This window comes from Acinonyx jubatus, chromosome X, assembly GCF_027475565.1.
Source record: "Acinonyx jubatus isolate Ajub_Pintada_27869175 chromosome X, VMU_Ajub_asm_v1.0, whole genome shotgun sequence".
Classification (NCBI taxonomy): Eukaryota; Metazoa; Chordata; class Mammalia; order Carnivora; family Felidae; genus Acinonyx; species Acinonyx jubatus.
The window spans coordinates 105,869,293-106,985,310 of record NC_069389.1 but is presented as its reverse complement, the minus strand read 5'-3'; the positions used below and the strand labels follow the sequence as shown (position 1 = coordinate 106,985,310).

Below are 1,116,018 nucleotides of genomic sequence, written 5' to 3'. Positions count from 1 at the left end.
TCTAACCAGCTGGCAGGCTCACCGTTGCACCCCACTCTTCCCCCCACCTCACCAAAAAAGAATAAAGGCAAGTTGAATATTTTAAAATCTTAAGAGTTCAGAGTATGAGGTAGAATAAAAGCTTTGTTAGTAGACCTGACTTTTCCAGAGTCTCCGTTAATAGCATGTGACTTTGTGTTTTACAAAGTCACTTGGAAGTTCTTTTTCTTTCCCAGTACTTCATCACTCTTGTACCTTAAGAAAAAAAACATTTTAACGACTCTTAGATGTACATTTCATTTCAGAAAAGAGTCTGTAATCAGCACCTATTATTTGATAAAAGGCAAAGGACAGAGAATTGATGTGCACATTAAAACTTTGCTCCCTCGGTGTTAGAAACCTAACAGTTCACATGAAGTAGAATTTGCCACCTGTGATTCTAGAACCAGCATAAAAATAGATGTAGGTGATGCCACACAAAATCCGGCTTGGCCTTCTGCGTCTGCAGAATGTGTCCACTTGCAGAGCTGAAGGGTGCAGTACGTTCATAACCGGATCTGCTACAGGAGGCCTGCGTGTGCTTTCTCACCCTCAAGCAAATGCCAAACTACCCAGTACAACTTTCCTGCCTTTTTCGAAACCAGGAAAAAAAAGCACTGGGAACATTTTTTCCAACTCAGCACTTCGTGGGGGGGGGGGGGGGGTGGGCGGGAAACGTAGCTCTGCATTCTGGGATACACTTTATTGTACAAGCTCAGTTTCCACTTTTAACCTCCTCCGGTTACTTTCTTCTGGAAGTCCTTACAGATGTGAAAACTCTCTGGGAGATAACATACAGTAACCTAGGAATTCCAGGCCATCCGTCAGGCAAATCCCTATAATACTTAAGTTATGTAGTTTAGCTTTTCATTAGGTAATTAATACCTTGACAGGGTTTAAAAACCAAAACCTACATAAAGGTATACAGGGGAAGTTTCCCTTCCGTTCCTGCATCCAATCTGTCCAGTTACCCCACACTCTAAACTTACTAGTTGGTTTATAAATATATCTCCCAAAGTTTCGTGATGTGCAAGCAAGTATGAATAGAGGTTTTCCCCTCCTTGTTGTTTTTTCTTTTTTACATGGAAGGTAGCATATAGTGTCCTAATTTTTTTTTAATTAATTACCTTTGAGAAGAGGGATCCCTAAAGATACAGATTCCTATTCTAAAGGCATGGCTTCTCAGTGGTACCCCATTTGGGATTTTGACTATCTTGGCCCAGATGGATCTACGTGATTTTTTTTTTTTTTCAAGAAACAAGTGTCGAATTGAACGAGGAACAGTCATGATAGTGCTACAATCCTGGAGTGCATCATTAGGATGCTGTCTGTTCACGTTAAGTTCATTCCTGGTAGTTTGTTAACATATCGTCACCAGTGAAGAAGGTACTGACTGGCCAAAGCAATTGGGAAGATCCTCTTAGAACACCGCACATGAACACCACTGTTAATGTGTGAGAATGGTTCAAAGGAAATGTACCCTGGGAATGATTCCTACTCTATTAGAATACGTTTTAAAATTCTTTTTATTTATTTTTTAAGTTTATTTTTGAGAGAGCAGGTGTGGGGCAGAGGGAGAGGGAGAGACAGAATCTCAGGCAGGCTCACGCACCGCCAGCGCAGAGCCCGATGTGGGGCTCGAACCCACGAACCGTGAGATCATGACCTGAGCTGAAACCAAGAGTCCGGACACTTCACCAGCTGAGCCACCCAGGGGCCCCTAGGATTCCGTGCTCTTAAAAGTTTCCTCAAGCCCAGAGGCCTCGAAGCAGCGGCCGCCGTCATGCAAAGATGAAGAGGAGAGCGTTCCGGAAACGCGTACCTGGGTTTTCCCAGTCAGCCTTAAGTTGTCTGTCCGATTGCCAAGGAGTCATTCGAATACGCAAACGACGGTCAGGGTTCAGTCTTCGTGTAAAGTTGCACTTTTATCCATCAGCGTTTGGAGAGACTCGAGCATTGGTCCGTAGACTCTACAGGACTCCGTTTCGCAGCACGAGTGTCCACACGTGGCAGTAAGTGCACATCTCGCTCTCCTTGGGACGCTTCTTAAACATCGGCGAGGCATCCTGAAAAAAAAAGCACCGGATTGTTGGAAAGAACAGGCCGCCGCGCCTCAGGCATACCCGGCGAGCGCTGATGAAAGGCGACCGGTAGGCTCAAGGCCAAGATGCTTTTCTGAAGGGTTTTACGCTTTTGTTCTCCGGTGGCTGGGGAAGTTTTGCAGCACCTGCCTTGTCACTCCGTGGACCGTGTTTCTCCCGCGGCACAGCTGGAAATCCTGTGCGCGCGCACAGACACGTACGAACTGCCGCGCACGTTTGTGTGTTTTCGAACCCTTCGTCCCAGGCCGACCTTACCCCCGTCGCTTATGGGCTGCCTTCCCCTGCTGTCGGCGGCGGTGTGTGCTTGGGGAGCACGGGCTAACTTTAATGATAGCCTAAGGGGAACATCATTAGGAAGGTAAGTCTCCGGCCAAGAAAAAAATACACGTGTGCACATATAAAATGCATTCCAGATAGAATTGCTTAGGTTTACCACAGCCCGGGACTTGCTTTTCTGCGCCGACATTGATAACCTAGAACTGACTGTAGCCCACTGTTCTCGGTGACTCACCACGCTGGGCACTTGGTGCCGGGTTAGCCACAAAGAAGGAACTCCGGTCGGTGAGTCATTTTCTGAACCCTGGCATCAGGATCTGAACCCGTTCACTGTACGTGCCTTTATAGGTCTTGAGTGCCCCCGCCCTCACCTCGCTTGTAAAATGCAATGAAAAGCTCGTTTCGGTGCGGAATAATTTGCAACCAGCTCCGGCCGCAGCAGCCGAAAGTTATTTGAACGTATTTACTGTGAAAAGAAAGTTCCTGGCTGCTTGGGCGCCCGTAAACATCCCGACTGAGCAGGGAGCCAGGACAAACCTGTGCGCGGGGCACGAAGGCCAAGGCGCAGCCATGGTCCCACAAGCAGAAGTCGCTCCATTTTGCACCTGCGTGTAAGGACTCGGGTTACTTTTCCAAGGGTGACGTACAGGAAGAGATGCAAGAACCAGGTTTGGAACAGAGGTTAGTTGGCCACCAGAGCCTGGTGTTTTGTTTCTGTTTTTGTTTCTGTTTTTTCCCCAAATGCTAGTTTTCCCTCCGTGACTCCTTTCTCTTTACTTTGTTGTGTCAGTCATCAGGAAGGGGCACGTTTGTCACGCTTGCCGCTATTAGAACCGTACTGGCCATGACCTTTAACCTGACCTTCCGCAGGGCCAGTACGGTATTTTTCTCTTCTTTTCTTTTCTTTTCTTTTCTTTTCTTTTCTTTTCTTTTCTTTTCTTTCCTTTTCTGTTCTTTTCTGTTCTTTTCCTTTCCTTTCCTTTCCTTTCCTTTCCTTTCCTTTTCTTTTCTTTTCTTTTCTTTTCTTTTCTTTTCTTTTCCTCTTCTCTTCTCTTCTCTTCTTTCTCTTTCCTTTCCTTTCTCTTCTTTTCTTTTCTTTTCTTTTTTTTTCTTTTCCCTTCTTTTCAGAAACAAATGTTGATAAAAAAGGTTTTGTAACCTCACGTGGTGGCTCCTTGCTCAGTGAACTTCGAAGCAGGAAGAGCTCAGTTGATAATGCATAGGGACTGTGTGGCCTTTGTGCTGGTTTTGGAAGAACAGGCATTAAGTGATTCTGTCCGCCCTCTCCAGGACAGCCTCCTGTGACCCTGTGTGGAAGGGCTTTGGGGTGGCCCTGGCAGCGGCATCGTTGGAAAGGGTAAACTTGCTGAACATTTACATGAACACAGTCTGTTAAGAAAAACACCATGGTTTACATACGGAAAATTCATAACCTGCCTAATCATCTAGACTTTGCAAGGAGGTAAATACATCTTGGGATAAATAGAACCCTGTGACTATAATCTGGGCATCTTCAAGAACCCTCAACAGGATTTCACCTTAAACATTAGACATGGGTCAGATGTTGGACACAAAGAACCAAGTTCATAGGCACTGCCGTGGAAGAGGAGTGTAGTACCAGGTTTTTTTCTCCTGGACTGGTCTTCGTGCACATTAGAAAAGACCACATCCTAAGACAAAACGTGTGCTTGAGGGGACAGGAGAGTTTGACTTGCCATTTCCTACCCAGAGAGGGAACCTGGGAGCTTTTGTTGACTGTTCCTCTGAACACATGCCCATCAGGTGGTATATACTGAAAACAATTGGGAAGGTCCTGCTCTACCGGTACTCAGACTCGTGTTTGACCCCAACCTTGATCCAAGGTCCAGAGAGAAACCTGTGAGACCAGCAGGGGCTGTGGACTCTACCTCCAAATGAAAGAAAGGCAAGGGATGCCTCACTGGTCTGACCATGTAACACACACCTGGGGAATCAAGTAGTGACTCAGAAATTGGTTACACCATGGATGCTGTAGGCTGATGGTGACCAGCTGATGTGAACAAAATCCCTGGACTCCAGGGGCGGGTGAGGGCGGTGTGGTAAGGGAGGCATCCTCTGAGGTAGCCATCAGACATTGGTATTACTCTTCAACCTGCCCCTTGGGCCATTGGCCCACACACAATCAGGGCTGGATGGGCCCTTATGTGCCCCGCGTTGCCTAATTTGTCTACTCAGCTCCCTTTTGGAGAACTAGTTTACGTCCGAAAAATTTGCAGGTCCCTGTCATATTGAAACACACTCCAAAGAAGTACCTGAAGAGGCCAGCCCTTGGTTAGCAGAGATTGCTAATGACAGTCATTTTGGCTCTGGGTGTGTGGGTTTCCAGAACCACATGGGATTTGAGGAAGTCATATAATTTATTTATTTATTTTGAAATTTATAATTATTAAGAAAATATTAATGTTTATTTTTGAGAGAGAGAGAGGGAAAGAGAGAGAGTGAGAGGAAGACACACAATCTGAAACAGGCTCCAGGCTCTGAGCTGTCGTCAGCACAGAGCCTGATGCAGGGCTTGAACTCACAAACTGCGAGATCATGACCTGAGCCGAAGTCGGCCGCTTAACCGACTGAGCCACCCAGGCGCCCCTAAAAAAATTTTTTTAGTTTGAATTCCAGTATGGGTAACATACAGTGTTATGTTAGTTTCAGGTGTACAAATAGTAATTCAACAATTCTATTCATTACTCACTGCTCGTCATGATAAGTGTTCTCTTGGCAGTATTATGATTTACGACATGGCTGGCCTTGGTCTCTGCATGGGAAGATGAAGGAGAGTATAAAGGGGAGACCCATTCTCAACCCATAGTTCCACTGGGGAGACAGAGGTCACTCGGGAAACATGCCAGTGAATTACAGAAGTTCTTAGCTGCCCTGCTGATCGAGCGAGAGCAGCACACCACAGTGGCAGGGGTGGCTTCCTGGGAGGGGCAGGGTTCTAGCTGGACTTAAAAAGAAGGACAGGGAATTCTGTGAACTACTTGTGGGCAGGACCGATCCTCCGTTCTTAGTACTCTTCGGGTGCCACGGGTTGCCTCCCAGTAAGATGCTGGCAGCTGTGAAATTGAAGGAGTAAGGGCTGACAGGTGGCACTAACTGGCCTGAGGACAGGTGTGGGACAGATGTGGGTCATCAAGGGGTGGAAAAGCAATGTGTCTAAAGAATGGAGGTGAAGGGGCTCCTGGTTAGCTCAGTCGGTAGAGTATATGATTCTTGATCTCAGGGTCATGGGTTCAAACCCCACATCGGGTATAGAGATTACTTCAATAAATAAAATTCTAAAAACATAATAATGAATGGAGGTGAATATTTGTTAGTACAGGACTAGAGAAGAATGGGATCAGAGCATGAAACCCTCAAAAGCTAGGCAAGGCAATTTAAAATTCAAATGGGCATGATCTGATGGAAATTCTTGCACAGGCCTTGACATGCTGACCCGGGTGTATACATATGAACTAAGAAGCATGTGGCACGGATCCTACAGGGTTATCCTTGGGCTTGGCCGTGCCGAGCACTCTACTGTGCATCTGGAAGGGGCTCAGCGCCTCTCACACCTCCTATGCCCTAGCGTCCCCCAGACCATCTTGATTGGGAGCTTTCTGGTAAAGACAATCCAGTTCCACACGAGGGGCACTTTTTGGATGTCCAGGCTAACAGTGTACTCAGATACATTAGAAGCGGTCCTCGAAGCCTCCCACACTGTCACATCCTTGGGTTGTGGCCAGCCATGTGGGTGTGTCTTCTCCGTTTCTTCAAGCGTTGCTTCCAGCCCACCCGCACAGCCCTACCCCTGCAGACATCCCAGTGTTGCCAGGCATCTTAGGCCACTCTGTTCTGCTCTGGCCTCTTGGTTCTGGAGAGGAACGTGGGGAAGGATCCCCGGAGTCTGGTTCCCCAGATGCCATCCTGCAGGGACTTGGGATTTTAGGGGAGATGGGAAACTTCAAGCATTAGGCAGCCAGCCTGCAGGATAAATGGCCAAATAAATATCAGGTTAAGGAGGGAGTCCTCTGAAGAGGGGGTGAAAGGGGCGGGACCATCCTAGGCAGCTTATGTGACCTTACCCCTTGGGTGACCTAGATCACAGTCTGAAAACTACAACACAGCTGCTTCACTTCTTTCTGGGCTTTCCTCTTAAATGAGGTATCTCTGTGCCCTGTGTGTGGCACAGGGTGGTTATGAGGAAATGCTGGGAAGACGCACACACTGGGACTTTGGGAGCCGGAAAACACAATGGAGTTCCAAGGTAAGAAGTGGCCTTCTAGGGGACCAGGGCCCCAGGAGCTGCCCCATCACGAGGCCTTGCCCAGGGCAGGGGCAGTCTGACAAGGCCTTGCACGCCGGGCTCCGTGACCACTTGGATGACCGAATTCCTGAGGCCTGGCCGCTGAGCTCACCTCCGGCAGCGGGCACAGGTTGCAGCCTGGGCAGGAAGGAGCCCCAGCTGCGGAACTCTGAGATGGATCCTGGCCCCTTCCGCGCTCTCGGCGCCCACTCTGTAGGCCACACACTGCACACATGTAGAATGGAGTGGGCCTGTACACCTGCCGTGCCGTTGCCAAGTGGTAGCAGGAAGGCCGCATTTGGATCAAAGTATGGCTGGGGTTTTATAGAAGATGAGCAGATGGGAGTGCGAAGCCTGCTTCTTCCCAACAAGAGAAGATTCTAAGTGTCTAATAATGACATATTCTGATTTAAAGGTTGAAAACAAGAGAAACGCCCAGTGGTCCCTTTACCTTACCCATTCGCCGTCCTCCACACCCTGAAAACACACCTCTTTTCTCCTCTCCACTGGTGAAGCCAGGGGAGAGAAACTCCACGCACTGAGCCTCCCTCCTAGGAGGCAGGCAGGAGGACGCTCAGGTGAGCGCCCCTCGATCCCCCTGATTGTGCCTCCCCCCCCCCACCACACGCCACCACCCCCCTGCCCCCAATTTCCTGCCAGACTCTGAGTTGCCATCGCATTTGTGAATTAAAGCTCTTCTCTCCTGGTCACATAGCAAAGCTCCAGAGCGGACAGGGAGAAGGGAGAAACCCATGCAGAAGTGGCTCCCAGTAGCCAAGTCCCATCTGTCCCCTCCCGAAGGATCCGATGTGGTCTTGGAAGGGCGGGGAGTGAGTGGCGTCGGGCTGGCACCAACAAAAAGCCCTGCCGAGCCTCTTAGGCCTTTTTCGTGTTTCCTTTTATCCTGACCCTGGGGTCCTCAGTGTTCTGCAGCGTCAAGGCTGCAGGGAAAAGTGAACAAAGGAATGAGCAATAGCCGATATCCACGGCTCTCCAGCACGACAGCTTGCTGAGTAGAAGTCACGTTCTGGAGTCATTTGAAGGCGTCCTCGTTGCTTCAAGGTGGGCAGACCTGAAAGTCAATTTACCCAGTTCAGAGAGAGAACATTGCACAACTGGAACGTCTTCGCTAGATATGACCTTAGGAATTTGCTGAATTTAGTATGGAGCAATATATGTCATCCGATCATTTATGTGGCCCGCAGGGGTCCTTCTTCCTATTCCAGAAACGTCGACAGAGTACGTACTATATGCCGGGCACCGTTCCAGGCACCGGGGATACCATAGCGAAGCAAAATAGACATGGTGACCATTCTGGTAGAGCTCGCCACTAGAGAGGGAGACAGACGATCAAATAGTCACGGCAAAGGAAGTATAACTGCAGAGTGAAATGGGACCCTTGGAGTGTGATATAATCACATCAGAGCCCTAGGAAATGCCTATACCCCCGTGAGCAGTCATGGCAGTGGCCGAGGTCGAGGGCGGTGGTTCTCCAACGCGAGTGTGCGTCAGTATCTCCCGGAGCGATCGATCCGCTACAAATAGCCAGGCCCCATCCCCAGAACTTCTAATTCAGCAGATCTGGGATGGGGCCCAACAGCTTGCATTTCTGCAACTTTTCCAGGTGACGCTGCTGGTCCGGAGACTACGCCTCGAGAATTATTGACCCAGGCAAAGCAGTTTTAAGCCTGGCCTTTGATACGGGCACACAGCCCTGTGGGGCAGAGGCAACTCCAAAGCAATAGAAGACAAGCATCAGGTCAACTGTCTGAGACTGCAGTCGTCTTGCCACAGTGACGGGTTAGGCTTTAATATTCCCAAACGGAGCCCATCCACCACACCTCAGGCCCCAGAAAAGGCCAGGCAAGTGTGGAGAGAGTGAGGCGGACCCACAAGAGGTCTAATTTCATAAGGGATTAAGGAGTTAGCTGAGCATGATAACACCACAAGGGAAGCCTGAGTAAGGAGTGGGGATCACTCTAGAGAACTAGTAGGGGGAGAGGATGATTCTGAGTACTTCCCTTGTCCGTCTTTCATGCAGCCTCCTGGCCCAGAGCACACGGATTAAAAGAGTGGTTTCGACACATCCCTGCAACATGCTGAGAAGCCAAGATCCCATCAAAGACAGTGGTATTAGTTAAGACGGTCTGGGTTACAAGGAAGGATAAATCTAACTCAGAAGGATTTAAACAATAAGGGGTTCATCATCTCCTCTGACAAGAATCTACCACATAAGGAAAGCTGCAAGGATGGTTATTTCTCAATGTGGTTATCAAGGATCCGGGTTCTTTCCATCTTTCAATTTGCCAACCGTGGCATGTTGGATACCTTCTCTCATAGAGCTGAAAAAATGGCTGTAGCAGTTATAGTACTAATACATCCTCAACACCAATTTCTGTTGGTAGCAATGAGACACTGTTTCCCTCAAGTCTCTCGAGGAGCCAAGAACCTTTCCTCGAAGGTACCCTGTTCCGGCAAACCTTCCCTCCCCCCTTGTTGTCCAGATTGGCTCACGTGTCCGAAGCTGTTGAGTATAAAGTCTAACCAAGATTCGTGCCCTGGGCTGAGGCTAGTCCTGTTTGAAAGACCTGGCTTCAGGGAGGAGGATAGGCACTGAGCAAATTAGGGGCTGATTCACAAGCAAGAAGGGAGGAATGGTTATTGGGTAGGCAGATAACTGGGTTGGCTACACCTGCGTACTACTAGAGGGAAACACGAGTAGGAGTATAGGGCACCCTCGCTGCAGCCGGGATGGAGAAGTGGAGCATTACATCATCAGTGCCTTAGCCATCAGCAGCTCTGGCGGGGATAGGAAACTTCATTGAGATTCAGGGATTCCGGAATGTACGCAGAGCTACATAGAGATCAATTTATCACCTTCTAGACATACACCAGCTCAACCCAATTCCCACAGTCCCTTAAAGGTCAGCCAGGTCAATCTTGAATCCTTGATGATCGATTGCCCTCTACAATAGTCCTGCCATGTGGTTGCCCGAGCACTGCTTGGACACGTCCAGTGACAGGGATCTCACTACCTCCGGTAGTGTTCTATCTCCGGGCATCTCTAAATGTTAGGGAAGGTTTTCTGCCAACTCCAAAGTGTACGCACGTGGACTGTTTGCTCAGTGATTAGGTGGCAGAGCCTTTGAAGTTGCTGTCAGTGTTTCCACTGGAAATGGAAGTTTTCAGACGTTTCTAACTAAAATTTCCTTGCAGATTCGTACATGTTGCCAAGAGATACTTCAGAAAATAAACAACCAAATAACTCCGGGAAAATTTTGGCTTGTCTGCGTTCAGATCTTTAGATATTTTTCATAATTCAAACCCATTTTTGGTTTGAATGGTTTAAATTTTAACAAGAGATTAGACCATGGCATAACCTAATAACTAACATTTTGGGGGGAAATGTTTTAAGGAAATGCCTTGCAGTGCTAGCCTTAAACGCAGTTGTTGTATGTAGGACCCACGTGGCTCCTTCCCCATTTCGACTGGAGAGGCCTAGCTGAGCTCCTGGTTGTCCTCACGGGAGGAGGGGGTGATTTCCCTTGGTGTCACCTCGCGACGAGAGTAGGATGGTGTATTTGGTGTGATCACACGAATCCAGATGAATGCGGAATAACAACAGCTTCCACCTTGGCCAAGACAGAGGAGGGGCTTGGTAGCATTCACTGCAGAGTTTCAGCAGGTGGGGGATTAGAGGCAGTGTCCAAGGGAGCGCCAAGGGACCATCTGTGCCCCAGTGACTCTATTCTTCTCTGACTACATGGATCACCCCTGCCTGACCAGACCAGAGGGAGTTGCCTGGGTTCACCAGCGTCCTGCATTCTCGTCGGTTGTCTTCAAATGTCAGTATGATGCTATGGAAATATTTTTTTTTCCATTTCCAGCAGGGAAGAGTCCCCTTCAGTATGCCTGCATGGTCAGAAGTGCAGAAAGTTTTTATTTCAAGGATGATTCCATCTATACTGCTACCCCCGCTTTTCCCCACCCTCCTGATTCATGTTCCCTTTTCCCACCACCAACTCTGAAGCCACTATCCTCAAAGCAGCCTCTCCCCTCCTCCTTCTCCTCCCTTCTTTGGGCCCGCCCGCCCCCCTCCCAATCCAGACATGGCTTTGGGTTTGGTTTTGGTTTTGTTAAAATACAGTTAATGCAGATTCATGCTTCTTTAGTAGTGGCCGAGAGCTTGACATAGCCTGTGGAACCAACCTTGAGAAAACTGCTCCCACGCCCCAATAGTTACCCTTGACCTTTCTTCTTTAACAAGTGTGCCCTCATTTCTCCAACGGTGCCTGTGTAGGCTGATTCCTCAAAAGGTTAGCCGGTGCTCCTACAACCCACTAGAGAATGCCTTCCCAGCCTGCAGAACGCTTGGAGTTCCCGCCACTTTGGGGCATATCTCCTGCCACTGATGAGGGATATGTTTTTTTTAATAGCCGGAAGTTAGTAAAGGCCACATCCGGAGCATTGGCCTGAGGGTTCCGTCACCAACCAGATCCGTTTGCATGTAAGACAAGTGCCAAGAAAGCCAAGTTCTCATGAGGTTCGCTCAGCCTCAAGGTCAATAATTTTGCTCAGAAACGAGATGTGGTTATGAAAGAAGGAGAGGGATTTTCTCACATGGCTCAGAAACAGCTCGGAAGTCAGGTCCCGTGAACGGTGCTTCAAGTCATGTGAGTGTGACAATATGGCTGGAGCTAGTGGACAGCCTTCCAAGGAACCTCCGCACTTGGAAGGAGCCAGCACTCCCTGGAAGGGCAAGTTCTGCTCTTTTGTTAAAAGTCACGGACACACAGTGACTGATTCGAGGATGCATCAGGAAGTCCAAACAGCATGGTGGTAAGCCTCATCATGAGCTCTTATCCAGCTTCCTTAAACCCTGGGCTCTGTCCGCTTGTCCTCCATGATGCACTTCTGTGGCAGTCACTGCTGGCTTGGTCAGACCAATCAGAGATGCCATCTGTGAGATCTCTCACCGACAGATTCTGAAACGCTAGGAAAAAATGTGAGGGAAGCAAGCTTTGTCCCGGGTGCCCTCAGCCTCTCAGATATCAGCCTTTTCCTACCACCCACTCCCCAAACCCCAGAGGCTCTGATGGCCTGCTTTCCCTCCCGGAGCCTCTGCATTTTGACTGGGAGCAAAGTGTTCAGCTGAAGCAACGACATCGTCATTTAGGGATTTGAGGCAAGGGCGGACAGGAAGGTCAGGGCTCGGGAGGTTCCTTCCAAGTTTCCCAAATCACTCGTTAGCTCTGAAGAACCCCAGCCGCTGGACTGTTTCACATCCTCAAGAGATCGTACCGCCAAGAAGGTCTCCAGAATCTTGTCACGACTGGCCAAAAGGAAGATGGTTTCCATTTAGTCTATACTTTCAGCGGTTTCCCGGTGGGAAGGCGCGGCTCGTCCCGTTCACTGCTTTAATAACCGGCCGGACCCTGTCTGGTGACGTGGCCAGACTTGTCGGGTGGCTATGTGCAGGGAGCACTCAGGGTTGAGGGCACCATGAGTGGATGCCGGCCAGACCACCATGGCCTAGGCAAGCTGATTATACAGGCGGATCCCTGCTCTGGGGACGGCTGGGCTTGGTGGAGAATTGGAGGCTGGTGTCGCATTCGACCTAATTTGAGGCCTAAGTAAAAATGTGTGTTTGGTAATGGAGACACTCATATTGAAAACAGGTGGTGCTTGGGCTTTTGCCTACGCTCTAAAATGGTTTGTCTGAGGTCCATATGCTTTTCTGGTTCCAAAGTCTCAGGCTCCTCTGGGTTTGGATTTCCACTAAGGACAAGGCCTACTTGAGCCTCTGTTCTGAAGGGGGCTCCTTGAAAGTCGCCAAGGATGTGGAACTGTGGTTGAGCGGAGGCACTTGCCTAATGGTGAAGAGCAGGAAGAGAAATGAGGGGAAAGAAAGGAGGGCTGCCTGTATGGGCAGCAAAAAGCTGAAGTTCTGTCCTCTTGGTCGATACATGTGCCCTGAGATTGCTGGGGGCAAATTGGTAAAGCACCTGCGAGAGTTGAGCCCCAACTCTATGCCAGGTGCCATGTGGGCATATGAGAGAGATAAGGCCGGGCTTACCTGCTAATGGGAGACATCAGACGTCCAAAATATGATACCAGTAGAAGGTAACGCAACCACCAGCCAAGCAGTACTGACTAGGGCTTTTTAGACTATTCTCCAGAAGGTTGCTCCAGTGCAATGAGATGTTTTGTAAGCAGAACCGATTCATTTGTGCATTCCTTGATACATTGATTCATTCATTCCATCAACTCTTCTTCCGTGGAGAACGATGTCAATCAGATAAAACAGTATTGTTGTTGTTTTTTTAACTGAGGGCTGGTTATGATTTATTTTAACATGTTTATTTATGTTGAGAGAGAGTGAGAAGGGGAGGGGCAGAGAGACAGGGAGAGAGAGAGTCCCAAGCAGGCTCCACACTGTCAGCATGAGGGCTGGCAATTATTTAAATAACGCATTCCTTTCTTTGCAAACCATAGTCTCATCTTTACCCAGTAGTGTGTCCACTTTCAAGTGCAGTCAAGAATAAGAAAGTGATCTGTCCAAGTGCTGCTACCCATAACGTTTATTTCATTTGTATGCCCAATAAGCCACAATACCCTTTGCTAGCCAAGGTGACCTAATAATTTTTTAATATTTGATCATTTCTTAAAAAGAGAAAAAAACCACTCATCATTGTGTATGGGTTACAACTGGCCAATGGAGGGTAGGTAAGTCTTGGGTGTTTGGAACACGATATCTAAAGTTTCTACCTACTGTAAATTTCGGTGATTTAAAGACAACTCAATGGATTACACTGAGTTCTACATAGTTGGGAGAGAGAAGCCAGGGGCTCAAGAGTAGCCCTTAAGTGTTGACATAACTTTTGATTGTGGCTTATTTCAAACGGCTTTGAATACGATGAAGAAAATGAATTTACCATGAGACTTTCCAGTGTGTCGGGCCACAAATAGCTATCTGTTGGGAGGAATGGGATTACTGGGAAAATTACTTGCGAGATTTTACATTGTTCTGGCGTCAGATGCTTCCTGCAATGCACTGAATACAGAATCACCGCCATGTACAAATCCTCACGAATTTGCAGGTGGGCACTGCAATGAGCTAGGCAATTCTCAGAACTCAGGTCCCACTGTGTAGTGCCGAACTTTGTTTCCTGTAAAAATCGGGACCCACTTGGTGTGGCTTTCTGGTTCCCATCAACACGCCCTGCAGCCTTTCTGCCTCTCCGCAGTCTGTGGCTCTGAGCCTGAAGCTGGGTAGCTGTGTAGCCTGAGGGGAGCTGAGATTGGAGGCCGGTTAGTTTATGACCATTTGGGGGTCTTAAACACTCCTGTAACTGAATGGGTCTGGTTAACTTTGTTGCTGAGCTAGTTGGGTAATTGCCTCAAATTCCATTTTGTTCTGGAGGACTGTACTTGATTTTCTCACTTGAATCCGATAAAGGTGCGTGCCTCAGTGTCTCCCCGGGGGACCATTCTTCGGCCATGTTCTCTGACACCTGGTAAACAACTGAAGAGTCCTGTTCCTGATCAGGGACTGAGGAGGAGGGGATTTTGATCACTGTTGTGAATTTTTCGAGACTTTACTGTGAAGCCTGCCCAAACTGGTTTCTGGAGGACACCTCCTTATTAAGGGAGGACCGAAGCTCTGAAGGTAGCCATGCTGTATGTGAGCAGAGGGAGGAAAAATGGGTGAGAGGTGCTTCATATAACTTTTGGGAAGATTTCTCTCTGCACATATGTGTGTGTAAAACTACACATTGCGGGGGCGCCTGGGTGGCTCAGTCGGTCAAGCGTCCGACTTCTGCTCAGGTCACGATCTCGCGGTCTGTGGGTTCCAGCCCCACGTCAGGCTCTGCGCTGACCGCTCAGAGCCTGGAGCCTGCTTCGGCTTCTGTGTCTCCTTCTATCTCTGCCCCTCCCCAGCTCACATTCTGTTTCTCTCTCAAGAATAAAAAAGCATTAAAAAATTAAAAAAAAAATACACATTGTGGGGGCATCTGGGTGGCTCAGTTGGTTGAGTGTCTGGTTTTCTATTTCGGCTCAGGTCAGGATCTCATGGTTTGTAAGTTCGAGCTCTGCTGACAGCAGGGAGCCTGCTTGGGATTTTCTCCCGCCCTCTCTCTCTCTCTCTGCCCCTCCCCTGCTTTCACTCTCTCAAAACCTAAAAAAAAAAAAAAAAAAAAATACACATTGTGGATCAGCCTTGTCTAGCATGAATTCACCAAAGTCACCTAAGAAATGAACTAAATAGAGACCATTTGAGACCTTTTCTGGTTTCTTTATGCTTTGTTGAAATCCCCATATCATTCGCCACTCATTTCCGGACCCAGGAGAAATTCGTCATATGTGTAAAAACAAAGAGTAAAGAGAAAAGGTAGACTAAAATCAGGTACAGGCATAGTACATGGATTTCCATTTCGTTTTCCTGAGACTCTGAAAAGGGAAATAAAGTTTTGCATCTACCAAGTTTATTAGGTTTTCTGATTTCGGAACAAGATAAACTGGGTTTTTCCTTCCCAACTGTAAGCTAGAATTTAACTTGAGGCCAACCTCATCTTCCTGGACTTAGTATTTTCTGGGCAGAGTATTTTAAAGCACAACTTTCCTTGTAACTGATCAGTATCTACAAAAATGTTGGAACAAACGCCTTCTTCATTCCGTGGCAAATAAGGTGCTGATAAGATACAGGAATAAAAATATAACCACCTGCTCAATAAGGAGTTCCAGAGGGAAGATACAGAGGAGGAGACTATGTGTGTTTCTGCATCCTCAACCCAAGGGCTTTCCCAGTCCAAATGACCTAAGTTACAAAAAGAAAGTTGGCGAGTCCCATCCAGTATATTCGTAAACTTTGTTGCTTTCCTCACAAGAGGTTGCAAGCAAACAGTGGGCAATTCTCCTTGGCCTGGGTGGGCATTGTTCATGTATTCGTAAAGTAAAGTGAAGGAAGTAAAGTGAAGGCGCTGCTTGAATGTTCTTTGAAGAGGGCCGAGTCAGCCAAAGCTTCGAGGAGATTTATCAAAGTCATCAAAGTCGCTTCTAAAACAAAGGAGGGGGGACGTAATTTCTAAATTGTATAAACCTAAGGCACTTGGGCTGGAATTGAGGCCGTTCCAGAGAAGCCAGCATTTTGCATTCAGGTGCCCTTTGTCCTCCTTCTCCTACCTTCTCGGTAATAGATTTGGCAATGACAGGACTGACCTAAAGAATCTCCTGAGAGCAGTGCCTTGTGATTGGACAAATAATTATAGTTAAGAATGTTAAGATTTGTGCCCACATTGTATTTGGTTACACCGACTTCCTTCAGACCGAAAGGCACAACGGTGCGTACAGCTTTAACATGAAATGATCCCTACGCAGAATTTCATTTTCCCAGGCTCTTTGAATGAAACGGATACCTGTCCGCTTTTGTTTTCTCCCAGGGCTTACCTGGAGGGAGAACAGAGGCTCTATAGAAGTGTGTGCTCTTTCTTTGGAGGAGAGATCGAGCAGATAAGAGCGAGGGATCTGCAACCAGCAGGGACTGCACCTCAGAGCAGGAATGTGAGTAGGGTCAATTAATTCTTCCAGCTCTTGATATCCCAATGTCTCAGGTTAAGGGTTTGGGGTAGGAGTTTGCGCGTATGTACGCGTAGAGAATTGGGCAAGTCTCAGCTTGGAGTCACGAACAAATTTGATCAAGAGACTCTTTTTGTTTGCATCTTTCCTTGACAAAGTATGTTCACCAACACAGGGCTGGGATTCTGGAGTATCCACTCTTCCCTCCAGCCTGACACGGCCATCAATCAACTCCCAGGTCGATAAACGTTATCAGCCAGCCCACACTTCACCATTTTACCGATGAGACTATCGTGGAAGACAACACACAGAAGATCCACAGAACTTAGAATATACAAGTTAGGGGCACCTGGCTGGCTCAGTCTGTGGAACGTGGGACTCTTGATCTCAGGGTCAAGAGTTCAAGCCCCATGTTGGGCATACAGCTTACTTTAAAAATGTATGCAAGTTAAAAAGGGGTACCTATTGGACCAGAAAATCTGGAGAGGGGACTTCACTGTTTTGTAAGGGAGGAAGGAGTTATAGTCAGTTTCAGAAACCCGCTATCTGTTTATACTATATACTATGGTTTATACCGTAAACTATTCTAGGTTGTTGTTTGTATTTTTTACATATATTTGTTGCAAAACATAATCCATGCCATAGGTTCAGTCATGCTCCATCCTCCCCATTTTCTTCGTGACGTCCTGTATTTAAAACCTCCTCCAGGTCAACATTGTCACAGAAACAGCCCCGCTGGCCTGGCGTGGCCCTTTCTGCTCCTTCCCATCATCAAACATCGCTCCTTTGCCTGGAGCTGCTCCGAGGTTTCCTCTTTAACCTTTTCAAGCCCGATCGTGTGTGGGCTCCACATTCTTTTCTAAATATGCAAAAGCCACCTGTTTGATAACGTGGTTCAGAATCTTGCTGGGGCTCAGTGTCAGGTTCACCGCCTTGCAGTTTCTGGAATCCACCCATATGTGCGTCTATATTTAGTTGCCACCATCAACATTTTCCATCTCTTACATGTTTAGCCAACTTTTGTGTGGGCTGTTGCTTTGACCTTGCAGTGAGGCTCTAAGCATGCATGGGGCCCAAAATAAATAATTAAAAGATCACCTGTTCACGGCAGTCAGCAACCTCTCCAACCTATTTCATGTCAGCTATGGTGTTGGGACCCAAGCAGGGCATACTAGAGAGAGAAACAGCTCCTCCCCCAAATGTCCAATGGGCAGCCGGTAAGCCAGTGGCTTTTGGGTGGCTTGAGGGTCCTATACCTGCACTTTAGGTCCTTGGCCCCCAGCAGAACTGCTCCCCTACAGATGCACAGAAGCACCCTATTCTCAATAGGTGGGGTACAGGCTGCGGGGATGGGGACTGTCACAGATGCCAGGGCCGGAGCATTCTAGAAAAGCCCGACACTTTAGCTGCTTGAGTGGGACAGATCGGTGACAGGGGTTATTCCTGGGAGATCCAGAAGGGGAAGGAAATGACACTGTATAGATTCCTCTTGTTTAATAATTTCTTCCATAGCATCTGCTTAAAATGAATATCAAGGGCACATTAGCAGGGAGAGAGGATGTTCCAAAAGGTGAGGCGTTAGGGGCAGGGGAGCATGGTGAGAAGGACCTGAGGATAACCCCATGGCCATGGAATTCCTGGATTATTTAGTGAGCTCTGTGTATGGACGGCCCTAGACTGTGAACTGCACCAGGGCAGAGCCCACGTCTCTCACTCGCGATTGTAGTCCCAGGGTCTAGAACAACGCCTGGCACACAGGAGGAGACCAAAAGGGAGACCATGCCGAGAAATAGGATGTTGCTTAAAGAACAAAACAAGAACAAGACAATAAACTCATTGATCCCTTGTGAAGATGGTAGGCAACTAACTCATTTCAAAAGTGGTAAGTGAAGAGAAAGAATCAAGCCTTTATCTTCCCTCCCTGCATAAACCCTACCCCAGAGGGGAACCAAATTTTCATGAGGGGAAGATTCATTTTTATAGAAAGCATTGCAGCTAATAAAGGCAGAGAGAGTTGACAGGGTTGGGATGTCAACAGTTTGCATCCACTAATCCATCAGCGGGTCTTAGGCATTGATTGCCAATTGCATGATAGCCTCATAGGAAGAGTGACAAGCAGACAATGTGTGCTTCCTGGTGACCCGCACAACACTGTCTATGAAGTAGCTCGGCTCAAATAATCACACCTGAACCTGATCAAGCTTCTAATTCCAACTTGCTATTGACAGGAAATCTAGGAGCAAAGGAGTATCTGGCAGTTGGTAAAATCCAACCTGGGAAAGCAGACCAGACACACACAAGAGGGAAGAGGGGAGAGAGAGGAAACGGGGACCTTACGGATTTTCAGTCTTAAGAAACGTACTGACTAATTACAATTAATGAATTTGAGTTTGATCCCGATTGGAACAGGTACATTCTTTTAATATATATTTTTTAAGATTTTTTGAGAGGCAGAGAGACAGAGTGTGAGCAGGGGAAGGGCACAGAGCGAGGGAGACACAGAATCCAAAGCAGGCTCCAGGCTCTGAACTGTCAGCACAGAGCCCAATGGGGGGCTCAAACTCACAAACCACCGGATCATAACCTGAGCTGAAATCGGATGCTTAACTGACTGAGCCACCCAGGCGCCCCTACGTTATTTTAAAATGTAAAAAAAAAAAAAAAAAAAAAAAAGATAAATATTTGTTGACAAATGAATGGTGGGAAGGTGAAGGGGGAGACCGGTAGCTTGACAAGCAGGCCTGTGCTCAGGGACAGGCCCGAGCCACAGGGAAGCTGCCCTAATTTTAGTTTCCACCTGCTGGTGGAACCAGGACTCCAAATACTCTGCCAGGCTTGATTGGAATTAGTATCTGCTCCATTTCAATGCTGCAAAAAAACAAAACAAAACAAAACAAACAAACAAAAAAACCAATAGATGGGAAGCTTCGAGTGAGAGCAGAGACCACATCTACCTTATTTGCTGCTGTCTTCCAGTGCCTAGAAAAAACACGAGGCGCATAGTAAGTGACCTAAAAGGTTTGCTGAGCCAGAACTGGATTCCCGCCCCGCCCATGCCACTAATTTGCTGTGAGATAGGCAAATTATTGCTCTTTCTGTGAGCTTCATTTCTTCACAGAAGCCATGAAGGGGCCGGTCCTGTAGCTGGCAGAAACTCTTTCCAGTTCACCTAGGCTTGTGATTAGAGAGGAGGCACTCCATTTTCAAGAAATCTGACCAAGCTTACGCACAGATCGATCCACGGCAATTATTCAAGTGACAACGAACACTGTGATGCTTCCTGTCTTACACCATTAAACGTCCTGCTTGACTGCAGAAGAAAGACAAGTGCCTTTGTCCAATTATTGTGCACTGATGGGACTTGGGTCTTCTTGTCAATTTCAAGTTTGCTTTCTGTTAACAGGAAAGGGACCACACTGACCCAGAGGCATTTCAGTTTGTTTCCCCCCAGGGAGCCAGCTGAGCGAATGTGGAACTCCTACCTGCTGGGGCACCGTAAGCTGGCAGGAGCTCATTAAACCACGGGGCGAACCTTTAGAGTTTCCAGAACTGCTCAACAGCTGAGTGAGTTTGTTCTGACTCATGGAGCATGCTTACAGGGGTTTCCTTATCGGAGCTTCAAGGTAGGTCCGACTCTGTACCCAGAAGCAGCTCTCTGGGTCTCAGATCAGAGGCATTCCCAAGGAAAAGGGAGGATCACAAAGCCCTGTGACGTAGACAGGGCAAGCAGTCCTGGTTTTCCCCTTTCTGGAAACAACGGCAAGCCTCCCACCCTGCTCCCCAGCCAGGCACCAGCTCCCAGCTCCTGTTTGTTCGTGGGCTGGGAATGGGATGAGGCACAGGGATTTCTCAGTAGACCCCTTGAGGGAACAAGGACCTGTTGGTGATGGTGGTTTAGCTGCGCCCCACCTAGAGGCTTATTTCAAGGCCAGTCATCAGGTCACCCAGAAAAAATATATATTTATAACTTCCAAGGGTTCTGTTCGAGAATGCGTTGTGGGATGGATCCCCCTACACCAAGTGTTACAGAGGCTGCAGATGACGAGTGGCCCAGAACCGGGCACCGTTGGCATCTTTGAGAGTCAAGGGCAGTCAGAATCGATAGTCTAAAAGGGAAGGTTAAAATGGAAAAAAGGCGTCAACACGAAGCGTCCAGGGTCACTGGAAAGCTCATACAGGGTTAGGAGAGAGAAAATGAGGAATTTGCCCAGCAAGTGATCAGTCCTGACTCACCCCACCGATTGGGGTGCACCTTTCAGAAGGGTTACCTTCCAGTTTGGTGAGGGAACGTCACATGATGGTCTGAATCGCGCTGGTTCCTAATTGATTTCTTACTTCGTCTGCTTATTTGTCATTTGGTTTCGACCCCATCCGCGTCCCCCAGAGGATGGGAGGCGGCTTTCTTCCCTAGTTAATTTTCAAAGCAGAACCAGTTTGAAAGACCTTTTCACACTGCTGGCAGCAGCAGGAGCTGGGCCCCCTTTCTGGTTACTGAACTATTCAACATGACGAGTATTTGTGGGGCACCTGTGTGCATAGCTCTGGGGGGCTACAAAAGATAGAGAAAGGCCGCCTCTGTCCTTTCTACTTGGCCCAATCTACGCCCGGGGGCCTCGGGAACTTTAAGGGGTGGGGAGCAAAGGTGAGAACCTGAGAACAAAAGGGGACATGTGGCAATTAGGAACTCAGGAGTTTCCTATAGAAACTGAAAGACGGAGGGGCCCTTTTAGAGCTCACCACCTGTGTTTCCCAAACTGAGGTCGGTGGACCCCCAGGACTCAAACACAGTGTGCTGGCGTGCGGTGGGGCTTGAAAGGCGAAACTTTATGTCTTCTTACTGAAAGATATTGATTGGTGAGTGGAGGCAGGGAGAGAACTCTTTTTCTTTCTTTTAGACCTGTCGTTTTTATATTAAAACACGCACATATCCATCTTAAAACAGAAAAGAGGAGATTTCAAAGACACCCCCTGCTTTTAGCAGACTGCTTCGTATTATGCTCAGAGCCTGCCTCCCCCACCCGCATTCAGTGGTACTTGTATGAGCTTTTGGTGATATTTCAATGGGAAAATTTAAGAAGCTCCAAGACGATTGTGCAACCCAGCGCCGTCCAGTAGAAATACAATGCGTGCCAGATGCACAATTTAAATTTTCTAGTAGCCGCCGCGGCAAAAAGAAAAAAAACAACAACAGGGGAACTTAGTTTCAGTGGTATATGTGCTTTAACCTGCTATAACCAACATATTATCATTTCAACACGTAATCAGTATTTTTGGACTTATTAATGAGAGAGCTCCCGCTCTTTTTTTTTTTTCATACTAAGTGTCTGAAAGCCGGTGGGTATGTTACACTTACCGTACAGCTCACTCCAGACCAGCCACATTTCCGGTGCTCCACGACCCGACTGGACAGTGCTGGCCTCACCTGTTCATTTTCCAAAGGAGGAAATAAGGCCAGGCCCTGAGGTTACAGTATCCGGGCTGCCTTCCTGAACTTTCCCTACAAAACTTGGAATTCTTCTCCCAGCCCTTCTCTCTTCCTTGACGGTGTGACGGTTCCCAGGCAGACCGAGAGACACACATGCGTGCCACACAATCGTGTTTGCTCGTATGCTCTGCCTTCTGCTTTCCGCACTCCCTGCTCTGAGATCAATGGGTTCGCGCATGAAACCCACTCCCCTACCCCAACTCACTCCACACACGCTCGTGCGTTTTAAAAGGGGCCTTCCGGAAGTCAGACCCTTATCCCAACCCTCGACCGTGGGAACTCTTCCACACGAGGACTGCAGTGTGGCCTTTAAGGGTGGAGTTGTTAAGCGCTCTTACGCTAGCAGGCACGTCATTGTTAAATGAGAAAGTAGAGTGAATGTAAGGAAGAAAAGGAAACTCACCCACAATCCCTCTCCCCAAACATAATCACAGCTCATAGCATTTCCTTCCTGCAGGAGGCCTTTTGATGGACCTCATCCACTTACACGGAGGCCCGGCGGTGACCGGTGACCGGGACCGTGGTGGCAGTCACGCGCCCTCGTGCATTTCCCACAGCACGGGCTGCTGGCAAGGGCTTCCTAAGGAAGTGTAACCCTCCCGGCCCCTTCCCACAGGGCTCCCCTCCTTCAAATCATGAACTAAGATTGAGACTCTCCCCCTCGGCTTCCTCGCAGGCTCCAGTGCTGGCTGAGGCCGCCCGGTCCTCGGCAGGCCGGGAGCCCCTCTCGCGGGGGCAGCTGTGCACATTCGAGCCCAAGCTGCTGAAGCAGGAAGCGCTGTGGCGGGGGCTTGCATTGTCCGCCTCCTCCAGGCAGGGGCGGCCTGTGGAGGTTCCTTGACCTCAGTGGCCCCGGGCTGACCCCCTGCCAGAGGAGAGGAGCCCGACTGCCAAGAATGCAGTGGCATCCCGCTGAGGCTGGAGCCGTGGCCGAGAAAATGTGCGGAATGCCATTTGTTAAGACACACTGGCCTTTGCACAGAAAAGCTCTTTGGGCTCCAACAAAGGTGGGATGCATTGTTCCAGGACTAAGGGTCTGATCCAAGTTCACTTCGGCCTGTCTCAAAAGGAGGACGCCTGCTCATTAAACACAGAGCAAAGTAGCTGCAGCGATGAGTTGAACTTGACAAAGTTCCCACCCGGTCTCAATGTTGAGCCTGATGTCACATCTCATGTTAAAAAATAACAGCGAAAACCCTCGGGCTGTTCACAAAAGGGGTATTCTTCTACGAATCAGTCCCCTGTAATATACAGTGTCAGGAAAAGATTTAGAAATTACTATAATGTACAGAAGTTTTATTTCTGTTGAGATATTATTAATTTTCATCACCTTGAGGCATTCCCGTTTTGGTGGCGGGGGAGGGTGGGTGCCGGGGAGAGGCACCTGGTGGAATCAAATCATAACTAGGACTGAAAATGCGTGACATTTGCTTAACGCTTTCCAGCGTTTCTGAACATTTTTCAATAAAATGGCTTTTCCGTACATTTAAATAAGGTGTAATCCTGGAAATGAGCAGAGTGGTATGGGCTGTCATTTTGGTGACATGGGAAACTGAGGCCACTAGGAGGTGAAGGGGACAGGCCCGTGCTGACAAGGCTTAGGGAGGAAAGATACTGTTAATGGCACACTCATCACCATCACCCTGCCAGTAAAAGCTGGCCCACATGGTGCCTCCTTCCCGCCAGAGAGCGTTCTAAGGGCTTTGAACGACTTTTCTCATCGGACTAACCACAGTCCTACAAGGGAAGGTGTCAATACCCTTCCCATTTTATAAATGAGGAAGAGGCAGCACAGGGATGTTGGGTACTTTGCCTGAAGTCACATAGTGAATATGTGTCAGGACGTGGATTGGAACCCCTGGCCCTCTGCAACTCCTAATTTTGGTTCCTATCACCTTTTCTCCTCAGCAGAATGGAAAGAGCGTCTGAGAGCTATGCAGACTGTTCCCCTGCAATGCTCTCACTGTGCTGTTTGACCCCAATACGTATTCCTTCTTTCAGCGTTTATTGAGTGACTACTATCTGTGTGGCTGTGTGTGTGTGTGTGTGTGTAGGGGAGGTGGTGGTGGTGGTGAGAAGGGAAAGAGAAGAGATCTTCAAGAAATGTACTTATTTTCTGGGGCACCTGGGCGGCTCAGTCGGTTGAGCCTCTGATTTTGACTCAAGCCATGAGCTCATGGTGCATGAATTCGAGCTCACTGCTGTCAGCACGGAGCCCGCTTCAGATCCTCTGTCCTCCTCTCTCTCTGCCCTCCCCAGATCCTGCTCTCTCTCTCTCTCTTTCTCTCTCAGTCCAAAATAAGTAAAACAAACCCCCCACTGCATCCTGAAAAAAAACAGAAATGTACTTATTTCCTTATTATAAGTATATTCATTTTTTGCTACTGTCCTCACTGTGTTGATGCTCTAGGGTGATAGACAAAATGCATGAACACCTAATGAGATGGAATGAAGAAGGGCTCCAGGGAGTTACTGGTAACCTACTGGGGGAGCCAGTGCCTCAGCTCGATGCACGAAGGGAAGGAGGGAAGAAGCCCTCCCCTCCCCGGAATCAGCCTAAGCAACAAGGTGGTGGGCGCAGGACCACACAGAACAAGACAAGGGCGCAGGAGGAAGCTCCATGTGTGGAAGCTCGAAACAGTGAAAGGTGAGTCCAGAAAGGCAAGTTAGGGCCAGAGGTTTGAGGGCAATGCCGAGGAATTGAACTTTTATCCTGTAGGTGATAAGGAACCATTGAATGAGTTTGTGGAAGAGGATAGGAGAGACAGGGCTGCATTCTTTCCGGAAGCTTCACCAGAGAATCTGTTTCCTTCCCTTTTCCAGCTTCTAGAGGCTGCCCACAGGTCTTCTTAGTAAACGGTCCTTCCCTCCACCTTCAAAGCCGCAGGCACAGCACTTTCAAATCTCTCTCTGACCTCTGCTTCCAAGGCCATATCTGCTTCTCTGACTCTGACCCTGACCCTCCTGCCTCCCTCTTTTTTTTCAGAATTTTCCTTTCTTCCCCCCAAGGTTTATCCACTTATTTTGAGAGAGATTGAGAGAGACAGAGAGGGAGAGAAAGAATCCCAAGCAGGCTCTGTGCAGCCGGATGTGGGACTCGAACTCACAAACCGGGAGATCATGACTTGAGCTGAAATCAAGAGTCAGATGCTTAACCAACTGAGCCATCAGCCGCCACCCTCCCCCGCCTACCACTTATTGGGACCTGGTGATGACATCAGATCCACCATGATAATCTGGGATAATCCCCCAACTCAAGAACCTTAATTTAATCACTTCTGAAGAGGCCCTTTTGCCATAGAAGATAAGAGATTCTGGGGACTAGGATGTGGGCATCTTTGGGGGGCATTGCTTACCCGCCATGCCTAGGCTCCCTGAAAACACATATTTCTCAAGTAACCAACAGAAGAATGGGTGCCCATTGGCTGTAATTATTTAGGTTTTCTCTCTGGCACTTGGTGAAACTCTGCTGGAGACATCATATGGGACAATAGTGGTACTCTCCATGACTGTCCCCTGCCACTTATGGACGTTTCTGACAGTGAGACATGTTGTCACTGACCTCAGAAATAAGCCACGTGGGGCACTTGACTGGGCTACTGCTGAGATCTGAATTAGGAATTTGAGAATTAAGGGAACCTCAAAAGAGCTTAGTTCAAAGACATTAACTGAGGTACTATTGTTTTTCTCTTCTTTCTTCCTTTCTTTCTTCCTTTCTTTCTTTCTTTCTTTCTTCTTGGCCAGGGACTTTGCCAACTGCTAGAGATACAACCATGAATAAGACCTGACCCCATTCTCAAGATGCTCCCAATCCAACGCGGAAGGCCGATAAACAACACAACACCATGTGACAAGTGTGCCCATGGCTGCCAAGCCTCCAGAAACTTGAAGCCTCCACGAAGCCCTTGGGGAGGTCTGGATGGGCTAAGCTGACCGGATGGAAGGAGGAACTAATAAAGAACTAATGCACATTGAGAGCTTTAAGATTAACCTAAGCACTTTGTATATGTGAGCTCACTTACTCCTCACAACGATCATTATGCGCATTTTACAGATGTGGCACAGAGAACTTAAGTGACTTGTCCAAGGCCACAAGGTCGCAGAGCTGCGACCCAGGCCGACTGGCTTCAAGGACCGTGTTTTTAACAACAATGTTGTATGCTTCCTGAATGAAGATGTTCTGCTTGGGTTGGCTCCCGGGGGTCTGGAACGACTGGGGTAGATCTCCAGACTAAAGTAGAGCTACCGTGACTTCAGAGTCTCTGACAACTTTGCTCTTGGAAACAACCTTGCGCTGTTGTTCCTTTGCCAGCCCCAGAGACGTGGGAGACAGCCAGGAGCGCACGGGGTGCCTGTGAGCAATCGTCGTTATGACCGGCCCCCCGGCGATGCTGGCCTTGGACCCCAGCTATTCCCATCTGTGACACTAGCCCCTGAGGGGCTCTGGGAGTGCAATATGGTTTTCTTGTTCCACCTAAAGAAAACAGAACAAGAAAGGCAAATGTAATGCCGAAAAGAAAAATTCCTTGGCCATACCCCCGAAAGCACTTTCAGTATTCCGTGTGAATGTTTCTCCTCTCCTTAGCGAGGGTAACAAAGAGTTGACTAGATAAATATCTTGACGGGACGCTGGACTCTTGAATTTAAACCCCGTCCGTTTGGCTTTGAGACAGGGGTTGGTTTAAAGCTCCTTTTGCTCTAGCTATGAATGAATGGTTGGTGGAGCACATTAATGGTGTATACCCAAACGCCTGGGCGAATTAAAGAGAACAAAAGTCTCAACACCACCCCCTCCCCGGCACGGCTGATGTATACTTGACATAAAAAAATAACATGCTGGTTAAAAATCATTCTTCATCATTCAGCGGCCCCTCCAAGGACTTGTATGTAATCGTTTTGTTAGGCTGAACCTGATGACTGTTTGAAAATAACCTTGGAACAAGCTCTTGGGGTCTGGCCCAGCCCACCTCTGCTTTAGATCACTTTGTGTACGTATAATAAGCCTTAGGGCTTTAGCATTCCTTGACATTTAGTTCAGTTATCTCATCAACTATCTTCAGAGGGGTCTTTCAAAGACTTCTTCCCGCCTCCTATTTCGTGGCTTTATTTGAGCTCAGTGCATTTGAATATATTGTTTCGAATATATTGCAGCTGAGCCTGTAGAAAGACAGTAGAAGGTTTTGAACATGAGCCAAAGTTGGATGACTGAACCACCCAGGTGCCCCAAAGCCTTGGCTTGTATTGACATACCATATCTTATGAGTTTCCAGGGTACATCATAGTGATTTGATATTTTTATACATTACAAAATGATCCCCACGATAAGTCTAGTTACCACCCGTCACCATACAAAGTAGTGACAATATTTCTGACTGTATTGTCTATGCTGTACTTTTCATCCCTGTGCCTCATTCATTTTATAACTGGAAATCTGGACCTCTTAATTCCCTTCATCTATGTTACCCTCCCCACCCCCAGTAACCACCAGTTTGTTCTCTGTATCTGTGAGTCTGTTTCTGTTTCCTTTTCCTTTTAAAATTTTTTGATGATTTTATTTTTGAGAGAAAGACAGGGCATGAGCAGGGGAGGGGCAGAGAGAGAGGGAAACACAGAATCCGAAACAGGCTCCAGGCTCCGAGCTGTCAGCACGGAGCCTGACGTGGGGCTCGAACTCACAAACCGCGAGATCATGACCTGAGCCAAAGTCGGACGTTTAACCAACTGAGCCACCCAGGCGCCCGTGTTTCGTTTTGTTTTTAAGATTCCACATATAAGTGAAACCACATTTTGTCTTTCTCTGCCTGACATATTTCACTTAGCATAATACCTTCCAGGTCCATCCATGTTGCTGCAAATGGCAAGACTTCATTATTTTTATGGCGAGTAATATTTCATTGTGCATATATACCACATCTTCTTTATCCATTCATCTGTCGATGGGCACTTAGCTTTTAACAAATATTTTAATTATATAATACCTGAAAACATTTTCATTATAACAAAAATAGAGATAAAACGGTATTTCTTCTTCATTCCCGCATTCCTTTTTCCCTCCATATCCATCCAAATCCTTCTGTTTTGTTTTAAATTTAAATTTTATTTTTAATTGTGGTTATAAGGACATGACATAAAATTTACCATCTTAATCACTTTAAGTACAATTGATTTGAACAATACAGGGGTTAGGAGCACTGACCTTCCGTGCAGTCAAAAATCTGCATATAATTTTTGAATCTCCCAAAACTTTACTAATTGCCTACTGTTCACTGGAAGCCTTACAGATAGCATAAGCAGTCGATTAACACATATTTCGTATGCTGTGTATATTATATACTGTATGACAATAAAGTAAGCTAGAGAAAAGAAAATGTTAAGAAAATCATAAGGAAGAGAAAACTACATTTACAGTACTGTACCATATTTATGGGAAAATACTCACATACAAGCAGACCTTTAGAGTTCAAACTTGGGTTTATCGTTTACAGTTCAAACCTGTGATGTTCAAGGGTCAACTGTATATAGTTCAGTAAGTATATTTACATTGTTGCACAGCGGATCCCTAGAACATGTTGTTCTTGCAAAACTGAAACTCTATGCCCATCAAGCACTATCTCCCACCTCTCCCACCCTTGGCAACCACCTTTCTACTTTCTGTCTCTGACTTTCACCACTCTATGTATCTCATAAATCTGGTCATACAATATTTACCCTTTTGTGATTGGCTTAGTTCACTTAGCATAATGACTTCAAGGTAATCCCTGTTGTAGCACGCGTGAAAATTTCATTCCTTTTTAAAATTGAATAATATTCCATTATATGGATATACCACATTGGCTTATCCGTTCATCCATCAGTGGACTTCTGAGTTGTTTCCATTTCTTGGCAATTGTGAATAATGCAGCAATGAACACGGGTGTACAAATATCTCTTTGAAATCCTGCATATAAATTCTTTTGTGTATCTACCCAGAAGTGGGGTTATTGGATCCTATGATAATTCTATTTTTAATTTTTTGAGGAACTGTGTACTGTTTTCCATAGCAGCTGCACCATTTTGCATTCCCACCGACAACGCACGGTTCTGATTTCTCTGCATCCTTGCCAACACTTGTTTTCTGGTTTTTTTTGATAGTGCCCATCCTAATGAGTGTGAGGTGATGTCTCATTGCAGTTTTGATTTGTGTTTCTTGATGATTACTGATGTTGAGCATCTTTTCATATGCTTGTTGGCTATTTCCGTATCTTCTTTAGAGAATTGTGTGTTGAAGTCCTTTGCTTATTTTTAATTTGCTTATTTTGTTGTTGAGTTGTATCAGAAATATGATTTGCAAATATTTTCTCCCACGGCATAGGCTGTTTTTCATTCTGTTGATTATTTCCTTGGATGCACAAAAGTTTTTAAATTTGGTGTCCCATTTATCTATTTTTGCTTTTGTTGCCTGTGCTTTTGGCATCATATCCAAACAATCACTACCCAATCCAATGTGCTGAACCATTTCCTCTACTCTATGCTTTCTTCTGGGCTTTTAGAGTTTTCGTTCTTTAAAATTTTTTTTAACGTTTATTCATTTTTGAGAAACAGAGACAGAGACAGATCACAAGCGGGAGGGGGCAGAGAGAGAGGGAGACACAGAATCCAAAGTAGCTCCAAGCTCCGAGCCGTCAGCACAGAGCCCGACGTGGGGCTCGAACTCACGAACCACGAGATCATGACCTGAGCTGAAACCGGAAGCTCAACTGACTGAGCCACCCAGGCACCCCCGTTCTTTATTTTTTCAAGACTATTTTGGTTATTTGAGGTCCCTTGAGATTCATATGAATTTTACCTTTTTTTTTTTTCTATTTCTATAAAAAATGCCATTGGCATTTTGGTAAGGATTGTACTGGATCTGTAGATCCCTTTGGGTAGTGTGGACATTTTAACATTGTGTCTTCCAATCCATATACATAGGATGTCATCCATTTATTTGTAGTAAATAAATCCATTTTCTTTGATTTCTTCTAGAATTCTTTTTTTTTTTTTTTTAGTTTTTAGTGTACAAGTCTCTTGCCTCTTTGATTAAGTTTATTCCTAAGTATTTTATTCTTTTTGATGCAAATGAGATTGTCTTCTTAATTTCATTTTCAGATTGGTCATGTTTAGTTTATCGAAATGCAATTGACTTTTATGTGTTAAGTTTGTTTCTTGCAACTTTGCAGAAATTGCTTATTAGTTTTAACAATTATTTAACGTGGAATCTTTAGGACTTTTTTTAACATATAAGATCATGTGATTTGTGAACAGATGATTTTACCTCTTTCTAATTTGGAGGCCTTTTATTTCTTTTTCTTGCCTAATTGCTCTAGCTAAGACTTCCAGTACTATGTTGAACAGAAGTGGAAAGAGTAGGCATCTTTGCCTTTAACCATATCTTAGAGGAAAAGTGTTCAGTCTTTCACTGCTGAATATGATGTTAGCTATAGCCTTTATTATACTGAGGTCATTTCCTTCTGTTCCTAGATTATTGATTGTTTTTATCATGAAAGGGTGTTGAATTTTGTCAAATGCTTTTTCTGCTTCAACTCAGATGATCTTGCAGATTTTTGGTCCTTCATTCTGTGAATGTGGTGTATTATGTCGATTGTTTTTCATATGCTGAACTATTCTTGCATTCTAGGTATCAACTCGGTCTGGCCATAGTGTATAATCTTTTTCATGTGCTGTTGAATTCAGTTTGCTAGTATTTTGTTGAGGAATTTTGCATCAAAATTCTTCAGGGATATTGGTTTGCAGGGTTTTTGTAGTGTCTTTGTCTGACTTTAGTATCAGGGTAATGCTGACCTCATAGAATGAGTTTACAAGTGTTCCCTCCTCTGTACCCAGATCTTCTTCATGCACTTACAGAGGTGTATACATGTACAGAAATCTATAGTTTTATTTAGAATTTTTTCTTTTTAAAAAATATTTACTTATTTATTTTGAGAGGAAAAGAGTGTGGGAGGGGCAAAGAGAGAGAGAAAGAGAATCCCAAGCAGGCTCTGCACTGTCAGCATAGAGCCTGATGCGGGGCTGGACCCCATGAACTGCAAGACCATGACCTGAGCCGAGACCAAGAGCCAGACACCAAACTGACTGAGCCACAGAGGCACCCTTAGAATGTTGTCTTAAGAATGAGAGTCAACATGACAGAGAAGTAGGGGGACCCGAAGTTCCCTCATCCCTCAAACACAGTAGTATGGAGGCCAGAAGTCTTGGAATTCCAGGAATCTGGGCTACAGAGTAACAGAAACATCTTCGGGGGCCTACGGGGACAACGTGGTGGGCCATGGGGATACTTCAGTGAACAAATCAAAGCACACCTGGTGGAAAGTCCAAACCACCACTATGAGTAGGGAGATAAAGCAACCAGAGTCACAACAGAGAGCATGAAACACACTCGGAAAACATCCCCTGAAGGGCCAGGCCCTGGACAGTGTATGACCCCTTTTTAATATAGTAGTGCTCATAGGTGCAGGACTCATAACAAGCCGTTAAAACACATAAGGGTCAGCAAACTAGCCAATATGATAAAATGGAAGCATTCTCCTCAAAAGAAATTCCAGGAAGAAATGACAGTGAGAATTGCTCAAAACAGATATAAACAATATAACTGAGAATAATAGTCAAACGATTAATTGCTGGGCTTGAAAAAAGCATAGAAGACAGGAGAGAATCTCTTGTTGCAGAGATCAAGGAACTAAGAAATAGTCATGATGAATTAAGAAATGTTGTAAAAGAGGTGAAAAATAAACTAGATGCAGTGACAGCAAGGATGGAGGAGACAGAGGGGAGAATAAGTGAAATAGACAGGATAAAGCCAAGAAAAAGAGAGGTAAGAAAATACTAGACCATGAGGGGAGAATTAGAGAACTAAGTGCTTCAATGAAACGGAATAATATCTGTATCATAGGAATTCTGGAAGAAGAAGAGAGAAAGGAAGGTTTACTTGAACAAATTATAGCTGAGAACTTCCCTAATCTGGGGAAGGAAACGGACATCCAAATCCAGGAGGCACAGAGAACTCCCTTCAGATTTAATAAGAATATATCTTCTCCATGGTATATCACAGTGAAACCGGCAAAATACAAAGGTAAAGAGAGAATTCTGAAAGCAGCTAGGGACCCATGGGCCTTAACCTACAAGGGTAGACACACAAGGGTAGTGGCAGACTTATCCACTGAAACTTGGCAGGCCAGAAGGAAGTGGCAGGAAATATTCAATGTGCTGAATAGGAAAAATATGCAGCCAAGAATCTTTTATCCAGCAAGGCTGTCATTTAGGATGGAAGGAGACATAAAGGCTTTCCCAGACAAACAAAAGCTGAAGCAGTACATGACCACTAAACCCACCCGGCAAGAGATCCTAAGGGGGACTCTGTGAATGGAATGCTGCAAAGACTACAAAGGACCAGAGACATCACCACAAACATGAAACCCACAGATAACACAATGACACTAAATCCATATCTTTCAATAATCACTCTGAATGTAAATGGACTAAAACGCACCAATCAAAAGACATAGGGTATCAAAATGGATAAAATTAAAAAAAAAACAAGATCCATCTATATGCTATCTACTAGAGACTCATTTTAGACCTGAGGACACCTTCAGATTGGAAGTGAGGGGATGGAGAACCATCTATCATGGTACTGGAAGTCAAAAGAAAGCTGGAGTAGCCATACTTATATCAGACAAACTAGACTTTAAATTAAAGGCTGTGACAAGAGATGAAGAAGGGCATTATATTATAATTACAGGGTGTATCCATCAAGAAGAGCTAACAATTATAGATACTTATGCTCCCAACTTGCAAGCACACAAATACAAAGATCAATTAATTTCAAACATAAGCAATCTTATTGATAAGAATACTGTAATTGCAGGGGACTTTAATACTCCACTTACAACAATGGACAGATAAATCATCTAGGCAGAAAATCAGTAAAGAAACAATGACCTTGAATGATACACTGGCCCAGATGGACTTGACAGACATATTCAGAACTTCTTATCCAAAAGCAGCAGAATACACATTCTTTTCAAGTTCACGTGGAACATTCTCCAAGATAGATCACATACTGGGTCACAAAACAGCCCTCAATAAATATAAATGAATTGGGATCATTCCATGCATATTTTCTGATCACAACGTTATGAAACTTGAAATCAACCACAAGAAAAAGTTTGGAAAGCCTCCAAATACATTGATGCTAAAGAATATCCTACTGAAGAATGACTGGGTGAACCAGAAAGTTAAAGAAGAAATTAAAAAATATATGGAATCAAATGATAATGAAAACATGACAGTCCAAACCCTTTGGGGTACAGCAAAGGCAGTCATAAGAGGAAAATACATTGCAATACAGGCCTATCATCTTAAGAAACAAGAAAAATCCCAAATACAAAATCTAACAGCACACCTAAAGGAACTAGAAGCAGAACAGCAAAAAAATAATAATAATAATAAAATAAAAAAAACACAACAAAACACAAAAAACCCAAAAAACAAAACAAAACAAAAAACAAAGCCAGCAGAATAAGAGAAATAATAAAGATAAGAGGAGAAATAAACAATACAGAATCCAAAAAAAAAAAAAAACAGTACAACAGATCAATGAATCTAAAAGCTGGTTTTTTGAAAGAAAAAACAAAATTGATAACCCCCTAGCTAGACTTTTCAAAAAGAAAAGAGAGAGAGGACCCAAATAGATAAAATCACAAGTGAAAGAGGAAAGATCACAGCCAACACCACAGATATACAAAGAATTAGCAGAGAATATTATGAAAAATTGTATGCCAACAAATTGGACAACCTGGAGGAAATGGACAAATTCCTAGACACTCACACACTATCAAAACTCAAACGGGAAGAAATAGAAAATTTGAACAGACCTATAACCAGTGAAGAAATTGAATCAGTCATCAGAAACCTCCCAACAATAAAGAGTCTTGGGCCAGATGGCTTCCCAAGGGAATTCTACCAGACATTTAAAGCAGAGTTAATACTTGGGGCGCCTGGGTGGCTCAGTCGGTTAAGCGTCCGACTTTGGCTCAGGTCATGATCTCACGGTCTGTGATTTCGAGCCCGTGTCGGGCTCTGTGCTGACAGCTCAGAGCCTGGAGCCTGCTTCAGATTCTGTGTCTCCCTCTCTCTCTGACTCTCCCCCATTTATGCTCTGTCTCTCTCTGTCTCAAAAATAAATAAAACATTAAAAAAATTTTTTTTAAAAAGCAGAGTTAATACCTATCCCTCTCAACCTGTTCCAAAAAATACAAATGAAAGGAAAGCTTCTGGATTCATTTTATGAAGCCAGCATTACCTTGATTCCCAAACCAGACAGAGACCCCACTAAATAGGAGAATTACAGGCCAATATCCTTGATGAACATGGATGCAAAAATTCTCAACAAGATACTAGCAAATCAAATTCAACAGTATATGAAAAGAATTATTCACAATCAAGTGGGTGCCTTTCCTGGGCTGCAGGGCTGGTTCAATGCTTGCAAATCAATCACATTAATAGAAGAAAGGCTAAGAACAATATGATCCTGTCAATAGATGCAGAAAAAACATTTGACAAAATGCAGCATCCTTTCTGAATAAAAACCCTCAAGAAAGTCAGGATAGAAGGAACATACCTCAGCATCATAAAAGCCATATATGAAAAGCCCACAGCTAATATCATCTTCAGTGGGGGAAAGCTGAGAGCTTTCCCCCTGAGATCAGAAATATGGCAAAGATGCCCACTCTCACTACTGTTGTTTACCATGGTGTTGGAAGTCATAGCCTCAGCAATCAGACAACAAAATGAAATAAAAGGCATCCAAATTGCTAAGGAAGAAGTCAAACTTTCACTTTTCGCAGATGACATGATTCTCTACATGGAAAACCTGAAGACTCCACCAAAAACCTGTTAGAAGTGATACATGAATTCAGCAACTCACAGGATACAAAATCAATGTACACAAATCAGTTGCATTTCTATACATCAATAATGAAGCAACAGAAAGAGAAATCAAGATCTTGATCCCATTTACAATTGCACCAAGTACCATAAAATACCTAGCAATAAACCTAACCAAAGATGTAAAAGATCTGTATGCTGAAAACTATAGAAAACTTATGAAGGAAATCGCAGAAGACACAAATAAATGGAAAAACATTCCATGCTCATTGATTGGAAAAACAAATATTGTTAAAATGTCATTATTACCCAAAGCAATCTACACATTCAATGCAATCCCAATCAAAATTGCACTGACATTCTTCTGAAAGCTAGAACATACAATCCTAAACTTTGTATGGAACCACAAAAGACCCTGAATAGCCAAAGTTATGTTAAAAAAAAAAGGCAGGAGGCATCACAATCCTGGACTTTAGCCTCTACTACAAAGCTGTTATCATCAAGACAGTATGGTACTGGCACAAGAACAGACACAAAGACCAATGGAATAGAATAGAGAACCCAGAATTGGACCTACAAATGTATGGCCAACTAATCTTTGACAAAGCAGGAAAGAGTATCCAATGGAATAAAGACAGTCTCTTTAGCAAATGGCACTGGGAGAACTGGACAGCAACATGCAGAAGAATGAAAGTGGACCACTTTCTTACACCATACACAAAAATAAACTCAAAATGGATGAAAGACCTAAATGTGACACAGGAAACCATCAAAACTCCAGAGGAGAACACGGGCAACAACCTCTTTGAGCTCAGCCACAGCAATTTCATGCTCAACATGTCTCTGAAGCAAGGGAAATAAAAGCAAAAATGAACTATTGGGACCTCATCAAGATAAAAAGCTTCTGCATTGCAAAGGAAACAATCAACAAAACTAAAAGGTAACTGACAGAATGGGAAAAGATACTTGCAAATGACCTATCAGATAAAGGGTTAGTATCCAAAATCTATAAAGAACTTACCAAACTGAACACCCAAAAAACAAATAATCCAGTGAAGAAATGGGCAGAAGACATGAATAGGCACTTTTCCAAAGAAGACATCCAGATGGCCAACAGACATATGAAAAGATGCTCAATGTCACTCATCATCAGGGAAATACAAATCAAAACCACATTGAGATACCATCTCACACGGGTCAGAGTGGCTAAAATTAACAACTCAGAAAACAACAGATGTTGGTAAGGATATGGAGAAATGGGAACCCTCTTGCACTGTTGGGGGGAATGCAAACTGGTGCAGCCACTCTGGAAAACAGTGTGGAGGGTCCTCAAAAAGTTAAAAATAGAACTACCCTATGACCCAGCAATAGTGCTACTAGGAATTTATCCAAAGGATAGAGGAGTGCTGATTCATAGGGGCACATGTACCCCAATGTTTATAGCACCACTTTCAACAATAGCCAAATTACAGAAAGACCCCAAATGTCCATCGACTGATGAATGGATAAAGAAGATGTGGCTTATATATACAATGGAATACTACTTGGCAATGAGAAAGAATGAAATCCTGGCATTTGAAACAACGTGGATGGAACTGGAGGGTTTTATGCTAAGTGAAATAAGTCTGTCAGAGAAAGACAGATATCATATGTTTTCACTCATATGTGGAACTTGAGCAACTTAACAGAAGACCATGGGGGAAGGGAAGGGGAAAAAATAGTTTCAAGTGGAGAGGGAGACAAACCATAAGAGACTCTTAAATACAGAGAACAAACTTAGAGTTGATGGGGGTGTGGGGGAGGGGGAGGAAATGGACGATGGGCATTGAGGAGGGCACTTGTGGGGATGAGCACTGGGTGTTGTATGGAAGCGATGAATCACGGGAATCTACCCCCAAAACCAAGAGCACACTGTACACACTGTATATTAGCTAACTTGACAATAAATTATATATTAGAAAAAGAATGTTTTCTTAAAATTTAAATGATATCATACCAGGCAGATTTATTTATTTCGTTTTGTTTTATTTTGTTTTGTTTTGTTTTGTTTTTCATGAGACGGTCTGGCTCGGAGAGCTTTTCATGGTGGTGCATATTGAGTCCTCCCCATTCTTTCAAGTGGCTACATGGCCTTCAATTGGTATTTAGTTGTCTCCTACATCTCAGGCACTGTGCCAACCAGTAGGTATCAGTGGGGGAAACATAGGTGCTCGGATATACCTGTGAACAAGACGAGCAATACCTCTGCTCTCAAAGAGCCTACAGTGTAGTTGCAAGAGAAAGACAGCAACCCACTTTGTAAGTTAATTTCTTATTATGGTAAATGCTATGATTGAAAAGAAAAGGGTCATGTGATGACAGGCCTGGATGTTGAAGGGTTCTTGAGTTGGTCAGGGAAGGCTTCAAGGAGCCATCCCTGTGACATGTAAATGTTTGCTGAATGAATGAATGAATGAATGAATACATAAAGAAAATACTGACAGAATGAATAAATAGCAGTGAGTTGGTTTGTATTGTAGGAACATATGTTTATCATTCCATAATGTATATAGCCCTGTGTAGCTTATAGCTCTCTATAGAGGGTTAACAGTCTGCCAAGGATAGGTCATGGGATGGCTAAGACCAGATCTCCCAAGGTTAGATGCTGTTCTAACTCAAGAAGGAGCTATATGAGTCAATTTTGGAGACCAAGATTTTTGCTACCGGGTAATTTTCAGCTTTGAAGTTCACAAGCAGATGGCCTTCTCCTAAGGGGAAGGTTTAAGAGATTTGGTTCCACCAGCTTAGTGTAGATAAAGTCACCTGCACCCCACCACCTGCCAGAGACAATTATAGGATGTGTACCTGCAGGGAAGGTTAAACTTGAGAAAAAGGGATGAGTTGAAGAGTACAGGAAAAAATGAGGAGTAGCTGGGTGGCATCAGACCTTCCCAGAACAGGGCCACCACTGGAGATCATGGTGTCAGCTCCCTCTTTTTATCCAAGGCTGACAAAGAGTGAGAAAGCCCCTATTAAGCCTCCATTTCCTCCCTCACTAAGAGGGACACAGATAGGAGCAGCTCTGGCAGGAAGCAGGAAAGCTACGGGAGCCATGGAGACAGCTGATGGCAGAGCCAGAGACACCATTCTTAGCGACACTGTCGCCATTTTGGCTCTGTGTAGACAGAAGTGGCTGTGGACTGAGTGGTCAGCCCAGAGAATATCCTGGGGTTTTACCCCTAGGAGTGTGCCACTAGCAACTTTTGGCCAGAGATGAAACCTCTCACTTGCTGAGGTCTTGTGGAACAGGGCCCGTGGGGATTTGGCTGGGTTTTCACGAATCACTAACATGATGGGGAGTTCTGATGTTTCTCTTTGGATCCCAAATGGAAGATATATATTTTCTCTGAAAGCTCATTGCATGACTGTGGCCTGTTAAACATATTCCCCCATAATCAGGCATGGATTCAAACCATACTTGAAGTACGGTGTCACTCAAAAGCCTGGAATAGGGGCGCCTGGCTGGCTGAGTCAGTGGAGCACCTGACTCTTGATGTCAGAGTCATGAGTTTGAGCCTCACGTTGGGGTAAGGCTTACTTAAAAACAAACCAAAACAAAACCATGATATGGGAGCTGGGAGTCCTGGCTCTCAGCCTGTGACGTTTCATATACCTCCCAACCTCGCTGGACGGCAGCTTCCTCACCGATAACATGATGACGCTGGGCTAGATGATTTGAACTGCTCTTTTCAGCTTGAGATTCCATGATCAGATGACTTTGGAAAACATACATAGTCCCCCGGGGCCCGTGGTAATTTCATGAAAACCAGAGGTCGAATAGGTCCAAGCCTCTTGGGTTTGGAGGAGGAAATGTAGTACATTATTTACAACATTTGCTAGATCCTGGAGTAGTTGGCTTGGTCAAATATACGGCGAAAAAGGAAATTAGAAACCCAAGATTAAACACGAAGGGACAAGAAGAAAAGATCAAAGACTTGGTGCTTTATTCCCCAGTTGCAAAGTGCAGCTGTTGGGGACTTGCCCCCAACGCTCTGCCCCGCCTTACCCCCACTCCCCTCCAGCGGGAGACAGTACTTGGGCGCCATTGTTAATACAGGCCATAGAGCCGGGGCCCTATTCAATGGCATTTCTCTACCCTTTAGGAACTGTGCTAGCAGTCAGTTGGATGCGGGGGCCAAGAGAGCCTCTCATCTTATTGCCCCCTTTCCTTTGTTTCTGGCTCTGGAGAACCAGGCGTCGTTCCAGGCAGAACCCCACAGGATAGGTCAGTGACGCTGGTGGCAAACGTTTGGGACAGCTCACGTTTTTCCAGTTCGGGACTAGCTTGCTCCCAATGGTGTGAAAATCTACTTTCAAGGAAGTTTTCCCCAATGTTTGGTAGTCATAAGTGATGGCTGTGGAGTTGGATCTCGTTCTCTGCACTCCAGATGAATCCCTGGTAACATTAAATTAAACTGTGTTGTTAACGCAACGGAGGAGAGAAATTAAAGGGGCCTAAGTCTCTCACCCCGGCCAAAGAAGTTAAGTGCAGGGAGGGGAAGTTTGGGAAGCTGGTTTTTAATCTTTGCAGCAATTACTGGTTTTTTTTAATGTTTACTTTTTATTTTTAATTTTGTTTACATTTATTTATTTTTGAGAGACAGAGTGCAAATAGGGGAGGGGCAGAGAGAGAGGGAGACACAGAATCCGAAGCAGGCTCCGGGCTCCGAGCTGCCGGCACAGAGCCCGACGCCGGGCTCCAACTCATAAACTGTGACATCATGACCTGAGCCAGAGTTGGAGGCTTAACTGACTGAGACCCCCCAGGCATCCTTTAATGTTTAGTTTTGAGAGAGAGAGAGAGACAGCGTGTAAGTGGGGGAGAGACCGAGAGACGGAGACACAGAATCCAAAGCAGGCTCCAGGGTCCGAGCTGTCTGCACAGAGTCCTATACGGGGCTGGAACTCACGAACTGTGAGATCATGATCTGAGTGGAAGTCAGACGCTTAACCAACTGAGCCACCCTGGTGCCCCTCTTTGCAGTAATTATTTATTTATTTATTTATTTATTTATTTATTTATTTATTGTGGTAATTAAAAACTTTTTCTGTTGGAGAGAGAGAGAGAGAGAGAGCAAGCCAGGAGAGGGGCAGAGGGAGAGACAGAATCTTAAGCAGGCTCTATGTTTGGCATGGACCCCGATGTGGGGCTCGATTCCAGGACCCTGGGATCATGACCTGAATGGAAATCAAGAGTCAGACGCTGAACTGACTGAGCCACCCAGGCACTCCACAGTATTTTTTTTAAAAAGAATAACAGTTTGGAATATTCTGCTTTTTATTTTGATGTCACTTAGTCTAGAGTAGGCAGCCAATGGTGGGGGCCCTCAGGGGGACCTGCATTCCAAACAGGCCACGGAGTCTCCACTGTGAAATGGAGGAGGGGGTGCCAAAAACCCTGGGGTGCGGAGCTGCAAACCTTGTGCCTGCCGAAGTGGGAGGCCCGGACCCCAAGCCCCCCACCGACAGCACTGTGGCTGAAAAGACTGGGTCCTGCCACAGCCACCTGCACTCACCAGAGTAAGCTTTCTTTAGGGGAGGGCTTGCAGTCTGAGGCACGGTGGCCACAGGAAAGGTGAGGCCAAGGGGAGGGATGTGGGTCCAGGCATACCTTGGATATAACGCGAGTTCAGTTCCAGACCATCACAATAAAGTGAGTCGAATGAATTTTTCAGTTTCCCAAGTGCATAGAAAAATTATGCTTACACCATTCTGTAGTCTATTAAAGTATGCGAATAGCATTATATCTAAAATAACAATGTACACACCTTGATTTAAAAATAATCTGTTGCTAAGCAATGCTAACCGTCATCTGAGCTTCTGGCGGGTCATAATCTTTTTGCTGGTGGAGGGTCTTGCCTCAAGGTGGAGGGCTGCTGACTGATCGGGGTGGTGGTTGCTGAAGGTTGGGGTATCTGGCAGTTTCTCAGAATAAGACTTCAAAATTGGAGTCCACTCTCTCAAACCCTGCTGCTGTCTTATCAACTAAGTTTATATAATATTTTAAATCCTTTGTTGTCATTTCAACAATCGTCACAGCATCGCCACCGGTAGTTTCCAGCTCAAGAAACCACTTTCTTTGTTCATCCATCAGAAGCAACTTCTCATCTGTTCAAGTTTTATCTGGAATCGGTGCAATTCAGTCCCATCTTCCGGTTCCATTTCTAATTCTGGTTCCCTTGCCGTTTCGACCACATCTGTAGTGACTTCCTCCACTGAAGTTTTGAAGCCCTCAAAGTGATCCATGAGGGTTGGAATCTGTTTCTTCCAAACTTTTAATGTTGATATTTTGACCTCTTCCCATGAATCACGAATGTTCTTAATGGCATCTAGAATGGCGAATCCTTTCCAGAAGGTTTTCCATTTACTTTGCCCACATCCATCAGAGGAATCACTATCTATGGCAACTATAGCTTTCCAAAATGTTTTTTTTTTTTTTTGTTAGAGAGAGAGAGAGAGAGTGCGCACACACACAAGCAGGGGAGAGGGGCAGAGAGAGAGGGAGAGAGAATCTCAAGCAAGCTCCACACTCAGCGCAGAGTCTAATGTGGGGCTTGATCCCATAACCCTGGGATCATGATCTGAGCCAAAATCAAGAGTTGGATGCTCAACCGATTGAGCTACACAGGTGTCCCCAAAATGTATTTCTTAAATAAGACTTAAGAGTTGAAGTTACTCCTTGACCCATGGGCTGCAGAGTGGATATTGTGTTAGCAAGCAGGAAAACAATATGAATCTCACTGTCTATCTCCATCGGAGCTCTTGGGTGACCAGGTACATTGTCAGTGAGCAGTAACATTTTGAAAGAAATTGAGTAGTAATAGTTCTCAACAGTGGGCTTAAAATGTTCGGTAAACCATGCTGCTTATAAACAGATGTGATGTTATCCAGGCTTTGTTGTTCCGTTTATAGAGCACAGACAGAGTAGATTTAGCATAACTCTTAAGGGCCCTAGGATGTTTGAAATGGTAAATGAGCATCGGCTTCAACTGAAAGTCATCCGCTGTATGAGCCCCTAACAAGAGAACCAGCCCGTCCTTGGAAGCTTTGAAGCCAAGCATTGACTTCTCCCGTGTAGCTATAAAAGTCCTAGATGGCATCTTCTCCCCAAATAAGGCTACTTTGTCTACATAGACAATCTGTTGGCCAGCGTAGCCTCCTTCATTCATGACTGTAGCTAGATCTTTTGGATAACTTGCTGCTTTACCTTACACGTCTATGTTAGGGAAATGGCTACTTTCCTTAAATGTCATGAACCAACCCCTGCCAGCTTCCAACTTTTCTTCTACAGCTTCCTCACCTCTCTCAGCTCTCAAGGAGTTGAAGGCAGTTTGGACTTTGTCCTGGATTAGGCTGTGGCTTAAGGGAATGTGGTGGCTGGTGTGATCTTCAACCCAGACCACTAAAACCTTCTCCATATCACCAATCGGGCTGTTTGGCTTTCTTATCATTCGTGGGTTTACTGAAGCAACACTTTAAATTTCCTTCGAGAACTTTTCCTTTGCATTCACTCTCTGGCTGTCTGGTACAAGAGGTCTATCTTTAGGCCTGTCGCAGCCTTGGCCTTCTCTTCCTCACTGAGTTTAGTCATTTCCGGCTTTTGATTTAAAGTGTGAGACACGTGACTCTCCCTTTCACTTGAACACTTAGAGGCCATTGTAGGGTTATTAATTGGCTTACTGTCAATATCCTCGTGTCAGGGAACAGGGAGGCCCGAGGAGAGGGAGAGAGACCGGGAGAGAGACCGGTGAATGGCTGCTCATTGGAGCAGTGAGAACACATACAACATTTGTCAATAAAGGTTGCCATCTTATATGGGCATGGTTCATGGCACCCCAAAATAATCACCATAGTAACATCAAAGGTCACCGATTACCGATGGCCGTTACAAATATAACAACAATAATGAAAACGTTTGAAATACTGCAAGAATTACCGAAATGTGACACAGAAACACGAAGTGAGCGGATGCTGTTGGAAAAATGGCATCTATAGACTTGCTCGACGCTGGGGCACCACCCAACCTTCAGTGTGTAAAAAACACAGTTCTGTGAAGGCCAATGAAGTGAAGTGCAATAGAACGAGGTATGCCTGTAGTCTCAAGAAGCAGCTGAGGGGGTCAAGGGCCTGGGCCCACCCCACCCCAGAGTAATGAAAGAGTGGCGACTGGAACCCGCATGGATCAGAAAGGTGTGTGGGGAGGTACGCGAATGATACGACAGCAGGGGAGAAAGGGCAAGAAAAAGATTCACAAGGAGAGAAAGAGAGACACAGGTGGTGGGGATGTGGCTCCAAGAAATGAAAATATTTAAAGTAAAAGCAGACTCGTTTATCTTCTTCCTCAGATTGGGCTGGGGAGATTTGATGGGGGTGTGGCTTGAAGGCCTGGCTGCACTGGCCTCCTTCCCCATCTTGCCTGGGCCCATCCTGCCCCTGAGGCTTTAGTCAGAGAGTGTCTCTCATTTCTGACCTATTGCTCTGGTGGCCTGTGTGTCCTTCCTCTGCCCCCCGCCCCTCCACTTCTGGTGCCTCCTGCCATTCATCCTTTTCTCCTCTCTCTTTGGCTTTCCCCAAAACTTTGCGAGCACCTCTTCCCCTTGAGCTGGCCTAAAACCTCCCATTTTTAGCACCTCCAGCAAAACTGAAGATTAGGCAGCGACCAAGGGCTCCAAGTTACGGTGACAAACTTCCAATTAAGGACACTGAATATGTTGTGTGGTCAACAGGAATGTTGGTTTTTCTCTGCAGAACCGACAAGCAATCCAGAGCCTGTGGAGTTCGCCAAACGTAGCTCTCACTTCCTGGTGATATCCTCCGGGGACTTGCATGGAGACACTTCTGACCATTGGCTCCCTGTCTCACTGGATTTTAAGAAGGATGGATGCTTCTTAATGCTTCTTAAGAAGGATGGATTTTAAGAAGGTCGTGCTAATGGTATTTTGTGTGCTGCGGTAAGATTTGTAGACTGCCCAAGCCGGCCAACACAGGGGGAAAAACCCCCAGACCAAATTAAGATCCGCCTCATGTTTACTAGCCCAGAGCGAATGTGCTTTACAGACTCCAAATGTGTCAATCAAAGTCGCCAAGTCTTTATGCCTCCAGCCGACTTCCCAAGCCCTGACCCCATCAGCAACCCGTGGCCCGTCGGGCCCCTGCGGGAAGTGACAATTAGGAGTAAGTTTGCCAAAGGATGGTAGGAACAGTACGGTACTTTATGAGACTTCAGCCCTAAAGAGATGGTGAGCGTATATCCGAGCAAACCCCTCCAAGAAAAAATCAGGACCCGCAACGTGACCAGGCTGAGTGTGCTTACGTGAACGGCAAGGGGAAATATTTTAAATCGGGGCTGTTGTATAAAATACAGGACATGTGTTTGCCAGAATTATGACAACCACTACTTTCTGTAAACCCAGAGAAGGGCCTCTGCAGAATCGCCAGGGCCCCTTCGGAAACCTGGTCTTATTCCTATAGTTCTGTGTCCCGCCCCCACACCCCTCCAGTCGTCACTCAGCTGTTGGTAGCATTTAGAAGGCCTTGGTAATCATTGAAGGCAAATGATAGAACACAGATTTTGAAAAGGACTGCTTTGCTGTTGCCAACATCATGGGCATTGTTTGTTAGCGTTTATTGGTTTTGGACGGGGAAAGGAAGAAGGAGGAGGAATTTGATCAAGCCCTTCCAGCTAGAACTCTGTGAGCCGCAAGACCTGGATTCTGCTGGGCCAGCATCTGCCAGATCTAAAGCAGGCCCTTTGTTTCTTGGCCTTTCTCTGCCCACTGTTTCCTGGTGCTCGTTTTCTCTGCACATACAGAGGCAAACAGAGAGATTCTGAATGGTTTTGGGGCCCCTCCTGGGTTTCTTGCCATGCAGCTTAGATACTTCAAAAGAAAAAAAAAATCAAGAGCAAAGCTGAAGTTCCAGAGAAGTTATTGTTTGACACTGTATTGTGGACAAGGGTTTTCTGGTACAACAGTGGGTTGGGCATAGGCTGAAGGTCTAGAGAGTCTCTTCCCACTGTGACCATCCTAGGATTCTTTGATGTCAGTGTCTCCTACAGAAGAAAAAAAACAACAAACCAATGTTTTCTTTAGGGAGAAGAAAGTAGTCATTTTATTAATGTTGAACTGTGAAGTTATGAAGATTATTGGAAACTCTTCATCCAGTTGGGATGTCACACATAGCACGTCTATGGACGTATGTGTAACTGAGCTGCAACATGCAAGTGAAATCTTGCACAGGACTGGGGGTACTTCCTAAGAATCTGGTATTTCTTCAGATAAACACTAGGTGGCATGGAGAACTTGATAAATAGAAAACACTAATATCACAAATTGGAAAACAGAGGCTGAGCCTCTCCTTCAGTCTGCAGCAATCGTAAAAATCTCCCTGTCGAAGTTCAACAGAAAAAAAAAAAAAAACCATCAGCAAGAGGGTGGCTGCTGCTTACTGACACATTCCCAAGGAGAACTGGGCTGAAGGAATTTGTTCCCCAAATCTCCTCGTATAATCTTTTCTTGAGTATCGTTTTATAAACATGATGATAAATTCAAAAATTTAATTGTTACCATGACCAGATTCCTTAATAGAAAACAGTCTATTTCTGTCAATGTGGACGTGTTTTTCATTTGAGCAACCCGGACAGACTTTTCTCCTCCCTCTTTTCCTTTATGAAATCAGCCAAGGGAGCAGGGGGTGGGGAGCAGGGGGTGGGGGTGGGGTGGGGGTGGGGGGACAAAGCAGACTCTGATCACTCTCCTCCACACATCCCTTTGGATGAAAAGGCAGAATTTTCCCGGCCATTTTGACATTCCCGCCATGTTCATTTCCTTGTGCTCAGGGCTGAAAGGGGCGTCTCTTCCCCACAATGCCGAGTGCGAACACATGGGGCAGGTGTCCTAACTATATAGTTCAACAGCTGTATCACTCCCGACTACCATCTCCTCTCCTTTGCTTAGCAAATCCCGTAGGGAAAAGCAAAGCTCCATCACACCGAGACATGCTTCTAGCCTGCTGGCACTTGAAAGTCCTAAAACACACACTGTTCACAGCCGTGTAGCCACGCCACGGGCTCGCCCTTGCCAGCCAGACGGCAGCTGGAGTCAGAGGACCTGGGGTGGACAACCAAGACTGTCAGGTCTGGTCTTCATAGAGACAGCAGTTAGGTGCCCGCCAGTGGGAGTCTGTGGCTCAGCTCCACCCTCGACCAGCTCTGTGACCTCTCGCATGCTCACTGAACCTCTGAGTCCCCATCTGTGCAACGGGAATTATAAAAGGGTCGTATGGAGAAGATCAGATGTGAAGGCACTTTGTAGGCCGGGCCATACCACAGTATCATTTTTCCAAGCAGCAGAGGGAGCATCCAGATGGCACGTCTCATGTCTTCTGAGTCTGAGCAGAAGCAGCAAAGCCTGATGGTCCAATGATGCGGCCTGATTCCAGTAGCGTGAACCAAAACGACCGTCCTACGTTTAGAAGGTGTCTCCCTAAATTTCTGCATTTTGGAAGTCTCTCCCTCTTGTTCTCTCATAAAGGAAATTCTGCACGCAAAATCCCTTTTCAACCCGCTAATTTTTTTTCATTTTATTTATTTTAGAGAGGGAGAATGTGAATGGGGGAGGATAGGCAGAGGGAGAGAGAGAATGCTAAGCAGGCTTCACGCTCAGTGCAGGAGCCCGACGCCGGGCTTGATCCCACGACCCCGGGATCATGACCTGAGCTGAAATCAAGAATTAGGTGCTCCACCGACTGAGCTACCCAGGCGCCCCCCCAGCCCACTTTAAAGTGCAGATTTGTATCTGTCCACTTTTTGTTAAATACATCTTGTTAATTTCTACATAAGTGAACTAAACACACACACACACACACACACACATGCAGAATTTAACAGGCATTTCAAACTGAAGGAATATTTTCCTTCTTGAGGGTTTTTGGGACATTGTATTAAAAAGCATTATAATCTGGGCATCTGTGGGTGGCTCAGTCGATTAAGCGTCCTTCTTCAGCTCAGGTCATGATCTTGCGGTTCGTGAGTTCGAGTCCCGTGTCACGCTCTGCGCTCAGAGCCTGGAGCCTGCTTCGGATTCTGTGTCTCCCTCTCTCTGCCCCTCCCCTGTTCCCCTCTGTCTGTCTGTCTCTCTCAAAAATAAATAAGCATTAAAAAATTTCTTTACAAAAGCATTATAATCTGGTTGTATTTTGTATGCAACTTTGGACATGTCTGTTTTTCATGTTTCCTCTCTCCCTGGGAATGAAGAGTCGGCTAACACTTTCAGCAAGGATTATACCCACTTCATTAGTGTACTGCCCTCCTCAGAAGGAATGGCCTTGTTTAAAAAAAATTTTTTAATGTTTATTTATTTCTGAGACAGAGAGAGACAGAGCATGAGTAGGGGAGGGGCAGAGAGAGAGAGGGAGACCCAGAATCGGAAGCAGGCTCCAGGCCCTGAGCTGTCAGCACAGAGCCGGACGCGGGGCTCGAACTCACGGACCGTGAGATCGTGACCTGAGCCAAAGTCGGACGCTCAACCGACTGAGCCACCCAGGTGCCCCAAGGGATGGCCTTGTTTAAGAAATTAAACAGGTAAATCTTTTTCTATAAAAACTACCACCTCCTAAAGGATCAGGTTTGCAAACGCAAGAGTACGTTTTGTCACCTATCGATGGATCCAACCACCCCTCTGCCATCCACTAATTCATCTTATGAATTTGCTCAAAATGAGTTGAATTTGCTCAAAATGGTAGCCATCCGTGGGGACTCTTGCTTAGCCTTCACTCTTTTCCTACTTAAAAAGAAACATTGACATTCACACAAAGACTTCATTTCCCGCGATGACCTTGCTCTGCATACGGACAAATCCAGGGCCCTCGTGCAGGCCCGGTCACAGGATGAAGCGAGCCTGTGCGGATGGACGGTCAGCCATGGCCCCGTGAGCGCGAGGTCTGACTGTCCCAACTCTGTGCTGTGTCTGTGGCTCGGACTAAATGAAGAGCCTTCCAGGGCTCTAGTGGCTGAGATTACCACCTAGGTAACCCCGTGAGTGACTGGGTGCCAGCGTGTGCGGAATGTTCCTGGCTCCCCCGCCACTCCATTCTCCTTGCAGCCAGATTCATCCTCAGTTTCAACATCATTTCTCCGGGGTTGCCATGGCCACCCACAGCTTGCACGCCCCAAACGTCAGGCTTGTGTTATTTCCACTGGCCTACAAGGACAGCTGACATCCTACCTATCCTGGGTTTTTGCCTTTCATTCTCTACGTTTATACTGTGATCTGGGTTTTTAGTGTCCCTTCTTTATCTTACCCACAGAAAATGTATTATGCCCCCTCTATCTGTTCAGAGCTACCCTTCCCCAAAGCACTCTAAAAAGATTCTCAAAAGCTCTAAAGGTACTTCTCATCTTCATAAAAATTTTCTTTGTCACATTGTAATAGATCTCAGATAGGAGAGCAGGACTGAGGATTAACTAAAGACATTTATACTAAGATGTGAGTGGCTGATAGACTCTTATCTTCCCACAGATTAATTGCATCTTAAAGGAGAGGTACTTATCCAGCTCAAAGGGATCTTGAAGTGGTCGTGTATGTGGGATGTCGTGATGCGGCTCCTTCCAGTGACCCTTGCCTACTTCCAGACCTGTGCTCCCTCAGTTCCTCTCACCCCTGTGTGCACAAAACAAGAATGTGTTATGTCTGACTGTCTTCAGAGGATTTGCCAATCCTTGCTCTAGAGCGTCAGCACAAAAGGCATACTTCTCCCTTTGATTTGGGTTTGCTTCCTGGGCCACTGCCTTCAGTAAATAACATCTTAAAGTATCTTAGGTGGTTTCTGGAAAGTTTAGGAGTTTTCTAAACATGGAACAAATGCACAGAACATCTGGATGATAGGCTCTTGGCGATGCTTCAAGGGTCCCACTGTCACTGACAGATGGGGCCCATCTGCCAGGATGGGCATTTGGAAGCTCCTAAAGTTAAAATGTCTCTCTGTTAATGGCTTATCTCAAAGCAAATTTTGGGGGTATAGATCCCAATGTAGTGCTCAAACTTCCTGTGCAAATTTCCAAATCTTCACAGTACACCAAATGCTTGCTTTTCTTTTAAAAAATGTTATTTCTGTATTAGAAAGTTTTATTCAGGTTTCATCACCAACAGAACCACAACATACCCCACAAAACCAAAATAATTACAATAATCTCTTGCACTTGTTATAATATATGATTTTCAAAGTACTTCTATGTATATTATTTGATACTCAGAGCAGTGTTGCTGGATATGCAGAGCAGATATACAGATATCTACTTTGTGGATGAGAAAATGGAGGCCCCTAGAATTGAAATGACTTGTTCAGGGTAGGGGCACTTGGGTGGCTCAGTCGGTTGAGCGTCCGACTTCAGCTCAGGTCATGGTCTCACAGTTCATGGGTCCCGGCCCCGCATAGGGCTCACCGCTGTCAGTGGGGAGCCCACTTTGGATCCTCTGTCTCCCCCTCTCTCTACTTCTCCCCCACTCACGCTGTCTCTCAAAAATAAACATTGAAAAAAGAGAGAAATGACTTGCTCAGGGTCACATAGCTACTGAGTATCAGAATTCAATTTCAGATCTTCTAACTCCTGTATTATAGGACCACACTAATTGATTTGATAAGGAAAGCCAAGTCTGAGAGTATTGCTCATATAAAACAAAGATTTCAGTCGGAGGCAGTTGGTATATGGTCTCTAAGATTGAGCTTGGAAGGTGGCGTGTCCAGTCTTCTTCAAGAACTGGGCTTAATAATTATTTGAACTCGGTAGAATACTTTAGCTAAGAATTACTACAGAAAGAGTATGTTGAGCTGCAGGGCCAGCGTGTTATATGAGGCCTGGGTGGAATCTTTGTGCTGTCCACTCCTACAAAACAGGATTAATCACATTCCAGCAGATGACTCATTACCACACATCTTAAGACAGCGTGGATTAACAGCGATCCAAGCCACTTGGCCAGAGTAATCCTCAACTTGGGACACCTTGCGAACCTCTCAGACCGATCACTCTATGCTCCTTAGCAGGCCTGAGTGCTCCCAGGTCCACATTCTTTCTATCTTCTCTACAAATAAGTGCCAACTCTGATCAGCGACAGAAGTCGGATGCTGAGAAGAAACTGGGGAAGTGCCAATTTCCAGAGTCTTCTCTGAAGACTCTATTGCATCCTGTTTTCCCAAGAGCTTCTCACTGACGTTCAAGCCAAACATTATAGATTGGGGGCCTATTGCAACACTGTGTTTGCTGTGATTTCAAAGAGAACTTTAAAACCAAACCCAATCTCTTGTTGATGACCTTTGAACCATTCTCTACTGTTGGGTAATGGAAGTGGAACAAATACAAGTATTATTGTTTATCTGTAGGCTGGATCTACTTGTCATCAAAATAATTGGTTGAAAAGTAAAAAGCATAACTAAAGCAGTTTTGTGTGTGTGTGGTGTGTGTGTGTGTGTGTGTGTGTGTGTGTGTGTGTGAACTAGCCAAAAATGCACTGAAGCAGTCTGTACTTACACACAGAATTGGGAAACTGGTTTGTATCCAAAGATGCGGCCCAGTTTTACATGCCTCGTCCATCAAATAGGATAGTTAAAAGGAAGTCACTTTTCAGGGGTGGGTCGGACACAAATGATAGATGAAACTGGAGGAAGACTTCCTTTTAAAGAAATGGAATTATCAGAGATAATCAAAAGAAGAGATTTAGGTATCATGCTCAACCCTGAAACCCAACTCCGGCCACTCTGCATCAGGATCTGTCTTTGATGCTGAAAGTCTTACATGATCAGAGCCGATCTGTGTCTCAGCATTTAGTGGTGGCCACCAAGTCAACCTGTGATCCAAATCATTCAGATACCGTGCAAGAAACCAGTCATGGAAAGCTTAATTCTTTTTTCATCCAAAAATTTCTCAACCTCATTTGGACAGAAATGGAAAATGACATTTCAAACTTTAATCCCTTAATATGTAGTCTGGTTCTTTCCAAAGGTTGCAAGGTTTCCAAGTTCTGGAATTCATAACTAACTAACCATATGGAAACAGAATGTTCTACATATCTTGGCTTCCCGAATATTGTCAGAGAATGAGTGACGCTCGTTGACACGGTGCAGGATCGTGCACGCAGGCAGTCATACGGGCAGCCTCACTCCTTGCCGGAGCTAACTCTTTCCTCCCTTAAGACTGGTGTCCTTACTAGGCCAAGTCCATTGAATGTTAAATTTCTATCACCAAACCTTTGCCCTTGTTGCTCCCCACCTCCCCACCCGATGATGCCTTCCTTGCTTGTCTTTCAAGATCCAACTCAGATTCCAGCTTCCTATGAAACTTTCCTTGTCTACTCCAGACAATAGGGATCTCTCCAATGCCCGTTAGCTCATGGGATTCATTACATCACACAAGTTGAGACTCTTTCTTGGTCTCGCCGTCCCCACCCACCCTGCTCCAGCCCATTTCTAATTACATCACAACCGCCACAGCTCAATTCCCAAACTAGTCTGTCAGAGAACAAGAGTGGGCTGGAAAGCCAGATGGTCGTATCTTCAATTTGGGGCCCGTCTGCTTTCTAGAATAGTTTAAAGGCCTCTGAGAGCTTCCCTCAGTTTCTTCACCTCACAGGAACAATGGTATCTCTTTCAAAGGGTAGTGAGAGAACATTTGCAATGTGCCAACAGTGCAAAGCCTGGCATATAATAAGCAGGTAATCGATGGTGGATATGTATGTACTTCTCCCCAGTATCTACTCCATGTGGGTCACTCACTTGACTAATGGATCGTGCCTTGATTATTGGACACATTTTTAATGCAGTGTTCCCGAGAAAGGGACAATAAAATAATAATTCTAGGGTTATGAGACTGGGTAAGGTCATAAGAAGTCATCTTACTATGATGTATTTATTGATATGGAAATATGTTCACTATCGTAAGTCAAAAAGGCAGTTTCTTAAATAGGATGTTTAGGGTCTGTATGGATGTGTGTGTGTGTGTGTGTGTGTGTCTGTAGTTGTTTTAATTAAGAAGTATGCACCAAAATGTTAAGAGTGGTTATGTCTGACTGGTAGGATTATAAACAATTTAAATTTTCATTTTGCTTATCTACAGTAATGTTGCTATTATGAATATATACTAAAAAGGCATAATTATTTTAAAACCTCATACATGGATGTCTTTACAGTATGAATGTAGATCAGGGTGGTTGGTGGGAAAAACGCAAAAATGAAAAAAATTTGGGATCACGGGACACGAAATTTGTTCTTCTGTTACTGCTTCGCTACCTTTACCATAGAGTTTTTAGTTTCTAGAACTCATGTTCTAAACGATTCCCAGGCTTTTGTGCTGGTCATTCATTTCTGGTCAATTAATGATTAGGTTGTTCTTGCCAGGCAGTGTTCTGAGAAGGGAATCTTTTTCAGCTTCTAGAATTACTTAAATATACAGAAGGTTGCCCTTCTGTAAGGCTAGATGCACAGTACCCTCCAAGGCTGCAAGTGCCCTTAGGATACAGACCGTCCTTTTTCTCCATCGTCTGCTCTCCCGGCAAATTTCCTGTACTAGACAGTGCCTCATCGTGTGGGTCAGCTCGGGACAGGCATGTGGGGACTTTAACTAAAATCCCCTGTGGTCATACAACCTGGATTTGTAACAGAGGTAGAGAAGTAAGTGAGGCCAAGACCAGGAAACACAGGGTAGGGTTGGAGGAGTCTTATTTCTTTCTCCACTGGCTTTAGGAAGAGCTGAGCATATGCTTACAGCCATCACCTGGATTTGACATTCATAATTGCTTTCCAACTGATAACAAGGAAGAGGCCATTTAAGAGGGCTGCAGAGAATTGAGGCTCCCCTCTCCAAGAGCTTGCGCACAGACTCACTTGCCCTGGGACCCAGCACAGAAGCTGCGGTTTGAAAGCACCTAGACCACAAGTGGAGGCAATTCATTTATTATTTGTCCTTTTTTTAAAAAATGTTTATTTTTGAGAGAGAGACAGAGTGTGAGTAGGGGAGGAGCAGAGAGAGAGGGAGACACGGAATCTGAAGCAGGCTCCAGGCTCTGAGCTGTCAGCACAGAGCCCGATGCAGGGCTTGAACCCAGGAACCGCGAGATCATGACCCGAGCTGAAGTCCGATGCCCACTGACTGAGCCACCCAGGTGCCTCTATTTTTCCTTTTTTATGTTTATGGATTTATTGAGAGAGAGAAAGAGAGAGAGAGAGAGAGAGCTCATATGTGCATGCATGAGGGAGCAGGGAGGGGCAGAGAGAGGGAGAGAAAGAGAATCCAAAAACAGGCTCTGCACTGTCAGCGCAGAGCCCAATGCGGGGCTTGATCTCATGAAATGTGAGATCATGACCTGAACCGAAATCAAGAGTTGGACATTTAACCGACTGAGTCACCCAGGTGCCCACATTTGTTATTCTTAAGCATCTGTAGGAAGGGGAAGAGCCTGTTGGGACTCTTTCCAAGAAGGAGACACTAGCAGGTGCAATTTTTTGCATTCTCTCTCTACCCTGCTAGTGCCAGTGGGTGTGCTATCCGCCCCCCCCCCCCCGTGTAAATCATATATCCAACAAGGGGTTGCTATGCGAAATATCTAAAGAATTCATACAACTCAACACCAAACAATTTAATTAAAAAATGGGCAGAGGATCGAAATAGACATTTTCCCAAAGAAGACATCTAGAAGGCCAACAGACACATGAAAAGATGCTCAACATCACTCATCATCAGGGAAAGGCAAATCGAAACAACAGTGAGATATCACCTCACACCTGTCGGATGGCTAGTATCAAAAAGAGAAGAAAGAAGTGTGAGGATGTAGAGAAAAGGGAATCCTCATATACTCATACACTTTTTGTGCGAATGTAAATTGCCACAGCTACTGTGGAAAACAGAATGGAGGTTCCTTAAACAATTTAAAATTAATCTAGCAATTCCGCTTCTGGGTATTGATCCAAAGAAAACAAAATCACTAATTCAAAAAGATATCTGCACCCCTATGTTCATTGCAGTCATATTTGTAATAGTCAAGATATGGAAACAACCTAAATGTCCATAGATGGATGAGTGGATAAAGAAGATGTGATACACACACACACACACACACACACACACACACACACTCAGTGGAATACTACTCAGCTATAAAAAATGAAATATTGCCATTTGTAACAACATGGATGGTCCTGGAGAGTATTATGCTAAGTGAAGTAAGTCAGACAGAGAAAGACAAATACCATATGATTTTACTTATATCCGGAATCTAAACAATAAAGCAAGTGAACCGACAAAACAAAACTCACAGATACAGGGAACAGATTGGTGGTTGCCAGATGGGAGGTGGGTTAGGGGGTGGGTAATATACGTGAGGGGGATCAAGAGGTATGAACTTCCAGTTATAAAATAAGAAGTCATGGGGATGAGATGTACAACATGAGAAATTTAGTCAATAATATTGTATTGGAAATTCAGAAGTTGCTAACAAAGTAAATCTTAGAAGTTCTCATTGTAAGAAAAAATAATGTTGTAAACGTGCATGGTGACAGATGGTGAAATCATTGCACTGTATACCTTAAAGTGACAGAATGTTGTGTTGCAATTCTATTTTAGTAAAAAAGGAAAACAAAAATACCATGAAGTATTTATTGAGTGCTTACTATGTGTAAGACACTTATCTATATAATGGAGCTAACGAGTGAACAAACTTCCTTCCCTCATGGACTTTACATACTCAAACCTGATGATGTTTTTCCAATTCCGATCAAAGAAGAAAATTAGGGGCACCTGGGTGGCTCAGTCGGTTAAGTGACTGACTCTTGATTTTGGCTTAAGTCATGATCTCATGGTCGTGAGATCAAGCCCTGCAGTAGGGCTCTGTGCTGACAGTGGGGAGCCTGCTTGGGATTCTTTCTCTCTCTCTCTCTCTCTCTCTCTCACACACACACACACCCATGCTCTTTCTCTCTCTCAAAATAATTTTTTTAAAAAGAAGATAAGGCAGATGAACTCTGGATCAAGAACCAACTGACTACGCTCCACGTTCCTTAGCGGAGTGGCAGATCTCTGTGGCCCTTATCTTCTTGTTTCATTCAGGTTGTGTTCCTGCCACGAAATCAACATTTTCATTATGAACACTTGCTTTCATCTACTGTGCATAATCACTTCAGAAAATAACTCCAGAGGCCAAGATTTCAGCTTTTGGAATAAGGGTGAGCCCTGGAGGTAGAGATAGACAAACTTTCTGACTTCCCTGCCAGGTAGATGAACCTGTAAGCCATCTTATTTACAGGTATACTGCAGGAGTACAATTTTTCTAATAACAGTAAAGCCGGGTGCCACAGAAGAAGATATATTGCCTACTAAGGAAGAAATATCTGATAGAAAATTTAAGTGACTATGTTACAACATGATTCTTACACAACGTTCTGATTATATTTATACATTAGTTTTTAAAGACCACTAAAGAGTGTGGTAGTTTTGGTGGTGATTCAACTAAGATGTCCATATTTAACCAAGGTCATTCACAGTCTGGCTTGGAAAATGACGTATCAAAAGGTACAGGTTCATGTATTGATCAGTTTTCTTCGGTGAGGGTGTGTGTGTGTGTGTGTGTGTGTGCGTGTGCGCACGTGTGCGTGTCCGTGTATGGGTGGGGGAAAGAGAGAGATCAGAGGATATGGAGAGTCATCTTGTTCAGAGAACTTGGCCTGAAGCTTATAACAATGTCTTAACGAATCTCTTGGCATTGGAATCCAAGCATCGATTTTTATTAAACTTTGGAGGTTTTACAATTCTCACTGAGCTGAGGTCAGAGCTGGCGGACTGCGGCCCAGCTTCATGCCCTAATAACCACAGCCTCTTAGTATATGGTCTTAATAGCTAGTGGAACCTCCTCCTCTTCTTCCCCACCGTGACTGTCATTGCTTCAGAAATGCCCCAAAATGGCACTAAATCATGTGCAAACACACCAGATGGATTGCTAATCTCTTTTCAAGGCTTCCTTAATGGTGCATTCATAGCCCCTTGGAGCAAACTCAATTTCTCTCTGTGCACTCTATTTCCACTTTTACAATTCTGGAAGAAATCATTTTGGCAAACGCATTTGGTGACTTGGATGAAAGGTAATTTATACAATTGCTTACCTACTATGACAACAAGCAGCAACTCGAGTCACAGGAGGATGGATGGCTATTCATCAGTCACAGCTAAGACACATAAATGGGCCTGGAGCCTTTTGTAAAGCTTGAAGCCGTGAACTTGAGCTACTTCAGGCAAATCTTCTTTCTTTGGAGGGGGGCAGGGAATAGGAAAAAAAGTCAGCTCTTTGGATCTTCACCCTTACAAGGATCCCCAGATCTTAAGGGAGCCTGAAATGAGCCCAGCAGAGGGGACGGAGCTTGGATGGTACCAACGACAAATGCCACGGCCCTAAGTGGGGGGCACTGCCATGCTCCAGAGGGAGCCTGTGCCACGCCCAACAGAATTCCGGCTCTACGCATGGATGTTGCTCTGCACGTCAGGCCCAGTAGAGAGCTGGACATTTAAGAAACATATTTATATTTGCAATTAATCATACTTAACGTATTTTAAAGTAGCTAATTATATATGTTAAGTGTCATTAATGTTATATATTAAATATGATTTCTATAATGTGTATATATAAATAATACGTGCACATAAATATTTCAATACACACATACAACCTTGAGTAGAGTAGCTGTTTTCTAGGGGCACGGCGTGGGTTTGTTCTAAGCCAATGGTTCACAACTATGGCTGTACAGCCGGGAAGCTTTTGAAACTCCTGAATGTCCAGGCCTACCCCAGACCAACTGAATTACAGTTGCTGGGTGAGACCCAGGAGCTAGTATTTTTCTGAGCTCCCTAGGCGATTCTGATACGTATCTCAGGCTGAGAACCACTGCTTTAACCAGTTAAGGCTGACAAAGGCACTGGGTCACTAACTTTGATGCATACTGCAATCACCTGGGAAATTGTTAAAATGCAGATTCAGTAGGTTTGGCTTTGGGGCCTGAGATTCTGCATCCTTAAAAAGTTCCCGGGGACACCTGGGTGACTGAGTCGGTTGTGCAACAGACTTTGCCTCAGGCCATGACCTCATGGTTGGTGAGTTCGAGCCCCACATCAGGCTCCCGGATCTCAGTGCAGAGCCTGCTTTGGATCCTCTCTCCCCCTCTTTCTTTTCTCATCCCCCAGTCGCGCGGGTGTTCTCTCTCTCAAAAATAAATAAACATTAAAAAAAAAAAAAGATTCCCTAGGTGATTCACACGCTGGTGATCCATGGACCACATGTTGGGAACCCTGGCTAAAGAATTCCACCCTGGGGGCTCCTGGCTGGCTTACTCAGAAGAGTATGCAACTCTTGATCTCAGGGTCCTGAGTTCGAGCCCCACGTTGTGTGTAGAGTTTACTTAGGAAACACACACACACACACACACACACACACACACACAAGAATTCCATCCTGGAGTTTGCATGTTTCCCATGCTCTTTTAATTGTTTAATTTCATAATAGTCCTCTCCTCTCATACATCTCCCTCTTCTACCAGTGCCTATGTGGGAGATTATTGTATATGGGGATAATCAGGCTGGTAAATTCAGACACTTCACCTTGTCATCTCCAGAAGAACTGAGATAATAGATCGAAGGGGGGCTGAGTGACAGAGTGGAAGGTGGAGGTGGATAGAACACAAACTGGGGAAGAGGGTTGGCTTTAGTCTAGTAGGTGCTGGAAAGGGAACCCAGATTTGGAGTTAAGAAGTCAGTCTCTTAGAAAGCCCGAGTACGAAATGTGAAAGTTAATAAAGGGAAACCTTATTTAGAATAGATTTGGGAAGCCCTGAAGGGAAGCTCTCCTATAGGAACTTTCCGTCACAGCTTACTTCACATTCCTGGACAGGAAGAAGTTCCCTTTACTTCTCTGGCAGGAGAAAGGAAGATTTTCTCCTAGCTCAGCAAGAGCCGAACCAATGAGAGGCAACTCACTCAGCCAATGAGAAACCATCATCATCCTGAACTCTTGCTTTTCTCCCATAGACTTTCACTCAAAGCAGCCCCTCCCAACTTTCTTTCTTCTCTATGAAGCAATGTTCCTCTCCTTTGTTCTCTGGACTTGCCTATGGTTGCCATAGCTTGCATGTCCCAGATTGCAATCCCTCTCTTCACCCAATAAACTCCTTTTGCTGGTAAAATAACTGGCTCTTTTATTTCGAAGGTTAACAGAGGATCCGCCTACAGCACACCCCTTAAATGGTAGGATAGACCGAGGATTCCTAAATAAGCCTCCTGAGCTGTATCCAGGTCTGTCCCAAGCACCTCTTTCCCGTACAGCCCCTACAGCATTGCTTTCTTGCCCCACCTTATGTTTTGCTGGCCTCCAGGAGAAAAATCTGAGTGTTGCTGCCACTGAGTTACTATAAGGTAAGGGCAAAGGGATGGAGTGGAGTGTGGCCACGAGAAAGAGATCCCAAGGGGATCTCCTAGTTGCCTGTGCTCAGTTAGATAGGTGTTAGGATTTAGAGGATTAATGCCGGTGGTCGGTCAGCAACCACCTAGTTCAGGTGTTGGGGCTCGACATGAACAGTAGCCCAGAAAAAGCTGGTACAAATGAAGATTTCTGAAATGATAAAGAGGGTTTTTCCATATCAGAGCCCCTTTTGGACAACACACAACAATATGATGGACTTGGGATGTACTTTCTCATATCATGTCCCATCATCACTGATATGTAGTTAAAACATTAGTTGTTACCCCTGAGGATAGAAGACGCGTTGAATTAAAGGGGAATCATATTACTAAACAGGATATTACAAGGAGGGCTGAGAGGGCACACGTGAGTGGCGGGAGCGAGAGGTTAGTATGTGCTGTGTGTGGGTTTGGTGGGTCATTAGGTGTTATCACGTAGATAAAAGGCTCACTAGTCAGGTGAACACAGAGGCTTGAATTAAGGCTACAGCAAATTCGAGGATAGTCAGTAGGATGACAGTAATGAAGGTAATCAGGGCTATGGTGGGGCTGATGTTTATCAAGGCCGAGGATGCTCCTCTGATTAAGTGAATGAGTAGGTGGCCGTTCCGCGTACTTTACTGCTCCTTCCACACACTCAGCTCATTTGGAATTGGAGTGTATAGCCTCTCATGTCAGGCTAATACGCAAATTGTTACATGGGAAAGAGCATGGATTCTGCCATTAAACTAGGGTTCTCAATCCCACCTCTGCCACTTAAGGACAGTGTGCCCTCCCCTCATCCCCCATTCTATAGTTATGCTTCTACTGGTCACCCTGCTGGGGGTGGGGGTGCATGCAATTAGGGAAGGCTTCAGAGAGCATATGTCTGGGCCTTGATGGATGGGACAGGATTTCCACAGGCAGAGATGGAAGGAAAGAATTTTCTAGAAGGAGGCAATGATATGCAAAAAACTGGCAAGGGTAGTCCTATATTGTTTGAAGCTGCTGCTGGGATCCAACCTGTTGGCTACTGTGTTACTCTGCTTATCAAGTTTGTTCTCCACTTGTAGTTTGCATTTGGTTTCCTCCGACCAATCAGGAGACAGGAATGGGTTACTTTGCTGTTTACCTTGAACTTTCCAGAATTTCTGCAAACTCAACACAAATGCAGACTTCCAAGTACAAGCCTTGTGGTCTTCCCACCAGGTCCAGCCCAGTGCTCCCTGATGCCCGAGCCCCCAACACTCTCCTGCACCGCGGCTCTGCTGTTTTCCCGTATTCCCTACCAGAGCAACGAGAGAGAACCTATTGCCTGTGGGAGTAGGAAGGGGAGGCTTCATGCAGGAGGTGCATTTGAGCTGGGCCCTGAGGGGTGGGCATTGGACGGAAAGGACATTCCAGGAAGAGGCAACCACACAAAAAGTGTGATTAGTCTCCTACAAATAGTCTCCTAAACTGTGGACATTGGCGCTAGAGGGCTAAGAATTCAAAGTCCAGTCTGGCCGTTTCCTAGTTATTCTTGGGTTTTTTGTTTGTTTGTTTTTTGGGGTTTTGCTTTGTTTTGGTTTGGATTTTTGAGATAGAGACAGAGAAAGCGCAGGTGCGTGAGCAGGGGAGGGGCACAGGTTAAGGGGGAGATAGAATGCTAAGCTGAGCGCGGAGCCTGACACAGGTTTTGATCCCATGACTGTGAGGTCATGACCTGAGCCGAAATCAAGAGTCAAATGCTTATCTAACTGAGCCACCCAAGTGCTCCCTCCTGGTTCTTTTTATGATCCCATGCTTCAGGCCTCTCTCCCCCTGCACCCAAATGCTCTCCTAATGGGCGATGCACAGTTACGTAGTTGCCCATTCTGTGTATCTGGTCTTCAGTGGCTGCACAACCTCCTTCCCCCATTCTGCTTAGAGTGCATGGATATGAAAAGTACTCCCTTATAGGGTTGTTGTAGGGATTCAATAAAATGCCATGTCTAAAATTCTTTGCATCAGGCTTAGGACAAAGTCTTAACATATTAACTCACTGTATTATAGCTTCTGCTATTGAATTTTTACAATAGAAGATGAATAAAAGTTGGCATTACTCTGTGAATAAGAATTACAAAAAGAATTTTGAATCCTTTAAATGCACTTAGAGAGCAGTTTTGAGGACTCCAAGGGTCCACACTTCTTATAACTAAGTTCTCACTCCATTCATCCATTCTACAAATATTTACTGAGCACCTATAGCATGCCAGGGATCATGCTAATTGCTGGAAGCATGGCAAACAAGACAAAGTGCCACCCTCTGCCCACATGGAGCTTACCTTCTAAGAGAGAGAGAGAAAGCCCATAAACAAATGGATAAATGTACAATTAAGTCAAGTGGCAGCAAGAGCTAAGGCAAAACTCAAGCAGAGTGGGTGACTTTTCGGTGAAGGGCGTTGAGTGGTCAGGGAAGGACTGTCACCAAGAAGTCCATCTGAGCAGAGACCTGAAAGCACGAGAGGATGAGTCACAGGGATATTAAATGAAAGGGCTTTCTGGAAAGAGGGAAGAACAAGTTCAAAGCCCCTGAGGTTTCATGTGTCTGAGGAACAGCAAGGAGGCCTATTAGTTGGATAAACGCAGTGTTTGCTTAAAGGGACACACAACTGTCAATATCTTTATGTTTATTTCAAAGTCCTGAATACTAGAAGTCTTAGAGAGAGCCAATTGTGAAGCCTGATGACTCTTGTGGATTCTCTAGTCCCTGGTACGCTGCTCCTTTCCTGTGCCATGGACCTTTGGGTGACACCTGCCTTTGCGTGTATGCAGTTGGCCTAGAGTACCCAGGGAAGTGAGGGAAGACTTACTTTGGTTCTCACTAGAAGGCTAAGGACCCAAATTAATGTATTGGGTTTTTATGGGTCAATGCCTCATCCTTTTATTCATTCCTCCACTCAACGAGCATTTACGACTTACTTTCTTTAGGTATAACTATGCTAATTTCTGTGAAAGACACAAATAATTCTAAGACAATAAGTCCATCAATCTTGAAGCCTTTTTGGAAACATTTGCAATAAATTATAATATTTTAGAACTATGAAATCCCAGTCTTTAAGGGCTAAATGGGGTGAGAAGCCATACATACGTGAACAGCTAATGAAATAGTGATTAGCAATAATATCAGCCCTAGGCAATTGTAGCAGAAACAGCGCAATGCAGCAAATGATGATAAATCTTAGATACGTTGTTCAGATAATGAAGACTATAACAGTTCGTCCAGAGAGGCTTCCTGGAAGTAGAAGGTCGGGCCTTGAAGTACATGTAAAGGTAGAGAGGGAGGGAGAAGGAACAAGGGTACAAAATGGCAACCCTTTGAGATGATCACTCCTGAGAAAAATGGATGCTAAATCAGTCATGCTAGCCAGCCCCGCCCTCTCTGTCATTATGACCCATGGTCTCGAGCTGTCATAACCTTTCTAACACTTCCATCCTTTAAAATCTTAAGGGTTTATGCACCCCATGTAATATGTGAACTCTAACCTGCAAGATAATAGTATCCCCAGTTTCCCAAGAACCCAGGCCTAAGGTAACAATTGACCTCAATCCTAATTTGCTTCCAGTTTCTATAAATGACTCCAAATTGCCATAAGAAGATGGATGGCCTTTTCCAGCTTGAATAGGCTTTGAATGCAGAGGTGACTAAGGCATCTTTTTCACGTTTGAGCAGAAAAATATCTAGAAAGACCCAGAAATACCTAGGCCAAATGGTTTTGGGTGGCTTGATGAAGTTGTTTCTCTTGCAGGCCTCCAAGCTGAGTGGGTACAGTGGCTGTGTCTGGTTAGCTCAGCTTTGGCCACTTTTCCGCAAAGAACACTGCATTCCAGTCTGTTGGACTAGGCTGGATCTTTGCTTTTAATTACAACAGCATACTGAGAATGGACAGGAGTCTTACTTTTGTTCTTATGTTAACTCATACCATTCCTTTAGTTTCCATCCTAGTTCTTTTCCCTAGAAGATACTTTTGGAAATCCAAGTTCTCAAGATGGCGCCCAGGATAATGAAGTCCAAAGAGTGGCGGGTGTGTGTGTGTGTGTGTGTACCTCATCTGTATTAGTACTGTTAGTATTTGTGCGCATTGGATTTTAGCTACCCAAGCTGGACAAGGAAGCCAGAATCTATCAATGACTACTGAAGATAGAAGTCATAAAGCCTGGTGGTGGAGAGTTTGGTCATATTAATAACATATTAATATAATAGATGCCATTTATTGAATTCCTTACATGGCACCAGGCTATCTGCTAATCTGATCTTTCCAGAAACTCTGGAAAGCAGGTACCCTTTGTATCCCCTTTTTGTAGATGGGAAAACTGAAGGTCAGGGAGGCTACGTGACTTCCCATGTCTTTTTTTTTTTTTTTTTAAACCAAGATGTCTCTTTTTTTAGTGTTTATTTATTTTTGAGAGAGACAGCGCGAGTGGGGGAAGGGCAGAGAATGAGGCGGAAAGAGGATCTGAAGCGGGCTCCTCGGTGACAGCACAGAGCCTGATGAGGAACTTGTGAACCGGGAGATCATGACCCGAGCCAAAGTTGGATGCTCAACTGACTGAGCCACCCGGACACCCCTAAGTTGTTTTTTAAAACTTTATTTATTTATTTATTTATTTACTACTTAGTTACTTCTTTACTTATTTTAGTAATCTTTACACCCAACGTGGAGCTCGAACTCATGACCCCAAGATCAAGAGTTGCATCCTCTTCCAAGTGAGCCAGCCAGGGGCCCCATTGCCCAAGTTCTTATAGCTAACTTCTAGCTAAAGTTCTAATAAGCAGCAGTCCTTCTGGTGGCTGGTCAGACTGGGCGGGTCTGAGTCTTAGCTTGATCTTTCTAATTTATGTAACAGCTTTTCCCCCTTTTCTGTAAAATTGTGTGCTGCAGCCCCTGCCTCATAAAGTGTCTACGAAGATGGAATTAGAGAAGGTTTGAAGGTTTGACAAACCTCCTGGGGCCTGGCATATATAGTAAGTGCATTAGTAAAAGGTAGCTGCTCTTAGTAACAACCTGATCCCCAGGTCTGGGGACCATCGTGCTGTGACTGTCCGTGCTAGACCGTATGCGGGTTTCACCGAGCGGCCAGAGTGCACATCTGTTTGTATCTCCTTCATCTGATCGAGCAGTGCGCACGCTCCAGTGCAAACACTGGAGCGTGTGCCAATTCTATTAGCTTGGGTAAATTGGGCAGGGAGCTCTTGGCAATCGAAGGCATTCATGTAATATTCCTATTGGAATTTGTTGTGCGTTTGCAAATTGGTCCTATGGGAACGTGGTTTCTTCAGAAATCCAGCGGTTGATACAAAGGACACTGGGCTCTTCAGTGCATTGGGTGATTCAGATCGCAGGGGAGACTGTGTCCCTTGCAATGAGACATAACTGTCTTTCTGCGTAACAAGTTTGGTTACTTTGATGGGCGGCTCCTGGCTGCCCGTAGCATTAAGGCCTATGTCTCACTCCGTCAGGAAAAACCTGTTATGTGGCATATGGCACGTGGCTCCAGATCCACACGCATCAATGGGGAGCTAATGCAAAATCGAGTACGTGGAAAACTGAACAAAGACTCACAGTCACACGTTTTCCTCCGGCATGGAGATTGCACGTGATGAAAATCACGGGAGTGACGCGTCACGCTGCGCAAAGCGGAGCGAACCCTTAAAACCCGCCATGCTGGCCTCCTCCTCCTCCTCCTCACTTTCTCCTCTTCACCAGTCTTTCCTTTATGTTAGGTACATCTTTCTGAGACACTTTATGTACCAAGTCACTCTTCTCTTCAAGAGCTTTCAGTGGCTCCCTATTGCCTCCGGCACCAAGTGCAAAGACCTCAGCCTGTCTCTTTTCCACAACTGCACTCCCCGCTTCACCAACTCATTCAGTGTCTTTTTTTTTCATCCTGTACATATTTATCGTGCACCTCCTGTGTCCCCGGCACTGGGCTAGGTACTGGGGACATGTCTGTGAACCAGATGCCCTCACAGACCTGCTGCTGCTTTAATCAAACTCTTCTGGTTCTCACCCTTCACCCCGTACCTGCGCCTTCTGCTGGTGCGTCTGCACACACTGTTGGTCTTCTATGGAAATGGCTTCCCTTCTCCTTTCTGTGGGTGTATGCTTTTCACCATGTCTAAAACCTCTATTAAAATGTAAGCCTCCCCCACAGGCCCCACACCTAGAAGTAGCAAGCAGGAGCCCAGGAGGGCCTGCCTTGCGCAGAAGGCTGGAAGATCTGTAGTCAGAAACCATCTGTCTAAAGCCTTTGTATGCAAGTAAAGGAAAAAAAAAAAACAACTCCCAAAGACTTTACATGTGCTAATTCATTTCATTAAGGCTCATTAAGTAGGGACGGGAAATGCAGTTCCAGGCTAGAACAATCCCTGAAGGTGACAGACAGAGAATACAGTAGAGCTTTTGTTATCATGGATTTTGTACGTGTCTTGGGGTGGCGATGAGACTATGCAGGTCGCATTGATTAACCCAAACTTTAGCCATCCTTGGTATGCCATATTAGTGACACGGATTGCTCTGGAGCAAGCGGCTAGGACTTACTAATGCAATCACAGCTAGACTCAGTGATAGAAATGTAAATCTGAAATGAAAATAGCACAGCCCGTGATAGTCATTCAGCTAATTATGTACTGAGTCGCTACTAGAAGTTGGCCAAGCCTGCCCCTGACATATGTGGGGCCCAGGACAAATGTACAAAGGGAGTCCTGCCTACCTTATGTCTAAAGACTTACAACTTACAGATTAGGCTAACACTGTTTAATGGAAAGTGTTCGGTCTTCCGACCTCCAGCAAATAAATATAGCGTAACTTCATAGCGATCTGGAAGCTCAGGTTCAAGTTTAAAATCCTTGGATTCAGTAGCATTCCATGCTGAACATGACAGCGCACATGGGTCAGTGGTCTGGCCCCCAGTCCCCAGCCTGACCTGCTGACCTCCTTCTCTTCCTTCTCATCTCTGGCCCTCCCCGTGCAAGGTTTTGGCACATTGGTGTTGTGTTCCACCCTTACAAGGATGGGCCGGGAAAAGAGGCCTGCACAGGCCCTAAAAGCAGGCGCAAGGCCATCTAGGCAGGAAATTCCTGGGCCCTGGGTATCTATGGTATGGACTAGAAAGAAGGGCATGAACTCTCATTGGGCATGTTCCTTTGGTCCAGAGGATTCCTGCTTCTGGGAGGAGCGCAGCCAAAGGAGGGCCGTGTACCGGGGATAAGATGATTCAAATGTGCTCCCTCTCCTCCAGAAACTTACAACTCGATGAAACAGACGTACAGGTAGGTAACCCGCTCTAATGTCGTGGGATTATAAATGCTCTCCTGGCTGAAGCCCAGAACACAGACAAGGATACAGTGAGAGATGATGGATCTGAGGAATGGCAGGTAGAGGAAGAGCCAGAGAGTGAGATTTCAAATGCCATGCCTTTTATTCCTTTTCTTTTTTTAATGTTTGACTTTGTGTTCATCGAGGTACAATTAACATGCAGTCAAGTGCTCAAATTTCATTTTACAGCTCCATGAATTGTTACAATTCCGGCGAATCACAGGCCCTCACCAGTCTACATCCCCTGCCCAAAGGTAACCACCCTTCTGACCTCTGTGGCAGTAAATTAGTTCTGCCTCTTTTTGAAGCTCATAAATGCAATCATACAATATGTATCTTTGTCTGGTTTCTTCCAATCCACACTATGTCTATGAAATCCATTCATGCTGTGTCGTGTAGCTGTCGTTTTTTTTTCCTTTTCACTGTTGTGTAGCATTTTATGTTCTTAAAATATGACATTTTATTTATCCGTTTTGCCTTTGGTAGACATTTGGGTTGTTTCCAATTTGGGACTGTTATGAATAGCGCTGCTATGAGCTTTTCCTATTCATGTATTTTGGTGAACATTTATATCATTCTTTAAATTTCTTTTATTTTGAAATAATTTTAGACTTAAAAGACAGACTGTAATTTCCTCCAAGCACTTAAGGCTCTTTAATTTCTTTTTTGTTTTCTCTTATAGAGATGTAAGCAAAATATATACTCAGCCAGTGATCTGTATTTATTCTTTGAATCACAAGATACGGACATGCCTTAGATTTGCATTTATATCTAGTGCCTTTTAAAATCTGGGGTTCTTAATTTCCAACTGCTTTTCTGTTTTTCAGAAAAAACTGTAGCTCCTTACATTTCTAATCAAATTTTCTTATTGAAATTCCTTTCGTTCCTCCTGGGTTCTCAAAGCCAGTCTGTTTCTGCCCCTTTGAAATGTAGGAGAAAGTACCTGATTTTTCCCAAGCCTGCTTCTGCTCAGCCAGGGCCATCAGAGGCATTCTGGATTCGGGTCTTCACGAGTCTCTTTCCAAGTGAGCGAATGGTAAGTCTGACAGTGTGGCTACAAAACCCACAACTCGTGGTTGGTAAAGGGCTGTGTTTGTAAACATCCATTGCCAGCTGATCAAAGAACACACACATGCACTCAGACACACAGACACACACCCGTACATGGATGGGTAGATACTAAGACTGAACCTGAACTTTTGAGGCCTCCAATGCAGGCACGTGATCGCTTCAGGTAACTCTAATGCAAAAATGGACAATTCACAGAATTCAATTAATATCAAGCCAATTAATGGCAAGTTCCTCCTGTCCATATGTTTTATGTATTTCCCACACTCGCCCTTCCCACCCCAACCCTATGGTGTAATACTCAGTGTGCACAATGAGTGTTTCCTCCATTTCGCAGAAGACAGTGGAATTCACAGTGAATGCTTTGGCCTAGTGATGCTCCTCATAGTTGCATGTCCCCAGAACACAGGATATTTTCTTCTTCTTCGGAATCATAGGACTATCTCACTGAAAACCTACTCATTTCTGGCCTGGTTTTTAACTGCCACCCAACGCAACAGGTGCTGGAAAATCTGTAGACCCCTACTACAGACTTCTTGCTTGATGGAAGCAAAATATCTAGGCAAAGGAGAAGACAGAACAGACTATCCATCCTCTGGAAATGCTTGCTGCCCCATTATTCTAAGATTCTGTCATTGCTTGCCAATCCAACAGCATCACCAGCTTTTTGTACATTTTATCCGTATGTTTCTGAGGCATGTATGTTTAAATTACTAAAAGGCAGATTTAGAAAAGCAACTCATTGTCAAAGATCCCTTAGGATCCATCTTATTTAACTACGAACCAGATGTCTCATTTTCCCAGTAGGAAATAGACTTTGAACTTGGAAAGTTCACATTCTGTTTTCTACTCATCTCAACGCAGTGAGAGGATTTGCAAATTGGTCAAGCGAGCCTCTTGTATCCCAAAGCAGTGGAGCGTGTTTGCATTGTGTGGGCTATCACCGGAGTCGGGCTCTGAGTCAGGAAACCTACGTTCTGCTTCAAATTCCCCTACACGTTCAGGATGACCTCTGGGAAGTCACAACTTTTGGGGGCCTTTGTTCCACCGTCAGGTAGAGAATCACGCCTTGACTACAACGTTGGATGATAGAAAAGAGACGTGCAAGATGTTTTCGGGCTGCTGAGGGAAAGATAACCACGTAACCCCAAAAAGGCATGCTATCACAGTAAACAGATTTTTTAAAAATATTTATTTACTTACTTAAGTAATCTCTACACACAAAGTGGGGCTCAAACTCACCACCCTAAGATCAAGAGTTGCAGCTTTACCAACTGAGCCAGCCAGGTACCCCTAGATTTTTTTTTATTTTTTCTAAAGTGAGCCTACTTAAATCTGATTGTGTCACATGCATTCATAGAGATTCCTATGGTGTTAGAAGGAAACCATAGGAGAAACCTTTAGAGAAACCATCTATCCCAATCGTCCATCTGGTCAATAAACTTTTCAGTAGCATTGTAACAGACTCTGCTTGAATGCTACCTGCCCAGAGAGTTGACTATGGCCTGAGCAGCCCTTTTCTTTGTTGAACCACTTTTGCCATTAGCATGGTCTTTTTATTTTATTTTTTTTAGTTTTTATTTATTTATTTTTGAGAGAAATAGAGAAAAAGCGTGTCTGCATGTGCAGGAGGGGTGGAGAGAGAGAGAAAGAGAGAGGGAGAGAGAGAGAGAGAGAGAGAGAGAGAGAGAGAGAGAGAATTCCATGTAGGCTCCATGCTGTCAGTGCAGAGCCCAATGCAGGGCTTGATCTCATGAACTGTGAAATCAAGACCTGAGCCAAAATCAAGAGTTGAACACAAAACCGACTAAGCCACCCAGGTGCCCCTAGCACTTTCTTCTTTTTAATGTTTATTTATTTATTTTGAGAGACAGAGAGAGAGAGAGAGAGAGAGAGAGAGCAAGCAGGGAAAGGGCAGAGAGAGAGAGAGAGGGAGAGAGAGAATCCCAAGCAGGCTCTACACTGTGAGTACAGAGCCCAGTGTGGGGCTCAAACTCACGGACCATGAGATGATGACCTGAGCTGTAATTAAGAGCCAGATGCTTACCAACTGAGCCACCCAGGCGCCCCTAGCACTATCTTTCTTAAATTAATCTGGGAGCCATGTCTGTGAGACTTCTGTCTGCTGATTCTTTCCTCTGGACCCACTAAGCTCAAGTTTGTGCTTCCTTCCACAGGATGGCTCTTCAGATATTGGATATCATCCTGTCTCTCCTTCTGCAGAAAAAAGTTATTTTCCTTAACATCAAATTCACCCCCATCCCAGAAACTTGCTGAGACGATAATGATGATAAGGCTCAGGGACCCTGGGCATACTGCTGGATATTCCCCAAGGGGAGCTCAGAAATCTCATTCAGACAATGCCGCATATACAGTCCTGAGCCAAGGGGACCAGAGAGTAAGACTCCCAGAAGACCCTGCTTCAGCTATTTCTCCTGTACCCTGAAGGGCCAAGAGGGTTTTATTTTGACAATCCTCTTTGAATCCTGTGGATTCCTGGGAGGTCTTGAAGTTCTTCTGAGGAGAAATTGTTAATAGAATAGGAGGCATTGAACAAAAGAGATGTGAAAGTGATAAGCAAGTGATGGCCAATCTCTTTCATACAAATGAAGGGGTGGATATTTGTGGAGCACCTGCAAGGCTCAACATTTTGTAAATGAGGACACCAAGGCATGGGGAGATTCAGTGACTTTTCTCAAGTCACAGAGCAAGAACTTGGCATCCGTCTGCTTGTAAGACCCCCATCTGTTCCACTAGGCCAAGCTGCCTCCCTTTTTATGGGGGAGGTCAGGAAATATCTTTTCTTAATTCAGTCCTTCTTCCTGTAGGTGATCTGAGGTGGCTTTGTTCTGTAGAAGGACTGGATGCACTTGCATTTTCCTGAGCCCTGAGACAGACTCCTGGATCTTTCCAGTCACCTGCACCTGTATCACCCACCTCAATAATGGCTCTCCATTGAGATAGGAGGTGTGAGCAAGGGCTGGAAAGCTTTATTTATATCCTAATCAAAACAAACTCATAGGGACCAGAATCTCTTGGGACAGTGTGAGTATCGACCAAAACCTTGCACTCAGAAAGGCCCAGCACTAGTTTGAATGCTCTGCTTATCACCACTTTACAATTCTTGAAAGTTTTTTGAGTAAGGGACTCCACATTTTTATTTTGCATAAACCCCACAAATTATGTGACCGGTCCTGATAAGGCCACTCCTCCACTGATACCTGGGCAAGAAGGGCCTCTGTCCTCTGCCTTAGACTTTAAAAGCCGCCATCTATCCAGTGGTGCACAGATAAATGTTTAATAAATGTCTGTGCTGGGGGGTGGGGGGGTGCAGTGGGCAAGAGAAAGGCTTGGTTTGCAGTGTTTGGTGAGGTGTAACGAGTTCCACCACAGTTGATGTCACCAAACCCACATTTGGGAAGAGATGTCCCCAACGGGTTTCCCCAAGTGGGTACAAGCCAGTTCCAGGATGCTGCCGTGACATATCTCAAACGCCAAATGAATGAGTGAGTGAATGAATGAGTGAATGAATATAAGAACACATGGATGTTTCTGTAACCTCAGTATCCATGATTCTAAACAACTATTCTTATGAATTACTCTATTCATATTCCAGGGAAACTCTTCTTCATTTCTTGCTCTATTTCCTGATCCAACAACAATAGCAACAACAAAACATGTCTGGATATCATGAAGACTTCTGGGTTGTATAGCTGTCCAGATATGGCTGCTACTTCGGAGTCCAGAAGGGATTTGAGTGCTAAGGTTAAAGAAAAAGGCGAATTGGGGCACCTGGGTGGCTCAGTCAGTTAAGCGTCTGACCCTTGATTTTGACTCAGGTCATGATCTCACCATTCATGAGTCTGAGCCCCACATCAGGCTCTGTGCTGACAGTGTGGAGCCTGCTTGGGATTCTCTCTCTCTTCCCCCCTTTCTCTCTCTCTGCCCCTGCTTTGCTCACACCGTCTCTCTCAAAAGAAATAAACTTAAAAAAATACAAATAAATTTCTAAAATCCTCATTATCTGATAGCATAAACACAATAGATTCTTGCCTAAAAAATTGCTTCCTTGGGTTCACCTTGTGGTTCTGAAGGGATTCACACATTAGCATTGAATTCACAACACTTGCACTTGGTGGCTGAGAGGCATTTTGCAATATTAAATAATTCACATCACTCTTAAATTTGTGAACATGTAGGTCTAGGTGCAACGTGTATAGGATGATTCCAATGGACATTATTAAACTATTTTTTAAATTTTTTAAATGTTCATTTATTTTTGAGAGAGAAAGAGAGAGAGTGCAAGCAGGGGAGGGACAGAGAGAGGGGGAGACATGGAATCCGAAGCAGGCTCTAGGCTCCAGGCTGTCAACACAGAGCCTGACGTGAGGCTTGAACCCACAAACTGTGGGATCATGACCTGAGCTGAAGCTGGACGCCCAACTGACTGAGCCGCCCAGGCACTCTGATTCCAATGGACATTAAATACTAGAGTTGCAGATACTTTTATTTTTATAAACATACGTAGTAAGATTGAATCAAATGACAGCTCTAGTAAGATAATTTAATTATGATTTAACTATTATTAATTATTATTTAATTTAATTAAAAATTCAATATTATTTACCATTTATACTTTGCCTTTTTAAAAATGTTGAATACTTGAGAAAAATCCTTATTTTGAAAACATGAAAATATTTTAAAGAATTTTTACCTGCATTTTACTTTTTGATTAAAATGTGTTTAGATTTTAAATAAACATTTGAAAAGGTGGGGGGGGGCACCTGGAAGGCTCAGTCAGTTAAGCGTCATAATCTCGCGGTTCATGGGTTCAAGCCCCACGTCGGCCTGTCCGTTGTCAGCGCAAAGCCCGGTTTGAAGCAAGCCTGAGCAAGGAGAACCTGCAGGGCCCGGTTATTAGCGCGCTTGGTGGGTGGGGACAGCCGCGTGTAGAGGTGGGAGGTAGGCTCATGATACTGAGCCTCCGCGACTACTAGGCTTTGTCTCCTGTCTCTAGTTTTCTCTCTCATTGGCAATGTGCGCAGCCTCCGGAGTGAGATGTAGATCGTGGCCTTAGTCTATTGATTGTCCGACAGCCCGACAAATAAATGATGTTGTATGTTATTGACTCCTTTTCTTCATCTCCACGCCATCTCTCCAGGAAGTCTTAGGACAGGTATTTGGACAGAGAGAGGAAAACTGGATTCCTCCGTGGCAAGTTTGACCAGAAGATGAAGAGAAAATCCTTGCAGGAGCCCTGATCCGGCTTTTCCTTGTGGAACAATGGTTGGGAAGAAATGATAGGTGGGCCAACGGGAGCAAACATATCTGCTTCCCGTCAGTCCCTGTTGGGTGGCTGGAGGCTCCTGGCTCACAATCAGGGCGTATCTACCCAGCAACCATCTGCTGCCTAGAAGCAAGCTGAGTGTGTTTGGTTATTTTCAAAGTAGTAGGAGAGAACAGTGATGGAGCCTACGTGGATTCATGGTGAGGTGGGAAGAAACTGGGTCAGAGCCTAGGCGGGGAGACCTTGGCTCATTGACAGGAGAAGTATGGCAGTGGGGGGGCAGCACAAGGAGCTGTGGGCACAGTCTCTCCAAGAAACATCTTCCCAACCATAGGTTGGCCCGTCTGCAGTTAAAACCTCGAGAGGACACTAGAGGAACCCATGTGAAAGGGAGGTGCGTTTTTCACATGCCATGACAGCCCTCGGCTGGTTTCTCTCGATGTTAGAACCTGCCCAAACCTCTGAGTTGGACCCGGACTGCAGTCACCTGTGGAGCGTTTTTAAAGGCTTTGTTATTTTTAAAGGCATTGTCATTTTTAAATAACAATGATTATGAAATCAGAATCTCTGGAGTTGGATCCCTGGGCACGGATCTTTTGAAAGGCTGTGTAGGCGATTCTCATGTGCAGCCAGGGTGGGGAACCTCCGCTTTAGATTGTGTCTGCAGACCCCTGTGACTCAAATTTCTACTTTTTTTTTTTTTTGGTGGTAAAATACATTTGACATAAAAGTCACTGTTTAAACGATTTTATTTTTTAAGTTTTTTACAAAGAGTTCTCTTAATTCTCTTTTTTTTAGGTCTACTCATTTATTTTGAGACAGAGACAGAGAGCGTGTGCACACAAGCGAGGAGAGGGACAGGAGAGAGTAGAGAGAGAATCCCAAGCCGGCTCCACACTGTCAGCATGAGCCCTGATGCAGGGCTCAAACCCACTAACCATGAGATCATGACCCGAGCCAAAATCAAGAGTCGGATGTTTAACCGACCGAGCCACCCAGGCGCCTCTAAACCATTAATTTTTTTTTAACGTTTATTTATTTATTTTGAGAGAGAGAGAGAGAGAGAGGAGAAAGCTCAAGCAGGGAAGGGGCAGAGAGAGAGGGGGAGAGAGAATACCAAGCAGGCCTGTGCACTGTCAGCACAGAGCCCCATGTGGGGATCGAACTTACAGACTGTGAGGTCATGACCTGAGCCAAAGTCAAGAATCAGATACTTAACCAACTGAGCCACCCAGGCACCCCTAAACCATTTTAAAATACGATTCAGTGACACAGAGTACATTTATGATGTTTGAAGCCATCACCTCTTTCTAGTTCTAGAACTTTTCCATTACCTCAGAAGGGGACTGGACACCCATTAGAAGTTACTCCCCATTCACCCTCCCCCCCCCAGTCTTTGGCCACCACCATTCTACCTTCTGTCTTTATCAAATTTGCCTGTGCTAGATATTTCATATACGTGGAATGATATTGTGTCTATCCTTTTGTATCTGGCTGATTTCACTCAGCATAATGTTTTCAGGGTTCATCCGCACTGTAGCACATATCAGTGCTATATGGATGGGTATTCCACTGTATGGATAGATCACATTTTGTGAATCCATTCATCTATTGATGGACACGTGGGTTGCTTCTGCCTATTGGCTATTGGGAATAATTGCTGTGAACACGGGTGTACAAGTATCTGTTCAGGTCTCTGCTTTCAATTCTCTTGAATTGAAATTCAAATTGCTGGCTCACATAGCAACTCTACGTTAAACCTTTTGAAGAACCACCATTTTACATTCTCACCAATAACGTAGGAGGGGTCTAAGAGATGGCTTCTGTTAGTCCTAGGAGGAGGGAAGACACTACCAAGGTCACCTGTGCATAGGGAAGCCGCTGGATGGTACTCATTTTTGAGCCGGTTCCCTTCCTGTCCTGTCTTTATCCTTTTTTAAAATCATGCTGAAAAATAAATCCTATCCTCTTTTTAAACTAAGTTAAAAAAAAATTTTTTTTAAAGAAAAAAGAGGCACCTGGGTGGCTCAGTCGGTTAAGCGTCATACTTCGGCTCAGGTCATGATCTCACGGCTTGTGAGTTCAAGTCCTGCTTTGGGCTCTGTGCTGACAGCTCAGAGCCTGGAGCCTATTCAGATTCTGTGTCTCCCTCTCACTCTACCCCTCCTCCCCCCCCCCCAAAATAAATACACATTAAAAGAAAATGCTAAACCAGGTCTTACCATGGCAGTCCCACTTTGGAAGTCTTTCAATCCCTAAAAACACTTTGAGGAAACTCATGGCACTGAGAAGGCTGCCTGGCACCTCCTGGGATCATGTCACACAACTCCACTTGCCCTGCTTGCTAGGCTTGGACTCAAGGAAAGGGCGGGCGCTGCCCTAGTGTTCAGCCTTCTTGCCCGGCTTCCCTTTGGCACTGGCACCTTGAGCGTCTGCATGAGCCGTCTCCTAAGGCCTGGAGCAAAGCCTTCGCAGCCAAGAGCAGCCAGGCAGCACAGACACCTCCTCCTGCCTTCTGGCCTCCGAATATGCTTTGCATTAAAATACCCATTTTGGCTTTGCCTTTGAGTCAGTTCTCAGGGGAGCAATAAAAGATGAGCCATTAACATATGGCCCACGGAAATGTGGAGGATGGAGAAATGACTACAATTCATTCAATATAGGCCTCTTCGGCCCTTTTCCCACATGCCAGCATTGCCTGCAGTGATATGCGTCTTAATCCCTTCCCTCGCTTGGGCTCAGTTTCCCTATCTGCTAAATAACCAAGGAATCTCCAAGGAGCACTTCCAACTCAACGTATTCCATTATTAACATTCAGACAGAGCCTGGCTCTAACAAACACTGAGTATCCGCCCTGTGCGGTACAATGGTAGGCAATACGTCGGAAGAGATTTTCTTTCCCGGGTGGAATGGTATGAAATCAATGTCTTTTATAACGATACCAGTCTCAACCCCTCCAAAATAGAGCTCCACTCTTGGATATGTTGCAGGATAAGATTTTGTTTGCAGAATTTTAGTGTGACCTTTTCGGAAGCAGAACTTTGTGTTGGGGGGTGGGGTGGTGGAGTGGTAAATGGGGGTGGGAAATGCTGGATGGTGATTAACCAGATAATGAACCCGGTCTGCTTTTAATCAGCCCCTTCCTGTTCTCCCAGACCTCTAAACTTTTAATATTAATGGAAACAGATTTGAATTCTGGAAAGAGCTATTCTGGAAAATAATTGGATATTTACTAGGTGAAAAGTGAAATTGTGCAGGCATTTCATAGGGTTTGGTATTTGACAGGTGCCATTTTTCTTTCCAATGTCTTGCATACCTCTGTTTTATAAACCAATATGGATAGTGGCATAAAAAGATTACAGGTTTACATGGTGGTGAGGCCTGCGAATATGTTCAAGGGGTTGGGAGTTGGTGGGCAGGGAGAGAGAACTTCAACTGGGGACAAAGCTGAAAGGCTTGAATTAGTAGAGAAGAATTATTTGTAGGCAAATAGTGATGGGTTTTTAAAAGAAATAGAGCTGTGTTCATAGGTGGGGATTGCACCCAGAAAGAGAGAGAGAGAGAGAGAGAGAGAGAGAGATGCTGCTTATGGAACTTACCTGTGGAAGTCTGACTCCATCTAGGAAAGTCAGGACTCCCTTGGTTTCAAAAAGGACTTTGTAGTTAGTTGAGGAAAGAAGGCACTGGAAGAGAAGGGGGGGGGAGCTTTTACTGAAGCCAAGCACAGACCTCTCTAGGGCTTTAGGCAAACAGAACAAACCATAGGCAGATCTGCTAGGAAGAAGAAAAGGTGGGCTGCCCCAGTGGGTTGACTCAGCCCCCTTGGGTTTTTTGCCTTGAGGGCTTCTCACTTCAGTTGTTACTGCTGTGAGCATCTCAACCCCCACGAGGTCCTCCTTGAACGGTCTGGCCCTAGTGTGGACAGAACACTTTTTAAAAGAATTCCTCTGGATGTAGTTGAAACAGGCAGAGATGTTCACAAATTGTTTTTCTCTACATGAAGGAGATAACCCAAAGGGATACTTTACAAAGAGTACAAGCAGGTTTCTTGCATAGATATTTTCCTGACACTGCCATAATTTACTTGTAGTGCCAGACAGCTGGGACTTTACCAGAATCGTAGCAGCTTTTTGGCCCTTCCAGCTCCCTGTTAGTCTCCACAGGGTGGTCGCCATCTTGTTTCCCACAGGGAGAAGATGAGCATCTGGTATTCTTTTCCTTTCTGGTCCAAAAGTTAGAGGAACTCGTTTTCACAGCACTATTTTTTCTCTCTCAAATTAGTGGTTCTGGTTTTCAAGCTGAACGATGCTCCTCATTTTCTATCAATTGGCAGGATGAGATGTGTCTTTCATCTGTGAGTACAATGTTGATCACAGGTGAGGCTGGGCAGCAGGAGAGTCTGGGGGGCTCAGCATACATTGAGTCGCTGCTTGGAGAACAACGGAGACTCACGCCCACTGATGAAGTAATGTATTTAGGTTTTAAGGGAGGTAGAATTATTTTGCAGGACTTTATTCATGTCCTTTAGGGAGGACACCCTAGGAGCTTTAGGGGAGTATCCCAATCATATAAAAGGTTTTCTTCTGTGAAGGAGTCTGGGATGACCATATGTGCCATTCGGTCCTTTCAAATGTTTGTAGGTGGTTACTTGGAGCAAAAGATGAAATGTTTTAGCTTCTGCAAATTCATGGAAAATATGGTGTGCTTTCAGCTTATCCTAGAAACTAGGTCATTTAAACCATGTTCTTACGGGTGTGGAAACTGAGGCCGATAGAAGGGAAAGAATTTGTCAAAGTCACTCAGTAAATCACCAACAGAGCCAGGAGTAGCCTCCCGGCTGCTTGAGCACCAGGGCAGTGCACTGTCAACTAATGAACTTTGGGGAACCAAATTAAGCTACCCAGCTCGCACAGAGATCAAACCCAGGACCCAGGACACCCAAATATTGCTTTCTACGCTCTACTTCTAAAGGACCCCTATTGGTACAGGAATCCTGAGCGGGAAAAGATGTCTTCATCCCCACTTATTTCAGCCTCATCACCTACTCTACCCTGCTTATAGCCCAAAGCCAGTCCCTGGTGTAAAATTTCTGTTCTTTTCTCCTCCAGTTATTGCTTCCACTCCTCTAAACTTATACCAGACACTGTGTTCATTCTGTAAAATTCACAGAAGGTACGCCTGGAGTGAATTGGGTTGGGAAAGAAAAGGACAGGAGAGAGAGGGAGAGGATGGGTTTCTTTGAATCCATGGGCCAAGCTCAACCTAACCAAATGCAACACCTCGGGCTATATTTTCTGGGGAGTGCTCATCTTCAATACACCATCCAGAGAGACCCGATGTCGACCAGATACCCTCCAAGGACCACCTCCCATAGCCTGCAACTATCTTGCTCTGCAAAAACACAGCTGACGAGGGGTGCCCGGTGGCTCAGTCAGTTGAGCGTCTGACTTTGGCTCAGGTCATGAACTCACTGATCGTGAGTTTGAGCCCTGCGTCGGGCTCTGTGCATACAGCTCGGAGCCTGAGGCCTGCTTTGGTCTCCTTCTCTCTCTGTTGCTCCCTTGCTTTCTCTCCCTCAAAAACAAATACAGATTAAAAAAATTAAAAAAAAAAACCACAGCTAAAGAAACCACCGCCTATTTCGTAGTTGGAATAATAACACAGTTTATCTGTGTGCCAATGATTCACTTTGTGGAACATCTATCGCAATTTTTATTTTTATTGAGGTGAAATTCACATAGCATAAAATTAGCCGTTTTAAGGGAACAATTCAGTGGCATTTGGTGCATTTGTGATGTTGCATAGCCACCACCTTTATCCAGTTACAAAACATTTTCATCACCCCAAAAGGAAATCCTATACCCATTAAGCAGTAACTACTCCTTCCCCTCTTTCCCAGTTACTGGAAACCACCAATATTCCTTCTTTCTCTATTGATTTACCCATCCTGGATATATCATATAAATTGAATCATACAATATGCAATCTTTGGTGTCTGGCTTCTTTCACTCAGCATAATGTCTCCAAAGTGCATCCAAGTGGTCGCATGAATCAATACTCTCATTCCTTTTCGTGGCCAAATAATATTTCATCATCTGGGTATTCCACAATGTGTTTATTCAGTCACTCGTTGCTGGGCCTTTGGGCTATTTCCACCTCTTCGCTCTGGTAAGTAGTGCTGCTTATGCATATGTGTGTACTTGTATTTGTTTGAGCAGCTGTTTTCAATTCTTTGGGGTATATATCTAGGAGTGGAATTGCTAGATCGTGTGGTAATTCTAGATTTAACTTTTTGAGGCACTGTATGGCAAAATTTTTTTCTCTCCAAGATTTTATTTATTTATTTATTTATTTATAAAGTTTATTTATTTATTTTGAGAGCAAGCAAGAGAGAGAGACAACATGCAAGTGAGGGTGAGCAAGGCGCAGAGAGAGAGAGGAAGAGAGAGAGAGAGAGAGAGAGAGAGAGAGAATCCTAGACAGGCTCCACACCATCAGTGCAGAGCCCGATGTGGGGCTTGAACTCAAGAGCCATGAGATCACGACCTGAGCTGAAATCAAGAGTTGGACACTTAAACAACTGAGCCACCCAGGCACCCTCCCAAGATTTTAAATTCACATTAGTTAACACGTAGTGTAGTATTGGTTTCCGGAGTATAATTCAGTGATTCATTACTTACGTGTAATACGCAGTGCTCATCCCAACAAGTGCCCTCCTTAATGCCCGTCATCCATTTAGCCCATCCCCCCACCCACCTCCCTTCCAGCAACCCTCACTTTGTTCTCTATACTTAAGAGTCTCTTATGGTTTTCCTCCCTCTCTGTTTTTATCTTATTTTATTTTCCTACCCTTCCTCTGTGTTCACCTGTTTTGTTTCTTAAATTCCACATATGAGTGAAATCATATGGTATTTGTCTTTCTCTGCCTGACTTATTTTGTTTAGCATAATACGCTCTAGTTCCAGCCACATCGTTGCAATTGGCAAGATTTCATCCTTTTTGATGGCTGAGTAATATTCCATTGTGTCTGTAAGTATATGTATATAGATATGTATATACATACATATCTATATACATATCTATATACATATATATAACTCACATATTCTTTATCCATTCATCAGTCAATGGACATTTGGGCTCTTTTTAATATCATTCTGACTTCTCCTGACCTCTTCTCAAGCTCCTCGTCCATATTTTCTCACTGCATGGTTGGTAAATGCTCAGGGGATATTAGCTGACTTTTAAAATTAGTCTGTTTAGTCCAAAATTAGTCAAATATAACTTTTCAAATAAGTTTTACTGAAAATTCATCATTAAATGCTTTCAAAACTAGACAGGAAATTCTTTTTGGATTATACACCAGCATTACTTACTAGAACTTTTTGCACTGTCCAGTATGGTAGCCATTAGGCACATGTAACTACTGAGCATTTGAAATATAGCTAGTGAGGCTGAAGAAATTAATTTTAAATTTCATTTTATTCTTGTTATCTTTTTATTAAAAATAAAATTTAAATAGCCACACGTGGCTAGCGGTTACTGTAATTCTAAACAGCATCCCCAATCGTTTTCAGCAGAATAAAAGCTGAAAACTATTATTCCCAAATAGCGTATATTTTTCACATCAGTGAAACATAATGGATGTGTTTGGACGTGATGAAAAATAAGTTTACTTTTCTTTGTAAATATCAAGCATAGATACTCGAAGCTGGTAAAGGTAGTGCAAAAAATAGTATTTTTAAACAGTGCTGGCGGTGGTATATTTTTTAATGAGCATTCATTTGTGCCTGCGTTCATGTATTCATATTATTCAATGAAGGTTTTAGTTGAATGCTTGTTATATGCCAGGCACTGTGCTATGTGCTGAGGACACAGAGAGGACCAAGACATGACCCTGCCCCTCAAAAGTGCACAGTCAAGTAGTCAGGTGACTACAAAATAGCAGTAAGATGTGATGATAATGGTTTTCATTTTGTAAGCACTATGTCACTGCTAAGGGCTTTATATACATTATTTCATTTCACCCTTGCAATAGCCCTGTCAGTTAGGTGCAATTATCCCTACTTTACAGACTAGGGGGCTGTAGCTTAGGGAAGTTAAATAAGTTGACTAATGTTGCACGGTGAATGCTGTGACTGAGGTCTAGAAAAGGTACACTTCTTGCACAAATGAGGGAGTAATTCACTAAGTGTAGACTACAGGTAGGAGTTGAAGGAGGGAAACTGAGCTGGACTTTGAAGGAGGAGCAAGAGATATGCCCAACAATGATCCACTTGTTTCTATAGCTTTGACGTTTTTTCACATACTTGACCCAGCAACTCCACTTCAGGGAATTTATCTCAAGGAAAGATCCAAAAGTGAGGAGAAAAATCCCTACATGCACGAGGGTGTTCATTTGTCTATTATTTAGAATACTGGACAATTGGAAACAACCTGCAGGTTTAACAACAGGGGGATGGTTAAATCAATTATGGTCCCACTACTCTATAGAATATTAATGCAACCAATGGAAAAACTTTAAATGATGATTAAAAAGAAAAAAGACTAAGCAGCAATACCCAAAACATTTATTGTATGATGTCAAGTGATAAAAGCAAAGTACCACATTGTATGTTCGCTGCAAATGCAATTATGGAGAACATGATTACATACAGACGGGGTTACAAGGGACCCATGCACACACAAAAAGAGGGGCATCCAGGCTGTGGCATCAGGGGTAAGAGTTTATTTCTTGTTTCCAATTTTTGTTTAGTATTATTTTATCTCTTACTAGAAAATAAGTGGAAATTGTAAAAGAGACATCTAGCCTTTTCCCCTGGCTTTAATATGACTTTTACTTGTTCCAAATAGCCATTTTCACTGGAAAATGTGAGATTCCTTTTAAAATGGAGCGAATATGGAAAATATTGTGTGGTCCATTTTGTCTTAGCCAACTCAGAATTGGCCTCTGGGTAACGAAAGTAAGTTGAGAACTGTTTTCTTTGCACATGTTTCAGTGGTCTCGATTTCATTGTGATGTGCCACAGAAATCACATTGCTGTCAAATATTGGCTGGTGTTTATGAGGCTGTGGATTTGGAACAAGAGAACTCAGGAGTGACAGTCATTCCATTTTCAAAGTGTCTTTCTCCTGGGGCCAAAGTCAGATTCTGAGTGTATTTCTTTTTAATTTATGTGATGACATTAATATAAATCCAAGTCTTAATGTTGATGATGGGCTGCTGTTGACAGGCAAACGTGGAAGACAGAAGGAGGTGTTTATTTTTCTGAGGTTGTTGGGATGATGTAACTACAAATACAGCCTCAATAATGCTGTCTCCTTGGTGCAATATGGGGTAAGGCTTTGGTGGCACAATCCCGTTTACTGTGGGACTCTCTCAAGCCTGAGATAAGCAACATAGGGTTTATTTCTCACCAACAAAAAAGGTCAGCTATTAGACGCGGCGTGACCAGAGGGCAAGGGTCACACAGACCAAGCCTCAAATCCTGGCACCTTAGGCAAGTTACTTTACCTTTCTATGCCTCAGTCTTCTCATCTGTAAAAAGGGAACAATAATAGATCTCACCTAATAGGTTTGTTTTCAGTATTAACTGACGCAATACATAGTGCTTAGTCTAGTATCTGACAGTAATAGCTTAACAAATGGTAAGTGCTGGGGTGCCTGGCTGGCTCAGTCAGTGGAGCATGTGACTTTTGATCTCAGGATTGTGAGCTTGAGCGCCACATTGTGCGTAGAGATTACTTAAAAATAAAATCTGTAAGGGGCACCTGGGTGGCTCAGTCAGTTGGGCATCTGACTTCGGCTCAGGTCATGATCTCACAGTTTGTGGGTTTGAGCCCCATGCTGACGGCTCAGAGCCTGGAGCCTGCTTAGGATTCTGCGTCTCCCCCTCTCTCTGCCCCTCCCCTGCTCGCGCTCTGTCTCTCAGAAATCAATAAACATCAATCAATCAATCAATCAATAAAATCTTTTTAAAAATGGTAATTGCTATTATTAGCATGTATAAGATACCGTGCTAAGTAATAGGTTTTTTGCTTGCCTTTTTCTCTATTACATTATACATTACTTGAGTACAGGAGCTATATGTGACTTGTTCACCATTGTAGCCCCAGTCCCTAGCACATGGTTTGGGACACAGCAGTTGCTTAAGAAATATTTGTGGGTATTCTGTGTTCTTTTATGAGATGGGTAGTTGGCTGTAGCCACAAGAGGAGGCAGGAGAGAGGCTCAGGAAAACAAAATTTACTATACTTACAGGTGCTAGAGATAACAGACATATTCCTCCCAAAGGGCCACAAGGGAGACACCAGGTGGTCAGGAGGCAGAAGACAGGAGCAGGGGGAAGGTGTAGGCCATGGCCTTTATTGGGGGTTCTGCAGGAAAGACAAGGTGGGGCAGGGTGAAAAGTTACAGGTCATTTGAATGATGTCTGTGGGCTTTGGGCTATAGGGGTGGGGTCATAGTTGTCTGGCACCTGGCCCTGGGATGAGTAAGACAGAAAAATATTGTCTCCTGGGGTGTAGGGGCCTGACAGAGGAGATGTGGCTTTGGATTGATCAGTTTGCATACAGAAGGCATGCTCCTGGCTAGGTCCTTTGCTATTTCTAAGAACTGGCTACTCTAGGAGGGGGCAGTCTCTCTCCAGCCAGAAACGTTTTCTAAAATGTCAAAACATTGTAATATACAGAAAATTAAAAATATTTTAATTAATTTGTATTAAAAAAATTTTTTTTCATGTTCATTCACTTTTGAGAGACAGAGAGAGACAGAGCACGAGCAGGGGAGGGGCAGTGAGAGGGAGACACAGAATCGGAAGCAGGCTCCAGGCTCTGAGCCATCACCACAGAGCCTGACGTGGGGCTCGAACCCACAAACTGTGAGATCATGACCGGAGCTGAAGTTGGATGCCCAACTGACTGAGCCACCCAGGCACCCCCAAAATATTTTTATTTTTAACAGTGGAATGACTTTGATGACTGTGCAGTGCTTTTTGCAAATACCAGGAAGCATGAGATGCCCCTCAGGGGATTACAGGCATTGTGATTGGGGGCCGGAATGGGGCAGGCAGATGTTCTTAGGCATCTGGGGCTTTGAGGAAATAGGCACTCAGTTTCGAACCAGAAAAACAGGCCTTTTTTTTTTTTCTTTCTTTCTTTTTTTTTTTTTAAGTAAGCTCTAGACCCAGCGTGGGTCTCGAACTCAGGACCCTAAAATCAAGAGCCCCATCCATGCTCTACCAACTGAGCCAGCTGGGTGCCCCTGGAAAACTGTGCCTTGAGTACCAGTTCTGCTTACTAGCTATGTGATCTTTGGTATGTCAGTTAATCTTTCTTAGCCTCTCCTTCCTCAACCCTAAAATGGGAAGAAGAAGAATTTAAAACCTCACAAAGTGTTAGGAATTTATGTGTTTTGCAAACTGAGAAACAGTAAATATAACTAAAGGGGTGTTATTGTTATTATTCTAGGCATATATATTTTTTATTTTAGAGAGGGATGGGGGGGAGGGGCAGAGGGAGAAAGTGAGAGAATCTTAAGCAGGCTCCAAGCTCAGCAGGCTCGGGGCTTGATCCCATGACCCTGGGATCATAACCTGAACGAAAATCAAGAGTCAGATACTGAACCGACTGAGCCACCCAGGAGCCCCAAGAGGTGTTACCATTTTAAATAATAGCAATGCTATGCTGGAAATGGTAAGTTTCAGATAGGTGGACCTGATTCTCTATAAGGGCTATAGCAGCTCTGAAAAGAAAAAGACCGCAAACTGTTACTTAGATTACCATTATTATATTGGTTTGTCATTTAAAAAATTATGTTCATTATTTAGGGATAGAGGATAAGGCCTAAGAAAGACTTGCGCTTCATCACATCTAATCTTTGCTTAAATTGTTTCTAAGATTGAGACAACTGATTGGGAACTCTCAAGACTGACACATTTTCCTTCTGCTGCAGTAATGAAAGATATCAAAGCCAATTTGGAAGTGTAGTAGTGAAATGAAAGTTTCGAGTGTTCCTTATTATTTGCACTTTCAAGTCTCTCCCCCTGTCCTCATCCTCCCAAAAGACTCTTCAAATTATTTTAGCCCATGAGCTGTGGTAGAAATACCAAACTGATTTATCTGGAGAATGGGAAGGAAAAGTGGATGCATAGATAGGCACAGAGGGGTTCTAATTTTGATTTGATTACTGGGCAAAGGAAAAGTATATAAACACATACACACACACACACACACAGAGAGAGAGAGAGAGAGAGAGAGAGAGAGAGAGAGAGAGAAGAAACTATATATTGTCACGGAGCAAGAATTCCTGTCCCCTCAAAGGTCCTTCTAGCTGGACTAAGAAACCAATTGACATGAGACAGATTAACAACAAAATCAAATTTAAGAGGCAGACGTATGGGGAATCCACACAGTCATGGAAATTCCAAAGACAGGCAAAATGAGGTATACGTGTGATCCTGAACTAACGAGAAGGGGCAGGGGTCTGGGACTTCAGAGGGAAGCAATGCACCTCACAGGCCCATAAGAAGAGCAGATGTTGGTAATTAGATGTTTGCCTGCCATACAGATGGGTCACTCAGATAAAATGTACCTCTGTTAAGAACACTTATTCTGGCAAAGATCCTCAATTTAGATTCTTCTGTGTGCTTAAGGGAGGGCAAAAGTTTCTCTGGGCCGGCAGGCTCTCGATTTGCCTTTAGCTCAAAATAATCTGTAGAGACCTCTTTTAGGCAACAGGCTTGAGCAATGGAAACCTAAGGTAGAATGGCCCACAGTGGCCAAGGGGCTGAGTACAGACAGGCTCCTTAGCCGAGCAACCTCAAAACATCCATTGGCTCTAGCTGACCAATGGGCTACCCACAACCAGGCATAGGTACCAAAAAAGGAAATTCCGTATGTTCTCACACTCAGTCACTCCCCCCACTTAACAATACCCCCACCCCCCACCCCTGCCTCCGGGCAGACAGATTCTCCTCTGCTGTCCCGCCTGCTGCTCCCTTGCAGTGTATTCAATAAGCTTCTATCTCCTTTGTTCTGCCTTAGGTGAATTCTTTTGCTGCTGGCCTCCACCTGATCGATCTGGTCGCCCCACATAATCCACAAGGCACAGTGGTGCATTCAGGGGAGGGGTCTGCCCCGAACCCCTACAATATCTGTGTATCTATCTGGCATATTCTTCCTTAAATAAATGCTTCACATCTTTAAACCCACTTGGTGATCTCCATTGCTGTTGGAATCACTCACCAGGTTGGTGCTTTGTGTTTGGTCCAAGAAGAGTGGATCTAATGATTCCACAGTACCTGGTACCATGGGATTTTAAGCTGTTGCAGAAACCATTTTTCTGCTATGTTCAGAAAAGAAAAAAAATACAATGGCGACATGCAGATCAATTTCTGCTTTGAGCATAACAACATAAACTGCTTCATCCTATGGGGCAGGAAAAATCATTTTCCCTCTACTTTTCTAGGTTGTTGGCTGAGACCCCCCTGTAATAAAAGACAGATTGACAGGAGAAAAAAGTTTTAATAATATATATATGTCCTGTACACATGGGAGAGACCCAGGAAATTGGAGTAATTCTCTGAAATGGCTAAAGCCATCACCTTAAAATATATCTCCAGCTAAAGACAAAAGAAGATGCTGGGGTGGGAAGTCAGCTATGGGAGGTGACCGCGAAAAGTACAGAAAACAAGGGTAAGGTTGTTACACAGATTGAAGTTCATGACTTCTCCATCGACGACAGTTTCTAGAGATTTAGGGTCGTCTTCCTCTTCCTGGTACAGCCAGAAGGACACCCTTCCAGACGGAGATTTCCGTTATAAATGTAAATGTATCTTATAGAAGGGTAACTTCTATTTGGTTTTCAGAGCCTGTTGTTCCTTAAAAATAATCAGCTCAAAATAATGCTTACACTAAAGGGACATAAATTGGGGTGGCAAATTCTGTCCCCTTCAACTTGATTACTTTTAATTTTCCTCCCTCCTTTGATTAATTGGGCTGGGTGGCTGTGGTGCTGTAGTAAGACAAACATAGACGTTGGGGTGAGATAGTTTGGGGGTTGAATCCCAGCTCTGCTCCTTATTAGCTGCAGGATGTTGAGGAAGGACCTGAGTGTCCTCTGAGCCCTAGTTTTCATCTGAAAAATAAGAGAAGACTTTGTGAGGATTTAATGTGACACTGTACGTAAAGCAACCGGCACATAGTAGATGTTCCAGAAATAATGGGTGAGGAAAGTAAAATTATTTTGGTTGTCTCTTCAAAAGAAAAAAATCACTGGAAAGACAGGTAGTCTCTCGGACTCATTTATGTTAATCAACAAACACATCTATACTACAGGAAGGACAAGTAACTTCCTTGGTCTGACTCGGGTCTGTATGGCAGTCACTTTTCCTCCACGTTAAAAGCTAACTTAGATTTTTTGGTGGAAATACATTAAGTTCTTAAATAATTTAAGAAAACATTTTGGTCTCCCCGTCTTCTGCCCAGGTTGCCGCTTCGAACCATTGTAAACAACATCAGCAGATTAATTGTCCTGAAACACCAAGCTGAGAGTAGCATTTCTCTACTCACTGGAGTCCAGTGGCTCCCCACTGCTTACCAAGTTCACAACTTCCCAGCCTGGCAGTCAAGGCTATGTCTGGGACCTTTAGAGTTGTATCCTGCACTGCTCTTTCCTAAAGGATTGCTAGATGGCTAACAGCCAAAGTGAACCTTGTGTTATTTCCTAGAAGCACTCTCCTGGAAAAAACAGAGAGGGAAAAAACTGAGAGGGAAAAAATAGAAGCAGATAGAGTTTGATACGTGCTGCCCCAGAATTTGCCACTTTGGCATGTGGATTAAGGTCAAGCAGACTCAAGAAGAGCTTTTACACTCCCCCCTTATAGGTAGGAAGCCTGTACCAAGAAGAGAGCTACTATCAAAGATAACCTTTCTTTTTTTTTTTACATTAAGGAAGAGTTCTCTGCTTGGCATGGCAAACATTTGTTTACGAGACATTTGCTGTTCCATCTTCCTGTGAATTATCTTCCTTCCCTTTGAAATCCCAGGTCCCTGCTCCCTTCTCCTTAGCTCAAGGTGGTGCATAAACCATTGCATAACTGCTGGGGAGACTCTCGCGTCTTTGTGGGGTTCCTGTGTGTACATAATTAAATTGTTTTCCTTTAATCTGTTTTACGGCAATTTAATTGTTGAGCCAGCCAAAGAACCTAGAAAGAAAAAAGAGGAATGTTTCCTCCCCTACAAAGAAGAAAATGGAGAATTACTATGGGGATTTCAGTACGTGTGCATGTAGGTATGTGTGTGTTTGTGTGTCTGTGCATAGGGATCATCCAGCCAACTGTTCTCATGCTTTAAGAAGAGTTTGAAGGGAGCAATATTTTTATACCACTCCAAAATATGCCTCTTGGTATATTGACTGTTTTCAGCTGGTTGTTTTTAAGAAACAGACACAGTTGAAGTTCAGAAAACACGGCCGAAGTTACCCTTTTGTATGGGACATTTATTTACATTTATAAGGGAAATCTCTATTTGTACGAGTGTCTCCCTGGCTGTACCAGGAAGAGGGGGATGGCTCTAAATCTCTAGAAACTCTTATCCTCGGAGGAAAGTGACTTAATTCTGCATAACAGCCTTTGTCTACTGTACCTTTCCCAGTTGCCTCCCAAAGCTGACTCCCAACCCCAACACCTTCTTTTGGCTTTAGCTGAAGGTGTTAGTTCAGGTAATGGCTTCAGCCATTTTGGAGACTTACTCAGATCTCCTGGGTCTCTGCCTTGTACCCAGGCGACATACACGTTATTAAGCTTTTGTTTTTCTCCTGTCAACCTGTCTCGTACCAATTTAATTCTTACACCAGCCAAAGATTCTGGAAGGGCAGAAGGGAAAACTTTTCTGCCCCTACGACTTCTGCTTTGAAGAGCAGCTGGAAAGAGCCACTTCTGTAGTCTATGCCGCTGCCAGAGGAACTACCCTTATCCCTTCAAACTGTTCAGTTTCTCTTGCCTCCACCCTTTGGCTCTCATTCCCTCTTCCACCTAGGGTGTTCCAATTACTCCCGTGCACCCATCTCCATCTCCACCTGTGAAAAATCCCACCCAGCTGGCAGAGCCAGGTTCAAGTTCACCTCCACTTCCGGTTCCTTCCCTCTCTTCTGAGCTCCTTCTGTACTGTGCGTGCGGTGTCAGTCTCCCGTCGTGAACTCCAGTGGTTCGTGCGCTTCCCCGATAGCAGGGCTACTAGGCAGTTGTTCGGGTTGTGCCCCGAATAAAGGTGCCTGGCTGAGAGCACAAATGGGGGCTGAAGCCAGGCACCTTTTCTAATTTACACAAAGACACCTTATAGAGCAGTTCTGCCTGATATATAGACGACTTCGCCCGCACAAGCCGGGGAGGGGCAGGCAGAGGGGGGAGGGGCAGATGGAAGGAGAGAGTGAGAATCCCAAGCAGGTTCTGCGATGTCAGCGCAGAGCCCGCACGGGGCTTGGATGTCAGGAACCGTGAGATCATCATGACCTAAATCAAAAGTCAGATGCTTAACTGACTGAGCCACCTAAGCGCTCTGATAGACAGCTTCTTGAGGACAGGGACAAGGTCATAAGAATCTTTGTGCTGCCCCCAGCACTTTGACCAGTGTTCCCTGGAGGCCTCCTTGTGGGCATTGAACTAGACTCCCCACTCCTCAACCCCCACCCACCTCCGCACCCCCGGCCCTAAGTGGTTAATTTTTTTTTTTTAATTAAAAAAAATTTTTTAACGTTTATTTATTTTTGAGACAGAGAGAGACAGAGCATGAACAGGGAAGGGTCAGAGAGAGAGGGAGACACAGAATCTGAAACAGGCTCCAGGCTCTGAGCTGTCAGCACAGAGCCCGACGCGGGGCTCGAACTCACGGACTGCGAGATCATGACCGGAGCCGAAGTTGGCCGCTTAACCCACTGAGCCACCCAGGCGCCCCCCTAAGTGGTTAATTTTATGTGTCAGCTTGACTGGGCTAAGGGATGCCCCCAGAGAGCTAGTAAAACTTTATTTCTGGGTGTGTCTGTCAGGGTGTTTCTGGAAGAGATTAGCAATTGAATCAGTAGACTGAGTAGAAGATCTGCCCTGAATAATGTGGCCAGTTACTACCTACTCCACTGAGGGCCCCAGTGGAACAAAAAGGCAGATGAAGAGCAAAGTCTTTCTCTCTCACTTCTTGAGCTGGGACATCTATCCTCTCTTGCCCTCGTGCATTGGAACCCCTGGTAGGGACTCGGACTGAATTACACCACCAGATTTCCTGCTTTGAGAGGTTCCACGTGGCCCCTCCAGAATCACAGCAGCTAATCCCTATCGCCAATCTCCTCTTAAATGTCTGTATGTGTACTATTGGTTCTGTTTCTCTGGAGAAGTCTAGTATACTTTCTCACCCACCATATCCAATTAATCACCCTGTCCTGTTGATTCCACCTCATAAATAACCTCTCAAAGCTACCCATCTCTGTATTTCCTTCGCTGCCCCCTCTAAGGTACTGTTATCTTGGGACACCTGGCTGGCTCAGTCAGTACAGCATGCAATTCTTGATCTTGAGGTCGTGAGTTGGAACCCTGCGTGGGGCATGAAGCTTACCTAAAAAACAAAAGGTATTGTCATCTTGCTTCGAATTCCATAGAAATTCAATTTCAAAAGGTTTTGCAGCCTCCTGTCTTGCTCCCTTCTTGTGCATGCTCCTCACAGCTGCCATGGAATCTAAAATAGAAGATTAGTCATGTTACACACCCCATTGCCAGGCCTTCGTGATCTGTCTCTATTCCAGCTTTGTCTCGCTCCCCAACCACACCTTCCCTACCCCAGGTTGCCTAATCTTTCCATTCCTCAAAGACTTTATAATCTCTGTTTTATCCATACTTTTCTTTCTGCCTAAAGTTCTTCCTGCCAGCTCCTGTCCTTAACCGAATAACTCCTATTCATTTTTTGGGTCCCAGCTTGGACATCCCATTCTCCAGTGTCCTAAACCAACCCCAAGTCCAGGCTAAATGCTTCTTCTAGACGCTCACACAGATACACACCCCGCATTTCCCTTATTATACTTTATGACAATTGTGCATTTATGTCTCTGTCTCCTCCACTAGACTGGGAGATCTCGGGGGGCAGAAAGCCTGCCAGCCTCATTTACGGTTATTTCCCTGCCCTATCTCTTCCCCCAGTGCTTGATATAGTAAGAGCCCAGTAGTTGTTTGTTGAGTGAATATTCGAGCTGCAGAGATTCATTAGTTCTCGTCTGAGGAGAGCTTTTATACACACGAATTCAGATGGTACCAGTGGTAAATTTAACTATATAATGAAAAAACATTTCAAAAACTTGGCTGCCTTTCATCAGCAGTGAGTGTAATGGTATATACTTAGTGGCACAAATTCAGATGTACAGATCAGAATGAAGACTGTTTGTTGCAGGTGGGGAAAAACCAAACCAAAACAAAACACCCTACATTGTTTGAACTTAGAGCATCTAGGAAACCCACCCCCAGCCCCGAATTTAAGCCTTCCTTTAACTGTTATTTGCTCAGTGGCTATGGTTTCCTTGATTTGGTGGTGGCTGTTTTTCCCCCGTGGTTTAAAATACCTGCGGCCCAAGTAACATTTATGAAAACTCCCAACCACGTGTGATCTCTCCATAATCTGAACTTTTCCATAAACTCCTTACATGGTTCTCATCATGATACCTAGTGTTGCAATTATGAAGTTACACAAATTACTGCCCTCCTACTTTGTCAGCTCCTTGAGGGCAGGGACTGTTTACTTTCATTTTTGTAGCCCAAGCTCCTAGCAAATGCTTGACTCATAGTAGTGTCTAGGGCATAGTTGTTGAATAAATGGATGCAATAGTCACAAGGATCCATCTTGAGAGCAAAAAATCATCTGAAGCTCAGGCTTAGGCCAGAACTAAACAACATCTCATGCAATATGCAGGATGCAGTGTCTAGTCTGCTGTTCCCCGTTCCCACCAGTAGCCATTCCTTTCTAGATGTTTTGCAGAGCCCATATTTATTTAATTGGAACTTAACTGCATCAAAAGAAACGAACGTAGATAAATTGGACTTCATCGAAATTAAAAACCTGTGTGCTTCAGGGGCGCCTGGGTGGCTCAGTCAGTCAGTTAAGCGTCCAACTTCTGTTCAGGTCATGATCTCACGGCTAGGCTCGTGAGTTCGAGCCTGGCGTCTGTCTCTGTGCTGACAGCTCAGAGCCTGGAGCCTGCTTCAGATTCTGTCTCTGTCTCTCTCTGCCCCTCCCCCCACCGCCCTCTCTCTCAAAAATAAACATTAAAAAAAACTTGTATGCTGCAAAGGACACCATCAAGGAAGTGAGATAACAACTCACAGAATGGGAGAAAATATTGTTAAGTCCCTTTAAGGATTGAACATCGAAAGTATATAAAGAACTCTTATAATGCAAAAATAAAAAGACAACCCACCCAATTGATACATGAGCAAAGGATCTGAATAGACATTTTTCCCAATGAAGACCCGCATATAACCAACAGGCACTTGGGAAGATGCTCAACACCATTAACCATTAGGGAAATGCAACTCAAAACCACAATGAGACACCACTTCATACCTACTAGGATGACAACAACAACAACAACAATAAATGTTGGCAAAAATGTGGAGAAATTGGACCCCCCCTACATTGCTGGTGGGAATGTAAAATGGTGCAGCCATTTTGAAAAATAGGCTATGAGTTCCCCAAACAATTAAACAGAGATCATGTGACTCAACAATTCTATCCCTAGGTATGTACCCAAGACAAGTGAAAACATTAACACAAAAACTCATAGGTGGATGCTCATAAAGACATTATTTAAAATAGCTATAAAGTGGAAATGATCCATAAAATATAAGGAACTCATGTAACTGAATAGCGAAACACCAAATAACCCAATTAAAAAATGGCCAAGGACCTGAACAGACATTTCTCAAAAGGAGATATACATATGGCTCACAGGTATGTGAAAGGGTGCTCAACATCACTAATCATCAGGGAAACACAAATCAAAACCAGAATGAGGTATCACTTCATACCCATTAGAATTACTAGGATCAGAAAGACAAAAGATAACAGGTGTTGGTGATGATGTGGAGAAAAAGAGACTCTTGTGCACTGTTCTGGGAATGTAAATTCACATAGCCATTACAGAAAATATTGCGGAGTTTCCTCAAAAAATTAAAAACAGAACTACCTTATGATCCAGCAATCCCACCTCTGGGAATATTTCTAAAGGAAATGAAATCAGTATCTCAAAGAGTTATCCATACTCCCGTGTTCAGCAGCACTAGTCACAACAGCCAAGATATGGAAGCAATCTAAATATCCATTAACAGATGAATGGATAAAGAAAAATATATATATACAGTGGAATATTATTCAGTCTTATACAAGGAAAATCTTGTCATTTGTGACAATATGGACGAACCTGGAGGACATTATGCTAAGTGAAATAATCCAGATGCAGAAAAACAAATACTGGGTGATCTTACTTATATGTGAAATCTAAAAATATCAAATTCATAGAAACAAAGAGTACAAAGAGTACCAGGGTGTGGGGGGGGGGGAAGAAATTGGAGAGGTGTTGGTTAAGGGGTGCAAAGTTTCAGTTATGCAAAATGAATGTGTTCTGGAGATCTAATGTACAACAATGTGACTATAGATAAGAATAATGTACTGTGTATTTGCAAATTGCTAAGGGGGTACATCTTAAGTGTTCGCACCACACACAAAAAAGTAATAACTATGAGATGGGATGGGTGTGTTATTTAGTTCCATTATAATGAATAGTTCACAGTGTATTTATGTGAGATACATTGCACATCTTAAATATATACAATGTTTAATTGCTAACTATAACAATTAAATTGAGAAAAATGTAAAGATATATATACAAATTAAACGACAAAAAAAGTGGAAACAACCAATTGTCCATCAACTGGTAAATGGATAAACAAAATGTGGTATAGCCTCATAATGGAATATTATTAAACCATGAAAAGAAATGAAGTATTAATACCTGTTACAGCCTGGAAGAACCTTGCAAACATTATGGTAAGGTAAAGAAGCATGTCAAAAAAGATCAATGTAGGCTGGCCCGAGTGCAGTGGTGTCTACAATTCATTGACCAGTCAGTTACAGATTTCTTTGTTCTTTCTCCACTCTACTGCTTCACTTCACTAGACTTAAAAAAAAAAATCACGTGGGGCACCTGGGTGGCTCAGTAGGTTGAGTGACTGACCCTTGATTTTGGCTCAGGCTGTGATCTCACGGGTTGTGGGATCACAGTCCCGGGATCACAGTCGTGGGATCAGACCTGCCTCTGGCTCTGCACTGGCTGTGAAGCCTACTTGGGATTCTGTCTCTCTCCCTCTCCCTCTACCCTCCCTTGCTCACACTATCCCTCTTTCAAGAATGAAATAAAATCTTTTTTAATTTAATTTATTTTTTTAGTTTACATCCAAGTTAGTTAGCATCTAGTGCAACAATGATTTCAGGAGTAGATTCCTTCGTGCCCCTCACCCATTTAGCCCACCCCCCCTCCCACCACCCCTCCAGTAACCCTCAGTTTGTTCTCATACTTATGAGTCTCTTCTGTTTTGTCCCTCTCCTTGTTTTTATATTATTTTTGCTTCCCTTCCCTTCATCTGTTTGGTGTCTTAAAGTCCTCATATGAATGAAGTCATATGATATTTTTCTTTCTCTGACTAGTTTCGCTTAGCATAATACCCTCTAGTTCCATCCACGAAGTTGCAAATGGCAAGATTTCATTCTTTTTGATTGCCAAGTAATAGTCCATTGTATATATAAACCACATCTTCTTTATCCATTCATTCATCGATGGACATTTGGGCTTTTTCCATGCTTTGGCTATTGTTGATAGTGCTGCTATAAACATGGGGGTGCATGTGTTCCTTCGAAACAGCACACCTGTATCCCTTGGATAAATGCCTAGTGGTGGGATGGCTGGGTCATAGGGTAGTTCTATTTTTAATTTTTTGAGAAACCTCCATACTGTTTTCCAGAGTGGCTGCACCAGTTTGCATTCCCACCAGCAGCGCAAAAGAGATCCTCTTTCCCCGCACCTTCGCCAACATCTGTTGTTGCCTGAGTTGTTAATGTTAGCCATTCTTACAGGTGTGAGGTGATATCTCATTGTGGTTTTGATTTGTATTTCCCTGATGATGAGTGATGTGGAGCATTTTTTCATGTGTCGGTTGGCCATCTGGATGTCTTCTTGGGAGAAGTGTCTATTTATGTCTTTTGCCCATTTCTTCACTGGATTATTTGTTTTTTGGGTATTGAGTTTGATAAGTTCTTTATGGATTTTGGATACTAACCCTTTATCTGATTTGTCGTTTGCAAATCTTCTCCCATTCTGTCGGTTACCTTTTAGTTTTGCCGATTGTTTCCTTCACTGTGCAGAAGCCTTTTATTTTGATGAGGTTTCAACAGTTCATTTTTGCTTTTATTTCCCTTGCCTCTGGAGACGTGTTGAATAAGAAGTTGCTGCGGCCAAGGTCAAAGAGGTTTTTGCCTGCTTTCTCCTTGAGGATTTTGATGGCTTCCTGTCTTACGTTTAGGTCTCTCATCCATTTTGAGTTTATTTCTGTGTATGGTGTGAGAAAGTGGTCCAGGTTCATTTTTCTGCATGCTGCTGTCCAGTTTTCCCAGCACCACTTGCTGAAGACACTGTCTCTATTCCATTGGATATTCTTTCCTGCTTTGTCAAAGATGAGTTGGCCATACGTTTGTGGGTCCACTTCTGGGTTCTCTATTCTGTTCCATTGATCTGAGTGTCTGTTCTTGTGCCAGTAGCACACTGTCTTGATGATTACAGTTTTGTAGTATAGCTTGAAGTCCGGGGTTGTGATGTCTCCTGCTTTGGTTTTCTTTTTTCAAGATCGCTTTGGCCATTCGGGGTCTTTTGTGGTTCCATACAAATTTTAGGATTGTTTGTTCTAGCTCTGTGAAGAATGCTGGTGTTATTTTGATAAGGATTGCATTGAACATGTAGATTGCTTTGGGTAGTATTGACATTTTAACAATATTTGCTCTTCTTAACCAGGAGCATAGAATATTTTTCCATTTTTCTGTGTCTTCTTCAATTTCTTTCATAAGCTTTCTATGGTTTTCAGCATATAGATTTTTCACCTCTTTGGTTAGATTTATTCCTAGGTGTTTTATGATTTTTGGTGCAATTGTAAATGGGATCGACTCTTTGATTTCTTTTTCTGTTGCTTCACTATTGGTGTATAAGAATGCAACCGATTTCTGTGCATTGATTTTATATCCTGCAGCTTTGCTGAATTCATGGATCAGTCCTAGCAGTTTTTGGTGGAATCTTTTGGGTTTTCCATATAGAGTATCATGTCATTTGTGAAGAGTGAAAATTTGACCTCCTCCTGGCCAATTTGGATGCCTTTTACTTCTTTGTGTTGTCTGATTGCTGAGGCTAAGACTTCCAATACTATGTTGAATAACAGTGGCGAGAGTGGACATCCCTGTCTTATTCCTGACCTTAGGGGGAAAGCTCTCAGTTTTTCCCCATTGAGGATGAGATTAGCGTTGGATCTTTCACATATGGCTTTTATGATCTTGAGGTATGATCCTTCTATCCCTACTTTCTTGAGGCTTTTTATCAAGAAAGGATGCTGTATTTTGTCAAATGCTTTATCTGCATCTATTGAGAGGATCGTGTGGTTCTTGTCCTTTCTTTTATTGATGTGATGAATCACACTGATTGTTTTGTGGATACTGAACCAGCCCTGCATCCCAGGTATAATCCCACTTGGTCATGGTGAATAATTGTTTTAATGTATTGTTGGATCCGGTTGGCTAATATCTTGTTGAGGATTATTGTGTCCATTTTCATCAGGGAAATTGGTCTATAGTTCTCCTTTTCCGTGGGGTCTTTGTCTCATTTTGGAATCAAGGTAATGCTGGCTTCATAGAAAGACTTTGGAAGTTTTCCTTCTGTTTCTAGTTTTTGGAACAGCTTCAAGAGAATAGGTGTTAACTCTTCCTTAAATCTTTGGTAGAATTCCTGTTGAAAGCCATCTGGCCAAAAATAAGAAATCTTAAAAAAAGATCATATAATGTATTATTCCATTTATATGAAATATCCAGAATAGGCAAATCTACAAATGCAGAAAGCAGATTAGAAGTTGAGGACTCACTGCCTAATGGGGATGGTTTCTTTCTTTCTTTCTTTTGTTCTTTCTTTCTCTTTCTTTCTTTCTTTCTTTCTTTCTTTCTTTCTTTCTTTCAGAGACAGGAGAGAGAAAGCATGCATGTGAGCGAGGGAGGGGCAGAGAGAGAAGGAGAGAGAGAGAAGCCCAAGCAGGCTCTGCTCTGTTATCACAGAGCCCCGATGTGGAGCTTGAACCCGCAAACTATGAGATCACGACCTGAGCTGAAACCAAGAGTTGGACGCTTAACGACTGAGCCACCCAGGCACCCCAAGGGTTTTTTTCTAGGGGGATGAAGTTCTAAAATTAGATGGTAGTTGTGGTTTTACAACCTTGTGAGTGAACTAAAAGCCACTGAATTGTAGACTTTAAAAGGGTAAACTTTACAGTATGTGAATTATTCCTCAATAAAGCTGTTATTTTAAAAAGGAAACCAATATAAATGTCTTACCACCCCAATTCACTTCCAGTCCTTGTAAGTATTACACATATATTTATTTGTATATTTATAATCAGTGAGTGCCCAGCAGCATGTGCCATGCTTTTTCACTTAACATCATCTCATATATATATTCCCATGTGTTGTATTAACTTAGTTTATATGTTTGTCAATTTTATTTTTAAAAAAAAATTTTTTCAACGTTTTTTACTTATTTTTGGGACAGAGAGAGACAGAGCATGAACGGGGGAGGGGCAGAGAGAGAGGGAGACACAGAATCGGAAACAGGCTCCAGGCTCTGAGCCATCAGCCCAGAGCCCGACGCGGGGCTCGAACTCACGGACCACGAGATCGTGACCTGGCTGAAGTCGGACGCTTAACCAACTGCGCCACCCAGGCGCCCCCATGTTTGTCAATTTTAAAATAAAATTTTATCAAAGTGTAGCAAATATAATACATAGAAAAATGTACATTATGTAAGTACAGCTTGGTGAATGTTTCCAGAGTCACCCATCTACTTGTCATTTTGCATAGCAAAAATTCTGTTCATCATGGTGCTGTGTTACACTTCGCTTAGCTATTTCCCTATTTGGGGGGATCTTTTGAGTTGTTTTCACCTCTTCAAAATTATAAATAACAATCATCATCTTTATACATATTACTGCCCAATATATATAGAATAACCCTAGTTATTTCTTTTTAAAAAGTGTTTATTTATTTTGAGAGAGATCATGCAGGCAAATGCAAGGAGGGAAGAGGCAGAGAGAGAGTGAGAGAAAGAATCCCAAGCAGCTCTACTCTGTCAGAGCAGAGCCGGATGTGGGGCTTGATCCCATAAAGAGATCATGGCCTGAGCCAAAATCAAGAGTTGGATGCTTAACCAACTCAACCACCCAGGTGCCCCAAGCCAAGTTATTTTTATAAAGTATATTCTCCAGAGCAAGATTAATAGATCAAAACTATGTCAAATACTGGTAGACTGCTTTTTCTGAAAATCCAAATTAATTTCTAGTTCCACTAGCTATGTGTAACTCTACCCAGCTCACCATAGCTTCACAAACATTAGGTTTTATCATTTTAATCTTTACTACTCTAGTTATAAGGTGCACAATAGCACTTCACATCTGTTTTTATTTCTACTCTGTCATTGCTAGGGTGACTGTTCATGTATCTATGGGGTAAAGTAGTTCTCATGTGTGAGCTACCCATCTCCTTTGGCCACTTATCTAGTAGTATCTGGGTGTCGATTTCATATTTTTTTCTTAATTCTGAATGTATTTTAATAGTATAATCTTACTGATGATGTTTTCATATTTGTGTTTCAGTCTTGGGGCTCTCAAATTTTTTATTTAAATTGAAGTATCATTGACTATGTTCTATTTTATGTCGTTGCAAAAATATCTATTAAAATGTGATGATAGCCTCTGTTTATCTGATAAGTCATTTTCCCTCTTTTGCAGCTGGGTAAAAAAAACGCATTTGCTTCTTAATTTTATTATATTTAAGTCTTTGAATCACCTCAGATTTATTTTACTCTCTGATTCAAGCTATAGATCTAAGTTACTTTTATCGATACTGAAATCCATTAATTAAGTAGTGATTACTTTTTCTATTATTCTTTCTGGTTTGCCATATGTTGAGTTAATAATCAATTATATTCCTGAATATTGATATTTCCTTGAACATTTAAAATCCAAGTATACGTGTTGATAATTTGTTTTAAAATCGTAAAGAATGAGTGTACAATAATTACGCTCTTTCAGAAGAATTCTTCGAACAACTTGTCAAAGTCTATAAAACTTCTCTCAGTGGCTTTCATTTGGATGGCGTTAAATTTATATGCAAATATAGCTATCTTTACAATATTTGGTCCCTCAAGTATTATTTCTTCTTGGTAAATAGCATAATTTATTCATGTCTTCCTTTACTTCTCCCATTGGTATTTCACCATTTTCTTTCAATATATCTTTTTTTTTCCCTCTCAAATCAAGCAAACGACTAAGTATTTAATATGTTGCTGTCATTGTGAATCTCCTTTTTTCATTATATTGTCTAGCTTGGTGCCATTCTTATTAGGAATGCAGCTGACTTTTGTCATTTATCTTATATTATACTACTTTGCTGAATGTATGTATTTAATTTTTAATGAATTTTGTGTTGATGCCTGGGACTTCTTGATATAATCCTGTCATTTGAGAGGAGTGATATTTTTATTTCTTACTTCCACATACTTATGACTCATTTCATTTTCTTCTTCAATCTTATTTTATTACAAAGTTAATTAAGACTGATGAGAGAGACATCCTTGTCATATTTATGTTTTTTAATAGAGCATCTTCAGTGCCTCTGGCTCTTGGTTTTAGGTGTGTATAATGATCCTGTTAAGAAAGCTAATCTTTTGTATGTCAACTACACTTCAATAAAAAAAAAACAACATTATTTAAGGGAATCTTCAATTCTCTTTTCATACCAAGCATCATCTGTAGAATAAATAATTTACTTCAGGATAAAAAAAAGAAAAGAAAAATTTCCATTTCTTTTCATTTTGTTTAACCAAAGAAAGTTTGGAATTTTGAGAAATGTCTCCTCACCATCTTTTGAATATCAAACCTCTGCTCAAGCAGCCCCAGAGAGGCCTTCCTTCATAACCTTATCTAATGTGCCCACTCACCTCTGGCCACACTCTATCATGTCACCCTGTCTTATTTTCATCAGAGCACTTGTCACCATATGAAACTCTTCTGGTTAGTTTTTGCCTCACTGGTTTCCCTCTCCCACGAGAATAGAGGCTCCACGAGAGTTGGGCTTGTTGCCTGTCCCCTTCGCTGTCATATCTCCAGCGCCTAGAAGAGTGCCTCATACAGACCAGGCAGTTGATACATATTTTTCAAAGGCACAAGTGGATATAATGTTATACGTTATCCATTAATGTAATATTTTATGTTAAAAGTGCTTTTTAAATTTTATGTTGAACGCTTTATTTATTTATTTCGAAAGAGACAGAGAGAGAGAGCAGGGGAGGGACAGAGAGAGAAGGAGAGACAGAGTCCCCAGCAGGCTCCGTGTTGTCAGCACAGAGCCCAATTTGGGGCTCAAACTCACGAACTGTGAGATCGCAACCTGAGCCAAAATCAGGAGTGGGATGTTTAACCAACTGAGCCACCCAGGCCTCCCTAAAAGTACTTCTAAGGTTATAAAATGTTTGTACCTAGCTCACAGCAGTTTTGTGTTGTTGTTTTGTGTGTGTGTGTGTGTGTGTGTGCGCGTGTTATGGTATTGTTTAGAATTTTAGGATCCATGTTCACAAAATTCACCTGTAGTTTTTCTTGATATTGTTGTTTTTGAGTATTTAAGTGAAAACCATATTTGTCTCATAAAACAAGTTTGATAGTATACCTTTTCCTGTTATTTTTGCTCTTTAATTTACTGATTGTTTAATAGAAGAATTGTTTCTTGGAAAAATTCTCCAGTGAATCAATCAGATACAGGTGCCTGGTTTTACATTATTTTATTTTATTTTTATTTATTTTTAAATTTCAACTTTACTGAAGGATAATGACTATATTATTTGAATATTCCTTGTTCTGTCATTTCCTCTATGAATATTCTATTCATGCTAATTTTCCTGTGTCATAGTTGGTATTGTATATATTGTGTAGGTCCTCATTCATAGCTGCTCAGTTATTACTTTCATTAGCATGTAGCTGAGAATGATAATAACTCACCCAGTTCAATCATTAGCTCATTCAACAAATACTTTTGAATCATTGCCCTAGGTTCTGGTGGCACAAATTGAGCAAGATACAATTGGACCAGAGTTCAATTGTAGAATGTGCTAGTTACTCTCTGTGGCCCCCTTAATCCCACCCCAGTCCATTCTCTGCCCTGCTCTATGCCCCGGGAGTCTGACCTCTACAGACTCAACCACCAAGGCTCTCCTCCCCTCTGGCTTCAGGTAGGATTCCGTCTTTGGGAGGTATGGGAATTTGACATGCTTATTCCCCTGGCTTCCTGCCTTCTAGGCTGTATTTTGGTGGCGGCTTCATTCTTCCATCTATTGCCAACAGCTCTTGTCAGGCAACCCCACCGTTATAGCTCCAGTTCTTGCCATGGACCCTGTTAACCTTAAAAAAATAAAATGGCCTCTTCTTTTGCCAGGAAAAGATAGGTTCATTTGGGAATAACACAGAAGTGCAACCTGGAACAAGCAAGCTATGGCAAAGGCAAGTCTAGAGAACAAAGTACAGGAAGGATCTTTTATAGAGGAAGGGGGGCAGTTGGGAGGGAGGTTGTAAACAAGAAATCCATTGGAGTAAACTGGGAGGTCTAAGCTTCTCATTGGCTGAGCTGTGACTGTCTCTCATTGGCTAGCTGTTGCCGGGGAGGAGGAAGCCTTCCTTCTGCTGGGATGGTAAAGTAGTATCCATGTGCAAGGTCCTTCCCTTCCTGTTGGGTCTGCAGTTGACTATGAGCGGTAGGGAGGCAGCGCTGCCCCTGCCAACCTCTTGACACCATTTTAGTGAGGTTCCCCCTTTTTAATTTTCACATCCCCTAGCATCATTCCTGCTGCTTGCCCCTTAGGGCAAGGGTGGTATGACTTGTTGCTATTGCTAGCCCTAGAGGGCTTCAGCATCCCTTGTTAGTTCCCTTAACTTTGTGGCATTATTGCAAATAGTTCCTTTATTAATCTCCAGTAAAATCTTTTGGAGCACGCCATCTGTTTCCTGCTGGGAGCCTGGCTAATACAAGGAGACAGACAAATAACTGTATAATTAAAGTATAGTGCGATACATGTTTTGATAGAGATATACACGGGATGCTATAGAAACAGAGAAGGAGGAGCATGTAACTTCAAGTGTTTTGGATTTCTCTCCTATTTGTTGTTAAATTGCTTTTCTCATCACTGATTTATTATGTTGTGTTATTTTCTTTCTTGTAAATCATTTGGCCAAAAATTCTGCTAATTTTTCAAAGAAACTGCTATTAGCTTGTTTACCAGATATTTCTTTTTTATCTTTCCCATTTAGCTTATTTTTTATTTGGCTTTTCTAGTTTATATTTTGGGTGGTTGCTTTATTCCCTTTTAAAGGACTTCAGTCCATCATGTTTCTCTCACCCTATCTTACATATTAATACAGTCATTTATAGTGGCGAGTTCTCCTTTAAGTACTAAATTGGCAGCATTCCATATATTATGAAAATCTTTATTTATATTTTCATTTAAAAACATTCTGTCATTTTGTATTGCATTTCCTCCTTGACTTGGAAAGTAACCTAAGAGAGTCCTAAAAATTCTACATGGCTGTTTATTATTTAGTTCCACTCTTGCAGTATATTTTTAATGTTATTTCATTGTAGCCTGAGAATGTGCTAAATGTGCTATGTAGAATTTTGTTTTATATTTCCAAAAGGAACTCTTGCATTTTCTGTATATGACTGTTTTCGTGACATTTCTGTACTAACTAAAAAGAAAGTGTTTTCTATTGCTTGATCACGAAGGGATCTCCATGTGCTAGTGCTGTCCAGCCCTGTGAGGCTCCTTCAAAAAGTTATACTAGCCCCTGCTTCCCTCACCAGGTTCCACCATTTAAGGGAGCTCCCTGGAACATACCTTCCTTTAAAAAAAAAAAATAGAGAGAGACCGGGAAAAGAACTAATCTAACTCAAACTTGAAACCTTGTCCTGTTTTTGGTTTTGGGTTTTTTGTTTGTTTTGTTTTGTTTTTTGGTGGCGAAGCGGGTTGGGGGGGGTTGCTTTTTTGTTTGTTTTTACTCTCCTAGCCACTGACTTTGTGAGTCCTCTTCTTTTGTGCCTTCATTGATTCCTAGGAATTTATGAATGAAGGCTTCTTTCTTCCCTCTGACAACTTTAGCTGCTCTTATGAGTCTACTTGAACTTTAGGCCACATTAGGTAATGTGTCTCCTAGTTGCATCTGGCCTTCAGCCTTGCAATGGTCTTGTGGACAAGTGCCACCTTATTTTCTATGTTTCGCTTTGTTTGTTCTTTGCCTGTCTGTGACAGATGTGGCCAGCTGGTCCATCAAAAACAATCCTGTTCCCTCTTGCATAGTGTGGAATTGTTCCTGGGAGGTGGCTGTAAAACCAGGGATGAAATTTCCCAGCCACCATTGCATGTAGGCATGGTCATATTCTCTCCAATGGAATGTGAGCTGATATGGACTGTGTCACTTCTAGGCTGGGGCCTCTGAGAGGTGGTGGGGTTTTTTCCACTCTCTCTTTCCTCTTCTGATGGCTGCGCGCAGAGGTCTCTGGGATTCTATGACAATGGTAGAAACACAGAATGGAAGCAATTTGGTTTCTGAATTATTACAGGCAAGAAAGCTGCCCACCAACCAGGAACATCCACATACTACTCTTAAGTCAGTGGGAAACTTCTAATGTGTTAGGTCACTGAAATGTTGGGGTTTATTTTCATTACGGGAACCACCATCACCTTAATATACTGTGAACCATCCTATCTCAAATATTAAGATCTCTAATTAAATTTAATTAGACTCTTCTGATACTTTTGTCAGTTTTATTTTTCAATATATGTTGTTGCTTTGTACCTTGGGACATAAAAATTTGGATATTAGGTTTTGTTAAATTTTTCAAATTTAAATTTTGTTTTCTAAAGTAATCTCTACACCTAACCGGAGGCTCAAACTCATGACCCGACATCAAGAGTCATATGCTGTACTGACTGAGCCGGCCAGGTGCCCCAGGTTTTATTAACTTTTTATCGTGGTTTTCTTATTTAATCTCCTATTCTTTTGCTGTGATATCTATATTGTCTTAAATGATTAGAAATCACAGTTTTACTGGCATTTTTATCAACTATAAGAGATCTCAAAGCAGCTCTTAACTTTGAATCAGTTCATGTATTTTTATTTAAAATCTATTTCTTGGGGCACCTGGCTTGCTCAGGCAGTAGAACACGTGACTCCATCTCAGGGTCCTGAGTTCAAGCCCCAAGTTGGGCCTGGAGCCTACTTAAAAACAAACAAACAAACACATAAATAAATAAATAAATAAATACACCTCTTGCAGGAGATAAGATGTATTTTTTACCTCATTTTGTCACTCTCCTTTTTTTTTTTTTTTAAAGTAAGCTCTGTGCCCAATGTGGAACTTGAACCCACGATCCCAAGATGAGGAGTTGCACACTCCACTGACTGAGCCAGCCAGGCACCTTTATCACTCTCCTTTTTAGAAAAGAATTCAACCCATATATATTGTTCCTATTATGAATACTCTGCAAGAGGGATGCACTAAGTGCGTGACCTTGGCCACGTCCTCTATTCTCTCTCAACCTCAATTTTCTCATCTATTAAATAGGAAACATATATTACAGGATTGCTTTGAGAATTCAATGAAATCAAAATCGGAAACGACCCTGTTGGACTGTGTTGACAACTTGCTTAATTTCTCCTAGAACCTAAAAAATATTCCTTTCCAAAAAAAACATCAATTTGGTTGGATCCTTGTTGATGATAGTTCCGACTCATGTAGTTTTGTATGGATTTTTCCCTCATGATTTTTTTCTTCTCCAGAACATGCGGGGCAAGATTTTCAGGTATCCTTTAATTTTTTTTAAATTTTCTTTGGACAGCTCGATAAGGCCCTTCATCTCAAAGTGGAAATAGTTGATATTGTAGATAGCAAGATTAGAACCAAGATCTTCTGACTCTTAAATCCAGAGCTCTTTCCTGGGCATTAGGATTGCTGGTAGAAGACGAGTCAATAACTTCTCCTCATCTCTCACTACCACCACTATTAAAACAAGGCCGCAAAATCAGTGACCCTTTACATAACTCAAAAAAAATCATGAAAGGTGTGGTAAGTGGTTTAGTGCTATTGAAGTTTGATTGAAATCCGGGATTTTTCCCCCTTCAATTAACTTGGTAATCCCTAGATGTAATAGCTTTTTGGATGATTAAGAGATTTGGAAACAATGATGCAACCTAAGTTATATGAGAGACAACCTTTTAATGCTGCTGCTTCGTTATATAATTGTCCTAAGCCTGAATGCTGGTGGCAGCAAACAATGCTTTGTTGTTCTCAGAAACTTTGAGAGAGTAACTCTGGCATAACATCTTTCACTTCCCAGAGAAAATATAGCTTTCAGTGAGGAATCCAATTGTGGGTTAGGAGGAACGTTTTCTGGGGACAGAGAATGAGTATCCAGTGTTGTGGTTTTGCAGTGAGATCCATAATTGTGTGTTCCCAAAGGAAGAGGTTCAAGAAGGGCATCTCAGAGGGAAATTTCAGCCCTTTTCTGTGGCTCAGGCATGACCATGGGAGCTGAAAAGCAGATGTATGAAAGGCTAGAGCCGGGCCTGGGTGTCCCGGGAGGTAGTCACTTGCACGGTATGCTCTGAGAGGCAGCAGAAAACTCTCCCCCTCACTACATACTGTCCCCTCTCCACTGATGCCAGAAACTTCGTCTGAGCATCCTTGGGTTAAGCATTGGCATCTTTAAGGAGGACATTTGTTACGATGAGCACCTGGTGATGTCTGGAAGTGTTGAATTACTATATTGTACACCTGAAACTAATATAAGACTGTACGTTAATTATACTGGAGTTGAAATCAGAAAATAAAGTAAGAAAAAAGAAAGACAATTCAAATACAAATTGCCCTGGTACCGCTACCCATTAAGCTACTGGCTCTGCCCTACGAATGAGTTTCTCAGACCTGTTTCCTTTTCTTTCTTTTCAGAAGCAAGCTTTGGTTGCTTTGGGAGGAAGGGTGGGTTGGGAATGCAGAGAAAGAAAGCTTTTACCTGCCTGATTCACATTTTCCCCCAGCCATTTTGGACCTGGTCCCCTTGGCATTGTTAGAATGCCCTTCCACACGTCACTTGCTCCACAAAAGCTACAGTTTCTGGAGACTTGGGTCCCAGCAGGAGCCCCGGAAGCCTTTGTAAGAGTTACTCTTTGTGGTAGTGTTGGTTCAAGACCCCCAGCGGGCCTTGTGTCCAGAAATGTGCGCCATGGTGCTGGCAGAGGTCGGTGGGAAGGGGCTGTCTAGCTGGGCGCCGGGCAGTGGAGCTGCCCCTTCACAGGCCAGACCTGCCTTTCCAGCCCCTCTGCTGCTTATGCACAGAGGGAGCCCCTCGCTCTTGGGAAAAAGGGTTCCCCTTGAAGGAGCTGGCTGATGAGGAGGGGAATGTGCCAGGAAATGGAAGACAAATGTTCAAATTCCAAAGGGGAAGGGTGGAGTTCACAAGGAAACCACTGACTTATGTATATTATTTCATGTATAGAAGAAAAAACTGTTACCTGACTCGCAGCTGGTGGAGGAAAGAAAGGAAATGGGGATACTGTTAGGGGGAGGGACGCTTTTCTGTCCTAGCTCCTGAGAAACATAGGCAGCTGGCCTGTGTGGCTTCCCTCCTGGTTTCTAAGGCTCAGACCTTCTTGGGCCATTAGGCTGCCAGGAAGGGCCTGAGGCCAAATCATGAAGAACATAGAGCTGAGCTTTGCTATTCTCTTCACCTCTGCCTTCAGTTCCCATCCAAGACCCTTTCCCTTCTTTCCTGTCCCTTCTCCTTTTAGCATTATGAGTTGAATGCTTCTGAGGTGTCTCTAGTACCTTAGGAAAGAAACCTAAGGCCTCATTCAAAATTTAGGGGTTAAAGGGCACTTGGCTGGCTCTGTCAGTAGAGCATGCGACTCTTGATCTTAGGGTCATGAGTTCAAGCCCTACATTGGGTGTGGAGCCGACTTAAAAAAACCCAAAACCAAAATTTATGGGTGACATTTTCAAGTGGCATCTTTTTCAGGGGAATTGGCTTTTTTCAGAGGACAGGGGAATCAGAAGAGATTGCCTCATCACTAGGCCTGACTCTCAGGGAGGAATTTCACGACAAGGTGGGGATGGTCTCAGCATCCCTGGAAGGGTGGGGCCTGGTCTTGAGAAGCCCAAGGAACAGTCCGAGAATGGCCATTCCGGGAAGAGGGAACTCTGAGCCCATGACTGTGTTTCCTGGGCTTTCTCCTACCCCCCAGAATGCACCTCTCTAGATTCTGGCAACAACATCCCGCCTTTCTTTCTGTCTGCTCTGCTCAGTATACACAATGATACTTTGGGCTGAGGCTGTGTTTGAATGAAATCCAAATAGTCTGCCCTGCCTTCGATCAGAATTCAGACAAGCAGGAAAACCCTCAAAGCCTCACCTGTTTGTGGTTAATCTGCACCAATCAGAGCCTGACACTCTACATGCAGTTACAGAGAATTAAGAGCATCCAAACGGAGGGGAGAATCTCCTAATCTCCCTTTCCCAGGCCCAGAACCAGAGAGAGCTGAGTGGAGAAGCTGGCTTTTAATGGACTCCGGGAGGCTGCTAAACAAATGTCAAGTTCAACATTAATGTGTTTAGAAAAGTCACCCAAGATCATTCTTTTTAAATCTACTTTGTAAACTCCCAGCTAGCAGGCCTCCCAGGATCATTTGTCAATTTGTTGGGTCTTGGAGATGAAGACTGTCCCTCAGAGACCCCAGGCAGCTGGAAACACCCTCCTATTGATAAGAAAAGAAGAAGAAGAAGAAGAAGAAGAAGCAGCAGCATTGTGAGAAGAGAATCTTCAAGCAAGAACTAAATGTATTCAAAGACAAATTAAAATTAGGACTCAGCCTGAAAAACCATATGGCTTGAAAATACCATTCCAGCTTCCATCAGGGAGTTTTCCATCCCCTCCGCCAGCCCCTTAAGTGCATCCCCATGGAACCAAACAGGGGTTCCCAGGCCTCGTCTTCAGGCAATCGTGTGAATCAGTTGCCTTCTTGTTTGGTGAAGAGAGCGAGCCATTATTTACAGCTGACTCTCAGGAGCCTCTGGGAGATGCAAAATAATTGTAGTTCCCAGCAATGTGATTAAACTGTGTGTAAGAGACGCCCTGCAGCAAGAACAGAACAGAAAAGTGAGGAAGTACTTTATTCCAATGGGTGTTTAACTTGGAAGAGCTCACATATGACTTTCCAGCCAAACAAAGGAAGAAATTTGAAGGGCATCTTTAAAATACATTGTTAAAGCTTGTTGGGGCAATTATCTTGCTTGGATTTAGGGAATCACTTTGGATTGGTGTCCCCAGAGCTGGCCAGAGCCAGGGGAAGCCTGAGCCCTGTGAATTATTGGCCTGGCTTGCAAAACTAGGGAGGAGCCTAGTTTTAGAGTGGGCCCTTCTAGACTTTTCCAAACACACAGCGGCTCCAGGAAGGTAGTCTCCGCCCAGGCCTTTGCAGCCAAGAGAAAACCTGGGGCCCCTCACAGTGAGAAATGGGGAGAGGGGAGAAAGGCATGAGAAAAACAAGGGGCTAAACATTCCAAAAAAGCATGAGAAGGGCCTCCAGAGAATTTCTGCTTTTCCCTAAATCTGCTACTTGAATTTTAAGTGTATGTGTATTTTTTTTCCTTCCATAATTTCTTCATTAAAAATGCAGGGGCAAATCCCATCAGCTAGAAAGCACACCTGCATCAGGGTGGGGGAAAGCACATTTCCTTCCATGTTAACATTTGTCTTTTATTTGGGCAAATCAGGAAAAGGAATTGCTCTCAGACCAACTGACTCTGTGGAGGAAAGAAAACCACTGGGGCAGAAAAAGAAAGTGTGTTTGTCTGGCAGACAGAAAACTGAGCTTCTGGACTCAGCCTTCCCCTCTTTTGGGTTGCATCACCTTGCGCCCTCTGGGGCCTTCATTTTCTCATCTTGAAAATGGAGAGATTAACCCTCTTTAAATCTTCCTTCTAGTCTTCTTTTATTCCCAGCATGCAGTAGGTTTACCTGCCAAGTAAGCTCTTTGAGAAGACACCAAGAAGTTGAACCGATTTGCATTCTGGGCCAGCCAGTGACTTAAATTAGTCTAGCTTGATTGTCTTCTTAAGAAATCCCCTAGCAAGTAGTAGTATACTTAGTCATTTTATGAACACTAATGATTTTTATTAGACTACTATTCTACGTGAATTGTAAGTGCATCTCTCAGTATAATTTGGTGCCAGCAGATTTCAAACACATAGAGCTGGTACAGGTACAGGGTGTGTCTGGAGTATGTGCTTTAGAATTAGGCAGACCTGAGTCTGAATCTAGGGCTCTCTGTGCCTCTTACTGGATGAGTGGCCTTTGAACTGATCTCCTTAAGCATAACTCCTCATTTGCCCAAAGGGTTGTGGTAAAATTCTCCTACAGTTAGAGCAAACACAAATGAGGCACTAGCACAGGGCCTGAGACATGGTACTCAAGCAATATGGGCACCGTTGGTATTTTGCCTGGCTAATATTGAGCAACCACCTTTGTTTGCCATGGTGAGTGGTTAGAAGGTTCTTTCAGTGTTCAGCTTGCTGCCAGGTTCTCTGCCTCACTTCTGGTCTTCCCCTGGCCCTGTCTATCCTTCTCCCCACCTTGTTTTCGTCTTTCTTCCTCTCCTCCCTGACCTGTTTCCCCCCCTGCCCTTGTTCTCTCCCCACCTCCCTTCTCCTCTGCACCCTCTCTTACAAGCAGCCTTTGTACTGCTCTTGGCTGCTTTCCTGGTTCAGTACAACTCAGGATGTGACCTTAACGTTGCTAACAATAGCAGTTCCCTCCCACAGCCCACACTGCGAGCTGTAAACATAACAACTCATTTAATCCTTACAGTCCTGAGAGGTACATGAGTATCCCCATTTTGCAGATGAAGGCATAGAACACAGAGAGATTAAGTGACCTGCTCAAGGTCAGATAACCACTGAGTGATGGAAATGGGATTCAGTCCCAGAGAGTTTGGCTCCAGGACCTGGGTCCAGAGCTGTGCTGTTAGTCACGACAGGATGCTGCTTCCATGAGGCAAAGAGACGTGAGACACGTGTGTCTCCACAGATGGCCAAACAACGAACAAGGAACTTACTGATAGTTGAATACAGTTTGAACGTGCATGCTTTCAGAGGCTACCACGCACTAGGAGTTGAACCTTTGCAGCTCTAGGTCTTTGTGGAAGGAAGGGAGGGGGCAAGGTAGAGTTGTAGAGTATGGTGAGGCATGGGTAATAGTCCCAATGAGAATGAAAATAGCCCTGAAGTCCAAACCTTCCCCAAGCCACATCCCTGAGCAGGCCCTAAGAGCTCATTCACAGGCACCAGGAAGCTGAGGTTTCTATTTCCCAGGCCTTGTGGGTGTGTCCTTGGCTGTCACACCTTGAATGGACCTTGCCCTTCCTGTTGCTGCTGCAGTGGCAAAGGGTTCTTTCCCTACCAGCATTAACAGCTTGTACCACTCAGTCAATTTCCCCATCTGTAAAATGGGAATTTCCTTACCTACCTTGTAGGGTAGAGTAACTGTGGGAACTTCAGGCAGGGTGTACAAGACCCCCTTGATACTATTCAAGGTTCAGAGTAGGTGCTCTTAATAGGGCTTCCAAAATGATAGCATGTACTTTTTGGTAGTTTTTAGTGGCCCACTGTATACTATACATGATATTGCCCTTACTCCCAATCCCTTGTGGAAATTCTGGCATCTGGGGAGAACTCCTTGCCCATCTGGAGCATACTCTTCCCCACCTTCATCAGCCCCTGGGCCTAGGAATAGTAACTTTTGACCTTTCTCTTTGGGAGCTTAGTCCAAGTGTGTGCTCCCTCCTCCCATGGCAAAGTGTGCGGCCTTATGTAAGTCATTTCTGTTTAATGGGCTTCCTATATTAGATAAGAGGGTTGGACTTAGTTCATGGCTCATAATTCAGGGTCCCTGGATGCTATGGGGGGTGGACCCCTGTTCATCTGATATCTGTGCTGAAACAGCACACATGTTTTCTTGGAAAGTTACGTGCATCTTTAAACATGTTAGTTGTTACAGCTCTGGTTAGTTCTTTAAATTGGTTCAAATTTCATCAGTTCTGTTTAATGAGTTATTTCTTAGTGTAAGAGTCCCTAATTTATCTGCTGATGGAACTTACCTTATTCATTCTCCAAATTCATTAACCTCCAAAAATGGAGCTGGGAATTGGAATTAGAAGGCGAGATTGATACTTCTTTGACAGTAATGTGTTAACCCTTTGGTCATCGGACAGAGCCAGGCAATGAGGAATTCAGGTTGTCTGATGAAAGATTGGGGTTCCTCTTTTTACAGTGAAATGGATCCAGAGGAAAAGTTTCCTCACATAGGAGTGGGGTCTGGGATTTCAGGAACCTCACTCTCCAATGTGCCTCAGTCCTTTCTAAGCCCAGATATTCAATCCTGTATAGACTAGAATCCTGTAGGTAGAATAGCGACTGGCCAACTGTGGCACACAGGTCAAATCTGGCCCACTGCCCTTGTCTGTACACTGTTTTGCAAGCTAAGAATGATCTTTACCTTTCTAAATGGTTGGAAAATCAAAAGAATCCTATTTTGTGGCACGTGACAATTGTGTGCGATTACCATTTCCATATCCACAGCTGAAGTGTTATTGGAACACAGCCTTGCTCCTTCCTTTATGTGTTGTCTCTGGCTACTCTTGCACTGAAACAGTGGAGTCAATTCGTCGTGAAAGGGTCTGCAAACCTACTAGCTGGCCTATTCCAGAAAGAGTTTATCGGCCCCTGAGCTAGATCAGCGGCTCTACTGTCACAGACTTAGGAAGAAGTTTATGAAGACCCAAAGTCCTGGTCACCTCTGTCCTACCAGAACAAGCCTAGAGGGGGACTAGCAACCCCTCCCTCCCAACCCATCCAACCTCACTCTACCTTACCCCTACTCTACCACAGATCCAAACCTCGACCAGGGACAAGGCACCAAGCACTAAGCTTCTAACTCTTTCATATCCCTGGGTGGCCAGTTGTTTTGAAATGTCCTGGTTTGGGACCCATAGGCAGATGGGAGGAGCCTTTGATCTATGGAGCTCACCTCTGCCTTTGTTCCCAGAGGCAGAAGAACCAAGGGGCCACACTGCTCCAAGCATAACTTTCTGAACGCATTTGGGTCAGGCACCCTCAAAGAACATCCCTGAGTCATTCTGGAAGCTTCCCAATGGCCAATGGACTTCCAGATGGAGGTGGTCAATTTGCTGACCTCTTTCCTTTCCAAAGCAGATGACTAAATCCCCAGCCATCCCTCCATCCATGGACAGGTAAAAAACCCTCATCCTTCCATAAACAAAATTAAATTTTATATTTCAGAAATAAACATTGAGGTTTGACAAAAAGGCAGCAAAACTGCTTCCAAGAGTCAAAAAAGCCACGTTACTGCAAAGAGTGATGACAACTTCCTCCGAAGGCTGGAATTTGAGAGAACAGCAGGCAATGGCGGCTTAGGCCCCAGCACCTGTACATCCCGCAGCTCCCCTCTTGTCTTCTCCTTTCCCCCTGGACTGGTTTTATCCTGTCTCCACTTCTGCCTCTGTCCCTTTCTCCTCTTCTCCTTTCTCTTCCTTACCTCTCAATCTGTCCTCTCCCATCATCCCCTGCTTCCCACCTCCCTCTTTCCTGGCCTCCTCCCCCCTCACATGTCCATAACAGAAAATGGAAGAGAGACTTGTACTCATTTGTAAATAGTATTCATGGTTTCGATTCTTCATTTTATTTTACTTTTTTATTCCCTATGCTATACTTTTCACTTCCATGACTTATAAACTCTTAATTTTGTTTATTTATATATTTTTTAATGTTGATTTAATTTTGAGAGAGAGCTCAAGTGGAGGAGGGGCAGAGAGAGAGGGAGGCAGAGGATCTGAGGCGGGCTCCAGGCTCTGAGCTGTCAGCACAGAGCCTGACATGGGGCTCAAAGTCATGAACTGTGAGATCATAACCTGAGCCAAAGTCGGACGCTCAACTGACTGAGTCACCCAGGCACCCCTAAACTCTTAATTCTAAAAGCAGTTGAGGGGCACCTGGGTGGCCCAGTTGGTTAAACATCTGGCTTCGGCCCAGGTCATGATCTCGTGGTTCACAAGTTCGAGCCCTGTGTCAGGCTCTGTGCTGACAGCTCAGAGCCTGGAGCCTGCTTCAGATTCTGTGTCCCCCTCTCTCTCTCTGCCCCTCCCCACATCATCTTCTGTCTCTTTCTGTCTCAAAACTAAATTTAAAAAAAACATTAAAAAAATAAATGTCGTTGAATGAAACGTCTTCTGTTTCTCAGACTAAACAAAAATGCTTTTTGGGCATCGGCGTGCCTTGCTAACAGTGCTAACAAGCTACTTTTAACTGAGCACTTACTAAGTGCTGAGCATCATGTTAGGCACTTGAGACCTTATTAACTCATTGAATCCTCACAAGATGAAGGAGTTACTGTTATTATCATTCTCATTTCAAAGGCGAGGAAATGGAGACACAGATATTAAATGTCTTGCCCGAGACCCTTCAGCCTGTATCTGGCAGAGAGGTTGAAACGTAGGCAATCCGTTCCCAAGTTCACATCCTTAACCATGAAATGTAACTAATCACTTTCTGCTGTTAGATGGCCCTCACTTGAGAGAAGGCACAAAGGCTCCTGGTGTATTACTCAGGCTCCCCTGCAGGATTTCATGTGTTGGGTATGCACCTCTCCTGTGGATATTATGGCCTACTTTTATTTTCCCGGAAGTATTGAGATGAAAGGGAAGGTCTGGAATCTTCCTACTGTCTCCTCTAACTAAAAGGTGCCAATTTTTTTCTTATATTCAGCCTTTCTGTGCCCCACACTAACCTCAAGTAGAAGAAGCCTCTCTTTTCTTTACATTTAACATTTTCTATTTCACAGGGAATGAAAAAGTAGGGTCATCGTTCTCCCTTGCTCCACACTATTATTCCATGGCCATTGCTCACCAACCATGTTGGTTTTGAAGCCTGATGGTGATGATGATGATAAAGAGAATACCTGGAGAGGACAAACGTTAGCCCAAAGGAATGGATTTTTTCTCTTTTCTTTTTGTGAGAGAGAGAGTGCACAAGCAGGGGAGGGTCTGAGAGAAGGGGAGACAGAATCCCAAGCAGGCTTCAAGCACAGAGCCCAACTCAGGGCTTTAATTCACGAACCGCAGAATCACGACCTGAGCCGAGATCAAGAGTGGGATGCTTAACCGACTGAGCCACCCAGACACCCCAGAAATGGATTTCTTATGGTGGAAACACATTATGTCTCCACAGAATAGGTAGGAAATACTCTTCTTGGAAATAATAATACTGTTACTATTTACTGAGCACTTATGTTGTGCCAGAATCTGTTCTAAAATCTTTACATGTATTACCTTATTAAGATACTTACGACAACTTTGTGAGAGAGACACAGATGAAGATCGGCCCAGAGAAGTCAGGGGACTCGGTTAAAGTCACACAGCTGGTACGAGGTTGTACCCTGGTTGAAATCCAGACCTGACTTAAAAATATTTTAATGTTTATTTATTTTTGAGAGGTGGGGGGAGGGGCAGAGAAGGAGACACAGAGTCTGAAGCAGGCTTTGGGCTCTGAGCTGTCAGCGTGGAGCCCGATGTGGAGCCCGAAGATCATCACCTGAGCTGAAATCGGACGCTCAACCGACTGAGCCACCCAGGCATCCCTAGGTCTGACTTTAAAACTTGTTCTTAGAAAGCAAACTGCTATATTGACGACCTTCCAATGAGACCATGTAGTTGGCACTGACTCCACCCCAACCCTCCAGGCTTCAGTGACCACTGCTTACTTAAGTTTCTGCACGCACAAACTCTTGGCCCCTCAGGCAGACCTCTTTTCTCCCTTCCCTGTTGTGAAGTTCTACCCAGCAATCTTTATTTTGGTTTGAATGAATAAAGTAATTTTTTTCCCCAATTACAAAAATATAAGTAGGAGGAGGAAAATCCAGAAAAGTAAAGAGACATGGGGAATCCTATCACCCGGCACAAGAATTGTTATCAGTGGGCAAAAGAGCACTGAGTTGAAGCCTGGGCTCTAAAGTCAGACTGAATGTGTTTGGACCCCCAGGTCTACCTTTATGAGCTCTGTTAGCCTTTCCGAACCTTCTCAGTGCATTCTGACCCCAATTTCTGATGCATGGAGGCAAGGGTTTTCCCCCACGCTACTCAATTCACCGACACCGGCTGAGCGTCCTACACCTCACCTGAATTCTGACATGATTGACCCAGCAATACCGTCAGATTCCACAGGTTAAGGGCTCAGTCCTACAGGCCTGCCGTCCAGCCCCCCACTTCAGAAGGAAATCGCAAGCCCAGGTTGTCACCGGTGCTTCTGATCAATCAGCTATAAACTGGAGGTTCCAAAGGCCCCCTCCTCGGGTTCCGTTAATCTGCTAGAGTGGCTCACAGAACTCAGAAAACACATTTTCTTGACTAGAGTCACAGTTTATCATGAAGGGATATGACTCAGGAACAGCTAGAAGGAAGAGAGGCGTAGAGCAGGGTGTGGGGAAAGGGACCAGAGCTTCCATGCCCTCCCTGAGTGCCAATCTCCCTGAATCTCCGTGTGTTCACCAACCCAGAAGCTCTCTGAACCCCATCTTTCTGGGGTTTTATGGCAGCCTCATTACATAGGCATCACTGATTAACTCAATGGCCATTGGTGATTGATTCGGCCTCCAGTCCCTTCTCTCCTTGGAAACCAGGAAGTGAAAATGGGGTTGGTTCCGCTGGCAACCGGCCCCATACTCAGGGGTGGTCTTAGAGTCAACTCATTAACGTGAAAAAGGACACCTTTATCCCTTTCATCACCTCAGAAATTCCAGTGGTTTCAGGAGCTCTATGCTAGAAACTGGGCAGAGGACGACCAAATATCTATTCCTTCTTATAAATCACAGTATCACATCTTCGTTTTCCCCATCGGTAAAATGGGGAATCACATAATGTCAGTGTGAGGATCCAATGAGAAGGTTTAAAATGCATATCTCTGCACCTGGCATACAATCGGCACTCAATAAGTGTTCGTTTGGTCAGTTTCTTTCTTTCCAGTCTGTTTTCCGAAACAAATTCTAAATAATTATAATAATAACATATATGCAATTTCTTCTACTGTGTTTCTTCACTGAACCCAAGTGTCCATGGTGCTACTTAGTCCTCACGGTCATCATTTTTTATAACGTTTATTTATTTTGGAGAGAGAGAAAGAGCACGAGCAGGGGAAGGGCAGAGAGAGAGGGAGACACAGAATCCGAAGCAGGCTCCAGGCTCCGAGCTGTCAGCACACAGCCCGACACGGGGCTTGAACTCACAAACGGTGCGATCATGACCTGAGCCGAAGTCGGTCACTCAACTGACTGAGCCACCCAGGCGCCCCATCATGGAATTTTATGATGAACATCTGTGTGTGAGTGTGTGTGTGTGTGTGTGTCTGTGTGTGTGTGTGTGTGTGTGTGTGTCTGTGATTAGCCATGTTTTCATAAGGTACTGATAGATTCTTTACACTGTGATTTCTTTTACTTCCATTTTGGTGGTGTTTTTTCAATTAGACACCTTAAGAACATTTTATTTATTAATTTTTTAAAGTTTTATTTAAGTAATCTCTACACGTGGGGCTTGAACTCACGACCCCGAGATTGAGTTCATTAGTCGCATGGCCTTCCAACTGAGCAGCCAAGCACCCCAGGAACATTTTAAAATAACCAGAATGAAAAGTGTCTCTTAAGGGGCTCCTGGGTGACTTATTCTGTTAAGCATCTGCCTGCGGCCCAGGTCATGATCTCGCAGTCCGTGGGTTCGAGCCCTGCATCGGGCTCTGTGCTGGCAGCTCAGAGCCTAGAGCCTGCTTCAGATTCTGTGTCTCCCTCACTCTCTGCCCCTCCCCCACTCACGCTCTCTCAAAAATAAATAAAATGATTAAAAATTTTTTAAATAAATAAATAAATAAATAAATAAATAAATAAAGTAACCATAATGAAAATCACTCACTTGGTATCTGTGGGGTTTTCAGGTGGGGCCGGGGGCTGAAACCTTCCTTTGTGCAATTTGTTTTGGGGCCTGCGGCCCCTGGTTTCCCAGCCATGTGCTCAGCCTAGAAGGCACCCATTGGATAAGGAAGCGGGAAAGAGATCTTCTGTCACTGGTTCAACACTGTGTTTTAAGCTTCCCCACATGGAAATCATTTGCCTGAAATGAAGGCAAGAGACCCTGGATGGAATTATCTTGCTCTCATCATTGGTTCCCATGTTTGGGAGAAACTTTAATTTTCCGGATCTCGTGGAACAGGCTCCTGATTGACTTAGAAGACGTCTCACTGAATGCTTCTGAAGTGAAAGAACAAGAGGCTAGAATATCACTTTTTATTTTTTTTTAATTTAAAAAAAAAACTTTTTTTAACGTTTATTTATTTTTGAGACAGAGAGAGACAGAGCATGAACGGGGGAGGGGCAGAGAGAGAGGGAGACACAGAATCTGAAGCAGACTCCAGGCTCTGAGCTGTCAGCACAGAGCCCGATGAGGGGCTCGAACTCACGGACCGCGAGATCATGACCTGAGCCGAAGTCGGACGCTTAACCGATCAAACCACCCAGGCGCCCCTAGAATATCACTTTTTAGACTCTACTCTTTCTTCGCCCTTTAGAGTTATTTCCCCTCCAGCCCCACAGCTATTGCCTTGGCCTCAAGGCTGGGCTAGGATGAGGCCAGTGAGGTGCTTGCATCTGCTAGAAAATTTAAGGGGATGCCAAACTCACATTTTTTTAAGATTTATTTTTTAAGTAATCTCTACACCCAACATGGCGTTCGAACCTACAACCCCAAAACGCAGAGTCGCACGCTCCACTGACTGAGCCAGCCAGGTGCCCCAAACCCTCACGTTTTAATGCAGTATTTTAAATATCCAAACTAATGCAAAACAATCTAGAATAAACAAAATATCAATAAATTTAAGGACAGATTCTGACAGTGCTGTTCCAAGCCAAGTGGGAGCCTCAGGCAAAAGAAAAAAAAATGTGTGTCCCCTATATACATGGTTTTATGTGTTTTTAAATATGTTTTTCCCCAGAAGTAGATTTTGAAAAGATCATTGATGTGTTTGTTTTAAATCCAGAAGGTTAAATTAAAGTTAATTCAGGGACGCCTGGCTGGCCTACTCAGTAGAGCATGTGCCTCTTGATCTCGGCGTCGCAAGTTAGAGCCTCATGTTGGGCACAGAGATTACTTCAAAAGAATAAATAATAGATCAATAGATAAATAAAGTAAAATCCAAAAAAGTAAAACTATAATAAATCCTGTTTGGGGTACAAATAAAATATTAAAGCCTAAAATAATGTTGTGAGCTTGGATTTACCTACCTCTAAATTTTTCAGTGTTTTTTTTTTTTCCAACTACTTTAGTTTCCATTTAGTGAGATGATTTTTCTGTTTCCCTTGTCTTGACAAATTCATCCCAGCAAAGCAGCAAGCATTTATTCATTACTGTCTGTCCAGCGCTGGGCTGGATCATGGGGCTGATGGAAGTACAAATAAGGTGGATGGGCAGATCATGACCTGAGTCAAGATCAAGAGTAGGAAGCTTAACCCAGTGAGCCACCCAGGCATCCCCTCCCTGAGCACTTATTTTTCCTCATTTTGCTGACTCGTCAGAAGTGGGTGTGCTGGATATTCTTTGCATGCCCCTTCAAATCCATTCTCCCCCCTTCTCTCTCCTGCTCTGTTACCGGGACGCAGATCTTAATGGACTGCTCGGTGGGTTCCTATGCCCCTGGCTTCTGGTTGGATTGGGCCCATTGGAGGCATTAGGAAGAGACTAGAAATCAGGAGGGTGGGTTGGTGTATTTTCTTACCTGGCTTCCTCCTTGTTTCATGGCTGCAGGCTGACCGCATCCCTCTCCCCACGGCCAGCCACAGCTTCCTTTGGGCACCGCTGACTCGTTCCCCCAGCCTGGGGTGGCAAGGACACCCGGCTAATGCTAGCACTGGGGTGCTTCCTCATCCTTAGTTTGTTTCCCTAGCTCTGCTCATATGTTCGTAAATAGCCCGTTCTCCGTATTTACCTGTTTTGAAGGTGCCGTCTCTTTTCTGCCGGCACTTGGCACATAGTAAGTGCTCATTAAACATTCACCCGTATACTACACCGCCTAGATGAACGCTTTGATGGTGTGATGTCTCCTGCTGGAAGTCTCCATCCTTTGCAAAGATTTGCCTCAGGGCCCCGCGCTAGCCTCTGTGTCAGCAAAACAGAACAAAGGATTCTCAATTTGAAGTCAGCAGCTGTGCCAGGGTAAATGTCAGGATTGGCTTCCCTGACAGCTTGGCTCTCTGATGCCAGCCAGATAATTCTTCCAGGCAATTTCGCCTGCCATTGTTCCCTTGGACTTGGTCCATCACTTTGTCACCTGGTTCAGAGGCTTCAATGAGCAGCGTATCAACATTCTTTACAAGTGGCCGTGTTTCCGTTTCCTTTTTTGTTTCTGTCTTTGGATTAGTGCAGGTCAACCCCTCACTGAACTCACAGTCTATAAAATAAAGACCTTGGCTGAGGCCCTCTCCCTCCCTCGCATTCACTGACCCTGTGATTGTGGCAACACTGGGATCTCAAGTGTGGCACCGTGGGGCACTTCATTGGGGACCTCCCTGGACGGACTTGTATGCTGCGTTGATCAGTCAGAGGAGAGGAGAGGAGTTTTATTTTGAAGAACAGTGTTGCATAAAGCCATAATACATAGCCTTGGCAGAGACTTTACATTGGCCTCCCTTTTCCCCCTAAGGCTGCCAGAAGTCCCAATTCTGTCCCCGCCCTCATTGTGGGTGTCATCACTGACCACCGTTCGGAGACTGGTCCCTCTGATTGATCCTGTAAGTTTACGAAGCTACGAACACTGCTCCGAGATGATGCACATCAATTCCTGTGGTGATTTTATAGTTACATATGAGGCATTGTGCTGAACACCTGCTGCACATCGATGCTGAGTGGCCCCTTGTTTATGATCGGTGTGTCTGTTTTAGTCGCTTCTTGTTAAAGCAGAGCACGGCACCCGCGGCATATTAGGAAACGTGGGAAGAATATGACGGTACAGGTGATCCAAGCCACACGCGAGGGGAAGGGTATGCAAATTTGACACGAACTAACGTACATCTCTCTGAAATTCTCCAAAATGCTTAGAGAACCTGGCGAGTCCTGCCCCTGGAGAAACCGCACAAATCTTACTGCTACACCAACTTACACAAACAGGCTAGAGTTCCATGTGGTGCTGTCACTAATGTGGAATTAGGGGAGGCTACAGCTGCAAGCCAGGCTAGGGAACTGCATTTCCTCTCCTTCCCCCCTTCTGACTAAGGCGCAAAGGTGGGGAGAACAGTAGCAAAAACAGTTGAGCAAGTGCTGCGTGGCTTCCACGCAAGCAAGGCCACATGACTGACCGAGGTGTCTGCAGAGAGGCCAGATGCGTGGCGGCGGTGTGAGTAGCGACCCCGCAGCCTCCTAGCCCCTGCCCCTGCCCCAGCCCGGGGAGGGAGTCTGGGTAGGCTGCCTTCCCATCGTTGTTGCTTGTGCTGCAGCATCTGGCCCTCCAGGTTGCTCCGGAGTCCTGGATCTCTGGTAGGGCCTCCGTTTCCCTCTCCAGAGAAAAAGTCAAGGCCTTGGGATTGGGCCTGACGCTTCGGTAACAATTACAATTCCTCCTTGGGTCTATTTGAAAAAATTGGTATCTGCCACACGCGATTGGAAGGACGGGCATATGAAAAGTAAACAGTATCCCCTCATTCTAGGGGAGGGAGTCGTGTTCAAACAGAATGCACACGGCTTGAAAGCATCCAGCTAATCTACAGGATCGTTAACATTCCGCTCCAGGCCATCGCTGTGTCAGTATCGTGTTTCTAGGCAAGTTCCTCTGTTTGCCGTGTCACTGTGTCATCCTTCTACTGTTTGCTCCCTTTCTGGAGTTGATCGACTTGGATTTCAATCTGTGGCTCACTACTGCACAGGTTTGGAACCATGGCATTATTGTTTTTTGGTTTTTTTTTTTACCCCTTTCATTATTTTTATTGTGAGCTTAAACAGCTCTACTAAAAGACAAATAAAAAGACTCAGAACCTAAGGCACATTTAGTTCTATTTGTGTCACTCCAGGCTCACTTATGATCGTGGCTGATGCACAGACTGGGTTCCTGCAGCTCCGTAATCAATGTGTATACACTGTTTCACTTGACGTTATTGTGCATACATATCTCCGTACATCAACAGAGTCCACAGGCTTGTCATCTTTAATGACCGTAGAGAATTCCACCACGGAACCTCAGCACTTTAGAAGGCATCGGATTTGCATCTTTTTCTATTTGTGGGTGGCACTTCACAACGTGCTAGCTGTAAAGAGAGCTTTGCTTAACTCTGGCCACAAATCAATAACAAGACACAATATGAATTAAGTCACACTGGAAATAAAACTCAGCAAGTTGAATTTAATTAGTATATATTGTTACAGGGTAGCCCAGTCTCTCCTGGGTTAGGCACTGATGTTTCCAGGTTCCAGTTATTATTTACTCAGCCGAGTATAGAAGATGTGATTTGAAACAAATCTGAGCTCTTTTGAACTGTGGTTCTAAGTGAGCTTGACGTTCATTTATCTTTGAGACGCCCACATTCTGCTGGGTGCCTCTGCTTCGATCCTTTTCGTTTATACCACAGGGAACTGGATCTATGTCGTATTACTCTCCAAGCATTCATGTCATTCTAATTTCCTGGCCCTTGTGGCCTGACCAAGCTTCACTGACCTCAAGTGCCGTGAGATGGACGTGTTACAAGCTGGCAAACTACCACCGCGTTTTATTTATTCATGCTGCCGCTGGTTAGTCTAAAGCTTATCAGGCATATTCTGCTACTGGCATCACGGTACTCTTTAAGAGGGAGCGCTTTTCATTTTTGGTATCTATTTGTTTTGTGTCCCTTGCCAGTTGGAATGGGTACCGGGTTCATTTCCCTCCCAGTAAGGTGTAAGTAGATACTCTCTTGCTGAGGGTAGACTAGTCCCCTGGATATGATCACTTAAGGCTATTCAGTGCCTTTTGACTTATCTACCTGTTTCAGCCAAATTCAACCTTGGGATAGTACACTTCATATCTGTCACGGATTCCAGTGCGGCACGAACATCTCTACCATCTTGAAATAGCCAGGGGAAAGACTATCATTTGCATGGCAGGTCAAGTGAATGGGAGAAGCCACTGGTGGGTTTGTTCAAAAGAAACTGCTCAGTGGCCAGGGACTACATGATGTCCACAGCGATTGAGCATTTCACTTCGGAGCAGTGGAAGTCACTGAGCCCCCTGTGCTGAGGGTGGCTCCAAAGATGCTCGGTCCCACGGTCATCCAAAGCAACTTTTTTTTTTTTTAAGTAAGCTCTGTGCCTAATGTGGGGCTTGAACTCATGACTCCAAGATCAAGAGTCACATTCTCCACCGACTGAGCCACCCAGGCACCCTGAAGCAACTTTTTTTTTTAAACACTTAGTACCTACAGGGATCCAGGAGACCTGATGAGTAGGGTCTGGTGTCCAGTTCCAGGGTGAAAGTCCCAACAGACTGTTAGCAGGACAGATAATTTTATGTACAGGCTTCACCAAGTTTTCCAGGTTTGTATGTGATGGCCTTTTTTTTTTTTAAGATTTTATTTTTAAGTAACCTCTATACTCAACATGGGGCTCAAACTCACAACCCCAAGATCAAGAGTCCCAGGTTCTACCTACTGAGCCAGCCAGGCGCCCCATGATGGCCTTTTATAACAACTGGTTCACACTTACAAGTTCCCTAGCTAAAGTTAGAAATGCATTCTATGGGCAGACTACAGAATTAAGTGAAGTAGCTTAATGTGAAAACCAAGCCATGACTTTGGCCTCCTTTTAAACTATGGTCTAAGCAGCTGAACTTACCAGTTACTGCTTATAAGCCATCCCTGATACTGGAGAAACAATCCATGCACGCTTCTGACTGATAACAGGATGTAATAAACTAATACAGCGGGTGGCCCAGGAACTTGGTCTTTGCAAGTCTGAAGAGGCAGTAACGAATGTGGTATATAGTCCTTTGCATTTTTAGGAAGCTCAGTTTAGCATGCATAGGAACCTTGCACTAACAAGGTTTCACCTTTTATTTGCTTACTGATTCATGAGTTCATTTATTCAATGATTCATTCATTCATTCATTCATTCATTTACCAAATATTTATTAAGCACCTCATGTGTGCCAAGCATTGCACTAGACCTAGAGGCTACAGAGATAAATAAGGCAGTTTCTTTGTTGTTGTTTTTTTAAGGAATTCATTGACAATTTTTTTTAATTTAAGGTTATTTATTTATTGAGAGAGAGAGAGATTGAGAGAGGGCATGAGCAGAGTAGGGGCAGAGAGAGAGAGGGAGAGGGAGAATCCCAAGCAGGCTCTGCACTGTCAGCCCAGAGCCCAATGCGGCGCTTGAACCCACGAGCCGTGATATCATGACCTGAGCCGAAATCAAGAGTCAAATGCTCAACTGACTGAGCCACTCAGGTGCCCCAATAAGGCAGTTTCCATTCTGGAGAGTCACACATGTAAATCACTACTACTACTACTGATTACATTAGAATTGTATTATTATTATTATTGTTTTTATTGGATTACAGTGTGATGAATGCTAAACCAAGGCATATACACGTACTATAGGATCACAGATAAAATAACTGATCTTGGAACAGTAGGTGGTAAGGAAGGATGCCACAGATTCGGTGTTGAAGACTGTACAGGAGTTCACTAAACAAAGAATGGCAAGGATTCATTGGGTTACTAAGATCAGATCATTTTTCATGTCAATGCAACCAGAGAGGAAAATTGTTCTTATACAAAGAAAATAGGTTCGTATTTTTCCTAACTTCATTTGTATCCATGTTCATTTACTCCTTCATTCATTCAATATATTTAATTTTTTTCCAGTTTTATTGAGATATAATTGACTATAACATGGTATTAGTTTAAGGTGTACAACATAATAATTTGATACATGTATATATGTATACATTTGATATATTGGATATATTGCAAAATGATTACCACAATAAGTATAGTTACCATCCATCACCTTATATAGTTACCAATTTTTCCCTTACGACAAGAACTTTTAAGATCTACTCTCTTAGCAACTTTCAAATATATAATACGGTTTTGTTAACTACAGTCATCATGTTGTATGTTACATCTCTAGAACTTATTTATTTTATAGTTGGAAGTCTGTACTTATTGACCATCTACATCTAATTCTTCCACTCCCCACCCCCGGCCTTTGGCAATCAATCTGATCTTTGTTTCTACAAGTTTTTTTTTTTTTTTTCAGATTTCACATTTAAGTGAAATCATACAGTATTTGTCTTTCTCTGACTTATTTTACTTAGCATAATGCCCTCAAGTCTATGTTATCACAAATGGAAGAATTCCTTCATTTCCATGGCTGAATAGTATTCCATTATGTGTGTGTGTGTGTATACATGCATGCTACATTTTCTTTATCCATTCATCCAGTGATGCTCACTTAGGTTGTTTCCACGTCTTGGCTATTGTGAATGGTACTGCAATGAACGTGGGGCACTCATTCAATATTTATTGAGTAGGTAGTATGTGCTATGCCCTATTCTAGGCACTGAGGATACTCTAACAAACCGGACAAAAATTCCTGCCTTCCTAGGTCTTACCTTTTATTAGGTAAGGAGACAGCCAATGGAGAAATGAGCAAAAAATTATATATGAAGAAGAACATAAATAATAATACTTATTATTAAGTATTAAGTTCTCTGGAGAAAATGTAGGAAAGGGATATGGGGGTGGGGCACTCATGCCTGAATAAGGTGGTAAGGGAAGGCCTTGCTGAGAAGGTAACATTTGAGGAAAGAGGCAAGTCATGAGGCTACGAGGGAAGAATGTTCCAGGTAGGCCAGTCAGTGTGACTGGAGCAGACTGGGAGGGGTGGTAGCAGGAAATGAGAGCAGAGAGGTAACAGGAGGTCAGGGCGCGTAGAACCTTGTAAAATCTGGTAACATATCTGGCTTTTACGCTGAGACAAGAAGCCATTGGAAGCAATAAAATTATGGATGCTGGTTGTAAATCTGGCTCTCAGATTTTTAGGAAACTCCTGCAATAAAACAAGGATTAATATTTTCCAATGTAAACAATAAAGTGTATTTCCTTTTTTTTTTTTGCAATGAGTTAAAAACTTACTTACTTTAAAAAACTCTAAATGAGGTTAAAAAATAAAGAAGTTTTCTTTAAATTCATGATTTTAGAATATTTCAAGCTGTAATTCAGTGTTTCTCTTGATTATGTCTCCTGATTCTAATGCTCTGTCTGCCTCCTTCACCCCACATTTAGAAAATACCAAGATTACAGATGGGCTGATAGAGTGGGAGACATGACATGGAAACATTCCTCCAAGGAAAGGGCACAGAGGACACAAGTGGAATGACTTCAGAGGGAATGGGTACTTGGGGCCTTTGATGGAGAAAACGTTTGCAGAAGAATCCTTGAAGCCCCTTCTGAACTTCTGGAAAAATACCCATGACGAAACTTTGAAATACATAGGTCAATGAGTTGGACAGTGACAAGATCCTATCCTTGAAGACTGTTACTGTTCAACAGTGAATACCACTATCATGGATTTCCGCATGCTTTTTCTTTAAACAAACAAACAAACAAACAAAATAAAATGCAGTTCAAACATTCACATTTGACCCTCTCTAAAGACACTAGAGAATTTCCAGAACAGGCAGCTCCCTTCTGGGTATTTCTCCAAGCGGCCACTGAGTGGCAGTCCAGGGAAAATTATTATAAAGTGCAACACATACATATTTATTAAATGGAAATGAACATGATACTGAGGGTGGAAATGTTTTCTGCCCCTGGACTTTTCAGCTCTCTGAGTCCTGCCATGGACCCACTGGAGACAAAAGCAGGGTCATTTGTCGGTGGCCTGCCATTAGTGAAGGCCACACATCTTTCATGGCTCCTCTGGTGATGGTGTGAGGGTATTGTAAGCAGGTATGTGTTTACGTATATACGTGTAGGTCATGAACATTAATCTGCCAGTGCTGTTCAAATGGCACCTAGAGATTTCCTCGTTTAGCTGCAGAATGTGCTCTTTCAATAGAACTAAACCCATTTGGGAATGCAGCCCTATTCAGCAATTTGCTAGGGTGGTAGTGGGGGAGAGAAGAAAGAAACAGTGCTGCCAGCATTAATAGTTAAGAGGAAAATAGCAGGGGCTGGGAGATGGCGGGGAAGGGGCCAAAATGGAAGTTATTGAAATGTCCTGTTGCTTACTTCTAGAAGTCAAAGCTACTTCTTGTTCCATTAGCTGGTCCCTGGGAGCCTATTAAAAGTTCTATGTCTTAGTGCTTTATCTCTGAATGTCACTTAAATGCAAGCATTACCAGAGGTTCGATCCTTGGCTCTTTGCATTTCTTCTACAATCTTTCTCTGGGAGCTCTTGCTCACTGTTATAAGGAAGACTCATTTCCAGCCCTAGTCGACCACTAGAAGATATCTCAACCAAATGCCCCACAAACGCCTCAACTACTACCAGCTCTGTTACAGGTGGATTTGTGTCCTCCCCAAATTCGTATGTTGAAGTCCTAAGTCCCAGTATCCCATAATGTGACTATATTTGGAGATAGGGTCTTTACACAGGTAATTGGGTAACTTGAGGTCATTAGGGTGGGCCCTAATCCAACATGGCTGGTGTCCTTATAGGAAAAAGAGATTAGGACATGCACAGAGGAAAAACCATGAGAAGACATAGAGAGAAGGTGGCCATTGACAGGCCAAGGAGAGAGGCCTCAGAAGAAACCAACTCTGGTGACATCTCTATCTCAGACTTCCAGTTTCCAGAACTGTGAGGAAATTAGTTTTTGTTGTTTAAACTCCCCAGTCTGTGGTACTTTATTATGTACCCCCAGCAAACAAATACAAGCCCCAAACACAACTCAATTTCCCTATTTCTTAGTTGATGACACTGCTATTTTTACTTGGCCCAGAAGAGTCATCTTAGTATCCTCCCTCTTTTTTTCCTCTCCCTCCAAATCCCTTGCTATCCCCATATAATGGAGCCCAAAGCTCTATTTATTCAGTCACTGAAATGTCTCCTGAATCCATCTTCTCTGTTCAGATCTCCCTTCTATTGTCTTAATTCAACCCATATCATCTTCTATGTGAATTGTGCAGTGGCCTCTTAAGGTATATTTTGGCTTCTCATCTCTCCCCTCATCCATATACCCTTCACTCGATCATCATTTGGCACTTTAGATGGGAGAAACAATAGCACGATTGTCTACTGATGGCAATAATGCAGTGGAGAAGGAGAGATGATGAGTCAGGTAGTAGAATTTCTGGTGTACTGACATGGCATAGGGGAAATGGGAAGGGATCTAGTGTACCAGTATGCTGGCACACAGGAGCAGGCTTCCATAAGAACACAGACTGCTCATCTACAGTAACAGAAGAGAAAGTAGGAACCACGGTACAGGTATAGGCAATGTTGCAGATTTGGTGGTGGTAGCGTAGAGGTTCTCTTCTGACTACTGTTATTTTCTCAGTGGAGGGGGAAGCGTGATCGTCAATCAATCACCTGGCAGTGAAAACAGTAAGGATGAATAGTAGGTTTGAGAACAGAGAAGTTATGAAATCATCATTGAGGTATGTGGGAGAGAACTGCCCTGGGGAAAGATAGCCCGATGCTAGGCAGCACTGGGGTTTTGTGGTCTTGGAGGTAAAGTGGGAGCAATCAGCAGAAGTTGGTGCTTTTCTCCAGCTATAAAGGGCCACACAGATGCAGGGCCAGTGCTATTGGAAAGTTATATTGGATCAGGTTGGGGTTCTGCCAGGTGAGAATAAAAGAGGAAAACGGAGGCAAGAAAGTTGAAGATGTATAGAAGAGCATGACTATAATGATGGACTGCAGAATTGAATGCCAGGAAGGAAGTAAAGATTTGAGGGGCTGAGGATCAGTGAAAAGATGGTAAGATCATCAGACTTAAGCGCACTGTGTAGTTGATGGAGTTAGGGTTCTAACACAAGGGAGCTGGCTGGTTAGGAGGTGGTTTCCAGAGTGGGAGGCTTGAAAGTGAGTTTGGGGTGGGGGCAGTAGTGGCAGTGAGATTATGGGGTGAGAGGCCAAGGCAGCATGGAGACAAGATCATTAATGGAGAGGAGTTCAAGGAGCAAGAGGCCAGAGTGTAGGATGGATCATCTCTGTGTATATTAAAACCACTAAGAATGATGGGTAGCGTAGAGTTTTAGAGAGGCTGTGATCCCAGAGCTAAAACTTAAACCAGAAATTTCTAGTTTGGGCCCTTTGGAAAAGATGAGACTCAACCAATACGAAGCAAAACCATCTATAATTTCCGACAAGGTTGTTTTCGATATCTGTTACGTCCCTCATCTTCACATCACCTCTTGACTAAAGCTGAGACCTATTGGCTTTATTGCTCTGATACACAAAGCCTTGGCTAACGTGTCTCTAATTCTCAAAGCAACTACCTTCGCCAGAACAGGGTTTTTTTTTCTTCTAAAATTTCCCAAAGCATCAATCTAACTTACTAAAATCATTTAAATATTTTCAAATGTAATGTGCCTTGCGCATTCACAGACCGAGCATCCAAGATCTCTATCTCAAAGGGAAATCCAAGATGTCCCCACCACGTAAAATAAATGCCCTGAAAAGGAAGACAGCTGCTAGCGTCGGCAATGAAAGTGAGCAGGAATGAAGGGAATCTAAGAAGGCAATGATTCTTTTGCAGAACACAGTTGGTGAGGGAAATTGCATATCACAGTGATATTTTAGAATTTCAAGGACCTCCTGTACTGTTGTACAGAAGAAAGACAAGTCTGCATCTTCTTTCTCAAATACTTCCACTTTGGAATAGACAAAACATGCCCTCATGGGTATACCACCCCACCAACACCCCTACACACTGTACATTTTGCAAATAAAGTAAAATAACAAGCATTTGCCCCGTGTGAGAAACATTAAAACCACAACCAGTTGGCTCTTTCCCTATGTGCAATAGTAGGTTTCCTTCTTATGAGATTAGGATAAAACCAGTGATCTTGGTGTCTCATCAAGCTTGTTAAAATAGGATTCTACCTGTAAAGGCAAATCTCACAAAGGCCAGAGAAAGATTTACATCAAGTGGACGAGGACTTTAATTATCAGCTGTGCACGTTTTCAGCTCCTAAAGCCTTCTATGAAACCCCAGGCTGCTTGCCCCAGGTAACTACTCTATTATTGAAGTGAGTTGGAGAGGACTCCTCTGGGAGAAATTATAATTGGAAGTGTCATTTATCCTAAACTTCTATCCTAAAAGACAAGATCCTGGGCACAAAGCCAAGAACCCCATATATTTAGAATATTTTTAAAACCCTTGAACAAGGAAGCATGCTTCAGTGCAAGTTTAATGTTCAGGGTTCTCTGGAGACAACATTTTAAAAAGGAGGGCAAATAATAGACACTTAAGTTGATTTTAATGACATCTTTGTGGAAGTCCCGAAGGTCCTTTCCAGCCCTGAGATCCTGTGATTCTAGGTCTTATGAAACAATTTTAAAGGACTCACTGAAGGGATAACTACAAATGACCCACCTTGGGGGGATTTTTAATGATCAGTTGATCTGCATTGCACAAAGTGCAAGACCACATCTTGAGCTGCGTTGGTATCCGCCACAGGGTCTATGAGGAACTTAGACCAATAGAATTGTATCCATGAAATTTCCTTGTTGACAGATTAATTAAGAATAATGAAGTTGGAGAGGGTATTGCATTATTTTTTGTGAGAGGTCATAATGATGAATTATAGAGTCATAGATCTTCAGAGCTTGATGAGACCACTGAGATCATGTAATTCGGTGCTTTCAATTTTTACAGCCATGGAAACTTTTCTTGAAACAGAATGTTAGTTTGTTTGCAGTAGGGATGGGGAACCTGGAGACCTACGCCACTGCAAAACACAGTTAAAAAAATACTGATCGAGTCCAACACCCTCATTCAAGAGATTAGGTCACCAAGGCTATGGAGGGAAAGATAGTGGACAAGCATAGTAAATCAGTGCTGCAGTCCTTGACTCTCCTTTGACTCGTGGTTTTTCCTGGGTTATATCATAAATACTTTCATTCTTTAAAAAAACACATTTATTTCCTTTTTAAAAAGTTTTTGATTTTTTGAGAGAGAGTGCATGAGCAGGGAGGGGCAGAGAGAGAGGGGGACAGAGGATGTGAAGGAGGCTCCACGCTGACAGCAGAGAGCTCCATGTGGGGCTCGAACACATGAACCACGAGATCATGACCTGATCCGAATTTGGACACTTAATTGACTGAGTGACCCAGGTGCCCCAATACTTTGGTTCTTAATAATCAGGTCCTATACCTGTGGTTATTTGATCATCATACTCCTAACTGAACCGAAATATTTCCATTCAACTCAATTCAACTCAACTTTGTTTCATTTCGCAAAGAGAAAAAATAAATCTGAATTTCATGGAATATCTGGCCTGGGATTTAGATTTATTTTTGTAGGTTAAGTAGGCTCCATGCCCAATGTGGAACTCAGACTCACAACCCTGAGATCAAGAGTTGCATACTCTACTGACTGAGTCCGCCAGGCGCCCCTGGAATTCATAACTTAAAAAAAATGTTTATTTATTTTTGAGAGAGAGAGAGAGAAAGTACAAGGAGGGGAGGGGCAGAGAGAGTGGAGGGACAGAGGATCCAGAGTGGGTTCTGCACTGACAGCAGCAAGCCCAATGCGGGGCTCGAACTCTCAAACAAGATCATGACCTGAGCCGAAGTCAGACACTCAACTGACTGAGCCACCCAGGCACCTTTGGAATCCAGATTTTTAAGGCCCTCTCCAAACCATGTGAAATCTAAATCCAATACTGAAGGATGATGTCAGGAAGCAGTATTAATAGGTTCACCATTCCTTTTTCTGAAGTTCATAATTACTGAAATTAAAGGAAGAGAGGTTTCAATGTGTATGTAATTAAAAGCAATTAGGACAAAAAAGACTGAGGTTTGTGAGGGCAAGGATATTGCCTATTAGATCACTACCATACTCTCAGCACTTAGTATAATGCCTGACAGATAGTGTGATGGTTAATTGTATGTGTCAACTTGACTGGGCTAAGGGGTGCCCACATAACTGGTAGAATGATATTTTTGGATGTGTCTGTGAGGCTACCGCTGGAAGAGATTAGTATTTAAGTCAGTAGACTAAGTAAAGATTACCCTCACCAATGTGGGTGGGCGTCATCCAATCCACTGAGGGCCTGAATAGAATAAAAAGGCTGAGGAAGGGTGAATTCACTCTCTTTATTTGAGCAGAAACATCCATCTTCTCCTGCCCTCAAGCATCAACACTCCTGATTCTCAGGCTTTTGAACTCAGGCTGAGACTTAGACCATTGGTCCCCCAATTCTCAAGCCTTTGGACTTGGACTAAACTACACCAATGGCTTTCCTGGTTCTCCACATGCAGACACCAGATCAGGGCACTTCTCAGCCTCTATAACCACATGAGTCAATTCCTAAAATAAGTATCTATCTATCTATCTTCTATTGGTTTCTGTTTCTCTGAAGAACCCTGAATTAATACAAATAGTAAGTGGTCAATGGATATTTATTGAATGAGTGATGACAAATGGTCCTTACCTTGATGAATTCTGAAAAAGGCAGGGACCATTTGTTCTCCAAGATTATATAGACACTGATTGTGTGCCTGGCCCTTTGCTAAGTGCTGGCTTGATTAGAAGAGGTAGAGCTCCAGATGCAAAAAACATGATTATGATCTTCAAGGAACTTACCATAGGAATTGAAATAAATTTTACAAACCACTAGCATGCACCCAAGAAACAAGTACACACTGTGTAGTATAGAATTTGGCCTTGAGCGACTTCAGCAAAATGATGGAATGGGAAGCTCCAAGGTCTTGTTCCCTGTGGAAACCCCCAAACCAAAAAATCTGGCTAGATAATCTTATAGTAGCTGTGGGAAACAGTCAAAGGTCTACAGCAACCAAGTAAATGCTCAATCAAGAAAAATCTACATTCAAAGCAGTAGGAAAACTTCTGGCAGTCCCCTCCCTGGTGCAGCATGGTTTTGTGGGGGAGAAAATGGCATCCCCGTTCCCAATTCCTTCCCCAGAACCCGAAGAAGCAGAGCAGACTTTGTTTGCAACATTCAAACCTGTCTGGGGGATACCTGATGGACTAGTCTCTGCTTCACTCAACTCAGATCTCAGGTGAGGAGAAGCAGTGGGTGGGGCTTAGGAAAGCTGCAGGGAGACTAAGACCCTTTGACAAGATATTATGGGTGCAGACATACAATAGACCAGCTAAGGATCCAGAAAGAACCTGGGGTGAGACTATTTAAGAAATTAACACATTTAAAAAAGCAGCACTAGGGGCGTCAATTGAGTGTCTGACTTCAGCTCAGGTCATGATCTTACAGTTCATGAGTTCAAGACCCACATAGTGCTTGCTGCTGTCAGCACAGAGCCTGCTTTGGATCCTCTATCCACCCCCCCCCACCCCTTCCCTGCTCCTTTCTCACCCCCCCCTTCTCTCAAAAAGAAATAAAACATTAAAAAAGCATCTGTATATACAGAAGAATAAAAAAAAAAAACGGACACAAGCCCACATAAGATGCATGCTTAGAAAAGATTTGAGAAGGGACGCCTGGGTAGCTCAGTCAGTTAAGTGTCTGACTTTGGCTCAGGTCATGATCTCATGGTTTGAGCCCTGCATCAGGCTCTGAGCTGACAGCTCAGAGCCTGGAGCCTGCTTTGGATTCTGTGTCCCCCACTCTGCTCCTTCCCGACCTGTGCTCTGTCTCTGTCTCTCTGTTTCTCTGTCAAAAATAATAAACACAGAAAAAAAAAACTAAAAAAAAAGAAGAAAAGAAAAGACCTGAGAAGACCTTAAGCTTTCTCCTTGAGCTGATCCCAAGGCTCAGGGCACACCCAGCTAAATAGCAAAAGACTTCAGCACAGAGCCAATGTGCAAAGACTGGGAGGTGGCTGTTTCCCCAAATGCCCAATTAAAAAAAAAATCATAAAGGATACAAAAAACAAACAAACAAGAAAATGCCATCCATTCAAGGGAAGAAAATAAAGTGGCAGAAACTGGCACTGAAAAAACAGTCCTCAGACTTAATAGAAAGAAGTCAAATCAACTGACTTAAACATGGTCAAAGGGCTAGAAGAAAATATGGACAAAAAACTAAAGTAAATCAGGAAAATGATATATGAACAACAGAATAGCAACAAAGAGAAATTATTAAAAAGAGCCAAACAAATTCTGGAGCTGAAAATGAATGCATAGTTCAACATAATAAAATCCATATATGAAAAACACACAGCTAACATCATAGTCGATGGTCAAAGACTGAAAGCTTTTCCTCAAAGATCAGGAACAAGACAAGAATATTCCCTTTTGCCACTTCTTTCGATGTAGTATCAGAAGTTCTAACTGGTAGAATTAGACAAGAAAAATAAATAAAAGGCATCTAAATTGTAAAGGAACCTGGAAGTGGAACCAGTGGAACCTGGTTACAGATGACATGATCTTATATGTAGACCTTAAAGATACCACAAAATCTCTTAGAACCAATAAATGAATTCAGCAAAGCTGCAGGATACAGAAAAACAGTTGCATTTATATACAATGAACAATCTGAAAAGGAAATTAAGAAAACAATTCCATTTACAATAGCATTGAAAAGAATAAAATAGGAATAAACGTAACCAAAGAGGAAAAACACTTCTACACTGAAAACTAAAAAATATTACTGAAAAAATTATAGAAGACACAAGTAAATGGGAAGACATCCTATTCACGGGTTGGAAGGCTTAATGCTTTCAAAAGGTTCATACAACCTAAAATAATGTACAGATTCAATACAGTCTCTGTCAAAATCCCAACAACATATTTTGCAGGAACAGAAAAAAATCCATCCTAAAATTCATATGGAATCTCAAAGAACCCTGAGTAGCCAAAAAAAAAAAAAAAAAAATCTTGAAAAAAAAAAAAGAATGAATTTGGAGGACTCACTTTCTAAATTGAAAACTTACTATACAACTATGGTAATGAAAATGGTGTGGTGCTGGCATAACGACAAGCATATAGATCAATGGAATTGAATAGACAGCCCAGGACAGTTGGCTGGCTCAGTTGGTAGACCATGCGACTATTGATCTTGAGTCATGAGTTTGAGCCCCACATCGGTGGTGTAGAGATTACTAAAACAAACAACACCCAGGAATAAGCCCTTTGGATAAGCCATTGGATATATGATCAAATTTTGTTTGACAACAATGCCAAGACCTTTCAATGGGTAAGATTGTGTTTTCAACAAATAGTGCTAAAAAACCCTGAAAACTGACACACAAATGAATGAAGTTGGACCCCTATCTTACACCATACACAAAAATTAACTCAAAATGGAGCACAGACCTATACTTAAGAGCTATTAGTTCTTGTCTGCAAATGCGTTCAGGCCTCTCAAGAGTATTGCCCCTTCCCCTAGAATGGCTTAAGCAGAGTCTGCAAGACCATGTGACATGGTGGGCATATAATATAGGCCAGCAACTCACAAATGCCAAATCAAAGAGTTAAATATCTGGCTGTACCAGCATCACCTGAAGAACTTTCAAAACCTCTAGACATATAAGCTTCAGTACAAGAGAATCTGATTCAGGTTTGGGGTAGAAATTAGCAGCCTGGGCTTGAAAGTTCTTCAGGTGATTCTGAGGCAAAGCCACATTTGGGAATTACTGGGTGGGGGATTTGAGCATCATATAGGGGTTGAACTGTAGTCTAACAACCCAAAGTGTGTTCTATACAGCAACAGCATTGGCGTCACCTGGAAGCTTTTAAGTAACCCAGAATCTCAGGCCTTATTCTTATCTGCTGAAACAGAATCTGAATTTTAAAAAGATTACCAGATGATTCAATGCACGTTAAAGTTCAAGAAGCAGTGCATGACATGATCTTTGAGTTCTCTTCTGACGCTGAGAAACTAAGATCCCATGATCTCTTGTTGATGCATCTGGTAACTGTGTTACTCAGAGATAATTAACTAGAAACTGTCGATGTTGCTGGAAAAAGGTTTCCTAAGGCTATGGTTCAACTTTCAGACATAGGTACCAAATGAAGACTTTTCAGGGAAATGAGGAGAACCCTGCTCCCTCTAAGGAATGCTAGGCTTGCTATAACTGACCATTTAAGACTTAGAGCCCTACTCCAGGGATGGGGACAATCGCAACCACCTACAACAGAGGTTCTCAAACTTGACCCTGCATCAAAATCACCTGGAGGGCCTCTTAGACTACAGATGGCTGGGCCCCACTTGCAGTTTCCAATTTAGTATGTCTTGGAAAGGGTCCCCAAATTTGCATTTCTAACACTTTTTCCAGTTAATGCTGGTACTGCTGGTCTGGGGACCACACTTCCAGAACCACCTGCCCCGGGTAAAAATCTTCTAGAGAACTTTGGTTGGGTAACCTCCTGAGGGTTGAGAAAGGTCTGGCTGCAATTGAACTCTCTTGCCAGGAAATTTGCTGATGTTTCAGCCATAGTATTTAGCCTGGCCTTGCTTTACTACAATGGGCTAGGCAGGCCAGCTTGTTAGTGGTTGTGTTCCAGGGATGTGAAAGGCTTGATGCGTTGGCCTGGGATTTGCTGAGGTCTGTTCAACAAATGGGACCTGCTCTGGCTTTCTGTTGTGGTTTTTAAGTATACAGTGTTCCCAAAGGGAGTTATTAAATTGAATCCCTGATGATCACAGGTGAACGTGCCCTCTATAACATATTACCTTGCTGAAAGCCACATGGTCAAATGCCCCTCTTTTTTTAAGTCTGTAGTTTTGGATTTCCCTGGTTTTCTCTTACTATAGTTGTCTGAATTCTGAGAAATAAACTTATCTTTGGGAGGAAAAGATAACCCTTTTTGCAGAAACAAGCCCATCTCTGAGAGCATCTCTCTATAATGAGATTTTAAAGTTTTGAATTGTCTTGAGCACGTCCCCTTCCCAACGTGTTACTGAAGTGAGTCTTTTATCTGAGTTCTTTTCTGCCTTACTGCACTAGAAGCTTATGGTGATGCCACTCTGCTCCAGTTCATTCTAATCAAGCCCTTCAGTGTGAAACTGGGCAAACAACTTTGCCAGGTGGTCTTTGAAAGGGCCAGGTTTATAAATGATTGGTGTGTGTTCTTACAGACAAACTTGATCATCCGGTGAGTCTAAAAGCACAGAGTGTTTTGAGGTTTGGAGAAGGGTAAGTGAAGGTTTACTCTAGTAAGGATTCTGTTTTCATTAAAGGGTTTAGTGATTATCTTTTGCTGCGTAACTAAGTGACAAAACATTTTAGCTCAAAATTCCCTGGACTGGCCATTTGGGCAGAACTCGGTGCTTCACCTGGTCTTGGCTGGATTTTGTCTTTAGAACTGTGCTCACCTATTGGGTCAGCTGCAGGCTGCTTGCTTTAAGATGGCTTACCTCTGTTGGAATGTCATTTCTGTTCTATGGTCTCTCGTCCTCTAGCAATTTCATCTGGAATGGTCACATGGCAACTGGGTAGGTTCCAAGAGAAAGAGAAGGTGTGCAGTATCCCTTGAGGCCTGGGCTCTGAACTGACACACTCTCATTTCTGCCGTATTCTATTGGCCAAAGCAAGGCACAAGTGCAGCCTGGATTCAAGGGGTAGAAAAACAGATTCTACCTCTTGGTGGGATGAGCTAAAGTCACATTGCAAAGGGTCTTGGCAGAGGGAGAAAAGAAAGATTGTGGCCATCTTTGCAACCAACTGCAAAGAGTCACCCCCAGGCCCGAGAGCATGCTGGTCTCTTTTTCTGGAACTCTCCTTTCTTCACCCTTCCCATGTTTGGGCCTTCTCATCTTTCAGTTATCAGCTTAATTATCATCTTTTCTGAGAGGTTTTCCTACCAGCCTGTCCTGTTATTCTCTATTTAAAATTCCTGCTTTTCTTCTTTCAAGTACTTATCTCACTTTGTAATTGTATTATTGGGGTTTATCAATTTCTCTCAATTGCATCAATAGAACAACAATTTTATAAGGTCAGGGAATAAGTTTGTCTTTTTTACCATTGTATGAATAGTATTTAGCCTAGTGCCTGACACACAGTAGGCCCTCCGTGACTATATGTCTAATGAATGAATTGAATGAAAGAAGGAAGTGATATAATCTATCTAATTGAGGAAGAGAATTGAGCATTTCAGAAGAGGGTAGAAGGACTGGTTGGGCATCATGACAAACTGAGCATAGAAAGGAATCAAAGAAGATCAAAAAAAGGTCCCAGTGGGCACTCACCACCTGGATGATGTCCTTAAAGGGGTCCTGATAAGGTGCTCTCTCCCCAAGATGGTCTGTCATACCTGAGGTTAAAGCATCTTGGGGCTTAGAAAAGATATTGAAACCTAAGATGACTTATTTCCAAACAAGAATCAGGGCCTGTGGTCTGCCAAGGGATCATTTTTCTTTTTAAAATTTTTTAAATTTTTTAAATTTAAACCCAAGTTAGTTAACATATAGTGTAATAATGATTTCAGGAATAAAATTTAGTGATTCATCATTTACATATAACACCCAGTGCTCATCCCAACAAGTGCCCTCCTTAATGCCCATTGGCAATTTTCCCCGCTCCCTCACCCCCCACTCCCTTCAACCCTCAGTTTGTTCTTTGTATTTAAGAGTCTTATGGTTTGTCTCCCTCTCTGTTTTATCCTATTTTTGCTTCCCTTCCCTATGTTCATCTGTTTTGTATCTTAGATTCCATATATGAGTGAAATCACATGATATTTGTCTTTCTCTGACTGACTTATTTTGCTTAGCATAATACACTCTAGTTCCATCCATGTTGTTGCAAATGGCCAGATTTCATTGTTTTTGATCTCCGAGTAATATTCCATTTTATATGTATATAAATATATATATAAATATATATATATGTACATATATATATAAATATATGTACATATGTATATATAAATATATATGTACATATATATAATATATATACATATATATAAATATAAATACATATATAAATATATGTATATATATATACCTTCTTTATTCATTCATCAGTAGATGGACATTTGGGCTCTTTCCATACTTTGGCTATCGTTGATTGTGCTACTATAAACATTGGGGTGCATGTGCCCCTTCGAATCAGCACTCCAGTATTAAGGGATCATTTTTCTAACTCATGATTGTGTTAAAATAAGAGAACTAGACATACAATAGAAATAGAAATTTTTTATATGTTTAACACATCATTATCACCAGAGGAATAAAATGATGAGAAATGAGAACTTTGAGGGGAAAGGGAGCATATATAGTTGCTATGCTTCAAGGCCACCTGGAACCTGGAATTTCAGCTCAGAGTATCAGTCCTTTAAGTCTTGAGGCTTTTGGCATTCAAGCCACTGCAAATTACAATTTTCTTGAGGACCAGTCCTGTTTTCAGTCCTACTTTGCTAGACTCTTGGGGAATGGTTGTTACCTAAGCTGAGTTTCCATTTCAGGGATTTTGACAATATTTTCACTGATGTTTGGTTATCACAGTTGGGTCAATGCTACTAGCATATATCAGGGTATAGGCCAGAGGTACTGCCAGACATCCTACAATGCATAGGACAGCACCCACAACAAGAATTAGCCAGCCTCTTCACTGCAGCATTATTTACAATAGCCAAGACATGGAAATAACCTAAATGACCACTGACATATAGACAAAGAAGACATGGTATATATATGCAATGGAATATTACTCAGCCATAAGAAAGAAGGAAATCTTGCCATTTGTAGAAACATGGATCAACCTTGAGGGCATTATGCTAAGTGAAATAAATCAAACAGAGAAAGACAAATGCTATGTGATCTTATTTATATGTGGAATCTAAAAAAAAAAAATAATAATAATCATAGACCCAGAGATCAGATTTGCGATTGCCAGAGGTAGGTATGGGGAGTCATAAGGGGGTGGGGGAACTTGAGTGAAAGTGGTCAAAAGGTACAGACTTTGAGGTATAAGATTAATAAGTTAGGGGTGGTTGGCTGGCTCGGTTGGTGGATTGTGTGACTCTTGATCTCAGGTTTGTGGGTTTGGGTCTCATGTTGGGTGTAGAGATTACTTAAAAATAAAATCTTTACATAATAAGATTAATAAGTTCTTGGGGATGCAATGTATGGCATGTTGGCTAATACCATATTGTATTAATAATACTATATTGTATGTTTAAAAGTTGCTAAGAGAGTAGATCATAAAAGTTCTCATCACAAGGAAAAAATTGCAACTGTGTGAAACAATGGATTTTTTTAAGTTTATTTATTTTGAGAGAGAGAGAGACAGCATGAGAGCAAGTGGGGGAGGGGCAGAGAAAGAGGGAGAGAGAATCCCAAGCAGGCTCCCAGAGCCCAGTGTAGGGCTTGGCACAGGTCTCAATGCAAGGCTTGATCCCACAACTGGAGACGGCAACCTGAGCCAATATCAAGAGTCGGACGCCTAATTGACTGAGCCACCCAGGTGCCCCAAGATGATGGATATTAACCAAACTTACTGTGGTGATTATTTCATAATATGTATTAGATCAAGTCATTGTGTTGCCCACCTTAAACTTATACAATATTGTATGTTAATAAAACTGGAAAAACCTTCTGTACAGCAAAGGAAACAATCAACAAAACTAAAAGGCAACCTACTGAATTGGAGAAGATATTTGCAGACGATATTTGCAGATGACATATCTGATAAAAGGTTAGTATCAAAAATATATAAAGAAGTGATACAACTCAATACCAAAAAAACAAATAACTCAAATAAAAAATGGGCAGAAGACACGAACAGACATTTTTCCAAAGAAGACATTCAGATGGTCAACAGGCACAAGAAAAGATGCTCAATATCACTCATCATCAGGGAAATGCAAATCAAAACTACAAAATAGTATGGAATTTCTCAAAAAATTAAAAGTATATGATCTAGCAATCACACTATTGGGTGTTGGCCCCAAAAATACAAAAACACTAATTCAAAGGGTGACATGCACCCCTATGTTTATTGTAAACATTATTTACAATAGCCAAATTGTGGAAGCCATACAATGTGGAAGCCAGACAATGTTTATTGTAAACATTATTTACAATAGCCAAATTGTGGAAGCAGCCCAAGTGTCCATCGATCGATAAACGGATAAAGAAGGTGTGGTATAGGGTTGCCTGGCTGGCTCAGTCAGTAGAGCATGCAACTCTTAATCACGGGGTCATGAGTTCAAGTCCCATTTGGGTCTAGAGCTTACTTAAAATTTTTTTTAATTTAAAGAGAAGAAGTAAGATATATATAATGGCATACTATTCAGTCATAAAAAATAATGAAATCTTAACATTTGCAATGACATGGATGAAGCTAGAAAGTATTATGCTAAGCAAATTAAGTCAGAGAAAGACAAATACCAATATGGTTTCACTCATACGTGGAATTTAAGAAACAAAGCAAATGAGCATGGGGAAAAAACAGAGAGAGGCAAACCAAGAAACAGACTTTTAACTCTAGGGAAAACACTGATGGTTACCAGAGGGGAGGTGAGTCGGGAGATGGATGAAATAGCTGATGAGGATTAAGGAGTGCACTTGTTGTGGTGAGCACTGGGTGAAGTATGGAGGGGTTGAATGACTATATTGTACACCTGAAACTAACTCTGTATGTTAACTATATACTGTAATTAAAATAAAAAACTTAATAAAATATTATAAAATAAATAAAAATAAAAATATACATATAACAAAAAAAACCCTAGAAAACAAAACAACAACAAAATAATCAGCCAGCCCCAGATGTCAATGGCGCCAACGTTGAGAAACCCCTGCTGTCAAGGAAAAGGCCTGGAGTGAGGTGCATTAGTGGGTGTGAAGAAGGGTATCTGATACTTGTTGCCACATGGATGAACCTTGAAGACATCCTGCTAAATGAAATAAACCAGTCTCAAAAGGTCAAAAACTGTAAGACTCCACTTATATGAGATACCTAGAGTAGTCAAATCCATAGAGACAGAAATTATATGGAATTATAGTTGCCAAAAGTTGGGGGCATGGGAAATGAGTTATTGTTTGTTGAACACAGAGTTCCAGTTTGGAAGGATAAAAAAAAATGTTCTTGAGAAGGAAGGTGGTGATAGTTGCAATGTGAATATGGTCAACGCCACTGAATTGTATACTTAAAAGCGTTTTTAAAAACTGTATCTGAATAGACATTTCTCCAAGGAAGACATACAAGTGACCAACATGGGGCGCCTGGGTGGCTCAGTCGGTTAAGCGTCCGACTTTGGCTCAGGTCATGACCTCAAGGTTCCTGGGTTCGAGCCCCACGTCGGGCTCTGTGCTGACAGCTTAGAACCTGGAGGCTGCTTCAGATTCTGCGTCTCCCTCTCTCTCTGCCCCTCCCCTGTCTCTCTGTCTCTTAAAAATAAATAACAAACACAAAAAAACCGACTATACAAATGACCAACAAATCACATGAAAAGACACTCCACATGATTAATCATTATGGAAATGCAAATCCAAGCCACAAGGAGATACCACTTCACACCCAGCAGGATGGTTAACATCAGAAACAGACAAAAACAAATGTCGACATGGATGTGGAGAAAGTAGAACCCTTCTACTTTGCTCCTGGGATTGTATAATTCTGCAGCCCCTTTAGAAAGTAGTCTGGCAGCTCCTCAAAAATGAAACATGTAGCTACCATATGACCTGGCAGCCCCTGCCCTCAGTATATGCACAAGAGAACTGCAAAGATAAACACACAGCTTGTACACAAAGGTTTTACAACAGCATTACACCTAATAGCCAAAAGGAAAAAAAAAAAATAGAAGCTATCTAAATGCCCATCAGCTGATAAATGGATCATCAAAATGTGGTACATGTACACTGTGGATTATTATTTGGCCATAAAAAGGAAGAGTACTGATCCATCTACAATATGGATGAACCTTGAAAACATTATGTTAAGTAAAAGAAGCCAGTCAGAAAAGACTGCATATTATATGATTCCGTTTATATGTAATTTCCAGCGCAGGCAAATATTAGAGTTACAAAGTAACCTAGTGCTTGCCAGTTCCTGGGTGGAAAGGGAGATGGGGAATGACTGCTTACAGGTAAAAGGCTTGTTTTGAGGCTGACGGAAATGTCTTAAAATTAAATAGTGATGATTGTTTCACAATTTGGCAATATGCTAAAAAACACAGTAGACTTTAAATGGGTGAATTCTATGGCATGTCCACTAGGTCTCAATAAAGCTGTTATAAATCAGTGACAGGCAATATTGTTAAAAAAAAAAAACTAGAAAAAAAGTACAATTCAGTATCCAGAGTTAATAACGTTACATTCCCACTTTCTGTGGGAAGCAATGTCACATAGACTGCAGCACTGTTACAGAAAGTTCACCGCTGAGAGTTTGGGTCCAAACTCTAGCATAGATTATGGAATGGGGAAAACAAAAGTGGACAGATTTACCTCGAAATTTTTTTAAAGTTCAGGTAACAGCGACAAAAAGTTCAATGTCAGAAGTGCAAGTGAACAGCTGATTTGCACAATCTTATTTCAAAGAGCCAATGATTGTGCGTGTGTACATGTAATAGATATGTGTAAAGGATATGTATACACTTTGCATCTAGTTGCAGTAAGCATAGTAAAGCAAAATGTAATTGCCAGCACAGATGAAAGGAAATCATCTTTTGTCCAAATACCCATAGAAAGCACGTCTTCCAAATACAAAATCACGTGTGTGTCAGCTTATCCCAGTGTGGGCTGGACCAGGTTTCAAGATGGCCAGAACAAGATGTAAATGAAGGTCAGCCTTGCAAGGTCGGATCCTATATTCAGTTAGCATTTTGATATTTTGTTCACTATGTTCTTTTGCGTCAATATTGTTATTTCAGCAATATTGCATCCAAAGAGCACTTATCTTGACTCCTGGGGTTTTGTCGTCCCCTCGAATTCTGTGCCCGAGGGGCGTGCCTCACTCACCCCAGTCTCATCTCCACTCTGTTTCAATCTTTTGTGTTATCAAGCGTTGGCCTCCTCTGGCTCGATGCCAGCATATCTTTAGCTTTGGTTCCGCTCCTTTTATCTTCTAGAGAAGTTACCCAACAAGGGAAAGTGGTGACAAGAGCTCTGTTGTTCTGCTGCCCTGGGCCACATGAGGAGGACGGGGGCCAGTGGTTAGATGGTGTCTGTGTCCAGAGCTCATGGATGCGGCAGGTTGTGCCATAATCGTGAATCGTGGAGATGGGTCTAAGACCAGTCGAGTCGTTTTTGTTTTCCTACCATTCAAGTAACCGTGAATTGTCTGCCTCAGAGAGCCAGAGGTCTTCCTAGAGATCGTCTCCAGCCCCTCATTTGACAGTCAAGGAAACCAAAGTGCAGAACGGAGTGGGCACTTAGTTTATAACACCGAGTGGGAACAACCACCTAGGTCTCACCTATACTGCGCTGCCTCTGCTCTGTTGAACAGCTTTCTAAAACCTTTCAGGCACCTTCTAATAAAAACGAGAAAGGGGGAGAAACAATCGCTGAAGTTACATTTGAGTGTTTGAGCAGCAGTAGCTCAAGTTGGCTGAAGTTGGATGAAGTAGCCAACATCCGCTAGTCTCAGAATGAACCAGGCCAGGGCCTTCTCCTGACTCCGGCTGGTATCAGCTGTGCATCCTCGGAAGACTTTATTTGACCTCTGAGCTTCTGTTTGTGCATTAAAAATTCTGGTTTAACGTTTATTCATTTTTGAGAGACACAGACAGAGCGCCAGCAGGGGAGGGGCAGAGGGAGAGAGGGAGACACAGAATCCGAAGCGGCCTCCGGGCTCCGAGCCGTCAGCACAGGGCCCGACGCGGGGCTCGAACTCACGAACCGTGAGATTATGACCTGAACCGAAGTTGGACGCTCAACCGACTGAGCCACTCAGGCGCCCCTCTGCATTTTTTAATGAGGTAATAACAGGACTTACCTCATGGAGTAGTTGCGAGGATGGAATACGTTAGCACACACATTGTGCCACACGTGAGACAAAGCCATGATGATGTGGCTACAGCCCTCTGCCGGCCAGGGGGGCTATTTGGAGGACCTGGGTGGTGGCAGGGCACCCAGTAGTCTACGAAGGCAACTTGTCGATCCCCCTCAAAGCTCCCTGGCACGTCGAAACTGCCGACCCCAGGCTCTTCCTTCTCAAAGATGCCCACCTTGTTCATGGCCGGCACCACCACTGTAATTACAGCCCTTCACGGCCTGTTTTTGTAGAAAGAATCAAAACGTTTCTCTGTCAGATTTCTCTCTCACTGTCCCTTTCCTCGTGTCCTTACCCAAACGCCCCCCATATCCCACTGCCACCCCACCCCCACCAATATATACTTCTCTGTGTCCTAGACACTCTCAGTGCCAGGCTTCTCCCTGTGGAAAGAATTAGGGAAATGATTTTCACTCTTGAACCTTACATTTCACCCTTCTCCCTTTACCTCCAATAGTAAGGCTTCAGACATTGACAATCAGTTTCCCTCTCTGTCTCTTTCTCTCTCTCTCTCTCTTTTCTCTTTCTATGTATGTCTTATTCTTTCATGAAAGAAGCAGGAGTAGCAGAAGCCAACTATTTGAAATGCCCAAACCTGCCCTTCCTTCCTTCCCTTTTTTTTTTTAATGTTTATTTATTTTGAGGGGGGTGACCGGCAGAGAGAGAGGGAGAGACAGAGAATCCCAGGCAGGCTCCACACTATCAGCACAGAGCCCGATGCGGGGCTCAAACCCATGAACCGTGAGATCCTGACCTGAGCCGAAATCAAGAGGCAGATGCTTGACTGACCGAGCCACCCAGGTGCCACGTAAACCTGCCCTTTGTAAGTATCCTCACATAAAGGAAAAACCAAAACACTATATGGGGAAACACCCTTTTAAAGAACTTTTAAGATTCCCTGGGTGGGAATTCTCAAAGCAAGATTTCTAGACAGGAAAATCCCACAGCCATAGTAGAGAATTACCAGGTGGAAAAGGAGAGAAAACCAGAGTGGCCTTTGTCACCGCTGTCTGGGGTTATTGGAAACAAACAGCAAAGCTGCTGGAAACACTTAGTGACATCTATACTCATGAAACAAATAACTTGATAATATGGAGCACGCTTGCCCTTCAAATTTTTCATAGCACTCATTATTTCAATTTAGCAGGGGATCATGTCACTTGGTTCCCAGGAGGCCTTAATGAGATTCATTGTACCTAAGCAATACCTGTGCTGGGGAAGGAATAGAAACAGAATAGAAGCAAGATGCTAATTTTCCTGCTATCATTTATTCATAGAAACCAGGTAAGGGTCATGACTGTGACAGATGTCAAAGAAAAGAGGGACAATGGGGCATTGCACATCTGTCCCCAGACAGGACCAGCATCCCTTTTCCCGGCTTCCAAGGGTCTTTGGAGAATTGGATGGTTTTCTTCTCAAAAACTCTCCAAATTGGAGGCTGTTTCTCTCTACTCCTCTCTGTCTGTCTTCCCCTGCCACTGTCCCCTCCTTCCTTTTCTCCCTCCTTCTCTTCCCCTCCGGCCGACATTGTTGCCTGGGCCTGGATTTCCAGTGTGTATTTACCTTGCAGGCAGCCAGGCGATACTATCCACACCTACTTACTCTCCTTACCTTTGGGAGAGGGGAGTGAGTTGTGGCAGAAGTGTTCAGACAAGTTTTCTTTGCGGTTTATCGCTACTGCCCATGTGGCTCCAGTAGCCTGCTGGAAGCAATGAGTCCTCAGGCTGTGACACCCTGCAAAACAGCAGAGGGCTGGCTTCAGAGAGCCATTCGCCGTTCTCTGTGGGCTTTGGAAACGTGCAGAGAAAATACCAACACACAAGGCCAAATCCATGCCTGGGAATATTAAAGGGTCTGAAGTAGCAGCAGCTGCAGCAGAAGCAGCAGCAACATAGCTAGAGTACAAATTCTGTCGGGAATTCGTCTCTGCCATCAACAGGAGAGAAATACTGTAAACTACTTTTCTGGCTGGCAAGGAGTTTAGAAATGTATATTAGAATATACCAGGGGCGCCTGGGTGGCTCAGTCAGTTGGCCGTCCTGACTTTGGCTCAGGTCATGATCTCGTGGTTCGTGAGTTCGAGCCCCGCGTCTGGCTCTGTGCTGACAGCTCAGAGCCTGGAGCCTGCTTCAGATTCTGTGTCTCCCTCTCTCTCTCTCTGCCCCTCCCCCCCCCCCCCCCCCGCACTCTCTCTGTCTCTCATAAACGTTAAAAGAATATGCCAGTGGTTTTAAAAGCAGATTTTGATTTCTTCTTGTTCTCCGTAGCATACGGAACAATGCCAAAATGAGAACTTTTGTCCCCAGAAGCCCCCTTTAATGGGCTTTTATTAAAACGTCTTGTTTTATGTGGTTTCTTTAATTCCCAGGGTCTGTGCTTACGGAAAACGGATCAAAAGCACTAACGGTTGTGTAAATACCAGGTGACCTCCTCCTTGGGATTTTGTGTGTCCTTGGTTTGCTGACTGAGTGCTCCCCTGCTAGCAATTGTTAACAAAGAAACTTTTTGGAGAACCCCGGCAAGCTCACTGTGACTACATTTATCCCTGACCACCTGCACACTTTCTTCCAGTGCTTGTTTTCATCTCATAGAGCTACACGGTGACTGCCATGGGCACATCAAATGGTATAGCCACCATTAAAAACAACGTGAAGACTCCTTAAAAACATTAAAAATAGAATTTCTGTATGATCCAGCAATCCCTTTTCTGAGTATATATCGAATAGAATTGAAAGCAGGGTCTCAGAGACATTTGCACACCCATGTTCATTGTAGCACTATTCACAAGAGCCAAGAGGTGAAGCAACAACCCAAGTGTATTATTCAGCTTTTAAAAAAGGGAAATCCAGGGTCCCTGGGTGGCTCAGTCGGTTGAGCGTCCGACTTTGGCTCAGGACATGATCTCACGGCTCAAGGGTTCGAGACCTGCCTCAGGCTCTGGTGCTGACAGCTCAAGAGCCTGCAGTCTGCTTTGGATTCCGTGTCTCCCTGTCTCGCTCTCTGCCCCTCCTTATTTGTGCTCTCTGTTTCTCTCAAAGATAAATAAAGAAACGTTAAAAAAAGAGAGAAATCCTATTACGTGGGATAATGCTGCATGATTCCTTTTACAGGAGGTATCTAAAGTAGTCAAACTCATAGAGAATGGTGGTTTCCAGAGACCGAGGGGAAGGGGAAACAGGGAGATGTTAAATGGGTATTGAGTTTCAGTTGGAAGATGAAAAATTCCGGAGATCTGTTGCACAACAGTGTGAATATACTTAACATTACTCAGCTGAATACTTGAAATGGTTAAGATGGTAAATTCTATGCCATATGGTTTTTACTACAATTAAATTTTACAAAGTGCTAAAAATAAATAAAAACAAAGCTGTACTCTAAAGCTTATGTTTTTGTATGAGCCTTAGAGTTAGTTTTGTTTTAAAGACTCCTCCAGTGTGCTCTCATTGTGTTGGTAAGAACGTCAGGAGATGGGCTTCTTCCAATGTACTAATTGTGTTGATGGGGGTAGCTCCTTAAAGTATATGCACTCTGTCCAGCTCTGTGTCTGGGTCAGGAGTGGCCTGGCAGACAGCTCCCCCGCCTGCCTTCTGAAGACCTGGCTTTCAGAAAATTCAGGAAAGTGGGGCATCTGGGTGGCTCAGTCGGTTAAGCGTCCGACTTCGGCTCAGGTCACGATCTCGCGGTCTGTGAGTTCGAGCCCCGTGTCGGGCTCTGTGCTGACAGCTCAGAGCCCGGGGCCTGTTTCAGATTCTGTCTCCCTCTCTCTCTGCCCCTCCCCCGTTCATGCTCTGTCTGTCTCTCTCTGTCTCAAAAATAAATAAACGTTAAAAAAAAATTAAAAAAAAAAAGAAAGAAAATTCAGGAAAAAGGCGTGCATGGAAATTCCCCCAAATATGGCCAAAGTGTTCTGATTTCCAGCAGTGGCATATGACACCACGAATAGCCTTTCCCCCTTCTCTCCTCGTGTGCACTTAAAGCGTCTCTCCACACCGCTCTCTTCTCCTTAATGTGTTTTGCTCTGGAGGAGGGAATGGAGGTTCCTTCTATTTCTGTTTTTCAATTATTTGCCTGAAAGAGGCGTAGGTCCACATCTAGGGGAAAATGTGGTAAATAATGTTGAATACGAGTCGAGTCTTTGTGTTTTTTCTCATCATGATATTGGTTCTTTTAAATTTACTTATTTTTGAGAGAGACAGGGAGTGTGAGCAAGGGAGGGGCAGAGAGAGAGGGAGAATCTCAAACAGGCTCCGTGCTGTCATGGGGTTTCGAGTCACGAAACTGTGAGATCATGACCTGAGCCAAAATCAAGAGTCTGAAGCTCAACTGACTGAGCCACCCAGGCTTTAAAATGATTTAAAATACTACTCCTTTCCTCCAGTGGATCTTGAACCCCAACCTGGGAATCCAGCAATCACTTCTGTCTCTCCTTTTCTTCAATTTACCCCCTTTTGCCTTTAATTTTTTCCCCCATGTTTACTTATTTACTTTTGAGAGAGATAGAGCACGAGCAGGCAAGGGGCAGACAGAGAGGAAGAGAGAGAGAATCCCAAGCAAGCTCCGCACTGGCAGCACAGAGCCCGACACAGGGCTTGAACCCACGAACCGTGAGATCATGGCCTGAGCCGAAACCAAGAGTCAGACGCTTAACCGACTGAGCCCCCAGGTGCCCCTGATGCCTTTTTTAAAATTTGTTTTTCCCTTTCCTTTTTTGCTCCCCATATGATTTTTTCCTCCATTTTTGTGGTGTCGTTTTTGTTGTCGTTTGGTTTGTCTCATTTCATTCTCTTTCCTTTTTGTCTTGATTCTCTCTCCTTTTCCCTCCTTTCTCTCTCCTTCTGTCGTTTCCATGGCCCTCTTGTTGCCCTCTCCAGTTCTCTTCTCTCCTTCCCCTTTTCCCCTCTGTTCCTGCCTTCTCCCACTGTACCCACTGGAGGGAGATGGGTTGCCCAGGTATTGTGCTTCCTTCTTAGTGGCAGCAGGTACCCCCCCCCCCCAAACTGTCCTTTACTTTGGAGGGGATACTCTGGCATGCCACAAACCACTGGGCATATAAAAAATTAATTGAAGTGGTATGTTCTCTGAATCTTCCTTGTGTTTTTCTCTTGCCCTCTGGATTCCCCTGTGTTTTACCAGGGCCTTTAATGTGCTTGCTACTTCTTGCTTATCTGGTCCAATTAACATGATGTCATCACTAGAGCAGACTGGTGTGATGTTCTGAGGAATGTTCAGATCTCTTTGGACTATAATGAGACCGAGGGCTGGAAAGTTAATAGAGCCTGGGGGCAAGATCATAAACACATTTTATTGTCTTGTTAGTTCCATGTGAAAGGGAACTGTCTCTGGTAATCTTTCCTGATAGGATGGAAAAGAGCTCCCTTTCCAGATCTCAGAGCCCACATATCATGAACCTGAGGCTGTGTTAACTTACTCTACAAAAGATACCATATCTGGCACAGCGGCTACAATTAAGACTACTACTTGGTTGAGTTTGCAGCCTACTGGCACTCTTTAGGGTCTGCCTGGGTTTTGTAGTGTCGAGTCTGGTGAATTACATGGGGACATGATGGCAACAACTACCCCTACATCATTTGGGTGTCTAAGGGTGGCAGTGATCTCTGCCATTCACCCAGAGAATTGTAATTTACCATGCTTCTGGCGGGGAGGGGGCACTTCAGTAATGCATGTTGTCTTACAAGACAGAGCCCTTTCTATTGTCTGTAAGCCAGGGTTGGGGGGCATGAGCTTTTCACAGGGAGAAGTGGGGGTACTTCTGCAGGCCTAGAAGGGTCAGAGGACTCTGGAGAGTCAAGATGTTTTGAGTGCATCAACTCACATTCACCAGCCCAAGTCTTAGGGTCCCTTCCTAATCAGGATCCCAACATCTCCATACCAGACCTCCTGGGGATGAAGATTCAACCTTCCCTGGAGATCTGCTAGTCTTATCATTTAAGTCTTGGAACACTTAGCTGCTTTTTGCACTGGAAGGAGCAAAACACAAAGTCTTCGGCCCCTTAATGTGAGTTAATTTAGTTACAGCATTCCTCTTCCTAGTAGCGTGATTCTGAAGAACGTGGAAACGCTGAATTTAAGATCGATGGAAGTGGATACTCAAAGTAGAGGTGAAGATAAAGAAAGAGGAGGCAATAGAGAAGATGGTGGACAGAAAGTACACGAGAAAAGCTTGGCAAACTTGGCAACTTTTTGTTCTGTTGCGGTGTTAGACTCTATCAGCGCTGTGTGCTAATGAGCTGGGCTGTCACAAAGCTCTAGCCTTGATGGGTGAAGAAACACCAATCTGCAGCCCTGTCAGGGGCCCTGTGGGAGATGAGGTTTTGTTTACTGAGCAATCTGGTGGCAAGGAGATTCATACCCTCTGTACTAGGATTCTTGGCCTGAAGACCTGAGTGAGTTGTAAGTACAGCACGTTGTCCCTGACTCGAATGCCATCATAATGAGTCATTTACCTTGGGTTGCGTTTGTTTGTATTTTCGTAAATGAATAATCACCCTACAACTCTGAAGAGAGCAATGTGAGTACTCTTGTGGACAAATGAGTGTCTTCATATGCTTTCTTGAAATTGCACAGCAGAAGGAAAATAGCCAAGATGATAAGGTTCTCACTGGATTACAGAGAGGGCTGGGAGACCACCATGTGTTTTAATACCAAATGATCGAGTGGCCCTACTGCCTGTCCCCTGATGGGGGGTATGTACAGGTAGCAGAAAGGATATGTTTGTGCCTTGGTTAGTTGTCACCATTCCAATCAAGAATATAACATACCTACTTAGCCATTTATGATGCCCATCCTACCAGCTCAACGGTTTCTCAGCCTTCCCCTGGACCACTATAACAGTCTCCGAATTGCTTTTCCTGTCATTGCTCTCATACCCTTTGAATCTTTTCTCACAGTAGCCCCAGATAAATGTTGCTATAGCACAAACTTGCTGACATCACTCCCATCCCTAAATCCCGATTGTCTACAGGATAAAGTTCCTTGATCTGTCTTACCAGGACGTCCGTGTTTTGACCTCTACCCACAGCTCACATTTGTATTGAGCACGTACTATGTGCTAGTAGCATACTAACTGCTTTATGAGCAGCATTTTGTTTTAACTTCATAACAAGCCTAAGAAGTGAATATGAGTATCACTGCTGTTTTGCAGATGATGAAACTAAGCCATAGAATCCTTAATCTCCTTGCCCGACGTCACAACACTAGGAAGTAACAGAGTTGAAATTTGAACCCAGATCTCCCCAATCCCAAAGCCTATTGTCATGACCCCCCCAAATCTATCCTTCTTGTCTCCAGCTTCATTTCAGGCTGTGTCCACCCTCGTTTCACCAACTTCCTTGTTCTTGCCCATACCCTATGCTTCATTTCTTTATTCACACTGTCATATGAGATTTTTGTCTTCCCACTTGACTGTGACATTTTTGCAATCAGAAACCATTGTTTTATTCATCTTTAAATCTATACTGGTTATCTATTGCCACATAACAGCATTAGCACAAACACAGCAGCTTAAAGGAACACACACACGTTACCTTACACTTCCTGTGAGCCAGGAGTCTGGCCACAGCTTAGCTTGGTCCTCTGCTTAACGTCTCACAAGACTGTAATCATGTTGTTAGCTGGGACTTCTGTTTTACCTGAGGTTTTACTGAGAAAGGATTTACCTCTAAGCTCATGTGGTTGTTGACAGGATTCAGTTCCTTGTAGGCTGCCAGACTGAAGGCCTCAGTTTGTTGTTGGTTGTCAGCCAGAGGTGACCCTCGGCTCCTTCTCCATAGGGCAGCTAACAACACCACAGCTTTCTTCTTCAAAACCAGCAAGGGAGAGCACCTCTTTTAAAAACATGGGCATTATGGGGCGCCTGGGTGGCTTGGTCGGTTAAGCGTCCGACTTCGGCTCAGGTCATGATCTCGCAGTCTGTGAGTTCGAGCCCCGCTTCGGGCTCTGTGCTGACAGCTCAGAGCCTGGAGCCTGTTTCAGATTCTGTGTCTCCCTCTCTCTCTGCCCCTCCCCTGTTCATGCTCTGTCTCTCTCTGTCTCAAAAATAAATAAATGTTAAAAAAATAATAAAAAAAATTAAAAAACAAAAACATGGGCATTAATAGCTCATATAATGTAATCCTGGGTACATAATCACACACATTGTGTCACCTTTGCTGTATTCTATTGGTTAGAAGTAGTCACAGGTCCTGGCAACACTTGAGAGGAGGAGATCACACAATGGTGTGAACACCAGGAAGGGGGGTAATAGGGAGCACAATATCTCACCATCTAGATTTCGGGCTACCATATTGCACAACTCCCCCGAGTTGTACACTAGGAAAACACTTTACTAATTGCTCGGTTTATTATTTGCTGGCTGAAGGGACAAATAAATGAGAGCTAGACCAGTTTAGTAACAAAATCAATTGAGGTAGAGCATTATAGAAAGAGTTTTAACATGGGAATCCAGAGTTTCATTTGCCTGGGTCTCAGGTTCTGTATCTGTAAAATGAGGGCATGAGCCAGCTGATCTCTAAGGTCCTTTTCATCTTTACAAGTCTGAAATTCTAGATCATCCTATTTTTTCCACCTTTATCATCCCAAATTTCTTCATGACATAGTAATAGCGAATGCCTGCATAGTATTTACTTGTGCCAGATATGGTTCTAAATGATTTATACGTTTTAGATTCTCACAACAACATTATGGGGTGGGTCCTGTTATTTTCTCCATTATATGGATGAGGCAGCTGTTAACCTTAGAAGTAAAATGTACAGTTATTTCACCAGCAAAAATGGGTGTGTTTGGGAATAGCAGAGAATTGCAATTTGGGACAAGCAAGTTATTGCAAAAGCACAGGTAAGACTGGAGAACAAAGTACAGAGGAAGGCTTCTTTATAGAGGAAAGGTGGGAGGTGGGAGGGCTGTTGTAAGCAAGAAGTCCATTCGAGTAAACTGGAAGCTGGAAGTATAAACTGGCTTTTCATCAGCTGAGTTGTGATCGTCTCTCATTGGCTGGACTGTTGCCAGGGAAGGAGGAAAATCTTTCTTCTAGCTGTGGTAGCAAAGCAGTAGCTAAGTGGTAAGACTTGCGGGGTACCTCTCTTCCTGTTGGGTCTGCAATTGATGACAAGTGGTAGGGTGTGAGAGTACCCCCTTCTGGTCTCCAGACTTTATTTTAATGTTTATTTTTGAGAGAGAGAGAGACAGAGACAGAGACAGAGACAGAAAGAGAGAGAGAGAGAGAGAGAGCACGCGAGTGAGTGAGCAAGGGAGGGACAGAGAGGGAGACACAGAATCCGAAGCAGGCTCCAGGCTCTGAGCTGTCAGCACTGAGCCCGTTGCGGGGCTTGAACTCACAAACCGTGAGATCATGACCTGAGCCGAGGTCAGGCGCTTAACTGAGTGCGCCGCCCAGGCGCCCCTCCAGACTCCATTTTTAAATGGGGTTTCCTTCTGTCAATTTTCACACAGTACTGTGTTTCTAAAAGACACAGGCAGATGAGGGAGTGAGGAAGAGGAAGCATTTTCAAGGCATGGCAGGTCGTATTTAGAATTTCCTTTTCTCTCAAGGTTCCCATTTGAGGTTTAAGCAATAAAGGAGGGAAAGGGAGAGACCAGACAATAATTGCAGCTCTTTCTCAAACCCGCCATCTCCCCAGAGCATGAAAGGCACATTGGCAGAACCAAAGCTCCGCATAGCCAGCAAGGAGCATTGGGAGAGAGAATACTGAAAAGTTGTAACAGGGAATTAGAAGACTCAACATGGAATCCCTCCTCCTTCCCTGCCCCAGGCAGTGACAGGCAGGCACCCGTCTCCCTTAGGTCCTTTCTTTATCCGCCTTGGCTGAACAATGCCCCTTCCATGTTTGGAATTCCCAAGTAGAAAGACAAGTAGGTAGGGGTCATGCTGGTGTGGATGGTGGGAGGGAGTTGGGTGAAAAAGGCAGTGGAGCTGAACATAGCCAAGAGTGACAGTTTCTTATTCATTAAATTATCAACTCCCTGACAGAACAGACCGAGTCGAAGTAAATCCTTATTAGGCCTGAGCTGGACTGGCTTAGTCCTGCCACTTTGCTCTATAAGTCATTCCTTTATTTCTCTACCAGGTATAATCCTATATCAAAGAGCAAGGTATATTCTGATTTTTTGTTGCTTTCCTGTGAAGTGGTGGTTTCTGGTGCAGGGAAAGATACAGGGCTAAATCATGCATTGTGATCTCTCAACCCCTTTCCATCTGAATTGAATGGAAAGTCAGAATCATGGCAAGCTGCCTACTTTGTTCCACACTTGGAGACTACATTTTAGCTTTTATGGAACAGAGTCAACAATTTAATGGGGAGAAGTAAAAATTTATGTCCTTAATGATCACCTTGGAGAGAATGAAAACTCTGTCAACCTCCTTGACCCAGCCTGCAGACACAAAAAGGGACGTGTAGGCTGACAGTGCTTTCAGACCACACTCTGGGGTGTGGTGTGGGGGAGCAGAAAGTGGGCTCTGGGGCCCCATTTCCACTGAGTTAGCGATGGCGCCTGGGCACATTTTTCCTCGGAGTCCATGTAACTTGGTGCAGTGTCTACAAGCATGCCATCTGCATTTTCTTTTCACATCAAAATAACTTGCAAAGGTTTAAAATAAAGTGCAATGGGGCGCCTGGGTGGCTCAGTCGGTTAAGCGTGCGACTTCAGCCAGGTCACGATCTCACGGTCCGTGAGTTCCAGCCCCGCGTCGGGCTCTGGGCTGATGGCTCCGAGCCTGCAGCCTGCTTCCGATTCTGTGTCTCCCTCTCTCTCTGCCCCTCCCCCGTTCATGCTCTGTCTCTCTCTGTCCCAAAAATAAATAAACGTTGAAAAAAAAAATTAAAATAAAGTGCAATGGAAAGTCCTTCTTTTCAGATGAATCATTAGAAGATTTTAATGATAGACAATTCAGAAATTCCAACCTAGCAGGGTGGTTAAGTAACATAACGTTTAGGAATGTGGACTGCCAAGCTAGACTATCTGGGTTCAAGTCTGGATGCTCACATTCACTGGCTGTGTGACCATGGGCAAGTTACTCAACCTCTCTGTGCCTCAGTTTTCTCATCTGTACTGCAAAGGTAATTATAATGTCTATACCCATGGGATTGTTATGAGGATTGAGTGAGTTAATATTTGTAAAGTGTTTAGAATAGTACCTGCATAGTAAGCATTATGTAAGTATAAAATGAATAAACTAATAATTATCTATTCACTGCCTGCTAGGTCTTATGATGTAGATTTTTCTCTTTTGTTTTACTTGACTACACTGAAACATAAGCATCGTTATTCTTCATTTATTGATATGGAAATTGAGCCTCAGACAGGTTACGGGACTTCACACAGGTCGTATGTTTCAGACCAAGGTTCAAAATCACATGTGCCTCCTTAAAAAGTGAAGGCTCCTATCACACACGGATAACTTTCACTTTGTAGCTCCATGAGGTTTTGCTGCCCACCTTCTTGAAAGATGTGGACCTTGAACGAACTTCTGATACCAGCTTTTCTAGCTCCTCTGGAGCAGTGGCCACAGGGGCCTCTGGCTGCCACATAGCTAAGTATGGGTTTTCTCTGGTTTTGTTACTTCTCATTTTAGGAGCACACTTCTGGAAAGCTCTGAGTTCTCAGAGTAGGCACACATGAATGAATTGACTGTATCTTCTTTCATTCCCTAAAAGAATTTGGATAGTTGTGTCTGGCCTGACTTCTCAGAGAAACCACGCTGTCCTCCTCAATCAGGTTACATTTCATTACCAGCTCATTATAGCTTTTCCGAATTTTGCCCGTCGGCTTTGCGTTCCGCAACCTATATAATCCCAGCTGCTATTCCTCCCTTTCCTTGTAGACCTCTGAATCCATACTTCCCTTCCATATCTTAGCAACTAAGACCCCTACTCTAGGCCTCGCACTTCAGGGAACCCCCTCCCTGACCACCCTCAGGTGCCATCTCTCCTAATGGGATAAGGGTTCTGCGGGGCCACTCTTTGCATAGCAAGAGTATAGTGGACATAGGGATTTTGGAGTCGGACATACCTGAACTTTAAGCCCCTGTCCACTGACTGAATAGCTGTGATCATTGGGCACGTTCACCTAATCTTTCTGGACCTATATTTCTCCAACTGAGGAATGAAGACAATAAGACAGACCTCGGAGTGTTGTGAAAATTAAAGAAGCTAATGAATGGAAAATATTCAGAATGGTACCTGGTACTGAGACACTTCAGAAAACTTGAACTCCTTTTTGCATAATAACCTTCCAGAATCATAGACTATGCATTGTGACAAACATCACTCCAATTTCTCTCTTGATTTCCTTAAAATCTTCAGATGGCTATTGCCTGGTCCCGTTCCCCTTGACTGAACTACACTGGCATAGTTCATAAATTAAGATCAGAACGTCCTGTGTATTTAGCACAGTCTAGTCTGGTACATCTATGTGATCTGATTCAAAATCCAATATGTGAGGAAAACGAGAAGGAAAGCAGCAAAGGGGGGAAAATGATACATTTCTTGACTGTGGTAGAATATGTTTCCAAAGCTGGCTGTAACATCATTTCCCATCCCACGTGCCCATTTGCACTGTGGTCTTACCATTCCTCCTCTTTTTTTTTTTTTTAAAGTTTATTTATTTTTGAGAGAGAGACACACACACACACAGACAGGGAGAGAGGGAGAGAGAGAGAGAGAGAGACAGAATGTGAGCAGGGGAGGGGCAGAGAGAGAGAGGGAGACACAGAATCCAAAGCAGTCTCCAGGCTTCGAAGTGTCAGCAAGCAGCCCAAGGCAGGACTTGAACCCATGAACTGTGAGATCATGACCTGAGCTGAAGTTGGACGCTTAAGTGACTGAGCCACCCAGGTGCCCCACCGTTCCTCCTCTTAACAGACAAATTTGGACAAGCCCCGTGACCTGTTTTGACCAACAGAATGTGGCAAGAGTAACAACTGAAACTTAAGAGATCTTTAGCTTCTGCCTTCTTTTAGCTTCTGGATTCTTCTTGTTGGAACCCAGCCATCATATTGTGAGATAGCCCAAGAAGGCTCACAGGGAGGCTCGCACAGAGGAACATCAAGGTCCCCAACCGACAGCTGCAGCTGAGCTCTTAGCTGGGATCCAGCACCAATTGTCAGCTTTGTGAATAAGGCCATTTTGGACCTTCCAGCCATCCCAGAGACCCAGCAAACACCCCCCAGGAAGTAGCAGAACCATCCAAACCATCCACATAAGAAATAATAAATTGATGTTGTTTTAAGCCATGAAATTTGTTGTTTGTTATACAGCAATAAGTAACTGAGGCTAGAACATTTTGTAATGATGGTGTATACTATTTACCTGAAAGCATCTTTCAGTGATTAAAAACACAGGGAGAAGGAAACATATCATATTACCTTGTAACAGATTTGAGAAGAGAGCCTCCTAGAAAAATTAATGGCACTTCTGTATTAGGAGTGCATAGACCTGTTCTTCACATCTATAGAAATGATTTTTTTTTTACTATTTTACTGTAATGTTTTAAACAGATATGCATAGTGGTCAGTGTGAAGGACATATATCTGGTTCCTAATTGTGTTTCAAATTGTCAACCATCAAGAAAAAAGCCTGCTGCTGATATGAAGTGGCAATGATTGAGTTCCCATGTGACATTCATCTAGAGGCACAGAGACCTGCTGGGGGACAAGGTATGTTTTTTTCAATGACTTTGGATGCCATGATTTATTTTCTTTATTTTTGCATCACAATGTTATTTCCTGTTTATGTATCGCCTTCAACTGGTGCCAGGCATTGCCTGCTAATGCCAGAAAGGTTCTTCTTCTCTCAGGGCTCAACTACTTTTTTAGTGCGAAAATCCTGAAACTTTAATATACTGCAGTAAGACCAAATATGTCTTGCTTCCACCATTATGGAGCCATTAATGGCTCCACCATTATGGGAGTCCTCAGTCCAAGGTCTTATTGTCTTGAATCTACAATTGTGCAAATGCAAGCCAGTATCTTGAACAATTAAGGTAAAGATGTTCCACAGTATGTTGAAGCTGAGATCATCATTTGGCACTGAACTCCGTGATGACCTAGGTAAGGGGGCTTCTCCTTAGCTATAGCATCTAGCCACCTAAACCTCTAATTCTGCATCCAGCAACTAAGATGCACAAAAGGAAATGGAAATAGTATGTTGTAGATCTACCCTAAATAAGAACCTTCTCTTGGAAAACACAATCCTAATCATGCCTTATTGTTCAGTTCATTATATTTGTATTGGGAAGGTACCTGATCAGAGGTAGCCAGAGTTTTCAATTGCTGTTAATAAATTCTGAATAAGAGTAAATTTGTTTTCAAGGCAAAGGAGCAAATGCTCACTTGATTCAATGTTGCAAATAAATAGAGTATTATACTGGAAAGTAAAGGATTCACAGTGAAAAGGCATTTAAATACTGACCGTGCTTGGTACAAGCCCTAGGCTGGACTGTTTCTTCACTTTGGCTTGTCTCTCTGGGCTACTTCTTTCTCTCTAAAGGACATTTTCCCCAAATGACAGTTTTCAAAGTGTAGATAAAGCAGGTTTGTGATGCAGGCCGTTGCATCCCAATTTCATTTAAACTACAATCCATTATTTTCTTCCTACACTTATTCAAGAACTCATTGTTCATTTTTTTTCCACCACTGTGTGATTAGAACAATTTGTATGTGTCTCTTGTACATTGGCCAGATAATGAAATAATCATTTGTGCATCTACGTGGTATTTTATACTTATTGTTCAGTCTAATTCACTCTATAAAGCCATTTTATCATTCTCTAACAAGGATGGGAATCTCTGAGGCATCTGGTCAATGGGGACAGTTCATTTATTCATTCAACAAATACTTATTGGGTAGCTATTATGTGCTAGGCACCCTCTTCTTAGCACTGGAAAAACAGACCAGAATCCTTGTCTTCATGGAACTCACATGCTAAAGAGGAGAGGCAGGCAATAAACAAATAAAGAAGTAAAGTACATGGTGTGTAGGAGGGTAAAATGTGCTATATAAAGATAAATGAAAAAGGAGGAAAGGCGTGTGGCCAGAGATGTGTGTAAGTTTCAACAGGGTTGTTGAGGAATGCCTAATAATAAGATGGCATTTGAACAAAGACCTGAAGGATGTGAGGGAGCCAGTAAGCTTTGTGGCTACCCGGAAAGGAGCTTTCCTGGGAGGGAGAATAACAAATGTAAAGGCCCTCAAGCAGGAATATGCTTGGGTGTGTTTGAGGACGTCCTCTGCCTGTAATGGAGTGAGAGAGGGGAAGAATAGGAGGCAAGTTACAAAGATAATGGGCAAGGGTGCAGGCCTTTGTTTTTTAGATGAGTGAGGGAAAACCCTTAGATGATGAAAGCCTTAGGGGTGATAGAATCTGACAATTTAGCTGTTTGCCTGTTGAGAATTGACTACAAGGTGGTAAAATCAGTAGCAGGGAGACTAATAAAGAAGTGACTGCAATAATCTAGGGACCAGTTGATGGTGTTTTGGACCAAGGTGGTGGCAGTGGGTGAGGTGAGAAGGGATGGCATTCTGCATGTATTTTGTACATAGGAACCACACGGTTTGCCAACAAATTGGGTGGAGGGCGTGAGAGAAAGAGCATTCGGGGATGACTCCAAAGTTTTGGTCTGAGCAACTGTAAGTATTGGGTGTACTAAGATGGGCAGACTGGTGAAGGAGTCAGTTTTGGTAAAAAGAGGAGGAGGTTCTTTTGGGACATATCAAGTATGAGGCACCTATCAGACTTTCAAGAAGAGATGTCTAGTAGGCGGTTGGGTATCTCTGACGCAGAGAGATCTGGCCTGGGGAGATCTATTATGGAGTCGTCATTGCACAGATGGCTTTTAAACTATGAAAACAGATGAGATCACTACAGGGGTAAAAGGTGGATGGAAAGACACAAGGTCTGAGCCCTGTGCCCTCCAAGCAAGAGAATCGGGAGCCAGCAAGGAGTCCTAAAAAGTATAGCTAGTTGCAGCTGTTTGGATGTTAACACTTATGAATGGACAAAAGTATTTATGACTAGAATCTCTTGGTACATCTAACTGATGCTCTAGCAAAGACCCTCTAACATAAGGGAAATGAAAGAAAGGAGGCGACTGATTCTTTGTATTGAATGCCTCAACTCAAAGGAAGCTTAGAAATGATCTAGTTCAACTCTTTAAATGTGTACATGGGAAAACTGAGGTCAAAGTCATAGGGCTGACAGGTGCACAGCTGGAACGCAAACCAAAGGCTCATGGCATCCTTGCACACACTCTTCAGTACATAGCTAGTCCTCTCCCCCCGCCCCCCAGAGCGAATGGGTGGGAATGTTCAAATAGATGCAAACTTGGGGGAAGCAACATATAAAAATTTCCTCTCAGTGTCAAGAGCTGAGGTAAATAAAAGAATGGTGACATCAGAGAGGAAGATTACCTGTTGGTGCTTCCGTTTCCTCTTTATAACAGAGGATTATAAAAGAGATTTCTAGTCAATTAATTAAAAAGACAAAAGTTTTGCTTTCCAGATACCACATATCAGTATGTAAAGGCCGGCTTAGTTCTTACTTAAAAAAAGGTCAGAGTCTGAATCTCAATGCTCTAGTCAGCTATGATTTCCCTCAGAAGCTTTGTAATCACTAATTCATTGAGATCTTATGATGTTAAGACGTTTCAAGGTCACAAGATGAGATGTCAGTGTCTGCTGAGAAATTGCCCACGAATGACAATCTCAATTTATACTTGTTCTTTTTTGAATTTAATTTTTGTTTTCTTTTTTCCTTCCTTCTTTCTTTTTGTTTGGTGTGAAAAATAAGATATGGATTTCATCCCTTTATTCAGCCAAATGGCTAGCCTGTCGTCCCAGGACATCTGTTTAATCAACCAGCTTCCTTCCTCACATTTCAAACTATCTAACAGTACATTTTGTTCAATGTACATTTGGGCCTACTTGGAGAATTTTTATCATGTTCCATTAATTTGTTAGTATATTCTTGGTAAGTAACACATAGTTTTTATTGCTATATTCTTTTTTTCCCAGAACTAATCACATTTAATAAGATGAATGTAAGATAAATATAGCTGTTGAGAATGCTCAAGTATTTCAGCATGCAAAACCTAAGATAATTTCTTCCGTACCTCATCTTTTAAAAAATGGGTACTAAACACAGTAGTTCTCATTATATGTGGTAGTTACATTCTCCAAGGTCACCATAAACACTGAATTGGTGAATACTGGAATCCTTGCTTCTTTTTTTTTTTTCTGCCCTCTTGAATTTCGCACTTTGCTTATTTGCACAGCTATTTGTAATGTCTTTTTTAAAATTTAGGGGCGCCTGGGTGGTTCAGTCGGTTGGGCGTCCGACTTTGGCTCAGGTCATGATCTCACAGTTCGTGAGTTCGAGCCCCACGTCGGGCTCTGTGCTGACAGCTCAGAGCCTGGAGCCTGCTTCAGATTCTGTGTCTCCCTCTCTCTCTGCTCCTCTTCTGCACTCTCTCTCTCTCTCAAAAGTAAATAAACATTAAAAAATATTTAAAAAATAATAAATCAAATTTCAAGTTAGCATACAGTGTAGTATTGCTATATTCTTCTGATGCCTTTTAGTATCCAAAGGTGCTAGGACACTCTCATTTCTTTTTTCAAAATTGTTCTGGCAGTTTCCTCATGCTTATTTTCCAGGTAAATTTTGGAATAATATATTCAGGTTCCAAAGTGAAATATTATGTTAATATTTGTTGAGATTACATTGAATATTCTGATTAATATAATTGATTTTGTAAAACCATTTATATCTTCTCATAAAGAATAAAGTATGCCTTTTCACTTATTAGAATCCTCTTTTATGAATATCGGTAGAGTTTTACAATTTTGTTTCATTCATAAGGTCTTGTCCATATCTTGTTATTTCTAGGAAATTAATTTTTATTATTACTTTTACAAATGAGATATGTTTTTCCATTTAACTTATATTAATCACTACGTGGCAATAAGAAAGAATGAAATATAGCCTTTTGTAGCAACGTGGATGGAACTGGAGAGTGTGATGCTAAGTGAAATAAGTCATACAGAGAAAGACAGATAGCATATGTTTTCACTCTTATGTGGATCCTGAGAAACTTAACAGAAGACCATGGGGGATGCGAAGAAAAAAAAGAGAGGTTAGAGAGGGAGAGAGCCAAAGCATAAGAGAGTCTTAAAAACTGAGAACAAAACTGAGGGTTGATGGGGGGTGGGAGGGAGGGGAGGGTGGGTGATGGGTATTGAGGAGGGCACCTTTTGGGATGAGCACTGGGTGTTGTATGGAAACCAATGTGACAATAAATTTCATATTAAAAATAAATAAATAAAATAAATAAACATATTAATGTAGTATGAGTGTTATTGAATGTTTATTAACAATTCTAACCAATTACTTTATAAATTATCTTCTAACTTAAGTCACTTCTCTGAGATTTAATGGTATATAGCTATTTTCTGTGTTGATAATAAGTTTTCTTCTTTTCTCTTTTATATATCTTATTTTCTTCTCTCCTCTAAATGCTCATACTTCCAGAACAACATGAAATAATAGTCAACACACTGTTTGCCTTGTTCTTGATTTCAGTGGAAATCTATTGTTTCAAAATTTGAAATGTTCTGTTTGACAGGGGGTTAAGAAAGTATCCACCTCTTGGGTCACCTGGGTGGCTCAGTCAGTTAGGTCATGATCTCGCGGTTCGTGGGAGCCCTGCGTGGGGCTCTGTGCTGACAGCTCAGAGCCTGGAGCCTGCTTTGGATTCTGTGTCTCCCTCTCTCTCTGCCTCTCCCCCACTTTCTCTGTCTCTCTCTCACTCTCTGTCTCTCTTAAAAAATAAACATGAAAAAAAGAAAGTATTAATCTCTTTCATATTTTAAATATTCATGTTTTATTTTCAAAGAAATCAGTATAGATAAACTTATTCATTCACCTGTTTATTGAAATAACCACATGCTGAATCTTTATTCTTTTGATTTATTAAGATATCAAACATTAATATAATATAAATTAACATAATATAATACAAACTAGCCAATACAATACAAATATTAATATAAATATTAATTTAATATTGAATATTGAATAGTGTTTTACTTCCTAGGGAAAATTCCACTTGGTTACATTTTGTCAATGTATTAATTCATGTGAAGACAGATTCTATTTGCTAAAGATTTAGGGTTTTTAAATCAATGTTCAGAGATCGGCTCTATCTTCAGTTTTCTATTTTGTCCTTATTGTTTGGTTTGGGGAACAATATTGTCTTTTTCCAGTCACCTCCCCCACCTTCACTCAACACACACAAACACACATACACTTTTTTTTGAGTAGCTACTTAGTGGATAGTCTAACTAACCCCCCCCCCCCCCGCCAAACAACTACCTTTCCCTTTTTATCACTATAAAAATATTTGCTTCATCAACAAACAAATAGGAAAATTTATTTTTGCCCACTTGAGAAGCTCTGCGATGGATTGCTGGGGATCTTCACGTATGAGAAATTGGTGTTCTTTTTTTTCCTCTTTATTGTTGACCCCCTTCACCCACTTCTCCCATGCCCCACCCAATGTACACTTGTTGTTTTGACAGTTGTTGAGGGAGATGGTTCAGGCCTTCGGCCTCCCAAGAAAATGGAACTTCTCTTGACAAGTCCAAGCTGGCGTCTTCTGGAACACACAGTGAAGTAAGCGGGGTGGAGCTCCCCCTGCTCACCTCCTCCTCCAGAGTAGCACATGGTTTTAAATTGGGAAGAGAGCTTCGATGTTCAGAAATAGAGACAGCATAGATGGGTCCCAGTGTTCAGGTCTAGAAATGAACTGAGCTAAGAAAGGCAAACATATGTGGCCTGGGGGTTCCATATGATTCTTGCTTTCTTTCCACATAGTGCTGACCTAGCCATGAGTAGTCCTGAACAATTCTGAAACAGACGTTTTGAAGTCACCGAATTTTCTCTTTTGGAGATATCAGATGGAGCTGGCCATGGCCTCTTTAGCCCTATCTCCCAGAGAAAGGGATGCGTTAGCCCGAATTCCCTGGGGAGTTATTGCTGTGAACTCCTTGTCAGAACTAGGTCAGAGCTGAGTCTCTGCTGACCAGTGGTCATCTGTCAACTGTAACAGACACTGGAATAGGCCAGGTGAGGACAGCAAAGGGCTGATCACGGACCATGATTTGTGCCCAGTGTCAAATAATTAACCCAGAAGGCTGATGCAGAGAAGCGCATGCTTGATCAAGTGTATTTATTAGGAAGGCCGAGGTTGCAAAGATTAGATGAGAGTGAGAGGGAACAGAGGGTGTTCCAGAGAAAAAGAAATTCGGGGGTACACGCTGGTAGAAGGAAACTATAAGTGCATGGGAACCAAATTAAGACCAGGAAAGGAGGGAAGGAACTTTCTGGCACCTGTTTTGAGCCAGATGCTTTATCTGTAATTATAACTATCATTTAGTTAAGAATGGATACAGGGGCACCTGGGTGGCTCAGTCAGTTAAGCTTCGGACTTCGGCTCAGGTCATGATCTCACCGTTTGTGAATTCGAGCCCTGTGTTGGGCTCTGTGCTGACAGCTCAGAGCCTGGAGCCTGCTTCAGATTCTGTGTCTCCCTCTCTTTGTTCCTTCCCCACTCGTGCTCTGTCTCTGTCTCTCAAAAATAAATAAACATTAAAAAATTTTTTAAAAAGAATGGATACAATTTTCAACTAGTCACTATGTGTTAGGTACTATGTTAGGTTGTTAAGTGTTTATATGCATGTATATGAATATATGTACACATATACATACGCACATGTTATATATGTAAATATATTTTTATATATAGTATTGAAGCCATGATATCAATACCTGGATAAGAGTAGATAGAGAAGAGTCGCAAGGCTTGAGCCCTGGACAATACATTGTTTAGAAGTGAGAGAGAGAATGAGCAAGAAGCCCAAAAAAGCAATAGCCACTTGCTGAAGTGTAAAAAAAAAATTATATATGTATATATATATATATATATATAAAATGATATAATCCATATTATATTACATATAATATATAATGCTTCATTATATGTAATGTAATTTATAATTTAGCATTATACATAACATTTAATTTAACAGCTGAGGAAACTGAAATTCAGAGGCCATTTGCCCATGTTCATGGTATATAGTTCAGCTGACCCACCAACTCATAACTTACTGATACAAAACCAACGCTCTTTCTCCAATATTATACTGTCTCTTATGATGGATATAATGAACAGATGCAACAAAATGCAGTGAGGTGAGTATTAATAAATTTGCATTTACCAATGAAGAAACCAGAAGACCTCATTGGTAATATAGAAGTAATGATATCCAAATCATTGGGCTTTTGTGTAGATTAAGTTATTTTATTTGATAGACACTTATTGTGTTCTTTTTGTGTGTGTGTGTCCCAGGGACTGTACAGATTAGAGGTATAGACACAGTTAAAAAGGACACTTATATTCTTTTTAAAATCACTGAAGACACAGACTGCTCTGAATGTGTCTCTTCCCTTCTGCCTTCAAAGAGTTAATCAACCCAAAGACACTAAGCTGGTTAGCAATAGGCTATGGCTCGAAACCCTGTCGAGATAGTACAAGAGGACATAGGTCAAGGCCACTAGGTTGACAGCAAAAATTAATGAATGTTCAGAAAGCACAGAATTGGTGAAGCATGGCCACTGAGATACCTGCTTCTGGGTTGAGCCAGAACTTGCAGAGCAACTCTTACCTGCCTTCTATTAAAAGACAAGAACAAATAGGGATCTCTCATCTTGAGATCACTAAGCTTATTCTCAGGAAAATAATGGAAAGTGTGTGTGTGTGTGTGTGTGTGTGTGTGTGTGTGTGTGTGTGTGTATTATATTTATTCACTTATTAGGGCAAACTTCACAAAACATAAAATTTACCAATTCAGCTCTGCCATTTTACATTCCCACCAGCAATGTATGAGGTTTCTAATTTCTCCACAACCTCATTGAACACTAGTTTTCATGTCTTTTTAAATTTTTTTTAAATTTTTATTTAAATCCAAGTTACTTAACATAAAGTATAATGATGGTTTCAGGAGTAGAATTCAGTGACTCATCACTTACATACAATACCCAGTGCTCATCCCAACAAGTGCCCTCCTCAGTGCCCATCAGCCATTTAGCCCATCCCCCTCACCCATCTCCCCTCCAGCAATCCTCAGTTTGTTCTCTGTTATTTAAGAGTTTCTTTTGGTTTGCCTCCCTCTCTGTTTTTATCTTAGTTTTGCTTTCCTTCCCCTATGTTCATCTGTTTTGTTTCTTAAATTCCATATATGAGTGAAATCATATGATACTTATCTTTCTCTGACTGAATTATTTCACTTAGCATAATAGACTCTAGTTCCATCCACATTGTTGCAAATGGCAAGATTTCATTCTTTTTGATTACCAAGTAATATTCCATTATATATATTATATAATATATATAATATATCATAATATAATATATGTTATGTTATGTATATTAATATGTTATATATAATATATACACCTTTTTGATTCTAGGCATCCTAGTGAGTATGAAATGGCACCTCATTGTGGTTTTGATTTACATCCTCCTAATGACTAATGGTGTTGAGCATCTGTTTATGTGCTTTTTGGCCATTTGTATATATCCTTTGAGGAAATGTCTCCCTTGCCCATTTTTATTTGGTTATTTCTCTTTTTATCATTGAGTTGCAAGAGTTGTTCATATATTCTGGATCAATTTGTTTATCAAAAATATGATATGCAATGTCATGTTATATGATTTGCAAATGCTTTCTCCCACTCTCTGGGATATCTTTCCATTTTCTTGATAGTGTCTTTTGAGACAGAAAAGTTTTTAATTTTGATAAAGTCCAGTTTATCTGGTTCGTAGGCTTGTGCTTCAGGTTTCGTAACTCAGAAACCATTGTTAATCCAAGGTCACAAAGATTTACACCTATGTTTTCTTCTAAGAATTTTATCATTTTAGCTCTTACTTTCAGGTCATTGATCTATATTGATTTAATTTTTGTATATGATGTGAAATAAGAGTACAAATTTATTACTTTGAATGTGGGTATGCAGTTATTCCAGTATCATTTGTTGAAGAGACTACTCTTTCATCCTCGAATGGTCTTGGCTCTTTTACCAAAAATCAATTGACCATGGTTATACGGATTTATTTATGTACTCTCCATTCCATTCCATTACTCTATATGTCTATATTTATGTCAGTACCACATAGTCTAGGTTACTGTAGATTTTCATTAAGTTTTGAAATCAAGAAGTGTCAGTCCTCTAACTTTGCTGTTCTTTTTGAAGAATATATTGACTGTTTTGGGTACCTTGCATTTGCATGGATATTTTGGAATCAGCTTGTCAATTTGTGAGGGAAAAAATAGCTTGGGAATTTGATAATAACTGGGAATTTGATAGTGATGGCATTGAATCTGTAGATCAATTTGGGGATTAAAAATATTAAGTTTTCCAATCCATGAACATGGAATGTTTCCATTTATTTAGACCATCTTTAATTTCCTTCAAAAATATATTACAGGGGCACCTGGCTGGCTCAGTCAGTAGAGCATATGACTTTTGACCTTAAGGTCATGAGTTTGAGCCCCATGTTGGGTATAGAGATTACTTCAAAAATGTATTACAGTTTTCACTATACAAGTATCTCACTTTTTGTTAAATTTGTTCCTAGGTATTTTATTCTTTTTTTAAATTTCTTAATGTTTATTTTTGAGAGAGAGAGACAGACAGACAGACAGAGTGAGGATGGGGCAGAGAGAGAGAGAGAGAGAGAGAGGGAGACACAGAATCCGAAGCAGGTTCCAGGCTCTGAGCTGTCAGCAGCGCAGAGCCCAATGCGGGGCTTGAACTCATGAACCAAAAGATCATGACCCGAGCTGAAGTCAGACACTTAACTGACTGAGCCACCCAGGCGTCCCAGTATTTTATTCTTTTTAAATGCTACTTTCAATGGAATTTTCGTCTTTCATTTTTAGATTATTTTTTTGCTAGCTTATAGAAATGCAGTTGATTTTTGTATCCTACAGACTTTTAAATTCATTTCTTGTAATAATTTTTTTCTTTTTCCTTTTTATTTTTAGAAGAACTCCTTATATTTTTTCTTTTTAAACATGCTTATTTATGAGAGACAAAGAGAGAGCGAGGGGGGGCGGGGGAGGGGGGCAGAAGCTCTGAAGCGGGCTCAGTGCTGACAGCAGAAAGCCTATTGCAGGGCTTGAACTCACACACCGTGAGATCATGACCTAAGCCGAAGCTGGACGGTTAAGCAACTGAGCCACCCAGGCGCCCCTAGCCAGGTCATTTTAAAATCTGTTTTGCCCATATTTGCCTTTTTATTGCAATGTTTAATCCACTTACAAATAACTTAATTATTTGTGAGTTAGGGTATATATTTTTCATTTTGTATTTACTTTCTATATGCCTTTCTGCCTTTTTGTTTTTCTATTCCTCCATTGTGTTTTCTTTTGTATGAAATAGACATCTTCTAGTATACATCATTTAAATCTTTTTCACTTCTTTGACCACATATTTTTTTAGGTACTTTCTTAGTGGTTGCCCTGGAGATTACAATTAACCTCTTAGCTTATAACAATATAGTTCTGATTAATACCAACTAAATTTCAGTAACATACAATGGGGAGTGATTGCTTAATAGGTACCGAGTTTTTGTATGTGATGATAAAAAAAAAAAGTTTGGAACTCAATAGTGGTGATGGTTGCACAACATTATGAATGTACTTAATGCCACTGAATTGTATGCTTTTAAATGGCTAAAGTGTTAAATTTAAGTTATGCTTCCTCCACTACAACAAAGAAGAACAAAAAACGGAGGAGAAATTAAGACATTCCCAGATAAACAAAAACAAAGAATTTGTTGCTAGCAAACCTGCTCTACAAGAAATACAAAGGCAGTTCTTTGTGCTAAAATTAAAAGATATCAGGCAATAACTTGAATTCACATGAGAAATAAAAGCATCAGTAAAGAGATCAAAGAAAGTATACATGTACTCTTTTTGTTAGTAGCTTTATTTTTTTTCCTATCTGATTTAGAAGCATAAACCAATAATTAAGAGTATGTGCTAATGACTACAATGTAGATGAACTTCAAAAACAGTAAGCTAAGTCAAAGGAGCCAGACATAAAAGGTCACATGTTGTGTGATCTCATTTATACAAAATGTCTAGAACAGGCAAATCCATGCACACAGAAAGCAGATTGGTGGTTGCCAGGGGCTGGGGGGAGGGGAAATGGGGAGCCACTGCTTAACAGGTACTGGCTTTCCTTGGGGCTGATGAAGATGTTTTGGAACTACGCAGAAATGGGGGTTGCGCAACATTGTGAGCGTACTAAATGCCACTGAACTGTTCACTTTAAAATGTCAATTTTATGTTACGTGAATCCCACTTCAATAACAACAAAAAAGCAGCTCCCCTACTGATACGGATTCTGGCAATTTAGGAACCACACTTTGGTCAACCACTTTTCATCACGTAATTTGGGCCTCCAAGGGATGAGGATTTCACTTTTTCTAGGTTTTCTTCACTTGGAGGCCTCTGAAGACTCAGGTAGAAAGAACCAAAATTGCAAAGCATACCATCCCCTTCATACCCCCTAACCACAGGCGTGCACTTGCCTGGTTTCCTTGTCTCACTCGCTCCACCTTGCCAGTGTCCTCTCTTGGTAGTATTTTCCTGTTCAGCCTGAAATATGGTTACCATGTAGGTTGATTTCCTAGTTTTGACTAATCCCAGTAGCTGTTGCCTATTACTTTCTTCATCAAGTTTACTTTCAACTTGTCTTTTTCATTTAAACTGCTCTGTCCAATCAGGAGACAGCTATGGGTTGCTTTATTGTTTACCTTGAACTCTCCAGAATTTCTACAACCACAACACAAGTGCAGACTTCCAAGTACAAGCCTTGGGGCTGGTCCAGTGCTGACTGATTCCAGAGCCCCCCAAATTCCCCTGCACCCTGGCTCTGCAGTTTTCCCATATTCCCCACCCCACAAGAGCAGAAGAGAGCCTATTGCCTGTGGGAGTAGGATCAGGAAGGCTTCATGCAGGAGGCTGCATCTGAGCTGGCCCTGAGGGGTGGGCATTGGGGGGAAAGGACATTCCAGGAAGAGGCAACCGCACAAAAGGTGTGATTAGTCTCGTACAAGAGGCCTAAACTATGGACATTGGCGCTAGAGGGCTAGGAATTCAAAGTCTAGTCTGGCTATTTCCTAGTTCTTTTCACGATCCCATTCCTCAGGCCTCTCTCGCTCCTACACGCATCCTCCCTGTTCTGTGAATGCTCTCCTAACCACCCATGCACAGTTACGGAGTTGCCTATTCTGTGTATCTGCTGTTCAATGACTCGACAACTCCCCACTTAATACCCCTGATGCGTATGTGCATTTGTGAGCTGGGCAGCTGTTTGGGCTCACTTTTTTTTTTTTTAATTTTTTTTTTCAACGTTTATTTTATTTTTGGGACAGAGAGAGACAGAGCATGAACGGGGGAGGGGCAGAGAGAGAAGGAGACACAGAATCGGAAACAGGCTCCAGGCTCTGAGCCATCAGCCCAGAGCCTGACGCGGGGCTCGAACTCACGGACCGCGAGATCGTGACCTGGCTGAAGTCGGACGCTTAACCGACTGCGCCACCCAGGCGCCCCTGGGCTCACTTTTTACTCCACATAGATCCCTGGTATCACCCCTATGTCTCTTTCCCAATTTTAGTAAACGTGATAATCAAGTGAGCACTCCCAAATATACTTGCTGTAGCGGTTGAATTCCCTGCCACGGCCAATCAAGTATCTGGTTCGAGTTCGATCCCAAGACCAAAGATGGTGGAGAGAACTTTCCAGAAGGAAGCAGTGACACGAAAATCTGAAAAAAAAAAAAATGGTTGAGGCATTGTTTGAATTCACACTGGGACCAATCAGGGAGTCTGGTTTGAATTTGAAGTGGCTACTTCATTCCGTACTTGGAATTCTCGCAACCCTGACTCAAACACAGACAAAGCCAAGCGAGAATCCTTCCCACCAATAAGGAGCTGACATCTGGAACATAGAGGTTTTCCACAGAACGAGAAGAGTGAGTGGATAGCACCCCCACACTAACCAATCAGGACCTTTGGGGGCGGAGCCATAGGCTGGCTATAAAAGGGGCCCAACGGGTTGCTACGGTGCCCATTTTGCTTCGGGTCGTGTGCGGCGTCTGGCGTTGGTCCTTCCCCTCAGGGGCGAGGGAACGTGGCGGCTGGTCCCACACAGAATCGGAAGAACGTAAGATTGATTTAATTCTGAATTGTCACGCTAGTGGCCTATTTGTAGTACACCTTTTATAGGTGGGGGTATGAAATGTGGTACTATGTTTTGCTAATCAAGAATTTATTTTAATAGTCTAGCGGGCTTTATGCCTGTGACAGGGTGGGTCCCGTAGGTGAATTTGGGCACAGTATTGTGCCCTGTGATGTTTTTACCCGTTTAAATACTGGTCTTGGTCCCCTCTTCTATGTGGCGTCAAGGTTCTCTATGGTGTTTGAAACTTAAAAATGAGGAGATGGCGCTGCCGCCTGAGCAGGCGCGGGACAGCTTCGTAAGTCGCTGCCTGGGAGCTGGTTTTGCCTCCTGTTTTGCATTTTGGGATGCTTATTGCCTGTGTGAATTTGTTTGATTCGTGGCCCTAGTCCCTTTGTCTCGGTGATTTTCCGCCTGACGAGAAATTTCACACGCTGAGGGATCGTGCGTGGGATTAGGGCAGTTGGGGGGGGGCGGCTTCCTTCCAGGGTCATTTGGCGGCGGGGGGGGGGGGGTTCCACCCCTTAAATATCGTTCGTGTGGTGAAATTTCGGAATCGCTCGTGTCGTACGCTAACTTAATTTAAAAAGAAACAAAGTCCCGCGGTGTCGTCGACTTGAACGTGAGCAAATTGACGACCCGATTCACCTCAGGACTTGTGCTTTGACGGCCTTAATGGCCTTAAACGCCAAGAGCCTTCAGGAACCTTAACGCCGGTTTGCATTTTGCTATCGTGATACTGAACCGAGAGCGGGCCCGGCCCTTCTCCCGTACCTCGCTGTCCAAGTTTGGTCTTGTTTGCGCCGGCTGTTTTCCAAACGCTGTGGGTGCTCGTGAGCCTCCGGTCAGCCCATACTGGGTGTCCTTCCACGTTTAATTTTGGAGAACAGTTGCTCGTTCAGCCTCGTTGCGTTCTGTTAAATTTCGGTATCGGGGGCTCCGCGGGTCTCTTATGGGAAGTGGGGGAATTAAGGGTCAGATCAAGTGCCTTTTAGTTGGTAATATACTTGCGGATTTGGTATAGATTTATTTGGTTTGGATCCTGGTTTTGTTCTCACTTCATGAATTCTTAAAAAAATATATATATATAAATATATGTATAACTATATATAAATATATATATTAAATATATATAAAATAAAAAATATATAAAACATATACATTAAATATATAATAAAAAATATATAAATCTATATATATATTTATATATATATATATATTTTTTTTTTTTTTGGTGTCGATTTGCAGGTGCCAGAATTTAACCCTCTGGCTCAGTTCTGTAAGTTTCACGACAGTGAATGCAGTGGAGGGTCTTGTCCGGGCGGTCATTTAACACAGTTTGGCACTTGGTTTTACAGAGAAATTGTAGGTCTAGTATCATTTTATTACATTAAAAGCAGCTCTTGGTCTTTTTCGTAAGCTTTGTGTAAAAGAGTTGGGTGTTATCTTTAATTCGTAAAGAGTTTTCTAAGGGAAGGAAGGTATTGTGGTATTTTCGGTGTGAAAATGCACACCACTTTCACAATCTGCGTGGCCGAGAGTGTATTTTAGGACAACGGATGCCCCAGAGTGCCGGTCACTGGCCAACACGAAATGCTGTTTGCGATTTTGTTTTCTGTAAAAATTGGATGTTTAATAGCACGTTATTGAATTCATTTCTGCTAGTCTTTTGCATGCATTTCCCTTGACAAATGTGAGATATTTCAGTGTATAAATTTGGAAAGGAACGTCGAGACTGCTGTGTTTCTGGAAGTGAACAGCCATTGGAAATCATGTTGCATAGTTCTGAATCTTACTTTACAGTAGAATTGTGTATTTAACATAATGGGAATGTACAATTTTACCCCTCGCTCCTCTTTCCCGAGTGTTTTTCCACAGAAAAGCCAGATTTCTATGGTCTCCAGTTACGAACAAACAACATTGTTTAGTAGCGAGTTAGCACCGAAACTGGCGGGAATACAAGGCTCCGCCTCCTGCTGGCGCGTGCTAGCTCCGCCTCTAGCCCACGCGTGCCTAACTCTGCAGTAAGCTGGGTTAAACCTTTAAATGGCAAGTGCAGGCTTTTGAAATGGACAGAGATGGCTTATTTATATCCATGCTTCTATTTTGTGAAATGTAATGTGTATTAACTAAATGAAAGGAAAACTCTGGTCTCTCTCAAAGATCTGAGAACCCTAACCGCCAAGAGGAACCTGATTCTTGCCTGAGGTAAAGTGGTGCTGGTTGAATTTGTCTGGTTCATCCTTAATTTTGACTTGAATTGTGCATATTGTTTACTATGTAAATGACTTATTGATACCTTTATTGGTGGAACGTTGTTATTCTCCAAATATTATCTTCCTGGACTATATTGAGAAACCAGAAAGATCGATTGTTGGTAGGATTGAAGGCTGCCTCGCTTTTGTTGCTATGAGGAACCAAGGTTTGGGGAATGGGGACATTAACTAGCTTCACAAATACTACTGTTTAAAGCAGAGCCCTAACCCTTGAACAATTTCCAACTGTGGGATTTAGGTCCAGGTGTGGAGTTTGAAGGCATTTTATTGTATCCACCTTTCTCAAGAGAATCCCAGAGGGAGAGGGGACATTTTCTAAAGACCACATCCACAAAAGCCAATATTAGTAACTGTCAGATTTCTTCCATTGTTACTTGCTGTGCTCAGTGTCAGACGGTAACACTGCTGCTTAATGGTTGAAATTATTCATGAAATTACTCTAAATGATACTAGCTTAATTCTGATGTCCATGATTTTCTAAGTTACTGCATTACCAACTACTGACACTAATACACCACGAAGTGCTGTTGTGTAACCTGGTGAACAGCCCTGCCAAGGGTTTTATTACCCAAGGCATTGAATAGAATAAACGGATTCATTTGAGACCCACCCCTAAAGGAATTAAAGGATGCTGTCTGTCAGTCTAACATTTCATAATGCCCCCGTGATGTTTGATTAAAGCAGAGTAACTGGATCATTTTGAAGGGACAATCGAAAATCTGAAGCAGTAGTCTTATCTTGTAACCACAGGATGAGTGTAGGTGCTGTTTTACATTGTCTTTCATTCTTTATGATTGGGTATCCTAACCTCACCAACGGTTTTCAGAAGTTCCTCTGGATAAGTGAAAGAGTATAGGTGTCCCAGCCACCCACCCGAGTTTCCAAGTTAAGTAACTCTCTGCTCACAGGCAGATCTCCTTGCAGATTCATCACCTCCTTCAGGACCTGTGATAGAAAAGTCCAGTATTGATCAGTCTGTGGGCCTGTAATGTGAAGAAAGTGGAAATAGAACCCATAGTCAGAACCAGCCAGATGAATAAGTGCATCTCTGTGTAGCATGAGCTGAGGGGTATTGGGCAGAGAGTGGCCCCCCTCTGCTGTCCTCGTGTCATCATTAAAGATGGTGTTGAAATGTTATCCCCAGGTCTTTAAAAGGTAGGCATGGTGGCAGGGTCACTCCTGGGCACTGCCGCCTAACTCCACGGTAGAGACCACGACCCTTTATTAGGCAGGACCATCTTTTCTCCCACACATATTTGTGTTCTTCTCTACACTGTGGTTGCTACTGTTAGAGTTTGGCATAATTAGACTGTTGTGATTTTAAAGAAACTTCACTTTGACTTTTTAACACCAGAGTTTTAATCTTTCTTTTTATTCTTTTTTCAGATCCAATAACACACCAGAACGAAGGAACGAACTAGATTGTAGAAAACAAACTTCGGAAGTCAAAGCCAAGTGGGGTGCTTAGCTTTGTTTCAACAGGTATGAGAACATGGATCTGAATATAATTTTAAAGCCAACCTCTGTCTATGAGAAAGAGGGAAAGATGAGACCTATGGACCAAGTCGGGGGCAGGGAATGGTAGTCGGCCAGCCAACCCTCCCTGTGAGGTTTATTTGGTACGGATCCTGAAGGCATAGGCCAGCAATTAAAGTAATAGAGGTCAATTCTCGTCTAAATCTTTACTCTTCGATACACTGTTGGCCATTTTATTGGTTTGCAGACGTTGATGGAACCACATGCCCCACATGGCGTGTTTCATACACAGTAAGCCTGTTGTCTCTGAGTCTGAGAGACACTCTGCTCATTGTCACTCTGAGGCAATAGTCTGTCAGCTCAGCTGACTTCTAACATATTATTTCAACACGTTGTGTCACTGTTAAAATTTTTTCAATGAATTCAGGTACTGGAAGCTGTGGACGGATGAGGTTTGAGATTTGCATGCTAAGGCTCCCTGACCCCTGTCTTTCCTGTCACATTACACAAAGATGTGCAGTGGGATGAATGGACTTGGGTGAACTGATCATGACAAAAAGTGCTAATGTTGATTGGGTTACATTTAATGCTCCTGTATAATCCTCTGTTTTGTTCCTGTCCAGGTCACAGTTTCTATCAATATAGTGGCCAAACCACAAGGCTTGATTGGTAAGTGTTCCCCTTATTTGGTGCTGTTTCCCCGAGATTGTTACCCACTGTGCTTCTTCAAAACATGTAGAAGTTCTGTGTCTGAACTTGATTTCACTTTTGCTAACTGTCAATTTTCTGGCAAGGTATGCAGTAAGTGGGTCAGGATTTTTTTCTGGTGAGCGATGAGATTTCATATTCATTTGGGGTTGAAACTTCCAGAACGCGGGAACACCAAACCTCAGAGTGGGGACATCTTCTGACCACAGTTTACACTTTAAGAGGTGTTGCTCACTTTGGCATATGTTTTGGAATGTGACCTTCCCCTGCAGTCCTGGAACAGTAAGTCTTAGGAATGGTACTTATTCCTACCATCTGTAGAGTAAATGCCTGCATTATGCAGCTCTGAGGCTTGGTGCTTTCTAGCTTGCCTATTGGGGTCAGTCAGACCTCAGTTCAAACCTGCCTCCATCAGTAACTATTAGTCCTAGCTAACTCTTTGAGCCTCAGTTTCCTTATCTGCAAAACAGCAGTCATACTTTGCCATCAGGGATGTTGTGAGAATTAAGTGTGACACTTTTTGTAATGCACCAACCACACAGGAGGTACTCAGTGAATTAGTCCCCCATTTCCTAAATGTATGTATCTGAACAGGACATTGTACTGCTTGAGGTAGCCCCCTTTCTGCCCCCTTCCTTTAATTATCGTCTTTGCTTTCTCAGCCACAGCGCATTCTTCATAGGTTACACTGGCTTGTCTCTGGAAATTATACCTCTGTGATCTTGCTTTGAAGCAAGAGGTGGCCCAGGGACCTGAGATTTTCCTTGTGCTGAGCCGGGTTCTTTTCTGGCCAATTTGAACACCTTACACTGAGGCTGACCTGGCTCAGCACCCGGAATGACATCCTAGAATTTGTCGAGCTGTGCAGGCCGGAGGGTACCTGTTAACTGAAAGTCCTAGAAAGTTCTCCTCTCATTCCTCCCCCATAACAAGTGTCTCCTGGGCTGCGATTAGTTCATTTAAGATTAGGTGAAAATCTTGACAGTGTGAAGGATGGGACAAAATGCTCAATATAAATATGCACTATCCTAAGATGATCTCAAAGAGACTGTTAACTTTTAGTCTCAAAAGATATCTCTGGTTCCGCTACTTTTATATTAGCACAAGTTATATTTTGGTAAGATTATGGAACCTAGAGTTCACCCATTCAAGATAAAAATCCACATTTCTGGGGCACCTGGGTGGCTCAGTCAGTTAAGCATCCAAATTTGGCTCAGATCACAATCTTATGGCCCGTGAGTTCGAGCCCCACTTTGGGCTCGCTGCTATCAGCTCAGAGCACACTTTGGATCCTCTGTCCCTATCACCCCTCTCCCACTCACGCTCTCTTTCTCAAATGTGAATAAACGTTTTTTTAATCCACATTTCTTTTTGATTGGAAACTAAAGTGTCTAGCTGTTGCATAGCTCGTTGACATTTCAAAGCCTTTTGATTTATCCCTGTAATTGATGAAATTTCTTTAAAGCCCTGGACCCTGGGGTCATTATTATTTCCCATTAAGTGAAAAACTAAGGCCTGAAGTATTTAGAAAAAGCTTTACCCAAAACCACTTAGTGGCGCAGCACCAACTAAGTTCCCTCACTAAGCAACATGATGGTGACCTTAGCTTACATGGTTGTCCAAAAAAGGTATGAAACTTTATTATAACTCTGCTACCTCATCCCCATTCCATACACATTTGTACCCACTGCAGATTTCAGTCATCTTGAGTCTTTTCATTGGGGGCGGGGAGGTGTGGAGAAGGCCTAAATGAATGGTTTAGTGGGTAATTTCACTAAGCTTTGGCATTTAAAAAGTGGTTACAAGGCAGAGAAATCCAAAAAGGTTAATGTCCATTTGGATGGATTATCCCCAGAATTCAGGAACCTAGGAGAAGTGAAAGGGACTCTATTCAAAACTTAAGGTGGAGCCTGGCTTCTTGAATCCTAACAAGTTCAGTCTTTTGCCCTTCTACTCATCTGGGGCCTACTTGTGAATGGTTGCTAATTATTTTGAATTTTAATGGGCTATAAATTCTTGGTTTGATTTTTCTGCCTCAAACTCATGCTTAGGTTAAACGTGTTTTCATACTTATATGTATATTGGAGACAGATTGGAAATTTAATGGCAAGTCTATGTGGATTATGGGTCTTTTATGTAGGAAAAATCAATTTTCTTAGCACTTCATGAAAAAGCACCATGTACACAAAGGTTAATATACTCACATTTTATTTCCTTTAAAAATAACTTCAAATTGTAATTATAATGCAGAGAAGGTCTAAAGACTACAAAAAGTGGTATGCTAGTAAATGTTTAACAACTGGCTCTCTAAAAGAAGAGAAGACACTGATATATAGCACTTTCCAATTTCGGAGGTGAAAAATATCCCATCATGGCCAATTTTAAGCTACAAATATGACATCACAGAATGCAGATTTAGGAAGAACTGTACACTCTCCACTCCTATGAGGCAGATCTTACACAGAACTGAAAGAATTTAAAAATCACTGATGATCCAATTACGTAGAGTTACAAGCACTGCCAACATTTTGGTGTTTGTGCCAACCAGTCTTTCTGTGAAAATACCCATACTGGTTATGATGGAGAGTCTTGTCATTGGATTTTGGTAAGAAATCTGTGTTTTCTCATTCAGATATTTGACTCCCATTTTGTTTCCAAATATTATGTACACACTTAGGAAGCGTGTGTACATGATTCAGTGAATTTTTTTTATTCTAGTTTTTGTTAAGCCTAATGTTCCACAAAGCATTGTACAGTGTGACATTTAAAAAGTTGTATGATTGCTGCAGGTGTATTGCTCCTCTACTTCAATAACAGCATATGTAGGGATGGTGAGAAGACCATGATCCTCATAGGGAGAGTTGTAGTTCATTTGCATGGCTTGATGCGGACTGATTATAGGTCCGGCCCATGGGACTATAAACACAAGTGAGCAAGAGGCTTTCTCTGTGTTGTTGATATTTACATTCTCAGTGGCTAGAATTGGTTCTAGGAACAAACTGCCTCCTAGTTAAGGACCTTAGGTCTTAGGGGAAGTGTCAAGAGGGACAGGAGGCATTGCTACATGTCTATGTGTAGGTACACAATTTAAGCAATCCTGTCCAAGGTCCAGAAGGAGCTGATGAGGTTACCACACTGTAGCTGGACCAAGCAGAATCTCCAGGTCAGTCTGGTAGAATACAGTAAAAGGACTCTGGATAATCATGGGTGCCTCGGGAGAGCCTCGTGACTGCTAGATCCCCAAAGAGCAGACCTGTGAGCTTCTGCCAGAGTCCAGAGTAGAGGTTCTGCCCTTCTTGCTCGCATCTTTGTTTAGCTGATGATGCAGTGATTAATGTCTGGGGAAGGACGTCACTAGAGGCAAGAGAGGCCAGCTGGAAGTGTGGTGGGAAGAGAACGAAGAAAAAAAAAGGATTGTCCATGGTGTACAAAGAGGCATGTGCAGCCTGCTGCTCAGAGAGTAATTTCTCTAAATTTGATCTCAACAGATCTAGTTTCATGGTTTCCACCTGGGCTGATAAGTGCTTATATCTCTGTCCGGATCCTTGTGGAAGTGAGAATATATAGGAGTCACAGAAGAGGAGCATATTTAATAATATATTGTTTTGATTCACAAAACAAACAAAATGGCTGCAGGCGAAGATTTTCACAGCTGGCGTAAGTGTTAATTAGAACCAGTTAGAAGCCTTGGCTGTGAGAGGGCTTGTTTAATTTAAATATCTATGCAGAGAACTGGTTATCAGTGAAAGGCATGGCTGGCACCCAGCCATCAGGAAACCCCCAAACCTATCTGTTTCCTTGGACTTTTGACCAAAACAAAGTCACCCTCCCCCCTCCCCCCCCCACACTGAGTACTTCAACCAGTGAAAATTTTCATTCTTTTATTAAGCAAAAACACTCTCCAGTTGCCTAGTGTCAGCCTTTCTAATTTTTGGCTATTCTATAAATATGCCCTCCACTTGCACATGTAGTTAGGTTGAAATGTCAAGGGACCACAGGGGGATGTTTATGAAATTCCATAAAAAAATGTTTTCACAAAACTGAGGTTTATTGGTATTCCAGAGGAGCTAGTAATGACTTCTTTTCCATTTGAGTCTGCTCCTTGCCTTCTCCCCTTCACCTTGAACTTTTGCTTGAGTCTAGGAATCAATTTTGCCTAATTTCCAAATGCTGCTTGTCAGTGTTTTGCCTGGATTCATTATATATATACCCAGAGTGGAAGGTAACTTGGTGCATCTTAATAACATAAAGACTACCCTTCTCCTGAAAAGCATCTCTTCTCTTCCTGCTATTTTGTTCTGTCATTTCTTGGCAGAATTGAGAGATATAATGTTTCATTAAAATGAGGGGTTCTCTTAACAGTACGTTGACTCTTCTATCTCATTTCATGATAAATTCTGCTCCTCACATGCAGGAATTTGCAGGAATTCATATTTTTCATGGTGTTCTCATGAATCAGAAAGGACTGTTCCTTGGTCACTGTCCAACTGTGGGGCCGACATGCATTCCTTACAGTGTCTCTGTGCAGGGCTCTTCCAAGTAGAGTTTAGCTAGCTACTCACTAAGTGCACAGACCAGTCAGGAAATAGAAGTTTGTGTTTTGTTTTTATTTCTATCAAACTTATACAAGTATGACATCTTGTAGGATAAAATAACTCCATGAGGTTTACTCACAAAATCAGTAAGTAGTTCCCCCAACCTACCACCATTCCATTTCCTGTTCACCGTGTTTATCCCAAAGCAGCACCATGTGATCGTGCAATGGTAGAAATAACTGGTGCTAACAACTGCTCAGAAAAACATAAGAGCTCTAAAAAAAATTGAAGATGGGGTGCAGTGGTCACTTTGTGGATGTCTTTGTGCTTGTCTATCTAAAGGGGGGAGAATTACAGAGGATAAATCCTCAGAAGGGGGACCAGGAGAGGGGATTAGCAAATAGGAAATGGTCTCTCACCTTCCAGGAGCCTACAGCATGGGCATCTGGGAAGGCTAGGAACAACAGCACCGGATAGAGCTGCTCCCGAGGACGAGGACAAAGCAGCAAGTTAGAAGGACAAGGGCTTTTGGTGTGAAAGGTATCACGGGAATTGTGTGTTCAGGGGAGTGTCTACTGCTCCCTTCCCCCCCCCCCCCCATGCTTTAATATCTCCTCACTGGACAAGCACCCAAAGGGATATCACAGAACTGGGAGTTACATTACCATGGCCCAAGATGTAGCTAGCAAGTATGGAAGGAGATAGACACGTACCCTGAGGGAAAACCACCACGGTCTGCAAACACCACTTATCCCTATAGGTTTCCATTTCAGAATATGGACATTCAAAAGAAATGCATAGCACTGTTGTCACCTGATGTTTTAAAACACTTCCATGTGTCTTCCCACCTTTTGCCTTGTGGCTTGCTTCAATTGATAATGAGTGATACCCGAAGATGATTTTTATTGGGCAAAGATAATTTGTAAGAGACACTTTAAATTTTAGTATCCTTGAAGGTGCTGAGTTTGAGAGGCATCAGTTGCTTTACATGCTTCATTTAAATACATAGTGCATCTATGGTCCCTTTTTTAAATATGTGGGCAATTAGCTGGTGGCTCCATGCTCTTAATATTATCCCCTTTCTTGGTCTGTCATTAAAGTGACAGAAAGACTGATTGCCCTTGATACATGAGGTAAGGATGGTAAGTAGTGTTCATCATCTCTTTATCATCTAGAGTCTGAGACTGATTCCTTTTAGTCCTGAAAATCTATTGTATTCACCAAAATGCTGACTGATATTTGGGCTCCGCTGTAGGTATTCTAAATACTAATTTCTTGGTGGTAGTTTCTCAACCTGGAAAAATGATAGCTGAAAGTCTTAGGTATATAAATATACTTCAGGAGTGCACTGAAGGCTGGAAGAAAACCGGCCACACGAGGCAGTGTGGAAAGGAGTGAGGGGAAAGTGTGTGAGCTGGGAAGTACTCAGCAATTCACCATCAGCCCACTTGTCAGGAGACCATTATCTAAGAACCTTTCAATTTTCAGAATTAGTTTATATATTTGATTCATTTCTTTCCAAGCACCTTAAGCTCATTGGAAAATGAGTAGTTTGGAATTGGATTGTCTACTCAAATCTGCAGTAATGTGGGAAGAGTATCTAAGAATTACAGAGATTTAAGGGTCCTCAAGACAGTGCTCCAAATATGTGTAAGGAAGAAGCAGATACCAAGGCACATTTTGAGTACAGGAGAGAGTACTGCCCTTTGGCAAAGCTGAGAAATCGGTGAAATTTATTTACCATTTTCCCTGTGAATTCTGTACTTCTAAGTTGCTGTAGGCTTCGTGGTCTCTGCCTCTTGGGGATTTTTCTTGGGCCTGTGAAAAATGGCTCTGGGATGAAAAATGGCTCTGGGGATAGGTGGCCTCTCAACTTCTCATTTGTTTAGAGAGTTGGGTTATCTGGGACAGGCTTTTGCACATGAGCCACTTTTTGAGGGTGAGGTTGCTCCAATGTGTTTTCCTTCAGCCTTTCTATATTGCACATCTTTCCTGCTGTACTTTAAAGTGCAGTTGTGGTTGCTGCCTGCAGCAGTTCATTCCTCACTTGGGGTCCCGCGTTGTGATTTTCAGGAGGGTTCAGCTAAATTTCTAAGTTTAACTCCTTACATTGGTCCATTTCTTTTTCTTTCTTATTTTGGGCAATTCTGTGTGCTGGGTTTCAGTGCCTCTTTTTTTTTTCCCTCCGACTCTCCTTGTTTTTTGGCTCAGACCTTTGTTTTCTTAACACATTCTCACTGTAATGACACTTCTGAAACTGATGTGTTTTGTGTCTGTCAAAAAGCATCCATCCTTCAACTAAATCCTGTCTCTTTTCCATGAACGCCATCAGGCTATCTGAAATGCACTCCAAGGTTTGGTTTTCTCAGTCCTTGTCTTGCTTGGCTATACTCTATCATGTTTCATCTTTGGTGTGCCTTTCCTAATTCCATAAATTTCTCTGCCATGTGCCTTTAGGGAAACTTGCAGTTCCTATATGCCAACTCACTTACAGTAACTGTCACTGGAAAATCATGCAGTAAGTCTGTTAGTATTTTATATTGATATTGCTGGATTTTTCTTCTAATCCATCCAGATTTTTTTTGTCTTGATCTTTAAGAGATAGTTTCCTAATTGCTATTATTACACACTTTGTGCTGCTTAATCATTTTCTGTCTCTTGGGTCCACTCTGACTACTGAGTTCTTGTCTTTCATCAGTTCTCAGGTTCTTGGATCCTGGTCACTCATGTGATCTCTTACAACTTAAACATCTTTCCTAATATAGAATACACTCTTGAAGAGAATGTAGACCTGGATGTATGTCCTTTTCTCATTTTGTTTGTCCTTCCTGGTCTTCAAGATCTAATATTCCCCTGTCTGCACAAGCTGACTTCTAAGATCTCGTACTTAATACTAAGATCTCTTACATTGAACTTACTCTGGTGTTTTAATTCTACTGCTCATGTTCTTTGATTTGGCAGATTAGTTAACTTCTCTGAACTTAAATTTCCCTAAGTAAGTATAAGATGCAGATGATAAGATTTGCCCCAGCTTCTTAAAGGGGTTGTTAATGAGGGCAGAAGTTAAAAGCATTCTTGAAAGTTGGGTCCCCAGAAATACCACCAAGATAATTTGTTGCTAAGGCAAAGCTGAGTCTGTCCTTACTCTGGTAAGGAAGAGCGCTACCTTGGTAGAGCCTTAGTAGCATGTCAAGGGGGAAAGGCAAAAGGGATAATTGTGAAGTTTGGGAATCTGAATGAAGGTGGCTGTTTGAGTATGAAAACTTGGGTAGGATTGGTTAAGTATCATGATATAATAGTGTAGGATTGGTGGGCCCAACAAGGGGAAGCTTTTGAGACAAGGGCTTTGGTTTTAATCCTATCTGCTTGAAAACCTGTTTGCTGTTCATCTGAATTTTTTTCTGGGAGCTTCTGGAATAAGCAACAGAGTTATTTGCTATGTTTTTCTTCATGAGCGAGAGTTACCTGGAATAGTAAAGTCATGTTGATGAATACAGAATAGTGAAACGATGTTTGATAAGACAGAGTAAAAAAAATCATGTTAATGTAGGCAGTTCAATGTGAGGGGGTAGATGCTTTTAGTTCTCAGTATACAAAAGCACTTTTTAAATGATAAGTACTACATAAATGATGGTGGTGGTATTGATAAAGTGAGTTTAACTTGCTTTTGATTCTTACACTTTTTAACCTAAATGCAATATTTTTTCTTTTTAAACTTGGTAGGAAAGGGAATCTTTATTCAAAATACTAAGCTTCTGAAATGCCATTTAGTTCTACTTCCATGCCTGTCCCCAGCCTCACTTGAAAAAGTCAAGTGTGTAACCACTATATGATTTTCATCTACTCTTCTAGAAAACAACCAATTATGAATGATAATGAAGGGCAAATTTAGGAGGTTTTAATTCAGGTTAATCCTTCAAAACTAGATAAAATTATTGAAGGGAGATATACGCCAGCATGCTGGGTGAAACAAAAACTCTCCTGGCAAACTCAAGGCAGCCTTCTGCCTTCTTTATCTGAAAGCGAAATCTATCGTGGTAGGTCTTTTCTTTCTAGCTTCCATTATGGCCTTAACACTGGCTCACGAGTTAACTCCAGTTACATGGTATACATAAACTTTTTTAAAAACTCATTGGCCATAAACTGGAGAATAGGTTGCTTTACACATATACTGATATAGGTACAATATCATAAAAAGATTATGTTAACATTGGACCAAAAGGTAAAATTTGGAGGGCTCCTGGGTGGCTCAGTTGGTTAAGTGTTTGACTTTGGTTCAGGTCATGATCTTATGGTTCGTGAGTTTGAGCCCCGCATCTGCCTCTCTGCACAGAGCCTGCTTCAGATCCTCTGTCTCCCTCTCTCTCTGCCCCTCCCCTGTTCGCACACATGCTCCCCCGCCCTCTCTCTCAAAAATAGATAAACATTTAAAAAAAGTTAGAATTTGGTTCTCCCAAGATAGTTACTACAGAGTTTATTATCTTTAGGCTACATAAACATCAAATCAGTATTATTGGATTAATCTTTTAATTGTGTGATTTCTTACTAATAGTTCTGACAGGGACAGGTCTGACATTGTAGAAAATAAATGGACATAGAGGAAAGAGCTTTGTCCTTTGGCATATATTATAGCTTCTTAGTAACCTAGAGCTTGTATATTAGTTTATTAACTTTGACAAGTGCTTGAGTGCTTGGAGTGGAGGGGGAAATGGCTACAGGAAGCTGTTCCCAGTGTTTAGTATTGATTATTGTTCCAAATGGATGCCTGTCTATAGTAAATCTCTGTCTCTATCAATCTATCTATCTGGAGAGGGATGGATAAGAAATTATTTCAAACTCTAGTGGCTTAAAACAAAATGTTATTTAAAGTTTCTGTGGGTGAGCAGTATAGGTAAGGTTTATCTGGATGGATCTGGGTCAGGGTCTTTCACAAAGCTGTTATCAAGTTGTTGGCTAGAACTGTTTTGTCTCCAAGGCTCAACTGGAGGAAGATCCGTTTTCAGGATTACTCATGTTGTTGTTGGCTGGCTTCAGATCCTCAAAATCTGCTGGCTGGAGATGTCAATTTCTTGCCACTTGGGTCTATCCATAGGGCAGCTCACAAAATGGCAGCTGGTTTTCCTCAGAGTGAGTGACAGCCAAAGAACATGCCAAAGATGGAAGCCACGGTCTTTTGGTAACCCAGTGTCAGAAGTGGCATCCCATTACTTCTGCTGTGTCCTCCTTGCTAAAAGCTAGTCGCTAAGTGACCACTCTCAAGCGGAGGGGATTACACAAGGTTGTGAATACCAGGCAGTGAGGATCCTTGAGGGCCATCTTTGAAACTGCTTACTACGAAGCCTGACTTAGTCCTGCAGTTACTTCAAAAACCCAGTAGTCATGAATACTGTCTTCATTATGAAACCTTGTGAACTTGAGGAGGTAGCCTTTGTATGAGACTGTCACCATTGTGTAAGAAGGAAATGAGTAGAATTATAAATTCACCCTATTTTCCTGCTAGAAGGACTACAAGTATCATCTTGTTTAATACTCTCTTGTATATAGAGCACCAAAACACTGATTTTTGGAGGTTGTATGAACCAAATAAACTGCATTTAATAATATAGTAACACAAATAGTGTTAATTTGGTTCCTCAATGCATGGAAATTTTTGGCATTGGAAAAATTTTAAGCTAGTTTACTACTTTATTGTATATAAAAGGATAGAACTCAGGAACAGCCAGGTGGAAGCAATGCATAGGCCAAGGGTATACGGAAGGGTTAAAGAGTTTCCATGTTCTCTGAGTGCCCCACTCTCCTTGAATCTCCACCTAGAAGTTACTAATTAGGGCTTCTGATAGCCTATGTTAATCCCCTGAGTTGATAAATTCCTGCCTTTCTGCCTTTCTGCCTTTCTGTGTGGCTATATTTATGTTCTTGCACATGTTTATCTGAAACTCTCAGACCTGGGCAATGTAAATAGTCCTTGACTTAGTCTACCTTGGTTCTGATTTCACAGATAATTCAATAGATTAACACAACTCAAAAGAAAGGAATAATGTAAGTAAAGGTACTCAAATAGTCTTGATTGCCTATTATGATTTTTAAAAAAATTCCCTTCCACTATGGGATTTTCTCATTTTTCTCTCTCCTGTAGGTGTGAGGTGGTGGATAGAACAACTGTGCTTGAAAGGTAGCAACTGTTCATTGCAGGGCTGTTTTGTGCTGGTGAACTGTGACAACCTTTTGATATAATTTCTTTTCTGATTCCTACCCTTTCCCGTGACTCTGGGCCTCTTTTTTTTTGTTTCATACACAAGACAAATGCTTTATTGTCTCATGGTTTTTGCTCTTGCTATTTCGTCTGAGTGGAATGCTGGTCTTAGCCATCCTGGTCTGCTGATCCCTGAGTCTCTCTAGTATCACTGCAGTGTGTAATTTGACCATTGGACTACCAGTGTGGACTATTATGAAATAGGAGAACTGGAAGGGTCCTCAGAGGCTTCATAGTAATTTTCCTATTTCATTTGGGAGATAAAAACAGTGAAGAAAATAGATTTGCTGAAGGTTCAAAGAATACATCACATAGTTGAAATAAACTCAGGACCAAGCTAGACGTTGAAGGGGATATAAAAACTCATGGCAATAGAAATGATCCTTTGCCTAGTTAGAGAGGCAAAACTAAATTAAATTCACTTAATCCATGTCGTAATTGAGGGGAAAGAAACATTGCACTTTAGATAAAGAAGTGTTAGAAAATATTTTTTTAAAACTTTTTTTGTTTATTTGTTTGTTTTATTTTGAGAGAGAGAGGAGAGAGAGAATCCCAAGCAGATTCCACACCATCAGCATGGAGCCTGACATGGAGCTTGAACCCATGAACCATGAGATCATGACCTGAGCTGAAGTCAAGAGTCAGACACTCAACCAACTGAGCCACCCAGGCACCCCGAGAAGTCTTAGAAAATCTTAATGGTGGGATGCAACTTGTTTTAGCTTTTCAATGATAGAACAAAAGTAAGAATCCACAGAGGAGAGGGAAAGAGTAGTCAAAAGAAGAGAAGAAATGTGTGAAGTAAGGGGATAAAAGTAGGAGGGCACAGGTAGACCTTTGATCTTTAAAGCTGAATTGCTAATTGAAATCTGCTTCTGCCACCAGACTTACCTTTTCCCAGCGTTGGTGTTACTTGGCCCTGAGTACACAGGCTTTATTGGATTATTACATCTGTGACACTACAGCTGTTAGTCACACTCAGCTATAGGACCTGACAATATAATGATGTTCTGTTTTTATTTCTGTTCTGATAGTGTCCCAGAAGTACTGAAATTATGACCAGAAAATTAATTTCTTTGCATTTGGACAAGTAAAAGAAGAGGGAATAGTTCTGTATTCAGCCTATAAATCTCCAGAGTTTTTTAGAAACAACTCTTTGTGTTAAGAGTTCGGGCTGAATTTTGCATTAAACTTTGCACTCTTCCCCGGAGGAATTGGTCAGAAAGATGCCTGATCAGAGCACTTTAATGTTGCTCAAGTCTATCAAACAGATGCTTGTGCATATATGCACACATAGTTGTAACATTGATTATTTTGCAAGGTCAGAAATGGAAAGGCTGTGGAGCCCCTGGCCATCTCGGTCAGTGGAGCATGCAATCTTGATCTCAGGGTTGTGAGTTTGAGCCCTGCATTGGGTGTAGAGATTACTTTAAAAAATCTTCAAGAAAAAAGAAATGGAAAGGGTGTTCTATGCCACATATTAGTTACTTTCTTGAGTACGAAATCAGCTACTTTAAACAAGCTTCTTTCTCAAAGGAGATTTTCTCAGCGAGGTGTGTGTGTGTGTGTGTGTGTGTGTGTGTGTGTGCATGATCAATCCCTCAACAGAATGTTCAATCAACTTTTCCAGTGCACTCTAGAAATGAAAAAGGTACAGGGTGCCTAAAAGTTAAGGAGGTGTATTCATGTAAAGAAGAGGCATTGCATCCAATACTGGAAAGTGAACACACAGGACCATTTATGTTCTTATTCATATTGAACTCCTCCTAAGATCAGTTAGGGATCTTAGGGTCTACTCAATACTCTTCCCTAATGTTTAGTCCTTATTCTCACACTGTCAGGGACAGGTGGGCCCGTGGAGCTTACTCTCTACCGTATAAGTGAAGAAATGGCAACTTAGCCAGACAGTGACAACACAGATTGTAACTGAACTGACACTGCAGTCCTATCCCATGTTTTGTGTTATTTCCTTTTTCCTGTGTGCCTTATCTCTCTGAAGACCTCAAAACTCATGTTTCCAAGGAGTTTATAGTTAAAGGCAGTAGATTATCCTCTTTTCCACATGGAGGGATGGAATCGTAGTGAACTTAAATGATTTATCTGCAGTCACAAGAACAGAGAGAGGACAAGAATCTGTGTCACTATGCTGTGGCCACACCCTTGTTTGATAACTGCATCCGTATTTAGGAAGAAATGTCATGTAATTAGGTGGTTAGTTTTTTATTGTTTAGACCAACTGGTATGTAGTGCATGTGACATTCAGCCAGTAGGAAGGCTTTGCCATCCTTCCAGAATCCAAAGTTTTATAGCGATTCCTTATATGCCTGTGTCTACAGTTAGATTAGGCTTAGGTTTGAGGTATTAAGGATGGAAAGGGCATAGTGATGTAGTGTATATAGTTGAATCCCATAGGAATTTAGCCTTCCAGGAGTTCCTTAGCATGTAATAAGCATCCTTTATAATTTACATGCTTCTAATTCCTTCATAAGCATGTAATTAGAAGGTAGAAAGTAGTAAATGCTATGATTGAGGTCTGGATCTGGATCTAATGCTTTAAATCAGCACTCAAAATTGTTACTAGAAGGCATAGACACAAGGGAGTATCTTTCTTAGGCACATGTATTCTGTGAAGTTGGGGAAATCACTGGGCAAGATAGGAAACAAATAAATAGAACCATTAGATGCCCTGGGAGAAAAGTGTATTATTTATTTTTTTTAGATCCCACAAAACAAGATGGGACGGCCATCATTCTTTCCTTCATTAACTTGCAAACAAGTATTGAATTCTATTATATTAATAAACTGGGGACATTTAATAATTCACTATTTAGAGTATGTATTCAAATGAGCAATGATAGTGAAGTACAACGCCAGTGTTAACTCTGTGGCTGGACTACCAGTTTGCTATTTAGAAACCGTTTCCCATCTCAGCTTTCCCACTAAAACCTACAATTAGTTTGAATGTTGTTGTACACTGATTACCATACTGCTTACAGTAAAATACCACCCTCCGTTAACTGCACTTTCTTTGACAGTCTTTGCATTTGAATTACTCAGCCTGGTTTCAAAAGAATCCTATGCAAATCAACAATATAAGTGCTCGTAGTACATTTTTCAGAAAACTATATTCTGAATCATTTCATAAGATGGTGTGAAAATAGTCGCGACCAAGTTCGCTGTTTGTCATTCGGACTGATTTTCTAGTTCAAGCCAATCTGTGTTCACAGGCTGTCAAGAATGGTGTGAAACGGTCTTCTGAAGAGGGTGGGAGGTTAGCCCAGATGACCTATAAGGTCGCTCCCAGCTTATGAGTATATTATTCGGTGAAAGGCTAAATTGGTGGTAGATTGGATAGAAGCCGTCTGCAAATGACACTTAAAGGGTCTTGGATTTTTCTTAGAGCCAGTAAGGACCAAAATTCTTCTTGCCAAAGAGGAAAGCTTACATTCCTGTTTATGGTAGTCATTATTCATTTGTCACACGATTTGAAATAATAGAGTATTATGTTCAACTTCATGATGCTGTTGCTTTAAATTGTAATAAGTTTTTCTTCATGTGCCATTTACACAATGCACTGTCATACCTAACCCTTGTGATATGGAAGGACAGAAGTAGACAAGGACTTCACAGAGGTTCTATATATGTGAAAGTATGTGTTTGTAATGGCTGTGTATGGGGGTACAATTTGCCACCCCAAAATGTGTCTCTTTGGCATGTGGATTATTTTAGGCTGATTATTTTTAAGAAACAGAAGGCTCAAGAAGAACCTTTGCCTTTCCCCTTAACTGCATAAAAGAATTTAGTTAAAGGACCTGCTCCAGGAAGAGAGCTATCACCCTAGATAACTACAGTATAATATGAACTAGCCGTGTAGACAGAGGAGAACTTAGCAAAGTCTGTTTGTTAACATTCCTCTCTGAGTCCCATGGTTTTGGGATGGCCCAGAAAACATTTGTTTACCATTTACTCTTTTTCATCTTCTTGTGAATTATCCTTCCCTTCAAGACCCCTGTGCTCTTTTTTTTAATCTTTTTAAATGTTTATTTATTCTTGAGAGAGACAGAGACAGAGTGTGAGCAGGGGAGGGGCAGAGAGAGCGGGAGACACAGAATCCAAAGCAGGATCCAGGCTCTGAGCTGTCAGCACAGAGCCAGATGTGAGGCTCTAACCCACAAACTGTGAGATCATGACCTGAGATGAAGTCGGATGCCCAACCGACTGAGCCACCCAGGCACCCCTCCTGTGCTCTTTTTCTTAGCTCTGGATGGCATATAAGCCTCAGTTTCCTGACTGCCTACCTATGCGCTTCATATTCTTATGGAGACCTGTAGGTGTGTAATTAAATATGATTTTTTCCTCTTAATCTGTTTCATGTCAATTAATTCTTAGGTCAGCCAAAAGAATCTTAAAAGGTACTGAGAAATGTTTCCTCCTCTTTAGCTGCATGGCAAGTTAAAGGAGCTGTGATAGTGTGCTTGTTTGTGGAGAATGCTAATCCCCATCCAGTGTCTGAGAACCTGTGTGCATGCACATAGACAGCAGGGTGACCACGTGGTAGCCCATACCATCTGTAAGGCCAAGAATTCTATTTGTAGGAATGCCTTTTATTTCTTCAAAATAGTGGTTCTTAATTTTTTTGGTCACTGATCAGTTTGATAACCTGTTGATATCTTATATCATCTCTTCAAAGAAATAGGCTTTTGCACATGTCCACAGACTTTTATAATTTTTTTAGGGGTTCAAGGACTACCTCAGGAGTCCAACATATTACCCAGACTAAGAATTTCTGTTATTTTTATCTAAGCAATTATTTCCTTATTTGATTATAAGATATCCGGTTGCCTACCATGTACTCTGGGCCTTGCTGGATGCAAGAACGTATCTGGTATCAAGTCCCTCCTGACCAGCCACGTGACCTTTGGACCATCCCTTTATCTCCCCAGGTCCAAGTTTTTTATTAAATAAAACTAGAACGTTCTAAGGGGTGATTCCTGAAGCCCCTTGTAGTGCCTTATTTACTCAGCCTTGCTCTACGCACATAAGGCAATGTGCAGTCCAGGCATCCAACAAAGTAGGCCAGTGACCAGAACCAGGCAAAAGCAAAAAACAAAGGTAACAAAGGCTCCTGTTAGGCCGTTTGAAGTCCAGACAGTTAGGTAAGGAAATTGTCTCACTTATATGAGGGACAACAGCACCATCTGTGTCTGCATATGTGGCGTTTGATATTTGAATAAATAATTCTCATGTCATTAATCTTTTTCGGCAACTGCATGGTTGTTTTATTGTTGGGTTGCTTTTAAACTTTTTTTTAAATTGAATCCTTTTCAGCTAAGTATTTAATGGGCAAGGTTACTGCTTTGGACTTGGAGGAGGTTGGGGAGATGATACCTCATGTGAGGAAGCAATGAGTGGTTTCACACAAACCTTTTCAAGTAAATTATACTTAAAATGTTTATGTTATTACAGACCATACTGAAAAACCTTTCAAAAGCTCTTAGTAAACTTGTCTCTAGGCTGCTTGTGTCTGTATTTATTCAGCCTTCAAATATTCATTTGAAGCCTTCAAATATTCATGTTGGGATGGGTGTTTGTTTTAGTTTTTATCCAATATGATTTAATTTTACATTCAAGGTTTGTATAACTGAGGCTTCAAGCATGTATCAGGATGTCCAAATAGGTTCATTAATTCTGGGAGATTTTTTCCAAACAAGTCGAAATTCATCAACATGGAAAAATGACATAGTCAACTTATTAAATTGAAAATATCTTTATACTCACCCTGGAGCTTCAGTTTGTCAGCCAATAATCATCAAATGACACCCAAACACTCATAATTTTCTGAGAAGAGAAAATTAGCTGGTTTTAATATGTCTGGAAGATAAATCAGACTATCCACATTGTACCATTCATAAGAGAAATTTGTATAACTCACATTAAACACATAAAATCAAGTGGAAAATTAGAGTAATTAAATGTTATAAGGGGAAGAATTTTATTAGAAGAGCAACAGACACTCTTGACACACTGAGTGCTGCCAACCCCATGTCCTAAAGACCTTTGAGAAAGGCCAGCAGGTGTGATGAGTAAGATTCCTGGAGTCCTTAGGCATAAAGAGGGACAGCCCACGGTGTCCAGGTTCATAACAAGTAGGTGGCTAGGCATAGCATACTGGAGAAGAGGACAGCTACCAGAAAAGTTGACCTTACTCCTTTTTATTTGAATTAAAAACAGTTTGGGGAGTAAAATATAGAAATGCTTTCAGACATAGGGATGGGTTTGTGATGTAGATCTAGAGCCTTCAGTCCCATGTTTCTCTACCTGCCCTCCCTGTTTTTAGTTGTTTTTAGTCTGTTTTTAGTTGTTCTATTTCCCTATCTACATACACTATACTTAATAGCCATTATTTAGAATTCAATCTTAGGAAATTGTCTCCTGTCTTCTGTTCTAATAGCTCAGTTGTCCTACCCTCATCTTCTTTCTTGTCTTGTTCCCTGGAATTTACAAGACTATTCATTTCTCTACTAGTTACCTCTGCAACTTTGGCCACTGTACTTCAGTGTCCATCTTTTGTTGCTTCAGGACTCCAGAGTTGACTGGGACATTTATTTTGCACTTCTGTCCCTCCTTTCATTCCCCTCCCTTTTACATTCTGCATTTTGTCAGACATACTTTTGTTTTCCACTGTCAAGGTTGTTGAAAGCACTCTTTTGTATAATAACTTTATTTTGTTGGAGTAAATTATTAAGTAAGCTCCCAAGAAAGGTATGCATAAGGCAGAGTTTCTGAACTGTTAATTACTTGAAAATCTTTTGATTGATACTTGGTATACAATTCTAGGCTCAAAAGCATGGGCCCAGAATTGGTTATTTTCCATTTCTTCCACCTGTTTGGATCTTCCATTAGGTTGATATTGGGTCTTCTGGACCAATCTTCTGTGGCATTTATATTTCTTTTTATATCTGTCTCTTTGACTTTTTGCTGTATGTTCTGGGAATGCATTCTCAATATTGTGAAAATCATGATTCATTGGACACCCTTTGTGAGGCCACAGTAGACCTTGTACTGCTCATTCCCTTGGTCTTTCCTGGGTCCTGTTCTTACTTATGTATGTATGTATATATGTACGTATGTACGTATGTATGTATTTTTAGTTAAGTAGGCTCCACACCCAATGCGGGGCTTGAACTCATGACCCTGACATCAAGAACCGCATACTCTACTCACTGAGCCAGCCAGGTACCCCTTGTGTCCTTTTCTTGATGGACCCTGTTAAGCTTCTTACTTATAATGGTGACTGCAACTCTGGTGATAGTAGACATAGATGTCATTATTTTTAATCTTCAGAAGTGTTCTCTAATAAGTAAAAAAAACAATCTTCCTTTCCTTCCTGTCATCCCCCTTAATTTCTCATGGAAATTTACACTCTCCTTCCTTTGGAATGTCATTATGCAACATAAGTCATCAATTAAAAACTTCCCTATTTAACAAAACATCAAGAAGGTTGCCTTTCACAATGCCATACCTTTTACTTTTGAATCTGGGTAAACAAAAATAGTATAAGGTCATGCATTAAATGAGCCATTTAAAAACTTCTCAAGTAACAAGTGAAGGAAGGAAGGAGGTTACTTGTGTAGGAGTCTCCATCTCCAGAAAAATGTAAATTTAAAAATCTATAGTAAGTACTACATTCACATGAGTTGCTAATTAGTTCATTCTTGATTGTCAGAATACCCTCAAAATACCGCCTTGATATTCCAAATAGTTTTGCTTTAATATATATGTCAACAAGTCACTTAATTTAAGCTCTGAACTTAACTTTACTCCTTGAAATATATAGCATTACTTATGTCACAGAAATTCTTGATGATAATTTTCCTACAATAATATGTTTTGTGTTAAGTGGAAACTTTCCAGATGATGGGCTCATCCAGCCTCCCACTTGCTGCAAGATTGTTGGCCCACTTAGCCCTACCGGTTCCAACTGCCTGGTAATTAACCAAATTTTTCCGCTTTCAAGCAGAGGGTCCATATTGTCAGTGGGTACAGGCAGTTCGTAAATGAAGAAAGGTTTATCTTTTTTCTTTTTTTAACCCTTAAAGTATCTTGAGATGCCAAAGCAAGACTGTGAGATTAAAGGTGAGGCTTTTGATCTTAGAATTTGGAGCTAGAGGGCACTGTTTCTTTGAAGAAGTGTTTCCGTTATCTTCTTTTCCATTCATTGTTCATTTAAACTGCTTTTATTAGGGCAAAAGTTTCACATGCCATTCCTCACTTCACAACCTGTGAAAGCATACACAGATTGTAATTTTGGAAGTGACGAATGGGGTTGTGTCTTTCATACTTACGAGTGACTGAAGGAAATAAGACCCTCAACACACATTACTTGTTCATTCTGTCTCATTGGAGCATTCATGAAAGACTCTTAAAGAATGTGCCTCTGTATATCTGGATTTAAGAAGCAGAGAAGGCATTCCAGAACAATATCTTAAGAACTGAACAACCGTCAACTCCAATTAGTTCACAGATTCATTCTATAGTTTCCTTTTAACACATGTCAAAGTTAATAAGAGAGCAAACTTTTTGTTGTACTTCATATTTAGAAAACCTCCATAATTGTGTATTTTTACTGTTTTGAAGCTGGATGTTAAACCATCCTAGCAATGGTAAGATAAACTTTCTTGTATATGGTTGGACATGGTTTGTCTTTAAGATTACCCCAGTAAATTTATTAGTGTGTTTTCCATGAATTGATGCAACTTTACAAAAAATCACTAATTTTTACTCTAACCACAAGGGCAGTGTGATAAGCAGTCAAAGCAACTATAAGAAGATTCTTATAATCCATGAAGAAAAAAGTAAATTATTAGATCGTTAGCATTAGGAAAACAACATTTAAGTACAATCTTCATGTTATAGTGAATAATTTTTTTTTTTAATTTTTGACTGATTTTAAGGCAAGACCAATATCTGGACTCCTGTCATATTTTTGTGCTTTTATGCTAATCTGCTGAACAGACTGCATTTCAACACAGAGCAGAACAATAGAATGTTAGGCATTATTAGGGCTTCTGTGGGTCATACTGTCTCTTGCCACAGCAGCAGAGTGATTCAAGCTCTTAGAGAAATGCTTGCATAAAACCTCAAACCTCTCATGCACTAAATCTCCATTTCACTGCAAGATTGAATTCCATTTTGATTGATACCCCTTTCTGTCGTTACAACAGTCAACATCTCGGAACTGGGAAATGCTGGGTCACAAGGAAGGAATTGGCCATGGCCTGTTGTCATTCTTGTGTGTTCTTACACTAATCAGCTCAACAGGATGCATTTTCACAGAGCAGAATGGTGGAGTTTTAGGAATTATTAGGACTTGTGTACTTCTAAAGGCCTCTTTCTTGTATCTCCTGTCTTGTATCATCATTCTTTACTTTTTCACGATCTCTTGGAGATTGTCATCAGTGCTTATAAGGAAGAGGAGGAGTGGGGGTCAAGCAAGCAAATGTGCCATGTGCTTCTGTTGAGAGAAGTCCTTAGCTAGGTCCTGGACTCTTTTGTGGAGCAATCTTGGCTCTTGCGGCTTGATGGCACTCAAACGAGTGGCAGTTCCAGGTCCTTGCTTTAATGGGAGAGAAGTTACAGGAACTAACTTAGTGGACTGTTTCTGTACTGCAACCTTCCTGGTTGCAGAACGTCCAAATCTGTTTGGATGCTTGGAATGTAATTTTTTTTCATTGTCACCTTTGTCCCCAGATCTTGGTTCTGTGAATAGTGGCACCCAAAACATTAACAATTGGTATTTGTTGAGTACTTACTATGGTCCAGCCAAAGTGTACATAGCATTAAATTCAGACAGCTCTCTGGGAGAAGAGAAGTGATTCTCACTGCATAAATGTGAGATAAAGATAGTGAGTCTTAAAGCAGTTTAGTTCTTGATTACCAGTGGAGCTTGGATTAAAGCCAGAGCACTTTGGATTCTGGAGCAGATGCTCTTTTTTAATTTTTTTTATTTTTTCTTTGAATTCTAGTTAGTTAACATACAGTGTCATATTAGCTTCAGGTGTACAATTTAGTGATTCAACACTTACATACTAGAGCAGATGCCCTTAACTCTTAGATGTGTTATGGTATCTCCTGCCACAGTGCAATGCTTGAGAGAGACTCAACTTGTAGAAGTCTGAGGAGTTTCTGAAGTTTTTAGTCTCATATTGCTAGTTGGCCTACTCCACAAGGAATATTAAAAGAAAGTCTTCAGGGAGAATGAAAATGATTTCAGTAGAAAATCAGATCTACGTTAAAAGGGAAGAGTATTGGAGCAGGAATAAATGAAGATAAAATCTTTTAACTTAAATATTATTAATTAATAAGTAACTGTTCTGATAATAGTAATGGAATAATGGGTGATTATAGAATTTGGATAAATGAGCTATTGACAGCAATACTGTAAAGGATGAGAGTTTGGAATTAGGAATATCTGTTATAAAGTGTCAGCACTACCCGTGAAGAAGTATGGTGTCATTAGAAGATGAAATTAGATTTTTTAAGTGTTTATTTTATTTTTGAGAAAGAGAAACAAAGCGCGAACAGGGGAGAAACAAAGGGAGGAAGACACAGAATCCAAAGCAGGATCCAGGCTCTGAACTGACAGCTCAGAGCCTGACACAAGGCTCGAACTCACAAAGCACGAGATCATGACCTGAGCCGAAGTCAGATGCTTAACCAACTGAGCCACCCAGGTGCCCTGAAGATGAAATTAGATTGTGAATATATATTGTAAACTCTGGGGGAATCAGTAAATTTGCTTTTAAATTATTGTTGATATGCTAAAAGAAGAGATTAAATGGAATTGTATAAAATGCTCAGTTAAAATCAGAGAAGGCACAAAGAGAGGGGAAGGAAAAAATAAGAGCAGGGGATAAAAATCATTACTAACATAGTAGATTTTAATCCACTTATATCAGTAACTGCTTTAAGTGTAAATGGTGTAAATACGTCAATTAAAAAGCAGATCTTTGGAATGGATGGAAAAGTAAGACCCAACTATATGTTGTCTATGAAAAACCCACTTTAAATATAAATATTCAGGTAGTTCCTAAGTAAAGGGATGGAGAAAGATGCTATTACTAAATAAAAACAAGCTGGAGTAGCTGTGTTATTTTCAGACAAAGTAGACTTAAGAACAAGGAAAATTACCAGGGATAAAAGGGAATCTTATATAATGATAAAAAGGAGTCAGTTCTCCAAGAAGACATAACAATCCTTAACGTGCTTGCACCTAACAACAGTTTGTCAAAATATGTAAGGCAAAGCTGATAGAACTTCAGGGAGAAATAGACAAATCCACTATTAGAGTTGGCGGCTTCAATGCCCGTCTTCCATTAATTGATAGATCAAGCAGGCAGAAAATCAGTAAAGGTATAGTTGACCTGAAAAATACCATCAGTCAATTTGATCTAATTGACATTTATAGATTAAACAACAGCAGAGTACATATTCTTAAAACTCACATAGAACATTCGCCAACATAGTTCATGTTCTGGACCATGAAAAACACCACCTAAACAAATTTAAAAGAATAGAAATCATAAAGTATGTGCTTGGACCACAGTAAGATTAAACTAAAAATCAGTAACAGAAAAATAGCTAGAAAAGCCCCAAATATTTCAAAATGAATCAACATGTTTCTAAATAACACATAGATCAAAGAAGTCTCAGAAGAAATTTAAAAAAATATCTGGAGCTAAACAAAAAAGGAAATACAGTTTATCAAAATTTGTGGGGATGCAGCAAAAGCAGTGCTTGAAGGAAAATTTAGAGCATTCGATGCATATATTAGAAAGATTTAAAGGCAATTAATTCAAGCTTAACCTTAGGAAACTAGAAAAAGAACAATTTGAGCCTCAAGCAAACATAAGAAAAGAAATAAACAGTAAAAATTAGAGGAGAAATAAGCGAAATTAAAAACAGGAAAATAATAGAAAAGATCAAGGAAACTCTTTGAAAAGAACAATAAAATTGATAAATCTCTAGCCAGGGTAATGAAAGTAAAAAAAGAGAAGACACAGGGGCGTCTGGCTGGCTCAGTCAGTGGAACAGGCGACTCTTGATCTTGGGCTTATGAGTTCAAGTCCCACGTTGGGCTTAGAGCTTACTTTTATAAAAGAGAGAGAAAACACAAATCACTGATTTCTGAAATGAAAGAAGAGTATCACTACTGATCCAATGACATTAAATCTAAAACTTTCTAAAATAAAGTCTATTCAAAATACAAATTAAAAATGAATAACGATTGGGAGTTTGCTGAAGGCTGTGGGTTCCTGTGCAGTTGATCAACTTACAAAAGTCCTGGGAGTTTAGGAGTCAGTTTCCAGTCTGCTGTGGCTGCAGTGGATAGTAGGACAAAGATGCCAGAGTGTGGCTTAGCCAAGCTTGTGGCTGCATTTGGGGGCCACATTTAACTGTCACTTACTCATCTCAGGAACACTGTTGATTTAATATGGGTGTTCACCTCAATTGAGGCAAAATTTTTCAAGGTTGAGACTGAATTGCTTTTTATTTTCTCTTAAGGCAATATAATAATGATTATTTATTATTAATAATAATAAATATTATTTATTAGTATTATTATTAGTGGTCAGTAAAAGGCAACAAGATTGAATATAACGATGACAGTCATATTAGCAGCTAATAATAACAGTGCATATCTACTGTTTTTAAGCTGCCTAAGCCAGGGTCCTGTCAGCACATCCCAAGTGCAAAAAAGAAAATCACTTATGAATGGCTTTTTACATTTACCTTACGAATGGTTCACCTGAGGCAAACCTTATGATTATATGCAATTTCAAATGCTGCCGTTCCTGTCCCAAATCTCTGCCTCTGAGTCACTGGGTTGCTAGTCTAGCTCCTAACAAAGAGAAATTCCTTAATTGGCTCTTCTAGGAACCTCTAACTCTTGTTTTCGGAAAATAAATTCATAGGGGTCAGAAAGTAGTAAAGGGGAGGGATGTGAAGAGGTTCAGGCAGGAGGGGGGAAAAGGCCCAAATCAACTGTCACCACACCTTCCCTATTGGCAGCAAGGGATTGTGACAGAGAAGAGGTAGAAAATAGGAGTGCTCAGATATTTGGGAAGGAGAGCTCATGTGTCCACATTTTGATGGCCCCTCAATGCTATTGCCAAGATTCATTCTAGGTACAATGTTTTCAAAGATTGCTACCAAATGCTGCTAAGTACTTACTCATTACTGTTGTGAATGGACAATGTCTTTGATAGATATCTGCAGGATGCTGATTATACCTCCCTTTTGCTTAATTAGATGCTGTAGATTATTCCCATGTGGAGAGAACAGGTCTCCTTGGAAAAAAACAATCATACTTACAGACCCAAAGAGCGTTATCTCTGGTGTGGACTGAATTGTGTCTCCCCCAAATCCATGTTGAAGCCCTAACCCCCAATATGACCATTTGGAGATAGAGCTTTTTAGGAGGTAACTAAGTTTAAATGAAGTCATAAGGGTAATAATCAGATAGAATTGATGGCCTTTTAAGAAGAGGGAGGCAGAGAGAGAGCTTTTTCCATGTGCATATACCAAGGAAAGGCCATATGAGAACATGGCGGGAAGGCAGCCATCTGCAAGCCAGGAAGATTGCTCTCTCTAGAAGCCAAGCTCTGCTTCTAGATCTGTGAGGAAAGAAATTTTGGCTTTTTAATGTATCCAGTTGATGGTATTTGCTATGGCAGCTCTGGCTGACTAAGACATCCTCTATCCTTCTCCTGATGGAGGATCAGTGGGGCAATAGCCAGAGTATTGCCTACATGTAAAGCACGGATAAAGAAATCTCTGTGTGGAAGTTTGCTGTTTACAGTTGTTTAAAAGGCAATTTGGCTTGTGTCTTTGTGTTTTAATAGCAGAAAGTCATTTCATGTAATAGTTCAATTCCTTGGCCGACTCTCATCTAAGTTTGTTGGGGGGGTTGTGTTCTTTGCCTGTGATTTACATTGCCTGACACCTGATGTAATGACTTCCACTACAAGGGCCATTGCTGTGTCTGCGGAGCTCCAATCTGTCACTGGCAATGTTCTGAGATCTGGGGTACCCCCATTCAATCAAGAAACTAGCGCTGTGTGTAATTAATTACATCCTTTTACCCCAACCTCGCCAACTGCTACACATCACTTCTCTTAAAAACTCAGTGAAAGCAATATTTTTCCTATACCACATGCAAACTTGGCTGTGCAATCAGTCATTGAAACTTTTGGCTTTTTTTTTTTTGTTTTCATTTCAAGTATTCATGAGCATGTCTCTGTCATTCTTTTAAGGAGCTCCCTAACTAGCTACTGTACTTCGGGCCGATCTTTGAAACTGGAGTCTCAGCCATCTGTGTATAAGCAGCAGCCATCCTTGTGATTGTCTGCTAGGACTATAACAGATGATTTAGCTGATAAATAACACCTGTAATTTTATTGTCAACATTGCAGTTCAATGACAGTACCTAAGAACCAGTTATTCTGTGGGTTAGATTGGATGGGAGAGTGGTGGACTAGGATTTCAAGGGTAAGGCTATTTAGGTTGTGTCATTAAGCATTATTACACCAAATAATTTATCTAAGTGGATGGTCTTCAATTTTCAAGTCACTCAGATTTTGAATGACTGATAAATTAAGAGAATGAGGTTCATTATGGGCAGTGAGAAGAAAAAAGTGCATCAGAAGCTTGGGAAGGAACAGAATCTGAAAACCAGCTAAGCCCATAATGCATTCCAGTGAATTGTTAAGATGCTATTATTATGTTAAGAAGTTCTCTGCTTTTCTATAAAGGTCTCTGAGAGAATTTTCTGTTGGCCATTAAGACAGAGCTGGGCAAACCAGACAGCAATTGTGACTTGAATGCCTAGTGCTGTAAAACTATTATGTGAATCCATTTCAGTTTAGGTATGGAAGATGATGGTGCCTTGGTGCTGTTTGCATCATTAAAACTCAGGAGGGAAAATGTAAAGTGAGTGGAAAGAGGGAGGTGGGAAAAAAATTAATTGGAGCTGTGTGACCAATGACACTCCCACCCGGTCGCCTCCATCCATAGCTTAAGAATTAAATGCTGTCTAGAGTACTCTGAATGAGTCACTTCTTTTGAATCTCTAGAAGGCTGTTAACCTCTTGCCTGCATGTAGGAAGTGTAACCCCTGGAACAGACTCTAACTCTGTGCACTAGAAAATAGAAATCAAGATAAGGCAGAAGTTCTTGGAGTGTATCTAGGAGAGTTTAGTTACCAAAATAATGAATATCCTTATTACCCCAACTCTCTCCTCCAACCTAACATGACTTGTGCTTTGACCCTTTGTGCTACTTCTCATCCCCAGAGTGCGCCCCCTCATTTCATTTAATGAAAAGACTGGAAAGGAAGACACTGTACTTAGGTAGGTACTTAGGTAGGATCTTTGGACTCTAGACTGGACTCAGACACTTAAAATCTCTACGACCTGAATGTCCTTCTCTGATCTTGGCTGTGAGGCTGAGGATCTTTTATGTCTCACAGCACCAAAAGTCCTTAAGTCTGTGTACTTACCAACCTCAGAGAGGTTCCTGCTGTGTGACCCATTGGCATGAGGAGTTGGGATTTACTTAAATCTAGGAAATAGCATTGACCGGCTTTTGAATTTGCACATTAAAAGATTAATCCCTGCTTACTTTTAGCTTGTCTCAAATATGAATCTGTTTTATATCAGCAGTAGAAAATACTAGCTTTCTACATTTTTTCTATGCATATTTTAAAGAAGACGTGAGCTAAGATTATATTCGTGGTTAAATATCCTGTTTTAACATACCCCTGTCCTAGGCTTCGTATAATGACTATACATTCTGAACCAAATACTTTCTGAACGTGTCAGAAAGAAAAGCAATTCAAAGTAGCTTTTAAGCAAGAAAGGAAACTTATGGCATGTTCCCAAAAAATCCTGTGGTAGTCCTTAGTTTCACATCTAGTATTCTTTTTCATTCTACCTCTCAGCGTTGCCTTCTCTTGTTCACTGAGTCTTGGCGGTTTCCAGACACAGAAGGGCCTTCTCCATGTGGCAAGAGGAGACAGTTACCAGTGCTTCCCCCTTGTCTACAGTGCAACAAAAGCTTAGACTCAGGGGATCCAATTGTCCCCACATGGCTTATGCACATCACCTTCACGGACCTTGGTGGAGAGAGGCAATGGGTTACCATGAATGACAGAGTCAGCAGTTGTCCATGGCACTCTCTTCCTAGTCTGCTCAGCACTCACACCATCACTGAAATGTGCACGCCAGTCTCCCTCCTTTTCCTGGGAATCTTTGTGGAAACAAACCCCTGGCTGGAATCACAAACACACTGTCTTTCCAGCTGAAAATAACCAAAAGAAAATCAAGTTGATGTTTCCAGTGACATCTGTGGAGGGACTTCTTTCCCCAGTTGTGAAATTCATTTTGTGAAGTCTTTAGCAAGAATAAAAATCAAATTTTATATTTTTTCACCTTTTGTTAGTCACAGACACATTCACTCCCTTTTCTGCATTTTTAAGTCAGCTCTTCGAGTGAAACCCTATAAAAATTCGAACCCTCTACGTTCAGTTGGTCATACATATGGCATCAGATGCCACTTGCGATCTGAATGTCATCTGCATTCCCAGCTAGGTGTGCTTCTTGAGCTGCCTAAACGTATAACCAATTATCTACTTCAGTCTCGCTTGAACTCACTCTCTACCATCATAAAACACTTTTTCACCTTCTGTCTCTGGGACCATAATTTGGACTCACTCAATTCCACATCCTAATGACTTGTAGCACCAAGCTATCCATCCAAAGGGGATATTAACTGCTCTTGCAACATGCTTTATGCTTCGCCACTGCCTTACCCTGGTTGCCGATCATTTGTTTCTACGATTTCATCTCTATATTTTTTATCACCCCACCACTGGTCAGAATCCCATGTATTTCATACTAAAAGCAGACATGAATGTGAAATGCTTAAACAGATTATTAGGAAACCATTCACTGGAAGTGACTTTAGTGGCTTAAATGAGTAGGAATTTAATTATTTTAATTATTTTTTATGTAACAAGTATATCTTGAGCTGTCAAAATTTCTATTTAAGGCTTCTTCGAAACTTGAGTATGGAATTAATGATTGAAACTAAATATTAGCACCTGGGTGGCTCAGTTGGTTGAGTGTCCAGCTCTTGATTTTGGCTTAAGTCATGATTTCTCAGTTGGTGGGATCAAACCCCATATAGGACTCTGCACTGACAGCACGGAGCCTGTTTGGGATTCTCTCCCTCTCTATCTGCCCCTCCCCTGTGTGCGCACATGCTCTCTCTCTCTGAAAATAAATAAAAAAGCCAAAACCCAAAAAACTATCAGTCATGTTTTCATGTAACAAAAAGTTTTATTGCATGCAACCACAACTACAGAGTCCCATCACAGCAAGCATGTTGGTGGTAAATTCACTCCTTGTGTAGCAGCTCCAGATCATTAAGAATCGATGCTTTTAGGGTATTCCATTTTATTCTGCCATCCTGAACTGGTTAGCTTTCCAATTCCTAAAATTACTTTTCTTGGGGGCACCTGGTTGGCTCACTCAGGGTATGTGACTCTTGATCTCAGCGTTGTGAGTTCGAGCCCCACATAGGGCATAGAGCTTACTTAAAAAACTAAATACAAATAAAAATTAAAAAAATAAAATTACTTTTCTTTTCCCAGCCTTTGGACTTAAACCTCATGGTATTCCATAACCAGTAGTCATGGGCTTTCAACTGCAAGTAACAAAACAACTACAGTTACTTAAAATAAATATGATAGTTATTGCAGTGGCTCAATGACATCTTCAAGGAACCATGTTTTTAAGAGATCTTTTCACTATTCAATTCTGGTTATATTTCATCTTCATACTTGTTGTTTACTGGAACTAGTAAGGCTTCTTTATTGCAGTGTTTATCTTCATACTGGTGTCCTATGAGATAGGAAGTGTTCCTTATTCTAGCTGTCATATTTGTATTCAGTTTGTAAAAAGGGAAGGAGTGAATGTTGAGTGGCAAAACTGGTCTTTCCAGCCATTCTCTTTTTTTATCAGGTACACAAACTCAGTAGACTCTTGCTGCTATCTGTTGACAGCTATGTAAAATGTCCTCGACACTCCACTCCGGGGAGAGGGATTGGAAAGGGAAATGTTGTGGATGAGGGTTGGGTCAGCCAACTTAGCAACATTTGCCATGTGGAAGTAATATATCACAGAATTCCCATATCTGGCAAGGTATTAAGCTATGTTTACAATGACCTGATTTTATAGATCTGTGTCCAGTATGGTAGCTAATTATAGCTATAGCCACTTTAGCTATTAAAATTAAATACAGTGAAAAATCCAAGACCTCAGTTTCATTAGCCACATTCAGGTATTTGATAGCTACACGTGGCTGGTGGCTACCATAGTAGACAGCACAGATACAGTACATTTCCATCTCCGCAGAAAGCTCTATTTGCACAGTGCTGTGCTAGGTGAAATAGAGTCAGTGAAGGAACAGGGTTAGTTCCTGGTTTTCAGAGTTGGTCAGAGGTGAAGTAGGGACCAGGTACTTGGGTTTCTAATGTTCAGATTATTATTCTTTTAAGTAGATAGCCTGGCTTTGTATACATTTGTATTTTTTCTTAATATTGCTTCTTGTTTTCAAACAATTATATCTACATTTTGTCATTCTTTTATGCTATAGTGTAAGTGAGACGCTGAAAATGCCAACATGGATATCCTGTGGTGTTTCCCTTTGTAATGCATTTAGCCACTTAACATTACAATATAGCAAGGGCCTAAATGACCTTAAAGAAGTCAGTTGAGAGTAGGTAAGAATTGTAAAAGATTTCATTCTGTTTTACTTTCTGTGGTAGCTACAAGGCATTGCCCCTTTAAGAAACCATATGGTAAAATCGGGAGCTTCTGAGGCTTAAATGAGTGAATGAAGAATAGCTAGAGGCGCAAAATGTTGCATATCCTTTACAGAGCTTTTTAGATCCTCAGCCTGGAGGTGGGCTGGAGGAGAAAAGTCCAGAAGCCAAGATGCTGTAAGAGTAACAAAGAGGAGACAGGTTGGTATCACCTAGATTCTGTGTAATAGCTACAAAGAGATGGAAACACCTGGTTTCAAGCATGTGTAAATAGTCTTGGGTGATAGAGGGGGACAAAAGAAAAGCCATTAGTTAGAAAAATAGGGAATATTAGAAGTAATTAAGAGTAGCCATACATTTGATTTTTTTTTGGTGGGGGGAGGTCATCATTTACTTGGCTATTCCAGAAATAGTAGATGGAAACTATGCAACTGATAATAAGTATATAAGAGCACATTATCTGCTTTATTGCTTTCTTGATTTCTTAATGTAAATTAAGTTGGTTTGCCTGTACTGCCTCAATAAGCCATCATTAATTGCCTTGTGGCTGTAGCCAGAGTTGAAAGTTGGCATCTGAGAAAAGTACACATCTCTCTCTGGTAACAGACCTTCGTTTCGAACTCCCTTTTTGTAATCAGAAAACCACACGCTGAAAATCAGATACTTGGCAGCAGCCCACTCTGGTGCGTTAGCAAGGAAATACCTGGTGTTCTTGTGTGTTAGCCTCATTTTTTTTTTTTTCCATACCGGAGAAATGCAGCTTTTCCCATAACTCATTTCCCTGGTCCCTTCAGTCTCTGTGCATGTTTTTCACACCTTCAGCCAGGAAGTAAGTAACCATCATAAGCATCTCTAGATTGAGAAGATAGTGGTTCTCCTTCTAGATACGTGCTTTGTTTTTACATACCCAAAAGACATAAGTGGAAATCTCTTGTGTCTTGGAAAAATACCACACAGGTGATCAGTGGTGAATCTGGGCTTAGGTCTTAGTAAGGAGGATGTGTGTTTCAACAGCATATATTACTGATATTTTAAGAACATTAGGGAATTTGTGTTCTTCAGCAAGTTATTTATCTATATAGGTTTATTTTCCTCATTTGGAAATGAGCTTGGACACATTTTTTTGTGGGACAAATTTTCTGATTCTGTGTGGGAAATATCCCTTCCCCTCAGTGTTTGGAAATTGTTAAAGATGCTACCTCTCAGCACAGATTGAAAAAATACACTGGAAATTGCTGAAAACAACTGTAGTAGAAAACGCCCCATGCAACTCATGGTTTCTTTCAATGAGAAAATTTCAGGTTCTAGAGGAAAGTCTCATGAATGCTGACCTTCGTAAGGAAGCACTGAGCAAATCAATGTATTATTGATTGGTCTGCTGTCACAAATTTATTTTTCTTTCCTTCGTTCGGTCTCGGTACCTTGTGTGGTGAATGACACGTCTAGCAAACACCTGCACAGTTATGCAGCATCTCCTCAGAGAAATAAGCCTAGGTGGTTCCCCAAATTCCAGAGGTGTTTTCCTCATTGAGCTGAAGTAAGTATACTCTAAAGAAAAGAAAGCAACTGCTCTACTGAGGTATTAGCCACTGCACTAGGGTAGGTAGACTCTGTCACGTGTGCTCTCATGTATCTAGTCAAATGCATGGAAAAGTAAAACTCTATAAAAGTACAATTATTAAAATAGGGACATAAACACCAATCAGATTCAGACCCCTTTCAGTGACTTCTAAGTCAGCCCCAAAATAAGAGCTCTTTTAACAATTGCCCTATGCCTGCCAAATCCAACCCATTGTTTCACCCCGTGAATTAATTGCTTGATTTAACATTTGTCAAATGGGCATGTTGAATACCTGCCCCCAGATAGCACCAGAACAACTTGTCAAGAAAAAACCAGCTGAGTTTATTGCTCACCACTATAATGGAGAATTTCATGTTCACAGAGTTTAATTATGTTTTAGAAGAAGGGAAAGGCTGGGATATTGAGACTTTGAAGTCTGTCCTGATGGGAGTGGGGGACTTGAGGAGGGTTGGGTATAGGTGGGCATGGCAAAACGGATTTGGATGCAAGAGGTTCAGAAAGTCTTAGGGCATAAACTGTCAGTTGATGTTTTCTATTGAAGAGTTGCTGGAATGAACAGTGAAGCTATTTGCAACTTATATCTTCCTGCACAAGATTCTTTTAAAATAGTACAGTCTTATTGATGAAAATAGTGGAATAGTAGACCCTTGTTAATGTAGACAGTAATCTGTGTAGGGTACATGATTTTGGTTCTCAATGCCTACATACTGGGGGAATACACGTCTCCTGTGACACTCCAGGTGCTTATATATTTTAAAGTTCACAGAGATAAGAAGCAAGAATTGAGGGAAGAAGGATACTATTAGGTTGAGAGAATGTTGGACAAATTCATGGAGGGCGGTAACATTTGAGCTAAGCACTGATCATCGGTTATAAGTTCAGAGAGGTCTTTCACGCTAAAGGCTAATGCTGCTTGGCTACTCATGGCTTCTTTTCTTCTGTAAGAGTTCATTCAGAGCATGTATAGGTGTTGGCGAGGATGAGGAGAAAAAGGGACACTCATGCATTGTTGGTGGGAATGCAAACTGGTGCAGCCACTGGAATACAGTATGGAGGTTCCTCAAAAAGTTAAAAACAGAACTCCCCTATGATTCAGCAATTGCACTATTGGGTACTTACCTAAAGAATACAAGAACACTAATTCAAAGGGATACACGCACCCCTAAGTTTATAGCAGAATTATTTACATTATTTACAATAGCCAAATTATGGAAGTAACCCAAGTGTCTATCAGTAATCAATAGATGAATGGATAAAGAAGAGGTGATACATGTATATATAACAGAATACTATTCAGCCATAAAAAAGAATGAAATCTTGTCCTTTGCAGTGATGTGGATAGAGCTACAGAGTCTAATGCTAAGCAAAATAAGTCAGCCAGAGAACGACAAATACCCTATGATTTCACTCATATGTGGAATTTAAGAGACAAAACAAATGAGCAAAGAGAAAAAGAGAGACAAACCAAGAAACAGACTCTTAACTGTAGAGAACAAACTGATGGTTACCAGAGGGGAAGGGGTCAGGGGGATGGGTTCAATAGGTGATGGGGAAGCAGGGAGTGCACTTGATGAGCACCAGCTGATGTACGGAAGTGTTAAATCACTATATCACACACCCGAAACTAATAAAACACTGTATGTTAAACTGGAATTAAAATAAAAACTGAAAAAAAAAACAGTTCATCCAGTGGAAGTAAAGACTTTCCCATTTTGCCATAGTTCTGTTGGGGAGAAAATGGAAGCATAGTCATTGGATGAGGTTCGGTACCCTATTTTTGAAGGTCCTGGGCTCTCTGAAGCTAGGTGGCGTGATTCCTTGTCTATGCTTTTTTTATAAATATAGCTCAGAACATGGAGCAAAGCTTCTTAGCTCTCTGCTTTCTTTACTTTGAGGATGGCCTCCATTAGCACCGCATATACCTGACTCAAGTGTCAGTAGGGAAATGAGGGAAGGGTGATGTGGTTTGTTGAATTCTTAGAGACTGTTCGAGGGTACAAGTCCAGAGCAGCTGCTCATTTTCTTATTTGTGCACTGTGAGCTCCTTTTCCTTCCAAGATGACCAAGCTGATTGCAGAGTCTATTTTTGTCAGACAGTGGGGTATGGGCCCCAGAAGCTGGAGCTGTGTGGCTCCAGATGACTGGAAGCACTACTTTTTTTTTATTTTGGACAGCTCTCTCTTTATCAGTTTCTCTCTTTCTTTCCCTCTCTTCTCTTTCTCTCTCTCTCTCTCTCTCTCTCTCTCTCTCTCTTTCACACACACACACACACACACACACACACACACACTTTTTTTTTTAAGGAACAAGGAGAAAACAATTCTGGTATACAGAATGAGGAAGAACTTAAGTAGGGGGATGAAGGAGAATCACTTTTTTAGGGGTTAGAGGTATGACTTGGGTTTTGGGAATCCACTCTTAAGGATATATCAGAATAAGTTAAAAAAAATAAGGAACGAATTCAGTCCACTTTGTATTTCTCCTGTTGAGGGAACTTATCTTTCAGATAAGACAGATTGTGTTTTGAAGGCATTGTGAGGGATTTTCATTCCAGCACTTAGGCATTTAATGCATTTTCAAGTTCATTTTTCCTGCAGAAGTGGCTGTGTCAAATTCCCTCATAGCTCTTTCTAGGCTTTATTGTGTCACATGTATCCTTAAGTGAGCTGAAGATGCTTAGAATCACTGTCCTCCTTACCTTGGAATGGAAAATGCTGTAGCTCCCCCTTGTGTCGTGTGAGGCCAGAAACATCTCTGATGAAGCCACAGCAGCAGAAGCCTCTTCATTAGTTTTAAAAGTATCTCCTCAAAGCTTTTGGGGGGATGGTAACATTGCTATACAGGAAAGTACCAGGGGATAGAGCTAATCTTTTTGTGATTCTCCCTTATTTCCTACCCTCCTACAGTGTATCCAGGAGCCTCTTTCTTGCAGGGTCACATTTTTCTGACAAACACTTCCTTTGGGATAGTTTTCCTCATGAGGTTGTAGTGTTGTTGTATTCCACTTAGTACATCAAATCTTGTACCATTTCCTCTCCAAATAGAGGGAGTGGACCTTGATTCCACTGTTGCCTCCTCTTGCCCTGTCATGGGGGCCACTTCATCCTGTGTCATGTGATTTCAGTTTGAGTCAGGCACCGGTTTCTTTGGCCCCCACCACCTCTAGGGGAAACATGCCAAGTTTTCCCAGGTGTCTCACACCCTCATATGTGAGCCTGGACTTTAACATTTTGGTTTCTCAGTAAGAATGCAGCCAAGGGTGTGAGATGCAATCACATGTCTCTGTTGGAAACAACTCCCCAATCTTAGGCCCCACCACAAACTTGATTCGGATGCAAGGATAGGGGGAAATGCCACAGTGCTCCCTATTAATGCATTTCCTTAGTTCAAATCAGCTTTGATGATTATTGAAATTCTTCACATGCATAGCAATTCTTGTATAATGTGGTTCTTGGTACCGATTTTGCACCTTTGCCAATATAGCAAGACAAGAAGAAAAGGTTTCATTTTATAGATTGTTTTTAAACCTTTTTTTAATGTTTATTTTTGAGAGACAGAGAGAGCGAGCGAGTGGGGTAGGGGCAGAGAGGGAGGGAGACCCAGAATCCGAAGCAGGCTCCAGGCTCTGAGCTGTCAGCACAGAGCCCTTATGTGGGGCTTGAACCTGTGAAATGCGAGATCATGACCTGAGCCCAAGTTGGATGCTTACCGACTGAGTCACCCAGGTGCCCCTTATAGATTGTTTTTAAAATTATATAAGTAAAAGGTCCTGATTGTTAAAAAGATTTCCACAGTTTTGCAGTTATATCTATAGGACAAAACTTTAATAGAATTGCTTCATTAAAGTGTGTGTGCATTTTATTTTTATCTTAAATTTTTATTTAAATTCCAGTTAGTTAACATACAGTGTAATATGAGTTTCAGCTGTACGATATAGTGATTCACCACTTCCATACATCACCTGGTGCTCATCACAACAAGCGCACTCCTTAATGTGTGTATGCATTTTATTTTTTTATTCTTTTTTCCCCTTTTTTAAAAAGTAATCTCTGTGTCCAATGTGGGGCTCAGATTCACGACCCTGAGATCAAGAGCCACATACTCCACCAACTGAGCCGACAGGTGCCCCTGTGTGTATGTATTTTAAACTTGATAGATAGATAGATAGATAGATAGATAGATAGTAGTCTTTACCTGTGCAGTATCCTGTCTGCCTTAACCTGCTCTTCATGTCCAGGTCAACTTGCTGTTCAGGTAACAGTTCCATCTAATTTCATTTCACCCCTTCTTGCACAGTCAGTCCTTAGTTTAAAACTTTGGACACTGTTGTCTTGAGGAAAGTTAGAATTTTGGGGGCCCAATCCTTAAAGGACTCCTACTTGTCCAACTTTATGAGTCCCCTTGGCAGAGGAAAGTTTCACTCCACACAGATTGAGAACAAACTCACTGTTCCCTGCTGCCTGTTAACTTTGTGATCAGGTCACAGAAGCAGCAGCACAAGGTAGCACAGGCTAAGTGATGAGTCTTACAAAGAGTGAATGCTTTGTGAATTCTGAGGTAGGAAAAAGTCAGGCCTGGAAATCTTCTGAACGAAGTGAGACTCAGACAGGGTCTTAAAAGGAAGAGTAGAACTGAGACAAAAAGGCAAGACAATTATGAGGGAATTCCAGGCAGAGAGAAAATGCTACAAGCCTCTGAGGTGGCAGAAAACACAAGGACCCTTCGGTAACACTGACTCTTCTTATCTTAATACGTTTCCCCTTGTGCTGCCATTTTTTATATATTTGTCTTCCAATGGATCTGAAGTCAAGGATATTTTATTGCTTCATCTTTGGATCTTGGCCATAGTTGACTAGGTATCAACAAATATTTTGGCTAATAAGTGAATAATCAAGTGAATGCAGTACTTTGCAGAAAGGATACAAAATACTAGGAGGGTTGCAGTAGGAGAAAAGGAATTAATTTCCAGAAAGCCTCATTTATCATAATTTCAGTGTAACAAGCATGCACTTTCTCATGAGAGACCACACTTTCTTAATGAAATCATATTTAACTTATGGAAAATAATCTGCATTCTGTTTTCCTAATCAACTATGTCTTGTTAATAGCACTGACATAATCATTCTAAAAGAATGGAAAACAAACAAAAAAAAATATGCTCTGCCAGAGCTGTCTCTCAGAAAAGGTTCAAAGCCTAAATAGTTCATGGGAACAATTTGCTAGTCTGGAGAATTCTTCCCATTTTGGTCAGGGCCTCCTATGGAGAGATTTATGTGCGGTATATGTCAAGAGGCAAAATAATGGCATTTCTCTGCTTTACAATGACTCGGACATTTGCTGAGTGCAGAAATGCACCTTTAAACGAGAGAAAGAAGCAGAGTCTGCCCTGATCCAATCATTTTGAAAAGCCATGCGCACTGAAGCTGGGACCAAACATAACGACAGGATTTAATTGCTAATTCTCTAGAGGCAACACGCCTCTTGATGTGTTGACCTTTAACCCAGACTTGGGAGGGTGAAAAAGAGAGGGGATGGGTGCCCTTCTCCCTACCCCCTCCCCAGTCTGATTGTGCATGCCTCTAACCCTGTCCACATACCCCTAACACGCAGCTCCCCCCACTTACCCATCAGTTACTTCCCACTTTGGGGCCAGGTTAGGAATAAACAGAACAGAAAGGAAGGCAGGAGCAGAATAGAAGAAGCAAGTCTACAAGCAGTTGACAGCTGCTTAGAAGCAGGGGGCAGGATTACAGCTACTGAAATGAGAGCTGAACTCCTGGCCCCCTAATGCTTTTGCCCCACCCTGCAATACTTCATGATATTAGTCCTTTCTGTTTTTCTGTTTTCTGTCTCTATTTACGCTCTCTGGGCCATATTTGTAATTACTCCCTTCTCTACACCTTTGGCTCCCTTACTTCTTTTACGTGGTTATTTATGAATGGCAGAATCGCAAGGAAAGTTAAATATAAGGTTCTGCCTATTACACATCTGCACCATGGCAGCTGGGCTGCTAAATATAGCTGGAGAAAACCACAAATCTGCTGATCGGTCTCAGTGTAAATTTGTGACCACTAGCCGTAAGTTGGCCCTTTGTGCTGCTTTTGCAAGGGTTCTGGTCCATTCGCTCTCCTGCTCTTTTACAAAACTTGCACACCTTCTTCCTCTTCAAATCTCTTAACTGTTCTCCAACCACACTGGTCTGCTCTCTGTTTCTAACATGCCAAGGACACTCCCACATGAGGGCCTTTTAACTTACTCTTCCTCCTGCCTGGAGCATCCTGCATCTATCTGTCTGCTCGCTCAATTCCTTCAAGACCCTGCTACATAATGTCATCGTCTTTAGTCAGGCCTTCCCAGGCCACTCTATAGAAGGCAGTAAGCACATCCCTATCACCACTGGCACACCCTGGTCCCCCTAACTTTATGTTTTCTTTACCAGTTACAACCATCTGCTAGAGTATGTATTTCTGGTGTGCACATTTTCTGTCTTCCTGCTAGAGGAAGTCTTTTATGAGACCATGGGTATTTTCCTCCTTTTCATTCTTCCATACCTAGAGCTTAACATAGTGCTTGCTAGTATGCCATACATATTTAAGGATTGAATGGATGGATGAATGCCAGTTGGGTTTTGAGAATCCCCTCTTCCCATTTGCCAAAACCAACATATTCACCTACTCCCCATACAGTATTTTTTGTATGGTGACCATAGTTTCCAAGCCCAGATTTGATGCACATCATTCTTGGGAAATCCAATGTGATGATTAAGTATATCCCACTTAGAATCATATAGAATCATAGTCTCATAGAATGGAGTCCTCGAAGGAATCTTAGATGATCACTTTCCAGTTAGTTGAATGGGCCCTGATAGTGGAATTGGCTTATCCAGGGTCACTAAGCTATGTTGAGTTTAAAATAAATGTGAGTTGAACTTGTTTGGCTTTTTAGAGCTCTTGCTTGGGATTATCAGAGATACCCAGAAATTATTGGAAACCTCCATGGTAATTATCTGGCCCTGTCTTTTCTATTTACTGCATACAGAGACTAGCACACTACCTCATGGGTCCTTCATTTCTTTCCAGTGAGGCTTGCTAGGGTAACTGAGCAGGATTTCTCACCATGTGCTAGGTATGTCTTTATTCTTTCACTCCACATGTTTTCAGATGTAAGAAGTTGTGAAATGCAGTGCTATTTAAAACTTACCACCTGTGCCAAACCACCGTCTGCACCTTGACCTCCACCTATTCAGTGAAATAAACACATACTTGAGTTTACATAGATGATCACAAGTATAATAAGATGTCAGTGGAAAAGATCTGACAATAGAGATGTAACTTTCTTGCAGTCATGAGCCCAAAGGGCCTTCTAGGGTTTATTCTTCTGCCTCCAGGTTGTAATACCTCCAAATTTTCTCCGTTTGTAATGAATGCCTTGGGAATGAGAAATGCGTATTCATATTTGAAGGGTGCGTTCTCATTGGCTTTCAAATTTTTCTTGCTCTTGAAATAATGAAAGTATGAATGGTAGGAAATACAAATACATGATATAGAGAATAAATACTCCAAAAGCCTCACAAGTCCTCATAAAGTTATCTTAATACAAAATTATTAACTGGGCTTCTGGGTTCCTTGGACTTGCAGGCATTTTTCCCAAGGGCCAATTTCTTTGAGGCGGGGCTTGGGAAATCTCACTCCGGAAGATCCTCTCTTACAAAACAATGCTCCCACCCTGACTTTGTGTCAAGCTCTAGAAAATGGCAGTGGAAGGATATTTACCCAGATCCTTTTCCCCATTGGAAGCAAGGCCCTTTTCAACTGTGATGTTTACACAATGATGACATTTACAGTCCATACTGCTTAGGTACAGTGAATACTCACATCCTTTGTGTCCCTGAGAACACTGGCCACAATACACAGCACTGGGAACACACTCAGTAAATCACAATCTGCAGTGTAGAGCAGATGCTCAGCAAATACTCAGTGACCAAGAAGATCAATGTAAAGTGAATGTGAATTAACAAGGAAGCACACGTTTGTACCAGGAGTTTTTTAACCTTATGGTCAACTTCTTGACACCATAGGTCATGCCTCCAAATCTGACCAGAACAGTGCAGCTTTATGAGTTTTCTATCTGTGCTTTGAGATCAGCTAGTCTGGTGTGTTGTGCTAGTAGGTGACCAAACAAGTTGAATGGACTGAGTTTGTGGATAAAACAAGAGAATAACACTTCGGCTTCATAACTTTTGAATGCTGTTGGAGTATCAATACTGCTGAAGCCTAGTTTAGTCCACATAGAATAGTCACATAGTGCTCTTCAGTAGAGTCTTAGAAAATGGATACATTTTAGTGAAAATCTTCTAAAAATAAACAATCAAAGAAGCCCTAAAAGCCTTTGACTGACAAGGCAGAATCAAGAAAAGGATTGAAACTTAAGATGTGCTAGCCAGGAAAATGAATGGTGGTTAGACTCTTTAGCTGCATGTCAGCAAGATGGCTCCTAATCTTTACTTTCCATGCTCAGGGGGCTCAACGAAGTCTCCTTTAGTCTCCTGGAATGAAACATAAGCACGTTGAACTAGGAAGAAGGAATGATGCAGGGACACATCAGTTTGGAAATACATGTCTCTTAACTGTGCTCTTGAGTTAGAAGGTTGAAATGCCATCAGGGTTTTATATTATTTCAGCTACCCTTAGAACAGACAACAGTTTTTGATAAATACAGATCAGCTGGGATTGCAAAACTTTTGAATGCAGCCTGGAAGTCGTTCTGGGATTGTAGGTTCTCTCAAGTGGTTGAACTAGGAACAATGAAAACTTTGTCTTTCTTTTTCTTTCTTTCTCTTTCTTTCTTTCTTTGGAGAGGAGATAGTTTAAACTCTTACTTAGCGTCTACACTAGGATAGTGAACTATAAATAATCCAGACAACTTGAGTCTGCTGCTGTGCTTGAATGTTTTTATGGTCCCATTTCCACTGTGATAAATACGATCATTCTCTCACTTGGATGCGTATGCACTTTTGTGTATGGATAGGTGCAATCTCCACTGAACAGAGGTTGATAGATAAAGAATTGATAAAACAAGAATCTCACTAACTTATGCTCCACCAATTTTGAGTTTTTGATAATTTGGATAGGGACCAAGCAAAAGTTTCCTTTAGTATTATCCATAACGACAGTGTTTACTGAGCAAGTAAATAACATCGATAAGATTCAGGAAGAGTATTTAACTATGTAGGAGAAAACATAGCTTCCCATTAATTTTGGACACATGCTTTCTGATGCAAATATCTGTAGTGCTAAGTGCTAACCTAACCTATTCATTAATTTGGATTGGTCTCCTATAGAGTTATTCAGAAATTTTTAATTTTGAGTGATTAAGTACATCTGATCCTTCCTCACTGGTTTCGAGTTTACAGGGACCTAGCTCAAATTATGTGGACCCCGTGGTCAAAGCTAGCTATAGGAACCTCTCTAGCCTACATACAATGGGCAGGAAATTTTTAGACTTAACTTTTGTCAGTGAGCCCAATACTGTAGAGTGTTGATTGTGGTGTTAGTCGAATGCTAGTTACTAATAGAACTTCTTTGGAGTCACTAGTGTGTATTGTGGAGGGCTAAGTGTGGAAGAAGCAGGTGGGGGTGGGAGGAAAAGCACACTGATCTCTGATACCTCATAACCTAAGGTCTCGACTTGGCCTAAAGGAAAATATTTGTCAGGAGAATCACTAAACCTTGTATTTTTTTTAGCATATTTTATGCTGTGGTCAATACCAGTGGGCATATACTGATTAGGAGGATCCATTCAGTTTTAGAGAGCAGTGTTCATTACCAACAGATGATGTCTTGGTTGTTAGCAGCACTATATCTGAAGTCCATTTTAATGCCATCTTAGAACATTTAGGGTTTGGGGGAATGGTTTCTTCACTTAGTACTCAAGAATTTGTCCTTGCCTTGAACACAAGCTCATAAGCTTAGTGAATGTTTACATAGGATGTTCGAGACATTTTTGGAAAGCTGGGACATTTGGCTGTATTTTTTGACCGTTTGTAGTTGATACAGGATGACCAGCAGAATTATCCATAGTGGGGCTTTTTTAATTGACATTTTCCTGTCTTATTTTAGAGCACTTGGTGATAGGTTAAGTTTTCAGTTCTACTGTAACTTCTTCCATGGAGGTTGTGGAGATCTTTGTGCACCGTCCTGGTGTTGTTCCTCACAACCCAATGGGAATGTCTCTTTCCTTACATCAGTGATTTGCTGTCCGACTGTCGCCTTTTACTTACCTTCTGCTAGGGTGATGTTACGGACCCTACAGAGTACTGAGCAGAATCTCCAGGGATATTTGGCTTGTTGCAAAGCAGACAGTATGTGCTTAGAAGTGTTAATATGTAAAGAATTGGGGTTATAGATTTATAACTTTGTGAAACTAATTAAAAGGAGCTAAGATGCTTTCATGAGTGATGTGTTTGCAAAACCTCAGAATTTGTTTGGGGAGTTCTTGGACTGAAGTTCAAAATGGATGGCTGTGAAGTTCTCAAGCCAAAAATGACCTGAGTCAGGTAAACTTGGTACACCTAATTTGTTGAAATACCTATCTCATTTGTGGTTTAGTAGGCAAGGCACCTGGGGAGTAGAGAAATGGGATTATTTAAAAAATTAAACCAATTTAGCTTGTGTGAAATGCATGGCAGGCATTTCATGTCAGTTGCAACAGGTGATTAATTGGAGGAGAGTGTGGAAGCAATTCTAGCCAATCAGAAGGACAGTGTTAGACTGTGATTATAAAAATGGTTACTTTACAGTCTTAATTTCCATGTAGTCTGGAACACAAACAGATCTCACAATCACTTGTCCAGGTCCTATATTTAACCCTGGATGAAAATGCCTTGTATCTGTCCATGGATGGACAGATAGTCCTAAAGGTGTCCAGATAGTATTTTGTGGAAAAGAGCATATAAGACCGAAAGCCTACTAGAAGTTGTTGCATGTGATTTTTCCATTGCCTGTATTGGCGACCCAGTTATACTGCAAGGTCTCATGACAGTTCTCAGCGCAGCTGACCTAGAGAATCTACTCGTGATTCCACTTTAGACAGGGAATATGAACATAATTGCAGGTATGAGGAAAACAGGACTAATGACCCAGAAGATGGTGTTGTTTAGTGCATAATTCACCCATGTTGAGCATTACCACTTTTTCTCTAGGCCGTATGATGGCGCATTAAGAAATAGAAGTAAAAAATGTTAATTGGGACTGAGTAAGAAATTTATGTGTGTTAATAACAGACCCTTAATGCTGACTTGGTTTTACCCTTGGTATAATGGCCAAAAGGGCACCAGACTATTGGTTTCTTAACTTTTTTAGCCTGGGGCATTCTTCACTGTGTATGGATTATACCAACCTTGAAACTTTAGGCATACCTCCAAAATAACAGTGAAACCAACACTGGAGCCAATGGGAAACTTTCCATTCATCATATCCTGTTTCTTGTAAATTGTTTATACTACCTGCATTTGTTTGTTCAATAGTAAAGCATAGTAAACACAGTCTTGAACTTGGTCTCAGTCATTGTTTTAACCACCTTTCAAAATTGTAATGAGTTTTTTATGTTCTTGTTCAGCATGGCTTTGAATTTTCAATTACCCCACACTTACCAGAAGAATCAGGATTGCTTAGAGTATACCAGGTCATCTTGGCTTGTTGGGGCTGGAGATATTTGCTTTAAGCAGTGATAGGTTAGACCCTCCCACATGGGATATAATGTGTGGACTTCACATTATGCCATGTGAAAGAAAGGAGCATAACTGGATTTGGAAAGAGGTAGATTGACTTACATTTAGTGGCCTGTGTATGAAGTCCTCTAGATTTCTGGACATTAAGAGCTATTCATCTATTATTGGTTTGAGGGCCGCCTAGTGCCTCCACTCTCTTATTCACTTATTATGGTTGCCCTGTGGGGTCATTCTATGACAGGAGGATTAGCACATTATATGCATACACTTGAGACACTGTTCATTATGCTCTTTAGCTATTTACTGAAAGTCTTCCAAGTGTTTAATGATTTCAGTTTAAGTGGGGAAATTAATCAGAATGGAATCTAGTATTGTAGTGTAAAGATTTAGTGTATGGGAGTAGAATTTGAGTTCTATCCAAGCATTTTCTCTGATAGCTTAAATGATTTTTCTTGATTTTTTTTTTCCAGTAACTGCCTTGCCGTGGAAATCAAGATTCTTCCCTCATGGTAACCATGGACAGCTCTTAAAGGGTATTGGTTTTATTACTAAATAGCTGGACATCCAGAACCTGAAGAGGCTCTAGTATAAAACCAACACTAGAAATAAGGCCATCCTTATAGAGAACTAAAGAATCATTGCTTTGGTGTTGTCTTCAGAAGTGAGCTTGCAAAACAAATTGGAACTTCAAGATTGTCAATAATTAAAGATACCTGTATTTTATTTGTAAAGTATGGCTACTCTAATGGCACATGGTTTTGTCCATATATGGAGCAGGAATATGGGGATGTCTAAGCCCAAAGAAGCATACATTGGAAAAGTGGAAAGAAAGAAGAATATTAGACTGCTGGTCTATTTCAGCACTGGAGAATCTACAACTTTTCAACTAACTAATAATATTAAAAATGTGGTGCTTAGATCCTATGGAGGAAAACAAAATCACCTGCATTTAACTTTCCAAAATAATAGCTTCTTGTTTATTGAAGGATTATCTTCTGCAGATGCTGAAGAGTTGAAGATGTTCTTGGATGGATTCCCTCAAAATAATCAACCATCCATGAAACCTGTTAAGGATGGAGGGATCTTTGCCCGCACAACAACACAGAAGGAAATCAACAAAAGTTCATCTCACGAAATATGTAGTAAGTCAAGTAGTGGATCTTTAGAGACAGGAGAAGGACATGGAACAGCCGACCTTCAGCAGAAGCCTTTGTGTGCATCAAAGTCATCAACACTTACTTGCAATGATTTACCAGAAAATGGACAGGAGAAGAGAAAAAGAATGTTATCATCTGGTTCAGGGATGGGTGGGAAACTCCTGCAAAAGAATAGCTCTGTAAGAGATAAGAAATCCGAGACAGATCTCTTGAGGTATGTAAGCCACAATAGGAAGAAAAAATTGAGGTTAAAAAATAAGAAGAAATTAGCATTTGAACACTTATTCAAGACCGATTCTACTGGAAACCCTTACCTTCAGGGTGTTAGTGTTCTTCAGGTGCTTTGTGAGAAAATATATTTGGCATTTCTGTTGGAAGCAAAGTATAGTGCAGATAAGCCAGAGTGGGACAGACTCAAGATGACCCTTGACTTGTACCCAGAGAAACTATTGCAAGGCCTCCCCAATTTGGGAAACACCTGTTACATGAACGCAGTTTTACAGTCCTTATTTTCGATTCCGTCTTTTGCTGATGATTTATTCAGTAAGGATTCCCCATGGGGTAAAATTCCCCTTGATGCTCTTAGCGTATGTTTAGCACAGCTGTTTGTTTTGAAAGATAGTTATAACATAAAAATCAAGGAGAGGTTACTTGTGAACCTTAAAAAAACCATATCATCAGTTGCAGAGATTTTCTCTGACAACGTACAAAACGATGCTCATGAGTTTTTAGGTCACTGTTTAGATCAGATGAAAGAGAGCATGGGGAAATTAAACACCATATGGAAGGCTAAAATTGAATCTGAAGAGGAGAATCCAGCTCAACAGATCTTTCCTGGAAGTGCTGCCACTGAAGTGCTCGTTTGTCCCGTCATCAATAATTTTGAGTTTGAGTTGCTGCGCTCTATTACTTGTCAAGCCTGTGGTCATGTTGTTCTCAAGACCGAAGTGAATAATTATCTCTCCATCAACCTTCCACAAGGAACGAAATCACTTCCTTTGTCTATTCAGTCTGCTTTTGATCACTTCTTTGGAGCGGAAGAGCTTGAATATAAATGTGGGAAATGTAAGCATAAGAGTTCTGTTGCAGTGCACAAATTTAGTAGGCTACCCAGGGTTCTTATTGTTCATCTGAAACGTTATACCTTTGACGACTTTTGGTCGCTAAGGAAGGATGACCAGGAAGTCGTTATTTCCACACATTTAGATATATCATCTCATTGCAATGAAACTACCAAGCCACCTCCTCCTGTGAGCAAGAATGTGCTTACTAGGGATTTCCAAATCCTAAAAGTCTTTCACAGCATAAAATTTGGAAACTTCTTTCTATCAACACCTTCAACAAAGCCAACCTTGGCATCCAATGATTCTCTGATTCCACACATTGGACCAGACAAAGAGTCTGAACCACAAAAATGCCAGATTCTTTGTGAAGGATCAAATGGAGAACAGAAAGAAGACCTGGGAAAATGTCCTAAACTGAATATAACTGAGTCTGAATTAGTAAACTTAGGAAATGGAGCAGTCATTGAAAAAGAGCTATTAGCTGCTGGCTTAATGATGGATCTTGAAGCAACGTACCTTTCTCAGATCCAGAAAGATGAAGGTAAACCCACCAGTGGTCCAGACAGGTGTCTTGCCGAAGTTTATCTTCAAGAAATGTTTGAAAATCTAAAACAAAGGAAATATGAGACAACTAATACGCTTGTAGATTTCAAGAGTGGCACTGAGACTATTGAAGATACTTATAAACGTGAAAAAAACGGAATTCCAAAAGAATGCCAAAAACCGACTAAACAGACCCAGCAGGATGAATGGATGAAAATCTATGAACAAGCCCTGCGGCAGGCACTGCTTGGAGCCCTCTTGAAGACACGTACCCGCTGGTATGCAAAGAACCTCAGAAAACCTGCAGAATTACGTCTCCAGGAGGCCAAAGCAAATTCCCTAGGGGCACCGGGTTCCAATAAAAACCCTGGAAACAAAGAATGTTTAAATAAGGAGAAGTCAGAAACTGAAGCCACAAAACCAAAAAGAAGTGGTAAGATGAGTGATCTCAATTCCTATCGGCTCATTGGTGTTGTCAGCCATCTTGGGAAGACCCCAAATTCAGGCCATTATATCAGCGATGCCTATGACTTTGAGAGGCAAGCGTGGTTCACTTACAATGATCTACAGGTATTGAGTATCGAAGAAGATCTCATGCAGGAGGCTAGGCTTTGCACCGGGTACATCTTCTTTTACATGCACAATGATGTTTTTGAAGATCTGTTGAAAAGGGAAGAGAACTTCCAGTCTCGTAACACAAAGGCAGGGAAGACCGCTCAGGAGAAGTAAGTGGAACAGGCTCCTGGTTGCACACATCTGCTTGACTACCTCATTGGTTACCACTTCCTCTATGAAAGGAAAACTCCACTCTAGCCAAAGATGAAGAGGCAGATGGCATCCAGGGTCAGAATTTAAGCAGAAACACTTGGGGAAAATCTCTATTCTAACCCTAATACAGATAGGTCAATCCCACAGTTCAGCGATAAGTATTCCTTTCTATTAGACTAGAATTGTGTTCTCCATATTCTGGTGCAGTGGATTTTAAGTGCAGTCTTTAAATCAGCAGCATCAGGATCGTGGAGAAACTTCTGAGAAATGCAAATTCTTGGGTCCCACCACATAAATGCTAATTCAGCAACTCTGATGGGGGGTGTCAGGGTTGTTGGGGGTAGGGAACAGCAATTTGATGGAGATTCCATCAGATGCTTGAGAAATTTAGAGAACTACAGTAGTGCGTTAGGTATCTTGGTGGATTTTGCTGTTGTATATTTAGTTACATTTCTAAAGGAGTTTGATTACAGTTTTTGTTTCTTATATTCACATATGCCTTTCCTTCAGAAACTTATTAAAAACAAAAAACACACACAGAGAAATCACTCTTCTGCCGATCATACTTAGTGATTTGACTTAAAAAAAGTTTCTGGAGTCCTGACCAAAAACAAAACAAAACAAAAACACACACACACACAAAAAAAAAACACAAAACAAAAACAAAACAAAACAAAAAAAACAATTGCTGAGGTTTTGGCAATAAAAAAAAATAGTTGCTATGGTCCTGTCAATAAATAGTAAATGAATCTGGTAATTTATGAATCATTTTGGGCATATGCAAATGAGACTATAACACCAGGTCAAGTCTCCAAATTGTTTGCTAGACTCCTTTTGCTCAGTATCAAAAGGGTTATATACTCTCAAGCTTAAGGATGGAGAATTTATTTGCCCTCAAGAAATTGACCCACTTTTCCTATTTACTAGCCAGCTGTTTTTGGTGTCATTTTAGTCTTCTCCAAGAGGCACTTGATTTGCTTCAAAGGAACATTGATTTGCCAGAACTTTATCTGAAGCCTTGAACAGTCCTCTGCATTCAATATTATAAGACTAATTCCAGATTTCTTTTATTCCTCCATATCTTATAGCAGTGGTGACCTTATTCCTTCAAGGAATAAACACACAATGCACACTTTAGAGTGGACCTATAGTATTTGAAAGTGTTACTTGTCACCGATTTTGTATAATGTTATAAAACTTAAACCTATTTGAGGTGCCTTTGAGGCAGGTACAGTAACACCTTGTACCTTTGTTAGGAACAAATTACTTACACTGAAAGGCTTTCTCACATCACATGAAGGGACTGAATTTTTGGTTCCACCTTTACCAACATGGGTGTCCCTCCTTGTTTCTAGGGGGTGGGCTCGGTATGGCTATATTAATCCAACAGCTTGTTGGTACTTTAAATCCCAGAGGCCTTTAAAGAGGTGAGTTGGAGTGTAGTGGTGTGGGCAAGTTAGAAAATGCCCTTTAAGGGGAAAACCAGATTCGAAAGTTAGGGAATTCTATTGCTCACAGCACAGTGCATCTAGGAGGAGGTCTGAATGAGACTTGGAGATTGCAAGGTAGATGGAGGCAGTTTGTTTATTCAAGTTGTGTAGTACTTCAGCAGCTGTGGTGGTTGAAGGATGAGGCTGGAGTTACCTTTAGAGGAGGGGAGGGACAGTTCGGTCTCACAATTCCAGGCTTTTGACCTCTCTAGAATAGTTAAGTGTGAGCTCAGTTACATAGGCATCAAAGCAAGAGTTTTGGTAGGAGTGAGAGAAAAGTTATTTTGTTTTGAAAGGAGAATGAAGATGCCAGTAGCTTTGAGATTTAGAAATGTCTGGTGTGGAGTATAGAATATTATAATCCTGAATATGCTGCTCTTCAGCATGGAGCACTTCCAAAATGCAGGCTAAACTAAAAGGTGAAGAAGATGGTTGGGATATCCAGGATGCGGAGGGTCTATCCTCCTAGACAGTTGGCTTGGGTGGAACCCTTCATTGCCCTGTGAGAAAAAATTTGAGGTGCACAGTGAGCAGCTGCATACCATCTGTGTGTTACACTGTTATTTAAATAAAAGATTAAAATAATTCTTAGGTGACTCAGTGGCTGTTATTTATTAATGGATTTTAATTAATTCTCTAATTTACACATCAGATTTCTCAGTAATCAATGGATATAAAAACTTTCTTTGACAGTGTATTAGTTTTCTATTGCTCCTGGAACAAATTACCACAAACCTAATGGCGTACAACAACACGACCTTATTATCTTACGGTTCTGGAGGTCAGGAGCCCAAGATGGGTATCACTGGGCTCAAATCAAGATGCTGACAGGGCTACAGTCCTTCTGGATGCTCTGAAGGGACAGTCTGTTTCCTCGTCTTTCCCAGCTGCTGGGGGCTTCCCCACATTCTTTGACTCATGGCTTCAGCCAGTGATGTGCCAGCGATGTGAGGCTGAATCCCCATACTGCCATCTCTGACTCTTCCCTCCACTGCCTTCCTCTTCCACTTTTAAGAGTTATGGTGAGGCTAGGCACGACCAGATAATCGAGGACAATCCCCTACCTTAAGGTCAGCTGATTAGCAACCTTAATTTCCACTTGTTTTGTAATAATAGATTGACCGGTTCCAGGAGTTAGGATATGAACATCTTTGTGGGACCTTTACTCTTCCTACTAATAGTAAAGTTAGCGGAAAACTATTTTGTCACAGCAACAAAAGAAGCAGACTGATTTAGGACTCAAACACTTGGGAAATGGTTTTGGTCACTCCACCAGGTAAAGAACCCAAAGCACCTAAGGTTTTGGCTGAGGCCGAGGGAAACTTGGTAACTGAGGAACTAACACCTTGAGACCAATAACATAAACAAGGGCTACAGTGGCTTTGCACATTTTCTTTATTATATGTATGTGTCTATTTGTCTATACTCACCATTCCCTTTTTCTTTATCCTGCTTCATCTATTTTATGCCCAAGTTACTGGAGATAAACTTTACAGTTTAGTTTTTAGGTAATAGAATATTTGATGGGTGCCTGGCTTTGAGGAATAATTAATGAAGCCTATGATGGGTACCAATGACTTGGGGGCTCTGAGTCATCTAATTTGGGAGAACAGTGAAAACATATAGGAGGACTGGTATCTCTGGAAGGTGGAAATACCAGTGTTTTGCTGCTATAAGAGGTCAAACGTATGTAAAGGGGTGCATATGGAAGCTGGGTAACCCAAAGGGATGGGCTGTGCCACTTATCAACATCCTGCCTCTTAGCCCCAAATTTATCCTTCAGCACATGCTCTGCAGTAATGGACAGAATGCCTTTAAGGCATCTTATACTGAAAAAATGTTGCGCTTTTTAGTAGAGGGTGTGAGAGATACATTGCAAGGGGAAGGGGCTCTCTTGCTGTTGCCAGTTGTTGAGGTGGGTTAACAATGTGAGCTGTGATTTTGGGTATATCTGATGGTGCGCTAAACCAGCCCCAGAACCAGAATGTGTGGTCCACTCATGACCTCAAAGCTCCAAACTGATCTGGTGATGACTTTCCCGATGCCATCTCAACCTGGACACCATGGATTCTAGTGCTCTGGCCTGCACCCATGCCCTGATTCCCTTTGATCTTATGCCCTTCCCAGGTTTGTACTCCATGGCCCTTCTAACGTCCAGCCCTCTTGACAGGAATCCACAAACCCCAGGTGTCCTGCCACACCAGCACCCTTAGTCCTTCTGCATGACTGCACACCTGGCTGTTGGCTGTAGCCTTACTGGTGCCGGAAGGGTTACCACTGGGGACCCCACTCACTCTGCGTGCTCTTGCATCCAGGAAGTGCCTGAGGCTTGTCTGTGTCCTGACTATTCCACTGTACTCCGGATGATTGCTTTCTGCTTGCCCAGTGACTGTGGACCATGTCTGGCTCAGGCTAACCAGCAAACTTATCTGCCATGCAGTGGGCCGCAATTGCATCAACGACATCTGAACCCTAGCCCTGGAGATCAGGTCCCTTTCCAAAATCTGCCCTTTCTTGGATACTGTCCCTCAGCCCTAGGATACAATAGCGGTTTTTCTTATATCCTACAGTTAACTCTTATCATAGGTTAATAATTATTTATATTAAACTCTGTTTAAACAACTAGTTTCTATATTTTGATTAGATGCAGACTCATACAGAGGCTGAGTGGTCAGATACTCTAGCTCTACCATTTCAATAAAATCCAAAGACCTTAATGTGAGATTCTCTGTTTTGATTTTATTTAGTGTTGCTTTTTGGTGCAAAGAAGGCTGAATAGAGAACCATAATACTCTGGTTGCTGGTGCAACTTCTGGGAAGAGGAGGCTAATATATCAAGAAAGCACCTCTTCTTTTAATGCTCCATCCGCTGTGCGCATAACAACTGATAGATGGTTTTATGGGGGGATTTCAATTCAGACAGATTCACGTGTGTCAATGACAAGGGACCTTGGGCGAGAAGAGCACTCTCTAGTGTCTACATTCACCCTTTATCAACCTGGTTATATTTCTGCCCTCTACATTGACCCCACTTAGTAAAAATATTTCACAAGAGAATTCTTAGCAAAGTAGGTTTCTGTAGCCTAGCAGAGTGGATTATTTCCCCCACTGAAAGTTTCTGTGTCTGGCAAGCAACAGTGAGACAGTGACCTCCAGGCAACCCTGGTCGCCACTTTGATTCAGTGGCAATGCAAAAGTGGTACAAGGAGACTCACATCTGGCGCCAGGTGCTGGGTGTCACAATGCTGGGCTGCAACAGCACCAGGTCCGTGCAGGACAAGGCCTTCCCTGTCTGCAAGGTGGAGTTATAGCCCCAGCCCTGACCTGATGCTGACCCCCTCATCCCAGAATCTGCCACTGTCCTGAGATTAACCTGCATCAAGAGTTAACCAGGTACTCTGCTCAAAACAAAAAATCTGGGGGCACCTGGGTGGTTCAGTCAGTTGAGCATCTGACTTTGGCTCAGGTCATGATCTCACGTTTTGTGGGTTTGAGCCTCGCATCAGGCTCGCTGCTGTCAGCGCAGAACCTGCTTCGGATCCTCTGTCTCCCTCTCTCCCTGCTCCTCTCCTGCTCACACTCTCTCTCTCAAAAAATAAATACAATTTTTAAAAAATCTGAAAGTTTCATACTTCTCTTTTAAACTTAATGTATTACTAATTCTGAATCTGTATGGAAGGCTGGCCACTTGGAAGCTCAGGCAGGCGTCAGCGTTGCAGTCTGGAGTCTGAAATCCATAGGGCATGCTGGCAGACTGGAAACTGCTGTAATCTTGAGGCACAATTTCTTCTTTGGCAAACAGATTTGCTCTTAAAGCCTTCAACTGATTGGATGGGGTCCACCTGCATTATCAAGGGTAAGTTCCTTTACTTAAATTGATCATAAATGCTAGCCATGTCTCCAAAATACCTTCACAGCACCACCTAGTTTGCTGTTTGATTAAATAACGGGACTACGGCCCACAACTCACACAAGTTGATACATAAAACCAAAAGTTACACGTGTTATGTGAGTCCACAGACTTGGTGTACCTGAGGAAAAGCATGAACAAAAAAGTCAGTTTTGTTAAAGTATACTATATTTTGTGTTATAATCCTAAATCGTTATAAAAGATCATTAGAAATAAAAACTCAATTGGACAGGCTTAAGAACAAAAAACCACAAGGGGCGCCTGGCTGGCTCAGTCAGTGGAGCCTGTGATTCTTGATCTCGGTGGTTGTAAGTTCTGGCCTCAAGTTGAGCATAGAGTTTACTTAAAATAAAAAACCAAAAACCCACTGCCTAAGGAAATTGTTCCTTAAGCCACTTAATAAAACTCTAACTCAGCTGTCTCTTCAGTTTCATCATTGCAAAAAGTATCATTGTTTTAACCGCTTTTGCAGCATAAAACTTGCTGCATAAAATTAAGCAAATTTCCAAGAATAGAGTATTTGCATCTGACAGACACTCCTAATTTCCCCATCTCTAATTCTGCTTATGTGAGTCACCAACCCCTGGGGTCTCTGGAAGGTGCCTCTGCAGTTCTGTCTGCGATGTTAGCACCTGTAACATTCACAACCAGGGTTCTCAATGGAAATGCATACAGCTTTGCCTTTCCCACACATCACAAAGTTTCCTACCCCAGAAATGCAAAGTAGGTAGGTAGGTAGGTAGGTAGGTAGATGGATAGATAAAGGCAAGTGGCCACTGCTTTTGTGCTATGACTTAAGAAACATAAGGAATGCCAAAAATAAGCCTGTAAGCCAGAATTCAGCAAACTATGGTTTATGGGCTATGGCTTGCGATCTTTTTTTTTTTTTTTTTTTTTTGTAAATATTATTGGAATACTAACCTATACATTTACATATGAAAGATTCATTTACATATTCTATAACTATAGTAGCCTGGTCTAGTAGCTGTGAAAAGTCCTGGAAAGCCTAAAATATTTACTGTCTTACCTTTTAACGAGAAAGCTTACTCTTCTGTAGGTTATCGTTCTGCTAGTGCTTGAAATTCCCCATTAGGAAGACATCATTCGGGGACATTCTTATGGGTAAAGGAAAAAAGCCCTGCATAGAGAAAATACTCCAGGGTTCATAGGGTCAGATGCTTTTCTCTACCAATTTTTAGCCAAGGGCAGAAATGAACACAGTGACAGGAGGAGGGAGAGAGGAAGTCGGGGCATTGAGAGGTGTTGTAGGGCAGGAGATATGAGTAAAGGAGGGTGTGGTTATGAACACAATTTACCCACAGAGGCTATACCTGTGGAGAATAGGGAGCATGTTGGTGGCAGACGTGTATAGATACCATGCCCTGTGATACCTGAGAAAGCCACGCCCAAACATGGAAGAATGGCATGAAGAACACTTTACTGAGACTTTGGATAAATACCAAAAGATAGAGAAAATGTTCTGGCTGAAGTGAATTCAACTAACTTCAGCAAGCATTAATCAAGTTTATCTATAGTAGAAGACAAAAGGTGGGTGGGGGCTTCCAACCTTGAAATAATAGCATCAACTCTAGCTCCACCCTCTTCCTCAACCACTATATATCCAATCAATCATCTGTCTCTTCATTCATTCCCAGTGCTACCAGCCTAGACTAGACTGTAATCAATCAACTCAGTCAACTAATAATCCTTTGAGTCTATGATGTATATAAGGAAATATAACTGATGAAACCATACAGTGCCAAAGGGAGCAACTAGACATGGAAAGGGATAAAATTTCAGAGAAGAGGAATTGCTGTGGTCTGGGTTGATTAGAGAAAGTGTAAAGAACAGACATGGCAACAGAGGTGAGCCTGGAAAGTTGCAAAGAATTCAGACGTGTGGAAAAGGGGACATTTCAAGTGAGGGGATGGGTCTAGTGATGGCATAACATTTGGAATGCTTTATTCTTCTATTACAACACACAGTGGCACTAAAGCAGAATCTAAAACTCCATCCCCTGAAGATGAAGTAGGCCATCAAGAGCAATGACCAAACCCTTACCCAAGCTATGTGATCACTAATGAGCTGGCTGAGCATCGTAGATTTCTCACTTGCATTTAATTAATGTGAAAGGATATACTGATTACTGGTCTCTTGTATCCAGGGAGACTGTTACTTATGCTAAAGAGAACTTAATCATGAATGTCTGGAAGGGGAGCAAGTGACAGCCCACACACACACCTTGCAAAATGGCATCCTAGTGAAACAAACCCAACATGAAGACATAAAGGTGGCATCCAGGTCCATGTTGAGAACACGGTAAGAGATTTTATAGTTCACTCATACCTTTGCGAAATTCTTCAAAAATTAATATAATGTTTTTCATCTCTGGTTTGTTTGTGAATCTGTACCAACTTATCCTCAAACCACAAAATATTCTGCAGGATAAATATGTAAGCTAAGTCTTGGGAAATCTTTCCCTTGCTATATATCTTTTAGAAACTAATTCAAACTAAAAAGCCATTGTTGAATATACATGTAACTCTGTACTTTCCTACCCAGCTAGGACATACTTCCTTCCCTGCCCTGGCATCATCATCTTTATGGCAGGTAACTGATGTGAAGGAAATGAGCACAGATCCACTCTTTCCCCACTGGGAATTCTCTCTTTGTATTACCACATTCCTTACCACATGTCCAATGACCTCTACAGATTGTATCATGGTCTTATTATGTATGCCAACAGGTTCTCGGATGAGGACATGTACATCGAGGTCATGTGAAATTTTGAAACAACACATTGTGCTCATCTACACTGATTACTCTTTCACAGCAATGCTGAATTCCGCTCACGGTCTATCCCCACAAGAGCCAACACCATGGACCCGAGAAGCTGGTCATTGAATAAATGATACCGTTCCAGCTGAACAACATTTAGCAGGAGAATGATTAGCAATTGGGCAGTATTGTCCAGGATAGAGGTGACTACAGACATAACAAAACATGCAGGAACAACCCCCTACTGTCACATATGCACCCATCATCCAACCATCAAGATAAACACCTTCTCGCATTCCAAAAATGACAATATCGTGTCCCCACCAAAAGACTTACCTTTTTTTTGAATGAGTGAAACTCATCCCAATTCCCAACGGGCATGATACCCTGAGTGTAGCCAGTGGAATAAATGCCCCCCTCAAAGATGTCACATGCTAATTCCCAGAACCCGTGAGCATGTTATAGTACATGGCAAGGTTGCTAAATCATCTGACCTTAAAATGGGACATTATCCCGGATTATCTGAATAGGCCCAATATAATCACAATGATCCTTAAAAGTAGAAAAGGGAGAAAAACTTGGAGAGGTGGTGGGTACCAAGGGCTGGTGGTGGGTGGGGGAAACATTGGTCAAAGTGTGTAAGCTTCCAATTATAAGATGAACAAATTCTGGGGATCTAACATACAGCATGGTGATTACAGCTAATAACGCTGTATTATGTACTGGAAAGTTGCTAAGAGAGGAGATTTAAACTGTTCTCACCACAGAAATGAAATGATAATTATGTGACAGTAGAGGTTAACTAATGCTCCTGTAGTAATCATTTTGTAATATGTACCTGTATCAAATCAACACGTTGCACACCTTAAACTTACACAATGTTATTATGTCAATTATATCTCAGTAAAGCTGGGAGGAAAAGAAAAGAAAGAAATCCCTCCACTCTTCTTTGTTTCAGGAAATGGCTTATCATGAACAATCTCTCCTCCTGGCACGACCTAGGTAAGACTTGTGCATGATCCCCTTGTTTACCTATGACAAGACCAGACACAGACCTTCCAAGTTCCCATTCATGGTCTCATCGGTTGAACTGAACTGTTTGCTCCCTTTGATCAATCTGAACATCACAGCACCAGCTAACTTTAGACGTGACCAAATTTTAATCCAGCTTCTCCCCATCCCCACAGGTCCCTGAATATTGACTCATTCTCAGCCTGAGCAAGCACCAGAATGCAGAGCAGGCCTTCCTTAACAACCCCTCCCGAAAATCACCTGACCACAGAGAAAGGCATTCGATGATTGTTCATACAATTATATGCCACATGCACATCCCATTCTCCCACATCCAGTTCTTTCTAGCCTTATTCATTCTTTCCTGTAGAAGAAAACCCCTTTCCACCCGACCTTTGAAACACTTGCAGATCCTATGGTTGGAAGATTCTCTCTATGGCAACAGTCCCTTCCTCCTATTGCAATAATCCCCTCGAATAAAATATCTCCTTACCTAGGTCCAGAATTTTTTTTTTCTGACACAAAGTCTTCGTTGCCTCCAGTGTGTAGCAGTAAACTGATTTCTCCTTGGTAATGGGGATAAATCACCCCAGTTAGTAGACTAACCCTTCTTGTGTTCAGTGGCACCAGAAGACCAAAATGTCCAGGTGGCACTCTCAACCTCCAGTTCAATGGAGACGTGTGTGGCCTCAGGTGAAAGCATTCCTCCCTTGGGAACTAGTATCTCCAAATCAGTGGAGCTCAAAATTCCTGGAATGGAAAGCAAGAGTTCAGGAAGTATGTTATTACATGTAATAGTGAAAGAAGCCCCTCCCACTCTTGCCCACTCTCTGGATTCCTGGACCCATGTATTGTGGGCACGGTGGACATGGCACCACACTGTGGTCTGTGATTTAAAGCATAACTGCATTTTGTGAGATTGAATTCCATCCTAGCAAGGGATTTTTTTCTCTCAATTGGCACTGCGATGAAGTCTTCAGTCAGCCCTTCCATTAGGCCAGCTGCTGGTGGGTAATGGAAGATGTTATAAACCCAGTTATTCTCAGGGATATGAGGCCACTGGTGCAATTCTTTTCTATGAGATGAGTTCCCTGATCAGATGCAAGGCTGTGTGGATTGCCATGATGCTCTAGATAAGACATTCTGTGAGTCCATGGATGGTGGTGCTGGCAGAAGCATTATCAGCAGGAAAGACAAACACAGACCCAGAATATATACCTATTTCAGTGGGGACACATATTTGCTCCCTCTGTGGTGGAAGAGGTCCAATGTAATCAATCCACCAACAGGTGGCTGGCTGGGCCTGCTGAGGAACGGTGCCATATCCGGGGCTCAGAGTTGATCTCCATCGTCAGCAGGTTACACACTCAGCAGTGGCTGTGGCCAGGTCAGCCTTCAGGAGGGGAAGACGATGTTTTGCCCATGCCCAGCCTCCATGCCTGCCACCACGGCAACTTGGTTCATAAGCTCGGTGAGCAAGCCATCAGGTGGCCGGGGAAAGAAGCTGACTGACATCCACAGACTGCATCATTTTGTCCAGCTGACATCTTCACTTTGGGTGCTTATTCAGAGTTGGTTATTCACCTCTTCCCCAAACTTCCTCACAACCACACCGCCCACCCACGGTGCAACTACCAGAAACAGCCAAGAGCCCCTTTTCTCCTATAATGTCTCTCCAGCGCCCTCTACTGGCGAAGCCCAACATTGTGCTCACTGTAAAGGACAAATGTTTAAATGAATTCTGTCCATTACCTCAGAGCATGCATTGACAGATGAATTTGCAGCTATGAGACAATACATTGATACCTGGCATGGATTCCTCACTTCAGTATCATCAGGCCTCTGCTTCTTTGGATTACAATCCTGTGTGACCATTGAGCTATAGTAAATTTTTGAGCTTCAGTTTTGTGACCATGGGAACACAGCTCAAGGGAAATACTCTCCACCCCTGCCTGTATCCACCTGGAACATTAAGAGCTTAATAATTGTATGTTTTGAGCAACATATTTTCCAAATACTTGAAAGTAAATAGGTCTCTTCAGATTCCTGCCTGCAATTCTCAATCTCTCCTTTTTCTACCCACAGAATACTTGCTCCACTTAAAAATTTAAAAAATTTTAATGTTTATTTATTTTTTTAAAGAGACAGAGTGTGAATGGGGGAGGGGCAGAGAGAATGGGAGACACAGAATCTGAAGCAGGCTCCAGGCTCCGAGCTGTCAGCACAGAGCCTGATGCAGGGCTCGAACTCATGAACTTAGACATCATGACCTGAGCTAAAGTCAGATGCTTAACCGACTGAGCCATCCAGGTGCCCCTCCACTTAAACATTTTAAAACAACTTATACATTCATTCTACAGTCATGGATGATCCAGAAAGGCAATTTGGATAACTCATCTGCAAACCTAAGGCTTTAAGTTTCTATGGAAGAAAGAAAAACTTCGGGAATTTTTACACTAACCTGCCACTCACATTTGCTTCCAGTCTTTTTGGTGACGAGAAGGTTGACTGATTTGCATTAGGAAAGAATAGCTGGAGGTAATGAAAGTACCTGATATAACAAATACTTTCTATACCTTAGTTTTTATTGCCGCTACCGGGCCACAGGCATGGTGGGAACAAGCAGCTTCCGAGATGTCTCTGGCCATCAGTAGGTCCTCTAGGACGCCATGAATATTCTTGTGCATGACTGGTATCCTTTTATCAGGGTCTACCCAGAGGGCCTAAGGCCCTAGAATTGTTCTCAATTCCCATAAGCCTCTGTATGGTTTTGAGGCAGATCAGTTTCCACTTTGCTTAAACGTGCAAGCCCATTGTTCCACAGCCCCTCTGTATGGAACAGCCTGTTTCATGGGCACCATTACATAACAGGCCATTTTTGATTTGGATAATCCCTCCCATCTTTCACAGCTCACCTTTATGTCTACCTTCACCTTGTGCATTTATTTGCACCCTTCATTTGGAATTATCCCCAAAACTGCCTTTCCTGGTACTGCCTTGTTCTAATTGCCTTTTCCTCTCTTACCTCTCTCTCTCTCCCTCCTCTTAACCTTCCCTTATAGGATATGGAAACTTTCCTTTTTCTCAGTAGGCTGGTTGCCCCTCAAGTGTTGAGATAATAGCCATTGCACAGTGGAGGCGAATTCTTACCTACGAAAGCTCCTGTCCCCTCTCACTGGTGGCATTTGGGGTCTTGTGGTGAAGAGATGGGGTTGGATTCTGAAACCATTCTGGAGTCTGGTAAGTATAAGGCATTTTTCACTTCGTCATACTGGCCACTTAGATATACTCTGATGGCCATAATTATTTTTCCCCATTTGGGATTACATGAATAATTCTCAAGGAGAGCCTGGAGTTTAGCAGAGAGAAATACAAGTAGGAAATGAAAAGTTTGCTAAACAGAGACGCTCCTTTAGCAATAATTATGACCATTTTGAAAATGATTATCTTTTCTACAAGATGTTCATTTTCCTCTTTCAGAAGCTTCTAATTTTCTTTTCCCCTGCTGAAGTGCGGGGGATCTGAGCTGTTATTCAGAAACCTGAAAATGACAAAGTCTGAGGAATATGTATAAGAACCTATAATGTTTTTCATATGCCATCCCTGTGGGTTTTGTTCTTCTCTGTGTTAGGGACATGATTTCCATACCAACACACACACACACACACACACACACACACACACACACACACAAGCTACTGTGTTTGTATTAATTACAAACCACCACACTGACCATTCCATTCAGAAGTCGGGGTCCAACCGCCACTAAGAGAAATCTTTTCTGTGTCTGTGACTCTGCCCCCCATTGGTTGGGGATTGTCATGAGGAAAGTTATTACAGATTTTTATTGCCATAAGGGGTAAATTCTGAAGCTGCCTTACCTTGAACAGGCTATTTAATGTCTGTGCCTCAATTTCCTAATCTGTAAAATACACATAAAAATAATTTCTTTATCCCTAGATGATTGTGGAGATTAAACGAGATAACCTATGTGAAAATACCATGTAGACTCTTGTTAAACCAGTGTTTAACACGGACGTGCCTGCATTTTGTTTAGGGTTCTCATAATGTTTACACATGTAAGGGTCAAGTACAATAACCAAATAGCACAAAACATTTCCTTCCCAAGTTGTTGACTTCCAAAGCTCTTATTCCCTGAAGAAAGCTAGTAGTCAAAATTAATGTTTTCCGCTTGGCTTTTCCCATTTCCCTCCTCCTCATCCCCTTTCCCTAAGCCACTCAGCCCCTTTCAATACCATTTCTCTGTGGACTTATAGACAGTTTCTAAGCAATCTCATTGAGCCTGGCTTCCTGGGAGGTCTAGAAAGGACATATTCATTGGTGGGCTGGAGCAGGTTTGTACCGGTAGGAGGTGTTTATGTGCATCTTCCCAACTCCACAGTTAATGACATCCATTGGTAGCTTCATCTTGGCCATGGTGGGTGTGTGTACTCCACAGAAATTGGCAAATACTACAAATCAGGTCTTTTCTCTTTGCCTTTGAGAGCACCAGTTGTTAAACATTTCCAGGCACGCATGTCCCTTTTGGGTTCTCCTCTGCTTGGAGAGACATTGATTCTCTTCCTGAACCAGATAAGAGTATATTTGGCTGCATGTAACGAAAAACCCAACTAAACAATAATGTAAACATATCTGTCTCATGCAGATACTGTTGAGGATTTTTCAGTTTGTCTTCCTTAGCATATTGGTCTGATGGGTTTCTCTTTTCAACCCAGGTGCTGCACATTCAGACAATACATTTTTCACATGGCCACCAATAGCTGCAAGATGTCCTGACAAAGGTGTGTTTAGATTTTCAACATCTGTAGTAGAAAAAAGCAAGAGAAGAGTTGGATGGGTTTGCATTTAGGGGGAGAAATCAGCCCCAGATCTGTTCGTGGTTATCTGATTCCTGATATTAGCAAGATTCAGAGTCAGTACAAATAATGAGTTAAAGCATGAAATGGGCAGTGCTTGCTTTTACTTTGTTTCTTCTTGACACAGTGGTGGTCTCAAATTGGTTCCATGAAACATGTGTATCTTTATTTCGTCTAATGCCAGCTTCCATTTGATGGTGTTAGTTGCAAAGGATGATTTTGTTTTACGTTTGTGACTGGGGATGGAAGTCTCTGTAGACATCATCACAGAGCGGCTAGAGGCGCCTGCATTACTCACGTCCAGATGCTTTCATAACACTTTATGGGATCTGTGGCCTGTGGTCTCCTGTCAGGAATCAAATGTGTTTAGATCCTGACATCTGCAGTCCCTGCCAGGTGGTGATGAGTCTGATGAGCCATGCCTCCAGAGAAAAGCAAGTGTGAGAAAGCACTTATTGTTCATGATGGTCAGCATTTAATGTAGCTCTACAAGGCAGATTGCAGTTCATAAACTTATCATGGAAATTTCAAACACTCAGAAGTTGACAAGTAGTACAAAGAAACTTCATGTTCCCATAATCTATATACAATAAATCTCAACCCATGGTCAATCAGGTTTGATTTCTGTCTCTTCCCTCTTCCTAGCACCATGAAATTATTTTAGAGCAAATCCCAGACATTGTAACGTTTCATTTGAGCATATGTGAATATGTAGGGGAGCTTGCTTTTTGAAAAGAAGAAATAGGAACCTTGGTGAATGACTTTCATTGAATATGCAATTTACGGGGAGTAGCTACTTAAGGCAGAGATGCTTTCCTTCTTTGTGGGGGTAGGGTGGGGAGAGGGGCAGAGAGAAGAATGGTGACAGGTTCTTCCTTTAAGATTTTACAGAAGGCTTTGTCCTGCATATCATACTTATTTGTCATCTCGTCTTGATTATAAATTCCCTAAGGACAAAGAATGCTTATCTTATTCACATTGTATCTTTAGATTTTCAAGAAGGTTTGGTTGTTTTTCAGAAACTCCAGGCTTGTGTCATTTCCTGTTTATTTGGTTTTTCTATCATGTCAGCCTCATATGCATAGTTTAGTCTCTGTTATCTGTTGTATACCAGTGTTTCAAAATCGTGTTAGTTTCTGGGCTTCAGGATTGCAAAATGAATTGCAAGTATGAGGCCCTTATTTGTAATTCCAACTCTGTTCTGCCTCTTTATTAGACTATCCTAGGCTCGAGTATCTGGTAATGTTGCCTTCTTTATGAAGAAAAAAGAAATCAATACATTGTTAGTGGTGTTTTTCCAGAAGAAATGAATGGATTAAATCAGCTTTTACCTTATTACAAAGTTTAGTTTTGAACAGTAAATGGGGGTCATGAGACCTCAAGAACTGGTGTCTTCTGGAAAAATTTAATGACCTGGTTTCACATGAAATGAGACAGTTCTGACCAAAGTGACTTTGTTCTCTATGACCTAATCCATAACTGGAGGCTCTGCTGATGACATCTAGCATTTGCCTTCCTTCCAGGCAGCTTGTGATAAAGTAGGCTAATGGTCAAGTAAAATATCTTATTCTATTGAGCGTTAGGATCATACTTCATATTTTGCAAAGTGCTTTTTCATTAGTTATTCCTCACAACCTACCTATGAGATCTCCTGGCTGTCTTATCTCCCATATTGTGGCTGAAATATGACTAACGGATGTTCATAAAGGCTTCACAAAGCTGAAATGAATATAGGTACCTGCTGACATACAAACACTGAGCTTTCAAAATGGTCAGCCTAGCTGGCCCTCGGGGATGGGAGACACAGCACCCTCCTCCCACCCTCCGCCAGGGACTGGGAAATAATTCCATTTCCCTGTGTGTACAGTGCTCTTTGGGACTGCGGCTGTGGGAATTAAGAATGAGGGCAGTGAGGGCAGGAGATTACACTCTAATTGCCACTCAACAGAGGATTCTTATTTCTGCAAACACGTCGTTTACCGGGGGCTTCCGCGCTCAGGCCAGTTCACAGATGCCCATGTACCCTTGATGCTGTTTTGCTTGTACTGCAGTTAGAGTCTATCACGGCTTTTGTGGTTTGGAGTACACCACCCTATTTACAAACCTGGAACCGCGAGCTCACTTTTGCAGCATGCATGCTTGGGAGGGTCACTTGCTGTGGTGCAGCATCCTTTCTCTTTGTCTTAAGCTACTTATGCAGATACTTGATCCCATTCTCCTCCAGAAGAATTTCTAGAATAAAAGTCTTTAGATAAGGTTTGCTTTGGTAACACAGTACGAGAGGAGGGGCCTTTGTCTGCCATGGCTGCTAAGGTGATCATGAAAAGGAAATATAATTTTATTTAGAGCCTCTTTGTGCTTGGTATGGAGTGAGGTGCCTTCTCAACAGACCTAGGTTGCCATGGCTCCAGACTGCTGTAGTACATGGTGTATTCCTTCCATCAGCCCAGCCTTTCCTGCTAATTGATGCTTACAGAGAAGTACAGCCAAAACCAAACATTGAGTTAAGACAAAGACAGGAAGATAGAAATGTATTGACATCGTATATACATTATGCATATGCAAATATGAATTCTCTGGTGATTCAGTCTGAGTTAAATGTAAGTTAGTGCTATTTAGTTTCAGAAAATAAAAGATTTGCTTCCAGAAGAGGTCGTATCTAAAAAGGAAAGCTTTTGAATTGATATTGCTTTCTTTTAAAAATTCTTTAAATGTTTATTATTTATTTTTGTGACACAGAGACAGAGCATGAGTGAGGGAGGAGCAGAGAGAGAGGGATACACAGAATCTGAAGCAGGCTCCGAGCTGTCACCACAGAGCCCGTCACAGGGCACAAACTCATGGACCACAAGATCATGACTTGGGCCAAAGTCGGATGCTTAAACCGACTGAGCCACCCAGGCACCCCAAACTGATATTGCTTTCTAATGACACCATGGATTACATGAGCCATATGATTTTTTTTGAGAGGCAGAGTTTTACTGAGAAAGAGCACTAGCTTAGACAGGTTTGTTTTGTTATGTGTCAAATAAGGGTGTTGATCTAGACTGACTCTAGTGTGGGGCACCTGGCTGGCTCAAGTCAGCAGAGCATGTGACTCTTGATCTCAGGGTCATGGGTTCAAGCTTCACATTGGGCATGGAGCCTACTTAAAAGGCAATAGACTGATTCTAGTGTTTCTTCAAAGCATTGAGACTTTTTTCTCTATTCCAAACGGCAATAGGTATTATTAACAGGCCAGCTAGTGACATATATGGTTTATTTCCAGAAAGCAGGCAGAGGATCTTATCTCAGAAGATGGCACTGGAACCTGTTTTCCCAGTAGCTCATTCCCATTTGTGGACCTATTTTCTGCCCCAGACATTTATATGCCGATCTTAGACCAAGTGTCCTAACAACAGTTGTATTCCAGGCTTTTTCGTGTTTTGCAGTGATTCCCTATTTCCCATCTAGCAACCCAACTCTTGTCCAGGTACAAGCTGGGTTCCATGGAACGCTAATTAGCTGCCTGGATTCAAGAGCCGGCTGTCTGTGGCTTTGCAACCAGTTCATGAACGTAGTGGTTTTATTGCCAGCACAGCTTCATTGAAGCAAGTAAAGAAAAGGATGTATATTCACTGAAAATGAAATCACCTGCAGGTGTTTCCTAGTAAGAACTTTTCTAGAAGTATGAAGCATAGTAACTACCTTTCTCAAAGATAATTGATAAAACTAGAAAATCCCAGTGAAGGGAGGGACTTCACAGTGTCTTTTGACCATTAGTAATCGTTGAGGCGAGGATTAGGCAGACATATCTAAGAGAATAGAGAAAATACTAAATAGATACATTTTTATCTGTATTATAACTACAGCTGTACTTACACTTTATAGTTTGATTTCACTCAACTGCGAACTCTTCAAAGTAGAGACAGATGGGTTATCAGATGGCACTAAAACAGTATTTTGTACACAATCAATGGCTTCCTAGTTATCCTTCAAAGAAAGCATCTCTCCAGGGCAAGCTGTTCCAGGGTGGGGCATGGGGACTTGGTGTTGTTACCTGCACCGTGGCCTATCTGCTCTGTGTGTGGAGATGACAATAAGCCCATTTACACTGACTAGGCCAAAAATTCACATCGGAAGTCAGGCAGATAGCACATCCATGATAAAAATATGAAGGGACATGTTCAAGATATAGAACTCAGATCATTAACTCTGGGATTGATAGATAGCCAAGTCAGAACAACAGGAATCTGTGTGAGTTGTGGGTAGGGCAGCGAGTTTTAGAGGCACCTGGCTGGCTCAGGTATGTACAGTAAAATATTTATCGGATTGCTTTGAATAAATAAGGTGAATGGAGTATTGTCTAGGTGTGTTAAAATCGTGCAGTTGGTGGCATTTTTTTTCCCAGTCTTAAGTACATTTGTTAAGTGCTTACCAGCCTCCTCTCTTCATAGAGAGATGGAAGGCACTGGGGTTGGGAAGAAGCATCCTCCCTCCTAACTGTGGAGGAGAGGAAGAAGTTCTGATGCTTTTTCTAAAAAATAAATTGGCCATGTCTCTTTCAATTCAGGGTATTTGGTGTGTACAGTAAAGCACTTAAGGGTAAGAGAATAATTGAGATTTATGGGAAAAGGAGAATGGAGGAGTGGATGATAGGAACATAATAATTCAGGTTTCAACAATATCTGAAGGGTCAGAAAGAGAAGGTGACAACCAGGGACTGGGGTGAGGTTGAAAGATGTTTCCAAAGACTGTTAGAGCACTTTGATTGCCTTCAACATTAGAAATTGCTTCTAAAATGCCAAACTTGCTGGGTTGTGTGGAGAGCAGAGATTGACACTTCCTGGGCCCTAGCTTCTGGCAGCCGTGCTTTGACAGGTACAGTGCAATACATTTCAGGACAGCTGGGAAATGGAAAACCACACTGCAGCTAAGATTCAGGCAAATCTGTATCTCAAGTTACACAAAAATGTTTAAGGAATGTCAAATGAAAACAGGAAGTTGTAGAACAGCTAGCATACTATGATCCCATTTTAATACAAAGCTAGTATTGTAGAAAACAGTCTGGAAAAGAATATAGCAATATAATAGTACAAGTCATTTTTAGGACACTTTCCACTTTCTTTGGTTTGAGATAATGTGACTTTGTATAAGCATCGGGAATCATACTAGCACTCCTTGGAAATCAACTTGGCTATATTGAAGATCTTTAATATTTAAAACTATTGAAAAATTCTAAACTTTGGGGGTGGCTGGGTGGCTCAGTCGGTTTGGTGTCCAACTCTTGGTTTCAGCTCAGGTCATGATCTCACAGGTTCATAGGTTTGAGTCCTGCATCGGGCTCCACACTGACAGTGTGGGGCCTGCTTAGGATTCTCTCTCTCTCTCTCTCTCTCTCTCTCTCTGCTCCTTCTCTGCTCTCTCAAAATAAAAACAACTTTAAAAAGAAGAAGAAAAAAGGAAAAATTCTAAACTTTGACAACATTTAAAATATTGAAAATGAGTTACAAAACAGTTCATGTTCTTGTTTTCTTTCTTTTGAACTCAACTGAAGTTTTTGCCATCTAGTCTAATTAAAGAATCATTTTTGGATGTCTGGCTGGCTCAGTCGCTGGAGCATGTGATTCTTGATCTCAGGATTGTAAGTTTGAGCCCCACATTGAGTGTAGAGATTACTTAAAAACAAAATCTTTAAGATAAAGAATCATTTTGCTGGAGAGAGAATGAAATTCAAAATATAAATTGTTCAAATTTGATATATTTTTTTAACTTGTATGTTTTTGGTAGTCTCACTTTATATGTAGAGAAATCTATACTGGTAATTTTGCTTTAAATTGATGGCTTTAATTTTTTAAGTTTTTTATATTCTCTGTACTGAGAGTTTGCAGAGCATGAGGTGTAAAATTCTTGAAATTGGCATACTGTATTTAATCCATGCACAGAATGTAGACACATGCACACAACTTAAAATGAGTTTATTGAAGGAGGATACAAAATTGTCACTTCAATTTTTTGTGGGGTTTTATTTTTTTATTAAAAGTTTTTAAATATAATTTATTGCCAAGATAGCTAATATACAGACTATACAGTACGATCTTGGCTTTGGGGTAGACTCCCGTGATTCATCGCTTACATACAACACCAGTGCTCATCCCAACAAGTGCCCTCCTCAATGCCCATCGCCCATTTTCCCCTCCCCTCTCCCCCTCCCCCCATCAACCCTCAATTTGTTCTCTGTATTTAAGAGTCTCTTTTGGTTTGCCTTCCTCCCTCTCTGAAACTGTTTTTTTCTCCTTCCCTTCCCCCATGGTCTTCTGTTAAGTTTCCCAAGCTCCACATATGAGTGAAGACATATGATATCTATCTTTCTCTGACTGACTTATTTCACTTAGCATAACACCCTCCAGTTTCATCCATGTTGTTGCAAATGGCAGGGTTTCATTCTTTCTCATTGCCAAGTAGTATTCCATTGTATACATAAACCACATCTTCATCCATTCATCAGTAGATGGACATTTGGGCTCTTTCCATAATTTGGCTACTGTTGAAAGTGCTGCTATAAACATTGGGGTACATGTGCCCCTATGCATCAGCACTTTTTGTGGGTTTTAAAAAATTCCTTCCTTCTCCTCTCTTCTCCTCTCCTCTCCTTTCTTTCTTGTGAAAAGAAGAGGATATTACACACAGTTCCTAGAATTGATGGTATTGAGGGATATAGAAATTGAATAAACAGTTTCTGGATCTTGGGCTCTTATTCTGGAATTCTATACAATAGGTGCAATTGTTGGTACTTGCAGCTTTTCACATATATCAAGCTGTAAAAAAAAAATATATATAGGACCTAAAGCACATTTAGAATCACTTACCTGGAAGAAGTTTGCAGTTCCTCCAAATATTTTTCATATTTATTATAATTTATAGTTCACTAATATAGTTCACTAAGGCATAATAGAAACAAACAAATGAGTGCATATTAAGCATTTATCAAAATTCACCCTGGCTTCGGGACCCATGCAACAAAGGCCACCATGACAGGGAGGTCCAGTAGAAGCCATGGGAGCTCTTTTTGCCTCTTAAATGCAAGCACAGGTCTTGCATCCAAAGTGTGTAGTGTGAGGCACCTGGGTGGCACAGTCGGTTAAGCATCTGACTCTTGATTTCAGCTCAGGTCATGATCTCAGTTTGTGAGCTTGAGCCCCACATTGGGAGTCTGCTTGGGATTCTCTGTGTCCCTCTCTCTCTGCCCCTCCCTCTGCTCTCACGTGCATGTGCTGGCTCTCTCTCTCAGAATAAATAAACAAAAACTTAAAAAAAATTAAGTGTGCAGTGTAACTGTTATGGTGTTGGGTGTTGGTCCACTCTTTACTGTCTTGTTCTGTCTTGGAGGAGGCCAGTTCTCTTGTTTGTCAGGCTGCCCATGCTGGAGGGCTATCAGTGGGGGGTGCCTGGATATCTCTACATTCCCAAGCCTGTTTCAGGGTGCTTGTGTCAATTGTTAAAAGGAAAAGATTTCGAGCGGGATCCCCTATGATTCTGATGTGCAATTTTTTTTTCTATGCACTCTTATCTACTCATGAATTGCTTCAAATTTACCTCAAGCCTTGACTCGGCTGATGGGATAATTTAGGGGTAATTTTATGGGTTACTACTGGTCAGGATGCGTTGTACTTGTGTTTTTATTGGTTTATAACTCATTCAAACATCACTGAAGCCTTTAATAGGTTGTAGGATGACTGATGTAGGGGTCATTTAGTGACTTTTCCTGAATGTGACATATACACATGTATGCGACATATAATGGCAATTGAAATGATCTTCTCTAGACGCGTCTGGTTTTGGGTTTGCCCCCTGAGTTCATTGTGCTTACTCCAATATCACAGTATAAGAATTAGTGACTGCTGCCAGGCAAGTCATCTAATACTGTGGATTTGGGTTGGATTTCTGAACTTCTCTTGCCTCTTCCTTCACATTCATATTCACTTCTTATCAACTTGAAATGTTGGGAAGACCTCAACTGCTTCTCACCAACTTGACCCAAGAACTGCTGTGACCTAACTAACATCCATGAGATTCACCAATTTTCTCAATCCACATCATCAGTCAGATACAACTGGCTTTACAGAATGCTGAAAGGCCTGTTGTAGACGCCACTCTAGTATCAGCTTGGAGACTGCAGGTGTACAGTCAGGGTGCTGAGCTACAGAATGTAGAATATGGTTATTTATTTATTTATTTATTTATTTATTTATATTTCAGAGAGAGAGAGAGAAAGAGAGAGCATGTGAGTGGGGGAGAGGTGCATAAGGAGAGAGAGAGAGAGAGAGAGAGAGAGAGAGAGAGAGAGAATCTTAAGCAGGCTCCATGCTCAGTGCAGAGCCAGATGCAGGGCTCGATCCCATGACTCTGGTATAATGACCTGAACTGAAATCAAGAGGGGATGCCCAACCGACTGAGCCACTGAGGCACCCCTAGAGTATGGTTTTAGCCAGGAACCAGACACCTGTGTTTCTCCTCTAGGGCCCAGAATAGATTGATTTTGGAACCTGGGATTGAAGGTGTAAATTGAACCTCTGGTGATTTCAAATGAGTGCTCCCCTCAAATATTTTTGGATTGTAGAACTCAAGGGGAAGAAAGTTTCTACTAGAGGAAATGGGAAGGCTACTTATAGCTTCTACATAATTGTTTTCCCTTGACCCTCCAGTTGGTATGTAATATTTTGCATTGGTGGTATTTAAGGTTAACCTTTACCCCATAGGGTTTTTTTTAAAGTAATCTGTACACCCAGTGTGGGGCTTGAACTCATGACCCCAAGATCAAGAGTCACATGTTATACTGACTGAGCCAGCCAGGCACCTCTAGTCCATAGGTTTTTGAATCTCGAAGAATCACAGAAGTTCTACAGAAGGCATGAATTTCACCTAGAAGATGTCAACTCAAGGAAGCCTCATAACATCAGTCCTTTGTGTGCGGTGCCATTGGATTTGGCCTTGGCTTGGACACTGGGTTGTTTTCATTGCTTATAATATGTGCACTTGTGCTTACACAAAGCATGTTACATATAGGGAGATGTCAAAATATGTACATACTGTATTTGGATCCTACAGGGTGGAAGACAGTCATCTCAGGCTGACTGGTCTCTCCAGAAGACATCTTTCTCTGAACCCTTCCTTGCCTTCAGTTTTCTGTATCACTGAGTCCCTGGCCACAGCTATTTGGTTTCATATTTGTCACTTACCCACCTTGGTTGGACCAATCCTAGCATTTGTTATTTTAATTTTGGAATTTGGAACTAGACCACAAGCCTGAGTGATAGCCTTCTAAGTCTCATTAGTGATCTTTTATTACAGAGAATACTGTTAGAAGGACTCCTACTGCATTTTCCTGAGCTACCCTTGTTTCTGTGCTTGTGACACGTGTTTGTTGTTTTTTTTATATTTTATAAAATGTTTATGTTTTTCCAATGATTTTTGTTGTTGTTATAAAGGTCCTGCTTGTAGATTTTTATTATTCACAACGAATACAAGCATGATCAAGGAAACCTGTGCTTCTGCCAAGTACATCGCCTGATGTTCCAGGGCAAAGCTCTGAGTTATATGGACGGAGGCATTGAGGACAGAGATTTTGTGGCAAGGTGTGGGGTCTCCACGCCAGGAATGAAGTTATCTTTTCTGTTAAGGTAAAAAAGTTAGTAGGTAATCTAATACCTCCCTATGAGAAGTGGTCACTTCATGAAGGCCACAAATACGTATTTGGAGATTGTGGCAGTGGGAGGGGCATCTTCTACCCCTGCTAGAGGAATGGCGGAGCCACGTGGCACTGCAGATCAGCTCAGAAGTTGTGGGAACTTGGACTGGAAGCAACCACTGGCACATGGTGAACACCTGGTCAAGCGTGTAGTGAAATGCTGGTCCCTTGAGGCAGAAGTGTTTCTTGTTATACCACACCACCTGGTCTTATAGAGTCTTAGCAAGGGCAGAGTCCAGAGAAGCATGCCAGTGAAGACTATTTGTGCGCTGTCTCTTGAAAATATCAATACGTTTCCCACCACTTGTATAAAAGTTCCAATGAACTAAAAGCGCGGGTCCTCTGTAGAGCTTGCCGTGATTTAAACATTCGTCAAATAGCCTTATCATTGTCGTCATTAAAATCTCCACTGACGGGAAGGCAGAGCAAGATTGTTGCAGTCTGTTCTGATGGAAGATGTGTCCCGCTGGGCAGGGGGGCACAGGTCTCTCCCTTGGATCTCATAAGGATCTTGGGCTGCAGGCGTCAGCTCTGTTCTTGCCGTTCAGTTGAGAGGGGCCCAAGCTGTAATGTCTCCTGTCCTGCCCGCAGAGCTCCTTAGCATGCAGCGTGCTCCGGGTCTCCCATGGCAGCTGGAACTATATTTATAAACAATCCCCATCATTACCCTCTCTGTCTTAAGGAATGGGTTGTCCACTGGGCTGCGAGCCACCCTTACCCACCTACGCTCACTCTCACCTCAAACAGTACATTGTCCCCATAGTGTGTGTCCCTCTCCCCAGAGAGTCTCAGAAATGACGTTCTGGGTGGCAAGCAGTTTCCAAGGGACTGAGGGGTTGGGTGAGCAGATGCCCAGTGACATTTAGGGGACTGCTTATGAACACCTTCTGAACCAGCTTATAACAAGAGTCTGGCAATGAATCTTTGTCACAGTTCAAATGAAGCTTGCAATGTCCTACTCCACCTACCCCCAGCAGATGGGGGAAGGTGGCCAAGTGTATAGTGTCTTCCTTTGGCCTGACTTGGAATGAGAGAGCTATGTGAGTTAAGGTAACTATGGTTTGGAAAGCCTGGAGCACACTGAGAAAGGAATTGACGCTGCTAGTATTTCTATGCACTGTCAACTTCCACAGATCAGGGAGAGGTTTGTGTCTTCGTTTTCTAGTTGGAACTAGAGAAATCTTTAGGAACAAGAATGACCTCAAGGGGTAGAGAAATAATTGTTCCCATTTATTGAGGACATTTTTTTGGTGCCCGCCACTATGCTCTTCAATACTGGTAGTATTTTACTTAACCACTATACCACCTGTTGGTAGAAGATATCATCTCAAGTAATATTCTTTGAGGTTTCGCAGCGACCGTGTGGATTCTGAATTGGGGTTCATGTGTGACTGACCCAGTCCTTGAACGACTAGTTTCTAGTGATTCTAAAAATAAGGTGATGGTTTCAGCAAGTAATGAAGGCCTGAACCTTTGGGCCACTTTAGAACTGAAGACAATGAATGCCAGGGTAGCTGCTCTTTTTCACCATGGAGCTGAGGAACCCCCTTGAGTTCCTCACCTCCCTGCCTTTGACTCTACACTTAGGCCACACTGAGTCAAATGTCCTCCATTTTGAAATTATCTTTTAGTTTCAAAATTCACTTTACCCTAGACCTTGTTCCCAGGTATCTGATTAGAGGAAGTCCCTAACAAAGTAATGGCCTTTGTGTGATTGAGTAGGAGTAAATACTCCATTTTGGGAGAGGGTGAAGTTGACCCAAAGGACTGAATTTAATTATGGATCATCAGATAGTGGGGAAGGCTGGCAGGAAGATACTGTAGTGCATCCCTGTGTGTGTCTGTGTGTGTCTTTCTCCATGGCCTGTTTGAGCACCCATCCTTATTCCTTAAAAGTGCACTTATACAAAAGAGGAACAGACATTGATAAAACAAAGAAAGAATCAAACAAACACATCTTTGAGTTGAAGTTTAATAGAGGTTGAGCATACTGACCAAAGTGGAAATTCCCTGGCAGGAGATCTACCAACTACAGAGACACCCAGTGTGAGTTAGATTATTAGCAGGACTGGAAGAACACATTTTCCTCCAGGTCCTCCTGTCCACTGTTGGGGATTTTCCTCATGCTACACATAGGGTCCAGAAGGCCTGCCGACTTTACCCTCACCTTTCTGAGGCCTGGGGAAGTGAGCTAGCCCGAGAGTGAAGCTGAAGATACTGTAAAAACTCCAAACACATCATGTTCCCTACCCTAATGGCCAGAAAGCCCTTGTAGTGACTCCAACAGGTCATATGACAAGCAATTAGCATCTGTCATCTCCTTTCCTGTTCTCAATAATCTGAGGAGCTAGGTGTTATACTATTTCTCAGAGACGTTAAGCTGATTGCCTAAGGACACAGAGCTAGTAAATTTCAGGGCCAAGACTGGAGTGCACGTGTATGTAATTATAGAGCTTGTGTGCTCTTAACCCACATAGCACCCTAGGTTGTCATGGGATTTATTGGGGTGGGGGAAAGATGGAGGAATTTTTGAACATAATTTTTAAAATCCTGTTAATTAATGGGATTTTTGAAAATAAAAAGGGGTAGAAGAAATCCACTTTATTTTTTGCCATCCAACCCAAATACTTTAAATATTTTGCTATGTTTTCTTGTCCTTCCTTTGCAGAATTACAATTATTTATGTATTTTCATAAACTCTGCTGTGTATGCAATTATTCTGTGTTTTCACTCAATATATCATAGCATTCTGTATGTTATGTATTTATTTTTGTAATCTGACTTTTTCATTTCTTTTAAAAATAGCATTGTATTCTTTCTGATTATAAAAGTTGTTCATTTCTAACTAAAGTGAATTCGAAATTCAGAAAGGCACAAAGAAGATAATAAAGAATAGACTCTAATTTCACCATGCAGAGAGAATGATTTGAATGCTTTTTAAAAATTTTTAAGATATTTTAAAATATTTTGATATATTTCCTTTCAGTCTTACATTTCTTTACATAGGCAAATATTTTTCTTTCAACAAAATTGAGATCATAATATATACACAATATTTTGATCAGGCTTTTTTCACCTACAATATTATAAATAGCTTTGTATATCTTTAAAACACCATTTTTAATGCTCATGTGACATGATGGTATATAAAGAAACGTCACTTATTTAACTCATCTAATTTTGAATGTTTAGTTTCCTTCTAGTTTTTTTTAAATGTTAAAGTGCTATTTCAAGTACTTTTTCAAATAAACCTTTTTCCAAGTTTCTGATTATTACCTTAGATTAAGATCCAAGACTGTGGATTACTGGGCCAAAGAGTATGAACTTTGAAAAGACACTTTATGCATATTGCTAAGATGCTTTCAGGATTGGTTGTATCAATTTATTCTCTTATCTGCAGGATATAAAGGTGTTTGTCCATGTTAATGACCACATACACTGAGTAGATATACAATAAATCATGTAAGTATTTCTCTGCTATTTCCAATCCATTCTTGTTAGAAATAAGGCTACCGTGAGCATCTCCAGAACATGGCAGGGGAGGTCCTAGCCCTGGGTTGAATTCTTGTCTCACCTACTAGCTGTGTGTGCACTTCGGCCTAAACTTCTTCATCGGTAAAATGTAGAAATAATGGGTGTCTCTAAACATTGTGACACGAATTGACTAGTTACCAATTTACTCACAATGTCACGTGCCATTACCCTTTGTCTGCATTTTGACTTTTCCAGTTTCCCCAATTTAACAGAATTATTTGATGCATAATCCATTTTTATTGCATGATCTCTAGGCTTATTTCAGTTCTGAGGACCTATGAACTAAATGGAGAAAGTTCTAGCCATCACAGACAAAATCAACTTACTAATATTTTCGTATTCTGTTTTGGCTGTTAGGGTATGTTTAAGAGGATTTCTTAAAAGACACAAGGCACGTAAAGCAAGTGCACTAATTTGCTGTATCATGTGAGCTAATTTCATTCCCATGTTTCTGGACTTCCAAGTGAGAGGGATGAAAAGTAATCAGTGCAGAAATTTCAACAATAACAAAGATAAGTCATCATTTACTAAAATTGCAATGTCTTTGTCAAAAGTTCATCTATATTACTTATTTTCTTTAGCTACTTTCCCCAAGATTGCTTTAAATAGAATGAATAGAATGCACAGAAAGCATTCTGGACTATGTATGTGCATTTCCCCACTGCACGCCCAGGTAGAACTCAACAGAAGCCCAGGAAGTAGGGAATTGTCTCTTAATAAGATGGTCTTGGGGGGCCCAGGAAGAACCCGACCTGCTTCCACAGCTAGGCTAATCCCTTTTTTTAAAAATGCTTATGTTGAGAGGGAGAGAGAGAGAGAGGGAGAGAGCACTTGTGCATGAGTGAGGGAGTGGCAGAGAAAGAGGGAGAGAGAGAGAATCCCAAGCAGTTTCTGTGCTGTCAGCATGAATCACGACATAGGCCTGGATCTCACAAATTTTGAGAAATCGAGAGTCTGATGGTTAATTAAGATTAATCTCTTTTCTTGACCTCCGGTGACAGGGCACTTCCTAGTGCACTTTTGCCTCTGAACCCAAGAAAGTATGTGGCTAGTTTAACCCAGTGTGTCCCAGACCCTGCTGTGCATCCACATCACCAAGGGTGTGTGTGTGTGTGTGTGTGTGTGTGCAAAAATACAGATTCCCAGACCCAACCTCCCAGATATTCACAAATGGGGTAGGATCTGCAAATCAGCATAACACCAAGCTTTCTAGGTGATTCTGATGCAACAGATCCACTGGCCAGCACTTGGCAGCCATTGACAAATCACAAATTGTGTAGACGGGGAAAGTGAGGCCAAGAAAGGTTAAACGGACTCACTCAAGGTCGCACAGTTGTGTTTCCAGTGAAGATGAACACAACTTGTTCTTCTTGTTTTGTTTGTTTGTTTCTTCCAATTTGATGATAAATGAGGTCACTGCAAAATTCAACCCATGAATGTAAAGGTGCAATCAGGAGGACAGCCTCACGGGAGAGACAAAACTAGAGAAAGTTCTCGGAGAGGAGGAAGAAACAAAGTATTTTCACATTTCACTTTGACACTATCTGGAACAAATTTTCCTAGCTAATTTGTCGTATTTGGTTGACTGGCCTCAAGTCCATTTTGGCCAGCTTTCCCTACCCCACTTTGCACTTCATAGGTTTTATATACTGCTATGGGGCAGACAACTTTCTGACAATAATTATATGGCATTACTCAATATCAATTGAGTATTTATTAAAATGACACGATGACTAAATGCAATATAGTATCCTGAATTGGATCCTGGAGTAGAACAAAAGACATCCGTGGAAAAACCACGGAAATCTGAACAAAGTCTGTAGTTTAATTCATAACAATTTGCCAATGTTAATTTCTTAGTTTTGACAAACATACCATCGTTATGTAAGACTTTAACATCAGGGGAAACTGGACAACAGCTATATGGGGACTCTCTAACTTCTCTGTGAATTCACAACCATTGCAAAATAAAAAGGTTGTTTAAGAACTAAGCTCAGGTAAGAACAAACCAGAGAGGTCAATGAAGCAAAGAGAAATCGCTAATCAAAGTACTGATTCCTCCCACACTGGGGGGAAAATACTTTAGGGAGATGACTGCTTGATTTGGTGAGAAAGTTACCTCACAGAAAAAGCCTGTTATATCTTGGAAGATAACCTGGCTAGGTTGGGGAGGAGAGGATGCTTTGATTTCAGGAAAATCAAATGGTGGTTTTCTTCTCTGATAGCACATTCCATTTGTGCGATTTTCACCAAGGATAATTGTATTCCATTTAAGTAATCAGCAAAAACTGGAATAACCTCACAATGGGGTCTGTATACACAAGGCTAACGTGGATAAACGACTTGAGCTGAAAGACAACTGTTACTTACATGTTTTCTGTAGCAGCAAATATTTTTTAAAAAGCAATATTTTGCAAAATGTAGTCACCTTCACCGTGTTGCATTGGCTTACCTGGAAGAGGCACCTGCATTCCATGGTGCAGGAGGTGATGGGGCTCGAAGGTCTGCAAACCTCACGGCCCCTTCCCACCTTCCTGCTATGCTGCCTGAAGCATCCCCACAGTTTATTCCTTCATTCAATCAACATTTACTGAGTATGTTAATAATAACAACTAAAATTTGAGGAGTAAAGATTAGGGGCCAGGCGATTTACACAAATTCTTCTAATTCTCACAATGACCTCATGAGGCAAGGATGAGTTAATATCTTTGATTCTACAGATGGGGAGAGTAAGGCTCAAATGGCTCCAGAAACTTGTCAGAGGTGAGACAGAAACTTTGTGGCAGAGCTGAAGGTTGAGCCTGGTTCGGTCTGATATTCTAATTTTGGACTGTCGTGGTGAAATGCCTCGTGTTACATAAGCCATGCCACCAGGGCAGAGGCCAGATGGTGAAGGGGAATTTTGTCTGTGTGCCAGTGGGAGCGGGGTGGGGGTGGGTAAGAAGGAGCAGCATGGAGGGCTGGAGTCATCGATGGGAGAGTCAGCGCCAGAGAGGCGGTCATCTGCGTCATGGGAAAAGTAGACATCTGGATGGGGAGGATGGGAGAAGTGAGGACAGTCTTGAAGATGCCCACACGTAGGCGGCAAGATATGGAGGAGGGATTGGTTAGAGAGTCAGCAGAGGCCAGCAGAGGTCAATATCAAGGATCCTAAGTGGGGAGAGAATTTCATGAAGTCTTCAGGTGCTTCTCCAGATGTACTGGAGAAGGGAGAAGAGGCAGTGGCATTTACTACTGAGATGGCCGCTTATGTCATTTGAGCACAGGCCAGTAGCAGGGCTGTGATGGGTGGGATCGGATGCAGACTCAGGAGTAAGGGGTCAGGGTACGGTGAGGAAGGAGTGGGAGCCAGGACAGGGTGCATCTCCCATCGGTTTGGTGGGGAATGTAAGGACTGCGGCAGTTAGAGCATTTTTCTCTTTGAGACATAGAGCGAGAGTGAGCGAGTGAGAGAGAGAGAGAGAGAGAGAGAGAGAGAACATTGCAGAGCCCGATGTGGGGCTCGATCTGATGAACCAAAATCCAGAGTCAGATGCTCAACTGTCTGAGCCACCCAGGCGCCCTGGTTAGAGGATTTTTTGAGGTGGAGAAGCTTTGAGAATTGGGGCATCCACTGGTGAGTGAGAGAGCAGTGCTGTGCAAGAAGGAGGAGGATCACTGAGGCGGCCAGCCCCAGAGCAAGCAGGGCACACGGAGCACAGGAAGCAGCAAGTGGTTACTCCATTGGGGGCTAAGAGCACTGGGGGAAACGTGTGCCAAAAGGAGCTGTTCCTCCCTGAGAGAACGTTCCTTCTCCTTCCTGTTGAGTGCTCCCTTCTTTCTCCCAGCTTCTGAATAATGCAGGTGGGCTCAGTGGTCACCAAGTTCTTGGCAATGTGGCCGCTTAGTGGGGGGGGGGGGGCGGCCCTGAGGACCCTGTCCACCTGGGGGCCTGTGTCACTGGGTGAAGTCAAAGACAAACGTCCTCTTGGTCATGATTCGGGGTCCACTTCGGATCCCCAGGTGCGATTTCACCAAAGGCTTCTGCTCTTAGTCTTTTACCAACACCATGCAAAATTACATTATTTCACTGATCATTAGATTACTTTTCCTAACATCGTAATCACGATTGCATCCCCACGTGTATGTCACTCTTCACTACGGTAATCAGTTTTAATGACACTCGCTTCAGTTTCTTTCATAAATCTTCTTTCATAAATCTTTTCATAAATGTTTATGAGATAACGGAGGAGAAACATCTAATTTTGATCCAAGACAAATGAAAATTGAATACACATGTCTTTCAATGTATTTTTGTTGGCTTGCCATGTCCATTACTTAAAGAGGAAAAAAATATCTCTTTACTTCTCTTTTAGAACTAAATAAGTCACAAGTACAGTGGATTCTGAATACCAAAGCACTATCTGTAATGTACTGTAAACAAATAATAAATGTAACTACCCCTTAGTAGGTGTTGCGCAAACCTCAGTTGAATAGAAATCACTGGTTGTGAGCAACGTGTGTGATACCCTCCCAATGTGTTAAAGAGGAAAATCTTAACACTACACCCTCTTCACAGAAGCAGGATCAAACTCTGAGCTTGAAGAGAAGAGGATAGCAAATTTCTTTCATCCAAAATCATATATCGAATTCCTACTATGTGTCAAGCGTTGTACAGAGATGAACAAAACACATTGACCCGATGGCATGTTTTAGTTGAGGAAACAGACACGTACATGAGTTTGTTCAGTGGATTGTGCTAAGTGTCAGGATAATGGCAATTACAGGGTGAAATGAAGTATTAGCTGGTGTGTGTGTGTGTGTGTACGTGCATGCACACACACACAAAAGTGCATGTGTGTGTACAATGGTGGGATTGGACAGAAGGTCTCACATAGATTATATGGTGGTGGTGCTTGAGCTAAGTCTGTACTGATAAATTGGAATCTCCAGGGAAAGAAGAGGAAGAAGGAAGTCTTGCCAATCTTTCCCCATTTATAGACTGTTCTCACTGCTCTGGCGTTTATCTTTCTCCAAAATCATATCCAAAATCAATGTGGCATGGGAAGCTCTTTAAAATATGGTCCCAGACCACCTAGAGGATCCTTTGGCTCACATACTTTGCCTCACTGAACATCTCTTAGTATTGCCAGAGCACACTCTTTCATAGTCCCTTTCCTTTGTTTGGATGATTCCCATCACCTGCAATGCTCAGCATCTCCTTTTCTTTTCTTTTTTTAAGTTTATTTTTATTTATTTTGAGAGAGATAGAGAGGGAAAGTGGGGGAGGGGCAGAGAGAGAGAGAGAGAGAGAGAATATCATGCAGGCTCCATGCTATCAGCACAGAGCCTGATGTGGGGCACGAACTCACAAACTGTGAGATCATGACCTGAGCTGAAATCAGGAGCTGAATGCTTAACCAACTGAGCCATCTAGGCGCCCCCTCAGCACCCCATTTTGAGCTTGGCAAGGTGACCCAGAGCAAGAGAACATCTTAGCAACCCACAGAGCTGTCCAGAGCTGGCACAGACACACTGGTGAGCTCAGTGAGCATGGACCACTCTGTCTTCTGACTGACCTAATGGGATATGGTTCTGCTACCCAGGTCTATTCTTTTTTTTTTTTAAATATTTTAATGTTAATTTATTTTTGAGAGAGAGAGAGAGAGAGTACACGAGCAGGGGAGGGACAGAGAGAGAGAGGGAGTCAAAGAATCCAAGGCAGGCTCCAGGCTCTGACCTGTCAGCACAGAGCCCGACACGGGGCTCAAATTCATGAACGGCAAGATCATGACCTGAGCCGAAGTCGGACGCTTAACCTCATGATCTGAGCTGAAGTCAGACACTTAACCGACTGAGCCACCCAGGCGCCCCTACCCAGGTCTTTTCCACAGAGAGGTGGCTTCTACACATGCACTCACTTCCATCCATAGACATTTTGAAGCCCTTTGTCTTCAGCCTTCCAAATCCAACCACTATGGGGAAACCAAGGTAGAATAACCTGTTCCTCTGTTCTCATCACAGCCAGGCAGATTATAATTTTGTTAAGGTTGCCCCAAACTTAAGCCTGACATTTTGTTTCTCTCTTTTTTGAAATTGCCTTTGGATCTCATTACAAAACAAAAAAAAAATAAAAATAAAAAACAAACGAACCACAACAACAACAAAAAACAACCCTGCTACTTTTCAACCTTTAACCTCTCCCTTTAAGCCTTTGCTGAATGAATGTGAACCTTTGGACTGAGGCCTCATGCCCTGTCCATTTCTGCTTTAGTTCTAGGCGCCCCAGTACTTCTTCCTCAAGGTTCTTACAGCAGGCCTTCGGCAAAATAAGTTAATTATTATAGAGTTGATATGATAGGCCTAGAGCTAGGAAGCTGGAATAAAACCTTTTGAAGGCATATTATTCTCCTTTGTAATAGGTTTTACTGCTATTAAGAATTAGTACACAATGGCTCCTACAATGGAATGAAATACATAAATGCTAATGTCAACATCAGACATCATTTAGGAGAGATGTAGAGAAGCATTTTCTGTTTTTAAATGTCAAAATAATTTCTCATCCACCAGGTAATAATTTTTCAATTTTTCTCATCCATCAGGTAATAATTTTTCAATTTTCTTCTCACAAATACAGTACATTGTCATTGCCACTGAAGTCATAATTGATTTCACAGCTATGAAACCATGAGAAGCCAAAGAACCTTCATTATAACGTAGGACTTGAAAATGTGAATAAGATACCACTTCTCCAAGAACCACAAGATAATGGGTGACTGCAGTAGGCAGAACTGAACTGTGCATTTACTACAGTAGACAGAACTGAACCATGTATTTACTACATAATCTTGGCTTCAGATGAGCACCAGATGGCAATGAAGTGGGTCTTAAGTGACCACCAAGGGCTCAAATGAGTTGCTTAGGAAAAAACATGGTGCTTTCAATTAAACGTCAAAGACAATTACATGGGAAAACAGCAGAGAGCTTCAGAAGTAGGGCAGGAAGATTACATTTCACTAAGCTAACGCTCCATTACCAAACTTCCTGTTTTTTGGAATTTTGACAGAAACGTAGCTGTTCCAGGAAAGCATGACATTTCCATATTCATGAAAAGGCACAATAAAATGGCTTTGGAGTAAATGTCACTTTCCAGATAATCTGTGGGTAAGTTAAGGTCATAGACATGTGAAGTAGTAGGATTCTTCTGTTTGTGATGTCTCAGCCAACATCTAGAACCCCGTTGGAATTCTTGAACCTTGGCATCATTCTTTCGGCAAAAGTAAAATGAAAATGCCAACAACCAAGTCTTTTAACTGCAGACCTGACAAATCCATTCTTTGCCATTTTCATTGGCTCTGCGTCTCCCCCTCCCCTTGTCTTTTTGGTCACCGATTCTTGGTGAAATGCCTAGCAGCTATGACAAATTCAGGCTACAGTCTTTAGACATCATGTACATAACTGGGGTCCCTTGGTGGTTTGGAAGACCCCAGCTGTTCGCTGTCTGAATTTGGTCCAGAAGTTGGGTCGACCAGAATAATCCCTGTTAATAGCTAGACCTACAGAAGAAGCTTGGAAAGAAGCTGTACTTATGTGGGGCCCAGAGGTTTGTCCACTACGCTCAGGGAAACCAAGAAGTAGTTCTGACCATGACCAGCCCAGGGCTAGTCAAGGTAAACTTAAGAAGGAGGGTGTAAGTTTGTCTTTGTGGTTCATCTGCCCATCCTTTAGGGACCCCCATCTTTTCTTTTCTGTGTCCTCGGCCCAGATACCATGGAAAGCACCTGAAATTATTGAACCGTATTTCCCAAACTCTTTCAGGGAACACTAGATCAATGAGATATTAACAGGTGTTGAGGCACCTGGCTGGCTCAGTCGGAAGAGTATGCAACTCTTGATCTTGGGGTTGTGAGTTTGAGTCCCACATTGGGTGTAGAGATGGCTTAAAAAGTAAATAAATTCCTTAATAAGCATTTTGTGAACCACACACTCCCTGTCATGTATGTTGGGGAACACTTCATAACGGGCTATATCTTCCTATGAGATTTGTGTGGTGCCAATCAACACTAAAGATTTTAAGAAGTCTTGCAATTGCAAGTACTTATTTGTTTTATTTAATTCGCTTTTAGTACATTTATTTCACCATGGCACACTTCCTTCTATGTTATAGCTCATAACTTATTGTGAAATTACTGTTCTGTGGAGTCAGCTATAGATTAGGAGAAACTCCCCAAAGGACACGCAAGCATTTTGATGCCACTTGGAAATTTTGTGGGGATTGGCACCTTCTAGCAGAATTGTGATTTCACTTAATTCATATGTGCAGACATGTAACCTTCTTTCTTCCTCTATGACCGATCTCAACCTGCTTGTGAGCCATCCATTTCCGTGGACGGAGGAAGGGAATCGCCCTTTTAAGGTGATTCACTGTCTTCTGGTTGAAAATGAAACCACTTTGGGGTAATTAATTACTCATTTGCTTCTGCATTTCAACTCAGTTCATTCAAAGTTCAGTATCAGGGCTGCTCTCAAGAATTTCTCCTCTCCCTCCTCCCTCTTTTCTCCCTTCTATCTTCTTCCTCTACTTCTTCCTTCTCTCCTCTTCCCCCTCTTCTTTCCCCTTCCTACTTCACTTCCTCTTCCTCTCCCTCTTATTCAGGACTGTGCTGTTTTGCAGGAAGCAACTGCCCTGGACAGGTAGTGCTGCCCATACCCCATGGCAGATCAGAGTGTGTCGTTGGAAACCCGCCATATTCTTTGGAAGCATGTGGGAGAATCATGTCAATTAAAAACTTCCTTTTTTTCTGGGGAAAGTATATGTTAGAGCTAAAGTATCAGAGTGGGTGACTGGGCACTCTTTTATTCTAGGTAGCTGTAATAAGTAAATAAAAGTCTTTTACAAATGTGGGAAGTAGAGCAAACCCCAGCACATTGAATATTTCATGGATATCACCCATAATGCCATGACATTGTAGGGAAGTTGAGAAACACATCATTTTTAATTATTTTTCATTTTATTGTAGGATGCTTTGATCCAACTTATTTATAAAGCTGGCGAAAAGCCCGTATATCTAAGATGACAGCAGTTTGAACAATAGGGAAGCTAGGTGATTTTTTTGTATGAATACAAGTTAAATTAACCCACAGGAATCTGTGATTTATATGATGCAGTGTCTGACTTCCTTATTCTGTAAAATGCCTGCTATTTGTGATCATATCTGTTTATGTTCTGTGGGGTTGTTCAAAAAAGTAAGGTAACAGGGGTGCCTGGGTGACTCAGTCAGTTAAATGTCCAACTCTTGATTTTGCCTCAGGCCATGATCCCAGGGTCCACGGGACTGAGCCCTATGTCAGTCTCCATGATGAGTGTGGAGCCTGCTTAAGATTCTCTCTGTCTCGGGGTGCCTGGGTGGCTCAGTCGGTTGCTTGGGTGTCCAGCTTTGGTTCGGGTCATGATCTCGCGGTTTGTGGGTTCAAGCCCTGTGCCAGGCTCTAAGCTGATGGCGCGGAGCCTGGAGCCTGCTTCGGATTCTGTGTCTCCGTCTCTCTCTGCCCTTCCACCGCTTGCACTCTGTCTCTCTCTCCCTCAAAATAATCATTAAAAAAAATTAAAAAAAAGATTCTCTCTCTCTCCCTCTTCCCCTCCCTCCGTTTGCACACACTCTCTCTCTAAAATAAAAAAAAGAGCAGGGCCTGGGTGGTTCAGTTGGTTAAGTGTCCGACTCTTGATATCAGCTCAGACTCTTGATATCATCTCATGGTCTTGGGATCGAGCCCCGTGTTGGGCTCTGTGCTGAGTATGGAGCCTGCTTGGGATTTCTCTCTCTCTCTTTCTCTCTCTCTCTGTCCCTTCCCTGCTTGTGCTGTCTCTATCCCTCTCCCTTTCTCAAAAATAAATAAACTTTAACAAATAAAATAAAATAAAATAAAATAAAATGTTAACAAACATATTTTAAGTAATTATTAATTAAAATTTTTTAATGTTTAATTATTTTTGAGAAAGACAGAGAGAGAGAGAGAGAGAGGAAAGGGGCAGAGAGAGGGAGACACAGAATCCCAAGCAGGATCCAGCCTCTGAGCTGTCAGCACAGAGACCAACACGGGGCTTGAACTCACAAACCTCAAGATCATGACCTGAGCCAAAGTCAGACGCTTAACCAACTGAGCCACCCAGGCGCCCCTTTTAAATAATTATTTAAGGAAATTAATTTATTTTTAACAGGCCAACTATTACAGAAGGTTTTCAACCCATGTTTTGTTGCTACCTTTTCACATAATCTAATAGATCCAAATCTCTGTCATTAAGTGGAGAGGAAGTTGCCCACACTACTGGGGACTCTGCTTTTTTTTTCCCTCTTAATCATATTCCTTCTTTTAACAAATCCACTTTATCAACTAAAAATCTAAGAGAATATAACAATAAAAAAGAAGAAAGCAACCTACCTCTACAAAATTCAACAAGTTCTACGGATTTCTGGAGCATCAATGTTTTCGCATTCACAAACCCGTGTGGTTATCTGGGGATTGTGTGTTTAAAGAACCAGCATGTGAACTAAGGGTATAGGGAAAGTAGGCCTCACAGGTCCACTCATCTCCAAGCGAGTGTGTTACCTGCTTAACCAAACATTGGACAAGGATCCCAGTGACTGGGATCTTCACTACCCATTAGAAAAGCAAAGACTTGAAACTGGCTTTCTGAACAGTGTTCCTACATAGAAGAACATTTAAATGTTGTTCTGAAAGCTCTGAAGCCTGAGCTGGATCTGATAATCAGCATAGACGGTGTTGACTACCCAGACTTCAGGCTCAGAGTATGCTGGATGCCCATCCCAGCTCTGTAACTGACTGGTTCTGGGAAACTGGCAAGTGGTTTAACCCCAGTTTTGTTGTTTATAAAATGGGGATAAGAAGGGGGAACTGTTTATTGTTTTGAGACCATATTTAGGTAAGGGATGCAAAGCCTTTAGCCCTTATGAATATCTCAATATGTTAGCCAGTGGATGGAGGTAGAGTAGCAAGGGAACCTCCAAATCTTATTCGTGAATGCTTCATAAACTCCAGAGCCCACCGCTACTTTGGAATGGTCTAGAACCAATACAAACACAAATCATTCTGAAGACAGGCCCAGGCCCCTTCTTGAGTGAGAAGGCAGTCCCAGGTCTACACATCCAAGAGGACAAGAAACCTGAATGACCAAATGGCCCCATTTTTACTATCTCTGAGAACCTAGATTAATTTGGGACCAGGAGCCCATGAATGGGTTTGGGGTGAGAGCCGAAAACCCCTTGGGTTTGACCGCAAAATTTGTGTTTCTGTTGACTTTTCTCCAGAGAAATCCATTGGGTTTCATCGGATTTTGAAACATGGGCACTTTCCTAACCCACAAAAGGTTGGGGAGGGCTGCTCCGGTCTCTTGAAGAATCATTTGCTTCCTACCTAGAGACTTTATTTGGAGCTCCAGACCTCCTCATGGTTCTTTGCCCCCAGCACCAAAGTTGTCTGTTCAAGGCTAGACCTATCCCCCCGGTTCTGTTCGCTCCCTTGTGACCAACCTTGCTCCCATTTCCAACCTGCCTTTTCACAAACCTCTCTTCAAACTGCAGCATTTTATCTGAACACGCTGCTGATTGTGCTCCTGCGGCTTTGGCAAAATGCTCTCTGCTGCCCCCACTTGTTCAAACTGACAGGGACTTAGGAGGATTTCTTTCTTGTGGGTAATTACTTGGGCAATCTCCATTGGGAAAATAGTTGGCTGTGCTGTGGTTGAAGAACGCACTGTGGTGTTGGCTCACCCCCGTGGGCATGTAATTACACGCTTTATTTCCAGGACTCCAGAAAAGAGTTCCTTTGAACATTCCTTTGAAAGGAGGATATTCTCCCACTGCTCAATGCCTAAGATTTTAGACTCAGAGAACAATCTGTTTTAACAGAAGATTCTGATCTGCGTGCAAATGGACGTGTAGCGAGGAGGATTACCACTCACCCACACTGTAGTGTGAATGAAGGATCTGAGGGTGGGTGTTTGGAAGGTGAATGGGAAGCAATGGGAAAAGGAAGGATCTGAGCCCATGAGTAGGGGCAGTAGGGAAGTATAGATCCACAGGGGTGTGGGGGTGGCAGGTGGGGTGAGGCAACTGAACATAAACTTCTGACTTTCCACTTTTCATGGGATCCATCTGAACCTGGGTTATCACTCATGTTGGAATCATGAGTGCTTCTGGCTGTCCCTTCACTTTATCCCTGGAAACCAAGGGTGGGGGAGGCACAAGGGGCTGCTGTTTAACATCCAGCATTAGCTGCTTTGCTGAGAATAGAGGGGAGGGAGGGATGAACTCATGTTCATTGAGCACCTGCTATCTGCCAGTTATGAGGAATGGTCATGTCATCTCAGCATTAGTCCTTGGAGAGGGCTGAAATAACTTACTGAGCAGAGCCAAGGCATGCTGGGAGAGAAGGGAAACTAAGTCAGAAGATAGTGAGAACCAGCCAAAAGATATAAAGCCAAGCTCACTCAGCCCTCCTGTCCTCCTCATTAGTATCTCCCTTCCGACAGACATGGAAGCTGAGAACCAGGGCCAATAACTTCCCCAAGAACCCACAGCCAGTTTGTGGTAGAACTGAGTTTGGGTTCTCTTCTGTTCAAGAGAAGGCACACACCTTTTTTTTATGGCACAATTTATGTTTTTTTTTTTTTAGTTTATTTTTTTAGTGCTCTCTACACCCAGCATGGGGCTTGAACTCATGACCCTCAGATCAAGAGTTGCATGCTCTTCTGACTAAGCCAGCCAGGTGCCCCACACACCCTTCTTATACCAACATGACAAGCAAAAGGTAGACAGGGGGGATGCCTGACTCTGCTCGGGTACATCTGCAGGTGGACGTCAGGTGTTGAGCTACAGGTACATATATTTCCAGATGAACTCAAATAGGAAAGGAAACCCATGGGATAGAGTGTCCCATTCCTCCTTGACAGCTGCCAACATGGAAAAGAAAAAAAAGTGAAAGGAAAAATGAAGGAAAGGAAGAAATCAAGGCAGCTGGGGGGCATATGTACTGGAGAGATCAAAAGATAAAAATGATAGTCTGGCTTGGAATTTATCTTAATGAGCAAGACTCAATCAATGGAAAGTGACAAATGGGATAATTTAAAGTTCAAGTTATCTTCTTCTGTTTCTTTGTATAAAAGAGAACGAACTTTTTGATCATTTTTTGCTCAGCTGTAATATTCTGCTGCATAAAGAAGATTGAACACCGAATATCACATTAATATGTTATTGGCATCTTTCTTTTTTCATATCCTACATGTTGATTGTAAAACCGTCCAGAGAGACTGATAGCTGTAATATATTATAGTTCCTCAACTTCAAATTAATTTCATAACAGCACAGTAGAGCCAGATATTCTCTGCTCCAAGAAGTAACCCGAAGTAGGTAATATTCTTTTTCTTTGCTCTTTTGAAACCCCGGGTCTGGTTATTTTCTTTATTGGATAACCTATCTAGACTTTACTTCCTTATGATCCATTACCTGCTTCAGTAATTACCACCTCCTCTGAAATGTCCAATCCTCCAGCAGGTAGATTGAATGCCTCTCTGCACATGCCCCCAGGGTGAGCTGCACAAGGCACAGTAGAAGCAGGGAAACCGTGTAGCTGTGAAATCCATGACTCCACAATTCCCACTTCACACTCAGAGTTCCAGCTTCAGTGAGTGGGCCCATGTAGACACAGCCTAAGCCAGTGACCCAGAACAAGTCAGGGTTATAATCCAATGACCCAAAGAGCATGAGTCCTTCTGTCCCCCACCTCAAGCTTCCCTACCTGAAGAGAGAGGGTAAGAGCACTCTGTTCCTTCTTCATCACTTGGGGGAAGGGAAGAAAAGGACCAAACCTGGCACCTTCTTCTCCCACCTATGAGTCTCAGGATCCCTTTAGCTGTCACAACTGAAGGATCAAAAATGGATTCCACTCTTCCTTCTCTTTCCTCTAAGAGCTTTCCTGTCCAGTATGGCAGCCATCAGCCACGCGTGGGCATTTAAATTTAATTTAAAAATAAATTGAATAAAAATGACTTGCAATTAAGTTGGATTAAAAATTAATTCCTCATTCATACTGACCACATTTCAAGTGCTCAGTAGCCACAGGTAGCTGGTGGCCATGGTATCAGAGAACACAGATAAAGAATACTTCCACTGTTGTGGAAAGTTCCCTTTGACAGCTCTGCTCGAGACCCGAACTGAGTACAGTCTTTTTTTTTTTATAAGTTTATTTATTTATTTTGAGAGAGAGAGAGAACAAGTGCACAAGCCAGGGAGGGACAGAGAGAAAGGAGAGACAAAATCCCAAGCAGGCTCCACACTCAGCACAGAGCCCCACATGGGGCTCAAACCCACAAACCATGAGCTCATGACCTGAGCCCAGACCAAGAGTCCAATGTTTAGCCGACTGAGCCACCCAGGCACCTCCTGACTCCAATCTTGAAGGAGGAGCAGCACATTCACTAGTTGTGGTGAGAAAGAAAGATATTTCAGAACAGAATTTGCTGTTTTGGTATGGTACAATGCTCGATGAAGAGAGCCTTTTTCTCATTTTTCTCAACTTTTGGAGAATTTTTTCAGTCGCCAATTTTATAGGCATATCCAGAAAGAATTTAGGGTATTCTTAAAAAAGTCTAACACAACCATGTAAAGTAAAATAAAAAGTGAGGTATGGGAGTTTCAATGGATATAAATGCATAATTAAATCTTTTCTCTCATTTAACTTCAGAAAACACTTTTTTTGAAGTGTTCCAATTGTTTGATTTAGAAAATATCACTATAACTGTAAAGATAATTTATTATAACTAATAATAATATTTAAAGTTTATATCTTGGGTTAACATTTATTTGTTCGCTTGGCAAATATTTTTAAAAATTTTTATTTATTTATTTTTTTAGAGAAAGAGAGCACGTGCTAGTAGGGGAGGGGGCAGAGAGAGAGGGAGACAGAATCTTAGGCATGCTCTGCGGGGCCTGACATGAGGCTCGATCTCATGACCATGAGATCATGATCTGAGTCAAAATCAAGAGTCAGACGTTCAACCGACTGAGTCACCCAGTCGTTCCTCACATGGCCAATATTTTTTAGCACCTGCTATGTGACAGGCACTCTTCTAGGCCTTTGGGATACATCAATACACTACCAATGACCCCTGCCATGTAGAAGTTTATATCCTAGTGGGTGCAGATAGAAAGCAAACAATAACCATCATAAATTCATCATCAATTCATACATGGAATATTTGGAAGTGATAAGAGCCACGAAAAAATAGGGCACAGTAAGGGACATCCCCAGTGCTTGGTGGTAATGTTAGCAGTTCAAGCGGACAGTGGGGTTAGGCATGTTATCTTAGATCCTTAGGCAGGGTAAAATCCTTATCTTACATGTGTCCATAATAAAGCCCAGGTTGGCCAAAATTCATATATGCACACAAACTTATATCACAATATGTGTTGGTAATGATGTGGCCAGCAAGGTACTCTCCTGTGATATTCATGGGATTGCCTCAGTGGAGGACAATATGGCAGTATTTGTTGCCCTTGGTCTGAGCAATTGCACTTTCAGATTTCTGTGTCAGGATAGTCTGGGTTATTTTGTGGCAACAAAGAACTCCAAAATCTTAGCTCCTCATAACAAAACGATGTTTATTTCCTATATGTACATATGTTCCCCAAAAGACCTGTTCCTCAATATGGACGAATCTCACAAACATAATGTTGAGTGAAAGAAGCTAGACATGAAGGAGTAAACACTGCATGTGGTAGGCAGAATTCTAAAATAGTCCTCCGTGATTCCTGGAGCCTGGTACACATACCTTTCCTGGTTATTCAGTCAAACACGAATCTAGGTAATATTGCAAAGAAATTTTGCATATTTAATTAAACTCCCAAATCAGCGAGCCTTAAGATAGGTTATGTGGGTAGGCCTGACCTAATCCAACGAGTTCCTTAAAAGCAGAGCATTTTCTTCGGCCTGCTTGCAGAACAGGAAGTCACAGCAGAGAAGCACGAGGGAGCCTGACCTGAGAGAAGTTCTCTGTTGCTGGCTTTAAGGTGAAGGAGCCCTCATGGCAAGGAGTGTGAGTGGCCTCTAGTCACGGAGAAAGACTCCTGGTCAACCAGTGAGTAAGAAAACAGGGGCCTCAGTCCCACAGCTACAGGGTAATGAATTCTGTCAACAATCAGCGAGCTCAGAAGAGGAGCCTGAGCCCCCCATGAGACCCCAAGCCTAGCTGACACCTCAGTTTGAGGCCTTTAAGGCTCTGAGAACAAAGTCCAGCAGCACGCATTGTGCCTGGACTTTTGATCTACAGAAACTGTGAGATGATAAATCCGTGTTGCTTCAAGCCGCAGAGAGTGTGGTAATTTGTTACACAGCAATATAAAGCAAATACACTGGGTGATTCGATTTACATCAAGTACAAAAGCAGGCACAAGTAATCTATGTCGATAAGTCAAAATTACGGCCACTGTTGGGAGCTTCTTGACTGGAAAGGGGTACAAGAGAGGCACATTTGGGGTAATGTTAATGTTTCGTGATACAAGTGCTGCTTGCGTGTATGTTCAGTTTGCGAACATTCATCCAGCTGTACACTTAGCTTGTGTTCACTTTTCATTTTGCGTATTTCCGTATCACGCCAATAAAATATTAAAGCATACAAAACAAATATTTCGTTTTTTCAACCCCACACAAAATAACACTATGTATTTTTATATGCATATTCATATATGAACTTGCTTACTAAAAAGCCCCCCAAGCTACAAAACAAGCTGAAAACAGTAATCACCCCAGGGGAAGGGAATGGGATTGTGTGGGGGTCAAGAGATTTTGGGGTCTTTTATGATAGTTGAACAATTTTGTTTTTAAGTTCATTTATTTTTGAAAGAGAGTGTGTGCATGCGCTAGTGGGGTAGGGGCAGAGAGCGAGGGAGACATAGGGTCCCAACGAAGTGGGCTCTGTGCTGACAGCAGAGAACCCAATGTGGGGTTTGAACTGTGAGACTGTGACCTGAGCCGAGGTCAGATGCTTAACCAACTGAGCCACCTAGGCACCCCTTTGAACAACTTAAAAAAATTGCTTTTAATGTTTATTTATTTTTGAGAGAGAGAGAGAGAAAGAGAGAGAGAGCAAGTGGAGGAGGGGAGAGAGAGAGGGAGACACAGAATCTGAAGCAGTCTCCAGGTTCTGAGCTGTCAGCACAGATCCTGATGTGGGGGTCGAACTCATGAACCATGAGATCATGGCCTGAGTCAAAGTTGGACGCTGAACTGACTGAGCCACCTAGGCGCCCCTGAACAACTTTTATAAAGAGTTTCCCGTCATGAATTATTTGGGTAATTAAAAACATGAAGGTGGAAGAAATAGTAGCTCCAATGACTTATTTGAGCAGAGTAATTCTTGTCTGGGGTGCATGTAGACAGTCACTCAGGGTTTGAAGGACCCTAAGAAGAACCCAGCCATCTGTCTTGCCTTGTTCAATGACAATGGCTGCCATCTCTTGGATATATCTTCTCTGCCAGGTCCTGGAAAATGTGCTTTACATACATTATCTCTCTCCTTTCTCATGCATGTTTTACAAGATAGTTCATTAGTATCATTCCCATCATACAGAGGGAAAAACTGACGCTCTGGAAGGCTAAGTACTTGCCTCAGTCCACACAGCTAGGAAGGAGCAGAGCTGAGATCCCAATCTCAGTCTGACCGCAGGGAGCACGCTCTTTCCAAGACAGTGCCTGCTTCTCCAATGGTCTTATTGATTGTCAGGCTGATAGAAGTCAATGTATTGTGATTCATTCATTCATTTTAAACTGAGCTTTGGGGAGGGGAATCCTCTGAGTTCCTCACACCTTGGTGAACACGAGTGTTCCTTGGGTTACCTTCCTCTCCCAGAGATGGTGCAGGGCACTTTCAGGCATGGGTGGGCAGTCTAGGAGACAGGAGTTGACAGAGAAAGGAAGATGCTGTGTCCCAGAGTTGGCTTGGACACTTCTCAAAGTTCCCCAAGGGTGGGGGCCTGCTTAGGGTGATTCAGTGTCTTCCTGGGGGCTTGGCTCAGCCTCGCTCCAAGCCACAGACTTTATTATGTGGATTCCAGCTTGCTGTCAATATGATCCCCGTGTATAGACTATACTAATAACCTTGATGCAAGCACTGTATACATAGAAAGTGAAATCCAATTCCTGCACAGAAGATTCCAATCCTCAAGACATAAGGGCCAAGGCATCCATCAAATTGCGAAAGACTTAAAATGGAGGCAGCTGATTCGGAGCCTGGACTCGACTGGGAACTCACTGAATACAGGAGAGAGGGAGCCCGACACCTGACCGGGAGTCTTCGAAGCTGACTTCCGGGGAAGGGGATGGAAGGAAAAAGACCTGTTCGGAGCACTCTGGTGCTTTGGCCTTTGGGGAGTTCTTATATTATTTTACATGAAGAAGAGTCCGTAAACATTCCTAAGAGGGACTTGCGCCTTCTCATCTTAGATCTGGTTTGGAGGTACGAAGGGGGTTGGTGTGTGCACAATTCAGCCTGAATCTTCTACCTTCAGTTCTTCCATGAGGATTAGACTGCAAACTCTAGTGTATGATAGAGCACAAAAGAGGTTGGGAGAATATGGAGAATAAAATAACGTCTTTATGGTGAATTTTTTTATATCTTAGTAATTCTCCATCGGTTGATGAAATTTGGCTGTATCAGCTTAACGAGTTTTTGACAAATTTACTGTAGAAGAAAGAATTTTTCAGGGGCGCCTGGGTGGCTCAGTCAGTTAAGCATCCGACTTCTGCTCAGGTCATGATCTCACACTTCATGGGTTCTCGCCCCACGTTGGGCTGTGTGCTGACAGCTCAGAAACTGGAACCTGCTTTGGATTCTGTGTCTTTTTCTCTATCTGCCCCTCCCCCATTCTCTCTCTCTCTCTCTCTCTCTCTCTCTCTCAAAATAAATAAACATTAAAAAATTAAAAAAAAGACTTTCAGTTGAGATGCAACATAAAATGTCTCCGTTTAGGATTTCATGGTGTGAGCATATGAGTAGATGATAAATCACATCTAGCCGTATTTCCAGATTGCAAACAACAACAAAAAAAAACGGTCTTGTCCTGCATTCTGTACTTGCACCGTCCTGGCAAATAATTGCTCTTGTTGTCCTCGTTCTTAGTTTGCCACAGCATCCTGGCATCTCAGCTGGCCGAAGATTTGTCCTCCACCAGAGGACCAGAAACTGTTCATTTGGTAATTCATTGTCTGGTTCTCTTCCAGAAGACTCTGGAACGCCAAATGTCAGTTTCTGCCTCGACTTGCCACCACACCGTTGGCAGGATCGTGGAACTACAGAAACATTTAGGCTGAAATGCCGTGTCTTTTATTTTACTTGAGCTGTGTCTATCCTGCTCTCTCTTCTCCCTGCAAAAAGCAGCTTACCGACTTGGACTAAAAAATCACCTGTTTGTTCTCCAACAGGGTTGTGGATGTTGACACAGACTGTACCGTGCTCTGATGGCCCGTTCTCTGAGAACGTGGACGATATGTCTGTCGGAGACACTGGGGTACCTGGTGGGATATAATCGGTGGGTAGACAGCACCATTTTGGGTCATAAATTGTCCGGTAAGGGGAAAGCTCATATCTCTTGAGCACCTATCCTGGGCCAGATCCTTTGTGAGGTGTTGCCATCGCCCCATGTTGGCATGGGTTCTGGTGGGGGGAGGGGGGGATTAAGGGAGTCGTCGGCAGAGGCAACTCCACGCAAGCTGTGTGCCCTTGGCCGAGTCCCTTCAGCTCTGAGAGACTCCATTTCGTCATATATAAAGTGACAGCAATGACAGCTGCCTCGCCGAGTTGTTGGGAAGGTCCAGGCAGGGTCTGTGAAAGTTATTTGGTAAACTGAGAAGCCTTAGACCAAATACGATTGTTATTGAACACTATGGGAATTAAAAAAAAAAAAAAAGAATAAGAAGAAGAAGAAGGAGCCGGGGTTCCAGCCTTCCAGAAAGTTATTCCTTAGTAGAGTAGACAAAGTTGCTTATGACATTTCCAAAAAATAACAACATCAGATGATGTGGGTGAAATCCCAAGGTCGTGGATGTATTGAGTTGCCCAGTCAGCAGTATCTCCACCTCTGCTTCCCCTTTTACTGAAAACGTTCAGGCTCTGGGCGCTCGCCCTCAGTCTCCCTCAGTGCCCTCAGAGGATGTGCAGGTGCACACACGCATGTGCAGACAGGCATACGTGCCACAACGTTTCTCTGCCCAGCTCTCCTGCCTAGGATGAGGATCCTCTGAGTCTCTTGAAATTCATTTTGGCACAGGATGTCTCCTACTCTCTTGCTGATGCCCGGATCTCCCGGAGCTGGCTGAGGATCATCATTGCATGGCACTATCACAGGCTGTGAAGTTAGACAGATTTGGGTTCGAGTCCCAGCTCTATGACTTCCTAGCTGTGTGGCTGTAACTCCGAACCCCGGTTTGCCTACCGGTAAAATACATACCGCAGAAGGGGCACCTGGGCGGCTCAGTCGGTTAAGTGACTGACTTCGGCTCAGGTCATGATCTCGTGGTCTGTGAGTTCGAGCCCCGTGTCGGGCTCTGTGTTGACAGCTCGGAGCCTGGAACCTGTTTCAGATTCTGTGTCTCCCCCTCTCTCTATCCCTCCCTTGCTCATGCTCCGTGTCTCTCTCTCAATAATAAATAAATGTTAAAGGAAAAAAAAAGCATACTGCAGAAGTAACTACCTCGCTGGGTTGCTGGGAGTGTTACTTGAGGGAGGGTCTGCAAAGTGTTTGGTCAAGTGCCTGACACATACTAGGTGTTCAGTATGGGAGCCGTTCTTTGCACTGGTTGCTAGGCATTCGGGGGTCAACCTCCAGGAGACGTTGCCATGGCCATCCCTAATCACTGTGCACAGCGCCAGAGCTAGCATCCTTGACAACGTGTTGCCCTCCTCTCAACCACCCTGTTCTGTTTCTAACTCTTGATTCGGCCATACCGACCACACTTTGTCTCTTTTCATTGGGGATTTGCACGTTGCCCTTCTGCCTCAGCTAAAGTTTCTATAAGATGACAGCCATAAAGGCGGCTTTCTTCAGTGGAGATGAATGTGCAAAGTGTGTTTTACCGAGGTCCTCCCTCCTTCCCATGCTGCTCTAATGCAGCTTTCTGCATTTTGACGCTATTTGGTGAAACGTAGATTTTGAAAATATGTGTGTACAAAGTAAAGCCTTTTCCAGATTTCGTTATCAAGCCCAGTCTCAGGGCTTCTGTAGCCTCTAGTCTGGCTCTCTCTTATTAAAAATTAATTTTCATTTAGTCTGTGACATGTATGATTTCTCTAAACTAATTTTCTTTTTTCCTGGGTTATTCCCTGTCAAAGCTGTTTGAATGACAAAGAAATGCCCTTCCTGGGAGCAACATTGGCCTCGAGGCTAGCTTCCTCCAAATCCTTCATGTCGGTCTGAGATATAATTTTTAGCTCTTTATTTTATTCTTCAAAACTCCCACGGGGATCAGCCAGGAGCTCAGCAATGGGCCTTTGCTTCTCTTACCAAGACCCCAGAGTACAAAAACAAGTGGGAGACTGAGGGTCAGACAATGCTATTCTTGCTTTTTAAATGATCATTATTAAAACCAACCTAGGGCTTTTGTGTCACCTGAAGTCAGTTTTGACACTGTCCCCCGATCTTTCGGTTTTGACTTTATCTTCCTAGTCAGTAGAAGCCCAGAAGGCTTACTTGCACGTTTCTGTCTCACCCTTTCCATCTAAAGAAGTTTGCCTCTCATTTAAGTCCTGCTTTTTTTTTTAAGTTTATTTATTTTTGAGAGAGACAGAGACAGTGTGAGTGGGGGAGGGGCAGAGAAAGAGGGAGAGAGAGAGAATCCCAAGCAGGCTCCATACCACCAGCACAGAGCCCGATGTGGGACTCGAACTCACAAAACCATGAGATCATGACCTGAGCTGAAACCAAGAGTCGGACGTCTACCCGACTGAGCCACCTAGGCGCCCCTACGTCCTGCTTTTTTCGACTCAGCTACTAGCTGCGGGATCATCTCTGGTAGTGCATTTGTGCCAACACGAAGGCTAGAGGGCGGGGTCCCTCCCCAGCACTTCTCATGAGCTAGCACAGCTTGGATCACAGAAAGCTCCGGCTGGATGGGCCTCCCGGGTCATTGAGTGCAGCCTCTCATCTTACCAAGGTCAGCAACTAAAATCCCAGAGACATCAAGCAAGTAGCACCAGGTCACACAGCGAGCTAGTGGCAGAACTGGGACTCAGACAGACATTGTTCTCTTTGTACCCAGCTTGGCATCCTTCCTACTCTGCCACCGTTACCTGGTGCTGACAGCCCAGGGTTCCGGGGGTGGATGCTCTTGCCCCCCTCTGCCACCTGCAGGGTGAACCCAGAACTGACTTGGTTTTCAAGCTGACTGCTGTGGTTTGACCAGCTGATCACATCCAAACTGCTCTGGCCAGATCCACGGTTAAGTTTTGAAGGGCAGGGAGCTAAAAATTGGTGTCAGTAGTGTAGAGTGGAACAAAGCGAGTACAACCCGCTTCTCCTCTCCACCTCAGCATCCCAAGCATCTCTCCCCGCCCTGTTAGACAGCTGGCCCTAGAGCAACATGGGTTTGAACTGTGCAAGTCCACTTACATGCACATTGGAAAAAAGTTTTTATTTATTTATTTATTTATTTATTTATTTACTTACTTACTTACTTATTTTGAGAGAGAAAGAGAGAGAGGCGGGGGGGGGGGGGAGAGAAAGAGAATCCCAAGAAGGCTCCATGCTATTAGCACGGAGCCTGATGTGGGGGCTCGAACTCATGAAACCATGAGATCGTGACCTGAGCCAAAATCAAGAGTTGGTCACTCAACCGACTGAGCCACCCAGGTGCCCCGGCAAATTTTTTACGGTACAGTACTGTAAATATATTTTCTCTTCCGTATGATTTTCTGAATGACATTTTCTTTTGTCTTGCTTAATTTGTTGTACGAATACAGTGTAACGCATATGACGGGTGCCTGGCTAGCTCAGTCGGAGGAGCATGTGACTCTTTGTCTTGGGGTTGTGAGTTGAAGCCCCGAGTTGGGTGTAGAGATTACTTAAAAAAATAAAAATCTTTTTAAAAAAATACATATAACATACAACATATGTGTTAATCAAGTGTTTATGTTATTGGTGAGGCTTCTGGTCGACAGTAGGCTTTTAGTAGTCAAGTTTGGGGCAAGTTAAATGTTATTTGTGGATTTTTGACTCTGCATGAGGTCAGCGCCTCTAACCCTCATGGCGTTCGAGGGTGGACTGTACATAGTATCCCTTACTATGTAGTTCATGGCATCTCACTGGAGGGATCATTCATTAAGGCTGTCTTCCTCTTCCTTGTAAGTGTCTCCTGTTAGGGGTCTTGAGTCCATGTTTTTTTTTTTTTTAATTTTTTTTAACATTTATTTATTTTTGAGACAGAGAGAGACAGAGCATGAACGGGGGGAGGGCCAGAGAGAGAGGGAGACACAGAATCGGAAGCAGGCTCCAGGCTCTGAGCGGTCAGCACAGAGCCTGATGCGGGGCTCGAATTCACGGACCGTGAGATCGAGACCTGAGCGAAGTCGGACGCTCAACCGACTGAGCCACCCAGGCGCCCCTTGAGTCCATGTTTTAATCTTCAGTATGATTAAATGGATCAGAGGTTTTCTTCCTCCATGGGATACAGGCCAGGAGAGCACTGAAGACGTACAGAGAGGTAGGGTAAGAAAAAAGGAGCATATAAATAAATGGGATGGGGTAGCAAAACCAGCCTGGGTCACAATTAGGCCTATCACCTGCCACCCATGGCCAGTCATTAAATATATGTATGTTTCTATTGTGGAAAACATAAGAGCTCAGACCAAAGATACTCAGAATTAAAAAGGAAAGGGAAAGGAACATTTCCTGAAGATCTACTTTTCCTAAAACTAGACCCCGTGCTCTCAGTCGATGACAATCCAGTGAGGTGGCTGTCATTGGTCCCATTTTCCTGGATGAGAAAACTGACGGCCTGATTAAATCCCAGGGCGATGTCCTCTCCAAACCTCTGTTCTTGCCTGTTGTTGTTAAACAACAACAACAACAACAACAACAACAACAACAACAACAACAAAAGTCTTTTGAGATTGCATTCCTCTTAAGCAGCATTCTGAAGGTACCCGGTCAGGCTATTTTATGAGTGCATACTGAGGTGCAAAGAAGGTGAGTGACTGAGGAGGTGAGTTGAGCCTGTCGCCTGTGGCTGCCAAGCCCTGGATTCCATAGCTGTAAAGGCCCTGCCTGTACAACCGACTGTCCCAGCAGCGAGAAGGGGGAATCTACCAGTTAGTGAAATAGTGGAGATCCCTCCTCAGGACATGGGCAGTTGTTGGTCTGCACGTTCCGCGTCCACTATGACCCCCGGCCAGGGCTCATCTCGCCTCTGCGGCATGCATTCACGTCGCACCCCGAACGCGTACATGGCACATTCTCCTCTTCTTTCATTCCTCGAGCCCCATGGTCTGTAAGGCTAATAAACAAAACGCAGTGTTTTGTGGGGGGAAATTGGCTGGATGTTGACAGTGATGTATCCAACACACCCAACCTGTTTATAATATTAGAGCTAAATTTCAGAACAGCACTTTCTTTTTTTTTTTTTTAACGTTTATTTATTTTTGAGAGAGAGACCGAGCACAAGCAGAGGAGGGGCAGAGAGAGAGGGAGACACAGAATCCGAAGCAGGCTCTAGGCTCCGAGCTGTCAGCACAGAGCCCGACGCCGGGCTCAAACTCACAAACCTTCAGATCCTGACCTGAGCCGCAGTCGGACGCTCAACCCACTGAGCCACCCAGGTGCCCTCCAGAACGGCGCTTTCATTAAGTACTACTGTTCACTCAAGTTTTGGAGAGGTGTATAAAAACTGAAACGAACTGACTTGATAGTTTGCATGCCTTCAATCTTTGTGACAAAAATCGCCTATTATTGAGGGTATGAACGTTTTTTAAAGAACGAGAGACAGCTGGAAAGACAGGGCAGAAGAGAACGCTCAGGATAAGGGGAAGTACATTTCCTTAGATTTCCTTAGTGTTTTATGCTTTCTATCAAGAGTTCCAGCACTTTCTTTGACATTACATTTTCACTATTTCTGTTCTAATTTGAACAGGGGACCCTGCTGTCACCCTTATAACAGAGGCCCGGAATAAGTCCAGCTGCTGATTGCCTGGTGGGACCTAACAATGTGAGCGTCACAGACTCACATCATCAAGGACCAGGCCTATGGCTTTCCCTTGAGAAGAGGCACTGCTGAGGGTTTGGAAGCACTTTGGCCCTTGAGGAAGACAAGAAATCACGTGCCTTAGAATTCAGAATCAGAAAAGTGCCTTTGAATCACCACATCAACTTTGCCTTGTTACAACCAGGGAGCTGAGTCTGAGAGACAACAAGTGGCTTCCTCACTCGTTAGTGGCCGAGTTATGACAAGAACCCAGACCTCTGGACCCCTGGGGCCGATGTTCTTCTAACTATCCCCGCTGCCCTCACCAACTCCAGCCACCAAACGCATGTCTGGAAGTGTCCTGCTTAGTATGCAAGCTGGGCTGACCTTTATGCTCTCAGAATCATCAGAGTTTTGTGGAAACCGTGGAAGGATGGTTCTGGAAAAATAATGAAAAGCCAAGCACGCTGTGGAGACAAACAGAAGCCCTGCTCAGACTGCAGAGTCCTCCACACCTTCCAAGTATTGAATCCCAAATATATGCACACACGTAGAAACTCAGGCTGGTCTAAGAAATAAGGAGATGCAAAACCAAAGACCTATAAGGCAGCCAGGTCTTTCCCCTTTCCCCCTCCCCAGCTCCAAAATAGGGCTGATTCCAGCGGAGCAATATAAGGATCTTTGTTATTCAGTTCCTGAGAGGAACTGGCTCCTGGGAGGTGGGTCCAACCCTGGACTGCAAGAGGTCTTGGAACTTCCTGCCGAGGCCAGGCCTGGCCTCAGCAGAACACGGCTCAGACACCGCCTCTTCACCCCAGGAAGGGCCCTCTGAGATTTGTGGGGCCCCCTGCTCCCCTCAAAGACACTTCCTTCCACTTCTAGGAGCCCTGATGTGTGAAATCCACCAGAGAGACTGATTTCTTTTTCTTACAGCATGAGGTGGGTGGAGGAAAGGCTTGTAAATGCAAATATCCTCCAGGAAGCTGTTGTATGCATTCATACTGGATCTCAGAAACTGGGCTTTATAGCCCCAAACTGGCCCTTCTTTTGTTCTGCGACTACCCATCTGCCTGCCTCTTTCTCTGAGAGTCAGACTGTAAGTGTGTGCGTGTATGTGTGCACACGCATGTGTGTGTGTGTTCCTTTGCATGATCTGAAAGAGTAAATCCTGATTCCACTCCCCCCTCCCTGTTACTGGTTACCTGCCCTCCCTGCATCTCTGCCCAAGGCACTTTACCCTGTTCCAATCCCAGAAACTCCAATTAGTTGCTGGAGGCATGAATGTGTGACCCATCCATTTCAGAATTGTTTTCCTGGGGATCCAAAGAATGCCATTATAATAGTGTGATGGCAGAGGGTTCATCAAATGGCATCACGAGGAGAGCCACCTGCTGGACTAAAGAGGCTGACTGTTGTAGGTGGCCAAGGAGAAGGAAGGGACAGCCAGCAAGCCAAGCTCCTGGGCCACTCCCAGGGTTTCGCACTCCTCCGGGGCTCAAGTCCACACCCATCCTCAGGGGGAGCAGGCATGTCCCACAAGCCTGAGCGGGGGCAGCAGGGGAGCTCTTGGGAAGCCAAGATGTCTACCTTGTAAGCTGCTGCATCTGGCTCCGTATACAAGTCAGCGTGTCCCCCTGGAGCCCTGGGACAGGTAGGATGCCTGAAATGCAAGATTCCCCCCAAATCCCTCATGCCTGGAGCCGGGCAAAGGGTCCCTCACTGTCCCCAGTAGGTTTGGGGGCACATGGAAGTCCAGCCAGGACTGGGGAAGTACGGGCGTGGGCATGGGTAGGGGGCACAGCTCTGAGATAGTCTGAGAAGGACTCTTTCCTTAATTGGCCTGTGATTCAGTGGGCACATCCGAGCTTAGAGCAGCAGGTAAACACAGCAGGTAAAATTGCCCCAAAGGTCATCCTCACAGTTACCCAGATGGTTAAAAAGGAGGAATTAGTCTGATTTTACATAAGCAGAAACTGAGGCTTAGGAGGGGCAAGTGATTATCTCAGGGCTGCCCAGCAAGGAAGTGATAATTCTCAGACCAGTGCTTGCTGTTTCGCTGCACAGAGGGATCAGATATTCTGACAGAGATACTGGGAGAGCCTGTCCCTGGTGGGACTTGACCCTATTCCCATACTCACCTCACTATCCTCCCTACCTCAGCCCCGACAGCGATGCTCTGAAACGCTGCTGCCTCCCAGGTCCCTTCTGCAGCAGTAGGACTAGACAGAGTGGGCATTTGATCACAGAAACATCAGTTCCTGATGTACCTGATCAATCAGATAGGAACAGTCTGAGTCCTGAGTTCCTGGGGACCTTGTCCTGAAAGGACATCTCCTCTTCCCTTGCGAATCCTTACATTTGCGGTCCTTGCAGCCAAAAAGAGCCTTTTAACACCAGGGTTTGGGGAATGGTCTGCACTTATTTATTAGAGGAGGTGGTGTCAGTGTCAGGAAATGGGCTGGATAGTGCCTGGTTTTTTGGCTCCAAACCCTGAGGCTCTGCTGTGTGACCTTGGGCAAGTGTCTTTCCCTCTCTGGGCCTCAGTTTCCTCATTTATCACATCGCCTTGGATTAGACGGCCCCACTCTGATGTAGGATTGAGCCATGTACCTTTCCTTCAATAAACCTCATAGGAATGAAGCCTTCCTGTAGGCACGGGGCTGGATGCCGGGGATTTGGCAAGAAAAGAGGAGTAAGGGTGAGTCTCTGCTCTGCAAAAGCTCAGATTCCCATCCTGTAACGGTTTTTTTTTTTTTTTTTTTTTTTGGTCATGCTTTTCCTTCATGCTGACTTACCTTTTCAGAAAATGCCCCCGCTTCCGCTGGAGAATGGAAATTGGCAAAGAGAGAGGGAAAAGGTCCAATTTGCGCCTTTGCTATTTTAGGGGCGGTTGAAATTACCAGCCAAAGTGGAGTGATGCGCTCACTGGAGTGACCTCCGTTCCCCAAGACAGGAGAAAACCCAGGTCCTCTGCTCGTGAAGTGGCTTGAGCTCTTAGGCGTGAGGCATTATTACATAAATTCAAGCTCGCTGCTGATCCTTAGTACCCTGAGTTGCCTGAAGGGGGGAATGGCACTGCCTGCGTGTGCAGCCCGGGCGCTCGGGCCGCCGCTGCAACCGGAGCGAAGAGCGCCCGCCCGCACCACCTGTCCCCGCCGGCATTCCAGAGTAGAGGCCGAATTGGCAGCGAGCCGGCCCGGATCAGTCGCCGCCTCAGTCCTCGCGGGCCCTCCTAGGGGTGTGTCTCGCGGCTTCAACTCCCAGCCGCTCCTGGACGAGCCCCCAAAGGCGTCTTCCTCCCTGGCGGGAGCCGCGCGCACCTCTCTCTTCGCGCTGCTGCCCCGAAGCCGCCGCAGGCGGATGCACGACCTCAGGAGACGCTGGGACCTGGGCTCCCTCTGCCGGGCCCTACTCACTCGGGGCCTGGCCGCCCTGGGCCACTCGCTGAAGCACGTGCTCGGCGCGATCTTCTCCAAGATTTTCGGCCCCCTAGCCAGGTACGTTTTAGGCGAAAGCGGGACTCGCGCGCCCGGCTCGGGGCGCGCGGGAGCCGCGCGGGGAGGGAAGGCAGCCGCGAGGGGAGGGCAGGGAGCAAAGTTCCAGCCGGCCGGCGGCGGCCGGGCTGGGGGGCTCCGGAGGGGCGCGGCGCGCGTTCGGCCACGCTGCGGCTCCTTCCCCGCCGTTCCGCGGGCACCGGCTGCGCAGCGTCTCCGCTCGCGAGTCGGGCCGCCGGCGGACTCGTCCCCCCGGGGGAACCCCGAACGCCCGGCGCGGGGCTCACTCGAGGCGGCCGCCAAGGTGGGCGAGCGGGCGCGGGCCAGTGCGGAGCTTCGGGGAGCGCGGCGAGGGAGCCCCGCGAGTCGGGCGGGCGGGGAGGCGGCGGCGTGCGCGCCCAGGGGACTGGGGGCACAGGCACCGGGGAGAGTCCTGTGGGCGAAGCGGGATGGGGATGGGAGCCACCGTGAGCGGAGCGAGACGTGCGGGGGCTCGGCCCGGGGGTGTGAGTTGGGGAGTGGGGCGACCGAGGCGAGCGGCGTCCCGTGGGTACGAGACCCCGCGACACGGCTCCGGAGAGCTCCGGCGGGGGGAGAGGGCAGGCGGCCAGCGGGAAGGAGTCGGGGGGAGGGGGTGTGCGGCAGGAGCCACAGCGCTGAGCCTGCCGGGAAGGAAGGAAGCGGGGAAGGGCGCCGCCGCCGCCGCCGCCGCCGCCGCCGCCGCCGTGGAGTACTCGGTGTGGAGGGGAGGGGGAAAGGGGCGCAACGGCGGCGCCGGGGGGAGGAGGCGGTGCGGGCGCACGGCGAGCGCGGGCTGAGCTGCGGGACTGACGTAACGAGCTTGGGTTTCCCCCAGCGTCGGGAACATGGATGAGAAATCCAACAAGCTGCTGCTGGCTTTGGTGATGCTCTTCCTATTTGCCGTGATCGTCCTCCAGTACGTGTGCCCCGGCACAGAATGCCAGCTCCTCCGCCTGCAGGCGTTCAGCTCCCCGATGCCGGACCCGTACCGCTCGGAGGATGAGAGCTCCGCCAGGTTCGTGCCCCGTTACAATTTCAGCCGCGGCGACCTCCTGCGCAAGGTAGACTTCGACATCAAGGGCGATGACCTGATCGTGTTCCTGCACATTCAGAAGACCGGGGGCACCACTTTCGGCCGCCACCTGGTGCGCAACATCCAGCTGGAGCAGCCTTGCGAGTGCCGCGTGGGGCAGAAGAAATGCACTTGCCACCGGCCGGGTAAGCGGGAGACCTGGCTCTTCTCCAGGTTCTCCACGGGCTGGAGCTGCGGGCTGCATGCCGACTGGACCGAGCTCACCAGCTGCGTGCCCGCCGTGGTGGACGGCAAGCGCGACGCCAGACTGCGACCGTCCAGGTGAGTGCGCGCCCGCGGCCGAGCAGGCCACTGGAGCGCGGGAGCGGACGTGGGCCCCGGCGGGCGGAGGGCGGGGACGCGCTGCTGACCGCTGCCGGCGCCCCTGTGCGCACCTCGGGGGCCGGGCGGGTGCGCCGGGCTGGGCGGGCGCCAGACTCCTTGGCGCTCACGCTCGCGGCGCCGTGGCGGCCGCAGAAGGCCTGCCCGCTGCGGCTCGGGACGGCTAGTCGGTCTGTGGGCGGGTTGGCCTGCTCCGTGGCCCGGAGGGCGTGCGGGGTAAGCGGCCGGGACGCCCCTAACGAGCGCCCCTCGGCCGCCGCCGGGACAGGGTACCGCACGCGGACTCCGCACCGGAGCGCCGGGAAGAACCGGTCTCTGTGTGTGGCGTCCCTGAGTCCCTCCTCTTCTTTCTCTTCTTTTCTCTGCGCCCCGGTCCCAAAGCCTCCTTTCTGCCCTCTCGTCCTTTTCCCGCTCCGCATTCTCCCCCACTGCTTCTCTCACTTCCTCTATTTGCCCTTCTTTCTCTTGCTCCTGATCTCGTCGGCTCCTGGCCCTGGCTCTTGCACTTTCCCTCGTCCTCACTTTGCTGCTCGTTCTTTCTCTTTTACTCTTTCTGGTTTTTCTCTTTTTGCTTGACTTCGGCCACTCTCCTCCTTTGTCTCCTCTGGCTCTGCTCTTCCTGGGCGATTGGGTGACCCTCTGCCGCTGTCCGGGGACACCGGGGAGGGCTGGTGGTACCCAGGTTGCGCCCCTCGCTACTGGCTGCACTGGAGGCACCCGCAGCGCTTTGAGAGTGAGGGGGCACCGTGCGTGCCAAAGGGCGAGCTGGGACTCTTCCCTGACCCCATGTGGGGTTCAGTCTTGAGAAACCCCTCCAGATGTACAGATCCCGAGCCCCAGCATGGGGGGCCGGCAGCCCACGTGCTGGGAACCCGGGGCTGATGCGGAAAAAGGTGATTTATGAAGTCTGTAGCCAGTTGCTTTTGAAGCTAGGACATTTTCCTCCGTCCAGCCGCAATGCCCAGTTGCTGGAGGTCATGGAGTGCCATAAAAGCGGGAGAGGAAGAAGGGCAGGTTGGGCTGGAGTTGCTCTGGCCAGGGGTCCCATTCTGCCACTGTCCCCAAAACAGATCTGGGCTGGGGCAGGGAGCCCAGGGACTGGACTGGGTGAGTCTAGTTGCCAGGGGGGCCCTGGACGGGGTCTTTGGGCAGGCGGGGACAAGGCTGTGCTCTCTGCCTCCCCATCAGGCATCACGGGTGGGGGGGGGGCACTCCAGGCTGCTGTTTACATTAGCTGTGTACCTGGGAGGCTCCCAGCTCCCACTCCTGCCTCCCCAACCCCCCAGGCAGGGTACTCCAAGTAGGTGCTTTGCAGACGGCTCTTGCAATGCAACAGCCAGTGCAGTTTCTTTTTTCTAGATGCAGGCAAATGGAGCCCTCTGACTTTCTGGTCACCATTGAATTTTGAAGAGACCTCACCCCGGTTCATTCTCCCTTCCCTCAGGCTACAGTGTCTTTTCTTGAATGCTGGGATTCTGGCAGAATCCGTTGAACTTTCACTGCCTTAACAGGCCTAAGAGATGTTTTTTTGTTTTGTTTTGTTTAGTTTTTCAATCCTAAGCAAACCTTGGTTCCAGGAAGGTTGTCACCTCAGTCCATTGTGGGAGTTGTGTAAGTCATTGCCACCATAGGATTCTGGTGTTCAAGAGGATCCCAAACAATTTGGCAATATCGAAAATAATCTCACTTGCTGGTGGAGCTTGTAGGTGTAGTGAGGGGTGGTGATATTTAAAAAAAAAAAAAAAAAAAAAAAAAAAAAGCTCTTTAGAGCAAAAATAGAATCCCACAGCCATGACTATATCCTGAGAAGTAGAAATGAGGTCTTGGCCACTATGGAAGTCATGGTTCTGTCTAGAGCTCCACGGGGCACATGTGCCTTTTGAAATCCTTTTGGACATGTAGGTCAGGGTGTGACATGATCTCTAAGCGCACCTTTCAGATGTGGTCCGGATTATATCTTTTTTTTGGTAGCCACTATCCTCTGGCAGATCCCTTCAGAAATTTTCCTTCAGAAGTTTTCCGTAAGATAACCAGACTCCTCAAGGGGAGGGTTCAGCCTCTGGGATTGTCCCAAATCGAAGCAAAATTATCTGAATGAAATGAGATTTTCTTGGTCGTAGAAAGGGTGATACCACAGTGCCATCTAGTCTAATTAAAGAGGAACCACTTTTTAAAGAGAGTTATTGGCTCTCACAATATTTGCACAAATTAAATAAAATTTGTTAGAGAAACACACTGCTACCCCAAGGGCACCTTTCTACTTCACTGATTCCTACCCACCTCCAGAAATCTTCATCTTAAAGAATAGGGATAGCTCGAGGGTTCCAGCATTTCCCAAGGTGTTGATACATCCCTGCCTTCAGGACCAGTTCAGTGAGTTCTGATAATCTCCAAGAGGGAAGGTATGCGTAAGTGTGTGAGTGAGAGTGTGTGTGTGTGTGTGTGTGTGTGTGTGTGTGTGTGTGATGAAAATTTAGACACGGGCAGCAGTGACGCGTGGGGGTGAAGAGCTGGTCTCAGGAGATGAGAGTCAGCCATGAGGACTTCCTGTGTGGAGTGCTCTTCTGTGCCAGCTGCTGGTCTCTGTGCTCCCCTGAACTGAGGAGAACAACAGCTCTGTCTGTTTGGCCTGGGAGTCCCGACACCTGGGCTTCAGCTTCAGGCCCACCACGAACCAGCTGTGTGACCTTGGACCGGGGCCTGTCCAAGCCTCACGTATGGAGAGTGCGTTCCACTCTGATGGACCTTTCACATCCCTTAATCTCTGGCATGTCACTGTAAACTTGCAGTGTCTTTGGGAAGGGGGCAGAGTGGGCAAAAGTATCCCCGTTTGTCAGATGAGCGTGAAGCCAAAGCGGGTGAAGGACTTTCCCAAGGTCATCGAGCTCTTTAGTGGCACAGTGGGAATCTTCTTCCAATTCTGCCTGCTCTGTTGGCCGTGTCTTGATGAGCAGGGGATTGGCGCAAACACGGTGAGGGACTTCATGTTAGTTATGCCCACGGAGTGAACGCTGGATAGATGGTAACCGATACCGTTATCACCGACATCATCGCCGTTTTCAGTAATGTTACATGTGTGAGTTTGGACGAGTGATTGGAGCAGGGTCGCCACACCCATTGGGAGAACAGATTTGTAGCTCCCTGAGGCTTTTAGCTCAGCAGCCACGAGGGCCACTTTCTGACTCTCAACCATCTATCCACATTAAGCGGGTGGGGAGGGGGGAGGGGCCATCGTGCCTGCCGGCCAAGACCCTGAATCCGGCTCCCACTGCCACTTGTGCTGTGCTTCCCTGCCTCGGCGGATGGCAGGGTGCTTGCGTGATATGGGAACGGCTGTGAGCACGTTGCCTGGCGAGGACAAAGAGAATGCGTGGCTGGCAAAAGGCTCAAGTTGTTTATTGAGAATAATAGTTCTCAAAAAGAAAAAAAGAAACAAAAAGAAACGACTAGAAATTGCATTTCATGCATCTGTCTGCCAATATGTTGTTTGGGGTCAGAGAAGGGTCCCGCTCATTGTAGAATTTCTAAGACCTTTTTTTTTTTTTTTTTTGAAAATGTATCAGAGCATTCTTGCTTCCCAGCTGTTAAGACTCCCGAATTCTGCAGGCCTTCTCAGGCCAAATCCCCTCTGTCTGTAGCCAACCCCAGTGCACCACTTAGTCTGTGGGAGGAATTCAGAACTGGGCACAGGGAACGTGCACTGGCCTCATTTTTCTCTGCCAGGTACCGTGCCGGCTGGCACACACGGGGCGGCGGGAGGGTGCAGGGGCACAGATCAGACGCTGTGGCTGGTGCAAGTCAAAGAATCCGATCGCGATTTTCCTCTTGCATCCTCGACTTCTAGTGTCTCTGAATCTTGCAGGGGCCGTATGGAAGAGTAATGAACTGTCATCTAAAATCCAGTAGGGCATTACTGACAGGAGAAGACTGAGAGGCACTTACAGGGAGAAAAGCTTTCTTTCGCTTTCCGTTTCCTTCAAAAAGGTGGCTCTGTTTGGGAAGAGCCGCGTCTTAGCAAGAACTCCGTGGTGCCTGTGCCTACTCATGCCTCACGTGCCCAGGCTCCCACTCCTTCCCGTTCTGGATCCTGTGGTGAGGCGGGATGACACGCGGGGCCTTCGGGTGCCAGGTATGGGGCGAGGGGGCGAGCATGCATTTCTTCAGCTGCCTTTGAAAAGACCTGTCAGAGCCTCCCACCTCCTTCGCAGGAGAAGGGGAGAAGCTCGGTATCACACGTGTCGTGGCGTGGACGGCAGTCATGTTGTCGGAGTCCCGACAAAACTCTTCCCTCCTCAGGGTAAAAAAAGGGCTCTTCGGGGTGAGCATTTCTTAACCGTAATTTTCGATCAGTGGTGCCGTGTGGCAAGAAGAATGTTAGCGCTTTGCCTTTTACAGATACCTGTCGTCAACTTCGGTAGTGGGAGGTGACACGAACGATTAGTCATCTTTTCCATCGTTATTCATTACGCAAAATTTTGTGAAACTGCCTATTATCTTCCAGGGAAGGCACGTCATTCTTACTGTCGCAGAGCTTACAATAGAACGAAATAATTTGGGAGTTTAGACATTTAATAAAGGAGGGGGATTTTGTTTGGAAACGATTTGAATGTCTGGAATGTCTTTAAAATGGCACACCTTCACAGGAATATAGCAAAACGTGGAGAAAAGTCCATCCGTTTATGTGAAAGTTTATGTCTAATCAGCAAACTGTGAAGTATCATGACCTCTGCACAGTGCTAGCCGTTGGGGGAAATTAGAGCCAATACAAAGGCTGAAAAGCCAAGGTCACCATCTTTAGCCACAAGTCCGTAAAGATTAGAGGGTAAAGTGCAGAACTGTGTAGTACAGACAGGTCAAAGTTGGGGGTGAGGTGGGGGAGGGCTTGTCATTTGGAGCAGGTCCACCCCCCCCCCCCGCCCCCGTAGAATGGGAGGTTTAACCAAGACGCTGTCTCAGGCCCATTCCTTCCTGAGTAATGAGGAACAGGCCCGAAACAGGAGAGACGTATTCAGGAAGGCGTCTGGGAATGAGTGGGTTGTATTTAGAAGAAAAGAGGCATTGTGGGTGGGCATGGCATCCTTCTGGCATCATGAGGTTCGGCAGCCTCACCTAGCCAGGGCTGGCCGGAACCGAGAAGGTCACGGTCGGGGAAGGGTGAAGGAGGTGGGTGGGGGAGGCCTCATTGTTGACGTCCTGGAATGGTAGTGAGGAAGCTGAACCCCAGTGACGAGGAGAAGCACTTGGGTGGAAGGAATGTAAAAAACACAAAAGGACATGAAGGGTGGAGTCCAGCTGGATGCATCTTCTTGATGTCTGGAGTGGAGGTAGCACCAGGGGTCAAATCGCAGAGCTTGAGGAGGGCATCTAGTTTGGGTTGGAGGGCGCTATACCGAAGAGCTGTGACTGGTCTATGTGGCCTAGATGTCTAGTGGCCAGGGCTTATAGGGAAGGGCAAACCACTATGGGGCAGATTAGGGCTTAGTTGTGTATGTGGGAGTCTGTGAACCCAGTTAATCTGATTTCACAATTGGCATTATTATTTAAATGATAGCTGCAATTCACATGTGGGGCTCTCAGCCAAGGAGAAGGATGTTTGAATAGAGGAAAAGATAGACAGTTATGATTACATAAAAACGAGAACTGTTCATCTGTCAAAAAGTATCCAAAATGGAAAGGCATATGTCAGACTGATGAAAATATGCACAACAAATAAAACTGACAAAAAGATGACATCTTTTCTGTATAAAGGACTCCTACGAATTGATTAGAAAAACAAAGAATATGACCCGACAATTTACAGCACGGGAACCACAACTAGTTTACAGACATGGAAACACTGTTTAGTCCCACGAGGGTGTGGTAAATATCCTAATTCTCACACGTTGTAAGTGGGCGTGTAAATTCGAATGATTCTATTGGAAATAAATTAGATAATATAAACAGAGAACATTAAAAATATTTATTTGTTTGACCTATAATTTCTTTTCTGGGATTTTTCTGAGAGCCGTAGTCCTGCACACATTTTTCATTCATTCACTCACTTATTTACTTATTCACTTTTTAATTCAATAAATATTTATTGAGAGTCCCCCTATCACTGTGCTATGTGTGGGGGGCACTGTCAGGAACTGGGCAGATGTGCGTGGAGTGGGAAAGACAGATATGAAACCAACACTTAGTGACTTAAAATTGTTGAGAAATACCGCGGGTGGGGGAAGTATAACGTGATATAATGGTACACTGGAGTTCTTTATAAGTGCAACAAATTGGAAAAATCTGGACATCCACATAGAGGAGAATGGCTCAAGGAATCTCAGTGCATCCACTTGGAGGATTATTACAAAATCATTTAAATGTCCTTTCATAGAGTATGGAAAATTGCTAGTGATTTAAAGCTAAGGGAACAAGAGATAGACAATTATGGACCCATTTAACTACAGCTATGTTAGAGAGAGGGAGTGGAGAGCGGGAGAGGGAGGGAGAGAGAGTGGGAGAGGGAGAGAGAGAGAGAGAGAGAGAGAGAGAGAGAGAGAGAGAGAGAGAACATCTTCCCATGCCTCTGAATCTAAGCGTAAAAGACAAAGATTGAAAGAAAAATACCAGGATATTAGTAGATCCATTAGTGACTTATTCTTACTCTGCTTCTCTGAAGGTTTTGCACTTCCTTTATGAGCATGCATTACTTTTATAATAAAAGTAAACATTAACAATTTTAAAAATGATGTTTTATTTTGGCTGTGGTAAATTATACTCATGTCAACCTTTTGGCTCCTGAAGATCGTGGCTGGCTATTTCATTAGCCTCTTGATATCCGGGGAGTTCTTAATGAGGAAAGCAGTTTCAGCTAAATAAACTCTCAGACTGGAAGGCAGAGGTGAGGAATCCGCTCAGTTGATTTTTTTTGATGAGTGGCTGTTATCATATGCTAAAGACACCATGGAACTCTTAACACTCAGTACCGTATGGAGATATTTGAATGGATTGCTCTTGTTGTTTCTCTGTTTAAAAGTTAAATGGAAGGGCGCCTGGGTGGCTCAGTCGGTTAAGTGTCTGACTCTTGATTTTGGCTCAGGTCATGATCCCAGGGTTGGGGATCGAGCCTTGCGTAAGGCTCCATGTTGAGCATGGGGCTTGCTTGGGATTCTCTTTCTCTCTCCTTCCCCATCTTTCTTCCCCTTCCCTGTTTGGTCTCTTTCTCCCTCTCTCAAAATAAGTAAATAAATGTTAAAAAAATAAAAGTTAAATGGAACAGGAAATTAATAGTGGTACACAACTGGAAATCATAAGACTTGTTCGGCTCAGCCAGAGCCACCCAAGATAACCTAGATTCTGAATCTTCATGAGCCTCTTTCCAGGTCAGCTGATTCCAGAGCTAATGGTCTGGCTCAAAGAGTCCAGTCCTGGGGCTGGTGAAGGGCTATCGTTCCAAACATCCACAACTGAGAGCTTCGGTCAGTTAGTGCTCATGTTGTCCTCATCCAAGAAAGGAAGGGAGTCCTCTTTGCTGGGACAGCCTGCTCGCAGAGCAGTTTTCCTTCATAAGAGCATTGCCCCCAGTTAAATAGAAATTAAATTACTTACAAATTAACTAATATACTTAGAAGTGAAATTTAGGAATTCTGAATTAAGTTGATTAGACCACTTCATTCCTCAGCTGCTCCGGGTATCTGAGATGCTACTATATACAGTGAGGTGCATAATCTTAAACTGTTGAAACTCCACCGAAACTCCATTCTAGGTACCAGTTATTTTGACAGTGGAAAGAATGTGCTTCACAGCTGAAAAGCCAATATCGACATTTGAAGACAAATAAAAGAAGATATTTAGTCACTGAGTTTAGAAAAAAAAAAAAAAAGGTATGGGTGGGAATGTTCTCGTTTCCATTAAAGCATAATGAAGAATCCAATTAATGGTATACGTCTTCTCATACAATGCCTTTGTAAGCTTGCAGAAATATTTGTCTAACTTGAGTAAAATATTTATTGGCAAAAGAGCATTTCTAGTTTCACTGGGTATTGGACTTCACAGATTATTCTGTTGGTCTTATTGCATCCCATTTGTTATTTCTGCCATTTTGCCTCTGAGAACAGTGTTGAAGACTTTGACACATTTCAGAGCATTACACTAAATAAATCTGTCTTGCACATTCTACTGTGCTTTTTCTGGAATATTATAAATATTCAAATGTAGGCACACTTGCAAATTCAAAATAAAATTCAATACATGCAAATTCTGCATAAATTCCATATTTATAACTTAGCAATAGTTATGAACTTGTTATCCTATGATATAAATATATCAAAAAGGAGCTCATGGGAATTACCAATAAATATATTTTTCTGATTAAACTTTGGATTCTTTTTTAGTCACCATTTAAGCTTCAATTCTGGGATATATTATAAGAGAATAATTTGCACTTCATTTACTCTGAATTGTCAAGAATCATGTTCTTCCCCGATGTAAATGTCTGCAAAAAGGACTTCTTATTCAGTTTGATTGCTTTTTAAATTTTACCAGCAGAGATGCCCTAGTGAGCCTAAGAGAATTGGTCTGTTTCTTGTGAAGAGTTTAGTTCTAATGAATCACTTCCATGCACTTTTCTGAAGGAATATAGGGCAATTGAAATGTGTAATGCATTGATTTACATTCCTTGCATTAATTGACTTTCTCCCGTAACTATACCAATAGCGACAAGTCTTCAGTATAGTATCAGCTCCGATTCACTGATGGATATCATTGGACTTTTGCTAGCTTCCTACAGGAGAGTGAATGCCCGCAAAGAGGGTTTAGAAATTGACTAGGGTGACCAGGTTATAGACAGGAAACTAACTCAGAGATACTGCAAAAAAGTCCTTTGATCTTGGCAGCCAGCTTCTCAGTTAATGTAATAAATAGAAGTTGACTAAACTCACCAGTTGAAAGACCTAGATTATCACATTGGATGAGAATATGAACTCCAGCCACGTGCTGTGCATAAAAGACAAAGCTAAAACATAAGGATACAGGTGGGATTGGAATAGATGCACTCGGCCAATACCAACCAGAAGAAAGCTGAAGTAGTTCAGTTGATACCAGATGAATACCCTAAATGAAAACCTTTATTGCGGATATACGGGATCACTGAATAACGGCAAAAAGTTCCATTTTCCGGATAGCAATTCTAAACTTGTATGCACTTGATACCTTGTTTTAAAATATATAAAGCACAAACTGACAGGGCACTCGGGAGATGTTGTAAAGTCTGCTGGTCTCTTTCAGAAATCGACAGACGAAACGAACAAAAAAAAAATGGGTAAAGATACAGAGATTTGGTTAACAAGCTCAGTGTAATGGACCTGCACCCAATTAAAAAAATGCACATTCTTCTCAAGCACATATGGAACAGTTGTAAAAATAGACCATATACTAAGCTGTAAAGTTAGTCTGGAAAAACTTCAGTGAGTAAATATCTTACAGACCATACTATCTGACCAGGCAGTGCTTAGTCATTGGATGTTGTAATCAGTTAGGCAGGAACAAGGGATGAGACTCTGAGTGCATGAGAAGGAACTAGTAGCTTGATATATTTGGAAGGATTGCCAGTTCTTCACTGACCACATCAGGTTTCTTAATTCACATGCAAGAGTGTAGAACTCCAAGACTGGCAAAGAGAAGTGCTGGAAAGTGATGGTTTGACCCAGGTAGGTTGGCCTGATTTTCCCTGGAGCCCTATTGATGTTTTTGGGTACCTGTTAAGACAGGCCCTATGCCAGGGGCATAACGTGTATTTTTCTCATTTAATCCTAAAACAACCCTCTAAGGTAGATGTTTTAAAAATCCATTTAAACATGAAAAAACAGAAAATTGGGCCCAAATCTACCCAGCCAGTCAATATAGGAGCTGACAGTTTAAAAAGAATTAGGCCACTTGGCTTGTCTCATATGTTTTAATGGCCACAAAACTTTGAGACAAATCTCCAGAAGCCTCTACCCACTTTTTGGCCATGTCTATTGTACAAGCTAAGTAAAATCGAGACTTGTTATCTGATATCTTTTCAAAACATCTTCTAGAAAGTTTAATCAGAATTACTCTTTAAAGGTGAATTCTGCAGCTCTTTATGCCCCTTCTTAAATGAAGACTTAGATCTCCAACAATAAAGAAAGTATAAGTAGATATCCAAGATATTGGAAGTGCGTTTGACACTGATTTACAGAGAAGAATGCAGTTTTAGGGGAAATAAACAAAGAAAGGAGTTATGCTAGAGGAAAGATTATTTTCAGGTAAAGAAAATGAGGACCTTAACTGTATTTTAATTTATGCCCCATGCGGACTTAAAATATGGTGCACACACTTGATAAGATTTGTAAGACGCCAAAGCATCTTAGTCCTTCGGGAATGTTGGCAGTTGCCTCATTAGCAATGTCAGTTGCACCGCTCTGACTGTGGCCTGTTTCTATAAATGACCATCACTTTTTGCCCTGTGTCTGGCCTGTGTAGACACAGCCTTTGGAGGGTAGTGTGAATGAGTTCTGCCAGATCAATTCACATGGTCTTGAAACATGAAAGCCAGTGAAATGAAGATACTTTCTCTCAAAACCAAGTGAGGACTCCTTAAGCCTGCTCTTATCCCGGGGGCTCATCACGAAGATAGGAGTGACCATTCTCTCTCTTTTGGAAGAGGCTGCTTTGGAAAAGAGAACATGTGAATTAGCCTGGGCCTACCAGCCTGGCAGACGTGAATGCGGGCGGCCAAGAAATTAGGTTGACGGCATTGAAGGATGGTAAAAAGATGCCCAGTGTAACCAGAGGCCAGGGTGTCCTTGGAGTGATGGCCACCTCAGCAGATAACTTACAGCCGAGACTTTCCTAAGTGGAACATTAACTGGCACGACATCTTGAAGGTCGAAAAAGAGAGCCTATTAGCCAGAAACACTAGATGCAAAAATACTTAGTGTTTTTGTGATTGGTTTTGCTGAGGGTCGTGCAGTGTGTTCTAGGAGTGAAATAGGCCAACTCCAACTCATGAAAGCAACGTTGGAATGAAGCATTTTGGGGTGAATGATGCGTAGTAGGCTTTTATGAAAACTCACTTCAGTACCAACTTTAATGGACATGTAGAAGTGATTTTATGCATAAACACACCATAAGATTACTGAAAGACAATTACTCTAATATGTGACTGTGGACCTGAAGCAAGGTATTTTTAAAAATAGTTTTGTGTTATTGAACAAAATGGCCTGTGCGTTATTTCTCCTTGAAGGTAAGGATCCATGCTTAGCATCCACCACTCTCACTTTGTTCTTTGTGACTTGGAAGCAAATCAAAAGATGAAAAAGATATCATTTCAGCATTAGTATAACATTTTACAATCTTCTGGCAGCATTTGTATTTATCACCATATGGGTGTACGTTAAATCTGCATATCTCCCTCTCATTTATATGTTTATGAAGTTATAAAGATATACACATGTGCACACAAAGTAATTAAGCAAGTGATATGTGTTTGACAATGTTTGGTGACTTAATGCCAATTAGAGGGGGGTTAAAAAAAAAACCTTGCTTTTCTAATCCAATTGCTTCCATGCTTTTTGGTGTATGCACTTAAGGACAGAATCCATTTAAAGTGAGGAGATTTGCATACGTGCAGCTTTGAGCGAGACTTCTATTTATTCCAGATGGCCTTGAAAAATTATACCAAGGGCCTCAGAGACCTGGATGTCACGAGATCCATTAGGATGAGACTGAAATCACACTTGGGTTTCCAGCACTTTCTCCTGTACGAGAAGGGGGTGTGCTTTTGATACGGGGGAGGCTGAAGGTACATCTATGGCATAGCTAGACTGTTCAGTGAAGCCCAGTGAGCTCAGCTCAGCTCAAGGAGGGAGTCCTGTGTTGCAGGCACCTCATCTACCCCGCTTCTAAGAAAATGGCTCATGATTTTCCAGAGTTAAGCAGAATGCCAAGTTAAAGGTTGCAAGCACGGAAGGGAGCAGTTACATGGACAGTCTTGCCTTTTAAAAAATACGGTTGCATTGGAATAGGCAAGTTTGCGATGCCCCCCATTGAATGTCCTTTTTTGTTTTCCTTTTCAAGCATGGTGATTATTCCTTGTGGGAAGTCTGTGGTTCTAGTATCTAGGGAGGGTGTGGGGTCTCAGTCTGTGACCTTTGGCTGGGAATATCTTCTCTAGAGAATGTCATAGAGGTCTTGCTTCCATGATGACAGCAGACAGACCAGGGACCATGAAAATCCAGCTCTTCTGGTTTGCTGGGGTCTGACCCCGGGATGTAGCTCTTTCTGGTTATTGTAGGGGAGCTCTTGTATGTATCGAGCCTGCTAAGATGGAGAGATCTGAGTGCCACAAAGCCCGAGGGATGCACAGCTATATCATTTGGCTCTTGGGCTCGGAGTTTGGCTTTGCACAGGAAACCTAGAAGGAAGAAAAGAAATGTTCTCCCCTAACTTCAAGCCAGTCGAAATATTCAAGAAATGGTAGGAGTTCCAACTGAAATGTCAGAAGCTAAAACTGGGTGTGAGAAAGAGAAACGCTATTGGGGGCGAAAGATAAATTATTGCCATAATTATTTTTTAATGTTTTTTGTGTATTTACCTACCCCGAGAGACAGAGGGAGCGGAGAGAGAGGGACAGAGAATCCCAAGCAGGCCCCGCACTGCCATCACACACACAGCCTGACACGGGGCCCGAAACCACAAACCACGAGATCACTACCCGAGCCAAAATCAAGAGTTGGACGCGTGACCGACTGAGCCACTCAGGCGCCCCAATTATTGCCATAAGTAAATGACAGATTGCCCCTGAATGACTTAGCCCCACCCCCCAGGTTTAGCTCTGGGAATAATCAGCTGTACCCACATCTTCTTTAGGGCCCTAGAGACAGGCAATAGCACCACTTAGGTCTTGGGGCCACTGGTGGCTGTCAGTGTGGAATTCTGGGACACCATGGTCCAGCTGGATTGGGGTGAGAGCTAGTTTGGGGTGGCTCTGATGATTCAGCATAATTCACTCGAGATTCATCCAATCTTGCTTGTACCAATAGTTTGTACTTTTTTATTGCTGAAGATTCTTCCTTGGTTAGTATGAACCATACTTTGTTTAACCACTGATCTGTTGAAGGACACCTGGACAGATTCTAGTTTTTGGCTATTATGAATAAAGCTGCTATGAACATTAGTGTATAGACTTCTGTGGGATGATCAGTGTTCATTTCTCTAGGATAAATGCTCAAGAATGCAATTGCTGGGTCATTTTGTAATTACGTGTTTAGTTTTATGAGAAACCACCAAACTGTTTTTCTGAAACGGCCGTATATCATTTCACATTCCCAGCAGCAACGCGTGGCTGCATCCCAATTTCTCCCTATCCTTTACAGCATTGGGTGTTTTCACTGCTTTTTTATTTTAGCCATTCTGATAGGTGTGCAGTAACATCTCATTGTGGTTTTAATTTACCTTTCCCTGATGGCTGATGATGTTCAGCATTCTTTCGCATTCTGACTTGCCATCTGGGCATTGGTGCAATGTCTGTTCGTGCCATTTGCCCATTTTCTGATAGGATTGTTTCGTCTTTAACTGTTGAGTTTTTTATATTCTGTATATTAGTATTTTGTCAGATACGTTGTTTGCGCATATTTTCTCTAGGTCCATTGCCTGCCTTTCATCTTCTTCACGTGGTATTTGACAGAGCAAAATTTCTGATTTTGATGAGGTTCAGTCTGTCAGTTTTCCCCTTTATGGATCATGATTTGGTGTCAGGTTTGAGGATTCTTTGCCTAGCCCTAGATCTTGAAGACTTTCTCTTGAGTTTTTTTCTAAAGGTTTTATAATTTTAACTTCTACTTTTAAATCTGATACATTTTAAAATTATTTTCTTATTTTGATACAGTTCATAGTTCATGCATCATCATATTCACCCTTTTAAAGCATGCAGTTCAGTGGCTTTTAATATATTCATAAAGTTGTGCTATGACTGCCACTAGCAAATTTCATCCATTATCAGTCGCTGTCCATTCTTCCCTCACCCCAGCTATTTCATGGGTGTGAAAGGGCACCTTATTGTGGTTTTGATTTGCATTTTCCTGACAGGTTATGATGTTGAGCATCTTTTTGTGTGCGTATTGCCCATTCGGATGTATTCTTTGGGGAAGTGTCTATTCAGATCCGTTGCCATTTAAAAATTTTTTTTTTCTCCTTGGTATCCAGCTAGGTATCCTTTTTTAAAAAAAAAAAAGTTTTATGTAAGTAATCTCTTTACCTCACACGGGACTTGAAATCAAGACCCCGATCAAGAGTTACACACTCCTCTGACTGAGCCCGGCAGGTGCCACTGAGTTAGGTGCTCTTTATAGAGTCTAGATTCAAGTCTCCCATCAGGTATATGCATTGCAGGTATTTTCCTCTTTCATGGAGTCATCGCCTTAGCCTCTTCATGATGTTCATTGAAGCACAAAAGTTTTAAATTTTCATGAAGTCCAATTTAACTGTTCTTTGTTTTGTCCCTTATGAAGGCTATGCCTCACCTAAGACCACAGAGATTTACCCTTATACTTTCTTCTAAGAGTTTTATAGTTTTATCTCTTCAGATAAGCTCCATGAGCTATTTTGAGTTATTTTTTGTGCATGTTGTAAGGGGGTCTGACTTTATTCTTCTCTATGAGATTATCAATTTTCCCACCATTGTTTGTTGAAAAGACTTTTTTCTTTATTGAATTGCCTTGCTACCTTTGTTGAAAACCAGTTGACCATAAGTGTATGGGTTTATTTATGGATTCTATTTTGTTCATATATACAGCCATTTAAAAATAAATTTATTTATTTATTTATTTATTTATTTATTTATTTATTTATTTATATAATTTGTTGTCAAATTGGCTAACATATAGTGTGTAAAGTGTGCTCTTGGTTTTTGGGGTAGATTCCCGTGGTTCATCGCTTACATATAACACCCAGTGCTCATCACAAGTGCCCTCCTCAATGCTCATCACCCATTTTTCCCTCCCCCTCACCCCCCATCAGGAAACTACAGATGCTGCGGAGGATGTGGAGAAACCGGAACCCTCTTTGCACTGTTGGCGGGAATGCAAACTGGTGCAGCTGCCCTGGAAAACAGTGTAGAGGTTCCTCAAAAATTAAGAATAGAACTACCCGGGGCGCCTGGGTGGCGCAGTCGGTTGAGCGTCCGACTTCAGCCAGGTCACGATCTCGCGGTCCGTGAGTTCGAGCCCCGCGTCAGGCTCTGGGCTGACGGCTCGGAGCTTGGAGCCTGTTTCTGATTCTGTGTCTCCCTCTCTCTCTGCCCCTCCCCCGTTCATGCTCTGTCTCTCTCTGTCCCAAAAATAAATAAAAAACGTTGAAAAAAAATTAAAAAAAAAAAAAAAAAGAATAGAACTACCCTACGACCCAGCAATAACACTACTAGGAATTTATCCAAGGGATACGGGAGTGCTGATTCATAGGGGCACACGTACCACGATGTTTATAGTAGTGCTTTCAACAATAGCTAAATTATGGAAAGAGCCCAAATGTCCATCAAAAAAGATATTTTATTTTTAAGTAATCTCTACGCCCAACGTGGGGCTTGAACTCACAACCCTGAGATCAAGAGTTGCGTGCTCTACCAACTGATCCAGTCAGGCACCCCTCATTATGGTTTTAAAGGATGATTTTAATGCCCCCTCTTTCGTTCTTGATTTTAGCAATTGAGTCTTTTATTTTCTTGGTCAGTCTAGGTTAAGATTTGTCAGTTTTGTTGATCTTTTCAAAGAACCAACTTCTGGCTTCATTGATTTTCTCTGTTCCTTCCAACTCTCAATTCCCACTGCAATCTATAATATTTCTTTTCTTCTGCTTGCTTTGGGTTTAGCGTGCTTTTTCTTTTCCAGTGTCTTGTGGTGGAAAATTAAATTATTGATTGAGATCTCTCTCTCTCTCTTTCTCTCTCTTTCTGTACATTTGCAGCTATAAAATATTCTCTAAAAACTGCTTTGGTTGCATCCTGTACGTTTTGGTATGTTTTGTTTTATTTTAATTTATCTCTAAGGTTTTCTAATTTCCCTTGTGCTTTCTTCTTTGGACCATTGTTTATTTAGGAGTGCATTGTTTGATTCCCACATCATTTATGAATTTCCCAGAAATCCTGTTTAAATGATTTATAGTTTTATTCCGCTGTGGTCAGAGAACACACACTGTGTGACTGAGTCTTTTAAAATATATTGACAAGTGTTGTATGGCCTGACATATGGTCTGTACTAGAGATTGGTCTATGTGCATTTCAGAAGACTGTATTGGCTTGGTGGAATGTTCTAGAGACGTCAGCTAAGACTTGGTTTATTATATTGCTCAAGACTTCTGTTTCCTTGTTGATGTTTTTCTAGTTGTTGTAGCCATTACGGAAATTGAGGCATTGAAGTCTCCAACTATTATTACTGAATTTTCTATTTCTCTTTTAATTCTTTCAGCTTTTGCTTCATGTGTTTTTAGGCTCTGTTGTTAACTGCATGTATATTTATGAATGTTGTGTTTTCCTGATGCATTTTTCCTTTAATCATTATAAAAATTCCTTCTTTATGTCTAGTAACATTTATCAAAGTCAGTTTTCTGTGATATGAGTGTGGTCATTCCGTATTTCTTATGGTTCCTGTTTCCATGATATATGTCTTTTTCTCCTTTTTTGTTCAGATTGTTTCTACCTTTGAATGTAATGCGTGTTTCTTGTGAACAACATATAGTTGGACCTTGTTTTTAAAAAAAATTTTTAATGTTTCTATGTATTTATTTTTGAGGCAGAGAGACGTAGAGCATGAGCAGGGGAGGGGCAGAGAGACAGGGAGACACAGAATCCAAAGCAGGCTCCAGTCTCCGAGCTGTCAGCACAGAGCCCAACGCGAGCCTGAACTCATGAACCGCGAGATCATAACCTGAACGGAAGTCAGAGGCTTTAACCTACTGAGCCACTCAGGCGGCACCCCCCCACCCCCGCCAGTATAACATTTTAATGGCTGTAATGATTTTTCACTGTAACTTGTTACTTTTTTAGTGTATGCTCCAGGGCTTAATCTACACATTGGAACTTTTCAGAATTGACTTCATATTTATAATACATTATAGTTAGATCTAGAAATGTTTCTGTTAATCTATTCCTTCTTTCCTTTTTTGTGCTGTTACCATTATAAAATTTACATCTATAGAAGTTAGAAACCCAGCAGTACATTATTGTCTTTAAACATGAATAATTTAGAAGTGCACTTGAGAGGAATTCTACCGTTGTTGGGTGGAGGTCATTAGATCCTGCTGTTGGGTCAGTGTTGATTAGGTCCTGTTGGTTGAAGGTATTGTGGAGATATTGTATATCCTTGTTGATTTTTTTGTCTAGTTTTTCTCTCAGTTGTTGAGAGAGAGGTGTTAGAGTCCCCAACCATAATTCTAGACTTGTCTGTTTCTCTGTTCAGTTCCATCAGTTTTGGCTTTATATATGTTGTAGCTCTGTTATTTGGTAAAGACAGATTTGGACTTGCTATGTATTCTCGGTCAACTGACCCTTTTTTCATTATGTAAGTTCTGCCCTTTGGTTTTGGTTATTTTCTTTCTTCCAAAGTCTATTTTATCGAACGTTAATATAGCCACTTATGCTTTCTTCCCATTGATGGGCACGTAATATATCTTTCTCTCTACCTTTCAGTGCCTTCTAATGCTTATTTTAGTGCATCTATGCATATTTACAATTATTTGGAGGAATAGAGAGAAATGTGTATACTCCATCCTGTCCAGAACTGGAAGTAAATATAGTTCACCTACTTCTGTTTGTGTGAATGATCTGAGTTCGCCGTTGAAACCACTGAGGCTGTGTGCTGCCCACACCTGACTTAAGTGCAGTGATCCCCCTTTACTAAGTCAACTTCTCTGTACATCAAGACTTGTAGTGGCCCTATTTTCTTCATTTCCAGGGATCACCTTCTTGAAGTGCAAATATTTTTTTGTTAAATATGCCCCCCGCCTTTTCTTATTTTGGTTGCATCCATCTCTCCTTTTCCTATGTAGGCGTTTGGTTTTGGAGAGTTGGGGATGACGCGTGATCTGGAAATTTCTGTCTGCTGCCACAAGCTTAGTATGAACAGAAACAAAAAACTGCCCGTCAATGAGCTTGACACTAAGACATAGAACCGGTAACGTGGCCTATTTTGATTAGATGGAATCTTTCTCCATTAACTGAGTAACTGGAAAAACTGAGCACAGGTTGTTGTGAGGATGGAGAGAAGGGCCTGTTAAGGGCTTTGCTGATGGAGGGGACACCTGAGCTGAGTCCCCAGGGATTCACAGCCAGGCAAGGAACAGGGGAAGGCCTGAGGAAGCAGCACAAGTAAAGGCATAGCCGCAAGAGCCTGTAGGGCTTGTACTTAGGGGCTGGGGTGAGATCTGTGACCTCAGAATTAGCTAGAAGCCAGCACACGTGGAGCCTTGTAGGGTGTAGATCATATTTGGAACTTTATCCTGAGAGCAGTCAGAGGGCATTGGGAGGAGGCAGGTGACCTGATTTGTGGTTTCTTTATTTTTCATTTCTTTTAATTTTAGAAAAAAGATCTTTTTTTTTGTATGAAATTTATTGTCAAAGTGGTTTCCATACAACACCCAGTGCTCCTCCCAACAGGTGCCCTCCTCGATGCCCATCACCCCCCCCACCCCCCCATCAACCCTCAGTTTGTTCTCAGTATTTAAGAGTCTCTTATGGTTTGCCTCCCTGACTTGTGGTTTAAACAGTCGCCTTGGCTGCTGTGTGTGGAAGGGGCAGGAGAGGGGCTGAGAGCATAGCAGGGAACTCAGAAGGCTGTGGAAGTCTAGGGCAGAGGGGGTGGTGACCCAGCTTGGGGGGGGGGGCGCTGGAAAGGTGAATGGTTTCAGGAGGTATTTGGGAGGAAGGATGGAAAGAATGTGGGACTGAAAGGTGTGAATGGTGGGGAGTGAGAGTGAGAGAGTGACACTTTTCCCCCAAGATGTCCTGCTGGGGCAGACTGGAGGCCGCACTGTCGTGGGCAGAGCCATGGGGGCGGGGGGGTGGGGGTGGTGAGGCAAGCTTCACATACACGGACTACGAGGAGATGGTGGGTGGCACCACCATGTCCAGATGCCCACAGGTGGGTGGTGGATCTGTGGGTCGGGAGCTCAGGACTGCAGACACAGACTGGCAGTCATGAGACGCTTATCTCATTATCTCATTTAGAACAATCCCGAATTATGTAAAAGGTACATTTATTTGCAGTGCAAGTCGTCCTCAGTAGCTGCTGAGGCTAAAATCAGAAACTCGACCTAAATAGGGGCGCCTGGGTGGCTCAGTTGGTTGAGCGTCCGACTTCGGCTCAGGTCATGATCTCAAGGTTCCTGAGTTCAAGCCCTGCGTTGGGCTCTGTGCCGACAGCTCAGAGCCTGGAGCCTGCTTCGGATTCTGTGTCTCCCTGTCTCTCTGCCTCTTCCCCACTCATGCTCTGTCTCTCTCTCTCTCTCTCTCTCTCTCTCTCTCTCTCTCTCAAAAATGAATAAACATTAAAAAAAAGAAACTGGACCTAAATAATAATAGGAAGTATGGGAAGAGGTTTCTCGTGACTGAATGGGATGCTACATGTCCGAATGGGCCGATAAGGGGAAACCATGAAGAATGGTGCGGAGGCCTTACTTGTCTCAGCCCAGCAGCAGGGCCCCAAGTGAGGGATTCTGAAGCGCCTGTCGGGCATGGCCTTTGGATGCCCACTCTTCCCCATCGCGTGTGCCAAGCCCAAGAGCACCAGGGAGCAAACATGCGCTCTTGCCATGAAGTGTGTACCCCGAAAAGTAAATACTTTTTTATTTATTATTTATTCGTTGTCTCTTTCCTCTATACTGCTTTTTAAAAGTTGCGATTTCCCTAGGTCACAATTTTTCATGGAGAAAGGAGAATAACAGTTCTAGGGCAAAAAAAAGTTGCCATTGTGAGCATTGTCTATAACTGGCCAAATTACTAATGGAGGTGTTCTCGGGAATTTAGAATTGGCTGTTTCACTTAAAAAAAAAAAACACAAATAGTTTTATTGAAGTGTAGTTGATATACAAGAAACTGCACATATTTAATGTATACAATTTGATGAGTTTGGACAAGGCATACACCTATGTAATCATCACCACAGTAAGGTAATAGATGTGTCCATCACCTTCGAAAGTTTCCGTGTATATGTGTGTGATAAGAACACTTAACATGAGATCAGCGATTTCATCTTTACTTTAGGATTTGGAGTCACACAGACCTGATGGCTCTTTTGCATACTACCGGTCAGATTTTGGGTAAATCACTTCACGTAGGTCTGATCTCCATTTCCTGATTTGTAAAATGGGGATGCTACCTCACGGAATTATTCTGAGGCACAAATGTTGTAAGGTAAGTGAAAGGGCTGTATAAAGAATAAATTGCTGCTTAAGTATTAACCATCTGTAAAACCTAAAATGTAGCAACTCCTATGATTTCGAGGCTATTGTTGCTCTTTGCTTTAGCTTTAAATTTTTTAAAATTATTATTTTGAGAGTGAACGAGAGAGAAAATCCTGCAGGCAGTGCAGAGCCCCATGCGGGGCTCGAACCCACAAGCCGTGAGATCATGACTTAAGTCAAAATCAAGAGTTGGATGCTTAACCAACTGAGCCACTCAGGCGCCCCTTGAAATGTTTTAATGGTCCCCAAACATTGATATTATCTGAATTTTGTATATATTTGTCAAAGCTTGCGATTATTAGTGCTTTCATTATGTCCCATAAATATTCTTGGTTTCCAACTTGACCTAGATATGTTGGGAAAAGACGAAGTTCAGCTAATGTGCCATATCTGAGGGATTTTGGGTATTTTAGCTTGCCTCTGATGATGTGGGACAGCTCAAGAACAATGCTTTACCCAGTGCTGAATTTTAACTGGGGAGTAGTTATCGTAAGAAGTCTTGTCATCTTTGCAAGATATTCAAAGCACTGTTGGATGCTGGAGGGGGAAATTACATTTGTTTTTGCAGAAATCCAGGCACTGCAAAAGTTTGATGGAGCTCTGTGGACATTTCCTGGTGCCTAGAGATTTCTTTTCTTATTGCACATCTGAGTCCTTTATTTACCAGTGCTGTTACATAGGGGGAGGGTCGGTGGTAGGTGGCACTATCCCTGGGAGTAAGAGTTCCCAGGTTCATTTCCCAGCTCAGCACATTGACTCTGGACAAAGCCCCCAAAGTGTTCTCTGCTTCAGTCCCCGTAATGCCCAAGTGAAAATGAATACTTACTATCACTGAACTTGTGAAAATGCAGACCGATAATTAGATCATGCCTTAAAACCCCTTTGAGTTCTACTGAGAAATTCCTTGTTCTCAAATAGTCTGTGGTTTTGTAGGCATCAATATATTGCCAAGAAATGAATCACTAGGGGAGCAAAATATGTAGACCAAATAACGGGGGTCATTGACCTCAGTAAACAGATGTAAAAAATGGTGTTAAAGCAAAAAGGGAAGTATTACTCTGCCCTGAGCAGGGAGCCATTGAAATGCTGGTCTGATTTAGATAAGGTCCATGGCTGAGTGGCTTGGATGGCCTTTTCTCACTTGTTGGTAATGAATTGAATTTGGAGGCGTGTGATAAACGGAGGCACCCAGCAGTAGTGAGTACCCATGGTTGGAGAAACGCCTTTTTAGCCGGGCCAAGGTGGTACTCTCCAAATCTGCCTAATAACTTTTTGAAAGAGTATTTAATTGTTAAAATTGCTGCTGCGTGATGTCTACAGCTTTCTGACTTTACTCCTTTCAAACCTTTGACCTGTAAGGCAGTCACTAGAAATGATTGCTCATCAGCATCTGAACCGAATTATTTATTCCATAAAATACTCAACCATACAAGTTGAGGCCGTGAAGGGTGTGGCAGCGGTGGGATTTCAGCTCACGCCAGAGAAATGACTGGAGCCTAAACCCAGCGCCTTATACCACTCGGCTACACTACCACCCCAACTACACGATTTGAAGGAAAGCAGCCCCAAGGTCCTAAGTGATTGACATGTCTGGCTGAAGGATGATGTGGGCTGCTCATTGGCCGAGTAACTTGAAGGGAGGGCTTCCCCGTTAAACCTGAGCTTCCCCAGGTGGGGTCCTGGCTAGCTCTTGACCCCAGGATGAATGTAGGGTGAACCGTTTTTTGAATAATGTACCAAACTTGTAGTCTGTGAATACCCCAGACCCGGTACTCATCGTGCTATAATATATTTGCCTTTAAAAAATTTTTGTTTTTACCACATGTGAGTTTTCTAAGGCCAGGAATTGTCTTTCATGTCTGTCTTCCCAGAGCCATTGTCCATAGTAGTCAGTCAATGCTTGTTGAAAAAGCAAAATAGCTTTCAAGCATCATGAATGCAACATGCAAAAGCTAAACCCAGTTTTGTCTTTCTCTGGGTGGCACCATTGCCAGCTTTGCAAGGAACCTGAACATTCTCTAAAATGACATTCTCAAACTTTACTGTGCATGAGTCACCTGGGGATCTTGCTAAAATGTATATTCTGATTCAGTAGGTTTAGGGTAGGCCTAAGATTCTGCATTTTTAACAAGCTCCCAAGTGATGCTGATGTGATTGGTTTGTATACCACACCTCAGGTAGTAAGGATTTAGACCCTGATCTCTGCCTCACCTCCAAAATTTAGTCCGTCATCGAGTCTTCTTGACCCTATCTCTTCTGTCCCAACTCTGACCACTCATTTTTTTTTCCTGTTGCCAACACTTTAGCTGAAGCCTTCATCTTTTTTGGGGGGGGGGGCTGTGGCAATAGCTTTCGTTTAATCTCCCTGGCTGCATCCCCTCCACGCCATTCTCTATACACATCATAACCAGTATGATATTTCTCAAATACATTTCTGATCATGTTCATTCTTGTAGCCTTCTATATAGGATAAAGCAACAACCCCAACTGTTGCTATATTTGTCTTTATATTAGGGGGGAGCAGAGGCAGGGCAAGAAAAAATGTAAGGCTTGAGATGCCAAGGGCTTAGAGTGGTGGTGGACTGGTCCTAGGGGCCAACTCAGCCCGGCATGGCTGCCTATAGATGCTCTTCCTTCCTCCCTCCTTTCCTTCCTTCCTTCCTTCCTTCCTTCCTTCCTTCCTTCCATCCATCCTTCCTTCCTTCCTTTCTTTCTTCATTCCTCCCTCTCATCCATCCACCTGTCCATCCATCCATCCATCCATCCATCCATCCATCCATCCATTCATCCATTTAGCCAATCAGTCAGTTATCCAGCCCTCCAGTTGATCATCCAACTATCAGTTCATCCATCCAGCCTGTCAGGCATCCGTCCATCCATCCATCCATCCATCCATCCATCCATCCATCCTTTTGTTCATCCAGTCAGTTAGTTACCTGCTCAGGCACCAGACATGCTAAAACTGTTGGCTCTTGGACCAGACACTCAAATAGTTTTTCATATCATTTATGGTAAAACCCCAATAACTTGATAGCCATTGTTTCAGATTCTCTAGCAGTGACACACCTCAGTGTTTTCTAGTCAGAATATTTGCTCTTCTGGCCCCAGGCAATCCAAGATACCCTGCTCACGTTCTTTTTTTTTCTTTCTCTTCATTTGAATTACTGAGGATTTTATCGTACACCGAATAGCAATTTGTTACAGATCGTATATCTGAAAGATTATCTGCCATTTCCCTTTTCTCTCAGATTTCTATCACCTTGCTTTCTGCCAGGGTTTGGTAGATGTTTAGTGTGTGCAGGACCAGCTACAACCTGTGTCTGGGAAAGCTTCAGCACAATGTTCTTGGTGGATGGATCAGGGGAGGGGAGGAATGTGTCTCAGGAATTCTTAGCTCCGTGCCACTTTCCAGTCTTCAGACAGAGCCACCCCTCTGCCCCCCCTCCCTGCCCCCTACTGCTGCCACCTCTGGAGTGTGGCCGCATTTCGGGGAGAATGCTGAGCTCTGTTGACATTTGGTAGGGCTTGTTTTCTTCCTCGTTTAATTTAGCAACTCATCGCAGGGGTTGTTCTTTGTTCATCTTTCCAGGGTTTTCTGCATGCTGACTAATGCTTACAGCTGGCTTTCTCTAGGGAGAAGTGCTGGGAAGATCAATCCAAGGAGATCTTAAAGGGTCAATCAGGTTTGCAAATGCGTTCAGGCAGCTTCTAGTCTGTTCAATGAGAAGAAGTGCTTCTGAGGACAGAAATGTGCCCACGAAGTGCCTCCCAGACACTGTGCAATCATGCCCGTGATGGCTGCTTTGTAGCCTGGGCGTCCGGTTCTGCTTAGAAAAACTCGAGAGTGAGGAGGGAGTGAAGTGCATTTGACTTGAAGGAATTTGCTAATGGAAGATCAAAGTTGTAAAAACTGTACCTTCTTGTGCATTACTGGAGGGTTGGGGACAAGAGGGTGGGAGGGGGAAGCCTCACAAAATCCCCCTTTTCAGCCGTCTCACATTTTCTTTCATTTCTCAGCTCCTGTAAGGCTTAAGAAATAACTAACCTGAAACCTGTATTGTATTTCAGGAAAAAACTTCAGAGGGTGCTGCTTAGGCTTTTAGAACTCAGCGCTGCTGATCTCTGTGTTCTTAGAAGTCCTGCTATGAAAAGTTTTATCATGGAAATGGACTCATTTAGTGTAGAGTTTATATGACTGTGGCGTAACAAATTTGAAAAACACATCTCATCTTGTCTTCTCTATTATGACACTAACTATGGTTGTACCTGGAGGGTGAAATGAATATTCTAGCCACTTGCCTTAAGAGATTGGCCTGCCTTTACATGGTGACCTTTGGTCATACATATGTCCTGCAGGGGTCTAGTCTGCTAGCTGTGAACTCTGGGGGGGTTGGCCAGAGGCGTCCCTCCCCTGTTATACACGTCTGGAAGGACTCCCTGCCACTGCGAAACCAGGAAAAGCAAGTTATTTCCATGACCCCGTAAAGAAGACATAATTAGGAAGATGGTTTTGTAAAGCAACACCCAACATGGTCCACCACCCAGTATGAATTATCCCTCATTACATCCTTTTCTGGACAGTGCTTGACGTTGTTCCTCTCTGTTAGCATAAATGTTAGGGGCTGACTGCATAAAGGAGCATCATGGGCTCGGGGTCAATCTAAAAGTGTGATCGGACTAGGTAGCAACACTTTTTTGCCTTCAGCGGGTCGTTTGTTCTGAGGTCCCTTGTCATTTGCATCCAGAAGAGGGACCGTTGAACAGAGGGTGGCTGTCAGCAAGAGGTGGGCAGCCAGCGGGGCCTCCCTGAAGACCACCCAGGAGGAGACACCATGTCTTACCTGACCAGATTCCCAGGAGGTAGCAGATGGGCTTTAATTGAATTGCACTTCTGAAGGCTTTCTTCAGAGAGTCGGGGGGGAAATGCTTCCGACCTTGAAAATTATGGCTGTTTGTGGCCTGTTTAAAAAGCTCACCGGCTCTCAGCACCAAGTGTTCTAACCTTTCATCCACCTCTGGTAAGTCTGCCTCTCAGAGTGCATGCCACCATTGTGCCTCCACTGAGTCGAGCTGCCAGGGCTGTCTATGTGTCTGTCATCTGGCCCTTCCAGAATAGACGGTCTGGACAATCTTCAGAGCTCCTGACGATTTCAAAGGGGAGATACAGACCTAAGAAATTAAGCCTTCCACTCCTGGCAGAGAGAGTGGCATGTAAATTACTACCACATGGCGCCCCTCAGTTAAAATGAACCTGATCCCAGGCAGAGCTGGGATTGCTTTGGGATTTCACGTTGTAAGGTCTGTGAGCAGACAGGTACAATAGCAAATGATGTGGACTTGGAGTCCCGATGAAGCAGTTCAAATCCTGACTGCCATTTGCTAGCTAGGCAGCTTTGGGCAGTTTGGTTCACCTGTTTGATCTTTGGTTTTCTTCTAAAATGAGGACAGGACAGTGCCTGCCCTCCCTACCTCTTGGGCTTGTGGTGAGGCATCAGAAGAGGTCATGGACGTAAAAGTACTTTGCACACAGTGAAGGGCTCCCCCATTTGCCCAGGGCCAGCCAGGCCCAGGAGTCTGTTAAAACTTTTCTTACCTTAACGCTGAAATAAATATTCTCTCCTACAGGGACAGGTGGCTCCACGTAATCAGTGAGGGCTCAAAATAAGAGGTGTGCATGCCTTTGGAGAAGCCACCTTGGGAGGACACGGCATGAGGACACCCCCTCAACTATGTAGAGGTGACTTTAACCTTTTGAGAACCCCCTCCTTGAGAATTGCCTTTAGAACTGGTGTTCTTAGGCACAAAGGAAACATCTTCCAAAATGGCCACTCACTGGATATGCTTGGACCTTGCCACCATAGTTACACATGGTATTCAAACCACAGAATGTCAGATTTCCAATGTCCCTTAGAAACATTCTGGTCTAGTAGTTTTCCACACTATGTTCCCCAGATTCCAGCTGTTTGGAGAAGGGACATGAAGGCTGGGGGATCTCCAAAGCATCATCTGTCTTTGATGCCGAGATGCCATTAGTTGTATTTTGTGTCAATTTAGTATTGGGACTTTGGGAATATGAAAAGAATGTACACCAGCATTCTAAGACCCACCCACCCACCCATTTATTTATTTATTTATTTATTTATAGAGTGCACAAGAGCATGGGGGGTGGGGGGAGGAGCAGAGGGAGAAGGAGAGAGAGAATCTTAAGCAGACTCCATACTCCGCGCAGAACCTGATGCAGGGCTCTATTCCATGACCCTGGGATCGTGACCTGAGCAGAAATCAACAGTGGGATGCTTAACCAACTGAGCCACGCAGACACCCCAGACCCATCCTAGTTTAAATGTGAACTATGACTAAACACAGTCCATCTTAAGATGAAGAAGATGTAGGGGCGCCTGGGTGGCTCAGTCGGTTAAGCGGCCGACTTCAGCTCAGGTCATGATCTCGCGGTCCGTGAGTTCGAGCCCCGCGTCAGGCTCTGTGCTGACAGCTCGGAGCCTGGAGCCTGTTTCGGATTCTGTGTCTCCCTCTCTCTGACCCTCCCCCGTTCATGCTCTGTCTCTCTCTGTCTCAAAAATAAATAAACGTTAAAAAAAAAATTAAAAAAAGATGAAGAAGATGTAATTTTTCCTGCTGAACAGTGGAAGTTTACACGATTGGAAAAGCGTTGTTTCTTTGCTCTGCTTCCTATGTTGGGCTCCCAGATATGGTTTCATGTGACAGATTTCTGCTCTTACAAAGTTTGAAAATTGGCCTAATTCAGCCTGCTGCTCCTGCAGAGGTCCAGAGAAGAGAAGGACATATAGTTAGTTACCGGCAGGGCTGGGACTGGAACTCTGGCCTGTTGAGTGCTAATCAAGTTCTCTTCGCCTTGTCATAATGCTTCTTGTCCACAGCCATACTTCATCTTGCAGGGACATCATTTCACTGCTGACTGCAGCTCATCTACATAGGGAAAATGAATCACTGGTGTCCCAGAAACATCAAGTCACTAGGTGATTTCACCTGTAAGCTGTTGCCATAGGCTGAGCCCTGAGGACTACCTTATACTGAGCCTCGGTGTTTATAGTAACAGAGATAGCTGAGGTTCACTAGTGGGCTGATGGCCAGTGACAGTGCTTTCTGCATTAGCAGTGGGAGCATCAAGCCAGGGAGGAGCTGAGGCTGGCCCCAAAGGCCAAGTCTGACAACGGTCCCATGGCTAATGTGAGGATTAGCTGTTGCTTTGGGTAATCTGTCTCCAGTTCCGACTGGATACAGGAGAGCCTCAAGGACTCATTTCACTTGGCCGCTTCTTGGTCTGCTGTGCTTTTCTCTTTTCAAGTACATCTTTCTTTGTAAAACTTGCATGAGACGTTATTTTTCGTTAAGTTGATCATTTTTGAAGCTGGCATAGAAATGTTTATGTGTTAACGCTAAAAAAAAATGTAACGGGAAAGAAGAAAAACCCCACCCACTTGTTTGGTCTCTTTTGGGAGTGGAGGAAGTGCTGCAGCCCCCTTGGATGTCCATTGAAGTTCAGAAGACAAAGATTTGGTCACACCGCGAAGTTGAGCCTTCTCAGTGCTGGCCTTGGGCCAAGGCCAATGTTGGTGAGTTGGCTGTCCGGAAAACGCCACTCCTGTGAGTTTCTCTGCTGTGGATGAGTAGAAAGCTGCCATCGACAAAAGTCTATGTTGTTGATTTCACTTAGTTTAAGGGGGGGAAAAGCCAAACACACCATCGTAAGTAAACCACCCTGCAAACATTTACCACCCTAGATAACATTTGGTGGTCAGTTTGAAATCTTACAGACTGTGGTTTCCCTCGGTTCTGAACATAGACTGGCTTCAGAACCAGAAGTGCATTACATGATTTGATGCTTGTCAGATGAAGGCCCAGCTTCGCCTGGCTCGGAAGGTTATCAGGGTAGTAATTGTCAGTGGATTCCTCCATAACTGTCTGGTCAATTTAAGCATTTGCATGTGGGTTGTTAAAGTGATGATATCATACAGAAGGCACACTCTCCCGTGGAAGCAAACGTCAGCAATGGGATGGCACCTTAATCATCTTTCTCCCCCTTTGGGAGAGCAGAGTGGGCGTCAACTTAAAGGTCTGTTTTTGTTATCGAAGCAAAAAATTCGCACTTGGTATAAGATAAGATGTTTAGTTAATGCGTTTTCTTGAATTCAACTGAAACAATTCCATGGTGACTTAAGCCAAGGTTTAAAAGAATGGGTAAAAGGACAGCGCTTCAGAGGAGCCAATGTGAAGTGCCTGAAGGAAGGATAGAGGCAGAGAGAGAGAGGAGATGGTTAATCAGCCACCATTTGCCAGGATGGTGTGTAATCGTGTTTGATTTGGTGGAACAGGCTTTTTATGTATAACCTGTCTCTCGGTCCCGAATCAGGGACCAGTAGGTTGTTTGAACTGTTGTATCTGCAGATTTTCATGCAGGGCCTGGCATAGGGTTGGGACTCATAAGTTGACTCTATATGGAGGACTGAATTTTGGAGGATGCTCCCTAAGGGTAGCGAGGACTAGCAGTTCACCAGGAAAGGCGGGACACAGAGGCAGGAGGAAAAGCCACGGACTGGGAGTTTCCATAATGGGTCAGTGGAAGGGACAGTGTTCATCAAATGGAAGAGCACAGAGGGGAACATTCGGATTTGGCAAGAAGGTTCCAAGAGAAATGTTAGTGCAATTTTAGAGAGTTAAATTCCGAGCCACAAACCACAGATGACCCTGACCCCTTTGTTGGTTGTAAAATAAACACCTTTCCAGCATCGTGCCCGGTGGGGTGCCACGGCCTGCGTTTATTAAACAATGCATTTTATTGAGTTGAATGGAGTGGTGTGGGAGAGGGAGGGGATAGTTCATGTACCACCAGAAATCCTAACCTGGGCCTAGCATCAGGGCAGCTGTGAATTGGGGATAGAGGGATGAAAATGCAGCTGTATAGATGTAGAATAAGCCACTCTCAGAGCAGGGAGGGCCCATAGACTTCATTGAGTCCAATCCCTTCAGTGAACGGATGATGAAACGGAGGCTCCATGAGGGGAAGTGACTTGTCCCATGTCACCCACCAGATTAGTTACAGCCAGGAGACAGAATTAAGTGACTTGGCCATGGTCACACCAGTGAGTGGCAGAAGCTAGGGTCTGTCTCATTTATTGCCTATGGGCATGACCACAAGACTATGTGAAAGACGGTTTTGTTGTGGGAGGGGGAAGGCCTGCTCGGAAAGGCTACTCTACAGAGATTACATTTGAGCTGAAATCCCAGAGAATATGGGAAGGAACTAGTCATGGACAAGCCGGAAGTAGCTCAGGCTGAGGGAATCGCAGTTGCAAAGACGGCTGAGGTTGTTAATTCACCTCAAGGAATGTTGACAAGGTCTTTGCTTAAGCCCTTTTTTGGAGGTAATGCTTTGGCAGACCCAATGGGCAGGTGTTACTTTGCTGGTATATCTAATACAAGGGTTTGCACTAGAAGCTCACGAAATGCAATCCCCTTAAAACTTGTCTGTTTAGCTGTTGAACTTTTGGTAAGAGCAATATGAATCGTTAGAATATAACAAGGGGCCAGGAGCAGTGGGAAGGAAATTACTTAAGAATGGCCCTTTAAGAGCCTGTAGGACCAGGTTACTGGGAAAATACTGCAAATATTTCCCCTCTAAGACTTTTAATACACGTCATGCTATAGGATTCCTAGAAGTATTTTTTTCCTGCGTCCATCAGAGGCTTGTATTTACAGAGGCACATGGATCAAAGGCAAGGAACCACTGCTGCTGGAAACCTAAAACCATCCTTGTGTGGGCTCGGCCCTGGAACAAAGCGACACAAGGCCAGGATTTTACTTCCTGCCCTGGAACTGACTGGCCTTTGACACTGCAAGTTGTACTTCTCCACTTTCTGTGTGATATGCCTAAAATGTCCATCCTTCTCCTTTCTAACACAATTGTACTTTCATCGACAGGATTTATGAAGGCATTCACCAAATCCAAATTCTTCATAGTATGGATGACCAGGATGTTCCTTGATAGTGATTCAAAGTAAAGTGTGCCCTTGAAAGAGTGCAGTAAGTTGCCTTGCGCATTGCCTACTGAGAAAAGATATAATGGAACCCAAATCTAGGTTTTTTATTTCCGCCTCCTTTTCTTTTGCCATGGTGATGCTTTTCAAGGTTGCATTCTTTGCTATTCAATGTTGGCCACGCAAAACTGTTGAACAAGAATTGGTTCGGAGATTACTTGCCCCAGCAACAAAGCAGAAAGTGTTTTACTAAAATAGGATCCTCAGATTTGTTTGGATCTGTAGTTTATTCCTAACTGAAATTCCAAGAAGTGCTGGTGACAGTCAAGATTCATAGCAACCAGTTTTTGCAAGAGTTAGAAAAGAATAACATTCTCCTTTTATAAGGCATTGGTCCAAATTGGAAGGCTTTTGGGATCCCAGGATGGTGAATGGTGGAGTGCGTGTGAACATACAGGGAAGTCTCGTTCATGTCGTGGTCTTCTCTCCGCGTAAGAATGGTGTTTGGGTGGGATGGGTGGGGGGTTTCTGATGTCCTCATTCACTACCACCTCAGTAGCTATTTAAGTGATGACCCTTCTTGGTAGTAGTAAAATTATGTTGCATGAAATACGACCTCCCTAAGGATCTTACTACATGCCAGAGGCGGTTACCAGAAATCGTTGCTGCTGCTGCAATGCTCCATGTACCAGGACTAAACCACAAGATGAAGTAATCTGCATTTTTGCCTTTAAAAAGTGCCTGGTGGGAAACCAGGATGTGAACTGTTGCCCAGTGAAATATAATGCCCGAGACAAAAAAGGGAAGATACTGCAAACTTAAAATCCTTACAAAACTGACCATGTGGGTTATATATTAAACCACAGCTCTCGATTTGTTATGGTTTGTGGAATGACTTCACAACGAGTGCTCCTTCCCCCTACCCAGCCTAAGGAAAGCATTCTCTTGTCATCAGTGTAGTTAGCAAAAAATTTACCTGAGCTTCAGTTCTGTTTAAAAAAAGGAGGTTTAAATCAATGATTCCCAGTAGAGGCACTGTGTTGGCTGACCTCTTTGCATTTAGCTTTACTATATGGTCTTGCATTGCTAATTCCACTCTAGCTGTGAGAGATACACCAGTGTGTAGCCACTGGGCCATGAGATAAGTCAAATCAATGAAGAGTTGACAGTTGAAAGACCTCTCAGCCTGGATTCAGGAAACAAGAGCCTGTACGGCTCACTTTGGGCATCAAAACCCTGACATTTTCATGTTTTCAGACCACTCAGTAGTAGCCCTATTTTGATAATCATTTAAAAGTATTTCACTTAATTAGAGCAGGATTTGCTAAGGCAGAAAATCACATTTATACGTTAACCTGGCTTTAAAACCTCAGGTTTTCAGGAGACTTGTTGTCTCTAATCAGAAACGACAGCCGGGGGACTGGCTTCATGCTGCTTGGGGTCCAGCCCAGTGCAGGCTTTGCAAGTGCCTAATCCCAAACCTGGGATTCCAGTGGGGTTCTTCCATGGGCCTGGCTTAGAAACATCTCTCTGGTTTCTAATCTTAAGAAGCAGGAGCACAGACAACTCACGTACAACTCAGCTACTTTGATAGGACTCTCAACACCTCTCCTAATTCTCCTTTTAAAAAAAACCATGTTTTGATACATAATTACCATACCACAAGATTGATCCACTTAAAGGGCACAGTTCGATAATTTTTAGTGTATTTGCAAAGTTGTGCATCCAAAACCACAGTCCATTTTAGAAGTTTTAGAAATTGAAGTATAGTCAGTACATAATGTTTCATTAGTTTCAGGTGTACAATACAGTGATCTGACAAGTCTATAATTTCAGAATATTTTTATTATGCTCCAAAGAAAGCCCACAAACTTTACCCTTCACCTCCAGTCTTCCCTACTTCACAGCCTTGTCAGCCACCAATCAATCTACTTTCTGTCTCTAAAGATTTGCACATTATGGCCATTTAATGTAGAGGGGACAATACGATATGTGGTCCTTTGTGACTAATTTCTTGGTTCATTTTTGCTGAATAATACTCTGTTGTATGGATGTACCACATATTATTTATCTCTCCCTTAGTTGATGGACATTTGGGTTGTTGCTGCTTTTCGACTGTTGTGAATAACGTTGCTATGAATGTTTGTGTACAACTTTATGCCTCCAATTCTCTTGGGTATACACCTTGAAGTGGAATTGCTGGGTCATATGTGTAACCTTATGTGTAATCCTTTGCAGAATTGCCAAGCTTTTCTGCAACGTGGCTGCACTACTTTATATTTCCACCAGCAACGGGTGAGGGTTCCAGTTTCTCAACAGCCTTGCCAACACTTGTTATTTTCGGTCTTTTTCATCATAGCCCTTCTAGTGGGTGTGAAGTGGTATGTCATACTAATTCCAACGTGTGTTTCCTAATGGCTAATTGTATGGATCATCTTTTCATCTGCTTTTTGGCCATTTTATATTTTCTTTGGAGAAATGTCGTTCAGAATTTTTGTTTGTTTTTAATTGGATTGTTTGACTCTTTAGTAGCAAGTTGTAATAGTTCTTTATATATTCTAGATACAAGTCTCTTCTCAGTCGTAGAATTTGCAAAACTTTTTTCCCATTCTGTGAGTTGTCTTTTAACTTTCTTAATGGTGTCCTTTGAAGCACAACAATTTTAATTTTGATGATGTCTGGTGTATCTGTTTTTTCTTGTGTTGCTTGTGGTTTTGGTGTCATATCCAAGAAGCCATTGCCTATCCAAGGCCACAAAGATTTATACCTATGTTTTCTTCTAAGAGTTTCGTAGTTTTAGCTTTTCTGTTTAGGTCTTTGATTCATTTTGAGTTCATTTTTGTATATGGTGTGAGGTAGGAGTCCAAGCTCATTCTTCTGTATGTGGATATTGACTTGACCCAGCACCATTTCCTGAAAAGGCTCTTACTGTTGGCAGTTCCTTACACCACCCTGCAACAGCCTCACTCTAGAGACTTCCACCAGAGGAGATGTGAAGTCCAGGTGAGCTGGCTTGGTGATGGAAGCATAATAACTCCTCTCCAGGTCTTGACCTGTGATGACCTGTTCTGCTTCAAAAACTTTAGCTTGAATCCAGTTATAGAAACTTAGGGAATTCCTTAGCAGAGTATTTCACTGTCGCAGTTAGGTGGTGGAGAGTTAACAGATCACATCATGGATAAAGTGGAAGACTCAGTATCTAGTGAAGAATGGCATGGGTATGTCACAGCTCTGCCTGTTGCCCCAGAATTTGGATGCCTTGATTTGGCTGCTAAACTTACAGAATTGTTACAGGAGATTTCAGAAAGTGACAAAACAAGGCTATCTACATTCAACTCTTATTTAGTAACTTTTTGGAAATCCTAGGCAGCACCGTAAAGCAAGAAAAATAAAAAGATACAAGAATCAAAAAGAAACAAAACAAAGATGACTGTACAAATAGAAAATCCGTAAGAATTTTCAAATAAATGTTTAGAATTCATAAATGTTAAGCAAAAGTTGTTGGATATAAAGTTAGTATAAAATCATTTCCATTTATGCATATAAACAATAAAATTTGGAAAAGATGCTATTTGGCATGGCATCAAAAACATTAAATGCTTAAGAAAAGTAACAAAAACTGTGCAAGACCTCGCTGAAGTTTGTAAAATTCTATCGAGAAACATTAAGATGACCTACCTAAAGGGAGAGAGACATTCATATGTGGAGTAGATGACTTGGTATTATAAAACTGGTACTTTTCTCCAAATTGATATACAGATCCAATGTAATTGCAATCAAAATCCCATCTATTTTTGTGGGACTCGTTAAGGTGATTTTTAAACTTGCAGATGAATGGAAAGAGTCAAAAAGAGACAAGATATTTTTGAATAATAATAAAATGCATGACCTTGCTCCTTCAGATGTCAAGCAGTAATAAATAAGGCTCTGTCTTTTTTTTTTTAATTTTTTTTTTCAACGTTTATTTATTTTTGGGACAGAGAGAGACAGAGCATGAACGGGGAAGGGGCAGAGAGAGAGGGAGACACAGAATCGGAAACAGGCTCCAGGCTCTGAGCCATCAGCCCAGATCCTGACGCGGGGCTCGAACTCACGGACCGCGAGATCGTGACCTGGCTGAAGTCGGACGCTTAACCGACTGCGCCACCCAGGCGCCCCTATAAGGCTGTGTCTTAATGCTGGGGTAGTTAAGAGTAGTGGAACAGAATCTGAGAAATAGATACAGAAATACGTGCATTCTGACATTCCCTAGAGGAGGCATTGCACACCAGTGGTGAATGGATAGACTTTTCAGTAAAGGTAGTAGGACCATTGGATATCCATATGGGAAAAAACGTTTCTCAGATTACTACCTTAACGTACAAACAAGAAAATTACTTCTGGATTTATTAAAAACCTATATATGAAAAGCAAATCTAAAATACCCTTCGAAGATAATACAGGAGAGTGTCTCTGTGACCTTAAGGTAGAAAAACCCTTGTTAAGCCATTTAAAAAGTGCTGGCTGTAAAGGAGATTTTTTTTAAATGAAATTTATTGTCAAATTGGTTTCCATACAACACCCAGTGCTCATCCCAACAGGTACCCTCAATACCCATCACCCACCCACCCTTCCCTCCCACCCCCATAAACCCTCAGTTTGTTCTCAGTTTTTAGGAGTCTCTTATGTTTTGGCTCCCTCCCTCTCTAACCATTTTTTTTTCTTCCCCTCCCCCGTGGTCTTCTGTTAAGTTTATCAGGATCCACATAGGAGTGAAAACATATGGAATCTGTCCTTCTCTGTATGACTTATTTCACTTAGCATCACACTCTCCAGTTCCATCCATGTTGCTACAAAAGGCCATATTTCATTTTTTCTCATTGGCACGTAGTATTCCATTGTGTGTTTTATATTCAACTTCACTGAAGTAACTTTGTTCATCAGAAGATACCACGAGAGTAATAACAAGATTAGTCATGAATTGGAAGACAATATTTGCAAAAACATGATATAGTGATGAATATCCAGAATACATAGAGAACAACATCTGGGAAAAAAAGAAAATGAAAAAGAAAGAATATGTGAAAGACCACTAAGTACTGTACAAAAAGAGAAAATGAAATGACCAATAAACAAAATTATTCAGCCTCATTAGTGATTGGAAATGCCAATTAAAACCACACTGAGATACCGTTATACGATAAAATTAACAAAAATAAAAATGTCTGATACACCCAGACTCAGTACTGTGGGAATGGTCTTACCCGGTTCTGTATAAGGCGGTAGAAGTAGGTTGGAAAATGGTTTGACATTTTCTAATAAAATTCAAAATATGCATACCCTATGACCCAGCAATGACACTGTTAACTACAGATCTTAGATATTGCCCTGTGAGATGTACAACAAAGCAATTCATAGCAGCATGGTTTGTAATAGTAAAAACTGGAAATGTTTATCAATAGGACCATGGAAAACTTGTGGTATAGTCATACAATGGAATGCTAAACAACAGTGAAATGAGCAAGCTTCAGCTACACATGAGGCTGACGTGCACAATATTGACTGAGGGAGGAAAATCACAAAAGAGTATAGAAAGTATGATTCCATTTCCGTATACAGTTCATAAACAGGGAAAACTAGACTATGGTAGATGGTAAATCTATAGCAAGAGTCAAGGAGGTAATGATCACAAGAGTTAAGACGTGGCCACCTCTGGGTGTGCAACAGACATTACTTACTGGAGGCACCTGAAGGCTTCAGGGCTATGACCAGTGTCCTGTAGCTACATCTGGATCGCAGTCACATGAGGTGCTTGTTTTATAATCTTTAGTTTGTACATGTGGGTAAAATGAGCATATCAATTACTATGACATAAAATACGCAGTGATGTTTTTAAGCCAAGAAGCAGAATTGTGGTTAAAAAATACTTTGAGTTTATCTTCTAAGAAAGTATGTATTGTAAGTTTTGAAATATTAGTATGCAAACAGAAAGTCATCTTTTTGTACTGTAAAATACTTGTCATAAATCCTATGTAATAGAAATTGCAATGGTGTAAAAAAAAAAAAAAAGGCTGTTATTTTCCCGCTGAATTGTTTCTCCAGTGGCTTAGCACCCTTGTTAAAAATCAATTGATCATAAATGTGAGGGCTTATTTCTGGACTCTCAGTTTTGTTCCACTGATCTCTATGTTTATTCTTATGCCACTATCACACTGTATTGATTAATGTTTTGAAATAGGGAAATGTGAGTCCTCCAATTTTGTTCTTTTTCATGATTGTATCAGAAATTCTGGGTCTCTTCTATTTCTATGTGAATTTCAGGATCAGCTTGTCTATTTATGCAAAGAAATCTGGTATTTTAATAGATATTCCATTGAATCTGTAGATCAATTTGGAGAGTGTTGTCATTCTAACTGTATCAAGCCTTCTGATTCATGAACATGGGATGCCTTCTCATTTATTTTGGTCCTCATAATTTCTTTCTACAATTTACTTTAATTTTCAGAGTGTATACGTTGTACTGCTTTTATTAAATTTATTCTTATGTACTTTATTTTTAGTTATGCTATTATAGATGGAATGGCTTTCTTAATTTCATTTTCAGTGTGTTCATTGCTACTGTATAGAAATATGATTTATTTTTGTATATTGATCTTGTATCTTGCAACATTTCCTAACTTGTTAGTTTATTCTAATAGATTTTTAGTGTATTCCATAGGATTTTCTATATGCAAGATTGTGTTACTTGCAAATAGAGATAGTTTTACTTCTCCCTTTCCAAGGAAGATGTCTTTTATTTCACTGTCTTGCCTAATTGCCCTGCCTAAAACTTCCAGTACAATGTTGAATAAAAGTGGCTAGCACAGACATCCTTGTCTTGTTTCTGATCTTATGGAGAAAGCATTCAGTCTTCCACCATTAAGTATAATATTAGATGAAGATTTTTCCTAGGTGCTATTTATTAGGTAGAGGAGGTTAGTTTCTTTCTTTCTTTCTTTCTTTCTTTCTTTCTTTCTTTCTTTCTTTCTTTCTTTTCTCCTTCCTTCCTTCCTTCCTTCCTTCCTTCCTTCCTTCCTTCCTTCCTTCCTTCCTTCCTTCCTTCCTTTCCTTTCTTTTTCACCGTTTGATTACCAGGGTGGATTTAGGTAGTCCTGCTACTACGGAAGTTGCAGCCTTCTTTCTTAAAGCCTCCATTTTATCCCTCTAGAGGATTCATGATTTTGGAAAGACTGTAGGCTTTCCAGTTAGAGGTGGACTGTCCTTGTGCTTCGGTCTACATATAATAAGCCTCCATGTTGGAAGACAAAATTAGCACTTTACATCCTTCGTTCCCTACAGACCAGACTTCTTAAATTATTAGGCCACAGGTGACAACTGCATTTCATCTCCTGTGCCAATTTTTGTACTAGCTTCCTGAAGCACTGTGTTGACAAGGAATCTAAGGCTATGTACAGTTTCAGTGCTTCTGTCAATTAGTGATGTCTGCCACTGGTCTCATTGTAGGGAAGTGTGCAAATAGATACTATCCCTGGAGTAAGCTCTGCCTGTGCCTCAGTAAATTCCAGTGTGTCTTTTTCCGTCTTTGCTCTCCTTGCTCCTTCTGCAGAATTTGGTCTTGTAGCCCCGTACTCCTTTATACAACTGTCTCTTTCCTAGATCTGTTAAAAGCAGTACTCCAGGTCTTTTGTAAAATTTTTGGCTTTCCCTCCCCTGACTCTTTCCCTTAACATGTTCCTCCAGGTTCCTAAACTGTATCTGTGATTCTGTGTACTCTTTGCTTGGAATATTTTGTCTCTCTTCCGCATTTCTGCTTGCTGAAAATTTAGCCATCTTCTAGGCACTTCTCACATCTCTTCCATTGGTTTCCCCCATACCTGAGAGATTGTTTTGCCCTTAAACCATCAAAGCGTAGGGTATCTGGGTACCATACCTAGGATTGTTTTTGTCTGTGGACTTTCCTGAGTTCCTGTCCTTAACTGAGAATGTAAAATTTCTTAAGGTCAGGCAGGGACTCCATATGCTTTTTAGCACTTGACTCCATTTCTTTTTTTTTTTTTAACGTTTATTCATTTTTGAGACAGAGAGAGACAGAGCATGAATGGGGGAAGGTCAGAGAGAGAGGGAGACACAGAATCTGAAACAGGCTCCAGGCTCTGAGCTGTCAGCACAGAGCCCGACACGGGGCTCGAACTCACGGGCCGCGAGATCGTGACCTGAGCCGAAGTTGGACGCCCAACTGACGGAGCCACCCAGGCGCCTCTTGACCCCATTTCTTTAATATGGGTGATACTCAATACATGTTTGGTTCTTGTCAACTCTGTTCTTGCCATCCTTTGGAATAATTGATTATTTCTAAGATTCCATTTTATTTTGGAATAATTGATTATTTTTAAGATTCCATTTTATTTCTTATGGGCTCATTAGTTATACTCTTTATTTTGTGGTTTTCCTTAGGGTTATTCTTGAGTGTATACTTTATAACAATACTAGTTATGTGTTGCTGCATAACAAAATTAACCACAAATGTGGTAACTAAAACAACAAATACTTACTTCACAGTTTATGTGAGTTACACATTTAGGCCTGACTTGAGTCGTCTGGCTCAAAGTCTCTCACAAGATCACAAACCAGCTGAGGCTGTAGTCACCTCATCTGAAGGCTCAACTGAGGGAGGATACGCTTCCAAGCTCACACATGTGGTTGTTATCAAGACTCATCTCCTTGTAGTCTGTTGGACTGGGGGCACAGATCCTTGCTGACTATTGGTCAGAAGTCACTCTTAGTTCCTTGCCCAGTGGACCTTTATATATGGCATTTTACCGCTTGGCAGCTGCTTTGATCAGAATAAGTGAGAGATAACGAGAGAGGGTGAACAAGAGAGAAGCCAGAACCATATTTGCACCATAATGTTGGAAGTGACATCCCAGCATTTTTACTCTGTTCTTTTTGTTGGAAGTGAGTCACTAGATCCATTCCACGCTTAGAAGGAGGGGATTACACAAAGACAGATAACAGAAGGCATCTTAGAGGCAGTCTATCACAATACCTCTGTAGCTTTTAACATTCTACCTTGAAATAATATTGTACCATTTCACATGTACTATGACACATTACGAAAGTGTGTATTAATTTCCCCCTTCTCAGCCTCTGTGCTTTTTTTCATGATTTTTTTGTACATGAATTATACAGCATTCAATATGATGTTATTATTTTTGCTCTCGACAGTTATTTTTGAAAGAGATTTTTTAAAATTATAAACAAATATTTGATGTTTACATACATATTTATCAATTCCAGTGCTCTTTATTCCTTTTCATATCTCCAGTATTCCATCTGGTATCATTTCCTTTCTGTTGAAAGAATTTTATTATTTCTTACAATGATGGAATTCTGACAGTGAATTATCCCTTAAGGAAACAACAAGAAGTAAGAAGTTTAAGGATTTAAAGAAATAAAGCTATCATTATTTGCAGTTAATATGATCTTCAACAGAAAAAAAAAGTAATATGCAGAAAAACAACAAAAGCTATAGTAAAACCTTGGATGCTAGTGACTTGTTCTGCGAGTGTTCTGCAAGATGAGAAAGCATTTCTAATAAATTTTAACTTGATAAATGAGCGATGTCTTACAATATAAGTAGTATGTGATACCAAACATCACATGATCACAACTGAGTCCATAGTTCTCTCTCTCTCTCACTGCGGGATTGTGGGTGATTGTCTCCCATGCTCAGATACTAGGTCTCAGGCTGTGGTGTTTGGGAGAAGTCAGTGATTTTTCAGAATGTTGGGAGGTGCCCACAGCTGGCATTAGTGTATTTTTTGTCACTTCAAAGCACTTATGGACAGTCCTTTGCGTTTCCATACAAGAGTAAGCTTAGGAATGCTTTGCTTCATTCTAGGTCAGGCTGCCTGCAGATATAGACCCTTTCCTCTGCTGCCTTCTTGCCAGTTACATTAAATACAGTATATGACAAGAGTTTATTAATACTGTACCGTAGTCAGCATCTGTGTGAGCATATACAATGGCCCCCATGCAGAAGAAGATTCCATTGAGCCAATGGATAGCAGTGATTCCATTAGTGATAGTGAAAGTTGTCCTACACAATAACCCTCCTCTCTCTTGTCTCCCTCACAATAGCCGCGAAGGTTTTCAAAGGTAAGTGTAGGCTAATTTATTTTTCTTTATATTTTGTATTTTCTTTATTATTTTGTATTATATTACAGTATTGTAATCAGTTTTATATGAATATTTTTGGGTTGTGGAATGAATCCTCTAAGTTTCCATTATTTCTTATGGGGACATTTGCTTTGATATACAAGCGCCTTGGATTACAAGCATGTTTCTGGGACAAATTATATTTCTAACCCAAGGTTTTTACTGTAATTAGAAAATACAGCAATGTTACCTGATTAAATATCAACTTATAAAAATCAATAGTATTTCTCTGCAGCAGTAACTGATCTGAAAACAGCTTGACTTATGACAATGAATTTTCTAAGGTTACTCCTTGGTTTCACCTCATTTAAAAATGTTGAGCTTATTTTTGAAAGACTTTTTTTTCTGGGAATAGAATTAGAAGAGTTTAGCTTTTTCTTTCACTACTTTAAAGATGTCACTTTGTTGTTGTATGTTTGCATAGCTCTTAATAAGGAGTCTGCTGCCATTCTTATCTTTGTTCCTTTGAAAAAACTTTTTCTAACTTTTTTATGATTTAAACTTACGCATTTATTGTTTTCATAAAAATTTCAAAACTTTTGGCCCTTATTTCTTCAAACCTTCTGGTACGTCATTAGATCCCCTCGTATTTTCCCACAAATAACTGATGCTTTGGTTTCTTCACACTTTTTTCTCTGTTAGTTTCATTTTGGATAGTTTATATTGCTCTGTCTTCAAGTTCACTCATCTTTTCTTGTGCAATGTCTAGTGCATGAGTAATCCCAACCCGTGTATTTTTCATTTCAGATATTACAGTTTTCAACTCTAGATGTTTAATTTTGGCTTTTTCTGTATCTTTCATGTTTATACTTAACATGCTCAATCTTTTCTCTAGTATTCTTATCAAATAAAATATATTTATAATGGCTCTTTAAATGTCTTTATATGCTAATTATATGACTCGTGTAATCTCTGAATCTGTTTCTGTTGTTATTTTCTCCTCGTTTAAAAGTAGTATTTTACCGATTCTTTTTTTTTTAGTTTATTTATTTATTTTGAGAGAGAGAGAGAGAGAAGGGCAGAGAGAATGGGAAAGAGAGAATCTCAAGCAGGCTCTGTGCTGTTGGTGCAGAGCCCAATGCTAGGCTCGAACTCACTAACTGTGAGATCATGACCAAAGCCGAAACCAAGAGTTGGATGCTTAACTGACTGTGCAAGGTACCCTATCTTACTGATTCTTTACATGTCTGATAATTTTTCATTGGATGTTTGATATTGTGAATTTTATATTGTTGGGTGCTAGATTTTATTGTATCCTTTTGAGTATTGTTGAACTTTGAAATGGGATGCAGCTAACTGGAATCAGTTGGATCCTTTTGAAGCTTGCTTTATGCTTTGTTAGGGTAGTATCACTACAGCTTTTAGCCTAGGGCTAATTTTATCCCATTACTGAGTCAGTATACTTATGAGGGTGCTAATTAATTCCCCATGTATTACAAGGTCTTTCCACTCTGCTTCTGTCCCTTTGTGAGCTTCTGGGGATTGTTCTTACTTTATTTTTTGGTAATTCTTTTCCTTGGTCTTGGGTAATTTCCTCCCAATACATGAGACCAATACTCAGCTAAAGACACCCAGGGATCCTTCTAAAGACCTCTAGAGCTTTCTCCTGTGTAGCTCTCTCCTCTTCGGTACTTTCCTCCCCACAAGTTTTAACTGCTTTGGCCTCTGTGTTTGGCCTTCTAATACTCTGATCTCTGTGTCTTCAACACACAGAAACCACTGGGCTCTGTTTGTATTCCCCCTCCTTGCACTGCTGTGTAGGAACCCTCTCTGGGCAGTCAGCGAGGGCAGTTGCAGTGTTTGCCTTATTTGTCCTCCTTCTGTCATGGATCAGAGTCCTGCGTTGCCTGTTGTTCACTGTCTGTAAACCATCTTCTTTCATATATTTTGTCTAGTTTTTTAGTTGTTAAATTTGATTCTTTTACACCATCATGGTTGGAAGCAGAACTTATTAGTACATATTAGAGATGTCAGATTGGATTTACATTGTTTAGTCCTTCAAGCAGCTTATTAAAATATAGAGCAGTTTATATATATTTTCCCTAAGTCAATAAAGAGAATGTGTATAAAAGGGTATCTTTTGGGGGCCTAATAGTAGATAGAACATTTTGTTTTCTAAACTGTTGGGAAGATGTAAATCCATTTAGAGCACTGGGTCACTCAAACTAACATCATGGTTACCATGATGTTAGCAGCAGAAGTGACTCATATGAGACTATACAATGAATCCTATGACTCCAGGTCCAAAATGGTAAGAGTTGAAATTCACCTGTCACCAAGGTTGCAAATGACAGAGGGTATAGGGAGGTGGTGAACATCCACATGGATTGAGAGCCCTCTCATCCTCATTTTCTTCTATGTTCCCTACTCCTGGAGCTGCCATCCCTTATTCTTTCTGCATGTTTAGAGACCCAGGTCATATCAATAATCTTTGTAAATAAGAGCTACCATTCATGTAGTGTTTATTATGTGCCTTGCACTGTGCTAAGTACTTTATATATTCTCCTTCACCAAATCCTTGCATTGTATTATCACTATTACCATTTTATAGATGAGGAAACTCAGATACAGAAAGGTTTAATTAATGTACTTAAAGGCTATGCAGTTAGTAATTGACTGAGCTAGGACCCGGGCTTTTTGGATTCTATACCCTATGCTTTTGCCTTCATAATCTGCATCTGAGCTGTTAAAAAGCTAGGGATTTCCTGTTCTTCTACAATAATTTCTGCATCATCCGGCACTCTCTGTACCTTTCCCCACAATACCTATTTTAGGCTACCCTTGGTACAGGAAAAGCCTGTGTGTTACTAAACAACAGATACCTCTCAATCTCTAAAATGTCCTGTGTTCTGATTGAGTTTCATTTTATAGTTTTATCATGTTGTTTCCTTCTGCATTAAGTGGTAGAGTTCCTTATTGTCTCCGGCTTAGACATTGCTTATTTCTGTGTTTGAATCTTATACACCTTCAAAGCTCACGACTTAGTTCTTTGATGTTACCTTTTCTGATGGACCATATCCTGCAGAAATCCTTCTAATGCTTGCATTATCAGCACTTGCTTCGGATTTGGTTAAATGTCCATCTGACTTTCTCATGTGGTACATTGACTCTCTAGTTTATGATGTAGCACCCCTATATTTATATTATAACTTGCTCCAAATTCCTAACATAAAATATTCATTGAGTTCCTAATATGAGCAAACATTGAATTTAACATTATCCTTTTCCTTCAAGGCATTCAATCGTTCCATTCTTATTTTATTATTTTCTTTTTTTGAGAGAGAGAGAGAGTGCATGTGAATGAGTGAGAGAGGGGCAGAGGAGAGAAACAATCTTAAGCAGACTCTATGCTCAGCATGGAACCTGATGCAGGGCTCAATCTCACAACCCTGGGATCATGACTTGAACCAAAATCAAGAGGCAGACGCTCAACCGGCTGAGCCACACAGGCACTCCAATCTTCCCATTCTTAATGCTTGTCATTCTTCCCTTTATTTACTCTTGGCATCTTCCAGATGACAACATTAGAATGATGCTCCTATAGAAGTAAAAGAGACATCCGAGCTGTGTAAATAGTTTCCATCAAGCTCATGCACTGTAAGCATGCAGATTCACTCTCGGTTCATTCGTAAGACCTAGAGCAACAGATTGGAAACCACAGTCCAATGTCAATAAGTGGAAGGGACAGTTGATAGCAGAAAGAGGAAGCAGGTGAATCTAACAAGCATGGCCAGCTTCCAGAGGGTTGTTTCCATGTTGATATCATTGAGTATCACATTATCCTAAGCTAGAGCAGTAACAAATATTCCTTTTTTTTTTTTAATTTTTTTTTCCAACATTTATTTATTTTTGGGACAGAGAGAGACAGAGCATGAACGGGGGAGGGGCAGAGAGAGAGGGAGACACAGAATCGGAAACAGGCTCCAGGCTCTGAGCCATCAGCCCAGAGCCTGACGTGGGGCTCGAACTCATGGACCGCAAGATCGTGACCTGGCTGAAGTCGGACGCTCAACCGACTGCGCCACCCAGGCGCCCCAGTAACAGATATTCCTAAAAAACCCTGAGATGAAATGTATATAAAGTCCTCATCAAATGCCTGTCACATATAAAGCACTGAATAAAGTGTGTGTGCGTACACATATATAATGTGTATATATATATATATATACACACACACACACACACACACACCTGAATGAACAAGCAAAATTGTGATTATTATACTATATATATGTGTGTGTGTGTATATATATATATATATATATATATATATATAATTATATACATTATAAATTAAAGAAGTGAGAGGAGCCTATGACATTTTGGAATGATTTCCATGGAAGTACTTACAATTTAAAAAATCATTTTAGGGGTGCCTGGGTGGCTCAGTCGGTTAAGCATCTGACTTCGGCTCAGGTCATGATCTTGCGGTCTGTGAGTTCGAGCCCTGAATCGGGCTCTGTGCTGACAGCTCAGAGCCTGGAGCCTGCTTCGGATTCTGTGTCTCCCTCTCTCTCTGCCCCTCTCCTGCTCATGCTCTGTCTCTCTCTCTCTGTCAAAAATAAATAAACATTAAAAAAATCATTTTAGTTCATTGAGGAATACCTTTAGTTAATCACAATGGAGTGCTGTTTTCTCCAATGAGGCTAGAAAAACGAGGAGCCATCGTGTTTAATAACATAAGAATTTCTTCTCTCTACCTGGTCAGATTAATGAAGACACCTTAAAATAAAATAGTGCAATTGCTACGTTCTTGGTGGCATGCTTTCTGTGCTAAATTTGAGTGACAGTAAAAGGTAATGGGTTGGAGGAGGAAAATTGTAATTTCCTAGTTTATCAGAGTAGTGAAACCCAATGGATCAGTGATGGAATTTGAACTGAGCGACAAGAAGAAGGAAGAGGTGTTTTGATCTAACCCTTGAAGTGAAATTTCAAAAATATACATTCACTTAGTGTTTGTGGCAGTAATCTGCTTCTCACATTAAACTGGATTTCCTCCCCTTCAGCCTCTTCTATTATCCCTTTGGAAACTGTATCATCTTTGAAGATGAAGTACGTGGCTTTCCTAGTAATCTTTTCTATTACAAAAATAGGTCTATTTTTTCTTGTGATTTGAAAGCTCTTGTGACTGTGTTGTGTCGCCATAGTCTCAGAATGGACTGTACAAGTGTTACCTGTGGTTCCCTCAGAAACACCCCAGTGTTGACCTGCTGGGGGGACCGAGGTGAATTTGAACAGCCCTGTGCTGTGGGAAGCCCCAGCACATTACATAAGGGGCCTCGGTCATTGGCGAGCTCTGAATGAAACTCCTGCAATGAAGTGGAAAGAGCATTGGATCGGGAGACTACGGGCTTGGATTCTGGACCTGGTCCTGTCTTTTGCCATTTGGAAATTAGTTTCAGGGCTGTGTAGTGGGGAAACACAGAAACCTGTATATCTATAGTCGGTGGATACCCTTTTTCCTGGCATTCGATAGGCCTCAACACCATCTTCCTTCTTGTCTTCCTTGGCTTCAGTCAGACCATCTTGGTGAGATGCCCCCTCCTCCTTACCTACTGCCACCCAGTCCCTGGGTGTCTCCCAGCCTAGGAAGAACTCTACTGGGCTTCATGGACAATGCTAACCATCTGGCATTTGAGCGTATAGCCTGACCTTCGCTTCAGTCCTCCCTGGATTCCCGGAGGCACACATCTGAGTGATGGTCAGTAGAGCCACAAGACCCCTAATTTTGCATGCATAAGCCCTTTGAGCCCTCTAGTCCACTCATCCCACTGAGATCAGTTGCACACAGCTCCCTCTCATTTCCTCCTGTTTACCTCCACAGGGCTGTTTAGTTTCGTAAACACTGATATAGGACATTTGTTAAGATGTAATAAAAATCTTAACTGTGAGAACATTAGGTGCTATCTGTCAGGTGATTAAGCCAGGCACGAAAGCCCTTTGACGTATGGGCACAGTTGAGGAAGAATCCTCAGAGTGGTAGAAGGATTTGACCAAGGTCATGTGCTAGCCAGTAGTAGAGTTTGGTCTCAGAGCCTAGGTCTTCATTGCACGACATCTCACTGCCTCTTTCTGCCCTGATGCTTCTACTGTGTACATCAATGCTTCTCAAATGTAATGTGTATATACATCGCCTGGGAATCTTGTAAAATGCAGACCTGGAGCCATTACTTCTGGGATGAGACCTGGAGTTCTGTGTGTCTACTAAGTTTTCAGGTGATGCCAGTGCTGGTGATCCATGGACCACATTTTAATTAGCCAGTGTATCCACTATCAGAAATACAAGGGAGATCAAGAATATTATAACCTGATGGGGGCATTTAAAAAAAAATATCGTTGAAGTGATTTTACAAGATAAAATGTTGTTTTGCTTTTAAAGACCATATTGAATGTGATGCTAAGTTGTATTGACACAACATTTTGTTCTTTCAGTTAACAAAATTTTTGTAAAAAATTAGGTGAGGGAATGCATCAGGTTATTAACATTCCTGCCCTCCTCACTGACTTCAGCCTGACATTGGTAACATTCTAAGCAGGGGTCTTTGAATGTGCTTCAGGAAGTTTTTACACTCCCCTTGTCCAAGGTTATATATAAAATCATTCATGTACGTATATAGGTGCCTTTTCTCAGCAAAGAATCTGGAACTATTCATCACATTCTTCTCAGACGTGTGACCTCAAGTAGGTTAAGAACGACTGCTCCAACAGGAATGGTACACCTGCAAATGGTTCTGGAATTTCCCTATTACCGAAGCCTTGACCAAGAAGGGTACATAGTAATGTGTGCAATTTATTTGTATCAGATGCTATGAGTTCCCAGGCTGCTGCCTACATAATTGAAGCCCTTTGAAAACGCCAGTTGATAGCTATAATTAGGTAAAAATAAATGCACTAGACCCTTTAGATAACTTTCCTGATGACTGCCGGCCAGAGCCCAGGCAGAAGTACTCCCCGATTTCCCTGGCTTTCAAAGCCAGTGACCTTCAACTTCCTTCCCTCCCTCGCTCTTGTGATTGTCATTAGAGCTGTATGTGTAACAGCCTCACCCAGCAGCATGGTGGAGGTGGCGCTCATCAGTACTTACCCAGGGTCGCTGCACTTTCAACACCGGTAACCACAAAATGAGCTTGATCAATATTTGATCATTACTGATGAGGAGGTAATTACAGAATTAAAAAATCAAAAGTCATAAATACATTACATACCTATGAGCTCGGGGTACTTTAAGCGCACTAAGCCGTTCTCATGGTTCAACCTGGAAACGACTCTGATCCTGATAATGGCTGTGGAAGCCTACATTTAAATCAACGTCCCTCCGTTTTTATATTTCTGTATTTTTTCATGAAGCTGAAAGTTGGGCAGTATGGCCCTAGAGTCAGACTGCATGCATTCAAATGTAATTCTTCCATTTAATAGCTGTGTGACTTTGGACGCGGTACTGTCCTTCCAAGTCTCAGTTTCTTCTTCCTGCGACACGAGAAAAATAATAGTAATATTGATAGTACTGACCATAAGGTTGTTGGAAGGATTAAATGAAATAATCACTATAAAGCACACAACCCGATGCCTGGCACATAGTAAGTGCTCACTAGGCACTAGCTGTTATTCTCTAGGCCAAAGGTAACGTCCTCTTTAACAGGTGCGTGTGGTATGAGGAGTTATTGTTGCTTATGAACCTGAACTCTGTTAGTGGGGGAGAAATGAAAAACCTTTATGTTACTGATCATAGTTTTTCTTTCCACCCATCGCCTACTTCCTTCCACACTGATGACTGTTCTCATGCCTCACTGTCTCCACACTCGCTTTGATGATACGCATTTCTGCCCCACACTCCTCCACTCACATATGCATTACTAGCACGGTCACACATTTGAGCTTTCCTATTGTTTATTTTCATTTTTACCAGCTTTATTGAGATATAATAATTGACATATAGCATTGTGTAAGCTGAAAGCATACAATGCGGTGATCTGATACACGTATATATCATGAAATGATGACCACAGTAAGGTAACACATCCATCACCTCTCATAGTTACTTTTTTTTTTTTTTTTTTCGTGGTGAGGATGTTTAAGAGCTACTCTCAGGGCGCCTGGGCGTCTCAGTCAGTTAAGCGTCCGACTCTTGATTTCAGCTCAGGTCATGATCTTGCGGTTCATTTGTTCAAGCCCTGCATCAGGGTCTGCACTGACAGCACGGAGCCTGTTTGGGATTTTCTCTTTCTCCCTCTCTCTCTTCGCCTACCCCGTGCTCTCTGTCTCTGTCTCTCTCTCAAAATAAATAAATAAACTTAAAAAAGAAGAGCTACTCTCTAAGGAGCTTTCAAGTATACAGTCCAGTACTGGTAACTGTTAGTTACCGTGCTGTAGAAACATTTGATTGTATACTTTGTGTAAGTGGCTCCACTCTGAAGACGTCAGCCTCTGACCACATTCATCACTGACTACACCCATCTCTTTCTTCCTCCGGCCCCACTGAATCTGCTCTTGGTACCCTCAGGACTTGGTGGTCGTCATGCCCTTTCCTTTGACTCAGTACAGAAGCCCCTCCCCACTGTAAACTGCTTCCCACTCCCGCCTCGGATTTGAGCATTCAAAAAGTTAGTGAAATTGACTCCCTACTAAATTTACAGCATGTCTTCTCAGATGAGACTCTTCTCTCTAAACTTCTTTGCCGCATTTGTTTTGATTTTGGGGGTCGAGGGAGGCGAAGGATGGGGAAGGGAAAAGGAAGGCATGAAAGTGTGCTTGAGAGAAAGACATATACCAGTGAATACACATTTTGTTAACATCCGTGATGTAGCGGCAAATCCTGGAGAAGTTTTGGCTCGCACCTGGAGTGTTCCAGCAGAAGCTGGCCACCAACCACTTGGCACTCTTTCTGAAGAGGGGCTCATGTATTTAGGTCCAGGGTTGGATTAAAGTGGCCCCTGAAGCCTAGCTCGTGTACCGCGTGGAGTGTTGTGTTCTAATATGCAAGAACATATTATGGGGAAGTGCCAAGGGGGCAGCAGTGAGCATTGTAGTTGCTCACCTTCCAAATGATGGAAAAAGTTTCATGGCCCTATAGGTCCTTTTGCTGCTTTGCGGACCGTTTCCCCGTGAGTGTGAGCCTGCCACAGCACAGAGTCTTTTTTATCTTTTTGTTTGGCTTTTTCTAAATTCATGTATGTATTTTACGAGAGAGAGTGAGAAAGAATGCGTGTTTGCAAGCTGGGGAGGGGCAGAGAGAGGGAGAGAGAGAGGGAGAGAGCGGGCTGGGGAGAATCCCAAGCAGGCTCCATGCTGTCAGCCCAGAGCCGGATGCAGGGCTCGAACTCACCAAGTGTGGGATCATGACCTGAGCTGAGATCAAGAGTCAGACGCTTAACTGACGGGGCCACCCAGGCGTCCCTATCAAGAAATGATCACCGCAATAAGTCTGAGTCTTCAATTTGTATTTCCAATGCCCAGAGGAGAGGTTTGCTCCAAGGTGTTCAGTTGATGTGTAATGCATAAGAAAACACTGAAGGTTGAACTAACTCCAAAGCTGATCTTTCATGTTCCTGCTAGCCCCCCAAAATTCAAATTCCTCTGATTTCAACCATGACAGCTCTGGTTAAGCCTCCTGGAGGGAAATCCTGTGCTCCCTTTGTTTTAACCACCTCTTTGTGGTTGAATGGTATAGGTTTTCAATCAAGTCCTGGGAGGGTGTCAGTTTCCTGTTGTACTTACCGGAATGTGATAGAATTTCAAATAGGACCCAAACAATATGTTTCCAGGAGTTGAGAGACGGCCACACTTGCTATACATACCGTGGTCTGAAAATGTGTTGCTCTTTAGAACGAACAGGCATTCTTCTTTATGGTGCACAGGATTTCTTCATGGGGTGGCTATTACGCAGCGGGAGGGGGGCATTGCAAACCTCAGCTTGCCTTACTTAGCAGGACTCTAGTTACTAGGAGGCATTCCTCAAGAGGTGAGCCCTTGCACCATTGGCCACTTTACATGTGGTTTAAGCTGGGACCAAAGAACTCACTGTTCTGCTTAGGGAGAAGAGGCTGACGGCCCTTGAAACTGGGTTTTACATTCCAATTTGCTAATTAAATATAGAAGTTAATTTTCCTTAAATGCTTATAATTAGTAATTCCCCTGATTTGTATTGTGTTTTGTCAAGCAGTCTGTTTGGGGAGCTTGAAGCATCTGGGGCATTGCTGGCTTTGGTGAAGTTTATTTAATTTCTTTTTATGACATTCTTCATCTTGGAAATGGGGTTTTCAAATATTGCTTTCCCAGGCATCATTACTGATTTTCTGGTTTTTATTTCAGGATTGGGACTGGTTCAGGGTGCCAGGGAAGCATTTTGTGGTGCTCTGTAGTGAAGTTGTAATAGCCAAGAAAATTGTCTGATTGTATGTGGCGTCTAGGATGTGGTACCTTATTGAAAATGTTTCAGATTTTGACAATGCAATGGGTTTATTATCCTTGATTTATATTCCAAATGATCTTATTTTCTTTAAATTAATATTTTGTGCAATCTTTGAGGTTCTATTTTGCTTTCTAGGACCATTTAAGAGCATTTCATTGGCATTGGCTATTATTCACCATCTTCGAGTATTCAAAAAAAGCAAATACATTCTTTGTGCAGCAGAGAATGTCTCTTCATTTTAAAGTTCACATTGAATATGAGCCGAACCAATTGCTACAGCCTTGGTAGCAGCAGTAATTTTACAACTGCTTATTACTTAGAGGAATGTATCTTGCTAGAAAGGGTTTTATACCCTACTCCCAAGTGACTGTTCCCTCCCCCATCTTCTTTTAAATATTCTTACTTCTATGATTCTCTTGTCTTGGATTGTCATTCAATTCCATCTCCTACTCGATTTCAAGGCCACCTCCTCCAAGAAGCCTCTCCAGCCTTCCCTCCTTCCACACCTGGAATTGATGGCTTTGTCACTATTGGTACCACGAGGCTTTGTCAACGCCTCTCTTACCCTCTTGTCAAGGTGTGGCTTGCAGAGTTCAGGGTGCTTCTAGAACCGTGTTGCCATTACACTGGCAGATACTTGAGACAAGCCAGTATGCAGTTTGGACCTAATCCCCCATTGTGTCTTGCGCGGGGCCTGTTGAGTGCGTTTGTCGCATGAACAACCTTCTTTGTTATATTGAGTTGAACCTTTTAGGGAGCACTCGTTGACTCAAGTGGCCTGGGTGAAATAGGTTCTGATCAAAAGCCAGAACTGAAGGGTTAGAGTCGGAGGACCTAATCGAAGCCCCCGACCTGCTACCAATTGGCAGTGAGACCTTCATTTACTTCATGTTTCGGAGCTTAGTCTCCTTATTTTACACATTACAAATATTAACAATACCTGAGGCACATAATTTGAAAAGGCACTCTGAGGATTAAAAAAGCGAATGTCTGGGTAGACATTTTAGAAACGGTGAGTGCAAACACATGTAGTGAATTGCCATGTTTAGAGCCTCATTTTTCTCCATCTGTAAAATGGAGATATTACTACCCACTTTCCTCATTGGTTATTGTGAGGCTTAAGTAAGATAACGTACGTGGAAGTGCTTAGCAAACAGGACGTTTAACATTTAACAAATGTTGCCTGGGTATGAATTGTCCTCTGTTGACTGTCCCCTTGTGGGGCTTTCCTAGACCTTGGTGAATGTATACGGAAGACAGACTGCTTGTATCTTGGATTAGACAACTTAAAAAATTAAAAAAAAAAATTTTTTTTTAGCCTTGCTAGCTCCCAGCTCCTCAGCTGTAAAATGCAAAGTAATTACATTTGCTAGTAAATGTTTCCAGGTCTTTGAATGGCAGCCAGTAAAACAGGCAGAATATTATTCTTTTAGAATTCATGTCCTTGATGTGGAGGAAATATCATATTTACTGGCACGTAATTCCACCTTGGATTTTGAGAAGAAAACTAAGAAAAGTGTTTTCCCCTTTGAATTTCCCACTGGAAGGTGTTATCGGTATGGAAACAGCAATGCCGGCAAAGGAGTGCGATTTTCCTTTGCCAGGGTAAACCAAGGGTTAAAATCAAGGCGCTCTCAGGCCCCTTCTGTGGGCTGGAACTGAGCTGATTTCCTTAGCAGCCACTCACTCCTCTGCCCCCTCAAGCTGTCTGTCACCTCCCTCCTACCTTAAAGGAGTAGGTGTTCCTTCAGGACTACGCACCCCACCCGCACCCGCACCTGACACCCTCCTTCTCTCCATCCGTCTTTTCCCCACCCACACATTCTTCCCAGAACCTCGCTACCCCATGGCTGATTCTTCTTTCCTGGGACCAAACGCAATCTAAGCCTCCCAACGAAAACTCACCAGGAAAGGCCATCTTAAGTGTAAACACCCGTCCCCACCATCGTGCGGATTACTTGAAAATAAGCTGTTATTCTGTCTCCAGATCACAAATAGCCTCATTGCAAGCTCGGCCCCTCAAAGAACTATTGAATGGAGAAAGGAAAGTCAGGAGATCCAGATTCCACCAGATTCCAATTAATTTAGCACCTGATGCTTGCGGAACTCTGGATGGGTCTCAGTTGTTCAGTAAATGGGGACCGTATCCCAGAGGTTAATGAAGTTTGCCTAGGGCGGCAAGGGATTAGGCCCTGCATTCTCACATAAATAACCCATCCGCCAGTCCCCTTTGTCCCTTGATATTTTCACCACAAAGGGGCTGGGGGTGCTCAGAGGATTACCTAAGCAAGCCCATATTTGTCTCAGGACGTGATTATAGACCTGCATTTTGGAAAGGAGGTATTTCAGGATTTTCTCATTACTGGGGCCCCTCCTTGTAGGACTGTGGTTGTTTTTAAATCCTCTGCATTGAAGTGACCAACTGGCAAAACTTTCAGTTATAGCATCTTTTCCAAAGAAGTTGCGTTTTTTCTTTTAATGACTCTATCTTTGGATTTTCACTTCACATCCTTTTGGATACCCCAAGGCAGTATTTTTGTGGGCTAACAGAGAACAGAATGTTGGTGTAAAACCAAATATCTCCTCGCTCCCGCCGCCACACCCCCCGGAAAAAGTTTTGTGATCTTAAAAGTGTGCTGGATTTTAAAATAAAACATCCACTTCTCATCCAAGCCTTGGACTGTAGACTTTGGCCTTAAGCGTGTCATTCTACAGATGTGTTAACCACCCCCCCCCCCCCCCCCGCCTCCCATTTCTATCAGCTAAATGAAATGAATTCATGCGAGGTCTCCTCTGCCATTCATCAAGGGCCCCCCCCAGGAGGAGCTTTCCAGAAAGGTCTGTTGCTAATTGCAAGCTAACCAGTTCCCTAGCCCATAACAAAATGCTCAGACATCTTGGGTGCTGCTGACACAGATGGAGGGAGAGAAAGGAAACAGCTGGCTGGTTCCTGACTTTTTTCTCACGCCAGCCTGCTAGCCTTTGCAGATGGGGGACTTTGGGACTGCTTAATGCCTCTCCAGCAGGGCTGGGCACGGAGATACCAGGGCTCCATCTCCAGAGTGTTGAGCTGGAACTCAGGGTCCTCAAACCCTTTAAATGCTGAACTTGAACCTTGAACCGAAGGGAGCATTACAGTGAACTCCATGTTTAAAGTCAATTTAACTTCTCCCCCAGTGTCTACTCTTCCCAGGGACGCGTTAACACTTTATATTTTTTCTTATTTAAAGATTTATTTTAAAGCAATTTCTACTCCCAATGCGTGTAGATCAAGAGTCACGTACTCTAAGGACTGAACCAGCCAGGTGCCCCCAGCACCTTGTAGTTGCGCTATTACTGACAAGTTGGCAATACGTGCCACCGGCGGGGACCATATTCTCCAGCCCAAGCTCCTACCCCAACTACCTGCCTCCTGCCCCAGGCTGTGGCAGTTTCATTGCTTCGCTAGTGAGTTGGCCTTCTTGGTAGAGAGTAGCCGACAGCTTTCTTGTCTCTAGGAAGTGGATCTCATTTCCTTGGACCCTTGGACTTCTGCTCTGTGATCCGTGGCCCTGTCTGAGGCAGCAGAGGCACAGAGAAAGAACATTCCCGACTCTCTGCTGTCTATATTCTGCCATGGGTCTCCCTTCTGGAAAGAGGGGGTGTGGGAGAGCCTCTCCCACGTGGTGGAGCAGCCAGCCAAGTCCAGCGAGGCCTTTGGCAGTCGCCTTGGCCCGGATATTGTGCTGGCCCAAGACTGCTCTGGGATTTGGGTTTTCCATGCTCACATAGCCGGTTTGAGGGGGTAGAAGCACAGGTGGGGCTCCTAGGACTCTTGAAGGGAGCGTTGTCCTCTCTTTGGTAGCCCTGGGGAGAAGTGTTTGGTCTGAGCCTTCTTTCCCGCCAGTGCCTCCAAGTTTTGCTGTGATCTGGCAAAACTGGGCTGTTTGTATGGAGGTTTTTTTTACCATGACCGCTTGCTTTAGCTTCTCTTCTGCCCTAAAGAGGGTGTTTCAAAATGGAAATAAAGTTGCACTGATGGTGCTGCTTATCGATTCAAATTCTTCCTTTTTGCAGGGGCAGCTCTAGGATAAATTCCTCTTGCCAGTTTTTATGGATTACTTGTTTGTCTCGAAGTACACACAGAGAATTCCCAAGGCCAGAGCAAGAATGCCGGGGAAGTGCCCTCTCGGATCTAGGGCAATTCTGCAGCTTCAAGGTTATTGATAAACCTGGCAGAGAGCAGTGCACAAAGCCTCTGGCTGCTTTGAAATTTGGTGTGTAGGGCTATTCTCAGGAAGTAGGAGGGAGCTGTAGAAAGCTGTCAGATGCATGAAGATGATGTCTCATCACTTGGGGGAACAATTTGTCTGCTGTTAGGACACTGAAGCTTTGGATTCATCTTGCAGGAGCCTGAACTGGGGGTCGCTCACAATTTCACCCTGGATCCATATCTGTTCTTTCTCCAAGTCCTGAACCAAATTCTTGTTCTTGGTTGTTAAGTAGATGGACACTTCTGTTCTCAGCCAGTTCATCTGTTTGTTTAACTGATGTCTGCCCATGTCATTAGAGCCACTCATTCATTCTCTCACTTTCTTCTTCATTCAACAAATGCGTCTTGAAACCAAGTGTATGCTGGGCATATAGTGTCCATAAGTATGGATGGACGCTTCCGGCAAATGCAGTTTAATGAAGTTTGCCACTGAGGCTCCTATTTCTAATTTAATATCTTTTCATAACCAGAGGTCTGATGGCAAGGGGAAATTGTTGGGAATGAGAAGTCTGGAATAACAGAATATTTAGATGCATGAATGAGGACCCAGAAGCTGTCATTGTCACTCACAGAGTAACTGTCTCCTGTCCTCCCTGGGAGAAATTTAAGAGGATGAGTGGGGATAGAAAGAGTGGCAAGCTTATATCAGAGGTGCAGCAGAAAGAGTGATCTCTGGAGCAGCCCGCTCAGACCCTGTGGTTTTGCAATAGCAGCAAGACTAGCAGAAGAGAGGAATTGGGATCTTACATAGACTCGTCACTGAGGACCAGTCACAGAATTTCCATGTTATGTCTGTCTCGGCGCTCGCTGATGCCAAAGCTTCCCCTTTCTTTCTAACTTTGTTTTTTTTTTTTTTTTTAATCCCTGAAAAGTCTAATTGGCCTTAATGCAATTTGGGAGATTGCAGGAGTTGATGAGCCGAGTCGGAAGATGGCTTGATGTTCACATGGCTCAGCCTTGGGACTCCGCGGTGCATCACCTTTACTCCTGAGGACTCTAGGAAGGAAGTTGTGCACTTCTGCAGAGCTTTGATTAGCCCGTCCAGAAAGAGGGCGTTTTATTGATTGTTTCGTGGCTATCTTTCCTTTTATTGTTTAAAGTATCCTGGTATAAAGCCTCTTTGTGTAATATAATTCTGGACCGGTCTCACATTGATTTATTTTTTCCCCTACCTTCAAAAGCACAACAATCTTGGTAGTTTCTTAGTATCCCAAAAGGACAGGGAGTCAGCTTCTGTCTTAGTCTTTTCAGGCTGCTATAACAGAATACTATAGATTGGGTAGCTTATAAACAACAGATATTCATTTTTTTACAGTTCTGGAAACTGGAAAGTGTGAAATCAAAGTACCAGCCGTTAGGTGTCTGGTGAGAACCCGCTTCCTGGTTCCTAGCCAGCTGTCTTCTTCCTGAGACCCCACAGGGCAGAAGGGATGGCCAAGCTCTCTGGGGTCCCTCTTATAAGGATGCTAATCTCTTTCATAACCAAATCACCCATCAAAAACCCCGCTGCTAAATACCCTCACATTGGGGATTATGATATCAACATACGAATTTGGTGGGGGAGGACACAAACACTCAGTCTATGGCAGCTGAGTTCTCAGTGAACATGTGGGGTTGTCAACATTAAATTCATTAAATAATAGGCTAACCTACAGAGTTTATATGAACATATTGAGGGATTCTGTTAAATTACAAGACATATTAGTATGTGTGTAAAATACTACTGAGGCACTTGATTTGTTTCAGGAGCACTCCACTGAGAATGAGTGCACCTGGGTTCTAGTGACTCTGCCACTAAGCTGTGACCTTGGGTAAGTCACTTCCCCTCTCTTCCTACTCCTTGTCCTGATCTGTAAGACGAGGGGTCTCAGTCCCCACTCGGTCTCTCACCGGCTTTATCATCCTAAAGTTTTTAAAAGCTCATAGAAGACAGATTATTCTTTGGAATGTTTTCCACATAAAGTGGTTTAAGCAAATGGAAATTTATTGAAAGTTGACTTCCAAAATCGAATACGAAAAAGTAAGTAGGTCTTGGAGATAAACCAAGGGCTATAACCAGCTCTTGGTTGTCTGCACCAATAAAGGAATACTGATGTAGGTCGTTTGACAGTCTCTCCCACCTCCACTCAGGAGTTGCAGGGTTTGTGCCCAGGGCGATATTGGAATGTGGTCATGTCTTTAGCATATACCAGCCAATTGTGGTGAGCGGTGCCCCCTAGACAGGTGTTGGGAGGCGAGCGAAGACAGTAGCCAGAGATTAAACACATTGGTTGGCAAGGTAGGCATCTTCACGCTACCGATCACTTCAGGAATGTTAGGTTCACCAAGAGCTTATCAAACTTTGGGTGAATGATTCTAAGCAAATGTATAAGACATGGGTACAGAACTAGGAAGTGCCGTTTCGTTCATTTACTAATTACGCTGACAGTTGGCACTGATTGCTCAGACCCTAAGATGTATCCTTTAGCGGGGATGCCCCTCAGGACACCAAGTTCTAGACTAGTGAGTGCTCCAAGGAGAACAGAGTTGAAATATTTCTTCTGTGGTAGAGATTATTTTTGCTGAGGTGCCAAATCTCAGCTCTGAAGAATCAGAGCACCTTTGGGGTTGTAATACAGGGCTGAGACCATGTTTGTCCACCTTGATGAGACTGATCTATTTCTTCTGCTTCCTCAGCCACTGATTTATAAATGGTCTCTTACTACGAGGTGAGAATATAACTTCTTGATGAAGACCCTTCCCGCTTTACCAGTCGTAGATACTTTAACATTTATTTGAAAGCATTTGTGTTTCACACCTTTACTACTACGACTGTAGTTACCATAGAGTGTTGACTGTGTACCTGGTTGTGTGGTAAGTGCTTTCCATGAGGTGTGTCATTTAGTCATTACATCGACCCTATGCAGATCTGTCCCATAGAAATTTCTAAGATGATGGAAATGTTCTACAACGCCAGCACTATTTAACTCCAACAGCCACTAGCACGTGTGAATAGTGAGCGCTTGAAATGTTTCTAGTGTAACTGAGGAGCTGATGGCTTAATTCTGTTTGATTGCGATTAATTAAGATGTAAACAGCCAATATGGCCAGTAGGTACAGTATTGGATGATGTGGATATGAGGTACAAGTACTTTTATTATTCTCATTTTACATATAAAGAAGTTATGGATGAAAGAGGCTAAATAATTTTCTCAAGGTCACAGAGCTAGCAAATGGCAGAGCAGGGATTTGATTCTGAAGCCAATGTCCTTATCTTACCATTCTGTGACCATTTCTTAGACTGTGCCTGCTCTTGTTGTAGTGAAATTTGTGAAGAAACTCCTCCAGTACACGTGCAATTAACCACGCAAAGAAAGAAAGCTGATAAATACACAATAAAGGACAACAGTCATTAAAGCAGTGTGACCCTGGTCCCAAAATAGTATGGCTAATGGAATAGAAAAAAATGGTATATAGATATAAAAGAAGATAACACTGCATTGTAAAATTGAAATTTGCTAAGTGAATAGAATTTAAATGTTCTCACCCCCCCCCCCAAAAAGAGAGATAAGTCTGTGAGATGATGGATGCATTAATTAACTAGATGGGAGGAATATTTTCATGATGCATATGTATATCAGATCATGGTGTGCAGTTTAAATATCTTACAATTTTATTTGTCAATTATACCTCAATAAAACTGAAAAAAATGTAGAAAAAAGAAAAACTGAAAACAGATGATTGTGTGTTCTATTTATATTCATATATATGAATTGAATATGTGATGAACTGGACATCACAAAAAAATGAGGGAAGGAAGCGCTATTTAACTTATGGCTTGGGGAAAACTGGTTACCAAATAAAAATACATAAGCCCCTAATCTGATATATTATATGAAAATCGATTTCAAATGGCATATGATTCAATTATTAAAGCATAAACTTATTTTAAAAATCAAATCACAGAAAAAAACTAGCGGAAGAAAATCCATTTGAGAAACCATCTGTTATGTGGTAAGTTCTGAACTGAAGAAATCATAAAGGAAAAAATATATGGATTTTGATTACTTAAGAAATAAAGACTTATGGGGGTGCCTGGCTGGCTCAGCGAAAAGAGCATGTGACTCTTGATCTTGGTCGTGAGTTTGAGCCCCATGTTGGGTGTAGAGACTACTAAAATAAATGAGTAAGCGTAAAAAAGGAAATAAAAACTTATGAACAACAAAAAAATACTTAGAATGAAAAGGAAAACAGATTGGAGGATATTTGTATTAAGACACCCGGGTAAGTTAATGGAAAACTTGAACAGCCAATTCACATATGAGGGGATACAACTAGTGAATAAACTATGGGGCGTGGTTGAAATGGAGCTTTTCAAAGGCGTACAACATAGAGGATGACAAGACAGCATCTCATACCTTTTGAATTACCAAAATTTAAGAAAATAGTATTTCTTTGTGTTGGAGACAAGTAGTGAAGCTGGTATATTCATACGTTGCTTATGGCAGCTAAAATTACTCTGATTTAGAAGGCAAGTTTGATGAAATTTGCCTCCTTCTACCACCGTATCTTTAAAGTGGAAAAAAAAAGGCTATATATTGAATATGCGGATATTTAAATTTATAGCATTAGCCCTAATAAGGAAAGAAAGGGAAGCAACAGAAAATATCCAGTCATTTGTGGGGATACACATACTCCTTGGAATATTATACACGTGTTAAAGTAATCACTGTGACTACTGTGTAGCAACATGGAAAATGTTCATAATGGCAAATGGAAAACAGTAGGATGCAGATTTGTATCTGGGCTCATCTTTCAACTGTGTTCAAAGATACGCATGTGGGCCTGTAGCAAGGGAGCTCAGGTTGGCATATTAGGATCATAGGATTGTGAAGGATTCATTTGTTAAACTTGATGTATTTATTTTGAGAGAGAGCATGAGCGAGGGAGGCGCAGAGAGAGGTGGGGCTCAGTCTCACCACTGTGAGATCCTGACCTGAGTTGAAATCAAGAGTCAGACGCTTACCCAGCCGAACCACCCAGGAGCCCCAAGGGATGATTTATTTTTCTTTTTCTTTACCTATATGCCAGTTTGCAATAAATAAAGAAATAGAAATGAAAACACAAGCAAGCCGTCACAGAAACAAATTCTGTTCATGGAGCATTGTTGCTTGTTGGAAGCCGTGCCCTTTTCCCCCTTTGCCTTCAGACACCTGCTCCTCATTTAGATGAGCAGCAAGCGATCAGAAGAAAGCACTGGTTTATTCGAAGAGATTTATTCTGTGATGGTTGGCAGGAGAAAGGATGTACAAAGACCGGGCAGATTCGGTGGAGGTAGTGGGAATGAGAGAGGAGGCCATCTGGTCAAATGTGCTGTGGCAAATGAAACTGCATATTACGAACATGAAATACCAGAAGAAAAGCCAAATGCAGTAGACTTGGGAAAAGCCCAGCTGAAGCACTCTAAAACAGATAACTACTGACTGACAATATGCCCCTCATACGCTCAGACATGCCCATTCCCAAGAACATCATTCAAGCCAGATTTTGCAGACTACGTTCTATGTGGATTTCCCTTGGGGGGAAAATCAACAAATTACCTGCCCCCACCCCCCAACACACACACACACACACACACACACACACACACACACACACACACACACACAGATGCTTCAGACAGAGCTACTGTTTTTTGAATATGATAAATGCAGAATTAATAAGAAGGCATTGAGTTTGATTTCTCTAGAGTCACATTCACTGGTGAATTCTAACACCCAAATCAGACAACTAGACCTGCATATGGATGTAAACTATGTTTCTCTCCCCCACCTCCCTTCTTTCTTTCTTTACCTCCTTCCTCCTTCTCTCCACCTGCCTTTTAAAAAATGTTTATTTATTTATTTTGAGACAGAGAGGGAGAGAGACAAAGAATCCTCAGCAGGCTCCGCCCTGTCAGTGCAGAGCCTGACAAGGGGCTCAAACTCAGAAACCCTGATATCCTGACCTGAGCCAAAATCAAGAGTCAGAAGCTTAACTGACTGAGCCACCCAGGCACCGCCCCCCACCCCCACCCCCAACCCCGCCTTTTCTTTTCTTCTTTTCCTAAGCAGTTCTGGTCCCCATCCTGTAGCCCACATCTCTGGAATTCTTTATAATTTCACTACACTTTCCTCTTCTTTCCTCTCAGCATTCCTCCGGTTCTTCTCCATTTCCTTTTAGTTCATACTCAGGGGCTCTTTCGAGTGCATTTATCTTGCATATTTGGCGACCTCTCCTTTTTGCCACGTTTCATGTTTTGACTGCTTCCTTTAGAGTGTTGATAAATTTGTCCTGATCCTTGTCTGCATAGAATTCTTCCTGGTATTTCCAGTCCCTTTATGACCGCTCTGTTATAACCGTGCTTTCAGTGGCACTGTGGTTTTGCTGTGCCTTTGGGACTGGCTTGATTTTCTTTCCAAGGAGATAGCTACACGCCATTGAGGAGGGGCACAAAAGCAGTATGTGTTTGAAGGGCCGTCACTGGGCACAGGACTTAGATATTTCCCACCTGGCCGGAAAGAACACTACAAATCCCAGTGGGAGATGGATTTAGACTCTGTTAAGGGAAATACCCTCTGATATAGCAGGTCACAGACAGAATGGGTTTTTCCGAGGTTGGCATATTTGGGTGCACAATTTGGGCATTGCGCAAAAGCACCTGGCAGAGGAAACGAGCGGGAGCTAAAATGCAGCCCGTGCTTCGCTCACCAAGCCCTGTGCCCGGAATGGGGCCATGTCATCTTGGAGAAAGGAGTGCTTAGAGAAGGCATCTTTCAGTCTTGTACATAAAGGCACCATATGCACTAGGGGCAGCCTTTGCCATCCCCAGGGAGCATGTTGTGGCTTCTCTCCAAGTCGTTGTTACAGAGCAAGGGAGAGGATGGCTCGGCCTGTGCACTAGAGGAAGGGCTTGCCTTTTCTCCATCATCTCCACATTTCTCGCTTGTGCTTTGATTCTGCTGCACCACCCCACAATTTTTTTTCACTTGTCTGTGGCCATCTTGCATCTTCTCATCACAAAGGCAACAAACATCTGCACTGAGACTCCCAACTTCTGGAGATGGATAGGTGCCGTCACGTACAGCCCTGGGTTGAATGAATTCTCGTTTCCGAGAATGTGTCTTCTCTCTTCTTTTCAGAGATCGTGCAAACCGAATGCACCTTGGAAACTCTGAAGAGACTCCGTTGTGCTAGGTAGTCAGCGGGCTTGGAAGGCCGGTCATATTAGTGCCCTGCCTTTAGTGGCGCCTAGTGCTTCTTGTTCTGTGATCAAGGGTTCCCTGAGCACAGCAGCTCATGGCTGAGTCTCTCTTCATCAGCCTCCCTGCAGGGCTGACATCCACACCACTCGTTTGGCTCTCAGCGTATGACATTTGTAGTTTAGTCACCCCTTTCACGTGTACATCGTATTTACCCCAGATTGACTGGAAGCTTCTGGCGCCAGGTGCCGCACCGTGTCCTCTCCTGTAATTCTGAGCAGGATATCTTACATCATCCTTTTTGAATTGAACTGAATCGATTCTTCCTTCTTTTCTTCCCACCCACCACCCCCCCCCCCGCCCCCAAAGGTCCTTCAACAAATAGTTTTTGAGCATGTACTATGTTTCGGTCTTCTTTCTAATGAACAAAACAGTACAAAGTCCCTGCCTTCATGCAGCTTGCTATTCTTGTCCAGATCCGCCTTTTACCAGCTGTGTATGGCTTTAGCCAAATCGCTTCTCTGTCTGGGAGTTGAGTGTGTCCGCCTGTGAAATTTTCACAAATATTGCCAGCTTTCTTTCCTCTTGTTTTTTTCAACTATCGTCTCCACCTGCAAGTGCTTTCTTGATCATGTCTCTTTCCCTACATTCAAAATATTGAGTAGTGTAAGGAGAATAACAAAGATGCCTTTTAACAACAACAACAAAAACCATGTTTATTTATTTATTTGGGGAGGGAGAAGTGGGGGGACAGAGAGACAGGTGGAGAGAGAATCCCAAGCCGGCTCCACACTGTCAGTGCAGAGCCCGACGTGGGGCTCGAACTCATTAACTGTGAGATCATACCTGAGCCCAAACCAAGAGTCGGATGCTTAACCGACTGGGCCACCCAGGTGCCCTGAAGATGGATTTTTTTTTTTAATGGTTCATCTTTGGGTGTTTCTGCCGCATTTGCCTGATCATTCTCTCTCTCTTTTTTTTTTTCTGTTATGGATTTGTTTTCGCTCAAAGACAGTGGCTGTTTTATTTCCGCCTTGAGTACCCAGATCACAATCAGCTTTTATTCAGTTTTTTTAATAGTGCTTTAGATTTTCTCTCATTACAGCGTCCACCTTCTTGTATTCATATCCTTCAGTCCTCTGTCCTGAGAGCAGCTCCCCGAGTTACAGCCTCGGATCCTCCAGCTGGAGGAGATTGCCTATTTAACCATGATAAATCCTCAGGAGAAAATTGGGTCTTTTTTCTCCTATAATTTTATTTGTTTAAATCTTGACTGCTTATAGTAAATATCCTCTCAAAGATAATTTCATTTCCAAATAATTTGGTATCTGATTTGACGCAGCTTGAGTGTTTATTTTGGGGATATCGTTTTTCTTTTATAATGAGTTTCCCACAATAGCTTTGTTTAATGTTGTTATATCTTTTTGCCTGGCTACCAGCAGGATTGTGGTTACTTTCTTGGAGTAATATTCGCTTACTAATAGTAATTACCTCTCAGGAAACCTCTTTGTTGGCAGTAGCGTTTGATTTGGTCTTTATTGTAAGAAAAATACAACTGTTCAAAAAATGTGATTAATTTTTAAAAATCTTAAGGAAATGTGATAAATTTAATCCTGCATGATTTGTATAGTTTTTTCAGTCCAGTGATCGTTCACGTGTTCTGTAAGTTTCACTTTCAAGATCCCAAGGTATGATTGATAGCAACGTATTACCTAAGTAAGGCAACTAAATGCTTTCTTTTAGGAATGGGTACTAATTCAGGTTTAATTATTAAATGGGGTTGGTCTAGGGAGATGAAGGTTCTATTTTCGATCCATAATTTCACACATGTCAAATTTGAATTTACATCAGAACTCTAATAATGGCCTGCCTTTGGTGGTTGTTTCCAAGATGCTGTGAGCATTATAATTAGACATAAGGAAAGCACTGACCAACTAACTCAGGGAACCACATCCTAGTTACCTGGAATGGAAACGAAATGCTTTACTTCAGAAAGTCACTTCTCTCCATAAGCAAGGAACAGTAAAAGTCACTTTAAACTGTCTCAAGCGAGTTCTATTTGGAAACTGGTATGGGTCTCAAGATTTGGGCCGTGTTGGTTTGCAGTGCCTGGGCAAAGAGTTGAAGCCAGTCCAACGACTTCACAAATTTCTAGTTAGTGAATATCTGGGAACTGCTTATCATTTTTATTATTTTAACAAATCAGTTGTTATACTTCTCCAATCCCCCAGCCCTGTTGGATTTTGTGTGTTGATATAGCCATTTGCTCATAGTGCCATTTCATTTCATCAGTCAGTAAACAAATATTTATGGCATGCCTACTATTTTCCAGGTACTATATTAGGCACTGGGGATATGTTGGTGAATAACACCGACATGGCTTCTCATGAAACTTACCATCCGGCTCCTTAAGCAATTAAGGAAATTAAATACTAAGTCATTTAAGTTCTTTGAGTCTCAAGTGTCATCATTGTGAAATTGGCATAATGCCTACCTTGCAGGCTTGTCGTGGGAATGAGAGGGCACCAATCTATAAAACACCAGCGTGATGCTTGGCATATAGGATGTTGTAGAGCCACAATCAATGTGAGTCCTGCAGGGCCCGAGTATAAAGTTCCATAATGGACAACACAGTATTCTTGACTGTAGTCACTGTGCTGTACCTTACATCTCCATGACATACTTATTTAATGAATGGAAGTTTATACCTCTTGACACCTTCTCCCATTCCACAACCCCCTTCCCCTCTGGTAACCACCAATCTGTACTCTGTATCTGTGAGGTTTGTTTTGTTGTTCATTCGTTTTGTTTTTGAGATTCCACATACAAGTGAAATCATATGGTATTGGTCTTTGTCTGACTTACTTCACTTAGCCTACTACCTTCAGGGTCCAACCATATTGTCATAAATGACAAGATTTCGTTACTTTTAGTCCCTGAGTAGTATTCCACTCTGTGTGTGTGTGTCTATGTGTGTATGTATGTATGTATGTATGTGTGTATGTGTGTATGTGTGTGTACATATATACAGTAAAACCTTGGATTGTGAGTAACTTGTTCTGTGAGTGTTCTGCAAGATGAGCAAACATTTCTAATAAAGTTTAACTTGATAAACAAGTGATGTCTTGCAGTACGAGTAGGGCATGATGCCGAACGTCACATGATCACAACTGAGCCAATGGTTCTTCTCTTTCTCTTTCTCTTTCTCTCTCTCTCTCTTTCTCTCGCTGCGGGATTGTGGGTGATTGTCAATGTAATAATGTCACATTTCTGCTAAATCCTCAAAAGGAAGCAAAAGCAAGTGTTATTGGATAGGTTCCTTGTTAAAGTTGCACAAAAAGAGAAAAATTCCATTGAGCTGAGATAGCGATAATTCTGTTAGTGATAGTGAAAGTCGCCTAACCCTTCTCTCTTGTCTCCCTTACACCAGCCACGAAGGTTTTCAAAGGTAAGTGCACATTAATTTATTCATTTTTCTTTAGATTTTGTATTTTCTTTATTATTTTGTATTATATGACAGTGTTGTAATCATTTTCATATGAATATTTTGGGGTTGTGGAACAAATCGTCTGAGTTTCCATTATTTCTTATGGGGAAATTCCCTTTGGTATACAAGAGCTTCAGATTCCAAGCATGTTTCTGGAATGAATTATGCTAGCAAACCAAAGTTTTAGTGTGTGTGTGTGTGTGTGTGTGTGTGTGTGTGTGTGTGCGCGCGCGCGCACACACACGATCTTTATCCGTGCATCCAGTGACGGACACTTTAGTTGTTTCCATTCCATATGGCTACTATTGCTGCAGTGAACATAGGGGTGCACATATCCTTTCAAATTAGTGGTTTTGATTCCTCTGGATAAATACCTAGTAGTGCAATTACTGGGTCACAGGGTAGTTCTATTTTTAGTTCTTTTGAGGAACCTCCATACTGTTTTCCACAATGGCTACATCAGTTAACATACCCACCAACAGTACACGAGGGTTCCCTTTTTCCATGTCCTCACCAACACTTGTTATTTGTCTTTTTCATAATAGCCATTTTGACAGATGTGAGATGATATCTCATTATGGTTTTCATTTTCATTTCACCGATGATTAGTGGTGCTGAGCATTTCTTCATGTGTTTGCTGGCCATCTGTATGTGTTCTCTGGGAAATGGTCATTCAGATCCTTTGCCCATTTTTAAACTGGATGATTTTTTTTATTGAGTTGTATGAGTTTTACATTTTTAAAAATATTAACCCTTTATTTGATATATGATTTGCAAATATCTTCTCCCATTTAGTAGGTTGACTTTTCATTTCTCTGCTGGTTTTTTCCCTCACTGCTCAGAAGCTTTGTAGTAGTTTGTTGTCTCTATTGCCTTTGGAGTCAGATCCAAAAAAATATCTCCAAGAGGATATCAAGGAGCTACTGCTTGTTTTCTTCTAAGAGTTTTATGGTTTCTGGTCTCATAGTCAAGTCTTCAATCCATTTTGAGTTAATTTTTGCATATAGTGGAAGAGAGTGGTCGAGCTTCATTCTTTTGCCCGTGGCTGTCCCGTTTTCCCATCACCATTTATTGAAGAGACTGTTTTCTTCCTTATTGTACAATCTTACCTCCTTTGTCGTAAATTAATTGGATGTATATACATAGGTTTATGTCCGGGCTCTTTATTCTGTTTCATTGACATATGTATTTGGTATTAGGCCAGTACCATACTGTTTTGATTGGTATGGCTTTGTATTATAGTTTGAAATAAGGAAGTGTGAGGCCTTCAGCTTTGTTCTTCTTTCTCAAGATTGCTTTAGCTATTCCGGATCTTTTGTGGTTCTACACAAACTTAAGGACTGTTCTATTTCTGTGAAAAATGCCATTAGAATTTTGATAGAAACTATATTGAATCTATAGATTGCTTTGAGTAATATGGGCATTTTAACAATATTAATTCTTCTAATCCATGAGCATGGAATATATTTCTATTAATTTGTGTCTTCTTCAATTTCTCTTATCAGTGCCTTGTAGTTTTCAGTGTACAGGACTTTCACTTCTTGGTTAAATTTATTCCTAGGTGTTTTATTCTTCTTGATACAATTGTAAATGGGACTGTTTTCTTAATTTCTCTTTCTCATAGTTTGTTGTTGTGTATAAAATCACAACTGATTTTTGCATATTGATTTTGCATCCTGCAACTTTGCTGAATTCATTTATTAGTTCTAACAGTCTTCTGTGTGTGTGGAGTCTTTAGCGTTTTTCATGTAGGAAATCATGTTGTCTAAAAACAGTGCGAGGTTTACTTCTTCCTTTCCAAATTGGAAGCCCTTTATTTATTTTTTTTGCCCAATTGTTCTTGCTAGGACTCCCAGTAGTATGTTGAATAAGTGGTGAGAGTGGACATCTCTGTCTTGTTCCTGATCTTAGAGGGAAAGTTTTCAGCTTTTCACCATTGAGTATAATAATTACTGTGGGTTTGTCATATGTGGCCTTTATTATGTTGATGTATGTTACCTTTATACCCACCTTGTTGAGAGTTTTTATTATGAATGGATGTTGAATTTTGTCAACTGCTTTTTTGTATCTATTGAGATGATTGCAAGATGTTTAGCCTTCATTTTGCTAATGCAGTGCATCATGTTGATTGATTGGCAGACATTGAACTATCCTTCCATCCTTGGAATAAATCCCACTTGACTATGATGTATGCTCTTCTTAATGTATTGTTGAATTCAGTTTGCTAACATTTTGTTGATTATTTTTATATCTATGTTCATTAGGGATATTGGTCTGTAATGTTTTTGTGCTATCCTTGTCTGGTTTTGGTTATCAGAGTTATACTGGCCATATCAAAATCAGTTTAGAAGCATTACCTGCTCTTCAATTTTTTGGAAAGATAAGTGTTAAAAATCTTTGAATGTTTAGTGGAATTCATCAGTGAAGCTGTCTGGTCCTGGATTTTTGTTTGTTTAGAGGTTTTTGATTACTGATTCAGTCTCCTTGCTAGTAATTGGTGTCTTCAGATTATCCTTTTCTCTATGATTCAGTCTTGGAAGATTGTCTGTCTCTAGGAATTTATCCATTTCTTCTAGATTGTCTAATTTGTTGGTGTATAATTATTCATAGTAGAATGCTATGATCCTCTTTATTTCTTTCTTATCAGTTGTAATTTCTCTTCTTTCATTTCTGATTTTATTTATTTGAGCACTTTTCCTTTTTTAGTGAGTCTAGCTAAAGGTTTGTTAATTTTGTTTATCTTTTAAAAGAACCAGCTGTTAGTTTCACTGATCTTTTTAATTGTCTTTTTAGTCTCTATTTTCATTTCTTTCCAGTCTCATCTTTATTGTTTCCTTCCTTTTATTAACATGGGGCTTTGTTTGCTTCTTTTATTTTATTTTCATATACTGTATGTATATTTTAATATACCGTATTTTAATATACTGTATGTACAGTTAACATACAGCGTTATATGAGTTACAGGTGTACAATACAGTGATTCAACAGTTCCAAACATCACCCAGTGCTCATCACGACAAGTGCACTCCTTAATCCTCATGGACTGTTTTACCCATTCCTGCCCCCTCCCATAACCATCAGTTTGTTCTCTATAGCTCAGCATCTGTTTCTTGGTTTGTCTCTTTCTTCCCCTTTGTTCATTTTATTTGTTTGTTTCTTAAATTCCACATATGAGTGAAATCATATGGTGTTTGTCTTTCTCTGACTGAATTATTTCACTTAGCATTATAATCTAGCTCCATCCATGTTGTTGCAAATGGAAAAATTTCATTCTTTTTATGGCTGAATGATATTCTATTTTGTATATATACCACATCTTCTTTATCCATTCTTCTATCTATAGACACTTGGGCTGCTTCCATGATTTGGCTATTATAAATAATGCTGCTATAAACATAGGATATATGTGTATCCCTTTGAAGTAGTACTCGTGTATTTTTTGAGTAAATACCCAGTAGTGCGATTCCTGGATCGTAAAGTAGTTCTATTTTTAACTTTTGGAGGAACCTCTGTACTGTTTTCCATGGTGGCTGCACCAGTTTGCATTCCCACCAACAGCGCAAGAGGGTTTCCTTTTCTCCATATCCTTGCGAATACTTGTTGCTTCTTGTGGTTCTAATTTTGCCATTCTGACAGGTATGAGGTGATACCTCATTGTAATTTTGATCTGCATTTCCCTAATGATGAGTGATGTTGAGAACCCTTTCATGTGTCTGTTGGCCATCTGGATGTCTTCTTTTAAATTTTTTTTAATGTTTTCATTTATTTTTGAGAGAGAGACAGAGCGAGTGGGAGAGGGGAAGAGAGAGAGAGAGAGAGAAAGACACAGAATCTGAAGCAGGGTCCAGGGTCTGAGCTGTCAACACAGAGCCCGATGCGGGGTTCGAACTCACAAGCCATGAGATCATGACCTGAGCCAAAGTCAGACGCTCAACGGACTGAGCCACCCAGGCGCCCCTGGATGTCTTCTTTGGAGAAATTCTGTTCATGTTGTCTGCCCATTTTTAATTGGATTATTTGCTTTTTGGCTTCTTTATATATTTTGAATACTAAACCTTTATTGGATGTGTCATTTGTAAATATCTTCTCCCATTTAATGGGTTGGTTTTTAGATTTGTTGATTGTTTCCTTTGCTGTGCAGAAGCTTTTTATTTTGATGTAGTCCCAATAGTTTAATTTTACTTGTATTACCCTTTTCTCAGGAGATATATCTAGAAAAATGTTGTTAACGCCAATGTCAGAGAAATTACTGCCTGTGCTCTTTTGTAGGATTTTTTTGTTTTATGGTTTCAGGTCTCACATTTAAGTCTTCAATCCATTTTGAATTTATTTTTGTGTATGGTGAAAGAAAGTGTCCAGTTTCATTCTTTTGCATGTTGCTGTCCAGTTTCCCAACACCATTTATTGTAGGGACTATCTTTTTCCCATTGGATATTCTTCCCTGCTTTGCCAAAGATTAATTGACCATATAATTGGTGGTTTATTTCTGGGTTTTCTATTCTGTTCCATTGATCTGTGTGTCTGTTTTTGTCCCAATCCCATACTGTTTTGATTATTACAGCTTTGTAATGTAACTTGAAGTCTGGAATTGTGATACCTCCAGCTTTGCTTTTCTTTTTCTAAATTGTTTTGGCTATTCAGGGTCTTTTGTGGTTCCATATAAATTTTAGGATTATTTGTTCTAGTTCTGTGAAAAAAAAATGCTGTTGGTATTTTGATAGGGATTGCATTAAATGTGTAGATTACTTTGGGTAGTGTAGACATTTCAATAATATTTATTCTTCCAACCCATGAGCATGGACTGTCTTTTCATTTCTTTGTGTGGTCTTCAATTTCTTTCACCAATGTTTTAGAGTTTTCAGAGTACAGGTCTTTTACCTCTGTGGTTAGGTTTATTCCAAAGTATCTTACTATTTTTGGTGCGATTGTAAATGGGATTATTTTCTTAATTTCTATTTCTGCTGCTTAATTATTTTTTTATTTAACGGTTTTTTAAAGTTTATTTATTTTGAAAGAGAGGGAGAGAGAGAGAGAGAGAACAAGCAGGTGAGGGGCAGAGAGAAGGAGAGACAGAATCCAAAGCAGGCTCCATACCATCAGTGCAGAGCCCAGTGAGGGGCTTGAGCCAAGATCAAGAGTCAGACGCTTAACCGCTTAACTGACTGAGCCACCTAGGCGCCCCTCTGCTGCTTCGTTATTAGTGTACAGAAATGCAACAGAATTCCTGAATGTTGAATTTTTATTCTGTGGCTTTACTGAATTCATTGATCATTTCCAGGAGTTTTTTGGTGGTCTTTCGGGTCTTTTATGTATAGTATCATGTCACTTGCAAATAATGAAAGTGTTACTTCTTCCTTATGAATTGGGATGCCCTTTATTTCTTTTTGTTGTTTAATTGCCATGGCTAGCATGTCTGTTCCTCTTTTTCTAGTTCCTTTAGATGTCAAGGTATGTTGTTTATTTGAGATTTTTCTCGTTTCCTGAGATAGGGTTATAATGCTTTGAATTTCATTCTTAGAACTGCACTTGCTGCATCCCATAGATTTTTGTATGTTGTATTTTCATTTTCATTTGTCTTAAGATATTTTAAAATTTATCCTCTGATTTTTATGTTGATCATTTGGTTATTTAGCAGCATGTTATTTAATCTCCACATCTTTGTGATTTTTTTCCAGTTTTTTTTGTTTTTTTTTTTTGTGATCAGTTTCCAGTTTCCTATATTGTGGTCTGAAAAGATGTTTGATATGATTTCAGTCTTCTTTTTTAATGTTTATTTATTTATTTTGAGAAAGAGAGAGAGAGAGGGAGAGAGAACAAACTGGGGAGGGGCAGAGAGAGGGAGAGAGAGAGAATCCCAAGCAGGCTCCACACTGAGTGTGGAGCCTGACTCAGGGCTTGATCTAGATCATGACCTGAGCCAAAATCAAGAGTTGGATGCTTAACTGAGTCACCCAGGTGTCCGTGATTTCAGTCTTCTTAAATGTATTGAGACTTGTTTTGTGCCCTAACACATGATCTATCTTGGAGAATGTTCCAAGTGCACTTGAGAAGAATGTGTATTCTGCTGCATTTGGGTGGAATGTTCTGCAGATATCTATTGAGTCCATCTAGTCTAATGTGTCCTATGTGTCCTTTAAGCCTGATGTTTCTTTATTGATTATCTGTCTGGATGATCTTTCCTTTAATGCAAGTGGGGTGTTAAAGTTCCCTGCTATTATTGTGTTGCTGTTGATTTCTCCTTTCAAGTCTGTTAATCTTTGCTTTATATACTTAGGTGCTTCTATTTGGGTGCATAAATATTTACAACTGTTATATCTTCTTGCTGGATTGACCACTTTATCATTATGCCATGCCCGTCTTTGCCTTTTATTATAGTAGTTGTTTTAAAATCTGTTTTACTGATGTAAGTATAGCTATTCCAGCTTTCTTTTGGTTTCCATTTGCATGACATTTTTTTTCTATCTCTTCACTTTTAGTCTGTGTGTGTCTTTCTATCTGAGGTGACTGTCTTGTAGACCGCGTATAGATGGGTCTTGTTTTTCCATCCAGTCAGCCACTTTATGTCTTTTGATTGGAGAATTTAGTTCATTTACATTTAGAGAATTTATTTCATTTATATTTAAAGCAATGATAGGTATATATTCATTGCCATTTTGTTAATTGTTTTCTTGCTTTTTTGTAGTTCCTCTCTGTTTCTTGCTTCTCTGGCTCCTTTCTGTTGTGGTTTGATACCTTTCTTTGGTGTTATATTTAAATTTTATTCACATTATTTTTTGTGTGTCTACTACAGGTTTTTGCTTTGTCATTACCGTGAGGTTTACATATATCAGCCTATGTATATGCCAGTTTGTTTTAAGTTGTTAGCATGGTACTTTTGAATGCATTTTAAGACTGCATTCTTTTTTTTCTGGGCTCACATTTTATTATTTTTTATTTTTTAATGTTAATTTTTTTATTTTTTTAAAACTTACATCCAAATTAGTTAGCATCTAGTGCAACAATGATTTTAGGAGTAGATTCCTTAGTGCCCCTTACCCATTCAGCCCATTCCCCCTCTCACACCTCCTCCAGTAACCCTCTGTTCTCCATATTTATGAGTCTCTTCTGTTTTGTCCCCCTCCCTGTTTTTATATTATTTTTGTTTCCCTTCCCTTACATTCATCTGTTTTGTCTCTTAAAGTCCTCATATGAGTGAAGTCATATGATTTTGTCTTTCTCTAATTTCACTTAGCATAATACCCTCCAGTTCCATCCACATAGCTGCAAATGGCAAGATTTCATTCTTTTTGATTGCTGAGTAATACTCCATTGTGTGTGTGTGTGTGTGTGTGTGTGTGTGTGTGTGTGTGTGTATACCACATCTTCTTTATCCATTCATCCATCGATGGACATTTGGGCTCTTTCCATACTTTGGCTATTGTTGATAGTGCTGCTATAAACATTGGGGTGCATGCTAAGACTGCATTCTTACTCCTCAAGTTCTGTGTTTTTGGTATCACATTTTATGTCTTTTCATTTTGTAGATCTCTTAACTAATTTTTGTCATTATCGTTATTTTTACTACTTTTGTCTATTACACTTCATTTTTATAAATGATTAGCCCACCAACTCTGCTGCTTACCTTTACCAATGAGATGTTTTATTTTCATATGTTTCCTTATTACTAATTAGTGCCCTTTCTCTTCAGCTTAAAGGAGTCCCTGTAACATTTCTGGTAAAGCCCTTTTAGTGCTGGTGAACTCCTTTAGTTTTTGCTTCTTTGGAAAACTCTTTTTTTGTGCTTCGAATCTGAATGACAATGTTGCCAGGTAGAGTATTCTTGGTTGGAAGTTCTGCTTTCAGTACTTTGAATATATTGTGCCACTTACTTCTGGTCTGCATGATTTCTGCTGAAAAATCTGCTGATAGTCTTATGGGAGGGAGTTACTTGTACATAAGTTTTTTTTTTTTCTTGTTGCTTTTAAGATTGTCTTTTTATCCTTAACGTGTGATATTTTAATTATAATGTGTCTTGCTGAGGATTTTTTTTTGGTTCATGTTATTTGGAACTCTCTAGCCTTTTTGGACCTGGTTGCTTTTCCTTACTCAGGTTAGGGAATTTTTCAGCCATTATGTTATCAAATAAGCTTTCTGTCTCTTTCTCTGTTACTTTTCCCCTGGCTCCCCTATTAAACAACTGTTGTTCCACTTAATGTTATCCTATAGATCTCTTAAGGTATCTTTGTTTTTTTTATAATTCTTTTTTCTTTCTTTTTGATGTTCTCTGTGGGTTAGTTCCTTTTGGGGGGGATAATTGAAGCTGGTATTTATTATTTATTTATTTATATTTTATTTTATTTTATTTTATTTTTTTCAATATATGAAATTTATTGTCAAATTGGTTTCCATACAACACCCAGTGCTCATCCCAAAAGGTGCCCTCCTCAATACCCATCACCCACCCTCCCCTCCCTCCCACCCCCCATCAACCCTCAGTTTGTTCTCAGTTTTTAAGAATCTCTTATACTTTGGCTCTCTCCCACTCTAACCTCCTTTTTTTTTCCTTCCCCTCCCCCATGGGTTTCTGTTAAGTTTCTCAGGATCTACATAAGAGTGAAAACACATGGTATCTGTCTTTCTCTGGATGGCTTATTTCACTTAGCAAAACACTCTCCAGTTCATCCACGTTGCTACAAAAGCCCATATTTCATTCTTTTTCACTGCCACATAGTACTCCATTGTGTATATAAACCACAATGTCTTTTTCCATTCATCAGTTGATGGCCATTTAGGCTCTTTCCATAATTTGGCTATTGTTGAGAGTGCTGCTATAAACATTGGGGTACAAGTGCCCCTATGCATTGGTACTCCTGTATCCCTTGGGTAAATTCCTAGCAGTGCTATTGCTGGGTCCTAGGGTAGGTCTATTTTTAATTTTTTGAGGAACCTCCACACTGTTTTCCAGAGTGGCTGCACCAATTTGCATTCTCTGTGGGTTAGTTCCACTCCCTTGTCCTCTAGGCCATTAATCCAGTCTTCTGTTTCATCTGTTTTGTTATTGAACCCTTCTAGTATATTTTTCAGTTCAGTTATTATGTTCTTCAGCTCTGTGACTTTTGTTTGGGGTTGTCTTATATTTTCTGTCCCTTTGTTGAAGTTCTTTCTGGGTACATCCATTCTTCTCTGTGATCATCTTTATGACCATTATTTTGAACTCTTTATAGTTCATTATTTTGAACTCTTTGACTTATCTCCATTTCATTAAGGTTTTTTACTGGGCTTTTATCTTGTTGTTTTATTTTGAACATATTCCTCTATTTCTTCATATTGCTTCACTATCTGTGTTTGTTTCTATGTATTAGGTGAAACAGCTGTTTCTCCCAGTCTTGAAGGAGTGGTTATAGGAAGACTAAGAGTGTGTTTCTGTCTGCTGTTTGTGCAGTCTCCTGGGGGTGGTAGTGTGCTAAGAATTCTCTCCAATTGTTTCCATCCTTTGGGGCTCAGAAATACAAGTGCTTCTGGCCACAAGAGCAAGGCATTGAAAGGGCATCCTGTGTGGACCGTGTGCATCCACTAACATTGTTGGGGCCAGGGGGAACATTGGACCAAACTTGGTTGGTTGATGGATTTAGTGAGGTGGGTCCCTGGGTGAGTGCTGGGGCAGAGCATGTGACTCTAACAAGGTAGAGGGAGAGTACAAAATGGCTCTCTCCTGTGCGAGTGATGGCAAGGTAGAAGAGTAGAAAAATGGCCTCCAGTGCTTCCATTCCAGAAAAGAGTTCCAATAGACCCCTTCCCCTCTAGCAGAAGCTTTACAGTTAGCCACTGAATTGCCTTCACATGTAGTCTATGTACTTACTTTTCAACCTGCTGCTTTTGTGGAGAGTGGATCCGTGAGTGATTCCTTTAAGAGTGGAATCTTAGTTTCTACAATGCTTTGAATCTGCTGGATGTAAGCCTTGGTTTTCAAAGCCAGATGCTTGGGGGTCTTTTCTCCAGTGCAGGTCCCAAGGTTTGGGTTTCCTGTTGTGGGTTCGAACCCTTCATGCTTCAGGGATCTGCTCTGTGTTTATGAGACTCTTCCTGCTTGGGGTCACTGTACTGGGGGTGGGGTTTTGGTGAGACTGTCTCTGCCTCATGTAGCTGTCTCAGTGTGGCCTTTTTATCCTTTGTTGTAGAGGAGCTGTTCCGCTAGTTTTCTTGTCTTCTTCAGAGAGAATTGTTCTATAATTAGCTGTAGATTTGGTGTGTCCATGGGAGGAGGTGAGTTTAGGGTCTTCTTATGCTGCCATTTTGAACTACCCCCTTTTCCCACATGGGCATTTTAAAACTCAGTTCGAATACATTTGAATGAGAAGGCAAAGTACATTAGGTGTGGCATTTCTTGAACTAACCAAGGGAAGTCTAAAGATGGCATTTACTCTAGCATTTTGGAAATTATTAAAAGTCCAGAAAGAATGAGCAGCTTATTTCTCAGCTAGCAGGCATGAGGGAGAGCATAGGTGAGGTTGACTGATTTGAAAATCTGTTCACCTGTGTTAGAACAAATGAAAATAATTTTAGCTGTTAATTTTAGTCAGTTGAGTCCAGAATAAATGGTAAAGGTTGATAAAGGGCATGACAAAACAATGTTATTTTTTTCATAGTGAGTACTTGTAGGTGGGTATTTTAAAGAGTTTTGTACTATAAAAGAAAATCTTGCTATAGTTTTTAAAAATGGAGGTTTCCCTATGTCCATTAAAATTATTTTTGTTTATGGTTATCCCATTATAAATTAGAAGGGACCACAAATTCATTATGTCTTTGTGTTAGTCTTCAGGCAGCTATGATGGAAATACCACAGCCTGGGTGGCTTTTAAGCAACAGACGTTTGTTTCTCCCAGTTCTGGAGGCTGAGAAGTCCAAGATTAAAGCCCCGGCAGATTCAGTTTTGATGAAAGCCTACTTTTTAGATGGCTGTCTACTCACCATCTTTTCACATGGCAGAAGAGGGGGCAGTTTCTGGGGTCCTTTTTATAAGGGCACTTAACCCTGTTCATGAGAGCTCTACCCTCATGCCCTAATCATCTCCTAAAGGTCCCACCTGCAAATACCCTCACTTTGGGGGCTAAGTTTCAACATATGAATTGGGGGGGGGACCCAAACACTTAGAGTCATGGGTCTAGAAATAAGTTACACATCTATAATGGTTTATGCTTTTAAAATGCTTTTATACCTATCTCATTTTACTCTGCCTAATGGGGCCAGGATTATTATCTCAATTTCCTAGGTGAAGACATTGAAATACAGACACTTTCTCAAGACTCCGCTTGTCAGAGACAGAAAGTGGGACTAGACGCACAGTTTTCTTTTTTCACAGCACTTGGCCACAGCAGTTACTTTTGCTCTTTCACTCACACTGACATGAATAGGTTAGTACCAAAATCCTTTCAGACAGATGAGAAGTAATTAGGTCTGAGCCTCCTCAAACAAGATACCCATCTATGAAAAGATGGATGTTGTAAGACCATGAAGATGGCAATCTTAAAAAAAAAAAATCTCAGCAAAGAGTAGTGTTGTGACTAGCAATGGAAAGGAAGCTGTGGGAATTGCACAGATTCCAGGATGCTGTTAGACCAGGCTGCTGGTCCGCTTTCCAAGTGGGGAGGACGGTAATGTGGTTTGTGGGTTTCGTTTGTGCATTGCACATACCTTAAGCCCCTAAGTGGTTCTTGAGCTCCTGGGTCAGGGTCCCCAGAGTCCCTGCTCAAGGCTCATACTACTTTAACCCCCAGGACACAATTCACTTACAATCACATTGTAACATTTAAAAATCCTTGGTGTTTCTGCAAGACTTGGTGTTTCTGAGTAATAGTAACTCTTATTCACAGTCTGATTGTTTTTATTAGGGAATATTTTGCCTCATTTGGCTTCCTGCTGCCTGCATGCCTACCTTTTTACCTTTGGAAGTTCCAGATACGGTGTCTGTGTAGGATTTGAGGCGGACAGGTGGATGGAAACAGTTTTAATTTTTATTTCATGGCTTTGCAAGTGAAATAGTTAAATGAGGGAAGGGCTGACATTCTTGGTTATGGTATGTTGGAGGATTGTGGATTTCAATTATCCGTGCTCATGCTGTCCCCCAGGACTACACATTATCAGCGGCTGGCTACAAATGAAATACCGAATAAATCTTGAGTTGAAGTTGCCTAGTGTTTCCAGGAATGCAGGAAAGATCTTGGACAGGCGGCGGAGCCTGGGGCTATCAGCTGCGTGTGGGCCTCCCATTCGGAACCCCTTCTCCCACTTTAATAAGAACCCTGACACTTAAGGGACTGAACTGGCGGTGGCATCCATTTATCGATTTTATAGAATGGCTCTAGGTAACTACAGGGCCATAATCCGAATCCTATACTGGGATGGGTCCCCAGGCTCATTAGTTGATGACAAAATAGGAGAAGTCTTTGACACACACAGATTCATTAGAGATAGCTGGGTGGATTTATATCTGGGAGGTCACCCTTGGAAACTTGATGAATTTCTGTGGGTGGATAGCAATGCAAATAGGCAAGAATGAAGCTTCATATTTAATCTGCATCTGCTCCAAGAATGTTTTGATATAGTACCACTTATCTCAAATCCTGATTGAAAAGGAAAATAGTGTGTTGTTGTTGTCTCTCTGAAATGGATTAAAAATAGGGGAATCAGAAGGTGGGATAAAGGACATACAAAAATTTATAAAGGTAGACCCTAACAAATGGAATTTATTATTCTGTTAAAAGCAGAAATGTCACATGTTTATACAACAGATGTTATTATACATAATGTTAATGCCCCTCTGGTTACTCCTAACCCTTGCTGCTTACCACTGCGGTTTTGATGGGGTGCTAGTGCAGGGAAATAGAATGAAAATTTCTAAGAGTGGGGATGCCTGGATGGCTCAGTCGGTTAAGCGTCTGACTCTTGATCTCACAGTTGTAAGTTCAAGCCCCGCATTGGGCTCAGTGCTGGGTATGGAGCTTACTTAAAAAGAAAAAGAAAAAAGAAATAGTCTAAGAGTATATGTTTTCAACAACGTGAAGGACACAGATCAGTGTTTCTCAACCTTTTTTCATGATCATTCCTGTAAGGAGGAAGTGAAATTCATTTTACCTGATTGCTAACGATAGAAACAAAATACTAAAAAATAAGAGTTGGGGCGTTGGTGGGGCAGGAACAGACCGTGGAAGGCCACAAACCACTGCAATATCTAAGATTGTTTTTCATCCTCTCTGAGAACCAGTTTTCTTCCCCTTGTGGGCGATCCTGCCCTTGTTGAAAACACATGATATAGATTTGTGACACCAATTTATGAATTGTCTCTTTGTGGATATTGTTCCCATCGCCCACGTTAGTAACCTCCAACAGGAGGGCAGTAATGTCATTTAAGTTCTTGCTATATGTAGATATTTCCCAGGCATTGTTGAATTTAATTCTCACAACAACCCTGAGGTTGAGAGGTTCAGCGACTTTCCCACACTTACATAAGTGGCTTGAACCTAAGCCTTTCTGATGCCAGAGACCTTGATCTTTCTAACATTTAATTTTTTTAAGGGTACATTGGGAGGAGTGTCTCTGTAGAAAGGAGAGCTGTTTATTTCTTTAGTTGATTTTGGAGTCTCTGGACTGCATATTGGCTACTCTTGAGTAGGGTAGAAAAGACAAATTTGATTGGAACTAAATTTTGTCGCTCTCTTCTCCACTCCCGTGGTTTGAAATGTGTTCCTTACTGTCACATGGAAGTAACCTCAGCTTCCTGCTATGCACAGAGATCCTAGGAACATCAGGGAATTGCACACACTGGATATGGTTAAGAGTATTATATTCTTTTTTTATAGCATAGAAGTACATTTACACAAGCCATTAAAGATAGAATTTGCTTAATGTTTGGGAGAGTCTCTTATTGTTTCCGATTCACATTTTTGTATTGCTTGTCAATTGCATCTAGGTTTCCATCAGCTGCCAAACTCAGTTCTCAAGTGATGAATGCGAAGCCTAGGTATGTCTGACGCTGGCCAGAACTGGATTCCCTGATAAACATGACCTAATGGAAAGCCCTCTGAAGTGCTATAGCAGGGCCTTGTGTTGCTACCAAAGATGTGCTCGTGGAGAAATATGCCTCTCAAGGTTCTGGAATAGATGGATGTTGAGTGATAGCATGACAACTAAGAGAAGTTTATTCTATCACAGGTAGCCAATAACGGATGTCTTTTTGCTACCTGATTGCTTTGGGTTTTAAAACCACCAGGAACACTCTCTTCCCCATCCCCCTTATCCTCACCTCTGCATGATAAACAGGTAATTATTGACACCAAAAACTGATAGGAAAGTATTTTTTCTGCTGTCTGTTTTCAACCTGTCCTTCCCTGACAGCTATGCAGAAACACTCTATAGATCAGTGATGTGATCTGTTTAAAAAAAAAATATATATATATATATATATATATATTATATTTTTAACATAGATTTTGTAGCTCTTGTAGTAATCTCTACATAGATCCATGGTTCTTAATTTTACCAAATATCGACCTCATACTGCGGAGTTTGAAGTGGACAATAGATGGCAGAGAACGTTAAGCAAGCAGCAGAGCAAGGATCCTTCGCACAGGCTTAAAGAAAGTGAAAAATAAACTGCTTTTGAGCATGCAGTGCCTGAGAAGCAGCTGTGCACGTAAAACCAAGCCAGGATCCTTCTGCTTAGCTCAGGAGAGAATACATCAGGCTGTACTGCATGCCAGTGTGGACAGTGTGGAAGTGTATGTACGTGGATGTAGAAGCCTAGCCATTTTGTATCTGGACTCCAGCCTTTATATTTAAAGTAAATTATGTCCATGCATTTGTATGTGTAGATTTCCCACCTGAGCTCTTATCCCCTTTAACACATCCTCCCCCAACCCTTTCTTTCTCCCCAGGTGGCAGTGGTGTAAGTAAACCAAATTAGGAATACGAGGTCGCAGAACACTGAGTAACTGATTGATAGGTGCTCCTCTCATTTTAGAGATGCAGAAATTGAGGTCCCCAGAAGCCACACAAACCGGAACTCAGATTGCCCGACTGGAACTGGCATGTCACATTGTCTGTCTGCTATGATTGTTCCTGATTCTTTGCTTCTTAGAGAAAGAGAGAATGCAAAACTATGTTGGCAGCTTCATCTGGCGGCCAGAGAACCGTTCTGGTTCAGGGTTAAACTTCAAGGAGAATAAAGAGTGGGAAAAATTGGCTCCCCAGAGCTTGGCATTTTTTACATGATAATGCACTGGTTAGAAAATGGACTCTGGGGCACCTGGGTGGCTCAGTCGGTTAAGCGTCTGACTCTTGATTTCAGTTCAGGTCCTGATCTCATAGTTCATGAGTTCGAGCCCCACGTCAGGCTCTGGGCTGACACTGCGGAGCCTGGTTGTGATTCTCTCTCTCTGTCCCTCTCTTTCTGCCCCTCCCGTGCTCTCTCTTTCTCAAAACAAATAAAAATAACCTTAAAAAATGGACTCAAGGAAAATGAACATTTTTCTTGAAAAACTATGTTTATAATAAGGTTTTTAGAGAATATTATAAAAAACATACACCATACTTTTCCCCAAACACAAAATCCCAGTGAAATGTGACATTTGGTTTCCAGGATGTCAAAAATCAACCCATCTTGATGTAGAAAGTGAGGAGTCATTGTGTGTGTGTGGCGAGAGCTTGCTGGTGGCAGGTGGTTGATCTGGGTTCTGACTTGTTTTTCACGCTCTGTGACCTTGGTCAAGTCAAATCACTTCTCTGGATTTTGAGATCTTTTTCTGCAAAATAAGGGAATTGAACTACATGATTCCTAAAGCAACTCACTGCTTTATATGTCTCTGCAAATGGGAAGACAGATGGTTTGTAGCCTTATAATGTTTACATGGTTTAACACCACTAGTTTCTAGCTTCTGCAGTGTCGGTGTAAAAGTTTTCTGATTTACGATAGGTAGCTTTGTACACCAAGTTCATTTAATAGATAATAAAGTGTCCTTGGATGACGGGCGGTAGGTACAATACATACGATTGTATCAAAACTTATGGTTTGTGTATTAGATAAAGCAGATCTGCTGATATTCGTGGTGTCACCAAGTGAGTGATTTATAAAGTCAGTGTGCCCCGTTGAAACATCTCGGCCTTTTCCAGAGATTTTACCTTATTGAATACTTGGGTTCCGCTGAGGGTGAATCCTGCCAGGTATTGTCTTTTCAGTGTTAATATTTGCAGCGCAGCACGGTTCCCACAGGTAGGATGATTGTCTGATATTGTTAGCATGACCCCTGTGATCTCATGTAGGCCTCTGTGATGATAATGATTTTGATTTGAAAAGACAGTTGTGTTTGGCTGGCAACCTCCCCACTCGATTTTTTCCATGTACAGTTCTTTGTCTGGCTCCTTGGAAGCCATGCAATACAGTGTGTGTAGCTGGAATGCCTTCTGCTCCTTGCATCCAGGTTTTTGACTGTGTCTTTGCATTGTCAGGGGGAGAACCAGGGAGTTAATATGCTGCGTTGCGTAAAGGAATAAAAGCACAAATTATTTCTGCAATCAAACATCATCAGAAGGGGTTTATTACAAATTGTAACAGAGAGGAAAGCGGACGCTGAAAGGAGATCTTTATCTTGCTTGGCTTTTTGTTTCAGTGCTTTGCTTAGATTCATCAGCCTTTAATGAAGAAGGGAAAAGAAGACGTCTCCAATCCAATGCATCTGATTTTTATCTGGTTACTAAGAGTCTACCTGCCCATGCCCACGCTTTTTTTTTTCTTTGCCTGACTAGCTCAAGGACAAGATTTCTCTTTTTCTCCTTTTAAGATATGCTCTAAGGGACCCTGGACACATTTAAGAGAGTGCAGTTCAGCTCCATTCATCTGTGTTCTTTCGAAAGAAGGGAGGAGTCTGTATTCATCTATCTAATCACAGTTGGCCTGTCTGTCCATTTGCTTGTGACTCACCTTTGCAGGTGCTGGAATGTTGGTGTTTAAGGAGGGTGCTGTTTCCAGAGTTGGAAACCTCCGTGCTCCCACCACTTTTAGGTTTCCTACCAGAATGCTGTTGGCTTTCAGCTATAGGTTTCGGTCAGGATGCTCTTGGGATCTGCATAGAATTTTCTTGAGAGTCCCTGTCGAATGATTACAAACTGTACATTCTGGACATCTTAGCGATGCTTTGGGAGTGAAGAGACTTCCCAATCGCAATCCCAAGAGTCCATGGCACACGTCTATGAAAATGGCCCTGTGACAACCAGATGAATGTATGTTGAGAGCCATTGAGGCCAAGTGCCAGGAAAGTAGAAGGCACTGCCCTGTGGAAGAGAGCCAGGAATTCTAAAGGACACTATTCCTTTGAGCAGGAAGGATCTGGAAAACGATTTTCTTCGTGTTTCCATTTGAGTAGGTGTTGGGCATGTGCTGATGCCAAACAGTGTCCTGTGACTGGCTCGCTTCCATCCCGGCTGCCCTGGAGGGCCACATCTTCTGGTCTGGGGGCAGTGCTGAGGGAGGACGACTAGAAGCCCTGCTCATTAGTGCTTGTTGTTTGATTATTAGATAGACCATAATTCTTCCAAAGGTACAGTGGGAATGGGTGATCTCTGTGATCCCATGTGGAACACAGTCCTGGGTATCTTCAGCAGGAATGGCTTAGTGTGCTGCCTTCTTCGCCTGCTCTGGAAGGAACACAGTGTTGTCAGCATTCCATTTGCATAGTTGCTGGAATCTTGGGGCTGGAGGAGCTCACAGGTCATCTACTCCGCCCCCCACCCCCATCTGATGCCCCAGCTGCTTCTACAACCAAGTTGTCATCCTTGCCTACGCGTGATGCTCTCAGAGACAAGGGTCTCAGAAGCCATTCCATATATCGAGTTGAGATTTTCTTGCCAATTGTTCCCATCCGTCGGTGCTGGCGGGGCTTCTTGGAACTGCACAAAAGATGTCCAATTGTTGTGCAGAATGCCAGGCTGTCAGAGCTTTGTGTGACACCCCACTCCCACTCTTTCTAGTCTGGTTCGAGTCCTTTCCATTGACGTGCCTTCTAATGAAGTAGAGAAGAAGCAGAGGCGAATGAAAGGGTGCCTTTGGGGTAACAGGAGGAGGGTGTTCCTTTCGCTGCCAGGCAGAGTGTGACTGGTTCACCTGAATCAGAAAAAGGGGTGGGATGAGGGGGTCATACAGCCACTCCTCCAATGACATGTTTTTGATTTTTTCCTCTCTCTTTTGGTCCTTCTGACAGAAATAAGCTTTAGTTCTTCCATCTGCTCTTAACAATATTCAGATATGGTCTCACTTGTATTGATCATCTCCTTCCTCTTTATACTCTACTTTGCTTCAACAATGCAGCCCAAGACCCCACACGTGGCCACATTTCTTCCAAATTCCTTTACTGCGTGCGCTTGGGAAGGTAAGTTCTGCTGACCCGAGACAGGACCTTAAATTTATTCCTATGTAATTTCATCTGGTAGGAAATCGCATCACTGTAGCATGTCGAGATCTCTTTGTCCTGGCCAGATTGACACACAGTCAGCCAGCAAATCTTTAGTGCCTCCAGCTTCACGTATGAGCGTCTCTTGCTTCTTTCTGATGGACCATAATTACCAAATTCAGAGACTTTCCCTGTTACCTAATACAGATTGGTTTCCTGTACTGACATGGGCTTCCGTGGGCAGCCCTGTACACATGGGCTGTAATCATTGGGAAGTGCTGTGCTTAGTCTCCCTCTCTTTTGTCTTTTATTTTTTTATTATTTTTTTAACTTTTTTGGTACTCTCAGATTTCCCTAGCAGAGAACTGGTGTGACCTAGAATGGCATTTGTAGCCAACCCTGTTCAGTCAGATTAGCAAGAGAGAAATTAGCTAAACACCACTGCTCTGCGAACGGAATCTCCAAATGCCACATCAGCAGAAAGAAAAGTATTGACGTGCACGGAGCCTGGGGAATGGGGGGACCAGGATAACTTGGTGGTTGCTGGGCAAAATGCACCCCCTCCAAGCACTGTTCCTAGACAGAGATGGAGAATCACTGGTAACGGTGGCCATCTCCTGCTGTCTGTGTTGCGACAACTTTCTTGCCTCTATCCCGATTTCTGCATCAGGCCGAGCAATGCTCCAGTTGCTGGCTTAATGACCAAATTGTCTCCACAGCTAATCAGGATCATCAGACTCTCGTTTCAGCTTTCAATTATATTATATCCCTCGAACAAGTGACGTGAGACGAGCTTGGCACAAGAATCCTACTAAGGCCGTTCTGAAGTCTTCTTTATTGGGTATCCCTAGAGAATGAGATCTTCCACTTGAGTGAAATGAACAGATAGTGGAAATGTTTTGCTTCCAAGGACGAGATGTGCCATTTTGGTCCCTAAGTGGTAGAGCAGAGGTCAGCCATCCTGTTTCCTTTCTTTCTATGATACATAAGCTAAGAATGGATTTTACATTTTCATCTGGATGAAAAAAGTTGAAAGAAGACTGTTTTGTGTCATGTAAAAATTGTATTAAATTCAGATTTCAGTGTCCATATATAAAAGGATTATTGAACACAAGCCACATCTGTTTATTTAGGTGTTGCTGGTGCTGCTTTCCTGAAATAAAAACAGAGTAGTTGGAGTAGAGATTGTATGGCCCACAAAACCTAAAAATATTTATCATCTGGACCTTTACAGGAAAAGCTTGCCAAGGCCTGGTCTAGAGCATCGTTTTTGTAAAGAACTCTTCATTTTGTGTCTCTTAATCTGTTGGGGGCTGGGAAAATAAACTTCTTAGGAATAACGTCTTTAATAGGAGTCTCTTGGTATCTGAATGTGGACTCAAGGAAAGCACTGTGGAGAGTTTTGAAACTGCTAAATAAGATATCCACTTCTATATATAAAATCACGGTCTTGGAGTTGGAAGGAATATTTCAAGAAGCTCAGTGAAGTTGCTGGGCTGGGCGTTTCTGGATTCTTTATATGCAGACTTAATAGCCTCTTAATAGAGGGTTGTACAGTAACTTTTGATATCCGAGGCACTTGAAAGGATTGACTCCTTCTTCTGAGTAGATGTCAGGGTTGGTCGATTAGTCACATTCATTCTACAGAATTCTTGTACACTTCTGGTGTGCCAGCCAGTAAGTGTGGGGACCTTTCCTAGAGCTGTTTCTAGATGTGAAATTTTAGGAGGCTTCTATCTCAGTTTCTTTGCAATTAACCTGATGCTAAGTTATGTTGTTCTTTTCTTGGCTTATAGCTAGTTGGCTGTCTCATATACGTAGAGAAATTGGAAATTTGAAATATCAACTCCCTGTTTTACATATATATATATATATATATATATATATATATATATATATATAATTTTTGGATTAAGCTGAAGTCACTTTTTAAAATTTTAAATTTTTACAATTTTAAGTAGGCTCCACACCCAATGTGGGGCTTGAACTCATGGCCCTGAGATTAAGAGTGGCATGCCCTACGAACTGAGCCAGCCAGGCACTCCTAAATTGACTTTTAATTGGGAGAATGCCCCTGAGATTTCTTTATATAATTTTTATTCTCAGGATTAGATTAATCAGTGATTGAAACTCATCCTTTAAATCGGTCTCCATATATTTTTAACTGTATTTATGCTTATCTCTATGTGTATAAAATACACAATTATACACATATAAAACTATATGTATTATAATTATGTGTGTGTGTGTGTGTGTGTGTATATATATATATATATATATATATATATACTGTATAATTTATATTTATTCTGTATAATTTATATCTATTTCCCCCCCAGGAACTGGGTTTAAACCCTAGAGAGACTATTATAGTACCCAGAACATTCTACTTTTATAGTTCATTTACGTGCAAAGACTGTAGTTTATTTTCCTTGGTATTCTCAGCATTCAAAGACAGTGCTCAGCACATAGTAGATGCCTGTTAAACTTCAGCTTATTGAATTGATCTAAATTGACGTTAATTGAGAGAACGCCCTGGAGATTTCTTCACGTACATAATTTGTACCCTTTGAATTAATCAGTGATGGAGACATCCTACAAATATCTCTCTGTAGTGTTCCACCACTGTTGTCAAGGGCATGTTTCTGTTATATCTGCATTAGGCAGGTGGGTGTTGATTCCACTTTTGGAGTCCGTGTAGCATCGAGAGGGGCCAGGGGAGTAAAGAGTGGTTGGTTGGGGAATCGGTGCTCCCCCTGTGACAGCTCCCCTGGCTGAGTGCCCCGTTTGGAAGTGGAGAGGAAGCCACTAGTGGTGCTAAGAGAAATGAGAGAGGAAGAGAAAGGGAATTATTGGCTGAAGAAGGCAGACCCTTTGATCCAGTCTTTGGGTTCAAAATTTCTGTACTCGGTTAGATGAGAAATACCATTATTGTACCTGGAGACGAAAACCCAGGGTACAGGCAGATCATACAATGCCCAGGATAGAAGAGGCCTTGGGCCCTTCTAGTGCAGGGGTTCTTAACCTGGTTAGTCCCTGGGTTTCCTGAAAAAGCTAGGTGTCTATACCTTTTTCTGGAGAGAGAATTCAGAGCTCTCATTATTTTCTAGGAGGAATCCAGGACACTCCCCCCCCCCCCGAAAAAAAAGATGAAAAACCACGTCTCTAGAAGACGTGAACTCTCCACAGGGACCCTGATATACAGTGGTTGAACAAACTCATTTAAACCTTTCAGGAATGGTAAATTTACAATTCCACGAGCCTGCTCTGCTGGGATTGTGAGGAACTTCTTCCTCACACTGAGTGGCACTTTATCTTTGTGTAACTTCCCCAAATTCATTTTATTGGTTGGATCTCTGCCCTCTAAAGTAACTGAAAATAATTTCCCCTCCTCTTCCGTGCTGGAGTCCTTTGAATATAAGAAGTTTGTATGCCTTCCTCAGGGTGTCTTTCCCAAGCAAAAGAACCTTTCCAAATGTTTGTCATATATCCTGTGGCTTCCAGGCCCCTCCCCATGTTGGTTGGTTTTGTCCACTTATCACTGTCCCTTGTAAGGTCATGGCAGCTAAATGTGAAGATAGCATTCCGTGGGTGTTCTGACTAGCACAGATCAATACCACCGTCACCCCATTGTTCTAGCTAATATATTTCTATTAATGCCTAATTCATTCGTTTCTGTGACAGCCACTTCGTACTGATTCTTGAGGAGCTGTTGATTTGCCAGCAGGTTCTTCAACCTGTTTGTAGGTTTAGTTTATGCGTCTGTTTATACCCCGTCTTAAATTTTTTTTTATGTTTTTATTTTATTTTTGAGAGAGAGACAGAGTGAGAGCAGGGGAGGGGCAGAGACAGAGGGAGACACGGAATTCCAAGCAGGCTCCAGGCTCAGCTGTCAGCACAGAGCCGGACGTGGGGCTCGAACCCATAGATGGCGAGATCACGACCTGAGCCAAAGTCAGACGCTTAACCGACTGAGCCACCCAGGCGCCCCTATACCCGCTCTCTTAGATTAAAAAAGAAAAACGCATCCTGTTGATGCCCAGATCGGGGCAGTTGTGCACCTGTATGTAGATGACTGAGCCTCCTTTCAGGAATTAGGAAGAAAAGCCCTCGTTTTACGTTTACCAGCCTTGTTGCTTTGCAAAACACTGAAGAAATGCCGACATTTTCAGAGCAAACACTAAAAGCCGTGTGAGTGGTACAGTGTTTAGTAAGAATGTTCGGCCATGAGAATACATAAGTGACTTAATTATTATATGGTCGGTTATTTGTTTTTGAAGGGACTGTGAACATTGTAATTTGCAACACGTGGGAAGGTGGTGGTAAACAGCAGTACAGGTAGCAGTCAGGGATATAATCATTACGGAGACATTTATTTGTGGTAGAAAACCGTCACTTGCCATTTATGCAATGGGGAAAGCAATGTGAGCCAAGTAGGAGGTGGAGATACCCGCGGTCTACAGGTGTCAGAGGTGGCGACTGCCATTAGGGTCTGCCTGGCCTGGAAAGGAGCCACGAGGCCCGCTGTGTGCCACGTGTGTACAAATAGCTGTGAGGGTCCTTGTGCCAGTGTGTGGTGACTCCCCTCCTTGGTGGAACAGAATGGTTTCTTTATGTTACTGTCGTGCATGCGCACTGCTGTTGGATCATTACCTGTAGATCCACGCCCTCGTAACGGAGCCGGAGATCTCCCTCTGGCCCCAATTCTATAGTGAATTGTGGGTAAGGACGGGGCGTGTTAAATCATCCCGGGTGTGACAGGACCCTCGGGGATAGAGGCGCCCGGACCCGAATCCTGCAGGGGCTGTCCCCGTTGGACGCGCCGATTACCAATGAGGGTGTTCTCTGCGTGTTTGCGCAGGGAGGCTGCGGTCTTCGTTCACGGAGGCATCCTAACCAGCACGGGGGTGGGAGGGAGAGAGGGCAGAGAGCGGGCCAGCCTCGAAGCACTGTTTTCCGTCCGTCCCGCTCTCGTGGGGGTTGCCGGGAAATCAGCAGGAAAACCTTTTTTTTTTTTTTTTTCTGAGAGTTTAGCAAAAACATTTAATTAGAGGCGGTAATGAAAAGTCATCGCAGCTGCACACTGCTTTGGTGTTAGGAGGTAGACTTAACATATTTAAAGGTATTTGCTTGCAAGCTGTTTGGTGACCAATCTGCAGAACACGGCAAGTCAATAAATAAAACCGCGGCGTGAGAAATGAATGTGCCGAAGTCAGGCTGCAGGTAATTGCTACGAAACCCGAACCGAGCCAACGTGGTCCCCACGGAGAGCCGGGCGACCTTGTCAGGGGACGTCGTCGGCCAGCCTGGGCTGTGGCTTCTGGCCCTGCACGGAATGTCTGGCCACCAAGTCCGGGGAGCAGTAGGTTGGGATGATGTGTTCAGTCAAAACTGGTTGATGTGGGGACCAGAATTTCTCAGGTGTTTGTGGTTTTGCCCCTTCGTATAGACCAAACCTCTAAGTGCATCGGGTTGAGTTTTCGCAGCCTTTAATCATCTGTGTTTGGGAGCCGGCATCCGACTCCGCGTCTTTCGTCTGCAATCTTCCAAGCCTCCAAGAGCTGCCAGCAGTTCATCCTTCCTTTCTTCTTCACCTGATGGGGGTGTCCGTGCAGCCCTCGGTGTCACCGGCCTGTTCTTGTGAAAACCCTAGACAGAAGGTGTCACCTGATCTGATAGGGCCTATAGATTATAAAAAGAGTGGGCTGATGTTGTTTTTAAAAACTGTGCTTTGTGTGTGTGTGGGGGGGGGATCCCAGTAAAGCAGTTTTTGCCTTAATAAAACCTGACACATGGTTGCTTGCCTTTTTCACTTTTCGGTGGGCTGTTTGAGAATCAAGTTAAACGTGAGCCTGCTTCTGGGGCACCTGGGGGCTCAGTCGGTTAAACATCCAACTCTTGATTTGGGCTCAGGTCATGATCTCGCACATCCGGCTCTGCGCTGACCGTGCAGAGCCTGCTTGGGATTCTCTCTCTCTCTCTCTCTCTCTCTCTCTCTCCCTCCCTCCCTCCCTCTCTCTCTCTCTCTCTCTCTCTCTGCCTCGTCCCCCTTCTCTCTCTCTCTCAAAATAAATAAATGAACTTAAAAAAAAATAAACAAAAATGTGAGCCTGCTTCTGAGAATCATCTGTGTAGGGGCTCTCGTTTCATGTGGCCGATCAATCACCAAGTAGGTGTTGCAGCCAGTGCCCCTTCACTTTGCTCTTTTTTTAAAAAAACCTTTTCCCTCCCCTCCTCCCCTCTGGCAACCATCAGTTTCTTCTTTTATTTATTTATTTATTTATTTATTTATTTATTTATTTATCTTTAACGTTTTATTTATTTTTGAGACAGAGAGGGACAGAGCATGAACGGGGGAGGGTCAGAGAGAGGGAGACACAGAATCTGAAACAGGCTCCAGGCTCCGAGCCATCAGCACAGAGCCCGACGCAGGGCTTGAACTCACGGACCGCGAGATCGTGACCTGAGCCGAAGTCGGCCGCTTAACCGACGGAGCCACCCAGGCTCCCCTTTAATGTTTATTTTTGAGAGAGAGACAGACAGAGCACGAGCAGGGGAGGGGCAGAGAGAGAGAGACACACACACAGAATCCGAAGGAAGCTCCTGCCTGATGCAGGGCTCAAACTCCCGAACCACGAGATCATAACCTGAGCCGAAGTCGGATGCTTAACTGACTGAGTCACCTAGGCGCCCCATCTGTTTCTTCTTTGTATTTATTTTTATTTGTTTCTACTGTTTTATTATTATTTTATTGTTTATTGTTACAAGTGAAATCATACATTTGTCTTTCTCCATCTGACTTAGCATAATGCCCTGTAGTTCCAGCCACATTGCCACAAATGGCAAGATCACATTCTTTTTGATGGCTGAGTAATATTCCATCGTATATACATATACTATTCCATTATATATACATCTCACATCTTCTTTATCCATTCATCTATTGATAAGCAGTGCCTCCATATCTTGGCTTTTGTAAATAATGCTGCCAGAAACATAGAGGTGTATATATTTTTTGAAGTAGTATTTTTGTTTTCTTTGAGTAAATGCCCACTAGTGGAATTAGCTTCGGTTTGCTCTTTTATTTTATTGAGATGTTCATTGGCAGCAAGAAGGTTCCTTGTCAAGTCCTGATAGTGAGCTTCATTGCTAGCAATGCCTCCATGCACTTGAACTCCATTATCACTATCATGCCCGTGACTGCTTCCTACAGGAAGGTCAAGGGTCCCTCTGCTGCCCAGTGCGACACCCATTAAGAATATCCACAAGATGCAAAGGGTCTTCCAAAGAGGGGTTGCTGGAGAAGTATTTGTGGAATATCCCAAGTATGGAACAACCAAACAATATTTATGCTGATTATAGATACTTTCTTGATTCAGGGAAATAAAAAAAGCAAACTCTAGATAAGAAGAGTGGTCTCATTGGAGACCTTTGGAGAAATGAGCAATAAATCTAACAAGCTTCTTTGGAACTCTCTGAAAGCTGGTAAATCACAAGTTTCTACCATGGTTCTACATCACAGTACTAGCTCATTATTTCTTGTAAAGATAACTTAGGGACTGAATTTCTTTCAAAGTATGAAATCTGGTGACTATGTGAGATCATGCGATTTGATTTCCCCTGTTAGGGTTTTCACATCATTTATAACTAGGACCTAAGAGCAACTTTGTTGCACTTAAAAAAAATTGAAGCTCTGTAAGCCTATCCCTTTCTACTGACCCACTGCAGTTTTTATAATTGCTTTGGGATTTTTATGAACCATCCCTGTGAAGTTCATAAAAAATAAACATGGTTTACATTATATATGAGAGAAATAATACAGTGTTCAACATAGCCATTTTATTATTAAGAACAGGGGGCATACAGCTAGATTTAAGGCTAACTCCCAATATTTATGCATTCTGGTGCCTGCATGTATCTGTTAGAATCGGTTTCAGATCCCAGTCACAAAAGGAAGAGATGGAACAGGAAGGGAAGGAAGGAGCCACAAAGTCTACATCATTTCAAAACATCTGGGCTTTTGGTAGCCTGCATTATCTACCTCATTATTCTGACTCCCCCTCCCTGCCCAACACCCGACTAAATTCAACCACTAAACCAATTGGATCTTTGTGGCCATAACGTGGATAAGCACTGAGAGAGACTTGGGGAGCCTGGCTGGCTCAGTCAGAAGAGCATGTGACTCTTGATCGCGGGGTTGTGAGTTCGAGCCCCATGTTGGGTGTAGAGATTCCCTTAAAAAATCTTAAAACACAACAAAACAAAGAACTCAGACTTGTTTCACACTCAGGAGCAAGGGGATCAGACCCAGTTCACAGCTATTCAGCTGCTCTCATTAGCCCTACAGAGGCTGTTTTCTTCTTCTTCTTCTTCTTCTTCTTCTTCTTCTTGTAGAGTTTATTTATTTGTTTTGAAAGAGGGTGTGAGCAGAGGATGGACAGAGAGAGAGGGAGAGAGAATCTCAAGCAGGGTCTGTGCTGTGTGGTCAGCACAGAGCCCAACGTGGGGCTTGAACTCATGAACTGTGAGATCATGACCTGAACTGAAATCAAGAGTCAGACACTTAACCGACTAAGCCACCCAGGTGCCCTAACTGCACCTTTTTTTTTTTTTTAATATCATGCTGGGGCACCTGCCCTGACTTCAGCTCACTTCATGGTTTCACGGTTTGTGAGTTTGAGCCCTGCATTGGGCTCTCACCGACAGCTTGGAGCCTTGGGATTCTCTCTCTCTGCCCCTCCTCTACTCTCTCTCTCTCTCTCTCTCAAAATAAATAAACTTAAAGAAAAAAGAGAAAGAAATCACAGCATTAAAAAAGGAGGATATCACACTTCTGCGGAGGTCTATTTTTTATCTTCCTAGTCCAGTTCCAGAACATTGTTTTTTTGAACAATTCTTGCTTACTGTAGGCAGCAGATTTAATAGTGGCAGGAGGTGGGAGGCTTTTTACCCTTAACTTATCACCTACAACTGCATTTTTCAGCTAATGGGTTAGAAATCCGGAATCACTTTTTCTACGCTTAAGTTTGATTCAAAAAAAAAAAAAAAAAAACACAACCCTTTTGCATTATTTTGAAAGTAAAATATATGTGATTTTGGAATTTCTGTAAGTCTTCACTTAGTGGGGAAAAAATAAGCTCCAAGTTAAAATGATAAGATATTAAATTCAGTGTTGCTAAGTGGAGTCTAATTTCAGTTCACATATTATAATTTATAATTCTAAGTCACAGGAGCCAAAGCCCCCTTAGACTACCCCTTTAATCCAGGCCTATCACTCGGGGGATCCCATAGCTCCCTTATCTGCAAACACCATCTGGCAAAACTGAAATATGTCGCTAATGACCTACATGCTTCCGGATACACAGAAACCAGGAGATAGTTCTTTGGATCTCATTGGATGAGTGACATTTTTGAGAACAGAACCGATGACTCTCCCTGGTAGGAAAAGAGTGGGGAGGGCAGGGGAGACCTGTATAGGGAGAGAGAGGAAGAGTGTGTTGTGAAGCTTGGCAGTAGGCTTTCTAGAATCTAGTGAGGTGGGGGGGGGGGGCACAAGTGATCACAGAAGGGTAAGATGGATAAAGACTTTGTGATAGTGAAAATGATGACTTTGTGCACGTGTGGAAGAATACAGCCACGGAAACATAATTACTGCAAAATACGCTACATTAGACCAAATAGCCACTTGATGACTACAAGTGTGCCAGGGCCATAAAGAACCCAGTTTTTTTGGTGAGGAGAAAAAACATGGATGTTATGTCTATTTGCATACTCATGTTAATTGTTGGCAGTAAAGCCATCCGTTAAACAATACATTCTTATAAGATAGGACTGGGCCAAATAACACACAGAGTATGGCAAACAGTTTTCAAGATGAGAGGATGATTCTGGGAAATGGGGTCAAGCCAAGAACTCTCTGGACTCCCCATTGGACACTTGCAGTCACAGTTCTAGAATAGTGTAGACCCTTGTGAATGACAGAGTATATCTGAGTTTTGGGGTTTTCTTTTCCCAAATGCTACTCTGTAAAGGATGGTTCACCTGGGTATAGGAGAGAAGTGTGAATGAAGGGATCAACAAAGACTGTTCCAGATGAAACTGCTGTAAATGGTCCCCGTTTGAGTTAGGGATTCAGGGATATTGCCTGGAACGCAAGGACAGTGAAGCCAGACTTTCTGCATTCTGCTAACTTTCCTGCATTCTGTGGCCGCACAGTGGCCAGGAGTCAATATTCAGTTAGAAACACCTGTCTGAGAAGTCATGGGGCCATTTTGGATTCGCCTTCCCAATTCTGGACGTAATGGAGCAGAATCAGGAAGGTGTGTGAACAGCATCTATTTACACACGTACAGTGCTTTGCTGTTTTCCTGGACAATCCTTTTTCCCGCATTTCCTGGAGGAACTACTGGAATCACAAATCACAATTTGCAGCTCGCCCTGGGTAATGAGTCATTGGATGGAATTTCATTTGGTAGATTTAAAGAGAGTTAGTGTTGATCTATGAAGCCAGATGATTTAAGAAATTGAAGCAGTAACAAGTAAATTGCTTTTCTCTTGTACTGCAAAATGCTTTCTAGGCGTTTTTGGCTTTTCTTTTTAAAATGGATTTATAATACCATTTCTCTCCACCTCAAGGCTCAAGTAAACCTCTTTGCTCTGATGAATCCTAAATGGCTCCTCATTTCCCACAAACAGATTGTCCAATAGAGTTTTTAATATCTTGCTTTAGACTGTGAGAGCTAGAATTTTTAATTCTATAGAAAACACCAATGAATATACATTTCCTTTCAGAGGCTTTATTTCTCCTGACTTATCTCATGAAGAAAGTGATGCACAACCAAGTTCCGATTTGTCAGTCTTATCAAGACTCGCCACTAACCAGCCCCACTCACTTGCTCTTATTTTTTCTTCATGTGGCAAGGAACAGGGAGGGCATAGGATGTGCCACGCAATGTGCTAGCTGCTCGAGGGGGTGTAGGAAAGGGGGTGCCTTCAAGCAGATCACCAGCCACTGAGCACGACGGACTCGCAGGTGGCCATCTATTATAAACTATGTCAAATCCGTGTGGAGGCGAGGGAGGCTGGAAAGGAGAATTTCTCTGCCTCGGAGGTAGAGACACCAGAGAAGCACCGAAATGTCCTTTTCTTCCAAAATCGTCTTCCTAAATTCTCTTTCCATCTTCTCCCTTGTGGACACACGCCCCCTCCTCCAGCAACCTCCAAGTACTGTGTTGCCAGGACCCTGGAGAATCAGTCATGGTTCGGGACAAATTGGAATCTACAAAGAGAAAAGATCTCTGCATCCGCTGTTGTAACGTCACAAAAACTCCACGGAAGTGCAACCAACCTGTCTTGAGCCCACGGAGGACAGGGACCGTGTGGCTCGACCTTGGTCACCGCCGGAGCCCAGCGCAATGGCGTCGCGGGTGGTTGATGCTCAATAAACGTTTCAAGCTGCTGGAAGAAACGAAGCGCCACGGGGATCTGGGGGAAGGGACAGCCGACCCTACACAGGGGACTCTGGAGCTGTGCCGAAGAATGGGTAGGGATCGATGAGATCTAGAATTCCCTACTAGACGGCGCAAGGCATTGAAAACAGCGAATATCTCATCGGTCTGGTTCTCTGAACCGCAGGGGCCGCTTGGCGAGCCCGGAGCTTGGTGGCTACCACGAGACACACGGATGCACAAGAATTAAATTCACACCGTTACAATTAGATGAGGACTTCCAGGAAGACATGGAGCTGAGGAGCAATCGTCGAATATCGCTCAAGCGAGCAGCTGTCATTAGCGGGCTGCGGTCCGAGACTGGGCGGGCTCTGTCTGCGGGCTGGGTTTCCTGTAATCCGTGCTCCGCCCTCCTCCTCCTGTTCCGTCGTGCATCCGCGCAGCTTTACATCTCTTCTGTATTTTCCACCGTGGTGGCCTTTGTAAGACATAAGGTGAACAAACTGCTTATTAAGGTAAGACAATGGAGGCCCCATTTGAAAAAGGTTAAGATGTACTTGCAAGTGTCAGCGCATCCCGGGAATCATTAACAGCGTACGGAATGCACAACCTGGTATTTTCCAAAGGCCACACTAACCTTTTCAAGCATGGAACGGGCTAAAAGGAATGGATTTCTTCACCATTTGACGAGCAAAGAAAGCTTTTAAATGCTTATTTTTATTTGCTCGCTGAAAATCATCTCTGTGGAGCTCAGCGCGGGGGAAATGAATTCTGAACATTTTAGCGACTCACTTAAAATACCATTAAAAGGCGCTTGGGCTATTAAAAGCAGAAAACAAAGGACGAGGAGCCCTAGGGAGCTAATAACACCTAGAGGGAGAGCGAGAGCCACCTATACCCTCATGTTTGCCAAAAATGTCTTTGAATTTAAGCTCTCCATTGTTAAGAAGGGACGCTTACATTTTGGCAAATTTTTTTTTTCTTTTAAGTACACCCACTTTTCCATATAATTGGCTCAACACTGCTATTTGCATAATTGTCATATTTTTCTGCTTCCCGAGAGGTCTGTTAAGTGTAAAGGTGAACTGCAAAGCTTTGACAAAGTGCACATTTACATGATGTGCAGTTCTGAAATCGTGAAGAAAATGATATCATTTCCATTGAGTTTATCTTACATTTGGAAGCTAAGTATTCAAAACTTAGTGCCCCCTGAGGCAGGTTTAACCTGCTTTCCATCAACGTGGCCAAAGAACAATTTCCTGAGACTCGGGTCTTCAAATAATGTTGTGACCACGAGCCCCGACTTTATCGGTGACCTAACGCAAAGGCATTTTTCTTGAAACTTGGGTTTGGCGGTAAGATTTTTTTACTTGGAATCAGGAATTTCATCGCAGGTAGCTATGAGATCTCAGACAAATCTGTTAAGCTGTCAAAAGTCTTGGTTTGTTCAACTGTAGAAGGGGATAGCTTGAAGTCACAGAGGTATTTTGAGTGTTCATGTATAAGGAAGTATGGTACCCAGGTCTTGGGACATAGTAGGTGTTCTAATAAATATGCTTTTTTCCGTCTGTTTGGCAGCAACTAGGTAGCATTTAAATGAACCAGAGGGCTCCAACTTTGGGATGGGGAAGACCTGGATTTGAATTCTGCCTCTGCCACTTTTTGGGAGGTGGAGTGGGGAGAAGGGACACAGTAGGCTGTGTGACCTTGGACAGATGACTGAGCATGGGAGACTTGAGTTCTTTAACTGCTCAGTGGGGGATAGATAATAGAAATATGTACCTTCAAGTTTGTGTTGTGAGGATTAAATGAGATAGTGCATATAAAAGCATGTAACTGCTCAATGAGTGTTTCCTGTAGTTGGTATTTGTTTTGTCCCGAACGGCGGTCATTATCAGTTTTGGATTACTGCACATGACGGCGACCTGAAAACTCATGCTCCCTCCAGATTTGCTGGGTTTTGTTCCATCGGTTTTCGTATTCAGAGAGGGTGGAATGTGCAGCTTCCTTTCCGGTGAATGCTCCTGGAAGCCTCTTGCCTACTTCCTTCCTGAGTGGGGACTAGATTCTTACAGGTTTCCTGATAGCCCCGTGCTTCTGGCTGCAGCCCGAGGGCATCGGATTGCAGAGGGGAATGGAGGAATAGTATTCTGTGTGTGATAGTGATCAGATCAGGACGATAACAGGACACCAGGCATCCGGCATCTGACAGCTTGTCACATGGGGCGCTTTCGAGACCTAATTTCCCCTTGACAAGGTTAGCCACTCATGCCAAGGGTTCCATGGGCAGAATTCTAGCTGAGCAGTAAACCCTAGAGAGAGGGAGAAATAGAGGCTGGCAGGAAGGCTGGTGTTGCCCTACTGTCACAGGCTGGGACTTGAATTCATAGGAATGAATCTCTCACCAATTGTTTTTGTGCAAGGACCGGGGCAGTTTAAACTGATCAGAACAAAGAGAAGTGGAAAGCATCTAAATTTCCAATAACAAGTATTTGAATATATTATCATAAATCTACTTGATGGACTATTATGTAATCATTATTTTTAAAAGAAAACTTGGTAATTAACATTATGAAGTGTACATGTTATAATGTGAACTGAAAAAAAATACAAATATATAGTATAATTAGAAACTTAAATCAACACAACAACAGGCAAATCTACAGAGACAGAAAGTAGGTTAGTGGTTGCTCAGGATGGGGCGATGATGGCTAAAGGGTACAGGGTTTCTTTCGGACATGATGCAAATGTTTTAGTCTTGACTGTGGTGAAGGTTACACGTATCTGTGAATATACTAAAGAGCATGGAATGGTACATTTTATTTTGAAATCAATGAATTATTTATTTTAGATATTTAATATTGTTTATTCCAAAGAGCATATTAACTATAGTTCAAATGTTTAACATAATAAACATAATAAACCTCTATTTTGTGTAGGCTTTATAGAACAACTCTTTATTTTTATTGAAGTATAGTTGACACATTAGTTTTGGGTGTACAACATAGTGAATTTTTTAAAGTTTATTTACTTATTTTGAGAGAGAGAGAGAGAGAGAGAGAGAGCATGTGCACAGGTGGGGGAGGGGCGGAGAGAAGGGGAGACAGAATCCCAAGGAGGCTCCAGCACAGAGCCTGATGCAGGGCTCAAACTCACGAACTCTGAGATCATGACCTGAGCCGGGATCAAGAGTTGGACGCTTAGCTGACTGAGCCACCCAGGCGCCCCTACGACATAGTGACTCGACAAGTCTGTACGTTCTGTTATGCTCACAAGTGTAGCCACCATCTCTCACCATGCATCATTATTACAATGCCATTGATTATATTCCCTATGCTGTACCTTTTATCTCTGTGACTTCTGAATGGTACACTTTAAACAGGTGAGTTGTATGTTAATGCGAATTATATCTCGCTGAAGCTGTTAACGAAAACAACAACAGCAAACCTTATACATCGAAAAATAGAATGGAAAGATATTTCCCAGGAGGCTATCAGATATAATTTGGTGGTGAATTGTGGCTGTTTTCTTTTTCTTTTCTTTGTCTGTATTTTCTTATATTTTCCATAGTGATCACATATTCACTTCACCATTTTATAATGGAACAACTATTTAAAGGGAAAATAAATAAAAGTGAATTAATTCAACTTTTTCAGCTCACAGAATTGAAAACGTAAAGATAAAATATAAGGGATGAAAATTATTTTTACACTAAATGAAAATGTAGCACAAACTGTATGGCCTTGTGTACTGTGGTTTAAATGTCAATACTCAGACTTTTCATTAATATTTTAGATGTTTAAAAATGTTTATTTATTTTTTAGAGAGAGAAAGACAGAGCAGAAGTGGGGGAGGGGCAGAGAGAGAGGGAGACACAGAATCAGAAGCAGGCTACACGCTCTGAGCTGTCAGCACAGAGCCTGACGTGAAGCTAGAACTCAGGAACTGCGAGATCATGACCTGAGCCGAAGTCGGACGCTTAACCGACTGAGCCACCCAGGAGCCCCAGTATTTTAGCTTTTACTAAAATTGTCAAACATAACGGTGGATATAAAACACAAGACATACATGTTGGAAACAGTGGAAATCAGTGACAAATATAACCTTAGCTTTTTGCAGAATTGGTGCCTATCGTGGTTTAGATTTAAAGCTCTTAGAGGTTTTAGAATATAAAATAGAAGTTCTCTTTGTAATTGTAGGTGAAGAAGACAGTTTTTTTTCCTTTACTCTCTTAGGTTCTGTTCCTGGGGCCTGCAAATTAGACTGACAGAGGCTAGACTAACAGGAGCAAAGGCATACAGATTTTATTTGACGCTCATATTTTATTTTTTTATGTGCCTGGAGGCCTTCACAGGAAAGAAATAAAGACCCAAAAGAAATTAAACCCAGGGGCTTATATGCCATTTTAACAGCGGGTGATATATTTGTGGAGAAGTGACGAGGCAAAGGAAAAGGGGGTTGGACATGTAGATTGTGGGCAGGTAAATATATGGGGGAAACTAAGGAAAAGAAAGTTGTTTTGGTAAGGTCTGTTGTGCAGACCCATCTCAGTGCCGACTTTCTGTCTCCAGTGATAATCCTTGTCTCCCCTTCCTGGCACAGGAGTGTGGAGACAGAACACCTTTGCACCGGGAAATTTATGCCCTGCTTTTAGGCAGAAACGGGGAGGGCAGAGAGAGAGTTCCTTCTGTGTGTACGGTTTCTCAGTTGTCTTCAGCTCAATATAATCCTTATATCAAAGTACGCATTTTGGGGTGGCATAGTCTGATCCCCTTCATAATCATAATGCCTCCCAAATTTACATGTCATGATCTCAAATCCATTTTATGAATTTAAGCAAGAATCCTATTAGCATTTATTTAACCCTTCAGAGAAGTGATCTTTAGCTGATTAGTCCTCAAGGCAGATGAGCTTTTTCTGAACAGTTTGATAAGATCTAGTCTTTCCATTGAAGTATGATTCCAAAGGGCAACGATTCCCTGGCTAGTCCTGCCCTCCCTGTGGTAGCACAGGATCATCCTTCGTCTCCTATACTTTTGTCTTCTTCGGCCTCCCATACATAATATTTTTGGTTGTTTTACAGTTCCTTCCATTAAATAACTCGAGTCCTAAGATGTGTGGAGAGAAGAGAATGTGCGAAGTGATCGTATTTGTACACCAGCCGACCCTTTTCGACATTACTGCCATGCTTTTTATACTCAAAGGCAAGGAACAGCTGCCTCGCTCTACTTTGGTGTCCAACTCAGCTGTTCCATATTCATCCTGTTGCTTTAAGCATCTGTTGACAGGTGGGAAAGCTCATGTGAAGAGAAGCATTGTTGCCTTGGGTGGCTTCTGCCTAAGACAGGCCTGACCTCTTTGTTTGCCCCTGGAACAGAACGTGTGCGTTCCTCCCAGCCCTCAAGTACAGCTGTTGGCTGCATTTTAGTAGATGGGAACCATTTCCGAAGTCTCTCCGTTCTGAGAACTGCGGGGCAGTGTCCAGAACGTCGTTGGACAAGGGCTCTGTGCTCTGGAATGTCTTAGTGGCTGGGCCTTACTAAGGAGGAGCCAGAAGGTTGTTGTCACAAGTAGAGCCTTTCTCTTGAATCCCCTATTAGAGGCTCTCATTTTGTACCAGAGACTCTGGAAACCGAAAGGTTCTTTTGTTGGAGCCTCTCATTTTACAGATCAGGAGACTGATGTCCGGGTTAGCTAAGTGTCTTGCTTTTAACAAAGTCAGTTTGTGGCATTTTGTCTGCCTCTATATCATTACATCACAGTATTTCAGAATTGTTTCCTTGCCTCTTTTTGTCAGATTCTGGAAAATCTCTTTCTCCTCATGTTTATGATTTGGCCCTTAACCCAGTGTACTGAAATTATACATTGGTCACAGGGTTTATAGTTTGGTTTCAGAAACCTAAAAGGAAGAAAAGTTCTGGGAAAATGAAGACCCTGAGACAATTTCTTGATACTTGTTCTTCCTAAAATCTTTAAAATAAAACAATATAACCTCCAGCGTCCTCCTCTTCCCCCCACTACCTTTTATTGATTATATGCATATATGTGTGTATATGTGTATATGATTATGTGTATTCGGCACACATAACCATTTACCATGCACAGTCTTAGAAAAATGCAAGTGGATTAATGGAATTTATATATTCACTGGAGGCAAAATACCCTGGGAATTTCTGTATTGGGTGTAGGATCTTGGGCCTGGGGACATCACTGGTGACTTCTGGTTTTTGTTTTTTTAATTTTAATTCTGGTTAGTTAACATACAGTGTTATATTAGTTTCCTGTGTATATTAGTTTCCTGGTGTGTGTGCATATATATGTGTGTGTGTGTGTATATATATATATATATATATATATATATATATATGTATATGTATACATATATATGCATATATATGTATACATATGTGTATATATGTATATATATGTATATATATGTATACGGAAGCAACCTATATCTATATATCTATATCTATATCTATGTGTATATATATGTATATATATGTATGTCTATATATGTATGTATATATGTGTATATGTATGTATATATGTATACACACACACACACACACACACACACACACACACACACACACCTTCCATACTTAGGCTATTATAAATAATGCTGTTGTAAACATCAGGGTGCATGTATCCTGTGAATTAGGGTTTTTGTATTCTTTGGGTAAATACCCGGTACTGCAACTGCTGGATTGTAGGGTAGTTCTATTTTTTAACTTTTTGAGGAACCTCCATACTGTTTTCCACAGTGGCTGCACCAGTTTGTATTGCCACCGACAATGCAAGAGGGTCCCTTTTTCTCCACATCCTTGCCAACACTTGTTGTTTCTTGTCTTTTTTGATTTTGGCCATTCTGACAGGTATGAGGTGATATCTCATGGTAGTTTTGATTTGTATTTCCCTGATGGTGAGTGATGATGAGCATGTTTTCATGTTTCTGCTGGCCATCTGGATGTCTTCTTCGGAGAAATGTCTGTTCATGTCTTCTGCTCATTTTTAAATTGGTTTATTTGTTTTGGGGGTGTTGAGTTGTACGAGTCCTTTCTTTTTTTCTTTTAGAGAGGTGTGGAGAAGGGAAGAGGGAGAGAAGAGAGAATCCTAAGCAGCTTCATGCTCAGCATGGAACCCGACACAGGGTTTGATCCCACAACCCTGGGATCATGACCTGAGCTGAAATCAAGAATCAGACGCTGAACTGACTGAGCCACACAAGCACCCCCAGTTGTATAAGTTCTTTATATATTTTGGATACTAACCCTTTATGGGATGTGTCATTTGCAAATATCATCTCCCATTCTGTAGGTTGTGTCTTAGTTTCGTTGATTGTGTCCTTCACTGTGCAGAAGCTTTTTATTTTGATGAGGTTCCAATAGTTTATTTTTGCACTTGTTTCCCTTGTCTCAGGAGCTCCTTCTAGAAAAAAATCGCGACGGCCGATGTCAAAGAGGTTGCTGCCTGTGTTGTCTTCTAGGGCTTTTATGGTTTCAGGTCTCACGTTTAGGTCTTTAATCCACTTTGAATTTATTTTTTGTGTAGGGTGTAAGAAAGTTGTCTGGTTTCATTCTTTTGCGTGTGGCTGCCCAGTTTTCCCAACACCATTTGTTGAAGAGACTAATGACTTCTCAAGAGCAAAGTTCTTTACAGAGTCCAAGTCTTCAATCTTGTAACTGGACTATCAACCCCAGTGACAGCCCACTTTGAAGGAGGCCTCATAAAGACAGGGTTTTAGGCTCTTTCTAATGGCTTTAGCTAATGGAAAGCCTCGAGGGAAAAGTGAAATCGTCCTCAAACTTCATGCAGGTAGAATGGAGAAAATCTTGAGAAGTTCTGAGAAGTGACAGGGATTTCAAAACCTTGGTTTGAAATGCAAGAAGTAGCAGGGGATGATGAAAAACACTTGAAAGTGCTTGCTTTTATTATAGGAAGTGAAAAAAATGTGAGTTTCCACTTGCTTGCCTCTGGATCACTCACCTAGCAGAATAAATCAAGACCAGATCAAAATGTCCTAAGAAATGCAGGATCTGAAGGACAAAGCTGGTCGTCTGAAGCTTTAAGTTTGTGCTCATTACCCCCGTTTTAGTCACTGGGTCCCTGGTCTTATATCTGTCCTAGTGAGGCTTATGTGATCTGAGAAATCCAGAAGCTTCTTTACATTTGCATTTCTATCATTGCCTCTGTCTCTAATTTTGATGTATTTATGTATGTGAAAGTGCTGTGGAAAATATTTAAAGCATGGTACTAATGTAAGAGAATCCAGGTAGGGTGTGGTCTTACCTTGAGAAGTATCATTTTGTTAAGCTAATGTTCCATCTCTCTGGCTTGGTGCCATTGTTAACAGCGGAACCATCGAGAGAGCCCTAGGTTCCCTATCCCTTGATTTTTTTGAGAAAATAATATAATTACATTTCATGGAAAACACAGTAAATATGTTGTGCACAGACACAAAGTGATTCGAAGACAACCTTAGGACAGAGACTCATAAATCACCTGCCTTTCCATTATCACGAAATAAACATCGATATAGTTGGGGGGTGTTTGTCCTTTTATTCTCTGTGTTTCTTCTGTCAGGGCAAGTTATGGTATATAAACAAGGTTTTAGATCCTGAGGTTTGATTTTTGATTTTTATTTTTTAAAGTTTATTTATTTATTTTGAGAAAGAGTGCATGAGTGGGGGAGGGGCAGAGAGAGAGAGAGGAGAGGGAGAGAGGAGAGAGGGAGAATCCCAAGAAGGCTCCGCACTGTCAGCGCAGAGCCCAGCCGAGGGTTCGAATTCAAAAGAAGTGAGATCATGACCTGAGCCGAAATCAAGAGTTGGACACTTAACCGACTGAGCCACCCAGGCACCCCTGTATCCTGCTTTTTTAACCTGATACTCACATAGCGTAGTGTAGTTACTCACAAGCAAGGACGTTTTCTATTCAGTTATCTGTTTAACCATCATCCTACACATAGTTTTTCTCATGTTTCAGATTATTTCCTTAGGAGAGACACCCGGAAATGGGATTACTGCGTCAAAGGTTGTGAATCTATTTTAAGGCTCCTGCTACACGGGGGCAAATTGCTTTCTGGAAGGGCTGTGCCAGTTGACATGGCTGGCAGCAGCGAGGCCTGAGTCTTCCTGCGGGCCTGTACATGGGTACATTTAACAATTTTAAAAATCCTTTTTAAATAAGTTATAACCTGCATACAGTCAAGTGCACAAATCTTCAGCGTGTCAGCTTGGTGGATTTTTACATATGTACATTTGCGTAATTACTACCCACATCAAGGTATCGACTTAGACATATACGATATTTCCATCAACCCCAGAAGGGTCCCTCCTGCCCCAGTTAGTACCTACACCCCCTCTTTGAGGTAAACGTTATTTCTAAAAGTCCCTCAATTTTTAGCGATTTCTGAAAATTTCTTTCATCTGAAGTGATTTAACAGGTGATCTCTGAGGGAAGACCTCCTCGTCCTTGGCATCACCCAGACCTCTGCCATCTCACGTTGGCAGGCCCGAGCAGGTCTGCGTGGTCTTTATTTCATTTTTACCCAGTTGCTTGTACTGAACCTAGCTTCTTTTGTGCCTAGGTTGTCTTAGTATCACTTTGTGACTGTACATAATATATTCCCCCCCCGCCCCAAGAACGAACACGACCACTGCCATCTGTTCTGAGCCATATGAGGTAGCAGGTAAGGGTGATGAAGAAGGTGCGTGACAGAAATAAAGCAGGAGTGATGCTGACTTTAAGAGAAACAATCCCTCCCCCCAAATGCTCCTGGCTGTCTGTTTTCTATAGATGAGTTAAAACAGAGAACGTGTGAAGTGCTTGCTTTGCAGATCTCGCAATACTTTGCCAAGGCAGAATTGCACTTAGTGCTGAAACCCCTGGGAAGTGGATTTAAAATGGAGTCTCCTAGGGTGAGTTGGATTGGCTGAGGAAATGGTGTGTTTGTGTCCATGAGTCCAGTTTGAAACGTGGGTTCAGAGAGAGAACACTTGCTTGTTGAGGACTAATTGGTCATTTTGCTGCTGGTTTTGATGAAAATCGTGGCTCTTCATTTTCCATGGGAACTTTATTCAGCTATGTGCATCCTCACTGAGGTGGACTGGCTCTTTGTGGGTTAACAAACACCCGAAATCCTCTCTAGTAACAAGAGAGAGATCAACATCAAGGTTAGGAACATCATGGGCTAGAATTTAGGGCTTAGCAATGGTTGCAGGTATAAATCAAGGTATCTGGGTCAGACATCGAGAGATCTAAGCCCAACACGAAAGATAAGAGAGGGAATTAACAGTGATGGAGTGTCTCCAATAGACCAAGTACAGTGTTAGGTGATTTCATATGCAGTAACTCATTTAAGAGTCACGATAAGATAGTGAGGATATCATCCTCCTTCGTTGATGAGGAAGTTGAAACACATCCAAAGTCTCACAGCCACATTTCTTTTTTGCCACTCCCTCTTTTCCTGCCATAGATAGTCCCAAGATGCACATCCTTCTGTTTTCCTTCTCCCTCTCAACCTTCCTGTTCTTTGCTGTAATATCTTGTGCCATGACAAAACATCTCTTATCTAATGTGCCATGCCCTGAAGGGTCAGCTCCAGCCTTGACTTCCCTGTGAAGCCTTCCCTGACACTGTGGGCCACAGGGAGCCCATGAGCGTATGATCCATGGGTGTTGGAACTCTATCTGATGTCTTTTGAAGTCCTCACAGCACCTATAGAAGTTGCACGCACACAGCATTCACTTCCTAGGCTTGAATAGGGCAGTGACAAAGACGAAGTTTGGATTTGGAAGGCTGCTTTTGTAGCCACTGTTGGCACGAAGATACAATTGGTCTTTGTGAATGTACCGAGAGCTCCTCAGTGATTTCTGATCAATGAAGCTCCTTCGTTCCCCCAGCAACTCCTTAAAATCAATATCATTATTCAACACTAATCCCTCAGTTTGCTCCTTTGCCACCCTCTCCACTTGCGTGAATAAACCACTTGACCATATTTTATTTTAGTATTTCACCAGGGAGCTTTTAAGCTTCTTAATTAATAACAAAAACATTTCAAGCAGGAGAGAGATGGCCTGACCGTAGTGCGTACCTTTACCAAGTACTCTGCAGACGGGTCCCCATCTGGCATACGCATCGGGAGCTCCCATCGTCCAAGGACTCGTGAACAGTTCACACCTATAGCGCCAGATCAGAGTAGACACGAAATTCAAACACCAGCAGGTTGTTATAGGTGTTCTCTGAAAAGAACAGTGGCAAAATCATTAGTGTGTCTAATTATCATTGTGTTTGCATGCTTTATACTTTCAAAAGGCCCCGGCAGTGCTATACAATAGAAATATAATGTGTGCCATGTATATAATTTAAAATTTTCTAGCAGTCACATTAAAAAATGTAAAAAGAGGGGTGCCTGGTTGGCTCAGTCAGTAGAGCCTGCGACTTGAGCCACACATTGGGTGAAGAGTTTAATTAAAAAATATACATATATTTATATATATATATTAGTATATATTATATATGTAAAATATGTATATATATTAACTTTTAGAAATGTAAAAAATGTGAAATTAATTTTAATACTGTATTTTATTTAACCTAATATATTTAAAATGTTATTTCAACATCTAAGTACTACAAAAGGTACTTTACGTTCTTTTTTTTTTTTTCTTGTATTAAGCCTTGGAAGTCCAGTGTGCAATTTATACTTACAGCACATCTCGTTTGGACTGGCCACATTTCAAGTGCTCAGTAGCCATGAATATGTGGCTACTGGCTACCATATTGGACAACAAAAGTCCAAAGAAACTTCTAGTGGAACCTTTCTGCTGAAGACGGAGCTAAGTTTGTCCACAGGCAAATAAAAAAACCCAGTGGAATTATTGGGCCCCTTGCTCTGTGCTAGGCACCGGAGGGGGAGCCAATGGACTGTAGTCCAGCCCGTGCCATCCATCACAGTAGTCACGTGTGAAAAGCAAAGCCATTCTGGTTATAATCTATGTGGCCAACCTCAAGGCAGTTTAAAAAAATTTTTTTTCATGTTTATGTATTTATGTTGACCGAGAGGGAGCACTTGTGCAAGCAGGGGAGAGGCAGAGAAAGAGGGCGAGAAAGAATCCCAATCAGGCTCTGCACTGGCAGCACAGAGCCTGACGCGGGACTCAATCTCACGAACCGTGAGATCGTGACCTGAGCTGAAATCAAGAGTCCGACGCTTAACTGACTGAGCCACCCAGGTGCTCCCACAAGGCAGTTTTGTGATGAGTTCTCAAGCAAGTGATTTAGGTAGTAGAGGACTGTGTGTTTTGGGGGAAAAGTAATTTTTGCTCATTGAAGTGGTCAGGGATAATTCATGGAGGACAAACGGTTCAGGCAGCAGGTATAGCTCAAGCAAAGGTGTAGGGTTGGTTAAGTATCAGAAGCATTGCAAAGACAGTGAGTAGATTAGCTTGGCTATAACTGAGAGTTCACATAAAGAGAATTGTAGAAAGAGAGATGAGATTTCTTTGGGCTGTATTATGTATGAGAGAAAAAATGTATGGCAAGACGGCTAAGCTGCTTCAGTTAATAACGTGGTGAAAATAATGAAAGCAGCTAGCATTTGAGTGTTTAGAGGTCAATTCCTCTACTAAGTGCTTTATATGTATTATGTCACTGAATCTTACAAATGAGAAAGCTGAATCTCTAGAGAGATTGATGGATTTGAATCTAAATCTATCTGAGCCCAAAGCATTCACCTTAACCATTAGTAGTTACATTCCTGAGAACGTTGGGGGCAGTGATATGTGTGCTCTGTGTCATGGCAGGACCCCGCCTCGGTTGACAGAGGTACGACAGAGGTGCTGAGGTGCCACCTCAACATACGGCAGAGAAGCTCTAGGCCAAAGATTCCTTGCAGTTTGTTTCTTCTGAAGAGATTCTACCGGGCCTGGTTGGCATGATGCCGGTATTGTTGACTGATGTCATTAAACACATTAAACAGTCCAGTGTCCTATTAGTTGGTTTCCTCCTTTCTCTCTCAATGATTCAAGGTCATCCTAGAATATAGGGATCTCAGAGACCATGTAGTTCAATGCTCTGATCTGATAGAAGGAGGAAACTGAGGCCCAGAGAGGAAGGGACTTGCTCACACGGTTTTGGAAGTAGCAGAGCTGGGGCCCACGCCGGAGTCCCTTCTACCCAGACAGAGAGCCACGCTAACGTTTTCCAAGGGCCTCGGCAGAAAGCAACGTATTCAGATTAGGAAATGCATTTCAGTTACTCTGAGTAACTGTTTTAGCAGTCTGTGGTTCTTTAACAATTGAAAAACTTTATCATAGGTGATAGGTATCCCTGAATTGAGAGACAGATTTCAGCAACGATTGCTATCAAATGAGTTTCTGGTAAGTGGACTCTATAGTCTTATGAATTTTGATAAAATCAGATGTCCTTCAAATGGGAAAGATGTTGGCCCTGCTGAATGGAATAAAATCGTGCTTATGAATGCAGCAGATGTTGAAAACTCACATTTAAAAGAAAAGCATTGACTTTTTCAATGAAAACCTTATGCCGAACGCGACTCCAGTTGGAGAACAAACCACAGAGTTAAAAAAAAAAAATGAGAGTTAAAAAAAATTTCAAATGACCATGGAGTGGAAGCCAGGCTTTCTGGCAGGCGTACCAGCTGCCTTCCTTACCTGACAAAGCGTTCACGGCGTGGGGTAGCTAGGTCCTCGAAGCCTGGCCCCAAAGGTCCCACCACCTTTAATTTCTTTACCCTTTTTTCTTCTGACCTCTGCCACCATTTAACTTTATGGACTTCTTCGCCCCGTAATATGCTGTCTGCATTTCTACTTTCTCTGGAAGAAATAACAGCCCACACAGCTGAGGCCCAAAATAGCTGGTTGCTATTACTGCTGCTTAATAGTTGCTGCTTATCCTCAGGTCTGCGCAGACCTGGTGTCGGTCGTGCGCTTAGGCAGCACGAGGAGGGGACCAGAAGAGGCAGAGGAAGTTGCTGCCACAGTGAAGCATAGTCCTTTTAGAGAGCAGAAGGAAAACACAAAGCAATTAACAGGCAAAAGCAATACAAGAGTGTGTTGAATGTTGTGGTGCAGATCTTAGGTGGAACCGGGCTCGATTGCTTATGTGTGACATCAGTAGATTGGTCCGTGTTAACCATTTCTATTTTAGTTTCTCCCGGAGGGACAAGATGGCAGAGTTCAGGCACTGCCCGCCCCCCCCCCCCCGCCCCCACCATTTACCCGGTGTGAGTTCTCTTTAAGCGCGAGGAACACTTCTTCTTAGAGGAAGGTTTCTAAAGTGGGTTTCAGTTCCATGAGTTTTGTGCATAAAAAGGACTCTAGTCAGATCATTTATCGCGTGCACTGCGCTTGGAAATTTAAGAGAAACGTTATTACGTTAAAGGCTTTTAGAAGTCTTGCAGCTTTGAAACTTTGACTCTAACCTAGTGGTAACCAAACGGATTAGCCTACAGAACCTTTATTTCATAACCCATATATACTGGGAAATGCTACCGTCCAGTGACTGTTGGCTCCCTTGCGATGGCCGACTGCCTGATTTGGTTACAGCGCTGTCAGCCCTTGGACCTTTCAGAGAAGTCCGGAGCAGGAAGGAAGACAGAGAAACTGGCCCAAGCTATTTTAACAACAGGCCTCTGACTGAAACAGCCTCCCTGTGTGTGGTTGATAAACATTTTCCCTCTCTTGAGGGAAAATCATGCACAGAAACAAGCACATATAAATAATTTACCAAGCCGTAATATGCTATAAATAACAAGCCTACTAAATAATGAATTAACCCAACTGCTGATTCATAAGTAAATGTCTCTTGTAAAGCAGCAGTTTTATGGATTTTACAGCTTAGTTAATATCCACTCATATTTCATTAGGACGGTTCAGGAGAAGTATTGGGGTAATAATCTGGATATATTTGCAAGTGATATAGCACATATCGGGAGCCCAGGCAGAGCTTGGGGAACTGCCAGGATGCCTTCCTTTTAGCCCGAGCGTGAAGTGCTTGTACATGGTCCTCTCTAAGACCACGGGCGGGGATGGAGGTGGAGGTAACTCTGGACCAGTGGGGAGCAGGGAGACAGAAGTCACTCTGGCCTACTGGACACAGCCCACTTTTCTGAGATACCATGTCGTAAACGTACAGACTCTGGAGCTGAACTCTTGGTATTTTGGTCTTTGTCACTTATTAACTTTGTGACCCTGGGCAAGTCCCTCAAACTCTTTCTGGCTCAGTTAGTTCCCTTGTCTGTAAAATACCCAGTAATAGTACCCATCTCCTTGGGCTCTTATGAAGATTAAATGAGTTGTATCATCAAGTGCTAGAAGATTGCTTGGCACATAGCATGTGCTTTTTAACTGTTAGCTGTGATATTCGTTGGAACATGACTGTTTTAGATTTCCCATTTAGGCTTTCTCCAGCCGCAGTGTTGGACTCAGAACTGAGCTCCTGAGGGGTTGGAGGGTCTGGGTGGGGAGCCACTCACATGCCTCCTCTTACTTACAAAGAATGAGAATGGGAAGCAGGAACTATGATTTCATTAGAGTCAGAAAAACTACTTTTGACTTTCACTTATTTTTTTTTATCATTCTATTTTATTGTCACCATAATAAGTATACTCCTTGATCTCCACCCCCGAATTTCCACATCCCTCCCCAACCTCCCCTCTGGTAACCATCAGTTTATCCTCTATAGTTAAGAGCCTGTTTCTTGGTTTGTCTCTCTTTCTTTTTCCTTTGCTCATTTGTTTTATTTCTTAAATTCCACACATGAGTGAGATCATACGGTATTTGTCTTTCTCTAATTGACTTATTGCACTCAGTGTTATATTCTCTAGCTGTATCTATAGTGTTGCAAATGGCAAGATTTCATTCTTTTTTTATGGCTGAGGGGTGCCTTGGGTGGCTCAGTCGGTTAAGTGTGCGACTTTGGCTCAGGTCACGATCTCACATTTTGTGAGTTCGAGCCCCACATTGGGCTCTCCGCTGTCAGTGCAGAGCCCGCTTCAGATTCTCTGTCTCCCTCTCTCTGCCCCTCCACAACCTGTGCTTGTGTGCCTGCTCTCGCTCTCTCTCTCTCTCTCTCTCTCTCTCAAAAATAAGTTAGGGGCGCCTGGGTGGCTCAGTCGGTTAAGCGTCCGACTTCAGCTCAGGTCACGATCTCGGGATCCGGGAGTTTGAGCCCCGCATCGGGCCCTGGGCTGATGGCTCAGAGCCTGGAGCCTGCTTCTGATTCTGTGTCTCCCTCTCTCTCTGCCCCTCCCCCATTCCTGCTCTGTCTCTCTCTGTCCCAAAAATAAATAAACGTTAAAAAAAATTAAAAAAAAATAAGTTAAAAATTATGGCTGAATCATATTCCATTGTATATATACCATCTCTTCTTTTTTTTTTAATATAATTTATTGTCAAGTTAGCTAGTGTAGTTTATACAGTGTGCTCTTGACTTCAGAGTAGATTCCCATGATTCATCACTTACATACAACACCCGGTGCTCATCCCAACAAGTTCCCTCCTCGATGCCCATCACCCATTTTCCCTTCTTCCCCACTCCCCCATCAACCCTCAGTATATTCTCTGTGTTTAAGAGTCCTTATGGCTTGCCTCCCTCTCTGTTTGAAACTATTCTTCTCCTTCCCTTCCCCCATGGTCTTCTGTTAAGTTTCTCAAGTTCCACATATGAGTGAAAACGTAGGATATCTGCCTTTCTCTGACTGACTTATTTCACTTAGCGTAATAACCTCCAGTTTTATCCACATTGCTTCAAGTGGCAGGATTTCATTCTTTCTCATTGCCAAGTAGTATACCATTGTATATAAAAACCACATCTTCTTTATCCATTCATCAGTCAATAGACATTTGGGCTCTTTCCGTAATTTGGCTATTGTAGAAAGTGCTGCCATAAACATCGGGGTACGTGTGCCCCTATGCATCAGCACTCCTCTATCCTTTGGATAAATTCCTAGTAGCGTTATTGCTGGGTCATAGGGTAGTTCTATTTTTAACTTTTTGAGGACCCTCCACACTGTTTTCCAGAGTGGCTGCACCAGTTTGCATTCCCACCAACAGTGCAAGAGGGTTCCCCTTTCTCTACATCCTCACCAATGCGTGTTGTTTCTTGCAGTGTTGGTTTTAGCCCTTCTCGTAGGTGTGAGGTGGTATCTCATTGTAGTTTTGATTTGAATTTCCCTGATGATGAGTGTCCTGTCACTCATTAAAAGTAAGAAATGGTCCTTTATTTAAAAGGAACTTTATATATCTTTATCAGTGAGGTTTTTGGGGAGGGAGGTGACAAGAATGTTCAGCCAAGTCACTTTGACAAGGAGAAGATCTGAATTTCATAATCAAACCTTAATTTGTTAAGGGAGATTCACGCCAAAAAAAAGCTGCTCCTGTTCCCTACTTGCAGAGACACTGAGTGCTCTGGGATGGGGAGTGTAGACACAGGGCACCTCACTGCTCCAGTTCCCCAGAGGGGTGGAGTGAGAATAAGTGTCCTGCCCTTTAGGCCATCACACCAACACTGTAAACCCTATGGCCAGCCTGATGACCACTCAGTTCTCACTGAATGGAAGAACGGCTCAGGCCCTTGCTCCAACTTGTGGTGGATTACAGACCAGTTACATGCCCCATTACCCCAAATATTCCTCACGGATCGGAGCGTGCACTCATCCTTATGCAGCACCATGGGTGTGGCCCATTGCCCTGATTTGCACTGATTCGTGACAGCAGTCATCTGAAGCCCCCTTAGCCCTGGCCTCCCTGGATAGCTCTGCATGCTAGCCTTGTGCTCTGGTCTTCAGCCTGCTCTCTGTCCCCCTTTCCCACGTTGCACGGACTTCCCCAAATGCCTGCAAGTAAGGCCACCTTTCCATTCTTTCTTTATCCTTTTTTTTAAAGTTTATTTATTTGTTTGTTTGTTTATTTGTTTATTTATTTATTTGGCCAAACCCCCTCCTCACCCCTACCCCCGCAAAGTGGAAAGAAGTAAGGTGGGGTGACATTCACTTTGACAAAGCTTTTTTTTTCCTTTTCTCTACTTCTTAAAAAAAAAAGCCTAAAGAAATAAAAGTTTCTAAGCTACTGGGTGGGCTCTGTCAGTGCGTTTTGTTGCCATCCTAGCATCAAGGACTTGTGTCATCACATATTCAGCAGCTCAAACCAAAGAAGCGAGGAAGCGGCGGGCGGGGGGCGGGGGTTGTTGGAGAGGGCTCCTTTGTAAAGTTTCCTTGTCAGGTCAAGTGCTTGGCTCTGGGAATGCAGGTGACCTGGAGCATGTCAACTGTAGTTCTGTCTCCAGGTGGGGAAATAAGAAGGAAGATTTCTTCCCAAGTCTCAAACTGGTCCCAAAGAGGATGCGTTGGGGGCCTTGTCTTTCTTTCACTTTTGTTTCAGAAAGGTCAGCTCCCAAGGGGACATGGGTCAGGCTCTGAGTCCTCTGAACGTTGTGTTTTGAACACATCACATGCAGTTGATGCTACTGCTGGGACCTGGACCCCAGCTGGCCCTCGTGAGATCCCAGCTCAGTGTTCTGCCAACCCGGCACAGCCAGGCCCGCTATACTTTTCATCGGACTGCTGTATTGCTTTGTGTTCTGTGTGTTTGGTGGCAGCATTGTGTTTTCAAAGCTGGATGAATTCCAGGGCGCCCGGATGGCTCAGTCGGTTAAGCGTCCGACTTCGGCTCAGGTCATGATCTCCCGGTCCGTGAGTTCAAGCCCCGCTTTGGGCTCTGTGCTGACAGCTCAGAGCCTGGAGCCTGCTTCACATTCTGTGTCTCCCTCTCTCTCTGCCCCTCTCTCACTCTTGCTCTGTCTCCCCCTCTCAAGAATAAATAAACGTTAAGAGTTTTTTTTTTTTTTAAAGCCAGGTGAATTCCAGGTGAAGCAAGTCATTTAATAATAGTCAGTGAACCTTGAAGTTCAGTGTGTATGGAACTTGTTACTGTATACAGATGCCACACTCCCAGTTGGTACTGAAGAATGCTTCCCCGATCCTAGTCCAAAAGGCATGTGCACCGACAGGGGCGGAAAGAGAGGCAATTTCCCAACGTGTCTCTGCATCGTTGTCTAAATCGTTCCTCGTGGCCTAATCCCCCCTTTACACATTGGTTCTCAGTGTGGGGACAATGGGAGCATTACTGACTTTAGGCTTGTTTTCATCAACTGGCTTATTCTGTGTAAAGTTGGGTTTAGGAAAAAAAATCTTATAAAAATTAATGCAGCCCGGGACACTCTTTGTGGAGGATACGTTGAAAATGCATCTTAAATAAAAACCCAGGAAATGGTCCCTTCTGTCTTTCACCTGTCAGAATAAGCAATAGAATTCTATAGCCCATTCAGTAGCATATTTAATTAAGCAACCTATCTGCTGAATGTGATGGGGGCTGGCTGACAGTGCTTTTCACTGCTGATTTGGATGACAAAGGATGTGGTGAGACATTCAAGGGTCTGGTGGTATGGAAAGAAACCCCCAATTGGTCACACCTACCTATTCCTCTTGGCATGTTGCATTAGCTCTGCTAATACAGAAAATAGACTGTCTTTGATTTATTGAGAAAGTCACTGGACACCAGCATCTTCCACAGCACGCCCTGACTGAGTTTTGCACACGTTCCCATTATAGATGAATAGACATTTAGTTGTAAGTGGGAAACTTTAGCTTGTAATTTTCAAAAGAAAAGACATTCAGGTGCTCGTTTTAATCCTGATGCAGAACCATTCCTGACCATCATTCTTTGTTTTGGTGAGAATTATTGCCTATCCCTAATGGATATTATTAGTATTAGCAACAATTATGGAGCATTTACCAGGCACATGCCAAGGTATTGCATGTATTATCTCTCCCAGCGATCCCCTGGGGTAGATACTGTGGATACTCTGTTTTGCAGAGGAGGAAATTGGGGATCAGAAAACTTAGGCAACCTGCCTCTAGTCACACAACTAGTGAGTGCTAGAATCAGGCTCGGAGCCCAGAGTGCCCCTACTCTACAGCCCGCGTTCTTAACCACTACTCTGCTTCGTCTCCTGAGAAAGCCAAAAGGGGTTGTAATCCCAATACAATTCTTAATACTGGGGGTGGGAGGCACAAGAGTATTGCGATTACTAACTTTTAGGGAGTTTCTCCCATGAAATCAGATGTTCTTCACCTCAATCTCTGGGACCTTGGGGAATCCATGAGGCCCTTACAATTAGATGCATATGTATATGTGTGTATGTATTTGGGGGTAGTGGATCAGTTTTCATTAGCTTCTTAAAGAAGTTCATGCCATACAGATGGTTAATGACTTCCATATATACCTAAGGTACATGCAGCACTTGCTGTGTGCCAGGCAGACGGTGCTTTATGGACACAAATATAAGCAAACTCATTTCCTTCTCACCACAGCCATAGGAGGTAGGTATGGTTATCGTGCCCATTTCACAGAGAGAGAAACTAAGACTAAGGTAACTTGCTCAGGGTTATGAAGCTAGTAAGTGACAGCACGGATCCGATTTGAAGTCAAGCACTGTGGCTCCTGAATCTTTGCTCTTAACCTCTTTTGACTGCACGTTCCTTTTTATTCATTTGCATGCCTGCCGGCACCATGCCTGGCACGTAGGGGACCTTATTGGTGTTTGTTGAATTGAGCTGATTTGCGTACTGCCGACTCCATGTAGATTTTGGCTTAGGAATCATGCTCAAAGGTCTGAGGCCTGTGGCAGGAACTCCACAAATCTTGAGTGGATGAATGCAGAGAACCTACGTGGACAAAAGATCACGTCAGTTTTTCAAGATGGGTGGCTTGGCAAAGCCTATGCCCTTTGCTTGTAATCAGGGCTCCATGGACGGCTGTTACCCTGGTCCCAAGCCCATTCTTCCTCCAGGAGGCTGACTAGATTGTTCAAAAGTGGTTGTAAGCTACCTCCCAAGTTTGGGCTAGGTGACTTTGCAGGTTCCATGAATCTATGTGGTATTCCGTGTCCTGCTTGCTATGCACGATCTCTCCTCTTATTTGCAAGCGAGTAAACAGAAGCCACCCCAATCCTGCTGGCGTTGAGTCAAATCTAGGTCTCTATCTGGTATGTCGGCTCCATTGAGGGGAGGATGGACGATGACACAAATCCTGTTCAACTGCCCTAATACAAGTTTGACTGTAGCTGAGTTTCTAGAATAAAGCACTCTTCAATATCAGAACAACTGGCTGTGATTGTGGAGAGTGCGCAGTGAGCTGGTGGGCTGGTGAGTAACAAAGTGGAACAGCTCGAGTTTTTAATCACCTTGATTACATGTTCCAAGTTTTAACGTGGTGGCCTCCACTGTTCCCCTAATTTGGCCTGCTGTGATCTTCTTTTACTTTTCATTTTATTCTCTGATCACTACCGACTAAAGCCCCGAGTCCATGCTGCTTCTGTTGCCTGCCCCCCAGCCTGATGTACTTCTTTGTACTGAGGTACAGAACCCAGCTGGTGGCTGGACTTCCTAGGGCCTGGAAGCTTCATTACTCTTTGTTAGCAACAAACTCCAAAGTTACTAGCTTTGGAGTTGGGTTTTCTCAACTACGGAGGCTTAACATTTGGTTTCCAAGTTGAAGTAGTTTTCCTCTGAAATTAATCAGATACATGAGCTAATTATAAGCCAGCAAATATTTTAAGAAAACTGCTGTCCAGTAGAGATTCTTACACAAACTGCAGACTATTTTCCCAGTAACTAATAGGCTTCATTTATGTCCTCTGAGGTGGAAAACAGTGTTGACAAGGACTCCCTACTCAATTGGTTCAAATAACAGCGAACACTACTATCAGAAATATAGTTAAACCTCTGTAATTGAGCTGCTGTTAATCCAAAAGGTAATAGTTGTGTGAAGAACAAATTTGATACGTCTATGACAAGAAGAAAGGAAGCTGGCAAGGTGCTTATTTAAACTGCCAAGTAGAACACACTTGTAGAAGGTGCCAGTTCTCACGCAAAGAACTGGTAAGTGCATACGTGTCATTCCATCAATAGTCTTAGAATCTGGAGGTTGAAAGCCATATAGGATGACTCTTAGTACTCAAAAAACATTTGTTGAGCGAGCGACACTATATGCTGGACTCTAGCAATACGGTTCTAGTTCTTTTTTTGTTGGTAGCAGCTTTATCGACATGTAATCAAAATAACACAATTCACCCACTTAAGATGTACAATTCAGTGGTCTTTGGTGTATTTGCAGAGTTTGGCAGCCATCTTATGGGAAGTTTTAGAACATTTTCATGGCCCCAGAAAGAACCCTTGTATCCTTTATCCATCACTCTCCAACGTCCTCATCTCCCTCAGTGCTAGGCAACCACTGGGGGGGATTCAAATTCAACTGAAACACAGGACCTGCCTTTGAGGGGTCAAGAGACATCAAACAGATAAAGCATACCTATCCGACTGTCATGGAATGTTGATGCTGAGAGGGACCAAGCAGATCACTGGATATAATCTCATTTGACACATGGGGAGACTGAGGCTCAGAGATAAGTGATTTACCCCAAGACCTAGAGTTAAGATCTATATATTCTGCCATCTTAGCATGTGGCAACGTTAATCCCAATATAAAATTTTGGAGCATTAGTTTAGGAGCATGGATTCTAGAGCCAGACTACCTGGCTTTGGCTCTCGGCTCTATTTTTTTATAAGTTGTGTAACCTCAGGCAAGTTATTTAATCTCTCTGAGCCTCGGCTTCCTCTTTCATTGAATTGAAATAATAATTGTACCTACCTTCTGGGTCTGTTGTGCAGATGAGATGAGTTAATGCATGTAAAATACTTAGAATGGTGTTTACAAGAGAATAGGCACCATACAAGTGGCTGTTATTATTATTTTATTACTTAGTTCCTGAATATGAAAACACGTATTTCATTAGACTCTAAAATATGATTTACATATTTGTTCTTCAGGTTTTAAATCCTGACTGTCCTCATACACAGTATCTATTCGTTTTGTTCCAACGTTAAAATAACAGTTTGTTCTAAGTGTTTTTGAGTGTTGGCTGCTAGGTATCAAAATATGTTTAAGAAAGTCTGTGCACTTAAGAAGTTCACAGTCAAGTGAATAGATAACGACAGGTGAACAGGTAAGTAGCTATAAGTCCAGGCAAGCAACAGGAACCGCCCCAAATGAAGTATACAGAAGAGCAGAGGGTATTGAAGAGACTTCATGAAGGCAGCGGCGTTTGATTTGGGTTTTGAAATCAGGCTGAAAGGGATGACAGAATATGTATAAGGTAACTCATTTGATTCTCACAATCATCTTGAGGAAGCAGGTGCAAAGAAGTGGAGTAAACTGGTCAATATCACACCTAGCAAGCGGCAGAGTCTAGGTTCAAACTGAGGTTGCTCTCTGACACTGATGCCCAGGCTCTTTCCACATCAACCCTCAGACTTGCATATCAGTTGGACGTTAGGGAAGATGGGAGCGTTGAGGGTTTTTGAACATGGAGGAAACGTGTTTTCATTGTAGCTTATTTACTCAGCTTATTCATTTATGTATTTGCTTTCTCTGGCGGTAATGTAGAGGACTACTTAAAAGGAGGAGAGATCAGAGGCCAAACATAATCAATTGTGAAGCTTTTGCAATAGGTAAAAGCAAGGAGAACATGGACTAGGGACATTGTAATGGAGAGGAGGAGGCGGATGTGAGAGGCTGGCTCACCAGGACATATGACCAGTCTGATGTGGTCAGGCCAAGGGTGAAGGAGAGTCGACAATGACACCACTGTTTTCCATCCTGTATGGTATGGTGGATTCCACTGCTGCTCTTCAATAAGATAGGAAGCCTGGGAAGAGGCATGGACTTAGAGAAGGAAGGAAAGTAAGTTCAGTTTTGTTGCAGTTCAGCTTTCTCAGAGTCTTTCCAGTGTAAATGTCCGGTAAGCAGGTAGATAGATGGGTCTGAAGCATGAGGCAGAGCGAGGACAGAACCCTGGGAAATAGCTACATGTGTATTCTGGGCAGAAGGAATGCAGCAAACAACCAAAGCCAAGAGGAGGCTGTTGAAGACGACCGAGAGTGAGCGAGAGAGATCACCAGAATCATGGCAGAAGTGAATTTCAATATGGAAGAAGTGGTTGGCATTATCAAGTGCTACAGAATGGCCAAGTCAGATAGACTGAGAAATGTGCCTTCCATTTAGCAATTGAAGAGGTTATTGAGGACTAGGAAGCAGGTCAAGTAGACTATTTGGGGTGGAAATATGTGGCGGTGGTTTGAAAACTGAATGTGAGGTGGTTATCTGGAGTCATTATGTGTAGAGTGATGGCAGCATCTTGAGGAAAAAACAGATCCTAGGAAATTATCTTTAAGATGGGGAAGGTTGAGCACATATTTTGAGAGAAATGAGTCAGTAAAGAGGCAGCTAATAAATGGGGAGAAACTGGAGGATAAGTGATAAAGATCTTGGAGGAAGCGAGAGAGAACGGAAGCCAGTCCACAGATAGAAGGTTAGCTGTGGACTTGAGCCCCTCCTCCGAGATGGGATTAAGAGGAAAGAATGCACAGAGCACAGATCAAGTAGAGCTTCTTTTCAGCAGAGTGTGAGGCATTCATGCTTAGTGACCTGTTTAATTTAGAATTATCTTCTAGTCTAATAAACCTTGCTCCACTTGTACCATATGTTGTTTCCTATGGAAACAACAACAACAATAACAAACAACTCGATTAGAAATGGGCAAAGGGCTTGAATAGATTCTTCTCCCAGAAAAGATATACTGACCACCAATAAGCACATGAAAAGATGCTCAACATCATTATTAGGGAAATGCAAATCAAAACCACTTTTCACACCCATTAGGATAGTAACCCCCCCAAAACAAATCAAGCCCCCCAAAACTTGAAAATAACAAGTGTTGGTGAGGATGTGGAGAAATTGGAACCCTTGTGCACTGCTGGTGGGAAAGTTGGCTAGACGGTCCTGCTGATCTGGGCCAGGTTTGGCTGACCATAGCTGGACTCAGTTGCAGTCAGCTAGTGAGTCAGCTAAGGGTTGGCTTTTCTAGTATGATCTCAGCTGGGATGACTTGTGGTCTCTCATTCTTGAGAACATAAGCCCAAGCTTGTTTTTATGATCGTGACTAGTCTAAGCAAGTAAGTCAGTCGTGTAAGAGCAACTCTCTGCTTGCTTCCCATTTGTTAATATCCCATTGTCCAAAGCAAGTCCCGTGGCCTAGTCACATTCAGAGTGGGAGGGGTCTCCAAAGTTACTGGGCAAAGGGCAAGGCTATAGAGAGGCCATTAATTGTGGACACTAATGCAGTTAATCTATTACGGAATGCTTAAGTAAAGCCTGGGCACTTGCATATTTCACAAGCATCCCAGAATGATTCTTGCGTAGGTGATCCATGGACAACATTTTCACAAATCTTAGTCTGGTGTCTCTTTGTACCAGGATTGGCACGGCAGTCATAAAAGGTTCAGAAAACGGGGTTGCAAGTTGGGGAGCAAATACCCCTTTCCTTAGTTCCAACTTATGATTCGGGCTGCTTGGTCTCTTGACAGCAGAGGCTTAACTAAAGCTCTATCTGTGTTTCAGACAATCTCATATAATCATTTACTTTTTGCAAAGAACAGTGCAGCTGGATTAAAGCTGATAAGGTATTATTTTTCAATGGAGGTCAGGAAGACATTGTTGGTTTGTTTTGTGTTGCTCGTTATAATATGTATTTCTGTCCCAGAGAAGCTCATATAATGGAAATGAAGCGTCGAGGTGGTTTATGGGGCATGTGATAGGATCATAAAGTTGAGACTGTTGCTTGGACGAGACCTTTCTTAGAATAGTAATCCAAGCAAGGAGAACATGAACAGGAAAGAAAGGAAACCGTAAGAAGAAACTCCATTTATTTAGCCAGTTGTGTGAAGTTTTTGTTCTTCAGACCCTTAGTCAAAATGTGGAATTAGAGATATACTTTAAGATGGCTGTACCCATGCAGGTCATGTGCAAACTCGGGAAGGTGGGAACCACGGTATCTTTGGATCCCTTCCTCCAACCACAGCGCCTGCCACATAGTCAGGGCTGAAAACATACTTGTTGAAGGAATGTCTGCAGATTTCTTGGATCCACCCTCGGATGTTTTGATTGAGTAGGGTGAAGAGTGTTCCTTACAGTGTGGTCCTTGAGACATCTGAATCAGAATCACCTATAGGGTTTGTTTAAAATCGGATGCCTGGGTCCCACCTTCCACTTCCTGCCTTTGATACGTGAGAAACCGTACTTTGCACTTTTGTGAAATCCTCGAGTAGCCGTAACTGCCACTACCTGCAGCGACGGTAGAGGGTAGACTGTGGTCCAGCACGCTGATCTGAGGACGGCCACCGGGCCAGCTCTGTTCATATGGAATTGGGGCCAGTCATTTAGCATCTCTTAGCTATTTAGCTTCAGCTTCCTCATGTTTGTATTTTATGGGTTTTTTCCCTGGGCGGCCAGATTTAAATGAACACTCTATCGTCAGTTTCCTTATTCTAGGGGATAGGAGTTGGCTTTTAACCCCCAAAGCAACCATGGGGTCCTGGAGGTCTGAGCTGTAAAGTATCATCTGCTTCCAGAAGGCTTTCTGGCCTTGGTGTCTTTGACAGTGTAGGCTTTCCTAGCGCAGGAATTTAGGAGAAAGTGGAGCAGTGCACCCTGGGGAGTAGAGTGGCTGAGTAATGCCTTCTCAGGCACACGGGCCCATTACAGGCACCACTTATATCACAGGCACATTTAAAAATATCAAAACAAATTGGGCACTTTTTTCCCTCTCTGGAAGAAAGGCATGTTTATTTAAGTGTGGAGAGTGACATTTGGAAATGTGAAAAGAAGTTTTCAGGGAGGAGTTGGGGGTTTGTGTGGAACATCTCCTTTTTTGTATATTTCTCTTACTTTCGTTCATCCTGTGTCTTATTCAGGTAGGGATTTCAATTCACCTGCCTGATCTCCCGAGACAAGGATTTAGGGAAAACCGTTCTCTGCCACAAGGGTAAGATTTCCAGAAGGGCTGCAGGGATTCTTCTGTACTAAAAGTGAACGCACCAAGCCAGCCAAGCTTGAAGTGTCTTGTAGGCTAGGGAGTCTCAAGTGTGGTTGCATAAGAGGACTCAGGAACCTTCCCTCTGGGAGCAAATGGCCAGACACTGAGGCTGACTTTCTTCCAGCCTTCTCGAGGGAGCGTAAGCAAAGGCGCTCTCTGCCACGACATTACCTTCCCATGAGCCTTTTAGCACCACTGCTGTTTTGCTCTGATGCCCAGAACGCTCTGTCTTGAGTCACTTTCATAGCGTCCTTTTGCGCTGCCTGGATTTCAGCCCAAATCATGCTTCTATTCCCAGTGTGCTTGCTCCTCACAGCAAAGAATCTATCAGCCGTTTCTTGAATCATTTCGTGTCTTTTAAGGTGTTAACATTTTCAATTTTGCCACCTTCAGCAATTTTGCCTGCTCTGACATGAGCTCAGTAAAGAGCTACAGAAACGGACTAAAGAGTGAAGCGAGTCTGCGAAAGCATGAGCCCCGCCACTGTCCACTCCTGCTTCCCCATCCTGTACCTGCTGGAACTCATCTCCCCTCAACTGTGCCCATCCGGCACCTTTTCTCTTTAGACTGCCTTGATTATTGTATCTCAGTCAGCTGTGAAAAGAATCAGGCATTCTAAATGCTCATGGAACACTCGTGGAAAATCAGATTTCAACTCCTTAGGCTTTAATTGAATCATGGCTGCCTCAGGCCCACGAGTTCATGTACTTGACAGCGTTTTCGTTTGCAGCCATTGTATTTGCCTCTTCCCGGGACGGGAGGTCATACTCTTGGGGAAGTTACTTGGTGTGGAGCCGGCAGTCCCCAGGGTGGAAGGAGCCTTTGAGATCTACAGGGATGATATTCATATTAATATTGCTCTGCTGATGTAGATACAATATCCTGTTTGAAGGCAAAATATTGTATAATGAACAAGCCCTAGTCCATTCAGTCTGTTCAACCAAGGTGGCCTTTAATGGGTGTCTGTGTATTGGGACTAGATTTGAATATCTGGAAGATATTGAATTTCATATGCTTTACGAAATGTGCAATTATAGAGACACATAAACATCATACCCAGTTTTGAATTATGGGGGTGGGAGTAGAAATGTTTCCAGTTCAGGGGCTAGAAACACTGAGGTTCTGGTACTTGGGTCTCTCCTGTGCCTGGCCTGTGGCCTTAATGAAATGCTTTTTCAGTAGGGATGAGGTATACGTGGGACTGGGGAAGGGGTGGGCAAGATCTGGAAGCCTGGTTTCTCAGGTGAAAGATGTGTGTTTAGCTGAGCTATGCAGACATACCGATATAGGAGTCTTTGTCCGGGAGGGATCCCGGGCTGTAAAGCTGCCCGTGTGTGGGGGTACGTGTGTGGGGGTGGGTTGGGTGAGAGAATGGCCTGCCACAAGGAGAAGGAGGAAGGCAGGGTGACAATGAGAGGAAATATTGGACTAGATCTTTCCGAGAGGATCTCAGAACCTCCTACTCCTCTCCACCTCTTCCTTCCTGCACTTTGGGCTTTGATACTTACAGGACTGGTGTTAAGGGAGATGTACTTTCTAACATTCGATTTTCTCCTGATGTACCCCATGCTTCTGTGTGTAGCCAACAACAGGCCATGCTGAAAGGCGGTCACATGTGTATAGAACTGGCACTCCAAGTTCATCAGATATATAATCCATTAAGCAGTCTTAATTTACAGCCTGAGGTTTTATAGGACTGGGCCTGGCTCCTTTTGCCCTTTAGCCCTCCTTCCTTTTTTGTTGCCCTGGGAGGCACACTGAGCATCTGTGGACAGTCACAATCGGTAGCTATATATACACCAGAACTTCCTCTTTATACACTGTGCTGGTGGACTTCCATTTTGATGAGGCTTGGATACGGGATGGAAATGTGGCTTCTCAACAGGCTACTTTACAGAGGAATCCATTTCTGGTATAGCCACTGTGGAAAACAGTATGGAGCTTCCTCCAAAAATTAGGAATAGAAATACCATATGACCCAGTAATTCCATGACTGGGTGTTTACCCAGAGAAAACAAAAACACGAATTTGAAAAGATATATGCACACCTATGTTTATGGCAGCATTAGTTATAATAGCAGTAGTCAAATATGGAATCAACCTAAATGTCCATTAATAGACAAATGGATAAGGGACACACACACACACACACACACACACACACACACACACTGGAATATCGCTCAACCTTAAAGAAGCATGAAATCTTGCAATTTGAGACAACATGGATGGACCTACAGGGTATAATGCTAAGTGAGATAAGTCAGACAGAGAAAGACAAGTACTATATGATTTCACTCATATATGTAACCTCAAAAACAAAACAAATGAATAAATAGACAAACCAAAAACAGAATCAGACCTATAAATACGGAGAACAAAGTGATGGTTGCCAGAGGAGGGGGGATGGGCAAAATGGCTGAAGGGGAGTGGGAGATCCAGGCTTCCAGTTACGGAATGAATAGGTCACAGGGACGAAAGGTACAGCATTGGGAATATAGTCAGTGGTATTGTAATAGCATTGTATGGGGACAGATGACAGCTACATCTGTGGGGAGCACAACATCATGTATAGAGATGTTGAATCAGTATGTTGTACGCCTGAGACTAATGTAACATTGTATGCAAACTATATTCAAATACAAAGCTTTTTAAAAAATAAGGAGGAATCAATTTGAATGCCCAAACTACCACCCCAGTAGAATAACAAAGCTGATGACTCTCTCGTGAATGGTTTAAGCAGGAGACCAGCAGCAGGCACAGCTAGAGATGTCAACACCATGTAGGATAATGGCTCGTGGGCCTTTTCGCCCAGGATGAGGCCAAAAAGAGCTCTTGGACCTCCAGCCCCTGGTGCGTGTGTTTCCTTTGGACCAGGTGGGTGGTGGTCAGTTTTCAGGGATCTGTGTGCCTGCTCAGTGCAGGGTTCTAAGAAGTGGGCGGTGGGAGTGGACATGGTCGACATGGGGGCAATCATGATTCTGTCCCTGCGCTGGAATGTTGGTAATGCCCGCAGAACCGCTCAGCCTCCCAAGTTCAGGGAAGAAGCCCGAGTAAGAAAACCATATATCAAGAGTCCCTTGGCCATGTTGATTCACTGAAGTCACACTTTTATAACAGGCATAGGCTCAAAGGTGTAAATAAAGCCAATTATTTTAGTTTGCCATTGATTTTCATATATAAATTATCAATATAGTTTTGACTTAATAATAAAGATAACGGCCAGGAGTTTTATGCTCTGCCATGGCGGCTGTATAGTTGGCCAGCAAGAACCCTCTGCTCTTAGGTTGTCTCTTGGTACAGGGAAGCATGTATTAAAAGTCATGCCTCCCGATTAAGAAAAGCTACCGTTTTCTGAGTACTTACTATGTGCCATGCACTGTCAAAGTGTTTACAAACATTATCTCATTTAATACCACTGGTAGTTTTATGGCGGATTCCTATTTTTTTTTAATTTTTTTTTTAACGTTTATTTATTTTTGAGACAGAGAGAGACAGAGCATGAACAGGGGAGGGGCAGAGAGAGAGGGAGACACAGAATCTGAAACAGGCTCCAGGCTCTGAGCTGTCAGCACAGAGCCTGAAGCGGGGCTCGAACTCGCGGACCGTGAGATCGTGACCTGAGCCGAAGTCGGACACTTAACCGACCCAGCCACCCAGGCGCCCCAGCGGATTCCTATTTTTATACACATGTTCCAGACGGGGAGAGTGGGGCTCAGGGATTCACTTATCCAAGGCACCAGCTGGTAAGTCTAAGGGATTCTTGAAATTCTAAGGCAAAACTGCCTGACTTCTTATTCCATTTGCTTGCACCGTGTTTGTGAGCTTCTGTGGGATGTTTTTCTTGGAGGGGTCATCCTTTAGGCGGTATCCTGCAGACTTGGCAGAGGTGGAGACCCGGAGCTGGAACAGGAAACCAGGACAGCAGGTAAAAGGGAACAATTTGCTGGGAGACCCGGAAAACCTCAGAGGAAGTTCTAGCTTGTCGGGACCAGTGAAGGGAAGACTGAGGAGAGAAACTGACGGCATAGCTAACCAAGCAGAGAGAGCCTTGGGCCTCCTAGGAACAGGACAGAACGACCATAACTGGGCAAGGCTGGCCATGGGCCTGCCCTGGCTTCCTCTAAATCCGTCCTTTTCACCCAGCTTCCTTCTCACGGCTGGAGTCAAGCAGCTGGTGCACAAGGCCGCAAGACCATATTCCTGGGGAAGGACTCAGTGAGGGGAGGGTTAGGTTTCTTAGTGCGGTCGTATCCTCTAGGGAGATCTCAAACATGGCATGTTGACTAGAGGGACAGGAGAGGGTGTGAGCCCCCTTCTCACCTCCGATTGATCTCCCCTCCCTGGCCGGGCCCTCTCCGGTCCTACTTCGGGTCATTGTCATTGCACAGTGGATCCGACGCCCCTCTTCCTTAGGTCTCGGAGACTGGAAACGTTACAGTGGCTCAGTTTAGTGTTTTGTGCACAGAACACCGGGCGCAGAGGTGAAGGTGCGTTCCTGCTGCCCCTCGGTTCCCTTGGCCTGGGAGCATCGGAGTGAATTTTCACTTCTTATGACTGTCCTTGGAGATATTAGTTAAGCAATGAGTCTTCTTAGAGAGGGAACAGCTGGCCCGCGCTGCTTTTTGGATCTCAAAGTTTATTTTGGAATGAAGGTTTGTTTTCCCAGGGAAGTGTTACTACTTTCCAGCCTCCTCCTCATCTGTGCGGCTAATGAGAAGGCAGGCAGCCTTGTTGCAGGAGCACAGGCTGGGAGGACAGAGACAAGATGCGTCTGGTCTTCCCTTCAGATCAAAGACAACTCCAGAGGCAGCGTGACACAAACTTCTTGAGCTATGTCGCCATCATTGCGCTGCCTGGTCTTTAGGCAAAAGCGGTAAGCGGAGGACATAAATGACTGTCATTGTTTTTACATGTCTGGGGTTTTGGTCTTCCCCTCATTTGGTTAGTGTTCCGCTAGCCATACAGCATCACGATCATTTTTTGGGACCATGTGTGGCTTTATTCATAGACATCTCCAGCCTTCCACACACGCCCCCGTTAAAGAGTAGAGTTCTCTAATTGCGTGTTAGGCGGTATTTTGTATTACAGACAATGTTTAATTGTATTCATTGAAAACAGGTCGCAATTAAAATCTATAAACCGTTTAAGCCTCTATAAAAGCTCCACCATCTACCTTACAGTTTAGCATTAATATTTACCCTAGAGAGGAAAAACATCTCATCCTGTTATTTCTCTGATGTACCATTTTTGTTATCAATAAAAACAAAAGACACATGTTTAATTGGATCCCTTAGGTATCAATTCAAAAAAGAGTTGGATTCCTCACTTGCCGAGGCGGTTCCATGGAGCATTCCAGAGCTATCCTTTGTTTTTATCCTTTGAGGATGCACACGTTGAATGTTTTCCTTCCAACTACAGTGCTAAAGAGCTTACCAAATGCTTTGCACTCGACCGCGGGCAGCAGAAGTTCCCCAGGAAAGTGGAGGTCTGCAGCATGCAAGGGACCTGAGAGAAGGACATCTCAAGCTCTGATCCCACGTTGAGCAAAGAGTGGAAGGGAACAGACAGCAGCCATTTGGCACCAAAATCCTCCTGATCTGGGGGTTCGCGCTGTTGGCAGTTAACCGTGTGATCCATCAGAGGACAATTCTAACAAGTCCTCTGTTGAAATCAAAAATGTTAATATTCCTTTCCATCCTTTATCTCATAATCAATATTCAATCTTCAAGGCAGTGAAACTGATCAGAGAATATAACATGAATCCAGCACAACACAGAGGAGGTAGAAAGAGGAAGTTGCAGATGGGGCTGAGCGGGTCTGTAGGAGAACATTTGTAACCATGGGTTGTCTTTCCAGTGGCTTCACTGCTATGGGAGGCATGAGCCATGAGTCTCTCTCCGGTGGCAGAGACTGCTGGGCTTGTCCCTTGCAACACCGGATTCAGGAGGCAGGAACAATATTCAGAAAGCAACCCAGTTCTTGTAGCCTTTCTGTCTGTGGCATTGGGATGCTTCCGGTGGTGAGACAGGCTGTGTAGTCCATCTGGAGCCATGTTGCAGACCATGGTATGATGGAATTCTCCAGCACCACAAGGCAGGCGGTGGGGGGGGGGGGGGACGGTTGGGGCAAGCATGTGGGGCAGCAGTCAGCAGAGGGGATGGTGGCAGGGAGATGCTCTGGAGCGCTGTTCTGGCATCTTCTGGACTCTTGAGAATTGGTTCTCTCTCACACCGTACTTTCATCTTACCGTGCCTTTTCATTTCAACGTTTGCCAGCAAGTGAGGAGATCAGTGTATCCTTTAAGGTCTTCACAAGAGAAGTAGGGCAATCGTGTAGATAGATTTATCAAGAACTTCTGAAATACACTAGGCCTCTCACACTTATTCTCTCATTTAATCACTTTCACTGTCCCATATGCATAGTGATACTATCGTCACATCACAGATGGAGGAAGGGAGGCACACAGAGAGGTTGCCCAGGCATACACCCTGGTCCCAGAACCAGTCAGTGGCCGAAGGAGATTCACAGCTCAAGAGTGGAAGAGGGCACAATGCTTCACATGGAGATGAGCTCTGAAAATATTTGGGGTGGAATAAAGTAGCCCAGAGACCTGTGTTTAAGGGCTTAATGGGACTGCACTCTCCTACTCCACAGCACCCCACTTCTATAACTAGTGTCTAATTAGAAATATTTCCAGTCAGATAAACATTTTCAGAAACATTGGTGACTTTCCCAAACCCTAACCGCTAGTTTCTCTGAAGCGACTTTTAAGGCCTGCAAACTCACTGCTTACTAACAGTGCTGATCTTCATCTTTTTTTTTTTTTAAGTAATCTCTGTGCCCAACATAGGTCTCAAACACGTGACCCCAAGATCAAGAGTCTCATGCTCTACTGACTGAACCAGCCAGGCACTCCTGATCTTCACCTTAAAGATTTTTAAACTTCACCATGTACCACAGAGACCCAAGGTAGGGCCTTACTTTTCCAATGGGCTACTAAAAAGAGTCAAAAAGTCCTTGGGCTCAAGTCCATAACTTGCTCGTCATCCAGTGCCTGGGCAGATGGGTTTGCAAGAGCTTTGTAAAATGGAATGATGCTACTCTAATAATTTATTTAACAAACATTTACTGAACCCTTACTCTGAGTCAGGCCCCTTGCTGGGGTGCTGAGGGCACAAAGATGAAGGGATTGTCACCCTTGAGGAGATCAAACACAGTCAGCTGGGGGAGAAAAGAGGTAAACAGGTAATTACAGCATCCTTGGACAAGTGCTACCTGTTCCCTGAGTGCTTTGGGGGTGTGGGTGCTTGGGACATTGTGACTGGACAGTGGCAGCCCTGTTAGAAGATCTGGAAGCCTATCCACCTTGGACTTGACAACGGCCTCATGCCAAACGTTTGTCTTCCAAAGTGATTTTATTTTAACAGAATCCATTTTTTCTTATGCTAACTCAAACGATGTGTTCTGTAGAGATTTACTGAACCATTTTCCCTTTAAAATCCCTAACTATGTTTTGACGTGCTTCGTGGGGCACTTTTATAAAGTAGCACGGATAGGACAATACTGGAAAACATCAGTGTGCCACCAAGCCTGAATCCGTAACAACCAAACAGCTGCACCTTAAAAAATACAAAGAAAAGCAAAATGCTCACAATCATTACCTGCAGAGAAGCAGCATGACATGGGAAACACTTACTTGCAAGTAGGAAGAGAGGGTCCCTGCCAGCTATTCTGCCGAGTGACCCGAGGAGGTTCCTGTTTCCCTCCGGATCTCGGTTTCCTGGTCAGGACGATGGGTGGTAGATGAGAATCTCAATCTCAGTCTTTACAAAGACTTTTTTCATGCTTATTTATTTAGAGAGAGGGAGAGAGACAGCATGCGACGGGCAGGAGCGGAGAGAGAGATGGAGAGAGAGAGAATCCCAAGCAGGCTCTGTGCAAGGAACGCAGAGCCAGATGTGGGGCTCGAACGCACAGGCCGTGAAATGATGACCTGAACGAGCCGAATCGAGAGTCGGACGCCTCACTGGTTGAGCCACCCAGGGGCCCTTTCAGTCTCAATTGCATCATTTCCTTTCAAGCTGCTAAAGCCCCGGATTTCTGTGATAATGCCGCATCGTTGTGAAGTTCCATAATGCAGCGTGCACTGGGCATCGCTTTTGCTTCCTTCCTTCTATGTGCCTGGGCGGTGCCTTCCTGGGTGCGTGTAGCCTTGTGAATGAAGGGGACGAACTGAAGGGAAAAGCAGCCCTCCTCTCCCCTCCCTCTAAAGTAGAGATTACTTTAAAAGTGAGTGGGGCCTTGGAGCGCCTGGGTGGCTCAGTCGGTGGAGCATCTGACTTCGGCTCAGGTCATGATCTCTCAGTTCGTGGGTTTGAGCCCTGCATTGCGCTCCACGTCGTCAGTGCAGAGCCCGCTTGGGATTCCCACTGTCCCCTCTCTCTCATCCTCCCACACTTGCGCACGCGCTGTCTCTCAAAATAAATAAATAAACTTAAAAAAAAAAAGGTGAATGGGGCTTCCATTCTCCACTTGTCCCACTTGTCCCTTCTGGCCTCCTCCCTTCCTGGGCCTTTCCTCTAGAAGGCCAACCAGAATGCCGTGCCGGGATCAGCCTTTCAGAGACATGAATGAGGATTTGCCTCTTTCTCCCCACCCCCTCCCTCTCCTGATGCACACACACGTGTGGTCCTAGGCACGCACGCGTGTTTACACCCTCCCACATACAGGAGAGAAAGAAGACGCTCCTGTTTTCACTCAAGAGTCTCACAAATGATGGCTGGACTTTTACACGGTTAGAGACTAAATGGAACTCCATTCTCCTTGTCGAGTTTCAGACAGGGGAAGGAGCCCAGAATCCTAACGGGGATGGTGTTCTTGGCAAGCACAGGTTACGGGGTGGTAAGGTAATCGATCTGCAGTTAGGCGGCGTGAAGGCTTCAACTTTCATCTGACTTGGAAAAATAGAAGGGGCTCGGTACTGCGGCTTCCATCCATATGACTTTGCTTCGAGGTTAACATACTTTTTTCCATCCACCAAGTGCCATGGCCATCAAGGAGAGAGGACATGACAGATGAATTGAATCTTTGTGTCTTTTTAGCATTGGTCGACCACAGGCTTCTCGGAATTGGAGTTACTTTTATTCCTTTTATTCAGCCCCATACCCTCCTTCGGTCGGGATGCGTTTACCTTACCAGAATCTACTGTTTAAGGGCAAGCAGGTGGGCTACTCAGGGAATACTAAAGTTTTCTGGCTCAAAGAACGTAACGCGGTTTATTTCCAAATGCACCCCTCCCACCTCTGCCCTTTATTTTCCTTTTCTTTCTGTGATTTTGGCACTTGGGGGCGGCAGGAAGCTTTCCGTTCCTTAATGTAGGCTGAAAAAGAATAAGAAAGTGTGGCACCGACTCACTCCCCACTGAAAATATGGAGGTAATTGACCCCAAAGAGTCCTTGTATCTCTTGTCCCTTTCAGGGACCCGAATAGGACAGTTGCCTTTGCTTTGTGGGCTGGGCCCGCGTCGGTAGCCCTATTGCCATAGGTGGAACAAATGGTCGAAGGCGGTTGCCAGTGTTCTGCTTGCCATGGGAAGCCTATTGACTTTAGTCGTGACCATCTGCTGGATGCCTCAGAGGAAGATGTCTCAGTTAAGGCTTATTTCATGAATGGACCTTTGTTTATGTCAAAGCCACACTGCTGTTCAAACTTGAGCGTCGCATTTTGTGCAATGTCTTCTGAAGACGCTCCCCATTAAATTTACCAACCCATGTGTGATTGCCGCTTTCAGCACAATCAGGACGCGGTTTCCCTTTTACTGAAAACATACGGTGGGTACTTCGAGCAAACCTTAGACCAAGTCATGGTGCCATTAAGGAGAGCAGGAATTAAAAAGGGGGAGGGGCGCCTGGATAGCTCAGTTGGTTGAACGTCTGACTTCGGCTCAGGCCATGATCTCCTGGTCCGTAGTTTCGAGCCCCGTGTTGGGCTCTGTGCTGACAGCTTGGAGCCTGGAGCCTGCTTCGGGTTCTGTGTTTCCCTCTCTCGCTGCCAGTCCCCTGCTCTCACTCTGTCTCCCTCTCTCTCTCAAAAATAAATTAACATTAAAAAAAATTATAAAGGGGGGAAATGGTATCCAGGTGGTAGGAGAAATTCCGTAGGTAGGATGGGAAATATTTACCGTTAATGAGCTTTTATAAGGAGAACAGAAACAAGTTAGATGGGATTTTCAGGTCCATTGGCAGTCAATATCTGCCTAGCAGATGGGAAACTTGGAGAGCATTCTCAGTACTGTACCTCACTCTTGACCCAAGTCTGCCCCCCATCCTCCCTGAACATGCTTAAGAAATATTATTAAGCTTTGTGAGTTTATTTAAAATAATACCTTCCAGTGGTCAGTAGGTGCTACATGCCAGGCACCACGTTAATGGCTTTATTTACATTATCTCACGTCGTTCTCACAAGGATCCTGTGAGGTAGAAGTTACCATCCCCATGTTACAGATGAGAAAAGCAAAACTCAGACATTTGAAGTAGATCAAGGTGGCATAGCTAGGAAGTTCCAGAGCTGAGACTCGATTCCAGGTCTCTCTGACTTCAAGACCCTTGCTCTGTAGTGTGTGGAAGTTCAGCAAGAAAGGAGAGGCACTTGTAAATTAGACAAAGGATCACAGCTTTTCCCAGGGAAGGGCTTGGAGCACATCCGCTGTGGTTCCTGTGCAGCCAGCTGGATCTGCCTGAGCAGCCCTGGGAACGGGGACTCATGGGTCTCTCTCCCAAGGAGTGTTCAGTCAGTTCACATTGCTTCAGCCGCCAGGAGTGGAGTCAAGGACAGGGAAGAAGACTGGAAGGGATGGCTTTGAGACACCTGTGGAAAGGCATCATCAGCATCTCCTCCCTCCCACCCTCAGAGCGGTGGAGGGACAAGATCGTCCCAGCTAGAAAGGGGAGGGGAAGAAACTGAAGGCAGATTGACTTTTCTCCCAGTTCCACTTTCTTTCCCTTTGGCCCCTGTGAAGTCCACCACCTGCAGGTGTTTAGGGAATAGCAAACGGAGACTTCCGTCAGGGCCGGTGGAAAAGACCCTGTGCTAAGGGTCAAAAGATGGGACGTCAAGGCCAGCTTTACCATCTATGAGGAGTGTGACTGCAGACAAGTCCCATAACGGCAGCTTTTGCATCTTTGCAGTGAACATCATCATCCTTTCCCATTATGTGCTCCTGAAATCATTGTAAAGATTCAATGAGGAGATACGTGTCAGTGTATTTCAAAAGCCTAAAAGCTCCACATAAATACAAGGGATTATGAGAAACTTAAGAAAGGGTAGTCACATAACTGACATTGTCCTTTAAAGGAGAGGCAGTGGATGCTGTCCTCCTCCCTTGATGGGCAAGCTTCCTTGTCTTTAAAGCACATTTCCAGGGGTGCTTGGGCAACTCAGTCGGTTGAGCATCTGACTCTTGATTTCAGCTCAAGTCCTGATCTCATGGTTCAGCACGTCGAGCCCCATGTTGGGCTGACAGCAGGGAGCCTGTTGGGACTCTCTCTCTACCCCCCACCCTGCCCGTGTGCACATGCAGGCCCTTTCTCTCTCTCTTTCTCAAAAATAAATAAATAAACTTAAAAAAAAAAGCACATTTCCAGAACAGAAGGAAACCCAAGCGCCACATTTCTGATCTGAGAGCTAGTTTGAGATGTAAATGAACCTTGTCTCTCAAGACACAGCTATGCATCTATTTTGCATTCAAATTTATTTATCTAGAGACAAAATCGTGCGTTCTTTACTTCTACTCACAGCATATGCAAGCAGATCAAATGAGGTGCTGATCCAGCAAAATGGCAAGTAGCCTTTTGCTTCCTTGAAATTGCTAATTTTACAAATGGCAGAGTGTTGAAACATGGCACGGAATATCTATTTTACTAGAATCTGGCAACACGGGCACATATGGTCTTGTCAAGAATGAATCAAACACAACTCCGGTATTATAATTAAGTAGTTGAAATTCCAAAAAGGAATAACTTAACATGAACAAAATGGGATTTAGGTTGCTTTTTGTTAACTTTCTCTCAGGCTCCTTCCCTGGCACATTGTTGGCAACATAGCTACTTGCTCTGAGAAATGTTTAATTGTCAAGCATCAAACATTTTCCCCCTGACTCTAAAGGTGCTTGATTTAACCTCTGTATTCCATGCTTTAGGGTATGGTACATCATAGATGTAAGAAGGCCAAGATAGAAGTCAAGCCAAATGTCCCTATATAAATATTTAGGCTAAAGCCTTCTCCCATCAAATATCAACTTCTGATCAATTTCCTAACAGACCAACAGAGATAAAGGAAGAAGATCGGGACCAGTATAGAAGGAATCTCTCTCTCTCTCTCTCTGTCTCTGTCTCTCTCTGTCTCTCTCTCTCTCTCTCTCTCTCTCTCTCACACACACACACACACACACACACACACACACACAGTTTCAATCTCAGACCGTCTCTCTGAATACTCTTTCTGAAGGCAGGGGCCATGTAGGATTCTTGCCTGTAAGCCCAGCATCTAGCATAGGGCCTGGCATGTAAAATTAGCTGTTTCTAGAAAACATTCCAAGGTATTCCCCCAGAGTTGTTGTGGATGTGATTTGGGGTCCTAATTGAGAAGGCAGTATCTATACCTTAAAAGCAAATGTCAGTCCAAAGGTGGAAACAACCCAAATGTCCATCAGCTGATGAATGGATAAACAACATGAGGTACATCCATACAATGGCATCTTATTCAGCGGTAAAAAAGAATGAAATACTGATACATGCTACAACATGGATGAACCTTGAAGATGTGCTAAGGGAAAGAAGGCAGACATAAAAGGCCACGTATTATATGATTGCATTTGTACGAAATGCCTAGAATAGGTAAATTCATAGAGGCAGAAAGCAGATCAGTGGTTGCCACGTGATGGGGGAAGGAGGGAGATTGAGAGATGATTAGCTAAAGAATATGCAATTTCTTTTTGGGGTGTTGAAAATGTTCTGCAATTGATTGTGGCAATGGTTGCAAAATGAGGTGAATACACTAAAACCATGGAGTTGTTCACCTGGAATGTATGGTATATGGATGATATCGTATCTCCATAAAGCTGTCACCAAAAACGTTTCTCTCAAATGATTTTGATGTGCACTCCCAATTCAGAAGCTTGGACTAGAGTAATAGATCCTAGTCCCAGACTGGATTCCTAGCCCTGTTGCCCGATTGTAGGACCTCCAGGTTCCTCTCAGCCCAGCTTGCTGCTTCCCCAGCGTGAGTTCTGTTACCCAGAACAAAGAACTCCACGGGTAAGAATTGATGTCGTGGTGGAAGAGGAGAGACAAAGATTGTCAGTGTCAAGTGGTGTCCACACATAACCACTGCTCCCACTGAGGGGAGGTGCTCTACTGTCAAGGTCGCCACCTGATTATTCCCATCCTTCTGTCTTCCCAGGGCCTTGCAAAGCCCAAATCAGGTTACCTCCTTGCGAGATCGAAATAGTCTGGGTATTTTCTTCCACAAGAGTGCAGTGATTCTATCAACGAAAGCTTCAAACAAAAAAATTGTTTATGATTCATCTAGGATATTGTAACCTCCACGAACAAAAGGGGGTAGATTTTTTTAACCCTCGTTTAGCATGACAGACTTGAAAATCGAGCTGTGCACTCCACTCATTAGTTCCTTTTCCTGCTTACATGAAGAAAGGAAAAGAAAAACTTGTTTGTTCAATCCCCAAGCTGCTTCCAGTTTCTGACTTTAAAGGGAACCCATCCAAAGTGAGGAAATATTATTTGGATGCTTGAAAAAGGAAATATTCTTCTTGTAAACATGATGGTGATTTCTAACCATTGTTGATGGATAGAAGTACCTTCTGTTGAAACCTCATCGACGAACACATATTTCTAGGAAGATTATACTGCAGTTGAAATTGTGAAGGGGGTGCTGAAGGCCCATGCTAGGAAGCCAATATGTCCTCAATTCAACTAAAAATATTTGTTTAGTAAAGATTGACTGTGGTATCAATGGTGATAATCAAAGCTTTGGTTAAAATAGACATCGGTCTTCTTACAACATTTTCCTGATCTCTTCCGTCTTAGATCTCTGTGCCTTTCACAGAATTTCTGACAGCACCATGTTGGGACAGAGCGTCCAGAGATCCACAACCACTGTGGTCTGTAGGAGCCACTATAAGGAGGGCCCGGGGAAGAATATGCCATTTTTCGGTGGAAAACAAGTGGTAGTGACTAATGATGATGACTGCGTAGTTTGGATCTGGACTTGCTGCACCTTTAAATTTTTTTTAATATTTATTTATTTTTGAGAGAGAGAGAGAGACAGCGGCAGAGCCCAACGTGGGGCTTGAACCCACAAATTGCAAGATCATGACCTGAGCCGAAATCAAGAGTCTGACGCTTAACCGACTAAGCCTCCCAGGTGCCCCAGCTACACCTTTTTTAATAGTAAGACACCAACTGCTTAAGAAATAAGGATGTTTTAATTAATCCATTCAACAGATGTGCAAAGGAGCATTTTTAAGAGGTACAATCTCTTTCAAAAATGGATCAAACTCTTGAGATCATCACACTCTATGTTTGTAAATAAACTTATGGCATGAATCCTTAAAACAACAACAACAACGTTTCCTAAGGTAGTTCCCTGAATATATTACCAAAAGTATTTAGATAATGAGAAGCGATAGTCACCATTGTGTGTCTTTGCACGTGAACATACCTTTTTAAATTAGAAAAAAATTTTTTTAACATTTGTTCAGTTTTGAGAGTGAGAGAGACAGAGCATGAGTGGGGGGAGGGGCAGAGAGAGAGGGAGACACAGAATCCGAAGCAGGCTCCAGGCTCCGAGCTGTCAGCACAGAGCCTGATGCGGGGGATGAACCCACAGACGGCAAGACCATGACCTGAGCTAAAGTCGGACGCCCAACCAACTGAGCCACCCAGGCGCCCCTAAAAAAATTTTTTTTAATGTTTATTTATTTTTGAGAGAGAGAGAGAGAGAGACAGAGTGTGATGGGGGTGGAGCAGAGACAGAGGGAGAAAGAATCTGAGGCAGGCTCCAGGCTCTGAGCTGTCAGCACAGAGCCCGACATGGGGCTCGAACCCACAAACTGTGAGTTCATAATCTGAGCTGAAGTCGGACACCCAACCAACTGAACCACTCAGGCGCACCTGGACCTGAACATATCTTAACATTTTCTTCGAAGAGGGTTTTAAAAATTATTTAAGTAAAACGTTAAAAAAAATCAGTATACATTATGAAGTTTATTCTCAGCCACTTGTTCAGAGGTCTCAGGTACCGAAAGAAGGGGTATTTTTAGAGATATGTATCTATTTTCTTTTTTTTAAGTGTGTTTATTTATTTTGAGAAAAAGAGCATGAGCAGGGGAGGGGCAGAGAAAGAGAATCCCAAGCAGGCTCCACACTCAGTGTGGAACCTGACTCTGGGCTCGATCCCACGACCCTGGGATCATGACCTGAGCTGAAATCAAGAGTCGGATCCTTAACTGACTGAGCTGCCCAGGTGCCCCATGATGTATTAATTTTCTTAATTCATTTTTGGTTGCAAAGAACGATTCAGTAAATAGCGTGAAAAAGAGCCAAATACTGACTCCAAGGATTGTTTAAAATGTCCTGTAATTGGTTTTATGACCAAAAAGAAAAGAATACTTTGGATGATTGGAAGGATGGATTGAACGAATGAAGGAAGGAATGAATGAGTGAACGAACAGGTGGATAAATACCATCTATTCATTCAAAAATACTTCTGAGTACATCATTTCAATGGTGATAAGTGCTATCACTTATAGCTCTCTGGGAGTTATGTAGTTAAGTGCACGTTTAAGCTGGGGCTTGAAAGTGAGGAGGAGCTAGGGAGGAGCAAAGCTGGGGAGAGGGTCCAAGCCCAGGCAATATGTGACTCCAAGAAGGGAAGGCAAAGGGAGTAAGAAGGTACCAGAAGGAAAGACAGGAAGCAGAGAAAGCGAAGAAGAGAATGATAAGGATTGAAGGCGCAGCTGTGAGGATGGCAAGACAGAAGGGAGGGAATCGCCAAGCTGGGGGCGGACGGGGGACAGCTGGCAGCTCCTGAGAAAGACCGAAGTCCTAACCCTTTGTAATCTGGCAAACGTGGTTAACTGGAGGGACTCGTTCCCCAATTATGCCACAAATCCAGGATTTTACTGGAAAAGCAAGCAGACTGACCCAGGACATACTCAACTTATGCTGCTGTTTCTACTTCAACATCTGACAGAGGTTCTAGATGACAGATAAGCAAAACACAGTCACTGAGTTGGAAGGAGGCTTAGGAGTCATTTAGTACATCTTCCATTTTATAGCCAAAACCAGTATTGATAGCTAGACTTTACAAAGCAATGCCCGAGTACCAATTACTGTTCTAAGTGTTTGTGTTAACTCACTTAATCCTCAGAACAAAGCCTGTGAGGTAGAAACCATCATCATTCTCATCTGACAGATGAGGGACCGACTGAGGAACAGAGAGGTTCAGTGACTTGCCTATGGTCACACAGCTCATACGTTGTGCCACAGACCTTGGGCATAATCACTGGTCTGCACTTCTCAGAATCAGAGATGTTTGGCTGCAGGTCCAAGAACGGAGCCCGGGTCTTCTGGCTCCCAGCATGCTGTCCTTTCTTCGGGGCTGATGGGAACTCTGTGGTGCTCCCTCACTTGGGCATAAATGGGACAAATAACATAACCCCACGGTAACTGCAAGTATGAAAACAGATTCTTCACTCTCCCTCTCTGTTTTCGAGTGGTTCTACCTCGGGAAGGTAGTGAATCCAACCTACCCCTGGGGCTGGGCTGCCCAGAATTTTGCCCTCCGTCACGGCGTGGCCATTTGAACAGTGAGTGTTTCAGAGCTGACAGAAGGTACTTTTACCGTTCAGTTCAATTAAGCACTCACATCAGAAGCCATCCTCCAGGTCCAACAATGTTAATACGTCTCTTTGTAAGTTATTTAAAGGTAAATGGGCTTCGTTATAGGGTGATGTGCTGAACAGGAGACTGGGGTATGAAAACAATGCTACAGAGTAGATTTCAAGGGCGCCGAGTAAACCTGCTGTCAGGATTTCCAGAGAGGATTGGATTGGGGAGAAAAACACATCTTTGCTTGATCATTTCAAAGCAATTTCATGCTTCGATTCCCCATACTTCTGTCTTCCGAACACTTCCGAGGGCCACATTTGGGTCTCAGCATCAGCCTGAAGTCTTGTGGGATGGAGTTGCCATGCGAGGGCTCCCTGGGAGTTATGTAGAATGCTACACGGTCACACTCGATTTTGATAGAACCTTTAATCATCTTCTTCTGCCTCAATTAAATTGAAAAGACTCGAATGCAGCTTAAAATTGAAAAGTGTAACTGAATGAGAAGGTTTATATCAAGTATTGAAAGGCTAAGAGAGTGCTAACAAATAAATGTTTTAGCAGGTGGCTATAACAACTGTGGCCTGCAGTCTGGAGTGGCTTAGCTGTGGACAACGATGTTTATTTTTCTGAACTGAACCAGGGAGGAGGTGGGGTGGGGTGGAAAAGGACAGGTACTGGAGAGCCTTCCTAAGGGGGTGTCTGGTGCCTGGTGGGTGGCTGAGTCGATTATGTCAAGATTTCAAATGCCATGTGGTCATTGCTTTAGGACCTTGTTTGGTAGTCTATGTGATTGTTTCTTTTTTCCCCCAGCTTTGCTGAGATATAATTGACATATAACATTGTGTAAGTTTAAGTTCAATATGATGATTTAATACACATACATAGTGTGGAATTATTTGTACAATAAGGTTAGTTAACACATCTGTAACTGTGCACAATTGCAGGGTGTGTGTGTGTGTGTGTGTGTGTGCGCGCGTGTGTGTGTGTGTGATGAGAACAATTAAGATTTCTGTTAGCAACTTTCCAGTGTGCAGTACAATCCAGTATTGCTACCTATAGCCACCTTGCTATGTATACATTAGAGCCCCAGAACTCATTCATCCTGTAACTGGAAGTTTGTACCCTTTGACCAACGTGTCACCATTTCCCCCAATCCCAGCCCCTGGCCACCATCATTCCACTCTCTGCTTCTAGGAATTTTGCTTTTTTTTTGATTCCACATGTAAGTGAGATCATAAGTGAGTGATCTCACATGTAAGTGAGATCATGTAAGTGAGTATTTGTGTTTCTCTGTCTGACTTAGTTCAGTGAGCATAATGCCCTCACGGTCTAACAGTATTGCCAATGAGAGGATTTTGTGGGATCGTTTCTTGCTGTGATGCCAGCCCAAGCAAATGTTTCCTTCAGTGGCGTGGTTTGTGCCTGCTGAGGGAATGGAGAAAGGGCACTCTCGTTTCTCCCATGTGCATTGTGTCCTGCCTAGACTCTGTGCTTGGGTGCTTTACATACACTGGGGCAGTGTTCGCAGCTCTAGATGCACATCTGAGTCACCCGGGGAGCTTTTCAAAAGTACTGAGGCTCAAGCTCCATCTTCTAAGTTTCTGATTCATTTGGTCGGGGTGGGGGGTGTCTGGGCATTTGTGATTTTAAAAGCTCCCCAGGTGATCTGAATGCACAGTTGATGTGTAGAACCACTGACTTAGAGGGTCTCATTGAATTTTGGGGACATTTTCCTTCTCTGCTTCACTTACCCTCTTATAGTTTAGTAGTAGAGTTCCATTCTTTATTGTGACAAGCGTGAGAAGTGTGTATGGTGGCCTCAATGCTGAGAATACATGTGCCAGATTTTGTCGGAACCTTTGATCAGCGGTTTGGATTGCCTCCATTTTGTGCCTCTGTTTCCAGCTAATATTTCCAGCTTTCCCAAAGACCATTTTTGGTAACCCTGCTTTCTCGACACCTTAAGATAAATTACTTGGCTTTGTAACTTCCCAGTGTGGAAAAAGTCTGTGGAGAGGGGGCATTTAGGAGGCCCCAAGAAAAGAAAACCTCATCTTCCCTCCATTCAAGGCTTCATTCCCAGGATCCTTTGCATCCGCACAGGGCTTCTTCTGCTCTCCCTGGCCAGCCTTCCCGGAGAGGATTTCTGAAGGCAGAGCTGGTGGGGCCTGAGGGGGGCTTTCCTGGAGATCAGCAGTCCCAGACTGAAATGCCCTGGCTGGGCGGCTCCCTGGGAGTCCCCTCGGGAGGCCCAGTGCACACCCAGGTGAGCGGAAGCCACTGTGGAGGCGCAGTGCTCCGCCAGGGACCCCAGGGCCAGGTTTGGGGGAGCGGGGGAGGAGACACAGGGAACAGTGTCTCTGGCTGCTTCACGTGGCGAGGAGTGACGTTAGCAAACGAGGTCGGGGGCCTCGGACCGCACACGTCTGTGCAAGTTTTAGTTTCCTGACCGAGAGAAAATTTCAAGAGAGGTTTACAGACATGCTCCCCACCCACCATACACGTCTATGTCAAGATCGTGAGTTTGCAAAGTGCTACCGGCATTATGTCATTAGCTCTGATTTAGACAGCAAGATGGGACCCTTTTCGTGCACCTAATATGTGCCAAGCAGTGGGATACATGCATTCACCCAACTGCTACTTTAGTAACTAATTTAACCGTCACAGTACCCCATGAGGTGCCTATGATTATTGTCTTGTGGATTCAGAAACCGAGGCTCAGATCATTGATGTGATTTACCTGAGTTCATGCAAACTGGACAAGAACCAGGTCAGTCTAACATGTACTTGAAGTTGGTCTCTTTTGGGGAAACACAAAATAACTCATTTGCCTCTTTTGTGTCACCTGTCACGATCCTCCTCACCCACGTCTTCTTTTTAAGATAAACACCTTCTGTTTCTTCAGATTATTTTTAATGAATGTTTCCTAGAGTTGTCCTGTCCAGAGCCTTACCTTCCATTCTTCCTTGGTTCCTCGGCTTCTTTGCCAACATCGCTGATGGAACTATCTTCCCCTAGGTCATTGATACCCAGATTGTCAAACCTAACTGTAATCAACCCATAACCAGCCTGCCTTCATAGCATTCCACACTAATGCCGACCGCTCTTTTCAATTCGGCAATCTCATTTGTTCCCATGGACGTACCATCTATATGTCAACAACTCCCAAATCTACCTCTACAGCCCTGAACTTTCTCTTGAACTTCAGACCCACCCATCCAACTGCCTGCTGGATGCTTTTCATGTAAGATACCTGAAAGGTATCTCAAACTCCATGCACTCAAAAAAGGAATCCAGAACTAACCACCACTCCACCCCAATTCTGCATTTCTCTCTGTTTTCCTTATCAGGCTTTAATAGTGATATTGCCTTCCACATGCTCTGCCAAAAAGATATGCTCTGCATATCTTTTCCCTCACCCACTCTTCTAAATCAGTCCTTCAAGTTCTATGCATTCTACTTCATGGATATTTCTCAAAGATGACCTCTCTTCTCTCCATGCCAATGACTCCTTCTTTACTTGAACATCTCTTAGAGTATGTCAAGAGCTTCATAATATCTCTCTGACTCTACCTCACTGCCCAAGTCTATTTCCATGCTGTTGACAGATCTTTCAAGGCCCTATTCAAACTATTGAACCACTGGGTGAACCCACATTTCCCAAAGTACATTCCATTGCACCCTGGTTTTACAGGATGCTCTGTAAAAAATGGGACTGCGTTCAAGTAGCTTTGGGAAAGCCTGTATCCTATCCTCTTCTTCTCTTTGAGGTTCATATTGAGTGTCCTGAGAAGTCGTCCAGTTAAACCCATGTTTAAGTTTGCATATTTCAGCATCCCAAATGGATTTCATCATGGAATCACCCTTCCTCCCCACATTCACATTTTTCAGTATAGGGCCTGCCAACAACCACCTGTAGAACACCTTTGAAACCACAATTGTATGTTCTGCTCCTTGGCGTGGCTTATACGGCTCTTCTTCATCTGACCTTTGCTCACCTGTGCAACCACCCCTCCCCTTAAACTCTCACTGCTCTCATCATTATTGAGGATACTTCTTTCTTACACACCTTTGTGCTTTTGTGCTTTTCTTTTCCCTGAAAAGCCATTCTCATCCCCTCCCTACCTTTTACCTACCTTCGGCTCATAACTGAAGACTTAGTTGTCTTCTGTGAAGTTTCCTCTGATTCTCTCCAAGGGAGAATTAGCCGCCTCTCTTTTTTACTTCTAATGTTTGTATACATCTTGAATGTTACATTTAGAACATACTGAAATTATTCCATTTCTTAGTAGCTTTGAATGTTTCAAACCAATTGGGTTATTTTCTGTATCTATTTATTTTAACATCATCCGTGTCTCCTGACCCAATAGGAAAACAACCCCATCCTTCCTCATTTTTGGAAAAACAGCATATGTACAAGGCCTTGTAACTAGGTATGGTCTAGAGCACATCTAAAGGCAGTGTACTTGCTAATGAGTTCAGCTACGTGACAGGCACCACGGTGTGCTGCCTCTCCTAGACAGTGTAGTGATTGGTTTGATTATAGGTATAAGGTGGATAATAACACCATGGTGCAGCAATGAAACTCAAAGCCACCTGAGCCCATGCTCCCGAGAGAGTTCAAGGCCTCCCTGCAGCTACTTAGCCTGGATCTCTCTCCAGTTGTCTTGGGGCTGGAGGCCTGGGAGTAGCGGCCCACCCCATGAAGCCTACCCCTCAACAAAGAAAGGAAAATATCCATTATGGAGAGCCCCTTTTATGCAAGCACTGTGCTGAGCTTTTGCAAGCATTACCTTATTTCATCCCTACAACAATCCCATGAGGTTGGAACTCTTTTTTTTTCCTCCGTGTTGCAGATGAGGACATGAAGTTTCAGCAAAGTGGAATGGCCTGTCAGTGTTGGTTTAACAGCACCAGGCCCTAATCCTGTCTGAAGTGCATCCTTACTGTGTTACTTGGGGCAAACCTTACTCACTTACTCTAGCCAAACCTCCATTTTCTCACTTGCGAGATGGGAAGAAGAGTAGTGTCCACCTTGCGGTCGTAAGGTTTCAGTGATAGGGTGTATGCAAGGTGCCTGGCATGTGGTAAGTATTCTATAAATGGTAGCTGTCGTGGGCTGACATCAGAGACTGTTTTCAGGCAAGATGAAGGGAAACAGGACAATTTTGTGTTAAAGGAGAGTTTGGGCCCAGAAATTATGCGGACTATGAAAACGACACACTTCTTAGTGAACCAAAGAGGAATCCCTTCTCCAAATGGATGATGGTCACACTTCTCAAGGGGCAAAAAGAGGCTCCATTTTAAAGGCAGTCAGGCACAAGAGCTCTCGTTGGGAAAGGGGCGGGCCATGTGGAGGCTGGAACAGATCGATAAATCTTGGCTCTGGTGCAAATCAGGGTTGGGCTCGGTGTGTACCCTATGTAGCCAACCTTTGCAAGTGCGTGGTGGTTTGTAATGCCTCCCATATAAGGGTAGCTGCATCCGCTCCTATAAGAGCTACGGCTGTCAAAGATGGAGGACCATCTGGGCAAGGGGTACAAGTGGGAGAAGGTGGCTACCCACTACCTCTCTGAGCCTCAGTTTCATCATCCATAGCCTGGAGATAGTAAGAGCACCTAACTCATAAGGTTATTAGGTGGAGTAAAGGAATTTATCCATGTAAAGCACTCAGAACAGACCAGGGACCTGGTAAAGCCTCAGGAAATAACAGTCATTGTCGTCATCATTGTGTCTGCTGGATGTGGCGGGGGCGGGGGGGAGATGGGGAGGGACCAGGGTGGATGATCAGAGAGCTTGTTGAAACAACCCCAAATGAATCTTCTGCAAATCGACTTCTGCAAATATTGCCTTTACCTCCATTAATTAAAAGAAGCTTTGCCTTCTTTTCTTTCAAGTTTATTTTGTGGCTCAGAACTTAATGAGCTTTTTAAAAGACTATAGAGGTTTTGGTCCAATTAAAAACTATCCTCTAAGATATCAGTATCTGACAGTTCCACTGTCTTCTTTCGGACATTTTCCTTGAGATTCTTGTAATGTATATTTATATCTAGTGAAAATTATGAGTTTTCACTAATTCTTAGATCAGATGGGGTTTAACTGCTAAGATGCAGCCTGCACATTTAATCTGCTTTAGAGCAGCTTCATTTACTGGATCGTCCTTGTGGGTTTGGGGAAAGGATGTAAAGTATCATCAGTGAGGTGTGAAGCAGGTTTCAAAGGATGGAGACTCTTGTTTTCACAATGGATCGAACTGAGGCAGAATCACAGCCACTGCCCAGCTACCCACAATGCTGATCTCAACCGGAACTCTGGCAGGTTTTTCCTCTTCCTCCTTTCCCTGCTGGAAGTTTGCCCTATGCTGCTGGGCCACGTGGTGGCTGCTGAGTTCCCCACCCGCACAGCAATTCTGTCTGCATTCTTCTTTCCGCTCTAGGATACTATCTTATCCCTATTTCTGTGATGTTCTTTGGAAAATGTTTTGATGTAGTTTATGAAAAAAAAAAAAGTCGTGCTGATGACCACTACTTTACATGTTGATTTTACCCTCTCTCTTTGTACAAGCAGGGATTGAAGGGGGTTACAGCCCTGATCCTGTCCATCCTTCCTCCAGCTTGTTCTACAAATGACAGAGTCAGGTGCCCCCTGTTGCTCTGCTGCTCAAAAACCTAGTGGTGCCCATCCAACATCTTAGCATTCACACCAGCCAACCCACCTCACCAGCCTAATCTTCCATATATGGAAGATTTTATGTATGTTTTCTGGAAGCGTGAAACATCCTGATAGCTGTCAAGTGTCAAGAAGGTTCTGGAGAGCAAGAAAAGGCCAACTCCCGTGTCCTTAAGACAACTTTTTAAAAAGATGGAGGACTTTAAATTTAGCTTTGTACACCACTCCCCAAGTCCTTCCAAGTTCATAGGAGGTAAATACATTTATTGTTCAACCCAATATTTGATACCCATTTCTACATCTGACATATTATGTTTGAGTTGACTTTATAATTCAATGGAGTTGCATTTGGCATGTTGAATACATACATCACTGTATGCAGAGGACACTGTTTACTTAAAGAACTTGAGGAACAGTGTTCTATGTGAATTTATTATAAGGACTACCTTATGATTTGGTTATGATCGCCTTTATGTTACATGCATAGTCATATCTGTGATATACTTCATGCTTAACCTCCGGTCAAGATTGCAGTATTGCTTCCATGGGAAAATGTAAGCGATGGCGATGGCATGGCTTCTAGCAATGAATGCATCACACCAAAACTTGAGAACTGAGCCTAGCCCAGTGCTTGCTATACAATAGGAATTCATAGATGTCTGTCAAATGGGTGAATTAATTGTCTGTAATCTGCTCAGCCACAACTGAGTGGAAAAATGAAAGATTGAGACTTCTGTTCTCTCTAGTTTATCATAATTGACTATTTTAGACAAGTCCCATTAGCTACTTGTCTCCCCATTTCCTTACTAAGAGCCGTCCAACTCAGAAAGGACTTAAGAAAGGACACTAGACATTAGTCTAAAATAACATTCTTTAAAAGTGATATTTAAACGTCATTAGATAAGAGTAGGCTAAAACCAAACCCATCATTTTAATTTTTTCTTACATTTATTTATTTTTGAGAAACAGAGTGAGACAAAGCGTGTGCAGGGGAGGGGCAGAGAGAGAAGGAGACACAGAATCCGAAGCAGCCTCCAGGCTCTGAGCAAGCGGTCAGCACAGACCCTGATGCGGGGCTCAAACCCACGAACTGTGAGATCATGCCCTGAGCCGAAGTCGGACGCTCAACCGACTGAGCCACCCAGGCACCCCACAAACCCATCATTTTAGGTGAAATTTTCTTCTCTTTACTCCTCCAGATAGACAGTGACATATAATCAACATGCATTTGTCAAAGAATGCTATTATAGATACTCAGAATTGTGCTAGATGCTGAATGACAATGTTCCTGCCCAGAGAGCTTCCAATCCAGTGGTGTAGACAATACTTACATGTGTGTAAATTGGGGTTTCTCCACCTTGGCGCTATTGACATTCCGGGTGGGATAATTCTTTGTTGTGCGAGGTTGTCCTGCGGACATTGTGGGATGTCCACATTGTAGGATGTTTTGCAGCATCCCTGGCCTCAACCCACGAGATGCCAGCAGCAGCCCTCTCCAGTTATGATAAACAAAATGTCTTCATACATAGTCATTGCCCCATTTCCCCTGGGATGCAAAAGCACCTACCTTTGAAAACCGTGGGTGCTAAGTGGTTTGTCCTGCAAAATAAGTATGTGACTATCAAATGAGGATATAGAAGAGAGGGACGCATTCACTGGAGTGAATGGGCTGGAGTGCTCACTCGAACTGGACCTTAGGAAAAGTTGGGTGGGGTTTTCATAAGCAGAGAGGTCATTTCAGGTGGAGAAAAGTGCACACATGGCATCACACTTGGTGGGTTTGGGGGAGGGCCCGGTGAATACACTGCGTGGCTTGGATGGAGGAATGAACAGATTGTGGAAGATTAGGCTGATGAGGCGGGTTGGCTGATGGGTGGGAGCCACTAGATTTCTGAGCAGCAGAGTGACAGGATGAATCTGACTCTGGCTGAAGTTTGTGGGATGGGTTGGAGGGAGGTTGGACAGGAGCAGGCCTGTCTTTTACAAAGATCGAGGGCAGAGCAGGTTGAAATTGACAGCACAGACTCCTAATGCAGCTAATACCTAATGGCATCTCTTAGTTGCGTGCGCACTAGACATCAGATCACTGACATCGTAGGATGGGCTCTGCAGATTTGTTTTTCTTTTCCTTCTTTGCCCGAGTTCTGGAGATCAGAAGATGTAGATGCTGCAGATGTCTTCGAAAGTAATTGTCTGCTTCTTCGCATTCATATACTTTGCTAGATCTTTTGGATTAGCTCCTGGGGCTAAAATCCATATTCTTCAGACAGTTGTCTTTTCAGCAATGTGCCTTCCAACAGTTCTCTTTCCAGCTATGTTGCGCCTGTCTCCTCTTCGAAAATTTTCTCAATTTTGTCTACCCTGTCTTTCCTCTAATAATAGCAAAACACATTTTTTGTATGTCCAAATCTATTGAGCGTACCATTGTGATCACACCATTGTAAGGCACACCTGAAAAAAACTTGGTCTCTTGTATTTTATTTCTGTCAAAAATGTCTAACGTTCACGTCGATGAGGTTAACAACTTCCTGGCACGTAGGGTGTTCATAAAAGCCCATCATGTGAACCATATGATTTCACTCATAATGTGAAATTTGAGAAACTCAACAGATGATCATAGGGGAAGGGAAGGAAAAATAAGATAAAAACCGAAGGGGAGGCAAACCAAAAGAGACTCTTAAATACAGAGAACAAACTGAGGGTTGATGGGAGTGGGGAAAATGGGTGATGGGCATTAAGGAGGGCACTTGTTGGGATGAGCACTGGGTGTTGTATGTAAGTGATGAATCATGGGAATCTACTCCTAAAGCCAAGACTACACTGTATGTTAACTAAGTTGAGAATAAATAAAATAGAATAAAAAAGTAAAGCCCATCCTGTGTGCCTTTACAGTTTAATAACTCTGGGGTTAGTCTGGGAGCCCATTTATATGTAATGAGCAGTGAAAAGTGAATATATGGAAGTTTGGGGTAGCAAGAAAATCCCAAGACTCTTTACTTTAGGACCTGTGATCAATGAAAATGGGAGAGCCCCGGACTATAGCTGGTATCACTGAAGCATGTGTGAGCTGACAGAAAAAAAATTCACTTGCTTTATTAGCCAAAAGATGATAGAGATAATTTCTATCACAACTAACCACAAAGTTATTTTATTTTATTTTATTTTTTATTTTTTAAAATTTGCATCCAAATTAGTTAGCATATAGTGAAACAATGATTTCAGGAGTAGATTCCTTAATGCCCCTTAACCTCAAAGTTATTAAAAGAGGGAAGTTAAAATAGAAACTGGCATGAGGACAGTATGGAGCCTCGTGGTTTGGTACCATGGATCTGAGCTCAGCCAGCCTGTCATTTAAATGATGGAATGATGTGCCTTGAGCGGATAGCGCTTCAGTGAAGGTCTCAGGCTCATTCAAGGTCTGTTTACTTAGGAAAGAAGACAGAATACTCCACTGTCTTTGATTGTACCCCATAAAGAAATCCTCTTAGTAATTTCGCTTAGAAAGGAGATCCCCAGTGGCCCTCCCATATATCTGAGGTAGAAGAAGCTTGCAGAATCGGTGCTGGCCCGGAATCTGTTCCATGCTTTCTGCTGTGCTAAGGGAGGTAGAGGAAAAGTGCCAACAGGCAATCCTTGCCCTCAAGGAGCCAACCATTGAGCTGGGATCATTGAGTAGTCCCGTGTGGCCCAGACCAAGCCCAGTATGGGCTGGAAAGGTATGGAAAGTTTCCTGGAGGAGGTCAAACTTCTGCTGGGCCTTCAGAAGTAACATGGAGAGAAAGGTGTGGGCATTTTGAGTCACATAAGAAGAGAACTAGCATGGTGTCTATGGAGAATGGCTGGAGGCTCTGGTCGGACGGGGCAGGGAAGCAGTATATTGAGAGGCTGGATGGACAGGACGCCCCTGACTCCGAAGGTAGGGCCTTGAAAGACTACGCACTGTGTAGTCCATAGAGCAGAAATGGACCACGAAGAAAATGGTACTTTGTGGGAGAAACTCCTTTTATGCAGGAGCAGTTCTAGAGAGATCTATAACCCATGTTTAAGTAAAATGAGTTGTGGTGATTCCTGTATCTATGGCTCATGCTGATCAGTTCATTGAGGGCGCTTTAAACCGACCACAAGTTCAATTGTCCAGGTCTTTTGTGACTCATTCTGTGGCTTTCCCCAAACAGATAAGGTGTCCTTGCACCAGTGGCTGGAATTTAGTTTCACAGCCGTTCTGAGCCACTGTCTGGAGGAGCTATTTTTCTTGAAACAGGACTATTTGCACTTGATGCTAAAAATAAATGTATGGGGTGGAGAACAGAAGAGAGAAAATAGCAGTGTTTTGTAAGTGAACAAGGAGGCTCAAGAGCTCTTCTCTCAACCCCCCAAACCTTCCCCTTGGGAGTTCCTCCAAACCTAAAGTCACACCCATCTGCCAGAATGTGTAAAGCTAGGTCATTAGAATGTCCCCTGCATCAGGGCAGGGATGCTGTCACACTCAGTTCCAAGAATAGGGCCTGGCACACATTAGACCCTCAACATTTTCCCCTTTGAATAATGTGCTGTTGAACTAATGAATTTTCAACTTTTGATATGGATGTTATTTGAATAATCATCCTTATTTTCAGCTTGTCTAGTTAATATCGTTTTCAAAAAATAACAGCTTTATTGAGATGCATTTCACAGAACATATAATTCATCCCTTGAAACCACACAACTGAGTGGCTTTTAGTATAGTCACAGAGTTGTGCCACAATCACCACCCATTCCAGAACATTTTAACACCCCCAAAAGAAACCCTGTACCCATTGGCAGGCACTCCCCATTTCCTCCTCCCCCAGCCCCTGGCAGCCACTGATCTGTTTTCTATCTTACTATAAATTTGCCTATGCTGAACGTTGCATATAACTAGAATCATACAATACGTGGTCTTTTATGTCTCGTGTTTTTTTTTGTTTAGCTAAATGTTTTCAAAGTTCATCCATGTTAGAGCATGTATCAGACCTTTATTTCTTTTTACGGCTGAATAATACTCCACTGTATGAATATACCACATTTTCTTTTTCCTTTCATCCTTTGATGGATATTTGAGTTGTTTCCACTTTTTGGCTATTATGAATAGTGCTGCTATGAATGTTCACACATAGGTCTTTGGGTGGACATGTGCTTTCATTTCTCTTGTGTATATATCTAGGAGTGGAGTTGCTGGGTCATATGGTGATTTATGTGTAACTTTTTGAGGAGCTGTTAGACTGTTTTCCATATTGCGTGCACATGGAAAACATTTTACATTCCCACCAGCAATGCTCAAGGGTTCCAACTGCTCTACATTTTTGCCAGTACTTGTTATTGCCTTTCTTTTTTAGTAGAGCCACCCTAGTGGGTTAATTTAATGTTGACTTTTGAATTATAAGTGTATGGTATAAATATACTTATGGGATACAAGTGTGAAAGGCTTAAACTGTTATTCCTTTGCATTGGAAATGTCCTTGCCAGGGCTATATTTTCTTTCTTGGATCTTTCTGAGGTGGTGGTGTTGTATTTCCTTATGGAGGAAATGAAAAAAGAGAGATCAGGGATCTGCTGAGCCAGATTTTAGCACTTTTCGGATTCAGAGTATGGTGGTCATAAGAAAACACACACTGGGTCTCAATATAGCATGGTAAATTCTAGAAATATGTCATTTCGCAATGTCTGTGCAGAGACTGCTTCTGTGCCAGTGTGTTACATTTGAAAGCACATTTTGTATGTGCTCAACTTTTACACAGATCTTGAGAAAATGAAATTGAATTTTATGCCTCTTTAATTTGATTTGAGACCATGACCATGCCATTTCTTTATAATAATTACAAGAATGTATCCAATATATGACTTTCATCTTATAGTAATTACAACCATTTACCATTTATAGAACGCATAGTTTAGGACGCCATAAGTCACATTTCATGCTAATCGCTTTTCTGAAAATAAAGGGTTCTGTTGTACAAATCCAAGAACAATGATAGTGGAAAAAGAAAATCAATTTATACGTCACATCAAAGAGGAGATAAAAATGAAGATGTCAAATATATGCCAAAGGCTCTCATAAATTACAAACTGTGAACTCATCCCATACTTTATTTTTAGGCAAATAAAATATCTTGAAGTCTCATTGTAAAAGCTACTTCAAAGATGATTTGGTGGCAGTATTTTCCCCAAGGCTTTGCCGGTTTTCCATGCCAGAAGCTCCCAGTGTTCCATGGGGTTCCATGGGGCCCAAGCCCAAGCAACCAACTTAGACCGTAAGATCTGATCCTTCATTGAACGAAGGACAAGAAGCCCATTTTTGTGATCTGCTTCCCATTTTTTTCTTTTGTGACTAACTGAAGAACTGAAAGTTGTCTTTCTTTCTAAAGTTATATGCAGAGGACAAAGAAGGAGTTTCAACAGCTGCTTCTTGTCACTCTATGGAAAAAACCTCTGATCTGAAAAATACCCCCAGGTTCTCCAGAGGGTTCTTACATTCCTCACTCCCATTTTCTCTTCACACTAACAGATTTGGCTCCTCCTCCTCCTCCTCCTTTATAGGTAGTATCTCTTCAGGAAGATACGTTTCAGATATTAAAAATAATACGTTCAAAAATAAATTTAAAAGCCCAGAAAATATAAAAAAATAAAAATCACCTGCAGTCTCATGACCCAGACAGCTCCATTTTGACTTACTTTCCTACACTCTTTGCGTGCATTCATTCATTCATTCATTCTTTGTTTTCCTCAACAAATATTTCCTGAACACCTACTATACACCATGAGCTGTGTTAGGATACGCACTATACATACACATGCTCCTAATTTTCTTTATAATTATTAGGTTTATACTTGTTGGTCTAATATCTGTCTCCCCTCCTAAACTCTAAACTCCAGGACCATCTTACTCACTAAACATCACGCTCTGGCCACTTACTAGCCATTAGGTGTTCTATGTAAATAAAGTTTTTAATGGCTGCGTAATAGTTCTACCAGAATTTACCATTTCCTTATTGTTGGCCATTTAAGATATTTTCAGATGTTTTGCTATTAGAAATGAACACACTTTTGACCATCATGTCGAAAGGTATACACACGTTTACGGCTTTTGTTACGTTAGCCAAACTGCCTTTCAGAAAATCTCTGCCAATTGAAGCATCTACCAGCAGTGAGTATTTCTCCAATGCAGTCGAAGGGAATTATGAAATGGCAGACTCAAGAAAATGAAAGACTTATCAGTCCATTCCTTTGCTTGCAAGGAGAGTCAGAGTGACTTAGGGGGAAGCCAGTTAGCTTAGGAGAATTGAATGCCACTTAGGAGAGCTCTCGCAGTGTAGCGGCATTGTGGTCTGGAGCTAAGGATAAACAATGGTGCGGGTCGTTTATTTATGTAAGTTTATGAATTATCTTTACAGAGCTAAGAGTGAGCTAAGTGTTGACCTAAAGAGAGGCAATCCAAAAGTTTATTGATCGTCTATTATGTGCCAGAGCCTGTTAGGTGCTGGGAGTGAAAAAGAGAGGAACTGGACACAGTTCTTGCCCTCAAAAGGTTAAAATCCAGCAGCAGGGGAAGGTGTGGGCACTGGAATCTAAATGACCTAGGTTTCAGTTCTCATTCTGCTGCTTATATTAGCAGCGATCTTGGGGAAGGTACATCATGTCTCCAATATTCAGTGTCCTGGTCTGCAAAACGGGGTTAATAACAGTGTTGTAGTAAGAAGGAAATGAGATGATGTGTGTCAAGTGCCTGGTCCATAACGTGGCAGCTCTCAGTGCATGATAACTACCATTGCTGTGTGGTGATTTTGCCTGCTTCCAAGGATTTTGTGGGGATTAAATGAAATAATAAACGCAAAACACTTAGTACTCCGCCAACATCAAGATAGCGATGATATCGATAACCCTTTTGGGGAAGATCAAGAAAACATATCATACACGAGCTACACCAGTCATAAAAGAGCAACAGGAAAGGCGAGTCTTGGCGCATAGTGCTGAAGATGGGTTTGGCTGCCTAAGTCCCAGGACGCCGAGACTTAGGAAGGTCAGCTGCGCAGAGCCATTGCAAGTTCTGGTCCACTCAGCTGTTGATCACCTCTCTCCTCTTTGCACTCACTTGTTCAGGGCACCCAGAGTGCATTCTGTCTCCGTGGAGTTTTGAGGGTGTGCCTGTTGCTTGCCTGGAACTGTCTACCAAGCCCAAAGCTTTTCAGGAGTGGATGGTATTTATCTCTTGTGCCATCACTAAAGACTAGCTTCTGTTGTTTGAAATTAGAGACGGCATTCAAGAGCTCTAAGTGCCTGGCAGAAGAAGTCAGTGGCTGCAAAAGCTGCAGTAGATATCTCCAGAATGCAATTGATGAGCACGCTTTTGCCCCTGAGCCACTGTCCTGTTACAGGGTGGAAGCTGGTCTATTTCAATGATGTGTGCTGACTTCTCCCTTCCTGAAGCCCACACATTCAATGCCCCCAGGTTTCAGAAGAATGAGGACAAATTAACCGTTCTTCTAAACTGCTAAAGCTGCAGGCCTTTGTGAAATAAAACCTTTGCCGAGTGGAAAATATTATTGTCTTCCTGCTTTCAAAAGTTACTTGTTTACCTGTTGCTCATAAAGCACAGGGTAATTCGCGGCTGGGAAAAGGTATTCTTTGTCTGATGGGTTTCATTTCAGCACCAAAGACTTCCCTGAAGATTGCAAAGCTATTCTATCGCTACACATTTATAGAGGTTACCCCGAGGAAGGAGAATTAGTGTCTGGTAATACCTTCCTGCCTGCCAATTTTACCTCACTGATTCAACCTTTGGAACTGATTTAATCAATGGATCAGCACATTATTCAAAGGGGGAATGCTATTATAGAAAAGCTTTCACCAGGCTTGATGATTCATACAGACACTATTCAAGACTTTTAATCACATCACATAAAAGAACCACATTTGAATGTTGCTTATGCCTAGAATTTTGATGAAAAGTAAAATATTAAGGAGTGCTTAGAAGAAGCCCATGGCGTGGATTTATGTGTGCACACATTTCTTCTGAGAAAGAAAACTTAGAATGTTCTAGAATAAAGGTCTACAAAAACCATATCACACCAACGGACAAGCCTAATGAAAGTGAGAGAAATTGAAGGTTGAGCATGGTAAGGAAGCAAAGGTGCTGCGCCTTATTCTGGATGGTCAGTAAACTGCAGTGGAAGAAGTTCCAACCTTGGTGGCAGAATCCTAGGTATACATAGCTCAGCTGTTGGGCTCGTGATGTCCTGGTCTTCATTTTCTTCATCTGTCGCATGGGGCTAATAATACTTGCTTCCCAGGATGTTTGTGAAGATTGGGATAGTAAGGATTTGATTTGCTTCTGTTTTCCTAATAGAACTTACCAGTACATGTTCTTTATATTTTTATAATTATTTATGTCCTCAAACTACAGTTTAGGCTCCGCAGGTATGGTGGGCGTAATGAAGTATTTGGCATCTCTTTTACCAACTAGGCGACACTCACCTTGAGGGTCGACCCAGTGGAACCCACTGTAGGCATGGATGCCTTAGGTCATTACCAAAGCCCTCTGGATAAAGAGGAAGATGTTTCATCTCTAAGAGAGTCTGGCTGGGTCTGCTAAGTTAAGTGGAAACGCCACAACATTATGGTTTTAAGAAAAGGCTGTGTGTTCAGGCAGGAGTGCTTTTGAATCCAAGCTCTACTGCTTATTAGGTGTGGAATCTCGGGTAAGGTCCTTAACCTCTCTGTGGTTCAGTGTCATCGTATAAAAAGTGGGAATAAAAGGGGAACAGTGAAGATTACATGAGATTAAGTATGCAAAGCAGCACAGAGCACCACACCTGGCATGGAGGCTCATTAGAGGGCAGTTGGGAGAAGTAGCCAGTGCTACCACAGTGCCAGCATTGCTCCTTGAGGGTACAAGTTCTCGGCCATCTTGAAGCCTGCTGGAGCAGTTGGCTCCATTGGCACTCTCTTTGAGGGAGGCCCTATTCTCAGTCCCCGGGTGCCTAGAACCTGCTGATCTTGCATTGACTGCACTAGACGGCCTTGGTAATCAGTCCATTGAGGTCAGACAGATTTGAGTTCCAGTCCTGGCTCTGACATTTTCCAGTTGTGGGACCCTGGGCAAGTTATTTAACTTCTCAGGGCCTCATTGCTGTCAGTTATAAAATGGTTAATAAACAGTTATGTACCGCATAGTGGTATTGAGAGAATGAAATATGGTAATCCATGTGAAAGTACTTCACCCCACCACTGGAACATGACAGGTGCCCCTTAAAGGTATCTTGTAAGGCATGGAAGCAAGACTTCATAATATGCAGTATCATATTAGAATTGAGTGCGTTTCCTGGTACAAAATTTATGTGAAAATTGGTGACATGTACATGGCCACCACATCACCACAGAATGTTCTCTGGCTTAGAACTGCTCATTTTCCAGCCAGTATGGACCAAGAGGAGTTCCTTAGAGCCCATTAAGATCTATGTATTCATGATAGAATGGGCTAGACCCTTGCTACTCAAAGTGTGGTCCATTGACCAACCACATGGACATCATGTGAGACCTTGGGAGAAATGCAGGATCCAAGGCCCCACCCCAGTCTACTGAATCAGATAAGATCCCTAGGTGATTGGCCTCTAATCCTAGGATGTCATTGCTGTAATGTTTATTGACACATTGTCAATGTCACTATTATTTGATTGCTACACTGCTCTAGTTTCTTGGGTTGCATATACTACATACTGTTCTTTTCCAAGAGGGGAGCGAGCCCTAGAAAAGCTGAATTTTTCTCTGGGTCAAATGGCCTACTTAGTGGCGGGGCCAGGATTAGACTGCCGAGGGCCCCGCATTCCACTTCCGGACACTGTCTTCCAGAGCCACTGCCTCTGCAACCCGATCTGCTTTCCTTTCTAGTGGCTGCCATCCATTTATCACTCTTTTTTCCCCTCAAGTTCCAGATGGGCGGCCTTTTAGTGCTGCCTTTCTTAGACATGACATCAAGCATATCGGGGTAAAATCCAAATGACTTAGTAAATTAATGATGAAACAATTCATTTACCAATAATAGCGACTGCTGTTGATGTTTTCCGTTCTTCTCTCCCAGCTCTCTTCGTACAAACAGGTGCTATATTGCAGTGGTTTGCAAACTTCATTTGCGTTTGTTTCACCTGGGGAATCGTGTTTAAAATACAGATTCCTGGGCCCTACGTGAAGGGATTTGGGTCCCTGGGTCTGGGTTGGGGCTCAGGATCTGTGCTTTTAACAAGTTCCCCAAGTCATTCCCAGAGTATGCAAAGCATGTTGTTAGGAAACTCTAGAGTCAGGCTAACTCCAGGCTGTGCCACTGGCTAGCTGGAAATCCTTGGGTCTTTGGTCTTCTCGATTTTAAAAAGAGAATAACAGGGTCACCTGGTGACTCAGTCGGTTAAGTGTTCAACTCTTGAATTTGGCTCAGGTCACGATACCATGGTTTGTGGGATCGAGCCCCACGTCAGGCTCCATGCTGAACGTGGAAGCCTGCTTGGGACTCTCTCTCCCTCTCTCTCTACCTCTCCCCTGATCATGGTCTCTCTATCTCTAAAATAGATAAATAAACGTTAAAAAACAGAGAATGACAGTCCCTGCCAGCCACATGAATTTGCTATGATGGTTACGTGTGATAATGTGAAACGCTCAGTATAGTACTGAGCCCACAGCACTTGAGAAATGTTAGCTAGTATTATTTTAACATTTAATTTTTTTAATGTTTATTTATTTTTGAGAGAGAGAGAAAGCAGGGGAAGGGGAGAGAGAGAGAGGGAGACATAGAATCCAAATAGGCTCCAGGCTCTGAGCTGTCAGCACTGAGCCTTACGAGGTCTCGAACTCACAAGCCATGAGATCATGACCTGAGCCGAAGTCAGACGCTCAACTGACTGAGCCACCCAGGTCCCTTAACTAGTATTATTTTAAAATCTAGGATGTGGGTTGCTGCTTAATAAAAGGTAACTAGTTGTAAAGGAAGACTGTCCCTGCATCTGCAAATAAGTTTAATCACCCTTTAAAGCTTAGTGATGACACTCTATTGTCCTCGAGGTGTTTCCAAATTCCTCCCAACTGGAATCATTGTTCCTTTTCTACCTGTCCCTTTTGTGTCTCCCATCGAAGATATTGTGTTCTGCAGAAAATGCTAGTAAGAAGTTTACATCTCTCCCTCCCCGGCCTGCAAGTTCCTTTAGGACAGAGGAGCTGTGGTGGCTATACAGTATCTGCATTCCTACTTTGTGCAGCCACAGCTCCTGCACAGTGCTTAGTACTCAGTAGTTCTCAAAAACTCATTTTCTGTGTCGACCTGAAGTTCTTGATGTGTGAGCATCCTGAACAGAAATAGACCAGACCAGAACCTCTTTCCTCGTCTAGGCCCGAGCAAGTCAGGGCTGGCAGAATAAAATGAGGAGATGTGGAGGTCTTCTCTGGCTTGTTGCTTCTGCAGTAGGATTGGAGGAAATACCCACAGGGAGTGGAATTGACAGGAACACCACTAAAACCACCCCTACAATTACTGTTGTTTTTGGAAATCAGAGATGGGAGACGTTTCCTGAAATCGCACCTTTGGTTTTTGAAGGAAGGAAAAGGCCCTCCCGTGGTGGGTAGGGGAGACAGCTTGGATGGTGGGGAATTTCTGCATGGGCGCTTGATAGAGAATTAAATGAGGGATGTTTCCTTCAGGACACATGAAACAGGACGTCAGTTGGATTTTCTACTTTTCAACCGGCTAGTTCAGGGTTAATAGACAACGTGTGCCTCCAGATCCTATATTTCATAGAACAGGGATTTGGTATCTGAGAGATGGAGTGCAAATGCCACATCATAAACTCTTGGACTGCCATCACTGAAGAGATCTTAGCAATCATCTAGAATAAGAAGCAGAGAGCGTGTTCTTTTACAGTATTTACGAGTTTTACAGTGTTTACGAGGAAGTCAATGGTTGTTTCAGTGCCTTTAATGGCTGGTTTCCTGCATTATGTCCTATTCCAAAATGGTCACAATTTCTTGGGTTTAAACTCCAGCTCTGCCACTGACAGGCTGTGTGACCTTGGGCATGTCACTTCACTCTTATGACTTCAGTTCCTTTTATAAGAGGAGCAAACTGGGTTGGAAGATCTTTATGTCCTCTTTAGCTCTGAATGCAGGAGATTCTACCACAGATAGCATTGTGCTATCCCTTTTTGGGGAAAACCCATGCTTTCCTAACGTTGAAATGCTGGCGGTCCAGGGAGTCAGGTGACCATGCTGAAGAATTGTGTCACAGAGTCTAAAAGGAGATGGGAAGCGAGGATATATTTGGAAATATGTTGCCCCTATTAAATCTGTTTTGGTGACTGGTGACATTGGTTCCCGCACAGCTCACATTCCATTCCCAACGTGCTATCTGGCGGAGCATACGCTGATTAAGACCTGTTCGAAGAAAACATATTCTCTCTGAAATCCAAACATATTGATTGTTTTATCTCTGTCAGGAGAGATCGTTTTCTATTTGGTGATGGGTGACAACTCTGTATAGCACTTCATCTGCCAAGTGGACAAGGGGTGACACAGGCAGCTTCCAAGTCTTGTGGGCTGAACCATTAGTTGTGACAGTCAGCTCCAAACCCTCAGTCACACTGTCGTGGCCCTAGCATGGTTCACGGTGAGCAAGATTAGATGTGTCACAGCTGCAAGATGATCCCTAAACTGATGCCTTGTGGCAAGAACCTTTAAAAGCGGCAGGCTCATCTAAAAGCTTCTGCAGGATGGGACCTGGAAAGATCAGAGAGCAGAGAGGACATCTGCGGTCCAACTCAGTGCTGCTTCTCCACGCGCCAACATGATAGCTGAAGAGCCCCAGAGGCATTAAAACTGAAGTATTCATGAGCTAAATATGTTTCCCTCTCCCTGGGAATGCCCAGTGAGACTGCCACTTACGTATGCACGGAATGCTTACATTTCACAAAGTACTTCCGCACGCATTAGCTCATTCTATTCTTAAAACTGTAATCATGGGAAATAGATAGAAGCTAGGCTTTTACCTTGTTACAGAAGAGGAATTAGCCGTGCCCTTTCATCTCTGACTCTTGGCCACACAACCCACGTGTCAAGATTTGAACACACAGCTCCTGGTGCAGGGGTCTTTCTTTCTGAGCTGTTCACGTATCCAAGCCTAGGGCCGATGCCTGCAGGCTTGTTAATTATAGCAGCTTTCCATAATTCTTAAAGAAGCTTCACAGCTACGTAGGACAATGTTACTATTGTAATCCTCATTTTACAGAGGAGGAAAAGGAGGTTCGGAGTGGCTAAGAAACTTGCTCAGTTACAGGATAGTGAGTGACAGAGCTCAGACACAGACCCGGTCAGTCCGACTTCGTGTTCTTAACCATGATGCTATGCTGTGGGCAACTCCGTGTCCCCTGCCCTTTCTGAAAAGGTTAAGAACTTTAAGGTCAGAAACTTTTCTGTTTACTTCCTGGGTTATGTTCGCAACAGGGGCCCAAGGGGAAAGAAATGCTGTGCTACACCAGTCTTCTGGAAGAGCCAACAGGAGCTGACATGATGCCAGTATAGACCAGTATGTCCACAGGCCCATTTCTGGGTCCTTTATGGCCTCTGCCACTCAGGCCCCCCTCACTGACCTCCACGGTGCTTTCCCTCTGGACCCTCAGGAACACTGCCAACCCCTTTGGACCTGCACCACTCTCCCTTTTAGGTGAGATGGGTAGGGCTGTTGTAGAGAACTATCTGAGATAGTATTATTTATTCCCTGCTTACTTCTAAAGTGGACCCGAGGGGGCTTCCAATAAAAACTGTCTCTTAAGGGGCGCCTGGGTGGCTCAGTCGGTTAAGCGTCTGACTTCGGCTCAGGTCATGATCTCACAGTTCGTGGGTTCGAGCCCCGCGTCAGGCTGTGTGCTGACAGCTCAGAGCCTGGAGCCTGTTTCAGATTCTGTATCTCCCTCTCTCTCTGTCCCTCCCCTGTTCACGCTCTGTCTCTGTCTCAAGAATAAATAAACATTAAAAAAATTTAAAAAAAAAAACTGTCTCTTAAGGGGCGCCTGGGTGACTCAGTCGGTTAAGCGTCTGACTTCGGCTCAGGTCATGATCTCATGGTTCGTGAGTTCAAGTCTCGCCTATGGCTCTGTGCTGACAGCTCAGAGCCTGGAGCCTGCTTCAGATTATATGTCTCCCCCTCTCTCTGTTCCTTCCCGGTTCGTTCTCTCTAAATGAATGAATGAATGAATAAATAAATAATAAACATTAAAAAATTACAAAAGCTGTCTATTAAGTAATTTGAATTTTTGAAAGAGAACTGAGACCCTGTCGAAGAAAGGCAGAAGAGAAGAGGCAGAAGTCGTTTTCCATCAAGAACTTGGGATGGAAGTCATTTCAGACATTTCATAAGCACCGTGAACTAGTCCTGGGACTGCAAGTAACAATACAGGGCTGAGTAACACCTAGCCCTTGTCCTCAAGGAGCTCAAGATCCAGTAGCATTAGAATGATCAGTGAACTTCACATTCAATGTGGCTCCGAATTCAAGCAAAGACCGTAAATGGAACGTGATGGATTATACAGCACTCCTCTGATAGAGTTATGCCTGTTCTTTAGAAGAGACAAGCTAGTTTAAAATGTGAATAATAGTGATAAATTATCATTTTATATCAAGAATAGTTAATATTCCTGGAGAGCTCACCATGTGCCAGCCACTGTGTTAAGCACTTCGCATTCATTATTCCATTCCGTCTTCACCGATATCCCCATGATATATGGATAATTACCCCCCAGTGTACAGACCGGGAAATTGAGGTGGGGTAGAATTACCATTGTGGACTCATGTGTAATATAAAGAGCGGTATCTTTAGTGGAGTTTTTGCAGAAGATTCAGCCCCACCTTTCATTAAGTCCAGTGCACACATCGCTTTGCCATTTCTGTCTTCCCTGTCATTCTGCAGGAAGTAGCTATGAATATACCGTCTCCAAAGGCAGCGACTGTAGCCATTGTGCTTCGGTATTGCCATTCGGGACCTAACGGTTCAGAAGATGCAATAAGTCTCCTCACATGGACCAATTACAGAAAAACTCCCTTTGTAAAGCAGCAGCATGAGCCAGAACAGGCACTCCATTATCTGCCTCTGCCCACAGGGAGGTAGAGACGCTGGTGGACGATGATTGGCCTGAGAAATGGCAGAGCCTGGGATCCACACTTTCGGGGTCAAAGAACTCCATGCCCACTTCCAGGATTGGCTTCCCAGAATGCTCTGGTGCCGCTCACCCCTGCAGGGCAGGCTCCTGGGGTTTCTCTCTCAGTGGGATTCCATTGGCAGCCTGTCCCCTCCCACAGCAGCGGCAGGCCTATTGACTTCCGGGCATTTATTTCCCAGGGCCCTTTCAGTCCCAAAGAAGCACAACTTCTTTTCACTCTGGAAGTTTGCAGACCGCGCCGCACCAGGGAGAACAGATGTACTTTCCCTGTGGAGTGCTTTAATTTGGTGAATTGTGCTCAGACAGGTAAAGGGTAATTTTGCTTCTTTTCCTGCATCTTTCTGAACGTTTCCAGGGTCAATTAGCCTGGGCCCTGCAGGCTTCGAAGCTCCAAAGCAGAGGCAAAGGTTTTTTCCCCCCCTCTATTGCTTGTATAACATGAAAGATTCTTAGCTAGAAAGTTGGTTTTCCCCCTTCTTATCTTATTCCAAGAAACAGTGTTCTCTTTTTATTTTAGTTAAGCTGAATTGAATATGAACCACACCACCCCGAATGGAATAATTGCAGGTCTGGTTTGTTATCCAAGTTTTATTACTTTATTCTATCGGTTACGTTTTGTTAAAAAGCTGCTGCTTTTGGCCTGGGCCTCAACTTGCCTTTTCCCTCAAACACCCTTAGAAGTGAGGGATGTCCAGGCTTTAAGAGCGAGTGAGTTCTCTGTGTTGAGAGCAGAGTGAGAAGGTGGACATTTACTAACCCTTCCCCCTCCGTCGACTCAAAACAGTTGTCATTCTCTCCCACACTCAGGCTCTCTCCACACACACACATACACGCACACACACACACACACACACACGCGCGCGCGCTTTCCTTTCTAAAACTTTTCTTCACTTAGAATACATACTCTAGGGCGCCTGGGTGGCTCAGCCGGTTGGGCGTCCGACTTCAGCTCAGGTCACGATCTCGCGGTCCGTGAGTTTGAGCCCCGCATCGGGCTCTGGGCTGATGGCTCAGAGCCTGGAGCCTGCTTCTGATTCTGTGTCTCCCTCTCTCTCTCCCTCCCCTGTTCATGCTCTGTCTCTCTCTGTCTCAAAAATAAATAAACGTTAAAAAAAAATTAAAAAAGAATACATACTCTACTCCATTCCTCACCCCACCCCCACCCCACTGCCTTGTGTGGTGTGTGCCATTTCCAGGTGCTCACCCGCACACTTTGGTTTTCATTTAAAGAACCTGAGCGTTATAGGGAACATAGTCAATGGCACTGCAATAGCACTCTGTAGGGACACATGGTAGCCACACTTCAGGGAGCACAGCATAGCCTATAGAGTTGTGGAATCACTATGTTGTACACCTGAAATGAATGTAACATTGTATGTCAGCAATATGTCAATTAAAAAAAAAGAAATTGGGGCGCCTGGGTGGCCCAGTGGGTTAAAGCGTCTGACCTCAGCTCAGGTCATGATCTCATGGTTTGTTGGTTCGAGCCCCACGTCGGGCTCCGTGCTGAAGGCTCGTTAAAAGAAATTTTAAAAAAGGAATTGAGCTTTTATGGGTAGAGAGAATACTCTTCCTCCTTTGTGCAAAACCTTCAGGTCACATGTTCCTTCAGAGAGCGTGCGCACTGGAGTCAGATGGCCACGAGTCAAAGCCACGTCTTTCCTCTTTAGCTGCGTGACCTTGAGCATATCGCTTAACTTCTCTGAGCCTCAGTTTCCTCACAGAACCTACCTCGGAGGATTGCCGTGTGAAGATTTGGTAAAATACGGCAGGTAATTGAGCAGAATGCCCAGCCTGTGGTAATCAATAAACGTGGGCTGTTGTCACTGGACATTGTGATCTTGGCTGTGATCTTGACAGGAAGATTTCATATCGTGTTGGTTCTGTTACTCCGCTGCTCAGGACTCAGAACGAGCTTCTCCATTACCAGATTATTTGCTGTTTTTATTGAGGTGAAATCTACATAACATCCAATTCACCATTTTAAATTGTACTATTCAGTAGCATTTAGTAGGCTCACAATTTTGTGAAATTATCAGTGCCGTCTAGTTCAAAGCACCCGCATCACCCCAAAAGGAAACCCCATACCCATGAAGCAATCACTCCCCACTCCCAATCCCACCCCTGCCAGCTAAACTATCTGCTTTTAAATCTGTTTCTTTCAGGGGCGCCTGGGTGGCTCAGTCGGTTGAGCGTCTGACCGGCTCAGGTCACGATCTCACGGTCCGTGAGTTCGAGCCCCGCGTCAGGCTCTGGGATGATGGCTCAGAGCCTGGAGCCTGCTTCCGATTCTGTGTCTCCCTCTCTCTCTGCCCCTCCCCCATTCATGCTCTGTCTCTCTCTGTCCCAAAAATAAATAAACGTTAAAAAAAAAATTTAAATCTGTTTCTTTCAGATTTCAAGTCAGTATAGAAATCCAGGGCGTTCAGGAAGGTGAATTCTAGATGGTGAGAGTTTTCCAAAAGTCCATCAAAAATGCATTCCCGAATAGGAGAAATACACTGTGATACTGCAGGACTGACTCCTCAGAGAACAGAGTGGAAAATCAGAAGAGATGTATTCTCACTGAGGCCAACATAGAAATTGTCCCTGTGATGCTTGTCTGTTGTAGTTCACGTTATTTTCTTCGGTGACTGAAGGAGAAAAGGGCCTCACCACTGAGTGAAGGGAGGGGGAGATTTTCGAAACCCCCTGTAAACAAATTATGGGAAAGCCCGGAACGAGGGTGAGCAGGTCAGCCTCTTCGCATTTCCTTCCTATCCTGCCACATTCCAGAAGAGGAAGGAGTTCTGTTCCAGATAACCCTCGGGGCAAATGCGACCCTTTGAAGTTTCTGGTTGTTTCTGCAGCTGCCGATTTCTTCACACCACCCGGGCGGGGAGGCCTAGTATGTCAGCACTCGGGTGCAGCCTGGGGCCTGCTCTCTTCAGTGGGACAGTGCAGGGGCTTCCTGCACCGGGCTGTGTGTGCCGGAGTCAGCTGCAGACAAGGAAGGAGCGAAGCTCCGGTCCTCAAGAAGTGGGGAGAGGGACAGACGTTTAAGGAGGCACACTGGCAAAAATGCTCTTGGATGTGGCGAGTGTACGCGAAGACCCTGTGTGTTGGCCTGTGCCGCTGCGGGGTTCAGGACTTCCAGGCCGGTCCCTTTGGTTGCTGTGCTTTTCACAGTTTCTCCAAAACTTGAAAGATAACGTTGTATAAATTTAAGGCGTGGGGGCCCCTGGGTGGCTCAGTTGGTTAAGCGTCCAACTTTCGCTCAGGTCATGATCTCACAGTTCTTGAGTTCAAGTCCTGCTGAATCCCACTTTGGATCCTCCCTCTCTGTCTCTGCCCCTCCCCCACTCATTCTCTCTCTCCCTCTCTCTCAAAAATAAATAAACATTGAAAACAATTTAAGGTGTACAACATAAAGATGTGACAACTGTACATATCGTGATCACCCCAATAAGTTAACATCTGTCACCTTGCATGGTTACAATCATTTTTGTTGTGATGAGAACTTACTTTCAAGATCTACTGTCCTAGCAACTTACAAGTATACAATATGGTATTGTGAAGTATAGTCGTCTTGCTGTACATTACGTCCCCAGAACTTATTCAATCTTCTAACTGGGAGTTTTTACTTTTTGACCCCCTTCACTTCATTCCCCCAACTCCCCAGCCCCCACCTCTGACAACCACGAATCTCATCTCCGTTTCTAGGCGTTCTTTTTTATTTTTTTAAGATTACGATATAAGTGAGATTACACAGTATTTGTCTTTCTCTGTCAGACTTATTTCACTTAGCATAATGCCCTCAAGGTCCATCCATGTTGTTGTTGCAAAGGGCAGGATTTCCTTATTTTTTATGACTGACTAGTATTCCAGTGTGTATATGCACGTGTGGGGGATGGGTATATATGTATGTATGTATATATGCACATGTATATATATATATATATGTGTGTGATATATGTATATATCTATATCTATACCTATATCTATCTATCTATCTATCTATCTATCTATCTATCTATCTATGTCCCGCATTTTCTTTTCCCATTCATCTGTGGAAGGACACTTATATTGTCTTTTATAAAAGCAACTTCTTCCTAAGAAACCACGTCCCTGCCTTAAGCAACTTTGCCATGGTGTATAAGACAAAAAAATGGAATAGGGAAGACTGACACATTTTGGCTACCTCGCATTTTAATTCTAGAAGTAGACACCTAAGAGATGTCTGTAATTTGGATGTGCTTTCTCTGTGGGGTCTCTGTTTTACATCTGCGATCCTCACACTTCACTTTGCATTAGAGTAACTCAGGGCGTCCGTTCAAAATTCTGATTCCTGGGCTCTACTCCTCCAGAATCAGAATGATGGTGGGACCAGAGAAACTACTCTTGAGCGGGCACCTCCACGTGACTCTGATGCAGTTGGTCTTTGAACTGAACTTAGAGAAGCACTGCTCTCGGGAGTCCTGTGGAGGGAGGTGGGATCGGAATACTCTGATTATTCACTAAAGTTGTATCAAGAAGTTACACTGAGGAGTAGTGACCCCGAAGTAGGACTTCACACTCTGTTCTCTTCATGTGTATGCAGCTCCCGCTTTACTAAGAGTTTTAAGTAGATGGCCATTATTTTTGATTGAAAATGTATTAAGTGAAATTGTAGGACTAGTTTTGACATTCTTAGCTTCAACTGCATCCAGGAGATTAAAGTCAAAAAGTGTTCTTGAAGACCCATCTCTGGGTTTGAATAAATAGAAATTTCTGAAGGTTTCATGCTCAAGGGTATTTGGTTTTGTCCTGTTTGTTCATTTGGGGAAGAATGAATTTTGCCTCCTGTTCACAGGGCAGGAGATTTAGTGACTCCCGCTGAATCAGTCCGTTCTGTTCCTGGAGGAAAGAGCTTAATATAAATCAGACTGCATTTTGGAAATTGAATGATTTTTTTTTATGTCACTGCAGTTAGATAGATTCCTATAAATGAGCCACGAACGTACTGGTTAAATCTCTCTTAAAAGGCAAATATTCCAAACAAAGGGGAAAGTTTGTGAACAGCCCAAGTCTTATTTTGGCCCCTGGCGTGTATTTGTCTCAAGAAGACTTGTAGAAGTATCATAAAAACACCGAAGCATCGCCTAAATCTCCCCTTCCTAAAACTGGATCTTTAGTTAACTTTTCACTTATGGAGGGGTGAAGGGAGGAGGGCTGCACATGAGCGCACACACACACACACACACTCACACACACACAGTAGGCCAGCCTCTACCTGGGGATCCCTCCCCTTCCTCCCCATTTTGCTTTCCAGGATGTCCCCACCCCATTCTGCAGTTTCTCCACACCCACAGCCCACCCAGCATCTGCCTAAGTGCCACAAACCATGCTTCTCTAGTCCCTGGCAGCGAGTGGCGGAGAGAGAGGTTTCCAGAGGTACTTAAGTGAGCCTCCCAGCCTGTCCTGATGTCTTGGTGCTAGAAATGAAAGGCTTATCCAGTAGTTGCATCCTTGAGGCTGCTTTCTGAAATCCTCTAGCAGCTCTGCAACTCTGCTGAGGTCTCTCCTCTCTGCCGGTTGCTTCTCAGAGACTCTGGCTTTCTCCTGGGGGAAGCTCTTTTGCTACTAACACGTTTGAGGTGAGTTAAACATCTTCCGCCCTCAGCCTCCGCTTCCTGCTCCTAAGGGTGAGTTCCACAATTAGTCTCATGTAGCCCCAGCTGTTAGAGCTTCCCAGGGGACACTCCTTGTGAAGTGGTTTTCCCCTTTGGTCATTTTGATTGCTTCTAATGAGGCTGCCTGCTTTGTCTATAAGGGACAATGCTAGGTTTCGCGTCTATATCCTGAACAGCACCTTTTGCCCCAAGGGTTTTAAGACTTTTCTGAGCTCACTAGTGAGAGCCTTAGACCCAGTGGTATTTTTCCTGTGGTGGATGGAAAAAAAAAAAAAAAACAAACAAACACAAAAACCCTTTCTTGTTTTCCCCTATGGAGCTGTTCTAGTTTTTTCTGCTCTGGGGAACCTTGTGGGTTTAGGGAAATGACTCTTTGGCTCTAAAGAGAGACACGCAGGTACACAAGCCAAAGAAGGGAATGGCAGAGTGAGAGTGTAAGGAGGGAGAGCAACGTGGAGGGGAGGGGAGGGGAGGGGAGCAATTAGAGGGTATAGGAGAGTGAGAAACGAAGCCACGTCACAGGCACGCGTGGGAGCAAGACAGCATGAGCACGTGGGAGAGGCAGAGAACCAGACAAGAGGTGTAGAGAAAGCCCAGGCAGGGGCACACCCAGGAGTGTGAACAACCTTGAGAAAAGAGTGCCTGCAAGAGCAAAGAGAACAAGAGGGGCAGGATTCACGGAGCGAGGGACAAAGGAGGTGGGAGGGAGGAGTGAGCGCTCAAGGGACACATGAGTCAGCAAGAGACTTTAACAAATATTTGTGGGCTGAGGAAGGGAAAGCCCAAAGTGAGCAGCCATTCCCCTCCACTTGGAAGAGGAGATGCTCAGGGCCCAGACTCAGTCCAGCTTCCAGGAACCCAACATGGAACTTTCGGGACAACCAGACTTATGTGCTCAGGATCAATATTGCACAAGCCCTTTAAAGCCCCACATCCCAACCGGAGGCCCACGTACGCTCCCTCGCTGCTGCGTTAATGCTATTTGAAATTCTAAAACACATGTCATCATTAAACACAAAGGTGAGCGTGATAATTTTGGAGTATGCTTTTATCCCATCACCTTCCCATAACATAGCCACCGACCTGTGTTAGATGGCTCAACTTGATGGTTCCCAAACATTAGAACCGGTGTCGGCCTGGATGATTGTCACAGACTCCTTGTTAAAATAGCAGGTTCCTGAACCCTCTCCCAGAAAGTACGATTTGGGAGGGCTACAGTGAGGTCTGGAAATCTGTAGTTTTAATACACAGCTCCTCTGGAGATCCTGGTGGCCGGCCAGATGGAGGCCGTAAGCTGCACCCTTGAGAAGCAGTCACAAGTTCAGCGGGGGCACTGGCCTTTAGCCCGCTTGCTTGCTAACAGGGCTTGGACTAAGATGAGATGAGGGGGGGACGCTCACCTCGGGCACAAAACTGAAGGGGTTGCTAAAAACCTCAGTAATTAAAACAAAGAATATTTTAATGACATGTTGGAAAGACTCAAAATTAATGCAGAGAACTCCATGAGGAACCACATGTCCAAGTTTGAAATAAAGACAATCTCCAACTCTGCATTTGTACACCCCTGCCTCCCTTGCTGCACCTCACTGCCAGCCCTGGTTGCAGTGAAACTTTATTTATCAAAACAACCAGATAGCCTGCAGGCCAGAGTTGGGTGATTTGATTTTTTTTTTATATTGCATTACAACATTAGTTATCCAACTGGCACCCATAGCTTAGTTGCTAATACTGTCCCCCGGTGAAAGCAACCAGGGCTCTTCGGAGAAATGGCTGATTCTAGATCTGGGGCAGAAACATACAAGACGAGTCCGGAGCACCTTGTAGTGCCAGAAAGCAAAGAAGTGCTTAAAAAAAAAAAAAAAAAAAAAAGCAAAACATTGATGACGGTGTGGCACAGGAGCCAGCTGAAAGAGCTACCAATGGGCAAGGAGGGAACAATTTGAGAAACAAATAAAGTGGTATTGGAGTATAACCCAAAAGTAGAATATAATTATCCGAGTCCCTATCGACACAAATAAGTGATTAAGTAAATGGGTGAGAAAAGACAAGTCTGCCATGCAGGGAAATTTCAAATAATTTGTGTAGATTCCCTGCCCTTAAGGAGTTGGAGCCTAATTCCGTCCTCCTTAGGTATGAGTGGTAAATACTGACTTCCTCCCAAAGAGTACAGTGTGGAAAGACGAAGGAAAACAACCTTACTGTGAAGGAACTTAGCAAATATTACCCCAGCCAGGTGATCCAGACCAAACCCAGTAGTCATACATCATGTCGATGGCATGTCCCCTTGCTATGATGTGATAAGAATGGCATTTGACCTCTGTGGTCCTCCTCCCATCCATCCATAGCCCCAGTCTAAGCATGAGAAAAAAAATCAGGAAAAGTCATACGAAGGAGTATCCTACAAAAATGCCTGGGTAGTACCCTTCAAAATTGTCAAGGTCATCAAACACTGGGAGAAACTGTCACAGCCAACAGGAGCCTAAGGAGATGCACGACTGACAACTAAATGTAATGTGGGATCCTGGAATAGAAAAAAGTCAACACTAAGGGCACTCTAAATGAAGTATAGGCTTCAGTTAATAATGGCCTATCAATATTAGCTCATTAGCTGTGACAAAGGTCCCTTACTAATCTAAGATGTTAATAATGGGGAAACTGAGTGTGGAATGTGTGGGAGCTTTCTGTACTCACCACGGTTTTTTTCTGTAAATCTGAAACTATTCGAAAATGCAAACACTTATTTTAAAAAGTGTCTTGACGACTGAGTGTTTTGGTGCCCCCTTAAATGGTACTCCCGAGGTGAGCGCCTCCCTTGCCTCCCCCCAGCCCTGCCCAGCTCTCCAGTGCAGAACAAATTGCTGGAGTTAGGCTTCTGGAGTCCGAACCATGCACACCGCCCTCTTGGCCTGCCTTCTCTTTTCTTGCATATAAATAAAACCATAGTACTCTTCCCTCCAGAAGCTTTTCCTTAGAGTAAGCTGAATTCCACTCCTTGGCTTCTGACAAGGACTGGCTTTAGAAAAAGCTTAGTGTGCACTTCCGACAGCTGCAGCCATACAGCCCTGTGAAGACGACAGGCGGCGGTTGGAAGAGTAAGCCACAGAAACAGCGTGTGGTCCAAGAAGGGTGGCCATTCTGTGCCCAGCTAGCCAGAGCTTTTCCTGCGGCTGCTTTATTCCCACAAAGGAAAGCCGTGCTCGCAAAGGGCATAGCCCGTCTTTGCTGTCTGGGTCTGCCCCTCAGATAGAGCTCGGGAAGCCTGGACCTTTGCCCTAGAAGGTTTCGTCCTTCCTGTTACTCTTTCCTCTTCTCCTTCCTAGGGGTGGAGAGGCTTCCAGCCAAGTGGCAGAGAGCTGGGTAGAGACAGTGCTTTCACTTTATTCCCTCAGGTGAAGCTGCATCAGTGAAAGCACAATGTTGAGCTGACTTGACTTGGTGGAAAGATTTGTTTTGAGGGGAATCGGGATCCGGGAGTAAGTGGCTCGGACACGAACGCAGTGTACCATCTCATCTGTGACGGGCATCTCTGTAAGAAGATCCTTCAAAGCCAGGCAGTGTGGTTGCCATTGGAATAAGGGGCTGAATCTGGTGTCTGTTCTTTAACAGCTCTGCCACTTGGGGGTTAGCGGGGGAAGTGCTAGAAAGTGGATGCCAGACGCTCCATCCGGTTTCACGTAGAAGAACACTGGCTCTGGTTTCAGACAGACTTGCGTTTGGATCCCAGCTCAAGAATTTCTTAACTGTGTGATCTGGGTAAGTCACCTAGCCCAGCGGAACCTGTGTCTTTGGAAAATGGCGACACTTGTAGACTCGCCGAGAGATCGAAGGGGCTCATTCACACACTGAGCCCGTGCCTGGCACGGGAGAGGTGCTTAATGGAGGGTGGCCACCGTGACCCAACTCTGTCGCTTGGGGCTGAGGTAGGGGGCACTTCCTCTAGCCCACCGACCCAGGAGTTCCTCTGGAGATACGTCACTGGAGGCCTGCCAGTTTCACAGGGATGCTTCCTTCTTGCTGATTAATAAATGAGAAAGAGCCGAGGAACAAAATCTTGCTCTTGGGAGAATCCTGGAAGGGACCGTAGGGGAAATAATGGCATTCCAAGGTGGCACCCCGTAGGAACACGGTTTCGTATCCTTCCTTTTCCGGGCCCGTGAACAGGAGGGTGGGCTCCTTGGTCAAGAAGGGATTACAGAGGAGGGCAACGTGGGAGGGGGTGGCTTGCCCCTCCTTTCTCCCCTGCCTGGTCAGGCTGCATATTGCATTATTTTGCTTTTGGAACGTGTGATGACCCTGTCTGGGCTTTGCACCCACGTCCCTGGGAGCCAGGGGCAACCCTGAGAACCGGCAGCAGCATCCTGCCCTCCCTTTCCAGGTGCAGTCCTGAGAGGGTGCTGATGGACTTTCACCTTAATAACAATCGTAACTCTTTCCATTGTTTTTTTTTTTTTGACCGTGCAGCTGAAGTTTAGATGACCTCATTGAAAAGTGGGGGTTAGAAGCATTGGTTGCCACAGGAAGCAGCCCCTGCCCTTGTGGGGCACACCACTCCAGAGGGTTATTTGGGGATGGGATGGATCCAGAATGGCAACTGGCCGCTCCCCAGATCTTCCTTTGTGTACCCAGAGGTTGGGCCGAGCTATGGATGAGTAGGCTGTGAATCAAGACACCACGAAGAGCATTTCCAGAACAAACCCTTGGCCTGTCAATGCTCCATATGGTTTGCTCTACAAGGACCCGTGAACCTGTGACTTCTCTTCTTTCCACTTTTATTTTATTTTTTTAATGTTTATTTTTGAGACAGAGAGAGACAGAGCATGAACAGGGGAGGGTCAGAGAGAGAGAGAGAGAGAGACACACAGAATCCGAAGCAGGCTCCAGGCTCTGAGCTGTCAGCATAGAGCCTGACGCGGGGCTCGAACTCATGGGCCGCGAGATCGTGACCTGAGCCGAAGTCGGACGCTCAACCGACTGAGCCACCCAGGCGCCCCGACTTCTTTCCACTTTTAGATTAGCGTCTGTGTCGTGGACCTCATCCGCCGGTTGACCCGCCAGTTGACCCACCCGCCTTCCACAGCCTGTGTAGAGCTGGGTGCCATGCTCTCTGGGAGCTGAGTGCCAAAGATCATGCAACCTGGTGTTTGTGGCTTATTATATACTCTCTGGCTTCCTGAGAAAAATTCAAGAGATATGCATTCAGCCTTCAAACGCATGGATAAATACTTAAAGCCAAAGGCTTGATGTGTTAACAGTATAATTTTAGGTACCAGCTGCAGGTTGGCGGTTCCTCGGGGGGGTGGGAATTTGGGGACGGGGCAATTTTCCTGGGTTCTTATTAAATCACAGCATTTTGAGAGCCCCTTTTCCTTCTGCAGACGATGGTATGCCTGTTTGGGGAACTGCGCATGTGCATCCCAGTTATCCTACCCAGTTCTCAGACCCTCGGCCCATCGCGCCACGGAAATAAAGTACCCGAGCCAAAGAAACCCCAAACAGATGCCTGTAGATAAAACCAAAGCTAGGAGCACTATGTACAGCCCACATATTGTTGTAGTCCTAAAAACAGATTTTGTGGCTTTTGGTTTAGTTGCTCACTCCTTACTTACCCTGTTTCCTGTTGGTTTGACACTGACCAGGCAAGGTGGCCTGCAGACTTTCCTTGGCTCTTTCGGGTGAGTGGCGTCTTTATTTCTGAAAAATAAAACACCTCCTCCAAAAACTCAAGTCAGTCAACATCCCTTCAGATGTTGGGAGGCTCATGGGAGTGTTCCAGGCACTGGAATTGGAGGAAGGTGTTACAAGGACACAGGCCCAGATTGGACCACGTCCGGTCTGGAGATAAGGCCCCGTCCCCACAGATTGTTGTGGGAGGCTGGCGTGTAGGAGGCTGTTGGCTCCTGATGTTTCACAGGAAACTTCAAGAAGGGAGCTGGGACGTGTGGACTCCTAAAGCCCCCGGCCGGCTTCATTTGCTTTGTTTCTGAAACACACTGACCGGTATCCGGATGCGCCTAGCTCGTGTTCAGGGCTGCGTGCTAAAACTTCATTAGCTCTTTTCAAAGCCCTTTTCCTATTAGTATAGAGGTTCCCCTTCACACTGCCAGTTTCCTTGAAAGGTTTGTCAGCTGCTCCTGATAGAATCACTTCAAATTAAAATGCTTCGTTCCAGGGGATATTTTATTTACAGCCAAGCAACTGTAACTAGTGGCCCTCCCCCCGCCAGGCGGCAGTGACTGTAAAGAATCGCCCGATTCAAAACTGGCCCCCGCGGTTCGTAGCTGTTGGTCAGCTTCCTGCCCGGCACAGACGCCCTGTGTCGGTGCACCCTAACTAGTGCTTGAGCCTGATTGCAAACCATCTGGCGAGTTTCGTTAAGGGAATAGTTCTTTCTGTCCCGTATCTCCTATCTAGTAGTCTCGTGTGGCCAGAATATGTACCACCCCAAGCCCTAAGATCAAAGTGTGTCTGTGGGACCACATTTCATTTTCAGAGGCATGGGACTTTATAGCTGTAAAGGACTGCCTTATGACTTCACTGCTGAAGTCTGCGTTTACCACTCTGCAAGTTCTAAAACCGTGAGATCACGACCTGAGCCGAATTCGGACGCTTAACGGACTGAGCCGCCCAGGCACCCCGAGTTCTGAAACTTTATGGGCTGAGCTCAAAGTTACGGATCCCAATATGAGCTGTAGCCCCTGTCCTCAAGAAGCTCACAGTCTCCCAGGAGTGACAGGCAGGTCACCAACTGGCTCTAATGTAATAAGTACCATGATAGCGGCAAGAACAAAGTGTGCAATGAGAACCCAAAGGAAGGAAGCATGACTTCTGCTTGGGAGGGGAGAGGGTCAGGAAAGGCTGCTCAGAGGAGGTGATATCTGAGCTGGGTCAGATGGGAAAGCTATTCCAAGCAGGGAGAAGTGTGTCGGGAAAGGCATGCTCCCATTTGATATATTTGGGGAACCTTAGGTAAGAGATGAGAGGCCTCCCATGGATGGTGGTTTTCTAGGGAATGGACTAAATAAAGGGCATCTAGCTGTTGAAAGGTTCATCCCAACTGTGATCTATGAGGCCGCAGCCCCTTCCTGGTCAGCATTTATAGTCAAGTGTGTGTAACTGCGCACGGCTTCTCCTTGGGCGCCGAAGGTTGGTATGTAGCCGCCTTCCTTTAAATAGTGGCAACAGTGTGCCAGCCAAGGACGGCAGCTTTGTGGGAGAGAGGAGTTAAATCTGAGAAGATTTATTTTGGTCCCATTACCGGCGGTCCTTTCCTGAGTGAGGCTTAACAAGAGGCTAACTCCTAACGAATTCCTGAGTGTCACCGAAGTGTTCAGGGTTGGGTTGAAAAGCCAAAGGAGATGAAAAGAAAGAAAGAAATCAAAGGGTCCTTCAAAAGAAAAGAGGTAGACAGTAATGGCTATAGGATTTGGAATCGCTTCTTTTCTGATTGGCAGCTTGGAACCACACCTTAGCTGTTATAGGGTAGTCCCCCTTAATGCTATTCTTGCTCCTAGACTCTATTCCCACCGGCGGGGGGGGGGGGGGGGGGGAGGGGCGGGGCTATGTTGGGGAAGAAAGAAAATATTTGATGTCTGATTCACAGGCATGCTGACTGGCCCGTGCATTGTGGCAGAGAAGCAGCGGCTTTATTTTGAAAAAATGTTGATCTTTTCTCTCCTATTTTTTTTAAACTAGAGAAAATCGTGTAGGACCGTGGTCACTGATGGCATGCCTTTCACGTGGCTTTATTTTCCACACCTCGTAGGCCGGCTGTTTCCTTACCCTAGTGGGAAGCAGAACGTCAACCCCCAACTTGGGGGGTGTGGAGACTCGAGGACCAGCATCCTCCGGGGGCCCCAGCACCCACGATGAGATGGCAGAGGCCACTGTGCTGACCGGCTGGGTTGTTGTTATTGCCCCGTGTCTGCCTACGTTGGACGAGCCAAGAATCTAAACACACAAAGACTGGGAAAGGCCATGGAGAAAAGCACTGAGCCCAACCCCCTCCTTGCGCAAATGGGAAAGCCAGTGTCCAGAGAGGGAAAGGGAGTTGCTTATGGTCACACAGCTCATGGAGGCAGAGCCAGAGGAGAAGTCAGGGTTCTCTCAGTCCGGTCCCACAGTCCCTCTCAAGAGCCTGGGCAAGAGCGTCAGATTCTTCTCCTGGAGGGGCCGGCCAGATGCTGGAATTGCTGCCGATAGGGAGGGGTGTGGAGAAGAGGAGCAGCCCTTCTTGCCGCTCCCCGCCCTCCAGGTAACTGGCCTCAGTTCTTTGCAGTCACATTTCCCTAGCAGGGAGATTGCTGCCTATTTCATATTCATTGTAAGTAGACAATCAATACACTTCCTCAGTTACAGAGGCGATTCAGGTGGACAAAGGCTTATTATTGATCCAAGCCCTCCTTTGCCACAAGTTTTGTCCTCAGACTTGCATCGTGGGAGGAGAGGGTCTTCTCAGTTTAGGTCTCACCTCCTCCAGGAAGCATTTCCCGATTTCCAAGACGGAGCTGAACAGGCTCTCCCCACCCTAGCCCTTATTACACAGTATGTCATTGTTTACATAACCGTCTCCCTCGCTGAACTGTGAGATTCTTGAAGACGGGGACCGCGTCCTGTCCGTGTCTCCAATGCATAGCACAGGATCTGGCCCAAAGTAGACAATGTTTCTTGAGCGACCAAGGACTTAGCTGCCCATGGTTACAAAGGGTGACTCTTGTTTCCTCCTCTGGCTTAGAAAAGCAGCCACTCCAGGGGGAGAAAAAGGAAATCCAAATGAGCTCTTTGTTACTTGTTGGCCACAGCGCTTCCTGGGACTCTGCTGGCTCAAATCGTGAATAGCCTTCTCTGTGGCGGTGTGTCTGCCAGGGGGCACCCCGGTATAATCCTACGGTGCGTTTCTTTTGGGTGCCAGAAAACAGACAGGGGTGGTTCACTTGGCCCAATTCTTCTGTCCTTCATGGAATGTTACAGGCGAGAGAGGCATCTTCCAAGGCAGAGGTGGGGGGCAGGGCAGGGGTGGGTTGGTAATGAGGAAGCCAGAGCTTTAGGCCAGAATATAGTTCCTCTTTTAACTAAATGACATATTGGTTCTCTGACCTCCTAGTGAGCCCCACAGGTTTGCGTGTAAGGGTATTCCGCTTCCTAAAAGCCATGTACCTTGATCCTGTACCCATGTACCCATGATCCTGGGTCACTGGAGGCGGTGTTCTTGCCTTAGACTCGTTTACTTCAGGGAAGTGAGCAAAGCATCTCGTTTTTGCACCGTAGCAAGGCTGTAGGAGGAGGGACAGCTGATGATAGGTCCCAGGAGACAAGTAGCTTGCTTTCAAATTCTTACTCATCTATGTCTGTCATTCTTAACACTTACCGCACTTCAAAGCCTTTTACAAAAAATCGAAAGTTAATCTAAGATTCTAGATAAGAAATAATAAAAACTGATACCAGAGCTAGAGGACAAAAATGGTACTCAGGCCCTACACAGACCATTTACATTGGAATCTCGAGGGTCAGGCCTGGGCATCAGTTCTTAAAAGACTCTCCAGATGATTCTAATGTGCAGCCCGATTTGAGAACCACCTGCCTAAGTAGAAAGTGATAATGTGTTCACTCCTGAGTCTCAGTTACTTTCCAGAGGGTTCTAAAAAGAGGTCATCCTTTAAGTTGGGACTCTCAGCATTTCCCCCAACTCTGTGAAGGTTTGAGATACTACAGATTGTGAGAGAGATGCTAACTCTGCCCTTGCCTGGCGCTTTGACTCAGTCTGAGTTTTGTCTGACTCGACATCAAACGTGGGTAAAGGTAAAAGTATCTGGCTGAGGCAATTCTCTTCTCATTATGCCTTATAAGGCCACTGGGCACTGATGGTTTTGTCTTTGACTCCACGGGTTAGTCAGAGCATCTGGTTCTTCCTCGCAGATTACGGAGTTTCACATGCACTTAAAAACAATTTCCAAAGTACGTTCAGAATAGTACGGCAAAAGCAGTTTTATGGCAAATTTTAAGTGATTTTAAACTGTGGGTGAGTTTATATTTGTTGCCTGCCCTCCATTCATGCATTTCTTTGATCTGAAAGTATGCTGGGCACATGGTGGAAACAGATCTTTGGCTTTGGGGCTTTTGAGGTTTGGGGCTTACAGAGAGAGAGCTCTTGGTAGTGGGGGGGGGGGGGGGGGGGGGGAGGCGCTGTGTTGACATCACCCTGAGGCAGCCCGTCAGTGTATTCCGTGCAAACAGGTCAGGGAGTGCAAAAACGATCCAGCCAACCAAGTGTCGGACGGAAAGGCTATTTGATTGACTGAGCTGGTGGAGTCACTCAGGAAGGCTGAACCACAGCACTGTAGCCTGGGAAGCCAGACAACCAGCTGATGCTGAAAGCATCTGTTTAGCAATTACTGGAGCCTGGTTGGCTCAAGCCATCGGAACCAGATTTGACTAGCGTCATTAAGGGCCCTGAGGCACCATGAGAATGGCTGAATCTTCTCCCTCATCGTACTGCAGTGCTTCAAATCGCTGGCGCTATGCAGCTCGTTACCCCAACGTTTCCTCTTGGCCGGAGGTCCTGATGATTCTGAATGACAAATAATGCCGTAACGAGCGCAGCGGCTAAGACACAAGCTTTGGTGCCAGATGGCCTGGGTTTGAATTCTGGCTCCACCGCTTCCTGGCTACGTGGTTTGAACAAGTCAGGTTAAAATCTGCCGGTGGGGGCCACTCCCTTCACCCTGTGTTATAGCTGAAGAGCGAGATCATGTAAGCATCGCGTGCCGTGCCTGGTATAGAAGTGGTCAATAAATGATGGTTACTGTGGTTATCAATCACCGTCATCATCCTGATAGCTGCTAAGAAATAGCCCTGGGTCTTCAGCCACACCTCAGCAGGCCACGCCCTCTTCCTCCTTGCCATTCCAGCCCCTTTCCTTCAGTCATGCTGCAGCTTGTCACTTTCACCCACAGGGAGTGTGGGTATAAAATGGGCCCGAGAACTAAAATGCCCCGGAGCCTGGCCTTCTGGTGACACTACCCCATGCATCCCGGTGCTGATGCTGAACTTCTTGTCAGCACTAGCTCCAAGGTCCTATTGTAGGGACTGCTGTGAAGCCAGGTCTTCCCCAGCTTCCACCTAAACCTGGATCTACACCCTCAGACAGGCATCGGTGTACATCTGGTGGCATTTACCTGAAATGTTACCGTCGTGTCTAGACAGGACTCCAGAGGGCTTGCCTTGTATCCCTGAGTCTTTTCAGTGTTCAGGAATGTGAGATATGTGTGTGATTTCAAATACTGACCCAGGCTTCATAAAATTCGGAGAATTATTTAGTGTCACAGAAAACCAGATGTCCGTGCGTGACATTTGGATTAACCATGTAATTGTTTCCTTCAACTGGTGCATAAAAAAACGAGAGTCCAGCTTTGAATGAACAGAAGCACAGACGAAACCCATGTTTGCACCTGCCATTGGAGCAAATTTTGGCTGGTTACTTTGAAACTAAATGAAGATATGCAACAATGGCTCACCCAAATTTGGGAGAATCCTCGTTTGGCCTTTATGTAATGAGTTCTGTAAAAGGACCAGCCATATGGTGCCTTGCCGTGAGAAGAGCCCCTCTTGATAGCTTTGGATTCTGGAACCCATTTCTTACAATGCAACTGACTTTCTGTGCCTTGGGCAAGCCATTGCCTGTGACTGGGTCTCAGTTTCCAGGGGAGTCCGGCCTCAAAGCTTCCGCTTCAGATTGGATATTTGACTATTCTAGTGACTTCAAGAGAAACAGCTGAATATATGGGCAAACTTACGTCTCGACCTTCAGCCTTTGAAAACAAAACAAAACAAAGCACACTGTAGCTAATGGCACATGGTTGGAAATAGCAGACTCCATGTCAGGGTTGGGTCCTGTGCTAGCTCCTGCACGTGCCCACTCTTGCTTAGATCTGTGTGGTGCCGGGCACTGGCTGACCACACAAGGCCATTCCATCTCCGCAGTGGGTGTGCGAGTCCTTCCTCTTGACTGTGCTCTCTTGACGGATGAAAACCTTTGTATTATACTATTACTACGACTACGGATAGCGCCTATTAAGGACTGACTGGGTACTGTATGTCAGGCACTGTGTTGTGTACCTTATGTAGGTTTTCTTTCAATACTTCTAATACCCGATGGAATAGGTACTACTGTCCTCTTTTACAGAGAGGACGGAGGACTCAGTAAAGGTAACACACAGATACTTGTGGGCCCGTATGAGGATCTAGGTCTGTTGGGTCCAAATCTGAGGCCCCTAATGACTATTGTATGTACTGATTTTTGCATCTTGGGTAGAACTAGGACATTGTCATCATCTTCATAACTGTAATAGTCTTTCTTATATGCTGTGAGGTAGGTACGGTTATCTTCCTTTTTATACAGGAAGACATGGAGGCTCAGAGAGGTGTGGTCACCTGCTCAACTCGCATACCTAGAAGCATCCACGCTGAAATGAACCAGAGGGCTGAGTGCTTCCAAAGCTGTGCCCTTTCTCCTATAATATGCTGTCCTTTGGGGTTAGAACAATTCTTAAAGGGCCTTGTGAATTCGATTTCCGTATTCTGCTCCAAGAAATTGTAGTTCCCTGCTTTAGGCAATAGTCTTACCAGCACAGCCTGAGCCTTTACCGTGCAGCATCCGCCCCCTGCAGCCCCCGAGAAGCACACAGTGCTTACTGACAGTTACGAGCCCAAAGCAGATAATTTTGCCTTTTCAGACACAAGGAAGTAAATCAAACAATACTTAAAATAGAGCAGAGGGAAAGAGGGAAGAAAAGAAGTAGAAAGAAATGCATCCCCCCCATCCTCCTTAGCTAATGTCCACAAAGTCTCCTTGTCTATAATACATAGTCCTTGCTTTTCATCCCCTTGTGCACCAGTAATCCAAGTTCCCCGTGGTGTCCAAAGGCCACTTGTACTTAACTGTTAGCCACCTTGATGTGCCTGTCTCTGGCTTTCAACAGCGGCTTCCTCAGTTTCCCTAGCCTTGGGAACGCTTACCTTTTTGCCTAACCAATGGAGGATTGCCATCAAGTGGTGCATCCTGGGAATTGCATGACTTAAAAAACAAAAAGTCCTGTATTTCTTTTTCCCCCTTTCTAAAGGCAGACACCATCCATTTCTCAATCCTAGTTAAGGGATTATCCATGCCCTTTCTCCTTCTTTTTTTTCTTAGTCTTTTGTCAATTTTGCTACTCATTAGCTCTTATACAAGAAGCAGAGCAGGAGAAACAAATGCAGGGAAACACAAATCACTGGTGGATTTCAGTACACACCCCCCCTTTATTCAGTAACCCCCCCCCCCCATCGTAAGTAGTTTGCAAGCAGAGAAGCTCTAGGAGCTTCTGATGGGGTTGGGCTCATTCAAAACACCCCTGTTCCTTGGTATTGATGACTCAGAAATGATTACATCTGCAGAGCAGTGTGAATTGTAGGTTCTACAAGAGGCTAATACAAAAGACAATTCACAATGGATTATGTATAAATAGCTGATAATCAAAAGGCAAAAAATCAACTTTCCCAGTGGTCAATGAATTGTAAATTAAATCTGACAATGGAAATTATTTTTACATAAAATTGGGTGAGAAATGTTAAAATAAAACTTTGCAGGGTTGAAGAGGAGTCATAAATTACTCACAGCCTTTCTGGAGAACATGCTGGCAATGTGACCAGAGGAATTAAAAACATTTATATGCATTGGCTCTATAGCTTTGCTACTAGGAATTTCACCAAAAGAAACAATCAGATAACAAATATTTATACATCAGGATATTTCTTAAAGCATTACTCTTGATACTTTTGTGAATTGAATCACAGACCAGAATATTACTTAGCTATTTATCAAAAACCACGTTCTTAAGGAACATTTAAGGACTGTAGGTTATACAAAAATGCTTATTAGGTATAATATTTTTTTAAAAGTCCTCTCACGATGCAAAATCAACCATATCCCCATGTTGTAAAATATCTCAATTTTGAAAAAGAAAAAAAATGCACAGAAAAATGGCTGGATGTAAATACACCATAGAAGCAGCAGTCATCTCTAAGGCTGAGGATTACTGATGATTTCTTTTTCCTTCTGTGTACTTTTCTATATTATCTGAGTTTTCTTCGAAGGCTACCTACTGATTTTATAATTAGAAAGAAATCCGGTAGATATTTAAAAAACACAAAGTTTGGGGAATGGTCACTCAACTCAAACTCATGGTCACCACAAAAAGCTCATGAGAAGCCTGTACATTCCCAGCTGACCGAGTTAGAGCTCAAAAGGACCTTGGAGTGCGTCCATTGTCAACCCCACCAATGACACCAAGACCCCCTCAGTGGCTTCCTGGTACACATAGTGAACAGCCTCTCCTTAAACAATGTGCTTGAGGAACTCAGGTCACTGCCTCTGTCACACTTCAGAGTATAACACTGGTGATAATTCCTTCTGTGCATCTAGTGATTTAGGGTCTAGGAAGCTTTCAAAGTTACCATTTTATCTCACAACCCGGGGAGGTGGCGGGGAGGGGCCGCAAGTGCAATTATCTGCATTTTCCAGATGAGCATCCTGAGTTGCAGGGACTCCCCCTGATAAGGTGACTTGTTGCATCACTGGTCAGTAGCAGGGACAAGACGGAAAGCCAGGTGTCCTGACTGCCATCAGGCCTGGTCCATCCCTCCACGGTACCCAGCGTTGCATTTCATACAAGTGTCTCCTTTGGTTGAGTTTGCGTGGGCCTTGCTAGAACTCAAACCCGTCCCCCATGCTACCTCATATATAGTCTCTTGGGCCCCGCAAAATGTGTTTGGGTGTGGGCTGCATGCTCCCAGAGTAGGGCACACGTGGCACGAGCACACAGAGACGTTGGGGAAACCAGTGATGCGCCCTTGTGGCACATCCTGGCAGTCTCCACTCAGGAACCTGAGACCATATTTGTGAAACGTTGTTTTCATAAACTGCTAGTTGTTCAATAAGGCATAACACAGCCAGTATAAGATAGTTATTTGCTCTACAAAATCGTTTTTGCAATACTGCTTCAATGTCACAGCAGTTACTGCTTTTCGTTCTGTTCCTTAAGAGATGGGACACAGTAGATTAACCGTTGAGATCAGAATGCGGAGGTCCCCTTATTGCTGTCGGGAGGCTGGTTCCATCGTTTCCCCACAGCCCTGCATCCTGCCCTGGTCAAGCATTTTTACACTTCCACCGCAAGGTCTAGTCACAGAGCCGTCTGGATTTGTCAACGTCACGAGAAAGCAACAGGCAGGAAGACGACTTTCTTTGACCTTGGGAGTGTGTCTGTGACTTGGGAAAGCACGCCGGTATTCAGTCCATTTTAGGTGACTCCGTGTACACAGATGGTGGCCGTCCCATCCCAGGGGCTGCAAGGAAGGGTGAGCAAGACACGGTGGAGTTACCACTCTGGCTGGGGAGGCAAGAGAAACATACGAGGAGAGGAGAGCAAGCTGGAAAAGCCAGTATAGATGCGGTCCTCAGTGTGCAATGAGGCCTCCAGGAGAGCTAAACTCGCTGAGGCAGCCGGGTCAGGTCAGAACAGACCTAGCTCAGTGGGTTTGAGAACAGGACAGGCAGTGGCCATGGGAGCCAACACTGAGGCCCTGCTGGCATCTTGCCTGGTGCAAAGGGGGCTACTTCCAGGAACTCCCGTCTCGGGACTCAGCAGGAGCCTCCAGGAGGCCTCCCGTGCCTAATCCGCTGGCTGCCACCGCTGGCACTTCCCTGGCCCAGGTCTGGGGTCTTCACTCTACCCTCAGGGGACAGGGCACGTTCCAGCCAGAGAAATTCCCAAACAGCTGTGCCTGCCCCTTCCACTGGTTTGACCGTTTTCCCAGAATTGACCTCAGGGATTCACTGAAATGATTCGGAGAAACAATTGGCTGATTGAATCAGAGAGTTAGTCAAACTGGTGTTTAGGCTGAATTTGTTATGGAAGATAGTCTTGGAGGGTTGAGCCTGTGCCATAGTTCTTGACCATCTCGCCCACCATGTTGCTAAAGGTGGAAGGAGCTGGGAGCCACAGGGAGGGCGAACACGCAGATAAGAAGACCCAGCTGCTAGCTGTTGTCTCACTCCCCATGAGCCCAGCTCTGCTCAACAAGTTGTCATGACAGCAACGCATGTCTCCTCTTGAAAGCGCCAGCAAGAGTTTTCTAGCAGATGTCAGGATATGTAAGGGGCCAAGTGACTTGCGGAGAAGGAACTCTGAGGCCCAGACATGGATCGAGAGATTGGCTTTGGAGCCATTTTCTCCACTATGTTCCTCAGTTTGTTCGGCTTCCTGGAGCCCAGGTTATCCTCAGTCTGATTCTTCTGCTTGGCTGCCCTCAGAGTCTAGCTCTTTGACCTTTGCCAAGTGGCACCTCCATTCTGGGGTATTCAGTGTCCCCATCTGTAAAAGGAGAGGGTCAAGTCAGATGAGCTCTGTGGTACCTTCCAGCTCAGCTGTTCACTCTGTGGATTTAGGTTTGTCCTCATTTGGTCCAAACTGCATTTCAAGAGTCTAGTCTCCTTTTCATATTCTTAAACGCAACCCTTCCTGTGTTCTTTGCCCCCCACCAATCTGAACATATGGGTCCTTACTGCTTTTTTCAGAGTCTTCTGTTTTTCTTTTCTAATTTTTTTAAATTTAGGTTTATTTATTTATTTAGCGAGAGAAAGAGGTTTATTTATTTATTTATTTAGCGAGAGAAAGAGTGAGAGTGGAAGGGGCAGAGAGAGAGAGGGAGAGAGATCAAGAAGGCCGCACGCTCAGCATGGAGCGCCACGCGGGGCTTGATCCCGTGACCACGAGGTCATGACCTGAGCGGAAATCCAGAGTCAAGACACTTAACTGGCTGAGCCACCCAGGTGCCCCTGCTTTTATTTTCAAGAAGGGCAAGAAGGAGTCTTGTATTTACCTGAGATACTCAGACCCATCACCTGATACCAGTGTTCTATCTTAGGTTTGCTCAATCATTCCTTCATTTATATATTCATTTATTCATTCTCTCGCTCAGCAATATCAACAGTGTGCCTACTTCGCGGCTGGCGCTGGGCCGGGCACCGTGCATGTGTAAGAATGTGCAACACAATCAGTACTGTGAGAAGGGAGGTGGTTTTCAGTGAACGTGCTGGAATCTGCACTATTGCCCACCACCTGTGCTGGGGGACCCTGCAACCCACAGCGTGTCGTTAGGAATACAGTCCGCTATTTTATTTAAGACGATTGCAAACACTCTTCCTATTTAATTAATTTATAGGCTGAGCAAACTAGAATCGAGATTGCTCAAAGGATGTTTAACCTAAAGAATAAGAAAAGGTGTGCAAATAAGCTAATAGAAGCTACACGTGTGTGTTTTCATTCCCGTGGTGAAACGTGATGCAACGTATCCCACTTAGGAGACTGCATATCAGACCTCGTATTAATGGGGTTATAATTCTGTCCGGGGATTGAATGGGTCAGATGTGGAGTCAGATACCGTCAATTGCCTTCTCGTCTAATTCCCACACCTTTCCCATTTCAAAGAAGGGAAACTGAGGTCATATGTGACGTTTAATATGGTGTGTGGTTGATCGGAGCATAGTTGAAATGCTTCAAAGCCTTCTTTTCAGGGAGATGGTGAGTGGTGTTCAATCCTGGATAGCAGGAAAACCCACGGGACTCTCACTGTCTGGCTCTGACTGCTCCTTCTCTGCTGTGTCCTCAGGCCCAAGCCCAGCCATACCCAAATTCCATTTGGACTTCCATAGAATGCCGTCAACGGGGGAAGAAACCATGAGCTTGTGTGCTCAGACCTTTTCAACCTGCCTGGCCCCGAATGCATGATTAACTGCCTGAATTCCTTGTCGCAGACTGGATTCTACCACTTGCTATCTTACCCTTTGTTTCGGAACTTCCTGGAGTCTTTACATGTTCTTGACCTCTGCTTTGGCCTCTTGCCCAAGAGGTCCTCTAACAAATGTCTTACTTATGGAGCCCACCTCCTAGCCTGCCTTACTTCTGCTGCCTTGAGGCCAACCCCTTTCAAGTGTGACAATGACCGTTTGGGGCATGCACAGTCCTCCCTTCTGGGAAACTGAAGCACCGAATGACAGCTGTGTATGAGGAGTGGCTCAGCTGACAGCTGATTCAAGACACTGGCAAGATCTCATTATATTTTGTTCTTGTATTTACAGCTTTCAAGTGTATTTGAAGAATCAAGAAAACAATACGATTTGGCTTCCCAAATTGAAATGATAATGAAATTGCCCTTTTATTTAGTTACTTTTTATTGTTCTCGTCTTTACTCAGGCCTCTCCTTATTTCCACCACCCTTCACCATCTCCCCACCAACGTTCTCTCTGGAAACAATATACCCAATAGAGCTGATCTCTTCCCACATACTGTATCTCTCAAGGTCTTTCTGTCACTGTTCTTTCTGTTGTCATTTATAGAAGACATAGCTAATGATGGCATCCGTGTTTGGTTGGAAGGGCCAACATGGCATATTCCTTCATACAGATTGTGCTTTGGTTTGCAGTTGCTTTTGCTCCTGTCCCTATGCTTTTCAGGCAGCCTTTTGCCTTTGCTTGTGAAGAGACAGTCCATAGGAATGTGGTCAAACTAGTCAGTGCAGTGTCACTCGGTCCACTGGAAGAACACTGAATGTCTACTACATCCAGGGCATCCAGGGAAAAGTGGAGCTTCACCCTTATCTTGGGAGCCCATGTAGGGAAAGAGATGTCTTCGGAAAGGGGAAAGGGCCATGAGGCTTCAAAAGAGGGAGTGACTTGTCTTTCAGCTGCTTTTCACCACCTGTGAGCACCTCACATCACCTCCCATTTTTAAATCCTATCTTCTCTTGACTTGATTGACATGGTGCTATTTTATGGTCTGTTGTTGTTCCTCTGTAGATTTTCCTTGTCTATACCTCTAACTGGGATTTCTCAGAGACTCAGTTCTCCACCTTTTGTCTTTCTGCCTACATTCATTTCCAGATCTCATTGAGCATCAGCTGCTTTGAGGGAAACCTTAGTGTCTCCAGCCCAGGCCGGTGTCCCGAGTTCCGGTTCAAAGTTCGCATGGTCATTCCTATGGGCATGTGATACCAACCTTCCAATACCGCCAATCTAAAACCAAACTCATCATCATACCCTTTCTTTTTGTTAATGAAGTGCCACTCTTTTTCAAGATAGAAACCTCTGTATCTTCTTGGACTATTCCATCACCACCTATCTTGCTGCCAGCTGCATATCTAAGCAATTGGTAGGTTTTCTTGATTCTTCTGAGGCTTGACTATATTGGGGCTCGCAGTAACCTTAGGGGTTACCTAGTATGGAGTTTTCATCATCTCAGAGTTAGAGGGTCAGTAGTAAGGCTGAGACTAGAACTCAGGTTTAAAGATTCAAAATATAATTTATTGTCAAATTGCCTTACATACGACATGATACTCTACATGGAAAACCCGAAAGACTCCACCAAAAGACTGCTGGAACTGATACATGAATTCAGCAAAGTCACAGAGTACAAAATCAATGTATAGAAATCGATTGCATTTTTATACACCAATCATGAAGCAGCAAAAAGAGAAATAAAGAGACTTATCCCATCTACAATTACACCAAGAACCATAAAATACCTAGGAATAAACCTAACCAAAGATCTAAAAAATCTGTATGCTGAAAACTATAGAAAACTTATGAAGGAAGTTGAAGACACACACAAAAATGGAAAAACATTCCATGTTCATGGATTGGAACAATGAATATTGTTAAAATGTCAATACTCCCCAAAGCAATCTACACATTCAATGCAACCCAGTCAAAGTGCACTGGCATTCTTCTCAAAGATAGAACAAACAATCCTAAGATTTGTATGGAACCACAAAAGACCCCAAATAGGCAAAGTAATGAAGAAAACCAAAGCGGGAGGCATCACAATCCCAGACTTTAGCCTCTACTACAAAGCTGTAATCATCAAAACAGTATGGTACTGGCACAAAAACAGACACATAGACCAGTGAAATAGAACAGAGAACCCAGAATTGGACCCATAAATGTATGGACAACAATCTTTGACAAAGCAGGAAAGAGTATCCAATGGAAAAAAGACAGTCTCTTTAGCAAATGGTGCTGGGAAAACTGGACAGCAACATGCAGAAGAATGAAACTAGACCACTTTCTTGCACCATACACAAAAATAAACTCAAAATGGATGAAAGACCTAAATGTGAGACAGGAAACCATCAAAACCCTAGAGGAGAAAGCAGGCAACAACCTCTTTGACCTCAGCCGCAATTTCTTACTTGACACATCTCCAAAGGCAAGGAAATTAAAAGCAAAAATGAACTGTTGGGACCTCGTCAAGATAAAGAGCTTCTGCATGCAAAGGAAACAATCAACAAAATTAAAAGACAGCCAACGGAATGAGAGAAGATATTTGCAAATGACATATCTGATAAAGGGCTAGTATCCAAAATATATAAAGAACTTATCAAACTCAACACCCAAAAAACAAATAATCCAGTGAAGAACTGGGCATAAGACATGAATAGACACTTTTCCAAAGAAGACCTCGAGATGGTCAACAGACACTGGAAACGATGGTCAGTGTCACTCATCATCAGGGAAATACAAATCAAAACCACACTGAGATATCACCTCACACTGGTCAGAGTGGCTAAAATGAACAAATCAGGAAACTAGAGACGCTGGCGAGGATGTGGAGAAATGGGAACCCTCTTGCACTGTTGGTGGGAATGCAAAGTGGTGCAGCCACTCTGGAAGACAGTGTAGAGGTTCCTTAAAAAATTAAAAATAGAACTACCTTATGACCCAGCAATAGCACTACTAGGAATTTACCCAAGGGATCCAGGAGTGCTGATGCATAGGGGCACTTGTACCCCACTGTTTATAGCAGCGTTTTCAACAGTAGCCAAATTATGGAAAGAGCCTAAATGTCCATCAACTGATGACTGGATAAAGAAGATGTGGTTTATATATACAATCAATACTACTCGGCAATGAGAAAGACTGAAATTATTTCATTTGCAGCAATGTGGATAGAAATGGAGGGTATTATGCCAAGTCTTTTACTTTTTTGACATACTTACTACCCTAAAGCACAGGTTGACCTTGGGTAAATAGTTTAATCTCTCTATGCCTCATCTATGAAATGAAAATAATAATACCTTAAGATATTGTTAGAATTACATGAAAGATATTTAAGTGAAATATATATCAGTAAGCACTTAGTATTGGCTTGAGTCTGTTACCCCTGTTCCAGAGCCACTGCTGACATTCTTCTAGAAGCTTTCACACTCTGTTAAATCTTATCTAGTCTCTCTAATATGGAACGTTTAGAAGCAAAAGTCTGTTCCTGCTCTGAGTCCTATTACCTTAACCATTTAAGGAATTCATTTCTAACTAGAGTTTTGTTTGTTTGCGGACCTTTTATCATTAGAGCAATTTAAGGGATACAAGATGAAAAAGAAACCATTTGTTTTCAAGGAACTTACAGCTGCGTTGGGAAGACAGGTGTGTCCAACAATTAATTATAAAACCAAACACTAGCTGAAGAGTTAAAGTAGAGGTAGGAAGATCCAGCTGTGAAGGTAAGGAAGGTTTTGGACCCTGAACATTTCTCATTCATTGTGTTTTCTGGTTCAGAATCCCCATATTGGAATGCTAGTATGGGGTATGTGCATGTAGTTATAAGGATTCAGGCAAATTGAACCAGAGTTTCAACACATTCTGAAAGAGAGAGTTTCTATAGATGTTAATACCTTGGATTAGAACCAAAAAAAAGATAAAACAGAGAACCCATTAGTAAGTGCTTATAGGATAACTTCCAGAATTCTCCTTTGTTAACTTTGATGGGGAAGTGAAACAGAGACCCTAGTTAGTCTAGACACCTGCCATATGAGAAAGTGTGTGCTGATTGGTTTACTTGTGGGGGGGTGGGTAGTAGCATCATCTTACATAGCCTAGTTAACAACCTGCTCTTATTTTTCATTAAATAAAATATCTAGGTCATGTATTGTCAGTGAGCAGTATTCCCTTTATAAGCCCTAGTTATATGTGCAGATGTGCTAGAGGAACCCTAAGAAGCTGGCAAATGCATTGGGAGAATAGATTTCTGGAACTACAGGGGTGTCTAAAGGAGTGGAGATCATCTTGGAACTACTGAGAAAGGGGCTGGAATAGCTGCCATCTGTCTGGATGAGGGAGAAAGGGAGAGGACAGAGGGAGGAAAGCCAGAGGGAGGAGGTTGCCAAGGAACCCATGGGTCTCATTTCCCTGCTGACTGCTTCACCTAAAGGGCTTAAAATCTTACGAACTGCTTTCTAAGCCAAAGCAGTGTCATTCAAAATCACCTCCAGGGATCGCCTTTCAATGTCTAGAGCTGACAGTAGAAGAGATATCCAATACATATGAGGAAACTGAGGCCCAGAGAGTAAAGGGAATTGTCCAACTTTCTCCAGTGATTTAGCTTGTAATGGCACAATCAACACTATTTACCTGGCTTTTGTGTGTGGAGAGGGCACAGGTGAATCATTCATATACCTAAATAAATGAAGACATTTGTGTACTTGAGACAGAGAACCAAAGGCTCGATTTTTCTCTTTTAGAGAATGCCTCAACTGGAGTTGCAAGCCCACTTTGCCTGACCTTTATAGCTCTGATAAAGGCAACCTTGATTCATGATGCATGAGCCCAGGTCTTGAAACCGATAAGAAATGGTTTGTCCATTGAACATGCAAACAAATTACTTTCCAAGGGCTGAAATTTAAACTGACATTAAGCTCCGAGAACATCTATATTTAATTATACATAAAGGCCAGAACACAATTTGTAATCTTAAAATAGTAAAATTAAAAGAGAAGTCCCACCTATGCAAATAATTTACTGCATGCAATAGTACCCTTTAGTTTTGCTGTCATCTGTCTATATTAGCAGAACTGGCTTCCCCAATAATTCCAGGGCAGCCCTGAAATATGAGCTTGGACTGTAAATCAGCAGTCAGAGCAGCTCCCAGGGCAGGCTGGTGCTGTAGAGCCAGGGAGTGTGTTGGCTTCTAACAAAGTTTGCCCCTCTATAGGAGGAAATATAATGAAATACAATCTATAATATTGTATTTCCCTTAGGATGGGACTTAGGGGCCAAAATGTCGTGGGAGGAACACAGGCCAGAAAGCACAGAGATACGGGTCCTAAATTTGACCCGGGGCAGAATCAGACTGTTCTCCACTCTGGCCCTCAGGTCCCTCATCTATAAAGTGAGAGGCTTGGATCCAGTGATCAGGTTGGAAGAAGAGGGAGAGAATGTGAAATGAAAAGCATGAATCAAATAAAAATGGCTTGGTGATTTCTAAATACTCCTCAACACCCCTTTACCTGCCCCCCCCCCAACATACACACACTAGTTTTCCCCTTGGATTGAATATAGCCTGGGATTGTGGGAAAAGTACTAGACTAGGGGTCAAGATATCTGGATTCTCATCCCAGCTGTTTCTTGAACTCTGTGTTCTGGGCAAAGCTCTTTCTCTCTCTGTCTCTTCAGTTTCTCCGTCTGCTAAGTGAGAGATTTTGGTCCTCATTGGTTCCCCACCAGCCGTGTGCACTCGTGATTCATCTGTGACTGACTAGGATTTCCCTTGGGGCAGGGCACTGTGGTCCTGCGTGTTTTAAATAGCTTCCCAGGGGATTCTGCTGTGCACCCCCATCTCCATGGGCCCTCACAGCTCTGCCATTTTGGGCGATGAGTGGGAATGTTTTTGGTCCTTCTCAGGTCCTTCTACGGGGATTAGCCCAATGGTATATTCGGCTCACTCCTTCCCAGTAGAGTCTTTTCAAAGGACGGGAAGTTTGCACCGGGCAGGAGGGGAGGAGGCACAAAGGCACACTCTGTGGAGTCACCACATGACAAGGCGCCGAGACGCTGCTCTTAACCTCTCGGTCGTTGCCACGTGGTTCTTTCTTGAACTGTACAGGAACCTGATTAAATGACTTGATTCCTGGCTTTTCAAAAATCCCGTCTCCCGTGGGTTGCATGCTGCTTATCAAGATGTGCTGAGGAAGCTGGTGCCAGCTTGAATTCTTTGTACCCAGGAGGCTGGGGCTGGCTTGATTCAGAGGTGAGTATGGTGGAGGAGGGAAGGCAGGCTGTTGCCTGTTTTTCAAACGTGGAGCCTTACAGACCACATGTGCTTGCAACGTGGAAATGAGGCACGCACCTCAGGTGGAGGGTGGCTCCACCTGAATTTCAGAAAGTGCCTCGCACAGAGAGCTCGACAAAGCGCAGCTCGGCCGTTCTTGACGTACAAATCCATAACCCTGCCTTCCCTAGCATCCTGTTCTCCAAGCTGAGGGGGCTGGGCTGATCGGTTGGACTCAAGGTCCCGAGGAGGTGTCCCAAGAGCTGCCTCAGAGGCAAGGAAGGTGTGGGAGGAGGCGAGCAGGCAGGTCTCAGACCGTGTAAAGCACCCCTTAGGGCCTCAGGGCTTTGCACGGCTCCTATTCGCACTGTATTCTAGGTCAATGGGCCCCAAATTTTTCGATTATCGGGACTCCTTTATGCTCTTAAAAATCGCTCTTTGGGGCGATTTTGGGACCCTCCCAAAGAGCTTTTATTTATATGGGATGTATCTATTTTTACTGTATTTGAATTTAAAACTGGGAAAATCGCCAAACCATGTATATACTTATGGAAAGTGACAAGAATACACCTATTACCTAGTAACACGACTTTTTTTTTTTAATGAAAATTAACTGATTTCCAAAGCAAAAAAAAAAAAAAATTAGTGGCAATGTTTTATATTTTGTAAATCTTTTTGATGCCTGGCTTCATAGAAGACAGGTGGATTCTCATCTCAGATTCTGCATTCGAGCCGTTTTACTATGTTATTTTGGCTGAAGTATGTGAAGAAGATCCGGCTTCACACAAACATATTTGGAAAGGCAGAGCCTGGGGGACCTCTGGGGGTGGGTCTTGGGGACCGCCAGTGTCCCCATGCCACACTTTTGAGAACTGCTGCTCTGCATGAATGATGTTCCTGGGCTTGTGCAGTGCCCACCCTGTGGAGCAATACATGGCTGCTCTGCTCTTTTCCCCTCTGCCTTCATCTCATCCCCTCTGCAAACAGGGCAACTCAGTTTTTCTGTGTTTTAGGTGATGGAGGTATTGGAGGGTTTTGTTTGAAAAGAGGGTTCTGTTTCTAAGTGTTTGAAACCCACCACCTAAATGTTAGGTTACTGAAGACCCAAGGATTTGGGAGTTGATCGGGGTCATTGAGAGCCTTTCCCTTGGCCTCCTCTTCCTGAGAATACAAACCCCCAGACTTTGAGGTGGGGGGGGGGGGGCTTTGGGATCATGCCTCTGCTCTTCGCAGGCAGTAGTATGCCATCTTGATAGTGACAGTCTCAGCTCAGGAAAATGGCATCATATGGCTTGAAAGATTTAATGCCACCTCGGCATGGAGCTGACCTGCCCAGGGAGTGTGATGCAGGCTGGAGGAGGAGTGGATTCACTGTTTGCCGAGATGTCTGGTCCGCTGGGGGAGAGAGGCAGGCCCTAAGGGCAAGTTTCAGTGATATACTTATGTGTTGTCATCTTCAGAGCTAGGCACTCATCATCATTATTTATATCCCAGATTTATGTCTGATCTTTATTCCAGGGGACAGGAGCCAGTGCCAAACATCACAGGATCTCAGTGCCCTCACAAGCCATTGACACCTCTTCCAATTTCTTGTCTAATAGAGAAGGCTGTGCTGTTCTTTCCCTTACTGCCAGAATCATTATTGATTTCAGGTCATTTCTTTCATGAAATCATCTCCTGAGTCTGGCAGGGCTTGGCTTATAGCTGAGAATGTTCTCCGCCCACTTCTCTGCTGGGCAAGATGCTGTAAGTCCCACTGATGTGGGTCAGAAGACAGTTCCACAGCCATCCAGTCAACCTGCCCACTTTCCCTTTAGGCTGTGAGCGCGCGCAGAGGTACTCCCAGAGCTGGGGGTGGGGGGTTGTGGTTCCCTCCGTCCTCATTTGCTTTGTTTCTCCCACCAGCCTAAGCATTAATTAAGAGGCCCAGCCGCAAATGCCCAACATTAGGGTCAATCATTTGGGCTAATTGGGTGTCTCCAATTTAATGGAACTCGCCTCCGGAATAAGAAATAAAACTGAATCTCTGGGCGAAATTGGAACCCTTGTCATTTGCTGGTGGGAACGTAAAATGGTGCAGCTGCTATGGAAAACGTTTTGGCAGTCCCTCAAAAAGTTAAGCATATAGTTACTATATGATCCAGCAGTTCCCCACTTCGGCGTATATATACACATACCTAAGAGAAATGAAAACATATGTGCACACAAACACTTGTAAGTGAATGTTCGTAGCAACATTAATCACGATAATGAAAAAGTAGACTCAACACAGATACTCATCAGCCGATGAACGGATAAACAAAATGTGATGTCTTCACACAATGGGCTATTGTTCAGCCATAAAAAGGTTTGAAGTATTGGTGTATGCTACAATAGGGATGGGCCTCCAGAACTTTATGTAGGTGAAAAAGCCAGACTAAAAGTGCCACGTATTGTGTGATTCCACTCACATGAATTATCCACACAGGCCAATCCAGAGAGACAAAAAGCAGGTTGGTGGTTGCCAGAGCTGAGGGAAGTGGGGAAGAAAGTGTGACCACTTAATGGGTATGGGTTTCCTTTTAAGGTGATGAAGATGTTTTGGAACTACATACAGGTGGTGGTTGCAGGACATGTGAATGTACCAATTTCCACCGACTTGCATACTTTAAAATGGTTAATTTTATGTTATGTGAATTTCATGCCAATAAAAAAAATGCAAAACAAACAAAAAAAAACCACCTGGATCCCTGGCTGCTGCCCTCTCTTGGGCTGGCTTCACTCCTGAACGTTTGTGGGATCAGGAACCCAATCCTGGGCTGTGAACTCCTCCCGAGTGGAAAATGGGCTTACCGTAACTTATGAGTCCTGTGGAGCTGCTGTGTATGATGCATGGTCTTCCACACGGCTGTCCCCGCTGTTTGCTCATAGAAGGCAGGGACCATGTCCTGCTCGTCCTTGTATTCCAAGTGCCTTAGCACCTTCTTGGCACGCCAGAGACATTCAGTAGATGTTTGTTGATGGACCAATTGGATGTGTTTGCTTCGTCTTCTTATTCCTCTCCATGTACCCCAGTGATGCTAGTTATAGACCCACCATAGCAGGTGCTCGGGACAGGTCTGTAGACTTGTCCAGTGGGTGGGGATGAAATTGTTTAGATGCACCTTATTTGTTTTTTTTTTTTTTTGAACTTTGGATATCCATGCAATGGAATACTCTTTGGCCATGAGAAGGAATGCAGTACTGACGTATGCTACAACATGGAGGAACCTGGAAAACGTGACGCTAAGTCAAAGAAACCAACATAAAAGACAACGTGTGAAATGATTTCATTTACTTGAAAGGTCCAAAATGGGAAAATCCATAGAGATAAAGTAGATCAGTGATGGGCAGGGCCTGGAAGGGATAGGGATATATGGCGGTGACAGCCAAAGGATACTGGCTTTCGTTTCGAGGTGATGAAAATGTTCTAAAATTGTGGTGATGACAGTACAGATCTGTGACTCTACTAACAACCACTGATTTGTGCACTTTAAGTAGGTTGTGTGGTATGTGAATTGCATCTCAACAAAGCTGTTAAAAATTGAGATATATGTTGGAGGAGTGAAGAATAAAATTTGAATTGAAGACAGATGTGCTCTTGTTTGGGGAGAAATCTCTATCTGAGATCTAAAATAACTTTCCTGATATATTCAGAGGGCTTCTCCAGAGAAAGATTCTTTTACATTGGGCTTCCCTTACAGCAGCAACTCATGTGGGTTTCCAGATCATTACGTACCTGATGAGGGGCTGGGGGCAGAGTAGCCAAAAGCCAGAGTGTGAAGGGCAACCACCAACTGTTGGGAGTTAGAGATTGATCGGAACATCTGTCGGCGGGAAACCAGAATTCAGTTTACACAAACCTGGCTGCCTGGTGATTTCTCCACTGCCTATAGGATAGACACTGCCCACCTGCCCACCCCCGTCTTGATCAGGAGGAATGAGCAAGCAGCCTAATTGATGTGCCACTTGGACAATTAGCAATTCAGCAAGCCCAGCTTCAAACAAGAAGTTCCAGATTCTTCCTCCTACTCCTGGGGACTAGCCCTACTACTTCAGTGCCGATCAGCCTACTTGAAGGAAGAGACATCAATATGCTGCTACAGGGCTCCCATAGTGGGGCTGAGGGGAGTTGTGTGTGCAGATGTGAAATGCCTCGTGCCACATACAGACTTCACTGTCCCCCTTGCCTTTAGGCACCAAGAAACTCCTACAGCATCATCCCACTTAACTGACAGCTTGGATGCCATGGTCAGTGGCTCCTTAGATCCCGGGCAGGGAGCCTCAGCACCCTGAGGTGGCCCCACCAGTTCGTGTGTGTGTGTGTGTGTGTAGCAGTTACAAAGCTGTCTGCGGTTATGAGGAAATTGATAGGCTATTCTGATGGCTCCCTGTGTGCCTCAGGTTCCAAGGCCAAGGACAGTCTAAAGGTGCTCCTGGGAAGCCAAGAACCCGGTGCTGGACAAAGTTTTGTTGGACGTGGGTTTGCAGATGTGCGCTCACCCGATTTGACGTACAATGGCAAAAAAATGAGCGCATGACGACTCACTTGGAAGTTGGAGGGACCTCCTTTCTCTTTGGCATGTGGCCAACAGAGAAAGGAGGGGGCCAAAACGTAGTTGAGGTGAAAAGCACATAGGCTTTGGATTCAGATCAACCAAGTCCCATTGTCTAAATAACTGCAGGACCCGTGGCAAGTGGCTTCCTGTCTCGGAGGCTCAGTTTCCTCACCTGTACAAGAAGATAGGAAAGATCATCTCACAAAACTATTGTTCTCATTAAACAACAAAGCCCAGTCCTCATGCCTGGACCTCCTGCTGCTGGTTCCCAACTGGCCTGTTTACTCCCATCCCTCTAGCCCACCCCTTGCCACCTGCTTGATGTCCTAGGGGAGCAGCATAGCCATGGTGGCATGAACCGTGCGACCTTGGGTACGTCCCTTCGCTCTCAGGGCCTATAAAATGCAGAGGTTGGGTTTGATGTTCTCTAAGGGTACCTTCCAGCTCTGACAGGCTTTTAAGCTATGTCAAGGTCAAATTGTTGAGCGGCCTGGCCCACCATGCTTGAGGATGGCTCCACCGTTCAGCGAACACAGTTCTCTCCCAAGGCAACAAGTCTCCTCTTACTACCGTAATTACGTGAGCCTGCTTGGAATGAGGCGCGTAGTATAGCTTCTTCCTGTTTTTATTTCCCCCCTTGGTTATCATGGACTTTCTGGATTCTGTCTCCACTTAATTCAGTCACACATCCTATAGATAAAAAAATACAGGCATAAGAGCAAGAAACAGCCCTCACTTCTGCTCTAGAGAGAGAGGCCTGATCTGTTTGCCAACTTCCTTTTCCCTGCGGGCCCCTAGCCCACCCACTGCTACCTGATTTATGTCGTAGGGGAGCAGCACGGCCATGGTGAAGATTTACACCGGGGTTTCATCTTCAAATGAGCTATTACCTCTCTTCCTTGTGTATTCAAGTGCTTGGCAGTCATAGCCTGCAAGTTTATCCTGGAATTCAAAATGAAAAACGGTCCCATGAGAAGCTTAAAGAGAGGCGCGCAAGGAATCACTTCAGGGCAGTTCACAGGCCTGCACAGTAACTTGTGCAGCCGGCTCACAGCGCAAGTGCTGTTGGCACAGAGAGCTTGGATGCGGTCGCTCTTCCCTCATCAGTGTCTGGAGGAGGCGTAGCGCACAGCGCATGGGGGAAGGCACAAGGTAACAGGGGTAGGGCATGTTGGATATTCCCACCTCAGCGCCCTCACTTACTAGCCGTGCGACCCTGAGCAAATTATTCCCTGGGCCTCGCCTGAGTCACCTGTAAAATGAGAAGGATGCCTAGTACATTTTAGTAGCTAATGAGCTGGGGTGCTGGCATCCTACAACTCTGGATTTGAGTTGTTAGCTGTGCGAGCCCCTCTGAGGCTCCAGTATCTCTGCAGTGAGTACAGACTTTCGTTCAGGATAAAATGAGATAATTCCTGCAAAGTGCACGGTGTCTGGCATATAGTAAGCACTCATTAAATGGTAGCTAATAGCATGATTGTTATCGTTGGCCACTGAGGAATAATTTCCAATAATTTAGAAAAGAGCCCCTGTGTACTCGTCCCGATGATTTGGCAAACTTGTCTGTATTTTGTATTCTTTGGGGCAGAAGCGCACAGGGTCTTTCTGGCACCTGGTTTTGAAACTGCGGGTAAGACATCAAACTAAGAATCTTGCAATCACGGGAGATCTGTTTCCTCTTGAAAACAAAGGGTTTGCCCTAACCGTGGTCTGCACCGTCACCTTGAAACACGTCCAAAGCCCACAAAAATGTTGAGTGACTCACAAGTTTTCAAAAAGCAACGTATCGGGGTACCTGGGTGGCTCAGTCAGTTGAGCTTCCGACTTCGGCTCAGGTCATGATCTCACAGTTTGTGAGTTCAAGCCCCGCGTCGGGCTCTGTGCTGACGGCTCCGAGCCTGGAGCCTGCTTCAGATTCTGTATCTCCCTCTCTGTCTCTGCCCCATCCCCACTCATGCTCTGTCTCTCTCTGTCTTAAAAATAAATAAAACATTTAAAAAAAGAAAAGAAAAAAAAGCAACGTATCCATTAACAGCGGGTTAAAAGCTGTGCTTACTTTCGTTTTTCATTTTCATTTCAGTTAGCTAACATACGGTGTTCTATTAGTTTCACGTGTACAGTATAGTGATTCAGCCCTTCGATACGACACTCCGTGCTCATCACAACAAATACACTCCTTAATCTCTGTCACTTATTTCACCCATTCCCCTACACGCCTCCCCTCTCGTAACCATCATTTGGTTCTCTGCAGTTAAGAGTCTGTTTCTCTCTCTCTCTCTCCTTTTCCCCTTAGCTCATTTGTTTTGTTTCTTAAATTCCACCTATGGGTGAAATCATATGGCGTTTGTCTTTCTCTGACTGACTTCGCCTACTTGGTGCACGTTTTCAACAATGAAGTCCATTGCACAGATGTTTCATTTGCTTGATCCCAGACACCTAGATCTTTAGGAGCATCTGGATAATGAGGGGGTCACTTTTCGCCAAAATTGTGGGTTCCGTTACATTCGGCAGGTTTCATTGAGCCCCTGGTTTGGGTCCTCTCTTAGGTATTACTGGAGATCACAAGGAGATGGCAGTTTCGTTGAGAAAAATGAGCCTGTAGGTTTGAAGCAATCAAAGGACAGTGGAGGAGCTGGGATTGAAACGGTTCTGTCGGCTCCCGAGCCCGCGTTCCCTCCCTCCACTCCATCACATCACCCCTTCATGGACCTGCCACTTCACTGGGGCTGGCTTGACGGAAGTTTCTGACCAAATCCAGTGGCTCCTGCCATGCTTTGACTTCAGCAGACACGGAAGCTCCTTGCCTAGAGTGGCTGGCATGTTGGTCCAGAATGGTCCAGAATATACCATTCTGTGTGTCTGTACTGTCTGATCCTGTCAGTGACTTGGCTGAGTATTTCCTGAGAATGATCTCGACGTTTAGTTTAGGACTGGCTAGGTCAGTACGTGGTAGGGACTTTTTCGTGCTGTGTGTTTCAAACTTGTTAAAATGCGAGCACAGCAGTTACATCTCGCATTCGCAGCTCACCCTGCTTGTTCTGTGTCGGCGTAAGATACATGGGGGTGCAACGGAGCAGCAGCCCCTAATGGAGCTTAACGTAAGGGGGATGGTGGAAATCCTCCCGGCTGAGTTGAGCCAGTGCTGAAATAGCATTCGTTGTGGACCTTCTAGACCCCAAACTCTAAAATATGGAAACAGAATGAGAAAAAATAAGCAACACACACACATTTATATTTATATTATAAGTGAGACTTTTTCAGGCCCTTATTAACAGAAAGCAAGCTCTGTTATACCCCCGAAATCTCGACAAGGAACTCTTTCGAGAGTGGATGCACAAGGTCCATCTTTCCTTCAAGGAAGAAGTATATATATGATCAAATTGAGGAAATGCATGGCTGGAACCTTCCATACAAATGCAGGTGTTTGCCTCTGAGGAACTCTAAAAGGTAGTCGAAAATCGCCGTCAACTTTGAGTTGATGGAGTCGGCCTGTGTCTCTGTGCCTTAGTCTATAATTCACCCAGTGCCCCCACATCATGAGTAGGGATGCTTTGCAGGAGGAAGAAGAAGCCAGATTTTCTTTGATGGCCCTCCTTTTTTTGTTTTTGTTTTTATTTTTTTGTTTTATTTTGCTTTGTTTGCGCGGTGGCAAAATACCCCTTTCACTGCTTTTTGAAAGACGAAATTGTCAAGTAGGTGCTTTAAAGATTCTTTCAGAAAGAATATATCGTGACATAGCCAAGGACAAACCAGAGTTACACCCATTTCTCGCCAAAACAGGAATCCCTCGGTCTCCACATTCTTAATTAGATCAGCACTAGAGGGCACTCTTATGATGCCAAAATGGAAGAATTTTACTACAAACCGGTGGGCGGAGGTGGGGGTGATGTGAGGGGGCCGGTCCAGTAACTAACTGCAGACAACAGACAGTTTAGAGAAGACGTCCTAACAGAAAATTGACTGGCTCGCCAACAGATGAGAAAACACTATTTGAAAAGCATTGTGGAGCAGTCTTCCTCATCAGATCCACTTTGTTTCCCCAATGTGGTCGGTGTTTTTGGCAATACAAGACTCAGGTATTAGGCATTATTTCTCAAACGGGGAGAACATAAAGATCCCCGACTGTTGCCACGTGATGTAGTAGAAGCCTGTTTAGGCAGAAAACAGAACGTGAGAGAGAAGCTTAGGAAAATGTGTTTACAACTGAACAGCTACTGAACAAGAAGTTAACATCCTTGAGGGGTTTTATGGCTGTTTTCCCATTGTTTGCAGCCATTGCTCTTGGAGATGTGCTCAGGGTTGTGTGGTTGTGTCTCCAGGGGCAGGTGCCTGTTTGCCGGCTGCCCCCAGGCAGGTCTCAGATGGAGACGGGGTGGGTAGTGTGTGTCCCCCCACCTGGGGAAAGGACCCATAGACTTGGGTCCTGGTCTTAGCTCTGCCACAGCTGTGTTCTGTGATCTGTGATGAGTCCCTTCCTCAGCAACACTAATGGTCCCTAAAGATCACCAAAAAACATCTCTCAGTGACTCGGTGTCTCTGGTTGATGATTGCAGAAAAGAAGTTTCAATTTCATTTGTTTATCAGCCACTTGAGATCTAAATCTAACCTTGGGATAGAAGGTGATTTATGCTCTTGGTAGAGATGGTACTCGAAGGATTTGCCAGCCCAAGGGGCTGATATACGCATGTTAGTTACTTTTTTTTTTTTTTTAGGTTTAGTGCCCAGTCCAAATATAACTTCAGAGAGTTACCACATTTAAGCCGTCTCTAGCCGTCCCCCCAAATTGGCTTATTACACCCTAATTAGGTGACTCATGTCTTCCACACGGGGCACTGACCAGAATCTCTCTGGCCTGCCTCATGCAGTTTCCTGAGAAGCCAGGGGTAGGTCTGGCAATCTAATGGGAGGAAGGGCCACTGAAGACAAACTCGTCCACTCTGCCTTTGGTCCCAGAATTTCTCAGAGCAGCTCAAGAGTATTTCTCCCTAGGCCTCCGTTTGTAAGAACCCAGGCTCTACTTCAGAGAAATGTTCCCAACTGAGTCAAATTCCTTATAAAGTCTTAAAATGTTGTAATGAACAGGAGCCTTTTGGAACACACCCAATCCAACACCTTCACTGTGTAGAGAGGGAAACTGAGAGCCATCTTCCCCACGGGAGGATGGGCTTGCCCAGGGTCACACGGCAGAGTTGTCATGGGGACCTCAGTCTTTTGACTTTTAGTCCAGGCATCTTTCTAACCTTGTGCTGTGTGCATCTTTCCCTACACACACCGACTCCAGGGAATAAGAAAGCAGCAGCTATTAACCAAAGAGTTTTTGACATAGCTAGAATAGCTCTGTGTCATATATTATATATATATTGTATTTCGGTGGTATAAACGGAAGGGACAAATCCTTATCAAAAATGTGTCCTCTCTAAATGTCATAAGACTGGAGACTGAACCATCAGAAGGCCATTTCTGTGGGTCTAGAAGACTCAGTATTCTTAATACTGTTGCCCAAAGGCAAGGGTAGGATTGAATCCCTTGTCAACTGGCAGAGAAAATAGGCCAGGAAGATGGGTCTGGAAGCCAGGTTTAGTATCTTGGGGGAAGGGGACGCTGTGGAAGGAGCAGTCAAGACAAACTCAGGAAACCTCCTGGTTGTGCCAAAGGCTGGCTTTCAAGGGTAGAACGAATACCCCTAACAATAAAAGTTGGAAAGGGTGTTCTGGATGCCAGTACCCTCTGGCAGACCATGAGGAGCTCCCTCTCGTGGAATACGTACAGCTTCTGGCAGGCTGGGCATGGAACAAGGAAGAATGCAGAGTAGCCAAGCAGTGGAACATGGGTGTTGGGGAACACTCCTCCCCCGTGTCAATAAATGAGGTGTCTTTGAGCACTGGCTTTGAAGCGCCTTTTCTGTTGCCGAGGTAACAAGATGGCTTAGTGACAGGGGACTGCAATCCCTGACCGCGGCCTGCCATAGACTCACTATACTTCTGGACAATTTATTTACTCGTCTCTTCCCTGGATACAAATAATTGTGCATAAAGAGTGAGTGAGTCCTGTCTCTGGACCTGGTGTTCTGCTGTAGTGTGTCCGTATGTATGGTCTCCTCTAGTCCTCAGAGTAGCCCTGTGACACACACATTGGCCTTTCTACACAAGTTGCTTTTAGGTGCTTTCTTCTCTGATTGGTCAGTGCCCAAGCCATGTTGTGTGTTCAGTATGCTGAATGTCATTACTGGCGTGGGCACTATACTTGTCCCCATTTTGTAGATGAAGGAGTCAAGGCTGAGAGCTTAAGGCACCTTGGCAGAGTCATGCAGGTAGTAAATGAAAGAGCCCAGACTAGAACCAGAACTAGACGCCTGGGTTTATTCCATGGCCCCACACTACCTCTCAGGCTTGTGCATGAGCAGAAGGCTGACGCCAAGCATTTTAAGACCAATAAAGAAGACAGGGAGCTTTTGCCTAGGGCCTTAAGAAGCATTCAGGCCTTTCCTCTGGCTTCTCCATTTCCCCCCACCAGTTTGAGCAGGAATTCTTCGCCTGGGACTCTCTGGGCATGGGACCCCTGTGCATTTAGGGGACCCGATTTAGCATTCAGAATAAGCTTTTTTCACTAGGAGATACTGAATTTGGCCTTCAAAGACTACATGACGAAGTGGCCTGCGGCACAAAAGGAGGTGGTGGGTAATTGAGCGATGGTATGCCAGATCAGACCAGGATGAAGTTGGAGGGGCATCCTAAGTGGGAACAAGGTGGGAAGTCAAGGGCACCACAACTCCAACTCGGGGCGTGGAAGTTGGCAAGAGGGTGAGGAAACCAATCCGGTGTTAGAAACCAGAGAGGCCGAATGGGCCATTTGCTTGGCAGCTCTGGAGTAATGATAGGTAATTGGTTCCCACAGGGCGTATTATCTCCCGCAGATCTGAAATCAGACTGGAGCAATGTTGGTATGGGTTTTTTAAAACCATCCTTTGAGAAATCTGAGCATCTTTGCAGCCTTTATCTGGGAGCGTGTGGATCTTTCTGCTGATTGACACTAATCACCAACAGCCCAGGCTCCCGGCCGATGAAGAAGCTGCATGAGGAGAAAGAGAAATGGTGGGGGGGGGGGGGGGCGGGATGGGGGGCATCGATTGTACATCGGTTAGATTTCCATTTAAGTTTCCTTGCCTAACTTTTCCATCCTAAAGAACCAGCCGTTGTGTATTTCAAATAAACAAAGCAGTTTCCCCGGAAAGAAAGAGGATCAGCTGCATTTGAGCTTGGCTATTATTGTTTGGGCTATATTCTCATTGACACATAAGCTCAGAATGTTGGGCTCTGGGCTCTCTGAACTCCTAATGGCGTGTTGTACTGAGAAAGTGACTAGAGATTGCTGTACTCTTAACTAACTTGGCCCCAACGCAAAAGGCCAAACTACTAGAGAATTATAGGAGTATTTGCCCAAGATCAAATGAGTCATTGGTAAAACCAGGATTTAGAAACCAGGGATCCTGACTTTCAGGCAAGGGCTGTCCCATATTTACATCATTGCAGCTTTTCTAGGTCTTAATTTGGATCCCTAATATCAAAGGGACTCCATAGCAGCTTTTTGTATGTGTGTGTGTTTCTGAGGCCCGAAGCAACTGCCCTGAGAATATAAATCCCGGGGAGTAGGTGTTATCATGGGAGGTTTCTGCTTAGCATGAATCACCGTCTGGAGTTTTGGGGCCCCCAAGTCTGCCCCATCTTTCCAGTGATATCTGTGTATTACCTTCATTTTCACCTCTTCTTTCCCTGCTAATTTGACATTTACTCAGTAGCTGTCACTTGAGGAAGATTTAGTCACATCTTCTCAAACCCCAGCCCAGAGGATGGTTACTCTAGATGCTTCTCCATCCAGTGTCTGGGTCTCGGGCATAAAGACCACAGTTCCTTTTATCCGCCAACTGTTGCTGCTTTCCCAGGACGGGACTTGCTGAGGGATGAGGAGTGTGATCTCAGAGTGTCACCAGTGCTGGCTGTTACAGAACACTAGAGCATCCAGTGACAAGAGCTCTATGACACTGCAGTATTACAAAGCTGCCATTGAGGCACTTCTTGTTTTCACAGCATTGCAAAGCGCATGCACGTGGGGTTCTGTGGACAGCAAATGGCCCAGCTGAAATGAAGTCTGTCTCACAGCCTTTTGATGGCGCTTCGCACAAGGAGAATTCGTGAATGCAAACAACGTCTTCTCCAATCAAAAAGGCAGTTCTTTCTAGTACAGTTGTTGAATCCAATGCCATTGGATATGTTCTCAATACATAAGTCAAGACATAAATAAAATGAGGAAAATTTCTTTTCTAGGACTAATAACACACAGTATATTTCTGTGGAAGCCTTCTCCAAGAACTTGGCTTAAAAAAATCTTCCACGAGGTTGTAAATTACATGAAGGCAGGGATTTGTGTCTGTTCTATTCACTGCTGTGTCCTCAATACCTAGCAATAATGCCTATCACATAGTAAATATTAAACGTTTGGTGGGGTGATTTTTTATTAAATGTATTTGACATACAGCATTGTATAAATTCGATGTGTACAATGTGTTAATTTAATACATTTATATGTATTGTAATATGATTGCCACTATAGTGATATTTAGCACCTCTGTCACGTTGTACCATTACCTTTTCTTTTTATTAAAGACTCCTTTTAAAAGATTCCATTTGAGAACCTTCCCAAAGTGTGTGTGTGTGTGTGTGTGTGTGTGTGTGTGTGTGTGAATGTAAAATGGGTTCGTAAAGTTAATTCACTTTTTCTAATCAGTATGTTTTCCCTTTTTTCTTTTTTTACATATTCCTTCCATGACCTTTGATTCACTTCTGATGACTGCCCTCCCTTTTGATTGATGCACCTGTAACATCTTCCTGGATTACCATTGAATATTCCATCTCTGGCAATCTGGATTCCCAGGTAAGGCAATGAACTCCCAAAAGTCTTCTCAGTGCAGTCACCAGGCAAACTTTCATAGGCAGTGGGGAAATTTATGTAGAAATGTTTTTTTAATCTCAAGAGATAATAGTCCCCCTGATTGATGGTAAATTTGGTCCAGTCCCCAGATAAATCAATTCTGTACATACTTCTAGTATTTGAGGATTTCTATTAGTGCCGCAGAACAGAAAATGATGGTTTGGGAATGTGCTACCTATTTGACTTTAGAATTTTCTAGTACTAAGAATCAACATACAGCTTTATGTTTCCTTATTGTTGATTGCTTTTCTTTTAATTTTTCACCCAAAGTCGTGTTGTTTTTTGTTCATGAGGCTGAGTTCAGTGGAAGAGGTCTTAGCCTCCCTTAACTGTGTAGGGAAGCTAAGTCATGGGGTAGGTCAGAACACTCTAGATTGCCTCCTTCTTGCGACTGGAATGGAAGAGGAGCACATCGGGCCTTGGACGGTAAGTCAGCTAACGGGGGTGTCTTGTTTAACAGAGCTTTTGTCAAGCTCACCAAGTACATCACTTTTGTTTCCCATAATGTTAGCTTCTCCAGCGGTCTTAACAACTCACAGAACCGGGGAAGGGGGGCTTAGCCACACCGGGAACCCACGAGAAGAGTCTTAGATTGCTTCCCAAATGATGATGCAAAGGCTCTGCTCCTAGTCCTGTATAACTTGTTTTTGGACACAGTGAAAAGCTAATCGAGTTCCCCTTGAACCCTCAGATTAGCAAATCACCTGTGCGCAATTCCCTGCTAACATCAGAAATTCATGTAGTGGAATTAGTGTTTTGTGACTCTTAAGACATATATTAAGAAAACAGCTAAGCATTTTGTTTGTTTGTTTTGCATGGAGAAACATTGCTTACTTTGGGGGATGTCTTGCGTTTGGGTGGAAGGGTCTAGAGTGATGATTTAGGTATCACTTGGTGTGTGCTTTGCATTTTCATCTGTTGGAAGAGCATCGGCAAAGGCTAATTGTTCTTTTCTTTTCCTTTTGTTATTTGTGTTGCATATAGTCCTGATAATATGAAAAGAATCCCTGTAAGTTCCTCATGGGTCTCTTCAGTCAGGTGTTTCCATTTTAGTGATGCCATAACATTTGCTTTGGTTTGGTTTTTGGTTTATTGACTTTTTGTGTTTTGCTTAGATTGCCATCATTTTTGTGAGGGGGCGTGGAATGAACATGACCCAGTGGCAGATCTATCATTCTCAGCCCATAGCCCTCCAGAGGTCAGGCTCTCATGCTGCCCTGCCCCTGTGAGCCCCCTGATTTATAATCCCCCACTCCTTGAGAGGAACGAACGGGGAGCAAAGTGGAGGAGCCATCCATGAGCGGTTTCCTTGCGGTTTGGGAAGCTGGAAAAATACACTATCAAAGCAAACTGGGACACTTTTGTTGTTTTAACTCCTCTCTTACCACGCTCTTGCTAGCACCTGGTTTTACTGTTCCTTTAACAGGTGGAGGATTTTTCAGATTCTAGATGCAGCAAGGTAAGTGACGATGTATTTCTAGTTCAACTGACCCCAAGTAAGCTAGAACGAACAGACTCTGCAGTCACTTCTTCCTTTGATTTCAATACGATGAATAGTTAGGTTTTGGCTTTTGGACAAATGCTTTCCAGGGCTCTTTTTCTGTTGTTGTTTAAAACAGCTGAAACTACCCAGGCATGTAGTCTCGGGTCTGAAAGCTGACCTAGCGCAGAAGTGGGATGAATGTTCAGGGCCAGCACCCTAGACAGTTGGACAGTTGGTCATTAGCTCCTTTCTCTTTTTGCTGAAATAGGACGACACAGTAGAGTGTTTTGTTAAGAACGCCCCACCATCCACAGAGTGGTTTTCACGGTGCTTCAGGCACGCCTGCCCGTCGCTGGGCTGGTGGTGGTTTAGGGAACAGCTGGGTCAGCATTTCATTGAAGGGAAATCAATTATTTGAAAATATCAGGGTGTTTAAAGTGTGTAAATGTATGGACTTGCAAGGTAGAATAATCCCACAGGCGAGGGGCCTTTATGACAGGGACTCTGCAGCAGAGCGAATCTAATCAAACGTGGAAAGTTCCTAACTGGGGGGGAGGGTGGGTTATCGAGAATGCTCTAGGACAGCACCTATGCAGTACCATCATATCGCCACGAGTGCTGAAGAGGCTGGTGGGAATCATAAGCTATCTTGTAAATGTGTGCTCTGGTTGCCTGTGTTTGGACTATCGTAGGCTTATTGGCACCAGAAATATTTACCAGTGTTTTTGCTTTCTCTTCCTATCCACCTGAATTCCATCCTATGCCCTCTGACCAAACAGGTTAAGGAGCAAAGGTAGCCTTGAGATTCCTCCACTGGGGTAGATTCTCATTCAAACAGAATAGATGGGCCATTTCTTAAGTGCCCCGCTCGCTTTCGGGAGCTGGACTTCCATATTCCCGTGAGGGCCTCAGTGGATTTGCTTGACAGACGAGAATAGTAAATTCAATTCGGTCTATAATTCCATAGGCAGCTTATAATTGGTTGGGATAAATTGTATAGACACACATAGACCCCTCATCACATAACATTAGTATGGGAGGGCGTTAAAGATTATAGCCTGGATGTATCATGGTGGCAAGGGCATTAGATTCTGCCACTACTGGTGGGGTGACTTTGCTCAAGTCCCATCTCTGCTGTGAGCCTTGATTTCCCCATCTGTAAAATGAAAGAGTGGAGGACCATTAAAATAACGGTCAGTAACATACAGACTAGTATCCCAGCCATTGCTCTTATGGGGGAAATGTTGAGAATGTTGTTTTAGTTTTGCTTTAAAATTTACTACATGAGTGAACCATGTATCTATACCGGTTTTGCTAGGTAACAAAGTGAATGCTCTGTTTTTATTATGGTGCTGATCAGTTATTATCAGAGCAATTTATACCTGCTCTGAGTTTGTGAGAAAGGGAGAGAGGTACAGATGGGGCGATGGAGGAGAAGCAGCTTTGGTAAATGTCGCTGGGGACATTTCTGGTGCTTCTGGGCTGAATGACGTATGAAAACTATTTGCAAGGCTAACATATTTTTCAACCACTGGTAAAATAATAAAGCAACAATTCATTTGGTAATCCCCCTCCCACACACGCAGTTTTAGAAATATACAAGATTATGATGAGCTCTGCCTCATAATTAACAATTTGCATAAATGCTCGCTATTATTTAGTTGTCTGAATGGATTCTGTAATCCAGAGAAAGAAGGGCACAATCAGTGGAAGCCAGCCCAAATGCCTTGTATTATTGTTATGCACAGGCACAATTAACACTGATACTAATTGTTTCAGACCAGAACCTCATTTGTTTTTCTATAGACAGCAAAAACATTAATTGCCAGAGTGTCACTCTCTCTCTCTCTCTCTTTCCTATAGCCAGCCATGTTATAAGGTCTGCAGTGGCTTAAGCAAATGACTTGGCTGGATTTTCAGTGCATCATTTGGTGATGGAGTTTCCAAGTTTCTGTTTAAGTTAGCAATCAGTGGCTCGGACAACCAAAGACTATTTGTTATAATATTGCTAACAATAGGCCTCTATGAATTTAAGGAATAAAAGGGTGCTGGCACACCAGCCAGTTCTGCTGCTGCATTTACATTCCACTCATGATTCCATATCTTTAAAATGATTGGCATTAGACATGCATAGGAGAATCACAGGAAGTCAAGGCTGGAGGAGGCCTTTAGATCACCCCGTCAAATTCCCTCACTTTTCAAATGAGTTTGATTGTCAATAATTTGAATGTCAGCAACCACCACCAAATCAATGATGCCACACTTTTTTTAAAAATTTCAAACCATTGGGAGCTATTACAGCAAATACATTTGAATTATAACGAGATGTTTTAGAATCATATAGCCTCAACTTATTTTCTAGGAAGCAGAGTCAGATATTTTTAAAAATATGCCTTCATAAGGTTGCCCGAAACATAGCCATGATGTTGATGGTGTATGTGGTAAAGGAGATGTCCTGTGCAAAGCACTTGGCAGTAGGAAACGGTCAGTCAATATCAGCTCTTTCACCCTAGTGCGCAGATTACCCAGCTCACATCAGCACAGTGGAAGTGTTACTTCAGTGCTCTGAGAGTCCGTCTGTCCTCGGGTCTGACTCTGGTGCTGCCATTTTCTTGCAGTGTGACCCTGAGTGATTTATTTAACCTCTGGAGGCTTTCAGTTGCCTCACATGAAAAATGTAGCCACTTTATAGAGCTGTTGCAAAAATTAAATTGAGACCAGGCATATCAAGTGTTTAGCCTTGTTCCTGTCACTTTATAAACCACCAGCGAGTGGTAGCGGCTCTTACTGCTGTTATCTGGCACACCCAGGACAGTCTTATTCGGTACTAATAGTTAATCTTAGGGTAGTTGGGGGTACGTGCATATACACCTATACACGTCCGCCTGTGGGCACACAGAGTCCACAAGAATGACGTTGGAAGACTGCTCTCCTAAAGGTTACTTGTGACCACGGTGACTCAAACTCCAATGGCCTCTTCTCTGGCCTCAGTCTTCCTGAAGTCTTGGAGGTTCTGGTGCTTTTGCACATCATCTTTTGCTTGAAAGCATTCCTAATTTATCTTGGTTCACCTCCTGTCTTCTTCTCAACACTTTATAAGTTTCCTCTGTTGCGATCTCCTTTAAACGCACGCGCGCGCGCACACACGCACACATGCACATACACACACAGCCTCTCCCTCCCCCTCGGCCCTTTAAATGGAACAATTCCCAAGCCTGTCATTGATCTGCTTCTCTTCTCTTTCTGTGTTCTCATTCTGGGTAACTTCATCTCCTCACATAGCTTCACCTTTCACCTCTACACTAATGATTCCCAAATTGACCTCTCCAATCCTTAACTCATTCCGGAGCTCCAGGCTAACTCCAATTTCCAATTGCCTGCTGAGCATCTCCAGGGCAGGATATCCTAGGAGGCTGAAGTGTAGTCTGGCTTTTGTCATCCTGCCTCAAGAATACAGACGGGGGGGGGGTGGGGTGGGGTGGGGATCTAGCTTCAAGAAGTATTAAGAGTTAAAACAAGGAAGAAGTGTTGGACATTAGCCTAAGCAGAAGTAAAAGTGGTCTAGGTTAGGAAAGTGGTTCAAAATGAATTTTCCAGGGAAAGCATGACAAGTAAACTGTGAATTTATGTTATTATGAACTTGAAGATGTAAATAGGCAGTTCAGACTTTAAAAGGTATGTGTTTTCTAGGGAGAAGGGGACAGCTTCCCTAGTGAAAACTGAGTTCAATTTTGAGGTGCTGGAAGGTGGGCATGTTTGAGGCAAATGTTAATTAAAAGTATCTTTCTAGGGACAATCTTTATGGTCAATCTTGCTTCAGTGTTTTGTTACACAAACATGCATGCCAAGAGGAAGGATGATATATTCAACCTGAAGGACGAGAATATGGGGAGTCTTGTGAGCACATGCATGCATAGATACATACACACATGCTGGGTCAGACGTGCCTGAGATTTTTGAATGTTTGAAAATAATTCTGTCAGAGGGTAGATCAATTTTTTTTCTTTGATTCATTCTGTAAACATTTGCTGAATACCTAGTAGATGAATACCCCATACTCTCTGTGGACCAATGGGGCTGTGAATATAGAAGATATAAAGGACCTGCCCTTAAGTGCCTCATACATTTTTCTTTAGTTATATTCGAGTACGTTGAGAGTCTCATTTGGTCTAGAAATACCTGCAGCATGTGACAAACTGTGCAATGAGTATAACCTTGTAGATAATCTTAATGACCAAAGAGGAACTTAAGGGAAATAGGACAGCGTTAAAGCAGGAAAGGAATGTGTATAAATTCGAATTAGAAATTGATTACTTCCTTTAAATTTAGCAAATATTGAATTACTTTGGGATTTTACATTTCCAGTTAGCTTTCAGAGTTTCGGGCCAGAGTAAGAATGATTATATCTAACTCTAAAACTTAATTAGAGCAGAGGGATAGACAAGTCCTGGTTAATGCGTATAGTATTGTTTGTGATTCTTTGTAGGAGACATCTTTGTAAATGAGCTATTCTTACAGCAGCTACTGACCCAGCCTGTAGCTTTAACACAGGGAGCAGTAGTCCTTTTGAAGAAGGGTGACCCCATTCCCAGAATTAAGTACCATCCCTCCAGTTGAGTGACTGCCCTATGGAGTCTTCAGAGGCCATCTTGTCCTCCAAATTGTCATGGTCTCTGGCATCGGGTGAGCTCTCTGCCTTCGTGGGGGTACGCCAGCCTCCTCTTTGGAAATTTAGCATGGCCCTTTATTTGCAAGTCTGAATCCAAGTGTTCTTGGTCCCAGTGGTCAATTTCAAAGTCCCCTTTATGATCACTCGTGGTTCCCAAAGATCCCTCATGGCATTTGTAATCCTGAAAACCTACTTTGATGCCCCAGAGCTCCTGCTATGGGGATGTAGATGGCACCGCTGCCTTTCATTATGCCAGCATCTCCTTCGGGACTCTCATGGCACAAAAGCTCTCATAATAACACTGCACGTATTGACCGGGGTTTGTTTTTTGCCCTAAATTAGTTAGAAGCATCGATATACTTCTCTTGTGGTTGAAAGTAGGAATAAGAAAACCATACTTGAATTCATAGTCTTAGATGTCTTTGTTCTCATGGTTTGCATCAACCATAGTCTGACTTCTTTTACCTTGATCAGATTTACTCATTCTGTATGCATCTACTGAGCACTTACATGTTTCAGGCACTGTTCCAGGCACTGGGGACAGTAAGATGGACAGTGTCCCTGTTCTCGTATTTCTTAAGGGGTGTGTGCACCTACATTGGAGGGAAACTGAAAATAAACAAGTATACATGTAAATGAGCAAGCTCACCTCAGAGAAGGGTAAGCACCATGAAGAAAATATACCAATGGCTGAAGGATGGGTGGGGAGTGAACAGGGTGAAGTTTGCTCTTTGCTTGTGTGACGGTTTTGTACAGACTTCACTAACACTTTGTCCGGGGGCTTTGGTTTCCTCCATTTTGTAGTAGATTTGGTACCAGTTCTAATTTTGCTGCTTCTGGCTGCTCTGTCATTGGGACCACCTTCCCTTATCTAGTCCTATAATAAAACCCAATATACCCTCTTATTAAACTTCTGTTCCATACTTTTCTTGTCCTTGTCAGCATTAGAATTTGGCAGGTTCACCGTCTCCTCTGTCACACGATGTCATTGGGCTTACTGATCCCTCAGGGATATTGTACTTGTTCACTCAAGGCAAACTACCTGTTGAAAGAGAAACATAAGCTTCGAAAGTTAGTAGTTGTGGTGGCATTTGCCTTCGTCCACTCCTGTAGAGGGAAGAGCCGAGACTGATGGAACACCCGAGTGCCAGTCTTCACCACTACAGATGAGCTGTATGACCTTAAATAGATCACGTTTTCTCTCTGAGTCTGTTTTTTTCATCTGTAAAACCGGCGTTCAAGGTAGATGATCCCTATGGTTCTTTCTAGCTCTAAAGTGGTACCATTAGTTGTTTTCAGAGACATAGGCCAAGATTTCTTTCCAACATTCTGTTTCGTTTTGTAAAGTGGATACATAGGAACATTTTCTAGTATAATCAGAATTGCTGAGATTAAGCATAAGTTTTCCGGCAAAAGCCAGCTTTACAATTCTTGTAAATGTCACAAGAAGTTAAAACGTTGCTTCTTGTTTTAACCTCTGCCAGCTAGGGCAGCAGTTCAACACCAGGGATGCAACTGGAAGCTTCTTATATGTGACCATCTGAAAGTTCAGTCTTTTCAGCTTACCCATAGGAAATCTTCAAAAAGAACCAAATATCACTAACACGAAGGAAGGCATTCCAAGTTGGCTTCAAAATGACACGACACAGGTGTTATCCACAAGTGAGTTAGGTGCCGAGAAGATCGCCTTTGCTCTGAGAAGGCCACTCAGGGTGGTTCCAGCCATCATTGGGCCATCTCCCTCAGCACCTTGCTGAAGCAGTTAGAGACTGAGGTATGAATTAGAAGAAGCCTTGCCTTCCCTAACTTCCCCACACCTTTCCTCCATTGGCTACCCCACACTTTGTGGGAGAAGATGGGGAAGCAGGAAGGGTGGGTTTGGAGAAGGTGGAACAGATAGAAAGTCACCAACATCCGAAGTGTCCTTGGAACTCCCTTCTATGTTGTCACTCTCTTTCACTTAGTATTCAGACGCTTGGCCGTGTTCTAAACACAACTCCATTTTATGAATACCATCTTTTAAAAATCCGGAGAGGGGCGCCTGGGTAGCTCAGTCAGTTGAGCGTCCAACTTTGGCTCAGGTCATGATCTCACGGCTCATGAGTTTGAGCCCCACATCGGGCTGTGTGCTGACAGCTCAGAGCCTGGAGCCTGCTTCATATTCTGTGTCTCCCTCTCTCTCTCTCTGCCCCTCTCCCACTCACTCTCTCTCTCTCAAAAATAAATAAAAACACTAAAAAATTTTTTTAAACTCCAGAGAAAATCTGGCCATGATTTTGTAGCAAGGGAGTGTGAAGGAGAAGACGATCCAAGAGGGTTGGGAAACTCCAGGAAGCACCCGTGTAATTTCCAGCCAGAAGATGATTGGTAATTGCCTTTGCCAACTGCTGTCTGTTGCTTGCTGGCTGGCTTCTGCTGTTTAATCCTTGGTACTCGTTCTGTTCACAGCACTTGTAATCCATTATTCCCGAGGAATTTTATCAATGAAGGTGAGCAAAACCCCTTAGCGATAGGTAAAGCACATTTTGCTTCGGAAGGTTTGGGGTCAGCTGATAGTATAAGGTCACATAGAGGAGAGAGTGGCTGGATTACAAATGGAGCCTAAAACTGAAGCTTCGCTTGAAGTAAATGAAGAAAGGGAGGTTGTGGCTGTAGGCTGGGGATCCACAGTGCAATGTATGTGTCATCACTTTAACGCTCCTTCTTGATCGCTGCTGAAGCTCATTCTCCGTCAGAAGATGTAAATCTTTTATTTTAGGTTCTCAGTTCTTTGCATCCTTTTCCAGGTATATTTGTTGCCTCTGCCTTATCTTTCTATTTCACTATTCTAGATTTTTTTTTTCATCTGCAATATCTTCCATTAGTCTGGTCTCACTGTCTTTTCCGGGGCATTTGTGGTACAGCTATATATCACAGGAGATCTTACGAGCACGTAAAATGGAGAACACTATTTCACAAGTTAGAAATTACCAGATTATTTCTGTTCCCCTTCCAGAGTTGAAATATTTCCTACTTGGCAAATGGCCCTTCTTTGAAATCCTAAAATTGCACTAGGAAAAAAAATGACTGTCACCGTGGCACCATGGGGCTTCCTGTCCCTTCGCTTGCATTGGCTTACCGTCCAATTTGCTCCATTGATTTTCCAGACGCTCAGAATTGCCTCATCAGCCAGACACTGAAATTATAAGGGGCTTCATCAAGGCCTTATGTGGTTTGAAAACTTTTCAAACTTTCATACGTTTGGCCGTGGGTATGCTAGAAACCGTGTGTGAACGGCATTTGGCAACACATTGGTCTTTCTTCTCACGGCTTCTACAATTTCCGACTTGATTTCTGCTCGCCACAGGGCACAGTTTACCTTCTCCTCTCTGGGAGCTCTTGTTCATTTGTCAGGAGCTCTAAAAGAAGGCTGCTCATGTACAGTCGTGGAATGTCAGCGTCCTCCCAAACTGACATAAATGGGCCTTTAAATGGCCTTTACTGATTGTTTCTATATTAAAATGTAAATGCACAGAAGACTTTATGAAGAGCCGGTGCGTAGCCTTCCCCCCATTTTTTTCAGATGAACTGATTTGACAATGTCAGAGATGATGCATGAGGCAAAATAAAGAGTCTCTTAAGCCCGTTGTAGCTTGTTTGCATGCAAAAGCATCAAAGCTACAGGGAAGAAATGAACATTATGCGATGCTCTAGGCAGGAGCCATTTTCTGACTCACAGACACCTTTCGGATGATAGCCTACTTTCTGAACCCATGCAGAGGAGAGGGGTCACTATGATCCTCGTCTGCACAAACAGCCTTTCTTGACTAATTAATGAGAGTTACTTTCTGGTTGCATAGGAAACACAGAGGATTTTCTGAAATTCATAAGGGTGAAATCAACTAAGAGAGCCTCAAAAAATTAATTACTGATAATTGTGAATGCTGGTATCTTTTATGAGAAAATTAAAGAGGATTGGAGGATGGGAGCTGTTTGATGAAGAGCCTCTGAAAATGATACAGTGTTACAGTCGAAGCACCATGCGATTTCACAGTCCGTGATCATAAAATCTAATGTTAAGCCATCCACCAGGAAAGTTCCCCAAGCTTCATTGGTTCCTTTTTATATGAGCGCCTTCAGTGTCTCTTTCACAATGCTAGTAAAATATTTATAAATAAAATAATACTCCTGAGCCTGGTTTGAAATTCTATACACATGAACTATAGTTTAATGTGAGCACCTGAGCACTGCATTTCTAATCTGAGTGCAAAGTGAAAGCAGACTAGCTGGGGGGGGGGGGGGGGTCCTCTATTTCAACCCTCTGTCCCACAGCACTCTAAAAGCACAGGATCTCTGGTGTCCCCTTCCACAAGATCTCAGAGTCCCCCTTCTCATGGAAGAGGTATTTCAGATCTTGACGATAGGTACTCTCGTTCACAATTTTTCATAGCCTGCAATCATGGGTTGGTTGGCACTGAATCATATTGAGACTGAAGAAAACAGGTGAGATGGCCTTCAGTAGATTCAGGGATCCCAGGAGGGAAACTCCAACTTGAGTGATTATCTTGTGCTGTGGTTGAAGATTTACTATTAATTAACTAATGCAATCACTACAGATGTATTATTGAGCATCTACGATGACCCAGCACTATCCTTGGTGCTAAGGATTCAGAGCACTTACGGTCTAGTGGTGGGTCTAGACCATCCAAAACAAAAAAGCATGCCCATATGTGATAGATGTTATGAAAGAAATTAGCAGACTGCTAGATGAAGAATGTGTAGCCTTTGGAATAAACTCGGTGGGGACAAATTTTATCCTTTGTGGATGTATATGATTTTTTGACACATCAAAAAGGATATGGGATTGATAAAGCTTTGGGCCCCAAATGAGGGTACACATATGTAGTACAATATTTTCGAGTGCCAATGAAGTATATTCTATGCTGAGTGGTGATGAGCACTTTTGTGGGTTTTTTTAGTTTTTTGTTAATGTTTACTTATTTTTGAGAGAGCGAGAAACAGAGCATGAGTGGGGGAGGAGCAGAGAAAGAGGGAGACACAGAATCCGAAGCACGGTCCAGGCTCTGCGCTGTTAGCGCAGAGCCCGACGCAGGGCTCAAACCCATAAACCGTGAGATCATGACCTGAGCCGAAGTCGGACGCTTAACCGTCTGAGCCACCCAGGCGCCCCAGCACATCTGTGTTTTTAAATGCGGTGAAAAGATCAAAATAGTGGATGTGTCCTTCGGTGTACATTTAGGCATCTGTAGCCACCAGTGGCACTGTCTCTATTTCCCTGACTCTCTTTAAATCTGGGCAATCCTTGTCATCACTGGCAAATGTACTTTAACTATTATGTTGGTAAGATTATCACAGGATCGGGGGTGGGACATAAATATTTAGAGATATCCCAAGCTACGTAATACAGCTATAACAGGTGGGATTTGATGATGACAGCTTATAATTTGGTCCCTTTGTTTTATTAGTCCAAAAAGTGTGAAATTTCATGTATGCTATTTTGAATCAAAGAAACCTATAGAATGCTGATACAGCATTTTGATGAGATACAACAGTTTGAGTGTAGGAAAAGAGAAAACGTTTCTAAGCAGCACTGTTAAGATGGAGGTGAATGGACAAGGGAAGCCATGATAGGGAAACTGAAAACCCTTTGTGTGCTTCTCCCCGTGCTCCGTGCTTTCTACCGCTTCCCTTTAGTGATCCCAGCATGTTCCAGAAATGTCGATTATGTCCCCGGTAAAGGAGAGCTAGTAAAGACGGTTTTGTAAAATGGGAAGAAGCCAATGATTGCCCTTTAATTGCATCTTTGCGGTGATTTTAGTCCCCTGCTTTGAGAAGGACTGATCTGCTCATTGGGTATTTACTCGAGCAACTTCCCTGCCAGACATCGTGCCGGGCACTGGGGATACAGAGGTGAATCAGAGAGAGATCCTGCTTTTGCGGTACTCACAGTTGAACTGGGGAGACAAGGAAACGTGATGGAATATGGTACATGCTAATGTAAAAGTACACAGTTGGTTCCTCAAAGAGTCTGCACTAGATGGAGGTTGTTGGGTCAGGAGCTGCTGAGGGAGCTATTCTACGAGTTGCTATAGCAAGTGATGGAGCAGGTATCCTCATTTTCTTTGCCTCAAGTAGATCTCGTTGCAGCCTTGGCATCGTCCACATGCATACATATTAAATCTGTTTGCCAATTTGTAAAGGCAGATAGAGTGGTGCCATCTAGCTTCCAAACAAGTGGGTTTTAGGAGGAATATTCTAGAGTTTCTCTCGGAATGTGGAACCACACTGGGTCAGAATAACTCTCAGCTGACTTGTTGTGAGGAGCCAGCCTCGATTTTCTTTCTTTTCCTTTTTTTTCTTTTTGCAACACCAGCTCCATATCTAGCAGCAACTGCAGCCAAAACCACAGATTCATTGCCTGTAGTTCTGTTTACTTAAGGCAGTAAATAGGCCCTGAGCAGAGGCTTAAGCTAGCCCTGTCTTCTGGGAGCTTATGATCTGAAACAGACAACAAACTGGAAAGAATATCCATCACACCTGATATGCTCATTTCCCTTCTCATAGAAATTCAAAGGAAACAAAAAGTGGCATGTCACATTCTGCAGGATTTGTAAAACCTCTGGAGAGTGTTCACTCTCTTTTTGTGACTTTTCAAGTTGAAAACTCTTTTGTATATAATATGCAATAGATTATAGGGTTATTTTCTAAATTGGGGGTGAGAAAGCAAGCAATATTCTCCCTTTCTTTCTTTCTTTCTTTCTTTCTTTCTTTCTTTCCTTCTTTCTCTCTGACCATCAGCAAGTTACATTGGAAAGTATGGATCAAATTAAAAGTGGATTCTCAATTTGCCATGGGAAAATATGTGCAGTATTTCAACTACTCTAAGGTCAGGGTCAACTTGGGGGTAGAAGAGGTATCATGAAAATTAATTTAATAAACTAGCCTTGAGATATTTCCTAGTTGTAATAACCCCACAGGTGAAAGCAACATCTGTGGAATAATAAAGGTGCTTGGTTCGACCTTTTTAGCAAAAGGAGATATTACAAAACATGACTGAAGCTTGGAGCAGAGACAATGCGGTAAAGTAACAACAGGAGCGAAGTCTTTATGTTATGAGGATGTGATCAGTTGTGAGAAAATGGTGAAAAAGTAGGACACGTGCCAAACTAAGATTTCCCACAACTTGTGTGTAGGTGCAAGAGACAGAGCCTGAGAGAGGAGCAGAAATGTAGAGCTAAAGAAAGAAAGACCAATGAAGCAGCAAGAGGCTGAGCCAGAGACGGACAGAGACCGAGAACTGAAAAGCAGCCAACCTAGGGTCACATTTCACCTGCTGTGAAATTCAATGGGAGGCCTCAGTTAAGTCACTTCTCCCTGGGCCTTCGTTCCTCCATCTTGCCAAGGATGACTCTGTAGAACTTACCAACTCTCTAGTTCTACCCTCGGGTGCTAAAGGGCAGGCAGGTGGGTAGGCAGGAAATATACATAGGCAGGCGTGCAAACAGACCGACTGGCTGCATACATGCACTGGCTAGCTGAAAACTAGGAGAAGACCGAAACTTATGGTGGGCCAGTGGACCGTGAGTCACAAAGAACACCAGCCGGAGCCACAAAATCATGTCATCCCTTTTGATATTGCCATGGTGAGCTGAGGAATTGGCAGCTTTCCTTAACGTGGCGCTGGCCCAGCTTTCTGGGGGCCACCACTGAGTCATTTTCTGCCTGGATTGGCCATCTTTTTCTTTCCTAGGCTCCCACAAGTAGCTTTTGAGGATCCGTAAATGACCTCCGATGACCAAATGGAAGGAGAAGTCAGATGTCAGGCTTTGTACACGGGACCATTACCTCGGCTTGGAACCTTCCATCAGAGGGAGGGGTGGAAAGTGGCTCGAGGGTGAAGAAACTCAAATAGGCTGCCATGCATTTGCTGGCCCAGCGTTCTGTCTGGATACCTGTCTGTGCTTCTAAAGCTCTATGGATGATTTTGAGCACACTGTGTTCCCCAGGCTTCCAAATTGTACCACTTTTAAACTTTTGTGAATTTTACTTGCAGGGTCAGGGAACTGATGAGAATAATTAGTACTTGTCAGGCTTCCAGCCAGCGAATGACTTTAGTGAGGAGCTAACAATGTACCCAGCAGACAGACTGATTGCAGCTAAGCGGTGAGGCTTCAGGCGGGTTTTAGTATCTGGTCTCCCCGCCTCCCCCTCCTGCCTTTCATGAGTTTCTGCAAGAAACAAAACACTGTGATTCTCTTGCTTTGCTTACAATTGACCGTCTGCCCCTACAATAATAGCCCAAGAATTCAGCTTGAGGGTACATGGCCAGATAGAAGGTCCCCCTCCGGGTGAATTTGATGTTGATGCTAAGAAGTTTCTGTGGCATCTAGGACACCATTTTGTACTTTTCCCCATTTTCACATTCTGATCCTAGCATATGTTAGAAGAAAAGCAACTCCATCAAAAATATACTTCCTCGGTGCAAGCTTATCAGGCTAACAATCTATATCGGACCCATCAGTATAGTGTTTTGCTAACCAGCTTTTGCCATGACTAGAGCCGCCACTTTTGCGGGCCAAGTGAGTCCTGAGAGGAAAGGCCGGGGTGAGCATGGTGTGTGAGGAAGACGGTGAAGAGGCCAGGCCAGCTGCGGACCAGTTTGCTCTTACACCATCTGGGCGATGGCGTCGTCTGAGTCATGTGGAGCCTGCTTGACGGGGATGCTAAAAGGGGACAGCCTCGGCTCCCATGTACATCTCCAGCCCTCAGCTCTTCCCTGGGCTCCAGATTCGCATGACCAACATCCCACACCACACCCCCACTGGGAAGCTTAATCGGTATCTGGTAGTTCACCTGCTGCAAAACAAACTCCTGACTTTTCCCAAGGACTCGTCCCTCTCTCGGTCTTTCCCATCTCGGTAAATGCCACCTCTGGGCTTCCAGTTGCTCTGGTCAAAATGCTCAGAGGATCTTTCACGTTTCCTTTTCTCTCCCAGGCCACACCTAATCCGTTAGCAAATTCTGTCTACGCCGCCTTCCTGACACAGCTGGGATCTGACCACCTGGGCTGCTGAAAAAGGCTCCTGGCTGGTTCCCCCGCTTCCACCGCCTGGTTCACTACAGGCTGCTCTCCTCCCAATAAGCAAGCTGATGATCCTTTTAAAATGCTAATTCAGATCGTGTCACTCCTCTGTTCCAAACTCTGGTGTGATGCCCATCTCACGAAGGATCCAAGATGGACGCCTCCCCCAAGGCCTGCAAGGCCTTGCACACTCTGGCCCCTGTTCCTGGTCAGACCTCGTATTTTATTCCTCTGCTTGGCGCCCCTTCCTCTCCAATCACACTGATCTCCTCGCTTTCCTTTATGTATACCAGACCAGCTGCCACCTCAGGGCCTTCGCTCCTCTCTTGGCCTGGAAAGCTCTTCCCCTAGATGTTGGCAGGGCTTGCTCCTTAAATTAAATCAGGTCTTTCCTCAAATGTCACGGCACTAAGATTGCCAAGAAGTGCGATTCTTAAAAAGAGGTCACTGGACTTGGCCAGCAGGCAACCGCTGCTGATCTTTAAGAGGACGGCTGTATCCGGTCCTGGAAGAGGAGACAGGTTGTTCTCTAACCATCTGCGTCCCTTATTAGCCTGTGTGCTTCCTGAGTTCCGTGCTGCCGTCTCATTCACCTTTGTGTCACCAGCATCAGGCACAGTGCCTGGCACCCAGTTGGTTTCCAGTGAGCATGTGTGGAGTGAGGGCACAAGTCTTATTTTTAAATGGTTGGTTATATGAAAACACATTACATTACATTGCTGAAAACGTTGGGACAGCTGCCTCAGGGTTGGGTTTTTGTTTTGTTTTGTTTTTTTAACTATTTACTCGCTCACTTCCTTTTGAAAATTCCCCTTTTAGAGGCACTGGAAGGGTTATTTCAATTCATAAGCAATTCTTGGGGTTGAACAAAATCTCAATGACGACAGGAGTGTTTACAGAGTTAACTAACGCTCGGCTGGTGGTTCAAAAAATTATTTAATGTGGATTCTCCCAAAAATATAAATTGGGTCCAACCTTCATTTCCTTTATCTCCCCTCCTTTATTTAGCAGTGGTGCTAATGTTCAAAACAGCAATGGGAATGGCTTTTCTTCTAACACAGTCCTCCCTCTTTCAGGCTCTGACCTCTGAGATCCTTCCCTAAACACCACTTAAAGAAGGTTGGCCTTCCCCGAAACCCTTTGTTCCTAGAGCTGGCTCTCCTTTGCTGTCTGAGAATTATGTATGGTCTCTCCTGCAGCGTGGGCTAACAGAGCCCTCTAGGTCAGTGGCTGAGAAGTCTTCGTGCCTGTAAGGGGAGGAAAGACAGTGTCACAAGTGTGGCCAAAGGGAGGTAGTTCCTCTGCCACCCTTTGAAGGTCGTTTCATGCTTCTGCAAAAGAGGATTTTTCTGTGACTCCCTCTGCCGTATATCAAACGCATACTAAACAGTTATATACCATCCGGATTCATTCAGCAAACATTTGCTGAGGGCTGCTTGGCCTGGATGTAAAAGAGACGGGGGAAATGCAGAGACGAAACATGCTCCGCATACCCACACAAAGCCCACGGTCCGCAAAAGTGGAAATAAAGCTAAACATGTGGACAAATCTTATGATTCAATGTGATAAAATCAGAGCTGAACAAAGTGGAGCCAAGAGGAAAAGATCGGTTTTGCCTGGGGCTGTGGAGAAGACGACACAACAGAAAAGGTAACAAGTGTAGGTTTTCAAAGAGAAGCAGGAGTTTGCTGGGAGGAGAAGGTGCGAGAAACACAGCCCAAACAGAGGAAAGGCCCAGCTTTTTAAGGGCCCGGAAGCAAGGACAAGCACGGAGGATCTGGGAAGGGCAGTGCCATGACGTTGAGCGAATGCGTGAGGCTGGCTTTCATCATGAAGGGTCTCGGACACCATGCTGAGCTGCAGATCTGATTTGGTAGGCGGCCCGAAGCCATCTAAGGTGCGCAAGCAGGGAGGGGTGAAATGGCTGTTGTGTCCGAAGATAATACCGGCACAGATGTGGAAGGTGGGAGGGAACGGACCGACGCCACGATAGCCATTGCATACTCCCATGGCCCCACTGACCACACCGAGACAGCTATTAGCAGGAAAGGGAACATAACACTGAGCATGGGATGGGAGCTCCTTGTTCCAAGGCGAAAGCCCTCGGTAGGAGACTGTTTGTAATCATGCTTAAAATTACTTCATTATTGGAACCCGTGTTTGATCTGTGATTAGGAGCTGGATTAAGAAATCAAGTAATCAGCCCTTGAAATTGTAACCATAAATTGTTCTATAAACAACCAGCTTCCCCTGCCTCCCCCCCAGCCCATGTAACAAACCTGAAAACAGATGCTTTTCCTGTTTGTTACCTCCCATGGGTATTGGCCAGTGCTTTTGAGCCGCGCACGAGTCAGAGGGCCATGCCCGCCGGCCGCAATGCCCCTTTTCCCCCTCACATGTGGATCACTCATGTTGTACCTTGTCAGACGGAGGCAAGACACCCGGGGAGAGTGGAACTGTTTAAAAAAACACAAAAAACAACACGCAACTTATTAACATTCGTTCAGTGAAGGGGAAGAAGATGACTTTTAACAGAACGGAGGAGAAAATGCCTGGAGTTCAAGATGAAGAACAGTTAAAGAGACAATCCTCAGAGACTGTTGCCGTTCGAATGATTTGTGGGAAGTTGTTTTTGTCCTGGAGGGTTTTATTCTAGGCCAAAGGCAATCCAATACCACTGGCCCGTAGAGATACGTATTTCCGTAAAAACAACCTTAGGGCTTATTGACATTTTCTTGTCTGGGACTGCACTGTGCTTAACCTAACAGACATGTGATAAGTTATTGTGAAGTGTAAGTTAAGATCCGGATTTCGCTTTGGAAAGACTGGCAGCAAGCCGACAATGACGGCGGGTGACGCTGTGCAGGAAAATTTCAACTGCTGCTTAATTCTGTCTTCATAATGCCTGGAGACAACGAGGCGGGAACAGCTTGAGGTGTTCCTCCGGTCGTTTTTAACCCGGGCCTCAAGAGGTACCAAGCTTCACTTTTCTCTTTTGTCATCATCTCCGACTCAAGACACTTAGGAGTCAGAACGTGGAAGGGTCTTTAAGGATCTTAGCAAACCCTCCCATTTTATAAAATGAGGACTCGGAAGTTAGGCGACTTACCCGTTGTCCTCGGCTAGTCGTCAGCGGAAACCGAGCCATGGTCCGGTCTGTAACCTGGGGTTTGCTTTACTAGATGAGAGCAGGCCTTCATCTGCCCCTTGGGAACAACTCCAGCAGCCCAGGAGGTAATAACACTGGCTCTTTGCCAAAAACTTACTTTGACAAGTTGGCATAACAATTCCGCTGATTAGAGCTAACACTTGCAGAGTACTTTACAGTTTGGACAGGGCTTTGTACCATGACCTCTTGAGTATCACTGCTAGTGTTATCGGTGGCCTTGCTGGTAGCATTTTAAATGATAGTGTGTTGTAGACTGGGATCCATTTTCTGAAGAGTTTAAATTCCTTTTTTTTTTTTTTTTTAAGGAGGACTGGGGAAAGTTTTCATTGATGTTTTCGTCATTTCCAAAAAGATTTGTGAATACAAATTAAAACAGCCCGTGTGTGACTTGAAGTTACCTCAAAATTGGGATGGATTGGAGGCACGGTGACTCATCCTAGGAGACAAGGTGGTGGGAGATTCTAGGTCAGGAATAAATGTTGTTAATGGATTTCCAGATACTTCTCTTAAATTCTCAGAACACCGTGAGAAGAAACTGTGGTCCCTGGACAAAACGGAAGAAAGAAATAGAGAAAGTGAAGGCAAGAGGTTGAGAAAGGGAGAAGGGAAGAGACAGAGGAGAAACCTTTGTTTGAGACTGGAACTAACACAAGTCGTGTCTCTTTTTTTCCAAACTCATGCATTCACTCGTGTAAACAAGCAGCTGATACCTGAACAATAAAGCACCGGAATCTCTCAGAGCTTGCTGCTTGCAAGTTAGTGTCTTGGGAAACTGAACACTCTTCCCATTTCTTAGGGAAGTTGCTGATCTGGGGTTTTACATCAGACTCAGCAAATTATAGCCCCGGGGACAAATCCAGTTCATTGCCTGTTTTTGCATGGCCTGGGAGTTAGGAATGGTTTTTATTTGAAATGGCTGAAAAAAATTACGAACAGTATTTTGTGACGCTTCAAAATTATGTGAAATTCAAATTTCAGCGTCTGTAAAGAAAGTTTCGGCGGAACACGGCCACGCATTTATTTACATGTTGCCTGTGGCTGCTTTTGTGCTGCAACGGTCGAGTCTGCAAATCGAAAATACTTACTTTCTGGCCCTTTGCGTACAGAGTTCCACCTCCTGCTTTAAACAGAAGTAGCTTTGTGGTCTGAAAGAGTTAAATAACTTCCTCTGAGCCCCAGCTCTTAACCAGAGGGGAGTTGAGACACTGGGATATTCTGGCTCAATACAACTTAATTCAATGACTTGCACTCTTAATCACCATATTTTAGAATCAAATTAGAAAAATGGAATCCTAGGCTCACAGTCTAATGATAAATTGTATGCTGTAGAGGTATATCAGATGTTTGAATTTTCGAAAATGTAATATTAAGTTTCCTGATAATTCCAAATGAGGTTAACAGGAAATTTTATCATTTGCCCTTTGTAATGACCTGCTTCATATAACCAGCAGCAAGCAATTTGGGGTCTGCAGGCTGTTTGAGGACACATTTTGTATTGATTAGCTGTAGCTTAAGCCTGTTGGGCAGGCTGTGGAGACAGGCCGTTATTTGCTCGTACCAACTTCTGGCCCATTACTCATCTAGTCACTGTGGTACCTTTCCCCAAAATGCCATACAGAGCCAGACTTTCCAAGGGCATTTTTATAGTAACGAAATTCAAGCGGGAATTTCGATGCTCACCTAAAGCTCTATTCTGGATCTCATCACTAAGGGTGGAGGAGGGTTGATCCTGGCTTGGAACACAGGCTCAGGAGATCAATGAAGGGACTGAGGACCGGCCCTGGAAGGTCAGAAAGGCACCTTTTTCACATTGGGACATTCGGCCTACTAATCATTTCTCATGCAGTTAAAAGACATATTTTTGCATCGGCCAGCTGTCATTTAAGCCCATGTAGTTAAGGCAGTTTTCTGCTTTCTGCCTCTTTCCTGAGCACCTGTATTAGCTGCAGCTTAGATCTAAGAGAAAGTGGTGTCTTCTCCCAGCTAAAGAGGGTCAGAGGCCTTTCGGCTTTGTGTTCCCACCACTGCCTCTTTAAACTCCATTTCTGTAATGAGTACTGTACTCTGGCATTTCCCCCACTCGTTTCTTGTATTTCTAATCAATAGTTTCGTACAATTATGACCTTACATTTCCAATTACATTTTATTTTGGAGCTCTTGCCATTTTTCATGGGTTTCTACAGTTCTCTTGCTTTGGGCGCGTGTGAAGTCAAGCAGAAAGGTTTCCCCACCACATCCCTTGGTGTTTATGCTCTGCTAACGTCATCAGAGCCAGATTCAATTTGTGTTTCAGGAGGCTTCTCTGAATTCAAAACAGAGCTCTCTGCTGACGGATTGGTTGCTAGACTGAAGATTCATATGAGGATTATCAGGAAGGCTGACTGGTGTCTTCCATTTGGGCACATTACAAACACTGCAGCCTTCGCTGTGGTCCTTTGTATGACCACCAGTTTAAATTGCACACGTTTCACCTGAATACTCTAGATAGTTGATAACTATTTAGTTGATAACCTTGAATGATTTCCAGTCAGCCGTTCCTTATCCCAAAGGGGTGTCACTTAGGATGAAATTCATTCAGAGAAGTATTGATCTCTCAGCCATCACACTGCATTGATTCCCGCCTCCCCCAACAGAAGAGTGTCCTTCGTGGGCCTGGAGTGTTCATATTGCCTCCAGGTACGATTGTTTATTCAGCAAAGGCCTTCATTAAACCAAGCAACACTATAAGGTAATGAGGCTTGCTCTAACAAACATAGCAGAACTTACACATCCAAATGAGCCCGGCTGCCTGGCTCTCCCTTTTCATCATCCTGCTTCTTTTCAGGAGAAAGTGGTAAGTCTAAGTGTCCATTCAAACCTCTCCTACTCTCCCTTAGTGCTGAGTTCCCCCCAGAGACCTGTCCTCAACGCCTAGTCCAGATAACCTGCAGGAGAGATGACAGGCGGAAAGGGAGCATCCCGGCAGCAGGGCAACGAAGCCCGAGGCTGGCAGAGAAGGAGGGACCCCAAAAACAGTGGGTATGACACGTGACTTCTACTGGCATATAATGGATGCAGAAAACCACATTATTGTGAATTAATTATTCCTTTAATGCTCCTAAACGTACCACGACTGAACGGCAAGGCGCAAGGAAGAGGGCTCATTTGAGGGTCCTAGAATTTAATATTACAACTCAGTAATTTCCTTGAGAGTAGGGAGTACATAATAAGTATTTTTGTATCACTTAGAGCGTGGCCCGTAGCAGGTGGTAAGTGAGTTGTTGTAGAAACAATAGTAGATTAGAGCGGTGGTGAACTTGTACAGTAAGGCCTAGACTGTTATAATGAGTGTAATTACAAAATAATTGAATTGTTATAATCTGTCATTTCCCATTTACCGCCATCATTATTCTGCGAAACCAGGTAGTGAGACTGCCTTGTTTTACCCTGCTTTTCATGTATGGGAACGGAGGCATATGAATCAATTGAGGGGCTGGTACGATGGCTTGGAATGAGAACTTCAGATCTCCGACTCTCCACCCGGTGCTCCTCTCAACGATCTGCATGAAATCAGGGGCTAGCATCATTCATGGCCGCTATTTACAAAGGTCTAATGAATACCTCTCACTCCCTAATGAGATACTTCTCTTGGCTCCATAGACAAGCAGAGCCAAACAAGTGATGTCAGAATGCCAGAGTGAACTATTGGGCTTGTGTCAACCCAGGCAGGGATGAAAAATCACCCCGGTGAACTTAATCCAGGAGCAATCAAAGGGCCAAAGTTTTAATTAGTGAGAGTTGTGATTTACATTCTCATCTGGCATCCGAAAACTCTACATTAGTCTTCAGACTCCTGCACTCTCCTGGTTGTTGTCTGACGCTGGTTAGGATGGTTAATGTGCTTTTAAATAACATTATGTTTAATGGACCTTTGAAGGCACTGACGTATGGATCTATTTCCTTATGCATCATTTCTAATCAAAAGGAGAATGACGCCAAGGCACTATAGTGAATAAAAGAAGGGAACAGATTTATTTTTAAGAAACGTAGCAGAGTGAATATATGGAAAAATGGTGCTGATTTCTTCATCATCGTCAAGCACAGCCAACAGCTGTAGCACGTTCTGTTGGCTCTGCTCAGTGAGGAGACATCTTTGTTCTTTGGAGGTGGATTAGGTTCTGGGGGTCAGTCTAAATGTCATCAGAAGGTAATTATGCGCTACTAATTGGGTGATCAAGTGGGGTCCTGTGGTTGGGGCCAAAAGTGAGGCGTGACTACACAGTCACGAATGAGATTTCTCATGTATTTCATAACTGTCTGTGGACAGAGTTCCTAGGGAAGAACTCAGGAAATGTGAATGCCAGCAGCATCCTTGGAATCTGTTTACAGCCTCTTCAGGTGACAACTTTAGGAGGACCGGCATGCATTGGGTATAATACAGGCCCTGCTTGGCTTGCTAACAATCTGTTCCGAGACTTTGTCACACCGCCTACGCTGACTGACTCCTCATTTGCCAATACCCCTGATCCTGGTTCTTTTACAGAAATCTAATTAATACCTCTTCCTTGGTAATGAGTTACTCCTTTTGACTCTGTAGACAAGCAGGGCCAAATTGTGATGTCAGAATTCCCTAGGTAAATCATTGAGCTTGTGACAATCTGGGCTGGAATGAAAACTCACCCCAGGACGTTTAATCCAGGAACAATTAAAGAACTAAAGAATTAATTGATGTGGGTTTTCATTTGTTAAGGTCTTGAAAGAGGGAGGCTTTTTGTTTGCTCTGGTGCCATTTTGTGTCCTCTTTGATTACAAGTGAATATGCCATGGGGGAAAGATATCTGTTTCCTATGGGCCAGAAAGAAAAAAGTGGTGTCCGAGCCTGCAGAGAGCATCGCATCATTGGACTTGCAGTTCAGGTGATGAGCCAGTGCCCTGCCCTTGAGGAACTGACGGGAGACCGAGAAGGGGTACTGCAAAAGAAGGAGCAGATGATGATATCTGGCGATAGACTTTGACAAGAGAGCAATGCCCCAGGAATCCTGAACAAACAATTAGAAAGAGGCTCAAGGGAAATCAGGAAAAGTGCTTCTTTGCAGCCTTTGGCCAAGCCTCCCTACCTCCCCAAAGAATGTCAACAGCAGATACAACTGCTGATAATGGGGCAAGATCCAGGCAGATGAGGCGTGCTAGGGAAGGAAAGTCACGGAAAGCCCCACGCCCACTGACACAAGACAATTCACTGGGAGCAAGCGTTTCTGCTGTCCAGTGACTGGGTGGTCTGGAGAACCATTGGTCCAAGGCCCGTGTCTAAATGCATGTCTCTTAAGTTTTCCACCCTTTTCCCTGGTATCAGCTTGGATCACCAGGAAGGCTGCACCTACACCACATTACCTGGGTTGCCTCCAGGTTGCTGCCTCTGGCTTGCCTGCTAATGTGGTGTCCTCAGCTGCTAAACAGGGGTGAGCTTTACTGTATGGAAACTATACTCCATTCAAGCTGACTTTTTAAAAAGCCTATATAAGATACCATCCTGTGGAAAACGCTACTGGACGTCCAGAAAAATTTGTGCTTCTTAGACTTGGCACCAGGAATAAGTCTGACTATGCTGACAAAACGATACCCTTTCCTTTGATCACAAGTTGAGAAGGCTGTTACCCGGCATGTGTCCCAATGGCCTTGGTTGCTAGGAAACTTGGAACTAATCTAGCACTGAATTTTGGGAACCCTCCTTCTGTCTGAGAATGAGTCCCTCTCTTTTTGAAGTATTTTTATGGATCTTGGTTTTTCACCACGGTCGTATTGTAGATGTCCTTTACGATATGCCAGCTGGAACTTGAGGTACCAGTGGGTCATAAATTACGAAAAATTTTGCCATGGCCTCACGTGTGATGGTTGAACACCAGCCTGCATTCTTCTTGGCCCATGCCCCGAGCTCTGACTTTGGGCTCCCTGGAATAAACTCTGTTTCTGTTAGGCACAGCCTCCATTTTCATACTGGATTTGATGCTTTCCCCCATATAACCCTTTAATCCTAATTTCTATATGCCTCCAAATAGAAAAAGCGGGTGAGGGGCATAGAGCAGCGTGCACCTTCCTTTTGCTGTTGTTGTTGTTTTCCTTATCTCTGGAGCCAGTTGTATAAAACTGCCAAGAAGGAAATTTCCGCCTGGGTGGCTCAGTCGGTTGAGCTTCCGACTTCGGCTCAGGTCACGATCTCACGGTCCGTGAGTTCGAGCCCCGCGTCGGGCTCTGTGCTGACAGCTCGGAGCCTGGAGACTGCTTCGGATTCTGTGTCCCCTCTCTCTCTGACCCTCCCCCGTTCATGCTCTGTCTCTCTCTGTCTCAAAAATAAATAAACATTAAAAAAAACAACAACAACGGAACCTTCCAGCATGGAGTTTGCTGACCTGTGGCAATTACCAGTACTAGGATTGTTTTAGTTGGTGCCTTACTTGACTTTCAGTTTATGGCTGTCACTTGACAGAATTAAAAATTCACTCTGCTCTGTCTGCTCAGTTTTTGAAGGCGATAGCCTGTTCCAGAGGAGGTGTTCTCCAGGAATCAAAGACTCTGTACTGTGCCCAGAAACCAAAACTGGTCAGGGCCCGGGCCTCCAAATAGTTGGCTTCCTATAGTCCATGGTATCACATAGGCCATGAATAACCTTTCTCTAGAACCATGGGCAGTTGGAAAATGTGCCTCGGCAAGCTCTGGCTGAGTTTTGACATCCTGGAAAGCAAGCAGTAAAGGACACGCCCCTTCATTTAAACAAAACTCCTACCCAGGCTTGCCAGGGATGAGTAGAGCAAAAGCTCCTAAGAGAAAGTCGAAGAAAACAATAACAGAACTTTGTGAGAGTAAGGGGCTCTCACTCTCCCTCCCTCCCTTCATCTCCTTCTTGAGTTTCTGGAACTCTGATGCTGAACTGCCCTTCCATGAGCCCTAGACAAGCTGAGAATGTCAAAAGTAACTTTCGGTAACCACACTGAAAACAAAAGAAGGAAAACATAATTAGCCTAGAGTAGACAGGTCGCAAAACCCGTAATTCTAAGAATCCAAGGAGAATCATTGACCAGTTTTTCAAAATGCACACTTCTTTTGCCCCTAAGCCACAAATGATTGTTTATATCCCTTTTAGGCAGCTAGCTGGGTGCCTTTCCTCCAAATACTGGCTTTCCATTAGGCAAATGCTGTCTTGTTTCCCTTTAAGGGTCAACTCTGCTTTCCCTGGTTAGAATCTTCTGTGCAATTGCCAGGACCCTCCCTTTCCAGTTGCAGTCTGAAGAACCGGTCTTCTTCACAGGGGCATGATGATTAACTTGCCAAGATGACATTCTTGAGCCTCAGTGAAGGTTCTAGCCCTTCACAGCTTACATCATCTGCCTAGGTCACATAGAGTCACATTTTACAACTCATCACTGGGGGTTCCTGTCCCATATATCCCCCATTGAGGGGGATCTGGAAATGGTTTAATATGGTTTAACATTCATGGCATCCCTTCAAAGACAGTGTCAATAACAGAGTGAAGGCAGCCATTTTCTCACAAAGGTTGAGGGACATAAGGAACAGTGCAGGCTCTTCCCACAGGACCTACTCCCTGACACTGATGAGGACATTTTCCACGAGGACTTTATTCTTTACTTAATTTGGGCTTTCACAGTACTAAGTTTCGTTTCTTCCTTTCATGTTTTTATCACTGTAGTTTTATACCTCTCTACTCCTCCGTTTCTCCATTTCCCCTAAGCCAAGAGGTGCTCCCTGCCAGTGAGATCTTGCACTGTGGTTTCAGTGTTTGCTATAGAGAAATGTATGGACACCTAGTTCATACAGGTTTAAAGAATTTATTATATAAGAAGTTGATAGTTTAGTGGCTAGGGAGAACCAGAGAGCAGTTATTTCAAAGCACAGAGCCTACGTTACAAAGAGGTGGCAGAGAGGATACCATGACTCTCAGGAAGCCTTGGCCTTCCCAAGTACAAAACAAGTGAAGTTGGCATATGGCTGACCCGCATTCTGATTATTACAGAGCCAAGATTTTCTTGAAGTTTTGAAGCTAAGAAGAGAACAATAGGTCCCATTTCTGATTTTGTACATAATAGCAGAAGCAAATAACAGGAACAGTAATGAAAAGCAGACTAATTGCTTCTTTGGGAGATGATAACTAATTGTTTCTTTGGGAGGGGTATTTGCATAAACTTGAGGACAGTTGCTTTATCTAGTTCAGACACCAAAATGATTTCTTCTTTTATTGATTTTTGTTGCAACAAATAAGGCCAGACTGAAAAAAAAGTGTATATCTAAAGCCTATAATTAGGGATTTGTTTGGTACAAGATGCTTCTTCCTTCAGCATACTTCGGATCATTTTTTCCAGGAATTGATGAGAACAGGTTGCATGTGATCAAGAAGGTTTGCTCTCTATCAGACACTCCTGGCATTAGAAAGGACAGCGTGACTGATGAAACACCACAAGTCATCTGAAAAGTGCACTAAGGGAAAGCAGCATGTAGCAGTTGGAAACCCAAGGCAAACAAATGTCTTAGAATCAGCAAATGAGTCTCTTAATGATTATAACACTCGTGCCCCTAGGTCCAGTGTCTTCTTCGGCTTGCACGAGCCCACTTTGGCCACTCTAGCTTGTCCTTAATCTTCTTCCCAGGCTCTGCTCTTCTCATTCAACACACTCTTCCTGCGTAATCTCTTCTCCGCTGAGGTTTTCACCTACCACTGCTATACTGAAGACTCCCACATCTCTGGAGACTGTTCTCCAGCTAAGATCATCTATACCCCACTAAGCTCTACATCCATGTATTCCAAGTGTCAACCAGATCCGTAGCCTGGGGGTCTCACCAGCACACAAAACTCAACATAACCCAAAATGAACCTGGTATCTCCTTCATACTCTCCCCCAACAAAAAAAGGCTGACCACCTTTCTTGTAGTATTTATTTTGGCAGTTGGAGCCACAACTTATTCATGTTACTTCATCTTTGGCCCAAAGCCTTTCTGTGTTCTGTACTCTGTGGGGGCTCTGGCCCTGTCTGCTAGGTGCCAGCCAAGTTCTGTCATTAACTTCATGTTACATCCTTGGGTACTTCCATTGGATACATCCCTTCTTTTCTCAGGACCTTACTCTCGAAGTGCTCTTCTAAACTCCCTATTTCTGAGTCTTTCCCTTGACTGGGCTGAGGTATAGTTAATAGAGCCTCAGCTAACTGTCTTGGGTTAGAAAGGACTGTTACTAAAAACTCATATTCATGGGAAGAAGGATATGCATATAAATTATACAAGGCTTAGCATTTAACAGTGATTAGTGGGTGATACACAAACAAGATATATTTTGTTTCCATGAATTGTCAGAGTTTTAATCTTTCACGAACATACACAGTAAAATATTGCTCAGTTTTCCAAATCTTAACAGAAAAATTCCGACTATTGGGTTTTATTCAGAAAAGAAAACTAGTGGTGTCTACACATCATAGAATGGATAACATTTGCAACAGAGACCTGACTTTGAAGTAGCATGCGCTCAAACAAATATCTGAATGACTGATGCTTGAGCAGTTTAGAAATAAAAATATTTTCAAACTTTTAACTGTCCCTCTAAATATAAACGAAGAGAAAAGTGTAAGAACCTTTGGTTTACAGGCTCAGTACTAGTAAGAGATATGACGGAGCACAGTTGAGAGAACTTTTCTTTCTTGACTACCCCAGAAAGCATGATCAACACCATTGTTGACATGGCCCTTCTACTTGCTAAGGACACAGCTGCACTTTTACATCTTGAATATATTCACTTGCTTAGAAAGCACGTAAGATGCCAAGTTCAGCCCCAGGAATACCTTGGAATGCTCCTGCCTTTGGACACTGACATGTAGCTAGAACATTGGAACCCCATAGCCCCAGTGTTAATATATGAGGCCTTGGTTAGTCAGGACCAACGCTGCCTCAATGGCCCAACTTGTCCAAGATCCTCTGGCTATTACAGAGACAGAAAATGAGCTCAGCCCTGCCTGATTCCCATGCCCATGCTCTTTCCACAACTTCACAGTTGCCCTCTGTGAGTTTGGCAACACCTTTCTCCAAAGTTGCTGATTCCCACTGCTTTGACCCTACTTCAGTCTCATATCTGTGGGCACTGGAGCTCAGAAATGGCACTGTGACGGACTGTCATGTTTTTAGGCATGCAGTGAGGTCTGTCATAAGTCAATTGAACAAACAAACGAACAAACAAAAAACCCGAAGCCACATGACTGCTACTGAACCTCTAAATAGACATGTGTTAGTCAGTTCAATTCAGCAAACATGTTAGAAGCCAAATTGACCAGGATGGTTGTTGGGCAACAGGTATTGAAAACCTTGTATATGACAGATGTTATAAGAAACTTTGTGAACATATATGAATACAATTTGTTTGTATCCTCAAAGAATTTGACATATAATGTGCAGGCAGAATGGACATTCCTGAAAATCCATCAGAACGTACTTAGCAGGAAGTAAAAGCAAAGTGATTATTCACGAGAGAAAAGGAAATGAATACATGATCAGTCCCTCCCCCCGCCAACACCCTTGGTTCATATCACTCTGCAGTATGAGGTCAGAATCTCACTTCCCAATAAATGAGCTCACTGGCTTGCTTGCTTTCTTTTTTTTTTTTTTCTTCCTGTGTACAAATTCCTGCCACCGCAGCTGGCCTCTTTGGCTTTTCCTAAAAAGTTCACTGAGACTTCTCTGGCCTTCTCTGGGGACTCCCTCATGTCTAATGTTCAGCAAGTAGGCTCCAGTTGTGAATTTTTAATGACGCCAGATCATTTTCAGTAAATAGAACTTCAAGCTCAATTGATGCCGTCAGGAAGGGAAAGCTTCTCCAGAGAAGAGTGTCGGCAGCCCTTTTGTGTCCTCCTCTTTCCTGGCTCGGGAGCAGTAGATGGGGGCACTTGATTCAAGCAGATTCTAATTGCGTTGTCTGGAAAGCAGGGACAACGCATGCGGCTGACTGTTCTCTCTCCCTTGCCACTAAGTGTGGCTGTCTCTCGCGTCTTTCGAGAGTGGCTTCCAGAGTGTGCTGCACAGACCGGCAGCCTCGCCCGGGAACTCGTTGGAAGTGTAAATTCTCAGGCTCCAGCCTAGAGCTGCTGAAGCAGGCACTCTGGGGGTGGGGCCCAGCCGGCTACCTTCTACAAGTTCTCCCGGTCATTCCTGATGTAGGATGAAGTCTAAGAGCCACCGTCGGATGGTAAGGATAGGCATAAGTTCAGTCCATTTTGTGAAAATTCTCATAACCCAAAGTTTCTTTTCTGATTTATGCCTCTTTAGCACAGACAGAAAATCATAATTTTCCTAACGGTAACTCAGCTGTACATCTACCTTCCCCGATTCTCCCAGACATAGGCAGTCACTCCCTGATTTATTTCCCTAGCACCTTTTCCGCACTTGACTTCTCCGACTTGGGGTCATGTATCTGTTAACACACTCACCTTCTCCACTAGCCTGGGCCACGTGAGGGTGGGAACCTTGTCACAGTCATCATTGTATCCCCACGGCCCAACACGATGAAGGGCACCCAGGAGATGTTCTTGGAGTGAATAAATTGTTTAACGTCTTATAATTTTCAAAATCATGGGATGGCCTTTGAAGTCAGACTGTCAGACAAGGAAACTGAGGCCCAGAGAAGTTAAGTGATTCAGCGGGTGGATTACAGACCCAGGACTAAAGGCAAAAGATTACCCCACTTTGGGAAAGGTAATGGTCAGAGTCCCCTAAATATTGCCCTCATGAACTCAACTCCACTTAGGAAGTCTGGGATACTTTGGTTCTTCGAGGGCAAAACCCTTAATTTGCTCGCAGACAGGCTTCCCCTACCCCCAACTGTGGTGATGTCACTAGTGAGCCACGGTGCAGAGACTAAGAATGGGAAAGGGAGTCGTGGTGAAAAATAGGAATAGATTTTAGCATTATCAGAGGTATATCCCCAACTTTCGGTTAGTCCTTGGTAAAGGGGAGCCAAAAGATGTGAGCTGCAAGTGAAACCAAGGTTTCAAGCACAGTTTTCCTCATCTGTCAGCAGCACGGAATGTACTTTGTGAGTTGTTTTCGTTTTGGGAATGGGTTGATAAGGATTGTCACTCACCTCACCTCTTGGTGCCCAGCTTACCTTATCACATAAGCAATCTGGCTGGGCGAGGAGGATGGGGAGAAGCAGGCTATGGTCATGGGATGAGGAAGATCACTGGTGCCCACAAGGGTCAGGGTCTGCCTTTTCCCACGTTAACCTTAGCATTGAACTCTACCTAACTAAGTCAACCGGCTCAGGCTGTTTTCTTTGGGCCCCTGGGAGGTAAGACTTCGTAACACACATGTAAATCCCCGTAAACTGAGGCAGACATAAGCAGACAATGGCAGGGGCTGTCTGCCACGTGAAACATCCACCTGTCAGTCACGACGGATCGCTGTCCCATCAGCCCTTGATGCTTATACTCACAGTTTTGACTTCCATTTCGGAGCAATGACTGTATATCTACCCCTGTCTTTCTTCTTAAGCTACCGTGCCATTTCTCTAATTGCTTGCTGGACACTGTCGACACATCATTACCCTGACTCAGTATGTCCCAAACGGAATCTATCTTCTCTCGTCCGGATTCCCTTCCCAACCAATCTGCCTCTTTCACTGGAACCTTGGCTTTCTCAGCCATTCAACTTCCAGACCTTTCACGTAGACTTTATTCTCATTCCCTAGATGTAGTCAGTCCCCAAGTTCTGTCATTTCTTTTGACATGCCATGCCTGGTTTCCTTCTTTCTACCCCCATCACTACCGTCACGGTCCAGGCTCCCATCATATTTCGGGAGTCCATCACCCCAAACCTTGCAGTACCAAGAGCTAAGATTTTCCGCTTCTCAATCCCCTATCCGATGGAGGAGCCTAGAGTTCGATGTAAATGTAACAGCTGGAAGACAAGTTCCAGTGGCCTCCAATAGTCTGTAACCCAGGTCCAAGCTCTTGGGAAAGATGCAGGTGAATAGCCAGTTTAATTGAGAAAATAATATTCATGTTCTTTCTTGATCCCAGTGAGGCATTCAGGGTTGTGACTGGCTTTCCTGGACAGAAACAGCAGGTGCCAAGAGGGGAGAAGGGCAAAATAGCAACAATAATCAATAAGCGTATTGCTCTAGTCCCTGATGCCCCTGGGGTGAGTAGTGAGAGTGGAAAGTTAATGGAAGGGGAGAGGGCAAGATAACGTGAGTGTCCCGCTGCCTTTTCCAAAAGCTCTGCAATTACAAAGCAATTGTGAGTGTTTGTGTGAATGGTTTACCTGATCAGTTTAATTCCCTCTGCCTTATAGATGAGAATCCTGAGACAGCAAGAAGTTATATGCCTTGCTGGCGGTCAGGATTAGAAGTTGAGATATTTTGAATAAGCGCTTTGAACAGATGAGGTTGCTTCTTAGAGATCGCAGTTAACACTGAACTTCCTAGCAATAAAGATGAGCTTTTCTCTTCCCTAAAAACCTGTCATTATCCACACTTAAGCAAAGAAAACTAGGGAAGGAAGCTAGCTGAACGCACAGGTTAGTGACCTGAACTCTCTTTGCCTGATGATTAACAGAATTATAGACAATAGGAACGGGACCCTTAAAGGGGTAGGGACACTAATTTAGACACTCTCGGTAGAAGAAAATGAAAAAAGTTTGGAGCAAAGAAAGAAAACCACTCAGGACATAACCTAGAAAGATACAAAAATGAAATAAAGAAGACTCATCAGCTCTAATTAAAGGAAATCAATATTTGAAGAGCTGTCTTGCTCAGTAACAGAACAAGGGCAAAAATACTTTGGAAATGTGAGCCTCTTAGAAAATAGAAAAGCAGATTTTCATGGGGAAGCAATCATGGGGAAGCAATCATGATTTCAAAGCCTTTCAAAAGACGACCACTTGGTGGGTATGTGGTAGAGGGGACTCAAGCACCTGTTGGGGAAGCAGATCCGATGAGCTTCTATCCCTGGTACAATCTATATATTTTAAGTGCATTTCTTCATCTTGTGAGCTTTAAGGAGCCTAGGGTCATCTCTAGGGAGCAAAGAGTAGCTACCATTTCCCCACACAGACTTGAAGTAACCCCTCAACAATAGCTTGGGTTTCATCTCAGTTACTGCTTACAATAACACACACTGGAAAACATTAAGAACTATATATACAAATGCAGTAGGGTTCTCCTTATTCACCCAATCACCCAAGCAAGCTTGCTGGAGAATCCTTTCCAAGCTCACGTGTCTTTATGGTCCACGTGATGATCAACCTTCAGTCCAAGTCTAACTAGACCAGAGTCCAACTAGAATACAGTTCTCCTAGACCATTCTTCTTTAGGAATGGAAATGGAAAATATGTGACATGTGTCACCACTTCCTCTCTTACAAACCAGTGCCAGACATTGATAATCGATCACGGCACTCCTTTCTACGGAGCCCAAAGGCGACTTTTGTTCATTTGTTCAACAGATACTTTGAGTGCCCTCTTAAGAGCTAGTTGGAGAGACAGATACACAATAAAATGTAAGCATATGCTACGTGCCAAACAAAAGACAAGTAGCCTGACTCTTCTGAAACGCAGTTTCAATTTCCTAAGACCCTGAAAATTAATTTTTTAAATTTCAGTGCTGAATTGTAGTTAGCACAGCACAACTATTTTTCACGGGTCTGAGATGAATTCATTCCAAAAGGAGCCTACAAAGTACTATAGGAAATGCAGAAGTTTCTGTATTCCACCCATCAAGAAACGGAGTGGAGTGTGTTTGAAACTGCTAGGTTCTTCTCCCTCAAGTACCTCTCTGATCTAAGAGAAAAATCCAGATTGGAGTGGATCTGATTGCCGTTTTGGGTTAAGTACACTGGATGCCATTTCAGCATCAAATTATTCAATCAGGAACACTGAAAATGCTGGAGAGTTGGGTTAGTCAGAGTTTTCCCACCTGAATACAATGTGCATAATACTGCAGATTTTTTTTTTCACATTTCTGGTGTTGGAGACATTTGTGGAGCCTGTGGAAAATGGCTTGCTTGATAGATGGAGACCGACAGCTGGCCAGGCAGACAGAAGGAGTGCTGGCTCTCATTAACTTTTCCTATCAGGAGCTCACCTGGAATAGTTTTCATAGGCCTTTGATAGCGCTGGGTGTGAGGGAGGGAGGAAGGGATCTTCTCAGAAGAGGATAGCTCCTCAGAAGGAGTGGAAGAAGCCTGGACTCATACTCTCAGGGATTTCAGGCCACAGCCTTTAAGATTGCAACTCAAAGAGGAGAGCAAAGTGAAGAGGTCTGACAAGTGGTCTAGAGATAAAATAATGACAACAGGAGTAGGTCTGTTTCAGATCTGCGGGCTGGAAACTAGCTCTGATTCCTTGCAGCCCTCCTCCATCTCACATGCCCCAAATTATCATCTGTGCATCCTAAAAGCAGAGAGGGTTTGTTCCTGTAAGTCCCTGGGATTGCTGGATGTTCCAGTGGCCGGCGTTCTTTGCAGCATCTTAATCTTGGGGTACTTGACCTGAGTTTTTCCAGATCTCCGAGGCTCCCAGTCTGCAGCTGCAGGATTTTCTCTTTCTCTCTCATGGGGCACCTCTGGAAAACTCCGGATCCTTCAGTCTCAAGGTTTCAGAGTTACAGCATCTTGTCCAGACTTGGGTACTGAGCCTGGAATTTGGGAGCAGACCGATGACTCTTTTCCCTCAATGTCCACCAAGCCTTTCTATACAACAGTCCTTAGTATATCTACAGAATAAACTCCTGAGATCCAAGCCTGCCACAAATTCTGCTTAGGCCCTACCGCACTTTCAGATACACTTTACCACTGTGAATGGATCTGCTCGTTGCCCGGAACACACATTTTGAGTTATTTGGTGACTTTTACCCCCGAGTCTTGGTGCCATACCTTCCGTGTGTGATTTTTCTCTGAGTAAGTTTTTGGCTTTATTCCCTTTGGATCTTCACTTACAGGACGTGGCAGTAGGTCAGAGGGGTCCTTATTCCTATCTCTTCAAGGGGTACTGCTCCAAGACCACTCCCATCTAGAGCGGCAGTTAACAATAAGAAGGCTGTCAGTGCCAGCCACCAGCTTTCCCTGAAGTCCTGTCGGTGCCTTGCATCGAGCTTCAACGGGGTCACTTGTCACGGAGATTATAAAGGACTTTCATGCCCAAGGCACAAACATGGGAATTTAGCAGTGAGAATGGGCGCTCTTGTATTGAAAGGATCGTGGATGCCTGAACTTGATGACTCGGAGTGTTAAATGACCACCTAGTCTGAGCCCCTTAGCTTGCAAGATCAAAAAATCCCTTGTTCCGGGATGCTGCCAGTGAAATTTCCCACTGGCTCCTGTTTCAGTGAGGGGCTAGGAGGAGGAAGGCTGGTGGCCAGTGACCAGGATGTAGAAGTGAGGAAAACTGAGCCCTGCTTGAATTTCACAACACGTAGCCTATTACATACATTCTTTGTATCCGACCGTGCCGACCTGCTGGAAGAGACAGTTTTGAGTTCTTCTGAATTTGCCCAATTATTTGGTATTCTCTCTTAGTTTCTGAGCTTGCCTCTGGATGAGGAAGGTAGCCGGTATGGTCCCAGGTACAGCTAAGGAGTTCTTTGCCAGGACATCATTATAGATACTCAAGGGCACGGCAGAGTCGGCAGACCCCACTCAGAATGTAGCCACATTCCGGTGAGCCCGTGAGCAGCACAAAGAAACCTCCTCCAGGATAGAATGTGTGCTCACCCTCTCTAGAATGTCTGCCCCCTCCAGCAGGAGGAGAGGAGCTCACCTTGATGTCTCACACTCCCAAGAATTGTTTTTTGGACCTACTGGACACTGAATCCTACCTGTTGGGGCTTTTGTTGTCTGATTAGCCCTTGTCTGTGCCCACATACGTGACCTTTGCAGTCACCTGGAACCTGTGATTAACTCTAGGTCCAGTCACATCCATGTAGCCATTTAAAGCTGATGGGTGTAGGGCAGAATATCTTTTCTGACCCTTACCCTACCCCACATATAAGTACTTGTAGGTCCTTGAGGTACTTAAAAGATTCAGAAGCATCTGGAAAGGGCTTTGACATCCTCTGAGACAATTTTCTGTGCCTTTGGAAGGCTCGATTATCCTCCTTGAACGCCGAGATATGCGTTTTTCTTTTTTACCTTCACTTCTCATAAAAGGTTATGCTGACGTAGATCTGACTAACAAAAAAAAAAATCTTTCTGATGAAATCAGGATAAATAATTCCGCACATCATCAAGTGTAGAGAAAAGGCTTTGAATTGGTTTCCATGGAAATCTGAAGACGAAGTAAAGTAATAATTTCAAGGCAGAACAGCTGAATTGAAGATAATGGTAAAAATAGTTTGATAAAGAAAATAGAATAAAGTAATCAAGAAGACTCCAATCAATTATTCCTTTTTGTTTACCTTCAAGTGATTAATTTGTCTGCGTTTATTAACCTGATGAGATTAAGCAGACCTTCCTAGTGATTTATTTCGTAATTGTTTCCAAGGTTTGACATAAGCTGTGGAGTTATTGAAGGTGGAGATTTAAATTCAATTACTCATGAAGCAGGTGGTGCTTCTCCTGAAAGAATATCTGAATTCACGGCCTTCCCATGTTAACATTATGAGTGAAAATTATTAATTCATCTGATAGTATCTCCCAAAGACTTTTAAAAGTCATTTGGCATCCACATACTTCACAAAAAAGTCAGCAGCTTCAGAACTGAACTTGTAATACAGACACTCCAGAGACTGGAAATAAAGGATTTTATGTTAAAGACTAGTTATTTTTCCACATTTTTTTACTGGAGCCTCCCTTGGGGCCTGGGCTATGGTGCTATCATTAATGGAATCCACCAGCTCAAGCTTTGAATGCCAAAAGGATAGCTTTCTTTGAACTTGACCAGTGGGTTCCACTCTCTTTACCTTTGAAGGGCACCACTGGATAAGATCATGCTTTATTTTGACAGGAGAGAGAGAGAGAGAGAGAGAATACTTGAAAGTGTTTAAATGAAATGACTAATTGCTTTTTGTCTCTGCGGTCACTGTTGTATATATTTTTCTATTCTTTCTGTGGGTATAGTAAGGATAGACGGGGTTCTCCAAACACTAATCCAGGCGCCAACTCTCCATCATCCACAAAGGCCCGGAACGCATCTAAGAGTGGGAAGTAAGTGAAAAGTGTCCCTGTGCATCTAACAAAACTATCACAAAGCCTTGCGCTGTCCTCATTTTGTCGTTCATTCATATTCATTCAACAAAGATTTGTGGAATGCCTTCCATGTGCCTCACACTGGGCTGGTCACTGGGGAATTTAAATGAGTAAAGAATGTGTCAAGAGTATTGGGTATATGGAGGACTATAAAGAAGTGGGAGGAGAGGGTGGGGAAAGTCAGGCTGAGTGTGAAGGCCAAGGACTTCAAGCACTGCAAGATTTGGACTATGTGTTTCATAAATTGAAGAAAGAAGCAGCAACAGCCCTGATTAATCATTTTATGAGTTGCAAAATCCATGAAAATCTGTCTTTGATCCATACGTTAAGGTTTAGGGTTGAGGTAGAAAAATCTGGAAAGCCATTCCATGAATGTCCTAGTTTAAATACATTGACATTGTAACCATATCACTGATTTTTATGGCGTGTATATTCTGTTCCTAGTAACCAGCATGTACCATGTCCTACATGAAACTGTCTTTGTGGCATTGCCGAAACTTGTATTGGCTGAATATTTGTGATATTAGACTGACCTCTTTGGGTTAATTCCAGAAAACAACATTGGCTGGTTCAGCCAATTGGATTCAGCAGAGCATGGCAGTCTGAAACAATGTGATCCCATGATGATGACATACCTCCCGTTAGGTGCTTCCCCTTGGGAGTGGTGCGGCCCTTTGGTGAATGACTTGGGTTCTCTGTAGGCTACGTCTCTCAGTGGTATAGGGCATTGTGCCAGACAGAAATAGAGCCCAGAAGGAGTACTCAGGCTGCATCTAGGAGAAGATGAAAGATGCCTTCATCGTGCTGAAAGCTGTAGTCTAGCAATAAGATATGTCAGCACAAGAGCATGGCTTCGCCATGAAAGGTGAATTTGTAATGGTCATATATTTTATGTATTCAGTGTTGGACCATAAATGCTGCACTTTGAATATGATATTATATTCAATTCCCCAAGTGAAAGATCTGCTGGCTGCCTTTTTCCCCCTTTCTTCTCCTCCTGAATACCATTTCAGGTTTGCATAGAAAGTTGAATGTGGGCTATCTTGGAGAATATAAAAAGCAGTGTCGAAGGCTAAATCTCCGAGCACTTATAACTCGTTTCAGTTATTTATCGCCAAACAGCACAATCAAAATGCTGTATAAATTATGAAGGAAGGGAATTGGTGCACACAGTCCCAAGCAGATGAATGTTTCCAAATTAGTCCCAATTCATCGTCAGCGTGCACTCTCAGTGAACAGATATGGCATTGGAGAATCGCTTTTAGCACCGTGCTTGCAGAAGTGGCGGGCCCCGTCCGCGCACCTTGCACGCACCTGTCACACTGACAACTGCAGGGCCCAAGCTGCCTTTATTAGACCCTGATGTATTGTAATGGATGCTTGTGATGGCTGTTGCACTTTGAAAGGGGCACCGTTTTGTTCCTTTTGGCTTCGCAGGAGCCTAGTCTCTTACCTTTTGAGTGAAGAATCTCAGTATGAGCCACGAAAGGAGCATTGGTCGAACTGAGTTAAGATGACATAGAGAATGCATACCTAATACTATGCCCAGCTTGTGAACCGTAGGAGGTCCGCATAAATACATTCTTAAGTAGACAATGTGATCCTATATCACGCTTTCTGTATTTGGACACATCCCAAGCTTCTGCCACGATGAGGCCCTCCCTCTTTGCACATCTTAAGCTAGGTGCCTTTTATTTGCTTTGTACGTGACTCACAGATCGAGATAGTTCCTTTTAATTCTTGATTACTTTTGTTGATTATTCATTACAACGAAAAAAAGATATCCAGTATCCTCCTCGTGGGTGTGTGTGCCGAGTCCCTTTCTCTTCGTTATATCCCATAAGCTTTCAGGAGGTTTTTAAATTTTTTTCCTCTGCACATCTTCTCCTCAGGATATGTTTTGTTAACACGAGCAGTCTCAATATGGTGAGACTATTGGGGCCACTTTCCATACTGTCTACAACAGTGTCTATCACTGTTAGGCACATGGGTTGTAGTTCAGAGAGGCTAACTTCCCATGCGTTTCCTTGGTTTGGGAGCGTGTGGCGGAGTGAGGTGTGGGTAGGTCGATTTCTCACCTCAGGGCTTTTCCACGGTGCGCTGTCACAACAGCGGCCATCCAGGGGGCTGTTCTGCTGACTTTCTCATGTCACTTGCCCTAATGGGAGTGAACTCTGGAGCCGTGTTTAAGTTTCTATGCTATTTTGAGGCCAAAAACAGGCTGTAAGGCAGAAGGAATGTCTTTCTCTTCTCTGAAAAGAATCTAGGTCCCCTGTTTTTGGAAGAAACGAAATTTGTGGCTACAAAAACTAGTAGCTAGTATGTGTCGAGTGAGTGCTCTCTGAGCCAACCTCTGTACCAAGCACTTAGCAATTTTGTCTCATTAATTCCTACCCGCAAACAGCTTACGAGATAGGCAGTATTATTATTATTTCCATTTTATACATAAGGAAATTGGAGAGGATATTGTGTGCTTCCATAGGGTCTCCACGTGGGCAGTTTTGTCAAAAGCCTGCTTTAACACAATAATGGAAAAACATCAAGCATTTACTTTGTGCCATTGTGCTAAACCCTGGGGCCTCCGCGGTCAAATACGAGACACAATATGTACTTTCAAGGAACTCACAGTCTCCTTGTAGAGAGAGGAGAGGGGAGACAGGATGGCAAGATGGTATTTACAGCAAAGCAGTCACAAGGTGCTGTTGGAGCACAGTCACCCCCAACCAGTGCCAGGGTTGAAGTGGGAAAGACGTCACGTGAGGATATCAATGAAGGCTTCTGAGAAGGCTTCTGAACCCTTTCATTTTCTCCACTTACTCCTTAGGTAGCAAGGCTAGGTCAGAAGAGCAAAATGCAGGGGCGCCTGGGTGGCTCAGTCGGTTGGACGTCCGACTTCGGCTCAGGTCATGATCTCGTGGTTCACGGGTTCGAGCCCCTCGTCGGGCTCTGTGCTGATGGCTCAGAGCCTGAAGTCTGCTTTGTGGATTCTATCTCCCTCTCTCTCTGCCCCTGCCCAACTCATACTCTGTCTCTCAAAAATAAATAAAACATTACAAAAATTTTTTTAATTAAAAAAAAAAGACGAGCAAAATGCATAGTAGTCACTAAGGTGGACAGAATCCCCTCACGCTGATAAGAATAAGTTGGAGCTGTGAATTAGGTCAAAGCTAAAACCAAATGGCCATTTGTGCCCTTTTTGGGGGACTTCAGCCCATTTGAGACCAACTCAGATGCAGTGAAGCACGAGAGTAGCTTAAGAAACCTACAGCTTGAAAGTTGTGTCGGTTCTGCTTGCTCTGTTTCATTCCCTGGATCTGAAGCTGGGTAGCCAGCCCCCTGTTTCAGAGAGGAACAGATGGAATGGGATATATCTGAGCAGCAGAGCCAGACTACCCTGGCAGTGACTTTCAGGGAGAAGCATGCAGTTTCTTCTATGCCAATCGTGAGCCAAGTTGACAAGGCAGAAGAAAAATCAGTGCAGAGCCATACTTCTGACGTCAGGAAGCGTAGGTTTCGCAGAGGTTGACCCATGACGAGCCAGGCTACATTTAACCTCACATTTGGTTCCCTTTGGTAAAGTGAATCTGTTTTTCTGTTGAACCCATCATGCCAGAGTTAACCCATGTGTTGACCTAGCTAGGGTTGACTTGCTAGGGTTGTTCCTAGCAAGTACTTAAACGGTCAAGGCTGAGCACACAGGGCAGCGGCAAGGAGACGTTACGAATTTTCATTTTGCATCAGAACATGTTTTAAGGAGACTGGCTCTTTTGCTGAACAGATAAGGACACTAAGACTCAAGAAGGGTTCAGCCGCTATCCTAGAGACATGTATCTAGTTAGTAGCAGAGGTAAGCCTGGAATCCCGGTCTTCTAATATTTGTCCTGTGCTCTTTCTACTACAAAGCGTGCTACAGTTCTTCTCCCAGATAGCCAGGGACTTCAGCTAATCACACCAAAGGAGCCTTGGAGCCTGGTCTCAGGATGTCCAGCAGAGTTCTCTGCCCTTCATGTACCATGAAACCTGTGTGGGCGGGCTCAGCCACTGTGAACATGGGGACTTTGGGGGAAAATTAGAATCATTACACTTTTTAAAAAAATGTAGCAGTACTGATGATAAAAAGAAATAGCATGCACTTTTCAAACATTTTCCTTTTTCTCTAAACTAACATCATTCTGGTTGTGTTTGGATGTCCCCCATTCTCAACATTATTATTGAATGATCTCGAGCCTTTAACACCACGTTAGGGTGTGTGTGTGTGTGTAACATTCAGAGGCATCAATTTAAAAATTAGATCGCAGGCAGTTGCAGACAATGATGGAAGTTAATCACCCTCTCAGCCTGAAATGTTTTTGCCACGTAGGCTCAGGCTGTGGAATGGCAAGGACCAAGTTCAACTTTCAAATACTAGTGGAGGCCATGAATATTAAAGGACCAGGGCAGAGAACCCAAGCACAGCGCTTGGCAAAGGATACCATAAATGTTGAATTAAGTACCGTAAATGTTAGCTTCAATGGGTTAAGCCAAGGGAGCGCCTGGGTCACCGAGTTGGTTAAGTGTCCGACTCTTGGTTTCAGCCCAGGTGGTGATTTCACAGCCCAGGAGTTCAAGCCCCGCATTGGACTCCACGATCAGACTCCCTGCTGACAGCGCAGAGCCTGCTTGGGATTCTCTTTCTTTCTCTCTCTGCCCTTTCCCTGCTTGCACTGTCTCTGTCTCTCTCAAAATAAATAAATAAACTTCAAAAAAAAAAAAAAAGTAAGCCAACGATGGAGGGATGTTAAAATGGAGAAAAAGGAGTACAGAAAGGAATAGGAGGACCAAGTCAACTTTGCTCACTTTACAAATCTTCCCGGAGCCCTACCCCAGTAGCAGATGCCACAGAAAGACTGACTCCAACTGGTCTTTGCCAAAACTGTCCCATAATGAGCAGACCTGTTTATTCAGCAGTCGCTAGATGAGAGCAGATAGGAGAGCTAGATAGGAGCATAATAGCTTCATAAATAAACTAAACACACCAACATTCCTTTGGTTTTGGTTGGCAGGAGCGAAATGAAAAACTTTGCTGCATTAGAAAGAAGAGGTGAGGTCTTGCTTGGTCTGTATGGACTCAGCATGGTCCTGTTACATGTTCAGATTCAGCAGTTTATATGTCCATCCCTGGAGTCCAAATCCTGCACACTGTGAGCTCATGATTTATGTCATTTCCTCTCATTGAGAGCCATGCATTTTTTTAACGTTTATTTATTTTTGAGACAGAGAGAGACAGAGCATGAACAGGGGAGGGGCAGAGAGAGAGGGAGACACAGAATCTGAAACAGGCTCCAGGCTCTGAGCGGTCAGCACAGAGCCCGACGCGGGGCTCGAACCCATGGACCGTGAGATCATGACCTGAGCCGAAGTCGGACGCTCAACCGACCCAGCCACCCAGGCACCCCTAGAGAGCCATGCATTTTTTAAGACCGTAGTCTGTGACTATTCCTAAAACCCCGTTTTGCATCTGTATATTAAAGTGTGTGTGTGTGTGTGTGCGCACATTGACTTCAAAATGTTGTGTGCTGTATGAACATAACAATCAGATGGTCAAGTATCGACTTGTCAAATAATCACTGTAGTTTTATGTGATGATGATGTCAGTAGTGCCTTAGTTTAGCAATAAGACTAAGTGTAATATCACAAAGGCTTGTGACTTAGACTAAGTCTAAAATCACAAGGCATTAAGCTGATTGATACCTCTCTCTGTCTTGGTTTCTGTCTCTCTCTGCAATTGCTCCTCTGTAGAAAAAGACAAATGACAAAAACACAAACTGATGTCAGAATGCATTCCTAAAAATGGCTTTTAGTAGAATGTGCCCAAGAATCAGTTCATTTGTAGCCTAATTGCCTTTTCCTCCAATATTCTCCATCCAGGATAGTATGAGATGTTTGGTCATAACAAAAAAGTCAAATCTGTTCCAGAAAGCACATTCATTAATAGGGCAGGAAAGTAGCCTAGGACACTTGAAAAAGACTTTCAATAACAAAGGGTGAATAACACATCATCTGGACATACTTTGAGGTTTAACCTGTAGCTAACAGCTGCAGCACAGGGCTGTTCAAAGCTGTCTTTAAATAAATTAATCATGCAGCCTTGTGTGTATTTGAAAAGACATCAGCTTTGGAATCAAATAGGCCTGGATTTGAATCCTGGCTCTACCACTGATTAACTTTGTACCTATCTCATTGGGCCATTGTGACGATGAAATGTCATAATCTAAGTAAGTGTCTCCCAGTACCTGGCAGATGACAAGTGCTTAATAATGTCACCTAGTGATTATGCTCGCTTCAGCTGCCAACCTATTGCAGCTGGGAACACAGTGACCTGGCCAGTATGATTCTGGCCAAATGAGAGTTCTGGGTGCTGCAGCTTACCTGGTTATCTGCCTTGCCAGCTTGGGAAATGTGAAAACAGAAGCCCCAGCACCGCTGGCACCACATAAATAATTCTTGTAGATTAGGTTAGTCAAGAAAGTGATAGATCCAGGAAGAAATAGATCAGCCATGGAAACATTTTCTAGCAGGTACATGCATCTCTGTGATGGTTAAGATGAAGAGTATAATTACTAACATAATAAAGGACCCCCAGATCTGACTGTCCATACCGGTCATGGTTCTACAGCTTAATCAAGAAGGATGAGTCTGCTAATGGAGCTTTGGAAAGCAGGAGCCATCTTTCTCCCCTTCTTACCTGCCATACAAAATCATGGAGCCAACATGTTGCTCTCTAGAACACAGGTCCTTGATAACTTTTCTTTTTCCTGAAACACACATGGTTGAAAACTTTCACTTGCATTCCTCTGGCACAGCTCAGAGTTATGTCCAGTTCCCAGGTGCTGGCTAGAATCCCATTCCTGCTGTCCCACTCAAGAAAGCCTAGGAAAGCAAGGAAGAGTGATGTTAAACAGGACTCCCCATTTTCTTCCAAGTAATAAATCTGTCTCTGTCTTTCTTTCTTCTGCCCTCCTTTCTTTCCTCCTCTCTCCTCCCATCTGTCTGTCCATCCATCCATCAGTGGTACATCTGACTTTTCACCCCAATATTGTTAGTCCTCAAACCAGCTCTTTCTGAGCTGACGGAATTACAAAGGCTAAATAAATGTCATCTTCTGATGCCTCCAGGCCATATCTGTGTTTTTCAGAAAACTAACCTATTAAATATGGCCAACTATGGTTTCCAGGGCTAAGAAAGTATGGGAACAGGGGACAAAACTGATGTTATCCAAATTATTATTATGAATCCAACAGGGGCTAAAAATAAGGAGTGTAGAAGAATTTAGGTGTAGAGTAGAACTTTTTAATTTGATGAAATTCAATTTATCATTTTTTTCTTTTCTGGATTATGCTTTTGGTATCATATCTAAGAAATCTTTGCCTAACCCAAAGTTGCAAAGGTTTGCATCTGTTTTCTTCTAGAGGTTTTGTATAGTTTTAGGTGTTACTTTTAGGGCAATTATTCAATTTGACTTAAGTTTTGTTTTGCACATGGATATCCAGTCATTCCAGTACCATTTCACTAGAAGAATATCTTTTCCATTGACCTACTTTGGCATGTTTATTGAAAATCAGTTATATATATGGGTGTACTTCTAGATTCTCAACTCATTGATGTTTATCCTTATGCCAATTCCATATTGTTTTGATTACTCTAGCTTTATGATAAGTCTTGAAATCAGATTATGTGAGTTCTCCAACTTCATTCCTCCTTTCCAAAGTGGTTTTGGATATTCTGGGTCCTTTGCATTTTCATATGAATTTTAGAATCAGCCTACAAATGTATAGGAAAAGAAATAAAGCCTGCTGGAATTTTGGAAACGATTGTGCTGAATTTATATATCAAGCATTGGGAGAGGTGGTTTAAGATGGCAATGTAGGAAAACCATGAGTTCTCCTCCTCCCATGGACACAACAAATCTATAGCTACATATAGAAAAATCATTTGAAAAAGACCTGAAAACAAGCTGAATAGCTCCTTCACAACAGAGGATTAAAAGGCCAAAATGAGATGAGTAGGTGAGACAGAGACCTGGTCTCACCAAAAACCCCACCCCTGGGATGGCAACCCACAAACAGGTGGGATTTCACAAAAACCAAGTGCATCCCTCAGGAGGGAGGGGTTCAAACCCCATATCTGGCAAATGTAACCCTTAGGGACCTGCACCAGAGAGACAAGCTCCCAAAACATCTGGCTTTGAAAACCAACAGGGCTTATGTCCAGGAGACCCAAAAGGATGGAGAGGAAAACAGACTGCTCTTAAAGGGCTCAGGTACAGACCCAGTTGCCCGGAAACCCATGGCAAAAGCAGCAGGTTGAAAAATGCCTAGACCATGTGTGAAGGAGTTTACTGGCTAATTTTAGAGTGTCTGTTGAAGGTACAAGGATGTGTTGGAACTCTCTCTGGGGATGGAGTCACTTGAAGGTGCCATATCTGCACTTTCCTTCTACCTTGCTAGTGCTGCATGCCCTGGACCATTGTGCCCCATGGCCCTGCCTCACCAAACCTGTTGGGTGGGCTTGCCACAGTCACATGCTGCCCTGTAGCCCAGCCAAACCCAGTAAGTGCCTGCAGTCCATAAAGGGGATGCTCCTTGAACACCTGGCTCTGGTGGCCAGGGGGCTTGCACTTCTAGGCTTCCAGGGGACTGCAGACAGCATACTGAGACACACGCCTTATTTTACTATGACCACTTTTTCAAGACTGGGAGAAAATGGTGTTTTGCTTAATACATAGGACAAGCACAGAGTCCAACAAAATGAGGAAACAGAGGAATATGTTCCAAATGAAAGAAGATAAAACCTCAGGGGGAAAAAAAAAACTAATGAAAGGGAGAAAAGTAATTTACTTAATAAAGAGCTCAAAGTAATGGTTACAAAGATTTTCACCGGTCTTAGAAGAATGGATGAACACAGAGAACTTCAACAGAGAGATAGAAAATATGATCAATCACCAGACAGAAGTCACAGAGCTGAAGAATAAAATAATTGAAAGGAAAAGTATACTAGAGGGACTCAATAGCAGACTAAATGAAATAGGAGAAAAAATCAGTGACCTGGAAGACATGGGAGTAGAAGTCACTCAAACAGGGCCACAATAAGAAAAAAGAATTTAAAAAAATGAAGATAGCTTAAGAGACCTATGAGACAACATCAAGTGGAACAATATTCACATAATAGGGGTCCCAGAAGGAAACGAGAAAGAAAGGGACAGAAAACTTATTTGAAGAAATAATGGTTGAAAACCTCCCTAACTTGGGGACAGAAAAAAACATCCAGATCCAGGAAGCTTAGAGAGCTCCAAATAAGATGAAGCCCAAGACAGCCACACCAAGACACTTTATAATTAAAATGTCAAAAGTTAAACATAAAAAGAGAATCTTAAAAGTAGCAAGAGAAAAAGAACCTGTTATGTACAAGGACCCCCCCCCCATAAGACTGTGAGCTGATTTTTCAGCAGAAAATTTGTAGGCCAGAAACAAATGGCATAATATATTCAAAGAGGCAAAAGCAAAAGACCTCCAACCAAGGATGCCTGGCAAGACTATCATTCACCATTGAAGGAGAGAGAAGGTTTTCCAGACCAAAATAAATAAATAAATGAATGAATGAATGAATGAATAAATAAATAAACAAAAACTAAAGGAGTTCACTACCACTAAATCAAACTTACAAGAAATGTAAAAAGACCTCTTTAAGTTGAAAAGAAAGGCACTAATTAGTAATAAGAAAACATACAGAAATAAAAATGTATCTGGCAAAGGCAAATATGTATTAAAGGTAGTAGACTAATCACTTATAAAGCCAGATGAAGGCTAAAAGACAAAACTAGTAAAAATAACTAAACTATGGGGCACCTGGGTAGCTCAGTCGGTTGAGCGTCCGACTTCGGCTCAGGTCACGATCTCGCGGTCCGTGAGTTGGAGCCCCGCGTCAGGCTCTGGGCTGATGGCTCAGAGCCTGGAGCCTGCTTCCGATTCTGTGTCTCCGTCTCTCTCTGCCCCTCCCCCGTTCATGCTCTGTCTCTCTCTGTCTCAAAAATAAATAAATGTTAAAAAAAATAAAATAAAAAAAATAACTAAACTACAACAATTAATTAAGGGACAGATAAAATAAAAGATGTAAAATGTGACATCATTGTGTCACATGTGTATGAGGGGAGTAAAAAGGTAAAGTCTTAGAATGTGTTCAAACTTAACTTGCCATCAGTCTATGTTGCTAGATATATAGGCTGATATATGTAAGCTTCATGGTAACCACAAAGCAAAAACCTGTAGTAGATACACAAAATATAATGAGAATGAAATCTAAACATAACACTAAAGAAAGGCATCAACTACAAGGAAGGAGAGGAAGAGAAGAAGAAAGGAACAGAAAGGAACTACAAAACAGCCAGTAAACAATTAACCAAACGGCAATAAGTACATGCCTATCTATAAGTACATTAAATGTAAATGGACTAAATTCTTTACTCAAAAGACATAGAGTAGCTGAATGAATTAAAAAAAAAAAAAACAAGACCTATCTACATGCTGCCTACCTCAGATAGAAGAGCACACATAGAATGAAGTGAAGGGATAGGGAAAGATGTTTCATGCAAATGGAAACCAAAAGAAATCTGGGGTAGCTATACTTAGACAAAATAGACTTCAAAAAAATGTAATAAAAGACAAAGATGGGCATGGCATAATGATAAATGGGTCAATCCAGCAAGAAGATATAACAGTTGTAAATATTTTTGCACCCAAAATAAGAGAACTTAAAAATATAAAGCAAGTATTAACTAACCTAAAGGGAGAAATCAACAGCAATACAACAATAGTAGAGGACTTTAACACCCGACTTGTATCAATGGCTAGATCATCCAGACGGAAAATCAATAAAGAAACATCAACCTTAAAGGACACATAAGACACATTAGACCAGATGAACTTAACAGGTATATACAGAACATTCCAGCCCAAAGCAGCAGAATACACATTCTTCTCAAGTACACATGAAACATTTTCCTGGATAGAACATATGTTAAGTGATAAAACAAGTCTCAATAAGTTCAAGAAGATTAAAATTATATCAAATATCTTTCCAGACCACAATGGTATAAATCTGGAAATCAGTCACAAAAAGAAAACTAGAAAAATCACAAATGTGTAGAGATTAAACATGGTACTAAACAACCAATGGATCAGTCAAAGGAGAAACCAAAAGACCCCGAGACAAATGAAAATGCAACATACCAAAATCAATGGGGTGCAGCAAAAGCTGTTCTAAGAGGGAAGTCCATAGAAATACAGGCCTACATCAAGAAACATGAAAAATCTCAAGTAAACAATCTAATGGAACTAGAAAAAGAGGAACAAAGCACAGGTTTGGTAGAAGGAAGGAAATAATAAAGACCTGAGTGGAAATAAATGAAATAGATACTAAAAAGACAATAGGAAAGATCAATGAAACTGAAAGCTGGCTCTTGAAAAGATAAACAAAATTAATAAATATTTAGCTAGAGTCATAAGAAGAAAGGGAGAGGGCTCAAATAAATAAAATCAGCAATGAAAGAGAAGTTACAACTGATACTAAAGAAATACAAAGGATCATAGAAGACTACTATGATATATACTACTATGTTATATGCCAACAAATTGGAAAACATAGAAGAAATTGATAAATTCCTAGAAACATACAATATTCCAAGACTGAGTCATGAAGAAAGCAGATTTATTACTAGCAAGGAGAATGAGAATGTAGGACCAGGTGGTTTCACTGGTGAATTACACCAAACATTCAAGAAAGCTTAAACCTTATTCTCAAACTCTTCCAAAAAAATTGAAGAGGAAGGAATGCTTCCAAACATTTCACAGAGATAGAACAAACAATCCTTAAATTTGTATGGAACCATAAAAGATCCCAAATAACCAAAACAACTTTGAGAAAGAATAATAAAGCAGGAGGCATCACAGTCCCTGATCTCAAACTGTATTACAGAACTATGGTAATCAAAGCAGTATAGTACTGGCATAAAAACAGATCAATAGAACAGAGAGCCTAGATATAAATCTGTGCATATATGGCCAATTAATTTACAACAAAAAAGGCAAGAATATACATTTGGGAAAAGCATAGTTTCTTCCGCCAGTGGTGCTGGGAAAACTGGACAGCCACATGCAGAAGAAAGAAACTGGACCACTATCTTACACCGTACACAAAAATTAATTCAAAATGGATTAAAGACTTGAATGTGAAACTAGAAACCACAAAACTTCTAGAAAGAAACATAGGCAGTATGCTTCTTGACATTGCTTTTTGTGACTCTTTTTTGGATCTGACTCTAAAGGCAATTGAAACAAGTGCAAAAATAAACAAATTGGGACTACATCAAACTAAAAAGATTCTGCACGGTGAAGGAAACAAGCAGCTTACTGAGTGGAGAAGATAGTTGCAAATCATCCATCTGATAAAGGGTTAATATTCAAAATATATAAAGAATTCATACAACTCAACTACAAAAAGCAATCCAACTAATAAAGGGGCAGAAGATCTGAATAGGCATTTTTCCAAAGAAGATACTCAATGGCCATCAGGCACATGAAAAGATGCCCAACATCTCTAATCATTAGGGAAATGCAAATCAAAACTACAATAAGACATCAATTCACATGTGTCAGAATAGCTATTGCCAAAAAGATACGAAAGAACAAGTGTTGGCAAGGATATGGGGAAAGGGAACTCTTGTGCACTGTTGGTGGGAATGTAAATTGGTGAAGCCACTGTGGATGACAGTATGGAGGTTCCTATAAAAACTAAAAATAGGAGATGCCTGGGTGACTCAGTAGGTAAAGTGTCTGCCTTTGGCTCAGGTCCTGATCTCACAGTTCGTGGGTTCGAGCCCCACATCTGGAGCCTCTATCCCCCCATATCTCTGCCCCTCCCCTGCTCTCTCTCTCTCTCTCTCTCTGTCTCTCTCTCTCTCTCTCTCAAAATAAATAAAGTTAAAAAAAACCAAAAAACTAAAAATAGAACTACCATATGATCCAGTAATTCCATCACTGGGTCTCTAACTGAAGAAAATAAAAGCTCTAATTTGAAAAGATACATGAAAAGATACCCCTATTTTTATTGCAGCATTATTCACAATAGCCACGATATGGAAACAAAGTGTCAACTGATGAATGAATGGATAAAGAAGATGTGATATATATGTATATATAATGGGATATATAATGGAATACTAGTCAGTCATCAAAAAGAATGAAATCTTGCCAATCAAAACAACATGGATGGACCTTGAGGGTGTGATGCTAGGTGAAATAAGTCAGAAAGAGAAAGTCCAATGCCATATGATTTTACTTATATGTGGAATCGAAAAAAAAAATAAAACAAAGCAAATGAACAAACAAAACAAAGTAAAACTCATAGATGCAGAGAACATCTTTGTTGTTGCTAGAGGGAAAGGGGTTTTAGAGGTGAACCAAATGGGAGGAGAGGTTCAAGAGGTACAACCTTCCAGTCATAAAATAAATGAGACATGGGGATGTAATGTACAGCACAATGATTGTAGTCAATAATATCATATTACACATTACGTAACTTCATATGATGATGGAGGCAGGTGACTAGACTTATTGTGGTGATTATTTGCAGTGTATACAAATATCAAATCATTGTGGTGTGCACTTGAAACTAATACAATGTTATATGTCATTTATACCTCAATTAAAATAATTGGGGAGAAACTGACATCTTAACAATATTGAATCTTCCAAGTCATGAACACAGGGTATTTCTCCATTTATTTAGATCTTTTATTTCACTCAGCAGTGTTTATAGTTTTCAGTGCATATGTCTTTCATCTACATCTTTTGTCAGATGTATTCCTAAGTATTTCATATTTTTGATGCTCTGGTAAATAGTATTGTTTTTTTTCAATTTCTAATTGTTCATTTTTCATATATACAAATACAGCTGATTTTTGTTGTATTATAGGGTTATATTTATTAATCCTATGTCCTGTTAACTTGATAATACGCTCACTTATTAGTTCCAGGAGGTTTTTGGAGATTCTTCCGAATTTTCAACATATATGGTTATGGCATCTGTAAATAAAAACAGTTTTATTCTTTTCCAATATGGATGCCATTTTTTTTTCTTGCCTTATTGCACTGGCTAGAACCTCTAGTGCAGTGTTGAATAGGTATGATTTTTTTGATGTGTAAATAATCTCCATCAATTCAACTTTGTAAAAAAAGACTTTCATTTAACAATGGAGAGATAGTTGAACAATGGTAGTGTTCTCTAAAGATGCTGTTTTGGGGACAAATGATTAATCTCTGCCTTTATCACATGGCCAAAGCTAGTTTCCCACAGCATTGCACAAAAATTGCATCAGAAAAAAGAGTAGATGCTATTCATGGAGAGGAGGTACAGAACAAAAAGCAAAAAACAAAATGAAAAATAAACCCTAAAGTTCATAGGATCTCATACACTCTTCCCATTATTCTCATTCCCTCATCTGTACTTTCTTTCTCTCTCCCCTTTCTCTTCTCTCCCCTCTGCCCCCTCTCCCCCTTCATGAGTTCTTGAAGAGCAAGAGTGTAGTACAATGGTTACAATTGCACACTCTGGAGCGCAGTCACTGCTTTAAAATCCCAACACTTCCATGGGCAAGTTAATTTCTCTGTGTATCAGTTTCTTCACTTGTAAAAGAGGATACTAACAGTGCCTACTTCATAGGATTTTTTGAGGATTAAATTCTCCATTCATTCAAACGTTTTGTTGAGTACTTACTAGGTACCAGGTACTGTCATAGGCTCTGAGCATACAGCAAATACCAGTACAAACAAAATTCCCTGCCTTTATGCCCATTCTGGTGGAAGAATACTGTTATTAAACAAATAAATAAAATATACAATATTTTAAAAGGGAGTAAGTCCTAAGTGGGGAAAGGAGCATGGCAGGGGGACAGGGAGTGGTGCATACAGGAAATGCATAAATTTAAATAAAGGGAAGACCTTCCTTAAAGATGACATCTGAGGAAAGATTTCATTTATTTAAATAAAGTAATACATGTAAAGGAAGTAGAACCATCCCTCACATATTGCAAACATGTAATAATGTTTTTATTGCCTACCAGTTATTGAGTGCCCTCTATGTTTCAGACACTTTGCAAGGTGCTTTTCATAACATGTTCAATCATTACCATAGGCCTATAAAACAAAGGTTATTACTAGCTCTTTTTATTGACAAGGGAATCTGAGATGACATTGGATTGTTCTAGGTCATGTAGTTGATAGGTGATGGAGCCAAGACTCTGAGCATGTCTGCACTTGTCCCATGAGGCCAAGTTCGTCCATCCTTTCTGGAGATGGCCTTTGTACTTCAAGACTGAGGTAAACCTAGGTTTGCAAAGATTGGAAGGCTGGTCCTGCTGCTGGAGGCCTTAGTCAAAGGGAATAGTACTGAGTAGGTAGAAGGTTCTGTGGGGTTACGAAGTGTGGCGAAATCTCACCTTCTCTGTAGTACTCCAACTTGAAGATAAGGATGATCTTGCCTGGAACCCCGCCACCAGCACTTGGCTCTGACAATTTCATTACTGTGTGTGTTGTGTAATGAGCGGGGAGGACAGAAATAAAATTCCATCATTGGTCAGCGGTTATGACTTCATTATACGACATATTTGGGTTTTCAGGACGGTTGCTTACTAAAGATTAAATGAAAAAGAAAAATGAGGCAGACAGAACTCAGCTCAGTGATGATGAAACAATAAATTTTGTCTGGAAGAATGCTGGTGATGCCGTAAAATTCAGACCACCATCTGTTGGTGCTTACTTGAAGTAACATTTGTACTGGATGATTAAGATGTCACATGCATTTGAAGCACAAATTATCAGTCACAGTGCCTAGCATCCCTGGAAAGATCATGGGTAGTGAACACGGTCCAAGAGGAACATCACGTTGCTCAGAGGATATGTTTATGGGATATCACAAGCCACTGTTTGAGTCACTGCAGTGGGGCTGAACATGGCAGGAGATAGGGATAATTGAAAAAACTAGCTGTTTGAATTGACTGGATAATTTAGTCAAAATGATCAATTGGCTAGTCCTGTGTGGTCTGGCAGACCTGATGTGTGTTTGTCCATCACTGTCTGCAAAGCTCCAATTGAACTGGGGGATACATAGGAGGGGGGAGGGAAGCAAGTCTGAGTAAGCCTGAAATTCCTAATAATAAAAATATCATTACTTGTATAGTATTTTATAGTGCACTAAGAGTGTTCTCACCCATGACCTCATGTAATTTTACCAACAACCCTATGAGGCAGAAATTATGTCTCCGGCTTACAGATGAGAAAACTGAGGCTGAGAGAAATGACATATTTTGCCCAAAACCACATAGATAGTAAGCAGCAGAGCCATGATCGAAACCAGGGCCCATTTTTCTCTAAATCCTATATTATTTTCCCTACTCCATAGAGCTCAAGAGCAGGCTACTCTGAATTTAGAGTCAAATAATTTTAGGAACCTGACCGAAAAAACAAAACACAACAGAAACCGTCAAAACATACTTTACGTGCAGGTAAAGAACTGACAGAATGCATCCCCGACAAAAGTCGTAAAGCTCCCCAAGGTAACAAGGGCCAGGAATTTGAAAACAATCAGCACCATTTATTGAGTGCTTGCTACGCACCACCATTTTAAGTGCTTTAAATGCATGCACTTTCTCCTTTAATCTGGGAACCACCCCCATGACCTTGGTTCAGTAACTGATCGCGTGCTTAGATGGCATGGACCGTACCCAATTTGGAAGGTTCCTTACAGGGTGGATGCCCAGACACCTCAGCAGAAACAATCTCTTACTGTGGCTGGATTGTGGAGCTGAGCCAGGGTGGTGAATCTCCAAGCCTTGGAACATAAAGAGTTTTGCTTTGGAGGCATCACAGATCATAAATGGACGGAGGTAGGGGTGCTGGCTTTGCCTCGCTCGCCAGCAGTGTCTCTCTGTCTCATCATCGCTGGGGAGGAGAGGTGTGCTCCCCAGGCTTTAATGGGATGCTCTGTCCAGCCTCTGCATGTTTGCCTCTATTTCCCCTATTCATGACTGTGGAAACTTGCGTTTTGTGCCTTCACGTTAGCACCAGGGCACCTGCTTCAGCTGTGATCTTTGTCAGAAAATAGTATGCTGCCACTCCCCGCCCGCATGACTCTCCCTGGACCACTCCTCTTCCTTCTGTGAAGTGCAAATAATCCTTGTCATTTTGCCCAGCATTGCCAAGAGGGTGTGAAAACAAGCAATAGCATGTCTCTAAAGGCCTTGCGGAAAATAACTAGTTACACATACACTTTCCGGTGCTTTTCAGGAATTTGGAGAAAAAGTATGACTCCACATAAGGCAAGTGGACAGGTTCATGTCTTCCCCTGAGAAAGTTTACCCCTTTTACCCCGGGTCTGCAGTGGTTCCCCCTAATAGTCATTTCTCCACTCTCCTTTAGCATTTCTATTTTAGGGACTACTTAGACATATCCAGCTTTGTCTTTGTGCACATGTTACGTTTGGAGACCGTGGGTTCCTTTACCTGAGTATCTGGGTCTCTTTCACCCACCTGCTGGCAAGAAGGAAATGCACGGTATTATGGATGGCTGTTTATTTTTTCTTCTTTCTTGTGATATGGAAGTCGGTGGTATCATTCGTTTCCAAATGCCCACAATGCCTACAAGGCATGTGCTGACACAGGAGCACCCGACTTCCCGTCCTGCAAATGCCTCCTGGGGGAGAACCTGCCTGCCCGGCATTCCTATTTTGGCTTCTAACGGATGAAACAAAGGCTAACAGAGGTCTAAAGAAGCTAGGCGCACTCACAGAGCCATTGCAGTGTACTTACCGTGCCCATCCTCTGTGTAGACCAGTGGTGTTTCCGTCTATGCTCTGAAGAATGACCTCAGAGTCTGATGAAAGTGGGGGTAATGGGGAGCCTAACGTGGTAAATAAGGGGACTCCAGGCCTCCTCTCCACCTCTTTCTGAGTGACTCCATTGTAATCTGTTATATATATTGAGGTCTGGCCGGATTGCATTGTATAGAGCCCTGCTCAGAATGAGTTTGATAAGCACTGATATAAAGTCCGCCGGAGAATACTCAGGGTGCGTAGCGTCGGAGAGCAGCAGCCTTTAGCCACCACGGCCCGGCTCCCCAAGGACAGGCAGGGCAGCTCTGACTGTTGGGCAGTCTGCCAGCCCCCTTTCTCAATTCTCCAAGCTCTTAAAAACAAAAAACAAGAGGAAGAGGAAGAGAAGGAGGAAGGGGATGGGGGAGAAGAAGGAGAAGTAAAGAAAAAAAAGAAATCTTTTCCCCCGTGTGTCCAAATTGCTCTGAACAGATGAAAAGGAACCAGGCTGACAGGTGCCTGTCCCCTGAGACAGCAGCCCAAACCCAGGCCGAACCTGAAATACTCCGATGGAAAATAGTGTGCAGGTTTTGAGTGATGTTCCCCCAGTGGCTCTTGCTCTGGAGACTAAATGAACACACACTATTTCCACCCCATTTCCTTAAACTGGCCTCTGTGCTAGGCGTAATGAAACCTGTTGAAAAAGAAAGGACCATTAGCTTGGGAAGAAAATTATTTTAGTTGCGTAAGGCATCCTGTCTCTGAAAAATAGTCAGGCGGGATGTTCAGGCCAAAGTCTGTGTCGTTCATTTGAATGCCATTAGAAGGCCCATGGGTTTCCTGATATTTCTTCATTGTACGTATTTTATATAATCCTATACACACTTTGTTATAATTTTTAAGCGCTCTCTCTGGTGCCTTACGTTCACTGACCAGTTCAACCCTATCACCACTGTACTGTGTCACCATCAGCCCCAACCCTCCCCTCAAGTTATCCTTGTCTCCTTTAGTTTATACTATTGTGTCAATCTCCAGTGACCTCTGTCCTTCAACTCCACCTGTCTAAATCCTAGTTTATTGGCAAGAGCTCCGTCTTTTTTTTTTTTAATTTTTTTTTCAACGTTTTTATTTATTTTTGGGACAGAGAGAGACAGAGCATGAACGGGGGAGGGGCAGAGAGAGAGGGAGACACAGAATCGGAAGCAGGCTCCAGGCTCCGAGCCATCAGCCCAGAGCCTGACGCGGGGCTCCAACTCACGGACCGCGAGATCGTGACCTGGCTGAAGTCGGACGCTTAACCGACTGCGCCACGCAGGCGCCCCAAGAGCTCCGTCTTTTGAATTAGATAGATATGGGTTTATATCTGAGCTCTCGCACCTTGGACAAGTTACTTAATTTCTTCAAGCCTGTTTCCTCATCTGGAAAATGGGGGTAATAATTGGATCCCACCCTCCTACTAGAGATTCAGTGAGGTCACTTATGCAAATCTTCTGGCCCATATTGCTGCTCATTAAATGACATTATTGTTATGCCTCATCTTGCAAAACACAATTAATCTGCCACTCCTTCCTTTGTGCCTCTCCTGATGCAGCCCGAGAGCATCCTTCCCTTTTCTTGAACTGTATCCATTTAGCATTTAACCAGGCACTAATATGTGTTCATTAAGTCAGTCAGCAAATGTTTATTGTATGCCTGGTATGTGATGGGCACAGTTCCAGATGCAGGGGTAGGGTGGGAGTAGAGAGGTACACGTGAGAGGAGGGGAGAGGGTGGGGCTGGAAGAGGCACAAATTCAGTTACTGCTTTTAAGCACTTTATTTTCTAGTAGAGAAGATGCTCACGTACACAGGTAAGTAGAATCCAAGGAACGAAGTGGTATACTATTCAAGGAAGGTGCAACTGGACATGTGGCTGGAGCACTGTGGATGCTGGGCAATGAAAGAGAAAGTTCTGGAAATAGCAGCCCTCATTCTTATTGTTAACTTTCCCTGTTGGCTGATCTCTCCTGCTAACTTATTCCTGTGTCTCCCTAAGGAAGAGTGGGGGTAATTCTTTTATCTTCCATAGAGCATCCCAGAGTACATCATGGGTTCTCAGCATATGCATTGCTATGAGACACTTCTGTAAAGTGTTCATAGTAAATGGAATAAAGTGTTTTCAACACGCCCCAGGAAAGACCACCTATTCGTCTGTTTCATGGAATTGCAAGAGGAGAAAGGGAGTGCACTGTAACTCAATATGTGAAAGTGTTAAAATGACTGAGCCCAGTTTTTAAATTTTTTAAAATTTTATTTATTTTGAGAGAGACAGAGTGCGCATGAGTGGGGGAGGGGCAGAAGGAGACGGAGAGAGAGAGAGTCCCAAGCATCACCATGAGATCATGACCTGAGCCAAAACCAAGAGTCGGACACTTAACCAACTGAGGCACCCAGGCACCCTAGCCTAGTGTTTTAAATGAATAGATAAAAAATAAATTCTTCTCCTTGAACCTTAAAGATCATCGGGCTTATTTTAAACAAACAGCAGTTGTGTTGGGGATTTGGGTATTAAACTGAGCATAGGGCTCATTGCACATCCCCCACCCCCCAGCCCATGATATTACAGACAGGCTCAGGAACCACTTCCGGGATGCCCTTAACCCCACTAGCCGCTTTATTTTAACCCACTACTGACTTTCCAAACCTAGTGTCTGGGAAATTGTGCCTGATGGTGCCTGTGGTCAATGTCAGAACCATCTCGTTTCTAACCATCTAGCCATAGCAGATACTGCCAGGCCTGTTGGAAGTCAGATCCCAACCGCCCATCTCAGCACGTGATCCCCTTCCTCCTCTTGATCTTCCTCTCCCCCTCACCGCACAGTAGTCCTTAAGTTCCTTAACTGAGTCTCTTAGTGAATAGTATATCCTCTTTTTAAGGCAGATTCCAATGACTTGGAATTTGTCCTAATCGAGACTGAGGTAGATTTGACAAGCAGCAGTGGAGAATAAAACACAGAGGGTGGAAAGACTGGAGGTCTAGCCTCAGATCTGATCTTCACTGACTCTGCCACCTTGAAAAAAATCACCCTCTGAAGCTCCATTTTCTGTGCTGTTCAATGAAGGGACTGGTTTTGCTGACTAAAGTAGAAACAAATAGCTGGGCAACTCCCCATCACCACTATCCACACAAATAATGGAAACAAGAGATCCTTCCCAGGTAATTCACTACCACAGCATTTTAAGGGTGGTGACCCGGGAAGATGAGTTTTAAAGTGGGGGGGGGGGGAGTAATTCACATCTCCCAAGCTAGTGTTTATAATGGTCTATTAAGAACACATTTAAATGAAATGGCCTAATTCTGTAGTCTTCTACCCAGGACAACAGGCCAGTTCCATCAAAGTGGTTTTCAAATAGGGCCATAAGCAAACCTCTTTCAGGGAAACCCAGAGCCGCTTTGCACAAAGCAGAAAAGTGGAGTTTTCTCCTAATACATTTAAAAATGGTCACTTCACCATTGCCAAACTTCATTACCACTCCTCAGAGCTAAAGCTTCGAGATTAATGATCCTAATCCCAAAGAGAAGGCAATGAATGTTAAAAGAAAAAAAATCACCAACACATGCTATTTTCTACTCTGCATTCTTTGAGAATTAATGTCAATAATACTATTACAACATGTTTCAAAATAAAGGATGGAGTTTTCCAATTGTCTAGTAAAAAAAAAAAAAAAAAACTTCCAAGACCGAATCCCCAGAGGAAGAAAAAAAAAAACCCGAGTTTAAATCATTAACACCACAAATCTCTGATAATTGTGGAGTGTTTGCAAGTGCCTTAATCAGGATGGTATGTCTGAGTGGCCCGTTTTAATTTGATCACACTGATTAAGTTTCTGTAAGCTAATACATGTCGCATCTCCAATTCAATTAAATGAGAGTCTCCTGCCATTACCAGATATTACCAAAATGCCTTGATGGGTGAAGACTAGGCTTGGTATTTTCAGTTGCTACTGACTTTCTGATTATATAATCCTGTATTAAATGAAATCAATGAAAGCTCAAATGAAACTCAGCAAACTTAAGGAGCAAATATGTTTTCCCCATACTTGGGGTATATTTTCACCTTGAGGCATGGAGTGCATTAGTTGGAACTCATTGATTACCGTTAGTGATAAATTTTACAGGGCTCTCTCCCCTCATACACCAGTTCCTAGAACAGTCTGTCCTGTTCGAAGGCACTGTAAATGTGGGTGATGAATAGGTGTTCTCTCTATTATATATGTATTTTACTTGTGCCTCCTTGGGCTGTAGATAAGAGTTATCTTATGTAAGTGCAATTGCTTTGTGAATGTAAATGCCTATTGGGTCATCGATCACCCAGGAGATGGAGGAAACAGAACAATGAGGGGAGGTGTGAAAGAAACTATCTAGGGACCCGAATGAAGAAAATTGCTAAGTGCGTAAGGGATTGAATCTATGAAGCTGGAGACTCTGTGGAGGGGGCTGGGATGGAAAGAATAGCTTGGAAGCTCCTAGGGGAGGCGCGTTGGAGCAGCCCCCTGGCTTGTGCCTAAGAGAGCCCTCCAAAGGTCTTGCTTTCTTGAGGTCCTGAAGACCGATGGCTGCAAGAGAAATGGGCACACTTCTTGTGGGTTTGGAGCAAGAGGCACTGAAAAGAAAAGCTCCACTAATTCACCGGGATCAGGGCACTATGGCTGCCTGTCTTCCGCATGTCCTCCAAAGCCTTCCCGCTCTCAGCAACTCACAGAGGCTTGGAGAGTTTTATCTGAAAATAGCCCCTTGGGGGTGACAGTCACTTGTCTCACTCTGGAGGAAGAGGCCACTTGAATAGCCCTAGCAGCACCCTCGAGTCTTTGGGTGGGATCGGCAGGCAGGCAAGTCTGGCAGCGATCACTGGGAGCCCTCTGGGTGGGAGCGCCCCTGCAATTTGTTCACGATATGTTAGGTCCCTTTTATGGATTCTGGATTTCAAAACCTTCCGCAAGCCAAATGTGTGAGTCACAGAGCAATAGAGCCCTCTAAATCAATTTGTAAGACGTCATGAAGATAAACAAAGGGGGAAAGGCTTTCTATTCTTGAGCCACTTTTTTTTCCCCTATGCCGCCTGCTTCCAAAAAGAATTTGAAGTGACTTCCAAAAGGCTTTCTTACTCATGCCTAGGAGTATTGAAGCACTGTTTCTTAAAGTTGAGTGTGTGTGCATCATATAAACAGACACGAATTATTATATAAGGACATGAATATATCTGGGATCTCTTGATTTATACAACAGGGAAACCTTGGGGGAATCATTAGGTGAGTGCGGTGTTGGGGCACTTACTCTGTTCTTCCCTGGGTATCTTTGGGGTCCCCCCCCTCAGTATCTGCAGTCTCCAAACAGTGCCCTTTCTCCCGTGGAAAATTTCCCTGTGTATCCCATACCTGGAAGGATATTTATTTACCTTCTAATAAAGCACGTGCTAATAAATATGAGCTAGTGATTGTAGGAAGCTTAATATGTCAGTTACCTTAATGCACAGAGGATTTCCTGCAATGATAGAGATTTGGAGACAGAAACCGTGCTGTAAGAGCGGGCCCCAAACCCTAAAGAGCATACAGCCTAGTTCCAGACCCTCCAAAAAAATCACATGTGTAAAAATTCAGGGGAAAAAGTCATGTGCTGACTCTGAGTGCACTTGGGGCTCGGAGAAGGGAAAGAGCAAGGTCATTTGGATGGAGCCCCATGCAACGTAACAGACTCTCGGTGGTGCCCAAATGGTGAAGGACGGCTGTGAGAGGATAGGAGACATCACCTCTGACAGCCCTTCATCCCTGACACCCCTGACGTCACCTCTTCCTTTTTATTCTATGGTGTCCCCCCTCTGTGCTTTTTGCTCTCCCTTTATCCTTTCTTGTCCTTACTGCCCCTTGGCTTCCCTTTCTTCCCCTCCATCTTCTCTACCTCTCAAAACTTCTATTTCCCTGATTCTGTTTTTCTGAGGAGTTCCATTTGCTCCCCTATCTCTCAATCTCCCTCAGTCAGTTGGCTGATCAGCTTAAATAAGGCCTAGAGGGGAGCAATGGGACCCAGGAACCCCGAATATGGGTACCCGTAAAGGTTAAGCCTGGGGGGGTAGGCAGGCTCTTTGCCAAACTGTCTTTGGCACCCATCTCTCTGCCTCCCCCCACCCTTGACCTTAGCCTTGCCCCTCTAGCATCTGTTCAACCACTGTTGGGAAATGAATGAAGATAAGAAGTTAGGTGCAGGAAGCTTCAGGCAGGGGTGGGGACAAGAAGAGAGTGCTTTGTAAATATTAAAAACAAGTTTTGCCAAGAGCTTCAAGAGGACAGGAAAGCCTTCCTACCACAGGTATGGGGACACACGAAGAATCCAGGCCACATGTCTGACCAGAAAGAGAGGGCCTCTCGAAAAACAAAAACAAAAACACAACACCTACATAAGGCATTCTATAGCCTTGTGTTTGAGGTTTGAATCCCAGCTCTACCTCTTACTACCTTTGGGAGAGTTGCCCAACTTTTCTGTGCCTCAGTTTCTTCATCCATAGAAAGAGGGTGGTATTACTATCATCTGCTTCATAAGTGGTGATAATAGTTAAATGAAGTACCACATGTTAATTGCTTAGACTCGTGCCTGCTACAGAGTAAAGGGTCAGTGTGCCCTTGCTGTAATTGAGTATGGGAGCTCGATCCATGGGTCCGACTTACACCTTTTGTGCAAAATGTTTTTCTGAACACCTAAAGAAACTGACCCAAGCTTGGCTAGGGAACTGCTCTAAGCCATTCCCGATATCAAAGGCAGTGGCACCTGTCCCCTCCCCACCCCCCCCAGAACCACACAGTTTGAATGTGTACTGCTCCTGGGTCTCAATAGATAAGGACCAACCAGAAACTGCCCGTAACCTAGCCAAACCTGACTCTGGATGGACAGCTCCGTCACTATGGTCATAAAGATCATCCACGCCCCTCAGCTCAGCTGATTCCAACATTTGATTTCAGAATGAGAAATGCAATCCGTTTTTTTATTTTTATTTATTAAAAAAAATTTTTTACTGTTGATTTTTTATTTTTGAGACAGAGACAGAGCATGAACAGGGGAGGGTCAGAGAGAGGGAGACACAGAATCCGAAACCGGCTCCAGGCTCGGAGCTGTCAGCACAGAGCCCGATGCGGGGCTCAAACCCACGGACAGGGAGACCATGACCTGAGCCGAAGTCGGACGCTTAACCGACTGAGCCACCCAGGCGCCCCTGCAATTAGTTTTTAAAGGTGGATAGCTCCAGAGACTTGGTCTTCCTAGGCCATTTAACACTGAAAAGCGTACCTAGAAAGGAAGAAAGAAATGCTTTCGCGCAAAAATATGGAGAGCAAATTTAAAATGTAAGCAGGTATAGGATGCTTGGATTTCTCTATTGTAAGTCTTCAACTTGTAGCTCTGCCTATTATTTGCCTCTGCCTTTTGTGGCTGGCTGACGATTCCACAAAGGAGGTGGATTGTTTTTTTACCTCGTTTTCTCGATTCTTTCTCATGTCTTTAACCTGGTGGCACGCGAAAACACAGCTCCAGCCTCCAACCCGAGACGAAATCAGAAGGCTCGGGCCATTGGTTTGTCTTAGAACCAGAGACTTGGTCTGGTCAATGGAGGTTTCCTTGTGAATGGCAGACAGCTAACTGGCACAGCCATTACGGTCCCGGAGCCTCGGGAGGGGTTCTCAGAAGGAACGAATGTTTCCTTAAAAGATCTCAAAATGTGTGTGGGGTAACACATATTTTATCATAGTTATTCTGGCTCTGCAAGTGCAATGAAAATGTTAGCCTTGGCATATCAATCGTGTTTTACAGATGACTGTAATTTCCTGAATGTCAAAACTCCAAATTTTTCTACTAAGCAAACTTTTCAGTGGCAAGGCAGATTGCCTCCATAATGTATCACTGTGGGCAGGAAAAATGAAATCTTTATGCACTGTATTATGAATCAATGAGGCATTGAGATTCTTGGAAGGGCGAGTGGACTCTGGAAAATGAAAAACTGCTCAGGGGACGGAGGCTTCAGCGGCATTCAGCGTGTGGGCCACAGAGATATCGGCTTCAAGTTGAAACCAGTTAGTGTCTTCGCCTGCATCTTGATGGGGTAGATGTCACAGTAAATACAGTGTGCGTCGTGCCATTTAACAAACCCTCCCAGCGTGACTCCCTTTGCTTCTGGGATAACGGCTCTGTGGGGTTATTGGTAAAGGGAGCCGAAGAAGATTGCACATTTCAGTAAGAGAAAAATAATATTAAGATCAAGGAATTGTGGGATGCATACCCAGGTGTCCCGTGCAGTGCTAAGCACTCTGCATGGAACATCTCGCTGAGAAATCACAACACTGGGAAATGGGTGCTTACAGATGAGGAAACCCAGACTTAGAGTGCTTAAGTGATTTGCACGAGGTTATATAATCTGGGGCTGGCTTCCAGAACTCTCTGACTCCAGAGACGGAGCTCTTAACTACGAGGCATTTATCAATGGCTGGCTGTTTCTCAAGACCTAGCCCTGCCCTCTTCCCACAGTGCCCACAGCCTTGGAGGGAAGAGAACACTTAGACAGGAATACCTTACCTTACAACGTCAGATGAACAGGGTCCCTGGAGAGTCCACATAACCCTTGTTGGAGGGTCAGAGGAAAGCATGGCTGCGTGGGCTGTGGGCATCAGGAGGAAGGAAGCCTGGAGAAGACAGCCCTCCAGCCCTATCTGAAGAGACAGGGAGCGAGGACAGGTGATGGGGGTGCCTGGTGGGGGCAGCATAGGCAACGGCGTGAGGCACAGGGACAGGACTTTGGTGTGTTGAGTGTGGGGTCAGGGTGCGGGAGGGGGCGGCGATACGACTGGACCAGTAACTTAGCCGTAAAGCGTGGACATTATTCAACTGAAAAGCAGTCTGCTAATTTTCTCTGCAAAGCCTGTGCTTTACCCTTTCTATTTTTGCTTCCCATTTACTTTTAAACCAGCAATTCCTGACAGGTCCTCAGCCCCAGCAAAATTATAAGGCAGCCAAGTTTGCCCTCGGTGTCCTCAGTTTTTGTTCTTAGCCTCCTTCTCCTTCCTCAGAGCTCGGTGCCTGTCTCTATACGTGCTCTGCACAGCCCTCCCGCCTTCTCAATGCAGGACCTGATTATCGAACCCTGCCCCACCTAAATGACTGCTAAATACCTTAATGGCTTATGACCCTCTAGCCTTAGCCCCTGCTCCCCGCCACACACAGAGAGGGCAGATCCTTAAGCCAAAGGAGTGAACTGTACATTGTGGTTTCCTGGCCAACTGTGAGAAGGAGAGGGTGTGCTCCCCAGCACCCCTGAAAATCTTGCCACCCCGCAAGGCTGGCCCCAGTTGCACGCCTGGCAGGATGTTGCAGAAGGCAACATTCCTTTCACTCTCGAATAAATGAGCAGAGTGGCACAGGGTAACAAAACGAGTCCGGATGTCTAGACGGGAGTTTCAGCCATATGTAACTTGGTCACTTACCGGCTGGGTGACCTTTCACCTCTGCGCACTAATATCTGCATCTGTGCAATGGGCTGGCCTGCTGCGAGGCTCTAACGAGAGAAGGAGAAAATGTGCCTTGTTAAAAAATCTTTGTTGTGGAGAACTTTTTTAGAAGAGGACAAAGAGGGTGTTATGCCTTCAAAACAGTTTGGCATAATAGCTCTTTAATCCTTGAAAATGAGCTGAGAAATAGAAATATTTCACATTATTTGAGAACCTCAAAGGTGACTCACTTGTGGCCTCAACTATGCTTTTACACTGAAGATGCGGCAACACTCCCGTCTCCAATAGGTATCTGCCCATGTTTCAACTGTCAACACATTCTTCCCAGCATGCAGAAGGTGAAGGTCGATGTGTTCTGGCCCACACGTTCCTCGTAACACCGTGACTCGTGAAACGTTAAATGGAAAGGGCTGGGGTAGGGGAACAACAGGATTTCAAAAATAGCTTTAGGGAAATCAAATCTTGTTCTAACTTGGTGTGTTCCTGACTGATTCATGACTCCGAAAAGGAGAAGAAGTTTGATCAAAACTGTCGCCAAGTGGCCTCATGTTTTTAAGCTTATTTATGTATTTTGAGAGAGAAAGAGAGAGAGATCGAGCAGGAGGAGGGGCAGAGACAGAGGGGGAGAGAGAGAGAGAATCCCAAGCAGGCTCTCCACCGTCAGCACGGAGCCTGACGTGGGGATCGAACCCACGAGCCGTGAGATCATGACCTGAGCCAAAACCAAGAGCCGGTTGCTTCAGTGACTGAGCCACCCAGGCACCCCCCCCCCCAAATGGCCTCATTTCAAATACCTGTGCTTTCTTCAAACAGAAAGGATCAGGCATCCTGATCGTGACTTTCCCCTGCACCTGGTGGCCAGTCACCTTACCAGATGGGGTTTCAGGAGGGCCTCCCTCCCCTTAGCGCTAGCCCTGCTAGAGAGGACATGGCATGGCTCCTCGGGATGCCTCTCTAAAATGGACATCCTTCCGGTTGATGCCAAAGGGCAGACACCTTGATGAGAAGGAGTTTCTCTAAGCACTTTCTTTCTGGATCTAAGATTTTGAGCAGTCGAAGCAGAGAGGGTCTGGCAGGGAAAGGCTAGAGGAAGGGGAGGTGCAGGACGGGGGATGGAGAAGGACAAAAGTGGGACGAAAGCAAAAGTGCGATTTCAGGGTTCGGCAGGGAAGTGTTTGAGGGGAAGGGGCCTTGTCTACGCTTCAGTGGCTTTGTGTGTGTGTGTGTGTGTGTGTGTGTGCGTGTGTGTGTGTGTGACAGTCTCTCCCAGCTGGGGAAGGCCGACACTGGGGCCTGAGGAGCTGCACGTAGGAGAGGGCAAAAAGGAGCATCCTGGGCAATTCCGAGGCTTCACGGTAGACCTTCCATAATTGACCCCACCAGCCCGTGTTCCCGTAAGGTGCTGGGCCCAGTGCTGAGACAGACGAGAGATGCCAGCTAGGATTGACCTGCACAGAATACACAGCCTGGTTGAAAAGAGAACACAAGAGAAATGGACTGTTCAGCTATCCACTGGGGGCTTAACGGGCAGCAGAGAAGAGTGAAGAAAACACCAAATTGGGAGTTTGGAGACCTGGGTTCTGGTCATAGACCCACTGTTGACTAGGAAGTCACTTCCTTTGAAGTTCAAGTTCCTCATCTGGAAAACGGTAGTTCTGGTTTTTGTCCCGTATGCCTAAAGGGATTGTGTGAGGAACTAAAAATATCAGAACGGTGAGCCATTCATCATGTCACCTGAAACTTCCGATTGTTATTAACCAGCCCCCCCTCCTTCCTTCCTGCTTTCAGTGATACCCATGATTCTCTTCAGATGACCTTTCTAAAAAATCACTATGGGAAGGGGAATATCATTTAGAGCAATCATCTGTGGCCTTAAGTCCAACTTCCTGTGAGTCACTATCTCAGAGAGTTAACCTCAGTGCCGGAGAGAAAAGCCAAACCAGGAGGGAAAGCTGTGTACGTGACTCATGCAATGTGTAAGTGACTCTGACTCCCCACTGTCACGTCTACAGAGTGAATGATTAACGGAAGGGTCCGAGGGTGGTGCCACCCTCAAGAATTTGCCTTAAGCTGGCAAACCCGAGTCAGACATCTCTCGTAGTCTGAGCATTGACTTTGAGTCCTTCTTTGTGGCTTTCAGACCTCGCAGTAGAAAGTAACTGAGCATCTGCCAGAGGGCTTGCCTTTTCCTGAAGCTGATTCCTGTTTGTCAGTCACCTTGAGCATGGTATGTTGAAAGCTGGGGGAAGGAGTCGGACACGTGGTTTTGGATCGCGACTCTGCCACAGACCGGCCGGGTGACCCCAGACGAGCCCGTATCATTTATCTCTGGGCCTGGGTGTTCCCGATGGTGAAACAGTTGGACCAAGCAACCTGTCCAAGAGGCCTGCCAAGCCACGCTATTCTGTGCCAGATATGGGTCTGTTGGCCTCCATCTGTGCGTGACTTCCAGTGGCTCCCTTTACAGGGGCTTTGCCTCTCAGCAGGTGGGCTGGTTTACACACGTGGGACATGGCCCTCGCCCATGTGGAGGGCAGCACAGAGCTCAGCCTATACGTGGAAGCAGGGACCGAGGACTCAGGCTCCCTGCTCGGTGAACTTCCCACCGTGACTAGAAGATGGCCTGACTCCTTGTCAGAAAAACAGGTCCCCATTTTGCACGAGATGGCGCTTGCGAAGTGTCATTTAAGAAAAAAACAAAAACAAAAACAGAGCTTGTACTCTGTCAAAAATTGGGGGACGTTGACACTTTTACCAGCCAAACTGGAACCATGACTCATATATGACAACATATACAGCTGTTTGGTTTCACGAGCTTTTAAGTTTTCCCACTCCATCACATTGTGGATGGGTACAAAAATATCTTGCTCTAGGACCCAAGACATTCCAGTGTGATACTCACTTGTAACCTGCAGGAGCTGGGGAGCGGTGTGGAGGGCACTTGGTCCCCTGGCCCCCCAGGGTACATTCTCTTTTTGCCTGAAAGCAGAAATACAGCTAGCGGTCCAAAGTCTCTTGCCGCCACCACGGAAAACAAACCCATGACAGGCACCAACCTAACAAACTATTTCCTTCAAAATAACTCCTTCTACTCAGGCAGGATCTTGGTGTCTTCATTACCCCTTCCTGGAGCCACTCCAAAGTCACATCAGATTCTTTGTCAGGTAGAGAGGTTGGGGGGTGGGGGTTGGTGAGTTATTTTTCCATTCCCAATGTTATCATTATAAAGAAACAAGGCCATGCCTGGTGCTGTAGAGAACACTTATTTCCACAATAATTGTGCCTTTTGCAGCCTGAGTACCTGCAGAAAAAAACTCTCCCAGGGGAAGGGAGGCACGTCCCTGCCAGTCCTGGAAATTCTGAATGGCTCCGATTCTTTACAGTTGAAATGGTTAAGGAGATTTGCTCCCCCCCCCCAAAAGTGAGGGTTTGTACTTCATCTCTCTCAGCACCTTAAAACAATATTAGAGCTCATTAAAATCAACCCGGGGCTCAAGAAGGGCAGCTTTCATTTAGGGGGAAACTTTCCCCCTGTGCTGTTCTGGAAAATAGCACAATGCTGAGAGCAGCCATTTATCTTGACTAGTTTTCCTCTAACGATCTCTCCAAAGCACACTCGAGGTGCCTGCCTCCCAGACAGCACGTGTACGGCAGGCGCAGGCGAACGAGTGCAGCCGGTTACAGCCTGCTCAAAATGACCCTAAATGATATTTAGTGACCGTCTACCCGGTGAAAAAGCCCCGTCACTTGACTCCTTGTCCTCGTGGAGGCCCCTAAAGAAACGATGCAACGTGTGTCTGGATTTCTCACAATCTGGGAATGGCGAGGGAGCTGGCGGTAGAAAGGTCACCGGCTGCAGCCCCGGCCCCCACTTCTCATGCGCCCAGCTCCCTCCCTAAGGCGCAGTCTTGGGCCCACAGACCCCACGAAATCAGCACCTCCTTTCCCATCCTGGCATATTTGACTACCTCCTACTCTACGCTTCCTGCTCTGGCCGGGTCAGTTGTGCCCTTGCCTGTGCCTCTGGAGGCTGAGCTCAGTGCCCGGGCCCGAGTGAGGTTGTCAAAGCCAGGGAGAGCCCACAGGCGGGAGACTCGGACCGCACTGGCAGGGAGGATGCAGAGACCAAAGAGGGCATCAACCAGGGCAGTGGGCAAGAGTTTGGGCTCAGGGGATGCCTGGATGGCTCAGTCGGTTACACTTCTGTCTCTTGATTTCAGTTCAGGTCATGATCTCATGGTTGTGAGATCAAGCCCCACATTGGGCTCTGTGCTGGGTGTGAAGCCTGGCTGGGATTCCCTCTTTTCTCTCTTCCCCTGCCCCCACCCCCACATGATCTCTCCCTCTCTCTCTCTCTCCCATTCTCTCTCTCTCTCTCTAAAAAAAAAAAAAAGAGTTTGGGCTCAGGAGTCACGCAGACCTGCCAGTCACTAACTAGCTCTGTGATTTTTGTATAGTTAAATAACATCTTTTAGCTGAATACCCTTACCTGTATACTAACAGCAACAACTTGATCGCTAGCTAGCTAGCTAGCTAGACATCCTCATTTTCATCTTCATTCAGACCCTACAGTTTTCCCTCAGGCTATGCATGAGAAATAGGGGAGCACAGAGAGGTTAAGTTATATGCCCAGGCCCACACAGCTACTAATTGCAGAGCTGGAATTTGAATTTGAATTTGAATTTGAATTTGAACCCAGACAGTCTGGCTGTGGATAGAATAACACTGTCCAGCAGAAATACAATGTCAGTCCCATTTGTCATGTTAAACCTTCTAGTAGCCACGTTGAAAGTGAGAAGATACAGTGAAATTAAATGTAATATATATCCTAATTGACCCAATGTGTCAAAAATAGATCATTTCCACAATGCAATCACTATAAATACCAATTCATCACTGGGATATTTTCTCTTGCCCTCAGTCCTGGTAATCTTTAGTCTGCCTGAAAACACTAAAAGTGCTACTTCTTTTGGGCTAGCCACGTTTCAAGAGGCTCAGCAGTCACAGGTGGCTACAATGGACAGACCCTCTTCGTCATTTCACAAACTGTGCCCACGGTGAAGGAAGGCGTTGGCACCCGTGTGGTGGGGTGCCGCGAGAAATCATCTAGTGTAGGGCCTGGCACACTGCGGGCCCCCTTTGAGTCAGAGCACTTATTAGTATCCCCTCTGCTGTGCTGCTTGCTCGTGTCAGAACGTCTCCAGTCCTCCACACATCACACCTGCTTAAATTCTTTCGCTCCCTTAGGGCTCAGTCAGCTTTCTCCTCCTCCGCCTCCTCCTACACAAAGCCTTCCTTGATGACTATCACATACAATAAACTGTCCTCTCTGACTCATTTTGCACCTAGGCTCTGTATGACACAATTAGCGCCTCGCTGTGTTCTGCCCTTCTCCCCCCCCCCCGCACCCCGCACTGAATGGTGCTTCTGTCTCCCCAACTACATGTTAAGTTCTTTGAGAGCAGAAGCCCATATACATATGGCTGCCTTGCTACTGCTCTCACAGCTTCCCTTGTGGCAACTTCTCAGTCCCCCAGAGATGGTACACTCATTGTGGCTCAAGTAAGCATATGCCTTGCAATGCAAGGCCAAGCTCCCCACCTCCAGGGCTAAAAGAACACCGTATCGCCAACTTGTGCGTGCCTGTTCCTGAATTGAATGTCATGATGGTACCATGTTTTCTTATATATTTTTTTTAATGTTGATTTATTTTTGAGACAGAGACAGAGCATGAGCAGCAGAGGGGGAGAGAGAGAGGGAGACACAGAATCCGAAGCAGGCTCCAGGCTACGAGCCGTCAGCACAGAGCCTGACACGGGGCTCGAACTCACGAGCCGTGAGATCATGACCTGAGCTGAGGTCAGACGCTCAACCGACTGAGCCACCCAGGCGCCTCATGATGGTACCATTTTTATGACTTCCTGGTTGAGACCTCGGACCTGTGCTCTGTAGTGGACGTGCTTCCCAGCAAAAAAAGCAGGTCAGGAACAATAGAGCCTGAGGACAAGAGATACCGAAGGTGCTCATCTGAGGTGCACGACAGTAACCATGCCGGTCTCAGTGGCGCATTTAGACATTTCCCCAGCCTCCTCCTGTCGTCCAGGGGTTGACGCTTGCCCTGGCTCACCTCTGCCCACCCTTCTGAAGGAAGGAAGAGAGCCGACCCCTCTTGCCGGCTGCCTGGGATGGCGGCCCTCAGGCCATGACAGTTGACACAGGGATGCCACTTAGAAACACTCAGGGAGCTGAGAAGTAGCAGGCAGGCAGGGAAGGCAGGACGCGTGAGCTTGTTAATCAGTGGCAGAACCGGTCTCCACGTGTCGTGGGCAGCACACAACCCTTCACGGGGCGTGACACGCTGAACGAGTTTTTCTCTGAAACTTCTTGGCACCTCAGCAACACACTGAGTATTAATGAGCCGAGACTCACAAAATAACTTCAGAATGCAAAACATTTCAGGGCGCAGTGTAAGCTGCAGAACTTCTCATGCCGCCGCGCAATTGAGTGGACGCTGGGTGAAGGCTGGTAACCACGGGTCATAAAACCCGGAATTTCACATCTTGTTAAAGAACTCATTTTTCTCACTATTTGCAGAAGTCCTTAGATTTATGTACTTGGGAGCCTACTGGGCTTTGGGAAGGAAGAGAGCTAGATTTCTCTTAAAAAGAAGTAAATATCACCAGGACTTACCGCGTGAAGAATTTCACGTTGGGTTTGAATTTACAGACATTAGAAATCTTCTTTTCTTCCTTTTCAACAAAGCAGAAGACATCGTCTTGCTGCTTTGTGAAAGGAAGAGGAGAAGAACGGCTTAGCAAAACATCCTTCTGACCCTTCTGGAAGGCAGGAAACATGGGAGCAGGAAAAAAAAAGAGATTTACCAAAAAAAAAAAAATAATACTAAACACAAGGAAGACATGTTAAAAAGAGGCTTCAGTTAGCCAAAGGAAAGAGATCATTCAATAGAGGTGTTAATTAAGCTATTCCTTTACATACATAGACCTGCTCCTTTGGGTGGTGTGTGAAGAATAAACAAGAAATCCTGTGCAAGCGAACTGAGTAGATTGGTGAGTGAGACCTTCAATTTCTTCCAAGTTGGTATTACACCCAGCAGGTGCTGAGGACTCTACTCAATCCATTCAAAGAAGCAGTGGAAGACGTGGTAGTCTTAGCCATCAGTGGGCTCCTAAGGGGGTCTTGCTCCCTCCCTGCCACGGGTTGTCCAGGAGGGTCTGGCCTTGTCATGAGCCCACAGCTTCAACTTGAAGGGCAAAGGCAGACGTTCAGTGTCCAGATCACTTAGGTCTCCCTAGTGTCGGGAAGAAAATCAGAAAACCATGACGACTGAGCCACAGGAGGGTCTCGACAAACGTACCAGAAACGACACATTTAAATGAGCGTCCACATAGTTCAAAGTACTCCCCTCTTGAAATCCCACTTTTTTCACGGCCACTGCTGATCACAGCGTTTATGGAACTCCTCTTTGGGGACTGCCAGCATGAGTCACCCAAGAAAAGCAGTTAAAATGGCAAGTCCAGGTCTTGAGGGATCCAATCCCGTCAGAGGCTTATGTGCCTTTGATTCAATTAACTCCACTTTGATTTACTCTGTGCTCACATATTAATGTTGTTTTTTCTGAACGTCATTCCCCTCGCTTCGACCGAGCCATTTACGTGCAGTAGGAGGATCCATGTGGTTGGTTTCAGCATCATTAACCGAGGAAGGAGATCAGACCTTCAACGTTGATGACTCATTGTCATATATAACTCCTACTGTTTGCACAGTGTACTGAGGGCCACCAACCACGGCTCACATTGTGCTACCACTCGTCATTACTCCAGGAACATGATGTGCAAAGGCTGAACTTAAAAAAAAAAAAGTATGAAATTAAGCTACAGGTATAATAAAACGTCCACTCCTATTGATTTGGGCTAAGAATTTGTTTCCTTTCTTAAATTAACTTTTTATTGATCACTCCTGTGACCTTAACTTGTACAGTTTTGTTGGCCTTCTTCCATAAGAGAAATAGATTTGATATTTATTTTTCCATTGAGTGGTGCAAGAAGACCCTCGTTCATGAACCAGAGGCCTAAAAGGGAAACAGATGTTCATGGCATGAGCCTCATAGCTTTGCTCAGGCAGAGTTCCCTGGGATTTCCCAGGACAGAAATGGGCATCCTTTAGGCTTGTCCACAGAGTGCAGCGAGGGTCTCAGGCTTGCTCTTGGGCACCCACTTGGCTTGCCCATACTCTGGGCAGCCCCTGGGATCTCTGACTTGAAATCTCTGAAGACACATGCCTAAGACAGTGGATCACGGACTCAGGCGTGCTTGTGCCCCAGAATTTCCTGGAGGGCTTCTTAAGACACACACTGCCATGGGACCCCTGGGTGACTCAGTCGGTTAAGTGTCTGACTCTTGGATTTGGCCCAGACAATGATCTCACGGTTTGTGGGTTCAAGCCCCGTGTCAGGCTCGGCACTAAGAGTGCCGAGCCTGCTTGGGATTCTCTCTCTCCCTCTCCCTCTCTCTCTCTGCCCCTCCCCTGCTTGCTCACTCTCTGTCTCTCTCTGTCTCTCTCTCAAAATAAATAAATAAACTTAAAAAAAAAAAAAAAAAGACCGAGACTGCCAGGTCCCAGCCCCTGAGTTTCTGCATTCAGGGCTCAAGAGTGTGCATTTCTCACAAGATCCTAAGTGGTGCTGATGCTGCTGGTTCTGGAGCCACAACGTCAGTTTGTTGACAGAAGCAGAAGCTCTGGGTTTGGGTCCCAGCACTAGGATGTGAAGACCCCAGGTTCTGGAGAGAAATGGGCTCGGTCTGAGCACCCCTGATTGACTTGCTACGTGACACCGGGGCAAATCACCTCTCTCTTAGTTTCTTCATCCTCACCATGAGAATAACAATATCCGATTCATGGTCTAGATGGGTGTTGATGTGTAAGCAGCAGGCCCAAGCGCCCCCCCAGCTCCTGGCTGTGCAGTTGGTATAAGAAGTGCCCTCTCTCAGCAGCAAACATCTCCTCCTCGTGAGGGTTATCCCGGGCCTGGTTTATCGTGCCATCGGGGAAACTGACGGACATGAAGCAGGATCTGCTAAGAATATCAGCCTTCAGCCCAGGAATACTTGCAGTTCCACTGATTCCCAAGGCCTGTCAGCAACTTGTGTCTTGTGGGCAAATCCGTGCTGCTCTCAGGGCCTCGATTTCCCCACCTCTAAAGTGAAGTGTGTGACTGAGATGATTTGCCATCTCAAAGGTTTCTTCTTGCTCTGGCCAAGTCTAGGATTCTGTGACTTAGAATCAGGCCCTTATTGCAGGATAATCTGTTCAAATAAAAATGAAAAAATGGTACCCGTTTCTATCCACTTACTTACTTTTAACATCCTTTAACTTTCCAGCTTTCTGTAACATTGGTCTGCGGCACACAAAGTCAGGGACAACGGCTAAGTGTAACTGGATGGCCTTAACATGTTCCATCACAGGTACAAAGTGGTATATCTGTTATTTACTACTGACATCTAGTGGCTTTTCCTTATCAAAGAAAAAGATGCCTTTCCTATTAGCTCATCCTAAGCTCTGCTGCTTCTGCTGCATCCATTTGACAATCCTTTATTAAACACTTCTTTTATGTTAAACATTGTGCCGGACCCAGAGGAGCTTACACTGATGAATGATACCCAACCCCTGCTCTCCCAGAGCTCACAGTGCAGCGGGGGAAGCAGACAAATCACTGGACGATCCCAGCACGTAGGGATAAATGCTACAGCGGGCACAGCTGGAACAGAGGAATACCAGGGCAGTTCACTCTGCCCAGGAAGGTTGAGGAAGGTTTCACGGAGGAAGCAAGCTTACAGTTGAGTTTTTTTTTTAATTTGTTTAACGTTTATTTATTTTTGAGACAGAGAGAGAGAGCATGAACAGGGGAGGAGCAGAGAGAGAGGGAGACACAGAATCTGAAAACAGGCTCCAGGTTCCAAGCTGTCAGCACAGAGCCCGACACGGGGCTCGAACTCACAGACTGCGAGATCATGACCTGAGCCGAAGTCGGCCGCTTAACCGACCAAGCCACCCAGGTGCCCCTACAGTTGAGTTTCGAAGGCGTTTTCTGGGTAACTTAAACAATACACAGGCCAGGGGCACCTGGGTGACTCAGTGGGTTAAGCGTCCCAACTTCAGCTCAGGTCATGATCTGGCAGTTTGTGGGTTCGAGCCCTGCATCGGGCTCTGTGCTGACGGTGCAGAGCCTGCTTTGGATTCTCTCCCTCTCCCTCTTTCTCCGCCCCTCCCCCACTTCCATGTGCTTTCTCTCTCTCTCTCTCTCTGTCTCTCTCTCTCGCTCTCGCTCTCTCCCTCTCAAAAGTAAATAAATAAACTTAAAAAAAAATACACAGGCCATTCAAAAGAGTGGGCCTTCCATCCCCAAAGGAAAGGGGCCTGTCGGGTCATTGCCTGGGACTGATTTGGAAAACGAAACTACTTTTCCATACCTGGAGCATACAGAAAAGAGCAGGATTTTTCAGCTACCGACATTGGGAACTGGGTAACTTTTTGTCTGCACTGTAGGAGGTGTAGCAGGATCCCTAGACTCAATCCACTAGATGCCAGTAGCACATGCCCCCCCCAAAAGCTGCAACAACCAGAGTGTCTCCAAAGATTGCCAAATGTGCCAGACTCGGGGGGGGGCGGGGATGCAAAATCACTGATGGTTAGGAAAGGCTTGTGTAGAGGGAGCTTGATAGAAATAGGGCTGGAGAGAAAGAAAGGTGGCTGCCAGCCCCCACGACGCTGTGTGGGAGGAACTTGGATCTGACGTGTTAGGTATCAGGGATTAAGAGGTCTTAGGGAATGACAGGTCAGATGTGTGCCATATGGGTGGGGGGTGGGCTAGGCGTGAGACCAGAGGCAGGGAGGTGGGCCAGGACCCTGCTGCAGTGACCCAGTAGAGAAATGATAAGGGCCTGAGCCCAGGCAGTGGTAGAAAGGATGACTTGAATGTTCCTACGAGCTAGAATCAGCAGGACTTGGGGAATGTTCCCATGATGGTGGTGAGCAAGACAGGAGAGTCTGGGGTGGCCCCCAGGTTTCACGCTTTGTCGGTCGCTGTTGTTTCCACCGCTGCTTAGCAATGACAGCAAAGAGCTGGCCTAGACTCATAGAGGGTGGCAAACCTTTCATGTTGTTCTGCCTGTTCTGTACGGCATCACGGGCACACGGACGGACCAAAGAGTGGTTATTAAATTCACCCGGGTAACCGATGGGAAGTCCTGACTCCAATTTAAAGATGTGATACCTGTTCATCTTAATTAAGTGACACATTTCGTTGCAAGATATCTCTGTCCCATTACCACTAACCGAAACAGGCTGAGTGTGATTTTCCTGGGGCTGAGCCATTTTAAATGGCTCAGTCATTTAAAATTAAATTGGTCCGTTCAGCGGCACCCTTCCAGTTAAGGTCCACGTGAAGGGAGATTTCCAGCAGCTACCACAGATCTGCTGTCGCCTGCATCTTGTCCTGTTTTGACCCATGTCTGCATACAGGCATTGCCAGAAGGAATAAGGAGATAGGGTGAAGATATTGGGGGTATGATCAGAATCCAGATGTGTTTTGACAGGCTTAGACCCACTCGAACAAGAAGAAATTAAACAGGGCCACAAGTAAAGGCCAGGATCAAGGTCCAGGATAAAGCAGATTGGATCTCAAAATGGTGTATGTGTAACAACAAATGAAAGAGTTCAGTTGACTGTGTGTCGGCGGTGAGGCGACATTAGAAGACGTGGTGTGGAGAATGAGGGAGGTGACAGACTGTCCCGATGTGTCACTCGTCAGACTGTGCCTGGAGGGCGCATTCCGATCAAGTGGAACATATTCAGAAGAAACAAGCGGACACGGGGGCAACTTGAGGCAGTGTCCAGAGTAGTTGAAAACCATATTTAGCATAAAGAAGAGAAACCTCGAGGTACCTCGGGGGTATTTAAGTGCTGTCTTCGAGGCGTTGAAGCCACACGTGTGGAATTAAAAATCGATCCCTAAGTAGGCTGTCACGGTTTGAAACTAGTACTTTTTGGTGGCACTGCCACATCTTTATGTTAAGGCCACATCACCGTCGGAGCACTGTACCTGTCCATTCAGCTCTCTTGTTGGATGCCCCAGGGCACATGAAGCCGGCCGTCAAAAATCCAAGGATGTCCTTAACCCTCCTCTTTCCTGTCCCCTGCGTTCATTTTGACACCGTGGTTTGCTAACTCTACCCCCTAAAAATGTCCCTAGTGTGTCCTTCTTTTGTCTTGTTTTGTGCAGTGACGTCAGCTAGCTTCCCTAATTCCATCTCCACACTCTGTGCCTGGCGAGCTTTCTAAAACACGGATCTCGTCGTGTCGTTCCCCTGCTTAAACCCCTTTAAAGCCCTCTCTGGCATCTCCAGAAGTCTAAATCCTTTCTCGGGGGACCCGAGGGCTTCCGCAGCCAGGTGGGTGGCTACCTGTCCATATCCCAAGCCCTGCCATTCCCCGCTGAATTCCCAGCCAGGGGGTCTCAGGGCACTTCCTCCACACACAACAGGCTAGTTTGTGCTCCTGCTCATCTTTGTGCATCCACACTCCACTCCTCTCTTCTTGCCTCATCTAATTCTTGTTTTTCTGGCCCTCTGCTCGCTCCAGCCATTAACGACACACGATATTGACCTGCCAGGTCTCGGCGCTGTTGGCCTCCCTGGTGCCTGTCCCAGCGCCAGGCCCACGCGAGGTGCTGGAACTGAAGTGACCGGCAGAAGACCGCCACTCGTGTTTCTGTGCCTCTTGGCCTCCCCAGTCACGTTCCCCATGGGTTGGGCTGTCACATCCTCAGGTGCCCTAGGTGGGGAGACTGTTTCTCTGTATTTCCCTGACAGCTCTCCACTCAGAGTAATGAGCCTCCTGGATTCTTTGCCCAACCAAAGCTCCCAGGTGTTATCCTCACCTGCCTTCCCACCTCCAACACACTCAGGAGGCTGCCGGCCATTCCCGGAGACCAGCCCTTCAGCAGATCGGCCTTTTCAGCCCTGGGATCGTGCTCTCTAGCAGCCCCAAGTGTCTCCAGGGGATGCGGTCTGGAAGCCCAGGCCTGTTTTCCCTGCAAGAAGCTGGCTATTGGGAAACCACTGAATCTCCCGAGCTATTGTCTTCTGAGCACAGACAGCTGTTACCACCAGGGCAGTGTGTGCACGTGTGTGTGTGTGTGTGTGTGTGTGGTGCATGTGGGCTCATCTGATTTCTTTGTGGCTACGACGATCCCTGCAGTGTAGAGACTGAGGCTTCCCACATTGGACTGCCCTCATCTCATATGGGCACGAAGAGACACATCCGTAAAGGGAGAGACTCTGGATGTCTGTGTCTGCCTTTCTGTGGCGCCTCCTCTCTCTTCCTATGTGAGGATGCTGCTTCCAAAACCGTGGTTGTGACATTAATCCCGGTGGTTGGGATCTATCTGTTCTGAAAGTGTTTTTAGGACGAAGAGCCTCAGACTTGCACGGGGGGGGGGGGGGGGGGGGTTCACTCCCGGATTTACCAGAAGATGTCACTGTAGGCTTAAACCAGTACAAAAAGTCAGGGCAGGAGGACTGTCAGCTAAGCATGAAGGCGACTCTGTTATGGGGGTCTGAAATACCCAGCAGCCCCCATTGTAATGTGTGCCTGGTAAAGCTGGTTCAAAGATTAATCCAAATGTGTCACTGGACTTCATAAGCTTCTGTTTTTTTCCAAATAATTAGACTGCCGCTAAGCTGTTGCCTCCAGCGTAGCATAGAGGCTCAGTAAATATGTATTGGATGAAGGAGTGAATGAATGCCAGAACAAAGGGCGGAAGGAGAAAGCCCTGGGGGAAGAGTCACCTTTCTTAGTAAAGGCTGCGGGACAACAAAAGCTGCTGGCCGTAGAGCAGTGGGACTTCACAGACATGAATTTTAGTGGTGCTAGCAAAGTCAGGTCCTAGGAAAAGCAATGAGGTAGGTGAAGGAAGTCGAGGCCTCTTTCCATTTTCACTCCCAGATGCTTCTCCTGTGCCCCCATGCTTATTTATTCCAGAAAAATATATAAAATTATTTTAAAAGACACTTTCTGTGATACTTGCAAGGCGCTTAGATCACCCAGAGATTTTGGCCACGATAAGGCATGGCCTTCCCAGTCCCCAGCTCTCTCCCTCCAATTCCCTGGAAGTTCTAGAAGAGCAGCCCAGAGCCCCCGTTCTGGAAAACATAGTTTAAGCAGAAATACAAACACGGAATCACCATTCCGTATCAAAAGCGTTTTAACAAAGGTTAGGTGTGGACGTGCTAGCTGAGGGTGGATGTCCTATGGTGCCACAGAGGAAGAGGTGAGGGCTGGCAGCAAGGGGTGGGGCAAGTTTTCAGCAACGTCTGAAACCGAGGTAGCAGCCTGCATATATGCCATTGGCAGCTACCGTGTCTATTTCAGTCGGTGACTAACCGCAATGTTTATTTCTGGAGGCCCTGGGCTGCTCTGCCTCCCTGTACATTCCACTTCCGTAAGGAAGGAGCCATGATGTTAGGACAACAGCCAAAATCAAAGCATCATAGTGGCACCCTTTCAATGCGGTTTTATTGTTTAATAAGGTATCCTGTTTAGACTGCATATTGGGGGAATGCTTTCGTATATTTAGTAAGAAAGATTAGAATTTCAGCTCACTTATCAACTCCATTATCGCTTCGATAAAATCACCTGTGGGGCACCTGAGTGGCTTCGTCGGTTAAGAGTCCGCCTTCAGCTCAGGTTATGATCTCGTGGTTCGTGGGTTCAAGTCCCGCGTCGGGCTCTCTGCTGACAGCTTGGAGCCTGGAGCCTGCTTAGGATTCTGTGTCTCCCTCTCTCTTTGCTCCTCTCCTGCTTGTGTGCTCTCTCTCTGTCTCTCTGTCTCTCTGAAAAATAAATAAAACGTTAAAAAAATCACTTGCTTCCACTGGTGTCCATTTTGTGATCAGTTGATGCAGGTTTAAGGGTGGGGGGTATGAAATAAAATGGTTGCCTACTTAGCAAATGAGGTCTTTGGGAAGATTCTCTCATTGATTGGGGCAAGCCAAGCAGGGGGAGCAGGCAGAGGGAGTGAAGAATGACAGGGATGATGTCCTAGGCCTAAACTTTTCCTACTTGTTTTAGCTGCAGTACCAGCAAATCGGGCAAAAGAATTAGCTTCCTGGCCAGGCTAGTAGGACTCAGACAGTGGTTTACAGCACAGTGCACGGGACAAATGCTGCCAGATCACCATCATTCCCTTTTTGCCTTCCTTACTGACTGGTGAACATCACGTCCGCCATGCATCTCCCTGACTCCACCTACATCACCCGCATCTCTCACTATTGTTCTCTGTGCTTTGTCTGTAGAAACTTCCACTACATCACCATCCTCCGAGACCCAGTGTCCCGGTACTTGAGCGAGTGGAGGCATGTCCAGAGAGGGGCCACATGGAAAGCATCCCTGCATGTCTGTGATGGAAGGCCCCCAACCTCAGAAGAGCTGCCCAGCTGCTACACTGGCGATGACTGGTCTGGCTGCCCCCTAAAAGAGTTCATGGACTGCCCCTATAATCTAGCCAACAACCGCCAAGTGCGCATGCTCTCTGACCTGACCCTAGTAGGCTGCTACAACCTGTCTGTCATGCCTGAGAAGCAGAGGAACAAGGTCCTCCTGGAAAGTGCCAAATCGAATCTGAAGCACATGGCGTTCTTCGGCCTCACTGAGTTTCAGCGAAAGACCCAGTATCTGTTTGAGAAAACCTTCAACATGAACTTTATTTCGCCATTTACCCAATACAATACCACCAGGGCCTCTAGTGTTGAGATCAATGAGGAAATCCAAAAGCGGATTGAGGGACTAAATTTTCTGGATATGGAATTGTACAGCTATGCCAAAGATCTCTTTTTGCAAAGGTATCAGTTTATGAGGCAGAAGGAGCATCAGGAAGCTAGGCAGAAGCGTCAGGAACAACGCAAATTTCTGAAGGGGAGGTTCCTTCAGACCCATTTCCAGAGTCAGGGTCAGAGCCAGAATCCGAGTCAGAATCCGAGTCAGAACCCAAATCTGAATGCCAATCAGAATGTGACTCAGAATCTGATTCAGAACCTGACTCAGAATTCGAGTCAGAATTCGAGCCACAAGGAGAACCGTGAAAGCCAAAAGCAGAGCGCAGGCCAAGAGCAGAGTGATGGCAACACCAGCAATGGCACCAACGACTACATAGGCAGCGTAGAGAAATGGCGTTAAGTGGCTCCCAACGGCCTTTGCACACTTGTCCCAAAGCGCCAGTAGGAGTATGGCAGATCTTAAAATGTGAGAGTTTCCAAACACTTCTTGCTTCCTTAAGTTTGGAAGTTAAAGGAAAAGTTAAGATGTTGCCTTTACAGTTGCCTTTCAATTAAATGTTATACTGTGCGTGGGTAAAACAACTCTCAGTATGTAATTAAATTGTCTCCTTTTGGTTTGTTGGAGTATTTATAAAATCCAAAAACCAAACCAGACTTGCCAGAAATTGCTGTTTCTATATTTTAAGAAGTGCTTAAATTAGTCAGAGACAAAATGAAAACATAAAATGTGGCCATTCAACTTGTGGCTAAGAAACGGACTCCAAATTATTCATGATACACTGTTAAAGCTCAATCTTGGAGGCAGACATTTGTTTCCAGGGGTAGGCATGAATATAAACAGAAAAAAAAAAAAACAAAACTACAATTAACCACGAAACCTTTTAGTTTCTTCTGATTTTACCAAGGAATCTATTTAAATGGAATAAGAACTGATGGTAAATCTTACCAAACAATAGAAACGAAGATTTTTCTGTCTGAAACATGGGTAGTTTTATGTAAAAATATTGGCTTTTCAAGTAGAACAGGATTCGTATCTTGTTATTTAAGAGATGTTTAGAATTTTCAACTTTTTCTACCTTCTACTGTCTAAAGGTTTTAAACAGGGTGTATCTCATAGTAAACAAAAACCCTTTTCTCCCAAATGGAATACCAGTGTAAAGATCTAATTTTCAGACACTTTCTGGGCACTGTAATTTCAACAATTCTGGAATCCTTTTGGCTCTGCTTCTCATTCATTTTAAGGCTTCTCCGAGTTGTGCTCATTCCAAAACAACCCATTTATAGAATCCTTCTTCATCATATAAATGGCGTGTTGCTGAGTTTCTTGTGATACATAATCCTGGATTAGAGTCAGGACTTTCTTTCTATAGAATTGTCTTATCAATGTCTGTGTAGTGAGGTCCTTATCAAGAAACTCTTGAACAGGATAACGTGTCTAAAAATATTGCTGAAGTTATTCTCGATCAGATAGAAGTGAACGGGAATGTGAGTGAATTGTTGCTGACTTTTTGTACAATTTTATTGTACCATTTCCAGTTGGGCTGGCTACTTCTAGCCCATTTGTTCTTTTTGTGTGTGCGTGTTGACAGATTGTAGACAATTACAAGAGGGGGGAAATGGTAGAATAAGCATTAGGATAGCCAGTTATTCAGTAACACCAAAAGCTGTACCTCGATACTTTGGCTAACCCCCTACTAGGTTCTGTTTTTAGAAAGAACAAACAGCAAGAGTGCTCTGCAGTGAGGTTAAGTAGCAGGAGCATATGCATTGAGGAGAGTGATTTCATATTGTTAAGTCTCTGCACAAATACTTTTAAGGTATCGGTTATGAATCGAGCAGAGCAAGAAGGAGCACGTCCCCCACTGTGCTGGCAAGCATCAGGATTCTGGGAAGTTTCCATTTTATGGGTTTTGCTATGCTTTTGTAAGGACTTAACCCTCACCCCCTGCTGTGAATCTAGCAAGACACTTGGAAGTGGCATTTATGTTTTCAGGAGCGACATGCTTAGAAGTGCGATGATAAAGTCACATCTTGTACAATCTGCTGCTTATCTGCATGATCTAGTTTCATCTGTAATACTATGGCCACGAGCCGGACAAGAAGCTGAGTATTTGGGTTTGAAAGTAAATGTGCTTGACGCTGAGCTTGTATCACTGTATCTAAAGTTTCTTTTGTCCAACAGTGTTGCAGTCCTGGGAATTTGGAGAACTGAAAAAACGAAAGGAATTTGTTTAAAACCCAGACACGCCTTGAAATCCACGTGTTTTTGAGTGAAACGATTTTGTGTATGTTGTGTTTTTAAAATAAAGATCCTGTAGATCACTGTGGTTATTTCAATTTTGTTTAGTTTCGATTCACAGTGTTTGCTCTTAAAACTGATAGGTACTGCTGGAAAGCAGGACGAAGCCAGAGCCAGTGGAAAAGCTTGTTACAGAAAAAACATTTTGTGTTATATTGTCGTGGTGTGCATGGCTTGTGAAGATTAAGTGCATTTTCTCTGTCTATACCAATTATTGTATATAAGGGATGTGATAAATACACATTTTTGTCATTATCATATAAATCCCATGATTTCAACTGTAAACATCTGTCCAATGGTGTAGCTTTACAGACCATTTGCTGATTTTGTGTAATTTAACAATAGATATGAAATAAAGTTTAAATTACAGACTCTGAGTAATTTCGTGATTTCAAGTTTGCGACACCATGGACAGAATTCTCTTTTCTCAAGGAGTTTCCTTTTTCCCTCTCGGCCACTAGGTGTTGGACATGAGATAACCCATTCTGATCTATCACACTAAAAATGGCCTTAGCTTTGGGGGCTTCCTTCTGGAAGTCCACCCTGTCTTCTCTTCTGAGTAACACAAAGTTGTCCAGGAAAGACAAGGTTTGCTATGTCTCTTAGTGTGGACCACGATAGCAAAATACCATAAACTGGGTGGCTTATCAACAACAAAACCTTATTTTCCCACAACTCTGGAGGCCGAAAGTCTGAGATCATGGTCAGGTTCTGGGGAGGGCCCTCTTTCCATTTGATGGCTGACTTCTTGCTGTATGTTCACATGGCAAAATGTAGCTAGCTTGTTCTCTGGCCTCTTCTTATAAGGGCACTAATCCCATTCGTGAGGGCTCCATTCTCCTGACCCAATCACCTCCCAAAGGCCCCCACCTCTAGATACCATCAGAGTGGGGTTAAGATTTCAACATAGGAATTTGGGAGACTCACACATTCAGTCCTTTATGCAAATGAAACACGTATGAGTTTTCACATAAATGTTATTAGATACTTGCATGTTTACAAGCATGCAAAAAGGAAAAAAAACGGGCCCTTTATTTCTTATCTATCCCATGTCTGCAGGATAGAGGTTAAAGGTAAGCAGTTAAGTATTGGTTTTTAAGGTTATGAATATAATATGATCTAATTTTTTGCAAGGTACATATTTTTCAGAACAAATTTATGGTTCGGGTTACAGAACCATTTACAGATTTACCCTTTCCCTTCTCCAAAGAGAATTTAGGTATCAGTTGCATGGATTAGAGGGGAAGGAAGCTACAAATCTGGAGGCTTTAACTATTTAGCTTGCAAACTATTCATACTTAGAAAATTTTGCCTATTGGCTATCTGTTGAGCAAGCATCGGGTGGCCGATCGTCCTGATTGTGTAAGTTCCTTGGGTGGAACTGTGAACAGGAACACAGAGGCCAAGAATTTGAAATAGGAAATAAAAGTTGCTTCCCTTTTCCCTTGAGGAGGGTACTCTTGGAGAGCAGGGCACTCTTACTGAAGTGGGGAAAAAGGAAAACCCTGCACCATCTATGCCTCAGGGCACAAGATCAGGGTTGGCTTAGAAGGAAATGGACTATTGAGTTTGCCCAGAGAGGAACCATAATGAAGAAAAAACTGGTTGGCCCAGTTCCTAAGGACGGAGGATTCTCAATAGGAGTTATAACCATGTCCAAATGGACTATGTTTGTGGAGGAGGGGAGGCAATGGGTGGAAGATCTGAAAGAGCCTTCACACTTGGGCGGATGATTTCCTTCTGCGAGGGGTGGAAAGAAGCACGAAGGCATCACACGACAGGCTTGAGATCTCCACCGTCTCCCCATGTCTGAGATGCAGAAAAGCAACAGAGTGGTCTGGGGGCGGGGGGTTGCCGTGCAGCCCACGGCTCTGCTGCCCTGTCCTAAGGAAGAGTCCCCTCTCTCTCATCTTCACTAGGGATTCCACTAAGCAAACGAACAAAAACTGGGTGTTCTGTAAAAAGCATGACAAGACGCAGTGTATGGGGACCCCAAGTGTCATCTAGTGGGACAGTGGAATAAGACAATCCTAATCTGTCAAACGGCAAGAATGAGGCGACCTGACAGGTTTAAACATCAAAGGAATCACATCAACACCCGAAAAATCCCAAAGTAAATTTATAATACATCAATCACACCTTCACAAGTGTGCAAAGCCCTCAGAACTGCGGGAGAAAAGTATCCTCAGGACAAAGTAAATCAGCTGTTTTTCAGGGCCAGGGACACTTGTGACTGGCTAGAGCCGGCATCCCCAAACTGTGAACCTGGGGCCAAATGTCACCTGCCGCCTGCTTTTGTAAATAAAATTTGATTGGAGCTCAGCCACGCCCATTTCTTTCCATATCTCCTCTGGCTGCTCTCACATGACATGAGAGAAAAAACTGGGCAACCCCTGTGCTAAAGAACAATGAAATGTCCTAAATAGTGAAATCCTGACAGAGTTTATAATGAGCCCAGGGTCTGAGAGAATCGAGGGGTGTGATAAAAATGACACACTGCCCAATAACACAACATGGCAAACAACACTTATTGAATACCTATTACATGAAAGTCACTGCATTAAGCCCGAGAACAGAGAAGATTCTGATCTTTTCTCTCAGGATTCTCTCAAATACTCTGTTAGTATAGTTAAAAGCTTAATTAGTTCTTCAGTATGTGTGTTCAATCACATCCTTGTAATGGATTAAAACAGTAAAGGTATGTAAAGTAAAAAGTGAAATTACCTACACAACTCTCACTCGCTCAAAATAACTAGTGTAATTATGTGATTTCTTCCAGATCTCCTTGTCTTATTACCATTCAAATCTAATGTCTCTCTCTCCCCATCTCTCTGTCTTTATGTGTCTCTGTCTCTCTGGCTGGCTGGCTGGCTGTCTCTCTCTCTCTCTCTCTCTCTCTCTCTCTCTCACACACACACACACACACACACACATATAATATTGATAACAAAATGAAACCACAACATTCTCATTATTCGATTACCCCCCCCCTTTTTTTTTAAGTTCAACAGCGTATCATGCTTTTCCCTCCAAACCTGGAATACAGTGGATGGTTACCCCTAAGCACCCAAAACGATTGCTGCCGGTGTTGTAGGTTGACAGCATAGGTTCCGGATCCATGCTGCCTGGATTTGAATCCCAGCCCCACCACTTAACTAGCTAGCTTTGTGACCTTGGGGAAGTCCCTAACCTCTCTATGCCTCAGTTTCCTGCCCTATAAATGGATCAAATAATAGCTCCCACTTCAGAGGGCTGTTGTGGGCATCAAATGAGGTGATATTTGTAAAGCGATTAGGACAGCGCCTGACGCAGAATAAGCCTTTTATGTGTTGGCTAGTATTAGCATTATCGTGACTATTGGCATTAGCATGAAGGCTAGATGTCTGAGAATGCCCATGTTTTTAATAGCTGAACACTGACTCTGAGATCAAGAATTGAAAATATTGGCAAGAAAATAAGCACAAAGTAGTGTATGTCCCACTGTGACTAATTTTTAAAACTTTTCTAAAAATATAAAATACATATCTCACAATTGTCACATAATTAAATATATAAAGACCCATCCTAAGGTTTGCTTCTGAGTTCTGAATAGAGCTCCCGACAGGAGCATTCTGAAAGATCTAATCCACAAAAGGCCAAGTGAGTCACTGCTGCTCTCTCGAGCAACGCAAATGAATTATCTGATGTCCCTGGATCATTTGGGACCTACTTCATTACACTTAGTTAGGCAAGGATGACTCACCACCAGCCCCCTTCTTTCCCCACCCACCTCTCCACCCAACACTGCTGCAGCGTGGGCCTCTTTGCATGAGATATGAGAGGCCCCCCGAAGTCTAGCTGCCTCCCTCCCAGGTCTAGGTGGGCCCCTAGAATTCCCACGTTCCAAGTCTACTCTGGGTGACAGCAGCCTGTCCAGAAGACCCTGTTAAAATGCGTATATGCCACCTGGGAGGGAGGAGGGAGAGGAAACCCATTAAAAGTTAGCAATACTAGTTTATAAGATTAGCAGTCACGAAGGGCCCACGCAAGTGTTGTAAATTAAGGTAGCTGGCTTCTGTTTAAAAAAGGAAGAGGAAAAAGAATACTTTGCTCCTATTCCCATTTGAATTGCTAAATTTTGATCTTGTTGCCTTCAGGGCAGGACAAGGTTCAATAATCCTCATCAAATCTCATAAAGTTGCATAAATGCTATTCTCATTATGCCTGGTTAAATCTTGTGACTTCACTAATGTAGGTAGGATTCAATGATGCCTAACTGGGCCTAAGAAAAGTTTAACAGTTTTTGTGACTTGAAAATGCGCTCCTGGATTTCACGTGACTTAGGAGGCCCTGAGCGGAAAGGTCAAGTCTTAAAAGAGAGGGCTATACCATAACTTAATGGGGCCCAACCAGCCGGCTGGAGCCAACCCTAACCAGCTTTTTCATGGGTTAATTCAAATGCAAGAGTGGTTTTTTCTCAGACCCCAGAGAGGGCTTGAGTCCCTGAAACTAGCTAGAACAGGATCAAGGTGCTTGGGGTTATATGGTAAAGACTTCACGAATTTAATCAAAGAGCTAGATTTAGGCTTTGCAACCCTGAACTGCTAGGAAGGGAGTTTAAGTAAGGACCCTCAGCACCGACTAGTACAGATAAATAGATGTATCAAAGTCAGATTTCCATACACTGCACACCTGGATGGTGGCGGTGTCTTCCTATTCTCCTGTCCTCAGCTTGTTTCTTGACCGCCGCACTCATCTTCCTGAAACTGCGTCTCAAAACTTCACCATGGACCTGTGGTCTCAGAAAGTGTTTGTGATGTGTTTGCTTAAGGGTGCAGATTCCCTGGCCCAGACTCTGCCAAGTTGCCGAATCAGAATCTCAGGGGCAAAGCAAGGGAATTCTGCCTTTTGGTGAGATTCTAAGATGATTCGAAGATGAATCGAATATGGTTAGGTAAATGCGAGAGCTACTGTCCTAAATCATAGGTCTGATCACTGCACTGCCCTCCTCAGAAAGTAGCCGGGGGGCCCACCGCTATCTGCGGATCAAGTCCACACTCAGCTAAATGCTCGAGACTCTCCATAATCCCACCTCAACTCTTCCTATGCTCACCTCACCGCTCGCCCACCCGTTGAACGCCACCCTACTTGAATTTGAACCTTTGCTCCAGGCTAAAGCTCTTTACTCCTCATCCCAGGCACGAGACTTCCCAAATGAATTCAAATAGGAGTTTTTGAAGTATCATTGACTCTAAAAGGCTATACGTAACATCTTACATAGGCTGATTGCCATGTTAATAGAGTCCTAATGAGCTCTAATAAGCCTGGGGTCAAAAGCAAGTAGCAACCAATTAGAGCAAGCCAGTTGAACAAGTGAGAGTTTCCACCCCGAATGTGTCTGGACAGAGCAGAGGAAGCCACCCCCCAGATAGATGCAAGTTCAAGCTGGTGGTACCTCTGTGAGGCATGAAGACAAGTAGGTCGTTCACGTCGTGCCGGAAGCTCTGCTCTCTCATTCCATACTTGATTCCCCCTGCCCTGAAGCACTGTGCCCCACGTTGTGGCTAGGCCAGCCCCAGGCTCTGCAAGCAAGCCCGCCCTGAGTCTGGAGGCATTTGTTTAACCAGCTTCAGCTTGCTGACCCAGTGTCTGGCCTCTGGCAACTTGATTTCTTTTACTCTGGTCCATTCATTTGACTAACCTGCACTGAGCACTTTACTGTGAGTTAGGCCCAGTGTAGTAGGAAGCTGGGAGGGGAGGTCAGAGAAGACTGTTATCAAGAAAATGATCTCCGGGGTCGCCTGGTCTGCTCGGTCAATGGAACATGCGACTCTTCATCTCAGGGTCATGAGTTTGAGCCCCACTCTGGGCATAGAGATTACTTTAAAAAATTTAAAAAAAATAAAAAAGATTCCCAGCTGAGTCCATTTCCCAGGCCCGAGAGACCGTTCTGGTCCTCTGTGAGTGAAACCCCGGGTAGCGCTGCCTGTCTCCAGCTGTCTTTAATCTCCAACCACCTCCTGCTCACAGAAGCTCCACAGAGGAAGGCTCTCCTGGCTCAGCTGGAGGCTACTTAGCTGGTCCTGCTCTTGGATGGAAATTTCTGAACGTTTATAACAGCTCCACTCCACTAAGGGAGAACGAGTTCTTACTCAGGTGGGAGACTTCAACGCCTCTGGCCAGATTAGGAGCTCAGGATCTATACCATCCATTAAACACCTACGGCATGCCAACAGCTCTTTTTGGCCCTCCCTATATTAATAACAGTAACACCAAAAACGACCACAACAATGGTGCAGTAGTAGCTAATATCTTTGAAAGGGTATTCTGTGTCAGATGCTCTACTAAATCCTTTATACGCATAACCTCATTTTATCTCCACAGCTACCCTGTGAGGCAGGAATAATTACTTCCCACAGTTTACAGAGGAGGAGGCTGAGGCTCAGGAGAGCTTAATTAACGTGCCCAGTACTTAGAGGCGGGAGCCCAAATCAAACCTAGTTGGAACTCCAGAGCTCGATCTCTTTGCTTTATTCATTATTTAAAACATTTCATTATGGGAAGGTTCAAACCTCTCCACAAATAGAGAGAACAGCATAATGAACCCTCCGTGTCCCTATCACTCGGCTTCAGTAATTATCAGCTTCTGGCCAATCTTGTTTAATCTATGTCCTCGCTTACTTTCCCTACAAACTGTAATATTTTGAAGCAGTTCCCGAATATCATCTGTAAATGTTTCTGTAAAAGCAATTCCCAGACATCATCTGGAGAAGAAGCTTCTCATTTTTCCAAAAACACAGGCAAGCACGTTTTAGTAGTTCCCCATTATACAGAGAAGTAAACTGAGGTTTAGAGAGATGTGTCCCCAGGCACACAACTACTGAATGGCAGGTCTTGGTTTCCCATCCAGGTCTGTCTGCAAGCCCTTTGGAACCCTTGCAGACTCCAGATGGAGTTCTCTTCTATAGCAGAAGCTTCCTCCAGGACAGCAGCCGGGAATAGAGGTCCTTGAGCTCCTGATACAGATAAGCCAGGAAGCCATTTCCAGCTTCTCTAAAATTTGAGTAGGATCCATGCCCAACATGGGGCTTGAACCCATGACCCTGAGATCAAGAGTCAAGTGCTCTATGGACTGCGCCAGCCAGGTGCCCCTGGCTTCTCTGAAATTTAATTAACAATGGTTTCTTTTCCAGTTACGAATAGTCACAAAGCAACTAGATTCCTTCTGGTTCTTTGGATTGTTCTGGACCCACAGATACCCAGCCCACTTTGCCTGGCCCCTTTGCCCTTGGAGAGGCAGCCTGAGATCCCCTCACCCTTGAACCCAGTATTCCTAGACCCATAAATATTCTTCTAGGCCTCACAAATGGAAGCGGCCAAACTTGGACCTTGGTCTCAGGTCTTTTGACCAAGAGTTCTGCGCTTTGATTTTCAGGGGCATAATTCCCAATTCAACTCTACGGCATTAGAATATATTCCTAATGTCCAACAAAATGGTTTTGGTCTCGCATCTGAGCCGGGCCCTCTGTACCTCATAGATTGCGCTTCCTATTAAAGACTATCACTCTACACAATCTACACATACAGTGCACTTGTGTAAGTTGAAGCAAGCATGTGCTTTCCATACTTGATGGGTAAGATGCGCCTGGAATAGCAAAATTTCTTTTGAAATAATCTGAAAGCATTTTTAAAAACGTGTTTCAGATCTACCGCCACCAGGCAAACCCATATCATATTTCCACTCCTCCTTCCACCATTTTACAGGTTTACTTTAAGGCCCAGAGAGGGCAAGTGACTTCCCTAGGCTCACACAGGTAATTCCTGGCAGAGATGAGATTCCATCTCAGGTCTGTCTGGATCTGGTGTGTCCAGCAATACCCTGAAGTTTTAATAAAAAAAAGAAATTTTAAGAACTTCCACGTTATTTTTTTTTTTATTGTGCTCTGTTCTATTGCCTGTTGGCGTTCAACCTAAAGCAGAATCTTTTCTGAGATTCCTACTATAATAATCACACTCCCTGGGTTCATGAGGGCTGAAGCCCTCATTAGCCGTGTGACCCAGGGTAAATGACTTCGTCTTTCCGAGCCTAGCTTCCCTCATTTCTAAAAAAAAAGAAATCATAAGAGTACTTACTCCATAGATTTGTGGTAATGATTCAATGAGTTAAACATGCAAAGCATTTTAGAACAGAGTTCTGGTGCTTTGCAGTTGTGATTGGATTAATACAGGTAAACATTTCCAAAACTGAAGCAACTGATTCTTATTTTTAACTGATATGTTTTATTCATTAGGTAAATTTTTATGAAACACCTGCACCATTTCTCTTGGCAATGTTTTACATTCTTCCCCTGCCCCGTTCATTGTATTCTCATAAGTTACCCAGTAATTGGATTCACTGTCCTAGAAGGAAGTATTTCCATCCCTGCAGAAATGAGATTTCTATTTTTTTTTTTTTTGGCATCATATTTTTCTTCCACTCTCTGCTCATGAGGTCCAGTGTTGTGTTTTACACATAGCGGACACTTCACTGGTAATACCTGTCTAAAGTTGGCAGATACCTTGTTTTAATAGATAAGAACAATGTCTATTTATCCTCAACATACTAGGAATTACTATTCAGCAGATGCACATGATGTACTCAGCTTTGTACTCAGAATCCCTTGTCTGTTGAATGTAGTACAGGAAAACCACACATCAGCCAAATGCTCTACATTTTCCACGATGATCATGATTCCTATTATACTGTTCCCTTGTCAGTCCATATGTTCCAGTTTTGTATCTGAAAACTATGGTATCTTCTCTACCAGTACTGCATTTTAGTATTATTTCATGCATTTGATGGTCATCCCTGGTGTATAACCAACAAAATGGTATCTTTGTAAATAAAGCGCACTCTGTGAATGTCTTTGAGCGTCATTCCAGATTCTTTAGTCTGGCATTCACAACCTTTCATGACCTAGCCCCTGCTGATCCGCCTGTATCATCTCTCAACACTTGCCCCGCACGCTCCCTGCACCAGCCAAGAGGGGTTATTTGAGTTCTCCTGTCAGCAATCCTTTCACCACTGGGCATTTGCACACGCTGTTCCCTTTGCCTTAGATGCTATTGCTTACCCCCCGCTCATTCTTACCTTCTCCGTTAGCACCGCATGCTCCCTGCCCCGTAATGCAGCCACATAAAGGCACCCTCTTCGCAGAGTTAAGCCCTAGTCTTCTTTCGGACTCTGCCTCAATGTTACCACTTGCAGTGAGTCTTTCCTGAAGTCCTCCAGACGGAATTTAGTTACCTCTCTCCTGCACTCACCTCAGCCTCTGTGCCAACCCCCATTCCAGAGCTCAGCCAGGAACAGTAAATCACACTTTACCTGACTGCTTAGGATCTTGTCCTCTTTGATTTATACACACTTTCCAAAACTTGATATCAGGGCAGGCATATCTTTGGGTGGTAATGAGTTAGGCTGTCTGAGGTCATTGCTATCACTTATTCTTTTAGTTACCTAATTACCTCCCCCCGTCACTCATTTAACAAACATTTACTGAGTATCTAACCTCCTACATGCCAGGGTCTGCACTCATACTGGATATTTAGATATGAATAAAAGAGATATGACAGCTGCTTTTGTGGAGCTTATGATCGACTACTATTGGAGACTGACATTAATCCAAGTATCTTACCAGTCAGCTAGAATGCCAAACCATGCTGAGTGCCATAAAGGAAATGAATTCTGCTGCAAAGGCTTTTGTCACAAAGGATCACTTGTCATGGAAAGAATCACCCCCGATCCCCACATTCTCTGTCTTGGATTTTCCTCTAAGGTAGCCTTTGACTACCAGGGGTCTAACATCAGTCCTTTTGCTGGTAGTCCTTGGGATTAGAGCACATGCTTACAGCAGGGAGTGCCCTGACGTGGCCATCCGCTCAACCCACTTACCAGGCCCCAATGCACATGACACAGCACCCTGGCTGCTGGCCCCTGGCCCCTGGCCTTGGAGGCCTCCCAACCTGGCAACTCTTCTGTAAGAGCACTATTCCAGCAATAAATAACCTTTTATGTGACTACTTAGGATGTTGTTTTATCTGGTTTATATACACTTTGGAAAAATTGAGAGCAGTAGACATATACTTGGAGGTGATAAACTAAGATGTTTGTGGTCATTTGTATACACTGTTAGATACTGGATCCTTGGTGGGAAAAATAATCTGACAACACTTTGAACCTCTCTTGCAAGGCTTATATATTGCCTTGAATTTTATCTTTTGCATGCCTGCCTTATCTCCCTTACTGAACAATAAATATATTCTTTAGGGGAAAGCAGGCTTTTTAGACATTTTCTGTCTTCCATCATTGACTTGCCCATAATGGACACTCATAATGGACACTGCATGTTTAGATTAAATTTTTTCCAATGAGGAAATTTGTTGGGGTTTTCTTCATTGAATTATATTCTTGGAAAAACTTCACTAAGTTCAGGGGCAGTTTGTGGTGTCATAGGTTTTCTCTGTGTGTGGCCCATCTATATGTGCCTGTATCAGTCACGGGTTCAATCAGAGAAGCAGATCCATAAGGACATATATCTGTCCATAAAGAGATTTCTTTGAGGGATCTGGCATTACACAATTGTGGGATGTAGTCAAGCTGTCTCTGGAAGGTAGTTGCCTTTGTGCCTGATGCTGAAGCTTGAAGTCCACGGGGCAAGCAGTTCGGAAGGGAAGATGGGTATAATAAAGTGGGGGAGGACAAGAACACTGTGGAACTTAAGAGGATGAACTGAAACCCATATCAGTACTTGTTGCTTTGATCTTGATGTCATGAGTGTCCTGCAGAGCCTAAGACACTTTGTCACAGAGCTAAGCACACACATATCTGGTCTAGAAGTTGAAGAAGCTGAAGGAGGACACAAGGAAAATGGAGCCGTTGTAGGCCCAGCCGAACCCTCACACCAACAAAGTGAGACAGCAGATAAGCAACACGACGTATGAGCCGCACCATGGTTTCTGCTCCCCTTTTGCCCTCCAAAAATCCCACAAGAACCTCTCTTGTGGACCACTGTAACCAAAACATGCAAGAAAGGGAATACTAGGAAATGTAGTTCAGCCTAGGCAAGTGGACTCATTATAAAGCCAACTCAACAGCCTTGACTTAGCCCTCAGTCTTTGGATCCTATAAGCTATCAAATGCTCCTTACTCCCTTACAGCAGTAAACAATGGCCTGTCTCCAACACCCCTGTTGGAGTGTGTCCGAGTTGCCTGTTTGACTAACTCAGCACCCATGTACTTTGATCCAAACATTGGTACTCCTTTAAATATAGCACATTGTCACTTCCCCCAGAGAGATATCATTTTACCAACCTAACAAGGTGATTTCCTTCCACAGTGTTTAAGCTGGTTTTAATTTATTTCTTGCTGTTATTTTTAATGAGGGCCCTTCACTGGGTTATTTTACTGATGAAGCAAAATGTGTCTGGCTATCTGCACCTTTTAATAGTTCTTTCGGGGCATATACAATATTATAGGGAAATTGTTCGAAAATCAAACATAGACTTGCTATTCAGAATAGGTGATACAGGTGATTGAAGGAAACAGTACTTTTGTGAAGAATTTCTTCTGGAAGTCCCTTCATCTGGCTTTCAAGGAATTTTTTTAAGTTTATCCATTTATTTGAGAGAGTGTGAGCAGGGAAGGGTCAGAGAGGGAGAGAGAATCCCAAGCAGGCTCCACACTGCCCACACAGCAGGGTCTGAACCCACGAAAGCATGAGATTATGACCTGAGCTGAAACCAAGAGCCAGACGCTTAACCGACTGAGCCACCCAGGTGCCCTCAGGATTTCTGATTGAATCTTTACAGCTAGTTGAGGCATTGAGGCAGTCCTTGAAGGACATGTGTGTGGGCATGTGCGTGCAAGCACCCACCCACCACCCCCCCCCCCACACACACGGAAACACAGAGGGTAAGGCTCTTTTGCACGGCCGTTCCTTTCCAATTTGGTGGCTGGCAAGAAGGAAAAGACAGGACAGGATGGTGATGGACCTTTTGCAAGGTTTCAGCAGAGATCTCGGCAAGTTGCCTACTGGCAGGGAATGTGCAATTTACAGGCATGGCCACAAGATGGTGCAGTGACTGTGCGCATGGTGCCCACTGAGCGCGGGGGGGGGGGGGGGGGGGTGGGGAGCAGGGAGGAGAGAACAGAGGCCCTACAAATATTCAGCTCCTTATTCTTTCACATGGGGCCTAAGCATTGGGAAGATAGCGAACGTGGAAGGGAGCCAAGGAATTTGAATGTTTTCCCAAATATTATCCACAGTGTTTGAGAATGAAGAAATCCTATTTACAGCCAGACTTGGCTCTGAAATCCTGGTGATGGGTACCGGGTATGCAGTCTGTAAATCTGTCAGCTAATGATGAGTTCTTTGCTTTGTCAGTCATACAGCAAGCTAATAAACTGTGGCGTAAATTGGCACTTTTTACAGAACAGATTCTGTTGCCATTGGACGTGCTCGATGGTCTGTGGAGTACAATGGGACGTAGAAGTTTTATCCCTCTAACCATGAACTTTTCTCTTGAGGTCTGAATTATGAGATTCACTCAGTGTAAGCCACTTAAGTCTTGTACCAGGCAGTAAAATAGTAGCTTAAGCGTCTCAATTCAAGTAAGCGTTGCTGTCTCATCTGTTTGGGGCTTAATGGAGGTAGGTGGGTTCATAGTACCATTAGAAGCTTGATTCCTAAGAGTAGGTATATGACCTGCAGGGCCTGGCTAAAATTTCATAAAAGATAGGATAGGAAAGTGAGGGTAAACTATCTTTAAGTGCCTTACGAAAGAATGCACAACTCAGCAGGTGACGCCTGGCTTGGCTTTAATTTATACACTGGCCAGAAAGATGAACTACATCTTTTATTGAATTAAAACATAAAACTGAGTTTAATGATATAATTTAAAAAATTATTGGTTTTCTTCAGAAAAAAAAAAGGTATGTAAAGTTAGTTTTAAGAAGCTACAAAAGAGAAAGGACAAGTGACACTCTGGAAGAAGATAGCTATCCATACGTGACAAAGGGCTAACATCTATAATGTACCTAAAACTCATATAAGCCAATAAGGAAAAGATAAACCAATAGCTAAGTGAATAAAAGTCTTTGAACAAGCAATTTACAGAAGAACTATAAATGGCCAATTAATATATGAAAAGGGGCCCAATCTCACTGGAAATGGGGAAATGCAAATCCACACAAAACATTATGGGTTTTTTTGGCCTCTCAAATGGGGGCGGGGTGGGGAGGAGATAGTATCCGCGGTTGCGGATGGTGTTGGGAAAGACATACTGTCAAATCCTCTTGAGAGCAAATTGTGACAGCAATTCTGGATGGCAATTTGGCAACTTCTATCAAAACTTCTCAAGTGTGTCCCAAGAAATTGCACTTTTAGGATAATGGCTCCTCTACTATAGAAATGCTCTCCATAAGTGCTCAAATTTGTGTATATAAAGATGCCATCACAGTATTGTTTATGCTGGAAAAGAAGGAAAACAATCTAATTCTCTACCAGTTAGGCTGGTGGTTAAGTACGCTGGCCTATCAATACTACAGGGTATGCAGAACTACATTCCCACTACCATGAATGGGACAGGACTACATGTTCTACCATGAGCCAATTTCTAGTCTATGTATTTCAGGAGTGTGTGGGTCTGGGGACGGTGGGGGGCGTGTGTGCAGATATACAGAAACAGATCTGGAAGGACATACCCCAACCTGACAATACTAATTAGCTAATTAGAGCTAGGGGGGGATTTAGATTGGCGACGTGAAGGAACACTACCGAATTTTGCTTTATGTACTCCTCTCTGTAGTCTTAATAATGAGCGGGTATTAACGCATTATGAAATTTAAAACTAAATTTATCTTAAAAGATATTACTCGGATTACAAAAATTATAATTTCTCTTCTCATAGCTTCACAGGTGCCCAAATAATCCTCAATAACAAATCAAAAAGCTAAGACCGACATAAGATGGAGCTGAACAACTGTGTGCTCCTAATACCCCTTAATTTTGTTCTTTTCAGGCCCACAGAATTCGCTTTCGTTACCAGTTTTTCCCAGCCGTCACGAGGCAGTAGCTGTCAAATGGATGACGTGAGCAGTCGGGTGAGGAGCAAATGGGATGGCTGGAAAAATCATGTTTTCCTTTCCTTCAGCGTCCTTTTGTTGCCTTAACTAATTGAAGTATGTTTTCCTCTTTACCTTTTGTATCATTTATATTTTAGGGCCTTCCAAATCACACTTATATGCCATCGTGCACTTTTTACTACTTGTCATTAGCGTTTTGTGAGCTGGTTCGATTTGGACTTTTGTAGAAGGATTTTTTTTTTTTTTGTAAAATGAATTCCAATTTGCTTTTCAGGGCTTTGGGGAGTTCTCACTTCAGCCAACTCTACCTCTTGCTCTCCCTCCTCTTCCTTCTTCCCAGGGACTGATAATGATGTAATCCATTCCTAGACGATAGAATTGCCCCCCACTTCCCTCTTGACCACCTGGGGCTTTCTATCATGGCTTTGATTTGTTAAAAACATTTGCCTTCTTATACTGCATTTTGTTTAATGTTCTTGATTTTGGAGTATCCTATATGCTCTGGTACCATGTAGCATCCATCAAGGCTCCGTCTACATTCAACTCCTTAACTATTTACCCTCAGAGGAAAAATTGCCAGGATGAATGATACTCATTCTGGCCAATTATTTTACCTTCTTTGCCGAGTGGTTGCCTTAAACACACTTCTCAGGCATATTTAGCTATTTGTGGCCTCGTGCTTTTTTCCAACAGGCATACAGATTGCTAGCCACACATCACCATCAGATTCTGACCTGCAGTTGTATTTGTAAATGACTTTTCAGCCTTTTCCACTAGCTTCCCCGATCTGTATATCTATAAATAACTCCTCTCAGATCCTCCTCATTTATTTGCTCTCCCACCTTAACTCTCTATGACCTCCTTTTTGTCTTATCCTCAAAGATCGTATTTGTCAAAGACTAGTGTTTTGTCTTTCTCTGCCCATCTTTCATACCTTTCTAGATCTATTTTCTTTTGCTTTTGGAGGTGGAGAGTAAAAACAGCTGTCACCTATCATCTATCATGGAATTTCTTATCTCTGGGTTAAAAATCTTCATTACTGTGTCTTCCTGTCATTGACAGGCATATTTGGTCCTCTACCCACTGAAGTATCGATGAAAATATTAAGTAATGTCAGCCTCAGGTCAGTTCCTTGAGAAACCAACACAGTGTGCTTCCCAGCCTCTTGTTCTTATTGAACTATCAAAAACGAGTCTGTCGATACTATCCTCCAGTGCCAATTGTATATGGTCTGAACCATAGTTTTCAAGCTAGTTAATGAGCGGGTCACGGCCGGGCGCAGAATCAAAAACCTTTGTGAGGTCAATACATAGTACGTTGTTTGCTACCCCAGATCCATTAGGCTTGTCATCTGTTACCAGCACAAATTACATTGGGTCAGCAGGATGTTTTTCTTCATCATGTAGTGTTGACTGTTACTCATCATTCTGTGCTGTTCTTACATTTCTTTTTATTTTTATTGTGGCGCTATTTTTTTAATGTTGTCCTCTAAGGAAAATTAGGCTTATTTTACCATTCATGCCTATGACCTCCAGGAACTCTGGCTTCCAAGAAGTTCTCAATGTGGCATAGTAGCTCTTCAAGGCATCGAGATGATTCTTTAAACACTTTAAAATAAATGTCCTAAGAGACCTTTTTTAATGTTCAGTATCAATTGAGATTGCTCAGTATCAGTCCTATGCACATGGAGATTTAGGTAGCCCATGTTGCCTTCTGTGATTGTGTGTGTGTGTGTACGTGTGTGTGCACGTTAAAGTGGCCTTTTACTTTAGTGTCATGTTTTCAACTACCTTCCCACAAGATCAAAGAACCACACTATTTCCTCTTCCTCTCGTACAATATGTAATATTTTCCCATACATCTGTTGCTAGCAGGATCTTGCTGTTCTTTGCTTTGACAATCCCCATTTTATCTTTAAATGTAGCTGTTTCAAATCTTTTGTGGGCAGGAGAAAGGTATTAAGAAGTAAATCTACTTCCTAAGTGTTCACACAGGTAATTTTGTTACAATCCACTTATGCCAAGAACTGCAATTGTTAGCTCCTGGAAATAGTACTGAGAAAGCCCCTTCTAATCCTACAACGGAGCTTGGCATCTACAGTTTAAATGACTAATCCTCAGTTACATAAACCTCATGCTTTTTCTCTATAAGTACACTAAGTTTTTTAACATGAAGATATAATAGAAGCCTGTTCTCTAGCCTTTGCTGTTCAGATTTCCCTGTCCTTTGTATTATGATTCTGTTGTCATTAATGCAAATAAAGCATAAAAATTACAGAAGTAATGTTGTGAATGCATGCATACCTTCAGCCAGTCTTTATATTTTTGTAGACAACACAAACAAAAACCAAAAAAATAACCCAGCCCCCTCCCCCCCGAAAAAAACCCCATAAGTACCTCTTGCTGGAAGTTTTCTGTACTCATCTTTGCCATCTATCAAAATTAGAGGGGAAAACATAATAATACTGTTACAACCAATAATGTCTAACTGTTATTGAGGGCTTACTATGAACCAGGCTTTGCGCTAAGGTGTTTTACGCAATTAGCCCCTATCTTATACTTGGAGTAAGTGGGAGTTCAGAGAAGTTAAGTGACTTGCCCAAGGTCATACAGGTAAGGAGTCACAGAGTTGGCTGGTCTTTAGCAGGATTGTAGTTAGGTAATCTAAGGATCTGAGCTTTTTTTGACACTGTATTGTCCCTGAAATCAGCGCCCATATTACAATTTATGGCAAATTATGTTAAATACAGTATTTTAAATACACAGTGTCACTTCTATTATTAAAAACTATATGCCTATATTAGAAAATTCGGAAAAAATTCACACCTGAATCCCACATTTTGTTATACATTCCCTTTTGATCTTTCTTTCGTTCATAATTTTTAATGATTTGTTTCTTTGAAATGGTGTAAGAATATTGTAGATGTAATTTTTGAATACTTCAAAATTGTTATCTTTATAGCATAAACAACGTCCCTGCTGTATTAATTTTTAAAGGTGACTTGGTAATCCAATGAATGAATCAACCCAAATGAATGGGATGTACAGTTTATTTAGCCTTTTCCATATGATTTAGCATTTAGGCTATTTCTGTTTTCATTATTATAAACATAACTGTATTTAAAGTCCCTGTTCATGAAGCTCTGCTGTACTTCGAATGATTTCACAGAAATGAAATTACTGGATCAAAGAATGTGAACCTCCTTAAAGTTTTTGGTAAATGTTGTCACAGTGGATTTCCGAGCTGGTTTTACCAATCAGCAATCTCAGGGCAAGAGAAATGGGTATCAAGCAAGAAATACTTCCATAGTTGCCTGAAGGTGTGCCTGAATTATCACTATTTGATTCTGTAGAATCTTAGATGGTTAAAGCCCGAATCTTAGATGGAGAAGTATATATTACAAAATTTCTTTGTATAGACAGAAACACAGAGAGGTTGTGATTCACGAAAGTTCTCCATGGGAGTTAGGACAGCAGGAACTGAGACCGGAACACTCACCTTCCCAGTACACGTTTTTCTCCTCTACAATTCCATGTAATCCAATCCTAAATCCTGCGGCCATTTCTGTCTTACAAGGATCCCATGAGTATTTATGTGCTTACAAGGCTTATGGAAAGGGGAAAAGCCTAAGATGCAGACATGGATTACTGATGGTGGAGTGCCTGGCCCTGGTGAGGCAGATATTTTGGACAAGGAGGTCTTCTTGGTAATGGCTGGTCACTCCATGTAGACTGCCACCACCTTTGCTAACATACAAGGTGAACTGCATTCAGAAATGGTTGAGAGAGAAGCTTAACTCTGTTCTTCTGACATCAGGCTGACATTCAGTTCTCTTCATGGGCTTACTGTGGGCATCTAAGAAATAGAAAACCATGCTGCCCTCAGAGCTCTAACAGTGGAGTGGAGTGGAGAAAGCAAGAATCGTATTCATGACAACATTAAAGAGATGTTAGCATGTACACCACAAATAATTGCAATTAATAATTATAAGAGAATTTTAGGGTGGGGGATGTAGAGAAAGTTCTGCATAGGAGTTGAGTACAACGAGCCCATCACACATGGGCAAGATGGGGATGGGCTGTAATGGAGGAGGCATTCTCCCTTTAATTAAGTTAAGATGGTATGGGTGGCCTATGGTGAGGATCTACCCATGGTCAAGGAGACACTCAGGTTAGAGGGAAAGAGGACTCTAGAACACTGGAGAACATCTGGTCCATGTGCCTCACTGACTAGATAAAACTAACCCGGCCTTGTCCTAAGTCGTCTGCAGATATCAAATCATTTTGTCTTTATCACAACCCTATAATCATCATCCCCATTTTACAGAGGGGGAAATTCAGACACGGGGACATTGGATAACTGGCCCAGGGTCACACAGCTAGTAAGTGCTGCTGTGGTGTTTGAACCCAAGCAGTCCGGCAACAGAGTCCACACCCTTCCTGCCTCTACTGTGCTCCTCACATGTGGGTGAGAAAATCCAGGCCTGGAGAAGGGAAATGACCTACCTGCTTGAGGCTGTCCGGGAAGTTAATAGCAGAGTTGTAATTAATATACTTGTTAGTGAGCTTTCCCTTCTTCTCATCCTATCAGTGCCATTTGGTGGACTCGAGTAGCTAATGTGGAACCAAGGTGCTGGCAGGTCACCACCCGGAACGTACATTCTTCCTATAAAAGTGAAGGGGTTCGCCGTGCCACCCAAGGCTTCCTCATGACTCAGAAAGAACCTGAGTCATTTATCCGGGCGTGGCTAAGAGGCGTGCCCCATCCCTGGCTAGAAAGGTCACATGGCCTCATTGGTGGCACTGGCAGAATGGCCGCTTGCTGCCACCGCTCTCCTGTCCCCGTCATCTTGTAAACAGACCCTTTCCTTCCTGCCACAGCATTGTGGCAGCATGCTTCCAAACATGAAGGGGCCATAGCTTTCTATTTCTTTATGATCTCCTCCCTAGACAGCTCCCTGGTTTGAGGATCTAGAATCTTACTGAGGAACAGGGGCAAGGAAATAGAAAGAAGGACAATGGGAAGCAGTAGAGACTGTGTGAAGATTCCGGAGACAAGTGACTCTGACTTCTGAAACTTTTCCAGTAAACTCACTCACCAAATCAGGAGGTATTTCGCAGATTTAGGCCCCCTTTCCTCAGGCTTCTTCACTGATCTGCCACCAGCTTCCCAACTGGCTTCCCTAATCCAATCTCGATCTTCTAATTCGGTCCCCACTTGGGCCAAAGAGATCTTTCTCTAACACAGAACTGGGCTTGTCACCCACCCCCACCATCAGAAGTGCCTTGGGAACTGCCCGTTCCCTCAGGATGAGGCCAGAATATCTGAGCATGGCCTTCAAACCCTTGGGGGACTTGGGCCCTGCTTATTCCTCCAACCTAGTTTCTCTTACTCCCCCGACATGTCTCTGCCACATGGAATATTCCACGGTTCCCCAAACTCAGCTTGTCTTTTTATGTCTCAAAGAGAGCCTCAGTGCAGCAGAATGAGTCTGGGCTTTGGAGGCAGCATGCCGGGGCTCCCCAGTTCCAGCTTTGCCACTTACACGACTATCTAAAGTATAAAGGCTCAATTTGCTCATCTTGAAAATGTGCATAATGTCTACTTTACAGGGTTGTGTGGGGATTTGAAATAATATATAGAAAGCACCCACTATAGGGCCTGCAACACAGCAGATGCTCTAAAGATAGGTGTGACAATGACGCTGGCCACGTCATTTTTGCCTCAGGGCCATTGGGCGTGCCGTTCCCTCTACAAGGCATACCCTAACCCCTTTTCTTGGTCAGTTCTAGCCACTGTTCACAATTCAGTGTAAACATCACTTTTTCCATGGCGTTTTCCTGGGCCCTTTCTCCTAGTCTCCTCGTTCATGGAAGCTTCTTTGTGCTTCCATAGCACCCTGGGCTGACCTGAGTGACACTACATTTCCTGTCAAGGTGTTGTCATATGGTTCGTCCACTAAATTTTCAAATGCCCATACTCTAGAGGCTCTGAAAACTCATTCTGAACATCATCTTTCTCTTTTTTCATGTTCAAAAAATGAATGTTTAAAAGCGCTCATATTTGAGTCCCCTCTTTTCCATTAACTGAATGTGAATATTCCTACTTCTTTACCTTCCTCTCCGTGAGCGTTCTCCCTCTACTTGGAACTGGCATTCGGCATCTCCCATACCTTATTTGATTCAATCTTCTTAAGAACTCTATAAAAGTATGTCAGTCCTCTTTACAGATGGGGAAACTGAGGCTCAGAGGATTTAATAACTTGTCCCAAGTCATAGCTGGATGCTTTATGTGGTGCCCTGCGTGGAAAAAAGGTGCATATACATCTCTCACACCTGTGTGTGGGGCAGTGGCAGTTGGTAGGAATAGGCCATTTGGAGGCAGGACCAAGAAGCATCAGCGATCCATCCTCCAGGCAAAGGTAGGCAAATATCCTCACTGTGTGAGTTGGCCCACCTAACCCACCTCTGTTGCCTCATTGCCTCGTTGCCTCATCTGTAAAATATGTATAATAATAGGACCACCCTCATAGACTTATCGAGAAAATGAATTCAGTCACTACATTTAAAATAATTATTATAGTTCCCGGCACACAGTAAGCACTCAGAGGAAGTGGGGCAATCTAATTAACAATATTATGACTGCTAATAGTTCCAACAGGAAATGATCCCATGGCAGCTTCAAGTTAAGTCAGGTAGGAGGTTTGGACACTAGGAGGGTTGTGACCTATGCAGGGGGTCAGAAGTTCTCAACGGTCACAGCAGGGAAAGAGTCCAAAAGCCAAGAAGGTGGTTGAAAATAGTGACAAGTCTTGAGATAACCTGCTTTGTCATTGCATCCTTTACAAAGAGGCCAAACCAGTCAGAGGTGAACCCCAGCCTTTGGAAGATAGTTGCAAAGCATTGGGAATGTCTTCGAAGTAAAACACATTCGCTGTGGAAAATTCAAAATCACAGAGACGCACAAAAAAAAGTGTAAAAACCAAATATATAACCCCCATTAATAGTGCTATGCTTCTGTCTTTCTACATTTTTTCCTATGCATAGATATTCTTGGAACAAAATGGAAATCATGCTATAAATACAGGTTTTGTGACCTGTCTTTCTTAAATTAAAAATATACCTTGACTCTCTTTTCACGTCAGCAAGTATTCCTCCACAGTATAAACTCTTATACCTGTCATAACATAATTCTGAGCCTATAACCACAAAGGGTCATGATGGAAAGAACAGAGAGAGGCGCCCCAAGAACCTAGCACGTTCATGTGGGGAGCTCGTGAACAGGCTCACTCTGAAAAAGGAAATATTCAAAACCGTGGAGGACAGGATTCCGAGCATTCCGTCTGTGTCATCTGCAAATTTGATCATTTCGTCTTTGAGATATTTTTCCTGTCATCGACTGTGGCAGCCGTGATAATATGCATTGCAGACTTCCAACCACAGAGAACATAATCGGCCCAGGGCCCCGGCTACGGTGCTCTGAGATCCTTTGTCCGGTCTGACCTCTCTCCTTCGCTTCACAGGGTCAGACTTACATCGTGATCCAAGGCTGTTCCCAGCCTCTCCGGCTCTGCACCCCCATTTTCTCTCACAGGTGTTTCCTCTAATGAAATCTTTGCACATTGGATTTCCCGTCTCGGTATCTGTTTCTTGCAGGACCTGACTGACAGACTGATTAACAGGGGAGCAGATGAGGCCTGGGGTCAGAGGCTTACTGTACGTGTGAGTAATCTTCCTGCAAGTTACCACTGAGCCATAGGACCAGGATACTGACCCGTGCCGATCCTGAAATACTCTGGGTGCTGATCCACCTGTACCTGGTCACAACTATTGGTCCAGCTAAGCTCCTGGGGCTGCCAGGAACTAAATCTACCTCTCAGATACTGACAACTAAGACTTTACAGAAAATACTTTCTCTTTTAAATTGCAGGTGTACCAGCTCCGTTGTGGTCTCTGAAGCTAGCCGATTCTCCTCAAAGGCCAGCCTGATTGAGCAGCTACAGACCTACCCAGACGAGAAAATCAGTCCCTCCAGCTCTTTGGTCAAAGCCATTGCTTTCGATATCACCACTGCCCCTGCCAATAATTATAATAAAAGCTAACGTTCATTGATACTTAATTTGTGCCAAGCACCATGCCGAACACCAGGCATGCTTCATCATATTTGATTCTCATAACTACTTTATAAAGCAGATCTTATTTTTTTCCACTAAAGAAGTTAAGTGTTTGCTGAAAGTCACAAAACTCACAAACGGGGAAATTTTAAATCAGGTCAATCTCATTTCAACCACTAGAATGAACATACCTGGAACACGTTCGAGAAAGTTTTTGCAGCCAGCCGTACGTGCAGGTCAGGACCTCAGGCACTAACTCACTTGACCTGATTGCTCAGTAGTGACCTTCCCTAGCCCCAAATCTCATCTGCGGTGGAAAGCAGAGCTGGATGGGGTGGACTTGGCTGAGGGGTTGGAAAGTTTGTAGCTGAGAAGGCAGCAGGTGTACTCTAAGCCCAACGAGCCAGCTGGTAGAGAAGCAGGGATTAGAGGAAAGCCTGTCCATTTCACTCTTTACATTTGGGGACACCATGCTCATGAATGATCTAATTGAGCAGTCATGGCCGCGAAAAAGTAAACAATTTATTTAGGCAGGGATTTTCCCCCCAAAAGACCGGAGTGATTTTACCCAGAGACAGAGTCCTCATTTGTTTCGTTAACACCACTTCATGGCATCGTGACTGCCTTAATTGCTGCCATTCCTCCCGTGGCGGATGAAGTATCTGTTCTTTTCTGACCCGTGGGATGCACAAGAATTAGCATAATAGCAGCGCCTCCGCCCCCGGCGGCAGCTCATCCAGCACCCGCCGAGGCTCACACGTACCATCATTTGAGTCAATTAGGTGCTTGTTAGTTCAGCGTGAGCGCCAGGGCTGTAAGGGATGGCTGTGTCGGGCACTGGCTGCTAGGCTCCTGCCTCTCCCTTCCTCTCCGTTCCTTCAGTTCAGCGGTGTGGTCACTTAGCTTGCCATGCTTCAGCGAGTGCCTTCCTGCTGATGGCGAAATCAAAGCTGCTTTCTCCTTCTCCTTCTCCTTCTCCTCCTCCTCCCCTGCCTCCTCCTCCCCCTCCTCCTCCCCTCCATCCTCCTTCTTCTTCATCATCACCCCTGTTTATCAAGTACCTACCATGTGGGGGTGGCATACATAACCTCAGTACTCAGAGCAGCCTCACGAGGGAGGTACAACCCCCATGTTACAGATCAGGAAATTGACTCTCAGAGCAGCAAATCATTTACCCAGGTTCATATATACCTAGTAAATGGCTAAGCTAGGGAAAAAACAACCAATGCCTATCTACAGATAGATCATGCTCTGTTCGGGATTTTAAGGCACGTAAAGATAAAACTGTGTTAGTTAATGTTATAAAAGAACATTTGGCAAATTACCAAGTCTAATAAAACCTAGGGCTAAAAGGCACATTGCTGATAAATGCCATGGTGGAGCAGAGGATGGTCAGGAGGAAGTTAAAGAGCAGCAGGTATGTCATGGAAGGCACCTGAAGAAGATGGAATTTTGATAAAGTTGGGAACGATGTGTAGGACCTGGACACACAGGGGGGGAAAGGAGTAGGTCCCAGGTGGGAAGCAGAGCAGAAGCCAAGGCATGTCGCTGACAAGGGACCCAAGGAAAGCGGTTGGTTGGGAGCAGAGAGGCATGATACAGAGCAACGATTATCATTTTACCCTCCTTATTATTTCATGCAATTCAACTCAACAAACGTTTACTTTGGGCCGATGTGTGCTAGGCACTGGCTTAGGCAGGCGGGATATTGCAAAGAGCAAAACAAATATAAATCTCTGTTTTCTTGGAGACCACACCCTATTCTGGGACCATCAAAGCATTTATCACCATGTCTATCTTGCTTATTTGTTTACTTATTTCGTCTCCGATTCCCCCACCGTCCCAAGAATGTGTGCTCCATGATCCAGGGACCACAGAGAACGATTTTAGTTGCTTTTCTAACTTCCATTCTGCTGGCAACAGCTTCTGATTCACGATTCAGGGAGCAGTGCAAATATGATTTTCAGCCACACGCTTGGACTGAATACGTTGAACTCATTACCTACTCCAGGCCCAGCCGCATTAATTTGCTCCCCCTCTTGAAGTTCTTCTGATTGTTTCAGAAATGGGAATATAACCCCGGCTTCAGCTCATCCAATTCTGGTAAACCCAGGACGTTTGCTCTTCCATGAGTATGAAGATGTGAGGCGTGGGGCTGCTACAGCCGTTTATAGCCAGTAGGGAACCATCTGACCCTGCTCGAAGACATCATGGAAAACCAGAAGATAAAACTGACACTGCAGAGGACAGAAAAGAGGGACAAAAAGAACCTTGGTGACATGGTTGAATTGTTAGATCAAAACCTATTTGAGACTCAGTCTGCCTCTGTACCTTTCAGGTATGTGGCCAGGTTGAGTTAGATTTTCTGCCATTGGCCACGCAAAGGTTTCAGACAGAGATTTTGTCTTCTTTTTTGTATCGCCAGTGTTTTCTCTAGAACAATACCTGACATGTAGTAAGAACTCAGTATTTGTTCAGTGAGTCCTTGATGAACGACTGAAAAACGAAGTGAAAGAGGAAGTGGCCCTTTCTTTTCTTGATGCTTTTAAAAATTAATATATTTACTTTTTTAAAAATTTTGTGACATGCATTCATTTTTTTGAGAGACAGGGTGCAAGTGGGGGAGGGACAAAAAGAGAGGGGAACACAGAATCGGAAGCAGGCTCCAGGCTCCAAGCTGTCAGCACAGAGCCCGAGGAGGGACTCAAACCCACGAAACCTGAGATCATGACCTGAGCCGAAGTCAGACGCTTAATCAACTGAGCCACCCAGGCACCCCAGATTTAATTTTTATGAAGCATATCACACTTGCAGACGTTCATGTGAAACATGAGCATATTTTAAAGGATATCCTAGAGAACACCCATGCAACTTTCACCCCAGTTAAAATGGAATGATAAAATATATTTAATCCATCTAAAATAATGGAGAAAGAAATACGGAACCGGTGTATAAAAAAACCAAAACAAAACAGAAGAGCTGAGACCACTGGAAAGCACAAAACAATATGGCAGATAGAAATCTGAAAAGATCATTAATTATATCAAATGTAAGTGGGCTAAAAGCTCTAGCTAATAAGAAAGATGTTCAGGTTAGATTAGTAAAACGATCAACTAAATGTTGTTTATAAGAGCCACATCAGAAAGATAGAGACAGAAATGGTGAAATTAAGATATGGAATGATAGGCCATGAACATGCTAACAAGAAGAAATATGGTATAGCTAGCTTAGTATCTGTTAAAATAGACTTTGAGGCACAAAGTATTTCTAAAGATGAAGAAGGTCACTTCGTAATGACGATAAGCTTAATACGCAAGAATAAAAAGAGAGTTGTAGATTTGTATCTCCTAACAGTGAGAACATCAGAATAGGGCCAATGTTTCAGAAGCTCCCTCTGCTTCAATCACAGTCTCTCCTCACAGGGGGACCCACTGTGCTAGCTTTGTGCCAATTATTCCCTTGCTTAAGTTTCTACTAGTCCCCGTTGGGCATGAATCTCTGAAGTTTAGGGTGCCCGCCTTAAAAAAAAAACTTTACGTAAATGGAATTATACAGTATGCATTTATGAATGACATGGTTCCCTCTTTCTGTTTGTGAGACCGACCCATGTTGCTGCACGTACGGGTAGTTCATTCACTTTGACTGCCGTGCATCATTCCATTTTAAAATGTGCCGCAATTTCTTCACCCACATTATTATTCTCAGCAGCAGCATCACCGATGTCATTGCTAACAACAGTTGGGCTACTTCCAGTTTTGAGCTATTACAAACAACAATGCTAAGAACATTCCTGTGCACATCTCCTGGCACACAGGAGCACAGGTCTCCAGGGTATATACCCAGGAGTGGAATCACTGGGACCCAGGGCTGTGTCCACGTAGGTAACTGTTTCCTTTTTATGCTGATGTACCGATTTAGGTTTCCATCAGTGCAGGAGAGTTCCCACTGCTCCGCAGACTCACCAGCAGTCAGCACTGTAAGACTACTCCCTTCTTGCCAATCTCGTGCACATCTAGTAGTCTATCGTTGTAGCTTTCATTACACGTCAGTTCAAATTAATTTCTCATTTTCGTTATAACCTGTAGTTTTGCCCCCTTAACGTGTTTCTTAATTTACAAATGTATTTTCCAATTATCTTTTGGTTATTGACTTCTGGCTTTATTGCATCGCTATGAGATACAGTGAATTGTGTGGTTTTGAAGATTGAACATATGTTGAAGGTATAATTTTATATAAATGTTCTACGCATCCTTTGGAAAATGTGTATTTTATAATTTGGGGGGTGTTACAATCTCAACCCGTCTCTTAATATGATTTGTTATGCATGTTATTTAAGTCTTTTGTATTTTTTTTTTTTTGGTCTGCTTGTTCTGTGTATTACTGAGAGAGAGAGATGTGCTTAAAAACCTTCCACTATTGTGAATTTTTCTATTTTTTATAGGCCATTTATATTCTTGAGAGGTTAGGAGATACAAATTCACAACTGTCCTATCAGTCTTGAAAATTAAGCTTATTGTTATTTCGAAGTGACCCTCTTCATCTTTAGAAATACTTTGTGCCTCAAGTCTATTTTAACAGATACTAAGCTAGCTACACCGTATTTCATCTTGCTGGCATGTTCATGGCATAACTTTCCATATTTTACTTTCAACCGTCTGTCTCTATCTTTCTGATGTGGCTCTTATAAACAACATTTAGTTGATCGTTTTACTAATCTAACCTGAACATCTTTCTTATTAGCTAGAGCTTTTAGCCCACTTACATTTGATATAATTAGTGATCTCTTTGGATTTCTATCTACCGTATTGGTTTGTGCTTTCCAATGGTCTCAGCTCTTCTGTTTCTTTTATATACCTGTTCTGCGTTTCTTTCTCCATTATTTTAGATAGATGAAATATATTTTATCATTGCATTTTCTCTTCTACTAATTTAGAAGTTATGGGCTCTATTTGATGCTTTTAACGGTTATCTTTGAAGTGGCTATGTGCAGATTTAACTTACCAAAAATATTTTGATCATTTTCTTACTCTCCCAATTACTAGACCTTGTAATAATAACTACATTTCTTCTTCCTCTGATAGAGAGATGGAGAAATATTTGCTCTCTCTGTATTTTTTATGTTTATTTATTTTTGAGAGAGAGAGAAAAAGAGTGTGAGCAGGGGAAGGGCAGAGAGAGAGGGGGACACAGAATCCTAATCAGGCTCCAGGTTCCAAGCTGTCAGCAACAGAGCCCGATGTGGGGCTCAAACTCACAAACCATGAGATCATGACCTGAGCCGAAGTAGGATGCTTAACTGACTGAGCCACCCAGGCGCCCCGCTATATATGTATATATATATACACACACACACATATATATATACATGTATATATATATGTACATCTATCTATCTATATATTTATTTCTGTTCTTTTGACTCCACAAGGCATTGTAATTATATAATCAGTATTAGATTCCCCACCTTGGATGGCTCTGAGCTTAATCTTTTGTCAAGCACACCTCAGGAGGCCCTGAAAATTCATATTGAGATTCTCCAAGTTCAGTAAATGTCTTTAGTTCAGAATTACAAAGAATGCCCCACTACTTCTCTGTTCCAGCCTTCACTCACATTTTAGCTTGGTAACTAGTAACTCTTTTTCCTTGATACTTTGATGATGTTTAGAATATTTCAGTTAACATTTTTAGTTTGTGTGTGTGTGTGCATGTCTGTGCGTGTGTGTCTAAGGCAGGAGGATCAGTCAAGATAGTTATTCTGCTCTGCTAGATCACCAGAAATAAACTTGGTCTTGTCTTTATCTATATAATTTCATTTCAGTCTGTTTCTTGAATTTTGGGTTATACCTGCTTCAACCACCTTTTAGTTGCTTCTTTCTTTCTCAGCTCTGAGTTTACTTCCCAAAACTTTCCTTCTCTTTTCTTTTTTTTTTCTTTGTCTCCCTCTATACTCATCTCATTTATGTGTCAAAAGGAAGAAAAGACTCTCATCATGCATGAGCGTAATGATAGTGATGCACTTGAATCAAAGAGAAATGTATAAATTATGATATGAAATTATACAAAGAACCAGTGCCTGAAGCTGTTAACATCCTTAAAACTGTCCAAAGACCCCTTCAGAATGTCAACAGAAGTACCTGCCTACCTTTATCATCTTCCTTTAATGAAACCTGCTTTTTCTTAAGTACCACCAGCATTCAAGAGAAGTAAAAATGTCTCCTTTCTATTTTATTGCAATGTTGTAGTTTTATACTACTTTTTCAACTGAAAACTCATGGTGTTTTTTTTTTTAATGTTTATTCATTTTTGAGAGAGAGACAGAGCATGAGTAGGGGAGGGACAGAGAGAGACGGAGACACAGAATCCGAAGCAGGCTCCGGGCTCTCAGCTGTCAGCACAGAGCCCGATGCGAGGCTCAAACTCAGGGACCGCAAGATCTTGACCTGAGCCAAAGTCAGACGCTTAACCGACTGCACCACCCAGGTGCCCCTGAAAACTCATAGTTTTTAAGTTATATTTTGCTTAACTCCAGCAACATATTTTGAAATCATTTGAGACTCCCCACAACCACTATGAATAATATTTTGGTGTGCCAGACATCCGACTTACAGAAGAATCTCAGGCTTATAATCTGTTTCTAAGATAGGATCCACTTATAATTTGGTTTTCTTCAAAAAATTGTTAAAATAATGTTATAACCACAGTAAAGGACATTTTAAAATAAAATGTTTTCAACCTCTGCCAACTAAATATAATTATTTTCATTTCCCCGCATTCCCTTTCAAACTTTATCTATATACTTACATAATTTATGGTTATAATCATGGTAAATCTACAATGCTGTGTTCTCCTTTTGAAAGCTTCTAGTGTTTTATAAATACCCCTTCCTGTTGTTACACAACTTCTTGTCTGTCATTTTCAGCAGCTGCCTGCTATTCTACCAAGCTGATATATTATAATTTACTTAATAATTTCCCTGTTGTGGGACTTTAAAGCCATTTCAGTATTCTTCCTGTTGTACTTTGATAAATGTGTTTGTGCATATATCACCAGACTGGGGAAAGTTGTGGAATCAAGACACGAATAATCCAATGAGATAATGGAGAGGTAGCAGTTCTCAAATACTTTTTGGGCAAGAAGAGTGTTAGGGTGCTACTCCCTCACTCTGGCATGCTGAATCAATGCAGAAGCCAGCAAGCCTCTAAAGTGTTTTTTTTTTTTTTGCCTCCAATCAATCAATCAATCAATCGATTTCATGTTTCAAGTGTGTGCTTTAGCAATATCACCTTTCCAGTTACAAACTGAATGAAGCTCGGGAACATGGAACACTGAACTTGTAAGAACAGGCCTTTAAGGCCCTTGAGCCCAAGCCTCTTGTTTTCTAGATGAGGATACAGATGCCATCATTGACATCATCCTGCTATTAGTGGAGATTTGATTCAGAGGGGGAAAAACTCAGACTTCCTTACTCTCTGGTCCATTTCCATTGGATCAATGGTCTCCAAACTTTAGAACCACAAAGAGGTTGACAATTGGTTGGAAGCACCAAGGAGCATTTGGAAAATGGACCGAAAGCAATTTCTGGGTGCGTTCTATAGTGCTTGTTACCAGGTGAAGATGAGTCTTTTTTGTTTAGAGTCTCTCAAGTGTGTGGGCTCTGACAAAGGCTAGCACTAAAAGGGACATACATGTGAAGAGGCCACTTAGCATCTCTCTCCTCGCTGCAGTGAGACAGCCATTACTTTTCATTAAATAAGTAATATTCTGAACAATCCACTTACTCATCATTAAGGGCCATTAGTAGCTACTCTTTGTCACACATAAACCCTAATGGTGCTCTATCAAGGGTTTTACTAAAGAGTTGCTAATTTTCAACAGGGAAGATTAGTAATGCTGGAAGCAGAATTTAGATTTTCCTCTGATGCTCTTCTAAATATCCTCCCCTTTAGCCTCTGCCCTGGAAAACAAAGCAGCCACACAGTAATTACGGTGAGGCTTTAGCAGGAAGAACCACCGGTCTGGGTCTCCTCTCCTGTGGCTGCAATTCGGGCTTTGGTCACAGGGGAGCACACTGATCTCTCAATTAAAAGCTCACAATACACTTGCCGGCTTCTCTGGTCTTTTTGGACCTCAGTCTGTCTGTGTGGAGGGTCAGGTCATGCAGTGCTTCCAGAAGGCCACAAAAGAATCCTCCTTTAAGCCAAACAGACACCAGCCCTCATCTGTCTCAATATTTCGACTGGAGAGATTTTTCCTAGGCAAATTCCAAAATGCAACTGTAGAACGATTGGATTTCCATTGGCCATGACACATTGTTTTTATCTCCTGATGGCAAATCTGAGTAGTGGGGCTAGTGGGGTCCTAGCAAACAGGCATAGCAGAGAGGTGTGGTGGCTTACCTACACGACTTCCAGGTAAAATCCATGAGAAGTCCCCCCCACCTCCGCTTCATCCTCCCTCATCGTCTCTTCTATCCATTCCACTGGTTTAATTAGTGTCCTTTTTCAAAATGGAAAATTCCCTAGAGGTTGCAAAGTTTGGTTTACATTGTTTGAGTACATCATTCTGAAAGTTCCAGCATGGGCACTCGTGCTATTACTTGGCTAGAACAGAGATAGGTAGGACCAAGTAATAGACCAGAGGAAATTAGGGCAGAAAAGCTTAAACATTACTTTCATTAACAAACCCATAGAAAAACATACTTGATTTCCTTGGCCATCTGGCCATTCATTAATATTTTGCTTTGATGTGATAAATAACAGCAGGGTGACTTTGCATACATCTTGCTTCCTTTGCTGGCTTCAGGATTCGGAGATGATTCTGAGACTGTTCATTGTATATTCTCAATACATGTAGACATTAAATCCATCAAGAGGCAGGGCACTTTGTGTTGGCCAGAAGACAATTCCAGTTGCAAATGCTTTTTAATTAACAGGGGCTTTGTATCAGCTTTCCTAGCTACCCAGTTAGAGTTCCCATATCTGGGCAGGTGCATCCTGTTGTGTATTACTGAACAACAAAGGAGAGTGCAAGGGCAGGGGCACTTCAGAAGACTGAATGAGTGCATGCTTCCCTGCTCTCTGCCTCCCGCTGGTCTGTTGCTCCTCCTGCTGAATCCCCCACGTAAGACTCCTTTAAGCTCTGACTCCTTGGTTCATTCGTTCAGTCATACATTCAACAAATATTTGCCGAACACCCATCCTATATGGTGTGCTGTGGTTGGCCCCAGCCATACGGTATCAAACAAGGAGAGCTCACTGTCTGAGACAGAAAATGGTTATTCATGAAATCATAAAGGTAAAGTGAGATGGATATTTTAATGCAAGGGGTCTTGGAAAATTTTCCCAAGTGGATTGACCATCCTTTCTCCCCAGTAGTGTTTCTTTCTCTTTTTTTAAGGGCCTGCTTCTCTGATGCAAATGGGCTATCTCACCCTATAATGCCATGAATTTCCCCAGTGGATGTCACTGGCGACCGTGTCCACCAATTTGATGCGGCAAACGAGCTCTACCAAAGCCAACAGCTAGTAGGATCATGGAACCCAGAGTCAGGGCAGCTGACGCATATTATATACAGTACACCGTCAACTGGACTGGCAACTGGGGTCAGACTGGGGCAATGGTCCTCCTAGTTCCACATTTTACCTACTGGGCCCCACCCACCAACAGATGCATCAAAGCCTGGTATCTGGGGCCAATACTGACCTAGAGTTGAGAGAAGGAGGGACAGGAAGATAGTGAGTAATTAGACTTAAGGATCATAGAGTTTCAGATGGCATGATCCACCATCCACTTGATACTCATAGTGTGGCCCATGGCCAAACAACATCAGCATCAGCTGAGAGCTTGTGGGAAATGCAGAACCTCAGACTCCACCCCAGACCTACCGAATCTGGATCTGCCTTTTAACAATATCCCTAGGTGACTCGTAAGCATATTACATTTTGAGAAACAGTGCCCCACATAAATAAGTTTCGACCTTTCCCCCTGGCACCCACATACTAGATGACAATCCTGTGCAGGACATATTTCCTTCTGTGTCATGAACACTTCCATACTGCAAGTGACAAATGATTAAGAGCACTGCAATACACGAGTGCCATATCGGTTTAGAACTGAGCTATCTTGACTCCTCCATTTGATAAATATGAGTGAATTGCCTAGGTCCCATACTATGAGCTCATGGCAGAGCTAGGGCCAAGACCCCAGGTCTTCAGCTGTCCTTTGGATGAGTCTTGAATCAGGGGTATCCTGCTCTTCCCTTATGACCCAACTTCTCACAAACTATGTTTCTGTCATTTGTGTCTCAGGTTTAAGGTGCCAGTTGTTGACATCCATGCAGCTAACAGCTAATGTGATTACATACCCAACTGTCTTTGAACAGCTTGATAACCTTATCTCTGATGGTCACCGTAAGGCATTCGTCTGCCTGAACAGCCTGTCATCTATAAAGACAATTTCTTCTGATCTTGACCTCCCAGTTACCCTGCATGGAACTCCTGGCCCCTGGGTTCTACCTTGACCTCTGTGAAGAGTACATATTGCCCAGTAGTTTGCTTTGAACTAGCCATGTGAACTCATATCTCCATGTAAACATCCCCCATACGTCAGATTCCACAGTGAAGCACCCATATTTAGACTTTCTCAGACTCCAGAGATTCCTTGAGCTCTGGACTCTGAGTCTAGATTTTTCTGTTTGGTTCTATCCAAACTCCATCTCATATTACTAAGGCTAGATCCTGACCCCTGTCTCTCTCTCTGTCTCTCTCTGTCTCTCTCTCTCTCTCTTTTCAAGGAATATACAAATCACAGTGATAAGGAGAAGACAATCTGGAAAATAAAGATGACTCTTCAAATTTACAAAGGAGGGTGGTTATAGAGAACAGCTTTCCTTTTCCAAAGAGGAAGACAAGAGGGCCTCTTCCCTATGTTAAGGGCATAATTCAATATCATCCAGACTGATTTAGTATTGAAAGACTTTACATTCCCAAAGGTCAACATTTTTAAAAGAGAAGATGGTAGGTTGATGGTATCTTAATTTCAAAGCAATTTATTTTCTCTCAAATCTCAATATTTTTGCTATCAATGAGGAATGTGTCCTTGAACACAGTTCCAGCAAACATGGCAATGTCCCCAAATTGCCTCATTTGCATTTGGGTCCCAAGGCCTGCTCCAGGTGACTTGAGAAATAAATGAAACTGATCTAGAACATTCTTCTTCCACAATCACTTCTCTTGGGGTTGCCCCTTTGGGTAATGGTTCCCTTTTATTTGGTTTTCAATGCTCTCTCTTTGCCAGTTTTCTCCCCTAGCAAACAGAAAGCACCTGCTGAAAATATCCAATGCCATGTAACCTATTGCTAGAGTATCTTCACATGAAAAGACCCACGGAGAGGACAAAACTTAGCCCAAAGGAATGGTTGCTTAAGCTGGAACCTGAAGCTTCAAAGATGGACGAGAATGACACCTGCCCCACCTTGCTTCATAAGGGGATTAGTAAGGAAAAATTAGGTCAGAGATGTTAAAGTGCTTTTGACACAAATCAAATCAAGGCTTTGATTTTTCCCAATCTAATACAGCCCTGCCTTAGGGTCAGTTTCTGCCTCAAACTGCCCATTTTTCAAAATGAGAATACTGGACTTTCATACTTCCTTGCAAGGCTGCTGGGTGCAAAGGAAACAATTGTGTTTTGTCTAATGTCATTGGATCAAAAATGTTTGAGACAATTGCCTTAATAGGACCAGTGGCATCACAGAAAGAACAACTAGTTGTTCTTAGCCTGCATTTCAGATAAGTCTTGAGCTAATGAATGATCAAGCAGGTGAAAATTCGGCACCATAGAACCACTCGCCAGAGAAATGAACACTCTTGCGTTTGATGGCAAGAGGATAGAAACAGTTCTATTTTAAGAATAGACGTCAACGCTGTTTGCTGGGTTTCTATTCTCAAAGCTAACCCAGGTGCCTTCAGAGGACAAAGGGAGTGGCTCCATGGTACTGTTTCTGGAGGCATGGTCTTTGGACCCACTGCATCCGAATCATGTGCTTATTACGAATGTAGATTCTTGGCTGAAGCATCTTGCCAAACCCAGTGATTCAGGATCTCTTGGGGTAGGACCAAGAAAGCCATGTGTTAAACAAAAAGATGACTCTCTAGCATACTAACATATATGACTCACAACCACCAGTGGATTGAATTCCTATATTACTACAGGGCAGTGGTTCTCAGCCCTGGCCACACACTAGAAGGACTAATAAAAAACACCTGTGGCCAGTCCTACCCCAAACCAATTAAATGAGATTTTCTGGAGATGAGGCCCTGACATCTGCATTTTTAAAGCTCTTCTGGTGATTTTAGGTGTGCAGTCAGGGCTGGGAACCACTGAAATAGGGCTCGCTCCCTTACTTCCCCTTGGGATGCAAGGGAACTACTCAAGGGCACCCACAGAACAGGTACACTGACTCCTAGCCCTTCTCAAGTTTCTTTTCTGCCAACGCATTAAGGGCCATAAGAATCTAAAGAGTACCTAAAATGTGCTATACACTGAGGAACTCAGCAATTAAACAGAAATAGACTACTCTCAAGGAGCCCACAGTCCAGTGGAAGAGACAGACTCAATTACAAAAGGTAAGTAGAAGAAGCAATAATCTCTCTAGTTTCTCCTGCTGGTCCTTATTTTAAGGACCTTGCTCTGGGGTGCTTGTCTGGCTGCGTGGGTAGAGCATGTGACTCTTGACCTTGGGGTTGTGAGTTCAAGCCCCACATTGGGTGTACAGATTACTTAAAAATGAAATTTTGCAGGGTTGTGGGGGGGGAGGACTTTGCTCTCCACACACCTGAGAATTACTTGCTTATGGGGATCCCTTGCTTTACCCTTCCACTATCTGCTTGTTCAAAGCATCTTTTAAAATATCTGATTTTGTGGGGTGTCTGGGTGGCTCAGTTGGTTGAGCATCCGACCCTTGAAATTGGCACAGGTCATGATCCCAGACTCATGGAATTGAGTCCCACGTCAGGTTCTGTGCTGAATGTGGAGGCTCCTTAAGATTCTCTCTCCCTCCCTCTGCCCCTCTCCCCTACTGGTGCTCGTGCTCTCTCTCTAAATTAAAAAAAAAAGTTTAAAAAATCTGATTTTGAGCATCCCTAAAAGGCATTGTAGTTCTTAAGATACTTGGAACCTATGTCAGTTTCTATCCAGATCCTGAAGATTTCCTCTGACATGAGTTCCAGACTATGAAGTCTCATCCTTTGGCACATGCCTGTGTTAGCCCGTGAATGTCGTAGCATAATGGTGGTAGACTGACAAGTCCTGGCTTGTGGAGTTAAGGAGTAAGCTGCTGTTCCCTCTGCTAAAAACATGCCTTTATCTCTGAATTCAGAAAGAAAGTATCTTTCTTGAAATAATTTTATTGGAATCTATCTGGAGATAATAGAGCTTTTAGGCAGGTATTCTGGTTCAGACTAATGTATGAAATAATGTATAATCTACCCGTCTCCTATAAAAGGGCTCAATTAAAGTTAGGATTTTGCTCTTAATCATCTAATTGCAGAAAACAAGGCGTGGCCAATGGACAGCTCCACGTATCAAAATGTGATCTCTTTAAACTCACAGGCTAGTTTTTTAAAATGTTAGCTTTTGCTCCTTTCCCTTCCTGTAATAATTTACTTTTTATAATTTATCAGCTGATAAATGATTTGAGAACTGTTAAGTCATGTCCTACGTGACACCAACAGGTATTCTTGTCATAAAAAGGAAGAAGAAAGTTTTCAGTGACCATGGCCTTATTTGACATTTAAAGGAGCCACAAGTGAACCTTTCACATTTTATTTATTGTATTCATATGTTCTCAGTCCTACTGTGATCTGGTATACCTTTCTGAAACCTAGTTTTTGGAGAAAAAAATTTGAACTCCAACTTGGAAATGGTGATGGCTTGCCTGGAACAGATAATGCAGTCTCCTAGTTTCTCATCTAACATTGAAGCACATTCTCTTTATTTATACCCATTTAGGGAATGGTTCCAGTGTTAATCAGTAGCAATTTGAAATTCCTCAACTAACTGGAGGAAACGTGGCATTAATACTTGATTGCAGAAGTAACGGTAGGCTGTGGCAACAGATCTAGGCATAATTATAAACTGGGCAGAAGGGCTCACTTGGGGTGAGCTAGCACTCGCGAATATGCAGGAAATTAATAAACCTGGCTAAAGACAAATAGTAAGGAACTTATTCTGAAAGCCCTTTGAGCGGAAGGCAAAGGGATTATTTTTATTGCCTACAAGTACAAGAACAATGATTAGCCTTTCTGCCTTCATTTGCTCCATTAGCTACGTTATCATACACGGTTAGCAGCAGTGGTAGAGAAGGGAGCTGCTCACGCACAAAATAAACATTCTAAATCCCAAGGTCGTCAATTATAAACATTAAATGTGCCAATGGGGGTTTTTAACAGCTTTATTGAGATGTAATACCGTCCAGACTATATACCTACAGTATAGTTCACCGTCAAAACGTACCATTCAGTTTTGTACATATTCACTGACTTGTACAATCATCACCGCTATTTAATTTTAGCACATTTGTATCATTCCAATAAAACACCGCATACCTATTAAGCGGTAACCTTCCAACCTCTTCCCCACTTAGCGCCTGGCAGCCACCAATCTACTTTCTGTCCCTGTAGATTTGCCTATTCTGAATGTTTGAGATAAGTGGAATCATATAATACATGACCTTTTGTGTCTAGTTTCTTTCACTTAGCATAATTTCTTCAAGGTTCATCCATATTATATCAGCTCTTTATTCCTTTTAATGGATGAATAATAGCCCCTTGTATGGATATACCACATTTTGTTTATCCATTCATTAGCTGATGGGCATTTGGGTTGTTACAACTTTTTGTCTATTACGAATAGCGCTGCTATGAACATTTGTGTACAAGTTTTTGTGTGGACATACATCTTCATTTTTCTATATACCCAGAATTGTAATTGCTGGCTCATGTGGTAACACCATGCTTAGCATTTTAGCTAATGAGTTTTTTTTTTTTTTTGAGAGAGAGAGAGAGAAAGAGGCTCAAACTCGCGAAAAGTGAGCTCATGACCTGAGCCGAAATCAAGAGTCAGACACTTAACCAACTGAGCCACCCAGATGCTCCAGCCAATGAGTTCTTTAAGCCATGTTTTTTAAGCATTCTTTTCTAAGTTTATTTGAATTTAAAGAGACTGTAGATGAATATGCTGTGTGGGCTTAACTGAGGCTAATTTTTTTTTCTTGATACCATTTGTGTGAGCAAATTTGATGATTCCCTGGATATTCTTCCCTTAATATGAATTTGCCTGAAGAAGAGGGAAGAAGAAACTAGCTTTTCCCATTTGACAGGTAAGTAATCTGCTATGTTTCTAGTTGTTATGGCCACAGATATGACAATATCGGAGTTTGGGGGTCCCACTAAAAAGTGTAGTGAAGTCAGACTGAAATGGAATGAAGTCAAAGCAATAGCAGTTAGGAGGGTTTGAAACTAATCATCGAAACGATGGGGCCAACTTTGGGGCTCACTGCTCTTTTATGACAATTTTGGCGGCTGGTATTTAGCCAATAGCAAAGCATATTTATGTAACACATTTGTATGTGCCTGGCCCTGCGCTAAGTGCTTTACATGCATCATTTCATTAAGCCCATTTTACAGCTGGGGAAACTAAAGCCTAGAAATTAACTAACTAACTCAAGGTAGCACTTATAACAAGTAACATTTGAAACCCAGGTGTGCCCGAATCCAGAGTCCACACTTTTAACTACCTAACTTCACAGCTACTGAGTCTTCTAGCCCCACCCAAGGCTCTTAGAAGGTTGTTTTTTTTTCTCCCACACCCCAATTTCCAAGTGGTAATGGAGGCAGGTGGTCTCAAAATGGCCCTCTTCTTTCCTAGTTGTACCATATAATGCTTAGATAAAACATCTCTTATACCTCCTTTCTGATGCCACTGAACATCTCCCTCTGATTCTATCAAGCAGTAATGGAACTGGTTTATGATCTCTCAAGCATCATTGGATACGATCAGAATGGTTTGAAATAGTTTACTTTGACATCAGTCATTGCACTCACCTAGCACAGACCTCATTCTTTTCCTATCCAAACAAGAATTCATCTTTAGGCCAGCCCCATTGTTATAAGCCCTGAAACAGTGTTCCTCTAAGTTACTAAAAGCCACTCTTCCTTTCTCTTCCTCAGACTGTGTTCAAGGTAGAAACATAAGTGGCAGAGCCAGAATTTAATGATTCATCTGACCCCCAGGGCCGATGTTCTTTCCACTACATTAAGCTGCTTTCAAAGTTCAAAGCTGCCGTCCTCACAAGCCCATGGAAATGCTCCCCAAATCCAAACCACCTCTTCCTAGTGGTGCCTTCATTCCAAGAAGCAACAGGAAATGTCTTCCATGCTTTTCTTTACCAGGAAGATTTTGTTATGTCATTCAGAATCAGGTTCATTCTACTAACCACAGCAGTAAGATATTTACATTCATCACTTTCTTTTCTTGAAGACTCTTCTAGGATGATCACATAGGATACTACATCTAGCTTCTCACTAATTACACAGAAGTCTTCCTGTTCAACTGTCAGTGTATCTTAATCTGAGGATAGGAATGCTAACACCTTATTCCCGTCTTCAAACATCTAAGACTGTTGTGTGCGATCATTCTTGATCTTCTGGTTTTATCCAGCCTTGGTTGTATTTCCTGCACTAGAGCAGAGAGTTCATTTTCTTCTGATATTTAATCTGTATGTAGTTCTCTACTCACTACCTAGAATCAGATATGTCCATTTTCAAACAAAGAGCTTGGAGTTACAGGTGTAGGATGGGGACGGTTGTCAAGGAAAGGGAAGAGGAATTTCAACATTTTGAACTCCCAAACGATGGAGAAAATGCTGTGATGCTTGTCAACATCACACAACTGTCAAAAGTACACGAAACCAGCTCTATAACTTGATACATTAATTTGTTCAACTAATATTTATTGAGCATCTGTTATACGTCAAGCTCTATGTAAGATGCTGGAAATACATCAAGGAGCAAAAAATGGCAGAGATGCCTGCTCCCATGGAGCTCATCTTCTAGTAGGGAAGGAGAGACAATGAGCAATACACATGAAAACAACTAAATTACATAGTATGTTAGAAGATTATAAATGATCTGGAGATTTTCACAAAGGATAGGGCAGGATTAGGGGATTGGTAATGCAAGGTGTGTTGGGTAGGTTGCGCTACAGAACAGGATGATAGGGGTAGACATTACTGAGAAAGTGATGCTTGGTCGAAGACCTGAAAGAAGGATGGGGGTTAGCCATCCAGATGCCTTGGGAAAGAAGATTCCGGGTAGAAAAAAGAGTCCGGAATAGTGCAAAATGTATCAAATTCCCACCAAGATAGAAAACCCAAAGCATACTATTACATTCAACTAATCAGGCCCTTTGTCCCTATTTATATATATTTAGTTGCTTTATGTCTATATCTGTAATTACAAAAATCTCAACTATCTATAAGGCTATGTCCCTTATGGATGATGTTATCTTAAAATGATCCCTAGGCAGAAAGAAATATATTTTAAAGCAGAAGTGCCCATAGCCAAGGGTGGTGACCACTCAAGCTCTTATTGTAGCTGATAAGGGAACCTGTTTGAACTAGATTTTTCAGACCCTTAGAAGCTTTCCTGTGTTGCAACAGAATTTCTTATATTATCAGGTTCTTGATCGTATTTTTATTTATTTTTTTCTCTCACGCTCCAGAACAAGTATAGCCAGCCCAGAGATGGCTGCTAGGAATTCTGCTAGAAATTCTCAGTGCAAAATTCAGGAGCCACCCTCCCCGGTCCTGGGTCATGCTTTCCGTTGTGGTTTCCCCTGGGCTCACCTATCTGCCTCTGCAATCTCTGGCCCACTTCTCTCAGCTGGGGATCTGGGACTGCTAGCTAGCTGTCTTCCCCTTGCCTCTCAGGAGTGCTTGCCGCCTTTCCCTTCCCTGCCTCCTTCCCCAGGGTCTTATTCTACCTACCCAGCACTCCCATTCTCTTAGCCCTGGCCATGTGCCTCTCTGGTCAACACCTCATCTCTGCTTCCTGCCCCCCACCAGCCCCTGCCAGTCTGCCTGATCCCCAGTGCCTCCGGAAGCCAGCAGCCTCACCTGTTCCCTCCCACCTTTTGCAAAGGAGCCTTTCTCTCTCTTTTTTCTTAAGTTTATTTATTTATGTTGACAGTGACAGAGACAGTGCGTGTGGGGGAGGGGCACAGAGAGAGGGAGAGAGAGAATCCCAAGTGGGCTCCACAGTCAGCTAAGTGCCCTACTCAGGGCTCGATCCCAAGAACTGTGAGATCATGACCTGAGCCAAAACCAAGAGTCAGATGCTTAACCCACCGAGCTACCCAGGTTCCCCTGCAAAGACACATTTGTGCAAGCATTGCCCTCTGGGTTCTGTGGGATTCCTGCTCCTTTGTGTGCCAACCCCCTTTCTATCCGGACATTTTACTCTCCTCTTTCCTTTGCTGGCTTGCGCTAATTGAAACCATAGTGGTGTGTGTGTGTGTGTGTGTGTGTGTGTGCGCGTGCGCGCGCGTGCACCTGCGTGTGTTCACAGTAGGAGAGGAGGTCAAGGTTTAGGATTCTGTTTCTCTTTTGAATTCAGGTTTTACTTTTATGCTATTTGCTTTTTTTATGGACACATCATTTATATACCATAAACTTCACTTGTTTAAGACATACGATGCAGTTTTTAGTACAACAGTCTGATTTCAGAATATTTTCATTACCTCCAAAAGGAAATCCCATTGAGCAGCTATTCTCTGCCCCTCCCCAACCTAGGCAACCACTAATCTACTTTAGATTACTTTCCAAGCTCTATAGATTTGTCTGTTCTAGACCTTTCATATAACTGGACTCATATAACATGTTGCTTTTTGTGTCTCAATTGTCCCCTAGGTGTAGAATGCTTATAATCCTCCCTCTTTACACCTGCCCTCCTTCCTGTGCTTAAGCCTATGTGTCCAGCTACGTGCTGCCCATTTCCATTTGGATGCTCAATTGCCACTCAAAACACACATGCTGAAAACACAACATAGCCTCTCTCCTTCGAACTGTGCCCCTCTCATAAGCTTTCCGTCTCTGTGATGGCTCCACCACACTGTCAGTTACAGACACACAAAGCCATTCTCTGCTTTGTCCTTCCTGACCACTCAGCCACCAGGCCATGTTGATTTCAATTCGTCCATTAAATTAACGGACATCGTTTATTTTCCTTACCACCAGTACTACTTTAATTCAAATCTTTGTCGTCACATGCCAGAATTAATCAAATGGTCTCCTAATTACTTTCTTTCCTGTAATTTCTCCATGTCCTTGTCCTCACTACACAAAGTTACCAGGTTTTCTTTTATGCTCCTTCGACCATGTCACTTCACTGCTCACAAAGCTTCAAGGACTTTCTGTTGGACAAAGTACACACCCTTTCCGATGCAGTTATGTCCCTGTACTTTCTGACCCCAACCTACAACACTTTGTGCCCACATGTATTAGAGCCCTAAATACATCGCTGCGTACTTATCCACTAATGTGCTTGTCACCCACACTGAACTAGAAGTTCCCAGAGGCCAGAAACTGCAGTATTCACCCTTGTTGCTCTAAGCCTAGCCCGTACTGGATGTTCAATACACAGAAGCTGACTTGAATAAAATTGTTGTGATGTGGGATCATAGAAGTCGCATGACAGTGGGGTGGGTAGTGAGGGGTTCAGTACGGTGCTTGCCCTTTGTATGAAGGAGCCGCCCCCCACTTTCTCACTCCCCCCGCCTTGTTTTCTCAAATTGAAAACAAACTTTCAGATTTCAACAACCAGTTGGTTGTTCTGCATTTTATTAGCCCGCCTTGTTCTGGCACATCCGATTGCTCTCCACTTGACCCCATAAATGTTCTCTCACCAAACAAGACTGCCAAAGAGTGGTCGGGGTATCCTGACCGGCGGCTTGCAGGTGCACTGATTGCCCACAACCATGAATGGCTCTCACGAAGCTACATTCATGTTCTACCTTTTATTAAACATTAGCCAGCGGGACCATCTGCAAGTCCAAAAATACTAACGACATTGCAAGCTGGATTTCCTGTAGATGTTGAGGGTTCTAGCTAATTTTTTTAATGCTTATTTATTTTTGACAGAGAGACAAGAGTGAGAGCAGGGGAGCGGCAGAGAGGGAGACACAGAATCCGAAACAGGCTCCAGGCTCTGAGCTGTCAGCATGGAGCTCCACACACGGCTCGAACTCACGAACCGTGAGATCATGACCTGAGCCGAAGTTAGTCGACTGAGCCACCCAGGTGCCCTGGTTCTAGCTCATTTTTAAGGGTTCAGTCATGATAGGCTAAATTTGTAAATGTTTTTAGAAAAGTGACAGGAATGTTCCAGGGGAAAAAAGTATATGTAGTGTTGAATATTCGATTACTTAATAACTAGCAAACAGTATTTATAGTAATTAGTTTAAACAACCATTTTACTGCAAATCTACCTAAAAGTAATAATAAAAAGATGTATCAATAATACTCTCTCCCATGTATTTAAACAATAACTGTAGATATAACTAGAAGTGGACCCTGATTTAAGAAAATCTGAGGTAATAAAATCTGAATTTATGAAATGGAAAAATCAGTGTCAGCAATTATTTTTATTAAAGAAATATTCTTCACTTACACTAGAGGGTTGTCTATGCTTTGCCAATATATTTGCCTCTCTATCCTTTAAATAACCTGCATCCTTTAAAGTATTAGTTAAGTTTGATATAGGATAAAATCTCTGATTCTTATGAGTCTTCATTGACATCTATTGTGTTAGCCTAAGGTCATATTAAAGGTTTTTCTGTTAATAAACAATGTTCTATTGAACAATATTTTTAAAACACAACCCCACATCTCCTCTTTCTGTATTTCCTGGCTCCGTGAATGGTGCCACCACCCACCTCGTTGCCCCAGCTAGAAACGAAGGGTCTTTATTGGGGACCCACCTCTCCTCCTTCCCCCCACCCACATCTCACTGACCACTAAATCCTACTGATTCTGACTCCTAATACCTTTCTTGACTCATCTTTATCTTTCACTGCATCCTTTCTTACCCGAACCACTGAAGCGCCCTGGTAATTGCTGTTCTTGACATCTTTTTTACTCCCTACCAATTTCTTTGACACACAGCCAGAGTGATCTCATAATTTCGTTTCCCCTTTCATAACTCATGAATGGTGTTCTATTGACCTAAACCTAAAGCTGAACTCCATGGCCTGGAATGTCTGGAATGTCTTTCCCAACCCCCAGGGCCCCTCCCCAACCCCCCACCATTTGTGTCTGTGTGTGTGTATGTGTGTGTGTGTGTGTGTGTGTGTGTGTGTGTGTGTGTGTACTTAGTATCCTGTGATCAGTTGCACTCTCAGAACACTTTCAGTTTGGGTTGAAATCTGCCAGTTTACTTGTCTCTGTCCTTGACTACACTGAAACCTTTTGGAGGGCAGGGACTATATTTATCTTTATCTCCAGGGCCCAGATCAGTGCCACTAAATGTTTGTTGAATGGAGTAACTCCTACAATTTTCTACACTTTTCTGTTTCTGTTTGTGATACTGGTTGGGATTGAATAGTCTTCAGGTACTCATTAGTGGCGAAGTCTGAGGAGGCAATTGGCTGATGCTTCTGAAGTAAGTGCTCAAGGTTGCTAGTGATTGGGCAAGAAAACAGAAGGAGAATGTTCTGCTTTCGAGAGCTAAGGGACTAACTAGTGGGCCCCTACAGCCAGTTCAGAGGGCTTAGCTAATGTGGGAAGTTGTATATTTGGTGTCGTGTTGGACTCTTTTGAGTTCTGTATGAGCACAGTATATCAATACTTTCATGTTGAATTAGCAGAACTGAGCAATGAAAATCTCCCCTGGTCCTCTTATCTCCAACTAAAGTTTTCCAACAACATGTCAGATAGACCAGAAAAGTAAGAAGTCATGTTGTAAAACACAAAAATAGAATAAAAATTGATAAACAAGTCCATATCAGTAATGTAGGACTTTTCCATTCCTCACTTCCAAAAGACAATATCCAGTTGCATAATGCAAGTCGTAGAAAGTTGAAACTTCCCCCTAGAGCTATATTATTGGCCATGCCAATGAAGTCTGATGGCCAGGATGTGCTGGTGCAAGGAAATGACAAGTGACAAATGATGTCAGTTGAAGTGATGAAGGCTGCATTAGCCTGTCACTAAATAGAAAGCTTCAAGGTAGAGTGTATGTGGGTGTATTTTCATACACAAAATGAAATGGAAATTAAATCAATTATCAGAATAATTGAAGCCCCGATTCCCCATGGTTTGCTTCAATTAGATAATTGATGCAATTAGGTGAAAGGTTTGGGGTAGATTTTTCTGGTCTGCATTATCTCAAATTACCTTAATTCTCCACTTCACTTTGATTATGTAGACCCAGCTCATGCTTGAGTGTGAGCGAATTTGAGCAACCGTTATGCTGCTAGTTCAGATAATTCCTTACATCCTTTTTTCTCCCATAAAATGTGCCCTGAGTACTGTTTATAAGTTAATTTCAACGACAAAACCACCACTTTATAATAGAAATGTAGAGCTTGCCATTTAATATGTAATAGGAAAAATTACCAGAAAGGAATAGTTTAATGAAACCTTCTGTTCAGGAGTGGACATTTCTGCCTCTGATAGTTTCCTCCTTTTGTTGGAGAGGCTAGGCTTAGGGACAAAGTTGAGTTAAGATAAATAACATAAGCTTTATGTAAACTTAGCCTTAACTGAAATAATTACATTGATAAGAACTAATTGCATTGTGGTAGAAACACAATGATAATCTTCAGGTCAGATTCTTACCACTCTCAACCAACTTTACACAGACGTCAACTAGGAAGTCAATAGCAAAGGGTTCAGAGAAATGATGAGTTGCCTCAGGTCAGATTCTATTGACTTGGAATGGGATACAAATTGTGGCTTAATAAGTTTGATTATTGTTTTTCCTTCCATTCTTCTTGCAATATTAGATTAGATTATTAATGTAAGAAGAGGGGCAGAGGAAAGAAGGAAAGAGAGATTGTTGTATCCCACACATGAGGACATGAAAATGCAACGAATGTAGGAGAATCTGCGGCCATTTAGTGTGGGAGCAGAAGTCCAGAAAAAAATCACCATGACTTGAATCTTTACACAACAAAAGTAATATGGATTAAACTATATTGAGCATAGTTTTTGCAAGAAATCAGAGGGACATGCGATACATTTTAAAGATGTATTTCAGCCTAAAGAGCTAAAAATTATTTGGTATCAAAAGAGGTATGCTTCAGGTAGTTGTAAATTTTATTTACAAGAAACTACTAATTCCTCAATGGTAGCATTTAAATGATGCCATCAAATCTCAAGTAGACTTTTAGAGTGTCTGCCACCAATTTTTCCTCAATAGTAGACTAAGCAAAATGTAAAATGCACACGTCCTTTGACACCTTAATCCCCAGTTCAAGAACCACACCAGGAGGTTTTCATCCAAAGGCGAAAAGACATGAATTTCATTGATTTTTTTCTTTTATTATACTGACGAATTGGAAACAATACCAATGTGCAATTATGGAGAATTGGTTATGAAAATGATCATCAACCCATATAACAGATACTAAGGGGCCATTAGACATGAGGTTGTGGAAGAATATTCAGTGAAACTTGAGAAGATATTTATATTTTAAATGAAAATTCTAAAAAATATTGCAGAACAACATGGAAGGTATGATCTCATTCTTGCATACCCAGATTTGTGTTTAGATCTAGAAAGTTGTTTAGAAACAGCCTCCAAAATGTTTAAAATACGGTGGTTTCAATTGTTGAATCGAAATGGTAGATATGGGTAGTCATGGTACTTTCAAACCTTCTGTACATTTGTGAAATCTAACAATAAAAAGTTCAAAGGATTGGGATGCCTGGGTGGCTCAGTCAGTTAAGCATCAGACTTCAGCTCAGATCATGATCTCGTGGTTCGTGGGTTTGAACCCTGCATCAGGCTCTATGCTGACAGCTCAGAGCCTGGAGCCTGCTTCGGATTCTTTGTCTCCCTCTCTCTCTGCCCCTCCCCACCTTGCGCTCTGTCTCTCTCTCAAAAATGAATAAACATTAAAATTTTTTTTTCAATTATAAAAAAGGTTAAAAGGAAGAAAACTAGACTAAGATGACTAAGATTTGGTGTGCTCTATGTGTCACCTCACAGGGTTTGCTGATTTGTGAGGAGACTGATTACATCCCAACTGTCCGTAAGTATCAAGTATTATCGTAGAACTATCAATCAATGTCAATCTGTCCAGCTACTAGTGGGGGAAATTCCGCAATTCTGTGCCAGCTCTCCATTCCCCAGTGAGCACATCATTCCATAGATATGCAGAGTGCATGCCAAATGAAGGTCCAGACATTGAAAATATCTCCTACTCAGTGCTACACGATATCACAGGACTCAGAGGAGTTCGAGAAGTTGTTTTGTCAAAAAAAATCACAGCCTTTAATTTTTCAAACATCTAACAACAGGCTTCACAGTGAATCTGATAACTGGCTGTTTATGGAAAACAAAATGACAATGATGACATCTATGACAGTGGAACCCCAATAATACACTCCCTTTCCAAACACGAGTGTTTCATAATAAAAAACAAACTAAGGTTGCTGATAAGCCAAAAACAAAAACAGAAAAAAAGCCCAGAAACAAAAAAAAACCTCACTTTTTCCCCCAAGTGTTCAGTTACTGGCGGGATTGTCTTTTCATTCATGAAACTGAATATTTATATCTTCTTTTCTGAATTGTTATCTACATTTTTTCCCTACTTTTTATTGGAATATTCATTTGTTGTTTATTTGTTAGAGCTCTTTGTATATTACATCTAACAATCCTTTGTTATATGTGATGATAATTTTCCCCAAGTTTGGCATTTAGCTCGACTATGGGGTTTTTACTATATGTATTTTTTTCATTCTTATATATTCACACCTGTCAATCTTTTATAGTTTCTGCCTTTTACATCATCTTTAGAAAAGCATTCTCCACTACAAGATTATAAAAATCCTTACCTATATGTTCTTCAAGTACTTTCAGTGGTTTGTTTTTTTTTTTACATTTAAATCTTAAAATTCCGTGGACTTTATTTTACTCTAAGACATCAGATAGAATTGAGCTTAATTGCCCCCCTAATGACTAACCATTTGTTCCAGGATTATTTATTAAAAACTTCTTCCTTTTCCTCAACCTTCATCTTACACTTCCTCTGTATGCCACTGAAAATAAAAAGGTCAGTTATTTAATTTTTTTAAAAAAGATACCAGCATTCTGATATGTATGGACTATAATTCAGCCCTTACATAAGGGCATAAGTCCAATGGCAATTTCCATTCCAAACAAAAAATAACTTCGTGATTTGATTTGTACGTCTGATATTTGGTTCCTCTTCTAACATTGGTATACATACAAATGGAAATCTAACCTATTGTGTAAAATAATTTCAAGTTTAGATTAGATCACACCCACATTAAAATTGTTTTGGCAAATCACTTTCATGTTATTAAAAGTTCTGTTTGCAGGCAGAGGTGTGAATATTATAGTACAGTCAGAATCTGTGTGCAATGATTTTTCAATATTTTTGCAATACCATTTCAAGATTTTTCATCAGCCCATAGGCTACCATACCATTGACTACAGAATATTACATTTAATTAAACTGACTATATATATATATATATATATATATATATATCAATGTATAATTTCTGATGTGCCCAAATGCCATGAAATCTCATCCTGGGAAAATCGCCAGCAATGTGGCTTTATCATATTTCTCAATAGAAATATAGTCATCAGGAAGTTGCAAATCATTTCATCGAATAATCTGTATTGTCTTTCAAGGTTTACTTTTTTTTCTTTACTTAGTAATCAAAAAAATAAGACTAAGAACTCAATGTGCAGTGACCAATTAGAAAAATGTAGTCTAACATGCTATTTGATTCAGAAAACTCACCTGAGCCTGAGAAGTAATAACCAAAGTGGTCAGCTTTTGTAAAAAAAACAAAACAAAACAAAAAACCTTCCAGAGACACAGAGACATTTTCCCTCTTTCCTCAAGTTTCTTATTGACATTTTCGAGGTTGTTTCTTGCCACATGTCCCATAACAATGTTACTACTTTTTATTTCCATTTAATGATAATATTTCTTTTTTAAAAATGTTTGTTTATTTTTGAGAGAGAGAGAATGCACAGGGGAGGGGCAGAGAGAGAAGGGGACAGAAGGTCCAAAGCTGGGCTCAAACTCATGAGCCATGAGAGCATGACCAGAGCCGAAGTTGGACACTCAACCGACTGAGTCACCAAGGTGCCCCAAAAGATGATACTATTTCTGTGGAATACTACTGGTTATAAAACTCTTGTCCTTTACTGACTTTGAATACTGTGTCGTGATGTGGCCCATTTCCTGAACATACATATAAGAATGAGTACTGAGCTGAGATGATGCTTTACTTCTTTCTAGCTTGTTCTGTGTCCGTGGGCAAGAAACCCCATCTTTGGGCCTCATTGTTTTTCATCTGCAAAATGAAGAGGTTGCTTATGTGAGTTTAACGTTTCTCTCAGTTTTAAAAGTCCATAGTTTAAGTTCATGGACACACTGGCAAAAGTTTATTTCTTCGCAGAAACTGCCTACAGGTAGGAACGAGCAGGTTTCACCATGCATGTTAAGTGAAGCAGGCACACACAGATATGGATCATGTACTAGCATGCCCAAACATGATATTCTGGGCAGCACACGATTTTCCCTATCCATGAACATATGATTGTTTGATTGTTACAGACTTTGACAGCCCCAAACAAAGCAAGTGAAGGAAATTCCCAAAAGGCTTGGCTCTCCTTTTGCTTTAAAAGTGCACAAAGTACAAACTGCGCCCGGTGCCACCAGGCATATGTCCAACTGACTTATGAAAAGCCACGAAGTGATTTTTAGATAGAATCTTGACAGTAATATTAAATTGACAAAACCAACGCTTCAAAAAAATCTTAAAATTTTTTTCACCGCTAATTGCAAGATATTAACAATTTTTTTAATGAACTATGCATTAATAGAAGAGTCTGAGGATCTCCAGCTTTTATTAAAATGAACAAAAATAAAAGGAGAAGATTGATTCACTTGATTGTTTATTTTATGTGGAAAAGAGTGTGGGTGGGAGGCTTGAGGAATAACCAGGGACCAAACGGGGCTACAAAAGAAATTGAATGTCTCTATCTCCACTCCTTTGTCAGTTTCTCCATATTGTACTTCCTGATTTGCATGATACTTCAGTATGAAATATCAATAATTAATTCACAAAACAAAGAGCAATTCTAGGATGTTACAAATAATATTAGATCATTAACTTTATAAATTGAACATTTACATATTAGGCTCTGATTAGATCCTTCCTGATAAATCAAAATACCAGTTTCGTGACTCCAGAATAAATGACCTTCAACAAAATAATCCCTCTGAAAGAACTCTGGGCTATAGACTTTGAGTCAGATGTTATTTTCACATCTGCTCCTGTCTAGTACATTGAGAACATTGCCTATTTTGTGAGGCCAAACATGGTACAGCGAAGTTTCTAGCAAAGTCTGGGTGTCTCTGGATCTGCAGAGGAGAGGGAGGAATATAACCATGTGCCAGCTAAATCAGGCCAAAATGTACCTGTCCCTAATATGCAGAAATGGAAAGCAAAATGGATTTGAATTAGAGATTTTATGACCCTCGGGAAACTGCCTTGCTTCTTGATTTCTTAGTATTCACGAATATGGTCGGTGACAGAATGGGCCGGCACATTTACCAGTTTTCTCTGCCAAATCAGCTTTATCCTATTTAGTCTTCACAACTGCTCTACTAGACATGTATTATTATTCCTGTTTTACAGATTTAAAAAACCCTGAGTTTCAGCTAGGTTATAGAGCTTGACAGAATGAATCAACTAGGAAGATGGCCAGAATTTATAACCCAGGCCTGTTGAACTCCTGCCCTTTGTTTCTGGACTTGACATGTAGCTATGATATGAACTTTTAAAATATGCCTGTTATATTTTGTTTTCGTAGTCGACAAGCATTCATTGAGTCCATACATATATTTATGCAATGGTCTCAACACTGGGGCTATGGCCCTAAAAAAGACATTGTCCTGGTCCTCAGGAAGCTCACGGTCTACTTCCGTAGCTTTCAAAATCTCTTCATGGTTTTCCAGTAAGAAATATATTTTATATCACAAGCCATTGCACACATATATAAACTCTGACCTTTATAACGACTTGCAGAGTCTCTCCTCTGATGGGAAGAAAATGTGTGTATCAATGAAATTGTATACCATACTCAGAAGGATGGACTCACGGGAGGGGAAGAGTCGGCTCAGACACATGAGAGCGTTCTTCCTCATCTTAAACCAAGTTCTATCAAACAGCATCGTATCACCTTGACTTAGTCACCTGCACATGATTTTTCCCATGGTGAGTGCACAATTAATATTTTGCCAACGAATAAAAGTGCACTTCAACAGGCTTTTCAGTCTCATAAGACCTAGAACTTTCAACCAGGGATAATGATAATGGTTGGCATTTATTGAGCGATTGCCATGAGCCAGGCACTATTTTTTTTTAGGGGGGGGGGGAAGTACAAGCAGAGGAGAGGGGCATGGGAGGGAGACAGAGAGAGAGAGAGAGAGAGAGAGAGAGAGAGAATCTAGGCAGGTTCCATGCTTAGCACAGAGTCTGACACAGGGCTCGATCCCACAACTCTGGGATCATGACCTGAGCCGAAATCAAGAGTTGGACACTCAACCAATTGAGCCACCTGGGCACCCCGAGACGAGCCAGGCACTATTCTAACCATGTTTTCCTGCATTATTTGACAATCACCGTGTAGAGTCAGTACTTTTATATTCATTTCATAGACGAAGCAACTGAGACTCAAACATTTTAAGTAGCTTGTCAGATCTCTAACAGCCACAGAATGGCACAGCTGGGATTCCAATCTCAGTCGTACTTCAAAGACTTTCACTAGAACTACCATCCAGGGAAGCCAGAAAACTCTCAATCCATCCAGAATGTTCTAGAAGAATATAGGGTAAGAGGCATTGGCAGGATTCACTCATTTAACAAAGAAACTTGTCGTTAAATAACTGTTGCTACCTGTCTTAATTTACAGACAGCTCTAAGTAACACTGGTAAAGACCCTTACCCTCTCCTTCGCTTGCTGATACTTCCAAAACCACTCCACATCTGCAACCCTTTAACTGTGCCCTTGCCTGGCAATGAAGTATGTCAGCCAAGTCCTGAGATACCTTGCATACAAAAGTCACATCTCTTGCTGCCTATTAAACAAAACACAACACAAAAAGAAAATATGACAGTTCTCTTTGCCAGTCAAATTAAACGCCAGCCCCTTAGCCTAGAGTTCAAGAACCTCCACAATCTGACCTCATTTCCCTTCAAGTTGTCTGCCCACTGCTTCCCCTCTACTGACCCCCAGGTTCCTGCTATTCCGTCCACATGTCCATGGAATCTTTCCTCCTTCGCTTATAATCCCCACACCCACCTTCCTCCACCTGTTGCCCGTTTCCCCACCTCGAGGTCATCTCAAAGGACAGCCACTTGATGATAATTCTAGCTAGATATGATAGCGCTCTCCCTTTCTTCAGAACACACAAATTACTGTGTACCTTTCCTAGTAGAATTTGCCTTTCTTCACCTTGCATTATGGTCATTTTCGGTCATAAACCCCTACTAAATGTTAAATCTCTTTTTTACATCTTAGTGCTTCCAAACAAACAACACACGGTGTTTGGCAAGCACACATCCAATTGAAATCGAGGGTTCTGGGAATCTGATGCCATTGTACTATTTATGTACTACTGCTATACTATATGGTATATGTACTCTTTTGTGCTTGGGTTGACCTGGACAATTTTCTTCTGTAGTCAATTCTAATGATGTCTCTGCCTTGCTTAAAATCCATCATAGACAATGTTTATTTTGTAAACAGGAATTTCCAAAGTGTTGTGGGAGCCCTGGGCGTCCCTGAGACCCTTTCAGGGGCTGACTAGGTCAAATCTATATTCATAGGAATACTAAGGCATTATTAGCCTTTTTCACTTGTTGACATTTTCACTGATGGTGCAAAATAACAGAAGTGTAAATCAGGGGCACCTAGGTGGCTCAGTCCATTAAGCATCTGACTTCGGCTCAAATTACGATCTCACGGTTCGTGAGTTTGAGCCCCACATCGAGCTCTCTACTGTCAGGACACAGCCCGCTTCGGATCCTCTGTCCCCCTGTCTCTGCCTCTCCCTCTCTCTCTCTCTCAAAAAGAAATAAACATTTTTTTAAAAGAAGTGTAAATCAAGGCAGTGGCACCAAACTAGACAGTAATTGTATTCTTTACCACCACACGCTCACGGTTAAGACACAAAGCCATTTTCATGCAATAGTGCCTGCGATAAATCAGTAAATATTGTTATTTCTATTAAATATTGACCCTGAGTACATATCTTTTTAATATTCAATGTTAGAAAATGGAAGCTATGAATAATGCATTTCTGTTCTGAAGTACGGTGGTTGCCTTGAGGAAAAGCACCTGAGTTGTGCGCTGACCTAGCTGCTCTTGTCCATGGAACATCATTTGTACATGGAAGAACCACTGGCAGACTGGGGCGCCTGGGTGGGTCAGTCAGTTAAGTGTCTGACTTTTGATTTCGGCTCAGCTCATTATCTCATAGTTTGTGAGATCGAGCCCCACACTGGAATCCATCCTGACAGTATGGAGCCTGCTTGGGGTTCTCTCTCTCCCTCTCTCTCTCTGCCCTTCCCATGCTCTTTCTCTCTCAGAATCAATAAGTAAACTCAAAAAAATAACTATTGGCAGAAAACTATGGTTATTCAGGCATGGGTATTGCAGACATTTTTTTAAAAAATGAAATAAGGAAGCTTGTCACTTCAAGAAAAAGACAGTATTTTTTGCCAATGACAAAAATCCTGCTTTCAAGTGGAAATCAGAATTTTGGAAAACTTACATCTACACCTGTGAACATGAAAGATTCCCAATGCATAGACTTTTCTGATGAGAGTGGTAGTGATATCAATGAATGTTATTTTTAAATATTAATGTTTATTTTATACATGCATAAATATATACATAATAAATATTTCATTAAATAGATTAAATTAAATTATTAAATTATTAAATTTACATTTAATTAGTCATCAAATTATTAATTATTAAATAGATCAAATACATATTTATTCATTTGAATTAAATAAAATTATTAAATAAATAAATAAAATATATTTTTATATTTATAAATAAAATATTTTATATATTTATTTTATAATATGTATTATATATTATATTATACATATTACATTATATATAATGTTTATATTATATATGTATAATATATGTCAATATCACTGAACCAATATCTTTCAAATGACCAAGGCAATGTGTTGAAAATCATGCGTGGGTCAATGACCTATTCAAAGTGCAAGATAGATTGATATTTTTAAAATAAGTGTAAAAATTTTGTGGACATGGTTTCATATTTCACATTGCAGCTAACTTTTTAGAAACTCCCACTCGTTGACTTTTGGTGTAGGATCAAAGAAGAATAGGATGGCTATTAAAATACCTCTCCTTTTTCCAAGTATATTTCTTTGTGAAGCCAAATTTCCTTCACATACTTCCATCAAGACAACAGAGCACAAAACGCTGAATGCAGAAGGAGGGTCGAGAGCCCAGCTTTCCTCTACTTAGCCAGACATTAAAGAGAGATGTAAAACAATGCCATTGTTCTTACTATTTCTGTTTTGTTTTAGAAAATATAGCTAGTTAAATATGAATGTGTACTGGGGTTTTACTATTTTTATAACATGAAGTAGTAAGTAAATATTTTTAAACACTTTCCAGCTTTCAATTCTAACAGAGTAAGTATCTATAGATATAAAAACAAAAGCTCTGGTGGTCATGGTGGGGGACCTCAATAATTTTTAAGAGCATAAAAGGGTTTTGAGGCTGAAAATATGAGACTCATGACTGTTTTTGCAAACAGGCCAAACTTTTTACCTTGGCTCACAAGACCCCCCATGACCTGGCTTCGGCCTGTCTCTGCAACCTCATGTCCCACTGTCATCTGCCTCTCCCCATGATCCACTCGCACTGGTTTGTTTTCAGTCCTAACTTTTCCAACCTTCCTCCTGCCCAGGACTGTGCATGTTACCCAATTGGCCTATGCCCACCCTGTCTCCCCCATGCCTCCATCCTCCACCCGACTGATGTCTGTTCAGCCTTCAGATTGCAAAACTGTGTTAGTTTTCTGCTACTGTGTCAATGCATTGCCACCAACTTTGTAGCTTAAATCCACATTTATCTATTATCTCGCACTTATGTAAATCAGAAGTCCAGATGGGCTGAATTCATTTCTCTGCTTCAAGATTCACAAGACATAAACCAAAGTGTCAGCTGATCTGTGCTCCTTTCTGGAGGTTCCACAAAGAACATGTTTCCAGACTCATTGAGGTTGTTGGCTGAGTTCATTTCCAAGTGCTCACAAGGAGTTAGGTCTTTGTTTCCTTGTTGGCTGCTGGCCAGGAGTCACTCTCAGCTTCTAGAGGCCACCAAAATTTCTTGTAATGTGTCCCCCTCCATCTTTAAGCCAGCTATGTCCATGCATAACCTCTATCCCAGCCACGATGGCCATTTTGTTCAAGAGCCCATTGGGCGATGACAGGGACGGCTAGGGAAAGAGGCTCACCCGTATCCACTTGATTTTTCAAATCCTTTGCTGAAGTCAGCCTTTGGTGAGCATTCACATGAGACACAAGTATCTTCACATGTTTTGTTCATCCAGATAGATCTACCCACATACGTCTTCCCCGAATTTCGTTGTCACCAATTTTCCAACCATGCTCCTTTCAAATCCCTGACCGTTCAGCCAAGCCGTTAGACACAGCCATGAATAGGTGTGCACATCTGGCCATCTCTCTTACTAAGCAAAGTGAACAAACTAGTACACTGCTCAGAGGGCTGCCCACTGGGAGGGTTTCTATTTACCGTGTCCTGCAGGAAGGTCCCAGAGAGAGGCTGTAGTACTACAGCTGCCCACTTTTGGGTGGTGTCTGCCTATCATGTAGAACCATCTATACACCAGGCCCCAGTCTTCTCTTCCTCCATCAACTCACTGGAGAGAACTCCCCAGGAGACCCTAGGTGCAGGCCGGGAAAAGGAAAGTAGGACATAGCAGGAGTGGGGTCCATGGGCATTTGGGCCACTTCTTCATGTAACTTAACTGTGCCTTCAAGATCCTGCTCAGGCCCAGTCATATATATACCACCTCCCTTTGATGATGGAGTAATGCTGTGCACCATCAGTTGTATAGTTTGGTGAGCCCGGCAACTCCCGATTCATGACAGGCATTACAATGCCTCGGGGCGGGGGGGGGGCACTGAGGTTTCTTCAGGTAATGGAGGTGGAGGTGGAAAGGCACATACCACTGGGGATGGAGAGGCCACTGCTGCTGGGGAGTGGGGAGACCTAGGCCATTAGTCCACTGGCAAAAACAAAAACAAAAACAAAAACAAAAACAAAAACAAAAACAAAAACAACTTGACAGAGCGAAGGGATCGAATGTCCCCAGCTTCAAGGCCTTTCCACACCGTCTCATCCTGACTTTTAGGAGGCCATTCTTTCCCAATCAGTGCCCTCACATTAACAGTAGATACCTTGAGAGATTGACAGTTCATCTTGTGCTGTCTTTCAGCCAGTTGCAGGACGAAATTCTGCGTTTGTCAGCCATTTCAGCCCTACAGCCATGGGAGATGAAGGTCTCCTTCAGGGCACACATTGATGTTTGTAGGTCATTTATGCAGGACTTGAGCTGGAAATTCAAATCCCTGAGCTCATCCTTTTCTTTCACCACTTTGTCCAAGGACCTTAGAAGCAACTAACCTGCATTATTTTACTTTCCAGTTTTCCCAAATTGTTCAAAAGTATTATATACACAGTCACCTAGCTTTGTGCTTCTTCTAAGTGGCTGATAAGGAGTATCCAGTGGCAACATTTTGAATGTCTCTATCTCCAGATCTCACCATGGGCAGTGTTCTCTCTGCTACTGGAAATAGAGTCATTAGCATCTCTAAATCTACCAGATTAGAGAATGGATTCCAGAAACCCCAGAACCAATTCAGAAAACTCATCCTTAATATTCTGTTCCTCTAAAACCACTCTCAGTACCAAAACCCATCTAAGACCAAATATGTGGCAGTTTCTTCATTAACATTAATTTTGAAAACTATTATTGTTATCATTTTCCTTGTTCATGTCATGTGCCATCTCTCTGTCTCTCTCTGTCTCTCTCCTTCCCTCCTTTCCTTCCTCTTTTTCTCTATCTCTATCTCAGTCTCTCCATAAAAAAACATTAGGACAACAGGTGCTTGACTTTCCATTCCAATTCAATTATTTCTTTTTTCTTTTTTTTCCCCAAATTAAGAATGACACATCAAATATCTTCCTATTAGACTCATCCCCCTTTGCACCAGATGTTCTTGATATAGAGAATTCTGATGTTGGGGCACCTGGGTGGCTCAGTTGGTTAAGTGTCCAAATTCGGCTCAGGTCATGATCTCGCAGTCTGTGAGTTCGAGCCCTGCGTCGGGCTCTGGGCTGACAGCTCAGAGCTGGAGCCTGCTTCAGATTCTGTGTCTCCCTTTCTCTCTGCCCCCACCCCTGCTCTCTCTCTCTCTCAAAAATGAATAAACATTGAACAAATTTTTAAAAAAGAATTCTGATGTTATTGGTGACAGGTATGATCTTGTCTTTTTTTTTTCTTAAGGTATCTGGTCCAGTGACTTAATGAAATCATTGAGTATTCTCTTTTTTTTTATTTTTTAACATGAAATTTATTGTCAAATTGGTTTCCATACAACACCCAGTGTTCATCCCAAAAGGTGTCCTCCTCAATACCCATCACCCACCCTCCCCTCCCTCCCACTCTCCATCTACCCTCAGTTTGTTCTCAGTTTTTAAGAGTCTCTTATGCTTTGGCTCTCTCCCTCTCTAACCTCTTTTATTTTCTTCCCCTCCCCCATGGACTTCTGTAAAGTTTCTCAGGATCCACATAAGAGTGAAAACATATGGTATCTGTCTTTCTCTGTATGACTAATCATTGAGTATTCTAAGATAATACCTGTGATTTTTTTAATTCTAAAAGGAATAACATCCAGTAGAGTTTACAAACTACTTTCTCCCAATAAAATATCCTGGAAACCAGCACCACCTTCAAAAAGTCCTGGAAGATTGGAAGAACAAATATTTTTAAAATGTCCATACTACCCAAAGCAATATACAGATTTAATGCAATCCCAATCAAAATACCAACAGGATTTTTCTCAGAACTAGAACAAATAATCTGAAAATTTTGTATGAAACTATGAAAGAACCAGAATAGTCAAAGCAATCTTGAAACAGAAAAACAAAGCTGGAGATAGCACAATTCCAGATTTCAAAGTATACTACAAAGCTATAGTAATCAAAACAGTATGATACTGGCACAAAAATAGACACATACATCAACGGAACAGGATAGAAAGCCCAGTAACAAACCCATGATTGTATGGTCAATTAATCTTTGACAAAGTAAACAATGATATGCAATGGGAAAAAAGTCTGTTCAACAACTGTTGATAGGAAAACTGGATAACTACATGCAAAAGAGTGAAACTGGACCATTTTCTTACACCTTACACAAAAATAAACTCAAAATATATTAAGGACCTAAATGTGAGACTTAAAACCATAAAAATTCTAGAAGATAGCACAGGCATTAATTTCTCTGACATCAGCCATAGCAATATATTTCTAGATAACAAGCAAAAGCAAAAATAAACTATTGGGACTACATCAAAATAAAATGCTTCTGCACAGAAAAAGAAACAATCAACATAACTAAAAGACAATCTCCTGAATGGGAGAAGATATTTGCAAATGACATATCCAATAAAGGGTTAGTATCTAAAATACATAAAGAACTTCTACAACTCAATACCAAAAAACAAATAATCCAATTAAAATGGACAGAAGACATGAACAGACATTTCTCCAAAGTAGACATACAGATAGCCAACAGACTATCTGTAGATATCAACAGACATGAAACAGACTATCAACAGACATGAAAAGATGCTCAACATCACTCATTATCAAAGAATTGCAAATCAAACCCACAATGAAATATCACCTCACACTTGTCAGAATGGCAAAAATCAAAAACACAAGAAACAACAAGAGTTCATGAGGATGTGGAGAAAAAGGAACCCTGTGATAGGATTGCAAACTGGTGCAGCCACTGTGGAAAACAATATGGAGGTTCCTCAAACACACAAATAGCACTACCCTAAAAAAAATAGAACTACCCTATAATCCAGTAATTGTACTACTGGGTACTACTGGGTATATACACACACACACACACACACACACACACAATGGAATATTATTCAGCCAAAGAATGAAATCTTGTCATTTCCAACAATATGTGTGCCTCTAGAGAGGACAATGCTAAGTGAAATAAGCCAGTCAGAGAAAGACAAATACCATATGATTTCACTCACATGTGGAATTTAAGAAACAAAACAAATAAGCAAAGGAAAGAGAGAGAGAGAGAGAGACCAAGAAATGGACTATTAACTATAAAGAACAAACTGGATGGTTACCAGAAGGGAGATAGGTGGCAGGATAGGTGAAATAGGTGGAGAAAATTAATAGAATGCTTATCTTGATGAACATTGAGTACTACATATAATTGTTGAATCACTATGTTCTATACCTAAAATTGATTTAACACTGTATGTCAACTGTATTGGAATTAAAAAAATAAAATAAAATAAAAATAATAATAAGTTATCCAGACACAGAAAAAAACCTCCTGGAAGATTGGTTTCGTTAAAAGAAAAATGGGGGTACCTGGGTAGCTCGGTGGGTTGAGCATCCAACTCTTGATTTCAGCTCAAACCATGATCCCAGGGTTGTGGGATGGAGCCCCACATTGGGCTCCACACTGAGCATGGAGCCTGCTTAAGATCCTCTCGCGCGCGCGCGTGCTCTCTGTCCTCTGTTCCTCTCCCCCACTCTGTCTCTAGGAAAAAAAATGAAAGAAATAAAAAGAGAGAGAAAGGAGGGAGGGAGGGAGGGAGGGAGGAAGGAAGGAAGGAAGGAAGGAAGAAGGAAGGAAGGAAGGAAGGAAGGAAGGAAGGAAGGAAGGAAGGAAGGAAAAACTTGAAGAATACATAACTCATATTGCCAAAAACCTCAATACCTTCTATTTGCCCTCAATACCAGGGCAAATGAGGGCTACTATTAGATCATATGCATGGTTATCTATTTATTTCAATTTCTTTAGCATAATAATAAAAATTCAACTGGTGCTAGGGTAGGTTCAATTCCTTCCTTCCTTCCTTCTACAATTATTTGCTGTTGATTTCTCTATGCATAACACTATGTAAGATGCTGTGGAGGGTACAAGGAAATTTAATGCAAGGCTAATTCCTGTTAATGTTCTAAAAAATGCCCTTATGGAAACAAGAGACACACAAATTTAATTAAAGTTTGTCAGGCTTAGGGTGATTCATGCTTCAGAAGACCTAGTTCTCCGAAATCCAGATTATGTGATACTCTTATGAAGCATTAGTTGCTGAGATACCAAAAAAGAAGAAAAAAAAAAGAAAAGAAAAAAAGAAAAAAAGAACCACACAAATGTCAGATGGGTATAAAATAATACCTTAGCATTCATTGTATCCCTACCCCAAAAACTCACTACTTTGAATTTGTGGGACATACTTTGGCCACCCATCAAATATTTGAATTATTTTTGTTGAATGTTGTTGGAACGTTCAAAGAGTGCACTATATTCACTTACACCTCCATAGAACAAATTTTTATTGAGTGCTTACCGTGTGCTATGCACTGCCCTTGCCGTGCGGTATACAGCAATGAACAGTAGTAACAAAAATTCCTGTTTTTCTAGAGCTTACCTTCCAGCGGGGGGTGGGGGGATAAACAATAAATCAAACACACAAATAAAAGAGGAAAATCACAGACAGAGATGTGATATACCTCTATGAGAAACTCATAGCCAGGGAAACTCATAAAAATTGGCAAGATCCTTCTCAGGCTGGGTGAGAAAGTTATGAATCCTACCTATCAGCTATTTGTTTTGTCCCATCACCCTAGAAGCAGGGAGAATGCACTAACAATGGTTTTCTTTGCTCACTCTGCTCTACATCTTAACTGTTAACAGACTCTATCCCAATACCCAACCCTCCTAGACTCAAAAGATTCCCTGAAATATAGGCTATTTTCCCCAGATTTCACCAACCAGATTGTCCTGAGATTATATCAGCATCAAAGTCTTGCCAGCTCTGCAGATCCCACTTACTTGACTATGTATCCAATATGGTCTTTGACAAATACCTCAGGTTCGTCTGAGAATTCCCATGAATGCTGACAGCTGATGACAAATTAGTCATGGTTGTTAGTGACCACATCAATTGGCAGAGCTTAGAATCCACACGTGCAGGGGCCCCTGGGTGGCTCAGTCGGTTAAGTGTCCAGTTGCGGCTCAGGTCATGATCTCATGGTTTGTGAGTTTGAGCCCTGCATCGAGCTCTCTGCTGTTAGGGCAGAGTCTGCTACGGATCCTCTGTCCCCCTCTCTCTGCCCCTCCCCCGCTGGTTATCTCTTTCTCTCAAAAATAAATAAATAAACTTTAAAAAAGGATCCACAGATGCAGGCCCCAAATAGGTCCATCACGGTCTCCTCTGAGACTGGAACTGTGTTTTAATCACCATCATCTCTACCTCCCCCTCGATATTGGTGGGCTGGAAATCTACTATGCTGGATGACAGTGATGCTGAAATACAATGGGACACCCTGATTAAGATACACATCACTACTCTTGCAATGTGAGAACATTTTCCTCATCATTGATTTCAATCAGAGAAGCTGCCCACAGCAAAGTTCCACTCCCCTAGGGCACACAGATTCTGTCAGAGTAGTATCTTCAATCATCCCTCTCTTCTAAAAGCAGGCACCTTTTGGGGACCTTTTGAACATTAGAGATTCCTTATTCTTTCATTCTGAGATCTCTCTGGGAATCTGTTTTATTTCTCCTCGCAATATGGCCTCAATCAGGGTCATTCCAGTCCATGAGACCACCCAGAAGGTGGACAAAGGTTAAGTTATTTTCCTTTAATGGGCTCTTCAGCCCCTGTGATTAAAAGGTGTAGTCAGGTTTCGACTACCTAACGTCTTGATTTTCTTATGGAGAATTCCCTCTTCCCCCGTGACCTGCTATCCTGGCGTACTTTGCCCAATGAGTGGGCACATACCCCAACCTAAGCCAATTGGACTCTCCCAAGAATATTAACCTTGAGAAGAAAAGTTGAACAGCAGGAAAATGGCTGAAACTCAGTTATTTCAGTGTGCTTACCCTGACAAAACTATTGAGTAGCTCCTGATTCCTACCCCTGAAGCTGTTTAGTTGTTTTTTTTAAGCTTTGTTCTCCATTGATATCATGAGCTACTTTATATCATTCCAATAAATTCATTTTCAACTTAAGTGAATGTCTAATCTAAATAAATATGGAGAAGAAAAGGTATCTCCTAATTCCACTCTCCAGAGGCATTTGTGTCCCAATACCTTCCTAGTCAAAATACCTTTTTACTAAATGTCAGAGACTGAACGTCCCTTAAAGGTATTGTAATCCATACTACTCACTTCATAGATAAACTAAGGCCTAGAGAAAGGTTGCTCATCTAATTTACAAACATTAAGTATCTATTGGGCACGGGCATTGCTGTTAAGTACTGAAAGCATAGGAGTTAAAAAATCAGACCCAGCCCATTGACTGATGAATGAATAAAAAAATGTGATATATATCATATCATATGTATATATGTATACATGCATATGTATATGATACATGTATACGTATATACGCCTATGCTACAACATGGATAAACCTCACAGATCTTATTCTGGGTGAAATAAATCAGACACATACCGACAATGATTGTACAATTCCACTTATATGAGTGCTTAGAACAGTCAGATTCATAGAGAGTAGAATGGTGGTTTCCAGGGGCTGGAGGGAGGAGGAAATAGGCAATTAGTGTTTAATGAGTCCAGAGTTTCAGTCTGGGTTGATGATAGTATTCTGGAGATGGATAGTGGTGATGGTGGTTACACAACTGTGTAAATGTACTAAATGCCACTGAATTGTACACTTAGAAACAGTTAACATAGGGGCGCTGGGTGGCTCAGTCAGTTAAGTGTCCAACTCTTGATTTTGGCTCAGATCATGATCCCAGGGACATGAAATCGAGCCCCAGGTCAGGCTCCACTCTGAGCATAGAGCCAGCTTAAGACTCTTTCTCTCTCTCTCCCTCTGCCCCTTCTCTACTAGTGCTCTCTCTCTCAAGTAAATTTTTTTAATGGTTAACATGGTAAGCTTCATGTATGTACATTTTACCACAATTAAAAGAAAGGAAAGAAAAATCAGACACAAGTATTTTCCTTAAGGGAACTCAAAGTATTCCACGGTATATAAGCCATATATGTAAATCATAGACAACTTATGGTTGTAAGTGTTAAATAGCAGAGAATAGGAATTGATCAAGTTCCCTGGGTGGGAAAGTTTTAGTTGGATGTCTGTGGAGCTGGCTGTGGAAGGATGACTTGGAAATGGAGAGAAGGATAATCCATGCAAAATATATAAGCAAAAGCATCTCCTCGGGATACGACAAGGTTTGTGTGGGAGAAGGAGTAATCTCACTGGGTTACCATTAAGAAGTCATAAAGCAGAGTAGTAGGATGTAGTTGGATAAGTAGATAGGGCCAAATAAAGGAAGCTCTTGAATGCCTAATAAGTATAGTGAATGAAGAAGGTGAATAGTCATGAAAGTTCTTGAAACACAGGAATGAAATAGCACAATAAAATTGCAAATAGAATGGAATCAAAACCAGGGATTTGGGGAAGGTAGAATTGAGAAGATTTGAATGTGAAGGAAAAAGGAGGTTGAGGGATAAATGAGTTTGGAAGGGCAGTGCCATTCGAAGAGAGAGAAAACAGGATGAAGAATGCCTTCTAGGGAAAAGATGTGGAATCAAACTGAGGATGTTCTGCATTTGAGGTACTGGTGGGGCGCCCAGAAATGAGGGGCTACAGTATGGCAAAAAGGATAGCAGTAGAAATTTTGGAACCATCCTTATGCAAATAATATTTGAAGGCATTAAGTTGGCTACCTCATCCACAGACAAGAGAAAATCTGCAGGCAGAGAGCCCCTCAGAATTCATTCCTACAGGAAGGGGAGGGAAGGACCAAAACCAGTGAATGAGAGGGGGTACACGCCAGAAGTGACAAAGCCCAGACTTTGGCTCTGTATTATACTGTCCACACAGCTACCAGGGTGGTTCTCCCAAAATCCAAATGTAATCATACTCTTCCACCTGCAAAAACGTTTTAATGCCATCTTTGTAAAGATGTGGTCTGTAGAAAACATGCATCAGAATTACCTGAGGGATTGTTTTAAAAGGCAGATTTCCAGGCCCACCCTAGAGACGGTAAATTATATTCTTGAGGAATCCTTATTTTTAGAGAGTGGATTTAAAAAGGAAAGGTCATAGGGAAACTGAGCAACAGGTGAGAAATGGGAATCTGGCATCAAGAGGCCATGGTTTCTCAAAGTGAGGTCTAACTTTATCAGGATCACCTGAAGGATGAGTTAAGATGCTAATGCGTGAGCTCCACACAGACCTATGAAATTACAGTCTCTGGAGGTGAGGTCTAGGCCACATGCATTTTTAATGGTGGTTCTGGCCTGAGACCCCACGGTCCCCCAGGCAACGTCAACATCAGAAGCAGAGGGGTCTGTACCAGAAAGAAATGGGCAGGAGGTAGGTGCTGTCTGTGGTCTAAGAGGATGGTTTGGAAAGGGAACCAAGGTCCATATCCTAAGGTCACTAGGAGAGGCCACAGTTACAAACTGAAGAGGAAACCCCCCAAATCAGAGTTGAGGATGAAAAACCAGAAGATACAGCCAAAGCATTTTCAGCCCGTGGCCATTTTAGACAGGCCTTTGGCTGCCCTATATGGTTGTTGCTCTGAGGCCTCTTTAAAAAACATTGCCAGGGGCGCCTGGGTGGCGCAGTCGGTTAAGCGTCCGACTTCAGCCAGGTCACGATCTCGCGGTCCGTGAGTTCGAGCCCCGCGTCAGGATCTGGGCTGATGGCTCAGAGCCTGGAGCCTGTTTCCGATTCTGTGTCTCCCCCTCTCTCTGCCCCTCCCCCGTTCATGCTCTGTCTCTCTCTGTCCCAAATAAATAAATAAACGTTGAAAAAAAAAATTTAAAAAACATTGCCCATCAACCAAAATAAGATCTTGTATAACCTCAAGACTCCCTAATGACTCAAACCTTAGGTTTCCAATTGATAATAACTCTCTTTGTTTTTTTTCCCAGCATATAATGACGAATGTGAAAAGGGTAGTATGGGGCATCGGTTATAATTCTAAGTTTAGCAAGTATAAGATAAATCTAAGAACACTCATTTAAATAAGAGTAGTGAGCCAGCCCCTAGCATAAGACCTTGTGAGAGAAACGAAGCCAGGGTGCAGGGGAAGTGTGAGGGCAGGTACCTGTAGAAAGAAATACATTAAATCTAGAATGTTGTTTTTGAACATGATTGGTATCAGCCGGGCATCTCCTGATTACAAAGCCCCATGTGACATTTCCTTCAAAGCCTAAACAAGTACATGGAGCATGGTGTTTCAGTTAACGTCAGTGTCCCGGGGCCTGAGGAACTATTGGCAACACAGCCACAGGATGTGGGGGAGCCAGAGTCTTATAGGTGGAGAGACCAGGAAAACAACAGGACGGTTAGCAACTCTCCCAGATGCCGCTGGATAGGAAATCTCAAGGCTAGTCCCACCAGGCTCCTTGGTCTCTTTCTTTCTTCCCTTCTTTCTTTTTCTTTCTTTCTCTTTCTCTTTCTTTCTTTTTACTTTTCTTCTTTTTTTCTTTTCTTGTTTCTTTCTCCTTTCTTTTCTTTTCCTTTCTTCTTTCTTTCTCTCTTTCTTTTTCTGTTCCTTTCTTCTTTTTTCTTTTCTTTTCTGGTTTCTTTCTCTTTTCTTCTTTTCTTGCTTCTTTCTTTTCCTTCCTTCCTTCCTCCCTCCCTCCCTCCCTCTCTCTCTCTCTCTTTCTTTCTTTCTTTCTTTGACATGTAAAGGCTCTATCTTGCTATATCTCCAAAGCATTATGCAGTCAGGAGGGGCCAAATCCCTCCCACCAAGAGAAGTACTGACTCTGTTCCGTGGCAGGGGCGGCAGAGTGATTGCAAGGACATGTTTCTTTCATTGCTCAGGAAGTGCGTTGAAGGCAGGAGTTTAATAAAGAAACAACCTTCACAACAGGGAATTGAACAGAAGTTTTCCTGGACTCCTGCTGGTTCCTCATCCTGCTATCCTCGTCAGTGCCCAGCACGGGCTACATAAATCAAGGGTGGGGAACTTTTTCTTCTGACCCTTGATCCACAGGAGAAAAAAAAAACAAATTCAAGGTCGCATAAATAAAAAGCAATCTTTGTCTTCCCCAAGAGGAACAAATATAGAACTTTCTATTCATCTGGTTTTTCAATGAAAAGGTTACATTACGCTTGCAGATTACCTTTTGTCTAAATTTCGTTCTCTGTTACAGGCAATTAATGGAAGGTAGGCAAAGAAGGCGGGAGGGAACAGAATGATACTAGAACAAATATTGGGTGTGAAACACAAAGAGATGGATATTTGCATGGTAACAAAGGCATGAGGTAAAAAGACAGGGATGTGGGCTGCTGGGGGAGTAGTGGAGACATTCTTTGATTCTTGGGGTGTCTTGGTGTGTGGACACTGGCCTCTGAAAAGTTGATAGGGGCACCTGGGTGGCTCAGTCAGTTAAGCAACCAACTCTTGATTTCAGCTCAGGTCATGTTCTCACACTCATGGGATCGAGCCCCGCATCAGGTTCTGCGCTGAGGGTGGGGCCTGCCTGGGATTCTCTCTCTCTCTCTCTCTCTCTCTCTCTCTCTCTCTCTCTCTCTCTGCCCCTCCCCCACCCCTCTCTTTCTCTCAAAATAAATAATAAAACTTAAAAAAAAGAAAAGTTGATGAGCATTTTGGCAGTTTAAAAAATCTAATAAACTTAAACTCTCTTTTCTGCATTATCAGATCACATTTCTGCCTTTATTTTCAAATTTCAAAATTGGGTTTTAAAACAAGCCTTTATTCTCTCACAAGATCTGAAAGGCTTTGCATGTGTGAAAAAGAATGTGTTGGCTGTTTCTTTTGGAATCTTGGAGGTGTTTTAAATTTACTAGCCAGGGCTCCAAAGTTTTGTTACAGTGAAAAGAAATTGCCTAGTTAACTTACTAACACCTTTTCTTCTATTAGCATTTCTTTATCTGCTTGTCTTCTTTTCTTTTCTAGTTGGACACTCACAGAGAAATATGATACAACAATGAACTAAAATGCAGTGTAATCACAGTGAAGATTAAGTAGGTATTTTTCATGCCTGAATTCCATGAATTGCTAATCTTCATTCTGATAAGACCTTGATCGGGTGACATTTATGGAACACCTAGATCGGGTGACATTTATGGAACATTCAACAGTCTAGAGATGGTTTAGCGTCTCCTTGGTATCATCCTTGTCATTTAGATCACTGCCCAATTAGTGCCACCTGTCAGTGGAGCATATGTTCAGCTCTCCCCAGGGTTACAGAATTGAGAAGCAAATTAGAAAGATGCAAGGCGATCAGGGGTGCCTGGGTAGCTCAGACGGTTGGGTGACTCTCGATTTTGGCTCAGGTCATGATCTCACAGTTCGTGAGGTCAAGCCCCACATCAGGCTCTGTGCTGATAGGGTGGAGCTTGCCTGGGATTCTCTCTCTCCCTCTCTCTCTGCCCCTCCCCCACTCGTGCTCTCTCTCTTTCTCTCTCTTAAAATAAACATTAAAAAAAAAGATGCAATGAAGGGTGCCTGGGTTTCTCAGTCTATTAAGTGTCTGACTTTGGCTCAGGTCATTTTCTTATGGTTCATGGGTTAGAGCCCAGCACCAGGCTCTGTGCTGACAGCTCAGAGCCTGAAGCCTGCTTCAGATTCTGTGTGTGTGTGTGTGTGTGTGTGTGTGTGTCTCTGCCCTTCCGCTGCTTGCACTCTGTCTGTTCCTCAAAAAAAAAATAAACGTTAAAAAATTTTTTTAAAAGATGCAATACAATCAAATGTTGCTCCTTTTGTTTTTCTTCTTTAAATACTTATTTATTTATTTTTGAGAGAAAGAAAGAGAGAGAGCATGAGTGAGCAGAGAAGGGGCAGAGGGAGGGAGAGAAAGAATCCCAAGCAGGCTCCACACTGTCCGTACAGAGTCTGATGGAGGCCTTCAACTCAGGAACCACGAGATCATGACCTGAGCTGAAATCAAGAGTCAGATGCTTAACCAACTGAACCACCCAGGCACTCTCTTTGTTTTTCTAAAACCATCTACAAAAAATAACAATATGGCTATTTCCTTTAGAAGGTAAATAAATATACAAATATGAACATGAATTTTAAGATACAAAATACGTAGGTAAAAATGGGATTTTTTTTCTTCAGTTCCAAATATTGCACTAGTTTCTCTTCCTTAGCTAAGCAACAGCCTCCTTAAACTCACCTTGGTCTTCAACTCAGTATAGCTTCAGAGCCCTACCATGATTAATCGAAACTTTAAATGTTCCTACATAAACACAGAAGCAACCTTGCCTGCTTGAGGATCATCAAAATCTGGTAAATGCCTACTTCATCTCACGTAGGGTGTCGTTCCTTAAATTGCCAGCTTAGTCTACTCTTTCCATGGGTCTACTGTGTACCCATTTAGGGCTCTCTGATTTCATCCTGTCATAATAATCCCTCTTAACTCCACTCAATATCCCAAGAGTTACAGGAATTTTGAGAGAAAGGCCTGGTTTACTGATCCATGCTACATGAAAATTTTAAAACTTTTCTTTGTTATGAGAAATCATATAAACCATAAAAGAGCTTAGTTTTTAATTTTGTTTTTCAGGCCTTTTAAATTACTTGAACACACCAAAATATTTTAAACCATAGTTTCTAGTGAATATCTTCACAATAGGCCTATATCATTCTGCCTATAGGTACTTGACCCACTGGTTGGACAGAATTAAGTTTAATCTTGGGTTTAATATTTGTCTCTACCATTTTTGCTCATTCATTCATCTTTTAGTCCTTTGCCTTTATTCTGCTGATCATTGTTAATGAGCATTACTGTGACAACTTTGGTGACCCATGTAAGGAATTAGAATAAATGTTGACAATAACCCATCTTTGGATCCTCTCGACAGTATCTGATGAACCTGTGCAGACAGAAACTCTCAGTAATAATGTCAGTTTCTACTCAGAAGAGAGCCAATGTTTGCAGGGAACAAATATTTTATTTAGCCTAAAACCTAATGCAAGCATCATAAATGCATGTGCTTTAAAGCAAATTTCCAAGTCTGGGAGCAAGGACATTATTTTCATTTCACATCAAGACTTGAAGGGGAAACCCCACTCTGATCTCCTACCTCAAACCCATCCTACCCAACCCCGTCCCATTCTTCAACTGAGAATGGGACTTCTAACGAGCATGTGAGAATACGCCCCCCCCCCAAGAAGGATAGAACAATTTGCTGCCTCCTTGACTCTCTATCTTTGTGAAAAAGAAATAAACATTTAGCCCCTTTTCAATTTCTTCTTGTTGTTAAAAGACGTGTAGCTGTGTACTTCCCCTGAATGTTTGAGTTGCAGGTGTTTTGAGATGGAATCTGAATGTTTGTTTTTGTTTTGGTCTTTAATTGACCTAGAACATCTTATCCCAAAGTTGTGGCCATCATTTCTACTAAATCTTTGCAAAGCCTAGTTGTTAGAAGAAGGAGGAAGAGGGAGGAGATACGGAGAGAGGAAGCAGAACAGGAGAAGGAATCTGTCTCTTATCAATCTATCTTCAAATCTAAAAAAATGGTTGTCACTCTTTTGTGTGTACAGAATTTTTGGATGCTTAGCTTTCGTGTGTTTTATTGTTTTAATTTTTGTCTTTAAATTTCTGGAAAAAGAAACAACTTTAATGGAAACTGGTGTTATCTGGCACAACTACCTACCTAGTAAAGAGCACAAGGTGGGGGTTCGTAGAATTGATGAGAATCTACGTGCAGTGAACGCGAGCTGTGTACCAAACACCCTGCTAGCCGCTTTCCCAGACTTTATTGAGACACCACTGACACACAATAAACCGTTCATAATTAAAGCATGCACTTTGATATGTTTTGGCATATGCATACGCCCATGAAATCATCAACATAATCAAGATAATATTCATTATTAGTCACAACCCAAAGTTTCTTTCCGTGCCTTTCTAATCCCTCCCTCCCGCCCATCCCCTGTCCACCTGCTCCAGGCAATTACTCTTCTGCTTTCTGTCTCCATCGATTAGTTTGCGTTTTCTAGAATTTTATATAAATGGAATCATGTTGTACGTATTTGTATTTGTCTGGCTTCTTTCACTCAGCATAATTATTTTGAAATTATCTAACTTGTTGCCTGTATCAACAATTCATTCCTTTTCACTGCCGAGTGTTTTGCTGCCCCGCTTTGTTTATCCTTTAACCTGGTGGTGGACATTTGAGTAGTATCCCAGTTATGGCTATAGAAATAAAGCTAAGAATATTCTCACACAGGTCTTTATGTGGAAATTCACTTTCATTTCTTTTGGGAGTAGCTGGATCCTATGATAAATTCAGGTTTGACTTTTTAATAAATGTGAAAACATTTTCCAACGTGATTGTACCATTTTAAATTCTCACCAGCAGTTTGTAAGAGTTCTGGTTCTTCCACATGCTCACCAACATTTGATACGGTCAAGCGTTTCAATCTTAGTGGGTGTGAAGTGCTCTCGTACTGTGATTTTCATTTGCATTTCCCTAACACCCAACGGGATTGGTCATCTTTTCAGCTTATTTGCTATGTGTATATCTTCTTTGGTGAGATACCTGCTCAAACAATTTTACCATATTTGTTGGGTTTTTTATTTCATTATTTCATTTTGAGATTTCTTTTCCATATTTCTATCGTTCTGTATTTTCTGCCATTCTCTGCCTTACCTTAGTGCCTTTTATGTTAGAGAACAAGATTCAGGTTCAGATTTAAAATTCTTTCCGGTATTTATTACCTTGTAAATCATTCTGTATTCTAGATTTGAGTCTTTTATTTGGATACAAGTCCTTCATGTGGTTTGCAAAGATTTTCTCCTAGCCTACGGCTTGTCTTTTCCTTCTCTTCACAGTTTCTTTCAAAAGCAGAAGTTTTTATGTTTGGTGAAGTCCAATTTCCTAATATTTTTACGGATCGTGTTTTGGAGGTTGTATCCAAGAAATCTTTTTTACCGTATTATTTGGCAATAATTTTAAACATACAGCAATGTTGCAAAAGACAGTGTAAAGTGTATGTGCATAATAACCTTTACCTGGCTTCAGCACCTGTTAACATTTTACTTCACTTGCTTTATCATTTACTTCGCTGTCTCTTTCTGTCTCTCTCTCTCCACCCCATCCCCTGTTCTCCTGAAACACTCGAAGGTAAGTTACATACATCACATTCCTTTACCCCTAAATACTTCAGTGTATGGTCCTGTAGGGTGTTATCAACTTCATAAATTTACACTGATATACTAGACATACTGTTTTTTATCTAATCTACTATCCATGTATCCATACTGCACTTTTTCCAGTTTATCTAACAACAACCTTTATAGCATTTCCCTGCCTCTAGTACATAATTTAGTCTAGGATCAGGTATTGCATTTAGTTGTGATGTTTCTATAGCCTCTTTTAAGCTGGAACGTTCCGCCAGTCTTCTTCATTTTTTATGACATTGACAAGTTCAATGTTCCATTTTCGGGGGCTTGTCTGATTCATCATTATCTTCAGGCTATGCATTCGAGGCTGGAGTACTACGTAGGCGTTGTAATTTTCTCAGGGCATCATATGGAAGGTACACAATGTAAGAAGACACTTTAATTCCATGAAAATATCCTGCTCCTCACCAAAATTTCCACCTAGATTTAATGTCCACTGATTTTCCTTGTATCCAACCTTTATTATGATATTTACATAATACTGACTTTTCAACTCCAGCGCCTCCTCCACACTTACCAGTCAACATTCCGCATGCGTCTGAAGGCAAGAGCTTTGCCTTCTTCCTAGTTACTTATTATTCATACGACCTCATGATTTTCCACTTCTCCCACAATAGTTTATCATTATTACTGAATTGTCTTGATGCTCAAATTATCCCAGATTTGGCCAGTGGGACCTCTTCCAAGCTGTGTCCTTGTGACAGGCTCCCATTATGTTTTGAGCATTTCATTGCTTTCTGGCATGATGAGATGTCCTAGGCTCATCTTGTACCTTCCTTGTCCTAGCCCTGGGATTAGCCATTTCTCCATGTTTCCCTAGTTCCTTTAGGTGGATAATGATGTCATAGACCAGGATTTTGGCTCAGATGTTTAAAAATTTCCAGTATTTATTATCTTACAAATCATTAGTTTATAGATGCCAAGTCTAACATAGCTGTTTGGAGAGTTACTGCCTAATATGGTTGTGTAGTTTTTACCACAAACTATATTTTTAACATATGTTTTCTAAAATGATGCCATTAGTCTCAATCGATTGCAATATGACCAACACGCAGAATCTGAGAAAGCAGAGTTACGAAGGACCTTTGTAAGTAGCCACTCCATCACCTCATTTTATAGCTGAAGAAACTGAAGCCCAGACAAGGTAAGAGTGTTGTCTAAGATCATAAAATCAGCCAACAGTAGATACCATGTGCTCTGTCCAGTGTTATCTGCTTTTTTTTAACAACATTTAAAAATGTTTATTTATTTATTTTTTGAGAGGCGGGGGAGGAGCAGAGAGAGAGGGAGACAGTGGATCCAAAGCAGACTCAGCACTGACAGCAAAGAGCCCGATGTGGGGCTCGAACTCACAAACCATGAGATCATGACCTGAGCTGAAGTCAGACGCTTAACTGGCTGAGCCACCCAGGCACCCCGTGTTTTCTTTTTTAACAATTTTATTAAGTTTTTAATTTTAATTTCAGTTTAGTGGAATAACATACGCAGTGTTATATTAGGTTCAGGTGTACAATGTAGTGATGTAACAATTCTATGCCTTACTTAATGCTCATCATGGTAAGTGCCCTCTTAATCCCCATCACCTATTTCAGCCATGCCCCCTACCTCCCCTCTGGTAACCACCATTTTGTTCTCTATAGTTAAGAGTCTGTTTCATAGTTTCTCTCTCTCTCTGTCTCTCTCTCTCTCTCTCTCTCTCTCTCTCACCTCTGTTCGTTTGTTTTGCCTCTTAAATTCCACGTATGAGTGAAATTCTATGGTGTTTGTCTTTCTCTGACGGACTTATTTCGTGTATTATTATCTAGCTTCATCCATGTAGATGCAAATTGCAAAATTTCATTCTTTTTATGGCAGAATAATATTCCATTACACACACACACACACACACACACACACATCATAATACAATACTTTTTTTAAATCAAAATACTTGAAAAAAAATCCCTGTGAATTCTGAAGTTCCTCAAAGACTATAAGCATAGTTGGGACACCTGGGTGGTTCACCTGGTTAAGCAATCCTACTCTTGATTTTGGCTCAGGTCATAATCCCAGGGTCATGGGATAGAGCCCCATGTTGGGCTCTGTGCTGGTTGTGGAACCTGCTAGGAATTCTCTCTCTCCTTCTTCCTCTGCCCCTTCCCTGCTCTTCTCTTCTCTTTTATTCTCTTCTCTTCTCTCTCTCTCTCTCTCTCTCTCTCTCTCTCTCTCTCAAAAAATAAAAGACTATGAGCATAGTTAATAGCTACACACTTTGGTTCTAGTCTGGGTATAGCTATCACCAAGGGGTCAGCATTGAGCACAATTTCTTTAATAACTGTATTAATGATTTTAAAGAGGAGGACAGCTCTCTGCCAGCTTTGAAGCCTTTAGAAAACATAAGTCTAGAGCCATTATTTTAATTAGCTAAGCCCACAGCAGTCTGTCACTGCTCTTGCCTCCATTTACCCAAAAAGGTTATAGAAACTCAGGGAGTTTAACCAGTTTGTCCAAGATGAACACGTGAAATGATGATAAATAGCATTTGAGATGACACCTTGTGTCTCTACATCCTTGTCCCTGTAACTGGCTCCCGGCTGTTCACCTCTGCAACATGAGGGTGGGGCACCTAGACCATCCCCTGAACTGACAGTGCGTATTAGGGGAGAAGCCGCCAGACTGGAAAAAGGAAACACCCCCACAAGTTACTGCCTTTGGCTGACACAGATGTCTGAGGTTGGCACGGAGCCTAAAACAGAGGGGTTATGCTGTCGCATTCTCTTGTGCAATGGAAGTTTGAACCTGTGGAATCTCCTTGGCTGGAGGTCTTCACGACAAGTTACATAACCCTCTCTCCCTGGTCACCTAAGTCAAATGGACCTGGAATTACTCTACACAAGTGTTCTCCTAAACTTCAGATCACAAGGCTCCTGGAGGGTGATGGGTGGGACGGTGTTAGAGAAGCTGCCCACCGTTACACACCCAGTCACTGTTGTCTGGAGACTGAATCAACAATACATCTCTCACTTACGTACACTCTTGTGCTTCAAATAGATCCAGATGTTGTGATTGATACAGCAATTGCTCCTGAATTTATACTAGTGTCTTTTTTTTTTTTGCCATCATGCATTTTCTCATTTAACAGATAGCCAGAGTTCAAAATGTTATTATGTAGAGTGACAACTTTTCTTTTTTTGATTTAAAGTAAAACTTTTTTTTAAACATTTATTTATTTTTGAGAGACAGAGAGAGACAGAGCATGAACAGGGGAAGGGCAGAGACAGAAGGAGACACAGAATCCGAAGCAGGCTCCAGGCACTAAGCTGTCAGCACAGAGCCTGACATGGGGCTCAAACCCATGAACCACGAGATCATGACCTGAGCCAAAGTCGGGTGCCTAACCAACTAAGCCACCCAGGTGCCCCGCATAACAACTTTTCTTATGTTCATACTCTACAAGGCCAGTGTCCTCGGGACTATACAATCACCAACATTTCCTTATGCAAAAGAATATTCTCTCACTCAGAAATGCATTTCAGGATACTTTTACAGAATCCACTCCCACCCATAAAATAGCAAATAAATTGTTCAGGATCTTCCGGTTCAAAAAGACAGAACACATTAGAGAGAGTTCTGAAAAGTGCAATGGCATGATTAAATAAGAGATGGATTACAGAGACTTCTTACAAAGAAAATGGAAGTGGACATGAGTTTGAATAAGCACCAGCAGGGGGATGAACAGAGAGGGGATGATAGCTCGGTGATTACCTAGGAGATGTAAGTGCCCAGAATACAGAAGTATTATTGTGCTGCATAGCAGCTAGAAGTATCCTATCTGGGATTAAAGTAGGGAAAAGCAGGAAATTTGCATTTCCCACAGGTACTTCCTATTTCACAGCAATCACAACACAACGAAGTTCAGAATAGAAAAGCAAAGAAATAAATCCATTGTGCATTCAATAGTTGAAAGGGGAACCATGGAAAAACTGTGTATATCAAGGAAAAAACTGCAAAGAGGAGTTTATACATGTAATAACTTACAGGATGTCTCAAGTGTATTTTAAAACAATTTGTTCGAGGCTTAGAACAAATGTATGCCAAAGTTCAAAATTATCACATGCTTGGAAAGGAAGTCCTGTATGGCTTGATGGGTTTGGAGAGGCTGCCAATGTTTTTTTTTTAATTGTGGTTTAAAAAAAGGGGGAGGTATAACATAACATTTATCCACTTAACGAAACCATTTTTAAGTATACAGTTCCACAATGATAAGTATATTCACATGATTGTAAAAAAGTCTCCAGAACATTCTCATCTTGCACATCTGAAACTCTGTACCCATTAAACACTAAGTCCCCTTTTCCTCCTCCCCACAGCCTCTGGCAGCCACCATTCTACTCTCTGTTTCTATTAATTTGACTACTTTAGATACTTGATATAAGTAGAATCACGCAGTATTTGTCTTTTTGTGACTGGCTAATTTTATTTAGCATAATGTCCTCAAAGTTCATGCATATTGTAGCATGTGACAAGATCCCCCTCGTTTTTAAGGCTGCATACTATTCCATTGTGTATACCACATTTTGTTTACCCATGCATACATCCATCAGCCTTTGGGCGGCTTCCACCTCTATGGTATTGGGAACAGAGACTGTCAATGTTTTTTTACTTGTACTTTTCATCTGAGGCTTAATCCATTTGTATAAACACATATAATGTTTGCTATTCTTTTTGAAATCAAGGGATAGAGGATTAACTGTTCAGAACTACTCATTTCCCCTCTCAAGTAAACAAGCCACACACATGTGCACACGCGCCCGTGCACACGCGCGCACACACACACACACACACACACACACACACAAACTCCCACCACTAACAGCCAAAAGAAACAAACAAGCAAAAACGACTCTGAATATTTGAGTGTTCTACCACCAAACAGCAGTAGAACCAGTGGGCACCTGTTAAACTACAGGGTCTTAAAGTTATGCTTTGTTTTGTGCTCAAATAGCACAAATTTTATTTTTTTAAGTGGCACAGATTTTAAAATACAAATTATCTGTAAGTTCCTTAGATATTATATAACTCTTTTTTTCAAAACGGTGGGATAATATATCCTAGATAGAATTCAGGTCACTTTGCTCTCTGGAGCAAAGCCGCTGTGACTTTCAAGGCAGCAAGTATTCAAACTGTCATTGAGATGTGCCAATAGGTTGCCCCTCTGCTCTCAAGTGACATGTTCCTTTTGCAGGGGCTTCCGACGACGATGCCCTTTTACTTTGGAGTCTCTCTCTTTCTCAAAACCAGTACCACCTTTGCTGCCTCATCTGGGAAATACAGCACAGAACAGATGAGTAAGGGAGGGAGAGAAACATTTAATACCTTTCTCATTATGTTTTAAATAATCAAATCCCTGGCCTACACTCACCCATACAGCTACAGATGTTCTCTAAATTGTCACATGTTTGTCATTTCCCCCCTCCCCTAAATGTTCCCAAACTAACAGGACGTTAAATGAGAAAATGCCTCTCCATAAAATTTGCTTATTTTACTATTTGTCTCCCTCAACATAGCATCCTTCTCATCATCTGTAATGTGCAATCAATTGCATACCCCCGGGAAGGTTGTTCATTGGCCATTTACATGAGTGAAGAATGAGGAAAAGGAGACACTTCTGAGAATAGAGGTGTTTTAATAACCTCCAATTTGAATCTCTTCTCACTATCCACCCCCTACTGACATAATCTAACAAAAATCACTACCCTCACCCTCTCTCTGACAGGATGCTTCATAGTTTCCCTTATGTGATACAGTATTTTATTTATTAAGGATACGCTAGAACTATGCCAGGCCATTAAACCCTATGGGAATCCCTATGCTGGCTGAAACAGGGAGATCACCATGGAGATATCCCTGCTCCACTGGACGATCAGCAACAGCTGTTGAGCCAAGCTTGGGAGCCCTCTCCGACTGTGTATCCCACAAATTGCATTAGGTAGAACCATAAATGCCGCATCTCACTTAGTGTCATAAGAATTAGACATTTTCCAGTAGCTTTGCCTTGAAATCGGAGCAGTCAACAGTTCCCAGAATCTTCCATACCTATTTGAAATTCCCTGACCTTCAGTGACTCCTCTTGCTGTCAGTTAGATGGATGGAAGTCTTCTGTAATCAATCTCCACCCAAATGTTCACCCCAAGCCCTGAGCTTAGCAGGCAGGGGAAAGCAAGGAGGTGTGGGGGGCAGACCGTCTTCGGAGGGCAACTTAGAGTCTTTGCTTCTTTGATATCATATGACACTAATGCACGGCTTCTACCAAATATACACTGAGGTTTAGAAGAATAGCAGCCTTGCTCTACGACGTGTTGTGACCTGCTTGCCTTCCAAAAGTATGGTGAACCTTGAAGAATCTGAGCTGAGTTGACAGCCAGCAAAGAAGCAAAAGACCTCGAGTGAGCTGCACAGCTTGGTCGGCAATTAATTAGGGCCACATAATATCTACAGGGAGCTCCAATCCCTGGCTGATTTATCTGCAGACATGGCTTTGTATTGCCCACTTGTAACCAGCAGCCCCAGTCTACTATGAGTGAGAGTTTCTTCTGTGGCTAAGGAGAACAGTGGTGCTAGGAACTGAAAGCGATAGAGTTCATCTCAGAAACACTAACGAGTACGATTTTCCTTCAGAGGCATGATTCGCTCTCACCTGCCTACAGAGTCTGGTCTCAGACTTGAAGCAAAGGCCGAGTCTGGGTTCTCTGCTATGAAGTCAAAGAACAAGAAACCCGATTTTCTCGTAAGTAATGTTCCCCCAAAAGGACTATCTTGACTGCATCATTGCCTACTTTAAGAATACCTTAAGAGAAATCTTCCCGGATAACTCCCTACATGCGTAGCTTTGTACTAGGCACTTCTATAAATGAGACTTAATAAAAAAAAGTTTCAGGGATCTTGAGACACGTGATAGGGTAGTATTTGTGGAGATAACAAGGGAGTAGAAAAGTAATAGGTAGAAAAGTAATAATGTTCTAAAACAAATCTCTAAAAAAAAAAAGGTCACTGAAGAAAACCCATTAGTAGGGAAATTAAGAACACTTGTAATTTCTCGATAAGCAGTGCAATCAGAGTCTTCTCCTAATGAATATACCTATGTGGAACAAACCTATGAATTTCAAGAGCTCCTCATGAGAGAATGAACACAACCTAGAAAAGATATGCAACTAAACCAATCTGTTATATGAAAAGTTTAGCAGATCCTCAATCCAACTATTGAATAATTGATGAAAAAAATCAAGTCAAAGCTTTGAGCTGTAACAGTTAGAACAAATCAAGCTATATGTGGAGATAGGGTTAGTATTAAAAGGAAGTTCATAGGTGGGTCACCTTGTTAGCTCAGTAGGTGGAGCATGGGACTCTTGATCTTGGGGTTGTAAGTTCGAGGCCCCCCGTCGGGTGTAGAGATTGCCTAAAAATAAAATATTTTAAAAAAGGAAGTCCCTAGGTGAAAAGTGAGAGAACTAGCTCTAAGATTCAAGTTTCAAAACCCAGAATCATAAACAAAAGAAAAGTCGTGTATATTTTTTATTACAAAAACAAACAGGAAAAAAAAGCCCACATATGCACTCCAATATCAAATTGGTCAGCACAAACCTTGCAACTAGGAAAAAGACAAGTCCCAGTGAGAGTAAACACTGAGTGGGTGCTTTATCATCAAAGTTTAATGCACATCCAAAGGATATTTTAGCAAGGATCAAAGACAAAATCTGAAAGGAGGGAAAGCATAGAGGATTCTTACAATGCCAAAATAAGTATATTCCTCTATTTAAAGATAGAGCATGAAAGACATTAAGAAAAGGACCTGTGACTCAACACAAAGGTGATATTTAACCTGCAAAGCTTCCCATATCGGGATTCTATAAAGCTAGAAACAGGACTCGTGCAGTCACACAGGACTTCACACTTGGAAGGGCCCTGCACTTGGTTTAATGTTCTCCCGTTGCCATCTTTAAATTAATAGTTTTTGCACAAGAGAGCTCACATTTTCAGTTTGTACTGGGACCCACAAATTATATAGCTGTCCTGGCAAAGTTCATACCCAAGGAATTTTTGAGAATGGGGAAAAGGAGAAGCAAAGGAGAAAAACATAGCTTAATAAATACAAAGTAATAGAAAGTTGCTATTATTTCTACGTTCTAGTTTCTGTATCAGCTCTTGAAACTAATGGTCTGTGTGTTAGAAAAGCTATCCCAGATAAAAGACCTTATTCTGATATTTCCCCATTCCCTCACTGTTAGGGGTTTTTGTTTTGTTTTGTTTTTATAGGTCACATCTTGAAACCCAGTTTCTAATGTTTTGGTACTGAGAATGGACTTATGATAAAAGATCTATCAACTCTTTCATTAAGTAATATTTGAGTATTAAAATCCATACCAGGAATGGAAATGGTTGAAACCATCTTAGCACACTGAAGAATTTCTGAAGGAAAAACTTGATGTAGTTGTGTTACAAGAAATACACAGCAAATTGTCCTCTCAGCCACTACTGAATTATAAATAGTTTAAACATCAATTTATTGCTTTGGGGATCTCAAAAGCAAGAGGTGCTACCGTTCTAATTGCTTAAAAATTCCCATTTGATATCCAAGGGCTTGAAACAAAGCCTGATGGGTAATGTCATCTTAGCTAAAGGCAATCAGCTAAACAAATCGTTAACAAGATGCTCATGTGAAGTGCTGTGTGCCCCCAAAAGGCATTTTATAGCTCAATCCTTTGAAAAATTACATAAAATTTGGTGACAGGCAATGGATAACTAGCAGACTCTTTAAAGCCCTACTGAATGCAAGGATAGATCCAACCTCCTTTTCTGTCACTAATATGGAAGCAGGGCACTAGGGATTCTCGCCCCGTGATCGCAGCTGCAGAGTGCGCAGACCCTCTACAGGAGAGTGGTTTTTTATTCGACAATCAACAACATTCCTCAAGATGGCATAAAACTTTCTCAGTTTGGGCATATCTGTGTCAGCTGGAGTAGGAATGATAACAGTGGCCAACGTTGCCCGGGTTTCCTACGAGCTTTCTTGAAACACAAATCTAAAAAAGGCTTAGGATGGACGTACCAAAACCCCACTTTGTGAGGTGACCACAGGAGTAGTCAAGCTTTTGGCAACAATTACTCTCTATCTGCCTTCACCGCAATTCTTCACGTGGGGTATTGCATGATACCCAATTCTTCACGTGGGGTATCGCAAGTGTGAAGAGCTCTGAGAGAGAGAGAAAAAAAAAGCTTTGTTTCTGGCTGGAGAGAGAGAACACCAGCAGGACTTCCCCATAATTCTCCAGAACAACAGCGATAAGGGCCAACACGTATCTTGTGCTTAACCTGTGTCAAATACTTTGCGAACGTTAGCTTCCCGAATCCTCACAACGTGAATCGATATGTGGTACACATGAAACTAACCTGCTTTGTTTTACTGAATTATAATTGACATATAATAATAGTATGTTAGTTTCATGTGTACCACATATCGATTCAATGTTTGTATACATTATGCGATGCTCCCCTCCATAAGTCCAGTTACCATCTGTCACAATATAAAGTTATTACAATATTATTACAGTCCACTCCACCACATCTCGTGAAGGGGGTGTATTTCGTACCAGAAAGACAGGCTTTAAAATAATTAAGTCTGAAATCGCCGCTTAAATTTTTGTAATGTTTATTTTAGTTTCTGAGAGAGAGACACACAGACAGAGTGTGAGTGGGAGAGGGACAAAGAGAGAGGGAGACACAGACTCTGAAGCAGGCTCCAGGCTCTGAGCTGGCAGCACGGAGCCCAACATGGGGCTCAAACCCACCAACCATGAGATCATAACCTGAGCTGAAGTCAGACACTTAACCAACTGAGCCACCCAGGTACCCCTGAAACATCCACTTAAACACCTATGCATGTTGTCACTTCTCTGCTCAGACACTTTTCATTGCATGGCATAACAAATATCCTATCTGGAATTCAAAACCCTGTCTGATCTGGCCCCAGCCACATTTTTACACTCATTTCTTCCTACTCTCACATATTTTCTGCCTCAAATATTAACTGAACAAAAAAGCAGTAGGGGCCCCACTAGTTAGCCCCTCAGTTATTGAAAACAATACACCCTCCCTCTTCTTCCTCCCCCAATCACTAATGAACTTAAGCAGTTAGGGAGCACCAACCATTTGTCTCCTCAGACTTTGCCACTAAGAGTCTTTGAGGACTATTTAAATCAAATTGTTATTGTGGAGAGAACCATATGTACATACAATTAGAGTAATTATTTCATTCAACAAACACTTGGTGGAACTGGACTGGGTTCTAAGGATAAACACAAGCACAGGCTCTACCCTCCAAAAGTCTTCAGTCTAAAATATCACAATCTCTTCCCAACTGCTGCCCTAATGTTTTCACCTTTGTAGTTACATTTCTTGAAAAGTCTATATTCACTGCATACATAACATTATCTACACTTCTTTCCATAAGCAACAACAGCCTACCATTTCCCCCATAGTGAAATCCTTCTTACCAACTCAACAACTATCTTCCCCACCTTTTAGTATAAATCCAATAGACCTATTTTGTTATATTTTTTGACATCTCTGGGATAATTGATATTATTGATCTCACCTGCCTACTTGAAATTACCTCTTCTCCCCCTGTTTTTGTGGTAAAATATTCCCCTGGTTTTCCTCTCTATCTTCCCCTTCTTGATAACCCATATGGGTTCCTCTTAAGGGGTGATATGCCCCAAGTTTTGCTCTTAGCCCTTTTCCATTCTCACTTTACATTATTATTTTTAAAGTTTTATTTATTTTGACAGACACTGAGTGGGGGAGGGACAGAGAAAGAGGAAGAGAGAGAATCCCAAGCAGGCTCCACGCTGTCAGTGCAGAGCCCAACGTGAGACTCAAACTCATGAACTGTGAGATCATGACGTGAGCTGAAATCAAGAGTTGGGCATTCAACCAACTGAGCCACTCAGGCACCCCAGTACATCATTATTTTCCAAGGTGTGGATCTGGGAACACAAGTGGGTCATGTGTCATCACAGCCTAAGTGCTCGGTAAAAATGTAAATTTCATTGCCACTTACTATTTTAGAATCTCACAGCACCCAAGAATCTACATTGGAATTCAGTGTATCCCAGGTACACTACAAATATTGAAAATCAATGTTCTATATAAACAATATCAATTGAACCATGTAAATCTTTCCTATGGCTTCAGGTACCAGCTATATACTGAATGTAGAGGCTGGGATGTTTATAGTTGGCATACAAGGAAGTTGAGAAAATTTCTTTGAGATGGCTTCTAGATTTTCTGTAAAGCAGAAGCTGAGGTCATATTCTGAAAATGAGAACATAGGATTGGAATAGAAATGAGAAAAGCAGTGGATCAGTGAAATACATGTCTGCTGAATAGTGTGGATGCCCCAGTTGATACTGGGAAAGTATCATGTAATTCTTCTGTATTTTGGAGAGGTTTTTTTTTCCCATCAACCTTGATATAGATGTAGAGAGAGCAAATAGATAGATTGACCCAAAAGTTGAATTTTTGCCAAGAGGTGTGAATAAAAAATTATGGGTCAAGTAGTTGAGGATTCTTAAGAATATAAAAGTTATGGACAATAGGATCTAGGCTACATAGGGAAGGAAGTCACGAGAGAAAACTGATAGAGGTTTCGATGCCACCAAAACACAGGTGTAATAAGAGCAACAGAATGAAAGAACTGGAGAAATGAGTGGCCATCGCTAGAATGGCAAATCTGAATTTCAGATTTCAGAGATGAAACAGTTTTTGGTAATGACGATGTCCAAAGTGTTGACCTGAAAGTGGGTAGTTGAAGTGGAGAGTTGAAGAAGATTAAGGAATAGAGAGACCAGTGTATCGGAAAGGTTGTCCATTGTGGACATTTGAAGTCACCACGGATGATGATGGCAGGGCTTGGAATGGAGAATGCTGTGAGTCAAAGTCTCCAGGGAATAAGGAAGAGTGGCCAATGGCAGCAGGAGGGGTTGAGTATCTTATCTATTTCAAAATTCTGATTTCTTGAAGTGCCAAATTCCTTATTGTGGTATCCAAGATTTTTCATATTCTGATACCAGCCTAAATTTCTAGCCTGGTTGCAATCTATTCACCATTACGTGACCTCCATTTCAGCCTCAATATGCTGTCGCCACTCCCACACAAATGCCACATCCTGCATTATGCATTTCCTGATCCCTTCTCTGAACTTTGGTAGTATTTTATTGGAGCCATAACTACAATCTAGGGCTTTTATTACAGTTATTTGCATACATGTTTTCTCTCCTACTGCTGTCTTTGATTCCAGGGATGATGTCATATACATCATTGTAATACCCAACTTAGCACCTAGTACAGTGCTTTTCACATAGTAAACAATTGACAGATATTAAATTTATAATTTATTAGTTTATATGATACATTTATAATTGTTCATACTAAATTTACAAATTGAAGAAAAATTGGTAAGGTTGTTCAATTATAACTGGAATATGTTTGGACTAATTGTAGAACTGCTGAGTAAGTTAAGCAGAAATACATGTTTATTCACTCGTCCTAAAAAAGGAATTTAGTTTCTATGGCTGGAAGATCCTGCAAGCTAAACAATGGCATAAGAAGAATCTGCACAGAGTCTGCTTCGATAAGATATGAGAGTTTCTGATTGGAGGCAAACAGTCATAAGAGATTAAAACATTCTTGCAACTTGAAGTACGATAGTGATTTCCTAGAACGTTGGCTCCTCTTTAGAAAATGTTATTGACAAGAATGTTTGAAGGCAATATATATCCTATGACTACATCAAAGCATAATGTAAACAGGATGAGGTGACATCAAATAAAATGGGACATAAATATCCTCTGTGCTATGTTCACTGAACGTTACGGCCTAATGCTGCTGGAATTGTTAAGGTATGTTAAGTAGCCTGGATTTTGTTTTGTTTTTTAGTAAATTAATCCTAATCTAATATATATGTAGGTACACACATATATATACACAGATTATATAGATAGTATATATTATATATGTGCATATTTTTTTAAATTTTAAATGAAAATAACTATATTTGGTATTTTTAGCATGAAATCACTCTTACTGGAAATCTTAATTTCTGAGAGAAAATAGTTATATTCCCCTTTAGGATTTTTCCTTGCACCCCAGAGAAATCCAGTAATTTATTCAGGACTACTCTCCTTTCTGTCAGAACAGTCCTGAAAACACACAGGTCAAATCCAATGATAATGAAACCAAAGGATCGTCTTTATTGTCCACTGTTGTTTGGGATGAGTAAGCTATAGCTGGAGTTTTTCTTTTTTTACACTTTTTAAACATTTATTTACTTTTTGAGAGAGAGAGAGTGAGAGAGAGGGAGAGAGACAGTGCAAGTGGGGGAGGGGCAGAGAGAGCAGATCCAAAGCAGGGTCCGAACCATCAGTCAGTGTAGAACCCAACTTGAGACTCGAACCCACGAACTGTGAGATCATGACCCGAGCTGAAACCAAGAGTTGGATACCCAACTGACTGAGCCACCCAGGAGCCCCTATAGCTGGAGCTTTAAAAAAAAAAAAAAAACTTTATTGAAATATAATCGATGGCCAAAAAGCTACATATATCAATGTATACAACTAGATAAGTTTGGATATAAGTATACATCCATGAAACCATCACCACAATCTATGCCATAAACATGTCCATCACCTCCAGAGGTTTCCTCCTACCTTATTTATTGATTTATTTAAGTGATAAGGACACTTAACATAAGGTTTACTCTCTTAGCAAAGTTTGAAGTATAGAATATAATAATACTAGTAATTATCTAAAATAGTCGAACTCCTCGAAGCAGAAGGTAAAATGGTGGTTGTCAGGGGCTGTGAGAAGGGGCAAATGAGTTGCTATTGGTCAAAGGGTGCAAAGTTTCAGTTATACAAGATGAGGAAGTCCCAGGGCTATACTTCCAGCATAGTGTTTCTAGTTAATAATACATTGTATTGTGTACTTAAAAGCTAGAGCTTTGGAACTTTTGTAATAAAGGTTTTGTTATTTGCTAGAGAGGTACTTTAACCTTTAACATGGAGGTCGGTGTTCTCTCCCCTAAAATGGAAATTTTAGCTCCTACCCAAGCTACTAGTGGTCCTTAGAATGTGGGCAAAGAAAGGTGGGGGTAGCAAAGTTATGGTTGGGAATTTCAGAGAGAAGAAGCATTGTGGCAGGAGTTTACAGTCATAAAGGCTGCAGTTATCATTAGGTAAAATGATGTACTGAAGCCAAGAATTTGTTCATATTTCAAGTCGAAACCAAATACCACACACGGCCCATATCAGGTGTTCCTCACGTGTACCTTCCACATCTGGAGTCAGAGACCATTCATTAATGTTTACCTGCAAATACACGTGGAATGATATTCCACATTGGGAATGATACATTCAAAGGAGTCCTGAAACTACCCCACAACTTACTCCTTTGCCTCTATCAGAGCTAGTATCTTCTCTGAATGTGTATTCTTCAGAAGAGTCCACTGACCTCCCTTAATGTGGAAGAAACAGCTACCACGAGGAGCTAACTAGGGGACTTCTTTTTGAAAAATAAATAGGGGTGAAAATCTCCACCTGAACAGCTAGTTGAGAACCGTGGACTCTGGGAAGGAGACATGAGGCAGGTAAGTTTTTGATGCTGAGGCTGGTAGAGAGAGGCTCAGAGCGCTTCATAGGATAGGCTTGGTCAACACGATGTTGGGAATCTCACCACATAAGCCTTAGACAGTCAGGTACAATGGACAGATAGGCAGGGGAGGCCTGAAATGGAGAGCAGAATCCCAAACCAAGTCATGCACTTTACAGTTCTTTTAAACCAGTTTGTCTGAAGAATAATTTACATAAAGTAAAATTTATTCCTTTACAGCACACAGATCATTGAGTTTTGAGAAACAAATACACAGCCATGCATCACATAACTACCACCACAACCAAGGTACAGAATATTTTTCATCACACCAAAGAGTTCGTTTGTGCTCCCTTGAGGTCCGTCCCCTCCTCGCAGCCTAAGCCCCTGACAAACACTGATCTGCTTGCTGTCCCAAAGTTTTGCCTTTTCTAGAATACCGTATGAATGGGATCACATAACGTGGTGTGTTTTGTTTCTGAGTTCTTTTACTCAAGCTTTTGATATTTTTTCTTTTGTTGTATTGGTAGTTCATTCCTTTTTATTGCTCGGTAGTTTTCCACTGGCTAGCAATGCCACAAATTATTCATCCTTTCAACAGACACATTTGATTTGTTCCAAATTTTTTGTTTCTATGAATAAAGCTGCTGTGAATGCTTGCATGCAGGTACTTGTTTTGAAATATATTTTCATTTCTCTTGACTACCTACAAGTTGGATTGATGTGTGTGTGTGTGTGTGTGTGTGTGTGTGTGTCATTGCTATATGCTTAACTTAATGAGAAAGTGCCAAAGTACTTTGAAAAAAATTTTTTAATGTTTATTTATTTTTGAGAGAGAGACAGACAGAGTGCGAGCAGGGAAGGGGAAGAGAGAGAGGGAGACACAGAATCTGAAGCAGGCTCCAGGCTCTGAGCTGTCAGCACTGAGCCCAATGTGGGGCTTGAACTCACGAGCTGTGAGATCATGACCTGAGCCAAAGTCAGATGCTTAACTGGCTGAGCTGCCCAGGTGCCCCCAAATTACTTTTTTAAACGGCTTATTATTTTGCAGTCCCAGCAACGATGTATGAGAGTTGAAGCTATTGTGCACCCTCACCAGCACTGACAAGATTTTGTCTTGCTGTAGATATTAGTCACTGCAGTAGGTGTGTAGTGGGAGCCCCCTGTGGTTTTCATTTGCACTTCACTATTGACTAATGAAGTTGAACTTCTTTTTCTGCGCTTATTGATCGTCCATGTATCTTCTTTGGTTAAGTGTCTATTCAAATATTTTACCTATTTTTCAATTTTAAGGTTGTCTTCCAACTATCGATTCTGAGTTTTATATGTGTTCTGGATACAAGTCTTTTACCATATCTACTTTGCAAATATTTTCTCCCACTCTGTGATTAATCCTTGCCTTTTCTTTACGGGCTTGGGCAGAACAGCAGTTTTTAGTTTTGATGAAGTTCAGTGTATCCATTTATAGCCTTTTATGGTTTGGGTTTTATGTCCTAAGAATGATTTACCTAATTCAAAGTCACAAAAAATTTCTCCTATGTTTTCTTATAGGATTTCTATAATCTTAGCTCTGACATTTAGGTCATAATATATTTCGTGTTAGTTTTTACATATGGTGTGAAATAAAGTTTGAGGCTCATTTGGGGTTTTTTTTTTTTTTTTTTTTTTGGCATCTGGATGACTGATTGTTTCAGCTCCATTTGCTGAAAAGATAATCTTGTCCCCATGGAATCACATTGGTACCTTTGTGAAAAATCAGTTGATCATATAAGCCTGGGTCTCTGGACTCTATTCTGTCTATTCTCTTACTTACTAGAAATCTTCAAATCAGGTAGTGTTAATCGTCACATTTTGTTCTTTATTAAAATTGTTTTGACTATTCTAGATCCTTTGATCATTATATAAGTTTGAATATCAGCTTGTAAATTTATAACAAAACAAGTCTTCTAGGACTGTTTTTAACTGATTGTGTGAAATCTATAGATAAATCTCGGGAGAACTGACTTCTTGACAACACTGAGTCTTCCTATGTGTCCATTTATTTCAATCTTTAACAATTTCTCTCGGCAATGCTTTTGATTACAGCATCCAGTCTTGCACATATTTTGTTAAACTTCTTCCTAAGTATGCCATTGTTGAAGTTATAGCAAATGGTACTTTAAAATTTATTTAAAAATTCACAGTATTTCATTGCTAGTATATAGAATTACAAGTGATTTTCGTATAGCGACCTTGTATGGAGACTTTGCTAACTCACTTATTAGTGTGCTTTTGTAATTTTTTTCTGTAGGTTAGTTGGGATTTTTTATGCAAATGATTATGTTCTGTATGAATAAAGATGGTTTAATTTCTTATTACCAGTTGGGATTTTTTTTTTAAGTTTTTTCTTGCTTAGTTATATTTGCTAGAACTTCAAGTTCAAGAGTGTTAAGAGTGGGCATCCTTGCCTTGCTCCTAATCTTAGGAGGAGGCATTCAGTCTTTTCCCACTGAATATGATTTAGCTGAGGTTTCATATAAATCTCCTACAAGTTCCAGAAATTCTCTTCTAGTCCCAGTTTTCAGAGTTGTGGGTTTTTTTTTTAAATTCATGAATGGGTTTTGAATTTTGTTAAGTACTGTTGCTGCATCTATTAAGAAGTTCATATAAATGTTTCTTTAACTCTATTGAAGTGGTGAATTATACTGATTGGCTTTTAAATGATAAACTAAACTTATATTGCTGTGTGTGTAAGCCTCTGTATTTTCTGTGCTTTGGAAAAACATTAACGCCATGATATTAACCTGGATTGGAAATATCCCTTTTAAAAATTATGCAATGGGGTCACACAAAATGTTAATAATGGAATCAGACCCATGGAAGAACTAAGAGAAAGGGTTTTTAAAAAATCAAATAGTAAAAGCCATGTATGTGTTTATTCTTGTACATTACTACTCTATACTAAGTGTTTCAAGACTGAATGAATGATAGTAGGATTATCTATGCTTTGTACCTGCTTATTTTCCACTGGGGTGGAGGGCATTGGAATCCCTTTTTACATAGACTTGGTGCTGTGCTCAGGTCATACTAATTGGGAAGATGCTCTGAACCTGTGCACAGTGGGGCCAAATGTCAGAAAAGAGGCACACAATTATGCGGTTCATTTGATAACGTGTGTGTGTCTAGTTGTGGTTCCCAGATGCAAATGCATTTGGGGTCCTGTTCTCTATTATGAGTAGATAAAGTCAGACCTATTTTAAGAATGTTTTCATCAGTTTTGTTTGGAAGCGAACAAGTGGAATAAAATAGAAGCATGGTGAGACAGTGACTTGGAATACACTGCAGCTCCTGGCAATAATGGTGTAAATGTGTATTTACTGATATACAGATATATTAATGGATCTTTGTTAAGCAGTGGCTCAGGTTATACAAGCAGCATTTAGAAGTGACTCCAGTTCTTTAAATGGGACATGTGTCTAGTGGTGTAAAGGCACAGAAAATATTTGGGATACATACATATTCCAAAAGATTAACAGTGGCTTTCTATACGTTATGGGACCACAGGAAATTTTGTTTCTGCACTCACGTATCTACATTTTCTTACATGAATTTGTAGAACGCATTGTGTATTAGAAAGCAAAAACTTTAAAGGATTTGCTTCACATAAAATGCTCTTCAGAAGTGTTTAATCTCTCTAAAAATGTAAATCAATAAGTAGAGAGACATCCTGTGCTTGCGCACTGGGAGACTTAATATTGTTAAGATGGCAGTACTACTACCAAAAGCCATCTACAGATTCAATCTAATTGATTAAAATAAAAATGATACATATCAAAATTTGTGGGATACCATGAAAGAAGTATTTCAGGAGAAATTTATTGCACAAAATGCCTACAGTAGAAAAGAAAGCAGACTACAAATCAAAGACCTCAGGTTCTAAGAAAGTAGGAAAAAAAGAGCAAATGCTAACAAAGTTAATGGAACAAAGGAAGTCATAAAGATCCAAGTAGCAAACAATTAAATAGAAAACAGAAAAGCAAAAGAGAAAATAATGAATACAACCAAAAGCTGGTTCTTTGAGAAAAGAAACAAAATAAGTAAATCTCGAGTCAGACCGATCAGGCAAAAAAGAGAAGACATAAATTATTAATATCAAGAATGAGAGAGATGACATCACTCTAGATACTACAGATATTAAAAAGATAACAAGGACATACCATGAAGAGCTTGATGTCAATAAATCTGACAGGTGAGATGAAATAAACAAATCCCTTGAAAGATACAAACTACCAAGTCTCATTCGAGGTTTAATAACCCTATATCTATAAAAGAAATTGAACCTGCAGCTTAAAACCTTCCCAAAAGAAAACGCCAGGCCCAGATGACTTCACTGCTGAATTTTACCAAACATTTAAGAAGGAAATAATAACAATTATACATAACCTCCTTCAGGAAATGTAGGAGAGAAAATATTTCTCAACTAATTCTATATGACCAGAATTACCCTGATACTAAAAGACAAAGACATTATAAGAGAAGAAAGATACAGGGGCACCTGGGTGGCTCAGTTGGTTAAGCATCGACTTTGGCTCAGGTCATGATCTCACAGTCTGGAGGTTCAAGCCCTACGTGGAGTTCAGAGCCTGGAGCCTGCTTCAGATTCTTGTCTCCCTCTCTCTCTGCCCCTCCCCTGCTCACTCTCTGTCTCTCAAAAGTGAATAAATGTTTAAAAAAGCTTTTTTAAAAAATTTAAAAAATAGAGAAGAAAAATACAGACTGAAGTCTCTCATGAGCATCAATATAGACATTATTTCTGAAGCACCAGTGGATTGAATCCAATGATATATAACGAGAATAGCCTATCATGACCAAATGGGATTTGTCTCAGAAATACAAGCTTGATTTTATATTTGAAGATCAATCAATGTAATTCACCCTCTTAAAAAAAGTGAGTACCACATGCTGAATTTAACATATGCAGTAAAACAATTTGCCAAAAGCCAACATCCATTCTTGACAGAGACACTGAGCAGATTGAGGAATAAAAGGGACGTTCCTCAACTTGGTAAAGAGCATATACCAAAAACCTGCAGCTAACATAACTGATGGTAACAGACTACTGTCCTCCTAAGACCAATGAAAATCAAGATGTGTACCCTCATCATTTTCTATTCAACATTGTACTAGACTACTGTCCTCCTAAGACCAGTCAAAATCAAGACGTATACCCTCATTGTTTCTATTCCACGTTGTACTAGAAGTTCTGTTCAGTACACCAAGCAAGAAAAAGACATTCAAGGTACATGAATTAGAAAAAGCAAAACCCTTTATTTGCAGATGGCATAATCATTTATGTGGAATCTACAGAAGCTACTGGAACTGATAAGTGAGGCTGGTCAGACTGCAAAATATAAAATCAATATACATAACAATTACCTTTCTATATATTAGCAACAGATAATATGAAACACAAAATCTTAAATATCACAACAGCACCAAAATACGAAATCTTAGGAATAAATCTAACACTGTAACTATAAAGCACCACTGAGAGAAACAAAAGAACACCTAAATACATAGGGAGCTATGTCATATTCATGAGTTAGAAGGTTTAATTTTGTTAAAATGTCAATTTTTGTTGTTGTTGTTTATTTTTGAGAGAGAGAGAGCATGAGCTGGGGGCGGGGGGCAGACAGAGAGGGAGACACAGAATCCGAAGCGGGCTCCAGGCTCTGAGCTGTCAGCACAGAGCCTGACGTGAGGCTCGAACTCATGAACCTCGAGACCATGACCTGAGCTGAAGTCGGATGCTTAACCAGCTGAGCCACCCAGGCATGCCTGGGATATCAAATTTCTAAAAACTGATCTATGGATTTCATGTGATCCCACTTGAGCTCCCAGCAGGCTTTTCGTAGGGTGTGAGAAAAGCTGCCTTACAATTCACACGACAGTGCACCGGACTTAGAATAGCCAAAATGACTTTGAAAAAGAAGAAGAGTTGGAGAGCTAACACTACCTGTTTTTAAAGTCTTAATATAAAGCTACAGCAATGAAGACAGTGTGGTATTGGCATAAAGATAGACAAATAGACGGGTAACACAGAATAGAGAATCCAGAAATAGACCTACATGTACAGACTGGAGTGATTTTTCACACAGGCACAAAGGCAGTTCAATGGAGAAAAGATAGTCTTCTCAACAAATAGTTCTGGAAAAACTAGATATCCACATGCAAAAAAACCAACTTTTATCCATTCCTTGTGCCATACATAAAAATTAACTCAAAATCATTAAGAACAATGTGAAATGTAAAACTATAAAAACATGTTTTTTAATGTTTTATTTTATTTATTTTGAGAGAGAGAGAGAGAGCATGTGTGTGCACACACAAGCACACAAGTTGGGGAGAGGCACAGAGAGAGGGAGAGAGGGAATCCCAAGCAGACTCCACGCGGTCAGCGCGGAGGCAGATGAGGGCCTCGGTCTTGTGTCCATGAGATCGTGACCTGAGCTGAAATCAAGATGCTAGCCGACAGAGCTACCCAGGTGCCCCTAAATAAAAACTTCTATCAGGAAATATAGGAGAAAATCACTGGGATCTAGGTTAGGCATTTTCAGATAGACACCAAAAAGCACAAAGTATAAAATAACAAAGGGATAAATCCTGCTTCCTTGAAATTTAAAACTCCTGTTCTCCAAAAGAAAAATGTTAAGGAAATGAAAACACAAACCGCAGAGTGGGAGAAAATAATATTTTTAAATCAAATATTTGCCGATGAAGTTATATCCCGTATATATATCTCAAGATATCTATATCTATCTAGACATCTATTCATAAATCTCTATCTATCTATCTGTACAGAAAGACAGAATCCTCAAACTCCACCGAAAGAAAGCAAACAACTAAATGAAAAGATGGACAAAGAAAATATAAGGATCGCAAATAAGCCACGAAAACATGTTCAACATTGTTATCCATGAAGGACACGCAAATTAAACTATGTCCTGACAACAATAGAAAACTTGAAGGGAAAAGAAGAAGCCGAGAGGAGAAAATAAGAAAGGGGGGCAAAGGTCAAGAAAGGAGCGAGAGGAGAAGAGGGAGCTCGGGGGCAATGGAAGCAAGAGAACAGAAAGCCCGATCAGCACAGGGTCAGTTTGGGTCTCAGCAACAGGTCTGGAAGCACAAAGAGGCTCCATGTCTTCCTGCGGGAGAGAGTTGAGCAGGCTCCTCTGTTCCCATGTCTCCCAACTGGGACTGCACCGAGCCGTCCGCAAAGACTGGGATCTTCAGCCAGTGGCCTCTGGGGTACGGTATCAATCAATCCATGTTGAGCGGTCATTTGCACTTGTTATTTTGTAAGAGGAAATCAATTTGAATATAGACAGGCATCAAATGCCTTCATTCGATTAGACAAAGAGCCAGATAAGCCCCTTGCTTGAATTAACCATTGCGAAAGGGCATCCTAGTTGTGTGTACCCTCTAGCTTTTTTTTTTTTTTTTTTTTTTTTTTGGTCCTTTCCTCTTAAAGGCATCGGATACAATATCCTTTCAGGAGAGACACTCCGTGACAAGGGAGCAAAAGGCTCTCATGAGGCCGAAGATAGGGGTAGAAAATACTCCCCTTGTATTTGTTTTGGTACAATTACAGACTGTTGAATTTGGGATGGATTTTGAGAGGTTTTGTTGTTTCCTCTCCAGCCTTCCCCCAATAGGGCAAATGGCCAACCAAAATCTTTCACTGATGGCTAACAAATTATCACCCTGTGCTGGTGTTGACTCTGAAGTCTATGGTCAATAGTTTCTTTAGCTGTTTTCTTTGGGGGCCTACATTGCATCAGAGAAATACCTTCTGAACTAACACCCAACCAACGTCAGGAACAGAAGATTCAACACAAATAGAATGCACCCTATGTCTACACACACTGCCGAAGCCGGCAAACAGCCGTATCGTGTGTGGTGGAGAACAGGTTGGATTAATGGGAGACCCGGAGTCAGGATAGCTGGTGGCTTGTGGACCTACCTAAGGTCCAGTTTGGATGAAAGTGTTGCTCCGGCATCCTTGCTGCCCCGCTGAGCTCCGCTGCTCTCAGAGTGGCTGCTTTCCCTGTAACATCTCAGGTTCTAGTAAGAGAGACAGCTGCTCTCACGCTGACCTGGCCTCAGAGCGATCCTCAGGGTGGGCCCTGGACTGCCCTGCCCCCTCTTCCCACATATGTCACTTCAGCACTGCGCTGGGACTTCTAAATTATCAGCCTGCACTCTGCCCCTTGCCCTGAAAAATTCACTCAGAAGCTCCCCAGAGAGCTCTGACCCGTCAACTGCCCCACCAGCCTCCCTCCCAGCGGCCTCTGCTCCATCTCTGGGGCCGAAGGGGTGAGGCGCTGGAGTCCAACACATGTGTTCTCCCGCTAGGACTGAGAGCAGAACCCCCCCCCCCAGGATTGACCCCATTGAGCCAGGCGGCCACTGTCAGTGGCAAGGCTCAGGACAAGCACACCTTGCTGTCTCCTCACTGCGGAGCTTCTACCTAGGCTATTTGGGTAAAGAATGTACACCTTACATATATATGATCTTTATTTGTCAATTATACCAAATTAAGCAGGGGGGAAGCAAAAATAAATTTAAAAAGGAAAGCAGTACTTTCTACTACTGAACTATATACATCTTAAAATGTTAAGATGGGGGAGCGCCTGGGTGGCTCAGTCGGTTAAGCATCCGACTTCGGCTCAGGTCATGATCTTGCGGTTGGTGAGTTCGAGCCCCACATCGGGCTCTGTGCTGACAGGTTGAAGCCTGGAGCCTGCTTTGGATTCTGCGTCTCTGTCTCTGCCCCTCCCCTACTCACACACACACACTCTCTCTTTCTCTCTCTCTCAAAAATAAACATTAAAAAAAATTTTAATGTTAAGATGGTAAATGTTATAGCATATGTATTTTACCACAATAAACATTTTTTGAAAAAAAAAAAAGAATGTAACAATGTAGCTTTAAGAATAATGCAAAGCCATGGGGCGCCTCTTGGCTCAGTCGTTAAACATCTGGCTCTTGATCTCCACTCAGGTCATGATCTCACAGTTCGTGGGATTAAGCCCCGTGTCGGGCTCTGCACTGACAGGGTGGAGCCTGCTTGGGCTCCTTCTCGCTTTCCCTCTACCCCTCCCCCACTTGGGATTCTCTCTCTGCCTCTCTCTTCCCCTCCTCTGCTTGCTCATGAGTGCACACTCTCTCTCTCAAAATAAAAAAAAACATTTTTTTTTAAAAAAAGAATAATACAAAGCCATTTGAACAATTATTGGGTCACGTCATTATACAAGAGGCAACACAGTAACTGACATTATTGATTGTGGAGCTGGCCATCTTAGTTTCTATGCCAACTCTGTTTGACCATGGGCAAGTCACTTTTCTGTGCCTCAGTATCCTCATCTCTAATATGGGAATAATAATCATAATTACCTCACAGGGTTGTTGGGAGCATTAAATGAATTAATACTTATAAAGCACTTAGAATAAGGCCTTGGCATTGTAATCACAATGTAATTTGTAATTATTATGATTCTTGATGAGCTGTCATGACCTCTCTATGAACTTCCAAGGCCTCATTCAGACCCCTCTTCCCGAAGCAAACATACACACACACACACACACACACACACACACACACTCATACACCCCAGATATACTCTCAGTAGACTCAGCCTCCTACGAATTTCATGAACAAACTGAGGGAAACGAAATGTCGGTCTAGAACCAACTACTTTGTTTACTGCTGGTGGACATTAGCCAGGTCCCCATGGCTGCAGTACAGAGCTCTGCATGGAAGAGGAAGGGAAGGAGGTTAATCCAGCCAATCATAACACACTGAGACTGGACAGATTTACTGAATTGCTTACGTTTGGAAGGATATGAATCTTTTAAAACACTTACATAAAAAAAATTGCCCTTTGAACTCCAAACTACTAATTTAATGAACGACTTCACTATTTCTAGATGTTCTGATAACCAACATTAACGGGACAGCCACACCAACAGACAAGAAGCTGGGTGGAAGCAGGAACCCTCAAATCACAAACTAGGAAAAAATGACCAGAAATCCAGACTCTATCTCCAAGGCAGCTCTGCCCTTTTAATAATATGTAAAGTACTGAATTTAATATTAGGTAGAGCACAATATTATGTAACTGCTGAGGACATGCATCAATTGAACAACATAATACCCAAAAGAGATACCATCGAGAACAAGAAGCTAAGCAACAATCTACAGAAAAGAAGTAATAAGTGAAACCCTAATAACCAACTTCTCTTTAACAACAGCAAAGACAATAAGGATGGTAAGAAGCCGTGGTAGGCTGAGCCCCTGTTCCATACCAGCCTCTACCCACACCTGACTACATTGATTCCTCACAACATTCTGCAGGGCATTATTATTCCCAGTTTTCAGATGCAGAAACTGAGCTTCAGAAAGACTGGCCAACATGCCTGAGAACACCCAACCAGGAAGTGACCAAGCTGTGGCCTGAAACGGAGTTTTATGTCCAGGCCTGGATTCTCTTCACTACACCAGCCCACCAGTTCAAAATTTATGTTTGGGAACTCTGTACTCACCAGAAATACTCAAAGCTATGTGTGCCTTGTCAGTAGCATAATTGTTCTGGAAATTTCACAACCACCCAAGGACTGCCTATAGTATATGCAAGGGGTGGGGTGGGAGATAGAGTGGGGTGAAGGAGGATCAGTGAGGCACAAAAGAATCGAAAGAAAAGGCGTCAAGGAAACAGTAAGGTGATTTAACAACACATTTCTTTAGTGAACCAATTTTGAACTTGGGTTATTGGATCTATCTATGATTTTGAGCCGTTACTTGGATCACATCCACTCAATTATGACACAAGCAGAAATGTAAACCACTGGCCATTTTGCTTGAAACACCTGGAATGGTGGGAAAAGCACTGAAAATTATGTAAAACAGTCATTTTAGGGGCACCTGGGTGGCTCAGTTGGTTGAGCATCTGGCTCTTGGTTTTGGATCAGGTCACGATCTCACAGTTTCACAAGTTCAAGCCCGGCATTGGGCTCTGCACTGACAGCACGGAGCCTGCTTGGGATTCTGTCTCCTTCTCTCTGCCCCTCCTCTCTCTCTCTCTCTCTCTCTCTCTCTCTCTCAAAATAAATAAATAAACTTAAAAAAATAAAAATTAAAAATAAAACCACTCATTTTAAATCTTTGGATGTGGTCCTATGGGCACGTAGCTAATGAAAGAACATTCAGAAGTGAATTTACTAAATCTCTGTTAGAACAGCAAAAGACTTGCCCACCCTTCCCAGCTCTGTTATGGAAGTTCTAACTTGGTCATGTGCCACCAAAAAGACCAGAGTTCCCTCTCTGCACAGTTTCTGGTCTGGGGCTACGGTTTCACCCTGGAAGGGACGAGATATTAGTGTTTCTCATCTCCCCATCTTGTTGATGCAGAAGCTCTATTCCAGGAAGCAGTTGCCAAGAGGACTGGGTCCTTCTTCCCTCACCAAGCACCTCTTCACAGAGTAAAGGCTCTGCCCCAGGTAAGGCAAGCCAAGAATACTGGCCTGAATCATCCCTGTGCCGGCTTGCTCATAGGACAAAGCCTCCAAGCCTGGGGTGGCAAAGGAAGAATATCAGAGGTTGCCACCCCCACCAAGTAGCAATCTAATAGGGTGAGGTGTCACTCCAGGAACCCTCCATCCCTGCCTCCAGCTCTGGCACAGTGGTGTAGGGGTCCCTACCTGTGTGGAAAGGCAGTCCACGAGGGCAAAGAGCTCCACAGCCGTGTGGAGAGGACTACTTTTTCTTGGACTGGAGTATGGAGAAGTCCACCGAAAACAATGAAGATCTTGGTGGAGAATAAGAGGAGACTGGTAACTCCATGATACACACAAAAAACAGAGCAGCCAGAAGATTAAGAGAGAAATGCAGAGGGCCAGTAAAGAAAAGCCCTCCTGGCATCATAGTCAGATCTGGTGGGTTGGGAAGGCTGAGTGCGTGCTAGGTTGCCCCCAGTCATGACCAATCTGAGCAGAACATAAGGCAGATTTGAAGGCATCCCCAGGGGTGCCCAGGTGGCTCAGTGGGTTAAGGGTCTGACTCCAGCTCAGGTCGTGATCTCATGATCTGTGAGTTCAAGCCCCGCATCAGGCTTTCTGCTCTCAGCATAGAGCCAGCTTTGGATCCTCTGTCTCCTGCTCTCTTTGCCCCTCCCCCACTCACACTCTGTCTCTCTGTCTCTGTCTCTTTCTCAAAAAATAAGTAATCATTAAAAAGTTTTTGGAAGCATCCCCAAACCACACACAGATGCCCCAACACAAGGCAGAAGCCTCACTGGCACAACGGCCTTAAACACACCTTTGACCAAACACTGAACAATAAACTACTCTGATCCAGGGGTGACTCTGGGGAGGTCAGGCCTAAAAATAATATCACAGTCATCCCTGGTAATCTGTGAGACTATTTGCATTCCCAAGGCTGTGCTTTCTCAGAAGCTATCAAAGAGGGAGCCTTTAAGCTACTAGCCCTTGGTGGACCGTGGACCAAAAAATGTAAATTCCTTGAACTGTGAGAGTAGCATCCAACCACACACACACACACACACACACACACACACACACACACACAGTGGTAGAAAAAGAGATGTAACTGGCTAAGTGTGCTTAAGCATAACCTTTGACCTATAAGTGGTTTCAGCTCACTCAAGGGTGAGTACAGGTAGCCAGGCTAAAAGAAAAAAACCAAAGGGGAAAAAATCTGAGCAAGGACTTCAGGGGCTGCACATTTTAGGGGAAGTAGACATTGCAGATTTAGTCCAGCCGACTTACTAAATAAATAAACCAATGACCAAGCAGTAACAACAACGAGAACAACCCCCCGGGGTTGGGTCAGTATCAGAGTTGCTGCAATATTATCCTAAATGTGTAGTTACCAATAAAAAAAATTACAAGACATGCAAAGAAACAAAAAATTGTAACCTAAAAACGGAAGAAAAAGCAGGCTATATAAATCACCTCCAAAGGGGCCCACATGTTGGCCTTAGCAGAGAGAGAGATCGGAGTAGCTATTATAAATATGTTCAAAGAAAGGAAACCATGCTTAAAGAATTAAAGGAAGTTATGATGACAATTACTCATCAAGCAGCAAATATAAAGAGATAGAAATTATTTAAAAGAACCAAATGGAAATTCTGGAGTTGAAAAATATAATAATTGAGATGAAAATTTCACTAGAGAGATATAATAGCATGTTTGAGATCCCAGAAGAAAAGAATCAGTGAACTTGAATAAGGATCAACAGAGATGACACACTGTCTTAGTCTGTTCTGATTTCGACAACAAAATGCCATAGACCGGGTGGCTTATAAATGACAAAAGTGTATTTCTCACAGTTTCGGGGGGTGGGAAATCTGAGGTCAAGGCTCCAGTAGATTTGGTGTCCGGTGAGGGCCCACATTCTGGTTCACAGACTGCCGTCGTTTCACTGGGTCCTCACGGGGTCAAAGAGGTGTGAGAGCTCTCTGGGGTCTCTTTTATAAGGGCGTCCATCCCATTCATGAGGGCTCCACTTTCCTGACCTAACCCTTTCCCAAAGGCCCCACTTCCTCATATCGTCACATTAGGAGTTAGGATTTCAACATGTGAATTTGGGGCGAACACAAACATTCAGACCACAGCATGCAATCTGAACACAGAGAAATTACAATGAGGAAAATTGAACAGATCTCCAGAGAGGTGTGAAGCATCATTTAGTACACCAAACTACTCTTGTTGTTATTTTTAATTGTTTCCCCACTGCCTTCATCGTATGCTGGTTATTTCTTTAAGAGAGGGGATAAGGGGCACCTGGGTGGCTCAGTTGGTTAAGTGTCTGACTCTTGATCGTGGCTCAAGTCATGATCTCACAGGTCATGGGATCAAGCCCTGTGTCAGGCTCTGTGATGATAGCACGGAGCCTGCTTGGGATCCTCTCTCTCTCTCTCTCCATCTCTTTCTCTCTCTCTCTCTCTCTCTCAATTAAATGAATAAATCTTTTTAAAAAAGAGAAAGAGAGGATGAAATCATACTAAGAGTCACACTTCCTAATTTCCTAAAAGAGAAATGGTTAAAACACAACTACTTCATTACAGGCTTAAAAGAACAAGCGAGGAGGAGGAGGAGGGGCACCTGGGTGGCTCAGTCAGTTAAGTATCCGACTCCCGATTTCAGCTCAGGTCATGATCTCAAGGTTGTGAGATTGAGCCCCACGTTGGGCGGGGTGTGGAGCTTGCTTAAGGTTCTCTCTTTCCCTCTCCCTCTCCCCCTCTCTCCAACGTGGGCTCTCTCTCTCTCTCTCTCTCTCTCTCTCTCAAATAAAGAAAGAAGAACAAGAGAGGATTTGTTTCTTACTTGCAGCCATGACTGCCTCATATATTTGCCAATTTGTGAACTGAGGGAGCAATCCCTTGGGAGCAGAGCTTAGCTGTAGATTTCTAAAGTTAGCATTTGGGAGCTAATTTGCCAAAATTTAATTCATATTTTAGAATTTTAGGGAAGTCAGAAATTTCACTGTCACACTATCTCTTTAAAACTCCAGGGGCTATTATGTGTCTACTGTCACCTTTTCAGAATTTATTAATCACGTTTAAACACATAAAACAGAGAATGATTAGAATAATCATCTAGCTCCAACCAAAGAAAGCAAAAAGTAAAGCAAAAGAGAAACAAATATTTCTAGCCTCCCCACCGAAATCACTTTCAGAGCCCTATTTTAATAGTTTACCCAGCGACAGGATTGAGAGCACCGGTTTTGTCCGACAAAACTATTAGGCCTAATAGCTCAGCCTCTCAAATTACTGACCAAAGGCCGGTTATTTTCAGAAATGGGACTGGAAACAAAATGGAAAACATTATGCTCCATTTCTTGTATAAAATCATTATTCTGTCACACGTGGACCACTATGTGCAGATCTGGGGAAGATTCGGGGAAAAAAACAAGTGAAATGAGAAAGGTTCCTTATAGTTTTCCATTAGGGAGAATAGAAGCATGATACACAAGAGGGAAAAGCCTCCTTCAATATGAAAAGGGGCACCTGGGTGGCTTACCTACCTCAGTAGGGTAAGAGTCTGTCTCTGGATTGTGGCTCAGGTCATGATCTTGTGGTTCATGGGATTAAGCCCCACGTTGGGCTCTGCACTGACAGCGCACAAACTGCTTGGGATTCTCTCTCTTTCCCTCTTTCTCTATGACCGTCCCTTGCTGGCTCGCTCTCGCTCTCGCTCTCTCTCTCTCTCTCTCTCTCTCTCAAAATAAATAAATAAATTTTAAAAAAAGAAAAAAGAAACGAAAGAGAGCGTCTAAAAAATTATACAAAACCCCAAACGACACTGTGTTAAGTAGTACGTGGAGGGCTACCATGATATTGTCACCAAACCCTGGGACATTACCAGCCTAATGCCTCTTAAAACCTGGGAAACAAGGTGTCAAGATATGTGAAATTACAGTGAAGTAGCAAAAGAAGTGACAATCAACATAGCATAGCAGTTGAAAATGCAAACTCTAGAGTCAGACCACCTTGTCTCAAAGCCTGGATCTACAACTTCTTAGCGGTATGACCTTGGGCAAGTGAGTTACTGTCTCTGGCCAGGTTCCTGACCTATGATAGGAGCTAATAATAGTATTTAGCTCAATAGGGTTGTTATGAAGATCAAATGAGTCAATACGACTGCTCAACAAGCACTACGGAAGTATCCTAAAATTGAAAAATAATTTTAGTAATTACCAATTGCCTTTTCCAGAGAACATTAAGGTTCACACCTCACTGTTACAAACATTATCTTAGTTAATAGTCTCTAGGGGATGCATAAGTAATCCCATTTCAGAGGTGAGGAAACTAAGGTTTAATTGCCAATAATGACACCAATCACTAACATGTATCCAACATCTCTAATCCACCAAGCACAGGCCTAATCCTTTTATAAATATTCTTTTTAATCTTTAAGATATCTGTGCAAGGTAGGGACCTTCCTACATATGTACGTGTATTTATACACGCACGCATATTGCATCTATACACGCATTTATTGCAATATTATTGCGTGTGTAATTATTTATACACGCAATATACAAATACATACTTATTATTTTCATATACATATCATTGTGACTATTTTGCGGATCCATTTGAGAGTAAGTTGTAGACATGATGGCCCTTTATCCTGAAAGACTTTGGTGTGTATTTCCTAAAAGCAAAGGCATTCTCTGCCATAACAGTACTGTGATCAAAATCAGTAAATTAACATTGACACAATATTATTTATCCATCTACAGATCCCATTCAGATTTTGCCAGTTGTCCCAATAATGTCCTTTATAATGATAAAAGACAGAAATACGTGGTACATTCGATTGTCACTTCCCTTTAACCTGAAACACAATCTTCCTTTACGTTTTAAGACATTGAAAAAAAAATTTTAAGTACGTATTTTAACAGTACTTTTTGGATTTGGAGGTATCAGTGCAACGTAACGGATTTTTATATAGATACAGATATGTGAAAAGAGATGTGCTTGAGTTTGCCTAGTGTCACCCCTTGATTATATTTAGGTCATGCATCTTGGGTTAAGGATAACCCTGAAGTGATGTCGGATTCTTCTCTATGCATCATATCAGGAGACACATGATGTTATCAGTCTCGTTATCGGTGATGTTAACTTTGGTCATTGATTAAGGTGATAATCTGCCAACCTTTTCTCACTGTGACCTATTTTCCCCCTTTGTAATTAATAAGCTTCATATGGGGGAAATACTTTGAAACCATGTAAATATCCTCAAATCTTTACACACTAGATTTGGTTGATTCTTGCCTGAAAACATTATTACTCTTACGGTGGCCAAATGATACTTTTCTGCCTCCATTATTGCTTGTACAATTTATCAGTTGGCTTTCTACTCCAAGAAGGACCTTACCCTTCTCCTTTTATTTCTTCTTTAATTATTATATCAATATGGACTCATGGATTCTTATTTTATTTAAAGGGATAAAATCTCAGATACTATCATTTATTTAGATGCCCAAATTATCCTCTATTTGGTCGGTGGAATCCCCTAACAAGTGGCTTCTGTTTCCTTTTGAGTTATCCCCACCTCGTGCTTTGAACAGCTTCTTACTTTCTGACACCCCAGGTTATTACAAACTCATCTTGTTCTTTTCCTGCCCCATCCTGAAAAGCAGCCATTTCTTCAAGGAGTTTGGGTTCCTCTGAGTATTTAGAAGCCAAGATCTGACACTAGGTGTGCCCACTGTTTCTTGGGTGTCATTGCTTCTAAGCCCCCTCTGCCAATGCAGCTAGAAAGCAGACACACATATTCACCCATATACACCTATATCTATTCACATATCTCTATCTATACAAAAATCCACTAGGTTGCACTGATACCTCCAAACCCAGTCCAACGCTACAAGGTTTATTCTATTTTTTCCATTTCCCAAATCTGTAACTCCCTTCTCTGACAATGAGAAACCTGGCTGGCTTTATCCACCATATACTGATGTATTTGGTCAGTCCTAGAATACACAGAAAGTAATTCAGTTATGTCTAACCCATGCCTCTGAGAAAAAGCAGTTTACAAACCAGAGTTCAATATTTTTTTAGAGTTCTTGTCTTTAGCCTGAGGTCATATTGTCCAAATACAGTGTTGGAAAGTCATCAGAGGGCAGAAGGAGGGGCAGTGGCCCTGCAGCTCAGCTTCGTGAAGTTTCTCTGCACTAAGCGGCCTGCTCTCACCCTCCCCACCGCCAAGATGCCCCGGAAGAAGGTCAATGCAGTCGAAGGGGCCGTGAAGGGAGAGCCCAAGGGATCTGCGAGGTTGTCAGTGAAACCTGCTCCTTCAAAGGTAGAAACGAAGCCCACAACGTTAGCAGGAAAGGCTAAATCCTCTGGCAAAACAAGTGCAAACAGAAGGGAAAAGGGGAACAAAGGGCAAGCAGGCCAAAGTGACTAACCAGGAAAGGAAACATTGACCTGCAGAAAACGGAGAACTGAAAATACATAGAATCCAGCCTCTAATGAAGCAGGAGAGAAGCAGCTAAGTCTGATTAGGATGTGTACCATGTCTTAGTGGTCCCTGTGTCCTTGTAACAGGCATAGGAGTGTCATCAACTACTTCATGAATGCATGCTTTCTGATAGCTCTAGAAACATTTTTAAGTAGAGAATGAGCTTTACCTCATTTGTTAAGTGTAAATGCTTTCATTCAATAGGTGAAATCATTCGCGGTTCGGGGTTTTTGTTTTGTTTTTATATCCTGTAATACAAAGCATGTGAAATGGCAATTTGGAGGCATGGTCATGCCTTTACTGTGCCTTCAACATTTGAAGTGACTTCTTTTCCATGTTGGGTTTTAGTAGAATTATTTCTTAAAGTAAACCACTCCCACCTTGGCTTTGCCTGTCAGAATTGTGTGCACTTTGTGCTGTATTTAGTTGTGGTAGTCTCATTTGCCTAATAATTTTGTTTTATGCTGTAAAAGATTGAAAACTCATGCATGCATTACCTATGATATTAAACTGTGAATGAGGGCAACTTACAATTTGGAAGCTTATCAATCATTTGAGGGTATTGATACTTCATATCCTCTTAAGGAAAACTGCCTCTAAATGTTAAGCTGCAAGGTCCCTGAAAAACCGTTTAGAGGGAACGCATAACTACGTGGCTTTTTAGATTTTCAGTACATACATTAAAATTTGAACTAATTGTTCATAATATCTGTGTACTGATCTTCAAACAACCAATAAAATCCCAAGTGTGAAAGAAAAGAGTTATTTGAATTAGTTTTCTCTTTCTGCTCTTCAGAGCAGTTCTGTTCTGCATTTAAAACTGAAGTGCAGGGGCGCCTGGGTGGCTCAGTCGGTTGAACGTCAGACTTAGGCTCAGGTCATGATCTCATGGTTTGTGAGTTCGAGCCCTGCGTCGGGCTCTGTGCTGATGGCTCAGAGCCTGGAGCCTGCTTCAGATTCTGTGTCTCCCTCTCTCTCTCTGCCCCTCCCCCCCCCCTCGCACTCGGTCTCTCTCTGTCTCAAAAATAAAATAAACATTAAAAAAAAAACTGAAGTGCAGTTCATGGGTTGTTTATTGTTGTTCCATTTTAGTATTTTCCCCAATCCTTATTGGCTTTATTGATTGTCTTTTTTTGAACACGTGAAACATTAACATGGCTCCAAGAGTTAGAAATGTTCAAAGAGGAATTCTCAGAGAAGTATCTCGCTCACTTCATTGCTGTCCATCTTTTCTACCAGGTTCCCACCCACACCTTGTAGGAAACAGATCTCATTAGTACCTAGCTTATGTTTCCTGTGGGTTTTTTTTTGCACAAATGAGCAGATGCATGCACATGTTCCTATTTCCCCTTTTTTTCTTCAACAAAATGAGGCATACTGCACATGCTGTGTTCCACTTTGCTTTTCTTCACCTGACACTGTATCCTGGAAGTCACCCCACATCAGTTCATACACATCTCTCCCATTTAAAAAGATTTTTTATTTTACAAAGCTGCATAGTACTCCACTATGTGGATGTACCATAGTTTATTCAAACCCTACGATATTTTGGAATTACAAACAATGCCCTGATGAAGAACCTTGTGCATATCTATTTTTGCACTGGTGGGGGTGAACCTTCACCATACGGTAGGATTGCTAGGTCAAAAAGCAAATGCATGTGCGATTTTGTTAAGTACTGACAAATTCCCTGTGATAAGAGTTGCACCAGTTTGCATTCTGGCCTGCAGTGCATGAGAGTGCCTGCTTACTCATAGCTTCACTAGCAGAGTCACTCATTAATTAAGTTTTTTATTTTAATTCCAGTACTAACATACAGTGTTATATTAGTTTCAGATGTACAACATAGTCATTCAACAATTCCATATGTCACCCAGTGCTCATCACGATAGGTGTACTCTCTAATCCCTCCACCTCCTCCCCTCTCATGACCATCTATTTGTTCTCTATAGTTAAGATTTGGTTTGTTTCTTTCACTCTCTCTCTTTTTTCCATTTGCTTATTTATCTTATTTCTTAAACTCCACATATGAGTGAAACAATATGGTATCTGTCTTTCTCTGACTTATTTTGCTTAGCATTATACTCTCTAGATCCATCCATGTTACTGAAAATGGCAAGATTTCATTCTTTTTATGGATGAATACTATTCCATTATATATATACCACAGCTTCTTTATCCATTCATCTTTCTTTTAAATTTTTTAATGTTTGCCTTTGAGAGAGAAAGAGAGCATGAGCAGGGAAGGGGCAGAGAGAGAGGGAGACACAGAATCCGAAGCAGGCTCCAGGCTCTGAGCTGTCAGCACAAGAGCCCGACACAGGGCTTAAACTCACGAACCGTGAGATCATGACCTGAGCCGAAGTCGGACGCTTAACCGACTGAGCCACCTGGGTCCCCTATCCCACCTCTTCTTTTTCCATTCATCTATGGATGGACACTTGGGCTGCTTCCATAATTGACTATTGTAAATAATGCTGCAATATACATAGGGGTGCATGTATACCTTTGAGTTAGAATTTTTGTGTTTGGTGGGTAAATACCCAGTAGTGCAATTACTGGATCATACGGTAGTTCTATTTTTTAACTTTTTGAGGAAACTCCATACTGTTTCCCACAGTGGCTGCACCAGTTTGCATTCTCAATAGAGCATGAGGGTTTCCTGTCTCTACACCCTCTTGCAAACACATAGACTTAATGCAGTCTCCATCAAAATACCAACAGCATTTTTCACAGAACTAGAACAAACAATCCTAAAATTTGTATGGCCACAGCAATCTTGAGAAAGAAAAACAAAACTGGAGGTATCACAATTCTAGACTTCAAGTTATATTGCAAAGCTGCAGTAATCAAAACAGTATGGTACTGGCACAAAAGTAAACACACAGCTCAATGGGACAGGACAGAAAACCCAGAAACAAGCCCACAATTACATAGTCAATTAACTTTTGACAAAATAGGAAAGAGTCTCTTCAACAAATGGTATTGGGAAAACCGCACAGCTACATGCAAAAGGATGAAACTGGACCAAGTTCTTACACTCTACACAAAAATAAACTCAACATGGATTAAATACCTAAATATGAGACCCGAAACCACAAAAATCCTAGATGAGAACACAGTCAGTAAGGTCTCTGACATCAGCTGTAGCAACATATTTCTACATAGGTCTCCTGAACAAGGGAAATAAAAGCAAAATAAACTATTGGGACTACATCCAAACAAAAAGCTTCTGCGCAGTGAAGGAAACAATCAACTAAACTAAAAGGCAATCTATGGAATGGGAGAAGATATTTGTAAACGACATATCTAATAAAGGGTTAGTATCCCAAATACATAAAGGTCTTATACAACTGAACACCCAAAAAACATAATCCAATTTAAAAATGGGCAGAAGACATGAACATTTCTCCAAAGAAGACATCCAGATGGCCAACAGACACATGAAAAATTCTCAACATCACATCATCAGGGAAATGCAAATAAAAACCACAATGAGATATCGCCTAACAACTGTCAGAATAGTGAAAATCAACAACACAAAAAGCAGAGTCTTTTTTTAATACCTTTTAGTTTTTGACACTCTGGAATGTGAGAAACGGTATTCCAGCGTACTTTTACTTTACATTACTCTCATCATGAAGGAAATTGAATATCTCTTCATGCATTTAAGGTCCATTTAAAAACTTTTTTTGTAGGGAATTTTCCTTGTGTGTCATTTGCCCATTTTTCTCTCAGGTATTTTGGCCTTTCCCCTCAATTTTTAAGATTTTTTTTTTATATTTTAGGAATGGCAGCTTTTTATGTACGATATGTGTAAATATCTCCCAGTTTCCCTTAATTATTTTTTTATCTTATTTGTGGTGGGGGTGGGTTATGTACATAAATTGTTTTTTAATGTAGTCAAACTTATCAATCTTTTCTTTTATTGCCCCTGCATTTTACGCCAATTAGCAAGACTTTCCCTACACTCAACTTAAAGAGGAATTCACCCACATTTGCTTTCCTGATCTATATAGTTTATCCTTACACATAGTAAAAAAAATATATGAATCTAGTTTTATCTTCTTCCAGATGGCTGACTTGCTTTGTCAGAATCGTTTACTAAAATTTCTTTCTTTTTTAAAAAGATTTTTATTTATTTGTTTTTGAGGGACAGAGAGAGAGAGAGAGAGAGAGAGAGAGAGAGAGAAAGCACAACCAGGGGAGGGGCAGAGAGCAATGGAGAGAGAGAATCCCAAGCAGGCTCTGAACTGGCAGTGCAGAGCTCCATATCATGAACCATGAGATCATGGCCTGAGTCAAGATCAAGAGTTGGAGGTTCAACTGACTGAGCCACCCACACACCCCTCTCTTGATAAGAGCTCTCTTTAACTTCATTTTCCTTGATGAGAATACAGAGGCTTAGAAATGTTGAGCAACTTACTCAGTGTTATACAGCTAATAAATGGAGTCAGAGATGGCCTTCTCTGAAGTGGTGACTAAGACCTATGAACAGGGAGGGCTATTGCTACAGGCATACTCAGGGGAAGAACAGCCCATCCAGGGGTAACAGCAAGTGCTAAGACCCTGAGGCAAGGGCAAAGTTGGCCCATAGAGAAGGATAGTGTGTCTGGAAAACAGTGAGTATGGGGAGAGTGTATGAGATGATGGCAAGGCAGGCAAGTTATGCATAATGTAAAGCCTTTGTGAGGATTTTGACTGTATTATGTCATGGGAAATTTCTGGAAAGTTCTAAGGACTTAGGTAGTAAGTTCTAATTTATGTTTTTAAATAATCAATGTTGGCAGCTGTCTGGAGGATGGATTAAGAACAGGGAGCCCAGGGGCACCTGGGTGGCTCAGTCGGTTTAGTGTCTGACACTTGATTTTGGCTCAGGTTATGATCCAAGGGTTGTGGGATCAAGCCCTGCATCAGGATCCATGCGGAGCACGGAGCCTGCTTAATATTCTCTCTCTCTCTCTCTCTCTCTCTCTCTCTCTCTCTCTCTCCATCTGTCCCTCTCCCTCCCCCCCTCTAAAAAAAAGAGGAGCCCAAATATGAGCCAGTTGTGGAAATCCAGAACTGGATTTTCCATTTGCATCAGCATAATGGCAGTGAAGGTGGAGAGAGACAGACAGATTCATTGATCATTGAATGTAGCAAAATCTGAAGTGACATAGAGCTGCTTTGCCTTGGCCAATAGTGCATCATACCCCAGCATTTCTTCTAGCTGCAGTAGAATTGAATTGAGCTCTAGAGTGATAGACAAACTGAAGACACCGGATGTGAAAGAATTTTATTATTATCTTCAAATATGAAATGGAAAACTCACACAATCATGTTCATCTTTGACACTGCGTGGTTTGTGAAAACAAAAACTGCTTGGTTTTCACTCAAGCAATACGAATATTAGTTTACAGAATATAAGACATGTGAGACTGTGTAAGCCCCATGACCCAACCAACAGCAAGTATCTCTGGTAATGACACCAAAAGACACCTTTGAGGAGAGGATACAGCTTGGAGTATCTTTTCATGATACTCACTCCAGAAGATAAAGACTTGCCCACAGACATTCCATACTTCTTTATTTGTTCTTCTAGATGGAAAATTCATGAATATATCTCTTCAGTATTGATTCCTCTGAGGTCTAAACCCATACACCTATTTTCTTGATGTCTTCATTTATACACCAAGCAGGCAGTTCATAACTGCCATGAACAAACTTATGTTATGCCTCACTCCACATTTTGCTTCCCTCAATCTTTTTCTCACTTAATCATACCTCCACCCATCCACCCAGCAGCTAAAGCCAGAAACGTGGGTACCATATTTGATTATTCTTTCTTTCTGCACCCACCTCGATTCTATCCTTTGGCAAGTCATCATGTCTCTACTTTCAAAGTAGAAGTTGAACCTTTCACTTTTCTCTGCTACCACTGCTACAAGCCTAGGCAATTCCATACTCATCTTTTGCCTGGGCTTCTATAAAAGTCTCTTAAGTAGCTTGCTTATATCCTTATAAGTATCCTTATATCCTTATACCCTTACTTATAGCTTACATATCTCTCCATCACCAGTTCTCCATGCTGACATCAGACATAAGACATCAGTCTTAAAATACATGTAAGACTTGGGCACTTACCTACTTAAAACCCTTCAATAGTTTCCCATTACCCTTAGAAAAAGGTTTTTCTTGCCTTAGCACTATTGCCATTTCAGGCCAAAAATTGTTTGCAGCGGGGGACTGTCTTGTGCATGGTCAGGGCTTTAGCAGCATTCCTGACCTCTACTCACTAGAGTCTAGTGGCAGCCCACCCCCAGTTCTGACAACCCAGAATTATTCCAGACATTGCCAAATATCCGCTGGGATGCACGGGTGTACAAAATCACTCCTAGTTCATAACCACCACCTCAGAGTAAACCCCAATTCCTTATAGTGGCCTGTAAGACCTTACACGAGCTGAACGTGGCTCACCTCTCTGATTTCAGTGTGTATCATACTTCCTTATGCTCATGATATTCCAGTCACAATAACCATGTGTTGTTGTTGTCCGTGGGATGTGCTCTAGCTACAGGGCTTTTGCCTCCACATACGCTAATCCTTCTTTTTGAAATGCTTTCCCTAAATGTGTCCCTGTCTTGCACCACATTTGCTTATTTCACATTCACTCATGCATCAGATTTTAATGTAATGAAGTATTTCTGGATCCCCTAGACCAGTCAAGTTCCTCGTACATACAGTCTCAGGTCACTGGCACACATTCCTCTCAGAACCTCTACCAGCTTGTGTCCCATGAGGGTAGGGGCCATGGCAGTTTGGGGCCACAACTGCATCTCTGGTGCTGACTCTAGTGTTGACTGCTTGGGATTCCCCCCCCACCCCAGTTTTGCTGAGATATAACTGACATACAGCACTGTATAAGTTTAGGGATGAGCACTGGGTGCTGTATGGAAACCAATTTGACAGTAAATTACATTTAATAAAAACAAACAAACAAATAAATAAATAAGTTTAGGGTGTACAGCGTAATGATTTGACTTCCATGTATCATTAAATGTTTACTGCAGTAAGTTTAGTTAATATCCATCATCTTACATAAATACAAAAAAAGCAAAAGGAAAAAAATATATATACATATATATGTATATATATGTATATATATATACATATATATGTACAACATATATATGTATATATATATTTTGTGGTGAGTGATGAGAACTCCCAGGATTCACTCTTTTAACAACTTTCATATCTATCATACAGCAGCGGTAACTATACTCATCATGATGTACATCACAACTCTCCTAGGACTTATTTATCTTATAACTGGAAGTTTGAGACTTTTCATCACCTTTCTCCAGTTCCCTGTCACTACCCCTTGCCTCTGGTAACCACAAATCTTTTGTATTTGTCTTTCTTTGTCTCACTTATTTCACTTAGCATAATGCTCTCAAGGTCCATCCATGTGTTGCAAGTAGACTGCCTGCGTTCTTGACCCAGATCTGTCACTTGTAAGTGATGTGACCTTGGATATGTCACTTGATGTACTTCAGATTTACTTTCCTCCACTGTAAAAGCGAGGCCTTCCTTATTAATTACTTCATTGGATTATTGTGAAGATTAAATACAATCCCTTAGCAGCATGCTTAACATAATAATAATTCAATAAATGCTACTATGATCATTATTACTAATCACTATCATTATCTTTGCATCAAGAATACATGACCTTAGGTAGCAACTCATCTATAGCTTTCCAAATAATTATTTCCCCTTTGGTCCAAGAGGACTAGCCCTTTTCTCTTCAACATATATGAATAGATTGTTCCATTCTCTGATTTGATTTTTTTTAACTTTAAAAAGTAATTTGAATATTTTACTGCTGAGAACAAAATAATAATAGTCAATTCAGTATGGTCCTCGCTTGGTTAAAAACTTGGTTTCTTAAATTTGACTTCTCCTGGAACTTAATGTCTCCTCTTAGTCCTATACACCCGTTCTTTTTCTTCAGCACCATCATTAGGACACCAGCAATTAGATAATGCTCTATCATTTCCTATTAGGGAACATTCCCAGATTCATTTCCAAGGCCAGCATTACCTTAATACCAAAGTCAGATAATGCCATTACAGGAAAAGAAAACTACAGACCAAACTAAAAACTTTCTGCATGACAAAGGAAACAATCAGCAAGATGAAGGACAATCTCTGGAATGGGAGAAAATATTTGCAAACCATAGATCTGATGAGGGGTTAAAATTCAAAATATATAAAGAACTCCTACAACTCAATAACAACAACAACAACAACAACAACCACCAAATAACTGATTAAAAAATGGGCAGAGGACTTGAATAGACATTTTTCCAAAGAAGACATACAAGTGACCAACAGGTACATGAAAAGACGCTCAGCATCACTAATTATTAGGGAAATGAAAATCAAAGCCACGGTGAGATGTAACCTCTCACCTGTCAGAATGGTTATCATCAAAAAGACATGACAAGTGTTGGTGAGTATGTGAAGAAAGGGAACCCTTGTGCCCTATTGGTGGACATGTAAAATGGTACAGCCACTATGGAAAACAGTATAGAGGTTCCTCAAATAGTTAAAAATGGAATTACCCTATGATCCAGCAATTTCACTTCTGGGTATGTATCCAAAGGAAATGAAAACAGGATATTGAACACATAGCCATACTCCCATATTTATTGCAGCATTATTCACAATAGCCAAATATGGCAACAACCTAAGGGTCCACCAATGGAAGAACAGATATATATATATATATATATATTGATATATACTGACACATACACACAATGGAATATTATTGAGTCATGAGAAAGAAGGAAATCCTGACATGTGCAACAACATGGATGGACCCTGAGGGCATTATACTAGCTGAAACAATTCAGACAAAGAAATACAAATACTGTATGGTATCACTTGAACGTGGCATCTCCAAAAGCCAAACTCGTAGAAACAGAGAGTAGAATGGTAGTTACCAAGGGCTGGAGGGTGAGGGAAATAAGAAGTTGGTCGAACAGTACAAACTTCCAGTTAGAAAATGATTAAGTTCCGGGGCACCTGGGTGGCTCAGTCGGTTGAGCGTCTGACTTTGGCTCAGGTCATGGATCTCGCATCTTGTGACTTTGGGCCCCGCATCTGGCTCTGTGCTGACAGCTCAGAGCCTGCAGCCTGCTCCGGATTCTGTGTCTCCCTCTCTCTCTCTGCCCCTAACCCACTCGCATTCTGTCTCTGTCTCTTTCAAAAATAAATAAACATTAAAAAAAATGATTAAGTTCTGGGAAATCTAATGTACAGCATTGTGTTTACAGTTAATAATACTGTATTATATACTTGATCATTGGTAAGAGAGTAGATCTTAAATGTTCTCACCACAAAGGTGAAACGGCAATTATATGATATGATAGAGGTATGAGCCAACTATAGTGGTAATCATATTGCAATATATAAGTGTATCAAATCAATATGCTGTACACCTCAATCTTACACAACGTTATATGTCAATTATACCTTAATAGAGCTGGGAAAAAAATAATTGCCTTGATACTGTGTAACCAAAATTTCCAAATCTAAAATAGATGTTTGAAGTAAGTGTAAGATTCCTATTTCTAATTTTGTGTTAATCAGAAAAACTTTATTATTTCCACTTGTTGGTTTTATAATAAATATTACAACTTATTAAAAAACCTTATGCTAAAAAAGTTTCCTATTTTTAGCAATTGTCATTTATTATTACATAACCATTACATTTATTATTACATAACCATTACATTTATTATTACATAACCTCTTATGTAGTAGACAAAATAAGCACCCCACCTGTCCCCCAAATATCTCTGCATCCTAATCCTTAGAACCGGTGAATATATTGCCTCACATGGCAACAAACTTTGAAGATGTGATTAAGTTAAGGATCTTCAGATTGGAAAATTATTCTGAATTATCTGGGTAGGCTCAACCACAGGGGTCCTTATAGGAGGAAAGGCAACATGAATATAGATGGAGAGAGAGAGAGACAAAATACTCTGTTGGCTTTCAAGATGAAGGAAGGGACCAAGAGGCAAGGAATTCAGGTGGCCTCCAGAAGCTAGAAAATGCAGGAAAGCGATTCTCCCCTATAGGTTCCAGAAGGAACCAGTCCTGTTGACATATTGATTTTAACACAGCAAGATGCCTTCCATACTTCTGACACCCAGAACCGTAAGGGAATAGATTTGTATTGTCTTAAGCCACTAAATTTCTGGTAATTTATTGGAGGCAACAGATTGACTTCAACAACTCCATGGATTAGCTGTACATCATAACAATCAAAGGATTAGATTTTGTCTTTCTAAGTTAAAATATCAATGAGCTTGAAATTTGGGGATTGTACATTCTGATTGATAGAATTTTCAGTTTATTTTATTTTGTTTAGTTATGAAAAAATCTTAAACACAGAAAGTAAAGAAAATAATATACCCACCTATGTACCTACTATTGAGACCATACAAGAATTAACATTTTGCCATACTTGCTTCAGACTCTCTTCCTTTTTAAGAAATAAAATATTACTGATAAATGAAAGTTACACTCCCCAACTTTCCCCCCCTCCATTCTTCTCTTGAGCTTGATGTATGTAATTACAGTGTATATTACTACACTGTTACTACACATGTATAGATTCATAAACACTTCATTTCTATGGTCAAGCATACGTGCCCAGCTACGTGCTGCCCATTTCCACTTGGATGCTCAATTGCCACTCAAAACACACATGCTGAAAACACAACATAGCCTCTCTCCTTCAAACTGTGCCCCTCTCATAAGCTTTCCGTTTCTGTGATGGCTCCACCACACTGTCAGTTACAGACACACAAAGCCATTCTCTGCTTTGTCCTTCCTGACCACTCAGCCACCAGGCCATGTTGATTTCAATTCGTCCATTAAATTAACGGACATCGTTTATTTTCCTTACCACCAGTACTACTTTAATTCAAATCTTTGTCGTCACATGCCAGAATTAATCAAATGGTCTCCTAATTACTTTCTTTCCTGTAATTTCTCCATGTCCTTGTCCTCACTACACAAAGTTACCAGGTTTTCTTTTACGCTCCTTCGACCATGTCACTTCACTGCTCACAAAGCTTCAAGGACTTTCTGTTGGACAAAGTACACACCCGTTCCGATGCAGTTATGTCCCTGTACGTTCTGACCCCAACCTACAACACTTTGTGCACACATGTATTAGAGCCCTAAATACATCGCTGCGTACTTATCCACTAATGTGCTTGTCACCCACACTGAACTAGAAGTTCCCAGAGGCCAGAAACTGCAGTATTCACCCTTGTTGCTCTAGGCCTAGCCCGTATTGGATGTTCAATACACAGCAGCTGACTTGAATAAAATTGTTGTGATGTGGGATCATAGAAGTCGCATGACAGTGGGGTGGGTAGTGAGGGGTTCAGTACGGTGCTTGCCCTTTGTATGAAGGAGCCGCCCCCCACTTTCTCGCTTTCCTCCCTCTTGCTTTCTCAAATCAAAAACAAAGTTTTGAGACACTGTTCTGTAGTTTTCTCTTCTCATGATGTCTTTGTCTGTCTTTGTTTTTCAGGGTAACACTAGCTTTGTGAAATGACTTGAGAAACATACACTCTTCTATGATATTCTGAAAATGTTCGTGAGGTATCACGGTTAGTTCTTATTTAAATACTTGGGAGATTTTACCAGTGAAGCTGTTTGGGACTGGGCTTGTCTTTGTGGTAGTTTTTAAACTATTTACCTGATATCAATTCGGATTTTCTACTTCTTCTTGAGTCAATTTGTATAGAGGGTGTTCTTGAGGAATTTGTCTATTTTATCTACGTTACTTAATTCGTTGGTCTATAATTGTCTATAGTATCCTTGCATAATCCTTTTTCTTTCTATAACGTTGGTAGAAATATCCCTCTTTTAATTCTGAGCTTAATAACTAGACTTCTCTCTTTTTTTCTTGGTCAATCCACATAACAGTTTGCCAGTTTTCTTTGTCATTGAGCAAACCAATTTTTGGTTGTATTAATTTTCTCAATTCTTTTCCTATTCTCCCTTCATTAGTGTCTGCTCTAATTTTTAATATCCCATCTATTTTGCATGCTTTGTGTTTAGCTTGCTCTTCATTTTCTGGTTTCTTAAGTTGGAAGTTTAGGTTATTTGTTTTAGTTCTTTCCTGATGTTTAATATAGATGTTTATGACTATAAATTTCCCTCTAACTCAGCTTGTGCTGCATTCCGTAAGTTGTTGTTTGTTGTTTACATTCATCTCAAACTACTTTCGCCTGTGATTTCTTCTTCGACCCCTTGTTTATTCAGCGTGCATTACTTAATCCATACATACATTTGTGGTTTTCCCAAATGTTACTCTAGTATTGATTTCTACCTTTATTCATTGTGGTTGGAGAATGTACACTGTATGATCTCAGTCTTTTTTAATTTATTGAGACTTGGTTTATAGTCTAGCATTTGGTCTATCCTAGAGAATGCTCCCTGTGTTCTTGAGAAGAATGCATATTCTGCTGTGATTGGGTGGCATATTGTATAGATTTCTGTTTCCTCTCCGTTATTGTCATATCCATGATTGCAAGTGGGGCACTGAAGGCGCCAAATACTAGTGAACTATTTCTTCCTTCAATTCTGTCAGTTTTGCTTTATGTATCTTAGACCTCTGTTTTTAGGTGCCTATATTTTTATAATTATTATATCTTATCGAGGGATTAACCCATATATCATTATGACACATCCCTCTTTTTCTCCAGTAACAATTTTTGAATTAAAGTCCATTTTTGCCTGATATTAGGATAGCCATTCTAGCCCTCTTTTTGTTGCCACTTGCATACTATACCTTTTTACAGAACTCTGGAAATTAACACAGGCTTTTAGCATTCCGGAATTCTGAAAAAGGTAATTCTTAAAGTTTTTGCTAGTTTTTTCGTTGCCTTTAGGAAAAACATTTCAGAGGTTCCCACTGTCATTTTTGCTGATGTCATTTCTTGATACGTTTTTAGGGCATTTAAATCTTTCCCTAAGTATCAAGTTTTGAGTGAATTTTGTTATTAATTTCTGACATTATTGCATTATGATCTGAACACCTACTCCATATGGATAACTTTATTCTGTTGATGGAAATTGTTCTTTTAACTTGGCATTTTAGAATTAGAAGAAACCATATTTAACTGAAGTTTAAATAGAAGCCCCCTTTTCATTTCTTGCTGAAAATATTTCTTATGCGTATGAAGCCACAACTTTCATGGGCCACTCAGGACATAGACACTAATGAATGCAACGGAATATTTCTTGTTTTCATGTTTGTTTATTTTTTGTTTCTTTGTTTGTATCTTTTGAGAGAGAGAGAGAGAGAGAGAGAGAGAGAGGGCAAGCAGGGGAGGAGCAGAGAGAGACGGAGAGAGAATCACAAGCACGCTGCACGCTGTCAGCACACAGCCTGATGTGGGGCTCCGTCTCCCCGACGGTGAGATCATGACCTGAGCCAACGTGGAGAGTCAGATGGGTCACCCAGGTGCCCCGCAATACAGTATTTCTATGCTAGCTGAGGATTTTGCAATGTTCAAGGGTCGTCATGCAGATGTATGTTTTGGTGTCAAAATGATCTGGATCCAAATACAGTCCTAATACTACTAACTACGTGACCTGGGACAAGTTACTTAACATCACCAATCCTCAGTTTCCTCATCTGGAAAATTAAAACACATGACATCTTTCATAAGGTTATTGTAAGAATTTTAAAAATGAGAGATGCTCGGAATGGCTGGAAGAGTATGTGTGAAGAAATAAGTGTAACATGTCAGCTGGGGCCAGGTCACAGAGAGGAGCACATGGAGTGTTTTGTAAACCTTTAATGCGTTCCCTGTTTCCTTATATAGCTGTCATAGGAAAATTGTAGGAAACTGCGCTCAATGTAAAACTAAGACACCCTCCCTCCCTTCCAGAAGATTTGGTAGTATTTAGTAGTAAATTGGCAACATTCTAGTACCTTGAGAGTTCTAATTGTTCGAGTTCCAGTTAACTGAGTTCTTACCTGCCATCAATAACTGAATGCTCAGTTTGACTGGAGAAATACCCTCATGATCTTTTGAGTACATAATTTGGAAAGGAAAGAGAAATATTAAGACTAATTACTCACTCAAAGGTCAGTGATAAATCCTGTATTTAACTTTATTTTGAGGGTCTTGAGTGGCATCAAGTATTATATTTCTGAAAAAGAAACTCATGTGGGAAAATTTGGTTCAAGTGAAGTGAAATTAAGCTTCTCCATTGATTCAGTTAGCTTCCTTTGATTAAATATGTTTTGTGTTGAAATTCCAGTATAAGAAGAATAAGAATAAGAATAAATCTTAAGTCAATTGGGGAGTAATTAGGCACCATTAGCAGTTACTGAGAATTCCTCTTTCATTGTATTTAAATGCAGTCATGTCTTCAGAGGGTTTAACCTTTTTTAAATAGCATTATTTGGCATTAAGAAAGAAAAAGTGAATCATTAGTAAAATTCAAGCCACCCTATTCTACTTTTAAATCTGCATTCACCTTTCTACTCTTTGAATCCATCTAAGCCCAACTGTTCATCCCTTTCATTTCCATCTTCCTCATGTTTGCCTCATAGATAAAAGACAGAAATACAATAGCACTAATTTTATGTAGTGTGCAGATATGCAAATACTTATGCCCACTTTTATACATACATATACATCTTACTCTTGAATGTCCACTTTGGGTATATGGATACCCATATCCATATGGTATTTACATGGATATAAAATGTATCCATATGTCTCATCTATTTATCATAATAGTCCTTTGACGTTAGTGGTTTTATCCCCATTTGTATCTTTAGAAATGAGAAAGTCTAGATTTTATATCCACTTTAAACTAAGTTTTCTTACCGTTCCTCACTATTTAAATAGTATCCCATATTTTAAACATAGAAATAAGTGTTGTCCCTTTGGGGGCCACACAATTATTCCAGTGGGATTCAGGGACTTCCGACATTTCGGCCCTCCTCTTTGGGAACCGTCTTCGGAACCCATTCCTATGACTCTCAGTGGTGTGAAAGTTTGGTCTTTGGAGAGTGGCTTGAATTTTTGGAAAAGACACATAACCTCCAAGAGCCAAGTCTGATGAGCAATGGGGGGTGGATCAAACTGGGTTTTTGTTCAATGACTAGGTGTGGATCTGAAGGAATGAGTGTGCTTTTCTTGTATGACTCAGATACTGGCTTTAAAGGCATTTAAAGGAGGAATTCCAAAAGGTAAAGTACTGGCATTGGAGAGGCTACCTTTTAAAGATAAAAGTCACTTGGATATTGTAAATGCTGAGAGTTCTGTTGAAACAAAGTAGTCTGAATGCTTTTTAGGCAGGTGGTGGTTATTACAGGGTAGAGCACCAGTCTGTTCCCTGAAGATTTAAGTATCATTTTACTTTCATTGACCACATCTTCCACACAACCAAGCCTTCAACCACTCAGCAAGAGTCCCTTATTGTGAAAACTCCAGGCCCCACCTATTCAAATAAGACTTAGCTTCTCAGTTCCCTTAGTGGGCATTTCTTTAGGGTCAAAATGAAAAATGAATTGAATGTCCCCACTGATGTGGAAAAGCATCTTAAGGAAGGACAAGTACCTCTATTGATTGAATTGAGGAATCTTAAAAGTTAGGTGACTGGGGTGCCTGGGTGGCTCAGTTGGTTGGGGGTCAGACTCTTGATTTCAGCTCAAGTCATGATCCCAATGTTGCAGGATGGAGCCCCATGTTAGGCTCACTCTGAGCGTGCAGCCTGTTTAAGATTCTCTGTCTCTGTCTCTGTCTCTCCGTCTGCCCCTGTCCTTCACTCATGCTCACTTGCTCTCTCTCTCTCTCTCTCAAAAAAATTATTTTAAATTAGGTGATTTACTTTAACTCTTCCAAATATAAAGAACCTGGTCGCATGCAGGTTGTACTGTGCTGACAGGCATGGTGACTCAGTTCAGGACCAAGAAACAAATGTAACGGGCAACATTCAACATCCTTTTAATTCTGGGTGGCACAGTGTTAAAAAGGACTTTAAGCAAGGATCCAGTAACAGAAGCATGCTGAAAAATACATAATGGGACTCAGGAGAAATCATGGTCAGGAGTATTAAGGAGTAGTCATGGTTCTCTGGTGTCTTTCTTCTTTGCTGCTGAAATGCAGCCAAGTCTTGGTGGCAGGGCATACCCCACTTGCACACAGCCCACTGCACAGAGGAGTGGGACAAGGAGTAGGAGACAAACTGTCAATGTCTTCCCAGAGGATCATCAGGTTTCCATACTCTTATGAAGAAACCCTGATGCTTCTTCTTATAATACTTTTTCTGGAAGGAGAAAGCATCTGGAAATTGACTTTTGTTAGGGTTCTTGGAAGCTACAAAGCCAAGGCCGCCAGCTTTGGGTCTTTCCATTGCATTATTATAACGATACAGTCAGGAGATCAGTCTTTGGACCCCTATGCAGTAAAGGAGCACACAAGTACACCTTTAACAATGTCCACTTGTGGGGCGCCTGGGTGGCTCAGTGGGTTGAGCGTCCAATTCTTGATTTTGGCTCAGGTCATGATCCCAGGGTTGTGGGATCAAGCCCCATGTTGGGCTCCATGCTGGGCGTGGAGCCTACTTGGGATTCCCCTCCCCCAGCTCTCTCGCTCTCGCTTGCTGTCCCCCACTAGTGCATTCACTCTCTGTAAGAAAAACAATACTAATAAAAGAGAATGTCCACTTGTGATTAGTTTGCTGCTATGCCATATGTTTCCTTAAAAGACAAAGAGCCCTACAGAAGGATGGTAGTGGCCAGAAAGGGCCACCCTTAATGTGTGCTTTGACTTTTCACTTTTACAGTCAAGGCTGGACTGCTCTTCTGTTTTTGGGCTTTGATCTAAGCCTTAGTCATTCATTACACATCGTTAGGAACCATCGATTTAAATTCCACTGCCTTTCTTCATACTGTTCTCCTTTGCCTGCCTTTCTAGGTTCATGAAAGGAATTCTTTGATAGAAACAGTATTAAGAGAAACCAACAGTCCTTCTCTATTTCCATATTTTCCTCTTTCTCCACCCCTTCTCTCTGTGTCTCATTCTCACTCACTGTTTCTCTCCTTTAGTAAAATGACCTGCATTAGGAAGCCTTCTATTTGTACCTGAGTGTTTGGCCCTTTAAACTTTCACATAATTCCAGAAGTACATAAGAAAAACAACTTTGATAATGAACTACTTAAGTATACTTTATTTTTAAAATTGCTTTCTCCTCTGACCTTACGTAAAATGTAAAGGTTTTAACGGTATTACAGTCACACTCCCACTTAATTGTCACCAAGACAACCAGAACCTTCAAGCAATCGGCAGAAGTTGAAGGTGCGGGTGGAATCTGGGGAAGACCGCACCGCCCAGGAGGCCTGCACTCCAAAGCTGGCTACCCATCTACCTACACAGCGGGAAAGAGATCTTTGCTGCTGAGAACTATTTCACATATGCTAATTGCAGCCATCAGCGGCATTTGGAAGTGACTGGGTGTGCGGTGGCACATCCTTGGCTTTCCTGCATCTGGGGCAAAGGATGCAGGCTGCAGGCTGCAGTTTAGTTTCAAAGAGCTGCATTTACCAAGGAAATACTGCATTGTACAGGAGCTGTCATCAAGAAGGTAGTAAGGTGTGGGGAGGTTTTGTTTGTTTGTTGCAGAAAGGAGACAAAGATGGGGAAATTTTGGCGGAAGGCAGCATATGAAATATGAGAGATTTCATGCACTCATCTATAATTTCCTATGTTCTTCTGAATCATGCTGTTATCTATTCTTGAATCTATGCAAAATGCAGTTGTAATTGGGGTGAGGAGGTGTTGATTCGGCCTATAGTGGGGAGCTCTCAAAAGATATCTAGTCTAACCCCTTTCACCATTTTTTACTCTTTCATTTGTTCTTTCCTTCATTCGTTTATGCATCAGACATTGTTGAATGCCACTACATTCAAGTTGCTAGGGATACAAACAAAAGTCAGGCATAGTCTCTGTCCTGAAAGAGTTCACACCCTAGTCGGGGAGACAGAGATGGAACAGTGCATTCGCAGACAGAGCAGAAAGTAAAGGGACTGAGTCGGGCCCCAACGTACAGTGGGAGCAGAAAAAGGGAGGATGAGCACTTTTGCCAAAGTAAGTTTACATAATAATAACCAAAGAGCAGGTAACAGCATTACTGTTGAAACAAATAAGGACTGGAGAGAAGTCAGCTGCCTATGGCCTGTGTGGAGGCAGACTTCGACACTGTCTGGCCATTGTCATAAAGGAATTTGGAGTCACAACTCAGCACATTACAACAGGTTGGCCTTGCCCCTGTAAATACTCAAACATACCTGAACCATTTGCTCAAAGTACTCCACAGAAACAAAATCACACTCTCCTGTGGAACACGGGATGCTAGAGAGAATGATCGCAGACAGATTCAGTGTTCCCTCCCCTCTCCCCAGGCTTATTCTGCTCCACCAGAGTCACCCGAGATAGCCTGGACTTTTGAGGCTTCACGAGCCTCTTGCTAAGTGAGCTATCAACAGGACTGACGGTCTGGGTTTGTAAAGGACTGGATTTGTAGACATCCATAACTGAGGGCTTAGATCAGTTAGAGCACTTGTCATTCTCATCGAGGAGTAAACAGGAATCCTCTCTGCTGGGGCAGCATCAGCAAGGAACAACTGTATCACATAAAGGGAAAAAAAAAATCTCCCCTTCTCCTCCATTAATCTGAATGCCTCATTCCCCAACCATGCTACCTTCTGGAAATGTTATTGGGGTTACTCACATGACCAAGTTGAAAGGGCTCCTTAAGCCTCCCTCAGAGGGTTTTATTTCACAAGGCTTGAATATTGAGAAAAACGATGACAACAACAACAATGTCAGACCCAATCTGGTCATCTGTTTTTATCATTATTTGTTAAGAATGAAGACAAGGTAGGGGCGCCTGGGTGGCTCAGTCGGTTAAGCGTCCGACTATTTATTTTTTAAATTATTTTAGAGAGAGAGTGCATATGAGCCAAGGAGAGAGGCAGAAGGGGAGGGAGAGAGGGAGAGAGAGAGGGAGAGAAAGAGAGAGATTGAATCTTAAGCAGACTCCATGCTCAGTGTGGAGCCCAACATGGGGCTTGATCCCACAACACTGGGATCAGGACCTGAGTCAAAATCAAGAATCAGACACTCAAGTGACTGAGCCACCCAGGAACCCCTAAACAAGCTTATTTAAAATGCAAATTTGTTAATAAAGGAAAGAAGCAGTTACGTGTTTATCTCCCATAATTACTGAAATAGAATAGACTAATTTTTCCCAATAAAAATAGTTAGATTCAAAAGCACGTGGAAATTAGGCAACCCACTTTTGAACAACAAAAAGTTCAAAGAAGAAATCAAAAAGGATATTAAAGAAACATCATGAGACAAATGAAAATGTAAACACAATATACCCAAACTTCTGGAATGCGACAAAAGCAGCTCCAAGAGGGAAGTTAATATCGATAAACACCTATATTAAGAAAGAAGAAAGATCTCAAATAGGCAACCTAACTTCACATCCCAAGGAACTAGAAAAAGAACAAATTGAGCCCAACGTTAGCATTAGGAAGGAAATAATAATTTTAGAGGAGAAATAAATGAAGTGGAAATTAGAAAAATGGGGCGCCTGGGTGGCTCAGTCTGTGAAGCCTCTGACTTTGGCTCAGGTCATGATCTCACGGTTCGTGAGTTCGAGCCCCACGTTGGGCTCTGTGCTGACAGCTCAGAGCCTGGAGCCTGCTTCAGATTGTGTGTCTCCCTCTCTCTCTGACCCTCCCCAGCTCGCACTCTGTCTCTGTCTCTCAAAAATAATAAACATGAAAAAAATAAGGTAAAATAAGTTACTTAAAAAAATAAAAATGATAGAAAAGATCAGTGAAACTAAGAGTTATTTTTTTCAAAAGATAAGCAAAATTGTCAAATTTTTAGCCAAACTAAGAATAAAAGAGAGAAGACTCAAATAAAATTATAAATGCAAGAAGAGACACAGAAATACAAAGGATCATAACAGACTACTAAGAACAATTACATGCCGATGAAGTGAACAATCTAGAAGAAATGGAAACATTTCTAGAAACATACAACCTACCAAGACTGAACCAGAAGAAAGAAAATCTGAACACACCAATAACATAAAAAATACAAAGACTGAATCAGTAATCAAAAACCTTCCAACAAAGAAAATCCCAGGACCAGATGGCTTCGCTGGTGAATTCTACCAAACACTTAAAGAAAAATTAATACCAATGCTTCCCCGACTTTTCCCAAAAAATAAAGAGGAGGGAAAAACACTTCCAAACTGATTTTACGAGGCCATCATTACCCTGATACCAAAGCTAGATAACATACTACAAGAATATGAAATTTCAGACCAATATCCTTAATAAACATAGATGGAAAAATCCTCAACAGAATACAAGCAAGCCAAATTCAACAATATATTAAAAGGATTATACATTATGATCAAGTTGGATTTATTCTTAGGATGCTTCAAATCCAGAAATCAATCAGTGTGATACACTGCATTACCAGAATAAAGGATAAAAATCATATGATTATTTCAAAAGATGCAGAAAAAGCATTTGACAAAACTCAACACCCTTTCATGATTAAAAAAACCTCTCAACAATGAGAGTTAACTCTCAGCTCTCTAACATCAATCTCAATGGTGAAAAGGTAAAAGCTTTTTTCCCCTAAGATCAGGAACAACATAAGGATGCTCGCTCTCAACATCATATTAGAAGTCCTAGCCAGAGCCATTAGGGGGAAAAAAAAAGAAATAAAAGGCATCTGAATTGGAAAGGAAGAAGCAAAATGGTCTCTGTTTGTAGATACGATTTTATATTTAGAAAACCATCAAGACTCCGCCAAAAAACTATTAGACCTAATTAATGAATTCAGTAAAATTGCAGGATACAAAGTCAATGCACAAAAATCAGTTGAATTTCTATATACTCACTAACAATAAAGTACCTAAAAAATAAGGAAAACAATACCATTTGCAATAGCACCAAAACAATAAAATATTTAAGAATAAATTTAACCAAGGAGGTAAAAGAACTGTACACTTAAAATGACAAAACATTGTTGAAAGAAATTAAAATAGACATAATAAATGGAAAGATATCCCCAGCTCAAGGAATGGATGAATTAATATTGTTAAAATGTCCATACTACCCAAAGCATTCTATAGATTCAATGCAATCCTTATCAAAATTCCAATGGCATTTTTCACAGAAATAGAAAAAATAATCCTAAAATTTGTATGGAAGCACAAAAGTTCCTCAGTACCCAAAGCAATCTTGAGCAAGAGGAACAAAGCCAGAGGCATCACATTTCCTGGTTTTAAATTATGTTTCAAAGCTACAGTAATCAAAACAATATGGCACTAGCATTAAAAACAGACACACAGACTAGTAGAACAGAATAGAGAGCCCAGAAGTAAACCCCACATATATGGTTAACTAATTTTCAACAAGTAGCCAAGAGTACACAATGGGGAAAGGATAGTTTCTTCAATAAATGTTTGCTGGGAAAACTAGATATCCACATGCAAAAGAATAAAATTGGTCCCTTATCTAATACCATACACTAAAAGCAACTCAAAATGAATTAAAGATTTCAACTGAAGACCTGAAACTATAAAATCCCTAGGAGCAAACAAAAGGAGAAAGTTCCTTGGCATTGGTCTTGGTGATGATTTTTGGATATGACACCAAAAGTAAAAAAGCAAATATAAACAACTGGGATTGCATCAAATTAAAAAGCTTCTGCACAGCAAAAGAAACAATCAATAAAATGAAAGGCAATATATGGAATGGGAGAAAATATTTTCAAACCATATATCTGATAAGAAGTTAATACCGAAAGTACACGAGCAATTCATACAACTCAACATCAAACAAACAAACAAATAAACCAACTGAAAAATGGTCAAAACCTGAATAGACATTTTTCTAAAGAAGGCAATACAGATAGCCAACAGAAATATGAAAAGGTACTCGAAATTACCAATCATCAGGGTAATGAAAGTCAAAACTTCCACCTTTTGGGGTGTGCTATTATTAAAAACAATAACAAAAGATAGCAAGTGTTGATGAGGATGTGGATAAAAGGGAATCCTTGTACACTGTTGGTGGGAATGTAAATTGGTACAGACATCATGGAAAGCAGCATGCAGCTTCCTCAAAAAATTAAAAATAGAACTACCATATGATCTAACAATCTCATTTCTGGGCATAGATCCAAAGGAAAAAAAACTAGCATCTCAAAGAAATACATGCACCCCCATGTTCAGTGCAGCATTATTCACAATAGCCAAGACATGGAAACAATCTAAATGTCCATCTATGGATGAATGGATAAAGAAAATGCGGTGTATACATTCAATGGAATATTATTCGGCCTTTAAAAAGATGGTAATACTGTCACCTGCAACACGATGAATGAACCTGGAGGCATTATGCTTGAGTAAAATAAGCCAGGCACAGAAAGACAAACAGTATGTGATACCACCTGTATGAGGAATTGAAAATAGTCAAACTCATTGAAGCAAAGAGTAGAATGGTGGTTTTTAAGAGGAAATAGGGGGAGAAAGAAATGGGGAGGTGATGGTTAAAGCGTACAAAGTTTCAGTTTTGCAAGATTAATAAGTTTTGGAGATCCACTATACAGTGTAGTGCCTGTATACTTAAAATTTGCTAAGTTGTGTACATTAAATATGTACAGCTTTTTAGGTCAATCATAACTCAGTAATTTTAAGAAAACAAACAAACTTATATTGCTTTCATGATAATAAAAGGTAAAATTAAAGAAGCTGATTAAGAAAAAATGACCATTTCCACTTTTCTGTGAAATCATTATCTATTGTCCTTGATCCTGACTTATCTCCAACTCTGTCCTTCTCCCTAACAATGAAAATGTATCATCACTGACTTTTTGAAAGAACATGGTAACTGCCATGTAATTACAGACTATGTCTGAGGAGCAAAGTGGACTTCACGTCCCAACACTTCTGCTCTCTTTTTGGCTAATTTCAGTTGTGTGAAGGAGGAAGACTGGTGGATCCAATTGCCAAGGCCGACAGAGTGCAGACGTGCAGTGCCAGCTTCATGCCGTAACTGGTGATCGCACCTCGGTAGAACCTTGCCACACTTCTTGTCATCCCAGCTGGGCCTCCCCTGAGCAGAGACAGCAATTACGGGTAGTGGTTTTCAGATGTAAACAAATGTTCATGGGGGACTGACTTATAATCAGCCAAGTCATTTCATTTATGGCTTGCATCAAATTCGAATGAAGGTCTCTGGTCAGGGAAACTGAGCATATTTATTCATTTACTGTCTCAGCAAGTGTTTTTAGAACCCAGGTACATTTCCCTTTCCCTTCAGAGATATGACTGTACAGCATATTTAAGGCTCAGAAAGCACTTTAGAAATAGATTGTATCTTAAAAATAACTCCACATCTCCTGTTATACTTAGCTCAAGTGCACCAGTGTGCATTTGGCCATTTTCCATGGCTATTATTTCTTGTGACTCAGTGCCATATGCCTGGAAAGGGATAACATAGAAAATTATATTTTTACGGGAACTTTGGTGCTGCCATGTCACTTCTCTGTCTCTCTGGCTGTATCTCTTATTAACTATGCTTCGGCAAATGCTTTCAAACGATGACAGCCTAGAGAATCATCTAAAAAAAATCTAGAGAAAAGACATGCTAAAACCTTATACAGAATGTTAAAAAAACACAGTATCATTTCTTTCAGCCACTGATTAGTGAGAAACCAAAACTGAAAACGAACAGATGTGGAAAAAGTGCTCTACATTTGGAACCATTATGACCTGTGGTATGCTTGTCTCACTCAAAAGTTTTAAGACCACCAGTCCATTTAAGAGATGTGGGCAGTTGGGAGCGCCTGGGTGACTCAGTTGGTTGAGCATCCGACTCTTAATTTCAGCTCAGGTCATGATCTCATGATCTCATGGCGCATCAGGCTCTGTGCTGATGGTGTGGAGCCTGCTTGGGATTCTCTCTCTCTCTCTCTCTCTCTCTCTCTCTCTCCCTGACCTTCCCCTGTTCATGCTTGTGTGCATGCTTGCTCGCGCTCTCTCTCTCTCAAAATAAATAAACATTTTAAAAAGGAGCTGTGGGCAGGATTTCAATTCCAAACACAGAGAATTGCTAGGCACTTTGGAGGATGAAAATAAGTGAAGTCCTTAAGAAGAGGTGTATAAGCTACTTTTGTGCAAAAAGTAATGTGCAGGAACGCAATGCAAAACATCAGGTAAGCAGTCTGTGACTGGGTTTTAGGCTTTGAATTAAAGTAGGCAGTGAGCATGGAGTGCCTGGGTGGCTCAGTTGGTTACATATCTGACTTCAGCTCAGGTCACGATCTCACAGTTGGTTGGTTCAAGCCCTGCACTGGGCTCTGTGCCGACAGCTCAGAGCCTGGAGCCTGCTTCAAATTCTGTGTCTCCCAATCTCTCGCTGCCCCTCCCATTTGCAGTCTGTCAAAAATTAAACATAAACATTTTTTTTAAAGTAGGCAGCGGGCAGAGAAAGTTTCCTGGGGGTCTGAAGACCTCCACCAGTCCTTGAAGAGAAGGAAAATTGGGGCTCCCCCCATGGATGGGTTAGGAATTGTGCTAAGACTGAAGGATTTGGCCTTAGCCTCAAAGTTTGCCTCTTTCTAGCCACATAACCTTGGGCAAGTCTATTATGTTTACCTCACAAACACTCATAAAACATCCCATAGTGGCAGACACTGTTCTAAGGGCTTTGTAAATACTCATTTAAACCCTATAATAATTCTATGATGTAGTCACTATTATCCTCATTTTTACTGTACAGGAAACAGAGGAACAGAGAGGTTAAGTAACTTGCCCAAGACCACACAGCTAATAAGTGACAGAGCCAGGATTCAAACCTAGGTAGTTCAGATCCAAGTCTATACATAGCTGCTATGTTACGCTACAATTTTCCCAGCTTTTCCGATGATCAGCTTTCTCATTTATGAAAAAATAGAGACAGTAATTCCTTTCGGCCCTATTGTGAGCACTAAATTAGAAAAGGTCAGTGTGGGGCACCTGGGTCGCTCAGTCAGTTGAGCATCTGATTCGGCTCAGGTCATGATTTCACAGTGTATGAGTTCAAGCTCCACAGTTGGGTTCACTGCTATCAGTCCAGCGCCTGCTTCAGGTCTTCCATCCCCTCTCTCTCTGTTCCTCCCCCGCCCTCTCTCTCTCTCAAAAATAAATATTAGAGAAAAGAAAAAGAAAAAGAAAAGGTCAGCGAAAGTGCCCGGCACATAGAAGGCACTCAATCAAGAGCTGCTGCTTTTCGGAACTTCCTCTCTGTTCCACACTCCGCTTTCTCCTGGTTCTTGGTATGGATCACCTTGGATCTTCTACTCCTGCTTTGATTCTTGACTGCCCATCACTATATTCCACTTGTTTTTTGAGTACTTACTTAGTACATGTTCTGTCCCCAGCCCCAAGTGCCTGCCTCACCCTATGGAGCAGGTCAACCTTCAGAACATAACCTCTCCAGGTCGGTAGTGATGGAGCCATACCTACTTGTGGTCAAGATAGCACATTCATGAAGCAGTTGGAGACTTCTGTCTACTCTAGGCACTTATTTACCCAGCAGGCACTTCATAAATGTCTGTTGATTGTGTGCCTGGCCCGGCGCTACATGATGTATGGTACATGAAAAGACAAAGAAAATGAAACAGGATAAAGAGTGTAGGGAGGAGAGTAGGGGTAAGGGAATTTTCTGCTCCATCCACAGGCCCATGGAGACCCTGGCTTTGCTCAGCTTTAGTCCTCAGTAGCCCTCAGGCTTCCCCCAGATTCCCCTTCCCTCTTCCTTCTCCTCAGTGCCATTTACCCATCCCTCATCTGCTGGCTTTTGGGTCCAGCTTCCAGAAGCTAAGTAATCTGATAAAAGTAATCTGTGCTAAAGTGTTCATTCAGCTAGCAGGTTAATGTGTTATTCTTCCTGGGTAATTTGTTCATTTTGAGAGGGGTTTTTTGAAGACATTAAGCATGATGGCAGAAAATTTCAGGTCTCATTGCAGCCGAGAGAGGAAGAGAGTGCCCCCCACGACCCAGGCTTTCAGGATGAGCTTCATTCTGGGTTCTGTGATCATTTACAAAGTCTCCCTGGTGCCATAGCCACTGTCTTATGGCTTTTATTATGTCCCACCCACCCAAGTTTGGCCCAAAGAGAAAATGCATGATCTTCCTTATGCATCCTCCCTGGACCCAGAAAGAAAATTCTCCAGATCGCAAGAGAAGCTGAGAAATGGGCCATTTGGACCTGGATAAAAACAGCCAGCACTCATGATCTGGTAGGCAGTGGTCTCATTTAATTGTCACCACAGACCCCATGAAGTAAGGGATTTTATTATTATTATCCCTTTCCAAACTAAGAACCGGGGCACAGAGAGGGTAAGTAACTTGCTCATAGGTCACACTCCCAGTAAGTGAACTCAGGCAGTGTGGCTCTAGGATCTGTGCCCTTAATCACGATTCTATACCCCTCAGTGTCTCTGATTGAAGTCCCCTCTTCCTACACACCATCAGCAGATAGACCAGACATAACCATTGGCTCACAGAGACTCCCCAGCGAGGCACACACTCTCATCCCACATCCAAGATATTGCAGCCATACCGCCCCGTTTAGCAGGGCAGAGGCAGGCCACTGCTCTGGCACTCTGATCTTGCTAACAGCAGCCTCAGGTACTCTCGGGCTAATACCACCTTCTTCCTTTCTGCGTTGCACCAGATTGACAAGGAACGGCCTTGAAAACCGACCCTTCTGCACTCCACTCCAAAATGGGAAGGAATGCCTAAACCTGGTGGCTGAAGGTTTGATAACCGTTGACATGTGACTAATCCTATTTTCTAAAAGTCAAAAGAAGATTTGCCAAATTAACCCTCCAGTAACACTATGGATGCACCAGTCTCTTCTCTGTCCCTGATATGCCCTCTGAATTCCTGCCCCTAAGTCAATATGCACACTGTGTGTCCAAATCTGCAGTGCCCTTTACCTTCTCTCACTAATGGAGTACTCGCTGTGTTAGATGCTGTAAATGCTTTCAAAACCTTGGCATATTTAATCCCACCATATGTGCTACAAGGAAGATTCTAGAATTACCTGCATTTTATGTATGAGGAAATTGACAGAGATTAAATAACTCACCCAAGGTCACTATAGTACCAATAGATACTTTTTAGCTTCTCGCCCATTCTCACCATTGGTTCATTACCATTCAGTTTCTTCTCAGGTTCCACCATTAAGGGTACCTGTTCATTATCCATATTACATTCACAATATTGTGAATGCAAAATACAATGAGATCATAATTATTGTATCAATAAGTTGCATGGAGGTTGGAGCATGTTTTGGCATGACTAAAAGTCAGATATTTGAAAACTTGAAAATTGGAAGAGCCAGGGTTTCCTGTACATGTGAATATGAATCTTTCACATTTATGTTCGTTGTTCTTTCTGTGATGACAAATCTAATAGAATTAGGATATGAAGTGCTTTCCACTTGACATGGTTTAGGACCTCGCAGAAGCATTTGATTTGGCCTTGGCCATGCATAAATAATTAAAAGACAATTCAATCCAGGTGCCTTTTTAAAAAGAACTTTAATGAATTCAGCTCATTCACCTCTAAATGGAGTAAAAAGCAGTGTTTTCTTAAGCAGATAAATCAAATACGTGTCTGTCCGATATTTTAACCATTCCAAAAACAGAAGCACAAAAAGAGCTCAGTAGAAAACGAAAACAGGTAGAGTAAGGGGGATGAAGAAAGAGAAAAAAGAGACCTAGCTGGAAGAGAGAGAAATGACAAAACAGATACAGGGCTGAAGAAATATTTGTAGATGATAAAAGAGCAGTTGTTGAGGAATGCAGGGGAACATAGAAATGGCAGAAGGTGAGAGAAATAGAAGTAGTTATTTGAGGGGTCTAATTCTCACGTCAAAACATAAATGTCTCCAATTTAGTAGTGTTTTATTAGACACAGTGACAAAAAAAAATGCTTTTAAATGTCCCCGGTATTAGCTTTAAAAAAAAAAACAAAACATAGCTACAAATCTTTGGGCTCTCCAGACCATTATCCTTATGAACACTCATGGGTGCAATCAAAGGGAAAATATAATTTTGCATTCTGACCTTTTATTAATGTTGTTTCCTATACAATTTTCTGTTTTCCTACAGTGTTCAAATAATTTCACTGCATTAATATATAAGAAATATTGGACATTTAGGTTGTTTTAAGGCTTTTGATATTAAAATGAAGGCTGCTTTCCCCCCCCCCCTTTTCTTCTTTTGAAATTGGGCTCCTTGGTTCAAGGACATTTCTTATGATTCTTGACCCATTTTGCAATGGCACCAGCAACTTGAATGAGCCTGTTCTTCTAGAGCCTGTATAGTACAGGGTTTTGTAAATTATTTTTGGCAACAACATTAAGTATCAAATGGTTGTCTCCTAGTTGGAACTATATATAACTATATATATTTCTTCTAGCGTGATGATACTCTTTGACCCTTTGTTCCTTGGGGATTTGGTAATGGTTTTGAAAATTGTAGCACATTTGTATACAGTTTGGATGCTATTCATTTATCCATGATCTTCCTAGCATTTTTGCCATTTAATCTTAGTTTTGATAACGGTTTTACATTTTTGTATTATGTTGTACCCTCTGATCAGTCTTCCCTTTGCAATGTTTGCTATTGCTTCAAAATTTTAAAAATTCCTATAGCTGAGTTATATACTCTAGTCTATTGCCAGTTTTTAAAGTTTTATTTAAATTTTAAATTTTTTATCCATGCAGAAAGAATCATTACGTATGGTAAGAGATAAAGGCTTACATTATTTTCTCTCCATATTTATGACCAGTTACCCCAGGTGAATTTACTAAATAATGAGTTCTTTCCCCATTGTTTTGTTATGCTTTGTTCATCAAGCCTTCAATTCTTGAATTTATTATAGCCTTTTCCTGATCTCACTATCGCATTTACTGATCGATATTTCTGATTTGCATTGGAATTCTGCCATTTTAACTGCTGTTAATTTATAATACATTCTAATATTTGCCACTTCCGTTAGATATCTGTTTCCCTAGGACAGTCATATACAATTGTTTATACAAATTAACGTGGTATCATTTTTGAAATAACAGATGCCTTAATTTGAATTGTTTGCATCTACCAATCAACCTATCAGCATCACACTATTGGCTCCCCATTCAGAAATGTAGCGTGACTTTCCATTGGCTCAAGTTTTTGTTCATTTCCACCATAAAGGTGTCATAGTTTTTCTTTTTCTCACACCCTTGTGTATATTGACTTATTTCCAAAGACTTTAACGTTTTTGCTTTACTGTAAACAAGTTACTTCTCCTTTTTGTTGCCTTATTGGTAGATATTATGTTGGCTTTCCAAGACTACTTGTCTTATATATTGTGAACTCTGTAGTTTGGTCTAAACACTTTAAGTAAATTCTGTGGCTTTTCTAGGTATATTCTCTTATTTTATTTTTTTCTTTCCAAGATTTTATTTAAACCCAAGTTAGTTAATATATAGTGTAGTACTGGTTTCAGGAGTAAAATTTAGTGATTCATCACTTACATTAACACACAGTGCTCATCACAAGTGCCCTCCTTAATGACCCTCATGCATTTAGCCCATAACCCACCCACCTCCCTCCAGCAACCCTGCTTATTCTCTCTAGTTAAGAGTCTCTTATGGTTTGCTTCCCTCTCTGTTTTTAACTTATTTTATTTTTCCTTCCCTTCCCCTATGTTCATGTTTTGTTTCTTAAATTCCACATGAGTGAAATCATATGGTATTTGTCTCTCTCTGATTGACTTATTTCACTTAGCATAATACACTCTAGTTCCATCCACATTGTTGCAAATGGCAAGATTTTATTCTTTTTGATGGCTGAGTAATATTCTATTATATATATATGTATATATATGTATATATATGTATATATATGTATATATATATGTATATATATATGTATATATATGTATATATAATATTCTAGGTATGTTCTAATGTTGTCTAAAAATTCTCTAATTTCTTCCTTTCCAATATTCACTTCTAATTTATTTTCATGCCTTATTACCAAAATAAGAATTTCTCAGAAACACTGAACTTATAAATGAATCAAAGCTCCCTTGTTTTGGTCCCATTTTTATGGGAAACAACTTTGTTTTTCCAATTGGTAGATTATTTCTTTGTTCTTAAATTTACATTCTTTTTTTGAAGTTACATTCTTTATCATGTGAAAGAGGCAGTTCATTATTTCTATATCTAAAAGATGTTGACTATAAAAAGCAGTTCGATTTTTATCAAATGCCTTTTTTTTCATTTACTGAGATGATCATGCATTTTTGTCAATAATATTGATTTTTGGCTGAAGCCATCGTTATGTTTCTGGAATAAACAATATTAGATCAATGCTTAGACTTATTTTTTGTCTTTTTTAAAAAAAATTGAGAGAGAGAGAGAGAGAGAGAGAGAGACCACAAGTGGGGAAGGGAAGCAGAGGGAGAAAGAGAGTATCCCAAGCAGGCTCCTTGCTCAGTGTGGAGCCCCTAGGGCTGGATTCCACAACCTTGGGATCAGGACTTGGCCCGAAATCAAGAGTCCGCCACTCCCAGGCACCCCGAGCTCAAATTTATTTTAATAAGTTGCTGTATTTTATTGGTAGCATTTTTATTAAAATGCCCACATCAGTGAGAGGAAGTATGGTGTACTGAAAGGAGCAACTGTCTGAGTTTAAGTCCAACTGGACCCTATAAGAGCTTTCTTCAGTACTGTGCAATAGTTCAAAGCATGGGCCCTATCCTAGAAGATAACTAACTCCGAATCCTGGCTTTGCCACTTAGTAGCTTTGTTACTTTGTTACTTTGAGTAATTCTCACTTTTCTGTTCTCAACAAGGAAATATTTACTTCATAGAAATTGTTGCAAGGATTAAATGAGCTAACAAACAAAAAGTACCTGGCATGGAGTATTTCCACATTAAATTGGTGCGATTATAACTATCATATTCCTAAGTGATAACAGGCCATGCTTTTTTTAAATTTTTTAATGTTTTTATTTATTTTTGAGACAAAGAGAGACAGAGCATGAGCAGGGGAGGGGCAGAGAGAGAGGGAGACACAGAATCCAAAGCAGGCTCCGGGCTCCGAGCTGTCAGCACAGAGCCCGATGCGGGGCTCCAACTCACGGATTGTGAGATCATGACCTGAGCTGAAGTCGGACGTTCAACAGACTGAGCCACCCAGGGGCCCCATGCTTTTCTTTTCGATATCAGTCTTACCTTTTGTATTATTCTTACACTTTTGTATCATTTTTATCTGTATCATGCCTACCACATTTCCCTCTAAGAAGAATTTTAAGAAATATACCATACTTTCCAACACTCAAGGATAATTTGTATAATATATTCTTCAAAGGCTTGCAGAAAAATTGTTTTGTAAATGCATCAGGCCCAGATGTGTTTTGGAGGATATGACTCTTTAATATTTTTCCTGTTTTCTTCTCGGGTTATTAGAACATGTCCAGATCATTCTGACAACTGTGCCCAAGTGAAAGAAAAATGTGAATTTCAAGAATTTTCTTTACAACCTGAGAATTGTTGATCCATTTATTATCAAGCTCGAAATTATTTTGGCATGCAATTAGTTATTACGTTGTCTTCTCTCTTCTTCTGTCAGAAATACAGTCTGCATCATTTTGCAAAGAGTTTACCTTAGAAGCCAACATTTCTTTGATCGTCTAAACCTTTTTAACAACCCAATTCTGCTTTCCCCTTCCCCCATTTATTAGTCAGAACCTTTTCATGAATCTCAGACTCCCAATCCCCAACTCTGAATGAAAAAGGCTCTTCAGAGATGGATGAATAATCAATGTCTTGTAGCTATTCAACCACCCTTAAATGGCCAGAGGCTTCTGTATGGAATGACCACAAATGCCATGTGGGGCTTCAGCCTGTGAAGCCATAGCAAGAACACAACAGCAGCAAATAGTACTTACTATTTGCTAATAGTGCGAGGCTGGTGAGAATAATTCTACAGGTTCAAAAGAAAAGGGAGTTCTTTTACCTTTTGTGCACAGCATGACCCTGCCTGTATCCACTGACAATCTTTCGAAGAGGATAATAAATGAGTTATATGCCTTGATGGGAGTAAAAGTAGAATTTTGATAGAATACATTGAGAGTTTTCAAGAACCCCACCTGTCCGGCATCTTTAAAAACACAGCAACATCCGTAGGGTTGTGGATTATAATAATCCTTCTGTTACTAAACCATTACATAACTTTTAGAGTTCTTTCCTGCCTCAAAGTTAATTATATTTATTGGAAGAATATGTCACTTGAGAGGCTGCTACATCCTTAGCTAGACTTTTAGCCTTCCATCTGTCTGTGTAAATGCCCATTACTTAATGCTCAAGCATGAAGACACAGTGAGAGCACGAGAGCATGTGCCCTGAGTGTATTTAAATGTTTGCTTTGCACACCTCTGTTTGGCTGGGGGCAGAGGGACAGGACGGAAAATGTAAATACAGGCATTGTGAGGTACTTACCTTTGAAGATCCCTCAGGAGTAGTGGTTCTGAGACTCGCCCAGAATGCGAGGGGGAACAAGTGTAAGAAGTCAGAGACAATAATGTATATACATTAAGAAGTCATCTTGTGGATCAGTCAGTGTGCAACTCCATTTTTCCTCGGTCGTGCCCCCAATCATGCCTCAGGGGAAGAAAAGAAAAGAAAATGTTGGTTAGCTCTAAGTACTAAAGTGGAAAGTAATTCCAAGGTAAGTCTACCCTAAAGAGCAAACAAGCCCTTTTAAAATGCTGAGGGGACGGGACAGCAATTTCCACTCTTTGAAAACACTCCCCAGTGACCTGGTGGCAGGGAAGTTTGCCTGGCTTCATTTGTGGAGGCTGTACCATCTTGGATAAAAGGGGGACAGGTTATTAGGCTAAAATTTGTTTATAAGGCTATTTTCCTCTCCCATGTGGACATTTGCGATTTTCTCTGATCACAAATCTCAAGCCAAAGAATATGTTGAAGCTATGCAAATTGACCAATTTATGACCTTACATTCATAAGAAAACAATTATTTCACCAATGCAATGACAATAAAAAGGAGCCAGTTTGTGTGGGATTAGGGAAACCTGGAGTGCCTCATAGGAGATGTGGTTTGCAATGGTGGACAGAGGTAAAAGCAGTGGTGTTGACCCATGTTTAGCATAAAGACTCCTTTGTTGACTCACCGTGATAAAAGTTCCTCATTTGTTAGATCATTGGGTATAAAGTTATATAATTCAGCCTTGCCCTTCTTTCCAGACTTCTGTGGTAGCCAACACCTCTTAATTTTAGTTGTGGTAGTTCCTGGACTGCCAAAGCCACTTCCTATATGTCAGCCAAGTTTGATTTTCAGAGCAGTGCAGGTAATTTGGCAAGCTCAAAAGGAGGTGAAGAGAGGCAGTTAGGAATTCATTTTTTTCTTGTTTCCCTTTTTTTCAAGAAACTAGCAACTCCTGCCTTCTGTTTGACTTATGCTAGGATTCTACCCATTACTGCAAAAGTATCAGATGCTGTCCCTGTACATTGTCCTGATAACTTTCACAATGCTTGCCAATTGCCTTGGTGGGGGGAGGGGGTATCTCAATTATTTAAAGGGTAGTTTTGTGCCAGTGTTCTCCTTCCAACCATTATGATCCTGCCACTATTATCTGGCATTTAACAAACAGACATTGATTTCTTGCCTAAAATCAGCTGGAGAATTCTACTTGGATCACTCCCACAGAATTAAAAAGGAGAATTAGCCTGAGATTTCACTAGGCTCCTCAACCTGTTACTTAAATGTCTCCTGCGACGTTTTTACCCTTTGTGGAGAGCATGTAGAACTCGGTACTGGGGTGAAGCAGTTCATGGCAGGAGAGCAGCCCATGAATTGCTATGAGCTTGTCACTGAGGATCTCGCATATGCGTGTGTTATCAACTACAATTGTCCTCATAAAATTAAATAAAAGCACGCGTTTATTATTGTGGGGCTCCAATTAAGGGACAGCTGGTGTTCCTATTACACTTGCATTAGATCAGAACTGGTAATTTAGCTGTCCAGATGCACGTTTTTTAATCAAAATATAAAACTGCTTTGGCTTTGCCCATTTCCCATTGACAAATATCTGGGACCCTACCTTAGGCTCCTGCCACCCTTCAAACTCCATCGAAGAAGGGGAACCATTGGCACAGATCAACATTTTCCTGTCTGAGGTTCTTAAAGGGAAATCAAGGACTGGGGCATTCACAGAAGGGACATCCCAGGAAGGCAGCTGGTGAGTTGTTTTTTTTGGGGGGGAGGGGGTTGCGTTTTGGTTTTGTTTTTCTTTTTTTTTTTTTTTTGCCTTCATTCAGCCGATATATTTATTGACTATGGTCCTTTTTGCAAGTACCTGTTTCACTTTATCCGTATCTGAAGTGACACTGAGCGTACAGCTTTGAAGCACACTGCATTTCTCATTGGCACTCCAGTTCCTGGAGCTCTAGAAACTTTGCCGCCTCCCTCCCCCCTCTCCGGGGATGTGTGCGAGCTCTGTTTGTTTTCGCTTTTGTAAAACCTGAGCGCTACGATTTGTCCCCCGTTGCCTTAATAAAGAAACTGCAGAGAGCATTTGCAGCGGGGGCTGGGCCGCCGGGTTTGGGGGGAGAGGCGCCACACCCCCTGAGAATAAAGCCCGCGCGGCGCTCTCCGAGAACCACGCACGAATGAACGGAGCACACAAAGAATACACTGGGCGACCCAACAGCGCCCTGCAGGAAGAAAGTGCCCGCACTCGGCGCGGGAGCGGGAGCGCGACTTTTGGCGCTCTTTGGGAGCGGCGGGAAGGAGGCCGAGGACAGCCACGGGTGGGCGCGGGAGCGGGGGCCGCCCGCCGTCTGACTCGCGCCCGGTCGGCAGCGGCCAGCCGGGCCTGAGAGCCGCGCGCGCCGAGCCAGGTGAGGTTGGCTGCGGCGGTGGTGCGGGGCGCGCCGCGCTTACCTGGCCGGGCGGGGCGGGGCGGGGCCGGGCGGCCGAGGGCCGTCCCGCGCTGGGGCAGTCCGCGCGCCGCTCGAGCGGCCGGCGGACTTGCGCGCGAGTTCCGTGTTGGCACCCGAAGCCCCCCGGGCCCCCGCCGTTGCCGCTGCGCGTCCCGCTGGCCGAGCGCGGGACACCGGGGGGCCCGCGGCGGCGGCGGCGGCGGGCTCGGCCGCGCCGGCGGGTGCAGGGCACGCCTTTGGCGCGGCCGGGCGGGGTTGGGGCCGGGGTTGCCATGGCAGCCGCTCGCCCGGGCGGGAGCCCCACGCCCGCCGCCGAGAGGGAGCCGGGAGCTCCGAGGTGTGCTCCGCGCGGACTGAACCAAGAGCCCGGGAGAGGGGGGAGGGAGCGGGGGGGGGGGGCGGAGAGCCCCGGCCCGGGCGCCCCCCGCCCCCCAGCGCTCCGGCCTGCACCGACCCCGGGGGTCCCCGCGCTGGGGAGAAAAGAACCCCTCGCCTCGGGGTCTGAAGTGGAGGCTCGCGGGAGCCCGGGGCGGGGGCAGGGGGGCCCGGGGAGCGCAGGGATCGTCGCCTCCGTCCGGGAGTCCCCGTGCGCGTGTGTCTCGCCTTGACATTTTACACCCCACAGCGGCGACTCGGAGGAGGGTTGCACGTCCCAGCCCTGAAGTTCTGTGGGTGGGGCGGGCTTTAATTTGCTTATATCTAATGATTTCAGGAGCCTCGCTTTAAAATGGCGGCATTCAGTACGCACCCCTGCTAGAGGCTCTCCCGGCACCGGGGCCACCTCGCGCAGCGCTGCTTTTGCTTCTGCCGCTAACAGATGGCATGTGCCGCTGCCGCTGCCCCCGCCGCTGCCGCTGAGAGCGGGACCCCTTAGCCGCTGGGTTTGCGCTAGCAGCAGAAGGTAAGGCTGGGGACGAGTTGGGGTGTGTGAGAGCGGCTGCCTTCCTAGGACGCCGACGAAATCACATGCCTTTTTTAAACTTTAGTTTTCAAATGGCAAGTAGAAGGAAAAGTAATCCTGCAACTTTGTTGCAATGTTATGGCTTTCATCTTTTCGTCTTCCTGCCCTTCCGTCTTTCTTTTTTGTTTTCTACTTTCCTCCGCCGTGGTGTTCTTCTTTGTTTTCATGTTTCTATTTGTTTGTAATTCAAACGGACTTCTTGCGTGGCGTATCATGGGCAAATGCTTTGAACAACTGATTTCCCCGTGTTCGAGCGATACCGCGAGCAGTGCCATAGCTTCCTTGCACAGCCGTGTCTTTTCCCGCTCTGGATCGACACGTTTGGCAGCTTGCTTTTACTACCGGCATCTGAAGGGCATGAGGATAGATTTTAGAAGACAGTTGAAAGGTAACCTTATTTTTAGCACTCACACAGTAAGCTGGTATGGGAAGAAAACGAAATTAAATCAAGACGAATAACGAAACTTAGCATTTAGGTGGTTCATTTGTGTAGTTTTAATATTACTGTGGTGGACCTATTGTTTTTCTGACTACTGTTCATTGATTGATATATATAGATACAACAGTGAGGGTGAGTTTACTGTATTGATGTAATTAAGGTAGTGTGTTTTAAAGGAGTTCCTTTTTCCTAGATGTTCCTAAATTGTTTAATTGGCCATGGATCCCTACATATGGAATAAAGCCCATGATTATTAGCTGCTAGCCTATCTCTACACATGCATTCACCTCACGGGAAAGCATCAATTAAAACAAAATTATTGCAAGATTTAATTTTGAAATGCCTGCTAATTTTTCACTACGTTGACTCCCCGGTTTAATCAATAAGTCTGGGTGGTTACTGATATAATGGTTGGAAAGTGGACTGTGGAAATAGCAGTACAAGTGACCAAGTGACTGGAAATCCTTAATACAATTCATCCAAGGTTGTTTTTTTCCCCCCCTCTGAGAAAAGGCATGTTGACAATGAGGCTTTACCAGAGACCTCAGATTTTTCTAATTATATTTGTATTTTCTTTTTTGCCTCTGCAAATGTTTAAATACTTTCCAAAGCTGTTTTTAAAAATTTTCCCAATACCTTTGGAGAATGCCTTCATGTTTATGGAAACTTCCCTAAACATAGTCTAAAAGGGCTTTTGCCCATAGCCAGCCGATATTATTCTGCCTCTGTCCACTTTTTACTTCTCCCCAAGCAATAACAGCTACTTGGCTGGGCAGACTCTCCTGCTATTAAATTTAGCAAGCCTCTGGGAAGGGGTGAAAAAGATTGTTTTGCACCTATTAAAAGACAGTGCAATTTTCCTGCCCAGGTGCCGTGGTGTACCTAGAAAGACAAAGCTAAACTGTTTACAGTGGAATTTGCTATATAATAAATTTTGCATCAGCTTTGCCAGATTATTTGTTGAGAGAAGTGTGTGGTGACTTCATTGCTTCACATCCGAAAGGAGACTTCCTGCAGGTAAATAGATACCTGCATTTTGCCCAGGGAAGGGGCTGGAGTGTGACCCAAAACAACTCCCGTTTTTAGAGATGGTGTACCTGGATCCCAGTTCAGCAAACTCTGCCTCCTGGTGTGCTGCCTTGTTGCTGAATGACTTTGGACCAAATGAATCCTTAAAAGAAAGAAAGAAAGAAAGAAAGAAAGAAAGAAAGAAGGAAAGAAGGAAAGAAGGAAAGAAGGAAAGAAGGAAGGAAAGAAAGAAGGAAGGAAGGAAGGAAGGAAGGAAGGAAGGAAAGAAAGAAAGAAAGAAAGAAAGAAAGAAAGAAAGAAAGAAAGAAAGAAAGAAAGAAAGAAAAAAAAAGTGAAAAAACAAAACCTTAGGGCCAGAGTAGTCAAGCTAAATGAGTGTCAGAGACGTTACGGGGAAATTTTGCCAGCGAACATTCTGCAGCATTATGTAGTGGTGAGATTAGAGACCTTATGTGAAAACATCAGTGAAGGAGTTTGCCAGGAAAAAAAAAAAATATTTTGAGAGAGAGTTGATCTGGTGCTAGGCTGGAGGTGGTGACTGCATGGTTTGCTCTACTTCTAAGAACTACTTCATTTCTGTAATTTCCTTTGCTGCTTTAAGCACTCCCAACGATTCCCAGGACTATTATAAAGTACCTTTTTTTCCCTTAACTGTCCACTCCAGGCATTGTCACTACAGCTGCTTTTTAAGGGGAATAAAACCTATGATTATCAGCTGGTATCCAAAATATCTTTGGTATTCTCTTGCACCCACCCTTTACCTAAGCAGTACTTTGCACAACGTAGATACTTCAGAAATATTGAATCAAAAAGAAAAGCGAGTAATCTGTAAACTCACAAAGGAGCAGATTCCGTGCACAGCTTTTATTGAAACAGTCCATTTTTTGTGTACTTGCAAGAACGTAACAAGTTCAAGTGGATGAGCATGTGCACTTTCCTACTTGTCTGCATTCGATTTGCTTCTCACTCTGTACCTCTAGACACTGGTGTAATTCATTTTCCTGACCAGTAGGTGTATCGTTATCCACCCAGCTCTACAATATGAAAAAGTAACCACAGCAACTTGGGGGTGGGGCGGGGGGGGGGGGGGAGGAAGGTTTTGTCTTTTGAGGTTGTACTGTAGTGCACGTGCTGGACCAGTGACGGTCTCTTGGCCTCTGTGCAGATGCTGACAATATAGTTTGAGGTACAATTTTGTTCTCTCCCCAGCTGTCTTTAGATGTGAGAAGGAGGTGAGAGGAGGAAGGGGGTGAGAAGCCCTCCAGTGATGAAGATTTTCATTCCTAAAATTGTACATTTCTCCTCCTTCTAGCCTGCAGTAGATTCAGGAAGGGGGCAGGATGTTTCCGTTTGGAAATAACTCATGTTGTCTGATAGGATGACAAACAGGGATTGGGGCACGGCAGATAAGAATAAGATACAGTACATGTTTGACAAGTAATATGATCCCATCATTAAAGGTAGATAAAAGTCACTGCCATGTTAAAACTATCAAGTGTCTGAGAGAGCACGAGGCCACACTCACCTTTGGTTGTTCAGTTTCCTTCCATGCTGTTGAGTTTTTTTAAACAGTGTCTCGCAGGCTGAACCGACGGATCCCCCCACCACCCAGTTCTCAATGTATGTGATGTCAGAAAACAGAAATCAGAACTGGTGTTTCTTTGTGGGCTATTTCTGCCTCTCCTTCGGTGTGATACAGTTGTTACTTCAAAAATAGAAATGAATTTGTACCTCAGGTAAAATGAGGTGGGATTTTTTTTTTTTTCTCTCTAGGAGAATAAACCGTGTTTGGGAGCAAGTAGTTTAATTTTAATTACCAACCAAACAACGAACAAACACGAATTATGACCAAAACAGAAAGCAATTACATCTGTATTCATGTGGGCTTTCAGATCTTAAGGAAACCAGATGGTTCTGAGGCATCTTGCTCTTCCTGAATGGTTATATATTGCCTCAAGACAGCCACATGACGGTGTTGGAAAGACAACTTTGAGAATTAGGAGAAATAAGGTATCAATTACATTATCAGGTGTTAATGACATCCATGTGACCTGCAAGGGATCAGATGGATTTTTTTTTTCAGATCATTCTAGTAAAAACACAGGATCAATCCATCATTTATTTCAACTTTGTATCAAATGTATTTTTAAAAGATTGGCGGGAAGCATCATACAATCTGGGAAGAGGAACCTTATTTTCATGTGAGAAATAAACGTATTCCCAAGCTGTCTGGGTACATCGACACGAGCCTACGAGTGCACGCGTGCATAAATGAGTTGTCATTTTCGAGCAATTTATACAGCTATGCATTGATTTCTGCCTGGAAGATTATGGGAAAATACCTATTCAATTCCAGGCAGTTAACTTTCAGAAAAAGGATACTCAAGAGGAAGGAAGAATGAAAGGAAGCGTGATTTAAATGCATGCGTGCATGCGTGCGTGCGTATGTGGTGTACGTATGTACGTGAATGTAAGACACATATATATCCACATGTAGATTCCCGTGCATACGTATACAACACACATACAGATTCGCCCTCTGTATGTGTATGATGCTTTTCAAGAAACTCAAGCATAGTCATCCCAGAACTCTATAACAGCCGTGAGAACAAAGTGGTAAGGGTAAGAAAGGAGCCTGGTTAGAGATTTAGGAATCAATTAGGCACGCTTGTTAAATACGAGGTGCACTCTCAAGGCCCACTTCCATCAGTGCTGAGTTGGCTTATGAGTAGGAGTGATTTGTTTTCAGTTTTAGGCAGGAGTTTGTTTTATGCCTGCACAGTGGGTGAACTCAAAGGGCTTTTCCAATTGAGAAAAGCAGTCTGCACAGAAATGCAGGGGCTTGGCACTAGAAACTTCCGACAGGCTATTTGATCTCCAGCGGCCATGGGAGCGTTGTAGCGACTGGCCGTTAGCTGGCTCTTCTTTTCCATTTTGGATCACTCAGATTGCCTCAAACCCATCCCCATCGAATTCTTTGAATCCTGAGCTTCTTGGCATTCCCTGCAATTGGTGTGGAAGTTTGAGAACTGTTTCTTCGGGTTTCTTCAAGTTTCCCTGAATGTACAGGTCACTCGTTAGGCAGGTTGCTGGGTCTCCTTACCTCATAGCCTCAGTGCCTGGCACATAGTAGGTTCTCAGGAAAAGCGTGTTGAACACACAGAAGCGTAGATTAGTCTGCCTTTTTCGTATATCTTATGAGCATCTTTCCCATGATTTCAGGTAGCACTATCTCTATCTTTACTGTCCAAACAAATCAGTGACCACAACAACCACAGACTGAAGCCTGGGTTGAATGTGCAGTAGCAACTCTAACAGGTTCAGGGAAGAGCAAGCAGCAGCGGCAGCCTTTGGGCTGAGTCCTCAAGGAGTGGCCTGCAAGCCAGCTGGTAATCTGCCACCTGTAGTTGCATTTGCCGTATCTCCCTCCCATCCCAGGGAAATGAGTCTTCAACAAGAAGTTATGTAGAAGTAGTTTTCAAACCATTGCACCAGAATTAAAAAAAAAAAAAAAAAAGGAACAAAATGGGACTTGGATGCCTCATGCCATGTGTAGTTAGTTTATAAAGTGATGAGGTCACAGACACAAACCAAAAGGACACTGAGAGCGGTCTCATTTTCAGTTAAGCACTGATTGCCTATTTGGAGGTTGAATTTGCATAGGTTTTTATTTACCAGGATACAGGTATGAATGGCAGCTCTTTTTACTGTATCCAGAAAGCAAAGTCCACACGGTCGAAGAGACACGAGCTGCCGTTTCACATCTATCACAATCATCTTTTGTGCCCGCGGGACCATCGGTCTTTAAGTACAGCCTTTGCTGTCTCCCCTGATGTGGGAATATGAAGAGACCAAGCAAGGCGGTAGGTTTTTTTGGGGGGGTGGGGGGATAAGTGGCCTGTTAGCAAACAACAAAACAAAACAAAACACGAGCAAAACAACCAGAGAGCTCGTATTTCACCTTTTGTTTTGCAGACTTCCACCTTCAGGAGGGAAAACAAAACCATGCAAAACACAAGCACTGTGTATATATTAGCTTGGGCATATACCCCTCAGTCTAATTTCTATTTTGTGCTTTACAAACTGAGAAAAATGAGATTGTCACATGTTATTAAGGTAGCTGCTTTATTATGATTGGACTCATGTACTGTGTAGCACTTTTCCTGAGACGTTGAAAAAATGTACAGGGACACATTCAACAGGATCCATGGCACAGTGGAGACCACATTTCCCCTCCGTGCCCGTGTGGAGGTTGTGCTCGTACTCCAAAAAGTTCGCGTTCGAGAAATGGTCCAGTTGTGGGTGCTCTTTTGTTAAAGGGTGCATTGACATTTCCCAAAATTCTTGCTGTCTGTGATGGATGAGGATCCCAAAGAAGAGGAGTGTATTCTTTTCAGAAGTGATTTGGACAAAAATTTAAACTCTTAACTCATTTGTGTCAGCATTTTTTCCTAAGCAATTGGAGAGCATGAAGAAAGACATTATTTCACCCAGAAGGATGAAGCGAAAAATAGGACCCATTATAGGGTCCCATTTTCTCGCTAAGGGCTTCAAACGACAGAAAACAGGAGAGGGAAGGACCGGGGTACCACGTAACCCAATCTGTCTCATGAATGCCTGTGGCAGTGGTCTCAGCTGCAGTCAGGGGCCACGTCACTAAGCGCTCTGCCAGCTTTCTGAAGCCAGGGTCTGGGCTCTGACTGACAGGCACCCCAAGAGCAGGCCTGTTTGAGAAAGACTTAAGGTTTTGGCGGAACTTTTGACTGGGCAACTCGCTGCCTTGCTGCCACGTATAAATCCTCCCTCTCAGAGAGAGAAACCTGGTTTTACTGGGGGACCCATTTGTACATACTGAGAGCTTCAACGTACTGATCATAGAAGGGCAGGATGCTTTTACTCTCTCACTAAAACTCCCCGTCCAAAGCTCCTTTGAATTGAGAAGTTGACAGGCTGGAACAATGTGGCATAGGTCTTGGCATGTCACATTGCTGGAAAAAGACAGGAATACCTCCACGTGTTGCAAAGAGTGTGATAATGGTAATACTAATAAAAGGACCTGAAAAACGATTCCCTTAGAAAGCTCTCATCCGTGCACACGCTTTGAAGTCCCGTCATGGGATGGTGAGAGAGAGGCGGGGGAGAGAGAAACCAACTCTAAGTAAAGTGAGTCCCTCTCCTCTGGAAGGTTGTAGTCTGTCTTTCTCCCTTTACTAATGAACTTGCTATTCTGAAAATTGATCCTAAATGAACAGGAAACAACAAGGCTGTCTAATATCTGGCTCTAAAGGCTTATTTGACTAATGTGGCCCATTCCTGTAGGCATGAAAATGAACACATTCAAGTGACTGGTTGTGTGGCCCGTACTAAGTAAAAAAAAAAAAATGTTTTTGGTAAAAGTCACATTTTTCACTTTCAGGCCTCCTTGTTGCCTCCCTTCTTTCTATTCCCCAAAGAAATTTCCGTATTTTTAGCCATCCGAGACAACAGTTCAGACAGAGGCACCCAGGAACGGTGACAAGCAGTGACAGGAAATGCCGCTTGTGCTGGTCTCCTTCATAACTTAGTGAGACCACAGCTGGCTGATTTGCTCTTAACTTCCTGTTTGGGGGCTGTTTGGGTCAAAAGTAGCAGTGTTTTCCATATAGAAATTTTCTTTTGCTTTATTCTGTAAGGCCACAATAAATCTGTCACTGGACTGCATGTTTTGTATATTTTATGGACTGTATCATGTGGTTTGAGTTTAATTTGGAAGGCTGTACTTTTACATAATCAGGAGTCCCCCACACACACGCACGTGCAGCTTGAGGGTCTGGGATTGCACTGGCCTTCGAAAGTTTATAGCTCTATTTACACAATAGTGATTTCTGAGGAGGGCATTTCCTGCCAGTTAATGACTGGTTGGAAAGGCCAAAAGTCCAAAGCCAGGAGGAGAGGACCATTCATTAAATGCCACGAAGGGACCAGGGCCCTTTTATCACGAGGCGGTGAGGAGAAAGTGAAACCACATTCTGCCTTTTGAAGAACCCGGAGCTGCATATGGATGTGCTGCCTCGTGGGATGGAAAACGGAGCTTCTTTCCCTGAGAGGAGCTGACCGACCTGCCCATAGGTTGCCCAATCAAGACTCCGCTGGGTAGGGCATTTCCTTTCGGCTGATGACCCAGCAGAGAAGGGACAAATAAAGATGATGGCCCCGAACTTGCCAGGTAGTAACTGTGGGAAAATGCTCCGCTTGCAGGTGTTAACAGCTATCTTAAAAACCTTTAAGGTCACATGATTGGCTTTCCTCATTGGTTGAATAACTGGCCATTGCTAAAGTGGACAAGAACTTAGGGATGGAAAGAATGATCTCTTTCCCAGGCCAGTTTCACAGGACACCAGTATCCCATTTTGATTCCGTAGTATAATGAAGGTAAATAAGGTACAGGAGTACTTTGCCTTGCATGGAAGTACCTTTGAGGGCTGTAATATTAACCATTTAACCTAAGACATTCCCAGGAAACAGTTTTGTCCCCAGTATAATTCTTGCATGCTGTAAAGCAGCTGAGGTGTGAACAGTTTGGCATTGATTTAGAGCAAAAACAGGGTAAGACTGAGATTAGGTTCACATCCAGGAATTCCTGACTTCCCGGCCTGTCCTTCACTCCCGTAGCTTCCTAAGCCTTCGATTTGCCAAAATGTTCGATGTTCATGAAAGATAAACATCTCTTCTGAATTCTTTAATAGATACCACCCCCCACTTCAGAACTTAGCTTGATCCTTTACCTTGAAATGTTAATTTCTTTCAAATACGGGCAATCATTATAGGCCAGACACCTGGGTTTCTTCATGGGATTGAGTAATCTGTCACATGCACGATAAACCAAATATTAAGTTTCATTTTTGGGTCTGGCAAATGTCATTATACGCTTTTTAAAATATTCAGTAATCCAAGGATTTCTGGTCCTTACCAGCTCAGAAAAGAGTTTTCTGAAGTTTAAAACACTCTACAAATGAACTGTATACCCATTACCATTGTTATTATTAGATGATACCATTAGAAGATACTATCAGCACGTTTATAAACAGTGACTGCATGAACTAAAAAATAAGCTTGTTTAAAACATGAGTTTATTTTTTGAACATTCTTGAGTTTGAAAGTGAAAATACACTACAATTTTGCTAGCTCACGTTAAAGACCATATTCTGATTTACAAAACATTTTGGACTAAGAACAGACAAGATTTTTCTAAGCAGTTTATTGGCCTGAATATTAACACTCATTTGTAATTAACAACACAGCTGCATTTAAATAATGATCCCGAAACGTTAGAAGTATCTTGGGTATGTAACCCCTTCCATCTTGACATTATTATTTTAACAGAATCTTTCCTTATAGGTTACTCAAAAACATATTTCAAGCTGGCTCAGGCTTAGTTACCACAGTCTGTACTAATGGCATGAAAATTAATGAGGATTTACCCTACTGCATACGGATCCAACAACATTACCTTGTACGAGAAAAGTCTATTCATTTTATCGTTGTAGTTTTTAAGTGGTGGGCAACAGCTTATTAGTGCATAATGAAATTCATTAGTAGGTTGTGACTAACATTTTCTTTAAAACAAAATTGAATACAATTGTAAGAAAATGTCAGAATATATCATGTAGTAACGTTGGCTATTTTGGGTGAGACTTTTTCAGATCCATACACATAGGTACTTAGGATATGAAATGTGTTTCTTACTATTTGTTGCTGTCAAAAAGTTTTAAAAGTCAGTGTTTTAGTGGATGTTCTTTCAAACTGGATCAGAAATGTTTTGTCCTCTGTTTTTGAGGGGAAGGTGGTCGAGGGATACTGGGGGCTAGGGTGCTGATATACTGAGCGATGTTAGTTAAGTACCTTGAGAGTTATGTGTCTGTTTTTCAAACTGAGAAGTGAGATGTATTGCTCTTGGAATGCTATAAGGTTTAGTGTCTATGGTATTTTGTAATCCTGAGGAGATACACTTTGTGCAAGTGTTATGTATTTACCAAGTGGTATTGCTAAAACATGAGACACAGAAAAGAGTGCTCGCTGGGAACAGAAGCCAAAAAAGGACGTCTTAGGGGGGAGAAAAAAACCCACTAAAGATCTTGAGATACATGGGCCTGAGTTGCCCTTAGCAGCAAAAGAATTGTTTAAAAAAATTTTTAATGTAGGAAAAAGCCCACCTTATTTTAGGATGAGTTAAATGTAAGTTAAAAGAGTTAACAAAATTGCTTCTGGTTTTTACAAATCAAAAATGGTCACATCCAGAGAGAATATGTTTGCAAGAAAAAAAGCTGATTTTGAAACAAATATAAATGTGCACATTTACCATACATTGGAAGAAAACCTGAGCGTGGCTGTGTTTTCTGAAGTGAACAAAGGCACACGTTAAATTAGTTTAAAAATTGTGGATGGGAGGCAGAAGCCAAGCATCTGTTAAATACACGTAGGATATTGATGCGAATGGTTATACAAATAGAGAAGACAATAGCCACATAGGCTTTCTCTTTATTATTTTGTACTAACGAGAATTGAGCCCGGTAGAAGAAAAGAAAAAAGATTTAGTCACACAAAGTACTGAGTGTGATCTATTTAGGAGATTGGAAACACCCTTAGAAGCTTGCACAATTTCTGCATATTCCTTTGACTTCACTAATTGTTAGAGGGGAGGAAAATACTGCTTTCTGGGGCACTTTGCATCTCCATCCAGTTGGATCATAAGGATCTTGTCTTTGTCCCCCTCCCACCCCCGCCGCCCCAATTCCTTGCCAGTGTGATTAAATCTCACTGCTGCTTTCTCAACTCGGAGAATTTGAAATGAAATTAGGCTTTTCATCATAGACATTTAAATGTTAAACTCTGAAAAGAAAATATAATCTCAGCTCTAATGAGTTGGTAACTAAGTTCTATCACAAATGAGTTCTCATCTCCCTCTTCAGATAAGCCATATTTAAAACTTAAGAATAGAAAAAGACTTACACGGCTAACAGTTGTGTAATTAGCAATCAATTTATGAAATGAGATGAAAAACAAATTAAGCACAATAATAAAGTGTTACTCCATCACCAAAAAAAACCCAAAAAATACCTCATTACAGACATTTCCAGATCCTGGGAGTGACAGCTTTTTAGCTATTTCTTTGCTCTGTTAAAGCTGTTTAGGAAGCACCAATATGTATGTTTTTAGGCCAGAGGATAGGTTTGCTTATAGCGTCGCTTTCACCATAAACAACATGCACAGAGCAGGAGTCATTCAGGGTTTCCAGCTGCAGCAAGCATATGGCTGGTTGTGTGTTTTAGGCAAACAAGATTAGTCACTGGTTTGGGGTATCAGCTCCTTCTTTTACTGAAGCCTTCTGGTTTTTTGGTTAGGGAACACTGGGCAAATGATTGGTGATCAGAAAAAGCTATGTAAGAAGATATGCTAAAGCCAACTAAACCCCAAGCAACCGCTCATTTCATGCGGCCTTCTACTTTTCTCAGTCTGTCGGTGAGATATTATTATCCCTCGCGGGCCACATCTGCCAAATTACACTTTAAACTTTAAGGTATACACAGAGCTCAAGACCTTCAACGGGCGAGTTCATTTTGTTGATTGTGAACAAAAGATCCCCCCAGAAGGCACTGAGACTGTGAGGGCAAAGTGTCTTCTAGAATGAGGAAGGAAGACGGAAGGGAAGAGAAACGATAGATTTGCTTGTCTTTGGCTAGGATAATCCCTTATACCATATTCCTCATCTGGGGGGAACCCTACTGGCCAAAAGAAAATTCAGACGTTGGTATTGCTGTTGGCAGAGGTTTTCCTAAGTGAGAAGTGAGGAAGACCCCTTCCTCAGAAGAATTGCAACCGTTAGCACTTTCTGGAAGCCTGCGGTGGTTAGGCGTAAGGAAAGCAAAAGCCCGGTGATGTCGGAGCTCCGGCTCGTACTGTTCCTCGTGATGGGTAACGATTCAAATGAAACAAAACCCTTTCGGAACGCGAGGTTGGTTGGTTTCTAAGTGAAAATGAGTTAGGTTTCCCAAAGCAGAGCAGACTTAGGAAATAGGAAGGCAGAAAATACAGTCAAATACAGTCAACACCCATGGCTTTCTTCTGCGTCATTAAGGCTTCCTTTCCGATTTGCTTGGTGTGAGTCGTGTGGCACAGAAGGTAACGAGGTGGGATGTCAGAGGCCTGTGACTTCCCTTGACGCTTCCTTGTGCTGGTAGGTCCAGACCGGGTGACACGGGCTCTTGGAGTTCTCGAGGGGCAGCATTTACTACCACCGCCTCCAGGAACGTCTTATACTTTTAAATCAGTCTTAATATTCCTGGGCAGGAGTTTATATCTAGGAATAAAATTTGAACCCCCACTTTCACACCCAATAAAAACGTCCTATAATAGGGTGTTTATTTAGAGTCAGCTGACATTTATCGAACAATTACTGTATGCCAGATGCTCTGCTAGGTGCTTTCATTTTGTTCTGGCAAAATTTCCTGTAACTATGAAATACAAGTGCTCTCCTTGGCACCTGAAAGTTACCAAGCTAAAAATTACACCCTCAATTCTTCACTCGCTTTTCAAGACAGCCCTACCCCCGGCACACAATAATTTCTTCTTTGTCTAGTCACGTTTCTCTTCATCATTTGAGGACCATCTCGTGTCCTGTGGCCTGCCTCTTCCATCAGCGAAGGCATTTATTTCCTTATAAGTCAAGCCAACATGAATCTCTTACTCACTTGGATAGAACAGAAAAACTGGTTTGGCTCTCTGGTCAATGGTGCTGTAGTGGGATGGGAGATACCAGAGAATGCAGAGTGAGGGGTCAGGAAAATGATGTCGAGTGAAAGAGCATGTGGAAAACCCTAGAATGAAGTTGGATTAAACTTGTCCAGAATGTAGAGAAAATAACAGAGCAAGACCTTGGGAGTCCGTCATTTACCCCTAGGAGTGGACGAGGCAGTCTAAGGAGAAGAGCAGAGGAGGACTCTCTTTGATTGAGGACTAAGAAGAGGAATGTTGGAATTTCACAAAGAAATAAGATCAAGGGAAGTAAGAGTTTTGTTGTGTTTTTAAGGTAGGAGTGTCATAGGTAATGCTCACAGACTGACAAGGACACTCAGGTGAAGCGGAATGTGATCTTTGATCCTCCTTTCACTCACCAAACGTAGAACATGAGAAGTGTGTGTAAATCACCAAATATGTACGGAGTGTCTCCCCTCCTGGCACGGCGTCTGTGGTAATATGCCCAGTAGTACTTGTGCAGTCTGAGTAAGTAAACCATGAAGAACTCTCCTCTTTATTCTTTTTGCCCTTAAGGTATAGGATTAAGCTTGTCACAAAAGAACTGGGGTAGGTTTGAACAAAACAACACCAAGATAGTGGAATTCAGCCAAAGTAATAGGTAAGATTGTTTTTCAATGGCTTTCTTTAGACACCTGTCCTTGCTACTGAATTTCTGTAAATGTGACTGACATCTTTCTATAGGTCAGGCCCCAGGCAAATGAAAGACAAGGTGAGGAAAGCTCTAAAGAATAATGAAGATGCGACTGTAACTGCCAAGGATGTACTTTTACTTTATGATGTACCTTTAGACTAGGATCCCGGGTCAGTCCTTCGTAATGTTAGAAATTTCAACACGGGCAGCACCTTCCCTGTGTTGCATGTGGCAACTTCAGTGTTTTGTAGATTTTCTGTTTTAATGTGTAACTAAAAAAATAAGCCTCGGGTCCAGATTCAGTTCCCCTTCTTGTAATCACCATCCCCATTTTCTCTTTTAGAACATATCTTATTCTTCCTTTCTCAGAAGCTGACAGTTATTGGTACAAAATATCTTGAATGCAAGCTTGTATTTAATGTCTGGGTTAATGTTGATTCTAGTCAAAGAGAAAGGCTTGTTGCTTGGAGGTTCTGAAAAATGCTTTTTATTCTAAAGAAGAAAATGATGCAAATTTGACGACATGTTGAAAAGCTTAAATATTTGAAGTTATTGTAAAGGTACTAATGATCTACACCAGCATTTCCCAGTCTGTGTTTATTTTGCCACATATTCCAGATTAAAAAAAAAGTGGGGATGGGCAGAAGGGATTCTTACGTGGAATGCCTGGGAATTGATGGTTACAATGAATACCACATTCTGAGGATTAAATTGCATTAAAGTTATATTCCCTACCCCCCCCAAAATATCTAGGCATATATATGTGATAGGACATGTATATATACATATATATAAGATTATAATTTTAGCTTTTGTTTTTTTATGCTGCATTTCAAGTTACTGAGCAAATATTACTTGTTGGTAAGAATTTAAGAATATTCCATCAACAGGAATCAAAATAGTGTCATAACATCTTCCTACCAGCAGAGTATACTGCACAAAATCAATAGTGACTTAGATTAAAAGACCCTCATCCCCAGGAAAAATGTTTGTTAAATAGATTTCTAAAATAACTGTGAAATTTTTGCTTTTAATTTCCTGTTAATGATTTCTACTTTAAATGTCTTCCTTACCATTTGAGCCTGGAGAAAATAGATATCTATAGTATCTTAAATAGAGAAGCAAACTAAATGGTTTTACATTTAAGTTATTGGGGATGTATTTTTACTTTGTTCAAGTAAAAACACCCAGCAGATCCAAACTTAAAATAATAGCATAAAGGAGCTTATTCAATCTGTGATCAACATTCTCTAACTTTTTGCTTGATAATTGGAAGGATTGCACAAGAAGGCAAGTTCATATGGTCGGTTTAAATTAAGGCTATTGTGTTGAGGGAATCAAACAGCTTTGTAATCAAAGTTGTGAACTCTGTGCCTCTCAACGAATTAATTTAGTCTGATACCTCTTCAAAAGTTTGTTCCATGTTACCAATTAACTACACCTCTTTGGTACCTCAGTTCCTCCTCCAGGGTCTGCTCTCTGGTTTATTATTATTACAGTTACTTATTGGATTCAGTAAAGAAATTGAATTTGCAAATGGATCCTTTTTGGGTTTCACTAGTATCAGTGATAACACATTCTCAGAGTCCTTTTGCACAGTGAACTCGTATTTTGTAACTGAGGTTTGCACAGTGAAGTTCAAATAACTAAAATTATTAATAATTAATATTGGAATAATTAAAATCAAAATAATGTAGAAAACTGTCAGGGGAGTCTGGTTTTGTCGGACTTACTGTCTTTGAGGGGTATTCACGTCTTCAGATGTGAATTCCATTTGATTTCTCTTGTGTTTGTTCATCATTGCAGCTCCCTCTCGTCTCAACAGGTTAGCTTCCATTTGGCCTCAGTTCCCGGTACAGCATTCATGCTCCTTAATACGCATATTGACATTCAGAGGTTCTGTAACCTCTTCTCTGGGCAAGAATTCGATTCTCCCAGTATTTGCATTGAAAACTGCAGCCTTGTATGTGTAGAACGGTTGGCAAAAAGGGGGAAGGAGGCCAATTTATCTGACTCCAGTCCACAAGCTGCATAAATTCACGTGAAAAAAAAAAAGCAAATCTACAAAAATGCATGAGCAGAAACCAGGTATCCGGGTTGTGTGTGACTTTTGCAATTGGCTTTCTACACACGTCGACCCTGGCATCCTTCCAAAGCAGTCTTTGACCAGGGGATCACTATACCTATAACTTCGGAAAATTGCTTTGGTAATAAAGTATGTCAGACATGTCTTCTTCTGGTTTGGAAAGCATATTTACAGACTACATATTTATTAGTTTATAATAGGGCATCCTAAGTGCTAAGTGCCTTCCCTCTGACACATACACACAAACACACACAGGGACAGTTTTGACTGATATTTAAACCTGAGTTCTATAGTAGAGTGCAGTTGTATTATAGATATGCAGTGGCTGTGGATCTTTTGCAATTGTACCTTTCCATGTAATATCTGGCCTAAAATCAATCGATCATACCTTTTTATTCAAATTTAATATTGATTATAACCAGTTTTTAGTACCAGAATAGGCCTAACTATAGAACAATGTACAGGACAGGACAGGACAGGACAGGAAAGGAAAGGAATGTTAAGGTCATATTAAGAAGTGATAGGAAGGGGCGCCTGGGTAGTTCAGTCGGTTAAATGTGTGACTCTTGATTTTGGCTCAGGTCATGACCTCCCAGTTCATGAGTTCAAGCCCCGAGTTGGGGTCTGTGCTAACAGTGCAGAGCTTGCTTGGGATTCTCGTCTCTCTTTCTCTCTGCCCCTCCCCCACTCATTCTCTCCCCCTCTCTCTCCCTCCCTCCCTCCCTCCCTCCCTCCCTCAAAGTGAGATAAATAAACATTTTTTAAAAAAAGAAGTGATAGGAAGAAGTAATATAATTTTGTGCTTTTTAAAAAAGCTTGTTTAAATAACCTCTACAGCCAGTGTGGGGCTCAAACACACAACCCCGAGATCAAGAGTCACATGCTCTTCCAACTGAGCCAGCCAGGTGCCCTGTACTCCTTTCTAATGGAAACAGTTACTTACTCTGTGTTAAGCACTGCGATAAGCACGTTGCACATACTCTCTCATCTAATCCTCACTGCAACCCTATGGTGTTGGTGTTATTATTTATCTCCTTTTTACAGATGGGGAACCTGAGGCTCAGAGAGATTAGTAGCATGTCTGAAGACATTCTGCTAGTAAACAGCAGCGTCAAGACTTGAACTTAACCCACTGACTCCACAGTCTGTGCTTAAAATCTCTGTGGTTATATTGTGGAAATATAAAAAAGGTTTCATTGGGAACTTGGGTTTGCTGTCTGTCTCTTTCACAATGCATTAGTGACCTAAGACTGAGTACTGGATAAAGACAGTGCTGCTGGACTGAAGTAAACATCTGGAATGTCCAAAAGCTGCAGACTTTCCAAATTCGAGAACTGTAAACTCTTAGAAGTGGAGGGGAGAAAGCATCATTCAATTTACAGTACCCTTGTGCGGGATAAGTCTGCCCTGCACACTACTGTCGGTAACAGCAACCAGACTTTTGAAAGTTATATTATGGTGAGATATACTATTATTTAATACTGGTGGTGCCTGATCCTTTTATAGGAATCTTTTGTTTAGGAGATTTTACCGTAAACTGTGCTGAATGTGTGCAGCTCTCACAGCACATTTTAAATCCCCGGTTGGTTTTTCTGGTATTTGACCTCATAAGACTTTTCTGTTTCAACTTTCCATCCCACTTGCAGTTCCGTTTTGTTCATTTCCTTTTCTTTCTTTTCCTTTCCCTTTCCTTTCCTCTTCTCTTCTCCCCTCTCCCCTCTCCCCTCTCCCCTCTCCCCTCTCCCCTCTCCCCTCTCCCCTCTCCCCTCCCCCCTCTCCCCTCTCCCCTCTCCCCCCCTCCCCTCCCCTCCCCTCCCCTCTCCTCTCCTCTCCTCTCCTCTCTTCTCCTCTCCTCCTCTCCTCTCCTCTCCTCTCTGTCTCTCTGTCTCTCTGTCTCTCTGTCTCTCTCTCTCTCTGCATTGGTTGTTCAATCAGCATACCCTTATTGAGCACACTACATGAGTCAGCCGTGTTTCTAGGTGCTGAGGATATAGCCCTGAGCAAGTATTCAAATAAGTTTTAATATTAAGGTAAGGAACCTAGACATTTTTCTATAAAGAATGTCAAAATAAGAGCTAAATTGAGGGGGTTGTTGATCTAGTTTTAAAGAGAAGCAATGAATTGAGACAGCTTCGGACTCCCACTTACTCTATCAGCTTTAAGGAGAAAGTTGATTTCTTATATGAAGGCCCACACTCACCCACTCTGTTCTTGGCTTTGCCTCCCTTTTTGGTCCCAGTGTGTACTGGGCACTGTTCCGTGCCACCCTGCATGTGGACCACCAGGTAGCACAATGTCTTCTACAGAGCAGGTGCTCACCACTTCCATTAGTTTAGCAAGTATTTGTTGAGAACTTAGTATATATGAGGTATTGAGCCAGTGACAAGATGAATACGACACGTCCTTGAGGCGCTCACCGTAAAGCACACAGCTGATCCAGAGTTCCACTATGTGACAGGGAGATGGACAGACATATTGGGGAATGCTGAAACTCTGAGTAGCGTTCCGTGCTGGATCTAATTCGTCCACTCATCTGATATGCATATCCCTTCCAGGGCATTGTCCCCTCCACTTTGAACCCATCCAATAAGAAGGTCCAGTGAAGTTAAATCTCAGATGCCCACGTACTTGACTTCAACTTTATGCATACAATGCAAGTACACGTTTCACTGGTAAATAAAACGTAAGTAGAGCCTGTTGTTGATATTGATTGGTACCTCCATAAATCACATCTTAATAGAACTGTGAATAATCTTTTTTACATTTATTTATTTATTTATTTATTTATTTATTTAGTAACCTCTATGCCCAATGTGGGGCTTGAACTCATGATCCTGAGATCAAGAGTTGCATGCTCTATGGACTGAGTGCCATGCCAGGCACCCCAATCTTTACAGTTTTTTAAGAAGTACTTGGATTCATTATCTGCCCAAATCCCTAGTAATATGCCTATAAATCTTAGGTTATGTTTCTGCATTTTTGTGCCCACTGGAGGAAGTACAGAGTAGAGGTGGGCAGCACGTATTCTGGAGCATGCCTGAATTTGATCTCTGCTCTTCTCACTCACTGTGTGAACCTGGACCAAGTTACTTAATCTTTCTCTATCTCACTTTCCATATCTGGAAAATGGGGACAATAATGGACCTGCGTCACAGGATTGCTACAAGCAGTAAATGCATTGATGTATGTGAAAAAGGTAAGATTAGTGCCAGGCACACAGTAACTACTGTGCACATTTGCTCTTATAATTTCAATTCAACTGAAATTACGTGCTTTATTCTGTTTTTCACAAATCGTACATACTCATCTGTAAATTTTTTTAAGTTTATTTATTTTGAGAGAGAGCATGAGCAAAGGGAGGGGCAGAGAGAGAGGGAGACAGAGAATCCCAAGCTGGCTCTGCACTGTCAGCACAGAGCCAGACGTGGGGCTCTATCGCACGAACTGCAAGATCATGACCTGAGCCAAAGTCAAGAGCCGGATGTTTAACAATTGAGCCATCCAGGCACCCACATACTCATCTTTAAATGACATTCAAGACACTGGAGATTGATGTGAAGGTGTCTCTTACATGGAGTCTATAGTCCTTTGAGTCTTTTCACACCAAAAGCCAAGTAAGTTCACTTTCATCTATACCTGGAAGTGAGACACCAACTTTGACTTTACTTTCTGCTCCTTTTACATGGCCAGAATTTTACAGCATATTACATGACTGGCTCACACATTATCCCATGCTGAGGGATAAGTGCTTTTAGAATGCTTGATGTGTAGCTTAAAAGCTACAAGAAACAAAGCATACAACAGAGCTGCTGGCCAGCCTTGTGATTCACATGGGTATTTCTTTAGTCCACCAGTAACAGCTTTGGCAGCATGCTGTCTAGGGGCCAAAATTTAATGGTGACTTTCAGTCTTATGCTGATAACTGGTTTTGGCAATGCTCAGGAATTCTATGCAGCCAAGACAAATTGACAAATACAAAGTCCTTCAGAGCAACGATGAATTAACATTGGAATTATTGTTTTGGCCTCAGTGTGGGTGATTTTTAGCCTCTCATCTTTCTGTATTGTTTCACATTCATTATTTCCAGGGCAGTGATGATATAGTCACTTTCAGGGTTAAGCACAGGGGAAAACTTGCTGAAAATGACACGGAGGAGTGTGCGAGCCAGTGTGGCACAGAAAACAGGACACTGGTGGGACTGGATGCTATACAAAGTGCAGCTCAGACCAGGGTCCCAGGGTAGGTCCACTTTATGGACCAAGTTGGTACAATTTCCTCATCATTATATTTACATTACAGTTTATCTTTGTCATTAAGTGGCAACATATTAATACTGTGCCCAACAAGAAAGCTTCCTTAGTAGCAATAAGTAAGTGCATTAATTAACTTTCACATGTACGATTATTCTCCATTTTTATTCAGAAATTCCCTTACATAAAATACACAAGCAGTTAAGTTGGGTTTAGAAATTCACCAACAAACGGCCTTTATGACCTACTGTAATTATCTCCAGAAATCATCATGTGTTCAGTGACTAACTCTCCAGAGCTTTTACTAAGATAAATAAACAGAAGCAGCACTAACCAGTTCCCTTATATTTCCTAATCTTTGGCATGCCGTTTAGTCGTATTTTAGACCTAAGGAGGGCTCTGTCTCTCCCTAGGAATCCAGACTATGCTTTCTCCTTGTTGACCCGCTGGAAAATTTAAACCTCCCTCTTGCTGATCAACCTCAGGCCAACCAGGCTCTTGTACATGCCTTGACATTGTGCACATGTCAGGAGATCTGAACATGTGGTGTGCGTTAGCAAGCACCTAGCACAAAACGACCATGGGATGGGCCAATAGTATGCATCTGCTTCTTAAAATACTTACTGGAGAGGCACCTGGGTGGCTCAGTCGGTTAAGCACTGACTTCGGCTCAGGTCATGACTTCGTGGTTCGAGCCCCACGTGGGGCTCTGTGCTGACAGCTCAAAGCCTGGAGCCTGCTTCGGATCTGGTATCTTCCTCTCTTTCGCACCCCCCCCCCAAATAAAATAAACATTAAACAAAAATTTAATAAAATAAAATACTGACTTGAGTTCTGCCTTATTGGTTGGAACATAAACATTGACCAGAGCACCACTGCACAGTTCCTGGGCACCCTGATGAATCAGCAACAAAAATTTAACCACGTGCCCAATATATCCCTCAAAGCATGACTGGTGTTTCTAATCATGAGCCAGAATTACCCAAAAAAGGCATGATTTTGTTTGTACTATTCTATGTATTCTATTCTGTTCTATGTCTAAGGGGGCAACAACGTTTGAAAAAGCATTCCAGAAAGATTTCTGTCCTGACTGATTAAGAGAGACAAATATTAATGTGTAAGAGTTTCTGCTTTTTGAAATCTCATTTTTATTGATCCCCTTCCTTGCCTGATGGTTCCAATAAATGAGGTGTTAATATAATAAGACCTCAACATGAATTTTCGGACTTTTGTAGTATCTTGATGGGCCAGCCATACTAATAAAAATTATTTGTCATAGAAATTACGGTGTTGAGAAAATTATTTTGGGATCAGAGCCAACATTATAAACAACTAGCTACTTTCCGTGAAAGCACTTCCAAACTCAGAGTTCATGGGGGGTAAAGAATATAGAATATTAATCTTCTGTGTTCTCTTTTTTAATGAAAAATGTTTGAAGAATTATTTTCTCATTGTCTAAGGGAGCCTGGTGAAGAAGAGTTCTAAAATGAACTGGCATCACCATTAAATTTTTGCACATGCACCTTTTTTTTTCCATAAAAATGCATTTGTATCTGGAGGGAGAATTATTCTCCTATCAAAATCATACATGCTTCAAAATACTTCTGTGTTATTTAGAAAATAGCAATGTAGACTAAAAGAACGATAAAGATGAAGAACACTTTAAAATGTTTTTTGAGGTTCAATTCGCCAGTGGAAATTTTTTCAAATTTAACAGTGACACTTTCTTTATCCTGCAAGGATTTGCAAATGCCATGTGGATGTGCGTTAGAGGTAGTATTCTCCTGAAAAGAACATTATACAGATGGAAATGTTGCTTGTGTGTGCTTAGGGGAAAACTACATCAATTTCTTCAAAAGCATAGCTTTAAGACTTAAGTTCAGCTCTGTATCATTCAGTGTAGTGAGCAACAAATATTTTAATTTATTTAAAAGAGTTACCACTATCATGACAAAATAAATACATAGTAGCTTACAAAATGTGCCCGAAGTAGAATTTTCTATGTGCAAATATATATACTTAAAGTAATTTACTTGAGGGGGCCTATTTGATAGGCTCCATATTAGAATCTGATACTTATGCTAACATATATTTTTGAAAACCTACTATGCAGTCAGCACTAAAACTATTTTGGTTGTTTTTTTTTTTTTTTTTGCATTAGTCCTTTTCTATTTCCTTGTTAAGCCTGTTCTTTCATTTCAGCTTCCATCTACTTTTAGAAAAATGGCATTTCAGTTGCATCAGATGGTTTTTAAAGCATGTTCTTCTTACCTCTGTTTAGCATAACTAGTGCATTTGGATAGGAAACACAATAGGACATTTTGTGTGTGTGTGTGTGTGTGTGATTTCATCTTTAGCTTAGACAGTACTGTTCCACTTATCACTAATGGTTTTCCTGATTTTTCTATTGGTGTAAATAACCCAACAAAGGAATGTGGTATGGAATTAGTGTTTTCCTTGGGTTTTGAATCTCATTTGTAGTTTTCACTAGATGTGAACATGGAGAATCCCTCTGTTCTTTATGTTATCTGATCAACATTTGCAATTGTAAGGAGCAGGTTTTCTTTTCTTTTTATTTATTTTTAGGTTTTTATTTTATTTTTGAGAGAGAGAGCGCGAGAGGGGAAGGGGCAGAAAGATAGGGAGACACAGAATCTGAAGCAGACTCCAGGCTCTGCGCTGTCGACACAGAGCCCGTCGCGGGGCTCGAGCTCATAAGCTGTGAGATCATGACCTGAGCTGAATTCTGACGTTTTAACCGACTGAGCCACCCAGGCACCCCTAGGAGTAGGTTTTCTTGATTTTCGCCAACAGTGTATAAGATACATTTAATTTTGGATTTCTATTGGAGCATATCTTTCCATTTACTAGGACTTGCTGATAGATTTTCTCAAATACAATGAAATATTAATTAAGTGGAACTCAACTGTCTGAAACCCATAATCAATAAGAATTTTGCTGCATTTGGTCATTAGGAGAAATAAAATATGAATTTACCAGAGATTAAGTATAAGAAAAAATACCTGTATTATAGCCTAAGGTCGATTCATATTGAAGCCAAACCCCAACAGCTTCTATTAAACTTAATAAGAATTGATGTCCAGGGATGCTTAAGGCATTATAACAACTCTAGTAATGAGATAAAGATTTAATTAGGTTTATTTTATGTTGTTTATTAAGACAAAAAAGGACTTGTACTGAAAAGATTTGTACCAAAAGTGGCTCCTAGTAACCACGATTTAAAAAACATTTTTTTCTCCCAGTGTTTTCATTAATTGAATCTAATTTATGATCTCCTGATTTCAGGCAACAATGTGTTTTATCTTTTCATAAAACTGATGAAGAAAAGCTATTTCTTCTCATGCATCCACTTTGTATGTTCCTAATTTCATGCCTCATTTCTTTTCCCTTATCACTTAAAAAAATTCAGCCAACCACTTTTATCTTATTTTATATAAAGATTTTATTTTATTTTTAAAATTTATTTAAGTTCAAATTAGTTAACATGCAATGTAGTATTGGTTTCAGGAGTAGAAACGAGTGATTCCTCACTTACACGTAACACACAGTGTTGTGCTCATCCGAACAATTGCCCTCCTTTAATGCCCATCACCCATTTAGACCAGACCCCCCCCCCACCTCCAGCAACCCTGTTTGTTCTCTGTATTTAAAATTCTCTTACAGTTTGCCTCCCTCTCTGTTTTTATCTTATTTTTCCTTCCCTTCCCCTATGTTCATCTGTTGTGTTTCTTAAATTCCACATATGAGTGAAATCATATATTTGTCTTTCTCTGACTGACTTACTTCACTTAGCATAATACACTCTAGTTCATCCATGTTGCAAATGGCAAGATTTCATTATTTTTAATTGCCAAGTAATATTCCAGTGTGTGTGTGTGTGTGTGTGTGTGTGTGTGTGTGTGTGTACCACATCTTCTTTATTCATTCATTAGTTGATGGACATTTGGGCTCTTTCCATAATCTGGAAATTGTTGATAGTACTGCTATAAACTTGGGGTGCATGTGCCCTTTCAAATCAGCATTTTTGTATCTTTTGGATAAATACCTAGTAGTGCAATTGGTGGGTCATAGGGTAGTTCTATTTTTAATTTTTTGAGGAACCTCCATCCTGTTTTCCAGAGCAGCTGTACCAGTTTGCATTTCCACCAACAGTGCAAGAGGGTTCCCCTTTCTCTGCATCCTCACCAACATCTGTTGTTTCCCGAGTTGTTTATTTTAGTCCTTCTGACAGGTGGTATCTCTTTGTGATTTTGATTTGTATTTCTCTGATGATGAGTGATGTTGAGCATCTTTTCATGTATCTATTAGCCATCTGGAGGTCTTCTTTGGAAAAGTGTCTATTCATGTCTTCTGCCCATTTCTTCACCTAAAGATTTTATTTTTAAGTAATCTGTATACCCAACTTGGGGCTCAAACCCATGACCCTGAGATCAAGAGTCGCATGCTCTACCAACAGAGCCAGCCAGGTGCCCCCAACTGCTTTTAAGTACGGTGATGGCTGAGCCTTTGTTGAATTTACTATCTATACAGATTATCTTTGTTGGATTATGAATGAGAAGTCTACTCATTTTCTAAACATTATCTATGGATAAGAATTCATATGCAATTGATACAGCTGTAATAATCTGTATATAGTGGAAATACCACCAAGGTGAGTAAAGCAGTCATCGTAAAGTCATGGTTTTGGTTTTTTGGTGACATTTTATGGGATACGTATTTCTTCTTTTATGTCTATTTATCTATTTAGATAGATAAATATGTTTTGTTTTTGTTTTTTAATATAATTTACTCTCAAATTGGCTAATACAGCATGTACAGCGTGTACAGTGTGCTCTTGGATACGTATTTCTTAAATTACGCTTACAGAGGTAGCCTTAGGAAGGGCAGTCACTATGCTTGTAATTCTACAAGCTGCCACCAGGTGGTGCCCGATTGTAAATTGTCACCAGCTGAGCTTCCCATCTGTGGCTAACAGGTTTATAGCATTCAACTGAATCAGGCTTTTTTCAATGAAAATTATTATTAAAATGGTCAATATAAATATTCACTTATCAATTATTGGTAGATTGATACACAATTTAAAACAGTATTTAAAGAGATGAAAGTGCATAATTAATACCTTTCTCTCACCATCTTCGTTGTTGATAACCTCATGTGTTTTCTCTGGTTTTTCCTTAAGGAAAACTTTTCCTTTTAATCAAAATACTTTGTGTACTAAAAATCTCTGGGCCATATGCCTAAATACATCTTCCTGTAGGTTTTCTGCTTATAGATTTCCCTTCTACTGCTCTAGTTAATTGCTTTGCTGCTAGTTCTAATTGCCCTAGATGACTGAAGTCTTACTTCTTTAGATTTCAGGTGAACTATTAGTTCTTGGCACTTTTTATTTTTTTAACATTTTATTTATTTTTGAGACAGGGAGAGACAGAGCATGAACATGGGAGGGGCAGAGAGTGGGTGAGACACAGAATCTGAAGCAGGCTCCAGGCTCCTAGCTGTTAGCACAGAGCCAACACGGGGCTCGAACTCACAAACTGTGAGATCATGACCTGAGCGGAAGTCGGACGCTTAACTGACTGAGCCACCCAGGCGCCCCAAAGTTCTTGGCACTTTTTATATAGGAAAGAATTATGTCATGTGTTCAGTCCAGTGTCTCACTAGGTTTAGCTCCTTTTTAGCTAGCTGTCTTAAGATTCTGTCCCTTCCCTCAATGACACAGACACTCACGTATGTATACACAAACGTATACATGCACAGACACACCCCAGGTGCACACACATGCACACACATACCCCACACACACTGGTTTCCAGCAGTGTAATATACATGCTAGATATGTAGCTGTATCTTCCTTTGGTCTCTGAAAAATCCTGTGGTGGTCTCTCTTCCACCAGCCAGCTTTTATAACTCATTCGAACTCCTGCTTTCTTTTGGACTTTGATGCTTGGATTGTTTTAAAAGCTAATTTGCATCAAATAGTAAAGATTATCTATTAACTTCCCTAGCAGGTTGCGGGCAGTTTAATAGTCTGCTTTGTAAAAACAGTCCATTACTCTGTTTCTTCTGAACATTTGAAAGCATTTATTTCAACTTCCCATTCAGATAAAAAGGATGGTTTTGAGTAGAGACATAGTGGCTTCGGTTCTTACGATCGTGTATATTCTCATGCCATGAAAATTAAGAGTTTAAATGTGAGGAAGGAGTACAGAAAGAGGGAGAAAAAAGGAATCAGACACTAACGGAGGGAGGGAGATATTGAGAGACTGAGATTAAAACTTCTCCAAGGTATAGAACTAAGTATTCAACTCTGGTTATTAGAACTGAGCTCTTGTGCTGGCAGTGTCATTGACTCTCTTTGTAACTGTGGCCAAGTCATTTATTCTTTATAGTCCTATTGTCTTGCCTGAAAAATGAGGGAATTGGCCTGTAGGTCATCACTGCTCACATTGTGAGTCTGTGACTCAGGCTCATATTAAAGCAGAAATGTGGGGAATGCGTCTTTGCTTCGGGTCTTGCTTGGGTTCATGATTGAACAACTCAACTAGCAATAAAAAGGACACATCTTTATACATAATGAAAATGTCTTTGTCTTTGTTTCGTGCATTTCCTGGACCTGCTGCTATCAATGTGGTACTCCGCATTTGGGAGACATTGGTAGACATAACACTTTCGAAGGCACATTAAAGGAAAACTGGAACTCTGCGGCGGGTTATTTCTTTCTTTCACTTGCAGAGACCCAGTCACTGTGATTGACAAGAAGCATTACCTTCAGATAAGAGTAAGTATTCTAAGAGGGCACAGCTTGTCATTCTAGATTTCTAGGAGTTTGTGGTTATAAAGGAGATTCAGAACTGGATTGTATGCTACCTCTAGTGATCTGGGGGTGCAAGATTATGTTTCCCACTAGAGTATAAGCTCCTCAAGAGAAGAGAATCTGTCTTGTAGGCGTTTCTTGTCATCCAAAGACCAAATGTAGTGCTATGCACGTAGCACACAAGTTGGCAATGCACTTCCTCCCTGATACTGTAATAAAGTTACCAGCTCATGGCATCTTCGCCTGATATGGTGATTTTCCTACTTCTGGCCCAGTTTCCCATGCCATGTGATAGAAACCCAGCAAAGAGGAGTGTACCACCTAGTGAAGGAGTCCGGCATACTCTTAGACAGCTCAAGCTGTGAGCCAGCCCTTTGCTGTGTTTAGCTAAAATGTGCCTCTCTCTGACTCTCTAGTTTCTGCCTACAGATCCTTCCAGAGAAAGAGAAAACAGGTCGACCTCTTGCCTTTACTTTTTCTTGTTCGTTTCCAGAGTTCCTTATTTTAAAAAGTATTTATGTAAGGCACTTGATGGCTTCCTTCGTAACAAAACATTTACAAATTTTTTATAATTATTTTTAAGTAACGGGATGAAGTTTGTTAGATTCTTATTTCCATATTGAACAAGATGAGGTGATTTATTTCAGAAGCACTTAATTACTGCTTACTTGTTTTGTGCCAAGCACCATAGTAAGTGCTTTATAAATATTAACACATTTCAAGCTAGAAAACAACCTTATTAGATAGATGCTCTTATTGGCACCATTTTCTGGATGAGGAAACAGAAGTACACATGGATTAGGTAATGTGCCCCAGGTCTTCCAACTAGTAGCTCCAAAATCCTGTACTCAACCACAGTGCTATAGTGGGGTATTGTTGATGGGTTTATAAAAAAGGCAGGGACATTTAATTGTTTCCCTTTTTCTGTTCCCATAAGTAAATACCCTGTTGTTTAAAGTTTCCCATTTTTCATGGCACTTTACTTATTATGAAGTTAAATTTCCTTTTTCAAGATCTGGGGAAAGTGCAGCTGAAAGACCTGAATGGAAGTCATTTATTCTGTTTGTTTTTGCTACCTTGAAGCACTGTACCTTTATTTGGATTATATAAAACTTTTTCCCGTTTAATTAATTGATGTTGCTAATATGTGGGCAAGTTTTACTCTAGCCTCTAAGGATGCTGTTACATCAGCTCTGTTTTCTGTCCCTAGGGCATCCCTTTACTGTTTTCCATCTAGGTCCTTTGCACTCGCCCACACTGGATTTATTTAAATGTTTACTTTGGCGAAAGTCAAGACTGAAACGTCAAATAAATACCGTAATTTGCTCATTTGTATTTTTTCATTGTCTTCAAACTCCCGACAATCCATCTACCACATCTAATACCAGTACGATGCCAGTGTAGGTCCTGCCCCGAAGCGGTTCACAAAAATAGCCACACGGCTATGATACAATGGGCTCAGGGTGGAGAGTTCTGTTTGACCAGTGCTTTGAGAGCGTGATAATCCCCGTTGCTTGGTGGAGGTGAGAAGCTGGCCTTGGGAGAATGAGTGGGAATTCTCCCTTCCTAAGGAGGCACATTCCATAATTCTATAAAACCCTAAAATATGTATATTTAAAAAACAAATTTAAGTGTGTAGCATAGAAATATTTGCCAGACCATTAAAGTCCATGAGAATAGGGACCATGCCCAATACCTTGTACACAGTACTTAATACATATTTGTAGAGCAAACAGAGAAAAACTGTTTTTTAAATATACAGACTCTTACCTCTACACGGCTGACAAGTCAAGATTTTTAATGAGTAACTACTATACTATGCATACTGCCACCTTTGTTATTTATATAATATTCAACTCAGCTAGTATTTATTACGAACCTAGTCAGGTCAGGTACTGTGCTGGGGGGTGGGTAATAGTAAATATACCTACAGTTCTAGCAATGTTTGATTCAAATTAGTGTTGTTCTTGAATGAAATAATTGAATTTCGGGGGGTTTAATAGAATAGTGTGGTTGGAAGCCATATTGTAGTGTGTGCAAGAGTGAGAGTGAGGAAGAGGAGACATCAGGGGGAGAATATTCCAGCAATGAAGGCTTAGGAAGCCCTCCTTGAGAAAGAGGCAGAACTGGAATGTAGAAAAGTCACGTGGATCTTTTAGGGGAGAGAGAATTGCAGCCTAAGAGATAATGGGAAGATACCCAAGGGTGATGGTCAAGGAATGGCTGATTTCCTAATGATATTATGGTTTGGCTTATTCATCAGAAACCCTTGTGGGTATAAAGATAAGTTTTTCAAAAACAAAGGGTATATAACATCTGGTTTCCTAAAATTATGTCTATTCACTCAGATTATCTCTTAGAATTTTTTTTGAAATTTTGAAAGTAAAATGTAACATGAGGGGCCGTTGACCTCTAGTTATGTGGCCCCAAGTTAGTCCTGAATAAATGTTTATTCAGGGAATGTATTTATGAAAGAGAAATTACAGAGAACTATTATCACCATGCATTCTGTAACTGGATATGAGCCATTTACCGTGAGGGGGTTAGAGTCTTTCATTTACTTGCCTGAACGTAATACACTAGCCTGATCTTTCAGGATTACTTGCAATTCTAGAATTGTCAAGATCTATATTGTTCCATAAGAGAGTTTTATTTGACTTTGGCAAACTTGATAAACCAAGTTGTGTTGTTTCAGTGATTACTGATGTGGAAGCTCCTTTGTTGCTTGAGGCTTGAATGTGTTTGGTGGAACAGGATTTGGTATTACATGTGATTGATAATGCCATCCATATTTGGACCCTGAGAATTTAAGCTCCGTTTTATGTTAGTGTGACGTGAAAAGTTTCTATTATTCTGAGAAACTTTATGACACTATTATTTTAAATAGAATCAAGGCATTTTGGTCTCCACCGATATATTAAATTTTATGACAGATTTAATCATAATCAGTCCATCAGTACTCGATGATACAGATGTTATAATGTTAACTTTAATTTCAGCCTCATCTCTATAAGGCATACTTAAATGATTTCAAATTGACGAGCACAACATGGTAACTACAGTATAGAATTTCATCAGCTTTGATGGACATTCTGTTCACCTTAGTATAAATGTAAGTGCTCTCTTTAACTCAATATTCAGGCCATTGCTCCTTCTCTTCCTTTTTCCTTGGTCATTTAAACGGAGTCGATTCTTTTTTAATGATTTTTTAAATTTTTTTAATGTTTATTTTTAAGAGAGAGAGAGAGAGAGAGAGAGAGAGAGAGAGCAGGGGAGGGGTAGAGAGAGACGGAGATACAGAATCAGAAGCAGGCTCCAGCACAGAGACCAACACAGGGCTTGAACTCACAAACCGCGAGATCATGACCTGAACTGAAGTCAGACGCTAAACTGACTGAGCCACCCAGGTGCCCCACTTTTTAAATGATTCTTAATCTGTATGTTGGTGCTTACCTCAGTGTACAGGCTTCCTTGCTGGTTTGACTTCAGCATTTTCCTGGAGTTTTACTTTTAAATCCCTGCTTTCTTTTCAGGTTCTTACTCAGCTCTGATCCTGAAGCCCTCGTGTAAAGAAATCTGTTTTATTTTTCCTTCTCTTTATTATTGGCATGCTCAGATTTTGATACAGCAAGCTTACATATTAGCATTTGTTGTAGTATTATAGCTTCGCAGTTTTTCACAATTTCTAAAACTTGCTTCCAAATTTTCACTTTGATTTGGATCACTTTTTTGTACAGAATTTTTATTATTGGGGGGAGGGATTTAGTATGCCCAAAGGCTTTTATGCCTCCCTTCTGCCAGCTGGATGCCAGATTTCTGGACCACATGTTTTCTTGAATGGGTGATTTTAAACCCTGCGTATCAAGCACTTTCTACCTTATTTGCCAGACATGCATGAGAAGATATATTATGACATTTGAGGATTTTAAATATTGAAAAAACTCAATAGCACTATTTGGTGACAAGTGTAGACTTGAGATTCGTGACAGATTTTGTTTTGAAATTAGACTGTAATGTTGCTCCTTAATATTACCTACTTCACAGTAGGTAATTGGAATGGTTGAATGAGATAATGAATATAAGACACTTAACATAGTGTCTGGCACAGAATAAGAGCTCCATAAATGTCAACGATTATTAATATCAAGGAATATCAATTGTTTTAATAACCAAGATACTGCTTTAGAATACATCATAAAATGGGCTCAGCAAAGCAAATTTATACTCCTCATTGTGTTTTTAGTGGTTTGGGGGTGAACCCTACACTCACGCTTGGAATTTTTACTCAATAAAATTCCCCAGTATCCCAATTGATTGGAAATTGATGCAGAGAGTATCTTTATGGAATGTTTCATACATATGTTCATCCTGGCCAGAGGACAGCGGGAGAAATGGGCCCTCATGGGTAGAAACGTAGAAAGCGAAGCCCAAACCAAACATTTGGTTAAAGGAGAGGTATGTGAGCTGGTATGTTTTGGCTGGCAGCAGATTGTGGCCAGGAGCATCAGATGGTTAGAAGCAGGTAAACTGAGTCTGATTCTAAAATACTTTCAAAATTAGAGAGGATCAGGTAGACCTGATGGTAGAAACACACAGTCCAAAGTTTGGGCAGCCTCCAATAGAGAGGCAGCTGGGTCAAAATCAGGTGTGCAAAGAAGGTGGTATTCTCTGAAAGAGAAAGAAGATGTCAAAGAAGTTGCATTGCAATTAACGGAAGACACAGACCCCCAGGGGTCAATAAATCTCAGATTATAAAATCTCAGAGGCAAGGGACTGCTTTTCCGCAAAGACTCAAAGCTACAGAGAGGACCCTTCTGGTTTTCAGTAGTATGAAATGCCTCCACAGCCACATTAAAGTGCAGTATGGGTATGAGTTCTTTCCAGTGAAAGAAACTAAATGAGACAGGATGGTTGAGTTCAACTTCTGATCTCAGGTTGCCAAGATAGAAGATATGATGAAATTGGATCACAAGCTCTTCATGTGTGCACTAACAATTTCAGGCATTTTAGCCAAGTAGATGAACCTTTCTGGGCCTCCATTCAAGGTCGAAGTAATCAATAGGTTACTTTGTTCCTCACTGGCTTTGAGCCAATGTTGCGAGCTCATTTAGAGTTATTTGGAGTATTTTCATATTTGATGTGAACTTGATTTTCTGCACCCTCCTTTTAAAAACCTGAAAATCTGGATTTAAATCACACACCTTACAGAAGGAGGCACAGAAGTTATTTCCCCCATTTTTTGAGGCAAACCGAAATTGGAATTGATAGATTTCACAGAATTATTCTTTTTGAAGATGAATATTCCATTTCACGGTTAAGGTGTTGCTTTCCATTTTCATGGTATAATTAAACCAATTTTCTCTCTAAATCCCCTCTACTTGTTGAGGTTGACCTTGAGAGACAGTTACATGTCTTCTTTGGTGTTAACAAAGGCATTGACTGGCCAAAATGCAATTAAAAGATGTTAAAAAGCTATCCTGGCTTACATTTCCTCTAAACTTTTCCATAAAGAAAGCCCCCTTATTTCTAATCCAGCAGAAATCTCTCTGAAATATCAAGAGAAAACAAGAATTCTTATTTTATTTTTTAAAAAAATTTTTTAAAGATTTTATTTTTAAGTAAACTCTGCACCAGTCGTGGGGCTCGAACTCACCATCTGGCTATCAAGAGTCACACGCTCCACTGACTGAGCCAGCCAGGCACCCCTGGGCTTCTTATTTCAGAGGCATTCAAGGAAGGATACTCTTAGGCCTGTGTGGAGATTGGGAGAAGCTGAATGTAAGATTCTGTCCTGGCTGTGTTCCCAACTCTTCACTACTAACTGTTTTTCGAGAGCAGCCCGCTTCCCAATCAACTCTAGCCAATTGGTTTATAGAGATATATTTCAGTCAGGTGTTATCATATGAATGACAAATAATGCCTCTAGCAGAAGTAATTTCAGACACAAAGGGTACAACTCGTGTGTACGTGTGCCTGGAAAATCTACTTTCCCAGAAAACTCTCTTCAAGTCTACCAGAGGTTTTGACATTGATGTGTTCAACTACTGAATCCTTGAAATCAGGATACATTTGTTCCTCTCCCAACATTTTCAGCCACAAAGCTTTGTCCTCTATTCTTTTACTAGTTTTATAAGCACTTCTAATAGGGAGCAGAGATTTTGTATTGAGATTGAGGACCTTAATTTATTGGCTATAATACCAGTGATGAATTCAGGTAAGGAAGCCCTCACTAGATGCCTACTAGATACAGTGATGAATTCCTTTACACCATTAAATTGCTTAGATGCTACTTCCATTTATTTCTCTGATAAATGGTCATCCTTATGTGACTCACAAGTTTCCCTAGACAGTTACTTGACTGTTTATAAGTATTAAAGGATAAATAAACATTTAGTGATAGCTTTTGATTGTTGTTTTGCACTGTGTGTGTGTGTGTGTGTGTGTGTGTGTGTGTGTGTGTGTCTTGGTAAAATGGAATTTTCAACCAAATCTTATCACTGATTAATTGGCCTAGAAAATTCAATTGAATTCAATTCACTATGTACTTCGGGAGGAGCACAAACACTTTCAAACCCCTGGGCTGCTAGTTAAAGTCCTGTAGCAGGAATTTATAGGATGCCAGTTTAGCCAAAAAGTTACTATGTAAATTTAACTCCTGGCACCAGCTAGTTCTGTAACAAAATGTAACTGGGAAAAAAAATCCTCCTTGAAATCTCCACCACATTCATTAAAGGAATTTCCATTATAGAGATTAAGATTGAAAAGTATTTGAGTCAGGTCAGAAAATAGGAGTACAGTTACATGTCCTTAACAACCAGGGTCAACGACAAATGGGTAGTTAGCAAAATGCAAACAGGAAGCTGCACTTTTCAATTTGTTTCTCTACCTACTTTTCATGCAGGTCTGACTTAATTGGCCTGGCCTAACACCGCCTGTGAAGTGGGGAGGATCACTATGAGCTTTAGTTCTTCCGGAGTATGTCGGAGGCATACTTTGCTCTGTGTGGTGGGCTCCTTAAATAAAACAATTTTCCAAGGGCACATCATTGTCACTACTACATCTATGGCCACTAAATGTCTACTCTGCTTAAAATCTTTGAGGGAGGCTTCCTATCTCCGTAACAAACATATACTCCTCAAGTGGCTCTCTGCGTCCTTTGGAAACTACCCACACGTTATTTCCCTTCCGCAGTGTGAACTAGCCATTCTAGCCAGCCCCTGTCTGCCCGCCATCTTACAGTGCAACTAGTGTTCTCTTTCCTTGCCCTCATTCACATGGTTTCTCTTTCCAGGAGTGCTCTCTGCCCCTCACATCCCACCTACGTCCTTCTCATTTTATAAGGGCCAACTCCACTTTCTCCTCTTTGAAAACGGATGACTATGCCAGGCCTGAGTGACATTCTCCCCTCAGAGTTCTCACTGCGTTTGTTGTTAGTGTTCCTGAAGTTTCCTCTCAATGATCTACATTGTTTGCTTTTCTTTCACATTATGTTGTTCTTGCCTCCCCAACTCAATAGAGGCTTCTTCGGTTCAGAAGCGATGTCCTTCACCTCTCCTGATTGATTCCCCAGAAGCAGTGACACAAGTCTGTGCATACAGTTGGTGTACAATAAATGTTTATTGGTTGATTGATATTTTCACACATGAACGTTTTTGAAGGCCTCATTTGCTTGAATTTTAGAGGGTGATAATAAATATTTTTTACTAAATTTTTTTAATCTTTATTTTTGAGAGAGAGCAGGGCAGGGGCAGAGAGTTAAGGAGACACAGAATCCAAAGCAGGCTCCAGGCTCTGAGATGTCACCACAGAGCCTGATGCAGGGCTCAAATTCATGCACTGTGAGATCATGACCTGAGCCGCAGTTGGACGCTCAACTGACTGAGCCACACAGGCGCCCCTAAATATTTCTTAAATGGATAAAATGAATAATGGATATGGGTTTTTTTTGTTTATTTCTGCCCCCTCCCCCTCCCCATCCATGGCCAGCCAATACCTAGATCCATGCCTGGTCATATTACGTGCCCAATAAATATCTGTTGAATGAATCTTTGGCAAAATCATCCTGCATATAATTAAATGCCATCAGTCTTAGGACTCATTTTTTATCTCATTCATCCCAAACGCTTGAGCGTTATAGGATTTGAATTGCCAAATATGTTACATTCCCATTGACTTCAAGTTCAAATCCAGTGCATGAGTGAAGAACTTTTAATGCCACTGGGCCTCCTGTCCCATGAATGCAAGCAAGCAATTAAGCAGTGTTGTTTAACAATAACTGTGTTTAGCATCCAGGTTTTAGTGTATTTATAATAAATTGGATTTGTTTAAACTATTTAAATGGCATTTATTAGTGAGTTCTCATAATTTCATGTATTATTGAAAAGAGGCATACCTTTTCAAAAAAAAAGGGGAGGGGGCACCTGGGTGGCTCAGTTGGTTAAGCATCCAACTTTGGCTCAGGTCATGATCTCACAGTTCATGAGTTTGAGCCCTGCATCAGACTCTGTGCCGACAGCTCAGAGCCTGTGGAGCCTGCTTCAGATTCTGTGTCTCCCTCTCTCTGTGCCCCTCCCCTGCTCACACACTCTTTCTCTCTCTCTCTCTCAAAAATAAACATTAGATTTTTTTAAAAACATAGGTGAACTCCTCAGACAAAACCATATGTATGAACTGAGGTGGGGAGGGTCTCTTAATTGCTTTATGAAATGGGATAACTTGGCTTACCTGTTTTTTGTAAAAGGTATATTAAATGTATTGCCCTAGGAGTATTGTGGGGGGAAATGCAATGAAGCTTTAAAACAAAACAAAACAAAACAAAACAAACTTGGGCCGCCTGGATGGCTCAGTTGGTTAAGCATCTAACTTCGGCCTAGGTCAGGATCTCCCTGTTCCCGAGTTCGAACCCCATGTCAGGCTCTGTCCGGCACTGCGCTGACAACTCGGAGTCTGAAGCCTGCTTCCGATTTTGTGTCTCCCTCTCTCTCTGCCCCTCCCCCATTCGTGCTTTGTCTCTGTCTCTCAAAAATAAGTACACATTAAAAAAATAAAAAAATTTTTTTAATTAAAAAACACTTAATGAGAAACTTCTGCACAGAGGCAAAATATCCTTATTTTCACAGCCTTTTCTTTCAGACAGTAAACTGTTTTCCATAGGATGCCTATGAGGTCATCTGCACTGTTGAACACTCCTCATATGCCTTAAAGAACGTGTATTGGTGGACCACTCACCAAAGCACATGAGGGAAATAGAACTTGAAGCAAAATCGAAAGCTTGAAAGCTTTTCAACCTTGTCAGCTTGCCAACTCAAGCAGTGTGTGGCCGGTGTGGCATATATGCGTAGAGCCAAAATAAATGGTCACGAGAAATTCCAAGGTAGTGTAGATGTAAGGAAAGCTTAAAATGGAAGGAAAGAAAACATGGCTTTCATTGTTTACTCAGGAGGTTGATAAAATGCATTGGAAGAAATGCCTCCTCAGATATTGCTATAGGTGCCAAATGGTATCTTTGTGATCTTCGAAACCAGGCTTTGGCAACGTTTCCATGTTCTGTGCTGGCTTGGGCAGCAAAGGAGAAGAGAGGCGGAGACAAGGAAAGTGTAAGAGAAGTGGCCTTGCAAACAGCTTTGGAACGAATTACTATTTCCATCAGATCCGTCAGATACAAAGTATCTATTTCTTTTGTTTTGCCTTCAAGGCGAACTTCATGAGAGAAGGTATGGATCCTTTAAAAAGCTATAATCTACTTTTTCAAATGAAGCACTTACATGATGAACCTAGTGTATCTATAATTGTAAAGTAAAAACATTTATACTTTCCTTATGTCTTCTCTAGAATTCTTATAGATGAGCATTAATTAATAGTCAAAATGAACTCTTTTATTTCCAAAGGGGAATACATAGGGAATGTTTCTTCCCTGTGGATCCAAGTGAAATCACCTCCCAGTTCAGTTTCATCACACCAATTATTGGGCAAAAACATGCCAAAGATTAACTTACTCTTTGAAGATAATAGAAATCATTTGGGTATCCCATATTTTTACTCTAAATCCAGGAAAAGATCTTACCGCAATCAAATGAGCAGGAATAGACCATGCCTGATAGAAACTGAATGCTCTAGATAACAAGAATGCCAGGTATTAGTAGCCCGATTTGAAAGCTAGAATTGCGAGAAAATGTTCGACTTTACAGGTCCCATTGATTTGAAACCGACAGAGGTGTCCAAAGCTCAGCTAGACGAGAGGGTGTTCAATGGACAAACCTTGCTTGCTGGCATGGTAAACAGAAGGGTTAATGTCGAATTCCCGTTTACTCTTTGACCTTTCAAAATAGGAATCCTGGGGACGGCTGCAAGGCTGTAACTTCCCATGAGAAGAACTCAGTAAGACATGATGTCTATCCTCAAGGAATTGACAGTTTAGTAAGGGAGAGAAGTTAAGGGCCTATAATGAGGAAGAATGTTGATAAATGGGATATCTGCCATAAGACAGGCACAGTATTGTGACATGGTTAAGAGAGGACTCCGGACTCAGACTGCCTGGGTTTGAACCATGGCTTGATCACCTACGAGCTATGGGAAGTTGTACAAGTTAAATTAATTCCTCTTCCTCTACCTCTGTTTCTCCCATCTGTAAAATGGGACCATAATACCATCTCCAAGAGGAATCCAGAGAGCCGTAAGACTTGGTGTGAGTAATTTTGAGGTCTTCCTTTTGGGGATGCATTTTGATGCAGTAGTAGTATTTGAGTGTGTGCTTAAGAGTGTTCTTAAGTCATAGTGCTGGGTGTACCATTGATGGAGAATTAGAAGCCTATGCTGACGTTGGAAGACCTACTGTCTGCCTCCAGCTCTTCATAAACTCTCACAACCATTTCACTTCTTGGTGCCTTAGCTTTCTTCTACATTTAAATGAGCCTAGGAAACTCCATGACGGCTTGGACCTTATCTTGTTCAACATCTAGAACAGTGACTTGCTCATAGTAGATGCTGGATAAATACTGGTGCAGCACAGCTCACGGAAATTAACAAGATGTTGATACAACAGACATGAACATAATTTTGAGAAGGAATCATAAGCACTACACAAATATGACTGTTTTTCTTGTTTAAGATTCCCAAGAGAGGGGCACCTAGGTGGCTCAGCCAGTTAAGTGTCTGACTCTTGATTTCAGCTCAGGTCATGATCTCACAGTTGTGAGATCCAGCCCTGCATCAGGCTCTGTGCTGACAGCGTGGAGCCTGCTTGGGATTCTCTCTCTCTATCTCTCATTCCCACTCCCTCTGCTCTCTCCCCCATTCATGCCCCCCCTCTAAAAAAATTAAAATGAAAGATTCCCAAGAGAGATAAGAAATAAGAAATGATCTCTACTACGTTTCTCTGCCAGGATCTAAGCATGAGATTTGAAGTCAGATCTTGCCTCAAGTTGTTTAACTTCTTTGGGCTTCATTTTCTCATTGGTATTTTTGGGTGATCCCTCCTGCTTTGTACTATTTTTTAGAACTCCCAAGATCAAGGAAATAAAAGCACTTGTGAACTAGCAAATACCAAGAAATGGTAGCTCTTCGTGTTCTACATTAGAGGACCGTAAATCATAAAAAGCAAACTTGTGGAGCGCCTGGGTGGTTCAGTCAGTTGGGCGTCCCAACTTTGGCTCAGGTCATGACCTAATGGTTGTCAAGTTTGAGCCCCATGTTGGGCTCTGTGCTGACAGCTCAGAGCCTGGAGCCTGGAGCCTGCTTTGGATTCTGTGTCTCCCTCTCTGTCTTCTACCTCTCCCCTGCTCGTGCTCTGTCTCTCAAAAATAAATAAACATTTTTTTTTAAAAAGCAAAATTATATTCCTGTTACTCAACAGTAAGTTAGTAAACATAAAGCTGTATTGTTCCCCACAGTTTATCGTCTTTAAAATACAAGGGGAAATGCCCCCCCCATCTTTTGTATACGGACAGAGGAGCAGAGCTACATGAGAGAAGTGTCTCTCTCTCGGCACACCAGCTCCCTTTAGCTGTTGCACCTCACTTCTGTGCCAGCTCCAAATCCAGTTCCAGGTGTGAAGGAGGACATGCGCTGGCTAGGACTGTTTGGAAGAGTTGGCCAGGGTGCCCTCAGAGGTGACAGGCCAATTTCAAAAAGAAGAAAATTCCTTCTCCCTTTGCCCCATGTTACCTAAAACGCATGGCCAGAGTCCAATTTCTGTTTGCATTTTTCTTTTCTAAAAGTTCAAAATTCAAATTCATTATTTGTTATCTGTTTCTATATGCGATGGACCTCTGGAGAAAAATCTTCTCCAGACCCTCACTGTTTACGTTCTAAGCAAATTGTGTGTGTGTGTGTGTGTGTGTGTGTGTGTCTGTGTGTATTCCTTTTTGGTTATTTTTCTTTCAAATGTGTTCAGGCAGCCTATATAATTTAGTTGTAGGATTAAATTTGAATCTATTTTTAAACATAAACTTACAAACTTAGATAATAGTCTCTTTTAGAGTACTTTCCATAATATACTAAGTCAACTACAGTATGGAAACTAATATGCTCTTGAAATTCCACTTAGTGACACTACTTAGAATTTGTGTCTAAGGAGAATCTAAGAAAGAATCTAAGAAAGGAGAGTCTAAGGAGAATTGGGGGTAGCCACGTCTATCACTCATGAGACATTTTTTTTGGTTATAATCGTTTGATTTCTTTTTAATATGATAGCTTTATTGATATGTAATTCACATACTATCCAATTCACCCATTGAAAGTGTACAATTTTGTGAATGGGTTTTAGCATATTTCAAAATTGTGCAACTGTTACCGCTATCTAATTCCAGAATATTTTTATCACCCCCCAAGGAGACCCTGTACCCATTAAGCAGTTACTCCCACTTTCTCCTTTCCCCATAGTCCTCACAACCACTCATTTGCTTTCCAACTCTGTGGATTTGCCTTGTGGACATTTCATATAAATGGAACCATATAATATGTGGCCTTCGCGACTGGCTTCTTCCACTTAGCATAATGTTTTCAAGGTATGTCCCGTGGCGGAATAATATTCCCTTTTGTGGGTATATCACATTTTGTGTATCCAGTTCATCTGTCAGTGGACACACAGGTTGTTTGCACCTGTTGCCTATGGCGAATCGTGCTGCTAGGAACGTGAGTGCGTAAATATCTCTTTGAGGCCCTGCTTTCAGTTGTGTGGGGCATATACCAGCAATGTGTGATTGTTCCGATTTCTCCAATTTTTCTCATTTTTATTATGGCCATGCTAGTGCATGTGAAGCAGTATCACACTGGGGTTTTCATTTACATTTACCCCATCTGGCTAATTTTTTTTTAAATATTGTAAATATTTTCCTAGAGGTCATTGCCTGACAGCCTTAACCTTCTAGAACATGACCCCACATGGAACATATTGCAAAAGGGCCCCCAAACCAGCAACAGCAGTCACAGACTTGCTGCACGAAAGCCCTGCACTTTGCCCCTTAGGCCCATGTTCAGTGAGAAACTAACTCGTATTCAGCATTCGTGATTGGCTGTTATGTTTTCCACATTTATGACCCTACGTCTTCAACTAGAGGTCAAATTATGTTCAGTATTTTGTAAGAAGGCAAGACTACATATAATACACTTCATTTTATTTTTTAAGTTTATTTTTGGGGGAGAGAGACAGAAACAGAGAGAAAGGAGGGGGGAGGGAGGAAAAGAGGGAGGGGCAGATGGGGAGAGAGAGAGAGAGGGAGAGGGAGAGATCAAGAAGGCTCCACACTCAACACGGAGCCCAAATTGGGGCTCGATCCCACAAGCACGAGATCATGACCTGAGCCGAAATCAAGAGTCCTATGTTAACCAACTGAGCCACCCAGGTGCCACTACGTATAATACATTTTAGAAAGGTTTCTGTAAAGAATGACTTAGAGAAATACGTTTGCCCTTGAATGATCGGATAAGCCTGCATGAATTGTCTAGAAACTTAATTTCCCACTGATATCTAAAAACTTAGGTAATATTGAGTCTCATCTTGAATGCAGAAAAACAAACAGAAAATCCAAACCCTGTAAAGATATTGTTCAAAAAATTAAATGTTCTCAAGAACTTATTTCTGCTTTTTGGATGAAGTTGACAATTAGTTGGTTTGCCTGATACTCAGAGCTTACTTTTACTTGACCAAATCCCTGTTATTTCAGTATGTGTTCACATCATGATGCTAATAAATTAACTTCTTATCGACTCTCTCAGCTGAGTTCCTGAAAATTGTTGCCGGTTGACACTGGGTTAAACTGCAAACCTTAAAGCTGCACAGTATTTAATGTATGACTGAACCATGCTTTCTGTCTCACTCATTTGTATATGCTGAAACTTCCTTCTGATTTGTTCCAATATCCCTTTAAAGGGACTAAGAACTAATAGAACATACAGAGAACAAAAACAAAACAAAACAGGTGCCTGGGTGGATCAGTCAGTTAAGCCTCCAACTCTTGGTTTTGGCCCAGGTCATGATCTCATGGATTGTGAGTTCAAGCCCCACATCGAGCTCTGTGCTGACGGTGTGGAGCTTGCTTGGGATTCTCTCTCTCCCTCTCTCTCTGCCCCTCACCAACTCACGCTGCCTCTGCCTCTCTCAAAATATATAAATTAACCTAAAAAAAAAAAACAAACACCAGCATCTTTTCAAAGGATTTTTTTTTCTTATCTGAAGCACATTTTACATGTCACATCCTCTCCCCTACCACATTTACCACTGGGGGTCCAGCAAGTTCTGTCATGACCATTTTACATGATTGTCAACAATTACATCTCAAATATACACATAGAGTTACCTCTGAGAGCAAGTTAAATTGTCTTAGCAATTCCTGTTCTGGGTTTTGAGAGCAGATAATCAAGCCTTCAATCATACCACAGTAAAGGCAGGATAATGACAAGTCTTCGGTAGCCTCATAAGGGGCTGTCCTGTCCAGCTCTGGCATTTGCTGTGCAGTGAACCCCCAAATGAGTTTCTGCCCTAGACAGATAAAAATGAAACCATCATTTTTCCTTTTTAATTGGGCTTTTGCCTAGTCTTGTATTTCAACAGCAAATCTATGTGGCTGCCTCATTTTACTCTACACTGGGAAATGCTCCTTTTATTGACAGTGGGCAACTGTTGCACTGGCAGTATCTAGATGCTTCCTGGTTTTTTTTTTAATGTTTACTTATTTTTGAGATGGGGGTGGGGGCAGGGACAGAGAGAGAGGGAGACACAGAAGCCAAAGCAGGCGCCAGGTTCTAAGATGTCAGCACAGAGCCCTATGCGGGGCTCAAACCCATGAACTGTGAGATCATGACCTGAGCCAAAGTCAGACGCGTAACTGACTGAGCCACCCAGGCCCCCCTAGATGCTTCCTGTTCTAAATAGGCTATGATACTTCTTTTCCAAATCTAAGGTTTAAAACAGAAGTATTATATCAGCTGATTTTATTTTTGTTTTCTTGCAGGTTTCTGAAAAGTGCCTTTTCTGAAAACTACTGCTTGGATTCCACTCTAGAACTGTCTCTTTACGACCCCCCCCCCCGACCTGTCCCTCTCCCAACCTGGTGTGCTTGTAGTTCACTCTCAGTAACGTGCCCATTCTTTTTTCCCTTTGATTCTCCGTTTTCACGGTCATTTTCCCTCCTCCTGATTTTGCAGCAATTTTTTTTTACAGTCCTGACATCCTTACCAATATTAATCATTAAATCAAAGAAATAGGAAGAAAAAGTTTTCTCCCCTTGATCTGAGACCATTCCACAAATTGAAGGGCAGCCAGCAGCATATGCTTTTTGCACAAGTAATTGAAAACATCAACCGGAGAGCACAGAATTCTTTTGAAATCCTGCCAGTTATTTGAAGGAACTTCAGCAGAGGAACAAATTAAACACTCAATATCTTAACCTTTCTGGTTGCCTTCTTAGGAGTTGGTCTCTAATTTGATTTTTAGTTACTCCAGTACAAGTTTTATTTTGTGATTGGCTCCTTGTTTGACTAGACCAAATTTTGGCTTAAATGAAAACCTAAGTGCTAACAAAGAAGCATTTCACCAAAGCAACCTGTTATCTCTTCACATTTAGCTTGAATTCATTTTTGACCTTTTAACAGCAGTAAAGCTGTCCTAGAGAGGGTGCCCTTGATTTTAACTTTGCTTTCAATATGACGGCTGTCAATGTCACCCTGGTTCGTGACACCAAGTGGCTGACTTTAGAAGTCTGCAGAGAATTTCAGAGAGGAACCTGCTCGCGAGCTGATGCGGATTGCAAGTTTGCCCATCCGCCGAGGGTTTGCCACGTGGAAAATGGTCGTGTGGTGGCATGCTTTGATTCTTTAAAGGTGAGTCTCCTCTACATGCATGTAACATCCAATTTAAATTTCTTGATGTCTGTGTGATGTGCTTTTAAATTAGTAAAGTTAACAATAGCATGGACATGGTAAGTTTTGTTTGTTTTTTAAGACAGGCTATGGACTTTGGGTTTGTAGAACTAAGCCAGATTACAGCTAATCTCATCAAAGCCCAGTGATCAGGATAGAGTTGAAGAAAAAGAAAATGAAAGAATTTTTGTAGGAGTGAGAAATTGCAGCCTTACCATACTTTTACTTGTCTGTATATGGTTTAAATTGTGAACACAGTGATCATAATTCTCACAGAACCTAAAGAAGCCCTTTGCTGAATTATAGCTTATTACCTACGTTATCAAATATACTTGTCAGGGGCCCGTCAGCTTTCAGAAGACAAGTCAGACTGAAAGAGTATGAGGTGGAAATCTCACCATGCGGGAGGAAAACGGGTTTTAAAGTTTATTTTAGTAATCTCTATACCTAACGTGGGGCTTGAGCCCACAACCCTGAGATCTTCCTACTGAGCCAATCAGGTGTCCCAAATAACTGGTAGTTTTATTTCATATTTTTATTCTCTGTTTGAGTAAGCTCTAGGCCCAGTGTGGGCCTTGAACTCACAACCACAAGACCAAGAGTCACATGCTCTACCACTGAGCTGGCCAGGCACCCCCCAACATTTTGAAGTTTCTTAGTCAAGTATATTTTGAACCTTTAACTTAAACATTGTTAGCAAACTAGGTTCACTTAATTTTCTTCCTGAACTGTTGATTAACCAATTTCAGATTTATGAGGACATTTTATAAGAAATGTCCTATTGCCAGGGTCATCGAACCTGAACATTATGTACTAGAGTATAAACAAAATATGAGGGCCAAGGAGATATTATGTAGAATGGGACATGTATGATTGCGGAACAAGAGAATGCACTGATCTTCATGTTTTATTCATAGGTATCTTTAAATTAAGGATAAAGATGCATATATTAAAGCATAGAAGTAAAAGTGGTAGTCGATTCCTGGTTGAAATTGGTAAGATTCGCTACGATGCCTTTGAGATTTATTTTTGTCAAAATACATCGAAATGAATTAAGCTTAATAAGAAACTTTTCAATTTTTTGATATTGTTTTAGCCTCATCATGACCAGTTTGACCTCATTAACATTTTTGTTTGTGGCTTCATCAGTTAAAGGAGACGTATTCCTTTGTGTGATCATTTCTTCAGAGAGCATTTTATCAAGTGACATCCTACATAACTAGTTACCTTAGTTTATTTTGTGGTTACTAGTTTTTGTTGCAGACCCTCCCAGTTCAAGAATGGAAACTTGTTAGTTTTTAAATGTATATTTGTTTTGAGAAAGAGAGAGAGAGAGAGGGAGAGAGGGAGGGAGGGAGCAGGGGAGGGGCAGAGAGAGCGGGAGAGAGAGAATCCCAACATGGGGCTGGAATCATGAGATCATGACCTGACCCAAAATCAAGAGTGGGACACTCAACTGACTGAGCCACCCAGGTACCCCTAGAAACTTTTAAAAAAAAAAAAAACAACAGTAATTTTTACCATGGAAAATGTCTGAATTGGTCTTATTTGCAGCACATATTATAATTAAAGAGTTTATTCTCTTTACACTTCATATCACTCAAGTTTCATCTACAATTATTTCGTGTATTACTTAAATCTCCTGCTGCATTACTGGGCAATGCCTTGAAGCAGAAAAGAGCATGGGGTTAGTTTGGGGAGGGAAAGGAGATGTCTTTCATTCAGTCCACCTAGAGAGTCTGGCACAACACTCAGCAGTGTGCATATGTTGTTTCAGGCGATCTGGGGTATGGTCCCAGCCTCACTACTGTGGCTGACCTCAGCTACCCAATCTGATAAGGCTTAAATTACTTCCTCTCTGCCGAACTTCCAGGATTACTCTGGAGAGTCCACGAGGTGACATAAATGAGAACTGATGTATCACTCTAAGAGTGAGTTAAATGAAAGATTATGTTCTCGCAGTTCACTAAGATGTTTGTTTTAGGAGTTCTTCAGAGCAGTTCTATTTAGTTAGGGCTTGTTATCGAAAACTGCAAACGCATGTTCCAAATAGACATGCCCTAATCCAGTTGCCACAAGTATCTTCTTAGTTCTTCAAGCGGAGTATCACCGGGTTTTTTTAGTTTACTCTTTGATAGAGAGTTCCTTGCAGGCTTTGCAAATTCTATCTTTCCAGACGTGTGGTGGAAGGAGATATGTGATCCTTCTAATCACTGGTATACGTTAGGTCAGTTCACCCACTTAAAGAGTGCCATAAAGGAAACATTTTGAAGAAAAGTAATAAAGCAATTGTTAACAAAACACATACCGCACCACCGCTTTAAAGCTTGGAAAATGTTTAATTCAGAGACCACATAGATAATAGGCAATGAATAGTAACAAGCCATTTAATTATTTAAATACATGTCTACTCACTGCATCCAGTGTTTTTAAAACAATTTTTACATTATGTTAATATCTTGATGACCAATCACACAGGATGAAGACGATTTACACAATCCTCACATTTTCAAATTTTAATGAAAACTTTAATATTTCAAATACACAAAGCCTTTCAAACAATTAATTAATTTGCCTCTCAGACGGCACATTTGTCACAGTCTCATGTCTGCCCAAAAGCTTTGTGGGTCTCTGCTTTAATATTATTCCGTATCCATGATATGCATGAATGCTATACAAAGTTGAGGGTAATTGAACTATGTGGATTGTATGACTATCATATTTATAATACACAAATAACATACCTTTTTGTTTATTGCAACATTTACTACCCTCCTTGAGTATGTATAATTGAAACACCTTTGAAATGCATCTGTGCACTGTTTCTATTTCCATGAGTGGTCAAATAATTGAAGCAATCATTTGATGAGTTTTGGGCTGCTGCTCTTGGTTTTCTGTGTTTTGTTTTTGTAAGGATTCCATTAGCACTAGGTACTCTACCAGATGATGATGGTACTTTGCCTTCGTAATAGGCACAATAGACACAATGTTCTACACTTACCTCATAATGAGGGAATGTTGTACAAATAAGGAGGGCAAGCTTGATGGCTAATTGTGTGTTGTGCTGAAGTGCTGAGCCCATCACGCCATGAATGTTGAGTGTTCATTGATGAAGGTTGTACCATCTTCAGATAGAGATCTAGACTGTGCAGCCCACAGATTAATTTCCAGCTACATAAAAGAGTCTCGTGTCATGTCGATATGCGGCTGTTTTAGACCCAATTGCCTAGTCTGCTTGGCACAATTTATTTCAGAATCTCTCCAAAATATTGCTTAACCCATTCTGTGCCAATTTCTTGTTATGACAGGTTGCCATTGAGGTAGCTTGATTCTTTCAGTGAATGTCCCTTACATTTAATGCAAGATCATCAGTAAAAATACTACACTAGAATCTTTGTGATTATTTCCATAGCCAAGACTGTTACCTTCATGTATTCCGCTTCAACGGCGTCATGATGTCTTGAAGTCTCTGTCCGATACTTGAAGCAGTGTAACATTGACCACCTATTATCCAAGAAGGATGCGAATGCTGTCGTTATTTCATTATGGCAGATCAACACCCATTACATCTGCCCACCCTACTCCCCCTGTTTGAGTAGTTTTGTAACGAAAATTCCCGGAAAAGACCTTAGCAGCAGGCATAGTCAGACGACAGTCATGTCAACCCATCTACATTCCCAAAAGATGGGAACCGAATGCAGAACACACGTAAAATAGCGGCACACTGTGTCTTCAAACATCGCATATGATCACAAACATAATCCCGTTTTGACAAGCGAAAGCTGTTGTCTAGGCATATGGATGTGAGTCCATCCTGGTGGGTCAGATGGTCCTGAGTTACCTGTATATTCTCTATCAGTATCACTAGTCACAGCAGTTTTCACTAGTTGAAAATTTGACTGAATGTTGACCTCATCCCTGTTTTCTAAGGGAAAGCTTACTGGGAGCAGAAGACTCCTGGCAGCATAATCCCAAAGGTCACTGGATTATGCAAGACTGAGAACCATGGATCAGAGAGGTCTGACTGCACTATGAAGATACATAGATAGCACCTATCGTCCTGAGACTCATCGAAAGTAACTTTGTACTTAAGGATCTCTACCTTCTGTAACACTGACCTTGAAAAGGCAGTAACTTTGGCTGGTAGAAGTCAGTGCTGTTTTGGACATTTCAAACACTTCTGTTGAAAGAAAAATGGAATTACAATTAGTACCTAAACAAGTACATATTGATAGCTCGGCCTAACTTTAAAAATGTTTTATTTTGAAATAATTTCAAGCTTAGAGAAAAGTTGCAAAAATAGTACAAGGAGTTCCTGCATACCCTTCACCCAGCTTATGGTAATGTCAACAATTTACATGCCTTGCACAGCCCAGTTATCAAAACTAGGAAATTAACACTAGTACGACGTTATTAACTAAACTAAAGACCTTATTTGAATTTCACCAATTTCCCCGCAGTGTCTTTTCTCTGTTCCAGGATCCGATCCAGGATACCACATTGCACTTAGTTAGATCTCCTTCCTCCCCTCCAATCTGTGACAGTTCCTCAGTCTCTCCTTATCTTTCATGACCTTGACACTTTGGATGAGTACTGGTCAGTTATTTTGTAGAACGCCTCTCAGTTTGGGTTTGTCAAACGCTTTCTCATGGTTTGATTAAGCTCATGCATTTTTGGCAAGATAACCACAGGGAAGATGTACAGCATGTCCCAGAGCGCATGATGTTGATGTATCTTATCACTCATTATGTTACCTCAATCACTTGATTAGCGTGATGTCTGTTGGGTTTCTCTGCTGTAAGGTGATCAGTTTTCCTTTTGTGCAGATTGACAAATTAACTTCTTCATTTATTCATCATCTCCTACAACATGCTGTTGATTATGAGGGGCATGCTAATATGTAAGCTGTTAAAATGTGAACAAGTGTCTATGTTAGAAGTGATGCGTAATGGACTTCTATAATTATGGTCAATCAAGAAGGGGAGGGAGGCGAAAATAGACCAAGGGCAGGACTGAGAAAGAAGCAGTGACAGGCCACCAGAATGACAGAACACTGGAGAATGAGAAGCCCAAGAAGTTTTGTGATGTGTGTGTCACTGTCATCTGAAGTGGGACCTACTGAAGGGTGACCCTTGTGCTGAAGTCAGTGCCCCTGGCCACCTCTAAACTTGTGATCCTCTTGCATCAGGAAACAGGTGTTCTGCCTTTGTTTCCAAGATAAGTAATATTTCCCCCAATTTTAAAAGTGATCCATCTTTACGAAGGGGAATGAAAATACAAAAGAAATCTTCAAAATCATGCACAAGAAGGTAATAAAAATAAAATGTAATGAAAGATAAGGAAAATGGAAACATCATCCCCACTACACCGATATCATCGTTAACATGTCTAAGTGTTTCCTCCATCTTTTATATGACTGTTTATATGTCTCATAAACTTTGCCTTACCTCCTGCATCCTCACAGACCTCACTCCCTCACTCCCTCCCCCAACCATCCTGGAGACACAGCCTCTCCTTATCCCTCTTGCCAGCCTCATGTTCTTCCCAGGGTACCAAAAAAAAAAAAAAAAATCTGGATACTGCCTGATTTCTCATTGAGTCTTTTAAAAAATATACCACTTATTGGGATGATTTTTCTGGTCAGAAAATAAAAACATCGTTTCTAGAAAACTTTAATATAGAAACAAAGACTTTTTATTCTAGAGAGAGGGAGAGTGCACATAAGCGGGGGAGGGGCAGAGAAAGAGAGAGAAGAGAGAGAGAATCTCAAGCAGGGTCCACACTGTCAGCACAGAGCCCAACGCGGGGCTCAATCTCATGAACTGTGAGGTCATGACCTGACCAAAATCAAGAGTAGGATGCTTAACCCACCCAGCCACCTAGGCTCTCCAGATTTGTTTAAAAACAAATCTATCACTGTGTTACCTGATGTATCTCTTCAACATGTATGTCCTTTCAAAATTTCTTTCAATGACAACCGTTTCTTTAAAAAGAAAAAAAGGTTTCAATCATTCCATGGAATTCCAAAGGCTTTTCATAACTGTGAAAAAATAATATTTTAGAAACATAGTTAATGTAAAAGATACCATGTTTCAAATAATATGCAGCCATCAGAAATTATGCTTCTGAGAAGTATGCAATCATAATGAACTTTATCTTCTATTGAATGCCTCCTTTTTTCCAGAAAGTCACCCATGCTGACTCTAATCCTCACTACAACCTTGTGTAGGCTTTACCACTGGATGGACCAGGTTTTGCCAGCTGTGTGGTCTTGAATAAGTAGCCAACCTTCCCGTCCTTAAGTTTCCTTAGCTGTGAAAACAAAGAAGCTACTAGCACCAACCTCCGGGGTTACTGAGCATTCAAATGAGACGATCCACATAAGGCATGTGGAACGGAGCCTGGCTCGTCATAAGCACTCAGGAGATGTCTATGTTCATCAAGTAAATTCTGGTTGCCCTGGCAATTTAAACATGAAAAATGAGGTGCAACCATGACAGTACTCAAAGAACGTGTAGCTGAACACTTTGATAATCCTGGGGGTGGAGGAGACCTTCTAAGCATGCTATCAGAGGCAGAGACATCAAACAAAGAATTATTGGAACCAGGGGCACCTGGGTGGCTCAGTCAGTTACGCATCCGACTTGGGCTCTGGTCATGATCTCGCGGTTTGTGAGTTCAAGCCCCGCATCAGGCTCTGTGCTGACCCACAGAAAGCTGCTTCGGATTCTATGTCTCCCTCTCTCTCTACCCCTCCCCTGCTCACGCTCTCTTTCTCTCTCTCTCAAAAATAAAGAAGCATTAAAAAAGAAGAATTATTGGGGGCACCTGGGTGGCTCAGTCGGTTGAGCCTCCGACTTCAGCTCAGGTCACGATCTCACAGTTTGTGGGTTTGAGCCCTGCGTCAGGCTCTGTGCTGACAGCTTGGGGCCTGGAGCCTGCCTCGGATTCTGTGTCTCCCTCTCTCTCTGTCCCTCCCCCGCTCGTGCTCTGTCTCTCAAAAATAAATTAAAATGTTTAAAAAAAAATAAAAAGAATTATTGGGACCAACCACACAATAAAAATCATGGCTGAAAACACCAAGAAGTTAGAAGATAAGCAATAATTGGGGGGGGGGGGGAGGGATGTAACTAATTTGACAGACAAAAAGGTCTTTAATATACAACAAGCTTTACAAATTAAATAAATACAAACACTTAAAGGTATTTTCATAGAAAAACAGACAAAGGATAGAAACAGTCAAGCAAGGGAGTCCAATGTGGCCAATTTCTGCATGGGGACATTTTGATGAGCCCCACCGGCACAGCTGCTGTGACGCAGCCGCCCCGTTCCAGCTGTCTCCATCACAGTGCACTCCCCCACCCGCCCTCTCTCCCCAGCCTGCAGTCCAGAGGACTCTCACTTTGTATTTTAGTGCTTTCTGCACTATTTACATTTTCTTCTACAAAAGTGTTACTTCCAGTCATAAAAAATAAAAATAAAAAATCTTTTGTACAGCGTAAACCTCCAAGGAGAAACTAAAATCATCTTTATAAAAGAAGTTTTATGGTATTAAATATAATGTTTGCATACTCTAATCCTGAGAGAAAAGTTGGGAATTCCGTTGAGCATTTCCTCTACAGTCTGGAGCTGAGACTAAGGAATCTCTCGTGCTTTAAATACTTTCCTTCCCCTCCATTCAGTGTCAGATAGATAGGTAGGTAGGTAGACAGACAGACAAACAGTTGCAATTTATTCACCCAGTCACTGGATAGGTACTTATGGAACACCTGTCGGGTGCCACGCATCGTGTTAGGCACGGGGACCTAGCAGTGAACTAGAAACAGTCCCTGCCCCCTTGAAATAGACACAGTCTGGTTGGGGGAGGGGTGAACAGAAAGGAAGTCGATATTCAGGTGGATGACATATTGTCAGGTGTGAAGAAAAATGAAGCAGGGAAAGGACACAGAATGGCAGGGGCTGCTGTTTTGGATTAGTCAGGAAGGCCACATTATCTAATGTGATATTTGTGGAGAGGTGTGAAGGAGGTGAGCGAGTGAGCTATGAGGATTTCATTCCAGGCAAAGAGAACAGTAACAGCAAAGGCCCCGAAGCAGGACTGAGCCTGGCGTGTTTGATGAACCCTGAGGTCACCAGGGTGGCTGGAGCAGGGGGATGAAGGGGGACAGCGGTAGGAGATGAGGTCAGAGAGGTCATGAGTGGAAGGAGATCACGTAGGGCTGTGTACATCATGGTAAAGACCCAGAGAGCATGTCCCGTGTAGCCTCAGATGAGGAAGGACACTGGAAGCCTGTGCCAGGCGTCACTGACTCTCCTGATGTGTAGCCTTTTCCTGCCGCTTTTGCTCTGTGTTTGTTGCTGCAATAAATCTTAGCCATTGAGTCTTATAAGTCGTCTGGCAAATCACCAAGCAAAGCTCTTCCATACATTACTCTTTTTCACACATTATTTACTTGATGATTGTTTTACTTTTTATTTTTTAGAAAATGTTTGAGTGTGTTGTTTCCCTTTTTTTAAGCTGTAATTTTTGAACGGATAGTATATTTTAATAATTCAAAAAAATAATATTTCATTGTTAAATATATACGTCACATGTATCATCGTGCATGTGATATATACATATATCACCACATCAATTGATGAATAGATTAAATGTGTTTTATACATACAGTGTAATATTATATAGTTATAAAAAGGAATGAAGTATTGATATATGCCCAATGTGGCTCAACCTTGAAAACATTACGCTAAGTGAAAAAGCCCAGTTCAGAAAGACTATATATTGTATGATTCCATTGATATGAGGTGTCCAGTGTCAGCACATCCATAGACAGAAAGCAGATTAGTGGTTTCCAGGGGCACTGGTGGGAAGGAGAGAACAGCTAAGGGAGCAGGGGCATGTGACTGCTATTGAATACAAGTTTTCTTTGGGGGATGATAAAAATGTTCTGGAATTAGATAGTGGTAATGTTTGCACAACTTCACGAATACACTAAAAACCACTTTTAAAGTGGTTTTTAAGTGTGTACACTTTAAAAGGGTGAACTTGATGGTACCTGAATATCTCAGAAAAGTAAAAAAAAAAGAAAACAACTAAGCATAAAAAGTACGCAGTGAAAAAAACAAAGGGTATGCAGTGAAGTTTACATCTCTCCTTTTTTCTGCAACTAACTCTTGACCCCCTAACTAATGTATTTGGTTTTCTCTCTCCCATAGATACTTTATGAATATAATGCAAATATACACATACCTGTTCTTACTTTTTTACACAAATAGCGGCATACTGTTATCGTTGCTTTTTTTTAGTTACAATGTTAAAAGGATAGGAAAAGATATACCATGCTGACAATAAAAAGAAACCTAGAAGTGTGATATTTATATTACATATATATGTGTGTGATATATATATATACATATATATATATATATATTTACATTACATTTATATTAAGGATAAACATAATTACACACAAGTACTGGGCTCTGGTTAGTAAATCTGTTACTCCCAGGCATATGTACGCACTTTATATGGATGCTGAGGTTGAACAAATAGGTTGATAGAGAATAGATAAAGATAGCCAGGTTCCTCATCATCCGAGAAAAGAGTTAAAAATAAGGAAAAGGGGAAGGCTAGAATGAATCCTGTGGTGTGGATCAGAGTGGAGACATTGGTATGTTTAATTTCATGTGTACACAGATAGATAGAGAAATAGACATGGAGGTGAGTGTATGCATGGGTTACTGTACATGCTTATATCTCCTAGCTCTGTCTGAGGAGGACCTACAAGCAAGGACACCCCAATAATAAAAAGCACACCTATCACCCAGATCTTGGTTTCTAAGACCATTCTTCAATAAAGGGATCAGGGCTCCTTGGAGTCATAACTGATGCTGGACCGAGGCAGGGAAAATAAAAGATGAGCCTGTAATGTCTTGTGATGCCAGAAAGTAAGTGCTCAAAAAAGAGTGGGGCATGACAAGGGGACACAGGAGTTAGTCTCAAGGAGCTCGTAATGGCCAAAGTGTCAGGGTCACGAATGACTGAGCAATTGTCACAGAATGGAGGAGGCTAAAGAGACATGGACAAGTTAATGCAGTGTGAGACCGTGGATTGCACCCTGGAACAGAGAAAGGACATTTGGGGGAAAATTGGTGAAAATCAAGTTAAGTCTCTAGTTTAGTTAATATTGCACTAGAGTTAATTTCCTGCTTTTGATAACACTGCTATGTATGGTATGTAAGTTGTTGACATGACCGGAATCTGAGTGAAGGGTATGTGCAGATTCTGTGTACTATTTTTGCGATTTTTCTGTAAGTCTGGAGTTATTTCAAAATAAAATGTTTCTAAAAGTTAGCTTTTTTGTTCTTACACAAGCATCTCCTGTATTCTGATGCTCAGAAATGCAGTGGGGTATTGTTTCTTTTCATTTTGCTTTCTTCTTTTTTCTCTCTTCAACTTTGAGTATGGTAATGAGAAAACACTAAAATTCGTGCCATGGCCGATCCTGGGACTGACCCCAACTAGTTGGATGAGTCAGATAGTTAAATAGTTAAGAAAGCATTCATTCCCATGGTAGCACTTCAGGAACCTAGAAAATCAAGAATTTCAGCTGTACAAGGAAGACCACTGAGTTCAAACTGTTACCATTTACAGATAAGGAAAGGGGCGAAGCAGTGAAGGAGAGTAGATTGCCCAAGGTCAAATACCCAGTCACCACAGAGCCCGAAGACTCCAGCGTTCTTCTAATCGGTTCACGTTTTAACCCCCTGTGGAGAAGAAGGAAATGGAGAAAACAACAATTAGATTATTAGTTTACTAAACCAAAATCATCCTGCCCTTACCTCAGTCAGACTGTCACGTGACACTGGGGGGCACTGTCTGCGAAGTTCTGTGTTTCTCCTTCCCACTTTTTGTACTTCAAAAGGTCAGGGGAAGCCAACTTTGCCTTCCCTAGTCCATCCCTCATTTCTTGTTTCACGGCATTGCATTTAGATGAAGACTTTAAATTAAGGTTCATATTTAGGTCTTTGACAGTCATTGGGGCTATACATTTTGAGAAGAGGAGGAAAGGCTGGGCGGTTTTTATTTGTAGACCAAGTTAACTAACAGTGATTTATTTAGTTGATTTAATTGCTTTATTTCATGGCTGAGAGTCTGGACACCAAACTATGTCAACTCCCTTGTCTATCTTTCTCCCCAAGCCCTGCTTTAGTAACTTAGCTAGAGTTGGGGATTATAACTGGCTGTGGATCATGTATATCTTTGCTGCATGGAACTCTCATGTCCGATTGTATTATACACTCATTATTAGCACAATGGCTAGCTGAGGAGGTACCTGTCACAGTGCTGCTGAAAATCTTGTAGTAGTAGTTCATCCTTATTATGGGTCAAATATTGGTTTGTAGAAATCACTTGTGATCTAACCCAGCTCATTTTAAATGGTGTTTTATGGGAGCATAGCTGAAGGTCATTTCTGTCTCCACCTCAAATCCAAGGTCGCCATTGGCTACGAGGTGGGAAAGAACTTACGATATGGCCACGGTTGTATTTTTCAACCAGTTTGATGCCATTAAGACCAACCCCTTCCCACAGGAACCCTGATTAGTATGAGAGATCTGAACATCAGAAGTTTGAGAGCTATCTATTATACGTCAACTCTTTTGTTTGGAAGAAACTTATTTGTTAGAAAAATCCATACCTGATCCTACTTCATTATTAGATAATTCACTTTATGTCGTGGAGCTGTGTGAAGTCATTACAGATATTGTCTTTTTCTCTATTGTAACTTTTTCTGAAATGTGGATAGCGGGTACTTCTGTGCATCTGGAAATAGCAATTAGTTTTTCAAGGAACATGACTTTATTCGTAGAACATCATTTACTTACTGCTCTTTTTGCCCTTACAGATTAGCTTTCTGCTTGTCACGTCCCTGAGCTTACCCTCTTTTCCTCTGTCTCAGTTTGCTGCTTCATTATTGACCTGTAGGGTTGTATATTCCAGAGGAATCTTAGCTATCCGCTGTTTCCTCATTATCTCTAAATAATCTTTTCATTTTCTTCCGTATTTTCTCCTCTCTGTAATCAGTTTTCAGTTTCTTAAATTGATGATTTCTGTCGTTGCTGCTGTAGAATCCAGATTTGCCATCCTGCTTGGGTTTTCAATGCTTCTATTTCTGTGCCTTTTGTTGTCACCACCGGGTCAAGTTTTACTGCTAGATGTAATTAGAAGTTGAATGTGCTCATTTTCCTGTGTTTCCTGATATTGTTTTCTTAAAAGTCAGTAAATGATTCCATTTGTTCTTCAACCTTTTTTTCTTTAAATCATCTCCACTAGTTGGACTCGGCTATCTTGTCTCCAGAATGATTTTTTTTTTCAGTATCTTGTTTGTGATGAGTTTGCATAATATTGCTTGGTTTAATTTGTGATTTATTTCAGTGTGGTGGATATGGCTAGAGAATCCATCAATTTTTGCAGGTATAACTTGGTCAGAGGCATTTAAATGTTTGCTGTAAATTGCTTTTTTTTCTGTCATAAGTGGGCACATGTTTTTTTTTTGTTGTTGAAACTCAGATTTTTATTTACTCACAGGAAATTGGTAGAGAAGAAATTTGCCTTTTGCTCTTACCCATGTTCTTGTGGATACACAGTGGACAATGAAAGCAGTTTCCACACTGTGGAAACCACCCGTAAGTTTGAAAATGGAGGGGTGCGTGAGCGGCTCAGTAAGTGTCCGACTCTTGGTTTCAGCTCAGGTCATGATCAGGCTCTGCGCTACTGTGCAGAATTGACTTGGGATTCTTCGTCTCTCTCTTTCTCTGCCCCTCCCCCACTCATGCCCCCTCTCTGTCTCTCTCAAAAATAAACAAACATTTTTTTTTAAGTTTGGAAAGGTAGAGCCCACGGCGATATAATTGTTGAATATGTGTTGAATATGACAAATTCCCTAAACTGTGTGTCAGCCATGATTTGCCAACTAACTATACAGTAGTAAGGTTCTAATTTCTGCCTTTAGCACACAGAAATGCAAGCAAGAAACCTTTCTCTCTGGAACTTTGAACTTTTCACCCATCTTTTTTATGCATCTAGGTACACTGAGTACACAGCAAGCATTGTAGTATCAGTCGGCTCTTGTCGATTTTTTAGACAATAAATAAATAAATACATAAATAAATAAATTTGGAGACTACATTTTTAAAGGTGACATTTTTTTTTTAGACCAACCACACTGTCACATTGCCTTAAAATTTTTGTTTGTCCTCTTTGTGAAAGATAGTAACACTGAAGGAACACTTTGAGAATGTTTGATGTCTTCAGGAACTCTGTGTTCTTGTTTGAAACATTTGATAAATACCTATCTCAGAAGTTGTTTCTCTGTTGCTAATGTTTGTGCCTATCACATGTTCCATGAAACAAACTTAAAATTTTTACAGCTTCTGTAGAAACATGATCTGTAGAGTTTTTGCAATTTCCTGGTCATTTTGCTTTTTCTGTTCGCCAGAAAAGCATTCTATACAGGAAATCTTAACATATGAGTAACTGACAATTTTTGAAACCTTGTCTGTGTTTATTTTGCTAGTACCCCAATGGAGGAAGGATTTATATTTTTTCCCCACTTTACTAAGATAGAATTTGACATACAACACTGTTTAAGGTGTACAACGTGATGATTTGACACAAGTATATATTGTGAAATGATTACCACAATAAGGTTACTTAACACTTGGGTTACTTCCATAATTACTTTTTTGTGGTGAAAATTTTAAGATTTACTCTCTTAGCAATTTTCAAGTATATACGTCAGTTATCATTCACTAAGGTCACCATGTGGCATATTACATCCCCAGAATTTACTTGTCTTATAACTGGAAATTTGTATCCTTTGATCACCATCTCCCCCCCGCCCCCCCCCCACCTCCAGCCCCTGGTAACCTCCATTCTACTCTATGTTTCTGTGAATCCATCTTTCTTAGATTTCTTGTATAAATAAGATCATATAGTATTTGTCTTTCTGTGTCTGGCTTATTTCACTCCGGGTCCATCCATGTTTTTGCAAAGGGCAGGATTTCCTTCTTTCTCGTGGCTGAATAATATTCCATTGTATATATTTTGGAATATTGTCTTCTTTTTCAGAGAAGCCTTAGAAGTCATCTTGATAGGGGTGCGCCTGGGTGCTTGGGGGAAACCAGAGATGTAAACATGGAAATAGCCGAAACAAAGCATGGTATCAGCGAGTAGCATAAACAGAGAATGCTGCCTTGTAATGACATCTCAAACAAGGGCTCCTTGTGTGGCCTTGGGCAAGACATAGGAATCCTACTACCTCTTTTTCTCTTCCTACAAGAGCAAGCAATAGCACTCAGTTTGTAGGACTAGTGGCTGTGGTTTTACCACAAGGATTTTATACATGTCAGGGGTCATTTAATGCTGAGAGTCCTGTTAAATCCATTAAGAATTCTATATGCATTCAGTTCCCCAAAGACATGATTCATTCAACAAGCATTTATTGAAGCCCATTACTTGCTAGGCACAGGGCTCTGTACTGTGCAGAATACAGTTATGGAAGACATGGTCCCTGCCTGACCTCTTAGCATGGAGCCGCTTGTGTTACGTGCCATAAGCCAGGTACAAACTAACCGCTTAAAGAGTCCAGGAGGAGAGGCAGGGGCTGGGATTACATGCAGCTGTGGTGTTGAAAAATGCAGTCTTGGGAGGTACTGTTCGAGGTATTCTTTGAAGGAAGGATAGGAAGATAGTCCAGGCAGAGGGGATAACCTGAGCGAAGAGGAGAGGGAACGCTGTGATGTGTGTGGAGGGACTTAAGTGTGAAGCCGGCCAGGCTGAAGCTAGAGCTTGTGTTGGCAGAGGAGTAGCCTTAAAAGTCAGTGAGGAGTTTGAACTTGATTTTGTAGCTCTGAGGGATCTGACAGATTTTAAGTAGAGAAGTGACATCATCTGCCTCTGTGAGATGAATTGGTAGAGCACGAGAGACTGGTAAGTGGTGGGGGTGGGGGGGGTGGGATGGAGAGCGTCTTAGAAAGCTGGTGAAGTTTTGAAGATATGAAATGGTAAGAATCTGGAAGTTGTGGCAGCAGGAAGAGAAGGCCAGTGATGGAGTTGAGGCGTTGCTGAAGTCAACATGGTTAATTAGGAGGGGGTTGACATTCTACTCCAGCTACCGCCATTGTGTTCACTTGAATAATTGGTTTCATTGATTTTGTTTTAAATGTTTATTTATTTTGAGAGAGAGAGAGAGTTTGTGCAATTGGGGGAGGGGCAGGGACAGAGAGGGTGTAAGAGAATCCCAAGCAGACCCCGTGCTGTTAGCGCAGAGCCCAACGCGGGGCTCAAACTCACGCACCATGAGATCATGACCTGAGCTGAGATCGAGAGTCGGATGCTTAACGGACTGAGCCACCCGGGTGCCCCTGATTTCATTGAATTTTCAGTGAAGATCTGCTGTACATTTTTTGGTTTCACGCTAGATACCGTCTTGTTCACCACCGCATCTTTTGTGCATAGCACATGTATAGCACACATTGCAAGCTTGGAAAGTATTTGTTGAATGAAACGTAACCTTGTTGAATTGCTCTGAGAAAGGGAGAGTAAATATGGGCCCGCCTGCAAGGTGTCCTGTCACCTCTCCTTCTGCATCTGTACCTCCACCCCCCATTCAGTCTTTACTTAAACATGAATGAAAATTGTATACACCCATGTGCTGACTTTCTTCACTTAACCACATTTTAACCTAGATTTGATGGCTTACACATTGCTGATTTTTGAAATTTAATTTCATCCCTTAGCATTATAGAAATGTTCTTTGGCCAAACGCTGTTGGATGCTCTCCAAATGTTGCATTTTGAATGCTTTTACCCTATATATGGATTAAAAAAATTGCTGAGTGGCCACTGTTAGATATTATTGTACAGTAATTAGTGTGATAATCTAGTAATATTCAAGCATTATTTTTTTGCCTTAGAATGTTTGAAATAGAATTTGATACCAGATGGCTAGCTTGCAAACCAAAGTATTCTTGGAAGCATGATTAGTGCTAATAAGGTCATTCTGAGTCAAGTACAAGGTCATAATCTGCAGAAAAGGGTTTGGTGTAAAAGGCGACTGCCTAGTCCAATAAAAAAATATGTTTGAAGCTTAATTAATAACTTACTCTGAATGTACAGTGATATTTTAAAAGTCCAAAGAGTTTGAGCATAGAAAGGCAAAGAAAACTGCTCATAGAGAGAGCCCATGCATGGACATGTTTAAATCAACTTAACTAGAGCCCTCGATAGCTAAAACTTAGTCCAAGTAATCGGCTTTGAAAGGAAATGGGAAAATAGTAAGAAATGGGAAAACGATTTCAAGATGTGTTTTTAAAAAGGTTCTCTATGAATAAACTGAGGGTTGATGGGGGGGGTGGGAGGGAGGGGAGGGTGGGTGATGGGCATCGAGGAGGGCACCTGTTGGAATGAGCACCGGGTGTCGTATGGAAACCAATTTGACAATAAATTTCATATTAAAAAAAAGAAAAAAATAAAGTAAAAAGGTTCTCTAGGCTTATGAGCGATCTCTTGGAGTCTGTGTGTGTAGTCAGCCCAGTCTCTTACACCTCCTCCATCTTGCTCTCTGTTTCTGCATAGTGATATCTGTTTTTCAGAACAGAGACTGCTGTGGGTGCAATCATCAGCAATCAGGATATTCAGGTTTGGGCACCTATTTCCAAGCACAGGAAAGGTGCCTGGAATATTTTAGAAAAATGTTTCAACAACGAAGGAAACTTTAATAATTTTAAGCGTTTAGCAGCATTCACCTGGTGTCATTAATATTTTGCAGTAACGTCCGTAATTGTGACTTGCATATGTTAATGGACATCTGACAGCTAAAACAAAGCTAACACTCATTTCTCCTCAGTTCTCAAGACCTCGCTCTAGTGGCACGTGACCTGTACTCCATGTTTGAGGTATTAGTGACAAAACATCATGTGACATTTACTCCATCTTTGAAGTATTAGTCCTAAAACATATTTAATCATATTTCCCTTGTTTCTCCCCAAATTTCCTATTCTCCCACCAGAGAAACACATGAGAAAAAATGACATTGCTTCCCAGAGACTGTAGAGAAGATAAGAGAAAGAAGGAAGGAAGGAAGGAAGGAAGGAAGGAAGGAAGGAAACTCAGAGACACCTATTGAGAAAGGCTTTTCATTCTGAAATATTTCAGCTCAATAATACTGTATTTGAAACAAAATCAGACTGAAGGTATAATGAATAAAATAGTATACTAATGAAAAGGGGTAATACCGGAAGTGAGACGCCCCAGAGAGCATTATTTGTGCTATTTATCACACACTTTCCATGATAAACTCCTTGGCTTTCCTTGAAGCAAAAATGAAGAGCTGTGATTAACTGCAGCTCAGAGAAGTCTCATTCTCCCGACCAGACTTGCTCCTCCTTCTCAGTAGCACCACTAACTACTCAGTGCACGTTACTCACCTTTGATTTCTACCCCATGGCTTTTCTTTGATTTCTACTGCCATTATGTCAAGTGCCAGGGCCCCTCATGCCTCTGCAATCCCAGGAGGGACAAGATTTGTAAACTCCTTGTGGGCAGGATCCATGTCTTGTTCTTCTGTGTGCCTTCCATGGTACCCAGCAATCTTTGTAGAGAGGTGCTTATTAACCAGTATACTTTATTTCATCAGGCAGTGAGACCAACGCAGTTCAATCCATTTTCCTATTTACTGTGGTTGCCAGAAAGCTCAGAGCTACATTTAGGGCCCAGCTGAAGCAACTAACCTGAGTCTAGAGTTTTGAAGTTTTTCATATCATCCTTCCTATCATCCCACCTTCCCCATTACATGGTATCATGCTTACTCTTTAGGGTTGTGATAATGATCTTATTGGAAATGTGTCTTTCTTGTGAGTTACTTCCAAGTCTTTGGGGAAGGATGTAGTTGCATAAGTAGTGAGAACACAAGGGAGCAAGAAGAGGGGCTAATTTTATGTCCAAATTTATGATTTGCAGCTCATTAAGCTATCTGGTTTTCATTTCGATGTGTTCATGCATTCTGGTCATTCTGGTATTGGAAACTGGAGGCCTCGGTTGGAAATAGGCTTCCAGCAATACTCAGAAGTAAACCAAGTGCTGCTGAGAGTACTCATCATACAGAAAAGGGAAAGTAACAAGTACTTGAACTTCTTTAGACGGGTGTTTATTTTCTTCCAGTGAAAAGGAGGGAAAGTGTTGTATGAGATGTACTGTTTCCTTACCGAAACACTGCACGTACAACTGATGAGCTTTGTATTCGGTACTTGCTTTGAGGTTTGGGAGTCTATCAGTACTTCGGCTTTTGATTATCCATGCTGAAATGCCATGGTTAGCGTTGGGTAGTTTGCTTATTTTGATGTGAAAAGTATTTCCCTCCTTTGGGCTTTCTTTTTCCAGATGTCTTTTGGAGGGGGGCGGTGAGGAGCAGGGGTAATGTTTCCAAATGAGTGTGCTTTCTGCAGTGAGTCAAGGTACTTCTTTCTTGGAGAGCTGAGAAGAATTTACTAGAAAACTCTTTGTCGCTTACATTTGGGTACCTAGCAAACATTTAGAAAGACACTCTGGGGAGGCTTGTAGAGCAAATGCAAGCAACATGTAACACACAGCTCTTACATACTCACCTTTAGAACTAATAGCACTACTTTGTAAACAGAAAACGAATGTTTTCTAAGAGTAATAGAATACGATTTCAAAAGCCCAATCTTTTTACTCCATGACTCAGACTGGCCTTCTTTTTGTTTATTTTATTTTATTTCTAAGTAATCTTTACACCCAATGTGAGGCTCAAACAACCCTGCCTGAGATCAAGAGTCACACAGTCTACCAACTGAGCCATAGTGACTTTTTTAATACCTCAAAAGCTCTGTTGTAGGTGTTGCTAGCTGCCACAAGTGGACTTTGTTGTATATGCAGCAAGTATGGGGGACTTGCTTATATATATAAAAAGGACATATATTGTAAGGGCAAGAAAGTTTTCCCCTTCTTCCCTTCTAGGTTCTTTGGCTGGAGTAAGAATGAGTTGATATGAGACAGATTAACACGAGAAAAACAAAGTTTAATAACGTGTGTTCCTCCTGTATACATGGGAGAGACCCAGGAAAACTGAGTAACTCCCTGAAGTGGCCTTAAGTACCATGTTTACCTAACGACCAAAGGAGACGTGGCAGTGGGGAGATGACCAAGAAAATCACAATAAGCATGCTCATCCTCCTCTTCTGGGTACAGCCAGGAGGACACCCTCACAGGTAGTGCAAATGTCAGTGTCCCGTACAAAAGGGCGACTTCTACCCAGTTTTCAGAGCTTCACCTGTGTCTGCTGTTTCTTAAAAATAAGCAGCTTAAAATAATCAATACGCTGGGGTGCCTGGGTGGCTCAGTCAGTTGAGCATCCGACTCTTGATTTTAGCTCAGATCATGATCCCAGGAGTGTGGGATCGAGCCCTGAGTCAGGCTCCATGCTAAGTGCGGAGCCTGATGAACATTCTCTCTCTCCCTCTGCCCCTCTCCCTGGCTCACACACACACTCTCTCTCTCTCCCCCCGTCTAAAAACTAATAATAATAATCATTTTCATCAATATGCCAAAGAGGCATGGCAAAATCTGCTCCCCTTCAATATGTGCCTCTATATATGCCTCTATATAATGTACATCATATATTTACTAGTTCTTTACAATAGAAATATATATATATATATCACATATTCAAACATGTTTCACATTTATATGAGTCAGTCTTGGCTTCTAAGAGGTCGGTTTATTGAGAAGCAAAATAAGAAAACTGAAAAATTAGCTCAAACATGTATAAACAGTTTTGTAACAATGTTCAATTTTATTATTTACTAATTTATGTAAATAATATTCAAAATCCCGTTGGTCAATTACTCGCTAGTATTTTAGGTACCCTTTACCATCTTCTCTTGTAATCTATTATTTGTTTTGCTTTATCCTCCTAACTTACCGGGAAAAAATGACTTGCCTGATTTCTTTTGATCATTTTAACATACGTTATAAATAAAATATAACAGCAGTTGTGGCGATGTCAAAAATTAACAAGTGCCAACCAAAAAGTGCGATCCCCCCCATTTTTTGTACAATAGAAATTACTTTGAGCGTTTTATTCATTAAGATTCTAAAGTGAATTTGTGTTCTGTGAGATCTTAAAGTAAGAAGCCTGTGATGGTAGGAAAGCCTCTCTTGACTAGATAAACTGGTCTCCCAAGTAGGCACTGGCTTATGGCCAGTCGAAAAGGGAGCAATAAGTTTTCTTGTTTCAGTTATTTACAAGCATAAAATTAAAGCCTGAATTTTTTCTTTTTCCTCTGGTCTTTCACCTGCCATACCCTTGAGCACTGAGCGTGGGAGTAGCAACTGTTTCACAATGTCCCGTTCTGAGAAGACAACCGTCCTTGGATTTTTAACATTGTGTATAAATTCCGGCAGCAGGCACATGAAAACTTCTATGACTCACATAATCAAGGATTACTCATACAGTAATGCCATACCTTTTGTGCAGAAGTGGAATGGTAAAGCATAGTTTTTAAGCTATTGTTTTGTTTTGTTTGTTTTTAAGAGAGAGAGAGAGAGAGAGAGAGAGAGAGAGAGAGAGAGTCTCAAGCAGGCTTCACGCTCAGCATGGAGGTCAAAGTGGGGATTTGTCCCACAACTCTGGATTCACGATCTGAGCCAAAATCAGTTGAGTTAGATGCTCAACCAACTGAGCCACCCAGGTGCCCCTGTAATATTTTTCATACATAATTCACAGTAACAATTTTCGTTCTGTTGTAAAGAATAAAGAAAAATCACTCATTTTTTTTTTACACTTTGTACTGATTTTATTTCCAAAGCATATGAAATTTCATTTTCTTCCTTTATTCTCTCAGAGTACCTATGAGGTATACAAGGGCAGGAATTATTCCTAGCCAAACTGATTACCATAACTGGAAAATAATTTAGCCATGATCTAATGATAAGTAGAATCCAGGGCATTTAAATCCCAGGTTAGAACACTTTCTGATAAAATACTGCTTTCATCTTAAAATTTAGATTTATTACTGCCTTGTCCAGGAACAGATGCATGCAAAGTCAAATGTATGAATAGCCTGTGACCTGATTCCAGATAGCTGATTCATTTCAACACTGGATTTGTTACCCTTATTATTTACCCTATCATACTGTCTTTAAAAATATAAGTACACTTTTGGAGTCTGCATGCTCCATTGTTTTTTGTCTCTTATTATGAGATCCAGGTTCCCTAGTTTCACCAGCAAATACCTGTAATGCTTTGTGTTTTAAATTTTTTTTTTGATGTTTATTTTTGAGAGAGAGACAGTGCAAAGGGGGGAGGGGCAGAGAGAGAGGGAGACAGAATCTGAAGCAGGCCCCAGGCTCTGAGCTGTCAGCACAGAGCCCGATGCAATGCTCGAACCCACAGACCAGGGGATCATGACCTGAGCCGAAATCAAGAGTCGGACGCTTAACACACTGAGCCACCCAGGTGCCCCCATTCCCCACTCATTTGAATCAAATCGCCACTAAAACCGAGCTTTGGGTGGTGCAGACTTTTGTGAGGTGGTGTGGGTAGTGTATGTATGTAAATGTAAATCATTTGCCTGTGCTTTTGGTGGAATGAAATGCTTCCGAAGAACACTTTGGTACTACTTTGTGATAAGGTTGATCTTTTGTCATTGTGTCGACATTTTCTCTGCTCTGTGATAGTGTGCAACCTACAGCACTCAGACTTTTGTGGTCTGAGTCAACCTGCTTCTAAATAGCACTACTGTGCTTATCAAAGATTCTTCTTTTAAGGTGGTGAGAATAGTCACAAAATGCACCTGAGCAACTCTTTCGCTTAGCCCAGTTCCATCCATTCTGTGTCCTTAGGCTTTTGCTGGACCGTCGCTTTGCTCAGGCTGTGGTCATTTGTGCATAAGCTCCCTTAACCCAACTCCTGATGATGTGACACTGCTTCCCCCAAACCAACTGGCAAAAATCCTATTGGGCAAACCTTTACCAAAAAATCAGTGCTAAGAGAGGACGTGTTTGTACTAATTGCTCTGCTTTGTTAAGGAGGGAAGACTTAATAATGCATATAAAGCACTTTGGACGGTGCCCAGCACACGGCAAACACACAATGAAGTTAGCCATGATTATTCAGGTGAACATGGTGTAAAAAAAAACCTTTGGACACTCAGTTACCTTATCTTATTCATTTCTAAGTTACTCAAGATCCCTAGGTACTGAACAAAACATCCCACTGCCATACATTTATCTATTAAATCAGTTCTGGACGTGCCTCACAGCCAGTTGATGTGCAATCTTTGTTGAAATCTTAAAGGGAAAATAGTGGCCCGGACAGCAGAAATATTTGAACTAGCTCATTCCTCAGCTTAACACATGCCGAAGGACCGCAAGGCAATACTGTACTGGTTAAGTATGCGAGCTCCAGACCCAGAGCACCTCGGTTCAAATCCTAGGTCGGCTACATTTGTGCTGTCACTTTGTGCCTGTTTCTTCACCTCGCTGTGCCTCAGTTCCTCGGTTAAACACTGACCCAGGGTTATTGTGCAGATTAAATACCCTTTGAACAGTGTCTGGCACATGGTAAATACACGGTAAAGTCAGCTGTTGCTCAGGAGGACGTGGTGTGAAAAATGTTCTGTAAATCCCTCCAGTGGATGTGTCATTATGACTACTTTCAAGGTATATAAAGTCAATGTAGGGATATCTGGGTGGCTCAGTCAGTTAAGCGTCTGACTTTGGCTCAGGTCATGATCTCGTGGTTCGTGAGTTCAAGCCCCGCCTTGGGCTCTATGCTCACAGCTCAGAGCTTGGAGCCTGCTTCGGATTCTGTGTCTCCTTCTCCTTTCTCTCTGCCCTTCCCCCACTGGTGCTGTCTGGCTGTCAAAAACAAACGTTAAAAAAATTTGTTTAATATTAAAAGAAAATAAAGTCGATGTAAAACCTGAAACAAAATAAAGCCAATTACACGCTCCAGTTTTGTTTAGTGGAAAAACAAATGTAAAGGATTGGCAGACTGATGTTTTATACTACCTACTTTATTTCACTGCATCACTTTCTGAAATATTTTTCTAGAATGGAATTTGATTTACCTTGTAAGAGAGACACATAAACTGAAGTTCTATTATTTTTTTTTCAGAAAGACATGTTTTCTGAAGTTTTCTAATTTTATTCTGATTTTCGGGGAAGACACAATGAAGCTAGAGTAGATTTGTTTTATTTTTCCAGTAATTGAAAGGCGCTGGCTAGACTCTCACCAGGATTCTAGAAACCTTTTTCTGCTTCATATAGAGGGTACAGGCTTACAAGTATACTATTCCCCACCACCTCCCACCCCCGAGGAACTCGTGGTCCAGCTGCTTAAATTGACTTGGAGAGTACAATTAATAGATTGCAAAACTAATTACCTTTTGCTGTGCTTTGCTTTGCTTTATTTTTGTCCTTGTTTTAGATTTGGGGATAGGCATTCTTCGGCAGACATCATATTTCAACCTCTCCTGAGCAAGCATTAGGAGACATTTACGGTTGAGGGATTGATTTATTTTAAAACATAAAACCTCCACTTATCATTTTATCTTCTTTAAACTAACCCTTGTTTGGTTCTTTAAATACTAGGAACAGTTTCTTCATCATCATCAAATATTAACTCCTCACTGAAAGCAGAAGGCGAGCTTAACAAGGTTGCTATAGTTACTAAGGTAGAGCGACTCAGTTTAAAACCTATATTTTTAAAAGCGTAATCTCAGTAGTTTCCTGTGGAACTTTCTCAATTCTGTTCACATCTCTGACACACATTTTAGAATGAAGCTTCCTATACTTGGTAGATATTCAGGCCACGCAGAATAGATCTTTATTTGGAAAAGAGAAAGCGTTTGTATCAATGAAATGCTTGTTTTTATGTCTGCAGAACAAAACCAAACAGGAAGTTAGCCTAATTTTCAGATACTTTAAAAAACAATAATAATCACTTGGTCAAAAATGCCACTCGATTTAGATACACAGTGTGCATTTAGAGTTTGGAGTTTTCTTGGGGGGTTTGTCTAAAATGCCTACAGTTTTAATAACAAGTTAGCACAGAGTTTTCATTAAGACTTTTGGCGATAAAAAATATATTACCATTAACAAAATGCAAGTTTAGTCCATGCCTCAAAGTGTTTGAATGGCAGTGCATATGCCACTAAGTAAGACTTCCTGCTTGGAAATTACATATTCAGTATTAGTCTGGCGTTTGGGTAGGTGTGTGAGGAAAACGCTTACTTCAAGTGGATACATTTGGCTCTATTTGGGGATTGAAATGCGGTCTCACATGTGTGAATTTAGCAAGATCCCATGAACAACCATTTTGATATCATGCTTTTAAATGTCTTCATTTGAAAAAGGACTTATGTTTAGCAAAAGAGGGACTGATTTTCATCTTTGTGCCTGTAATTTCAAAATCCAAAAGTAAATAACTATATGTGCCCTTTGCCTAACCTCTGGGTGGAGGGATCTGTCGCTGGCTGGAGAGATGTAATTATTTAATGTATTCTTAGCACCATACTGAGGCCCGCAAAGATAAATTGTTTAAATCTGAACAATAATCAGGGCCTTTCCCATTTTATACTCACCTTAGAAGTTTGCGACCTATTTGAAACTTTTCCTTCTTCGAAACTTTCGTTTTACTCAGGGTCAGGAAACTTAATTTTGCCAAGTGGAAACCCCAAGGTTTAAGTTTAGTACAAAACAAAGACCCTTAGTAATCAAGGGGATTGCCAAACACCTTCTTACTTCCCAAGTTTTAGTGCAGTTAAAACTCACTTGAGACCCTTAAGTTTAGGTCATGGAAAACCTAAGGTAACTGGCATGGTTCCAAGGGACAGAAGACACAGTATAGGGAGAGCCCGTTAGAGAAGTCTTGAAGCTGCCTGCCTGAAGCATTCAAGGAAAAGAAAGAAATCCAGGAAGATGGTCGTGGGGTGTTTCTTTGTAGCAATCGTAGGGAAAAATCGCCATCTTGTTAGCTTTTGAGAGATCCAGGATAGGCAAAAATGTTAAATGTCATTTCAACAGGACATCGAATTCTTTGTACTTCAACTATATTTTTCTATTTAGGGGAGAAATAGAAGTGGAAAAGTGTGAAGGAAAAACTAACTGGATCTGTCAAATGCCATGGGACTTGGTTTGAGCTCTGGTAGGAGGGAGTCAGTATGTTCATAAGTACAGTCTAATGAGACATGTATGGCAAAAGGTGTCTTATGAGAAAAAGAGCCATGGTTTCTGTGATGAACCATGCTGGGATCGCAGGTTTCTTTACGGGAGGACATATGAGAGAGAACCTTTTCTTTCTCTTTCTTTCTTTCTTTCTTTCTTTCTTTCTTTCTTTCTTTCTTTCTTTTTCTTTCTTTCTTTTTCTTTCTTTTCTTTCTTTCTTTTCTTTCTTTTTTCTTTCTTTTCTTTCTTTTCTTTCTTTTTTCTTTCTTTCTTTTCTCTTTTCTTCTTTTCTTTCTTTTTTCTTTCTTTTCTTTCTTTTTCCTTTTCTTTCTTCTTTCCTTTCTTTCTTTTTTCTTTCTTTTCTTTCTTTTTTCTTTCTTTCCCTACTACCACCAAGACAAGAGAGAACCTTTAATATGTGTGGTCTCCAAGAGAGGAATATAGTATACCACTCTTACAACAATTGAACCAGGGAACTCAGCTTCAGAGGCTCCCCTCTTGGAAATAGCAATCTGTGGTCCACACTCTGTCAGATGCTTTCCAGCTTTACTCTTTCCTGTTTCCCTAACCTGTTGGCCTATAACCATATAAACTTCCCCAGTGTGGTACAATTTCATTCTTTCTGACCTTAGGAATTCTGAATCTTTGATAATTCCAACAAAGGCATCTGCATACTTTTTTTTAATGTTGAAGACATATTTGCTTTTATTCTTTTAATTTTTCCATTCTTATTTCTGTTGCACTTATGGAATGTAAATGTTTTGGAATACACAGTGCAAATTAAAAGACAGTTTTGTTTCAAAACAGCTTGCTAATAAAGTTATAGGAAAAATATGAAAACACTTAATGAAGTTTATGAAATACTGGAATTTGGGGGTCAGAAATCAGTCAGATGAGCAGTCCCTTGCCAGGCTTTGCTCTGGGACTAGAACGCACATAAAACATGGCTTCTGCCCTCAGAGAGTTAAAAAAAAATTTTTTTTAAGTTTATTTGTTTTTGAGAGACAGAGGGCAGGGGAGGGGCAGAGAGAGGGAGACACAGAATTCAAAGCAGGCTCCAGGCTCTGAGCTGTCAGCGCAGAGCCTGACATGGGGCTCGAACCCACGAACTGTGAGATCATGTCCTAGAGTTGAAGTCAGACGCTCAACTGACTGAGCCACCCAGGCACCTTGCTCTTGGAGAGTTTATAGACTAGTGACTGATCCTTATACCAGAGATTGTTGCATTCTTACTAGGGATCACAGTATTCAAAGTGTGGTCCAAGGACTCTAGGGAGTCACTGAAACCCTTTCTGGAGTCTTAGAGACCAAAACTGTTTTCATGGTTATATTAAGACCTCATTTGCTAGTTTCACTTCCATTCTCTCAAGAGTGGAGTTTTCCAGGGAGGACATGATAAGTGATGTTGCAACAATTGGATGCAAAAACAGGCATGAGAGGAGTCTGCATTGCTAATGAATAAAAAATAAGTTCAGGACCATGTCTAGTAACTGATTCCTAAATGTTCCCAATTACCACTTTTGTAATATACATGCTCTTTGTAAGGTGGGGCCATTACGGATTGCCATTTTTCCTGACTATATTGTTGTGTTCATTAGAATTAACTATGCCCTTTTACCTCTCCCAGTCTTTTAATATGAGTAATCAAGGGTTGGCTGAAAAAAACCATCTATGCAAATAACGGCTATTCATGCCATTAGTTTGCATGCTTCGAATACGTATCTGCATAGATCTAATGTGTGCGTAGCGAAATGTGATGCTTAAGCCGTCATTTTCCCCAGCTTTAATGGATGACTTTTGCTTGAATTTGAGTATTCCACAGACAAGGCTGAAGACCAAAAAAAAAAAAGTTAACCCACTCTCGTCACCCCTCCCACACACAAATAAAACCTTACAAACATAAAAGCCTCATCTTCCTGTGATAATTTATATGTTCCAAAAATGTGTATAAATTCAGAATCGGGAGCTAAGTATGGTGGTCACTGACCATGCCCCTCTTCATCCTAACCTAAAGGAGGAGCCCCAGGCAGGCACAAAGTCATTTGAATATACTGTTGCGCCACGGTGGGTGGGAAAGTAGAGCGACTGACAGGTAAGGAGCTGTGTGAAGCTTTTGGTGGGAGGAGCCACAGATTAAAAAATTGCTTTCTCCAACAGCCAACTTCCTTAAATTCCTTGCAGCTGGTCAGGTAAGCTGGGACTGAGAGGGCCTCTGCTTTGCTTGGGGCAACTGAAGGCCCGGTAGAGCCTGGGCTGCTTCCATGGAGGGAAATCCTTATGTCCTTAAGGTAAAGGGGGTAAAATGGGTTTTTGGGGATTTGACTTTATTTAGCTCAACTCACCAGGGTAGAAGAATGGATAGGGGGAGGGTTGCCAGATAATATATTAAAGGGAGAGCATATTTATAGTAAAAAAAATTGTTCATTGTTTATCTGAAATTCAGATTCGATTGGGCGTTCTCTATTTCCATTTGATAAATCTGGCAACCCTTAATGGGGTTCTAGGCAGAAGCCCTAGCTGGGGAAGAGAGGGTGAAAGGAAGCCGCTGGGGTCCTCTTTGTCCTGGGGGTGTATCACTATGGTAGGTGACTACGTGGGGTGTCTAAAAAAGGGAGGGACAGCAACCCTAACAGCCCGAGATTTGGCCATGGGCCCAGACAGACCTCCCTTCATGTTGTTTCGTAACAAAGCCTATGTTGCATGACTTCGTATGTGTTTTGTTTCTTGGAGTAACAAATTCAACGTCATGATGTCTTCTTTCCTTTTTTCTGTATTTTAATGATATTTTACGTGGGCAGCCATCGAACTACTTCAAAGACAGCTTCCATGAATAGTTAGCATGAGAAATGCCTTCTGACTTCTGGTAATTTGGTACCAGTGTGCTTTCATTGTCTTTGGGATTTGATTTGATTCTGGCTTAGCTGTTTTGTAAACAGAGGGGGGTGCATTCTTGAGGAGCTTATTATTGAACAGATACTCCGTTAATGTTTTTCTAACGCAACTGACGGTATTTGATTAGACCAGGGCGGGAGACCGAGGAGAGGGCAGGAAGCAGATTTGAGGTATGGGTGAGGCAGGCTTGGTTTCACTGCGAAAAGCCACTGATTTTTAGCGTTATTTTATCCTCAAAAAATTTCACAGAAAAATTTGAGCTCGTGATTATTCGAAAATAAACGCTTAACGTGAACGCACCTGAACGGGGGATCTTGAAGTGTAGCGGGTATGTTTTTCTTGTAAGAAGGCAGCGTATGCAATCACTATCCCCAAGGCGGCCCCATGTATTCCACCTTTGTCTAAGTGGCTTCAGGGAATTTGACTTCCAGCTTGTTCAGAGACATGTGGGGTGGGGTGCCGATTAAATATAAGTCTGCTGTGGGTTCCTTTATTCGGCTCTGTGGGGTCCCATGCCCTGGGGGTTCTTGTGGCTACAGACCCCTGGAATTAGACCAGGGTTTGTGTCTGTGTGCCTCGTGGGTTCCCGAGACATCTGGTTCAGTTGCACTGAATTACCAGAATTTTTCAGCCATGGTGGTCACATACAGCCCAGACTATATATTCAGAGCAAAAAAGGGGGGGGGGGATGGTATAAATTAGCCGTTTTCTGACCTGAATAGAAGAATAGCCAATCATTTGGGACAGACAACCAGGAACAGCCAAATTCATATGTTGGCTGCTGATCCCTTCTTGGAGGAAGAAGGAAGAGCTTAATGGAAGGAAATATAGCAAGAGCAGCGATTAGGCTTCTGAGGCCAACTTAGTGTTATTCCCTATAAAGTCATTCTCACAAAATTTATTCACTCATTCGGCAAACTTACGGAGTGGCCACTATTCATCATGCACAGAACATCCCTGGAGGTTCAAAGATGAAGAAGATATACTTCTACCTTTAGATAAGCTCAAAGTCTAATGGGGAGATAGGCATGCAAACAATTTATCGATGTACACAGTGATAAGTGCTATGATAAAACTGTGAGTACAAGGGGCAGTTGGAGGAACAAAAGAGGGGGGAGGCAAAGGTGAGTGGGGGTGGGAAATGAGTCCAGGCAAATTTTTTACAGAGAAGAGTCTTTTGAACTGAAAATCCATATTGGGTAGTGAGAGTCTGGGAACTTGGCTCCTGTCCTTCCTGAGTTGCTTGTTAATTAGGACAAGCCACCTCACTGCTTTGGCCTTTACTTTCTCAAGAAGATAAAGGCCCACGAGATGTTCCGAAAAATCTGGGTCAGCCCTAAATGTTACAGTCTGGTAAGCACGTTTATCTTAGTGGACTCTTTCAGAACAAGCAGTAATCATTGAGCCTACTCCCTTCATCTTTTGGAGGTCACGATTGGAAAGCTTTCTTGAGGCAGATAGTCAAGAGAATTCTTCTGCCCTCCTCCCAGCCTCTTACTTATTCAGATGTGGTGTCTGGTTAAGCACCAAAGTCATTGCCCTGTGTATGTGTAAATGGGATCAAGAAAGCTGAGTTCAGTAGCATAAGGAAACGAGATACAGTGCTGACTGCAGTGGGGGGGGTGGTGCTTGGGTGGCCGTCTCCATGGGGGTCTGTGTTCAGCCTCATTAATCTTGCCTTTGATGTTTTCAGGAAATGACTTATTAAAGACTTTTTGTAGAAAAGATTTCTCATCTGCATCCCAAATTTAAATTAAAAGCTGGATGTAAGATTTAAGGATGCTCTTTATGCCTATTTATCGATGTTCATAGATGGTATAATATTGGAGGAGAAAATGATGCAATTTATATCCATTTTTAGAAAGGAGGAACCCTAAGAGGGAGAAAGTGAACAGTTAGCCACTGTTAGTAAGCTGACATCCAGCTAATACTCAGTTTATGTTGATGTCCCCCCACTTTTTGCTCTTTTAGATGGTTCCTAGCCTTTAATAGGTCTTGATGGTCGTAGGAACCAGGCAACCCTGGACATGTGGTCTGTAATTCTCAAATAACCGTTACTTCCTCTGAGAGGCCATGTCCATGCACGTAAGTATGTTTCAGTGGGGCACTGATCAACAGGGTTTTTCATTTAACACACGATCATTAAAATGAAATACCATATTTTTTTTCATCGAACAAGTCATCTGCTTGTTGCTACTTTAACTCTTCATAGTCTAACAGAGGTGTGAGGTGTCTTTGAAAAGTAATCCAGTTATCATTGTATTTGAGGGGAGGTTTTTTCCACCACAATACCAAATGTATTTGAAGAAGCCCATCATTCTGCAAACAGCTGTTTCTGTTAAGATACTGTGACTGACAAAGGGTAATTTTCAGCTTCCTAGGGTCCTTTTCTTATTCTGATGGATGGTGGAGCTTTCTCTTCGAAACATAAAAAAGTACATTTCACAGGGTTTTTCTACCACCAAGTGCCTGGGAAATCTTGGATCTGACAGACTCACTCTCATAACTCCCAAGAAGACTTAGGTGGGATTTGAATCTCTACAATGCTACTTTTCTCTTCTCCGTCAAAGGCTTTGTACTCATTTGTCAAAAGCCTGAAGGTAGGAAAAAGGAAATAGATTGAATTGTGGAGGTTTTATAAATGCTCTGCAACTTTTTCCTTTGTCTGTCATCAGCTTTTTGAGGCAGATGCATTTCAGAAATTTCACTGGCCATTTTCTCCCCTTGCTGCTTTTTGGGTGCAATTTCAAAGTGAGTAGATGGGAAGGGGGGACTGGAAGATTCATGGGTGTAGTAGCACATCCTTCAGCAGAGAACCACTTTCCTATGGGATCACTTTGCTGTTTTCTTAACTCAGTAACATAGCGAACGACCAGATGAGAATGATTTGTTTTTAAGGCCAAAGGAAATGGAAAAGAAGTGAAATTCAGGCAAGCATCAATGAACTTACGTGCTAATCTCTGCAATGCTTCTTTAATTTTGCATGTATATTTGGGAAGGGAGAGAGAGGGTTCTTTGTCTTCACTAGCCTTAGCTGCTGTTTCTCAGGTAGTGCCAGCTCTACTGGCGGATGGCAACTGTCACAAGGACAAGACTTGTAGAGTCCTTTATGACATGGTCTGCTTCTTTGCACTGAGGCCATGGCAACTCTGAACATGTGGGTCTAGAAGGAGGGCTTGGGACACCATTGACTCAGCTTGGGAAACCTGAGGGGTGATTTTTTTCAGACCAAGATAGTGTCTGGGCTGTTACAGACCCAGTGTGATGGGATATCTTGTCATCCATTCAGAGTGCTTAGCTGGTCTAAAGAAAACACTGGAACGTTTCTAGTCCCTAGTCATTGGTTTTCCAAAGGCCAAGAACAATAGGTCATTACAGACTGTGCTGGGTCATCCCTCCCCTGCCTCCACCCCAACCCATCCCAACATGTTTACCAAAGCCTTAATCCCCTACGAGGACCAAAAGCAAATGTTAGCAAATGTCAAAAACCAAGTGTATCCCCTCCCCCCGCTCTCAACTCCAATTAAAGTATTTTGGCCTATAATTAAGTTTGGGCCTCTTGAAGAATGAATACTATACAGCGGAGATTTGTTACCACCAAATGTTGTGCATATAAATATGTCATTCTGAGTTCTAGAGTTGTTTTGAAAAAACTTAAGGGGCTTGGTTTTCTTTTGAAATGTAGTGTTCCACAGATAACGTTGATATTACATTATTTGGTCTCGTCATCTATTGTTTGGATAGAAAATGCAGACTTTTTGGTCTTTTATAAGCCTTCTTTTACGTAAGCGGCAGTCTCTGGTAAGGTAGTATTGCTGTACATTTGCATTGTTACAGAATTAAATTATGGACTCTGCCATTCAAAACAGAATGCTTTATAAATCAAGTAAAATCTCATAACTAAGATGAATAAGTATTTTTACGTCTTATGCTGCCTCATATTCCATACTTTAGTTTTAGAGCCCAAGTTGATGTAATTATTAAAGTGTGATTCTTTTTTCCTTTTCTGTTTCTGTGTACTGTTTTTGCTCCGTCCAAATGTCATTAGTTTTCCAAGACGAGGCTTAAGAAAAGTTATTATATGTAAGGGACAGTAATCTCAAAGCACAAAGGCAGGCAGTAATTCTTTATCTGTAGATTGCCAGGAAAGGTGCCAAATACATGGTGTTCTCTCTCTGCCTGGCTTCCTCCCCCCCTCTCTGATTGCATTCAGTGTAAACGATGTTAAAACTCTAAATTGTAACAATGGTAAAATCCTAATGTATTCCTTTTCTTTTTATTGTTTAAACGGATCTATTGTTTGGAACTCCCAAATATAAGAGACGGCCCTCCTTATAAAGCTGTCTCAAGAAGGGGTTACAAACTGTGTTCTGTGCAGACGTCTATGGTTGTGTTTGCCACTCATCTGGAAAAGCTGTCAAGGTGGGTTTGCAATTCCAAGGCGATCCTGCTCAGCCTGGGAATTGGAGCGGTGGTCCTAAATGGGACTATGCAGGAAGAGGAAACCTAGTCTATGGAGAAGGAAGGTCGGGAGTAAGTTCTTTAGATCTGGTTAGGGGGCGGGATCTCCAAATGCCGCTGTGGTTAGTGATGAGGAAGGACTGAAATTCAGAAGAGTGAGCAGAGATAGGTATGGAGATTTACAATCTGAGCCAGGGTGGTGATCGATGAAACTTGACAAGAACTTCATTTCTCCAGAGAAAGAAATTAGAGAGGAGAGCAGAGGATTTAGGACTGAACCTTGGGGAAATCTTAATGTTAGGGTGTGGGAGGAGGAAAAGAGACCCCAAAGTATAAACTAGCATGCTTGGCTGTGGAAGCCACCAAGCATCCCTGCTTCCCGCGGGGCTGTTAACTCGGAGCCAGAGGATCTCAGTTATACTGGGTGGAGGGTGGAGAATCTGGAGGCTGAAATCCTTGTGACTTTGCTTTGGTGCAGATTGTGGTAGGTGTAAAATGAAGCTGTATGTTTTTCTCGTAGGAGGCACACAAATCGGGGAGGGGAACCCACTATTATTGTGGTTTTAAGCACACGTAAGGATTCCTAAGCTACTTTTATGAAATCAGAAAACTCTTAGTGCCAACAAATTCTTCCTTTTCCAGGATATGCAGAGGAATGTGAAGGTACATTGAAATTGAGATATTATTTGATTTTATAAATCATTTAATTTGGTCACAAATAAATTGATCATCGGAAGAGACGAAAGGACAAAGCCGACAGAAAACAATAGTGGCTCCTGTAATTTCTCAAGCTATGTGTTAAGTTATACTCAGCTTCTTGCCACAAGGAAAATGATAGAGCCCCTTTGTGGCTGTGATCTGGTATTTAAAAGGGCTGTTGCAGTGCATCTGGCTTTGCGTTAAGTGTGGTTCTATAAAGTTGAATCTCACACCTCGATTCACGGTGAAATTCGAGGAATGCTTTAGTGACGAGATAACTAAATACGGAGAAGTGATTGTGGACACCATTTAGTCATGTTAAGTAAGAAAAATTCATAGCATGTGCTAAAAACACTCCGTGAACTAGGACGCCTGGGTGGCTCAGTTGGTTGAGCGTCCGACTTAGGTTCAGGTCATCTTCTCACGGTTCGTGAGTTCCAGCCCCCGCATGAGGCTCTGTGCTGACAGCTTGGAACCTGGAGCCTGGTTCAGATTCTGAGTCTCCCTCGCTCTCTGCCCCTCCCCCCGCTTGCACTGTCTCTCTCCCTCTCCCATCCTCCCTCCCTCTCTCTCTCTCTGTCTCTCTCAAAAATGAATAAACAGTAAAAAAAAAAAAAAAAAAGCACGCAGTGAGCTAACCCATTTCTCCTGTGGATTCAGGCAGCCTAGCAGGTTGCACTCTTGGGTCCAAAAAAATAAATAAATTTTAAAAAGCTGCCTTTTTTCTCCACCCCTTTCTCCAATAAGCTCATGCACTGTAAAAAAAAAAAAAAATTATCATCTGTGGGAAAAAGAATTGCTGACATTTGTGCTTGTCTTAAAAGGATTATAGTGGACCTGGTAATGCAATTGAGAGAATCACTAGCATCTTTGTATAGTGCTCATGAGTTAAACAAATACAACAACAGATCACATTTGATGATGTGATAAATCCCTGTCCAGTGACATCCTTTGCTGTCACATAGTAGACACCATAATTAGCAGCCAGGTCAGCATTTCGGCAACACCAAAGGCATATTTGATTGCCCAGGACTGACATCTTATCCTGTCTGGAAGTGCTTAAACACATCAATAAAACTTTGAAAGAGCCGAGACTCCAAAATACACTTTGGTCTCATTTACCCAAGTGATCCAGGACCATTGCTTCTGGAACCTGAAGAACAACATGAGTGCCAGATGTAGAGATTTCTTCTTTGATGAACACAACGTCGGGGGATTTCAGGATGGTTCTCACATGGTGTGGATTCAGGAAAAAGAACTTTAGAGCCCAAATTGTCCAGAATAGTGGATCTAAAATGTGTAAGGTATATTTATGTGTATATGGTTATCTAACATTTTCCCTCCATTTTCTTGATTGCTTGTCGATGTAGATCCAAATCCGGAATCTTAATTTCACAGGCATGATTTTACATCTCACATCAGGAAATTTTTATTTAAAATTTTATTATGTTTTGTCCTGTTGTGATGGTATCACAGTATTCCTAATATTTTATGTTTTCCACATAATTTGATGCGTATCAAAGTAGGGCAGAGCAAAGTGCCTACGAGAATGAGTTCTGGCATCAGCCTCCCTGGGTTTTAGTTCCGGTTTTGTCACGTTTTTAATTGTGTGCATTTCTCTTAGTTTCCTCATCTCAAAGGTGAAGGTTACAAGGGTATCCATCTTAGAGGGTTGGTTCAAAGCTTAAATGAGCCAATGGATGTAAAACCCTCCTTACCGGTCTCCTCCACTCACAGCTTGGAGCTGCATAAACTTGGTAGTTTGTTGCCAGCTTTGTGTAAATATCAGCGCAGGCTCATCCAACTCTTCATTTGTAGGGTCGGTGTGCTAGAGAGAACTGCAAGTACCTCCACCCTCCTCCACACCTAAAAACGCAGCTGGAAATTAATGGACGGAACAATCTGATTCAACAGAAGACTGCCGCAGCCATGTTCGCCCAGCAAATGCAGTTTATGCTCCAGAATGCTCAGATGGCATCACTTGTAAGTCACGGCTATGTCTTGGGCAAAAACTGTATCTATGCCTTTTTGTTTTTGTTTTTGTTTTTGTTTTTGTTTCAAGAATATCGCTCTACATCGGAATAACCTTGCCGGGCCTTCGGGAACGTAGTTCCAGAAGGATTTAGGATGCCTGTTAATGTATTCATTGACACTACAAAGCTGTGGCGCACGTGAAGGGAGCCTTTGGGTGTGTTGGGTTTAAAACCTGGGTTGCATTTACCATTAATTCACCTTATAGAAGAATATGAATATTAATATTCTAAGATGAGGAGGTTTGATGATTATTACAAGTAAACCGTTGAATTCTAGGATGTTAATTGAAATGTCCTTGCTCTTTGATGGTGGTTTTTGTTCCTTTTTAATAGGCTTTCTACTTTGGAATAATTACAGATTTAAGGAAAAGTTGCAAAGACAGAACAGAGAGTTCCCATATTATCCCTCACCCAGTGTCCCCCACTGTTAATTTCTTATGTTTTCATGACATATGAAATGAAGAAAGTGACATTTTCCACATTACCGTGAACTAAACTCCTGAATTTTTTCAGGCTTCATTAGTCTTTCCGTGAGTGTGCCACCTTTCTGTTCCAGTGCCGAATCCAGGGTACCACCGTGTATTTTATTTGACTGCAGTCTCCCCTCTCTCGCCTGGTCTGTGACCATTTCTCAGTCTTTCCCCGTTTCCCGTGACCTTGACATTCTTGACGAATCCTGGCCAGGTATTTGATGGTGGTTTAACATAACCCAGCCACGGAGTTTCCCTTTGCAGAAATTACAAAGATTATGTTGTCATTCTAGACTAGCGTCTAGTATTTTTGTGGATCATTGAGTTGAAATGGATCCTTTAAAAAAAGTGCTTTTGTCCCTTTTACGGTTTAGTCGGAGACCCTCCAGGAGGAATTGGAAACTGTCCCTTTTCTACTGAGCCCTTTCAGGTCTCAAGTTTAGTTCAGTGGTGTCCCATTCCCTTAAACCATTACCTAGATGCTAATTCGAAAGTGTCACGTTGTCATTGTTACCCATTTCATCAGTGACTATGTAATAAACTCACTGAAAGCTGAAAGGTATACATAATATTTAGATGCAACAAAAAAATGTGGGGGTAGGTTAACCTGCACTCAGCAAAGCCTATTTCATTATAGCACTGATTCTCAGAATTCAAGGAAATCAATATGGAGAGGGCACCCCTTAACTGGTACATCTTTATAGATAGTGCACAAAACAGGTGGTAGAGGGCATTGATGAGTTGCTACAATTTTGCACCATGATCCTCTTTTTCCAGAAAGTCCAGACAAATTTAAGCAAAATGAGTAGATTTCATCTCCTGTACTATTAGTTTGCCAAAAACATTTGCCTTGGAACTCAGTGGTGATAAATTATATTCATAAATTAGTTCCCAGAAGGTCATTAGTGAGCTCTTTAGAGCTGTTCTTTGACCTTTAGTAATACTTCATATTGTTGAACTCCTTCTCCAAACTCTTTCATTAGCTTTCACGCACTGATTTCCATTTTTTGCTATTTCTAAAGGGGTAGGGAAGAGACAGTGCTCTAGATACTGAGAATAGCATGAACAGAGCCGCAGAGAAATGACATGCGTGGTGAGTCCAGAAAATGTGAGTAGAAGGACAATATAGCAAGGGAGCTTTTCATCCACCATTATTACTACTCTTGGCCTCTCATAGGATGTCTCAGTCTCAGACTGAGCAAAGAATAGGGGCCAGATTGTATCACACACCTGAGCCCAATATTTCCTACAGTGCCGGCACATGTGTTTTGTTTTGTTTTGTTTTTTTCATAGGTCAAGGGACAGCAATGGAGCATCCATCAAATGCCCTGTTTCAGGGAATCAGAGAGCAGAGCCTGGGATAAAGTAGGGGTAAAGGCAGAAGGCAGACTATTCATCTTCTATTCAACCTCCAGGAGAATCTTTCCATTCCCCTCTCAACCATTCATGCATTATTGATCATGCTGCCTCACCCTGGAGAATAGGGAGTGGCTTTTTTTAGAGTCCAATAAGAGATCCATTGAGTTTTCCAGCCTCTTGTGCTTTCTAATTTGATTCTCCATGCTTTCTGTAATAGAATACATTTCCTTTTTTTCTTCAATGAGGGTAATTTCAGATTTCAGGCTGCAGAATATGACTGATAGGACTCACAGGAGTACAATTTATTTTATAGCATATCGTAAGATACAAGACATTACTTAGAAGACCCCAGGGAACAATTGGAAATTGCTTTCTACCTTGTAGATTATTTAACAATAGCTGTTGTGATGTGATAAACTGATAAAAGATTAATTTCTGCAGTTATTATGTATACAAAAAACTCACCCCAAGATGATTGATATGATCCTATTTTGTGGTCTAGAAAGCTTTGTAGGCGTGTTGTAATTGCGCTAGTGTGAGCAATTTTAAGTGACATTTACCAGTCTGGTTTGAAAGAAATGTTCTTTCTTGTGGATCTTGATATTACTATAGAAATAACATACGATTTTACTTAATTTTTCTTGTACCTACGCTCCCCAAACATCTCTCTATGCTTTTGAACCCCACCACCCTGGTAATCTGGTTCTTCTTCCCTAAAATAGTCAAGCTTTTGTTTAAATTTCCAATGTTGGTATTTTTTTTTCCAGTCCTGATATTTGTGTGGTTGCATATTAAGACCCGTTTGGTATCACTGGCTTGAACTTCAGGTCTTTCCACAAAGCATACTTTGATCCGTTTCTAGGATACCAAAAGAGCACATCTGCTTTTGGAAAATTGAGTATGGTTTGCTTATTATAAGCCCCCAGATAAAGGGAATGTCAACCTAAATGGGATGGTAGCTAGAGGACAGATTCTGTTCACTGTGCCTGAACAATGAATAAAAGCCACACCTAGTCAATTTGGGTGGAATGCTTGCTGTAGCAGGCAGGTTTGCTCACTGTATTTAACAGGTCTGAATTGACATTTGCTAGTATAAAATTCTACCTCTGAAAGCTTTTGTTGGATTTATTAAGGAAGTTTAGCAAGTGAGACAAAGGGCGTGACTCCCCAGTGTTTTTCAATGCAGTTAAGAGAGACAGTTGCTGATGATCACAGCAAAAAAAAAAAAAAAAGAAAAAGAAGAAAAAGAAAAATCATGTTTAAGAACTCCCCCTGGCATAATTAAGAGGCAAACACGAGCCCCATAGAAGAATTTTAGGGAAAAGCAGGCACGCTGGATTGGGATTGCTCTCAAGCAAAGCTAATGTCTTAAAATTTCAATTTCACAATTAGGAATTTTCGTTATGGAGGGGGAGAAGGACTCTCAACTGCTGGATGTAATGTGTGCTTGTATTCAGTGGATATGATGTTGTAAGTCTATTAAAAATATTTCTGATGTAGACATTTTGCATAATCTAGACCTGTCTGTATCTAGTAAACTCCTTTAGTTTCTCTCTTTGAATGTGGTGATTCACATGGAGGCAGTTCTTTACACGCAGGTGGACTTCACCCAGTCAAGTGTATTCACCTGATGATTTATATACAGGTTATTGGTTCAGCTATTGGGGTGTGCCAAGTCCTCTGGTCTGCTGTATGTTTTTCATGGCTTGCATTCCTGTGGCCAAGTTACGGTGTTCCAAACCACAGAGCCTATAAACATGGGTTCCCCTCCAGACTTTTCCTTCATTGCAGACAGAATCATCTGATGTCTGTCTGGACCCCCCACCTTTTTACAACAATTTTATAATTCTGTTTACCACAGACATTGCCCATAAACCAGCTTATATCTTTGCCTGACATTAATATAGTAAGGAGTGAAGGTGATGTAACACTTCAGAGCCAAAAGGGGAAAAAATAGGAAGTTCCAGTAGATAGAAGGAAGGTGGATACACCGATAGCGAATAATGTCTAGAGTCCAGCATTTTCAATATTTTTCTTCCTTAATTAAGTAGGACTGATAAAGTATAATATTATTCCATTCTGAAACTTTGGACTGGGGCAGTTTTAAGTGAACAGAAGTAGAATTGCAAAATAATTTGTTGACGTTTTAATTTTTGAAAACATTAAGTACTTAAATGAGTAAGTAGTTAAAGACAAAGGGTATCCTTCCCTCACCAGAATACATCGTACATTTAGCATATTCACATCAGAGTTACACTTTTTCTGGTTCACATATAGTTCATATGGTTCACACACAAAACTAACTTTATTGCCCGAAGTATCTTCTGTCTCCCTATTGTCATGGCTCTTTTGTTAAAAATTACCATGAAAAAAAGGTGGGCAAGCCATTTTGTAGATTGAATGGAAAAGGAAACCGTATCGCAGATGACCAGTCTCATGATCCGTACAGAAATTACAATGTATTTTAATGAAGGTTCTTTGGCGGATTTTTCAGCTTATCTACTCTTGAGACGATACATGATGACATTGAGCTCTTTCATCTCAATATGCTGACATCTAAATGTTTTGTAAAGTGATTTTTACAAAACGTTTAAGTCGGCGATGACAGGCATTATGTAATTATCACGGTAATGTGCTCTTAATGTAATTATGACTGTCATTATCATGTGAAGTTCTGCGTTGACTGAGGTTGACCACATCGCATCACAGGAGTGTATGGAGTCATACCATGCATCCAGTCCCCCAATTGCATCCGGATTTTACCATGTTTGCTAAAAGGCTAGACAAGATTTTACTTTTAGATATCGCAGCTGAAGCCTAACATTATTTGTTCAACTAATTGTTCCCAGGGGTAGACTTACCTTGAGGTTAGCGAAGGCTCAGGGCCCCTCATTTGCATGGGCTCCGTCCAAGGCCCTGGCAAATGTGCTGGAGCCCTAGCAATGTGTTTGCAATGCCTTTGTAAGATTTGCAAAAGATACCCGTGTATTCTTTGTTCTTAAGACTCCCCTACCCTACCCAACTGCCTCAACTTCAGGCCCCCCAGACCCTGGATTCACTCCTGATTGCAGTTGCTGGGCCAAAGTAGAGCCGTTGTTCAGGTCCTTTGCCTAGGCCGTGCCTGTCACACAGCTTGAAGCTCCTTCTGTAGTAAAACGAAAGAAGTCTCACCAGCAGTCGGTTTTCTGCCTTGCCCCAACTCTGTTAACGCACAGTGTGAAATCTTGTTTTTCCCGAAGTTAAACAGAAGCGCTACAATTTTTGCAGCCCAACAGAGAGCATTGGTACATGATATCTTTTACAGTGCCCATTCCTCTGATAGTAACTAATCTCAACATTCTCCCATGTGCCTCCCTCATATATTCCCACGGGATAAATTCAACGTAATCTCCTCTCAGCCCATTGTGTGTCCTTCTCCTCTGGGGCTGGTTGGCTCAGTTGGTTAGAGCCTGGAGCTAATGAGACCGTGTGGGCCTGTTAGCTTCTCTGAGATGAAGGCAGGAAGTTTGGAGGGCTCTGGGAAGATCTTTTTCTCTGAATGGAAGATGAAACAACAGCAACAGTCGACAAAATCAATGCTTGACAGCCTCACCTATTGAGGATGATTTTTTTTCTCTCAGCAAAACCATCCCCTTGCTCAGATCAATAGAGTTCAGTAGGGAGAACCACCAGGAGACTTAGTGTAAAGCCTGTGGTGGCCCCTGGCACCTGACAATGATCTTAAACTGGTCGCCCACACAATCCTATTTTGCCTTCGTATCCTTTATGCATCTACTGAATATTTTAAACTCTCCTTTCCCTGGTCTCTGCTCTTATGCCACTCTGTGGATACCAGTCATATTAACAATTCACTAGTCTGGAACCACGCATTAAGAAGCTGCCTGTCGGGGCTTCTGGGTGGCTCAGTCTGTTAAACATCCAATTTTTCTCTTTTTTTTAGTTTATTTATTTATTTTGAGAGAGCGTGAGAGCATGTGGTGTGCGTGGTGGGTGCTAGCGAGCGAGTGGGGGAGGGGCAGAGAGAGAGAGGGGGAGGGAGAGAGAGAGAGTCCCAAGCAGCCTGTGTGCCCAGCAAGGAGCCCATTGTGGGGCTTGATTCCACGACAGTGAGATCTTGACCTGAGCTGATATCAAGAGTTGGATGCTTAAGCGCCTGAACCACCAAGGCTCCCCAAGTGTCCGACTCTTAATTCCAGCTCAGGTCTTGATCTCAGGGTCAAGCCCTGAGAGTTTGAGCCCCAAGTTGAGCTCTGCACTGGGCATGAAGCCTACTTATAGAAAGAAAGAAAGAAAGAAAGAAAGAAAGAAAGAAAGAAAGAAAGAAGGGAGGGAGGAAGGAAGGAAGAAGGAAGGAAGGGAAGGAGGGAGGGAGGAAGGAAGGAAGGAAGAAGGAAGGAAGGGAAGGAGGGAGGGAGGGAGGAAGGAAGGAAGGAAGAAGGAAGGAAGGGAAGGAGGGAGGGAGGAAGGAAGGAAGGAAGAAGGAAGGAAGGGAAGGAGGGAGGGAGGAAGGAAGGAAGGAAGGAAGGAAGAGGGAAGGAGGGAGGGAGGAAGGAAGGAAGAAGGAAGGAAGGAAGGAAGAAGGAAGGGAGGGAGGAAGGAAGGAAGGAAGGAAGGAAGGAAGGAAGGAAGAGGGAAGGAGGGAGGGAGGAAGGAAGGAAGAAGGAAGGAAGGAAGAAGGAAGGAAGGGAAGGAGGGAGGAAGGAAGGAAGGAAAAAAAAGAAGTTGCATCTTTTGATCTACAGTATCACAAAGCCATTGTTTCAGAACTCTACATTGGATACCTTCTGATACTGATGATTCAGCCACTCCAGTTTAAAAATGCACACATCCCTATATTTGTGTATGTGTGTATGCTTGCATGGCACACACGTGTGTATAAAGTATCCTGTGCTGCTGACACACAATGTGCATCTATGTGAAAATACCGTTTGGGAGCAGCCTTCTGCCTCAAGTCTTCCTTAGCAGACAGGAAAACTGATGGATTGATGGATTTAGTCAATCCCTCTGCCACCACTTCTGATCCCTGAGTGTTTCTTTTGTGCTGTGATGTTTGAATTTGATTTTTCTAACTGATAATCCTAAAATTAATCAGTGGCTTAGGAATCTCTTTTCATTCAACCAAGTACATACTTATCGGGCATCTGCCCTCTAGGAATGTGTGATCTAACAATAGTAAGATGGTGAATTAATATTTTTGTGCTACTCTTAGTGTCTGATTTCTACCTGATCCTCCACATTTTTTTAGACCTTTCGCCTTTTCTGGTTTTCCTCTGTAGAGTTATCTTTCTGTTAACTCTGTGTTGTTGTGTTGTTGTGGTGGTGGTGGTGGAGGTTTGTTGAACCCTTGATAATTATAATAACCCTTAGCATCTATTTATCCTGGACTTGCATTGAAATGTTTATAGTCTCCAGACTTCCTGCGGTTCTCGGCTTTTCTCAGCTCTGGTCATCCCTCCCCCACTCATGTTTTGTTTAATCCCCTTTGTTAAAATTGGGTAACCACTTGAGTCTTTCATACTTTCCCTTTCCTGGTGGAGTACTAGTCACTTGAGTGCCGCTATTATCACATATAGTTCACCAACGTACAATTTTTAGGTCAGTCCTTGTTCACTTTTCAGGAACAGAGTCAAAACTGCCTTGCCCGTCTAAAGAAGTCATTTGCCCTCTTGCCATATTCTTACCTGTAAAATCATCTGGTGTGACACAGATTTGTCTTTGGGCACTCCGTCGTAACTGCTGGCCTATTTTGCAGCTTCTTTTCCACCAAATATGGGCAGATCCAAACCATATTGTGTCCTCCCTTACATGCTATGTTTTATACCTTTAACACTCACAACAATGTATTGATCCATCGCCTACCTTCTGTGATTAAGGTCAGAAAAGCCAGACGTAGATGAGGACAACTATTCACTTTTGACCATTGAATTTATGTATTTTTTTGGTGATTTTTTTTTTTTTTTTTTTTGCCTAGCTCTCTCTTGGGCCACGGTGACTTATTCATTAACAAGTAGGATTAGTACATAAACACCACTATCAGCTTGCGTCTGTTTATAAAGTTAACTCTCAATTATTGAGGGACCAATTAACTAGTCTGGAGGTTATGCGGGCATCACTCAGAACATCACTCAGAGAGTGTGGAGATGACCAAGCAAAAACTCTGAAAGAAAGATTATTCAGTTGTGCTCCATGTGAACAGTAAAGTCTGGGGGAAACTAAACTTATACATTTCAAAGTGCTTTGGGATTAGCTAAGGACAGAAATTCACATGGTGATGGTGAGCAGGGCTTCCTTTTATACTATATAAATGCTTGTCAGTGAGCAATAAAATTAAGGTATTATGAGTGCTAGTAAAAGTTAAAGAGTGTTATTTTTCTGGTATTAAAATCTAGTCAACAAATTATTACCAAATGTTTGCCATCCTATAAAAGGAAATGTTTAGTCGCCCACCTCTAGACAGGAGCTCAGAGAGGGAAGGCCTCAATTATGTTGACTTCAGGCAAGGACTGGCATAATTGACTTAAAGTGTCTTGCATTCATCACACAATAATTGTAATGAACCTTGGATATTACTGAAGTAACTACAAATAGATCTAAGCTGTTGGGGAGACACAAAGATTGATTTCGCATAGCACTTCACATTTTTTTCTTTATACTAGTTTGAGGGATAACCCATTTTAAATGATAACTCAATGTTCCTAAAATGTATGTGTAAACTAGAGATATTTCAGGCATAGTTTTTCAGTGGATTGTATTACAATTCAGAGGTGCTTCAAGGGGCGCCTGGATGGCTCAGTTGGTTGAGCATCCAACTTCAGCTCAGGTCACGATCTCGTGGTTCATGGGTTCGAGCCCTGCGTTGGGCCCTGTACTGACAGCTCAGAGCCTGGAGCCTGCTTGGGATTCTGTCTGTCTCTCTCTCTCTCTCTCTCTCTCTCTCTCTCAAAAATAAATAAACATTTTTTAAAAAGGTGCTTCAGAATCCCTTAAGACCCAAAATGTGGTGGCTCCTAAAATTTTACTTTCACAAGATTCTATCTATCTCCCCATTCTTAACCACTGAGTACTTATTGTTTCATAAATAAATAGTGAAGAATCCTAATTTTAGTACCAATTAAGAAAATATTGTAGTGAATATTTTAGTATTGGTTTCTAAAGCCAAACCTTTTCAACTTGTGGAATCATGCCACAAGTATTAAATTTATATACATATAAAATTAGTGCTTTACTCCAGAAATGGATGGAGTGCTTTACTTTCTTGGAACCCTCTACAATGAGGGTCAGCAATTGCTTCTGTAATTGACTAACTAGTAAGTATTTCAGGCTTTGTGGCACAAGAGGCAACGTCAAGGATACTATGTAGGTACTTCTCCAAAAAGAGAAAAAACACATATGTACAACTTTTCATCAATACAGATCTCCGAATGAGCACAGTGGAATTTATTTAAGGACAGTGAAATATGCATTTCACATACTTTTCATGTGTTATGAAATAGTCTCCATCTTTTACTTTTTTCAACCATTTAAAAATGTAGAAACCATCCTGGTTTGTCATCCTGACCATACAAACATAGGTGGGCCGGATTAGGCCCAGGGGCTGGAGTCTGCCTACCCTTACTTAGCCTGCAACACACGCTCTTTGACAGTGATTAGTCCATAACCCAGCCCCAGCGGGAATTCTGTGAGGGCTTTAAGTTGCTGAGCAAGTTCCATATTCAGAGTCCACGGCTTTCAGTGAAGTCCAGGATTAGGGGCCACTGTTCTAGAGGCGATCACTGACTTTTACGAGGTATTTCTAAGGCCCTGGTAGTTCCTAGGTACCGTGTGACCACTCTTGGCAATTCCTACCCTACCAGCTAATGCTGTTGGAGACGCTGGGAGTAAATAACTGTCTAGGTGACCTTGTTATTCATGAATCAGTTGTCTCCACCATTCTTCACGGTTTGTTTTTATAAGACGCGGAGAAAGCTGAAATTCCACCCCTCTGGTTCTCGGAGGAAAAACCTTCTCATATTTTCAAATATTTAGTAAATAATTTAGGTTCGAGTGAGTATCTGAAACAGATTTAAGTGTCCAGACCATTTCAGGTTCAGCCGGCTAGGAATTTTTTTCTTTAAAAGGTTCTTTACCCCCAAGATGGGTTCTTGTTAGCTCAACTGTCAGGCAGGGCTGCAGACGAGGTATAGGCAGGATTAAAATTGCTTATTAAAACTGAATGTGTGAGCTTGCCGGCTGCTTAACAGGTGGCTGTTAGCCAAAGCTAAGCCCTTGAAATGTTCAAACTCAATGGAATAGTTACCCTGGGGCAGAGGTGGTGGCAAGAAAACCAAAATGTCCATTTGAAAATAAATAAGGAGCTCAGGAGTCCCTGCCTAGGCCCAAGGGTTGTGCTTAGAAGAACTTGCTTCTTCTCAATAAACAGTGTTAAAGAATGAAGTTTTTACTCAAGGAGAAAATGGTTACAAAAGCGTTAATACTCATTTTAGAACGTAAAGATGGCACAGTATAGTTCGTGGCAAAACCTGAAAAAAATCCAAACATTTTCAGCAAGCCCTTTGCACTTTTTATATGGACTTCTAAGTAATTTACAACTTCTTTTCATACACTTGAAGCCTATAACAAACCTAAACAAGTTACAGTATATTCCAAAGAAAGCAGAAGTTAACCAGGAAAATTTCCCCGAAAAAGGAAGGAAAAAATTACAGAAGTTCAGAGCTACTGCAAATAGGAAGCATCACTTACATGCATTAGGCTTAAATATTATTAATTGATCACTATTTATTAGTGATTAATGATTTTTAATCTGGAAAACTCACTCACCTACAGGTCTTTTAATTCAGTAGTTTTCGAAGAGAATTGTAATAATGGTTCTTCTCACTTCTGTAAAAGGCAAAGGCAGAAAGCATCCAGGAGAAACAGCAGGGTGACTTCAGCGAGAAATATACTATGAAAGTCAGAGAGAAAAGAGAAGTAAAACAAAGTACTGTTGTGTGGTTCAAATGCAGAGTTTTTACAATGAGAGATTCTTGCTGGTTTTGAGACAACCATGAATCATCAAATTGATAAACTGTGCCTTATCGTGGAAGCATGCCTGGGTGGCAGTTTCCAAGAGATTTCCATCTCATTATATAACAATATCACATCAGCTAATTCCTGGAGCTTCACATCTCATTCAGTGAGAAGTATGGCGTGTCCTTACAGCCTTACATCACAATGCCTAGTTGGGCTGGGTCAGCCCTAGACCTGGTCCTCAGACCTTAAAGCCCCTCCCTGACTGCACCATCATCTTTCCCGGTGCCTGGTGTTGCCCCTTCCTCTGAAAGCTCTTGGCTGCCATGCATTCTCTACTCACCCTAGTGAGTCTTGTCAGTTTTGAGGGGCCAAGTTCTTTCTGTCCTTCCTAATGTGCCAATTAGCTACTTTGAGAAAATCATCTACAGTAGAGTGCTCTTTGGGAAGCCCCTTCCTTCCATGTTGGCATGTGGTTTTTTTTTTGTAAGTTTATTTATTTTGAGAGAGACAGCACAAGTGGGAGAGGAGCAGAGACAGGGAGAGAGAGAGAGAGGGAGGGAGGGAGGGAGAGAGAGAGAGAGAGAGAGAGAGAGAGAGAGAGAGAATCTCAAGCAGGCTCTGCCCTGTCAGTACAGAGACCAAGGCAGGGCTTGAACCCACAAAACTGTGGGAACATGACCTGAGCCGAAGTTGGATGCTTAACCGACTGAGCCACCCACGCGCCCCTGGCATGTGGTTTTTAATGGGCTTTGGGGAGATGGCTATGCCGGTGAAAATTTCAAGTCAGACTAGGGGGTGGGTTGGTGAATATATATATTGGCCCTCACTTCATACTCCATAGCCTCCCATTCTACCTATACTTAGGGCTGTTCCTATTCATGTGATGTAGCACAAGAAAGCAAGAAAGAACAGATGCTATTAATAATGCACCGAGAGAAACCACCAGGTGCACACCAAGGCACTGTCTACCTTATAGAGTCCCTGCTAGAAATGTACTGCATTTAACCATGGTTTGTTGTTAATCCATTAAATGCTTCCATTTCTTTTTAAACCTTATCACTGATTCTATCAGTCATTTACTAAGAATGGGGTATTACAGTGGAGAAAAGAGAACTATCAAAGAAATTAGAGCCACATTGAAAAGAAAAGATTCCCACATGTGGAACAAGCTGGAAAATAGCACACAGAGGGATAAACTACATGGTTACAGATAATAAAGGCAATACATGTATCAAGCTCTTGAGATTAGGACTTTCATAAGAGAGAAAAACCTGTGAGAGCCCTTTGCATTTCTAATGTTTTTCTTGACAAGTTGTGCTCTAGTTTATATACCTTCAAATCCTATTATGTTATGTCTCCCTGCCTAACAGGGATCCTTGGAACATTTTTTAGGGCCTCCTTTTGAGTTAGGGATATCATCCGGCCCCCTAGGTAAAGACGAGGCTGGGCAAGTCCGATTCATTTGTGAAATAGAACCTCTAATTTTTAAAAAAAAAAAACGGCCATCCCAATCTCATTTTAGGTGGACAGCAAGAAGTTGTTAGAGCTTTCACCTTTCTTTAATCTGCCCCTTTCTTCCTCACTTCCCTTCTGTCTTCTGTAATTGATAGTGGGCCAAAAAGAGGAGTGAGGTGGTGGTGGGGCTGGTGGAACTTTGGTAGGACCGGCAGCCTTAGGGCCAGGCAGTGCTGATGGAAAGAGGAAGGAGGAGAGTGGAACAGAGGGGCTTTCGGGAGAACCGGAAGTCTGCCTGCAAGGGCCATGCCTGTGTAAGGAGACAAGGCAGATTGCCTGTACAGGTGATATCACTTGTGGCAGAAGTCAAAAGCAACAATGGTAACTTGGGATATGGCTTAGGCTCTTTGAAAGAATGCCTCCTGTGTAATAATAGAAAAGAATCTATTTACCTCTAATGGCTTTTTTTTTCTCTTTTCAACGTGCAGACTTCTTTTCCTGTGAATCCACCACTTGCAGCTAATCCTGCCATGGCTTTCAATCCTTACTTACCTCATCCTGGGATGGGCCTGCTTCCTGCTGAACTTGTACCGAATGCACCTGTTCTGATTTCTGGAAACCCGCCTCTCGCATTGCCAGGAGCTGCTGGTCCCAAACCGATGCGTTCAGATAAACTGGAGGTATTGGTGTAGAAATATATAAATACCTGTAGGGTAGTATCAACCCCACGCAGAAAGCGACATTCTCAGGGCCCAGCGTTTTGAATGCTTTCAATAAATACACCTGAGTTTTTAGCTTATGAAGTATAACCTCAGAAAAATGTTAAATGTCTTACTACTGCCATTGTAGCCTGTTATGCAACGCATTGATTCAGTTGTACACAGGTCAGACGGTGTCCTAGTGTGCCCAGACATGGACACTGCATCCCCTTTGCTATGGCACAGGAGGGCTGGTGGGAATGTTCCTTTAACCCAGGCTCCAGCTTTACAGACTGGGATCGCCGTATTGTTAATGAGTCTCTACTTGGTAGAATAATCCAACTGGAAAAAAAAAAAGTAGATTAAGTCTCTATGAATGCAGAATATTAAGGGAGTATCATAGTATGCAAACCTGTTTCTCCATCTTAAGAATGATGGACTAGATAATGAATATCCCCGCTGCTTATGAAAAGGCAATCTAAAAGAAACTTCAAACAGCTTTTTTGATTTATGGAAGTCCTTCAGTCTTCCCTTGTCATTCTTCCTACATTGAAATAAATAACTAGTCCATTTCATACAAAGGCAACTCCACTGGCTGACTTAAATGCCTGGCATTTGTATCGTAATGGAATCTGACTGTACACGCAACTCAGTTGTGATCCACAATTTTGCTGGGAAAAACTGCATTGCTGTGTGACAAAGACTCATCTTGGACTTTAGCAAAATAACCCCCTCTTGAAAATTTGGCTAATTACACTTCAGGCTGTGAATTAAGCAGAAGATTAAAAAGTGGTTTTCAACAATACTTTTAAAGCAGACAACTTTCCTTTGGGCATAGTGGAATATTTTTTTTTTCTAGGAATAGAAACATCTATGTGGACATCTCACCGGGAATATGGCTTCACATTTTCCTTCAGCTTTTGTAGAATTTTCCTAGATAGATGACAAAATCACGTCTACTCTTGCTCTTACATTCACTGGCAAAATAAATAAAAGCTAATCAGCTTCCAGGCATCCATGTGATATGTGTTGTCACTGTCACTGTAATTTAAGGTTTGCCGAGAATTCCAGCGTGGAAACTGTACCCGTGGTGAGAACGATTGCCGCTACGCTCACCCTACAGATGTTTCCATGATCGAGGCAAGCGATAATACTGTGACCATCTGCATGGATTACATCAAAGGGCGATGCTCCCGGGAGAAATGCAAGTACTTTCATCCTCCTGCTCACTTGCAAGCCAAACTCAGGGCAGCTCATCACCAGATGAACCATTCAGCTGCCGCTGCGATGGTAAGAACGGACCAGGGGTTGTAGGCTGTTTGGGGGGAAATGTTAGTACATTCCTCACCTTGTCTAATATCCTTATAACCATAGTCTTGAATAGTCATGAGTGGATCGTAGTATGAATAGCCAAGGTTATAAGCTGGAAAAGAGAACACCTATTTATTCTGCTTCATTTGCTCAAATTTTCTAAAGATAATTGTTTCAAAGCTTCACTAATGATTTTAATCTACTGTGCTTTTTCTCCCATGTTTTGGAAAAGAGTAAATTCTATAACTTAAACAGTAAATTATTTTTGAGTAGTTTTGATAGCCTAGCTAATCTTAATATCCCAAAAAGGCAGAAAGTTGTCTCTCTACCCTGTAAGCCAACTTCATGGACATTTTGTCAGTAAGGTAGCAGGTGGGAAAAATATATGCATAACACTACAGTGTGATAGGTTGAGAAATAGAAATTATGATTAGTTAAGTTTGTCATAGCTGTCAATTACTTTGAAAATCTGCTTGTAGGGGCGCCTGGGTGGCTCAGTCAGTTAAGCGGCCGACTTCGGCTCAGGTCATGATCTCGCGGTCCATGAGTTCGAGCCCCGCGTCGGGCTCTGTGCTGACAGCTCAGAGCCTGGAGCCTGTTTTGGATTCTGTGTCTCCCTCTCTCTGACCCTCCCCTGTTCATGCTCTGTCTCTGTCTCAAAAATAAATAAACGTTAAAAACATTTTAAAAAAAAGAAAATCAGGTTGTAATTTTTTTCCTTTTTTTTAATGTGGGCCTTTCCTCATGTAATAGGGTATAATAATCTCAATAAGGGACAAAACCCTGAGGAAACCTCATGTTTCCTGGCCGTGGAGAAAAAAACCACCTACAGGATCCTGAAGCCCATGACAGGACCTTACCTTTTCATGAAAGAGATAGATTTACAGTAAAACCTTGGTTTGTGAGCATAATTTGTTCTGGGAACATGCTGATAATCCAAAGCACTCGTGTATCAAAGTGAATTTCAAGAACCATTGGCTCAGTTTGGATCATGTGACATTGGGCATCACGTACTAATCGTATTGCAAGACGTCGCTCATTTATCAAGTTAAAATGTATTAGAAATGTTTGCTCGTCTTGCGGAACACTCACAGAACAAGTCACTCGCAATGCAAGGTTTTACTGTATTTTCAAACATCCCTATTTGTTAAGGTTTTCCTTATTGAGTTGAAGTTGATCTTGGTGTAACTGGAACTTAAACTTATTTTATTACACAAAATAAATCAGTCCCTATTCCATATGAGTGGGACTCTTGTGTCTTTTTTTCTAAGGCAAATACTCCAGATTTCTCCAGACTTTTCTTGTAGATTCTGGACTTGCTTCACCTCCTCTGTTCTCTCAGAACTGAACCCATCACTTCATGAAAGTAGAAGAAACTTATTTTCTCCCTTGATCTGTAAAACAGTCTGTTAATGAATTTTAAAAAGACTTCACCAAATGGTTTTGGTCTTAAGTTCTTTTGAAGGAGAGGATTTTAAGCTATGAAAATAGCAAGGTATCCAGAGTGTTCACTGCAGATTTTAAACCTCCAGTTTTTTTTGATTACTTGTGTCAGTGGCATGGAGTTCAGAAGCAGTGTGGGTCTATGATACACAAGAGAAATACAGTTTCCCCTAAAAATAAAGGTTCTCATATGCATGGGATGTACCATTGTGTACCTGTTCCGTGCTCAGTCACGGGGCCTTCATATGTATGTGTCCATTTCTCATGATTTGAGTGTGTTTGGTAGGATGCATGTAAGCCAGTTCCAAATCTGTTGAGAATTAAATATTATCTAGTAGGCCTTCATTTGGTACTTGTGAATATCAATATAACATTCTTCTCTGAGTAGCTGGTCAGAGCAGAGTCTTAGTAGTGTGGTCAGATTGGCCCACAGGAATTGGTTTGAGGTAAGATCAAATAAAGGAGGCTTCCTGAAGAACTTTAGGCTTTCTATATTTTGAAGGATTCGGAGTTGAAATGTTTCGTAAAAGAAAGGTTTTTTTTACCCTCTTCGTATTCATGTGCATAGCTCAGGTTGACTTCACTGAAGCAGCATGTATGCATTTTTTAAAAGCAAAAGACACGAAGAGTAAATATTTAGTTTCCAAAAAAAAAAAAAAAAATAGAGAAACCTTTAGACTTCTTTATCCACAGGAGAAAGAAGGTCATGGCATGACCCTTTTTGGCATATGGAATGCTCATTACTCAACACAAGTGTTCCTGTCTCCTTAAGAATTTGGAGCATACCTAATTCTTGTTGCTGGGACATGTCTTTTAAGTCACATGCAATTTGCTGAGAAAAAAAAAATGTAGAAAGTCATGTCCAACTTCTCCAACGAATCTGATCCAGTAGCAAATTTGACCGAGTATCATGGGCACCGTGAGGTTTTGAAAGAAGTGTAGACATGAAAGGAGAGTTTTAAATTCTAATACATTTTAGAATTAAACCTTACAAGGACTTAACGAAGCTGGTGGTACATCCCGAAATGCACAGTGAGCATCTATAAATGAAAATCGCACATATTTTACTATGTTATCTGGGTGAGGTGCGTCGTGAAGAAGAAAATTATTTACTTTTCCCTTACATACTAGTTGGAAGAAGCACAGTTCTAGAATTTGCACTGGAAGTCCTTATATAGATTGGATTTTGTTTTATGGAGCTACAAGATCAAACTCTGACCTCCTGACATCTGTTTGATCACCTGTATACCATTTATCTCCTAGATCCACGTTGGAATTTTAACTGGCAAAAATCTCTTCCCTGCTATATCTGTTGCTTCTGCCCATCTCATTGTAATAGATTAATGGATGGACATCCCAGAGATGTTAATTTTAAATGAGTATTTGCTGTTCACAGCTTTGGGTCACATCGTGCTCAAATGATGAGGTCCTTTGTTATTTGCTTAAATGAGTGAAGTTGAAAACCAGTATGTTTTTTCCTTGTCTGTTTATTTTCTGTGTTAGGCTAAGTACTTATCTAGTCAATTGCTCAACAGATACCCTTGCAAAGGGTTCCCGGGCCATACCTTTATCTAACTGCTGCTTTGCTCGCCTTGAGGACATTTTGTTACTTTCTTTGATGTTACTTATTATTCCATCTCTCCCTCGCAGGCCCTTCAGCCTGGTGCACTTCAACTGATACCAAAGAGATCGGCGCTTGAAAAGACCAATGGTGCGACTCCGTTCTTTAACCCCAGTGTTTTCCACTGCCAGCAGGCTCTGGCTGGCCTGCAGCTCCAGCCACCAGCATATATCCCTGCAGGTGAGAACGGGGACTCTGGGCTGCGCAGGTTTCGCGATGGTGTGAATGTATAGAGTGCGCACCAGCTGCCAGAGTTTTGATTCGAGGACCATCGACAGGCGTTTTGTCCGGAAATCAGACAAGGCAGTTATACTTGATCTGCTAGTCTAGAGAACCCCAGTTTTGCTATGATTCCTGCAAATGAATGGGTTGAAATCAAACTAGGCAAAATGGTCAACATTTTTCTTTTTGGCATGTCTTAGTGTTTGCTTCTTAAGATTGATTCACTTGGTTCAGTCTCAAACTAATTCCTTGACTCTTAGGTATCCCTTTGAAAGACAGTGGTCACCCCTCAAAAAAAATGTTTCACAGTTTCAGCGTTGCAATAATATATAGTCTATATATCTTTGATATGCCAAAGATAGTTATAATAAAACTACCCTGGAACTTACAGTGTCGTTATAAGACAGTATACAGTCATATATATATATGTAAATATATATATGTAAATATGTGTGTGTGTATATATATATACACACTGTCCTATAACTGTACCATATACTATCTTATAATGACACTGTAGGTATAGTTGTATATACATATATATATATATATGTACATACATATATATATGTATAAAACACATAGTTTTAGCCTTTAACTCTTATAGCAGTTAATATAAAAAAATATAGCAGCTTATCATATTTTCCTGATACAATGCAGGATATTTGGTTACCTTCTACATTCAACTGTATCTAATAGCATAACAGTTTTATACCAAATTGAATAGAAAATTCTGTTCAAATAAATATCATATGTGAGGAGAAATACCTTTCTTCCTATGGTTCAGTACTTTAAGAGTGAGCATATAATCTCTTAGGGATAAATGGAAAATCCTAATCACTGAGAGTAGAGTAGTTTTTTGGGTTTTGCCAGAATCATAAATGCCCCAGTTTGGCAACTATTATGAAGTGATACTGACATGCTTTAAAGTTATTTTAGAAAACTTTATTAATTATGTAAACATACTAAGCACATGGTATTATACACCTGCCCTTGAAACAACCTGTTGGTTAACTGATAAATTAATCAGCTAATTTGTTTGGAAAGAAGACCTTAAAAAAGTCTTTATTTACTAACCACAGTAGTTCTTTATGATATCACTTTAAAAACACAGTTTTTAGACTTTTTTGCTGGATTTGGCTAATTTAAAGTCTGGTTTCCTGAGCACAATGTCAGAAGACTCCCTTTCCCCTTAATCAAAAACAAAACTAAAACCTGTCGGGCTGAGCGCCCCCTGTTGATGAAAAGCCTGTTTGCTGTATGTTCATAGTCCAGTCTAGGGTTGTGAGAAAGAAGAGGCTGTGGTAAGATGTGCCCAAACTAAATATGTAATTGAAGTGAGGTAATTCCTTTAAAGAAAACTTAATGTTCGCTCTTATACCTAAGAATCCAAGAATTACTTTGATTACCTGGGTTGGTGATCTTAAAACTGAGCTATAATTATAAGCATGGGAAATTACTGGATTTGCATGTGCTCATTAATTAATATTGCAAAGAATATCTTTCGGGTTAAAAATTATTTCTCTCAGTAAAGATGTAATAATGAAATCTCTCTCCTTTACTTTTCACGCTTTTCTGCATGGTGTACAGGGCCCATACTGTGCATGGCACCCGCTTCAAGTGTTGGTAGGTTTTGTACAAACATTCTCAACTTTTTCTAATCTGAAAAAAAAACGTGCTTTTCTGTCATGACTGTGAAAGAGATGAGTGACTGAGTGATGTGGCTCCTGGGCCACTGGCTTGGGGGGAAGGGCAGGTAGAGTCGGGGCACAAAGAAGAGAGAAAACAGACAAGGTAAAGCAGGTTGAAAATGTTGTTGGAGTCTACCTTTGCCATCAGGAAAGCTGAGCATACTTAGGACAAACGTTTCAAGAAGCTACTTCTGTCTCCGTTTCCGCCACTGTGGCTACCAGACCTTCCCCTCTCCTACTGTTCTGATGCACCTCTGTTGTGATTGTAACAGTTTATATGTACCCATTATATCTCAGAAAAGCAGTTGCGTTGCTGAGCATAGGCAGGCTAGGGCACCTCGTCCCGACTAAGAAGAAAATAAGACAGTTCTGCACTTTTGTATTTTAAAGCTGATGTCCTAGCTGCATTTTGACATTTTCTGAGGATTTAAGACATAATAGGGTGCTGTTTCATATCTTTGTGGAATCTCAACACTGCTACGCTCTGGGGTCCTAGTTGGTTGCCACTGTGGCCAAATACTAACCCTGCCATGTGTCTGTTTGCGTCCTACAAATTGCAGCTGAAATATTTTGAAACATTTCCTTATCTAGCCAGAGTGGACACTTTTGTTCTTAGCTTTACATCTGTGACTAAGACGTTTTAAAAGATTTCAAATGTATAATTTGTAAAGTATCACAAAATAATCCTTCCCTCCCCCCCCCAAAAAAAGTTATTCATGAGATCTAAATCATTCAATACTCAAATGTTGAGAAAGGATGAGTTAAGCAGGGTGAGAGCATTCTGTAGTGTTCTAGAATGAAGTGCCATGTGCATGGAAACCAGGCCCAACAGAACCCTTTCAAAATGATTCTTTGGGATTATGTAATTTTTAACAGTCAGTCACATGCAGATCCTTTAATTAGTCACCAACACAATCTGGTGTCCCTCTTAAGACCATTTTTAGGGACACCTGGGTGTCGGTTAAGTGTCTGACTCAGTCAGTTAAGTGTCTGACTCTTGATTTTGGCTCAGGTCATGATCTCATGGTTCACGAGATGGAGCCCCGCATTGGGCTCTGCACTGACAGCGCAGGGCCTGCTTGGGATTCTCTCTCCCCCTCTTTCTCTGCCCTTCCCCTGCTCGTGCATCCGCAGGTGCACACACACTCTCACACACGCACATGATAAAAATCAATAAAAGCCCATTTTTACATCGCCCCTACTGCAGAAGATAAGAAAGTGACTTGTTTCTGGTACAGGAGTTCCCAGTTCCTATAGTCCATGGGAACCAGGCACGGGCCAGCAGAAAATAGCTCTGTGTGCTACAGGGAGGAATTATCCCACCCTACCCCCCTCCCCCACCATCTCATATCAATCCAGTGCTTTTCATCCTATTTGAGAGCTTGCCACGGCTTAATCTTCATCCTGTTGGTTGCCCAGAGTAGATGCAGAACCCAAAAGGGACTAGTGTTACTGAGGGATTGGCTGTCCCCTGAAGGAAATGGAAACATTTCCACTGATACTGATGGGAGCATCGTACACATGTGGTTAGAACAGACATCTGCAAGTTGGGAAAATGTGTCTGTGTCTTCACATTTTGTGACTCCGTACCCCTGTCTTTGCACCTAAGAGCTCTGTGTAGGAATGCAAACTGCGTGTTTCAGTGGCACTGCATCCTGTATCGTTGCTGTGCTCCTAAAGGGAAAACAAGAGTGTTTGTAGAATCGGCATGTGATACAGTAAGGGGTGTCTATAGGTAACAGGTAACCGGAGATGCACATAAGGGCCAAGTACAGGATTTCTGTTGATCACCATTTGGGGTACATCTGTGGTTTCTGTGACATGGTGTATATTGATCTTCCTCTCTCCGTGCCATTCACTTGCTCTGTAGACTTTCAGAAAATCTGAATTCAATGGATGTAGACATAAATTACTATATATGCACGCTCACCATTCACACGTTAATTCCTTCGTTTGCTTTCCAAAATGAGCTAGGAATGAGAAAAGCACCTAAAAAGCTTTCAAAATGGGCTAGAGACTAGAAAAGGCAAAAAGAAACCATCCTGAGAGAGATGTTACAGCTGCTAGCCATACAGTCATGGCTGTAATAAGTGGGATGAAGACCAGATTTTGCCATATATTTACCATGAAGCACCCTGTGTGTTTGTTTGATAAATAGCCTAGATTTCCAAGGGCTTTGCCAAAGCCGTACTTAAAAATCTGTGTGCATAGTCCACCGTATTCTTCATATCTGCTCCCCTACCATACACAGGCCCACCAATCGAACTGCCTTGTTGTTGTTGTTGTTGTTGTTGTTGTTGCATGTAGATCAGGTAAGTACATCTATAGTTGTGTCTTTGCACCTGCAAATGTAGTGACGATACTCAGGTCTATAAGTTAGTGAACCCAAACACCAATCCACACTTCCCTACTCACACTCAAATGTGCAAACCAGCCACTTGTCTGCTTCACTAGGTATTCCTATAGATAGCCTTGGTAAAATCAGATTCTGTCACATGCACTCCTTGTAACCCTTTCTGAAAATGTGGCCTTTTAAGTCAACTAGAATGTGATTCTGCTAAAAAAAAAAACAAAAACAAAAAACGAAAAAACAAAACAAAAAAAAACTAACTGGTTGAGAATGATTCCATTTTCCTTAATGGTAACTATAATTGGCTTTCCCCTTTTCTCTTTTTAAATTTTTCCCCCTTCCACGCTGTGTTGCTTTGCACTGACTGTGATTGCATGTTGCACCCTGGTGTATCCATCGTGATGATGTCACATGGCTTGTTGCTGTGATACCTACCACGCCCCATTCCATCGTGTATGTCATGGCTGCATAAATCCTCCACCCTTCCGTGTGTTGCTTCCATGGTTTCCTACTGAAAGTGCCCATGATGCACGGTGCAACACCTACCACTGTGTCTGCAGCAACACCACCTGCCGCCAGCGTTCCGTTCGCTGCAACAGCCGCAGGCAATCAGGTTTGGCCATTTATTTTACCTGTTCAGATAACTACAGCGTGTTGGTAAGGCGCAGTATATGCTTTTTGGATTGGCGAGAGATGATCCAGATTCCTATGTGTCTGTTGAGCCGTTGTGACATTTAGAATTTTTCTCGTTGCGTATATTCTAGCAGGACGAATCTGCCACACATCCTCAGATGAATCCAGTTTTCTCATGTTCGGTCAGGTACCAGAGGTTGCCCTTCATATGCCGTATCCACGATTGTTGCTGTCACACCAATCCTCAAATCCATATACTGAGGGTTCCTTAAATGCTTCCTCATGGGTCAAGAGAAGAATGTATTTTCTTTTACTGCCATCTTTCTGGTCATTGCGCTTCAACTTTCATTTAGTACAGTCATCACCTTTACCTTCAGATCTGCTGGAGAGAAAGCGAGGTAACACATTTCTCTCCAGGGCACAGAGATCCTTATCATTACCCAGTGATGACATCAGAGATGTCATACTGACGCTCAGTGACACACAGTGATGACATCAGAGATCTCACACTGACATTAGATGTGCTTGTGTTGTTGTGGTTTTCATTCGCTTTAGGTACTTACAGGCAGAGTCACAAGACAAATTCTAAACTGTGGGAGAGTCTTGAGACTGTAATGAGATACGTAGAATAACTGTCGTGTAATGTTATGGCTGTTTTGCCTTATGAAGGTGGTAACCATGCTTCAAGACTGCACATTCCACAGCTGCTTCCATTTACAAGTACGATAACCACACGGCACATAGAGCATTAACCCATTGGGGAAACGAACCACATTCAGACCTGTGCTCTGGAAAATTAACTATTAGCGGATATGGTGAATATGTCTAAATTTTTCTGTGAAATTGATTCTGCTTATTAATTACCGTGCCCCAACAGTGAACAAAATAAATGGAATTCTCTCGAGAAACTATTTTAATCTAAAATCTTTTTTACTACTATAGATACCCCCATTATCAATAGATGAACTGAATAGCAGCATGTTTGTTTCACAGATGTAGAAGTTACCAGTAGAACAGTAAGTTGCTTTAAGTACTAATATGAATAATATGTATAGGTTGTATCTTTTATTTACACAATTGCATTTCTAAGGGCTTTGGTAAATATTTTCATTGATAGATATTGCTTATAACTTAGAGCTTTATTTAAGCATTCTCAACTGTCCAAATTGAAATGTGGAGAGCAAATAATGCAGTTTTTTTCCATGAAAAATGACAGCCGGTACTGTATTTTCCCAATGAGCTTACAAATTCTGAAGTGTTTTCCTGTTATTAAAGGAGTATGATTTGTCAGCCCAAGGCACAGATCACTTTTGAATTTTAATCCTTTAACACTTTTCTAGCTTCATTTTTTTTGCTAGTGCTGAAGTAAAGCAAAGCAATTTTGTCACAGTTTGACTAAGATGAGTATCTTAAAGCCAGTAAGCAGTATGCTTCTCCCATGATGTTGTAGAAGATAGTGCTTTTAAAGTCTGCCATTATGTGTTGCTTTCCATGTAAGTCTATCAGAATTGCTTCAGCTGTTTTGAATTTGAGTGACACAATTTAGTAATGTAATCATTATTTGCATTCAAATCATGGCTTTAAAGAAATGTGTTGTTGTTGGATTCCCCTTTCCCCACCCCCCCCCCACACCTTTGATCTCCTCTTTGCCTGGTCCAGAGCAGCCCTAGCACATATTTAATTTGAGCAGTCATTGACTTGGAAAATGTGACTTTTCAAGCCACTTAAGACTCCTAGGTATCTTAATTAATTAATAATAGGGACTTATTCAACAAGTGTACCACTTCTGAATGGCATATGTTAGTCATTGAAAATTTGAGGTTCTCAGAACTGGCTCCAAACACTCACTCCGTCCTGGGCAGAGCCTACAGCTGACTGCACATTAGATAAACAAGTCCCTTCAACCCTAAGGAGTGTTTTAAAAAGACACCTTCGAGGGCATGGAATAACTGAGGTAGCTGTACCTTGTAATTGTGTTCAGGGGTACCATTTGGGATGGTGGCAACTTGGGAATAGCACCAAACATGAGAATATAGGTTTTGCACACACTTGCCCGATTCTCATGGGCTGCTTTCTTTACAGCAAGGTAAACAAAAGTGGTCAAATATAATTAGCTTTCCAACAGTACATGTTTGAGAATCGTGATTCCTTTCTGCCAGATTCCATTAGAAAACGTAGAGGTATTTGGCAGACCGTAATCACTTCAATGTGTAACAGATGTTGAAAATTTCCCCAAAGTTCAAAACTGTAATTTTGTAAAATACTATATACCTCGATTTCACACCTTGGCTATTTCCACATGGCTCCAAAACGTTCAGATTAAAAAGTTTAAAGTGTGGTTAATATTTGCTTGTTGAAGAAAGTAGAGAGACGGGTGGATGTTCATCAAAACGTTTAAGCGTTGTGCGGATAATGCCTTAACTTCGGGCAATTCTGTACATTAGCGCTCAGTGACAACCATAAACTGTCATGGTATATGACTCTTGGCGACCATTTCTGACAGCCCCATTTCCACAGATGTAGAACATGAAACTCAGGGTGGGTAATATATTGGCAGTTCACGTACAGAACTGGCACAAGAGACAAGTATCCCGACTCCTGCTTCAATAACCCCTTAATGTTTCTCACTCTTTCTTTCTTCTTCCATTTCAGTCGAAATTCTGAACAACAGAGCTATGGAGTATCAGGATCTCTCCGTGAGAACCTCCATATGGCCTTTCTATATATATTCTCATAGGTCTTCTACCAACACAAGAATAAGTGTGCTACAGTCAATATATTAAACAAAACCCACTTACCAACCAACAAAGTCAAACAAAAATACAACATTAACCAATCATTGCAGATGTTAAAACATAAATAGAAAACTACCATTTATCTTATCTGAATTATTAGGTAGAACATGACCGTAACATTTTGTCATTTGTTGCATTATTCTTTGTGATTTTCCAATAACAAATATGCTGAGTGAATCTCTACAGTGGACTGTTGGCTTACTGTGCATTCTTGGTGGATAAATGTTCATCTGTTTTGAAGTGTTACCTTACTGTTTTGTTTACACAATAGTCTATTGGGTTGATTTAGAATGTAGCAAATGTATCCAATACCGTTTTTCCCACTATTGTATTGTATTGTATTGTATTGTATTGTATTGTATTGTATTGTGGTGTGGTGTGTTAGGTTTTTACATACTATAGTGTTTTCCTCTAGATGTGTGGTGTTTGATTTCAACTAAAATATTACTAATGGGACGCAGAAATATCTGTGTTTAAAACCATTACAGATTAATATTAATATGCTTTCTCTCTCTTTAGAACATGTCTGTAGGTTTCTTGGGGCAGACTTTTAAAAGGCCTCACTTTTGAGTGTGCACAAAGCCTGTTCATAAGCATGCATGTGTGTAATTTGTACCTGCAGATCTGACCTTGCATAATACAATCACGTGAGTAGGTATTTTTTGTGAGAGAGAAATAATTACCTGCAAAAAAACCCAGGAAACTTCTTGAAATATGAACCTCTAATCTCACTCCTTAAGAAGCTTGCAAAATTACAATTTACCTGTAAGGGAATTTCTCTGCATTTATCCTAAAAGAATTATGTAAGGTGTCCGTTTCATTTTTTGTGGTTCAAGGATCCTATCTCCTAGGTTGAGCATCTAAAGCTGAGCCATTTGTCAAATTCAGCTGAAAATTGTTACTTGGAGGCTTAAAGGTATGCTAATTGTAGGTTATAAATTAAACAGAGAGATGGAGGGGTAGAGATGGTTTTTACATTTTGGAGGAAAGTGTGTAAAAAAACCATTGCAACGTAACCTTTTACACAAGTGCCATTCTCTGAATACAAATGGCTCATGCTCTTTAGACTTGTCTTTGAATAATAAGTAAGCTCCAATCTTGCAAAAGTCAGGGTGAAGGAGATTTGATTCGAAGGGAGGCCCTTGTCCCCCAGATGGACAGTCTTCCAACTGATCACAGTTGGAGCCCGAGTATGGGTTTGGAGAAATGGCGGGGTGGCGAGGCGGGGTAGGAGGGCATTTTAAATTATTCTCTGATTTACTTAAAACTTATAGGAGGGCTGTCCACGATTGTCTTTAGCTTCCATTCGACTGAATTTCCACTTCTGCTGACCCCTTCAGTGAAGGAGCAGGTGCCTATGCCAAGTGCTGCCCTTCCCAGACTTGATTGACAAGAGTCTCTCCTATCATAACCCAGCCATTTGTTTGTTTCTTTATTTAGGTCTGTTTGTTTTTATATGTATTTGAAAATTATAATAGAGAGGTTTTTAGCACCCTTTGGATGAAACAGACCAGCTATACCCCATAGAGCTGAGCTGAATTCACATTACTAATACTTATGAAATAATTCATAACCAAGTAAAATAGTGATTCCTATGGCATGTGATGTAGCTCCTCCAGGTACTCAGCGATTAAAGTTACTATTCTTACACTGTGCTGGAACCGTAGGATATAATATTTGCTACTAAATATTTATTCTTTCACTAGAAAGCATGCAATCATCAAATTTAACATGTAAACCACGTTTATTTTCCTGCATGAAAATGATAGGCAAAGAGAAAATTCCCACTTAGGATACCTTAAGCTGGCTAGCAGCATTTGAACCACAGAACGATGGAGTTGGCAAACCCTTCTCACAATCGATGAAACCGAGGCCTAGGGCATGTGATCTGCTCAAGGCCACCTACCTACCTGATTGGTGACAGTAAGACCCTGAACAACTCTCCTTTCTGTTGTTCCTCTGTTTCACATTGTTTGTGCTTCGGAACATTTGAGACCCCATCCCGAAGCAGATCAATATAGCTCAGGATACAAAAGAGCAAAAAATAGCTGTTTCGTATGTGATAGCCTGTTGTTCTTAATTCGCAATCCCAGATCCTGATCATCAGTAATTTCAAGATATTGTCATCTGTTAACAGTATTGCCTGGGGTTACAGAATAAGAGGTGTCCTGACTTTTACCTGTTGATTCCTTGAACCACTTAATTTCTGTTTCCTGAAATCTTAACATTCTTAGAGAAGAAAGTAGTGTACGCCTTTGTGAAATGACTTGTGTGTAGAGCTGAGTTTTGTGTAACTGTGCCAGTCCCTTTCCGGAAGGGCAGAGCTAATCCCACAAATCGGGGAAGGATACACCTGAGCCAGACTGGTTGTATTCCTTAAAGGGGTTAGAGATGTTTTCAGTGCAGAACGAACTCTTTTTGTGTCATTCGACGTTTCGCGAAAGCATGCTGTCTCATTTCACCTTTGAAACTCCTGGCGAAGATGCACATAGACAAGAAACCTAGAGAACAGCAGTGTTTCTGATGCTGTGAGCACTGGAAGACATCAGTAGTGACTTATTTTTTAGTAAGAGGGTCCGTGAAGGATATTCAGGGTAGTTGTAGATTTGGTGCCATAATATTTGATAATGGCTGGCATTTTACAAGTTGCTTTGTAAATGAATTTAAAGAAAGAAAACTCAAAGCACTAAAGTTTTGATCAGATGTGAAAGAACTTTGACAAAAGGCAATTTTAAGATAGCACTCTTTAAACTAGTTGTGCAATGTCTTATTCAAATTATGTTTATTCAAGAAAAGAAGAAAGGAAAGTCATTAGACTATAAATTCGCAGTTCAAAAGCCAAGTCACAAGACTAATCAGTGACTCTAAACAACAATTTACTGGATGAATTGTATATATTAAATTCCAACCACTTGTGATTCTTAGTTAACATTTTATAAGCTTTGTATATGACAAGGGCTTCTATTCTTATTTATCCAAAATTATTGTCTTTGTCCACTTCTCTCACTCAGCCTTTTGCAAAATTAGGCCAGAGTACTGAAACTTGGATAAAACAGGTCAGGTATACAGAGAAAATCATCTAGAAGTTATCTGTTAAGAGGGTTTTAGTAGTATCCAAAATTTTTTTTTCAAAAGGCACTATGTGACCATAAGTATATTTTAAAGAGGGATAAAGATTAAATTAAAACCAAATGGATTCATAAAATTGCTACTTAAATACAGTATTTACTTTGACAATTGGAGCATGATTCTCTAACCAGCTGTTGCGTTTCATCTCACTTGTCTAGACTAGAGTCTAATTTGTAGTTCGTTGTCATGTGAAAAGCCATCTTCTCCCTCCTCCATCCACCTTCGCCATCCGTTTTTTGAACATGTGAAAGCACTTTGATCTTGCCGTTAAGTGTTGTCCTCTTTTTGTCTCTTCTCCATTTCTACACACATTGAAATAGAAGTAGGGAAATCTGATTCCCCAATTCTGTTGAATAGATATAGGAAGATAGTGGCCTGATTTTTCATTGTACCAGTCAGTGCCTGTCAAAGGCACCGGAATGAATAGTATCGAAAAGAGTGTCACAACTTTTTTTGCAAACTTAGTTGATTGCATCATCAAACTGTCGATTTAATTACAAGATCTGGGTTCTGAGCACCAAGTCACCGATTGGTGCCATGTTTTCATTTTTCTTTTTTAGTTTTTAAGGTTTTCATTTTACTACGTTTTTTGTATCTAAGTAACTCATGAACTTAATTTTGAAGGAGAGTTAGAGAAAGTTGGATTTTACTACATGTATTCAACCCACCTAGATAGGTTTGACACTGATACTGAAGCATGACAACATAGAGATTATAGTCCATAGTTATTCTTTACAGCTCACAGTTTAAGAACAAACTTAACTTTATATACAAATAATAATTTTTAACTAATTATATTTAGTCGTTGCTTGAGCAACAAAACTACAACATGGCTACCTTTAGACACATTTTTTTGATAATAATTTTACTTGTAAACTATACATGGTTTTTGACAGTATGAGCCTGTAGAAGGTACAGCTCAAAACTCAGAGAACAGATCTAGTGGAATTTTCCTTGAAGCCCAAATTGCCACGCAAACGCTGAATGTGTGTCCTTGTGTGACTTTTGGATCAAAAAGTTTACAACACATGGATTCTAGAGTCAGCTTTATAGCTTATAGAATTTGTTGTGTGGATAGGGTTATTCCACAGTGTTTAGACTCCAAAACACAATTATTGCATTTATAATCTGTTACCTGACCTTTTCTCATGACATTGTGTTTTCCAAATTACCCCGTGCAGGAGGCGTAGCTGTCACAGCAAAAATTCTCTTTTCTGGAATTGTGTACTCACACAAATATATCCAAGTGAGGATTGAAGAATGATGAAAGCCTATTTTGAAATCAATTCCGATTTGTAAAACCACGCATAAAGATACTGTGGAATGACCCCTTAACAGTGTTTGAGAGGCATATGCTGCAGCCAACTGATGGTCTCAGTTAGGGTGCGACTGTGTGAGAAACACCTTTTTTGCACTTATGTACATAGTCCATGAACACTATGCTTGGAGTTTTTGTTTTTTTAATATAAGAAATCTGTGATAATAGTGGAAAAGTTAGTAAGATAGAGGTATTTCTAAGGCCTTGAGGAAGAGGGGGATTTTGCTTAAGAAGACGTAACTAAAGCCTGATGTTGCTTTGCTGTTGCGGAAGCTTTCTGGTTTGCTACAGGTAGGTCACCAAAAGAAAAGACTGGTAACGGGTAACAGGTCAACTTCAGCTAATAGCACTGACTGAAAGTGACAGTACTTCTTCTTTTACCAAGCAGGACCAGTAGCACAGATTGTTTGCTTTTTAAATTTACTCTCCATTGTAAACACGCACGCACACACACACACACACACACACACACGCACCAGGCACGGTTCTGGCAAAGGTTTTCTTTTTTCAATGGTTGCAAGCAGTAAAACACCCTGTAAGTTACAAGATGGAGAGTTCCATTCTGATCAACAGAGATGTCATCTTTGATAGGAAACTCCATATTGAGAGGTATCAGTTACATCAATTAATACCCATTTCAGTGACAATCAAATTGTTAACATTCACCACTATTTCCCCCTTTAAAATCCTTATCCTAAAACCAAATCGGCAACCATTGAAAGACTTAATTTAACAATCAAGTGTGGCCAGCTTGGGGCATTTCATTCCCTCTATCAACAACAACAAAATACCCCTGGCACAGCTGTTCAGTGGAAGCTGTTTTCTGACTTCCCTTTACCAGATTAGAAAGTGCTTCACTGTGCTGCTACAGCCTCCCACTGTTTGACCTAACAGAAGAGAACCAGTCCCAATCTTACATATGGAGCTGGAAAAGAATGTTTTAACCAGACCGCCCCTGACAATTGGAGCTCCCCTATCACGTACCAGTCACCATTTCACTTTTTGTCGTCTCCAGGCAATGGGGTTAGATGGATGACCATTGGTACTTGGAGTCTTTCACGTCTTGGGGTGTGTCACCCTCGCCTTGGAGAAGTTACCCACCCTGGGATTAAGGGAGTTGGTATTAGTATCACTTACCCATGTTGATGGTCCTCATTTACAGAGACAGGAAGATACGCCAAAGCCAGCAAGCAACCAAGCCTTAACGGTTGTCCAATAGCTCAGGGCCAGTTGGTTGGCAATTTCTCTTTTTCTCCCTTCAGCCCTTAATCATTTAGAGTCAGCTGTACAACTAACAGCCCGACCGTCTGACCAGCATTTCCACTGGTATAAAATGTAAGCATTCATGCCGTCTGTAGTTAGGGACTCCCAACTCCAACCTCATCGCCAACATACTTTCCCAACTTACCCTGTGTTCTTGTGTTGACACTTCCTTGTGCATCTGTACGCCACGAGAATACATTGTCATGAGGTCAATAGACATGTAAGATTTTAAGTGAGGAATCATCTATAAAACAGTAAGAATGAACCTAGAAGCATCACAAAAGATAACCGATTAATTGATGGCATGTTGTGCACACTGACAGCCGTTGGGTCACGCTCTTTGGAGCTCAGACACAGTGGCTCTATCTCAGTAAGTCAAATTAGAGAATGAAGTATAAAAAAATGTGAATGACTCCAGGCCAAAAAGGGACGACCTTTGTAATTAAACCCGGGAAAGGGTTCAGTTTGACTAGTTCATACAGTTTCCAGAGCCTCCACTGGGCCTGGAAAGAACCATCCATTACTACTCCAAAGCAGGATTATTCCAGGAAATTTGATCTTTAAATAGAACCCATCCTCAATTATAGCATACCCGAAAGGAAAAAATATATCACTATAAAATAAGCCACAACTATTTGAAAGTATTGCAAAAATTCTCACCTTCTACATTGTACACCTTCTACATTGTATTACTTTAATTTAAAAAAAAAATACCTCTGTAACAAGACCTAAAAGTAACCCAACTTTAAGCCATGCTCTTTTCCCCCAAACACACAACCTAAAGATTTATCTGTCATAGAACTGCATGGTTGCAAAGCTTTATGTCTATACAGATGCTATTTGTTCATGATGGAAACCAAATTATTCTGTTGCTGTGTCTTTTGTGTCTAGCAGTTGAGAGAATGATCTGGCCATCATACCCTTGGGTTCTGGGGTTGCCCTTTTCAAAATAAATTTCCTTTTATTATTACTGTTAGTGCTTGATTATTTGCAAATGAGCCATTTGTTATCACGGCCCCAAGTTACAATCTTTTAAATGTAAAGATTTTCCTAAATGTACTCTTTTTAAAAGAGCTTTCTGTAATGTTTGTATAACAACGTTCCAGTATGATGTAGAAAATGGAAGCACACATTTGGGGCAGAAGAATGCCCATTTTGAGATACCCGTGGAGAAGAAAATTATTAGCCACGTGCAACAATTAACAATTTAAATAATGACCACAATAGTTCAGAAATGTAAACTGTTCGCATCATATTTTGCCTCCAAAATGCAATAGTTCATTCCCTCAACTGCTATCAATAGGTTAGATGCTTTGACTTTTTTTCTGTTTTCCCCCCCAAATTATAGTGCTCTACTGCTTGTTTGTGTTTAGAAGTGTGCATTATGCAGTCATTTTAGTATGCTACTTCTGCATTGTTTATTTTTGGTTCTTTTAATAAAATGTGTAAATGTCTTGGTTATGTCTTTTTTTTATGAATCCATATTCACACATTAGGAGTTTACTTAAAAGCGACTCCTGTTCTAGTATATCAACCCTAATATTTGGTAATTCTAATACAAAATTTAAATTTATGATTTGGTTCAAAGATCTATTTCATGCATAGAAGAAATTTATTTCCAGATATGCCTTCAGTATTATGAATTATATAGATAATACATTCATTGTATTAGACATATTATTTCTTTGATAGTGAAGTTACTAACACCGGAAAGGCACATTTGTATTTTAGTAAAAGAAAACTAAACATTTTGAGATAATGCTTACTGGCTTCTATTGTGCTTCAGAAATCCTGAGGCATTTTATAAGATACGTTATTAGAAGTTTGTATTTTCTGGTTATTCATTTCTATCTTGCATCTTCAGTGGAACATAGGAAACCAGTGTTGTTCATTTCATTTTTTTCAAGATGGGCATCAATGGTTTCATAACAATGAGATGCATGAATTTTTCCATCAAAATGTTTTCTCTCACTTAAAATTGGTTTTCTCCAACAAATGGCACTGGAATGAACAGATAATGACTTTTCTTCTTTAAGAAAGCAAAATGTAACTTGATAATATTTTATTCTGACAGATTTCTAAGTACTTAAAAAACGCTAGTTGGGAATTTCTCTGGATTGGCCACTGTTTGGTAGTCAGGCTGGTAGAAAACTCAGGTGAAGAGGCTTTGGCTGAGATGAGAGGCTGTGACAGATTAAAGTATTCTTCACATGTCTGTAACTGTGCAAAGAGCCAGGGAGGAAATCCAGTGTCGGCCGAATCATACAGAGCTAAGAGCTCCCTCGTCCCTTGTGCCCTGCTTTACTCTTTCTGCTGCGTGTGCCTCCCACTATGGCACTTCTCGGTAAGCCGACTTTGAGCCCATGGGCGTGTGGTACATGTTTCTGTGAGTCTGTGGTAATCCCAGTATGAATACCAGTTCACTTGGACATTTACAAAAGGTCTTTGACCCCTTCAGAATCCAGTTTATGTTTTCCTCTTCGAAGCTGCTGAATGATAGATAAGCATTCAGGGCAGGCATCCCCAACCACAATCAAAATGGAGTTTCTCTTGGCCAGAGGGAAGTTGACCCACAGGCAAAACCGGATATGGATGTAAAGGTTAGCGTGATGCTTTTCAACCTCTTTGTTCAGCTTTCTTCTAAGAGTCTCTCTGGTGGCTTCTGGCTCCCTGGAAGCCCCAGGTAGCAACTTGGGCCTGCTAACCCGGACAAATCTGGGCTTTTTTCCTTCGGAACTTCCCTGCTGGGCACCTCAGTCTATGGAGAGCGGCTCCGAGCTGAGATCTAAGAGACCACTCAGGCTATGGTTTTAGACTGGCAGTGTCTGTGTGCTGCCCCCTGGGAGTGTTTGTATTTTAAAAGGCATGACTCCAGGCATCTGGCTGGCTCAGTCAGTAGAGCCATGCGATTCTTGACCTCAAGTCGTAAGTTTGAGGCCCACGTTGGGTGTAGAGTTTACTTAAAAAATAAAAAGGCATGACTCTCCAGTGGTCAAATAGCAGACAGCCACTTGCCTAGACAGGGATATATGTTTTTACTGAAACAAACAGCATTTGGGCAGCGATCAAATTCCTATGGACAAGTGGTACCATCATTTACGACCTCAAGAAGGCCAAAAAAGAAGGCTCTTGTAATTCGGTTATTGTCAGGAAAGTTCTGCTATAATAATGAGCCCAAAATAGTGACAAGATAGTAAACATTGCACAGTTCCATCGGCCAGAATCCACTCACGTGGTCAGCATCTGTAGTAAAGAGCATGACCTGCGATAAGCCTGACGTGTGATCACATTTCTGTAATCGCCTAATGCCTATACTTGCTAATATTCAACAGATGGACGCACATACTGAGATTTTTTTTTTCTTTAGTCTTTCTTGTCCTAGAAATGCTCATCTAACCGAGCCCTCCCAGATTTTCCTTTCAGTGCCTGGATTTACACTTCTCCCTTAGGCAGGAAGACCATGGATATGTGGGGGAACAAAAGCCAAGAGTGGTAATGATAGAAAGGCCAGCCACCTGGATGGAATGGTGAGGTTTGTGACAGGAACAGGAGGTCCGGTTCCTGTCTTTAGAAACAGAAGCCTGAAGCAAAAGCGTAGCCTTGCAAAGTGGAAATCAGAATAAGAGGCAATCTGTGTAAGAAGAAACTTGTGGTCAGCGCAGAGGCAGGCAGGGCATCTGGGGCAAAGCAGAAGAGACGCAGGAAAAACCATACATTTTCCTGATGCGAACGAGGGAGGTTTTCCCCCATGAATGATTCAGTGCATTGCATGGATGTACAAGTACAAAGAGAGAAATCGGTGAAAGATCACAGAATGTCAGTGGTTGAACAGCGACAAGCAGTGGCAACAGCACCTGTTAACGCAGACAGCCTGTTGATTACCGACAGGACTTGAGAGAATGCAGAAGGGATCTGAGGAGTCTCTGCCGTCAGCATGCTTCTAAGAGTATTACAGCCACAGAAGATGATGGTCAACTAACTCATTGAGGATCAATGTAGGTCTCAAGAAGAGCGGGGGGAAGATTAAGATCGGGACTGAGACTTTGCCTTTAGCCTTCATGACCTGAAGAGTTGAACAATTCTTTCTTGGGGAAATTGGCAGTTAAGAAAGAAACATATCTGTGTTAATTTTATACACACACACACACACACACACACACACATATATGTAGTAAGTGGTTATTGATGTGCCTTTGTTAAACTATTTAATAAACGTGTGTAGTTCAAAGTGTTTGGGTTCTTCTCAATTTCTATTTACAAAGTCTCATGTTAAAGAAACCCGTTTATGGGTTATACAAGGAAACACCTGAGCTCACCTGAATCCAGGCACTCAACGGTCACAATTTAGGGGTCCAGGTAGGGGCTACTAAGAAAACGAGGCACCTCTGTTAACAGTAACACCTCAGCTCAGTGGCTGTTCAGGGCCTCGCTGAATATCAAGCAAGTGTTGACCACAAACTGAGCACCGGCCAATGGTAGAGACCTCTATAATAAGCAACTCCTTTCTCCTGATGGACATCGTCAGAGATGCTGTAGATCCTGAAGATGCTTCGGACCTCAGGAGTCACTGGGATGAGATTGTGGGGCCAGAGGGGAGGGGCACTCAAACCGTTCAGGAAAAGTGGCGCAGGAGTGTCAGACATGCAGCCACAACCACTACTGTCGTCCTCTAGTCTCCACATCCTGGAGAAATGTCCCTGTGGTAAAAATAAAGATACACAGGTCCAGATACTGTTAGGGGGCTTAGGGAAAGGTCAATCCAAGAATAACGTTTGAGTAATAACAGAGCAAGAAAACCCTTAAATAGTATTCTAAGATTATTATCCTGTCCACAGTTAGTGCTATACCACTTGACCCATCTCCCTCCCAATCTGCTCTCCACATTCCTACTGGGATCATTTTTCTAAGATCGAAAATTCATTATTTCGCTTCCCTGATTTAAAATCTTCCAGACTTCTTCACTGCCTTAGGGGATAAAGCCTACACTCCAACACAGCAATCTTGGGCCTTGGGCTTGCTCTCAAGCTTCCTCTTTCCCCTTGCTTTCTGTAACAGTACAACTCCAGACGAACCAAACCACTCTTGGGGAAATATAATTAAAAATGAGATCTTCCAACCCAAAAATCCTCTCCACAAAGGCAGTAGTGAAAGAAAACAGAATGAACATTGAACCAAAATGGGATGCACACCCTAGGCAATCCACTAAGAAACTGCAAAGCCAGAAAGGAATCACCCCCTTATCTAGCCAAGCAGATACAACCCATTACAGACATGTTTTCAAGATAAATGGTAACTAGTCCTCAAGTAAGAGGACTCACAGCGCCTTTTGTCACTCATAGTTCGCCTTAACTTTATAGTGTAACTGGGGAGACCACCTCCCCAGTTGACTTTATCCATAGGAGAAACAAACTTTTCCTATCTTTACCTCAAAGAGATAGTTTTGCAAATTGGAGGCAGGTCCCCAGAAGTTAGGCTGTGACCTCCCTCCAGGAATGGAGATCTGGGGCTTGACTGCCCTTGATGTTTGCATTTCAAAGAGGTGACTCCCAGGTCCTTGAGGAAGCATGGGAGATTGTGAGGCTACTTTAAGGCTTATTTAGCCATTACCAAGATTTACATACACTTGAAAAGGACACAGAAAGAAATTTTGTAAGAAAAGAGAGAGATGAGGGAGAAGTCTCTTCCCTTATTTCCAACAAGGAAAATTAAGCCTCTTCTTTTTAAAAGTTTATTTAGTTTGAGAAAGAGAGAGACAGCATGAGTTGGGGGGGGGGGTGGATAGAGAGAGTGAGAGAGAGAGATCTGAAGCAGGCTCTGCGCTGTCAGTGCAAAACCCAATTTGGGGTTCGAACTCACGAACCATGAGATCATGACCTGAGCTGAAATTAAGAATCAGACACTTAACCAACAGAGCCACCCAGGGAACCCCCAAGCCTCTTATTTTTAATTTGTATTTGCCCTTACACCACTCATGTTTCCCAGATACATACCATGGCTTCCCATACCTTTGTGCTCTTTTTCTCTCCACTTGAAACACCTTCCCATCTTCTTCCTCCTTTTCTTTGAAAACTCATTATTCAAGGTATATATCAACTATCAAGTCTCTTGAGGTCTTCCTTGGCCTTACCAGATACCACTGAGATGCAGCTAATATTTATTCAGTGCTTATCAAATAATCTCAAACTTCAGTAGCTACCCCCCTGTACCCTTCTGGTATTGTCTATATTCCTCCTCTGTTAAACGGGGCTTCGCAAAGGCAACAACCAGGTTCGTATCCCGCATGATGCCTTGAACAGTAGCCACACAGTAAATGCGTAATAGATTTTTGGAGAAATAACTAGGGCATCAGAGCACTTTTATTATAAAAAATAAAGCTTCATTCAAATAAAAGATTTATGCAAGGATATAGGGAAATTTCACAAATTCCGATCGCAGGAAGAACAACTGGGCCTCACGTAACTGGAAAGTTATCAGGGAGCTTGTTTCTCCTCTTTCTGTGTGTATGTCTGTGCCTCTGTCTTCTTTTCCATTCTCTCTCTCTCTCTCTCTCTCCTCCAGTCTCCTACTTCTCTGCAAACCAGGTTTCTATGCCTACTTATCACACTCCTGTGGTTGATCAGGGCTACTCCCAGAATGGTAGTCTTATCCTGAATCCGTATCAATGATAACCTGCACCAGAAGCACCTGGAAGGCTTGTAAAACATAGATTGCTGGGACCCACTCAAGAGCCTCTGATTCAGTAGATATGGGATGAGGTATGAGAATTTGCATTTCTAACAAGTTCCCAAGCAATTCTGATAATCTGGGGGCACAGTTTAGGAATGATCTACTTGAGAGGCACCCAGGTGGCTCAATCAGTTAAGTGTCTCTTGATTTCAGTTCAGATCACGATCTCATGGTATGTGAGTTCAAGCCCCACATAGGGCTCTGCACTGAGAATGTGGAGCCTGCTTGGAATTCTCTCTCTCTCCCCCCCTCTCTCTGCCCCTCCCCCATTTGTGCCCATGTGTGTTTTCTCTCTCTGTCTTTCAAAATAAGTAAATACACTTAAAAAAAAAAAAAAGGAATGATCTACTTGACCTTCAGGCTTGATTCCCCACAAACAATTGACTCAGTCACTGGGCCCCAGTGCCTGATTCTCATGAGAGAATTTGATTGGTGAGTCAAATGTTCATCCCTATAACATTCAGTTGTGTCCAAAAGGCTGGAGTCTCATGGTACATATGAAAGGTTGCCTCCTTGAGGCTGTGGGCTGGGAAAGTTTTCAAAGGAGGTGGGTCTATAGTACAGTCACCTCCATGGTTCCTTTCAAAGCTATAAGAATTTCCACACGGAGGGGTGCCTGGGCGGCTCAGTTGGTTAAGTGTCCGACTTCGGCTCAGGTCATCATCTCGTGGTTTGTGAGTTCGAGCCCCATGTCGGGCTCTGTGCTGATGGCTCGGAGCCTGGAGCCTGCTTCAGATTCTGTGTCCCCCTCTCTCTCTGCCCCTCCCCCGCTCGTGCTCTGTCTCTCTCACTCTCAAAAATAAATAATAAAACATTAAACTATTTTAAACAAGAATTTCCACACTGAACTAGCTCCTGGGTCTATAGAGTTCACTTCTCCATGGCCAATAGAGCCAACAAGGACTTAATGGCCTATTGGGCATCCGCAGCCACTCGTTTCAAAGTAAACCTTTACTCTCATCCCTAAACTCATAATCTCTCTCAAACATGCGGCTTCTCCACCCAGTTGTCCAAGCAAGAATCCTGGGAATCACCTTTGACTCCCTGCCTCCATACCCAGTCTATCAAGTCCTATCAATTCTATCTCTGAGTTGTTTTCTCTATCCCCACCATACCTGGTTAGTTGAACTTGACAGCCCGCCTCCAGTGTCATTTTCCCCCAGTGTGTTCTTCACACGACTGTCACAATGATCTCTCTAAGACAACTTCCCAGTCTCACCTCTTGGGACAGCTGTGATGGGTCAGGAGCAGCTCACAATGCCAGACAAGACTTCTCAGGCTACGTGTACTATGATGGACTATGAAAAACAATTGGGAAGCTCTGATCTAAAACACAAGTTTGACTGTGTAACTCCTCTGCTTAAAACCTTTCAGTCACTCCCCATAGATGTCAGGATAAAGCCCACACACACCTTACAATAGCCTATAACATGTGGCATAATCCAGTCCCCATCTACCTCTCCAGGCTCATCTCTCGCCACTGCCTGCCTTGGACTTGCTTCTTCAACAGCAGGTAGATGTTTGTAGTTTCCGAAACACGACCTGCTGTTTCATGCCTGCAAGCAATTGCTCACGGTTTCCTTTCTGCCGGGAATGTCCACCCTCCCCCTTTTTGCCTGCCTAGCATCCTTTGAGACCAGGATAGTCCCAAAGCACCATATCCCTCAGGAAAACTTCTATGTCTGCTTCCCACCTCCACTAGTGTGCCCCTCTTTGAAACTCTCGCAATACCTTCAGCATAAAACTGTCGTTGGATTTACCACACCGCATTAGAATATTGTCCGCTTCTCCTACTAGCCTGGGAGTGTCTTGAGGACAGAGTCTGTGTCTTATCCATGGCTATATTTCCAGCACCTAACACAGTGATGAAAAAGTATTATCATACATCTCAACAACGACAAAAAATAAATGACGATCCAAAAACGGACAAAGGAAGGACTTGAACAGATATTTCGCCAAAGAAGATATACAATTGGCCAATAAACACATGAAAAATGCTCAACACAATCAATCATTAGGGAAATGCAAATTAAAACTACAATAGGTTACCACTTCGCACTCACTAAGATAGGTGTCATTCAAAAAATGGAAAGTAGTGTTGATGATGATATGGAGAAATTAGAACCCTTGTGCATTGGCTGGTAGTCATGTAAAATGGCACAGCCATTATGAAAAACAGTCTGGCAGCTCCTCAGAAAGTTAAACAGAATCATATGAATCAGCAATTCCACACCTGGGTACATACCCTAAAAATTGAAAGCAGGGACTCGAACAGATACATGTACACCAATGTTTACAGAAGCATTTTTACAATAGCCAAAATGTGGAAACAATCCAAGTGTCCATTAACAGATTAATGGATGAATAAAATGTAGTGTGTGTATATATACATATATATATAATATATATATATATACCATGTGATGTATATACATACATACATATATGTGTGTGTGTGTATATATATATATATATATACACATATATATATGTAATGGAATATATTCGGCTTTTAAAAGGAATGAAATTCAAACGCATGCTACAACATGGATGAAACTTGAGGACATTATGCTAAGTGAAATAAGCCAGACACAAAAGGGCAAATAATGTATGACGTCACTTACATTAGGTCTTAGAATAGGTAAATACATACAGACAGAAAATGCAACAGAGGTTACCAAGGGTTAGAAAGAATAGGGAGTTATTGTTTAGTTGGTAGAGAGTTTCCATTTGGGATGGTAAAAAAGGTCTGGAGCTGAAAAATGGTGACAATTGCACAACATTATGAATATACTTCTCTGAATTGTGCATTTTAAATGGCTAAAATGGTAAATTTTATGATATATATAAGCGTATTTTTTTTTTAAATGTAGTATCATGGAGCACCTGGGTAGCTCAGTCAGTTGAGTGTCTTAAGTTGGCTTTGGCTTAAGTCATGATCTCGTGCTGCCAGTTCAGAGCCTGCTTCCAATCCTGTCTCCCTCTCTCTCTGCCCCTCCCCCACCTGTGCTATCTCTCAAAAATAAATAAACATGAATAAATAAATAAATAAATGTAATATGTGTTGAATGAACAGATCACAGAAATGCCCTTTTGGCCTCCCTGGTAACCTTATGTTTCAGATATATCACAGATCTCTTTTTTTACTTACATTTTAGTTACTTAACATCCAGTGCAATATTAGTTTCAGGAGTAGAATTCACTGATTCATCACTTACATACAACACCCGGTGCTCATCACAAGTGCCCCACTTAATACCTGTCACCTATCTAGCCCATCGCCTACCCACCTCTTTCCATCTACCCTCAGTTTATTCTCTGTCATTAGGAGTCTCTTGTGGTTTGTTTCTCTCCCTTCCCTTTCTTCCCCCCTTCCCATATATTTATCTGTTTTGTTTCTTAAATTCCACACATGAGTGAAATCATATGGTATTTGTCTTTCTCTGATTGACTTATTTTGCTTAGCATAATACATTCTAGCTCCAGCCACATCCTTGCAAATGGCAAGATTTCATTCTTTTTAATGGCTGAGTAATATTCATATATATGAGTATATTCATATATGAGTGTATATATTCCTATATATAATATATAGGAATATTACTCAGCCATTAAAAAGAATGTATATGTATATACATACATACATATATATACCACATCTTCTTCATTCACAAGTCAATGACATTTGGGCTTTCTCCATACTTTGGCTATTGTTGATAATGCTGTTAGAAACATTGGGGTGTATATACCCCTTCGAATCTGTATTTTTGTATCCTCTGGGTAAATACCTAATAGTGCAATTGCTGGGTCATAGGGTAGTTTTATTTTAATTTTTTGAGGGACCTCCATACTGTTCTCCAGAGCGTCACAGATGTCCTAGTGGTATTTCATATAATTAACCTTTTTTTGATACTTCTCTTGTGGAGAATAAAAAGAAATTACTCAGATATAGATTCCATTATAAAAGACCTTATAAACCAAGAGAGGAGAAAATATGTTAGAGTTAAATCTCATTTTGTGGCAAATAATAGAAATTCAGTCAAATCAGTATAGCAGCTAGGAAGATACTCCACAAAATGAGTATAAGGAATTTCTTTATTTCTCCAATTTTAATTGAATTTTCTCTGAGTCTCCATCTGATGGACTGATAAATAATTTAAAACCTTTCCCTCTTCCTCCCCCAGATGCTCATTCAAGGACCTTGAGAGTTTTACACAGTATAAACATTCAGAGAGAGGTATTCTAGTCTTATGTCCACACTATTCAATATGCTCACTACCCAAGTTTACATGTTTCTTCAAAATTTTTTTTAATGTTTATTTATTTTTGAGAGAGAGAGAGAGAGAGCATGAGAGGCAGAGGGGCAGAGAGAGGAAACACAGACTCCAAAGCAGGCTGCAGGCTCTGAGCTGTCAGCACAGAGCCCGACGTGGGGCTGGCTCAAACTCACGGAGTACAAGATCATGATCTGAGCCGAAGTCAGAGGTTCAACCGACTGAGCCACCCAGGGACCCCGTAGCTTACATGTTTCTTTAAAAGCAGATGACTCAATTGAAGGCAAGGACTCAAACAGATTTTTGTACACCCGTGTTCATAGCAGTATTATTCACAACAGCCAAAAAGGTGGAAGCAACCCAAGTGTCCATCAATGGATAGACAAAAATGGTATATCCATACAATGGAATATTATTCAACCTTAAAAAGGAATGAAATTCTGACACATGCTACAACATGGATGAACTTTGAGAACATTATGCTAAGTGAGATAAGCCATTCACAAAAGGACAAATACTGTATGATTCTACGTATATGAGGTACCCAGAGCTGTCAAATTCATAAATGCAGAAAGTAGATGGTGGCTTCCAGGGGCTGGGGACAGGGGAAAGGGAAAGTATTGTTAATGGGGACATAGTTTCAGTTTTGAAAGGTGAAAAGAGTTCTGGGGATGGATTGTAGTAATGGCTGCAAAACAATGTGAATATATTTAATGCCACCAAACTGTACAATTAAAGATTATTAATATGGTCATTTTCTTCCAGCTTTATTGAGATATAATTGACATATAACATGTGCAAGTTTAAGGTATACAATTTGATGATTTGATGCACTTATATATCACTAAATGTTTACCACAATAAGGTTAGTTAACATGTCCTTCACCTTACATAATTGCCATTTTGTTGTCATTGTTGTTATGTTGAGAACATTAAAGCTCAATGCTCATAGCAACGGCTCAGGTCATGATCTTATGGTCTGACTTCGGCTCAGGTCGTGATCTCGCGGTTCATGAGTTTGAGCCCTGCGTCGGGCTCTGTGCCGACAGCTCGGAGCCTGGAGCCTGTTTCAGATTCTGTGCCTCCCTCTCTCTCTGCCCCTCCCCTGCTTGTACTCTGTCTCTGTCTCTCTCTCTCTCTCAAAACTAAATAAACAAACAAACAAAATAGGTAAAATGGTAATAACAGTAGTACATTATAAGGATATGGGTGTCTATTTGTCAGAGTTCTTCTGGTTATGAGTGACAAAATTCGAAATAAAGATTGTTTAAGAGGACATCATAGTATTAGGTCAAGGAGTTGAAAGATCCAGGGATGGTTTGGCTTCAAGCACAGCTGTATGCTGCTGCTCAAGCTGTGATGTTAGGGATCCACCACTCTCCTTTTCTAAGCTCCAGTTCCCTCCATGATTATTAGAAGGTCTACCCTTGCATCTAACTAGATTAGCAATCTAAAAGAAAGTGCAGTACTATTTCTAATTTTTTAAGGATCCTCCATACTGTCTTCCACAGTGGCTGCACCAATTTACATTCCCACCAACAGTGTACAAGGGCTTCCCTTTTCTACACATCCCCACCAGCACTTGTTATCTCTTGTTTTTGTTTTTTGTTATTTTTTTACAATAGCCACTCTAACTGATGTGAGGTGATACCTCATTGTGGATTTTTTTAAATATAGTTGACACGCAATGTTACATTAGTTTCAGGCGTGCAACATAGTGACTGGACAAGTCTCTAGTTTATGCTGTGCTCTCAAGTGTAGCTCCCATCTGTCCCCATTCAGTGCTATTACAATACCACTGGCTATATTACCTATGCTGTACCTTTTATTCCTGTGACTTACTTATTCCATAACTGGAAGCCTGTATCTCCCACTCCCATTCATCCAGTTTGCTCATCCCTCCACCCCTTTCTCTCTAACAACAAACAGTTTGTGCTCTGTATCTGATTCTGCTTTTTGTTTGTGTATTCATTTGTTTTGTTTTTAGATTCCACATATGAGTGAAATTGTATAGTATTTGTCTTTCTCAGTCTTATTTCACTTAGCATAATTCCCTCTCGGTCCATCCATGTTGTCACAAATGGCAAGATCTCCTCCTCTTATGGCTGGGCAATATTCAAGTGTGTGTGTGTGTGTGTGTGTGTGTGTGTGCGTGCGCATGTGATCACATCTTCTTTATGCATTTATCTATCAATGGATACTTAGGTTGCTCCCATACTTTGGCTATTGTAAATAATGCTGCAATAAATTTAGGGATGCATATATCTTTAAAATTAGTTTTTTCATTTTCTTTGGGTAGATACCTACTAGTGGAATTGTTAGATCATATGGCATTAATACATTATTCACAATATCCGGGACATGAAAACAACTTTGGTGCCCATTGTTGGATGAATGAATAAAGAAGGTGGTGTGTGTGTGTGTGTGTGATGGAATGTTAATCAGCCATTAGAAAGAAGGAAAATGTGCCATTTGCAATAATATGGATGGACATTGATCACACTATCCTAAGTGAAATAAGTCACAGAGAAAGACAAATGCTGTATGATCTCAGTTATATGTAAAATCTAAAAACATTGAACTCACAGAAACAGTAGAATGGTGGTTGTCAAGGGCTGAGGGGTGAGAGAAATGGGGAGGTGTTGGTCAAAAGGTACAAATTGTCAGTTATAAGGTAAATAAGTTCTGAGGCTCTAATGTAGAGCATGATGACTATAGTTAATAATATTTGTATACTTGAAAGTTGCTAAGAGAGTAGAACTTTAATGTTCTCACCATAACAACAAAAACAAAATGGTAATTATGTGAGGTGAAGGATATGTTAACTAACCTATTGTGGTGAACAATTTACAATATATACATGTATCAAGTCATCACAATGTACACCTTAAAATTACACATTATGTGTCAATTCTTTCTCAATAAAGCTGGAAAAAAATAAAAGAAGAGAATGCATTGTTCTCAGTAGTTCCAGTCTCATTCTAATGGTTGATTCATTGGCCTAGTTTTGGGCACATGATTATATCTGCTTAGATCACATGCCCATTCCTGATGCCAAGGGATAGGACATTCTAATTGGTCAGGTTAGAGTTAGAGTGCATGCACCTATTCTTTGAACCAGGGAAGGGGACATCTCTGCTTAGAAGTTGAAGATTGAAAAAGAAAGAGAGAGAGAGGGGGAGAGTGAGAGAGAGAGCAAAAAAGAGTTGGTCCCTCAAAGTGCCATTTGCAGAACAGTTGGGAACGTATGTTGGACAGACAAAAGTAACATACAAACTTGATAGTCCACCCAATTTACAGAAGGTCTTCAACTAATATAACACCACTATACCATACACAAATGAAAATGTACTCATTACTCGTGCCTTCGAAATAGAAAGACGATCCAAACTCATATATCCCAAGTGCACCCAACATTAAGCCCAAGATCCTTCAGTGACTTACAGTCATCTTGAGCAGGTCTTGATGTAGCTCCCCATGGTTTCACATCTATAGGTAAACTGTACATTTGACCATATCCAAAACAGTCAGTGTCTAATAATAGAGGGAAAACAGGATGAACTAAATAAAACCTCCCATTTGGAAATACAAAACAAAATTGATACAATACATGAAGGTTGCCAATCAATATATTGACTTATGTATCATGTACATAAACAGCAAGAACTCCTTGGCAGTAGAGTGCCTTCTTGGTCAGCCCAGCTGCATGTCTCAGATTCTCTTCTCTGAGATCATCTCCCTTGTGCATTGTCCCACTTGGCTATTCCTGAAAGGGGCATTAGGGAGGTTTACCCTTCTGGAGACTGCACCATTTCAGAAATCCTCTTCCTGTGGATGTGAGTTCAGTGACGTAGGGATTGCCTTAGGGGTTGAAAATCAAAAGCCTTTGGGGTTTTTTGGCCAGGCTTGGCTTTTCTGTAGCAATTCGCTTCCTAGGGTATGGCCATCATCCTCATGGCCCAGGATGGCTGACGAAACTCCAGCTATCATATCTAGATTCCAGGCAGTAAGATGAGGAAAGGTGAAGAAAGACATGCCTCCATCTTTTCTAAGGAAACTCCTCAGAAGGTCCATGAAACACTGTTGTCTATGTTTCATTGACCAGAACTTAAAGGTATGACCATGCCTAAAAGTAAGGGAGGTTGGGAAATGTAGTCTAGTCTCTTATTGCAAATGGTAGTGTGCCCAGATAAAAATTGGGAATCGGTTACTAAAGAAAGAGAAAAAGAGATATTGCGGTAGGCAACTAGCATTCTGTATTCTAGCACAATAGGCTTTGATTTAAATCATATTTCATGGGGTGGTAGTCAAAGGAAAAGATGTGAACTCATGTTCTTGAATCTTCACACTAGCCTAGATGTTTCTGTCCTTGAGCAATAGGTTACAGGACTCTGCCCAGGCCCCTAGTCCCTCAGTTAAACGACCTCCACCTTGGCTTTTGCATTGAGGTCACAAAAAAATCACCCTAGGGTAAGAGAGACACGGCTAATCTTCTTCTTTCATTTAAGATGCATCTGAGGCATTGGCCCTCCTTTTAATAGGAATAGGCCCTTGAGGAATACCAGGGGATTCTGGATTTTCTCCGGCTCCATTCTAATACTCCACTGTGTTTCCTTTTGTATATATTTTTAAGTTTTCTTTTATCTTTTCTATGTGCTCAATGTCTGCACTCTACCCATTTCCCTATTCCTAAAATAACCTTAGTGAGCTATCACTCATAACTAGATCACTGTCAGTGGGTTTTTCCCTTGGTCTGACAGAGAACTGTTAAAGAGAACCTACTTGAGAAAGACGTAGACCATCAGTTGTATCTTCAGCTATGGCTGCCAATTCCTTGCCACTGATTGTACCAGCTTCAGTTTTGAGATACAGAAGCCATTTGTTTTTCACTCCTGTAAGTCTCCAAATTATGGAACAATTGGTCAATTTAGACTATAGTCCATAAGCAGAAAGCACTTACCTTAGAAATGCTGTATTTCTTGTTATGTTTCCTTGCAGACCTCCTCAGTTCTAGTTTGCGTTAATTCCTCTCTTGCAGAACTTTGATGAAAGCAACAAGAAGTAGTAAATTTCAACATCCTGATTTTTCCCTATTATTTCTTCTAACACTACAGCCATTCCCCTCTACACTTCTTTATTCTCCTTTGTTCAGAACAACTTTCTTTGTTCCTCTGAGCTTTCTGCTGGCCCTAACAATTCTTGGATTAACATATCCTCAGTGCAGTCAAAAACAATGGGACTCAACAGAATGCTTGAGTCCCAAATTCAGATTCCCTAGGGAGAGAATCTTACTGATTCCATTTGGTCAGTTGCCCAGGCATCATTAATCAGCTATGAAGGGAGGGGGGCAGTGATTAGGTACTATGAATATAGAACTCTCCCCCTGCTATTTTGGACTGTTATTCCCAACGTAGAGATTTTGTTGTCTGGGTAGACAGCTGAAAAGTTGCCTACTACAGATGCAATCATAAATAACTATGATGCAAGATAAATACCACAAGAAAGATAAGAATTAGATGCAATACCAGCATAAAGGAAAAAGAGATTTCTTCCAGTGAAGATGCTTCGTGGCCGTAAAGATGGAGGCAGAGATTGGAGTGATATATCTACAAGACAAGGAATGCCCAGGATTACCAACAAACACCAGAAGCTAGCTGAGGGACAAAAGAATTCTCCAGTATGGGTTTCGGAGGGAACATGGCCCCACTGAAGCCTTGACTTTAGACTTAGAGCCTCCAGAACTGTGAGAGAATAAATTTCTTGTTTTCAACTACTCAGTTTGTGGTGCTTTGTCACTGCAGCCCTAGGAAACTAATATATACTCTAAAGTGACAGATACCATGTGCTCCAAAGCCTTCCCTTACCTCTGAAGGACATCTTAATTATTAACTTCGCCAGTACAAACAATGACTTCACATGGGTGAATCCTCACTGCTACTCATTCCACCCCTCTGACCTCTCATTCATTCCCTTTAAGGATCTTCTCCTTGTAACTTATTAGCGCAAAATTATCTATAATTTAGTCTTTCTAACATTATAAAGAAAAGACCTTACAAAACAACCAAATTACTTTTGGTAATGATGATTTATTGTGTAATTGGTATGAGTGGTACGCCACAAACTTGGGGATGGGAGAACTATCACATTTCTTCATTTCCTTTAAGCCAAATGTATTTCAACTGCACATCTCTGTGCTGCAAGACTGGCAAAAAATTAAATTCTAATCACTTTCTGGAGCTTTCTACACTCCTTAGGATCACACAGATACTCAGGAGCTTTGTGTGGCAAGTGTCAACTAGGGAAAGAATCTCTAATCGTCAGGCCGTCATGCCTTCTCGTCCAAGCCTGCACGGTGTCGTAAAAGCAAGCAGTTGTGCTTCTCCCACGCCTAGGGGAGAGCCACGGCACCTAGAATTGAGCTCTTAAAGTTGACCAAAGATACAGTACCTCCAGGGGTTCTGTCAGGAGGTGGCCCCAGATCTTACTACTCCCCAACTGTCAACTGTCAGTCCTTCCCAAAGCTTGGAGAAATCTCACTCCTTCTTCTGTCTACTCTAAAGTCAACTACTTCCTTCCCCTCCTTTGAGCATAATCCTTACAATATGCTTAGGATTCCAGGTAAGACAGACTCTGGACCCTGCAACGCAGCCCACTCTCTCCCCAGGAAAGAAAATATTCCATTCCTTTTTTGGAATACAAGAAAGGGAAAGTAAAGGGAGAATAAACACAGTATCTCAACAAATTACTCTGCCTCTCTTACGTACCGGGATAAAATAACACTAAAAGCTTGTATTTTTGAGCACTTACTATGTGCCAGACATTGTTTTAAGTGTTCAATGTGTATCAGCTCATTTCAGACTCAAAATTGATCTAGTAGGTGCTGTTATTATTGTTGTTTTCCGGATGGAGAAACTAAAGCACAGAATTGATGTCACTGGTAGAAGGTCATAGAGCTACTAAGTGGCAGGAATAGTATCCAAACATAGGCAATTTGGCTCCAGAGACTGCTCCCAACTTTATGCTCTACTGTCTTTCAGTGGAACATATCATCTTCTTATCCATGTAGATATTTTAAATCCAAGTAATTCCTAGATTTGGATTATCAGGGTTCATTCAGAACCTCACTTATAGCTCCTTCTTCCCTACCTCCTCTATATCTATAGGGCCTCTAAGAGCTGGATCTCTCAATAATCCACCACAAGGACACATAACCTTCTTCGTGTCCATTCTATGGATGTTAGCCCTTGCCATCAGCACTTTTTAGTATAGAGCACTATTATAAGGCAGTGTTTCAAGCCAAACAGTCTTAGATAATGGTCGGCTTTGATAATGTGCACATCTCTGGTTCAACCTATCTTGGCTGGAGTTAACTATATTCCTAGCATTAGTCTCTCTCAATGCATATGGCATAGGCTCTAGTAACTTTATGCAGAAAGAATCCTGGGGCCAATCTCTTCATTAAGGGGCTGTGGGAGTGGTAGTCACTAAGACTGTCCAAGACTACAGGCCAGGGTCATTGCTAAAGAATGAAGATGTGGTAACTCTGGCTGGAGCTTAGCAAGTATTCTAGTGTCATAGGTCAGGCTAGATAATAGGTCAGGCCCTCCTTTCCATGTACCTTAGGCCGGTGAACTGCTGTAATTTTCAGAAAGAACCCTGAGCCAGATAATAGGCTCCGGTGGTGAACAAATGCCTTCTTGCCATTCTTACTCCTTCACGTGTTAACTATGGCCACATGTAAGGGTTCCTTATAATCAGTAACTCAATAATAAAGCCACTAAACACAAATGTAAAAGATGTCTCTGAGTATATACTTGTACCAGTCAGAAGGACTTTAAGTTAGGAAGTCAGAGCTTTTGCCTGAAAATATGAGGACAAGATGAGACACGATCAACACATTCATAGCTTTTCCGGTGCATAAGTGTGATCTACCCAGATGGGTCCCTCAGAGCCATTAGGTGCAGAACTTGAGTTCTATATTTAATTTTACATTTTAACATAAAATATTATGCTTTCTTATCATTGCCCAATCGTAATCATGACATGTTAGATCTGGAATCAGAATCAAAGATAGGACAAGCTCAGAGAAGCCAGATACAATCAATGTTAAACTTATAAAATGGAGGCCAAGCAAAAAAAAAAAAAAAAAGTTACTATGTTCATTGGACAAGGAGTCCAGACAAGAAAAGTAATCATAGGTGGTTAGTCCGTGGTCCCATTGCTTTGCTGTTCTTTAAGATATAAATTATAGAGATCTAAATATTTATATCTAGTGATTTTTTTCATCTTCCTGCTTAGAATCTTTATTAAGCGTGGACCAGTTCATAAGATCAGTAGAGGATTTCTCAAGTCATGCGTCAGTGAAACTCCTCCTACCTGCCATTCTGTCAAATCCTCTATATCCTTTTATGTGCATAAACTTAAGTGGTTGTCAAGGTGAATCAGCCTGCAGATGTCTGGGCTGGAAAAGTGCCTTGCCTCTTTCTATTCTTCATATTTACCATGCTAAGTTCTTTAAATGCTTTCATCCCTGAGAGCTTCTCGGTAACTCTTCTGTTCCTTCTCTTTCAAAATCTGAATCATGTATTTCTTTCAAGGCTCAGTTCACTGCCCAACGATAATCATGACATGTTAGATCTGGAAATATCCTCAGAGCTCTCCAGAGCCCACTCACTTGTTTTCTAAATGAGAAAATTGAATCCCAGAGTACGGAAGTGACCTACCTACTAGTTCTGGAACCTAGGTAATCTGATTCCTAACTTGGTGCACTTCTTACCCTGCACACCAACTCAGGAAGCATCAGGCATATTCATTTGCCCAGCTACATTTACAAATACTCGAAAAATAGATATGGAGTCAAAGACGAAAATATTAGCTTTATTGCTGATAAGGCTTGGAAAATGTGGCCTGGATCTGTGGTCACAAGTGGCTTCTAATACCTGTCACTTCCACCTCCTCCACGTCAAACTGGACTAACTTGGAACCAAGACAAAGAACCAAGAAGCCTAGGCCCAAGGCAGTTACCACATGGCAACATCATGGTCGGTGGGGGGGAGGCAGGTCTGAGCCCCACATACTCAACCTTTCTTCCTGATCTCACCAAACATAGAAGTCACCTCTCCTCTTTGATAAAAACAGTGAGTGAGAGGTAGAAAAAATAGCACAAACTCTATTCAATATTTACAAAGAGGTCAAAGTCCCACTTTTAAGGACCAAGGTTGGAAGACGTGAGGAGGAGGAAAATGGTTCCCTCTAATGATCTTTTGTTCCCAACAAGTTTGCAAATGACTCAAATCTGGGGCTCTGTTTTGTCAGTAGATACTGTAAATGAACAACTGCTATTTAAACAGAGGGGGAGGCAAACCATAAGAGACCCTTAAATACAGAGAACAAACTGAGGGTTGATTGGGGGGGCAGGGAAGGGGGGTACTGGGTGTTGTATGTAAGTGATGAAGCACAGGAATCTACCCCCAAAACCAAGAAACCAAGAGCACACTGTATACATTGTATGCTAGGTAACTTGACAATAAATTATATTAAAATCAATAAATCAATAAGTCAATAAATAAGCCCAACATCTTATTCTCCTTCTTGATTTCCCGTTGGGAAATCACAACTCCTCTTAAGTCATTAATGTAGTTGTAGTAGAGTGGATACCCTTACCCCATCCTTCACCCAGTTCCAGAGGTGGATATATGACCTAGACCAGACCCAACGGGCACAGCAGTGGATTTAGAAATGGGCAGGTTAAGACAAACTGTACCAATATGAGTCAAATTGAGACTTTGCTGGAATTATTAGGAAAGAAATGGCACTCTCTTTCTGCTCGGCTTGCTAACGCCTGAGAATGTAAGCCTGGGGTTGGTGATTACCATCTTTGTCATCATGTGGGAAGAATCTGCCTCATAATGTTGCAAACATAGGAAAAAGCAGAGCTGAGACACAGGCAACGACAGAGGGAAAAACACGGAAAGATCCTGATGATATCACTGAGCCCCAGTACCCGATTGTTCCCTAAACCAGATTGACCTCCAGACTTTTTAACTACATGAGCAAATGAAACATTTTTTCCATATAATATTTTAGCAATCTGGAATAGGGTTTCTATCATAACTAAAAAGCTACTGATGAAAACACCTTTTTTCTCTTCTTTTTTAGTTTATTTATTTATTCTGAGAGAAAGAGAGAGAGAGGAGGGGGTGGGGGGGAGTCCGAGCAGGGGTGGAGCAGAGAGAGAATACCCAGGAGGCTCTGCACTGTCAGTGAAGAGCCCAAATCAGGGCTTGAATCCATAAACCATGAGATCATGACCTGAGGTGAAATCAAGAGTCGGATGCTTAACTGCCTGAGCATACCCAGGCGCCCCCAAAACATCTTCTCTTTTGACAAGGCTAGATTACTTCCTCTCACTTTTGTGGTTTTCTGATCAACAGTCTTTGCCTATCTCAAAATCCATCAACTTAGCATTGGGATGACACAAATCAGTTCTTTTGACTCTCTTTCTTTACGATTATTTTCAATACATGCATGTCCCCCTTCCCAGTTAGTCTGTGTTTGCATGCCAGAAATAAGGTTTTACACTTCTTTTTTATTTTCTTTTTTTATTTCCCAAATCTATTGAGACATATTTGACATATAACATCATGTAAGATTAAGGTGTAAAACTTAATACATGTATGTGCTGTGAAATGATCACCACAATAAGGTTAGTTATTGTTTCTGTGAGTTCTGTGAGTTACTGTCCCTGTGAGCTGTTTCTTTTAGATTCCAGGTATAAGTTAGATCATACGGTATTTGTCTAGACAAAATGAAAAAGCAACCTATAGAATGGCAGAAAATATTTTCAAGTCATATATCTAATGAGGTATTAATACCCCAAATATATAACAAATTCACACACCTCAAAAGAAAAAACAAACTCATTGAGTCAGCCTACTAAGAGCTTTGTAAAGGCCTGAGTGTACAATAGGCATCTGAAATTTTAACTTTAGCCAGCATAACATACGCTGATCCAGTAGGTCTTAATAGTTGTGATAAAATATTTGTTTTATTTGGTTTTGTTTGTAAACACAAGTATTAGTCTTGCTTCATTTTATGCTTTTGTAGATTCAACATCCAACCAGGGGCACCTGGGTGGCTCAGTCAATTGAGTGTCCAACTCTTGATTTCAGCTCAAGTCATGATCCCAGGGTCATGTGATCAAGACCCACATCAGGCTCCTAGGTTAATGTGGAGCCTGCTTAAGATGCTCCCTCTCTCCCTCTGCCCCTCTCCCTCACTCTCTATCTCTCTCACTCTAAAATAAAAATAAAATAAAATGAAATAAAATACTTTATAAAAAAAATCTAATGAGTTCGATGAAGGCTTGAGAGAACATATTTCTGTGACTAAATACAGACTGATTTTAATCTTGGTATCCACTAAGGTAAATGCTGTTGCACAAGAATACATACTCTTGTGCATACTCTATTTTTATTTTTTTATTTCTGGTACATCCTCTGTAATAAGTTCTTGGAGTAGAGTAGATATCTCAGACACTTTTCCAAGGGAACAACATTTAGTCTCTGTGTGTGTATGTGTGTGTGTGTGATATTTAAATTTTGTCCCCCATATCTTGTATTTCATGGCTCACTGTTGAACAAATACTATTCACTTTGTGCCCTTAAAATTACTGTTTATTAATTATTCCTACATAATCATTCTATTTTATTGTCATTCAGATTTTTATTCTTACTCTAATGTTTAATTCTTCTTTTCTCTCAATCTTTTCTTCATTTTCATTATCACTGTTTCAGTTTCATCTTGCAGTTTATTTGATTTCTCCTCTAATCCTTCTTCAGTATTTCTTATATAGTCACAATTATCACTTTTTCACAGCTTTAAAAATATTAAACTCTTTTTTTAGTTATAATTGTAGTAAAAAAGTCCACATAACATAAAATTTACCATTTTAATTATTATTAAGTGCACAATTCAGTAGCACTAAGTATATTTACATTGTTTTCTACAACCATTCTCGAGAACTTTTTCTTCTTGCAAAAGTGAAACTCTGTACCCATTCAAAACCAACTTCTTCCTAGCCCCTCCTTTCAGCCCCTGGCAACCAGCATTCTATTTTCTCTTTTTACAAATTTGGCTACTCTATTTTTTTAATGTTTATTTATTTTTGAAAGAGAGAGAGAGAGAGAGACAGAACACGAGAAGGGGAGGGGCAGAGAGAGAGGGAGACACAGAAACCAAAGCAGGCTCCAGGCTCTGAGCTGTCAGCACTGAGCCCGATGCAGGGCTTGAACCCACAAACCACGGGATCATGACCTGAGCTGAAGGCGGACACCTAACTGACTGAGCCACCCAGGTGCCCCATGAATTTGACTACTTTTGATATCTCATGTAAGGAAAATCATAAAATATCTGTCTTTTTGTGCCTGGCTGATTTCACCTAGCATAAAGTCCTCAAGGTTCATCCATGTTGTAGCAAGTGTCATAATTTCCTTCCTCTTTAAAGCTGAATAGTATTTCATTGTGTGTATATGCCATATTTTAAAAATCTACTCTTCTTTCAATATATATTTGGGTTGTTTCTACCTTTAGCTATTGTAAATAATACTGCTACAAACATGGGTATACAAACACTAAGCTTTTGACTAAGTAGATAAAAACTCATAAATGCATAAAATCCATAGAAACAATGATTTTACAATGTATTAGTTTCAAAATAAGTGAAAATATTTAAGGTTACACAATTCGAAATTCTAAGCTTAATTGCAAAATCAATTTAGAAAATAAGTGGTTAGAATCCTTACCTGTATGTGTCAAAATTTACCAATTAATAGACATGATTTTTCCCATATAATCAAACATCTGCATATTCATTAACTGTTTTTACAATGTGAAAACTATGCCATTTAAACCCTCAGGAAATATGTTTAGGCATTACACATGCACGCATACACACACACACACACACACACACATCCTTGCATAGAGTCAAGTGGGAAAATGGAAGGGCTATTCCCGGTTGGGGACCACTGAACTATTAGAGTAGGCTTCAGTAATTAAACTTGGATTTGGGGTCTAATGGTCATATTCCTGGGAAACTAAGATTAGAGTCATAAAAGAGAGACCAGAGAAAGATTGGTCACAAACCAAGGGAAAAGGGCATCAATGAAGGCATTATCTGAAGACTAGACTAGAATGACAAGAACTATTGTAAAGGAATATGAATCTTCCAGACCAAGAGAAGAGGAAGAGTAATGGAGGTTGAGGTATCAATAATAAAATGAGGTGAATGAAAAGATAGGGTATTTAACAGATAATTATAAAAAGAATTAAAGAGCCATTCTAGAGCTGCAAAATACAATATCTGAAATTAAGAACTCATTGGATGCATTTGAATGCAGACTTCACACAGCAGAAAATAGTAACCTAGAAGACAAGACTATTGACAGGTAAATAAAATGTTTAAACTGAAATTTAAGAAGAAAAGAATGTCAAAATCAAAATAGCACATAAGAGGGATGGGGTATACAATCAAAGGTCCAACATATATGTAACTGGAGCCCGACAAGGTGAGGAAAGGAAGAATGGGACAGATGCAATATTTGAAGAAATAATGACTGTGAATATTCTAAATGTGATGAAAGACATTAACTCACTGACTCTAGAAGCTCAGTGAACTTCAAGTAGAATGAATATGAGAAAAAACCCCACACACTTAAATACATTGTAGTCAAGCTGCTCAAGCCAAAGTTAAAGTGCCTAGAGGAAAAGAATATATTATCCCTGGGAGAACGTAAGAAAATAGGTAACTTATCATCAGAAACTATGGAAAGAAGAGAACAATGAATGATATCTTTAAAGTGCCAAAAAAAAAAAAAAACCATCCAAGAATATGCAATGGGAAAAAGACAATCCCTTCAACAAATGATGTTGGGAAAATTGGACAGCTACATGCAAAAGAATGGACCTGGACCACTTTCTTACACCACACCCAAAAATAAACTAAAAATTGTAAAACCTGAAATAATAAAAATCCTAGAAGAAAGCACAGGCAGTAATTTCTCTGACATCGGCCATAGCAATATTTTTCTAGATGTGTCTCCTGAGGCAAAGGACACAAAAACAAAAATAAACTATTGGGACTACATCCAAATAAAAAGCTTCTACACAGCAAAGGAAATAATCAACAAAACTAAAAAAGACAACCTACTGAATGGGAGAAGATATTTGCAAATGACCTCTCTGATAAAGGATTATTATCTAAAATATATAAAGAACTTATATAACTCAACACCGAAGACACCCAAATAATCCAATTAAACAATGGATAGAAAACTTGAGCACACATTTCTCCAAAGAAGACATTCAGAGGGCCAAAATACACATGAAAACATGCTGAACATTGCTCATCATCAGGGAAATGCAAATCAAACTCCACTGAGATATCATCTCACACCTGTCAGCATAGCTAAAATGAAAAACACAAGAAACAAGTGTTGGTGAGGATGTGGAGAAAAGGGAAACCCTTGTGCACTGTTAGTAAGAATGCAAACAGGTGCAGCCACTGTGGAGAACTGTATGGGGTTTCCTCAAAAAGTTAAAAATAGAACTACCCTATGATCTAGTAATTCCACTACTGGGTATTTACCCTAAGAATAAAAAAATACGAATTTGAAAAAAATATATGCACCCCTATCTTTATTGCAGCATTATTTACAATAGTCAAATTATGGACCCAAGTGTCCATCCATAGGTAAATGGATAGAGAAGAGGTGGGATATATCTCTAGTGGAATGTTACTCAGCCATAAAAAAGAATGCAATCTTGCCATTTGCAACAACATGGATGGATCTAGAGGGTATAGTGCTAAGTGAAATAAGTCATTTGGAGAAAGACAAACTCTATACGATTTCACTCACGTGTGGAATCTAAAAAGCAAAACAGATGAACAAAGAGAAAAAGAGACAAACCAAGAAACAGACTCTTGACTCTAGAGAAAAAACGGATGGTTATCAGAGGGGAGGTGGGGGGGTTGCATGAATAGGTGAAGGGGATTAAGGGTGCGCTTATCGTGATGAGCACTGAGTGCTGAATCACTATATTGTACACCTGAAACTAATATAACACTATGTTACTTATACTGGAATTAAAATTTTTAAAAAGCAACTAAAAAAATAATCAAAGAACCAAAAAGAACGAAACAACCGAGAGTTCTAGACAAAAGAAAAGCTGAAAGAATTTTTTTTACAGCAAACAGTAAAAAAAAAATTACGAAAAAAAGTTCTTGAAAGCTGAAAGGAAATTATTGCAGATACAAATGTAAAAGTGAAAGAAAGAATGAACAGGACTAGAAAGGGTCAATATTTTGGTAATTATAAAAGATGATTGAGTATTTAAAAAACCATAATAGTATTTTGTTGGGGTTAAATATACTATGTAATAACTAAAAGGATGGGAGGGATAAATAGACCTGAACTGCTAGAAGTTTCTTTCATTGCTCTGTGGTGTGAGAGCACATGGTATGAGAATTGGTGAAAGTACTAATTTAGGGTAGACTGTGATAAGCTACAGATGCATTTTGGAATTTTTAGGGTGACTTCTAAAAGAATAGTTCAGAAAGGCATAGCAAAAAGCCTAATGGAAGAGATAAAATAGAACAACTAAAAAACACTTCATTAAAACAAGGAAGAAAAGGGAAGAACAAAGAAACAAATAGAGGAGACCTAAAGAGTGCAAGTAGCAAGATGGTAGGCTTCAGGTCAACTATATCAGTAATTATATTCAATATAAATACACTAAACACTCTAATCCAAATAAACTAAGTTATCAGACTGGAGTTTTTAGACACCCCCCCCCAGCAACTATTTATTTATATATAGTTTTTAGACACCTCCCCCGGCAACTGTATATTTACAAGAAACAAGAAACACCCTTTAAATGTAAAGACAGAAATAGATTGAAAGCAAAATTAAAGAAAAAGATATACCATGCAAACACTAACCAAAAGAAGTGTGACTGGGTTTTTTTAGGTTTTTGGTTTTTTGTTTTTTTTTTTTTTTGGTTTTTCTTTTAATGTTATTTACTTTTGAGAGAGGCAGAATGCCATCAGGGGAGAGGCAGAGAGAGAGGGGGGCACACAGTCTCCAAAGCAGGCTCCAGTCTCTGAGCTGTCAGCACAGAGCCTGAGGTGACGCTCAAACCCACAAACCATGAGATCATGACCTGAGCGGAAGTCAGATGCTTGACTGAGCCACCAGTCATCGTGAAGTGTGATTGTTTTAAAGACAGACAAAATATACTTTAGGGAAAGAATTATTATGCAAGGTAAGAAGTAACATTTCATTATTCTAAAAGTCTCAACTCAATAGGAAGGTATAATAATTCTAAATATATGTGGACATAATAACATAACATTTATATATGTATGTATGTATGTCTTTAGACCGCTGCTGGTGAATGTGTAATTTGAATCAACTGGCTAGTAACCAAAACTAAAGATAATACTGAATCTTAGTCCTTAGATGTGGACCAACTCTCATTTAAAGACTTCTGTCTCAGGGCCCCTGGGTGGCTCAGTCAGTTAAGCATCTGACTTAGGCTCAGGTCATGATCTCCCAGTTTGTGGGTTTGAGCCCCGCATCGGGCTCTGTGCTGACAGCTCAGAGCCTGCATCAGATCCTGTCTGCCTCTCTCTCTGCCCTCCTTCATTCCTACACTCTCTCTCAATCTTTCTCTCTCTCTCAAAAATAAATAAACATTAAAAAGAAGATTTCTGTCTTTTTGAAACAAGAGTCTCCATCTCTGACAAATGGGCTGCAGTAGAGATAGGAATAATTTATTCCTTGCTCCTAGTGTATTCCAATGAATGGTTCTTTGCAATACAGGTAATTATTAAATTGTTTCAGGGAGGGAATATAGGCCAGTGTTGGGGATGGAGCTAAGGAATCAAGTATTTCTCAATTCTCAGGCCCACCTGGTCCCAGTCTGGTTTACCAGTATTTCCAGACTCCGTATTTTTTTTCTCTCTCTAACTTTAACATAGGAAATAGATTTAAACATTTACCGTGGCTCTCAACCATCTAAAATTTTTGGCAGCAGGAAGATATGTCATCATTTAAGAAAATTTTGTGCTCTTTCCTTTCCACTTACATATGGGCCAGTGTGGACCAAAGCTCCTATCCATGCAGATACTGAAAGCTACAAAAAGTAGCAACCACTTCAGCATCTTGATGTTTTCCAAGATTCAGACCAATAGTTACATGGACTGATCTACAAGATGCAATATAACCAGCTTAACCAGATGGTTTGCAAATTTATAATAAAGATTACCATTTTCCCAGTTGGAGATGAACGGATCCTCCTGCCCACCTTCCTATTTCAATGGAGCAAATTTCATATTGTTGGTCTGTCACTTTTGACATGCAAGTTCTGTTTCCAATTTTGATTTAATCAGGACTCTTTCAGATAAAGGCAACAGAAACCAATGTCAAAATGGTTTAAGCAGCAAAGAGATGTATTGGCTCACATAACTGGAAAGTCCAAGGGCAGATCTGGCAGAGCCAGATCCAGGGGCTCAACAATGACATCTGGGTTCTTTTGTCATGTCTTAGCCTGTGTGTCTCTACATGCTGCTCATTTCTTTGTCGAGTGTCTCTGTTTGGCAGGAGAGATGACTGCTGGCAGTTCTCTGGCTATATTTTTTACATCCCCAATTAAAAAGGTAAATAGACCTTTCTCCCTCTCACCCAGAATATTCCTAGAAAATCTCAAGAAAGGATTCCAATTGGCTCGTCTTGGTTCATGAGATGTTCTCTGTACAAATCGCTGTGTCTAAGGGAAATCTAGTATAAAGATTGGCCTAGTCTAGCTACCATTTCCCTTTCTGTGTCCATGGGAGAAATGTGTCATTTGTGCAAACAACCTATATAAGGCAGTGAGGAAGAAACAGCTCCTAAAACAAAGTGTTGCCGGGCCATCAAAGAAGTGTCGTGTTCAGACAGACCTTGACCTAACAATACATGTTTGCCGTAAAAAAAAAAAAAAAAAAAGGCACAAAAACACAATTTACAGAAATGCAGTGTGACATTTTGGTGAAAAGCTTATCTCTAAAATCAGATAGATCTGGGCTTGAAACATGACTCAAACATATTTTAATTTTGTGATCTTGAGTAAAATACTTAACTTTTGGGGGGTGCCTGAGTGGCTCAGTTGGTTAAGTGTCTGACACTTGATTTTGGCTCAGGTCATGGTGTCACGGACTGTGGGATTGAGCCTGGATTGGGCTCCATGCTGTCAGCTGACAGCGTGGAGCCTGCTTGGGACGCTCTCTTTCCCTCTCTCTGCCCCTGCCCCACTCATGCTCTCTTTCTTTCTCAAAAATAAATAAATAAACTTAAAAAAATAAAATAAAATATTGTATTTAAGTTTTTTGAACCTCAGTTTCTTCACCTCTAAATTGGGGCAAACAAGAGTACTGACTTCATGGGTTATTCATGAGAATTAAGTGTGATAATGCATGAAAGTGTTAAGAACACTGCATTTTTATTAAACACATACGGTAAATGTAGATATGTAAAAATAAAGGCATATAGTAAGTCCCTAATCAATGTTGGTTAAAATCGTTCATAATATAGAATGTCCAGGTAATTACCATTTTGATATTCTGGTCCCAACTTCAGTCTGGAGTATATTCACTGCATTTTATCCTATATTTAAGTTGACACACATTTCTTTTGTTCATGGAGTAATCCTAAGATAACATCGGATATGTTTTCTTGAAACTTGATTTTTTAAAAAATCTGCAACTCCCCATTCCTTTATATAACAATAGAGAATATGTCCTGGCTCCTATGTGAGGCAATCCCTATTTCTGTCTTTATATTCGCACCGTTCCTGCCTTCTAGGAAAATTTATTTCATCAACAATCCATTCCATCTTCTATAAAGTCAGTTTCTTTCACTGTCACTTTCCACATCAATATTTGTGCCTCATCAAGTCCCTTCCTAATTTAAAAATCCTTCCCTACACCCTAAAACCGTCTCCAGATACCCACTTGTCTCTCTCCTCCAATTCATAAATCAATTTCTCTAAAAAGTTGTCTAAATTTATACTATTCATGGGCACCTGGGTGGCTCAGTTGGTTAAGTATCCGACTCTTGATTTCAGCTCCCTGTGCTTTCTTTCTCTCCCTGTGCCCACGCCCCCATCTTACTCAAATAAAATTAAAAAAATTTTTTTTAAATGTTTTCTATTCATTTCCTCATTCTTCAACTCACTCTAGTCGGTCCTCCACCAATCCAACAAGACAGCCCTTATGAAAGTCATCGGTGACCTCTGTGTCACCAACTCCAATGGACACTACCATTCTCCTCCTATTTGATTGCTCAGCATCATTTGACCCTATTAAACTTTTTTCCTTAAAAAACACTCTGTTGGCTTCCCTAATACTGCATTCTGCTGCTTTTCCTTCTATCACTCTGCTCCATGCTTCACAGTCTGCTCGGCAGGTCCATGCACTTCTTTCTAGGCCTTCAATGTTGGAGTCCCTTAAGGTTCTGTCCCAGTATTTCTTCCCCAATACCCTCCACACTCACTCCCTAGGTGACCTAATCCACATCCATACCTTGAACTATATCTAAGTACCAATGACTCCCAAGTTAAATCTCTAGTCTAGATCTTGCCTGTAAGATCCACTTGATATATCCAATTTGATATCCCAAAGACCCTTTAACTAAACACCTCTATAAATCTAATCTTCCTTCAGTGTTAACTATCATCCACCTAGTTCCTAGAGCCAAAATAAAAACAGGGACTCTTCCCTGTCCTTCATCCTCTCCCACTGAATACATGACAAATTCCAGTTAACTTACCACTAAAGATTACTAAAATCCATCCAATTCTCTCCATGCCATCTGCCACCAGCCTACTTTACCTGAAGTAGTATCTGGCCTTTCTGAATGTTCTCTGGCTCCCCTATAGTACATACTCTGAACTGTAGCCAGAGTCTGCTTTTCAAAAAGCAAATCTGATCATATCACTCATTTTTCAAATAATACTTCAGTGGCTTGATATTGCTCCTAAGATAAAAACCAAAGTCTGTGATGTGGCTGTATAGCTTCTCATGGTTTGTCCTCTGCCACCCTCCCCAGGCTCATCTCTTGTCATTTCCTATCTTATCATCAGAAGCTATTCCCACCCATGGGCTTCCCCCTCCAAAAGGGCTTGTGATGATTCCCAGTGTTCTTCTCTGCTAGTCTTTCATGTATTTAACTCTTTCTCAACACTCAGACCATAGAGTAAGTGCCAATTACCTGACCCAATCTACTTTTCCTCTAGTCTACGTAAGGTGTTTTTGTTGTATGCTCTTAATTTTTATTCAAATTGATTTTCCATTGAGTACCTAGTTGAATCAACTCTTGTATCTTACTGAGTTTTCTTTCTTTCTTTCTTTCTTTCTTTCTTTCTTTCTTTCTTCTTTCTTTTGTCTATGTTCTCTGGGTTTGTATATCTGATTCAAGGTGTTTTTTTCATATATTGCAAAGCTTTCTCAAGGATATATAAAATTCAGTTTGGAGTATTGTTTTTAATTTTATTTAACTTTGTGGCTTTTGGGGGAGATAATTTTCACCACCAGAAATCCTTTGATTCTCATTTTCTGATTTGTTTTGCAGTAGTTTTGCACGCATGTGATCTGCTTTTTTGAATTTCCGTTCATTTCATGGACAGGATTCCTAGTTGGAGAGCGCTCTTCTGCCTGTTCTACCCTTTTCTGTGAAGATCCTTTTCCATGTGGTGGTATTGGTGCAAGGGAGAGACGAAGGGGTTGGTATCTTGTTTTCCTTTCTTTACTGCAGCGTCCTTAATTTCCCTTCTTATCGTCCTCTCTCACCACACAGCTTCACCTCTACAAGGTACTGACACCTCTCTGTCTCCCTCTGAATCTCCCACAGAAGGGTAGGAGGCTGCCCCTGCTGCTCCCCCACTCTTGTGAGCCGCTTCTTGCAGTCAGTGCTGTGAACTGCCAGGTCCCTACCTGTGCTCAACATTTTGTCATTTAATATTGAATGTTCACATTCAGGGCTGATTTTATCTGTGCCTCATCTAACTCTTCTGGTCACGTCAACTCTTTTGCAAGGAGCTTCTTAAACCTTCCCGTTTTCTGTACCCACAGGCTTGCGGCAGCAAGTGGGCAGAGAGAACTCTGTTGGAATTATTTTTTTTCTCCTTAAGGGTAATTTTAAGGTTACAGTGTTCTCTGTCTCCTAGATACGCTGAACGCATGGGTTATGTATGTTTTTATATGTTCTCGTTGTGGATTTTATGGGTTTTTGAGAGGACAGCATGGAGGAGATTCAAAATTAGGCAGTCATCATTGTTCTCTAAATCTGTTTTTCTTGCTTTTAAAAAATAGTTTAATCACATATGTGTGCCTCCCCATAGGTTATTTTGCTATCTTTTGCTTATATGGAGCTTTATAAAAATGTAGTCATACTATATATTCATCCATGTTGTCGTATAGGTATAGATCATTCATTTTTACTGCTATATAGTATTCCATTATATGACTTTTTATTATACATACTGCTATTGATGGCAATATAGATTATTTCTAATTTTTGTTACTACAATCAGTGCTACTATAAACATTACTGTACATATCTCCTGATACACATGTACAAGAGTTTGTCTAGTGCTGCACCGTCCAATATTGTAGGTACTAACTACACTTAGCTACTGTGCATCTGAAATGAATAGGTAAGAATTGAAATATGTTGTAAGTGTAAAATATACCCTGGATTTCAGAGAGTTACCACCAAAAAAAGATGTAAAATGTCTCACTGATATTTTTTTTATATTGATTACATATGGAAATGCACTGGTTACATTGTGTAAGTTAAATATATTATTAAATTACTATCACCTGTTTGTTTTTTACTCTTTTGGGGAGACAGAGTGTGCAGGAGAGGGGCAGACAGAGAGGGAGAGAAAGAATCCCAAGTAGGCTCTATGCCCAGCAGGGAGCCCAACATGGGGCTGGGTCTCACAACCATGAGATCATGACCTGAGCAAAAAACAAGAGTCAGATGCTCAACAAAGTGAGCCACCCAGAACCCCATTTTTTTTTTTTACTTTTTAAGGTAGCTTCAAGAACATTAAAAATCACATATTTGGCCTGCATTTGTGTATCATGCTAGATTTCTATTGCAATGTGCTGCTCTAGGGTAAAAACTAAGGAATAGAATTTCTGGGTAGCAGATGATGTGACTCCTCACCTTCAGTGATGAAGCCAAATTATCTTTCAATGAGATTGTACCAACTTATACCATCAGCCGGACTGCACAAGCGTTCCTATTGGCCCACATCCTCTCCAATACTTGGGACTGTCAGTTTAATCACTGCCAATCAAACAATGGTAAAATGGCACCTTACTGAGGCCTTGCTTTTCATTTTTCAGATTACTAATGAGATAGAATGAATTTTCAAATTTTTAAATTGCCATCCATGTTTCTGCTAATATGAAATGCCTAATTTTGTCTTCCTCACCTCTCCCTTCCTGATATTGTTCACTACCTTTTTTTGTGTGATTTTCTTCCTGATTTGTAGAACTTCATCTAGTAAACATGTTGCAAATATCCTCGCCCTATTTATGGTTTGTCTTTTCACTTTCTTTATGGTATATTTTTATAAACAAAAAGTCTTCATTTTAGTGTAGTTGAATAGGATTAGTAGTTTATTTTGGTCTTGAGTCTAACCTAGCCTGAGATCATAAAGATATTCACCTATAGTGTCTTCTGAAAGTGTGACAACATAAACATGAAATTCACAGACATGTAATAGATCTCCACTGATTTAAATTTTCCTTAGTATCTTTAAATGCAGGTTCAGAAATTTCATTGTGGAAATCTTGCACATCTTTTATTATACATATTTCTAAGTATCTTAGTAGCTTCTTGACCATTATAAATGGTATCTTCTAAAAAATTATGCTTTCTGTTTGTTGCTAGACTATATAAATACAGTTAAGATTTACATGTTAGGTCATATTGTGAGCCATGTTTGCAAACTCTTATTATTACTTCTAATAATTTTCACATTGATTTTTTTCTCATTTTCTGAAAAAAAATCCTATGAATTTCAAATAAAAACAGTTTTGTTTTATACTTTTTACTTTGTTTCACATTTCACCCCTTAATCCATATGGACTTTATTTAGCTGTTGGGTTCCAAAAAATGGTTTTATTTCATTCTCCATATGGATAACCAATTCGCTAATTTAAACAACAAAATCTTCCTTAGCCAGTGATTTCAGTGCCTCTGTCAGATACCAAGATCCAATTTATACATGATTCTGTTTTGGGGCTCTCTATTTTATACTGATCGTATTATTTTCCTTCTCTAAATTTTTATCATTTCTTGCAGGGTAGTTCTCCGCAACAGATTCCCTCAATTTTTGTTTGTCCAAGGAAGTATTTATTTATCCTTCACTTTTTTTTATGTTTATTTATTTCTGAGACAGAGAGAGACAGAGCATGAGTGGGGGAGGGGCAGAGAGAGAGGGAGACGCAGAATCAGAAGCAGGCTCCAGACTCTGAGCCGTCAGCACAGAGCCTGACGCGGGGCTCAAACTCACAAACCGTGAGATCATGACCTGAGCCAAAGTCGGTCGCTCAACCGACTGAGCCACCCAGGCGCCCCTCTCCTTCACTTTTGAAGTATAATTTCACAGGGCACAGAATCTAGATTGGTGGGGTTTTTTTCTCCCAACACTTTTAATGTTGCATTCCCCTCTTCTTGCTTGCGGGGTTTCTGAGAAGTCAGATAAAATTCATATCTTTGGTCTTTGATAAGTGAAGTGGTTTTATCCTCTGACTTCTTTCATGATTTTTTCTTTATCTTTGATTTTCTAGAGTTTGAAAATAACACACTCAGGTGTCTCTTTTTAAGCATCTATCCTGCTTATTGTTTTGTAAGCTTCCTTGATCTGTAGTTTGGTGTCTGACATTAATTTGGGAAATCTGCAGTCATTATGTTTCAAATATTTGTTCCATTCCCTTCTCTCTTTGCCTTCTGGCATTGCCATTCTGCATGTTACACCTTTTGTAGTTGTCCTTCAGTCCTTGGATATTCTGTTGGTTTTTTTTTTTAAGTCTGTTGTCTTTGATTTTCAATTTCAGAAGTTTCCTCTGAGATACCCTCAAGCTCAAAGATTCTTCCCTCAGCCATGTCCTCTACTTATAAGCCCATCAAAGGCATTCTTGATTTCTTTTATCATTTTTTTTTATATCTAGCATTTCTTTTGGTTCTTTCCTAGAATTTCCATCTCTTTGTTTACATTGTCCATCTGTCCTTGCATGCTGTCTACCTTATCTATTAGAGTCTTTAGCATATTATTCACTGTCATTTTAAATTCTTCATCTGGGGGCGCCTGGGTGGCTCAGTCACTTAAGCATCTGATTATTGATTTCGGCTCAGGTCATGATCTCATGGTGGTGAGACGAGCCCCGCGTCGGGCTCTGCACTGGGCATAGAGCCTACTTCAGATTCTCTCTCCCTTCTCCCCAAGAAAAGAATAAGTTTCTCATCTGATAATTCCAACATCGTTGTCCTTTCTGGTTCTGATGCTTGCTCTGTCACTATGAATAGTGTTATTTTGCCTACTGGTGTGCCTTGTAATTTTTTTTTTGTATTCATGTATGATGTATTGGGTAAAAAGAACTGTAGTAAATAAGCTTTTAGTAATACTGTGATGAGGAGAGAGGGGAAAGGAAGCACTCTTGAGTCCTATGATTACTTCTCAGTCTTTTAGGGAGCCTGTCCTCATGACTGTGAACTCCACAAGTGCTCCTCAGTACCTTGCCCCACCTAGGTGGAACAGGTTCCCTAGGGGCGACTGCAGCTGAATTTCCATTTACCCAGATCAGCAAGGCTCTGATAATATGCCAGCAGGTTAGGCTCTTGTTAACTAGTTCCCCTGAGGGCAGGGCTTGTTAAGAAAAAAAGAATGTCTGGCATATTTCAAAATGTTTTTTTTTTCCTCTGCCCCTGCCAGAAGCACATAGAAATTTTTGTCCAATATTTACTGTGGGAACTTGGTTGAGCTCTCGGATGTAAAACTCACAAGAGCATGCGGCCCCCTCAATGACTCGGGCCCCCTGGAGTTTTGAATTATCAGACTTGTCTACACTGAGCTTCTAACAATGTGTCCATTGCAGTTCAGATTTTCCTACCCTGGCACTGGTTCCCACAGTAGTTTCCACTCGTGAATCTGCTGTAGTAAGCCACAATTCCTTATTTTGCCTTTTTGTCTCTTCAATCTTGGGGGCAGCTATTTGTCCTGTGTCCTTATCTCTCTTCTGGATCTAAGAAGAGTTGACTTTTCCATCTGGTTAGCTTTTTACCTGTTGTTAGGATGGAGTGCTAACTTCCAAGTTCCCTACACAGGGAACCAGAAGCCAAAAGACTGGCATGGATTTATTTGGTTTTAATACGGAGTTGTGAGAATTGTTTATATATTCTGCATACAAGTCTTACCAGATATGTAATTTGCAAATATTTTCTCTCATTCTGTGGGTTTGCTTTCACTTTATTGATAGATAGTATCATTTGAAGCATAAAAGTTCTTAATTTTGATGAAGTCCACTTTAGCTACCTCTTTCTCTTGACGTTGTGCTTTTTGTGTCATCTCCGAGAAGCTATTGCCTACCCAGAGGTCACAAAGATTTTTTTCTATATCTTCACTGAAGGGTTTTATAATGTTAGCTCTTACATTTAAGTCATTGACCTATCCTTTTCCTTTCGACCTATTTGTGCCTTTGGATTTAGTGTGTGTGTGTTTGTGTGTGTGTGTGTTTTGTGGACAGCATATCATTGAATTGTGCGTTTTTTACTCCATTCTGCTAGTTTCTACCTTTTGTTGGGCATGATTAGTCGATTACATTTAATGTAATTATTGATAAGGAAGGCATTATGTCTGCCATTTTGCTATTTGTTTTCTATGTTTTTTTTCTTTCTCTATTCTTCCATTACTGCCTTTTCAAAGCCATCTAGATATGAAAACAAGTTTTTAATTGATATATTTATTAAAGATTATGTATTTATTTATTTATTTTGAGAGAGAGAGAGGGACAGCACTAGCAGGGAATGAGCAGAGAGAGGGGGAGAGAGAATCCCAAGCAGCCTCCATGCTATGTGGAGGCTTGATCCCATGAACAATGAGAGCATGACCTGAGCTGAAACCAAGACTCAAGCGCTTAACCCACTGAGCCACCCATGTACCCCAGAATTGCTATATATTTTGAGTCAAGTTGACCTTTATTCTGTGGTTACCCTTTCTATCAATAATAATGCTTTCTGTTTTAATCTTTTTTTATTTTTTAGTAATATTGTTATCCCAGTTTTCTTTTTGTCCACTGTTTTGTCTGGTCCATCTTTTTTTCTCCTGGTGTACTTTTTCATAATCTGTTATTTCAGCCCTTCCTGGAGGCATTTACTTATTTGGATTTATCTCTATCATCTTACTGGTTTATCTCTGTTCCAACTTCTTTTTCTATACCTCCTTCTAATTATCTAATTATCTCTCTCCCCTGATTACAGTTCTTGTATTTTATTCTTTTCATATTCCATTCTCTTTTCCTGTAACAGTTTGTAATTTGTACATCAGATAACATTCTCTAAGTGGTTATCATTAAAATTTTGTTTCTTAACATAGCCTAAAGTTGAAAATAATACTTTATGGGACACCTAGCTGGCTCTTGATATTGGGGTTGTGAGCTCAAGCCCCATGTTGGGTAGAGACACTTAAAAAAATAAAATCTTAAATGACAATACTTCAGTCTCTCTACCAAACAAAACATGGATGTTAGTACATTCTAACACCAAGCAACCCTCTTCCCATCCCTGCCAACCGCAATAACAACTTACATGCCATTTGATCCAATATTTTTGTCCTTTTTATATTCCAATAAATTAGACATGATTAATATTCTATACATAAAATGTTTACTTAGATTGATAGGCATGCTTACCATCTACTCTGTTCAACATTCCTTCCTTTTCCAAAAACAACTTTTTAAAGTATAACTGAATGGGGCATCTGGGTGGCTCAGTCAGTTAAGCATCCAACTCTTGTTTTCAGCTCAGGTCATGATCTCTCAGTTCATGAGTTCGAGCCCCGCATGAGGCTCTGCACTGACAGTGCGGAGCCTGCTTGGGATTCTCTCTTTCCCCCTCTCTCTCTCTGCCCCTCCCCCACTCGCTCTTGCTCTCTATCTCCTTCTCTCTCCTCACCCCTCCACTGCTTGTGCTCACACACTCTTTCTCTCTCTTAAAGTAAATAAATAAAGTTAAAAAATTAAAATGTACACATTGAAAATATATAGTTCGATGAGTTTTGACACATCTGTACAGCCACTGTTGATGACGCAGCCATGTGCACATCTTCCTGCCACCCGCTGTGGCAGATGCAGTCAGCAGCTAGTGGGTCATGTTGAAGAGATCTGGAGAGTACATGCTCCCTTCTAAATAAGGAGGCTACCACTTTAGTCAACTGTTGCCATAAGGGCCCAGTGCTGTCAGTTCTTTGGATTTTTCATGAGATGCTGGAAATCCGGATATTATGAAAAATATTCTGCTTTTTAATTGCTGGCAATGGAATCAAGTGTCTTAAAACACTGAGCAGGCTAACAGAAACTTTTTCTGCAGGTAGTATCTTTTCCTTTGAATCACTGTTCTTCTGCTTCACCAGAGATAAGAAGTCTGTATAGTAGGTCGGGGTTAGCTTCCTCTCAACTTCGGTGTGAGCTCCATCTGCAGGATGAAAATGGGTGCCTCACAACCTCTTTCAGTTAAAACCAAACTACCTATGGAAGAAGAGGGATGAGAAGAGGGATAATCAAAGTAACTGAGACCATCATGGAAACACTCAACAGGGCTTTCTCTACAAGGGGATAGAAGATGAAAACATCACATGGCAGAGGTGAGCCCTGATAAGGGCCCTTCGGCTCTCAGAGTTAAAGAGACAGATATCACTTTGAGGTGTTTGGCTGCAAGTAATGGTTTTCTCCTTCTCCTCTTACAAGGAGTTTGGTGGATGGCAACCCAGGGTTGGTTTAGTTGCTCGAGATCAGCCGTGTCTCCAATCTTCCTTTTGTGCCATTCTTGCTGTTTGTCTTATTTTCCCTCCAGGTTTAAGATAGCTATTGTAGCTCCAGGCACTGCGTCAATTTTCCCAACAAGGAAAAGGGGAAAAGAGCAAAGGCAAAAATGTGCATGATAGCTGAGTTTTTATCTTCTTAGAAAGAAAACAGCTTTCTTAGTAGCCTTATCTATTAGACTTCTGTTAAATGTGGCCACCTAAGCTGCAGGGGAGGTTGCCCTGAATAAAAAGTTCTGTTGAGAAAAAGGAAGAAAGGAATACTGAGCAGACATTAATTACCCCAATATACAGGGCAAGTAATTCTTGGGCAAACATCCTGTTATATTGTTCTTATGATAATGCTTGTTATCTATTGGCTGGCTGCATCAGCAATCAGAATTCACCCCTGGTGTTTCAGAAACCATATGTGTCTGGGAGAGGCCAAAATCGCAGAAAAGCATGACATCCACATCTCTCTGGCCCTCAGGAAATTAGGCTGAGATGATAAATATCCCTTTGCTTCTCTTGAGCCTGAACTCAGTGGCCTTTATAAAGAGATGGTAAAATAATCAGGGTACAGGATCAGCACATAGAGTGAAGTTGACCTTGCCATAATTGTCTTTGGCCATATTTCTAATCTAGGATTTTAGTCCCTTAGGCTTGGCACTGTGAACCAGGAGTGGAACATGTGAGTCACAGTCTGTGGCTATCTTGAATTCAGGGAGTGATTATGGTCTCAAATTCAAGACTGACAGAGTGGCTCATGATTTGGATCAGGAAAATTTTTTAACTTACCAAAAACACTATCAACTTTGAAACATCAACTGCCTCCTAGGCAGTGTAGAGCACACCTATTAACTAGTTTTACCAGGGCTATCTGTACCATGGGTTAAAAAACAAACACATAAAAACAGAAAGAACGGGAAGGATGAACCCCAAAGTGAGCCATTGTCTTGGTTCGCTTCTACTGCCTGTTCAGTACTATTTGGCATTTAGAAATCTGTTTCAATCGTTGCTTTCTTCCACTATTTTATCATTGACTGATTCATTCAGCAAATATTTGAGTAGCTACTTATGCCAAAGAGCTGGGTTCACAGCAGATGTTGAGATTAAAGGAATGCTCTCAAGGCCATCATTTAAAAGAGGAGATCTTGGGTAAATGTGAAAACTTTAGAGGGACCATGAAAGTGGCACAGGGCAGAGTCTACAGCAAGGCTGTTATTGGTCCTGATTTGAAACCTACATTAGTAACTTGAGGATATTAGGGACAGCCAAATGGACTCTGACTTACAATCTATTCCCTGGAACAGATAGGGAAGGGGATTTAAACACTGAAGAGCAATTGACAAAAATACTTTCCAACAAGACCTCTGGAAGGAAGATGGAATGGTGTCCTTAGAAGTCAGATCACTCACCATGAGGTTGGGAAGTCAGAACATTCTATATTATGGTCCCAAATCAGGATAGAAGGAATATTCTCGGGGCAGCATGGTTAGGTGTGACTAAAATGTCCTCACAAACAGTTCATGGTAAACTGCTCCAATGTTCCTCAGTGAAGACCACAAACTTGAGAGGTACTCTTGGGAGTGAAGGGTAGACAGAAGGAGCATAAAAGTTGTAGTGTCTCGAATGCTAGACAATCCATATTTGATGAAGAAATCTGAAATCCCTGCGGGACAATAATTGTCCTCTGATATTGAGAGCAGTGAAATAGATCCTGGGAAGTAGAACTGCAAAGGTGGTGACCAGCAGAGGAAGAGCAACACTACAGAGAGAAACGGTTCGTGCCAAGAAAGAGCCCCGTGGGTTAGAAAGGAAAATGAGGGGACTGCGATGTAGTTTATTAACCAAAATCAGTGGGGATCAGAGAAAAATATCACTGAGCTTATCTTAAAGCCTTTGACTGTTCCTAAACCTAGACTGCCATGGAGAAGCATGTCTTTTCTATACTGATGAATTTCACTTGAGTCTCTACGCAAAGTCACATCATTCACACATCTACAGATTCTTTTCTTGGCGTACATTTGAAAAATTGTTAATGCTCCAATCCACTCCTCCCTTTGGGTTTCAGTATTTGTGAGCCAGGTTTAATAAAAAATTTATCTAGAGTCAACTCCGTGAAAGCCCTGTGGAAAGGTTTCAAAATCCATTTTTCAGGGGACTCCAGGATAGAAGGGCGATGGAGTTTTCATCATTCCTGGCTCTATGACTGCTTAGCTCCTTTTTGATCCTTTTTTTTTTCCTCTCAGAAGAATATGAAGTAGAAATAAATATTTTATAAGTCCCTGAGAGTTTAAATGTAAAGAGCCTTTCAAAATAAAGGGCCATTCCACAAAACAAACAAACAAACAAACAAACAAAACGTATTGTTTTAGTTATTGAAACTGAAACAAGTTGGGGGATAGAGAGAAAAATGGGCAAGTTGAGAACTAAAGTATTGTTCCCTAGGTTTTACTCTTGAAAGAAAACAGTGAAAAGGACTTCATTTAAAATGATCCTCTTTTTTTCTTCCCTGAAGTCTTAGCGTTATGCCTGGTGAGTGGACATTTGCCAGCCAGGCAACAGATATACAGAATTGGTATAATAAGGCTTTTAGATGCTCAGGGACCATGGCCAACCCAATGAACCCACACACAATGCATCTACTACCTGCAAGGCTATGACAGAAGACCCAGTAAGACCCACTGACTTGTTTTCCATCGGCTGTCTCCCACTGGTACTAAAACTAAGCCCTCATGCTGCCCCTGGCCTTCTGGACTTTTGCATTAGTGTTGACTGACTTTCTTGTCTAATGCTCCATGTGGCTTCAGATAGAATAGCCCAGTTCTAGCTTGGATTACCCAAAATTCAATTCCCCAAACTAGCTTTCTCCATACAGATGATCCCTGATCCTCTGCAAGTGTACAGGAAGGAGAACCAGATGATGTTAAGATACTCAGCTGCTCAGAAACCACGAGAACTAAGACTAGGAAGTAAATGCAACAGGCATAAAAACCGTCGGGCCAATTCACTATCCCATTAACCTTCCAGCCCAAAGGGCCATTTTGTAAAATGAAAGATTAATTAAGAGTGGGTAAGATTCCATCACCCAATTGCTCCTGCCAGAGCCCAGGGCTGTTCCATCTATCAATAGCAAATTGTAGTCAGGGTCACTTGATCTTTGGAAGCTAAGAGAAGTCAGGCCACTGTTCATGCTCACGTATCCACAGGGTGCTCGTGTAGAGTGCACAAAGGTAGGCCTTCTCACCCTTTCCTACCTGCTTTGTCATCAATCATCCTATCAAGAGACCTAAGTTTCACCATGATGGAAACAAAATGCCCACATTTTCCGAGAAGGTGCTTTTATGTGTTTTTAGGCAATCTGTTTTCATATGTATCACTGGTGGTAGGTTTTAAGGATAGAAAAAAATTGCAGTAGTGTTGATGGCAATAATTTTATTTCTGTTTTTCCTTCCTTTGCCTTACAACATGAACCAGATATACCCTCTAAATAAGTGAAAATTGCAATAATGTTGTTGAGTGCAAATTTTACTGCTATGGTAACTGTAAAAGCACATAAATAATAGATTTTTTTTTAAATTAGTGGTATATTGGGATTGGATTTTAGTGCAATGGCTAAAACCTCAGAAAACAAATATAATAAAAATGTAGTTGTCAGGAGTTTTATATGTCATGATATAGGATCTAGTGAACAGGACAGATCAAAGGATTCTGGCTTTAACGGATAGTGGAACACAAAGATTAAGCAATAATATTCCCAGACAGCTGGGGGCTTGGAAAGGGGGCAAAGATACAGTGGATAATCTCTTACAGGTACAGCAGGAAGGTCCACCCCATTGCTGAGCAATGTTGCTTTATTGTCTGTTTCATGTGGACTTTTTTTTTTATTATTGTTTCTGTTGGTACCAACTGCCACTGAACGTTCTAATGCCTGCTGTCACCATCAAAATTCCCAATAGCCATCCCCTCTGAGAAATGTTATTTCCAGCAATGACTGACTCTAGCTGGCCCTCTCAATATTCCTCAAAACAGTGGCACTAGGTTATTCATATCTTTGTGAGGAAGCCTCCAGCCAAACTTTGCCCACTATTTTTGTGATGGCTAAATGGAATTCCCTCACTTGTGAGGGCCAAGTTTGGACATAAGTATTCCTGTCCTCCATCTTGGATATTTTGCCTATTTTTCCAGAGAAATAAAATTGAGCTTCCAAACCTAACTTTCAGAATCACATCCTTTTCTTCTCCCTAGACAGGTCTGTCTTACCGTTCTTAGCTGGATCTTTGGGTTTGGGTCAACAGATTTAGTCCTATGCATCTCGAACTCCCACTTTGCCTCCTCCTTTTGGAGTCTTAGGTTATCACGTAAAGGCTAAAAGGTTAGACCTCAACATGGAAACACCGGATCTGGACATCCAAAAAGTTTGGGCTTCCACTTGGCTACTTTAGAATCCTAACAGCTGTATGTATGCCAGAGAACAATAACATTTCACTTAAGGTACCCAGAAATGGCCCAACAGAGAGATGAAGAAACTAGGGCTCAAAGGAAGAAAATGACTTTCTCATGGGCACAAAGCTAATTTCTACAGTCACAACCAAAAGGCTACTAATTTTTCTGCCCCACTGTGTTATCTCTACTAATGCTTATATATAAAAAATACAAATAATGTGTATTATTAATATTACATCATTATATGTTATTAATATTATTATATAGTTTATGTTATATACAATTATATGTTATATATTATACTATATATGTGCTGTATTATTATATTATTTTCTATAATTAATTGATGTGCAATTCATATATGATAATATATAGTTACTATAGAATTAATGTAATATAATAAATATATAGTCTATAATAATTAATAGAATTAATTACATATGATAATGCTTATAATAATATAATGCATACAATATATATAATGTTTGATTATATATAATGAATTATATATAACATAAAAATGTATAATAATATTGACAGCATTATAATAATATATTATATATTACATAATATATATTTTATATTACACATATTTTGTGTATATTATAAATAATATATATTATATGTATTCTATTACGATATACCATATATAATTACATATATTGATGATATATTTATTTTTTTAATGAGAGAGAGAGAGATTTTGAGAAAGAGAGATCACAAGCGGGGGAAGGGCAGAGAGAGGAGGGAGAGAATCCCAAGCAGGCTCTGCTCCGTTGGTGCAGAGCCCTATGTGAGGTTCAATCCCATGAACCATGAAATCATGACCTGAGCCGACATCAACAGTCAGATGTTTAACCGACTGAGCCACCCAAGCACCCCTGATATAATATATTTATAAATTATAAATTTATTTTATAAATATATAATAATATACTACATATAACATAAATGTATTATATGTATATGTACATATGAATATATGTATATACAAGTATATAAATATATATAATATATAACAATACTGTAATGTATATTATATACTATAACATATACTAGAATTATATACTATATTATATAGTGTATATTATCTAATGTAACATATAATCATTATATATTAAACCATATATAATATATTATAAATAGAACATATAATATATTACATATTATATTTATATTATATATGTAAATATATAATCAACCTTCAAACATCTTGAAGCACTCTAAATGATTTAAAGACACTTTCCCATCGAATGTGAGGCATGGACATAACTAATGAGCTTCAAAGTGTTATCGTCTCTCTGAAATCAGACTCAGAGAGGTGACATGACTTGCAGAGGTGTAAACAGAACCCAGGTATGCAACCCCCTTTCTAGTGCAACACACCGCCATTGGGGAGCCAACAAGTATGAATATTTACACGTGTGCTGAAGTCATGTCAGAATCCAAGCAAAGGATTCAGGCAATCACCTGGATAATTAGGACAGAAATACAAGAATTGATCTGTGTAGCCAGATTACAGTCCTAGCCAACAGATTCATTCTGACCTAGGACGATCTGCCTGCTTGATTGCTTCCCTGCAGACATGGTTTATAGATGTATACAGGGAATTTGTGAAGCCATTGCAAATTCTACAGTAGCCTAGTATGGATACCATTTCTCAGATGAGTATAGGAGATGCTTCTTACTGTATGCTCAAAAAAGGATGCCTCTGATGAGTGACGAATGGATGAAGAAGATGTGATTTATATGTACAATGGAATACTACTTGGCAATGAGAAAGAATGAAATCTGGCCATTTGCAGTAACGTGGATGGAACTGGAGGGTATTATGCTCAGTGAAATAAGCCAGGCAGAGAAAGACAGATACCATATGTTTTCATTCATATGAGGATCTTGAGAAACTTAACAGAAGACCATGGGGGAGGGGAAGGGGGGAAAAAAGTTACAGATTGGGAGGGAGGCAAACCACAAGAGACCCTTAAGGACTGAGAACAAACTAAGGGTAGATGGGGGGTGGGGGAGAGGGGAAAGTGGGTGATGGGCAAGGAAGAGGACACTTGTTGGGATGAACACTGGGTGTTGTATGGAAACCAATTTGACAATAAATTATATTAAAAAAATAAACAATAAAACCAAAGTAAAAAAAAAAAAGGATGCCTCTATGTCCTAGGGATCAGTGAGGCTCAGGGGAACAGTGGCTGTTTCCCTGGAACCTAGTGGTGCACCCTATGTGAGAGCATCTGGCATTTCCAAGTCATTTTCCGACTATAGCTCCATCCTAGTAAAACAAGCTATTTCAGTTTTATACCTCAGATATTTCATAAATAGTTACTATGTGTGAACAGTGTGAGCACTGGGAAGGGGGAAGTGATGAACAAACAATCCCTGGGCTCCAGGAGTTTATCAGTCAATGAAGACTGAAAGTAATAGTGTATAGGTCAGATATACACAGACATTGAGAATACAAAGCAAAAAGTGCTAAGAGCACATGCTATTCCTTCTATCTGGAATGTTCTTCCCTTCCACCTCTCCCAGGTATTATCCATTCTTCCGAGAAACTCTCTGTGTCTTGATTCCACCTGGTAAACTTGGCGCCCTTCCTCAAGATTATCACAGTATGGCCTTCCACTCTCCATGAAATGTGGGTTTTTAAAGAAGAGTGACTTTGTATTTCTGTAACTTCAGAGTTTCTCACAGTGCCTGGAACACAGAAAGTGCTCATTATAGGACTGTTTAATTTTGTACTAAGTGAAAGAGTGTCTGAATGCACTCTGGTGACAAAAGGAAAGGCAGATTGCTTCTGTTTGAGAGGTATATGAAAGATTGCATTGAGGAGATACCATTCCCTGAGTCTTCAAGAATAGCTATGATGTGGACAGGAGAAAATCACAGAGACCAGAAGAAAACAGGTTAGGAATGTGTCCCAAAAATAACACTTCGAAAAATAATAATACTTTGTGAGGGTTTCTGCTTCTTCCGTGGTGAGATAATTGGTACCAAAACTTGCTGCCCCATAGTAAACTGGACAAAATACGTGAAACCTCTTGTTTTTAGGCACAGGGATGTGATCCATAAGAGAACAGAACAATCAAGTGGTGCCCTACTTTCTTGTCCATAGTACAAGCAGAGGGAACACAACTTTTATTGAGATATAGTTAATAAACCCGTACAGTTCACCCACTTAATGCGTACAATTCAATGGTTTTTAGTAAGCCACAGATTTTGCCAACCATCACCATAGCCAACTTCAGAACATTTTCATCCCCTTGAAAAGAAACCCTCAACACTTTTGCTATCACGCTCACATTCCACCATACGCCTGGCCCTAAGCAACCACTTAATCTACGTGCAGCCTCTATGGATTTCTGTGCTCTGGACATTTCATATAAATGGACTCATACAACATGTGTCATTTTGTGTCTGGCTTCTTTCACTTAGCATCATGTTTTCAAGGTGGCAGCTATCAGCACTTGATTCCTCCAAATTTTGTTTATCTGTTCATCAGTGTTTGGACATTTCCGTTCTTTCTACCTTTTGGCTATTACTAATAATGCCTGTACAAAACATACTTAGAATAAAACCCCAAATTCGTACACTCTTCTCCTACAACCACCATTGCTCACCGGCCTTCAGTCACACTGACTTTCTTTGTGTTCCACAAACATGCCAAGATGTATTCGCACCTCAAGACCTTTACATTTGTTATTTCCTCCGTGGGGACTGCTCTTCCTCAGGTCACCCCACAGCTGGCTGCTTTTGATAATTCTGATCTCTGCTCAAATATTCCCTCACCATAAAAGTCTTTGCTAACCACCCTCATTACAGCATCTGCCTCTTCCTTCACTCTCCATTCTAGAAGTGGGCTCATTCTTGGCATGGCAATTTTTATGATTACTATTACCGGTTGATTCGTGTTCTTATTTATTACCTGTTTTCAACCATTAGAAGGGCAAATTCCATGAAAGCACTGACTTCATATGTCTTATTTCCTGCTGTAGCCCCAGGAATGGTGTCTGGCTCATGATAAGTCCTCAGTAAACAATTGGTAAATGAAGACTTTCAGTGGATGGTTAAGATACATACTTCTAAAGAAGGGTCAGAGGGGTGCCTGGATGGCTCAGTCAGTTAAGCATCTGACTTCAGCTCAGGTCATGATCTCACAGTCCATGAGTTTGAGCTCCGCGTCAGGCTCTGTGCTGACAGCTCAGAGCCTGGAGCCTCTTCAGATTCTGTGTCTCCCTCGCTCTCTGCCCCTCCCCCACTCATGCTCTGTCTCTCTCTGTCTCCGAAATAAATAAACATCAAAAAAAATTTTAATAAATAAAATTAAATTAAAAAAAATTAAAAATTAAAAAAAAGAAGGGTCAGAGGTGCAGATAAAAGTTCAGGAGTATCAGTCAGAGAAAGACAAATGCCATATGATTTCACTCATGTGTGGAATTTAAGAAACAAAACAAATGAGCAAAGGGAGAAAGAGAGAGAGATAGGAGAGAGACACCAAGAAATAGACTCTTAACTATAGAGAACAAACTGATGGTTACCAGAGGGGAGGTGGGTGGGGGGATGGGTGAAATAGATGATGGGCATTAAGGAGGGCACTTGTCGTGATGAGCACCGGGTGATGTATGGAAGTGTTGAATCGTTATATTGTACACCTGAAACTAATATAACACTATATGTTAACTAACTGGAATTTAAATAAAAACTTTTTTCAAAAAAAGTTCGAGTATCAGGAGAAGGGTGATCCCATATCTTCTTGACATTAAGGGAACATTTTTCTGTTTAGTGTTTCTGAAATAAGAATGCACCTTCCAGTGAAGTTTTGTAAAGCTATTATCAATACAATGTCATACAATCCATGATGTCTCAGAATCATGGGAAGATAGTATATGAGACACAAATTGTGACTAGAAAAGGTGGCCAGAGGTGGAACCTTGATAAATATACATACAGGGATCAGATGAAAGGTTACCTGGGGGAGTTGAGCCATGCTCTTTAAGACTGCAAACTTTTCTTTTTAATTGAAACCGGCCTACTGAGAATCTATTAAATGTATCGTGCAGTTTTCTGCCTTGGTGAAACATCACTGAACGTTTTCCTGATGAGCAGAGGGACTAGAGATGGGAATTTGGAGAGCAGGAAGCAGGGCTAGGGGGTAGACGTGGGTGCCAATCACTGAGGACAAACTTTCTAGACTTCCAGGTGTTTCTAAAGGCCTGTTGTGCTGGGAAATAGTATTGCTTTCCTCAGCCTTATCCAGGAAAAAGACGAGAAAATGCCAATGGATTGGTGTAGGCAGGGGTGCACAAATGGTCATGAAGTTTGAGGTTCTGATGCCATTACCAACTTCCCTGAAACCAGCCCCAGCCTCACTTTTCCCCATTCCCTAGAGACCTTCCCCTCTAGAGCAGAAGGTGAGCTGCAGGTTTGCTTGGGAAGCAGGACAGCACTGTTTATCTCCTGTCAAGTCTCTCCAGGTTCATTTGGAGGGAACTTTGAGGTGGCGAGCTGGAAAAACAGGTTCAGCAGTTAAGTGAGTGGTAAACTGAAAGGAAACCTTTTGCACATGACCTAAAAGAGTTCTCTTCACTCCAAGGAAAATTTGACGTTTATGTCCACAAGGCATTTCCAGAGACTTCTTTCCGGGTTCTGAGAAATTCAATAGAAGTTTAAGTGATACCGAACATGGAACAATTTTTCAATGTTCTTTTCCGCCTTCCTCTCTCTGAGGCCTAAGGCCAGTCCTGGAAAATGCTTCTGTGGCCACGGGCCGTTGCGTTATTGTTCTCTTCCCCAGCCAGGACTGGGTTTGGAAGAAGCTGCTGGAGCCTCTGTGCTGGAGCCAGCAGTTACCCACAGTGGTGAGCTCCACATGCAGGCCCCAAGGGGTACAGATTAAAACCCTCTGGATGGACTGAGGCAGAGTAAGCAGGTTAATCCTGGATACAAAATCCTTACTGGAACTTGGGAAGGCATTGGAACATACCAGGTGTCTTTAAACCTTTCAGCTCCCACCTAGTACCCTGTTTCTAGGCTCAACTTTCCAAATACCTAACTCCTAGCTCAGGAAGAACTACAAAGTGAGGAGCAGAAACCTGGCACCACAGAAATCCCTGGTGTTAAAGTATCCTGGGGCACAAACAGTGAGCAACTGTAATACAAAAGGGGTTGGCGAAGATTATGGCTCACGGGTGAGACATTGTGCTGAATTCAAATCTTTTTTTTTTTAATTTTTTTAATCTTTATTTATTTTTGAGACAGAGAGAGACAGCAGGGGAGGAGCAGAGAGAGAGGGAGACACAGAATCGGAAGCGGGCTCCAGGCTCTGAGCTGTCAGCACAGAGCCTGACACGGGGTTGGAACTCTCGAACCGCGAGATCATGACCTGAGCCGAAATCGGACACTCAACCGACTGAGCCACCCAGGTGCCCCTCAAATCCTCTTTAAAACTGTGTTGGCCACATATGTTGGCAGGTTGCAGCCAACCTCCAGGCCACCAACCTTTTCACACCCTGAATGAAATCTGCAAATACTGAATGAATGTATTCTAAATGGGAGCGTTAAAGACATGGTGACAAGCACTGGAGGAGGCACATTGTGCAATGGCCAGATCCCCCACCCCCCCATTGCTCCTCAGGGCACAGCATGTAGGTGCTGACCTCTTCGCAGGACCGATTGTCATGCCAAGCAGTTACCAGCTCCTGGAAGGCGTCCCTTGGGACCTAGCTCCCAATGCAAATATATTTCCTTCTTGGGGGAGAACTAGAATCTCTAGAATCTCCAGCTGCTTGTTTAATTACATTCTCAGAATGGATTGCACGCTTGTCCTGACAAGAAATCAAACAAGCAAAAATGCAACTGTTGGAAAATTGGACTCACCCGATGAGTTATGCCAGACACGTGAGCACATGCACTAGGAAGCAAGAGATAACTTTCTGCTCCCAAAATGTCTAATGAGGATTTTCCTTGTCACAGAAAGTCAGCACCTGCTCTGGCCTCGGGAAATTTTGCATTCAATGTCAAGATTGGCAGGGCTCTTACTGCCAGCGTCTCCTGTTATAGATGGAGAAACTAAGTTCAGAGAGGATAAGAGGATAAGTGATTTACCCAAGGTCAAATACAAATGGTAGAGCAAAGGTATGAGCTTTATTTTGACTCTTGGAATGTCAGTGTTTTCAAGGTCCTTGCCAGTGTAGCCTATTCTTGCCCTCATTTTACGGAAGGAGAAACTGAGGCCCAGAAATTAAAAGAGGTTTGTTCAAAGTCACACAGTTAAGTAATAGTTCAACAAGGCATTAGAACCCAGTGTTCTGAACACCAGACAAACGCTCTTCCTCTATATGGTGCCACTTCTTGGACTCAAAGTAAGGAAATGAAGTTTGGGGCTCATTGATGCCCAATCTCTTAAACTATCCTGAGGCTGTCCTCAAGTCCCTAACCCAGAAATGTCAGGTGAGCTGGAGTTAGCAAGGCTAAACCAACGGGGTTCTGAAGGCATTTCTCTCTCTTTAATTTGTCTCTATGGTTCCACTTCTCTGCTATTGGTTACTTTCTGTCTCCATTACTATCACTTAGTAACTTTGACCAATGACAGCCTGGTCTCATAATGTAACTCAGCCCTGGGTCCCTTACGTTGGGTTGATGTGATTGAGAGTGGAAAGCGGAAGAAACTTGGGTGGGATACTTGAGGGTCACTGGCTGGCTCGATGTGAGCTGCTCCCTACACTCTGCTGTGTTTCCTCTGCCCCAAGAGGGGCATTTAGGCATTGAAAACCCCAAACGGTCACCAAAGATACACACGTAAAGAGAACGAGAAAAGAGAAACTTACCTGTGGGACTAGATGAGCACCAATGGTCTAGGAAAGTCTGATGGGAAAATCTGAATAAAGCTTACTCTAAAAGCACCAAAAGCAGCCCCACCGCCAGCATCTAGCCCACTATCTCTGGAAGGCGCCGAAAGCTGCCCTGGACATGTTAGCATCTTGTGCACGTCACGGCCACCCTTTTTGTGAGTAGCCGGTTTTATTCGGGGACCTCGTCATTTAAGTACACAAAATGAAAATCTTGTGCCAGTTAAAATGGCAGAGTCTATCACCCAAAGAATGAGATTTACTTTCAACTAAGCCAAAGCCTGAGCAGCAATCTCCTTTGTGCAGAAGCTAGCACAGAGCAATTGTTTGCATTCTATTTTCACATGCATTCTGCCTCATATTCAGGGAATGCTGAAGAGCAAAGACCACAGCAGCGGTGGTAAATAGTGAGATCTCTATAAATGATGAAAAGCAGAGCCTTTTCAAATGGGAACAAAGAGCCACATCTTCCATCTTACTGCTAGTCCCATCTGTTATTCCATCAACTTTTTGAGATGAAGGAGGCTAGCTCTCTCAAATAGATAAAGTGGAAAGAAAGCAATGTGTAAGACAAATGTTTTAGGTGTTGACGGTAGAATTTTAGGTTCTGAGCTCTTGGTGGAGAGATATTTGGGGGGTTGGAAGTCATGCTTATTACTTCTCTGACCACACCAATGTGGAACCCCCATGCCCCTTTTCCACTCTTTTAACACTTGACACATTTTGCTTTAGGTAATGTCTTGGCATGCTTTGCAAGGAAAGCCCATTTCTAACTAGTACCCATCATAAACACACTCAGATTCCAGAGGATGGTAACCATGGGTTTTCCTTTCAGTGTAATCAAAGCCCATTATTGATGAGAGTCCCTGATCTCCCTATTCCACGCCCCCCCCCCCAAGCTGGTCCCAGCTTTTCAAATGATCTGGAACTTTCAGTGTGGTCAAGGTCAGGCATTCTTCATTATGAGGAGAGGAGTGATGGTAGATCCTTCTATCCAATGACTCCTTACAGTCTCTTTTGGGAGCAGGCATGTGTTTTTCAAAGTCTTTAGCATGGGGCAGTCATAAGACCTTTTTTCTTGCTAATATTGAAGTGTCCTTAATGGCAAGACTTTGATGCATCATTATGCTAAAAGCTCTCTCCCCACTAGAAATAAGGAGAAGAAATGAAGAGATTTAAGAAGACAACCCCATCCTACTATACTTATATTAAAGTTATCTGTCTTTCCTACTACACATGGTCTCCTACAGGGTAGGGACTGTGTCTACAGTAGTGAAAACATTAGTAGCTCAACGATATTGTGCAGGGAATGAATGAGTACATGAACGAATATTCCATGAGCCCACTTCTTTGTGAAGACTGGCTGCAAGGAGATTCATCTTTGTAAATGGATTCCGAAAACTCTCCCAAAGAGTGAAATCTTTGGACATAATAATGCCCTCAGTGTAATCTCTGGACACAGCAATGTTGGTCTACGTGCCTGCATTTTGTCTGTCAGAGCCAATGTCTGATTTCTGCATGACTTTTGAGGGTCACTTCTGTTTATGTTTTCATCTCCTGTTGTCTGGAAGTATTCGAGTTGCCAACCTCTGCTGTGACAATCCCATGGATCTTAATCAAATGTCTCCAATTCTTGCATCAGCCCAGATTCCTTTATAGGCCTAGAGAATTCAGCCTAGCTCTCCATGTCCAAGTCTATTAATTTTCTATCGCTGCTGGAACATATTGCCACCAACTCGGTGGCTTCAAACAACACCAATTTATTATCTTACAGTTCTGGAGGTCAGAAGTCCAAAATGGGTCTCATTAGTCCAAAATCAACACGTTGGCAGGATTGTATTCTTTTTGGAGGCTCTAGGGAGAGAGTTTATTTTCTTGCTTCTTATAACTTCTAGAGGCTTCCCCTTCCCAAATTCTTTGGCTAATGTCATCTTTTCTCTATCTTCAATACTAGCAATAGCTGATCAAGTCTTTCTCACACTGCATGGCTCTGGATTTTTTTTTCTTTCATTATCACATCTCCTTCTATGACTCTTAAGAATCCTTGTGATTGTCTTGAGCCTACCTCGATAATCCAGGATAATTTCATCACCTCGAGGCCCTTAACTTAATCATATCTGCAAAGTCCCTTTTGCCATGTACGGCAATATATTCATAGTCTAAAGATTAAGACATGGACATCTTTTGGGGGGGCATCGTTCTATCTACTACACCAATTCACTTCATTTCCAAAGCCTTGCCTGATTTTCCTAATGCTCTGTGATCTCTTTTTGTTCAATTTTTCTTGCATAACAGTACCACTGTTAAGCACTTGATTATGCTTTAATTAGCTCATATCCAAATATTTACTCATTAATCCCTTTATTTAACTGGTATTTATTGCCTTGCATGTCTGCTCCATGTTAATTACTCCGCTGGGTGCTAGGGAAAGACATGTCCCTTGTCTTAGAGGATCTCACTGTTTAAGTGAGGGAAACAAATATATAAACGAATAAATACAAAAAGGTGTCTAAAGAACAAAGACAGAGTATGTATAGGACATAGTTCTGTTCAAAGGATAGCCTCATTGTTCTGCCCACGTAGTAGCTTCGTAGGAAGTAGTATTTGAGCTAGATGAGGTGTTGGCCAGGCACGAAGGGAGACTAAAGAGAATGTTCTGAGTAAAGGGAACAGTGATTTGGTTTCTGTTCTCCTTTCTGCTGATTTGTAAGCTCCTTAAATCCAGGAATGCTTTTTTTAAATTTCTCCTGCGTATTTTATTTGGGATTTAGCACAGGATGAGACTATAGAAGCCATTGAATAAAAATGTGTGGATTAATGAATTCTGAAAGTGACCAAAGCCCTTCTGGCCATGACAGTGTAAATGGCAGCAGATTTGACCTCCTACACAAATACTTATAAAACTGGACAAAGTACATGAAACAACAGTTGTCAAACACTGGACCTCAAAAAGTACAGGGCTGTGATTCCTTAGATATGGGAAATAAATAAGGTAGGCCCTGTGATCGCCTCAGCCTTCTGACTGATGTACTTTCTAGACCATCGGCTGGGAGGGGAAACTCAAGCACGGTAGCCTCGCTGAGTCAGAACGACACAGATTAAAGCTCACTGAAACCAAAACATCTGAAATTCGTGGGACAAAATACCAGAGAAGAGGGAGATATGCAGAGAAAAAGCCCCAGAAAACTGCCTAGGATCCTCCTGAACCTTTTGCTGAATACAAAGCTGCATGTGCATATGGTGCAAATTCACAACTCCAAGGCAAGGAAAAACTACTAGGGAGCTGCCATCTGGCTAGGAGACATCTGAATTCTAACCAGTCAAAGTGGAGAGACCACATTGAACACCTGGAGCATTCAGTAAAGAATGAAATTGTCTTGCATTTATAATGGGCTAAATTAGCACTAATCTAGAGGTTATACTAGAACCACCCAAACAAAACCTAAAAACAAACCTTGGAAGGACCAAGATTATCCACGAATAACTTCCGGACAGAATAAACTTCAACACTCTGAAGGAGCATAACAAAATCCAGACCCTCAACAAGGTGATATTCATGATGTCTATCATTCAATAAAAAATTACTAACACAAGGGTGCCTGGGTGGCTCAGTCAGTTAAGCGTCTGGCTCTTGGTTTCTGCTCGGGTCATGATCTCACAGTTTATGGGGTGGAGCCCCATGGTGAACCTCAGCACAGAGCCTGCTTGGGATTCTCTCTCTCTCTCTCTCTCTCTCTCTCTCTCTGCTCCCCCAGAATAAATAAATAAACATTAAAGAATTTACTAACACAAAAATGGCAGGAAAATGTGAACTGCAGCCAAGAGAAAAATCCTTCCATATACAAAGACTCAGAAATTACAGGGATGATAGAATTTGCAGACAAAGACTTTTAAAAAATATTACAAATTACTTAAATGCTGAAAGGAAAACATGAACATAAAGAGGAGAAAAATGTAAGATATGAAAAAAAAAAACCTAAGTGAAACTATTTCCATAATGCAAAGTAACAATACCTAAAGTGAAAAATTCACTGAATGAGGTTAGCATCCTACTAGATGTACAAAAGAAAGATCGGTGACCTTGAAGGTGACAACAGCTGAGTATAGGGTGGTTCCCACTCCTTTTTGGGCACCTGAGCTATGGTGGAGAAATTCTGGTTCAACTCATCCATTTATCCCTCCTATTATTTAAACCATCCTTAGCTCTCTCCTTCTCAAGAGGTAGAGAGAACATTCTTAGGCTAGATTCTTGGCAGAGTGTTAAACACTGACACCAGTGTTGCCTTGATGTGATTCATAAAGCATTGCACTGCACTTCCAAGGTTTTCCATTTATCCAGAAAATGATTTATTAAGAAACGATCTATCAAAAATGTATAAAATTCCAGGCATAGGGCTAGACACTGGAGGTGAAAAAATAAATAAATAAGAATGGGTCCTGTCTAGTGGGAATGATAAAAATGCACAGATTAGTATAACACAGAGTAATAGATTTGATTCAACATGTATTCACTGAACTTTAACTCTATGCTAGTCATTGCTAGCTGCTGCTGAAAGAAGTTCTCTTTAATTTGCTTAAAGTTCAGGTTTTTGAAGATATGTTTAAAAGCTAGAGCCAAAGAGTAATAATGCTCAACTCTCATGGACAGGGGTAGATTGGGGATATGTGGGTTTTGCTTTCATTAACTGACTAATTCTTGATATTAATTGGCTTATTTACCTCATGAAGGTACCACATATCCATTGGTCCATGAGTGAACTATGAACACCCACTGATGTCCAAGAAAGTTTGCTTGTTCTTAACATGCTTCTACTGAGATCTAGTTTCTTCTTGGTCCCTGACTCTGCAGTCTATCTTCTGTTTATCACACTTATCACATTTTTATCACATGTTTATCACATGTTTATCACATTGTTTGTCATGCAATTCACAATGGTCTATCCTGCTTCATACTCTTGTACTCATTTCCAAGACTTTTTGCTTGAACTTATCCTACTGTACCCTGAAGAGCCAAGCCCCATGTTGTCCACCATATGTATTGTAAGGATAGGTGGTTAAAGAACAATTTTCCATAAACATAAATCATTGTCTCTTTGAAAATTATCTTAGGTCATCTGGAATTTGTACATGGTGTACTTCATACATTCACAGAGTTGAGTAGAGACATAAAAGATATTTAAAAGAGCCAAAATGAACTTCCAGAGATGAAAACTACAATGTCTAAAATGAAAAATGCATTGGGTTGGGATTAATGGCAGAGTACACACTGCAGAAGTGAAAATAAGTGAATGTGAATGTGTATCATTAGAAACTATCTAAAATGAAACACAAGGAAAAAATATTTTTAATGAACAGAGCATTTGTGAGCTTGGGGCTATAAGTGGCCTAATACCCATGTAATCAGAGCATCAGGGGGGAGAGAACAGAAAAAATATTTGAAAAACTAATGGCTGGGAAATGTCCAAATTTGAAGAAAACCATAAGCCCACAGATCTGAGCAGCTCAATGAAGTCCACACACATGAAATATGAAGAAAATGAGAGCAAGGCACATCATAATCAAATTGCTCAAAACCAATGATAGAGAATCTTAAAAGCAACCAGAGAAAAGACATGCTATGTTTAGAGGAACGGAGGTATAGATGACAGCAGATTGAAAATTGTAACTGGGTAGGCAATGGAGCAACATCTTGTTAGAGTGGGAAATATATCCAACAAAAATTCAGAGATCTTCTATCTCAGTGAAATTTCCAGGCTTCCAGTGGTTTGGGGTATGTCGAAACATCCCTTCTAAGGTGAAGGATAAGTTGTTGCATCTGGTCCCTCTCACAACCAAAACAGAGGCACAACACCTGGTGGGCCTCCCTCTTTGGATATTAGAGGCAACATAGTCCCCATTTGGGTGTGTACTCTGGCCCATTTACTGAGCGACCTGAAAAGCTGCTAGTTTTGAGTGGTGTCCAGAACAAGAGAAGGATCTGCAACAGGTCCAGGCTGATATGCAAAGTCCACCACTTAGGCCATAGGACCCAGCAGGTCCAGTGGTTCTTGTCAGTGCATACAAGGATGCTATTTGGAGACTCTGACATGTCTCTGTAGGTGAATTACCACACAGACCCTTAGTATTTTGGAGCAAAGCCCTGCTATCCTCTGCAGATAATCACTCTCCCGTTGAGAAACAGCTCTTGACCTACTGCTAGACTGAACACTTAACCATGGGCCACCAAATTACCATATGACCTGAGCTGCCTGTCATGAACTATTATCTGACCCACTAAGCCATAAAATCAGGCATGCTCAGAAGCACTCTATCATCAAATGGAAGTGGTATATACATGATTAGGCCCAAGCAAGCCATAAAATGGCAAGTACATTACATAAAGAAGTGGCCCAAATGCCCATGATCCCCACCCCTGCCACACTACCTTCCCTCTCCCGGTCTGTACCTATGGCCTCATAGAGAGTTCCCTAGGATCACTTGACAAAGGAAGAAGAGATTCAGACCTGGTTTACAGATGATTCTGCACTACCCAGAAATGGGCAGCTATAACACCACAGCCACTTTGCTTTGAGCAAAGAGGGTGCCTGTAATGGTTGGGGTGCTTGATTCTCAGTACCAAGGAGAAACTGGACTACGACTATGACCATCCTTGCAGAACGCTAAGGTCATATGGAATAAACAGAAGAAGATTGTTATAAATACCAGCTATGGCTACATGACCGGTTTCTGTCCTTCATATTTTGTTATCAAGGTTTGTATATATGTTTGTATGTACATACATACACACACGCACGCACACACGGCAGGGACCTTTGTTGAGAGAGGGAGAGAGAAATAGGAAATGGGTGGTTCTGTTTCTCATGCCAGATCTTGAACATTCTCCAGGCAGGGCACCTCTCTAGGCAGCATCCTCTTCTCCCACCGCTGAGCCAGCCCCCAAGTGCCCAGCCATATGATAAGCTCATTCGTGATACAGTGTTGATGGCTGATGGATAAAATAATTAAGAATTTCAGACTAGGGGATATGATGGGTCAAGAGCAGAGAACCCTTCTCGGCCATTGAAGTTTACACCTACATATCAACTTTATAACAAAGCAGAGGGATAACACTTCGACCACAATAGTAGCTACCATATACACACCCTTTAAAAGTTCCCTTAGCTCTTTTACATTTAGTTTCTTACCTCAATATCTGTGAGGCACCAGAACAGGGATTTTTATTATCAATTGAAAATGAGGAAGATTAAAATTGGAAGGGTGGAGTGGTACCAAGTAGGAAATTTAATGGCACTTTCCTGCTACCCATGCCCCTATCCATGACAGCCTTGGCTTGGTTATTTTCAGACAGAGAATATTCAAAGTCTCACAGGTCCCACGAATATAATTATCAACTAGTTTAACATCACTGTACCTGTTTCTTTTGCTCCCTCATTTTGATTGCACCCTTTTTGCCTCACAGGTAAAGCCATGGCACCAATAACAACGTCTTTTAGTTTTTTTCCTATCTCAGATGCATCTGGTTGGTTCATCAGTCTAGAAAATCATCTCTGAGGTGGTCCCTTGGAGTCAGTCTGCTCCCTGATTTGGAAATTTCCTTTCCATTTTGATGTCTAGGTATTTGTCCTTTCAGTATTCAGGTCTAAGCTGATCCATGGTGAGAGGCAATCAATGTTTAGCAGTGGAAGTCTTTGTTTAAATGAACTCTATGTAGAATTACAATGTAATGTTTACAAAGTAAAAAGGGAGCTGCTTGGATAAGGAGGTGGGGGAGAATTTAGAATAGTTCCCTTGGTGAGACTTGAGGCATTTCCACTGAACCCTGGGGCTTATAAGATCCACAGTTTGTAAAAGCCAGTGATGAACACAGATAAAGATTCCCCGGAATTCTTTTTTTTTTTTTTCAGCCTTACTGAGGTATGAATGTCAAATAGGAATTGACATTAATAGGAATCATTATAATAATTAATAGGAATAATAATAGAAATGAAGGTATACAACTTATATTTTGATATGTGTATACATTGTTAAATGACCACCACGATCAAACTAATTAACATATCCATGACCTCATGTAGTTACCATTTTCTTTCTTTTTTTGGTGAGATCTACCCTATTAGTAAATTTCAACTTACAGTATTGTTATATTGCTGTACATTAGATCTCCAGAAGTTACTCAACTGGAATAACTGAAATGTACCCTTTGACTAACATCGTCCCAGTTTGTCCTCCCCCAGCCCCTGGCAACCACCATTCTACTCTGCTTCTATGAGTTTGATTATTTAGATTCCACATATAAGCGAGATAATGCAGTTTTTCTTTTTCTGTGTCTGGCTTATTTCACTCAGCATCCATGTTATCACAAATGGCAGAATTTCCCTTGTTTTATGGCTGGAGAATTTTTTATGGTATATTTATACCAAAGTTTTCTTTTTTATCCATTCATTCATTGACAGACATTGAGGGTTTCCACATCTTGACTACTGTGAGTAATGCTGCCAGGAGTGCAGATATCTCTTCTAGACACAGATTTTATTTCCTTTGGGTATATACCCAGAAGTGGGATTGCTGGGTTGTATGGTAGTTCTGTTTTGAATGTTTTTAGTAAACCTCCATTCTGCTTTCCATAATGTAAACGGAGCCATTTGCATCCCCACCAACAGCGTAGAAGAGTTCGCTTTTATCCACATGCTTGCCAGCACTTGCTATCTTTGGTCTTTTAATAATGGCCATTCTAGCAGGTGTAAGTGATGTCTCACTGTGGTTTTGATTGGCATTTCCCTGATGATCAGTGATGTTGAGCATCTTTTCCTATGCCTGTTAATCATTTGTATGTCTCCTTTGGATAAATGTCTATTCAATTGCTTTGCCCATTTTTAATTGGGTTATTTATTTTTTTCTTATTGAGTTGTAGGAGTTTCTTATATGTTTTCGTTATTAACTCTTTATCAGATATATGGTTAGTAAATATTTTCTTCCATTCCATAGGTTGCCTTCTCACTCTGTTGATTGTTTCCTTTGCTGTGCAGAAACTTTTTGGTATGATATAGTTCCACTTGTTTATTTTTGCTTTTGCTGCTTGTGCTTTTGGTGTCATATCATTGCCAAGACCGATGACAAGAAGCTTTTCCTCTTTCTTATCTTCTAGGAGTTTTACATTTTCAGGTCTTAGAGTTAAATTTTTAATCCATTTGGAGTCTACTGTTATGTATGATGTAAGATAAGGGTCCAGTTTCATTTTTTTGCATGTGGATATCCAGTTTTCCCAATACCATTTATTGAAGAGATTCTCCTTTCCCCATTGTGTATTATTGGCATCTTTGTTGAAGATCAGTTGACCATAAACGTATGAATTTATTTCTGGGGTCTCTAGTCTGTTCCCTTGATCTAGATGTCTGTTTTTATGCAAGTATTGTACTGTTTTGATTACCATAATTTTGTAATATATGTTGCAGTGAAGATGTGTGATGTTCCAGCTTTGCTCTCTTGACCCAAGACGCTTTGGTTATTCAGAGTCTTTTCTATTTCCACATGAATTTTAGGATTCTTACCTATTTGTGTAAAAAAAAAATGCCATTGAAATTTTGATACAGATTGCATTGAATACATAGATCACTTAAGGTAGTATGGACACTTTAGCAATATAAAGTCATTGAATCCATGAACGCATAGGATGTCTTTTCATTTATCAATGTCTTCTTTAATTTTTTCTCAGTGTTTTATCATTCTCAGTGTACAAGTCTTTCCACTTCCTTTGTTAAATTTGTTCATAAGTATTTTATTATTTTTATTGCTATTGAAAGTGAGATTGTTTTCCTGATTCTACTTAAAGTGGCTCTGGGCCTCACTGATCTCATCTAGAAAATGAAGACATTGTATCAGTGAGAACATTCCTTTCTCCCTCCAAAACAAAATCTGATACAGAAGTCCAAACTATAAATTAACATATACAAATAGAATTCCTTTTGTTGAATCAGGCCTGAGGGCCTGCAGCCTGCCTGCTCTCCAAAGACTTGTACCTCAGTGGCTCCTGAAGTGACTCCACAGAGTCTAATGCCTAGATAATCTCCAAGGCTCTTCTGAAGGAAGAGAATGTCATTTATTGAGCACCTACTATGTGCCAGGCCCTGAACCAAGTAGAAGCCAAGATTTAAGGCATAGCATTCCAGGGGGGAAATAGGAGGCAGCAAATGGCAGGAGTAAAACTGGATGGAAGGTTCCTGGTAGAAAAACAGACCTCAAGCCATTTGGGAATATGAAGCAGGAGTTCAGAAGGGGAAAGAGCAGGCTAGTCTAGCTTTGTAATATTGCCAGTCAGACTGTGTGGGCACTGATGAGCTCTTGACAATCTGAAAGGACTCTCAGATTGCTCCCATGTTTCGGCTGCTTTTAAAGAGCCCTTCTGTTTGGAGACCTCTTTTGGAGCTTGTATGAAGTCATACTTACCTATAGATGTTGCTTAGCTGTCAAGAGCTCTCCAACCCTCCTGGAAATCCTCTTGTGACATCTGATCTGTGGGATGCAGAGAGTACCCGGACTCCTCTGACTGGGTGGGAGATGAAAACAAAGTAAATGGGATTTAAAGCTGGAGATTGTTCAGCTCTCTCTTGGTTATGTTGCTAAGAAACAGAGGCAGTGGAAATAAGCACCAGCCTCACTTCTCAATTCAACTTCATCTCTCAGTGGCTGAGACTAATGGGGGAAAGTTGGGCAAAGTGAAGAGACATCTTCTAGGGGAATCAAACTTAGTGGAAAGTTTCCACTGAAAACAGAAAATCTGAAGAGTGAAAGTATTTGCAAATTCCTGTTCAGCATTAGTAGGAAATTAGCCTGACATTTAAGAGCTTGAACAGTCTAGTGCCAGTCTACCAGTCTAACCTTATCTCTACCTCTCTTTGACCATCACCCTCTACTTTAGATGTAGGCCTTGACTCGTGAATAGTTGGAATTGTTGGATTTCCCATTTCCAAGCTTCACCCAATTCTCTACCCCTCCACCCTCATCCATGGTGGACCCCTTTCTCCCTAGAGCTCTCTGTTCTCTGAATCCTTGAGCCACTCACACACATCAGCACCGCTCTTACACCACCTAGTCTTAGAAAGCATTATTTCTTTTTTATTGTGGGTAAGTCTGTCTCTCCAACTAGACTCTAAGTGCCTGGAGAACAGGTATCATGTATCCCTTGCCACCTTCCCCTTCCCCAGGCATCTAGCCATGCTAGCACAACCAGTGGATCAAAATGATCTTCTGGTTGTTTTGTTGATTATTACAAATATATCAACAGCCTCTGACCCATATACTCTGCCCCAAATTCTTTATATGACCTTGAACAAGTTTCTGCTCTTTTATGTGCTTCAGACACCCCATCTGCAATGAAGTATAAGGAACCCTTCAGGCCTTGACAGCATGTGATTCTACAAGCCCATGTTGAAAGCGAGGCAAAAGGATCGACCAGGCTTGCTAACCAGGCTGGGGAGGGAGGGAGAAATGAATCTACCTTAAAAACCAAACCAAACAACAGATAAAGATGGAATAACACGATCTCCAGGGGAAGGTTATATGGCTAGGAATTTGGGTGAGAATTGTGATGGGGGGAAAACACCCACTTACAGAGCAGGCTTTTCCAGATGTGTTTTACAAACACGAATTTCCTTTGGTGGTGGACAAAGGGATCCTGCAAGGTCTAATGCCTTTTGTTAGCAACTGGTTGCGGCACAGTCAAGGCGGAATAACCAAGTGAAACTCCCCTCCACTCAGCTATCAGGCAGTCATGAATGGCTAGGACAGTTTAGCAAAATTCCCAGACACTGCCATCTAGTGGCAGTCCAGAGCTATTTGGGGCAACTGGCTTTTGCATTCTCAGAGAGAGCTGCCAGCCTTTTGGAGAAACACGGGTCAGCCCAAAGATGAAATATTGACCTGATGAAGAATAAAAAATTCCCCTGTGGGACAGATTAATTAAAAAAACCTAAGAGACACTAAGACAGCGAAAGACAAAGACAAAGCAAGTGAGACACAGTCAGATACATGTATGTATAAAGCTAAGTGATCCTTTCACTAAAAATTGGAGGTGGTGGATGGGGAGCCTTAACATGATACTTTACACTGACCCAACACCCCATCGCAATTTTAGGAGGCTGGTTATGGAAGAAGCTTCTTGTAGGCCTTATGTGCTGTCTTTCCTTTGTGATCTCAATTTCGTGCCAATCTCTCACTCTTTTGCCTAGTCTCTCTATGGCCCTGCCCTTATGACCATTCTCCACTCAACTCTCTCCCAACAAAAACAAACCAAAAAATGTCAAACAACAACAAAAACTCTTCTTGGGGTTGCAGATAAGTATTAGAGATTACAAAGGACCAAACATGGTTTTTGAAAACGGTTGCACCAAAGATGTCTCCAGAGCACTGAACACATTTAAACCCAAATATTAAATGTGAAAGGTCTTTTGTCTTCTTACATTTGTAGCCTTTCCTTGCTCCTGAGCTTCAGATCTAAATTTCCTACTGCTAGTGGGCATTTTTATTTGGATGTCTCCATGGCTTTTCAAAACTAATTTTTTCCAAAGTGTTCTTCCTTCTCCTTTATCCCCACAACCTGTCCCCACTTTTTTGCTCCTTCTGTGTCATGTGCTTTCATCCTACCAGCATTTCAGACCCAAATGCTCCTCTCCCTTCCTCTCCACATACTCCAATTCTCCCATGAGACACCAAGTCTTTGCAGCTGCTCCAAAGTAATATCTCTTTAAATTTTTTTTTTACATTTATTTATTTTTGAGAGACAGAGAACAAGTTGGGGGAGGGGCAGAGAGAAAAGGAGACACAGAACCCGAAAGAGGCTCCAGGCTCTGAGCCGTCAGCACAGAGCCCGACGTGGGGCTCGAACTCACAAACCGTGAGATCAGGACCTGAGCCGAAGTCAGATGCTTAACCGACTGAGCCACCCAGGCGCCTCCAAAGTAATATCTCTTTAAAATATTATTTTCCCTTTCTACTTACACTCTCCTAGATCTGGTGTTATGAGAATGGAAATGGCCTTGAGATAGATGTCAAACTCATCCAACTTTCTTCATTTTCACTGGGTTTTCAACAACCCATTCATAGTTCCATCATCTTTCACTTGTGTTACTTCCAGAGCCTTTTAACTAGTCTCTCTGCTTTCAGACTTGTCCTACAAAGGCCTTCCTTCCTGCATGCAATGGCTACATTGATCTTTTTACCCTGTAAAACCTCACATTTCACTTCCCTGTTTTAAACTCTTCCTTAGGGCTACGGCTGAATGGCCTCAGGTTGGGTAGAGTTCTTAGATATAGATAGCCAAAGCACTATCCATAAAATGTAAACGTGATTAATTGGTCTTCGCCCAAATAAAAACTTTTATGCTTCAGAGGATTCCATCAAGGAAGTGAAAAGACAACCCACAGAGTGGGAGATAATTTTTGGAAATCATATCTGATAAGGGTTTGTATCAGAACAAAGAAATCTTATAATTTGATAATAAAAAGACAATCCAACAAAAATTTGGGCAAAGATCTGAATGACAATTCTCCAAAAAAGGTGTACAAGTGGCTCCTAAGTCCATGAAAAGATATTCAACATCATTAGTCATCAGGGAGATGCAAAGAAAAATGACAAGATACCATGTCACATTCATTAGGATGGCTATCATCAAAAAGAAAGATGATATGTGTTGGCAAAAATAGAAAGAAATTTGAATCCTCCTACATTGGTGGTAGGAAAGTAAAATTGTATAGTCGCTTTGGAAAACAGTCTGGTGGCTCCTTAAAGGTTAAACATAGAGTTACCACATCATCCAGAAATCCCACCCATAGGTATATACACAAAAGAACTAAAAACATATATCCATACAAAAACTTGCACACAAATGTTCACAGAAGCATTACAAACAAGCCAAATGCCCATCAATTGATGAATGGATAAGTAAAATGTGGTACATCCATACAGTGGAATGTTCTTTGGCCATGAAAAGAAATGGGGTACTAATAGCTGCTCCAACATAGATGAACCTCAAAAGCATGATGCTAAATGAAAGGAGTCAGTCACAAAAGACCACATATTGTATGATGCCATTTCTATGAAGTATCCAGAATAGGCAAATATAGAGATGCAAAAAGCAGATCAGTGGTCACCAATGGCTGGAGAATAGGGGGACTGGGGAGTTACTCCTAATTAGTATGGGATTTCTTATTAGGGTGATGAAAATGTTCTGGAATTAGATAGTGGTGATGGCTGCACAACCTTGTGAATATGCCCAAAACCCCAAAGTGTATACTCAAATATGTGAATTACATGGAATATGAATTATATTTTAATAAAGCTATGGGGCACCTGGGTGCCTCAGTCTGTTAAGTGTCTGACTTTGGCGGCTCAGTCTGTTAAGTGTCTGACTTCGGCTCAGGTCATGATCTCACCATTCATGAGTTCGAGCCCCGCGTCAGGCTCTGTGCTGATGGCTCAGAGCCTGGAGCTTGCTTCGGATTCTGTGTCTCCCTCTCTCTCTCTGCCCCTCCCCTGCTCATGCTCTGTCTCTCTCTGTCTCTCAAAAATAAATAAACATTGAAAAAAAATTTTAAATAAAAATAAAGCTATTACCAGAAAACAAAAATGTCCATAGTTCCCTGTTGCTCTTAGCAGTAAGCCCAAGGTTTGTCGCCTGAAACATCATAGCCTTCATACATGTGCAATCCCTGGCATGCACTGCATCACATCTAGCCACACTGGATTGACTTATCTCCATTCTCCCAGCAGGCTGTGTATGACCACATTGTTATGTATTTGCTCCTGCTGTTTCCTCTATTTGGAAAGTCTCCTTTGCCTTGTTTACTTGGTGAACTGCTACTTATTTTTGTAGAAGCAACTCATCCTCTTCTCTCTCCCTGATCTCCATTCTCTTAGGCAAGAAGAGTTACTCTTTCCATCTGTCACAACTGTTCACAGCACACTGCTATTATTGCATGCCTCACATTGTGTGGCAGTTATCCGTGTTTACTTGTTGGTCTGTGTCCTTAACTAGATGATAAGTTCATTGTCGGCAGGAACCATGTCAGACCTACCTCTCTATACCCAGCACCTAGCACAGGGCCTGGTACATGGTAGGCTTTTGGCACATATTTGTTGGTTGAATGAATGAATTTAGATAGAGTATCAATTATTCATACCATGTTGTCACTCCGCTTTATCAGAGTACTGGCCAATGACCCATGAGCTAAGAACAAGGTCTGAACACATGGTAGAGTAGGGCAGACCTATTTTGGGAGCAAGGAGAAGGTAAGCCTTCCCAGTACACTGCAGTACAGAACCGTGGGACACCAGAATGCCAACAAAGGCCTGTGGCCGAGAGGGAGGATGTAAGGGTCACTGGGTTTTGGAGAAAAGGATAGAAAGGGGAGGGAACATCAGCACCCAGGGAGGAAGGCAGGTCTCCTCTTATACCCCTTGCCTGAAATCACTGACGAGCTCCTCGTGGTGAGCTCCTCAAGGGCATAGATTACGTCTTATTCTTTTCTGAAGCCCCGGGCCCAGCACAGAGTGGCACAAAGTAGAAGTGAGATGAACGGAAGATCTTTGGTTGCGTCTCAGGGTCATGGCAAGGCAAGGGGGCATCCAGGCCCAATCGGATCTTCCCTTGGGCTCCCTAGAGCCGTGAGCAGCACGAAGAGACCAGTGAGTACTCTTCCAATTCAGAGGAGTTGGCCAGCCTTGCAGGACAGGGCGGTACAGAACAGGGAGGGCCAAACTATTGCGGCTTCAAAGGCAAAGGAAGAGTTTAGAATAACTCTTGAGTCACTGCCTACCATGGACCTCTCCTAGGAGTTTGGCTCTTTCAACACTGCCCCAGAGATTCCCGCTATGCATGCTGGCGGCATCAAATAGCCCCGTCTACCCTTCCCGGCTTCTAATTCGACAGGGAACCCCATCATATTTCCAGACCAATGACCTCGGATAAGCAGAAAGGCCAGCTGGCCGTAGCCCACTCTAGGAGTTTGTTTGTTTGTTTGGGTGAAACATGGACCAAAAATGGCCTATACGAAATGAAGTTGAAATGCCAAAATTGCCTTAGTCTACTACAGAAGGAGATCTGCCTCAAGTCTGCCACGTAGAAATCCCGCCTGAGTTTTCAGCCAGCTGGCCTACCCTACAGATTTTGAACTTGCCAGCCCCCACAAACATGTGAGCCAATTCCCTCAAATATCTCCCAAGATATTTTATATTTATATTACGTACATAAACGTATAATGGGTTTATATTTTCTATATATAAAATATCTCAAGAAAGAGATGGAGTGTGTGTGTGTGTGTGTGTGTGTGTATCCTGTTGGTTCTGTTTATTTACAGAACCTTGACTGATACTCCCAGCAAAAGAAGAAATCATTGAAGAGAAAATGAGTCTATTTCACCATTTTGTCCAGGGGCAACTTTCTCATGAGAAGGCTAGCTTTCATCAGTGGCCTGTTTGTCATCATTCGGTTTCTGATGCAAAACAGTTGTTTCTTTGCTTGGCAAAGCCTTATCTGACAACAGACACTTCTGATTAAGTGCACACAGTCAGGGGCCTGCAACAACGCTTGCCAGCAAGCCCTGCTTTTTCTGTCGTCTCGGTGACAGAAGGACAGTTATAACTCTCTTTCTCAGTGTCAGACAGAAGCCAGTCTGGAGCCACTCCCGGCTCAGTCTGGGTGTGGCTCTGATGAGAAGCCAGGCAGCTCAAAGGACAGTGAGGAGGCTTGAGGGACAGTCATTCCTCAGCAAATGCGTGCCCAAGGCAAAATCGACGGGTTTTGCCGCTTCCCGGTATGAGCTTTGCCTGAACTTGAGGGCCTTGCCAATTACCACGTTTCTCCGCAGCGCAAGGCAAAGTGAGAGGATCTGCTCAACAGGACCGTCAGCATCTGCAGGCAAGGTGGGCGCTGGATCTAACACTTGGACTGTGGCGATAATTAAGTAGGGCCTAGGGAAGAAGAGAAGGCTATTCCTGTTCAATCTGGGGAGAGAGAAGGTTCAGGAGACAAAGTCCTTTAAATGGAGTGACGACCTCTTTTCTGAAACCTAAGAAGCCAAAGCATTGCTTAGTTGTTTGCCTCTTTAGATCAAATACAAATACATTTTGTACGAGACACTTAAAACCATGATTCATTCAAATCGTTCGATTGTTCCCCTCATCCGTATTCACAATCACGATCCTCTGCCAGCTCAGATGTTTCTAGGAGTGGCTTGCTCTAAAACTCACTTGACATCACTCCGTGGCATTCCTTTCACTGATGATTAACAGAGGACACAAGGCCTGACTCACAGCTTGGCCAGAGACTGCTCTGATTAAGGCAAGCTGCAAAGAATGGCAGCTTCTCTCCCTGATTGGGGCCAGCTTTGCGCGTTCACAGATCTCTAATAGGAGAAATGGCTTCCCTTACCTAGGATGGGGTTCTGAACCGTGTTGTTGGAGAAGGGGAGGGTCCCGAACTAAGAGCCAGATGGAATTGGGCTGGTAATGCTGAAGCAGAGACGCACGCTGTGCAGCCGGTCTGTAAATTGGTACCAGGTCTGAGAGCACTGAATCACAAGATGTGGTGTTTGTCTTTTTTTTTGAGGATGTGTGCTCCCTTGTGTAATAAGACAGTGCACGCCTTCTTCAATTTTAATGTGCACGTAGATCACCTGGGGATCTTGTTAAAATGCAGATTCTGATTTGGTGAGTCTGGTAGGCCTGCGATTGTGAATTACTGACAAGTCCCTGATGACACCTAGGCAGCTAGTCCTTGGCCCACACTTCTGGTACAAGGTTATGAAACGAGCGTAGACTTGCAAATAGGCCCCACACCTGTCGTGTCACTTGAGTCCTGTCAGCTACGCAGAAATGGCCTGGTCCTTCTCTCCCGCGGTTTACAATCTAGTAGATCGGTGCCACAAGAGAAGCAAAGAGGACAGCGATGTTCACAGGAACAAATGGTCATTTCCGGCTGGGAGGGGAACTGCAAACACCGCACAGAGGACAAAGCTCTGAGGCAGGACCCAGGCAGAAATGCCGCGAGGGCCTGCCAGATGGATGGATCTCCACAAGCAAAGACACAGAGACTAGAAACCGAGACACCTGGGCAGGAAAGCGCATGCAATTTCATTTGACTGGAATGTAGACTCTTGTAAGCAGAAGCTAACGCAGACAACTAAGGTTGGTCGGGAAGTTTAGGATCAAATCACAGACGATCTTGACGTCATATCATGCAAAAGCATTTGGACTTCATTCTGTAAGCAAGGGGGAAACTGATTATTCTTTTTTAGCTCAAATGTGACTTGAGTGGAGCTGTGCCTCAGATCCCAGGCGTGGAAACCACTCTAGGGGTGCTAGAAAGGATAGGTTGGAAGGAAAGAGCCTGGAGGAAGGGAGGCCAGGTAGGACCTATTCAACCAGTGAGAAAGTATTTACTGAGTTGCTTGCTATTCTGTTCCAACCACTGTGCTAACAACTTGAGCAGGGAAAAAAACATCTATGTCCTATCCCTTTGTGGCACCCACAGTCTGAGGAGAGCCACAAAGAAGTCCAGGGGGTTAGGAGAGCATAAAACAGGGAGACATGAACACCAAGAGTGTCAGAAAAAATTGCCCTGAGTCGCTGGCATTTTGGTCCCGATCTGAAGAAATGGAGAGGACTCAGACGAAGAGGAAAGTGAAGGGGTGCTCCAGGCTGAGAGAAGGACCTCGACGAAGGCCCAGAGACTAGAAAGCCTGGCATGCCTGCGATTGAGAAAAATAGAGCACAGCTGAAGTGGTGAGACCAAAGGGAAGAGACACATGACATAAAGCTTAGAAAGGTTGGCAGGGGTCACATTTGTGCAAGGCCTTTGTGGAGGAGGCAAGGAGTTCAAACTTTAAACCTTGCCCTAAGGGCAATGGGAAAGCATTAAGCACAGGAGTGACTTGATGAGATATGTATATTAGAACAACTCTTCTGGGGTGCCCGGGTGGCTCAATCGGTTGAGCGTCCGACTTTGGCTCAGGTCATGATCGCGCGGTTCGTGAGTTTGAGCCCAGCGTCGGGCTCTCTGCCGTCAGCACAGAGCCTGCTTTGGATCCTCTGTCCACCTCTCCCTCTGATTCTTCCCCGCTTGCTCTCTCTCTCAAAAACAAATAAACATTTAAAAAAAGAAAGGAGGGGCGCCTGGGTGGCTCAGTCGGTTGACGTCCGACTTCGGCTCGGGTCACGATCTCACGTTGGTGGGTTCGAGCCCCGCGTCGGGCTCTGTGCTGACAGCTCAGAGCCCGGAGCCTGCTTCGGATTCTGTGTCTCCTCCTCTCTCTGCCCCTCCCATGCTCATGCTCTGTCTCTCTCTGTCTCTCAATAATAAATAAACGTTAAGAAAAAAAATTAAAAAAAAAAAAAAAGAACAACTCTTCCCTGTCTTTGCTCTGTGGAGGATGGATGGCGGCAGGGAGCAACATTCCATGCAAGGAAGCCTGTTATGGGAATGATTGAGTAGACCAGACGAGAGGTGATAGAGCCCTGGTCTGAGTGGAAGAGAGGGTGGAGAGAGGTAGGTGGACAGAAGTGATAACTGGGGTAAAAGCAAGAATTGGAGAAGATGAGGAAAGACAAAGAAGTGTGAAGAGTGGATAGTGGTACCTGCCACCGATGCAAAAAACATAGAAGAAGTTGGTTTGCAAGGGAGTGAGGAAGAGAAGTTCAGGACAAGGTCCTGTGGGACATTCAGGGGGAGATAATAGGCAGATTGACACAGCACCAGATTCTGAGAGAGGTCTGAGCCAGGGATGGGAATTTAGGAGTAATCGGGATAAAGAAGTATCATGGCTGATTCCAGCGCATTCTTCCCGGCCTCCCTATCAAGCCTCCCATCTGGCCACAAAAATCCATCAGGGACAGACGTTGCAATGGAGGCATTAATACAGCAGCCCAGGTTCTCTCATGACGAAAGAAAAGGACAACAGAGTTTGGAGGCGAATCACAAAGAGAGATTTTGAGAATGTCAGAAATGATGGCATCTTTAGGGTTGGTATGCAGCCTGTCAAATTGAGGAACAGCTCTCATTTCATACGGAAAGTCTGATAGATCAGTTACAAAAAGAGGATTCAAGACTTGGCAGGCAAATTTTACATCAGACACCTTCTTGAGTCTTTGGTCAGCTCTCCCTGCTCAGATACCCAACATGTTCTTGACAGGTATATGCTCAGAGTGTGAACGCTAATTCTAGTATTAGCCTAAGCACAATCATAGTTAGGAACACCTGCTGCCGCTGGAAAAATCTATCATACAGTCCCAAAACAAATATAAATGACCTTTTCTCCTACGTTTTAGATTATTTACACCACCTTGCCCTTTCAGTAGCCTGGATGGATAACTGAGTTGGCTAGATTTATAACATAAGGATGTGCGTTGTAAATAAAACAATATAAGGTGGGTTGCTTTATACAAGTGGTCTTCTTGGATGATATGCTCAGCAGCTACATCCAAAATGTACTTTAAAATTATTATGACAGCAAATTAACATTTTCACAGGACCTGTTCAGGTGGAAATGTTAACAAAATGAAAATAAGTAAATAAAGCCAGAGGCAATATGTCTTCTAAGTCTGAAGCACAGTGATGCCGGGGAGAGGGGATGTGCCCTGAACTCGATCTGATGCAAACCTCAGGATGATATCATGCATTCATATGGGAGATTTTTTTGAGCGAAACCAGGACTTGTAAGGGTATGTGGTGGTGGGTGGGTGGATATGGTTCCCTTGAAAGGCAATACTATTGAGCAATTATTAACCTCTGGACAGGCAAGCATGTAGAGGGAGGAGACCACCTATCTGAGTTACTGATTATGAGTCAGCCAGAGAGGTTTCCCCACCTGCCCATTGATACCAGAATTGCCAAGATCTGGAACTGAAGTCTTTCTTACACAATTCAAGAGAAGACCTGGAATAATACCTTCTGGGATGGTATCTGTGTGAGGCTTGGCTCACACAGAAGTGTGGATGATACAGGAACAAAGTCTTTTTCACAGAGATTTGAACAGGTTTCCAACAAGGAAATCTAGCCTTGTGTGCTCAGGGATGGTCAGATGTCAGATGTCCATGACCCTACCTCATAGTATGGGCTATGGGGCAATTAGGAAGGAGAGTATTTCTATTATCTATTGTCACCTAACAAACTACTCCAAAATTTAATGACTAAAACATCAATCTGTTTTCTCTCACCGTTCTGTGGATTAGCTGGCTCCACTGGGAAGTTCTTCTGCTGGTCTTACTCAGGGTCTCTCATGCAGTTAGAGTCAGATGGCAACTGGAGTCATCTAGACGCTCGACTGGGTCTCTGCGATGACTATCCCTCTCTTCCTGTACATAAAATCTCAGAGACTCTCCTCTCCACATGATGTGTCCAGCAGGGGAGCCAAACTTCTCATTTGGACTCCCCAAAATGAGTGTTCTAAGACAGAGAGAGAGAGAGAGAGAGAGAGAGAGAGAGAGAGAGAGAGTAAAAACTACCATTGCTCTTAAAGAATATGCCTAGAACCAGCAAAACTTCACTTATGCTGCATTCTATTGATGTTGCTAATCATGGGCCAAATATTAATTTGATTCTTTATGGATTCTAATGACTGGATTGAATTTTTCTTTTCATATATTTTCCCATCTCTTCCTTTATTTTTTGAACATATAGTTATTAGAAATTCCTTGTATCCTATTCTTTATACATCTGGACCACCTGTGGGTTTGTATCTATTGTCTGGTTTTTGTTTTTGTTTTTTAGGTTTTAAGTCATATGCCCTTGTCTCTTTATAATTCCTAGAAAATTTTGAATGAATGTCAACCAATTGAGTATAAATAAATATATAGACTCTAGATGATGTTATCTTCCCTCAGAGAGAATTTACTCTTTTCTCTGTTAAGTAGATCAAGTAAGGGCAGACCATTTTTACTGAATCAGTGACTAAGTTGAATCAAGGCCAGGTTCAATGTTGGTAAAGCCCTTCTACTTCTCTTTTGCCCCTGCTTCTAAAGCATTACTGTGCAGAACTTTCAGCTGATAATCTTGTGTGTTCAATGAAGCCCTTACCATTGGCAGATCTTGAACTCTAATTCTTATCTACTCAGCACAGTGAGACTGCCCAAAACACCACTTTGTTTTTTGGGTTTTTTTTTGAGACTTTATACTTACCTTCTTAATCACTAGATTAAAGGATGGCTCAACATATGCAAATCAGCAATACACCATAATAACAGAATGAAACTTAAAAATTGTATGATCATCTCAATAGTTGCAAAAATTCATCACCCTTTCATGATAAAAAAAAAAAAAACTCTCAACAAACTAGGCATACAAGAAATTTACCTTAACATAACAAACACCATATACGACAAGCCCACAGCAAACATCATACTCAGTGGTAAAAAACTGAAAGCTTTTATCTAAGATGAAAACAAGGAAAGGACACCAACTCTTGCCACTTCTGTTCAACATGGTACTGGAAGTCCTGGCCAGAGCAATTAAACAAGAAAAAGAAATAAAAGACATCTAAATCAGAAAGAAAGAAATGAAACTATCTCTGTTTTTAGATGCCATGTTCTTATGTATATAAAACTCTAAAAACTCCACCAAAAAAAACCCCACTTAGAACTAAGAAATGATTTCAGTAAAGTTGCAAGGTACAAAGTCAGTATATGAAAATAAGTTGCATTTGTATACACTAACAAGGAACGATCCAAAAAAGAAATTAAGGGGCACCTGGATGGCTTAGTCAGTAGAGCATGCAGCTCTTGATCTCAGGGTTATGAGTTCAAGCCTCACATTGGGCATGGAGCCTACTTTTAAAAAGAAGGAAATTAAAAAAGCAATCCCGCTTATGGTAGCATCAGAAGGAATAAAATACTTAGGAATAAGCTTAACCAAGGAAGTGAAAAACATATACACTGGAAAGTACAAAAAAAAATTATGAAAGAAATTTAAAAAGGCACAAATAAATGGAAAGACATCCCATGTTCATGGATCACATGACTTAATATTATTTAAATGTCCAAACTGTCCAAACTGATTACAGATTCAATGCAATTACTATGAAAATCCTAATGACATTTTTTACAAAAATAAAGAAAAAATCCTACTATTCATATGGAAACACAAAAGACCCTGAATAGCCAAAGCAATCTTGAGCAAGAATAAAGCTAGGGTTATCACACTTCCTAATTTTTTTAATATGAAAATTATTGTCAAATTGGTTTCCATACAACACCCAGTGCTCATCTCAACAGGTGCCCTCCTCAATGCCCATTACCCATTTTCCCCTCCCTCCCACCGCCCATCAACCCTCAGTTTATTCTCAGTTTTTAAGAGTCTCTTATGGTTTGGCTCCCTCCCTCTCTAACCTCTTTTTTTTTCTTCCCCTCCCCTTCCCCATGGTCTTCTGTTAAGTTTCTCAGGATCCACATAGGAGTGAAACATATGGTATCTGTCTTCCTCTGTATGACTTATTTCACTTAGCATCACACTCTCCAGTTCCACCCACATTGCTATAAAAGGCCAGATTTCATTCTTTCTCATTGCCAAGTAGTATTCCATTGTGTATATAAACCACAATTTCTTTATCCATTCGTCAGTTGATGGACATTTAGGCTCTTTCCATAATTTGGCTATTGTTGAGAGTGCTGCTATAAACATTGGGGTACAAGTGCCCCTAGGCATCAGCACTCCTGGATCCCTTGGGTAAATTCCTAGCAGTGCTACTGCCGGGTCGCAGGGTAGATCTATTTTTAATTTTCTGAGGAACCTCCACACTGTTTTCCAGAGTGGCTGCACCAGTTTGCTTTCCCACCAACAGTGCAAGAGGGTTCCTGTTTCTCCACATCCTCTCCAGCATCTATAGTCTCCTGATTTGTTCATTTTAGCCACTCTGACTGGCATGAGGTGGTATCTCAGTGTGGTTTTGATTTGTATTTCCCTGATGAGGAGTGACATTGAGCATCTTTTCACGTGCCTGTTGGCCATCTGGATGTCTTCTTTAGAGAAGTGTCTATTCGTGTTTTCTGCCCATTTCTTCACTGGATTATTTGTTTTTTGGGTGTTGAGTTTGATAAGTTCCTTATACATTTTGGATACTAACCCTTTATGTGATATGTCATTTGCAAATATCTTTTCCATTCCGTCGGTTGCCTTTTAGTTTTGTTGATGGTTTCCTTTGCAGTGCAGAAGCTTTTTATCTTGATGAGGTCCCAATAGTTCATTTTTGCTTTTAATTCCCTTGCCTTTGGAGATGTGTCAAGTAAGAAATTGCTGCGGCTGAGGTCAGAGAGGTTTTTTTCCTGCTTTCTCCTCTAGGGTTTTGATGGTTTCCTGTCTCACATTCAGGTCCTTTATCCATTTTGAGTTTATTTTTGTGAATGGTGTAAGAAAGTGGTCTCGTTTCATTCTTCTCCATGTTGCTGTCCAGTTTCCCCAGCACCATTTGTTAAAGAGACTGTCTTTTTTCCATTGGATATTCTTTCCTGCTTTGTCAAAGATTAGTTGGCCATACTTTTGTGGGTCCAATTCTGGAGTCTCTATTCTATTCCATTGGTCTCTGTGTCTGTTTTTGTGCCAATACCATACTGTCTTGATGATTACAGCTTTGTAGTAGAGGCTAAAGTCTGGGATTGTAATACCTCCTGCTTTGGTCTTCTTCTTCAATATTACTTTGGCTATTTGGGGTCTTTTGTGGTTCCATACAAATTTTAGGATTGCTTGTTCTAGCTTTGAGAAGAATGCTGGTGCAATTTTGATTGGAATTGCATTGAATGTGTAGATAGCTTTGGGTAGTATTGACATTTTAACAATATTTATTCTTCCAGTCCATGAGCATGGAATGTTTTTCCCTTTCTTTGTATCTTGTTCAATTTCCTTCATAAGCTTTCTATAGTTCTCAGCATACAGATCTTTTACAGCTTTGGTTAGGTTTATTCCTAGGTATTTTATGATTCTGGGTGCAGTTGTGAAGGGATCAGTTTCTAATTTCAAAACATATTACCGGGGTGCCTGGGTAGCTCAGTTGGTTAAGCATCTGACTCTTGATATCAGCTCAGGTCTTGGTCTCAGGGTCATGAATTCAAGCCCTGTGTTGGTCTCCACCCTGGGTATGAAGCCTACTTAAAAAAAACCATATTACCTATATGTATGCAGTCAATTGATCTTCAACAACTGTGCCAAGAATACACAATGGGGAAAGGAGAGTCTCTTCAATAAATGGTTTTGGGAAAATAGGATATTCACATGCAAAAGAATGAAATTGGACCCTTACATCAGACATAACAATAAACTCAAAATGGATTAAAAATTTAAACATAAGACCTGTAAATCTAAAACTCCTAGAAGATAACATAGAGGAAAAACTTCCTGACATTGGTCTTGGCAATGATTTCTCAGATATGACAGCAAACGCATAAGCAGCAAAAGCAAAAATAGACAAGTAGGACAGCATCAACCAAAAAGCTTCTGCACAGCAAAGGAAACAGTCAACACAGTGAAAAGGCAACCTACAGAATAGGAGAAAATGTTTGCAAGCCATATATCTGATAAGGAGATAATATCCCAAATATACAAGAAACTGCTACAACTAATTACCAAAAGAAAACAAAACCAAAAAGAAATAACCTGATTTTAAATGGGCAAAGGACCTGAATAGATATTTCTTGAATAAGACATGCAAATGACCAACAGGTATATGAAAAGATGCTCAACATCACTCATCATCAGGGAAATGCTAACCAAAGTCTCAATGAGATATCCCCTCACACCTATTAAAATAGCTATTCTAGGGGCGCCTGGGTGGCTCAGTTGGTTAAGCGTCCGACTTCAGCTCAGGTCACGATCTCACAGTCCGTGAGTTCAAGCCCCACGTCAAGCTCTGTGCTGACGGCTCAGAGCCTGGAGTCTGCTTCGGATTCTGTGTCTCCCTCTCTCTCTGCCCCTTCCCCGCTCATGCTCTGTCTCTCTCTGTCTCAAAAATAAATAAAAACATTTTTAAAAATTTTTTAAAAATTATTTAAATAAATAAATAAATAAATAAATAAAATAGCTATTCTAAAAGAGAGATAAAAATGTTGGTGAGAATGTAGAAAAACTGGAGCCCTTGTACACTATTGGTGGGAATGTAAATTGATGCAGCTGCTATGGAAGACTGTATACAGGTTCCTCAAAAAAACTAAAAACAAACTACCATATGACCCAGCAATCTCACTTTTTGGCATTTATCCAAAAGAATTGAAATCAAGACCTTGAAGGGATATCCGCACCCCATGTTTATCACGGTGTTATTCACAATGGCCACAATTTGGAAACACCTAAATATCTATCAGTAGATGGATGGATAGAGAAAATATGGTATATACATACAATGGAATATTATTCAGCCTTAAATAAAGAACTAAATCCTGACCTACGATACTAAATCCATTTCTGTTTTCACTGGGGTCTTGGTCCCTCAAATCTGCCCCTAATAACCACAAAGGCTATTTTTCCTGTGTCCTCCAGTAGGGGCCCTCTGTCTAGCCAAAGCCCAGATTCTCAGTCTCTTACTATGCACCCAGAATTTGCAAATGTCCCCTAGGAAAAAATAACTCTCCTTTAGTGATTCATCCCTCTTAAAATCTTGGCTTCTCTGATGATGATTGCTTTTGCAACTTCCAATGCTTACACACATATATACCCAGGGTTTTTGGTTGTTCTTTGTTAGACTGAAAGCAGGAGCTCACTGAGAGATTTAACCAGAAAACTAACACGACCAACTTTGCATTTAATAAAGGTCACTCTGAAGGCAGTGTGGATGATGGTGTATTAATTTGATAGGACTTTCATAACAAAGTATCACTGACTGGGTGGCAGAAACAACAAAAATTAATTTTCTCACAGTTCTGGAGGATAGAAGTCCAAGATCAAGTTGTGGTTTCTTCTGCAGCCTCTCTCCTTGGTTTGTTGATGGCCATCTTCTCCCTGTGCCTTCACATTGTCTTCCCTCTGTGCCTACCTGTGTCCAAATTTCCTCTTCTTAGAAGGACACCAGTTAAATTGTGTTAGGGCCCACCTTAATGACCTTATTTTAACTTAATTACCTCTTTAAAGAACCTGTATCCAAATACAGTCACATTCTGAGCTATGGGGATTTAGGACCTCAACATATGAACTTTCTTTGGTGAGGAGTATTCAACTCAATGCATAACAGATGGATTTTAGGGCAGCAAAAGTAGAATTGGGGGCTAATGAGAAAGATATTGCAGTAATCTGAGAAAGAGAGAGAGAGAGAGATAGGTTGGACTAAGTAATGGCAGAAGGGCAGGAGATAATTGGATTGCTTTAAGAGAACATCAGAAGATAGAACAGATAGAATTTGGTAATTATGAATAGAGAAGAGTCAAGGATGATACCCAATTTTCTAATTTGAGTATGGAGTAGAGGATATAGACATAATGAGTATGGAGTAGAGGATATAGACATAATGAGTATGGAGTAGAGGATATAGACATAATGAGTATGGAGTAGAGGATATAGACATAACATGGACCGGGCAGAGATGCGGGCATAACCTCCATTCTCTCTTGAATTTCATGATAAAGCTTAAACCCTGAGGTACTGCTCCTTGACTGACCTTCCCTCTGTCCTTATGTGAACACCATAGCTCATAATACTCTGCATCTGTTCTGGTCTCCATCCTGACTCCTTATTCCTTGAATTCCCAGAATGCTCAGACCTGTCACACCACTTTGGGGCTAGAGAGCTAGACTCAGTAGCTTTGCTTTGCTCCCCACGGACAGGTAGTTGCCAGCTTCTTGGACTTCTTTATTCCATGGCACCAGTCTGCTACTGGGCTCCTCTATTCCAAGGACTCCTGTATACGGCCGGGTTTCCCCTTTGTCTTAGACCTTTTGGTGGTGATCACTTGCCTGAACATGTACCTGTCTTTGCTTTACACCTCATTTCAATGGACTGATGGCAGCTGGAGTAGCTGCCTCTGTCTAGTTGTGAGTGTATTGCAATGCCTTGTTATCGACTCCCAGCAGTTGGTATGCCAACCTCAGAGAATGACAGCACTGACCTGAACTAGTCTAGAAATATTCAGTTCCCCTTTCTCAGATTTCTGTGTCGATCTAGAGAAGATGCCCTTCTCAAATAACATGAGACAGGGAGACTAACCTAACATCTCAAGTCAGGCAAGTGGAACTGAGTAAAGAGGCCAGAGCGACACAGCTTAGAGACAGAAGTGACTCTACCAGGGACATTCTGATCAGGATTGTACCTCTGTATCCCATTCTGCTAAATTTTATTGGTAGCCAATCCAGAATACATAGACATACTTTTGGCTTGCCCTTTACCCAAATTGGCAACTTTCAGACACTGTTCCTCCTTCATTGGCTTTGTCTCAGACCTTCCCTAGCCTAGCAGCAACCCACTTCCCCTCTAAAACTGCCTTTCCACTACATGGGAAATCAAATTAGCATGTTTTAGAAACTGCCACTTTCCTATCACTGCCCATTCTCTTGCTTTATTTCAACATAAATCCCTGAAACATTTTTTCAAGATTTTATTTTTAAGGAATTTCTACACCCAACATGGACCTTGAACTTATGCCATGATCAAGAGTCACATGCTTCACCAACTGAGCCAGTCAGGTGCCCCTTTATTTATTTATTTTTTAAGTAGAGGAGTGATTTCCATTTTTATTTTTATTTTTTATTTTTATTTATATTCAAGTTAGTTAAGATATAGTGTAGTCTTAGCTTCAGGGGTAGAACCCAGTGATTCATGTGTTACATATGACATCCAGTGCTCATCCCGAAAACCGCCCTCCTTAATACCTGTCACCCATTTAACCCACACCCACTATATATATATATATATATATATATATATATATATATATATATAAACCCAGCCATAAAAAAGAATGAAATATTGCCACTTGCAACACATGGATGGATATAATGCTAAGTGAAATAAGTCAGTCAGAGAAAGACAAATACCACATGATTTCACTCATAATGTGGAATTTAAGAAATTAAACAAAGAAACAAAGAAAAAACAGAAAAACAAAACAATAAAACAGACTCTTAAATATAGAGAACAAATCCGTGGTTACCTGAGGGGATGGGTAAAAGAGATGAAGGGGATCAAGAGTGCACCTGATGGGTGCTCATGATGAGCACTGAGTAATGTATAGAATTATTGAATCACTATATTGTATACCTGAAAGTAATGTAATGCTGGATGTTAATTATACTTGAATTTAAAAAACAAAGAAAATGGCTTACCCTGTACTTTTTCTTCCTCTCTTCCTAGGAGCTAAAACACAGTCATAGTGGGTGATGAACCGATCTTGACTATGCAGAGAAGGAAAATATCCTAGGGGATGATAGAACCACAAGATACAAAGACTTGAGTTCTCTGCTGCTAACTCTTTAAGTACTATGAGCAAGTCCCTTTCCCTACCCGGGTCTCAGTTTCCTCCTCTGTGAAGTGAGGGTGATTTCAGGGACTGTGCTAACCCAAAACTTCTATGTGTCTTTGAAGGCAGCCATAGGCTGTATGTCAGTGCCCGAAGTTCTCTGTAAAGATTTGCTCTCTCCTGTCTCCTCTGTTACAAGGCAAAGCATGCAGGGAACGTCCCATTAAATCTCAAATACCTCAATGTGAATGTGTTTCTGGCAATCCCATTGTTTTTCTTAGATGGACTAAAGAGATAATTTGGGACCCACAGCCTCCTAGAGCAGCCACGAAGTGAAACACGGAGAAAGGGGAGCCATTAGGAGAAGGAAGGAATGCGGTGTGGGCATCCCCATTGCTCACGCACCATCCATCTCTCAGCAAGCCTGCCTGAGGAAATGTAAACTAGCTGGGTGAAGGTTAACCCACCCAGATTCCCCGAACTGGGCCAAAAGGCGGGGGGGGGGGGGGGGGGTTGGTTGGCATTCCCAGAGGCTGCGGCTCCAAGAACATTGGAGCTAAGTTCCCATCACTGATGTCTTCCACCTTCTGAGCATGGCCCCTCCTAATATTCCCACAGCGGGGCACCTCCTCAGGCTCTAGGCTTGCGGTGGCCGGTTTTCTTGAGCGAGCGATTGGGACATTGCTCTGGATGGCATCCAACTTGCTAGGTGTCTGGTTGGAGGCAATGAGAGAAGCCCTGACAGGGCAGACCATGCACATGGTTTGTGGTTCCCTGTCAGTCCGAGAAGACTGAGAAACTTCCTCTTAAGACTGCTGTCTTTGCACTTCGGGTTGTTTGTGGATCAAAGGGCCAGGAGCATGCCTCTCCTCACGTGTTCTGTTAGTCCACATGATCTTAAATGCCTGTCTTCTGCCTTGAGTGTTAGGCAGCGGAAGGGGCTTGGTTCTGTGAATCTGAGGAGATGAACATTGAGAGCACAGAGCACTACATGTTTGTAATTCCAGTCACCGAACAGAAAGGGCGCAGGAGCCCTGATCTGACCCCACTGCTTCTCCACTCAACCTCACCTCCCTTCCTCCCCTTTCTTTGCTGATGCCCCTGCCTTTCCTTTGCCCACCTTTGCTCGGTGCGTGGAAAGAAAAGAATCAGGGGCCAGGGCAGGTTAGTGCAGAAATTCTGGAACAGCTGGGGCATGTGCAGCACTAAGCACTACAGTGGCCAAGTGAGTGTTTTAAGGGCAGTGAGGAGGGGGCCACAGAAAATTCACATGGAAGCACTCGGTGGAGTGATTCAGTGGCTGGGATCACTGGCAGCCAGTTCTCGATCCTAGTTCTTGCTCCATCCTTGTTCGTGTATTAGCTGGATGACCTTGACCTCATGGGATTCAGATAAAATGACCTAGGTGAAAGCATTTGATAAATGTGATACAAATGTTTGGTTTTATTACATGACTTTATTTGAGAATGTAGTGAAAGTTTCCATGCTACAAAGTACGTCACCTCTCCACCCACCCATGTAACCAGACCCTGCCCTGGTCACAACTTGTGCTAATGTCTGTTTTTCCATATTTAGAAATTATTCCTTGCTTAGAATGGCCCTGCTCTAAACTCCTCTTTTAAAATGCATACCCCAACCCCCGGGACACTCCTCCTCAAAGACAGCCCCTTAAGTGTCTAGGATCTCAGTGTGAAAGAGTGTTTTGGATTTTTCCTGTCTGATTATAGCCAGGATGAAACCACAGGAGATCTGTGGGCAGAGTGTTCAGAAAATGGTGGTGAAAATAACCTGTTGTCCTTATGTTTAACCCCCACTGATTCTTTGTCAAATAAATCATAATTTTTATCGAAGTATATGCTGATTTATAATGGTATATTACTGTGTCTAAAATGCTTACACTACCAAAAAAAAAAAAAAGCAAGACTTCTGTCTCTTTGTCCCCCCTCCCCACCACTTGGCCTATCTCACTTTCAAGTTTTAACTTTTTTTTTTCTGATAGTTACTTCCATATTGTTAAATAGCACGCATGCATTGTTGTCTTTTGATTCATTATAATTATCTGTTGGGGTCTGGTCCATGAGGATTCAATTTCCTTACAACCCCCCATTCTACCAATTGTTATATCGTACTTTAAAGTTTGCATCGTTATGGTTACACAAATATCAACCGATGAGCCAAGATATATAGTATGATTACATTTCCTTCCGTATACAGTTTCTGTTCTTTCAGTAGTTAATGATTACCTGATTCATTCCCCTCCTTTGCATAGTTTATCTGAACCTGGAGCCAAGTCTTTCCATACCTACCAATGGTCTTGTAAAAATGCTTGTCAGTCCAATTGTCCTTATGGTCACTTGAGCAAAGCTTTCAGATTATCTCTCAGGTTTGTCACTTTTGTGTGGGTTTTGAGGTCTTTTCCACCTATAAGTGTCCCTCCTGGACAGTTGTGCTCTGAGCTCGCCAAAAAGCTGTCATCCTGTAAATTCCTTTCACCTCTCCCTTGGATAGGAACCCTGTTTTGTGAATCTCTCTCTTGGTTTACATGCTTGCTTTGGTTGAGTGTCACCACCTGAGTAAGGATGCATTATAGACATTTAAAAAAAAATGTTTTTAACGTTTCTATATTTTTGAGAGAGACAGAGAGACAGAACATGAGTGGGGAGGAACAGAGAGAGAGGAAGACACAAAATCTGAAGCAGGCTCCAGCTTCCAGATTCTGAGCTGTCGACACAGAGCCCAATGTGGGGCTCGAACCCATGAACTGCGAGATCATGACCTGAGCTGGAGTCAGACGCTTAACCAACTGAGCCACCCACGCACCCCTATAGCCACCCAGGTGCCCCTACACCCAACATTTTTGAGACTTTGCTAAGGAAAGAAATCTTGGTTGAAAATAATCACTTGCTCAGAATTTTGAAGGCATTAATTACTCCATTGCATAAAATCTTGTTGAGAAGCCCGATACTTGATACGTGACTTATTTTATTTTTCTCTCAGGAAGTTTTCAGGTACTTCTCTCTATCCCTTCTGGAATCTCACAATGGTCTCATGCTGGATTCTAGGTGGGCCATTTAAATCTGAAGACTCGTGTCCTTGGGAGCTGGGGAAAGAATTTTGCATTATTTCATTGATAATTTTCTCCCACCATTTTCTGTTTTCTTTCTGGAAATTCTTATTAGTTTGATGATGGATGGGTTGTTCTTCTACCTTATTTTTATTTTGTAAGCTACACAAAGATGGGATTTTTGTCAGTTTGTTGCTGTTGATGATGATAATGTAATAATATATTCCGAGAGCCTAGAACAGTATCTGGCACATAGTAAGCGCTCAAGCAATTTTGATGAATGAAATGAAATTTTTTTGTTCAACTTTCTGTGTGATTTCCTCAATTTTATCTTCAAACCTGTTCACTAAATTTGTTTTTTGGTGTCATATTAACTTTCAAAAACTCTTTCTTATTCCTTGATCAACTTTCTTTTATATAATCATGTTCTTGTTTTAGTGATGTATGATCTCTTATTTCTTTGAGGATATAAATTATTGTTTCACAGACATTTTCTTCCACTCGCTAAAATGCTTCAGTACCTTTTCCCTTTGCGTTGGTCTCTGTCTTTCAAGCTGAAGCTTTCTTTCCAAAGACTGGTGACTTTTGGCCATCCATTCCTGTTTAGGAATGAAGAACTAAAAAGCACTTGAAGGTGTGCTGCATATGTGGGGCTTAGTAATGTTTGGGCAGAAATTCATGCCTACAATTTTTTTTGAGGATGTTAAGATTTAATATAGGAGAAAAAATGAAGAATTTGGCTATCTTTTTCTATATTCAGGGTGATGTGCAAGATGATGCGATATGAAAACTGTACCTTGATTAAAATTCAGTGATATCCTTTATTCCTTTTTTTAATTTTTTAAATATGAAATTTATTGTCAAATTGGTTTCCATACAACACCCAGTGCTCATCCCAACAGGTGCCCTCCTCGATGCCCATCACCTGCCCTCCCCTCCCTCCCACCCCCCATCAACCCTCAGTTTATTCTCAGCTTTTAAGAGTCTCTTATGGTTTGGCTCCCTCCCTCTCTAACTTTTTTTTTTCCTTCCCCTCCCCCATGGTCTTCTGTTAAGTTTCTCAAGCTCCACATATGAGTGAAGACATATGGTATCTGTCTTTCTCTGTATGGCTTATTTCACTTAGCATAACACTCTCCAGTTCCATCCACATTGCTACAAAAGGCCAGATTTCATTCTTTCTCATTGCCAAATAGTATTCCATTGTGTATATAAACCACAATTTCTTTATCCATTCATCAGTTGATGGACATTTAGGCTCTTTCCATAATTTGGCTATTGTTGAGAGTGCTGCTATAAACATTGGGGTACAAGTGCCCCTAGGCATCAGCACTCCTGGATCCCTTGGGTAAATTCCTAGCAGTGCTACTGCCGGGTCACAGGGTAGATCTATTTTTAATTTTCTGAGGAACCTCCACACTGTTTTCCAGAGCAGTTGCACCAGTTTGCATTCCCACCAACAGTGCAAGAGGGTCCCCGTTTCTCCACATCCTCTCCAGCATCTGTTGTTTCCTGAGTTGCTAATTTTAGCCACTGTGACCAGCGTGAGGTGGTATCTGAGTGTGGTTTTGATTTGTATTTCCCTGATGAAGAGCGACGTTGAGCATCTTTTCAAGTGCCTGTTGGCCATCTGGATGTCTTCTTTAGAGAAATGTCTACTCGTGTTTTCTGCCCATTTCTTCACTGGATTATTTGTTTTTCGGGTGCGGAGTTTGGTGAGCTCTTTATAGATTTTGGATACTAGCCCTTTGTCCGATATGTCATTTGCAAATATCTTTTCCCATTCCGTCGGTTGCCTTTTAGTTTTGTTGATGGTTTCCTTTGCAGTGCAGAAGCTTTTTATCTTTATGAGGTCCCAATAGTTCATTCTTGCTTTTAATTCCCTTGCCTTTGGAGATGTGTCAAGTAAGTGATTGCTGTGTCATGCCTACAATTTTTAAGTGTTTCTAGAGTCCTCTAAGCTTGTTGATATTCCTTTAGAACACTTAAGTCTCCTTTTAGTATTTATTTGTATCTCCAGCCACTGTGGCCAACACACTGTTCCTAAGCTCTACTGAGTCCACAATTCTTGACTGCCTTTCCATTTTTCTGTTTTGTTAAAGTGTGTTTATGGCCATTTTTTGAGTGTAGTTACACACAATGTGGCATTAGTTCCAGGTGTACAAATAGCGATTCAACTTCTCTATATGTTATGCTGTGCTCACCGCAAGTGTAGTTACCATCTGTCACCACACAACACTCTTATTGACTATATTTCCTATGCTGTGCCTTTTATTCCCGTGCTGTATTCATTCCATAAATGCCATTCCATTTTCTTTTTTCCATTTCTCTCTCTCAGCCTCTTCATCCGCCTATTCCTTCTCCTATCTTCTTTCTCTTTTCCCCTCAATAATTTACTGAGCACCTGCTGCCAGGTACTTTGGTAAGTACACAGTGCTACAGGTATCAAAATGAATAAGACATGGTCCCTTCCTTCAAAGCTCTCATGATCTAGGGGAGGAGACAGCTGCACACTCAGACGACATCAATATAATGTCTTCCCTGCCATTATAAAGAAACATATACGACGCTATGCAAGCCCAGAAGAGGGGCTCAGGAAAGCCTTCCCAGAAGTAGGATGTTTGAGCTGAGTGTTAAAGGGCACTATATTCATTTCCTATGGCCATTGTAACAAATTATAGCAAATGCATTGTCTTCATGCAGCCTCCATTTATTATCTCCTAGCTCTGTGGGCTAGAAGTTTGGGTACGGTGTGACTTGGCTGCTTCCTATGCTTTGACTTACATAAGGTCAATGCCAAGATGTCAGTGACCACATTCCTTTCTGGGGCTCTGGAAATGAATGCACTTCCAAGCATTCAGATTAATGGTTAAATTCAGCTCCTTATAGTTGTGGGACTGACGTCCTTGTTTCCTTGCTGGCTATCAGCCAGAGGCCAGTCTTTGCTTCCAGAAGCCACCCTCATCCCTTCTCGTGGTTTCCATGTGGCCTCCCTCCAGCAACACTGAGTTGAGTTTGTCTCCCACTCGAAATCTCTCTGACTTCTTTTGCCACATCTCTGTGACTCCAGCTGGAGAAAGTTCTCTGCTTTCAAGGGCTCATGTGATTGGATTGGGCCCACCTAGATAATCCAGGATTACCTTCCATATCTTGGGGAATGTAACCTTAATTACATCTGCATAGTCCCTTTTACTATATGGCTACAAGTTCCAGGGGTTAGGACTTGAATATTGTTGGGGGCCATTCTGCCTACAATAATTTCATTCAGGAAAAATGAGGGAAAGACTGTTCTGGACACAGGCCTAGAGAGGTGAGAAAACACTGATTTCAGGAAGCCACAGGCAGTTCAATACAATGGCACATGCGTTAGAATTAGGTTGGAGGGGCGCCTGGGTGGCTCGGTCGGTTAAGCTTCCAACTCTTGATTTAGGCTCAGGTCACAATCTCATAGTCATGAGATCGAGCCCCACATCAGGTTTTGTGCTGGATGTGGAGCCTGCTTGAGATTCTCTCTCTCTCTCTCTCTCTCTCTCTCTCTCTTTCTGTCCCTCCCCCACCCCATTCCCTCTCTCTCAAAAACAAAAGTTACAGCTGTAGAGAGAAGCAGTGGCCAGATAATAATGGGGCCTCACTATTCCAACTCTCCTGTTCTCCTTAGTGTCCTTTCTCCCCTGAGTCGTTTGGAAACACTGTATCTGAATGATCAGAATGTTTCATTTCAATTCTTCCATGCTGCCAGTTGAAATTCTCTGTTCTCCCATCTGAATTTTTCCTGGCTGATCCTAGCCTCCGTTGTGGCCTGGTTTCATGCCAGCCTTCAGCCTCTTTCCTTCCACAGTCAGCTCCCTGCTCACCGTACTGGCAAGTAAGAATCTTTGCAACTGGTGCATTTGCCATCTGGACAGCCATATGTAATCCCACAAGTCTTGGTCTAATTTTCCCACAACACTACTTGCATCGTGTCACTACACTGCTCAATGGATCCTGATGGTACTTTCTTGCCGGTGGAACCCAAACCAAATTCTTAAGCTAGCATTGCCAAGTCTGAGTCTACCCTGCCTGGCCAACATTCTCACATACTCCAACGTAGGCAGCCTGGCCTCTTCTTTGCCTTCTGCCTACCATAGTCACCCCTTGTTTGTCCCTCTGTGCATCCAAAACATGCCCAGCCTCTGAGACATGGCATAAACTGCACATTCTTCATGAAATTTTCCCCAAGATGTGAGCCACTGTTAATCCTTGTTTCTCTTCCTAACTTTCCATAGCTCCTGATATGTGACTGTACCCTGCACGTTTACACTAAGTTAAACACATTTCACCCTTCATCACAAACTTCCTTTTTAATATAAAGTTTATTTATTTTGAGAGAGAAATAGAGCACGTGCATGCCTGAGCAGGGGAGGGGCAGAGAGACGGGGAGAGAGAGCAGTCCAAGCAGGCTCCATGCTGCCCGCACAGAGTCTGACACAGGGCTCAATCTCACGAAATGTGAGATCGTGACCTGAGCTGAAACCAAGAGTCGGCCGCTTTACTGACTGAGCCGCCCAGGTGCACCGCCTCCATCACAAACTTTCTTTGACTTTCACGATGCCATGTGTGGAAATCCCATCTTTCCAACTGCACTATAAGCTACTTGTAGACAGGCCCCATGCCCCATTAATTTGGGATAGAATTCTTCTCAGCTGTGATCCAAATATCAGACATTTTGGATACAGATTTGAGAAATGTGAAAATGCACATGTATCTCTGTTCCATCTCTAAATTAAATAGTCATCTAAACTGAAACTTGAGGGGAGAAGATTTCCCATAATATCATTTTCTAGATAGGACTACGAAATCTTTATCTCTGGCATCAGAAATTTTAACCAAGTTTCCCTTAGTATTTATATAGGTTCCATGTCAATGGATGTGTGTCCTTATCATTGCTTTCTTTAGCTTTACCTCACAGGCCAGTATTTTGTCACTTGGCCAAAGATGTGGATGATTTATTACTGCTCGATCTGACTGTCGCATAGTTTTTCACCAGGCAGTGATGGGGCAAGAGAGCTACTCTTTGGAGAAGCTGCCAGACTTTGCCCTAAGACATTTTGCAAATAAGATAGTGGATTTATTTCTAAACTCATTCCAAGAAACAAAAGTGTATAGTAAATTCAGTTCCAAATCACGAAGTCCGTAAGGTTCTCACTAGAGGGCTTTGGGGACTCAAAAACCCAAATCTTTCTTTTGATTCTAAGCAGAAAACTATTACTGGAAGTGCCGACAGTTGATAACTTGGAGACATATGGTCCTATTCTCTTTCTCCAAAATGAGAATGGTGGGCTTAGCAGTAAATTGATAGTGTAAGTAAATCTAGCACTTGAAAGAATTTAATTAAATTTCTCCCATCTTCAGTGTAAACAGCAGACAGGATCTATCCTTCTGGTAACGAGAGGTAATGGAGTTTCCCTATGGCAAATGGCTATTGCACTAGACTAGCTCTTGTTGAAAAGGCAGGAATGATGCTCATGCAAGATAGCCTGTAGTCAACAGCAGATAAAGACTCTCCAATTTTGAGAGGGAAATATATCACATGTCAGCTTCTTAGGAGCACCAAGCATTCATTCCTGTGAGCTCTAATACAATAGCTAATAGATTCCACAGCAAAATAAAAAGGACCCATTCTCACCAGATGGTAACCAATGTTGCAAGTGCAGCCAGGGAGTGGGGCAGAGGGGAGGGGAGGAAGGAATGGAAACATGGATGGTGTAGACCTTAGGTGAAAAATATTCCAGAATAATGCTAACATTTAGGAAGCTAACAACTGCTCTGGGGTCCCAGAAATCTGGATGGCTAATCGAATTTTTTTTTTTTTGGCTGTTGTTTTTTCTAAGAAGAGAAGGAGTTCACACAGAAAGTCTTTAACCAGTTCAGATGAATACACAGTAAACAGTAAAGCATCAACAAATCCTGTTGTGCCATTCAGCACCTTGTCTATGTGGAAAATACCAGTAAAACAAGTTTGGAAACAAAACTTTCTTGCAAATACAGATGCTTCCAACTTTATGCGGGTAGGACTTAAAGCTATTTTATGAAACGGGAAAATATAGAGTGGTTACGGGCCTGAATCTGGGCAAAGTTGTGACAAAAATAAAAAAGTTATCTCATCTTTTTGTCTGTGCCCCTTCCTCTCCCACGTCTCATTTCGGTAGTGACACTCAGAGCCACTAGCAGTGGCCTTTACTCTCCAGGCTCTATGCACCTCTGCTTTTGTGTTCATGCCCTTCCCTCTGCCAGAGGTGTCCTTCCCTCCTTGCCTCCTGTCCACTTGAAGGAGACCTCTTCTTCAAGATTCGAGGGGCACCTCCTCCTTGAAGTTTCCCAGATTCTGCTCCCACTCCCAATACTTCCTTTGTGCTACGCCTACTGGGACCTGTCTACATGTCCACCATTACACCTAAAGCTTTTCATCACGTCTTTGCATCATGTCTTTGTTTCTCTTCTCTAAAGTATAGGTTCAGTGAAAGCAGGCACACGCGTTTGTAACTCCCTATATATCTGTAGTCTTTAGTACGGGAACCAGCACATAGTAGTTGCTCAATATGTTTGCCAAATGAAAAATGCTTTAAGTACAAGGTATAAAGCAAACGTGATGCTAAAGCAGTGTGCCTAAAAACAATCATTTCCTCATTTTAATCGTCTTCTTGATCTATTCCACTCACCACCTAGTTGATTTATTTGTAAGAGTGATGTTTACCTCTATTTTGGCGCTTACGACTGTCTCCCTCTCAATTCCTTATTTTTAAACATTTATTCTTTCTCTAGTAGACTTCCAGTTTCTGGAGGGCAGGGGATGTTTCTTCTGTGCACTGTATACAATAGGCACTCAATAAACATTTGTTAATTCCTTACTTTGTGCATAGCTGTTTACCGTTGGCAAGGCTCTTCACGGTAACCCAATGAGATAAGCAAAGCATTATTCTCTTCACCTCTTCACTTACTTTAATTAAAGAAACTGATTGGGGCGCTGTTTCAGTTGGTTCAGCATCCCACTCTTGACTTCAGCTCAGGTCATGATCTCACAGTTCATGGGTTTGAGTCCCACATCAGGCTCTGAGCTGACAGTGTGGACCCTACATAGGATTCTCTCTCTCCCCCTCTTTCTGCCTCTCTCTCTCTCTCTCTCTCTCTCTCAAAATAAACAAATTTAAAAAAAAAGAAACTGATAGTCAGAATGCACCAGAGCCTCACCTATCTTCAAAGAGTGGGCAAGAATCAGGGCTGAAAGGCCTCCCACTTCTTGCAGGGAGGACTTTTGCTCCCTCCCCTGGTTCTCCCCATTTGGTTCATTGCTGTAAACCACCTAATTGAATGGGTTTGGGAGTTTCGGGGAATTTTTGATGTTTTGTTTTACCAATTTCAACTTCTATTAGCTTGCAATATAACATAAAGCAAGCCTCGTACAGCATTCTATATCTTTTTGCGAGACAGCTACAATCTAGATTTTAAGAAAGCTTCTCAACTCAAAACTGTACTTTGCAGTTTTTGACCTGTTTTAATTGAGATATAATTGACATGTAACATGACATTTGTTTCAGGTGTACAACATAATGATTTGATATTTGTATACATTGTGAAATATAATCAAATGTTTTTGACAGTGAGTAATGGAGATCTTTCAGGGCCTGGCCTTTGGTGATGCACGACCCTCTTCTGTTTTCTGGAGCTAAGACAAAAAAAGTAATCTTTCTCTGGAGCCAGCCCAGAACCTAGATCTAATTACATCAAAATACACATTGGCTTAGTGGTTAGTCAATCACATAATTGATGTGAAAAAAACAATACTGTGCATTTTATACCATGCATTATATTTCTTCAACGTCCATTCAGTGACATTACTGCATTCAGACCGTCCATCAATTCTGAGAGGAAAGGTAAGGCCAATATTTTTATCCCCAGGTGAAAGATAAGAAAACAGTCCAGAATGATTAATTACCTCGGGTTGGATAGTTACTATTTCTTTGGCTGTGAAAAAAAAAATTGAGAAGCCTGGAGACTATTTAAAATAACTTTTATCAGCAACCAAGGTGAATATGCACTGTGAGTCAAAAAACTTGAAGCTCAATCAAACCAACCAACCACACAACAAAAGAGGGGAAACCCTCGTGTGGTTAACTGGCAAATTCGGAAGGGTTATTGTTGAGAAACAGGTGTCAAATAAATGAAATGTCAGTTTTATTACAGTAGTCTCTGGCAGGCAAGTATGGAAGGCAATGGTGCGCTCTGGCTGGTTGGTTCAAACGGTGTTGCAATACCAAGAAAAGAGAAAATAAATTGTACTAATGTTTCATACATTGCTCACTGCATAAGAACTTCTTCAACGCACTACAGAAAAGGGTTCTTTTATGATCCTTGGCAAACTTGAAGGAAGATCCTGATTTCTATCACGATGCCACATAACTTTTCTGGACCTCGGTTTTTTCATCTATAAAATGAGGGAAATGATGGTTATTCCATAGTGGGTTGCTGCGGGAGTTATCCAGCTCAACGTCTAGCACATAATGCAAGGCACCGGTGAGGGGCAAATGAAAATCGCTTGAAAGTAAGTGTTACTTGAAAATGTCTTCCTTCAGAAGTGAAAGATATTACTTGTCACAAAAACGTAATGACAAGGAATAGTTAGGTATAATGTTTAACTGCTGATAACATAGCTGATGTTGCTAACTAAACAAACAGTGAAATCATAAGTATGCTAGGCATGTGCTGTTGTCTTTCAAAGTGCTTCCCTTGGGAGGACATCTACTTGTTCCTGTGATGCTCAAACTATCTCTAGGAATAATAATTGCCTTCAGAGCCAACTACAGGGTCCTCAAGAAAGTCAATCTCATTTCTTAATTGTCACACTTCATTTTTAACTCAAAATTTACGGCCTAGCTCTATCACTTGTCTTATTCATTTGACTTGGCTCTAAATGGCATGTGGCCATTCCCAAACACATTGTCTGCTCTCCAATGACCAAAGTCTATTCCAACTGAGTAAATTTGAACATGTGCCACATGCTATGAAGGCAGTTATCAAGTATCTTCAAATAATCTTTCAAGGATATTATTTCAAAGAGGCTACACACATGCCTAAGTTCCGGTGTATTTGTTTTTCAATTAATGTCATCACTTCATATTAGCAGTGTCTAAGGGGATATTTGGAGCAGAATAATTGGAGTTGAAGCTAAGGCAAACATCATAGCCTTGTTTTGTTGTTGGAAATGTGTCACTCTCCCTGATATGCCCTATCTCTATCTCTGTACTAGAGGCCTTCTTGACTTCTGGTGGCAAATGTTTGCTAAGTGTTCATGGGACCATTCAACTCCTTACTTTGATTTTTAAGAACATGGACAGTGTTTTATACAACCTTGACTCCCACAAACAACCCAGAATAGTGCCTCATACTGAGTAGAATCATAGATTCATAGACTAGGAGCGCTAAAGAGAACCTTCAGAGATTGAAACTCCAAGCCAGGAAGTGATGAATCTGGGTTATATACTTCTCAGTCTACTGCTGTAGCCAGCATACCACATTTGAATGAATAAACTCAGATGTCCTGGTTGCTTATTATTTGGATGAATTTGGACATCTCGTATGGGTTGGCAGTCTTATTTCTATAGCCTCCTCTGAACCCTGATTTACTGCTGCAAATGTGTTATACTTTGGTATGATGCTCCCAGTCTAAGCCCCCTGCCCCTCGCTTCCTAGCATGATACTACAAATGTATTTTTCTGGATGCATAGGTAAAAATCAGCACAATCTGTGTTATCTAAAACTAATAATGTAGTTGGTTTACCTCTAGCCCATATAGAATAGTAAGTAAATATTGTCCAATTAGCAGTAACACCCAAAATAGGAGATTGTGTTCAGCCACAGTGTTGGTTTTTAAATGATGTGATTTTGTGATGTGATTATGTGATGATTATGGGAGGCAAAAGTCCAACCAGATGCACTAAATTTTAATGTTTAATAAAATGCTGACTAAAGGACAAATCAGCTAGTTGTTTGGGGTCACTTTCCACTCCATAAAAATATCACTTCTAAATGACCCAACTATCTACTGTCACAAATCTGCCACGCCCCTTGTCTCTTAATTCATGGGAATATGCTGTGGTTTAGTAAGAAAGAGTCTTTCTGATGCTCTCGATTCTGATACTATCCCAGGTAGTGACTCTGAATTGGACTCTCCCCCTTTAGGTAGAAGTCTAAGTCTCTTGTTTTTCTTCATTCTCTACCTAGTCCATCCCCTATATGGTTCTCTTACCTGCTCTCATCTTGCTGACCCCAAGGCAAATTCAATGAGTGCCTGAAAATAGCTCACAAAGTCCAATTCAACCAAGAGCCCTTGATGTGCAATGCCAGGATACAGGAAGCAGACTCTTCAGTTAGAGCTCCCTTTATAATGTAAACAAATTCCTGTAGGAATTGGATCCAGGGAATCCATCTTTTAAAGAAAGACATGGAGGGGCGCCCGGGTAGCTCAGTCCATTGAGGGACTGACTCTTGATTTTGGCTGGAGTCATGATCCCAGGGTAGTGGGATCAAGCCTTGCTTTGGGCTCTGTGCTGAGTATGGAGCCTGCTTGTAATTCTCTCTCTCTCTCTCTCTCTCTCTCTCTCTCTCTCTCTCTCTCTCTCTCTCCCTTTCTACTCCTCTCCCAAACTCCTGCACTCTGTCTCTAAAATAAAATCAAATTTTTAAAAAGGCTTTAAAAATAAAACACACAGAGACAAAATACTCCTCAGAAGTCATTCAAATTTTAACATGAACTTGTACATACTCCTACCCTGCTATTAATGGTATGGAAGGCTCTCACGATAGGCATTTGAATGAAAAAGAAACAGGGTACAAAATACTGTGTGCAGTGTAACAATATATATAGGTATGTCCTGCTTTTCAAAAGTTTGCATCACACCACTTTCCTTTTATGAAAGACATACATTGATACCCATTTTTGCTAAGCGATAGAAATCCAAAGTGGATTTTTGCTTTTAGGAAAAAAGAGGAAACACAAGGAGAGGGTTGAGTGTTGGTTTGGCGGTGAGCTCTTGTAGAGGTGGCTCATTCCCGGAGCAGCGAGAGTGGCACCTCCCAGCCCCTTCCCTGGCGACTACCCTCAGCATGTCAGCATCCAGCCACCAAAGCTTTGAACCATTGTCTGGGAGCATCTGTCCTCTATCTGGATTTATTTTGTCCCTGCATTAGCAAGATGTGTACTAAGGTACCAGAAAATCCTAAGAGAGGTGATTTTTTGGACCTGGGAATGCTCAAATTTTTCCCCATATAATGAATGGCAATTGTCTCTTAGCTTTAAGCCATTTCAGCTTATGAAAAACTTCATAGGGATGCTCTGGTTTTGGGTAGTGGGGAAAATATGTATATCTTAAATATAGTACGGTTGATATGGTGTGATGAGAATGGTCCTTTACTTCTGTGGTCTTCCTCCCCAAATCCCGTAACCCCAGTCTAATCACGAGAAAAACATCAAGCAAACCCCACTGAGGGACATTCTATAAATATGTGACGAGTACTCCCCAAAACTGTCCATGTCGGGGTGTCTGGATGGCTCAGTCAGTTAAGCAGCTGACTCTTGGTTTTGGCTCGGTCATGATCTCATGGTTCTGAGTTTGAGCCCCTGGTTGGTCTCTGCACTGACAGAGTGGAGCCTGCTTGGAATTTTTCTCTCCCTCTCGCTCTCTGCCCCTCCCGGGCTCGCTCGCGCTCTCTCTCTCTCTCTCTCTCTCTCTCTCTCTCTCTCAATAAATAAATAAATAAATAAACATAAACATTTTAAAAACCTGTCAATGTCAACAAAAACAAAGAAGGTGTGAGAAAATGTCACAGCTAGGAGGAGCTTAAGAAAATAGGACAACCAAATGTAATGTGGTAACTAATAGATGAAAGCTCGGGCAGATAAAGGACATTAGCTAAAAACTAAGGAAATGTGAAAAACATATAGACTGCTATTAATCATAATGAAGCAATATTGATTCATTAATTTTAACAAGTGTACCATACTAATATAAGACGTTAATAATAGGGGAAACTAAGTGGGGGCTATATGGGTACTCTCTGCGCTATCCTCACAATTTTTCTACAAATCTCAATCTATTATAAAAAGAAAAGTTTCTTGAAAAATACACAACTGTAGCTACCTCTGGGTAGAAGGATTTTAGGTAAACTTTATGTTCTTCCTTTCCACAGTTCATAGTTTTCTACAATATGTATGTATTGCTTTAGTAATAAGAAGAAACGAAAATTTCTTTTTTTTTTTTTTTGAGAGAGAGAGAGAGTGAGAGCATGTGAGCGGGGAGGGCAGAGAGAGAGGGAGGGAGAAAATCCCAACCAGGCTCCACGCCCAGCATGGAGCCTGACGTGAGGCTGATCTCACAACGGTGACATCATGACATGTGCCAAAACCAAGAGTGGGAGGCTTAACTGACTGAGCCGCCCAGGTGCCCAAAACATTTATTTCTAAAAGTATGTGAATCTATATTTTATTCATCACAAGAACATCTGCATACATTTAAACACTGCATATGTGTACCAGATCTATTCATTGTGCAAAAGGTTCGTTGTTTATATTGATTTGCAAGCCCCTAAAGGATCCACGGCCCTTAATTAATTAGAGGAGAATAGGGTAAGAAGTGGGAAAATAATTCATAATGTCCCTGTAAATTATGAATAGTGGGACTCAGTTCACACTTAAAAGACATTTCCTAACCTTTTTCTCTTAAAAATTTATTTTTGAGAGAGAGAGGGAGACAGAGTGTGAGTGGGGGAGGGGCAGAGAGAGAGGGAGATACGGAATCCCAAACAGGCTCCACCCTGTCAACACACAGCCCAACTTGGGGCTTGAACCCACAAACCATGAGATCATGACCTGAGCCAAAGTCCAACGCTTCACCGACTGAGCCACCCAGGCACCCCGACATTTTCCTAACGCTCATCTTTTCTGACACCCAAAAATGTGCCAAAAAAGGATTTACTTTTCAAGCTGAATTCTCCTATTTGCACATATTTAATTTCAGTTTTCGAATTTACATAAATTATAGAGAGGGAGAAAATAAAGGGCTTTATTTCCTGTTAGGTACCTGGCATGCTGTCATTGGTGAGTACAAATTTCCTTCCTTACCTTCTTCTTTGTCATTAGGCCTGTTGCTCTTATATTTTTTGTAGCACATACTTGACCTCAGGTGTCACCCTAAGTGTCCAAAAATTCATCCCCCAAAACATGGTTTACAGTATAATAGGTGGCTGAAGGGGCCAGCATAAACAAAGGATAAACCTCACTTTAATCTATCAAAATTTGTTATGAAATACTCCCTAGATGCTGGGGATACAGGGCCCGACACGTAGTACTGGTCAAGAAATATTTGTTGAGTTAATGAACAAGGTTCCTGTCATCAGGGAGTTTATACACTAATGAAAAAAGCAGACAAACAGACAATTAAAATACAATGTGTAAGCACAGTGTTCTATGGGAGCAAAGAAGAGGGGTGCCTTACCTTCCCTGAAGCACTGAAGGGTGGCATCCTCAAAGACAAGGCATTTAAGCTCAAATCTAGGGGAGAGAGTAGGCGTTAAATGGGAGAGGTGATGAGTATGGGGTGGGAGAATTTGGAAAAGAGGAAGGTACAAAGGCAAATATGCTCATGGTCTGTCTAAGGAATAATTTATGTAGGGGGCGGTTCCTGTTGAGAATTCATAAGTGAAAAATGTTTTAAAGTCTCTTTGGAACCAAATTAAGGAGATTCTTGAATATGTACTTCATCTTGGAAGCAATGAGGCATTACCACTTTCCTGTCTGAGTGGGGCACTGACTGATGTATGCAAAGTAGTATTTGAGAACAGCATTCTAGAAATCTTGGGTTGACCTGGAAGGGAGAAAGTGCAAGGTAGAAAGGGGAATTAGGAGGCTGCTGTAGCGAGAGGTGATGAGAACCTGAGCTGAGATAATGAGGCTGAGAATAGGAAGAAGTGGTGGCAAATGTATGCAGGAAATACTCATGAGGAAGAATCAATAGAATTTGGTGGCCTGACCAAGTGTGAGAGGGAAAGGGAGATAATCCATACACAGATACTCATTGAGTACATGTGCTTCATCACTTGATTTGACTTGTCTCGGTTCTAAACTAGATCTTGCATCAGAATCCCCTGATGGGCTTAATTCAAACACAGATTCCTGGGCCCAACCCCTGAGTTTCTGATTCAGTAGGTCTTTGATGAGATCTGAGACTATATTTCTAACAAGTTTGCAGGTGATACCAGTGCTACTGCTCTGGAAACTATACTTTGGAACCACTGGAGTATGGACTATGTCATACCATTTCTAGCAAACAGGCCATTAGAATCACGTTTTTAGTCTTTTCAACATATGGTACTAGAACAACTAGTTAGCCACATGCAAAAGAATGAAATCAGACCCTTACCTCATCATATATGTATATGTATGTGTATATATAGGATGATACCCAAAGTCCTATTTTTAATAACTGGTGATGGTGGTACCATTGACTGTGATAGGAAACACAAGAGGGGGAAGTTCTGGAGATCAAAAGAAAAAACAAGGAGGGGCACCTGGCTGGCTCAGTCAGTAGAGCATGCGACTCAATATCCAGGTTATGAGTTTGAGCCCCACTTGGGTGTAGAGATTGCTTTAACACACACACACACACACACACATGGATATGCTGAATATCAGACGTAGTAAGTTTGAGATGCCCTTACCATCAGCCAACTCCCTTGGCTCTCCAAATGATCGTCTGGGTTAAATTTATTCATCTTGTCCACATGGGAAGAGCATTCACTGAATTAATTAGCCCAAGTGCTGTCATCAGCTTGAAAATTAGATTTCTTGGGGCGCCTGGATGGCTCAGTCAGTTAAGCGTCCAACTTCGGTTGACGTCATGATCTCACAGATTTGTGAGCTCCAGCACGCATGAAGCTCTCCACTGTCAGTGTGGAGCCTGCTTCGGATCCTCTGTCTCCCTCTCTCTCTGTCTCTCTTTCTCTCACTCTCTCTCTCTCTAGCTCTCAAAAACAAACATTTTTTTAAAAAGGAAAATTAGATTTCTCTTTTTAAAATGATTTATTATCCAGACTTTTAGTAACTGGTTCACAGGAGTCGGTTCACCCCTGTACCCTCACCTTCAAACTTCTAATCCCTCAACTTTCCAGGTGACACAAAACGGAGTCCAGACCATTAAAAGCTGGAGGTCAAACTAAGACCTATAATTCCTCAAATCTTGGTGGTTTCTCTAAGGGCCCCACTTAGCAGCAACAACCCAGCCTCTCACTCAGTGAGGCTGTCACAGCAACAAGGATGTGTGTTGTGCCTTCTTTGTTTAAATCCAGGAAATGGACTTTATTTTTATTGTTATCAAAATTTCAAAAATAGAGAAAACAAAAGGGGGACGTTTCTAGTTTAATCTTTTGCTGCCACCTAGTGCCAGAACTCAGCATATTCAGCTAGCTGCTCCAGATAAAAAAAATTAACAAGGTTTAATGCATCGCCACCAATTCGAAACAGACAATAACAATGAGCTATTTTAGCAAACAGTATCTATCTTTAAATTAATTTTTCACAGTGTTTCTCACATTTTTAAAGATTTGATTTTTAAGTAATCTCTACACGGTGGGTGGGGCTTGAACTCTTGACCCCAAGATCAAGAGTCACAGGCTCCATCAACTGAGCCAGCCAGGCTCCCCAGTATTTCTCAAATTTATAGATCAGCCGTTTCAAGCATTCAGGCACCAGCCCTTCTAAATTACTGAGAATTCAATTTTCAGGCAATTTCTTTCTAAGCCTCAATTTTGGTTACCTGCTGGGGGGATTCCTGAGAGCACTTGGAGGCCCAAGTAGGTCAGAATATCACTTTCTGTTAGTTGTGAAGCACTTGCACAAATTCTCCTTGGAAAGGGAGTCAAATGGGACTGGAGTCTATAATGGTCTCATAACCATACTTTGCAACTTTTTTAAAGATGTATTTTATTGTTAGAAAGAGAGAGAGAGAGACTGCGCAGGGGAGAGGTGCAGAGAGAAAGAGAGAATCTTAAGCAGGCTCCATGCTGGGGTGGGCTTCGATCCCAAGACCCTAGGATCACCACCTGAGCCGAAATTAAGAGTCCAACGCTCAACCAACTGAACCACCGACGTGCCCCCATACTTGGCAACTTTTAAAGAATCTTCAATTTCAGATTAAGGGTTTATACTATATAGCTGAAATTTAGCCTGCAATGTAGTTATTATAAATTGCCATTTCTCAAGAAGAATAAAATAGTAAGTGGAGGAGGGGAAGAATGACTTTTTTCCTAGCTTTACTGAGACATAATTCACCTATAACATCGTGTAAGTTTAAAGTGTACAACGCGATTTCATATGTGTGTACTTTGTGAAATGATTACCACAATATGGTTAGTTAATACATCCTTCACCTCGCATAGTTCCCTTATTTGTATGTGTGCACACACGTGTAGGGGTGTGTGTGTGTGTACGTGTGGTGAAGATTTTTACGACCTACTCTCTTAACAACTTTCCAACATACAATACAGTATTGTTAGCTGTAGTCACCATCCCCAGAACTTATTTATCTTCTAACTGGAAATTTGTACCCTTTGACTATCTTTACCCATTTCCCTCAACGACCTGCCCCTGCCAACCACTAAACTACTCTCTGTTTCTATGAGTTTGGGTTCTTCTTGTTCTTTCAGATTCCACGTATAAGTGAGACCGTAGCATATTGGTCTTTGTCTGACTCATTTCACTTAGCATAATGTCCTCTGGTTTCATCCATGTTGTCACAAATGGCACCATTTCCTTTTTTTAAAGGCTGAATAATATTTTATATATATTTCCATGTCTCAGCTGTTGTAAATAATGTTGCAGTGAACACGGGGATGCAGATATGTCTTCAAGAGAGTGATTTAATTTTTTTTATTTATTTAAATTCAAGTTAGTTAACATACATGTAGTCTCGGCTTCAGAAGTAGAAACCAGTGATTCATCACTTGCATACAACACTCACTGCTCATCCCAACAAGTGCCCTCCTTAATGTCCATCACCCATTTACCCCATCCCCCCACCCACCTCCCTTCCAGCAACCCTCAGTCTGTTCTCTGTATTTAAGAGTCTCTTATGGTTTCCCTCCCTGTCTATTTTAATCTTATTTTTCCTTCCCTTCCCCTGTGTTCATCTGTCGTGTTTCTTAAATTCCACATATGAGTGAAATCATAGGATATCTGTCTTTCTCTGACTGACTTATTTAGCTTCAATTCCCTTTGTATATAAACCCAGAAGTGGGATTGCTGGATCAATTGCTAATTCTATTTTAAAGTTCTTGAGGAACCTCCACACTGTGTTCCATAGTGGCTGCACCAATTTGCATTCCTGCAGACAGTGCACGAGGGTTCTGTTCTCTCCATATCCCCTCCGACACTTGTCATCTCTTGTCTCTCTGATAATGGCCACAGAATGACTTCCTATGGCATGCGATAATTTTGAGAAAACTGGCATATTTGCATACATATCATTACAACCAGGGTTTGAACTATTGTGTGGTAATAAATCGTGTAGGTGGTAGAAGCATTTGAGAGGATTACATTTGTATTTGTAAATGGTGTAGTTACAAGGGCAAAGTAAGACATGAAAAGTATAAGGTTTGTTAAAATAAATGTACCAGTTCTCTGCTTGAATCTTCTGCGTCCACCAGCTGTGCGAGCTTATGTAAGTTACTTAACTTCCCTGCGCCTAGTTTCCTCACCTCTAAACTAGGGATGATGACAATAGTACTTGCTGCGAGGATTGAAGTGTTCCACCAGATTCTTGACACCTAGCAAGTGCCCGATAAATAATAACTGCTATTTGTAATAATAGCATTAAAAATAATTAAGCTTACCCCTCGCCTCCTCCCATGGAGTTAAATATGATCCCCCTGGAAGAGAAAGAGGCTCCCTGTTGTAAATGCTCCAAGGCATTTGGGAAGGTAATTGCGGCAACCTCAGCATCAGCAGCAGGTGCCACAGACCCAAGGTCAGGTGGTGCCTGGCATGTCGTGCAAGCATGTTCTCAGAGAAGACATGGAATCAGTAGGAACAACCAGCCTTGCTCAAGGTCAGAGAAACAGGAGAATAAAGCCCGAATTCTTTAACATTGTCTTACCACCCATTCGCTACTTTATACTCCAGAGAAACAGAACTTATTGCTGTGAAACAAGGTGGTGAATATATTGTAGGCTCTGGGGACAGACTGGCCTGAGTTTGAATTCTAGCTCTGCCACCAATAAGCTATGCAACTTTGTAGAAGTTGCCTAACTTCTCTGAGCCTTACTCCCTTCATTATAGAATTGGGAATGATAATAATAGCACTTAACTCTTGAGGCTATTGCAAGAATTAAATAAAATGATGTGGTGTAAATCACAATGCCTGTCATAGAGTCTGTCATTCATAAATCCCTATCATTATACCATGAAATCATCCAACTTGCCCCAACATCAAATACGACCTTCATATTTGAAGCAGCCTGGTAGTTTCGAATGAATTGCAATAATCTGAGAAGTACGTCTTCCCTGTCTTTAGCTTTCTAAAGTTCAAACCTGACCGTAATCACCGTTTATTAAACACTTACCATATGCCAGGCATTTAGGTACTTTTTCTTAGTCTTTGCAACACCTAAATGAGGCAGACATTATTTTCCCCTTTACACATGCCAAAAGGGAGGCTCAGAGAAGGTTAAGTAACTTTCCCTGGGTCATATAAGCATCACGACCAATATTTGAACCTGGGCCTGGGTGCCGAATCCCCTACTTTCGCTCAGTGTAGTACTCCCTGACCTTTGTAAAATCACCTTCCATGACTTCCAACAGCCTTCAGGGGAAAGGTCACATCCCTCAGGTTACTACACAAGGCTTTGCTTTATCTGGCTCTACTGCCCCCCCCCCCCGACCCTTCTGACCTCCTCACCTACAGCCCAATCACCTCCTGAAAAAACAAAACAAAAAAACAACCTTCCCTAATGCCCTTCCTGAGTCTCCCAGAGCACCCTGGCCATATCTGTATCATGACACTTGTCACATTGTAGTAACTATTGATTTCATTGTATGTGTTCTTCAAAAGGCCATGAACTCCTTAGGACACTGTGTCTTATCCATCTTTTTATTCCCATTATCTGGCAAAGTGCTTGCCACAGAGTAGGAATGTAATCAATGTGTATCGAATGACTGACTGACTGAATGAATGAATGAATGAATGAATAGGTAAACCGTTGAATATTGAGGAGGGAAGGCCCAAGTATAAAGTCCCACCACTTTTTTTACAACAGCAGTGCTTAAGGTGGGGTCCCTGGACCGGCAGTAGCAGCATTGGGGAACTTAGAAATGCAAATTATCTGCCCTACCCCAGCATCAGAAGCTGGGGGGTGGGGCCCCACCTTCTGTATTTTACAATCCTCCAGGTTACCTTCAAGTGCCTGTAAGTTGCGAGTATATTTATACATCGGATTTAAATTGCCAATAAACATGCATATATAAACAACAAAAAAGATTATGTTTATTATTAATACTAAGTCCTTAAATGTATTTAGTTCTTAACAGATTACAAAATACTTTCCTCACTACTATATTTGAAAGGAAAGATGGAATAGAGAGGGAGAAGGATTAAGGAGTTCAGATCAGTGTATTACACTCTTATTTAGCAGGCCCCTGAGTTCCTAGAGAGAGAACTTTCTCTGCTGTCACATCAGGAAAAGAAGAGTTTTGTGCCTCTATAGGAGTGTTTTCCTGGCCAGGCTGGAGAAGTGACTTCTGCCGTAAGTAGCCCTTCCCATGAAATCCCATTGGTTGGGTGAAGTATTCCAGGTGGGCAAGGTTGGAATGTGATTAAATCATAGTTGGGGTTGTAAGAGAGGTGACACTATGGGGAAGAAGGCATACCCAGACTTTGAGGGGTACATGAGTATTTTTAATTCTTTATGCCGACGTGAAGTTTCAGTAAGTGGAAGATGCAGCGTGCAAAATTACACGACCACATTCTTAGTTTAAAAAATATGTTTTCACTCTCAGGGAAAAATACAGTGAAAGGAATTAAAATTTTATGGTGATTTTCTCTGGGTAGTGGTATTTCACCTTTTTAAAAAAGAGTTTTTTTGCAAAGAACTTTTTTTATAATGAGAAATAGATAATAAAGTTATAAAATTGGTTCTGTGTACCTGGGGAGACTGATATGCAGAACCAGCAGCTGGTGTAGCTGGAGGCAGGATTTGAAAAGGAAGACTGGAATCTCAGAGGCTAGAAGGAGCTGGGAAGAACCCAGAACAATATGTATCAAGGGGCCTCCCTAAAGCACTGAAATAAGAAGAGGCGATGCCCTGCCGAAGATTCCGGAGGCAATGACCCAGGACACGACTGACGCGGGTTCTGCTAATCCAAAGGCAACTTCAAGCCAAAGAGAGGGAAGCGTCTGGGACACGAATAGAACGGGGCTTGGGTTTCTTCCCAGGATCTGGAAGGTGAAAGGGCTCACTGGGAGGGTGGAAGTGAGGGAAAACGATCCAGAACAGTTCATGGCTGCAGGATTTGCAACCGAAAGAGGTATAAACTGGAAAGGGAGGGATAACAGAAGTGAACAATCGGTGCCCGAAGCAAACGTTCACACTTTAAACTTGTGCCAAGCTAATTGCATAAAACAGGATTGTGTACCTGTAAGTTACATGTTCTGCATACAGTTTATACCCTATGATTTCTTCACAACGCTAAAAATCAGCTGTGTTCTTACAAATGATTCCCTGAGCAATAGTTACTTTGGAGTGGAGGCTGATTCGGAATTAAAGCAAAAGTTCTAAATCTCAAGGGCATACTCTCTGGAGAAATTGCCCTCCCCATCCTTGAACCTTGGGAGCGGAAAGTTATTATCTGAGCAGTTTACATGTATTAAGCAGTTAGTGTTTAGAAAATTAAGTGCTTTGACTGCATCGTCTCATTTATTCTTCAAAGGAGCCTTATGAGCTTAGATACTGCTATTATGTCCAACTTTACAAATGAGGGAATGAAGATCTAGCTGGCAAACGACGTTAGGAAGATTTGACTCTGAAGCCCGAATTCCTTCTATGATACTACCCTACATTGCTTAGTCCTGAGCATACCCTGAAGCAAGTAACAGCTATAAAATTAGTAATACCTAGGATGAGGTTATAAAAAACCACATACGGTCATACTGTGTTGGTAGGAATGTAAATTGGTATGATCTTTCTGAAGGACAATTTAGCAATACTCACCAGAGAATTTTCAGTGCAATACCATTTTGTTGCGATTCTTTCAATTACCGAGATACAGTAAGTGAAAACAAGCAAGGTGGGGAACGGTGTGTATACTAAGATCACTTTTATGTTTTAAAAATACATATAGAAGATGTATTGACAGATATACCAGCATCTAAATAACATTTTCCCCTGAAACTCAAGAAGCTTTTAACGACAAATATCTTTGGAAAGAGTAACTCGCTTATTATTTTTGTGCCACTGGGAGATACTTGGGCTTTTAAAGTTTTGTTTTCCTCTTTATGTTCACTGCCTTAAAAAAATAACACTTTATTAAATCTTTTAAATAAAACCAAACAGCTAGCATACATTCAGTGTTCCTCACGAGCAATGAACTGAGCTAAGCATTTTACCTATACTGCTTCACTGTATTCTCACATTGAATGGTTAGCACCATTTTACAGATGAGGAGTTAGACCCTTGGGCAGGTGAAATCACTTGCTTGAGGTGTCCCAGCGAAGGAGGTGGGCAAGCTGCGGTTTCACTGCCTGTGTGTTCAGTTCAGAGCCCTTGGCACTCAATTGTGCCCTTGGAATTGGTTTTTTATACTCTCATTGCCTAATAAAAGTAAACTGGCGAACAACTGGAGTCTAATGAGATAATGTATGTGAAAATACTTTTCTAAGTATAGAGATGTTTGGGGAGGAAAGAACAGGCAGTGGGAGGGAGTTTAACTTGGGCCGACCTGTCCACTGACCCCTAGATAGTCAGGATTTTGTTTTTTGGGGAAGTAATGATCAATAACTTTTTTTTCTCCTTTAAAAATATTATAAAATTATATTTATTCCCCCTGTCCCCAATAACATCTGATCATTGTTTAAAAGCTAAAATGTGATGGAGAAATGGAAGTCCTTTTAGAATACTTCACATGGATAGTTCATGACTTCCTTTAGGTTTTAATGTCTATGTAACTATATATCACACACACTCCCACATATTTTACATAGGTGCGAGCAATTGTATATTTGCTCAGTGTCTTGCTTTCAGCCTTATCACATATCCTGACCATCTTTTCATATCAGCACTTACAAATCTTTTCTTTTTAATAGCTGAATAGTATCCATTTTGCGAATGTACACACACACACACACACACACACACACACTAGACAATTACTTTTTGCATTGCCTACTGAAGGACATTTAAGCTACTTCCAACTGTTTGCTTTCCTAAGTGTTGCTGTAATGAATCCCCTTCCCAAGAAAGTTCGGAGGGAGCTTCACACTGAGTGGGACATTTGTCAACCCTGTAGCTGATAAGAGTGACCCAGTGGGACTCTGTAGTGAAGGGAGGAGCATGTTCCACTGTGTGGAGAAACAAAGAACTCTCTCCAAAACACTTTGGCCAACACAATCAGAGCCATGAGAGTTGCCAACAGGTGGGACAACCTCAAAGAGTTCCCTATTGTGACAGTTTAGTAACAGAGCAGAGGCCTGCTGCTGTTGCTCAACAGCGATTGCTGGGTCAGAAGAGGAATTTGCAGACTCAGTTACCATCAGGGCTGGTGCAGGGCTGTGGGTCCCACCAGACAGTCTGGAGACAGCAAGACAGGGAGATGGGCAGCAGAGCTCCAAATCGGGCAACGGCACGTGTGGAAGGAGCAGTGACCTATGAGGGGACTCCTACCTCCTAAACCAGCCTCTTCCAGCAGAGGGCAGTGCCTCAGATATCAGGCGGGACTCGGGCCAGCTGGAGCCAGAGCTGGGGACTTCGCTGGACAGATTGCAGCAGCCCTGAGCCGAGGAGAAATTGAACTAAACCGTCCTTTGGCTACTGTAAGTGACATTGGGGAATCCTCCGCGAAAGACCCAGCGGGAACTTCACACTACCCTGATTTGCCTGCTTTCTAATGTCTGCCAGTTCGGGTTTGGTAATAAATCTCTTCGTACAGGTCTGGCTGGTGGGGGCTTGCAAGTCAGGGAATTTGGAATCAATTTAACTCGACTGGCCACCGAGTATCTCAGGTTTCTGGGTGCATGCTTGAATCAAAGAGGGAGTGACGTGCCTGAAATATAACCTAGCCTTCTGGCCCCGGGGCTCTGTGGAGCTGACACGAAGTTTACAAATAGAAAGTCAGCAGAGGGAAAGATAGGAAAGAAGTAACAATTTTATCTAAAAATAGAAACTTAGTGTCTAACAGCAGTCCTTCCCTTGTGCGTTTCAATGACCATGAAGGATGACCGTTAAAACAAACTTCAGCGTGGAAGAGCCAGCCACGCAAACTGCAGTGCATGCATGTAAGAAAAGATTCAAAGCAGTTAGTCGGCCTGAAACATTTCCAATCAACTGTTCCCTGAGCGTTGCTTACCTTTCCTGCTGTGCAGCGGTTGGAATCAAATAGGGGGGCAAAGCTGAGTTACTGTCAGATAAAGTCTATTTCTAGTCCTGTTGTTTTTGAGCCTTGTGATACGGAGGAAAGGGGTGACTCTGGCATTTGCTGGTGGAGTTGAGCAGATCTGCCGGATGATAAAAGTACCGTGTGTGTTTTAATGATTTGTCAGGCACGGCTAAGTAAAAGCCATCACCGACGAAAGCCGTGCAATAGCGAAGTCTAGAGGGAGTTCGCACGCGTTTCTCAGACAAGCGTCAAGTGGAAGAAATACCAGCAAAGAGAATAAACTTTCTTGGCTGCTTTATTTTCCTCGTCACTTCTAGTCCAGGGATGTTTGGCGCTCTCCCGGCGGCTAGATGATCGCCGGCCCTCCCGCTCCGGCCAACCAGCCGCTCGAGTCCTCAGGCCGCGGAGACGCGCAGGGGCTGCAGCGGGTTCGGGGTGGGACGGCGGCGGCGGCAGCGGGCGGGGAGAGGGAGGCCGCCGGAGCTCCTCAGCGAGGCCCTATGCCAAGGCCGCGGCCCCGACCCGGGAGCGTCCCCGGCCGCCTCGCTCGGCAGGGCGCGGCCCCAGCGCCACCCGGCTCGCCCCGGAGAGGTGGGACTTTCCCCACCGGAAGTGATCCCGGCCAGTCTCGGGGAACTGGGGCACCTCAGCCAGTGTGTCAGGGAAACCCTTCCGGGTGTGTGCTGGGGGGGTGGGGGTGGGGGGTGGGTGAGAAAAAAAAGAGGTGGCTTCGCCTGGAGTGGCCGCCGCCGCCGCCGCCGCCGGACGGCCCCCGCCCCTTTCCCCTCCGCGAGCAGCGGCGCTGGGGCGGCGGTGAGACGAAGGAGCCGGCCGCTGGCCATGGCCTCGGCGTGACGGAACCTCCCGGGGGGCGGCCGGGCGGGTGCGGACTGCGGGGTAAGCGACGGCGTTGGCGGAGGCGGCCGGGTCCGGGCGGGAGCTGGGGCGGGGGGGGCGGCGGGTAACGCGCCCCCTCTCCCTCCACAGGCCGGACGACGCCCGCGGGAGCCGCGCGGCCCAGAGACCCGCCCGGGCGGCAGCGAGTGGAGCCGAGCCCACAGGCCCGGGCCGGCCCGGCGGCGCGAGCAGGAAGCGGGGTCCCTGGGCCCCTTTGTGTGAAGGGCGGGGGAGGGGTGCCGGGCCGCCCGTGGCCGCGGGGGCCTCCCCATCCGCGGCCCCCACCGCTTCCCTCGGGGGCGCCGCGCGTCTCCCCACCCCGCCCCTCCGGGCTCGCCCTCCTCCCCACGCCCCCTGCCTGGGCCGCAGTTCCTATAGGAAGGGCATCACCGTCCCATCCCCACCCACCCGACACTTGGCTCTTTCCCCTCCCCCCCTCCTTTAACTTCCTCTTCTTCCCCCGTCGGGCCCTCTGCCTCTCCGCACTCTCCTCCCCGGTTCGCAGATTTCCGCCCACCTTCCGCCTCCCCGAGCCGCCGCAGCTAGCGGGGTGTTCTTTTCCCTCCCTCTGGTAGGAGTTGCTGAAGGTGAGACTCATGAGGGAATACAAGGTAGTGGTGTTAGGGAGCGGAGGGGTTGGCAAATCTGCCCTCACCGTGCAGTTTGTCACCGGGACTTTCATTGAGAAATATGACCCCACCATTGAAGATTTCTACCGCAAAGAGATCGAAGTGGACTCTTCCCCCTCCGTGCTGGAAATTCTGGACACCGCGGGCACTGAGCAGTTTGCCTCCATGAGAGATCTCTACATCAAAAACGGCCAAGGTTTCATCCTGGTTTATAGCCTGGTTAATCAACAGTCTTTCCAGGTAACCAGACCGAGTCTTGTAATTTGTTATAAGGGGGTGTGGTGATCCCACATTTACTTCTGGTGTGCTTGAGCAGTGCGTTAATGACTATGTTTTGCTTTCTGAAAAGTTAGACATGGCGCATTTTTGAGGTTACTTCTGGCACGGAAAAGTATCGGGTTGTTTCTATAGAGAGTCTAAAGTAACAACCGTCAACAAATATTCTAAAGTTATTTCTGAGTCGCAGGAAAAGTGAGAAAGGAATAGGCCGGGCTGTTTGTGTTTAACCTTCCAAAATTGCTGGTTCAATTCAACAAGTATTGATTAACGTACTTAACACAGCAACGTTTAAGAGACGGTCTCAGGTAAATAGGGCACTTTGGAAGGAAAATTATTTGGAGCCGGTATCTGTAACTCCTCTGTGGCTGCCTTCCCCACCTTTTCTTCTGTTCTCACCCAAGTTTCTCAACCAGATTCATAAATGTTAGTGGTGCAACATGAAGAACCGAAGACCTGCCTTCTAGGCATTTTACTTTGCGGGTGTGAAGGAAAGTTACTAATTGAAAAGACTGGTACCTAGAATATAACCAACAAAAATCTGCAGTGACGCTCCTGCAGTTGATCGAGTTGTTTCTGATAACACGGACTATATTTATACAAAATATGTGGATCTGGGAACACTGAACAAGTGCAAATTTCTAACCCTGGCTGGGTGGCCAAGCTGGAGCTGGTCCAGTTTCTTCCGAATATCTGCCCTGTCCTTCACTGGGAGACCGACTGAAAGTTTAACATTATTTTAAGAGATGCAGTAAATGTTGCTATTTATTCCTTGAAAATAAATAACCTCATATTGACCCATTCTATTGACCTCCATTGATTTAGGAAATGGATATTTTTTTTTCTGCATTTAAAGGTATGTGCTTAATGTTGCTTACTTAAGAGACGTTAAGTGCTCTAGCGAATACAATGTGCTAATTCCACTTTTCTTGGTATTTAAATTGCAGTACTATAGTGAAGTTTTCCAGTAACCACATATAGCAACTTCAGGATATTTTTCCTCACAGATAATAAGTATTGTGACCAAACTAAAGTACTTTTTATGTAGGCTTGAACTCCAAACCAGTAATAGTATCATAAAAGCATTTTTCCCCAGAAAGCACCAAAGGTGCTATTTGACAGGCATTTTCTTTCTAAAGGATCCTCTAGAGATTTGTTATTCTATTAGCTGACTCTCTTGAGGCTGGAAGCCTTTTGGAGGGTTTTTCATATGATTTCCATTATATCTACTTCTCTTATAGGCATAAGTAGGGAGTGAAAAACTGTCATTATTTCAGCAGAGACTTAAACTCTTGCAAGCCTAAATGTCATACATTCGGTTTCTAATTTGAACTTGGGTTTCCATAAGGACACAGGGGAAAAAAGCTTAACCTGGAAGACGGAATTGATAACATGAGCAAATGAAATTGTTGCAAACATGAAATAATTGTTTTCATAAATTTTCAGTTGTCTGTTTTTCCTTCGTCTTGCACGTGAATACTCAATTCACTGTAACTATTCAAATGAAACGCGTTTAATATTTAAGTCAATCCTTTTAAGTTATGAAAAATTTTTAAAAAGTGTACAATTAGTATTAAATCTATGAAATTGCCGTTAATCAATAACCCCCCAAAAATTGATGCTACCTGAGAATTGCTGAGGCTCTTATCTTTCCTAGTTAATTGTAATTAGAGACAGTCGGAGGAAAATTCAAGCTGTAAAACCTAACATAGGCAAATAAAAGTATGACTTTCTTCCCGCCCAGACTCCTCAGTACGTTTGTCTCTCCCAGGAGCTGCTGCTCACTGTTACATTCGTTTCTCGTGTATTTTAAGGTGTCTGATTTTACTGGAATAAAGGCCTAAAATGTTTAAGTGTATGAATCTGTTTTGAATTGGTCTTCTAGGCACCAGTGTTTTTGTTCCCACCTGAAACACTTTGTCTCAAGCACTCTTGCTAAATGGCTAGGAATGCATAGATGCTGCAGTCCTGTGCTGGGATAACAGGTGTTTTCAGGAATGATGCCAAGCCGGGAGGATTAAGGAGCTAGCCAAACATCCTTCTGTACAAATGGATTCCTCATATTTGGGAACTTTTTAAATCTGCATAGACTGGGGGAAAGAAGGGATTCAATGAGTCCTAAAGTTAGTGTGCAGCCTACATTTTATATTCTAGACAGAAACCCAGCAGCTGAGGTCTGTGGAGATTATCTAGTTCCTACCTCAGTGGAGAAAATAACATTTTCTCGGTTTAGGTGTATGGTTTTATTTTGTATTAAACTTTCTGTACTTCCCGAGGAGTTATTATCTTGTGATATTGTAATAACTTCTGTTATGGTTATGCAAACTGCATGACTTTTTTCTTTTTGTGATCATTTGAATAGGATATCAAGCCAATGAGAGATCAGATTGTCAGAGTGAAGAGATATGAAAAAGTCCCACTAATCCTAGTAGGAAACAAAGTGGATCTGGAACCAGAAAGAGAGGTTATGTCTTCCGAAGGCAGAGCTCTGGCTCAAGAATGGGGCTGTCCTTTCATGGAAACATCGGCAAAAAGTAAATCAATGGTGGATGAACTTTTTGCTGAGATCGTCAGGCAAATGAACTATTCATCTCTGCCGGAGAAGCAAGATCAGTGTTGTACAACTTGCGTTGTCCAGTAAAAAAGAACCTCAATCATGGCCATACCGAGCAGGTTAGTTGTTGACGGAAGCTTATGAGCCAGAGAGTGTATTGTTTTTGATCAAGTGTAACAAAAAGCTGGTTAATATTAATACACATTGTGCTACCTTCAATCTCTTTGCTTTTAAAATAACATTTCCCTTAGCACAAAATAGTCAACATTCAATGAAGAAAATAAAACAGATACAGATAAGCAAAATGAAGGTAAGAAATTGCATGTATTCCTATCACTAAGATTTATTTTTTAAAACTGAATGTTCTCTGCTTCATTGATAACATTCCTTTGGGGTGGAGTGAGTTAAAGGATGCTACACCTTTCCCCTGTTCTGGTGATTTTACATCCAATAATAATTTCAGAACGTGATTAGTTTTAGGTTTCCTACACTTTTCTGTCCCAGGCTAGAGAGCTGCTGTAATTAAAATCATCAATTTACTAATCACCCAAGTGCTTGATATAACAAGATGATTATTTAATCAAGTTCATCTGTACCTTGCACTTGAGGGACTTAAGTGACCTCTGATAATAACAAATTACAGTGCCATATGTATCTTGACTTCATTATGAACGTATGGCCCAAATGAGAGTCTGGTAAAATCATCTGCGATGTGTTAGAAGAGACGCACCCAAGCCCAGGCAACATTTTTATTTAGTTTGGTAAATGATGGAGTTGATTGGAACGATAACAAAACCTTCAAACATTTCATGGATAACTTCATAAAAGTTTTGTTAAATGAGCTTTTGAAAAAGCAAGGTTATGTAAAAGTTATTGAGCATTTCAAGTGGGATTATTGTATTCACATCACGATCTCTTAACCTAGATTATCATTGCGTAGATAGTCCCACTTAGACAGTAACACTTAGATAATAAGATAAAACAACCAATAGCCTGGATGACTGGGAAGCCACAGCAAATGCCAGACTGGCCTTACAGTCTCAGGAATGGAATTGATTGCTTGGAGCCAAGACTGACCTCAAGTCTAGGAGGCAGTGCTGCGAATGGCAGCAGGCATTGCAGATTGCAGTGATGATTCCTAATCAAAGGTCTGGCTTATATATGCTCCCTGGAGAAAAGAGTAACGGTCCCTAATTTATCTTTTCAGACAAGATCCTCTGTCAGGTAGTGTCACCTTTGAAAATGAAGGATGACAGCAGTGCTTTATTCCAAATGCTTTCACACACCAGCCTTTTAGCATACCGGAATATGATGAGAACACATTTATTTTCTTCTACCCAGCCACCTCTGTTACAGCGTCGCCGTTCAGACTCCCTGCAGCACATGTTTGGTTGGTGGCATCACACTTGCGGTATAGTTTTTTGAAGCAGGAACAGACGTATGTAGGGGATTGAGTCCTGTGTTCGTGTTTCCGTAATCTTTCCTAAATTGTACGCCGATTTCAAGTTTGAGCAAGTTTTGTGTGGTGACTGCGTCTTCACCATTACACTCTGTTTCTCCCTCTGACACTTTTTACCGGCCAAATGACACAAGTGTACACATTTTAGTGTTGTCACCTTTATAAAATATTAACCAGTTCCCACAAAATGTTCCCAGCTTTCTTTGCATCATTAATGTAGACAGCTACAGGAAGTAAACTTTGAATAAAATTCCGATTGGCAGATGGATAATTTCCAGAGGGATTTTTAGATCTTTCTTACTCCCTGTTCTCTTTAGGTTTATTTCATTTTGCAGCTTGTGATCTAAATGGCTTTGAATCCATTTGGTTACCTACGGGAATGGTTAAATTGAATTGCTTTATATCTCAAGCCAACTGTGTTTAAGTTTTTTGTTAATGTACTAAAAACAAGAAAATACACCAAAAATTGCTCGTTTTTTATAATAATAGGCAAGTTACCTGTGTGATTTTTTTTGCTTGGTTTTCATTTTTGTAAGCAGAATACACAGTTGTAGGTGTGAGCATTGAAAAAAAATCTCATCAGCTGAGTGTCTGAAAATATTAGAGGAAGTTCCCTGAGCAAGATCTTTTAGAACAAAGCACACTATATGCATTTTCTTTCCTGAAATCAAGTAAAGTTGAATCGATGTGTATGGGCATCTGTAACCGGAGGCCTGTAAACTTTGTGGTTGTGCTTGCTCACTAATGTATCTAAAAAATAGGCGATGGATTCTGAGTCCTGCAGCTTGAGTTGTGGAGCTCTGACGTCTGTCAGTCCCAGATCTAGACGGAAGATCAAACTTGGACAAGTAAAGGTGACTTGAGAAATGTTTGTCCTTAATACTTAGAAGAGTACCTTTTGTCCAGGTGAGGAATGATAATATTCAAATAAGTCAGGAGGACTCCTGTGATTGTTGTAAGTTGGCTGCTCTTAATTGAAAGGGAAAATTGTAATGCTCTAAAAATTGCTTCTGAGAATTCCTCACATTTCTTTCTTTCTTTTATTTATTTTTTTGTTTGTTTATTTTTGAGACAGAGACAGAGCCTGAGCGGGGGAGGGGTAGAGAGGGAGGGAGACAGAATCCGAAGCAGGTTCCAGGCTCTGAGCTGTCAGCACAGAGCCCGACGCGGGGCTCAAACTCACAAGCTGCGAGATCATGACCTGAGCTGAAGTCGGACGCTCAACCGACTGAGCCACTCAGGCGCCCCTCCTCATGTTTATTTCTTAACCACCTTTCAATTTGGGTCACCTTCAGTTTGGCTCTCTTGCCCAACACCTGTTTATCTGCATGGCTCCCAGGATTGTTTCCTCACCTTTCACCCTCCTGCTGGCAGGAGTCTTAGAGTGCCTTTGGATACCCAGATTCTTTATGTGCTGCTTTCGTGGCGGGTTTCCTTATCCCAGGAGCCTGCCATCAAGGGCCTTGGGAGACTTCTTTACTGTGCAGGAGCAGTGTAATAGAAACCCAGGTCAGCGTTGAAGCCCTGTTTTGCCTTTATTAACTACATCATAGCTCCTCTGTATATTGCTGTAAATAATTGACAATCGGCTCTTTTGCTCTACGGTTCTAGAGAATGATGGGTGTTTTGTTAATCATCCCATAATACTATAAAAGAAGCAAATCACAGCGCTGTGGGCATTCAGGGAAAGGAGAGACTATGGTCAGTTAGAGGAGATTTTCTCAGTATTCTGAGCTCTTTGTTATGGGAACTGCCCTATGCATTGTGGGATGCTTAGCAGCATCCCTGGCCTCTACCTACTAGATGCCAGTAGCATTCTCCCCGCCCCTCAGTTGTGACCAGCAAGGATATCTCCAAACCTTGCCTAATGTCTCCTGGGGGGCAAAGTCACCCCTGGCTAAGAACCACCGATTTAGAGGGATTGGGGCACAAGTAGCATTTGACTCAGGTCTTGGAGAATGGGTAGGATTGGAGGGGGTGGGGGTGGGGGTAGAGGTGACTTCCAAACAGAAGGAATGCCAAAAAGGGGCAAAATAATATTGTAAATTAGTAGTCTGTTGATTCCCTGAAAGGAAGGTGGGAAATGCCATAAAGTTATCCTTTAAATGTGACAGTTTGGTAAATAACCTTTTGGCGAATAGAATTTTTTTAAAGATTATTTCTCAAGGATTTCTGTATCTCAGTCCAGTATTGATGAAAGGTATAAAAAAAAATAAAAAGAGAGAAAGAAAACCAGAATAAAAAAGGTGTTCTTCACTACAGATTGAAGGTCTCCTGCAAGATTTTATCCTATTTTTCTCTGGGTATTATGGAATGGGTTCTCCCAAAGAGAGTAAATGGTGCATAAGAGTACCAAACACCAGCAATCAAACTGAGAGAACAAAGATCATTATTTATGTCACCCTCAGTTCATTATATATGTCAGCCTGAAGAAAAAGCGAGATTCTTGATTCAAGACCAGCACATCATTTCACGTGGCAGCAGAATGCCCGGGATGTTAACAAAGGCTCCTGAAAGGCTGAACTATCTATGAATGTCATTTTAGTCTAGCTGGCCTTACCATTTCTAAACACAGTGGGATTGATTAGCATTTTCAGGGTTTTTAAAATAAATATGTGGAATCAGAATTGTTTCTAATCTTTTTTTCCCCCAGCTTTTAATTAGATATGATATGCCGAGGATTTAGCAAATGGCAAAGGGAAAATCATGAAAATTAAATTACATCGTGTACTTTCAAATGCTGGCATTTTCATATCCAAGTTAAATATTAATCGTATCAGTAAAACACTGGGGTGGAATTCTGTTGCAGAAGTTACAGTTTAGATACTTCCTTTTTTTTTTTCCCTGCCCTATTTTGCATATCACCTTGAGTAAGGAAAACAGCTTATTTGAAATGCTCATTTGTCATCCAGCTCACATGGTGAGCCAAAATAGAGCCCGGCCCTGGATGGAGCGGGGAGCATGCTTTGGGGGGTAGTGTGTGCCCTAAGGAACTGCAGTCAGCGGGCCTGGGGTAAAAGCATCCTTTCTGCCTCTGCTAATTTTCCCAGACCACCCCCCACCCCCTGTCCCTGCCAAAAGGTTCATGGTCTGGGACTGTTCAGTGTGAAATAGATGCCTAGTTAGACCTGCTCTGGGTGTGGAGGTGTCTGGTGATTAGAATGACTCTTTGTGTATCTGTTCCCTCTTTAATTGCTTCCTTTTAACCTCAAGATTAGGCTTTTATTGCAGAATGAAATGCATATGAGCCATTCAGTTTTACTCCATTACCTCTCTGGCTTAGAATGAACCATCAGTAGAATTAACAAAAATTGCATCATAGAGTTGGAGAATTGCCACCAAGGAAGTATTCTAGCCATACTACAGGAAAGATTCTCCTCGTGGGATTACTTCTGGGTGGAATTCTAAAATCCAGAAGATAATATCACCAAGAAAAACTTAAGTCCTGTCAGCTGTCGGAAAAACTTACCCTACCAAAAACATGCTCACAAATTCTTTTGGTTAGCCACAGTTGTAAGAGCATCAGGTTCAGAAAAAGCTGTTTAGAGTCGAGGGGAGTAGTACCTTACCTGGTTTAATTCGAAGCTGGCAGTAGGAATCAGATCATTAGGCTCACACTCTGCTTATTAGCAGTGGACAGGTCCTACTACCTGAGATCTCAGAATTGAATTCTTTAAACTTAAGGAGACTTCAGGTCTAGGACAGAAGAAAAATATTTTATCCCTTCCTTTCTACTCTTGGTTTCCCATAAACTTTTAGAGTGCATATTCTCCTAAAAGCATGGTTCCACTTTCATTCAAAGATGCGATGCCATAGTTCCAGCCTGTGCGCTTTATGTTTAATGGATGACAGGTGAACACTTCTAGTAACCTAGTCCCCCTCTCTACCCGCCAACAAGTTTCATGAGTATTATGCAAATTAGAGAAAGAAACAAGATATTTAACAAAAACATAACATCTATCAACAGAATTCTAACCTAGTGTTTTGCTAACATAACTGATATTTAGCTTGGATATAGAAATGCCAAGTAAAAAATGTGATGGGAAATTCATTTCTTAAAAAAATTCCTTCAGTTAAATCCCCAGAATATCACATGTCTAAAACTGGAAAAAAATTAAAATTGATTATGGTTGCACATTGATAGTTGCTAAAAAGAATGCTAGGAAATACCATTGTATTTAGAAATGGTAAATCTAGCCAAGCTAAAAAGACATTCTATGACTGCTATGCGTTTCAGGAGTCTTTGTTAATATCCCAGGCATTCTGCTGCCACGTGAAATGATGTGCTGGTCTGGAATCAAGAATCTCCCCTTTCTTCAGGCTGACAGAAATAACAATCTTTGTTCTTTAAGTTCTGTGTTTGGTACTCTCGGGTACCAATTTGCCCTGCTTGATAGACCCTGTTTCATAATTTCTTGAGCAAAAGGTTTGGACTGTTGTTTCAGACTGTGTGTGTGTGTGCGCGCGTGCGTGCGCTCTTCCTTAACAAAATCTAATTTAGAAAGAAAGTGAAAAAGTGAAACCAGTTAAGCAAGAGTTTGAGCAGAAGCTTCCAGAGTTGAGATTTGTTGGGTGTCTTGCTGGAAACTCGAGAGTTGAGGACAAGGATCACTTGTGTTCTGTCTCACAAGCAGCAAGTTCTACTTCTGCAACTTGTCTGGATGTGATATCCTGGGAGTTCAAAAGTATGAGTTTGACCAGCTGCTTTTAAAGCTTCTGGAATGTTTTTTAAATGAATGAGAGTTGTTAGTACACTGAAAATTTTCCTGTCACAGTGTGGAGCAATAACATTTATATTTCGCATTCTGCGAAATTCTAATCTGAGGGAGACTGTCCTTTCTGCTTAATGCAAGCTTTTGCTTCGGGATTTATTACTGCAAAGAATCAAAGTTTATTACTCTTCTGAAAAATAGCTGGTATTAATACTTTGTTTAATGGTGTGCCTCATATTAATATTGTTGAGTCTCACCTGAGATTTATCTAGGTCTCTTGATTTCACTGGAGTATTGTCATCCTGCAGAATGTGGATGGACCAAATGTTAATCAAGCTTTTAGAGGGTGGGAAATGATGTATGTATCACCTTTTATTTAATGTCGATTACAGTTAATAAGCCAGTTTGTATTCTTAGTGTTTATTTTGGCTAGAAACAAATAATTACTACGTCCTCAATTTGATTTCAGAGAATGCCTGAGCTATTAAAACACCATATATTACAAGTTTTCACTATTTAAGAGACGTAATCATATTTGAAAATCTCAAACTCTTTATAATTTATTTTGAAAAATGTAGATTAAAAATTACAACAAATGGTATTAATGGAGATCAATTGAGAAAAGTCTAGTCTGAATTACTGAAAAGTCTTCCCATTGAAATGCGTATATATATTGAAATGCTGTTGTGTTCATAATAGGTATAAAAATTCAAACAAGGCTACAAAATATAGAGGTCTTTAGTCTGGATATCAAAGACATAATTCTGGTCTTCTAGAATTTATAACATAGTCGAGAAATGAGGAGAGGTACCTGACATTTGCATACTTTGTAAGGTGCTGTCACATATCACCTTATGTGACACTTATCACAGTCCTTGAGGAAAGAATTTTTATGGTTATTTTGATGAGGAGGAAACTGGACTCGCTCAAGGTTCAGTAACCAGTGTCCTAATTAACAATTTACTTTGATGCAAAAAAGGTTTAATTTTAATTGGAAAAAAATGTATTATAATAATTTCAAAGGAGGCAAATGTTTCTATTTTTCCTCACGTGTTTAGGTGGCAGAATTTCAATAAGGAGCAGAGAGACATTCTTTAAAAGTCATTTTTATGATATAGCTGCTAATAAAGAGTTCTCTCAGGCTCTTTGGACACTACTAGAAGTGTAGGTGTCATATGAAATTAAAATTACGCAGGTATAAATATTCGTAGAGCCTTTAGATGATCTTAAATTGGTTTCACTTGGCATTCTTTCATAGTCCCTATTCTGCTCTTTGTTTCTGGCTTTATTTAACAACTTTTACTTTTTACATTAAAAGAGTAATGTAATTCTACTCCCTTTGAAGCCATTTGATGATCCAACACAGTTAAAGGACTTGGTGTCTGAGTGATAGATTTTCTTTTCCCTCGGTATTAATTAGAAGGTCAGAAGTATATCAACTGTAAGAGTAGAGACAGAGAAACCCCGATCATAGAAATGCCTGTGGCTGGGGTGGGGGGGGGGGGGAGGGATGTCCGAAAAAAGGGCAGCCGGAATGGCAGCCGCTGAACTACTGCTGTCACCTAGCATCTAACCCAAGTCAGGGCACTTAGGAGGTGCTCAATAGCTAGACCGTGATGGAATAGCATTTTCTTATTTTAAAATTTCTAAAAAACCGTAAACTTTGAAAAGTTGTGCATACTGTCAAGTTTGCTCATAATTAATATGCATTTAATTCTAGTGCCATTTCTCATGACAAATATGAAGAAATCAGATTCCAAGTAGAAGTACTATCTGCCACTTTTATACTGTAAAATCTTTTAAACCAGTAAGAACATTGTTGATATTGTATAGAGTATAATAACGTATTTAAAAATAAGCCAGAGTTACATACACACAATAGACTATATCCAGTGCGTCATTAGTGTCTGTTGCTAATTTTCAGTGACTTTTTTTAAAAATTTTTTTTTAACGTTTATTTATTTTTGAGACAGAGAGAGACAGAGCATGAACAGGGGAGGGTCTGAGAGAGGGAGACACAGAATCTGAAATAGGCTCCAGGCTCCGAGCTGTCAGCACAGAGCCCGACGCGGGGCTCGAACTCACGGGCCGCGAGATCATGACCTGAGCCGAAGTCGGCCTCTCATCCGACGGAGCCACCCAGGCGCCCCTCAGTGGCTTTTTTTGACCACATAGAATCACTTTTTAATTGAAACTGATGGGGAACACAGTGAAATTCCACATTCAGATACTTATTCTGGTACCAGTTCCATGTGTATACAGACCTGTTGTCAGTGTTCTCATTTTAAACTGTGATCTATATTTCTATCTTTTTACAACGTTTTAATCTTAATTGCAGATAAAACTCAGAGGAAATTTGCACAGATGCTGCTTTGGAGAACTTTACAACCTGGGTTGCAGAACTGAGCCTTGGTAAACCTGTCTCTATTACAGCATGTTGCCATACATCTAATTAAGTGCATAAGGTCTTTGGCCTTCAAGATCCATCGACCTTCAACAGGAATGCTTAGCACGTTTACCATATGTATAAAATCTGTTCTTTATCAATCAGTCCTTTTGTAGCTTTCTAAGTTCTTATTGATGGCTAATATGCAAGAATTAATTTTTAATATTTTAATTGATTTCTTTAATCAGTTTCTCAACTTGTATTTATTAAATACTCAAACTCAGTATTACCTACTCAATGCCTTTTAAAAGAAAGTTATAATGGAGAAAAAAATTGAGCCTTAAACAAATGGTTACTTCTGTATATTACCTCGCACCAGTGCTTCATTCTATTTGTAAAATCTTTCTCCTTTAAATGGTTGGTTAATACTTTGAGACTTGGTTTACGTGTGGCAGTGTTGTAAAAAGAAACTAAAGATCACGTTTTACCTATATGGATGGAGTATCCCTTTTCTTCAAGTGCAGTTTGTGATGTGTTTTTGTAATTAACATGTTCTGAAAGTTACAATTGATATTTGAAATTGACTGTAGAGCATCTAGCTGAAGAGTTAAGCATTTGATTCCATTAGGTTTTCACATGTGTTAATCTCATTTACAGCATCGAATTGCAGCAGTAACATTTTCCTTTCTGTGAAGTTCTAAATTTAGTTATGACCTACTTAGCAATGCCTTTGAAAAGGGATATTGTATCCATGGTAAATTAATTGTATACCTAAACAGAGATCGCTCAGCTTTGCCTGTCAGGCTTGTAATTGACATCTAGTAGACTTCTGCACATGTAAAATTGAATTCAAATAAAATCATATACGCTTTCTAGTTCTTAATATTTGTCTTTCTGAATAATAGTTTAAAGCAATATTTGTTAAAGTTTTCTTGCACTATCACAGTTGCTTTTTAGTTCTTTCTCAAGAAGCATGTTCGTAGTAGAGACAAAAATCTGTGTAACAGGAGAGAATAGCGCCAAGTCTCTGGGCTTTTTGTTTGTTTTTTGGATTTTTTTTTTTTCCAAATGTGCTTCTAATAGCCATTGCCTTCCATGTTGTTTACCTAATCAGCACATTTTGTCTGAATACTTGAACATTTTAACAGTAACACAGGTATAGAAACAGAAAGGAAACTTTCTTAAGAGTAATCTTTTGGTTCAGTTTTAACATCTTGACCACAAGCGCTTTTTCTAGCAATGACTTTAAAATTTTGTAAGTTTGACAGTATTTTCTTGTTGGGTTTTTATTTGGTTGTAGTTGTGTGCTTTTAATTTGCAGAAGTTAGTAACTGCAGCTCACCTACTGCACCAAAGTTCTCAAGTTTAGGAGCCCAGCTTTAGTCATTTGAACATGCTTCTAAATAAAAACAAAACAAAAAACCAAAACTATACTTTTGATCTATAATACTAGCTCAATAACTTTGTCAAGGAAAGCTCTAATATATGCAGTGATGGTTTATGGAAGGGTGTGGCAATTTTAAATTTATATTGTGTGTGATGTTCCAATAAAGTGATATCTACATTCATGTGATTTATTGGTCAGCATGACCATTAATTATTGCGTAGAAATTGATTAAACTTTGATTTCCTTTTTTAAAATCGTGTTGCATTTGATTCCTAATCAAATTCCCTCAAAGTGAACTTTTGATCTTAGATTTTGAATTTTATGGTGAGATTGTAAGGGTGGAAGCAACTGAAACATTGTTCCTTATTTATAAACTGCTTGAAATGAATACCTATTTTAAGTTTGCACTTTAATACCAAACTTAAAACCAAACACTCAGTTCAGAGTAGGTTAAGTGATCATGGTTCATCGTTATTAGCTGTGTGAAATTCTGAAGGAATCAAATAATTCATGATGATTTAAAATTTTCTGCAGATGGATTTTTTTTATATATCCAGTATTTCTTTCCTGTGGATAGTTCCCCCCCCCCACAGCATTGACCTCAGCAACAAATTTATCTTGAATTCACTTAGGATCACAGGAATCAGGGGAAAGTGATTTAAAGGCAGTTTCTTCAGCACATTTTAAGAAAAGGGACCAAAAGTTATTTTAGCTTCCTCAATAGATTGCATGTCAAGTTGCTTATTAGGATAATAAATTAATATTAAATGCAATATATGTCTCGTCTTTACTATGGCATCCGTTTAGGAGTTGTTCAAATCACTGCAGTAGGGCTCTGCAAATAAAATCATGTAACCTATTATGGATCTAACGTACTGTAACTTTATCAATGAAAGGTAAAAATCTCAAGTAACAAGTACAAGCATTGAACAATGACCTATAAAGATTTGTAAAAGTAAAATTTTTCCAATAGATTTCATTCTTGTCATTTTGTAAGATGACCCTGCAGTCCACCTGTTTGTAACTTTTTTAATAAAATAGACATCTGTATTACTGAGGTTGGTTTCTTGAATTTTTTGGTGCGTTACTAATTCTAGATTTGCTGACTTGTAAATCTCTTTCGCATAACTGAAAGCCATTACTTTTTATCAAAACGATTATGTGTATTGTATACATTTAAAAAGTTAAACGTTCACTTGTGTCCTTAGTCACCATTCTGGCACATGTGGGAAAACCAACACATATCCTAAAATGTAACATTTAATCAATTGAATAACTTACAAATAAAGTAGAAATGATGTGTAACAAGTAATATACATATCTTGTCCCATTTGGAGAAAGTGTCCCAACTATAAATCTGTTGGCTGGGAATTATCCACGTGTAGATTTCAGACTGTATTAAGCAATACAATTAAATTTTGAACTACCAAATGAATTAAGAACATTCAACACAATCAAGTTATCACTTTGGGGGCGCCTGGGTGGCTCAGTTGGTTAAGCAGCCAACTCTTGGTTTCAGCTCAGGTCATGATCTCGTGGTCATGGGATCAAGCCCCACATGGGGTTCCATGCTAAACGTGGAGCCTGCTTGGGATTCTCCCTCTCTCTCCGCCCCTCCCCTGCTTGTGTGTGCTCTCTCTCTCTCTCTCTCTGTTTCAAATAAACTTTTTTTAAAGTTATCACTTTGTTTTATCCAGCAAAAGGTTTTGCCAGTCACTTTAATTCACTGACCAACTCCATATTTTTAAATTGTTGAACTAAGATTTTTAACGTAAATGTTTTTTTAGCCCGTAATCTTTTCCTTGAAATTGGATAGTTCTTTCTGTCCAAACATATAGGGACTGGATTTTTTTTAATGTGTAAAAATGGGCAGGTTTATATACCCTTGTCATAATACATGGAAAGTATCTTACCGTTCATTACCATGGATTATTGGTCTGGAGTCGGGCTCCAAACACCTCACATACGCTGTACTAGATGCTGTCCTTGAAGTCCCAAAAACCCTTTTCTACAACAAAGGTGCTCATGATTTCCAGGCCCTCCCCTTTTTCTTCCACTGATGTAGTATCCCTTCATCCAGAAAGGTCAACATTTTTAACCAAGTGAGTAACAGAGAAGGTGAGAGGATGGCCTAGGGTAAGAGGTAGGGGGTTCCAGGCTGATGAGCCAAATCAGTGCTGGATATCCGAAAGGTACTTTGTCACCGTCAGGGCACTTTTCTCTCTCACCCCTCCCTCCCTCTTCATGTAACTCTTCCCTACAGACAAGATTCATCTAGTCTTAACGCTCCTCCAGGATCAAGATCCAAAGCTCTAAGACTTCTTGTTCGGGTTCAAAGCGGGGGCAGTTTTTCGGACAAGCTCTTGCTTTCACGTAGATTTCACATGTATCTATCTCATTTGCCCATACTGCTAGCTGGTGTTTGGGATTTTCTTGTCGCCATTTTGTTGGTGAAGCCAAGGCTCAGGAAAGTTTTGCCTTAATCATTTTATCATTGGGTGGAGGCAAGTTGGTGCTACTAAAATTATAAAACTCATGGAAACAAGACACACAGCAAGAAGTAACTGTTTCAAGTCAGTGTGACGGTCCACATGTAACAAAATACTATGGGTCGTATTTAAACGTAATGTGTTTGTTATACTGCTAAGAGTTTATGTAAGACATAAGCTATTTTCATTATGGCTATTTTTCTTTGGAAAGGCAATGTCTTCAATCAGGATTTGGCAGCCTTTGGCCGCCAGGCAGAATCCCGCCCGGTTAGCAATGCCAAAAGAACCGTCGTTAGATTTAGCAGCTGTATCCTGAATCCATTGCAGAGCTCAGCTGCACCCTTTCTCTATCTAAACTTACAGTTTGAATGGAGGACCAGAAGTGCAGCTGATGCCAGACACATCCTTTATCAGCAGAGACCCGCGGCTGTGCTTATAGGCGTTATTCTATGGCGCAGGCTGTTCTACTCCCAAGCCCAATTGTCATGCCATTGTATTATAATTTATGAGTCTTCTCCTACAGACTGAGAGCTCCTGGAAGGTATGGCTTTGCCCGTGTCCCCTCTTCATCCTCAGTGCTTATCTCTAGTGCATTATAGGTGCTCAATAACTATCTTATGAAATTATAGTCTTGGAATCAGTACGGCAGATGGGTGTTCGCTTAGAAAGCCCTAACCTTGCCATCTCCTGTTGGTTTTCTCCCCGCTGTTTTCCTTCATTCTCTGCAGAACTGAGGTAATTTGCTTGTTTGTTTTGCTTTCCGTTTTTGTTTATAATTGAAGTAGTTGTTTCTAAACCCCTTCCGAGAGAAATGGACACCATGGAGAGATGGTCCATACAGGCATATTGTAAGTAGGGACTTAAGGGCCTTGAATCTAACACTAAGTCCCACAAGACTCTAAAGAGAAAAATATAATCAAAATGGGTATTTACTGCCCATGCCTGAATTTCCTCTACAGTAGATTCCAAAGCTGACCCAGGCCTGTCCCAGTCATTTTCTTAGGCAAGTCAGAGAAATGTTCATACTGACCCCCCAAAACCTCCCCAGTGTTTCCCCTTCAATGAGGCAATAATTTCTATTCTCACTGCAAAACCTCAGGTAATCCCCCACCTATACTCGTACAGTCACCCCCCACCAGCCTTTCCTTTAACCCTTGACCTGATTCCCTCATTGTACCTAAGGACTAACTTCTACCGCATGTAACTACCCTGCCCCCTCCCCTTTTCTTCTATGACTCTTAAGATAGTTTTATGAGTAGCTAAACTAATGGAAGTAAGGTGTTTTCACTATGGTTCCCCCAGCTCTCAGACTCAGTCTCCAAATCCTTTGACACCAATAGTTGGGAGACATTTTCAGGTTGGCCTTAAACCAATGTAAGGTTGTCTTCAAAATATCAGCTCCCTGTATGTGCTTGAATACCAATGATCTGTGCGGTCTGCCATGTAACCAGAGTCTCCCAGATGTCCCAGGAAGCCCTCCAGGAACTGGCTCCCGAAGTTCTGGATGCTTTTACTTCATGCTGTAAGCCCCAGGGAATGCCCTGGACTTAGTAGTTTGAAGCTCCTACCAGTTGCTGTAGGCTTTAAAGTTTTGGTGGGGGCGTACATGGGAGGCAGGGAAGGACTTAAGCCCATGCAGAACTTTTGTTGGGGCTTGAGAGTAGACGGACGGACTTTAAATCTACAGTTGAGAAATATAAGGGTCCCTGAGGGTTCTGAACCTTCTCAGGTGATCCAAATCTGAAGGTCCATTTTTCGCCTGTTTGAGAGGGAGCCCCCAGAAGCCCTGATACCGGTGAACACAATTTTCTCTGGTTCCTGTGACCCTTCTTGGGGACACCTCTATGGGTGTTCTTAGAAGAATCCCAGCTGAAATACACATTATGCCATGCTCCAAGATACCTCTGCAAGTACTTTTGGTCTTTTGCTCAGGCCTCAAGATATACAGAAGAAAATAGGAACGGTGGACATTTCAAAAATTTTTTAACATGCATTTTTGAGAGGGGGGAGGGAGCAGGGTGTGAGTGGGGGAGGGGCAGAGAGAGAGAGAGAGAGACAGACAGAACCAAACAGGCTCCAGGCTCTGAGCCCCCTCACGCAGGGCTGAAACCCACGAACTGTGAGGTCATGACCTGAGCCGAAGTCGGACGCTTAACCGACTGAGCCACCCAGGCGCCCCAAGAGCGGTGGGCATGTCAATGGCCAACGTGAGGCTTTACCACACTGCTTCGCTGCAAGCCGAGTGTATGGCAGGCGTGTGGAGATTGCAGCCTTTGCTGTCTAACCTAAGAGGAATCCGAGCGACAGGCTTTTTGCTCTTCAGGTGGCTAAAAAAAATAGTTGCAATGCATTAGGAATGGGAATCTGGCCCAAAACAGAGTGATTTCCCTTTGACGATAAATAGTCGCTTGTTGAGGCTGACTACAGACAAAAAAGGGACAAGAGCAGCGCCTTCATTTAACTTCATGTAACTGAGCTTCTATGTATGTACCAGGCACTTCCCTGTGAGCTGAGTTTATAAGAGGAATGTGCCATGGCCTTAACTCCCAGTGCAGCTTGCATTCTAGCCTGGGAGACAGCCTCGCAAGCAATAATTATGACACAAGGCGATATATGCTCTAGTATCAGCACGGGCAAGATGCCAGGGAGCCCAGAGAAGTGAAGGGATTTGTTTCCCTGTAAGGGTCAAGGGAAGGTCGGAGGAACTTGCCTTGTGAGTTGGTTCTTGGAGACTGAGGAGAAACTTGCAGTAGGGACGTTTCAGGTAGACTCCGAAGGAGGGCAGTGAGCAGAGGTGAGTAGCCCTGAAAGCGCCTGGCAGGCCCGGGGACCTTGTGACAGCAAGGATAGCCAAAGGGGCCGGCGGGAATCAGAGGGGGAAGGAGGGTTGGGAGATGAGGCCTGGAAAGCAGGAATTTGCTTGACTGTCACACTGAGGGTGTGAGGATTTTTCCAGGCAGCCGCGGGGCAGGATGAAGCAGGAGCATGGCAGGAACCCACAGGTGTTTTAGAAAGATCCCAAAATGGAAGGGAAATTGGAGGGAATTTGCCCGGGGCCAGAAGGCCTGTCAGGAGACCACTGTAATCCTATAGGAATGAGAAAGAGCAAGCACCTCAATAGGGCAAAGCTGAGAGAATGAAATGATGGGGATAAAGTGGTCCAATACATGGACCCAAGTCGTAAAAATGATCGGATCATATTCTTCAGTTTAAACTCTCCTGATGCTCCAGCACCCAGTGCATTAAACAAGGGCCACCTCTGCAATCTCATCTTTTTCTGTGCCTCTCTTCATAAGCTCCAGTCCCAGTGACCCCAAAACTCCTGCTGGTTCCTGAACAGGCCCTATTCAGTGACATCTCCATGCCCTTGCAGGAGCTGTTTCCATCACGTGTGTGATACCCTCTCCCCAGCCTCCTTCCTCCAGGAAATTCTCACTCGTCCTGCAAGATATAACTCATACGTCATCTCCATGGATCCCTGATTTCTCTCTCATTGCCCTCAGGCAGAGATTCATCCTCTCTCTCTCAGTCTCTCTCTCTCTCTCTCTCTCTCTCTCTCTCTCTCAGATAGCACCCAGTGAACACTTCGCAATTATCAAGATAATTATTTCAAAATTATCTATTTACGTATCTGTCTCCCCACCAAGGCAATCAGCTCCTGATAGAAGAGAAGTGGATTCTTTTTCCCCAAGCACAGCATTCGATGCATACAAGGGTTCAATAAACGCTGAGTGATTAAGTGAGTTTTGGTGGTTGAACTGGCAGGACTTAATATGATTATTGGTTATGATGAAGAGGGGGAAATAAAAGCTGTCCAATTGGACAGTCCTACATGATCTAGTTTGCATGGAGGTTCCCCTGCCCCACTCCGGACCCACCTAACCATTCCTTTATGAAGCAGCCAGAGCCATCTTTAACAAATGCACATATAATCCGGATTCGCCCCCAGCCTGAAGTTCTGCAATGGCTCCTAATCACCATCACATTTAGTCCAGACTTCGCAGCTTGGCCTGGCCCCTGCCTGCTGGTTCATCCTTGTTTCCCTCCATCTTTCCCTTGGATATCTAATGGCTTTGTGCTTTCTGGCAGACGCTCCCACGCTTTTGCTCATTCTTTCTTCCATCTGAAATTCCTTCCCTCTTCTTCACTGCAGATCTCCTACTGGTGCATTGAAACTGCTTGCTTGTCTCCCTTTTCTAGGAGGTGAGCTCTAAAAAGGAAAGGATTATGGCTCATTTCCTAGTTACCTCAGTACCTCTCCCAAAGCAGATGATCAGTAAAGATGTGTCAGGGGCAGGAAGAGGTTGTTGGGTAGTTGGGATTGCAGGCCACGGGGGATGTGATTTCAGCCCGGGGCATGTGGAATGGCACATGCCGGAGGATATACAGGTGGGGACGTACAGGGGGCAGTGTCCAGGATTATCTCTAAGGCCAGGCCTACGTCTCGTGCCCATTCCTGGAGTGACACTCTTAAAGCAGATCCAACCACTGTTTCTATTTAAGCAGGGTGATGTCAGCCTCCGACTTCCATCAATATCAAATCCACACCCAATGCAGAAAGGTCAGCCAAGTCAAATTTCTAGTCCTCTCTGCCTCTGGCTCTGTGCCTGAAAGTGGGGATTGAAACAGGAGGATAAGGACTTGTTTTCTTCCATCAGCCTGAAGTGTGGTTTTAGCCAGACTCAAGGTTTGTGATCCCTGCAACCCTTGCAGATTGTATGAGTAAACATCCACCTCACTCCCCCAAATCAAGACGCTTCTTAGTCTGTTATGGAGTGGATGGGTACTTTCCCGTCTTTTATGTGGGTGCCCACATCAGCAGCCATGTATCTTTCATCGATGTATGCCGAGTTAAAGGCTTCGGCTTCCTATTAAGGTTTCCATGGAGGCATTAGAAACAAATATATCCAATGCCTTTGGCAAAGAATTCGGGTTCTGATGTGTTTGTTTATTTGCTACTCGAAAATAATACAGAGCAGTGTTACCAAATCAAGTGTAGAGCTTACTCACCCTGTAGAGGACAGTCATTCTATAGAACACATCTGTGCTGTGTAGCTCGGGATTTCATCCTATTGTGTACTGTTCTCTAAATGTGTCTAATTAGGAGACCCAATGAATGACATTGTAGAAATATGTCATAGACAAGACAAGGCAACTACTCCTAAAAGGCCTTCTTTGACTTACAGAACAGGCATCAGGCCTCTCCACTTTCAGGGTCACGGACACCCTTCACTACAGCAGGTCTGTTTCTGTCATACTTTCACAAGATCCTAAAAGTTAGCACAAGGAAGGAAAGGCCATGTCTCTTTCCCCCAAATCTCATGTTCTTCTGGGTATTCTACAACAGGTAGATTGGATAGAATGTTTTATTCTGATTCTGTCATACTCTGTGAAGACATGCTAATCACCTTGTAACCTATCTCCTTGCTAATCTATGAAAGTTAAATCACATGGCCTCAAGGTCAAATCAATCAATGTACTTCAGGAAACCAATTTGCTGTTCCTTGTTATTTTAACATTATTTGGAACAAAAAAAGAGTAATGGGAAGCAGAAGCCTTGACATTAGCATTCGTGAAAATATACTACAAAGCTATGGTACTTAAACCAGTTCAATACAACCATAAGAATAAACAGATCAGTGAAATACAAGGACCACCGCCCAAAAAGATCCCTTGTCCATATAACTTAATATTTATAGGAAAGCGTTTAAAAATACATGAGGAGGGGCGCCTGGGTGGCTCAGTCGGTTGAGCGTCCGACTTCAGCTCAGGTCATGATCTCGCGGTCCGTGAGTTCGAGCCCCGCGTCGGGCCCTGTGCTGACAGCTCGGAGCCTGGAGCCTGTTCCGGATTCTGTGTCTCCCTCTCTCTCTGCCCCTCCCCCGCTCATGCTCTGTCTCTCTCCTTCAAAAATAAGTAAAAACAGTAAAAAAATTTTTTAAATAAAAAATAAGTAGAAATACAAGAGGAAGTGAAAAATTATACAACAAATGCTGCCGAGTAATTAGATAACGATTGGGCAGTCACTTATAGCTTCACCTCATAACATATACCAATGTAAAACCCAGAAGAAAATAAAAAGAAATATAAAACTGAATAACAACAATAGAAAAAAAACCAAGACGACTATTCGTCAGCTCCCCTGAGAAGGAAAATCTTTTTTTTTAATTTTTTTAATGTTTAGTTTTGAGAGGGGGGTGGAGAGGAGCAGAGAGAGAGGGAGACGCAGAATCCGAAGCAGGCTCCAGGCTCTGAGCTGTCAGCACAGAGCCCGACGTGGGGCTTGAACTCATGAACCACAAGATAAAGACCTAGGCAGATGTCAGATACTTAACTGACTGAGCCACCCAGGTGCCCCAGAAAATCTTTTTTTTTTTTTTAATTGACGTATAGGTAACATACAAATGTTATATTAATTTCAGGTGTACAACATAGTGATTTGAGAATTGTATACTCTACTAAATGTAATCAAACATAACATTCCAGAGTCTTCTGGGTTCTCTCATTACTATTGAAAAGTCAACTATCATTCTGTCTCTCCTACAAAGCTAATATGTTTTTAGTCTGTTGTTAACATCATAAGTTGATTTTTAAAATTTTAATCATTACTCTTATTTTGATTTCTAGAAGTTCTGTGTGGTTCTTTTTCATATTTGTTAGCTATTTTTAATAGTTTCTTGTTGTAGGAAGATATTTTAACATTTGTATTTTCTTTCTTTAAACATATTAAATGGAGTTATTTTATAACTTGTATCTGATAATCCCAATATCTAAAGTTTTCATGACTCTATTCCTCTTGCCTATTTCTCACTCATGGTATCTTGTTTCATTGTGTGTGTGCTTATTTTTGGCTCTTAGCTGCTCATGGTCCTTTGAAAATTATTTGTGGCCTTGGATAAAGATACATTTCTTTTTTTTTTTTTAACAAGATGGATTTATTTCTTCTAAATCATACTAGGCTGCTTATCTTCCTTGCTTGCCGATTAGACTGAGTTGGGATAGCACATAATAGCAGGTATTATGGATGGAGTCAAGGTGCTATTTTGGACAGGGACAAAACAAACATTCTGCTAATGAAGGATGTGACTTTCCTGTAATTCTTCCTTGCATTTTCCAAATGTATTCTTAATTTTACTTTTTTTAAGTTTTTTATGCTTATTTAATTTTGAGAGACAGAGACAGCACATGAGTGGGGTAGGGGCAGAGAGGGAGACACAGAATCCGAAGCCCCTGCTGTCAGCTTCAGCACAGAGTCTGACACGGGGCCTGAACTGACAGACCACCAGCTCATGACCTGAGCTGAAGTTGAACGCTTAGCCCACTGGGTCACCCAGGCACCCCTGTGTTCTTAATTTTAAAAAAAGAAACAAACATACAAAGATTTTCTTATTAGGCTTTGTATACACTCTATAATAGAAACAAATGTTTACATATTGTCTTAGTTCAGGCTGAGTAATATTACACTGTATGGACGTGCCCATCAACCCTCAGATTGTTCTTTGTATTTAAGAGTCTCTTATGGTTTGCTTCCCTCCCTCTTTGTAACTATTTCTTTTCTCCTTCCCTTCCCCCATGGTCTTCTGTTAAGTTTTCTCAAGCTCCACATATGAGTGAAAGACATATGATATCTGTCTTTCTCTGACTTATTTCACTTAGCATAATACCTTCCATTTCCATCCATGTTGTTGCAACTGGCATGATTTCATTCTTTCTCATTGCCAAATAGTATTCCATTGTATGTATAAACCACATCTTCCCTAACAACTGGGTGTGATAGGCAAAGCAACTTTGCATACATATTCTGAGGATAGGTGTTCATTTGTGTTTCACCATTACACTGAGGATGTAACCCTTTGGGACACTAGGTTTCTGGGGGCAAGTACTCCTAACTAGACTCCCTATCTTGGCAGAGCCCTAAGCCTTATCGTCTGTCCTTCTATCTGGAGAAATCATACACACACACAAGGCAAATCTCAAGTTGGACTTGTTTGGCAAATGCTATTAACCAAAACTTAGCTTCAGTGCTCAGCTTACTTGTTTGGGTTATTGCCTTCACTTAGATTTGGGCCTGATAATTCCTTACTATCTTACTAACTTTTTGATGCTTTTAAGAAGATATATGTGTATGTGTGTGTGTATATATATATAATATTATAATTATATTATAATGATATAATATAATTATAATGTAATATAATAATATAATTATATATTTTTTATATATATGTATTTACTTTATCCAGCAGTTTTGTTTTCTAATTGCAGAATACCTAGACAGATATATCATTGGAAACAAAAATATGTATTTTATTATAAATGAAATTAACAAAGAACTTTCTAAAAAGATGATCCTGGGGCACCTGGGTGACTCAGTCGGTTGAGCATCCGCCTCTTGATTTTGGCTCAGGTCATGATCTCACTGTTCCTGGGATTGAGCCCCGTGTCGGGCTCTGGGCTGAGTGTGGAACCTGCCTGGGATTCTCCCTCTCCCTCTCTCTCTGCCCCTTTCCCGCTCACACCTGCACGTGCTCTGTCTCTCAAAATAAACACACAAAAAAAGATCATCCTCATTGTTAGCAACCATGTGGTGAAAAGAGTACTCACATAGCAGTGGTAGGACTGTACATGTAAATTAGCGCATTATTTAAGGGCTGTTTAGTAATATGTATCTAGAATCTTTTAAATAAGCTTCACCAAATAATTCCACTTGCAATAATACATAATAGTAAATAAGCAAAGAGGCACACAAAAATGTATATTTGTGGATGTTTATTGAAAATGTTATTGATGATAGTAAAAAAAAAAACCCTTATGGCATATCCATAAAATGAAATATTATGCAGTCATTTATTAATAAATATATTTTATAGAATATATAATGACATGGGGAAATGTTCTTGATATAAGTGATAAAATCAGACCATCAAATTGTATACAACACTATAACCCTATTATATATGTATATGCATGTGTCCATATACATATAAACATATCAAAACATTAGTGGATATATATGAATATATATATATATATATTCATATATATATACATTAGCTATATATAATGGGGATTGTAACTAATTTTTTTCTTTGTGAATTTTTGAAATGTATATATTCTTTAGGCTAGCATATATCTTTCATAATCAGAAAAAAGTTCTTTAAAAAGCAGCAAATTAGGGTAAACTGTGAATATTTACAGCAGCTCTTTAAATGATTGATACTCTTCTTATACAAAGAACTGACATAAATCTAAGAAAAGCCCTAAGACTCCAGATATAAAGATGTCCTTATGTTGCTGTCAATAGCACCTTGAGTTTTGTGGACCTAAATTCAATGGTCCAACCAATATTGAAGAAAACCCTTTCTGCCTTGCTGAACAAATGGATTTTCTTTTACTGGAGGGGAAACCACCCTGCCTCTTGGAGAGGCAGGAAAGCCATGGGTACATATCTTGAGCTCTATGCCTTTTATGAGATGTAGATATGAGCTCCTGGTCTGCGTGTGCACACATGCACTTGAGCACACACACATGCACACACATTTTCCTAGCTCTTGCCTTTTCAGCCCCATGAAGGGTTCCTACCACCATACATTTTTTTAGATGTCTTCAGGGAGAATCACATATGTGCTCATGAATAAGTACTGTCAGTTTCAACGTGACTTTTGTGGTTTCTTTTTCCTATTCTTCTGCTCCAGCATATATCCTCTGGGTACTCTTGTGTGATCTAAGCATCACTATATTTTCTTTGCAGAGCTGACACTTATGCTATATAATGCTGCATTTGGAAAGTACTGTACCACATCCACCGGGTACCAGCTGCCTCCACTGGCTTCCACAATTCACACTGGGGACAGCTGCTACTTTTATGGGGTAATAATTTCTCCTGGTCGTAGCTTTCCTCAGATACCACCAAAATTAGTGCTGGGTACCACTATCTTGAGCCCAGAGCAACTGTTGACAACTTGGAGCCGTGCAGCAAGGCCACCGTGGACAGTTGTACATGTTGCACACTGCTCAAGAGATGACTAAGACCAAGGAGGAGTCTAAAATCCAACCTGTGTTCCCCTGCCATACAGTATGCCTGTGTTGTTGAATCTATCCCAGAGAAAGGGGGTGGCTGCCTATTTCTAATTCACCTGCTCAGAGAGGGCAAGCTTCAGGGCTGCCTAGAGCAGGTGCCATTTTCTAATTCAGACATAGATACAATATAGACGAGCTGCAACTCTGCCTACAGATGTCAACGTAGGCGCACCTGGGTGGTCGAGTCTGTCAAGCGTCTGACTCTTGAGTTTGGCTCAGGTCATGATCTCACAGTTCGTGAGATCGAGCCCCGCATCAGACTTGGCCGACAGTGCAAGGCCTGCTTGGGATTCTTTCTCTCTCTCTTGCTCTTCCCCTCCCTCTCTCCCTGTCTCTCTCTCTCTGTTTCAAAATAAATAAATATTTTAGAAAATGTCAAAGTATATGCTATTTGGTATATTTGGTAGAAAATGTCTCTCTCCTTTCCAGGCTACACTTGAATGTAAGTTCTATCTGCTCTGTTAACCGCCATCACCCCAACACCCAGCACACTATCTGGCACAGAGCAGGTGTTAGATAAATACTTGTTGGCTGGATCCGTGAGTGAATTACTGGAGCCCCAAAGCAGTCACACTTGTGCCCTAATAGCAAACTGTTATTGTAAAATCGCACGTTGCATTTTTATCGACTGCACCTTCCTGCATTCCCATAAGGCTCAGATGTTGAATCCCTGGAGGTAGGCCTAGAGACAAATTCAAGTGACAATCACCGTGCTCTATTCAGAATCGTCCCTCCCCTCTCGTGACTAAAGCTTTCTTACTGGGGCAACTTTGTATACCTGACTCTCTCCCTAGAATAAATTCTCTCCCAAGAGGCTCCTTAGTCCATCAGAACAAATACATTTCTGACAGGTTCACCCCACCAGTTTCCTAGCCATGCCCAGGCATGTGTGAATGCCAGCAACTGACACAGCTTAGGCTCCAGCTAAGACCCTCCCTATCCCCCAACTATGCACACACAGATAACCCCACATAAGGTACTCACAATCATCCCTAGGTGCATACACGTCCGTTCACACAGATGTACACATTCACATACTAGCTCACAGGTGATCACTCATGTCTGTAGAAAATACGCACTCACGCTGCATTGACATACGCATGTGCATCGTGCATCGCCAACACCCCTTTCTAACACACGTCTAATCAGGGCTGGTCCCTTGCCAAGAATCTTGATCCCATTCTTAAAGTCTATCACAGCTCCTGTCCTTTTGACTAACTTACCCAGTCAAAATTCATTTGTGGGCCCGCTAGCAGGGACGACTCTGATCACCTCAGGAATCCACAGAATCCCTACATCTAAGCTCGTGCGTCACCCCTCACACCAGGCACAGCCATCCCATCCAAGCATGTCCAGGGATCATTCCGGTCCTCTTCCTTTCTTGTTTGTGCCTCAATTAGCAACTCTTTGGCTGAGGTAGACAGATGCCTCCTAGACATGATGATACATTAAATAAGACAAAGACAGAAATGCTGTAGAATGATGGTTCTAAAAAGCCAGATAGCACTGCCCTGGCGTGAGTTAGGGGAGAGGTTCTCAATGAGGTATAATTTCAACTGGGCCTTGTAGGCTCTGGGGGTTTGGACATACAAGGACAGAGGCAGGAAATTCCAGGAGAAGGCAGGAATGCTCACGACTGGAGGTCCAAGGCTAGGACAGAGTGATGTATATGGAAAACAGCAGGAATTCAGGCGTCTACGGGGAAGTGACACGAAGGGTCTTGTAGCTCTGTCAGGAAGCTTCCTCTTTACCTTTAGGAAACTCGGAAAGCCCAAAAGGGTCTTAGGCTAAGGAGTCACACAAGCTGCTGTGTGGAAGGTGGATTGAAAGGGGGCATGACTGAAGCCAAAAGCCATTAGCAGGCTGTGCAAGAGCCCAGATTAAACATGGTGGCAGACTGGGCTTGGTGAGAAATGGACAATTGTAAAAGAGAATTGTAGCGAGAGATAAGGCTGGAGGGTTAGACAGAGGGTGGATTGTGGAGTGACAGGGAAGTATTGAAAGGCTTTAAGCCACCAAAATTCTTTAAACAAACCAGATCCCATCAGAAGGGCATGTTACAAAGATCGTTCTGGCTGTGGTGTGGAGGAGCTGGGGTCAAACGGGTGGAGGTGGTTAAGGAGGCTATTGCAATCATTATGCAAGAGGTGTTAGAGGTCTGGTCTAGGGGAGTGGCAGCGGCCATGGATGGGAGCGGATCTGGGAGGCATATTCCAGCCGGAGCTTGGACAGAATTTGATAGCAAATGTATTATGAAAGGCAAGGGAATACCAGTAGGTCCCACTGTGGGCCTGTGTTTGTTGGTCTTCCATAAGCTTCAAAGGCAAAAAAGAAGCAACACATCTTTGTGAACAATGACACTGCAGTCTTACTCATGGCAAGAATGTGGGCTTTGTGATGGGGCCAAAAACATTATTACCAGCACAGAGGACATTTATGGAGTCTACGTTCAGATAATGCATTTGGCTAGGTCCCCCTCCATTCTTCAAATCACCTTCACCCAGCCTGCACAGTGAGAACTGATATTTCCAATGCTGGCCTTCTGAGCCCTCAGGCAGGAAAGAGAAACAATGCTGGCAATAGCTTCCTGTAATGGAGTGCTGGCTTGCTGAGCGTCAGAGTCTACACACACTTCCATTTGTTTTCCACACTAAATCCTCTTTCCAAGCTTATGAGACAGAAATTATTATCTTCATCCTCCAGATGAGGAAAATGAGGCTCAGAGACAGCCACAGCTGGGTCACCTAATGACACAGTCACTTGGTTTCAGTCTGTCTAACTTCAAGTGCATGTGCCTTCAACCATATCAGTGGTTCTCAACCTCAGCTGCACATTAAAATAACCTAGGGAGTATCTCCTCTCTCTCTCTCTCTCTCTCTCTCTCTCTCTCTCTCTCTCTCTCTCTCAAAAAGCTTTATTTACATGTAATTCACACCATACAATTCACCCATTGCATTGACTTTAATCTATCCACAGACATGTGCAACCATCACCACGGTCAATTTTAGAACATTTTCGTCATCCCCAAAAGAAATCCCAGACACAGAAGTAAACTCACACCTGTGTGGTCAATTAATCTATGACCAAGGAAGCAAGAATCTACAATGTGGAAAACACGGTCTTTTCAATGAGTGGTGTTGGGAAAACTGGGCAGCCGTATGCAAAAGCATGCAACTAAACCACTTTCTTATACTGTGCACAAAAATAAACTCACATGAATTAAAGACCTCAGTGTGAGACCTGAAGCCGTAAAAGTCCTGAAAGAAAACACAGGCAGCCACCTCTTGGTCATAGGCCTTAGCAACATATTTATGGATATGCCTCCTCAGGGCAAGGGAAACGAAAGTATTGGGACCACACCAAAATAAGAAGCTTTTGCACAGCGAAGAAACCCATCAACAAAATAAAACCACAATCAAGTGAATGGAAGAAGATACTTACAGATGATATACCTGATAAAGGGTTAACATCCAAAATATACGAAGAACTTGTAAAACTCAACACCAAAAACAACCAATTTGATTTAAAAAATGGGCAAAGGATCTGAATAGACATTTTCCCAAAGACATACAGAAGGCCAACGGACCTATGAAAAGATGCAAGGAAATGCAGATCAAAACCATGAGACGTCATCTCACATGTGTCAGGATGGCTGATATCAAATATACAAAGAATCAGAAGTGTTGGTGAGGATGTGGAGAAAAGGGAACCGCAGTGCAGTGTTGCTGGGAATGCAAATTAGTGCAACGATTGTAAAAAAAAAAAAACAAAAAAACAGTATGGAGTTTCCTCAAACAAATAAAAACATTCCACATGATGCAGTAATTCCACTACTGGATATTTACCCAGAGAAAACAAAAACACTAATTGAAAAAGATACATGGTGTTCCTGTGTGGTTCAGTTGGTTGAGCATCCAACTCTTGGTTTCGGCTCAGGTCATGATTTCATGGTTCATGAGATTGAGCCCTGTGTCAAGTTTTGCACTGGCAGTGCGGAGCCTGTTTGGGATTCTCTGCCTCTCTCTGCCTCTCTCTGCCTCTTTCTCTCTCTCTCTCTCACACAAGAATAAGCAAATAAACTTAAAAAAAGAAAAACATACATGCACTCCTATGTTTACTGCAGCATTATTTATAATAGCCAAGATATGGAAGCAATCCAAGTGCCCATTGTTAGATGAATGCATAAAAAGGTGTGGTGTACGTGCATGCATACACACACACACACACACACACACACACACACGAATATTACTCAGCTGTGAAAAAGAATGAGCTCTTGCTTTTTGCGACAGCATAGATGGACCTAGAGAGTATTGTGCTAAGTGAAATAAGTCAGACAGAGAAAGACAAATGCTGTATGATTTCACTTATGTGTGGAATCTAAAAAACCAAATAAGTGAGCAAATACACAAAAACCCAAAAAGATTATTAAATACAGAGAGCAAACTGGTAGTTGCCAGAAGGGAGGTGGTTGGCAGGATGGGTGAAATAGGTGAAGGGAATCAAGACGCACAAACTTCCAGTTCTAAAATAAATAAGTCAAGGAGATGAAAAGCACAACATAGGGAAGATAGTCAATGATCCTGCAACACTTAGGGTGGTGACTACACTTCTGGAGAGCACTGAGTAATGTATAGAATTGTTGAATCACTATGCTGTACTAATAATATACTAATATAATGAATATTACATTATATGTAATGTAATTACGAATGTATCATTGTATGCCAATTATACTTCAATAATAATTTTTTAAATGAATCCCATACCCATTAGCTATCACCCTGCTATCCCCCCCATTCCCCACCCCCAGCCCTAAGCAACCAGTAATCTACCTGCTGTCTTTATAGATTTTCCTCTTCCTGTCTTTCATATGAAAGGAATCATATAATATTTGGACTTCTGTGACTGGCTCCTTGCACTGAGCAGCATGTTTTCACAGTTCAGCCAAATTGTAGCGTGTGTCTGTCCTTTATTCCATTTTTTATGGCCAAATAATATTTCGTTGTATGAATATACCAGTTTGTTTACCTCTTCATCCATCGATAGACATCTGGCTGGTTTCCACCTTTTGGCTATTATGAATAATACAGCTATAAACCATTCATGTACAAGTGTTTGTGTGGATATATGTTTTCACTTCTCTTGCCTATGTGTCCAAGAGGGGAATTGCTGGGTCATATGGTAACTCTGTGTTTGATCATTTAAGGACCTGCTAGACTATTTTACTTGGGGAGTTTTTAGAATACATTAATGCCCTGCCCACTCCACCCATCCCTCACCTTCTGCCCAAATGAATCATACTCTCTGGGGTTGGGTCCTGGTTGGTTCCAATAATCCCCTCCCTCAGGAGGTTCCAGCGTGCACCCTGCATTGAGCCCCACTCTACTACGCCACAATCTCAATGATATTTTATATATGGACTATTTAGGATTATCTGTTTTTGAAGAATTATCAACCACAAGGATTCAACAAGAAGCCAATGCTTCAACATTTATTCATTAGCCAAGCCAACCACCCTAGTGACTCATGATTCTGAGAAATGGTTTGACTAGAACTTTCAATACTTGTAGCTCTGTTTTCTGTCACCAAGGCTGATCATCAGAGCAGGAAGACCGGCAAGCAAATATCGGGCTGAATTTTCACTGTGCGGAGAAAGTATTGCTTCCAATGCTTGTCGCAGTGCCTAGAACGACACCATGAAAAATTCCTTCACTGGGGTCTGGAAAAATTAGGGGTCTTCAAGAGGTCTTAAGAAACTGCAAACCTCCCTGGTGGAAGGGAAGTTGACAGGGAGGGAGAGAGCCAGGGGGAGACACGACTTCTTTGGGGCAAGAGGCAAAAGGAGGGGAAATTAGCAGGAATGGTTAGTTGTCTTCTCTCAGCCCCTTTCTGCCCTCAGGCTGTTCCACGTTCCCACATTTCTGCAGAGCGAGATACTTTCTGACTGCCGGCAGGGGACCCTGGGGCAGTGATGGTGTGTGGGGGTGGAAATGGGTGATGGGGGCCAAGAAAGACATCCTGGATTTCATCATCCACCCAAGGAGAGCCCCTCCCTATTTGGCTTAGCTCAGTGCCTAGAGATTTAGAGCTGCAGCTTTTCAAAATATCTCCAGGAGCTTGTTTACGGCAAAACACACTGAATCAATTGCTAATTATGAATTCTTTGTCCACTTCATATTGCTTCCAGGCGTTTGCCCTGGTGACCCTTCCTCTCAATTTGTTTCAAAGGAGGAAATGCCATACTTTTGAAAATTTAGCTATTTCTCATTTTCAACATGAGGTTTGTAGTTTAGATATGTACAAAATGCATTTAAATATGTTGGTTACCATTTTGACCCTTAAAAAACTTTGAGAGATATTATTATCTCTATTTACAGATGAGTAAACTGAGGCTTAGAGATGGTTAGGTGGTTTACAGCATAGTGATTCAACAATTCTATACATTACTCAGTGCTCTCCAGAGGTGTAGTCACCACCCTAAGTGTTGCAGGATCATTGACTATCTTCCCTATGTTGTGATTTTCATCTCCTTGACTTATTTATTTTAGGCAGAGATGGAACTAGACCTTGGGCCTCCTGATTTCATGCTCTTTCTGTTCTACCCTGCCTAGATGAATATCTAATATGCCTTGAGAAGCATCTATAAATGAAAGAATCACCCCCAAATATCGTTTTGTGAGTATTTTTGCCCTCAAACTTCTCCTACCCCTGAACTTTTAATGGGAGTGAAGTGTGAAAAACATCACTTAAGTGACATTAAGGAACCAGCTGAGCTCTCACAACATGAATTATTATTATCAGATTCATTATTGCTATTTGTTTTTCATATTTGTGAGTATCATTTAATGCCATCATTCCCAAAGTTCTTTTTTTTTAATTTTTTAATGTTTCTTTATTTTTGAAAGGGAGAGAGAGACAGAGCATGAGCAGGGGAGGGGCAGAGAGAGAGGGAGACACAGATCTGAAGTAGGCTCCAGGCTCTGAGCTGTCAGCACAGAGCCCAATGTGGGGCTTGAACTCACGAACCACAAGATCATGACCTGAGGGGAAGTCGGATGCTTAACCGACTGAGCCACCTAGGCGCACCTCCTAAAGTTCTTTTTAAGTTTATTTATTTATTTTGAGAGAGAGCCAGAGAGAGAGAGAGAGAGAGAGTGCACGCATGAGCAGGGGAAGGGCAGAAGGAGAGACAGAGAGAGAGAGACAGAGAGACAGAGAGAGAGATTCCCATGCAGGCTCCGTGCTGTCAGCATGGAGCTTGACTCAGGCCTCAATCCCATGAACTGTGAGATCATGACGGGAGCCAAAACCAAGAGTCAGACATGTTTAACCAACTGAGCCACCCAGGTGCTACCCTAAACTTTTTTTTTTTAAGGTGTCGAATTCTTTTGGAAGTGTAAACGCAATGGGCTCTCTATCTAGATAAATGCACAGACATACATATATACATATATGGAAAATTTTGATATAGGCCAGAGGATTCTTGAAGCCCATCTGTGGAATGCAAGTTATGAACCCATGTAGGAAAGAGGAACAGAGAAAGAAAAACCACCTTCTGTATTCCCTCCAGAGCAGAAAGCGACCATCACTTCTCACCTCGATTACTGCAATAGACTCCCAACCAGTCTCCTTGCCTCTATCCACACACCCCCCGCCCCCACGTCCATGGTCTATTCTCGACACAGCTGCTCTTCCGGTTCTTGCAAAATAGAAGCCAGAGCTCGCCACTCTCCTCCAAACTCTCCAATGACTATTCAGAATGAACTAAAATCCAGAGACTTATTGTTGGCCTACAAAGCCTTAAGGGTCCTGGCTTCCTATGAGTTGCTGCCCTATTTCCCCCTGCCTCTCCTTGCTCTGTTCCAACATGGTAGCCTTGTTCTTTCTCACTTCTGCCTCATGGCTTTTATGCTTGCTCTTCCCTCTGGTGGAAATGCCTGCCTCCCATATAAGCATGGCTTAGTCCTGCACTTACTTCAATAAAGGAAGCAAAATACCTTCTTATCAGTGAGGCCTATCCTGCTTGCCCTACTTAAGTTGTAACCACGTGCCACCTGCTCATTTCCCCGGCTCCACACTCACACTATCTCCTTCCCTGTTTTATTTTTCTCCCTAGTGCTTAAAACCAAGTGATATCCTATACAATTCACTCGTTTCGTTTTATGTTTCAGATAACTGGATTCCCAGTGCCCAGAACCATGGCCGCACTTAAGAAATCCCAGGTCAGTGTATGTGGGATGAGTAGCTGAAAAGGCCGTATGTGATCGGGCCTCGCCTACCTCTTCAGTCTTCACTTCTCTGCTCCCCCTTCATGCGCCACAGACTGCATTTCTGTCATCAGAGTGCTTAGCATTTATTTCCCTTTCGCTTGCCTGGGTTCTTAACTACACCATAAACTCCATGGCGTGGGGCTCTCACTAGCCAAAGTATCTTCCACGTCCAGCACAGTGCCTGGCACCAGGGTTGGGGCCCCATAAGTGCTTTTTTGAATGAATGAAAGTGTTTGTGGGAGTTCAGAAGGTTCTAAGTAAAGAGGAAGATCACATGTGGTTGGATGGATTGATAAGAAAATGCCTCGTGAAGAGGTGCCATCTAAGTGAACCCTTTAAAAAGGTGGAGGGTGAGAGGTGACAGTGCCTTTAGGCTCTGAGGATAACAGAGTGGGAAGAGTTGTTAAGTGGGTAGAACTCTACTTCTCTTTCCTTCCTTTTGCCTCCCTTCCTGAGCAATTCAGTCCCCATGCCATTAAAACGGATGGAGCGAGGTGTGTCGAGGCGGCTTAGAGTGAGGAGGCAGAGCCAGAGAACGGCAAGAAGCCTGTCCCTGCAGAGCCCAGCATCTGTGCAGTCAGACGCCAAGCAGAGGTAGAGTGTCAGTCTGTCTGAGCAGGGTGGGCGGGGTCCAGGCAGGGGAAGGACGCCACGTGAGGCGTCTGGGCCCAGACGGAGGGCGTTCATCCGTGAGCTGGGCACCTGCCATGGGATGCTGGATGCAAATGGGTGCCAAGGAAATCTATGAAGGGGGAAAACCCAGTGTCAGGGCCAAAGCAGAGTAAGAGCGGGCATCCACATGGAGGGAAGGCTTGGCATGGGGTGTCGGAGCCCAAACGGTGAGGACGTCATCCATTCCTGGTGTGGGGTGTTGGCATCCATGCAGGGCGAGGAAGGGGTCCACAAGATAGCAAGACAAAGGGGTAAGGAGTGACTTCATGGTGGAAAAGCCTTGGCAGAAACACCTTCACCAAGTGATCAAGGTGAACATGACCAATAAGAGAAGACATTGAAATCATGTGTCCCCTTGTGTGATAACTGTGACCCAAATGCATAAATGGAAGCTAAGTATGAGGAAACATTAGACAAACTCGGATGGGGGGACATCCACACAACTGGCCTGTCATATTCAAGTGTATCAGGTTTTCAGATTTACTGAACTTGGAAAATGATTGTGACAAATATGATAGACAAGAGGTTCATGGCTTTAATGTATTCAGATCTCATACAAATAGAGAACACAAACTTAAAACTTAATTGCCTTAAAAGGCAAATGCTTTGTATCATTTGAGGAACTTCGTTTCTCCAACCTATCGGGCTGGCAAAGGTTCCTTCATGGAACCTGTGCTCTCCCTTCAGTGTACTCTTTCCTTCACTACTGGTAGTAAGGAAATCTTTGTATGTCTTTCTTTGTATTTAATATCTGTCTCCCACACTGACTGTAAGCTCAAAGGCAGTGATTTTGTATGTGTGTGTGTGTGTGTGTGTGTGTGTGTGTGTTGTACATTCCTGTGTTCTTGGTATTTAGTAGAGTGCTTTGTGTATAGTTCTCAGACAGTAAATATTGGTTGCTGGAATCAATGCTGAGACAGACAGAGAAAGAGAGAGAGAGAGAGAGAGAGAGAGGGAGGGAGGGAGGAAGGGAGAGGAAGAGGGACAAGAGAGAGGGGAGCCATCTTATAAGTTAGAGAAAGAGGCCCCTTGCAGATTAAATACCATGGGCCAGCCACAAGGCAGCCCAAAAGCCAAGGGGGATAACAGTCCCATTGGCCCATCTGCTTTTACGTAGGGCCCTGAGACAAAGGTAGGTCTAGCTGTTGTGTGGAACTGGGGAAAACTGGAAGCCCGTGGCAGAAACCTTCACAATGCTGGCACCCAGGGCATGGAGAAACTGTCAGTCTGCCAACAGGAGATCCAGCCTGAGAAGTTGGCAGCCTCAAAGCCTCACCCGGAGCTGACACACATCCGGAAGGGTCCACCACAGACGTTGTCTTTGCCCTGCAGCCTCTGGCAGGGATCCAGGGTCACTGTGCTGTAGTGCTCCAGGGCCCAGATGCGAAGGGAGCGATTGCCCAACAGAATGTCCGCTGGAACTTCCCGCAGGGCTCGGCTCTCACATAGGTCACCTTTCTGATCTCATCTTCGGACAGCGGATCTGGCCCTGAGCTTTTTCTGAGTAGTCAGGGATGGAGAAGGGGAAGCCTTCCAGGCAGAGAGAGAGAGAAGTTTAGGTAAAGGCATAAAAAATAATACACGTTGGGATTCTATAAGTAGTTTGATATGACTGAAGCTTTGGGGAGGAGGTATAGAAATCAAAAGATGAGGTTCAGAGTGCAAAAGGCCACCTCTTGAATGCCTCGCTAAGGAAACGACGACAGAGTTTCGTGCTGTGGCGTTTTCACTCTGAATGTCAGGGGGAGAATGGTTCAGAGTGAGAGACAAACCACGCAAGAGGCTATTTAAATAGTCCAGACAAAGCATAATAAAGGCTGAAACTAGGGTGAAGGTATTGAGCCCAAAGAGAGAAAGGGTCAATTAAGAGAAGCAGAACTTGTAGATTTGCTGTAAGGAGTGTCAGAGGGGGCCAAATTGAGGCTGGTGGTACCTTCGCTGAGGTGGGCAATACAAGCTGTGAGTGAGGTTTGGTTGGGCATGTCGATTTGAGGGTGCCTGTAAATTATCCTAGTAGAGGTGTCCAGTCAGTGATTGGAAACACGGGTCTGAAGCTCAGAAAACAAGCTGGGGCAGGAGATATAGATTTGGTAATCATTAATGTAAAACTGAAACAGTGATAATAAATGGGATTAGCCACAGAGGGTGTAGCACAAGGACAAAGTCAAGGTGAGAGCCTGGTCTGAGGAAGAGGAGAGAGCCAAGGCGACTGTGAGGAGTGATCACTGAAGTTGGAGAAAACAGCAGCGATTACATCTCTTAAGTCAAGAGAGCAGATTTTTCAGAACTGGGGAGTGGTCAATAGTGTCAAAAGGCACTGTGAATTCAAGAGGGGTGAAGGCTAAAAAAAAAATCAATTGAATGCAGTAATTAGGAGGCTATTGGCAATCTTTCTTGGGTTGTTCCAGGGCAGGTATGAGGGCAGAAGACTGCTTTACTCTGAAGTAAAACCTTCAGAGTTCCGTGGGCAAATAAATCTTTATTTCAAAAATATACTTTCAGTTTTATTTTTTTAAGTTTATTTATTTTTGAGAGAGAGAGAGAGAGAGAGAGAGAGTGCGTATCAGCCAAGGATGGACAAAGAGAGAGGGAGACACAGAATCTGAAGCAGGCTCGAGGCTCTGAGCTGTCAGTACAGAGCCCAACACAGGGCTCAAACTCACGAACCATGAGATCATGACCTGTGCCCAAGTCAGACACTTAACCGACTGAGACACCCAGGTGCCCCATACTTTCAGTTTTAAAAATAAGTGTACAAATGTGTTCCCAGTGGGAAAAAGGATGGTCCTGTCTGGGTCACAGAAGGTCAACTTTCTCATGGCAGCGTGAGGGGTGGCCTAGAACCTTAGAGGTCATGGCTTGATGTTTGGCTCTGATTCATGAAGGTGTTATGGTGCATTGGGAGCACTGTCTGTGGATGACTGTGTCAATGTATGGATGGACATTGTAGAGAATTGGCCCACCATGCGTGATGACAATATGGTTTTTGGTAAGTTCAAATTGGGACACCGGGGGAAAAATATTGGTCAAAGCCAGAGTAATGGTGACAAGTATCACCATAATCAGTGAGAGCCACCATGAGATCAGAAGCTGAAAGAACCAGAAACAAGTGGAGAAGAATGTCTAGGGTAGGACATTCAGGACAAAGGCTGTAAATAATTTAGAGAGTTAGAGGCCTGTTTCGGATGGTGCTACCTATCTGGTGTGACCTGTCAGTCTCTATGGCCTGAAGGAGCTGTATAGTCCTGCCCAGTGAAGCTGAGAAGAAGAGCCTCTTCAGAGCTCCTGGCCTAGGCGGAATCTCTGAATGAATGTTCAGCCTCATGTCTGAGGAAGCATGACTGGACATGATAGTGACAGTTGAGTTTTTGGTCTATCTAGAGTCTAGGGCTATTCTAAGTAAAAGGTGTCATTTCCGAAGGAGGCTTTGCTTCAGGCCAAAGGCCAAAACCTGTTCACAACTTGACCTCATGATTCTGTTAGTGTTATGAGTTAAACTGTGTTTCCCATAAAGATATATTGAAGTCCTACCCCCGGTATCTCAGAATGTGGCCCTATTTGGAAATAGGGTTGTTGCTCATGTAATCAACTTAAGATGAGGTCATAGGAGTAGGGTAGGCCCTTAGTCCAATATGACTAGTGTCCTTTTAAGAGGAGAAGAGCCTGCCATGAGATGACAGAGGCAGAGTTCAGATGATGCAGCTTTATTTCAAGGACACCAAGGATTGGTGGCCACCACCAGAAGCTAGGAAGAGTCAAAGAAGGATTCTACCCAGAGACTCAGGGGAGGATAAGCCACGCTGACGCATTGATTTCAGATTGCTGGCCTCCAGAACTAGGAGAGAATCAATTTCTGTTGTTTTAAGCCACACAGTTTGTGGTAATTTGTCAGGGCAGCCCTCAGAAACAAATACAGTTAGCAAGTGTGAAAGAATCCCATTGCTCCAGGGACAAGCTTCCAGTCAAGACAATAAACCCTCATAAGAGGGGTTGCTATAAAGATCCCATTCAGACCCACACCTCTGACTACTTGATAGAAGAAATGACAAGCTGTGAAGAAAGATGAAAGTCTGGGTGCCATTCCAAGAATTTTAGATGGTCTCTGCCCTTGGAGAGACTGAAGCTACCTCATAATTCCTAAAGGTTGAACTGAAAATCAAAATTTGTGTCCTTGTGGTAGGTAGTTTTTCACAAATCAAATCCAGACTTTTGGTCGAGGTAGTATCCTTGTAGAGATAATAAATAGCAACAACCACAAAATATGTAAAGGGGAAGTAAATTTTTGGGAGGGGTGAATGGCCTTTTCATTTGCCTTTCTTTTTACATTAATAGACTTAGATTAATGTAAGTTAATTAATTAATGTAAATTAATTAATTTACATTAATAGATTGATACTTTTAGGTTTATAGAAAAATTGAACAGAAAGTACAGAGTTCCCATGTACTCACTCTCTCCACTACCCGCCCCCCCAGCTTTCCCTATTATTAACGGCTTATGTTAGTATGTTGCGTTTGTTACCAATGATGAACCAAGAGCACTATATTATTAACCGAAGTCTACAGTTTATATTAGGGTTCACTATGTGTTGCACAATCTTATAGGTTTTAAGAAATGGGTAATGTCATATGTCCACCATTATGGTATCATAAGAAATAATTTCACTGCCCTAAAAATCCCCTGTGCTCCACCTATTTATCCCTCTCCCCCCAGAACCCTGGCAACAAATGCCATTTTTATTGTTTCTGTAGTCTTTCCTTTTCCAGAATATCATATGGCTGGAATCATACAGTATGTAGCCTTTCCAAATTGGCTTCTTTCATGTAGCAATGTGTTTAAGTTTCCTCCACGCCTTTTTGTAGCTTAATAGCTCATTTCTAATTTGTGCTGAATAATATTCTATTGTTCAAATGTGCCACAGTGTGTTTATCCATTCACCTATCAAAGGATATCTTGGTTACTTCCCAGTTTGGAGAGTTATAAATACAGCTGCTGTAAACATTTGTGTGTAGGCTTTTGTGCGGATGGAGCTTTTCGACTCGTCGAGGTAAATACCATGGCGTGCAATTGCTGGACAGTATGGTAAAAGTATGTTTTGTTTGAAAAAAAAAATACAGACTATCTTCCAAAGTGGCTTGTACAATTCTGCATTCCTATCAGCAGTGAATGAGAGTTCCTGTTGCTCCACATCCTCACCAGCATTTGGTGCTGTCAGTGTTTTGAATATTAGCCACTGTAATAGGTGTGTAGGGGTATCTCATTATTGTTTTAGGAAATCAACTTTTCAGGAAAACATAATTTAAGATTAAAGCTAGAGGGGCGCCTGAGTGGCTCAGTTGGTTAAGCATCCAACTCTTGATTTTGGTTCAGGTCATGATCTCAGGGTTTTGAGATTGAGCCCCAAGTTGGGCTCTGTGCTGGGCATGGGGAGCCGGCTTATGATAATCTGTCTCTCTCTGCCCCTCTCCCTCGCTCTCTGTCTCTCTCTCTCGAGACTAAGTCTAGAAATTGACACCTCTAAGATTCTAGAACTTTTTAAGTTATTTATTTATTTATTTTTAAGAAAGAGAGAGAAATAGAGAGCCAGTGGGGTAGGGGCAGAGAGAGAGGGTGACAGACTCCCAAGCACGCTCCACACAGAGCCCAACGTGGGGCTCAAACCCACAAACCGGGAGATCATGACCTGAGCCGAAATCAAGAGTCAGTCGCTCAACTGACTGAACCTCCCAGGCGCCCGAACACCTCTAAGATTCTAAAGGAGATTTCTACGGTCTAAGTCATTCTTACATAAATATGTGAAACTTTCGGCATTCCATGGGTAAATGCAGCTTTATTTCAAATATAAACCTTCAGTTTGAGACTAAGTACAGTAATATGCTCCCAGTGGAGACAGGATGGTTCCTGAAATGTTGTGGAGCCTGTGGGTATTTCAGAGATCAGGTGATTACTCTGACACATCTTTGCTAACTCTGGGACTAGCACTTATCTTGAGCCACCCACTCCGCAGATCCTCCCACAACTCCAAGATGGAATTCTCTCCAGTCTCCTCTTTGCCTGTCTTTGTTTAGTAAAATCTGTCTCCATCTCTCTCTTTTTATCAAAGGACACAAAGGTCTTGTGTGTCCTTTCTCTCACTCTGTGACCCCCTACTCCCATACCACATTTCACTTACTTCCCCTCATCTGAACCTTGAAAACATTATGCTGGATGAAATAACCTAGACACAAAAGGCCCCATAATATGTGATGCCATTTATATGAAATATCTAGCATGGGCGAATTTACAGAGATGGAAAGTAGATTAGAGGTTAACAGGGCTGACGTGAGGGGCCAACAGGATGTTATTGTTTAATGGGTACAGAGGTTCTGTTTGGGATCACTTAAGGTATGCTTTTTGTTGTTTTTTAACTTATTGGATAGAAGTTTTATGTTTATCCTTCTAAATTATAAAAGAAAATCAGGTGAGTGGAAATCTTCTGAATTAAAAAAAGAATTACATTGCTCTTTGTGTGTGGCCCTTATTTCACCCTGTAAGAGCACACATGGCCTTTTATCAGGGTCTGCTGGGCCTTGAGGTCTGATTGTTTCTTTGCAATTTCTCTTTTATATGTACACATAATTTATTGTCAAGTTAGCTAACACAGAGCGTGTACAGTGTGTTCTTGGTTTTGGGGGTAGATTCCCATGGTTCATGGCTTACATACAACACCCAGCGCTCATCCCAACAAGTGCTCTCCTCAATGCCCATCACCCATTTCACCCCTCCCCCACTCCCCCATCAACCCTCAGTCTGCTCTCTACAAGAAACATATGTAAAGAACAAAGCTCTTGTCTGTTGTCTAGGTCCTTCACCATGAACTAGATGGAAGTGTTTTCTGGAAACCCACAGACGTTTCCATCCTTGACTGCCTCACTGATATCTGAGGATGGATCTGAGTAAGCCTTGTGGTAAGTTGTAGTGAGTGAGCTGGGCCCACTTTCTAGTTTTCAAGGATGCTAGGGCTCCAAAAATTCTGTCTGACTATAATGTTTTCTGGTCCCAAATTAGTAATTGGAACATGTTTCTCTATAGGTGTCCCCACAGGGGATATTGTATCACCACGGAGAAGACTGACAATTCATTGCCTGATATGAGACTTTGAATCTTTGGAAATATTTCCTACATTGTTAAATGGGATTGAGGATAGTTTTTCAAGTCCTGTTCACATGGGTTCCTAGGGAGTCAAGGAAAGGCTATTCCCTTGGTTAGTAAAAGCCCAGGGCAGAAGCAGTTAGGTTTTCCTCTGTGGGTGTAGATTTTGTTCTTTTTGTTTTTAAAGTTTATTTATTAATTTTTTTTTAAGACAGAGAGTGAGAGAGCATGCAATTGTGAGTGGGGGGTGGCGGAACGAGAGAGGGATGGAGAGAATCCCAAGCAGTCTCCACACTCAGCGTGCAGCCCAATGCAGGGCTCAATCTCACGAACTGTGAGATCACGGCCTGAGCCAAAATCAAGAGTTGGACGCTTATCCGCCTGAACCACCCAGGTGCCCCCAGATTTTGTTCCTAATACCACTCAGTTGGGGATTAGATGAAGGTGCTAAGGGTGCTTCCGGTTCTGACAGCCCATGCTTTTCTTAAAAGTGAGCCTATCTGCTGCCCACCTTCACTCACACATCAAAGACTTAAGGCATGGTCTACAGCCTGCACATTATCTACAGCCCCTGACATTATCCATATTCCTTCTCCTTCTCCAAACTCGCTCTTATTTTGGCAACCTCATGACATCGGCCTAGTTTCTTCCCTCTTCATACTTTCAAATTCTGAAATCTTATCCTTCCAAGGGCTTCTGTTAATTGCTTCCATGACGAAGACTTCCGAATCTGTAGCTGAAGTCCAGCCCTCTCTCCTGGGCTGTAGATGCTTGTCACTTACTTCCTGATACACATGTTCATACAGGTATCCCAAAGGTGCCTCAAACTCAACATGCTTCAAACGGACCTCACCATCTTCCTGTTGTGCCCCCCCAACCTCTTCTTTCTGTGTGTGCTCTAATCGATGAATGGTTCTATTTTCTTCCACTCAAGTTTATTTGAAATCTCAGCATTATCTTTCACTCACATCTTCCATTCCACAATCAATAGTAAATTTCAGGAGATTCCCTCTCTCCATTGCCCTTGTACGTGTTTCCTTCTCTGCACCCCCACGATTCCTGCTTGATTCAGGCTCATGTTACCATTTGCTTTGACTATTACAATAGCCTCACTGTATTTCTGCTTCCTCTATTCCAAATTCCATATTTTTGCTGCTCTAGTCTTCAGATCCCATCCCTCCTCTGCTCAAAAGTTGCAACACTATTGCTGTAGTGGCATTCAGAATACATTACTGCTCTGCACAAAAGCCTTTAGTTATTCCCCTTTGGCCAGCAAATTAAACACAGACTCTTTGCTCCAACTGATCTAAAGCCTTCCCCAAAGTATCCCATCTTTCCATGACAGCCTCACCTTCCACTGCTCCCCAGCTTGGACCTTAAGCGACAAACAAAACAACTGATTCTGCTCGTTTCAGTCTCCATGCCTTTGCCCTTACTCTTCTCTCTATCCAAAATTCCTTTCCTACAACACATCTACCCCAACAAAATTCGTCCCACGTTTTAAACCCATTTCAATCATCTACTTGTCCATCGAGTTTTTCCTGATCCCTTCACCATATGTGTCCTTTGCTCCTTTAGACTCCTTGGGTCTTTGTTTGTATAGAAAGTATTGTATTTGTGGTTGAGACCATGACTTATTGCATGATATCAGGCATCCTGTCATTCCTTAACAGTAAAACTGCAGTTTTAAGCTGGGCACATGGCCATCTGAAATAAAGGCTACATTTCCTAGCGTCCCTTGCAGATAGATTTGGCCCATTTGGTCAATGAGATACAGGCAAAAGTGACCATGAAACTTCTGGGAGGTGTCGTTAAAGGTAAAAAGATTAAAGGGCGTGCCATTCTTCTTTTCTTCTCTTTCTTACTGCTCAGAACAGGAAATGGTGGCTGGAGCTCTGTCATCTTGGACCATAAGATAACTGTGAGAAGTTGAGGATGGTTTGTCTTTGTGACAAGAAGGAACTTGGACTCCGGCTTCTAGGGGTTTGGTTACCATCTCTATGATGATGACTTTCCATTCGGTATAACTAGCCCAGACATCTGCCTTGCATGCCAGTCTTTTATTTCGTGCTTCCTGATTTACATTTCCATCCACAGCCCCTGTCTCCATGAAACACCATGCCCCAGTCCTGGACTGATGACCTTGGGATTTATTGAACAAGAAAGAGAAATAAGTTATTCGAGGATTTTTCTCTTGCTCACAACTAAATTTAATCCCAATAAATACAGTTATTCAGCCTTTCTCTGCCTCGTCTTAAAGATAAGGCCTTCCTACATCTGTGTTGGATTTTCAGAAATGTATTTTTCAATGTGTGGTATAAAGTGCACTGAGCCCAAAGGGTTCTCTTGCAGGCCTGGCAGAGGACAATTCTACTTGGGTGGACCCCTCTAAACAGAGATTGGAACAAACGTGTGCTTACTTCCATATGGCTTCCAGTTTCAAACGCAAAAGGCCATTTCTGAGGTCTGCGAAGAGCAGTGCTTTTTGATCATAACTTGGGAGTATGTTAAGGTGGAGCATTTCATTTCACTCGTTTCCATTCATGTATTAGTCTCAGGGACAGACACTAGAGTGTAACAGTAAAGAATGTGGACTCTGCAGCCTTATTATTTGAGTTTAAATGCCTGCTCTATAACATCCCAGCCACCAGACCTTAGGCAAGCTATTTAACTTCTGAATGCTTCAATTTCCTCACCTCTCAAATAGTGGTAATAACAGGGAGCACCTCATAAGATTGTTGCGAGGAATAATTGAATCAATATACGCACAGCACACACATGAGCACATAGAACGGTGTCTGCAGCATGTAAGGGCTTGTTATTAGCAAATGTTATGATTATAAACTTTAGTACCTAGTAGGGGTAGAACGGTGAACAAAACGCATACTTCCCCTGTCCTCAAGGATCATACAGTCCAGTATGGAAGACAGACATTACACCGTATTTAAATAATTTTTAACTGAGAGTTGTGGTTACTGCTACAGAGGGTCTTATGAGCATTTAGGAGGGAAATCTATTGTGGTCCAGCTAATCAGGCAAGACATCCCTGCCGCAGCAGTGACATTTAAGCAGTGGCATGGAGAATGGGTGAACTGGCCTGGGAAGAGAACTAAGAGAAAGAGGAGGAGTGTGGGAGGACCCAGGATGCTGCGGTGGTCTCTGGTAGAACTAGAGTGCTCAGCCTGGACAACATTCCTAGCGGGAATCGAGGCGGCCTACAGGGAAAGTGTAGGAAAGAACACTGCATGTGTTCCACAACTGAGAGAGAACGGTCTGGAGGGCCAGGGGAAACAGTACTGGTCGCTTGCGATTTGGAAACGAATCCTCTAATCCTTGAGGGAAACTGCAAGGCGGAGGGGCACAGGCCGAGGGCCGGGGGAGAGGTGACTGTGGGGTGCTACGTTCTGTCAAGGTAGATTAAAGCATCCAAGATGAAGTTCTGCAAGGAAAAGTCAAGGCAGGGAATAGTACAAAAGTGGCCAAAAGGCCTTTGCAGCCGAAGTTTAAAAGAAGGTCCTCGAACACTTGAGAAATCATATTTACTGTACATATGTGAAGGGTTGAGTCAAGAGACCTCAAATGCTCGAATGTATTCCTGGCATGCACAACCTTAAATTAGAGGGGCTAAATAAAGCTGTGGCCTGCCCTTTCTGAAAGTTTGCCAACCGCTGATATAGATCATGTGGGACATGGCGCCTCATCTGGGCTGATCTTAGGACAGTATGTTGGAACTTGCTTTCTTGCCGAAATGTCTGACATCAGCCTTGATTTTTAGTCATGTATCTCTTTCTCCAAGACATAAAGTCCTGGGGGCCTTGGAGTGGGGGCCGGGGCAAGCTTATTCCCTGGTAAGCTAAAGAGTTCCTTGTCTGTCTAGAGGAGGAATGATTGATTTCTGGCCCCAAGCAGCCTGCCCTAAGTTGTTTTTTCCCTCTGCGTAGACCCATCGTCTTCATAGTTTTTAGAGATGCCCTTTGACTTTGGAGCAACATGTGAAGCGTTCTTTTAGTTTGGCATTGGTAAACACTTCAGACCTCCCAGGCTGCTCCAAGTCACGCTCCACATCACCTTGTTTGGAAACATCACCATCTGGTGGATTTCACTGTATCTGCTCTCAAAGACCTGGCTGTGTTCTGCCAGTTGAGGGCATCCATTTCGTGCTGAATATTTCAGCTGTACACTGACTCTGGGATTGGGGTTTGAGGAAGCCAGAGTTGAGGGGCAAATAAGGAAGAATGTAGTATGCTTCATGCTTCTAAGCTGAAACCTTGGCACACAGTCAGTGGGATACGTACTGCTTGCTTGGCTTTTCTCAGCAGCACAATATGCCCCCATGTCCCTTCTCTTGAAGAGTTTCATTGCGCTTCCGTGAACCTGGATTGCCTTTGCAGGGATCACAGGAAATTTTCAAGGCGTGGAAGGGAACTAATTAATGGCTGTCCTTTCCTCCATAGCTGATTGAAATTCAATCCCTGGAACCTGACAGGAGGCAAGATGACCTTCCTTCAAACACAGGCATGATCAATCCTAGGGACCTCGGGCCAAATGACCCCCAGCGACGTGCAGCTGAGACACATGCTGTGGCATCAACACCGCTCTTCCCGTTTCTTAGCCAAAGCTTTAGTGAAGTCTCTTCAACACCGTCTTTCATTAGCAGTGTTGGGAGCAGAAACACAGGAGCATTCGATCTTAAAGGAGAGTGTCTACTCAAGTGAAACATGTCTGGGATTTGCAGTTAAACACTGAGAATCAAATCCCAGCTCTTCCACATCTGGGCTGTGTAGATGAAACACAGACACATCTCTAAGCACACGCTGTTACCGCTGCTTCCTGGCAGCAAGTAACTCAATCTCTCCGAGCTTTAGTTTCCTTATCTGCTAAATGCGGTAATCATAGCAGCTACTTTACTCAGTTGCAATGAAAATGAAATGACAGAGCAATGTTGCTGTAATTACCCCTCGCTTGGTGATTTTAAAATACAACATGATAATTTATTTGAGGTTTTGTTGCAGTTCTGACAATAAAAGTGTTCAAATCTTTTACTTGCTGAGACAAAAGCCTTTACTCAGAACTGATTCAGACTTGGAATGACGTTCTCTGAAAAACAAGCACCCATTTTGCTTCCAAAAAAAGGAGTTTCTAAAGATCTAAAGGACTGTGTTTAAATGATAGACCTACTTTAGCTTCAATTATCTGACTCGTTTAGAGTGGTCTTTCTCAAACTTCACTTTTGCCTAGGCAGCAAGGTCCTGTTTTCAATTGAACTCTCACTCGGAACCCCAACGTATTAAATAAATGAAAGCAAAGATGCAGGGGTTGGAGCTGGGGCTGGAGGCAGGGGGATAGGAAAGCAAGATTCTGTTTGGCTCCCACTGGAATACACGCTCTACAATCGCAGATGTTTTGCCTGGCTTGTTCAATGATGCATCTCCAATATCTACAACAATCCCTTACACTAACAAGGCTCAACAGGTATTCGTGAATGAATGATGGGTGGATAGCATATGAAGAAGGCTGGCACATAATAGGCACCTGACAAAAATCTCAGTGCCTCTTACCTAACACCTGCAAGAAATTCAGTGACATGTTGGTGTGAGAATAAGAACTTCCAGCTGGGATAAGAAACATGCCCTCCTTTGTCACCCACCTACCTTGTCATCCCTCTTGCTATTTTTCTCCAGGACGGTTAGGTGTATAATGGGAGCAAAAAGACACAAGATGGCATGACTTTGGCCTCCTCACTTCTTTCCTCCCTTCTCGAAACCCAATAGGCAAATGACAGCCTGAAAAAATCAGACGGAGCACCTGGTGAAACACAAGTATGTACCCCAAGTGTGTGCCACCCTCCTCAATGATAGCACATCAGTAAGAAGTGAGGTCACATGCTCAGCTCTGGAGCCAACAAGTTAAATTTGAGATTAGGACAAATAAAGTTAACAGGCAACCTGATGGAAAAAAAACAAATTCAAACTTTTTCATTTGCAAAACAATCTTTATTCCTTATCTGATAAAAATAGTACCCACATGATAGGTTTGTGTGGAAATTAAATGAGCTGATTAGCTGATTAGCAAAGTACCTAACTCATAATGAACACTCAAGAAAAGCTCATTTTCCCAGAAGTCTCAAAACAATCATTCAAAGATAAACTGTTTTAGGTGTGCCTGGGTGGCTCAGTCAGTTAAGCATCCAACTTCGGCTCAGGTCGTGATCCATAGTTCGTCAGTTCGAGCCCTACATCGGGCTCTGCTGTCAGCTCAAAGCCTGCTTCGGACACTCTGTCCCTCTGTCTCTGTCCCTCCCCCACTTGTTCTCTCTCTCTCTCTCTCTCTCAAAAGAAAAAAAAACAGATAAACTATTTTATACAGAAATCTCAAAGCAAAGATCAAGGACGGACATTACAGAAATTCAGAGACTTGATCAGGGGAGAATGTCAGGATCTAATGGAAGCATATTTTAAGTGATGAGATTCTGATGGGCACATGGGGAGAAAAACCAGGAGTCCTGAGTTCCCTGAGAGAAAGGTAGGTGAAAAACGAGAGACTGTATGTGTAGCGATCAAGAGTTGGGCACTGAAGTCATGAATGTATGACCTGAGTTAACATCCCAGTATTGGTATTTGCTGACATTTCTTTTTTCTGAACCTCCATTTTCTCATCTATAAAATGGAAATAAAAAGAATTCCTATTTCAGAGGCTGCTGTGAGGATAAAATGTGATAACATATTCAAACCTTCTGAATACGGTAAGAGCTCAGTACGTGGTAGCTCTAACCATTAGTATTCTTGGGATTAAAATGCCTGGAAAGAAAGAATGGGCTAGAAAAAGTGGAAGTTTCTTCACTTCTAAGCAGGGGCAGAGACTCACTTCTAGACAGGTGGTTCTGCACGGGTACTGAGAGTCGTATGTAGAATTCATCCATGAAGAGGAAAGCAGAAAGGAGAGCCATGGGTGCATCTATGACCTAGCAAGGGTGCTCACTTTCCCTTTCTTGAGTTCTGTTGACAACAACCTCTGAGATAAGCAACTGGAGGGTTTGAGGCTGATTTTGCCACAAGCAGACACTGAGATGAAGTTTCACATGCACGTAGTTTATTAAGCCATTGCTCCTATAAGAACCAGAAAGAATGGAGGAAATGGGATACAGAAGAAGCCAAAAATGGTGCAAGTTTGCATTAACCCCAGCCTTAGTTTTGTCCTTCAGGGGACCTCTGGCATGTAAATTACACATCAGAGCTGGACTTTGATATTTCTGCATTAGTCTTTGGATAAGGGCTGCCCCGGGGGGATGTAACCTCCCAGGCTTTTCTCATTTTCTGCACTTTGAGGGAAAGTGGTTCTAGTCACTGAAGGGTCATCCTCTTAAAAAGAGTTGGAAGTGCTGGCCTTTAAAGGCAAAGTACATAGAAGCTAGGAAGATGGGTACACAAAAGTAGTAAAAGCTATCTGAGGGCATCTGTGCAAAGGACTGACACACTGACAACGTTTGCTACCAAATGTGTGTTATTCCTATTTTATAGGTGAGGGAACAGGTTCAGAGAATATCAAAAGTTACCCACTTGGCAAATCATAGTACCAGTACCATAATTTTTTTAAAGATGATTACTAATATGTCAATGGTGATTATCTGAGGTTTGTTTAATTAAATTCAGGTGACTCAAATTCCTTCCTTGTTTATGTTGCTTAACTTTGAAACAAATTAACATTTATTTTTTTATATGTTCATAAAAAACTATTTCCATGGGAGATATAGGAAATGAATAAGTCAATACACTTAAGAAAGTTCCTTTCAGCTCTGAAATTCTGTTAAATCCATTGTAATAATGTGGATTAACATCAAAGACTACTGGCATTTTTATAAGGGACTCCTGAACAGGGAAATACAAAACAGCTGTAAAACAACTAATAAGATGGCATTAGTAAGTCCTTACCTATAAATCATTACCCTAAATGTAAATGGATTAAGTTCTCCATTAAAAAGCTATAGAGTGACTGAATAGATTCAAAAAAAAAAAAAAAAAAAAAAAAGAAAGAGCCAACAATATGCTGCCTACAAGAAACTCACTTCAGCTATAAGGACACACATTGGTTCAAAGTGAAGGGATGGAAAAAGACATTCCATGCAAATGGAAATCAAAAGAGAACAGGGATGGCTATATTTATTGACAACAGATAAAATAGACTTCAAGCAAAAATCTATAACGAGACAAGGAAGGTCACTATATAACAGTGATATCACTATGTAATTGATAAAAGGGTCAATTCATGAAGAAGATATAACAGTTATAAATATATATGCACTCAACCTCAGAGCACCTAAATATATTAAGCAAATACTAACCAATCTGAAGGGAGAAATAGACAGAAATGCAACAATGATGGAGGATTTGAGTACTCCACTTCCAACAATAGATTACCCAGATAGAAAACCAGTAAGGAAATGTTGGACTTAAACTGTACTCTAGACCAAATGGACCTAAAAGACATACAGAACATTCCATCCAACAGCACCAGTACATTCTTCTCCAGTTCATGTAGAATAATCTCCAGAATAGATCATATGATAGGACACAAAATAAGTCTTAGCAAATTTACAAAGATTGAAATCATACCAACTATCTTTTCCAACCATGTGGAAATTAAACAATGCACTCCTGAACAATCAATGGGTCAAAGAAGAAATCAAAAGACATTTTAAAATATTTTGAAACAAACAAAAATGAAAACATTACATACCAAAATTTATCAGATGCTACAAAAACGCTTCTAAGAGAGAGTTTATAGCAATAAATACCTACATTAAAAAAAAGAAAGATCTCAAACAACCTAACTTTACACCCCAAAAAATTAGGAAAAGAACAAACTAAGCCCAGATTTAGTAGAATGAAGGAAATTAAAGACCATAGCAGAAAAAAATGAAAGAGACCAGAAAAAGAATAGAAAAGATGAAACTTAAAAGCTCTTTTAAAAAATATAAACAAAATTGACAAACCTTAGCTAGACTAAATAAGAAAAGAGAGAAGACTCAAAAAATAAAATCAGAAATAAAAGTGGAGACATTGCACAGAAATACAAAGGATCACAGAAGACTAGTGAATAATTATACAACAAATAGGATAACCATGAAAGAATGGTTAATTCTTAGAAACATCCAACCTCCTGAGACGAAATCATGAAGAAATAGAAAGTATGAACAGACCAATAACAAGTAACAAGATTCAATCAGTAATCAAAACTCTCCCAACAAAAACCCAGGAGCAGTGGGTTTCCCAGGAAATTTACCAAATGTAAAAAATATATAATAAAACTTCATCCTCCTAAACACTTCTCCAAAACTGAAGAGGAGAGAACACTCCCAAACTCATTTTACAAAGCTAGCATTACTCTGATACCAAACTACAGGCTAATATCCCTGATGAATATAGCTGCAAAAAGTCTCAGTAAAGTGTTAGCAAAATGAATTCAACAGCACAATATAAGGATCATACACCATGCACAAGCGGAATTTATCTCTGGAATGCAAGGATGATTCAACATATACAAATCAATAAATGTGGTACACACTGATTAATACAAGGAAAGGTAATTATCTGATCATCTCAATCGATGCAGAAAAAGCATTTGACAAAATAGATCATCCTTTCATGGTAAGAACTCTCAACAAATTATGTATAGAAGGACCATAAGAACATATTAAAGGCCATATATGACAAGCCCACAGCTAGCATCATACTCAATGGTGAATGTTTGAAAGCTTTTCCTTTAAGATCAGGAACAGGACAAGGGGCCCACTCTCATCAGTCCTAGTCAGCACAGTACTAGAAGTCCCAACCAGAGCAATCAGGTAAGAAAAAGGAATAAAACATCCAAATCACAATGGAAAAAGTAAAATTGTCACTGTTTGCAGATGATATAATCTTATATAAAGAAATCCTAAAGACTCCACCAAAAATCTATTAGAACTAATCAACAAACTCAGTGAAGTTGCAGAATACAAAATCAGCATACAGAAACCAGTTACATTTTGATACATTAACAATAAAATACCTAAAAAAGAAGTAAAGAAAACAGTCACATTCACAATAGCATCAAAACCAATACAATACATAGGAATAAATTTAACAGAGGTGAATGCTCTGTAAACTTAAAACCATAAGACATTGAATAAAAAAATTGAAGAGGACACAAACAAATAGAAACTTATCCCATGTCCATGGATTAGAAGAATTAATATTGTTAAAGTGTCCATATTACCCAAAGCCATCTATAGATTCTATGCAATCCCTATTAAAATTCCAATGATATTTTTTCCCAGAAAGAGAAAAAAAACAATCCAAAAATTTATATGGAACTACAAAAGACCCTGAGTAACCAAAGTAATCCTGAGAAAGCCCAAAGCAGGAAGCATCCCAATTCTTGACTTCAAACTATACTACAAAGCTATAGTAATCAAAACAGGATGATACTGCCCTAAAAACAGATACATAAACCACTAAAACAGAATCGAAAGCCCAGAAATAAGTCCTTGTCTACACCGTCAACTGATATTTGACAAGGGAGTTAAGAATACTGAATAGGGGGATGCCTGGGTGGTTTAATCAGTCGAGCATCTGACTTTGGCTCAGGTCATGATCTCACAGTGCATGAGTTTAAACCCACATCAGGCTCTGTGCTGACAGCTCAAAGCCTGGAGCCTGCTTTGGATTCTGTGTCTCCTTCTCTCTCTGACTCTCCCTCACACTCTGTCTCTCTCAGTCTCTCAAAAAAATAAACATTAAAAAAGTTAAAAACAAAAAAAAAGAATACTCAATAGGACAGGATAGCCTCTTCAATGGCGTTGAGAAAATAGCATAATCACATGCACAAGAATGAAATAGATCTTTATCTCACACCACTTATGAAAATTAACTTTAAATGGGTTCAGGAATTAAAGATAACACTGAAACCATAAAACTCCTAGAAGAAAGCATAGGGAAAAAGCTATTTGACAATAGTCTTAACAACGATATTTTTGCATATGACACCAAAAGCACAAACAACAAACGCAAAAATAAATAAGTGAGACTACATCAAGCTAAAAAGTTTTCACACAGCAAAAGAAATAATTAACAAAACAAACAACCTATGGAATGGAAGAAAATATTTACAAATCATATATCTGATAAGGGGTTAATATACAAAGTATATAAGGAATTCATACAACTCAATAGCAAAACCTCTCCTACACACGCGCACACACACACACACACACACACACACACACACACCCACACACCAAAATAATTCGATTAAAAAATGGGCAGAGAGGGGCGCCTGCGTGGCTCAGTCAGTTGAGCGTCCGACTTCAGCTCGGGTCATGATCTCACAGTCTGAGTTTGAGCCCTGCGTTGGGCTCTGTGCTAACAGCTCAGAGCCTGGGGCCTGCTTCAGATTCTGTGTCTCCCTCTCTCTCTGACCCTCCCCCGTTCATGTTCTGTCTCTCTCTGTCTCAAAAATAAATAAACATTAAAAAATTTTTTTTAAAAAAATGGGCAGAGTAATTGAATAGACATATTTCCAAATAAGATATACAAATGGTCAACAGGCACATGAAAATATGCTTAATATCATTCATCATCAGAGAAATGCACATCAAAACCACAATGAGATATTACCTCACACTTTTAGAATGGCTATTATCAAAAAGACAAGAGATAACGAGTGTTGGCAAAAATGTGGAGAAAAGAGAATCGTGGTGCACTGCTGGTGGCAATGTAAATTGGTGCAACCACTATGGAAAACAGTGTGATATGTCCTCAAGAACTTAAAAGTATAACTACTGTATTGTCCAGCAACTCTACCTCTGGGTATGTACCAAAAGGAAATGAAATTAAGATCTCAAAGAGACACTGTATCCCCACATTCATTGCAGCATTACTCACAATGGCCATGATATGGCTGTGCCAGTCTACAGATGGATGGGTAAAGAAGATGTGGCATATATACACAATGGAATATTATTTAGCTGTGAGAAAGAAGGAAATCTTGCCATTTGCAACAACTGGGATAGACCTTGAGGGCATTATGCTCAGTGAGACAAGCCAGAAAGACAAGTACTGTATGATATTGCTTATATGTAGAATCTAAAAGAGCCAAATCACAGAAACAGAATAGAATGGTAGTTGCAAGGGGCTGGGAGGTGGGTGAAATGGAGAAATGTTGGTCAAAGCATACAAACTTTCGATTAGAAAATGAGTTAAGTTCTAGGGGCACCTGGGTGGCTCAGTTGATTAAGTGTTGAGCTGACATTGTGGAATCTGCTTGGGATTCTCTCTCTCCCTGTCTCTCTCTGTTCCTCCCCCCTCAAAATAAATAAATAAATTTAAACATAAAATAAAATCCTTAAGAAAAAAGAAAATGAATAAGTTCTAGAAAACCAATGTACAGCATGATTATAGTTAACAATACTATATTGTATACTTGAAAGTTACTAGTAGAGTAGATCTTAAATGTTCTCGTTACAAAAATTAAATGGTTATTAGGTGAGGTAATGAAAGTGTTAATAACCCTACTGAGGTCATCATTTCACAATATATAAGTATATCAAATCAACACATTGTATGCCTTAAACTTACACAATATTATATGTCAATTGTATTTCAATAAAGCTGGTAAAAAATAAGGGACTCCTGGAAAAGAATAACTTTAACCCCCCCCCCCCAAAATAAGGCGTGAATGATGAAATGACAGGAACTGGGGTCATAATTTTGGTCAGAATTCTTTACTTCTATCCCTTAAGTCATGCCACAGATCACTGTTTGGATCTCAGGAAAAAACAATGGTGTGGTGCTTTTTATTTTTGGTTTAGGTTGATTCTATTTATTTCCACATGATAATGGTAAAAGCTACATTCTATAGTCCTCTATTTCCATCCTAGCTCACAAACTCTGGAATTCACTCCCCATTCGCTCCTATTCTGGCCTCCTGCCCAGCTCTCCCTCTCCACCTCCCTGTGTGTGGAGGAACTAAGTGAAGACAGACCAGCCAGCCTAAGTTTTCCAAGGGTGAGCTCAACTTTGGATTTTTACTTTAAAGTAGAATATGAAAATTTCCTTTAGGACAGTTTCTTGTTTTGGATCACAGTCTATTAGTAACACATTGCCAGTAATAACTGAAGGAATAAAGTCTAGGTGGAAAAAGAGAGGAAAAGAGAGAACTCCTTCTTTTACCACTCTAAACTTCAGCAAAGAGTGACTTATTCATATTTATTTCCTTAATATTCACCCATCCAGCAAACATTTGTTGAGTGCCAACTGTGTGCACTTGGCGCAAGACCTTATGGATTAGAACTGTCACCTTGCTTTATAGGTTAGGAAACTGAGGCACGGGAGTTTGATGTGACCTGCCTCAGGTCACATTGCTGGTAAGATTTAAAATAGATTCTTTGGTCACCAGAGCTACTGCTTTTTCCACCAGCCTTGCAGCTGCCTCCCCACTTGGAGTTGTTGTGGAGACTGTACTGTGAACTGTCAAAATATTAGCAAAGGTATGCATGCTTGTCCATCAGATGCCGGCATTTGATTGGTCTAATTTTACCAGCCTATTTACTTAGTGACATAAAATAAGTTAATTCAATATAGACAAAGGGTGGTGTTTTGGGCTTCTTGCCCAATCAGGTTTACATGTACTTTTTTTTCAGGTTAAAAGAGAGAGAGAGAGAGAGAGAGAGAGAGAGAATCGCTCCCATGTGCGAGTGAAGGAGGGGCAGAAAGAGAGAGGGAGAGAGAATCCCAACAGGCTCCTCTCTGTCAGTGCAGAGCCCGTCTCCGGGCTCGATCTCACAAACCAAGAGATCATGACCTGAGCGGAGATCAAGAGTCAGACACTTAACTGACTCAGCCACCAAGGAACCCCATAAATGTGTTTTTTTAAATGTCTCTTTCAAAAACCAATGTTTTACTGAATGGAGAGACACTGGGATCATTCTCACTAAACTCAGGAGAAAGAAAAGGATGCCCACCATTGCCACTAGGATTTCACCTTTCATTGGAGCTATTAGCCAATCCAATTAGACAAAAGAAAGAAATTACCATTGTACCAGAAGAGATAAACCATTTCTATTCACATGTAATATAATGGTCTTATACCCGAAAACTCAAGAATCAAATGAAAAACTACCACAAACATTTAAGAAAGTTCAGTATGTTAGCAAGATAGAACACTAATATATAAGAATACCCTTCATATATGCAAACAGTTTCTACTTAGAAGATTTAATGGAAGAGAAGAACCCCCTCCCATTGAAAAAAGCAGCCACACAGTGTAAATACCTAGGAGTGCATGTGTAAGAAATGCACAAAGCCTATATGAGGAATACTTTCAAATACTTTGATATGCATAACCTAAACCCATTAATCAATCCTCGTCTCACTAGACACGACCAGACATAAGCCTCTTGATGTGATGGAATATGAAGCACAAAGCATCAACTATGAAGTCTCCTTACCAAAAAAGTTGAATGTGAATCTCATCAAGCATTTATAGCTATCTTCCATTTACGAGAAATATGAGGAGCAGGATAACAAATACAATGACAACGCAATGAGGCAGGCAGACGAATCCAGAATGTGGAACGCTCTGTAGGACAATTGGCCAAGTTGTTTTAATCAAAGGCATTACATCAAAGGCACGGGAGGAAGGGTACTGCTATAGGTTAAAAGAAAATTAATAGATGTAACAAGTAAATGCAACATATGGAACTTGTTTGGATCCTGATTCAAACAACCAACTGTTAAAAAAAAACAATTAGGGAAATTTGAATATGGACTGTGTATAATATGATAACAAGAATTTTTTTAGTTGTGATTATGGTCTTGGGGTTATACAAAAAAAAATGCCCATGTATTTTTTGAACGTTTATTTATTTTTGAGAAAGGGCATGAGTGGAGAAGGTGCAGAGAGAGAGGGGCACAGAGGATCCAGAGCGGGCTCTGCACTGACAGCACAGAGCCTGAAGCAGGGCTCGAACTCACCAACCGTGAGATCATGCCCTGAGCCGAAGTTGGACTCTCAACCGACTGAGCCACCCAGGCGCCCCAAAATGCCCATATCTTTAAGAAATGAATAGTAAGTGTATGAAGGGAGTGAAATGACATGATGTCTGGGATTTGCTTTAAAATAATTCCTGGGAGGTAGAGAGAAAAAGAAAGAGAGAAAAAATGGCAAAATCTTAATACTATTTGTAGTAGTTTTCTAGGACTGCCATAACAAAATACCCGAAACTATGTGCATAAACAAAGGAAATTTATTTCCTATAGTTCTTGAGGCTAGAAATCCAAGATCAAGGTTTCAGGAAGTTTGATTTCTTCTGAGGCCTGTCTCTTTGGCTTGCAGATGGCTGCCCTCTCCATATGTCCTCATGTGCTCTTTCTTCAGTGCATGTACATCTCTGGTATCTGTATGGACAAATTTCCTTTACTTATAAGGACACCAGTCTGATTGGATTAGGGCCCACCCATAGACCCCACTTAACTTCACTATCTCTTTAAAGGCCCTATCTCCAAATATAGACACATTCTGAGGGCCCAGGGGTTGGGGCTTTAAAATATAAATTATGAGAGAATACAATTCAGCTCATAACACTATTTAATCTGTACGATGAGTGTATGGGAGTTTATCGTACTAAACTCTTTGGTTTTGTGTATGGTTGAAAATGTTTATAAGTACAACTTTCCAGAAGAGGACATAAAAGTATATCTGAGCAAACTGACATACATGCCTCATGAAAAAGAAGAATCACCATCGGAGACATACAACTTCCCATAAGTAAATTTATCATTTTAACATATTTTTCACAAGCTTGTCTAGAAAAATAAGTAAACAAGAAAAGCCAGGAAAACTCTAAATGAAAAGCAATGTGGTATGGAGCAGCCATACCCTAGGGGGGTGCCTGGCTGGTTCAGTCAGTAGTGTGTTTGAGTCTTGATCTTGGGGTCATGAGTTTGAGCCCCACATTGGGTGTAGAGATTACTTTAAAAAGTAAATGAATTTAGGGGGAAAAAACATACTCTAGAGCCTCAAAAATTAAAACAGTGTGAAAAAAATTAAAACAGTGTGGAATTGGAACATGAATAGAAGAGAATAAAAATCACCAAACAGACGATGGCAATTTTATATATATGATAAAGGCAGCTTCTCAAATCGATGGGAGTAGAAAGGAACTTTCTAGTCAATGACATAGGGACAATTAGGTATCCATTTGGAAACAGATGAAATTTGATCCACACTTCACATCATAGATGAAGATAAAATCCAAATAGATAAAGATTTAAATTTAAAAAAACAATACCATAGAAGCACTAAAAGAAAACTTTGAAGTGAAGAAGATGTTTCTAACTATGACTCAAATTTCACAACGCCAGAATCAAAAACTTCCCATGGTAAACAACAACACACAGACACCATAAGCAAAGTCGAAAGGCAAAGGACAAATGGGAGGAAATATTTGTACCTCATATCACAGACAAAGCTAATGTTGAACTAGTTCCTCCAGATTGAAGAGAAAAGGGCAATAGTCAATACTTTAAAGAGGGCTGTGGAACTACATGAACAGATAGTTCACAGAAAAACAACTCTAAACGGCCCTTAAGCATCTGAAAAGATGCCCAACTTCCCTCATAAAATGAACAATAAAATTCAGATTTACAACTGCACGGACGGGGTGCCTGGGTGGCCCAGTCGGCTGAGCGACCAACTCTCGATTTGGGCTCAGGTCGCGATCCTAGGGTCGTGAGATGGAGCCCCACGTTGGGCTCTGCCCTGAGGATCGTCTCTCTCTCTCTCTCTCTCTTCCTCTGCCCTTTTCCCCTGCGCACGCATGGTCTTTCTCTCTGTCTCTCTCTAAATAAAACGAAATAAAACAATAAAAAAACTGCACTGAGATTCTTTTTCTCACGTGTCAATTTGGCAGGAACCCCAAAGTTTGACACCATGCTCTGTCAGTGAGCCTGGAGAAAACAGGCACTCTCATACTTTGTCGGTGGGACTGCACACTGGGACAACCCTTGTACTAGTTTGGCAGGTCTCCCGTAACAAAGTGCCGGAGACAGGGTGGCTTGTAAGAACAGAAATTGATTTTTTCACAATTTCCGGAGGCCTCAAGTCTGAGATCAAGGCACTGGCAGGGTCGTTTCCTTCTGAGGCCTCTTTCCTTGGCTCGTAGGTGGCCGTCTTCTCTTCCCTGTGCCTTTACATGGTCTTTCCCTTGAGCGTGTCTGTGCCTTCATCTTCTTTACTTATAGGGACATCCATCATACTGAACTAGGGCCCACACCAATGGCCTCTTTTCAATTTAATTATCTCTTTATAGACCCTGTCTCCAAATACAGCCACATTCCAGGAAACTGGGGGCTGCGACTTAAACACACGAATGTTGGGGGGGACACAATTCAACCCGTGACAAACTTCATGGAGGAAGATTTTGAAATAGCTATCAAAATTACCAATCTGTAATCCTTGACCGGCAATCCTACTTCTGGAAACCTGTCCTACAGCTATACCTGCACACATATAAAATGACATACATATGAAGATATTCAGCTCAGCCTTGTTTACAATAGCCAAAGGTTGGAAACAACCCATGTCCACCAATAGGGAACCGTTTGAGTAAGCCGTTTTACCTACGGCATGCAAAATCATATGGCTGTCAAAAGAAGCGAGGAAGCGTTCCAGGCACAGCTAAAGGGAGAACACAAGGATATGCGAAGGAAGAAGAGGAAGGCAGGGACCAGTGCAACAGCACGCTACCTACATATAAGAAATACTTTCGTACTGGCTTGTACGGTATTTGCTTAAAGACACACTGCAAGCTAAATAACAACAGCAAAACCCTAATACAGTTGGTTACTGGTAGACGTGTACTATCAGCAACCTGTGACACTATTCGCCGGGCACTATTCTGCCCAGAATAGAGGGGGCAGGAGTGGGAGTGAAGCCTTTCTGTATATTCCTTTTAACACAGTTTTCATTTTTAAGTCATGGAACTTCAAGCAATTAAAATCATTATGTATAAAGCCTCCTAGTTCGGCCATGAAATTTCTAGTACAACCTGAGACCAACTCTAATCCCTTTACTTTGGAGGCAGGGCTGTTCTCCAGTTTATCGAAGCTTCACCTAGGGTTTTCACATTGTGCTTTTGTGAAGTAAAGAAAATCCCCAGGGCTTGCGAGTGCTTTCCCTCTTTCTCTTTTCCCTTGAAGAAAGGAACTAGTTTAAGAGGGCTAGAGAGAGTCCACTTGGATTTGACGTTGACCAAATTGATCGCCAGCGCCGCGCAGCACAAACGCCCTTGGGTGTTCATCACTTGGAGCAAACCGAAGTATGCCCTGCTGACTGGGGGGGGGGGGCGCCTGGGTGGGGGTGCACTCCCCCCACCCCACCCCCAGCGCACCGCATGCAGCTGGAGAAAACCCCTCTTCCTGTCTACAGCTCCCACAGCACTCGGAGCCTGCTCGCAGCCCAACGGCCTCTCCAAGAATGCTACATTTAAAAGTGCAGTTTTTGGATGATTCCCAGAAGATTTTTGTGGTTGATGTAAGTGGAAATCACATTGCTATTATTCCTTTATTATTCATTCAATAGTGGTCATTTGTGGGCAGCCCATTAGCCGGCGATGTTAGGTCTTCTGTAGGACCGAATGAAGGAGGACTGTGGTATTTAGCTTTGGAAAAAAAAGTCTGTATTGAATATCACAGTGTAGCTCGTGTTTTCCCATTAACCTTTCTTCTAGAACAGGTTCTCTTTTCTCAAGGGACAACAAAAGTGAGTTTGGAAGAGACGCTAAATATTTGTAAAAAGACAAAGCAGCAAGAACTGATTCATCGAACCCAGAGAGGTATTAGTGCGCATTGAAATAATCTGTGAGTCTCACCTCAGGAACATTTGTGGGGAGAAAACCGTGGTTCTGAGGGAAAGGAGAAGGGGGAAGGTTACCCTCCTTTTCTGAAGGAAACCTACGGAAGGGGGTAGAATTTATGCAGCGGTAATGAGAACTTCAGGAAGTAATGACAAGTATGAAGAGAAAAATAGGATAAGAGACTATTTAGTTTGATTTAGTACTTATAGTTCAGGGTTCTTAATATAATTCCTAGCTACGAGATGATTGCGTACAATTATACCTCATCCCTTGAAGGAAGAACAAATGTATTAAGCACATCATTTGGGGCTCATCTTCCAGAATCTTAAGATATGTACATTTTGATGTAAGGATTTATGTAGGAGCATTTTGAAATGTTCTATGATTTTATTTGAACAAAAGATGCTATTTGCTCTGATATTTATATTAGCCACTAACAAGGAACAAGTTGTTCATTTTCTTTGAGATCCGTACAAAATGCTGGTTGTTTTCTTTTACACATAAACTAACAACTGCTGTTGGGTGTGTGGGTAACCCGCTTTTCAAATGAGTATTTCATTTTTATTTGAATCATGTGCTTTGTGGGTGATGACTTCATGGCTTCAGTGGCTGTTTTGCTCTCTCTCCCTTTCGCTTTTATTTGCAAAAGGCATTTCTAGGTCCACAGACCCGAATGACTTGTTTTTGCAGCAAATAGCCTCCATTAGAGGCATGAGGCATTTCCTATTCTTTCTTGGAACGCTATTTGAATGGCGGAAAATGTCTTTTCGGTAGTTTATCTATTCGCAGGCCGGTGGTGTTTGCTCACAGTGTTCCAGGACCCGAATTAGCGAGCTGGGTATTCAAAAGACACTGCTTTAGGCTACATTTTTTATAGATATTCCAAGCAACTCAAAGAGAATTCTTTGACAAAAAGTGACAGAAGAGCTTTCTCAATGTGTAGCTTAAATTCAGATCCAATTAAATGGGGCGGTGGGGGGGGGAGGCAGAGTACCGTAGCTTGGTAACATTCACCTTCTGAGGAGCTGACTCCAGCAACTTGGAGGCAGCATGATTTCGCTTGAGATCAGTTTGTCTCTTTCCAGCTGCAACACATTGTGTTCCTTTGGAAGACAATGGGAGAGATTTGATACCCAGCAATTCGGGTGTCACAGCATCTGATCCCTTTTGCCCTGGGAAGGCTGCTCTGTAAGTAGCAATCGTGGTGTCACCAAGAGTGGCAAGCGCACTGACTGCAGTCCCATGAGCAGCTGTGTCCCGAGGGGAGTGGAACCTTAGGCTAGCATCCATTCATCCAACAGGATCTTTTCTCCTTAACAACAGTAGACTGATGATGAGGAGGAGGGGTGATGATGATGATGATGATGATAGTAGTGAGTCACCAATGGACCGCACTTTAAAATTTACAAAGCAATCTTACGTCCATTCATTCGTTTGATCCTGCATTCCGCCCTGTGAGTGAAGGTAGGGGAAAGGCTCATCTTTCCCCGTTTTGCAAATTAAGAGGTAGGGGTTCAGGGTGCTTAAGTGATTTGTGCAAGATTATGCAGCAGGTAAATGCAGAGTTGGGACTTCCAATCCAGAAGTCTCTCCACTACTCCATGTACAATCGAATCCAGAAGACTCATCTGTCAGTAGCCTTCTAGTCCTGTCATATGGCTCATGCACATTATTTATTTTCTGTTGCCATCAAAGGCCATAGAATTTGGTATACAGTGAGCCTTCGACGACTATTGTAAGCCAATTAGTAGATCCTCCCTTCCTTACCTGTAGATGAGGAGCTATGTGAGCAAGTGGTTTCTAGAGGTCAAGGATACCATGGTCTGAATTTTTTCATTAATTCGAAAGCTTTAAAAGGTCCCTCAGGGGGCACCTGGCTGGCTCAGTCGGTGGAGCATGTGACTTGGGGTTGTGAGTTTGAGCCCCATGCTGGGTGTAGAGATTACTTAAAAATAAATATTTAAAAAAGGTCCCTCAGCCCTGTTAATAATTTCTTAAAATGCACCCCAGCACCATACCCTCAGGGACTTTGGTTGGGGATAGGAAAAAAAGCAACCTAAACATATTCTCTTCCATTAGTGCTAATTTCTTAAACAGGATGAAGAAATACTTGGAACCATAATGGAAAGAACCATTAGCAGCCAAAGAGAGTCACACAGAGGGGCTTTTGGTACCAAAATTGACTGAAGTCTCAAGAGGCATGGATCAGTCCCAGGGAGAATTTTCCTTTAAGATAAAATTTAAGAAAATAATTGGCTGCATGGGGAAAAATAATGGAGTCTTGTGCATTGGTGTTGATTTTACAGAAAGTGAAGTAGTAGAAGTACAAAAAGGACCCATGATCAGATAGAATAATGTCTCTTGGGTAAGACTAATTGACATCCAGAACCCTTTGTGTTTACTCCACCCCCGGTAACATTATCTTGATGAATTTGCTGGTGTCCGAGATCTGGCTTAGGGCTCCAGACTCAGAAGCGTGATTTGTCAGCACTGCACAAGAACAGAAGTCAGAGATGATATTTACAATTGGGATGCCAGTGGCACCATTTACGGTGGGACTTGGGACACTAGGGTCCTCTCAATCAGTTACATCGGATACCATGTGTCAGAAGAGTCAGATTTAAAGGAATCAGACCCATGATGCTAATATTCGATGGGCTGCTAATGCAGCCATTTCCACAAATGCCCTGTCACTGAGACCTTTAAGTCACCCATTCATTCATTTGAGTAATTTCATTAACAAATTATTCCTGAGGTCTTAATGTCTTACAGTCTCTGTTCTGGATACAGTAGACCGTACCATACGGGTAGGTAAAGTTCTTGAACAAGGTCACACTCTCCCCTGGACAGTGCTACCAATTTTGGCTTCAGACATTCCTTTCACTCCCCTTGCAAGATTGACAAACTTCCTGGGTAATTGACCTGTCTTTGACTTGTTAATGCCGTCAGTTAGCTTGCTGGGAAAAGTGGTTGGCCCCGGAGACATCTTGGATCTTTGAGGTTTCTTTGCATATCTATACTCCGAGGCACTATGCCTTGATTTTATAGATGGACTTTCTGAGGCTGTTAGCCAGCCTTTTCCTTTACGCATTCCCAAGAGTATTTGGGGGATGCAGGATAGATATGGGACTGCAGACTTGCTGGAATGTGCCTACTAAAATGTAATCCAATGAGGAAAATGTGTTTTAGTGAAAACCTCATCGTACTTTTCAAGCTGTCATATTTATTTAATAAAATTGATCATTGTCAAATATCAACACCACTCCTAGTGTTGCACTGATCATGGGCTGCGTCCTTCAGCAATAAAGAAGGACTCTACAGAATGATGATGAGACTGGACAGGCAGGAGGAGAAAGGAAATGAGGCAATTACTTTTTTAAATAACGGCAGATTTTAGCATAAATTCAGTTGTGCCTCTTCAACCTGAGGATGAGGACATTTAAAAAAAATTTAAGTTTATTTATTTATTTTGAGAGAGGGAGAGAGAAAGAGAGAGAGCACGTGGGGGAGGGGGAGAGAGAGAGAGGGAGAGGGAATCCCAAGCGGGCTCTGAGCTGACACAGCACAGAGTCCCATGCTGGGCTCGAACTCATGAGATCGAACTGAGATCATGAGCTGAGCTGAAACAAAGACTGGACGTTTAACCGACTGAGCCACCCAGGTGCCCCAGGACCAGGACTTTTCTTAACAGAAAAAGGGAGGATGAGACCAAAGCTGGAGCCTTCTGAGCTCTCAAAAAGAGTAGGGGACGTCAGGTGTCTAGCTTGAGGATGAATCCTCCCAACACCTACAGGTACCAGGAGCAGTAGTGTCATTGTAGGATGACCTTCTTTTAAGCCTGAACTGTTTATCTCCGGGTTAGATGGTGAATTTCAAGGCTAATAATAATCTCAGCACCACATCTGACACAGTCCTGTCTGATATCCTCCCCATCTAATGCAATTCTGTCTTTATGGAAGCATATGGTGGAAGGGAAGAAAATCTGCTGTTTGTGAATTTCCAAAAGCACACTTCTTTTCGTTGGTTTCTAGAGCCTAAGTCAAATGAAGAGGTTTAAATCATTTCTTTTTTTTTTTTAATTTTTTAATGTTTATTTATTTGAGAGAGAGAAAGAGAGAGAGAGAGAGAAAGAGAGAGAGACAAAGTGCAAGCACGGGAGGGGCAGAGACAGAGAAGGAGACAAAGAATCTGAAGCAGGCTCCAGGCTCTGAGCTGTCAGCACAGAGCCCACGCAGGGCTTGAACCCATGAACTGTGAGATCATGACCTGAGCCGAAGTTGGATGCTTAACTGACTGAGCCACCCAGGCACCCCTAGAAGTTTGAGTCGTTTCAAGTCTTACACTTACCTGATTGCTAAGTGAAGGTATTGGCCACTGCAGTGGGCACCCAGTGGCTTACCCAGTGAGAGAATGTAGTGAGTCAGCTTACTTCATTCCCTTGGGAACCCATCATAAAGGCCGCCATGCCTCATTTTCTGACAGACGCAGAGAGGGGACAGTGCCAAGATGGAGCACTATTCAAGCTAAACAAGAAAGCAAAGAACTGTCCAGGGATTTTTCTATTGGTAGTGGTATGTACCCTTGGGATGTTTGTCTAGGAGCTGGTTTGTCAATTTATAATGATGAGGGATCTTTTGTACCTCTGTCAGTAGTGAAATCGATACCCTACCCCTTCATAATGCAAAGTTTTTTCAACTCCAATGAGATGGAATTGATCTGGTATAGTAGAATGCAGCTGGATTTAGGGCTACAAAATTGCATCACTTTAGGTGTGTAATCTTGGGCCAGTCACTTAACCCCTTAGCCCCCTGAGTTGTTGAGGAGTAATGCAAATGATATAACGTGCATTTGGAATCTCATAAAGCAGGGAAAATTGGACCCTGACGCTTACAAGCTGTGTGGCCTTGGGCAAGTCACTTGGCCAATCTGAGACTGAGTTGTGGCAACTCCAAAAACTTGGATTTGGGGTGTCAGGAAAAACTTTCCAAAGAATAAACCATTCATGTTGCTGAGCATGAGCTAAGGAGGTGAAGAGTGGGAGCTAGTGTGGGGAGGATGTGTGGTGGTCCACACAAATGAAAGATTGAAGGCCAAAATGCAAAAGAGAATGTGGCTCTTTTACGAGAAAAAAAAAAAGTCAATCTGAGAATTAAGCTGAAGCAGAGGGAGTCGGCAGCTAGATCGTTGAAGCCAACTAGTCTATATGTAAATTTGGGGCTCTATCCTGAAGGTGGTGGACAATCACTGAGGAGTTTAAGAAGCTCAAAGTGGGGGACACACGGGTGGCTCATTCGGTTAAGTGGCTGACTCTTGATTTCGGCTCAGGTCAGTATCACACGGTTCGTGAGTTTGAGCCCTGTGTTCAAACCCCGTGAGTTGGGCTCTGTGCTGACAGCAATGAGCCTGCTTGGGATTCTCTCTCTCCCTCTCTCTGCGCCCCTCCCCCACTCGTGCCTTTTCTTTCTCTCTCTCAAATTATGTAAACTTTACAACAATTATTAAAAAAAGGAATCTCAAAGTTGGAATATTAGCATCTGCTTACTCATTAATTTATGCATCCATCCACTCAGTCAGCCAATATTTCATGAAATATGTGTTTTAAGTGCTGGAGATGCCAGGCAGAATCTGGATGATATCTTCAAGTTCAGTGGTTCCAGTGTTAGATAGGCAGCCTATGTCCTAACATACCTTCCCCAGTATCAATATTCCAGCCTGATAGGGAATGGTGGAGGCAGACAGGAAGGGTGCATACAAGAGATGTTAATGAGGTAGAATTTCTAGAAGCAATTGATGCTGGTCTGGATATGGGAATGAGCTTCAAATTTCTGTCTTGGGTGACTGCTTGGATGGTGGCCCCCATTCACCAAGACAGAGAATAGAATAAAAGGAGCATGTTTAGGGTGGGCAATAATGAGTTCTGTTTGGATTTATAAAATGGGGTTGTGGAAAGAGTTCTAGTCCCAGCTCTAGCAGTCTTGAGCCATGGAATGTCAGGTGGGTCACTTCACTTCTCTGAGTCTGTGCCCTTATCACTAAAATCGTGATAATCATAGTACCTACCTCATGAAGTCGCCATGAAGATAAATGAATTACCCGATTCCTGACCCAAAGAAGGTAGTCAAGGTATGTTAATTCCCCTCTCCCTTGCTTGCAGACCTCTTTACTTCTACACTTTGCAAACTGACACAGAATGTCTTTCACCCTTGACTTGGAGTTTCTTTGGATAGGTCTTGATTTTGCCGCCGACCGCCAGGCAACAGAGCTGTTTGCCTTGGTCTGTGCTTCCTCCTTCAGGGCTTCCCAGGGTTAATTCATCGTGGCTTTCTAGCGGTTTGCCCTTTGCTTAGTCAGTAGCCCCAGGGGATTTGCTCTTTTCCCCTGGAGCCATTAATCCTGGGAGGGTCCATTATAACTGTCTAGAGTTACCTAAAATAATGTTGGGCTTCCTTTAAGGAAGCAGATGGAAATAGCCAAACCCTTTGTGTTTACCTACATTTTAATTTAGTCCACGGTAACCACTCATAGTTATGCTAACATAGTTAATAGTAATGATAACAGTACTACTGACTAATAATCACAGATTGTATTTATGGACGGCCTATGTTACAGGTGTCACATTCACACAAATCAAAGAAGTATCACTGCCTAGGGGAGTTACAGAAGCTCGCTGTGCGGTGGGTTTTCTCATCTGTTAAATGGGGATAATATTAGCACCCACTCCATAGGATTGCTACAAAGGTTAAATGAATAGGTAAATGAACATGTAATAAGCAAATATGAACATGTAAATGAATATGTAAAACACTTAGAACGGGAGCCAGTGTTTGCCACACCAATGTCTTATGGAACCTGGCTTCAAATTTAGTTGGTGAACACACGTACTGATATTTGCGTCCAAGCAGCAATAAGGCCTGGAATAAGGATGAGGCCTGGTATATTATTTTTCTATTTCACAAGCACGGAAACTGAGGGGCAGAGAGGTCCACGTACCCCAGGTCAGGTTGCTATTTAAATTAATGAGTTGGCCGGGGTTCGAGCCCTAGTCTGTGTAGCTTTAAAACCTTGGCTGGTAACTGGTTACTTGGTAGGTTTATGGCTCTAGTGGGGTCTCTGTGCGGGTGGCGAAGCTTCCTGGTTTTCGGAGACCTCGTGATGTACCCTCCCTCTAGTTCCAAGCAGCCTGCCCCACACTAGATGCTCCGTTAGCGTTGGCTGACACACTGCCCCTATCACCTCATCACCACCCCCTGCCTGTACAAAGAAGTCCAAGAGAAGGAGCTTCGAAACCGCGTCAGAAAAATCATCTTGGAATCCTAGGGTCCCAGCCCAGCGGAGGTTGGCTGGTTCTTTGCCGGGGGTGGGGGGGGGGGGTGGGGGGGGGTGGGAATTGATCTGTCATTGCAGGGGGCCCCAGCTGCCTGATGAATGCCTTTGTTTAAACTACTGAGTTTGCTTTGCCCTTCATAGCCTAAGGTTTGTTGATTCAGAGAATAAATTGAACTGAAAAAGAAAGGAAGTGCTTGTGCTTTGTCTGGCCCGGGGCCAGGCTGAGCAGCAGGCCAAGTGTGCTAGTCCCGCCCCTTTAGGGGCCCCGCACCTTCTGCTGTCACCCGGCTGCCAGGCCGCCCTCCGGATGCTCCATCTCAGAGGAGAGGCCCAGACTCAAGCCTTCCCACCCTCCCCCCTCCCCCCGCCCCTGCTCCTCCTCTGCCTCGTCTCTCCCCACCCCTGCAGCTGCGAGGAGGAGGGAACCTGCACTCCAGAGCATTGGGGATGCTGGGGGCGGGGACTGGGAACCGTCTTCGGAGCTGGGTGGGTGGTGGTTGGGTGTTTGTTCAAGTCTGCACTCGTGGGAATCTCTGCAAAGGGTTTCAGTGAGTTGGGGCTTTGCCACCCCTTCACCTTTCATCATGGTGCGCGGCCCGCCATCAGCCCAGGCCTGGGGAGGACTAGCTGAGGCTTCGCTGTGGAGCTACAGCCCTCTGTAGGGCTTCTCCCCGTGAAACCGGCCAAAGGGCAAGATTCCTCTGAATTCTATAGGATTTTCTCTCTTTCTTTCAAATGCCCTTTACCCCGTATTTGCATCATTGTCCCGTCACAAGTACAAACATATTACACAAATAAGAGCTTGGTTTTCGCTTGTGCTTTAAGACAATGCCGTTGTCAACCACAACTTGGAGACTGAGAAATTCATCAAGCTGACTGAGCTGAATGTCGTCTGGGGACCAAAAGGGGGTGGCCTGAGGGGCAGAACCACCTGGGAGGCGGCGACTGAGCCAGCAATTTCCTAAAAGGACCCGGAGTCTGCCATCCCAGCAGTTGAGGGCAAGACCAGCCTTTGTGATACGGGTGCCACTAAGCAGTTTCGTGCCAGACTGTCAGAACTGCAAGACCAGTTCTTCTGCTGAGAGATCCACCCTCAATACTCAATAGATCATTTGCACCTCAGGAGGTAACGGGGAGTTGGCCAATGGAATGCCTCTGCAAGGCACCACAGGGAAGATCTGCAGAAGAGGGCTGCAAAGCTGAGGAAGAATGGAAGGTGACAGGCATTGGGGGGGGGGGGCACTTCTCTGGGGGCCGTGGAACTCCCTGATGTATAACTTGTCTTTTCGAAACACAGCTGCTCTGCAAAAGCTGCAATTATTGACCCCCACAGGGTCTTATTCCAGCCCCCTTTTCTTCATTCCCTCTCTTCTTTACCCACTTCCTCCTTCTCTGCTGTGTCCGAGGTGTGGGGCCAGAGGGGGGAGGTCTGTCTGGGTGAGTTGACCCCAGGCCCTGGAAGCATGTAGGCATGGCGCCTCACCACTAATCGCTGGGCTTAGCTGTCTTAAACAAAAGGTCCTTTGTCTATGATGACGAAATTCACCTTTCAACAGACTCAAACAAAGACAGAGGTTCTCCAGAATTTCACATTCCGAACAGTTTAAGTGATTGCAAGAGATCTGTCACAAAGTTACTGTCCATTGCCTTTAGTGCCCCGAGATGCCATTTCCGGGGATTTCCACTTACATTATTTCATTCATTCGTTAGCTAACACAGTTTGGTAAACAAGGGGTGGTTATACTACTTCATTCATTCATCAGTCAGTTGACAAGGGCTGAGGAGTCTTCACTGCTTGCATGCACCGGGTTAGCTCCTGAGGATGCGTAGAAAAATAAGACCTAGTGCCTGACCTCAAAGACCTCTCTGTGTAGTGGAAGAACCAGAAGTGCAAACAGGTCCGCACCTAACAGTGTGATGTGTACAAATGACAGTGGCAAGGAGAGTTTTTTGATGGCACAAAAGAAGAGGGCAGCTCACCCAGACCGAAGCGTACGTGTCGAGGGGATGGTCACAAAGGTTTCTTCGAGGGAGGTGACGAATAACTGAAGCCCTAACGATCAGTACTAATTCCCGACATACAAGGAGGGAGTTGGACTAGAGGAAAAGGGAGAAACAGAGGGAGAGGCCTGGGGAGTAGCTCAGTCTGACCGGATCTTACCGTTGTGGGCAGAGGGTTCTATGGGAGCCTTGAGAGACAGAGACGAGATAGGAGAGACAAGCATGGGCCAAGTCATAAAAAGGGATGTTTCATATGAAGAAATTAAGGTTCAGCAAGGTTAAAAATGAGCCCAAGGTCATACAACTGCAAGTTAGTACTTGAGCCGGGAATTGAAGGAGTGTGTAGACTCCAGAACTGCCGCCCCCCACTTCTTCCCACAGCCTGCGGCCTCCAGACTCCCGGTACCCAGCAGGAAGTAAAGTGCTCTCCCTGCTTTACAGAGCAATGGCAATGATGGTCATGAAGCTTTCCCACAACTTATATTTATATTTCAGTGTCTGAGATTTTATTAAAAAATTAAACTTTTCAGTATTTCACTAAAATTCTCAGACAAAAAGCAGTCAAACAACCAACAATGCAACCTAAATAAGCTAAGGATTTCACCTTCTGGAGAAAAGTATCCTAAGGTAACGATTAAGGTTGTGTGCCAAGATGGATGTACATCTAAGAAGATGTCTATCTTAGTGTTGTTTGCGATAACTAAAAGGAGAAAACAATTTACGTGTCCAACATGTGGGTGGTTTCCTATACAGCAACTAATGATGATATTTATTTTTTTAAGATTTTATTTTTAAATAATCTCTACACCCAAGGAGGGGCCCTGAACTTAAAACCCCGAGAGTCACATAGTCCATGGAGTGAGCCAACCAGGTGCCCCTACTAATGATGATATATACGTTTTTTAAATTTTTTAAATGTTTATTTTTTAGAGAGAGAAAGAGAGAGAGCACCTCAGTGGGGGAGGAGCAGAGAGAGGGGGACAGAGAATCTGAAGCAGGCTCCGTGATGACAGCAGAGGGCCTGAGCCAGGGCCTGAACTCATGATCTGAGCCAAAATCAAGAGTTGACGTTTAACCAACTGAGCCACCCAGGCGCCCCTAATGATGATATTTAGAATATAATGCTAAGTTTCTTAAAAGATGGCCACCAAAAAGTCTTACCGTATCACATGCCTTGAGAATGATCTGGAAAGTTTTACCCTAAGGTCCTAATACTGTCTGTCTTTTGAGGGATAAGCTCATAAGCACTTTATATCTTCCTCTTGTTTTTCTGTTTATTTTTTACCCTGATATTTTAGTGAGCATATTTTGCTTTCTGAATGAGAGGGGAAAAAACTCAAAAACAACGGAAGAAACTTCATTTGGAAAAATGGTTGCTATATAAGTTCCATGTCCCACCTACTTAATCAAATTAGGGGACTCTTCTCAAAATGGCGGGGCCTCATGTTCCCATCTGCGTGCAGCCACATCATCTGATATGTGGAGGTTCCAGGTACCTGCCTCAAAAATCTCAACTCCATTGCCACTAGCCCACAATTACTACTCAGTTTCTTTCCAACCTAAAAAGTAATGATAATAGCTAAGACATATCACAAGAATGTTTATTTATTACGTACTAGGCACTAGTATAGGTATTTTACATGTACTAGCTCATCAAAATCCTCGGTGAAATAGGTGCTATTAATATCTCCATTTGACAGATGAGTAATCTGGGCAGAGAAGTAGAGTAAGTGGTAGAAAGAGGATTTAAATGGGGCCCTCTGGGTTAAGAACTCATGCAGTTGACCACTGTATCCAGTCTTTACGGCTTGTCTTTCAAGAGTCACTGTGTGTTGGAGTTATCTTGGTATTTACATCTTCAGCAGTTAGTTCCTGTGTGTGATTGAAGTAATGATGCAGAAAAGCAGGTCAACAGTTTCAGGGGAAGACTGACTTGGGGTAAGCAGGACCTGAAATAGCCGTCAGCGGGCTTTCGTGGGGGCAGATGGACAATGGAAATGGTTCAGATAAATGGACAGAGTTAGAAAGATAAGGTATAGGGTGGCTGAGAATTCCATGAAGCCAAAAAGGATAGGTCATTCTTTGGGACTCAATGGTGTGTGTGTGGGAGGGGACAGTTATACATCCAAAAGGACACAGGGAGTTCTAATTTGGTGAAGTCACAGATTGCCTGTAGTATAGTCAGCACTTACCTGAAACATAGTAGGTGCTCAATAACCATCTGTTGAAGCAATGAAAGAATGAATTGTCTTCTTGTCCTCAGCTGCCAGGCAGCTAACCCCTGCTCCAACGAGCTCGCTGATAAAATGTCACTTAGCTAATAAAACATTCTAGGAAGTCAAGTCTTAGGGGGGATGTGGCACAAATATTTCATGTATTACAGTAACAAAATATCTCTGGACCAAACCTGCACCCATGTAAAACTGTGTGACCACAAGTAAACCCTCACTGACTGTTTGCCAGAGATGAGAGATGTTGTGACTCAGGCTCCCCCAAAGTTCAACGAAGGAGAGGTCATCTCTTCTCCTAGTAGCCTACATAGGCTCCCCAAGTCAAGTCGGTTTGGAGATGCCACCATGAACATGTTTGTTCGTTTCTGCATTTGTAGGAATGTGGACTAGAACCTCGTCAGCTGGGACAAGCAAATATCAAATTCAACATTCATAAGGGAGGAATATGTTTGGTTTTGATTTATAAATGACAATGAGTCCGTTTAACCAGATCCTTCTGCACAAATAATTCCACGTAAGAAATTAAGGGAGTAAGATATTGGAAAAGCTTGCTTTGGGAGTATGCAACTAATTTTAAGACCCAAAGTTTAGTATATCTTGGGACCCCAATTTCCCACCAAAGATTGAGAATAAGTAATCATTCTGCCACCGCTCCCTTCTCGGATTCCCCCAACTGAACATTTTGCAGGTTAAAGCATACTTTGTCTTTCTTTCTTGTATGCTAGAGTTTTAGAGGTACAGTACTTTAAAAAATATATGAATACAAATTTTTCTGAGCTTGGCCGTACTTGGCTCTGAGTACAGTAAGAGAATCCCAGACAACTGTTTTGGGTTATGTTACACATCCTAACAATAGATCTGCCATATTGAAATAACCTGGAGGAGGGAGGATGGCAGAGGTCTGCGAACCTGGCATCAGCCCCAGACTAAGCCAGACTAAGAAAAATGGGCAACCGCTAGGGTTTGGGTGATACAGCCCAGGTCACCCCACGGCCCACACGCGTGAGTCAGCACTCAGGGCTTGGATGGCTATATGCATGGCAGACTAGGAGGAAAGGGGTAGATTGCCACAATCAGGCCTAAGAGTTCAGTTTTGGTGCTAAGCCATGGGTTCAGCAAATCACTGTGTGCAGGACACGGGTGAAAATCAGTCCAGAGGAGAACAAAGCTTATGGAATCTAGCCGGCTGCCATTGTGGGAAGCAGCACCAAGCAGCAGAAGCCGAAATAAAAGACGAGGTGAATAAGGGTCAGGAACACAGACAGATGTCTACGTGGGGGAAGAGGAATGAAATACCAGGTCCTAAGTGACTTCTTCAAGGGTGGAGCTTGGCAAGAGGCCAAGTTAGGACTGAGTCAAGCACCCCTTATAGGCTTCTTGCTTCAGGGCAGATCTGGTCCCTCAGTGTAGTCCACAGGTGTCGACAAGCAAGCACACCTGGCTAATGTGGGGGTGTTGACAGGGTGCGCGAATGAGACGTCTTGTGACGGGGCAATTAGCCTGAGTGATAGCTCACATGACCTTGCGTCTTGCTAACCCGTTAGAAGCCTTTAGAAGTTCGTGATTCTTTTTCATTTTTGAATCCGGCTTCAACTAACACATGATGGGACAAATTCATTACAGAAAGATTAGAAAATTCTGGCAACAACAAAAAAATGCAAATAAAATCCCATCACTTGGGTTTCAACATTTGGGTGAATATTTTATACATTGATATACTACTTTCTTATGGATCCCCAAACTTGACACATGCCTCCCCCAATCCATTTAATTTGGAATAGTTTCCTGAATATAATTTTAAAAGATTTTCTGTTCAGTCAACACAGTTTCTCCACAGGAACCCTAATACGTTGCATTTCATGGCCTCTTATTAAGTAGATGTTTTAAAAGGCATTATTCTTAAAGGCTTCTTTATAGAGTTTCTGTGAAATTCACAACCTGTCAGAACAGGGTGGCTTCCAACCGGCTCAGAGCCCTGCTGGGCGACATACTGAGCTCTCCTTCTAAATGCAGTCAAACTGATTCTAGGAAGGAAGAGACAGGAATGGAGAGACCTTGGAGTTGTAAGCAGGAGGGAAGTGTGAGTCAACAGTATAGTCAAAAGGTGAGAAAAAGTAAAGTTAGGAAAAAACAGCGTGACCATGAAAGGAAAGAGTGAATCAAAGGAATGAGTTTTAGGTGTTTATCATTCTTGTCCTTCATACACCTAGACATCAGTTTTTTCTTTACATTTAGGGACAGCCTGGTGTAATGAAATGAGCTCAGTTCCAGCTCTGCTTTTAACCTGCAGAAAGCCCTTGGGCAAGTCTCTTCCTTGCTCTGGATCCAAATCTCCTCACTTATAAAATGAAGGCGCCAGACTATATGACATCTAATGGTCTCTCTTGGGTCCTGAGTGTCTCCTATTGCTAGATATATAATTGCTAGATATATACAGAAGGTTTGTTTCATTGACTTCAAGTTTAAAAGAAAACTCCAGTTACCATTTGGAATCTGGTTGTGCATCATGTACACCACAGGGATTTAGTGCTAAAGCATTACATGGAAACAAACAATTATAATTGTTTTAATTACCCAGAATACCTAGCAATTTCGACAAGACTTGGGAGCACTGTCTTGAGAATGCTATTATTACATTGTCACTTTTCAACAGCCTTTCCAATATAGGCATGGTAATTTCAGTGTCCTAGGAGTGGGGGCAAGATTGCTATTAGGGAGGTACCCTAGGATTTTTTTTTCTTTTTTTTCCTTTAGTGTGAAGGGTAATTCTGAGCAATGAGACACCATCCAGCAGAGTATGAATCAGATGCAACCTGTCTAGATCATCACCAGGCCTGCATAAGGCCTCAGGCAATGACATCATCATTCCCTTGTAGCTTCAAAAAGGTGTCTACCAGAAAGTATCAGGTACTAAACTAGCTCTCTGATTCCAGAGTTCTCTTCCAGACATTAGTTTGGTCAGTATCAATATGGCTGTGGGTAAGGAGGGTGGAATTTGGGCAGCTGCTCCATTTGATTCTCCCGGACCCCTCCCCACCCCAGGACAGCCACGTGGGCTGGAAATCTTTCTGAGCAGTTTAATCCTAAGCAACTTCAAGCCTTCCATCTATCACACACGCAGTACTTTGAACTGCTTTGTGTTTTCAGAAATAAAATAAAAACCACTTGTAACTTGGTGTGAATTTCACACATGCACAGGCAAATACAAGGATTAGGTTCTCTCTGCTTACCCCCACCAGGAAATCTTAAATACCCAGTTAAAGCTGGGCTTCCCTCCAGGGTTTATTGCTGAGCCTGTGGGCTCCTTGGAAAGGGCCTTGGTTGACTTCCTACTTATTCTTTGTTCTCTGATGTGTCTAACTACACCTTGCTCTACACCAGATGCTAAAAGACCAGACTGCCTGCAGAGAGGGCTCCATTTTAGAATGAACTGCTCCTACCTGGTAATTAGCCTCTTACCACTTTTAGTGGTTCTTTTTACTGGGAGTTCAACCCCCAAGAAGGGTCACAGCTTGGCCAATAATTTCTTCTGCTCTGTCCTGAAGGAGCTCCATTTCCTAGTTTCCTGGGTGGTCCCCAGTGCAAACTTTGAAATCGTGCTCAACTTCTTTCTTAGAAAACTGGTTGCATCTGACTCTATTGGTAAACGTGTGAGACATGGGCCTTATTTATTTATTTTATTGCAATGTCATGATATTTGCATTTTTAAATGTTTATTTATTTTTGAGGTAGAAAGAGAGAGAGCTTGCGCGCGCGCGCGCGCGCACACACACACACACACACACACACACACACACACACGAGTGGGGGAGGGGCAGAGAGACAGAGACACAGAATCCGAAGCAGGCTCCAGGCTCTGAGCTATCAGCACAGAGCCCGACGCAGGGCTCAAACTCACAAACCACGAGACCATGACCTGAGCTGAAGTCAGATGCTCAACCAACTGAGCCACCCAGGCTGCCCCAAGATATTTGCATTTTTAAGGAAAAGTAAAACAGCATTTTGGAAGGAGCAGTCTCAAGGTTTAGTCCCTAAGGTGTTCTGAGATTTTTGGATGTAGTCTGTGGAAGACAGGGAAGGAAAAAGACTTACTTTTGGAGGGGTCCAAACTCTCTGTAAATGAGGTGCATGCCTGCTGCTGTTTATAAACAGCTAGACTGAGGTGAAGGAGTGTAGACCAAGATGCAGAACAAGATTTTCCCACATGGCTGAAATTAAATCAGCATCACTGAAAACATTCTAGTCCTGGAACTGTATCAAATGGTACCAAAATACAGACATATCTCTGGACTCTATTCTACTCAGTACAAATCAGATACTCTCACTAGAAGCGCTCTGCATGGTTCTGTGTTCCAAAATGACATTCAGAGTTCAGTATGTAACGAGGAAAAGGAGAGCTGGAAATCAGCCATATGGTTGGCCAGAAGGGTCTAGTTCACAATTGTCTACATAAAGATGCTGAGTGGCGATGCGCTTATGCTATCCTTGACACAACTGATCCTCAGCCAGTTCGAGAGTGGGTGATTGGGGGAAGTTGCAAATGGGATAACACACAGGAAAGCTCTCAGATGCACCATAAAAACCCAAAAGGACATTCCAACTGGGTGACTTTAGAAGGAATCAGAGAACACATCAGAGACGAGTGTCAAAAACATATTGTGTTACTGTACGTCAGCAGAAAGCTTTTGATAATGACAAGCTGTGATTTTCCTTCCAGACTGGCGCAAAGGGTAGGGAGTGTCAAAGGAGGGGCTCAAGTATGTGCAGACATTGGTGAGGAATGTTCCAAGCATCCCCACTCTCAGATAGGTGGGTATGGGAAGAATTCAGTAGCAAGCAGTGGTGGGAGGTGAGGGCAGCAAGCTGGCAGGAGAGCCCCTTCTTGTACATGTGGTCGGTGGGCCAACTGGCAAGGGAACAAATGTCAGGGATGAGAAGGGTGATGCAGAAGGTGTATAAAAGGCAGCAGAATGTAGCCTAAGCTCAGCCGTGGTGTAAGCAAACCTGACCCTGGCAGAAGGCAAATGAGGGGCCAGGCAAAGAGAACATTGGGACCCCCAGGCCCATCATGCTCCCTCACCTCCCCAAGCCCTATGGCACCGGCCATGGAGATACGTCTCACACCCCCCCTCCTTGTCCGCCAAAGTCCACGCTGCCATCTATCGTTTCTCACTCAAACTGCTGCAGCAGCCCCACCTGCTCCACCTGTTCCTTCCTCCCTTGTCCCTCAAAGTGTATCAACAGATCGACAGCCAGACAGGTCTCCCCTGGGAGCTTGTGAGAAATAAATACAGATTCTTAGGCCCCACCTCACACCTGTTGAATCTGAATCTGTCTTTTTTTTTTTTAAGTTTATTTATTTATCTCGGGAGAGAGAGAGAAAGTATAAGTGGGGAAGGGGCAGACAGAAGGAGAGACAGAATCTGAAGCAGGCTCCATGCTGTTAGCAGGGAGCCTGACGTGGGGCTCGAGCCTACGAACTGCAAGATCATGACCTGAGCTGAGATCAAGAGCGGATGCTCAAAAAAGGGGGGTGGGGCTCCTGGGTGGCTCAGTCCGTTAAGCGCCTGACTCGGTTTCAGCTGAGATCACGATCTCATGGTTCGTGGGTTCGAATCCCGCATTGGGCTCCACACTGTCAGTGGGATCCTCTCTCCCTGTCTCTCAATGCCCCTCCCCCACTCACTCTCCCTGTCAAAATAAGTAAATAAACTTTAAAAAAATTAAAGACCAAAAAGTCGGCTGCTCAACCAACTGAGCCACCCACGTGCCCCTCCCCCTTTTCTTTAAAGTTTATTTATTTTGAGAGAGAGAGAGAAAGCGTACGTGGGGAAGGGGCAGAGAGAAGGACAGACAGCCGAATCTGTATTTTAGCAAGATCCCCAGTTGATTCATATCACTTTACAGTTTGGGAGCCTCTGCCCTAACCTCTGCCAGGATGGCATTCCTGAAACCCAGGTCTGACCATGTCAACTTCCAGCAGGTGTATTGCCTCTCCTGGCAGCCCCCACTTTTTGGTAAGGCTCCCGCCCACTTTTCCAGTCACTGCATCTCACTTGCTCCGTTAGGAACACCTCACCGCTGGCAGTTTCGTTCACACCAGGCTTTCTAATCTCCTCTGCCTCTGACGTCCTTTTTCTATCCTTGTCTTCACCTGGCTAACCCCAACTCTTGTTTCCTCCCTTGGAATAGGCGTCTCGTCCAGTAGGAATCCATTGCGCTATGCCCTTTCCATCTTTCTGAGTTAGGTGCCCAGTGGATGTGATTTCTTATGACCCGCTGCTTACATGCTTCCACAAGGGCACTTAGCCCTAACTACTGCAGTTACCTGTTGATGTGCCTGCCTTGACTGTATTCCTTCGTGGTAATGCCTGCATCCATTTCGCCGCAGTATCCCTGGAGCCGAGGAAAGTAACTGGCACAGAATAGGTGCTCAATAATGTGTGTTGCATCAAAGAGAGGAGGGAAAGGTCACAAAAGCATAAAGGCAACATAGAAGGACAAAGGCAAGGGCATCAAAAGTAAGCCCGGAGCGTGGGTGGGGGTGGGGGTGGGGGTGGGGGATTACAATAGGAAAACAAAAAGAGTTGGGTAAAGAGAACACAAAATGGAGAAAAAACATGTTAAGGGGAGGTGAGGGAAAGCTTTTAATAGCTTATTAAGGAGAAAGCTAAAATTGATGAAGTTCTCTTCTGTTTTTTTCATGTGCCTGTTATGGTTGGGTCTTACCTATGGAAATGTGGAATCAGACTGTTAACATGCCTGAAAGGCAATTCCATTCACTTGCCACTGAAGGAATGATCAACAGGCACTGGTTTCTCTGAGGGGATACTTATAGTTACGTGTGCAATCGTTAATACTCCCTGATCTTGAATATTCAAATAAATGTTGCCCTTATCAAAACAGACCCCTTGGGTGATCCATATGCCGATAGCTAGATGTCCATACATTAGGGTTCGTCCAAGACAGTCCTGGTTTACACCTGTTGTGACAATATAATAATTACTAGTACCACTGGGGTGCCTGGGTGGCTCAGTCAGCTGAGCGATTGAGTGTCAGACTCTTGATTTTGGCTTAGGTCATGATCTCACGGTTTGTGAGATCGAGCCCCACACCAGGCTCTGCACTGACAGCACGGAGCCTGCTTGAGTTTCTCTCTCTCTCCTCTCTGCCACCCCCTCCCCCACACTCATGCGCATGCTCTCTCTCTCTCTTTCTCTCTCAAAATAAATAAATAAATAAATATTAAAAAAAATAATTACTACTACCCCTGTCAACCTTCAAAAGTGTGCCAGTTTGGATGATAAAATAATCATCATCCTACAGTCAACACTTCTTGAGCTCTTCGTACGGACCAGATGTTATGTAAAGTACTCAACCTCAATATCCTCATTTGATGCTCTCTATGAATTTTTAAAAATTGAGATGCAATTTACATACCACAAGATTCATCCTTTTAAACTGTACAGTCCAATGGTTTTTAGTATACTCACTGTGTTGTGCAAACATCACAATTATCGAATTCCAGAATATTTCCATCCTTCCAAAAAGAAGCCCCATACTAATTAGGAGTCATTCCCCATTCCACCCAGTCCCCAATCCCTATGGATTTGTCTGTTCTGGACATTCATATAAATGGAATCATATAATATGTGGCCTTTGGTGTTTGGCTTCTGACAGTCCTGTTTTAGAATTAAGGAAACTGAAACTCAGAGAGATTAAATAGCCTGCCCAAGATCACCCCTCTAGCAGATAGAGGGCAGAACTAGACCCAGGTGTGTCTGGTTCCAGGACCCACATTCTTAGCCACCATGATGTGGTGCCTCCTAATATTTATTGTAGGTACTCAGCACATTCTTGGAACTCTGTTTTGGCCTTCTGTAACTGGGCACATTCTTTCCAAAATGCCTCACAAATCTTCATTATTTCAGAGTGGATTTAATGTTTGGAAAGAGCCAAAGTCATAAAGACCAGATATGGTAACTAAAGTGGGCCATCAAGCTGGGTCACTGCTATGGACTGAATCGTGTCCCACCCAAGTTTATATGTTGAGCCTCTAACCCCCAGTGTGACTAACGTGATTGTATTTGGAGATAGGGCTTTTAGTTTAGGAAGTAATTAAGGTTAAATCAGATCATAAGAGTGGAGTTCTGATCCAATAGGTTTGGTGCCCTTATAAGAAGAGAGGGGCGCCTGGCTGGCTCAGTTAGTTGTGCTTTCTTGAGCTCAGGGTCATGAGTTCAAGCTTCAGGTTGGGTGTGGAGGTTACTTAAAAGTAAAATCTTAAAAGAAGAAGAAGAAGAAGAAGAAGAGGAGGAGGAAGGAGGAGGAGGGGGAGGAGGAGGAGGAAGAGGAGGAGGAGGAGGAGGGAGTTATCTTCCTGATATGTGAGGACACAGTGAGAAGGCAGCCATCTGCAAGCCAAGAAGATAGGTCTCACAGAACCTGACCTTGCTGGTGGTACCCGGATTTCAAACTCCCAGCCTTTAAAACTAAATGAGAAATAAATTTTTGTTGTTTAAGTAAGTCACCCAGTCTATGGCATTTTGTCATGGCAGCCAAAGCTAATACAGTCATATTTGGGGATAAAAAGAGAGACAGAACCATAAAGTCAAAAGAATGAGTGATTATCATCTGTGACTTCAAGAACAATTTCCTGAGGGGAACATGAGAAATATTTCAAATGTGGAAGTCAGCACTGGAAACAGGAAAAATATAACAACTATAAGAAAAAATTAAAAATACTGATTATGCTACTGTTAATAATATGCTGTATTTTGTTTCAGTTTATCCTTTTCTGAAACCTTAGTTGTACAGTCTATATTTTTTAAAGTACACACAAAATATATAAATACATTAGAATCTCCTTATCTATGTGGTCAAAGGTGGTTGTTAGTTAATTGATAAAGTTTGTCAAAGCAGAAAATCAAAGTACACACACAGACACCTTAAGCTTCTAATTTTTTTTTAAAAATTAATGTTTATTTATTTTTGAGAGAGAGAGAGAGAGAGCACTAGAGCAAAAGACAGCCAGATAGGGGGAGACAGAGAATCCCAAGCAGGGTTCTTGCTGTCAGCACAGAGCCTGACACAGGACTCAAACCCAAGAACTGTGAGACCATGACCTGAGCTGAATTCAAGAGTCAGACGCTTAACCGACTGAGCCACCCATTCGCCCCAAGCTTCTAATTTTTTTTTAAGATTTTATTTTTTTAAGTAAACTCTATACCCAATGTGGGGCTCAAACTCACAACCCCGAGATCAGAGTTGCATGCTCCACCCACTGAGCTAGCCAGATTCCCCTGAAACTTCTAATTTTGACATAAAACATATACATTGTTATTCATATGCCAGTCTTTTGCTGTAGGGTCAGAGCTTTTTTGAGTATGGACTTCTGGTTCTCTTTGTCTTTCTTCCATAAACCACACCAATAACTCATCATCTATGATTTTCAGCATTCACTTATTTAATGTGGAAAAACAATGTAGACGCTTGCAAAGCAATTTGAGTACAGAATCCTTCCGGATTTTTCTCCTGCAATATTTTATTGCTGTCATGTGCAAAACTAATACGACAGCACATTTTTGGGGATGCCCCATTTACTGAGTTTTTGCAGTGATGAACTTAGTTTTCACAGAAACAATTCTTGCTTTCAGTGTTCATAATTCCTTGGTGTATATACCATTTAATTTGTGTAATTATAACAAGTAGAATGATCAAAAATATGTTCAAGAAAATAATTATTGCGCATAGAACTCAATTGATGGGTGTAGAAGTACCCAACCATTAGAGCAGTCTACTAGTCATGAACGTTCATCATGACACAAGCATCTGCCAATGTGTTAAAGAGGGAGTGTAAAGCATTCTCTGTGCATCATCAAGTGGAATTTCATTAAGAGAGTTTCTACTGTCCTTGCTCATTTAAAAAAAAAAATCCAGGGGTGCCTGGTTAAACGTCTGACTTTGGCTCAAGTTATGATCTCATGGTTCGTGAGTCCGAGCCTCGAATGGGGCTCTCTTCAGTTGGCGGCAGAGACAGAATTAATTAATTAATTAATTAAATCCACTGCTTAATCATTAATCGCTTAAATCATATGACGTACCAGGCACCGTACTAAGCCTTTGGTGTGAATTATCTTGTTTAATTCTCACAACTCCATGAGATAAATCTATTTTTTAAGCTTATTTATTTATTTTGAGAGAGAGAGAGAGAGAGCGAGCATGCACACGCATGTGTGCACATGAGCAGAGAAGGGCCAGAGAGAGAGGGAGAGAGAGAATCCCAAGCAGGCTCATGCTGTCAGCGCAGAGCCCGAAGCGGGTCTTACTCCCACAGACCATGAGATCATGACCTGAGCCGAAATCAAGTCTGACGTTCAACTGGCTGAACCACCCACGCTCCCCAAGATAAGAGTACCATTATCTCCATTTCACAGCTGAATAAACTGAGGCTCTGAAAGATTCAGTAACTTGCCCTAGGCCACACAGTGACTAATTTGTTCTTCCTCCTGAAAGAACTGTCTTACTAATGTATAGGAATCAAGTTAATTGTTCGGATCCATTCATCTACTTATTCAGCAAACATATATACATACTTCCAGGTAGTCAAACACGTGGTTTCTGTTTTCAGATACCTGGAAAAGGCAGGTAAATCTGCGAGGTAAAAGATTTTCCCCAATTCATTCAGCTAATAAGTGAGTAGAGCACGATTACAATTCAGGTTTGATGTAGCAAATTGTCACATGACAGCTCTGGGGGCCTAGAAGCTTTGGCAGATTGTTGGGTACAGATAACTACCTTGAACATTTGTTGTTCCCATGAGAAGAGGAGTTTGGAGCTCCCCAGAAATCAATGTCCAATGATTAAAACACAGTTTGTAAATTGGAGACTGTAAATAGAAGTTCTAAAAAAAGTTTTAAATTGTGTATGTATCTATCTAATCCTTGAACAACACAAGAGTTAGGGATACTGACCCCTTACACAGTCAAAAATCCTTCTCTATCTTTTCACTCCTCCAAAACTTAACTACTAACAGTCTGCTTACTGTGACTGGAAGCCTTACCAATAACACAATCAATTAATACATATTTTGTATGTTCTCTGTATTCTATACTGTATTCTTACAATAAAGTATGCTAGAAAAAAGAAAATGTTATTAAGAAAATCATAAGAAAGATAAAATACATTTGTAGTGCTACACTGCAGTATTGTACTGTATTTAACAAAACAAATCCATATACAAGTGTACCCATGCACTTCAAACCTGTGTTGCCCAAGGGTCAACTGTATACACATATATATGCTTTCAAGTATTTATTTTTGAGAGAGAGAGAGAGAGAGTTTGCACACATGCGTGCATGTCAGGGAGGGACACAGATAGAGTGGGGAGAGAGAGAATCCCAAGCAGGCTCCACGCTCGGCATGGAGCCCAGTGCGGGATTTGATCTCACAACCGTGAGATCATAACCTGAGCCAAAATCAAGAGTCAGACGCTTAACCTACTAAGCCACCCACGAGCCCCTATATAAAAAGTTTTCTTTTTTTTAATTTTTTTTTAATGTTTATTCATTTTTGAGACAGAGACAGAGCATGAATGGGGGAGGGGCAGAGAGAGAGGGAGACACAGAATCGGAAGCAGGCTCCAGGCTCTGAGCCATCAGCCCAGAGCCTGACGCGGGGCTCGAACTCGCGGACTGCAAGATCGTGACCTGAGGTGAAGTCGGACGCTCAACCGACTGAGCCACCCAGGCGCCCCTAAAAAGTTTTCTTTTTAAGATAAACGCTGTTCTACTGTAATCCAAGGGGGAGGGTAAAACAGGATTCAGGATTGTAGTTCCAATTCCTTGAGGGGGGACCGGTAGTAAAGAATTTAGATCCACTAAAGAGCTTGATCAGAATGTTGAAGTGTCAGTTTAAACACAAACATGGAATGGAAAAGAGAATCAAAAGTCCAGAAAAGAAACAGAAAAGTCCAGAAAAGAGAAAATAGAAAAGTTGTATAGAAAGAGATATTATGAGAGAAATAATCGTAACCTAAAAATTGAGGAATTGGATTATCATGGTTGAAAAACATTAAAGCCTGCATGTTGAGACAGAACCAAGCCCTTACCTCTTATGCAACACGTTCCACAAGGCTGGCCAATTTTGAGGTACATTATGGAGGGCTGAAGGGGAAATGCCTCTCCGGAAATGGGGGTGGAGAGCCCGAGCCACGTGAGCGCCTGACCTCCAAAGGCATAAATGCCAAAGGCTTTTAGAGCCAATTGGCAACATGTGTGGGGATGGAAGACTCAGTAGATTACTCTTATAAACATGGTATGGGATCTTATGGAAGAAAGCAAAAAGGAAGCCTTGATCGGAATCCTTACAAGAATGGCTATATATTTATTCTTTGTGACTGCAGAAACATTTAAATACACAAACACATGGAATGTGGCAGCCTTGATGGGGAGGATTAAATACTCTGGTGGAAAAAAAGAATCAAAAATGAGGAGGAGAAAGGAAAATCTTGAGTTTCCTAAGTTGTTTGCGAAGAAACCAGAGCCTATGACAGAATTTGGTCCTCATGACTGAAATGTTTCTTTGGTGTCGGAAAAAGTATTGCTGTCATATCTCTCTTTAGAAATTCTTCTTTTTTCTTTCTCATAATAAAAATCCCGTGGCAGCTCCTTGTCTGGAGGGCTTTAAAAATAGGAGCGATCTCATCTGTCTGGAATGGTCTGTGTCAGCACTTGCCCTAGGCAAGGTTGCCACATAGGCAAAAACTCCCCCTTCCCTCCTCCCTTCCAGACGTCCCCCTCCTCCACTGCGCCCCAATGCCCTTCATGCCCTTGCACCCCCCACTCTGTGTGGGCTGACCCCCTCTTCCCAGACCGCAGCTCCAATGTGACCTCCCACATAAAATCAAAACCCCTCTCCCTCAAGCTTTCTCCAGGTGCTGGGGATGCAGTAGGTTTTACCCCTTGCGGCCTATTTGCATTTTAAAATAGGACCCTGGCTGACCCACATGAATCTCGAGCTGGTGGTGGAGCTTTGGACAGTGTAACTAAGTAGAGAGAAGTCCAGGGGAGAGGGGAGCATTTGGGGTCGCTGGGGGGAGGGGGTGGGGTAGGTCGCCTTCCTGGAAGCTATTAAATCCCAGATGTGGGCCCCTGCTCCGCGTGGCACTGCCTTGAGGGAGAGGGTAGGGGGTGGGAGGAGGGTGGCTGGGCTCTCTGACCTCTCAAGGTTGCCGTAAATTCTACGGGTCGGTGATTTCCAACTACATTTCCCCTCACCCAGCTTCCTTTGCAGCGGCATTGGTACCACGTGACTTGGCTTTAACTAGAGGTTTTCAGCAGCATTTCTTTGCGCCTATCATCCAGGGCCCAATTTTCCCATCATGGCCCTCCCTGCAACGGCTCCGGGACATTTTCAGAGAGATCTTCAAAGCTCCTGTTCTCAGAGAAGCCCAGGAAAGGGGCTGTTTTGTGTTCACCGTGTACGTGGGCTTTATGAAGAAAAACAAAAACAAAACCGTGTGGCCCTATGTGAACGAGTTACGCTGGACCCAGATTTGGTGGGAAAAGCAGCAAAGTGAAGTCTACTCAAGGAGCTCCTAGGAGTAATTTGGCCAATTTCATGTCAGAGCGACAAACATTCAAGAGCCCCTACTAGGTGCCAGGCTTTGAGTTAGACGTGGTGGGTAACAAGAAAAATAAAGCAAGGTCCCTGCTATGAAGGTATTCAGTCTAATGGGAAAGACAGACATCCGGGTTCAGAGTGCACGCTGGAGGTAAGAGAGGGTGTTTGGGAGCACGGAGGTTGCCCTTGGCTCACCCTGTGGCTGATAGGTATCCGGGAAAGCTCTCTAGGGAAGATGGCATCTGAGCTGAGTAGGAGTGAGCCAAACCAAAGAAGGGTGGGAAGGGCGGTCTGTGGAGAAGGAATGACAGGGGAGCAGAAGCCGGAGCCATGAAACTACTTGATGTGTGCGGGGAACCGGGAGCAGGCTGCGATTATTAGAAAGGAAAATGCCAGCGAGGGGGAGGGGCAAGAGAAGAGGCCGGAGGGGCAGGCGGGCCACGTGAGCTTGAGCCAAAGTGGGCCCAGCCTCCTGAGCGAAGACCAGAGACTTTATCCTGAGGGGAGCCACAGAAGGATTTTAAGCAGGTCAGATTTGCATCTTGATTAAACTGTCAATTTGGGGGGAAATCATTCAAATTGCCTGTGGGATGAATTGATTAAAGAATTCCATTGAAGGGGTAGATTTGCAGATCTCGCCATAGTTAAGTGCAAGGCTCTCTTTTTCCAAGAGGATTTGTCATTAGTCTGAGGCTTTTTAGGCGGGGGGGGGGGGGGGGGGGGGGCCCTAAAACAATCTACAGGTAGAGGCATGTATTTATCTGTGAAACATCGTCTTTTGAGAGGATGCAAGCAAGACCTCTAAACCGTGCTTACTCGAAAGTGCTTTAAGAGTTGGGTTGCCCCCACCCTTTCTCCCACACTGCAGTAACACTATCAGGTCAGGAATGCAAACTGCTATGATCTCTCTGTTTTGTTTAGCAAAAGTCATCTGGGAAGGCGCTGTTTAACCTGAGTTGCAGCCACCTAAATCTTGCTGAAAAGGAATATTTTGGATTAGAATTCTGTAGCCATTCTGGAAATAATGTAAGTTGCTTTCATTTTAGGGTTCTTTGTGTCTAGGATTGCTTTTCTAAAATGCAGTTTGCAGCCAGGTATGGAACGCTCAAACCTGACTGAAAAATGAAAAAGCATTTAAACCCTTGCAAAATGACCAGCTTTAACAACTATTGTCCCTCCTCCCTCTTTGTCTATTTAAAGTCGCCTCAGTTTACCAAACAGACTTTTCTACCCTACGCTCCTCTTTTGTCACCCTGGGAACAGCAATCTGTGCTTTATCTGTTCTGATTTTCCCTGAGGCTGGACATCAGCCTCCAGAATGAAGGATCCTAACCTTACCAATGAGTAGGGGACTCTTCTTTCCCCTCTCTCAAGCCCCAACATTCTGGATGTTCTTCCTGCCGTGTCCTGCCTTGGCAATTCCGTTATCCAGCACCAGCACCTTCCCAGAAAGGCTCGTTATATCTACTAAGCTGGCATTTGGAGGCTTTAGGATTCAAATGCAGAGCCAAATGCCTTCATTAGTCTTTGTAGCCACTAACGAGTCTTGTATGTGACACCTTTGTCATCCTACTTAGGCAGGGGAGCAGTGATTCAAATGTCAACAACAAAGAGTTTATAGATCAACAGTGTTCACTGTCATTGGGTAAATACGAGGGGGCTGATTGAGTATGGTCGAGGTACGTCATCTCTGACACCACTGTTTCTAACTGTCGTTAGAAGGGATCTCAGTAGTCTTGGTATTTGTTTATTTCGTGTTGACTTTTGTCCATTACCAAAAAAAAAAAAAAAAAAAACTGCACTCAATGCCATGTTCTACCAACTTTTTCATTAATGTTATCACAGGTCTGGTTGGAGATACTGAAGCCCATTACAAAGCAAGTAAAAAGTAAGTATGGAAAATCACTTAAGGGATGTAATTCCCAGTGACAGCTTGAAAATATTTCAGCAACACCACACTATTCCTCACCAAATATAAGGGAGAAAAGGGCTTCGATGTATTATTTTAATCCTTTGTATATCCAGTGAATTTAGCAATTAAAAAAATCGTTTTAATTTTGCCCAAGAGGAAAAAACTCATGCTCCTGGATCTATGCTGGTAATTACAGCACTCTGTGGACTGGCTCGGACTCCAGCACTGCAAATCTTTGAGCATCCTTCATGTTCTCGGGGAAGGAAAAATTTCCTCTGCCCTTCAAGGTCCTTCTAGCCAGACTAAGAATCAAATGGACAGGAGACAGATGAACAAGAGAAATTCAAATTTAATCTCATACGTATGGGGAATCCACACAGGCGTGGAAATTCCAAAGACAGGTGAAATGAGGTAAATGTGTCCTCCAGAACTAAGGAGAAGGGGGCAGGGTGTGGGACCTCAGAGGGAAGGAATGCACTTCACAGGAGGAAGAAAAAGTAAATGTTTGGTAAACAAATGTTTGCTGGGCCACTCAGACACAATGGGACATAGAGGACTTTGATCAAAAGGCCTAGTGAAGTTCCTCCCTGTCTGCCACACCTAGTTCATGTTATAACGGAGTTATCTCAGGTGATAGCTCTCTTCCTGGTACAGGCTCTTCCTTTCCAGTGTAAATTTAGCCAGTTGAGGGGGAGGTAAAAAGCATTTCCTGAATTGACTGGGTTTTGATTGCTTTTAAGTCAAAATAATCCTATGCCTAAGTGCCCATTTTAGGGCAGGCTGACCTTGGTCCTTATGTCAGTCTGCCCTGCCATTTACCTTCTACCCGAAGATGTTTTAATTTTATCCAATGTTACAGACACTGTCCATTTGTTTCATTTCATATTTGAGTTCCATATATGTATGGAATTTTCCCTCCACCCAGATTTCACCACCTAGTGTGGTGCTTAAATTTCAGTGTGTGTCAGGATCACTTGTTCAAATGCAGGTTCCTGGGCCTCATTCCCGGGTTGCGGGGGGGTGGGCAGCAGCTTGCATTTTAAACAAATTCCACCGGTGGTTCTGATGCAGGCAGATTTCAGTCAACACTTTGAGAAATGCTTTTATTTTTAAGTGTGTTTATTTTGAGAGAGAGAGAGAGACAGAGCGCGCAAGAGCCGGGGGAGGGGCAGAGACAGAGGGAGAGGGAGAGAATCCCAAGCAGGCTCCACACTGTCAGTCAGCACAGAGCCCGATGCAGGGCTCACTCCCACCAACCATGAGATCATGACCTGAGCTGAAATCAAGAATTGGATACTTAACCGACTGAGCCACCCAGGCGCCCAAGACACGCTGTTTTACAGCGTCTCTTCCCTCGCGTGCTCTCTGGGTTGGGGCTTCCGCACCTCCATCTGTTCCCACCATATTATAATCCCGTGTCACCTTATTCCAACAGCTTCCTAACTGATTCCCCTGATCCATCATGTACACTACTCCAAAGGTAACTATTGAAAATACAAAGCTGACCACATCACGCCCCGGCTGAAAATGCTTCCACGGCTCCTCATTGCCCTTAGAATAAAGCCCAAACTCGTTAGCAGGATCCGTAAAGCACAGACTCTGCCTGCCTTTCTAGCTTTACCTCTGCCATCGACCCCCTTCATACTCCTACCTTTCCTGCCTGTGACAAAATTCACTTCAGGCGTAGGGTTCTCAGATAAAAGATGTCCACCTAAATTGGAACTTCAGGTAAACAAAGAATAATTTCTTTGTATAAGTATTTCCCGTGTGATCATGGTTTATCTAAAATTCAAATTGAACTGGGAGCCCTCTTTTCTCCCTCCTCTGCTTCCCCAGTACTCAACACTGACCTTAGTCTGTGCTGCTGCCCATCCTCCCAGACTATGAGTACTTCATTGTCTTTTCATTCCCGGCACCTGCCTGGTGCAACGCTTGGCCTATAATAGGCACTCCACCAATATTTGCTTTTGATGCAAAGAGTTTCTTTTTTTTTTTCAAATGCAAGTAGGGGTGAAGACAAGTAATGTGTTTTCTCTTTTTTAAGTTTATTTATTTTGAGAGAGAGAAAGAGAGAGGGCACATGCACATGAGTTGGGGAGGGGCAGAGAGAAAGTGAGAGAGCGAATCCTCCGCACAGAGCCTGATGCCGGGCTCGAACCCATGAATCATGAGACCATGACCTGAGCCGAAGTTGGATGCTTAACTGACTGAGTCACTCAGGCACCCCTAGATGTGTTTTCTTAATGTCGATTTTAAGCAACAAAGAGGCACCACTCCATACATACACTCACCTCTAGTTCCTTTTATGAGAACCTTGAGTCAGATGATAAATACCTGCTTCTAAAGCTGGGCCTTTCTCTCAGCCAGGAGCGCAGAATCCCAAAGAGGCAAGTGGTATATATATTTTCTAACTGGGACGCATCATAGAGGACACAGTAGGGCCCAGAAAGAGGCACATGTTTACAAAAAGAAACTCAAAGGGAGAGAGGGTAGAAAGAGGGACAGGGAAACTTTCCCGATTGCTATCCACATAAAGACACGATCCAGAAATAGCACCATCCTAGAAATGTGGAAAATTGAAATTTAAAAGAAAAGTCTGAGGGAAGCAGTGATGGGGAGAAGAGGGGAGAAGAGAGAGGGAAGTGTGTATGTGTGTATGTGTGTGTGCACATGCGTGTAAATACCTGTAACTGTTGTGATGGACATTTAAATAAAACTTATGGAGATAATTGTGTTTTAAGATCCTAAGGAGGTTGTTTTCAAATTTATGGTGAAATTTTTCCCAGTGGACCCCGGACATCTTCGAGAAGAGCTTACAAGGTAGAGTACTTACCTGTGGGTCGGCTGCATGATGTTACCTAAGACTCATTATTCTCCATTTATCAGGGGATGGGCTTCTAGCCTTCTTTGGCAAGCTTCGCTCTCAGTCACTCTCTGGGAGATGGTGAGGAGCTGAGGAGAAGGAGGGCCTGGCTGGTCCCCAAAGTGTTAGTCTTCCAAAGGGTGGGGATTTCAGGGAGGAGGTGTGGCCTTCTAGCACGGCAGCCAGCCTGGGTGCCCATGTAGGGGTTCTGCCTTTAGCTGCTACAACAACAGGACTGCTTGCCTTCATCGCATCTGTGCTCCAGCTGGAAGGCAGCTTGACGGCACGAATATACCAGCTATGAAAACCTGCGGGTGTGTGTGTGCATCCTATGAGTAGAAAGTGATGACGACACATACTTATAAAACATTGAAAGAGTAAAAAAATAAAAAGTCTAAAAAATGATTTTAATAAATTATAATATATAATGGACATCATTGATAATTATTACAATTCTTTAATAAGTATAAATTATTCATAATTTTATGTAATTTTAACAGTCATTTATAATTACACATTATTCATAATTTGAGACAAAATCTTTTATGTGTATAAAAATAAAATTTACAAGTATAAAACGTTTAAAAAAATCTATTTAAAAAATTTTTTTATTTAAGTTATTTTTTAAGTTTATATCCAAGTTAGTTAGCATCTAGTGCAACAGTGATTTCAGGAGTAGATTCCTTAGTGCCCCTTATCCATTTAGCCCAACCCCCTCCCACAACCCCTCCAGTAACCCTCTGTTTGTTCTCCATATTTAAGTCTCTTATGTTTTTGTCCCCCTCCCTGTTTTTATATTATTTTTGCTTCCCTTCCCTTAAGTTCATCTATTTCGTATCTTAAAGTCCTCATATGAGTGAAGTCATATGATATTTGTCTTTCTCTGACTGACTGATTTTGCTTAAAAAGTCTATTTATACTTAGATACAATACCCTTCAAAATGACAATGTAAACCTACTTCAAAAATGCATTGTCAACATAATGCTGCCCCAAACCCTACTGTGCTTGCCAGGCTCTAGAATCTTACCCTAGCATGGATATTTGAGATAATCTGGCCCAGCTCTCCTAGTTTACAGAGGAGAAAACAGGTCCTGGGAGCTTTGAGTGATTTGGCCGAGTTTTCCCCCACCTCCCACACCTCCCAACACAGCTCAAGGCCAGTTCTTCTTCACCCCTTTTGTACAGGAGGACTTGTATGCTGCGGGGTCTCTGCAGACGTCACTTTTCACAAGTCTGTCACTCCCTCACACCTTCTCTCTTCCATATTTGTGAGTTGTAGCCCACTTTCCCAGATAACCTGATATCTTGGTATCTATATCAGTTTGCATTTGCTAACCCATTTCAGTTGAGTCTCACACTGTGACCAATTTTAATGGAGATAAACTCCTCCACCCTCCAAAAGAGAAAGATTGAGAAAATCAATGTGATGATAAATGATTCATCAGCTGTTCAGAGCGAGGATTTGGTATTTGTAGCAGGCAGCTGCCCTCTTAGTAGCAAGGAACGTGTCAAATGACAAGAAGTTTCCTTTTCCTTTTTGCTAGGAGCAAAAAGAAATTCACTTTCCCTTCAGCGATTGAGGCTTATTAATTCTCATTTACATCTCTATTTGAGAGCAGGCAATGGCAAATGTTAGACTTCCTTTATTTTTTCTGGTGGGCCATTTAAGATACTTCACTATAGTTAAATTCACAAGGATGCCTTGTTTGGGGCCAATCCATGAGTTTCTGAGAGTGGTATGCAAATATAAATTTTCTAATTGAATCATTTCTAGCCTATTAGGGGAGCTCATAATTTGAAGTATTACAATGATGAATGCGTTTATAAATTGAATAATCACCTACTAATTTTACCTGCTTGTTCTAATCTAGATTTTTATCTATCCCCTGCAATTAATTTTGATTTACCACATTGCCTTCAAGGCTTAATTGATTTAAATAAAGAAGTCCAGATAAAACTTTATTTAGAAAGTTACATCCTACATTGGGAAATGCCCACAGTACATACTCAATGTGTTTTTCAGTGTATAAAATCAAATATTGGAACCAAATTTGGACCATGGAAGAAAGCAGTCAATGATAGAATCTTCTTTTTCCATATCTTTTCAAAACTTGATTCTCCTTTGGTAACAGCTTAAAAGCGTGGGACCAAATGCTATCTCCTTGGCAGAACTCTGGACACCAATCTGTACTTTATGGGTCCCTGATGAGCATGTCGGTGGGAAAAAAAGAGCACACTGGGTTCATTCCTTTCAGAACATAGGAATTTCCTACGTGCTCTGTGCAAAGTGCTGGGCTGGTCTCTGATGATACAGAGAAGGTAGTCCGAGTAAAGCATGACCTCAAGTCCTCGATTTCTGAAACACAATATTTTGGATAGGAGGAGGCATAAATTCTGTGGGTGACCTGACTTCTGGCCAGTTTCACTATCTTTGGGCAAAATGACCTTGCCCAAATCACCTAACCTCTGCCTTTCTGTAATTGTAAAATGGGGTGATCATTCCTGCTCTCCCAATCTAAGTTGTTTTGATAGTGAGTGCTCTGATAGCATTTAGTAAACAGAGCCTCCCCAGTGGGCTTGTTCTTGCTGAATCTCCCTTTGTCTCTGGCTGGCTATGTGGCTTTGCTACGTGGCAGAAACCACTGGAGGATGATTGGCCAACTCCCTCAAGTTGGCGGGAGGATTTAGCTGGGGTGATTCCTAATGGCTGTGAGGCCTGCCAAAATGCTGGATCAGCCGAGTTGTGGTCTGGTACTGGTTTGGGGCTGAAGCAAAGCCTATGCATTACTCACCATCCCCAAAAGGCATCTTGCTGACTGGGGGCCCCGTCTCTTTCTTGAAACATCTGGGATCTGGGAGAAGGGAAATGCTTCTTTCTTGTTCTTGTTTCTTAAGAGATTTTCTTCCCCCCCAACTTCTTCCAGGTATCTTTTTACTCTTCAAATAAAGAAGGATTTGGCTCTAGGAAGGCTTCCATGCAGTGACAACTCTACAGCGTTGATGGTATCTCACATCCTACAATGTAAGTAGCAAATGTCGGTTTCGGCGCCAATCGACCGGATAGGGAACCGAGCAAAGGAGCCGAGCACGCCCAGCGTGTCCATCCTGTGTTAGGACTTACAGAGGAGAGGAAGGCTGGATAAGATATATGTAGAATCAGCATGGTCCAGGAGAAAGAGGCTAGTCACTGTAGTCGTTCAGCTTTGGATTCCAATCCAGTCTCTACTACGACCTAGCTGTTGTCGTCCCCTCACTTGTCTGTGCCTGAGTTTCCGACTCTTTATAGTAGTGACGAGAATACATTCTCACAAGATGGCTATATAGATTAAGAGTAAATGCTGATTTTTTTTTCTATCATGGCGTAACCTCCGGCCCTCCTACCCTCCCCACCGCCCTACCCCCGCCTGGGGCTTGCTGTCCAGGAGCGGGTTTGGACTAATCTGTCCAGACATGGGTTTTGCCAGGCAGGCTCCACTCTCTGCGCTTGCCCCAGGATACATTTCTGGTACGTGCTTTCTGCAGCACATTGTCATGTTTGATGGGATTTTTGTGTTGCTCTTTATCATGAGTCTGGAGAACAAAGCACAGAGTACAGCAGGTGGAAAGAGGCTAAAAGGGAAAAAGGCCCCAGGCATCTATTAGAGCTCCCATTTGCTAGCAGCCAAGTAGTTGGACTAGGCTGAATAATGAAGGCAGGGAAAAGGAGACCAGGGGAACAGTGGGAGCCAGCTTGGGAGGGGGGAAAGCTGGGCAGGCCAGGCTTCTCCTGCAGCCCTGAGGGTGGGTGGGGTCGAGGCAACTGGAGACTGTATTTCTTCTTATATGGCCAGTGGACTTTCTTTCTCTTCTAGAGAAGCCTTCCAAGAATAGGCTGTTCTTTACCACTTTTGCAGAATCATGACATTGTATTCTGTCTTGTTTCTCGACTTCATTTTTGACCTGTATCCCTTGACCTTCCTGACAGTCCCGAGCTGGTAGATTTCTGATTTCACTGGGAACTCCAGAATGAAGTGCTTCGATAGGGGCAGTGTCTAAATCAGTGTTTACCAAGGGACTGCTGACTGGGGCAGGTGACCACAGCCCCAGGATATCAGGAAAGCACTGGGCAGTGAGAGCAGTAGTAATCAGGAAGGGCTTCTGGAGGAGGTGGCTTTTGTGCTGGTCTTTAAAGGGACACATAGGAATCAGATAGGCAGTGATAGGCAGAGAAGACAGCATAAAAAAGAAAATTGTGCTGGGCCAAGAAGTCATATATACAGAGATGTAGCTCAAGTACAGCTCACACATAGGGTGTATCGAGGAGGGGTGGCTGAAAACTACATGTCATATTGATGGGCTTTGAATGTTTGGCTTGGTGGGCACCAGGTAAGGCAGATAGATGAACCAATGTTGGAAGACTTCCCCTTTTTCGTTATCAGCCTGTGAATGACTGGGGCCCCCACATGATTGTTGGGGAGCCCAATTGCATCCTGGATACTTTAGCATTATGGATTTGGGCATTCCCTAGTGGCCATTTCAGGCATAGCACAGAGGACTTCAGCTTTTCCAGAGGATATTTTGTCAATACAAGTTCTTTCCATAGAGAAAAAGCTAAAGTTTCGATGAGTCAGCTCTGCACAATCCATAGGTTGGACTATTTCACTGGATGCTAAGGCAGCGTGTAGAACATCACAAGACTGCTCGTTCATTTGCTCATTTATTCATTTATTCATTCATTCCATATTTATGTTCTAGGCATTCAACAATCTCCACATTCTGACTTCTCATCTGCTTAAGTCTCTCCTACACATCCCTTTTGTGAACGCTTTTAGTAACTCTTCTTTGTCATTCATTCCAGAAACACTTACTGAGTACCTGCCCCATGCCAGGTACTATTATAGGCATGGGGAACACGGCAGTGAACTAAACAGACACAAACCCTTGCTCTTGTGGAGCTCACATTTTGGCAGTGGAGGGCAATTAGACAATAACCAAAATAAGGAAATATATAATGTATTAGAAGGAGATAAGTGCATTGGAGAAAATAAAGTATGGAAGGCAGCTGGGGAATTCCGGGGGTGGGTACTGAATTTTTCAGTAAGGTAGTCAAGTTAGACTTCACTGTGAACATGACAGTTGAACAAAGACATGGAGGAGGTAAGAGAGCAAGCCTTGCAGAAATCTGGTGGAAGGGTGTTCCAGGCAGAGAGAACATCCTGTGCAAAGGGCCCGAGGGGGGAGTGTGCCATGGGTGTTGAAGAAATGTTAAGCAGGCTTTGTGGCTGGATGGAACTGAGGGAGAAGGGGAGAGAGTAATTGTGGAGGGTCTTAAAAGCGTATTAAAGACATAGAAGATTACTCTAAATGAGACGGCAAGCCATTGAAGCGTTTTAAGCAGAGGAGTGAAATGATCTGAATTAGGATTTAACAGGACCATGTTGGCTTCCGGGGTGAAAAGAGACCCTGTGAGGGAATGGGAGAAGTAGGGAGACCAGAGAAGAGGCTATTGCAGTAGAGAGAGATGGTGGTACTTTGGGCCAGCCTGGTAACAGGGGTGTTCTCATAACATTTGCTACCTTCTTTTACTGATGATATTTACTCATTTGTATGTTGTAGGTCTCTTCCTAGATTTTCATAGTCTTGCATGGAATGAAAAACCAGCAGTCTTTGTGTTCTTGTGTTTTCCTAGGGTCAACATAGGCTCTTGTGCTTAATAGACGGAAAGATTGGGGTGTGTGTGTGTGTGTGTGTGTGTGTGTGTGTGTGTGTGTGTTTAAAAACAGCTCTATTGAGGTATAATTTACTTATCATAAAATGCACCCTTTTTCAGACTACAACTCACCAATATTTAGTAAATTTACAAAGTTATGCAACCATTACCTCAATCCAGTTTTAGAACATTCCCATCACACAAGAGACCTCTCGTGCCCATTTGCAGTCACTCCCTGTCCCCATGCTCAGCCCCAGCAACTACTAACTTACTTTCTGTTTCTATAGATTTGCCCTTTCTAGACATTTCAGTCAGAATGATAAAATATGTGGTCGTTTACATCTGGCTTTGTTTCATTCAACATAATATTTTTGAAATTTGTGCAAGTTCTAGGATGAATCGCAGCAGTTTATTCTTTTCTTTTGCTGAGTAGTATTCCATTTTGTGGACATACCACATTTTGTTTAATTTGTGAGAGAGCAGGCAGGGGGAGAATCCCAAGCAGGCTCCACACAGCACAGAGCCCAACGCAGGGTTCCATCTCACAACCCTGGGATCATGACCTGAGCCAAAATCAAGAGTCAGGGGCGCCTGGGTGGCTCAGTCAGTTAAGTGGCCGACTTTGGCTCAGGTCATGATCTCGCGGTCCGTGAGTTCGAGCCCCGCGTTGGGCTCTGTGCTGACAGCTCAGAGCCTGGAGCCTGTATCAGATTCTGTGTCTCCCTCTCTCTGACCCTCCCCCATTCATGCTCTGTCTCTCCCTGTCTCAAAAATAAATAAAACGTTAAAAAAATTAAAAAAAAAACCAAAACAAAACAAAAAGCAAAATCAAGAGTCAGATGCTTAACTGACTAAGCCGCCCAGGCACCCCAACATTTTGTTTATCTATGTACTTGATTGTGGACATTTGGATTGTTTCCAGTTTAGCTCATATAAATAATGTTATGAACATTCATGTACAATTTTTGTTTGGACATATTCTCATATCTCTTGAATAGATTTCTAGAAGGGTAATTACCTCATCTTAAGGTAAATATATGTTTAAAATTTTAAGAAGCTGCTGAACTGTTTTCCATTTTATTTATTCTTATTTATTCTTATTATTCTTGTGGCCATTCTAGTGGGTATGAAGAGCTATCTTGTTGCAATTATAATTAGCATGTTCCTAGTGACTAATGATGTGGAACACCTTCTCCTTTGCTTATTAACAATTCCTATGTTTTTGTTGGTAAAATGCCTTTCAAATCTTTGGCCCATTTTGAAATGGATTGTTGTCTTCCTACTGAATATATATATATATATATATATATTGGGTTTTTTTAATAATGTCTAAATGGGGCTCAAACTCAGACCCCAAGATCAAGAGTCACACACTGATCTGACTCAGCCAGCCAGGTGCCCCAGATTTCTATATATTCTGATTAAAAATCATTTATGAGATATGTAACTGAAAAATTTCCCCCCAACTTGGTGCATTGAGTTTTTTTTTCTTCTGGTTTTTGGAGTGGAACAGTTTTTAATTTTGGCAGAATTCCCTTTCTTAGTATGTTTTAGCGAATCATGCTTTTGATGTTGTATCTAAAAACTCTTTGTGTAACCTAAGGTCACAGACATTTTCTCCTACGTTTTCTTCTAGAACTTTTAGAGGTTTGCCTCTTAGATTTAGTTATATGACCCATTTTGAGTTGTTGTTTTGTATGCTTGTATGGTGTATGTTGTGAAGTAGGGATCTGACTTCATTTTTTTTTTTCGTGTAGATGTCCATTTTCCCTATTTGTTGAAAAAAACTATCATTTCCCTATTGAATTGTCTTATCTTTTTAAAAACCTATTGACCATTAATGTAAGGGTTTACTTCTAGATTCTTAACTATGTTCCATTGATCTATATGTCCTTATGGCATTATTACACTATCTTATTTATTGTAGCTTTGTATTAAGTTTTGAAATAGAGAAATGTATATCCTCCAACTTTGTTCTTTTTCAAAATAGTTTTGCTTATTTTACATCCTGTGCATTTCCATGTAAGTTTTAAGATCATCTATCAATTTCTACAAAAAATTGTGGTGGGAATTTAATTGAATTTATAAATCAATTTTGGCAGAATTACCATCTTAACAAATTGAGTTTTATAATGCATGAACACAAAATGTCTCTCCATTTATATAGATCTGTTAAAAATTTCTCTTAGCAATGTTTTATAATCTTCAGTATACAAGCCTTCTACATCTTTGGGTAAAATTTATTCCTAAGCATTTTGGGTTTTTAGATGCCATAAATGGAATTTTCTTGGTTTCATTTTGGATTGTTCATTACTAGTATATGTGAATACAAGTGTTTTTTGTACATTGATCCATTTTTCTACGTTGATGAACTCCTATATTACTTCTAGAGTTTTTCGTGGATTCCCTAGGATTTTCTACACACCTGACCACATTGACTACAAGTAAAGACAAATTTTTTAATGTTTATTTATTTAAGAGAGAGAGAGAGAGAGAGAGCGCACATGAGCGGAGGAGGGGCAGAGAGAGAGGGAGAGAGAGAATCCCAAGCAGGCTCTGCACTGTCAGCACAGAGTCCAATGCAGGGCTTGAACTCATGACCCAGAGGTCATGACCTGAGCCGAAATCAAGAGTCAGACACCTAACTGACTGAGCCACCAGGCGCCCCAGTAAAGACAATTTTATCTCTTATTTTTCAGTGCAAATTGTTTATATTTTTTCTTGTTGCTTCATTGCACTGACTAGAACCACCAGTACAATGTTGGATATATAACTGGCAAGAACAGATGTCCTTGTCTTGTTTCTGGTCATAGGGAAAAGCATTCAGTTTCTCATCATTTAGTATGATTATGATGCTAGCTATTGGTTTTTCATAGATAACTTTTATCAGGTCGAAGAAGCTGCCTTCTATTCCTTGTTTGTTGAACTTTTTAAAATCATGAAATGGTGTTGGGTTTTGCCCAGAGCTTTTCTGAATCTTCTGAAATGATAAATGTTTTTTTTTGTCCTTTATTCTATTGACATAGTATATTATATTAATTAATCTTCATATGTTGAACTGATCTTGCAATCCTGGGATACATCCCACTGGGTCATGATGAGTAATCATTTTCATATGTTGCCAGATTCAGTTTACTAGTATTTTGTTGAGGATTTTTGCCACTGTATTCATGAGGTATATTGGTCTGTAGTTTTCTTATGATGGCTTTGTCCATCACAGTTTTGGTATCAGAGTAATACTGGCCTCATAGAATGGGTTGGTAAGTATTATATCTTCTATTTTCTGGAAAAGTTTGTGAAGAATTGGTCTTTATATCTTCTTTGAATATTTGATAGAATTAATCAGTGAAATCATATGGGCCTGATTCTGTTTTAAAGAGATTTGTACAGTTATCAATTTTGGCAAAAAATAAATAAAATAGCCATTTATTTGGTCTTTTTTTTTCTTAAGAAAGCTTGTTATATGAGGATTTTCACTATAATGTGACTTTTAAAAAACATACACCTATATCTCAATGAGCATGTCACCTGTCTAAAATGTAATAGAAAGTCAAGAGACACCTGGGTGGCTCAATTGGTTAAACATAAAACTCTTAATTTCGGCTCACCTCATGATCTCATGATTGGTGGGTTCGAGCCCCGTGTCTGGCTCCTTGACAATGCGGAGCCTGCTTGGGATTCTCCCTCTCCCTCTGTCTCTGACCCTCCCCCTCAAAATAAATAAATAAACTTTAAAAATTAAGAAACAAAAGAAAATCAAGAGAAAAGGCAAAATAAGTTTCCAGCACTCAAAATCAGTGTCCCGTGTCCATGTATTTTAGTCAATAGGCAAGCACCACAGGATTCCATGGAGAATCCATTTACTCTTCCAATTCATAAAACGCTAACAGGTTTGGATATCTAGGTTCCCACTTAGAAGTCATAGTTACAACCAAGTGGAGACCTCTTCAAGGGAAGTCAGTGACCAGGAAGTGATTCATATCAATCTGACAGAGAGGGAGAGGTGTAAAAATGATAAAGAAGACACGGTAATTCAAAAATCAAAACATTTCCAATCCATTAACTGTAGGGGCAGATAATCCTGTACACCTCAATGACCTTTGTAGGCATTGTGCTGACAGATGTTTAAAACAATAAACTGGAGACATCTAGAAAAAAGTAGATTATGATCAGGGGTAAACTGGCTTTGGAAAAGCCAGAATAATTTCCAGAATGATTCATTTCCTAGGGATTCCAGATAGCTAGGGTTTTACTCACTTCCCAGTGTACAGAGTGATGAATAGCTGTGACTGGCTGGCATTGTACTTGGCATTTATATGCTCCTTTTTGGATAATGTACGATCAAGGTAGAGCGAGGTTAGGGGCCTGTATTACTTTGCTAGGGTTGCTATAGCAAAATAACAGAGACTAGGTGGTTTAAATGACAGAAATGTATTTTCTCACACTTCTGGAGACTAGGAATCCAAGGCTGAAGTGTGGACAGCTTTGGTTTCTTCTGAGTCTTCTCTGCTTGGATTGCAGATTGTTGTCCTCTGGATGTATCCTCACCTGGTCTTTCTTCCGTGCACTTGCATTCCTGGTATCTGTGTGTTCGAATTTCCTCTTCTTATAAGGACACTAGTCAGATTGGATAAGGGCCCACCCTGCTGACTCATTTTATTTTTTTGTTTTATTTTATTTTTAAATGTTTTTATTTATTTTTGAGATAGAGAGATACAGAGCATGAGCAGGGGAGGGGCAGAGAGAGAGGGAGACACAGAATCCGAAGCAGGCTCCAGGCTCTGAGCCGTCAGCACAGAGCTTGAACTCACGGACTGTGAGATCATGACCTGAGCTGAAGTCAGACGCTCAACCAACGGAGCCACCCAGGTGCCCCCTTGCTGACTCATTTCAATTTAATCCCCTCTTTGTAGGTCCTATCTCTAAATACAGTCACAGTGTGAGGTACTGGTGTTTAGAACCTCCACATATGAATTTGAGAGTGTTTGTGGGGCACACACAACTCAAACCGTAACAGGAACTGATGAGAAGAAGAAGAGATCACAAACAGAATGTGGAAGAAGAAACTAATGAAATACTCACCTGTGATCCTGGAGCCTTGAAGACCTACACCGTGTCTGTGATTTACTATACTAAGACTTCATAGCAAGCCACTGCTTCTGATTTGAGAAAGACCCAGTTCATTCCACCGTGAACTAAAATATAAAGATACATAAATCATGGGGTGTGGGGCCTAGGGCATACTGGCTGCGAAGAAGGGGCTGTTTGGGGCAGGTCAGAGCATCTGCCAGGTGCTCCACTGCTTAACTCCTCAATGCTAATGTGAAAAATGTCACTTTTCTGTCGTGCAGCAGAACTGGGAGACTTTCATGAAGAAACAGATAAGAAACATCTGGCACAAACCCGATACTTACCGAACCAAGACTGTTTAGAGAGCAAGATCATGCACTTTCATCAGAAGCACGTGTAAGTACTTCATCTGGCACCTGCTTCTGCTAGTGGGCATGCTGACGCTGGGGACAGGCTCTTAAAAGCAAGTCCTAGGGCGCCTGTGGGGCTCAGTCGCTTAAGCATCCGACTTTGGCTCAGGTCCTGATCTCACGGTTTGTGGGTTTGAGCCCCGCGTCAAGCTCTGTGCTGACAGCTCGGAGCCTGAAGCCTGTTTCGGGTTCTGTGTCTCCCCGTCTCCCTGCCCCTCCCCTGCTTGTGCTCTCTCTCTCTCTCTCAAAAGTAAATAAACATGAAAAAAAAAAAAAAAAAGCAAGTCCTTAAGTCAGAGAAGCTTCGAGCTCGAGAAAACACTGAGCTCCTCTTGGAGCCCTTAGGGTGGAGGTGTCATTCTTGCCGCATTTATTAGGCTCGTAAATTCTTTCCCTTTGCAGCGGCAGGAGCCCAGCTGAATCGGACATTCTGCTACTGGATATAGCAAGGAAGCTGGATATGTACGGCATCAGGCCTCACCCCGCCAGTGATGGCGAAGGGATGCAGATCCACCTGGCTGTTGCTCACATGGGAGTAGTGGTGTTACGGGTACCAACTCTTTCCTTGAAAGTCCTGAGGCTTTGGGGGTTACGTTGGCACAAGCGTGGGTGTCCATTCCTGAGGTGACCTCACCTCTCAGTATTACCACCCGTCAGAAAGGGAGGGGACACTTGCCAGTGTCTTGGGTAAGTCTTCTCCCCTTGATGTGCTTTGCCTCCATTTATGGTCTGTAACTGACTGTTTTGACTCACAGGAACTCACACATTATGGATTTGGGCATCTTAAAAGCTTAGGCTGTGATGCGGAGTGCACTCACCTTATCCGGATGCACCAGAAACAACCCAAAGGGTCCAAAATGTGGTGTTCTCATTCAGTTACTGGTTTCACTGGAGATGCCCACCGTCGGCTGCTAGGCAATTAGAGCCCAGTGTGCCAGCAGTTGCTTCTGTTTACTGGTTCATTATTTTCCCAGGACGTTGTTTTTCAGGTTAGAAACCAACTCAGGCCTCTCTGGTCCTCTATCATCATGAATCCTCACTCCAAGGAACCTGACCAGTCCATTAAGTCTCCTCACATGTGTGAACATTCAATGAATTTAGATACAGGTTAAGGTTCAAGAGCACTTGCCTCACCTTCCAAAATGATAGGTAGAAGGGTGGCTGGGTAGCTCAGTCAGTTAAGCATCTGACTATTGATTCATCTAGTGGTTTATGAGTTTGAGCCCCGCGTCTGGCTCTGCGCTGACAGCACAGAGCCTGCTTGGGATTTTCTCTCTCCTTCTCTCTCTGCTCCTCCCTTGCTCATGCTCTCTCTCTGTGTCTCCTTTCAAAAATAAATAAGTATTAAAAAGATGATAGGCAGATAGCTGGGCAGGTTTGGGAATAAATCACTTGTGAGAGAGGAAGGGATGAGCTCAGGCCCAGTGATCTCCAGGACCAAATTAGAGTACTGAAGTAAGTCACAAAGAGTCAGGTACAGACTCAGCTAAAAGAATCTTGGCCTTCTCATTTTTCTGGTTGTAAACTTTGGGGCATGAGAATCACACTCGTGGGCAAAAGACCCAATGGGTCACAGGCATGCCTGTTTACCCACTCCACTCTAAGCCCCGATCCTCACCATTTCCTCCTGCATGGGAAAAAATGGGGGAGGGCAGAGGAGCAAAGCCATCATGTTAGTTGTGACCTCCTCCAGTGTGAATACTTCTGTGGACAGTGTGAAACGGTGTAGCTGGTCTATTTTGTCCTACCCCAAATCCAGTCAAAGAATACTTGTGTACTGAGTACTTCCTACGTGTTCTTCATTCATTGTATTATTATTTTCTTTTTTAAACAAAACCAGCTTTACTGAGATATAATTTGCATGCCATAAAATTCATCTGTTTTAATTGTTCAATTCAATGGGTTTGAGTATTTTTACCGAGTTGGGCAGCAATCTATTCATTCAATCTTCTGTCAGTATAGTTATCGTACATCCACCCTATGCAGACGCTAGAGGTACAGAGGTGAGCAGGAATTATCCTGACTTCATGGACCTTGCATTCTAATAGGGGGAAGACCGACAATGAAACAAGTAATTTTATTTGTTATTATTTTTTAAGTTTATTTGTTTTTGACATGAGCATGAGCATGAGCAGGGGAGGAGCAGAGAGAGAGGGAGAGAGAGAGAATCCCAAGTGTGGGGATTGATTCATGAATCGTCAGATCATGACCCGAGCCAAAACCAAGAGTCAGCTGCTTAACTGGCTGAGCCACCCAAACACCCCTAAACAAATAATTTTAAACAGATACGATGTACTTGTGCTTGAAGAAGTGTGGGATGCTATGATAACACATGGGAAAGGAATTGAACATTTAAGCTAAGACCTGAGGAAGTTGTCCAGATCGAAGTGAGGGCTGGCAGGTGAGGGATGGGGTTCCAGACAAAGGGCACACAGACAAAGGCCCCGAGAAGGGTAAAGGATGACATAATCAAGAAACTAACGTTAAGCGTGACCTGTGGCTCCTATAATTAAGATACTCACAATTTATTTTGAGAGACCAGAGCAATAGTGATCAATAGCAGCCAGTAAGTAATCAAAACCTAATTTATCATATTTATTTGAAGTTGTGCAAGTATACACAACAAACTAATAAATGTGGTTATCTATAGAGAATGGATAGATAGGTACAGAGGGACAGAGATAGGAGTGATGGTGATAGGAGCAAGGTTTCTCAATGTCTATATTTCTGTATACCTTTGATTTTTGGAGCATGTGGGCAAACAAATACCGGCTAACCGACAGATCAGCCAACCAACCAACCAACTAACCAACTAAAAGACCTAAATGGTTTGGGAAGTCCACTATAGCCAAGGGAGTTAAGAGGAGTTAGAAATGGGTGTAGGCTGTCATAGTTATACAGAACGCTTTAGCGCGGGTGCTACCAGACTGGCAAGAAAGCTTGGCTATGGGGAAAGCAATTCTAGGTAAGGAGAATGAGGAGCCCTCTCTCTGGGAGGGAAGGTACAGAGTTGGATGGAACACTGTTTTCTAGGATCAGTGGGATAGAAGGCTGAATATTCAATATAGTCGAGGCAGGAAAACCCAGCCAAAAGTGTTTAGACTTGATGATGCATGTAGTGAGGAGCTATCGAAGGTGTTTGAGTAAATGGAGTGGCAGTTGAATGTGAAAACGTAGGAAGGGGCGAGATTAGAGAAGCTATTGCAGTAATCCTTTTCTACTGTGATCTCCCCATCCTGGCTGGAAACCTTTCCCAGGTGTACCCCTTCTTGCTGGCATTTCGGAACGGCCCTGTGTCCCACCTGGAATGCCTTCTGCGGCCCATAGCCTCTGCCTAGTACAGCAGGATCAGTATGTGCAAGAGATAGATCAAGGATGGTCCCATGCACAGAAGTGCATTTTCTAGCAGGTTCTCATTGTCTTCCAAACCAGCTTTTGCTGCCATTCACCTTGAAGTCTGCCATGTGTTTCATTATAGGGAAATACAAAGATCAATACTTTCAACTGGGCTAAAATCCGCAAGTTGAGTTTTAAGAGAAAGCATTTTCTCATCAAACTTCATTCCAACATTTTGGTAAGTAGCTTTATAATAAATTCTTCTACTTTTGGTTCACTTGGGATTTCTTGGTTGTTTCAGCAAATTGTTTGAATGTGGGTGGTGAAAGCTGGCTGGCCCTGGGGGGTGATGTACTCCCTCTTTTGCCTCTACATAAATAAACCAGAGCGTTAGTCATATTTCTACTCAAGGCAGAACACCAAGAAATCCTATTGACAGTTCAGAACGAATAAAGTAGTAGGAAAATGGGGTGGCTGGAATGAAAGACAAGTCTCCTTAAAAAAACATTTTTTTCCCAGGGATTTGAGAAGTCAAATGGAAGTGAACAGATCTAGGACTATGGACATATTTATTTGATGTTATCTGCCCCATTTTATAAAGTATTTTCATGCCTCTTCATTAAACAAAAAATAACTGAACACCTACTACATGCCAAATAATTGAACACCTATTTGCCAAAGCAAGACGTAGGGAGCTTTGGGTGTAGATTAAGCAAAAGAAGGAATTGCCGGTCAAGGCCGCATTGTTCGGGGTGAGACAACGATGCTACAAAGGATGTCCTTTTGTGACCATAAAGGAAATGAAAAATGTGTATCAACTCATGTTTTGACCTACAGAAGATTCAGTAGCTTGGGCTGCATCCTCTGGATCTTAGCCTTACGTAAAAGTGTTTGTTTGAGCACTTCAGGAGACTGTACCCAGTGTGAGGCTTGTGGAGTGTCCCAGGGCTGCATGCAGGAACCTGAGAATGAACAAAAGGAGGTGGGGGGGGGGTCAGCAGAAAATAGGGCTGCATGCATGCGTGGGCAAAGGCGGGTATATAGTGGGTCGGAGGATGGAGGAAACTTGAACTTTAGGTCTGGAAGGCTAAGCTCCCCTAAAGCAGATTAGAATATGCTAAGTGAGCAATACAGAGCATTGTCGAACAAGGCAGCATAGAGAGGACAGTGTTTCTAGCTGATATGTTAAAAAAGACTCCCACACGTGTAATCATCCTATAAAGCCTACCATCTGTAAGGAAATCCCCTCCCCCCCACCCCGTTTCCTGTTGGTCATTTATAACTTCTTGTCACCTTGAAAGGATGTCCTTTGATGTTCATTTTAACCTAATTTACAACTTCATAAAAAGGTTCCTGGCAGAGAAGTGGGGTGGGTGGGTAAACAACCGTTTGAGGTGAGGGGGCTGCAAAGCGAGATGGGCTTCTTAGAGAAGGCTCTGTTTTTGAGCAGTGGCCCTGTCCATTCCTCGGAAGGTGGCCAATCATTTGCTTTTAGTAGGTGTGAAGCCTGTAGGGAGCCGAGTGGAAAATCGGAAGCTGCACGGGCCCTCGGACCGATGGTTTGGATAGCATTGGGATTTGAAGTTCTTTGATAGTCATGAAGGGTGTTCCGCTTAATGGAAATTGGTTTATACAGGTGTTGTGCAAGGACACCTTGGAGTTCACCATGGCCAGCCGAGATGCCTGCAAGGCTTTCTGGAAGACTTGTGTGGAGTACCATGCTTTTTTCAGACTTTCTGAAGAGCCCAAATCAAAGCCCAGAACCCTACTCTGCAGCAAGGGCTCCAGTTTCCGCTACAGGTAATGAAATATTATTGCACGTGGGCATACTGTACACGCAACTTCTTTTCAGTGACAGGGAAGGCAGTAGGAGGAGTTGAATTCTAGAAGCAATACAGAATCCGTTTAAGTCACTTAAAGGGTGACACCCTTTACGGCTCATTCTCTGTGTGACACATTAGGTCAATATTTCCTAACCGGGAAGGAGGAGGAGGGAAGCATCCTAGCAAGGGGTTAGATCAGAATATTGGCAAGCATGAGAAGCAGGGAGCAGACACTGTTTGAGAAGACGTATTTAATGAACCTATTGTTTTCTTTATATGAACGTGTATGCAAGCCATGGAAAGGGCAGCTCAACAACATCCGTTTGGTGGTGGTTAGGCAAGAGATAGCGTGAGAAAACACTGGAAGAATGGAAGCAAGGTCAAAATAAGATCTTGTTTTTACTTGAACGCACCAGCCTAGTCACTCTTTGGAAGAGGCTTTCAGAACTCTTAGCTAAGGTAAAAAAAAAAAATCCGAATTGAATATTTCCCATAGGGGATTTTCAAATAGTGGAGGCCTGCCTCAGTAAGAACTGAGGAGATTTTAAAAACATACATATTTTTGATGGAATCTTTCCAAAATGTATTTTACAAATCCCTGCCTCCTTAAACAGATGATACTGAGCATATTTTGCCCTTTTCTTAATGACCTGAGTTATTATAAACATCACTTATTAACCTGCACAGGCAGCTGTAGTGCAGTGATGGCCTCAGGGCGGGAGAGGAATGTCAGTCCCTGCACCCCAGTGATAAATGGCTCAGAGTTTTGGGGCTTTATTATTTTTGTGATTTCCTTTTTGGCTTTTGTGTTTCTCCCAGCTGGCTTTCTTTGTTGGTATGTGTCTGGCTGGAGCAAACCTCTTCTAATGTTTTAGTTAGCTGTTTTTCCTCTGTCATGAATTGGGAAACCAGATAAATAGCCTTATTAGAAATTGTGTATGGGGGCGCCTGGTGGCTCAGTGGGTTAAGCGTCCGACTCTTGGTTTTGGCTCAGGTCATGATCTTGTGGTTTCCTGAGTTTGAGCCCTGCATCGAGCTCTGTACTGATAGTGTGGAACGTGCTTGGGATTCTCTGCCCTTCCCTGCCATTCTCTCTCTCTCTCTCTCTCTCTCTCTCTCTCTCTGTCAGTAAATAAACTTTAAAAAAATATTAAGAAAAAAAGAAATTGTATCTAAATTTGTAGGTAGGGAAAAGGCCTTCATAGGAAAGTATATTAGTTTTCAAGGCCAGATTTTTTAACTGTTATATAGTCCTGTTCAGAAGCTTTTAAAAATTTCCTGGGCTCTGTGTAGATGAGGTTGATATATGCCTGATATTTGGATAAGTGGGTATTATTCTTAATTACTGTGACGGTCAAAGATTCATGGCATATGTCATTCATGTGGACTCGACTTCAGCAGTAAACGAAGCTTTCAAGTTTTAGTAGCCTACTGGCTTATGGCTAGTGTTAATAAAATGTCTATCTCGGGGCACCTGGGTGGCTTAGTTAAGTGTCCAACTTCCACTTGGGTCATGATCTCACAGTTCGTGACTTCAAGCCCCTCATTGGACTCTGTGCTGTCAGCAGAGAGCCCACTTCAGATCCTCTGTCCCCCTCTCTCCCTGCCCCTCCCCCACTCACACTCACTCTCTCTCAAAAATAAACATTAAAAATTTTTTTAAGTGTTTATTTTTGAGAGAGAGAGAGAGAGAGAGAGAGAGCAAGCAGGGGAGGAGCTGAGAGAGGAAGACACAGAATCTAAAGCAGGCTCCAGGCTCCAAGCTGCCAACATGGAGCCCGACGTGGGGCTCGAACCCACGAACCGCAAGAACATGACCCGAGCCGAAGTTGGACGCTTAACCGACTGAGCCATCCAGGCTCCCCCCATCAAATCTTTTTTAAAATAAAATGTCTGTCTCATTCTTAAAATAGCGGAAGAACCCAACGGCAACTTTTGGAATATGGAAAGAAAGGGAGGTTGAGGAGCTTACCATTCGAGAGGTACATGGTTTTCTCTCTCTCGTGTTGATTTTAAGTTGAATTAGAGAATTATATATGTTCTGTAGGTGCATGAAGACCATTTCAATTCCTTCTCTGTTTGGGGATTTCAGGAAACATTACCCATCTCAGTACCATGAACGGCAGTGCAGGTCGTCACCAGACCTCCTCTCTGATGTATCAAAACAAGTAAGGTTTCTGAAAATTCTTTCTGCTTTAGATAAATGTAATGCATCTACATTTCAAATGCTTTTAAGATTTGATTCTGCCAGAATCTCCCAGTGTGTAAAAAGGTGAATGTTTGAATAGGCTGGTCTCCTAGGGAGATCTGTCAGCTCAGTCTTTCCAGCCAATAGAAGACCATTTAATAAATGACCACTGGTGTGTACTTCATAGACTGGAAGGATATGGCACATTTTTAAATTGCACCTTGTGTTGCTAACATCTTGCAAAATGCAGATCCAAATGAATTTCTGTGGCTTTGCATGTTTAAAAGTAAAAGCTCTTCCTTTTTACCTAATGAAAATCTTAAGGCTTAGAGGAAGCTGTAAGGTCTTGGGTTAACGTTTTAAAGTACTCTTGCTGTGTAATTTTGTCACTTAATTTAAGAATAGTGCTGTTCTCCTGGAACAGTGAGATGATGGCTTCGTTTGGGTTTTATAGCATTAGCCACGTTAATTATTTTTCTTTGGCTCTCCCTAAAAAAAAAAATAATAATAATAATTATAGGTCTCACAAACGCTCATGTCTTCATTCAGGTCATAGGCAGCTTTTATCTCAAAAGCTTCACAGAGGTATGATGCTGGAAGGTACCATCTAATCTATGACCCTCTCATGCCATTCATAGCCCTCCTTCCCACCATTTTACAGAAAATAGGGAGGAGGCTGGAGCAGGGAGGTTAGGGGACTTGCCTAAGGTCACACGGCAAGTCAAAGGCAGAACCAGAACCAGAAAGCAGAACCCCTGGCTCATTTGTAGAGCTACTAAACCGCACTGCTTAAAGTCCCGCGCTGGCTGGAGCACATGGAGAACTCAGAGGCTGGGCTTGGGGTGGCAGTGAGAAAGGAGAGCGTCCTGTGTACTTTTTAGCGCAGGGATTGGGATATGGCACAAGTTATGGCCCTGCCTGGGACTAGAACATGGGTTGAAACGACCGTGTGAGAAATACCTTTGTGCAATTGGAGGCTACTTTGGATCCCTGCCCCCACCCCCACCAAACGACTCTTCTCTTCTTTCACCATGTCCTCCCTCTCAAGGTGGAAGATTTGAGACTGGCGTATGGCGGCGGATACTACCGAACCGCGAATGGGGTGCGAGCCTCGGAGCCCGTGCTGGACGGTAGGAGGAGGAGCTCCGCGGCCGAGGTGACGTTTGCCGCCGCGCCAGAGCGGTCCAAACCAGAGGTGGACCCCGCATTGTTACATCAGTCCCAGAGCAGTTCCTCTTTCCCTTTTCTTTACACAGACCCCGATCCCAGAGACTACTTTGAGGGAAGGAGTCCTCTGAGCTCCTTCCAGCCGAGCTGTAAGTTTGCTGACAATCACATGAGCACACCTGCCGGCCTCACAAGTGAAGTGAGCCCAGCGAGGCGGCTGACTTACACAGATGTGCCCTATATACCTTGTACTGGCCAGCAGGTCAATATTATGCCTCCCCAAGTCTTTTTTTACGTGGACAGACCACCCCAGGTGCCCAGACGGTCTCCGATCTTGGCAGAGGAAAGGGAAAGGCCAGACAGCTCTCCAGGGCCCACTGCAACGAAGCCAGCCAAAAGGAGCCCAAGGAATGTCAGAATGAAGAGCTTTCAGCAAGACTTTGAAGAACTCCAAGAAGCTATGGCCAGGACCAGTGGTAGGAGCAATATCAACATAGATCTGGAAGCGGAAGACCCAAATTTAGAAGATGCGTTTGCATGTAACATTCAAGAGCAAACTCCCAAACGATCCCAGAGCCAATCAGATATGAAAACAATCCGTTTTCCTTTTGGGTCTGAATTTAGACCTTTAGGGCCTTGTCCTACTCTGAGTCGTAAAGCTGACTTTTTCCCATATATGTTTGCAGAGCAGGAGCTTCCAACAGTTTTAATGCATCAGGGAGCATCAGAAAGATACGTAGCTAGTGAATCCAGTGATTCAGAATCAGAAATTCTTAAATCGGACTACTACTCTTTGTATGGCAAAGGGATAAGGTCACCCATGGCCAGAATCCGCTTATCTTCTGGTAGTCTACAGCTAGATGAAGAGGACGAAGACGTTTCTTTCAGTACACCGACTGCTGAAGACAGGACTTTGCTAAAACCGTGTAATTACTTTTTAGCTTAGAAGTGTGAACGCCAGGAACATTCCTGGGCCAGTTCCATGTTGCCAACTTAGATTAAAAAAGAAAAAAAAAAGGAACCTTCTGCACAAACCATTTTCTTAGTTACTACTCATTGGCATTAAGGGAATCTCCTGAGTTTGGGCACCGAGCTTATGAAAGATCCAGCTGCTGCCTCGTTCCTCAATCTCCTCTCTTCAAGTTTCCTCTGAAGTGACTCTGGAACATACCTTCTCGTCACCAGCACTGTTGTAGGGTGAGGTGGCCATTTATCATCTCCATGATACATTTCTCCATAGAGACGTTATCAGTGAAGTTCGCGCTCTTCCACATTGAAGAATGAGGACAGTATGGGTTGGCATGTAGAATTGTGTCCTTTAGTGATTTAGTAGATTGTGACTATGTTGGTCATTTTGTTCTTAAACCATACTGCGACTAAAGGTTCCAGTGCAAATGTTTCTGTGACGTGTTAAAGATTTTGATTTTTATAACATATATTAGGGGGAGCATGGCCCTCTGATGTCTCAGGAACAAGATGGTGGCATACATCCTCTCGGCAGAATACAAGTTTGTGATGCATCTGGGACTGGGAAAAATTCTCAACCTCGGAAATTCATGAATTAATTTCTAAAGCCAGATATATGCCTGATGAAGATATGATGCTTGACTTATTTCTCTATTCTTAACTATTACATGTAGTGAAAGATAAAAGTCAACATGTTGGTTTATCTACTTTCTCCTGCAAGACTTAGTTTTTTTTTTTTTTTGCATGTATGTAGGCAAAGAAACGAGATGAACAGAATTTTAAGAGTGATGAACATCCATTTATTTAAAAAAATAAGTTGCAACTATGATCTTCATTTTGCTTGTTATTATTCTTTTTAAAAGTTTATTTGTCTAGAGAGAGTGAGAGAGAGCAAGCAGGGGAGGAACAGAGAGGGGAGAGAGAGAATCCCAAGCAGGCTCTGTGCTGTCGGTCCAGAGCCTGAATGTGGGGCTCCATCTCACAAACTGTGAGATTGTGACTTGAACTGAAATCAAGAGTTGGATGCGTAACCAGCTGAGCCACCCAGGCACCCCTGGGTCTTCATTTTGTTTTAATCAATTTCAGAAATGATTGGTTCTGGTTTATTACTAAAGGAAGGGGCAGTTAGAAAATAAGAAAAAGGAAGGAGGGAGGTGGAAATGTATATTCAGGGATGAAGTGGTTGAACTGTGATTGCTGAAAAGAGAAAGGATCATGCTAAAGCCAGACTGAGTTCATGAACCAAGATTCTATTCCTGACCCATTCAGAATTTCCCTACTATTCCTCCTGGAAGGTACAGCATTCCATCTGAGAACTCCATTTATTGATTTTAATGTTAAGTACAACATATTTACAGGACAATGTTGGGTACTAACTTCAAACAAATGATGCAATTACATAAGCAAGCTATTTTTATACATGACTTAATGGAGAAAAGATGGATGGAATCGTTTTCTTACTTTCCTCATCCTTATATCAGAAAATATCCTTTTAACATACCTTTCTCTAGTCCTTTCCCTCATTCTAGCACTTTTTTCCCTGCTCCTTGAATCCTACCCAGTAACTCACAAATCTATCTAGCATCTATCTATCTATATTTGAGAGAGAGAGAGCACGAGCATGGGAGGGTAGAGACAGAGAGGGAGAGAGAGAATCCTAAGCAGTCTTCGTGCTGTCAGCGTGGAGCCTGATGTGGTGCTTTATCTCATGAACCATGAGATCATGACCTGAGCCAAAATCAAGACTCGGACGCTTAACTGACTCCCAGGCTCCCCAAGAAAAGCTATTTAATAGTAAGAATATATTGAAGTCCAGTTATGTATGTGTTAATCCTATAGATCCTCAAAGCTATATTAAGCTCATCTTCGACTTTTTCTCTAGGAAAACTCAAATTCCTTTAGGCTTATATGCTATTTCTCATCTCAGCTCTGGAAGTCTTTGTGGAATTTGTTTTCCCCAAAGAGCTATATGGTTCAAGTCTGTATATGATTTCCTAATAAAACTATTGTTAGGGTGACCGTACAACTTATTGTCCAACCTAGGACATTTCTGACTGAAAGAGGACTCTCAATAATTTCGTCATGACAGGGGGGCATATCTTCACTGTAGCTATAATCAATGTTTGAATATGAAGAATACCTTCTAGTTTCCAATGGAGACGTTGGTGTTAAATTTCCAACAGCAAATTAAAGGGCAAAGGAGAAAAAATTTGAAATAATTAAAATATGACACCATAACCCCCCTGGAGAAAACATACACTGAGGACCATGAAATTTAAATATTTATTTTTAACCCCCCCGCCCACAACACTGGAGTATGCTTCACCTAGAAACAGTTTATAGGACTAGTAACTATAATGAATAAGCAATATAATTCCTACTCATGATGTGGCTGTGTTGTCAAGTTTCAAATAATCAATTTATAAATTTATTACCTTTGCTTTTACAAAAATATTCATTTAACCCATGACATGAGTTGCAAAATTATTCCTAGACCTCTATAGGTTATAAACTGTAATTGACTTTCAGTTCCATAGCAGGTGAACATTTCAACTGAACCATTACTTCAAAATACAATGTGTTAAAAGTAATTGTTACAGTGTAGGCACCAATGAAAAGATTTTTCTTGGCATATGACATGACCACAACTTATTCAAGTGTCTGTATTATTACAGAAAAAGAGGAGGTAATGGCCACTTTGACTAAAACCTGTATTCTTGAAGAACGTCTTTCTTCTAATATTTGGCAATTATTCAGGTTTTTAGAAATGATTTCTGTGCAAAAACCAAATTGTGCAGATCTAAACCAGACGTTAACTATCAAAACTAATTAATACCAATAATTCTACAACTACTGAAAATATAGCCCCAGTTCAAAACTTAGGCAGGCATAATATATATATTGGGCTTAAAAGAAAAAAGGTATTACCCCATGTAACAGTACCATAAATATAACAGCTAATTAACTGTACAGTCTAACTTAACATTGTACGGACACAGATCATTCTGTACTATGGTTATTTTCATATGAACTAAAAAATGCTTATTTAAATACCCTTTCAAAAATGAACAAACGATGCTTATGTACTAGATAATTATGAAGAACAAAAAAAGTATAAATAGTTTATAGGACATTTTACTACCATGACAAAAATATGCTGGTGTAAATTATATTCCTACCTGTTGATCAGGTATTTAATCACATGATTATCAGCTTTTTTTTAAGCCCCCCAAATCCAAGCATAAAATATGCAATATGAATTGAAGATTTTAAAAACGAAGCCTAATTCCTCCAGTACTGCCAAAAACCCATCCTTGGCTAATTAGTATTGCTTTAAATTTTCAACCATGTTAAATGAGGGTTAATAGCCTCTTCTAAAAGAGAAGGTAAATACTGTTGCTACATGTTGCCTATAAATGCTTCAAACACAGGGCTCTCAAATGTGATCGTCATTGAGCTGCCTGGGATATCATACCAATTTTGTATAAGAGTCAATACTTTTCCAGGTTTCATTGCCAAGAGCTTATTAAAAACTTCTGTCCTAAGAAGATATGACCTGTTTCCATCTCCCCACCAATAGTCATTTTTAGAAAATGCTTGGTTTAAAAGATAAAGTGTTTTGAGTCTTGATGATTTACAAAAGTTGAATATTTAGGATGACTTTGAAAGACCTGTATGTTTCTTGGGTGCACAGTTAACTAAAGATCAAAACATGAAAGGTATTCATCCCAGTAACTTAATAATGATACCTAAAAGCAAAACTGTATTGCAACATTTAGTAGAATACAGGTGAAACTACAGTATTAAAAGTTATTCCTTACAAAATAATCTCTTTAAGATATAAAATGATAAACACCATCACAAAATAGTTGAAGAGCTTCTTCCAAATCTTCAATGTTGCAAAGATCCAAAAGGCACATGGAGCTCATGAGTTAAGCATTGTTAAGCTTTAAGTAGCTTTGGTGGGTTTCTCTGAGTCCGCATGAAACAGAAGCCAATAATAAGAAGTTCCTTAGGGGGATTCATCTGCTGAACACCTATAAAATGAAGAAAAACGTAAACGGATACGTAACTATGTATGTTTTTATTTCTCAGCTGTGTGAACTCTGCAATGGAGGAACTGATTCGGCAAACCAAATTCTCTTACTGAATCTCATGTAGAGGTTAAAATATAAAGCAGTTCAAAAATCCCTTCTGTATCTGATTTTACAACCTCCAACCGATTTGTCTGCAAACTGGAAAAGAGTGGGAGTTGTCCATGAAAATCTATTGGATTTTTTAAGATATTTATTTCAGAGAGAGAGAGAGAGAGAGAGAGAGAGAGAAAGAGAGAATATCTTAAGCAGGCTTCACACTGTTAGCGCAGAGCCTGATGCGGGGCTCGAACTCACAAACTGTGAGATCACAACTTGAACTGAAACCAAGAGTCAGACGCTCAGCCACCTGAGCCACCCAGGTGCCCCAAATCTATGGGATTTTTAAGAGGAGCTTCAGTTTATCTGTACAAGTAGGCTTCATCCGAGAGAAGATCCATCAGAGTATATGGTTTATAGGCTGTATAGTTTGTTCCAATTTGATCCCAGTGGCATCACAAATACAAAAACAAGTAGAAAGATGTACTGAGGGGCACCTGGGTGGTTCAGTTGGTTACACGTCCGACTTCAGCTCAGGTCATGATCTCATGGTTCGTGAGTTCAAGCCCCTCATTGGGCTCTCTGCTGTCAGCACAGAGCCCACTTCAGATCCTCTGTACCCCGCCTTCTCTTTCTGCCCCCTCCCCGCTCATTCTCTCAAAAACTATAACTAAAAAAAAATTAAAAAAAAAAAAAAGGAAAAATGCACTGAGAAGTGATATAATGGGATTGAGGCTAGAGTTAGTATTGCTTTATAACTTGTTTGAGCTAAGAAGCTGTGTGTTTGTGCATGCATATAAAGTCTTGTTTAAAAAGAGAACTTGTTGGGGTGCCTGGGTGGCTCCGTCAGTTAAGCACCGACTTCAGCTCAGGTCATGATCTCGTGGTTTGTGAGTTTAAGCCCCACGTCAGGCTCTGTGCTGACAGCTCAGAGCCTGGAGCCTGCTTCGGATGCTGTGTCTCCCTCTCTCTGCTCCTTCCCCACTTGTGCTGTCTCTCTCTATCTCTGAAAAATAAACATTAAAAAATTGAAAAGAATAAAAAAAATAAAAAGAGAATTTGCAAATGAAATGTGCGAACTGTATTGAATGGGAACGAAGTTAAACCAACAGCTCAAGAGACAGTGTGGAAACTGAAGTCAATCATAAGGACGTTTTATACTCTTCAGTGACCTCCTCTACCTAAAATCCTTCCTTTAACTTTTCTTACAGGGGTTAAACTTTAGCACTGGAAACTATGCGAATAGTAGTGTGATGAGGGTAGCGGCAAGAATGAAAGCATTCCTAAATGGTATTTACAAGGGCCCAAATAAAAATATGCTCCATATCGGCCTTTTGTTTATATTCCTGCTAGCAGGCAGAGGAGAAAAACAACAAAACAGGCCATTTCATTCAGTGGAAAACGACCTTGTAATGCCCAAAGATAATAATTCCAAAAGCTAATGTTTAAGATGGGCAACAAACAAAACAGTTTTAAGCATACCACTATTTAAGAAGTGACTTAATAATGAGGAATGATTGCAATGACTGAATCAAGGTAATTCTATTGCATCACGAACTAACACCCAACAGAAAATGTTAAAATAAACATTTTAAATGACATTTCAAGCTTACTTTTGGAATTTCTCAATTAATTTCTTCACCATTTTATCTGTGATGCCAGGACAGGCAGCTTCAGCCACAGCAATACTTTTCTCGAGTTCTTCAATTGCCTGATTCCTGCTAGCGTTGTTCTCATCCTGCTGTTTAAGCTGAGAAAGAATCAATAGCAATAACATTTAAAATTACTATACTTCTTGGTGTAGATATCCAAAGCTGATGAATCCATACTTACTTCAGCAAATGCAGGTGTGATTATCATAGACAAACAGCTCAGGGTCTGCACAAGATCTTGCTCCTTTGAACAAATAATTTAGATTATACACATGAAATTAAAATAATCATTCATGTTTTTCTTATTCCATAACAAGGGAGCACTAATTTGAATTCTCCCTCCCAAAAGACCCAATATAAGGCACGTCTCCATGCTTCCTTCCTAATTCCCATCCATCATCCAGAAGGCTTCTAACTTCTGGGATTACAATAGATATCCATAATTCCACTGGGTTTATGCACCTCTAAGTAAAATGCATTTAAAAACATACCAATGGCCACTTAAATGACTTCCATGACCTTTACTTAATTAGCTTAAAACTAATGGCAAATGAAGCATACTATGGACACTGGGAGGTAGACAGGAATTTAGGGGTATTAAATTCTAGTAATTTTTGGCCATCGTAATCTCACTATGTAGTTCAACAGAGTCTATCAAGAGGAAGTAAGTGATTATCTCCATGCACATACTGCCCCATTCTGTAGTTTCTTTGGATCAGGCTTCTTTCGCACGGTGGTAAAGCTCCATTCAGGATGAGTATTATTTTCTCTGCTGGTGGATTCCCTAAAGAGATTGCCCAAAATACTAATATAAGTTCCTAAATAATTCAGCTTGGTGAAAATATCAAATCAATGCAGCCACACTCTGAAGAGTTGTCCCGATATAGACAAAAATCATAGTATAAAAAAGGATGTGATCTCAGTTTCAGGTAGATACAATTTACTTGAAGAAGAGCAGTAGTTCTCAACTCTGAAGTATGCATCAGGATCACATGTGGAGACCTCTTATTGTATAGAAAGGCCTGCCCACACCCCTCCCCACTGACTGGATCAGGATCTCCTGTAGTGTGGCTTTTGATTCTTTAAAAAAATTTTTTTCATGTTTGTTTGTTTGTTTGTTTTAAGAGTGAGAGAATCCCAAGCAGGCTCCACACTGTCCGTGCAGAGCCCGATGTGGGACTTGAACTCACAAACCGTGAGATCATGACCTGAGCCAAAACCAAGAGATGGACGCTTAACCGACTGAGCCACCCAGGCGCCCCTTTGGATTCTTTTTTAACATTCCATGTGCTACTTTCATGGGCCGCTAAGGCCAACAAACCATTACAACAAGGCACAAAAATCATCCTGGTATTTTTTATTGTTTTCAAAAGTAGGGCAATTTCTCATAAAGGCAGGACACTGAGAGTATTGTCTAAAGAAATTTGGTGTTGTCTTTGTGCCAATTCATCAAGTGGAAGAGAAAATTCTGGTATAACCCACAGACTTTCCTAGTCTAAATTAAGTTATGGACTTAGAAGATAAGATGTCAATGTAAATGCTGCAGTTAAAAACTGGTGTAGCTTTTTTAGGAGGGTCCAAATCACACATAAATGAATACTTAAATATATCAGTCTGATCACAGTTCAGGACATGGCCAAGAGGTGGGAAAGGCCTGGCAGTCAGTGCTCCAGAGGGATTTTGCAGGTTTCCCCCAAAGTATGAGAAGACATAGCCTTTATCACTTTGGGCAAACTGATGTAACACTTTTAATAGAATCTTGTTCCAAAATTTTGTAATATACTCAAGTATCCACTAGGGGTTAGACCGAGACCATTTAAAACTAGAGCAATTCACTTCTAAGAAAAAACATGTTTCTAAATTCATTGTACTGCACAGACTGTGATTTTAAAAGCTTTTCACAGTTTCTACTATAAAAATTGAAAATACAGCTTCCATTTTATGCTAGAGAAAGCATAGTGGATACTGGTTAGAAGATACGCAGTATTCGAACGGGCTACCTACATAACAATGAAATGATTTGTACATACGAATCAGAGCCCTCAGAATCAGATTCATCATCACTGTGCCCTTCTGCCTTCCATCTCTTAAATCGATCTATCAGTTCGGTCAGATAAGAAGTCTTCTTTGAATTTTTTACAATGAATTTGTGTTTCAGAAGTTCTTTAGCTGTAGGACGCTAGGGAAAGATATGAAGGTCACATGAATATTTCAAGGCCCTTTATGATTGCAAGGTGTGGTAAAAAAAGTAACTTCCATTATTAAGCTGAAAAGGTATGTCTGAAAAGTATGTCTACAGACACAAGGACAGCTAAAATGCTGTAGGGCAATGGCTAATTCTACTCTTTGAAGTGGCTCAAGGCAACCAAATTAAATTTACTACTCTGGTACCAATTTGTTCAAACACAATGGACAAAAAGGTGGCCTGTCCACCAGCAAACTGGCAGGTGGGGCCTTCTCCAAAGCAGAGAGACACGTGGCAAGGTTTTGAAAATGGAGTAAAAATTTACAACCATTTCACAATAGTGCTTTAAAAATACTTTTATTATATTTACTGCAAGTTGAAAAAACTGGATGAAAACTAGCAAGGCTAAAACTTTTATTATCATCTGCACCTATCATGTGATCCCCAGATTAATCCTCTCCCCGTCACACGTGAATTCATACTGCACGTAAATACAAATGCCGCATCCTGTGGGGGATATTTCGCTCCTAGTATTTTGTCAATATCAGAATGTTCATTCTCAATTTTAAAACAGTTACATCACAACTTAGTTCTTGTACACTTCTAGCTTCTAGAAGTCACCAGGCAGCTTTATTTTTGAAGTAGTAAAGCAACTGTGATCAAATCTGCCAGGTAAACGAGTGGAGTTCACTAGACATCAGTAAAAACATGCAACTTCATGTTGGAATTTCTCAACGTTAAATTTTGAAACGAGTGAAAGGCACACATAACTTGTCATGAAAAATGAAAACACTGTTGAATAAATATCACTGTGAATAGTTACACGTGTGCTTTAATAGTGACATCCTACAACAGAAACCTTATTTCTCAAATTTCCTTCCTGCTGAAATGGGAAATGATCAATAGAATAAGGAGGAAGCTAGGGGCCATGAACAAGAGAAAAAGATACAGGGCAAGGAGAAAAGGAAGTAAGGACCTTGTTAAGAACTGAACAGAATTAGCAAGATAGGGGGGAGAACCAGGTTCCTAGAAGGATCTTAGACAATTTTCCCATGCACTGTATTCCCCACTGTAGAAAAACTACATTTGCTTTAAATAGCTTTAATAATAGAAAACAAATAGTAGTAAGAGCAATATATACTCACAAATGATGGATCTTTGTTCAGGCAAGCATCAATAAACTCCTTGAAGGACTTAGTAAAGTCTCCAACAAGAGTTGGCGGGTTGTTTTTTGGAATAAGAAACAGAACTCTCATTGGATGCATATCAGAGTTGGGTGGCTCTCCTTTGGCTAGCTCAATAGCAGTAATTCCCAATGACCAAATGTCAGCCTGAGGTAAGAGAAAGAAAAAAAAATTACCTCGAAATTCCATTCCAGCAGACTGCCACAAAATAGCCTATGGGTCATATGATATTAAAGTGTCCTGGGGCACCTGGGTGGCTCAGTGGGTTGAGCGTGTGACTCTTGGTTTTGGCTCAGGTCATGATCTCAATCTCATGATTCATGAGGTCGAGCCCGGTGTCAGGCTTCTTGCTGACAGTGTGGAGCCTGCTTCTCTTTCTGCCCCTCCCCTGCTCACTCTCTCTCTTTCTCTCAAAATAAATAAATAAACTTTAAAAAAGGTGTCTTAAAAGGAGTGCCTGGCTGGCTCACTTGGAAGATCATGCAATTCTTGACCTTGGGGTAGTAGATTCAAGCCCCAAGTTGAGGGCAGAGAGGACAGACATACATACATAAACAAACTCAAAAAAAAATGAAGTGTCTCAAGAAATGCAATGGCAATAAATTTTTATTAATATAATTCATTTATTTAAAAAAATTAACAAATTCCTGGGGTGACTGGATGGCTCAGTCAGTTCCGTGTCTAACTCTTGATCTCAGCTCAGGTCTTGATCTTAAGGGTGGTGAGGTCAAGTCCCACATTGGGCTCAGCACTGGGTGTGAAGCCTACTTAAAAAAAGAATTATCGGATGAGCACCGGGTGTTGTATGGAAACTAATTTGACAATAGATTTCATAAAAAAAAAGAATTATCAAATTCCCTAACTTTTTGCCTGGCACCATATTCTAGATACTGAGGATTCCAGTGGTGAATAAAACAGACAAAAATCTCTGCTCTGAAGGGGCTTGTGTTCTAACGGAAGAGACAAATATGTAAATTATACAATGTCAGATGGTGCTAGGTTCAATGAAGAAAATAACAAATCAGGATCACGGAATAATGGATGATTGCAAGGGGTTGCAAATTTACATGGGATGGCTAGGGAAGACTATTCTGTGAGGTAATGTTTAAGCAGAGACCTGATTGGGAGGAAAGTTATTCCAGATAGAAAGAATGGTGAGTGCAAAGGTCCTGAGGCCAGAGCGTACTTGCTATGTTTGTGGGACATAGCACCCACTGTGGCCAAAGCAGACAGAATATAGAGGGAGAGTAATAAGAGATGAGGTTGAGGAGGCAGACAAGGGCCAGATCATCAAGAGCCATGTATGTGATAGTAAGGACTTTGGATTTTATTCTAAGTGGAATGCAAGGCCATTGAAGGGAATAAGGTCCAAATATGATCAGCATCCAGGGAACTAATGGGTTAACATTAGTTGACATAACTCTAGCTTTAGAAATACTTCTAAAACAAGGAAAACTGGGACGGTTTATTATATAGAATAGCACGCTCTATAAAACCTATTATTAAAAACTAAAGTTTGTACAGGTAACACTTTACTTTTGAGTCATAAGCCGACTGTTGAATAACTTCAGGAGCCATCCAAAATGGTGTTCCTACAAAGGTATTTCTTTTAATTTGTGTATCTGTCAGCTGGCCAGCAACTCCAAAGTCAGCAAGTTTAACATCTCCTTGTTCTGACAGCAAGACGTTGGCAGCTAGGAGGAAAAAAGAAACAAAAAACGCTCAGTTTCCTCAGAATGCAGCTACTTTTCTCAGGTTCATGTAAGATTTTTGTATACCTTTTATGTCTCGGTGAATTTTCTTTTCTGAATGCAGATAGTCCAGACCTTTCAAAATTTCCTTTAGCATGGTAGCAATCTGGAACTCATCAAATGGACCAGCTCGAAGCTTAGGGGGAAAACACACACACTTTTACAAACATATATAAGTTCCAAACAATGAAGTACTAACTTGATATGATCTTTGAAATAAGGGAATCACTTAGATATATGAAGCAATTCTGCTTATTAAGCCAATATTTAAACAAAGGAGAAAAAGATTAAAAAGGTAAGGGAAGATAGTAAACAAGTTAAGTCTGAAATGGTTAAGGCTGAAATGGTTTTTAAATGGATTAGATTTAATCTCAAAAGATAATACAAGCAGTGTTACCTCTGTATGTACCAGCTCCAAATCGTGAGGTTCTTAAATATTTACATCAAAGATTTAAGAAATACTCTTAAATAATGACAGAACTAGCTTTCTTTTCTTTTCTTTCTTTCTTTGGCTAGGAAAAAAGAAATCAGCTACTTAAATTTTGACATTTGCTATTTAAATGATTAACTATTTACACTAAACTGATTTTGAGATCAAAAAGTCTGTAAGATTTCCGCAGCAACTCAGCTCAATGGTACAGGTCAGCCACAGCACAGTTCTTAGCATTTATGTATCTCAATAACACTGTAAAGCAGGCAGCCTTTCCGAGGCTGAGATTTTAAAAGTTAGTCAGGAATACAACAATTAATCTGTTCAGACTTCATTGTAAAAAAAAAAAAAAGATCGAATCATGAAGGGGTATGGTTTTTTAACTAAATGTAACACATTTCCCCTTTCTTTCCCCATCCCCGTCCTAAAGCCAATAGTTCCAACTGGAATACAAGGAAAGCAATGATTAGGTTTCGGGAGAACTTGTAATGGAGTATCTGAAAATCTCCCTTTAAAATAAATGGCTATTTTAAAATTCTGGTACCTCATAAAGCACAAACAGTGGACTGTACAATATTATTACAGGAAGGGTGGGAATCTGAAGTCAGGGCTGAGGTTGAGCTGTTTGCTGGAAGGAGGGAGGAGGTGGTGAAAATCAAACATCGCCCACTCTGCCTCACACTGGGAGGGATTCACAGCTCTTTGGCACCTTGTGTATTTCATCTTTCATGAATGCCATATTTATTCTGAATAAAGGGCACTTTCATGTTGCAATTTAACAGCTTAAAATAGAACCCATACTTCAGTTTCACCACTAAATATTAGCTGTGGTCTGGATATACAGTATACTCCAGGGATGCCCGTAGTTCAATAGGTGCCTTTCCTAGGTAACATTATCTATTTACTTATAAGTCTATTAACTTCCACTCCAAAAGTTTCTATTTAAACAGTAGTGATTAAAGTTGTTCTCAAAGGTGAAAATGGCATTTTATTGATTGCCGGCAATGAAATTCTGAGGTACTACCAAATAATTTAAAGACAAATGTTGGTACCACTGATCAGAAAATGTTGACAGGGCCAGAGGAGGTATGCCCTCACTCACTTAAGAAACTGGGCAAGGTCTGGGATGCCCGGGTGGCTCAGTAGGTTGAGCATCCGACTTCAGCTCAGGTCATGATCTCACAGCTTGCGGGTTCGAGCCCCGCGTCGGACTCCGTGCTGATAGCTTGGAGCCAGGAGCCTGCTTTGGATTCTGTGTCTCCCTCTCTCTCTGCCCCTCCCTTGCTCATGCTCTGTCTCTCTCTCTCTCAAAAATAAAATAAACATTAAAAAAAAGAAATTGGGCAAGGTATATATAAGGGACACTACTTATCATTCTGAAGGGCTTCTGAAAGTGGCCTGGATAAGCCAGTGTGTTACCTAATACAGAATTTTAAAGAATATATTTAAGTAAAAACAAACAAAGAAGAGGTCCTCAAGACCCACTGGCTCATCTGGTATATTTAGGTCCAGCTTCAAATTCAGGAAAAATAAAATCTCAATTAACTGGGTACTGGAGGAAGATGGTGGAGTCGGGGAGAAGCCATGGCAGGGCAATGGGAACTGGGTAGTACAGCTGGGTTTTTCTGGTGCATTATCTGACAGAAAACTCTTTCAAGCCTTGTGGTTAAAAATGTATCATTAGCCATGTCGACAATGATGAGAGAAGGAGAAAAAAGGGAGCTGGAGTGATAGAGGAGGTAAAGTAGATGGAACAGAGATTGCTATTCCCTGGGAGAGAGAGAACGCCGAGATCTTGGTCCACTGTCCCTGGAGTGCATAACTGAACTTGTCTTCAGTGGCCAAAGACAGTGCCGTGTCTCTAATAGCTAATATCTCTGCCTCCAGGGCCAGTGTACTGGCCTTATTGTCAACTGAGGACATGCAAGAGCGGGTCACCTGCTCTTTCACAGACTGTATACTTGTGGGCCTGGGGATCTTCCCCACTCCTGTGACTTTCAGCTGGTCCTAATGCAGCAGGTTATGTCCGTGCCTTCTCTTACGGTTAGCATATTGTTTCCAACTTTTGTCTTTGGTGCTATTTTATCCTCCTAACCTTATCATACGTGTTTTTGTTGTAAGCCACTGCAATTCCCACTGGAAAGAAGTGAGGTATGATTTAAAAAAATCAGAGTCTGTTCATGTATAACTAATTTTTTTCAAGAATGGGAGAGAATCGGGGTGCCTGGGTGGCTCAGTCGGTTAAGTGTCCAACTTCGGCTCAGGTCATGATCTCACAGTTCGTAGGTTCGAGCCCCGCGTCGGGCTCTGTGCTGGCGGCTCCGAGCCTGGAGCCTGCTTCGGATTCTGTGTCTCCCTCTCTCTCTGCCCCTCCCCCACTCATGCTCTGTCTCTCTCTCTCTCTCTCTCAAAAATAAATAAACATTAAAAAAGTTAAAAAAAAAAAGGAATGGGAGAGAATCTTGAAGTATACACTATAAAATGTTGATGTCAATTACAAGTCATAATCGCATTCCATTATTTAGGCACCAATTTAAAGTGAGAAATATTGGGGCACCTGGCTGGCTCAGTCAGCATGTGACTCTCGGGGTTTTGAGTTCGAGCCCCATGATGGGTGTAGAGATTACTTAAAAATAAAATCTTAAAGTGACAAATATTCTCTTCTCAGCATCCCTGTCGTTTTTTCTTGTCCCTGGTAGCAGTGCCCTCCCTCAAACCCAATCCTTCTTAGATTCCCCAAATGATAGCATTTGTTTGTATGGCACTATACACGGAGAAGAAACAGCACATTTTCTCATCATTTGCCCTCCTTACAAAGGCCAGTTAAATGTTTATAATTCAATCACAGTATTATTGAATTCTTGAGCTAGGGACACAAACCTCGAGAGATCATTCATCTAATTTCTTCATTCAACATGTGAGGAAATTAAGGCACAGAGGTTCAATGACTTGTCCATTATTAGCCAGCTAGTCAACGGCAGAACCAGGTCTAGGACGTAGGTCTCTTGATTTTTAGCTACGACAGGGCTAAAAACATCTTAAGTTTATTGAATTTATGCAACTTGGCAATTTGTTCTATTAGGCAGAGATCAGAACGGCAGGATGAAATTAAGAGACTTCACTCAGAGATCACATAAAACTGACCAACTACTACTACAGCTCACATTATTAGTTAGGGTTGGGCCAGCGTCCAGTGCTTAACATTGCTATTGCTGATCCTGCCGACGGCAGTGCACTAGCTTTGCCAATGCCCACGAAACAGGGAAGACATATGGTTAGCACCTTGGGGGACCCGAGGAGGTAACTACGATAAATTTGGAAAGAGCTCTGGATATTTAAAGGGTAGGAGGAGGATCATGGAGCAGTTGAGACACTTCTTGTGGAGCTAATGAAAAAACTATTGTGTAATAAAACTATGTGACAAGACAAATGGAAATGGGGCCATTTAACTTCAGGAGAAGAAAGAGATCTGACTCCATAAGCATGAAGGATTATTCTACAAAGAAATACCAGTTGTGTTCTATCACTAGAGAGGAGAAAGACAAAATGAACTCAAGCTTTGGGATGTACGAATTAGATGAGACACAAGGAAGGATTACCTAACTCGGCAACAGACTAAAATGAGATGAATTCCTAGAAGGAGATGAGACTCTCCATCAAATTTAATTACCACTTCTTTAGAAGGCTTTAAATATGGTTCTGTTTAAAGGAAAGAAAATCTTAGAGTCATTTCTGTTCACAGGATGATTTGAAACTTTGGAGCCATTGGCAGGGAGGATTAAAGCCCTTTAGAAATATTTAATCACTTATAGTTAGGGAAACTCATCTCCACTTAAAAATAAGAGTTAAAATGTTACTTGATGATCTTAGTCATCAAAACACTTTATTTTTAGAGACAGCATACTCTTATCATTTCTAAATCCAGGAGCATGCTAAGACAATATAAGTCACAGAATATCCAAGATGGAGGGGTGCCTGGGTGGATCAGCCAGTTTAACGCCCGACTCTGGAATTCGGCTCAGATCATGATCCCAGGGTCGTGGGATTGAGCCCTGTGTCAGGGTCCGTATATATTTTCAAGATGGAAGAGAACTTAAAAATAACTTAGTGCAACTTCTTTGTTTTATAGGATATCCAAATGTAAGAAATTTGTGTGCCTGGTTCCCAGTCACAGATTCGGTTACGAAGACCGCTCGCCCCATCACCTCACACTCCCATAGGCCACCCAGTGGCCATCTCTACTACACCAAGTTGCCTCTAGTAATTCGTATTGAATTTTCAATACAACGCCATATTAATAAAGGTTTAAAAGGGAGAAGAAAACAGCAATGACAGAATCACACTAACTTGGGGAAAACAACCAGTGTTTCTCAAAGGAATTTATGTGTGTGTTCCCATCTTCACTGGGTGGAACTTTTCCTGTTCACTGCAGGATTTTAGCATCCTGATCTTTGCCCACTAAAATGGCTGTAACACTTCCAAGTCAGTATGACAACCAAAAGTACCATCACATTTCCAAATGACCTTTAGAGGGGCAGAGAGAATTCTGCAGAGAATTGGGTCTGCAGGCGCACTTGGTGAGAACCCAAGAACTAGTTTTAGTGATACTTATCTGAATTACATATTTCAAAAATCCAAGAACGTTCAGTCTTTTCAGGGAAACGCCTGCAAAGTAAAACTCTAAACTGATGGCAATGGTCACACACAGTCCTAATTTGGGGAGCTTTATTTCATGAAGCTATTTGCGTTTCATATGTACTCTAAAAACGTCAGCAATATGCCCAATCTTGCAATACGGCTCAATCTATAGTCCTGAATAGAGACCTTAATTTGAATGTATTATCTAAAGCAACCACTCAGCTTGCCCAAAAGCCATTGCTTACTCCAATTAAAATAAAAAAAGCTAAAGTACAGACAGGTATGTGTGTAATTATTTAAAAATACTTACAAGATCCAGTGCTGAACCACCACCCAGGTATTCCATTATTATCCATAATTTTGAACCCTGTAAAGTTATGAAACAATTTAATCATTACAAGCCCGAGCGAAATAACATAGTAGCATAAAACATGAAATCTGACAGACTAATGTACTGGTTCTAAAATACAAGTTTAAGATCAGTTGTTTGAAACGCAGAATATATTTTCCCACAGAGCATTACAGATAAAAGTTCTGAGTCTTGACCTTTCTCCCTACCTATTTAGCTTGTGATATAGCTAAATAAATACTGTTTTTAAAATTGTTGAACTATTAAAAATTGTTACAAAACCCAGAAAAAATAAACCATAGCCTTAAATTATTATTTTGAATGATACTGAAAGGAAAAGATAATTACATTAAAGAATGAGGAGGTATGTGGAGACTTGTAGAAATTTTAAAGTGTATTCATTTTGAGAGGAGAGAGCAGAAGTGGGAGAGGGGCAGAGAGTGAGAGGGAGAGAGAGAGAATCCCAAGCAGGCTGTGCACTGTCAGCACAGAGCCTCACATGGGGCTCAAACCTATGAACTTCGAGATCATGACCTGAGCAGAGGTCGGATGCTTAGTTGACTGAGCTATCCAGGCGCCTCTGGTGTGTAGATGTGTAGAAATTTTAAATGGGGCTTCTGGGTTTTTCGCATATGATTTTAGAGTTTGAGGACACTAGACAGTTTGCCTTGTTTCAGTTTTTGGCTTTTGTTTTTATGTACTTTCCCACTTTCATCAGCCATGATTAATGGGCATTTTTGGTACACAGGTGGAGCTTAGAAAGAATTAGTGTCCCTCTCCCTCCGCACCCCACCGTGTCCCACTGCCGAGGTAAATGGATACGAGAAAGGGAGTGCGTAGCTTAAAGAGCATATGATTACTCCAGGTGGAATTTACGTCACTGTAAATTGTCCAAGAAGCAATGGGGCTCATTGGCAGAGTATATATAAATTCCAAATCAGGTATACACACACATGTACACAGACACCCTTCAGCGCCATCAGATACCAATCAGAATAAACCATCGAATCTGTTCTTCTTTCAGCTCTAGCTTGAAATACTATGGACACTTCTCTCCCCATGTCATCAGTAGTATGCTCTGAATTTTTGTGGGACCACAGAATTGACTGTAAGTAGAACGGTTGAGTTTACTCTACTGGCAAGTATCCAAGTTGTGAGTGGCTTGTGTTTTAAAAGTCCATTATAAGTAAGGCGTTTAGAATTTGGAAAGCAAGCAATTTCCCTTAGAAATAATGTCTAGGTTCCTGGGGTAACCCCCCACAAAAAGACAATTTAACACAAAGGTATCCATACTACAGCATGAGGAGTGCCAGAGAAACAAACTACTATTTTTATCATAACAATGTTTCTGGGGGGAAAAACACACTCAGTGTTGTGCTTCACCCTGGGATGTCAGGAACACATTTCTTACCTTTACAGCCCCAGCTGTAGGAGGAGGATTCTCGAGCTAAACTCTAAAACTCTAAAATCCCTGGGAAGTACTCAGGAGTTCCATTCAAAACGTCCACATGTGTCCATGAGGCTGGGGCTTTATCATGGCAGAGAATGGCCCCCAGTAACCTCATGGTGGGTGACACTGCAGTGTGAGTACTGGGATGTGGCCTAATGTCAGGGGCCGGGGAGGAAGGGCTCAGGTAAATTGAGATTTAGGGATTCCTCCTTTCCGGATGCTGACACCATGTAAGATGCGCGCGCGCGAGAGAGTAACAACGTATCTCCCTCCCCCCAGTTTTGATGTCCACTCTCCTATCACAGCCTGAACTGAAGGAACAACTGAGAGTCTTTGCTAGCGGCCGTGTCTCCGGCACAAAAAGAGAGCAAATACGTCCGCATGACAGCAGGGAGGGGAATGGAGTTCTAGGCGTGGTTCACATAACTTGTCTTTATGTATAGAAATTAGGCACTCGGAACCTGAGAATTGTAAACCTGACGTGTCTTTATATTTTTGTCAAGAGAAGAAAAAAGTAACGCTCCCAGCAGTGCATAGCTGGGGAAATTTTTCTTTTGCCACAAGATTGTTTCTAATAAGTACTACATTCTACCTTATGAATTCAGAATGCTTCCCATTCACCTGACATTTAAAAGAAAAATGAAAAGATCTTATTATTGGATGGTTATCTGATTTGTAGTTCCACATGACCAAAAACATCTGTTTTCCAGGTTTAAAATGATGTGTGTCCTTTCTGGGGGTACCGATTCCAAAATGGAAACTTACCAACTGTCTGTTCCTCACTGAAGAGTATTCATAGAAAGCGTAAAATGTTATTAGAGGTATGACTAAGCGACTTCCAGATCTGAAAAGAACCATTCCTCCTAGCAAGCGAGCTGTTTGGTGGTACCAGGGCAGGGAAGGAACCAGAGCCGTCAGACAGATTTTCTGCCTGCTTCCTTCTGATTACCGCTTCTGGAAGACAAGCCTCACTGGAGGATGGCCATAGATCTGGACCTTCAGAAGACTGTTACACAGTCTGAGTGCCTGAGTGGGCACAGGCAGGAATGGTGAGCTGGTGGGGGCTCTTCCCTGCTCAAGGAAGCTTTGCCCACAGAGGCTCTTTTTACAGGTTTCTGGTCCACAGCAGGGCTCAGTGAAAACGCCAATCACAAACCAAACCAAACCAAAAAAAGCCCAGACTCTATGTTTGTATTCTTTTGGAGGACTACAACTTCTAACCTTTGATTTCTGTGAAAAGATGTTTGTGCTGGAGAACGCAAATAAGTATGTTTGGCTTGCTTTTCAATAATTTACAAGGCTGAGATGATATCTACATACCAGTTTAAAATTCCCAAAGAGCCAGGGACTGTAAACCGTAACTGCACAGCCGGCACATTGAAGCAGAGGAAGTCCCTGAAGGGAAGAGTCCACTTCTCCACTTACAAAATGATCCACACATATTAACAGCGGGTTGGAGGAGTACGTTTAAAGTTCTGCATCAACATGGGTGGCCAGGTGGTAGGAAATGGCTCTCTGTTCCGAAATTCCGAACGCCTAAAGAGTAACTGCTCCAGAGTTGTACTATTTGCTGGGGAGATCGTGGAGCCTAATGTTAACAAATTACTGGTATCTGCAGTATCAACTCTGTTACCCCATGAGGCCAGCTGAACCCCACTGTTTGGTGCTAAATAGACACTTGGCCAAAGCGGGCAGAAAGGCTACAGTGCAATTTGGAATTCATTTGTTCATAGGAAAAAACCATTTAAAACATTCACTGTATGTATTTGAGAGATGATTATGGTACTGGATATTAGCTATATGTTGAATTAAATGGGCTGGTTGGTGCATCTCATAGCAATCATAGCACTGACCACATAATCCAACCTGTATGACTAAAGTCAGCCAGTCACCAAAAGACAAATGCTGTCTGATTCTGCTTGTATATATGAGGAACCTGTAGTAATCAAATTCATAGAGACAGAAAGTAGACTGATGGTTACCAAGGACTGTGGTGAGGAGACAATGAAGAGTTATAGTTCATTTTTATTTAAAAAAATTTTGTTTACATTCATTTATTGTTAAGAAACAGAGTGAGAGAAAGCTTGAGCAGGGGAGGGGCAGAGAGAGAAGGAGACACGGAATCTGAAGCAGGCTCCAGGCTCTGAGCAAGTGGTCAGCACAGAGCCTGATGCGGGGCTTGAACCCACGAACTGTGAGATCATGACCTGAGCTGAAGTCGGACGCTCAACCGACTGAGCCACCCAGGTGCCCCTGGAGAGTTACAGTTTAATGTGTAGAGAGTTTGATTCTTTTTTTTCTTCAAAGTTTATTTATTCATTTTGAGAGAAAGAGAGAGACAGAGAGAGAGAGCGCGAGTGTGCAAGGAGGGGAGGGGCAGAGAGAGGGACAGAGGATCCAAAGCAGGCTCTGTGCTGACAGCTGAGAGCCCCATGTAGGTCTTGAACTCACAAACCGTGAGATCATGACCTGAGCCAAAGTTAGATGCTTAATCGACTGAGCCACCCAGGCACCCCAAATGTGTAGAGTTTTGAATGAAGATGAGAAAGTTCTGAAGACGGATGGTGGTGATAGTTGCACAGCAATATGAATATACTCACTGCTACTCATGGTGGGCTTAAAATGATTACAATGGTAAATTTTATGATACATATTTTACCACAATAAAAAGGAAACAGCATGTCAAATTTTATAGAACTGCAAGGGACAGGAGAGATCATCTTGCCAGATGCTTTACTACCCCTGAATCATTTTCTTCCAAACTAGAATGCCTTGTCTATACTCCACCCTCATCCAAACCATGTTCAAGTTCTCGTTCAAATGCTACTCGCCATCATTCATGTTATGGTACTTGATGTACCCACAGATAAGTGGGTAATATGAAGCAAGTTAGATATATCCATCTGGGGCTAAGGAGACAGGCTAGAACCAGAGACATGAATTCAGAAATTGTCAAGATAAAGTAAATGAGACTGACCAGGGCAAGTATGCAGACTGAAATGAATGCACATAGTAGGGCACTCAATAAATGAATAAAGGCCTGCTAAACTGAATCTAATATGGGGCTCCTTAGAGGTGTGTTCTGTGAAGTGCAAAGCTATATTTATTTTGAGGGAAAAACACTGTAAGAAGGAGAAAATTTTTTCCTCTGCAATTTCCTTCAAGTTTTATAAAAAAATTCTCCCCCCCAATTTTTTTTTAACTAAAGAAGATTCCAGAAACATTCACCATACACTGGGAGTAAACACACACAGAAGTCTCAGGAAAAACAGTGAGAAGGTCACAAAATTTTGCAGACTCTATTCTGGAATATTTTACTTCAATCACTCAATTCCTTTTTCTTTTTTGATAAATATCAGTGGCGGTGGTATGTGGAGGGGGGGCATATTTCCTTAACATAAACAGAAATCTAAAGGCGATTTTCAGCAGCAAATAAAGGCATGATTCAAATTCTATTCAATGCCTGAGTGAGCTTCACTTTAAGATTTACATCGAACTAGAAAAATATTTAAAGATTATAAAAGATTTTTCCAATATTATGAGATCAGAAGGGAAGGGTTTGCTTATGTTAGCACTCTTCATAAAGACTAACTTTGTCTCTCAAGAAAATCTGCAGTGAACTAAAATTAAAGCAAAATACTGTGGTCATACTGATGTTTGTCTGGTTTTTACTCTTGTTTTTAAAAATGAAGTTATACAGTGAGCTCAGTCAAAATGAATACCTTGTACATTTTTGTATGTTTCAAGGAAATCACTACAACTGAATACAGTTTCAGAGAGCATATAATTTTCTCTCAAATGCAAGAACTTTTCCTCCAGCCTACAGTGAGGTCTCGGCTATGTATGATATCCTGAGTAAAGACAACCTGAGAAAAACCCATATCCTACTCTACTCAATTAACTTGACTCACAAAATCCCCTATGTCATCTGAAATGGAAGGATGTGCCACAACGATTGATAATGCAGTTCCCTGATGATACTTAGATGATGTAGCCTTGAGTTATATTGACTGCATTAAACAGAACCTTGTTATATTTGATGTGATTTTAGTTTAAAAAAAAAAAAGCAAGCCCACAAAAGTCCCATGTTTTAATATAAACTGAAAACAAACAAGTTGGTCAATTTAAATAAATGATATTAAAAGGTTATAAAATCATAAGCTATTTCTTTTCCTTTGTCTGTATATATGAACATGCGTACAGAGATAATACACACATTTACTTACTTTAATGTAAATAGATTCAGGATATAAATAACTAATATCAGCCAAATGTGAATTTCTACAATTTTATCAAGAAGTGCTATTTTCTTCAAAGTAGTCCTTCACATTGTGGACTTTAATTAATGATGGGTAAAGGAGATAAAAATAATTTCAATTTAATCCTTTATGAAGACGTCATAGATAATGGCTGTGTATCATTGACCAGTCTAAGAACATTCTATAATCAAGATTTGGACAAAACAATCAGATTTATTTATTTAAACATTAAGTACTTATTGGATGACTGGTACATGTACACTATGAGGGGAATTTTTTAAAAATGTGAACTCATACAAATAAATTATACAAACAGAACTATAATTCATTTGCCACAAGAGTACTGAACATTAATTAAAAACGCTATAAGCAACCAATAAAACAGTCAGTTGCATTTCGGTACCCAGTTTCAATATAATATAGAAAACTACATTTGAAATAGGACTTATTTAATATGTTAAGTCAGTTCCAAAAATAGCTTATCTGTTACAGGTGCCTAAGAATAGCAAAGGTTTAAATTTGCTCTAGAGTAGGTCTTGAATTACCAGTATTCAATCCAGAAAGTGTAAACCAGAATGAGCAAACACACAACAACCACAACCACAACAACAGCAAATTCCTGAGGCTGTCTTAAACCAAGCCTGCTATGGGAATCAGGAGGGAGACCTAAACATATTGAGACTGAGCGACCTCTCAGGATTCCTAAAAAGAATCTGACCCGCTAAATAAGTTTTGTAGGAAAGACTGCAAAAGCAAAATATGCCACAAAGAATCAAATAATTGTGTGAGACTAATGGCTAACACTTAGAAGTAAATTGGGGGGGGGGGGCGCCTGGGTGGCTCAGTCAGGTGAGCATCTGACTTCGGCTCAGGTCATGATCTTGCAGTTTGTAAGTTCGAGCCCCATATCTGGCTCAATGCTGACAGCTCAGAGCCTAGAGCCTGCTTCAGATTCTGTGTCTTCCTCTCTCTGCTCCTCCCTTGCTCCCTCTCCCTCTCCAAAAGAAATAAACATTAAAAAAATTTAAAAAAGTAAATTGTATAGGAATTACTGGCACTATCATCTCCTCCTGGAAGCCTTTCCTTCACACCATTAGCCTCTCTTCAAAGTGACAGAAGTGACTACTTGTTTATCTGTGCCCCATCTGTACCTTGTACGTACTTAATCACAAAACCTGCACCCTTTTAGTACAATATGGGATTGTGAACTCCTTAATGGCAGGAGTCACTCATTTTTATATCTCCAGCACCTAATACAGTGTGTGACACAGAGCGCCTGGCTGTTTAATGATTTACTCTATTGTGCATTCACACCACATTCATCTAATTCATGTAATATGAGAATAAACAGGCTTAGTAAAAAGAAAGTGAAATTCATGATTTCTGAATCGGTAGTAACTAATATGGATAGATAGATTACCCTAGGGTTTATTTGGTCATTAGAATATAAAAAATAGCATTCATTCTTATGGAGGCCAATAGCTAATGAGTTATAAACAAACCCCTTTTGGCCCAGAGATAGATGAACAAAAAAACCAATGAACCAAACAAACAAAAAACCTCTTCCTCCCCTTGTAAACCCTGAAAAGCAAAAATCTAACTAGTATTGCCTTCCTTTGAAAAACTTTAACATGATAAAAATTTTTTATTTTAAAATAATTTTAACTCTAACCTAGATTTTTCTAAGTTTATTTATTTATTTGAGAAAGAGAGAGAGACAGAGAGACAGAGAGAGAGAGAGAAAGTCCCAAGCAGGCTCCGCACCGTCAGCGCTCTGCAGGATGCGGGGCTCGAACTCACAAACCATGAGATCATGACCTCAGCCGAAATCAAGAGTTGGATGCTGTTATAACTGACTGAGCCACCCGGGAGTCCCTTAAGCTAGATTTTTCTAACTATTTATTCTTCAAATTTCAATAGACACGCATCCCGACTTCTAACTCTGGAACCCAAGAACTCTTGTGTGTGTGTGTGTGTGTGTGTGTGTGTGTGTGTGTTTAAGTTTATTCAATTTGAGAGAGTGAGAGAGCACAAGCAGGAGAGGGGCAGAGAGAGATGGAGAGAGAGAATCTGAAGCAGGTTCCAAGCTGTCAGCTCAAGGCCCAATGTGGGGCTCAAACTCACAAAATGTGAGATCATGACCTTAGCCGAAATCAAGAATTGGATGCTTAACCAACTGAGCCATCCAGGCGCCCCTAACTCTTGGGTTTTACTAACCAAAGAGTATTCTGTTATGCAGTCACATCTCCATCTGCTGTAACTTAAGGTGTCTACTAATTCCATGATCCTGGAAACTAAAATTCCAACTTTTGGGAAAGGGGGAGGAGCAGATAGTGTTCCATTTGACTCCACTTCCACAAGTATTTATCATGTGCTTGAGATGTTCCATGTCTTATGCTAAATGTGAAAACCAAGACTGGTTGAACTAAACTCCCTGCCATCAAGGAGCTCATAATCTGGAAGGAGAGAAAGATGTGTAAATAACCACAACTCAATGGAATAAATGACATACTTACATATTCCATCAATTCTGAGGTTGAGACAGACTGGACCATTGAGAATAATGTGTGAAAGCCCAGGGGGAAAGCTCTTTCCTGACAAAGGATGTGTCTCAAGGACCAGCTGTATTACTGCTCCTCCATTGACCCAAAGTTCAGGTGTGGAATAACGGTGCAGCTGAGCACTGGGATGCATTCAGGACACAGCTGCTAAATCTAAAAACAGTCTATTTGGCACTATAAATGGAGCTGGATTCTGCCTGGAGCCCAAAGACTGCCAAATCCTAATTTAAGACACTGCCTTTCAAAAAACAGAATTAAAAAAAAGAAAGAAAAACTTATAATGAAAATACCTTATGACTTAAATAATACAACACACACATTACCTTTAAATATGATCCATAGTATTTTGTTACATATGAGCTGTCACACTGACTCAAAACAGTTATTTCTTGCTGAATGTCTTCAATTTCATCTTCGGCTTCCTCGAGGTCTATGATTTTAATAGCAACCACTTGCTGGGTACGGTTATCAATTCCTTTGAAAACTTCTCCAAAGGAGCCTTTCCCGATGCGTTCTAACTTTGTGAACAGTTCTTCTGGATCAGCTATGTTATTCTAAGGGGGTGGGGGCAGGAAAGAGAAAGAAAGAAAACACAAATGTTTTGCATCAAATTTTTTGAAATGAAGGAAAATAAATCACATAAGACAATAACACATTTTTAAAAGCATATAAACTCCCTTGACTCTCCACATGTGCTTTGTTAGGGCAATTATAATCCCAAACAGCCAAATAGTCCATATTCTACCAGATCACCCACACTAACTGGGCTTAGCTGATCCTGTTACCACAAAACAATCCCATGGAGCAAAATGTTATCTCTGATGCCTGTCAAAGGGCCAGGTACTCTTTACTTTGACATTGGCCTTAGCAACATTTTTTTTTGTAGATAGATTTCCTCAGGCAAGGGAAACAAAAGCAAAAATAAACTATTGGGACTACGCAAAAATAAAAAGCTTTTGCATGGCAAAGGAAACCATCAACAAAACAAAAAGGCAACCTACTGAATAGAAGATGTTTGCAAACGATACACCCAATAAGAGGTTAATATCTAAAATATATTTAAAAACTTATACAACTCAAAAACAAATAAACAAATAATCTGATTTTTAAATGGGCAAAAGACCTGAACAGACATTTTTCTAAAGGCATACAGATGGGCAACAGACACATGAAAAGATGCTCAACATCACTAATCACCAAGGAAATGTGAATGAAAAACAAAATGAGATATCACCTTACACCTCTCAGAATGGCTGACAAAAAATAACAAGTGTTGGCAAGGATGTGGAGAAAAAGGAACCTGCATGCACTGTTGGTGGGAATGTACATTAGTGCAGCTACTGTGGAAAACGGTATGGAGGTTCCTCAAAAAAATTAAAAATAGAAATACCATATGATCCAGTGATACCACTACTAGGTATTTAGCCAAAGAAAATGAAAGCATTAATTCAAAAAGATAGATGTACCCCTATGTTTACTGCAGCATTATTTACAATAGCCAAAATATGGAAGCAACCCAAATGTTCATTGATAGATGAATGGATAAAGAAGATATGGTATATATATATATATATATATATATATATATATATATATATATATGCATATATATGCATATACACACACACACACAAACACATATATATACACACACATACACATATATATGATGGAATATTACTCAGCCATCAAAAAGACCAAGATCTTGCCATTTGTGACAACATGGATGAAACTAGAGGGTATTATGCTAAGTGGAATAAGCCAGACAGAGAAAGACAAATACCATGTGACTTCACTTGTATGTGTAATCTAAAAAACCAAAACAAACAAAGAAAACGACTCTTAAATACAGAGAACTGATGGTTGCCAAAGAAAGGGTGGGGGGCAGATTGAAATAGATAAAGGGGATTAAAAGGTACAAACTTCCAATTATAAAATAAATAAGTCACAGAGATAAAAAGTATAGCATAGGGAATACAGGCAACAATATTACAATAACATTGTTTGGTGACAGATGTTTACATTTATTGTGGCGAGCACTAATGTATGAGTCATTACCTTGTATGCTTGAAACTAACATGACACTGTATGTTAATTATACTTCAGAAATATGGGGCCAGGCACTTTTTAGGATGAAGCAGTGGACTAGGCAGGGTCTGCACATTAATGCAAGGGTAGCGATGGTGACAGAACACTTAACCTGAGCTATAAAGTAGGTAAATTGTTTAAAATTCTAACATTCTGGCAGCAAAATATTACCTCTTAACTCTTCCTCTCTCTGATATTCCAATTATTCCACCTGTACTCCTAAACCACCATGTAAACAACACAGAATGCAAAAGGCTCAAGAATCTACAAGTTTTTTTTTTTTTTTTCTTTGCTTGGGATCCTATCTGTATGTAATGTTTTCATTGATGGTTGAAATAAGCTTCTTCTCTGCCTTGATCATAAATGCTGGTGCTCGTTTGGAAATGGTAATACGTTGAACTTTTGCAACTCATCCCACAGTAGGAATCCAGAAATCAACATTTTGCTACAATAAAATCTGGAATCAAGCATAGGTGTTTTAGGTTACAAATGCCTCGGTATGACTTCTGCTCATAAATTCACTGTCCTTTCCTGATTCACAAATATCCTTCATCTTATACAATTTTTAATCCAAATTTTCCTCCAACAAGACAATATTTATATCATTATTTAAACTCACATTGCCGAATATATACTCCTGATCCAGTAGAAACACAGTATTTCCAAACCTCCCCCAAATAGGCAGGTTATTAATTTACACTTAAATGCGTCAAAATATAAAAGGATGCTATCTAGTTCTGGTGAGCTACATGTATTTAATCTGTCAATTGGACCTAGATTATCTCTTCATTTACTACAATTTTACCTATTCAACAATTTCAGGAGACAATTTCAGAGTTAGCATGATCCCTTAGATCTTCTTTTATTAGACAACAAGATCATCAAAGTTTACTTTTGTTTCTCATCCAGTTCTTTGTGGCACTGTCATCAAACAGACCCACTATGATCCCATTAAACTGCCTGCCTTTGAGTAACCTAAAAGCTTATGCCTACTTTTACAGAATGTCACCAACTTTTCTTTTTTCAACCTGTCCAAAATTCAGTTTGTACATGACCTGCTTAATTTATAAGCTTCCCCATTCTCCTCGATTGGATTTTTTCCATTCCTAAGAGATGCACTTTCCATGTAGTAGTCTCTTTGATATTTGCAAGCTACTTGTTATCCCCTCCCATCTCTAATACCCACATAGAACAAATATATCTTGAGCTTCCATATGGGCTTGTAAAAATAACTTAGATTTCCAGGAGGCTGCAAATGGGTCTTAATGCTTACATTTTGTTATATACCTTCTCTAAAACTTGAGTATCACCATCATTATTGACTTCCCTGGTGTTCCCTTAGCAAGACATTGTACTTCGTTGTGATTAATATTATTTAGCAGCTAACCCACAAGTTACCTCTTTCTACTTGTGGTGATGGTTCTGGTCTTTCCAGTACTTTGTGGCAGAAATATCCACCAAAGCTTTGTGATAGGTTTACCTCTCAGTAAGTTCCTAAATTCAGTGGATTTGGAAAAAGAAAAGTAATAAATCTTTCCATTTTTCTGATATAGCTACAATACAAATCTGAAGTTGTAAGTATACCACTGACTAAAAAAATACATAGTGTGCACTCCCTGATAATACATTCTGGACTAGCAAGTGTATTCCTTTAACTTTATAACAAGATTTTGTTCTTGTAAGCAACAAAGATTAAATCCTAATCTTAATTCACGTTTTAAAAGGATTTGACTGAAACAATCAACTCCAGGGAGAACATGGCTGTCCTATAATAAAATGAGTTCCTGAAAGTATGTAAACAAAGATTTAAAAATCAAGTCACATTTTGAATTTTAAAAAAGCTCTGAAGTGAATCCTAGCTCATGAATAGCTTCCCATCATAAATCCAGGAATACCATGTTGGAGAAACAAAAAGAGAAAGTTCCATCATTTACAATGTTTGTACAACTCTTCACGAGTATAATAATCTCACCTCCCTGTCTACCTGAAGGATAAAGATCCCTGCCCTGTTTACCAATTCCTGAATCTTGGATAGATAATACCCAAGTACTCTCTTTCCCTTCCCCATCTCACCAGCTTCTTAAACCAAAGTATACCAAATCTTTATTAAGATAGGTTTCCTTTCTGTTTTTCGTGCAAGGGCAAAGTCAAGCAAATAAATGGTAAACATCGCAAGTAATGCAATAGAAAACGATCTGTATGTTTACATAATGGAGTACTACGTGGCAATGACAAAGAATGAAATATGGCCCTTTGTAGTAACGTGGATGGAACTGGAGAGTGTTATGCTAAGTGAAATAAGCCATACAGAGAAAGACAGATACAATATGTGTTCACTCTTATGTGGATCCTGAGAAACTTAACAGAAACCCATGGGGGAGGGGAAGAAAAAAAAAAAAAGAGGTTAGAGTGGGAGAGAACCAAAGCATAAGAGACTCTTAAAAACTGAGAACAAACTGAGGGCTGATGGGGGGTGGGAGGTAGGGGAGGGTAGGTGATGGGTATTGAGGAGGGCACCTGTTGGGATGAGCACTGGGTGTTGTATGGAAACCAACTTGACAATAAATTTCGTATATTTAAAAAAAAAAAAAGATCTATATGAACAAGCTGATTGGCCTGCTCATTCACACCACTCTTCTTCAGAGTCTCTAAGAAAGTCAAGTCAAGTCAACTCCCTCTGCATCCAAATCAAATCTTAAGAATATTAAAATATTAAAGAAAAAGAAAATTAATATTATATTAAGAATTTCCAAAGAATATTAAAATCTCCTACTCTTCCTACCTCTACTGCAAAATCTCAGTTTACTACTATATCTGTATTTGCATTGCCTTCTCAAAGCTGTAGTGCAGGATGGAGTTCTAAGTTATGTAGCAGCAAATGGGAGGAATGGCTACATTAACTTCACATTGATTTAAAACTAATGGTAGTTGATTTCTACATGCCCCACAAAAACAGGTCCATGCAAATGGGAATTTCACAGGTGCACCTCAGGACATTTACATTATTCCTTGACGTTCTGTACTTGTCCTTTGCTTGGATATGAACTCTTCAGCTGTAGTTACACTATTACAAACTTAAGTCTTAGACAGAAGTTATCATTACTAATAAAACAATAACCGGCAACAACCTTTCACTATGGGAATACTCTTAGGATGTCTAAAAGGGATATCTTACTGTGGCAAGTCAGGGGCAGAGGGAAGAAGGCTTCCTGCATACTTAACTCACAGAATCAGGGGGCTGGAAGGACTCATAAGGGTTCTCTAAGGAGTCTTCACTCCTGGCTAAACATTATTATTTTGTTTATTTATTTTGAGAGAGAGAGAAAGAAGGAGTGCAAGGAGGGGAGGGGCAGAGAGAGAGTGAGACAAGAATCCCAAGCAGCCTCCACACTGTCAGCTGGGAGCCTGACATGGGGCTCAAACTCACAAACCGTGAGATCATGACCTGAGCCGGAACCAAGAGTCAGACGCCTAAGTGACTAAGCCACCCAGTTACACCAGTACAACTTTTAAAATGCAGATACCTAGGCCTCATCCCCAAACTACTGATTCAGGATCTCTGAAATTAGGGCCCAGCAATAAGTTCTTGTTTTAAAGTACTCCAAACTACTTCCTATGTAGTCATTTTGGCACCAGACTTGACATCAGCATTGGGAACCACTGAGCAGACATCTGAAATTTGTATCCTTGATTATAGGGAACTTGTCACCCCTATTTTTCCTCGGTAAGACTGTGGCTCTCTTCTAACTGTGCACACTGAAAGTGGACAACTTAGGAGATTAAAACAAAACCAAAGGGACTTTGGTATTTGTATATACATAGCTATATTTAAAAAATTAAGTCTGCAATACTTCTAAGGACACATCTCTAAAATTAGTACCTACCCTCAAATAAGACCAGAAAAGTAATATTTACAAAAACACACACAATGTAACCCATACCCCCCCCCTTTTTTTTGTAATTACTTCAGTTTATTCCTTCACTATTCAAGAGGCCAGGACTCCAGGAGGCGCCACAAAACAGAGGTAGGATAGCCCAGAGTGCAATGGCTCATACTCTTTGTATAAATATCCTTGAACGTTTTTTAACACAATAGCCTATGTGTTAATAGGGTACATAATAGGTTCAGATCTAATTGATGATGGTTTTGAGTTACCAGTCAACACTGGCAAAGAGTTAAAGTTTAGCTACTAGAAAATGGGTACAAATTGTGGGAAGGTGGTGGTGGAGAGGGAAAAAGGTTTCCCTCGAACCTCTTAGGGTCCCTGGCTGGGTCTGAAAATTAAACTCACAAAGACTAACAGAAGAAAAGCATATACATTTACTTAATGTCAGTTTTACATGACACCAGAGCCTCCATAAGGAAATGAAGACTCAAAGAAATGGTTAAACTAATGTATTTTGATGCTAGGTTTGACAAAGAGTGAGAAATTGTGGAAAGATGTGACAGGACAAAGAAATGTGGTGAACGGGGGAGACTTAGCAAGGCCAGTTTGTTCAGATTCTTCTTGGCATCCTGTTGTCTTTAAAGATAAAGATGCTCCTTTCTTTCTGGTACCATGAGAACACCTCTCACATGAGGATCTTATGACCTGCTTCAGGGAAGGAGGGCAAGGAGGACGGGAAGGGGCAGAATCAGTCAGAGTGACCTTCTTGCTTCTGCTACTTTCTCAAACTCCTTTACCTTAACATATTCAACATGCCAAGGTGCTATATTTTGGGATAGCATATCCTGAACCCCATCAGGGGCATTGGGACTAGGCAAAATCAGGAGGAACGAGAAAATTGTAGACAGAATTAGAATTGGCTTTGAGGTGGGGACCTGGAAAGCCAAAAGTAGTAAAGAACCAAAGGTACAAAATCTAGTTTCTTTGAATCTGAGGTAAAGTAAAACTTCCAGTCTGGAGCTGAGAGTAAAAACAATAGATTTAGGGAAGAAGAGGAGGTAGATTTCTCAGAGAATTTGACCAGGAAGGGTCGAGTGCAAGTGAAAGAACCCTCAAGAAGCAAGAACCCAGCTGAGCAAAGCTGACCTCAAGCTAGGTTTTGCACTTGCCTCCCTACCTTAATAAAATCCATACTATGAATGCTCTTGGCTACATACTTTTTGCACTTTACAAAGCCTACCAGTGACTCACTGATGAAGAGGGGTAAACAGGAAATGATGAGCGAAGAATGTGCTAATGATATCAGGCTTAGAAAGGAAGGCCTCTTACTCTTTTCATAGTCTCAAGTGGTAACGCCAGGAGTGACCTGCTGTGAACTGAGGATGCCCAGACAGTTACAGAGAATAAGTAAAAACTGTAACCCAACAATATACTTAGGACTAGAGATGCACCCACTTCTCCCAAGCTAGAGAGGAATGCTTTTCTGGATCACGTCCATGTCTATATTATTACCTGCCATCTAACAAATAGAATGCATAGAAGTCATTTCCTAGGGGCTCCACCAGCCTCACCTGCAATTAGTTCTATTATGACTGCCTATGTTAAGATTGTTTCAATTGCCCTATAACCACTTCTTCAAAAGTTTGTTGAGTGTGTCCTAATCGACATACTGCCAGAAAAAAAATAAAGATTTAAAGTCAACAGCCATCTATCTCTCAGCACTGGTTGTGTTCAAGACCACCGGACACTATCTTTTTATTTTTAAGTTTATTTATTTATTTTGAGAGAGACAGAGGTAGCGCGAGTGGGGGAGGGGCAGAGAGAGGGAGAGAAAGAGAATCCCAAACAGGTTCTGTACTGTCAGCGCAGAGCTGGATAAGGGGCTCCAAACCACTAAAATGCGAGATCATGACCTGAGCCAAAAACAAGAGTTGGATGCTTAACCAACTGAGCCACCCAGGCACCCAGACACTATCCACCTTTTTAAAGTGCTATATATGATCCAAGCACAGCTGACTTCTCCCTTGATAGAACTGTAACAGTCACAGGCTTTTACAGCTGGAAGGAAATGTATAGGTCATTTAGACCAACTCCTTATCACCACCATCAGTAACAAGCATTTATTGTATGCCCACCGGGTCCCAGGCTAATACCATCATATGGAAGCTATGAAATTTAAGGCCATTTATGTCAAAATGATGGCAGAGGTAGGGAGAGGTTAAGAAGGGAAACAAATCCTGAAATTAAAAGAATGATAGGATCTTTGAGATGGATGGGAACTTAGCAAATATCTGATCCAAAATCAATTTTTATAGAGGAAAAAATCCTGTAGCCTACAGAGATTATAAATTGTTCAAGGATATAAGGTAGTTAACTGGTGGCAAAGCTCAAACTTGAACCCAGGTCTTCTGACTCTTAAGTCTAAGATGCTTTCACTACAGCTTGGATTAATTTGTAACTTAAATTTTATCCTTTGGCTATAAAACCAAAATTATTTTCCATCATGAACAGATCACGGAACTGTCCAATGTGTATTTAGTAATATCCTTACACTTAAAGAATCTGAAAAATTTTAAACTTAAAAGAATTTGAAAAACTTAAAACAGAATGTTCCTCTTCTCCAAATGATAGGATTTCTTACAATTTTGGAATCACTATGCTATTGATTGATCCCTGTAGATATGCATGATTACCAAATGTTTTATACTACAATTCTACAGAGGAGTGACCTGTATGTAATTTTGACTTTCTGGCAAGGTTACTATATTTGGCCCATTGTTTTTTCATGCCAATAACTAAACTGGAATGCACTACCCTCTGGAGTGTGGGAGGCAAGGTAGCGATGGTATTCCAAACCATGATACCCATCAGATCCCAATTCCAGCTCTTCCGTAACCCTTAATACTAATGTTTTCCATTCTGTTCATTTGAAAAGATCCTCAAATTGATGAAATTGTCCAAGAATAAAAATAATACTTTTGTTCTAGATTTTATATGGGCATAGAATTGTTCACATGACCATGTGAAAACTCAGATTATTTTAATAATAAGAATAAAACAAACTCATATTTTTTTCTAAACTTTTGGAGAACATGATGTTGGCAGAGTATTCTTCCACTTTGTACAACCTCAGGTTCATATTACGAGTATCTGATAAAAATTTATGGAGTTCTTAAGAGACCTCTGAGATTTCTATTTCTGAAGTAAAATATTGAGCTGCACTATATTTTGTCTGTGACAGAATAAGAACTAAGGTAAAAACTGGTATGTCTGTACATGTTTCAAATTAAACATGGAGAGTTGGGCTGGAGGTCAATCTTCTTTAGGTGGTCAGTCATCTGAGTTTGTATTTCCATGCTTGAGAGCTCAAAATATTTATCTAGGTGCATAAAGAAAATGTTCCTAGTTTGCCTACTTTTATGGCACACTCACATTTTTGTATCTCTCTCAGAAGTTATTAGAATTTGCTTTTGCAACATACAGCAGGTGTCAAATTGCCAGGTTTTATGTACATGCAATGAAATAAATGAACTGTAGTCAAAAGTATAGTTACAACAACCCTGGTCTTCCTCGTGGTCATCAGACAGCATTCTATCAACTCACAGTGGAGTCCCTGTCTTTGCTCACCACTTAAAAGGCATTTTTGAGATGGATGAGGCAGCCCTGATCTTACTGGCAAAGGATAAAGTCAAAGGTCTCATACAGTACTATTTTGTGCTCTTAAGCAACAATTTAAACTTCTAGCAATTCTGTGCATAGCAACAAGAAAAATGTGTTCATAAGGCAGAAATAAAATTATATCTATAAGCACTTTTTCATTTTTCCTTTAGTTTATTATTCCTATTTTTAAATGTACCTCATTAGCAAAAATACTTAGAAAATATTCTAGCAAAGGATAACTTCATTAGAATTATTATGAAAGGTTTTTCTTTTTAAGTTTATTTATTTATTTGAGATAGAGAGAGAGCAGGGGAGGGGGAGAGAGAGGGGGAAAAAGAGAATCCCAAGCAGGCTCCACACCGACAGTGCAAAGCCTGATACAGGGCTTGAACCCATGAACCATGAGATCATGACCTAAGCTGAAGTTGGACGCTTAACTGACTGAGCCACCTGGGCACCCAGTACGAAAGGTTTTGACGTCGCAGCGTGAATAACATAGCAGTTTGAGGAGTTTCTCCTGCTGAACAATTTTGAGTCTACTTCACCTTTAAGAACAAAAGAATAATTGAAAATACTCCTTCATCTGAATTCCTCCTACTCAAGAGAAGATAAAAGAGCTTCCTCTGCCCCCCTAATGTGCTTTCTCCTCTGTACCCAAGCTCAGGGCTGAGGGAAAGAACAATGACGTAAGCAGGACACATTCTGGGACATGAAGAATGTGGTTCTTTACACATGTTGGTAAGACAGTTCAATTTACAATTGAGTAAAGAAGAAAGAGACATCTCTTTGATTCTATTGTCACTTTACCACATATCACATTTTTTTCTAAAGAAAAATGAAATGCAGAAAGAACGAGATGAAATTCAACCATAACCTCCCCCCACTCTTAGAAATCCTTCAGAAACAGACTCCTAACAGGCAGCGCTTTTATTAGCTCTATTTCCTATAGAGATCTTTAAATTCCTGTTATTTTAATTGAAATTAGAAACGTCACACTATTTTGTTCAGCCAGGTAAATCATCTTTGGATTGCAGACCTCTTAAATTAAAGGAAATAACTAATTGTGTCGTTTTGACTAACTTTCTGGGATTTGAAGTTCCCTGAAACCTTTAATTATAGCCATGGGGCAGGGGAAGGAAACATCCTGCAAACAATCACATTCTTCTCTCAATAAACCAAAAGTCAAGGCTATCATCACAATAAATGCTGGATGCAAATTCCATTGCATCATTTAGCTCACTTCTTTCTGACCTTCCAGCCACTCCAAAGGAAGAAGGAGGTCTGGTTTCTTAGAAGTAGTACAGAGGTAAAGAAAGCAGAGAGGTCAGGCAAAATTGCCTTAATTTTGCTTATCCCGGAAATGACAAGAACTCAGCGATCAAATGTCGGCTTCACCATCTGCAAAATGAGGGAAAGAGGTGGGCTCAATGATCTCTCAATCCCTTACTGTTTTGACACCGTGAATGTGTGAGGTTTTAGAAGCCAAGTCACTTTGTTCTCCTCCTCCTTGTATCAATAGCAGTTGCCAAACTCTAGTTTTGAAGGAGTCATTAAGTCAGGGGATGAATTGGCACCAGCCACGTGGCTGATTTTATAGTGGTAATGGTACAGTGGCTCAAATGAAAAGTTCCTACTACGCTACTGTTGCCGTAAGGAATTCAGAATCACTGGCAAACTGCATTCAAGTCCCAACTCTGATACTATAATGAAGTGGGCTTAAGAACTAAGGATGGGTAAAGAGCGACAGAGTGAGTTACTGTCCAGACTGACCTCTCACCCCTCACAGGGGACCATGTCCCAGGACATATGAGTGACTGCTCCAGGAAGTGAAGGGGGACCAGAAGTTCAGCTTGCAGAGGACCTAAGGTTCTGCTAGTCTTCCTCTAATTGTAAATTCAGAAAGTAACATAATGATACTTGCCCATATACAGAACTAGCACAACCACCAAAACTAAGTGCCCAGAGGGAAAATTTCACGGGTATCTTATCATGTACCAAACACAATTGCTTCAGTGAATAATAGTACCTTAGACATACAAACTTAAATGCAATGCTCCATCGGGGAACAGTTTTACTTTCTTATTTTTGAGCCTTTGAGTCATGCCATTTTCTCTGTCAACACCCGAAGTCTTCCCCATCTCTGGAAATACTACATCTCTTAAAAAACAAACAAACAAACAAACAAAAAACACACCTTTCCAACTCCCCAGGGTAACCTGATCACCTGACAGAATCAATTGCTTCACCCCCTGCCCTCCCACAGCTTTTTGCTCGAACCTCCATTACAGCACACATTTTATTATCTTTGTATTCTCTTTCATTGCCATGATCTTTCCATTTTCTAATGAATAAGCTCATTAAGGATGGGGCTCCGTTTGCAGCCCTTGGATGTTTGCAGGGTGTTTACCTGAGGCCCATCTTTGGATGCAATCTTTGGCATGAGGTTATCCTTTCCTTTTTTAATTTATTTTATTTGAGAGGGAGGGAGGGGGAGGGAGGGAGAGAGAGAGATTCCTAAGCAGGAGCCCAATGTGGGGCTCAATCCCACAACCTCGGGATGACCTGAGCCAAAATCAAGAGTCGGAGCCCAACTGAATGAGCCATCCAGGTGCCCCTTGAGGTTATCCTTTCATTTGTAGTTTGATTTCTGACTTTTGGTGCAAAAGAGATGACATTCAATAAACTGAAGGATATTAAAATAGGTATGAAATTCTAAGTCAATCCCTATTCTCACATGTGATTAACATAATAACAACTTTCCAAAGTGACACCTTTGAGATTTTTTTTGTTTCCACTGGAGAGTTTTTTAGGTTGTAAAACAGCAGTTCTTAAAGTAATATGGAGCTATACCCAAAAGCGAGTTGGTAGTAGCCATATATACAAGGATGCATATCAGTAATACATGCAGTTATGATTCTGGAAGCATATCTGCAATCACTATTAACCAGAGCCACATGACTACTTTGTGTCCTGGAGAGTCCAGGGCAATTCATACTCTAATGCAAAGATTAAAGGTCTCGAAGGGCAAAGGTCTCGAAGGGCAACAGTCTGTGTATCAGTCTGCCGTACATTTCTTTTAATTTACTTGGGCTAAACACATATAGAAATACACAATTCAATCAGGGATCAGGTTTAACCATAAGCATTAATGGTAAAATAAAGGGATTATTACTGACTAGACAGGATGTTATATAAATATGGCCTGGGATTGATAACAAGCTCTAACTATAAAATATTCATTTGGATAGGGTGATGAGGCCATACAATGAAAGGAAGACAACGACTCCGCTAATACAGAAATGACAGAACAGGTATCCTAATTTATTCAGGCCATTATTTAATCAAACCCACATACAGGACATTTTAATGTGATGGATCCTGAGAGCCTTATTTTATGCTATCCATACAGGAGGTAAAATAAAAGGATGCCATTCTAGTACTTTCAGAAATAAACACCTTTGGATAGAATCTAAGGCAGAGACACCTCATATCGGATATCGAACTATCACAGATAATGTTACGGTGAATCTTTAGCACACTTATTAAAATGCACGGGATTAACACAAAATTGATTTGCTTGCTGCCTATCTTCCTTCTAGATGGGGAACTCCAATTAAAATCAATAGGTTTGAAGCTTGTAAGCACAGCACTAAATTATTAACACCATGAGTTCTTTCAGAAAATTAACACTGATTGAAAAAGTGGAATTTTACATAGACTTACCTTTTTATTCTTAATGAGAAAGTGGCTGCGGTATAATTTCCCTCCAACATTTTTCTCTTTAATCAAATCTATACTTTGAACGGATTTAATCAAATTGTATTTGTAAGGAGTTACCCAATAGAATCTTAGGACTGAGGAAAATTACCTCTTAGGTCCTGCTGGCTTTAACATTCTATGATCCCAAGAAAACGATACTGATGGCACAATGGTGTCAACAGCAAAGAATTTTAATCTTGGCAAATACAAAGAATAGGGAGGAGATTCTAGAATACTCTAAAAGAATGGCCACTAATATTTTCAACAATCCACTCTGGGTTTCCCCAGAGTGAAAAATACCACCAGAGTGTCTGTTTATGTGTGTGTATGTGTACAGGGCTAAAAGAATAATGCTTATTGTTAATTTTTATGCCCTATCTACTTCTTTAAATCATTTGAAGCAGTGCATTCATAAACAAGAATACACCCAGAAATCAAGTAAAAAAAAAAAAAAAAAAAAAAGGGATGTCTGTGTTGGTAACAGTTGTACCTGAAAACCTAAAGTAAGAACTACTACAAGGAACATAAAAGTTAGCTCTGTAATCAGCACCATGATGCACCCAACATATAGGAGAAATTAGCGGACATGAACAAATCTGTTACACTAACAAAACAGGGGTGCATTTCAACATCCTCCCTGAACTTTCTCACACCCATCTGCATCCTACCCTACACTCCACTGTCAACAGCACGTGTGAATATCCTAGCCCCTATCTCTAAAGGTGCAGATTCGGCAGTTTTTTTTTTTTTTTTAACATTTATTTATTATTGAGAGACAGAGAGACACAGTGTGAGCAGGGGAGGGGCAGAAAGAGGGAGACCCAGAATCTGAAGCAGGCTCCAGGCTCTGAGCTGTCGGCACAGAGCCCGATGCGGGGCTCAAACTCACAAACTGCAAGATCATGACCTGAGCCGAAGTCGGTCGCCTATCCAACTGAGCCATCCAGGCGCTCCATATTCAGCAGTTTTAACCACCATTGATTTGTGCTGACATTGCTGAAATCTGTTCATGTTATCAAAGCACAACACTTGACAAATTAAATATTCAAATAATGGTGGGGAAATGCTACTGAAATTGTGAAATATCTACTAATAGGGGTTGAATCTTTTTTTACTTAAGTTTATTTGTTTTTTGAGAAAGAGTGTGTGTGCACATGCGCATGCACACATGAGAGCAGGGGAGGGACAGAGAGAGAGAGGGAGAGAGAGAATCCCAAGCAGGGTCCACACTGTCAGCGCAGAGCCTGATGCAGGGTTTGAACTCACGAACCATTAGATCATGAGCTGAGCCGAAATCAAGAGTCGGATGCTCAACTGACTGAGCCACGAAAGTGCCCCTGAATCTTTTAATTTTTAACAAATACCAAAATAAACAAAAGGCTGTTTATATGTTCTCTGCACAACTGTGGCTAGGATATCTTATTAGTCAAAACTTATAGTCTTTGTTCATCTAGCAATCAACAAAACTGCAATTCTCCGATAAGTATAATCAATATCTGGTAACAAATTTTAGTACATGTACAAAATCTGATTTTTTTCCTCCAAAAAAATATGCTATATAGTTTCTTTGGGAACTTTAAAGGGTCATTTTACTTTATAACTGGAAGTAACCCTTATAAAATACTTGGGCTTTTTTGATTTTATAACAAGTGATATCTAGCTGGGGGTGGGGTAGGGAGGGGCAATGACAAACACATAACCTCAGGATGGAGACAAAATGACAAAGTTCCCTAATTAGTTCTTGAACTGCCAGAGCCAAAATAAGCTTGATGAGCAATTCAAAGTAATTAAAATGCTTTGAACAGTGTGCTACCCAAAAAGATCTGTGATCTACAACTTGAGCTGACTTGTACCCTATCATTTTACAGCCCTAACCAGAGAGAAAGTACCACTCACCAAACAAATCCTCACTGCCCACCCCGAAAGGACCCATAAAACATTTCTGAAAAACACAACCTTAGAACTCCCTTTGTCCTTTCTTGCCTTGGCGAATTTCATTCCGTTCCTTCCTTTCCCTTCTTCCCACCCAGTCTTAAAGCCAGGCCTGTTCAGCTACCCAGTGATGCCTTTCCCGACCATCTCAGCAGCCTGGTTTGACTCATCTTTCCTAGGAATTTCTGGACAGGCTAGGAAGGAGCCACTGCAAGTTTTCAGCAGATGAGTGGAAAAATCATCTGTCTCAGGTAGTTCCATCATGTCTGCACCTAGCCCCGAGTCTACTTAGTGACAAAGGCCAGAATGCCATGATAAAAGAAGAGATGAGGTCTCACACTTTCTGGAAACAAAAAAAAAAAACCCTCACAGATCTTCATGGTTAACTGAATATGGAGATAAAAGAAATCAGCAGCAAATTACAAATAATGCCTGCTAGTCTTTTTTTCTCTCTCGATAATTTTGTGATCTACCAATATAATGTTTTATGGCTGATAGCACCTCCCCCCACTAAATCCAGTAGTTAGGCGGCATTTGATAGAGCCTGATTATTTCATATGCTGTGATCTAATAATTTTAATGCATTTTGATTAAGTACTATTCTCCGAGCTGCTGACAAGGTACCTGAGATGTTAATTGTAGGGTGAAGACACTCATTCAGTACAAGGAGGAAACAAACGTGATTATGTCTGACACTTAACACTCTATTCACTTTCCTTCTCTAATAGATATCAGTCTTTAAAAGATTGATAAAAGCAATCAGTGCCCTCCATTGTGTTCCTCTATAAAATTCACTCACTTTTATTTTCTTGTTCTAGAAACTAAGAAAAATATTAAAATGTACCTGTGTGCAGACACACACACAGTTTATCACATTATCATTACCAACGCAATTTTCCATATAATTCAACCACTAAAGTTTATGTCTAGAGAACAAAAATGTCTATCTATTTAGCATTACAGTAATGGGACCAATATGCAAGTCACTTTAATAAAGAGAAACTTTTCTATTATCTTCCTGTATCGCTAACCTCAGAGCAAATATTATAAAACGTTTCCTTTATTTGGATTAGCAATTCTCAATGTAATGTGATTCCATACCCGAAGACAGTGGTCAGCAAACTGTTCTGTAAAGGGCCACATGGTTAAATGTCTTAGGCTTTGTGGGCCAGGTACAGTTTGTGGTCTCTGTCACATATACTTCTTCCTTTTTAATGACTCCTTAAAAATGTAAAAACTATTTCTAGCATGCAGGCTCCATACAAACAGGCTGCAGGCGGGAATTGGCCCTTGGCTATAGTTCGCTGACTGCTGGTTGAAGGAATCCACTGTATGCAATAAATAAACTCCACTCTCCTAGATCTAGAATGGTCTTAGTTTGAGGAAACATGAACTTAAATCATTTTTCTCTGTTTTGTGGTTCAGATGACAACTGTGGTTGAGAAAGGCTGCATTAGATTCACAAAGGTCCAAAATTACTGCTGGAAAAAGGGCATCATTATTATTTTCAAAAAACACAGGCATTCAAAACTATTTAACTATGGAGAAGTTAAAATCCAAAATTTCCAGAAGCTTTTGTTCAAGGCATAGGCCAAACATTACAGCCTTACTACCTCCTCTTGGAAACTTCATTACACATAGAAAAATTGCTACACATTAATTGCCTCAGAAAATTAATTACATCTAATTCAAAATCGGTTTGGAATAGGTACCTGATCCCTTGCATGCATACATAGGTATGTACGCCTCATCTTCTGTAAATAATAGCCTAGTCCAGACCCCTGAGCAGAATCCCCAAAATTCAGTTTCAGAGCTTAAGGGTTACCCGCTATAATCTCATCACCTCACATTTGAGGAGATGCACGCAGGCATTATTCCATAGCATAGAGGAACAGAATATGCCACATTCTTCATTCTAATAGCTAGGAAGAAATGATTTAGTGTCCTACTAGGAAAAAAATAATTAAATCCTCAAGCTCTGGCACCACTCGTCTGTATGAAATAAAAATATTCTTTCACAATATACAGATCATCTTTCCAGTTAGGGTTTTTGAAAGATCATCTCAAACTGTGCTTCATCTTTCAATCAGGATCGTACTTACACTATAACTGCCTGACACACTGCCATCCAAACATACACATGCCAGGGCACGTGGGTGAAAGACTCAGTGTAGGCAGGGGCCTGCAAGCCGTGGGCTGAAAATGATCTTCGTTTTTCAGGTATGAAGACCTTTATACCTTTTACACTACTGAAAAGTTAAAAGCCAACAATAGAGTAATACAGTATTCAGTACCCATCAGTGTTCTTAGAAAAAAGCAATTGGATTACATGCTACTTAGAACTCTTCTCTCAGCCAAGACATAAATCAAATGGTGCTAAAAAGTCATTAAGCAAACTTATTTTCAAGTAAATCTGAGATGCTACTCAGCCTTGCAATGCTCCAAAGAACTGTTTTAATCATTCCCTGAAAGAGACTTTTATGGCCAGAACGTACTGGAAAAGTAACAATAATAAGTCCAGTCATTTGAAATAAAGATAACTTCTCTTTAGCTTCTCCCCTTCCCCTGACCAAATAATAGTCCAAATTAGCCAAATATAATCCACTGATAATCTAGCGCTTTTCCTTGTTAATGAAAAGTATTCATTTTGCCTACAGAGGGAAAAAAAAAGGCCACTCAAAACGACTCCAAGTGTCTAGAAACAATTTATTGGCTCAGTACACATGCCATCAAAAAATTGCTCATCTTAAACAGAAAAGCAGCTGAAATCACCATCCCTATGATGTCAGCTCTTCCCCCAGATCTTCCACAAGCTTTCTCCCGACCTGAAAGACTACTCATAGGCGTTTTCTTGCCACAACAAATCAATTATGTAAATGTAACTTTTATCACAGAAGTCATAAACAACAAGAAAGAAATGAATTACTATTACCTCCCCAATTTCCTGTTCTGTTAGCTTTTTCTCCTCTCTGCAGAAAGTAGAGAAATTTCCCATTCTAAAAAAAATATACAGAGAATTCTCAATCTTAAAAGCAAGAGGCTACTTTTTCCCCTTCCTTGGAAACACTGTCTTTCTCTTCTTCCAGAGTCCAAAACCTTTTCCCTCACCTACATTTTCTGTTTGCTCATGAGGCAGCAGTAATCCTCTGGTATTATGAAATTCTACCTTCCCTAAACAGGGTTTACACTGCAGCCTCCAAAACGATGCCCGAACCTCAGCAGATAGAAGATCCATAGCAACAGCGGTAATAGTTTTTTTTTTTTTCCACTTGCTATTACCAGAAATCACAGTCCAAAAAGACGACCATGGAGGTGTCACCTATGCTAAAACCTCAAAATTGATTTATTATTTAACTAGTCAAATCCCACGTTTTCATTTTATGTGCCCTTTGGGAAGCCTGTGACAGAGTGAAAAAAGATCTTTCAGTGACAGTCACCATTTTTCATGAAGAGATAAATAGTTTTTTTTTTTTTTTTTAAAAAGGCAGCTCTCTGGGTACAAGACTGAAACAGAATCCAATGCCCTGTCTCCTCCATTCCCCATCGCCTCAGAATCTACAGTGTAAAGTACTTATAGCAATTTTAGTTTCAAAGTAAGAGCTTAGACACAAATGATCACAAGTTTCTGTTAAGCAGAAATCATTTGTATACTACCCACATGCCTGTGATTTTACTCACAGGTAAACCAATTTATATTTATCCAAAGCAATTCCTTCAATGCAATGATGCTCTGTAAAACTATTCTATGGGAGAAATTAGGCAGAGAATTGAGAATCTTGATAAATATAATCCTTTGTAAAGTTCAATTCTAATTCACTAAAACAGCTTAACATTGGTACTGAATTTCATTAAAAGTCATTTCCCAGGATCTGTATCCTGTATGGAATGGACTGCTGTGAGACCAATTTCTTCAGGAATAATAATAGTTTAAGTACTAAAGGCAGAAAGAGCTGGCCCTGATAAAAATACAACAGGTGTTAAATCTTGATAACCCTATTTTGGTTTCACACATATATACATATGCATTTCCATATGTATTTACCTTAGAATAAATATTTTTAAAGGTGGTAAATAAGTCTCTATATTTTCTATCTAATAAAAATATTTAGCAAATCAATAGATACCATAATGTTTACTGAGCACGTAAATTATACATATTTTACTCGTTCCTCTTATATACAGAGACTCTTTTTTTTCCTTCAAGATTTTAAGTAATCTCTACACCCAACGTGGGGCTCAAACTTTCAACCCTGAGATTAAGAGTCACACGCTCTACTGACTGAGCCAGCCAGGCACCCCATACGCAGACCTTCTTAAATGATATTGCCAAACAATAATTTTCTGCTTCTTGAACTTAGTGATTACCCTATCATTTACCCATTTTTATTTCAAAAATGCACTTTGCTATGTTTTAAAAACAGTTATATCTAAAATTGGTACCACTGATTAAAAACTGTGGCAAATGTTGAGCCTTATTTTCTTGAATAGAGTAAAAGTGTTTTCGAACACAAAATAGACTTTCTGCACAATATACATTGCAAGTGCCTGTACACCCCGTATCAATTTCTTTCAACAAAAAGTTAATCTACCACCGAGAATTATGAAAAAATGGGTCACAAGAGTAATTTAGTATCCTGGAAAAGAGACAGCTACCACATAAAAGGTGTGAAATATAAGGTAAAAATATCAGGATTTTTACCCGAAACCGAATTCCCTAAAGGGGGAGCAAGTTACCTATGGACCCACGAAATTTATTCTCTGATAATCGCTTTAAATGTGTTTCGATGTATATTTCTGTACACCCTTTTGAACATCCTCATTGGGGGCAAATCTTGGATTCTGAAGGATAATTTTGTTTTTGTTGGTTGTGTTTTCATTTTAGAAATTGAAAGGTGATTTGGATCCAAGGCTGGTGAATGAGGTGAATAATCAAGTTCGCTCACATTGTTTGGTGTGGGCAAACTCATTAAGTAGGCCCTATGTGCTTCTTCAATTTTCAGTCCTTATCCTTTGACCCAACCTCCGAGCTTTCCTACATGGTACCTGTTGCCAAATGGTAGTATGTTGATCTGACAGGTACAGGGACTATTTTAGGGAGCAAAATTTGGAGCCAGAAAGGCCATTTAGGAAGTGATTTGATATTTCCTTAAAGATTCAGAAGTAACTTTCTCTCCCCTCCAGGAATTTACATATGTAAACACAAGTTGGCTTTGGACTATCATTACTGTGAATTTGCGATTTTTGACATAACAGCAGCCCAGAGTTAAGTCCAGCAATTTTGGGGGGTGAGAGTTAACAGCAGGGTGGAAAAAGGGATTCTGAACAATAAAAATTGATGAGATGCATCAAAATTCTGAAAAATGCCAAACTTTGGGGGGAAATATTGCCACTTGCTGACATATGGTATACTGACATTTTATTCCACTTCAGCCAAGTTGCATTTTCACAACTATAAGCACAAACAGACTTCACGTTGTTGATAAAAGTACTTGCATTTGAAGATAAGAGCATTTACTAAGTTGCCAAACCTACCTATTTGGATAAAGGAAAACGGAAGTGATGGGTGGCCGTGAGATTTTGGAAGCTGTAGAACTTAACACAAAGATGAATTCAGCTTTTTCCATGTTTCTCTTCTTTCCATATCCAATTAGACATGCAAATACACGGGCCCCAGAGCAGACCTACTGAATCAGAAATTCTGGAGATGGGGCCTGGCAGTCTGTGCTTTAACAAACCCTCCAGGTGGTTCTGATGCACGCGCAAGTTGGACCATCACTGCCCTAAATCAAACCCTTGTTAACTAAAGCCTGGGCTATTTCAGTGTCTGCTTATTATATCTAGTCTTCCCCTTCTCCAACCCAGCCTGTAGGGTTGGAAGCTTAATGCAATTTTCCCATCGCAAAAATCAAACAAACCACTGCTTTCATCAGTTTACTTTCTTGCAGAAAAAGTCCTTGTTGTGGAGTTGAAAAAAAAAATAACTGTCAGTCTGGCATTCAAGGACTTTATCATTTAGCCCTAAGAGTTCATGCCAGTGAACATCTACCTTGAATATCTGTTATACAGGGAACGTGGTGTGTATCCCTTTTCCTTTTTCCCTTGCGTGTCTCTCACTCTCCTTTAAAGGTATCCTATGAATGACTGTTCCCTTCCTCGATCTGGTCTTCCTCTGAATGCTCCTATGTCAGTTTCTATCTCATTTGGGATTCATCACAACCGCTCTGCGTTGTTAGATTTCTAAACGTGTAAGTGCCCGGTCTCTCCAGGTACAGCATAAATTTCTTGAGGTCAGGGACTCCTTTTTATACTTTTTTGTACCTCGAAGATAGGCTTCAAGCACCATCTCCTACACAAAGTAAGCGTTCCAAACTTTGCTGCTGACAACTGTCGAGCTTCAGTCACACCCAGTCGCGTTTCACGAAGAAGTGTGTAAAAACATTAAACCTGGATCACCATTGTCCAACCTGGGAAAGTCCACTATACTATCTACCATTTACTGACTAACACACAGGAAGGCTCCGGGTTAAGTTCAAACAAAGGATTTGAACTGAAACCACAGAAACAAACAGGAGCCTAATTAATGAGTTTTGCTAACTGTTCTTCCCATGGGGTCAGTAGCACTTTAAAAGCATACATTTGAAAAATGCTTCTTTCCCTGACTCTGCCAGACACACTGACTGTAGTCTCTTTAACCACAAGAGGTCAAAGTTCTATTTTCTGTCACCATACTTAGTAGCATGTGTGCATGCTTTGCTGATTGGTTTCTTTTGTGTTTCCGCTTCAAGTGAAGGCAGGCAGCAGGAAATTGAGACCAGGGTGTCTAGAAACCTTCCCAGGTCTAGTGGGCAGCAATACTGATGAGGCTAAGGCTTTGGGAGCTCAGCTCCCCCAAATTTTCTTGCATTTATAATAACAACGTAGGCCCCACCTGAAGATCTATGTCGCCTATCTCTTCCCCATCACCCTCTGCTGTGTTATTTATACTGTACTGCATCAAGCAGTTAAGTCCTAGCTTAATATAACACACTGTAAAGTGATATGTCACAAAGCCAATGGTTTAATGGAAAGCTGGGGGAGGGGGATAAAAAGGCACTAACAGAGCAACTCAAAAATGCATTTTCAAAGAAAAATCTGGATGCGTCTAGATGTCCTGGAAGTATTTCCTCCACCTGCCAAAAAATTCACTCCTAGGATTGTGTTACCAGGCACTATTGAAACCTGGTAGAGTAATTCACTAGTATGCTTAGAAATTCCCTAACATATCTAGCGTGGTATGGATTTCAAATCCAGTACAACTTCATTAAGTTGATACTGGTAAGCTGTTTCTATAATTCAAAGCAACTGTTATTCTGCAGCTAGGCACTCTATTATTCTGTAATAAACAAACTGAAAAATCCAATGGTGTCTGATTTGAACCCTACTTTTCTCTGCCCTTTGCACTGTAAATTGATAGGGTTTTACAGATTTCTTTTCCCTACTTTTTTTTTAAACAGGTGAAAGAGGGAGAGGGCAGAAAAATACCATAAAGAACATACAATCTGTTACCAGAAACACAAAGAAAGGTTGAAAATTTTTTCTGTAAACGTTTTTCATGACAAAAAGACAAAAAAAGTTCTCATTTCTTTAGCAGCACTTTCCATTCAAAGTGACTTTACTGAAGAGGAGGAAAGTAGCCACTTAAAAAATATTTTTGACTCCTTTACCTAAGCTGTCTACAATTTTGCTTCCTCTACTTCTTAGGAAGTATGAACCACAATTCTGTTCTAATTTTGCTAGAAGAGCCAAAGCTATGCCATACCAATGACTAACCTGATATTTTAGGACACAGATCATTCTAATCCATGATGGTATGATAAATGAAGAAAAAGAAAGGCCAGCAGGGTGCAGTCAGGGAAATGCTGGAACAAGTCCACAACAGGCTGAGGGGGTGTGCAGCTCTATCCTGCTGGTGACAGGTGGCAAGGAGACAGGCAGGAATAGAGGAGGATAGGATCAGTTCTGCACTAGGTTTCCCTGCTTTTCCGAATGGGCATGTCAGGTAAATTGCCTGAATTACATGGGATTTGGGGGAGTGACATCAAAGAGGATGATGGGCAGAGTTGGCCAGCAATGTGTTATGTTTTAAAATCCAAATGTAAAGGCGTTTTCCTATGGGATAATTTTTCCTGGTTCATAGAATTCTTGAATTAGTCAATATCTTTTTAAAAATGTCTGATTTGGGGGAGCCTGGGTTAAGCATCGGACTCTTGATACGAGCTCAAGTTGCGAGACTGAGCCTCATGCAGGGGCTCTGGGCTGATAGCTCGGAGTCTGCTTGGGATTCTGTCTCTCTGCCTCTTTCTCTGCCCCTCCCCTGCTCGCTTGTGTGTGTGTGTGTGTGTGTGTATGTGTGTGTGTGTGTGTGTGTGTGTGTGTGTGTGTGTGTGCGCGCGCGCGCGCACGCCCTCTCTCTCTCTCTCTCAAAATAAATACATAAACTTTTAAAAAAGTGTTTGATTTTCTCAAGTATTAATTCAAAGATGTGGTTCCTTCCTATCATAGAATACCTTAGCCTAAAATGGCAGATGACAAAATGGGAAATGTACATAAGACAGGGTGAAAATTTTAGTTGTGCCTATTTTATTGATTTTTGTTCTTCTAAAAGTTACCTCATGGCGTTTTTCCAGAGACATTATTTTATTTCTTTGTTTTAAACATTTTTTTCAATGTTTATTCACTTTTGAGAGAGAAAGAGAGACAGAACATGACTGAGGGAAGGAGACAGTGAGAGAGACACAGAATCCAAAGCAGGCTCCAGGCTCTGAGCTGTCAGCACAGAGCCTGACTTGGGGACTGAACTCATGAACTGCGAGATCATGACCTGAGCTGAAGTTGGCCACACAACCGACTGAGCCACCCAGGTGCCCCTTATTTCTTTTTCTTTTTTAAAGTTTATTTATTTTGAAAGAGAGAGAGCAGAGGAGGGGCAGGGAGAGAGGGAGACAGAGAATCCCAAGCAGGCTCTGAACTGACAGCACAGAGCCCAAAGTGGAGCTTGAATTCACAAACCATGAGATCATGACCTGAGCTGAAATCAAGAGTCAGCTGCTTAAGCAACTGAGCTATCCAGGTGCCCCAAGAAACATTATTTTATATGTACCTGTGGTGGAAATTCTTTGGGTCTTGATTATAAGAAATGAAAAGGAGTTGGCTGCTGTGAATTTTGTTCTCCTAACTCCATTTTCTAGCAACAAATAAAACGAGTAAAACAACCACTCTTTCAGAAGACACAATTCAGTCAAAAATAATCATCTAGCTGTCAGAAATCCCATTACTAGATTTCCTTTTTAAAACTTTTTTGGACATTATTCCCTGTAAAATGTGAATATTCACGGGAGAGGTCACACACTGAGCAATTAATCAAAACCACCTTAATATGAAAATTTTATCAGATTCTTCCTAATGTGACAGCTGGGACAGAGAAGCAAAAAATTTCTTTTATTTACTTATTTGGACTTTTTTTGGATGGTGGGGATGGAAACAGAGGGAAGGGATAAGAAGTTATTTCTGACAAAGACACAAATTTTTCTGAAATCAGCTCTAGTTACCAGGAAAGCAATGAGTCTCCTTTTTCTCTCAAGGGCCCTGGTAAGTAAGAGAATGAGAGCTTCATGGGTGCCTGGGTGGCTGACTGGGTGGCCTTAAGCATCCGACTCCTGATTTTGACTCAGCTCATGATCTCATGGTTCGTGAGTTCGAGCCCCGTGTCGGGCTCTGGTCTGATAGCCCCAAGCCTGCTTGGGATTCTCTCTGTCTCTCTCTCTCTCTCTCTCAAAATAAATAAATAAATTTTAAAAAGAGAGAGAAGAGAGAGAGAGAATGAGAGTTTGTGTGGACAGCTGATTTGTTACAAGTATATATTGTTAGACATGCTGCAAATAATGCATTCAAATCATTTTAGTAAGTGTTAAAAGTCTACATTGTGCGCACACAAATCAGCCTTCATGACCTATAAGAATTCAAGCATTACACAATACAGGCAGAATGGGAAAAAAGTTAGAAGAGTCTAGTCTAGTCTATATGGCATTTATTAGCCAACACTTTTACATGTAATTCATACCTAATGGTATAAAGAAAAGTAAAATACATGGTCGCTGCCTTCAAAAAATATACAACCTAGTTTGGAAGATAAGTATATTAGAGAAAATCTAAGGCAGTGTGACTGGACTGCCTACCACTGACAACAGATATAATAGGTGCCTAGAAATACAAGAGATTTCTGTGGCCTGGAATACTCAGGGAAAGTTCACAGAAAAAGGAAGATTGCAGACCTTGAAAAAATCAGGTAGGACTTGGTCAGTCAGTGATTGCTAAATTGTAACTGGCATGGTAGAACAAAAGGGATTTCTTGCTGGGAAATAGCGATAACAAAAAGTTTACATCTGTAGACTGGAGCCAGATAACAGAAAAGTCTGGAAAGCTGAGCCTAGACTTTGGGTATGGTGCTGGTGTTGTGGGGAGGAGGAGAGGAAGACAGGATTTCAATAGAAAAATGTGGCTTATCAAGCAGGAGAGAGATGAGATAATGACAGTGTTTTTTCATGTGATTAGCCGAGCATTGTTTTGCAGGATGAACTGCCCATATACATCACAACACCTTTTACAAAGGGGCTCAAAATATACTCCACAGATGATGGTTAATTCATCCTAATAACATCTCATTGAAGCAAAGGAAATGCAGCTTTTATTATTCCCCATTTTGCTCAAGGTCACTGAATAATTGAAAGGCAGGATAAAAAAAAAAACCCACAGTATCATGATGTTCAACAATTCCTAAGTATCAGCTAAATTATGTTCTCTCATTTTCTATGACTCAAGCAAGGGAGGTACAAGATGGACCTTTGTCCTCAAATGCCGTTTCCAGACCTTCATTAGTGTTCAAGGCACATGTCCTACCATGCCCAATTCCTGTTTACTCTCCCTACAGGCCCTAGCCCTCTAACCCCATACCTTTCAACTACCTCCAACTCTCCTATCTAACAGTTCTCTTTGATTATTTGGTTCCAGCTGGTCTTCCACCATTATCATTAGCATATCCAACACCTCTGTATCAACTACTCACCAATAAGGACAAGGGTTTGGGTTTATCAATGCAAGGCAATGCTCTCAAACCTTTTGCCATCTCAAATTGCAAAGCTCAAATTATGCCTTCTAAGGGTGTAAGGGAGGTAAGAACTCCACCAAACTAGATTCTGGCACTGAACTGAATTTCCTCTCCAATTTTGTCACGAACAGAGTTAGTTCAAAGATTCTCCCCAGGTTCACTCCTTCCTGGTGCGGACACATTTTCTCATCATCCCATGCATCTTTTTTTTTTAAGTTCATTTATTTATTTTGAGAGAGAGAGAGAGAGAGAGAGAGAGGGCGCGCATCTAAGTGGAGGAGGGGCAGAGAGAGGGAGAGAGAATCCTAAGCAGGGTCCACACTGTCAGCGCAGAGCCCCACACAGGGCTCAAACTTAGGAACCGTGAGATCATGACCCGAGCTGAACTCGAGTCCAAAGCTTAACTGACTGAGCCACCCAGGCGCCCCATCATCCTCCCATGCATCTTAAACTCACCCCTCTTTTTCTTACAAGCTAATCCTCCACTTATGCTTCCAGTCTCATGAGGGCCCGCACCTCCATATATTCTCTCGTGTATTAGAAACTTCTCCCTTCTTGGTGGTTCCTCTCCTTTAGTTTCAAGAGACTGGCATATAGTAAATGCTCAGTCAGTGTCTGATGAATGACTAAAGCTCCAGATCTGTACCTTCGAATTTTTTTGGACATTTTTTTAAACAGCCTTATATGAGGCACATTGATATACAAAAAAATTGTACACATTTAATGTACATAATTTGATGAATTTGGACATACACAGACACCTGTGAAAACATCACCACCACCAAGGTGATAGACATTTTGTTTTACATTTTCACTTCATCATCCCATTGTTGCTTCAAACCTCACAGGTCTAGAACAGAAATCATTAACTTCCTACCAGATCTGGCTCTTCCCCTTGATTTTCCAATTTCTTTCATATGTACCATAATTCTTCCAGTTTCTCATATTCAACACCATAAAACCTTTGATTTCTCCTTCTATAATTAGCTAAGTATTAAGTCTGGTAATCATATTTTTTTCTTCACAGTACTGGGCATGTGCAAAGCCATCAGTCAATGGAAGGTTCACCGCTTCTGTACAGATATGACCATCCCATTGAAATAGCCTCAGTAGATCCAACTGCCTCAAGACTCTCAATCTTCCAGGTCATCTATTCATCCAATCTTGAGATTTCTCTTCCTATATATAATTTCGTTGATTGAGCCTCCTTTACTCAGAAATGTTCAATGACTAGTCCAAAGGCCAAAGTCCTTCCTTAGCATTCAATAACCACCATAATCTGGACCCAGTCACGTTTTCCACTCTTACCTCCTATTATTTCTCTAGAGGAATTCTTCATAATCCAACTGATTTTCTCTCACTCTCAAAGACTGTGTGTGCATGCACACTCGTGCAGGTGTGCCTTTCCCTGTCTCCATGCTTTTGCTCAGGGTACATTCCTGCTTAGAAATGCTCCCCAATATGGACCCCAATAATCCTTAGTGGTCAGTTTACCTTCTGTAAGCCTTCAACTCCTCCAGTCAGAAACTTCTATTCTAGAAAAGGTCTTACAGATTTTTGCATTATTTTATATTTCATGTACTGGATTTAACTCCCCAACAACGTTTTAAGACCTTCAAGGGCTACAGATCATGCAGTGTACTTCTGTATCCCTCCCAGAACCCAGGCACTAGGTTCACCAATGCAAGGCACTGTTTTCCCTCTCTTTAGATAAAAAGTCTTCAATAATGTGTTCATTACTTCTTATGTTTCATTTCCAGTTCACATCTCAAATAACAACCACCAAAAAACTGTACCACCTTGATGTACTTAAAGATACATGAAGGCCAGTTTGTAAAGTCTTTAATAGAAACTGAAAAAATTTTTCACAAGAGGCATAACATAAAGCATAACATAACACCACTTAGTACTCCAATTCAGTATTTAACATCTCCCACCTACAGTTTATGAAAGATTTAACAACCTATTTAGAATACTTGTCTTAAATACTAATGCAGGTTCGAAGGGAAAATATTTTAAACTTCAGCATAACTAATAACTGAAAACTTCAAAGAAAAAATGTTTTAAATCATTAAAGAGTAAATATTTGAGTGGAAAGAAACAGGTTTATTGGTTTATTACCTTTTTTTTAAGTTGTGCCTTAAATATTTTTCAGGAGTTTAGCTCCTGGTATGGAAAATTCCTTTAGGTATACACTAACAAAGGTAAGCGCAAATTAAGTCCAAAACAAATTCATACCCTCAACATTTGGTGTAATGGGGCAAAAATGTTCATTACCACAATATTGAGAAATATCAACAATATGAGTTTGAATAACTAATTCATAAGGAAGAGTTTGAACTGGACCAAATCCTGGGTTTTCTTTCGTCACTCCAAGTTTCTTTTCTATTTTAAACTAGTGGCAACAGAAATTTCTTTGTTCGAAAGTCAGGAATGCTGGAAGTCTTAAGTGATAGAACAGGTAGCCCGGCTTCTACTTCACGTCTCTCCTCAGGGAGAGAAAAACACTGTGGATAAAGTAATTTTGTTTTTATTTCTGGAAAAATCATTTTTTTCCATCAATCTTCACAATGCTCTAAAATAAACTGTTAAAAAGTTATGGGCCGGTCCACCACTTCACCCTGATTTCTGGAAATACTATACACTGATTTCCAGAACACATGGCTAACTCAAGTTTTCTTACCACTCGAAGGGTTTAAAAGTTGCTCCTAACTCTTGCACAAAAGTCTAGGAGAATCTTACAAGCTGATGATGTATTTCTGCATCTCTTTTGCAAGATTTTTGAACAAAAGAATAGTAAAAGTAGTCTAGGCTCAAGAGTCACACTGCCTGCCGTCAAATGTACTTTTAGGGTACTGTACAATTTTAACTGTGGAAAATTTTTATGTTGCATCAAATGCTTAAGAACCACATCTACATGTAAAATGGAAACGAGCAGTTAAGAATGCACCATTTCATTAAGATGGAGAAAGTGACAAATAAATGTCCCTCTCTTCTTTGCTAATATTGAGATGACCGCCCTCCCCAAATTATGCGGGACAAAGCAACCACAACATGGGGAAAGCGTAACGTGAAAGGCAGAACTGGTAAGTTAAAAGATGTGATTCCCATTCTAAACCACCTTAATTACGATTTAAAAATTCAAGAGATAAGGAACTCAGACAAGTAAACAAAGCAGGGAGCGGTAAGGAATACTGAACAGCAAGCAGGTCCAAAGCCATATAAATCAAATCAAGACAAATCAAATAAGGGCCAGAAACCACACAAATTAAATAAAGACGAACGGAATAAAGACCAGAAACCATTTTCTTCTCAGCACAGAGTTCCCCAGAATCACAAACTTGACGAGCGCGAGGCACTCGCTCTGCTGACGCACGCGCACACAATGGAGACAGAAGCATGGAGACCCTCAGAGGCAAACTTGCCAACCGTGCCGTACTACTCTCACACACTGGAAAGGAGAGCACGGTGGGAAAGTCTTCGCACTCCTTCCACATCAGACGGAGCAAAACTGGACTCAGTATTGCAAACTACTAATCTCTTGCTACAATCAAAGGCAGGCTGAATGAATGGGGTGAGGGGCAGGGCGGCTGGGGGAGAGGGGGGAGGCAGGCTGGGGGGTGGCCTGAGAAAAAAGTTTGAGGCTTTGTGTAAAGCCTGAATGGATTAACCTTTTAAAAAGCCCTAATATTTCTCATTTCCTGTTTTCTTCCTCTCTTATTTTTTTAAATTAAATACACACCGACTTCCTGGGACTCGACACAGACGTGCCCTATATTCAGCGAAGAAGCCTGGTGCTTAGTCCGCACAGGAGTCCTAGGCTCGGTACGTGCCCCACACAAATGGTCCTTTTGTGGGAAAGTATTTTTAAAATTGTTTTGTGACCGTGCATAAATGTGACCAATTGCTTTAAAAATAAAATGAATTCCACGCATCAGTTAGTAAATTGAGGCCCCGATCCACAGCGCTTTGACTTTTACCAGAAACATAAAAGTCTTTTACTAGAAACCGTGTCTATTTACCACTCTAAACGTTTTTTCTGAACTTGAAAAACATCTGCTTTCACATTTTTGGAAGATAATGAGGGATTGAGGCTTTCGTGTTTCTAGTCTCTGATCTGTTGATAAATGCGTTGTTTAGGATATCTGGCAAAGGAAAAAAGTGAATGCTTAAAAGTTAGTAGACCTGGATAACACTTAGCACGTAGCTTGAAATGCACCGGTTTAAAAACTTAACCGCATAAGAAGTGTAGGGACACAGCTTATTCCTTCTTGAAGAAAATGAAAATATAATGGGGGGGGGGGGGCTGGGTAAATCTCCAATAAGAAGTTGGGTCCCTTGCAGTAGTCCCCCGTCCAGGACAAAAAGCTTCCTTTAACCACATGCAACAGTCGTGCAGTGGGAAAGGCAGGGGGAGGGGGCTGCGGAGTCATCACCTCGGCCACTCCGACACCGGACCCTGCATTTCTCACGCCACACTAAGGGCTGCGCCAGGTGGGGGAACGAGACAGAACTTAGCCCTTAAGAAGCAAACACCAAAAGGGGAAAAGAAGTCACCTCGCTCTTCGCTCTACGCACACAGGAAGAGGCCAATTCAATGCCGCCGCCACCGACACCCCCTTGTCTTGCTCCGCCCCGACTTGTGTGTGCGGGGGCGGGGGGCGCACGACTTGCGTTTTACCCCACAAATTCCGAGACACCTCCATCTCTCCGGAGTTAAGACCTCCCACCTCCACGCCCCCCCCCCTCCCCAGCCGGACCACGCTCCGCAGGCGCAGGTGTCTGGATCTGGCCTATTTTTATGCTCCCCCGCCCTCCCCCCCCGCACCTCGCCGCGCGCGCCGTCCCTCCCGGCCCTCCCCGCGCAGTGCACCAGGCTAGTCGAAACGCCGGGAAAGCTTCGAGCCTGACTCCCGGGTCACCTGGCCCCTGCGCCCGGCCCTGCCTTCAGGGGAGCCCCAGGGCCTCCGTGGTCGCTGGGGACCGCGCACCGGGCTCCGGGGCAGTCACGTGGTCGGCGGAGGCGGCCTGGGCTTCCTCACCTGCATCCCGGGAACTTGCACAGCCACCGGTGAGTGGGCCATGAAGGCGACGGCTGCTCCGCACTGCTCCTGCGGCGGTGGCGCCCTGGGCTCGGACTGGCTCCTCCTCCGGGGGGTAGCTCGCGGCCCTCCCAGGCTTTTCGACCCGGGCCTGGAAGGACACACAGAAGTGGGGTGACCGGGCTGGTGGCTCGTAGCCCCGGGCTGGGGCGGGGGGGGGTGCGGTTCGCTGCGCGACTGCCCGGGACTCAGTCTACCTTTCTGGCGCCTGCCCGCCGCTGTTGCCGCCGCCGCTCCTCCTCCCGAACGCGGGGCGCAGCGTGTGGCGGTGGCCGGGACCTGGGCTCGAGTGATGCCGCTCTTCTGCGCCTCGCCGCTTTAGGAAGAGGAGGTGGAGGCGCCCCAGCAACCCGCCCGCCCGCCGGGCCCGGGAGGCGGTTGGGGGCGGTTCCGCCGTTGGCCCTGCCCCCGTCCTGCAGCCGGGCGGTGTCAGGAGCGCCGAGGCTCCTTGCGGTGCGGGGCTGTGGCTGGGCTGGCCGGAGCCGGCGAAGGGGCGGACTCCCCCGGCACGCGGAGAGGAGAAGCCGGGGGCTGGGGGACCCGGCACACGGCTCGGCCTGGGGAGGGAACGGAAGAGTTTGGGTGACCCTGGGGGTAGAAAGGGCGTCCCAAACGCGGCCACGTTGCAGGCAAGCGTTCGAAGCTGGGGCGCACGCAGCCTCGGAGACGACTTGAGATGAAACTTGGGGCGTGTTGGAAGTCCCTCTTGGCTCCCCGATCTAGTCGACGGCGGGGGTACGGAGAGCCGCCCAGTCGGCTGACCCCTTACTCATTCCCGCGGCCGGGTCTCCCTAGGCTGGGGCCGCGCGTCCGGGCGGATCCGTAGGCGCTCGCCGGCTTTCCGGATTCCCCGCCCCCAGATATGCTTCAGGTGACTTGAACCTGAGGCTCCCCTGCCTTTTGGGCTGTCGGTTGGTGGAGGGCGGTCAGACTGGTGCTTCTCTTCCCAAGTTCTGCACGTGGAAGAGAGAGAGAAATTGGAAAACAGATAGTGCCTCAGCAGAAACATTAATGAGGATAATAGAGGCATAGAGCAGGAGACTGGATGATTAGCAGTACGCATTATGGAGCTCCACATAGGCAGCAGTGGTACCAGCAATTCCCTGTCTCCGCTGCTCCTTCCACTCCAGCAGGGAAACCGGCCCTTTTGAGAACACCCTAATGGTAACAGCAGTAATAGTGATAATAATAACAATGACCGAACTCTCATCATGAAGGCACTTCTGGGGATCAACCAGGGTTAATTACATTTCAAAATGCAGTATCTAAGTGCCAGCTTAAGATTGAAGTTCCTTACATTGCAGGTTGTTACAGTTCTGTACCCAACGCTCACTAAAACAGACACTCACTAAAAGTTTTTTTTGTTCCATCTGTTGCTTTCGAACCCTTCTCAAAAGAGCATTTTTTAAATTGTTATCAATGTAATTGTTATTAATGGCTGCCACTTTCTTCCTGTCAGGGACTGCTAAGTGCTACATACATGTTATGTGATTGAATCTTTACAAGGGCCCTGCTGTTTTACAGATGATAAAAAGGCCCAGTGGGGTTAAATAATTTGACTGAAATATCACACAATTAAGAAGTGGTAGAGCTGGAGATCCAAACCCAAGTGCCTCTAACTTTTAAGATCTACTCTCTTAGCAACTGTGAAGTATGCAATACATTATTGCTAACTGTAGTCACCTTGCTGTACATTGCATCCCCAGAACGCATTCATCATCTTTTTTTATAATTTTTTTAATGTTTATTTATTTTTGAGAGAGAGAGAGAGAGAGACAGAGTGTGAGTGGGGGAGGGGCAGAGAGAGAGAGGGAGACACAGAATCCGAAGCAGGCTCCAGGCTCTGAGCTTTCAGCACAGAGCCCAACGCGGGGCTCAAACTGAAAAGCCGTGAGATCATGACCTAAATTGAAGTCGGGTGCTTAACTGACTGAGCCAACCAGGCGTCCCGAACTCATTCATCTTCTAACTGGAAGTTTGTACGCTTTGACCACCTTCACCTATGTCCCCTCTCTCTTGCCCCTGGCAACCACCAGTCTACACTCTGTTTCTGTAAGTTTGGTATTTTTTTTTTTTTTTGATCTTACAGTATTTAGTCTCTCTCTGAATTCTTTTCTCTTAGCATAAAGTCCTCAAGGTCCATCCATTATGTCACTAATGGCAGGATTCCCTTCTTTTTCATGGTTGAATAGTATTCCATTGCATGTATATCCATCATATTTCTTTATCCATTCAGATGATAAAGGATATAATTCCATTCTCCTTATTCCTAGTTCCCCAAGTCCAGGCCCTCATAACTTCTAACCTGGTGATCGGCCAATCCAATCTCCATTCCCCACCAGCCCAACTCACACTCAATGGTCCAACCTGACCAGAAACCTGCAGTGCCAACTAAACTTTAATGTCCTTAGAAGTTCCCTAGGATTCTTTTTAAAGTGAAGATTTTGATTGAGCAAGTCTGGAATAGGTCCAAGATTCTGCATCGCTAACAATTTCCCAGGGGGTGCCAATACTGGTGATTCTTAGGCAACACTTTGGGTAGCAAGGGCCTGAATCTCAAGTCCCACCCCCATGGAACATTCCTCATTGCTCCAAACCCTCCTTCAAACCCCTCCTTTTGCATGTTGGTAGAAGCAGTGCTCAACACTGTAGTTCTTTCTTCTTCTTTCATGGATTTCATTTGTTTGGTTCTGCCCAACAAGATGATTTACTCCCTGAGACCAGAGATCCAACTTGTCTTACATAAGAATTATTCAGGTAGAATATCAGTTTTCTGAGGGCAAGATGTTCATCTGGTTTGTTGATTGCTGTATCCTCAGAGCTTAGAACAGTGTGTGGCACATAGTAAGCCCTCAGTAGGTATCTGTTGAATGAATGAATGAATGAATGAATGAGTTTTCTTTGAAGTCCTCACTGAGGTTGGTATAGTGCTGGGCAAATAATGGGTACACTGTATGTTTTATTGATGCTTGGCTAAACAACCAGGCACTGCTCTTGTTAAATCTTTAAATTGTTCACTTTCCTGTAGGTTACACGGTTAATATTTGTGTGTCCTAAGTTCTTTCCAGTTACTTTAATTTTGCAAGTACCTAAGAGTGAGTTGTGTAATTTTAATAAATAAGCAAATTAAGCCGATCTGAGAAGCCACTTTCCCTGACATCATTCTGAACCAGTTATGTAAGAATGTGGAAGACTGAATGCTAAATTTTGAGACCTGAACTATTGAGGCATTTCCTTAAAAACACTGCTTTTGAGATCGTAGTAAACTTTCTGGCCCCTATTTAGGTCTGCTGCTACTTAATAAACGATCTTTTGTTGTTATTATGCTTGATAGAGATCACTCGAGTTGTGACATAGAGTTCATTGTGGTTTGATTATGCTTTTTCATGAATAAATATATAAATATACATATAAATATGTATAAATATATGTATATAAATATATACATATATATTTCTTAATTGAAATAAAGTGATGAGAAATTCATGTGTGCTTTTGTTACTCTCCACCAAGAAGGACACTTGAATATTTTACGTCAAAATGTCAGCCCAGTGTCCAATAATATGTTACCATGTATTCCCCCAACTTGATGGAATAAGTTCCTTGAGGGGAGGCACCACACCTTATGCTCTTTAGTAGTCCCATAGAGTGTAACTTGTGCCTCAGATTGAATTTGGTACCTGCTTGATTGATGTGACCTGAGTGGCTATGAATACTTAATAAGTGTATAAATAAAGTAAGATTGTATAGAGATTAAGCAAAGTCAGGGAATTCCAAGTTAGACAGTGTCCTTAAGCCCAAGAAAACTTAATAATTTAAATTTACAATCCGTAGTTTCAATTTCCTATATCCTCAGTATTAACTATTTAACTTTACACGTTTGTAAGTATTTACTGAGTGGACCGGTTCATAGCTAAAGTGTAGGTAGATGGAAATGGCCAAACTTTTATATGGGCAATAGTCAGGTAATAATGTATTAGGGCTATGGTTCTCGACCAGAGGCAATTTTCCCTCCTGGAGATATTTTTGGTTTTCACAAATGCGGAAAAAAGGATGCTACTGGGAGTCAGTAGAGGCCAGAGATGCTGCTAACCATACTCCAGTGCACAAGAGAGCCCTCACAACAAAGGATTACCCAGTCCAAAATGGCAGTTGCGCCAAGGTTGGAGAAACCATGCTCTATACTCTTTCATTAAGGCTTAATAACCAAGAAACAGACTTGGGAAGCGCCATTCCCTGAGAATTTCAGTTCAGTGTGGTGGCTGGGGCAACAAACAAACAAACAAACAAACACACAAACAAAAAACAACAACCCAAGAGGCGCCTAGGTGGCTCAGTCGTGAAGTGTCCGAATTTGGCTCAGGTCATGATCTCATGATTTGTGGGTTAGATCCCCACATTGGGCTCCATGCTGACAGTGCAGAGCCTGCTTGGGATTCTGTCTCTCCCCCTCTCTCTCTGCCCCTCCCTCACTCTCCCTCTCTCAAAATAAATAAATAAGCTTTTTAAAAAAGCAACCCAAAAAGCCACTACCAACAACGAGTACTCCACAAGATATTAGGCCACATCAAGGGGGTACTGGAAACAAAGCAGTATTTTTATATTACCTGTGTATAAAACCATGGATCACCCTTCCCCCCGAAGGGTGAATACTACCTAATGAAAAACAATATTGAACAGAAAATAACCTTAAGAAAAATTTAATGATTTGCTTAAAAACTACTTAATCATGGAGCAGGTTATTATGTACTAGACATTACCTAGGAGCCTTCAAATATGTTACCTCATTGAGTTAAATTCGACCTCTTACTCCACTTGACAAAATTTAGAGGTAGGGTTTCACATTTTGGACTTTTAACATTTTGAACCTTATTCGATAACTACATTGAAATGTAAAATGTGTACAAATGTATGAAGTACAAGGCTAATTGATCCGGTTATCTGAATTTCTTTCACTTATCTGAATATTTGAAATGGAAGGAAATGCTCTTGGTAATTCTAGAAGCTCACCATCCAGTGATAGGAATATTTTGATTCAAGCTGCTAGACTCTGTACCGATATTTGGAAGTACAACATTCAAGGGTCCTTTTTTCAAATATGTAAAAGCTTGTGTGATACCTCAAAACTCCTCTTTACTCTCTGTGTGTATCAAATTGGAAACCGTGACAGAATAGTTCTTGCATATGTTGGAGCCTCACTGTTGTTCCAGCAAAGCATCATGAGAAAAACCTGTTGAATGGGTTCTCTGTCAAGAAGCATTAAGCCTTTGGGAGCTTGCACAGGACTCTACCATAGTATCACTTGTAACAACAACTACTATCTAAGACTCGGCACCGCCGAATTTTCTTGCTAGCTTTACTTCCTGGTGCTACTGAGGGGAATAGAGCCACAGAGGAGGTGGGTGGAAGCAGATGCTGCTTAGGTGGTTTCCTGCTTATAATATTTCTTCTCATGTTTGCTAACTCACTTTGAAATATTTGCATGCAGGTACTGAAACGATTGAGCTCATTACCTCTTGCCGTAACCAATTGGTTCTAGAACTGAGAGAGGTAAATGTGGCCTGGGAACATTTCATTCCTGTGTCGAGGTAGGAGTCAAAAGATGGAATGTTAAGACGTATCCTCCTGGTTCCGGTTTTGCCGCCTGCCCAAATTCCCACAGGACTCCACTGTTGATGTTTAGAGGCCTTGGAGCTAAGGGGAAGGCTCTCAGAACCCCACATGCCCTCACTCCCAGTCTTCTCCATGTTGGCTGAGCCCCGGCTTCCCACACCAGCCGTCTTGTAAGGATAGTTTTGTGTTGCCATTAGGAACACAAAGACTGGGGAGTTTCTTAGGAGAGATTCTTTTGGGAGACTGGGCTCTTTGTAATGAAGTCAGGTAACTTCTTTGAGCTCTCCGGGGTGCAGGTTTTAGCTGTAGGAGAACCCTTCATGTGTTACCATGAAATGGTGCTGAACAACCAGTTTGGGTGAGACTTTCCCCCTCGGAATTAACTTTTTAAAATGGATTGAATCAACTGCTTGTTCTTTAATTTGTAGGCTTCTCGAGAAAACAGTTCTAGTCAAAGGTGGCAGTTAAAAACAGGAAAAAAACTGGCAGTTGAGACCAAATCGGAAGTGACTGTGCCATCAGCTCACACTGGGGAAAAGGAAGTTGTTGCTGGGACCTCTAAGAAAGGCAGTTGGGTAAAATTACCACCCTTCAACTTGCTTGCTGAGCTTCTGTCACCCTGTGGTCAAAGCTCCCATAGTTTTGTTACTGCTGTTCTCAAGAGAACATGAACAGAGCGGGGGAATAACAGGCCGCCCATGCAGGACTATTATCAGGGACTACCAGAAGTTTCTGGGGGCAGAACTCAACATTGTAGACAAACAAAGCTTCCACCCTACTCATTTTTTTTTTCCTGTGCCAAACTGAAAGTTTAAGATTAGTAAAAAGTCAGTATGTTATCCCATGAGGCCCACGATGAGGGTCCAACTGCAGGCTGTGACAGGGTGTTTTTTGCTGAGAGATAGAAGGCAGAATGTCTTTTTATACTTGCACTTGGGCTGCAGAGACAGCCTAGGCCACACCATCTTTCCCTTTTTCCTTTTCCTTCTCCTCTATTCTTTTCTTTCTTATTTCTTGAGCACAGTGCTAGGAGCTGTGCTGAGAGCAGGGAATACAAAGAAATCCAAGAACTTTGCTTCCTCGCAGGAGAACACCATAAGAAACAAGGAGCACTCAAAGTGATACATGATTAGAGTAGCACAACATTCAAAAATGCTCTGGCAACTGGCACCACAGAGCAATGCATTTTATCTGTGTACATCCTGGAAGGCTTCACGAAAGAGGTAATATTTGAACTAAGCCTTGAAAAATGGATAGGAGGTAGCCAGGAAAAGTCTTGGGGAGAGCATTCCAGATAGAAGGAACAGCACAAACAAATGCCTAATCTGGGTAGTGGATCCCCCATCACCCAATGACCTAGTTAAAATCTAGATACCATGCTCCATTCATATAGATTCTAATTTTGTAGATGTGAGATGGAGAAAAGGCATGTGTATTTTGTGACCAAAAAAAACCCAAAAAAAACCAAAAAACAAAACAACTCCACACTGAAACAACTCCTTGGGTGATTATGATGTGTCCTCTTGGTTATGAACCACTAGCTTAGGGGAATGACAAGATTTCTCTCGGGACTAGCTGGTAGTTTGGTTTAACAGGCAGAGGTACAGAGTATGTGAGGCATCTTGGTAATGAGGTTGGAAGGGGAAGTGAGGGACAGACCTTGAGCCTTGTGTGCCATGCCAAAGACTTTGGACTTGATCCTCTAAGCTCCTAGGAGTAATGAGTGGTTTTAAGGAAGAGAGGAGTCTGCTCTAGATTTGTATGTTCAAAAAATAAAAACAACCCCCCCTCTGTGGTCAGTACAAAAAGGTCAGATTGGTTATGGGAGAGACTGGAAGCAGAGGGACCTATTAAGAGGCCATTAGGAAACATTTGTAAAAGTACAGGAGAAGGACTAAGCTAAATTTATGGCTTCAAGAATAAAGAGGAGGGGATAGCGTCCAGAAACAATTTGGGGGTGGAATCAACAGCATTCAGTTGATTGGAAGTGGCCAGGACTAGAGGGAGAGGTGTAAAATGCCAGAGACATGTAGCTTAGGGAAATGGGTAAATGCTGATGCCTGGAACTGAGCCAGGGAATACAGAAAGAGGACCGGGTTTGGGGAAAAGACAAGGCGTTGAGTTTGGGTGTACTGAGTTTGAAGTTCCTGTACGATATCCAAGAGGAGATGTCCAAAAGGCAGTTAAAAGTAACAAGAGGTCAGATTGCAAAAATAGATTGAGAATTGCAGAGAGAAATCCTTTGTAACCTGATGGCAAGTTGTCAATAAAGGATGTAAAAAATAGAAACCAAGTTGGAACCTTTCACTTCCTATTTTGAGAGTCACTTCTTGAATAGTTGTCCTATGTTTTGGTCCGGTGAGATGCTGCCTGTGCCTACCGACATTGTATCTATCTATAGAAAGCACACCATTTTCTTCAAAGTAATGATTGTTAATTTCATCTGTATAAGATTATATTACTAAATATTTCTGCCGTGTTCCTGCATATGTTGATTGTCCTTGGAATGCATGATAATGACAGCAAAGAAAAGAATGGAGTAAAGGACAGGAGTGATGTGAAGAGATCTGAATGCTATGTTGCCAGGTTTTCTGGGATGGTTTTCTTGCATGCAACTGTAAAATAGATTATTGTGCGCCAGAGCAGTTTGTATTATATTTCCCCTCCTACACTCAGAAGAAAATGAGGTGGGAGATGATATGCATGCCTGGTTTCATGAAGCCAAGTTAGTGTCTTCTACAATGGAAGGAAAAACAGGAACAATTTATTGCAATCTAAAGCACAGATTACTGGCAAAGCCATGTTACTTGCCTGCTGTGAAAGAGCACAGCAACTTTAGTTAATATTTCTCCAATTTTTCAGAATCATTCATACTATTCTGGTTCCTCCATTCTTTCTGTGCTATTGCCCTTTTATGAAACTTCACACATCCTGATAGTTTACCATATGTGACAGTAAGCATTCAAGTGGCTAAATGCCAGCTTGAAATTAACATAGATAAATCATGCTTTTCATATAAATTGGGAAAATGGCGGTAGACATTTCTAATATGAAATCATGAAAGCAGATACAAATAGATTATATTCTAAATGTTTTGCACAATACACTTTATTATGTGTTTGGGTTTTTCTCAGGTGTTACAAGAAACTGGAACATACCAGCTCTTAAATTTTAATGTAACTTTTGCATCTGACAATATACAGATTCCTGTGATGCAAATATAGAGAAATGAGTGCTTACTATGTTGTGAAGGATGGATTTAGTTCATGAAATATATACTAAAAAAAAGGTATTTTCTTATTTTTTTCCAGACTCTCAAAGCATTAGAAGGTTATTGCTGTATGGAAAGGTCATTTATATGAACAATAGCAGGAGAAACTGTGTCTGGGTTGTAAAATGCTGAGTTATTGAATACGTTTCCTAGTAAAAAAGTAAGGTATTCCATGTGAGTATGCATAACAAAACACTTCAGTATTGCTCTCCCACTTTCGCGCTGCACCTAGTAAATGAGGTATAAAGTAATTCTTTTGTAGTCCTTTTTTGTTTTAACGTTTGTAAATGTTTATTTATTTTTGAGAGAGAGAGAGAGAGAGAGCGTGATTAGGGGAGGAGCAGAGAGAGAGGGAGACACAGAATCCGAAGCAGGCTCCAGGCTCTGAGCTGTCAGCACAGAGCCCAACGCGGAGCTCGAACTCACAAACCACGAGATCATGACCTGAGCCAAAGTTGGATGCTTAACCAACGGAGCCACCCAGGCGCCCCTTTCATTGTCCTTTTTAAAGCAGGACCCCAAGCCAAACTTGTATTCATGTAACTAGAAAATTCGGTAATCATAAGAGCTATTGTTTGTGTAGTGCTTGCTCTGTGTCAGGCATGGTTGCAATTTACATATATTTCCATGTCATTCTCACCACAACCCCATGGGCTATCATGATATTCCTATTTTACAGGTGACAAAACTGAGGCACAGAGAGATGAAGTAACTCATCCAAGGTAGGATTGCCATATAAAATACAGGATACCAAGTTACATTTGAATTTTAGATTACTGATGAAAAAAATCCTACATGAGACATACTTTTACTGAAAACATCATTATTTATCTAAAATTCAAATCTAACTGGTCATCCTGTATTTTTCCTTGCTAAATCTGACAGTTCTTCAAGCCAAGGTCATATAGCTCTTAAGGGGTAGAGCTAGAATTTGAACCAAGGGAGTGTGACATCAGGATTTATGCTTTGAACTGCTAGGCTTCTACTGATTATAAGAAATGGAGGGCAGAGAGATTCATTTTCTCTATGGGGAATATTGAAAAAAAAATCATGACTAATGAATACCTCATGGGCAAGATCACAGGTCTGTAAGTTTGAATTTATTTTAATTTACTCTGATTGTTAATATCATTTGGCTGCAGCATTTTTTAGTGAGAATTTTTGTTCTAAGAGTGATAAGATCCATAACATTTTGAACTAATTTTTCCTTCAGTGCTCTCTGATAGGAGAGGTTAAAGAAAAGGCGTGCTTCACTGTAATGAATGGAATTAACTGATCAGTACTGTTGTTCAAAACGTGTTTTTTTTCCTTTACAAAGCAGCTTTATGTTGTTTATAAAGACTGCGGGCTTTCTTTCAGTAAGAGTTTTCTAAAAGACACATACAGGATATATTTACTCACACCATTTTCTTCTTTCTTCCTTTGAAATTTTTACTCTAAAACAGGCAAAGGGACATCTACTTTTTGAAAGGTAGTACAAGTTAATGTGGGAGGGGGATGTGGACCTTGGAGCCAGACAGACCTTATTAAGTTTTGTGAGCTTGATATCTGGGCCTCATTTTCTCCATCTGCAAAATGGGAGTTGTGAATGCCTCCTTTGAATCCTGGTGGTAAGGGCTACATGAGATGATGCACATAAACTGCTCTAATGTGATACCTGGTCCAGAGTTGACACGTTACACTTTCTGTTCCCCTCCCTGTCCACTTGCCTCCTCCCCAGGGCCTTCACTATACTCAGTAATCCCCCCCCCCCCCCCATGAATCTTTGAAAAATCTAAACCTTATTTACGAAAGCATCTTAACTTGCTCAGGAGTTACAGAGCAATCAGGGGTAAAATCAGTTGGAATCTAGAGTGACTAAAATGTTTTCCTTCATTCCATGATTTTTTGAATGCCTGAAATGTTTAGGTGACAACAAAAAAACTACATTGTGATTTCTGCTCTTAGAGATTAATGCAAGAATTTTTAGGGTATTTTTTTTTTTTTAACAATGAGAATATTCTTAGAGTTTCATGTTAGGGTTTATATACTTTAGCCTCATGGGGAAACTCACCATGGACATCTCTGAGAGACACACAGAGGCGTCAAAAGAGATGGCAAGGGAAGGGAAATCATCATTAAAGCATTTTCCTGCATATATGTGCATATGCATTGAGGCAAGGGGTGGTGGATATATAATGAAGGGAAATACAAAAGTAAGTGCAGTTAGGGTCGAATACAAAGTCGCCATCAGATTAGGAAACAACTTAACATTGCTACTGAAAACAATCAATTCTGAGAGGTGGTATATAGTGTGCTCATTAAGAATATGGACCTTGGAGCCACTCTGCTTAGGCTGAAGTCCCAATCTTGTTTACATACTAGCTCTGTGATCTTCAGCAAGTGACCTAGTTTCTCTGTACCTCAGTTTCCTCATTTGTCAAATGTGGGTAATAAAAATACCTACCTACTTAAGTTGATTTAAGGGCTTAAATGAGTGTTATGTCTTCTTTAAACTTTTATTGAAGTGTGCCATCCATATGGAAAGCTGCCCAAATCCTAAGTGTCAAACAACTCAGTGAATTTTCACCAAGTGAACACATTCATATATCTGTCCCCCACAGCAAGAAACAGAATGCTACTGCACCCCAGAAGTCACCTTGATGCCCTCATCCAGTCACTACCTCCTCCAGCCCAAACGTATCCACTTCCTTGTCTTCGAATATTGTGGGTTCCTATTGCCTGTCTTTTAACTTTGAATGAGGATCTACATAATGTGCTTAGTTAGAACAGGGCCTGGCACATAGTAAACACGATAGAAGCTTGACAATATGGTTTTAACAATAACAAGAAATCAAGTATATTTGGAGGGTAGGGTTCTTAATAGGAGTAACAAAAAGCAAACTTGTTTTGCTAAACATAAGCTAAAGCTTATGATAATAAAGTATAACAAGCCTCTTTTTAAAACAGTTACAGTTCTTAAAAACATTTTGCTTTCATCAGTTATATCTATTATGTGTTGCATGGTAAGAAAAATACATTCCATTTGGGACAGCACAGAAAACATACCCCCAAACATTGTATTTAGCATGGTCTAACATGAGGATTTTACTCAAATTGTTAAAAGACCAAGAAATGGAAAATGCATTTGGCAGAACCTCTTTTAGGCCTCAGTTTCCTCATTGTAAAATGAAGAAAATTGGTCCATCTCTAAGGTTCTTTCCAGCACTGACATTTAATGATTATATGAAAAAAATTCTTAAAAAGCAAAACCTGGAACTCTCTGAACAATTGTTTTATAGCCAAATAATAAATCTAAAGTCATAGTCAAACAGGACCTTTTGGAAGGAAGGCAGTGGGGTTTTTGTGAGGGGAAAATCATGTCTGACTAATCTATTAGCGCTCCTCAAGAGAGTAAATAACATATGGACAAGGAGGAATGAGGGGATAGAATTTACATAGACTTTTTAAAAAAGCCTTTGACAAGCTTCTGTACTGTTGACTTTTTGTTGTTGTTAAATGAGTCTCTGTGGGATCCGGGGAAACATTCTGTCATGGAAGGCAAGCAACTTACAGAATGAAATGGAGGGTAGGAAAAAGTGGGTGCTTCTGTGGATGAAGAAGTATCAGCATTGACTCCTATGGTCCCAGGTTTATTTAAGTGTCATGAGTGGTATAAAATAAGGTATAAAATAAGGTTTGTAGCTGGATCTAAGCTCTTCTCACTAGTGAAATGCCAAGCTAATGTAGTATAAATGGCAAGGAAGTCTCTCAAAATTGGGGGAGTGGGAAAAGATGAACAATAGATTATCTCAGCAAGGTAAAACATTTACAGGAAAAAAACCATAACTGTATCATACAAATAGTAAGATTGTTGTCATTTATGGCTCTGGAAAGAGATCTAGGAGTCACAGATATTTCTGGAACAATTTCAGCTCACTGCACCATTTGGGCCAGAAGGGTCAACAAAATTCTGTGCATCAATAGAAAACGGACTACAAACAGAGTGATACATTATCCTGTTTTTGAAAAACAATTTTTTTAAACCTGGTGCAGGAACACAATGTTTAATTCAGGGGGCCATAAGTCAAGAAAGGCAAAATGGAGCCCAAGGTGGTACAGAGGATGGGCAGCCGGAACAAAGGAATGAGAAGACTCAAAGTATTAGGAGTTTTTAACTCAAAAAGATAAAGATTGAGACAACGACCAAAGTCCATACTAATGTTAGCACTACTAATAATAACTGCTTATTTAGTGCTTGGTGCTGGGCATGGGTCTAAACACTTGACATGTCCTGAGTCATTCAATACCTATTACCCCATGAGGTGGGTTCCACTATTATCCTCACTATAAAAGCATCATGAAGGGTATGTACAGAGTAAATAATGATCAAAACTGTTTACTGGCTAGAGGTCAGCACATACCTTAAAACTCAAAAGAATCAAGTTTAAGAGAAACGAAAAGAATTGAGACTTTATGCACTTGGTGGTAAAACCTAGGGAACTCACCACCTCAAGCAGCAAGTTGAGCTGAAAAGATATTTCAAGAGGGATTTAGGCTGTATTTGTAGACGATAAAACCACGATAGAGAATCTTGTGAAATGTCTTTAACCTTGAGGTTGTCATTAAGGAGGCCAACCACGCCCTCTCCACTCCCACTACCAACATGTCTCTGAGTCCTCCTATAAAAATTCAGGGCTGGATGGACCAGAAATTTGGTCAGGTGAGGCTTTTTGTTTTTAATTATGACACAAGGAGGGGAATAGCATGTGAATTCCTTGTAGATATTTCAAGATGGTTGTCATGTATCCTATACTTGAATCTGTTATCATTAATAGCCTAAAATGCACAGAATCTTATCTAAAGCAAAGCTTTGCCATATGGAAATGGAATCTTTTTTTAAAAATTACTTACAGAAGAATAATTTGCCCCAAGGAGAGTAGGTAGTTTTCCTTTAACACTCATTCCCCAGCCAGCATTAATTTGGGGTTATTTCATGCCCATATTTCTTTACGAAATTATATAAAATCTTAAAATTTTTTTTTAAATGTTTATTTAGTTTTTTGACAGAGAGTAAGAGAGCATGAGTGCACAAGCAGGGGAGGGGCAGGGAGAGAGGGGGACAGAGGATCCAAAGCTGGCTCTGCACTGACAGTAGAGAGCCCGATACGGGGCTCGAACTCACAAACCACGAAGTCATGACCTGAGCTGAAGTCGGACGCTTAGCCTACTGAGCCGCCCAGGTGCCCCTTAAAATTTTTTTTCTTAAAAAATAAAATTAAATTAAAAGCCTACCCATGAAAACTTACATAGTACCTTCTCTGTCACATCAGGGCTCACAAAACCCAAGGACAGGGCCATCCAGGGCTGCATGGGGACTCTTCTGTCTTTGTGGTATAACATGGTTAGTTTCCATAAAATACATCAATGCCCTCCGTTGGCTTGGTGACCTCTAGCTTACTGAAACACTGTGTGTGCTACAGGCACACCATGAAAAAGAAACAGGGGAGAGAAGAAAGACTGGGAGTGAACGTCTAGTTCACAGAGAACTAACCTTATCTATAGGAAGGAAGTATGAAAAGAAAAATGAAAAAAAAACTGGAAAGCTGAGAAACAGAGGAAGGGGAAAAGGACACTTGAAAAGGTAGGATTGTTCTGAAGTCAATGGGAATCATTTAAACAGTGAGAGAGGATTAAATGTGGATTTCAATGCTAACGTGGATAATCGGGCCATAAGCAAATGATGAAGCTGTGGAATCCTTTGAGCTCTCCTACTTCTCGTAGCAGAGTCTCTGCTCTCTGTCCACTCCCCTGACTCTGGCCCTGTGTCTCCCGGCTGCCTAACGCCCATTTCGGCAACTGGTGGCTAAGCCAGTACTGGTTCTAGGCTGTTCTCACCTCTCTGAACCCAAATGTATCTGTGTTTTGCCTGTTTTAGTACACTGGCCTGAGAACATTTTCATCCTAACAGAGAATACTTGTTAAATATGGTTCTCTACTTGTACTTGCAAGTAAAGTGGGAGATTTGGGGAATAGAGGCCTCCTTGTACCCTCAAACAACAGGTGGAAAGCCAACAGCTTTTGTCCATTAGGTAACCACACTGACCATAGGTTTCTTCATCTGTAGAGTGGAGACAATAATGCCTTTTATTTATGTTACGATTGACAACACTTTCCCATACTTTTACCTATTTGATCCTCATGGCCACCCTCTGAGGTAAGGATGATTTCTCCATTTGACAGGCAAGGGAACCGAAGCGCATTGAGGTGAAGTAACTTGTGGGATAAATGTGAAAGGGCCAGTGCATAAGGAGAAGACCCAGCTGGCCAAGGTAGTGAGTAGACACGTGGTCACAGAAGCTGCCTAGATAGCGGTGCCTGGCACAGAAGCCACGTGGCTGTGTGGAGGCAGTGTGATATCAAGGTTATGCATATGGGCTTCGGATCACAGATCCCTAGATATGAACCCTGGCCCTGTCCCTTATTACCTGAAATCCTTTTGGCAACTCCCTTCTCTGACTCTGCATTTCCTCATTTGGAAGATTCAGATAATAATGTCTACCTTGTGGAACTGTTATGAAGCATTAAACGGAACACTGAGTAATGTGCTTCGGACAGGGCAGAGCTCCATGAGGAACAGGTGAAAGATGTAGAAGCTCTTAGAATGAGGATCAGTAGTAATACTTGGTGCATATGCTAGCCCACAACATGGAGTCCACTGGCCCAAACGGAGAGTTAGCTACTAGAGACCAGGCCATGGGCAAACAGCGAAACGTGGTTGACGCAAGGAAAGAAAGAGGAAGCTGTGTGCTCTGCAGGCTGCCCAGGACTAGGTTGCAGTTTCCTTAGAGTAGCAGTTCTCAGGGGCACCTGGGTGGCTGAGTCCGTTAAGCGTCCGACTTCAGCTCAGGTCATGATCTCACGGTCTGTGAGTTCAAGCCCTGCATCAGGCTCTGTGCTGACAGCTCAGAGCCTGGAGACTCATTCGGATTCTGTGTGTGTGTGTGTGTGTGTGTGTCTGTCTACCCCTCCCCCACTCATGCTCTGTGCCTGTCTCAAAAATAAATAAACATTAAAAAAAATTAAAAAGAAAAGAATAGCGGCTCTCAAACTTGAGCCTGTGTTAGAATCACCTGTTAAACGACAGGTGGCTGGGCCTCACTCCTAGAGTTTCTGATTCAGAAGGTCTGGGAGGGGGCCTGAGAATTTGCATTTCTTATTCATTTATATATTTGAGAAAAAGGGAGAGAGTAAGAGAAAGAGAGAGCATGTGTGTGCACACACGCGGGCAGGGCCAGAGAGAGGGAGAGAGAATCCCAGGTAGACTCTGCCCTGTCACTGTGGAGCCCTTGAACTCACCAACCGTGACATCATGACCTGAGCCGAAACCAAAAGTCAGACACTCAACTGACTGAGCCACCCAGGCGCCCTGAAAATTTGCATTTCTAATGAGATGCCTGCTGTTGCTGATTCTGCTGATCTCAGGAGCCCACTTTGAGAATCACTGTCTTAAAATAAAGAATCCCATCCAATTCTGGGTATCAGAGTTTCCTTGCTTTTGTTCTTTTCTTCTCAGTAAAAATCCTCTTGAAAAATGCCTACACTGTTCTGGTGGAAGGAAGGGAATTGTCTGTAACTGGTCCAGGAGAGCTAGGGTGAGGAGAGGACCACTGGAAGCCAGGGATGGTGGTGTCAGTGGCTACCCAGGCTAGAAGGCTGGAAGAAGCCTTGCAGTAGAACAAAGGCCACAACTCAGATGGGAAAGAGTCAAGAGACAGCTGTGATTCCTGAGCCTTTCCCAGCTTGGCTTTTCCCTCACAAGCCTTTTCTTACTTAAGCCTTTTATCCCTTGTGTAACTACTACTATATTTGGGAGGGGGGTGGGAGAAGGACTCACCATATTTTCTTTTTGTGCTTTTCCTACTTTCTTCTTTTACTCTTTGTCATCCACAAGGCCAGTAGGAACTTTTTGGAGAGCCTGAAGCAGCATGCACAGATTATGGCAGCCTGAGTAAAAAGCTTAACAAAATTAGACATCTCTCTTAAAGTAAAATATGTGCTCTGTGCTCTGTATCATGTTACAGCAAATTTGAAAACCAAAGGCTGTATTCCAAGTCACTGCCTGGCAGTTGTCAGTAACTAAGCCTCCGCTACCTGTTAAACACAGTTAATGAAGCAGTCTGTGTTTATAGATTAGAGGATTTGTCTTTGAAAATAGTAACCCAATAGAATAAGAAAGATGGATAGCCTTGTATTTAGATATCTGGATTAGAAATCATTTGTCCCATGAATTCCAAGGAAGCAAAAGAACTTGCGGCCTTACTTACCAAGAATGTATTCTTTCTAGTGCAAATCTTAGGAAACTGAAACACAGATAGGAAACTCTGCTATAATTATAAGAATGTAAGTTTCTTTAGCTCTTGAGGCAGAGACACTTTAGATTAGGGATTCCATATAAGGTGTCTGGGCCTGTTCAGTGCCTTTAAGCTATCAGGTATTTGCCTGTACCAACCTGCACACATTACATGAAAACAGGCCTCCCTCATTCTTTCAGAATTCATGGCTTCTGTCCTGAACCATTCACCCCAGCTTATCTTACACTCATTCCTAACCCTTCCTCAGTCTGTTTTAATTTCTGACCTCGTGACTCATTTTTCCTCTCACTGCCTTGCCTCACCCCAGGACCTGGCACTTGCTATTACTTCTTCCACTTGAACCTTTTGCAGTCCTTCTTGGCCAATGATCAGATTCTCCACTTGGCTAGGCTGCAGTTGGCATCCTTGGATGAATACCCTAACCTGAGACCAACCTGTTTCTTGGGACATTTACACCGGCCTTCATGGAAGGTACCCTTGCCCAATACACCAAGTCCTGGGAGCAGAACTCAGACGTGAGAGATTTGTGGCTCCTTGATAGTGCTCCCAGGAGGAACAGAAAACAAATGGAAAGGAAAGAATTTGCCCAATCGCTATCTACTGGTAAACCAACTGAATTTTTTATGTTGTCTAAAGTAAAATGAGGAAGAAAAGTGGTGCTTTATAGCATACACTATTTAGTAGTTCCTTTCAGATGTGAAGAATTACTATTTATTTTTCCCTGTTCTTCGTATCTACCTGCCCCCAGTAGCCCACCCATCATCAGTTGATTGCCAAGACTTATTAATTCTACCCTCCATAATGTCTCTTGAATCCACCTGAATCTTGCCTGAGCTGTTTGCAGTTGTGTCCTCATAATTTGGCTCCCTATGGCCAGTGTCTCTTTGTCCCCATCCCATATCCTTCCATGCCTCTCACCCCCTGCCAATCCATTTTTCATAATTCAGCCAAAGTAATCTTTCTAAAACACAGATCTGATCACATTACTCCTTCTCTTAACACTTTTCATTCCTGTGTATGTATCAGATTATTATTATCTATGATTCTGGTTTTCTAGAAAACAGAAATTCTGACAATAGTATTGATCTACTATGGCTGTATTGTGTTTTAGAGTGTTTTCACAGCTATTATATAATCATAAAACATTAATCCTGTGACTCAGCTATTATTTTATCTCTATATTTGAGGAGAGAGTGTAACTTTTATGTATGGTGAATGGTACATAATATGCGGTGGATATTTACAAATTATGTATTGGATCTGTTTGGCTAAGTGAGTAGATTAGGTACTCTTAACAAAAAAGTGGAACTTTCAGTTCCAGAGAATGAATTTGTTAAATCTTATTCGGACGCTGGCAAATCTCAGTTGTTTAGAGCATGTAATTACTGAGGTCAAAGTTGGTGGTTCAATTCCCATTTGTTTAAGTTAGCCTCATTCGGTTTCATGGACATAGTTTGTAACCCTAACCTAAGCCAGCGATTTCACAATTGCAGGTCCCAATGGAACATGGGTAACAGAATATGGATAAATCTACACCGTGACTCCTTCCCTGTTACTTGAAAACTCAAATACAATGCTAACTCCTTAGTGTTATAAAGAGCTTTGTATATTCAGTTATACAAAGAAGTTTTAGTAATAATCATCTAGACAAAGGGACAGTATGATTCTCCAAAATGGTACCTTGAGGACCCCAAAGAATGCTTTATAAGTATCTCTTTCCAGTAATAGTTTCCTAATTATACAATTCCTGTCTAATACTGCTAGTGCCATCTCTACTGACGACTTGGGCAATAATTATTAATGTAGCTTCAGATAAATCCAGTAGCAATTACACATGCGATTTTCTATGTTTTCTCTTGAATGAATAAAAAAAATATTGTACAGATTATACTAGCTCCCTCATACGCAGAGATGTGATGAGCATCAGGCTCAGCCTTATGTACACATGACATTACAAATATGGTAGCGCTGAGGAGACCCCAACTTGAAATTTTCAGGTTCCCTCTTATTTACTCTGGGTTAAGACAAGATTCCATTGTTAAAATGCAGATATCTCCGAAAGGAGTAATAATAAATCATTGTCAGTTATTAGCACCCAGGTATAAATTAATTTATCAGATCCTTTCCATCAAACACTTAACTAAAAGAATTGTGTTAAGGAAGATACCTGACTGGTATATAGTGATAGGAATATAGTGGAGACTAAGGTTCATATTCTCGAAGCTCAGACTTGGGTCAGATCCTGAGGACAGTATAAAGACACAGGATGGGACATTTGGGGATGAAGTAGGAATGTTTCTAGAAGAGAGAAGCAGAACAGTACCAGAAGACAAGCTTCTCTTGCATCCCTGTTTGGCTTTAAGCCAGCAGTAATCAGAATACTTGAGATGTTGTTATATTAACAGCATCCTGTGATGGTTAAGAAACCAAGTTCTGGCATCAGACAGACTTGGATTCAATTTATAGATCTGCCACTTTCTAGCTGTGTGGTCCTAGGCAAATTTCTAATTGTTCCAAGCCTTGATTTTCTGATCTTTAAAGGTAATAATAGTACCTACCTTACAGGGTTGTCTTGAGAATTAAATGAGATAGTTTAGGTAAACTAAATAGCACTTAGTGGAATGTCGGGGACACAGTAAGTGATTAAGAAATGTGAGCTATTACTATATAAATAAAAACTTAAGGGGCACCTGGGTAGCTCAGTTGGTTAAGGGTCTGACTCTTGATTTTGGCTCAGGTCATGATCTCATTATTCATGGGTTCGAGCCCACTGTTAGTGCAGAGCCTGCTTGGGATTCTCTCTCTTTTTTGCCCCCTCTCTGTGCCCCTCCTCTGCCCGCTCATGTGCACGCTCGCTCTCTCTCTCTCTCTCTCTCTCAAAATAAATAAATAAATGTTAACAATAATTTAAAAATTTGAGGTTGCTTGTTCTCAAGCATATATAATATATTCTTAGTGGCCTACTAGTTTAGTGGATTCAGATTTATGCCATCTCAAAATAAAAACTCTAGCAAGTTTCTTTGATGCTGAAAGAAATAAACCTGAAATAATATAAGAAATAAGCCCAACAAATACATGAGAACAGAAGGGTCCCTGTATTCCAGAAGAGACCCAAAAGCCATACTCTGGACAGATGAAGTCTAATCAAATGTATACAGTTGACAACTGAATTAGTACCATGAGAACTCAGCAGTGTAGAAGGTCAACAGATGGAACAAAGCTAGAAGCAGAAGCACAGATTACCTATTCACATGAAAACTGTGTGTGATCTCTGGTCAACCTGTACAAATAAGATGTAGTTTCCTTCACAAGAACCATTTAGAGGAAGGGAATGAAAGTGCAACTCCTTTTCAAGATAGGAGTTTGAGGGCAAGACATCACTGATGACTAATTCAAAGGTAATGTTTATTATTATTTGTGTAGACTTTTAATTGACAGTTCAGAGCAAATAACATTTGTGTTTGTGTCCTCCTTGGGCCTGAGGACATTTTTCTTGTTCAGAATCCACTGATTTGCTGGTATAAACAAATCTCAAATCACCAAGTCACACCTGTTGCTTTTTTAGGACATAAACAATGAGTTCTTACCTGTGTGACTAAAAGCAGCCCAAAGCACTAGGTTTGATGGAATGTTAAAAAAGTATGACTGTTCACTGTCACCTGCACAATAACCCCTGACAGCCGTTTCCTGCTTGGCAGCATAGGGGAGAATGCTGGGGAGTGTGGGTGATTGACTTGTCATCTTGACTCCTCATTATGACTTGAATAATCCCTTCTGCCTACCTATCCCACTCAAGCAACATTTTCTTTAATTATGAGAGACATAGCGTCAGTAACTGGTTCTAAGGAAAAAGGTCAGAGTTTGGTTCTGCTAGATTCGAGAAATGTGAGTTTTCAAGTCAACGGGATAACAACTAACTTTCGTATGTAGCACCTTACAGCATGTAAAGCACTTTTTCGTACATGATTTCATTTAATTCCTACAACAGATCTGTGAGGTAAGTCATAGTTATTTTTGCTCCTTCTGTGAGGGAACCGAGTTTCCATGGTGAAAAGCCTTTCCCCGGATCTCACAGCTAAGTGATGAACATTCCAGCATTGACTCCAAATTCTAGGCTCTTGACATCACAGCTAATCTTGATGAACACTATCCTATCACTATCTACCAGGGTTCCCTGTCTGACCTCTCCTTCAAATCCCGTTTTCCAATAATCATGAGATGCTACTCATTTTACCCCCCATGATACTTCTCAGATCTATCCACTATTGAGCTTCCTGTCCCCACTTCCATGGCCCTAGCCTGAGCTATCATTGTTTCTCACTTGTATTATTGCAGTAGTCTCCTAACTGGTCTGATCCGTCTTACCTGTTGCTGCTAACATGGGCTATGTAAAGTTACTGACTTTTTAAAAAAGTTTATTTATTTATTTTGAGAGAGTGAGAGAGAGGGCATGAACAGGGGAGAGGCAGAGAAAGAGGGAGAGAGAGAATCCCCAGCAGGCTCTGCCCTGTCAGCCCAGAGCCCAATGCAGGGCCTGAACTCACGAACTGTGAGATCGTGACCTGAGCCGAAATCAAGAGTCGGATGCTTAACTGAGCCACCCAGGTGCCGCTAAAGTGGGCTATTTAAAAGTGCAAATCTGCATACAGAGAAAGACAGATACCATATGTTTTCACTCTTATGTGGGTCCTGAGAAACTTAACAGAAACCCATGGGGGAGGGGAAGGAAAAAAAAAGAGGTTAGAGTGGGAGAGAGCCAAAGCATAAGAGACTCTTAAAAACTGAGAACAAACTGAGGGTTGATGGGGGGTGGGAGGGAGGGGAGGGTGGGTGATGGGCATTGAGGAGGGCACCTGTTGGGATGAGCACTGGGTGTTGTATGGAAACCAATTTGACAATAAATTTCATATATTGAAAAATAAATAAATAAATAAAAGTGCAAATCTGGGGGCACCTGGGTGGCTCAGTCGGTTAAGCGTCTCTTGATCTCAGCTCTGGTTTTGATCTCAGGGTTGTGAGTTCAGCCCCGCATTGGGCTCCACGGTGGGCACGAAGCTTACTTAAAAAAATACATAAATGAAAGTGCAAACCTGAACACAACACTCACTTGCTTATAAGTCCATTAATGGCTCTTCAGTGTCTTCAGAATGAGATCCTGATTCCTTAGCATGGCCCTGCCTCATCTCCCTACACACTGTATGCTCTGGCTGGCCATCCTCCTTGAACCTCTTGGGGGCCTATCTTGTTTCTGTGCTTTTCATTCTGTTGGAAAGATTTTTTTCCCTCCTGTTGTCTATTATATAGGAGCAGCCTTTAACAAAGGTATTCAATGGTATATTGATGTCGCGCTCTCATTCATCTTCATTTAAACTCTTATTGTGGCATTTAATAGGTTTAGCAGTAATTACAGATTTACATGTTCATCTGATCCCCTAGACTCTGAGATAAGGGCCAAAGACTTGTTTTATGAAATACGTACCCAGCCTTCTTGCCTACCACAGCGTTTGGAACATAGTAGGGAGTAAAAAAAAAAAATGCATATTACATGAAACTCATAAGCAATGATTAATTGTCTGCCATATGCCCAACTCTGTGACACATAGGGAGGGACAGGCCCAAGCCTCACTGAAGAGAGAATCATGCAGTTTTGCTAAGGAACAACGTATGACATTTTATAATTGAGATATTGTGTGGTATCGACGGCAAGTGTATAGCAGTTCGGAAGAAGATTTGAAACTAGGGAGGCGCCTTTTTCCTTCAGAAACGATGATTACTTATGAAGGGCCAACAGCAATTGAATATTTGCCATCTGGCAACTGTCACAGTACTCCTTGTAAATCAGATTTAATAAACCCAAGTCCTTTTAAAGGTGAAGGTGTTTCGTGTTATCCAGGGAGAAATGTCATCCCTCAGGAAACTGACTCAAGGAAAGTTCTTAGAAACTGAAACCAAATTCCTCTGAGTGTCAGGAGGCAGAATTCTACGTGGCTGGGGTGTGACGTGGTTGGAATCCCTTCTTTAAGAGAATACGCGTATCCGTTGTTTTCATTGAAGAGAAGAAAGCACACTTGCTTTTCATTTAACCCATCAAAGTTTGAATACACCAAGGTGGACATTCGGTGCTGCTTTTCCCAGGTCAGCACTGCCAAGTCTCCCCTTATGCTTAAACAGAATGGGATGCTGGTGGTTTTCCTGCTCGTGGCTTATACTCTCTGTGATAATGTAGCACAACCTGTAGAAATGTTCCTCTCCAATATCAGCTAGCTAGCTCCCTGGGAAGCTACGTTTCTTCCCTCAAAAGTGATTTTGAACAGCCACACGTCCACCACCACAGAGAGCTGAAAGTAGTCGTTTTCCTTTATAAATGTGGGGTCTTAAGTATTTTCCCAGTGAAGTTGAAGTAAATCCGAATTGTGTTTAGAACACGGATGTGCTGTGGAGCTCTTAAATGGGAGATGTCATTCAAGAAAACCAAATCAACGAGTCTTACTGATACTGGCTATTGTAAAGCCCTGTGCTTATTGTTGTGTGGGACATGTGGGAGCATGAACCATGGTTCTTGCTCTTAAATTGTTTAATTAGGTGGCAGAGGGATCCCTTATCTGGATCAGGGATGGGAGGAGAAAGTGAAGTTGACCCTCAGTTGGCATGTGGTGAAGAATTAACTGAGGCATTTTAAGAAAACTAAAAGAGCAGACAAGTTATGATAGGAGAA

General features: G+C 42.1%; 6 protein-coding genes and 2 long non-coding RNA genes across 24 annotated transcripts; 5 read left to right on the top strand and 3 right to left on the bottom strand.

Moving 5' to 3' along the window:
• Positions 1–170,716: 170,716 nt before the first annotated feature.
• On the top strand, positions 170,717–223,868 carry USP26 (ubiquitin specific peptidase 26). The gene is made up of 4 exons (XM_027054327.2): positions 170,717–170,802; positions 174,480–174,575; positions 175,193–175,238; positions 218,732–223,868. Exon 4 carries the CDS (start codon positions 218,995–218,997, stop codon positions 221,752–221,754), a length of 2,760 nt encoding a protein of 919 aa, XP_026910128.1. The 5' UTR covers positions 170,717–170,802; positions 174,480–174,575; positions 175,193–175,238; positions 218,732–218,994; the 3' UTR covers positions 221,755–223,868.
• Positions 223,869–277,368: 53,500 nt separating this feature from the next.
• HS6ST2 (heparan sulfate 6-O-sulfotransferase 2) lies at positions 277,369–566,201 on the top strand. Of its 3 annotated transcripts, XM_027054223.2 has the most exons (5): positions 277,369–277,838; positions 278,692–279,210; positions 486,728–486,760; positions 521,782–521,868; positions 564,701–566,201. In XM_027054223.2, exons 1-5 carry the CDS (start codon positions 277,411–277,413, stop codon positions 565,578–565,580), a joined length of 1,947 nt encoding a protein of 648 aa, XP_026910024.1. In that variant the 5' UTR covers positions 277,369–277,410; the 3' UTR covers positions 565,581–566,201. The 3 variants fall into 3 exon arrangements, with proteins under 3 accessions (XP_026910024.1, XP_026910026.1, XP_026910027.1); XM_027054225.2 differs by lacking the exon at positions 521,782–521,868; XM_027054226.2 differs by lacking the exons at positions 486,728–486,760; positions 521,782–521,868 and having other exon boundaries at positions 277,377–277,838.
• An 18,474-nt stretch (positions 566,202–584,675) lies between these two features.
• LOC113597618 (uncharacterized) lies at positions 584,676–705,736 on the bottom strand. The gene is made up of 3 exons (XR_003418411.2): positions 703,945–705,736; positions 587,695–591,930; positions 584,676–585,435 (listed from the first exon to the last, which is right to left on the bottom strand). It is a non-coding gene; the product is annotated as an uncharacterized LOC113597618 (long non-coding RNA).
• Positions 705,737–706,071: 335 nt separating this feature from the next.
• Positions 706,072–817,345, top strand: MBNL3 (muscleblind like splicing regulator 3). 12 transcript variants are annotated; one of them, XM_053201698.1, is made up of 11 exons: positions 706,844–707,308; positions 724,903–725,030; positions 748,882–749,749; positions 784,910–785,074; positions 797,906–798,097; positions 799,169–799,405; positions 802,520–802,670; positions 804,303–804,338; positions 807,272–807,366; positions 808,329–808,402; positions 810,039–810,179. In XM_053201698.1, exons 3-10 carry the CDS (start codon positions 749,573–749,575, stop codon positions 808,383–808,385), a joined length of 1,110 nt encoding a protein of 369 aa, XP_053057673.1. In that variant the 5' UTR covers positions 706,844–707,308; positions 724,903–725,030; positions 748,882–749,572; the 3' UTR covers positions 808,386–808,402; positions 810,039–810,179. The 12 variants fall into 12 exon arrangements, 11 of the variants coding, with proteins under 11 accessions (XP_026910066.1, XP_026910069.1, XP_053057673.1 ...); XM_027054265.2 differs by lacking the exons at positions 706,844–707,308; positions 724,903–725,030 and adding an exon at positions 706,072–706,365; XM_027054264.2 differs by lacking the exon at positions 724,903–725,030.
• Positions 812,937–894,348, bottom strand: LOC106981593 (uncharacterized). Its single transcript, XR_003418410.2, has 5 exons — positions 894,204–894,348; positions 888,526–888,754; positions 831,852–831,931; positions 830,336–830,425; positions 812,937–820,588 (listed from the first exon to the last, which is right to left on the bottom strand). It is a non-coding gene; the product is annotated as an uncharacterized LOC106981593 (long non-coding RNA).
• A 28,405-nt stretch (positions 894,349–922,753) lies between these two features.
• Positions 922,754–938,822, top strand: RAP2C (RAP2C, member of RAS oncogene family). Of its 3 annotated transcripts, none has more exons than XM_015079729.3 (4): positions 922,754–922,901; positions 924,452–925,230; positions 927,629–927,939; positions 936,330–938,822. In XM_015079729.3, the coding sequence occupies exons 2-3, from the start codon at positions 924,958–924,960 to the stop codon at positions 927,905–927,907; spliced, it is 552 nt and encodes a 183-aa protein (XP_014935215.1). In that variant the 5' UTR covers positions 922,754–922,901; positions 924,452–924,957; the 3' UTR covers positions 927,908–927,939; positions 936,330–938,822. The 3 variants fall into 3 exon arrangements, with proteins under 3 accessions (XP_014935215.1, XP_053057677.1, XP_053057678.1); XM_053201703.1 differs by lacking the exon at positions 922,754–922,901 and adding an exon at positions 924,160–924,361; XM_053201702.1 differs by lacking the exons at positions 922,754–922,901; positions 927,629–927,939; positions 936,330–938,822 and adding an exon at positions 922,912–924,140 and having other exon boundaries at positions 924,452–924,959.
• Positions 938,823–984,731: 45,909 nt separating this feature from the next.
• Positions 984,732–1,039,021, top strand: FRMD7 (FERM domain containing 7). Of its 2 annotated transcripts, none has more exons than XM_027054408.2 (12): positions 984,732–984,974; positions 1,011,399–1,011,503; positions 1,012,323–1,012,365; positions 1,015,131–1,015,209; positions 1,018,178–1,018,275; positions 1,026,294–1,026,408; positions 1,026,825–1,026,972; positions 1,029,901–1,029,996; positions 1,031,395–1,031,558; positions 1,033,495–1,033,563; positions 1,033,674–1,033,749; positions 1,034,818–1,039,021. In XM_027054408.2, exons 1-12 carry the CDS (start codon positions 984,918–984,920, stop codon positions 1,035,880–1,035,882), a joined length of 2,115 nt encoding a protein of 704 aa, XP_026910209.1. In that variant the 5' UTR covers positions 984,732–984,917; the 3' UTR covers positions 1,035,883–1,039,021. The 2 variants fall into 2 exon arrangements, with proteins under 2 accessions (XP_026910209.1, XP_053057672.1); XM_053201697.1 differs by lacking the exon at positions 984,732–984,974 and adding an exon at positions 1,010,085–1,011,005.
• Positions 1,038,170–1,092,444, bottom strand: STK26 (serine/threonine kinase 26). The gene is made up of 12 exons (XM_027054410.2): positions 1,092,263–1,092,444; positions 1,092,006–1,092,156; positions 1,060,818–1,061,048; positions 1,052,186–1,052,242; positions 1,046,835–1,046,943; positions 1,046,593–1,046,750; positions 1,045,018–1,045,203; positions 1,043,718–1,043,866; positions 1,042,378–1,042,471; positions 1,041,869–1,041,931; positions 1,041,649–1,041,785; positions 1,038,170–1,039,939 (listed from the first exon to the last, which is right to left on the bottom strand). Exons 2-12 carry the CDS (start codon positions 1,092,045–1,092,047, stop codon positions 1,039,915–1,039,917), a joined length of 1,251 nt encoding a protein of 416 aa, XP_026910211.1. The 5' UTR covers positions 1,092,048–1,092,156; positions 1,092,263–1,092,444; the 3' UTR covers positions 1,038,170–1,039,914.
• Positions 1,092,445–1,116,018: the final 23,574 nt, after the last annotated feature.

What these genes read in the sequence shown, in the direction of transcription:
- USP26 (XM_027054327.2), top strand. Translation starts at nt 218,995, where the DNA reads ATGGCTACTCTAATGGCACATGGTTTTGTCCATATATGGAGCAGGAAT.
- RAP2C (XM_053201702.1), top strand. Translation starts at nt 923,815, where the DNA reads ATGATCGCCGGCCCTCCCGCTCCGGCCAACCAGCCGCTCGAGTCCTCA. An exon ending in TGTCAGGGAAACCCTTCCGG is followed by an intron (nt 924,141 to 924,451) that starts GTGTGTGCTGGG and finishes CTCCCTCCACAG; the next exon opens with GCCGGACGACGCCCGCGGGA.
- STK26 (XM_027054410.2), bottom strand. Translation starts at nt 1,092,047, where the DNA reads ATGGCCCACTCACCGGTGGCTGTGCAAGTTCCCGGGATGCAG. An exon ending in AGTCGGCTTATGACTCAAAA is followed by an intron (nt 1,045,204 to 1,046,592) that starts GTAAAGTGTTAC and finishes CTCTTACCTCAG; the next exon opens with GCTGACATTTGGTCATTGGG. An exon ending in TGAACAAAGATCCATCATTT is followed by an intron (nt 1,043,867 to 1,045,017) that starts GTGAGTATATAT and finishes ATCTTTCCCTAG; the next exon opens with CGTCCTACAGCTAAAGAACT.
- HS6ST2 (XM_027054223.2), top strand. Translation starts at nt 277,411, where the DNA reads ATGGCACTGCCTGCGTGTGCAGCCCGGGCGCTCGGGCCGCCGCTGCAA. An exon ending in ATTTTCGGCCCCCTAGCCAG is followed by an intron (nt 277,839 to 278,691) that starts GTACGTTTTAGG and finishes GGTTTCCCCCAG; the next exon opens with CGTCGGGAACATGGATGAGA. An exon ending in AACGCATCTAAGAGTGGGAA is followed by an intron (nt 521,869 to 564,700) that starts GTAAGTGAAAAG and finishes CTTTGTCTGTAG; the next exon opens with AAACTTCCACTACATCACCA.
- MBNL3 (XM_027054265.2), top strand. Translation starts at nt 749,573, where the DNA reads ATGACGGCTGTCAATGTCACCCTGGTTCGTGACACCAAGTGGCTGACT. An exon ending in GGCACCCGCTTCAAGTGTTG is followed by an intron (nt 804,339 to 807,271) that starts GTAGGTTTTGTA and finishes TCCTACTGAAAG; the next exon opens with TGCCCATGATGCACGGTGCA. An exon ending in CAACAGCCGCAGGCAATCAG is followed by an intron (nt 807,367 to 808,328) that starts GTTTGGCCATTT and finishes TTACTACTATAG; the next exon opens with ATACCCCCATTATCAATAGA.
- FRMD7 (XM_027054408.2), top strand. Translation starts at nt 984,918, where the DNA reads ATGCTACATTTAAAAGTGCAGTTTTTGGATGATTCCCAGAAGATTTTT. An exon ending in GTAGCCATTCTGGAAATAAT is followed by an intron (nt 1,011,504 to 1,012,322) that starts GTAAGTTGCTTT and finishes ATGTTATCACAG; the next exon opens with GTCTGGTTGGAGATACTGAA. An exon ending in CACTTTCATCAGAAGCACGT is followed by an intron (nt 1,026,409 to 1,026,824) that starts GTAAGTACTTCA and finishes TTCCCTTTGCAG; the next exon opens with CGGCAGGAGCCCAGCTGAAT.